This window comes from Macaca thibetana, chromosome 3 (assembly GCF_024542745.1).
Source record: "Macaca thibetana thibetana isolate TM-01 chromosome 3, ASM2454274v1, whole genome shotgun sequence".
NCBI classification, from domain to species: domain Eukaryota; kingdom Metazoa; phylum Chordata; class Mammalia; order Primates; family Cercopithecidae; genus Macaca; species Macaca thibetana.
The window spans coordinates 68,075,103-69,228,535 of record NC_065580.1 but is presented as its reverse complement, the minus strand read 5'-3'; the positions used below and the strand labels follow the sequence as shown (position 1 = coordinate 69,228,535).

The 1,153,433-nt window shown below is 35.4% G+C and overlaps 2 protein-coding genes and 1 non-coding gene across 6 annotated transcripts; 2 read left to right on the top strand and 1 right to left on the bottom strand.

The window, feature by feature from the left end:
* Positions 1-59,019: 59,019 nt before the first annotated feature.
* LOC126951753 (U6 spliceosomal RNA) lies at positions 59,020-59,126 on the top strand. The gene has a single exon (XR_007724621.1). It is a non-coding gene; the product is annotated as a U6 spliceosomal RNA (small nuclear RNA).
* Positions 59,127-481,238: 422,112 nt separating this feature from the next.
* On the bottom strand, positions 481,239-1,080,381 carry ZNF804B (zinc finger protein 804B). Its single transcript, XM_050785313.1, has 4 exons — positions 1,079,530-1,080,381; positions 605,754-605,897; positions 495,603-495,733; positions 481,239-489,726 (listed from the first exon to the last, which is right to left on the bottom strand). The coding sequence occupies exons 1-4, from the start codon at positions 1,079,635-1,079,637 to the stop codon at positions 486,060-486,062; spliced, it is 4,050 nt and encodes a 1,349-aa protein (XP_050641270.1). The 5' UTR covers positions 1,079,638-1,080,381; the 3' UTR covers positions 481,239-486,059.
* On the top strand, positions 1,043,520-1,045,180 carry TEX47 (testis expressed 47). 4 transcript variants are annotated; one of them, XM_050785330.1, is made up of 2 exons: positions 1,043,520-1,043,634; positions 1,044,237-1,045,180. In XM_050785330.1, exon 2 carries the CDS (start codon positions 1,044,341-1,044,343, stop codon positions 1,045,100-1,045,102), a length of 762 nt encoding a protein of 253 aa, XP_050641287.1. In that variant the 5' UTR covers positions 1,043,520-1,043,634; positions 1,044,237-1,044,340; the 3' UTR covers positions 1,045,103-1,045,180. The 4 variants fall into 4 exon arrangements, with proteins under 4 accessions (XP_050641287.1, XP_050641289.1, XP_050641288.1 ...); XM_050785332.1 differs by having other exon boundaries at positions 1,043,525-1,043,599; XM_050785331.1 differs by having other exon boundaries at positions 1,043,531-1,043,634; positions 1,044,240-1,045,180.
* Positions 1,080,382-1,153,433: the final 73,052 nt, after the last annotated feature.

Here is a 1,153,433-nt window from a genome sequence, read left to right as displayed (position 1 = left end):
TGCCTAAAGATTGAAACTTTTGATGAATCACATATCAGATTTGACATGAAATCACCTGTTGATGCAAGATGAGAATGTCAACTGAGCACTGTTAAAGCAATTATGTTTAATTTAGATGAGATGTGATAAAATGCAGTGGAATAGTTATTTGAAACAATAGTAGATCTTCAAATAAATGCAAACCATGGTTTTAGGTGAAAACTAATTTTGAATGTGTAGTGTTCACAGTCATTTGATTATAAACTCTTGCTTATTATTAAAAATGTTAGCAAAAGTATACCAAATCTGTGTCAATATTTTGTCTTTCAAAGATTAGAATTTTTTTAATTTATAGAAAAGTTTAATAGAAAGTTTAGGTGACATATGCAAAAATTAACATTTGGATGAAATATAATAAAAATTATATGACTATAAAGGAGAAGATTTATGAACAAATAAGCCTAAAACTTACTTTTTTCTTCAAAATACACATAGACTCAAAAAACTAACTTTTACTGAGATTATTTCTGGTTGTTCTAAATCAAGGTATAATCTCAAAGAGAGATTTAGCCAAATTGTACAGCATACTGATTTTTAATTTGTTTTTCTTTATAATGTTTCAGCATTGAAAAACTGGAAGAAAGAACTTAAAAACATTTTTATGAACCTAGATATTGATTTAAGTGTTACAAAAAATTATGACACTTAAATGGGGCAGTGATTTATACAACAAATGAAAAGATTTTATAATACTTTCTACAACATTTATAATTTATTGTATGTAGTCTATTACAGTGTTTGAATATGTAAAACTGGATGTAAAAGTTATTATTCATTTTTAATCTATGTAGTATCATTTATCAATTCTATGATAATTCCAGCTTATATATTTTCAGCAGTGAAAAATGACTCCAAATTATAATGAATAAAAACTATGTAAACACTACAGTGGCTTCAGAAGGATATCTAATTTGACATTAATATCAACAGAACAAAAACTGTGTGAAAATCTGAATTATAGCATGGTCTAATAATTTTACTGAAGAAAAAGCAAGAAAGATTACTTTTATGGAATAAAAAAATATGTATAATAATTCATAAATTATTATGTCTTTATGTTATTGATTCAAATATTGCTCACCCATTAAGAGGCTCTTCAGACCATGGCAATAATAACTAAATTAGCCACTTGACATTTGACTAACTTTTAGTGACTCAAAAGATGTAGCATTATGCCTGTTTCCAATTTTATGACAATGAAGGTATACTTATCCAAATAGGAGAAGAGAACACGTTTCTTAAATGTTATAATATTGTTATACAACCTTTTCTGAGTCAAAACGTATACTTTTTAGACATAACTGAACTGCCCTGATTTTGGTGTCCATCCCGCCTTCACCTGCCCTGCCCAGTGGTACACAGGTCCTGGTTTCCTGATATTTTTGCCTATACTCAGATAATCACATCTTCTGCATGTTTTCCTTGCTAAACATTAGTATCTCTTACTTGTTATATCACATTAATTAGGAAGTCCCCTTCTACTCTTAGTTGCTTTTACAACATGAGTACCCTGACTCTCCTCAGTTCTGGGAAGTTCCCTTCTTTCTTTTCTTTCTTTTTTTTATTATTTTTTTAAATTTATTTATTATTATTATACTTTAAGTTGTAGGGTACATGTGCATAATGTGCAGGTTTGTTACATATGTATACTTGTGCCATGTTGGTGTGCTGCACCCATCAACTCATCATTTACATCAGGTATAACTCCCAATGCAATCCCTCCCCCCCACCCCCCTCCCCATGATAGGCACCGTGTGTGATGTTCCCCTTCCTGAGTCCAAGTGATCTCATTGTTCAGTTCCCACCTATGAGTGAGAACATGCAGTGTTTGGTTTTCTGTTCTTGTGATAGTTTGCTAAGAATGATGGTTTCCAGCTGCATCCATGTCCCTACAAAGGACACAAACTCATCCTTTTTTATGGCTGCATAGTATTCCATGGTGTATATGTGCCACATTTTCTTAATCCAGTCTGTCACTGATGGACATTTGGGTTGATTCCAAGTCTTTGCTATTGTGAATAGTGCCGCAATAAACATACGTGTGCATGTGTCTTTATAGCAGCATAATTTATAATCCTTTGGGTATATACCCAGTAATGGGATGGCTGGGTCATATGGTACATCTAGTTCTAGATCCTTGAGGAATCGCCATACTGTTTTCCATAATGGTTGAACTAGTTTACAATCCCACCAACAGTGTAAAAGTGTTCCTATTTCTCCACATCCTCTCCAGCACCTGTTGTTTCCTGACTTTTTAATGATCGCCATTCTAACTGGTGTGAGATGGTATCTCATTGTGGTTTTGATTTGCATTTCTCTGATGGCCAGTGATGATGAGCATTTTTTCATGTGTCTGTTGGCTGTATGAATGTCTTCTTTTGAGAAATGTCTGTTCATATCCTTTGCCCACTTGTTGATGGGGTTGTTTGTTTTTTTCTTGTAAATTTGTTTGAGTTCTTTGTAGGTTCTGGATATTAGCCCTTTGTCAGATGAGTAGATTGCAAAAATTTTCTCCCATTCTGTAGGTTGCCTGTTCACTCTGATGGTAGTTTCTTTTGCTGTGCAGAAGCTCTTTAGTTTAATGAGATCCCATTTGTCAATTTTGGCTTTTGCTGCCGTTGCTTTTGGTGTTTTAGACATGAAGTCTTTGCCCATGCCTATGTCCTGAATGGTACTACCTAGGTTTTCCTCTAGGATTTTTATGGTATTAGGTCTAACATTTAAGTCTCTAATCCATCTTGAATTAATTTTCATATAAGGAGTAAAGAAAGGATCCAGTTTCAGCTTTCTACTTATGGCTAGCCAATTTTCCCAGCACCATTTATTAAATAGGGAATCCTTTCCCCATTTCTTGTTTCTCTCAGGTTTGTCAAAGATCAGATGGCTGTAGATGTGTGGTATTATTTCTGAGGACTCTGTTCTGTTCCATTGGTCTATATCTCTGTTTTGGTACCAGTACCATGCTATTTTGGTTACTGTAGCCTTGTAGTATAGTTTGAAGTCAGGTAGCGTGATGCCTCCAGCTTTGTTCTTTTGACTTAGGATTAGTGAAGTAGGTGCTATTACTATCCCCATTACACAGAATAGAAAACTGAAGCTTAGAGGAATTAAGTAACTTCCTCATATTTGTATGGCTAGGAAGGGATGGAATTGTTCCGAGTGAAGGCATTCACAGGGCAAAACCCTCCCTTATAACTACTATGCTTCCCAGCATCCTGGCAATTCAAATTTTTTACAAATAATCATATCAGTCCTCCAAAAACATTTTCTATAATTTGGATCTGGGGGAATTCTCCTTGTCATGTAATACTTATCATAATTTTTCTTCCATTTGTGAATCCCACAGTTATCTAAATCAGAGGCTCCCAACCCATTTCACCACAAATAAGTAACACATACATTGAGATAGTGACCGCTCAGCCCTGGATGGGTGACCAGTGAGACTTAGGATGGACAACTATAGCTCCATGGGCAGACTCCTATGGCCCCTGAGAATTAGAGCAGGCATATCTTACTGTTTTCTATGAATGCCATGATCTGATGAAGCAGGGATCCTCAACCCTACAGTAAGGGTCTGTAGCCTAGTAGGAACCAGGTGGCACAGCAGGAGGTGAGTGGCGGGCAAGTAAGTGAAGCTTCATCTGTATTTACAGCTGCTCCCCATTGCTCACATTACTGTCTGAGCTCTGCCCCTTGTCAGATCAGCAATGGTATTAGATTCTCGTAGGAGTGCGAACTCTATTGTGAACTGTGCATGTGAGGGATGTAGGTTGTGTGCTCCTGATGAGAATCTGACACCTGATGATCTGTCACTGTCTCCCATCACACCCAGATGAGACTGTCTAGTTACAGGAAAACAAGCTCAGGAGTCTCACTGATTTTACATTATGATGAGTTGTATAATTATTGCATTATATATTACAAGGTAATAATAACAGAAATAAAGTGCACAATAAATTTAATGTGCTTGAATCATCCTAAAATCAACCCCTTCCTGCCCCCATCTGTGGAAGAATTGTCTTCAACAAAACTGGTCCCTGGGGCCAAAAAGGTTGGGGACTGCTGTGATAGAAAGCAGCATAAGGAACATTTTTAGGATAGTATTCCTCTGTCCTTCAGATCTTTGCTATATTAGATGAGGGAAATAAAATCAGCTCTTGGAAATAAAATCAGCTCTCTGTCAAAATTTAGCTAATTTGTCTATAGACAAAGACTCTTTAGAAAACTGACACCAAGAGGAATAGAAAATTAAAGGTAGTATCTATTTGATTTTCATTAGATGTTCTGCTTTTGTCTCAATGTATGTTTAGATGCTAAACATATTACCTTATATTCATTCCTAGAATTGCTGTATGCACACATATATGTACAACACATATACTGTGTCTTTTGTTTAATCAAGTCAAGACACAGTTTTATAGTTGCAGGAGGTTGAATTATGATGCAATTGCTGGTTGACAAGTGGTAATGTGATATTCTGCAGAACTATAAAAAGTGCTGTAAAATACTTTTTCATACGTAGTACTTTTTGTGGGCTGGAATGTATTACTGCTTTGCAGGGACAAAATGATTGCCTTTCCAAAGTATAATTTGGTTGATAATCATAATTTCTATTAAATAAATGTTCAGATGATCCTGCATCCATCACTTTAAATTAATTTAAAAGCTTTCTACAGTTCCACAGTGTTTAATATAGAAACTAATGTTGATGTCTCCCCTGATATGAAAATGAGAAGTCTAATTTTAACTATTTATTCTGTCAGTGTTGTAAAGTGACTAAAAGAGATCTAGTGCTGCTGGTTTATAATGAATGTATTACTCAGGGTTGCTGCTGAGTGGGAAAGTGATAATTTGAGTAAAGAATCTTCTTTCCTCATGACTTAAATATTAATATTTTCCCTTTTCCTCCCTGAATTTTCCAGCAAGTATTGTATCTAAGAAAGGCAAGCCAATTTTTAAAAAAGTGATATTAAAATACAGAAGACAAATACACTAGCAATTTGATACAAGCAATGAATAAAATATTTTATTGATGACTACGTGTGATCACTGATTTTCTAACTGGGACTGATAACTAAGACAATAAATAAGGAATAACTTGCTTTCAATTTTTTTTTGCCAAAAATAAATTTGTCCTACCTCTTCAAGCGAGTAAGAGAGGTAGGGGTTAAATTCATACAAGTACAATCAATATATCTGTTCAAAGGCAACTGCTAACACCTCAACATAATATATTGTAGAGAAATTAGCAAGTAATACAAATAAATGTGTGATAAGAAAGTTATAGGTTGTATTGTAATTTCTTTTCCAAGTACTTCTCATAAGTTATAGTAAGAGAAATGTGCCACTTTGGAGTTTACTTAGTGTTGGCATATTGCCAATTTTAAATTTTCTTTGTACTGTTTAGGTGCTACTACAAATACATACCTTGCTGATCAATTGTGCTGATGTTGTCTTTCTATTGGTATACCCAGGGCCTTCTAATTAACTCTGTTATGATTATCTTACTATATTTGACTCAACATTATAGACTATTATGATGTTTTTGAATTCTGAAAGTGGACCAATATCTTTGATACCCTTCTATTTTGTATTCCTAAAAATTTGACAGATACACATTATTTGTCTTTATTGTTTAATACTTCTGCAGTACAGGGCCATAGGTGGAACACTGACCATGGCAGCAGTTCAGCTGTAATGGTTTCATTCAGCTGGAAGCTGCTGTCCACTTACACAAATGAAACTGCCAAGGGATAAAATGTAGGTGAGGCTGGGTTTATGGCATTGGCTGGCACTCTAAATGCTTTGTGATCAATGTCTGTTTCTGTATACAAAACTTTGAAGACTCCCAAACATCCTTTCCTGCCTAGTATTCTCCTTAACTTTCCTTTAAAACTCTCAGTGTAAGGATATCCTTGTTACAAATCTCTTTTTCTAGAAAGTGGGGTAAATCAACTATCCCTAACCTTCTAATAACAGTTATTGTCAGTGGTCCTATGGTGCTTTATCTACTTAAAGTGTCTTAAAGTGAGGGATTTGATGATTTATCTTCATTTAAAACAACTGAGTCAATATGACAATATGACTTCTCTTGTTGAACAATGGAAAAAATACCTCAAGGTTTAATGTTTTATGATCTTTTCCTCTGTGAAGGCATCTTGTTCAATTAGGAGTACTCGGTTCACTGTGAGTTCTATCATGTGACATTCACTTAAACTTTGGCAATATGTGCTTGATATGGTTTGGCTCTGTGTCCCCACCCAAATATCATCTTGTAGCTCCCATAATTCCCATGTGTTGTGGGAGGGACCCAGTGGGAGATGACTGAATCATGAGGGTGGGTCTTTTCCATGTTGTGTTCATGATAGTGAATGGGTCTCATGAAATTTGATGGTGTTAAAAATGGAGATTTCTCTGAACAAGCTCTCGTTGCCTGCTGCTATCCATGTAAGATGTGACTTGCTCTTTCTTGCCTTCTGCCTTGATTGTGAGGCTTCCCCAGCCACTTGAAACTGTAAGTACATTTAAGCCTTTTTCTTTTTTTCTTTTTTTTAGAAATTGCCCAGTCTCTAGTATGTGTTTATCAGTCACATGAAAATGGACTAATACAGTGGTGCTTTAGACGGAGTATGGCACAGAAACCCCCACATTTAAACCTCAAAATGCCAATTTCTTAAAATTGGCCAAGAAGAAATATTGTTGCATGGGACCAAATAGTGTCCAGGCCAGTGGCAGTGAGCTAACGAGTTGGAAGAACTTGGTAAGATACTGCTTAAGTGAACCATAATTCTTATTCTCAGAGATGATGTAAGTTCCCTGACTCTTATCCCTGGGGTAGGTAAATTCGCTTCCCTGCCCTTTACTAGGTTAAAATGCCTGAAGATGCTACAGGACTCACAGGTATCTAGTGAAATGGTGTTCCTTTATGCAAGTATTAATTCCATGGCCTCATACTAAAAAATGCAGATTCCAAAGAGCTGAGGTGGTACCTGAGAATCTGTTATTAAACAGTCTCCTTCTTGATGGTGCAGCTCAGCCATGTTTGTGAACCACTAATTTTGCGTTCAATCAGGAGAACATTTTTTTCTCAGACGAGTTATTTTTGCATATCTTAGAGGTTCACTGTGGATTGAAATGCATTCCAGTGGCCCTTACTCTACACTGGGAACAGTTCTCTTGGTCTTCAGAATCAGTCACCTATCTAGTGCTCAAGTTCTATAAAGGCAACCCCACCTAGTGTTGCATAACCCCTTAGGAATGAGAGTCACATTAGAGTTATGTGAGTCTTCTGCTTGTACATGTTTATCTTTATATCGCTCAGTTTCTCACAGAAATGGTTGAACAAAGAAGGTACTTAATAATTGTTTGATTGACTTTTATAACATTGATAATAAAGGGGGATAAGAAACATATTTAGTTTCTGTTCCCTGTGCTTTCACATTATTATTTTTCATATTATTGTTATTAATATAATTATTCTCATACTCTTTGTAAATGTTTTATATATTGGGCTTTTGCATAATGCTGCCTTGGGCTTTGATCTTTTCCAAGCAGTTAGAGTTAGTCAGGTGATTGTTATGGGAAATATGTAAATCAATATCAAACTATTTTTTTCTTTCTGTTTGAGCTGGGGTATAAACACAGATCTCCACAGGTGAAACGATAGTTTCTACTAAGTTACCTAGCCCCTCTTTTCTACTGGTTAATAAATCTTAAACTAATTTCATTCCTAACCTTATGGAGATATATGTATCTCCATATATTTATATGCGGTAGGAGCCTATTGGAATATTTTCATTTATTGGAGTTTGGAAGGAGTAGTAGAGGACACAGGATATAGTTTTAACTTTTCTCAGTAGTGCCGTTGCTTGTATATTTTATCTTTTCTGTTTAAAAATTATGTATTCTCATACCATAGACTGCCAGCTCATCTTGAAGAACATCAGATTTGCTTTTTTAAGCACTTAATTGGTAGACATAATAAAATATTGTTTTTTATCTGTAGTCAAAAAATCTTAATTGTGGATGTAGCATATAGTGTTTTTTAAAAAGTCTTTTTGTATCTTTGATTTAAAGAAACCTATTTCATATAACAAAATGTTAACTCATTTCTAAGTAAAATGTTATATTAGAAAATGTCCTATTTGGTTTATTTCACAAACAAATAGAAAGCATTCTCAAATAAATTAACATCTAAGCTAGTTCAATAAAAGATAATCAGCAAATAGAAGTAACAAATGCAGCAGATGGGTTCTACAGCCGAGAAGTTGATAAAAGAAATTATAAAGCGACATTGCTTCTATCAGGAAAATCCAGTTAACATTTATGTTGTATCATCCCCATCGTCAAGTAGTACCATGTTATAAATTATTTCTGGGCTAACCAAAAAAAATTTCATAACACTTTGAACAGTGATACATAATTGCCCCACAATTGTAGCAAAAGAGGTTCTGGGCCAGGATGGCATTTATTGCATTCTGAATTGGCTTCATGAGGTTAATGAAGAGCTTTCTTGAAGTGATGGTTTTTTGTTTTCTTTCTACTCTCTAGAGGAGATCATAAAACCATTACTAGGTGCAGCAATTCATCATACTTTTTAAGTGCTAAGAAATAATGTCCTACCATACCCACCTTTCATGTAAGTCTCTGATAAGGCTCCTTTAAATAGTCTCTGAAAATATTTGAATATAACATTTGGATATTTCTTATATTTTGTATTTTTAAAATTTTAGATTCAAGGTGCATCTGTGAAGGTTTGTTACAAGGGTAAATTGTATAATGTCAGGGTTTGGGTTTCTATTGAAACCATCACCCCAACAGTGAACACAGTACCCAACAGGTAGGTCTTCAACACTTTGTCTTCTCCCTCCCGCCCTTCTTTTGGTGTCCCCAGTGTCTATTGTTTCCATCTTTATTTCCATGCATACCTATTGTTTAGCTCCCAGTTATAAATGACAAAATGCAGTATTTGATTTTCTGTTTCTGTGTTAATTCATTTGGGATAATGGCCCCCAGCAGCATCTATGTTGCTGCAAAGGACATAATTTCATTCTTTTCTATGGCTGCAGAGTATTCCATGGTGTATATGTACCCCATTTTCTTTATCCAATCCTCCATTGATGGGCACTTAAGTTGATTCCATGACTTTGCTGTTGTAAATAGTGCTGCAATAAACATGTGAGTGCAGGTGTTTTTTTTTTGATAGAACAATTTCTTTTCCTCTGGGTAGATACCCTGTAGGGGGATTGTCGAGTTGAATGATCGTTCTTTTTTTGTTCTTTTGAGAAATCTTTTTTACTCTTTTCAGTAGGGGTTAAACTAATTTACATTTCCACCAACAGTGTACAAGTGCTACTTTCCTCGACATCCTCACCAACATCTATTGTTTTTTGACTTTTAGTAATAGCGGTTCTGCTGGTGTAATATGGTATCTCATTGTGGTTTTGATTTGCATTTCTCTGATGATTAGTGATGTTGAGCATTTTTTCATATGTTTGTTGGCTGCTCATGTGTCTTCTTTTGAAAAGTGTCTGTTCATGTCCTTTGCCTACTTTTGAATGGGGTTGTTTTTCATTCTTGTTGATTTATTTAAGTTCCTTATAGATCCTGGATATTAATCTACAGAAGATGCATAATTTACAAATATATTCTCCCATTCTGTAGGGTTTCTGTTTACTCTGTTGATTATTTCTTTTGCTGTACAAATGCTCTTCAATTACATCTCAATCATCAATTTTTGTTTTTGTTGCATTTGCTTTTGAGGACTTAGTCATAAATTATTTGAGTAGGCCAATGTGCAGAAGAGTTTTTTCCAGTTTTTGTTCTAAGATTTGTATAGTTTGAGGTCTTACATTCAGGTCTTTAGTCCATCTTATGTTAATTTCTGTAGATGATTATAAGTAAGGGTCCAGTTTCATTCTTCTGCATTTGGCTTGCAAATTTTCCCAGCACCATTTATTGAACAGGATCTCCTTTCCTTATTATTTATTTTTGTCAACTTTGTCAAAGATCAGTTGGTAGTAGGTATGTGGCTTTGTTTCTGGGTTATCTATTCTTTTTAATATATCCATATGTCTATTTTTTTACAAGTATCTTGCTGTTTTGGTTACTATTTCCTATTCACATTAATAACATATACTGAGGCATGAAAACAAATTTACTGAAATTCCATTGTGCTATTTTTGCAACCTTTTTTGTAAGTATAAAATTATCTCAAAATAAAGAGTTAATAAATAAATTCTACAATGCCGAGAAAGCAAGAGAGATAGTCTTAAAATACAACTGAGTTGCATTGACTAACTCAAAAAATACCCCTTTGGATTTAGCCAGATTGCTTATCTATAGTATTTATGGTAAACTGTATTGGATATGTCCTAAATAAACTTTTGGAGAGTATACAAAAAGCAGAAAATTCAAAACTCATATGTTTGTATTTGATGTTTTTTATTTGTTTCTTTGACACTTGTTAGAGACACTAAAATACCCTTGTACCCCATTAACTCAAAAATGACAAAATTGACTCTAATCATCTTTGCTTCTGTGAATTTGATAGTAATAAGCAAATGGTGTAGTTATTTACACTGCATTGACTTCTAAATTAGAATAGAAGAGATAAAAATACTATTATCCAAGTGGAAAAAATGACCTAGTAGCTAGCATAATGTAGTTTTCTATTACAAATTATAAATTTTGCATCACCATAAAACCCATTTGAAAGGTGCCATTATCTTGGAATCACCTGCCCTGTGCCATCAGAGATGATGAGAATAGAACCAGCTTAATTACCCTTTTCCCATACAATGAGTTTATAAACAATAGAATGTAGATCTTTCCATTGCTCCTGCTGCAGGATGCTCTGGCATTTGGCAGTAAAGCCTGTGTGCCGAGGGGGGTGGTAACTTGATGTACTGCATCCACCAGATGTGAAGCTCGCTGTGCTTGACTTTTCAGCCAGATCTGGAAGATTATTCATAGGAAATTGGATTGTAAATGCAGACAGAATTTTTAATATTCCTGCTGTCCACATTTTTCCAATTGTTTAATGGGATGATAAGTAAGCTTAGAATGGAACAGCCCTTACTCGTCATCATATAGATAATCTTGGAAATAAGAGTGGAAGAAATCATTTCTGCCCTCAGTGCATCCCTGAGGAGAGGAAGGAGGGTGCAAATGGATTTGCAAAATGGCTGCCGTTGCCCCATACTGGTAGTATAATTGCTTTGGTTAGTGCTTTTGCATAATTGTCTGTCTGCTGTAATAATGATATCTAGAAATTATGCCTTATTTTCTCAAATTCCGAGTGTATTTTTAACTGTGTCACAATCAGAGAGATGTAATAAAAAGGTATGATTGTGACCGCAAGGTTGTCTTCCAACCTTTATTTTCCACTCTGTCAATCCTTTTCTGTCCCAATCCAACATTAGTCCTTCATCATAACTTAGCCTCTTAATGGAGTAGTGAGCAAATAATTTCAGATTCAATAAGACTACATATTAATGGTGTAGTCTTTATCCATGTTACTTGCATTTAGTTCTTATAAAGGTGTAGCTCTATTGAGTTATACTGTCTTTGTCATAGGATGCAGGAAGGTAAGGAATTATAATACTTTTAATACCAAGTTTATTTTATTATAGTTTATTACATTTTACAACTTCTAATTTATCCTAATTATTTTTAAAATTTATAGCTGTTATCTTTGTAATTTTCTCCATCTGTTGAATACATTCAACTGGATTGAACACTGTTACTTTTGAGATTCTTTCTGGAAATTTATTACTCTATTTTTTCTTTTATGCTGTTCCCCTTTTTCCTTCTTCTTCTTCTTCTTCTTCTTTTTTTTTTTTTTTTTTTTTTTTTTGGACAAATGAAAGGGTTAGAGACATAACTCAAATCCCTTTTCGGTCATGGTATAAACATAACCCAAATCAATTTTCTGGCATAGCACCAGAGTGCTAGTTTGTCCCACAGTATTCATTTTCCTTTTATTCCAAGATAATTGAAATCCCTATTCTGAGGTAGGCACATGCCTTTCTGCAATAAAGACTACATTTCTCAGGCTCCTTTACATCAACGTGTGAGCATATAATGTAATTCTTGTCACTGGTGTATAAGCAGAATATTGTTTAGTATTTTCTAGGACTTCCCTTAATCAATAGCAAAGCCATGGTCTTTTCTCACTCTATGTTCTTTCCTTTATATTATCTGGCGCTGTCTTGAAAGTGCACATGCTGGCTGGAAGCCAACTAACTCAGGCCATTACAGCAACTCATGACAGAATAACCCTGATTCCAAGAAGGAGAAAACAATAGTTAATTCCACTGCCTGAGACATTCAGGCTAGCCGGAGTTTCCTAAGCCTATCCGTGTGACAACTTCACTACTAGCATAAGCATCATTTGACAAAGTCAGCACAATAAACATAACTACAACCAAGGACTCTTACAGAGTCTAGTTCACTCCCCTCTTTCCCGCATCAAAACAGGTACTTGTATCTATTGCTTGGAGACCAGAAGATGGATCACATGATAGGACTCTTTGCAGACATTCCCCAGCACCAGCCTGGAGCCTGTGAAAGCCCTACTGGGTTGCTAGATCCAGAAAAGCAATAACAATCACCGTAATCCAACACTCAGGAAGCCCCATCCTTATGGAAGGAGGGAGATCACATCAAGGGATCACCCCATGGGGAAAAAAGAATCTGAATAGCCAGACTTAGGTTCTAGATCTTTCCACTGAAATAATCTATCCAAATGAGACGGAACCAGAAAATTCTTGTAATATGACAAAACACCCTTAGTTATACTAGCTCCTCAGCAATGGATCCAAACCAAAAAGAAACCTTTGAATTGCCAGATTAAGAATTCAGAAGGTTGTTTATTAAGCTACTCAAGGAGATAGCAGTGAAAGGTGAATTCCAACTTAAAGAATTAAAAAAAAAAACATAGAATATGCATAAAAATTTTCCAGAGAAAGAATACCTGGGAAATTCATTACAAAAAGATCACCACCTAGGTACGTAGTTATCTGGTTATCTAAAGCATGAAGAAGAAATAGAAACTCTGAACAGAGCAAAATCAAATAATGAGACTTAATCAATAATAAAAAAAAATTGCCAACAAAAAAAGTCTAGAACCAGATGGACTCACAGCTGAATTCTATCAGACACTACAAGAAAAATTGATACCAATCTTACTGAAACTATTCCAAAAGGTAGAGAAAGAGGGAATCCTTTCTAAATTATTTCATGAAGCCAGTATCACCCTAATACCAAAACTAGGAAAGGACATAACAACAACAACAAAAAGAAAACTACAGACCAATCCTCGAGGAACATAGATGGAAAAGTCCTGATGCAATACATAGCTAACCCAATCCAAGATAATACACCATGATCAAGTGAGATTCATACTAGGGATGCAGGGATGTTTTAACATATGCCAGAAAATAAAGTGATACATCACATAAACAGAATTAAAAACAAAAATTATGTGATCATCTCAATAGACTCAGAAAAAGCATTTGACTAAATCCAGCATCCCTTTATGATTAAAACCCTCAACAAAATTGGCATAAAAGGGACATACCTCAAAGTAATAAAAGCCATCTATGACAAACCCACAGCCAACATTAAATGGAACAGGGAAAAGTTGAAAGTATTCCCACAGAAAACTGGAACAAGACAAGGATGCCCACCTTTACCATTCTATTCAACATAGTATTGAAAGGCCTAGCCAGAGCAAAAAGACAAGAGAGAAATAAAAGGGCATCTAAATCAGTAAAGAGAAAGTCAAACTGTCACTGTTCACTGATTATATGACTGTATACCTAGGAAACTCTAAAGACTCATCTAAAAAGCTCCTTGATCTGATGAATGAATTCAGTAAAGTTTCAGGATACCGAATCAATGTACACAAATTAGTAGCACTGCTATACACCACCACCAACAAAGCTGAGAAACAAATCAAGAACTTAATCCCTTTTATAATGACTGCAAAAACAAAACAAAACAAAACCTTAGGAATATACTTAGCCAAGTAGGTGAAAGGTCTCTACAAGGAAAACTACAAAACACTGCTGAAAGAAATTGTCGACTACACAAACAAATGGAAATACATCCCATGCTCATGGATGGACAGAATCAATATTGTGAAAATGATCTTACTGCCAAAAGTCATCTATAAATTCAATGCGATTCCCATCAAAATACCATCATCATTCTTCACAGAACTAGAAAAAACAACCTAAAATTAATATGGAACCAAAAAAGAGCCCACATAATCAAAGCAAGAATAAGCAAAAAGAACACATCTGGAGGGATGTTACCTGATGTCAAACTATACTACAAGGCTATAGTTACCTAAACAGCATGATACTAGTATAAAAATAAGCAAGTGGACCAATGGAACAGAATAGAGAACTCAGAAGTAAAGCTAAATACTTACAGCCAACTGATCTTCAACAAAGCAAACAAAAACATAAAGTGGGAAAAGGACACCCTATTCAATAAATGGTGCTGGGATAAGTGGCAAGCCACATGTAGAAGAATGAAACTGGATCATAATTTATCAAATCAAATTTTGATTTTTATACAAAAATCAACTCAAGATGGATCAAAGACTTAAATCTATAACTTGAAACCATAAGAATTCTAGAAGATAACATGGGAAAAAACCCTTCTACACTTTGGCTTAGGCAAAGAGTTTATGACCAAGAACCCAAAAGCAAATTCAACAAAACCAAAGGTAAATAGATGAGACTTAGTTAAACGAAAACGTTTTGGCACAGCAAAAGAAATAATCAGCAGAGTAAACAGACAACCTATCAAGTAGGAGAAAATCTTCACAAACTATGCCTCTAACAAAGGACTAACATCCAGAGTCTACAAGGAACTCAAACAAATCAGCAAGAAATAAACAAGCAATTCCATCAAACAGTGGGCCAAGGACATGACAATTCTCAAGATATGCAAATGGCCAACAGGTATATGAAAAAATGCTGAACATCACTAATCATCAGAGGAATGCAAATCAAAACCACAATAAAACCTCATCTTACCCTACTTAGAATGGCTATTACTAAAATGTCAAAAAATAACATATGTCAGAATGAATGTGGTAAAAAGGAAACACTTTTACACAGCTGGTGGGAATGCAAACTAGTACAACCACTGTGGAAAACAATGTGGAGATTCCTTAAAGAACTAAAAGTAGAACTACAGTTTGATCCAGCAATCCCACTACTGGCTGTCTACCCAGAGGAAATGAAGCCATTATACGAAAGACATTTGCACATGCATGTTTATAGCAGCACAATTTACAATTGCAAAAATATGGAACCAGCCCAAGTGTGTGTGTATGTGTGTACATATATATATACACAATGTAAATGTATATGTATATATATACAATGTAAATATATATATACACAATGTAACTATATATATTTACATACATACATACACACCTTGGAATACTACTCAAAAAAGGAATAAAATAATAAATAATGGCATTTGCAGCAACCTGGATGGAATTGGAGACCATTATTTTAAGTGAAGTAACTTAAGGATGGAAAGCCAAACATCATATATTCTCATGTATAAGTGGAAACTAAGGTATGAAGATGCAAAGGCATAAGAATGATACAATGGACTTTGGGTATTCCAGGGGAAGGTTGCAATAGGGGTGAGGGATAAAAGACTACACAATGGGTACTTTGTACATAGCTCGGGTGATGAGTGCAAAAAATCTCAGAAATCACCACTAATGAACTTATCTGTGTAACCAAAAAAACACCTGTTCTCCAAAAACTATTGAATTAAAATAAAATAATTAAACTGGGAACCCCCTAAGAGACCAAAATAGGAGAAATTTTTCTGAAGTGCCAAGGCCCAGTCTAATGCAGTTGTATGTAGTTTGTTTTTTTTTTGTTGTTGTTGTTTATTTTGTTTTCGTTTTTTTTTTTTTTAAATATGAGTCTTATGTTTTCAGATATTGAGTTAAAATATCTGTTACTCTTGGTTTGTTTTAAGGGAGGAAGAGAGAGAAAGGAAAGTTTAGTTCTTGAATATTGCCCATCTTAAAAGCTATAACAGAAAACCTTAACTCACAAATTATTTTGGCTCTATTTTGTATATGTCTGCTAAAATCATTAAGTTCTTTGAATCCTACTGCTATGACCTTAAACTGTCTAAATTATCTCCTCTTGTTTGGATTAGTTCAACCAGAAACTAATGTCATTGACTCTAGTATGTCTTCCTGGTCTCTATTGCAACTGTGCAATATTTCCAAAACCCAAACTTGACCATTAATTAATTCATCCATTCAGAAGATATTTATTCAACATCTACAACGTGAAATCATTATTCCAGGCACTTTTTTCTTTCCCTCAAGGAGCTTACATTCTATTAATGATGATAGGTGATGGACAGACAGATATTAATAAAGTAAATAAGTTAATATTTGATCTTACATGTGTTGACTGAATAGTGCATGGACATTAACAATTCTTACATATATTTAATACATCTTGTGAAATTCTAAACAACATCTTGAAGGTATTTTATTACCTTAAGAAAGGTAAAGTTTATCTGTGATGATAAATACTTGAAAATGATTTAAAAATAAATAATAGTGACAAAATATCCACTACAATTATGTAGTACTTTCCGATAATTAAAATGTACAACTTCCATCAAATTAAAATACTGATCAATATAAAAAAGGTCATAAGCATATTAGATATTTTTACTTTTTCTAAGATAAAATCACTTTTCAAGTCAGTGAGGCAAAGATGAATATTTGTCTAGGTGAAGTTGAAATAAGTGGCTTACTATTTAATAAGAAGATAATGTTTTTGTTGCATTTAGGTAAAGAAGGAAACAGATAAAGTGATACATGCTATAATAAATTAACTGAAAATATGATAGAAATGCATATTACCTTGGTAATATGGAAGATGTTTTTAAAGACAACAAAAATACCAGAAATTATTTTAAAAATTGATGGATTTGACTACTATAAAATTTGAAACTTATGTTCTGATTTAAACTCCAAGATAATTCCCCTTTCTTTTCTCAGGTAATTTTCTATAATTAGCTCAATGAATAAGAATCAAATATATAAAGTGCATCTTCAATGAAACTATGGGAGATCAGAAACCCTGAACAGATGAAAGGTCTATGAAAAATAGTGAGATTATATAACAATGTGGGATAGTACGTGAAAAAAAGGCCATCACTGAGTATCTTAGATGTACTATATCTTATATACTTATCTTGTGTAAAGGGCACAGCATGATGAAAAAACTCCAGATCCCTTATATGCCATAACTGTAGTGCAGTGATCAAGATGGTGGTGGGGTCATCCTTGGGTCCAGTTTCCTTGCTGAGACAGATGTTTTTGAACTGAGTAAAGAGTAACACCAAAACAATATAATATTTTCTGAAAGTAGTATGTTGGCTGTGCAAGGTGGATGAGTGAGATTCTGCATTATAAATAACTCCTACAACAGTTATTTCTTTTGTCTAGAAACAAAGCAGGTTAAAGGTCAAATGCACAAACTGTGTCATAAAACACATTTCCTACTAGCCTAGGGCAAAGCTCTGGTATTCCTCTATACAAAGTCTCTACAAATAGCTGATCCAGAAAAAGCTCACCTCTCCTTATTTAAAATTTGTAATCAAAAGGAATCAGCAAAGTGGACTGAAAATATCCTAAAAGAAAAATTAAGAAAGGAGTAGAGAAAAGAAATCCATGACAGATAAAAACATTAAACAGAGACAATCATTTCCATGGAGCAAAATAAAATTGTTAACTAAATATTTCTAGATGAATTTTAAAAACCCAAACAGGACAACTATTTTCTCTGTAAAAAAATAGCACAAGGCAGAAGTGTGAGAATACAGGGAAGAGTAAAACGTATGAAATACAAGAATGGTGAGTCAATAAACTTTAAGAAAAAATAATAAAAATTTTGAATGTCATAGATATAAAGATCATTTCAGAATAAATACAAGGAAAAATAAATGTGTTAAAAACATACTAAGAGGAAACAGAAAATAGAATGGTGGTTACTAGACCCTAGGAGCTGGAGGGATTTTGGAGATGTTGGTCAAAGGAAACAAAATTTCAATTAGAAAGGAGGAATAAATATTTCAAGAGATCTATTGTACATCATGGTGACTATAGTTAATAACAATATGTTATATTCTTAAGAGTTGCTAAGAGGGTAGATTTTTAAGTGTTCTTACCACAAAAAAATGGTATGTGAGGTAACATATATATTAATTAGCTTGGTTTACCTATTCCACAATGTATACATATATCAAAACATGTTGTATACCATAAATATATACCATTTCTATTTGTCAATAAAAAAGTTAATGTAATTAGGAATCATTTGAGAAAAACATTGTAAGAAAAATGGTACAAACAACAAGCAAAAAAAAAAAAAAAAAAAAAAATAGAACTAAACATTTCAAAGAGAATGAATGACCAAATGATAGGGTTGTAATACAGGGAAAGGAGATCCAGTATAGGAATAAGTGAAAACCAAGAGGAGAAAAATAATGGAATAGACAACTATTTGAGCAGTAACTTAAAAAACTTTCTAGAAACAAAATAAATGTGCATCTACAAAATTACAATGTACATTGCCTTGTAATATAAATGTACATTTACTTCAAAGCAAATACGAAGACATATCATTATAAATTATCTAGACTCAAAAAATAGAAAAAACATTAATTTTATATATTTTTCTTTTTCCACTTTCAAAGTTTCACTTTATGTTACTTTTAAACTAGAAAAATGTTTGCATGACTATAGTAAATCACGACAAATGAGAACGAGGGTTGTAATCATAACATGGATCCAGAGGTAGGCTGTATGCATATTGTAAAGATTGCTCAGTGATTCTACTTTCAAGAAGCAAATGCAGAAGAGTAAATTATCATCGACAACTATCTTTAAAATGAAAACAAAGTAATCTATTAAGAAAAAGTTGGCTTTAGAGAACATTTTTATAGAGTATGAACACGGTGTATTGGAGATATAGTCATCAAAGAACATTTGTCAGTAATATTTGCATTGTCAGTAAAATGAGAAAAGGCAAAGTATTGTTCTATAACAGCATTTCTATGAGTGGCTCTCTGATGGTCTTTCTTAATCCAAGGGCAAGCAAGATTTTTTTTTTTTTTGAAAAGGATTAACTAAATATTTACCAGAAGATTAACTCTTATAACGAAACTTTTCTTGTGTTTTTGATGGTAAAGAGTTTGCAGATTTTCACTGACAACTACCAAATCACCTGGCCTCAGTGTATAAAAAAAAATTTGACTGGCTCCAAGTAGTAGTTCATTTGGACCATGAATTGATTTCTCATGATCTCCTTTCTCTTAAAAAAAAATGGGGTTAGTAAGAATCTACCTCTTTTGATTTAATAGTTTGATGATCTTTAAAATATTTTGAATTCTTTGGGAAAAAAATAGCATATGAACACAATGTGAGATCATCTTTTCATTTGCCATCATGTTAATTTGGTACCCTTGGTATAGTTTTTAAACATGCTAAACCCTAAATGGGACCTGTGCATTTTCTTTTGTAAGCATTCTATCAGCCTTTGCTCATACCTTATAGTGAAATTTGATTGTCTGGATACACTTCTTTAATGGACTTTGCAGCATTTTCACTTATGCTTCCTAAAAGACGTTTTATACATTTTATGGTAGTTTATAATAGTCTTCTAGGGGTAGCTAAGTGCTTTACTTATCATTAAAGGTAAGGTCATATGGAAAGTCTACTGATTTGAACTGTGGAAAGTCAGCAGCTTTGGAGTCGGTAAGTCAAGGCTCTGTTTAAGGGCTCTAAGGAGACTAAATATTTTATTCACAGAGTAATTCAGTGTATATTTGAGGACTTCTTCCAAGAGTGTGCCTATCAGGAAAATGCTGAATATATAGTATTAGTCAGAAGGGAAGCAATTTTAGCGCATGTATCTCTGCCAAACTGAGTTGGCTAGCATTCTGTAAGATATGCTTAAGCACATAGAATTTTTTGTATAAAGGCAACAATGTAACTCTTCATCTAAAGGTAAAAGCTAAGCTCTGTGAATTCTCCTATCTTTCAGTACCCACTTTCCCCAAATTATAGGGTGAGGAATGCCTAGCTATAGCAGTGATCCGACAGACTAGCTGTCTGAAATAATTTTAAGTGCTTTGCAGTAGCTGTGACTTCCAGGGCAAATCATATTCACTTTGAAGTTTAAAATATCTCTTTTTCCCTCCCACATGAAACTTTGGTTTGAACATTTAAATACTGTTATCTTTGTTATTAGCTAACTACTAAAGAATTTGCCTGCAATATCACAAACTGTCTTAAGAAAATAATTAGTCATCTGTCCTCGAGTTTTTGTTGTGCATTTGAAGACAAGTATTCAAAGTCTGTATCTCATAGAGAAGGAAAAATGCCATTAAAAATCTCTCCTAAAATAAGTGTTATGTCCTATAGACCTTCAGGGTTTTTTGTTTTGTTTTGTTTTGTTTTTGATGGAGTTTTGCTCTTGTTGCCCAGACTGGAGTACAGTGATGCCATCTTGGCTCACTGCAACTGCTGCCTCCTAGTTTCAAGTGATTCTCCTGCCTCAGCCTCCCAAGTAGCTGGGATTACAGACACCCACCACCACACCCAGTAAGTTTTTCGTATTTTTAGTAGAGATGCGTTTTACCATGTTGGCCAGGCTGGTCTTGAACACCTGACCTCAGGTGATCCACCCACCTCAGCCTCCCAAAGTGCTGGGATTACAGGCGTGAGCCACTGCACCTGGCCAGTAATCAGGTTTTATCTTTGCATTGAAATCAGAACTCATTCTCACCTTTGGCTGCACATTGGAATCACTTGGGAAGCTTTAAAATGTCCTGCCATCTGGATCCCAGATTCACAGTTTCAGAATTCATTGTTATGAGATGTGCCCTGGGCATTGGTTGAGTGCTCATAAGTGGAAGCTAAGATGCAGGTTCCAGGTAACCCCTCTGACCTTCATGATAATGCTCTGTCATGCCATACATGACCCCAAGCCTTATGGTGTCACACGAGATAGAAAACCTAAGACTTGAGGTCATGTATGGCATGACTGAGTAGAAGGGGCTTAGTACTCATATGCACCTTTTGTTTTTTAATAGTCTTCTTTAACCTACACTACAAAATCATACCCTTCCTTATATTCATGACTAAATGAGAAACTTGACACCAGTAAAATCTCTGAAGATTCTTTGTACCAACAAAATTAGGTTGTCATTGTATAAATCAAGGTAATCTGGGAAGACAATTACCTATGGATCTCTTGTGCTTCTACATGCCTTGCAAGCAGAGGCACTGACTGTCTTTTGTTCCAGACTATCTTTTCCAGGATTTTTGTAGAGTGAATAGTCTTGGAAGATAGAGATAGTATCTCCCTCTGGGACAAAGGGTAGGTATGGTTACCACCTATTGTAAATGGTATAGTTTTACTAAGCTTAGGATCTTTCCTATAACACAAGCACTCTATATTAAGACATTCAGGTCCTACCTGCATCATTGCTGTAGGACTTGGAGACAAGAAGAAGTAATGAAAATATGCTGATATTCATGCTTCTTACAGTGCATGAGTAATAGAGCCCTTTGTCGCTGGGCCAGGAGTCTTATGTCTTTTTCCATCATCCATAAAAGCAATAGCTGACTTCCTTATTAGGTCCCCAGTAAATAATATCTCAATCTCAGATCCTTCAGTCATTGATAGGTAACAATGCTAAAACATTTTTAAGAAATTAAAGGATTTCTTGAGAGACAATATGGCTGACTAGATGCAGCAAGGAGGAAAATCTACCACAGAGTAATGGGGCATCCAGAAGACTGGTGCATTCTGAGCACATATTCAGAGGGATGGCATTGATAGTAGATGGAGGGAGGTTAAATAAGCTAGGCTGAATGGAGAGGAAGCTTGGAACTCTGTAAAGGGCTACTACACACCACGGCTAGTCCCTGGTCCCCAACAACTCCTGGGGAAGGGATGAGTTGAGCAGGTGAGGAGCAACTGGCTCTCACCATGGACCTCTGGAATCTTGGTAGCAGGAGACCCCATGACCCTATGGACACTTGAACTGGCTGGGAGAGCTGCTTAGTGAGGTGGTACTGGCAGAAGTCCAGCTGGTACAGAGCCCAGAGGGTTTGGTATAGGAGCATCTTCAGTGGAGCATGGCCAGGGATCCCCATACTCAGAGGATTGCCTTACTTCCTTATGAGACTTCAGTCATAGGGGAACTGTGGTGCTTGGACAGAGTAGAGCAATCCTGCCCATGAATTGGGGCTGGTCTGACCTGAGAGCCCCACCATATGCTAGCTTCTCCTGGAGCCCCAGCCTAGCCATGCCTACTTGCAGTGCAGCCTTGGATGCCTAGCTGGGGTGTCTCTTGAGGGCCCTTATCATAGCTTCTGCAGTAACAGACCACACCTGACCATAAGAGAGTTCCAGCAGGGCAGTCCCTGCTCATGCTCACTAGCCCACCTGCCTCCCTCTACCACTGCCTCCCCCATGCCACTTTACAGGCACACACTTGCCTACAGTCACCCACCACATTGCTTTGCTGGGGCAGGTGCACATGGGTGGATCTTGCCTCCCCTTTGCCACTGGCATGTGTGTGCCCATGCACACCATCATGCCACTGCTGCTGGCATGAACATATCACCCCTTTGCTGCACCATTGCCAATGCAAAGGTGTGCATAGAAACCAGTAGCCCCCCGCCCCGCTCCTTGTGCTGCAACTGCTGCAGCATGATTGTGCAGAAGGAAGACACCAGACTCATGTCTTCAAGTGCCCCACCACAGTCTATGAGCATGTAACCTGGCACATTGCCACTGCTGCTGGCATATGTGAATATGCATAGATTCCACTGCCAGCACCCAGTGAATTGCTTTGGCTGCTACCACCCATTGAGTGTTGTAACCAGCGGTCCAGGAACATGTTGGCTCCTCCAGCACAGCAGGATTCTAACCTCAAAAGGCCAGAGAACAAAGACAGGGCCTGATACCAGCGTCTTAGAATGAGTGTGCAGGCCAGGAGTCCTAAGGAGAGCTTTGGCCCCCTAAAAATCTTCCAGAAAAGAAGCAAGTCAACAGAACCCATCTTGTACCACAATCAAACCTCCAAGGGCATCAAAGAAGATAAAAGAAAAAAGTCAAAAGAATAGTAGTAACTTCAAAGCCCACAAAGATGAGAGAGTCAGCACAAGCACTCTGGAAACTCAAATAGCCAGAGTGTCTTCTTACCTCCAAAAACAGTAATATTTCCCCAGCAATGGTTTTTAACCAGGCTGAAATGGCTGAAATGACAGAAATAGAATTCAGACTATGGATAGGAATGAAGAGCATAAACGTTCAGCAGAAAGTCAAAACTCAATGTGAGGACTCTAAGGAATGCAGTAAAATGTTACAGGAGATAAAAGAAGAAATGGCCATTTTAAGAAGTAACCAAACTGATCTAATAGAAATGAAAAACTTACTTCAAGAAGTTTAGAATACAATCACAAGTATTAACAGCAAAATCGACCAAGCAGATAAAAGAAACCAAGAACTTGAAGATGGCTCTCCAAAATAACAATCACAAGTATTAACAGCAAAATCGACCAAGCAGATAAAAGAAACTTAGAACTTGAAGATGGCTCTCCAAAATAACTTGAAGATGGCTCTCCAAAATAACTCTGTCAGACAAAAATAAATAAATAAACAATAAGGAAGAATGAACGAAACCTCTGAGAAATGTGGTCTTATGTAAAGAGACCAAATCTACTACTCATTGGTGTCTGTAAGAGAAGGAGAGGAAGCAAGCAACTTGGAAAACATATTTCAGGATATCATCCATGAAAATTTCCCCAACCTCAATACAGATGCAAATGTAATAATTCAGGAAATGTGGAGAACCCCTGCAAAATACTACACAAGAAGACCACCCCAAGACACATAGTTATCAGATTATCTAAGGTCAGAATGAAGGGAAAATGTTAAAGGCAGCTAGAGAGAAGTGCTAAATAACCTGCAAAGAGAACCCCATCAGGCTAACAGTGGACATTTCAGTAGAAACTCTAAAAGCCAGAAAAGATCGGAGGCCTATATTCAACGTTCTTGAATAAAAGAATTTCCGACCAAGAATTTCATACTCAGCTAACTAAGCTTTACAGGCGAAGGAGAAATAAGATTATTTTCAGATATGCAAACACTAAGGGAATTCATTACCACTACACGTAACTTTCAAGAGGGTCCTGAAGGGAGTGCTTATGGAAAGAAAAACCAACGCTCAGTACAAAAAATCACACTTAATTACAGAGACCAGTGTCATAATAAAGTAACCACACTAACAAGTCTGCATAATAACAAGGTAACAATACAAAGACAGGATCAAATCCATACATATCAATACTAACCTTGAATGTAAATGTACTAAATGCCCCAATTAAAAGGCACAGAGTGGCAAGTTGAATAAAGAAGCATGACCCAACTGTATGCTGTCTTCAAGAGACCCATCTCACATGCAATGATACCCATAGGCTCAAAGTAAACGCATGAAGAAAAGTCTACCAAGCAAATGGAAAACAGAAAGAAGCATGGGTTGCTATTCTAATTTCAGATAAAACAGACTTAAACCAAGTAAGATAAAAAACACAAAGAAGTGAGTTATCTAATGGTAGAGGGCTCAATTCAACAAGACTTAACTATTCTAAATATATATGCACCAAACACAGGAGCACCTAGATTCATAAAGCAAATTTTTGTAAACCCACAAAGAGACTTAGATAACCATACAGTAACAGTGAGGGACTTTAACACCCCACTGACAATATTAGACAGATCATCAAGGCAGAAAAATAACAAAGATATTCAGGACTTTAACTCAACACTTGATCAAGTGGACTTAATAGACATCTACAGAACTCTCCAATCAGAAACAACAGAACCTACATTCTTCTCACCTGCACATGGCACATACTTTAAAACTGACCACACAATTGGCTGTAGAACAATTCTTAACAAATTCAGAAACAACAGCAACAACAACGAAATCATACCAACCACATTATCTTGGACTGCAATGCAAAAAAAAAAAAAAAAAAAAAAAAAAAAAAAAAAAAAAAAAGAGCCAGGCGCGGTGGCTCACGCCTGTAATCCCAGCACTTTGGGAGGCCGAGGCGGGCGGATCACAAGGTCAGGAGATCGAGACCACGGTGAAACCCCGTCTCTACTAAAAATACAAAAAAATTAGCCCGGCGCGGTTGTGGGCGCCTGTAGTCCCAGCTACTCGGGAGGCTGAGGCAGGAGAATGGCGTGAACCCGGGAGGCGGAGCTTGCAGTGAGCCGAGATCGCGCCACTGCACTCCAGCCTGGGCGACAGAGCGAGACTCGGTCTCAAAAAAAAAAAAAAAAAAAAAAAAAAGAAAATTGAAATCAATACTAAGAAAATCACTTATAACTATACCATTTCATGGAAATTAAACAACCTTCTCCTAAATGACTAGTGGGTAAATAATGAAATTAAAATAGAAATCAATAAATTATTTGAAACTAATGAAAACAAAGATACAACATACCAGGATCTCTGGGACGCAGCTAAAGCAGTGTTAACAGGAAAGTTTATGGTATTAAACACCCACATCAAAATGTTAGAAAGATCTCAGATAATACGGTGAAACCCCGTCTCTACTAAAAAATACAAAAAACTAGCCGGGTGAGGTGGCGGGCGCCTGTAGTCCCAGCTACTCGGGAGGCTGAGGCAGGAGAATGGCGTGAAGCCGGGAGGCGGAGCTTGCAGTGAGCCCAGATCGCGCCACTGCACTCCAGCCTGGGCGACAGAGCGAGACTCGGTCTCAAAAAAAAAAAAAAAAAAAAAAAAAAAAAAAGAAAATTGAAATCAATACTAAGAAAATCACTTATAACTATACCATTTCATGGAAATTAAACAACCTTCTCCTAAATGACTAGTGGGTAAATAATGAAATTAAAATAGAAATCAATAAATTATTTGAAACTAATGAAAACAAAGATACAACATACCAGGATCTCTGGGACGCAGCTAAAGCAGTGTTAACAGGAAAGTTTATGGTATTAAACACCCACATCAAAATGTTAGAAAGATCTCAGATAATACGGTGAAACCCCGTCTCTACTAAAAAATACAAAAAACTAGCCGGGTGAGGTGGCGGGCACCTGTAGTCCCAGCTACTCGGGAGGCTGAGGCAGGAGAATGGCATAGACCCAGGAGGCGGAGCTTGCAGTGAGCTGAGATGCGGCCACTGCACTCCAGCCTGGGCGACAGAGCGAGACTCCGTCTAAAAAAAAAAAAAAAAAAAAAAAAAAAAAGAAAGATCTCAGATTAAAAATCTTACATCACAGCTAGAGGAACTAGAGAAACAAGAGGCAACCAACCCCAAAGCCAGCAGAAGAAAAGAAATAGACAAAATGCGAGCTTAATTGAAGAAGATTAAGGTGCAAAAAAAAGATAAATACATCTAAAGCTACCAATTCTAATATTAAAAAGGAGGAACTAAGTCATTATGAAATGTGTTAAAGGTAACTACTACTGTAATAATATTAACTTTCTAAATAGCAAAAGTAATACAATTAAACAGCAAAGAAAAAATACAGAAATTAGAAACAGTAAACATAACAAAGTGCACACATTAAATGTAGGAAAAAAAAAGTTCAATGCCAAATGTGTCAATTATATTAACACATATACCTGGGCTTACCTCACTCATAAAAATCAAAGAATTTTTGGAGTGGTGCACAAAATACAGTTAAGCTAAAATTAAGTGATTCAGGATGGCTACAAGTTAAGTTATGGGCAACTGTTCAGAGACAAGCATAAACAATAGAAAAGTGGAGATTGTAATACTGATATCAGGCAAAGCAGAAAGCAGGCCAAAGGTAACAATGAAAGGAAGAGGGAAACTGTATAAAGTAAAAGTTAAAATTTACATCAAAGACAGAACAATATGGATCTTTTTGCACCAAACAGGTGGCAAAATCTTCATAATACAGAAAAAAAGACAACTATAAAGCAATATTATGGGGAGTTTAAAATAACATTCTTAGTTCAATGGACAAAAACAACACACCAATAATGTAGACATTATAGATGTGTATAAAACTTCCTATAAGTATATGGATCATTTACAAAAATTAATCACAACAAATTCTGTAAAACAGAAGTAAAACTAACATTCACATGTCACAATACAATACATTAAAAATTAATAACAATATCAAGACCAAAACTTCACTTTATCTTCAAAATTTAAAAACTTTCTATTGAATATAGGTAAAAGGAAAATAAAAAACTAAGTTTGCAGTATTTCTAAGCTAAAATAATTTTAAAACTATATTAGATTCTACTGGGTACAACTTAAAGCAATAATCAGAGAGAAATTCTTAGTTCTTGCCTCTTTTATCAATAAGAATGAAAAGAATAACATAAGATATATACCTAATTCAAAAACAGCTAGAAAACAGAAAAGTGAAAAATAAATATAAAAATATAATAAAGTAGAAAATAGAAAAAATCTTATTAGAACTATAAGTAAATCAAAACGGTGGCTTTGCAATAAAAATTCAACAGTATAGACAAAGCCCTAATTAACCTAATCAAAAAGAAAAAGGGGGTAAAAGCAAATACCTAAAAGAAAATATAAGGGGAAATATTATTAAAGTAGGGGAAATTTAAAACACGTCTTTCAAAACATATTTGAGATTCTGTATAAAATTTGTAATTTACCAGGAAAACGGAATCTTCAAAATTGACTCCAAATGAGATTGAAGGTTTAAACAGATCAAACCTCTATAGAATAAAGTAATAAAGAACTGTCCCAAAAAGCTACAGTCTTCATGGTAGAATGATTTACATTCCTCTGGCTACTTACCCAGCAATGGGATTACTGGGTCAAATGATATTTCAATCTTTAGGTCTTTGAGGAATCACCAAACTGTCTTCTGCAATGGTTGAACCAGTTTACACTCCCACCAACAGAGTATGTGTTCCCTTTTCTCAGCATCTGTTATTTTTTGACTTCTTAATATAGCCATTCTGTGGATGTGAGATGGTATTTCATTCTGGTTTTGATTTGCATTTATCTAATGATCAGTAACATTGAGCTTTTTTCCATATGCTTGTTGGTCCCATATATGTTTTCTTTTGAAAAGCGTCTGTTCATGTTCTTTGCCCACTTTCTAATGGGGTTGTTTTTCTTTTGTAAATTTAAGTTCCTTACAGATTCTGGATATGAGACCTTTGTTGTATGCATAGTTTGCAAATATTTTATCCCATTCTGTAGGTTGTCTGTTGCTGTGCAGAAGCTCTTACGTTTAATTAGATCCCACTTGTCAATTTTTGCTTTTGTGGTGATTGTTTTTGGCATCTTTGTCATGAAATCTTTGCCCATTCCTATGTCCAGGATTGCATTACTTAGATTGACTTCCAGGGCTATTATATTTCGGTTTACTTTTAAGCCTTTAATCCACCTTGAGTTGATTTTTGTATGCAGTATAAGGAAGGGGTCTAGCTTCAATCTTCTGCATATGGTTATCCAGTTATCCCAGTACTATTTATTGAATAAGGAGTCGTTTCCCCATTGTTTGTTTTTGTCTCCTTTGTTGAAGATCAGATGATCATTGGTGTGAGGCCAAAATTCTGTGCTCTTTATTCTGTTCCATTGATCTATGTGTGTGTTTTTGTAAGAGTGTCATTCTGTTTTAGTTACTCTAGCCCTGTAGTATAGTTTGAAGTCAGGTAATGTAATACCTCCATCTTTGTTCTTTTTGCTTAGGGTTGACTTGGTTAGTCAAGCTATTTTTGGTTCTACATGAATTTTAAAATAGTTTTTTTTTCTAGTTCTTTGAAGAATGTAGTTGGTAATTTAGTAGAAGTAGTAGTGAATCTATAAATTGCTTTTGGCTGTAGGACCTTTTTAATGGTATCGATTCTTCCTATCTGTGAGCATAGGATGTTTTTCCATTTGTTTGTGCCATCTCTGATTTCTTTGAGCAGTATCTTGTAATTCTCATTGTAGATATCTTTCACCTCCCTGGTTAGCTGTATTACTAGGTATATTATTCTTTTTGTGGCAATTGTGACTAGAATGGCCTACCTGGTTTGGCCCTTGGCTTGTCTGTTGTTGCTTTATAAGAATGGTAGGGATTTTTGTACATTTATTTTGTATCCTGAAACTTTGCTGGAGTTGTTTATCAGCTGATGGACCTTCTGGTCTGAGAGTATGGGGTGTTCTAGATAACTCAATGGTATACTCTCTTCAAGAGTCACATCTCACATGTAATGACCCTCACAAGCTCAAAGTAATGTGATGAAAGAAAATCTACCAAGCAAATGGAAAAAAGAAAAAAGCAGGGTTGCAATCTGAATTTCAAAGACAAAGAAGGGCACTACATAATAGTAAAGGGTTCAATTCAACAAGAAGACCTAAATATCTTAAATATATATGTACCCAATACAGGGACACCCAGATTCATAAAGCAAGTTCTTAGACACTTACAAACAGATGTAGACTCCCCCACAATAATAGTGGGAGACGTAAACACTCTACTGACAGTATTAAACAGATAATCTAGGCAGAAAATTAGCAAATCTATTTAGTAGTTGAACTCATTAAACCAAATGGATCTCATAGACCTTCACAGAACTCTCCACCCCAAAACAACAGAGTATACATTCTTCTCATCACCACGTGGCACATACTCTAAAATCGACCACATAATTGGACAGAAAATATTTTTCACCCAATGCTGAAGAACATCAATTACATCAAACACACTCTCAGATCATAGCACAAGAAAAATAGAAGTCAAGGCTAAGAAAATGAGTCAAAACCATGCAATTACATAGAAATTAAACAACATGCTCCTGAATGATTTTTGGGTAAATAATGAAATTAAGGCAGAAATCAAGAAGTTCTTTGAAACTAATGAGAATGAAGACACAACATTCCAGCATCTTTGGGATACAGCTAAGGCAATGTTAAAGAGAAAATTCATAACACTACATGCCCACATCAAAAAGTTAGAAAGGTCTCTAATTAACAACAAACAATACAACTGAAATAATAGAGAAGAAAGAACAAATCAACCCCAAAGGTAGCAGAAGACAAGAAAAAAACAAAGTCAGAGCTGAACTGAAGGAAACTGAGACACAAAAAAAGATTCAAAAGATTAAAAAACCCAGGAGTTTGTTTTTTGAAAGAATTAATAAGATAGGCCACTAGCAAGAATGATAAAAAGGAAGAGAGCCGGGAGCAGTGGCTCACGCCTGTAATCCCAGAACTTTGGGAGGCTGAGGCGGGCGGATCACGAGGTCAGGAGATGGAGACCATCCTGGCTAACACAGTGAAACCCCGTTTCTACTAAAAAATACAAAAAAAAAAAAAAAAATTAGCTGGGCGTGGTGGCGGGCGCCTGTAGTCCCAGCTACTCGGGAGGCTGAGGCAGGAGAATGGCGTGAACCTGGGAGTCAGAGCTTGCAGTGAGCTGGGATCACGCCACTGCACTCCAGCCTGGGTGACAGAGCGAGACTGTCTCAAAAAAGAAAAGAGAGACAATTCAAACAAACACAATCAGAAACTATGAACAGGATGTTACCACTGTCTCACAAAAATAAGAATAACCATCAGAAACTACCATAAACACCTCTATTCACACAAACTAGAAAACTCAGAAGAGAGAGATAAATTCCTGGACACATACACCTTCCCAAGACTGAACCAGGAAGATATTGATTCCCTGAACAGACTAATAATGAGCTCCAAAATTGAATCCATAATAAATAGCCTAATAACGAAGAAGCCCATGACCAATTGGATTCACAGCCAAATTCTATCAGATGTACAAATAAGTGTTGGTACCATGTCTATTGAAACTATTCTCAAAAATTCAGTAGGAGGGACTCCTTCTCAACTCATTCCATGAGGCCAGCATCATCCCGCTACTAAAATCTGGCAGAGACATGACAATGAAACAAAACTTCAGGCCAATATCCATGATGAACATTGATAAAAAGTCCTCAACAAAATATTTGTCAACTGAATCCAGCAGAGCAGCAAAAAGCTAATATACCGTGATCAAATAGACTTTATCCCACGGTGCAAGTTTGGTACACAAATCAAGAAATGTGATTCCTCACATAAACAGAACTAAAGGCAAAAACCATGATTATCTCAAAAGATTCAGAAAAGTCTTTTGATAAAATTCAACATCTTTCATGTTAAAAATTCTTAATAAACTGGGTATTGAAGGAACATACCTAAAAATAATATGAGCTGTCTATGACAAACCTACAGACAACATCATACTGAATGGGCAAAAGTTGAAAGCATTCAGCTTCTCTCACCGCTTCTATTCAGCATAGTATTGGAAGTCCTAGCCAGAGCAACCAGGCAAGAGAAAAAATAAATGGCATCCACATAGGAAGAGAGTAAGTAAACTATCCCTGTTTGCAGATGATATGATTATAGATCTAGAAATAGGTCCCAATTCTACTAAAATTATTTGAATTTAAAAAGATATAAAACTTCTAAATTACTTGCTATGAGTGAAGTATGACACTTTTCCTGAACTGACAAAAATTGTCTAAAAAATAAACTGAATACCAACGCAATAGTTTTCAATAAAATATTAACAAACAAAATCCAAAGCACATTAAAAATAGTAAACTGTAACTAATGGTGAGACACTGAATCCTTTTCCTCTTAGATTTGGAACAAGCAAATATGTCCTCTTCCATCCCTCTTATTCAGTATTGTTCTGGAAGTCCTAGTTCATGAAATAAAAGAAAGAAAAGATCACATATCTGATAAACGATATACGTATTGTAAAGAAAAAAATAAAACTGTCTTTATTAGCAGATCACAGATTGTCTATATAGAAAATATCAATTACTCTACAAAAAACTCATAATCTTACTATATAATAAGACTATTAGACAACAAGTCATTGCACAAAATTAATTGCTTTTCTGGTATATCAGTAATGAAAAAGTGGGTTTTGATATTTAAAATTATTACAATTTACAATAGCACCAAAGCAAGCAAACAAAAAACAACCATATATATAAATCTAACAAAATATATACAAGCTGTTTATGTCAAAACTTGCAAATCATTCATCAAAAAATAATCAGACATTTAAATAAATGAAAAGGTATTCTATGTTTGTGTATTGGATGACTCAATATGTTGATTCTTTCCTACCTGATTTCTAGATTAAACACAATAACCATCAAAAGCTCAGCATGCTATTTTGTAGAAATCAACAAATTGATTCTAAAGTTTATATGGAAAAGTGAAAGATCTAGAATATAAAACTGAAGAAGAAAAACAATGTTGAAAGACTCACACTGCTTGATTTCAAGATTTAAACTAAAACTACTACATTTGAGATGATGTTGTATACTGGTAAAAGAGTAGACAAATAGATGAGTGAAAAATGATAGACAGCCCAGAACTAAACCCACATGAATATAGTCAATAGGCATGAGGACAATTCAGCTCTGAAAAGATATTCTTTTTAAGAATTGTGCTGAAAATATTGTGCATCTATATACTTAGACACAGACCTTATACAAAAAATAAGCTTAAATGAATCATAGCCTTAAATGTATAGTGGAAAACTATAACATTTTTAGAAGAAAATATAGAAGAAAATCTGTTTGACCTTTGGTTTCCTGATGAATTCTTAGATAAAACACCAAAAGAACAATTCATAAAATAAGTTGGACTGAATAAAAATTTAAAACTTCTGCTCCACAAAAAAATGCTGTTAAGAGAATTAAAAGAAAAGCCACAGACTTGGAGAAAATACTGGAAATCACATATCTGATAAAGAACTTGCATCAAAGAAACTTTAAAAATTCTTAAAACTCGACTGTGAGAAAGAACAGCCCAGTTAAAAAGTGGTCAGAAGACCTGAACAGACATCTCACCCATGACATGACCAATAATCATATGAAAACATGCTCAGCATCATTTTTCATTAGAAAAATGCAAATTAAAACAACAATGAGACACCATTATACACCTGTTAAGAGTGGCTAAAAGCCAAACAATAGACGATAGTGTTTGCTGGTGAGGATGTGGAACAACTGGACCTCTCATTCATTCCTGGTGAGAATGCAAAATAATACAGCCACACTGGAAGACAACTGAATCAGTTGCTTTTAAAGTTAAACATAGTGAATCAGAATATTTTCTTGACCCCTTCATGGGACTCGCAACAGGCGTGCCTCACTTGGCTAGCTTGTCCTGGTCTTCCACTCGCCAGAGGGAACATGAGGGCAAATGAGTGCAGGAAACAGAGCGAGTGCTTTTGGCTGCTGGCAGGAACAAACTCCATTTACTCAGCTCACCATGCTCATCCCCTTGTGGGAGGGAATAAGTAGGTGAATGAGTACAGGCTCTGGCTGGCCACTTCTGGGTGCCAGCAGCAGTGAACTCTGTGCGGTCCCTGTGGCAGCATCCAGGCGGGGGTGCCTGCTACTCCCAAAGCCCCAAAGGGTGTGTTACAATGCTCATTTAGCTCTGCCATTCACGGATGGCTTAAGCATTAACAGCTCAGTGGGCCTTTGCCTTTTCATGTGAGGCAGCTTCTTTCTGCCAGCAAGGGCAAAGGGCCAGTGTGACATTTTGTGTTTGTATTCATTGCTCCCGAGCTCTTGTCCAGCATCCAGGAAAAATAAGGTCACACGAATGAATAGAGCAATGATAAATGCAAGGGATTTTATAGCTGATGATAGTGGCTTTCAGTGGGAAGAGGGGATGAAAACGGGATGAAGTTGGTAGGTAATCTTCCCCTGAAGTCCGGCTGTCTTGAGCTAGATTCTTATTTGAAGTTATGCCAAAAATTTGTACCTCTGAAGTGAAGCTACTTCTCTCTGATGTCCAGCCATAGTCCTGTCTACCAGCTGAGTCTGGGGTTTTTATAGGCACAGGATGGGGCAGGGAAGGGCAGGGCAGGGCCATGGGTGGTTTAGGAAAAGGCAACATTCCACTGGGAAAACAGGGATATAAGTTCTTACTTTGGGCCACAGTTTCAGGCTTTTCAGCTGGAGGGTGGAGTTTTGCTGAGGGCCTGCCCTTTTCTGCATAACTTTTCTGCCACCTGTCCCTATCAATAGTGTTACCATGCAATTTAGCAATTGTCCACCTATATATTTATTCATTCAATATATTTATTACTTAAAAACTTATATCCGTATTCCACATTTCAAAACTGCATGCAAATGCTTATAGCAATTTAATTCATATTAATAATTACCCAAAACTAGAAGCAACCAATATATCCTTCAATAGGGGAAGGGTAAACAATCTGTGATGCATCCACATAATGGAACAGTATTCAGCAGTAAAGTCAATGGCTATCAAGCCATGAAAAGACATGGAGATACTTTCAGTATATATTGCTAAAAAACATCTGAAAAGATCACATACTGTATGATTTAATTTATATGACATTCTGGGATAGGCACAACTATGAATACACTAAACGGATCAGTGGTGATGATGGTCTTGGGGAAAAGGAGAGTTGAATAGATAAAGCACAGAGGATTTTTTACGATGGTGAAACTATTCTGTATGGTACTGTAATGTTGCTTACCTGATATTATGCAGTTGTTAAAATGCATAGAACTGGCCGAGTGTGGTGGCTCATGCCTGTAATCCCAGCACTTTGGGAGGCCAAGACAGGTGGATCACCTGAGGTAAGGAGTTCGAGACCAGTCTGGCCAACATAGTGAAACCCCATCTCTACTGAAGACTAAAAAAATTAGCCAGGTGTGTTGGTGGGTGCCTGTAATCCCAGCTACTTAGGAGGCTGAGGCAGGAGAATTGCTTGAACCTGGGATGTGGAGGTTGCAGTGGGCTGAGATCATGCTACCTCACTCAGCCTGGGCAACAGAGGGAAACTCCATCTCAAAAAAATAAATAAATAAAAATGCGAAGAACTTTACGCACAAAAAGTGAATCTTAATATATGCAAGTTAAAATAAATTCATTTAATATAATAGGAGATCCCAGGATGCAAAGCAAAGTATGATGTGAGAATCTAACTATATTACAAGGACATGAAACAACCTCATTGAAAAGTGTGGAGGAAAAGAGTACTGACATAAGTAATTTTGGAAATTAGTGAAGTCTGTGAGGCTAAAGGCAAAAAGAGCTCTATATAAGCACTGTACTCTAGTTGATAATAGTCATAATCCCACAGAAATATGGGTTAACACTTCATGTACACAAATTGAAAAATTACATAAATAGATCAAGGGAGCCAGGTTTCTCCCTGTTGGTATAGGAGAAAATAGATAAACAAATGCAGAAAGCTAGATTTATCTATGTGGTAATGGATTTGAGTTGAAGACATTCATGTGAATTCATCTTCAGCTTAAGACAGATATAGATACTTGTAAAATATTTATAGATATGTAAATGTAAACAGAGTAGTATACATGTATATTTCCTTACTTTCTCATCTGAGAGGACCCAGAAAAAGTGATACTCTCATAGCAGTGAACGTGCCTAGCATCCAGATCTTGGTTTCTAATACGATTTTCCATAAAAAAAAAAAAAAAGAGCCTAGATTTCTTGGAAAAATGGCTGGACAAGAATGTACAGGGTGAGTCTGGAGCATCTTGTGGAACCAAAAAGTAAGAAATCATGCAAAAACACCCACAATGATGGGGTATGTTATAAGGGACACAGGAACCAAATGAAAGAGCTCCCAATGGCCAAAATTGGAACAATTTGAGCAACAGGATATGAAGTGGTATTGGATTAAAATTCAAAGTATAGGATAAAGACATAATGTTTATCTAATTTGCCCTCAAAGAGATGAAGCATAACTCCCTACTCCTTAAGTGTGGGCTTCCCATAGCAACTTCTTTCCAATAAGAATGATAAAGCAGCAGAAAAGTAAACTTACAGTGGAGAAATCTGATAAACATTACTTTAGCCAAGTGACCAAGGTTGACATCAACAATGATAAATCATACTGATAATGTTCCCTTTATATGATATTATATTTTATGAAATTGGCATATGTACCTTTGTGATCTTCTTTCCTGAAAACCTATAATCTCAATCTAATCATGAAAAAAACACCAGATGAATCCCAGTCAAGGGAAAATATGGCTAGTATTCTGCAAAATTGTCAATGTCATCAGAAACAAGGAAAAGTAAGAAACAAATTGCTAACAGCCAATAGGAATTTAAGAGGACATGACAGTTAAACATGTATCTTGATGGGACCTTGGAGAAAAAGGTAAATAAAAACTAAAACTTGGGAAATCTTAACAAAGTATGTAATTTTCACTCATTGCAAATGGAACTGCAAAATAGTACACATTTATGGTAGTAAATTTGCAAATATCTAACAAATCTACATATGCACACCCTTTGACAAGCAAATCTACCCCTAGTTATTTATGCTGGTGGTCATCTGCACAAATATGCAACAATATATGCAAAGAGTTATTAATTAGCTAGATTTAACTATTCCACAATGTGTATACTCTTCAAAACATCATGTTGCACATAATAAAAACATACAATGTTTTTTGTCAATTGAAAAATATTGATGACAACTTAGACACATGTCTGTTATGAATTTACATTCAAAATTGAAAGTGAGGCAGCAGTAACAAGAAATGAGGATGCCATTTATATGCCGATGTGACATAAACTTCAGGATATAGTGACAAGTCAAAACGGCCAGGTATGCAAGATTATATATAAAATGTTACCTTTTTAAATTAAAAAGGACAGTTAATATATGCATGTTTGCTTGTTTTTGCATAGAGAAACTCAGGAAGTTATGGATAGGAATGTCAGAATGTGGAAAATGTAAGGAGAGAATTGAGGGTTCTCTGACTACACTTGTGTAGATAGCTTTACATTTTGAATCATGTAAAAAATGATTCACTTTAAGAAAATGAGATCAGACACATTTAGAGTGATATGGCCATAGACAAAAATAAACAAAAAAATTAAAAAGAATAAAAACACATGAGAAATACACAAAAATAATATTTTCAAATGGACAATGAAACCAGAGTATATAATTAATTCAAATAACTATTGAATATCGTATTCTTGCTGTATGCTTTTAATGGAATATATTCTGGGATGCACAAAACTTCCCAATCACTATAAAGAATATTAGTCCTTACTTAGTATGGTTGATGTTAGTGGTGATATTGGTGTTGTATTTCTAAAAGCATTATTTATGTATTTTAGGAAAAAGCAAATGTATAAGATAAAGATATTGTTAAACTTTTACTGTGGGTAAAGGGAGATGCCAATATGTAGTGGTAAAAGGTGAAAATAATTTTATGTTGTTGAAAAAATACATATATTTATTCATATATATTCCTATATATTGCAACAATCATAAATAAAATGCAATACTTATATATATATAAATTCACCTATGTGTTGAATAATACATCCATAATTATATATTTATAATTCAACTGTGTATTTGTGGTATGTATGTGTGGTTTCCTAGATCTGTCCCTGAAAGTGTCTAGAAGCAATGACACCCTAGTGGCAATGAGCAGCTAGCAGTATAATCTAGGGAAACATCTAGATTTCTAAATATAATTTCCTACCAAAAGGGACTTTGACTCCTTGGAAAAATAGCTGCTTTCACATCTGGGCAAAGGAAAGTACAAATTGAGCCTGGAACATCTTCTTGTGACAGAAAACATGAAGAAATACGCAAGGATGGGATAAGGCTAAAAGGATACAGGAGCCAGCTTGAAGTAGTCTAAATTTTGCAAAATTCTGATGGTAATGAATTATAACACATTGAATAAATTTTTAAAAACATGACTCCATATTGATATTAAAGAAAAACAATAAATGAAAACAGGAAAGACAGAGAGAAAGGAAGACAGAGAAAGGTGAAAAACTCTTCTTTACAGGAGAATGCCAGCTAATTAAAATAGAAAAGATGATGCAATTAGAAAATCACCATTTTGTAACTCCCAATTTGATTCAAACATAGATAATCAATTTGTTCACCTCACAAAATACTCCTCGATTACAAAGGGTAATTTTTCCTTTATGATGGAAACCTTAAACAAGTCATCAAGCTTTTTATTGCCAGTAGGAACATAGCTTGAAATGAGGATTCTGACGTGATTCAATGATACACAATGCCACCAATAAATATATCATTCTTGCTAGAAAACTTTGACCTGAATTTCAACACAAGATGAATCAAAAATGTGAGCCTTCTGCAGGTCACCTGACCTGAACTCTTGAAAGGATTCAGTAGTATAAAGAACAAAGGGAATACAGGGAATTGTTCTAAATTTAAGGAGACAAATGAAAAATAAAAGTTAAATCCAAAGTATAATATTGATTGGATTCCAGATGGAAAAAAATAAAGTAGTAAAGAACATTTTTGAAACAATACAGGCATTTTTATTGTAGACTTTTTCCTTGGATTATATTGCATTGATGTTGATTTTCTTAGGTTTGATAATGGTTTTCTGGTTACATAGAAAATGTCACTGCTCTTCAGAATCTATGCTTAAGTATTTGGGGCTAAAAATTCATGATGCCCATAGCCCACTTAAGGATGATTTGAAAAAAATGAACTCTCTCTTTCTCTCTCATGTTCTCTCTCTGTCTTCTTTCTGTGTGTGTATACATACATATGTATATGCTTTATATATATTTATATGTGTATATAAAAACACATATAAATATTAAATATATATGTAATACATGTATACACATACATACCTATGGACACAAACGTGTGTGTATACACACAAACACATAGAGATAGAATGTCGGGGTATGGTGTGATGTAAACAGTTGGTCAAAAATATATAGGAGTTCATTATTTAGTTCTTTGAACTTGTAAGTCTGAAATCTTCCAAAACAAAACAGCAAGTAAAACAACAACGAAAAAGATTCCCTAATCAATTTCCACATTCTTTTTTTCTGTGTTATTGAAGTTTCTACAGCAAGATCATAACCCTTGTCTTTGGTCATTTGAAAACTTATGTTCATGAAACTGTTGCCCTGTTAACAATATTAACTTCTACTGAATTTTACATTATGTCCTTGAAAGGTGATAAGTAATTTCCAGATGAAAAGTCGGTTAAAATGGTTTCTCATTGCAATATTTAAAGCCTGAAAAGTGATATGAGATCAATGAAGTGTGGCTTGTCATTCTCTACTTTTCTTCCATTCTGAATGTTACCTGAGGATGCTGAAGAATTTGTATAATTAGTTATGGTAATAGAATCAGAGTCTAAAGTTGATATGTCTAATATGTCTTCATTATGTCTTCTAATGTCCACTGGGGTGCTTTTCCAAATACTCTAAGTAACACTCTGGGATATTTTAAGTTTTAATATAATTCTCGTGTAGGAAAAATACAAATTTTCTCAAAACTCTGCAATACTATTGTTTTCAAGTTGAGAATTATTGCAGATAATACATTTCTTTATCTCCTCAATTATATAAAATTAATATAAAATTAAACTATTAACTAAAATGAATATAAAAGTAATATAAAATTAAACTAATTAAAATTAATATAAAATTATATAAAATTAAACTTCTAATAAATTAAGAAAATTTAATTTCTTAAAAAAACAAAATCATTAAGCAAGATTTTCTGCATTACCTGAGAATATACATGTGCAAACTATTAGATAACATAAGTGTGTGTTTTTTAAAAAAATGAAATGCAATTCATAACAGCCAAGGTAACAAGAGATAGCTGATCTTAACTAGTCTTTAGATTTTAATTATAACCAATTACATGGAAAAGAATAAAATCCTAAATATTTCATTTATTAAAATCTGAAATGAATTACTTTTGCCGGTACGTTTCCTGATCCTTAATATTTCTTAATGTCATTATTACACTGCTCACTGAGAGCTAGAACTGTAGCATTTGAAAATAATTTGACTGACAAAAAACATCAACTGAGTATTGGCAATGGTTGCATTACATCTTTATATCATGCCAGCATCCAGCATGGAAAGACAGTTTCAGAGAATCGTCTAAGGAGCTTGCTCCCAGGGAGAGGGAGACAAGCCTATTCTCTGAAAGATGTCCGATGAGTCTGATGACTCATGATGAAAATGTCTATGAAACTTATGTCACCACTGGATTTTTAGTGATAGACATTCCATTAATATGGTATTCCTGTGAAACATAAGTATCCTTGTCAAAAAAATAAGGAGAGCATACAATTATGCTAATTTGACAGGCCTCAGTAAAGATGCTTTGCCTCTCAATTTTTTTTTTTTCTTTTCACTTCTTTGGAAGCTACAGGATCTTGAGGTTTAGAAATCACCATATTAAATTAGACTTGATTAGAAAAGGAATACAAACTCCTGCTGAATAAGTTTTTCACGTTCAAATCTTTTCACACATCCATTGTCTAGTTTAACAAAAATATTACCATTTCACCTGAGGTCAGGAGTTTGAGACCAGCCTGGCCAACATGTTGACACCCCGTCTCTACTAAAAATACAAACATTAGCCAGGCGTGGTCGTGGGCGCCTGTAATCCCTATTTCTAGGAAGACTGAGGCAGGAAAATCGCTTGAACCCAGGAGGCAGAGGTTGCAGTGAGCCGAGATTGTGCCACTGCACTCCAGCCTGGAAGACAGAGTGAAACCCTGCCTCAAAATAAAATAAAATAAAATATAAATTGTCATTTCAGTAAAGAAGTATTTTGCTACTTAAATAACTACTAATTACTTGATGGAACTTCATATATAGTACAATCTGACACAAGAAAGAACAAAGACGAATGAAGTTCCATTTTTTATAGCATGGCTTACTTCAAAGTACAGAGAAAATGTAACTTTTGGCTGTTATGTATTTTGCAGGTGCAAAATGTATAATTTGTTTACTATTGAACACACTTAAAAAATGTTTTTCCTTCCCCATTGCTGATACCCTTGGCACATTTATATGGCAGTTTAAATTGTGTAGTCTTTAAAGACCACATGCATATCAAATAGTCATTTTAGAAAAGGCTGTTTATAGAGATTTTGTCTGTTGTGATAATCTCACATTAAACTAACAAAAATAGTTATGTTGAATTGCATTTCTTACATTCTTTCAAGCTATTGAAAATAGTTACAATCAGAATCAAGAAGATTTGATTGCTTAAAATACTGCATTTCTTCATTCAATGAATTTTTATTGCATACACTGCGTACCAGGCAATATTAAAAACTGAGCCAAGCCTAAAAGGGCAATGGAATAATTTTACTCTGACATTGAATGCCATTTGTACTGTACTGAAGTGTATTTTTAAAATGTATGTTTTCATTAAGAATGGATAAAGAAACTTGATGACAAAGTAGAATCAAAATAATCACAGTTAATGTGTGTCTACCACACCCTAAAAACCTGGGGTTTATAGAGTTGCTTTGCTCACTTCGGTTGATTTATTTATTTAAATAATCTGGTTTAGTCATGAAGCAGCTTGTTGACCTTGAGAAAATCGTTCAACTTCCTTGACTTCAATTCCTTATATGTGAAATGAAATATTTGCTAAGGTCCTTTGACCTGGATACTTTCAGGATTTCTTTGGTTTCTTCTCTAGACTGCTGATTTGATGTTATTGTCTAACTGAAATCCTAATAATTCAAATAATATTCTTCTGTAGTAATTATTAGCTTTTGTTTCAAAAACAAAATATGTCAAGTTTCATGAATTTATGGATACCCACACTGGGATGAAGGACATCACTGAATGTGATGCACAATTTCTTCATCTTCTAGAGAAACATAGTGATTATATTGTCATCTTATTAGAGAGTTGCCATACAGTGACTTCTGAATAATTTAATTTTTGCCAAATTAATTTTCATATGCATGCTACCACTGGAAATGACATTCTCATTTAAAATGGGATAGAAACTTGTATAATTTACCTAGTCATATGAGAATTTTTAATGTAGAAATTGGGAAAGCTCAGCTTCTGAAACTCTGAGTGGGATAGTTTTAAATGTTTTCAAACTATAACATTAAGAATGTTTTGAATAGATAATTCTCCTTGGGTTTAACTAATTACGGCAGCTTAAGTATTTTCTGTATTTCAATTTTGCAGCAGACCCAAGACCTGATATTTCTACCAGTCACCATCAGTGATTTCTAGAGGGTGTTTATAAATAAGTATTTGAATCTTCTGCTCAGTCTCAAAGTACAATCTAGGTCAAAGTATAACCATGATTCAGGAATCCTCCTCCATCTTTATAGCTAGCCAATTTTCACATGAAAGAACTTTTATTGATCTATAAAACTAGCAAAGGAATGATTTTGAAATTTAATTAAGTATCTTGAATTAAATGCTCTTGAAGATGAAGTCGAATATCTCTATGCATGTAGCTTCCCAGCCAAGAGCAATTTACGAGATTGTAGGATCTGGGTTGTTTTGCCAGCATCGTGATTCACTTGGCTGCCTGGGAGACTGTTAACAGCTTCTTAATGGCTCTACTAGCTGGCCAAATCATATACATTTAAGGTAAATGTAAACACACGCGCACACATTACTTTTCCTATTAGTCACCTCATAAGATTTCTTTTTTTTCACAGATATTCTGTATATTTAGGTTTCCAAACCCTAGACTACAGTTGAAAATAATTTTGCTTATCTAAAAATACTTTATGCCTCCAGTGTGGGGAGCTGAAGAGCTGAAGAACAGGAGTCAGAGAGCTTGTTTCCCCTGTACTACTTCTTCTGCCTTTTATAGAAAAATTCTATAGATTCAAATGTGGGTGTATGAAAAATTAATTAGGAATAGCTGAATAATTTGGTTGTGGTGACTCATTCACCATCAATATATTGTCAGGTGGTTCTGTTAAAAAGAGAGAGTTAAAATGCTGTCATAGTCAAAAATGCAATTAAAGAAACGATCACTATTTTGTTCTTCTAGAAATCCATTTATTTCTCTTTAATATTCAGATTCTCACTGAAATCTGTGATATAATAAGATTTTACACTTTAAGAAACATGATTCTCCTGACAATAAGAGAATGGTCTCCTGAATTAGTAGGATTCTGAACTGAAAGGCAAAATTGATATTCCTAAGGGCCATGTGTAGGAGAGAAGTCCACTGATGCCTAATGCTTGAAGCAGGGGAGGGTGCTTTCATTTGAAATAGTTGAACCCCGGGAGCCACTGGGGTACAGTGTTTTGCACAGACTATTCTCCTTACCATCATCTTGGGAAAAAACGACCTCTTCCAGAGTTTTTGTGAGGTCCACAAAAGTACATGACAAACTCAAACACTTTGTCACCGGTTCTAATTTGATCTTCTGGGATCCTAACTGATAGTTTGCTATTTATGTTAAAGCTTATTTTTACTTACATAATTTTTTAGATTTTTTGTTTATATTTTATTTTTGATGTGTACAATTCAGTGGCTTTTAGTATATTCACAAAGTTGTACAACCATCACCATTATCTAATTACAGAATATGTTTGTTACCCCAAAAGGAAACTCCATATCCGTTAGTAGTCATTTCCCATTCCCCTCCCACTCCAGCCTCTAGCAACCATTAATCTTTGTTGCCACTGTAGATTTGACACTTCTGAAGTTTCATATAAATGAAATTTACATTTAGCATGATGTTTTCAAGGTTCAACCATATTTTAGTATGGAATCATTACTTCATGCCTATTTATGACCAAATGATATTCCACTCTGCAGATGTACCACATTTTGTTTATCCATTCATTAAGTGATGAATATTTGGGTTTTTCCACTTTGAGGATATTATGAATAATGCTGTTATGAACATTCATTTACAGGATTTTTGGACATATGTTTTCAGTTCTTTTAAGTATATACCTAAAAGTGGGACTGCTCTTAGTAGGTCATATGGTAATTCTATGTTTAACTTTTCAAGGATTTTCAAACTATTTTCCAGAGTGGCTGCACCACTTTACATTTACAGCAACAGTATATGAGGGCTTCAATTTCTCTACATTCTCAACAACTCTTATTATTGGTGGTATCTCATTGTGATTTTAATAGCTTTATTGCGGAATAATCAATATACACAAAACTGCACATATTTAATATTATGCAATTGATGAGTTTGGACATATGAACACATTTCTTGAAAGCATCCCAACAATCAAGGTAATAGATATACCCATCACCCCTAAGAGTTTCTCATGGCCCCACCTTTTTGTGGTAAGAACCCTTAATATCTACTTTCATAAAAGAATTTAACATTCACATTACAGTATTATTAGGTATGGGCACTATGTTAGTACACAAATCTCTAGAACTTGCTTATCTTATATAACTAAACTTTACACCTATTAAACAATTCCCCATTTGGCCCTCCCCCCAGCCCATGGCACACTAGTCTACTCTCAGCTTCTGTGAGTTTGACTATTGCAAATACTCATGTAAGTGGAATCATGCAGTACAGGCATACCTTGGGGATATTTTTGAGTTCAGTTTCAGACTACCACAATAAAGTGAATATTGCAATAAAGCAAGTCACAGGAACTTTGGGGATCCCAGTGGATGTAAAAGCTATATTTACACTATACTGTAGTCTATTAAGTGTGCAGTAGCATTATGTCTAAAAATATGTACCTTAATTTAAAATACTTTATTGCTAAAAGATGCTAATGATTCTTTGAGTCTTCTGCAAGTCACAGGATTTTTTTGCTGGTACAGGATCTTGCCTCAATATTAATGGCTGCTGACAAATTAGTGTGGTGGCTGCTGAAGGTTGAGGTGGCTATGGCTATTTCTTAAAAAAAAAAGCAATGAAGTTTGCCACATTGGTAGACTCTTCCTTTCTTGACAGATTTCTCTGTAGCATGTGATACTATTTGATAGAATTTAACCCAAAGTAGAACTTCTTTCAAAATTGGAGTCAAACCTTTCAAACCCTGCCACTGCTTTATCAACTAAGTTTATGTAATATTTTAAATCCCTTGTTGTCAATTCAACAATGTTCACAACATCTTCACCAGAAGTAGATTCCCTCTCAAGAAACCACTTTCTTTGCTCATCCTTAAGAAGCAACTCCTCATCTGTTAGGGTTTTATCATGAGATTGCAGTAATTCAGTCACACCTTCAGACTCCACTTCTATTTTGAGTTCTCTTGCTATTTCCACCACATCTGCTGTGATTTTGTCTACTCAAGTTTTGAACCTATCCAAATTGGAATCAAATTCCTGTTAATGTTGATATTTTGACTTCTCATGAATCATGAATGTTCTTAATGATGATGAATAGTCATGTGTGTTGTCACTGCTCACTGACCAGCTTACCTCTAGAATGGTGAATCCTTTCTAGAAGATTTTTAATTTACCCAGATCTGTTAGAGAAGTCACTATTTATGGCAGCTATAGACTTATGAAGTGTATTTCTTAAAAAATACACCTTGAAAGTCAAAATAACTACTTGATCCATCAGAAATGATGTTTTGTTACAAGGGATGAAAGCAACAATAATCTCCTTGTACATTTCCATTAGAGCTCTTGGGTGACCAGGTGCATTGTCAATGGGCAGTAACATTTAGGAAGCATCTTCTTCTGAGAAGTAGGTATCAATAGTGGACTTGAAATACTTAGTAAACCACGCTGCAAACAGATGTGCTGTCATCTGGCTTTGTTGTTCCACTTATAGAAAACAGACAGAGTAGATTTGGCATAATTATTACAGCTCCTAGGATTTTTGGAATGATTATCCTCCACTTAAAGTCACCAACTGCATTAACCCACTAATAAGAAAGTCAGCCTGCCCTTTGAAGCTTTGAAGCCAGGCTCACTTCTCTCTAACTAGATGACATCTTCTTCCAATATAAGAATTTTGTCTACATTGAAAAATATTTAGTGTAGCCAGCTTCATCAGTTACCTTAGCTAGATCTTCTGGATAACTTGCTGTAACTTCTGCATCATCAATTGCTACTTCATCTTATATTTATATATTACAGAGATAGCTTTTTTTCTTAAACCTTAGGAACCAACCTCTGTTAGCTTCCAGTTTTTCTTCTACAGCTTCCTTACCTCTGTCAGTCTTCATAGAATTGAAGAGAGTTAGGTTCTTGCTCTGGAGTAGGCTTTAGCTTAAGGGAATGTTGTGGCTGATTTGACTTCTATCCAAACCACTAACCTTTTCTACATATCTGTTTTACTTTCTTACCACTTGCATGTTCACTGGAGTAGTACTTTTAATTTATTTCAAGAACTTTTTCTTTGGATTCACAGGTTGGTTAGCTGTTTGGTGAAAGAGGCCTAGCTTTCAACCTGTCTCATCTTTGGACATGCCTTTCTTATTACGTTTAATAATTTCTAGCCTCTGTTTTAAAGTGAGAGATGTGTGACTCTTTCCTTCACTTCAGCACTTAGAGGCCATTGCAGGATTATTAACTAGCCTAATTTCAATATTGTGTCTCAGGGAATAGGAAAGACCAAAAAGAGGGAGAGAGATGGATTAATGGCTGGTTAATGGAGCAGTGAGAACACACACAACATTTATTAAGTTCACCATCTTATTTGGGCACAGCTCATGGTGTCCCCAAACAATTACAATAGTAACATCAAACATCGCTGGTCACAGATTACCATAATAGATATAATAATAATGATGAAAAAGTTTGAAGTTTTGTAAGAATTAGTAAAACATGAAGGAGAGACATGAAGTGGGAACATATTTGGAGAAATGGTGCTAACAGATTTGCTTGAAGTAGGGTTGACACAAAACTTCAATTTGTAAAAAAAAAAAAAAAAAAAAAAAAAATGCAATATATGTGAAGTGAAAAAAAGTGAAGCACAAGCAAAATGAGGTATATCTGTACTTGTCCTTTCTGAAAGGCTTACTTCACTTCATATAACGTCCTCTAGGTTCATCAAGTTGTTACATATGACAGGATTTCCTTATTTTTTTAAGGCTGAATAATATTCCATTGTATATTTTTATCACATTTTCTTTACGTATCTGTCAATGGATGTTTTACATTGTTTCAATATTTTGGCTATTCTGAATGATGATGTAATACATATGGGTGTGCAGATATCTTTTCAGGATTCTGATCTCACTTATTTTTAATATATATCCAGAAGTGAGATTGCTGGATTATATGGTATATCTGGTTTTAATTTTTTGAAAAACTTATATACGATTTTCCATATTGGCTGCTCTGTTTTACATTACCACCAGCAATGTGCGAGGGTCCAATTTCACAACATCCTCACCAACATTTACTTTTTTCTTAAAAAAAAAATAGTCATACTAACAGGTGTGGGGTAGTATGTCATTATGGCTTTAATTTGCAACTCCCTGATAATTGATTGGTGATGTTGATCACCTTTTCATATACCTGTTGGTCATTTGTATGTCTTATTTGGAGAAATGTCTATCCAAGTTCTTTGTCCGTTTATTAATCAGTTTATTTGTTTTGTGCTATTGAGCTATGAGAGTTTTATGTATTTTGGATATTAATCCCTTTTCAGAAATATGGTTTGCAAAATATATTATAAAACCACTGTAATTAAAACAGTATGGTACTGGCATAAAGACAATATGTAGACAAATGGAACAGAATAGATAGTTCAGAAATAGATCCACACATATATAGCCAACTATTCTGCAACAAGTGTCCTAAGAATACCCGATGGGGATAGGATTGTTTTTTCAACAAATGGTTTTGGAAAACCCAAATATCCACCTACAAAAGAGTAAAATTTGATCCTTATCTTACATTATGCAAAAAAAAAAAAAATTAACTCGAAATAAAGATTTAAATGTAAGACCTGAAATTATAAAACCACTAGAAGAAAACATAGGAGAAAATCCTCTTGACATTGTCTTGGCAATCATTTCTTGGGTATATACCAAAAGCACAGGCAATAAAAGCAAAAATAAGCAAGTGGGATTATATCACACTTAAATGCTTTTGCACAGCAAAGGAAACAATACAGTGAAAAAGCAATGGAAGAAAATATTTACAAACCATGTATCTGATAAGTGGTTAATAACTTGTTGTGATTTTTATTTGCATTTCCCTAATGACTAATGATGTTAAGCATCTTTTCAGGTGCTATTGGCCATTTGTATATTTTCTTTGGAAAAACCTCTATTCAAATCCTTTTCAAAAAAAACCTCTATTCAAATCCCATTTTGTTTATTTGTCTTTATTGTTGAGATGTAAGAGTTGTTAATATATCCTGGGTACTAGTTCCTTACCAGATACATGCATTTCAAATATTTTATTGCTTTATATGGACTTTCTTTTCACTTTCTTGATAGTGACATTTGAACCACAAAATATTTTAATTTTGTTGAAGCACAATTCACTTTTTTTTTTATTTTATCACTTGTGATTTTGGTGTTATGTCTAAGAAATTGTTGACAAATCAGGGTCATGAAGATTTACCCATTTTCATTTGTGAGTTTTACAGTTTTAGAAGTCGCATGTAAGTCTGCCATCTACTTTGAGTTCATTTTTGTTTATGGTGTGAGGGAGCTTTTTCAATTTTATTATTTTATATGTCAATATCCATTTGTCCCAGCACCATGTGTTAAAAAGACTCTTCTTTCTCTGTTGAATTATCTTGACACCCTTGTCAAAAATCAATCATAAATGTAAGGATTTATTTTTGTACTCTCAATTCCATTTCATTCATCTCTATTTCTGTCTTTATGTCAATACCATATTGTTTTGATTGCTGTAGCTTTGTAGCTAGGTTACAAAATTGGGAATGGTGAGTTCTCCAAATTTGTCCTTTTTTTTTTTCAAATTGTTTTCCCTGTTCTGGATTATTGTAACTCCATATGAATTTTAGAATCAGCTTTTGGCCAGGTGTGATGACTCATGCCTGTAATCCCAGCACTTTGGGAGGCTGAGGCAGGTGGATCATGAGGTCAAGAAGTCGAGACCCTCCTGGTCAACATGGTGAAACCTTGTCTCTACTAAAAATACAAAAATTAGCTGGGCATAGTGGTGTGCGTCTGTAGTCCCAGCTACTCGGGAGGCTGAGGAAAGAGAATAGCTTGAACCTGGGAGGTGGAGGCTGCAGTGATTTTGATAAAGATTACATTGAATCTGTAGATCAATTTAGGGATTATTGCTATCTTAACAATATTAAGTCTTCTAATTCAACAACACTAATAAATGATTGTTCATTTTTAACAATTTTTTCAATGTTTTATAGGTTTCAATGTCTGAGTCTTACACTTCCTCCATTACTTATTTCTAAGAATTCTGTTCTTTTTGATGCTATTGTGTGATTGTTTATTGATTTCATTTTTAGATTGTTTATTGACAGTGCATCAAAATACAACTGATTTTTGAGAACTGACCTCATGTCCTTCAATGTTATTGAAATTGTACACCAGGCACGGTGGCTCATGCCTGTAATCCCATTACTTTGGGAGGCCGAGGCAGGTGGATTACCTGAGGTCAGGGATTCAAGACCTGCCTGGCCAACATGGTGAAACCCCATCTCTACTAAAAATACAAAATTAGCTGGGTGTGCTGGTGGGCACCTATAATCTCAGCTACCTGGAGGCTGAGGCAGGAGAATTGCTTGAACCTGGGAGGTGGGGGTTGCAATAAGCCTAAATTGTGCCACTGCACTCCAGCCTGGGCAATAGACCAAGACTCCATTTGAAATATATATATATATATATATATACACACACACACACACACACACACACACACACATATATATGAAATTCTTTATTCATTCTATTATAATGGGTTTTTGTGGGAATCTAAGGCTTTGAGTGTTATAATAGTTCCATCTCTTAGATTTTCCCTATTCCTCAGCTCCCCTCTTTTTTTTTTCAAACAAACTCAATCTGTTTTATCTAATTTTGGCTTTTTAGGTATAAGAGTTAGATTGAATAATATGCTACACCTTATACTGTCCTCTCCTGATTTAATATCTCATTTTTATAGACAAGAGAAGTAACTATCATTTGCATGCCCATTTTCAGGGACACTGTTGTCAATACTGGGGAGTCCTGGCAATAGGTGGTGGTTTGTGGCCCCAGTTATAAAGCCTGCAGCCTGATAGGAGCTTCCAGTCAAAATATTTTAATTAAGTTTTTGAGTCAGTCATGACTAGGGTGGCCATAAAATTTATCATCACACTGAAAATTTTGAGTTAATGAGGGAGGGGATGTGTGTTATGAATTATGATATCAGTACAAGCATAAAACGTGAGTATACTGGAGAAACTAGGATGTATCATCACCCTAGTCATAATGATTGGCAACAGATGGATTTTCAAATGCAAATAAGGCAAAATGGAAAAGGCAAACCAAGGAGCAGCAAGTGTGGAACCAGAAGGTGACTATGGGAATAGAGGAATGGCACAAGGGTTAAAAAGGCAAGCTCAGAAGAGACACTCTATATTGATATACTGGTTAAAAACATGGGTACTGGAGCCAAATTACCTGGGAAAAAAATACCCACTCTGCTACTTATTAGCTGTGTGAGTTTGAGAAAGTTGCTAAAACTTCTCAGTGCCTAGTCTAATAATCTATAAAATAGTCTTACTATTAACCTCATATCATAGAATTGTGATGAGGATCATATGAATGAATATACAGGAAGATTTACAACACTTGCCATATAGTGTGTGCTATGTAAACATGATACAGTGTTTTAATGTCTGTAGTGATTAATTTTGTGTCTTGCAAAGGAGTATATCCTGAGGACTGAACACAGTCCAGAAGCTTACTGATTGGCAGAAGTTTGGCAAATCCATCTTGTTGACTGTATTATAGCTGAGAGGAAGCTGTAGTGGATTTGCTATGTAACGTTCCTCTTCAACATTGGTCTACACTGGGCCTCAATATTCTTTTTAAAAAAATTTATCAGAAGCATTTTCTCATTTTGTTTTCAAAATACATCCCTGGGGAGGTCTATGAAAGCTTCTCTGATCTTTGAAAGAGACATAAAATTAGTAGGATTCAGCATGGAATTTGTAACACAAAATCACCAGCTACCCAGAAACCAATTTCATGGAGTGATATGTTAATTGATATTTCTAAACTCTAATTTCAAACTTTTAAATGCTAACAAACATTAAGAATCTTCTTCCTCTGTCAGCAACAGAAATATTGTGAAATATTTTGGGTGACCACCTACAAGTTAATGTTTCTTTTCCAGGTAGGATAACTCTTTGGTAATATTCTATAAAAGTCAAATCCAGTATTGTTTTTGCTTAGTATAAGCACTTCTTTTTCTTATAGAAAAAAGAACTAAAAGATTTAAGATGGACTATTTGTCTAATTTGTCTTACTATTTTTCAAAGGTATATACATTAAATATCTTTTTTATTTTGTTTACTTTTTAAATTAATGCACAGTATTTTACACATTTATGCCATAGACATGATATTTTGTTACATATGTAGAATGTGTAATTATCCAGTGAGGTATTTGAAGTATCCATCACATTGAGTATTTGCCATTTGCATGTGTTGGGAACAATTTGAATTCTCTTCTCACTACTTTGAAATATATAATATGTTATTGCTGTACCCTGCTTTTGAATGGCAGAGATTATACCTTTATGTAACAATATGTTAGTACTCATTAACATACTTTTTTTCATCTCCCATACCCTCCACTTCCTTTGAATCTATGGTGTAAATAGGGTAGTGCGCTTTGGTTTTGATGCTACATGAGTGTAGAAGTGTAGACTCTGTATATTCTCTTTGACTGTAAATAGCATCAGTAGAATCTGAGGTTTCCTCAGTTGCTTAGGGTACAATTATTAGTGGAGGCTATGGTACAGTTTTGCTGGATACTGAGATGCCAGGTAGACCAGGCTTCAGACCTTAGTGGTGGCGCCAGTGGACTGAGCTTGCCGGTTCGTGGGCCCTAGAATGGCTCAGGTAACACTAGTGTTTGAGGGTCCAGGTGGGCTGATTCTTGGGACTCCAGGTGGCTTACTCAGATCCCAGTATGGCAGGTGTGGGCTGGGAAGTGGGCGGGTTTTTGGGCCCTTGGGCATCCCATGTGGCATGGGCAGTGGCAGTGCCAGTGGCAAGACAACCCTCTGGCTCCTGAGTTGTGCAGGCTGGCGTTGGCAGCGGCTGCAATGGGCTGAACGGCCGAGTCTCCAGGCCTGCATGTGCTGTGTGCAGGTAGGTCCCAGCTGTGGTGGTAGTGGCTGGGTGGGTAGCCCCATGGGAGGACTCTTCCAGTGCCAGCAATGGTGTACTGATCTGAGTGAGTGTGGCCCCCTAGACTGTGTGCTTTGGCACAGTGGGAAGGGGTGAAGCTGTGCCAGGCAGGCTTGCCCTTAGCTTTCCTGATGATATGTATAGGTACTAGCCATAATAGGCAGGGATGTGGCAATCCTCAGGCCACCAGTGGAATACTAGGGTAGGGGATACCAGTGGCTGGGCTGTCAGGTGGGGAGCATGCATATCACCTATACTTCATTCCTGGGAGCACTCATGCTTCAGCCTGGATGTGGTAGCCTGCAGCTGTATGCACCTCAGCCCTGAAGCCAGCAGCCAGATCTTCTTTTGAGTCTCAATCTCAGCACTGCAGGGCTACAGAATAGTCCTCAGTCTATTGGGGGTGGGACCCTAAATGGCACCTTTAGCCCTGGTGGCAGCCTTTACCTTTACCTTGGTCACACTTCCACCACATGTGCAGCAGCCCACAGTTGCTTATGCCTAGGTCCTGGGGGCAGCAGCTGTCATTTCTCTTGGCCTTCCACCCCAGCACTGCTGGGTTCCAAGACAGTGTTCAGCATACAGGACAGGGCTCTAGAATTGTGTTTCACTTGCACCTCAGTTCTAAAGACAGTATCCCAGACCTCTGTTGCACCTCTGTCCCTTGTGTGGTAGCCTGTGGTCACTCTTGCTTCAGCCCTTCGGGCCGCAGCCGATGCTTGTCTTACACCTCAGCTGCAGCATCACTGGGCTCCAGGACAGTGTGCTATGTATTAGGGCTGGAGTTCTAAAAGGGCACCTTGCTGTAGCTGCTAAGGTCTCAGGGAATGTGAGAGATCCAGCATGAGCTTCCTCCATCGGGCAGAGCTGTGGTTGTATGATCTCTCTGTAGCTCCCTATGTTAGCTTGAGGGCCGAGGAGAGTCAAGGGGCTCTCCCATGAGCAGGATTGCAGGAGTCCATGGTGGGAATGTGGACTGCTGAAGGTCTCTCACACTTCCCCCTTATTAGAGCACCTCTCTTGGCTCCCAGCAGATCCTGGCTGAGCAGGCTACCTCGCTTCCTTCTCCTTTCTTGCTTTAGATAATTGCCTATTGCTTATCTGTTAAATTCCAGTGTTCTCTCTTGGATGGTTTTTCCAAAGTGTGATTATCTACTTGCTATTTTGGTTTTTCTTTATGGAAGAAGTGAATACAAAATGTCACTAGTCTGCCATCTTGAAGCCTCTCCCTGAGAGTTAAATATTAACTTGTATTGAGAATATTTACTTGTATCTAGAAGCTGTACTTTTGATAGAATTAAATTTTTTTCCCACAATATTGAGGGTATTAGCTATTAGAAGAACTTCATTGAAAAAATATTTTTAATTTATGCTAAGAAAAAAGCTTACTTTCTTTCCTTTTTTTTAAATGTATTTAACGTAACAATCAGAAGTTTGGGTCCTTTATTACTTCTTAGTCATAATGTGCTATGAACCCATTTGTAATTGTTGGGCTTTACGGTGAATCTGGATTCAAGTACTAAGATGGGGTTTTGTCATAATCCAGTTGGTAGTATATCTAAATTTAGAAGACTTGAATATTGACCTAGGAACTAGGTCTGATTTTTTTTTTTATGAGGATTCTTTTTATGATAGGAGGTAACTTTATACAACTGATAAGCTTTTGCATTTAGTTCTTTGCTTTCTAGATGACTACTGCTATGCTTTACCTTATTTTAAAGAGAATTTTCAGCTTGTATTGGATATAAAAATTAGAAGGTGATTGTTCCATTTAAAATGAGTAGTTTTTTCCCACAAAGGAATTATCCTGATCATTATCAAAGGGATAAGCATTCCTTGCTTCTACATTCAACAAAAATTTGTCTGATAAAATATAGAACTAGCTTAAAGTAGTCTTGTCACTTCCATCTCAGGGAAGACAGTCTTTGTCCTTTGAAAGACCTCCAGTGTGGTTTTACTGACTGTGCACATTTCAGCTGAGTAGTCATCCTTTGTCAGGGGAGAAAGAATAATTGGATATTTTATCTTATGGGGTTTGATAATAATTCCTCTTGCTCAAGTATGTTGAATTCTGGGAAGAGAGAATTCAAATTAAACAACTTTGGAGTCTTCTGAAACGGAAGGAACAAATATCCTAACTTTTTCCCTAGTACTTATGCCTAGGGACATGAGACAGGGTCCATCCCATGTCCCTGACAAAGGCCCAGGGGCAGAGAGAGTAGCCATGAGTTTCCAGAAATGAAATCCTTTTGAAGAAAAGAATATCTATGTTGGCAATTTAGGATCACATGGGTTCAGTAGGAAGACTGATTTCAATCATTATGCTTAAAATTTACAACTTACCTTTTAAAACTATTTGGATCATAGCAATCAATATTTTAAAGTAAATTCTAAATGGCCATTGAGCTAGGTTTACAGTGTCTAAAATAGCTAACACAGTGCCCAAGCATATGTAAATACTAAAAGTTTTATCTTTCTATATGAAGTAATAAAGGCAAATTATAAAATCAAGACTATTAGACACTATGAAGAGGTAAACTCCCCTATTGCTGTGGCAAGTTGTATTAGATGGTGTGCAGACAAACTAGGTGATAAAGACTCTCTCCTTAACCTACCTTTAGTCAGACTCCTCTGAACTTTCTTCTTAACTAGGCCTCATAGGGTGTCCATTTTCATCTTTGCATTGCCCAGTTCTAGGAAGAATGTTGCTAAGTCATTTTAGCCATAATTGCCTATCCTCAATATCTGATCAACTTCCTCATTCCCCACACTTAATATCTTATCACCCAGGCCTACCTTCAGCAAGAATCTTGTCAAGTAGGTTTAGCCAAAAAATACCCCTGGCCTGTGATATTTTCTCATAGTATTTTTCTGTCCACTGATCCTCAGCCTGCTCCTTGACTGTAAAGCCCCACTTATCTTTGCTGTGTTTGGAATGGAGCCTAGTTCTTTGCTAAGGTCTCCCTCACCCCATTGCAGTTGTTTCTGAATGCAGCCGTTAACTACTCTCCAGCTCTTGTTTCCTCTGACACAGGTAACCTTGAGAATAACTCAATACATGTTTGTCAAATATCATTTCATTGTGTCTTTAATCCATAGAATTAAGTATTGTTAGTAAGCCAGTATGAATCCCGCCGTACCACGTTGTACTTACAGGGCTGTATTTGCTTTTGATAATGGTCGTGGACCATGCATTAAGTATTAGGGAAGGAAGAAATGTGAAGTTGAGAAAGAATATAAGATAATTTAGTTCCTTGAATAAACACCGTTTGGAAATTGGTAAATAAACCATTAGTTATTGCTTAAATCAAGTCATGACAAAGCATAGCAGTTTGGATGTGTTTCCTATCCATCTGCTTCCTGATAGCTGGGTTTGACTCAGATTAAAGGCTTGGCTGGCCTAATAGCTGCCTCTGCCTTAGTACAGAACAAAAAATCCAAGGAAGGTCAGTAAGGGTCAGGAATTGTCCTAGCTCAAAACTCTGGGTAAAGAGATGTTCAAGAATCCTTCTCTTTCCATGTCTGATTATAGATCAAGATGTACAATGAAAGAGCAATGAAAATTCTCAGTATGCAATAGTGATTGGCAAGTTAGCAGAGTTCAAAATCCAACTGTAGAATATTCTTGCCAAACCATATTTCCACTGGCTGTCATTATTAGGCCTTGATTCTTGGAGGTGGTCTGGTGGAATCAGAGGAGCAAAGGCCTTGGAGCAGAGACCTGTGGTCCCTCATACCAACTCTGTTGCCCATTAACCAGAATATAATGCATATAATGTACTCCTCTGTGCTTCAGTTTTCTCATCTGCAGACAGTGTACTATGTGAAAGGTGCCCAGAACAGGGCCCTTTTATACACTCAGCAGATGTAATTGAGCACTTAACTAATGTGCCACACATGAAGCTAGGCACTGTGATACTGCAGTGGAGCTTAGAGTCTGGCTGGAAATAGGAAAAAAAAAGTAAAGCTGCAAATATCACAATCACTAATTTTTAATAGCTATACATTAAAAGAAAAACACAAGGTCTTGAGATAAATGGCAACTATAAAGCCCTATATCAGGTAGGATGATTAGATTAGTCATCCTTTAAGTCGAGACCTAACAGATTAGAAACAGCTTTTCCCCTTTAACCTCTGTCTTTGGCCCCTTAAAAAACTGGTATCCTTTACCAGGAAAACATAATCTTCAAGGCCTGAGAGCATGTCAAAAAGTGAGGGTGTTAGGGTCAGATTAAGTGTGACACTGAAGATTATGAAAATGAGTTTGGATTTTTATGAAAATTAGGTGGAGAATGAATTGACACATGGTTAGCATCAAATATATGGTAACTATTATTATTGTTATTAATATTATTATTCCAATCCAACTTTTTTGTGTTCTCAGTCATGTTTTACAGAAGAAAAAGAGGAAAATAAGTACATTGTAGGCAACACACACACACACACACACACGAATGAAATTTCATCAAATAGCAATAGTCCCATTAATGTTTTGTTTTTAGCAACAATTTAGTTAGCTGTTTTCTTCAATTAAAACTCAAACTGGTATGTAACAAAATAATGCCTCCATAGAGGTTATTTAAATTTTATTACACAGTTACCAGCCTTTCATCTACTTCTTTAAGATAAAGGTGCCCTTTTAAAATGTTGCTTACATCTACTTAGGGAAATGCAATGGTTATTGAAGTTGAAGTACAATTAGGTCAATCTCTCTATAGATAATACATATAACTAAAAGTCTCCAGGCCTAAAGAAAAAAAATACATATATTCATAATGTGAAAATTATCAAAATTAGGTCCAAAGATTAAGGTAAGAACGTGTGAAACATTCAATGGAATGGTCAGGATATTAGAAAAAGTAGATGTGTGTATATATGTATACACACATACAAACATATACACTTATACATATATACACATATATGTGATATGTATATGTAATATATGTATTATATATGTGTTATATGTGTATAAGTATGCATATGTGTATGTATGTGTATGTATATGTATATATGTATGTATGTATGTGTGTATATATGTAAACATTTCCAGTACACAGCCTAAGGAAGTTGCTAACACATCATTTTCCTGTGCAAATTTTTATTGGTTACATATATATATGTGGCTCTCAACCTTCAATACAGAGGTAGAAGAAATATTATGTTTCAAAAATTTAAGGGTAACTGCATTCCTTTTCTCTATTTCAATCAGTTGATTTTAAATGAAATGTGACAGAAATACTTTTATTTTAAACTCTTTGTGAGTTATCTGTAAAATTGGTTTGTTTTAGTGTGTGTGTCGGAGGGGACAAAGTGGGGAAAGGGAGGGGCAAAAGAGTGTACCAGGAAAGAACTGCAATGTAAATGAGGTAACAAGTCTTGTTAAATGTACATGTCCATACACAGCTCCCTAAATAACAAGACCTTTCAAGCAATCTTCTAGAGGAGGACTGCAGGAATAATGAAAAACTTTGAATAGTTACAAAAAATCCCAGCAAGTAGTTTTGGCTTTCTGAAGGTCTGTGAGTTGCCCACATTGATTTCCGTGTATCAAACAATTAATAAGAAAAAAAAAATAGCAGGACATGGAGGACTACATAGTCAAGACAACAGGAAACTACATCCAAGGGTCTCGATCAGTGCCCCAGGATTAGAAAATTTCCTAAAGACTTCAACTAAAAAAAGACATTGTTATTTTTCTTTTTAAGATCCATTTAAGGCTGATGTATTATAAAATTTTGCCTTTTCTGTATTGTTTCATTCTCAAGGACCTGACTTTGTGATCAGGGTCATATAATGGAAGTCTGCAAAACTTGGCATCATGCTGCTGTGAGAGTATAAAAAAAAAAAAATGCTTTACTGTAGCAATCTATCAGGAAAATTTATTCACATTTGATTCTCCTGTAGTGGGTAGGGACCTTGGGAATTTAAGTGTGACTCTTTTGTTAATCACTAGTGTCTCCTTGGCTTTGTTTCTTTAGTCCACTCTTAATGGGTTGTTGATGAGGAGTCCCTAGGCAAAATACAGACTGAGCCAGAATATGCTTCTGATGTGTAGCATTTTCAAATGAAGAATCACTTTCAGCAAAGGTTCCTAAATGGAAAACTGCAGTGATGAAGTTGCAGACAGTGACCTTTCTAAAACCCAAATCTGATTATGTTATTTCCCTACTTAAAAGTTATTGGGAGGTCCTCATTGTACTTTGAATGATGTCCAGATTCCTTAATATAGTTTATAAGGCCTTGCATGCCCTATGCTTCTTTTCCAACTCATCGCTTACCATTCAATCCTAGAGCTCTCTCTCTCAGAAACAACAACCGTCCTGCTCTTCTTGTACACACTGGCCTCACCCCTCCAAGCTACTGCATGTTCGTTATCCAGAGTCCTCCTTTTCCCTTCTTCATGCCTGGATCAGCCCTACCTTTGTCCCGGATACAGGTCACATGTTTCTTCCTACGTGATGCTTTCCTTGATTCTCCAGGGTGAATAGGCATGTTTCCTATTTGCTTTAAGGCCTGGTATTTTCCACATCCCAACATTTTTCACATTGCATTGCACATAGCTCTTTATTGCTCTGTGACCTGTTAACTCTAATGGGGTAGGGATTCTGTCTCTTTCATTCACTTTGGTATCACTATGTGTAGCACAGATTAGTGCCCTGTAAATGTTGCTTGAATGAGTGAATACATAAATGAAACGATCCATCCTTGTGAAATTCTACCAAGTTTAAAAAATATATACTTGCGCTTGCCTTGGTAGCACATATACTAAAACTGGAATGATACAGAAAAGATTAGCACGGCCCTTGAAGAAGGATGACATTCAAATTCATGAAGATTCCACTTTTTAAATAAATTCTGGAGCTCTATTGTATAGCATGGTAACTATAATTAGCATTAATGTATTAATTATATACTTGAAAATTGGTAACAGAGTAGATATTAAGTGGTCTCACTGCAAAAAATTGGTAAGTATGAGAGAAAATGAATATATTAATTCACTTATTTTAAGCATTTCACAATGTATACATAAATCAAAATATCACTCTGTATATGTAAATATATACAATCCTCATTTGTCAATTATACCTCTGTAAAGCTGGGGGGGAGGGGAAGGAAAAAACAAATAACAAGGCAAAAATATAAATGTATGTAATACACACAAACTTATACTTAAAGTATAGGATAATCCGTTAATTATTTTCTTTATTTCCTTTTCCTAACATTTTTAACCTCAGCTTATCTATCAACAACTTGCTGTTTGTCATTCAGAGACATAGTTTAGAATGTCCTAATTTTAATTTGTACAATTTTCCTTCTGAGTATGAATTCTTGTTAGTCAATAGATGTGTCTTTCTTGGCTTTACCAAATTTCTTGAAAGGATGTCATTTGCAAGCTTCATTTTTCTCAGCTGTGTGACTTTTACTGCCTAACATCCATCAAAAGACTTTCTTAATATTTAACATGAGATTCTCTTCGACAACTCTAAAGACCTGTTCTCAGTCCTGATCCAACTCCATCTGTGTATTCTGGAACATACAAATCCTGTATTTACTTGAAGGACCAAATAATGATAGCACAAACTCCCACTGCCCTGGTTGTCAGAAAATCATCAACTTCAATGTGTTTACAATTATTTATGGGTGTCCTCAAAGGATTATCTGTCTAGGTATGAATTTGGAAAACCAAGATTTACCACTTTGCCTCCTACCTGCTTTTCTGCTCTTGTTCTGTTTCTTATTCGTCTCACTGAAGACTCGGGGTAGCTTCCTTACTCTCCCTGTTTGCATTGACAAAGCCAATGTTCATTCCAAGGTGCTTATTCCAGATGCTCCCAAACATGCAGTTCTCAGACTGTGGAAGTTCTGCTGAGTTTCAGCAGAAGTAGATGGCACAGGCAAAAATGACCTTATCTCCAATGTTACACCTTTTTTTTTTTTCTTTTCTTTTTGAGACGGAGCCTCACTCTGTCGCCCAGGCTGGAGTGCAGTGGCGCCATCTTGATCTCCACTCACTGCAAGCTCCGCCTCCCAGGTTCAAGCGATTCTCCTGCCTCAGCCTCCCCAGTAGCTGGGATTACAGGTGTGTGCCACCATGCCCGGGTGATTTTTTGTATTTTTAGTAGAGACAGCGTTTCACCACGTTAGCCACGATGGTCTCTTATCTCCTGATCTCATGATCTGCCTTCCTCTGCCTCCCAGAGTGTTGGGATTACAGGCGTGAGCCCCCGCGCCTGGCCATGTTACACCATTTTTATCACTTGGCTCTGTATGCGGAGTTGACAAAATCTCTCTGGAAAGCTCCTCTCAGCTTCCAGGATTCATTCTTTGCCCAGCATGTCACCTTGCATAGTCCGTCCTAGCAAATACTTTTGCTATCACTCTCAGAAATCACTGTCTTCTAAATATGGGAAAACTATGTGTAAACAATTTTATGTAATCCATCGAACCTCTATCCACTATCCCTTCTGCAGTCCCCAATCAACCAAATTTTGTTTTCTTTTTTCTAAGTGAAATAACAAACCCTACTATGCACAGTAATGTGCGTAATCACATGATATATGAAGGGGAAAGGGCGAGGGAGGTATGTTCTGCAGCAACTATCCAGGTTTGTTGTTTTTTTTTTATTCACACCTGTTGGAGACTAATAGAGTAGTATAGGGATTTTCAAAGTGAACTGCAATTATATTAGCCATGATAAAAATTCAATATATATAGTCAAATATCATTATTTATGGATTATGTTACCTACTAGCTAAATTTAAAAAATAAAAAAAACTTTTATATTAGGTTCCGGGGTACATGTGAAGGTTTGTTATATAGGTAAATTGCATATCACAGAGGTTTGGTGTACAGATTATTTCACCACCCAGGTAACAAGCATAGTACCTGATTGGTAGTATTTCCATCCTTTCCCTCTTCCCTCCGTCCACCCTCAAGTAGGACCTGGGTCTATTATTCCCTTCTTTGTTTTAATATGTACTCAACGTTTAGTTCCCACTTATAAGTAAGGACGTGCAGTATTTGGTTTCTGTTCATGTTAGCTCACTTAGGATAATGGTCTCTAGCCCTATCCATGTTGTTGCAAAGGACATGATCTCATTCCTTTTTTTTTTTTTTTGAGACAGAGTCTTGCTCTGTTGCCCAGACTGGAGTGCAGTGCAGTGGCGTGATCTCAGCTCACTGCAAGCTCCGCCTCCTAGGTTCACACCATTCTCCTGCCTTAGCCTCCTGAGTAGCTGGGACTACAGGTACCTGCCACCACTCACAGCTAATTTTTTGTATTTTTTCTTTTTAGTAGAGTTGGGGTTTCACCGTGTTGGCCAGGATGGTCTCGATCTCCTGACCTTGTGATCTGCCTGCCCCGGCCTCTCAAAGTGCTGGGATTACAGATGTGAGCCACCATGCCTGGTCTCTCATTCTTTTTTTTATGGATGCATAGTATTCTATGGTGTATATGTGTCACATTTTCTTTATTCAGTATATCAGTGATAGCATTTAGGTTGATTCCATATTTTTGCTCTTGTGAATAGTGCTGCAATAAACATACACGTGTGTGTCTTTAGGGTAGAATGATTTATATTCCTTTGGCTATATACCCAATAATAGGATTGATGGGTCGAATGGTAATTCTGCTTAGAGTTCTTTTAGAAATCACCAAATTGCTTCCCACAATGGCTGAACTAATTTACATTCCAATCAGCAGTGTATAAGTATTCTCTTATCTCTGCAACCTAACCAGCATCTGTTATTTTTGACTTTTTAATGATGGTCATTCTGACTTGTATGAGATGGTTTCTCATTGTGGTTTTGATTTGTGTTTCTCTAATGATTAGTGATATTGAGCATTTTTAATGCTTGTTGGCTACATATATCTTCTTTTCAAAAGCGTCTGTTCATGTCCTTTGTCCACTTTTTAATGAAGTTGTTTGTCTTTTGCTTGTTGAATTAAGTTCCTTTTAGATTCTGGATATTAGAACTTTGTCATATGCATAGTTTACAGGTATTTTCTCCCATTCTGTAAGTTGTGTGTTTACTGTGTTGTTAGCTTCTTTTGCTGTATAGAAGTTAGTTCATTAGTTTAATTAGGTCCCATTTGTCAAATTTTGTTTCAGTTGTTTTTGGTGCATTTGTTGTTAAATCATTGTCAAGTCCTATGTCAGAATGACATCTTCTAGGGTTTATATAGTTTTAGGTTTTGTATTTAAGTCTTTAATCCATCTTGAGTTGAGTTTGCATATGGTGTAGGGAAGGGATCCAGTTTCAACCTTCTGCTTATGGCTAGCCATTTATTCCAGCATCATTTATCAAATAGGGAGTCCTTTTCCACATTGCTCATCTTTTTTTTTTTTTTTTTTTTTTTTACTTTGTCAAAGACCAGATGGTCGTAGGTGTATAGCTTTATTTCTGGGCTCTCTATTCTGTTCCATTGGTCTATGTGTCTGTTTTTGAACCAATGCCATGCTGTTTTGATACTGTAGCATTATAGTATAGTTTGAAGTCAGGTAATGTGATGCCTCTAGCTTTGTTCATTTTGCTGAGGATTGCTGCCTTGTCTGTTCAAGCTCTTTTTTGGTTCTATATGAATTTTAAAATAGTTTTTTTCCTAATTTTGTGAAGAATGTCACTGGTAGTTTGATAGGAATAGCATTGAATCTATAAATTGCTTTGGGTGATATGGCCATTTTAAGAATATTAATTCTTCCTATCCATGAGCATGGAATTTTTTTTCATTTGTTTGTGTCATCTCTGATTTCTTTGAGCAGTGTTTTGTAATTCTCATTGTAGAGCTATTTCACCTCCCTGGTTAGGTGTATTCCTAGGTATTTTATTCTTTTTGTGGTTATTGTAAGTGGGATTGTGTTCCTGATTTGGCTGTCAGCTTGGATGTCATTGGTGTATAGAAATGCTACTGATTTTTTACATTGATTTTGTATCGAGGCTTAACTGATTTCATTTATCAGATCTAGGAGTTTTTGGGCAGAGACTATAGGATTTTCTAGGTATAGAATCATATCTTCTTATTTGTGACCCCACAATCAACACTTGAAGGGCTTTTGTGGTTATTTGCAGACATGTACAGAGTCACAAAAATTTTGAGTTGCCCGACGTGTCCATTCCCAGCTAAAGTCAGACAATGCAATGATCAGCCTTCTCATTTCAGCTGTCATACTGTCAGCAAGTGTGCTGTATGCAGTCTTTTTGGTACCACGTTTTTGTATTTTTGTGCTTTTTATTGGTTATTGCTGTTTAAAATGGCCTGTGAATGTAAAAGCTGAAGTTCTGTGTGTTGTTCCTAAGTGTAAGTAGGCCGTAATATGCCCTACAGAGAAAATATTTGTTGTTTGTTAGATAAGTTTCTTTCAGATGTGTTGTCATGGATTCAGTGAGTTGACTGTGAATTCAATTGTTCATGAGTCAACAATATATAGTAAATAAGGTGTCTTTAAATGAAACACACATAAAACATGGTTATGTATTGATTAGTTGGTGAAACTGTAAACAGAGACTTACAGGAACCTAACCTTTCATTTCCCATAAGAACAATGGTTCAGTATTTGCTAATGTAGTATTCAGACTTTACAAGATATAACTACCATAAATAATAAGAAGCAGCTATAGATATACTTAAAATATGTTAAAATTTGAAATATGACAGAAGCGCTCTCTCTCTCTTTTTTTTTTTTTTGGCTTATGTGCTTGGGAGTTTGTGGTAGGTAGTGATATTCATATTCAGTCAGTGAATATTTGGGGATCTATTGAAACCCATGTGTGCCTGATTGAGTGGACTTACAAATCATTGTATATCACTAACTAAATTAACCCTCACAGGTATGGACAAATGACTTGAAAATATTCCTATACAGAAAAAAAAAGAATGCAATGAAACATAAGTAAACAAAAACGTGAAAAAAAGGCAGAGCTCACAAATTCAATTGTGGTGTAAGCTACTCGGCAGCTTCTTATTAAGAAATAAATAGCAATCTCATAGGATTTGACACACTTGCCTCCCTCTTAATTAAAATTAGTAATTATTTTATATGAAGATTTAAAATCACTAGAATGTGTGTACAATAGCTCCCACCCTAAATATTTGTCCTTTTTATATTATTAACAAATGATTATGCATGTTAATCACTCACAAATCATTTATAAATATAATGCCGCACACAGTTGACTTTTTACTCCTGGGGTGAGAGACCACTGGAATAATAAAGTAGTGAAGTTTTGGAAAAGAAGCCATAAAAGGTCACTTTTTATTCACAGAAACATGATCTATAATTTTAAGTCTTAAGTATCTATTTGAAAATAAAACCTTTGCAATGATTCAAGGTCATTAATTTTTAAAATTCTGGAGAATTCAGCCCTGGTATTGGTGACAGCCCATGGAAGCTTTGTTTTTTTCTCTTGCAATCATTCCTGATTTGGACTCAGTACTTTAGTCATGAATGCCAGTTATGCTTTGACCATAGTATCTCAGGTCTGTGTGTATTTTTATAGAGAATACAGAATAAGAAGGAAAAAAACATTTTAAAATTCCTTGGATCAGATTTTGATACTTTTCAAAATACTGGTAAAAGCCAATTGGTCAAACAATAAAACACATAAAATAAGTTGTTACCCACTCTGCACGACAATGTAAGTATTTCAAGAAAGTCAATCAACAAAACTCTCCATGTAAGACATTTGCCTGAGCGTGCTAGGAATCGGCTTTTCATGTTTTAACAACTTCAGGAAGCTCGTGGAGAATATGAACTGTGCAGTCATTCCCTTGTGTGTTTCTTTATATTCTACCATATGGGTTTCTAACTTCATGTATAGATTTAACTGTTTATCCTTATGTAAATAGTGGCCTCTGTGAAACTTCTTCTGCAGGACAATTTTAACATATTGAGAGATAACAATTGTCTTATTCTCACTTCTCTAGGAAAATTTTTAAAAAATTTAATTCACATCTCGATCTAAACACACTCACACTTGTATACTTACTAAGATAAATGAATAGGTATTTCTGTTCTGGGGTTCCTTGTACCACAGGGAATTTACAACTTATTGTTGCTTTAAGAGCCACCAGGAAGGTAGTCTTCTTGGTGAAGAAAGACATCGATCCTTGAATGATCCTTGTGTGATTTATACCACATTAATCTAATTTATTGACTACATTTTCTGGAACAAGCTTTTACTTTTACTGCTTCCCTTGAGCAATAGATGTTGTCAAAGTAATAATTTAACTCAGCTTTATATATTTCTTATTCTAGTATAATGTTGAAAACCTCATATAAATGAAAATATAAACCACCACCCGGTAATTAATGCCATTTGTTCAAATATTACCATTTTAAAAACAGAAAAAATAAGTGTAGCTTTGAATTCTACTGGTGAGGGACACTGGCAAATTCAAGCTACATATACTTTCTATGACACAAACAGCAATAATAGTAAATATGTGTTCCTAAAAAGAAATGAACATTGCAAGAACTAGATTGTAAGTAAATAAAAGCTCTCTTATCTTTCGATGTCATTTGGTCTCTGTATCACTAGATAAAGCCTGTATTTATTTATCTTTGAGCTTGCAGCATAGTATCTAGAACATAATAGGCACCCAATAAATATTTGCCAAAAGTATAAATGAATATGAATGGAAATAGACCTGAGTCTAATAATATTTTTGAATTCCTGTCATATTAACATTTCAAGCTGCAATCTACAGCCTTGACAAAGTAAGTGTATCATTGTACAATGTGGCTCACTATCTTCCTTAATGATTTATTGTGCAGGTAATTTTTTGAATTAAGATCAGGCAACACACAGATCATTAAAGACAGAAGGCACCTGAGAGAGCATTGGAGTGCATATCTTTATTTTTAAAATGAAGGGAGAAATTCAGAAAGGCAAAACAAAACAAAACAAAAACCCTTTTTGAGTTAATGCTAAATCACATGGCTGGTGGGAGAGCCAGGACCAAACCTTGGTCTCCTGATTCCCAGGCCAGAGTTTCCTTTAATTACACCATGAAAGGAGTTGGTGCCAAGAACTCTAGAGTTCTGACAGCTGAGTTTCAATCTTCTTTATTATGGTGTTGCTTAAGTCAAATGAACATACTTCCTTGAATACTACTTTCCTTATTTTGAAAGAAGAGTAAAATTCATCACACTTCAAAGTATGTTATGTAACTCAATAAAATATGACTTTATTGCATACGTTAAAAAAAAAAAAAAAAAAAAAAAAAAAAAGAAAGACATCGATCCTAAAGGTAGAGGCTAGCTTCACCCTGTAGGTCAGAAAGATGGAATTTTCAGCCTGGAGCTGAAGACTACAGAGGATGAGATTAATTTTCCTAAGACTAAAGGAACAGGATTTGGGTTATGAGTGTTCTGATAACTGGGTTCTTTTTAGGGAGCCATGCTGTTAACCCCCTCAGCTCTCCTGCCCTATACATTTTATGTTCTCCTCAGGTTCTAATGCCAAGTGGCTATTTTTCAGCCAATGGAAGGCAACGGCAGGTGAGAGGACTGGAAGAGAGAGAAGAAATGTATTTTTCCTTGCTGTCTTTCTCTTTGGTTCTATGTCTCTGACTGTGGTTCTGTCCTTCTACCAGTCTGACTGGGGCCTTTCCTCCATTATCCAGCTCTCACTGGGATCCTATTAATATAAAACGATTTCTTATTCCTTTAGGCCCAGGAATGGATGGTATTGCTTTCTTTCTTCTGCTACAAGTTTCTGGGCACTTCAAACTCTCTTGTGGGTTTCTTTAATCTTGGCCACACTTTTGTAAATATCCTTCATTAAAACCTTTTTAATGGAACAATTTGGGTAGGATTCTGCCTTTTTCTGGAACCCTGAGTGGTATAGAGCCTGTAGAGATTGGGCATTAGTATCTTTGGTATGAGGTAGTTTGTCTTGGAAGCTTGACTGCTTCTTTGCTGAAGCTTGGCACACTCCTGAGAATACACAGAGAATGAGCAAGCAGCAGTACCAGAGGCTAGTAGACTTATTTAAGCATATCCAGAGTCCTTAGGAAGCTTTACACTCAGAAAATAGAAAAGCTATAGAAATGACCAAAATCAAAGTTTTCACTTGCCCCTCATGTGTGACATACTTTGTTCCTCAAGTGCCAAGGAATAAGTGCATGTCTACTCAACTCATAGCTCTGCTGTAAAAGCGGCAATTTGAGGAATATAATTAATTATTTTCTATGGGTAACTGGAGTTTTCTCGTTAGAGTTTTATTTACATCATTATTTATGACTGCTGAGGGGTTTTGAAAGAGATGTCATCACATTGTGATGTAAGAGACCTGATTGTTAGAATTAGATTGGCCAATTTGTCTCAGGCCCTGCTCATTGATTTGTAAAATAGATAAAATGATGTCAAACCTGGACCATTGTTTTACCTACAGTTCTCAATAGGTACTTGAAATGTTACTTCTCTTTCTTTTGATTGGCATATATCCCTTTGTGTTCCATGGAGGTCATGTAGATGAATTGTATTCTGTGGCCAGATCCCTTGAGGACCACGGTTGGACATTGCCCTAAGGAAGAGATAGTTACACTCCATAGGCTTCTGAGTTTAAGAATGTATATGCTCTGGTTTAAATGACAGCTCCAACCTCTTCTAAATATGGAAAACTTTGTAGTTTACACCTCTGCTCCTTGTTTTTCTCATTTGTAAGATGGGAATCATAATAGTATCTACTTCATCAGATTATTGCAAGGATTGAAAAAGTTAATGCATGTAAAGATCTTGGTAAAATTGTTACCGGTGGAAGAGATCCAAGTTACGCAGAGTTACTGGTGGCTTATCCACATGAGTCTGTAGCAACTTCAGTTCTTGCCTCCTCAAGAAGAAATAATTCAACTGAGGGACATTCAGCAGAAAAAGAGACTGAGGCAACTTTCAGACAGAGGCAAGTTTCAGAGCAGGAGTGGAAGTGTATTAAAAAATACTTCAGAACAGGAAAGAAAGAAAAGAGCCCTTATAAGAGGTCCAAGTGGGCGCCCTGAAGATCAAAGAGAGAAAAAAGATAGCAAAAAAGGGCAGAGAAAAAGAGTCTTTAACCTTGATCCTAGTCAAGGGCCCGCCTCTTTCCCATGATTCTTCCTTAGGTTGGGCTTCCCGGATGCGCAGTGCTTTCTTTACCCTTTGGAATTGAGCACGTGTGTGTTTAGGGAGTTATAGGCATGTCCTGGTCTCTCCCTGCGACATTATTTTTATTTATTTATTTAGAGACAGAGTCTCACTCTCTCCCCCAGGCTGGAGTGCAGTGGTGCGATCTCAGCTCACTGCACCCTCCACCTCGCGGGTTCAAGCAATTCTCCTGCCTCAGCCTCCTGAGTAGCTGGGATTACAGGCGCCTGCCACCATGCCTGACTTATTTGTATACTTTTAGTAGAGACAGGTTTTTGCCATGTTGGCCACGCTGGTCTTGAATGCTTCTAATAAAAAGATGTAGATAAAGTTTCTTATATTTAGTGACCTTAGTGTTACCATTTTATAAAGTCTAGGTCAATTGTCTTGATTGTTTTATGAAATCTACTCTTTTATTTGAACTGGTTTTTTTACACAGTACTTTCTGAATGGCTAATTTCTATGAATTTCAGGAGGGTAGAACAAGTTTTCAGTGTACATTTTGTGGTAAGATTTCCAACTCACTGAAGAGATCCATTTTTTGTCTCTGGCTATAGTTTCTTTTCCACCAACACATAATGAACTCATCACATCACAATATAATGGATATTAAATGTGTTATATGTTCATCAAAAATCTGCATATGGTGATTTCTATTTCTAGATCCTTGCTTTGGACTGAATATTGTGTTAGTAGTTTTAAAACTACAATGTAAGTGGAGAAAACTGCTAAAATTTGTCACAATTCCGCTGCATAAATGCTATAAAATTTTCATACATTCTCAATCATAATTTTCATTTTGTTTATGTATCAATGAATTTTTTAAAAATAATTTCAGCTTTTGAAGAAAAAATTTCCAGGTTTCTGGAAATTCTGGAAAATTAGGAGATAGATGAGATTTCTGGCAAAAAATTAGGAGATAGATGAGATACTATTTTCTTGCTGGTCCTGGTTGCAAAGGTTCTGTGCTTAGTAATTCCCAGAGTAAAGGATTCTGAAAGGCTCTAAATCATAGTTTAAATGTAAATTACATAAGATTAAGGTTGATGAGCTCTCTGAAAGTGTCTTTTGCCCTCTGCTTTTTGTGGTAGTTTTGAGGGAATCCACAAAAGTCTTGGGTTTCATTTTCAGATACAACTGAATTGTCTCAAAAAATATTTTAAAATCGAGATACCTGAAATTGATATATCACAGTTTTATACATTGGAAACTATCAGTGCATTAAGAAGGTCTGACACATTACTTTGACATTGCCCAGACCTTGAAATGAAATTTCTCCTGCCCTTTCCATGCATATAATTGAACTTGTGCATGGTGACATGAATTATTAAGCTTATCACTTTGCATTGGTCTTTTAAAAAGTTTGGTATGTGTACACTTGAATATGTTAATACATGTCCACAATATTCAATTAAATGTCAGGTAAGGCTCAAGCTTGTTTACATCTGTTACATAGCTATTAGTAATTTAGAACCAGTTTCTTTTAGTAAAAAAATCGAGTAAGAATTTCTGTAATACACATAAAACTTACAGGTCAAAGGTCACCTCATTCCACTCTGGGATACCCCCAGAGAAACCAATAAAATGGGAACATGAATTGAGAAATGTATTGTTTTCCGATGATGATATAGACAAGGAGGCTTATATCACATATCACATAGAAAATGGCTTAAAATCCTTTTGCTCTTCAAAATCTCTTTTAATTCCCACCCATCGTATGGGAGGTGTGTTGGGGGAGGAGATGGGATAGAGTATGTGGGAGAAGGGTATCTTGGCTCCCTGGGCTTCAGCATCTTTGCCTCCTGGATTTTTCCAGGGCGTTAGAAATTCTGCTTTTTTATTATAGAGAACAATTTATCCCCCTTATGAAATGTTCTTATCCAGCTCTGTGTTCAACAAACAAATAATCTTTTCATTACTAAGGCCAACTCTCCTTAGAAAGCTGTATGGATTTATGAAAACAAAGACTTTTTCAGTTGCATATTTTTCTCTTAATTTGTATCCAGTATTCTTCTTATACCAAAAATGTTTTTGGTCATGATTATGCCTTAAACTTTTAATTATGATTAACTCTGTGAAAATGCATACTTTGTAACACAACTTAAGATAAGTGTAAAACTAAAAACAAATCCCTTAAATTAATCGCATTAAAGTACTGCATGCATATTATGAGAACATCATAAAGTGTCACAAAGGATACTTAAATTTTCTCTTGGGTAAGGAAGACCCTATTTGTATCAACTGTAAAAGACTGACATACAGACTGTGTGGTCTCCAACAGTTCTCTACTTGCCAAGGCACTAGAATCTTACTGAATCAACACACACCAATACGTGCAAAGTCAGACAGTAAACATTTGGTTAGGTAGCAATGAGAATATCAAATCCTTAGTTAATGCTGATTACATTTATTTATGCCAACTAATATTTCATTATGAAGATACATCTGTATTTACCGAAGAATAAAACAAAACAAATCTAAATTTCTTTTCTTCATAAATATTTGGAGATACCTTGTTCAAATATGCATAGCAATAAATAGCTAAATACATAAATAAATCCTTCTCAGAAGCACCAATTAAGAAAATCAGTTGAGGTCAGACCAATAAAGTATTTCTTAATATTTGTTTTTAATCTGTTTTTCATAATGATCAGAGAAACACAAGTCTCAAATTGTTTTTAATAACAGACTGCTCCAGTGAACATTGATTATGCTTTTTATAGTAAGGATGCTTTTTAGGATCCAACTATAGAGCCCCAGGTTTTTTTGAAATTTATAATATTATAAACCCTGGAATAAACTACCTTATTATTAGTAGTATTATTATTAACATAAGACATAATAATGGAATCTTTTCTCCATGAGTCTTTCAAAATTTCCTTGTTTTTAAATTCTATTTGTTTGTTTATTTCTATTCCCTTTTCTCTCTCATGTTTGTTCCTTAACCTCAACTATGCATGTGTGTATGTATGTGTGTATGTATGTGTGTGTATGTATGTGCAAATATGTGCATGCACACATAAAAACTTCATACCTTTTGAATGGAAAATGAGTTCGTCAGTCCCAACTGGGACATTTTAAAAATATTTTTGGGTTCAAGATACTGAGGTAAAAAGTATACAGCAAACTCACTTTAAAAGATAATTCCATAGAAATGTCTGGGGTTGAGAAATGCTTACAAGGATTTTAACCAACATGCAAACAAATGAACTTGTTTTGTTACATCACAGTTGTATTTCAACTCTTACTCCCTTTTTGCTTTTCCCGGGCCTATGACTGCAATTGAAGGGGCCTCAGATTGATTATTAGAATAATAAAAATCAGAGACTAGAGAACTTATCCTGATCATCCTCCACTGTTCTGGAACTTATGTTTTATATTTTTAATTTTACTTTTTAATTATTCTGGCACATAATAGTTTTATATATACATATAGTTATATATAATTATATGTATATGGTTATACATATTTATATCAGCTGAAAAATCAGCTTTTTTTTTCTTGCCCAGGTCTCAGAAAAATGTCTTGCAAAAAACAAACTAACCTCACCTCTTCAAATGTTTTCTGCCAACCCCATTGATTTAATGGAGGGCCCTTCCTCCTACCTTCTCAGAGGGTATAACCCACTGCGCTGTGGAAATCAGAGTCTAGGTTAAAAGCACAAACTCTGAAGCCAAACTGCCTGTATTTAAGTCTCAGTTCTGTCTCTTGCTAAACATGTGATTTTAGACAAGTTTCTCAACTTCTCAGTGCTTCATTTTCCCCCTCTTAAAATGAGGATAAAAATAGTACTTATGGTAGAGGGTTGAAAGGATATGTATAAATAGTTTTATATATATATGTGTGTGTATATATGTATATATGTGTGTGTGTGTGTATGTGTGTGTGTGTATATATATATATATATGGGCTACATGTGGTGTTTTGACACAGGCATATAATGTGTAATGATCAAATAAGGGTAATTGAGGTATTCATCACCTCAAGCATTTATTATTTCTTCATGTTAGGAACATTCCAATTCTACTCTTTTAGTTCCTTTAAAATAGAAAATAAATTGTTATCAATATAGCCACCCTATTGTGCAATCGAATGCTAGATCTCCTTTTTTCACTCTATCTAACTATATTTTTGTACCTATTAAGTATCCCCTCATTACCCCTTTCTCCCTGCCCTCCTTCCCAGTCCCTGGTAACCATCATTCTACTCTCCACCTCCTTGAGTTCAAATTTTACAAAAAAGCTTATCTCCTACATATGAGTGGGAACATGCAAAATTTGTTTTTCTTTGCCTGGCTTATTTAACATAATACCTTTCAGTTCCATCTGTGTAGTTGGAAATGACAGGATTTCATTCTTTTAATGGCTGAATAATATTCCATTGGATGTAGATACAACATTTATTTGTCCATCATTCTGCAAAAAACCTATTCCTGGAATTTTAAAATTTTATATGCATAAGTTACTCTTCTCATTCTAATTTAGTCAATATTTTATATATTTACTTATTCATGTTTTAAATAATTACTCTCCCCCATTTCTGTGCCAGGTAATATGAAGTTCTTTAGATAAATTAATAAAATATAATCCTAACCTCCGAGGAAGTTCAAGTCTGATGGGGATACTCACAGTCTGAGTGTGTTTACTGCGACAACCAGTTCAATTACTATTTGAAAGGACTTTAAAACCACATAATCTTAGTGGGCAGAAAATAATCACAAGAATATATCTGCCTCTGTTTTCATGGTGGAAAATTTTTCAAATAAAAAATAAAAACCCAAACAGCTTAACTCTGACTTGGATTAAAATCTGGGACATCTGTATAGGTCAAACCAGTCAGATAATCACTAATTCCTGATCCCTTTCCTTTTTGCTCTGTATTACACCCGAAGACAGTCTGTAGGCTGATCAGAGACCTTTGTTATAGGTTTGTACTAAAATGCTTGTGCTGCATTGCACTTCAAAGTTGGGTCAGAGTGTTCAATAAATTGATTTTTCTGTCCGTTCTATTTCTTATTCTAGAACTCTGCCATAACTGGACACATGTAGTTTTCATTCTGTAGTAGGAAAACCTGTAGCTTGCATGAAAGCTGCAGGCTTTTGAAGTTTCATGAAGTGGTTGTGTTGATTTGTTCTTTGTTCAGTGTAGAGGGTACTCTCACTCATCTAATTTAGACACTTAAAAGTCAGATCCCATACCTTTAAAAACCATCTGGGTTGCTTTTTATTCTCCAAACCCAGAGGCCCTCCATGAAATCAATGGGGTTGGCAGGAAACATTTGAAGAAGTGAGGTTAGCTTGTTTTTTGCAAGACATTTTTCTGAGACCTGGGCAAGGGGGGAAAAAAAAAAGCTGATTTTTCAGCTGATATTTTTACAAGTATAAAGACATTTTGAGACCTGTAGAATGGTTGGGATTTATTAGAAGACATGTTAAACATGCTTTTGAAAATAATATAAATACCAGCACATATTTCAATACATTCTTCTTTCTGTTTTAACTGGCCTCTAGAATTAAAAACATAAATGATTTAAGGCATGATTTCTATGTTCTTTCCTTCTTATATAAGAGAGACCATTTTGGGGCAAATGACATACAGGTTTTTTTCATCTTTCAATTTTAGAAAATGGGGGTATGTTAGAAGCTCACACTGGTAAACTGAAAGCTCAAAACTTCTTGTTTAATGTTGTTATTCTAAAATAGTATTTGAGCCTGGTTATGGTGAAAAGAAATATAGCTTCATAAAGGGTCAATATTTTGGGCATGGTGATAATGTGAATAAGATTCAAGTGCCCTCAATTGAGCCACTAGCTGCTGCTATTTCTCCTATGCCCGTGTAACAGTTTTCCAGCCAATGATGTATAAATATTTTTAGGCACTGTACAATCAGGAAAATTCCATTGACCAAAGATAAAGATCTGTCTCTCATTTGTTTACTAAAGACCAAGATGATTCTCATTAATCATTTCTTTAAAATTCTTCAAGTAAACAAGTGATTATTTCATGCATATTATTATTTCCTATTTATGTTGTCAAAATGAATCTCAGGTATATCTACACAATTTATGTAAATTAGTTAACGTTTTAAAACCTCTATTGTATTTCATCATTGTCAGAACATTTACTATGGAGTAATGGAGTTAAAGCTTTATGGTCCCCAATTTGCAAAGGCCCATTTCGGTTCCTAATCTAGCCTTGCATTTATAAACAAATATGGCTGTTAAGTTTTTATAAATTTCAGTCCCCATGAAATCTGAAGCCACTTATGATTGGTGTAAATAAGTCGTTTTCAAAGTGTGGTCCTTGACAAGCAGCATCAGCATGACCTGGCAACTTAGTAGAAATACAGGTTCTCAGGCACCACCTCCAGATTGCTGAGTTAGGTTTAGGGGTCAGGAGGGAATAGCAATCTGAATTTTCACAGGCCCTTCAGGTGATTCAGATGTAGGCTAGGATTCTGCCATAAAGACATGCATGTAAATGTTCATTGCAGCACTGTTCACAATAGAAAAGGCATGGAATCAACCTAAATGCCCATCGATAATGGATTGGATAAAGAAAATGTGGTACATATACATCATGGAATATTATGCAGCCATAAAAAAGAATGAGATCATGTCTTTTGTGGAAACAGCGATAGAGCTGGAGGCTATCATCCTTGGCAAACTAACACAGGAACAGGAAACCAAATACTGTATGTTCTCACTTATAAATGAGAGCTAAATGATAAGAACTTATGAACACAAAGAAGAAAACAAGAGACTGGGGGTCTCTGGGGATGGCAGGTGGGAGGAAGGAGATGAACAGAAAAAATAACTATTGGGTACTGAGCTTAATACCTGGGTGATATAATGATATGTACAACAACCCCAACCCCTGACGTGTTTATACATATGTAACAAATCTTCACATGTACCCCCAAACCTAAAATTAAAAACAAATAGATGCAGGCTGGGGGTAGAAAATGGTGGAAAAATAAAAATTGCCTGGATTTCTCAGTGCTTCTGCAAAAAACCCTAGCTACCTGAGACATGGAAATATGTATAAAATCAATAGGGAGTATGTGTGTTCACTTCCTTCAGAAGTATTTTACTTTTCATATACCATAATAATTAGATTGTAGCCATTTGTCTAGTTAACTGCTCTGATCTCAAAAAACTATAATACCTTTTATATCTTTCATGCAGGCTAAATAGTTACAGCTGGGACTGGTCCCTAGGTTAAGCCTCAGGGTGCCTGAGGGACTAAAAAACTATCTTCATGGGTATTTACATTTCAGAAAAAATGAACTTTCAGACCTTGGAGACATTGTCAGATCACAAAACCTGAGACAAATGGGAGTATCTGCCTCCTAGAGAGATTTTATTTACATACCAAAGGGCTGAGGTAAAGACTCAGGCTCATTATGTTTTCTGTTCCTGCATTAATTCACTTACAATAATGGCCTCTAACTCCGTCATTGCTGCGAAGGATATGATCTCATTGCTACTTATGACTGGGTAGTATTCCATGGTGTATATGTGTTACAGGTAGTTAGTCAGTCATGAGCAGAGGGCACCGCACACACCCAACAGGAATGTCAGGTGACCATCAATGTCAGGCGACCAATGATGGTTCCACAATGATCACACTGCCTCTCTAAAAATGATAATAGGCAGCCAGCACCAGGGAGATGCAATTTCCTGATGGTCCACAGTTGTCACACTAAAGTGATAATTAATTGTGAGCACCAGGGAGAAGCAATTTTGAAAACAGATAAAAACACTTGAAATTGGTAATCAACTTTCAATAAAAATCTCAGTAATTTGACAAGTGAGCTCAGGCTTGCACATTAAGAGACAAAATGGGGGAGTATGACCTACTGGAGGCATTCCACCAGAAAAGGGAAGAAAGCATCACGTGGGTATGTGTACAACTTCCTAAATAGCACTGTGCATGCTCACCTCCTGAGCTCATTGTGGGTGGCTCACTCTTAGGGAAGAAAGAAGGGAAAGGGGCATGAGATGCCAGAAGTGGGCCAGCATATGAAGTCCTAGGATCAAGGTTAAATGGGCCACTTGTCCTTCAAGTCACCCACTTGGGTCTCTTCCAAGTGTACTTTCCTTCTCTAAAGCTTTTTAATAAACTTCCACTCCTGCTCTGAAACTTGCCTCAGTCTCTTTTTCTGCATTATGCCCCACATTGAATTGTATCTTCAGAGGAGGCAAGAATTGAGGTTGCTTCAGACCCATCAGTCATTCTGATATTCACCACGTCTAACATTTTGGTGCCATGTGACTTGGATACCTTCTATCCCTAACATATTAGCACATTTTCTTTATCCAGTTCACTGTTGATGGGCATCTATGTTGAGTCCATGTCTTTGTTATTGAAATTCAATGGTCTTTACGTGTTCCCCACCATCCTAAAGAAGTTGATTTGACAGAGCAGTAGAAAGCCTTTTGAAGACTCACAGCACCCCCTGGGTGACATTATTTTTGCAAGGCTGGGGCAAGCTTCTCCAGTAGGCTGTATATGCTCTGAATCAAGATCCAGTGTATGGTACAATTTCTCCCCTAACTAGAATTCACTGAACCAGGAATCAATGGGTGGAAATGAAAGTGGCACCACTAACTATTATTCCTAGTTACTCACTAGCAAAGTTTTTGCTTTCTGTTCTCATGACTTTGTTATATGCTCTGTTGGCCTAGAGGTTTTGGTTCCATAGGGAGGAATGCTTCCACCAAGTGACAAAATAACTATTGAATTGAATCTGCTTCAGTATGGGTGGGCATCATCCGATCCATTAAAAGTTTGCCAAGAGCCAAAAGACAAAGAAAGGGAAAATTTTCCCTTTTATGACTGACTTTTTGAGTTGGGATATTGGTCTTCTTCTTTGAACTCAGATTTTGAACTCAGTTCTTTGAACTCAGAGTTGATATGCCATCAACTTTCCTCATTCTCATGACTTTGGACTGGGACTGAACTGCACCACCAAACTTCCCTGGGTCTCCAGCTTTCAGACAACCAGATTGTAGGGCTCCTCAACCTTCATAATTAAGTCAACCAATTTCTCATTTTATCTGTATCAGCATCAATGTCTATATATCCCATTGTCTTTGTTTCTCTGGATAACTCTTATATACCTCACAATGTATTTACAGAGTTTGTTGCTCTCTCAATTCCCTCTGATGTTTCCCAAAACTTTGCTGTAGTCTTGGTGGAACAGAAAAAAAAAAAAAAATGTGACTTAGCCTCTGGTCGGATGCCATGTGCTAGGAATTTTTCCCAGGATAGGGAACCCTTAATTTTGAAGTGTCTCACTTCGGTACCTATGCTCTGCTATTTTTGATCTCAGAGCAAGGATAAGCTCTCCAATTCAAGATTTTTAGCTTAATCGTATCTGCAAAGTCCCTTTTACCATGCAACAGTCACAGCTTTCAGGAGTTATGAAGTAGACATCTTTGTGGGGGGCATTATTCTGCCTATCGTAGGGATTATAGAGATATTAGACTCTGTTCTCCAAGTTCTAGGCAAAATCAATAGGACTTTCTAAAAGGTTGTGCTCTTCACTCAAAATCTACTAAACAGAGTGCATTAACTTGACCTTTTAGTCTACCTTTGATGTAAAGTGAAGAGAAAAAGAAGCCTTGAAGTCACCTCTGGCTCCGGTCTCACAACTCCTTGAAAGCCCGTATGTTCCAAGAAGGTATGTTCTTATGTAAAGATGCCTTCGGTGCGAGTGTGTCTGTTTATGTATGCACAGAACGTGGGAACCAACATGCGTGCCTTCTGTGCGTGCATGTCTGTTCCCAGAACAAACAATATTTTCAGGGACAATTGTATCTAAAGTCACAGTCATACAAAAGAGAATATTTCCATGTACAGAGTTTACATTAAAGAGAACATACCTAAAATCTTAATCTGAAGCATCTACAGTTAGCTACTTCACTTGTTGCAGTTCGAAGGAGTGAGGGTCGTGATGAACTCAGTTTACCACTGGAGGCTATATGAATAAATAGCAAACGGTTCTCATGAAAGCAGGATGTTGGCAAACTGACAAACTGCGTCTGCTGCCCAGAAGGAATGCTGAGGGTAGTCACAACCCAGGCACAAGTGTTTCTTGTGATTAGGCAACTCTGAAGCCTGTTAGCAATAATGTAAACCTGTGATCAATCAAGCAGCTGACCAATCATTACCTCCTCCTCCCTGCTCTTTCTACCCAATAAACACGAGGTGCTGTAGAGGCTCAGGTGGCTGCCTTTGCTCACTAGAAGCAGGCAGCTCTCTTCTTCTTCCCCTGGCCCCCTTTTTTAAAACAGTTTATTTTGTCTAAAGTTTTCATTTCTGCGTTAGTCCCCCTTCGTTCAGTCTTGTAATGATGGTCTCAAGTAGTAACTGGGGCAGTCTGCCACATTCACTGGTTTAAATTTTCCTCAAAAAATTGTATAAGGACTTCCTTACCAATGCCTAACCAAAATGCTCAACTAATTAGTCCTTCCCAGAAAAAGGACAAGACCAGTCCCCCAGACAGATTCAAACTACCTCAACAACGCAGGAATGATTTAGGAACACACGTCTGTCTCCCACGGCGGTTTTCACGCTATTAAAAATCTAAGAACAAGTCCTGCTGCTTATATTGTGAAAACTCTGCCACTGGCAACTTTAACATAGGAGTAGGGCTCCTACTGATTAAAGTTTTTAGAAAACATCCCCTTTCTGATTAGTTCACTATAGGATTTCACAGTGACATTAAGAACTGAAGAAATAAAGAGACTTTATAGGATGTATAATTCAATCCTATCACTTTTGTGAATGAAGAAATTAAAGTACAAGAAAGTTAAGTTAATCTTCCCAAAGATTTTGTGGGAGGCAACTATAGAATTCTGGTCTCAGTTTTCTTGGAAAAAAAAAAATATATATATATATATAACATTTCCAGCTTTATTGAGGCATAAATGACAATGTGATATGTCAGGTGTACAATGTGATGACTTGGTGTGTATACATATATATATATAAATTATTACCACAATCAAGTAAGTTAACACATCTATCACCTCACATGGTTACCCTTTTTTGTGGTAAGAATATTTAAGTTAAACTTTCTTAGCAAATTTCAAGTACCCAATACAGTGTGTTGTTAACTGTAGTCACCACGCTGTACATTAGATCCCTAGAGCTTATTCATCTCATAACTGAAAGTTAGTGTCCTTTGACAAATATTTCCTCATTTCTTCCCACTGCCTAGCCCATGGAAACCAGCATTCTATTCTCTGTATCTGCATTCAACTTTTTTAGATTCCATATATAAGTCAGACCATACTCTCCATTATACTTATAATTAATTTTTCAGTATAACATACTGCCTTTGTAGATGGGAAATCTCCTGTGAGATCTACCTATTTGATTTTCTCTGGATTGGGATTGTCTGTCAGGTGCTTTGGACTGGTAAGTACGGAGTCAGAAAGAAATAGCAGTGGTTGAGGCTCCCTGCTTCTCTATAACTTTATGACACCTCTAACCACACCTTTCGGTTGCTTATTCTAGACTAATTTCAGGTGTCACTGTTACTTAAACTTTCTAAGCCCCAATTTTTTCTTATTCAAAAACAAGGATAACATTTCTTAGAGTTTTGTGAAGATTCATGAAGGAATGCATCTGAAACTACAGTAGGAGTTCAGTAAGTAGGAATTCTTCAAGCCTTCTGAGAAGAGGTTGTAGAGTCCTGAACACAGAAGCAGATAAGCATGATTTTATAATCATCATAAATCTTAAAACTGTGTATCTGAAAAACCCATAGAGGCCAAAAAAGGAAGCTTGAAGAAGACAGATACATGATTAAATAAAAATTATAAAAACATGCTTGAATAAAAATGCAACTGTTTAAGAGACATTTTTATGTCCTAAAACAGACAGCAAGCCTTTTAGATAGCGTTCCATGTTGTAAAATAATTTTAGTTCTCAATGTGCTGGTAACATAAAATAGAAGTGAAAATAAAATAACAAGGACCTGAGATCCCCAAATAGACCAAACATAAAAATAAGTTATAAAATAAAAATATGAAAGTTGCATGCAGGCAAAATTTTGTGTGCCACAGAACACCTTGCTATGGTATGAAATATTATGCCTTTTGCTATGGAGTTTAGAAAGTAAACAATGGCAAGATTTTAAACCAAGTGGCATAAATTTAATATGATTTAATATGATTCAAGAACTATACTGTATAAGAAATCAGAGATAAAGGCAGTGAAAGAAGGAGCCACTCATTTTTCTCTATGCTAATTATCCTCGTTTCAGTGGATTAGAAAATGGTAAATGTAGAAGTCAAGTTAGAGATGGTGCTGAGCTCAATCGCCTGCCAAGTTAAGTCTGACAAATGGCAAGTGTGTATAATTAATACTGTCATTTTTCCCTAGACCAAAGGGCGACTGCAGTAACTATAGATTGTAATTGTCATCGTTGTCACATAAAATGTGCTATTATTAAGTTCAGGCTGAATTTTATTGCTGGGAATGCTCATAAATTGAGCGGTCAGTCATTTAAATTACCAAGTAGAGAGCTTTGTGGCTTGCTCTAAAACTACTTTCTAAGACAATGTATTTGACTTTGGACCTCCAGAAACTAATTGCATTTTTTTTTGAACAGACGTTAGACAGGCTGTAACCTACATATGAGGATATTCTGACAGACATGCCCTGTGGGTTTATGAATGTTCCTAAGAATCTGATATTTTTATTTCCAATATTTTTGGTGTAGCAGCAAGAAAGGAATAGGGAGTAGATGTGAAATGACATATGTGTGGGAGAGATCATTTTGAAAGTGCACTTATTGCTTTCTTGCAAGATACCTACTTTCCAGAAGGTGATGATGATGAAATATTAACAAGTACAAGATGGAAATTATGATGGATTTGTTGTTAGTGTCTCAGAGGATGATTGTGGGACAAAATTTGGAGTAGAATAGCAGGAGAAGGAAAATTAGCTAACAACATCTTAAAAGGATTAATAATGACTAATAGGATATTTGATGATTCCATTTATTATTTGTTCAGTTTGTTTATATATTTATAATTACTATACTATAATTAAAAACAATGTGTAATAAATATGTATTTGCCTAAAATGCTATATACTAGATATGAAAAGTTTTGTTGATGAGATTCATGACTTTTTCTTTGGCATGTTTAATTATATTTTCATTTTTTCCATTTTTAACATTAAATAATATAATTTTAGACTAAAAAATGTAGATGAAGGAAAAAATACCCACACCTTCATCATATTGATACCACTACTTTTGCCATTTTAATGCATTTTTCCTACATAAGAATAAATTTTTTATAGTTCTAAAAAGTGCTTATGCCATTTGCTGTATATTTTCTATGATTATCTATGATTGTGTGGTATTCCAGAGAACTTCACAGAGCAACCTAGTTGACTGTTAACTCAAGTCTCAAATCAAACATAACCTTCCTAAATCATTTAATCTATATTAGCCTACTTCCTTGTCCCCAACTTTCTGTCATATTATCCTTCACAAAATAATGACATTCACAGTAATTAGTCCTATAGTAAATAAGTTTGCTTATATAATTTCTATCTTTCCCTTTTGAAAATATAAGTTCCATGACAGCAGGGACTTCTCTGTCTTACTTTCTATTGTATTCCTAGCCCTTAAAATGGCTTCTGAAAAATATAAGTTTCAGTAAGTATATAATGAATGAAAAATGAAAAATTTACTGTACCATTCTTCCATTGTTGGGCATAAGTTATTTCACCTTTGTGTGATAATTTATGCATTGAGGGAGATGTTCCATTAACATGACAGTTTTCAAATTTTAGGAATAAAATGTTAGAAAATTTAGAGAATAATTCAAAATGTTAGATAATAAGTCAAAAGTCTGAAAGTCTGAAGATATTTGTATCAGTCAGGGTTCTCCAGAGAAGCACAACCAAAGGGACACACACACAAATACAGAGAGAGAGAGAGACAGAGAGAGAGAGAGAGAGAGAGAGAGAGAGAGCTTTATTATAAGGTGTTGGTTCACATGATTTATGGAAGCTGGGAAGTGCCACAATCTGCCATCTGCCATCTGCTAGCTGGAAACACAGAAAAGTCAGTGTTGTACTTTGAAAGCATGAGAGCCCGAGAATCAATGGTGTAAATTCTGGTCTGAATCTGAGAGCCGGCAAACTAGAAGCACTGGCGGCAGCTGAAGCTCAAGTAGACAGGCAGAAAACTAGAGAACCTTCCCTTCCTCTACCTTTTTGTTCCATTTAGGTCTTCAGTGGACTGGATAGTGCCTAACCACACTGGGGAGGACAATTCTCTTTAGTCTGCCAATTCAATGCTAATCTCCCAGAAACATCCTCATAGACACACCTAGAAATAATATTTAACCAGTTATCTGGGCATCCCATGATTCAAACAGGTTTACACATAAAATTTGCTATCACAGCATTTATGTCATATTGTGTGTGTGAAATATGTATATATACATACATACACACACATTATATATATATACACACACACATATACACACACATTCTCTCTCTCTGTATATATATATATATATATAATCTTCAACTTGTTTTTTAGAAAGCTTGATCATATGTCCATAGCACTGTGTGTGTATACTTTGTCATAGTTTTATTTTGTGTTTTATAATTTTAGAAAATTTCTGTTCAATGTATAGGCAAAAATGATATACCTGAGTTTACATATTTTACTTTCTTTTGCCTTTAGCAAGTTTGTACTTTTACTTTTGATATTATTGGTAAGTAGTGTTTTCTCTTTAATATTTTTGTGTTTCTCTATTTTGTTCTAACACTTTTCTTCTTAACCAGTATAACTCTTGAGTACTTTAACTCTCTCAGCTGAGAAGCTTAATTGTATTCAATTTAACCATTATTTAGAAAGGTGATATGCTATGAGTTTAGCTGGTGCAACAAGGAACAAGGTATCATCCTTTAACAGCCATGACATGACATAGTGAGGGTTTTGTGGTTCCCCCTACTGAGCACCTTTATGTAGGTTTTGTCAGATGCTGTGGTCAGTGTTTCATGTCATGTAATTCTCACAACAAATCTGTGAAGTTGGTAGTTTACCCCATTTCAAGATGTAAAACTGAAGCTCAATGAAATACAGTAACATTGTACTTCATAGGTAACACCTATGAAACATTGTATTGCAAGGTAAAACCATTACTAAGTGTTAGGTCTGTGATTTAAACTCAAATGTTTCCTCCCACAGTCTGCATGCTCTCTCCTATGCCAGAATATCACCTTTGAGATAAATGTGTAGATGACAAACAAGACAGAGTAACACAAATGTCACTAAGAAAGATGTTAGAAATGAAATGACGTAGAAAAATTGACTGATGACATTAAAATGTACATTTTTCAATTTACTTGAATTAAGTTGCATGTTTAATATAAAACACCAAATATATTAACCCCTTCCTTTTTTTAATATGCAAGTGCTAAATTTGTAATTATGTGTCTTAAATTTCTGGCTAAAATAGACTATTTTAATCTTATCTAAAATATTGAAGTATGACTTAAAGGTCTACAAAAATATTCTCACATTCTATTGTTTGCACAAATTTAGACTGTATAATATTTACTTTCATTGACGTTTACATGATATTTTAATAGATGATATGAAAACTCTTGTTTCTAAGACATACTGACAATCCAAAGCTTAGCTTCAGAACTCCCGGTGGGATTTACTGAATTGCTCACATTATGTTTCTGTGTATAAATCAGTTTAGAGAATGTTATCACTTCCTATGCTTATACTGGCAGCATGGAATTGTTTGAACATCTCTGGCCTGGCTATTATTAACACTATAACAAGCAAATTAATAATTAAAGAATCACATGGTATAATCTCTGTATTTTAAGACATGGAATCACATACTTGAACAGAAAGTATTATCTAGGGAAAAGAAAAAGTGAGGGAAAAAAAGAACATTTAAAAATAATCACATGCCACCAAAGAAAAAAATGTCTCCAGTATTACAGACTATTTTTGTTAGTTGCTCTAGATATATTTGTGTTGATAAAGAAACATAATAGCATTTGTGTTTTATTCACTGTGGGAGAGACAGAAGGGAGACTAACAGGATAGCTGTACTGAAAATCTCCCCATATCATTTAGTCCCCTCACTATACTCCTATGTGTCTATGTAGGAGTGGGGAGTACCTCTGGGCAGACACTCGCAGAATTAAAAAGATAATGACTGCCTTCCTCATATACACTAGGTATCTCTCTTTTTACAACCTGAATGAATAAATTTTTATTATGATCCACAAGGGTATAAGAAAAACAAATTCTGTAAGTCATCTGTTGGCTACAACTTAGAGAAGAGCATTTCTTTATACTGATCTTGTATTTTGTTGTGTTTCTGAAAAGTGATGCAGTAGTACTTGTGTTCTGATACACTTTTAACTACCCTTTTTTAACCTCTCCCATTTCTTTTGGTGCTTGAATTTCATCATTTCTCTTTTAAAATTAATTTTTAATTGACAAATAAAATTGTATTTATTTATTATGTACAACACTTTTCTTGATTTTAATTTGCTTATGAGGTTGACTTTATTCCTATCAAATGTCAGATAAACTCTGTGAAGGATAGTTTATTTTTACAAAAATATGTCAATATTTTGGAAACAAAGTATGTTGGAATATGAGGCTAGGATGAGCTATCTTAACCAAGCATTGATGTGGGCATCAAGGGATTTGCATTTTAGTATCAGTTATACCACTGTATAGTTCTGTGACTTTTAGATAAATAATTTAATCACTCTGGGTCTCTGTTTCTTTATTTATGAAAGAAATATATTAAATGAGAAAATGTCAAAGTTATCATAGAACTTTCAATTTCTGTATTCTTTCACTTTCTTTTGAGGGGTATATGTGGAAACTGAAACCAGTGTTCTGTAGGAAACTATCACCTAGATGTTTGCATAACACCTTTAACCTTGTACAGCAGTTTTACCTGTGTTGTCCAAAAGACCACCAGGATGGCTAAATAGTAGAAAAGAGAGCTTTATTTGGCAATAACCGTTTGCAAACTGGGAAGAGACAATCTCCAGCATGTGCTGGAAGGTGATTTCTCTTCAAGGAGGGAAGGGGCAGTTTGGGTTTTCATGCCTCATGGGGCCTGTATCATGCAATAGAATCACATACATTCAGTAGATTTTGGGGAAAAGCTATACATATTCATGAGGGCAGTCAAATGCATGTGCAATGGGTAAACATATATCTAACACACATCCTATGTTCACTTTGGGCCAGGGTTTTAGCACTAAAATGTGCAGTTCGTGGAGAGCCTCAATAAGTTGACTGAAACTGGCTTAAGATCTTTAGTTGCTTATCAGAAAGGACTGTTTGTAAGGCCAGTTTTCTGTCCATGCATCATAATTGTAACAATCTGGGTTGTATATCAGAGCTAGGAGGGGTCTGATAGCTCCTATTTGTGGGGAGTTTAGCAAAAGTGTGACTTTTCTTATGACCTTAGGGATTTAGAAATTTACCACACCAGCTAAGCCCTGAGCGCTCCTCCTGTAACTTACTTTTGTTTCCCTAACTTTTGAATCTGTCTTAGATGATAAGGGGATATCTCAGATCACATCTGCATTAGCTCACTGCATTAATAACACAATTCTGTGAGAAAGTAGGCATTATTATGCATAGAAAAAGATGGATAAACTGTTTGGTAAATTATGTGACCAATCCAAGGTCACATAGCTAATTCCAGTCAGAGCTGGATGCTCTGGGTGCCCTAATAAAGGTCGAACAAGTTGTAATATCTTGGTGTGTCAGAATACCTACTGGCTTCCTACTGAATATGCTTCTGCTCAAGGTGAAAAATAATCTTCTCTTACTCTGATTTGCATCCAGAATTTACTAACTGGCACTTATTAACTCCATATGGAGGAAACAGAAAGCAGACAGTGCTGAGAAGGTAGTAAGAGCCAAACAGTGACTTTGTAAGCTAAATCCAGGTGGATCCAGGTGGTTGGTTCATAGTTTGGCTCCAATGTTTATGGAATGTTAGCTTGTGAGATTTTCTCCTTGTCTGACAGCCTCATACTATTCTTTCAGATAAGACATTATGTTTCTTAATCAATACCAATGACTTTGAAGTATATATTTTTGGCCAGCATTCCTGAAGAAACTTACTGAAACTCATTCTATAGATTAAGGCAGAATACTAAGAGATCATCTTCAAATCTGCATAGCTGAAATAGGATATGTTTTTAGAGATTAAAATGTGACAATGAAAATGCCATTGTGTGAGGGATTCCAGATCCTCAACATCCTGGTAAATCATTTCTTGGAAAATGTAACATTTATAAAACAGTAAGTTGTTAATGTATAAATTTCAGTTTTAGTCTGTAGTTTCTGAAAACATGCCAATATACCATTTTGAAGATGTTTTGCTTTCCTGAAACAAAACTAAGTCCTGTGAATAAATCCGGTCATTTGTCAAACCGGGATTATGTCAGAAAAAGACAAGGCTCAAAATAGCGGTTTGGTTTAGCTACTATATGTCAGCTATGCCTTGGTCACAGGGGTTTATTTATATGTATATGATTCTCTTTTGCCACATGTATAAATAAACCATGGTGACTATACCCTTATGTTTAATACTTTTGTTTTACTTATAACAAACAAAGCTCTATGCAAAATTACAATATTAGCATTAATTATTATGGATTTATGTTTCCTAGAAAGGGTCATATAATCTGTTGATGGAGAGAGATAATCTTATGATTTGTTTGGCCTGTTATTTCAAAAGCAAGAGGAGAATAATAATATCAGTTTTATAACTACTGAGAAACCTGAAATCATTTTGAAATTTAAAGGAATCGTGAGCCTCCATGTATAATAATTTCTCAGCTTAGCACAATTGTTTAAATAAAATTTTTAAAAATCCACTGTTTTATTTCAGGCATCTCTGGTTGTAGAAAAAGCAGATTTTTCCTATTTTTTTTTTTTTTTTTTTAAGTAGGAAGAAACATTGAATTGAAAACCAGGACACCTGAGTTCTAATGCCTGTCCTTGGGCAAATTTCATTCCATCCATGTTGTTGAAACACTTTGTCTATAACAAGGAAACCAAAAACCAATAAAGTAAAGCCTATGATATATTTGAAGAACTCAGAAGAAAAATGAAATAGTAATTAGATACCTTCCTACAGGCATGAAAATAAGCACCTTTATTATGCCTGCAAGAAATGTAATGATCTGTTTTTGTATTCCCATTATTAACTTTGTAATAATGGTAAGAGATATGAATTTGAGAGAAACAGACACAGTGTTAGGAATGATTCAATACTCCTTAGGATGGGCCAGAGACTAACTCAGCTTTTCTGAGTCTTTGTCTAAATATGCACACCAGATCAAAACACTCTGTCTGACTTGATTAGGGAAAAATAATCAAGCCAGCTAGGTGGTTCAGTCAAATCATGAATTAGTCAGTCAAATAGTTCTTATTGGCCGGGCGCGGTGGCTCAAGCCTGTAATCCCAGCACTTTGGGAGGCCGAGGCGGGCGGATCACAAGGTCAGGAGATCGAGACCACAGTGAAACCCCGTCTCTACTAAAAATACAAAAAAAATTAGCCGGGCGCGGTGGCGGGCGCCTGTAGTCCCAGCTACTCAGGAGGCTGAGGCAGGAGAATGGCGGGAACCCGGGAGGCGGAGCTTGCAGTGAGCCGAGATCACGCCACTGCACTCCAGCCTGGGCAACAGCGTGAGACTCCGTCTCAAAAAAAAAAAAAAAAAAAAAAAAAAAAAAAACAAATAGTTCTTATTGGTGTGAATGGGTGAGCTGATATGTTTATTCATTCAGCCAATAACATTTTTTTGATCATCAATGATATGTCAATCAATATGCCGTGAATGCAAAGAGGAAACAAACATAATTTTTGCCCCTAAAGATTCATAGATTATGGTTGATTCAACTATAATTCAAGGTATTGAAATAAATGTCATCTGTATTGTGCTTATTGTAGGCAGATGCTTGGTTAATTGAGCAGGATGAATTGAGGAGCCCTGGCCATGTTTCTAAGGGATAAGACACTTCTGGTCAAAATAAAGTTAATTCAGGAAAAAGTTCTGCAGAGGACATTAGGATTTGGAATATTTATTGGCCTATTTGTTGCTTCTATTCTTCCATCTTGACCCAGATGGCATTCAGTCAGGACTGAATTTAGACAGGATTTCTGAATTTAGATTTCAGGATTTCAGGATTTCTGAATTTAGACAGAATTCAGTCAGGATTTGAATTTAAACCTTGAGTCCTTGCCCAGTGATTTTTAGACTACAGCAGGAATGCTGTGAAAAGGATATTTTTAAATGTTGATTTCAGTGTTTTTCTTGGTAATCCTTCTATTACATTGGATGAAAATGTGAAGAAAAAGACATAGGTGTATTTATAATAATTCCTTGCTGAGGTTTTAGTATTCATTATGATTATCAGATAAAATCTACTCATTTAAGGCTATGTCTAATGAGACAAGCAGAGGCCATGTTTAAATATTCTGTGCTAACAAAATCCAGATATTTCAGCGGTATAAAATCATCCTGGCTTTTGATTTTTGGATGATGCACTGGGAATTTTCAGGGACAGAAGTTTAATCAAAAGACCAATTAATGGGTTGGTAATGGCACTGCTGAAATGACAGCACAATACTCCCAGAGAAGCAGAGATTCAGACTGTTCGTAGAAAAGTGTACCCTCATCTTTTCTCTAAAATAAGAGGAAAAACTGACATTCAACTAAAAAAATGTCTAGTTCTTTTCACTTTTCTCTAATCTTGTCTTCTCACTTTATTTCATTAATTTGATTTTCAGTCACTGATATCCTTTCTTCCACTTGATTGAATCGGCTGTTGAAGCTTGTGTATGCTTCATGAAGTTCTCGAACTGGTTTTCAGCCCCATCAGGTCATTTAAGCACTTCTCTACACTGGTTATTCTAGTTAGCCATCCATCTAACCTTTCTTCCACGTTTTTAGTTTGCTTGCCATGGGTTAAAACATGCTCCTTTAGCTCGGAAAAGTTTGTTATTACCGACCTTCTAAAGCCTACTTCTGTCAACTCATCAAACTCATTCTCCACTTTTTTTCCCTTGCTGGTAAGGAGTTGTGTTCCTCTGGAGGAGAAGAGGCATTCTGGTTTTTGGAATTTTCAGCCTTTCTGCTCTGGTTTCTCCCATCTTTGTGGTTTTATCTACCTTTGGTCTTTGATGTCGCTGACCTATGGATGGGGTTTTGGTGTGGATGTCCTTTTTATTGATGTTGATGCTATTCCTTTATGTTTGTTCTTTTTCCTTCTAACAGACAGGCCTCTTAGCTGCAGGTCTGTTGGAGTTTGGAGGTCCACTCCAGACCCTGTTTGCCTGGATATCACCAGTGGAGGCTGCAGAACAGCAAATATTGCTGCCTGATCCTTCCTCTAGAAGCTTAGTCCAAGAGAGGCACTCACCTGTATGAGCTGTCTGTCAGTCCCTACTGGGAGGTATCTTCCAGTCAGGCTACACAGGGGTCAGGGACCCACTTGAGGAGGCAGTCTGTCTATTATTGGAGCTTGAATACCGTGTTGGGAGAACCATTGTTCTCTTGAGAGCTGTCAGGCAGGGATGTTTAAGTCTGCAGAAGCTGTCTGCTGCATTTTGTTCAGATATGCCCTACCCCCAGAGGTGGAATCTAGAGAGGCAGTAGGCCTTGCTGAGCTGTAGTGGGCTCCACCCAGTTCGGGCTTCCCTGTGGCTTTGTTTACACTGTGAGCAAAGAACCGCCCACTCAAGCCTCAGCAATGGCGGATGCCCCTCCCCTTGCCAAGCTCCAGCTTCCCATGTTGATCTCAGACTGCTGAGATAACAACGAGCAAGGCTTTGTGGGCATGGGACCCTCTGAGCCAGGCATGGGAGGGAATCTCCTGGTCTGTCAGTGGCAAAGAACATGGGAAAAGTGCAGTATTTGAACAGAAGTGTACCATTCCTCTAGGTACAGTCACTCATGGCTTCCCTTGGCTAGGCGAGGGAAATCCCCCGACCCCTTGCACTTCCCAGGTGAGGCAGTGCCCCTCCCTGCTTCAGCTCACCCTCTGTGGGCTGCACCCACTGTCCAACCAGTCCCAATGAGATGAATCAGTTACCTCAGTTGGAAATGCAGAAATCACCTGTCTTCTGTGTCAATCTCACTGGGAGCTGTAGACTGGAGCTGTTCCTATTCGGCCATCTTGGAAGTGACCTAAAATATATATCTTAAGACAATTTATTGCTCAAAACATATAAAATTTAATTCTAAAAAAATTCAACTACCTAAATTTAAATGAGATTGCTGCAGCTGCAGCTCACTGTCCTCCAGGAAACATGAAAAGGAATGAGGGGTGCAGGGCTGTGGGGACATCAAGACTACCCCAAGGTCTAGTTCTGAAGTTTATTTTTAAAATGTATGTCATATCTGACTTGTTAAGGTATTGCTGTATTTTTTTTTTCTGCTTCAGAAGTAATCTTTTGTGTACTGTTACATTTAAGTGTCTCAATCACATCTGTATTTAATAGTTAACTTAGAATTATCCAAATATTATTTAAATGGACTAACAATAGCCAAATGATGTTCTAGCAACCATATGTCTTGTTAATGTTCTATCCTTGTCTCTGTCCATTCCCCACTATGGGTTACATAGTACTAAATTAATTAATAAGACTTTTTTGAAAACTTAAATTTTATTGTGTATGTTTGAGGCTTACAACATGATGTTATGTGATACATATAGATGGCAAAATGGTTATAGTAATGAAGCAGACTATCATATCTATTATTTCACAGTTACTTTTTATGGTGACAAAAGCAGCTAAAATCGACTTGATTAACAACAATCCCTAATAACATACAACTTTATTAACTTTAGTCTTTATGTTATACATTGGATCTTTATACTTGTTCATCCTACATATAAGCTTTTTATTTTATTTTGTTGGTTTCACCAGTAAGTGTTGCCAGCAGATCCTGCTTTTATTGTCTTGACTAGAATTTAATAGAAGGATATCTGAAAAAGTGGGGCAAGCTGACCAATATGCCTGAGAGAAGCATATCACCAGTCTGATTAGACAATGCCAGACTTAGTCTCTAAAAGTTCTCTTTTATGGATTAATTGAAGGGGAGAAAAAGTGATGGACAAGTTTATACAGGTAATTATAATGCATGATCATCTTGATTTTTGGACATGGATTTGAGCATAACAGGAAAAGGGGCTGATGCAGGTAGGAAGAGAAGAGGGGATTAACAAATTAAAAGTTGAAAAGTTTTAAAGGATACAAAACCAAGAAGTGATAAGGGATTCCAGTTTCATAATGTCTTTCTAGCACTGAGATACTGAGCAGAAACCTTGGAAATCATCTTATGTTAACCAATTAAATAACTGAATAGCCATTGCATTCAAGGTTTAGTAGACAACTATGAGGTATCAAAAGCTTTGAAATCTGATATTTGAAGGTAGGGGTCCTGCAAACTATAGTCTTCTGTCCAAATATGGCCAACTACTTGTTTTTGAATGGCCTGGGAGCTAAGAATACTTTTTTCATATTGTTTAGTGATTTAGAAAATCATGGCAATATTTATTGATGTGAATATTATATGAAATTCAAATTTTAGTGTCCATAAATTAAGTTTTTTTTTTTAGTTTGTGAATATTTAATTAAGAAAAGTGCCTGTGACTAGCTCAGAATTTTGTAATACCTAGCAGGAAATAGTTAATAAATTGCATGATTATAAAAAGGATGATTATAAACTCATGGCTTTAAGGGGCTAATAACTCCTAAGAAGAGTACATCAATGCATAAATTTCTCACCATAAATGAAGTTTAAGGGGGTATATCCACATTGATTTTCTTTTTTATTTTATTTTATTTATTTGTTTATTTATCTATTTTATTTTTTTAAATTTATTTATTATTATTATACTTTAAGTTCTAGGGTACAGGTGCATAACGTGCAGGTTTGTTACATATGTATACTTGTGCCATGTTGGTGTGCTGCACCCATCAACTCGTCAGCACCCATCAACTCGTCATTTACATCAGGTATAACTCCCAATGCAATCCCTCCCCTCTCCCCCCTCCCCATGATAGGCCCTGGTGTGTGACGCTCCCCTTCCCGAGTCCAAGTGATCTCATTGTTCAGTTCCCACCTATGAGTGAGAACATGCGGTGTTTGGTTTTCTGTTCTTGTGATAGTTTGCTAAGAATGATGGTTTCCAGCTGCATCCATGTCCCTACAAAGGACACAAACTCATCCTTTTTTATGGCTGCATAGTATTCCATGGTGTATATGTGCCACATTTTCTTAATCCAGTCTGTGACTGATGGACATTTGGGTTGATTCCAAGTCTTTGCTATTGTGAAGAGTGCTGCAATAAACATACGTGTGCATGTGTCTTTATAGCAGCATAATTTATAATCCTTTGGGTATATACCCAGTAATGGGATGGCTGGGTCATGTGGTACATCTAGTTCTAGATCCTTGAGGAATCGCCATACTGTTTTCCATAATGGTTGAACTAGTTTACAATCCCACCAACAGTGTAAAAGTGTTCCTATTTCTCCACATCCTCTCCAGCACCTGTTGTTTCCTGACTTTTTAATGATCGCCATTCTAACTGGTGTGAGATGGTATCTGATTGTGGTTTTGATTTGCATTTCTCTGATGGCCAGTGATGATGAGCATTTTTTCATGTGTCTGTGAGCTGTATGAATGTCTTCTTTTGAGAAATGTCTGTTCATATCCTTTGCCCACTTTTTGATGGGGTTGTTTGTTTTTTTCTTGTAAATTTGTTTGAGTTCTTTGTAGGTTCTGGATATTAGCCCTTTGTCAGATGAGTAGATTGCAAAAATTTTCTCCCATTCTGTAGGTTGCCTGTTCACTCTGATGGTAGTTTCTTTTGCTGTGCAGAAGCTCTTTAGTTTAATGAGATCCCATTTGTCAATTTTGGCTTTTGCTGCCGTTGCTTTTGGTGTTTTAGACATGAAGTCTTTGCCCATGCCTATGTCCTGAATGGTACTACCTAGGTTTTCCTCTAGGATTTTTATGGTATTAGGTCTAACATTTAAGTCTCTAATCCATCTTGAATGAATTTTCGTATAAGGAGTAAGGAAAGGATCCAGTTTCAGCTTTCTACTTATGGCTAGCCAATTTTCCCAGCACCATTTATTAAATAGGGAATCCTTTCCCCATTTCTTGTTTCTCTCAGGTTTGTCAAAGATCAGATGGCTGTAGATGTGTGGTATTATTTCTGAGGACTCTGTTCTGTTCCATTGGTCTATATCTCTGTTTTGGTACCAGTACCATGCTGTTTTGGTTACCGTAGCCTTGTAGTATAGTTTGAAGTCAGGTAGCGTGATGCCTCCAGCTTTGTTCTTTTGACTTAGGATTGTCTTGGAGATGCGGGCTCTTTTTTGGTTCCATATGAACTTTAAAGCAGTTTTTTCCAATTCTGTGAAGAAACTCATTGGTAGCTTGATGAGGATGGCATTGAATCTATAAATTACCTTGGGCAGTATGGCCATTTTCACGATATTGATTCTTCCTATCCATGAGCATGGTATGTTCTTCCATTTGTTTGTGTCCTCTTTTATTTCACTGAGTAGTGGTTTGTAGTTCTCCTTGAAGAGGTCCTTTACATCCCTTGTCAGTTGGATTGCTAGGTATTTTATTCTCTTTGAAGCAATTGTGAATGGAAGTTCATTCCTGATTTGGCTCTCTGTTTGTCTGTTACTGGTGTATAAGAATGCTTGTGATTTTTGCACATTAATTTTGTATCCTGAGACTTTGCTGAAGTTGCTTATCAGCTTAAGGAGATTTTGGGCTGAGACAATGGGGTTTTCTAAATATACAATCATGTCATCTGCAAAGAGGGACAATTTGACTTCTTCTTTTCCTAACTGAATACCCTTGATTTCTTTCTCTTGCCTAATTGCCCTAGCCAGAACTTCCAACACTATGTTGAATAGGAGTGGTGAGAGAGGGCATCCCTGTCTTGTGCCAGTTTTCAAAGGGAATTTTTCCAGTTTTTGCCCATTCAGTATGATATTGGCTGTGGGTTTGTCATAAATAGCTCTTATGATTTTGAGGTACGTTCCATCAATACCGAATTTATTGAGCGTTTTTAGCATGAAGGGCTGTTGAATTTTGTCAAAAGCCTTTTCTGCATCTATTGAGATAATCATGTGGTTCTTGTCTTTGGTTCTGTTTATATGCTGGATTATGTTTATTGATTTGCGAATGTTGAACCAGCCTTGCATCCCAGGGATGAAGCCCACTTGATCATGGTGGATAAGCTTTTTGATGTGTTGCTGAATCCGGTTTGCCAGTATTTTATTGAGGATTTTTGCATCGATGTTTATCAGGGATATTGGTCTAAAATTCTCTTTTTTTGTTGTGTCTCTGCCAGGCTTTGGTATCAGGATGATGTTGGCCTCATAAAATGAGTTAGGGAGGATTCCCTCTTTTTCTATTGATTGGAATAGTTTCAGAAGAAATGGTACCAACTCCTCCTTGTACCTCTGGTAGAATTCAGCTGTGAATCCATCTGGTCCTGGACTTTTTTTGGTTGGTAGGCTATTAATTATTGCCTCAATTTCAGAGCCTGCTATTGGTCTATTCAGGGATTCAACTTCTTCCTGGTTTAGTCTTGGAAGAGTGTAAGTGTCCAGGAAATTATTCATTTCTTCTAGATTTTCCAGTTTATTTGCGTAGAGGTGTTTATAGTATTCTCTGATGGTAGTTTGTATTTCTGTGGGGTTGGTGGTGATATCCCCTTTATCATTTTTTATTGCGTCGATTTGATTCTTCTCTCTTTTCTTCTTTATTAGTCTTGCTAGTGGTCTGTCAATTTTGTTGATCTTTTCAAAAAACCAACTCCTGGATTCATTGATTTTTTGGAGGTTTTTTTGTGTCTCTATCTCCTTCAGTTCTGCTCTGATCTTAGTTATTTCTTGCCTTCTGTTAGCTTTCAAATGTGTTTGCTCTTGCTTCTCTAGTTGTTTTAATTGCGATGTTAGAGTGTCAATTTTAGATCTTTCCTGCTTTCTCTTGTGGGCATTTAGTGCTATAAATTTCCCTCTACACACTGCTTTAAATGTGTCCCAGAGATTCTGGTATGTTGTATCTTTGTTCTCATTGGTTTCAAAGAACATCTTTATTTCTGCCTTCATTTCGTTATGTACCCAGTAGTCATTCAGGAGCAGGTTGTTCAGTTTCCATGTAGTTGAGCGGTTTTGATTGAGTTTCTTAGTCCTGAGTTCTAGTTTGATTGCACTGTGGTCCGAGAGACAGTTTGTTACAATTTCTGTTCTTGTACATTTGCTGAGGAGTGCTTTACTTCCAATTACGTGGTCAATTTTGGAGTAAGTACGACATGGTGCTGAGAAGAATGTATATTCTGTTGATTTGGGGTGGAGAGTTCTATAGATGTCTATTAGGTCTGCTTGCTGCAGAGATGAGTTCAATTCCTGGATATCCTTGTTATCTTTCTGTCTTGTTGATCTGTCTAATGTTGACAGTGGAGTGTTGAAGTCTCCCATTATTATTGTATGGGAGTCTAAGTCTCTTTGTAAGTCTCTAAGGACTTGCTTTATGAATCTGGGTGCTCCTGTATTGGGTGCATATATATTTAGGATAGTTAGCTCTTCCTGTTGAATTGATCCCTTTACCATTATGTAATGGCCTTCTTCGTCTCTTTTGATCTTTGATGGTTTAAAGTCTGTTTTATCAGAGACTAGTATTGTAACCCCTGCTTTTTTTTGGTCTCCATTTGCTTGGTAAATCTTCCTCCATCCCTTTATTTTGAGCCTATATATGTCTCTGCGTGTGAGATGGGTCTCCTGAATACAGCAGACTGATGGGTCTTGACTCTTTATCCAGTTTGCCAGTCTATGTCTTTTAATTGGAGCATTTAGTCCATTTACATTTAAGGTTAAGATTGTTATGTGTGAACTTGATCCTGCCATTATGATATTAACTGGTTATTTTGCTTGTTAGTTGATGCAGTTTCTTCCTAGCCTCGATGGTCTTTACATTTTGGCATGTTTTTGCAATGGCTGGTACCAGTTGTTCCTTTCCATGTTGAGTGCTTCCTTCAGGGTCTCTTGTAAGGCAGGCCTAGTGGTGACAAAATCTCTAAGCATTTGCTTATCTGTAAAGGATTTTATTTCTCCTTCACTTACGAAACTTAGTTTGGCTGGATATGAAATTCTGGGTTGAAAATTCTTTTCTTTAAGAGTGTTGAATATTGGCCCCCACTCTCTTCTGGCTTGTAGAGTTTCTGCTGAGAGATCTGCTGTTAGTCTGATGGGCTTCCCTTTGTGGGTAACCCGACCTTTCTCTCTGGCTGCCCTTAAGATTTTTTCCTTCATTTCAACTTTGGTGAATCTGGCAATTATGTGTCTTGGAGTTGCTCTTCTCGAGGAGTATCTTTGTGGCGTTCTCTGTATTTCCTGGATTTGAATGTTGGCCTGCCCTACTAGATTGGGGAAGTTCTCCTGGATGATATCCTGAAGAGTGTTTTCCAACTTGGTTCCATTTTCCCCCTCACTTTCAGGCACCCCAATCAGACGTAGATTTGGTCTTTTTACATAATCCCATACTTCTTGCAGGCTTTGTTCATTTCTTTTTCTTCTTTTTTCTTTTGGTTTCTCTTCTCGCTTCATTTCATTCATTTGATCCTCAATCGCTGATACTCTTTCTTCCAGTTGATCAAGTTGGTTACTGAAGCTTGTGCATTTGTCACGTATTTCTCGTGTCATGGTTTTCATCTCTTTCATTTCGTTTAGGACCTTCTCTGCATTAATTACTCTAGCCATCAATTCTTCCACTTTTTTTTGAAGATTTTTAGTTTCTTTGCGCTGGGTACGTAATTCCTCCTTTAGCTCTGAGAAGTTTGATGGACTGAAGCCTTCTTCTCTCATCTCGTCAAAGTCATTCTCCGTCCAGCTTTGATCCGTTGCTGGCGATGAGCTGCGCTCCTTTGCCGGGGGAGATGCGCTCTTATTTTTGGAATTTCCAGCTCTTCTGCCCTGCTTTTTCCCCATCTTTGTGGTTTTATCTGCCTCTGGTCTTTGATGATGGTGATGTACTGATGGGGTTTTGGTGTAGGTGTCCTTCCTGTTTGATAGTTTTCCTTCTAACAGTCAGGACCCTCAGCTGTAGGTCTGTTGGAGATTGCTTGAGGTCCACTCCTGACCCTGTTTGTCTGGGTATCAGAAGCAGAGGCTGCAGAAGATAGAATATTTCTGAACAGCGAGTGTACCTGTCTGATTCTTGCTCTGGACGCTTCCTCTCAGGGGTGTACTCCACCCTGTGAGGTGTGGGGTGTCAGACTGCCCCTAGTGGGGGATGTCTCCCAGTTAGGCTACTCAGGGGTCAGGGACCCACTTGAGCAGGCAGTCTGTCCCTTCTCAGATCTCAACCTCCGTGTTGGGAGATCCACTGCTCTCTTCAAAGCTGTCAGACAGAGTCGTTTGCATCTGCAGAGGTTTCTGCTGTTTTTGTTATTTTTACTGTGCCCTGTCCCCAGAGGTGGAGTCTACAGAGACAGGCAGGTTTCCTTGAGCTGCTGTGAGCTCCACCCAGTTCGAGCTTCCCAGCAGCTTTGTTTACCTACTTAAGCCTCAGCAATGGCGGGCGCCCCTCCCCCAGCCTCGTTGCTCCCTTGCCGTGATATTGCAGACTGCTGTGCTAGCAATGAGGGAGGCTCCGTGGGTGTGGGACCCTCCCGGCCAGGTGTGGGATCCTCCCGGCCAGGTGTGGGATATGATCTCCTGGTGTGCCTGATTGCTTAAAGCGCAGTATTGGGGTGGGAGTTACCCGATTTTCCAGGTGTTGTGTGTCTCAGTTCCCCTGGCTAGGAAAAGGGATTCCCTTCCCCCTTGCGCTTCCCAGGTGAGGCGATGCCTCGCCCTGCTTCAGCTCTCGCTGGTCGGGCTGCAGCAGCTGACCAGCACCGATCGTCCGGCACTCCCCAGTGAGATGAACCCAGTACCTCAGTTGAAAATGCAGAAGTCACCGGTCTTCTGTGTCGCTCGCGCTGGGAGTTGGAGACTGGAGCTGTTCCTATTCGGCCATCTTGCTCCGCCCCCTCCAATGTACATTTCCTATTTATTTATTTTTACATTTTGTCAATGGCTGCTTTCCTGATACAGGATTGAAGTTGAGTACTTAAGACAGACTATGTAACCTGCAAAGCCTAACATATTTACTCTCTAGTCCTTTAAAATAAGTTTCTGAGTCCTGGTCCAAGATAAACCCCAATTCCACTATTGTTTAGTGTGGGATTCCATAATCTGACAAGCTAAGATTTGTTGAGGACTATTGTGTGTTCAGCATTTTTCTCACTGCTTTCTCATTTCATTTAGCCCTCCTAACACTTGCACAAGATAGCTGCCATTTTTATCCCTACTTTGAAAGAAGAAACTGAAGCACAGAAATGTTGGTAACTTGACGGTAAATCACATAGCTGTTGAGCAATTAATTTGAGATTTAAACCCTGGCAGTCCTCCAAAGACTATATTTCACATTTTCTAATTCTCACTTTCTCATCTATAAATTCAGGATAGTAATACCTTTTTCATTAACTTTGCTAAAATGTAGAAAACCCTTGGAACAAAAATAAATACTTTTAAAAGTTTAGTTCTTTCCTTCTATCCTGTATGCTAATTGTTTTTTATAGAGATCTCCTAGATTACTTGATAATATGCAAAGTTGAGATTCTGGACCTAGAGATTCTGGAAAGGATGCTAAAAATATGTTTTATGAAAATTACCCTTAGCTTATTTCAATGCATGTGGTCAGGGTGGCACTTTGAGAAATGCTGGATCATTGAGGATATGCAGGGGGAAGGAGAGGATTCTGTCCTCCAGAAAGAGAGATCAAACCTGTGTATAAACACATAACCACTATAATGAATGCACAGTCTGAGATTATGAACAAGTTCAATGGAGATTCAGAACTCAGAGAGCTTATCGTAGGAATTAGAGTTAACATTTTGGGATAAGACAAAGGAAAGGTCATAAAAATACCAATGAAAGAAAAAGCAAGGAGAAGTGGACAAAATATAAGTTGCCCTAAAAAAGTGAATAAACTAATGAAAAGTATGTGGGAGCTGACTTGAGGGGGCATTCACAAGACACTTCTGAAAATTCAGGTTGGCCAAAGAAGAAAATTCAGCTTGGCTCCTGGGTATCTGCGAGTAGCAGAGGAAGGCATCCTGCACAAGAAGCAGCCATGGTTCTTGCTCTCAGGGGATTAACAGTTTAGTCTGGGAGCCAGTGATGCAAACAGTGATTATAATACAGTATCAAAAGATCAGTCACAGGCCAGGTGCTGTGGCTCACACCTGTAATCTTAGTACTTTGGAAGGCTGAGGTGGGACAATTGTGTGAGCCCATGAATTCAAGACCCATCTGGGCAACATAGACCTTGTCTCTACACAATTTTAAAAAATAACTGGTGTGGTGGTTCATGGTTATAGTTCCAGCTATCTGGGAGGCCGAGGTGGGAGGATCACTTGAACTCAGGGGTTTGAGGCTGCAGTGAGCTAAGATGGCATGACTGCACTCCAGCCTGGGCACAAAGAGAGACCTGGACTCGAAAAAAGAAAAAGATCAGTAACAAAAATATGATCAACCTAAAATATTACAAAAGAAGAGGCATCAGCCAACTAGGTTGCAAAAGAAGAAGCACCAGCCAACTAGAAAGCAAATAGATTTTATTGAGGTATCAACATTTCTGATGGGAAGGCAGATGGAATATAAAGACCATAAGGTGCAAAATAACAGGAGTAACAAAGACCACGAATGGAGAAGTTTATTATGATGTTAAAAAACAATGAATGACTTTTCACCAAAATGTGACCTAAAGGTAAAAAGCATAGGCCAAAGTACCTGTGAACAAACAATTTTGATTTTAATAGACATGGTAATTGCAAACTATTATTTAAAACACACACACAGAGACATGCATATTTACTGAGCTCAGTGTAGGTAGTTTATAGTTATCATAGGCACTGGTGTTAGGGAACTTGGTGGTATAGTATGAAAGACCCCAAAAAAGTTCATTCTTAGGGCGTGTAGTTTGAAGTTCTACTGTGATTCTCCATACAGGATGAACTCCAGATAAAATATAAAATTTTTAAACAATATAGATGACTAAAAAAATAAAATTAAATGACTTTATGTTCAATTTTTGTGATACAAGTACCATTTATCCTTGGCCTAATTTCCAAAGATTAGCATCTTTCAAAGTGTCTTATTCCATTTTCTGCTCTTCACCTCCTCTTTCAGTCTTTTGAAATATTTCAAATGTACCACTCCCCAGTTTAGTCAAATCTCAACATTTTGACACATGTGTTTCTTTTTAGTATTGACTTTAAGTGACGTCTTAAATATATAGTAAAACGAAAAGCTCCCTTGATATTCTCCCCAATGTTTCCCTCCTCTCTTTCTTCAGAATTAATTAGTATTATACTATATGACTTTTTAGTATTTATCACTCCAAAAAAGTTTTGAAAATTTTCCTGTATGTTAGATAGCTATAAATAATAGATTGTACTAATTACATATATTAAATTTCTGATACTCTTATACATATAATTCTGAATAATGTACTTTTATTTAAAACTGTTTTTAGGTTTACTTAGTTGTTGTATTATGAAAATCTAACTTGTTAATTCTAACTACTCTCTAATATTCCATATATGACTATGCCAAGTTATTTTTATTTTTATTTTTTTTATTTTTTTTTTTGACGCGGAGTCTTGCTCTGTGCCCCAGGCTGGAGTGCAGTGGCGCGATCTCGGCTCACTGCAAGCTCCGCTCCCCCGGGTTCACGCCATTCTCCTGCCTCAGCCTCCCGAGTAGCTGGGACTACAGGCGCCCGCCACCTCGCCCGGCTAATTTTCTTGTATTTTTAGTAGAGACGGGGTTTCACCGTGTTAGCCAGGATGGTCTCGATCTCCTGACCTCATGATCCGCCCGTCTCGGCCTCCCAAAGTGCTGGGATTACAGGCTTGAGCCACCGCGCCCGGCCTACTATGCCAAGTTATTAATCCATCTTCCTGGCAAAGTACATTTGGTCTGTTTTCAATTCTTGCCCATGACAGACCATACTGCAATGAGTATCATTATAGGTGTCACTTTGTAGGATGTGTTTCTCTACGCTGGCTACAGATTGCAATACCTACATTATTGGCTGAGCCTCATCCTCAGAGATTCCTATTCATTTGTTTTTGGGGCAGGGTTTAAGTACTCATATTAAAGATGAAATAAATAGAAAACTCCTTAGGCATTTCGATTTATAATTAAATTGATAATCTATTATTAAGTCAAGAGTATAGTTGCTGGGTCATAGAATATGCATATTTTAAAATTCACTGTATTTATTGACATCTTATTTTCTCCTTAACAGTGTATTGTGTATTTCTGCTAAACTATATCCTTACCAGTACCTGGATTTGTCTCAATTTATTTTTGTTTGTTTATTTGTTAATCTAATTAGTTGAAATAGTATACCAAGTGGTTTTTTAATATTGTAATACCTGAATTACTAGTGGCATGAGTTTTATTTTATTATACATTTAAATTTCCACTATTCTAAATTTCTAATTTGTTAGTTTTGCTTATTTTTCAATTGGTTTTTTAATCTTATTTCTTATTTGTAGAGTTTTTAATATTATCCACATATTGTTCTTTTTTTTTTTTTTTTTTTTTTTTGAGACGGAGTCTCTCTCTGTCGCCCAGGCTGGAGTGCAGTGGCCAGATCTCAGCTCACTGCAAGCTCCGCCTCCCGGGTTTACGCTATTCTCCTGTCTCAGCCTCCCGAGTAGCTGGGACTACAGGCACCCTCCACCTCTCCTGGCTAGTTTTTTGTATTTTTTAGTAGAGACGGGGTTTCACTGGGTTAGCCGGGATGGTCTCGATCTGCTGACCTCGTGATCCGCCCGTCTCGGCCTTCCAAAGTGCTGGGATTACAGGCTGGAGCCACCGCGCCCGGCCGCATATTGTTCTTTTATCAATTATATGTTACTGATATTTTCTTCAAGTATATGACTGTTTTTCATTTTGTTTACAGTTAATTTTTTCACACAAATATTTTATTTTGATATAGTCAATTTTATGTATTATTTTAATTATTACTTGTGTTATTATTGAGTTATTTTAGGAATTCTTCCCTATGCTGAGATTATAAAATATATGTGCTATTATCTCTTCTAAAAGCTTAAAACTTTAGATTTTCACATTTAGATTATTAATCTAAATGGAATTTTTATTTGTGTATGCTACAAGTATATTATAGTGGCTGGATTTTAAATGGACAACAGATAGAAGCAAAATATGAGGCCAGAATCCTATGTACTACTGCTGTAAATAGTATTAAAGGAGAAGCAGATTCCGAATTAAGTTGTACTGTTGTAGTTGGGAAGGTTTGGCATATGTGTTAGTTTGCTGGAATGCCATAACAAAATAACACAGACTAGGTGACTTAAACAATATAAATGTATTTTCTCACAGTTCTGGAGGCTGAAAGTCCAAGATCAAAACATCAGCAAGTTTAGTTTCTTGCCTCTCTCCTTGGCATACAGATAGCCGTCTTTTCACTGTGTCCTTACATAGCCTTTTCTCTTTGCATTAGAGCCCCTGGTGTTTCTTTGTGTGTTGACATTTTCTCTTCTTATTGGGACACGAGTTAGATTGGATTAGTGCTCACCTTAATAGCCTCATTTTAACTTAATCACATCTTTAAATCCCTTATCTCCAAACACAGTCACGTTTTGGCGTACTGAAGGTTAGGGCTTCAACATATAAGTCGGAAGTCTGGGGGACACGTTTCAGCCTATACAGGAAATGCTGAGGTTGTACTTTTTAAGACAATGTGGCATCTTAGGATCTCTTTTGCAACAGTCCTGGTAGCTCAGGGCTCTCAGAGAGTGAAAGTGGAGGCTGTTAAACCTCTGAATGACTATGCCTTGAACTGATACAGTGCCACTTCTGCTTTATTTCATTGGTTGATGAAAATTACAGGGTCAGCACACATTCTAGGGGAAGGGAAATAGACTCCATTTCTTGAAGGGAGGAATAGTATGCAAATACAAGAAAAAAATTCTTGGTGGCCATCATTGAGGATAAACTACCATAGACAGTGAAAAGAAGAGGCCCTGTTTTGGAAGATACTGAAGAGCAATTTCTCACTGAAGACTTCTTTCACTAAACAGAAGACGACTTGCAGAGAGATCTTATGTTCCTGTGGTGTTTTTAGGTTGGGTTGATTGTTTTCAGACAGGGAACTCACCTCACAGAATCTGCCAGAAGAGTCTATAGCCGGAATCAGCAAATTAGTGCTCATGGGCCAAATCTAGCCTACTGCCTATTTTTGTAAATAAAGTTTTATTGGAACAAAGCCACACTCATTTGTTCATATATTGTCTATGGATTTCCTGCTACATTGGCAGAGTTTAATAGTTGCAACAGAGATTGTATGACCCACAAAGCCGAGAATATTTACTATCCAGCTTTTTTCAGAGAAAGTTTGCCAACCACTGATCTACAATATTGATAACTTACTCTAAAGTGTTGCTATTTTTGCAGGCAGCTAAGGCAACCTAGGGTGATGGATTAGGAGATAGCCTTAGTAATTGACAAGCCACTAGTGAAGGTTGTGGAGACCATGTGGAATAAGGGACATTATTCAGAAAAGTCAGGGTAAGTGACAGTCTTTCTAGGGTTTCCAGATGCAGCAAATAAAATATAGGGCACTCAGTTACATTTGAATTTCAGATAAATTTTTTTTAGTATAAGTATTCACTATGTAATATTTGGGACATATTTATGCTAAAAGTAACCGATTCCTGGTTGTTTATATTTTACTGATAGTTAACTGAATGTCCCATATTTTCTCTGGCCATGCTACGTCTAAAGCAGCAGAGATTAATGCTTAGGAGTGTGGACTCTGAACAGCGGCTGCCTAACATCAAATATTGACTCCATTTCTCCTTGGCTGAGTGACTTTCAGCAATGCATTTAGCTTTCTGTGCCTCAGTTTTCTCGTCTGTAATATGAAAAGAATAATAGTTTTTACCTCAAAGGGATTAAGTGAGGATTATGTGAGTTCACATATACAAAGAATTTAGATAGTGCCTGTCATAAAAATAAGTATTCCGTTTGTGTTTGCTGTTATTAATCCTGCAGCAAAATAAATCAGAATGAGAGAAGAACTTGAATCTTCCTGGATGCGAGTGTTGTGAGGGAATACAGAAACAGAGGCAGTGAGGCAGGTGTCACATCAGTAACAGTGACATGTCCAGGTCTTTTTAGTTGCAATTGACATAGACTGCAGGCTATTCTTGGAGAGTGCATTTTTAAGTATGCATCTGGTCTGAGATGCAGAGCCACTTATTCTTAAAGTGGGATCCCAGAGTGACATTTTCATTTCAAATAATTGAGCAGAAGTAATGTAGTTGTTGCATAACAGGACATTTATTAGAGTACTTTTTCTTAGTCGATATAGAAAATCTATATATCTTCGGTAGCATTACTTTCTCTTATTGAAATGATGCCAACTATTTACCATAATGGATTCTATTCTAAAGGAGATAATTTCCTAAATTTCTGAGTGAATTGTGCTCTAGAAAACAAAAAGACAGTAAAGATAATTTTCCTGTCCAATAATATAGCTCAACTAATGAAATAACATTTATAATTGCAAAAATTAGCTTACATTTTATACTTATGGCAGATTTTTCATAATGCATTTAAATCTAGGGCATAAGGTGGTAATTTAGAAAATGACAGCAACCTGGAAACTAAGGTGAGAGAGATACATCTGCTCCAAATAGTGAAACCTGTTTTCTGTAACCTGATGTGGTTCATGCACAGTCAGCTATGAGATGTAACAGTAGGTTTTAAACATTTGAGCTTGCCTTGTCAGAATGTAATAAAAATCTGGATCAAAAAGTATTCTCAAATACGGGTGTTTTCCTGTGATTAAAAGCAATTTATATTTTCTTGTAAGTCAAGGATTTCATTTAAAACTATTTTAAAATATATCTTGCTTCCTTATTTACTAATTATTTAATTTTATTCTTTCATCTTTCTAACAATATGTTATTCACTCCCTTCTATATGCACACATAAATAGACCTCATTTTACAATGGAATTTTATATTTGCTATTTCAATATTCTATGCTTAAGTAGTCCTATCTAGTAGCCATGTGCTGGGAACAGAGGCAACAACATTCTCTTGGCCTGGGTGTTTCTTGTGCCAATACAAGGCTTTCATTTGTGCCCTGACAATAACAAATGGACTTACGGAAATGCTGAGTGGTTAGGCGATAGATGTCATGAACGAATGGTCCTAGAATAATGCAACACAATGTAAATTATAAAATATTTCAGAAATTATGATTATGAGAAAAAATATTCACAGTTATTTCCAGGATTCGTTACAGATTTTAAGTGATGAGGAGTTTGGATGTATGTGCTTTTGAGTCAGCACCAACAAACAATTTGAAAACTAGTTCCTCTCTCCTCTCTCTCTGCCTATCATCTATCTTCATCATCATATATCTATTAAGGGGATAAATGTTACAGGAGGAATATTAAAGCAAATGAATATGAAAAAAATGGTAGGGAATGCAAAATCATGCAAAGATATAATATGTTTCCAAGCCAACACAATTTGGTTTGATACATGATCCTCTTATTTTACAGTTTTAAAATGCATCTCACAGCTAAAGCCATTCTTTAATTCTCTCCTTGGGGAAATATGCAAAGACATGCACTTCCACATAGGCCTGCCCCATTGGAAGGTTTTTATTTCAATGCTATCACCTTCTATTCTCTCCAATCATTTTCCTTTTCTTCTCAGTATCCATTGTTTCCAGTAATTCACTTGAGTAATCTGAACATCACTGAGAACAACTGTGAGCAATTTTCTGCCTGCTGACTTTGTTGAGAATGACTTTTTGTGATGAAGGCTATTTCTGACTCTACAGACAATTAATGAATTGATTGAAATTAAATTATTATCTCACACAGTCACATTGATAAGAAAATACAATTTTATTTTTTGTTGTACAGAAGTGCCCTTAAATCGTATCTGGTAACCTTGATCACCAGTACTATGGATAATAGCAGTGTTTACCCTTTTCCAATGCAGAGGAGCAGGGGAGGCATCAGGACAAGCTCTCATTTCCCTTACTGATAGCCCAACTTCTTCTAGGTCAGTTATACCGTGATGGCCTTATTGTTTCTTTATTTGTCAGTGGCTATTCTATCGCATAAGATATTGCACACAATTACTACTATATACTGTATTGCCTTCAATACAATGTATGCATAAGTTCATAGGATAAAAAACAACAAGTTTTTCATACACAGTCATTGATGTGTTTGATTTACTTGGTCAAAGTAAATGAGAAAAAGTACACAACTAGGTCAATGTGATTTAAAGGAATCAACTATTTAATAAACTTTATAATATATATATTTATTAGCACTTTCTCTGACAGGTATTGAGGTATTTATTTATACTAATTCATTTAATCTTTTAACAACTCTATTTTATTGTTCTCCTTATTTTGCAGAAGATGTTGCTTAGAAAGAGTACATTTACGTAAATTGCCCAAGGCACAAAGCTAAAAAGTAGTAAAGCCAAAATTTGTACTCGGCTTATGATGTTCTTAAGTTTATGCTTATATACATTACACTACACCAACATCTACCTTTTCCCTCTGTAAAATTCTGTTCAACTGCAATAAGATTTTTGCCTCATTGTGAGATGAAATTTGCATTATATCTTGCTTCATAACTCCAGCAATGGAAAAACTGTGGGATTTGCATGAGGTGGATGATGCAAGAGGCAATACTAAATGAGCAGAAGAGAACATACTGCCTCTCCTTTACCTTATAAAGTCTCTCCTGAAGGGAACTGGAGAAGAATGCAATTAAACTATAGTATTCTTTGTGTAGAAAAATAAATACATATATAAAAAGTATTGGGGAATGAACAGGAGACTCAAGAGACCGCTGAGGTATGTGAAAGAGGGGAAGGAGAATTTTAGTTTTTTTTGGTTTTGTTTTTCACGTTATGAATCTGATTCTATTTTTTAACATTTTCTTGAGATTACATTAAAGATTTAAATGATTTCTAAATTACTCTTAGAAACCAGACTGAGGTAACTGAGAAACCAAACTGAGAAACTCTCTAGTTTTGGGATGTAACCAGCTCCAAAGTTATAAAAGGAATGCCTAATAATGTGTTTTACAAATATTTAAAAATATATTACTACTGCTGCTACTACTGCTAGTATTAAATATAATCACACAGCTTTTATCTAAAATTTAGTTTAACTCATATGTTAACATTTCTTAATTAGTCTTCATAGAAACTCTGTATTGTTAATATTATTCCATTTCACCAATGCCCTTTTAGTATTTATCTCCTTTATTTATTTATTTTTTTAAATAAATAGAACTTTAAAATAATTATCTTAAATAACATGTCTTTTAAAAAATAAATTATTTTAAAATAATTATTTGTTGACAAATTATAATTGTATATAATTATGTGGTAAACAGTGATGATATGAAATCTGTATAGAGCATGGAATGAATCAATCAAGTTAATTAACATATCCATCACCTTAAATACTTACCATTTATTCCTTCTAACTGTAACCGTGTATCCTTTGACCAACGTCTCCCTACTCTCTCCACCTCCCTGCCTCTGAGGACCACCATTCTGCTTTTTGCTTCCTTGTTTAATTGTTTTAGATTCTCACTGACTCCCGGCCTGCAGAGTTTCTGCTGAGAAATCTGCTAGCTGTATTGGAACACCCTTGCCTATCATATGTTTCTTCTCTCTTGCTGATTTCAGACATTTTGTTTGTCTTTGACTTTTTAACAGATTGAATATTGTGTGTCTTGGTGAACTCCTTTTCAGTTGAATTTGATTGAATATCTCTATACTTCATGTATCTGGATGTTGACACCTTTTCCCAGATTTGGGAAATTTTCAGCTATCATCTCTTTATAAATATACTTTCTGGCTGTTTTTCTTATATAAATGTTAGGTTCCTTGATGGTGTCCCATAATTTCTTCAGATTTTCTTCACTTTTTTTCTACTCTGACTGGATAATTTCAAATATACTGTCTTTCATCTCACTGATTCTTTGTTCTACTTGATTGAGCCTGTTGTCAACACTTTCTATTTAATTTTTTTTATGCAGTCATTATGTTCTTTATATCTAGGATTTTTATTTGACTTTTAAAATACCATTTATATTTCTTTACCAAACTGATTGTTTTGTTTGTGTATTGTTTTGCAAATTTTATTTACTTTTCTATCTGTATTTTTTTGTAGTTCATTGAACTTCCTAAAGAGAACTATTCTGAATTCTTTATTCGGCATTTCATAGGTCTACATTACTTTAGGGTCCATTGTTGGAACTTCATTAGTTTATTTTGGAGGTGTCATAATTCTGATTCTTTGTAATCCATGAGACCTTACATTTGCAACTGCACATTTGAGGAGATAGCCACGTCTTCCATCCTTCACAGGAGTTCTTTTGCAGGGAAATACCTTTACTATTAAGTTGAAACTGTTATTCTCGGTGGGTCAGCTGGTAATAACACTAGGCAGGTAGTACTTGCTGTTAGGTTTGCTAGCTCTCTGGAAGGCTGCCTTTGCTCTGGGGTTGGATGGGGCTGCTGGCTGGGCTCTGCTGTTCACTGGACTCACTGACTGGGTGTTGTAATTACCTCTGGTAAGCTGGGGCACAGGGTATATTACCTTGCTGGTCAGTACCATTTGAGTTCTGCAGTTTTGGCAGGGCCGCAAGTTGGGTTTCAAGATTAGATGGAACTGAACTTGGAACGGCCAAACCCAGCTGCTAGACTTGGTAGAAATGCATGATTGAGGTTTGCCTCCCTGCTTGGGTAGACAGTTGCAATGGGCTTTGAGGCAGGGCCAGGATGCTTTTTGAACATCTGGGTGATGTAACCCTCACCTTTGCATTTGCTGAAAGGCACTGTGATGTGTATCTTACTATCTGGACAGAGCCTTAGGGTGGGGTCTAAGTCTGGGCATGGAGGTTGGCCTTCTAGGGACTCAAGCTACACTGAACTTTCCACTGTGCTTCTGGGAGTGGCCAACTGAGCATTGCTTATGAGCTATGCTGCTTGTACCTCTGGGCGCCATTGCTGGCAGTAATACAGGAATACCACTACGATGTCCACACTATTCCCTTTGAAGAATACTTCCTGTCTTTGTTTTTCTTCCTTTCTTTCTGTCATAGCTAGAATATACCATGATCCAGGCTGCCACCTTTTTTCTTTAATACTATCTGGTTCATTCAAACAATTAACACTTTTTGTGCTAGAGTGGCAGTCCAGAAAGGCAAACACAGTATTTCACAGAAATAACACTATATTGATTCACAAAATTAGCATTGTTAGGAACATCTTTTACACATTTTTCTTTAGCAATTATATAACATGGCAGGATAATATTTTTAAAAGTTTTCTGCAATTATTTCAACCCCTCTGCAAGATAGATGTAATATTATCATGGTGTTAATGTGGCTATTGATACTCAATGAAGTTAAATATCTTGCATAAAACAAATTCTATTACTACTTTTGGAAATATGAAGTAGCTGTACTTTTTTCTCCTCAAGTACAAGTAAAATGCCCACCATTATATAATGAAATAATCTAAGAAGGCTCTGAAAGGTGACAGGAAGAAGGCAGACCACTCTCAACTTTGGAACTCAAGAACCAGCATGGTGGTGTGTTCCCAGGGATTTTCTGTTGGTCCAGATATCTCAGACTTGGAGTTGAAGATCCAGGCAATTGGTAAATGCCACCACGTGCAGACACAAATGGCCTGAACAAAAATCTGTGCTTTCAAGTTAAAGGACCAAGAAAGGGGTAGACAAGCAAGACAGAACAATTTTAGATAATAACAAGCACCACAGGAAAAAAATAAAACATAATTTCATCCCCACCCATGTCTGCAAAGGCTGAGTGAGAATCCTAGACTTCAACTGTTACCCTGCTGTAATGAAGTGTTCCCATCTTCCCATCAGGCTGGGGTCAGATAATGCTGAGTAGTGAAACAGACTTTTATCCCATCTGATAATAATGAGGCATCCCACTGTCTCTCCACTGGGGTTGTAGAAGAGAAGGCCCAGTGAAGAGTCAGGTCTTTTACCATCACACAGCAATAATGAGACCAACCCCCACCCAGGTGGTGTCAATGGAAGCCATGTGGGGAGCAATAACAAGACATTGCTATTTTTTCCATCCAGCAAGGAATCAGTGGAGGCTTTGTGGGGAGCTGGACTCCTACACTCACCTAGCAGTAATGAAGAGTGTCAACAGAGGTCAAATGGGGGAAACTAGACTTCTACTCCTTTGGGCAGTAATGAGGTAGTGCCTCACCATCCCCTACCATGATTTGTATCAAATTCCATCTTTAATTCTTTTTAGCTTTTAAAATTAGGAGTTTCAGTATGATCTATACCATATTCTTTAAGCAATGCTCTCTAAATTGGAGCATGTTCACCTTGGGGGATGTGCAATATGATTCATTGGCATATATAATTAAAATGTTAAGATTTCATTAATATTTGGTTATTTCATTCTTTTAAATGTCTAGGGTCTACTGCTCATTTTTAAAGTAAATGACGTATATGCATATATGATAGTATATATATAACATTAATATGTACGAACACATAGATTGGGGATGTGTGGTTAATTTTTTTAACTGGCTGGATACATCCTGTTAATGTTTGGAGAAAAATGTTTTAAACCATTAGCATCTAAAATCCTTTCTGCCCATAAAAATCCTTTCAGCCTATAAAAATGGGCTGATGTCTTGGGGTTGGAATAAGTATTTAGGAGAGTGAGAAGGGCATGCCTTAAAGGGAGATTTAGAAGGCTGCAGGTGACAAATATGGTTTTGCCTATGATTACTCTAATTGGACACAAAGACATACTTAATGACAGAGTTCCAACAATAACTTTAATGTGTAACTATTTTAAGCCTTTAGGCATAAGGATAAGAGCAATAAAAGCACTAAAGGCGGAATTCATCCAAAGTACCAGGAATTGCCTGCACATGAGAAGAGATGAAAGGGAGCAGGACATCACCAGGGTTTTCTGTAGCATCCCATCTGACGTCTTAGAGGATATGATGCAGGTTGTAAAGGTACTTCTAAAACTAAAAGTTGGATTAATTCAACCTATACATTATGTCTCCAAGACCTAAGGAAATCACTCTTGAGTTACATTTAATGAATGATATTAACACATCTAAAGAAAGAATGGTTCAGAGAGAAAAGTGGATAGCCTAGAAAATTTCGATTCAGAAGGTGAAGATTTGCCAGATTATTTAGTGAGTACTGCTTCAGTAAGGAAGACCCTAGATTTTGAAAATAAAAGCAAACTTATTAATTTAACTTTCTAAAATTAAGTGTAATGCCATCAGTAACACCACCACTACCACCATCATCCCCACCACCACCACCATCACCCCCCCCCACCATCACCCCCACCACCTTCTGCCCTGGATCTTCTATTTTACACTTATCAACCTTCTGTTGAAAAAAAAAATGGGTTCCCACTATTTTTCTAATGAGAGCTCAAAGTTCTCTATCGTTACTCTGCCGACACTGTTTAGGTGCTAATGTTAAATGCATTAGTTCATTTAATTCTTACTATATGCTGAAGTGGAAGCCATTTTTAGTCCCATTGTACAAATGAAGGAGCTTGATCACAGAGAAACTAAGAAACTTGATTATGACGAAACTGTTAGTAAGTAACAGAGCTGGGAGTCACACTGGGAGAGTCACAATTCCCAGTCTGAGTCCTTAATTACTTTGAAATGGGTATGGATATGAGACAAGGGAAGCAATGCAAGGGAGTGTTATTACTTAATCATTGGAATAATGTGATGTCTGCTGTTCTGAGTTAATGAATGCTCCATAAGGTATTATGGTCTGAAGTACATAGATTGGTCTTGTGCAAAGTAAGTTCGAAGGACTGCATCACAGAGACAGATCTGTCTGGGTTACTAAGAATGCCTGAACTTTAGATTTGTACTGAAGGTACTTTAACAAGGACTACTTACAAGACCCTCCTGTATGAAAGCACCATTAGGACAGTCCCACCAACCATTCAACCTCTATTGTGGGACACTTCATTAGAAAATATGATGCAAATATATCCTATAAATGTGTTTTCTATAGATTATTTGTGGTTTTTCAGAGACTTGAATGTACTATCTTTTCCTATGTAAACCCTTTTTTTGTTAATTCTAACTTTTGCTCCAAACAGTATTATCTGCTGCCTCTAATAACTCAAGATTAGATCTTAAAATAATCAAGCTGTTAATAGGGTAATACTGTAAAGAATAATTGCAGGGTTTTTATTTTGTTTTATTTGGCCCGTCTGTAGGACTAAAACATATTTTAAAAAGTAAAGTTGAATATTTGATACACTTCTGATTATGCTAGGGCAGTTCTTTTCTTTGGAAAATCACTCCTGAGAGTTGGCTTGTGTCAGTTCCTATGGGGAGATCAGCTGGTAGGCTATTTTCTTCCTGGCAATTAAAAAAATAGCTTTCAAATCGTTGTAGTAGTTTTAAAAGTAACTTACTTTTTCTGTGCTCCCTTCTTTCTCCAAAATCTGTCTCAGGGGAACCCAAGATCATGGGCCGTGCAATGTTTTCTTATAGCTCTTCAGCTTCCTTCTGGCTGGAATGATTATCTGGAGGCTTGGGCTCATCAGCAGGCACATCCATTAAAACAACAAAAGCCAAACAATCAGGCCTAAATCCTCACTAGTCTTCCCCCAAACCTGCAATACCATGTACCCATCTAGCTTTCCAACTGTTTCCCGTTTCACATGCTTACCTAAAAAGTTTCCATACTGGGCATAGTTCTCTTCAATTTCTTTCATCAGTGCTTATAGTTCTTATTATAGATATATTTCACTTCTTTGTTTAAGTTAATTCCTAGGTTTTTAATTTTATGTATGGCTATTGTAAATTATATTACTTAATTGTTTCTTTTTCATATTGTTCACTGTTGGTATATAGAAATGCTCCTGATTTATGCATGTTGATTTTGTATCCTGCAACTTTACTAAATTTGTTTGTCAGTTTGAGTAGTTTTCCTGTGGAGTCTTTACATTTTTCCAAATATAAGATCAGCCAGCTTTCCGTGGTACTTTCTCTTGCCTACCTATCTTTAATTATTTCTTTCCTCACTACTCTGGTAATTGACCTTTGCCATCCCATACTGGCTTTTAAAGTCAATCAGACCAAGGAAGATGGTCTTCCAGTTCTGGCAACTTTCACTAATTGCTTTTGGGCATTGAAATGACTGCTTTTCTGACTTAATCAAATAATTAATTTCCCACTGCCTTCCTTTACCCAACTTAGTAAATGCATCACAATTTAAAAAGAACAGAAGAATGGAAGGAAGGAAGAAGGAAAGAAGGAAGAAAGATACATGAAACAATTGATAATGTATCAATAATTTGGCTGCTTTCCAAATATTTATTTCTCTCTCTTCCCTACAGAATATAGCTAAATCCATTTACTAATACTTATCAAAGGAAATACAAATAATTAAATAAATATTTGTTTAGTTTTCTAGCCTTTATTTTTACTAATGGGTAATTGTAAGACCTAATATATCTAATTTTTGTTTTTAGAAATTAAAAAATAATTTGTGGGAACATAGTAGGTATATATATTTATGTGATAAATGAGAAGTGTTTATATAGGCATGCAATGTGAAATAAGCACATAATGGAGAATGGGGTATCTATACCTTCAAGCATTTATCCTTTGAATTACAAACAATCCAATTACACTCTATTTTATGATACGCAATTAGTTATTATTGACTATAGTCATCCAGTTGTGCAACTTGATGTGATCCCACTTGTCCATTTTTGCTTTGTTTGCTTGTGTTTGTGGGGTATTGCTCAAGAAAGCTTTGCCCAGACCAATATCCTGGAGATGTTTCCCAATATTTTCTTGTAGTAAATTGATAGTTTGAAGTCTTATATTTAAGTCTTTAATCCATTTTTATTTGATTTTTGTATATGGTGGTAGATAGAGGTCTAGTTTCATTCTTTTGCATATGGAGATCTACCTTTAGCAGCACCATTTATTGAAAAGACTATTGTTTCCCCAGTATATATTTTTGGCTCCTTTGTCAAAATGAATTCACTGTATGTGTGTGGATTTGTTTCTGGGTTCCCTATTCTGTTCCTTTTGTCTGTGTGTCTGTTTTTATGCCAGTACCATTCTGTTTTGGTTACTATGTCTCTGTAGTATAATTTGAAGTCAGGTGATGTGATTCCTCCAGTTTTGCTCTTTTTGCTTAGAATAGTTTTGGCTATTCTGGGTCTTCTTGAGATTGTTTTTCTATTTGTGTGAAGAATGTCATTGACATTTCTATAGGGATTGCATTGAATCTGTACCTTGCTTTGTGTAATATGAACATTTTAACAATATGGATTCTTTCAGTCCATGAACATAAAATACTTTTTCCATTATTTTTGTTCTCTTCAATTTCTTTCATCAGTGTTTATAGTTTTTATTATAGATATATTTCACTTCTTTGTTTAAGTTAATTCCTAGGTTTTTAATTTTATGTATGGCTATTGTAAATTATATTACTTGTTTATTTTTCACATTGTTCACTGTTGGTATATAGAAATGCTCCTGATTTGTGCATGTTGATTTTGTATCCTGCAACTTTACTAAATTTGTTTGTCAGTTTGAATAGTTTTCCTGTGGAGTATTTACATTTTTCCAAATATAAGATCATATCATCTGCAAATAAGAATAATTTGACTTCTTTCTTTCCAACTCACATGCCCTTTATTTCTTTCTCTTGTCTGATTGCTCTAACTAGGACTTCTAGTACTATGTTGAATAACAGTGGTGATGGTAGGCATCCTTGCAACGTTTCTGATGTAAGAGGAAAGGCCTTCTATTTTTCCACATTTAATATGATACTTGCTGTAGGTCTGTCATATATGGCTTTTGTTATGTTGAGGTATGTTCCTTCCATGGCCAGTTTTTTTAGGGTTTTTATCAGGAAGAGATGTTGAATTTTATCAAATGCTTTTTCAGCATCAGTTGAAATGATCATATGATTTTTGTCCTTCATTCTGTTGATATGATATAGCAAATAGATTGATTTACCTACGTTGAACTGTCCTTACATCCCTGGGATAAATCACACTTGGTAATGATGAATAATCTTTTTAATGTATTTTTGAATTTGGTTTGCTAGTATTTTGTTGAGCATTTTTTCTCATGAGAAATATTGGCCTGTAGTTTTCTTTTTTGATGTGCCTTTGTCTGGTTTTTGGTATCAGGGTAATACTGACCTCACAGGATGAGTTTGGAAGTATGCTCTCCTCCTCGGTTTTTCAGAATAGTTTGAATAGGATTAGTATTAATTTGTCTTTAAATATTTGGTAGAATTCAGCAACGAAGCCATGAGGTTCCAGGCTTTTCTTTACTGGGAGACTTTTTATTATGACTTCAATCTCATTACTTGTTAGTGGTCTGTTCAAGTTTTGGATTTCCATCTGGTTCAATCTTGATAGGTTGTATATATCTAGGACTTTGTCCATTTCTTCTAGATTTCCCAATTTATTGGCACATAGTTGCTCATATTAGCTACCAATGATTTTCTGAATTTCTGCAGTATCAATGGTAATGTCTCATTTTTCAACTCTGATTTTATTTATGTGGGTCATTTCCCTTTTTTCCTTCATCAATCTAGCTAAAGATTTGTCAATTTTATCTTTACAAAAACCCAATCTTTTGTTTTGTTGACTTTTGTATTGTCTTCCTCATTTCAAGTTATTTTATTTTTACTCTGATTCTTATTTTTTCTTCTACTAATTTTGAGTTAAGTTTTCTATTGCTTTTCTAATTTTCAAGATATGTCATTAAGTTGTTTGAAATTTTTTCTCTTTTTTGATGCAGACATTTAGAGCCATAAATATCCCTCTTAGTGCTGCTTTCACTCTATTCCATAGGTTTTGGTATGTTGTGTTTCCATTATTATCTGTTTCAAGAATTTTTTCAATTTCCTTCTTGATTTCTTCATTGACCCAGTGGTCATTCAGGAACATATTGTTTAATTTTCATGCATTTGTATAGATTCCAAAATTTCTCTTTTTATTAATTTCTAATTTTATTTTACTGTGGTCAGAAAAGATTCTTGATATTATTTTATTTTTGAATATTTTGAGACTTATGAACTAACATATGATATATCCTTGAGAGTAATCCATGTGCTGAAGAAAAGAATATGTATTCTTAAGTTCTTGGATGAAATGTTCTGTAAATATGTATTAGGTCCATTTAGTCTATAGTGCAGATTAAGTCTGATCTTTCTTTTTTGATTTTCTGTCTAGAAGATTTGTCAGATGCTAAAAGTGGAGTGCTGAAGTTTCTAGCTATTATTGTATTGGGGCCTAACTGTTTAGTTCTAATGATACTTCCTTTATATATCTGGGTGCTCTAGTATTGGATAAATATGTATTTAAAATATTATATCCTCTTACGGAATTGATCCCTTTATTATATAGTGACCTTTTTGTCTCTTCTTATAGTTTTTGTCTTGAAATCTATTTTGTCTCATATAAATATAATGACTCCTCATCTTTTTTGGTTTCCATTGGCAGGGAGTATCTTTTTTCCATCCCTTTATTTTCAGTCTGTGTATGTCTAATTTAGAGGTGAAGTGTGCTTCTTGTAGGCAACAGGTCAATGGGTCTTGTTTTTCCATCCATTCATCCAGTCTATGTATTTTGATTGAAGAATTTAATTTTCATTCAATTTTATTATTGAATATTATTATTGATGTTATTTTAGGAGTAAGAACTTACACCCACCATTTTGTTATTTGTTTTCTGGTTGTTTAATGGTCTTCTCTTTCTTCCTGTTTTCCTTCCTGTCTTCCTCTAGTGAAGGTGATTTTCTCTGGTGATATGATTTAGTTATTACTTTTTATTTTTTGTGTATCCATGGTATGTTTCTCAGTTTGAGGTTACCATAAGGCTTGCAAATACTATCTTATAATCCATTATTTTAACTTGACACAGCTTAACACTATTTGCATAAAAAAAACTAAAAAAACTCTATGCATTAGCTTTGTCCCTCCCTTTTAAACCTTCTGCAGTTTCTATTTATATTTTATTCTACTATGTCTTGAAAAGTTGTTATACTTGTTATTTTTTATTGGTTCATCATTTCATCTTTCTACTTAGGATAAAACTAGTTTATATATCACAGTTACAGTGTTATAATGTTCTGCATTTTTCTGTGTACTTACTATTACCAGTAAATTTTGTACCTTCAGGTGATTATTTATTGCTCATTTATGTTCCTTTCTTTCTGGTTGAAGTACTGTCTTTAGCATTTCTTTTAGGACGAGTCTGGTATTGATAAAATTCCTCAACTTTTTTTTTATTTCTCTATGTTTGAAGGATAGTTTTGCTAGATATACTATTCTAGGGCAGACTTTTTTTCCTTCACCACTTTAAATATGTCATGCCACTCTCTCCTGGTCTGTAAGGTTTCCACTGAAAAATCTGCTGCAAGATGTATTGGAACTCCATTGTATGCTATTTATTTCTTTTATCTCACTGCTTTTAGAATCCTTTCTTATCCTTGCCCTGTGGGAGTTTGGTTATTAAATGTGTTGAGATTGTCTTCTTTATATTAAATCTGCTTGGAGTTCTATAACCTTCTTATACTTGGATATTGATATCTTTCTCTAGGTTTGGGAAGTTTTCTGTTATTATCTCTTTGAATAAAACTTCTACTCCTATCTCTTTCTCTACCTTCTCTTTAAGGCCAATAACTCTTAGAGTGGCCCTTTTGAGGCTATTTTCTAGATCTCATAGACATGCTTCATTGTATTTTATTCTTTTTTGTTTTGTCTCCTCTGATTGTGTCTTTTCAAATAGCCTGCCTTCAAGCTCATTCATTCATTCTTCTGCTTGATTCATTCTTCTATTAAAGGACTCTGATGCATTCTTCAGTATGTGCATTGCATTTTTCAGTTCAATAATTTCTGCCTGATTCTTTTATTATTTCAATCACTTTGTTAAATTTATCTGACATAATTCTGAATTCCTTCTCTTGAATTTCTTTGAGTTTTTCAACACAGCCATTTCGAGTTCTCTGTCTGAAAGATCACATGTCTCTGTTTCTTCAGGATTGGTTTCTGGGGTCTTATTTAGTTCATTTTCTGAGACCACGTTTTCCTGGGTGGTGTTGATGCTGGTAGATGTTCATCAGTGTCTGGGCATGAAGAATTAGGTATTTATTGTAGTCTTCACTGACTGGGCTTGTTTGTAGCCATCCTTCTTGGGAAAGCTTTCCAGATGTTTGAAAGGACTTGAGTGTTGTGATCTTAGCTGTATCTGCTTCAGGAGCACCCCAAACCCAATATCTCTGTGGTTCTTACAGACTAGTAGAGGTATTGCCTTCATGATTTTGGGCAAGATCTGGGAGAATTCTCTATATTACCAGGTACAGACTCTCATTCTCTTTCCTTACTTTCTCCTAAACTATAGAGTCTCTCTCTCTCTCTCTCTCTCTCTCTCTCTCTCTCTCTCCCTCTCTCTCTCTCTTCTGTTCTGAGTCACCTAAACCTAGGGATGAAGTGATGTAGGCACCCCTGTGGCCACTATGACTATGACAGTGCTGGGTCAGATCTTAAGCCAGCACAGTGCTAGGTCTTGCCCAAGGCCTGCTGTAACTACTCCCTGGCTACTGCCTACATTCACTGAAGGTTGTGGGGCTCTACAATCACCAGGTGTCAAAACTAGCCAGGCCTGTGCCCTTCCTTTTAGGGCAGTGTGGTTCCCAAGGCCCTGGGTGGGTTCAGAAGTGCCATATGAGAGTCAAGAACTAGATATAAAAAACCTTAGAAGTCCACCTAGTGTTCTGTTGTACTGCAGCTGAGCTGTCACTCAAACCACAAGATGCAGTCCTTCCCACTCTTGCCTCCCCCTTCCAAAAGCAAAGGAGTTTTTGGAAAAAAGCCTCACCGCATAGCCACTGCCACCCTAGGCCACGAGGAGTACTGCTGGACTACCACCAATGCTCACTTAAGGTCCAGGGTCTCTTAAGTAAGCTTCTCATGAATGCTGCTGCCTGGCCTGAGATTTATTCTTCAGGGTATTAGGCACACCTCTGAGCTAGGGCTGGTTCAGCGATGCTTCTTAGTGTCAAGTCCTGGAATCAGGGAACCCAAGAACCCACTTAGTGCTCTATCCCCTGTGACCATGTTAGTACCTAAAGTGTCAACACAAAGTCCTCTTTACTTTTCTCTCTGCTTTTCTCAAGCAGAAGTAGTTTTGCCCCATAGCTACCACAGCTGTGTGCTGAGTCTCACCTTAAGTTAGCTGGTCTCAGAGGCTCACCTATGGCTCTCAATGTAGTATCTGGGTATCACTGCTGTCTATTTGCGACCCAAGGGTTCTTTGGTTAGCAGGTGATGTATGCTGCCAGGACTGGGTCTGTTCCTCCAAGGCAGTGGGTCCCCTTCTGGCCCAAGATGTGTCTAGAAATGTCATCTGAAAACTAGGGCATGGAACGGGAGCCTCATTACTCTGACCACTCCCTAACCTGCTGTGGCTGAGCTGGTATCCTAAATACCGGAAAAAGTCCTCCCCACTCTTCCTCCCTGCCCTCCCCAAGCAAAAAGAAGGGGTCTCTTTTGAAGCTTTAAGCTGTGCAGCCTGGGGTTATGAATGTGGTGATGCAAGTACTCCCTTGACTGCTGCAGCTGGTGTCTAAATATGTCATGTCCCCCAACCTGACCGAAAGTCCACCGTCTCTGGTCCTAGTGTAGCACTAGGACTCACCTAAAATTTTCAGTCTTTATGGCCAAAGATTGCCTTTCAAGTTTACTGAGAGACACAGAATGCTGTAGCCCTTGGTGGTGAGGTTTGTAGGCACTCAAGTTTGGACTCTGTGGCTAGCGCTGTCTTGATTAAATGTTCTTTCCATGGGCAGGGGTCAGCTGAGTTTGATCCAGTTTTCCTTTCTGCTCTAACAGGACAGCACTGAGTTCAATGACTCATAATTGCTGTGTTCTCCCTCCCACAGTGCCCAGAGATGCTCTCAGCATCAAGCCACAGATGTGGGGGAGGCAGGTGGGGAGTCAAAGAGGGGTGGTGTCGGTTATTCAGGCCGGTTTTTTTTTTTTTTTTTCTTAAATATCCTGTTCTTCTTTCAATAATATGAAGGTAAAACCAGGTACTGTGAGTGATAAACTGATTTTTGGTTCTTATGAAGGTGTTATTTTCTGTGTAGATACTTGTTAACTTGGTGTCCTAGCAGTGGAAACAGTCAGCAAAAGTTTCTATTCCACCATCTTGCTCCTCTCATTTTAGACTTAATATATTGACTGTAAATATTTGTCTCTGGAAATATTGACTATATCCACATCAATACTAAGAAAATAAAATATAATCATAGAGATCAAAACATATTTAATATATAGATAATGGGGGCTTAAACTGTAATTGGAATAAATGATACGTCTTAATGTTAGAAGTTTAGACTGACCCTAATTTATGATTTGCTATTTGGTTCTTGCTGTTGGGTCATTATTTCCTATTACTGTGTAGGACTAAAGGTAGAATAGTATGGTTATGCAAAGTCACTATTTCAAGAAGCTTGAGGCAGTTTTACAATAATATAAGTGTCATCATTATACCTTTTACCTGAAATTGGATAGAAATAATTTTATTTTCTTTACGTAGAAATGAGGAAATGAAAATAGAAATTTTCGGTGAGTCCACAAAATCTAAATACCAGTATTAGAAATGTCGCTTCTTTAGAATGTATTTCTCACCATTAAAAGCTGCCATGACTTGAACATCCAAATGTGGCAAGAAGAAACACTTTTGGTGAGAAAAATTTTATTAAAGGTATTTTTGATAGCAAATGCATAGGAGACAAGTTCATAGGAATTGCGTGAATCCAAGGTAAAGTTGCTGAAGGATTGTCTACTTTGAAATTTAAACTCTGAGACTCACTGAACCATAAAATAAGTTTCAAAGTTTGCTCCTTCCCTTGTATCCTGTTGACTTTTCAGGGCCTTCTAAAGGTGATGTTCAGCCAGAGCAGCAATCTTACCCCCAAAATTATCATCTCCCATTCTTTCCCTTAAATAGAGCACAAACCCTTATTTAGTCCAAATGTAGCTACTGAGGGCTAGGAGTTCCATGGGAAATTTTCTGATAAATTTATGTTAAGTCTATTTCCTAAATATATATGTTGTTTTATAAGGAATAAATTCTTAACACAAATGATTTGCTGTCTAATGCTGAAATGTCAGACATTTGTAGCAGATAGATAGGAGGAAAATTAGGGACATATAACCCAGGTAATAAACATATTTAATCACCTATAAAAGTTGCATTCTTTTTTCTTGCTTTTTAAGTTTTTTGTATACTAATTATACCTCAAAACTGAAAATAAGAACCCCCACAAATTACCTCACTTGGCTTACTATGCATGCTTCCTAAACTTTGACCAGTTGAAATTTTATACTGTGGTTCTAGAAAGTGTAGAAATATTCTGCTAAGGGCTAGGACAAATTATATTAGTAACTCCAAATGAATCATGTTTCTCATTATAGGTTCCTTCTGTAACCACTATGGGTTTGGTCATGTGACTTGATTTGTCTAATGGGTCATCTGCACATATGAGCACAAGCAGAGGCTTGTGCTAGTACATCATGGTTTTCTTCTTGAAGCCCAGGATGCCCAAGATCGTCTGCTGGATAGGCTAGGTGAAGGAAAACCAAGGCACCTTGCGAGTGCCAGGCAACTACCAGCCACAAAGTGTGCGGCCCTCTGGGACCAGCCAGGCTCCAGCTGCCCTACCAGTTAACTGCAACTAGATGAGTGAGTCAAGTCACATAACATGGAGCAAAGACAAGCCATCCCAGCTAAGCTCTGCCTAAATTATCAACCCAAATAACTGTAGTAAGATAAATAATTCTTATTTCAAGCCACTAAGTTTTGGAGTTGTTTCAAAACACTAGATAACCAAGCAGTGTCTGCTAGAAATTGCATTTGTAATTTTCCCAAAACTGGGTGATTTTTTGTCATTATTCACACAATTATGTTGGATAAATGATCGCCTTTGAGACTCAGTTGTCTAGTCAGTACAATAAGAATGATGTAAATATTTTATATTTAATTTTTTTAAAAAATTACACAGGTTATTGAGTTTGTGTATTTCAGAGGCAGAGAGAGAAATTTGTGGGGATAAAGTCACAAGAATACCAGCTGGCAGAAATTGAATTACCTTCCTTTGTATAAGTAATATCCAGTCTAGTCTTAAATGCTATAGGATGAGATAAGAGAAAGATAGCTCACATTCCAAAATAAAAGCAAAAATATAAAATACTCAGAATTGAATTTGACAACAAGTGAACAAAACTGAAAATAGAAAAATATAAAACTTTATTAGAGGGCATAAAAGAAGACTGGAATAAGTGGAGAGACAGTTCAGTTTTCTAGAAAGAAATGATATTGTTAAGCTGCTGATTATGTTCAAATTCATACGTTTAATTTTAGTCAATATTCTATTTTTCCTTTGTTTGAACCTGAAAGGCTGATATTGTAGACCATTTAAAAGAATAATATATGGACTGGGTGCTGTGGCTCACGCCTGTAATCCCAGCACTTTGGGAGGCCGAGGAGGGCAGATCATGAGGTCAAGAGATTAAGACCATCCTGGCCAACATAGTGAAGCCCTGTCTCTACTAAAAATACAAAAATTAGCTGGGCATGGTGGCGTGTGCCTGTAGTCCCAGCTGCTCAGGAGGCTGAGGCAGGAGAATCACTTGAACCCAGAAGGCGGAGATTGCAGAGATCCGAGATCATGCCACTGTACTCCTGCCTGGAGATAAAATGAGACAGTATCTCAAAAAAAAATGTATATATACACACACACACATATATACACAGTTCTTAGCCACTTTCATATATATACATATACATATATACACACACACATATAGATATACATACACACACATATACGTGTGAGTATATATATGTATATGTATATATATATGAAAGTGGCTAAGAACTGCGGCTAGAAAATAGAACAAAAACACTGGAAAATATAAAAATATTGGAAACTATTGTAATTGAAATAGTATAGTTCTGGCATCCTCTCTCTTAGATAACATTTTTGCTTTCTAGTTCATTTAGAAAATAGAAGTCATTAGAACGAAATTTCCATATGATCTTACCATTAAGCATGTCAACCTGCCTATATCAGACCAGATTCTTTGTCTCCTCTCCCGTGACTGTTAAGAAACAGTTCATGTTTTTATATAATACTAACGTTTACTTTACAGGGAATCCTATCCCTTTTTGCCTCTTCAAAGACTGCTTTAACAATTCCTTTTTCTCCCTTGTAGCATCAGTTTTTCCTGCTCCACTGGATTACCCATCAGCATACAATCATGCTGTCATTTTGCCTTAAAAAAGTAACAAATAAAACTTCCTTGACCCTTATTCTCCTTCAGTTTCTACCCTGTTTCTCCTTCCTCTTTACAGCAAAACAAAAAAAGAATTACAGAAATTTTTAAAGAAATACTTTAATTATTTAAAAAAATTCTATAATCACTGATTCCATTTCTTTTTCTCTCTGGAAATCACTCCAGTTTTTGGCACCTACCACTCAATCAAAATAGCTATTGTTCTTTGGGAGGCCGAGGCAAGAGGATCACGAGGTCAGGAGTTCGAGACTAGCCTGGCCAACATGGTGAAATCCCATCTCTACTAAAAATAAAAATAAAAAAAAAATTAGCCAGATGTGGTGGCAGTTCCAGCTACTTGGGGGGCTGAGGCAGGAAAATCGCTTGAAACTGGAAAGCAGAGGTTGCAGTGAGCCGAGATCGCGCCTCTGCACTCCAGCCTAGGTGAAAGAGCGAAACTCCGTCACACACACACACACACACACACACACACACACACACACACACACACACACAAATAGCTCTTGTTAAACACATAAAGACCTCTATTGCAAGACACAATACTTGATTCTTGGGCTTAATTTTACTCCACGTATAAGCATTCTTTAACACAGATGATTGCTCCAACTTAAAAAAAATTAATGTCTTCATTTTAAAATTTAAAAAATTTAAAAACTTTTATGTTTTTGAAATATACTCTTCATTTGGATTTTAAGAAGCCATGTTGTCTTCACAATCTTCATCCAGTTTTTTAAAAACAATATCTATACACTTATGTATAGATAAATATAAACAATATCTATACATTTATGAATCACTAGGCATATGTCCAGCTCAACATATCATTCAAAATTCAAACTTACCCACTTATCCATCTACTCAGTGTACCCCCTCAGATGTCTAACAGACCTCTCAAATTTAACAAGCTCAAAACTTAAGATTCTGAAACTCGGTATCTAAAACATATTATCTCCCAGGGTCCTCCCATCTAAACAAATAGTAATTGCATTCTTCTAATTGCTTAGATGCAAAATCATGATATCATTCTGTTTTTTAATTCCCCATATCAGCAAATCTTGTTAGTTTTATTTTGAAAACGTTTGTAGACATGGCCTCCAACTCTATCACTCTCATTCAACTCACCATTGTTTCTCTCCTAGATTATTGCGATAACCTCTTAGCCATTCTTCCTTCTCATGCTTTCCATAGAGGCAAAATAAACCACAGCTAAATTGAAATATGCACACTAAAGAACTTATAATCTATGTGGCTCTTCTTTTTTAGGCAGTTAGGAACAGTGAAAAAAGCACTGATTTTGCAATCAGCAGGTATAAATTCAAATTCAGGTTCTACTATTTACTGTCAGCATGACTGTGGGTAAATCATGAAAATTTTTAGTCATTGTTCTTTTATGAAATATAGATACCATTTGCTCTCTGTATCTCACAGAGATTTTGAGAGGATTAAACAAATACAAAACCACACTGGTATATGTGAAATTTGTGAACTGCTGCCCAAATAAGTGATAATGATTATAGTAATAATACATTTTTGAGAATATGACTGTGACAACTGGATTAATGAATGCATCCTTACTTTTTCCTCAAATGTCATTAAATATGAACAATAATTTCAGATTAATAAAAACCATGATATAATCACCACTTCCTAGAATTTACTGCACAAAACGAATGGAGGAAGGGAGAAAAGAGTATAGTACATCTACTTTAGATAGGCTTGTAAAGATTTATTGGGCCTGGAGAGCAATCTGTAGTCTAGTAAATTGGCATTTGAGGGGGTGTCACAAATAATAATGTGTTACATCTTGCACTACAATGCACAGGTGTCCAAAGGCTATTACAATTCAAGCATTGCACTAAAATTGTATGAATGTAATAGCATGGCCACTATGAGAATGGTACTCAGAAAAGAGCTTTTTTTAAAAAATCTATTTAGTACAATCACTGCTACCTTTAGTCCAATAAAGCCAGAGCAACTCAAGAAATTAAATTTTCTGCTCCCAATTCAGCCACTACTTCTTTAAATAATAAGTGCAGGATAAAATAATTGTATGTCAGAAGGGTGTCTGCAACTTTGCGCTTATTAATTTAAAACATGTATGAGGGATTGTTGAAACCTGCCTGAAGATCTAGAGGATACTGGGCCTCTCCAAATTAGGCTGTTTTTAGAATGAGTTAAATGAACCGCTTCTGGTATGAATTTGTATGAAATATTGTTTTAGAATACTTTGTTTGGAATATCCTTTAGGTCGCATGCACAGACATGGGGTATTTAATGCGTATTTTTTAGTAGACTGTGTTCTTTATCAGTTTTAAGAGTAATGGTTTTATTATGTTCAGCTAATTAATTAGTTAAAATTTCCCACAAACACAGGTTCAGTTCTGAATGCAAAGGAAATAATAAAGCTGTGATGTTTTCTATGCTATACTCAATTATTTTAGCATCATAATTCTACCTTATAAAACAGATATTTTATAAGTTTAAAAATGTTCAGATATTTGAATAGATAATTTCTTTTATGGGCAGAAATTAAGGGACTGACCTAAGATGCATTCAATATGAAAAAAGGGCATCATAATTGTCATTCTTATAAAGCATTTTTGTTTTAATAGCAATTGCAATATCTCCTGGGAATTGTGCTAGGTGTTGGAGCCACAAATTCAGAAAAGATGTATTTAAAAATATAACCTCTTACTCTGTAAGATCTCTAGACTCTATGTCCCTTCGCTACTTTTTCTGAACTTTCTCTTTTCTTCATGCACACTTTTAAAGTCATGCTTAATTTGAATTCTGTTTCAAGGTGACTCTCTTTAATGTGAGGGTAAAATCCAAAGGGGATTTTCAGGTGGTCAGTTTTGAATACTCAAGGCATTGTGATGGCTCCAGCCCCTTTAGACATTCAAAGGGACCCCTTGCAATTTTTCTTTTATTTCTAAAAACATTTAAATTTTACTTCAGTTTTATTGAAGTATAATTGACAAATAAAAGTTGTGTGTATTTGTACAGCACATACACACAGTGAAGTGATTACCACAAGCTGACTATAGTTAATAATCCTGTATATATACTTGAAATTTGCTAATAGAGTAAATCTTAAGCGTCTTCACCTTACAATTACTCTTGAGCTGGAATATGCACTGAGGTTCTCAGCCTGACTCACTGTGTTCTTTTCTGAGCACCGCCTGTTAGTTGGGGTCCTTTGGCCTCTGGTTTCTCCCACATTGCTACAGATATCACACAGGTCCTTTAATCATCACAGTTTGTCTACACCTGCTCATATTTGGGGTTGTGGGGTTATGGCTACACTTCCACCCTTTTCGCTTGTTAATATTGTCTGTGGGCTTTGGTTTTAAAATTCTAGTTGCTTTCTCTCTTTTGGGGGGGATTCAGGGAGATTCAAAAACTCTGCCACCATTGCCATCTTCCTGTAATTCAAAACATGTATTGTTGAACTTGCCTGGACAAGTAGTGAATCTCTGGGGATGAAATGAAGCTAAGATTTATACACATGCCAGAAATTATAACTAACAGCACAGCTGGTCTGCGCACAGGACTGGAAACTGTGAATCAGGCAGTTGTTTATCAATATCGGAATGTTTTTATTCTTGGAAAGCTTCCTTTCAGGCTGTTCCATCTACACTCACTAGCGCTCCATGAATATGTATATATCCGTATAGATTGCAGACAAAAAACTCACATGATAATGTTTCAGAAGTGAGAACAAAAAAGGGATGTTATGTTACCACCTGTGTCTAATTAAATATTTGTGGTAATTTAATGTAATTAAAAATTAAACAACCATTTGGCACAGGGTAATATATCATATTTCCTCCATCAGTTATGTACTTCAATATGCTCTCTTGTTGACTGTTTTAACGTAGATTTCATGTTAACAGCTTTTACTATTGTTCTAGTTTGTTGAATTTTACATTTAATATTCCCTTTGCTTGCATTTCTCTTGCCTGTACTCTTCATTCAATTAATTCCACCTTATTCTCAGATCTTAGCTTGAATGTTATCTTCTCAAAAAGGCCTTTCCTGCTAACTACAATCTCCAACTCTAGCTAAATTCAGGTTATCCTGTTGTTCTTTGTAATAATACTTAGTTAATTTGTGACCTCCAGGAAATATCAATGTTTGAATAAAAGAACAGTGAAGCACAGTCTTCTTATCATTTTGATTTTATTAGCTGTGTAATTTTAAAAAATAAGGTAACTCAACCATTTATAAAGAAGGTATTAAAAGTCACGTAACACAGAGTTTCAACCACTTCTTCGGTGCTGTGCTATATGACTCAACTGATGAATTTGTAGTTAGAAATCATGGTCTATATTTTTTCTTTTAAAGGCTAAGAGCATTTGTCAAGTAACATTTGGTATCATCATCATTATTATTATTATTATTATTTTTCCAGTTGCTCTACTACCATGTTAGGAACCATACCCCACATATAGTTGCAATTAAATAACTTCACTCCATTCTTGGTTTACTTAGGGTTGAGTAACTAAACTAAGTATGCCCAGTCAGAATTTCCTTGCAGGCATATGGAATCAGAATGAAGTATAGCTGGCCTTTTCAACAGAGGAGCTATAAACCCCAAAGCTATAGTCAGCTTTGTTCTGCCTACCACGTGGATGTGTAGTAAGGAAAAGTGGTATTCTATGAGCTAGAATTTTGATGCAGTCTTAAGGAAAGGCAGACGTGAGAGACGCGAAGGTGCTGTTGGGATTTGTCTTCTTGTACAGTTTCTTTTTGAGGCCTGACTAAATCTGGATTCTTCGGCTTCTGGATTCTTTGGATTTAGAAGACAATTTTGCACTCTAAAAATATTTTCTCTCTTTTATTACAACCTAATTTAGTGGATTTTTGCAAATTGCAATCTGTACAGACCTAATAAAACACTGATTATTAGCTATTAATGAGCACACTGTAAAACCTTTAAGGGTTTTAAACTCATGTAGCTCTCAGTTGAGGCAATAAGCCGTCATTGTGATAAAAGAAAAAGTTTTTTCTCCACACAGCACTTGATTATATTATATAGGATGTGCATACCTATTCAGAATCTGCGGCTCATTCAGCAATTCATATCAGAAACGAACTTGAGATTTATCTAAGCCATTTAACTATGCCTTCAACATCTTCCAGATGTGTCATTAAGAAACAAAATAGCTCAGCTAAGTTTCTCAGTAATGGCTGCAGAGCTCCTTGGAAGCAGTGGCATTGATATAAGTGAGAATATCTGGGGCCCATCTTTAAATAATTAATGCAGTTGTTTAAATTCCTTCTGGTCTATCACAGAAATGGAAGTATCAGAAAAGGTTTGAATGTAAATATTAAATAGTTATCTCTGCCTCTGGCCATAGAAACCAGCTGGGGTAAGAGATAAACCTAATTGTTTGCAGCCACAAGGGGCTCTTTTGCTCTTGCTATTATCACAGAAACTCCCTGTGGATGTTTTCTCAAGCCAAGGCCACTGATAGAAAATTTGAGTCTGACTCTGTCATCGATTCTTGCTCCAGTACTTCCAGTTTTTCATACCATGTGTCTAGAACATGCCATATCTCAAATACAGGAAAACTTGTAAAACAACTTGTAGTTCATGAAACAAAGGAATAACTTTCTTTGATGGTCAACTGTTGGTGGTATCAGATTGAGATATAAAGAGAAAGATTAGCACCGTGATAGGTCATTGCTGCTCAGATCAGTCAGAGCGGCAAACAGTATGGTGCATGATTTTCCCTCCCAACTGCCAAAAAATGGTTGAGGAAAAGGTGCCAAATGTTAAGTTTTTTCAATATAACTTGCACCTGTATCTTTTTCTGACCCAGAGCATTTCTCAACTTGTCAAGACTGAACCACTACTCTTCATTTGAATTATTTAATAATGTAAGCAATATCTTCTTTTGCTCTTTTTGCATGCATGTGCTATTATGACATTGTTACTAAATGAAAAAAAGGAACATACTCAGGTTTATAAGCTGATGAATGGACTAATTGCAAATAGCTAAATACTATTTAAATCAGGGTCTTGAAGAATATGCTATAGCAATCTGCTTCAGAACACTTGGAGTTAAATGACTAACAAATTTCAAACTAACCTGTTCCAACGATTCCTGACTCTTTATGTGTTTGTGTTTTTGTGTATATATTTATGAGCAGTCAAATATCTTTATTATGTTTCATGTTTTCTATTTTACATCTTCCTTGTTATGTTTAACAATTAAGCATGAAGCCTAGATGGTTAAAACTGAAATTGCTATGAGTTTTCAAGTGCTGCCCCTAACTGCTATTACCACAGCTAAATGACACTATACAAAGGATGATAATCACACACAAAAAGAGTAAATTGGATATTTTAACCAGAATAGTGTAGATTAAAACAGGACTAACAAGCCTCATATAGAAAGCCTTTATTTAAATAAGAAATGTCTCCCTTTTCTGGAAATGAGATTTTCCTTTAAAGGCGTTGTTTGTAACCTTCATTAGCATTCAATGTTTATATAGCATGGCATTCAGCATACTGTTGGAGCGTAATGGAACTATGTCATAATGAAATGTCATTTTGTCCTAAAAGTCTTGCACATTTAAATCCGTGGAAGTAAGGAAGCTTATGTCATCAAAATATCCCCTACTCTTGAAAATTAAATGTTTTTATTGATTTTTATGAGTAAGCCAAAGTCAGCATTTTATCATAACTTCTTATGGATTTTCCTCTGTCCATGAAAATAAAGAAAATAAAGCTATATTAACTCTTAGTCTGAGTTTTAGATTTTTTTTGACTTTGGTGAAATTTGTATTATATTGTTAGGTTTCTTGATAGTCACTAATTTTAATCCCTTTTAAATACTTTGTTACTGTTTTTTTTTAACTTAAATGTCAGCTGTGAGAGCAAGATGAGAATTATCATGTCACCTGTGGAATTGGAAAACCTTGTTTTTAGGGTTCATTGTTTCAGCTTTAGAGGCAGAGTTCACCAGAATAACCATGGTGTTTAACATACAAAGGGCAATTGCATTCTATAAAATCTATTCCATCAGCTCAACTGCTTTTAAATTATTTGATTCTGAGAAATTAACTCTCCTGAGCTTTTGGCTGTTCTGGAAAACCTATCACTCCAAGGATACAAGGAGAAAATAGAGTAATTCATATAAAAGAGTTTTATAAATTATCTAAAGCTAATCAAAGGCCACAGGCTATTGTCATTTCCAAACCAGAAACAATTACAAGCTAATTTAACATGAATCTGGTGTTTTTATTTCTTTGACATAGCTAGAGCAGGACCCAGTTTGAGATGTGTTCCTAAACTATCAGAATGAGAAATAAAGAGAAAGATTAGCACCTAATAGGTCATCGCTACTCAGATCAGTCAGAGCAGGCAAACAGTGTGGTACATGATTTCCCCTCCCAACTGCCAAAAAATGATTGAGGAAAAGGTGCCAAATGATTACATTTTTCAATATAATTTGCACCCATAGAATTATGAGCCTTTTGTATAACAAATCCTTTATATTACTATTGGTTTTATAACTAATTGGGTTATTGGAGTTATCACAGAAACAATTTAATTTTTAAAATTTACTGATTATAGAAATGATAAGGAAACAGCATTGCTTGTAAATGCTGTAAGGGGGAAATAAGAAAAAAAGTCATGTATTTCTCCTTTTTTCCTTTAAGACTCCTTGAATTTCATACAGAAATTCTGGAATTAAAAGAAAAAGGTGAATATTATTCAAGTGTATAAAGTTTAATTGTAAAGTTTAATCACAACTACTTACACTTAACACACATATATGACATTTTCATACTTATATTTATACATTAGATATTTTAGATAAGATGCATCAAATTAAGTGGACTTTATATATGAAATTTAATAGACAAAATGAAGAGAATATGATGTCACCCTAGAGATGTTATTTGATTGGCAATGCAATTGGCATAAAATATTATTGTTTTTGGTTTATAACAATTATTTTTAATATTTCTGTTCCTTAACTTGTTTTCACTTTTGATCGTAACTTCTTTTTGATGACCTTCAAGAGTTTGGTACTATAACAAAATGAAGGCATTAGCTCTTGAATATGAACAAAGAGGTGGTAATGAAAATAAAACCCCTAATTTTTATAAAGTTAAGTATGACACATGACACTATGAAATCTTAGATAGAGTTTATTACCTAATAATTCAATTCTAAGTGCCTGTTTTAGCTCATAAACTCTCAGGGCACCATGGGAAAGGAACAACCAGCCATGTGCAGTTTCTCATGGCTGCTCTGTTATACGTGTGTATGATTCCCCTGTTTGAACCTGCTACCCTCTCTCAAGACTGGCATTCTTTTCCATCTGGTATCATTAGGTCAGACCTTAAGGAGTTAAGAAGGCAGGAGCAGTTGTTGGTTTTGACGCAGATTAGGATCAGACATAATCTGGACCTACTTCAGGGAGTATCCTATCCCATGTTCGTGTCTCAAGAGTTTATCTCCAGGCCTTGCCAGATGATGATATTCAAAGAGCTAACAGAAGACTGTCTGAAATGTTTTCCTGGCACATTTGAGGTTGAATCAGACTGCTGATATTTACTTGCAAAACTCTGTTAGTGCCAGCAGCTTCTAGCATCTGGGAAATGGACTATATGGTCTCAGCCTCATAAACTCTGATATTTAAATTTAGTTCAATATAAATTCTGAAAATGATTATTAAACATGTTTAAACTGACAGATACAAGTAGGACTTGCAGACAATGGTAAAGCAAAAAGCTGTTGTCTCCCAGCAGGAAACAAAGCAGGAACTTCAGCTTTGTAAATATTACTAGAAAATACAAACTCATTAAATCACAGAACTCATAAATTTTTCCACAGAATGTAGACTTCCTTCAATAGAGGATGTGCCTATTATCATAGAAAATGCGAGACATGGGGGAATTTAAATGGAAGAGTACATAGATGTTTCTGTGTTTGCATGATATGACAGTCAGTTTCTGACCTTTACTCAAGCTTCTGTCAATGACCCACATCCAACCACTGAAGGAATTTATGTGTGTGTTGCAGAACTATGCTGAAATAACCCTCTCTCTCTTTCATATCTAGTAGAGGCAATGCTGTCCTTCAGAGTCCAAAAGAACAAACATTTCTTCAGTTTTTTTCTGCTGTAGCCCCACCCAGTTTGGAAGAATTAATTGCCAAACTCTCTGTGAAATGTGGAACTACCTGTATATTATATATACTTCTATAGAAAACATAAATGTATAAAATATTTTAAAAATCTGGCACAACGTCATTCAAACTTTGAATACTTAATGTTGGCAGAAATTTTCTCTTTTGCACACAGACTTTTAATACTCTTCATAAATATTATATATGTTTTAATAAATGCACACCTAATTGTACATTATTTGATGTTTTTATTTTTAGCTTAACCTAAGAACATACACATTTTCTTGATTGCTATCTTCATTTTACACTATTTTAATGGCTGCATAGTTTTTGCTTTTATTAATGTGTAAATCATTTCTGCCTCATTTAATCTTACAAATGTATCTATTCCCTGTTATCAATAATGCCACAATGAAAATGTATGCCTACCTAGGGCTTTTGCAGTATATTAGTTTTCATATAGTAATAGGATGTAAACAAGCCATTTTGACATCCCTGGTATTCTGGCTATCTGTCTATTGCTGTGTTGCAAACCATCCACACTTCATGGCATAAAGTCATAGCAATTTATTATGCTTATGAATTTGATGGTTGGGAATTGAGACAGTACACTGTGAATATAGAGCAATATTTGGAGCTTCTGCTGGGAAGATTAGAATAGTTCTGGGCTGTCATCATCTGTAGTCTTCTTCACTCATGTCTGGCAGCTGCCCTGTGATGACTCAAAGGATGGGTTCAACTAAGACTACCTACTGGAACGCCTACACACAGCCTTTCTATATGACTTGGGCTTCTCACAGTACGGTATCTGGGTTCTGTGAAGTAGTATCCTGCAAAGGAAAACTGGAATGTAAGGTTCCAAGTATTCAAGCAGACCAAGAAGACCTATAGGGCACTAAATCTTATAGGACTTTGTAGGTGATAGGCTTGTTTGGAACTAATGTCAGGAGTCTGGGGGAGTTGCTTCCATTCAGTAGGATCTGAAACTAACAGTACTGCAGTCCGTATAACTTAAGCACCTTTCTAATTAAATGGATCAGTCTTATTGGGCTGATCTTAAAATATACTCAGAAATGAACAGTGAATTTGGCAGCTATAGATATAACTAAGATAAAATAAATTAATATTTCCCATCCTGAAATAACCGCTTCTTTTTTGGATTCTCATAGAGACACTTTTAACTTTATTTTCTGCATCGCATTATATTCAACACTCTTTTATAATAAATACTTGCCATGGCTTAGTTAGACTGCTCTTTTCTTGATCTCTCCTGAAAACAAAAAAGGCATGCATAATATTTTTCTTTCACGTAAGAGGTGTAAAGTTCCCCTCTGATATTATTTAGCTGTGTCCCCACCCAAATCCCACCTCGAATTGTAACAATCCCCATGTGTCATGGGTGGGGCCAGGTGGAGATAATTGAATCATAGGGACAGTTTCCTTCATACTACTCTCATGGTAGTGAATAAGTCTTATGAGATCTGATGGTTTTATAAATGGGAGTTCCCCTGCCAAAGCCCTCTTGACTGCCACCATGTACGACATGCCTTTGCTTCTCCTTTCCCTTCTGCCATGATTGTGAGACTTCCCCAGCCATGTGGAACTGTGAGTCCAATAAACCTCTTTTCTTTATAAAACTACCCAGCCTTGGGTATGTTTTTATTAGCAGCATGAGAACAATACACCCTCCTTTGGCAAATATTTCTTTCCTTGGGATCTTTACTAATTAGCGGCCAAATAAAACACTAAAATAGTGAATGTTTATTGAACCATTGCTGTATTGAGGCTTTATGCTAAACCCAAACATTGAATTTCACCATATTTCCTCAGTCATGGCTTAGCTCTGCTTCTAACACTTGTAAACCTGGTTATTAAGTGGTCCCGCTAGTCCTAATATGAAAATATATTTGGTTCATATATACCAGGATATAGATTTTAGAATATTTGATTCCCCTTAGAGAACTACATATTCTTAAGCCATTTGTATATATCAATAACTTCGTACAATGATTAGATTGTGTCTTTTTTTTGTTAACTTTAATTTTAAGTTCAAGGGTACATATGCAGGGTTGTTATGTTGGTAAAGTTGTGTCACGGGGATTTGTTTTACAGAGTATTTTGTCACCCAGGTATTAAGCCTAGTACCTGTCAGTTATTTTTCATGATCCTCTCCTTCCTCACATCCTTTATCCTCTAATAGTCCCCAGTATGTGTTGTTCCCCTTCATGTGTCCATGTTTTCTCATCATTTAGCTACCACTTATAATTGAGAACCTGCAGTATTTGGCTTTCTGTTTGTATATTAGTTTAGGATAATGGCCTCCAGCTCCAACCATGTTCCAACAAAGGAGATGATCTCATTATTTTTTTACAGCTGCATAGTATTCCATGGTATATATGTACCACATTTTCTTTATCCCATCTACCATTGACGGGCATTTAGGTTGATTCCATGTCTTTGCTATTGTGAATAGTGTTACAGTGAACCTACATGTGCATGTAGCTTTATGATAGAACAATTTATATTTCTGCAAGTATATCCCAGTATTGAGTTTGCTGGGTTGAATAGTATTTCTGTTTTCAGGTCTTTGAGGAATAGCTGCACTGTTTTCTACAATGGATGAACTAATTTACACACCCCCAACAGTGTATAAGCATTGTCTTTTCTTTGCAACCTTGCCAATATCTGTTATTTTTTCGATATTTTCATAGTAGTCATTCTGACTGGTGTGAGATGGTATCTCATTGGGGTTTTGATTTGCATTTTTCTAATGATCAGTGCTATTGAAGTTTTTTGATATGTTTGTTGGCCACATGTATGTCTTCTATTGAAAAACGTTTGTTCATGTCCTTTGTTTAATTTTTAGTGGAGTTTTTCTCCTGAATTTAAATTCCTTATCATGCTAAATATTAGACCTTTGTTAGATGAATAGTTTGCAAATTGTTTTCTATTCTTTAGGTTGTCCACTTTGTTGATAATTTCTTTTACCATGTAGAAGCTCTTTTGTTTAATCAGACCCAACTTGTCGAATTTTTTGCATTTGTTGCAATTGCTTTAGGCATCTTTGTCATGAAATCTTTGCCTGTTCCTGTGTCCAGATGGTATTGACTAGGTTGTCTTCCAGGTTTTTTATAGATTTAGGTTTCACATTTAAGTCTTTCATCCATCTTGAGTTAATTTTTATATATGGTGTAAAGAAGAAGTCCAGTTTTAATCTTCTGCATATGGTTAGCCAATTATCCCAGCACCATTTATTGAATAGGGAATTGTTCCCCCGTTGCTTATTTTTGTCAGGTTTTTTGAGGATCAGATGGTTGTAGGTGTGTGGTCTTGTTTCTGCTTTAATCTGTTCCATTGGTCTATGTGTTGTTTTTGTACCAGTACCCTGCTGTTTTGGTTTCTGTAGTCCCATAGTATAGTTTAAGTTTTGGTAGTACGATGCCTCCTGCTTTGTTCTTTTTGCTTAGGATTGCTTTGGCTATTCTTGGTTCCATATGAATTTTAAAATAGTTTTTTTCCTAGTTCTATGAAGAATGTCATTAGTAGCTTAATAGAAATATCATTGAATCTATAAATTGCTTTGGGCAGTAGGGGCCATTTTAATGATATTGATTTTTCATATTCATAAGCATGGCATGTTTTTTCATTTGTTTGTATCATCTCTGATTCTTTTTTGAGCAGTGCTCTGTTGTTCTCATTGTAGAGATCTTTCACCTCCCTGTTTAACTGTATTCCTAGGTATGTTTTTCTTTGTGTGGCAACTGTGAATGGGATTGCCTTTCTGATTTGGCTCTCAGCTTGTGTCTTGTTGATGTATGGGAATGCTAGTGATTTTTGTATATTGATTCTCCATCCTGAGACTTTGTGGACGTTATTCATCAGTATAAGGAGCTTTTTTGTCAAGACTGTGAGATTTTCTAGATATAGGATGATGTCATCTGCAAACAGGGGTAGTTTGACTTTCTCTCTTCCTATTTGGATGTGCTTATTTCATTCTCTTACCTGATTGCTCTGTCCAGGACTTCCAATACTATGTTGAATAAGAATGTTGAAAAAGGGCATTCTTATCTTTGTGCCAGTTTTTAAGGGGAGTGCTGCCAGCTTTTGCCCATTGAATGTGATGTTGTCTGTGGGTTTGTCATACATGGCTCTTGTTATTTTGAGGTATATTCCTTCATTACCTAGTTTATGGATAGTTTTTAACATGAAGGGCTGTTGAATTTTATCAACAGCATTTTCTGCATTTATTGAGATCATAATGTGGTTTTGTCTTTAGTTCTTTACATGCAATGAATCACATTTATTGATTTGCATACACTGAACTAACCTTGCCTCCCAGAGATGAAGCTTACCTAATCATGGTGGATAAGTTTTTGACGTGCTCTTGGATTCAGTTTGTTAGTATTTTGCTGAGGATTTTTGCATATATTGGCCTGAAGTTTTCTTGTATTGTTGTGTCTCTGCCAGATTTTGGTATCAGCATAATGCTGGCTTCATAGAATACATTAGGGCAGAGCCCCTTCTCAATTTTTCTGAATAGTTCTAGTAGGAATGGGACTAGTTTTTCTTTTTACATCTGGTAGAATTTGGTTGTGAATCAGTCTGGTTCTGGGCTTTTCTTGTTGGTAGGCTATATTACTGATTCAACTTCAAAGCTCATTATTGGTCTGTTCAGGCACTCAATTTCTTCTTGGCTCAGCCTTGCAAGGATGTATGTGTCCAGGAATTTATACATTTCTTCTAGATTTTCTAATTTATGTGCTTAGAGATGTTCGTATTCTAGGCTGCTTAGTTGTATTTCTGTGGGGTCAGTGATAATATCCTCTTTGTCATTTCTAATTGTGTTTATTTGGATCTTCTCTCTTTTCTTCTTTAGTAGTCTAGCTAGCAGTCTATCTATTTTACTAATTTTTTTTTTTTTCAAAAGAAGTTCCTGAACTTGTTGATCTTTTCATTGGTTTTTCATGTCTCAGTGTCTTTCAGCTCAGCTCTGATTTTGGTTATTTCTCATCTTCTCGTAGCTTTAAAGTTGTTTTGCTCTTGCTTCTCTAGTTCTTTTAGTTGTGATGTTAGGTTGTTAAATTGAGATCTTTCTAACTTTTTGATGTGGGCATTTAGTGCTGTGCATTTCCCTCTTAACATTGCCTTATCTGTGTCCCAGATATTCTGATACATTATACTTTTATTCTCATTAGTTTCTTTTTTTTTTTTCCTGATAAGAAAGAAAGAAGAATTTGCTTTTTATTATTATTATTATTATTATTATTATTATTATTATACTTTAAGTTCTAGGGTACATGTGCATAACGTGCAGGTTTGTTACATATGTATACTTGTGCCATGTTGCTGTGCTGCACCCATCAACTCGTCAGCACTCATCAACTCGTCATTTACATCAGGTGTAACTCCCAATGCAATCCCTTCCCCCTCCCCCCTCCCCATGATAGGCCCCGGTGTGTGATGTTCCCCTTCCCGAGTCCAAGTGATCTCATTGTTCAGTTCCCACCTATGAGTGAGAACATGCAGTGTTTGGTTTTCTGTTCTTGTGGTAGTTTGCTAAGAATGATGGTTTCCAGCTGCATCCATGTCCCTACAAAGGACACAAACTCATCCTTTTTGATGGCTGCATAGTATTCCATGGTGTATATGTGCCCCATTTTCTTAATCCAGTCTGTCACTGATGGACATTTGGGTTGATTCCAAGTCTTTGCTATTGTGAATGGTGCCGCAATAAACATACGTGTGCATGTGTCTTTATAGAAGCATGATTTATAATCCTTTGGGTATACACCCAGTAATGGGATGGCTGGGTCGTATGGTACATCTAGTTCTAGATCCTTGAGGAATCGCCATACTATTTTCCATAATGGTTGAACTAGTTTACAATCCCACCAACAGTGTAAAAGTGTTCCTATTTCTCCACATCCTCTCCAGCACCTGTTGTTTCCTGACGTTTTAATGATTGCCATTCTAACTGGTGTGAGATGGTATCTCATTGTGGTTTTGATTTGCATTTCTCTGATGGCCAGTGATGATGAGCATTTTTTCATGTGTCTGTTGGCTGTATGAAAAGAAATTCTTGATTTCTGCCTTAATTTCATTATTTTCCCAAATGTTATTCAGGAGCAGGTTACCCCATTTCCATGTAATTGTATGCTTTTAAGTTATTTTTTAAGTCTTCATTTCTAATTTGATTGTGATGTGGTCTGAGAGAGCAGTTGTTTTCATTTCAGTTCTTTTGCATTTGCTGAGAAGTGGTTTTTTGTTTTTGTTTTTGTTTTTCCAATTATATCATCAATTTTAGACTAAGTGCCATGTGGTGATGAGAAGAATGTATATTCTGTTATTTTTGAGTGGAGAGTTCTTTAGAGGTCTATCATGTACATTTGATCTAGTGTTGAATTAAGGTCCTGAATATCTTTGTTAATTTTGTGCCTCAGTGGTCTATGTAATACTGTCAGTGGGGTGTTGATGTCTCCCACTATTATTGTGTGTGAGTCTAAGTCTCTTTGAAGATCTCTAGGAACTTGCTTTATGAATCTATGAATTTATGGGTGCTCCTATGTTGGGTGCATATGTATTTAGAATGATTAGGTCTTTTTGTGGAATTGCACTCTTTACCATTATATAATGTTCTTCTTTGTCTTTTTAAAATATTTGTTTGTTTAAAGTATGTTTTATCTGAACTTTGTTATTACCCACCTTCTGAAGCCTACTTCTGTCAACTTGTCAAACTAATTCTCCATCCAGTTTTGCTCCCTTGCTGGCGAGGAGCTGTGATCCTTTGGAGGAGAAGAGGCATTCTGGTTTTTGGAATTTTCAGCTGTTTTGTGCTGGGTTTTCCTCATCTTCGTGGATGTATCTACCTTTGGTCTTTGATGTTGGTGACCTCCGGGTGGGGTTTCTGTGTGGACGTCCTTTTTGTTGATGTTGATGCTATTCCTTTCTGTTTGTTAGTTTTCCTTCTAACAGTCAGGTCTCTCTGCTGCAGGTCTGCTGTAGTTTGCTGGAGGTCCATGCAGGCCCTGTTTGCCTGGGTATCACCAGTGGAGGCTGCAGAGCAGCAAAGATTGCTGCCTGTTCCTTCCTCTGGAAGCTTCATCCTATAGGGGCACTCACCAGATGCCAGCCAGAGCTCTCCTGTATGAAGTATCTGTTAACCACTGCTGGGAGTTTTCTCCCAGTCAGGAGGCACAGGGGTCAGGGACCCACTTGAGGAGGCAGTCTGTCCCTTAGCAGAGCTTGAGTATTGTGCTGGGAGATTCTCTGCTTTTTTCAGAGCCAGGAGTCAGAAATGTTTAAGTCTGCTGAAGCTTTGCCCACAGCCACCCCTTCCCCCGGATGCTCTGTCCCAGGGAGATGGGAGTTTTATATATAAGCCCCTGCTGAATCAAGCAGGAAGCTAAAGGAAGGATATCAGAGATTGAAGATAAACTTAATGAAATAAAGTAGAAGACAAGATTGGAGAAAAAATAATGAAAAGGAACAAACAAAGCCTCCAAGAAATATGGGATGATGTGAAAAGACCAAAGCTACGTTTGATTGGTGTACCTGGAAGTGACAGGGAGAATGGAACCAAGTTTGAAAACACTCTTCAGGATATTATCCAGGAGAACTTCCCTATCCTAGCAAGACAGGCCAACATTCAAATTCAGGAAATACAGAGAACATCACAAAGATACTCCTCAAGAAAAGCAACCCCAAGACATATAATCACTGGATTCACCAAGGATGAAATGAAAGAAAAAATGTTAAGGGCAGCCAGAGAGAAAGGTCAGGTTACCCACAAAGGGAAGCCCATTGGACTAACAGTGGATCTCTCTGAAGAAATCCTGCAAGCCAGAAGTGAGTGGGGGCCAATATTCAACCTTTTTGTTTGTTTGTTTGTTCTGTTTTTTCGTTGAGATGGAATCTCTTTCTGTCGCCCAGGCTGGAGTGCAGTGGTGTGATCTTGGTGTGCTGCAACCTCTGCCTCCCTGGTTCAAGCGATTCTTCTGCCTCAGCTTCCTGAGTAGCTGGGACTGCAGGCACATACCACCATTCCCGGCTAATTTTTGTATTTTTAGTAGATATGGGTTTTCACCATGTTAGCCAGGATGGTCTTGATCTCCTGACCTTGTGATCTGCCTGCCTCAAACTCTGAAAGTGGTGGGATTACAGGCATGAACCACTACGCCCAGCCTCAACATTCCTAAGGGAAAGAATTTCAACCCACAATTTCATATCCAGCCAAACTAAGCTTCATAAGTGAGGAAGAAATAAAATCCTTTACAGACAAGCAAATGTTGAGAGATTTTGTCACCACCAGGCCTGCCGTACAAGAGCACCTGAAGGAAGCACTAAATATGGAAAGAAAAACTGGTACCAGCCACTGCAAAAGCATACCAAATTGTAAAGACCTTCGAAACTCTGAAGAAACTGCAACTAATGGGCAAAATTACCAGCTAGCATCATAATGACAGGATCAAATTCACACATAACAATATTAGCCTTAAATGTAAATGGGCTAAATGCTCCCAATTAAAAGACACAGACTGGCAAATTGGATAAAGAGTCAAGACCCATCAGTGTGCTGCATTCAGGAGACCCATCTCATGTACAAAGACACACAGAGGCTCAAAATAAAGGGATGGAGGAATATTTACCAAGCAAAAGGAAAGCAAAAAAACAGGGGTTACAATCCTAGTCTCTAATAAAACAGAGTTTAAGTCAATAAAGATCAAAAGAGACAAAGAAGGTCATTACATAATGGCAAAGGGATCAATGCAGCAAGAAGAGCTAGCTATCCTATATATATGCACTCAATACAGGAGCACCCAGATTCATAAAGCAAGTTCTTAGAGACCTACAAACAGACTTGGACTCCCACACAATAAGAGTGGGAGACTGTAACACCCCACTGTCAATATTAGACAAATCACCAAGACAGAAAATTAACAAGAATGTTCAGGACTTGAACTCAGCTCTTGATCAAGTAGACCTAACAGACATCTACAGAACTCCCCACCCCAAATCAACAGAATATACATTCTTCTCAGCACCATATCACACTTATTATAATGTTGATAACATAATTGGAAGGAAAACACTACTCAGCAAATGCAAAAGAACAGAAATCATAAAAACAGTCTCTCATACCACAGTGTAATGAAATTAGAATTCAGGATTAATAAATTCACTCAAAACTGCACAACTACATGGAAACTAAACAACCTGCTCCTGAATGACTACTGGGTAAATAATGAAATTAAGGCAGAAATAATTAAGTTCTCTGAAACTAATGAGAACAAAGATACAATGTACCAGAATCTCTGGGACACAGCTTAAGCAGTGTTTAGAGGGATATTTATAGCACTAAATGCACACAGGAGAAAGTGGGAAAGATCTAAAATTGACACCCTAACATCACAATTAAAAGAACTAGAGAAGCAATAACAAACAAATTCAAAAGCTAGCAAAATACAAGAAATAACTAACATCAGAGGAGAACTGAAAGAGATAGAGACACAAAAATCCCTTCAAAAAAATCAATGAATCCAGGAGCTAGTTTTTTGAAAATACGAACAAAATAGACCACTAGCCAGACTAATAAAGAAGACAGAGAAGAATCAAATAGACACAGTAAAAAATGATAAATGGGATATCACCCCAATCTCACAGAAATACAAACTACCATCAGAAAATACTATAAACACCTCTATGCAAATAAATTAGAAAATCTAGAAGGAATTGATAAATTCCTGGACACATACACCCTCCCAAGACTAAACCAGGAAGAAGTCGAATCCCTGAATAGACCAATAACAAGCTCTGAAATTGAGGCAGTGATTAATAGCCTACCAACCAAAAAAAGCCCAGGGCCAGGCAAAGTCATAGTCAAATTCTACCAGAGGTACAAAGAGGAGCTGGTACCATTCCTTCTGAAACTATTCCAAACAGTAGAAAAAGAGGGGCTCCTCCCTAACTCATTTAATGAGGCCAGCATCATCCTAATACCAAAATCTGGCAGAGACACAACAAAAAAAGAAAATTTCAGGCCAATATCCCTGATGAACATTAATGCAAAAATCCTCAATAAAATACTGGCAAACTGAATTCAGCAGCACATCAAAAAGCTTATCCACCATGACCAAGTCAGCTTCATCCCTGGGATACAAGCCTGTTTCAGCACATGCAAATCAATAAATGTAATCCATCACATAAACAGAACCAATGACAAAAAACACATGATTATCTCAATAGATGCAGAAAAGGTTTTCAACAAAATTCAACAGCCTTCCTGCTAAAAACTCTCAATAAACTAGGCATTGATGGAACATATCTCAAAATCATAAGAGCTATTTATGACAGACCAACAGCCAATATCACACTGAATGGGCAAAAGCTGGAAGCATTCCCTTTGAAAACCAGCACAAGACAAGGATGCCCTCTCTCACCACTCCTATTCAACATAGTATTGGAAGTTCTGGCCAGGGCAATCAGGCAAGAGAAAGAAATAAAGGGTATTCAAAGAGGAAGAGAGGAAGTCAAATTGTGTCTGTTTGCAGATGACATGATTTTATATTTAGAAAACCCCATCATCTCAGGCCCAAATCTCCTTAAGCTGATAAGCAACTTCAGCAAATCTCAGGATACAAAATCAATGTGCAAAAATCACAAGCATTCCTATACACTAATAATAGACAAAAAGAGATCCAAATCATGAGTGAACTCCCATTCACAATTACTACAAAGATAATAAAATACCTAGGAATACAACTTACAAGGGATGTGAAGGACCTCTTCAAGGAAAATTGCAAATCACTGCTCAAGGAAATAAAGGAAATAAGAGAGGACACACACAAAAAAATGGAAAAATAGTCCATGCTCATGGATAGGAAGAATGAATATTGTGAAAATGACCATATTGCCCAAAGTAATTTATAGATTCAATGCTATTCTCATCAAGCTACCATTGACTTTCGTCATGGAATTGGAAAAAACTACTTTAAATTTTATGTGGAACCAAAAAAGAGCCTGTACAGCCAAGACAATCCTAAGCAAAAGGAATAAAGCTGGAGGCATCATGCTACCTGAATTCAAACTATACTACAAGGCTACAGTAACCAAAACAGCATTGTACTAGTACCAAAACAGACATATAGACCAATGGAACAGAACAGAGGCCTCAGGAATAACACCACACATCTACAATCATCTGATTTTTGACAAACCTGACAAAAACAAGCAATGGAGAAAGGATTCCCTATTTAATAAATGGTGTTGGGAAAACTGGCTAGCCATATGCAGAAAACTGAAACTGGACCCCTTCCTTACATCTTATACAAAAATTAACTCAAGATGGATCAAAGACTTAAATGTAAGACCTAAAACCATAAAAACCCTAAAAGAAAACCTAGGCAATACCTTTCAGGACATAGGCACAGCAAAAACTTCATGACTAAAACACCAAAAGCAATGGCAACAGAAGCCAAAATTGATAAATGGGATCTAATTAAACTAAGGAGCTTCTGCACAACAATAGAAACTATCATCAGAGTGAATAGGCAACCTACAGCATGGGAGAAAATTTTTACAATCTATCCGTCTGACAAAGGGCTAATATCCAGAATCTACAAGGAAACTTAAACACAGTTACAAGAAAACAAACAAACGTCCCCATCAAAAAGTGGGTGAAGGATATGAACAGATACTTTTCCAAAGAAGACATTGATATGACCAACAAACATATGAAAAAAAGCTCATTATCACGGGTCATTAGAGAAATACAAATCAAAACTACAATGAGATGCCATCTCAAGCCATTTAGAATGGTGATTATTAAAAAGTTAGGAAACAACAGATACTAGGGAGGATGTGGAGATATAGGAACACTTTTATACTGTTGGTGGGAGTGTAAATTAGTTCAACCATTGTGGAAGACAGTGTGGTGATTCTTCAAGGATCTGGAACTAGAATTATCATTTGATCCACCAATCCCATTACTGGATATATACCTAAAGGATTATAAATCATGCTACTATAAAGACTCATGTACATGTAGGTTTATTGCAGCACAATAGCAAAGACGTGGAACCAACTCAAATGCCCATCAGTGATAGACTGGATAAAGAAAATGTGGCACGTAAACACCATGGAATACTATGCAGCCATAAGAAAGAATGAGTTCATGCGCTTTACAGGTATATGGATGAAGCTGGAAACCATAATTCTCAAAAAACTAACACAGGAACAAAAATCCAAACACCGCACGTTCTCACTCAAAAATGGGAGTTGAACAATGAGAACACGTGGACACAGGGAGTGGATCATTACACACCAGGGTCTGTCAGGAGTTGGGGGCCTAGGCGAGGGACAGCATTAGGAGAAATACCTAATGTAGATGACGAGTTGTTGGGTGCAGCAAACCACCGTGGCACATGTATACCTAAGTAACAAAACTGCATGTTCTGCACATGTATCCTAGAACTTAAAGTATAATAAAACAAAAACAACAACATCAACAACAACAAGAGTGTTTTTGTAGTGGCTGTTAATCGTCTTTTCTTTCCATATTGGTGCTTTATTTAGACGTGCTTGTAAGGCAGGTCTGGTGGTAACAAATTCCCTCAGCATTTGCTTGGCTTACAAAAGTCTTATTTCTCCTTCATTTTTGAAGTTTAGTTTGGCCTGATATGAAATTCTGGGTTGCAATTTCTTTTCTTTAAGAATGTTGAATATTGGCCCTGAATCTCTTCTAGCTTGTAGGATTTCTGCTGATAAGTCAGCTGTTAGTTTGATGGGCTTTCCTTTGTAGGTGACTTGATTCTTCGTCCAGCTGCATTTAACATTTTTCTTTCATTTAGACCTCAGAGAATCTGAAAATTATTTCTCTTGTGGATGTTCTTTTTGTGAAGTATCTTACTGGGGTTCTCTGCATTTCCTGAATTTGAATGTTGGCCTCTCTCGTTAGGTTGGGGAAGGTCTCATAGATAATATCATGAAATGTTTTCCAAGTTGCTTACACCCTCTTTGTGTTTTTCAAGGACACCGATGAGTCGTAGATTTGGTCACTTTATACAATCTCATATTTCTTCGAAGTTTTGTTCATTCATTTTCATTCTTTTATTGTTATGCTTGTGTGTCTTATTTCAAAAAGCCAGTGTTCCAGCTTTGAGATTCTTTTCTCTGCTTCATCTGTTCTGCTATTACTACTTGTGATTTCCTTATGAAATTCTTGTAGTGTGTTTTTTCAGCTATATCAGGTAAGTTACAATTTTTTTCTATACTGGCTATTTTGTCTATAAGTTCCTGTATTGTTTTATTGTGATTCTTAGCTTTCTTGCACTGAGTTTCAGTGTACTCCTTCATCTCAATGGTCTTTATTTCTATTCATATTCTAAATTCTATTTCTGGCACTTTAGCTATCTCAGCCCATTTTTAAACCCTTCCGGGAGAGGTGGTGTGGTTGTTTGGGGAAAAGAAGGCACTCTGGCTTTTGAGTTTTCAGAGTTCTTGTGCTGGTTCTTTCCCAGCTTTGTGGGCTGATGTTTCTTCAATCTTTGAGGTTTCTATACTTTGAATTTTTTTTTCTTTTATCTTATTTGATGACCTTGAGGGTTTGATTGTGGTCTAAGGGAGATTCAGTAGACTGGCCTCATTTCTGGATCTTAGGGGGCCAATGCTAGTTCCCAGCTCCTGGACTGCATGCTTTAGCAATGGGAAACTTGCATCCAGCCCCAACTTTGTTTTCTGACTCCCCAGAGTTTGGAGTCCACTGCACTGGGAGAACCAAGGTATTCCTGGACTGCTGGTCACTACATTCTGATGGGTGGTGTTAGCCAAATAAATAAACATTTATTTCATGATTTGTTCATTTTGTGTTGGCAGATAGATAGATAGATAGATAGATAGATAGATAGATAGATAGAGAGTTTAAAATAATTCAAGCTTACTAGAGAGTTACATTAGACAGAGAAGCCACCACTCTATTTGTAATTTACAAAGCAGTGCCAGGGATATAGTGGCAGTGGCCATTTTAAAGACTGGGTCATTAATAAAGTGCTAGTGAGACTGGGTATATGGTTTGGATGTTTGTCCCTTTCAAATCTCATTTTGAAATGTGACCCTCAATATTTGAGGTGGGCCTAATGGGAGATGTTTGGGTCATGGGGGCGGATTTCTCATGAATGGTTTGGTGCCCTCCGCATGGTAATGAGTTGCAACAAGTTCTTATTGTTAAAAAGAGTTTAGAACCTTCCTAATCTCTTTCTTGCTTTCCTGCTTTTTGTTTTGCCATATGATATGCCTGCTCCTGCTTCACCTTTTGCCGTGAGTATAAGCTCCCTGGGGCCTCTCCAGAAGCTGAGCAAATGCCAGTGCTATGCTTGTACCCGCAGAATCATGAGCCAGTAAAATATCTTTCTTTACAAATTATCCAGTCTCAGGTATTCCTTTATAAAAATGCAAAAACACATTAACATATTGGGAATGCTAATACAATAATTCTGGGGCAAAGGCAAAAGTTTAGCTCAGCAATTAGGCTCCTTTTGTCTTGCCACAATACCAAATTTAAAGGACAGGCTTTCAACTCTTACATGATTGGGATTTTATTATGTTTCAACCATTTAAATTTAGTGACCTTTAGGCAAGTCACATAATTTATCTGTGCCTGTTCCTCATTGATAGAATGAAAACACCAATACAACAATAACTACCTCACAAGACTGTGGTGAGGATTAAATTATATAATCTAGGCTAAGTATGAACATACTATTCATAACATATTAATCACTCAGCAAAAATTCAAAAGCCCTCAAAGTTCTTTTTTTCTTCATAATTGATTCTAGGATGTTATTTGGCTATGGCTTATTGTTTCCCATGATATTGCTGATTATATAAACCCTAATACTAACATATATTTTGATTCTTGGCCATATTCCAACTCCTGGAATTCATCTGCACTTCTTGTCTTGGCTCTGTTTGTTTTGTTTTGGCTTTGGGCACTCAGCTCCATGGCTATCCAGTTATCACAACTTCATCTCACACAATCATCTGAAGAACAGAGAAAACATAAAAAACATTAACACAAACATAATAAAAACAAACAAGATCAAATTATTCTGCATGAAGATGTTTTAGTAACTTGAAGATCGATGAAATCTGCCTTCTGTATATATAAATAGTATTTTAACAACCCTTATGCCAGCTTCATAAAAGTTTCTGGGTTTTTTCTGCAAAAAATTATTTGCTGTTCAAGAGATGATACTAACTGAATACGTTGCAGTATCTTCACATTTATGTTGCTATATCTCACCTTTCTTTTTGGCAGAAGAACAACAATGACTTAGCCAGGTAGAGCTTAACAGTATGTAGAACTTTAAATTTAGTACAAATAAATGTTGTAGTTTATGCAGCTATGTAGTCATTGTATAAACTAAAATCTTTAGACATGAACTCTATTTTAGATAAATATTATATTTTATAAATGAATAAATATGTAATATATACAGTAAACTATCAGATTAAGAAACCTGAATATTAAATAGATGCTCTTTAAGGCAGATGGATTTATAAAGTACTGTAATAATCTTTACAGTATGTTGTAGCTTACAGTACTTTATAGCTCATAAATCATTCTGGGTTTTCATTGTTTCATGCTTATCCAAGGATAATCTGGATTAAGAAATTGTGATTTTTGTCAACTATTAGCTTGCATTTGCTTACTACAAATATTGCATACAGACTCAAATAGTCAAGAATATTGGGCATTGAAACATAGTATGCATTTAAAATCTGAGAATGAGAAAAATATGGCAAATTAAATAATACTGTATTTTTATATATTAAATACTTATGCAACAGGGTAGAGGTAATGGAATATATGATATCCACATTTAAAAATAATGAATGGTTACTATAGAGGATCATATTTATATTCTAGAATTTGTCTTATTTATAAATTCAATGTTATTGAAGAATTTCCAGGATAAATCAATATAAGTACTTGCACTTTATGAAATTTAATCCTTCATTGCTTTGCTTAAGTATGCACAGCTAATATATTACTACTAAACATTGTGTTTACTACCAGTCTATTAGCACAATTAATTTGTCTCTGACAGAATCCTGTGATCACCCCAAAGTGACAATTATTATAAGATAAAAATTTCAGACTATAGTACTCAGTTATTGGCTAGTGATTTGGGCTGCACTTAGCTGAAGAGTTCTGGTTTTGCCTGGGTGCCTTCATGTATTTATAATCACATGGGAGCTGGTTGATCTAAGGCTTTAACTCAACTGCTCATTCCTGCAGGCTAGCCCAGTCTTGTTCACATGGAAATTCATTCCAAGAACAACAAGAACCCAACAACCAAGGTAGAGCATTTTAAAAAATCTGCTTGCATTATATTTGTTTGTTATATTCTATTAGCCAAAGCAAGTCACATGACCACGCCTATTAGTCCATGTGGTAAGACATTAACCTAAGGTGAGGACACAGGGTACCATACTTAAATTTGGATTGAATAATCTACCACAATGAGGTCTTACAAGGTAATTTAAGTAATCTCTCACTTCACAAAGAGATAGCTAAAATGTCAAATATAAATATAATTTCTTTCAACTTGAATTCTATTTGCTTGATGACACAAGAATTTATTTGTTTGGTAACTGCTTCTGTAGCAATAAGCATTTTCTAGTGACAGGTATGTCTCAATATTGTACAGAGAAAGTTTGAATCTTCTTCCCCTTCTCCATCCCCACCATCCACCATCCATCTTCACTAACCCTTCAAACAATTAAATCATGTCTATTGTAACATAAAATGAACTCCACACAACGAACCAAACTAAACCAAATCAAACCAAATAATATCAACAACAAATTAAAATTATCAAAACTTTTTCACATAGCAGATAAGTATTTTCAGAGGAAGTTTACATATACCATACGTGTTCAAAATTAAGATTTCTAACATGAAATTAACATTCCCACAAAAAGTCAGAATTTAGGTATCAGGTAAATTCTCATACAGAGTTAGTGCCTTTTGAGCTGCAACAACTTAAGCATTCAATGAGTGATGGTTTGATGAGAAAGTAGAGCTTAAGTACCATGCTAGTCTTTATGTAAATAGTATATTTTATTGCCTTCTACCAGCACATTTATTATTTTACAGTTACAAATCAGCTTCTCAGTATCTCCTCACTTTCTGTCCTCATTTATTGACAAACATTTTTGATTGTTTACTGATCAGAAGATTTATTTGGGAAAACGTGTGAGTCAAATGAAAAAAGAGAATTATAATTCAAGGGTATGATAAGGTCTCTCAAGAGGATTTTAGACTAAGTAAACTGAACGTGTTTGTAGGCCAATGAAATGGGTCAGGAGAAGAGTGAGGCTTTTTAAGAAAAAAGCTATGCAATTCATTTATAGAATGAGTTCGCAAGGAGCATAGGTATTATTTTTGGAAAAGAGGACAGACTTGTTTCTCTATGAGAGAAGAAAAGGGTAGAATAAGTATAGGCTGTAGAACAAGGCTATGCAAAAGAACAGATTATGATGCAACAGACATTTATCATTGGAGGGGGAGACATTTTTTCTTTTTCATGCTTTTCAGTAAGATAAGAGATAGGATCAATTACTTAGATTGAAAGTCTAGTTCATTGCAGTTCATCTGACATTATTTGAACATCTCTTATGTGACAAGAATATTCCTAGATACCTATGATCCCAAGAGGAGTAATCAGCAATCTCTATTGAAGGACTTGGCAATCTAAGTGAGAGACTGGTCACATAAATCCAGTCTAATGTTCATAGGTAGGCTTTCGGAGAAAATGTTACCTAAGTTTGGTCTTAAAGGACATACAGACATTAATCATGAGAAGATAGGGAAGGAGATTGCAAACAGAAAGAAAAGTAATTGCCAAACCAGCTAAGGTAGACAGACGAATGTTTAATATTGATAGAACTGTTTCTGAATTGTTTTTAACTTATTACTTCTTTGATGAGCATGAAAAATTTTACACGTCCCTCTTCCTGAAATAGTGAATTGCCTTCCACCAATGCTGCCCACTATAGAACCTGGCATTTCTTGGTGATGAGAAGACTCTCCCTGAGCAAATTGAACTGGCAGTTGAAAGTATGTGTGGGTCTTTCCATTAGCAATTCTGTAAGAGGCTTATGCTGTAGAAACTACAGGCAGTAGAACATAAATAGAAAGGAAGCATAAACTAGAATTAACAGGACTCCTGGTTTATACCTAGGGAGCCATGGAGGACTGGAAATAGTTCTGAGACAGTAAAGCAAGGTACTTAACATTTTCTACCAGTTAAATTCCTATGTAGCCTCTAATGAAGTACTACTTGATTAAAGGTGTGAACAAGTGGAATAAATGACTCATAAGGCTTCCACGTCACACATATTTAAGATCCCAGTAACTTCAGCATTAAAATTAGCAACCTGTTTATGTTGATTTGCCCAGGTAGATATTTTTTTCCTAAAGATATTTTATTTTATTTTATTTTAAGACAGGGTCTCGGTCTGTCACCCAGGCTAGAGTGCAGTGGCATGGTTATGGCTCTCTGCAGCCTCCATCTCCTGGGGTCAAGCCATCCTTTCACCTCAGCCTCCTGAGTAGCTGCTACCACACTTGCACAGCACCATACCCGGCTAATTTATTATTATTATTTGTAGAGATGGGCTGGTCACCCAGGCTGGTCCTGAACTCCTGGGCCCAAACAATCAACCTGTATTGATCTCCCAAAGTGCTGGGATTATGGTGTGCAAAAGGGAACATAAATTACATTAACAAAAATCAAAGTAACAAAAACAACAGAAAACAAAACAAAACAAAAACACTATCAATCAAAACAAGTCATCTACCTAGGACACTTACTGAATTTATTTAAAGCTTTTAGATATTTGCTGAATGAACATTAGAATGGCTGTCATAAAATATTAGAAATTACTTTCTCAGAGTCCAAGGAGCATGGATTTTTTTTTTTTTTCTTAGAGAATTTATTGTCAGCCTTACCTTTTATTGGTATAGAAAGGTGGACATTAGATCATGGGGTAAAAGAAACTTTGCCTCTTCAAGTTTGCTGCTGCATTTTGATTTTGGACCTCCTACAAACTTAATGGTACTGGTGGCAGCAGGACTCTTATTAAAGATTGGCTGAGGCTAGTTTTCATTGCTGGCCTGCTTCAGACCCCTTTTTATTATCTTCGGTTACCTAGCAACAGATAATGTTCAGTTAAGGCCAGATGATGCCATCAAGGCTCTTCCCTGTGCTATGATTTTGAGTGTTTATTCATTAACCACATTCCTTAGAGTCTATGTAATGGCCTCTATTAGTGTGAAATGGGAAAACTGTGATTTGGTTAATGAAACAGTCACTTATTTTTGAGTCTCTAATACTATAGAGTGAATTTGTTTGAAAAATGTGCTGAGCAAACTTCTTTGATGGCTTGAAGAAACATAATTTGTTGGTGACTTACTATAATTTAAAAAGAAGTAGAAGTGATTTCTCTATAGGTGGCTTCTTTCGAATTGCAGGTTTGAAGGTGGCTTATCACAGCAAGGAACTAATCGTCTGGTCTTAACTAGCCACACTGCTGCAAGATCTTGGAAACATTTCTTCTGATGCTTGTATCACCTTGAGCTTCATTTTAATGATACCTCGTTCTCTTTGGTATTGAGTCTCATTTCAACAGAAAATGTGAGCTAGTTTTACTTTTTTAAAGAACTGAGTTATGTAGACAAAGTTGAAAATTGCTAAAAAGTATTTCTCATATGTTTGAAAAATCCATTGAGAGAGGTAGATTTGCCTTATTTTTTAACAGCTTTTAATACCTTTTGACATTAACTACTTTTTTAATATCTGTGATATTTGTCATTTTTACTTCAGAAATATAATTACTTATGCAATTGAAGTATTATTATATAAGTGTCTTAATGGAAATAAATGTCTCCTCAAATTTATGTAATCCAAATTTTAAAGTTAACTTTAGAGTATTTTATATGGTTTTATAACTAATTTCTTTACCTAATTACAATTTAAATTTAGAATGAATAAAATCAGTTTTAATGTTTAGTATTTTGAAAACCAACTGGTTTATATTTCAATCAAAAATTCCCTTTCCTATGTTTATGTTAATATGACTGTGCAAGACATTTTAGGTCTTGCAAGTATGACAAAGACATAATCTTTGTTTTCAAGTAATTTATTATTTTATGAAGCAGGCATGTAAGTAAATTTAAAGCAAGGAATAATGTAACTTTACAGACAGAAACCCATGCAGATATAAATACATGTATTGGATTTGTTCAAGAGACAACAAGGATTTAAACTTGTCTAGGAAAGTGATTCTCCAATTTGCATTGCAGACCAACCAGCAGCATAATTTGAGAACTTTTTTAGAAATTCAAATTCCTGGGTTTTATCTGTAAGCTCAAAGAATCTGGAATGGAGTCTAGCCATCTGTTTTCACAAGTCCTTTATGTGATTCTAATGTACTCTAAAGTTTGAGACCCACTACTTCAGAGCTGAACTATCCAGTATACTAGCCACTAGCTACATATTGCTACACAATTTGTATTAAATCAAGATTTCAGTTCCTCAGTTACATTAGCCACATATGCTCAGTATGTCTACGGAGTGCTCAGAAGACATATGGAGCTAGTAGCCGCCATATTGGACAGAGTAGATATAAGGATTTCCATCATTAGATATCATTACTTTAGAGCATGGAGACCTCAATGAGATATTATCAAGGACAGAAAGAAAGCTTTAGTTCAGATCATAGAAACTCTTAAATGTAAAAGTAAGGAACTTGAGCCATACCCTAGTATAATAGGGGAGTGATAAATATTTTTTAAGGAAAGAACAATGACAAAGGCTGGACTTTGTTGACACAACATCAGTCTTCCAGCCAGGTACCAGATGATTCCTACTGACTGAGTCTAGAGGGAAGCAAATACCAGTTATACTTGCACTGAGACTGTAATAAAGGGAAGGGAAAGTACAATGTGCATTTATAAAACATTGAAAAAGTAGATGCTATAGGAACTGCTTGCTCTTTGGATAGGAGATGGTCAGAAAACAGAAAACTTGAATAAGACTATATTTTTTAGTGAATGACTGGGACAAAGTTAATGCCATTACGAGTGACAAATAAGAATAGCAGTAGCTTATCAGATTAAGAAAAAAAGATGATTAATTTGCCATAACATTGTATTAAGCCAATAGCTTTTATATTCATCCAGAAATTTTTTTCACTATTTTTATAACACAGTTTTAGCTTGTTATTTCACTGTTTAATAGTTTCTTAGATAACCACTTTTAATGAAGAAATTAAATACTTTCCCAATAATTATTAAATGTTTATCAAAGATCAAAACAAAAACCAAAGAAATTTTATCTGTCAATGAATCCGGTGGAACTTGTCAAAACAATTATTTCCTTTTTAGCTGGAAAGTAATTTTTCTGAAAAAAGGGTTGCAAAGAAATGAAATAACCCAGGTTTAACTTATTATGTGAACATTCAAGTTTTCCCAAGTACACTCTGAACATTATAGTTCAATTTTGTGGCAAATTGAAATGGTTTTCAATTTTGTGTGAAATCAAGTATTCTTTTTTTGAAATATGTGCAGTGCTTAAAGAGTCAAACATTGTTTTAGTCCTTTTTTATGTTACACACTTCACAGCAGTGCATAATTTACACATTAATGTGCTATACTCTTGTGGATTAATTTCATTTCCACTTGAAGATTCAAAGAGTCATATTAGCTAACATCATGTCAGAATGATTTGTGTGTTTTAGGCCAGTTCTTCATAATGACAGCTTAATTGACATGATTTGAGGAAGAGAAAATACCCGTTCTGTTAGGTGTCCAGAATCTTAAGTTGTAGTTCTTAATTCTGTTTTCAGGATGTTAGATGAGGAGTAAAATTCTTGGGCTAAAATTTCCTTATTTATATAATAAAAAGCTTGAGCTATACTGCCTTGGTTTTTCTGGCTCTCAGTAAGGCAAAATCATGAGAACACAATTGCTTGAGATTATTTATTAGCTAATGTTTATCAAGGAGCATGTCTCATGGGTGGTAACATGACAGAGGGCAGGCAAATTGCTGACAAGTCAAGGGCAATAAGGTTTGGGACATCGAATGTAGATGCTTATATCAGACTGGATGGTAGCAACTAGAGACTTTTCTTCAGGATTCTGAGATTTGGGGTAATATTGAAAATAAGGGAATTGCATCCTCATGTAAATTAGTCTCTAACTGGGAATTGGTGGTGTGATGGAAAATAAAAGACAATATTGCTTAGATTGAGCTGTTATGAAATAGAGCGGGAGCTGGGCTCTGGAAAATACTGATCGTTATACTTGGTCTGCCTCTGGCATGTATTTATACTGTTAGATATATATATTCTGAAATTATACACTGTGGCAGTGAATTTGGCACAGTGAGTAAATAACTGATAAGGTAGTAAGTGATCCCAAGGCCTTGCTTAGATCCTAGCTTTTCTACTAGCTTGTGCCATGGTGTCAGGAAAGTCACTTATGGTGACATCTGCTTCTGTGCCAACTACCCTCTGGGAAAACTTGACACTCCTTGGCCTATCCAAGCAATAGAGAGAGCAATCTAAGTAGTAAGTGGCTAAATTGTTCCAATTTTTAGCCAGTCTGTTTAGTTAACCTTCTTATTAAAATCAGTGGCACTACAGATTAAATTACCTTCTGGTAACCATGCCAACAGGTGGATTTATGCAGGGCTCATGGAGTTGTGAACAATCACGACGTTGACATTGATTATGTCCAACCTAGAGGAAGAAACAATAGATATATGCGGCAGTAAGGAGTGACCAATCACTTAGAATCAGTTTAATGGCTTTTATATTATATCTGATTTTTTTCCTTTCATGATCTAGTACTTTGCAGCATGAACACTTAAATTTCTCTCCAGGCCTTTCCAAAGGTGGCTTTTTAATTGCAGGTTCTCAGTCTCCTACTATCACTAACTTCATTTATGTAGAGTGACTTTCTTATTGACACAAGAAGTAATGTCTGTTTTCAGGGAGCCAGAGGATAGGACAAGAGCAGTTAAATGTATGATGAAACCTGCTCAGACTCTACTTATGTTCTTTGCTGCTGTCTCTCTTTTGGTCACAAATTATGCAGTGATAATGCAATTACTCTTTGTCTTCTGTATTTTATTGAACCAGAGATTTCTCCGTGATCAGAACATATTTTATTACTTAAAAGGAGAACTGAAAATAGTTTTTCAAAAATTTTAATAAGATTTTCCATAAAATAGTATTATTTTATAATTCTGAAAATTAATTATCATGCTGGTATATTTTCCTTAATACAACCATTAGTTTCGTTTTAACATAATACAATATAATACAAGTCTCTTTTTAATCCTCTCTTCTTCCTGCAGTTTAATATCTCTGTGCTGGGTTTTTTGTTCCCCCCCCCCCCTACAAATAGAGGAATTTGGATTTGGTGATCTCTTAAATCCCTTGAAGCTCTGAGAGTAAGTCTGAAAGTTAAGGATAAAAGAAGGGCTTTCCTTATTTCCTGAGACTGAAGTCATGAAAATATCTACTTTGCTGCCTTCTAAAACATCCTTTAGACTCACTGAAGTGAACAGACCATTTCAATAGTCTGACACTGAATGCTATTTATCTTCCTGTGTTCCTCAAATGGTTGCCTCTCATTCTTCCATGCAGTGATTTTGCAGACATTTAATCCTTGAAGCCAGTGGCACTTTTCTAATTTTAACTTAGGTCAATCAGTTGGGTGAGTATTGATGAACAAGCATTTGCTATAACCATGTCCCAAGTAATGTCAATCTGTATTGAACATGTGCCATACCTAAGAGATTTCTTAATTAACCTGCTGACACTGCCAATGAGAGTTCAATGTGGTTTCAAGATAGACTCCTGCAAGCACGTGCCCCTTTACTATTTTTACCATTTGCTCTGATGTTCCAAGAATATCATGTCTTTCATTTTTCTTATCAGAATTAAACAATTCATGAAGACCATTTAAATATGTGGTTTCAATTTTTTTAAATGCTGGTAAAATTCAAATGCTTTAAATATAGGAAAATGTAGGTCATGAAATAGGACCAAATGAATTACTTTTATGATTTTGGTTTTACTCTTTTTTAAAATTTTCTTTGTTTTAGAAAGGTCTATTCTGAAACCATTTACCTGAAAAGTGTCACCTGAAAAGCTTAAGTCCTGAAACCCTCACTCAGGAGTCTCATATTATCATGTCATTATAGATGAGTTATCTTGCTATTTTTGAAAGTATAGTGCAACTGCTACTGTCACTTTCACTCTGGAAAACTTGGTACATACCCATTTCATTTTCTGTCAAATTTGCTTGAGTTTATTGCAAATCAAACATAATAGAAATTGTATTTTTCATTAAAAAAATACTGTGATTACCATCAATCTGTTACCTCAACAGCATTTACAAAAATTAAAGTATAAGTTAAATACAAAAAGTCTATAAAATATACTAATATTAAGTACACAGCTTGAAATTTTTTATATTACTCAGAGTGTTTCCAAACTTTACAAGTTTTTTTGGTACCCCTTCCCAGTCTATATCTTCCTTCACCTGTACAGGTAACCAATATTCTGATTTCTATCATTATCACTAATTTTATAAGAATTCTTTATTCAGCTCCAAAGAGATGCAAGATAGAAGCTCTCCCTTTCACTAGCTCACAATATATTGTGGGGGAGATAAGAGCCATGAAGAAATTACCAGAGTACAAAAGCAATTCCTAAGCATCATAGAGTTGTAAAAGTGATAATGCCATCTCAGATTTTATAGTATGTACTATCTACAAATATGTATGCATTAATAATTATAATCGACACTCACAACACTTCTATATGATGAGTGCCATTATCTCTATTATACAATGAAATAACTTAAGGTCATAAAGGTTAACTAATATGTCTGTATTAGTTTTCTACTGCTGTGTAACAATCAATTACTACAAATTTAGCCGCTTAAAGCAACAAATTTATTATGTCATAGTTTCCATGTGTCAGAAACCTGGGCATAGATTAGGAGGCCTCTCTGCTCACCAGACTGAAAATGAGGTGTGCGTGACTAAAATCTTTTCTGAGACTTGAGGTCCTCTTCTAATCTTCGTGTTTGCTGGCAGAATCCAGTTCTTTGTGGTTGTAGCACTGAGGTTTCAATTTTCTTGCTGGCTACTGGTTGCTCTCAGTTCCTAAAGATCAACCCCAAGTCCTAGTCAACTGACTCTCTCACAACAAATGTGATAGTTTACTTCTTCATAGCTGGTGGCAGAATGTCTCTAACAAAAAGTTCTTCAAAAGGCTCTGACAAAAGTTAAAGGTATCATTATTGAATATTTATTATGTTCCATTCTCAAATTTAAAGCTATTGACAATTTTGTGATATAGAGTTTTGTGATATACCTGCAGGTATGGAAGCCAAGGCTTGGAGAGGTAAAGTAACTTGCTTACATATCTTTCACATGAAAGAGTCAGCCAAGCTCTTTCTGACTACATAGTCTATGCTCTTATACACTATGTTACATGCCTAAAGGTAATATTTGGACTAGGCTTTGAAGGGTGTGTAGATATCAACACATGCCCTTCATATATAATATCTATATATAGATATTATATATCTATAGGTAGATATATAATAAAAATTATCTTCAACTAACAAAAACAGCAGGAAAAACATAGGCATAGGGTTGGTGAAGAGTCAGATATGTTGTTTGAACTGTAATATTCTTGGTGGTATAGCTGAATTATACCAACCAAATTTTCAGTTTCCCTTGGATAGCATTTTATTGGTTGATACTTTATTTTGATATCAAGGACATATTTACAAACTGAGTAAATGGTCCTCTGGAAGTTTTTGGTGTCTCATGTAAGGAACTCGTCCATTTCTTACACAGAATCTTTTTTCTTGAAGAACTTTGGGAGAGATTTCTTTCTAGTTTTCAGATGAAAAAGAGCTGAGAACACTGAACTGAGCTATGATTATCTTCCCTTTGACCTGCTTAGACATCTTAGTGCCAAACTTGTGGTACACCCATAATGTGTCTGACTTAATGATCAATCTGTTTGTTCTATTTTTTATAGGTTTCATCCTCTTTTGATGTATTTTATATCTACAAGGCTGTCTTAAATTCCTTTTAAAACTAATCAGGATATAAATAACAAATATATGACTAAAATTTAGGCAGGTGCTTTACAGGAACCACTCCTGAATTTGCAGATATGCAGGGAGCTCTGAAATATGATTTCCTGCTGCTTAGCTATCAATTCCCTAAAATGAAGTGAACTGGAATACTAAATCATTAGCTTGACTGTTATACTACTGTCAACAGATCCCAATGGCCAGGCCCAGACATTGCATTATAAAGAGTATGATTAGGACCTACTAATACAGATTCCATTCCTATGTTTCCTTTCTTTAACTTAGGAAGTAATTGAAGGCAAAGGATGTAAAAAGAGAGCTGTGAGAAATTAAGGTCCTTCAAAAATTACTTCAGAAGCTGTGTCAGCTCAATTTAGGTAAAAGTATGCTGGTACAGACTCACAGAATGTGGTACATCAGCAGAGTGATGATTGTTACAAATAAAAGCACTGCATCTCTCTCACATTTTCAGAAATGTAAACTGTATTGGAAAAATTATGCTGTACAACTCTGTTGGAAATATGATGTAGGAATTTTTTATAATGATAAGCTATTTGAAAGAGTTCATAGCAATAGCTACGAAACCCTGATAAGTAAAACTCAGTGAAGAAAGTAAACTGTAAAATCTAAGACCCCATACAAATTCCAGCAAACAAGAAATAAGGCAATGGGAATGGAAGTATTTAAAATTTCATGAGGTATAAAAGTATGGAAAAGATGGGAATCACATAGGTATGCAAGTTTGGAAGTAGAGGTAAATGTCTTAGGAAGCTTGAGGACTAAATTACAAGAGAGGTAAATGGTGAAATGATATACAAATCATATACAGAAGGATAAAGCTAAAAAAAAAAAGGCCAGCAAGACGCTGTAAAAGAGAGGTGCCAATTATATATGTATCTCATGTATATTATGACTGGGTGAATATTGGTGCAGCAGGAAATTGGGTCAGAATAATAGAAACAAGTTGCCTGTTGTTAATGTTGTTTCTTGTGAAACCAAGGGAAAAATAAGAGATTTATTTTAAATTCATAGAAATTTTAGTTTATTGTATTTATTTTAACTCTTTTGACTTTAGCCCAAACTAAGAGAAAACTCTGTGGATTAAATTAGCATAATGAGGCTAATCAGTTTAGATCTATGGTAATTTCAGTAAATGCCTGTATTAGTTTCTTATGGCACTGTAAAAAATTACCATACATTTAGTGGCTTTAAATAACATCAATTTATTTTCTTATACTTCTGGAGGTCTGAGTTTGACTTCATTTCATTGGTTGATGAACTGTTGGGCCACATTCCCTCTGAAGGCTCTATAGGAGAATTTGTTCCTTGCTTCTCTCAGCTTCTGGGGCTGCCAGCAGTTTTTGGCTCGTGGTTGTGTATAACTCCAGTCCTCAAAGCCAGAATATTTAAATGTCTGCCTTCTTTATCTTCATATCACCTTTTCATTTGTGTATATAAAAGTCTCTGTCTCCCTCTTATAAGGAATATGCAATAGCAGTTAGAACATACCAGGTAAATCAAGGAAAATCTCCTTATCTCAGAATCTTTAATTTAATCATACCTGCAAAGTCCCTTTTTCCGAATAAGGTAACATTTACTTTTCCAGGTACAAGAGAGTGGTAATATTGGGAGCCATTATCTAGCTTACTACAATGCCAAATTTAAACATAAGATAGTGTCCTGGCATACAATAAAGACTTTGGGCCAGGCAAAGTAGCTCAGGCCTATAATTCCAGCACTTTGGGAGGCCGAGGTGGGTGGATCACCTGAGATCAGGAGTTTGGGAACAGCCTGACCAACATAATGAAACTGCATCTCTACTAAAAATACAAAAATTAGCCAGGCATGGTGGCAGGCACCTGTAGTCCCAGCTACTGGGGAGGCTGAGGCAGGAGAATCGCTTGAACCCAGGAGGCAGAGATTGCAGTGAGCCAAGATCGAGCCACTGCACTCCAGCTTGAGGGACAGAGCAAGACTCCACCTCAAAAATAAATAAATAAATAAATAAGGCTGTGATATAAATTTGTAAATTTGCAAGTTTACTCTGTCTTAACCTCTGTCGGCCTCAGTTTATTCATCTTTCATGCTTCACATGGATATCACATTCCTTGTATTACCATGTGATTGTGAGAATTAGATAAGCAAGTGTGTAAAAATGTTTTCCAAGTGATAAAGCACTATGTAAATATAAGGCAACATTAATATCTTAATGTTGAACAAATTCTAGAATTATATCATAATAAGACATTGATAATATTTTACTGTAATTAATAATACTGGTAAATACTAGAGTAATATTAGAATAATATGATTTGAGGGAATCTGGACAGACTTATAAGGGCAAAAATATCTCCCCTTTTGTCCTCTGTTTCCTTATTTTTAACGTGTGAATAATAATAGCACCAACATTTAAAGATTGTTTTCAGATCCAATTAAGTAGATTAATGCACATAAAATGCCTAGAAGGTGTGAGGCACATAGTAGAGTTAGTAATAATGGTAGTAAAATAACTAATGAACTAAGAGCTCTGAGTAATTGATCTGGAATTTGGGAAAAGGATGTACACAGAAATGGGAAGAAGACTCTGAAAGAGGTGAAATGAGGTTGTCAGATAAATTGTTTAATGGTAAATCTCAAGTTGGAAAATACTGTTTTGGCTAAGCCCTGCATTCAAAATGTTTTATTTATTGATTTATTATTATTTAAACTATGTGCCGTTTGTTTTTAGCATCCAGTATTTGTGTTAGTTAATTGTATAATGACAAAAATAGAGCTCTGAGGAGTGCCATAAGCAGAACTCATAGAATACTTCTAGGATTCTATGTAGTTCATAAAATAGGCTGGAAAGATTAGGATGGAGGAAGTATTAGGATTTCTGACCCCCCTATTTGACCAACGTCTGACTTTTTATGCAGGGTGAAAATGGAAACATATGGAACAAGTATACAGACAAAAATATTAGAGGACTATTAAAAGAGTTTTATAAGAAAAGGTGTATGAGAGTCCAAATCTGGTAGAAGGGCCAGAAGAGACTTCACAGAGTAAATGATATTTGACCTGAGTCAAGAAAGATGAACAGAAATATACTTCTTACGCAAAAAAAAAAAAAAAAAAAAAAAAAAAAAAAAAAAAAAAAAAAAGGAGAAATAGAGAAATACATTTCAGGCTGAATAGGCCAAATATAGGAACATGAAAGATCATAGTAGGTCCAGTTCATCACAGTAGGTTCAACTATGATGAACAGTTAAAAATAGAGTTTAGGCCTGGAGCAGTGGCTCATGCCTTTAATCTCAGCACTTCGGGAGGCTGAGGAAGCTGGATCACTTGAGGTCAGGAGTCAGAGACCAGCCTGGCCAACATCACAAAACCTCCTCTCTACTAAAAATACAAAAATTAGCCAGGTGTAGTGGTGCACAAATGTAGTCCCAGCTACTTGGGAGGCTGAGGCAGGAGAATTGAGGAGGTGGAGGTTGCAGTGAGCCAAGATTGCACCACTGTACTCCAGCCTAGGTGACAGAGTGAGACTTGGTCTCAAAAATATAAAATAAAAATAAAAATAAATAAATACAAAAATAGAGTTTAGTGAGCATTTGTTGTATTCTGGGAGATGACTTTGAAAGAATAGAAACCATGTTATCAAGGAGTTTTCTCTTTATGTCGGGTGGCATGGAAGAATTTTATACCAAAAACTGTATGGCATGTTTTCAATTTAGAAAATATAGACTGGAATTTGAATACACAGAACAAGATGATATCCTGAAGCCATAAATATTTTAAAAGTCTCTTTATTTCCCTCTAAATGTGTTAGTGCATTTACTAAGGGTGAAGCCATTCTATAACACCAATAAATAGAGAGGTATTCCATTCATTTACATGACACTTCCAAGCTTATTGTCAATAAATGTTACAGATGAGAGAATACATGCTATGAAAGGGAGCCCCAGCAGAACGGGTAAAGAAATTCCTCAATTTTTCCCATCTCAACTTCTCTAGAATCCCTAAAACATCTCCTAATTCAGAGTGAACTGGGAATAAAAGGATGGACTTCAGAGCAGTGGCAGGGATTTGGGGAAATGAATGGCAGAGTTTTAGCTAAGTGCCAGAACCTTCAAAGTAAAGAATCCCAAGGAGGTCATATAGACTCTGCACAGAGGTATCCAGGAGACTGTGAAAACTGCTGAAAATAACTAAGAAGCATTGAAACATTGGCTTTTGACTCACAAAAATAAATTTCTCTGAAATTGCACCTGTTTTTCTTTGCCTAAACCCCTATCTATCTACCATGGCATTCACACTGGATCTTGAAATCTCAAAACATCATAAGAAATAAGTTTGAATTTTTTCATGTTTATATTTTGTTTTTACTTTTTGTGTTACTTTCATATTTTATTCTTTTTTTTTTTGAGATTGACAAAACTGACATGAGAAAACAACTACTGACAGACCCAGAGATTACCAATATTAAATGAGTTACGGTGGATTGGAATTTACCCTGAAGTTTAATAATGTGGTCATTAGAGGACACAAATCAAATAACTTTAAACAAGAAGGCTTACAAATATTCTATTAAATAATGAGAGTAGTATCTAAATAATGTAAAATAAGTTCAGAATGTTCCAAATGTTAACAAAACCAGAGTTTGGGAAATTAAAACAATGATTACTAAATTTAAAAATACATATAATAAAAAATCTAGTCTATAGTGATAGTAGATTAACTATTGTATTAAATTTTATTATTTATAATATAACTTTGAAACCAGAACCACATGGTATTGGCATAAAAACAGAAGTACAGACCAATGGACCAGAATAGAGGGCTCAAAAAGTAGTTCATTCATTCATAGTCAGTTGATTTCTGACAAAGATGCTGCAAACACACAATGGGGAAAGCACAGTCTCTTTGATAAATGGTGCTGGGAAAACAGTGTATCTACATGAAAAGAATAAAATTAGACTTTCATAACTATATACAAAAATAAACTCAAAATGGATTACAGGCTTAAATGTAATACCTGAAACTGTTAGACTACTATAAGAAAATATAAAGGAAAAACCCCATGACATTGGTTTGGGCAATAATTTTTGGATTTAAACCTAAAAGCACAGGCAACAAAAGCAAAAATAGACAAATGGCTTCTGCACAGCAAAGGAAACAATCTAAAAAGCTAATCAATCTAAAAAGCTTCTGCACAGCAAAGGAAACAATCAACAGAATAAAGAGATAACCTATGTAGAGGAGAATAAATTTGCAAACCACACATGTAATAAGGGGTTATATCTAAAATATACAAGGAACTCAAACAACTCAATTGTAAGAAAACAACTCAATTAAAAATGGGCAAAGGACTTGAGTAGACATTTCTCTAAAGAAGATATACAAATGGTCAACAGGTATATGAAAAAAATGCTTACAATCATTAACCATCAGAGAAGTGCAAATTAAAATCACAAAGAGATATTACCTCATACCAGTTAGCATAGCTATTACCAAAAAGAGAAAAAATAAATGTTGGAAAGGATATGAAGAAAAGGAAACTCTTGTACTGTGGGTGGAAATGTAAATCAATACAGCTCTTATGAAAAACAATTTGGAGGTTCCTCAAAAAATTAAAAATAAAGGACTGTATGGTTCAGTAATCCCACTACTAAGTATATATCTAAAGGAAATGACAACACTATGTTAAAGAGGTAATTGCACTCCCTTGTTTGTTACAGTATTATTCACAATAGCCGTGCTATGGAATTAACCTGAGTGTCCATTGACAGACAAATGGAAAAAGGAAATGTGGCATATTTCCACAATAGAATACTATTTGGCCTTTTAAAAAAAGGAAAGACAATCTTGCCAGTTACAAGAACATTGATGAATCTGAAGAACATTATATTATGTGAAATAACCCCAACACAGAAAGACGGCATTGTCTTAGTCATGAGTGGAATCTACGACAGTCTAATTAATAGAAACAGAGAGCAAAATGGTGGTTACCAGATGCTGGGGAATGGGAGGATTGGGGAGATGTCAGTCAAAGAAGACAAAATTTCAGTTAGATGGGAGGAATAAAATCAAGAGATCTATTGTACCTCACAGTGCCTATAGTTAATAACAATAAGTTAAAAATTGCTAAGAGAATAGATTTAGAGGGTTTTCCTGGCCAAAAAAAGGGTATATATGTGAGTTAATGAATATGTTAAATAGCTTGATTTAGCCATTCCGAAGTGTATACATATATCATGACATGATGTTGTATACTATAAATATATTTGATTTTACTTGTCAATTTAAAAATAAATTTTAAAAGATGACCTTGAAATATGTTCACAGAATTTAGAATTATAAAAGGTTTGGGATTATAAAAGAAGACTATAAAATTGATTTATGTAAAGCCATAATTTACCTATTTATTGATTTCCAGAAGCAATATTTTTACATATTAACAACACTGAAAGTGATATGCGCCTAACAATCTATACCATATGACAATTCCTACTGCTTTATTTGTTTTACATTTGAATATCTCTTAAATTGAGTTGAATCTCAGAGTTGATGACATCATAGATTTTTCTGAAAATGAGAAAGGAGTGTTGGAAGTGTCAGCAATATTCAAAACAGGACAGTGAGGAGAAGCAATGTTAAAAAAAATTATTAAAATTTTTCTATTTGAAAAAAAAAAAAAGCCAGACATTTCAAACTCTCAGACTCTTTGAAGTAGAAAAATATGAAAGACAAAAAGACCCACATTTGGATGTGTTTTGGCAAATTTAAAAATTTTCAGTGATTAAGAGAAATGACATAAGTATCCAAAGAGAAAATGAAACATACACAAAAAAGGCAGGAATCAGATTTTCATCAGAGATTTTATCTCCTCTCCTTTCCATTTGCCAATGCTGGAAGGCATTACAGAGTATGACTTTGTAATTGAACCTTGCCAAAATCTTCCCATAGGGTCTTTTTCACTATTGCTAAACTTCATTCTCTCCCTTTCCCTACATGACATGTAATCATATGACTGAAAAGAATACTGGAATGACTGGAATGAGAATTGGTAGATTTTGTTCTGATCCTTGCTTTGTCTCAACCAACTGTTTTTCAGCCCCACCATTTTTGCCAAGAAATTCTAGGAGTTAGATTTGGATTCCGGTTCCTGCTCTGTACTAACCATACTTCCCCAATTTCAAGCAGAGAATTCCAACATTTGGAACATGAGTCTTTTCATATGTTAACTGATTTAAATTAATTGATACCTAATGATGGTTTCTGGCTCTAGTACCCTTTGATAATGAGTTGGTCCAAAATATGTTTTACAATCCTTACAGAGTTTCAGAAGTAATTTTGTAGTTTGGAAGCAGGGAACAGAATGCCACAGACATGTGGGATTTTGTTTTTATTTTTAATGTTAGTGGCAATTTTATTCAAAAGTCCATCCCTGTAGCTTTCTAATTCATTCCAGCCTGGCTAGAAGGAATGGAAGCATGTTTACCGTGCTTACCCAGAGTTTTGGTGTTATTGGCGTAATTTTAACTTGAATATAATTTTTTGAAGTAATTACCACCTCCAATTTTAAGACTCATGACTGCTAGACCAATTAATTAGCAATTTTCTGATTGGTAATATTCTAAGTCAATCAACAGAAGAATAAATAATACTTTAAAAGGAAAGCTGAGCAATAAATAATATTTTAAGCAAAGATATTTTTATGTATTACAAGAAGATATTGGAAGTCTGCCTATCATCAAGTTTTGGTACAGGATTCAGTATCACTTAGGAAATAATGAATTGCATATCAACCAGTGTCTTTAAAAAGAACAAGTTCCTTTCAATAACTTTCATCTCTCTTGAAAAATAACAGCCTTTAAAAATAGTTCTAATCTATCTTGATATATTACAGAGTATGACGCCTTTCTTCAAGACAAGTATATTTAACAATGTATCAGTGTCAATCCTAATGACATTTAACAATCAAGTTTGGAATGTAACAATCTTTCCTCAGTGAATAAATGATAGATTAAAGGCTATGATCATTAAATTCACAGATTATTTCAAAGTAGGTAGGGTAAATACTTTAGAAGGTAGGAACTAATTACATAGTGATCATTAATTGAAGAGATGGTCAGGGCCAAGCAGAATGAAGCTCATTAAAGTTTAGTGCACTACAGACACATGCAATTGAAGAACTTGTGGTTAAGTATGATAATAATATTTTAGCTTGTGCAGTGTACATGACATATATGCCATTTGGATAGGAGACAATAATATAAAAGGCAATTCAGTCATTACAGTGTGCCTCACTCTGATGCTATGAAAGATGGTGTGGAGGAAATTCTTTTAGAAGCATTGGTTGTGAGTCCTTAAAATGACCTGAGAGTTCATTGTTTACAATTCCTTAAGCACTTTTGACTATAATTTCAAGGAAGACACAAGGTGAGAATATTTCATTTCTAAAACAGACTGAGAATGTGAATTTTCTCTCAAGTGGTTTTGGATTCACAAATGTAAAAACAATAATATATAATAGGTAGCCTAATTGTATCAAAAGCCACAACTGGTGCTCAGAGAATTCTTTATGCATCAAATTGTTAGCAACAAAGTCATAATTTTCATTCTGAGTGACATTCATGACACTTTCACCATTTTAATTATAGAGAAAAGTGAAATGTATGATATTATATATGTGTTAGATATAATAATGTTTTATCAGGTTGTAGAAGAATGTTATTTATTTATACCCCTATCTATCCAAATAAGAGTTTTCTTATTAAATGTTTGTAATAATATTTGTGCATATGAAATGGAATTTTAATGAGAAATCCATAAATAATTAAGACACTAATATAAATTGTTTACTGATTTTCAGTGCTCTTCAAAAAAATAATAAAATACTTATAATTTGTAATATAAAGTATATAATGAGAATGTAATCCAGGAGTACTTTATACATTTTAAGCAGTCATGAAGTTTACTTACTATTACAATGCTATACAATGTGAAAAAATGAAAGCACAATTCATAAAATCAGATCCTCCACCAACGAAAATAGTTTTCATAGGAGGGGTTTGAAGACAAATACATGAAGTACAGATGCATATTAAAAACAGCAATGCTGCAGAGCTCAGGAAAAGACCTGCTAACCTGATAAAATAATCAAACTCAGTTGGATTAGTAATGGTCTTTTAAAATGAAAATTGCTGATATCCTAATGTTATAGACCATATTTAATTGAGACCAATATAAAACTTAAGTGCAATTATACATAACTTCAAATGATAATAGAAGATCAAGGGCTGTTGGTTTATTTGAGGCCAATTTATTCTCAGCTTCTTGAAGCCGTTATTAAAGTTGCAATCCTATAGATAATTTTCAAACATCCTCTAACCATAGAGTACAGTGAGCCATCCTTTCTTATTTTGAATTTCATACTCTTAAGGTTTTATAGTAAATATGTGTAGGTGATTGTTCTGTTGTACCTCTGCCTTATTCTCAGCTCTGGGGATTTGTGTATGACACATAATAAAGCTCTATTACTATTCAAGGAATGGTAACTGATTCAACAAGTGTTGATCCTTATTGTATATAGTAATAGCATTTCGCTTTGAGATTTAACTGCATTCAATTTTAGAATGTCGCAGCTTTATAAAACTGGCACTCAGGGTTCAGGGATTTCACAATGTACTGAAAAAGCCAGACATGAAAACAAAATAATAGCAATACGGTGTGATGATTAAAGTTTGTACAAAGTTCTAAGCCAGTGTGGAATGCCCAACTTTTCTCTTGGTAGGTTGAAGAAGCCTTCCTAGGGTGGCTATTTTGAGTTGATGTATTTCAAATGTAAAAGAGTTTCAGTTTATGATGAATTTTTGTTTTATTTGAGAACTTAGAGTCCTAAATTAAGCCTAATCATTACCTATTTACCCAAAATTTCATTCATTTATTCATGTTCCAAATATTTTTGACTATATATGTGTAGGTGCTTGAGATATAATGACAAATAAGACTACTGTCCTGGAAGCTAGATACAGGCAGTTTCCACTTTAAAATAGCTCCAGCTAAAAATGTTTTGAATTTTCAGTGGCGTGACACCGATATGCATTCAGTAGAAACTGTACTTCAAGTACTCATACAACCATTCTGTTTTTCACTTTCAGGACAGTATTCAATAAATTACATGAGATAATCAACACTGCATCATAAAATAGCTTTGTGTTAGATGATTTTGCCCAACTGTAACCTAATGTAAGTGTTCTTAGCATGTTTAAGGTAGGCTAACCTAAGCTATGATATTTGGTAGGTTGGGTGTATTAAACGTGTTATTATCTTACAGTATTTTCAACCTATAATGAATGTGTTTGGAGGTAACCTCATTGTAAGCCAAGGAGAATCTACATAAAGAAATATACTTTCCTTATTTTCTTTTTATTATTATTATACTTTAAGTTCTAGGGTACATGTGCACAATGTGCAGGTTTGTTACATATGTATACATGTGCCATGTTGGTGTGCTGCACCCATTAACTCGTCATTTACATTAGGTATATCTCCTAATGCTATCCCTCTCTCCTACCCCCTCCCCACAATAGGACCTGGTGTGTGATGTTCCCCTTCCTGTGTCCAAGTGATCTCATTGTTCAATTCCCACCTATGAGTGAGAACATGCGGTATTTGGTTTTCTGTTCTTGCGATAGTTTGCTGAGAATGATGGTTTCCAGCTGTATCCATGTCCCTACAAAGGACACGAACTCATCCTTTTTTATGGCTGCATAGTATTTCATGGTGTATATATGCCACATTTTCTTAATCCAGTCTGTCACTGATGGACATTTGGGTTGATTCCAAGTCTTTGCTATTGTGAATAGTGCTGCAAATCAAAATCACAATGAGATACCATCTCACACCAGTTAGAATGGCAATCATTAAAAAATCAGGAAACAACAGGTGCTGGAGAGGATGTGGAGAAATAGGAACACTTTTACACTGTTGGTGGGACTGTAAACTAGTTCAACCATTATGGAAAACAGTGTGGCTATTCCTCAAGGATCTAGAACTAGAAATACCATTTGACCCAGCCATCCCACTACTGGGGATATACCCAAAGGATTATAAGTCATGCTGCTATAAAGACACATGCACTTTCCTTATTTTCTATGAAACATCTAAAGCAGAAGGCAGATGCATAAGTTAATATTCTAAGGAACTATGATATATGTCACTATAGACTTATGCACAAATTCCCAAGAGGCAGTTAACTCAGATTAACTGAAAATGAAGTGGCATAAAATAATTTCAAAAGGGTCCTCAGATGAGATAACACCTGAATTGGGTTGAGATATATGGGTAGGGATCAGCTGGACTATGTAGCTGGATTAGAGGTAGAGGGCAAAAGACATGTTCATGAGAAGGAAACTAGTTTTTTAAAAAACATGAGACAAACCAGGAGAGCTTTCTGTTTTCATAGAGCTGTAATGTGTTAATATATTTGAATAGCAAGTTGAGTGTATATCTTCTTCTTTGATTGCATTTATTCTGAAAGTAGCTAAACAGTGAGGACTTTAAGTAGATCCAATTTTTATGTTAAAAAGGAAACTGGAAGAAGAGTGGAGAACACGCTGGAGAGTAAGTAACCTGCAGGAAGTTAGAAGGCATGTGTCATTCTTTGCAAGAAAAAATAAATGTCTAAACAAATGTAATAGCAGTGTGGTTGGAGAAGTGAGTAAATAATTTAGAGCTACTGAAAAGAAAAAGTCAACAGAATTCCTTTTGATTATTTGTTTATATTCTGCCCTGTTTTTTGAAAAAGTAAGACAGCTTATAGGGATACATAAAATGCTGTGAAAATATATTCATTAGTTCATAAAATTATGTTACTGTCAAAGGAATTGATGATTAATCAATCAGCAATAGGCCAAGGAAGAGGGAGAAAAAAAAAAGATAGCACCTTGGTTATTTTTCTGCTTGGAAAATAGACAGATGAAATTTTTCTTCACTGAAATAGGAAATAACATGGAAAAATTATGTTACCTGGAGAGAAAGTAAGTTCATCTTTATACACATTGAATTTGAGGTACCTATGAATCATCTAGTTGGGGAAATTCAAATGACAGATATTTTTGTTTAAAATTCAGAAGAATGTTTGGAAAGACATTAACAAGTATAGTATCAAATATTTTCCTCAAAAACTGCTACATTAAAAACGACACCAAAGCTCAGTGGTTTGCAACAACAGACACTGATTTCTTGTTCCCAGGTCTGTGGATTTGATGTAGCTCTACTGGACTAGGTTGAACTTGTCATCAGGTTATAGTTGATCTCAGTGATGTTTCATGTGTCATCGTATCCTGTGACTAGACACTTCCCAAGTGTTGTTCTTCTCATGGTGGATGGCTAAGATGCAAGAGGGGTGAGCAAAAGTGCAGGATGTCTCTTGAAGCTTCTGTGTGCACTTAGCAAATTGTCTTTACGCTCATATTCCATTAACCAAAACAAGTGATATGGCCAAACTTACCATCAAAGGGACGGGAAAATGTACTTTTCCCAGAAGCAACTATAGAATAGATATGGAGAAAAAGGAGGATTCTGACCAAAACAATGCAATCTCCTGTATGTAGTGTTTGGAATAATAGGGTAGGATGGCATCTCTTAGTGAGAGTGGATAAAGTAAAAGAAGGTGATGATAGCATCCTCAGAAACACTACTGTTAAAATAATAACCCCATGGATGGAAGTAAAGAAATAATGGAATTAAATCAGGAAAGGAGAGGGTCCCTGAAGTTAAAGTAGGGAAGCTAATAATGAGTAGGATCAGGAAAACAGTATCCTATCATATACAGAACTCAAATCATGATTCCATGTGTCTTTTGCTTGCCAATTTTAAGTCATTAAGACCAGCTTCTGAATAATGTTGGAGGCAAAGACAAATTGTAATACATTGAGAAGTGGATGGATGTTATAAACTACCCCTTTGAAAAACTTGTCAGTGAAGGAAAAGACATATGGAAGTCTGAAGTTGGTAGACTACCTATGTTTGACAAAGTGGTATTTCTCAGAAAAACTCTTATGAAGTCAGACCAGCTTAAAAATATTTCTTATTTGAAAATTATAATAAAACTCCATACTCTTATGACTATACCTTGAAGTGCATTTAAAATAGTCAGTTATATATAATCAGACTAATTTATTGCTACAATTGTAAAATTTAGTCAACAAAATTGTTGTTCCTGTATGTGAAGCATTTTTGGGATGTAGGTGTGCAAATGATTATATAATCTAGTTTCCAAATTTAAAGAAATTCCCAGATGAAGAACTCATGTATTTAGAGTTATTGCTGGCAAAACTTGTGTCTATCAATTCACCTGAGAAATTATTTTATATATATATATATATAAATATATATATATATTTATATATATATATATATATATATATATCATGTGATTTACTCCAAATACTAGTTTTTCATATTTATTTCAAGGAAGGAAAATTTGATTGAATGAGCCAATTTTGAGGGCTTTCATTCCTATGAATTTTGAGGATTTTCATTCCTATGAATTACACATGTGATGTTAATGGCTTTAAAATGTAGAAACATTTACAAAAATTGCTGCTCTATGTGGTGGGAAGGAAAACCATCAAGATAAGCAGGAAAATGCATGAAAAAGGAGAAAGAAGGAAAAAATTTCTATCTCAAATCAGATTTAAAAGGATAAGGCTTGAAAATAATTATATGTGCACATGCTTAAATGTCAAGGCATTTGGGACCATTCCTTATGCTGGAAAGAACAACATGTGATGGCATTTACAAAAAGTTACTGAATGTTTAAATCTCTTGCACTCCCACTCAGCATTCTTCAGGAGCATCTAAACAGCCTCATTTTTTTTCCTAAATCTTGATACCCTAGTTTATACCATGTTACCTACAATCTTCCATTCATCATATTTTTACAGAGTGATAGAGGGAGTTTAAATCTTCTTACAGTAGCATTAGCTTAGTCTCTACCATTTTTTCTTCTTTGACAATGACCTTTAGACTGTCAGCAAATACATTTTAACATTGAAAGAGCTAATAACTTGTTTTGATTTTTAATGCTATTTTAAAAATAATTTATCTACTAGTTTAGAAAGGAATAAAAGCTCTTATTTAGTTCTCCCCTTCTTGGTATGCCCATTGCATCTTTATATAGATACCTATTTAACACATATTAAACTGCATTTATTTTCATGTTTTTTTCTCCACTCTGGGAAATGATCAGGTTCTTGAGCCATAAGCCTCATGTAGTTACATATTTTACTAGGTTTTTAATCATTTGAAAATAAATGGAAAAATAATAAATCAATAGATGTAATTATACTAGTGAAGAAACAATAGTAGAATCAACATAATTTTTCTTTCTTTTTTTCTGTCACAGAAATTCGTATTAATAGAGAATGTTGGCTTAAAAGTGTATGATTATTTTCTCATGCCAGATGAAATGGTAAAAAAAAAATGTTGGTATAGTTTACAGAAACATTAATCTATGAAAGTTTTGTAAGCTAAATGGAATTGGATTTTGTTGCATATTAATTATTGTATTGTTACAGTATCAGAATTTCAAAGTAAAATTGATACTTGTCCTTTTGTACTTTATTGTAGCTAGGAGAAAGGGCTTCTTAATGCAGTGAATATCAAAGAGGGAAAGGGAAGGTGTCCACAGAAAACATAATTACTATAAATCTTAGAAAAAGGTAGCAGCACGGAGTTGCCCAAAGTTGATGGAGTGGTACCATACAGGTCCAAACCCAAAACTGATTTTTGTTTTATGTAGTAGAAATGGTTGCATGGGCTCTTGGCTAGAACTATCTTTGGCCCATTGAAAATCAAGTTTCTGAGACTGAAAAGGAAACACACAGTGAGACCATTTTGATAAGGAAGAGAAGATTCTGAAGGAGCCAGAATATATTTGCTGAACTTTGACACTGAAGAAGAAATAAACATTGAAAAACAAAGCAAAACAACAGCAACAACAACAACAACAAAAAACCCACTTAAGTTTCCATTACAGATACAAGAAAAAAGTGTCCTTGCACTTTTTCTGTCTGACTGTGGCAGCCAAGATTGCATGGGGGAATTCAGGATGTATAAAAACATAGATGGAGAGAAGATAATTTTGCACCTCAGAAATAACCTTATAAACAATGACTAGCCTGTTTTATTCTGAAAAAGGAATCTAAAATTTGAATTAAATACAGTCATCGCATAAACCATCTCATAAGGAATTTATGTGAACCACAAATAATCCTTGCTAGCCTGAATTAGTGCCTTATCCTACTTGACATGAATTTTCTGAAATTAACTAGGTGAGGAAGAACTTTATTAACAAGATGAATTATGAGAAAAGGAACCTACACAGGAGAAAAGGGATAATAGAAACAACAAATGAAGGACACTTATTTAAAAAAAGTTTTCATAAATCAAATAGAAATAGTGACCATTTTTCTATGGATTAGGAAAAAAATCTCATACTTAGAATAAGAGTTCAAAGGATTTTCAGGAGAAAACACTTGTGCCAATTAAAGACAAATGAGAGATTATTAGAGAAACAGTGGAAAAAGGACATGGTATAGATGAGCATTCAACCTATTCAACTGAAGGGCCAAACAATTATGGTTTCAGAACAGAAAATGAAAAAAAATTATTTTAGAAAGTAAAAACAATAACACCAACACCTTTTGTGAAGAGAACTGGCAAAAAAAAATCTCTAGATTTTCTATTTAGAGATGATGTTAGTCTGTAGATTGCTTTACCCTTTAAAATTATAGATTACATTATATTAATATAAACTTGATGAAATCAGAACAGGATATGTATATTTAAATATATAAGGGGAGATACTAGAAGTACTAAAATAGCACAATAAGATTGAAGGGGAGAAAGTGGAAATACATGTGAAAGTAATCACAAAAAAGCTCCTATGCCAGTGATTTGCCCGGTTGCTTTTATATCTGCTTTTTATGCTTGTCCTGCCCTCCTCTCTATTACAGAAATTGACCCCTTCAAACATTGTTTTCTAGGTCCCTGCCTTTGGCAATATATCCTCTGGCTACTTCCATTACCAAGAGCTCAACTTGCCAATACCAGATTCCAAAACTGAGCCCACAATGTGTCTTTGTTCAAAGAGAGGGAAAAGGCAATCAGCTACCCTGTGGAATATTGGTTACTTTGTACTTCTTTCTCCTCTGAGGTGAGGGATTTGCCCTCATGGGGTGAATATACACCCATTCTATGCAGATGTTTACAGGTCTTTCCGTCCTTCAATGCTGCCATCACTACTTCTGCTGGACTTACAGAATGTATTAGAAGCTGTCAGTATCCCATATCCTCCTGCTATGTAAATCATTGGTGTTATTACAGGCCTCACATCTAGAAGTATCTATCTTTTCAAAATTCAAACTGTTTACTGAAACCAGAGTTACAGTGTGGGCTAGGACAACATCTTGTGGAGTTGGGTGGTGTCCTACAAGAATTATATAAACTTTGAGATATTGACCAATATAAAGCCACTACCCTGGGCAAAATTCACATATACAGGAATATAGGGGTGCAAGTAGAAACAATCTCCTTTAGAGTCACTTAATTATCTGTTTGAATAATTTTTGTCTTTTGTCCTGATAACTCTGCTCGTTGCTGCTTTAATAATCTTGACTTTCAAAGGAGAATGCTTACAGTAAGGAACATATCAATGGTTTCATTGAATTTGGATATTGAAAATGCCACCTATGGTATTGGACTATGTTTTGAACCTCAAGAAATTCAGTGGAGTTCGTCTTAGTGCTTACATACTGAATGGTTTGATGATGAATGACAACAATTGAGTAAAGGCAGGGCAATTAAGAAGCAGGAACTTCAGGAAGGTGTCACAGAAGAAGGACTCCTATTAATAGTGAAAATTCTTTAAAAAGATAAAAGACATTAAGAATAAGTCTAACAGCAAATTGACAAGCTTCCTATGATAAACTCTTTGAAATATTCTTTAAAAACACAAAAGATGACTAGAACAAATAAAATGAATACTTTTAAACTCATTATTATAATAAGGAATAATCTCTAGATTAAAATATAAATTTTCAAAATCCCAATATATCAATAAAAGTAACTATATAATCTCTGAAGAACCAGAGAAGCTAATTACAAAGCTTATAATAAGTATAGCCAGAATATTGAGGGGAGTGGTAGGGCATGTAATTAATGTCTACCCAAAACAGTCATTAAAATGTAAAATAGGCTGGGCTCAGTGGTTCACGCCTGTAATCCCAGCACTTTGGGAGGCCAAGGAGGACAGATCACAAGATCTGGAAATCAATACCATCCTGGCTAACACAGTGAAACTCCATTTCTCTTAAAAATGCAAAAAAATTAGCCAGGTGAGGTAGAATGTGCTACTTGGGAGACTGAGACAGGAGAGTGGTGTGAACCCAACAGGCGGAGCTTACAGTGAGCTGAGATGCTGAGATTGCGCCACTGCACTCCAGCATGGGTGACAGAGCGAGACTCCATCTAAAAAAAAAAGGAAAATAAAGGAAAATAAAGAGTAATGAAAACATGTTAATAGAAAGTAATAATTAACAAAAAAATTTAATGACACAGAAATAAGTTCACATACTTATAGAAATTTAGTAAATGATGGAGATGTTGGATTTTAGTGGAGTGATATAAGTCTATTCAAATTAATTAAATAAATTTACCAAAAACCTAGAGTTAAATCATTGACCAGGCATGGTGACTCACACCTGTAATCCTAGCACTTTGGGTGGCTGAGATCGGTGGATCAATTGAGACCAGGAGTTAGAGACCAGCCTGGGCAACATGGCAAATCCCATCTCTACAAAAAGTACAAAAATACTAGCCAGAGTGGTGGTACATGCTTGTAGTCCCAGGTACTTGCAGGGCTGACTATTCACTTGACCTTGGGAGGTCAAGGCTGCGGGGAGCTAAGATTACATCACTGCACTCCAGCCTGAACAACAGAGGGAGACTCTGTCTCAAAAAAAGAAAAGAAAAATCCTAGAGTTAAATCACACTTAACATTCAAAGACTAAATATATTTCTCTCAAAATCAGGAAAAATACACAGTTGTTACTTCTTTATTCAACTTTTTATTTGTGTCATGGCCAATGCAATATGACATGAAAGGACATAATATATATATATGAGAGTAGAAAGTAAATAATATTTATTTATAGATTACATGAACATTTACATAGTTAACCTGAAGGAATCCACAGGTACCTTTTGAGAACTTAGTTTATTTATAAACTGTTTCTATATGCTATGAATATACAACTAGAAAATGCGAAATTTAAAATACCAAATGTAATAGCCTCAAAATACATGAAACTCTTAAAAATAAATATAAGAAAGTATATACAAGATCTGTTTGAGGAAATCTACAAAATACAGATGAGATAAATTAAAGAATATCTAAATAAATCAATAAACACATCATGCTTATAGATTCGTGATCTCAATGTTGTTAAGATGTCTACTATTCTCAAATTGATTTATAGATTCAGTGTAATTTCATTGGGTCTTTTTTGTGGAAAGTGATTAACTCTGAAATGTATATTTTAAAATATAATAGATTACCAGAACAATTTTGAAAAAGAAAAATAATAGGAGGACTTAAACTATCTGACTTCCAGATAGCTGACTGGACACATCAGGTACTTGCCTCTTCCACAAAGAAGAACCAAAATAGCAGGTAGATAACTACACTTTGAAGAGATCTTCTAAGACAGAATACTGGAATTCAACAGAGAAGTGATAAGAAACAGCTAAATCAAGGAAGGGGAGGGAAGTGAGGCAGCCTGCTCAGCTAGGATCACCTGGGAGCCTAGAGACACTCTCCAGTTTGGAAAAATAATAAGTGAGAGATCCCCAGTAGTACACATTCCCCATAGGGGCTCCTTCAATCCTAGCCATGGGAGGGTCCTTTGGCCCTTATGGGACCTAAGACCATCACTGGAAACTGTCTGGAGACTGTGAGAAGGTATTGCTTTAGAGAGGGAGCTTATGCAGGATTCTACACACCCTCAGAGTCCTAAGCAGCTACAACAAGGTGCCATTTTGAAAGCCCAGCCCCCACCAGACTGCATCCTGCCTTGGAGATCCCAAAGCCCTTACGTCCTCACATTCCTGGAGCCCCATTACCTTTCCCCACTCACAACAGTCTTTGATGCAGGCAACTGCTGCCAAAGCTGAGTCCGGAGTTGCTGGCAGTGACATCCTTCCAGAAGGGTAGCCAGGATAAAAGTCTATTGCACCCCCAGCATCCACCACTGCTGGTTGTTACTGCTGATGGAGTCAGAGCCAGGACCAAAGAGCGAGCCACTAGCATCAGCACTGCTCCCACAGCAAAGGGATAATGGGGCATTGTTTTTGTACCCCAAGGGTAAATTTCACTGCTCATAGCTGCCACTGTGCTGGGTTGCAGCCTCTGGGGCTAAAGCATTAGCAAAGTTTGTGTCCCTAGCTGCCTGCCTGTGGAGCCTTCCACTGAAAGCAACTTCGCCTTCTCCAGTAACATGGTCACAGTACAGCCACTGTGGCCCCCCACCTAGCATACCGCCAGAGACCTGGTAATCACCTGGCCCATTAACTACCACAGCCAACCTTGCTTGACATGCACCACCAGGGTCCCTGCGGGCAGGTCTGCCCAATTAAGCTCCACCCTACCACACTGAAAAACAAAAAGTAAGAAAGAAAGGAATAACGGATATATAACACAACCAGAAATCAATAAATAAAATGACAGGAATAAGCCTTCACATATCAATAATAACCTTCAGTGTAAATGGATTGAACTTTCCACTTAGAAGATACAGACTGGCTGAATAGATTTTAAAAATGACCTAATTACAACCTGCATACAAGAAACTCATGAGGAATTCAAAGAATTTTTTGAAACAAATAAGAATCAAACACAACATATCAAAACTTACAGGATACAGCAAAATCATTGCAAAAAGGAACCTTACAACAATGAATGCCTACATTTAGAAAGTAGAAATTTTTAAGAAAACAATTTAATTATGTACCTCAATGAACTAGGAAAGTAAGAACAAACTAAATTCAAAACTAGTAGAAGGAAATAAATAAACATCAGAGCAGAACAAAGTGAAATACAGACTGAAAAAAAAGATACAAAAGATCAACAAAATGAAAAGTGGGTTTTTTTAAAAGATAAACAAAAATGCTTGCTAGACTAATCAGGCAAAGAGAGAGAAGACCCAAATAAGTAAAATCAGAAAGGAAAAAGGAAACAATACAACTGACACTACAAAAATACAAAAGATCTTCCATGACTATTATGAAAAAACTATACAGTAACAAAATGGAAAACCTAGAGGAAATGGTAAATTCCTGGACAAATACAAACTTCCAAGATTGAAAGGAGAAAATAGAAAATATGTACAAACCAATAATGAATACTGAGGTTGAATCAGTAATAAAAACTCTCCCAACAGAGAAAATTTCAGGTATATTTGGCTTCACTGCCAAATTCTACCAAATTTTCAAGGAACTAATACCAATTATTCTCAAACTATTCCAAAAAATTGAAGAGGAGGGAATTCTCCCTAATTCTATGAGTCCAGCATTACCCTGATCCTAAAACCAAAGGTGCAACAATAACAACAACAAAAAGAAAACCCAGAAATCTACAAGCCAGTATCCCTATCAAAAATAGATGCAAAAATTCTCAAAAAGATACTAGCAAATCAAGTCCAACATCACATCAAAAAGATAATACACTATGATACAGTGGAATTTATTCCAAAGATGCAACAATGAGTCAACATATGCAAATCAATAAATTTTATACATCACATCAAAAGAACAAAGGACAAAAACCATACAATCATCTCAAAATATGCAGAAGAAGCATTTGGTAAAAAATATATTACAAGGTTATATGGGCTGAAACAGAATGATACTGGCATAAAAGCAGACACATAGACTGATGAAACTGAATAGAAAAAACAAAAATCCATGTACTTACAGCCAAGTGATTTTTGACAAGTTACCAAGAACATAATCAAGGAAAGAACAAACTCCTCAAAAAATGGTGCTGGAAGGATAGGATATCTATATACAGAAGAATGAAACTGGACCCAATCTCTCACTATGTACAAAAATCAACACAAGTTGGCAGAAAGACTTAAATGTAAGACCCAAAATAAAACTACTAGAAGAAAACATAGGGAAAACACTCCAGGACATTGGTCTAGACAATAATTTCATGGCTAAGACCTCAAAAATGCAGACATCATCAACAATAAAATTAGACACATGGGACTATGTTAAACTAAAAGTCCTCTGTGCAGCAAAGGAAATAATCAACAGAGTGAAGAGAACAATCTGCTGAATGAGAGAAAATGTTTGTATACTATTCAGCAGACAAGGGACTAGTATCTAAATATATAGGAAACTCAATAGCAAAATAATAATAATAATAATCCCATTAAAAAGTGAGCAAAGGACATGAAAGGACGTTTTTCAAAAGAAAACGTACAAATGGCCAATAGGTATATATAAAAAAAAATGCTCAACATCCTAATCCTAAAAGAGTTAGGGAAATGCAAATCAAAACCACAATGAAATATCTTCTCAACTCAGTTAAAATGGCTGTCAACAAAAAGACAGAAAATAACAGATGCTGGTGAGAATGTGAAGAAAAGGAATGTTTTGTACAATCAGTGGAAAGGTAAGTTAGAACAGATGCTGTGGAAAATATTGTGGCGATTTCTCAAGAAACTAAAAACATAACTACTAAACGATGCAACAATCACACTATTTGGTATTTATCCAAAAGAAAAAAAATCAGCATGTCAAAAAGATACCTGGACTCACATGTTTATTGCAGCACTATTCACAATAGCAAAGATATAGTCAACCTAAGTGTCCATCAATGGATGGATAATAAAGGAAATATGGTATATATACACAGTGAAATTCAATTCAACCAGATAAAAGAATAAAATTCTGTCATTTGCAGTAACATAAACGGAACTGGAAGTTATGTTAAGTAAAATAAGCCAGGCACAGAGACAAATATGTGTTCTCACTCATATGTGGGGGCTAAAATAGTTGATCTCATAACGTAGATGAAAGATATTAGAGGCTGGGAAGTGCGTGGGTGAATGTAAGGGATGGAGAGAGGCTGGTTAATGAGTACAAAATATATAGTATGATGGAAGATATAAGTTCCAGTGTTCAACAGCAGATTAGGTCTTAGCTGTAAAATTGTTGCCTAGACCAATGTTCTGGAGTGTTTTCTCCATATTAACAACAATGTATTATAAATTTCAGAGTAGCTAGAAGTGCAGACTTGACTTGCTTCCAACCCATAGAAATGATATATACTCAAGGTGATGGATACGCCAAATACCCTGATTTGATCATTGCACATTCTATACATGTAACAAAATATCACACGTACTTTATAGGTATGTAAAGTATTATGTGTCAATTTAAAAACTATCTGACTTCAAGGCTTACTATAAAGTTACAATAATCTAGATAACTTATTATTTTTGAAGGACAGACATATAGATCAATGAAACTGAATAGCATCCAGAAGTAGACCCGTATATATATGGTAAGTTTCATTTTAATAAAAATGTGAAGGTAATCCAAAGAGGCAAAATAGTGTTTTCAAAAAAATGACTCCGAAATAATTAGATACCTTATGGACAAAAGGAAATGTCTTGCAATAGCTCACCATGACATGAACATTGTCCAAAAAGAGATTATGAACCTAAATATAAAATCTAGTACTACAGAAATTATAAAATAAAACATATGAAAATAATTTTGAGAATTTGGAGAGGTAAAATGTCTTTAGATTTGACAGAAATAGCACAGATTATAAAATAAAAATATTGATTAATCAGATGTTATTAACATTGAGAACTTAACTTTTGGTCATTAAAAAAACTGTTAGGAAAAATAACAAGGCAAACCAGACTGGGTGAAAAATGTGTGTGTCCCTATGTACTTGAATGTACATCTGATGAAAAGCCAGCTTTCATAACGTATAAACAGTTCTTAAAGTTCAATAAAGAAAAGATAACCCAATAAAAACAAATAGCGAAAGTTTTGAACAAACTCTTCATAAAACATAGTATATTACTGGCAAAGAAACATTAAATTATATTCAACATCACTATTCATCAGGCATTTTAAATAAAACCATTATAAAATATCACAACACATCAACTTGAACATTTAAAAGACTGAATGTCAGACAAATGGAACTCTTATATATTGCTGACAGAAAAGTAAAGTTTCCAGCTACTTTGAAAATCAGTTTGACGCTGTGTTAGTCCATTCGCATTGCTATAAAGAAATACTTGAGGCTGGGTAATTTATAAAGAAAAGAGGCTTATTTTGGCTCACAGTTATACAGGCTTTACAATAAGAATGGCACTAGCATCTGCTCGCCTTCTGGTGAGGACCTCAGGAAAATTCCACTCATGGCATAAGGCAAAGGGGAATCAAGTGTGTTCCATGGCAAGAGCCGGGGGAAGAGAGACAGGAGGAGATTCCAGGCTCTTTTAAGGGACCAGCTATCACATGAACTCATACAGTGAGAACTCACTCATTACTGCAAGGATGGCACCAAGCCATTCAAAAAGGGATCAGCCCCATGACCCAAATACCTTCCACTAGGCTCCACTTGCAACATGTCAATATGAGGGGACACACATCCAAACCATAACAGACAATTTCTGATAAGGTTAAATACACACTTAAAATAGAGCTAGCAATCCTCTTCTTAGGTATTTATGCAAAAGGATTGAAAACTATACTCACACAAAGTCTTGCAGATACATTTTTTATATTATCAAAATGGGAAACAACCTTAATGTCCATTACCTGATGAATGGATTAAAACATTTGTGTACTCATATATAACACTCCACAGGAGTACAAACGAATACACTACAGATACAAGATAGATATGTACTAAAACATGGGGCTAAGTGAAATAAGCCAGAAATAGAAAATAGTACATACTTTGCATTTATTTAAAGTTTTATTTTTTTATTTTTTTTTATAATTTCAAATTTTATTTTAGATTCAAGCAGTACATGTACAGGCTTAATACCTGGGTATATTATGTGATGCTGAGGTTTGGGATGTGAATGATCCCCTATATAGTGAGGATAGTGCCCAACAGTTAGATTTTCAAACCTTGCCTCCCTCCCCACTCTAGTATTCCCCACTGTCTATTGTTGCCATCTTTATGTCCATGAGTACACCACGTTTAGCTCCCACTTATAAGTGACAACCTGTAGTATTTGGCTTTCTGTTCCTGGATTAACTGACTTAGGATAATGTCCTATAGCTGCCTCCATATTGTTCTAAATGGCATAATTTCCTTTTTTGTGGCTGCATAGTATTCCATGGTATATATGTGCCATATTTTCTTTATCCAGTCCACCATTGATGGGCACATAGACTGATTCCATGTCTTTGCTATTATTGCAGTAGTGAACATACAAGTGCGTGTGCCTTTTTGGTGGAACAATTTACTTTCTTTTGGATGCATATTTAGTAATAAGATTGCTCAGTCAAATGGTAATTCTGTTTTAAGTCATTTGAGAAATCTCCAAACTGCTTTCAACAGTGCCTGAACTAATTTCCATTAACAGTGTATAAGCATTCACTTTTCTCCACAGCCTCACCAGCATCTGTTATTGCTTGCTTCAACAGCACATGTACTAATAATGGCCATTCTGAATGGTGTGAGATGGTACCTCATTATGGTATTTGATTTGCAGTTCTCTGATGATTAGTGATGTTGAGCATTTGCTCATATGTTTGTTGGCTGCTTGCATATCTTCTTTCGAGAAGTTTTTGTACATGTTCATGTCCTTTGCCCACATTTTAATGGTGTTATGTGTCTTTTGCTTGTTGAACTGTTGAAAGCACTTTGTAGATTCTGGATATTAAAACTTTGTCAGATGCATATTTTGCAAATATTTCCTCCCATTCTGTAGGTTGTCTGTTCACTTTGTTGATAGTTTCTTTTGCTGTACAGAAGCTCTTTTGTTTAATTAGGTCCCACTTGACAATTTTTTTTCTTGCAACTGCTTTTGAGAACTTAGTCATAAATTATTTCCCAAAGTCAATGTCCAAAATGGTGTTTTCTAGGTTTTTGGTTAGAATTTTTACATTTTGAGATCTTAATTATTCTTGGGTTAACTTTTGTATTTAGTGAAAGGTAGGGGTCCAATTTCATTCTTCTGCATATAGCTAACCAGGTATCCCAGCATCATTTAGTGAATAGGGAGTCCCTTCCTCATTGCTTACTTTTGTCAATTTGTGTCAAAAATCAGATGGTTGTAAGTATAAGGCTCTATTTCTGGGTTCTCTATTCTGTTTTATTGGTCTTTGTGTCTGTTTTTTTCACTGGTACCACACTGTTTTGATTACTAGAGCTTTATGGTATAGTTTGAAGTTGGGTAATGTGATGCATTCAGCTTTGTTCTTTATGTTTAGAATTGCTTTGGATATTCAGGCTCTTTTTTTTGGTTCCATATGAATTTTAGAACAGGTTTTTCTCACTTTTTGAAAAATAAAATTGGTTGATTGATAGAAATAGCATTGAATCTGTAGATTGCTTTGGGCAGTATGGCCATTTTAATGATATTAATTATTCTAATCCATGAGTATGAGATGTTTTTCCATTTTTTTTTGTTTGTCATCTATGATTTCTTTCAGCAGTGTTTTGTTCTTATTGTAGAAATCTTTTACTTCTTTGGTTAGATGTATTCTTAGTATTTTATTTCCTCTGTGGCTATTATAAATAGGATTGCATTCTTGATTTGACTCTCAGCTTAAATGTTATTGGTATACAGGAATGCTACCAATTTTTGTATATTGATTTTGTATCCTGAAACTTTACTGAAGTCATTTCTTAGTTCCAGGAGCCTTTTGACAGAGTCTTTAGTGTCTTATAGATATACAATGAGATTGTCAGCAAGTTAAGATAGTTTGACTTCTTCTTACCTATTTGAATGCCTTTTCTTTCTCTTGTTTGATTGCTCTGGCAGACCTCCAGTGCTATGTTGAACACAGGTGGTGGGCATCAGCATCCTTGCCTTCATCCAGTTCTCAAGAGGAATGCTTCCAGCTTTTGCTTGTTCAGTATGATGTTGACTGTGGGTTTTGTATAGATGGCTCCTAATACTTTGAGGTATGTTCCTTCAATGCCTAATTTGTTGAGGGTTTTTATCATGATGGAATGTTGAATTTTATGAGGCTTTTTTCTACATCAATTGAGATAATCACATGGGTTTTGTTTTAAATTCTTTTTATGTAGTAAATCACATTCATTGATTTGCATGTAACCTTGAACCAATCTTGTATCTCAGGAACAAAGCCTACTTGTGGTGAATTAACTTTTGAGTTTGCTGCATGATTCAGTTTGCTAGCATTTTGTTGAGAATTTTAGTACCTGTCCTCACTGGGAAAGAATATTGGCCTGTAGTTTTCTTTTATCATTGTGTTTTTCCCAGGTTTTGCTTTCAGGGTGATGCTGGCTTTATTAAATGAGTTAGGGAGGAATTCCTCCCCCTTGATTTTTTGAAATAGTTTTCGTAGGATTGGTACAAGTTCATCTTTGTATGTCTGGTAGAATTTGGTTATGAATCCATCTGGTTCAGGGCTTCTTTTGGTTGATTGATTTTTTATTACTGATTCAATTTTAGAAGTTGATATTGATCTGTTCAGGGTTTCAATTACTTCCTGATTCAAACTTGGGAGATTGGGTGTTTCCAGAAACTTATCTATTTCCTCTAGATATTGTAGTTTGTGTGCATAGAGGTGCTAATTATAATCTCAGCATCTTTTGTATTTTGATAGTATTGGTTGTAATGTTGTTTCTTAATGTGTTTACTTGGATTTTCTCTATTATCTAGCTAATGGTCTATCAATCTTGTTTACCCTTTTGAAAAAGCAACTTTTGCTTTCATTGATTTTTGGTTAGGATTTTTGGGTCTCAATTTCATTCAGTTCTCCTCTGCTTTTAGTTATTTCTTTGCTTCTGGTAGTGTTGGGGTATGTTTGTTCTTGTTTTTCTACTTCCTCGATGTGTGATGTTAGATTATTAATTTGATATCTTTCCAACTTTTTGAACTAGGTGTTTAGCACTATAAGCTCTCCTCTTAACACTGCTTTTCATGCATCCCAGAGATTTTGGTATGATGTTTCCCTGTTTTCATTTATTTCTAAGAATTTTTTGATTTCTGCCCTTATTTTATTGTTAACCCCAAAGTCATTCTGGAATAAGTTATTTTATTTCCATGTAATTGTGTTGTTTTGGACAGATATTCTTGGTATTAATTTCTATTTGATTCCACTGTGGTCTGAGTGTATGACTGGTATTATTTGATTATTATTATTATTTTTTATTTATTGAGACTTGCTTTATGGCCAAGAATGTGGCCATTCTTGGAGTATGTGATCCATGTTCAGGTGAGAAGAATGTATATTCTGTGATTGATGGGTGGAGTGTTCTGTAGATGTTTATTAGGCCTACTTGGTCAAGTATTATATGATGTCCAGAATTTCTTTGTTATTCTTCTGCTTTGATAATCTGTCTAATGCTGTCAGTGGAGTGTTGAAGTCCTCCACTATTATTATGTGGCTGTCTAAGTCTTTTTGTAGGTCTAGATGTATCTGTTTATGAATATGGGTACTCATTGGTTGAGGGAATATATATTTAAGATAGTTAAGTCTTCTTTTGAATTGAACTCTTTATTATTATGTAATGCCCTCATTTGTCCTTTTTGACTATTGTTAGCTTAAATTCTTATATCTGTTTTATCTGATATAAGAATAGTGACCCCTGTTCTTTTTTGATTTCCATTTGCATGATAGATCTTTCTCCAATCCTTTTCTTTGATCCTGTGGGTGTCATAAATGTTGGATGGTTCTCTTGAAGATAGCAGATGTATTGATCTTGTTTTTTAATCCAAATTGCTACTCTATGCATTCTAAGTGGGGCATTTAAAGCATTTACATTTAAGGTTCATATTGATATATGATATTTTGTTCCTATTAATCCCAGCACTTTGGGAGGCCGAGACAGGCGGATCACGAGGTCAGGAGATCGAGACCATCCTGGCTAACGTGGTGAAACCCCATCTCTACTAAAAAATACAAAAAAAACTAGCCGGGAGAGGTGGCGGGCGCCTGTAGTCCCAGCTACTCGGGAGGCTGAGGCGGGAGAATGGCGTAAACCCGGGAGGCGGAGCTTGCAGTGAGCTGAGATCCGGCCACTGCACTCCAGCCTGGGCGACAGAGTGAGACTCCGTCTCAAAAAAAAAAAAAAAAAAAAAAGAAGTTCTTAACTTGTTTCTTTGTAATTTCTTTTTTTTTTTTGCATTTACACTTTTTATTATGTATTATATATACTTGCTTTAATAATTTAAATGTTACAGAAATATAGGTTTAGAACATAAGAAACCCACTATAATCCCATCCAATCAAGGACAACTTCTATTATCAGTTTGATCTGTATTATTAATGTACAAAAATATTATTTTAACATCATGGGATTTTTTTTATTATACTTTAAGTTCTAGGGTACATGTGCATAACGTGCAGGTTTGTTACATATGTATACTTCTGCCATGTTGCTGTGCTGCACCCATCAACTCGTCAGCACCCATCAACTCGTCATTTACATCAGGTATAACTCCCAATGCAATCCTTCCCCCCTCCCCCCTCCCCATGATAGGCCCTGGTGTGTGATGTTCCCCTTCCCAAGTCCAAGTGATCTCATTGTTCAGTTCCCACCTATGAATGAGAACATGCAGTGTTTGGTTTTCTGTTCTTGTGGTAGTTTGCTAAGAATGATGGTTTCCAGCTGCATCCATGTCCCTACAAAGGACACAAACTCATCCTTTTTTAAGGCTGCATAGTATTCCATGGTGTATATGTGCCCCATTTTCTTAATCCAGTCTGTCACTGATGGACATTTGGGTTGATTCCAAGTCTTTGCTATTGTGAATAGTGCCGCAATAAACATACGTGTGCATGTGTCTTTATAGCAGCATGATTTATAATCCTTTGGGTATATACCCAGTAATGGGATGGCTGGGTCATATGGTACATCTAGTTCTAGATCCTTGAGGAATCACCATACTGTTTTCCATAATGGTTGAACTAGTTTTACAATCCCACCAACAGTGTAAAAGTGTTCCTATTTCTCCACATCCTCTCCAGCACCTGTTGTTTCCTGACTTTTTAATGATTTCTATTGTGTGGTGCTGTATAGGCTGTGTGGACTATGAACTTAAGTGTGTTTTTGTGGTAGTAGGCATTCTTTTTTCATTTCCATGTTTAGAATTCCTATAAGAATCTCTCATAAGGTTGGTCTAATGGTAATGTGCCCCCTTAGCCCTTGCTTGTCTGGAAAAGAGTTTATTTCTCCTTTGTTTATGAAGCTTAGTTTGGCAGGATATAAAATTATTGGTTAGAATATCTTTCTTTTAAGAATGCTAAAAATAGGCCCCCAATTTCTTCTGACTTATGAGGTTTCTGCTGAGAAATCTGCTTTTAGCCTGATGGAGTTCTCTTTTGTTATATATAAAGTTTTGGTGCTACAAAAGAAATAGTACTCAAATATAATATTTTCTTTTTAATTCTCAACAAGGCAAGGTACTTCTATAGAAGGGCACACCCTTACAGATGGAGCAATGGTAAATGCACACGTGTACAAGGGAGGGAAAGGGGTTCTTATCCCTGATGCACGTGGGCCCTGCAGCTGTGTCGTTCCCCTATTGGCTGGGGTCAGATGGCACAGGCTAAGCTAATTCTGATTGGCAGATTTAAAGAAAGTGATGAGGTGAGTGGTTTGGTGGGAAAAATGGTTATGACAGAGCAGGTAATTGGAATGAGTCAGGGTGGAGTAGGTAATTGGAATGAGTCAGGGTAGAGTAGGTACTCAGAATGAGTCAGGGTGGAACAGGTGATTGAAATGAGTCAGGGTGGAGCAGATAATGGAAAAAGGTTGCTTTATGAGGAAGTTAAGTTTAAAAGTAGACGGTAAAGAATTGAACATACTGACATACTGATTCTTTGAAAATAAATTGATGACTTATATCTAACAACCCCTCCCCTCGTATTTCCTCACAGCTTTCTTTTCAAACGTTTTTAACATGTCTTGGCTTAGTAGATGTAGCTTATACAATCTACATTTTTATTGTCACCTACCAAAATATTGACTTAAATCCAGCAGCTATTTGATTTCGGGTTTTAAATTTGATCTGGTACTCCCCATGGGACTTCAATTGTGTTTAAATAGACATGAGAGTCGAAAGACCTATAAGGGGCTTTTCGCACTTTATGATGTCTTTTTTTCCTTCCTCTGGTTGATAAAATGCCGGGGTGAAAGGGATAGCCAGCTGGACTAAAGCACAAGTGCCACTCCAGTTATTCAGCAGAGTGTCCAGTAAAGTTCCACCCCAATACCACCACACATCCGCTAGGGGATGAACAAGGGCTGACTGGTTGATAAGCTCTTGAAAATTCTTAAGTTCACTGCATCCCTTCTGGTCTCCAAGGAACGCTAAGTTTCCTCCCTGTCGTGAGAGACACGAAGTGAACTTAGTGTTGGGAGATGGAAGCTGGATGACCCTCGGGGGCTGACCCACAGAGTGCCGGACTTTGGGATATAGCAGAGAGAGATCTTGGCACGACTTACTACTCCAGGTTGTAGAATCCTGGAAAAGAGCTACCATGCAGCCCATGCCCGGTTGACTGGAGGACTACCTTAGTGGAAAGGGGACAGTCTGGGCCTCTAGCCTGCCATGTGCACAAGCATAACAATTGCTTTAGTTTAACGTGCAGACAGAATATTTGATCCATTCCAAACAGGCATTTGCTTCTTGGAATCCTGTCTTAATCACCAAAGTTTGTTTTAAGTCTTTTAACTTTTATGATAGCTATCTTGGTCTTGTCCTTAGATGGAGGAAGAGCTATTGTTCCATTGTGAGAGGTTTTGGAAGAAGGCTTAGAGGAAGGTGCAGGTGGTGGGAGATCAAAGAAGTGCACTTCAAAGAATCTAATAGGGTTTGTCCCTGAAAACTCAGCCCTCATACCACAAAACCAGCTTAAAGAAGGGAACCGGTTTAGAAAAGGGGAAGAACTTTGAGGGTTTCAGATAATAACCTGTATAGAATTACACTGGTTAGCTGACAGTTAGTGGGGAGGGCTGTCCCTCCAGTAAAATGAATGTATGGTTTTAGGAAACTACAAAAACCGGTTGGGGCAGTCCATTCTTGCTCTTTAGTGGTCCACAGAACATTGGACTAACTATGGCCTAAAAGCTCTAGAACAGGGAGCAAGACTCCTGGTTGACACTGGAGTCTTTGTCGAAATCTCCCTGGATTGAATGGTCCCAATTCACTAATGCCCAGTCTGAGGAGAGTCAGGAGGGACAGTGGCGCTTTTCTGAAGTAGAGAGCTGTCTTTGACTTGGCAAGTCCCCACAAAGTATAACAAGGCAAGCGTTAAATGCAATAATTTAAGGCAAAATTGACTTGGTTATGTTAATAACTAGATGGTCAACAATAGAGTGAGGAAAGAAGAAAGAGTGATAGAATAGAAGAAAGAGTGTTAAATTTTTTTTAGCTTTAGTTTGGTAGGGTTTTTCCCCTGGGACCGTGGCCCATGACTCTGGAGGGGGCGGGGCTTTCTTGACTTGGATATGATGAGTCCATCCCCTTTTCACTGTACAAACAGCAGTCTAAGTGGCTAGCAGCACAAAGTAGGGTCCTTCCCAGGCTGGCTTGAGTTTTCCTTCTTTCCACCCTTTGATAAGAAGAATCTTCAAGCTGGTTCTGGCTTACTGGAAGTTCTAGGGGTGTTACCTGTGCTAAAAGACTTTTAGTTTTGAGAGAAAGGAAAGAGGAAGATAAACCAAGTATATAATTTCTAAGAAATTGATCTTTTGTTTTAAATGTGGGGACATCAGCAGTGGACTTTATAGTCTTTGGTGCCTTCTTCCTGAGAAATTTCCTTCAGCACCTATTTTTATCAGTTTTTAGACCAAAGAAAGCCAAACACCATTTTATATTTGACAGTACTTCCTGTATGGTTTTTATACCAGAGAAGCTAAATCTCACCTTTATATTAGTGTGTTATTAATGTTAAACTCAATTTTAATAAAACCTTGTAGACATATTTATTTACTTTTAACATCTGACCATAAGGCAAGATTTTTTTTATAGACTCTTTTTAACCTTTTATAATTTTTGTTAAAGAACAAGTTAGTGCTTTAAGAAAAACCCGTTGTGCTTTTATTTTAATGTTCGGCTCACAGAAAAACTGGATGATACCTTTTTGACTTTAGCCAATATGTTTACACACAGAATTTCCTTTACAATTAACATTTTAAAACTTGCTTAAACCTTTAAAACAGAATTCTTTTAGCCTTTTAATGTAGATAAAAATCCACATTATTATGCCTCCTTATAATCATTTTACCAAAAGTATATTTTACTTTCCTTATACACTTTGCACATAAACTGTTTCTTCAATAGTTTTACATTCAGGAGGCCTAATTACTTTTAAATTATACAACATTTCTTGCGTAAATTCCCTTTCACAACACACTTTTTTTTTTCCATGACTTTCACAGACAATTCTTCAACCTGCCTCAACTTTCTGACTTGTTGCAAACATCCCTTTCTTTAAACAACCATTTAATATTTTTAGGAAAAGAATTTACCATATGACATTCTTTTTACATAAATTCTCCCTCTTTTTTTCCCCAAAGATGATAACCATTCTTTTCCAAAGGAAACTTCCTGCATGACTGTGGACTAGACTGCGTAAGGCCACAAGATTTGAAGTTAAGATAGTACATGTTACACTGTTAACTTTTAACAAATTTTACTTTTGTTGAAAACCTTGTAAGTTTGGGATTTCAATTATCTTTTGCTATTAATAAGACCTCGTTTAGCCCAAATTAACTTAGAATTGGTATAGATGGTTCCTTCCTGGTTCTGTAAATACTTTAAGGCTTGACTGGGTGCAAACAGCTCAAATGTTTGAGCAGACCAATTATTAGGCAATTTTCCTAACTCTGCTTTTAGAAGAGTTTCCTTATCAATTACTGAATACCCATTGTGTCTTTCTTTTTTTTTTTTTTTAAGTTCAAATTTGACCTCTGCTTCTTTTTTTTTTTTTTTTTTTTTTTTTTAATACTTTAAGTTCTAGGGTACATGTGCATAACATGCAGGTTTGTTACATATGTATACATATGCCATGTTGGTGTGCTGCACCCATCAACTCATCAGCACCCATCAACTCGTCATTTACATCAGGTATAACTCCCAATGCCATCCCTCCCCCCTCCCCCCTCCCCCCTCCCCCATCCGCATAATAGGTCCCGGTGTGTGATGTTCCCCTTCCCGAGTCCAAGTGATCTCATTGTTCAATTCCCACCTATGAGTGAGAACATGCGGTGTTTGGTTTTCTGTTCTTGCAATAGTTTGCTGAGAATGATGGTTTCTAGCTGCATCCATGTCCCTACAAAGGACACAAACTCATCCTTTTTTATGGCTGCATAGTATTCCATGGTGTATATGTGCCCCATTTTCTTAATCCAGTCTGTCACTGATGGACATTTGGGTTGATTCCAAGTCTTTGCTATTGTGAATAGTGCCGCAATAAACATACGTGTGCATGTGTCTTTATAGCAGCATGATTTATAATCCTTTGGGTATATACTCAGTAATGGGATGGCTGGGTCAAATGGTATTTCTAGTTCTAGATCCTTGAGGGATCGCCACACTGTTTTCCACAATGGTTGAACCAGTTTACAATCCCACCAACAGTGTAAAAGTGTTCCTATTTCTCCACATCCTCTCCAACACCTGTTGTTATCTGACTTTTTAATGATTGCCGTTCTAACTGGTGTGAGATGCTATCTCATTGTGGTTTTGATTTGCATTTCTCTGATGACCAGTGATGATGAGCATTTTTCCTCAATCACCCAGAAGGAACCATGTAACATATTGTACTGAAGGGAGTTCCTCCTAGGTCTGGTCGGACCTTTGTATGGTAATTAAGATTTAGATCCCCTGTTAGGAAACTTGCTGGGTTAAGAGAATTTTCAGTGGTTAATGTTAAATCATCTTTTTCTAACATGATAGCCCCATACTTTAAGATTTTTAAGATTTTTAAGTTGGTAAGTTGCCTTTTTGCTTCTTCTTTTTTTTTTTTTTTTTTTTTTGACTTAGGATAGTTATGAACTGGTGAGGTGTGCTCACAATGAGGTTTCCTCTAAAAGCTATTTTTCTACTTTCTTCTACTAGCAAAACAGTTGCCGCTACAGATTAAATGCATTTGGGCCATCCATGGGTTACTGGGTTAAGGATTTTTGATTAGGAAGTCTACAGATTGTCAGTGGTCTCAGTGCTTTCAAGCTATGCCCTTGTTTATACTGACAACAAAGTGGTATTGGAGTGTTATAGTGTCACGGAGAAGACTTTCAATTATCAATTATAGGTTTTAAATTTACCCTGGTTTTTAAAGGAATAGAATACATTGTTCTCTCTTTACTACTTCTATCTCTCTCTTTACTACTTCTATCTCTCTCTTTCTCTCTTTGAGTTTCTATCTCTCTCTCTTGCTCTCTCCCTCTCTTTGACTCCCTCTTTGTCTCTCTGTCTCTTCTTCTCTTTCTGTCTCTCTGCCTCTCTTTTTTCTTTCTCTTTCTGTTTTTCCTCTCTCTCTCTCTCTCTCTCTGTTTCCTCTCTGTCTCTCTCTTTCGTCTCTGCTGGTCTTTCCCTGCCTCTACCAGCTGCTTATGCTGCTGTTCTCCCCTCTCCTTCCCCTTTTATCCCAGAGACTAAAAGTTCCTCTGAGGAGAAGACAACATTAGATGGGGGGAAACAAACAGAGGAGCGAGCAGTCCCTGAATTGACTAAAAAGGTGATAAGCTCATGTTTAAGTCCCACCTCCAAATTTATCAAGGGCTTCTGGTGGGACTCAAAATAGAAGGGACAGAGCCCCTCATCCCCTATTCTTCCTCAAAAGAAATGAGAGGAAGGGCTTCTTTCTCCTTTCTTAGTCCAGGACATCCTCTCTTGAAGTGGCCTGTTCTTCCACATCTATAGCACCTATCTTGTCCTTCCTCCCTCTTAGTTCTGGGATTCTTTAACCTTGCTCCTCCATACTCTTTAGGGGGGCTGGTAGACAAGGACCTTGGTCCTCCAGATGGAGGCTGGGGTCCTTTTAGAGAAGAGTCTTTAGGTTGGGAGGAAACAGGCAGTGGGATGGTAATTCCTAAGAGTCAGGATTATAAGGAGGAGGGATAATGTGAATAGAGGGGGAAATTGGAATGGGATCTGAAGTGGCAGTGGCTGTCTGAGGGGAAAGACTGGGGACACTGAGTGAGGGAAGATAGTCTAGGGGAATCCCATGCACTGGAGTCTTTAAGCATGAGAGCTGGCTCATCTAACTTTTAATTTTGAGGTGCCAGATTGGGTTCTTCCCTATTTGTTTTTAAGGGAAAAAGGAGTGCGGATCCTTACCTCCAACAAAAGGCATAGCCTCGTTCTTCTTGAGACACTGGACTTTTATCATTAACATATCAGGTTAGAAGCTTTCACATCACATCCTCATTTGAACCAAACTTTGGCCAGAATATTGAGGGTTTGAGGATGGGTCCCTGAGTCCAAATAAAATAGCAATATTTTATCATTTGTTGCTTTTTCTTATGTTTAGTCCTTTCATTATCCTCCCAGTGTTTTATCCTGAGACCTAGGGGCCTATCTAGGGGGATATCTTTGTTACCATCTTTATCCCCTTTGCTCCTTGTCTTGCTTGAGGTATTTCCCATCTTGATGGTTTTGGGATAAGTTTCAAGATTCAGTTTCCCTTACTGGAAATTTCTCACCTTTTGAGGTGAGGCTCAATTTCCCCCACTGGAAATTTCTTGCCTTTTAGGGTGAGGCTCAATTTTCCCACTGGAAATTTCTTAGCTTTTCTACTACTGGAGGTTCATGTGAGTTTCAATCCCCCCAGTGGGGATGTCTCACCTCTTTTGAACCTCTAAGCCACCCAACCAAGGAGTACTTCACCACCGCCCCGCCGCTCTATGGCTTTCTTACCTTGGTCCTGACCACCAAGGAAATACTTTACCAGCTCCTGCAGCTTCTCCTTCATTGGTGTGCACAGAGTCATCGCAGTAGTATATGAGGATCCTTTAAGCTAGGTTGCTGTGCTGGCCAGTTTTTTGTTTGTTTTTTTTTTAATTTGTTTATTTTTTTCTGTGTTGCTCAGTGCCCGGGTTATTCCTGGCACTGGGTGGGTTCTGATTTCTTACCCGTGAAGCCGCCACAAGGGGCGGGGTATGCACCTCCTCATGAAAGAGAGCCAGAGACCGACTCCAGAGGGGAATGTAATCATGGGCAAGCCCCCAAATTGTTATATATAAAGGTTTGGTGCCACAAAAAAATAGCACTCGAATATAACATTTTCTTTTTAATTCTCAGCAAGGCAAGGGTGCACACTTCTATACAAGGGTGCACCCTTACGGATGGAGCAATGGTGAACGCACACTTGGACAAGGGAAGGGAAGGGGTTCTTATCCCTGACACACGTGGCCCCTGCTGCTGCATTGTTCACCTGTTGGCTAGGGTTAGACCACATAGGCTAACCTAATTCTGATTGGCTAATTTAAAGAGCGTGACTGGGTGAGTGGTTTGGCAGGGGAAAATGGTTATGACAGAGCAGGTAATCAGAATGAGTCAGGGTGAAGTAGGTAATTGGAATGAATCAGGGTAGAGCAGGTGATTGAAATGAGTCAGGGTGGAGCTGGTAATTGAAAAAGGTTGCTTTATGAGGACGTTAAGTTTAAAAGTAGACGTTAAAGTATTTAACATACAACCTATTGATTCTTTGAAAAGAAATTTAGAACTCACATCTAACACTTTGTATATAATGTGACCTTTTCCTATAGCTGCCTTTTAGATTTTTTTGTTTAACATTGCCCTTCAGCACCCTGGTGACTGTATGCCCTGGTAGTGTCCATTTTTTATATTATCCCAAGATGTTCTCTGAATTTCTTGTATCTGAATGTCTACCTCTAAAAAAAGTTTAAAAATTTTTGAATTATTACCTCAAATATATTTTCTAGTTTTGCTTTTTCTCCTTCTCTCTCAGGAATGCCAATAACTCACAGGTTTTGTCATCTTACATAATTCCATGTTTCTTGAAGATGCTTCATTTTTCTAAATTCTTTTTTCTTTATTTTCGTCTGACTAGGTAAGCATGAATGACTGGTCAAGTTCTGAAATTCTTTCTTCTGTTTGGTCCAATCAATTGATAAAGGTTTCATTTATATTTCTAAATTCCTTAAGTGAGATTTTCAATTCAATATATTTATTTATTCCTTCATTTCCTGTATTGTTTAGAAGGTTTTTATTGTTGTTGATTTCTACCTTATCTTGGATCTCACTGAGCTTCCTTGCAATCTATGCTTTGAATTCTTTGTCTGTCATTTCTCAGTTTCCATTTTGTTTAGGGACCATTTCTATAGAGCTAGTGTGATAGTTTGGTGGTGTCAGTACATTCAGATTTTTCATGTTTGTCAGAATTCTTATGCTGGTTCCTTCTCATCTGGGAATGCTAGCACTTAAAATTTTGTAATTATTTTCATGCAAATAGGATTTTTAATTGTTTCTTTCCTTTTCTATAATATTACTGATTTTTTTCTTTCCTTTCCTCCTTTCCTTAGGGTGTGTGACTTTAGAGAATATTCAGTAGGATGTTTTGGCTTTGCTTCTACATCCCTACATGCTTCTTTTGACAGGTTTTATATTGAGTTGTGCGGTTTGACCTACAGTCAGTAGATGGCACTTATGGGTAAGAGCTGGCTGCAGTCAACATGGCTGGATATATACTTGATCCTTGTTGTCCAAAAGAAGCTCTCTGTTGTCTCAGACAATGGGCTGATACATGGAGTGCAGTGTTCTGAGCTCAATGCCAAGCCCTAGATGGGCAAGAGATGGATGAGGCTAGATTGGGAAGCCCTGACCACCAGTCCCCTGATGGCAGGCATGAGCACCAGTGCTGAGGAAGAACCCAGTGGGTGACCAGCAAGTGCCCAGTTGTGTGCCTAGGAATGGAGCTGGGAAACCTCCTTAAACCAAAGATATCTGAACAAGCTGGGGATGGGGGTGGCCTAAACTCCTGATCAAGGAGAGTGGATGCTACAGGTACTTGGAGATCTGCCTGGCCATGGAGTTGATAGAGCCCTGCTGCACCACAGCCTCTGTACTGGAAGGGTGGGGCGGCTCTGGCTGGTAATACAGATGAACTGGTGCTCCCGCTGCCTGGAGATCTGCCTGGGCTTTGGTTGGATAGGACCCTGCTTCCCCACAGTGTCTGCACAGGAATGGTTTGGCAGTGTAGGCTGCTGATTCAGGTGAGCAGATGCTCCGAATGCCTGAAAATTTGACTGGGTTTGGAGTGGAAAGGGAGCCCTGCACAAAGATCTCTTTACAGGACAGGTGGTGTGACTTACGCTGTTGAACAAGGCAAGCAGGAGCTCTGAATGACTGGAGAGTAGTCTGGGTATGAAGCAGAGAGCCAAGCTGCTACAGGACCTCTGCACAGGAAGTGGCTTAGGCTACCAATCTGGGTGAGCAGGTGTTCCAAATGCCTGGAGATGTGCCTGGGTGTGGAGCAGACAGGGCCTTGCTGCACCATGATCTATGTTGAGGAAGGGTGGGGTGGCTCAGGCTGCCTAACAAAGCGAGCAGTTACTCAAAATGCCTGGAAATATGCCTGGATGTGAAGCAGAGTGCCCTGTCCCTCCCATACCACAATCTTTGCTTAGGAAAGGCAGGGTGGGTGAGGTTGCTGGTCCAGGAGTGTAGGTGCTCTGAATGTCAAGAGATAAGCCTGAGTGTGGAGAACAGAACTTTCGACTGTACCATGGTCTATGCTCAGGAAAGGTGGCACAGCTCAGGCTGCTGAACCAGGCAAGTGATTGCCCTGAATGCCTGAAGATCTGACTGGTTGTGAAGTGAAGAGGGCCCCCTTCGCCAGGATCTCTGCAAAGGAGGGGTGGGGTGCCTCAGGTTACTAGTGCATGTGAGTATATGCTCCATTCTTGGAGATCTGCCTGGGCATGGAGCAAAGAAGACCTCATTGCACAAGGATCTATGTCTGATAAGGGTGGGGTGGCTCAGGCTAGTGATCCAGATAAATGTGTATTCTGAATGGCTACCTAGGGGTAGAGTAGAGAGAGCCCCACTGCACCATGATCTCAGGGGAGCAAGCTGGGGCACCCAGCATTTACACACACAGACTGGTTCCAGATTGCCAAACTGGCCCTGGCTTCAATTCTGTTTCCCAGTAGAAACTGTAGCTATAGCAGCACTCCTCCTGCCCTAAGCCTGCAATAGGGGAACGCACAATTCTAATGCCTAATGTAGAGGTGCTTTTCACAATTCTGGCTGTAGGGACCGCTACCACAATCCAGAAAAAGTGCCCCAGTCTCTGGCCTGAGACAAAAATACCTGCATGACCACACTGCTTTTTTGCCAAAGAATGGTTGACTTTGTGTGCACCCAGATTAAAAATGACATCATGCTCTTGGTCCAAGGTCTGGGAAAATATTTGCAGCTTTTCCCCATGTCTTTTCCTCTCAGTCCTCCAAGCCTCTCCCTATGTTAGTTCCAAGGCTTGGGAGAAACAAAGTGCTCACTGTTGGCCTGGGTTGCTCAGATCCCCAGTGGAAAGATGTCATGGAGGCAGGCTCCCTGCCTCCCTCATGTACTGTACTCACTTTTATCAGCTGGATACCATCACAGAGGCTGTTTGCCAATGTTTTCCTCCCCAGGATCTGAGGTGTCCTTCAAGATTCCAGTGGATTCCTGTTTTCCTTTTTGAATTAAAGCTCCCAGAGTTGATCTTTTTGGACCATTTTGCTATTTTCAAGTGGCTGAAGCACACTAAAATCCTCTTATCTGCCATCTTGGAGAAAATTTTTAAAAACTTGCTTTATCAATTTGTATGCTAACATATAAGGTTAAGAAGCCAGTCCTTCACAAAATAATTTGTTTGCTACATTATTGACAGCATGGAGTTCTGGAATACTGTTGTTAGGCAGTGAAGTCTCATAGCCTCCTTTTTTCCCACCATAAGAGTCCTGAGGTAAAGGTTAGGGACAGATCTGTATAAAATTTTAGAACACAAAGCTAATCTATTGCTACAGAAATAAGTATATAAAAATAAAAATAATATAAATAAATACAATTAAGGAAAAACCTAATTTATAGTTATGAAAATTTGATCTATAATTGCTTGGGAAAGTGAATAGGGAAGAAATGATTTGAAGTGGGAATGAGGACATTCTGAGGGACAGAAATAATTTTATGCCACATGTTATAAAACCTCAAATTTTGCACTTAAAACTGGTTCATTTTATTATATTTAAATTATGCTTCAATACAGTTGAAAAAATACTTAACAGAGTTAAAAGACAAACCACATTATAGAAAAGTATTTTAAATATGTGTGCAAGACCAAATGCTCAATTGTTTAAAATATGAAGAGGACTAATTAGAAAATTCAAAAAAATGTATTAACCCATAGAAAAATAGGCAAAGAACAGACATAAAAAGACAACATGTGACAAGATGTTCAATTTACTTGGAAAAATTTAAATTAAAATAATGAGGCATAATATATTTACCTAAATACTTAGGAGACATCAAAAATGTTTGACAAAAACTGTCAGTGAGGTTTCAGAACACACCTTTTTATATATTTTTTGTTGAGTGACATTTCGATAAAATCTATGAAAAGAGTTATATCTTTCATTTCATGCAGGACTGTTACTGACAAACTAGCATATGTCTGAGTTGACTTACATACAAGAACATTTCTTGCAGTGTTGTTTGTAATCACATAATTAAGGAAATAACATAATGACTACAATATTTGGCAGGCTAAATAATTATGTTACATCCACAGTAGGCATGGACTAATATAGAGCCCTTACAAAGAACAAAATAGATTTATGTGAATTAATTAGAAGAATTCAGATATAAATGGTTAAGGGACAAAAACAAGGTACAGGCCCTCCTTCCCCAAAGAACATGCAGACGTGCATATATGTGTAAACAGCTGCACATACAAGAGGGTGATTTTTTTTTAGATAGAGAAACAAAATAGAGCTTTTTATTTTGACATATTTTGCTCATGTCATGATGACAAAGTGACTTTTCCCAAGTGTTCTGAGACTGGAGGAAAATTCCATCTTTTAGAAGTATTTTTACTTGCAATCTTAATTAATTTCTGAGTTCAATAATTGATCACATTCACCCTTCAAATGTGCATGCATATCAGAACAGTAAGATATATTGTTATAATATATACTGTAATTATATTGCATTATGTATATTAATATACTCTAATGTATATTAATAAACAAATGGCCATCACACAAAACCAGTTTCTCCAGATTTGGTGTGGTTTTTTTTTAGTTTGTTTCAAGTCCAGTCTTTGATGTGTGAAATCCCTGCTATTATTTGCAATGCATTTCAATTAGTAAGGTCATTTTATGGCCTACCGGGGTTGTACAATCAGCTGACGTCTCTTGTGTGAACAAAATATTTACCTCTGAGAAGAGCTTTTGATAGTGCCAAGGGAGGAAATGCCCTGCTCCAGAATACTTTCCTAATTTTAGATGCTGGCTTTTCTTAATGATTTGCTGGTAATTAAATGTGTAAAATGCTTGAATGACTTTTGGTGCATGCTGTTTGAAGTCACACATTTGTACTAAGAACAATTGGGAAATATCACTAGTGAAAAAAGAAAAAATGAATTTGACTGATTTAACACAACAGCAGCTACACCTATTTTTATACCTAATTTATTTCTGTGAGTCCAAAGATTAAATCAAAACTTCGTGAGTAAATTACATAGAAAGGGATTTAAAACTGACACAGGTTCTGGGTCCTCATTCTTGCCATGAGGTTTAATTGTGCCAACATATATTTTGCTAAGTATAAATTAAAATAGAGAATTTTTTTTCTATTTCTTGTCACTACATTTATAATAGTAGCTGAATGAAAGTCAAAGGTAAGTTAATTTAGAGATTTTTTTAAAAGTGGTGATATTTTATTCTGAATTTTGTAATAAAAATAATGTCTTATTCTAAAAGCCCAATAAATACTAAATATTTTACTTGAGTTTCATAATATAGTTTCTTAAGAAGAAGTCTATAGACACAATAAGAAAGAAAAGGAAAGAAAATATAAATTTGGCATTAATGTGTGTGTGTATGGGGTGGGGGCAAACTCTACGAGAGGGACTCAGACAAATTAAGAAGTCAGGGAACAAAACTGTGGAAGCACACTCCAAGAATTAAAGAGAATGAATGAAAAGAGAGTGGATAAATGCAGGTTAGGGAGGCAGAGAGATAATTATTAGATAGAGACTTTAGAGGTTCCAAAGTGTTAGGTAAATTACTCTTGTCAACCATTTCCCTGAGGTTGCGACTTCAGGGTGTCATTACCTCCTACTTCTTATCACTACTCCTGTTAAACACTGTGTAAGACTTCATTTGCTCTTTATCTCAAATAGTTCCTTAGGTGAAATGTTTTTCTGTCATCACTGGGGGTGTGACCACATCAACTTCAACATAATGATGCCTGGATCTGACCTCCAGACTAGAAACTTCTGTACCTACTCTTATTTTACATGTTTCCTTTTTCATTTGCTGAAACTTAGGTTTTTTTTTCTTCTCTTTTGCATTATAAAAGGATTCATGTATAAAAGGAACAATATGGATCATGATAGAGACACGTTCAATGTTTCATTATCCAGTATGTTTCAAGTGTAATAAAAATAGTTTCTCTTTTATATATTTGATTATCTGTTTTATTTAAAAACCACTTTTTTGGGAAATACATCTGAGTAAGAAAGTTATGCCTATGAAAAAGCAGGTATTATATTATATTTTAAGCTTGTGAAATGCTCTCTACCCTTCCTTATATAAGTACTACATATTAAGTTATAATTAGAAGTAAATGAATCAATTAATATTTAGAGGGACTGTAACATTTGGGGGCAAGTGTGAAATGTTTATAATTGGCATACATACTGTCTAAATTTTTCTTAATTAAAAATTATATTTTTAGAAAATTCCTTGTTTGTATTTAGTAGACTTCATAGTTATACTGCAGTGTTGACTCTAGACCAAGCACCCTTCCAGGCTAGTTTACTCCACCTGTCCACTGTTTACTGAAAACCTTAAAGGTATTATTTTCCTTTAAATATGCATTCTGAAATAAATATCCCTATGAAAACTAGATAAAGAACTAGTTTTTTTAGGGAGTTTAAGTCCAATATGGCAACTTTTTAGTATAATTTAAAGGTTTTTAATTAAAACTATTTTCTATTAAAAATATTATATGTAACAATACGAATTTGTCATTTCTAAAGAACAGAAGGTTCAAAATTGGCATTTTAATACAGTTCGAATGTCTATAAAATTATATTTTAGGCTACATTCAGATATTCTAGAAGAAAATATTTATTCCTAAATAAATACAACTATTACAAATTACAACGTATTTTTTGCAGAACAATATTTGTATATTTAAGTTGTTTATTTTATATCCTATTTAACTAATGATATATTAACAACTACTGTACAGTTGAGAATTGATTGATTTTAGAACATTTTTAAAGGATAGCATTTAAAATTTGAAGAAAGGCCAATACATTCTGTTTCGTATTTTAGAATAAGTATTTGATTCTTGATATTTTTCCTTCCCACTGTTCCTATTTTTTCTTTCTTTTAATTTTTTTAAGATGTTGTATCACTCAGTTGCCTAGGCTGGAGTGTAGTGGTGCAATCTGGGCTCACTGCAATCTGTACCTGCAGGGTTCAAGTGATTATCCTTCCTCCCAAGTAGCTGTGATTACAGCCACCGTGCCTGGCTAATTTTTTTTTAAGTAGAGATGGGGTTTCACCATGTTGGCCAGGCTGGTCTCAAACTCCTTGCCTCAAATGATCTACCCACCTCAGCCTCCCAAAGTTAGGGGATTACAGGTGTGAGCCACTGTGACCAGCCCCTATTTCTTAATATAATTTTTGACACATGCAGCAATTTGAACACTTCAAGATCATATAATTAAAACTTGTGAAATGTATGTTCATTTCAGGTTTTTGTTATATACCTTCCCTTACATAATTAGTGCTTGTATAGGTAGGCAAAACCTATTATGTTTGCAAATATAATTCCGAATGAATTATTATTTTATGAAAAACTTTTTATGATTTTTTACAATCCTGCCAATACTCACCTGGGAAATATTAGGATTTCCTATGATGTGATTAAAAGCAAATCAGTCCAAAACAACTTGTTCATCAAACGTCTTTGTTAAAGTGCTTCTTATACGTTGCTTATAAATTTTGGACAGATGAATCAAGTACTTAACAAGTTGCACCTAAAGACAGAATATTGAACAATCATTACAGTCTCTAAAATGTTTTTGTAGTATTGAAAGTGCTAGAGTAGAAAGATGGAAAATTTAATCTCTCGTAATTTTTTCTATTCAAAATAGCAGATTAAATTCACAGAAGACAATTATAAAATGAATTTTGGTAATCTATCTGGATGGTCAACTTGAAATATCAGATTTTCCGCATTCCCACATCCAGTGTATCTGGTGCTTGATGTCATCTGTATGAAAGACATGCATGACACAAATGATTGATAGCCAACCATCAGGAGGACATAAGGTGTAGCCGAGCTTCAATAAGAGAAATGAAGAGAACAGATTATTCTCATCTTTTCCATTAATTTTAGTCACAAACACTGTTTGCCCTTTCATTTGAAATGTTAACTGTGTATGAGTTGTTAGCAATTGCACCTTAAATAAAAACCATCCAATCTTTTTATTCAGTTTGTGCCCATTGTCCACCAACAGATTTCCATAATTAGAATAATAAAGATAAATGATGATAAAAGTGAGATATATTACATTAAGATTAATTTACTTTTTGTCACATTCTAAATCTTCTATGCCAAATACAATCAAATCATGCCTAACTTAAAAAATGTATTAAATTCTCGGGCTATACTGTTGTGACCCAAAATAGTTATTCACACTATGCATCTGATGCTACATGATAGTAAGATATACATACTGTGGATGTGATGGAATTGGTGCTATATGCTTACAGTTTTTCTTTCTCATTCTACCAACAACCACTCTTTCCAGAAATACCCTCACCATGACTTCAGGAAGACAAGAATAGTGAAGAGGGGCAAGTGTTTCTTTTTTTTAAACATGGACAATGGATAGGATTCTATTATTTATAATGTGCTGTGTATGAGTGCATTGGTGTGTATTTACTATATTTAAAAACTTTAAGCTAAATGACAGCATCATATCTATAATACTATGACCCTGTTTTATTATTGTAGTTTCTACCATGTTCTAGAACATCACAAGTAATCTTAGTGCCATCAAGTCCAGACAGCACAAGTAGGTTTCAATTTCTCTGCCAATTTTGATTAACTGATGGTGACTGTTTAGAAGGGTGTGTTAAGAAGGCTCCTGAAAACAAAGCTGACTCTTCAGGATTCTGTGCTGTAGTTGCTTAGAAATGTTTTGTATAAGTGTGAGAGGGGTGGTGCCCTTACTCTTATGTGATATTTCTGATCTAGTACAATTTCAATTCCTACTCCAGTCTGCTCAATTGAACTAATATTATTAAGGCCTTTTGTATAACATGCATTGTAGAGATTTTTTTATACCAAGATGAAAAAATTAGAATATTTGCTGATGTGGGAAAAAACATATGGATACAGATAACTATGAACAATATTGATAAAGTTTTATTATAATACAATGTGATAAGGATGTTTATATTGATAATTAATGGGGGAAGGATAAGAGACAAAAATCTTAATGTTTTTCTGAACCTCAAGTAAGAATGAATACTAATGTGCATTGAGAACAAAACTATTAAAAAAAAAGTAAAATGTTATGATTTTCTCTCTCTCTCGGCATATATATATATACACACACATATATATATGTCTTATCACTACTCCTATTAAACACTGTGTAAGAGAAGCATATAATATATATTAACATATATATATATATGTTTCTTAGTCTCTTAGCCCCGGAAAACAACAGAAATTCAAGGAGTCTTGAAAACAAGAGGTTAATCAGTTATTTTAAGAACTTGGGGATGATCTTAGTAGCAGTCACAAATAACATTATCACTGTCTAAAAACACTCTAAAATAATTAGTTGTGCCTGATAAAATTATGCTGCTTTTCCTGGTGACTGAAATAGAGCCATTGTTCTCTAGACTATAGAATTCACAGCTTTCAGAAAGTTGAAACTTAACATGTTGATGCAGGACTATATGGTTGTTTATAATATGAAACAAATAACACAATTGTGAATGAAGCAAAAAAGCAAATTGTGAATGAAGAAATTTGTACAAATTCTATTATCACTTGAAAATGTATTTAAGTGCAAAGTAGGAAACAACAATAACTCCTTCTGAATCTCTGGCCATAAAACAACTTTTAAGATCAGAAACAATATTTACTGTTGAGACATGAGAGCAATCTAGTGTCAAATATACTTCATTTTATTTTCTTGAATGAAGACTTTGATGTTTGTATGGAATGTGTACACACTAATCGAATCCGCTCAGCTATAATTACTATTTAAATTGGTACCTATATACCATAATATCTGGCAAGTATTATTTTAACCTGGGATTAAAATGGACTGATTTGTACACTTTTTTTTACAAACAAATTGGTAGATTTGTATTCATTAATTTGTCCACATGTAGCTGATTCTCTTCATGTCTACAAAGTGTAGCAAAATATCCATCTCTGCTTGGGAAACTTGTGCTATTAAGTCATTTCTATTTTCTTTCATGCATGTATCCTTCATTTAGTCAATAAGTGAACAAATATTTTTGAACCCTCACATTGTGTGCAAATTTTGCCATGTAGATGGTACAATAATGGGGAAGAAAACTGACATGGCCTCTGTCTTCGTTGAACTTCATTTCTGAGGGAGAGACCGAAACACGTGTGCTTAATTGCAGGTTGTGATACACAGGAAAAGAATATGAGCTGTGAGAGAGTGTAATAATAGCTATCTACTTTAGATTGGTTGGTCACAATAGGCCTTTGAGAAAATTGTAATTTAACGTGAGACTTATTGGATAGAAAGAAGCTAGCAAAGCGAAGTGTGTGATGAGAAGTAGAAGTGGATTTAGTTGATGTGGTTTGAATAATGAACAGAGGCATTTGCAGAATTCCTAAAACAACAAAAAAGAGTTTTTATTTTGAGTAACTGAAAGACGGTTAGCAGAGCTGGGAAGCAAGGCAATGGAGTAGAGGAAAGGCAGAAGAAGCTGGAGACAGGTTACACAGAGCTCTGAGAGCCATGTCAGGGGTCAGGTATTTTTGCCATGGAAAACTTGTTGGCATGCACACAAATTGAACTTATTAAAACCTATACTCTTTCATTCGTTCATTCATTCATTCATTTTTAAGTGCCAAAACTTAAGTATCAAGGATCAAGAAATTAATAAGATTGCTTTTTTGATTCTTTATAAAACCATAATCAAGTAGGAATAGGAAGATTTTTAAAAAGATTATGTCATAATAGAAATTACATTACATTATAACATTGATAGTGTAATAATATTTTATTCGGCAAAGTATTTAGGCTGTTAAGGAAGGGATGTGGAAAGTTACGAAAGGCTTTTTACAAAGGTAATGCTTACTTACTCCGGACTTCTGTAAGAGCAGACATTTGCCAGGTAAGTCAGGCATTCTAATCAGTGGCTCCAGCGGCACTGGTATGTTTGTTTCAGGGATGCATCTGTCATGTACAATGCTAGAGGAAGAGATGGGGCTCAAGAAATAGGTTGGAAACAAATTATTAACATGTTTTGATAGCAATATTTTAAAGACTAATCTACTGGACCAAAGACTTTCCAAGTAGTAACATGACCTAAAGAAGGGATGGTTTCTAGAATGACTTTTTAATTTTTTTTTTTTTTACTTTAAGTTCTGGGATACATGTGCAGAACACACAGGTTTGTTTCATAGATATACACGTGCCATTGTGATTTACTGCACCCATCAACCCATCACCTACATTAGGTATTTATCCTAATGCTATCCCTACCGTGGGCCCACCCCCACTGAGAGGCCATGGTGTGTGATGTCCCACACTGCCATGTCCATGTGTTCTCGATGTTTGACTCCCACTTATGAGTGAGAACATGCGGTGTTTGGTTTTCTGTTCTTGTGTTAGTTTGCTGAGAATGATGGTTTCCAGCTTCATCCATGTCCCTGCAAAGGACATGAACTCATCCTTTTTTATGGTTGCAGGGTATTCCATGGTGTATATGCGCAACATTTTCTTAATCCAGTCTATCACTGATGGACATTTGGGTTGGTTCCAAGTCTTTGTTATTGTGAACAGTGATGCAATAAACATATGTGTGCTTGTGTCTTTATAGTAGAATTATTTACAATCCTTTGGGTATATACCCAATAATGGGATTGCTGGGTGAAATGGTATTTCTAGATTTAGATCCTTGAGGAATCACCACACTGTCTTCCACAATGGTTGAACTAATTTACACTCGCACCGACAGTGTAAAAGAGCTACTATTTCTCCACAACCTCCCCAGCATCTGTGGTTTCCTGACTTTTTAATGATCACCATTCTAACTGGTGTGAGATGGTATCTCATTGTTGTTTTGATTTGCATTTCTCCAATGACTGGTGATGATGAGGTTTTTTTCAAATGTTTGTTGGCCACATAAATGTCTTCTTTTGAGAAGTGTCTGTTCATATCCTTCACCTACTTTTTGATGGGATTGTTTTTTTCTTATAAATTTGTTTAAGTTCTTTGTAGATTCTGGATATTAGCCCTTTGGCAGATGGATAGATTGCAAAAATTTCCTCCCATTCTTTAGGTTGCCTGTCCACTCTGATGATAGTGTCTTTTGCTTTGCAGAAGCTCTTCAGTTTATTTAGATCCCATTTGTGAATTTTGGCTTTTGTTGCCATTGCTTTTGGTGTTTTAGTCATGAAGTCTTTGTCCCTGCCTATGTCCTGAATGGTATTGCCTAGGTTTTCTTCTAGGGTTTTTATGGTTTTAGATCTTACATTTAAGTCTTTAATTAATCTTGAGTTAATTTTGTATAAGGTGTAAAGAAGGGATCCAACAGATGCAATAAAAAATAATAAAGGGAATATCACCACCAATCCCACAGGAATACAAACTACCATTGGAAAATACTATATAGACCTTTATGCAAATAAACTAGAAAATCTAGAAGAAATGGATAAATTCCTGAACACATACACCCTCCCAAGACTAAACCAGGAAGAAGTCAAATCCCTGAATAGACCAATAACAAGTAGTGAAATTGAGGCAGTAATTAATAGCCTACCAACAAAAAAAGTCCAGGACCAGATGGGTTCACGGCTGAATTCTACCAGAGGTACAAAGAGAAGATGGTACCATTCCTTCTGAAACTGTTCCAAACCATAGAAAAAGAGAGAATCTTCCCTAACTCATTTTATGAGGCCAGTATCATCCTGATACCAAAACCTGGCAGAGATACAACACAAAAAGAAAATTTCAGACCAATATCCCTGATGAACATCAGTGTGAAAATCCTCTATAAAATACTGGCAAGCCAAAATCCAGCAGTACATCAAAAAGCTTACCCACCATGATCAAGTGGGCTTCATCCCTGGGGTGCAAGGCTGGTTTAGCATATGCAAATCAATAAACATAATCCATCACATAGACAGAACCAATGACAAAAAACACATGATTATCTCAATAGATGCAGAAAAGACTTTCAACAAAATTCATGCTAAAAACTTCAATAAACTAGGCATTTATGGAATGTATCTCAAAATAGTAAGAGCTATTTATGACAAACCCACAGCCAATATCATACTGAATGGGCAAAATCTGGAAGCATTCCCTTTGGAAACTGGCACAAGACAAGGATGCCCTCTCTCACCACTCCTATTCAACATAGTATTGGAAGTTCTGGCCACGGCAGTCAGGCAAGAGAAAGAAAAAAGGGTATTGAATTAGGAAGACAGGAAGTCAAATTGTCTCAGTTTGCAGAAGGCATGATTGTGTATTTAGAAAACCCCATCGTCTCAGCCCAAAATCTCCTTAAGCTGATAAGCAACTTCAGCAAAGTCTCAGGATACAAAATCAATGTACAAAAATCACAAGTATTCCTATACACCAGTAACAGACAAACAGAGAGTCAAATCATGAGTGAACTCTCATTCACAATTGCTGCAGAAAGAATAAAATACCTAGGAATACAACTGACAAGGGATGAGAAGGACCTCTTCAAGGAGAACTACAAGTCACTACTCAAGGAAATAAGAGAGGACAGAAACAAATGGAAAAACAATCCATACTGATGGATAGGAAGAATCAGCATCATGAAAATGGCCATACTGCCCAAAGTAATTTACAGATTCAATGCTATCCCCATCAAACTACCACTGTCTTTCTTCGCAGGATTGGAAAAAATAATACTTTAAATTTCATATGGAACTAAAAAAGAGTCCATATAGCCAAGACAATCCTATGCAAAAAGAACAAAGCTGGAGGCATCATGCTACCTGATTTCAAACTATACTACAAGGCTACAGTAACAAAAACAGCATGGTACTGGTATAAAAACAGATATATAGAACAATGGAACAGAACAGAAGCCTTAGAAATAACACCACACATCTACAACCATCTGACCTTTGACAAACCTGACAAAAATAAGCACTGGGGAAAGGATTCCCCATTTAATAAATGGTGTTGGGAAAACTGGCTAGCCATGTGCAGAAGACTTTTTAACTTTTAACGATGACTGCTTTGGTCTCTATCCCAGGCATCATTTAGCTTGTGGCAGTCAGAATACTGTGGGACTTCTTGAGTCTTTGGAGATTTTAGAAGCACTTTGACTTTATCCTGAGTTTCACCATCATGAAATCCCTAAACAGTCACAAAACTAAATTCATCCTAGGAGTTCTGTATATGCTGATTGGTTCTTGTATCAGTTTCCTATTGCTACTCTAACAAGTTACCAGAAACAGTAGCATTAAACAATAAAAATTATATTCCTTTAGTTCTGATGTTCAGAGGCTGATATCAGGGAGTTGGCAGGGCTGCATTTTTATCTGGAGGCTACATAAAAGCTTTTATCAGCTTTGAGAGGCCACCTGCACATGTTTGCTTATGGCCTCTTCCTTCATCTTCAGAGTTCACCACTCCAACCTCTGGTTCTATAGTCATATCTTCTTTTTCTGATTTTGATCACTTTTGATTACTTTGGCTTACCTGGATAATACAGGATAATCTCCCCATCTCAAAGCCCATAATTCCATCACTTCTGCAACATCCCTTTTGTCATGCAAGGAAGCATATTAACAAATTCCAGGGATTAGGCTGTGGACATCTTTGGGACATTGTTCACCCAGTCCTGCAGATATCTTTGTCTACTTGTGAATTCTGAACACTTTAGGTTCACAATATATGATTAAACAATTTTATTTTATTTTCTCAGAAAAAGGGCATATGGCAGAACCCTTGAAGTACTAAGTAGGAGGCAAAAGCAACATGATATTTCTGTACTTTTCAACCTAGTCGCATTTCACTAAAGTGACATTGTCCCATTGAAGAGCATAAGAGGGACTTTGAAAGCTGGTGCCATGTGCAGCATCCTGTGGTGCTGAGATCCAAAACAGCTTTCACTCCTGTTTTCCTCAGAAGGGAGCCTATCACTCTGCAGGAAGTCTCTCTGAAGCAGCCACAGCTTTGGGGCTGCTGAGTGCAGGAACCACACACACACACACACACACACACACACACACACACACACACCCCTCAAACAAAAAACCCGCTACTCTTTTCATTTCCTGTCAATGAGGAGTTCAAGTTGAAAAGAATATTCTGTTTCCTTGGTTTTTCAAACATCTATTAATAGGTCAGTTCCAAGGCTTTGACCAGGAGTTTATAGTAGATTCATGAGACTCATGATAATGGAATTAGGTTACCAAACTGTTCATCTCGTTTGTGCAATTTTCAAGTGACACAATGGAGGCATAGGGGTCCCATGCATTTTAGGAGGATCTTACTCTTGAAGACACAAGAAATCTTTTAAAAGCATTAAGCCAGTAATCCTTATACTTTAATTGGCAAGAATGTGGGAAAACTATTATCTCATTTCAAAAACGAGGGCAACAGCTGTATGAATGGCCAAATCAACCAGCCTGGAGATTTATTATTTTTTAATGTTCATATAGTTGATCATTTAGTAACATGTCTGTAAACATTTGCAGCCAAGGAGTCCCTGAGCAGGTTTAAGCCTAATTGACAGTAATTGTGGCACGACTTGTGGGAGCAATTTACCTATGCAAAGTAATCAATTGGAATAAATTGAGTTTGCCAAAATTGAGAGATGATGCTGAGTGTGGAAGGAAAGTTAAGGTCCAGAATACAAGTGTTTGAATAAATAGCAAATATGTAGGAACTGTGAAGTGTCCTGGAACATAGACATTTGCCTCTTTTCAATTCCCTGTTTAATAAAGATAGCTCTGGCCTTACCAGTTAATGATTGGGAATAAGCTTTAATCATCTTTAAGGTTTATTGGGAGGTTCGTAAATTGATTTCCAAGCCTATAGTCATCTTGACTCATTGCTTTTTTCTAGTTAGTTTCATTTTATATTTTACTACCAGCTTGTAATAATTTGATTCATTGCCTCTACAAATACAATTCAGTGGACTATTACCTATTACTTTAAAGACACATCTGTTGATTTAAACCTGGTACCTGACAAAACCCATGTCTTCCAAATTAACAATCCAAGAATTTCAGATCTTCAGTTACTGTAGCAAACCAAATGTCCCTCATTCTCAGAATTTAAGCATGTTCCTTTTCATGGAAATAAAAAAAGTCTAATGCTTCATTAGAACAAATATTCCTTTTAGTTTTAACTTTCTGTAATATGTTTGAAATTCAGAATACTCTTTGTCCCCCAAGAAAACAGTAAGTAGTGATGAAGTTGACTGATAAGCTTTTAAAACTCATACTTTGGCTGAGCTGTAAGCCTTCTGAGTTCCTTTGAGGTTTTTGATGAATGAAGAAATGAGGTGTGAAGAGGTTCTGGTGGAAGCAAAAGTGGAGAGGGCTCTGGGGTATGGAGTGTTTACAAGTCAAGAGGGACTTAGAAATAATTTTTCATCCAACACAACTTTTATTTCTCTAAGTAATAACCTCTGAGAGTTCCACATGTGCTGTAATATGGGTTTTCCTCACCTTTGGTAAATATTTTGTAGGCTAGGGGAAATGCTGTTGGATAATCTTAGTGCATTTTTTTTCCTTTTCCTTTTTAAAAATAAACCATACTTATTATAATGTGATGGGAATTTGTCATTCCATACTTCACTACAAAAAGTATGTTTTTTCACATCCTTTCTGGAGGGCATTTCTGCAAAGTATATAAAAAGCCAAAAATGTACATAATTTTTGAAGCAGCATTTTCTCTTTTAGGTATTTTCTCTGAGGAAATAATCACAGACACATGCAAATGTTCATGATCAGAGATGTTCTTTTTCATATTCTTAATAGTGATGAAAGATTAGAAACAGCATATATATTTACAACATGAATTGATTAAATGCATTGAAATTTTGTAGATCTAAATAGAACATAAAAATCATACAGTAGGTTAAACAAGGGGAAAATGATACTGTAGGTTAAATGGGGCAAATTTAATGTAAAAATAATTGAACTCTGATAAAAAGTAGCCACAATATATAGATGGATAAATGATTGATAGAAATAGAGATAGACAGATGACAGAAGATAGATAGATAGATGGACAGATAGATAGATGGATCATTCAGAGGGAAAGTACTGAAAGAAAGACAAATTTTGAAGGATTTTAGAACTTCTTGAGGAACTTGTCATTTAGTATTAGGAAGGTGCAAAACAATTGTGTTTTTTGTCATTGCTTTTAATGGCAAAAACGACAATTACTTTTGCATCAACCTAATAGTTTAGCTCATTGTATAGCAGAGAAGTTCACAGGTTTGGTTAGGCCGGAGCTGGTTTTGTTTGCTGCACTCGGCAAGCAGGAGGCAACTCTCCAGAATGCAGGCTGGGAGAAGGCAATCAGCAGTTAGGGGCACAGGTGTCCAGAGAAGTGCGAACAGTTTGGGTTGCAGGCAGCTGTACCGTGCTCAACAGAGGCTTAGTGAGAATTCCCTGGACATAGGCAGGCTGCATAAGGGACTGCAGTGAGAATAGCTGCTCTGTAGGATCCTTCCAGGCTGCCGGCAGGCTGCCCAGGGACCTTCAGAGAGGATGGCAGAGGAGGAATGCTGATTTGGATGAAAGGCCTTCAGGGCAACAGTTTTCTTGGTCAAGAGAGCTATGGAAAGTTTATCTCCAGGCTAAGGTTATAAAGTTGCTGATGTTTCTTACATTCTGGGCCCACAGCTCAATCAGAGCTCTACCAGATGTTCTCACACCCATGGTTGCTGACACCCTACTCAGTGCTGCAGCTGGAAGACCAAGGGGAGCCCCTTCCTCCGGAACTTCCTGCCAGTCCAGCACTCTCAACTGAGACAGCTTAACATCATGCTTCCTTTAAAAGAGAAATACTCAAAGGAATTTCATCTATTATTACAGAACATATATTGAGAGGTAAATTTGGAGGTGAAAGGCAATATATTATTACTAACACACACGTGATAAGACGACATTATGTAAAATACATGTAAGGACTAAAGGGAATTTGCAAGAGACATATTAATTGGAGAAAAGACATACAATTTTATTGAACTTGTATATATGAAAGCCTTCAGAATGAAGATCCAACTCCCCAGTGAAGTGCAGGAGCTTATATACCATCTTAAGGTTACAGAAAAAGTGGAGGCTTGAATCCTGGCAAAACAGGTTGTAGGAAGGAGGAAGAAGAGGAATTCTGTTGAGGGGCAAGAAATAATTACTAGGGAGAATTCAATGGGCTTGAAGAACATACAGTGGTCGAGGGCAAAGTCTGTCGGGCCCACAGAATGGACAAAGATTTGTGACAAAAGTCTGTCCAGGTTTGTTGACAGACTTTAGTCTTCCTTCCTGCAATATAGGTTCAGTTAAGAAAAACTCAGAGGAAGCACTGAAGGTAGTTTTCTTCTTTGGTAGGTCTGGACTTTAGGCAGACAAGGAAGTTTAGAAAATCCCATGCCTGGGGAGAGACAGTGTGGGGTAAGGGGTAGGTCAGAGAAACCCGAGGCTCCTTTTTCAACTCAGCACGTACGAAGCACCATATTTTAAGATAGTTGTTTCTGAGCCCCAACACACACATCCTTATAATATGTAGTGCGTATTTAGAGTATTTCTCTGGAGCAAAGAGGAGGTTTTCTTAAAGTCTCATCTGTAAGTTTTGACTTTCCTAAGCTCAGAATTTTTTCCCCTGTAATATAATTCACTTGTGTTCAGGTGTTACCTGATCCTCTTTGACTCATCCTGTAGGAATTGGGACTCCAGAAACTGACACAGACACTATTGTTGTGAATAATAATGTACATTGTCTTTGACCCAGCAGTATCTCATCCCCTTAGAGCAATGAGAAAGATGTGTCAGGCTCACCTGATAAGTTTCAAGTAAGGTAAAATTTCAGACTCTTCCTCCTTTGTTCTGGACTCTATTAAAATAAGTAAGTAAATAAGTAAGGAAGTAAACAAATAAATATTTTCCTGAATTGACAAGTGTTATGGAAAAGATAAAATGGAAAAATAGCATAAAATGACCAGGAGTACTGCTTTAGTGAGGTGAGTAAGGAACACTGCTTTGCAGTTCCAACTTAAAGTTAAAATATGAATAATGAGAAGAAAAACGCCCTAGTAAAATTTCAAAGAAAAGAATTATGTAACAGGAAGGAAAAATGCAAAGCCCCTGAGGTGGCTTCCGGCTTGTGCTGTTTGAAGGACAGGCAGGGGCCACTGTGTTGTAGTAGGAGTGAGGGAGATACTGGAGATAAACAGTAGGAATGAGGGAAATACAGGAGTGAAAAGCATGAAGGAAGCAGCAGGGCCAAGTCCAGGGGAGCCAATGGAGGAGTTTAAGTAGAAGAGAGATGATATGATTAATGTTTTGTGAAGCTCATTCTGAATGTTCTGAGGAAGACAGAGCAGATGTATTAATAGAGTAGAGGCAGGGACACCAGCTAGAAGAGGACCAACATAAGCAGGCTTTGGGGACTGTGGCTTGGATCAGCATTATCTCATAACTAGGAAAATAAACAAATAGCACTAAAATCCAGTGAAAAAATTCATTAGCAACAAGGAAACAGAAAATGGATACTTTGTGATATAAGCCCTGACAAGTAAAGGCCAAGGAGAAACAAAAGATTTCATCGTGACTCTTTGCAGTATTGGAAGGTGCTGAACTCCATGCTCAGAGATCAGACATACTTCTGTGATTCAGTACAACGTGTGAAGTCTTACTTTGTTGATCCAGCATGGAAAATAGATATAAAATATATTTGAGAGCTTACCTATTCCTAAAGAATCTCACCTGGGCTTGCTATTTTTAGGGCCAGACAATAACTTGGGGAAACAATTTGACATTTATTGCTGACATTGCAGTTTTTGTTTGAAAAGACCTATGGTCTGATCTTCCTTTTTAAGTACCTCTGTGCCAGAATTATTTCCACCTAACTGGAAAGCTAGCCTATACCTAAGGGGAGAGGAGCAATCATAATTGTCAAATGATTCCTTCAATAACATATCAAAATTTATTTATATCCATGTGTATATAATTATATAATGTGCATATATATATATTCTTGTTAAGAAATAAAGTTTGTCAATTTTGAATGTACTTCTTCAGAGTTAATTTGACTTGAAATTCAAATAAAATTTAATAATTCTTCTTCAAATAGTATATGAAATAAGATCTCATTCTTAAAAATTTTATTTCTGCCTATTGATCTACATGTCCATTTCTATATTTATCTATCTCTTGAGAAATATTTACAATCATACTTATCTGTTGTTAATAGTGCTCTGTAGATTTTTCTTTTCCTTATAATTTTTCTACAACTTTAATTCTTATTATAATCACATATGTTTTTAATAAAACATTCATGACTCTCACAAACATTTTAGAAGATGACTTAGCAACATGAACAAATATTGGTAAAATACTGAGTAAACCAACAAACAGGCTATAAATTAGTATGTATTATATGAGCCAGTGTTACAAAAGATTATATGGATACTCAAATACACATACATAGGAAAAAAAGGAAATTTGTATGTGAAATGCTAGCAGTAGATAATTCTGGATTTTATGAAAAAATGTTTTTGTTTCTTTGTGCTTTTTAACACTTTCTGAATGTTCAAGAACCAACAGGTATTACATAATAATAAATACCTGTTATTTAAAAGTATGACCTTCTATAATAATAGATGTGTGAATTTATAACAACCCTCTAAGAGAACTGGCAAAAGTAGACAAAATCAGGTTGAAGGCATTGGAGATGTAATTATGAATTGAACAGCAGAACTATTCAATTTTGAAGTTCTAAAGAATGTCAGAAATATGGAAAGATTAGAAAAGTAGGTCTCCATTTTCAGAGCTTCTTATGTTCTGAGGTCATATGTTAAATTGGAAGAGATGGCTGAAAAGCCGATCAGTATTTTTTAGTACCTTAGGGCATGGTGGAAAGGTTATAGTCAGAGCCTGTTAAAGTGGTGCTATAAAACCACTGGCATTTTGAAATGGAAAAAAAAAAGATTGAACAAATGAACTAGAAGTCTACTAGCTTTTATAAGGCTTATATACCAGTTTAGAGTTACATTTGAAGCTCAGAAAAAAATTGTCTCAGAAATTGTATTAAGAGGGTCTTAGATAACTAGTGTCCCCAGGCATCTCGCAGAAATAAAAGAAAAATATTATCTGGAAGAATATAACAAAATTTCTGTCCCACAAGCAAAGATAGCTAGATGTTGTGGGAAGTCAGGGACCCTGAACGGAGGCATTGGCTGGAGCCACAGCCGAGGAACATAAATTGTGAAGATTTCATTTTAAAGTGGACATTTATCAGTTCCCCAAATTAATACTTTTATAATTTCTTATGCCTGTCTTTAATTTCTTAATCCTGTTATCTTCATAAGCTGAGACTGTACATCACCTCAGGACCACTATTGTGTTAACTGTACAAATTGATTGTAAAACATGTGTGTTTGAACAATATGAAATCAGTGCACCTTGAAAAAGAACAGAATAACAGCAATTTTCAGGGAACAGGGGAAGACAACCATAAGGTCTGACTGCCTGTTGTGTCGGGCAGAATAGAGCCATATTTTTCTTCTTGCAGAGAGCCTATAAATGGACGTGGAAGTAGGGAAGATATCACTGAATTCTTTTCCGAAGGAGTGCATTCCTGGGGGGAGGTCTATAAACGGCCGCTCTGGGAGTGTCTGTCTTATGCAATTGAGATAAGGACTGAAATATGCCCTGGTCTACTGCAGTACCCTCAGGCTTATTAGGGTGGGGAAGAAACCCCACTCTGGTAAATTTGAGGTCAGACTGGTTCTCTGCTCTCAAACCCTGTTTTGTGTTGTTTAAGATGTTTATCAAGACAATACGTGCACAGCTGAACGCCCTTATCAGGAATTTTTTATTTTGCCCTTTGCCTTGTGATCTTGGCTTTGCCCTTTGCCTTGTGATCTTTATTGGCCTCAGAATCATATGATCTTTGTTCTCCTTTTTGCCCTTTGAAGCATGTGATCTTGTGACCTACTCCCTGTTCTTGCACCCCCTCCCCTTTTGAAATCCTCAATAAAAATCTGCTGGTTTTGCAGCTCAGGTGGGCATCACGGTCCTACCGATATGTGATGTTACTCCCAGAGGCTCAGCTGTAAAATTCCTTTCTTTGTACTCTTTATTTCTCAGCTGGCTGACACTTATGGAAAACAGAAAGAACCTATGTTGAAATATTGGGAGGTGGTTCCTCTGATAGCTAGACACATGAGGAGACAAGGCAATCTGAAGGTGAACCAGCAGAAGTACAATGTTAAATAGAAAAAGTTCCCACAAGATCTTCAGATATTGAAATTATTGGAAAAAATTGAAAATAAATATGCCTTCTATACTCAAGGAAATTTAGATGAGATTAAAACAGAGAACTAGCAACAACACAAATTTACAAGGCTGTTTTATAAAAGAACCAAGTGTAAATTTTAGTGCTGAAACAATATCTAAGATTAATGACTCAACTCAGTGGATGGGTTTAACATGAGATCAGAATACCTAAAGAGATATTTGACAAACTAGAAATAAATCAGAAAAAACAGAAGGATACACAGAGACATGAAATAATCCTGGAAGGGAAGATTAGAGAATTAGAGATCTAGATGATATGGTAGAAAGATATAGAATGTATTTTTAATCAGAGTCATGGAAAGACAAATGAAGGCAAATGGGTCACAATAAAATTTATATAATAGCTGAAAACTTGCTACTATTAAAAAATACCCACGACTGGGTAATTAATAACATAAATTGATTTCTCACTGTTCTGGGGACTAGACTGGCAAAATCAAGGCAGTGGCATGTTTTGTGTCTTATGAGGGCTGCTTTTGTCCACCAAGATGGCACTTTGAAAGCTGCGTCCTCACATGGTAGGAGGATGGAAGGGGAAGAAAAGTTGAATGCAATGTGAATCCTCTTTAATATCATTATTCCCATTCACCAGAGTGTAGTCCTTCCTACTTACCTCCTAAAAATCCTACCTCTAAATACTATAACATTGGTGGATAAGTTTTAACATATGAATTTTGGAGAACATATTTAGACCATAATAAATATTAATAGTTTCAGAGATGAAATAAATATCAAGCAATATACTTAAATAAATTTCTGCCTCATAGTAAAACTACAGGAAATCAAACTGAGAGAGAATTTTAAGGTAAATACATATTAAAGATGGATTTGTTTTGAAAGATTAACAAACATCTGACTTCTTATTCGACACAAAGGAATCTGGAAGATGGTGTAATAAACAAAATTAACTACTAACCCAGTATTCCAGCTACTTAAAGCTAGCAAAGCACCTTTAAAAAATAACACACAAGAATTTTCAGAAGACAGACTAACAATATCTGTCAACAGAAGTGCTGCCCTAATGAAAATACTAAAGAATGTTCTTCATGTAGAAGGAAATGTTACCAGATGAAAAATAGAAAGGCAGAAAAAGAAAATGAAAATCAACATAAAGGTTACTATGTGGTAAATCTAAATGAATTCTGATTATGTACGTCTATTGTCTTGATTTCATAGTTCATCACAAAACAGTATATATAGAGAAATATAGCATATATATTTTGAGGGAAGTAAATGGAAATACAATTGCTTAAAGCCCTTTGATTATCCAGATAATGCAAAGTTCCAGGTATAATTAGATTTTATTAAGAATCTTTGTTGTAATTGCCAAAGAAAACCTACAAAGGAATATTAAGAGTGAATAACTTCCAAACTAACTAAAGGGAAAACTTGATAGAAATCTTTAAACAAATTATAGAACACTAATAAATAAAAAGCACATAGTAAAATAGAAGATTTAAACCCTTAATCATTAAGACTGCATTAACTATAAATAAATGAAAGGCTCAAATTCAAAGACAAAGTTGACTAACTGTGTGCCCCCCTACACTAATACACAACTATTTATTCCAGGAAATAATTATAATTTCACGTTTAAAAATTAATTGATGTTAGTCAGTACAAAAATCGAGTAAATTTTAAAGATATGAATCAAATAAATTCAGAAAAAGCATTTGATAAAAATTTAACCTGTATTCATAACAGAAGCTGTAAGCAAAAAGAAAAGAAATACAAAAAATAATACAGGATAACTAAATGTGATAAAAAGATGTATACATAAGCTCTAGAGTAACTATCATACTTAATAATGAATTGTTGACACCTTTCTCTCTCAGATTTGGAACAAGACAAATATGTCTATTCTCACCATTTCCAATCAACAATCTATTCGAAGTTGTAACCACTACATGAAAAGAAAAAATATTATTTAAAAGATAACATAATCTTGCTTATATTTATTGTATATATAGAAAAATCAAGAATAATATAAGATAAATTGTTAAATTTACTGTAAATTTATTATAGTAGTTGTTTATAGGGCCAATATACAAAACTCAATTGTCTTTGTACAATAAGCAAATTATTTAAAATAAAACAAAAATATACCATTTTGATGGTGTTAAAACATCAAATACATAGGAATAATGCTAATAAAAATTTAATTTCTACAAAGAATATTGTAAAACATGATTGCTAAAGTTATAGAAGACCTAAGTAAATAGAGAAATATACTGAGTTCATGGATTGAAAGATTCAATAACTTATATATGTCTCTGATTTTCAAACTGATCTATAGGTGCAATGAAAAAATCAAAATTCCAACAAATTGTTTTGTGGAAATTGGCAGAATCAATTTAATATTGTATGCAAGTGTAAACAAATAAGAATAGGCAAAGCAATAATACAGAAGCATAAGATGAGAGAAGTTACTATAGAAAATATGAAGATTTATTATAAATATTCAGTTTTTGGTGTATAATGGTATGACACAAAGATAGAGACAAACAGGCTACTGGAGCAAAGAAGAGAGTCCGTAAATAGACCCTACACATCTATGAACACTTAATTCATGATAAAGATTGTTCAGCAGAGCAGGAAGGAAAAGATGGTCTTCCCAGTATATGATGATACGTCAATATAAGAAACAATAATAATTAAAAAGCATGACTTCTGCTTTTCACTCTTCAAAAGAACAACTGAAGGTAAGCCCAAACAAAGCATAAATCTTTTGAAGATAATATGACCTCAGGAGTAGAAAAGAGTTTTAACGATACAGAAAAAAAGTACTAATCATAAAATAAAGATTGCCAAAATGGTCTGTATTAAAAATAAAAATGTTGTTCATCAGAATATATCATTAAGAGAGTGAAAAGCTAACATGCAGAACAGAGTAAGGGCTCATATGCTGAATTTATAAAGAGCTCCTAGAAATCAATCAGAAAAAGTCAGATGATTCAGGAGAATCATGGACAAAATACTGGAACTGGTATTTCACAAAACAGGATATCCAAATGGTCAACAATCATTTGGAAAATTGTTCACCTTCCTAATCAGGAAATTACAAATGAAAACCTCAACTGTCATCTACAAAAATAGCTATCACTAATCAATCAATCAATGAAACACAAAATTCCATACAATATAAAGAATTGGTGAGAACATAGAGCAAAAGGGGCTGCTGGTAGAAGTACATATTTTTTTCAAAAGTATTGCAAGATACTTTAGATAACTTTAGCAGTATTTAATAAAGTAAACCTATGTATTCTACATGACCCAGTGTTCTGTTTCTGGATATAGATATATAGGTGTACACAAGAATGTTCATGGTAGCATAATGCATAAAAGCCAAATACTGGAGATAGCATGAATACCCATCAACAATAAAATAGATAAGTAAACGAAATAAATACTATTCAACATTCAGGAAATGGAACACTCAGAAACAAAATAATGACCTATTGAAACCGAATAACATGGATAACCTTACAATAGTTGACAATGAATAAAGAAAGTCTGACACAGGTGTATGTATACTATACAATTGTATTTGTATCAAACGAATAAAGAGAAAAAACTATATGATAGTGTTTACAGTTGTACTCAGGTGATAAAACTATAAACAAAAAATAGCTATCAGTAAAGTTACATTTCGAAGAGAGGAGATAATTGATATGCAACTTGTTTTTCAGCCTGGGTTCTGATTACAATAGTGTTTGCTTTATAATAATTTGTTAAGCATTGCAATTGTTTTATTTACATTCCTGAATGTGTCATATTTCAAATAGAACTGTTTTAATAATTATTGTAAAATGCAGCTTTTAGGTGAAAAAATAATTGTGAGGTTGATCTCTTAACCATATGTATATGCTCTTTGTATTTGTCATCTCAATAAACACTTATTTTATACCTAGGTAACAACTAGGGTGCTGTAATAAATGATTTTGAGTCAGAGTCACATAAGACTTGGTTCCTTCCAGAACTTATAGTGGAGTAGGGAAAAATCAACATAGAAGAATGGTCATTGATTTAATATAGTTGTTAGCGATGAGAGAGAATTGTTGTAAAAATTTCTATTTCCACTTATTTAAAATCTGATTTTAAAAGTTGCTTTTCCAACATGGCTATTGGTCATGCATATTTGTGAGTGAGAGGGAGAAGTGGTAAGGCTGCTGGATTTTAAAAATCGATTTTCTTTTACAGTTTCTATCAGATGTTAACTCATATATTTCTATATTTTATGCTAATTTTTGATTGACATAATGAGTATAATAGATCCATTATAGTGATACCTATATGCAATAGGTAATATATGCAGAAAAATTAACTGTGCATGACCATGATTATTTTTGAACTCAAAAGTGAAGATAAAATTACTGATATACAAAAAGTTTAGCTATTTAAAGAAAATTAAGTAGCTTTTATCTTAGTCTTGCATTTTTCCTCTTAAACATAATAAACAGTATATAAACCATATAGAATAAACTATAAGAAAGTTAAAACATAAAGTCACAGGACAATGTAGTAAATCCAAAGTCTGTCCATTTTACCTTTGTGAATTTCAGAGCAGTATACTGACCCGTGTGCACTTAAAAAATGGGTCCACTCACAGGAATAGGTATTTTCAAAAGGATCTCATTATTAGACAATACTTTTCTCAAGTACTTTCCATTTTGGCACCATTAGTCTACCATAATCTGTTATTCATAAAATGTGGTCAAAAAATTATAGTGTAACTTAGAGTTGTTCTGCGCACTTAGGGCAGCCTGCAGTGGACAGTGCGGGGTGTTTTTAAGGCAGAAAAGTAAACTTCTCGACAGGCTCTGGCTATGATTTGGTGGTTTGCCCTCATATGATGCTAAAGTTAATTCATAGATAATTTCTGCTGTTTCCTCCTGTGATTATCTTTTCATTATTCCAGAGTCTTTGACTTTGGAGTAAGTTACCATTCCCACTACAAACCTACAGACTTTCCGTTATCAGTTATGAAACACAGATTATACATTCTATAAGCAAACAAGACCTTCTCTGTCATTACAACCAAATAGATCTTATTTATTTTTAATTTAATGAAGACAACAAAAGACTTTGTTGAGGACAAATTCCATATATGAAGTAAACTCTATAAATTTACTATTACTGTTCTTAAGCATATCGTATAGCAAATTACAGATAACATAGGTTTATAACCACACTGTGGGCTGAGTGTATTGTTATAACTTTAAACCTTCTTACTTGATATTGTTAAAGTGGCTATGTTTGTTATTCCTAATTTTGTTCTTGATCTTTTTGTTCTGTTATTTGCCTGGTTTTGAGTTCATTTTAAGTTTCAGCATCCTTAAGAAGGGGGATTCCTGCAGGTCTTATGAAAAATGCATTAACTGTGGAGTTAACTTTAACTTACTACTTTCTTACAATCTGCACTTTTGGCAGTTATTTAAAGTTCATTTTTAGGTATTGATTTTCTGCTTAAAAGCTGAATTAAACATTTCTTACAGTTCTTGAGATACTTGCTTTAATTCCTAATTGCAATTGCAGGAATGGATGCCAGATAGGAAATTTAGGGTGCATAAACTTTGGGGTAACTCCATTAAGTGGTGCTTTTCTCTGCTCTGTCCTCTGTAGCTCTAGAGAATGTGCTGTTTAGGTCTCCAGATTTGCACAACAAAATGACATTTCTACCGAAAGATTCATTGCCATACTAAAAAACATTGTAATCTACAGCTGTTTCCTATTTTCTGTATCTCATTACACATTTTCACTGCAGCCTTATAAACCTGTGAAGAAGGTATGGTCAGATGAACTAAGACTCATTTAAAACTTTCATAGTCATTGTGTATGGCATTGTCCATTTTTGAAAGAGAAAAGCAAAAGAATAAGTTTTATATTTGTTAAAATAAGTGTTTGGATAAGAAGAGATGAAGTAAAATCTTATGTTTTACTAAGATTTTCTTACAATGATGATGCTTCCAAAATTAGTATCTTATCCACAATTACGTTTTTTTAATATGAATCTGCTCCATCCAAATATCTTGTATCCTTTAATTTATGTACTTCAAAGAAGATTATAAATAAGCAAAAGGTCAAATCACAAGAGCGGTAGAAGGAAGAACAGACCCAGAATACGTTCATGAACACTAAAAAAAAGTTTAAAAACAAGTTTGTAATTTACGGATGCCCTGAGGCAGCAATAACTAATACACTGAAAATTTACCCATTTTATGCATCTATTTTGCTTGTTTTACTACTTTGCTTTTCATAAAAAAACACATTTATTTCAGCAACTGTCAGTTCTCTTGGCATTTATGTGATCTCTGAGCTACGTGTGAAAATACACATAATTCTGCTTCACAATTTTTATTGAAAAATTATTTCTTTTACAAATTTGTATCTTTTTTTGTTCCAGGCTAGAATTATTTTCATTGTTCTATTTTTCTCTGTCACTTCAGAAAATAAGTCCTATAGTTTATTATTTAGTTGAACATTTGCTTTAAATCCTTTTTCAATTGCAGCTTGAATGGCATTTTATCATTAACTATAAAGTGGAACAAGTGGAAATTTTCAGAACACAGGTCACACCAAAATTATTGAATGAGAATAACCCTGTAAATTACATTTAAATGACACTATGCTCGTAAATACTTCATGTGATTCACAGCTGTAACCTAATGAGTTCTCGTATTGCTCCTGAGAGTCAGTGGAGTGGTGTGAAAAACTGATTATTTTCAGATATATGGTAGTAGTATAAACTTGAGCAGAGTAAATAGAAGCAGGTGGCTTTTCAGTTCCTACTTCCCAAAAGAATGGGAATGAAGTATCTAAGGCTTGGATTTCACAATATTTTATTGAATAAAATTTGAGATAATAACACAAAGGAATGGTAGTGGGCATCTCCTTTTTCCTGCTTAGCTTTAGTTATGATATCTTCTGGTCAGAGTACATGCATTTTTATTATTGTTTTGAAAAATAAAAATTTCAGATGTGGGTATCTGAATCCCCAGTTTCAGAGATGGTGCCTTGATGTACTCCTGGACCTTCAGAACCTTACTTCCTGTTGGAAGCAGTTATTGATTCAACAACTTACAAGTAATCAGTCTATTTACTTTTCTGTGTACTATATCCCTCTCAATCTTCTGTGGCATATTCCCCCACTTAACATCCCTAAAAATTTCCAGTTGGAAGAGTAATCTAAAGTAATGTACCTGTGAGGCAAGGGCAGGACTATAACTACTCGTCCCAGGTTACTCCACTTTGCACTTTCCTAGAAGCCAAGACTGAGGATGTTAAGCTTATTTCTTGACTGGGGAGTTGGGTACCGTGGTGGATTGGCAAGAACACCAAAGCCTCTTGTTAACAAAAACAATATTCAGACTGAGTTATAGAAGTAAGAATTGAGTCAACAAGTCCCCTGGAGTGGACTAAATGTAAATTGCCTCAAAGCTACTGAACCTTGTATAAATTTTTATTGACAGGAAAATAATACCTAAAAAACCAACTGTGATTGTTTATCTCTTATGGCAATCCCCACAAAGCAATCTCCCTTCCTTAACCAACATCAAAGTCAAAAGATTCGTAAGCCATAGAGCTAGGATTTACCCTGGGTGATTTGTTTTCAGAGATTGTGTTTTTAACTACTCTGCATATTGTGCCATGCAGTCTAGGTTGGAAAGCCCTTAACTCATCTACAGGTTGCCCCACACAAAGACGTGTGCTCCAAAATCCTGGATTTGGAATTGAATACAGTTGTGGGCATGATATTAGATTGTCTGGCTCTAAGGAGTAACAATTTTTATTAAATGTGAACCACTGCACAGGTTTGAGAAATATGTGCTTGTGTGGCCCATAACTTTGTAAAAATGAACTTAATTTCTAAATAGTTTGGATTTATAACAAGGAAGAGAATAATGGAGTCCCATACTCAGTTTTCCCTATTATTAGTATCTGACATCAGTATGGTACATTTGTCCCAATTGATATTTGTATATTATCACAAACCAAAGTCCATACTTTATTTAGAGTTCCTTAGTCTTTACCTAATGTCCTTGTTATGTTACCATATTATGTCATCCAGAAGATCACATTACATTTCATTGTCATGTCTCCTAGGCTGTACTGGCTTTCAACAGTTTATCAGAATTTTTCTGTTTTGGTCACCTTAACAGTTTTGATGAGTATTGGTCAGATATTTTCTAGAGTCACTCTCAATTGAATACATAGATTTGTCTGATGTTTTTCTCATGATTAGCCTTGGGTTATGTGTTTTCGGGAGGAAGATAATGGAGGTTAAGTCTCATTCCCATCATATCACATCAAAGATAGATATTATCACCATAATTTGCGACTGTTGATGTTGACCTTTCTCATCAGGCTGAGGTAGTATTTGTCAGGTTTCTCCACTGTAAACTTACTCTTTTTCCCCTTGTTCTCTTTGGAAAGAATTCACTATGAGCAGCACAAACTTAAGGTATGAAGAGCTATGCTCCACCTCCTTGAGAGTAGAATATCTACATAAATTGTGTAAGAATCTTCTGCAAGGGATATTTAACTATCTCCACTTAATTTATTCCATTAATTTTTTATATCAATATGGACTCATAAATGTATATTTCATACTTTGATTTATAATCCAATGTTGCTTTATTTGGTTTCTTGAATTGTTCCAGCTTTGGCAATTGGCTTTAAATTGGTTCCTGGGTTTTTCTTATATACCCGCATTATTGTGGGAGTTTTTTGAAAGCACTTTTTAACTTTCTGATATTACAAAATGTTCCTCATTCAATTTATATGTTCCCTGCTGAAGCCTGAGAATCAGTCATCTCTCTGAGACCCAGTTCCTTTTATTGGAGTATCGTATTAGGAAAAACCAAATGTCTGAGTGATAGGTGAGTTTCTTGCTCTTGGGGTGCCATTGTTTCTATCCTCTCAGCTGATAGAGTAAAAAGAATATCTGTGTGTACTAACCAATGCATATACACATGTCTACACATAAGCATCTGTATCTATATTAAGAGGAACATGATTCCATACTGATGTCTCCTATTCTAATCCATCACCACATGGATTATTCCAGCCTTCTCTTCTTGCTTTTCTGTAAACTTGAGCTTCAAAAATGAGAAATCTGGCTCCCATTATGCATTGTCCATTTATTTTATTGTTTAATCCCAGTACAGATATGTAGTTGTTTCAGAATTGTTAACTTCTACCTTCATGGGTAACAACTTTATCAACTAAAGTACAGTGTTTACGTACAGTGCTTTTTGCCTTTAGTCTTATAGAAGCCACTCGTTTGCAAGGTTACTTAGATCAGCATCCCCCATTCAGTTAGATTGCTTTATATATTTTTACCATAGTTATATTATTTTGGGGTTACAGTCTGTATTTCATCCTGGGGTCCTCTGCTTCCTAAATGATTTTTAAAATGTTTTCATATTTAATATTCATTATTTGTGCTGCAAAGTTTTAATGGTTTTGACAAATATACAGTGTGTCTGCCATTAAATTATCATATAAAATGGTTTAATCACCCTAAATAATTCCCTGTTTTACTAATTTAACCCCCCAGATCACCCCACTCCTGGACCTTTGTCAACTACTTATCTGTTTACTGTCTTTATAATTTCGCTTTTCTAAAATACCATATAAATGAAATCATACTATGTAACTTATTTAGACTTCCTTATTTCACTTTGCAATATGCAATTAAGAGTTATCCATGTCTTTACATGGCTTGATAGCACATGTTACCATTGAATAGTATTCTATTGTATAAATATACTACATTTTATTTATTCATTTACCTGTTGAAGGTCATCTTGCCTGTTTCTTGATTTGGTGATGATGAATAATCTGCTATAAACATTCATGGGCATGTTTTTGTGTGGATGTAAGTTTTCTAGTCATTTGTGAAATACCATGGAGTGTGATTGCTGGATCATATGGTAAGCAGGTTTAGTTTTCAAAGACATAGCCAAACTGTCATCCAATGTAGCTGAAACATTTTGTATTTCTACCAGCAATGAATTAGGGTTCCTGTTGCTCTGAATCCTCACCAGCAATTGTTATTGTTAGGTTTTTGGATTTTGGTCATTTGAATAGGTTAAGAAATGCCATCTCATAGTATTTTTAATTAACATTCTTCTAATGACAAATAATGTTGAATACCTTTTCACAAGTTTATTTCCCTTTTCTATGTACTCTTTGGTCATATGTCTTTTGCCTATTTTTTTATTGGAATTTTTATTATGAGCTTCTTGTGTTTTTTTAATATGTACTTTGGATACAAATTAATTATTAACTATGTATTTTGCAAATATTTTCTCCTAACCTGTGGCAGTTGTGAGCAATTCTCTTGCATCACCCTCCCAAGTACCCAAGTAGGTGGGATTGCTGGCATGCACTATATATATATATATATATATATATATATATATATATATATATAGTGGAGATGGGGTTTCACCATGTTGACCAGGCTTGTCTGCAACTCCTGGCCTCATGATCTGCTCACCTTGACTTCCCAAAGTGCTGGGATTACAAGCATGAACCACTGCGCCCAGCCCTGGCTTGTCTCTTATAAGTGATTTTTACAGAGAGGATTTCAAAATTATACAAATTCAACTTACCAATGCTTTCTTTCACAGATCATGCTTTAGATAATTTTCTAAAAACTCTTCACCAAAGTCACATAGATTTTCTCCCAAAAGTTTGATAGTTTTGAACTTTATATCTATATTTGCATTTTATATTTATATATTTATATAATATATATTTTAATATTCATTTTTATATAAAGAGATTGAAATTTTCATTTATTTTGAGTTAATTTTGTGTAATATATAAGATCCATGTCTAAGTTCACATTTTGTATACAGGTGCTCAGTTTTTTGGATATCTTGTCCTTTATTTAATTGCCTTTGCCTCTCTGTCAAAATAAGCTGTCAGTATTTGTGTTGGTCTTTACTGGTATCTCTATTCTGTTCCATTGGACTATATATTTTTTTCTTAAGTCAGTACCACATTAGTTTGATTCTTATAGCTTTTGCTGTTTTTTCTTTTATGTTTTAGGATTCAGGGGGTACATGTGGATGTTTGTTACATGGATATATTGTATAATGTTGGAGATTGGGTTGCTAGTGTACCCATCACCCAAATAATGAATGTTGTGATTACTACAGCTGTTATAGTAAGTCTGCAAATATTGATGGTGTAAGGCCTTTAAATTCAATCCTTCTTACGAATTGTGTTTTCTGTTCTAGGTCTTTTGTCTTCCCATACAAACTTTCGGTTCAGTATGTTGATAGCTACAAAATAGCTTGCTAGAATTTTGACCGGGGTTGTACTGAAGAATCTACAGAACAAATAGAGTAGTACTAAAATTCTAACCATGTTGAATATTTCAATACATAAATGTGGGGCATGTCATCATTTATTTATATCTGTAATTTCTTTCCTCGGTGTTTTGTAGTCTTCTGCAACAGATATTGGACATACTTTGTTAGATGCATGCTAAATATTCTATTCTATTAGTGCTATTATAATATTGGTTTTTAAATGTGAAATTCCAGTTGTTCATTGCTTGTATTTATGAAAACAATTGATTTCTGCATATTGACCTTCTATCTTCCCTATCTTAAAAAGCAGAGGCTGGGAGAGGTGACTCACACCTGTAATCCCAGCAGTTTGGGAGGCCAAGGCAGGTGGATCACCTGAGGTCAGGAGTTTGAGACCAGCGTGACCAACATGGTGAAACCACGTCTCTACTAGAAATACAAAAATTAGCTGTGCGTGGTGGGTGCCTGTAAGCCTAGCTACTTAAGAGGCTAAGGCAGGAGAATTGCTTGAACCCGGGAGATGGAGGTTTCAGTAAGCTGAGATCGCACCATTGAACTCCAGCCTGGGGGACAGAGTGAGACTCCATCTCAAAAAAAAAAAAAAAAAAAAAAAAAAAAAAAAAAAAAAAAGTCAGCTGATTAGCAAAATTCTATCTGCATTATTTATTTATTTATTTTTAAATAACGTAACATTAATAAGTTCAGAATGTGGACATCTTGGGTGGGAACATATTCTGCCTATCACAGTCCAAAATCTGGACCTCAGACCTCAGATTACCTGAATACAACCTACAAAGTACAGTCACCCTATTCAAACCACCCCCAAATCTTAACCCATTGCAGCATCAACTAAAACCCAAAATCTTATCTAAATCTTAGAAGTTCAAAAGTCTCATGTATCATCATCTAAGTAATACAAATTAGGCATGGGTGAGGCTCTGGTTATAATCCATCCTGCAGCACAATTTCTTTTCTTCTGTAAAGTTGTTGAAACACAAGAATTAGGTTATCCGATCAAAAATATAATGGTGAGACAGATATATTTAGTAGCTACAGATATTTCCATTCCAAGAGTGAAACAATTGAAGGAAAACCAGAATCAACTGGTCCAAGCAATTTCAGAATCTAGATGGGCAAACTTCACTTGTTGGCAGTGCCTGGGAATAATCTTCCGAAGCACATGAATTCATCCTTTGGGTTCATCTCTGTCCTATGGGCTTTTGACTCTACCTTCTAAGTCACTCATTCCTTTTCATAAAAAGTAGAATGTATTTGTAATTGAGTAGTCTTATCAGCTTATATCTTGACTATGGAATATTGCAGTTCAACAACTTTCTTTTACTTTCTGTGCCTTCTGGACAAAACTGGCAGGGTTTCTACTCATATAACATTCTCAAATACCTTGTGGGTCTCTCCATATATGGCATGGGAATTCACTCCACTAAACAGGAAATTTGTCTACAGATCTTTCTGAGATAATCTCTTCTACTTTTTGGTTCTGCTAATATGGCAAAGGCGGTCAATGCATGAGCCTTTAATTTACTTAAGAGTTTTTGTGTGACTGAACACTATGAACTTCTGATCTTTCTAAGGTATCATCCAAAGGTTATAATGCCACATACTCATATTTTTCTCTAAAAAATACTTGGTACAGTAAATGTCTTAATTTTAGTATCTTTTGTAATGTGTGTAGGCCATTTCCTTTATGTTTATAAATATTTCTTCAATTTATTTATTTATTTTTGAATTTCACTAAAAGCAGCAAGAATAAACCAGTCTATCACTTCAATACTTTGGTTGGAAATCCCCTCACCTAAATTTCTAAGTTCATTTCATTGCTAGAATCTTTGTTCGTTTTTTCTTTATGCTTTCTTTTATGTGCCTAGACTTTCTTTTTTTAGCTGAGACTTTTTATTTTACCATTCAAGCATGTTGAAGCATTTGTATTTGTATAATGTCTGCTTTAAAACCTTTTTCTGATAACTCTAACATCTCTGTCAACTTAGAACTGGAATCTGTTTTTTAATTTATCTATCCATCTAGCTATTTTTTATTTATTTTGAAGAGGTGGGGTCTTGCTATGCTTCTCAACTTGGTCTTGAACTCCTTGCCTCAAGTGATCTGTGTGCCTTGGCCTCCCAAATTCCTGGGATTACAGACATAAACCAGTGCACTCAGCCAGCATCTACTGATTATCTTTCTAAATTCTGTTTGATATTTTTCTTGTCCTTGAAATGATGATTGATTTTTCATTTAAATATGGACATTTTGGGGTACTTTTTTATGAGACTCTGGATCTTAGTCAGTCCTTCCATTTAGTTGGCTGTCTATGGCCACTGTTTCGGCTAGGGAAAAGGGTAGTTTTCTTATTACTGTTAGGTATATATAGAGTGTGTTTTCTCCATTTTACCTTTATTAAAACTTAAAGGGGTTATTCTCATTACTGCTTGGTGGAAATGAGAGTTTTTGCTCTCCGTGTGGTACTCACTGATAACGCAGAGATAGTAAGTCCTGCCTAATCATTGGCTGGCAGAAATGAGAGTCATGTTTCTTTCCTTGGACCTGATAGAGCAAGGTATTATTTCTAGTGCACATTAACTGGAGATACAGAAAGTGATATTCTGAAATTTTGGAGGTTACATGATAATTCTGATGACAAAGTGTAAGTTTGCTCATGAGAGGACATGACTGAGTTCAAGTAGAATAACCTGTTGTAGCAAGTGAGGAGGTCAAGGAAATGAAAGAAATTCTGGATGAATGATATAGGTGGAGGTTGATATTTTCAAGAATTTTGGGTTCAATTGTGAGGAAGGCTAAAATCTTAAACAAATTAAGGCAAATGATGGTATAGTCTAAAAAAAGAATTTCAGCAAAATCATATTTTTTTTTAGGAAATATGGAATAACTCAGTCTCTGAGGTCTGTCAAGAATGAAGAAGAATACCTTTGTTTGAGAGGATTTCAAGAGAAACATTGTTTCTGGGTTACAGCAAGAATTCAGCCAGCACAGAATGTGCAAATGGAGCTTTATAGAAGAAGTGGGAGAAAACTTGATTTTACTAATTTCAGATAATAAGTTACAAGAGGGATGAGTTACTGGGAAATAATAGCAGGTGAGAAATGGTGTTGATGAGTAGATGAACAGAAGGATGTTATGTTTTGCATCTGGGTGATGATGGTCCCTCTGGAAGGCTGTGTCTCAGCCAAGGTTTGGGTAGGATTTACTAACAGTATGTAGAGTTCTAGGAATTTCATAAAAATTCCTCAAATAATTTAAAATCTATTAATAGAAAATGTAGTTAATTTAGTTAAATGTAGTTAATGGTGTGAAAACTGTGATAATTGTTACAAAAATGAGTTACCAGGGGCTCAATTGAGAGAGGTTCATTGAAATGCTATTAGGGCTGGGTAAGTAAGAATACTAAGACATCAGGTAGAAAGCCGTTCTTGACAGGAAGAAGGTCATGAGCAGAGTTGGAAAAGCATTCCCAGAAACTTATGTAGAAATATTGCAAGATATAGTGAAAAGAGAGAAAGCATCACCACATACAATGATGATGGGGTGAAGTAGAGAATAAATACAGTTTAATTGTGCTCATTGCTATATACGTATTCTGCTATGTTTTGGTTAGGTCTTGGATGACATATAATCTCTGGTTCATTTACAGCCTAGGATAGTTTGATAGAGAGGGCTAAAAGTTACTACTGGTAGAATAAAGGAATAGAGAAAGTTAGACACATACAACATTTTGAAGGATCTATTTATTCTTATTCAATTTCAGTGTTTCTAGGTAGCTTCCAGTTTTCTAACATTTCTCCAGTGTGGTTATCTACATTGGCATATTCTTTCCTCTTCTTAGCTATATCTGAATTTCCTGTATCTTTAAGGTAAATTCAGTTGGCAATAGGGAGAGCATTCAGTCAAAACATTTACATGAATTTTTAATAACTATCATACATTTAATCCTTTTGGGGCAGTTGAATTTTAGAGACAGAATTGCTTAATCAAGAGTAACAAATCTTAAATAGTGCATGATAGTCGGGTAATGTTAACGTTTCTAATCATCATAAATAATCTCACTGACATATTCTTCTAGAAAAGGAAGATACAATATTTATTCCCCTTGTGCTCTTCTAAAGAGTGTTCTCAAAATATTTTTTAAAATCATTTTTAGTTTTTATTTTCTTATATTCCCAGTACTTAAGGTTTTGTAGTCTCTCATGCTGAATGCATTTAATGTATAGATTCAACTGTGCCTAGTTTAAAACACAAGCCATGGTCATCTCTTTGTGAAGCTTAAATATGTATCTGTCTTTTGTTTCAAATTTCCTCCAGAATCTATTTTGTTACAGTGAATAAGATTTGCATCACTCAATACTTCTGATATTAGTGGTATCCTTGCTGCATCTTTAATTTTTTCAATTGTTTTATTCTTCTGCCAGAGCTCCACAGAGTAGCAGATAATTTCTTACTATTGTGTAGCTATTTATTCCTCTAGACTATTTGGATGTGTTCAGTTACAGCACTCTGTCAGGTGTCTTCCAACTAAATAATGATTATACTGCTTTTTTTCTTCTATTCCTGGCTGCCTTAGTCACTGGCCAGTCACAAGGCTAAGGTAATTTGTGTATTTTTAGAGAGTTCTCTCTTCTTACCCTCTACCTTGATAGCATTGCTTGCATTATGAGAATTGGCTAATTCTCAATGTGTGGGACTTCACTCAACTTTTTAAGAAAGCATTTGTCATTACTTTCAACTTTGACATTCTAGGCAAAATTATCACCTATTATATTTTTTCATAGAAAATGTTTGAGCCTGCTTTCAAGCCTTTTAGCAAGTACTTTGTATATAAATAGATAAGGAAGAAAATCAAAGGAGAAATCCTTATCATACATATCTTCTTGCATATGGCAAATAAGCAGCCTAGACATTTTGGTCTTCTGTAAGCACATCATGGGAATACAGTGCCTACTTTAAATTTGGAGATGTTAAAAACAGTTTTTTAAATCACCATGCACATATACCCACCACCAGCATTACTGTATCATTGTGCAAAGTTGTCTGAAACAATTGAATTGATTTATTTTATAGTTTATATCTTTTCTCATTCATTTCTTCATGTTCACAGTAATATCATTAAAAGTCATTACTAGATTCTATTTACTTGACAGTTAGTTACTTTTAAGACATATACTATATAATACCCCAAATTCCTAGGAACTTGGAATTTTCTTAAGAACCTTAGCAGATTCTTTCTCAAGTTAGCTAACTTACGCTGTCAGGCTCTGATCCAAAGTAAAGCAACTTGGCTAATATTTTAATTCTTGCAACAACTGTTAAGTTTCATGGCTGATGTAGTGTTCTTATGTTTTGTTTTATTTTACTGTTTGCATAATTGCTTACTTGTTCTATTTTAAAATTTTATCCCTTTCAGTTATACATACTTGAGAGAAATATTTGCAAAAGGAAAGGGCTCTTTGCTATTTTTCCTGAAAATCCTTTTCTTGGTTATTTAGGTTTCCTAGAAGGAGAACCTGAGGTAAGACATAGATGCTAATTTTATTAAATGTTTATGTGAGTGGGTGAGTGCAATCTTATGGAAACAAAAGTGAGGGCAAAAGGAGAGCAAGGCAGAGAAGGAGAGTGTTGCATTGCAGAGCTGCCACAGCTTTGCAAGAAATCACAGCTGGTTACGATGAAAATATTGTATCTTCAGGGGGGAGAGGAAGAGAAAATAATTTGTTCTGGCTTCTTCCTGTCTCTCATCTATTATTGGTTAAAGTTACCTCCAAAGGGCATTAACATTTTCTTGTGATGTTATCTGGCTCCTCCAAACTGCAATTTTGTTATAGAATCTGGTGCAATGAGACCCATAACATTATAGCATCCACAGCCAGCTAGCAAGCAAATGTTAGCTAGCAGCTTTCCGTCTGCCTGTAGGCTGGGTGTCAAAGGAGTCCTATAAATTTCATTCATCAGAGGCAACAGCAAAGCTCCACTGTGGGAAGTGAGCAGTGTACCTCGTAAGCAGTGAGGCAAAGCACTCTCATCTTATGATCTGAGAGGCATGGGGGACAGGGAGAAGTAGGCTGCATTGGCAGAATGGTCTTACATCATTACTTGTGAAGGCTGAGTCAGAGTTCTATGAGTTTTTTCCAATGAAATAATAAACCAACTTTCTTCTATGTAAGGTCCGAGATTGTCTTCTGTTTTTATGATGATTTAATCTACTTGAAACACTTTTCTGTGGGTTAATTTTCTGTTTTGTATCTTGGAGTAGCTCAAACCGTTCCATTATGATGGCGCTTTTCATCTCTTTCTCACAGTACCTTGTTGCGGGAAGTCAGGGACCCTGAATGGAGGGACTGGCTGAAGCCGTGGCAGAAGAATATAAATTGTGAAGATTTCCTGGACATTTATCAGTTCCCCAAATTAATACTTTTATAATTTCTTATGCCTGTCTTTACTGCAATCTCTGAACATAAATTGTGAAGATTTCATGGACATTTATCACTTCCCCAATCAATACTCTTATAATTTCCTATGCCTGTCTTTATTTTAATCTATTTTTAATAGATTTTACTTTAATCTCTTAATCCTGTCATCTTCATGAGCTGAAGATGTATGTCACCTCAGGACTCTGTGATGATTGCATTAACTGTACAAATTGTTTGTAAAGCATGTGTGTTTGAACAATATGAAATCAGGGCACCCTGAAAAAGAACAGAACAACAGCGATCTTCAGGGAACAAGGGAATATAACCTTAAGGTCTGACTGCCCATGGGGTCAGGCAGAATACAGTCATATTTTTCTTCTTGCAGAAAGCAAATACTAAAAATATCACTGAATTCTTTTCCCAGCAAGGAATAACCCTGGGGAAGGAATGCATTCCCAGGGATAGGACTATCAATGACCGCTCTGGGAGTATCTACCTTATGCTATTGAAGATAAGGGATAAAATACTCCCTGGTCTCCTGCAGTGCCTTCAGGCTTACCAGGATTGGGAAATTCCAGCCTGGTAAATTCTAGTTAGACTGGTTATCTGCTCTCAAACCCTGTTTCCTGTTAAGATGTTTATCAAGGCCGGGCGCAGTGGCTCAAGCCTGTAATCCCAGCACTTTGGGAGGCTGAGGCGGGTGGATCACGAGGTCAGGAGATCGAGACTATCCTGGCTAACATGGTGAAACCCCGTCTCTACTAAAAATACAAAAAACTAGCCGGGCGTGGTGGCGGGCGCCTGTAGTCTCAGCTACTTGGGAGGCTGAGGCGGGAGAATGGCGTGAACCCGGGAGGTGGAGCTTGCAGTGAGCCGAGATCATGCCACTGCACTCCAGCCTGGGAGACACAGCGAGACTCCATCTCAAAAAAAAAAAAAAAAAAAAAAAAAGATGTTTATCAAAACAATGCATTCCCAGTGGGTCATGGAACCTCATCAGTAATTCTAATTTCATCCTCTGCCTTGTGATCTTTTATTGTCCTCTGAAGCATGTGATTCCTGTGACATATTCCCTATTCGTACATCCCTCCCCTTTTGAAATCCCTAATAAAAACTTGCTGGTTTTGTAGCTCAGGTGGGCATCACAGAACTTGCCAATATGTGATGTCACCCCCGGAGGCCCAGCTGTAAAATTTATCTCTTTGTACTCTTTTTCTTTATTTCTCAGACCAGCTGACACTTAGGGAAAATAGAAAGAACCTACATTGAAATATTGGGGGCTGGTTGTCCCAATAGTACCTCACATTCAGGTTGTCCTATCTAATAATTTTATTTGTCTTAGTTCTTCAACATACTTTTCCCCTGGCATGAATTAACAACTATCCCTTTACATTGTAGAATCCAAGCAAGTAGTTCCTAAAGTGTCATACTAATACATGGAAACATTCTCAGTTTGAGCTAACTGATGTTTTTCTTGTAGTTACCACATCCGAAAGTGCACAAATTGAAACAGTACTTTAGCCAGAGTAGCTACCAAATATAGAAAAGGCTTGTTATGATTTGAAAATCTGATTAGAATTAAAATGCATATTTATTATTAAAATACTTTTGCTGTATTCAAGGGCTAAATAGAATACATTTTTATTATAGAAAGCTTAAATAATAGAGGTGAGTATTTCCCTATCCTTTAGAAGAAAGCACTTTGCTACTGGAGTAGTACTTTGCTACTCAGAAATTTTAAACAAGTCCCAAACCTTGTTTCAAGGTGAAAGGAAGTTTATATCTAGTTTTACATATAGTAGACTAAGAAATATATTTAATGTTGTAAGCACTGGTTGTTTTGGACTTTCAGACCACAAAATGTGCAAATCAAATGATGGTATCATTTTAAGATACTTGTTCCAGGCCGTTAGGTTAGCGTGTTCTTTAATCTACTCTTCCTTGTCACCTGCACATGTTCTTTTCCTTTGGCATGTTCTGATGCTAGGAGTCGAGCCAATATGAGCAAGAATCACAGAGGCACTGAACGTGCCCCTTTCTGAAAATGCTGCTAGACTTTTTCCTCTTACTGAAGAAGTCCTTATGTCTTTGAAGAAAGAAGATGGTTCTCTCTGCCTGTTGAGCAAGTTCAATTTAAAATCTTTTGGTGAGAATTTCACAGCATGTAAGTGGAAACTATTTTATGCCTCTATTTTCAGTCTTTTTTTGAATTACAATAATGTACCCAAGAAGCATATAGAAAAAAATAATTTTTGTGGGCTGAAACAGAGCTTTTACCCTTTAAACCCAAAATATAAGTAAAATAATCACTTTGTTCTTAAGAGCTTATTTTCAAATTCGAAATGCCATACTTCAGGAAATGTTACATTATTCTAGAAGCAGAGAAATAAATGCTTACATAAAATAACAATTTTCTGTAAATATTAGACTCATCCATACTGAAATTCCTCTCATCATTTACCACTTGTTCAACATAAAGTGAATTTTCATTTCCTAAAAATACGTTTATATGATGTTGGGGGAAATTATTGCTTTTATATGTATTAACATTTCCTAATTTCAAATGTATTATATGCTAGTCATTTTTATCAATTATCATACATAGAAAAACAACTGAACAAGAAAATATTTAGTTTCCATGTTTATATTCCCTATAAAGTTTTCATTCACATTTGTGAGGGAAATCTAAACATTTAGATATTGATCAACAAAACTGGGGATTACTATATCCAGGTGAGGAATTTGTTTAACATATTGTTTTACAAAGCATACCTTTGCAAATGAGAATGATTTATGTTTCTTAGTGTAAAACTAAAACTTGTTGCTTCAAATATTTATAAGAGGAGGGTTGAAAATTAAAATTTTCTAAGTCTGTGTCAAACTAAAAAATTCTTAGGGAAAACTCACCATAAGATAGATAACTACTCTTGGATATTTGGAAGTTGATATGTTATTGAATAAATCAACTTATTTTATACATAATCTATTCCCTGAGTTAAGTTACTTGAAGATTCTGAAATATGTTCATATATACACATTTAATGATGAATTTAGGCAGGGGAGAATCAAGTACTAATATACCTGGCTATGAGACAAATGGCTAAGTAAATATTCACTTCTTTTGTTACTACAGTCAATAGAACTTTGCTCGTGTTGCAAGGATCTGTGAGATGAGAATGAAAGTCCCTATCTACAGCCTCAGTCAATGCTTTGCCATCCTATGACTAAGACTTCATTGTTTTACTTTTAAATATTTCTCTTCATAGGTGGGATAGGTAAAACATAATTATTTTCTATGTAAGTGAGAGGTGACAACTGCTATCAGTCCTTGCTCTCAACACCTCCTCGGCCTCAGCATCCACTCTGGCAGTGCACGAGAAGTCTTTCAGCCCACAGCTGCACTGTGGGAGCCCCTCTCTGGGCTGGCCGAGGCCGGAGCCAGCTCCCTCTGCTTGCAGGGAGGTGTGGAGGGAGAAGTGCAGGCAGGAACTGAGGCTGTGCAAGGTGCTTGTGGGCCAGCATGAGTTCCGGGTAGACCTGGGTTTGGTGGGCCCCACACTTGGAGCGGAGGGCCAGCACCACCAGCCCTGGGCAGTGAGGGGCTTAGCCCCCCGGGCCAGCAGCTGCAGAGGGTGCAGCTGTGTCCCCCAGCAGTGCAGGCCTGCCAGCACTGTGCTCGAATTCTCACAGGGCCTCAGCTGCCTCCCCAGGGGGCAGGGCTCGGGACCTGCAGCCCGCCATACCTGAGCCTCCCCCTCCCCCCCGCCATGGGCTCCTGCACTGCCCCAGCCTACCCGACAAGCGCCACCCCCTGTGCCAGGGCACCCAGTCCCATCGATCCCCCAAGGGCTGAGGAATGTGAGCACACAGCTGGGACTGGTGGGCAGCTCCACCTGCAACTCCTGTGCGGGATCCACTAGTTGAAGCCAGCTGGGCTCCTGGGTCTAGTGGGGACTTGGTGAACCTTTATGTCTACCTATAGGATTGTAAATACACCAATCAGCACCCTGTGTCTAGCTCAAGGTTTGTAAATACACCAATCAGTACTCTGTATCTAGCTAACTTAGTGAGGACTTGGAGAACTTTTCTGTCTGGCACTCTGTCTAGCCAAAGGATTGTAAACACACCAATCAGCACTCTGTGTCTAACTCAGGATTTGTAAATACACCAATTGGTACTCTGTATCTAGCTAACCTAGTGGGGACTTGGAGAACTTTTCTGTCTAGCACTCTCTGTCTAGCTAAAGGATTGTAAATGCACCAATCAGCACTCTGTCAAAATGGACCAATTAGCTCTCTGTAAAATGGACCAATCAGCTCTCTGTGAAATAGACCAATCGGCTTTCTATAAAATGGACCAATCATCAGGATGTGGATGGGGCCAGATAAGGGAATAAAAGCAGACTGCCCCAGCCAGCCAGCGGCAACCCGATTGAATCCGGGTCTAACTGTGGGAGTTTTGTTGTTTAGTGCTTTGCAGTAAATCTTGCTGCTTCTCACAGTTTGGGTCCATGCTGCCTTTATGAGCTGTAACACTCACTGAGAAGGTCTGCAGCTTCATCCTGAAGCCAGGAAGACCGTGAACCCACCAGAAGGAAGAAGCTTGAACACATCCGAACATCAGAAGGAGCAAACTCGGGACACACCATCTTTAAGAACTGTAACACTCACCGCAAGGGTCCGCGGCTTCATTCTTGAAGTCAGGGAGACCAAGAACCCACCAATTCGGGACACATTTTGATGACCACGAAGGGACTTTCACCTGTCACCACGTGGTGAGACTTTCACCTATTGCCAAGCAGTGGGACATCGACTATCACCAAGCAGTGAGCACTAACAGACCCCTTTCACTTGCTATCCTATCCTGTTTTTCCTTAGAATTCAGGGGCTGAAGACCAGGCACCTGTGGGCCAGTTAAAAGCGACTAACGTGGCTGCTGGACTAAAGACATGAGATTCAGGGTTTCTGGGAAAGTGCTCTCTAACAACCCCCCACTCTTTGGAGCTGGGAGTGTGGGTTTGCCTACAACCAGCTTCCACATTTCCTGTAACCTAGGGTCGACAGAGAGGAAAGCCATGCTGCTTACTCTTTGGGTCAACGCCACCTTTATGAGCCGTAACACTCACTGCAAAGGCTGCAGCTTCACTCTTGAAGCCAGCAAGACCATGAACCCACTGGGATGAACTAACAACTCCAGACACGCTACCTTTAAGAACTGTAACACTCACCACAAAGGTCTGCAGCTTCACTCTTGTCAGCAAGACCACAAACCCACCAGAAGGAAGAAGCTCCAGACACATCTGAACATCCGAAGGAACAAACTCTGGACACACCACCTTTAAGAACTGTAACACTCATGAAACGGTCCACAGCTTCATTCTTGAAGTCAAAGAGACCGAGAACACACCAATTCTGGACACATAAGTACTTGCATTTCTAAGAGGTTTTTAGAGACAAATTTTAGAGACAAATTGCTATTTGGAATAACAAGAATAGTTGTATTATAAACACAAAAAGCAAAATCATTCAAAGTCTTACTAAGACCTTGAAAATAAATAACATTTGTTGTTTTTTGAAGAAAAAAATCCAACAAGATATAATTATAATTCATTTTATCAGACAATATGAAAATATTTTTTAAATGCATTAATTTTTTTAGCAGTTACCCAGAGTTGAGTCAGTAACAATTTCAAATCCCTAGGAAACTGCTTTAGACTCTGAAATGAGATGAGCAAATATTCTCTAGTGGTTAAAATATCCATTACAAGCCTTGTCTGATAAAACCAGCATAAAATAGGTGACACAAGCACATGAACAAAAAGCCAAAAATTTTATTAGAAAGGAGGAGGCCCGTTCCTATGTCCTGAATGGTATCGCCTAGTTTTCTTCTAGGGTTTTTATAGTTTCAGGTTTTACATTGAAGTCTTTAATCCATCTTGAGTTAATTTTTGTATATGGTGTAATGAAGGGGTGCAGTTTCAATCTTCCACATAGGGCTAGGCAGTTATCCCAGCACCATTTACTGAACAGGGAGTCCTTTACCTATTGCTTGTTTATGTCAGGTTTGTCAAAGATCAGATAGTTGTAGATGTGTGGCCTTATCTCTGGGCTCTGTATTCTGTTCCATTGGTCTATGTGTCTGTTTTTGTAACAGTACTATGCTGTTTTGGTAGCCCTGTAGTATAGTTTGAAGTTGGGTAGCATGATGCCTCCTGCTTTGTTCTTTTTACTTAGGATTGCCTTGGATATTCAGGCTCTTTTTTGGTTCTATATAAATTTTAAAGCACTTTTTCTAGTTCTGTGAAGAATGGCATTGGTAATTTGATAGTAACAGCATTGAATCTGTAAATTACTTTGGTCAGCATGGCCATTTTTACAATTTCAATTTTTTTCTATCCATGAGCATGAAATCTTTTTCCATTTGTTTGTGTCATATCTGTTTTTGAGAAGTATTTTGTAATTCTTGTTGTAGAGATCCTTTGCCTCACTGGTTTGGTGTATTCTTAGGTATTTTATACTTTTTGTGGCAATCGTGAATTGGATTGCATTCTTGATTTGGCTCTCAGTCTTCCTGTTGATTTTTGTACATTGGCATTGATTTTGAACCGCTGAAGTTGTTTATAAGCAGAAGGAGCTTTTTAGCAGACCCTGTGGGATTTTCTAGAGATAGAATCATATCATCTGCAAAGATGGAGAGTTTTACTCCTCTCTTCCTATTTGAATGTCCTTTATCTTTCTCTTGACTTATTTCTCTGGCCAGGGCTTCTAATACTCTGTTGAATAGGATTGGTGAGAGACTGCATCCTTGTCTTGTGCCAGTTTCCAAAGAGAATGCTTCCAGATTTTGCCCATTCAGTATGATCTTGGCTGTAGGTTTGTCATAGATGGGTCTTATTATTTTGAATAATGTATGTTCCTTCAATACCTAGTTTGCTGAAATTTTTTAACAGGAAGGGATATTGAATTTTATCAAAAGCCTTTTTTACATCTATTAAGATAATCATGTGGGTTTTGTCTTTAGTTCTGATTTTGTGATGAATCACATTTATTGATTTGTGTGTGTTGAACCACCTTGCCTCCCAGGGATAAAGTCTATTTGATCATGGTGGATTAGCTCTTTGATATGCTGATGCATTCAGTTTGCTAGTATTCAGTTGAGGATTTTTGCAAAAATGTTCATCAAGGATATTGGCTTTGTGTTTCCATTTTTTGTTGTGTCTCTGCCAGGTTTGGCTATAAGGATAGTGCTGGCCTCATGGAATGTGTTGGGGAAGAGTCCCTCCTCCTGAATTTTTGGGAATAGTTTCAATAGGAATAGTTACAGCTCTTCTTTCAACATCTGGTAGAAATTTGCTGTGAATGCATCTTGTCTTGGGCTTTTATTGGCTGGTAAGCTGTTTATTATTGATTCAAATTTGGAGCTCATTAATGGTCTATTCAGGGTTTCAATTTCTTCCTAATTCAGTCTTGGGAGGTGTATGTGCCCAGGAACTTACCGATTTCTTCTAGATTGTCTAGTTTGTGTGTATAGAGGTGTTCATAGTAGTCTGTGACAGTTGGTTGTATTTCTGTGGGGTCAGTGGTAATATATTCTTTGTTGTTTCTAACTGCATTTATTTGGATCTGCTTTCTTCTTTATTAAGTGTAGCTAGCAGTCTCTGTTATTAATTTTTTGAACAACACAGCTCTTGGATTTAAGTCATGTTCAGGTCTCCCATTATTGTGTCAAAGTCTACGTCTCTTTGAATGTCTCTAAAAACCTGTTTTATTTGTCTGGGTGCTCCTGTGTTGGGTGCATATATGTTTAGGATAGTTAGCTCTTCTTGTTGAACTGAACCATTTATCATTATGTAATGCCCTTCTTTGTATATTTTGAACCTTGTTTAGAGTCTGTTTTGTCTGAAATTTATTTTACAATTCCTCTTTTTTTTCTGTTTTTCATTTGCTTAGCAGATTTTCTCCATCCTTTATTTTGAATCTATCATTGTCACTGCATGTGGGATGGGTCTCTTGAAAACAGAATACTATTGGATTTTGCTTCTTTATTCAGCTGGTCACTCTGTGCCTTTTATTTGGAGGCATTTAGCCCATTTACATTCAAGGCTGGTATTGATATGTGTGGATTTGATCCTGTCATCATGTTGTTAGTTGGTTATTTTGCAGGCTTGTTTGTGTGGTTGCTTTATAGTGTCACTGGTTTATGTACTTAAAAATATTTTTATAGTGTATAATAATGGCCTTTCATTTCTATATTTACTGTCTCTTTCAGGAGCTCTTGTAAGGCAGATCTGGTGGTAATGATTTCACTCTGCATTTTGTTGACTGAAAAGGATCTTATTTCTCCTTCATTTATGAAGCTTAGTTCAGCTTGACACGAAATTCTTGGCTGGAATTTCATTTCTTTAAGAATGTTGAATATGGGCTTTCAATCTCTTCTGGCTTATAGAATTTCTGCTGATAAATCTTCTGTTTGTCTGATGGGCTTCCCTTTGTAAGTGACCTGTCCTTTCTCTCTACCTGCCTTTAATGTTTTTTCTTTCATTTTGACCTTCAAGAATCTGATGATTATGTCTCGTGGTTGATCTTCTTGTAAAGGATTTTGCTGGGGTTCTCAGCATTTCCTGAATTTGACTGTTTTCCTCTCTAGCTAGGTTGGGGGAAGTCTCATGAATAATATCCTGAAATATGCTTTCCAAGTTGTTCACACTCTCACCATTTCCTTCAGGGACAACAATGAGTTATGCATTTGGTCTCTTTACGTAACCCCATATTTCATGAGGGTTTTGTTTCTTTTCTTTTCATTTTTTAGTCTTTATTGTTGTATGATAGTCTTATTTCAGAAAGCCAGCCTTCAAGCTCTGAGATTCTTTCTTCTGCATCGTCTATTATGCAGTTAATGCTTGTGATTGCATTATGAAATTCTTATACTGTGTTTTTAAACTGCTGTATCTTTTTATTGTGATTCTTAGCTTCCTTAGATTTGGATTCAATGTTCTCTTGGATCTCAATCATCTTTGTTTCTATCCATATTCTGAATTCTATTTCTGTCATTTTAGCCATCTCAGACCAGTAAACAACCCTTGCTGGAGAAGATGGATCATTTGGAGAAAAGAAGACTCTGTGTTTTTGAGTTGTCAGAGTTCTTGTGCTGGTTCTTTCTCATCTTTCTGGGCTGATGTTTCTTCAATCTTTGAAGTTGTCCTTTGATGGTTTTTATTTTCTTTTATCCTATTTGATTACCTTGGATATTTGATTGTAATAAAAGGTGGATTTAGTTGACTGGCTCCATTTGTGGAAAATTTTAGGGAGTGAAGGGCCAGTTCAGGACTCCTGGACTGCATGATTTAACTCTGGGGGACTGGTATTGGTCCTGTGTTTTGTCCTTTGACTTCTCCAGATTAGAAACCTGCTGCACTAGGAGGGCTGAGGTGCCCCCAGACTGGTGATCACCACAGTCCGATGGATGGTGCCAGTCAAAGCACTTCATAGGGCAGTGGCAGTGGGATCTTTCCTTGTTCATAAGTGCCAGCAGCAGCAGCTGCTGCAGCATGGTGGGGTACATGCTCATTGGCTGTGTCAGTGAGCTAGCAGGTGCCAGGGTGCTAACTTCCATGTGGGCTTTGTAGCAGTGGCTGTCATTGATAGCACAGCTCAAGGAGGCACGGGGCACCCATCAGGGACTATATGCATGTTCACACTGGCAGTGTCATTAACATGGAGGTGGGGCACTTGTGGGTACAAGACTGTGTGAACCCTCTCTGTGCATTCCTGTAGGCAATAGTAGTGGCTGCTCAGGCAGGAGCATCTCACTTTTCTCCTTGCCTATTTTCACACTGGCAGCAGTTTTGACATAGGTGCAGTGTGCTAACAGGGCAGGGCTGCAGGCTCTGTTCCTACCAACACTCCACTGACAGCGGCAGTGTGTCCAGGAAGAGGGAATACAGGGTATACGCATACTGGCAGCAGCGGCATGGCAGGGTTCACATGCACACACACACACACACACACACACACACTGCTGGTGGAGGGAAGGCAAGGTTCACCTGTGTACACATACATTGGCAGAGTGTTGTGAGGTGTGGCCATGGGCTAGTGTGTTCAGGCAAAGTGACATGGTGGAGGCTGCAGTGCGGGGAGAGTGTGGATGGGCTGGTGCATATTCACTGGGGTCTCTCTGAGGGATCACTCTACCAGTCAGGTGTGGTCTGCCAGCTCCAGAGCTATGATGCAGGCAGCCAGGAGGTACCTCAGGGCTGCACTGCAATAGACTTGGCCAGGCTGGGGCCTTGGGAGAGGTCAGCAGAATGAGAAGTGTTCAGGTCAGACTAACCTCCTCTCATGGGCAAGACCACCCTGCAGAGTTCAGGTCTGACAGTTCTCCTAGGGCTAAAGTCTCCTAGGGGAGTGAATTGTGCCTAGGAGGACAGGATGCTCCACTACAGATGCTCCTGCACCAGACTCTTTGCACTCCACTCTGGTTGGAGCTCTGCTTCTACTACTTCTCTGAGCAGTTCTTCCTGCCAATTCAAGTGTCTGTGGTCGTCAAGGGGTGTCCTCGCCTCCTGCTGGGATTCTAGAGGCCCATGGCAAGAACAGGTTGCTGCTTGCCTCTTCACCTTACCCATTTCCCAAGAGTCACTGGGGGCCAAGAACTAGTCCTGGTGCACAGTAGCCCCTTGCAGGGCTTCCAGCTTCCTCTCCCTTCATCTCAGCCCTAGTGCCTCCCCTCTATCTGCTCTCAAGATCTTCCCTCTGGAGATCTGCTGGGCGTGTGCCAGTCTTCCTGATGTCCCAGTCTTTCAGTGGGAGATGATCCTCCTGGCTGTCTCTAGTTGGCCATCTTGCTGCCCCCCCCATTGTTATATGTTCAATAAATATTCATAGCTAATAAATTTATTAAAGTAATTAAGTTTGAATCAGTTGAACAATTTCATAGAAAAGAACAGGAGGTTACACAAATGCTTTTAGCAATTACTTAACCTTCGGTAAAATTAATTTTTTTAAGATGTAACTGATGTTCTATTATAATAGATTCCTTAGCCATAATTGGAGCTCTGGGCAATATATTGGGGTGTATAGACTGCCAGCATTGGTAGTTACAAGGGGAGCTATTGGAGAGGGAGGTACAAATATGGCCTTTATGTATTTATACTTATTTTTAAATTAAATATTAAAATATGTTAGTATATGGATTAATAAAAATGTCATTCTTTGGTCCATATATCAGACAATCCTGTGCCTAATGTAGCAAATAGCTACTATAAGAAAAAGTGTTCTCTAGTATAAATAAGGGCAGTTTTTCCTGCAATGCATTATATTTTCCTTTGCCCAGTTACACAAATTTATGGATTATGATAACACCTAAATTTACACTCACACTATATGTTACACAGTATACATTACTTACACTAATTATGTAAAAACCAGTGAACAACAAAACCTTGATGGAGCCTTCACCTAGTTTTAGAATATCCTCTGTTTTAGCTATATGATGAAGTTAAAAAAAATAAACCTTTTAAATGTAACAGGAAGTTTATTTAAAGTATCAAAATTATCAACAAGGTTCTTTAGCATCTATAGTTAATGATGAAAATTGCCTATTTATGTACAGCTGTAAGCCAATGACACTCTGAAGTCATCATGAGTAGTGAAATTTTGAAAACCTACATACCAAGAATATATGGCAACCCTCTACTATTTATTTCAGTTGAGATAGCTAAAATTTAGTCAGCACAAAATGTGTACTTTAGATTTTCACTAAATTAATGATTGTTTAGCAAACTATTTAAAAGTTTCTTGGTACAAAACTGAAAACATCACTTTTCGTTAAAAATATATTTGTTTTTCCAGCTAAGTAAACAATTCTGAAAATATACAGCAAGTACTATGTCACCTAACTAGCTACATAAGTTGCTCAGCACCTAGTGCTGGAAAACAAACAAAAAAATTCTGAAATTTAAAGAAGCAAGCACCTTAAATTTATTTAAAACAATATAGTAAAGCAATATACTCAGTTTGGAAGTGTTGCTATATCATGGCTGAAAAATACAGCTAGATTTCCAAACTCAGTCTCATATTATTGTGTGACACATACTTTGTATTATTAGTGAATTTTATAACAAATTATATTTTTCAGGGGATGCTAACGATGTACTAGAAAAGATATGTTACTGACCATAAATGTTTCCTTTATATAAAATATTTTAAGGTAAAAATTTGCAAATGTAATAGTCAATATTGGAGCTATTTTGTCTGGAATTTTAAAAGAATTCTAGTGTAAGTTTTGAGTTATAGCTATATATCTGAAGTTTATTCCCTACATAATTCAGAGGAACATCTTAAAACAAAAACAAAGGGCACAAAATACTACATTAATATCTTAAATTGTGATTAGTGTTATAGGAATAAGACCTTGAATATTAAAATACTTAAAATGCTATGCAATGATACAGATAATGCTCTGAAACTCTTGTTACCTTAAAGAGTTACCTGAATATCATGGTGATGATACAAACAAAAAGGTAGAGTGAGAAATAAATTGAACATTTTCTTTTCACCAACACCAGGTGTTCTAAATGAATTGACATTCTCTGTGATGTGGTTGTCAGGAATACACTCACTAGTAGAGAGTTATAATTATAAATGCAAAACAAATATTCTTTTTCTTCAAAATATAGTTTACTATTTTAAATAGAACTTTGAGTAGCAAATACATTTATATAGCTCAAAATGCAAAAATCAAAACTATCATATCATGAACAGTCTACACTCTCTTCTTATTCTTCATTCAATCAATTCCCTGTACACATATATTACTAGCCTTTTTAGTTTCTGATTTATTCTTACACGCTTTTGTATGACTATATAAGGGTATAAGAAAGTGGATTTTTCTCCCCTCATCCTTTTACTTACACAAAATGAAGCATATTATACATACTGCTCTTAATTTATTTCAAATGACATTAGACTTGTAGATTTTTATTAATATACTCAGTCTATCTTCATTCTTTTTCTTAAATAGCTTTTTGATACTGCTTTATACATATTTAGCATAATTAATTAAAGTTGCCTATGGATGGACATTTATTTGTGGTAGGTAGACTTTGTTATGTTCACCATATCCATTTCCAATTCCTGAGCATTATTATTCTCTGTCCTTGTGAAAAAGACCTGGCCACATGTCTAATTTTAACCAATGAACTATGAATGACAGTGCTAAAATTCACTTACGGTAGAAATTTTAAGAGAGAGTAAATGGTTTGCCATATTCTTCCTTACTTCTGTTCCCGTCCTCCTCTTCCTTCATTTTTCTTACTCGTCCTCTTCTCCTCCTCCTTTTTTAATTCACCAGACAATAAAACTAGTACAATTCCAGATGTTTTATTCTTTTTTGACCTGGAATCTATATAGAACACAGTATTTAAGACCCATGCTAGACATCTTGTGTGAATGAGAAATTAACATTTTTACTAAAATTTACAAAGAGTTTGTTTTTATTTGTTACTATAGCATTATCTAGGCAATCATGATTGTTATAAAAAATCGGACCAGAATTTTTGTTCTACCAAAACTTAGAACCTAACAATATATTATTGGCATCTTGTTTGGGCAATGAGTGGCAAGAGAAGTGTTGTTAACTCTGTAAAGACAGAGGTTTATGTTATGCTTTGAAGAACCAGTATTAAAACCATAACCTGCAACAACTTAGGACATCAATAATGTCCTTTTTGGTTGGTGAAAAGTGTGGTAAAAGAATACTAGTAGTATAAGTTGTCTACTGTTGACTGTACTTGAAAATGAATTACAAGGAGAGATAAGCCCAGGGCAGAATTACTAGTTTTATGGAGAGAAGGAAAGGAAGCAAAACAGTCATAAAAGTTAGGATATGAGGTTTGCAAGAGGAAATTGTCTTGATTTATGACAGTAAAAGATAAAATTAAGAGAAAAATTGTTTGATGTCAGTGTTTGGCAAAGACCATATAAAACTTATGGCCCAAATAACAATTTCTATCACATCTGAACAGGTTAAATGGCAGGCAATACATTTGTTTACTTGGAAAGATGACTTAGTGAAAAAAAGGGCTAAGGATAAGGTTTCCTTCAAAAATCTTGGCCGTTCAAGACATCTGCAATTAAGAATATGCAGAGAAGCATGTCTTGAGAAGAATTTGTAAGTGTGGTTATTTGTACATAATGCTGATTGAAATTAAATACAAAAGAGTTCAATACATTATTTGAGTTATACTACAAAGAGAAACACCTTCCTGAACTAAAAAGGACATTAATTGTTTGATACTTAAAAATCACTATTTTGCTTCAGTCCTCTGTGGGCAGAAAATGAGCTGAGAAAACTTCTCATTGATTAAAAAGTCGTACTGTCACATAACCTATTCACTTGTAGCCTAGGGGAAAAATGAAAAAAGAATTACCACCCAGGTGTTGGACTCAAAGACTGTGGAGAATGATGGACTGGAAATTAGTCTTAGGAAGACAAATCAGAATCCAATCAAGGAACATTCTCCACTCCCAGTATAGAAGCCCATTTCTGTATATGGCCAGTATGAATCAGCATTGCTAAATACAAGTAATTGCTGTAAATTTGTCCATCTGAATGGAGTGTTCATAGCAGGTGGGCTGTTCTACTTTATATTTGGTACATCTGGCAGATGGTGTTGGACTTGTTGAACTTCTGAAATGACTGAGACCTAGAACTTTGAGCTTAAAGCAGTAAATGGGTGAGAGGTTTGGATGTTTTCCCTTTGGAGGAAGTGAATACATATGTGAGAGAAGGATGAAACCAAATATTTGGTTATCTGAATGGAAGACTACAGTAGATCTCACAGTTTACCAATATTCAAATCTCTACCTTGAAAGAGAATTATGCTATAATTTGTACTCTCATTAGGGCCCAAATTAGCCACATATTTTACTTTGCTAAAGATGTGTAAATATAGTTGATGTAGTCAGAATCTTTATTTAATCTTTATATAATGATTTTATGTTCTCTTTTCTGTTCTGTCACTGAAGCCTGCACTATTCCAGGCAGTTTCTTTTTGGTTCTAGTGGCAGTTTAAATTCTGTGAGCAGTACCCTTGTAAAGCCCATTGCTAAACATGCAGCATGAGTAATAAATAAAACTTTGCTGTTTTAAAGTACTAAGATTTTGGTGGTGTTTGTCAGTTCACCATAACCTAGACTATCCTGACTGATACACGGCTATCTCCAAAGTTTTGCTATAACACATAAAGCTGCGATGACTTACACATGCCATTTAAAAATGTTTAAGATAATTTAAGTTTAAATTCTCACTTATCAGAAGTGGAATTCATGAGTCAAAGGATATAAACAAAGTAATTTTGATAGATATGGCTAAACTTCCCTCCATAACATTGATATCAATATCAACTTATCTTTTTCACTAGAAGTTCATGAGATGCTTATTACCCACAGATTTGTCAAGAAGTATATTATCAACATTTTGGATGGTCAGTCTAGAAAATGAGTATCTCAGTTAAAGCTAACAATTTAAAAATGAGCAAAACATATAAATGTTTGTAAGAGAAACTCATCCTATGGAGAAGGCATTCTGAAAACATGTTTTTAAATGTTTTTCTTTTCTTTTTTTTTTTTTTTTTGCATTTTCTTATTTTTTTTAAATTTATTTATTATTATTATACTTTAAGTTGTAGGGTACATGTGCATAACGTGCAGGTTTGTTACATATGTATACTTGTGCCATGTTGCTGTGCTGTACCCATCAACTCGTCAGCACCCATCAACTCGTCATTTACATCAGGTATAACTCCCAATGCAATCCCTCCCCCCTCCCCCCTCCCCATGATAGGCCCCGGTGTGTGATGTTCCCCTTCCTGAGTCCAAGTGATCTCATTGTTCAGTTCCCACCTATGAGTGAGAACATGCGGTGTTTGGTTTTCTGTTCTTGTGATAGTTTGCTAAGAATGATGGTTTCCAGCTGCATCCATGTCCCTACAAAGGACACAAACTCATCCTTTTTGATGGCTGCATAGGCATGGGCAAAGACTTCATGTCTAAAACACCAAAAGCAATGGCAGCAAAACCCAAAATTGACAAATGGGATCTCATTAAACTAAAGAGCTTCTGCACAGCAAAAGAAACTACCATCAGAGTGAACAGGCAACCTACAGAATGGGAGAAAATTTTTGCAATCTACTCATCTGACAAAGGGCTAATATCCAGAACCTACAAAGAACTCAAACAAATTTACAAGAAAAAAACAAACAACCCCATCAAAAAGTGGGCAAAGGATATGAACAGACATTTCTCAAAAGAAGACATTCATACAGCCAACAGACACATGAAAAAATGTTTTTATTTTCATGTAATTTTGAAGCCAGTACAGATATGGATCCTCAAAAACTTTCTTATCTTGATAGAATTATACAATGTAGACATTTAGAGATGCACTTTTTCTAATATAGTTTACAATTTTCCATGTAAAGCATGTCAATAGGTTTTGAATCAAATTTTTAAAAATAAAAATGTAACATATTTTAATTGGTGAATCAAATTTTTAAAAATAAAAGTGTAACATATTTTAATTGTTTGGCAAAACTGCTAATTTATGCCAGGAAAGGTACTCATTGATTAATAAAATTAAAGTATAAAAGGCAAAACATTATGTAATCATATTACTAGATACATAAATAGTATTTAATAAAGTTCAGCATTTACTGATGGAAAAAATCTTAATAAACTAGGAATATAAGGTAATTTGCTTAATTTAATAAATTACACACATGGGCAATTTATAGACATGCTTAATGGTAAACTATTGACAACTTTCCATTTGAGACTGTAAGTAAGATGAAGACATCAGCTAATGATATTTTTCTTAAACACAGACCTTATTATTTACTATTTATTTTTTTAATTTATTTTTTTCCACTTTCATTTTAGGTTTGGGGGTACATGTGCAAGTTTCTGACATGGGTAAATTGCATGTCACTGAGGCTTGGTGTATGAATGATCCCATCACCAATGTAGTGAGCATAGTACCTGATAGGTAGCCTATCAGGTTACAGGGTAGGCCATGCCCACCCTACTCCATCAAGCATTCCCCAGTGTCTGTTGTTCCCATCTTTAAGTCCATATGTATTCAGCGTTTAGTTTCCACTTAAAAGTGAGAATGTATGTTATTTGGTTTTCTGTTCCTGCATTCATTTGCTTAGGATAATGGCATCCAGCTTCTTCCATGTTGCTATGATTTTATTCTTTTTTATGTCTGTGTAGTATTTCATAGTGTGTAAGTGCCACATTTTCTTTATTTAGTCCATTGTTGATGGGTATCATGGTTGATTGCATGTCTTTGCTCTTGTGAATAGCTCTATAATAGACGTACAAGTGCATGTGTCATTTTGGTAGAACGATTTGTTTTCCTTTGCATATGCCCAGTGGCAGGATTCTGGGTTGAATGGTAGCTCTGTTTAAAGTTCTTTGAGAATCTCCAAACTACTTTCCACAATTGCTGAACTAACTTACATTTTCACCAACAGTGTATAAGCATTCCCTTTTATCCACAACCTGGCCAGGATCTGTTGTTTTTTGACTTTTTAATAACCATTGTTCTGATTGGTGTGAGGTAATATCTCATTGTAGTTTTCATTTGCATTTTTTATTAATGAGGATGAGCATTTTTCATGTATTTGTTGGTCACATGTATGTGTTCTTTTGAGAGGTGTCTGTTTATATCCTTTGCCCATTTAAAAGATTAGGGTTATTTGGATTTTGCTTACTAAGTTCCTTATAGATTCTGATTATTAGACTTTTGTTGGATGCACAGTTTCTGAATATTTTCTCCCATTCTGTAGGTTGTCTGTTTATTCTGTTTCTTTTTCTGTGCCAAAGCTCTTGAGTTTAATTAGGTCTCACTTGTCAGTTTTTGCTTTTGTTGCCATTTCTTTTGGTGTCTTTGTAATGAAATCCTTGCTCATGCCTAGGTTGTTTTCCAGGGATTTTATAGTTCTGGGTTTTACATTTAAGTCTTTAATTCATGTTGAGTTAATTTTTGTATATGGTATAAGAAAGGGGTCTGGTTTCAGTCTTCTGCTTATGGCTAGCCAATTATCCTAGCACTAAATATTGAATAGGAAATTCTTTCCCCCATTGTGTGTTAACGTCAACTTTGTCAAACATCAAATGGCTGTAGGTGTGTGGCTTTATTTTTAGGTTCTGTATCCTGTTCCATTGATCTAAGTGTCTGTTTTTGTACCAGTACTATGCTGTTTTGGTTACTGTAGCCTTGTAGTATAGTTTGAAGTTGAGAAATGTGATGCCCCACTTTGTCCTTTTTGCTTAAGTATTATTGATTTTTGGTATTTGAATGTTTTTTGGATCTATATGAATTTCAGAATAGTTTTTTCTAATTCTGTGAAAAATGACTTTGCTAGTTTGATAGGAATAGCAACAAATCTGTAAATTGCTTTGGGAAGTTGGCTATTTCAACAATGTGGATTCTTCCTATTCATGAGCATAGAATGTTTTCTCCTTGTTTGTATTGTCTCTGATTTCTTTGAGCAGTATTTTAAAATTGTCATTGTACAGATTTTTCACTTCCTTGATAAGGTGTATTCTTGGTATTTTATTATTTTGTGGCTATTGTAAATGGAATTTCTTTTACTTGGCTCTGATCTTAGATGTTATTGGTGTAGATAAATAATGCTGATTTTTGAACAATGATTTTGTTTTCCGAAATTTGACTGAAGCTGTTTGTCAGTTCTAGAAGCCCTCTGGTGGAATCTATGGTTTTTTTATGTAGAGAATCATATTTTTCTGTGAAGAGAGACAGTTTGACTTCTTCTCTTCCTATTTTGATGACTTTTGTTTATTTCTCTTCCCTGATTGCTCTGGCTAGGACTTCCAATACTATGATGAATAGGAGTAGTAAGAGTGGGCATCCGTATCTTGCTTCAGTTCTCAAGGGGAATGTTTCTAGCTTTTGCCCCTTCAGTAAGATGCTGGCTGTGGGTTTGTCATAGATGGCTCTTATTATTTTGAGTTATCTTCCTTCAATATGTCAATATATCAATATGTAATTTGCTGAGGGTTTTTAATATGAAGGGACACTGAATTTTATCAAAGCCCTTTCTGTGTGTATTGAGATGATCATGTGGTTTTTGTTGCTAATTCCCTTTATGTGGTAAATTATATTTCTTGATTTGCATATATTAAACCAACTTTGCATCCCAGGAATAAAGTCACAAAAGAATAAAATACCTAGGAATACAGCTTACCACAGAGGTGAAAGATATCCGCAATGAGAATTTGAAAGTACTGTGGAAAGAAATCAGGTTTTCTGATCATGATGAATTAACTTTTGATGTGCTGTGGGATTTGGTTTGTATTATTGCATTTTGTTGAGGATTTTTATGTCTATGTTCATCAGAGATATTGGACTGAATTTTTCTTTCTTTTTTTTTTTTTTTTTGTCTCTGCCAGGTTTTGGAATCAGAATGATACTGGCTTTGTAGAAGGAGTTAGGAGGGAGGGAATCCCTCGTCCTTGATATTTTTGAATAATTTCAGTAGGATTGGTATTAGCTCTTCATTTTACATCTGGTAGAATTTGGCTTTGAATCCGTTTGGTCCACAGCTTTTTTTTAGTTGATAGGTTTTTATTACGGATTCAATTTAAGAACTCATTATTAGTCTGCTCAAGATTTTAATTTCTTCCTGGTTCAATATTAGGTGACTGTGTGTTTCTACGAATTTGTCCATTTCTTCTAGGTTGTCTAGTTTGTATGCATAGAGGTGTTCATAATAGTTTCTCAGGAATTTTTGTATTTCTGTGGGGTTGGTTGTAATGTCACCTTTGTTGTTTCTGATTGTGTTTATTTGAATCTTCTCTTTTTTCCTTTATTAATCTAGCTAGTGATCTATCAATCTTGTTTAATCTTTAGAATGACCAACATTTTTGATGTTTTGTATGGATTTTTGCATCTGAATTTTATTCTATTCAACTCTGATTTTGGTTATTTCTATTCTTCTGATAACTTTGGGTTGGTTTGCTCTTGTTTTTCTAGTTCCTCTAGGTATGCCATTAGATTGTTAATTTGAGATCTGTATATGTTCTTGATGTAGGCATTTAGTACTAAAAACTTTTCTCTCTTTTTTTTTTTTTTGGAAATGGAGTGTCACTCTGTCACCCAGATTGGAGTGTAGTGGCACAATCTCAGCTCACTGCAACCTCCGCCTCTCGGGTATAAGCACTTCTCCTGCCTCAGTCTCCTAAGTAGCTGGGACTACAGGCATATGCCACCACACTCTGGTAATTTTTTGTATTTTAGTGGAGATGGGGTTTCACTGTGCTGCCCAGGCTGGTGTCAAACTCCTGAGTTTGGGCAATCTGTACCTGCCTTGGCCTCCCAAAGAATTACAGGTGTGAGCCACCATGCCCAGAAGAAAAAAAACTTCTCTTAACACTGCTTTAGCTGTGTCCCAAAGATTCTGGTATATTGTCTTCATTTTCATTAGCTTTAAAGAATTTTTTAATTCTGCCTTAATTTTTTGTTTACTCAAAAGTCATTCAGAAGCTGATTTTCTAAATTCCATGCGATTGTTCAGTTTTAATATATCTTCTTGGTATTGATTTCTATTTTTTTATCACGATGTAGTCCAACAGTATGGTTGTTATAATTTTGATTTTTTTGAATTTGTTGAGACTTGCTTTATGGCGAAGCATGTGGGTCATCTTATATGCCTTATAAGGCATCTTATATGCCTTGCATGGGTGATAAAAATTTATATTCTGTTGTTCGTAGATGGAGTGTTGTGTAGATATTTATTATGCCTAATTGGTCAAGTATCAAGGTTAAACCCAGAACATCTAAGTTCACTTGCTACTGCAGTGATCTGTATGATGCTGTCAGTGTAGTGTTGAAGTTCTCTAGTATTATTGTGTGGTTGCCCAAGTCTCTTAATGGGTCTCTAAGAACCAGTGTTATGAATCTCGGTGCTCCAATGTTGGGTAGGTATATATTTAGGAGAATTATGTCTTCTTGTTGGATTGAGCCCTTCATTATTATGTAATGCCCTTATTTGTCATTTTTCAACATTGCTTAAAATCTGTTTGATTATCATATACAAGAATAGCTACCCCTGCTCTTTGTTGTTTTCCATTTGCCTGATAGATCTTTATTCATCCCTTTACTTTGAGCCTGTGGGTATCATTAATTGTGAGATGGGTCATTTAAAGACAGTAGACAGTTGGTTCTTGGTTTTTTATTCAACTTGCCACTTCATGCTTTTTAAGTGAGGTATTTAGCCTCTTCACATTCAGGGTCAATATTGATATGTGAGGATGTGATCCTGTCATCATGCTGTTAGCTGGTTGCTGTGTAGACTTGATTGTATAGTTGCTCTATAGTGTCGATGGAGTATGTGCTTAAGTGTGTTTTTTGGTGCAGTTATTGTTCTTTCATTTCCAAGTTTGGCACTGCCTTGAGGAACTCTTGTAAGGCAGGTCTAATGGTAATGAATTCCCTTAGCATTTGCTTGTCTGAAAAGGATTTCATTTCTCCTTCACTTATGAAATTTAATTTGATGGGATATGCAACTTTTGATTGAAATTGACTTTTTAAAAGAATATTGAAAATAGGCCCCCAATCTCTTCTAGCTTGTAAGATTTCTTTCTGAAGGATCTGCTGTTAGCCTGATGGGGTTCCTTTAGTTAGGGACCTGCTCCTCTCTAGATTTAAGATTTTTTCTTTTGAATTGACCTTTGAGAATCTGATGACTATGTGTTTTGGGGATGGTCATCTCACATAGTATGTCCCAGGGTTTATCTGAGTTTTTTGAATTTGACCATAGTTAATAATATATTGTGTATTTCAAAATTGCTAAAAGTATATATTTTCAACATTCTCACCATACAAAAGTTGGTGAGGTGATGGATATGTTATTTGCTTGATTAAATATCAGTGCAATAGATCTAGATCACTAAAGCTTATTCCTCAAGTCTAACTAAAAGTTTGTACCTCTTAATTAGCATTTCTCTTTTCCTTATCCCTTTCTCTCCCCTTCAGCCTCTGGCAACCACCTCTCTACTCTGTTCCTATGAGATTGACTTTCCTAAATTACACGTTGGAGATCTTAACCAGTATTATAAGACATGAAAAAAGAAAATATTTAATACTTAGAGAGAAGGATATAAATCTGTCACAACTGAATAGAGAAAATATTAAAAAGTTATAACTGCTATGTGAATTTTGGAAGGTCCCTGGATACAAGATCAATACATAGAAATTAATTCTGTATCTATGATTCACTAACAGCTAGAAAATGATATTTCTAAATGTGATAAACTGAAATGTTATAGAGAGAATGTTACTATTTACAGTTGCATAAAACTAAGAAAAATATTAGGAAATATAACTAATAAAATATTTGCCCCATCTCTACAACAAGATTTTTCAATAACATCGCTACAAAACTGTCCCTAGGTGAGAAACACCACTCTATAAAAAATGACATAGCATCAACAAGAAAAATTGAAATAGAACTAAGCATAAAGATTTATGATATATATTGGTTGAAAGGTTTAACACTATAAAGTTGCCACTTCTTGACAAATTATTTATAACTTTAATGTAATCTCAATAAAATTTCCACTTGTCTTCCTTTGTGGAAGTTAATGAGTTGGTTTTAAAATTTATATGATTTGCAAAGGAAGGTAATTCAGAAAATAGAAGAAGAATTTGGTCTGTTATCTTAGTCCTCTGACAAAATGAGGAAGATCCGATTTCCATTGGCACCCACAGTTTGTCAAAACACGTTTACTTTTGTTTCTCTATTGACAGTCCACATCCTGATTTGTGTGGTGAGAAACTACTTTTTTTCCTGGAGTCTCTTTACTTGCTAAACCATTTGGTCTAGGGAGGGTGGGTAGCTGCAATGAAGCTTCTGTGAGGATTACCTATGATTTTAGTGTCTATTCTTTAAGCAAAGACCTACCTGAACCTATGGACAAAAGAACCTCTCATAGTTCTACCTTTGAACAAAATAATTATTAATTGAACTTAAACTCTTAAATAAACTCTCAGTAAAACCTACTAAGTTGTCTCTATTTCTAAGAATCCAAATGGCAATATATAAAACCCACAAAAATCCTGGCCTTTGATCTTTTATTTATATCTGGGTGGCTTTTTCCTGTTTTCAGGAATGCCTATCCCATTATTTCTTATTTCATTAAACTTCCAACCTGAATTTAAGGTTAATTGCTGGGAAACTCTCTCAGCCTTCTCATTCTGAATTGAGTTTTTCTCCTCTGTGAACTTTAGGGTCCTATTTATTTATCATCTTGGCACCTTATATTGTAATCTCTATATTACAGGAATTTTAAACTCAATTCATCTGTTTGGCTAAACTGCAGAAACAAACAGACCTCATTGTCTCAAAAACAATACAACTAAAAAATAATAGAGGTTTATTGATCACTCAAGGAACATTAACTATGTAAGTACATGTCATTCTCATGTGTCTTATCCTTGAACTAAGGCATCTCCTACTCCCTATAGGGCTGCATTGTCACTTACATTCTGTGGCAGAAGGAGAAAGAACAAGGAATATGCATGGGAGGATTTTTTGGCCAGGACTGGAAGTGGCACACATCACTCAGGCTATATTTGCTTAGATAGAACTCAGTCGCATGTCCCAATTAACTACAAAGGAGGTTGGGAATTGTAGGCTAGCTGTGTGGCTGAAATCAAAGCCTCTACCATATGTTCAAACCAATTTAATTGTATTTTCTAACACCTCTTCCTTTACCTGTAGTCCTAATTTCTTTCTTTTATTATGTCCTCCTTGACTCATTCTCTAAAACTATAAAATGTAGTCTTCCATAGGCAAATGGAGTCTAAGGAAGATGACTTAGCTCTTTGTTAGTACTCTTGCTACAATATGCAAATGTCCCCTCTCCCCACTGACTGGCTTGTTTTGCTTTTTATTGTTTTTGTTTTAAACCACTGCTTTGGACTAGATCATACATATCTCTTACATAATCTATTCTGAAAGTCAAATAACTCATTTTACTGCCATACAGTACTGCTTTATTGATAACACATTTTGCAATCTTCAAAAGGAGATATCAAAAATCTACAAATATGATATTAACATAATCTTAATTGAATCCCCATTATGAATCTGGTTTATATGGCTCCCCATTTCCTAGGGTTAAAAGTGTATTTCAATAGGGTGTTCAATGCCTTTTTTTGGTATGAATCTACTATCTTCCAACAGCTTTGCCTCTTCTCTTTACCCCACCAGACTTCAGATACAGAATGCTATTTCCTGCCCTTTGAATAAAACATGCAATTTTAGGTCTTGGATTCTTTCCTCCCTCTGCCAAAAATATCATTTTCTTCCTCACCCTCCTCTCATTTTCCTTCTCTGCCTTTTTGAAGTAACTATCCTTTAAGGCATAACTCAAATGTCATATCCTTTGCAAAGCTTCTCTTTCTTAATATCTATAATCCCAATTAATCAATCACTTTTTCCTTTTTGCTGCCACAGGAAATGTTTATAGTTTCCTTACAGCATTTATCAGTGTGTACTTGCATTGCAGTTATTTGTGCATATGTCTTTTTCCCTTCATCCAGGATAAACTGAGATTCTTCATAGTAGTTACAATCTCTTACCTTCTCTGTTTCTCCAGTGGGTGTCTACAAATTACGTATTAGTGGGACTGAGTTTTAATAGTCCTGAGACTTGTTTATAAATGTTTGATACAAAGACAAAAACAACGCAGAATGAAAAATATTGCACAATCACTTATATGTGAAGTGTGTGTGTGTGTGAGAGAGAGTGTGTATAAGAGAGTTTAAACATACAGAGATAGAAAATGAAACAGTTGTTACCATGGGCTTGGGCTAAGGAGGTAAGGAAATGGGGAGATACAGGTCAATAGATACAAAATAACATGTAGGGTGAATGAATTTAGAGATATAATGTACAACAAAATGACTAATGTTAATAAAATTGTATTTATTAGGGATTGTGGTTAAATAAGTAGATTGTAACTGTTCTTGTCACAAAAGAGTAACTATGTGAGCTGACAGATATACTAATCTGCTTTATTATAGCAACCATTTTACTACCTGTATGAATCACATAACATCATGTTATAGATGTGTAATATATGCAACAACATTTATTTAAAAAAAAAAAAGCTCATAGAAATAAAACCATTGTGTGTGCCTTCTTGATTTTTAGAGAAGAAGAGGTTGGAAATAGTTTTCAAAAACTAAGAGAATATCCTGTACAGAAATATAACAAATTCAGGAATCAGAAAACAAAATTTAATATATGTTAAATGTAACTACCTAAGTAAATCTTTTGAATAGCATTAACTGTTGTAAATGGAGATTGTTTATATATTCAAACAAAGTCATATGACCTAAATCACCAAGGCTATTACTAAGAAGACACAAAACGTATTTTTAAATTCTGTGTAGATATACTTCAGGGTATGAGTGATCTTTATATAAAGAATATATTTTCTATGGGTATGAAGGAGAAAGAAAAACTACCAGAAAATGTATACATAAATACAAATTTTCCTTTAAAGGGCTTATACAAGAAAGACAGTTAAGGCAGTTTATCAGTGACTGACAAGTAATCTGTAAGTCACAGGAATTTTGTAGATGACAGAATTAGAGGTCAGGACAACTTTTGTGTAATGTAGAATGCCAACTATTGCTTTTCCTGACTGTCTCGAGCCCTATACAGAGTCAGACTAGTTAGTCCTTGCCTAATAAAACCAGCAGTTTTTATTAGTGATTTTCAAAAGGGGAGGGAGTGTACAAATAGGGTGTGGGTCACAGAGATCACATGCTTCACAAGGTAATAAAATATCACAAAGCAAATGGAAGCAGGGCAAGATCACAGGACCACAGGATGGGGTGAAATTAAAATTGCCAATGAAGTTTTGGGCACACATTGTCATTGATAACATCTTATCAGGAGACAGGGTTTGAGAGCAGACAACCTGTCTGAGCAGAATGTATTAGGTAGGAGTTTCCTCATCCTAATAAGCCTGGGAGCACTACAGAAGACTGGGGCTTATTTCTTCCCTTTGGCTTCGACCATAAAAGACAGTCACCCCCAAGGGGGCCATTCATAGGCCTACCCTCAGGGGTGCATTCTCTTTCTCAGGGATGTTCCTTGCTGAGAAAAAGAATTCAGCAATATTTCTCCTATTTGCTTTTGAAAGAAGAGAAATATGGCTCTCTTTCACCCGACTCACCAGCAGTCAGAGTTTAAGGTTATCTCTCTTGTTCCCTGAACATTGCTGTTATCCTGTTTTTTTTTCAAGGTGCCCAGATGTCATATTGTTCGAGCACACATGCTCTACAAACAATTTGTGGAGTTAACGCAATCATGACAGGGTCCTGAGGTGACGTTCATCCTCCTCAGTTTACGAAGATGATTGGATTAAGAGATTAAAGTAAAGACAGGCATAGGAAATCACAAGGGTTTTGATTGAGGAAGTAATAAGTGTCCATGAAATCTTCACAATTTGTGCTCAGAGATTGCAGTAAAGACAGGCATAAGAAATTACAAAAGTATTAATTTGGGGAACTAAGAAATGTCCATGAAATCTTCACAATTTATATTCTTCTGCCATGGCTTCCGTCAGTCCCTCCATTCGGGATCCCTGACTTCCTGCATCAAAGCCTTACATAGAACTTTGGCTTTATTGTTTGCAGATGTGATACTCTAACAATGTCTGAAGCTCTGTTGCTTGGGTGCTGAATCCTTTTTTATACTTTCTCTGTACTGGTTAGGATTTTATGGTAAGTTTGTTACCTTAGGCCTAATTTTACCTGTCATTGGCTTCCTACACTCCATGCTTGTGGTCCAGATGTTAGTTCAGATCTCAAATTCTGACTTGACCAAATCAGAGAAGACTTTGTGAGCTTTGCATGGCTTGATTCTCTCTTCTAATCTACTTTCCTGAAGGGCTAATTCTACAAATAGATCTGTTTCCCCAGCTTTCTCTTTTATGTTACTTGCCTGCCTCTTCTCCAGTTGGGAGGATATTGGTGTGTCTGATTCCTTTTTGGCATTAGTTACTACAGGACAATATGGTTTCTGCTTGCAGTAATCACTGTCCTATGTGCAAGTTGATAATTAGTCCTTTGATTCCTCTTGGTCAGTGACCCAAGTGCTTTAGTTTTTGCATCATCAAACTACCTTTTCTGAGTTTCTATATAATGCATGTAGAGATATTTACTGGCTTTCACTCCTATTTCTGTAGCATTGATGAGCTTGCTTGTTATCCCCTGATATGTATCATGTCTTATTAAGCTTGTAGATGCTTTGTTTTCTCTTCCTCATCCCCTCTTCTCATAGTCAGGGTAAAGGGTAAAGGTACCAAGACACCTGGCATAAAGGAAATATCACAGTAGTTAAGTAGGTGGATTATGAAGTTTTGTCATTGAATCACATTTCAAACACTAACTGTTTTTTTTTTTTTGGTGGGGTGGGAGGCAAATCATATGTAACCTCTCTAGATCTCTGTTAGATTTCTTATCTGTCAAATGAGGAAAATAATGTATTTAATTTTGTTGCAAGAATTTTAAGACAGAAATAAAGTGAAAGGCTTATAATACTTGGCATGTATTAAAGTGTTTGTGGACATTAACTATGATTATGGTCAGCATTTAAAATGCTTATTAACTCAATAACTGAAACAAAATAAGAAATAATTAGAGTAGAAAAACAATTCAAGGGAAATCTAGTCTCAGGAATACAAAGAGTTAAGAGTATTTGTTCACATAAAATTCAGGAAGACCTTTTGATATAATGATACTTGAGAGTTAGAAAGTAGTTATCAGAATAACATTGTTTCTGTTAGCAAGACGTAAGAAATATAACTATAGCCAAATCTAGAAAGTCTCAGTAGTGTAAAATATAGTAATAGTTGTTCATTAAATATAATAAATTATACAAGGACATTGTACTCAAGACCAACCTTCTTACTATAACTTTCTGTGCTGATGAAAATGTACTTGGTCTGCAGGGTCTGGAATGATAGCCACCAGTAATCTGTGAGAATTGAGTATTTGAATTGTGGCCAGCAACAATAAAGATATTTTCATTATAGATTTTAATTAGTTAGTTGTGACTCTATTAGTCCAGAGTCACATTCCTGTAGAGAATTGTATCCATGCACCAACCAACAGCTTTGATGTCATCTGGAAGTTTGTTAAAAATGCACAAAAGAACTTCGGGGAGCAAAGAAACCTGAAGACAGAAGAAATTTGAGTTCCTGGATGATCTCACTGAGCAGGGCCACCTATCTACTCTGGATTTTATGTTGCTTTCAAGGGAGAAATAAATTTATTTCTTCTGCCTAATTTTCCCCTCCCCTTCCCTTCCCTCCCCTCCTCTCCCCTCCCTCCCTCCCCTCCTCTCCCCTCCCTCCCTCCCTCCCTCCATTCCTTCCTTCCTTCCTTCCTTCCTTCCTTCCTTCCTTCCTTCCTTCCTTCCTTCCTTCCTTCGTTCCTTCCTTCCTTCCTTCCTTCCTTCCTTCCTTCCTTCCTTCCTTCCTTCCTTCCTTCCTTCCTTCCTTCCTTCCTTCATTTTTGTTCTTTTATGTCTTTTTCATTATGGTAGCTTAGCCATGCTCTGTGTGGTAAAGAGCAGAAAGTAGGGAGCAGTAAAGAGTTGATGTGCCTCATTTCCCCAACTGGATAACTAACCGATTTAAAAATAGTGTAGAATCTTTTAAAATAAAGTCCACTTAAAACAACAAAAACATGGTTTTTGAAGGAAGAACCATAACTTGGGTATATTTTGCTATTTTAGAATGGGGTCAATAGATATATGATCAGAGAGATATATTAATTTATATTGTGCTTACATTTTTGTGACAATTGCTGAAAAACATTTACATTCAAAGACTAAGAATTTTGAATTATACAATTAGGATAATCTTTCACTGTTGATCTAGGAATGAATAGTGTCTAAATATCCAATGACTTATTTTTTTCCTTCACTTCCCTGGTCCTCTATACTTAATGTTCCATTGACAGGTGCAGACTGATTATTTTCAGATGATTCAAAAAGCTTAACTGTATCCATGATAACAAGCATTAACACTGGTAGATTCCATTCTGTTTACAAATGGAATTCCCTAATTTTTATTTTGGACATGAATAACATCCCCCAAATAAGGTGCTCTCTTTGTGGATCTCCACTAGCCATTCTTTTTATTTATTTATTTATTTATTTATTTATTTTATTTTTTATTATTATTATACTTTAAGTTCTAGGGTACATGTGCATAACGTGCAGGTTTGTTACATATGTATACTTGTGCCATGTTGCTGTGCTGAACCCATGAACTCTTCAGCACACATCAACTCGTCATTTACATCAGGTATAATTCCCAATGCAATCCCTTCCACCTCCCCCCTCCCCATGATAGGCCCTGGTGTGTGATGTTCCCCTTCCCAAGTCCAAGTTTTCTCATTGTTCAGTTCCCACCTATGAGTGAGAACATGCGGTGTTTGGTTTTCTGTTCTTGTGATAGTTTGCTAAGAATGATGGTTTCCAGCTGCATCCATGTCCCTACAAAGGACACAAACTCATCCTTTTTTATGGCTGCATAGTATTCCATGGTGTATATGTGCCACATTTTCTTAATCCAGTCTGTCACTGATGGACATTTGGGTTGATTCCAAGTCTTTGCTATTGTGAATAGTGCCGCAATAAATATACGTGTGCATGTGTCTTTATAGCAGCATGATTTATAATCCTTTGGGTATATACCCAGTAATGGGATGGCTGGGTCATATGGTACATCTAGTTCTAGATCCTTGAGGAATCGCCATACTGTTTTCCATAATGGTTGAACTAGTTTACAATCCCACCAACAGTGTAAAAGTGTTCCTATTTCTCCACAGCCTCTCCAGCACCTGTTGTATCCTGACTTTTTAATGATCGCCATTGTAACTGGTGTGAGATGGTATCGCATTGTGGTTTTGATTTTCATTTCTCTGATGGCCAGTGATGATGAGTATTTTTTCATATGTCTGTTGGCTGTGTGAATGTCTTCTTTTGAGAAATATCTGTTCATATCCTTTGCCCACTTTTTGATGGGGTTGTTTGTTTTTTTCTTGTAAATTTGTTTGAGTTCTTTGTAGGTTCTGGATATTAGCCCTTTGTCAGATGAGTAGATTGCAAAAATTTTCTCCCATTCTGTAGGTTGCCTGTTCACTCTGATGGTAGTTTCTTTTGCTGTGCAGAAGCTCTTTAGTTTAATGAGATCCCATTTGTCAATTTTGGGTTTTGCTGCCGTTGCTTTTGGTGTTTTAGACATGAAGTCTTTGCCCATGCCTATGTCCCGAATGGTACTACCTAGGTTTTCCTCTAGGATTTTTATGGTATTAGGTCTAACATTTAAGTCTCTAATCCATCTTGAATTAATTTTTGTATAAGGCGTAAGGAAAGGATCCAGTTTCAGCTTTCTACTTATGGCTAGCCAATTTTCACAGCACCATTTATTAAATAGGGAATCCTTTCCCCATTTCTTGTTTCTCTCAGGTTTGTCAAAGATCAGATGGCTGTAGATGTGTGGTATTATTTCTGAGGACTCTGTTCTGTTCCATTGGTCTATATCTCTGTTTTGGTACCAGTACCATGCTGTTTTGGTTACCGTAGCCTTGTAGTATAGTTTGAAGTCAGGTAGCGTGATGCCTCCAGCTTTGTTCTTTTGACTTAGGATTGTCTTGGAGATGCGGGCTCTTTTTTGGTTCCATATGAACTTTAAAGCAGTTTTTTCCAATTCTGTGAAGAAACTCATTGGTAGCTTGATGGGGATGGCATTGAATCTATCAATTACCTTGGGCAGTATGGCCATTTTCACGATATTGATTCTTCCTATCCATGAGCATGGTATGTTCTTCCATTTGTTTGTGTCCTCTTTTATTTCACTGAGCAGTGGTTTGTAGTTCTCCTTGAAGAGGTCCTTTACATCCCTTGTCAGTTGGATTCCTAGGTATTTTATTCTCTTGGAAGCAATTGTGAATGGAAGTTCATTCCTGATTTGGCTCTCTGTTTGTCTGTTACTGGTGTATAAGAATGCCTGTGATTTTTGCACATTAATTTTGTATCCTGAGACTTTGCTGAAGTTGCTTATCAGCTTAAGGAGATTTTCGGCTGAGACAATGGGATTTTCTAAATATACAATCATGTCATCTGCAAAGAGGGACAATTTGACTTCTTCTTTTCCTAACTGAATACCCTTGATTTCTTTCTCTTGCCTGATTGCCCTAGCCAGAACTTCCAACCCTATGTGGAATAGGAGTGGTGAGAGAGGGCATCCCTGTCTTGTGCCAGTTTTCAAAGGGAATTTTTCCAGTTTTTGCCTATTCAGTATGATATTGGCTGTGGGTTTGTCATAAATAGCTCTTATGATTTTGAGGTACGTTCCATCAATACCGAATTTATTGAGCGTTTTTAGCATGAAGGGCTGTTGAATTTTGTCAAAAGCCTTTTCTGCATCTATTGAGATAATCATGGGGTTCTTGTCTTTGGTTCTGTTTATATGCTGGATTATGTTTATTGATTTGCGAATGTTGAACCAGCCTTGCATCCCAGAGATGAAGCCCACTTGATCATGGTGGATAAGCTTTTTGATGTGCTGCTGAATCCGGTTTGCCAGTATTTTATTGAGGATTTTTGCATCGATGTTCATCAGGGATATTGGTCTAAAATTCTCTTTTTTTGTTGTGTCTCTGCCAGGCTTTGGTATCAGGATGATGTTGGCCTCATAAAATGAGTTAGGGAGGATTCCCTCTTTTTCTATTGATTGAAATAGTTTCAGAAGGAATGGTACCAGTTCCTCCTTGTACCTCTGGTAGAATTCAGCTGTGAATCCACCTGGTCCTGGACTTTTTTTGGTTGGTAGGCTATTAATTATTGCCTCAATTTCAGAGCCTGCTATTGGTCTATTCAGGGATTCAACTTCTTCCTGGTTTAGTCTTGGAAGAGTGTAAGTGTCCAGGAAATTATTCATTTCTTCTAGATTTTCTAGTTTATTTGCATAGAGGTGTTTATAGTATTCTCTGATGGTAGTTTGTATTTCTGTGGGGTCGGTGGTGATATCCCCTTTATCATGTTTTATTGCATCTATTTGATTCTTCTCTCTTTTCTTCTTTATTAGTCTTGCTAGCGGTCTGTCAATTTTGTTGATCTTTTCAAAAAACCAACTCCTGGATTCATTGATTTTTTGGAGGGTTTTTTGTGTCTCTACCTCCTTCAGTTCTGCTCTGATCTTAGTTATTTCTTGCCTTCTGCTAGCTTTTGAATGCGTTTGCTCTTGCTTCTCTAGTTCTTTGAATTGTTATGTTAGAGTATCAATTTTAGATCTTTCCTGCTTTCTCTTGTGGGCATTTAGTGCTATAAATTTCCCTCTACACACTGCTTTAAATGTGTCCCAGAGATTCTGGTATGTTGTATCTTTGTTCTCATTGGTTTCAAAGAACATCTTTATTTCTGCCTTCATTTCGTTATGTACCCAGTAGTCATTCAGGAGCAGGTTGTTCAGTTTCCATGTAGTTGAGCGGTTTTGATTGAGTTTCTTAGTCCTGAGTTCTAGTTTGATTGCACTGTGGTCTGAGAGACAGTTTGTTATAATTTCTGTTCTTGTACATTTGCTGAGGAGTGCTTTACTTCCAATTATTTGGTCAATTTTGGAATAAGTGCGATGTGGTGCTGAGAAGAATGTATATTCTGTTGATTTGGGGTGGAGAGTTCTATAGATGTCTATTAGGTCTGCTTGCTGCAGAGATGAGTTCAATTCCTGGATATCCTTGTTAACTTTCTGTCTCGTTGATCTGTCTAATGTTGACAGTGGAGTGTTGAAGTCTCCCATTATTATTGTATTGGGGTCTAAGTCTCTTTGTAAGTCTCTAAGGACTTGCTTTATGAATCTGGGTGCTCCTGTATTGGGTGCATATATATTTAGGATAGTTAGTTCTTCCTGTTGAATTGATCCCTTTACCATTATGTAATGGCCATCTTTGTCTCTTTTGATCTTTGATGGTTTAAAGTCTATTTTATCAGAGACTAGTATTGCAACCCCTGATTTCTTTTGTTCTCCATTTGCTTGGTAAAGCTTCCCTCCATCCCTTTATTTTGAGCCTATGTATGTCTCTGCGTGTGAGATGGGTCTCCTGAATACAGCAGACTGATGGGTCTTGACTCTTTATCCAGTTTGCCAGTCTGTGTCTTTTAATTGGAGCATTTAGTCCATTTACATTTAAGGTTAAGATTGTTATGTGTGAACTTGATCCTGCCATTATGATATTAACTGGTTATTTTGCTCGTTAGTTGATGCAGTTTCTTCCTAGCCTCGATGGTCTTTACATTTTGGCATGTTTTTGCAATGGCTGGTACCGGTTGTTCCTTTCCATGTTTAGTGCTTCCTTCAGGGTCTCTTGTAAGGCAGGCCTAGTGGTGACAAAATCTCTAAGCATTTGCTTATCTGTAAAGGATTTTATTTCTCCTTCACTTATGAAACTTAGTTTGGCTGGATATGAAATTCTGGGTTGAAAATTCTTTTCTTTAACAATGTTGAATATTGGCCCCCACTCTCTTCTGGCTTGGAGAGTTTCTGCCGAGAGATCTGCTGTTAGTCTGATGGGCTTCCCTTTGTGGGTAACCCGACCTTTCTGTCTGGCTGCCCTTAAGATTTTTTCCTTCATTTCAACTTTGGTGAATCTGGCAATTATGTGTCTTGGAGTTGCTCTTCTCGAGGAGTATCTTTGTGGCGTTCTCTGTATTTCCTGGATTTGAATGTTGGCCTGCCCTACTAGGTTGGGGAAGTTCTCCTGGATGATATCCTGAAGAGTGTTTTCCAACTTGGTTCCATTTTCCCCCTCACTTTCAGGCACCCCAGACGTAGATTTGGTCTTTTTACATAATCCCATACTTCTTTCAGGCTTTGTTCATTTCTTTTTCTTCTTTTTTCTTTTGGTTTCTCTTCTCACTTCATTTCATTCATTTGATCCTCAATCGCTGATACTCTTTCTTCCAGTTGATCGAGTCGGTTACTGAAGCTTGTGCATTTGTCACGTATTTCTCATGTCATGGTTTTCATCTCTTTCATTTCATTTATGACCTTCTCTGCATTAATTACTCTAGCCATCAATTCTTCCACTTTGTTTTCAAGATTTTTAGTTTCTTGCGCTGGGTACGTAATTCCTCCTTTAGCTCTGAGAAGTTTGATGGACCGAAGCCTTCTTCTCTCATCTCGTCAAAGTCATTCTCCGTCAAGCTTTGATCTGTTGCTGGCGATGAGCTGCGCTCCTTTGCCGGGGGAGATGCGCTCTTATTTTTTGAATTTCCAGCTTTTCTGCCCTGCTTTTTCCCCATCTTTGTGGTTTTATCTGCCTCTGGTCTTTGATGATGGTGACGTACTGATGGGGTTTTGGTGTAGGTGTCCTTCCTGTTTGATAGTTTTCCTTCTAACAGTCAGGACCCTCAGCTGTAGGTCTGTTGGAGATTGTTTGAGGTCCACTCCAGACCCTGTTTGCCTGGGTGTCAGCAGCAGAGGCTGCAGAAGATAGAATATTGCTGAACAGCAAGTGTCCCTGTCTGATTCTTGCTTTGGAGGCTTCCTCTCAGGGGTGTACTCCACCCTATGAGGTGTGGGGTGTCAGACTGCCCCTAGTGGGGGATGTCTCCCAGTTAGGCTACTCAGGGGTCAGGGACCCACTTGAGCAGGGAGTCTGTCCCTTCTCAGATCTCAACCTCCGTGTTGGGAGATCCACTGCTCTCTTCAAAGCTGTCAGACAGAGTTGTTTGCATCTGCAGAGGTTTCTGCTGCTTTTGTTGTTGTTTACTGTGCCCTGTCCCTAGAGGTGGAGTGTACAGAGACAGGCAGGTTTCCTTGAGCTGCTGTGAGCTCCACCCATTTTGAGCTTCCCAGCAGCTTTGTTTACCTACTTAAGCCTCAGCAATGGCAGGCACCCCTCCTCCAGCCTCGCTGCTGCCTTGCCGTGAGATCACAGACTGCTGTGCTAGCAATGAGGGAGGCTCCGTGGGCGTGGGACCCTCCCGGCCAGTTGTGGGATATAATCTCCTGGTGTGCCTGTTTGCTTAAAGTGCAGTATTGGGGTGGGAGTTACCCAATTTTCCAGGTGTTGTGTGTCTCAGTTCCACTGGCTAGGAAAAGGGATTCCCTTTCCCCTTGTGCTTCCCAGGTGAGGTGATGCCTCGCCCTGCTTCAGCTCTCGCTGGTCGGGCTGAAGCAGCTGACCAGCACCGATTGTCCGGCACTCCCCAGTGAGATGAACCCAGTACCTCAGTTGAAAATGCAGAAATCACCAGTCTTCTGTGTCACTCGTGCTGGGAGTTGGAGACTGGAACTCTTCCTATTCGGCCATCTTGCTCCGCTCCCCTCCACTAGCCATTCTTAAGCCCAATCTTTCTTTGTTTCCTCCTTTACAATTCTCTTTCTATCAGCCTTTTGGAGATTCTTATCAAGCTCTTCATTTAAGTAATTGATACATATTCTGTTAATCTGTGAATATTAGGACAGGTGAAAACTTCTCTTGGATAAAATAATATTCCTGGCCAGGCGCAGGGCTCACGCCTGTAATCCCAGAACTTTGGGAGGCCAAGGCAGGTGGATCACAAGGTCAGGAGTTTGAGACCAGCCTGGCCAACATGGTGAAACCCCAGCTTTACTAAAGATTGAAAACATTAGCTGGATATCGTGGCATGCCGGTAATCCCAGCTACTCAGGAGGCTGAGGCAGGAGAATCACTTGAACCCGGGAGGCAGAGGTTGCAGTGAGCTGAGATTGTGCTATTGCACTCCAGCCTGGGCAACCAGGGTGACAATCCGTGTCAAATAATAATAATAATAATATTCCCAGGATGATCTCCTAAGACCCAGTTATTTCATTGCCTTCTTAAGCATATTAATATAATAAAAGAGTTTCTTTTTCAAAAGTTTATGATTACTTTACCCAAATTCTGTATTTCCTTAAAATCTCTTTTATAAATGGTTAATACATTAATAGAAGGGTTTTTAAAAATTTGTCAAAATGTGTAGTTAATACATTGCTTCGGTTCTCTCTTGACTTAGCAGCACAGGAAGCTTCCACTTGTCACTGATAATTCAATCAGATTTATCACAAGAGTGTATTGTTGATATTTGGATTCTATAAATAGAATTGAAAATGTTAGGGTTATAATACCTATTTGGCTCATATTTCTCTATTTCATTTACTTCTTTTATTAAGTCATTTTTTTCTCCTAGGCTGCTTTGTTTTTTGTTTGTTTGTTGTTGTTGTTTGTTTGTTTCTTTCTTTCTTTCTTTTTTGTTTTTTTTTGAGACAGAGTCTCACTCCTTCACCCAGGTTGGAGTATAGTGGTGTAATCTCGGCTCACTGCAACTTCTGCCTCCCAGCTTCCAGTGATTCTCCTGCCTCAGCCTCCTGAGTAGCTGGGATTACAGGTGCTCAACACCACATTCGGCTAATTTTTGTATTTTTAGTAGAAATGCGGTTTCATCATGTTTTCCAGGCTGGTCTTGAACACCTGACCTCAGGTGATCCACCTGCCTCAGCCTCCCGAAGTTCTAGGATTACAGGCGTGAGCCACTGCACCCAGCCTGCTGCTTCATTTTTTTTTATGCAAGATAATATATTATTTTTACTTTTCAATCATTTATAAACTTCTCAGATCTCAAGTTGTTAATTAAAAGAGAATTTTTAAAAGCTTGTTTTGCTGTTCATGTAATTATTGTTTATTTTGTGTGGAGGATAATTATTTTTAAACTATTGAAGAAAAAGCATTAGGTTCCTGAGTATATGAAACAGAAGGAAATGGGAAAAGAAATGATCAACTCAGGGACATAGATAAATTACTGAAAACTATTTCTTAAAAAAACAGTAGCTGTGGAGAAAACAGAATTAAATTTGCATACTGGGTCCCTTTGCATACTCGGGTAGCATTTATTATGGAATATGATGAAGGAAAACATCAGGTTGATTACTGAGAGTGTATTCATTCTGACCTGAAACAACAGCAACAAAAACATGTGGAAGAAGTAGTTATTACAGTTATTAGGGTTACCGGAGAAGCTAAACAATCTGCAACTACATATTTTTAATTTTGTTTTATTTTGTTCTGCCTTATGTTTGAAGAGTTTGCATTTGTTTTGAATCTATAGAAGAGGGAGTCACTTTACTTGTGCGGGTGTCCAACACTTAGAATTGCTTCAGAGGAAAAATCAGCTACTTTGCATGCTACCTTAAATTGATTATCACTTAATCTTCACAACTCTTCTATGAAGTAAATACAATCATTAATTTAGTGATTAGAAAACTGAGGCTTAGAGAAATTTAGAAAACAGACCAAACTCATAAAATTAACACATTGTGCTGTCAGGACTCAAATTCAAGTCTCCACATATTCATGCCTTTTGTTAATGCTGATGTTACCAGGTAGCTGTGTGTAATATGGTTTAATACTACAAAGTGCTCTCATAGTTAGCTGAAACATCATTTACATAGGTGATACAACTGAGGTTAAGAGAGTTTGTGACTTTCCTAAGCAACACTCAGCGAAGTAGAATTCAAATCTGTCTCAATTTCTTAGGCTTCAGCCTGAATGTTGACAGAATATAAATAACAAATTCCTTTGGTTTGTGGATCTCTATAATTTCCAAATATTAAATGTTCTATTCTGTTCCTTACTGACTTTCTTTTTTTCTTTAGTTGCCTAGGGGAAAGCAACCAGGATGGACATGGAATGATTGTGTGAGTTCACAGAAGAGAGGATTTCAGAGAGGGTGCAAGATATGACCAAATATTGACACCGCTTCACCTCTACTCCAAATAATGCTTCTGTGCTACTTTTTAGACATCTTATTCTACACTTACAAGTGCGATACAATGAGTTTACAAGAATGTGCTGAAACAGTTAAGTATAGAGATAATTTTTAGGAGTTCCATGTACAGATAGAAAACAATTTTGGTAGTGTTTAGACTGAAGGCAAAGATTGTGGATCCCTACTTGATGGGAAATTAAAAGTAACAACAGTCATATTGCTATACTGATATCGTATTTTTATATCATATATTAACACATTTTTATAACTTCATATCACCTAAATGTTTTGTTTTCTATAAAACCTTTGAAAGGTACTTAATTACACACATTAATTTAACTTTGAAATAATAGTGATATTGAGAACACTATCTGAATTTTGATTTTGAACTTTTCAAGCAAGACTCTATTTTAAAAAGCTCGTATTTAAAACTTCACTAGCTTGTTAATCTAAGAAAAGACCAATTCATTGTAGGCTACTAAAGTAGCTACTGCCTTTTCAAAGTCCCAAATCTTTTAAACCTCTTTTTGCCTTCATTTTAGAAACGTGAATAGCAAGACTCAAATCCGGCAGCCTGATTTCTGCAAGGTGTTTTTCTCTCCAAAGGAGGTAATGTATTTCTTAAAACAGTCTTTATAATAAGGAAATGTGTGTGGAAAAATATCAAGGGTTAAACAGAGCCATGCAAATTAGCCATCTGGATACAACAACGTTGTCTTGCCTAATATTTAGTTCACTTGATTCATAGTCTTATAAAGAATCTCATTTTTTAGCCTTTGCAGTATTCCAGTATATTTGACCAATCCTTATGGTTCCTCAAATAGACAGTTCCCTTGAGAGCTTAAGAACTCTGTTGCTAAAAGTTGTGAGAAAGGATGACATTATATAAACAAACAAATTTTGTGATTTGATGGGTAGGCAGATTATGCACAGCAGAGGCCAAAGAGCTTCTACAATTTAAGGAGGAATCATGGCATTCTTCCTCCTATTGTTTGCTGGAGGCTTGTCTATCTACTTGTCTGAGGATGTTACTCCAAATGTTTAAAAAAAAAAAAAAAAAGAAAAAAAAAAGAAAAGAAAGGAGGAGAGAGAATAGAGGAAAGGTGAGGAAAAACAGAGAAAGGCAAATAAAAATTGACTCATTCTTATCAGTTTACAAATAATGTTTGAGATGTTTATTCTGATGTTTATGACCTTCACTGTTCTAACTCTATTTAATGTTCTAATTTGTGTTGCAACAATTTCTGTTCATTTGTCTTCTGTTCCAATTGAATGGAACTTGCCACTACTCCCACAGATGTCCTATGTGTTCCTCCCTAGGTGCCTTTGCTCGTGAGTGTACCTTTTTCATATCTATTCCCTCTCCCTAGCAACCACTTCCTATTTTTTTCAGTTGAGTTTATTGAGGCATGGTTTATAAATTAGAAAATATACTCAAATGAAAGTTTCAATGAGTTTTGACAAATTATTATTATATTTTAAATAAAAAATATATACACAAAAATTTATTCATGATCCTTACAATGAAATCTGCCTTCATTCCCATGCACTTTTACAAACACCCTGAACACAAGGCAAAAACCAATCTGCTTTCTCACATTATAGATTATTTTTGTCCTTTATAGAATTCCACATAAACAGATTCACATAGTATTATTTACTCTTCTATATGTGGTTTCTGTTCCTCAGTATAATGGTTTTTTCAGATTTATCATGTAGCTGCATTTATCAGTACTTCATTCATATTTATTGGTAAGTAATAAACCATTATATAGATATTACCAAAAATGTATTTATCTGCCCACATATTGTGAAATATTTGTTTGTTTCCAGTTTCTGATTATATGAATACAGATTCTATGAGCATGCATGTTGAAGTTGTGTGAAAACATGCCTTTTATTTCTCTTTAGTAAATGCATAGATATAGGATTGATAAGTCATATGGTTGGGTTTTTGAGAAACTGAGATAAGCTGTTTCCCCAAGAGTTTGTACCACTTAAAATCCCACCAGAAACTTATAAGATTGCTATACATATTCACCAACACATGATATTGTATGTCTTTCTGATTTAACTGTTGTAATGGATGCATAATGACATAACATTGTGGATTTTATACGTATTTTCCTGATGACTAATAGTGCTGAGCTATATTTCAGGATTTTTTTAAACAATTTATGTATTGTCTCTGTATGAGTCATTTGTACATTTTTTTCAGGTCATTTGTTTTCCCATTTTAAATTTCAGTTTCTTTTTATGGATTTGTAAGAATCATTTCATCTATAAGTAAAAAAATTTTTTTGCTTCATTTTCTATCCACAGGCTACATATGTGTTCTCTAGTATTATTCCACTAACTAGGTCCTTCTATATGTTGAGTAGGTGTGTTGAAAATGTTGAATAGGTATGTTGAAAGTGCATATTTTTAGTTTTCCTTTGATCCTGGGTGAAAGCCTTTAGTCTGTCATCATTAAGTTTAATGTTTAGTTGTTTGCCATGAGTTATTGTTTTGTGCTTGTTGTTTATCATCAATAAGTGTTACATTTTGACCAAGCATATTCTGCATCTGTTGAAATAACTGTATGGTTTTGTTTTTTTTTTTTATCTATCAGTACTGTGAATTACACTAATTGTTTTTAATGTTAAACTATACTTGTACTACTGGAATTGTTCATTTGTCAAATATCTTTGAACTGTACACTTGGTCAGGTGGTATTCACATTTCTTTTGGTCTTGGGATTCCATTTGTTAAAATTTTCTTAAGGATTTTTGTTTCTATGTTCCTGAGATATATTGATCTGCACTTTAATTTTAATGTCTTTGTCTCAATTTTTTATCATAGTAATGCTAGCTTCATAAAATTGGTTTGAAAGTACTCTCTCACTTTCTAGTTGTTGCAACAATATGCATAGAATTTATATTATTTCATTTTCTTTTTTTTATACAATTAACCATTAGAGCCACATGGGTCTAGACTTTTTTTTTGTGGGAAGTATGAAACTACAGATTCAGTTAGCTTAAATAACATGAATTATTCAAGGTATCTTCTATTCTAATGTGTTTTGTTAGTTTTGAATTTGTTCATTGTACTTATGTTGAATTTATTCACAGTACATTGTTTGTAATGGGCTTTTGTTATGGTGTTAATATTAATTGTAGAATCTTTTTTTTTCTGAACTGTCTGTCTAGGACTTTATCAAAATAAGCTTTGGGGCACATTCATTTTCCTATTTTTATTTCAGTAGAATCTGTTCTTACTAAAATTATTATTCCATTCCTTCTGCTTATTTTGAGCTTAATTTGCTCTGCTTTTTTTGAAACTGTATTTTAAGATGGAAATTTAAATAATTAATTTTAGGATTTCTTCCCCTTGTAAAGCCATAAATATTCTTCTAGACACTGTTTAAAATTGAATATGTTGCATTTTAATTTCCATTTAGTTCAATATGTTTTCTAATTTTACTTGTAATTTCTCCTTTGACTCATAAGTTATGGGAAACAGTGAGACCAGAACAAGTATTATTTGAAAACCTGAGTAATGGGATAGGAAATCAAGGAAATGTGGTTTGAGTTTGTATATTTATAAGGGCAATAATCGTTCTTTAGGAAACTGCATTAAGAACTCCTGATTAAAATTGTTATTTTTACTCATTATAAATTTTACACATATTTATTTGAGGTTTTCTTTGTGTCAGGATTTTTACTAGATCCTGGGACCACAAGATAAATAAGACAGAGAACACTTTCTGTCAAGGTGATTTTGGTCTAGGTGGGGAAATGGCAAAATATTCATATAATGCTGTGCAATAGAAATATTTGTATTTTCAAATATTCTAGTAGCAATGTTAAGTAAAAAAAGTAGAATGAATTTTAATATATTTGATTTAACTGTATATATATCTAAAATATCATTTCAACATGCAATCAATGTAAAATTATGAATGATATATTTTGCTACTTGGGTACTAAGTCTTCAAATATCCAGGATTCATTTGACTATTATAGCATATCTTAATTCAGACCGGTCACTTTTGAAGTACTCAGTACTCACGTATGGCTGATGTGACTGTATTAAACCTCACAGTATTCTTGAAATATACAAAAATTGCCAATTTAGTCCTCTCAGGAATCTGTCTTTATTACATTGGATAAACTTCATGTCAGAAAGATTTAAGTAACTGATCCATGATGTTTCAGCAAATAAGTAAAAGAGAGATGGTGGAAACCAAACGTATTCTGTATTATTTTCATGACCCTTGGTATATGTATAGTATGTAGTTTCCTTGATTCCTGTCTCCTATTAACTCCTGATTTCTCCTCATCATCATTTTAAGTCATATAATAAAAAATGATGTGCTCAAGCATCACTGGGTCTGAAAGTTGAAGCAAAGTGCTCTTACTGATGTGAATAAAGGCTAAGGACAGGAATGTAATTTCGTCTCTCTCTGTCTCTCTCTCTCTCTCTTTGTAAGAGATGGGATCTCAGTATGTTGTCCAGACTGGAGTGCAGAGGCTATTCACAGGCATGGTCATAGTGCACTGCAGCATGGAACTTCTGGCTTCAACCTCCCACCTCAGCTTCTAGAGTAACTGGGACTACACGTGTGGCTGCCCAGCTACTTATGTGTGTGTGTGTGTGTGTTTGTGTGTGTATACACACACATATATGCACATATATATATACACACACACATACATATGATATATATGTACATACACATACATATATATACATATACATATGATGCTATGATGCTTCTCTTTACAATGCTGGTTAGTCAAGTTTATATTCTTTATACTATGTTTTCTTACATCTTAAAAGAAGTGTAAAAGTATATTCAAAGGTGAAGTACTGTTTTTTGGCAGTCCTAATCCTTACTCTATTTCCCTGCTAAGAGTTTTAAAGAATAGTTGGGAGAATTCTATTTGGATAATAAGCAATAATGGGTTATAATTGGTTAAAATGATTAAGGTGGGCTTTCCTGTAAATAATCAGATAAAAAAGTTTTCTTTTCATTTATTGACTAAGAAAATGGGTCTGGTTGACAGGATTAAGGGTCTTGCACCCAAGCAAAACTATGTCAAAATGTTACTAGTATTGTTTAGGCTTATTTATAAGACACTAAATCTATGTCATATTTTTGAGATTAAATTTCTTGTGTCCAAAGAAGTTTTTGCATATGTATGGATGAGAAATCTGCAAAAACCCATGTTAACAATTAACTGACTTGTTGGAAAAATTTAGACTCATTAATCCACTCACTGCCTGAGACATATATACATATTTATTAGGAATGAATGATTTGAGTGCTGGAATTGCTTTACTGAAGCCACAAGAGTTCTGGTTTCTAACATGTCTAATTAGATGTCTAAACTTAGACAAATCTTTTAAACTGTCAGTTCTGTCTTCAGTTAGTATAGTCTGAAAACGTATAAGCCTATGTATGGCTCATGTCCATTGAGCATTCAAGAGTGAGACAAGGCTGTGTTTCCATTTTGTCCAATCAGATATATAGGCAAAAGTATTTGATTCATCACAAGAATTCTATGAAGAGCTTTGATTCCTAGGTTTCTGCTTATCAGCTCCTAAATCTTGCCATATTTTTAGACAATATCTGATTATTGGCATGTTTTTTACTTAAAAAAAGTATTGAAAAATATTTTAAAATAGCTAAAATAGAGCAGTTTGCCACATTCTTAGAAGGAAGGAATTAAATATAATTATAAATATATAATATGTGTTATATATTACATATAAAAATTTTAACCTCATTGACATATAGTTTTGGTAGAATTCCAACCAACTTCTCAGCATTTTGAAACACCTAGACACTGACTTGCGTCAGTAATGATGATTTCGATGCTGGATTGGAGGCGTTGTTAGCATGCCTCACCCACCCGGAAAGACAAAATAGTGTGTAGAAATTCGTGCTGTGAACTATTTTCCAAGAGGCAATGTAGGAACTTAACAGGAACACACTGAAAGAAACCACAGACCCTTTGAAAGAAGAGGCGGGCTGCAGCCTACACTGTGAGCCAGGCAGAAAACTACAAGTCTCCAGAGTGTGAGGGGAGAGAGACTGCCTCTGTGACACACACTCCCACTGGGAAACCTGGTAATCCAGACCACAGGGGAATGTCTTAATCCTTCCCAGCACTGGAGCTGATTTAGTGAGTGGTGGGGAGCAGATGAGAAGGAGCGGCATGGGGATGTGCTCTCTGTACACTCCCAGACTCCAGTGGGGATGGAGGAAAGCCATTACTGATCCTATCTCACAGGGGACATTGCAGAAGTCCACCAGTTAACTTGGGTGGTGGTCACGGTTTGAGGGAAGCTCCCAATTAGGATTTGTGATACAATATTGAGTGAAGACAAACTCCCTTGGCCAGAACTGAGAGGTGAGTGGGAAGTGTGCTGTATCCATGGATGCAGGAGCTGGATGCCCCTGCATCATGGGCAGAGGGGAGGGATGTGCTTTCAAAGCCATGGTTTCAATCTCAGCAGGGAAGGCATGTGGCCTGGGGCAGTTTTGAGTTCTCAGTGCAGGCTACTAAAACCCAGCAAACTGCTGCTAGTGGAACACTACAGATGTGAGACCTACCTTGGCAAATACATGGGAGCTGGGTAGGCTCCCATGCTACCCACCACTGCCCATGTGGATTCTTCTGTGCAGCAAAGGCAGCTCTGCTTCTTTCTGGAAAGTCCCCCAGTGCCCAGAGAACTGTTCTCTAGTCTCCACTGGGGCTGATGCTTGTGCCTGCATGTAAGGAGCAAGAGTGCAGATTTGCCTAAGCCCCCACCTGCTTTGCTCTTCCACCTGCCCTGGTAGCTTAACAGAAAGGACAGGAACTTTTTGCAGCTACCTGGCCCTGTTCATTGCCTGAGACACCAGGGTACCTTCTTCGGGTAATATAAGGCCTATCCCTTTGCAAGTATAAAAGTATGCTTGGAAATGACTGAATTTGCCATTGTGAAGAGATCAGCAACTTACAAAAAGTGCAGCACCTTTATTTAGGGTAGGGCAAAGAGAGCTTCTGTGGTGGAGTGATGGTGGTAACCCTGGGTTTCTCCCAAGTGGAGTGTGTGGTGATCAAGTATTCACTTTTTCATTGAGCTGAACCAGAGAAGGGAATGCTCCTTAGTTAAAGCTATCCTTAATAATCCAGGCTTCCAGTTAATTATATTTTCCTGTTTCTACTTAATTCCTTGACTCCAAATTAAAAAAAAATATTATTCCTAGTAACTATCTTCTCTGTGTGAAGTACTATTCTTGGATCTGAGGCTTCAACCGTGGACAAAATAGTATTTTTTTTTTTTTTTTGTCTTATGGAGCTTACATTTAAATCAGGGAGACAGATACTAAAAATTAGGAGAAAATTTAGGTACGTATTTAAGTTAGAAATAAGAAGTACATTTAATAAGAGGCAAAAGGAAAGAGAGTGATGGATAAAGTGTTATTTTAACAAAGGTCATGAGGCAGGAGTCTCTGGTGGGATGACATCTGAGGAGAGACCCGAGTGAACTGAGGGGTGAGAGGCATTGACCTCTGGGGAAGAGAGCTCCAGGGACAGAGAATGAACTTGTAGAGATGCTTTTGCTCACATATTGTCTGTGCCCGGAGGGTTTGTCTTTTCTCTGCCTACCAGTATCTTATTTGTCTTTGAAACTCAAGATTGAATATTATTTCCTCTTTGAACCACTTTTATTTCAAACAATCAATAAGATTTGTTGTCACATTCCAGGCTAATAGAACCTTTTGTTCATATGCTAAAATAGCACTTGTTTAATTGCCAAATAATTATTAAAGTATGTGCTTGTGGTTGAGAACACAAAGAATAGGAGTACTTGCCTTCCAGAAGCCAGTGAAATTACATACACTTCCCTCAAGGAACACCCTGAATTTTAATTTTTTGTGCTCCTTATCACCCCTTTATTAGACTGAAAGTAACTTGAGGAGAGGGACTAGGTCTTATTCATATTGATATTACTACATAATTTTAGCATGTCCTATGTGTTGCAAAATGGTGTATAGCCTACAAATATTGTGTGTAATGTTAATAAAGAGTAATGCCAACATTCATTTTGTAGTGTCAAGGAGTTGTACATCAGGATATAATTTTAGCTATGACTCTAATTGAAAAGTGGTTTTTCCTGCTTAAGGAAATAAGATAACATTCTCTCTTTGTAGCGAAGAAGCAATACTACGCTGAAGAAATTTAATTCTGGCATGGCAGAGATCAGGTATAAGACAGTTAGCTCTTAAGGCCTAGTGTGCAGGAAGCATTCTAAAGAGCATGCCAAGGCTATCAAAGCTGCTATGGAAATAAATTGAAAATGCTGTTCTTAAACTCATCTTTAAACAACTGCAAAAGTGAAGACCAAGAATACGAATGTGATTACAGAAAGGGCCAAATCCAATGCAGATCATTGTAGAACAAGCTTTAAAGAGAAAGACCTGTAGCAAGGCTGCTACTTTTAACAATGCAGGCTGTGCTGGCTGCACAACACCAGGGAACATCATTACATGCACCACTATGCAAATGATGCATTCTGGAGGTGTGCGAGGTGACAGCTACTAAGCTACTGATTCCCTTTCTCCAACAAAACCCAAAGCCTCAGAATCCAGAGTAGAAAGTGACTGGTTCCTTTGTCACCCAGGCCAAATATTTCCTCTGTTTCATTTTTCAGTACAATTTGTAACTGGTATTAGAATATTATTCTTCATTCAAATGGATACATCTTAAAGTACAAAATTCTCTCTTTCCTCAGTGTGCTTAATAAAAATAGCCACATTTTTTACAATTTTACTAAACCTTACATTAAAGATTCCCTATAACAGAATCAATTGCTTCTTGAAGAGAAAGAACCATTTCTTACTATGCAAAAGATGTTGGTGCCAGAGTAGTTAAAAAAAGTTAAAAATAAATTCCTGACAGAATCCCATTTCAACAAAGTTTCTTTCTGTCTTTCGTGCTGCATATTATAGTCATTGAAGAATATTTGGAAATCACTGGGTTTCATAACAGTTATAGGTGGCTTGTGGCCCCTAAGATCAGCCTGTGTGCTATCTTTGATGATACACTCTAGGCTTGCCATTATCAGGACCTGCTTGCGCCTCTTATCTCAGGTTCAACCAAACATGACCCTTTACCATACTCAAGTCAGACAAGCTGGAAATTGATTCTTGCCTTCATAGAAAATGTCCTAAAATGAAGCACAGTTTTGGATCAGTGCCAGCAGAGTAAATTTTCCTGTTGTTGTTCATGTTTACGTGTTTCTGTGGCCCACTCTCTCAGCCTATTTCTGTTCCTTTCATTGCTGAGTCCTGATTTCTGCTGCCTTTCTTCCTAGACCTTTGAGATTCACTTGTTCCTACAAGCTCTGCCAAGCTACCATGGGCAGCAGTGACTTCTGGTGTCTTAAGCACACACTCTTAAACTTCAATTCTGATTCACCTTGGGTACTTGATTCTCAACTTAACTGCTACCATCAACCTCCAGAAGGAAGGACAGTCTTACCTCATCTTTTTTTCTTTCTTTTTTTTTTTTCTGTATATTTAAGTTCTGGGATACATGTGCAGAACGTGCAGGTTTGTTACATAGGTAGACACAGGCCATGGTGGGTGTGTTGCACCCATCAACCCGTCATCTACATTAGGTATTTCTCCTAATGCTATCTCTCCCCTAGCCTCACAACCCCCGACAGGCCCTGGTGTGTGATATTCCCCTCCCTGTGTCCATGTGTCCTCATTGTTCAACTCCCACTTATGAGTGAGAACATGCGGTGTTTGGTTTTCTGTTCCTGTGTTAGTTTGCTGAGAATGATGGTTTCCAGCTTCATCCATGTCCCTGAAAAAGACATTAACCCTTCTTTCTTTATGACTCCTTAGTATTTCCTGGTGTATATGTGCAACATTTTCATTATCCAGCCTATCAGTGATAAGACATTTGGGTTGGTTCCAAGTCTTTGCTATTGTGAACAGTGCTGCAATAAACATACGTGTGTATGTGTCTTTGTAGTAGAATGATTTATAATCCTTTGGTATATATCCAGTAATGGGATTGATGAGTCAAATGGTATTTCTTGTTCTAGATCTATGAGGAATCACCACACTGTATTCCACAATGGTTGAACTAATTTACACTCCCATTAACAGTGTAAAAGCATTCCTATTACTCCACATCCTCTCCAGCATCTGTTGTTTCCTGAGTTTTTAATGACCGCCATTCTATCTGGCGTGAGATGGTATCTCATTGTGGTTTTGATTTGCATTTCTCTAATGACCAGTGATGATGAGCTTTTTTTCAAATGTTTGTTGTCCACATAAATGTCTTCTTTTGAGAAGTGTCTGTTTATATCCTTTGCCCACTTTTTGATGGGTCTGTTTGTTTGTTTTTCATAAATTTAAGTTCTTTGTAGTTTCTGGATATTAGCCCTTTGTCAGATGGATAGACTGCAAAAATTTTCTCCCATTCTGTAGGTTGCCTGTTAACTCTGATCATAGTTTCTTTTGCTATGCAGAAGATCTTTAGTTTAATTTGAACCCATTTGTCAATTTTGGCTTTTGTTGCCATTGTTTTTAGTGTTATAGTAATGAAGTCTTTGCCCATGCCTATGTCCTGAATGGTGTTGCATAGGTTTTCTTCTAGGGCTTTTATGGTTTTAGGTCTTAGATTAAAGTCTTTGTTCCATCGTGGGTTAATTTTTGTGGAAGGTGTAAAGAAGGGGGTTCAATTTTAGTTTCCTGCATATGGCTAGCCAGTTTTCCCAACAGCATTTATTAAACAGGGAATCCTTTCCCCATTGCTTGTTTTTGTCAGGGTTGTCAAAGATCAGATGGTTGTAGATGTGTGGTGTTATTTCTGAGGCCTTCTGTTCCATTGGTCTATGTATCTGTTTTGGTACCAGTATCATGCTATTTTGGTTACTGTAGCCTTGTAGTATAGTTGGAAGTCAGGTAGCGTGATGCCTTCAGCTTTATTCTTTTTGCTTAGGATTGTCTTGGCTATACAGGAGTTTTTTGGTTCCATATGAAATTTGAAGTGGTTTTTTCCTAATTCTGTGAATAAATCCGTGGTAGCTTTGTGGGGATAGCATTGAATCTATAAATTACTTTGGTCACTGTGGCCATTTTCACTATATTGATTCGTTCAATCCATGAACATGGAATATTTTTCCATTTGTTTGTGTCCTCTCTTATTTCCTTGAGCAGTGGCTTGTAGTTCTCCTTGAAGAGGTCCTTCACATCCCTTGTAAGTTGTATTCCTACGTATTTTATTCTCTCTGTAGCAATTGTGAATGGGAGTTCATTCATGATTTGGCTATTAATACTTGTGTATGCTTCACGAAGTTCTCCTGCTCTGTTTTTCAGCTCCATGAAGTCATTTATGTTCTTCTCTAAACCAGTTATTCTAGTTAGCAATTCCTCTAACCTTTTTTCAAGGTTCTTAGCTTCATTGCATTGGGTTAGAACATGCTCCTTTAGCTTGGAGGAGTTTATTACCCACCTTTTGAAGCATACTTCTGTCAATTTATCAAAACTCATTCTCCATTTAGTTTTGTTAGTTTAGTTTTGTTCCCTTGCTGGCAAGGAGTTGTGATCCTTTGGAGGAGAAGAGGCATCCTGGTTTTTGGAATTTTCTGGTGTTTGCACTCTTTTTTCCTCATCTTTGTGGATTTATCTACCTTTGGTATTTGATGTTGGGGAACTTTGGATGGGGTATTTGTATAGACATCCATTTTGTTGATGTTGATGCTATTCCTTTCTGTTTGTTAGCTTTTCTTCTAACAGTTAGGCCCCTCTGCTGCAGGTCTGCTGGAGTTTGCTTGGCGGTCCACCCCAGACTGTCTTTTCCTGGGTATCACCAGCGGAGGCTGCAGAACAGCAAAGATTGCTGCCTGTTCCTTCCTCTGAAAGCTTCATCCCAGAGGAGCATCCACCAGATGCCAGCCAGAGCTCTCCTATATGAGGTGCCTGTTGACCCATGCTGGGAAGTGTCTCCCAGTCAGGAGGCATAGGGGTCAGAGACCCATTTGAAGAGACAGTCTGTCCCTTAGCAGAGCTTCAGTGCTGTGCTGGGAAATCCACTGCTCTCTTCAGAGCCAGCAGGCGAGAGCATTTAAGTCTGCTGAAGCTGCGCCCACAGCTGCCCCTTCCCCTAGGTGCTCTGTCCCAAGGAGATGGCAGTTTTATCTACAAGCCCCTTACTGGGTCTGCTGCCTATTTTTCAGAGATGCCCTGCCCAGAAAGGAGGAATCCAGAGAGGCAGTCTGGCTACAGCGGCTTTGCAGAGCTGCAGTGGGCTCCACCAAGTTCGAACTTACAGGTGGCTTTGTTTACACTGTGATGGGAAACCACCTACCCAAGCTTCAGTAATGGTGGACGCCCCTCCTGTCACCAAGCTTGAGCATCCCACATCCACTTCAGACTGTTGTGCTGGCAGCGAGAATTTCAAACCAGTGGATCTTAGCTTGCTGGCGTCCGTGGGGGCGGAATCAGCTGAGCTAGACCATTTGGCTCCCTGGCTTCAGCCCCCTTTCCAGGAGGGTGAATGATTCTGTCTTGCTGGCATTCCAGGTGCCACTTAGGTGTGAAGAAAAACTCCTGCAGCTAGTTTGATGTCTGTCCAAATGGCTGCCCAGTTTTGTGCTTGAAACCCAGGGTCTGGTGGCGTAGGCACCTGATGAAATCTCCTGGTCTGTGTGTTGCGAAGATGGTGGAAAAAGCATAATATCTGGACCCGAGTGCACTCTTCTTCATGGCACAGTCCCTCATGCCTTCCCTTGGCTAGGAGAGGGAGTTCCTCAACCCCTTTTGCTTTCTGGGTGAGGCGACACCCCACCCTGCTTTGGCTCATCCTCCGTGGGCTGCACCCACCATGGCTTGAAACTCGTGGCTTCAAGCCAGGATGACAGAATAAGAACAGCTCCGGTCTGCAGTTCCCAGTGAGATCAATACAGAAGGTGGGTGATTTCTGCATTTCCAACTGAGGTACCCAGCTCATCTCATTGGGACTGGTCTTACCTCATCTTTCTGGTCCCTTCCACCTGTACTGGCTTTCCTGGTTCCCCTGAATGCTGAGCACATCAGCTGCTGTCCATCTCCTGGCACTTAGAGGGCAACTTGTGATCTCAGGTTGTCAGTCAGACATCCTGGTGCTATCGGGAGTGTCTCAAAGGTAATTCTGAATGGAGCTACCATGTAGAGAAAAGCACTTTGGGTCCTTCGAAATAAATGGATAACCAGCAGAGTTGTAGAATTTTTGACCTGAGCATGAGCTCTCCTCTGAAATCGTAGATGAAAAGACGTGTTTATGATATAGTTTTATTAAGAAAAATTACAATAATAATTTTTACTAAAACAAGACAAAAAAGCAATGTGGAATATTGATTGTAAAGTTTCACAACTGTATGTATATTATACACACAGAAAAGTAAAGTTGCACAACTATATGTATATTTTGATCGCATTTTTTAGTGGAAAACTAGACACACTGTCTATAAGAGCATGATTATTATGGGCAAACATAATTCTAGGACCTCTATATGTATTATGCCATTTAATCTTTATAACTACCTTATTCATTAGATGTGATTACCAACTCAGTTGCCGAAATGAAGGCATTACTGTGAGGAGAAGCTAAGTAACTTTCTCAGATTTGCAGAACTGCTAAGACTAGATTTGAACTCAGAGGGATTTGAACTCAGACAGACTAGCTGCCTAATGGTATGGTATTAACCCTTTGTTACATTGCCATTCTCATACATATACATTCACAGGAAAAGGCCAATAATAGTGTTTCCACTTGGAAAGTCGATTGAGAAGTAGGAAAGGTGTGAATGGGATTTTACGTTTCACTAAATATAATTCTATTTTATTTTCATTGATTTTTTCTTCAATTAAATTAAATTAAGAAATGCTATTAAGATAATCAAGGTTTTTTCTGTGGATCAATTCCTATTCACTGTAATAATTTGTTTTTGATATTCATGAATATATTACAATCTCAAACCTACAGAAAAGTTGCAAGTGTATTGTAAAACCTTTTCATTTGAGGATATGTTGCTGACTTGATGTTTCATAACCTTTGAGTATTTTAGTGTGTATTTTCTTCAAACAATATATCTTCTACATAACCACAATAACCATCAATACCAAGAAATAAACATTGGGACATTACTGCCATCTAAACCTCAGACATCATTCAGGTTTCATCAATCACACCAATAGTGACCTTTAGAGCAGAATGATGGAGTTCAGAACCATGCATTGCATTTAAATATTCCTCTTTAGTTTCTTTCCATCTGAAACAGTTCCTCAGTTTTTCCTTAGCTTTCATGACCTTGAAGTTTTTAAAGATTCCTGTACAGTTATCTTGTAGTATGGCCTTTTACTTGGAGTTGGCTCATGTTCCTCATTAAGTGCATGGGATGCTGTGATTTTCTCATTGCATTCTATCAACTGGCAAAATATTTTAGTTTATTTCGTTTTTGATACTGTTGACTTTGATCACTTCATTAAGGTGATGTCTGCCAGGCTACTGCACTGCAAAGTTGCTAATTTTCTCCTTTTAATTAATCAGTATTTTGTGAGGATGTACTTTGAAACTATATACATATACCATTTCTCCTTAAGCTTTCAAATTTTCTATTTATTCATGTATAACAGCATAGACTCACGGTTCTTATTTTAGTTGATGGGTTATCCCACATTAATATTATTATCTATTTCGAAGTCCAAATTGTCCATTTGGTTGGCTCCTATATCCTTTTAACATGCTCCATCTTTCTTTGACAATTTTCTAACTATGGTCCAAAATATTCTGGGTTCATCTTTTTTTGTTTTCTTGCCTTATCCCTGTTTCTGTCTTGGAGAAGGAGCACTAGATGCATTCATTCCTTAGAGTTGAGAAACATGTATTTTTTTTTCCTGTAAAAATTTGGGCATCAACTTCTGGATAGAAGTCAAAATTAAAACGATGATCTAAGTAAAGTAGAGTCTATCAAAGATAAGTCTAAACGAGACTGTTTACAGTGAGTTTAGATTTATTCCAAAGTGTTTCTCAAATACTACTTTTGGAAAAGTATTTTACTTCTCTTTTGCCATCACCAAGAAATTTTGCTTTCTGAGGACTTTTGATCTGTAGTTGCAGCTGTTCCAGATCTCAAGACCTTGGGTGACAGTGTTGAGCTAACAACTGTAGACAAATACACAACAAAAGTAAAAATTCCTAAGAGTGAGGGGATGGAGGATGGGCAGATGTAGTCACTGTCTTAGTCTTTGATCCAAACAAAATAACTTTTCTTTCTACTGATAATTTTAAATATGACTTCAAGGCAGAATTACCCAGGTTGAAAAGTAGTATTTATTGTTTTTTATCGTGACTTGCTACAAAATCAATAAATGTTTTTAGGTAAAAATTATCATATCAAAAAAGTATATTTCAGCTGGAAATATGAATACAGAAAATAGTCATCGATTGGCTTTCTAAAAACAGGAGAGTCATGAAATGCCAAAAAATGTCTTGGGTGTTAGCTGATGTTAATGCATAATAAATCTTCAAGATATTATTATTATTTTATAAGCTATCTCCTATTAGATATACTCTATCTTAAAATTCTATAGTTTTACTGAGAAATGGTAGATAACATGTTAAGTGTTTTGTAGCTGAAGAAGGTATTCATATATATCATTTCATATTCTCCTTGAGCAACCTGGTGATACAAGTATTATTAGTCTCATATCAGCATAAATGGAATCTCAGAGAGTTAAAAGATTAGTCCAAGGTACTATGTAGCAGATCAGCAACTTCTAATTCCAAGTTCTCACTTCTCTTTTTCTTACCTCTTCACACCGTTTCTTCTACTTTTTCATTTGACCGTTCACAACTACTTTTTACAAAAATCCCTGGATTTAGTTTACCAGATGTGACACATGAGTCTTCTGAAACTGAACAAATTAACCTTAAAATATTAATAAAATTACATTAATGGCTTTTTTTTTGGTAATTAAAGTTTTTTCTTTTTTTCTTAAAACAGGTAGAATCAATAGGCACAGAATTGTTTCATACACAATAAATTATGTTGTATTTCATGGGGCTTTCTAATCATAACAAGTGAAAAATTGTGCTTTGTGGAGCTTTTTACTAGCAAAAGAGAGGTGAAATCTACAAATCAGAGAGAGAAAACTAAAAACTAAAAATAAGAGTCATCATGGCAGACAAGATTCTACAGGCAGAGAGGGCAGGCTGAGATTTGACTAATGGTGAGATTTAGATGTTGATAATTGTTTATTTATTCTAAGTGTTGCTTAGGCTTCTGTTGTGTCAAACACTGTTGCGGCTTTTATAAGGCACTCGTTTGATGAAGAACCAAAGGGCAACTGTAGCACCATGTTTTGCTTTGGAAATTTTGACTATTTGGGTAGATTATACAAAATGTTTTCATCAACCAATGAGTTAAAATATCACATCTCACCTCTTTGGTCACATTAGGCTCAAGACAGGAGGGGAACGAGACTTCATAGTCTCTGTTTTAATTAAGTGATATCTTCATAGCACTCCAAAATGCTCGGACAGCTATACGATAACATTTTCAACATTCACTTTCTCCAAATCGCGTTTTCTATGAAAGCAAGACAAATGAAAGACATATTTTCTTAACCACCATATGCTGCTCAGAGCACCACAGTTTGTGAATTTTTAAGTGAAAATGGAAATTGTTTTTATTTCTCTGATTTTTATTTGCATGTTTCTTACCCCAAACCTGTGTGTCTTCTGATCAAATGTGACAGATAGAAGTAGCAACCCATTTAAGAGTGACATATTGTGTTACACTCAGCACATCTCTAGTTTAGAGAAATAAAGAACAACATATGCAAACAGAGGAGGGAAGACTATCATTTATCTTCATTTTCCCCTATAACCAAGTTAAAATAAAGGTAAAGCTACATGCTATGACTCCAAATATGAATCAAAATAAATAAATTAACAGGGTTAGTTTTCTTTTCCTGAATACTCTACCTCAACCTTACTAAACTGCTCTTCTCAACACCCTGTATGAAAAAGAGAAACGAAGAAGCCACACAAAACTGTAGAGAAAGTAGAAATAGTCTCATTTAAAAATCTGATTTGTGTTTTCATCTGTGAAATCAGTGAAAAACAAATTGCCTTTGAGTTTAATTTCTTTTTTTTTTTTTTTTGAGACGGAGTCTCGCTCTGTCGCCCAGGCTGGAGTGCAGTGGCGCAATCTGGGCTCACTGCAAGCTCCGCCCCCTGGGTTCACGCCATTCTCCTGCCTCAGCCTCCCGAGTAGCTGGGACTACAGGCACCCACCACCATGCCCGGCTAATTTTTTGTATTTTTAGTAGAGATGGGGTTTCAACGTGTTAGCCAGGATGGTCTCGATCTCCTGACCTCGTTCTCTGCCCGCCTAGGCCTCCCAAGAGTTTAATTTCTTCATGCAGAGATTCAGAGACATCATATGAGTTACTTGGAGTTATATCAAATACTGCTGACCAGTTCAGTTTACAGACCCGTTTGATTATATTTGACTCCTAAATCTGTATTCAAATACATCGCTTTCATTTCTATGAGAAAGAAAAGGAGATTAATTATTCCACATTCTTTATTGTATCTAAAATTAGGTTTTGGTGGGGCATATTTTTTTTCTCATAAATAAATGCATGCAGAAATAAAAACTTCTTCGTTCTTATCTGGGAAGTTTGGAATATAATGCAATTTTGCCTTTAGCATTTTAAAACAGTTTTAATAGGATATCTTACACTGAGTTCCCTTGAAATAAGTTTCTGAGACAAGCATTTGATACAGGTGTGTTTTGGGGAAGGTAATCTCAGAATTATGAGTTGAGAGATGAAGAAAGCAAAATGCAGAAGGGGAAGCAAATACAAGGCTATGTAACTGAGTTGGCTATGACTATGAGCAACTAGTACTGTCAAGCAGAAAATTCTGAGAAGTCTTATAAAATCTACGTTAAAACTATCTACTCAGGTGATAAAAGACAAATGCATCTGACCATTTTTCCTGTACCCTGTGGATCAAAGCTGATATTGAAAGTGTTCATTACTCTGGACTTTCTACATGTTTATGTATGAGTGCTGATCAGGATGCTACAGGGTTCCATTTACAAGAGTGTCAGAGAAGTTTCACGGCAGAAATCAAGAGGTGTCCACTGTGCTCTGAGGCAAGGATCTGCTTATCATTTTGTACAATACATCTTTTTGACTGGTTCTCCAGAAGCTCCCTCCAGCATCTTATGCATGACGGCTAAGGCTAGTATCATGACATCCTCTTGGTCATATTGTCTTAGTGACAGAGAAACTGTTACCCCAGTCTAGACCTGTGGCCTGAACTTGGAACTATATCCAAACACTACTTTAGACTAGTAGGGTTCCATGGCACCCATTAATATAGAGTCTGCAAACATGGCCCATGTCCTAAATCTGGTCTGCTATCTGTTTTATTTTTAAGTAAAACGTTATTGGAACACAGCCACGCTAATTTGTAAGGGAATACTTCCAAAATTCTACTTTTAAGCATCTCCCTGTACTCCTGCCTCCTCCTCCTTTTTCTATTAATTCAGCTGGACAAATTTACTATTTTATTTTCTGTTATCAATTGTTAGTTTCATCTTCCAATTAAAATTCCAGTTCCAGATCTTGTGTTTCATCATTAACATTATTCAATTAGAAAAATCCTTATTTCTTGACATTTTCCCTTCTTCTTATTCACCTGACTGAGCTGCAAATCTATTTAACCTAACACTTTTTCTATACTACATTTATATCTGAAAAACTGAATTTTGCTGTAGCAAATTATTCAATCAGGTTATATGAACTACCTTTCAATTTATACCCACACAGCTGAAATGGGTAATCAACATATTCAGATAATTTTTTATATTTCCCTAATAAGTGAGAATTCCCATTCCCAGGGACAACTGTATTTTTCTTCTCTCTTCCAACCTCTCCAATCCCCTAGCTGCTCTCAGATGTTATCTTCACCTTATGTTTGCTTATCAAGATGTAGAGAGGAATTTGATTTAATCTTCCTGTAACAAACCAATAACCTACAGAATTTGTAACACACATGCTCTGTTTCTCTTCCTGATACTACAAAGAAGTGTCTGTGGTCCTACTAAAGGCCAATCCTATACTTGTGACCCAGATTTTCGCCCTCTTTCCTTCCTAAATATTTCAGTTTTTCTTGCCTCTTCCCTTTTCTCTCACAACAACAATTTTTCTGCTATACCAAATAATTAAACCAATGTGCTTTGGTATCTCAAATCTTGCAATAAAAAAAGTGCATTTTTGTCTAAAAATCTCCACTGTTTATGCTACATTTTATTCCAGCATTTGCCTTTTTTCTCACCTTTTCACAGACTAATTTAAAAATAATCTATATTGCCATCTCTTTGTCCTCATCTCCCATTTTCTTTCAAATTCTCTTTGATCAGGCTTTTGTCCTCTATGCTTTGCTGATGTTGCATTAAATTCCCTAGTGTTCTCCCTGCTTCTTTGTTGAATTTTACACGTTGACAACTACCTGATTCCTGACTTGTTATCTTGCTTTTTCTGTGATAGTACATTTCTTGATTTTTTTCTTAACTTTTTGAATGTTTTATTTCTTGGTTGTAAGTTCTATTTTATTATTTCTCTAATATGTCTTTCTCTTTCATCTTACCCAGTTGTATTGCTGAAAATACTATAAATTGGGTGATGAGTTCCAAACATATGTCCTCTTGTCTAACTTTTCCCCTGAGTTCCAGATTCATAAACCCAGCTGTCACTTGAATGACTAATAGGCATCTCAAGTTAAACATGTCTAAAATAGAACTTTTTGATTTGTGCCTCTCACCTCATAACATGATTTTCCATCAATCTTTCCTATTTCAGTAAAAAGTACTATTATTCACTCAGTTTCTCAAGACAAAAGAACAAGGACCCTGTCATCATTCTTAATACCTTTCTTTCCCTTACTACCACTCCCCACCCCACAAACACACACACGCTTAATCCAGTGCTACATCATGCCAGGTCTACCTCTAATATACAAACCAAATTTTATTACATTTTTACTTCATGCTTGTGAGTGCCTAATTATTATATTGAAGCTTATGAGCCCTTGGATGGGTATAATTTTATTGTACATTTTTCAATTGGCTTATGACATTTTATGCCTGTATAGAGAATCTTGAGGTCAGTTTGATTTCTTTTGCTTGTAAGTGATTTGTTTGTTATACCCGGATGCCTTTAAAATGTTTTTATTTTTATTTTATTTTTTTTGAGACAGAGTCTCACTCTGTCACCCAGGCTGTAGTGCAGTGGCCTGATCTTGGCTCACTGAAAACTCTGCCTCCTGGCTTCAAGCAATTCTCCTGCCTCAGCCTCCTGAGTAGCTGGGATTACAGGTACTGCCATCACGCCTGGTTAATTTTTGTATTTTTAGTAGAGACAGGGTTTTACCATGTTGGTGAGGTTGGTCTCAAACTCCTGACCTCAGGTGATCCACCCACCTTGGCCTCCCAAAGTGCTGGAATTACAGGTATGAGCCACTGCTCCAGGCTGAAAATGTTTATCTTAAAATTTAAATGCTTAATGAAACTATGTCAATGTGTTGATTATTGTAATCAGAAATGAAGTCTGGTAATGTCAGTCTATATAATAAAAAATATAAATATCAACAGAGCACATATCAATTATATTTTTGGAGGCTAAGTTATTTGTCATCTTTTTTAGAAAGTCATAGATTCACTTTGAGCTATTCAAACCAACTAAATATTAAATAAGGTCAATGTCCTCCAAGGAGAGACAAGGGAAACCCACTCTTCTACCTATGACAGGAAATTGGAGAAAGATTTAGCTGCCATTCACCAGTTAAGGAGAAATCAGCTAAAATTCTAACAAATTCTTAAAGGTCGTGTTTAGAACAGCTGGGGAACCTAAGGGGAAAAAAGGAGTTTTCACTCACTTGCAAGCTTTTCTTCAACATCCTCAGATTGGGACAAGGCAGAAGATCTAAGAGGCTCATAGAAATGCTGAGGTGCTTGGCAGTTTTGAAAGTGACAGATCAAAAACTTGTGCTCTTTCCTGGATTTACCATTTATACAAAGAAAAATTCTTACCCAGCTGGAAGAGGAGGAACAAAACTTTTCACGTTCAGGGCGCAGGCAAAAAATCCATTTGTCCAAGAGAGACATATAAGCAAAATGCATCTACAGGAGAGGTGTGGGACCAGTTTTTTCCCTGGAAGCTACATTTATAATCCACTGAAATCGACACATAAAGCTCCTGTTCAAGGCCAACCACAGATACAAACTCAGTCTCGATGCCAGTAGGAGAAAGGCCAGAAATGCTAAAAATGTCTAACTTTTGAGATATGGGTTCTTAGGACCTGCCTAAGACAGAAGCTGGACAAAGACAACAGAGAGCATCTATCTTGCCTAAAACAAAAGCCTAGCACTGAGAAAGAAACAACATCAGTCTAACACTGAGGATGTAGAAACTCTTAGCTGTGGCACAGGACTGAAGGAACTGCTGAAAGCTCAGAGTAAGCGTAAATGTTGAGAGGATTCTCTAGCATGCCAAACACACACTAAGAACAAAGTAACAGGCAGACGATCACTGAAGCAATTTGAATCATGATATAAAAAATAAAACTCAAACCAAACTCAACTGGCTACATTAATCCAAACCTTATACTAGGTGTCTAATGATACAAGAGTTGTGCCTGTCAATGAGCAGAAACTCTGTCTTTACCGGCCTCTATTCTTCACTACATAATATCCAGCATTCCATCGAAAATTTTGAAACATGTAAAGCAAGCAAATAAAATGTGATTTATTTTCAAGAAATGTATAATCACCAAGACCAAAAAAAGGGTGCGCAGTCAAAGACTTTAGAATAACTATGATTAACATGTTAAAGAACGTATTGGAAAAAGAGGACAGCATTTGTTAACAGATAAACAAGGAGTTTTGGCAGAGAAACTAAAACGGTAGGATAAAGTCAAATGAAAATGCTAGAAATAAAAGCTAGAAATGCTTTTAGAAAATACTGGAAATAAATTATCAATAACATTGATAGAGAATTCATGCAGTGGGATTATTAGAAGAATGAACAAAGCTAAAGAATCAGGAAACTTAAATTTATGTCAATAAAAATCCTCAAAATGAAACAAAAGAGAAAAAATAATGAAAAGACCAGAGCATCCAAGAGTCATGACGTCAGACTTTTTATCAGAAATTATGCAAGCCAGCCCCAAAGTGCTGAAAGAAGAAACAACCATTCAAATTAAAATTCTATTTTTCCATCAAAAATATCATGAAAAATAAAATGAAGGCAAAATAAAATGAAGACAAAATAAAGGCTGTTAGGAAAAAGTTTTAAAAAATTACTAGCAAAATTGAGCTACAAGAAATATTAAAGAAGTTTCTTCAGGCAAAGGATAAAAATGTGGATCTGCACAAATAGAAGAAGGGTGCTTAGTAATGGTAAAATGAGAGTAAATACAAAATGCTTTTTTCTTTCATTACTTATTTTAAAAGACAATCATCAAGTAAAAAGTACTATATTGTGATGCTTATAACATATAAAATTCAAACGTATTACAAACACAGTATACAGGATAACTTGGAGGAGTTAGAGTATATTGTTGCAAGGTTTTAATACTATGTGTGAAATAATATCATATTGCTTGAAAGCAGACTGTTATATTAAAGTTGTGTGTTTTAAGTGTTAATGAAACTAAAACATTCTAAACAAGTAAAACTAATAAGCTAATAGGGAAAAAATGTGTAATCATAAAAATAATCATTTTTGTGTGTTTCAAAACAAGGAATGAAATAAAAGAGAAAAGGTGAGAAAAGCAAGAACATCTAGAAGGATGACAGATTTAAATTCAATCATATTAATAACTATTGAAAAACTATGTAAATTTATGTTATATGAAACTATGTGAAATATTCTAAATTGTGAATAGAAAAAGTTTGGAATATTAGATTCAAAAATCAGAAATTAGATACTTTTAAAAGAAATATGCTTTTAATATATAAACATAGATATGTTAACATTATAATGATTAAAAATGCTATATAGTACAAACAGTTATCAGAAGAAAGATAGACTTTATTACTATCAAAACAAACTCTGAGCAAACAATATTAGCAGAGATAAATGAAAATTTACAATGATAATGAAAGCAATTCATTAAAAATATATAATAGTTTTATGCATACATGTACATTTCCTTCAAAAATATATAAAGAAACCGACAGACCTGAGAGGAAAATCAGACAAGTTTGCAATTACATGTAGAGACTTCATGACCTCTCTCCTAAAGACAGAAAACCATTAAGAATATATGAGACTTGAACAATATAATCAATCAACTTGACCTACTGGAACAGTCCACCAAACAGAAGAATACACATTCTCTTCAACCACACATGAAACATTCACCAGGAGACTATATTTTCTACCTTAACATAAACTAACAGATATAAAGAATTGAAAACCAAATAAGTAAACTAGAGTACATAATGAAAAGATGTTGGAAATATTTCCCAAACACTTAGAAAGTAAAAACACACTTCTCAATAACATTGGGTCAAAAAGAAAGTCATAAGGGAAATTGGTAAATATATTGGATTGAATAAAATTTTAAAATATATAAAAATGTGTGAAGTGGAGGTATAGGGTTCAAAACAGAATTTATATATTATATCCTTATATTAGGAAAATAGGGAAAATCTCAAAGTGAATCTAACCCTGTATCTCAAGGAATTAGTAATTGAACAGAAAAGTAAGCCCAAAGGAAGAAGGAGGAAGAAAAAAAAATTAGAGCAAATTTGAATATAACTATTAAAATAATAAAAAATTTGCAAAGAAATATTAATAAAAGATGTGTACAGAAAATATAAAGAACTATTACAATTTACCAACGAGAACATGAACATACAATAAAAAAAAATGGGAAAAGATTTGAACAGACACACCAGCGAAGACATAGACAGCTAATAAACAGGTAAAATTACTCAATATCGTTAGTCATTATGGAAATTAAAATTGAAAGTACACTGAGATATCACTTCATATCTAATAGAATGGCTATAAAATGAAAATAAATTCAACAATTCCAACTTCTGGGAATGATGAGGTGCAGTGAACGTCCTCATGTGGTATTGGGGGAAATGCGAAACAACATAACCACTTTGGAAAACACTTTTTGCAATATTATAAGAAGTTAAACGCACTTCTGTCATATGATTTAGCAACCTTGCATCTAGGAATATAATGTTCCTCCAAGAGAAAATTTCTCTAAGACAAATGAAATCGATTTCCATTCAAAAACTGTTTGTAAACATTTATAGCAGGTTTCATAATTGCCAGAATCTGGAGAGAAACCAAATGTCCATCAGCTGTTGAATGGGTAATCAAATTGGGGTACAGTTCAATAATGGAATAATATTCAGCAAAAGAAAAGAAATCACTGCAAATACATGTATGACATGTTAAATATTTATGACATGTATGACATGACATTAACGAATCTGAATGGCATTACTTTAAATTTAAAAAAAAGCCAAATCCAAAAAGCTATATGCTGTAAAATTCTGATATGGTTTGGCTCTGTGTCTCCACTCAAATGTCATCTTGTAGATCCCATAATTCCCACATGTTATGGGAGGGACCCTGTGGGAGATAATTGAATCATGATGTCGGGTCTTTCTCATGCTGTTCTCATGATAGTGGATAAGTCTCAGGAGATCTGATGACTTTAAGAACAGGAATCTCCATGAAAAGGCTCTCTTTCTGCCTGCTGCCATCCATGCTTGACGTGACTTGCTCCTCCTTGCCTTCCGTCATGATTGTGAGGCCTCCCCAGCATGTGAAACTGTAAGTCCAATAAACTTCTTTCTTTTGTAAATTGCCCAGTCTTGGGTATATCTTTATTAGCAGCATGAAAAGGGACTAATACAGATTCCATTTATATAACATTCTGGAAATGGAAAAACTATGGCATCTCACCACAAAAACAAAACACAACAAACAAACCAAAAAACCACGTGGAGTACTGGATATGTTAATTTCCTTGATTTAGCCATTCCACAGTGTGTATGTGTAGATACATACATATGTATATACATGTGTATATATGTATACGTACATATATACATATGTATATACATATATGCATATGTATATGTAAATATGTATGTATATATGTGTGTATATATGTGTATATATACACATATACACACAATATCACATCACCATAAATATATGCTATTTTCATTTGTCAATTTAGGAAAACAAATACTTTCAAAGAAACAAAAACTTTCAAGGGATCAGAAATCATATCTGAGGTTGCCAGGAGCTGGAAGTAGGGGAGGGAAATGATTACCAACTGGCATTTGATAACCTTTTGGGAAAATGAAAATATATATCTTCATTATGGTAGTAGTTATGCAAATGTATTTGTGTGTCAAAACTCTTAAGGCTGTACACTTATATAGGTGATTCTACTCCATGTAAAGAAATTAGGTATATGAGAAAAGCAAGAAAAAATGGGAGAATGTAGGTGGTAGATACAGAGGATTACTGAAAATTTTTTTCCACTTTATTCTATATTTGAAAGTTTTTATTTAAAACGTTGAAAATTCAGAAAGACAATATTTTTCCAAAACAAAAATCTCTATGTTAAGACCAGGTGTAAAAACTTATTAACAAAGGCAAAAATAAATAAATTTAGCATTAACAAATTTCACAGTGTATTAATCATTTTCCACTCAGGGTCATGTGAGCAATTAATGGACTCTAAATAAAATATATTATAAATACAAACATGTCAATATATTATAACAATAATAATATTATAAATATTAATTTATTCATAAAACTCACATATATTTAACTTAAGAGTTTTATGTAGTATACTTACCATATATGATCCCTTTTGACTTATGTTAACTAGTAACTTAGGTAAATGACATTACATTATAGATGCAGTAACTAAGACATAGAGCAATTAAGCAACTTGCCTTAGGTGTCTAATCCAGAAACTGTAATTTCAAATCTCATATCACTTGTTCTATATCTTCTTTTACTGAAGGATAATAGATATACAGAGAAATGATTATATTGAAATATAATACATATTTAGAAAAGTGACATATAAAGGTGCATCTCAGTGAATTATTAAACACCTGTGTAACTAGAACTGAGATCAAGGAAGAGAATATCCCCAAAACACCAAAAATAACTTACTTTTAAAAGGGGAGCCAGATTAGAAAATAAATTTTTACAAAACATTTAATTTTGTGGTATTATGCAAAATATATACAGTCTTCTCTTTAAGGGTTCTTTAAATAGTCAACTATTTCACAACATTTCAAATATGGTTTTGTTTATACAATGCTTTTATGCACACAGCTTTGTAGGAATATAGATTTAGGCAGATTAATATAAAAATATTCCCAAGATAACATCAATTGGTAGTCACCATTTATGTACTTAGTATTTCTATATAGAAAGGTCAATGTATTAATTGCTTTTAGCCATAAGTATATTTAGAATGCATATAACTAATGGGAGTCACATCACTGGTCACAATCACAAACAATTCTTAAGACATTTGCCAAACATGACCAAGATAGCCTTAATGTTCCCCTTAGCTTAACTGTAAACTGGTTTCTTTCTGACTTTAGGTCCCTGACCTCCCTTTTTTAGAGTATTTACTTTAGAAAATCTGAAATTGTAAATTCTTTCTCTGCCCCTTTGAGATGCAAATCTTTGCTGGGCTCTTGTGTGTTTTACAAATCAGGAATTTCTTTCTCAAGGATCTGGGAGCCATTTCTTTCAAATACAATCATTAAGAAAGATAGAGCCTCCATATGTATTTCTGTGAAAGGGTAGAAGCCTAACTTTGATAATACGATTAGCAAACACAGGTGGCCTAATCACATTGACCAACACTGCCTCCCCAAGGTCCTCCAGCACTTTTCCCTCATTGAGATTGCCTCAATGCTTGAAAGCTGTCCTACCTTTTGTTTCAGAAGGGTTGAGTTCAGTCTGTCTCCTCTATTGCAGTAGTCTTGACTCCTACTGCAATAGTCTATTTCCTAAGTAGAGTTTTCCTTACCTGCTAACTCCCTAAAGAAAACTTTTTCTCTGATAAGCACCTACTGTACTCTAGGTAATAAGCCACCATCTTACATCCTGGATCTGTTTAGCTAGACACCTAGGCAAATATAAATTAAGGTGATAAGTTTAAGGTCCACATTTACAAATGTGCTATTAAAAAAAGCTGAAGGAGGAGTTTCTTTTCTCCTGAAGTGAGAAAGGCTTTGGGGAAGTTATACAGATTAGAAAACAAAATTGAATCATGAAGAACAAGGAAAAAATATCCTAGTATACGTCATATGAAGACAATTCTAGGCAAATGAAACTACGAATGACAATATGTGCAGAGTTCATAATGTATTTGGGGAATGTTAAGAAGTCAAGAGTTTTTGTAACATAGTATAAATTTGTTGTTTGATGAAGGAAATGAGAGTTGGAGTGGCTGGGAAGATTGTCTGTTATTAAGTTATCAAAATGATTACAAGTAATTTTAAGTAATTTGGATTCCAGGAATTGAGAAGTCAATAGAAGTACAGTATGTAAAAAAGTGACCAGGTGTGTGTTTTGAATATTATTAGGCTAGCAGAGTAGGATTAATTTGCTGGTAAACTGGGTCTCCAGCAGGCAATGGGGAGAAGAAAAAGCACAGATTTATAGAATTTACAGATTTCTCTGGTATAAATACTCCCACTGTGGCTGATTTCAAGTTGCCAATTGTTTAATAACCAGAGTTCAGAATTCCTGAATTTTAACAGTTGTATTTTTATGAACCATTACAGCTTGTTCTGAAACACCGCTGGTAGTAGAGGAAGAGAATAAGGTTTGTCTAGGTGAGATAGATGAAGTTACAGACTCATAAAACAACTGTGAATGTGGGTAGGAGGAAACCAAATCAAAACATATTTCAGAAGTAAAGCTGACAGCTCATGTCAGAAATACTATTCATATTATAAAGAGGCTTCTCTTTAAGGGTCTTTTAAGTGGTCAGCTATTTACAGTTCAATTAATGTGTGTCAGAGATCAAGTAATGTTCCCATGGTTACCCACCTTTTCAGTGGCAGAGCCTGGATTTGAACCCAATCTGCCTAATTCCAGAGTCCCATATATAGGATTAGGTGCTCATCTCAGATTCATCTGGAAAATGAACCTAATGAGGTTGTTCTAATGATAATACGTATATCCAAAGCATTTAGAACAATTTTGACACCTATAAATGCTTATGAAATTGCAGGTATATTATTAATATTGTAATTACCATTATCCTTGTTTTTACCACAATTGTCATTATGTCTGATTGAATAGGTTAGGGTGGTTATGACACAACAAATCATGAGCTCCTAGTACAAAAAGCAATTTTCTATGCTTAAAAAGTTTACGACTGGGGGAAAATAATACATTTAAAATGCTGTGGGTTTTGAATTCTATTTCTTAATCTTTTTTCTCCTAGTATAAACCAAGTCTTATAAATGAAACTACATGGCATGGAATATCAGCTTCTTTTATATCATCACAGCATGGGATAGGCTTGCTAGGTGATGATAAGCTCATCAAACATTCCTCTATGTTAAAAGCTAAGATATTGGCCCTGTAAACATTAAATCTTATTCTTCCTTGTCCTGATAAAATCAGGAGTAGGATTAAATTTTGAATTATGCTAGTAGTGACTTGTAATCCTCAAGTAGCTAAAACCTCTATTTTTCAAGGAATATTTCACAAAGGAGGCTGACACTAGTCTCTAGCCCAGCTTTGACCACTGAAGATGATATAACTTGGGCATGTTGCACACCATTGGACTTTGGCATCTGTGTAAAGCGTTAGCTTCTCTTCTAGTGAGATAAAAACTTTTAAATCTATTTACAGAGCAAGAATCTTTTGGGCCACAGCTTTATCGCCTCTGGTGTTTTGGACCTACAGATAAATCACTCTTAGGATAGAAAATTTAGCAGAAAATTTTGGACTCTAAAATAGGCTGCAAACTATTTAATTTAAAAAATTCAATAACTGCTATCAAACACACATGATGAAGATGAATGTATCTCCTGCAATTTTCTCAGTTGGCACACCAGAGAATACCTGAAAGACAAGGTCACTGGAGCTGGGATTGTGTTCACACTTTTGAATTTAAAGTCCTTGATAAATAAAATATCTTTACTCGAAACATATAGTCATGAACAAGTATTAGCACATAATAAAGCAATGTTGCTGACTCTGGGCAATTTGTAGAACTATCCAATGCAAATCAATGCCAAAGGATGCATGTCACATTAGTTATTGTGGGAAAATAGCTTCATTACATAATTACACTCTTTTTACATTGGTACTTTTGTTTAATATTTGTTATTATTTGTCACTCAAACTGTCAGCCTTGGCATACACATTCACACTGTGAAAACAAAGAGCACGTAATTGTTACTTTGTTTTGACAAAAAGTATATATACTACAGTCTTTATAATAAAATTGTGTTCTGCATGTGAGCACAAAGGGGTTTGCAATTGAAATGTGATACCTCAAAGGAAAATCTATTTAAATTCTGGCACAGAGGACAAGTTGAATTTCTTCTCTCGGCCAACTCTTGTGTGGTAAAGTCAAATACTTTCCCTATCTTTGTGTGAACTTTGATTATGCCTGTTTAAAATAAAAAGGGAATTCACATTATGAGAAATTGTATGAGGTATAATTTTATATTCTCTTTTTTTTTTGTTTTTTTTTTTTTTTTTTTTTTTTTTTTTTTTTTTTTTTTTTGAGACGGAGTCTTGCTTTGTCACCCAGGCTAGAGTGCAGTGGCCGGATCTCAGCTCACTGCAAGCTCCGCCTCCCAGGTTCATGCCATTCTCCTGGCTCAGCCTCCCTCGTAGCTGGGACTACAGGCGCCCGCCACCTCGCCCGGCTAGTTTTTTGTATGTTTTAGTAGAGACGGCGTTTCACCATGTTAGCCAGGATGGTCTCGATCTCCTGACCTCGTGATCCGCCTGTCTCGGCCTCCCAAAGTGCTAGGATTACAGGCTTGAGCCACCGCGCCCGGCCTAATTTTATATTCTCTTTTGAATCTCTTTTCCTTTAACTGCCCCAAATTGAAATTTTAACTCCAAATCAGTGGAAGTAATGGTTTCACACACACTGTGGTAGAACTCTTTATACCTCCTAGGTACGAATCCTGTGTGCACCACAGGGAGTGGATTGTGATAGAGATAGATTTGAAAATATAATGAATTAATAGAAAATTTGAGATACGTTAAGTCAACAGATCAGAAAACAATTGCCATTGAAAAGATAGCTTATTACTCAGAGTTTCTAAAAGCAGGAGGTGTGTTACGTCATTACGTCTGTTACATCAGAGGTTGGTCATGCAGCAGAGGGATGGGAAGGAGCATTAAGGTAGAGGACTTTATTATGGCTTTGGTGGGAAAGAATAGGTGAGGCAGCATAAATAGATTTAGGATTGGCTGGTTAAAATAATGTCAGTGGGCTCTAGAACAAAGGAGGTATTTCTAGTTGTCTGGTTCCTTTGCTGTGGGGGTGATTAGAGCAGATGTGAGAGTACAAAAAATGAGGTGGTTGAGAGTGAACTCTGGAGTAGCTGGTTTGTATTTGAAAAGTGCCCTCACAGAAGGAGGAAGGGGAGGAATGAGGAGTGAGGTAGGAAGTCAAAGCAAGGTGATTTAGACATACTATTGGGTTGTCCAGAGCAAAGAGTGTCTAGCATAGGGCAGATGTTAAATTATCAAGTTTACACAAGCTACAAATAGTTAATACAAGAGAGAGATTATTTACTGTAATACAACTAAAGCATTTAACATGTAGTGGGTGCTGTTGGTGGCCCACCTGGACTTCCTTCACAGAGTTGTTGAGCCAGCATTTAATGCTGTGAGGACTGGCTGCTAGGAGCTCACAGCTTTATCATTCTCTGGAGGATTGCCCTAAGCCAGTGGTTCTCAAACTTCAAGATACATCAGAGTCACCTAGAGAGCCTATGCAATCACAAATTGGTTGGCCCCACTTCCAGAGTTTCTGATGTAGTAGGTGTCATGTCTTACAAGTTCTCAGGTGATGCTGACCCTGCTGGTCTTGGGACCACACGTTGGTAACAACTGGCCTAGATTGACAGAAATAACCTTCCCCAGAGATTCTTCAGGGGTTCCACCCTCCTGGGTCAATGACTGTACAAGTCTTGCTTCCTTGCCTTAAATCAGGGCACTCTGTGGAGCTATTCATCCTCCAGAGATCCCTTGGGACCAGGCTGTGGCTAGACTGCCACCGACTCCTCACCAAGTCGCTTCCTCTATCCAGTACTGCTTCCAACTTCACCAAGTTGCTTCCCCTATCCAAGACTGCTTCCCTATTGCTAATTGGGGTTCCCCTTAGTAAATCACCTGTGCAACATACACCATTCTGTTTCGGATTTTAGAAAACTCAGACTATGTGAAATATTTTTACCAAAATTATGTTTTTATTACTGAAAATACATCCAAGAATTACTTTACTATTTTAGAGTTTTGTTTAGTTCTCATTATTCCTACTGATTCTGAAACACAGCAATGGTTTGGAGAGTGGTCAGTAGTAAATAAAATGCACCAAATGAAAATTATGTATAGCAAAAAGTATATATATACAATTTAAAATTAAGGCAATGGGCTATTTATTTGGAGAGTTGAATGTGAAAAGGGAGCTTAATTAGTTTTCCTTGTCAAGAATATTTAGTGTCTATTCACTGTTGGTGTTGTTCTTATAAGGCAAGTTAAAAAGAAATTTTCCTGCCTTCCACCACTTTAGATTATAAGGTGTTATCTGAAAACAAATGTACATTTTGTGAGGAGGGGACAAATTCATTCAGTGAGTATCACAGGCAATATTTTGACATCTAAATTAGCTCCCATAGCTGATTTGTTTCAATTAATAAAATGTAATTAAATTACATGCATGAATGAATAAATAAATTAGTATACATTTAATAATATACACATGTCACACATTGGGCTATTCACTTTCTCATACTTTAATTATTTAATCTTCATGATGAAGGGCTCCAAACAAGTTTCCTGAAAACAAAAGAAATTCTGCACATTTTTAAAGTGAGGGTAAAGAAACTTGGTAAAGAATAATTGCTATTTTCCTCTCAATAATATAATATTGTTAGGCAATTTCCATGAGTTAGCATATTATTGAAAAATGACTAATATCATGCCTGCCACTGATTTTGACAAAACACTGCAGACTGTAGGTCTATCTCTACCTCACGCTATTCCAAGCTTTGAAACAGGACTTACCACATTTTAATTCTGATTCTGCTAGGAAAAAAGACAAGTATTTTTTATTTGCACTTTCTTGTTAAAAACAAGAACATATGATGAATGAAAGAAATGGAAGAAATAGTGTGAAAATAATTTGATTAGAGCTTCTTAAATCACTATTAAAGAAAATTTATTACATAAATTATCACAAACCCAGGAACCTGATTAAAAAGAGATAATTTTGTGTTTTAGTCTCATCTGACTTTTCCATGAGGCAAAATGTTGTCATGAAAAGAACAAAATACATATTATTTCAAATTCTAGTTTTCCCACAAAACATCTGTTTGATTTAAATTAAGTTACAGTTGCTCTGGGTCTCTTAAAATCCTCATCTTTAAGTTGGTGATGATTATGCCTATCTTGATAGTATGGTTGGGAAGATAAATGACGTAATTTATGTAAATTTGTTTACAGCATGGCCAAAATATTGAAGGCTCACAAAAATATTGAGTTTCTCCACTTTTAATTCTATACCCACCTTCTTCTCTTTCTGAACACATATGCTGTGCTCCAGTTAAACTAAGATACTACGACCTCTAAACACATCTGGTATTATTCAGATTATCTGCTTCTTTATACCTCCTACTGTTCATCTTATTTGGTTTTCTCTCTGTTTCATCCAGTCTTTATAAACCAGATATCCTTATTCTCTAATGAAGTGAGATTTTTTCCTCCTTTGTCTGTCCAAAGACAGAACTCTCATGACATTGAACCTGTTTTGCCATGCATTCTTCTTGTACACACATTATTTCTTGGATATTATCTAGTGTGATGTTTTATTCTGCCTACAGTAGGTGCTTATCATATGCATCCCAGAAGTTATCACAATAAATAACATAATAACAATTTGAGTGGTTATTGTTTTTTCTGCCTCCCACCATATATTATAAGCTCTTGAAAAGTACTATGCGTTTCATCTTTCTATTTCTGAGTCCCATTTCACTGGTATATTCCTCTTAGCATATAAGAGTTACGCAATAAATTTTTACAACAACATATAGAATTTTCTATTTTACAGGCATATACAAGAAGGCTTCAAAAAGCTCGTGACAAAATACAAGTAAAAGATAAGCATAAAAATAAACTTTATTTTTCAATATAAACTCCAAAATAAAAGTAAAAGATAAGAATAAAAAATAAACTTTATTTTTCAATATAAACTCCATCGAAGTAATACACTTTTATAAGTGATGATACCAGCCATTTAGTCCATCTCTAAATAACCGAGGATCCTGGAAAGTTAACCATGTCAATGCTGTCTTTATGACATTATTAACTAAAGAAACACAGATGCCCTTTAAAGATTTCTTAACATTAGGAACCAAAAAGAAGTCAGAAGGAGCCAAATCAGAATGGTGACGTGGTTGCCTAATGATTTCCCATCGGAACTCTCGCAAAATTACCCTAGTTTAAGGAGTGGAATTAGCAGAAGCATTGCTGTGGTGGACAGGGACTCTCTGGAAAGACTGTCTCGGATATTTTTCTGCTAAAGCTTTGGCTGACTTTCTCAAAACACCCTCATAGTAAGCAGATGTTACCGTTCTTTGGCCCTTCAGAAAGTCAACAAGAAAATGCCTTGAGCATTACACAAAATAAACATTGCTATGACCTTTGTTCCTGACCAGTCTACTTTTGCTGTGACTGGACCATGTCCACCTCTTGGTAGCCATTACTTTGATTGTGTTTTGTCTTCAGGATCATATTGGTAAAGCCATATTTCATCTCCTATTACAATTCTTGGAAGAAACACTTCAGGATCTTGATCCTACTTGTTTAAAATTTCCATTGAAAACTTTGCTCTTGTCTACAGTTGATCTGGGTGCAATGGTTTTGGTACACATTCAGTGGAAATTTTGCTCAGTTTTAATTTTTCAGTCACAATTGTGTAAGCTCAAACAATGGAGATGTCTATGATACTGGCTATTGTTTCTGCCGTGAGTTGCCAGTCCTATTCAATTTGAGAACCAACAAATTTTTTTTTTCTTGCAAATTGATGGGGATGGTTTGCCACTGTAGGCTTCATCTTTAACATCGTCTCAACCCTTCTTAAAATAAGTTTCTATAAACTACTGATTTATATGGTGCATTTTTCCCATAAACTTTTTGTAAAGAATTGATGAGTTCACCTTTCATCCACTCAAGCTTCACCGCACATTTGATGTTTGTTCTTGCTTCAGTTGTAGCAGATTAACGTTGCTCTTATAGAGGCTCTTTTCAAATTGATGTGTTATTCTTCTTAATGTCTCAAACTATATTCTGTTCAGACATATTATAATAAGTTAGCAGGAGTTTATTTTGGTCAAAAAATGGAAATCCATACATACTTTTTTCATAATACACATTTTCCACAAATATTTTGAAGATCACTTATATATCCAAGCCTATGGTTTATTCTGCCAATGAAAGAAAGTTTCATATGTTTAATGATTTAATAATTAACATTAGTGACTATAATCTGAAAAAGGGACATTTGATAACATACTTTCAAGCAATGATGGGAGGGAGAGCAGTTATTATCCTCTATCTTCTCTGTGAGATAGTCATACATGTAGTTTATCAGGCCATAGGTTATTCAATCCCCAAAAGGTAACTTATAAGCTACAGTCAGGTGGAGTTACAAATACCCATCAAATCATTGAAGTTAGCATTCCCAGACACCTTCATCTTAACTTATAACACTTTTTCCTTTCTCTTGAACTTATTCAACCTCTGTAACTACCCTTGCTGACTTTTGCTTAGTAGATTTGACTCTACTTCCCTATGCTTCTCACTATGACTTGTCATCCTCATTTGGATCTTTGGACTACTTTTTTTCTCCAGAGTGAGATTATTGTGTTTTGACCCATGTTGATACTCAATGCTATGTTGTTTTCCATTCGTCTTTTTTTGTACTTATAATACACTAGCCTGACTAATCAATTCATCTTAGCATTATAGCCAGAAGTAATTTTTTAATGAAAATGACCCTGTAAAAATATGGATATGAAAGATTTATCTTTTCTTTTCCCAGCCACAGCAAGACTCATACTAGGTTACTGGTGTCTTTGTCATCATTTTGCCACTTTATTTTATTTATTGCGTCTGCAACATTGGAGATGAGGAGTAAACTTTTCAATAGACATCCTAGGGAACAGGAACTGTAAGATTGTATAGAATTTCCCCAGATCTTCATAGGCAATACATCTAGAAACCAATTCACAAGAAAATTTGAATCTTTATTTGTCATGTAGAAACCATGAAGAAACGCCTGCATAAACATTTTGTAAACATGCAAACTATGGTTATGTTTCATAAATCACCTAGAGAGAGGTCACAGGAAATGGCAAGCAAGGTTCCCAAAACTTGAAGCAATCAAAGTTCCCAAAACTTGAAGCAGGAACTCCTCTAATAGTATTAAGTAGAAAATGGGAAACTTGTGGACAGGTAATAGAAGTCACCTCGCCAAATTTCTGCCAAATTTCAAATGGAAAGAAAGTGTGCCTTTTTAAAGTAATGTGAAGCATATTAAATTTCTCAATACAAATACTGACTGCAAAAGACCACACATTTTATTGCTGGAGAATATGGTAAAAACAAATTGTTCACAAGTGTTAAATGGAGAGTTGAAGCATATAACCCAATATTTTAAGCAAAACAAAATGGATTCACTCAAATAAAATATGTTAGTGGATTATGTTAACATGGCCTAGGCAAAACAAAGAACAAGGCCAAGGTCATAGAAAAAAAAAGTCCGAAATGGGATGAGAGGTCAGAGAGAAGAAGGAGATGATGCAGTCATACTCGGAGATAAATTACATAACCTTTACATACAACAAATCCGGGCATACCGGGAAAACATCACCAAAGAAAAGAAAGAAAACAAAGTGTCCCTGTTAGACAAACACACACACACACACACACACACGTACACACACACCCCAACTTCAACAAAACAAAGTGACCCATTTCCAATTTTGGGTATTCTATGAGCATGATGCCAAATATTCCAGATGGTTTTGTTTCCATTGCTCTGCTTAGCTTTGGCTTTGTAGTCAGATTGTCTGGGTTTCATTTGGACTTGTCGTTCTTCTAATAAAAATATATACTCTAATCCCTGAAATGCAAATTGTTTTCATGGTCATTGGGGAAACATACCCTGCAGACTTTTTTTTTTAATTTCGTCTAATTAGAGGTCACTTTCTCTGTAGCTATAAATATGATGTTTGGATGAAAATAATTCTGTGAGATAAATATTTTTAAGTTATATTTACATTGCAATTTAAAATATAATAAAAAAGAAATGTAATTGTATTTTTAAATAACAATAAAGCTGTCTAGCTCTTTATTGAAATACATTTTAACTTTGTGAATTTATGGGTCTTGCAGGCAAGGCTTGAATAATACATAAAAATTGGACTTCAAAATTTGTTTAAAATTTAAAATCAAGATGCATTTTGCTTTCAACTCACGCATTAGTAGAGGAGGCAAGAAACATCATTTTCTTAACTCTGAAGTCCAATTCCATGGCTAATCAAGGTTGATTGATTGGAGATGTCAAAAAGAGTGGCAGCTGATATCCTCCAGTCTGCTGACCTTGCGTTTCAGAAGACAGATTAAACCAGGCTGTCTCTTTCTAAATTCAAATGGATTGGGGAAAAAAAAAATCTGCCTTGATCCATTATGGGTCTTACACTTAATTGATCTTTGACTCATTACCGCAGCTGAACAATTTAGTGTCACTGACAGGAATACTTGTTTACAAAACAGTAAACCAGGGTAATCGTTCATCCTCAACTTTGAAACAGAGTAACAACTTAATAACCTAATGAAAACGAACTGCAAGAAAATCATAAAACAGTCCCCAATCCAGCAGTATCCTATTTACTTATCTCCATTTAAAAATTATTGGTAGCAGGAATGAGTTGCAAATATTGGTATTCTCCACATCCATATACTTCATGAAATATTTTGCTGATAATTTTTCAATATTTAATTTAGGCAGGAATATCAGTTTGTCACAATGAAAAAACAACTCCTGTGTATGACAAATGTACAATGACTATATACAGCTTACTACTTTTTGGTAAAATAATGAGTTGTTTACTACTTCAAGTTACATAACAATTTTGGATAGCTGTAGCGGTTACATTCATTTCCAAGGCCAATTTTCATTATAAGAGCAATTATTAAATATTTGGAGATACAATTTTGCTGCAAAATTACTATGAATAAGTTATCAATGTTCTCACATGTGCCATAGTTTTATTTCTAGTAAATTGAAAGTAATCATTAATATTTTATCAAGATATGTTTTAGTTGTGAAATTTATAAGAATAGTTTAAATGTATTTGCTTGATAAATAACAGAGTAAATTTTCATTTGATGGATTTATAATCGGAGCATAACACCGATAGTCCCCAGTTTATAATGGTTTGACTTTGAATTGTTCTATTTTATGATGGTGCAAAAGGGGTATTTATTCAGTAGAAACTGTATTTCAAATTTTGAATTTTGATCTTTCCCCAGGCTAGGGATGTGTGGTACTATATTCTTAAGATGCTAGGCCACAGTTGTGAGCCTTAGCTTCCAGTCAGCTACAGTCATGAGCATAAACAACTGACACTCCACAGTGTACTGTGTCATGAGATGATTTTGCCCAACTGTAGGCTACGAAGTGTTCTGGGCACATTTATAGTAGGTGAGGCTAAGCTATCATGTTTGGTGGGTTAGGTGTATTAAATAAATTTTTATTTATAATATTCAACTTAAAATGGGTTTATTGGAATGTAACCCCACTGTAATTCAAGGAACATCTGTATATTTATCCTCCCTTTATAAAGTATTATATGTGATGATAAACACACTGATAATATACCATGGGAATTTATCCTTCTTCTCAAATATCCCATGTAGGAACTCATTAATTTGTTGTTTACTTATTATTTTCGATTAGGAAAATAAATTTTCTCTTAAGAAATTCTCAAGAATCCTTAAGTATTCAAATACTTAAATATGGTAATGGTAATGGAGAGAGAGAGACAACAAGAGACAGTGAGAAACAGAGAAAGAGAGAAATATCTCTAACCTGTGTTTGTGCTGTGTTGTATAGTCATTTTATTAAATTTCATTGGATCTAAAAGAATTAGATCCAATAAAATTTGGATACAAATTACAAAATGTACTATTATTTTATGTACCAGCATTAAAAAAACTCTGCCAATTAAATTGTGACACAATCTGAAGATGCCAGTATTACAAGATGCATACTGATATCAGTTATGTAAATGCGGAAAACAAAGGCCATCTTAGACTAGATGAACTATGGTAACTTGTTATTGGAGGTAATACTACCACACACTCCTCAAAATGATTCATGCAGCCAAAATGAATATGAACAAAAAAACACACTATCCTGATTTTCCTCTTATTTTGCTCATGACTTAGTCTCCTTTCATGAATCAACCTCTTCACTTAGCATTTCTAAGTGCTCCAACGTTCAACCCTTAGACTTCACTTCTCTGTCTACTTTCACCCCATAAGTGATTTTACTTAATCTCATAGATTTAAATATCACCTATATGGTAGATGGATGAATCTTCAATTTGCAACTTCATCCTGAACCTCTCTCTGATCTGTATATCCAACTGCCAATGTAATAATTCCACTGCATGTCTACAAGACATTCATAATTCTAGACCTAACATAGAACTCTTAGTTGCTGCCATCTCTTAAGTTCTTCTAAATTCAGCACGTAGCACCAGCCATCCAGCTGTTTAGAGAAATTTAAGAGCTTTTCTGGATTGTTTTCTCAAGCTCCACATTCACTTCTCTTAGATCTAACTTCAAAATTTGTTCAAAACTGGTAAATTTTTAACTCCCTTGACAATCTCACCCTAGTCCTAAATACCTTCAGTTCGCTCCAACACTGTCATCTTGAACTCCCAACTGGTTGCTCCACTTTTCTATTTTCTCACATTCTACACAGTGTAGCCAAAGAGGTATGTCTGCAAAGCAAATCTGATCATGCTCTTTTCCTGCTCAGATATTTTCATTAGCTTCCAATCAAAGTTAGAAAAGTATATGAGAGTGTGTGTGTGTGTGTGTGTGTGTGTGTGTGTGTGTGTGTATTTTATGGTTATGAAGTCCTACATTATATCTGACTCATGGTTACCTATTAATACTATTTTGCGCGCACACACACACACACACACACACACACACACTCCCTATAACCCCACTAGACTTGGGTCTGCTCATAGAATGTAATTTTATCTTACCATTCCATAACCATACCACTGACTAGCATATAATAGATGCCCATTGAATACTGATGATTAACTGAATAAATGAATGAATGGATGGATAAAACAGGAAAATGCTTTGTAAATACCAACTCATTGCCTTATCTCTTTCCACCACTTTTCTGTTATGTTGAATCTGGTAGAATAAGATGTGTAAACGTGTCTGATGTTGGATGTAGAAGAGCTGAAAGTTTACAAAGATGAAAGGCTTTCGGTGTCTGTCCAAGAATACAGATATTTTGGTAAAGAACTGACTTGAGACTATTGGTGTTTTTAGGTCAGCATTGTTAACTATAATATAATGGTCAGTTAGAATATAAGCTTTTTAAAGTCCCTGACTAACATTAAAAACAAGACATTCCTAATATCAAGCACTCTTCAGAGTGTGCTTTCTCCTTGTTTGTCATTCTGACAATTCTGAAGTTAATAATCTGCCACATATCAAGGACTAAGGCAGGGAAGTGTCTACCAGACGTTCAAGGAGATTGCTGTCCTGACTGCTCAACCTAAGGCTAGGAATTTGGTGTCAAGGCTCTTCATTGCTGCCTGGCTATTAGGCTAGTGAACAGCAGAATAACTGTTGGTACTGAAATTCATCACAGGATGCTCTTTCCAAAACTTACACTGAGGCAGTCAGTGAAATCAGTCTCCGTAGGGCAGAGGGTCATCTGTCATTTTGAAAGAAGCTTGTGTGAACTCTGAGGCTCTGAAGGGGTTTCTTTAATATGAAATATTTATGTGAGAATGGGGATTGAGTGTGACTTTGGGCCTGTGGAGCACATTATGGCACTATTTTTGCTGAAAGGCAGAATGTTGGGTGGTAAGTAAAGCAGCCCAGGATTCTGAATCTATTCTAGTTATGTGATTTTCTGTCCTCACAATTCCCATTTGATACTGTGTGCTCCTTGTTCACTGCTGTGAGCTTGTCACCCTCTAATCTTAAGGGGATTATTAGCAAATGCACTGCGAATGGAGAGATACCAATTATAAAGGCTTTGTGTGATGAAATGACCATCTCTTCTCCTTGGTAGGAATTATGTCTTATAATAGTTCTGTGTTATTAAGCAAATTTTATATTGAAAACTGTGGTCTATTTTTAAATCCTTTACTTTAGGTGGAGATGAGGATTCTGAAAGTTTGAGGATGTAGGTGGAACTAATAACCCTAGCTAGGGATAGCTGAATACCTCAGTTAGTCTCAGGATATGTTAGTCAAGAAAGAGAAAACAATATATTCTAAGAATTTTGTGAGTTATTACAAGGAGACCAAATAATAAATATTAGTGGAAGCATTCATTTGGCAGAAATGAGATGGCTAGTCAGGATCATTCCTCAGAACATTTAGGAAGGTCTAGGCTGATAATGAACTTAAAGTAACTGTAAAAGGAACTATATCTAACAAACACTTTCTCATTTGAAACTTAGGGATAGTCATGGAATAACGGATGATTCACAAAATTCTTGTGAAAACTTAAAAAACACACATAAAAGTACCCAGTAAATTGTGAATGGTAAAACAACATTCAAAAGTTACCTTTTTGTTACTTTCATTGAGTGTATAAGAACCTTAATTATTGCCATAGCATCCAAAGGTATGCTGAACTTCAACTTGAGAAGAAAATAGTAATTAATTGGACACTTACGTGGATTTAGAACAACAAGCATAGTCTGTATCTACATCTATCTATCTATCTATCTATCTATCTATCTATTGATCGATGATATATCTATTCATCCATTTCTCTATCTTCCTGAAGTATATACAGAGATATTTATTTACCTGTTTCTTCTTGAAATATAGTAAGAGATATGTGGTCAAGAATTGGTATATGATCTAAAGAGAGAATTGCACTGTAGGTAAGGCCACATGATAAGACTTAATAACTCAATATTAGGATGTATTTAGAATAGAGAACACTTATTTAGGTAAATGTCTCTAGGAGACACTGGTAGCCTATAGCAATACTTTCCAACTATATTTCTGTTAAGGGATACATATAAAAATGACAATCTGTGTATGGCCCACAGGTCTAAAGAATGAGGTTACTCACAGATAAAGACAACTGGCTAGATGATTAATGGCACATAAACTCTGCCTGGCAGCCTAAAACCTGAGGAGATAAAAATATTGGAACACGCCGCTCAGAGATCTCTAGCTTTAGGTGTGGAAACCATCAGATCCTGGCAATTTCAGTTACTAGCTTGGAGAAGTGACTGAATCTTTCTGAACATTTATTCCCATGTGTGTAAGACTAGGATAATCATCTTTTCCTTTAGGTACCCTATATCATCTATATGAGGTTCAAATAACGTGGTACCTGGAAAGATTATAATAAAGTAAAACATATAAATATTTGATATTAATACCAAAATAATATGGGGTTTTGCTTAATTTTTAAAGTTTGGATGCAACTGAGCAACTTGGAGTAGTAACTGTACTTAAAAATAAACAAGTTGTATAATGGAAAGTAGTAAGATCATATTGGACAGGATGAAAATAAAAGAAAATGAGCATAATTTTATTAATATGTTTGTTGTTGCAATTGCCATCATTCAAATGAGATGAAATTCTGCTTTTAAACACAAAAGAAAAATGTTTTCCCACACTTAAAAACATAAAATTTCTGCTCTTAGCCATATTATCTTTAAATGCCTAGGTCTCTGAAAGTCAATCCAGAACGTACTATGCTGAAATGCTGCATTAGTATCTGTGCCCTGTGCCCTTCCGAGGGGACAATTTCTCTTTTCTTCAGCCAAATGTTAAATTAAGGCTTTCTAAAGAAACCACGTTGAAGTGACAATATAGCTCACACATTACATAGTCCTCTGTTAATATTCCCATTCAGTTGTGCTGAGGGCTTTTGGGAATCATAAAGTACATTTTCTGAATAAAGACTTACTATTTAAATTTCTCCCTACCTTTTCTTACAATACCAGCAAAAATAATATAAGAGAAAAAAAAATGGGATAAAAATTCTGCTTAAACTTCTCCCAAGCTGATCTGGCTGAAAAATCTAGCAGGGCATGGCCTGATGGTTAAGATTGATGAGCACTGACTCCCTAGTTGAAGATCAAGTCTGTCTCATTTGTAATTTTCTCAGTACCCTTGGCTAAGGATGAAGGGTCCTAAGGCTGAACACATCTGCTTCCACCCTTGGAGCCAGTGAGAACAACCTCTGCTCTAACTAGGCAGACCCTCTTTGCCAGATGATAAAGGAGAAAAAAAAATGTATATATATATCTATCTCGCAATGCCACAGTATTGAGGGTGAAGAGATGTGGCCCGGTATTATTATTTCATTTTTAAGTTCGTGACAACCCATACTTTAATAAATAAATCAAAATGCACTGTTGTTCAAATGTCGATGGCTCTTAGGAGATAAGGGAGAACATTTTCACTAATAAAAGCAATGATAATTTAATTGTTATATATGTTAAATTTTAATTTAAGCTGCTATTTTATCATATGTATCCTTGGTATATTATTTTGAATTTGTAGCAATACAAAATAAATTATGCAATGTATATGCAAAATAATATATTATTTTCCATTGCTTTTAAGTTCTTTAAATAAGATACAACATACTTTAACTGAAGGCAATTATAATAATACATATATAAATTTGGTTCTCTCAGGGCCCTGAGTAAATGATAAAATTAATTCAATTAAATCTACTCCAAAATTATATATTAGCAAGGAAGAAAACCATGGATTATATAAAATCGACCAGGGGACACTGTAAAGACAAAACATAACACAACACACATGTGGTATCAAATATTCACAGTCAGGCACTGTTAGGATCTCATTACTTTGTCAGACTCTTGGATCTTTTTTTGCAAGTTACTTTGACATCTTTCTCCCAAGTTACCAGAGCACAATTTGTCACTTATTCTAACAAAATAGAAAAGAGATCAAATTTCGGTCTGATGCATACAACACTGCCTTTCTAAACATTATTGCCTTTATTCCCTGTGTGTACAGGTATGAGTACAAAGAAATACAGGCTGTAGGGGCCTTATTTTGATGGGTGTCAGGCTTAATGAGAAGGGTTATTTGTTAGTTTCCTCAATTCTATGTGATTTAAACATTTTTTAAAACCACATCTGTCTTCAGGATTAATGCATTTGCAAAACACCTATGAAGATGTAATTAGAAAGACATTTCCTATGACCATTCTTAATATTCCTTTTTCTTCCTCTCTTTTGAACTTCCGTTTCTTTCTCATTTTTTCCATAAAACATAGTTTTAGATGGATTCTAGAGAAAGTGATTGGTATGACAAGATAAAGAAGAATCTTTGGAAATTCTAAAATGGGAGTAGAATCCAGGAAGGAAGAAAGACCAGGTACCCAGAATCAAAATGTAAGAAACCTGTGTTCTCTAGCCATCCAGAATTTTTGCTTAGGTAAGCATATTCTGGAACACTGATTATGTTTTAGTTTAACAAAAGAGATAGTTCACTCCTGGAAAAATAGCAATCCAAACTTACGGGATCTGCACAGTTACCTGTCTTTGTGAGAAGCTGCATTCTTCAAAGATACAACATAGACAAAGATAAGCAAACCCAGGCTCCCTGAAGAGCCTAATCACATAACTGACTTAGAAGCAACTTTCAAAGCTGCCAGGGAAACTGAAAAGCCTGCCAGTGACTCAGATCCTGCTGCTAACAAAAGGTCTTTCAAAGGCTGGCATCTGGGTCCTGTGATTGCCATTCAGAAAGGGCTGTCGGGATTTCGTGCTTTATCTCTGGTGATCATGTGCGCAGACCATTACCAGGTTATTTGGACTGTGATGACGGTTGTCTTGATTGATGATGAAAGCCTGTCTTGTGATTTCACTTATAAATAAGATTCTTTTAAGCTGTCCTTTTTATTTATTTACAATTCTGCTTTGACTTCAGCATGTATTTTCTCTATGCTATGAATTGACTAAGCTCTCTCTTTTCCACAAAATGAGAGCTAAAACTAAAAACCTAGCTTTTTACACACTTATGACTGGGAAATTTCATGTACAATGAACTTCATATCCTCTCTTATACAATATGGTTTTGAGAAAGCTCTTTTTTATCAATAATAGATCCTCACATTTGTTTTACTTAAAAATTTATTTAATTTACCTTCATAAAGCAACTAGTATCATGCAGTTACTGGACATATTTATATTTAAAGTCATGAAAAAGACTATTGCCTCTCCCATCCACCACATCCACCTCCCTAGCACCACCACAACACTCCCAACCATGTTCCACGGTTAACATGGTCTCTCATGAAGAGCTTTATGTCAGTATTGAAAATACTGATGCTGCTTTTTAGAAAAATGTTTCTTCTAATTTATCACAGGTTTGACTAAGGAAGTTACCCATGCTGCACTTCCCCAGTCAATTCTCATTCAGTCACCAATGGAGGCACCTTGTGGGTAACTCAGTCTACTCCATTCTGCATGATTCACTACCGCCTTCACCTTCCTTCACCTCTTCTCTAGTGATTCCCATTATACGGCATCCTTCTCAATCGTACATAGTCGGATAATTGCATACCCTTGGAATCGCTTCACAGCAGGTCCTTTGGTCCTCCTTCAAGTGCATGTGCCGTGAACTACTCAATCATTACACAGTCTGCCTGCTCCTAGCTCTCAGTTTTGTCATTGGCTATAGAACAGTCTTCTCTCCTAAACATCACTGTGCTGTATTAATCCATTGTAGTTAAGCAATTATGGTCATGATATTAGCCACTTTGTGATTATTCTCAGTAACTTGAGGCTTCTGTAATAATCTTCATGCAAGTATGCAAAATTCAATATGAAACCATATACGAAGTAGAGAAAATGCTACCTGAACACTGACACTTTTCTGAAGTTTTTTTCGTTTTGTGATTGGAAGTATAATTATTGCACACAGACCTATAGAGTAGTAGAGAACAGATTTTGAAGGGATTACTGATTGCTAAGGTATTTTACAAACTACTATCTGAATATAAAGTTATAGCCATGGGAAGTCTAAATATTATAACTGTAGCCACTTATTTATCTTTTAAAAATTGTTTGAAATGATAACTGAAGTTTTGACTCATATTTAAAAGATAACTAGGACTGGAGATGTGGTTGCTGCCACCCTTAATTAATGCCCTTCATATTCTGATCTCTGTGAGTTGACAACTAATAGACCACATAGACCTGAAGCAAAGCCTACTAGTTGACAAGTGTCATCCCTTTTCACAAAGCATCTAGCCAAACTTTCCATTTTAAGAGGCAACTGATTAGGGAAAAGAACTTACATGTACAACAGTGGAGGAAATTTATATGTAATATTTAGATTAACCCAATTTCTAATTCTTAAAATAGAAATAAATGGTTAAGGATAATTCAGCAAATGAAGAACATTAACAGCAATAAGAAGAAAGACTAACAGAATAGCTAATTCAAAAGCCCAAAAATTACAAAGGTAATTCAGGAATTAGAAGATAATTTAAAAATTATATTTGATATATAAAGACAAATTTATAAAGTAAGAATCAAATGCTATAAACAGACAACATTTAGAGACCAGGAAAAAGCCCTTTGAAATAAAAGAAATACACACACACATAACACATACACCCAAATATAAGTCTGGCTGAATGCAAAATTCAAAAACTGAAAAAAAAGAGATTTTTTTAATAGAAAATTAATCCAGGAGGTTGTTTTTGATTTTACAGGCTCATAGGTGGAAGGGAATTGCCTTGTCTTAGATGAGACTTTGGCCTGTGGGTTTTTGCGTTAATGCTGAAATGAGTTATGACTTTGGGGGACTGTTAGGAAGCCATATTTTGAAATGTGAGGATGTGAGATTTGAGAGGGGTTGGGGTGGAATGATATGGTTCGGCTGTGTCCCTACCCAAATCTCGTGTTGAGTCGTAGCTCCAATAATTCCCATGTGTGTGGGAGAGACCTGGTGGAAGGTAATTGAATCATGGGGATTGGTTTTTCCCATGCTCTTCTCATGATAGTGAATAAGTCTCACAAGATCTGATGGATTTATAAAGGGGAGCTCCCCTGCACTTCTCCTTCTGTACACCATGTAAGACATGACTTTGCTCCTTCTTTGCCTTCTGCCATGATAGTGAGGCCTCCCCAGCCATGTGGAACTATGAGCCAATTAAACCTCTTTTCTTTATAAATAAATTTTAAAAAGAAGAAGATATATTAATAAAAATATTAGAAAAATGGAGAAAAATATTTCATAAGAAATATTCGAATTAATTTCTCATTGTTGAAGAAAATAAAAAATCATTAGGTTGTATAGTCCTCCAAGGGCCTATAGAAAAAAAAAATGAAGAAAGGTCCATATATTGATAAAGTCTTCTAAACTTTCAGTGGAAAAAGTTTTAAAAAATTCCAAGACATTGTAAAAAAGTTTCCAGAGAAAAGTGACCTGTCACTAATAAATGTACAACTATTCAAGTGGCTAGACTTTGATCACTAATGTAGTATGAGTGAGGACAAACAAGCAACATCTTCTAAGTTTTAATAGAAAATAATTGGATACCAGTATTTCCAGCCACTCAGGATTAAAGGTTCACAGCACACAAAAGTTATTTTCAGACAAGAACACAGAAATGTTATCTGAGTCATTCTTTCTAAGAAATTTATTTGTGGCTGTGCTCCAGCAAACATGATGGGAGAAACTAAGAGGAACACATGCAATAGTGCAGTTGTTCTAGGAATGCCAAGAAAAGTATTCAAGAATGATGGTTCTGGAATGGGCCTAGAATGAGAGAGACACAAATAACAACAACAAATAAAAATAATATATAACACTAATTACAGCATCGTTTGTGGAAGTCACTGATCTAAGTACATTAGAAGTCACTGTTCTAAGTATACTCATGTAAACTGAATCCCTCTCATCAGTCCCAAGAGTAGGATTACTATTATTACCATTGTACAATGGGGAAATCAAGACACACGCATAATTCAGATGACTTTCCCAAGTTGTGGCACTGAATTCAAGCCCAGATAATCTGGTTTCTGTGTCTGTAGGCAGTCAGTGGTTCTGAAAAAAAAGAAAGCCTTTAACGAGATTGAAATAAAATCTATTCAACCCGAAAAATTTTGGCGACGTGATTAAGAAGATGAATGCTGCTTCTTTCACAGAAAAAAGATACTTCTGTCACACAGGGGAAGAAAACAGTCATGGTATTTGAATGAAGGAGAATATAATTTGACATATTGTTGGTATGTTCACAGCCTTCAAAGGAAATTGATTATTGGTTTCTGAGTCGACTTGAGAAATTAACAACAGTTTATCTCAATCCTTTCCTATCTCTTCTGGCTTTCAAAAAACCAAGTTAAGCCTTCTTTGCACAAATGATTTAAAATTGAAACAAGTCTTACTTATTTGGGTGTTTTAGACATAAAGCTAAAAATAAAATGTCCCAAATGTCACATTAAATCTTCATCCTTACTCTCAAGGTAAGAACTTTTCTTGAGGATTTTTATCTCAGCATGAATGTGTTGGGAAATAAAATTAATAGTCATTCCTCCTGGACCGTAGTCAGTCAGATTCTGGCCACTGTTTTGACTGAGTAGCTTGTTCTTGAGTGAGAAGTTGTAAGGGATAGGGATGGGTCTCCTTGAACCAATTTAATGGGGCAAGCTGTGCCTCCAGAGCCAAGCTTCCTACTTCCCTTTCTTAGAGTGCGCTAAGGCGCCTAATTCCTCAACAAACCACAGTCCTCTCCAATGCTGCAGAAACAAGCTGGTTCCTGATTTCCCTTCTTCCAGTACTACCACACCAGAAAGGGAAGACAGGATCAGAAGCATGGATGAGGTGCTTATAGTTTATGTTTTTTTTCTTTCACTCCCAGAACCCAGTCTGAGGAAGGAGCACACCATTTTTCTTAATTGCCTTTTCTGTTTTATGGAGACAAGTGTAGTTGTAGCAAAAGTCAAAACAGTATATCTGGATTTGATTATTTCATGGCAATTTTGTGTAATTTTATATAAAATACATAATATAAATACTAAAGAGAGTACTGAGTCTTGGTTGTAACAGTATTATCATTTTAAAAAATTTATCTGGTTCACGTTGGTGTTTGAATAAAAAATAAATAAAATAAAAAAATTAGTCTTGATAATTTTATTTAACTTCATGGTCTTAATCCCTTTGTCTTTAAAATGGTGATAATACGTGTTCCACCAACTCAAAACATAGTTATGAGGATGACATAATTTAGTTGCAAATGCTTTTTATAATGCTAAGCACTATATAAAAATAAGTTTCAATATTTTGTCAGTATATTGGGGTGTAGTATTTCTTTTGAAATTTTGATCTTTAGATGTGAGGTCTTTTGATGCCACTAAGATAGACTGGGAGCTATGGGACTTTGGAGGGAAAACAAAGTGTTTTGAAATGGTGTTAATTATCTATATTCTGTACTATTAAAAGTTTGATTTTTGTATAACAATTTAAGTGAAAACGGTTAACTTCCATTGTTATCGGCTTACTTTTACATCTGTAGTCCCCAGTCTGTTTGCAATGGATTTGGTAAATTGAGTGAGTAGAGATCTGATTCTTTGTTGAGTACTGGAATAATTCCAGGCCCTAAGATAACTTGAGTGCTCTCTTTTTCTATGAAGTATCTTTCTACATTATTCCGGGGGCAATTTAGAGCACATATTGGATTCAGAAAGTGATCCGGGTTAAGTTGTTCAGTGAATGGTGAACACTGTTCTTTTCCTTGCTTTAAAAGCTTGAAATATCCTAGTTCCTGCATACAGGTAGCAGCCTTCTTTACTTAAGCCTGATGGCCAGTTTCTCTTGTTGTAGTTTCTAGTCTCTAAAGACCCAATAATACTTGTATTGCTTTCATTGAAAATGTTAACCCAGTTCCTCTAAGTATTATCCTAGACACTGCTCTTTTCTCCACATTTTCTATTTTTATTCACTGGAAGGAACAAACACTATCTGTGTTTCAACATACATTCCTATGGCTTTTTGATTATGAGTTGATGAAAGTTTCAGATAGATTCTTTTTTATTCAATATACTATTCTGTCATCAGAAGTTAATTTCATTATAGTAGTAGTGAGGGGCAACTGAACATTTTTCCTTGTATATCTACTATACAAATGTAATGCAGAATTCAGTAGAAGACTGAATAGAATAGATAAATAAACTCATATATTTAAGAGTAATCAGAATAAGGTTTTCCTATTATAGATTGTCCACATCTATAAATATATTTGCATATAAATGATTTTCAATAAGACTCTATAATTGCACTATATAATTTCCCCAATTAACTTACACTATTTTTCAATTGTTTCTTATGTTTCAGCATGACTAAGGTGGGGTATGGGTGTGTGTATGTGTATGTAAGCACCCTTTGAAAGTGTTATTATTTAGCCTCTGCCATCAAATACAAGAACAGGACTGTGATATTATTTTCAGCTAAAATAATGTATGTTAGCATTACATTATTTTCACAAATGGATAAATGTGTCACATTCAAAAGCCTCCATTATTATACATTCAAGAAAGGAAGCAGTGGTCACAACGGGAAGTTATTGTGCAGCGTTGTCGGCCATTTATTTTATCAGATGTCTGTAAAATGCCTATCGGTTCCATTTGCTTGTCTGCATGCAGAGCTCATGCATATAGTTGTGCCTCTCTGGTGGTCAATTTTGTTTGAAGGTTATACATTTCCTTTGTCAGTCTACTGTCCTTACCTGTTTCCTATTATCTTTGTGTGACTGATAAAGTCTGTTACATTTTTATCCCTAATACCATTAGAAATAAATGATTTAATTCACATTAATGAATTTCTTATTGGAATACATTAGATAAGCAACTCTCTAAAGGAAAGTGACTTGTACATTTAATTGAATCTGATAAAGAAGTTGAAAAATACATTTGCCAAGTTAATTTCTTTCTCTATTATTAATTCCCTACTTCCTCACAAATATATCTGTTGCAAGTTAAAACAAAGGACACAAAATCAAAGAGACATTAATACAAGGGTTAAATAATAAGCCAATATCATGTCCTCTTCCTAAGTTGCATAGGTATATTATAGAAAAATAGCTCAGAGAGAATACATTATAACATTAACAACAGTTATTTCTGTCCGGGCGCAGTGGCTCATGCCTGTAATCCCAGTACTTTGGGAGGCCGAGGCAGGCGGATCACAAGGTCAGGAGATGGAGACCATCTTGGCTAACACTGTGAAACCCCTTCTTTGCTAAAAATACAAAAAATTAGCTGGGCACGGTGGCAGGCGCCTGTAGTCCCAGCTACTCCGTAGGCTGAGACAGGAGAATGGCAGGAACCCGGGAGGCGGAGCTTGCAGTGAGCCCAGATCGCGCCACTGCACTCCAGCCTGGGCGATGAGCAAGACTCCATCTCAAAAAAAACAAAAAAAACAAAAACAAAAACAAACAAAAAAAAATATTTGTTTCTGTACCATAGTTATGTTGACAATTCTAATTTTATTCTCCATAAATTCTACTTTAAAAACACTCAGCAACAAGTACTGAACAAGATAATATTTTTAAAAATTAATACTTTCTTAAATTTAAATTTTTAATAAAAAAGTATTTGAAAATAAAAGCTTACATAAATGCTACAAAAACAAACAAACAAACAAACAAAAACATGGCTGCATAAAATCTCTGATGTCTCCAACTACATATATCACAGAAATCATAGCATATCTATTTTTAAATTTTGTTTTACTATCATTTCATTTTAAGTTCAGGGGTACAAGTACAGGTTTGTTACATAGATAAACTGCTGTCATGGTGGTTTGTTGTACAGATTGTTTCATTACCCAGGTATTAAGCCTAGAACCCATCAATTATTTTTCCTGATCCCCTCCCTTCTGCACCCTCCATGCTCAGACAGGTCCCCAGTGTGTGCTGTTTCCCTCTGTGTGTCCATGAGTTCTCATCATTTAGCTCCTATTTATAAGAGAGAACATGCAGTATTTGGTTTTCTGTTCCTTTGTTAGTTTGCTAAGAATAATTTTCTCCAGCTCCATCCATGTCCCTGCTCAGACAATGCAACTACTTTTTCTTTTAACACACGAATAGATGGGTTCCCAAAATGTTAAATTATTTTTCTGTTGTTTTATTGGTTAAATCTAGGATTTCTAACCTCTCTACAAAATGTTTTAAACACTAAAATCTTCCTCTTTTCAGGAAGAGATACTTTTGGAAATACCACTACACCTTTAATAAAGTTAAGAAAAAAATTTGTAATTTATATCTTACCTGTAATTTCTTTCTTTTCCTTCTTGATTTTCATGCTCAAATAAAAATATGCATATTTGTCTCCACCATAACAGAGAAAAGAGAGAAATTGCACTGAATGAATTACCAATTCTTCAACTATTCTTATCCACTTACCCCTCTGGTTAAACAGCTTTCCAAGTTGTTTCCAGCTGTGTGAAGTAACTGGCAATAATTAAGTAACGCTGGTAATATGGGAGGTAAAACCTATGTTGCTATGAACCTTAGAAAGAAGAGGTTGTTTAACTTTCTCTAATTGCTGGTTGAGCTTTCTTTTTTTTTTTTTTTTTTTTTTGTATGTCACTTTATGCTTATACTATATTTAATTCTTTTTTTTTTTTAATTTATTTATTATTATTATACTTTAAGTTGTAGGGTACAGGTGCATAACGTGCAGGTTTGTTACATATGTATACTTGTGCCATGTTGCTGTGCTGCACCCATCAACTCGTCATTTACATCAGGTATAACTCCCAATGCAATCCCTCCCCCCTCCCCCCTCCCCATGATAGGCCCCGGTGTGTGATGTTCCCCTTCCTGAGTCCGAGTGATCTCATTGTTCAGTTCCCACCTATGAGTGAGAACATGCGGTGTTTGGTTTTCTGTTCTTGTGATAGTTTGCTAAGAATGATGGATTCCAGCTGCATCCAAGTCCCTACAAAGGACTCAAACTCATCCTTTTTTATGGCTGCATAGTATTCCATGGTGTATATGTGCCACATTTTCTTAATCCAATCTGTCACTGATGGACATTTGGGTTGATTCCAAGTCTTTGCTATTGTGAATAGTGCTGCAATAAACATACGTGTGCATGTGTCTTTATAGCAGCATAATTTATAATCCTTTGCAGGAGATAGAGACACAAAAAACCCTCCAAAAAATCAATGAATCCAGGAGTTGGTTTTTTGAAAAGATCAACAAAATTGACAGACCACTAGCCAGACTAATAAAGAAGAAAAGAGAGAAGAATCAAATCGACGCAATTAAAAATGATCAAGGGGATATCACCACCGACCCCACAGAAATACAAACTACCATCAGAGAATACTATAAACACCTCTACGCAAATAAACTGGAAAATCTAGAAGAAATGGATAATTTCCTGGACACTTACACTCTTCCAAGACTAAACCAGGAAGAAGTTGAATCCCTGAATAGACCAATAGCAGGCTCTGAAATTGAGGCAACAATTAATAGCCTACCAACCAAAAAAAGTCCAGGACCAGATGGATTCACAGCTGAATTCTACCAGAGGTACAAAGAGGAGTTGGTACCATTCCTTCTGAAACTATTCCAATCAATAGAAAAAGAGGGAATCCTCCCTAACTCATTTTATGAGGCCAACATCATCCTGATACCAAAGCCTGGCAGAGACACAACAAAAAAAGAGAATTTTAGACCAATATCCCTGATGAACATCGATGCAAAAATCCTCAATAAAATACTGGCAAACCGGATTCAGCAACACATCAAAAAGCTTATCCACCATGATCAAGTGGGCTTCATCCCTGGGAGCTTTCTTAAAGCTGGAATTGTTAAGTCCCATCTTATTTTCATTTGAAGAGAGCTCGCCAGGGTAAAAAGCCAACCCAGAAGCAAGGTAGCACCGAGAGCCAGAGTTAGAGTTAAACTCCTGATAGTATCATTTAACCACCTGAATCAAAATATGTCCGGAACATGTACACTCCTGAGAGTTTCATTTACTGATCCTACACATTTCACATTTAGAGTTCAGTTCATAAAAGGGATTTTGTTTTGTTTTCATCATTTATTTTTTTAAAAATCTTAACTAATACAGGGATTTTATTATCAGCTTCTGCTTTAGTTTTCTTAGGGTTGCTGAAACATTGTGCCACAAACTGGGTGGCATACAACATAAATTTATTGTCTCACAGTTCTGGAGGCTAGAATTAAACAATCAGGGTATCAGCAGGATTAGGTCCTTTGGAGCGTTGTGAGGAAGAATCTGTTCCCTGCCTGTCACCTAGCCTCTGGAGGTTTCCTGGCAATCTTTGTGTTCCTGGGCTAGTAGAAGCATCACTTCAATCTCTGCGTCTCTCTTCACATGCATTGTCTCTTTGGGTGAATCTGTCTCCAAATTTCCCCTTTTTATTGGCTTAAAGTCCACCCCAATGGCCTCATTTTAACTTGCTTATCTCTATAAATACCCTGCCTCTGAATAAGGTCACATTTTGAGATACTGGGAGTTAGGACTTCAACATGTGAATTTCGGAGGGGTGCGATTCAACCCATAATAGCTCCAATCTGAGATCCAACTGAGCTATTGATATTTGTAACCTTCAAAGAAGTACGGTCCAGAGCCTAGAAATGGAATTTCAATATCCAGATATAAGAGGTATAACCTTCTACTCTGTCACATATTCAAGAGTGACTGATTCTGTTACCCTGAAGGTTCCTCTCTAGTTTTCTTTTTGTTTATAACTCTTTTTCATTTCCATGTTGGCTCCTCTCTGTTCACTGTCCCTTGCCATGGAAATGTGGTTCTCCTGGCATCATGGGATGCAGGTAGGCATAGTGTCTATGTGAGTTTTGGGCCACATTGCTTGGTGAACTTTAGCCACTTGCCCACCTGAGGCAGCTACTCTGCCTTGGGGCCCACAAACTGTCTTTGTATCGCATGAGTATGGACTTTCTTAGAAATCAGTCCTGTCTACCAAAAGTACTATTTCCAACTCTAATTCTTCCTCTAATGTCATCACCTTTTGGTAATTAGAGTAAGTTTGATGATCTCTTTCTTCTCTGAACTTTCATCAAGGGTGACTTTGTGCTTCCCATGTGAACCATCCCTTATTCTGGCCCCCCAAGCAAATGAGTCTGCCATTTTGCAGTCAGAGTTAGCAATTGCACTGCTTGCTTGCCACACCAGCAACTTCTCAGCCATCTGTTGGATGGCAAAATAGGTCCACTGGAATTCACTGTCACTCACAATCTGATTACAGGAACTAATATTTATTTTATTAGTGGAACATACACTTTCCTCCCTTCACTGTTCCGCTTTGAATTTCTCGTCTTTCCAAAGCTCATACAAACTAACCTTGTGTACATACAATCAATTAAAACCTTGAGTAAGAGTAATAGTGTAGTTTTGTCAGAGACTGCAAAACACTTTAAAGACACTGCCTTTTAGTCCACAAGAAGTACTCATGAAGGATATACTATTGTGTGTATGTTTTGGATGGAGAAATAAGTAACTTTTTTTAGTAATTACTATAAACTAGGCACAGCTTCATGTATTAAATATGCATTGATTTATTTAAACCTTACAAATAGCTTATGAGGTAGGTATTATCTCATTCAGTTAGGATCTTTGCATGAAAAGAATGGCTCAAAATAAGATAATACAGAGACTATGACAAAGAAACAATGCTGAGGCACCTAGGTCAGCAATTTTGTTAAGCTATTTCACCCTGAGAGCCGAAGGGACTAAGAGAGAAGATATGTGATGAAGCCAGCGTTGGAGCCATGATGTGGGGTCAGTTGGCAGGTGCTGTAGTCCAGAAAGGTTGAAGATGCTATCAAAGACAAGAAAGAGAAAAGAAAGATAAATTATCTCTCTGAAAAACTGATTGTTAACGTTACGCACATCATTTCTACTTACATCCCATTGACTGGAACTTAGCCTTGGTCCCATGCCTAGATGCGAGAGCTCCTGGGGAATTTAAATTCCATTGTTAATTATCAGTAGTCACGTACCTAAATAAAATATGGGGAAAAATTATATTGGAGGACCAAGGGGAGTTGTTAACATACTACTCATTCAAGGAAACTGAAAATAGGGTGTGGTAGAATCTGGCACTAATTAGCTTTATCAATTTGGGAATCTATTAAATCTCTCGCTTTTAAAGTTTATTATTTAAAACAAAACAATTTTAATTCATTTACGATGATGCTTCATACAAACTATTTGCTGATTTAATATGCTTTGAGAAAAGTGAGTAGAGTTTAGTATTGAAATCTAATTTCTATGTACCAAAATGAGCTACTTAAGTGTCTGTCCTTAAGGATTAGAGGCAAATGTCTTTTATAAAAATGCCTTTAGGATTCCTGTCTGTCATGGTACATGAATAATTTAGTTTGATGTGATTTGGATTCAGCATCAATCAATATCTACTGAATGAACATCACAAAACGTATGTTTTGTAACTCTAAATGTGTTGATTAAAGTCTCAGAACTCAGACAATTGCTAACACCATTAGGAGAGCAGTAGTTTTCAAAGTGTGGTCGTCTGACCAGAAGCATAAGCAAATTATTGGGCTGAATTAGATCATCTGGTGTTGAAATCAGGGAATCTTTTAATAACTTTTTAAGGTGTTTCATAAGCATGTTAAAAATAGAACTACTGGCCTAGATCAAGTGACTTGACCTTATAGAGCCTCAGTTCCATCCTCTCTCAGAAACAATAACTGTAACTATATTGTAGAGTTATTTGGAGAGTTAAACAGTGTAACACAGGTAAAGCCTTTAATAAAGCCTGGCAAAGAGTAAAGGCACAATAAATATTAGCAGCTTGCTTTTTATTTTTTTAACAATTAGAAGTCTTTGATCTATTATTTTTTATAGGAAATATGCAAATAAAAATATTGGGTAAAATATTTATGAATAATGATTTAGAATTCAGAAACTATGCCTTCTAAGTATACTCCTGTATAATTTTTTTTAACTCTTACTTTAGGTTTTGGGTACATGTGCAGGTTTGTTATATAGGTCAATTTTTGTCATGAGGTTTTGTTGTACAGATTATTTCCTCACCCAGGTACTAAGCTGATATGCTTTGATTCCTCACTTAAATTTCATGTTGAATTGTAATCCTCAGTGTTGGGGGAGGGACCTGGTGGGAGGTGATTGGATCATGGAAACAGTTTCCCCTTGTTGTTCTTATGAATTATCATGAGATCTGGTTGTTTGAAATTATGTAGCACTTCCCCCCCACACACACTTTTTTTTTTTCTCTCTCTCTCTTTCTTCTACTGTCACGTGAAGACTTGCTTGCTTCCCCTAGCCCTTCTGCCATGATTGTAAGATTCCTGAGGGCTACCCAGCCATGCCTCCTGTACATGTACAGCCTGCAGAAGTGTGAGTCGATTAAACCTCTTTTCTCCATAAATTACCCAGTCTCAGGCATGTTTTTATAGCAGTATGACAAGGGACTCACACATAAGCCAAGTACCCAACAGTTATTTTTTCTAATCCTATCCCTCCTCCTACCTTCTACCCTCAAGTAGGTCCCAGTGTCTGTTGTTACTTTGTGTTCATAAATCCTCATCATTTACTTCCCACTTATAAGTGAAAACATGCACTATTTGGTTTTGTGTTCCTTCGTTAGTTTGCTAAGGATAATGGTCTCCAGCTCCATCCATGTTCCCACAGAATATATGATCTCATTCTTTTTTATGGCTGCACAGTATTGCATGGTGTATACGTACCACATTTTCTTTATCCAGTCTGTCATTGATGAGAATTTAGGCTGATTCCATGTTTTCGCTATTGTAAATAGTGCTACAATGAAAATCTGTGTGCATGTGTGTTTATAGTAGAATGATTTATATTCCTCTGAGTATATCCCCAGTAATGGGATTGCTGGGTCCAATGGTAGTTCCTTTTTAGCTCTTTGAGGAGTTCACATATTACTTTACACAATGGTTGAACTAATTTACACTCCCACCAACAGTGTATAAATGTTCCCTTTTCTCTGCAACCTCAACAGCATCTATTATTTTTTGACTTTTTAATAATAGCCAATCTGACTAGTGTGAGATGGCATCTCATTGTGGTTTTTATTTGCATTTCTTTTGATCAGTGATATAGACCTTTTTTTCATATGCTTGTTGGTCATGTGTATATCTTCTTTGGAAAAGTGTCTGTTCATGTCCAGGTCCAGACCTCCAAGGTCTATTCTTATTAAATAAGAAAAGGAAGCATCTGTTTAGGAGACAATAAAATGTCGTTGTTAAAGCCCCAAAAGTAACATTGCCTTGACTCAAACCTCAGCTCAACTCAGATCTGGGAAAGTTGCTAATCCTCTTCCTTTCTCTGTTTCTGCATCTGCATAGTAAGCATAATAAACAAAGTTCCTTCTATCATAGAGCTGTCGTTAGCACAGATAGTTAAGATAGTTGCTTCCACAAAAAAATTTTAATTTAAATGTTATCCTTCACAAAATAAAATTTGAATTTAAATGTTATCTACTATTATTCCCAGGCAATTATGCTTGAAGAAAAAGTGGTTGTTGCATTTATTCCAGTACATTATTGCTCATACAGTGAATTCATTTCTTTCTTCTAATATTTATTTCAGTAATTCTATTTTGTTCTTTCCCTTAAGAAAAACTCTCCCTGCCCCCCAACTTCATAAAAAATTCTTCAAAACATACATTTTTTGTAATTGTTTACTTTCATTTAGCTCCTAAGCACCTCTCCTGGGTGAATTAAAGTTGAGGAACAACAAAATAGAGATACTTTAAATAATTATAAATAAAAATGTATGTCTAGTCATGTTAAGGGCTCAGAATAATCCTTAAATATTTCTTTAAAGTCTACTTAATTTTTTTCCCACAGGTAACATGTCCTTTTCTATAAATATAAGCTTTCTGTGCTGAAGAAAATCAGGGTGTATACCTACATAAAATACTTTTCTGAACCCTAAAGCCAATTTAACATTTCATGTCACTTTTAAAGTTTTTCTCACTTCAAGTGGAGCCACTCATGTTGTCTGGGATGTTTGGTAATTGAGTTTCTCAAGGAATATGTGACACATTGTGATGTACTGTAAAAGGATTTCAGAGTTATCCATTCCCAGACCCTTCATAATCCACTAAAAATACATTTCAGTGTCCCCTGACTGTGCCTCAGGAGGCCCTACCAACCTCATATTTCTTAATCTGATCTTATTTTCTGGTCATCAATTTGATTTCTCAGCAACTGGCAGCACTAGGTCTTCTTTGAATAGCCTCATGTCTATAAATCTTTATCTCTATTTTTTCAATTTTCCTCCCAGTCTATGTTGATCTTAACCCCTAAATTTTTATCACTTGTAGCCTGAATTACAGGTGACCTTTTCAATGCTATCGGTCAAGTTTCCGCTTAATAAGCCTGGAATGGCCCTTGTCATTTAAAAAAAGAAAAATGAACAGTTCTGAACGAAAAGTGTGGGATAGAAGGAACAGAAATCCATAGAGGGAAGGAGAGGGAGAGAAAAAGAGGACAGACCGAAACAGTGCTGAAAAAGTTGAGGGCCTCACTGCTTGTATATTTTCCCTTCATGTTTAATCTATTCTATTCCCTGTTTTAAATGAAAGATTGTTCACCATTTCTGGAAAAATAGGCAATTAGAATCTCATAATAAGCCACTGTGAATAAATTATATATTTTATATGGTGAATTAACCATTAGGAGAAAGAAACTCAACAATTTTACTACTGGCCTAAGTGTATCTTTTTATAATAATAAAAAATGAATCACATAATTTTGTATTTTCTCTGTAATTTTTAAAAATACTTTTGGAAAGAATTTATGTTTAATAGTGCTTCAAAGACGGTGGATATTTCCTTTTACAAAACATTTTCTGTCTAGTCCCCAACCCTAATTGAACAGAACAAATGTAACTGTGATGCTGGAGAGCACCTGATCAACATCCATCTTATACAAACTAGGCTTTTCTTTTTAAGTGATCACCTTCTCTCCTCCTGATTCTCTGATGAATATGTCAGTTATGAAGTTCATTGTCCAACATGCATGTATATAGCAGGCATTTCAGTGAGTCTATGGCAACAATTAAAAGAATAAACCACAGATTTCACTGTCTAAAATTGGGGTCCAAAAGAAATAGACACATGGCTAAAAGGGATGTTCAGGCTGGGCAGAGTGATACTTCGACTTGTTTCTTAAACTGTTTGTTATTGTATAAACCTCCTATATAATTCAGAATATTCCAATAACTTGAAACAAAATGCTAGATTAAAATAATGACAACAAATACAATTTGGAAAGAAAACAGATTGTTGTCTGTGTGAATCAAATAGAACAAGCAATCGGATCACTTATGCATCTAAAGAATTCAATTTGAATTCTTGGTCATTTTAGATAGGAAGGTTGATTTTGAACAGACTTAATGGAGTGATAAATATAGAAAAGTGATACATAGTATGATGTTCGTGTAAGAGCCCTAGCAATGATTCTATCCTGCCCCACCCCCACCAGTCATTACTAGATTGACTCTTTTGTGCAGTTTGGAAATGAAGTTAGTTTATGATTCTATTTATTGAGCAACTACTGTATAATCTAGGTGTAGTTAAGCCTTCTAGATTAATACAAATATATTATAAAATAGCTTTCTAACTTAAGTGCCAATTTGTAGCAGTTGTAGAGGAAAATGACATACATTCATAAAACAATTAAATAATATGATATCTTTTCCTTTGTTAAATAGTGCAGTGTATAAAATATTAAAAAATACATTAGAGCTTCATGACGTGAAAGAAGTTAGAGCAATATTATTCAAACCATGTTCCAAGATATCTCAGTAAGATAATCTGCAAGAAAAAATGTTCATGGTGAAATATGGATCATGGAAAATGCTGAATACTATAATGTCATCTGGGAAATTCTGCATGTGCATTCACATAGTAAAGGCTTTGAGAATTGCTCCAGATAGTTAATCTTTTTATATTTGTTACTTAAACTCCTGGTAGCTACCTGCTTTATATGAACTGCAAAGCAATTTTTCAATTCCAAACAAAAGTATCAATTGCTTTCTCTGATGCCTGGAATAATTAATCAAGACTACATAAGCACAAGATAGGACATATATACATACACATACACACATCAAAGAAAATGCCTATTATTAAGAACTATGAATAAAAAATACACTGCCAATTCAACCACGGTCATGCTTGCTTATCACAGGTATTTTACTTTATACTTACTGAAAGATACATTTTCAGGGAATTGTATCACATATTACTTCTGTGCTGTTATTTTATTTTATGTTTTTTTTTGAGATGGAGTCCCGCTCTGTCGCCCAGGCTGGAGTGCAGTGGTGCCATCTTGGCTCACTGCAAGCTCCGCCTCCTGGGTTCACGCCATTCTCCTGCCTCAGCCTCCCGAGTTGCTGGGACTACAGGCACCGCCACCATGCCTGGCTAGTTTTTTTTTTTTTTTTTTTTTTTTTTTTGTATTTTCAGTAAAGATGGGGTTTCACCATGTTAGCCAGGATGGTCTCGATCTGACCTCGTGATCCGCCCACCTCAGCCTCCCAAAGCTGTGCATTTATAAAACTACAAACTATACATGAAATAAATTGGTTAAGATATTCCTGAATAATTATTTATATTTTGGGTTTGAACATTGATACCCCTTTTTACCAGGTTCACAGGGGGAAAACTGGAGAATGGAAGCTACATGTGAAGGAAGGCTAGGCAGAAAGCTTGAAGGAAATTGAATTTTGATAGTTCCTTGAGACCAATCATGGTTTGCCAACTTATGTACAAGAATAAAATAAACTGATTAGTAATTTAGGCCACCATTTGCCAGGTTGTCTGTTACTTGTAGAAAAATACAATCCTAGTGAATATACTTGCCATTCTATGTTTCATGCCCTTGCAGGAGTGTGACTTGTTCAGTGTTTCTTTCAGCTATCAAATTAAGGCAGTAAGTTAGATTTGAATGTGATGCAGGTATTCAGATACACAAGGAAACAGTAAGCACAAGCTTTCTAGTGTGACCACCATTTTTCACACATGGATGAATATGGAGTGCAGTTAAATCAAAAGTGAGATGAGACCCTGAATCTTGAGGCCATTTTAGAAGAGTGATATGGTGCACGTAAACTTGACATTCCAAAAGAAACAATTCCATGATAACTTAGGCTCTATCTCTTGATGTCAGAGAGAGACTTAACCATCTGTCATCTCAACAAACCAGAGTGTTCAGAGAGGTAGACTTTGTATGGCCTATTTCTCTGTGCTTCTTAGCTGCTCGTTGACAGCAGCATAGGAGTGAAGGATCTTAGGGTTTCTTAAAGTTAAAATATGAAGCATCATTGCGGGAGTGTCCATCAGATTAGAGAAGCCTTAAAAAATAAAGGAAAGTGTAACTTATTTTATTGTGAGTTTAAAATGTTGAAATATTTTATATTCTCCTTCAGATGATTGCAGTCATAAAATAGCCATAATTCCTTAGAAAATTCTTATTTTTTTAGGAAATATCCTTAGAAAATGAAGAGTAATGACATACTACTTCATATTTGCACTTTTCTTTCGTAAAGGAATCTTTGGGTCCCTCATTTTTTAGGTACTACTGGGTTCAGTAACTCACATTCTGTAATGTCATGTGCCCGTTTTTCTTATGGTATTTATCATATTCTAAACTCATCAGGTATATTTCTATACTTGTTTAATGTTTGTTTCTGACAACTAGAATGCTCATTTTATAAGAGCAGAAAATTCATCTAACTTGTTCATCACTGATTTCCCAAATCTTAACGTGTAGTAGGTTGAGAATGTGTTTGTTGAATAAATGAAGGTATGAATTATTAAGGAAAAATAAAAGTCAGGATTATAGTAATTTCAAGACTAAATGTACAGCTTTAAAAGTATTGTGAAATGACTTGAAACATTCCTGATATCCTGACCTGCCTGGTATTTTAAAAGCTCATAGAATCATACTGGCAAAATCAATGAAATTTTCCTGCTGAGTGACCACTGAAATCTTTGAATATGCTTTTTTTTAAAGATGTTGTAAATGTTTTAATAATACTTTCAATTCTTCTATGTAGTTTCAAGAAACTTATTAAGTTACCTGGGTTTAGTGAAGAAAAGAATATTGTTACAATGGCCAAATATATCTCAGCTGCAATGCTACATGCACAAAGAAACTTAAAGAACTACAAATGACAGTATAGCAGAAAATACTGGTTAACTGATTTTTTTTTTCCAAAAATGATCTGAAACCATGGACCTGTCCTTTGTAGAAGAGTCTTCAAATTCATCATACAACTTTTTAATAAAATAGTCGTATTTGAAAACCCATGCTTTTCTGACAGGTTCCAAAGTTAACGCATCTATTCAAGCTAGAATTGCAAAAATAAATGTAATTTATATAGCCCCAGATACAGAAACATTAACCAAGAAAGAATTGCTCCTTTGTTAGAAAGAAAATTGCAATTATTCATTGAAGTTAGTTAACAGAAAGTTATTTTTGTGTTCCTCTATCTAACTGAGACTTGTGACTTATATATTGATTTCTATGTGGATATTTTAGGGAAGATAATTTCTCCACTCATGCAACTTGGACTTTACATGTCCACATTAGACAATCATTTTGCAAAACAATGAGACTTTTTAAAAATGGGAATCCAAATAATTTAGCAAACTCTAATATCTGATCACTACATACTTTCTGTTATTTTTAAAGTTTCCCAGCTACCACAATCATCAGCTGACAATGCTTGGAAAGATTAATATCAATTATTATTCTTTTATGAATTGCTTTTTTTGAACTTCAGTGAGTGTTAGACTTTTATATAGTGATTATAGTAAATATAAACTGTTTTTTCATGAGGTACATTTCATTGGCATCTGCTGTTTAATTATCCAATTTGCTGGATGCTGAATGGCTTAAAAATGTATTACTAACAACGGTTCTACCAATGAACCTGAAACTGTCACCATTAAAATACACCTTTGACATTGAGTTATAGTGTTTCCCTGAGTCATGTGTTAAAATCCCAGCATACAGCTTTGGGAAGTATAACCTTTTAAACTAATGTTCAGAAAATTATGGCCCACAAGCCAAACATAACCCATTGATTATTTTTGTACATAAAGCTTTAATGGAACACAGTCATGCTTATTTACTTACATATTGCTTATGGCTGCTTTAGTGTCACAAGGCAGAATTGAGTAGGTGCAAGAGAAACTGTAAGACCTAAGAGCTGAAAATACTTACTATCTGGCCCCTTACAGGAAAAAAGTTGCTGACCCTATATCCCTGCATTAAACCATTATTGCACACTATTCACAAACTTATCTCTGCTTATTAGATTCACTGTATACAATTTTGAGGAAAACAAACAGAATAGAAAAAGACAATACCTGCTTACTGTGGCACTGGATGCCACAACTGGGTATCTTGGAGAGGCACATGAGGCACTAGCTGTCTCAAAGGTAAAAGTGAGGAAGAAGAGTTGAAATCAGTAAGAGTGGACCAAAAATTAACTTCAACTACTAAATCATTTTGCCATTCACAGCCAAAAACAGAGGGGTAAAATTTGAAAAAAAAAAAAAAAAAGTGATTTTTTAAATGAGTTTCTATGTGAGTCACTATAAATTTCCATGGCTGTTTAATGATTCCCTAGTTAAGCACACACTGTCTTCAAATTCAAAAACAACAGCAACAAAATATCAAACAAATTACATAATCTGGTTCTCTGCTGAATAAAATAAGATACAAAGAAACCAAAACAATTTTAAAAGAGAAATTAAACTACAGTTGTTTTACATTTAAGCCATCGTACACTTTACTAGTGTGCCCATATTTATAAAAATTTTAAGTTAAAGAACAGCTTTACTCCTACAGCATCTTAATAAGCAGTCCAAAGCATTTTAATGAGCTTATCATAAAATTCAACAATATGCAAGAGTAGCATTTTCTGATGTCATTAATATTTCTGGTATCATTTTCATGTGTAAAAACACAAGAAAAGCAAGTTCACATATGGGGTCTCATTGCAAACTCCCAAACTGAAATCCAGATATGTTAGGAATTACGTCTTTATCAGTTAATTTTTTAATTAAGAAGTTTTTTTTTAAATCAAATATGTAAAGGGAAAAAACAATTTCTTGTCTACCTCCTAGAAAAAGAAAGAAAACACTAAAACACACACACACACAACAAACCAATTATGTACGGTTTAAACATCTTTCAGATTATAGGCAAAATTTCTCGGAATTGAGTCAGACATCACACCAGATGTGTACCACTAGGACAAGTGCAGCTCCATGTGCTATGACCCAGCAGGAAGATGAAATGGCCCCGTGGTTAGCCAACAAAAGCTTCCATACAACATTTGCTTTCAGCTGAGATGGATGATTAATACAAATCAGTTTAACCTTCTACTTTAAACAACTAAAAAGCAGTTAAATATTTAACACAATGACTTTAAGGTAGTAGACAACAAGCATTGCAGAACAGTTATTCCTGAAGGGAAGAGAGGACCAATGAGATAAGCCTGTAACTGCCTTAGCTTGCTGCATTGAATGAATTTCCTTCACATAAAGCTGGCATCCTCAAAGATCTCTTTAGTGTGGCTGAGATAGCCAGGTCATAGGATTACACATATTTTGAGCTTTAGTTGATCCTGCAAAAACAGTCTTGCAAAGAACAAATTCACACTGCAAACAGCAGTATGTGAGAGTGTTTTTCATCTTTTTCATTTTAACATTTTTAGGGTATAATAGGTATGCTACCATGGTTTTGATTTGCATTTCCCTAATGACTAATATCTTCTAGGACCATTTTCAATGTGCATTGATTATTTGGATATCATTTTGGGGTGGGGGGTGTAAAAGATCATTTATATTTTTTTATTTGGTTTGACTTTTGTTTCTGATTGATTTGCAAGAATATTTGTGTGTTTTGTTTTTTCTTTGTCCTGCAAATATCTTCTCTCACTCAGAGTTGCCTTTTCACTCTTTTAATGGTGTCTTTTGATTGACAGAAGTTTGTAATTTTAATTACATTTCATTTGTTCCATGTTTATGCTGGATACTTTTTACATTCTTTTCAAGAAATATTTACTCCATAGTGATGGAGTTTTAAATAATCAACTAGACTGAAGTTAATAAGGATATATAAGATTTCAAAAACAAGTAGTAAGTTAATCTGACTCAGTGATATAGAACTCTATACCAAATGAAGAGATAACACATACTTTTTAAAAGCAGATATTCTTTGGGTCTCTTTCATAATAGCTAGGTAAGCACAGTCAATACAGATCAATATGTGCCAATATTGTTTGTACTTTCAAATACTTCTTGTAGTGCTACAAGTTTATTAGATGCATATTTAAGCAAGTTATAGCACATAACATCTTCATTAAGTGTTTTGCTCATATGCAACATGGATTGTCACCTTTCTCACTGCTAGGCCTCTAATATCACCCCACATCCACCACATTAACATTGGCTGATAATCCTGCAGTTACAAAAACACCCAAACTCTCGCTGGGTTAGTGAAAATATATTTCAAGCTACTGCTACATGCCAATGCAATTAAGCATTGAGTCACAGTCATTATGAGACAGGGGATACAGGCAATATAAGCTTCATCACAACTGAGAAGATCTAGAAACACTTGTTAAATAGCATTGCTGACTACTGTGTACGTGTGACACTTGGAAAACTTTACCAAGTAATAGGTTACTTGACATATCATAAGAAATATTCAAGAAACTGGATCACATAGAATTATATGCCTAGGGGTAGTTTTTTTGGGGTTGCATCTGTTTGGTGATCTCTGACCTGCCTGTACCTGGATATGTATATCATTCTCTAGGTTTAGAAAGATTTTTGTTATTATTTCCTTGAATAAGCTTTCTAACCCTTGTTCTTTCTCAACTCCCTCTTGAAAGACAATGGCTCAGATTTGTTCTACTGGGATTATTTTCTTTTTTTTTAATTTTTATTTATTTATTTTTTATTATACTTTAAGTTCTAGGGTACATGTGCATAACGTGCAGGTTTGTTACATATGTATACTTGTGCCATGTTGGTGTGCTGCACCCATCAACTCGTCAGCACCCATCAACTCGTCATTTACATCAGGTATAACTCCCAATGCAATCCCTCCCCCCTCCCCGCCCCCCATCCCCATGATAGGCCTCCCCGCCCCCCATCCCCATGATAGGCCCCGGTGTGTGATGTTCCCCTTCCTGAGTCCAAGTGATCTCATTGTTCAGTTCCCACCTATGAGTGAGAACATGCGGTGTTTGGTTTTCTGTTCTTGTGATAGTTTGCTAAGAATGATGGTTTCCAGCTGCATCCATGTCCCTACAAAGGACACAAACTCATCCTTTTTTATGGCAGCATAGTATTCCATGGGATATATTTTCTAGGTCTCAGAGGCATTCTTCATTCCTTTTCATTCTTTTTTTTTTTTTCTCCTCTGTGTGTTTTCAAATAGCCTGTCTTCAAACTCACTGTTTATTTTTGATCAATTCTGCTGTTGAGACCTTCTGATGAGTTTTTCATTTCAGCTAATGTTTTCCTCATTTCCAAGATTCCGTTTGTTTGTTTGTTTTAATTATTTCAACCCCTTTGTTAAATCTTTCTGATAAATTGCTTTTGTGCTTTATCTTGGAATTTTCTGAGTTTCCTCAAAACTGTTATTTTGAATTACTGATCTAAGAGTTCTTATATTGCTGTCTCATTGGGTTGGTCACTGGCTCCTGCCTTTGTCCATTTGGGAGGGTTATAATTCCTTATATACTGTTGTTTCTAATGGACACCTGTTGATGTCTTTGCACTGAAGGATTAGTTGTTTATTCCTGTTTTCCAGTCTGGGTTAGTTTGGCCTTTCTAGTGTATGTATGTTTAGAGCATCTATGCAGTTTGACTATTGATTTCCCTTATTCCTAAGTTGCTGCCTCCTTGTTGGCACTACATGGTGCCCTAATTTCAAGTTTGCCTCAGCTTTTACCAAAGTTTGATGTGCCATTTGTGCTGAATTGGGGTTAGGGGGAGAAACCCAAAGGGGATTCCCTGGCTGTGTAGAGAGGCTGGTTAGGGGTTCATGCTGAGTGCTGCATTACCTCTTTGATTTGTCATCTCCTTTGTGTGAGCTGGAGAGCAGTGCCCATGTTTTGTGCACTGGGACTGCTAACCCCACCTCCACTGTCTATTTCCAGCAACCCTTTAGGGGTTCCTCTCCCTAAAGGCACTCAAGTTGTTTTCAGTGGGTTGAAGGAAAAACAGCTTTTCTGTGTAGGAACCCAAGATGATGGGGAAACCAGCTGTCTGCTGCAATATCACATTTCCCAGAGATAGTAACTCCAGGGGAACTTTTCTGTGAAGTGCCTGACAGTTTGTAGGAAGCATGTAACACATGGAAAAGTCCATTTCTTCTACCCTCCCCATGCAGTTTACTTCTCTGTGGCTCAGGGATTATCACAGCCTCAGTTTTGAGTTCTGGAGTACTGGTGGTGATAATTTTGACACTGGACAGGATTTTGTTTTGTTTTATTTTCTGCGGGGAGGGTGAAACCAGATTGCTTCTATTCCACCATTTTGTTGTTTTGTTGCTGTCATTCTTGGTTTGAGACACAGTCTCGCTCTATCACTCTGGCTGGAGTGCAGTGGTGCGGCCTTAGCTCACTGCAACCTCTGCCTCCCATGATCAAGTGATTCTTGTCCCTCAGCTTCCCAAGTAGATGGGATTACAGGCATGCACCACCATGGGCAAGCTAACTTTTTTTCTTTCTGTATTTTTAGTAGAGACAGGGTTTTACCATGTTGGCCAGGCTGGTCTCGAACTCCTGGCCTCAAGTGATCTGCTGGCCTCAGTCTCTCAAAGTGCTGGCATTACAGGTGTGAGCCACCACACCGGACCCAACTCCACCATTTTGGTGACATCACTCTCTTGAGTCACATAGAAGTAATCAAAGTTTAGAAATTAATAGAAATTGAACACACACTTCCCAATACATTTGGGTTAAAATATAATCAGGTACAATCTTCCAAAAAATTCACAGACCAAATAAGGAGTTATATTGATAATAGAGATTAAAATACATTTTGAACTAATAACAGTGAAAATACAATGTGTCCAAACTTGTTAAATGTGTATAAAGCAATAGTTTCAAAAAACTGGCATGAAATGCTTACATTAGAAAAAAGTAAATATTGAAGATTTTTTGAAGTTTTCCAACTCAAGAAATTAGAAGAAAATAGAGAAGGTAAAGAAGGTAAACAAATAACATTAAAGAGCAAGAGGTAATTAAATAGAAACTTTAAAATAGAGATTAAAAACACCAAAATATTTTATTTTAAAATAACTCAAAATGTTGGCAAAATTGAGCAAGTAACAAGGTTAATTAGTAACTGAATAATTATAAGTAATTTCATAAGTGTGAAAAGCAAAATTGAAAATTTGTAGAAAAAACAGAGGTGAAGAATATTCATTTGATGTTAGGGGAGATAAATAATTTTTAAACAAATAACAGGAAAAACAAACCAAATTTAAAAAGATTTACAACTAAGACTACATTAAAATGAAAACTTTTATATGATGTAATGCACAATTAAAGTGAAAAGAAAAGCTGAAAAGCACAATACTAAAAAAGAATTAGTTTCAATAATTTGCAGATCCCTTTGGAATCAGTAAGAAAAATAAAAACAACCCAAGGAAAAACTGGGCAAAATTATGAAAATGTGATGCACATAGGAGAAAACTAAATTCCCTAATACTCAAAAAGATGTTAAACCTCAGCAGTAATCATGTAAATGTAATTAAAAACTAAAATGGAATACAATTTCATATTATCTTGAAGGCAAGGTGTACTAGATCCAATAACACTAAGGGAGATTATGGATAAAGAAGAACCAAGCAATTACATTAAGTATGAATCATGAAGAACCTCCTGTACAAATGCTCAAGCTTACAAATAGAAACAAGATCATTACCAAATTAGTTTGTAATAGAATAAAATCAAAAAGACATATGCATGAAAATGGGTAAATATGTTATGAAATACTCTATGAAAATGGACAAATAAACATGCAACAAACTACTACATAATAATTAAAATAGATTAATTATAACCACTGGAACAAACATGAATAGAACTCAAAAAAATTTATGTAAAAATAAAAAAGAAGAACGTGATACTAATATGTTAAAATATATGCATAAACTCTTTAAACCATACTCTATATTGTTTATGGATACATACAAATCTGGTAAAACACAAAAGCATGCCTGGGAATGATAGTACCATTTTTAGGGTGGAACTTAAGTTGAAGGCAATCATATGAAGGGTTGGAAAGCTGACCCTAGCATTTCTAAGATTTTATTTTAAAAGAAAAATAGAGATATGAATCAAATATGGCAGTGTTATAATTTATTCACTCTCAGTGGTATTTACTAGATGTTAGTTTTATTATTTTCATATTGTATATATTTTATAGTTAAAAATATTAAATATTAGTTCATGATAAAAATCAGAATTAATGATAAAATACATGTCAAAAATTTTCATCCTATTATTCAATCTCATTCTTGGCGACTTATATTCTAAAAATATTTATCAGAAAAAAAGAAGCAAAGCATGAAGAGAATATATATGTATTTCTTGAAAGTTCAAATGTAGCAGCATAAATTTTAAGCCACCTATTTGTTCCACAGAAGAGAAACAATTAACTAAATTATGATACAGGTATATAAATATAATGGATCATTGTACACTCTGTTTTGTTAAAGCAATGTGAAAATAGAAAATATTTAACACATAATCCTTTTAGCTTGAATTTTACTTTTTTCTATGGATATATGATACTTGTACATGTTTATGGGGGTACATGTGATATTGTGTTACATGTGTATAATGTATAATGATCAAGTCAGGGTACTTAGGATAACAGTCATCTTGAGCATTTATCATTTCTATGTGTTGGGAACATTTAAAATCTCTTCTAGCTATTTTGAAATGTGTAATATGTTGTAATTATAGTTACCCTGTTTTACTATTGAACATTAGAACTTATTCCTTCTATTTAACTGTATGTCTGCATCCATTTTCCTACATTTTTTTATCCCCCCATCCCCACACCCCTTCTATCCGCAGGTAAATGTCACTCTACACTTTACCTCCATGAGAACAAACTTTTTTAGTTCTCACATATGAGTGAGAACAAGCAATATTTGTCTTCTATGCCTGGAATGTTTTACTAAACACAATGACCTCCAGTTCTATTCCTATTACTGCAAATCACTGGATTTCATTCTTTTTATGGCCAAATAATATTCCATTGTAAATATATGCCACATTTTCTTTATTCATTCATCTGATGATGGACACTTAAGTAGATTCCATATCTTTGCTGTTATGAATAGTGCTGCAAGAAACATGGGAGTGCCTGTAGCTCTTTGATGCACTGACTTCACTTCCTTTGGATAAACACCCAGTAGTGGGATTGTTGGATCATATGGTAGTTTCATTTGTAGTTTTTTGAGAAATCTCTGTACTGTTTTCCATAATAGTTGTGTTTACATTCCCATCAACAGTGCATAAGAGTTCCTTTTTCTCTGTATTCTTGCTGGCATCTGTTTTTTTTAATTTTTCTGATAATAGCCATTCTAACTGCAGTGAAATGCTATCTCATTGTGGTTTTGATTTGCATTTCCCTGATGATTAGTGATGCTGATCATTTTTTCATGTACTTGTTGGCCATTTGTATGTCTTCTTTTAAGCAATTCTTATTGAAACCCTTTGCCCGCTTTTTAATGGGATTATTTACTTTTTTTGCTGTTGCGTTGTTTGAGTTCCTTGTATATTCTGGATATAGTCCCTTGTTGGATGAATATAATCTTACTAAAAGTATAAAATGTTGTGATTGCAACTATATGAAGCTATAAATCCATGTAGACAAAATGAAAACCATTGTGTTTTAATTCAGAAGTAATCAGTTAAAAATCATTTGACAATTAATACTTGAGAATGTAGCGAAATTATAAAGCAGATACACATGATACAAAAACAGACAAAAATATCAACATTACAGTGGAATATGGGTCTTTGTTCTGAGTGGCACCAATCAAATTTTGGAAATGGATTCTGATGCTTTGCTTCTCTAAATTTTGATTCTAGCAGGAAAAAAAAAAATGAAGCAAAGTTCTTATCAGCTATTATTTGGTAATTATTTTATGGTTACAGGAAATGTAATGATTACCAGGAAATACCCTGCAACTACAAATGAAGGCAAATGGAATACTCGTTGCAGGGAAATGACAATCCAGTGTTTAGAGATGGAAATGAGGAAGTGTTTGAATTCCAAAGCTGATCTAGTCCCGAGGCGTAATACACATTGAGGTCTGGTGGCAAAATCTGCCATAAAATTTGCTGCCACTCTCTCGCACGGTTTGTTCCACAAACCGTATTGAGGCTTCTTTATTCTAGACTTTCCATTGTAAACATAATTGCCCAATAATATAATAATCTTTACCTCCCTACAGGAAGAACAAGTTATTTGGCTTCCTGCCCACATTCTCATTAAATGCTGAAAATTTGTCAGAGTACTCTCTGGTACAATGATTTCTATTGCTATATTCAGAGTGCCTGAAATGAAAACAAACCTTTTCTTTTAAAAAAAGACACTCAAAGGATAAAAATTAAGTTTAAAGTGGAGTTAAATTTGATACGTCTCACAGATATTTTTGTTATTTCAAATGTACAAAATATAAAAGCTGAAGAAACATCAATAAAATTAAAGAAACTATGAAATTGATTTGATTCTATACAATTCCAAGTGGTAGTTTTAAATAAGCCTTCCTGTTTCAAATTGCCTTGAGCAGAGCTCTTTATGAAATAATGTGCCATTTACTAAAAGCTTGTCTTGGTGTTCTGCTCAGTTAGTGAATACCTTCCATTAAGGTTGGACCAATTACAGAGTACAAATGCTGTTTCAATTTTTTTTTTTATTTCCTGCAGACACAAAGGTGAAATGTCTGAGAAACTCTTTCTTAGGTAGATTGAGTTTTCATTTTGTTCCAAATGAGACTGTATAATTTCTTGGGAGCTCCCAGTTCTTAGAGAAGGGTTCTGAAGCTCATAACGCATTCATCCCTTTTCAGGCTAGAGTTGAACAAGAGATGGATTAGTTATAGGGATTTTTTACATGATATAGCAACTCTTGAACTAGTGGCATGTTGTTAGTAACAAAGAAATTTCCCAGTACAAATTGTTGGTTTTGCTTCAATTTGCAAAATTAATTTATAAGTGTAGTAGGTGGCTAATGTCTACCTCTTTGCTTATTACACAGATGACACATTAATTTTTATTGATAGATTTCAGTATTGTTTTATACTAATTGCATTAGATGCTGTTGCTTTTGATGTCTCTTTGGCTACAGTCTTTCTGACCATAATATTTTATAGTATTCTCAGCATGTTTTTATGGTGATTTCATGCATCCAGTGAATACCAGATTTCTATTTCCTATTTCAATACCAACTTCACCATCTTGAAATGATCAATTTTTATAAATTACATCTGAGGGGAGACAAATAAAATAATGAATAAAAGCGTCAATATGTTTAACATTCTTTAGTAGAGGTTAACATCTCTACTGAGATGTAATAATCCCCAAGAGGTTAACATACAAATATAACTAGCACAGCAAGAGTAGAGCTACATTAAGTGAACTCTGCTACAGTTGGCTATTTTTCTACTACTGGTCTATTTTTTCACTTATTTGTGTACATACAAACTTAATGTTCTTGTCAGCAATGGATAGTTAGATGCTTAATTATTCAATACATTTCACATTTGAGTTCAAGTTAACTTGACCGCCAACTTCTAAAGATAACTTTGCAAAGGCCCTTGAGAAATATGATTGAAAATGCTGTACTGTTCTATAGGTAAAAATGTGATTTCTATTTCTCCACATCCTCTCCAGCACCTGTTGTTTCCTGACTTTTTAATGATTGCCATTCTATGGGGAGTGGGGAGGGGGGAGGGATTGCATTGGGAGTTATACCTGATGTAAATGATGAGTTGATGGGTGCTGACGAGTTGATGGGTGCAGCACACCAACATGGCACAAGTATACATATGTAACAAACCTGCACGTTATGCACATGTACCCTAGAACTTAAAGTATAATAATAAAAAAAAAAACATGTGATTTCAGTCAACCTTCTCTTCCTGTTCCTAGTTAAGTAGAGTGATGGCAAAATAATCTATAATATCAGGGATATTCCTGTGTCATACAGGTTTGACTTGAAGAACACTGCATTTTCTAAAGCAAATTTATTTTCTGGTTTGGCTTGATTGGAGTTAACATTCAAATGTGTTGGTTTTCCCTTGGAGAGTGAAATCTGAAGTATGTTCCCTTGGAAAGTGGAATTTGAACTATGTTGGGTGCCAGGGTAAATGAGCCTGGAACTGCTGTATAATGTATAATGGTCAAAAAATTGATGGCCTGTATTTACTTATAATGGAAAACAAACTATATGAGTGTGGCTTTTCTAAATCTATTATGTGCAAATAATTTGTATTAATTTCATTATTCTTAATTCATTTTAAAGCACTTTTGAGGTTATCTCACTTGAACTTTTCAATAAATTAGTGAGGCTTTAACATAGATCATTATAAAAACAAATAATTTGAGAAAAATTTTAATATATATAATGGCCATAAAACATCCACTTTTTGTATATAATAATGCCACTTTTTTCTTCTAAAGAGTTATTCCAAAGATGATACTAGTAATGCTTAGCAAATTTACAGCAGTTTTAACATTTCATGTACTCTGAGTGTTATAATTTGCATATATAGTTTGTGCTTAGTCCTACATTTGGTATAAAACTTATTTTAAATAAAAAGTATAATTAATTGATATGTGACCAATCAATTTGTGAGCCTATACATCTTAAGTTCCCCAACTTCAGAATCAATTGTTATTTTCTTGATTCTCTCTTTAAGGGCTGCCTTCAACTTTTCCTTTTTTGAGAAAGTAACTTTAAAAAGAATTGAAAAGGTCTTAGAATTTAGATAAGGGCCAGGGCAAAGAAGTATCTAGGACTATGGTAAATAGTGGAATTTCTCCCATGTAATTTATACAAAAATACAAGAGGTTATACAATTGGGTTCTTCTACTTGCCTTTAGACTCTCAGTCTTTTAGGGTTATTCTTTCTTTTTTTATGATTGTCATGTTATATTCTCAGAGTATGTTCTAAACTTTGTTTTCATAGACAATTTACTTTCTCTCTGGTTTAATGATTTCTTTTATTGACATCATCATTGGTATACATCCACCTGGTGGTATTTATTAATAACATTCTGTATCTACATTATTACTTAAGTTTAAGACAGTCTTTATTCTGGGTTTTTCAATCCAGGTGAAATATTATTCTTCATTAAATTACTTCATTTTGTACATTTTAATAGAGACATGGTAGAGACCAACTACCTTGCATCGTTCAGTGCTTTTCATGTTTTGAGACGGTCTCATTCTATCACCCACAAGATCATGGCTCACTACAGCCTCAACTCCAGGTTCAAGTAATCCTTCCACCTCAACCTTCCAGGTAGCTGCAACTAGAGGCACATGACACCATGCCAGGTGTTTTTAAAAATTTTTTGTAGAGATGAGGTCTCACTGTGTTGCCCAGGCTGGTCTCGAACTCTTACTCTCAAGCAATCCTTCCCTCTTGGCCTTCCAAATTGCTGGGATTACAAGTATGAGACATCGTGCCAGGCTGCCTTCAATTCTTTCAATAGTGATGCTAATTTCTGCAAGTACTCAAAGTATGCAATATTGCTCCTAATTTACTCTCTGTGACCAGTGAATATATAGGGAGACATTTTAGGATCTTTTATTTGACTATTCCTACCACATTCAAGTCAGCTAACCAATACAAGATACGAGAGTCCTTCCAGATGGTGGTATATGTATTCCAATTATGCATTCAAGGACAAGAGGAATACCACCATGGTTTTCCATGGACCTACTGGACCAACTGTCAGAATGACTGGAAAAACTCCATTTGTCACCTGTTAGTCATAAACTCCATTCTAGCAAGAGAACTGTGAGAGGGATTTTTGTTTGCTGTTGGATTGATTGGTTTTTGTTTGAAGATTTGTTTGGTTCCATTCTATCTTTCTTGGCTCATGACAGTCTCTAGCAATCCTTAAAAACTTCAGTAATCCATTCTTCCCACTTTGCTGTTACCCTGGGAAATGCCTGTAACTCACTTTGGGGAAAACTGGAGAACTATTTCTTTCATAAATAATTATGGCACAGTAGGGTCCTCCCTCAAGTGTAGTAGCCTTCCTTTCAATCACTGGGCTTTGGTCTCTAAACTGACTTAAGTATTCAAAAGAGTGGGAGCCTCTAATTTTTCACTGGAGGACTGTCAACTTTCTTCTTGCCAGACCTTGACTATTTTGTTACACAAATGGAAGGATATCCTTGCCAGATGTCTATCTGTCAAACTCCTAGGAACATCGTGATTGATTAACCATCACCTTATCTCCTGTAGGAAAAAACATTATTGCCTGAAGTAATTATGACTTCCTTGCTTCTCACAGCTATGTTCTGCTCTTCGGGCTATGCCCTCCTGGAATCCCATCATCCCTATTGATATTAAATACCCCAGTTCCGTGGCAGTCCCTTTACTGCCTCTGGACTGCAGAGGTCAGTCATCACTGAAATTCTCAAAGTTCAGATGCTTTCCTCGTCAAAGCATCCCCTACCACCTTAATTTTTTAAAAAGTATCTTCTGAACCTCCTGGACCTACAAATAGAAAGAATGATTGTTCTTAGCTATTACTGAGTAGATTCATTCTGAATTTACTCAACTACTGAAATCTAAGACTTTCTTCAAAATAATATCAAAGAATTTATATCATCTCTACATCATTTGCTCTAGATTGTGATGCCCAGGATTCAAGAAGTGATTCCAGAAAATTATGTCCAGTTACAGATATTTTTGCCAACATTTCAATCCTAAATCATAGGTGAATACCTTCATGTGATGAATATTTTTGTATTTAATTTCCACGTTTTTGTCTCTTGTTCTAACACCTTCAGGATCCATAACCATGCATTTCAATTTGTGTGTGCTAGTTCATATTTTCCAGGTTTCCTCTTTCTTTGATATTTAGATAATTTTTCAGCCTCTTTGGGATGTGCTAAAACCTGATTCTGGTTAGCCTGGAGACAATAGGTGGTGGTGGAGTGTAGGAGACGAGCAACATTTTATTTGATACCTACTTCAAATGAGGTCTTTGTTTGGTCTACTGGCAAAACGGAGGCTCTGATAAGTGGTAAGGAACAGCCTCTGCCAGCCAGGAGGGGTAAGAGGAACTTGGAGATTCCATGATCTTTGGCTCTTCTACTCAAATATTTCCATTCTAATCAATTTTCCTATTATGATCCTGGCATTGACATCAGACATGCTTCTGATTGCATATCTACTGAGGATCTGACACCGTTATGATCATAATCTGGAGTTAAGTTTAAGCACTGTCTGCTATGCGGCTGCAGCATATCAGAATCTCCTTTAAACTGCAGAAGATCTCTGGCTTTCACAGCATCTTTTATGCAGCTGCATCCATCCTATTATTTTATTTTGCAAGACCTATGATGTCATTAAAATAAGCATCTGAAATTACAATCTTCATAAGTATCATTGTCTCCACAGTGATCAAATGATGCACCCATTTGATTTCCCCAAGCCTTGGTCACAACTAACCACAGGCCAATGTTTAATGATTGTGGTACCACTGCATGTCAAGTTACTATCATCTTCCCTTTGTTATTGTGATCTCACTTACCAACAGACAGGCAAGTAATCCAGTAATAAAATCTCACTCTGAAGATCTGCATTTGTGGGATACTCTTGGAGAAAACTATCTTGGTCCAGATTTCTTAAAATTTACAGCCTGATTAAACACTGTGAGTGACTTTATTTGGAAATGCAGTACTTGGGCTGCAAGAATAAAGGGAGAAAAGGAAATGAAAAAGTGAGGCAAGACAGAGCAGAAGAGAAAATACAAATTGATACATTATCCAACTGGCCACAGCTTCAAAAATATAACACAGCCAGTTTTGAGGTCATAAGGCTCATTTTTCAGACAGGATGTGTAAGCCCACCCCGTCCTGAACAGTTTCGCAGGCAGAGAAAATGAAAGGGATTAAATGTTCATTTCTTTTTGTCTATCTCTGGTTCACTACAGTGTGTTATCTTTCCCAGGCTTCTAGGTTCTGTTACCCAGGCCTTTACTTGGGTAAACCCGATTGCATGAGGTGATTTTCACCTGAGTCAGGAAGAGTTAGAGGAGACGAGAGTCTCTGTGAATCTGACCAAGTTGTGCTTTGCGCATCTCACTGAGGCATGTACAAAAGAGAACACAGCAAAGTCCATCCTTCACCCTGGAAGAGATTGAGAAAGAGATGTTAGGAGAAAAAGTGGAGAAAGTAATCACAAGGTCACTTGGTTTGGTCCAAGATTTTGGAGACAGGCAAAACTGTGATATCTTGAGAGGCATATAAACTTGCTTCAGTTCATTATCTATTTTTGAAATCTCCTTACTTTCATTTTTAACCTCTTTTACTGTCTATATTGCTGCAAATCTTTGAATCATTTTTTAATGAAACTGGACATATAACCCAAATTCAAGGTGTCTTGCATTTGTGGGAGTTTTTTCGAGCTAATTAACATATGAACTATTCCCAACTTTTTTTTTTTTTATGCTGAGAACACTTAAAACCTACTCTCTTAGCAATTTTCAAGACAATACATTGATATTAACCATAGCCACCATATTGTACAATAGATTTCATGAACTTATTCCTCTTGCCTTAAATTTAAGGACTTTAAAGGACTTAAATGTTGTGTTTTTGACCAATATGTCCCTAATTCCCCTCCCCAAGATGTCTTGAATTTGGAGAAAATTAATTATGAAGTACATTTAGAACATCTTAGTTGAAGATACCTGATATATAAGATGAAATTTCAAAGCTTAAGATCAGAGTGAAAAGTATGAATTTAAGAGTTACAAGTTGTAATGTGGATATGCAACTGATAGCATAGAAAGAGAAGGGAAAACTGCCAAGGACTGAAAGTCTATATTTTACTGAATACAGATGTATGGATTTGACAAAGGGCTTCTCATCCCACTTTCATCACCTTCCCATTAATGAAATCTAAGAGTAAAGAAGAGGCAATTTTTCAAGCTATGTAGACGTGAAGATTAGAAGTGAAACTAACATTCGACTAGCAGTTAAGGAAACACTTCCACAAAAATTATTTAATTCTTACTATGACCCTAAAAGACAAGTATTAGTGTAGTTGGTAATATGTATTTCCTCTAAAAATTTCCATTCCAACTGCCTTCTAGGTGGAGAGGTTGGAAATTTAAAAACTAACTTTCTAGATTTCCTTAATCTGGACCATTGTATATAAATTAACTTTCATAAATTAGTTATACTGGTGTGAGATTAAAAGGTCACGAATGTGACAGAGCCCATTCTCTTGGTGATATGGTTGCTGGCTAGCACAAACGTAGGGATCTGGAAATTTGGAGATAACTATAGTGACTGGTTTGATCCAGGGCCTGATGAGTAATTGGGGGTGGCAATTTTCTGACCTCAGATTTGTAGCTTTATTGGATATAGCCTAGAAATCAATAATTAAATCAATTCTTACAGATTCTATAATTTTGCTTTTCCAATTTTTCTGTACAGTCTCTATTAAATCCCTTCTGCTTGAATATTGACATAATATCTCATATTTAGTTTAACATTTTCCTATGTGGGGATAATTGTAGACACATGGAATGGTAAGAAACAATACAAAGCAAGCATTTGTACCCTTTAAACAGTCTCCCCCACCATGGTACTATCTTGCAAATTATAGTACAATATCTCGACTGGGATATGAATATTGTAAGAGTCAAGATACAGTACATTTCCATCATCACAAGGATCTCTCATTTTGCTGTTTTACAATTACACCCAATCCCCTTTCACTCTTTTTCTTAATCCCTGACAACCACTAATATGTTCCATATTTCTGTAATTTTTTCACTTCAGGAAGGTTATTGTATTCATTGGCTAGGGCTGCCATAACAAAGTACCACAGACTGGGTGGCTTAAACAAGAGAAATTTATGCCCTCATAGTTCTAGAGGCTAGAAGTCCAAGATCAAGGTGTTGGCAGGGTTGTTTTTTTCCTGAAGCCTTCTCTTTGACTGTTAGATGCCTAGTCTTGCCACTCTGTGTGTGTGTCCTAATCACCTATTATTTTAAAGACACCAGGCATATTAGATTAAGACCCACCTTAATGACCTCTTATTACCTTAATTATCTCTTTAAAGACCTTATATCCAAATATAATCACATTCTGAGGTAGAATTAAGGCTTAAGCATACAAAATTTGCAGAAACATATTCAGCCCATAACAGTTTTTAAATGAAATCATTTAGTATGAAACCTTTGGGGATTAACTGCTTTTGACTCAGCGTAATTCTCTGGAGATTCGTTGAGCTTGTTGTGTGTATCAATAGTTTGTTCTTTTTGGTGTTAAGCAGTATTTCATGATAAGGATATCCAAGTTTCCTTAACAATTCCCTCTTTGAAGATCATCTGGGTCCTTTCTAGTTTTTAACTATTTTGAATAAAACTAATAAACATTCGTGTACATGTTTTTGTATGAATTTAAGTTTTTTTTCCTATGGAAAATTGCTCAAGAATACAATTGCTGGGTTATATGGTAGTTCTATGTGACGTTTTAAAAAAAATTTCAAAATGTTTCTTAGAGTAATTGAACCATTTATATTCTTACAAGTAATTTAGGAGTGATCTAGTTTCTCTGTGTCCTAACCAGCGTTTGGTGTTGTCACTTTTTTCTCTTAGGCATTCTGGTAGATGTGTAGTGATATCTACTGTGATTTACATTTGCATTTCCCTAAAGGCTAATGATGTTGAATAGCTTTTCATGTGCTTATTTTCCATTTCTAAATGCCTTTTGGTGAAATGCCTCTGCCTGTGATTACTCATTTTCTAATCAGATTGTTTATTTCTTTGTTGTTCAGTTTGGAGAGTTTTCATAAATTCTAGATACTTGTTCTTTGTTAGATACATTGTTTTCAAATACTTTTGCCTAGTCTATAGCTTGTCTTTTCATCCTCTTGTCAGCTTTTTGCAGACCAAAACTTTTCATTTCAATGAATTCTAACATATCAGTTTTTCCTGTAACTATCATACTTTTGGTTTAAAATATAAGAGTTCTTTGCCTAACTCTACATTCTGAAGATGTTCTTCATCCTACTCTTCGAAGAGTCTTATCATTTCGCTTTTTACATTTAAGTTTGTGATCTATTATGTGTTAATTTTTATGTACAGTGTAAGATTTGATTTTTTGGCCTATGGATTTGTGTCCAATTGCTTCACTATTATTGTTGAAAGAGTTATCTTTCCTCACTGAATTGCTTTTGCATCTTTGTAAAAAATCAGTTGGCTATATTTGTGTGGGTCTATTTCTTGGTTCTCTATTCTGTTCTGTTGATCTATATGATTATTCTTCTACCACAGTCACATACTATTGATTACTATACCTATATGTTAAATCTTGAAACCAGAGAAACAGATTCCTTCCATTTCATTCTTCTTTTTCAAAATAGTTTTAGCTATTCTATAGATCTTGTCTATATCTACAAAAAAACGTAGAATTTTGGTAAGAAGTTTGTTACACCTGTATATTAACTCGGCAAAAATTCATGCTTGCCATGTTAGCCTTCTAGCCCATAAATATGGTACGTCTTTCCATTTACTTAGATCTTTTTTGACTTTTTTAATAAATGATTTTTAGTTTTCAGGATACAGTTACTATAAACGGTTATTAAATATACCTGTAAGTCATTTTGATTTTTGGAAGTAATAAAATATATTGTAATTTCAATTTTGGTATCCACATGTTTGTTGCTAGTAGATAGGAATATAATTGATTTTTGAATTTTAACTTGTGTTATGTGACCTTGCTAAACTGATTAATTCTAGAATTTTATTAGATTGAATTTAAATTTTTACATTGACAGTCATGTCATCTGCAAATAAAAAGTTTCATTTTTCCTTTCTGATCTGCATGCCCTTAATTTTTATTTTCTTGCCTTAATCCACTAGCTACAATTTCTAATGTTTATTGAATAAAAATTGTGAGAGCATGTATACTTGCCTTGTTACAGATCTTAGGAGGAAATGTTTCAAACTTTCACCACTGAAGGAGAATGCTAGATGTAGGATTTCTGTAGATGCTGCTTATCAAACTGAGGATTTTTCTACATCAATTGATATGTTTTTTAAAATTAGCTAATTAATGTGGTGGACTATATTGATTGTCAAATATTGATCTTGTTTTGCATCCCTGGAATGAATTTCACTTGACTATGGTGTACAACATTTTTATATTGTTAAATTGTATGTGCTAATAGTTATAGTAGTTTGTGTATTTCAAGAAAGGGCCCATTTCATCTATTTTGTCCCATTTATGTACATAGTTTTTCATATCTTCTTGATGTCTGCAGGAATTATAATGATATTTCTGTTTCATTCATGATATTGGTACTTTGTTTTCCATGTCTCTCTTTCTCTCTCTCTGTCATGCTACATATTTGTCAGTTTTATTGATGTTTTGCAAAGAACCAAATCTTTGTTGTATTGGTTTTCTCTATTGTTTTTCTGTTTTCTATTTCATTTATTTATGCTCATATCTTTATTATTTCTCCAATTCTACTTGGTTTGGATTTATTTTTCTTTTTCCAGATACTTGAGGTAGGAACTTAGAATATTTCCTTTAATTCATTCATTTAATGCTATAAATTTTTCACTCAACACTACTTGAGATGTGTTCCACAAATACTGATATATTTTCTTTTATATTCAGTACAATGCATTTTTATATCTGACCTGAAACATAGTCTTTATGATTATTTAGCAGTGTATGTTTAGCTAAAATGTTCATTAAATGACTATATTAATCTGCAGCTACTATGCCTTAGATGAAACTATGTACCTGACTATGGAACATCAAATAATTACACAACTAAAGCTGTCACCTTGTGGGTAACAGACCTGCTAATGTGTAAGTTATGAATAGGTGTTCTACACTCCTTTGACACTTACCTCTTTTGTCCTGATGCTTCTATCTTGCTTCTTACCTGTAGTTTCACGGGGGTTTCCCTACAACCTAATTAGATGAAGAAAAATGTTCAGGCCTGGTTTACAGAAATTTAAGAATGATATGATGATACTAACTGGAGTTAATCTGTTACTCATTATAGTTCCACTAAAGGGTGATTTTATAAAAATAAGGATAAAGAAAAATCCTTCCAGTGACTAGATCTATGAGTGGTGCACTTTAACATCCACTTTATATGAAAAGAGAAACAGTCATACATAAAGATATGGACTTACTTATTCCTGGAAAATAATATCTTGGCTATTTGGTCAGGCATCTGAAAAAAGAAATCTGATATATTAAAGGAAAGGGGGCCAGGATACTAGCATCCCAAGAGCAAACTTATTTTACTGAGTGGGGAAATTGACTTTGACCAGGGATACCTACAGTTACAACTGCACCATGGGGGAACATAAGAGTAGACCTGGAACCTAAGTAATTCACTAGACTGTCTTTTGGCATTTCCATGGCCAATGAAAATTGTGAATATATATTAGCACAACAAGAAATCACACTTCTCTGAGTTTGAATTTAATATCTAGGTCACTCCAGAAAGCAAGCATACCAGATGAGGGAAGATGATGGCTTAGGATGAAGGAAATCTTGACTCCATGGTACTAGATCTTGGGGTTAGCTGCTGCACTGCAGACTACAGTTTCAGTTTGTTAAAGTTTGTTAAGATTTTTAAAGCGGTGGAACCTGCATATTCCCTTTTATGGAAGATATGATACCATCCTGTTCTTATATAAGATCCAGATACCATAAAAGGATGCAAGCAGAAAGGCACAAGGGATGAACTCAGTTTAACTATCTGCCTCTTTAAGCCTCTGCCTTTATTTTCCCTTCTGACACTATTTACTACTACAGCTTGTTTGGAGGTAAGAAGTGGAATGTATCAGAGTCCCTCTTGATGTCACCATAGTGGGCCACTGCAACTCTAGCACTAAAGCCTCACCCAGCGGGACACACACAAGTTCTGTTCCTGTCCAAAGCTTTCTGACCTAGAGGAAGACATCCAGCCTCAGGGATTGACATCCAGCTTTTCCAGCAATTGCCTGGACAGGGAAAGGAGGACAATCCAAGAAAGCAAGAAATTTAACGCCCATGGGGAGAATAAAAACGAGGGACTGGGGACTTTAAGAATCTGGAAACTGAATGTCTTTTCCGTCCTCCTCCTGATGGACTATACTGAAGCAACACGATTCTACATGTCTTTTCCGAAAGACGTTTCTTATGGCAAACAGTCAGCTGTGTATTTTTTTTTTTTTACTTAAAGTTCTAGGGTACATGTGCACAACGTGCAGGTTTGTTACATACGTATATATGTGCCATGTTGGTGTGCTGCACCCATCAACTCATCAGCACCCATCAACTCGTCATTTACATCAGGTATATCTCCCAATGCAATCCCTCCCCCTCACCCCTCCCCACAATAGGTCCCAGTGTGTGATGTTCCCCTTCCGGTGTCCAAGTGATCTCATTGTTCAAATCCCACCTATAAGTGAGAACATGCTGTATTTGGTTTTCTGTTCTTGCGATAGTTTGCTGAGAATGATGGTTTCCAGCTGTATCCATGTCCCTACAAAGGACACAAACTCATCCTTTTTTATGGTTGCATAGTATTCCATGGTGTATATGTGCCACATTTTCTTAATCCAGTCTGTCACTGATGGACATTTGGGTTGATTTCAAGCCTTTGCTATTGTGAATAGTGCCGCAATGAACATATGTGTGCATGTGTCTTTATAGCAGCATGATTTATAATCCTTTGGGTATATACCCAGTAATAGGATGGCTGGGTCAAATGGTTTTTCTAGTTCTAGATCCTTGAGGAATCGCCACACTGTTTTCCACAATGATTGAACTAGTTTACAGTCCCACCAACAGTGTAAAAGTGTTCCTATTTCTCCATATCCTCTCTAGCACTTGTTGTTTCCTGATTTTTTAATGATTGCCATTGTAACTGGTATGAGATGGTATCTCATTGTGGTTTTGATTTGCATTTCTCTGATGGCCAGTGATGATGAGCATGTTTTCATGTGTCTGTTGGCTGTATGAATGACTTCTTTTGAGAAATGTCTGTTCATATCCTTTGCCCACTTTTTGATGGGGTTGTTTGTTTTTTTCTTGTAAATTTGTTTGAGTTCTTTGTAGGTTCTGGATATTAGCCCTTTGTCAGATGAGTAGATTGCAAACATTTTCTCCCATTCTATAGGTTGCCTGTTCACTCTGATGGTAGTTTCTTTTGCTGTGCAGAAGCTCTTTAGTTTAATGAGATCCCATTTGTCAATTTTGGCTTTTGTTGCCGTTGCTTTTGGTGTTTTAGACGTGAAGTCCTTCCCCATGCCTATGTCCTGAATGGTGTTACCTAAGTTTTCTTCTAGGGATTTTATGGTATTAGGTCTAACATTTAAGTCTCTAATCCATCTTGAATTAATTTTCATATAAGGAGAAAGGAAAGGATCCAGTTTCAGCTTTCTACTTATGGCTAGCCAATTTTCCCAGCACCATTTATTAAATAGGGAATCCTTTCCTCATTTCTTGTTTCTCTCAGGTTTGTCAAAGATCAGATGGCTGTAGATGTGTGGTATTATTTCTGAGGGCTCTGTTCTGTTCCATTGGTCTACATCTCTGTTTTGGTACCAGTACCATGCTGTTTTGATTACTGTAGCCTTGTAGTATAGTTTGAAGTCAGGTAGCGTGATGACTCCAGCTTTGTTCTTTTGACTTAGGATTGTCTTGGCAATGTAGGCTCTTTTTTGGTTCCATATGAACTTTAAAGCAGTGTTTCCAATTCTGTGAAGAAAGTCTTTGGTAGCTTAATGGGGATGGCATTGAATCTATAAATTACTTTGGGCAGTATGGCCATTTTCACGATATTGATTCTTCCTATCCATGAGCATGGTATGTTTTTCCATTTGTTTGTGTCCTCTTATTTCACTGAGCAGTGATTTGTAGTTCTCCCTGAAGAGGTCCTTTACATCCCTTATAAGTTGGATTCCTAGGTATTTTATTCTCTTGGAAGCTATTGTGAATGGGAGTTCCTTCATGATTTGGCTCTCTGTTTGTCTCTTACTGGTGTATAAGAATGCTTGTGATTTTTGCACATTGATTTTGTATCCTGAGACTTTGCTGAAGTTGCTTATCAGCTTAAGGAGATTTTGGGCTGAGATGATGGGGTTTTCTAAATATACAATCATGTCATCTACAAACAGGGATGATTTGATTTCTTCTTTTCCTAACTGAATACTCTTTATTTCTTTCTCTTGCCTTATTGCCCTAGCCAGAACTTCCAATACTGTGTTGAATAGGAGTGGTGAGAGAGGGAATCCCTGTCTTGAGCCAGTTTTCAAAGGGAATGCTTCCAGTTTTTGCCCATTCGGTATGATTTTGGCTGTGGGTTTGTCATAAATAGCTCTTATTATTTTCAGAAATGTTCCATCAATACCGAATTTATTGAGAGTTTTTAGCATGAAGGCTGTTGAATTTTGTCAAAGGCCTTTTCTGCATCTATTGAGATAATCATGTGGTTTTTGTCTTTGGCTCTTAACAAAATTGATAGACTGCTAGCAAGACTAATAAAGAGGAAAAGAGAGAAGAATCAAATAGATGCAATAAAAAATGATAAAGGGGATATCACCACCGACTCCACAGAAATACAAACTACCATCAGAGAATACTATAAACACCTCTACACAAATAAACTAGAAAACCTAGAAGAAATGGATAATTTCCTGGACACTTACAGTCTCCCAAGACTAAACCAGGAAGAACTTGCATCCCTGAATAGACCAATAGCAGGCTCTGAAATTGAGGCAATAATTAATAGCCTAGCAACCAAAAAAAGTCCAAGACCAGATGGATTCACAGCCGAATTCTACCAGAGGTACACGGAGGAGCTGGTACCATTCCTTCTGAATCTCTTCCAATCAATAGAAAAAGAGGGAATCCTCCCTAACTCATTTTATGAGGTGAACATCATCCTGATACCAAAGCCTGGCAGAGACACAACAAAAAAAAGAGAATTTTAGACCAATATCCCTGATGAACATCGATGCAAAAATCCTCAGTAAAATACTGGCAAACCAAATCCAGCAGCACATCAAAAAGCTTATCCACCATGATCAAGTGGGCTTCATCCCTGCGATGCAAGGCTCATTCAACATATGCAAATCAATAAATGTAATCCAGCATATAAACAACTGTGTTTTCTTCTAACTCTATGGCCAGGTTTGTATCACACTCCCAAATACCTACTTTGCCTTCTCGCCTCCCTTCCTTTTCTTTCCTAATTCTTCTGGTCTGTAATGTTACCACTCGATAAACCCTTTGCATATAAGCTTTTCCTCATGTTCCATTTTCCAAGCTAACACTGGGTAAAAAGTAAAATATGGTAACAAAATTAGTATGAAATAAAATAGGAAATGTAAAATAAGGATAGTGAATTTATGAAACAAAATACATATCTTATTTATTTTACATATAAATATTGGAGGTATACATTCTGGAAGCCAGCATAAAGAAGGAAACACAATTCTTGAATAATTCACAAGTCTAGTAACAAAAAGAATGATCAGAATTAAATTACTCTGCAAATTGACAACAATTTTGACAATTCTGGACTTCTTAAATGACAGAAAATACCATGTCTTAACAAATTTGCCTATATTTATGAGGTCCTAGTACTACTAAGTAATCCTGAAATGTTTCCAATTATTGTCATGGAGATTGGAATATAATCCAGGTAATATGCCAGGTGCTTTAGTACATGCTAGGTTCTGCCGAAACAAAGCTTGCTATCAAAAATGCATATAAACAAACGTGTGTGTGTGTGTGTGTGTGTGTGTGTGTGTGTGTGTATAAGATAGAATAGCACAGTTTCTAACATAGGTAAACTGGGAATTTAGAGGAGGCACAGATAATAAATTAGTTACTTCTACAAGAGAACAGCAGGGAAAAAAAAAGCATGTAAGTATAGTGTATATGGAAACTTAAAGTGTAACTACCATGTGAGGTGTGCAACCATGAAAACTTATGCAAGATTTGAGCAACTCAAAGTTAGACCTTTGGGGTCTAGAATATGATTGAATATGAGTAGTGAGTGATGATGTTTAGCAGGTAAACATAAGGCAGATTGGTAGACTGCACAGAACCATTCATAGCATGTAAAAGTTTTAGCTCTCCTGTTGAGAAATGAGAGTGCTAAGATATAACATTTAATAGGAAAAGGGAGGGTACATGACATAAGACCATTTATACCACGAAAGGGTCTATGCCTTCCTATTAGAAATCATTGAGGGACCTTAAACAGTAATCTAACATTGATCTCATTTTAGAAAAATCATGGTGATACTAACATTAAAGATGTAAATGGTTTTGGAAAAAAGAGGCAAAATGAGAGATGAGAAATCACTTTGTACTTTATTATGACAATCAAGTCAGGAGGCAACAGAAGCTTGAGTTAAGGCATAGCAAGAACTGTAAAAAGGAACTGCTAAGAGAGATAGCAGGTAGAAATTATGAAGGGAAGTGTAGCACTACTTGGATGCAAAAGAGAATCCTAATATGATGATGATTATCATCATAAAAAATTATAGAAACTCACTTTTTCTGGGGGTTGCACTAAGCACTTTTCATGAGTTCATATATTTATGTTTGATTTATGTTTGTTGATCGGTGAGATAGCAGTACCATTCATAGTAATACAGTAAACTTAGGAAAAACAAGTTTATACAACAAACGCACGTCTTGTACTTAGAGGCAAAGTCAGACAGCTTCTCTGAATCTGTTTTCATCCACTGGGGATGTTAACTTTCCAAAATCACTGTGGTGTTTAAAAGAGTTAAAATATAGAATGTACCATGACACACAGTGGGTACTCTTCTACCTTTTGATTTGAAAAATACAATTCACAACAGAAAGCCCCCTATTTTTTGTAAAATAAAGGTACTATAATCAAAATATTATAATGTGAGGCTATGCTAATATTGGCCTAAGGTGTTCAAATTTGGGTTCATGATGGCAATTCCAATCATTGCAACTGAATATTTTCAATTTGTTTTTTGCTAAAATTCTATTAAAACAATAATTTAAAAACTTAATCTTACGCATTTTGAATTTGAAGCCATAGCAAAACTACTGCAACATTCTATCCCAACAGACATGGAAGACATTTATTGCAGGTACTGTGCAGGTTTTTCCCCTTTTCATAAATCGAAGCATAGCTTTGTATTAGAATAAACTGCTATGTAGCTGCTGTGTTTTATTAGACTTGCGATTTTTGCTTAAATGAGCTATCCTTTTTTTCTTACTTTCCTTATTTCCTTTTTTTTTTCTTTCCTTATTTCTTTGGTTTAACAACTCATTAGCAGGTCACTCACTGTTGAACCCACTAAACTTTTCATTTAAATTTACCAAACAGTTTGTTATGAAAATATGAGATACTATAAAGCATCCTCACTCAGTGGGTAGCACTGCTTAATTGTGCAAAGCATGGATTTAATCTCCTTGAAAGTACTTCTGCTCTATTTATGATCGGTTGCTATTTTTGCCTGGTAAATTATATTTGTATCTTTAACACATGAATATGTTGAGTGCAGTGCATCCATTTTCTGAATTTATTTCTGAAATTCTCATGACCTTGACTGAGGACAAACAGAGAGTTTTTACAAATAATACTCTGCCTTCATCTATAAAACTCTGGAGAGTAGAGAAAGTGTCCTATGGAGTCCTTGGGAATTATAAACTCACCGCTGAAATCTTAGCCATTCCCTTGCTGGCTGTTAGCTTTCATAGATGACCAGACTCTCCTAATATGGCAAGTAGTCACTGGGATTATAATATCCATGTGGAAGTCTGTGCTAGTGTTCTAAGCACCAAGTGACCGGTTAGCACACATTGTTATTTTACCTGACTAAATCACACAAGCATTACATTGCTTTTCTAATAACAACTAGATCACGGAATTTACTGAAAGCAAATTGTGAGTTAGCCACTCCATGTTCCTCCAGGCAGACAGTCCAGAGAAATATGAGTTTTCCAAGGAAAAGCTCATATTGTAAATTGTCAGGTATTAAAAAGAAAAATAAAAGTTTGAAGTCAATTACCCCTGAAAACTTCTGACGAGCAACATTTTGGCTTCATACTGACTAGACAGTGTCTAATGCAAATTACCCTGTTTATATTTTAAAAATACAGACAGCTTGTCTGTTGGATTACCACACTTATGCAGCTAAAATATTTACAGCCATAGAAATTATATTTCTGATCAAAAAACTATTATCTCTCTTGAGCAACCTAATCCCATTTTTTAACCTATTTTGAGGAGGTAATTAGCTACCTCTTTACTCCCAAATTGAAAATAGTTAATCAGATTTTCTTCATCAAATGATTCTCACAAACTTTTTGAATAAAACCCCACAATTCCATATATACTTTAGCTTTTATTTTTATTGAGCCATACTAAACATTTCATCAAAATTTTTGTTTTAATCAAAAATGTCTGACTTATTAAAAATACTTTTTCTGAAGAACTATTAATCTTTCTCTGGATTTATAAAAATAGATTGAAAAAGACAGGTAAATAAATGATCTTCTTTTGCTTGCACTACTGTGTAAAAATTGCCTTATGTAGACACAGCTTAGATAACTACTTGCAGCTGCTGTCTTATGCAGCCTGAGTTTTTGTTTTAATCAATGAGAATTTGGTTACAATAACAAGAAGCATTGTGCTCCTGACAAGGAAAAATTTATGTCTTTGGAAGTGGCATGTCATGGAGCACCGTCTTGTACTCTGTGTTGGGATTCTGTTTTCATAAGTCTACAGGAATAATCCTGCTACACATCAGCAAGAAACATTAGAGATCATACTCACAAGGTACTTTCCAGACCCAAATTGAGTGAGAAGAAAATATTGAAATAAGTAAATCAACCTGCTTTTTCCTTAAGTGAACAATAGGGTGGAAAAAATCTGGGGAGAGGAGAGAATCAATATACATTTGTTAATAATGACACCTTATAAAATATTTACTTGTTTTGACTTTTTAGCTTAAGATAATAATAACTCCTGATAAATCTACCCAGCATAGAGATTAGTTTTCCTGGTTATGAGGAAGAGTTTCTGGTTTTGTTGGGAAGTCAATTACATTTTCTATAATGTGTGCATTAAAATAATAGACTCTCATATTGTAGCTCTAGAGTAAGTACATTTTAATGATATTTTATTCAGGTTTATAAAAGTATAATTAAAATATATACTATAGTATACAGAGTCTTAATTCTCAATATATCATTATTGGGTTAAGATACAATAGAAGCTGAGTCAGCAGCAGAGTTTTATTCTGTATGCATCTTTTGGAATGTTTCATAATATTGTAATATCTAAAAATAGGCTACAAGGATACTTAGAAGCAGGAGTAGGAATTTTAGAGGCCAGTCAAAATAGTCACATCTATTGGCTAAATGCAGCTAGACTTTTTACATCACATTGGCCAGTGATATTGAGGTATCATTTTCTATTAAACCTGTATAATTTATTTTAAAGATATATTGTTTGCTTTTCAAGCTATACCATTATGTCACCAGTACTCTTATTTTAACAAGTATTCCTATCTTGGGACTCCATATATCTTTGAAATAGCCCCAAACAGGTACTTTTTCAATAGTCCAAGAAAATACTCTTTAAATTTCTTAAATTATAAGGTTCCAATACAAAATCCATTAAGAACTGAGCCGTAAAAACTTACAGGACAATATGAGTCATCTAAATCAAGTAGTCATACATGGAGGGACAGAAAAACCATATTATAGCTTTTTTAGTGGTGGAAGGGAGTAACATATGCTGCTGTTTTACAAAATCCTTGTTTTACAATAATCTAGAAAGCCACTTCTTCATTCATCAGTAGGCCCTTTCTCTTGGATTCTGTATGAAAATCAATGTTTCTGAAATCCCAACCAATTATTTTACTCTTTGCAAGTTTCTACAGTATTTTTTAATGCCTATAGACCTAGGTTCTTGGTGTTCATAGCAAAGAAAGGGCGGGGGGTGGCAGGCTACAGATAAGACAAAGTTATTTGCAACTTGTTGGTATTCTATTTATCTATTTATCCATCTGTCTGTGTATCTATGATCAGGTCACTGAGTAAGAGGCAGAAGAAAGTACTGAACATTATTTACAGACATTTTGTGAAGGATTTGGCTGGCTTTTTACATAAAAAATATTTTGTGCTTGAGGTGTTGATATATGATATAAATGTAACAAGAGATTTGTAAACAGATCTGGTGACAACTGTATGAGCTAACATGAAATACCTTGAATTTGAGATAGAGCAAAGGGAATTGTGCCAACATGACCCATTATCATAGCTCATAATCCATGTACTTTTGTAAAAATATAAGCATTTTCAATAAAAATAATGCTTCAAATATTTTGTAGTAATCAAATCCAATTATGTTTATGGTAGTGATTTGTAAATTATAAAGTCATTTATACATTTTGGTTGTTATTAAGCCTATAACATGATGAGGAGGCAGTGGTTTGACAACCTGACTATTTGCTTCACCTAGGGAGCTGTAACAACATACTGACTTGGGGCCAGCCTCCAAATTTAGATGGGAATGGCTTGGGATGCAGCTGGACATCAGATCTCTAGGTAATTCTAATGTGCACTTAGGATGAGAAACCTATTTTGAGTATGTAATATGTCTAAGTAATTTACCTATATTATATCTAATCCTTTTAATGACTAGGAGTGATTATTAATATCATGTGGGACCTGAAAATCGAGAAGTTAAAAATAGTTTTCAAGTTCGTAAATGATTAAATACGATACCAGGATTTGAGCCCAAGTATATTCGCCTTCATACATACCCCTGGCGTTTTGACTGTATCATACAACATATGTGATAATAAAACAGTGTACATAAGAGAACTTATGTTTTCTGGATGAAAATAAATGTCAAAGATTTCTAAAGGCAGGCTTCTGTTATACATTTTAGGATGGTGTGAAATGCTCAATTATAGAAAGTTGTTTGTAAAAATTCTATAAAAAGATTATCTTATAATAACAACAATTGCATGCTTACCTTCTGATGATCCACTCCCAGGCACTGCATTTGTGCTATTTCACTTACTTCTCACAGCAACTTTAAGAGACAGATGCTACTATTATTATTTTGCAAAATGAAAATATTTTACAAAAAAATGTTTGGAGGAGTACTCAACGACCTGAAGAATACAGACAATCAATGGTAGAACTTGATTCAAACCCATCAGCTGGAGTCTGACCCTATTCTTTTTTAACCAAGTATTTTGTATTTGTGGACATGTCCTAAGGAAATAATACTGAATACAAAATAAGCTATATACATAAATATGTTTACTGCAATTGCTTTCTTAATGGTAAAAAACTGGAAAGAAACCATTTAACAACAGTGCAATAGTCAAGTAAATTATGGTAGATATTTGCAGTGGAATATTATGTACCTGTTGTGAACAATGTTTACAACAATTAAAAATACAGACAAATGTTTATTAGGTCACCTCTAGTTCTGCATAGTATGTAGGAATCTATTAAAATAGTGTCTTCTTCCCTTGCAACAAGAAAACTCCAGATAATCGGTGGGATCATAACTTTTTTTGAGCCCATCAGAGAGCTGAGGCTAGTAAACTTGGATCATGTTTAAAGATTCCCAAGATGGACAAACCCCTCTAAGGAGAGACAAGACATGCCATATGTCTGACCTTTGACAAAGCATGGGAGGTGGTGTTGGCTGCCTTCCTAGACACTAAAAAGATACTGACCCAAGGTTTTAATGGATTTTGACAGGCCAAATGGGTGCCAATTTGTCGATCTGATGTTCTAGAGCCCCAAAAGAAGGGCAGTTCAAACTCACTTGAAAGCATTTCTTTTTTTTTTTTTTTTTTTTTTTTTGAGACGGAGTCTTGCTGTGCCCCAGGCTGGAGTGCAGTGGCGCGATCTCGGCTCACTGCAAGCTCCGCCCCGCCGGTTTCACGCCATTCTCCTGCCTCAGCCTCCCAAGTAGCTGGGACTACAGGCGCCCGCCACCTCACCCGGCTAATTTTCTTGTATTTTTAGTAGAGACGGGGTTTCACCGGGTTAGCCAGGATGGTCTCGATCTCTTGACCTCGTGATCCGCCCATCTCGGCCTCCCAAAGTGCTGGGATTACAGGCTTGAGCCACCGCGCCCGGCCGAAAGCATTTCTTTATGTATGAGTACCACATACTCATTTAGTGCAATGCATGCAATGCATGACACTTGTAAAAGCTTACTAATTTGGGTTTTGCTGCAATTGGATTGATGGGTGACAAGAGAAGGGAATCTGTTTAAATGAATTAGGCACACATTTTACCTATCATTAACATTATTGTCTATTATAATATGTGAATTATAATGTTTTTTGATTTTGGCATTGGCTGTTAATATATATTATGCCAACTTCATGTAGCAGAATTAGGGTACCTGCCTTGTCAAAGAAAGAATATTGACTTTTGTTTAAACTATTTTTATTCAAATTTACCTGGAATAGAATTTGAAGTTCCATAAATACCTGTAAATATGTACGTACTAAGTTCCCTGATTTCATACTTTGTAATAAAATTTTTCAGTTCACAAGGAAAAAACTCATACAGTAAGTGAAATGATTATTTACTATTTTAATTGCAACATGCAAGTTGTGATTTGGCTCCATAACCAGCTAATTATCCATTGAATTAATTCTGGAACTCCTTAGTGAATTTCAAAGAACTGCTGTATCATTTTTCAAATATGTCACTTCTTTAGTGGTGAGTGAAATCATTTTACATAGCATTTAACACTAAGGCCTTTCTTTCAGGAAGGCTAAAATGAGCCCCTCTACCCTTCCCTGGTTTTATTACATGTATATGATACAAAGGAGAGGTACATATACAGAAGTAGATCCTAGAAAAGGAAAATCTCTCTTTCTCTCTGGTTCTCTCTCTTTCTTTCTCTTTCTCACACACACACAAAGACACACACACACACATGCTCACACACTGTTGTATCAGCATGTGTTTTTTTGAACTAAAGCTTCCTTAACACAGATTTCAAATAAAAGTCTATTTCTGCCATCCATATTCAATATTTAGAGATGGTGAGACACAGCAAAATCTGATGACAGTAAGTTTAGTTCTTCACACTCATTGCATCTGGGAGACAGGTTTGAATTAATTTTGACTGGTATGAAATAAATCTTCAGAATAAAATGGAATTGACTGCCTGTGTCTTCACAAAAGTCTTTTTAGGATGAAATTTGACATTTTTCCCTCTCCTGGGGGTGGCAGTTTACTTACTGCTGGTTATTATTGCTGTTTAATGAAACTTAGAGTTTTCAAACAGAGAAACTAATTACTATATTATTTCAAGAGATTTTCATTTTCCCCTCCATTTCCCTCCCACTCTCCACCCTCCATCCCTTATATGCAATGTGGGAGAATAGAGTTACATTCATTTGCATTGAATAGCAGGCTCTGGCCATAAGTTATTTCATAAAGTACAAAGTAATTGAAAAGAGTGTTAAGTTTTCCATTTTTCAGGAACCTAGGACCCCTTTCTAACCTAAAAAACTAGGGTCAAGCTCAGAGAAATACATGAATGACATAGGAGTCTTCCCCTCTAGGTTCTCAGATTACTCTTTAAGTAGCAGAAACTAAATACACCCTGTGTTTCTTTGAGCTGACAATTTAAATTCTAAATTCTGGCTACTCATCTTTGAAGAAACAGGAGGCACCCAGCTAGAGCCCTGCATGTAATTGGACCTAAGTCAGTTTCTGCTGTAATTATGTCCCTGAAGTCAGAAGGTTTAAACCGGAGCAGGGCCATGTTTTTGGCTTCTTTGCTGGATGCTTTTATTTTTGGAATAAAAAATGTTGTCAAATTTCTGGTGTGTGTATATATGTGTGTATATACACACACACACACACACACACACATATACATACACACGCATACATAATGTTATATATGCTATATATAACAAACATATTTAAAATATAAACACATTTAATATTTAGAACTTGGCTGTTAAACTGTAATAATTGGTAAATTGGAATCAGAGGTAAGAGATGTGATGATAAACATAGAAAAATATAAATTAAACCAATAAAAACAATTCCTATGATTGGAAATAAGCTATCATTGGAAAAAGATGACCACAGGACTTAATTAATATCTACATAATATAGACTAGAAAACCATGTTGAAAATATATACTTGGAACAGTAGGCTGAAGACTTTTGATGTGAGCTGGAGGGTACTCAAGCCTAGCAATTAATTTTGTTAATATTAGATTACACTGTTAAACATGGGGAGCCAATCCCCACCAGCAGGGATGCCACACGCCTGCTTTAATTTATTCTTAGTCTTAGAGAAGAATTTTGATGAACCTCCAGAAAAACCTTTTCTCCATATCATTTGGAAAATTCCACAAATGGGAATAAATCATATAATAAAATAAGGGAACGTGTGTCGAGCTGGAGAGATGAAGGGAGGGAGGCAAGACAGGTAATGAGTGGCATTGAGTTTAAGGGAGAGAGGAAGAGAGAGAGAGAGAATGAAGGTGGTATATTGTCTTAAAATGCTAGCAAGATGGATTGGCATGTTTTCCTGTTAGTTTTTGCTCTAGTCATTGCCCTTACTTTAACACCCACTGAGTACTCATTAAGACATGTTTTCCTCTCTGTGGAATTCGGATATGGTTCTTTAATTTTAGTTAAAGAGAATCTAAGGATCTAATCTCTTCTAAATAATGGGACTGAGAGTATTTCAACTCCAATACACATTATGTCACAGTCTATCTCAGTATGCAGTATATCAGTGCAATACCCTGAAGGGAAATAGATCTATATCTATCTATCTATATCTATCCATCTATCAATCTATATCTATCTATATCTATCCATCTATCTATCTATCAATCATCTATCTATCTATATATCTATAAACCGGGGGCAGGGCCATGTTTTTGGCTTCATAACCAGCTAATTATCCGTTGAATTAATTCTGGAACTCCTTAGTGTGCATATATGTGTATGTGTATATATATGTGTGTGTGTGTGTGTGTGTGTATGTGTGTGTGTGTGTGTTTTCTTTTTTTAAATCAACTTTTAAGTTCCAGGGTACATATGCAGGATGTGCATGTTTATTACATAGGTAAACATGTGCCACAGTTATTTACTACACAGACCATCCCATCACCCAGGTATTAAGCCCCACATCCATTAGCTGTTCTTCCCTGTACCATCCCTCCCCCTACTTCCTCCAACAGGCCCCAGTGTGTGTTGTTCTGCCCCATCTGTCCATGTGTTCACATCGTTCAGCTCCCACTAGAGTCTTATTTTTATCTTAAAAAAAAAATATTATCCAAGGGGCCAGGCATGGTGGCTCATACATGTAATCCCAGCAACTTGGGAAGCCGAGGTGGGCAGATCACTTGAGCTCAGCCTGGGCAACATGTCAAAACCCTATCTCTACAAAAAGAAAAAAGAACAGAAAACTTTTCCAAGGGCATTCTGGTTACCTTAAAAATACTGAATCTCTTCTATATCCTATTTCTCCTCAAAAAGAAATATAAGAGAAATCATTGTTGTCATATTCTAAATTAAGCAATGGATATCAATAACCACTTAGCCTGTTTTGACTTATTGCCTATTTATGTTTTTAGCCATGCAATCTAAGCCATATTAAGTCTAAGTCACGTAAAGTCTTTCCATTTCAAACTTAAAATTTATGAGACACTACTCTTGATGTTTCACATTTTTACGTGACTAACTTTACATGAATAAGGAAAATGTCTTTTTCAACAACTTGAATTTTATATAGGACTTTGCACTTAATGTGTTTATATTGAACTTTGAGGTAAACAAGAAGGATTAAAGTTTTCTGGAAGGAAGAATTTATCAGACACTGAGTCGTAAACACTTTGGACTGATAACTCTAAAGGTCCAACATAAGAGATGAAATAAGGCTTGTGAGCCAAAATTTTTCTTGGAATTTAACCATTTATTAAAGATATAACTATTTACCAAAATATAAAAAAAATTAGTGCGGCAAATGTGTGTATTTAGGTTTTCAAACGAGGCTATATTATCCATCAAAACTCAGACCCAAGGTAATTCTTTTACTTCCTTATTTTCCAGATTTACTCATCAAAAAAAAATGGTTTTAATAAAAGTTTTGTCATTTGTATAGAGGTACAGGTTGGTGAAACAGTATTTGGAAGCTTTTCAAATTTAATAAATGTGAAAAAGAGAGGGAAGTTGTGATGTAAATCTCAACAGAATGGTTTTGAAGAGGCTGAAAAAATAAATACAATACAGGTGAAATTAGTTGTTCTGAAATCTGCTAACAAATGAACAGTACTTGAGGCTTTGACCTTTGAACTGACCCTGTAGCCAAACCATAAGCCATTTTCATATTATGCCCTCACTCAATCAGTACTATCTCATAAAAACAAGCATATTATCCTTTTGTAGGTACCTTGGACGTAGGGCTGGCATAAATCAAATTTCCTCTGGTTTCTGATCCTATTTTCAAATCAAATTCTTAGGTGGTAAATATAAAATGACCTCTTTGTCCATTTGAGCTGGGCTGGAGAGAAAAGATTAGGAGAGAAGTGAGGTGCTAAACTTGACATTAGAACCTGCACAGATTCTAAGCTATACTATCCAGGTAGCATGGCATCGGAGGAGAGCAATGTTGCAACTAAAACCTCACATACCACAAGATATTTACTTTTGTTTTATAAAATTTGCAGTTGGAATAATTATGGTTCAGGATATGTGATAATTTCCTACCTCTCATTGGCTGAAAGGTTACTTAGGCCATGATAAGCCTTCTACATTTCAGAGGAAGAAAAAACTCTAAACACTGAAAATATCTGATGGTCATTCTGCAAGAGGTGTATTATACAAAGCAATGCATAACATGTTTACATCTATGGTAATACACAAGGTTCCTTTTAATGTATTTGAGATTTTTCAAGAGTGCCAGGCCATCCCATTTACGATAGCCAACATCAGCATTGTCCTTACCTGAATGGATCATTCAAGTCTGCAGAAGTTTTGTGGATTTTTTGTTTGTTTGTTTATAATTGTCTCTTCATACATACCTGTAGTGGATACTGTGGGTTTAACCCAACTCTCCTTTCAAGGAAAGATTTGGTATCCCAGTTTCTGGGAGTGCTGACAGTAGACAGCTTTCAGATGTCAGCACTTCAGGGAATTGTCTCAGCTTCAGAAAGCCACCTTCCGCAAAGTTATGTCCTTCCTGGGATGGCTCATGTGCAATCAGGACAACTCTGGATGGCCATTCTAACTCCAGAACTGCCCAGGCTGACACTGATATTGGGACTGCAGGTAGCTTCACTTCTTACTCTGCTCAATCCTGCTTTCTTCCCTTCCCTTCCACAAGTGTTAGTGGATGCTCAACTGTGTGCTCAACTGTCTTCAAATATGTTTGCTCAAAAAAACCCAATCTAGAAATGGATAATTTCCTGGACAATTACACTCTCCCAAGACTAAGCCAGGAAGAAGTTGAATCCCTGAATAGACCAGTAGCAGGCTCTGAAATTGAGGCAATAATTAATAGCCTACCAACCAAAAAAAGTCCAGGACCAGAGGGATTCACAGCCGAATTCTACCAGAGGTACAAGGAGGAGTTGGTACCATTCCTTCTGAAACTTTTCCAATCAATAGAAAGAGAGGGAATCCCCCCTAACTCATTTTACAGCACCAACATCATCCTGATACCAAAACCTGAGAGAGATACAACAAAAAAGAGAATTTTAGACCAATATCCCTGACGAACATCGATGCAAAAATCCTCAATAAAATACTGGCAAACCGAATCCAGCAGCACATCAAAAAACTTATCCACCATGATCAAGTGGGCTTCATCCCTGGGATGCAAGGTTGGTTCAACATATGCAAATCAATAAATGTAATCCAGCATATAAACAGAACCAAAGACAAAAACCACATGATTATCTCAATAGATGCAGTTGACAAAATTCAACAGCCCTTCATGCTAAAAACGCTCAATAAATTCGGTATTGATGGAATGTTTCTCAAAATAATAAGAGCTATTTATGACAAACCCACAGCCAATATCATACTGAATGGGCAAAAACTGGAAAAATTCCCTTTGAAAACTGGCACAAGACAGGGATGCCCTCTCTCACCACTCCTATTCAACATAGTGTTGGAAGTTCTGGCTAGGACAATTAGGCAAGAGAAAGAAATCAAGGGTATTCAGTTAGGAAAAGAAGAAGTCAAATTGTCCCTCTTTGCAGATGACATGATTGTATATTTAGAAAAGCCCATCATCTAAGCCTAAAATCTCCTTAAGCTGATAAGCAACTTCAACAAAGTCTCAGGATACAAAATGTGCAAAAATCACAAGCATTCTTATACACCAGTAAGAGACAAACAGAGAGCCAAATCATGAATGAACTTCCATTCACAATTGCTTCAAAGAGAATAAAATACCTAGGAATCCAACTTATAAGGGATGTAAAGGACCTCTTCAGGGAGAACTACAAACCACTGCTCAGTGAAATAAAAGAGGACACAAACAAATGGAAGAACATACCATGCTCATGGATAGGAAGAATCAATATCGTGAAAATGGCCATACTGCCCAAGGTAATTGATAGATTCAATGCCATCCCCATTAAGCTACCAAAGACTTTCTTCACAGAATTGGAAAAAATTGCTTTAAAGTTCATATGGAACCAAAAAAGACCCTGCATTGCCAAGACAATCCTAAGCCAAAAGAACAAAGCTGGAGTCATCATGCTACCTGACTTCAAACTATATTACAAGGCTACAGTAACCAAAACAGCATTGTACTGGTACCAAAACAGAGATGTAGACCAATGGAACAGAACAGAGCCCTCAGAAATAATACAACACATCTACGGCCATCTGATCTTTGACAAACCTGACAAGAACAAGAAATGGGGAAAGATTCCCTATTTAATAAATGGTGCTGGGAAAATTGGCTAGCCATAAGCAGAAAGCTGAAACTGGATCCTTTCCTTACTCCTTATATGAAAATTAATTCAAGATGGATTAGTGACTTAAATGTTAGACCTAATACCATAAAAACTCTAGAAGAAAACCTAGGTATTACCATTCAGGACATAGGCATGTGCAAGGACTTCATGTCTAAAACACCAAAAGCAACGGCAACAGAAGCCAAAATTGACAAATGGGATCTAATTAAACTAAAGAGCTTCTTCATAGCAAAAGAAACTACCATCAGAGTGAACAGGCAACCTACAGAATGGGAGAAAATGTTTGCAATATACTCATCTGACAAACGGCTAATATCCAGAACCTATAAAGAACTCAATCAAATTTACAAGAAAAAAACAATGCCATCAAAAAGTAGGCAAAGGATATGAACAGACACTTCTCAAAAGAAGCCATTCATACAGCCAACAGACACATGAAAACATGCTCATCATCACTGGCCATCAGAGAAATGCAAATCAAAACCACAATGAGATACCATCTCACACCAGTTAGAATGGCAATCACTAAAAAATTAGGAAACAACAGGTGCTGGAGAGGATGTGGAGAAATAGGAACACTTTTACACTGTTGGTGGGACTGTAAACTAGTTCAACCATTGTGGAAAACAGTGTGGCGATTCCTCAAGGATCTAGAACTAGAAATACCATTTGACCCACCCATCCCATTACTGGGTATATACCCAAAGGATTACAAGTCATGCTGCTATAAAGACACATGCACACGTATGTTTATTGTAGCACTATTCACAATAGCAAAGGCTTGAAATTAACCCAAATGTCCATCAGTGACACAATGGATTAAGAAAATGTGGCACATATACACCATGGAATACTATGCAGCCATAAAAAAGGATGAGTTCGTGACTTTGGAGGGACATGGATGCAGCTGGAAACCATCATTCTCAGCAAACTATCGCAAGAACAGAAAACCAAATACCGCATGTTCTCACTCATAGGTGGGAATTGAACAATGAGATCACTTGGACACAGGAAGGGGAGCATCACACACCGGGTCCTATTGTAGGGATGGAGGAGGGTGGAGGGATAGCATTAGGAGATATACCTGATGTAAACAACGAGTTAATGGGTGCAGCACAGCAACATGGCACATGTATACATATGTAACAAACCTGCACGTTGTGCACATGTATCCTAGAACTTTATCAACACTAAAAAAAAAAAAAAAAAAAAAAAACCCAACCTATGACAGCATCTTGCTACAGTTTTTATTTACTTCAAGGCCCTTGGGCAAAGATAAACTTCAACAAGAAAATAGTTACAACTTCTGGATGGGATATCAACCTGAGCATACGTGTCTAAGTACCTCTGCCCAGTGCCTTAAGATGATTCAAATAATGTCCAATAAGATATAAAACTAAGAGAAAACATGCATCATAGTTAGATTCTAGAGATAAGTGATGAGTACATATTATTAGCTTAACATAGAATAGAAATGTAATCATGATCCAGAAATGCAGGGCAGATTCGGTATTACAAAATGAAACACTACTAATATCCAGAGTAACATATTCAAAGAGAAATATGATATGATATTACAGATGTAGAAAAGCATTAAACATAATTCTACATTGATTTTTAATTTAAATAATCATAAATGAGAAACAGAAACAATGTTTCTTAATTTGATAAAATATATTTACTAGAATCCTAAAGCAAACATCTGACATAATTGTAGAGCTTTGGACTTATTCTCATTAAAGTTAGAAGCAAGTCAATTGTATTAGTTTTCTATTGCTGCATAACAAATTATCACAAACTTAATAGCTTAAAACAGTATATATTTGTTAGCTCACATTTCTATGGCCAAATACATTGGATTGAAGATTTACATCTAAAAAAAGTCATTCTTCTTATCCATCAGAAATAACCAAGTTACACTTTAGTAGATGGAAAATATACAATAATTAAAAAATATTAACTAGGAAATAACTAGAACAAAATATCATTTATGAACAAGTAAATCTGTATGATTTGGAATGTATTATTTTTAATTAGGAGAACATTCAATATTGAAAAGATAGCTACAAAGTATTTATATATTTATGAAAGAAAAATGAAATCTTCAGTTATTCATGGAATGTGAATCAATAATTTTAAAATTTATATAGAGAATTTAAGTTCAAACATCATGAAAGAATGGACCCAAACCAACATAATTCTCTTCTCTTTTGGGAAGAACATAGTATAAACCATATCTTTAAAAAATTAAATGCATTGCTGAGCTAGAAAGAAAAAAATGAAACATTTCAGGTGCCAGTAATAAAGCTTCAGTACAACCAGATGCTACTGCAACCCAATGGGATGTTCATCCTGGCTGTAACCATTAATGCCTGTAGAAAAGGTCAACATACAACTATAATAATTTTCTACATATATTACAGACAATTAAAATTTTAATTTCAGTATAAACTTACTTGAAATAGCAAAAGAAACCTAAGAGAATATTTTTAACAATGTATATACAAAGTTTTTATGGGAAAAATTAAACAACTTTTTGAAGGTCATCAAAATGAACTAAAGATGAACGAATATCCTATGGTGAGGAATACTGATATCATAAATATCTTTTTACAAATTCATGTCATTACAAAACTCAAACTGATGCAATGCTAATAAGCAGAATTATAAGGATTAAGTAGCCAAAACAATTTTTAGACAAAAAAATCTTAAGAGCACAGAAAAATTTGCTGAACAGAACTTCAAGGCTTGCTGTAGTTTATGCTAAATAAAATAACATGGTATTGGCACAAAAATAGAGAACGCAATGGAACAGAAAAGAATATCTAGAATTATATAGACAAACCTCAGGATGAAAAAATATATACATTGTTCAATGAAGGATGTTTGGTCATTTGGATATACATGTGAAAGATGATAGAACACATTCATCATCATATAATATATGTATAGTGACCAACCAAAAAAAGAAAACACGGCTAAACATTTAGAATGATAATAGCTAACATAGCATGCTGAATGTTGTACTAACTCTTTCATTTTGTTAACAGGTGTAAAACTCAGAACAATTCTGTGAGGAAAGTATTATTATTAATAGTGTCATTTCTATCTTTTGTCATTACAGACAAAGGCACTGAGACACCGAGTTGACTAACTACCTGATTCTTCAAAAGCAATGAGGTAATTTTGAAAGAAACAGACTGGCTTCAGAACCTGTGTGCTTAATCACTGTATACACAGAACTATCCCACTAGTGTATCTTCCCAGTAAACCTAGCAAAATACATTTGTGACATCATAATAGGAAATGGTTCCTTAGGAAAGGCATTAATACTTGAAACAGTGAGGGAAAATATTGATACATTTCAACAATTTAAGCAACTATGTAACAAAAGACTACAAAGTTCAAGTGAATGAGAAATCTCAGACTTTTAAGTATGACCATTTTATCAAGTAAAATGACAAGTTTATGAAGAATTCCCACAATGAAAAAAGGTAAATCTTCCAAAGGAAAAATAAGTAGATAATTTCAAAGGGAGGAAATAAGAGTCCTTGATAGATGTATAAGTATTACAGCACCACACAGGGAATTACAAATCAACCGTTAATGAGATACTCTTTTATACTCATAAAATTATCTAAAAAATGTATAAACTAATAAAACTAAGTATATAGCCAAGGAGATGGGGCAATAGATCATTGCATGTTATAGCTAGTTGAAAACAAGACATTGGAGTCTACTCTGGAGAGCAATTCTACATTAGCTAGTAATGCTTAAATATGCATACGTGATTAATAATTCTGTTCCTTGGAATAGACCTGTACTCTCTAAATACGGTAGAGAGTAGCCACATGTAGCTATTTAAATTGTTTATTTAAAATTAATAGAATTAAAAATGTAGTTCTTCAATCTCACTAGCCATATTTCAAGTGCTCAGAAACCACCTGTTCCTAATAGAGACCATATTGAGCAGCATAGATCATAGAACAGTCCCATTATCACAGAAAATTCCTATTAGACTGGTATGGACCCTGAAGAAACTCTAATACATGTGTTTCAGAAAATTCATAAAATGTTGCATATTGTAGCTCCAAGAAAGGAAAGAAAGGAAATTATCTAAATGTGTATCATATATAATTGATAAATTAAAATGTATTTATCATAGAGTATAATATATGTTAAAATGAATTAATTAGATCTATATATGAACATAAATCTTGAAAAGTATTTTTGAAAACATAGAGTGATTTGCACACTGTGATACTATTTAGTGGAATTTTAGAAGTAATATTCGTTTTCATTGTTTTATACCTGTGGTTAAAGTGTGAGGTGAATACACAGTAAATTTATGGCAATGAAATCTCTTGGAATAAGAGGACAAAGGGAGGGTGGAGTGAGGACAGGTTTGTGGTTCTTTGATTTTATTTAAAATGCTTTAATCTTACAAAAATTATGGCATAATGAGGATTTATTTTTTAAATTTTTGATGGCGGGACCATGAGTATAAAATTAATTATTCTTTGTATTTGTACAAACTTTTTAAATAATAAACATAAAATTGATTTTATAATTACAAAGAACCACAATATAAATAGGATTTCTGCTTCCTCTTAGGCTGGAGAAATTTTCAAATGAGAATTTTTCCTACCCTAATAATGAGACTAAGCCAACTAAAAAAACCTTGTTTTTTCTTCTAAGGTCATCAGAGAGCAGAGTTTGCAAAGAAAACGAATGAACTAAATACTAAAAATGACTATCTCTACTCTCTAAAAGAATAGGCACAGGATGGCTTTCATGCTTGACTGGTTAGCTGACAGAGAATTTAGTTGCAATAGATAACAAGAAAAATGTAGATGATATAATTGTCTGTGTAGACTATCCTAAATAATTTACCAAAAAAATCATAATTACTAGGTGAATTTAGCAGTCTTAAAATACCAAATAAATATAAAAATCTATTGTTTTTCTATATAGTACCAGTGAATAATTGGAAAATGTAATAAAACTACAATATTATTTAAAATAGTTTCTAAAACCATAATATAATTAGACATTTAGCAAATGTCTACTTGTCTGCCAAATGTCTGTCTTCTTTTATACCGCAAAGTGGGAAACATTGCTGAGAGAAATTACAGAAGACCTAAATAAATACAGATATATATCACACTCATGTATTGTAAGGCACCATATTATTAAATCTAACTCTCCTCAAATTGGGGTGTAGATTTAGTACAATCCATATCAAAATCCTAGCTTGCTTGTTTTTTTGTAAAAATGGACAAGATGGTCTGTAAAACATACAGAAATGTAAAAAGACTAGAATAGCCAAAAATCTTGAAATGGAGGAACTGAGTTCTAGTACTCACTACATCTGAATTTCATTATTACATTAAAGCCACAGGAATGAAGACTTATAGGCTTATAATTGTTAGGATGAAAAAGAGACAGAGACAAGGGGTGGGAGCCACAGTCCACAGCTACACAGGTTTGTTGGAGGAAGATACCTGCAGAGGGGGACACCAGTGAGTGCCAGAGCCCAAGCCCAGCTTATAGACGAGGGCAGTTATAGGTCCGGATGGGAGTAGGGGAGTGTTGCAAAACAGGATGGGGTGGTGTGGGTAGCTACTGACAAGGGAGAAATTTCCAGTGGTCAAGCCATTAGGCCTGAGACCTGCCCAACAGGATGTTTCTCATGGCCCAGGCCCCAGTGGAATTTTTCACTCCATCCAGGGTATGTAAAATGGTGGGGGTCTACAAGATGGCAAAGCTTGGGCTAACATTCCTGTCCTTTACTTTGGTATAAAAGGAAGGGGACATGGCTGCTTCCTTCCAAATAAGGGTATTGGTATTGTAATCAGGATTCAGGTTTGGAAGTGGTAAGTGTCCGACTTCAGAGTCACTTTCCTGAAGGCACTGACAATGGACTTGGAGGAGGAGGACGGTATCAATATGTTTCTGGGTAGTTGCCTGGATAAGAGAGTTCAGCCTTGGGAGATGAAGTGAGATATAATGTTAAGTATGCACTGGCCAATTGTTAGTAACAGAAGGAAAAAGGTTAGGGGCCCAAAGAAAAGGGCAACCCACAGCATCCATTTTAGAAGGGATGACCCTTGCCACTAGGAGTTTGTGGCTTGACATTGGATTTCTGTGGCCCTATCAAAGAGCCTGCGGGCTACGTCATGAACAATGGCAGATTCATTAACATAAAAACAGCATTCTTCTCAGAGATATATACATGTGCCGTGCCCCCTTTCTCAGCGGCTAGTAGGTCTAGGACTCACCAGTGAATTGCCAATTCCACATGTAGCCTTCAGTCAACTGGTGTCCCCACAAGGCGGGCACCTTGGCCAGCTCCCTAATCAAACCAAATAGCTCTATACTGCCACCTGTCTGCAAGTAGTCCTTGAGCTGGAGCAGCTGGGCAGGACTGGGTGGAGCAGCATCGTCCTGCCCTCCTTTGAGCATTTTCTGGAATTGCTGCTTCGGGAACAATTGCCTCCACAAAGTTAACAGCACTTCATTGGCTTGTCTATCAATTTTCCCTCTGGCAACCCCAGCCAAAATCAAATCAGTCCACATCTGCATGTGGGTAACCTGCTAGGACCCCTTCTTGTCCCACGAGGTGGCCCCCTGCAAAAAGCATGCCTTTCCCTTTTTTATGGCACATATCCCCAGTCCCACCAATGGCCCTCTGCTTCCCCTAGGGCTGCCATGGCAGTAGTCACCTCATGTATGTGGCATCCCACACGGAGTGAGGACAGCAGTCCCTAATTTGCATTCCACGCTGTGTATCTGGGTCTCCAGGTATTCTGCTTGTACCTGAAAATCTCTTACCTGTGCTGCATCCCACAGGGACTGAGTGTGCACTTCCTGTAGTGCAGTCAAAAATGCCCATCCAACTCTGCTGGCAAAGGCATGCTCCTTCTCAGTGCTCTGTGCTTCCAGGTGCTTCAGTGCCTTCTCCAAACTCAGAGGGGACCCATCCACCACCACCTATGTTTTCTTCAGAGCCCATCCTAGCAGCACAGTTCTGTATCCTGATAACTACACCAATTGTCAGGTTCCAACTGGAGCTGGGGCCTGAGGGGAGCTGGTTGATGGGTGGCAGGTAGCTGAAAGAACACTAGAGGGACTGTAAGCAGTTGGAACATGGCTTTATTCTGTCTCTCTCCTACAGAGTCAGCAGTGCAGGTATATATCTCACAGACAAAAGAGGCTCAAAGCCAGATATGAGCTCACACAAACAGGTTACATTAAATGGCTACATAAATGTGATTACATAGTGCAGGGGTTTGTGCGCCTGCACTCCAAACCTGCTGTGACATGCTGTACCAGATATCTGCCTCAGTCTACTCCTGACTGAAGCACAGCCATTTTCCTTACACCCTCTTGGACATTGTTCTTATTCTCCCATATTGAAAAGTTATCTTCAAGGACAGCTCTGGTGAGTGGCTGATAAGGTATGTTAGTGGGGGGAAGCAGTGAAGGAAGTGTGATTTTGTAAAAAAAAGGAAATAATGGATTTTGTTCACTAACAGTCACTGTGAGTTGGAATAAGGGCTAGGCAAGAGGAAGCATGAGAGAGAGGAGTTATTGCATTCCCTCCAATGGAGTTCTGAGTACATGTGAGTGTCGCTTTTACAGAGAGGTGGGGAGGAGATAGAAGAAGTGGGTGCTGAGATGGAAGGGGGGCAGAAAAATCACAGTAGATTTTTGAAGGCTGAGGAAGAGCCTGTTCAGTGATTTATTTGGTGATTTGATGATCCTGAGATGGGTTGAAAGTAAGGATAGAGTTGTACAGGGATGGAGGTAGACTGCCCACCAGAGTCCCATGGTTGGGGTTGGAGAAAGATCTGCAAAAGCAGAGGAGGACCTGAGCTATGAGTGATGTCTGGGTGGAAATGAGACTTCCAATGGGTGGTCTGGGGAAATTTGCCTGTATTAGGGATAGACCAGGAGTAAGGAGTCATAGGAGGGTAACAACCCTGCATTTGTAGTTTTGAAAAGAACAAAATGTCTGTGGTGGGAAGGTGTTTAGATGACTGAAGATATATAAAGTTTCTGAAAATGGAACAGCCTTATAAATGAGGTATAGGGTCATGCTAGACCGGGTCCAGTTGCATAAGTCTGTGGGGATGGCAGGAAACTGTTGGGTTTGTGTGGATAGGCATATTCAGCAACTAGAGGAGAGGGGCGACTGGGCTTGGTTAAGGAGGTAGTGCATTAGGTTGGCAAAGGGTGCCCAACTATCAAAGGTTGGGGGTAGGGACTTAGAGCATCTCAAAAACAAAGAAGACAAAAGGAGAAAAGGAAGATTTGAGTAGTAGTGAAATTTTGGAAGGTGACTTGCAATCATAACTCCTGGATTAGTGTGAGAAATTGAAGTGGACTGTTTAGGGACATGGGAAAGGGATACCAGGAAAGATCTGAAACAAGGTACAGAATGAAAGATTTAAAATTGGAGATGGAAAGTGTTATGGGCCAGAACCTTTAGGGCTGGCAACCTCTGGAATTCTTGTTAAGTGCAGTGATTTGAGGGAGGAAGAATATCTTTGGGGTAAGGAAATTTTTGGATGTGGGTCTGATGCTCTGTTTAGTTTGGAATGGTGTATCCATTGTGGAAAAGTTGCTAGCTTTGCCACAGTGGGAATAGCTAGGATAACTTGGTGAGGACACATTTACTCAGGTTGGAGAGGGAGGAGGAGTCTGCAATCCAGACCCAGTCTCCAGGTTGCAGGGACTGGGAGGAGTATTCAGAAGATCAGCCTTCAGGCTTGGGCAAGTAAGCATTAGTGTACTGTTTTATTAGATGTTTAATAAAGTGTAATGCTGGCCAAGTACCCCATATAGACAGGAGGGGAATAGAGAGAGATTCTGGAGGATAAAGGGGTGCCTGTACATGAGTTCAAATGGGCTTAGGCTGAGGGGCTTGCAGGGAATGGCTTGGAAATACATGAGGATCAATGGGAGAAGTGAAGTCCAGGCCATCTTAACCTCTAGGGAGAGTTTGGTCAGTTGTTGCTTTAAGAGGGCATTGGCCAGTACAACTTTACCTGAAGATTAGAGGTGGTAAGGGATATGGAAGACCCATTTGATGTTTAGAGCCTCTGCCAGCTGTTGGTTAACCTATGAAACAAATGCTGGCCTATCATCTGGCTGGATGGAAGAGGGGAGTTCAAACTGGGGACTAATGAGTGAAGAGAATAGAAGCGACAGTGTGTGCCTCTTTGGTGGTAGTAGGAGAAGATTTTGTTTATACAAAGGATGTATCTACTATTGTCAGAAGATACTGGACCAGTTTTACAGGGGGCATGTGGGTGAAGTTGATTGGCCAGTCCTGTTCTGACAGGTGTACTTGGGCCTGGTGAGTGGTGAAAGGAGGGGCCTCATGGTTCCCTGAGGGGAAGTTTGAGTGCAAATGGAACAGGCCTTAGTAATACCTTTGAGATTGGCAGCCATGATGGGAAAATGTATATAAGTTTTTAAGAGCTGGAGTAGCAGGCAGTAAGTGGCATAGAAATGGTTGTGTACATATGAAAGAACAGAGGGTTCCTGGGACTTAGGCGGGAGAATTTTGTTATTGAGGTAGAACCATTCCCCTTCCTGAATGGTGCCAGCCTGGGCGAGTGAGGTTTGTTCCTCCTGGGTATATACAGGGTGTATGCTGGGAAAAAATGGATAGTAGTCAGGGATTATAAGAGCTGCCTGCTAGGCTACTGAATCCACCAAGGTGTTCCTCTTAGCAATAGTGTTTGTAGCCTTTTAATGTTCTTTGTAATGGATAATGGCAATCTCTAGTGGTAGTTTAGCTGCCTCCAGCAGCTTACATATTAACCTGCCATTTACTTTGGGGGTTTCTTTGGTAGTCAGAAAACCTCTTTCCTGCCAGATTAGGACATGAGAACATAGGATATAGTATGCAAACTTAGAGTCAGTGTACATATCAACCCTCTTTCCTTTTGCTAGGGTGAGGGCCCTGATTAGGGCAACTAGTTCCACTTATTGGGAGGTGGTATGGGATGGGAGGAGGTTGGACTCCAAGAATCCATTTTTTATCAGTGGTGGTGTAGTCCACTGCAGGATGTGGTTCCTTAAAACCACTTCCATTAATAAACCAGGTAGGCGTCCCAGGTTAGGGGTTTCTGCTATATGCTGGAAAGGTGAAGGAAGGGAATCTAAAAGGTCCAAGTAGAAGTGAGAGAGTTCGGAGTTGGAGGTACTCATAGGAAGGAGGGTGGCCAGGTTGAGAGCTTTGAATCTTTGGAAGGTGACTAAAGGTTGATTATGAGTAAGGCATGTATTTGCTGTAGGCAGGATGGCAGTAGGCTGTAGGCAGGATGGCAGTAGGGAAAGGAGGGAGCAATGGCTCATGTGTTCCTGTAGGTTACGAGAAGATGCAACAGTAATGTGTTAGCAGATGCTTAGTTTTTGTGCTTCTGAAGCCAGCAGCATGGCCACATCCAAAATCCTTAAACAGGCTAACCTTGGAGGACAGAGTCCAGTTGTGTGGAGAGGTAGGTAGTGGCTTGTGGGGCATTGCCGTATGTCAGACAGAGTAGCCCAAGAGCAAGGCCTTGGTCAGAATAAACATACAGAGTAAAGTGCTTGTTGGGGTTGAGTAGTCCCAGTGCTGGGGCCATTAAAAGAGCATTTTTCAGTTTTTTTGAAATGGGAGTTAAAGGGAGAAGCTGGGTCCAGAGTTTTTATGATGGACCCACATGATGCCATGTAGAGCGGCTTGGTCAGTAAACTGAAGATGGGAATTCACAGCTGGAAGTATCCTAGAAGACCCAAGAAGAAGAAGAGGTTTTTCTTTGTATAAGGAAGGGACATGTCCCGAATTAGCTTTTTGTCAGAATGGTATGGCCTGAGAATTAGGGGTGTAAACCAAAAATAAAATTCTAAGGCCCCCCAACCATCTAAATGGACTTCCTCCTCACTCAGGGCTCTTAAAATTTAACTGGAAAGACTAGTTCAAGCCATGAAGGGAAGTAGGGGTCAGACATGCCTCATTATAACTCTCTGGCATTAACATCAACACAGACTTTAAGTCTGATAAGAAACATTTTACAGCCTGTTCTCTCTGAAGCCTGCTAGCTAAAAGCTTCACCAGCATAATAAAACTGTTCTCCATAGCCTCTTATTGCAACACAAACATTTCTTTCTACTGATCCCAGGTCTTTAGATATAACCAATTGTCAACCAGAAAACTTTTAAATTTACCTATAGCCTGGAAGCCCCCTCTTTGAGTTGTCCCACCTTTCTGGACCAAACCAATGTATTTCTTAAATGTACTTGATGTGTCATGTCTCCCTAAAATGTATAAAAGCAAGCTGCACCCCAACCACTTTGGGCATATGTCATCAGGACTTCCTGAGACTGTGTCATGGAATGTCCTCAACCTTGGCAAAATAAACTTCCTAAATTAATAAGACCTGTCTCAGATTTTCTGGGTCTACATTTGGTAACCGCAGAGGGATTCTGAGTGAAGATGCCCCTGACCTTTTACGAATCTCCTATTGGTACTGGTACCAGCATGAGCTAACTTTATGGCTCAAACCAATACTACAATTTGCTGAGGTCTGAGAGCACCCCCTCGAGAGAATCCATGATCTCCAGAAATTTGGTAGCAATCTAAAGATTATTTTATTGTGTAGCTCCTCTTTTTTTTTTTTTGGAGTTTTACTTGCTTCCAACAAGGAAGCCAAGTTTTCCTGCTTCCATGAGTTTGTAAGGCAAATAACCTCTTTATGGAGTTTACGCTCACTTCCAACAAGGAAGAGGAGTTTTGTTTTGTTTTGTTTTCATGCTTCTATGATGGTAAAGAGCAGTCTACAGCCTGAAACCCATCCCTAGGTAAGTAAGTGAACTGGGGTTTGTCTTGGCTAATGTTGGCTAACCACCAGTCGGTCTTAATTTCTCCTTACCATTAGAGTGTTCAGTAATCATTAAAGTTGTGTGATTATTTGTTTTGCTGAACAGTTTTTTTTTTTTTTTTTTTTTTTTGGTGGTATTATTTGTTTCTGTTTTTGTTGCTGTTTTGGTCTTTTTCCCATTGGGCTTGAAAACTCTATTCAAGACTTGATTAATATAGATAGATAGATGTCTATATCTATATCTACATATATATATATGTAAAAGAAGCCCAATGGTTATAAGTCAGCTTAATTAAAGCTTACATCCAAGATATGTGTGTGTATATGTGTATGTGTCTATGTTTGTATTTAAAAGGCTTTCAGGTTTTTGTTTTTGTTTTTATTTTCCTAGGACCTTGTCTTATTTTTTTTCAGCAAATTTTATTTTTCTTCTCAGTTAACTCAATTCTGTTTTCTTCATTAATATCTATTGCAACAGAGGCTACTCTGGGGATTTTTAAGGAAGAGTGCAGTTTAGACACTTAGAAACGTCTCTGTTAAAAGAAAAAAAATTAAGTCCACTGTAAAAGTATCATGTGGTCTAACTTCAAAGTAATTTTCCCTTTTTGGAAACCCAGGATTCAGTGTGGGCTCTGCGCAGAGCTCAGAGATCCATTTAAAAGATAGGTAGTCCCTATCTAAATAAAATTAGTCTCCTTATACAATCCTGTGATTGATTTCTATAATTTTATGTTTAATTTGGCTAAAAACAATAAAAATCATCTCTAACACCACCAGACTTTTTCCCTCTGTAACTTATGATATAAATTTTGCTACTTGATTTTCACCTGAGTCGTTTCCTTTAATATGCAAATTTAAGGTTATTTAGCTGACAACTGCCTAGGGTTGTGAAAATGGTTATCAAGAATTTGAAAGTCTAAGGAAAAAAATGTGGTCTTTATTAATTTATAAAAGGTACTTCTATCAGCATGCCGAAATACATCTATGTATTTATGTGTTGTGTACACAGTTTCATTACTAAAAATATATAAAAGATCTCTAATTGTCTTAAAAAATAAAAGTGCTTAACAAAAGACTTATCAAATGCTTTTTCAAGTTCACATGACTTAATTCTTTAATAAATAAGATGGCTCAAAAATTATTGCTAAAATAATATTAGCAATGTCTTAATAATTGTTAACATTTAGTTAGCATTTTTTTAATCAAATGATTTCCTGTTTATTCCTGCAGAATACTATAAGATTTGCCATAAGGATTATAAAAATATAAAACCCAGCCCAAGGCAGAATGATTTTTGCTTGTGTATGCTTATAAAATATTGTTTGCTTCATGAAAACAGCCAAATCCTGAGATACTAGAATAAATACCCCTACATTTAACCATACGTTTTTTTACTTAAGTAAAATACCTGAAATTCACAGCCATAAAAATGTTTAATAGGAAAATAACTTTAAATATTGGCTATCACAGTTTTATATAAATAAAACGAGGTAAACTATTAAATAATTGAATCAGGTAAATGTAATTGACTAAATACATGTAATCAAACTTTTCATGATTTAGGATCTAAGGTTATTAATTGATTGTAGGTATTTGGGTATTTTCCAATTTAAAACGTTTTTAAAATTTGAAAATGTTCTTATTAAAAGGTAAATATCTTTGTCTAATTCAAATCTTATTTAAAGGTTATATGTAAAGCAAGGTAAAGGAATCAGGAAATAAAATATAAAGTTTAAAATATAAAGAGGTATTTTTGGTAAAGAAGGTAAAAGGAGAGTAATTTTATGTAAGAAAGAATGTTATGTGGTGAATTTTTACCCTAAAATAAAATGACTAGATTGTTCAAGAAAAAGGTATATTTAGGTCAAAACAGAAATCCTAAGCATGTTGTGAATGGTCTATATAAGTCATAGTAAGGTTAATAAAAAAGGAAATTTTAAAGGGGTTATATAATTCAGTTGGCTATGATTAAAAATGAAATTATAATAGTCTTTCTAGAGATGTATTTCTGATATTTAAAAATGCACTAATACTAAACTAAATAATTGGTTAAAACAAGATTTTATTACAAATATCAACTTATTTTAATGCAAGAAGTTTTAAACTTTTTAAATTCTAAAATCTGCCTCTAATATTCTTCAGCTTGATATCTTAAAAGTGCCACTCTTTCTCTTTTCAAAAAGCTTTGACCCAGCTCCTGTAACTTTTACTAATTACCTAAAGTAAGGGAGAAAAATCTTTTGAAAACAGGCAAATAAAGTATCTTTTGGACATTCCTTACACTCTGCATGCCTGTTATATCTCTGTTTTTATGTGTCATGTGGAAGTGATATTTCACTGCCAAACTACATGAAAGAACTCTAATAGAATAACTTAAAAAATGTAAGTGCTTATCAGATAGGTAGAAGCTAGCCCAGGTGCCTTTTAATTCACATGACGTTGGCAATCTTTGGCAAAATTAATTTGGTAAATCTAATGTCAAACTCTCCAGTAATTTAAAATCATAAAGTCATGTTAAACACTTGCAGTGGTTTTTCCACTGTAAATTTGAGTTACTAAAGAATTAAAATAGTAGAAGCATAAAATATGCTTTTGGTAAAATTCTATAAAACACAAGGATGTCAATTTTCAAAAAATGTAAGTTTTTTGGGGATAAGAAACTATTTAAGAGTTGCTTTATAATAAAGTAAATTATACAAATAAAACTACATGATTTTTTTTTTTAAAGCCAGGGAAACAAAAGTTAACTTTGAGCTCTGTAGTTACCAAGAAAATAGTCAATATGTGGGAAGGATAAAACCAAGTAACTATTTAAAAACCAAAGGATATAATGTAAAGTAATTGTTCCATTTTATAGATTGGCATCATTCAGCTTCTTTAAAAAAAAACTTTGCTATAGTGGACTGTAAAATAACCACTTTAAGGAGATAAACCACTTTAAAGTTATGTAAATAACCATTTAATTTCAAATGCTACGGAATTTAAGACCTTGTTTGGATGAATACAGAATCCACAGCTCATTACTGAACAATCACTGATGAGTATATGTGATCCGAATGCACAGGGCGTTATTCCTGAAAACTGAATCACCCTAGTGGGTCACATAAATGTCACTGTAAGGTCCGTTTTCTCTGAAAAGAGGACTACCCAACTCTCCCTATAAATACCAAGTAAAGCACCCCAGATGAAGTAGTTAATATGCTTCATATGCAAGCCATGTTGGACTAACTTTATAACTGGGATACCCTCCCATCAAATATGCCCATTACCCAGATCATGGTAAATGTGGGGGTTAAGCAGGCCCCTTTTTACATAGGTGCCCTCCCACAGGAATCATAGGACTGTTTAAGGAGCCTTATAATTACTGTCCCTCATGGGTCTTATAAATGCAACTCCCTGCTAAGAAACTAAATCCTTTGTTTTTCACCAGAAAAGATAAAATAGTCTGGAGATTTAAAAAACAATCCTGGGACCAGAAAATAATAACATACAGGTTAATAGCATTATGAAATTTAAGATGTTTAGATAAGCTTTATGTAAGGTAATTATAATCCCTTTACTTAAAAGTCTTATGGAAATGGGTACTACATCTAACTGAGGGATGTTTCCCCAGTCTCATTCTACAAAATGAAGGCATATAAATCTGTTCTTTCAAGAAATGTTAATTGCACATGCTAAATAGGAACTAGTAAATTGCCTAAGCCCACAAAATATAGGGTAAAGCTGGAGTGCTAGTTGAGACAAATCCTCCATTGCATAGCCCTTTATGTGGAGCTTTTATTGGGGCTCATGGCAAAATCTGTGAGTATTTTTCAATGACAAAGACTGAACTAGAGAATTTCTGTTTGGGGCATTTACTGCCTTGCTATGGAATATTAAATGAAACTACCCCTATGCTAATGGAAATCATGTTTCCCAAAAGAGTGTTCCATAATAAAATAAAAATGGTTTACATAAAATCTTGCTGCCTAATGAACAGAAAGCCTCTTTCCTAGTTCTAATTATGAGGAGCTACTAAATTCTACAATGCCTAGCAGACAGGTCTCATGAGCTCTTTGGTTTGTAAATGGCTTTTCCAAGGCAAACAAACATCTTACTTTAAAAGTTGCTGCTCTGGTTAAAGAAGAGTCAAAAAAAATATTTTAAAAAAAAGTTATTTGGGCAAACTACGTTTTTGTAAGCAAATTTACCTTTCTCTCTGAGTTCTAAAATTCAGATTGTAATTGTATAACAATATAGTTATCTGCATAAGTTCAATAAGAGTCTTTTGGAACACTTGGAGACATTGGTTATTTTACCAAGACTTTAACTAAAATAGCATATTTTTAGGTAAAGTTCAGGCAAGGCCAACTTAAACAAAGCCTATATGGCCAATCAATTCTTGCTGCATTCAATGCAAAATAACCAGGCCAAATATAATAAGCCTGAAACTTATTTTGCACACAAATTGGTCTTGCTATAATTTCTCCCTTAAAAAAGAAAAAAAGCCGCTTGAGAAATTGTTTCAAGGGAAAAGCATAACACTTAATACTAAATTTCAGCCCTAACTTTTCTGGGTGCAGATTAAATCATTATTTATTGGCTACAATAATCCTCTAGAGAGTACAAGATTATAATTTTTCTTCATATTTTTAATGGGTGACCTAGTGAAATACGTTCCTTTTTCCATTCTTACAAACAAATTACTCTTATAATTGTCAAATTACAAATTTTGTTTATGTCTCCTTGTTTTACTTTCAAAGAAATAAAAATCATGGAACCATATATATGAATCTCCTTCATTTGACCTCCCACTGGGCCTGGATCTGTTTCAGTGAGAGTGTTCTGCTGTTAAAACCATAAAGCATCCTTTCTCCAGGCTCAGAAGAGGTGGGCATGTAAGATTGTAAGGGCCAGTTTTGAGGGATGAAATTAGGTCAAAGTCAAACCCTCCAAATCAAGAAGCGGTTGAAAAATGCCTAAACCGCTGGTAAGACAAATTTAGCTGCCTTCTACACTATTATGTGTCACCTTTGCATCTACCTCAACCATAATTTTTCTGCTTACTATAGAATTAAAGTAATAAATTTTATATTTTAAAGTAAAATATTTACTTACAGGGTAAAAATACCCTGTAACAAAGCCTCCTGGGTACAATAATCCAGTTATAAGTTATGAAAATAAATCTATCTATATATGGATATTTTCCTTTTTTCAGAACAATGCTTGTGTCTGTATATAGCTAATTGCTGTATCTGTAATAAAAGCCAAGCTTACAGTGGCTCAAGACATAGAAGTTAGAAATAAGTCAGTATTATAATTTTGCCTTTTGGTTTTGTTCATTGGCTTTTTACTTAAAATAATACTTTTAAAAGATAATGAATGCCTGTCCACATTCATTCCTATCTGGCCTAGGACAATTAATTGGCTGTAAATCTTTTGACTCTTAAGGCCCTTGGCTATAGGGAGTCCCACTGAAGGACAAGATGGACCCGGGGCAGGCAGTCATGCCACCCTGGCAATGCTATTCATAAAAATAAAAATTGCTGGCCTTTGAAGTTGCCTCTGGCAAATCTTGTCCAGAAGAGGGGGGAATGTAAACCAAAAATATAATTCTAAGGCTCCCCAACCATCTAAACAGACTTCCTCCTCACTCAGGGCTCTTAAAATTTAACCGGAAAGACTGCTTCAGGCCATGAAGGTAAGTGGGGGTCGGACATGCCTCATTATACCTCTCTGGCATTAACATCAACATAGACTTTAAGTCTGATAAGAAACATTTTACAGCCTGTTCTCTCTGAAGCCTGCTAGCTAAAAGCTTCATCTGCAATTTAAACCTTTGGTCTCCACAACCTCTTATTGCAACCCAAACATTTCTTTCTACTGATCCCAGGTCTTTAGACATACTCAACCAATTGTCAACCAGAAAATGTTAAAAGTTTAACTATAGCCTGGAAGCTCCTGCTTTGAGTTGTCCTGCCTTTCTGGACCAAACCAATGTATTTCTTAAATGTACTTGATTGATGTCTCATGTATCCCTAAAATGCAAAAAAGCAAACTGTACTCCAACTACCTTGGACACATGTCATCAGGACTTCCTGAGACTCTGTCATTGGTATGTGTCCTCAATCTTGGCAAAATAAACTTCCTAAATTAACTGAGACCTGTCTCAGATTTTCTGAATCTACAGGGGTTAGGATGAGCCCAAGGTAGGTGACCTGGGTTTAGGCCACCTGAGCCTTTGTATGTGAGAGCTAATATCCATGAGTATGTTGAAAGTTTAGAAGCTGAATGGTGTGTTGGATAGATAGGTGAAGTGAGGGGCTACAGAGAAGGGGGTTATTGATGTATTGGAGGAAGTTTTAGGAGAATATTTTATGCATATATGTGAAAAATAATTTTTATTCAGACTACTAACAACTACTATAAAAGAGGTAATATATAGACCAAGAAGCCACTAAATATATGGGAAAAAAAAAGTAGATATTTTACAAAAGAAGTTATCCAAATGGTCAATAAGCACACAGAAGAGTGCTTAACATTAATTATCGGAGAAAGGCAAATTAAAACTACACTGAACCACTAAGCACACTTACTAAAATGATTCCAGTTAAAAAGTCTGACATTAGATGTTGGAAAGGATGTGAAACAGCCAGAACTCATACTTTGTTGATGAAAAAGTAAAGCAATGCAATTTGGGAAACTCTTAGGCAGTTTCTTCACAGCTTAACTTACATTTTCTCTTATGACCCAATTCTATTCCTAAGGATTCATCTCCCAAAAATAAAAATGTAAGTTTCAAAACAAAAGCCTTATATAGGAATGTTTCCAGCAGCTTCATGCATAATAACCCCCAACTGGAGAAACCACAGCTATCTATCAACCAACAGACACAGTCACACCATGGCATACTACTCACTAATACAAAGGCATGAACTATTGGTATAAATAGCAGCATGAATAAATCTCAAAAATATCAAGCTGTGTAAAATAACCCAGAAAGAAAAGAGTACACACATACTGTATAAATCCCTGCATATGCATTTCTGGAATACGTGGAATTAGTCATAATGGTGGAAATAAATCAGCAGTTGTTTCTGTGAAGTTGGATTATGGGAGAAAGCACATGAGAAGGAACTTCCTGGGATGATGAGAATATTATACAACTAGAGAGGGATAGGGATTGCATGGACTTACACATTTGTTGAAACTTTTTGAAATGCCACTTAAGATCCCTGCATTTTACTATTAGTTAATTCAACCTGCTGAAGCAAAAATGGCTCTGGAGAAAGGTAAAGAGGCAAGGAAGAGTTTATTGAGCACTATTGTCGAAGGGGAGCGAAGCCAGAACTGAGTCTGAACTCAATTCAGCTGAAACTAACAGCAGGATTATTAGTAGCTGAGGTGAAGGAGGATATTTCAGGCCATTTGTGTAAACTTCAGACAGGATGTAGTTTTACAAATTGGAGCAAGTCTCCCTCTAGACAGGAAGTTGTTTCACAAATTGGTGCAAGGCTCGCTCTAGTCAGCTTTCACAGACACTGGAAGATAGGGGCACTATCATTCTTGATAATCACATTTCAAAGGGATGGCTCCCAGTTCTTTGAAAAAGATAGTCCTGGATAAGAGGCTTTTTAAAAAATTTACATCTCAAAGGGCAGAAAAAGGATTTTCCATTGAAAGTTTTCTAAAGCAAATGCTCTAAGGAAAGAGAGGCCAGGGGTCTAGCTAGAACAGGAAGAAGCCTGTCTAAAACATGGTCCAGCTGAAGACATTAAGTTTGTCCTAGTCATCCTTCAACAAAGAGTCACTTATTTCCTAAAATATAAAATTTTGAAAAAGCACAACAAAAAATAATAGAATATTTTAGACAAAAGTAAATGCTGCATGTATTTGACTGGAAACAATGAACCTGCCATTTAATCTTATGGACACCTACCATTAAAGTTTATCACAGGTCATGGGCAGAGTGACAATGCTTATTTGAGTACTGTGGTCATGAGCTTTGTCTTTATGAGTACGTGACGGTGGTGATCCCAGAAATTTGCTGACTCTTTTGAAGAATAAATTTTGAATATTTACTCAGTGTCTGATCTTGGCTATACAGTGAACAGAACAAATGAGTTTGTTGCTCTCACAGAACTAACATTCAAATGGAGAGAAAGATGGACCATAAATAAATCAAATAAACATAACATCCAATTAATATTAGAATAGATAAATATGGTATTCTAACATCAGATAGTTATATTCAATTACTGAGAAGAAAAAGTGATATACTGGATACTGACAAAGCTGAGAGTCAGTAGGGGGATCTTTCAAGAGAAAATGAAGTTTGACTTGATACCTGATATAGTTTGGCTGTGTCCCCACCCACATTTCACCTTGAATTGTAATAATCCCCACATGTCAAGGGTGAGGCCAGGTGGAGAAAATTGAATCACGGGGGTGGCTTCTCCACACTGTTCTTGTGGCAGTAAATAAATCTCATGAGATCTGATGGTTTTATGATTGGGAGTTTCCCTGCACAAGCTCTCTTGCCTGCTGCCACGTAAGAGGTGACTTTGCTTCTCATTCGCCTTCAACCATAATTGTGGGGCCTCCCCAGCAATGTGGAATTTTGAGTCAATTAAACTTCTTTCCTTTATAAATTACCCAGCCTTGGATATGTCTTTATTAGCAGTGTGGGAACAGACTATTACAATACCTGAATGAAAAATATAAATTTAGGCATTTATGCAAAGAAGAAATATACAAATACTCAGAGAAGACGGAGTTTGGCTTCTATTGGAATAGAAAGAATACTAGTTTGTTTGAAAGTCAGTGAACAAAGCAAAATGTGAGACAAATTAGATCAGGAAAGTGGCAGTGGCTTAGAACATATACATGTATGTTCCAAATAGATCCCTTTGGCTGGCCTTTGAGGAATAAGTTTTAACAGGTTCTGAATGAAAACGAGTTCATTTAGGAGACAAATGTAGTAATTCATACAAACAATGATAAGGGAGGTAGAAGAATACAATCCAGTAAACTAACTATATGGGAGAGGGGGTGCTGGCAGCATGAAGGTGGTAGAGAAGAAAAGAGTCAAAGCTATCTGCTACATTTTTGGTCTGAGAAAGTGTTGATAAAGGTATCATGAACTGAAAATGTGGTGGGGAATCAAAGAAAAGTAGCTCTGGACAGGTAGAATGTATCAAGAATTCTGTTTGAGGCATGTTCAAGTTTGATATGCCCTTTACACATCCCAGTAGGCGTGCTGAGTAGGAATTACACATAGTTGGAACTCAGGAGAATGTGATTAAAGGCCACAGTCAACACAATTTAACTTGTTCAATTAACACCCGACAACAAGGAAGTTTTCACGAATGGTTTTGTATCTCTGTATTGTTCCTACCATAAAATGAAATAAAGGATGAGGTATTATCTGTCCTTTTTTTCCCCCATTGTTAACACTATCAAAAGTTAGTTGTGTGTGTGTCTGTGTGTGTGTGTGTGTGTGTGTGTGTTTTGGAGGGATGGAGTCTTAAGATTTTAATGAGGATACAAAGGTATTTTTAAGTAGATACATTGCAATGCAAATGTTCTGAACCTCATTTTTTTTGAGATGGGGGTCTCATCTTGAATTTTTTTTTTAATTAATTAATTAATTTATTATTATTATACTTTAAGTTGTAGGGTATATGTGCATAACGTGCAGGTTTGTTACATATGTATACTTGTGCCATGTTGGTGTGCTGCACCCATTTCCACATGTTGTGAGAGGAGCCTGGTGGGAGATGATTGAATTATGGGGTCTGGTCTTTCCTGCCTCGTTCTCTTCACAGTGAATAAGTCTCATGAGATCTGATTTTTTAAAAAGAGGAGTTTCCCTGCTCAAGCTCTCTCGCTTTGCCTGTTGCCATCCACATAAGATATGAATTGCTCTTCCTTGCCTTCCACCAGGATTGTGAGGCTTCCCCAGCCACGTGGAACTCTGAGTCCAATTAAACCCCTTTCTTTTGTAAATTGCCCACTCTCTGGTATGTCTTTATCAGCAGTGTGAGAACAGACTAATACAGTGACCTTCAAGGATATTTCGATTTCTGAAATTTAAACCATTTGCTCGCATCTTATTAATATTTTAAGAATTAAGAAACAATTCAATAGCAAGAAAACAAATAACCTGAGTCTGAACCTCTTTTAAAGAATGTCTTTACATACAACAAACTTGCTGAAATGTCATATCTACAAACTTACTCAAATGTCATATTCATAATGAAAGGGTCCATTGTACACTCATCCCAAACACCAAGTCATTAGAAATATTTGCTACTTTTTCTTATAAATGTGAGGTGGATGAAAGGGATGGAATTATTCTTATGTTTAGGTTTTATAAACATATAGTCGAAACTCAGAAGTCCATTTCTATGAAGTGTATCTTATTGGAATAAAACCTAAATTACTTTTAACCATGTTTCCAAGACAGCCTAGACTTTTGCCTCTGCTTTGTGAGGCAATCTTAAACAGGCATGCTGGGAGTCTATCTAAATAACATTATGAAAACTTCTAATAAAAGGCTTAAGGATGACTTTTCTTTTGACTGTGAACAATATTTTATATTGAATAATAGTTGAATAAAATATAGGCCTCTAATATTTTACAATGTAACTAGAATGCATTGGTTCTTTTGCTGGTGTGTTGTTCGTAAACAGCTTCCAGAAATGTGTTCCCTGTGCCTGGATAGCACAGTTTCTCCTTCTTTTTCTAATGGAAAAGAAAAAGAAAGAAAGAAAGAAAGAAAGAAAGAAAGAAAGAAAGAAAGAAAGAAAGAAAGAAAGAAAGAAAGAAAGAAAGAAAGAAAAAGAAAGAAAGAAAGAAAGAAAGAAAGAAAGAAAGAAAGAAAGAAAGAAAGAAAAAGAAAGAAAGAAAGAAAGAAAGAAAGAAAGAAAGAAAGAAAGAAAGAAAGAAAGGAAAGAAAGAAAGAAAGAAAGAAAGAGAAAGAAAGAGAGAGAGAGAGAGAGAGAGAGAAAGGAAGGAAGGAAGGAAGGAAGGAAGGAAGGAAGGAAGGAAGGAAGGAAGGAAGGAAAGAAAGAGAAAAAGAAAGAGAAAGAAAGAAAGAAAGAGAAAGGGAGAGAGAGAGAAAGAAAGAAAGAAAGACAGACAGACAGAAAGAAAGGAAGAAAGAAAGAGAAAGAAGAGAGAGAGAAAGGAAAGAAAGAGAGAGAAAGAGAAAGAAAGAAAAGAAAGAGAAAAAGGAAGGAAGGAAGAATCGAAGAAGAAAGGAGGAAGGAAGGAAGGAAGAGAGAGAGAAAGAAAGAAAAAGAAAGAAAGAGAAGGAAGAGAAAAAAAAAAAACAGCAGGGGCTGCAAAATTCTCTATCCCTTATTTTTGTCAAGCTTTAGCCTATTGAAACATTTGAACATTTTCATTAGAGCAAGGATTTTCTTGACACTATAGTCAAGTATCTATCAGCATTTCTATTTAAAAGTGCTTATGCCCAGGATTCATAAATTTAGGTCCTAGATATGTTATGGCACGTGCTTCGTAAGAGACACTCCTAGTTTTCGTCAGATGTTTCCATCTGGTTATGAACTTTTCGATGCTAAATACAGTAAACAAGCTTTAATTATGTGTTATGCTCAATTCATTATACATTTTCCTTTTGAAACATTAAGCAATAAAACAATGTGCTTTCTCAAAGGAACTTTCCATCTGCATTTTTCACTCCAAGTTGGGAAGAGTGAATGTAAGGTAATGTAATGATAATGAAAATGAGAGTTGTTACAGACCTATTAATTACCCAAATTATTATCTGCTATTGTTGCATTGCTCCTTTATACATCATCTTTAGAACTCTTTAGACCAGGGGAGATACAGGTGCATGCAACCAGGGAACAGAAGGAGCCATAAAACTCAGCTTCACTCTCCTGCTTTCTTGTTTTGCACCTTTTCCTATTTTGTTTTTCCCTTTGGCTGTTTCTGTGATTTCTTTCTCTTCTTTCTCCTTTCTTCCCCAAGCAGAAGACTGTGTGTGTTTTTAGGAGGGTCGAGGGGCAATAATTATTGTTCTATTTTTCACCATTATTTGAAGTCCTGGATCATGAGTGGTGGTGATATTACAGCTCTGTTTTTGTTCCTAAAGTGTTTATTATCTTGCTGTAGCCAAAAAATCCACATACAGAAACACAATCTGGAAATAATTTTCAATGGTGAAAAACTTCATCTTTACATTTTGACTGATTTTGAATCAGTCCCCTTAATAATAAATGTGCAGCTTGCAGCTCTTTTTCTAATTTTCTCTTTAGAAAATAAGGTTTGAAAATTCTGGGTTTTGCTATTGACATACATTACAGAAATAGCTGAGAAGTGATTTTCGGTTTTTTCCCACAATTTCAGTTATTTTGCCTATGTAGTAATCAATTGTAAGTCATTTCTTTATTTTGCAAATTTACTAATAATTTGGTTAATAAGTCTTAGGGACTTTACCAGCATAGCTGCCTGAACTATAGCTCTAACTTTTAACCTTGTTTCTACATGCTATTGGAAAGGATTTTTTTTTTTTTTTAATTTATGAGTTTTCATCTTGTGCAATGTTGGTAGATCTGTTTCCTATACTTTCCTGGAACATAATGTTATGAACAGTTTTGCTGCAGATAGAAGTGGTAGGAGAAAGTAGTGCTGAGGTCATTTCTCAAATTTTAAAATATAATAATCTTACACACTTAATCTTCAGTTCCCAGCTGTCTCTTATCTTGCCAACCAGCCAACTTTATTGTTCTTGGAGCAGAAAAGCCAGCTTTCATAACAATACACATTCTTATTTTGTCATCTAAGAATTACCTACTTGCCTACATCTGTTGATATTTGAATCCAAGCTTTTGAACACAGAGAGCTCCTTCCTCCCTGTCCCAAGTATATATAATTTAAAAATTTTTTAAGATTTTAAGAGTAAGATCTTGTTATATGTAATAAGAAACACATTTAGATTCTCAGCTGAATTTCTTGTTTTCACTGGACTATTTTATATCTCCCTTTGCTAAGTGCAAATATGTACTTACTGAAGTAGTAAAGACCTTTAATTTAATGAGTGGTGGTTTGTGAGGCAATGATTAAAATCTGTGAAGGGGCCAGGCATGGTGGCTCACACCTGTAATCCCAGCACTTTGGGAGGCTGAGGTGCGCGGATCACCTGAAGACAGGAGATCAAGACCACCCTGACCAACATGGAGAAACCCCATCTCTACTAAAAATGCAAAATTAGCTGGGCATGGTGGCACATGCCTGTAATCCCAGCTACTTGGGAGGCTGAGGCAGGAGAATACCTTGAACCCAGGAGGCGGAGGTTGTGGTGAGCTGAGATCACGCCATTGCACTTTAGCCTGGGCAACAAAAGCAAAACTCTATCTCAAAAAAAAAAAAAAAATCCATGAAGGAACAACTTATGAACTCAGTTGTATGAGGTGAGAGACTGGCAGGACTTTTTATTCTGCTCACAACCCCGATGACCAAAACAAAATTTTGTCCAGCCAGGATAAAGTGAAGAAACTGACAATAACAAGCAGATGGCAATGAAAATGATCTCTAGCTGCCCTCATTGCTCATTGGCATAAGACACATCCACCAGTCCACCAGTGCCATGACAAATTACAAATGCCATGGCAATGGCCCAAAAGTTACTACCATTTTGCAAAGCAACAACTCAGAAATTACTGCCCCTTTCTTAGAAAGTTTTAAGTAACCTGCTCCTCAATTTGCATTGACCCACCCATTAATTTGCACATAATCGAAAGTGGATTTACAGGAGTTTAAGTACAGCTGCCAAGAGCCCATACATTAGTAAATCTGGGTGCACTGCCTATGAGTTAGCCCTGCTCTGCGAAGAGCAGTATCATTCAATAAAAGATTGCTGTCTAACACTGCCAGCAGCTTGCCCTTGAATTCTTTCCTGGGTGAACCCAAGAATTCTTTTGGGCTAAACTCCAATTTTGGGGCTTGCCTGTCCTGAAACAATACATCTGAAACAGAGAGGTAATGGAATTATCTTTCATAAAGGTCTCTGTGCTATACATTCCAAAAGACCAAGAATTCTACAAGTTAGGTAGGGGTGACATCTAAAAAGTTTCATAGCAAATAATTGCTTTATTTCCAAACAATTTCCTCTATATATTATACCTATAAATGTTTTTCAAACAAAATTATATTATTTTTGCCACAAATAATCCATTAAGAGAAATAAAAATTATATTCATTTTCTATAGTATTTATTAACTAGGCTTAATTGATTTATCAAATAAAATTACCTTGTGAAAATGAATATGACATAAAAAATAAATATATATTTATATGCCTGTCATTACACTTTCTTCTGAGTTTGGGGCATAATTACCAGATGAGACTTATATATACAAAAGGGATAGTTTATAAATAATAGTTTCACATTTTTACATATATAAATATTCTACTGTTACAAGTACCTGGAGTGAGCAACTGCGCATTCTCTAAGTTCTCATGCTTAATAGTTTTAAATGTGAAGTTCAGGTGAAAAAACAATTATTGGTTGTGAAGTCAGCCAAAGATCAAATACAGTAGGCCTTTTTACTTATATTCATCTCTTAATTGTATATTGAGAGTATACAAAGTAAAAATGTATAAGCTTATACCGTAATAACTGGTTTTTTTCCCCCAGAATATTACTGGTAAGTAGGAAAGACAACTAATTGGATTACATTTTACTACCCTTTCTCTTTCTATCTGGTGGACATAATAATATTATTCGAATTATTAAGAGGCTGGCAGTAAGGGATAAATACTAGCAAAGTAAATAATAGTTCATACATGGAATTACAAAGAGTTTAACCATTGAGTACAAAACCCAGGAGATCCAATTTATACTTTATATATAATTTAAATAATTTATATAAAAACTATTTTATGGTTTTTCTGTCTTCAAATTCTGTTCGTTCTACTTCCGTAGTATTCATAAGTGTTTCCTTTTAATATCCCTCCACTATGGAGTTTATTCTTTTATTTTTCATGGATGAATTATTCCATTAATTTTTAACCTAGACACTCTTCTCTTATGATCTTGCCATTTCCATTTTTTTACTACCACCAATATGATCTTCCTAAAAGAGGATTCTGGTTTAGGTGATTTCACCACTTAAAAGAAAATAAAAAAAGCAAATAAAGAAAAGACAAGAGAAAACATTTTCATCTTCCCCACTAACTCTTGACTAAAGTCTAAACATCTTAGTAAAGGCATTTAAGAGCTCTTCGCAATATCCATTTCATATGTAAACTTTTCATTAAAGACTCTGCAGTCATGATTTGTTACACTTGATTACTAATTTTATTCCTTATTTAGCATTTGGATTCAATTTGCACTTTACTTTTGTCAAATATCATAGTGCTCTGTATTATCACCACTTCAGTTATTACATATCATACCCCATAAATAAAAACTATTTAGGGATAGATGCCACTGTAGCTGCTAAATTACACATTGAAGGTGCTAAAAATTTGACTGAATTTTAATTGATTTAAGTGAATATATGTGGGTTTTGTGTTTCTCTGTGTGTGTATATATATATATACTATGTGTTTACATATTTATATATACACACGAATGCCAATGGATGAGATGAAAAATTTCATCTTTGTAACTTTACCTCCACTATTCTATATTACTTCCCAGCACTGGATTTCTGAAATGGGTCTCAATGAACTAAAATGAAGGTATCAGTAGGACTGGTTTTCTTTTGTGAGAGAATCCAAATAACTTTTCCTTTTTCAGTTCATAGAGGTTGCCCATATTCCTTGCTTATTGACCACTTTTGTATATCAAAATTGGGCCAAGTCCTTTTTATGCCACAGTCTCTCGCTTCCACTTCCCTATTCCAGTATTAAGGACCCTGTATTTAACTAAATAAGATAATCTCCATATTTTCAGGTCAACTCATTATTAACTTCAATTCCATCTGCAACATAATCTAATCCCCTTTGCCATGTACGTTCTCAGATCCTGTGGATTAGGCTGTGGATGTCTTTGGGTATGGCATTATTTGGCCAACCACATACATTATCACTTTACCTTGAATTTATATGGTCTAAATATTCCAATTAAAATGCAGAGATTATTATATTGGCTTTTAAAAAAAAGCAAGACCCAAAGTATTCTGTCTATAGAACAATCCCCTTTTAGCATAAAAATATAGAAAGTTTAAAAATTAAAAATAACATATGCAAATACTAATGAAAAGAGAGCTGGAAGACTATATTAATATCCCACAAAGCATATTTCAAAATGACTTTCACAAGGGATAAAGAGATGGCCAGGCACAGTGACTCATGCCTGTAATCCCAGCACTTTGGGAGTCTGAAGCAGGTGGATCACCTGAGCCCAGGAGTTCAAGACCAGCCTGACCAACATAGTGAAATTCTATCTCTACTGAAAATACAAAAATTAGCTGGGTATGGTGGCCCATGTCTGTAGCCCCAGCCACTTGGGAGACTGAGGCACGGAATCACTTGAATCCCAGAGGTAGAATTTGCAGTGAGCCAAGATCTTGCCATTGAACTTCAGCCTGAGTGACAGAGAAAAAGCAAGACTCTGTCTAAAAAAAAATGAATAAAGAAAAATTTTAATTTTATAGTGATAAAGGGTCTATCTGAAGAAGACACAAAGATATCAAATATGTATGGAACCAATCACAAAATGTTAAAGTACTGATAGAACTTTAAAGACTGATAGAACTAAAAGGAAAAATGGACAAACCTACAGATACATATAGTACTCCTTTTGCAGTAATTGGTAAGATAGAAAAAGTAAATAGAAAATCTCTAAGGATATAGAAGCCTTGAACATCAGTATCAACCAAATTGTTCGGATTGATATTTATAAAGAAGTCTATCAAATAAGCAGAAAAGAGAGTTGTTCCAAGTGTACATGGAGCAATCAAAGAGATAGACCATCTTCTGTACCACAAAACAAGCCTGCAAAATGTTACAAATGGAAGTAATACAAAGTATGTTATATGAATGTAATGGAATTGAACAATACATCAAAAAATAGAAGGGAAACTGGAAAATACCCGAATGTTTGGCAAGGTCACAAAATAAGTCACCAGAGAAACTATCCCAAATAAATGAAAACATATGTCCACACAAAGATGTATACCCAACTCTTCCTAACATTCATAGCAGAGAGAAAAAATTCTCTGATGCAGAATAATCTTTTCAAATGCTTTTTTTTTTTTTTTTTTTTTTTTGCATCTTACAGTGGACCAAAAGATGGTACTATTTCTTTGGAAAATTTCTGTCAACTGGAACTATACAATTTAATTTTTTTAAAATGTGTTTGCTCATGGATTGTTTTATTTGCTCTTTTGCTTTTATTTTTGACCTATAGATGTCAGCTTCACAGATTTGGTGCGCCAGTAGCTTCTGGCTCAAATCACCTATGGCAAATTAAAAGCCATTCTTGTCCTCATCAATAGATTGTTTACGTCTCCTCAGGGTCTTTATCATGTTTGCTAAGAAAGGAAAATGATGTTTCTTTTAGGTGACCTGTGAAAACTGAAGGCAATTTGGAGGGCATTTTTAAGTTCCGTGGAGCCACTGGAGAAATGTATACAGGAATGATGACTTACAATTCCTCAGTGGTAAGGTAGGAACTGAGCTTCCATTCTTCCAGTTTGTTTTTCAGTTGTCCTGTGTTCACTCAGAGTTATTTTTAAGCTGCTTTAAGCTTTTTATTATTTGGAAAGTTATAATTTCTTTGTTACTTAAATGAGGCTGCATTACCATTTAGACTCTAATAGTGGATTTATTTCATTATTTCTTTTTTCTTTTGGGAAATTGTGAATTCTTTTAACCCTCTCATTAGTCTTTCACACATAAACTGGTGAAACTCCATATTAAATGACTGCAGTTTCAATAACTAAGGTACAAGAATTTCAAAATCCTTTATAACTTAAAATATACACACTTACATATATATCGCCACTACCAGCACCATCACAAACAAGAACCAAAAACCTTGGGTTTGAAAGCTGATGAAATTGAATTGTTCATTCAGTATTTGCTATGTGTTGGTATGAAGAAACACTGTTGTTTTTCTTCCTTTCTCAATGTTTTATGGGTTTCTTTGGAATAACACATTTTAAAACTCTTTTGAAAAAATTTAACAAATTCTTGACAATTTATGAAATAAACTAGAAAAGTGATTTTTTTTCTTTTTTCTTGGAGACAAAGTCTCACTCTGTCACCCAATCTAGAGTGCAATGCCACCATCTCAGCTCACTGCAAACTTCACCTCTCAGGTTGAAGCCATCCTCCCACCTCAGCCTCCCAGGTAGCTGGGACTACAGGCATGCACCACCATGCTTAGATTTTTTTTTTTTTTTTTTGAAACAGAGTCTCACTTTGTCACCCAGGCTGGAGAGCAGTAGTGTATTCGCGGCTCACTGTAGCCTCAGCTTCCTGGGTTCAAGCGATCCTTCTGCCTCAGTCTCCAAGTAGCTTAACTATAGGCATGCACCACCACACCCACCTAATTTTTGTATATTTTGTAGATACAGAGTTTTGCCATGTTGGCCCGGTGGTCTCGAACTCCTGAGCTCAAGCCATCCTCCTGCCTCGGTCTCCCAAAATGCTTGGATTACAGGAGTGAGCCACCGTGCCTAGACTGATTTTTCTTTTCTGTTGAATTTCTTTATATCTGATTTTGTGTGAATTTCTGAAAAGAAGTATTCAACTAAAGGAATACCCTCTTGCATTATTAAATGTGGCAATGTCTATATTCTCAGCCTGCCCAGCATCTCTACCCTTTTCTGTACAGGGCTCACAGGGTCACAAGCTGGATGAGACACACACACATACACACACACAAACACACACTAACACACATACAAATATGATATATTTCTTCCGTATAAGGCTTGAGATCCCTTACTCAGGGAAACTTTAAAAATCCTTGTTGCAATATCCTTATACTACTCCTTATGCTATCTGTAACTCTCAATTCCCTAGTTAGAAATATGACCCCGAACACCAGTATTTCCGTAATGGCAATATAGAGAGGTATGAAAGACTGCTGGCAGTCCTTCCAGACAGCAGAATTTGATTGGTGGACATAAAGTTTCTGAGAGTATTTGGAAAGGTCTAATCTAGAGTGGAAACAAACACTAAAATAGAGTCCCAAGGAACCTGGAAAGAAACTTTGTTATCAAATTTGGTCAAGATGAAGTGCTTAAATACCACACTACGTAAAACATATTCAGGAGTGGAGCCATCTCTGCCTCCGCCTTTCTTTCTCCTCCTCTTCTTCCCTTTCCTCCTCCTCTATTTTATTTTATCTTTTTGAGAGGGAGTCTCGCTCTGCCTCCCAGGCTGCAGTGCAGCGGCGCCATCTCGGCTCACTGCAAGCTCCGCCTCCCGGGTTCACGCCATTCTCTTGCCTCAACCTCCCTAGTAGCTGGGACTACAGGCGCCCAACACCACGCCCGGCTAATTTTTTTGTATTTTCAGTAGAGACGGGGTTTCACCGTGTTAGCTAGGATGGTCTCGATCTCCTGACCTCGTGATCCGCCTGCCTCGGCCTCCCAAGGTGCTGGGATTACAGTCGTGAGCCACTGCGCCCGGCCCCTCCTCCTCTTATTTTTATTTCAGGAAGAAGCATCATGCTATCTGGAGGTATGAGTAGAAATAGAGTAGCAGATCTTTCTCTATTCATTTCAAATGCAAGTTGTAATGGTTTTTAATGAAATATATCTCTGTGAGGAAAACTTTTACACATTAACAATAATTATAGTTATCACATTGAATATCTATCATTCTGCATTATTTATTTCGATGAACCAAATTAAACATTTCGACAATTCTTCCAGTTAAATATTAGTGTGTCCATTTTAAGGTTAAGGAAACCAAGGATTAGAGAGGTGTATAACTCATTGAAGCTGCGTAGCGAGTGCGAGATTCAAATTCAGGTACTTCTCTCTCTAATGCCATATTTTTCTACTTTAATATTTTACCTACTTTTTCTCAAGTAGAAAACAGGGTTATTTATTTTCTGTACTGAAAGTACATATTTTACTAGGGAGTTAGGTGTTAGTATTTTCATTCTGTCAATATGTTGGAATGAGTGTTGACCAATGACACTCAAGAAATCTCTCATCATTCACAGAAGTCCTTGTGCTTTAATATTCGAGGTAAAATTTTAGCATTTTCTTTTACTATGCTTGAATGCAATGGGCTATGTAATCCAGATAAAGGGAAATTAGGATACCAAAGCATTATAGACAAAGCAATTTAAATTTTTGAAAGAATGAGGAACAATTTTACTCGAGAGAATACTCTTTTCTGGTTAGAACAGGTGGTGTGTGAAACTTACTAAAGTGATGAATAATGAGTCCTTTTTTCATCTGTCTGTATTGAAATAGCTATCTTAACTGAGATTAATATTATCAATTTTGTTTGACCAGTTTTATACTTTAAAGTAGAAATAATTGCACTCTTGGTAATATGTTACTATTATGTTTCTGTCTAATTATATTGGGTTATAAGGAAAGACTTACATGAAGAAGAGGGATAAGAAAAGGAAAACAGAGACAAGGATGATGAAAAAGAAAAAGCATCAGCTATAACTGTCTTATTTCATGGGGTTGTATTTTTTCCTTTATTTTTATTTTTATTTTTCTAAGATCTGAATACCACGTGGAAGATGCTGACTCCTGGACCACAGTTGGGTTCATTTTATTTGTAAGAAACAATATTACTTCTTATCGAAGGAAGAAATCTGGGCTGGGCAGTGTGGGGTGAGTGGCCCCCAAGTTGTGAATCACCTGAAGTCCTAACTCCAGACATTCCCTTGGCCTTTCACTGTTTATCTCCTGTTCCATCGTACAAGGAGAATACAGGAGAAGGAAATGAAAGTCTTCCTCAATTAACCCAAATATCTAAAAATGAGTGAGTGATCACTGATTATTGTTTCAATTTTGTCTAAGTATGAAGCATAGATTATATACATTTAACAGTGAATTTGATAAAAACAGAATATGAACATTACCTCCAGTTTTAGCCCAAACCTTTAAAGAGCTTAGCATTTGCAATTCCCGTTCTTACAATAAGAAATAGTTAAAGAAACTTAAAAATCGATGACTTTTCTTGTACCCATCAGAGAACTGATATTACAGGGCAAACTGTCACCCTCAAATCTAGAAATACAGGCAAATTCAGATTTGCAGAGAACTGCTTACCTGGAACAGAAGCCTCTGGGGCCATAAACTAGTAGGAAAACTTAAGAGGTAATTATGAAAACTTCTGGATCCTGAATGTGGGTAATCCTTAGAGTGGAAAGTCCCAGGGTTCCTATCTTAGGGACTGTTACCTCAAAGAACCTCATCTTGTTCCCATGAGGAAGAAAAGAAAACGGTTTCCTCCTATCTCTGGCAAGAACAGGGAAATAACAATTATTGCAAAATATGCCCAGTGCATTATCTGTAACAAATGTCTACCCACCAGGAGAAAGACTTTACCAGAGCCTTGTCTAAGCTTGGAAATCACGTTCTTTTCATGCTAGCACCTTCTAGCAGTCTTGTCTTACATAAATGGCACAGAGATGGGAAAGCTATATCATGAGAAAAATGCTTGTGAAGGTCACAGGTCAGAGACACAGGCCCGCTAAAAGAATGAGATTTCACGTGAGATTATAATGTGCTTTTCCTACCCCATACCTGACCATTATTAGGTCAGGTCTTCAGTTAAAAACAGTGGATTATATCTGAAATTACTACAACATGCAGAATCTGTCTGAAGAAGACTATTTAGGGAATCCCAAAGTCAAAAAAATAAACACAAATAAGAGTACTGCAGGAATACAAAAGACTATGGCATCTGAAACTATAGCAAACATTAAACACAGCCCAACTCCTACCCAGATTAATGTAAGTCCTGACATTAAAGGCTGATATACCTCAGTTCTGTTAACTGATACAAGTTGGACTTTAAACAAAAAATTATAAGACATTTTAAAAGGCCAACAAAATAGTACTTAAAGCCAAAGTAAGCAGCAGAAACAGTCTCAGGAATGACACAGATGTTGGAATCATCAGAGGATTTTTAAAAATAATTAAGAAGTTAAGAACTCATAGAGAAAAGTAGTCAACATGCAATAACAGTTAATGTAAGCAGGGACACACAAACTCCAAGAGAGCATTTTGTAACCATTCTGAATGCGCAGGATTCACTCTCAGTCAATATTTAATTCAGATGTTGAGACTGAGGATGTGAAACACACTCCAAAAGAGCTTAAAAAATTATTACTTACAGAATTCAAGTCTTTGTGGACAATGGAATGCAGGCCTCCCAAGTAGGTCCACAATGGTTTATGAGAGAAAGGAAAGGAGACTGCCTTTGGGTTTTGCTTGTGGTTAGAAAGTGTGACTGAGGTGAGAGTTCTTGTGTGCAAGCAGAGGGTTGTGTGGTTTGGATCTCCTGTAAGCACCAAAGCAGAAAGCACCCAGGCTTTCTTATTAGCTTGCTCAGATGTGGAACCAAAGACATACAGAGGAGGAAGTCTTAGAAGCTATCAGAAGTCAAACATTAAAAAAAGAATGGAGTCAGAATTCTTAATACAAAAGGTTCAAAATAAATTTTAAAAATCAAAAACATTACAGTGAATTAAGAATGACTTTGGGCTGGGCGCAGTAGTGAAGGCCTATAATCTCAGCACTTTGGGAGGCTGAGGCAGGTGGATCACTTGAGGTCAGGAGTTTGAGACCAGCCTGATCAACATGGTGAAACCCTGTCTTTACTGGAAAAAAAAAAAAAAAAGCAAAATTAGCCAGGCGTGGTGGCACGCACCGGTAATCCCAGCTACTTGGGAGGCTGAGGCAGGAGAATCGCTTGAACCCAGGAGGCAGAGGTTGCAGTGAGCCTAGATCACACCATTGCACTCCACCCTGGGCAACAAGAGTGAAACTCCTTCTAAATAAAAAAAAATAATAATAAAAAAATTAAAAAAGACTTTTCTGAGTGAATCAGTCCACTGTACACAACCAAGAGAAGAAACAGTGAGCTTGAAGATATATCAATAGAAACTTCTGAATGCAAAAAGGAGAATAAACCTGAATACCCAAGAACTGTTGGAATAACTACAAAAGGTAAATGTAAATGTAATTGGAATGCCGGGGGAGAAGAAAGAGAGGCAAAAACAGACAAAATAGTTGAAGTAATAATGGTCAAGAGCATTCAAAATTAATGACATACACAAAGCCGTAGATTAAAGAAGCTCAGGGAAAACCAAGCAGGATAAATTCCAAAAATATTACACCTAAGGATAACATGTCTAACTTCAGAAAACTAAGATAAAAAGAAAATCTTGAAAGAAATTAGACAGGGAAAATAATCACTGTACCTAGAAAAGAACAAGGAGTTACAGTGAGAATCACGGTACGGTGATTCCATACAAGCAGGAAGAGAGAATAATGAATATTAAAAAAAAAAAGAAGAAAAAAAGAAAAAAACTCCCAAACAGAAATTCTGTATCCAGCAAAATTAACCTTCTTCAACAGTGAAGAAGAAATAAAGACTTTCAGACAAACAAAAACTGAGAAAATACACCATCAAAAGACTTGTTGGCAAAAAATGTTAAAAGAGGTTCTTCAGGGAAAAGGAAAATTATATGCATCAGGAACTTGGATCTCCATTACAAAGAAAAGAGTATCAGAGAAGGAATAAATAATGATTAAATAAAATCGTTTATTTTTCTTAATCTAAAAGATAACCTTTTTTAAAGTAATGGTAACAATGTGTTGGGTGATTATAATATACAAATCAGTGAATGAGTAACAGAAATATCATCAGCAATGGGAGGAATTAGAATTTTCTGTCATATATACATATGTCATTTATATGTCATATATATGTATACATATGTATATATAACCATACATATGTAAGAGATGTATAAATATGTATATATAAACATACATATGTAAGACATATATGTATACATACAGATGTATATATGAACATACATATATAAGACATATTCAAACATGCATACATATATGTATTCATATGTCTGTATGACATGTGACATATGACTATATGACAGAAAATATTCTACATATATATGTGTATATGTGTATATGTATATGTAGATAATTTGTATATGTATACATATTTGTATATGTATACATATTTGTATATGTATATGTAGACTATTAGAATTTTATATAGGTATACATATATATACATATATAAGTAAACATGGGCATTACACATTAAGTTGTATAGTGTCATTTGAAAATACACTTTACTGGTTAAAAAATGTATATGAAAATTCTAGAACAATCAATGTAACATTTAAAAAGAAGTATAATTGACATGCTAATAGAGGAGATAAAGTGGAATTATATAAAATGCTGAATTAAAGCTACAGAAAGCAGAAAAATGGGGGAGGGGAAAGAACAACTGCCAAAAAAGAGAAAACAGTTACATATGTGGAGAATATTGAGCCAACTATATCAAGAATCACTTTAAATGTCAATGATCTAAATACACCAGTTTTAAATAAAGATTTTCAGTATGGATTTAAAGAAAAAGAGACACAAAAATATGTTGTCTACAAGAAACACTCTTTAATATAAGGATTCCAATAGCTTAAAAGTAAACTGAGGAAGAAATTTATATCATAACACAAATCAAAAGTATCTGAAGTAGCTATATGAATTTCAAACAAAGCAGATTTCAAACAAGAAAATCATCAGCAATAATATAGATATGATATATGTTAAAGGGGTGAATTATCCAGGACAATATAGTAGTCCCAAATATGTAGGAACCTAATAACAGAGCAGCAAAATATATAAGGCAAAAACTTCAAAGAGAATTAGTCATGTCTCCTATTAGAGTTGGAAAGTCAATACTCTTCTTTCAATAGATTATAGATCCAGGAGATAGAAAATCATTGAGAATATAGATGAATTGAACAGCCCTATCAATTAATTTAATCTAATTGACAATTTTAGAATATTCCATGTAACAATAGCAAAATACACATAGTTCTGAAGCTGATATTAATAATTTACCGGGATATACCATGTTCTGGACCATAAAACAGGTATTTAAACTGAAAAAGAATAGAAATAATAGAAAGTATCTCAAATTACAGTAGAGTTAAACTAGAAATAAAAAATAGTAACACTCCAAATGTTTACAAGTTTAACATCATATATCCAAGTAACCTATAAGTCAAAAAAGTAGATTCAACAAAATTTAGAAATATTTTGAACTGAGTAAAATACAAATACAACTTATCAAAATGTATGGGATATAGTTAAAGCAGGGGCATGAGAAAAATTTTTAATACTAAATGCATATATAAGTAAATATCTAAATCAGTAATATTTTAATCTATATTCCACATAGAAAGCTATAGAAAGAAGGTCAATTTAAGTCCAAAACAAAGAGAAGAAATAAAAGTTAGAGCAGAAATCCATACCATTTTAAACAGTAAAACACTAGGGACAATCAAGTTAACCAAAAGTTGCCTCTATGAAAATATTTTTACAAATCAATAAATGTCTAGCTAAGGTAACCTAGAAAAAAGATAGAAGGCACAAATGAACAATATTAGAAATATAGAGAGGTCATAACTACTGACTTATTGATATTACAAGGATAGTAAAAAATACCATGAACAACCTTATGTCCACAATTTTTATTTTAATTTTTATTCATTTTTTCATTTTTTAAAATTTTCTATTTTTAATTTTTATGGATACATAAAAGTTGTACTTATTTATAGGGTGCATGTGATCTTTTGATACACATATAATGTATATTATATGTGTATCATATAATATGCAATAATTAAACCAAGGTAATTGGAATATCTATCACCTCAAGCGTTTATCACTTCTTTGTGTTAGAAACTTTCCAATTCTACTCTTTTAGTTATTTTGAAATATACAATATGCTATTGTTAACTATAGTTGTCCTACTATGCTATCAAACATTAGATTTACTTCCTTCTAGCTAACTGTATCTTTGTGCCCATCAACCTTCCCCTCTATATTCCCTACGCCCTACTACCCTTCCCAGCCTCTGGTAACCATCATTCTACTCTCTATCTCCATGAGTTCATTTTTTTTTTTTTTTTGGCTCTCACATATGAATGAGAACATGTAATATTTGTGTTTCTGTGCTTGGCTTATTTCAGTTAACACAATGTCCTCCAGTTCCATCCATGTGCCAGCAAATTACAGGGTTTCATTATTTTTATGTCTGAGTAGTATTACATTGTCTAAATGTACCACTTTTTCTTTCTCCATTCATCCACTGATGGACACTTAGGTTGATTTCATATCTTGAATTCTCATAGTTTTTATATTAGATGAAATTGACTTATTCTTTGGAAGATACAAACCACCAAGGTTTATACAAAGAGAATGAGAAAACATAAATTGGCTTGTATCTACTTAGAAAAATGAATCAATAATTAATAACTTTCCAAAAGAAAAATCACCATATTATCTCATCTTTGTGCCCTTTATGGTGATTTGTCTTTTAGGAAGTTGTTAATTATTGATTCAGTTTTTAAAGTATGGTACGTTTACACCATGGAATACTATACAGCCATTAAAAAAGAACAGGAACATGTCCTTTTCAGGGACATGGATGGAGCTGGAGGCCATTATCCTTAAAAAACTAACATAATAAGAGAAAACCAAGTACCACAGGTTCTCACCTATAAGTGGGAGCTAAATGATGAGAACAAATGGACACATAGAGTACAGAGAACAACACACACTGGAGCTTTTGGTGGGAGGTGGAAGGTGGGAGGAGGGGGAGGATCAGGAAAAATAACTAATGGTAATAGGCTTAATACCTGGGTGATGAAATAATCTGTACAACAAACTGTCATGACACAACTTTACCTATGTAACAAACCTGCACTTGTACCCCTGAACTTAAAATAACAGTTAACACCATACTCATATGGCTTTGCTGGTTAATTCTACCAAATGCTTGAATAAGAAATGCTACCAATTCTTCACAATTTCTTCCAGTAAATAGAAGCAAAGGGAACACTTTCTAACTCCTTGTATAAGGGCAACATTATCCTAATAAAAGATAATAAAGACATTATAAGAAAGGAAAATTATAAAGCAGTATCTCTTATAAAGGTAGGTAAAAAATATGATCAGCAAATCACATCCAAAAATATACAAAAATAATTTTACTCCACAACTAAATGGGGTTTATTCCCGGTTCAATACTGAAAAAAAAAAAAAATCAATGCAGTCTTCCATACCAATAGGCTTAATGGTGAGAAAATACTCGCTTTTCACCTAAGATCAGTAATAAGGCAAGGATACCTTTCTTATAACTCCTACACAATGTCACAATGGAAGTCTTATCTACTGAAGTAAGACAAGAAAAAAGAAGTAAAAGACATAAAATTTAGAAATGAAAATATAAAATTATCTTTGTTGGAATTAACATAATTGTCTATGTAAAACACTCAGAAGCATCAACAAAAGCTTCTGAAACTAATGAGGGCATGTGATAAATTGACCTAGTGAAAGGTCAACATATAAAATTCAATTGATTGCCTATACACCAGCAGCAAAATATTAGAATTTGAAACTGAAAAGAAAATTTAAATTGCACCAAAACTTTGAAATCACATCGTCTAAAATTAAAATGTGTATAGGAACTATATGCAGAAAGCTATAAAACACTGAGAAAATAAATTAAAGAAGACTTAAGTATTTGAGATATATTTTGTGTTTGTAGATAGGTGGAATGTAAAATGATGTGGCCACTTTGGGAAACCATCTGGCAGTTCTTCAAATGGTTCAACATAGAGTTACCATATGACCCAGTTATATATTCTACTCCTAGTTATATATCCATGAGAAATAAAAATGTATGTCCTCACAAGTACTTGTACGTGAATGTCCATAGCAACATTATTTATAACAGGCAAAAAGTGGATATAATCCAAATAATCAATCAATAATCAAATCAATCAAAAATATGGTTAGCCATAAAATGAAATATTATTTAGAGATAAAAGTAAATGAGTTTCAAGTTATGAAAATACATGGATTCATGTTAAGTACATGTTGCTAAGTGAAAAAGCTAGTCTGAAAAAGCTACATACTAGATGGCACCAATTATATGGCATAGAGAAGGCAAAACTAAAGAAATTATACCCCATCAGTTGTAGCCAGAGGTTCAGGTGGGAGTTAAGATGGTTGAAAAGATAAAAAAACTAAATTTTGTGGAAAGTGAATTTATTCTGTGTTATGTTCTTATGGCAAATACATGAAACTATGAATTTATAAAAGCCCATAGAATTTAAAATGCAAAGAGTGAGCTTTAATATATGACAATTAAAAAACAACAACGACACTGTTTTCGGGTGGTATGGGGAATCCCAAGATGAGATGTAAAATGTGATAAAATAATATGCCTAGTACAAAAGTATAATGCAGCCTTACTTAAGGGGATTGGAAGAAAACATAGCAACCTAAGTAATTTTGTAAATGAGTAAAGGCTGTGAAACTAAAGGCACAAGGAACTGTACACAGACATTATAATTTTGTTGATAAAGTCCCTTCGGGGGTTTGGGTTAATGATTTTTATATTGCTCCTAGGCACGCTGGAATTGAGGAGAGTAAATGGATGGTAGATACTGTGAGTCAGATTTCTGTCAGCCATACTGACAGAAATAAATAATTGATTAATAGAAGAATAGATTATTAATACATAGATAGATAAATAGGGGAAAGGGACAGAAGAAATCTATGTAGGTATTATTCTGCCTTAAGGAGATGGAACATGACTCCTCTCCTCTCAAGCGTGGGTTGTGCATAGTGACTTCCTTTCAAACAGCACCACATGGAAAGGGGAGGAAAGATGAATGACCTTACAGTGGAGAAGCCTAAAGAACATTATGGCACATCAGTGATTAAGGTCAACATTAACAGTTGGAAATCATCTTGATAGTATCTATCTTAGATATGATATGATGATGATGGCACTTTATGTCTGTGATATTCTTCCCCAAACCCATAACTCCAGTCTAATCATGAGAAAAAACATCAGAAAAATTGCAATAGAGGGGCATCATTCAAAATATCTGATGAGTATTCAAAATCGTCAAGGTTATCAAAACCAAAAAAAAAAAAAAGTCTGAAAAATTGTCACAGTCAAGATGAACATAAAGAGACATGGCAACTATGTTTAATAGGGTATCCTGGATAAAATCCTGGAACATAAAAAGGACATTGGGTAAAAACTAAGACTATCTGAATAGAGTATGGGCTTTAGTTAATACTTATGTATCAATGTAAGCTAATTTTCCTTCATTCCATCTTTCAGTTAACTAATTTTAACAAATGCAGCATAATATTGTAAGATATTAACAATAGGGAAAGCTGGGTGTGGGATATATGAGAAATACTATATTACATCTATCATAAAAATATATCAGAACAACTCAGATATTCCAGTTTTACTTTATGTTATACTGAATAAATGATCCTAAACTACAATCATGTATGAAGAAAATAATTATATACTATTAAAATATTAATAAATTGTTATTTTCTGAATTAAAATTTAAATACTGACTTTAAATTTTGATATATGGGGAAAGATTGTTTATATTCAGATAATAAAATTTTTACTTTCTTTGATTATTTAAAATAATATGTTTTCTTTCTTTGTACTAATACATAATTTCTGTGTGAAATAGTAAAAATACTTGTTTCTTGTTCTTTATTTTGCAATAAATGAAGTTGTAAACAAGGCCAGCTTCATGATTGCATATCCTTTGCAGTTGCACAAGTCCCTGGACTTAGAAGGCCTCACACTTGGTGTAATGCTCTGCTATCATTGTCTCAGCTGATCCTGGTTAAAAATGACCAAAATACTTATAACTATCCTTGAAAGTATAAGAGTCCAGGGCCAAAAACCTGCAATGAAAACAAAAGAGACCTATATTCACTTTATTGCATGTCATTATTCATGTTTCTAAGGATATCCAGTCTTTAACCTGTAATCACTTGTTCTATCTCTAAAATTGTAAGTTCAGATAATTTTTGCAAAAGGACAAGAAAAGTACATAATACTCTGTAAAAATGAGAGCTTTCCTCACACCCCTTCACCCCTAGCTTTGAAGGACAACATCAAGGACTACCACTTTACAAGCTCTTCTGTAGCCAAATTTTCCCAGGTTGCACAAATTGGCAATCTAACAGCTAATTTTCCCATATCCCACAGAAACATTATTTCAGAGATTTTTATCATCAGCATAGACTATGTCATATGAGTTCTCCATTACAAATTGCTAGTTTGGCTTCATTTAGAATGAAGTGTCAAATATCCCAAATCATTAAAAGTCAAACATATTATCTGATGTAAAGATAAAATTTACCAATCCAGAAAAATGTACTATTAGATCTTCAATACTTTATGTTTTCACCCTTCCAGTTCCCTTCTACCAGTTTCCTCTTCTAGGCTTTCTTTGCTTTCTTCCTAATTACCGCCTTATGACTGCTACAGACCATGGAGCCTGATAAATAGCATTAATTGAAAACAATTATTGTTACAAATGAGGACTTGCTGAATAGACCCATAAAGTTTCTGTCCTCTTCAAAGTCTGCCCAGATAAGCCTGGAAGTGTGGGGAGTTAATGCCTATGTGGCACACATTGCTCAGAGACAGAGGACATAAGGAATATTCAATAGTTTAATTGCTTGAACTTTCCTCTGACGTGTCCTCTCAACCTTGCTACTACCCCCTCACATATGCAAAACAGACTGTTTTGAGAAGTGGAGGTTCTAGACTGTATTGAATCCCTCCCCGACAAATTCATATTATGAAGCTCTAACCTCCAATGTGACTGTATTTGGAGACAAGGACTTTAAGGAGGTAACAGAGGCTAAACGAGGTCACCAAGATGGGGCCTTAATCCCATATGATTGGTGTCCTTATAGAAAGAAAAAGACACTAGGGATGCATACACTCAGAGGAGAGGCCATGTGGGAACACAGTGAGAAGGTGGCCATCTGCAAGCCAAGGAGAGAGCCTCGGGAGAAGTCAAACCTGCTGACATCTTGATCTTGGACTTCCAGCCTTCAGAGCTGTGACAAAATAAACATCTGTTGTTGAAGCCATCTAGTCAGTGGTATTTTCTTTTGGCAACCTAAGCAGACTACTACATGGGGATTTCATGCTGTGTCTCTGGATATGTTCCCTGCGAACATATTAGCTGTTCACATCTGAACCCACAAGCTGTTTTTCTGGTGATGCTGTCAGCTCCCTTAGACATCTTTTGCATTTACTCTTCCTCCTTCTGTTTCACTTCCTCTTTTGTCTTGCTCTTTTCCTCAGGCTCTGTGTTTGAGGAAATCCTAGACTAGTTCTAGACAGCACACATCCTTCAGGAGGTATTTTGGAGTTGAATTCCCAAAGCTTATGGTAAGTGTGAGAGGATAATAATTTTTAGTATTCAGAGATATCATAATTACTCACGCCTTGAGTTGGGGTTAACTGGAATGGAGTATAGGTAAGTAAGGTGCTGGAATACAAGCAGCTGCTGCATTGGTCATTATGGGGACAATAATAACTGAGCTTTTAGTACCATTGGAAACTGAGAAAGATAAAAATGAGAGGCTAATGATAGCTGTTTTCTATGAAAACCAAAGAGTCTTTATGGGAGCTTTCAAGGAGTTGTTTATATATTGTTCCTCTGGTAGACTGTGCTGAAGATCAAATCTCAGATCTGAACATAGAATGGGAAAGTTGTAGAGGAGATGAAATGTGTCTTCTTAGTAAGTCTCAGACCTCAAACTATGGCCTTGATAGAGAAAGAGTGAGACCCTAAAACCTGGGGTAGTTATGCTTAGATAAATGAACCTACGAATAACAACTTACTAAATTTTCTTTAATCTTCTTGGTCAGTAGAGGCAGCCCTAAAACAACTTGTCATAGGAGAACAGCTTGCCCTTTTCTAGGGATTGTCTACTGACGACCTAAGCCAGAGTATAAAAAGATAATGTTTGTTCTCAAAATAATCTGTCCTCAATATCCCTCATTGGCCCCAGGACCCAATGAGGGGCCAATGATTAAATCTCCTCACAATCCAAAAAGAGAAGAATAGACTTTGCTTTGGGAAGAAAAACTTAAACAGCAAAGAAATGAAAGGTCTGATTAGTATATGGCAGCAGTAACCGAGGAAATGGATCTAACTGAAAGTTATAAAGCAGGAATGTAAGGCTGGATAAGTTTGTTATTACACAATAGAGGTATGTGGAGTATATTCTTATCCTAGGGTATTCACTGATGTGTCTTTTGGTTCTTCTATGACCATTGATAATTGTGAGTGAAACATTTCAACAGCCACAGCCCAACAAAGGCAAGACAAGGAAGGCCTCCAATACATTAAGAATCAAAGATGTGTCATCTCCTGACCTGCTTAAGGGCTGAGAGGGAGTGAGGGGAATCTAGGGAATTTGAGTGAAGAAGAATGATGAGAAATATCAATTCTGTACCACCTGCAATAGTTTGAACATGGCTTGGTTTCTAGTCCTCTTTAATGTTTTTTAGGAAATTGCAACTAATTATCACCTTGAAGAATTAGATTTGCACCTCCCCTTCTAGTCAAGAATTGAATGCAAAGTGTTCTTATGTGAGATCTGAAGATCACTAAAGAGTGAGAGTGAAAATGAGCTTCTGCCTTCTGAATCTACCTGACTTCACCTGACCCTCAGGACTTGGGAGATTGCTTTTCTTCCTAACCAGAGCGTCATTAGGAATGACTCATGAAATTACTTCAACCATAAAACTTAGGTCATTGCAACTGCTGTAATCACCACCACCATCAAAACAGGCCATGTATCCCCCAACCAGCATACACACACATTTACACACATAATTGGAGGAGTCCACAGAACCAAACACTGACTAGACTGGACCACTGGAGCCCTCATTTCTTCCAAAACTGCCTAGAGACCCAGGGAACACAACTTGCAGGTATAGGACAGTTAACCAATGAGCTTGTCTTTTACTAGTAGAAAAAAATGGACAAAAAAAGAACCAGTAATTCACTAGCCTTCCTTCCCTACTTACTTTAGCATCCAATAGATCAATGCAAGCACAGGGACTTTTACGGTTTCTCTGGAAACAACTCATAATTTAAGCTATCAACTACACTGCCTCTTGAAGCTGTGGCCTGAATGGTAGCAAACCGATTGGTATTTTCTCTCCTTCCATTATAGTCTCTCTTTTATCATTGATTTTTGCTTCCAGGGATTGTTTTCTCATCTTCCCCACTAAACCTTCAGATTAAAAGTTTTTGCCTCAGATGCTGTTTCCTTCTTTCCTTCCCTCCCTCCCTCCCTCCCCTCCCCACTCCGTCTCTACCCTTTTCCCCTCCCTCCCCTCCCCACTCCCTCTCTACCCTTTTCCCCTCCTTCCCCTCCTACCTCCCTCCTTCCCTACCCCTCCCTCCCTCCTTCCTTTCTTCCTGCTTGCTTTTGACAGCAGCGTCCAAAATTTATTCTACCAGAGATTTATTTATATTTATGCAAACATGCAAACACTTCGCATTTACAGATAAGTTTCAACAGAAATGTATCTTGACAAAGTATGGAAAAGTTAATTTGAGGGTTCAATTTCATATTCTTCCTATTTAAAATAGAGTTTATGTGAAGAAAGGAGCCATTGACTGAAACATTCTGGTCAAAACCTGTTGATAGACCCCTCTACTTTCTCTTCAGAATAAATAGCATCTATAGTGGATATTATTACTTGTAGAAAGAATAAACATATTTTAGAGTGAAAAAAAGATTCAGCTCACACAAAGAATGGGGAAAATATTGAGTTAAATAAAAAAATTCTTTTTACAAGTGAAAGGAAAATGTTTTTTCTTCTGCCATCAATAAAACCACTGTGGTGTTATATATGTTGTTTTACTGTGTGTTTCATTTGCCTGATGTTATCTTTCTTGTTCATCTGCTATTAACCCCATACTAATTGCCTTCTATAGCAGGGGTCCCCAACGTTTAGGCTGCAGACTGGTAATGGTCTGTGGCTTGTTAGAAACCGGGCCACACAGCAGGAGATGAGGGGTGGGCAAGGGAGCATTACTGCCTGAGCTCCACCTCCTGTCAGATCAGCTGTGGCATTAGATTCTCACAGAAGCACGAACCCTATTGTGAACTGCACATGCCTGGGATCTAGGTTGTGCACACCTTATGAGCCAAAAAGTTTGGGAACCATGGACTGCTGCTCTGTAGGAGAGGAATTACAGCATACTGAAGCATCCCCCTGTAATTACAGAATAAACTGACATGTCATTTGCCACATTTATTTTTTTCTTTGATTTCTAATTTTTATTTTGAAACAAAAACATATTACAAAAAGCTCAACATCACTGGTCTGTAGAGAAATACAAATCCAAACCCCAATGAGGTACCATCTAACACCAGTCAGAATGGCTGTTATATAAAAGTCAAAAAATAACAGATGCTGGCAAAGTTGTGGAGAAAAAAAGATCACTTACTCACTGTTAGTAGGAGTGTAAATTAGTTCAGTCATTGTGGAAGACAGTGTCATGATTCCTTGAAGACCTAAAGATAGAAATACCATTTGACCCAGCAATCCTATTACTGGGTATATACCCAAAGGAATGTAAATCATAGAATCATAAAGTCACATGCACATGTACATTTACTGCATCACTATTCATGATAGCAAAGACATGGAATCAAACTAAATGATAGACTGGATAAAGAAAATAAAGACTGGATAAAGAAAATGTCCATACACACCATGGAATAATATGCAGCCATAAAAAAGAGCAAGATCATGTCTTTCGCAGGCCACTACCCTTAGCAAACAAACACAGGAACAGAAAACCAAATACTGCATATTCTCACTTATAAGTGAGAACTAAATCATGAGAACACATGGCCACATAGACGGGAACAATGCATACTGGGTCCTTTCCGAGGGTGGAGGGTGGGAGGAGGGAGAGGATCAGGAAACATAACTAATGGATACTAGGCTTAATACCTGGGTGATGAAATAATTTGTACAACAAAGCACTATGACACAAATTTACCTATGTAACAAACCCACACTTGTAACCCTGAACTTAAAATAAAATTAAAACAAACAAAAAAAAAAACTGGAATTGGAAAGAAAAGCAACAACAACAACAACAACAAAAGCTTAGTGGTTTAAAAATGTGCTGACACGGTTCTTCACAATTCCAAAATAAATGATATTTCTTTAAAAATAGAAGTAATACTCTCTTAAACCCATTTCTTACTGCCTTTTAAGCATGTTTTTGTGAAAAGAAATTAGTGAACACAATTCAGAATAATTACAGCCATATGAGATACAATTCACAATAACAATCAGATGTAGTTTTCTAGGGTCCAGGACAACACATTCTTCTTCTAGTCTTGGACTGGCCAATATTCAATCAATGTCAAGCTCTCATTGGAAATATGTGATGCAGTTAGAACAACACAAATTCATTCATAATACCATTTTATTTATTTCTCAGTAGTCATCAGTTCTTGGCTTTAGTTACTATATTTTAAGTTTTATTATATTAATGTATTTTCATTCTGTTTTCTGATAAGGTATATACCCTGTTATAGTTGTCTATATAATTATAGACACAGATTTGTATCATGCCTATATATTTATTGATATAGGATATATATGTTCTCTTACATGCACATTTTTCTTAATGATTTTTTTTCAAAAAGTTTAAATTTTTTTTCTCTCATTAGAGTATAAGCGAGATATTAATCCATGTCAGTTTAATTTCAAGGAGGCTGGTTTTTAAGATAAAGATAAATTGGAGAATTATTAATTTTTTTAAAAAACTATAGAACTTGCAAAAGGCAAGATATTATTGTTTTCTGTGTATGCACAGATGATGAAAGACTAATGAAAGACTTGTTAAATATCATACCTGAAAAGGACTTTAGATACCATTCTAATATAGATCATTTTATTTTATAGGAAAGATATTGAAGGTTAGAAATGTGAGTAGGAGTCAGGTTTAAATCCAGGGTTGCTAGTTCATTTTTCCTACTTATTGTTGTGGTCAAGCTCATATCCATACATTTTTATTGTCAAAAATTAAAAATAAGATGAGAAAGAGCAAGAGGCTTGTTTCACAGAAATTGGGAAATTTGATTTGTTCTTGGTGGACAGCACGATTAGAGTAAGTTGAAGTAAACGACGTTTCTTTTGTGTCAGCATTTATTAGAAACATTTAAATAAAACGTGAGTTCAAGGGGAAAGATGGAACAGAGGAATTTTTGGAAGTGTGGAGGAGTAAACAGTGCTTCTGACTGACACTCAAAATAGGTCTCACATCTATTCGGCACTAATGATTATTTGGTAACTGAGTAAAAACACTTTCAGCCATTAGGTAACATCAGTATGTATCCGTTTATCAGGCAAGATTATTGCTCAATGCTAAAGCCAAGAAACTCTAGATTTTCGAGGTGTTTGGACTGTGTAAGGAACTTTTGGACAATACAATTTAAGCTATTTGTTCAAGTACCTTCTCTGATTTTTTTCCACAGCATTAGTTTCCAGAAGTAAGTTAAAGAGCAAGTGATAAGGTCAAAGCTGAGCGAAAAGCTTTGCAAGGTGTTTCATATGATTTTCATGAGCACAGCCATGTAATTCCCTTGAGTGGGTGCTTTGCAAATTTCGGACACTTCTCTTAACTTTTTAAAGTTCCTTAATCAAACTGTGGCCATCTCTGTCTGGCATGGGCAAATTCATTTTCTCCTGGCCGTGAAGCTGAGGAAGCTTCTAACATTTTATCCTAATTTAAAACCCATGCAGTATACACTGTGACTATTGCCCAGTTTGAGAGCTGGCTAAATGCAGAGTGGATAGTGACACACATGCTGAAAAATGTAGGCCAAGGAATAATCTTAACAATTGGCTCCTCACTGATTCCTCAGGGTCCAGAGCATACTCTTCCTGTGAGCTAAGCTATCCAAGCAGAACTTGTTATGAAATCTATCCATCCTACAAAATGGATGAATTGAAGTGATTACTTGAATTTGTTTAGAAAATGTGTTAAAACCATTGCTTTGTGCTAGCTGGGTCAACAAAGCCACATAATACTGCCCTGGTTGTTCCTCTCTTTTCACCTGAGACTCTTCTCAATTTCCTCCCCAGCAAGAGAACTCTAATATGGCATCAATCCTTGAAATGACAGTTATTTATTCACTTTTTGGTACTAACCCTTTAGGAGAAAAGACTTTGTCTAGTCAGGCCATTTGCAGCTCTACAAAAATTTTTCTGTTGATGACAAAGTAAAATTGTCTTCAATAAATGTCTAATGTCAGTACAATTTCAAATGGCAGACTACTGACTCTAGTTTCACATAGAGCATTAGACAGTATCCATTGTTACCTAAGTCGTGGCAAAACTAATTTTGTTCCTCTCCTTTATTTAAACGACCATGGTATCAAGCTGACCAAATGCATGCTTGTCTTTCAATTTTCACACAGAGCTACTGTTGTTAGTTACTGCATACTCAATAAACTGGTACGGAGGGTGACTCTGCTTTTAAAAACCAGACTCACAGGATAGCCTGAAATCAAACATTATATGTTATTTTTTCCCAGAATGCCAGCACCCTGAGTGGGAAAATGTTTAAGTCACTGTATAAATTCAGAAGCTATAATTATTTCCTGATCAAGAGCAGAAAATGGGAACTGGATGTAGTATCTGTGCTCTTTTTGTTAGAGAGTAAATATTCACCAAATTTAAACCCCAAGAACATTTGTCAGCCTAGCAACTATCCTCAATTCCTGGGCACAAAGCCATAGGGAGGTTGATTGATCAAAAATAGGACCCACAATACTGATTGCTGAGAGATCTCGAAATAGAGATATGAAATGATAAAATCCTACTGTGTTCTGAGAAGGCTGATGAAAAATTCGCTGGCCTGAAACCTTATAAACACTGCATATTTTAGCATCACTATCCTTTGAATGCTTCAGAGGGAGCCTCTTTTCTGAACTGAACGCCTTTGAAAGAATTCCTTTAACTGAGAGCAGTTAAACCTACCAGGATTTTTAATGCCCAGAATAGTTACTGAAATGTCTGGCACTGGTAGGGAATTGGGGGATCAAATAACTTACATATTTCTTATAGAAAAGAAAATAAATAACACTTTAAATTTAAGTGGAATTTATTTGAACAGGTAATACATTTAGACCTATATGTAAAGCAAGGTCTTAATCATTTCATGCAGAAGCATTAGCAATAAATGTCTTGACGAAAGACCATATCCTTTCCTTAGACCTTATAGTTTGATGTTCTTGCTGTTCGTGTTTTAGTTAGATATAAAAGAGCTAATAATATGGTAATGTGATTCTGATCCCGCATTCCTAAAAATGAGGAGAATCCAGTATCATCTGAACATTTACATTAGTTTTAATATTTTAGAAAGAGAGGCAGGGATATCTAAATGTGGTTGATATGTAGGTTTGTGAGAAAAAAAAGATGTTCATATTGATTTTTAATAATAATTATAAATACTAAAATAATAATACTGAAGTAAATAATATATCAGTTGCCTCTTATATGCTATAAGATAGGGATTATTATTTCCATTTTACAAATGAAGTTGAAGAAACTGAGGCTATGGCCCACAGCGACATTGGTAGTTAAGTAGAGGAGGCAGAATTTGAACCAGTACATGTAAAGATTCCAGTACACTGAAAATCCTGCATTGCAAAATAAGCTCACTGATTTATTCTTCATTAGCAAAATGTAACATGAATCAGCCATTCCTGGTGGATACTCATATACACAAGGCCCTAGGTTCAACACCAATACCTCCCTACTGTTCTTTTGCTGAGGAATTGTGTTTGCATTCTGAGCTTTTTTTGTCTATCAAAGAAGTACATAACCTTGCACTAGTAATGTTCTCCATTTGCAGCCTATTAACTGTGAAAAAATCTACTAATCACACTCTTTCACTGAAGACTCTTTTCATTTGTCCTCTCTCACATATTTCCTACTGCACGGAAATATTCAACACATTTGGTTTTTGGCATTAAATTTTAATTTTTTACATTTCTGATTGTGACCTCTTTTCTACACACATCATTGTGTAACCCTTCGGATTCCTATTTTTTGTACCTTTATCTATCAGTTTCTAGTTGGCTGTAGTTCTAGATGGCCAACACATCTCCAAACATGTATTTCCTAGTTTGTTCTGGACTGGTGTGACCTTGATGTTAGCTTCTGAACTTTTCCAGTCACTGGTACTTTCCAAAAATCTATGATGTTTACATAAATATACCTACCAGCTATCTCAAAAGCCAATTATCTTGAGTTTATTTCCATCCTACTTTCAGGTAAAGGAGGCAGGTTGTTTTATCCTTGCTGGCTTTTATATCTCCAGGTGCTTTGGAGAGATAGGAAGCACTAAAGAAGGTGAGATGCTAAATTCAACAAACTCAAAACCTGTGAATTTATCAAGAGACATGAAGCTTTCAAGATGTGATATAGATACTCTCAGAGAGGTTTCTTGACAAACCAGTCTTTTATTTTTGTTGTTGTTGTTAGTTAGTATAGATGTTATTCCAAGCACCTTTTTTCTCCTTTCCCTTCTGGCTCTTGAGCTATACTGTGAAACAAACTGGATATCAAAAGATAAAAAATTAAATGTAAAAAAGAAAGAAAATTAACATATATTAGTTGCATGACTTATGGGAAGCATCTTAATTTGTGCCTTAGAAATGCTGCATTATCGGGTGGATCACCTGAGGTCAGGAGTTCGAGACCAGCCTGGCCAAAATGGTGAAACTCTATCTCCACAAAAATACAAAAATTAGCTGGGCATGATGGCGGGTGCCTGTAATCCCAGCTACTCGGGAGGCTGAGGCAGGAGAATTGCTTGAACTTGGGAGGCGGAGTTTGCAGTGAGCCGAGATAGTGTCATTGCACTCCAGCCTGAGAGACAGAGAGAGACTCCATCTCAAAAATAAATAAATAAATAAACAAAATAAAAATAAATAAAACTGCCTTATTTAATTTAATATATATAACAACTTTGTGTGCTAAGTTTTATTTTTTCTAATTTTGCAAATAGGAAACTGGAGTAAAAAATATTTAAGTAACTTTCTCCGTGATCACATGGGTAATAAGTGGCAGAACAAAATTTGAATCCAGGACTGAGTGATTTGAAGGTCTGTACCCTTTCACAAGACCACACTTATTTTAAATAGACGAGTGCATCTTTGTAAATGTCTAATTTAAATTTTTATTCCAGTCGGCCAAAGAAAAGAATGAAATCATGTCTTGTGTAGTAAGATAGATGGAACTGGAGGCCAGTTTCTCAAGTAAAATAACTCAGAAAGTCACATACTTCATGCTGTTACTTATAAATGGGAGTTAATAATGGGTACACATGGACGCACAGAGTGGAATAAGAGACATTGGAGACTACAAAAGGTGGGAAGGGGGAATATGGGGGAGGGCTGAAAAATCACCTGTTGGGTACAAAGTTCACTATTTAGGTGATGAGTACATGAAAAGCCCAGACTTCACTACCACACAATGGACATATGTAACAAATCTGCACTTCTGTTCACTAAATGTATAAAACTAAAAAAGAGGAAATGCTTATCTAAAAAAATCGGATTCATTTTTCTGAATGTATGTTGCTTAACAATACAGTTCTTAAACTTTTTAACTTCGTTTACCTAATTGCAAAAGATAGCATACAAATAAGAAGTTAGGAAACTTAATCTAAATTGTCCACAAACTTAAACTATCCTTAGGGACTCCCATAATAACTTTTAAATTCCTGCAAAATCAGCATTCTACTATGTATCTCTTTATTTTAATATAAAAACTATTTTTAAATTATATTACTAAAAAGCCACAAAACTAAATGTTCTAACTTGTCATTTTGATTAATGAGCATTATATTATTAGGTTGATTCTAAGGATTTTGTAAAACAGGCTGAATACTCACCATATCTATCTATGTATCTATCTATGTATCTATGTATGTATCTATGTATGTATGTATGTATGTATGTATCTAGCTAGCTAGCAATCAACCAATCACCTATCTATGCTATGGTCTACAATGATCTACATAATTCTGACCCCAGGCTATCCCTCAGACCTAATTTTATCTAAATTTATCTGGACTTAGTCCAGCCACATTAACTTTCTTGCTGTTCTTCAAATATTCTAAGCAAAGTCCCACCTCAGCAACTTTGCATTTACCATGTTCTCTGCCAGATAGCTAACTCCCTATCTCCAAGACTAACTCCTTTTTTTCTGTCACATCTCACTTAGTCTTAAACGCTATCTTCTGTGGGAGGTCTGCCCTTGCCTTTTAAAATGGTATCCCCTCATTCACTATCCATCCTCTTTTTGAAAAAATGTCTGGTACTGCTCAGTTTAAGAATTCATCAGTTTGCCCTCCTAGAATGCCAGCCAATGAGTTCAGAAACTTTTTTTCACTTTTTATATGATTCAGGGTTGTTAATTGCAGAAATACATAGTTATCACAGAAATTAATAAATTTATTAAAAGCTGAAACTTTGCTTATGGACTCTCCAAAGGGCAAGATCATTAGAGTTGGAGGCTAAGCCACCAGGAGCCTCCCCGTAGGGATGTTCTAATAAAGACCCCACCACTGTTGCCAGGGGAGTTAGATAACCACAGTTCATACATTGATCACTTGCTGCTTCGGGAACTCCAACTTCTCGGCTACTGGCAATGACTTGACAGCTAAAACATTTAGAAAAATGTCCCTTTCAGTGTTTTCTTCCTCTAGTTGTTCCTTCCGGACAGAAGTCTTGGGTGAGTGCCTCTGTTTAGCGAATTGTAAGTGACATACATGAGACCTAGATGAAGAGCATCTAGAAGAGCAAGTTGCAGACTTCTAATCTGAGAAGAGCAGCTCTGACCTAGGAAATCCATCTCCTAAATATAAGGAAGCTCTTCAGCACATGCCGCATAGTCAAAAAATGAAGGCAAATGTCCATGTCACCACTGCATTTTCAGCACCTGAAGCAGTGCCAGACACACTTTAAGCATTCTGTAATAGTTGCTAACTGAATGAATGAATATATCATATTCATGTTTCAGGTAATGTATTTTCTTCACTTTGTTGTCACAGTATTTTGAGGGCTGAATTTACACAAATTTCTGGTTTCATACAGCAACAGTATTTTCCAGTATTTTGGAGCTCCAAAGTACCACCAAGAATGGAAAAGCAATATTTTCCAGATTTCTGTTGCTAAACGCTTATTTAGGTGCACTCTTTTGGTGAGTTCAGATGAACTACTTCTTATGATAGCTGAAGTGTTCCTTCATCTGCCAGTTGGATTCTTTCACCAACTCAGGGAAACCTGAGTCAAAGGTCTTTTCAGTGTAGAAAAATGACTAGATTCCTGCAGTTTATTTTACATCAATATTCTGAGCAGGTCAACAGTTTCTTTTACAAATTCTTTGTTTACACATATGTTTTGATATTCATAATTTTCAGACATTGCAATGTTAATAGAGTACATATACCATAAATTATATAAATTCTCAGCAGGGTCTAGGGAAGCGCCCTGTACTCAAACCAATAACTATCTCTGTAAGGAAACATATAACAATATATCATACTAAGTTTGATAAAGTAAGATAAAAATTACAAATAGCCACACATCTATTAATATCAGGTCTTGTTTCCAAATAAGTTATAAAACTGTTTTGGTTTTCAGAAGTTTTTGAACTCTAGAATTAATAATGAGATGATAGACCTATAATCTTATCAAATATCAATGAATGAAGACACTTGTTCATTGTTGCTGTGATCAAATTTCCTCATTCAACTTTATATTTATTTTTAAGGCTCTAATTTTGACATGGACATTACACATATTCACTTTGTTTTGCCTTTTGATTGAGAATGTTCAGCCCAGAAAATAAAAAATAAATCAATAAATTTGTATTTATTTTCTATACCTACTTACTTTTTTTTTTTTTTAAGAGAGTCTTGTTCTGTCCTGGCCTGGAGTGCAGTGGTGTGCACTGCAACCTCCGCCTCCTGGGTTCAAGTGATTCTCCTGCCTCAGCCTCCTGAGTAGTTGGGATTACAGGTGTGAGCCACCAAGCCTGGCAAATTTTTGTGTTATTAGTAGAGAAAGCATTTCACCGTGTTGGCCAGGCTGGTCTCAAACTCCTGACCTCAAGTGATCCACCCACCTCGGCCTCCCAGAGTGCTGGGATTACAGGCGTGAGCCACCACACCCAGCCTATACTCACTTTCCTCTTCACAAATGTAAAACTCATGTCTTACTAAAGCTTCTAACTACATTCCACAATTTCCAGAATATTTCTCTTTTGCTTTACTAGCTCCTTATGAATGCCTAATTTACAACATCAGCACTTACACTTCTTCATACTACTCAGATTCTTACATTGCTATAATCTATTATTTTAAGATATTTGAATTTTTGTTTTTTCAATACTTACAAAAGTATACAGTTGACACATAATTTAAAGAGATTATTTTAAAAATAGCATTCCCCAAATAAAGTAATTTTTAAAGTGGAAGGATGAGCAGTAAACCATTCTTGTACCTGATCATTGCCCATCCAGCCAGAATCTACTCAAACAACAGCGAAAATGTCCTGGCCATATATTTACTAGGATAATATTATTTGACAAGAATTTCACATCACACATAGTTATCAATGAAGATTTTCTTTAAAATACATATGAATATCCAATTTTAATAGATAGAGATCAGAAACATCCCTGGACCTCATTACTCAAATCTTACTTTTTATTTACATCAAGTTTTGATAAAATGTATTGAACAATGTTCTCTCCTATTTTCTGATCTCTGTATAGTTCTGTATTCACATGATACCAATTTAATTACAATGGTAGACTTTGCATCTAATATTTTTAAACTATCAATAGTGAAACAGACATTATAATTTTCCCTACACTAAGTCCTAGCTTTCACACTGGGAAAAGCTAATTTAAATTAGGCTCCCAAGATAATGCTGATGGCTAAATGAGATTTCTAGCTTTACTTACACTTTTACTAATATTCATGCTTTATAATTAAAAATTAATAGCTTTTTCATAGATTTCAGAAATTTTGTAAGTGTTATTTTTAGAAGGAGATGGATTCATAGCGTTAAAAAATGTTTTGCCAAAATTCTCAAATCACTATTCTTCAGGAATAATGCACTATTTGACAATAGTTATTGAAAAGTAGAGGGAAAGACATTAAGGGGAATTCTTCCTCAATTCTACCAACATGCTCTACAATGTTCATGAATTCAGATTATTCCAACTGCCTTAGTCTATTTAGCGTTTCTAGAAAGGAATAACTGAGGTTGAGTAATTTATAAAGAGAAGGAATTTACTAGGCCTACAGCTTTGCGGGCTGTACAAGAAGCATGGCACCAGCATCTGCTTCTGGTAAAGGCCGCAGGCTGCTTCCACTTGTGGTAGCAGGCAAGAGAGAGCTGGCATGTGCAGAGCTCACATGATGAGAGAGGATGTAAGGAGCAGGGGGAGGTGGCAGATTATCTTTAACAATCAACTTTCTTGGGAACTAATAAAAAGATAGCTCATTACTGCAAGGATGGCACCAAGCCATTCATGAGAGAATGGCTGTCCCCGTGACCCAAAACACCTCCCATTAGGTCCCACAAACTCCATGGTATTGCACTTACACAGGCCAAAATATCCTATCTCTAATACCATCCATTGTCCTGAACAAAAATATGTAAAAAGCATAGAAAGATACAAAACACACCAAAGGTTTTTGATGTCTTGATTAAAGGAGGTGCCTCAACACTATTAATTAGAATTGTCCCTTTGTACCCGAGAAGTTTTGCACTTCACTGCTGAGCAACACTGGAGACCTGAAGAGTGCTGAAACGTTCTGGAGGGCTGGACAAATGTGCCTTTCTTTTGTAAAGTGAGAGAAGAGTCATTTTGAAAAGAGAAAGGGGAATAGAAAATAAACAAGAGAGCTGGACTGTAGCTCTATCTTTAAGGAAGGAGTAAAAATGAAAATTAGAATCTGATGATTATCTTAATATTTATGGCTGTGTTGTCCTTTGAAAACTTTTAGTGCAATCCATAGTATGTGTCCCCTATTTTAAGACTATTTATCCTTCTTCTAACTCCATCTCTTCTCACACCACACTGGAGTCTACTCTTAAGTGCCCTAATTTGAGAACCCTGGATTTATAGTTTTGGTATTCATGAAGTTTATTTCTGGACTATCTAGAAGGGTTTGTTAGATGTATGTAATTGATACACATGGGGTCACATTCTTTTTAAAATTTAAAATGAAATGAAATGAATCAAGACTCCAAATTGTGGGTTTATAAAACCCTGGCTCCTTCTTGGTCTCCCACTCCTATGTAGTTATTCTCTTGCCTGTCTTCAAAGGCAAATCAAATCCTGCAAGACTCCCTCTTCCCTTCTCAGACTGTTGCTGGCAACCTACCATGTTGTTGAAGCTTTTTTTCCCCCATGATTCTACCAGGTTGTCCCAAGAAGCTAAAAATTCCCCAACTTTAATCATTGTAACTCAACTCTCTCTTTATCCTTCATTCTGGCTATGAGGATGGACATCTGTCACATGTGACATTCAAAAAGACCCTCTATAAATTTTCCTCAAGAAAAAGAGTTGTCTTTTGAAATGGAGTTCTTAAATAAACATATTCTCTAAACCTGACGCTCAAAAGTAGTCTTCATTTTTTTTTCCTTTATGTCTCTTGAGTCGTCATGTTTTGTTTTATTAACTGAAATGATGCAGATCCTATTTTCCAGAGCATCTTCCTTTCTTGCTATATTTTAAATAATATAAATATCTTTTTTATATGGATTATTTTTATAAATATTCTAAAAATTTAACCATACAAAAGCCCATATCAAAGGGCTTTATTTTTTCTCCTTGATGGATATTGTGATGTTCAGAACATTTAGTTTTATTTTCCATGGAAATTGTACACTGGCTAGTGAGTTTAATTGCATATCTTTTGGTCTCGAAGATTTTTTCCCCTGATTTTAAACAATTAAAAACTAAAATGATAGTTTAGTTATTTTTGTATACATTTAAAGACCCATTACAGGAAGTAAATATTGGAATATAATAATTATTTTAATTAGCTATAGAATGTAGAGGGTCTAAATCCAACTGTAATTAAAGTCTGGACATTTAATATGTTAATTATCATCTAATAGTGTTGCTTATTAACATGTTATTTTAAATACTTTTCTGGTTGCTCTCCTGGGATGCACTTTTCTAAAATAGTGTATTTCAACACTCGCTGCTTATTAGAGTAACTTAGGGGATAATTTTTTGAGCCCAACCCTCAGCGATTCTGAATTAGTTGGTGTTAGATGGGTCCTAGTGTTTGCTTTCTCATTTTGTTTTGTTTTGTTTTGTTTTGTATCTAACATGCCATACAGTTGAAAAAGTGAGATTAATGTTTCCATTTTACTTTCCAATGGGGTAACATCTAAATTCTTTACTTAATACTAGTGTAATAGTCCATTTTCCTGCTGCTGATAAAGATACCCAAGACTGGGCAATTTACAAAAGAGAGATGTTTAATTGAACTACAGATCCACATGGTTGGGGAAGCCTCACAATCGTGGCACGAAGGCAAGGAGAAGCAAGTCACATCTTATGTGGATGGCGGCAGGCAAACAATGAGAGCTTGTGCAAGGAAACTCCCATTTTAAAGCCATCGGATCTCATGAGACTCATTCACTATCAGCAGAACAGTGCGGGAAAGACGTGCCCCCATAATTCAATCACCTCCCACCAGGCCTTCTGACAACACATGGAAATTGTGGAGGTTACAATTCAAGATGAGATTTGGGTGTGGACACAGCCAAATGCTATCAGCTAGTTTCTAGGATAATAACAATCTCATCCTTCCTCATCCCGTCTTTAGTTCATGTTTCAATATGTGCACTTATCTGAATCTTACATAAAAATTGCTAAGTGGAAAATTTCAACTTGCTTCAAGGAAATATTAGATGCAGGTAAATACTGATAAATTCCAAACTATGGAATACATAATATATATTGCCTCTGAATAATATCGAAGCATGGCATTTCTGTCTCTTTTAACAAAGAACAAATATTAGAAAGAAGAGAAAAAAAAAAATCCAGCACCACTCTTACCCTAATATGATGTCGCTGAGAAGAAAGTTATATGTATGATTTTTAAAAAAATTGCTCAGTCATCTAAAATAGTGTTTTCTACTCATAAACAGTGAAGTAGAATTATAGCTCTGCCCAAATTTTTCGCAACGCCATGTCTTGTCATTTCATCTCTTACCAAACTCTAAATGTTAAATACCTTCCTTTTATTTCCAGAGGGGATTTTAACTCTAAGGTTTAAATCCATCCTAGTACTGAAAAGACATTGGATTGACCTTTTGGGAGATAATCCCCTGTGTGAACCCCAACACCAAAAACCAGGTGCCTTCTGTCAGCAATTTGAAAAGGAAGACTTCGAACTAAAATGCCATACAAGTTGCTGCAGGCTGTGAGGACATGATGGATGCATAGCCTTATCTCAGCTGGGTTTTCTCTGCCTATTGAAGGCAGATTATTGTTTCTAAAAGTATTGTGCATGGCAAGGACAGTTTGGAGGGGATAACAGTGAAATTATTGCAGAATTGAGCAATAGTATTAAAACTAGTCTATAGCAATATTTTTGTGATATATTTTCTTAAATACTAGCTAGAAATTATTATATCTAAATTTAAATGATGTTTTATCACACACATCTCGAAATTTGCATCTGTTATACAACTCTTTCGAAAATCATAGCTATTCATATAAGTTGTTCTAGTTAATTAATTTTAACTTCTGTAGAATTACTTATTCATTGATACAATGCGCATAAACTGATAGATGTGTATACATGGGAGTTTGTGATAGTATTTTTTCTACATTTGTGGATGTCTTATTTTTACATAATAAAAAGCTAAAAATAAAATGCAGTATATGCAATATTCCAATAGATTATTAAAAGAAAAAGCATATCCTTTTGAAAATTAGAAATAATGAACAATTCCTGAAACCACACTAACCAAAATTAAATCAGGAGAAACAAAAAAACTAAAATTATTAAGAAAATTGAAACAGCAATTGATAATTCTTCTGTAGGGGAAAATTTCAGACTGAGATGTTTTTTAGAGTGAGTTCAATATATAGTAACATAATGTAATAAGTATGTCAAAATATACATAAGCTATTCCAGGAAAAAAAAAAAAACAAAAACCCCTCCTAATTTATTTTATGGGATATTTTTATCTTTAACACTAAACCCAAAGCCAAATGAGAAAAAGACTAATAAAGATTGTTTTTATTATACATATGTAATATATATGTAAGAATATATACAAAAATTATTTAAAAATTAACAAGCAATATACAAAAGTATACTACAATATTGTGACTTAAGTCTTATTCTAGCATTGTAATGCTGTCTACAGAACATAAAAATGTAATTCACAATAACAGTCAAAATAACACATTAATAAAGTTTTAAAATATTATTTTAAATAAATAATTCAAATAAAAAATTTTAATCTGAAAAAGAATACCCCCAGAAAACCTCCTACAACAAATATAACTTCAGTGGTGATTTTGTAAATGCTATTTTAAAAATAAGGCTAAAGATAAAGCTGACTTATGGTTTTCATTCAACAAATTATTAGAGGTTATTCACCATCATTTAAGACAAAAGAATACACGAGAAGAGACAAAGTACATCTACTTTTGAAATAGAAAATAAAACTGTCATTTTTCAGTCTGTATTTTAAAAAGCTAATTTAACCTCTATATAAAAATTTAGGCCCCAGCATTTTGGGAGGCAGAGGCAGGCAGATCACCTGAGTTTTGGAGTTTGAGACCAGCCTGACCAACATGGAGAAACCCCGTCTCTACTAAAAACACAAAATTAGCTGGGCGTGGTGGCACATACCTGTAATCCCAGCTAATTGGGAGGCTGAGGCAGGAGAACCGTTTGAACCTGGGAGTTGGAGGTTGCTGTGAGCAGAGATTGCACCATTTCACTCCTGAGCAACAAGAGTGAAACTTCATCTCAAAAAAAAAAAAGTAATTAATTAAAAGTTATCATTTACAACAGCAACAAATACAAAATGAACTTAAGAAACACACTAGCTAGCAAAATGTACGCAAGAATCATATATACAAAATTACAAATATTCTTAAAGGCAATTAAATAAGACCTACACAACTAAAGAGATAAACAATATTTGTAGAAAAGAAGTCTCAATGTAAAAACTTTTCAGTTTCTCCCAAATTGGTATGCTGATTTAACAACCCCCTAAATAGAGTATTTTTTATAGCTGTGGAAGTAAATTTGACCCAGTTCCAAGATACTCTCAGTGAAGACGACCAGGTGAATAGATTGAGATATAAAATATTGACAGACTGTAAAATAATAATTAAGACATTTTATATAGGAATGGCAAAACACATATAGACTATAAATTTAATGAGTTAACATATGTTAGCATTTATTGTATTCTAATTTTGTTTGAAGGTTTAGTGATACAGCAGCAATAGAGCAAATAAAACTGTTCTTGTGGAGATGTGGTACAGCTGAGGGAAAATAAATCAATGAAATGAATAATTAAAACATATAATACATCAGTAGTGATAATTGCCACAGAGAAAAATTACCCAAGAAAGGTACATAGAAAGTTTATCTGTGATTGTGTGAAGGGTAGGGTGTAATTATAGGAAAATAAAGTCCTCATTGGGAAGGTGGCAGTGGAGTCAAAAGCTAATAGAAATGATAAATGCAAGAGACTCTGATGTATTAACAATGGGCATCAGTGGGGAAATGACTGAATATTTAATAAATGGTTCTGAGACAATTTGTTAACACTATAAAAGGTGACATTTGATTTTGATTTTATATAACACTTTTAAAAATCCGACTGAATCAAAGACTTAAATATGAATGACAAAACTCCAAAGTTTAAGGGAACAAATACAGAATATATGTTTGAATATTAGAATAGAGAAAGATTTATGAAATTAGGACTACAAAATATCAGACTCTAAAACAAATCATTCACCATTTTGACTACATTAAAATGATTTGAAAATACTATAAGCCACAAACTTGGAGAACATATTTTAAAATGTTTTTAATTGAAGGAGAATTAGTATTCAAAATACATAAAAATAACATACAAATTAATAAGAAATCAACATTAATAAGAAGCAATTTAATAAGAAAAGGACCTTGTTTTTGCCCACTAAAATGTTGTGAACCGAGAAGTGATACAGACTGAAGCGTGCTTTACAAGAACATGCTGGCTGGTTGCTTTTTTGAGCACTGACTCCAGGAGATTCAGAATGGCATCAGTTCAATTTCTAGGGAAATGTCTAACACTGGATATGCCAAGCAGAGTTAGGACAATGAAAAATATCCCATTAGCCTTTGCTTTGACATCTCCTTTTAAAAGAGACCTCTCTTATTGAAAGAGGAAGACCAATCTGTGGGAATCACTTATTTCAGGTGCTATAACCAACAATAATGTCCTTCACTTGTTTCAAAAAGGTCCAGAGACTGCAGGTGAGACCCAGAATAGCAATGGATGTAATTAGGAAATAAACAGCACATATTCTAGAAAAGTATACATTCAATTGGTTGTTGTGCTATCATATTATGCAAAAACCTTAACAACATAGGGCATGAACCCACAGTGAAGAGGACAGTATGTGTTCAGGACACCCATTTTGTTCCTACTAATGGGTGTACTGCAGGAGATAAAATAGTTACAATCAAGGATAAACGTGGTAATGTGATTCAACAGAGGCTATTTTACTGTTCTTAATGTATGCATTTGTTTCCTGATTTGTATACTAGCAAACCACATCAGAATGGAGTGCAGTAACATTTTCTCTTTAAAAACAAAACCTTTTGAATAAACGTGAAATCAGCATTTAGGTGAGAAACTACACTGTGAGGCTGATATTTTGCCCAGTCACTACTGCTGATTAGTGATGTTATAAGGCTTATTTTAAAAATAGCTCGGAGAAGCTTTCTATACAGCCTAATCTTGACAAATCACTGATGATTATGTTTCCCTGAAATTCCCTGATTGCTGTCTGAGCTTCCTTTCTTCAGCCATAGCCCATGCAACTTCTGCTATAGTTTAAGGCTCTATTCATTTCCATTGTCTTTATGATATTGTGTATTTATGTGAGTATGTGTGTGTGTGTTTGTGTGTGTGAGACAGAAAGAGAAACTGTCATCTATTATACATGCTTTATTTGTAAACACACAGTTTCTTTCTATTTAAAACATAATTCTTACTGGTTGAGAATTTATCTTCCTGCTTATTTTTTAAATAATAAGTATCCATATTTCCCCTTATAAGATTAGAATATCTCTCAATTTCTTTTCCATGAAAAGATATGAACTCCATCCCTATATAGTCCAAACAAAGGCAAAGGAAGCAGTGATGATACAAGTCAGGAAGGGAATTTTCTGTGAAGGATGAACTAAAAATGAGAATGAGAACCCTGTCTTACATCATGAAAGTGTTCTATATCTTGTTTTGGGTAGTGACCACATGAGTGTATATGATTGTAAAACTCATTGAGATAAACAGTTAATACCTGTACATTCTGATGAAGGTAAATTCTATTTTAATAAACAATAAATGTTAGTTATTTCCCCTGATCATCCGTCTGCCTCTCAATCCCTGTCTATTTAGCTCACATAATCAGTTCTTCAGTGTCTCTGCTATTTTAAAACACATCACTGGTCTCTATCTCCTTCAAATACACACTTAATAAGTGGCAGGTACAAAAAATAATAAGTGGGTAATTTAAAAGTTATTACCAGGTACCAAAGTTCTGCTAAAAAATCAAAGGTTAATATTGAATCTTCAAAAAAATTTTTCTTAAAATGAATGCCATTGCATATGGAAATAAAAATCAACAGAGGAGAAATCATTTTGTATCAACTGCATGGGAATGTCTGAAGAATCACTTTTTTTATCTACAAAAGGCTAAATTAACATTGCCAATCTCCATTAGAAATGCCTAATTTTGTTGGTGGCGAATGAGAGAGGAAGTCCTCAAGAAGTTTCCTCAAATTCTATTTGTATCTATAGATCTGTTTTTTTTTTCCTGTGTACATATCTATATAAAAGATTTATAAATAATAATAGACACTTCAGAGTTTAAAAAAATATTAGGAATTAAATGTTATGGTATAAACATAGCAATGAGTGGCTGAGATAGACCAGAAGTCAAGGCCCTTGGAGAAGAGGAGGATGAGGAACTGGAAGACCAAGTTGTTGGAAATATTTTCTAAAAACGTGGAAAAGATTTGGAGAAAAGGATACAAGTATCTTTGATGTTGGAGGGTTTGGATTCTAAAGAGGTGGTTATTCTTTGGATCTCATGACACTTACAATTTTTCCAGATGAATAAATAAAACTATTCATAGCAATGTACGTCTGCTAGGAACAGCTAAATGTAACAAATCATCACATTATAATGAGTGACAGCTAAAGTCACCAAGCAATGAATTGTCAAAGTTTTGTAGGAAATTGTGCCAAAGTGGGTAGTCAGTATGAGAGTTACGGAATGATAAAGACAAAATGAGATGAAAAGAAATGAGAGGCAAGATAGACATCTATCTTTGGACTCAGTGAGACAGAATATGTGAAAGATAAAACAGCATCCATGTGAAAATTTATTTTTTCTGTGGTTAGTGCCTCAGAAGAAAATCAGGTTACAGTTTTAAAAAGTTACTGTGAAAATCATTCAGAAAAAAAATGTTAGAGAAACATAGCATTATGCCGATTATATCCTCTGAGCACTAAGGGCACAGTAGAAGCATTAGAAATTTCAGGAGGGGTATGGAATAAAAGCAGATAAGGTAATACTGGAGCCCTATTGGGATGATAATCTGGAAGGGAATGATATGGGAATTTGGGACGTTTTGTGGTGCCACGATATTTGTCAAGAAAATTGTGGCGATAAGACTGAGTTTGGGAGAATGTTTGATACTGACAATGTTCTAAGAGGCAGGATATAAATAGATGATCAAGCGATCAAAAAGATCAAATTATCAAATCAGACTCACATGAATAAGGTAAGGTACTAGTCAGAATTCTGATTTGCTACATAATTCAAGGATACATTCTATCAAGACACACAAACAAAGCAAAGGGAGGTTTGAGACATCAAGGACAGCCTCCCAAATCTTTGTCATATTAGGCTAGCTACACAGCTTATATGACATTGTATTAGTCCATTTTCATGCTGCTGACAAAAACATACCCGAGACTGGCCAATTTACAAAAGAAAGAGGTTTATTGGAGTTATAGTTCCACATGGCTTTAAGGCCTCACAATCATGGTGAAAGGCAAGGAGAGCAAGTCACATCTTACATGGATGGCAGCAGGCAAAGAGAGAGCTTGTACAGAGAAACTCCCAATTTTAAAAATCATCAGATCTTATGAGACCCATTCACTATCACAAGAACAGTATGACAAACACCTGCACTCATGATTCAATCATCTCCCACTGGGTCCCTCCCACAACACATGGGGATTATGGGAGCTACAAGATGAGATTTGGGTGGGGACATAGAGTCAAACCAAATAATTCTGCCCAGCCTCTCCCAAATCTCATATCTTCACATTTCAAAACCAACTGTGTCTTCCCAACAGTCCCCCAAAGTATTAACTCATTTTAGCATTAATTTAAAAGTCCGCAGTCCAAAATCTCATTAGAGACAAGGTAATTCCCTACCACCTATGAGCCTAGAAAATAAAAAGCAAGTTAGTTACTTCCTAGATACAATGGGAGTACAGGCATTGGGTAAATACAGCCAGTCCAAGTGGGAGAAATTGGCCAAAACAAAGGGGCTACAAGCCCTGTGCAAGTCCATAACCCAGTGGGGCTGTCAAATCTTAAAGGTCCAAAATGATCTCCTTTGGTGCCAGGTCTCATATCCAGGTCATGCTGATGCAAGAAGTGGGTTCCCATGGTCTTGAGCAGCTCTACCGCTGTGACTTTGAAGGGTACAGCCTCCCTCACGGCTAACTTCATGGGCTGGCATTGAGTGTCTGCGGCTTTTCCAGGCGCATGGTGTAAGCCATCAGTAGATCTACCATTCTGCGATCTGGAGAATGGTGGCCCTCTTCTCACAGCTTCACTAGGCAGTGCCCAATTAGGGACTCTGTGATGGCTCCCACTTCACATTTCCCTTCTGCACTGACCTAGCAGAGGGTCTCCATGAGGAGCCTGATTCTATAGCAAACTGCTGCCTAGGCATCCAAATGTTTCCATACATCCTCTGAAATCTCGGCAGAGGTTCCACAGCCTGGACTTTATTGTCCATTTTGCTATCCACATTTTGGGAAAAACCATTCAACAATCTCTAGGACGTTCCAAACTGTCTCACATTTTCTGATCTTCTTCTGAGACCTCCAAACTGTTCCAACCTCTGCTTGTTACTCAGTTCTAAAGCCGTCTCTATATTTTCAGGTATCTTATCAAAAGCACTCCACTTTCAGAACCAATTTACTGTATTAGTTCATTTTCTCACTGCTGATAAAGACAAACCTGAGACTGGCCAATTTACAAAAGAAGGAGGCTTATTGGATTTACAGTTTCACGTGGCTTGGGAGGCCTCAAAATTATAACAGAAGGCAAGGAAGAGCAAGTTACATCTTACATGGATGGCAGCAGGAAAGACAGAGCTTGTACAGAGAAACTCCTGTTTTTAAAACCATCAGATCTCATGATACCCATTCACTATCACCAAAACAGCAGAGGAAAGATCCAACCCCATGATTCAATCATCTCCCACTGGGTCCCTCCCACAACACATGGGGATTATGGGAGCTACAAGATGATATTTGGGTGGGGATACAGAGCCAAACTGTATCAGACATTTTCCATGAAGTCATGCCTCCTGAATCCACAGGCTCTGCATTTGTTTACTATAAGCAATCTTAATCCAGGATTCTCTTAATAAAACCATTCCATAGATAAGGACTCTTCTCTTAGCAAACACAAATAATCTATATGTCAGGAAATCCAATTGTCATCAAATTTATAAGGAAATTAGACTGAGTTTTCTACTTTTTTTCTTTCCCAGAGAAATGAGAAAGCAATTAATCATAGGCAGCAGCTTTAATGCTTTCCTCTACTTTCATTTTCTGGACACTTTTTAAATTTCAACTTTCATGCCTGGTTATTATTTTGTAAATAAAGATCAATTACAAACAAATATTTGAGAATTTGTCTAATAATCACAATATAACTTCCAAATAATATCAACCCAAAAGCATCATTTGGCAGCTTCTGATTTTGAGATGCAAAGAATATAATATACTTCCTGGCTATAATCAAGTTATCAATGATGATTTGCATTATAGTCTTTAGGGGGATAATCTAATTTTGCATCAACTCAATTTTAAGCTTTTTTATTTTTATTTTTTTACAACCCCCTCCCACCATATAGTGCTTTTGATAGTTTATTAAAAATAGCATTTAATGACAAGTGGTCACTGACTTATGAATTACAGAAGTACTAATAAAATTTTGAAGAATGACAGTGTTGTATTTTGTTGAATATACAGAATTGATGGAAGAAAGTTTTTCTACTAAGTACTTTCAATATTTTACAAAATTGTTAAATGTGGTTAAAATATTGGAAAAATATCTAATTTTTGAGAATGCTTTTATATTCTGGTTAAATTATGTTTACATAGTTGCTTTTTGGATTCTCTCTTTGATTGAATATATATATGTATGTGTGTGTGTGTGTGCGTGTGTGTGTGTATATACATATGCAAGTATGCTAGATTATAGCAAGTCCTATTAAAACTTGTATTTACTTTATCTTAGTTATTGTATTACCATAGGCATAGCTCAATAAGACAAAAGATAATAAAACAAAAGTATTCAGTTATTTTAGTGATTTATACATTACGATATGATAAACACTTGAGTTGTACTTAATAGCATAAAAACGTATCTTTACTCTGAAATATTAATTTCTTGCTCCTGCCAATACACACACACACACACACACACACACACACATGCATGCACTCATCAGAATATTTTCCTTAAAAAATATATTTTTATATATAACATTACCATAATTCTACTTTAAAAACAATGTCTTCATTTAAATTTCTCACATAAAAAGAATATCCACATAACAACAAGATATGACATAAAAATGTAGAATATCAAAGAATGAGTGAAGGGGTATAGAAATATTTTGAAGACTCCAAGTACAAAATATCTGAGTTTTCATTTGATTTTGACATTGGACAGTTGTTTTGTGACAATCAATTCTTACATCTTTTTGAGTCTCGGGGTTTTGTTGCTGTTGTTCTGCTTTATTTTGTTTTGCATTTTTATCTCCCGGTTAAGAGACTTGAACAAATTTGCTATGATTGACTCAAACACTAATATTCTGTATTTTGTTAACCTGGGAAATACGTCAGCTGATGCAAACGCACAAGTGGGGTTAGGAATATTGTAGTTACATAGCTACTGTCCTGTGGGGCCTTCTGAACAGTGCCTGAAATGGCCTTTTGTATTCTTAGTAATTTAGGTTTATGTTCTTTGGGTTAAAATAAAATAAAATGAGTGCTTTCTGGATTCTCTTTTTGACTGAATGTGTATATGTGTGTATATATGTTTGCAGATGTGCTATGTTATAGCACGTACAACTCAAGTTTGTATTTATCTTATTGTAGTGTATACATCACTAAAATAAATAGCATCATTTGTCTTATTGAACTATTCCTATGGTGATACAGTAGCTAAGATAAGGTAAATACAAGTTTTAAAACAACAAAATAAAATTAAGTGCTTTTACAATACAAATGTACCTGAGATCACTATGAGTTGTATGAGTCTCTTAGCTTTCTTCTTTAGAAAGATTTTAACAGGAGAAGGGTAAAGAGACCCTCGAGTTTCTGGACACTTAAAGAACACATACGAAAAAGAGATGACTGCTAATCAGAGAGGTGGAAAATAACTTTTTTCCCATTGGACATATTTCAGTGGGATTTCAGAGGGTGCTAATATTTAGTAAGACTTATCTATTGTCTGTGGCTGTAGGGCTGCTGCCCTTGACCCTCAATGACCCACAATTCAAACTGAGAAATTCTCTACTTATTTGTAAGTAGCAATTTCACCTTAGAAGAAATATCTGACCTGTGGATATTTAGAACTCCTTCCAACAATAAGGTGATTGTAATTCCTGTTGTTCAAACAAAATCCCATATGTGTCATCTACTCCAAGCCCAGATAATTGCTTATTCTCTCATTATACTCTAAAATGAAAACTACATTCAGCAGATAATACATTAGTGATATGATATCCTATACCCTGAAGAACTCCCTCAATGTGGAAGATTTCTGTTATCTTATGCAGAGCACGCTGCACCAGCGGAAATTTAACTTGCTCAGCCCTACTAATGATAGAATGTTAATAGGAGAAAAATGTTAAGTTTCTCATTGTCTTTGCATTCTGGCTAAAGGGTTGATGTACACTGCAGAGAGCTAATCAAATGAAAATAGAACAATAAAAGCAATATAAATTTTTGCAAAGTCCTATTGAGGTTTTTTGGTATTTACTTAGAATTCATAACAATGTAATTTAGAATAAAGCATATTTTTAAAATTGCTTTTCTGGAAACTTTTAGGAACTCATTTTCAGCCAGTTGAACTCTCTAGGCAAATGTTTCTTTGCAAGATAAGAGATCGTATAGAGGCCTGCAATGTTCTAAAGATTATACATTTATGACATTGCCCAGAATCTTAATTGTACTTCAAAAGTATTTTTGAGATAACCTTGTAAGATATCTGAATATAGGAAGCCCTTTCATGACATCCTGCTGAAATACTTCCTGGGATGAGGAACTCATCACCTTGCAGGATAATCCATTTTGTTTTAGACGGAATTTAGCATTTTGAATTATAATTAGAATCTTTTTTTTTTTTTTTTTTTTTTTTTTTTTTTTTTTTTTTTTTTTTTTTGAGACAGAGTCTTGCTTGCTCTGTGCCCCAGGCTGGAGTGCAGTGGCGCGATCTCGGCTCGCTGCAAGCTCCGCCCCCCCGGGTTCACGCCATTCTCCTGCCTCAGCCTCCCGAGTAGCTGGGACTACAGGCGCCCGCCACCACGCCCAGCTAATTTTCTTGTATTTTTTAGTAGAGACGGGGTTTCACCGTGTTAGCCAGGATGGTCTCGATCTCCTGACCTTGTGCTTCGCCCGCCTCGGCCTCCCAAAGTGCTGGGATTACAGGCTTGAGCCACCGCGCCCGGCCTAGAATCATGTTTTTAATATAAAAACTAAGTTGTTTTTTAATTAATTTATTTTTTCTCATTTAAGTCCAGTTTTTCCATGGTAATTATGGATTTTTTATACTACTTGACTCCATTGATTTTTTTTTCTCTTCTTGGATAAAGATCTCCATTTCTTTAACTAATAAACAGGCTTTTCCGAACTTCACATTTTTTACTTGCCTTCCTCTGGACATAGGTATGTTGGCCAACAACTCTAGAAAACGTAGCCTCTAGAAATACAGGCTCTAGAAAATGTTTCAGAAGTGTTCAGCATTGTATAGAGCGCAATAAAGTGTATCAAGTCAATTTGTTATAAGACGCGTATTGATGGTTCTTATAAGATTACTGTGGAATGTTTACCAGGCTATTTCTGCTCCTCATTTCAACCTCTCATGCTTTTCTTTGATTTGCATTCCCGCTCCTCTCCAAGGACCTCTAAGAATGAACAGCCATTGAGATGGTGTATCTGATTTTCATGAGCAAGTGACACTCACTGGAACCCAGGGCTTAACTGCTATACTCCTATTGCAGTTAGTGCTTCAGACCCTACTTTTCTGCAGGAAGAACAAGGTGCTAACCTCAGAGAAAACTACCATAACTAAACTGGATACTTCTTTTCACCTGCTTTTTGAAGCTTCACCCCTGGGCTGTAGTGAAAAGATGTGTAGCCTGGGAATCTGAAACCTAGGGTGTTTGTTTGATGGTAACTGTACCTTCAGAAGCATAATGCTTTTTACACCATTTCAGCTCTTACTAGTTTCAGATAATCTTGTTTCTCCTTGTCACTCAAGCCTAGAGGTATGAAAACTTTTTACTGTTCCTAGTCTTGTACCTTGTTGGTCCTTTAACACCTTCCTGTACCTCTCTTACTTGTTTCCAGGCAGATCCTGACAGCCTCTATAAGCCACAGTTTTATCATGTATAAAATGGGATAACAATAATACTTACTTTATAGGATTGCCCCGAGGATTAGTAAAATCATAACATAAACATTTGGCATAGAACCTGGCAAATGTGTAATAAATGTAAAATATTAGTATTATTATTATGGATCATTTATAGAGGAAATGATGTAATATTTTAGCAATGAAAAACTTTGTTGGATAATCTGCATGGTTCTTTTAGCACAACAATGTGTTTTATACCTCACCTCTGATTCTTGCCCAACAAAATATTTAACTCAACTCTCAATATCAAGGCCAAATACAATACTTAGTGATGAATGTTTGTTAATGCTAAAATTATAACTTTTGAGGAAAAACTATCATTTTATATTTTTAGAAAATTTAATATGAATAGCTAGCCAGATTTATACTAATATTTCTTGGAAAAGCAGGTGTGTGAAGTCAGTAGATTTCTAAGCAGAAACCTTGCATGCCAGAAAGAAGTGTGATGGTATATTCAAAGTACTAAAAGAGAAAGCCTCCAACCAAGAATATTATACCTGACAAAATTGTTCTTAAAAAATAATATAGGAGATATAAAAAATTTACCATAAAACAAAAGCTAAGGATGTTCATCAATACTAGACTTGTCCTATAAGAAATGCTAAAGGAAGTTATTTTCTGGCAATTTTCACAATATTGATTCTACCCCCTCTATATTTGTGGCATCTGTGATTTCTTTCAGCAATGTTTCATAGGTTGCTTGTACAGATTTTTTACCTCCTTGGTTAAGTATGATTCTAAGTTCATTTGTTTGTTTTTGCAGCCATTGTAAAACGGATAGATTTCTTGATTTGATACTCAGCTTGGCCATTGTTGGTATAAAGCAGTGCTACTTATGTGTGTATGTTGATTCTGTACCCTGAGACTTTACTGAATTTGTTTATCAGAACTAGGAGCTTTTTGGATAAATCTTTATAGAGTTTTCTAGGTATACAATCATATCACTGGTGAACAGAGACAGCTTCATTTCCTCTTTTCCAATGTGGATGCCCTATTTCTCTCTCTTGTCTGAATGCTCTGGCCAGGACTTCCAGTACTATGTTGAATAGAAGTGGTGAAAGTGGGCATCCTTGTCTCATTCCAGTTCTCAGGGGAAATGCTTTCAACTTTTCCCCATTTAGTATTATGTTGACTGTGGGTTTGTCATAGGTGGCTTTTATTACTTTTAGGACTGTTTTTTGTATTTTTTAGTAGAGACGGGGTTTCACCGTGTTAGCCAGGATGGTCTCGATCTCCTGACCTCGTGATCCGCCCGTCTCGGCCTCCCAAAGTGCTGGGATTACAGGCTTGAGCCACTGCGCCCGGCCAGGTGTTACTCCTGTTATTTTGCACCTTATGGTCTTTATATTCCATCTGCCTTCCCATCAGAAATGTTGATACCTCAATAAAATCTTTGAGGACTGTCCCTTCTATTCCTATTTTGTTGAGGGTCTTTGTCATAAAAGGATGCTGGATTTTATCAAGTTATTTTTCTGCTTCTATTGAGATGTTTATGATTTTCGTTTACAATTTTGTTTATGTGGTATGTCACATAAACACAACTATTGACTTGTATATGTTAAAACATCCCTGCATTCCTGGTATGAAACCCACTTAATAATGATGTATTATCCTTTTGCTATGCTGTTGGATTCAGTTAGCTAGTATTTCGTTGAGTATTTTTGCATTTATATTCACCAGGGATATTGACAGCTTGCATAGCTAAAGCAATTCTAAGCAAAAAGAACAAATTTGGAGTCATCAAATTACCTGACTTCACACTACAAGGCTATAGTTACCAAAACAGTATGGTACTCAATAGAAATAGGCATGAAGGCCAATGGAACAGAACAGAGAATCAATAATAAAAAAAAATCCAAATACTTACAGCCCACTGATCTTTAACAAAGCCTACAAAAACATAAGTTGGGGAAAGGATATCCTATTCAACAAATGGGGTTGGGGAACAGGCAAGCCACATGTAGAAGAATGAAACTGGATTCTCATCTCGATCTCGGCTCACTGCAACCTCCGCCTCCCAGGTTCAAGCAATTCTCCCGTCTCAGCTTCCCAAGTGGCTGGGATCACAGGCCAGTGCCAGTACACCTGGCTAATTTTTTGCATTTTTAGTAGAGGCAGGATTTCCCATGTTGGCCAACCTAGTCTTGAACTCCTGACCTCAGGTGATCCGCCAGCCACAGCCTCCGAAAGTGCTGAGATTACAGGCATGAGCCACCACTCCCGGCTATCCTAACATAATTTCTGTGATACTTCACAAGCTAATTATAAACCTAATTGGAAGAATAATTATGTAAATACAGTCAAGGCAATTATTTTAAAGCATGAGTTTGGGTTGACGTAAAATGATACATCATATAAAAATGAAGTATAAAAATGAAGATATTAAACTTTATAGCTGTAGAGTGTTAGAGAATAACTATAAGAATAAAATGCTGCCAAGATTGCTTTTGCTATCAAATATGGAGTGTATATTTCATGAATATTCATAAACAATCACTCAGACATATTTGTAATCTGTATTCATATTAATATCTATAGCATCTCTATCACATACTCTGACAACTTGCCTTGTTTCACTTATTAAAAAATACTGCCCTCTCTGTTTTTCTGTACCCAGAGTTCTATTTCATTCTTTTTGATGACAGCGTAATATTTAATCTCATTATACAACTTTATAATAAATGATTTCATTACTTATGTTCAATTATGTTATTTCAGTGAAAAACCTTGTTCACAACCTTTCCATTCACATTAGGATATGAATGAGAAAAATTCCCTGGAGTGGAACTTCTGGGTCAAAGTATATGCACATTAAAGTTATGACAGAGAGCATTACATTTTCTTTACAGAAAGTTATTTACAATCCTACTAGCAATATTTATAATAGTATCTATTTATCATCAGTCTGGTTTTTATTTTTTTTGGCTTCTGGCTATTCAATTATGATAAGAAAACTCTGTATTTTAATGTTAGGTTCACCTGTATGTTTTGTTTAAAATATCTACAATTTAATTCAAGAAGGGTTTTAGGAATACGCCCTTTATTAAGCAGCAAAGTAGTTCCTACAAAAGTTTGTTAAATAATGTCTACTTTTTCCACTTCTATGAAACTCTATCACACTTATGTGCTAAAGAGTCTTATAATTTTGGGTTATACCATAAACCTGACTTGTTTTCTAGTACCAAACATTTATATTGTGAAGTTTCATTTCATATATTTTAATAACAGATAGGGCTACAATACCCTCTTTATTCCCACATTCATTACCAGATTTCTTTCAAAGTACATTTTACGTGGGGGGGTGTGTGTGTGTGTGTGTGCGTGTGTGACTGCTTTTTTAAAAAATTTTTATTATTTTATTTTTTTGATCTGGATTTTCACTTTTGTCACCCAGGCTGGAGTGCAGTGGCAGATCTCAGCTCACTGCAGCCTCTGCCTCGCAGGTTCAAGCGATTCTCCTGTCTTAGCTTCCCAAGTAGTTGGGATTACAGGCGCCTGCCACCAAGCCTGGCTAAATTTTTGGATTTTCAGTAGACACGGGGTTTCGCCATGTTGGCCAGACTGGTCTCAACCTCAGGTCATCCACCCGCCTCGGTCTCCCAAAGTGCTGGGATTACAGGTATGAGCCACCGCGCCCAGCCGTGACTGTTTTATAAATAATTGACATAATCATATTGCTCTTTCTGCCTAAAAAAAGCATGCCTCTCAATTTCCTCAAGATGTCTTTAGTGCACTTCAGTAGAGTTTTAAATTTTTCCTGCTATGGGTATTGAAATTTTTGTTCACTTTTTCCTGAGGTATATGTTTAGCAATGCAAATGTCATAACTATGCATCATATTTTCTAAATTATTAACATTTTCAGAAAGGAAACCTATGGATTTAAACATTAATCTTATAACCAGTTACATAACTGGATTCTCATTTAGTTTCTAATGGCTATTTGATGGTCTTGGATTCAATGTATATAAAATCGTATTTCTGGCAAATAAAACTATGTTTAAATCTTATTTTCCAATATTTGTGCCTTTTATTTAATTCTATGTTGAAATTTATTTGGCCAGTACTTCTATAACAATGTTAAATATTGTAAAGAAAATAGAGACGTTTTTCTTATTGCTGAATTGATGGAAATATTCCAGTGTTTGACTATTAAAAAATAATGCTGGTTTTAGGAATAAATGTATAAACCCAAACATACACACTAGTAAAGGAAGTATACACTGTTTATATTTCATGTGTTTGTTAATGAAGGAGGAGTGTTGAATTTATCCAAAAGAACAAACTGTTTAAAAGTACCCGGCAGAAACTATTGAATTATCTTTCAAAAACAGAAAGAAAGTGAGTTTAGCTGGAGGGCAGGACAAGTACAAGGCTGCGCAAAATCTTTTAAAGGTTTATTAACTAGGGTTATGATCTTACCTGTTTTCAAGCATTTGGAGGGTTTCAAATACAAGAGTGATATAACCACCTAATATACAAAAAAAAAAAAAAATCACTCTGCTTGCCATGAGAAAATGATAATGGTGGTGATGGGTTTATGCGAGAACAAAAGCAAGGAGACCGCTGACTGGTGACTCCAATAATGCAGGCAACATATGAATGGATTGGACTAGGTAGTAATAGTGGAGATGGATACATTGAATAGACTGGGTCATATTTTAATGGTAGAGCTTACTGAACTTGATGATGCAATCGATGTAGAAGGTGAAAAAAGTCAGTCAAGAAAACTTGGAATTTTGGCTAACACAATTGAGTGGATTTTGGTGCCTTTTACTGAGATGAGTAAAATGGTCGAAGTAATAGCTTTGAGATTTATGAATTTGAGATTTCTCATTTCCATCTTAATAAGACTAAGATGCCAAATAGACTCTCCCAGAACATGACAAGTAGAAGGTTGATATAGTTGTCTAGGCTATGAGAGGGTGATCAGAATGGGAAATAAGACTTTGGAAGATATTTGCTCATAAATAGAATTTCAAGCCATGAGATTGGTAAAGCTGCCTAGAAATGACATAAAAAAGAAAAAGAAATTCAGGGAAGATTCTTGAAACAGTAAAATTGTACAGGTTGATAAGAGGGAGTAGGAAAGGAAACTGAAATGTAGCCAGTGATGGTTAAGTAGGAGAATTATGACTGAAAAGAAATACATTTTTAAGAAAGAAAATTGAGAACTCAATTTCACTTCAGAACAGATAAACTTGTCCTGAACCATCACTTTTGCTGAGGAAACTAGGAAAGGCATACAAAAACAAAAGCAAACAAGGCATTGGAGAGCTCTTGAGACACTAGATCTAATGAGTTAAAGTTACGGAGAGAAAAAGCTGCAGAGAGGTAAGCTAGCATTCTGTGTGTTACCTTACCCTTCAGGGAATTTGTTGATTTTGGAATGGGTCATGAGTCAGAGGGACAAGGCTAAGAGAGAAAAAAGCCAGTAGAGCATGTGAAAATCTCTTGAAACTGGTGAGATGAAAATTGGAGTTTGGAATTCCCAGTTTGCTGGAAGTTTGAGGGTGAATATATTGGTGAGTAGAGATGAACAACAAATTGAACACTATTCTTGTATATCCCCCATCAGGACCTTTAAAACATTCTGAAAATTTGCAGAAGAGGTGACTAACATGCTAAAAGCAGAAAGATATTGAAAAACAGAATACAGATTTTGGCAAGCTCACAGTGTTAAAATTTAAAATAATTTTGTCAATTTTTGCAAAAAAGCAAGTAGAGATTTTGATAGGCATTGCATTGAATCTGCAGATCAATTTGAGGAGTATTACCATCTTCTATTAAGATTTCTTGGCCGGGTGTAATGGCTCACGCCTGTAATCCAAGTACTTTGGGAGGCTGAGGCGGGTAGATCACCTGAGGTCAGGAGTTCGAGAACAGCTTGGCCAACTTGGTGAAACCTTGTTTCTACTAAAAATACAAAAATTAGCTGTGCGCGGTCGTGGGTACCTGTAATGCCAGCTACTTGGGAGGCTGAGGCAGAACAATTGCATGAACCCAGGAGATGAAGGTTGCAGTGAGCTGCTGAGATCATGCCATTGCACTCTAGCCTGGACAACAAGAGTAAAACTTTGTCTCAAAAAATAAAAATAATAAAGAAACTTATCTTTCTTATCTATAAGCATGGGATGTTTTTACTTTTTTGTTCTTATTAAGTTTTTTAAATAATGTAAAATTTTGGCATACAATTCTTTCACTTATGTTGATTTTATTTCTAAGTTTTTATTTTAGTATTATTATAAATGAGGGTGTTTCTTTAATTTTGTCCTCAGATTTTTCACTGCTAGCATGTAGAAATACAATTGATTTTAGTCATCTTGTATCATATAATCTTACTATCCTCCTTTATTAGGGGTAGTAGTAGTAGTGTGTGTGTGTGTGTGTGTGTGTGTGTGTGTGTGATTTCTTAGAAGTTTCTGTATACCAAATGATGCCATCTGTCAATAAAAACAGTGCTATGGTTTGAATGTCCCCTCCAAGATTAATATTGAAATTTCATTGCCACTGTGATATTGACAGGTGGGTCCTTTAAGAAGGGGTTAGATCATGAGGGCAGCCTTGATGAATGAATTAATGTCATTACTGTTATCAGGGAGGGGGTTAGTTATTACAAAAGTGAGTTCATAAGAAAAAGGATGAGTTTGGCCCTCTTTCTCTTTCTGTCTCATGCATTCAGTAGCTCTTCCAACTTCTGTCATGGGGATGACACAGCAATACGGCCCTCACTGGATGACATGCTGGTTCCGTGCCTCTGGACTTCCCAGCCTCCAAAATTGTGAGTCAGACACATTTCTTTTCTTTATAAATTTCTCAGACTCAGATGTTGTAGCAACACAAAGCAAACTAAGACAGATTGTTTTACTTCTTCTTTTCCAATGTGTATGCTTTTTATTTATTTTCTTGCTTAATATATCTGGCTACAGTCACTTAGTGCAGTGTTGAATAGAAGCAGCCAGTATGGATATCCTTGTTTTGTTCTTGATGTTACAATAATATATACAATTTTCCCCATTAAGTATAATAATATTTGTGGGGTTTTTTTTATATGCCCTTTATCCGCTTCAGGAAGTTTCTTTCTATTCTTAAGTTGTTGAGTATTGTCATCATGAAAGTGTATCAGATTTTGTGAATACTTCTCCTATATCTACTATGATGATAATGTAATTTTTTGTCCTTTATTATCGTGGTACATCACTTTCACTGATTTTCAGATATTAAACCAGTCTTATCTCACTTGGTCATGGTGTATAATCTCTTTTTGTATATTTCTGGGGTCAAGTTGCTATATTTTATTGATAATTTTTGCATCTATGTTCATAAGTCATATTGGTCTATAGTTTTCCTTTCTAGTGGTACTTTTGCCTGACTTGAGAATCAGGCTAACACTAGCCTTATAGAATAAAGAGAAAGTTTTCCCTCTCCCGTTTTTTTGGAAGAGTTTGTGAAGTATAGATATTAATTTTTTAAGTATTTGTAGATTATAGTAAAGCCTGAATTGTGGAGTGTGTGTGTGTGTGTGTGTGTGTGTGTGTGAAGTTTTTAAATCCCAAGAGAACTATTGTACAGCAAGAATACTACAATTAATGATAGTGCATTATATTCTTGAAAAATCTAAAAAGAATGTTGTGTGCAATTATCATAAAAATGATTACTATGTGAGGTAATGTACTTATTAATTAGCTAGGTTTAACCACTCCACAATTATATATACTTTTAAAAAATGTTGTAAATAATTAAAAAGCAATGTTATTTGCCAATTTAAAAATAAATAAATTTTAAAATAAATTACTAATTTACTCTAATTACTAGTTATAGGTCTTTTCAGATTTTGTATTTCTTCTTTTATCAGTTTTGGTAGTTTGTGTCCTCCTAGGAATTTAACTATTTTATCTAAGTTATCAAATTTGTTGACTTACAGTATTATCTTATAATCCTTTTTGCTTTTTAAATTAGGTCATGGTGTTGAAGATGTACAAATTTTGTTGAGACCCTGACAAGGAAGAGGATCCCACATACACTCCAGTTTTCAGTTGGAATTCTTAGTGAGTAAACAAGAGAATACTCAGGCTTACACAAATGCCAACTCACATTCAAGACAATTCAGTATGGTTGGATGTTAAAAATGTTTGTCAGCATCCAAAGAGAAGATAGGATAAAGATAAATTTTACTTTATTAAAAATTACTCTGGAAAGATAAATCATGCAAAGCATCTACACTTTTTAAGAGTTTTAAGAAATTGAAAAAAATTACTAAGTCTAAGAAATATATCTGAAAGAAAAGCAGACAATAGTAACAAACATATAAATAGCCCAGTTTTTGGTATTAATCTGTCTGGGATTTTAAAGTGAATATGATAAGATATTCAAGAAAATATGTGACATTTGAATAGTTTTACCACAGAGATAGAATCTATTTTAAAATTCCAATTCCAATTCTAGAACAGAAAAATCAAACAATGGATATTAAGATATCAACAACTTAATGTAAGTGTTTACCATGGCAAAACAAGAGTGTTAGAATTAATGAACTAGAAAACAGACCAGCAGAAAACATTCAGGCTGTAGCTTAAAGAATAAAACTATGGAAAATACTGATAAGAATAGAAATTAGGGCCGGGCGCAGTGGCTCAAGCCTGTAATCCCAGCACTTTGGGAGGCCGAGACGGGCGGATCACGAGGTCAGGAGATCGAGACCATCCTGGCTAACACGGTGAAACCCCGTCTCTACTAAAAAATACAAAAAACTAGCCGGGCGAGGTGGCGGGCGCCTGTAGTCCCAGCTACTCCGGAGGCTGAGGCAGGAGAATGGCGGGAACCCGGGAGGCGGAGCTTGCAGTGAGCTGAGATCCGGCCACAGCACTGCAGCCTGGGCGACAGAGCGAGACTCCGCCTCAAAAAAAAAAAAAAAAAAAAAAGAATAGAAATTGATATATATATATATATACACACACACACACACAGACATATATATATGTGTGTGTGTGTGTATATAAAACATTCCAAAAGAGAAGAAAAGAGCAGAATCAGCAGAAGCAAGATTTTATGTAGTATTGACCAATCATTTTCAAAAATAATTAAAAGGCATTGAGGCACATATTCAAGAAGTCTTATGAAATCCAAGCAGAATAAATTCAAAGTAAAAGATCTAGGCACACTATAGGAAAACAGCTAAAGCAGAAAACAGAGAAAATCTTAGAAGTATTCAGAAGAAAACACACATACACACACACACACACGCACAAAACACATCCCCCACTAACCACAAAGGAAAGATCGATAAGTTGGTTCACATTAAAACAAAAGTATTCATTAAAAGACAGCATTAAGGGAATGAAAATGGGAACCACTGAGTAGGAGAAAATATAATTGCAATTCATTGATTTCATAAAGGATTCACATGCAGAATATATAATTCCTGAAGTCTATAAGAAAAATTGAAACAGTCATATGATTAAAAGTGAACAAAAACCTGATAGGGACTTTAAAACAGAGGACACTTAAGTGAAAATTAACAGTTTTTAAAGAGTACAAAACATAATTTGTCATCAGGAATCACAAATTTAAACTACAATAAAATGACTGCATCAATCAATCAGTGACTGAAAACAGCCACTGATGGAGAAGACGTAGATCAAGCAGAACTCTCATACACTACCTGTGAATACTGTAAATTGACATAGCCGGTCTGCAAAACTGAAGATTAACATATGCATATCATGTGACTTGACTTTCTACTCCTAGGCATATACCCAGTAGAAATGCACACATATTTGTACCAAAAGACAAGTACAAAAATGTGCACAGAAGATTCTTCTCACTAGCCACAAACTGTAAAGAGAGCAAATAACCATCAACCAAAGAATATGCAAATTGTATCATACTCATATAAGGGAATACTATACAGTTCTGTAAAATAATAAACCATTTCTACATGGGGGCCATGGGCAAATCTCATGAACCCAAACTTGAGGGAATTAATTGAAATACAAAAGAGTTGTGTTATTTCATTTATATAAAGTTAAACATCATGCAAAATTTCAGCAGGAATTAGTGATTATGAGAGAGAGGTCCAGGATTAGGTTTCTGTGGTTCTGAAAATATTTTATATCTCAATATCTTGATCTATGTGATAATTATGTGGGTATGTTCAATTTGTAAAAATGTATGTTTCTCTGTATATATTTACAACATGGAGTTTTCTGCAGGTTTATATTTTATACTTTATTAAATATTTTAATAACAGTTACAGAAGTTTCAACTATGTATTGCAAATATTGCTACTAGTCAAGCAACATAGCAACATTTAAATGGTGATTTACATTAGCATCAAGTTTTGATATCATTGGGCCATTTGAAAGAAGTAGTGAGAATGGATACACTTTTGGAATAAATTGAGGACAGATGTGATTCTGAAATTAGGTAAAGCGATGTAACTGAATATGAAGGAAGTCAACTGTAAATGGAATAGAAGCATCCACAGAGTGCATGGAATTATCAACTAAAGACAGTTAACTAAGGCTCAAGATATGGGGAAGGCATCCTTAAGGAGATGATGTATAACTTTAGCCTTGAAGATTAAGTAAGATTTAGGAAACAGAGGAAGTAAGAAGGTAGGATAGACAAGGTGGGCATTTTGGGTTGCATGAGTAGAGGCAAGCAATTGCCTCTACTATAAACAGTTGGTATTGATACGTTATTAAAAGTGAGAATTAAGTAAGCCACAAGCAATAGAGAATGTTAAAAGTAAGGTTTAGAAGGTTGGTCTTGTTCAGTTGATTGTTGAGAACTACTAACTGTTTATTAGTATTGGAGAGTCACTATCAGATCTGCCTTTTAAATATACTCTGCAGAATTGAAGGCGAGGTCAGATAAAAATAAGATGTGGGGACCCATTATTACATTTTTTCCTTAAGTTTTACTGCAGGTAATATAGGGAAGTCATAAGAGATAAAAACAGCATCCAACTCTTGAATTTAAAAAAAAAGATGATCTTGCTCAGAGTGACTATGTGACTATTTTTTTTTTTCTGACATTTACCAGAGGTTGCAGTTTTCACTGATATATCTAGTTTTCTATTTGTCCAGTGGCATGTATTTGCAAATTGTATGTGACCATCAGCATCTAACACATCAGGTACTGAATAATTATATTGTTGATTTGTTGTGGTTGCTGCACAGGATTGAGAGTATGGCATGGATCCATGTAATTGTTATTTTTTTTTCCTTTCCTCTGTGTGAAATTAATTGGAGTATGTGGAAATTCAATTCTCAACTTGGTCTGAGAGAACCCTTTTTATCGTCTCTGCAGGAATCTCATTTTAAGCTTTTTAAACATACTTTCATGACCTTGATGTGATTATCATTATCCTAATCATTATTATTATCCCTTATTAAGTTTTTGGAATACAAGGGCATACCATCTCAAGACACAAAGTTTTTAAATAGCCTTTACTATTTATTAACTGTAATAATTGCAGTAAATTCTGAATTATGAGGCTCTTTATATTGTCTGGGTTAAAATGCTTAGGTGCTTTGGTTAGTAGTTGTCTTCATTTATACAGAGATGTGCTGATAACCTTAAGCCACCAAAAAGCAACAATGAACAATACTAATAGCTAAGTTGAGAAATATGTATAATCTATCATGCTTAACAGGTCTTAAATAATACATTTTCTTCAGCTTAAAACAGGTTTATAGTTTAAACAGCTAATATATTGTACAAATAAAAAAATAAAGCAATATTAGCAAGATCATACAGAAATTACATGTATATATAGATATACACACATATTTAAAATATCTTCTTTTTAGTCTTTCTGACCCAGGCTCTCTCTTTTCAGTTCCAGACTGCATGTTGCCACAAACAGAATTTCTCTGAGGCCCAATTCTGGACCTGTGTTCTCCCATAGCTGAAAAATTTCCAGTAGATCCATTTTGCCCATCAGAAATGCCTTGGCATTACAAGCCCTTTACTTGTATCAGTAAGGTGGTCACACAGTTACTCTTGGCCAAGAACTACTCTAGGGGCTGTGGATCTAGCAGTGAAAAAAAAAGGAGGTGAATGGAAAGAGTGTATATGTTATGGCATAGAAAGACAGCAACCATTAAGAAAAAAATACTGTTAGTCCTATGAAGCCTATAGGATAGGCTAATGTTTTATAATGACATAGGAAGTAATTTAAATAGATAGTCAAGGAAGTATCTCTGAGCAGAGAACATTTGAGTAGTATTTGAAACTGTAAAAAAAATCAGTCATGAAATAATGTAGATAAATATCATTTCAAAAAGAAGAAACAACAAAGACACTTATATGGAATGACTTTACTACATTTAAAAAAAAAAAAAAAAAAAAAAAAACACAGATTGTTCTCACCCATTCTCACCCAAACCTAGCTGTTCAGACATCAATCCTTCTTTCAGAGAATACCCCAACTTCCAACTGAAAGATACTTCTCACCCTTCTCTAAATGTGTGTGTGTGTGTGTTTTTCCTCTAAGGAGTTTACTCATGAGCATCTTCCATTATGGTACAAGGATGCCTGTCTCCCACACTGGGAAGTTCTCTCTGTTTTTACAATTCAATGAAACCTGATATCAATCAGAAAAAAACATACAGTGCCTCTAGCAAGTGTTTGGACTGAATTCTGTGTCAGGATCCTCAGATTAGTGAGCTTGAATGAAAGTCCCTCCCACTCCAAAAGAAAATAGTGTAGCACTGAAGAAGTAATAAGAATGTGGACCCTTCCATGGTTCTTCCAATGTTAAGATTGTGCCCATGGCTCACTTGAGAGAGTCCACTAAGCAGAACAAGCAGGTGAAGGCATGTCAAACCTGTATTCTGGAAGGAGGGGATGCAGCAGAGCAGAGCTAATCAGTGAGTATGATCGAAGTAAAAAATCTTCTCATTGCTATGATTTTCCAGAGCCTATGAATGGTAAGGATTGCATTTAAGGAAAGGTGGTATATCAAGATCCTTAATAGTCACATGCTGTTTATAGTGTGTTGCTTCTTGTGTCTTTAAGTACCTGTAACCTATTTCTGTCACTTTATTTTGGAATAAATAAAATAAGGTAATGTTAGATTGTAATTTTTCCCAGATGTACTTGGAGGTCTTAACTGAAGAGAGTTCACCCAAACTGTGACTCATGGCTCCATGGTAAGGGCAGTAAATGAGCACAAGAGGTGGAGTGTTTCCTTTTCCTAAGCCTGTGCCATTTTCTTACACCATTCATTTTTTTATTTGATAAATAATGAGGGCTCCCTATGTGCCAAAGTCTTTAATATTTTCCAGAGATACAATGGTGAGCAAAACTGTTGTCTTTGTTTTAGATGACAAAGACATTTAAGAATGTGATTTAATGTCTCATTATAATTCTCTTTATTACCTGTTCATTCATTCATTTGGCAAAAAACAAAACAAAACAAAACAAAATAAAAAACAATAAATAGTTTGAGAAGGTCTGAATAACGAAAAAGGAAGAGCCAGAGTGAATGTAAACCTGCATTCAGATGCTGTGAAAAAAATCCTAGGGAGAGTTGCAGTCTTGAAGAACTGCAGATTGTTGGCTAACGGAAAAGCTGAGCTAATCTTTGACAATGCAATAAAATTTTGGGTCAGAAACAAGGACAGCTCTCCTGAACTATATTTTAGCTCAGGAAGGCCACAGAAGAAGAGAAATCTAATCACACATAAATACCCTAGAACCCTAGATTCTTAGGCGCTTTATTGACACTCCTGTTGGATGTACATCTTAACACTCAGAGAAAATTTACTTAGGGAAAATGATTTTGTAATCAAAGAATGACACATTTGGGTAATTTGTTTAGTGTGCAGAAAGATAACTTCCAACAAAGTTATGGAGCTTTGTGCTTTATTTCTAGGTTTCTGTCTTCATGAGTTAGTGTAATTCCACTGTCAAGTAGAGAAATATCCAAAAACAAAACAAAACAAAACAAAAAACTACATAGCACTTGACCTGAAAAGCTAAGTCTCTTTATGACTAAACAGTTTATGATATTACCCTTTGTCAATACAATTGAGATACTTCATATGGCATGTATATTTCAATACTGTTTTCTATTAACTACCTCAGCTTGAGAATGCAGAGTATGCGTTGTTACAAATTATAATTTCTTGATCTTTATGTATAGAGATCTAAGTATAAGAAATCCTCATGGAAAACAATTCATATGGTTAGGGGACAGGTTGAACACTTGCTGAAGGCAAGAAGTAGAGGGAAGTAGGGGATAGTTGTGAGAAGGCTTGATTGCAGTTGCTGCAAGCCTGACCCTGGATGAGGGAAGGATTCGTCTGGGCATCGGTGAGTCTGGGGATGCCACAGGAGCTGTTGCATCTTTTATATGAGGACATTTCCCGTTTTTAGTGGCATCCCTGATTATTTGGGGCTCCTGAATGTTTCAGAGGAGTGTGATTCTTAGGGCTGCCCCCATTGCGATTCTGTCATTTCTCATTACATGTAAAGACAAAACATCAGCTCTTATTTTATGGTCTTCTAAGTCATATCATCCTGCGGTAAGCAGTTGTGGTTTTGATGGCAGAAGTTTCTCTTTGAAAAATGTTATTGGCATTTTAACTGGAATCAGGTAGTTGAGATATTGGTCTCCATCATTGCCTCATTTTCTGGGAGTACTTACTTCACTTGCACTTCAACATGTAACCCAAATGCTAACATGTGCTCCTGTTCTGCAACTGGTGGAGTTTGCATTTATTTCCAAATTTACTACAAAATTATCCAAATTCTTGCATAATTTATACATAGTTACCTGCTTTGCTGAAGTCTCTGATGGAAAATTTCAGATGCCTTACCACTCATAGACTTGCTATAGATAAGATAGTAATACTGATATCTTATGTTTGAATAGGATTTTAAGATCTGCAAAGCTTTTCTGTATTATTTTTCATCAGATACATAAAAATACAGAGAGAAGAAGATATTAGTGTACTCATTTTGCAGATAAGAAGCTAAAGCTCAGAAATGTTGTGTTCACAGTAACATAAATACTTAAAATTACTCAAAATGACTCTGAATTCTCACTATTTACATGTGCTATACCTTCATCCTAATGTGGGCAGACCACATCAGATCCCTAATTACAATATAACAAGCTGTATACTTCTCCATTTAGAGATCAAAAGGAGGACATCTATGACTACACCCCTCAACTACCCAGTTGCAGCATGTCATGAGGAGTCAAAGATTTCACGGGTCCCCCTACTCCAACCGTACCCAACCCAGGCAGAAGGCCGAGGCGTGGCCAGCACACTGTTATCAGATTAGTCACAGGTAAATGCTGACACCTGGACCAGGAATTCTGCATTGTTGCCTCCAGCAAGCAGTTTAAATACAAGTTTGGCAAGTCTTTTAAAATTCATTTTTAAAAATTAAATACTTATGGATCACCTACAAAGTCCCGGGAACTATGCTAGGCGCTACAAAACTGTAAACAAGAGGATGTGGCCTCTATCCTGGAGGGGCCTACAGTTTAGGAAATGAGGCCAACATGTTAGCTTTGAAAATGGGTGCTAGCTTGGCATTACTCCAGTGAGGATAACAAGACAGTCAGAGGCACAAAGATAGCAAAAGTAAGAGCAAAGATTAATGAGAGTAATAAGCAGTTGAAATTTCATGCCATTGTATCTACAAATTTGCTGCTACAAGTATTGCTGCTGTGGCTAGATACTGTTGAATTCCCAAAGCCTATTCACTCTCTCTTCTTAAAGTTTAAAATGTGAGATTTTATTTTCATATTAAGAAATAAAGCTTAAGGAGGCCAATATGCCATACATTTCAGATTCCCAAGAAACCTGATATAACCTAACTTTAATTTCAGAGCTGAGGTTTTTTTTATGATAAAATTAGACTACCTAGAAAACAAATTCAGAATTGACTGAGTTCAAACAGGTAAAGTTCACAGCAACCTCCTCCAGATTGATGTTAAAGAAATGCCAATGGTTCAGGAAGAAGAAATAAAACTGAAAATGGAAATGCATCATTAGGTTTTTTAACAAGAGCCTGGTGGAACTTGCCACATTTAATTTTAAGTGACAAGTACTGAAGGACAGTTTTTCACCTAGAACCTTCTTCCTGACAGGCTCCATAGGGCAAAAGCAAAGATGCACGGGTCTCCTGCAGAGCAGTGCTTCATCAGCCTCATCTCCAGATCTCCACTTGCTCTTGACCCCATACTTCTCAGCATCTTTTTGGGCTTTGGGCCATGAAGGAATTTCAGTGCCTGGGTATTGAGTAGGGGAAGTACTCCCTTAGACACTAGGCAGAAGCATTGCAAGACAATATTTTAGCCAGAAGAGTACATTCCTTTGGAGCTCAGATACTTGCCTGTGGGTATCTTTAACTTAGAAAGTTTTCCAAAAAGTCAGACCTATTGATTCTAAGACTCAGTGAGCTTAGGATTTTCCCCTATGAATGAAGAATTCAAAGCAAATTGGTGGAAAACACATCTCAAAATAGAAGTGTCATGATTTCTATTTCTTTGTATTTCAACTTTGTAATGTAGCAGTAATGTGGGAGTCAGGGGCAAAGGCGTCCAGGGTATCAGAGCTACTTCTCTAGGGCATCAAGGACTATAATAGGGCTTTATCATTGTTACTTTTTGGTTCATACAATGCAGTGTTTTTTATCACATTAAATTTTCAAAGTAAGAACCCACATCTATCATCTCTCTCTCTCTCTCTCATCATCTATCCATCTATTTGTCTATCTCTATGTTGATATGTCTTACATCAAGTTGGTGTAAGGAATGTATTCATTTCATTATGAAGAATATAATAGAAACTTCTGGCTGAACATGGAATCAGACAAACTTTGTCAAAAGATTCTGATTTTTTTTTTTTTTTTTTGAAACGAAGTCTCACTCTGTAACCCAGGCTGGAGTGCAGTGGCACAAATCTTGGCTTACTGCAAACTTCACCTCCTGGGTGCAAGCAATTCTCCTTGCAATTCTTTCTCAGCCTCCTGAGCAGCTGGGATTACAGCATGAGCCACCACACCAGGCTAATTTTTGTATTTTTAGTAGAGATGGGGTTTCGCCATGTTGGCCAGGCTGGTCTTGAAGTCCTGACCTCAGGTGATCCGCCCCCTCGTCCTCCCAAAGTGCTAGGATTACAGTCTCACTGTGCCCAGCCTCTCTCTGAAATTTTAAGTGTACTGAAATCTATAGGATTAAACAGGAGGAGCCAGCCTAAGACATACGGAAGAAAATAAGACCTCAGAGGTAAGCTTCACCATAAGGGAGGAAGAGTCTGGATTTGTGCTCAACATTCTATACCAGCCATGTGTTAGGCCAGAGGTAGTTTGGGCTCTACCTTGCAAGTACCCAGTGATGTCATCCTAGATGACATCTTGAGAAAACAGCTCTATGTGTGTGTGTGCACGCACACATACTTGTGTACACCTATACGTGTGTGGATGAAAGCTGTGATAGTTGGGGTTCAGGTAATTTTTGCTGTAGGATGTTACTGCCTGAGTTTGACACTAGAGTTACTCACAGAGTCCTGGGAGAGTCCGCAGAGATGCACATCATCACCGTGGCGGCAGTAAGAGGGCACCGGGACTGCAGTGAAGCTGTGCTATGCATGGGGCTTTGTGTCAACCTATAATGGTTTACTCAGTAACCCGGGATTCCAATTTGGTTATGGTGGCCCTGGAAGTAATCAAGACCAACAGACCAGGAGGTCACTGTTGCATCAACTGGCTTTGAAGAATATCCTTGAAATCCCCATCTCTCAGCAGATAGTTTTCAGTACAAAGGAGGAATGAAACTGATCTTTGTAAAGAACCTTGGGGAACTATGGGAGAATTTGCAAAGAGCAACTGCAGAGGGAAAAGAGTGTACCTCCCATTGACCTGGGAAATACTGTCATCTGATCATGTTGTGAATTTGTGCTGTGTTACAGATTGACATCTGAGGCTATGGCAGTTCCTCTATGCTATGGACTGAATGTTTGTGTGCCCCCACCCCCACATTCACATATTGAAGCCCTAATCACACATGTGATAATATTTGGAGAGGGGCCTTTGGGAGATGATTAGGGTTAAATGATGTCATGAGGGTGGGGGGCCCTCATGTAGCATCTGTAAAAGAGAGACACCAGAGAGTTTGTTCTCTCTCTATCTTTCTGTGGGTGTGTACAAAGAGGTCATTTGAGCAGTGAGATAGCAGTGCCTGCCTACAAGCCAAGAGAAGAGATCTCAGAATAAAACCTACTTTTCTGGAACTTTGATCTTGGACTTCTCGGCCTCTAGAACGGTAAGAAATAAATTTCTGTTGTTTAAGCTACCTGGTGTATAGTATTTTGTTATAGCAGCGTGAACTGACTAAAACACTCTAGGAAAAAAAAGGCAAATTTTTACCTTATTTAGGCAAATGGAATTAATAAAACTAACTGCAAAGCACTCTAAACTTAGCTCTGAGTTTCTCTCTTTGTTTCTCTAGACAGTGGCTGACTACCAACTGTCCTTTTCATAAATTATTATAACTTGTTACAAAATTATACCAAATTTGAATGTTTTGAAATGTTCATGAGAAAAGTTTAGTCTATGTATATTTGGAAGCATGGTAAATTGATTATTGTCACTGATTTATAATGTGTAATACTCTTTGCTGTAAATTTGTTTTGAAAATGACTTTATTATCATCATTGATTATCATTTTAAATTATTATTTACACTGTAAACACTAATGAGTAAAAATATAAAACTAAATGGTATTTTTATAGGTTTGGAGAAACTTTGGAATATATAAATACTGATTTGTTTTCACAATCAGATCACAAGCAGCATCAGTGAATAAAACACAATATTAATGGGACCGTTGCTTACACCCTGTTTTAACATTCTGCTCTGCTTTTCTGAGTCTATAATATTTCATGTAATTAGTCAATCATTTATCAGTCTTGGCAAAGATTAATAATAACTGGAGACTCTGCTTACTCTGGGAATTATTATTTATGTTCTGTATCTCTTGACTAATAGCTAATTCTAAACAAAAAAAATTTAAACATTGCTGTTTTCTTTGAAATTTATTGTGATACATTCAACAGCATAAGGGATTATCTAGGTATCATATGAGATAGATTAAAAGGCAGAGGGAGGGAACAAAGGGTAAATGCTAAACTGACACCTCAGTAGAGGGGGTAATGGAATTCTAGCATTGCAGAAAGGAGATAGTGTAGAAGAGACTCAAGCATCAGGTGGTTTTGTTGCCATTAAGTATTCTCTGTCTCCCATTGAAGGGAGCATAATTGAAAGATGGGCCCAGCTGATATGCTAGGAAATCCAGGGATATGTTTGATGAGAGGTCATGCCTCCCACCAGGTGCTCATAGCCAATGATTAAATACAACAGGGAATCTAGGCGAGGCCTTATTTTAGGAAATGTAAGATTCCAATAATGAATGGCTTTGGCTCAAGTGCTCCCCATTAGCTTTGCTGAAACAGTCTCAGAGTTGCACAACTTCTCCTACACAACTTTCCTTGCTTTTATCTATCTTTCACGGGAATTATACCTACATCTTTGACAATTCTCCTGATCCCTTCTAACTCCCTCCTGGTGATTTTTCCTCACAGATGTTTTCTCTAAGAAATCGTTTATACATCTAATTACCAATCTGGCATCTGCTTCTCAGGTGACAAGTGCAGGTGGAAAGACAGAAATCAAGAAAATAATTTTTAATAATAAGATTTTATGATCCTTGCAGATACTAATAATTTGGATAGTAAGTTGCCCAATTAGAGATTTTCTGCAAAATAATAAAGGCTAAATCTCCAGGATATATCAGGATGCTGTTTTACATATTCATAGCAGTGTGCAGTATGAAGAAGCATGTGTGTTTAGGGCCTGGTTACTCAGGGCAGTTCAGGAAAGCAGGAGTTCTGTTCTTACCTTACGCTAAAGTCCATAGACTAAGCCAAAAGACAGGAAACAAATGAGTGAGTGAATCTATCTAAGGTGGCAGTGAGGGGCATGGCTTTTTCCTTTTTGAAAAATCCAAACTACAGGTTTTTCCTTCCCATTTTTATTATCTTGGCTTATATTGCTTTTAATTGAAAGAAATGCTTTAAAATATGCTTTTAAATTGGTATGCTGCTTAATCAATCCACTAGCCAATATGACTACACCTCTATGTGTACCAAACACTTTTACAAAATGCTAACTACAACCTCCTAAGGTAGAAACTACACTTATTACTGTCATTTAGATGAGGAAATGGAAGTTAACAAAGGTCTAGTAGTTTCCCAAGTATCCATAGCTGGTAAAAGATGGAGCTGGAATCTGAAATTAGACAGTATCAGTCTAAAGGTTTTGTTCTTTACTTAATAGCACTGCCTGTTAGGAGGCATACTTTCTAAGATATAAATGTGGAGGTCAAAAAAAATTAGAATTTTCAACTATCACCTCTTAATTTATTTTAGTCATATTGTGTATAAATAATCTGAGACACTCATTATTATTTACAGCTTCCTGTAGCACCTGTAGTCTCATTGGTCCCTAGAGATACTGAAGGGACACTTTTGTGAGGACAAATGTCAACCTGGCTAGGTCATTCAGTCTTAAAATCAGTAAGGACTTGACCTGAATATGTATCTTTTAACTTGAATATCAGCTATTAGCATAGTATGCTAACTTACGTGAGCTTCAGCAGGTTTTTATTTTGTCCAAAGTCATTCTTTTAAAAATAATACCCAAATGAACCAGAATGAAGAGAAAGCAAAATTACATGTTTGTGAAAGTACTGGACTAAAAAGCCAGAAACAACATCAAAATAGTCTCTCCACTAATCTAAAACTTGCTTTAGTTCAAACTATTTTTTTTTTTTAAAAAGAATCTCTATTTTTCTCCTACCTTTATGCCTGGTTGAAAACGAGCCTATATGAAAAACAAAATAAAATGAAATAAAAACCATAATCTGTGTGTGTGTGTTCACAGAATTCTAAATAAAAAAGTAAAATATATGCATAAAAAATGATAGAAACATTTTCGCATTAACTAAAATGTACCCAGACACTTAAAATGTACACACTTTCTTTGGGGGAAAATTTTAATATGAAAGTTCATTGCTTTTATTTCTTAATGGAAGTTAACAAATGTCAAGTAGTTTTCCAAGCATCCAAAAGCTCTAAATAATAATGAGTGTCTTAGATGATTTATACATTTTTGCCTTGATTTTTATTGTATTTCATACTCCTATTAATTTTTGTTTTATTGATCAAACTGTGGGAATGTCTACGTTTCATCAAAACAATGCACCACTTTCCTAGAAATCAGAGATGAAACCTAATTCTTACTGTTTCTCCCTCCTCTCTTGGTCTTCATTTTTACTCCACTCTTGTAGCATTGGTTCCCAGGCATAACAGTTCTGAAATGATGATTCAGGGCAACATTCTGACTAGAGTATGCCCTCCCCCAGGATAGGTCACATACTGCAAAGGGTACAGTGTAGTTGTGACATTCTAAGTGATCATTTCAGTGATTTTTTTTTTTCTTTCCTTATTTCAAGAACAATAAAGTTTCTGTTGACAGGGAATTCAGGTGACGATATATGCTCATTTGTTAGGAACATAAAGCAAAAGAAAGCACTATAACCATAAGCAGTTTATCAATTATAAATATGTAATTTCATAGGTCAATTGAACATCACCAAGCACCTAAAGGTAAGGACTTTTATAAAGCCTGTGCTTGTCTGTTTTTGTAGACTTTTGAAGCAAATCTGAAGATGAGGAATTATACAATGAAATAGGCTATCTCTCATTGAACTGGCAGGTGTGGTATGGAAAATTCAGTAATGAGTGCAGTGTTTAAGAAACTGCTCTGCAACAGGACAGCGCTAGGTATTTATTATTTTACAATTTTCCAAAGTAATATTTTGAAACCAAAAGACAAGAAATGTCAGAAGAAAGAGGGGTGAGGGTCAGATGCTGAATAACTGACCTGCTATAAAATAGAGGCTTGGATCATGCTCTTAGACAGCACAACATTCCCTTAGAAAACCCTGGGATTCTGAAATTACACATTTGCATTTTGTCAGGACCAGCAAACATCATTTCCCCACCCTTTTTTTATCACATGATATGGGCCAAGAGAAGGAGAAACAAAAGCAAGTGTTAAGGCTTGGGATAAGAAGCAGAAAAGATAAGAAAAAGGGCAAGCACAATCTTAAACATTTTGTTTTTCATTCACTCAGAAGAAGAAACAAGTAGTTAAATTTGCCAGAATCAGAACTAGAGTTTTGCTCTCCTTCATAAAATATGAGGCACCCTGTGCATATGACAGAGCATTTATGAATGAATCTAGGCTTGCTCTAGACAGAGCAATAAGAAATGGACATGATGGAGCTTTTGCATTTACCCACTTTTCTTTGTGACCTGTGTGGTCAGGTTTCTGCCCACTCCCACCAGTGAAAAACTCTTTCTGTGAACAACAGTCAGTAGGAAAGTGTCTGATGAACTCATTCTTTCCAAGATATTAATGACTGATAACATTTATCCCTGATATAATTTGCATTGTAATGGGGGAAAAAAGCCAAAAATGTCTATAGTGAATATCTATAATGAAAATTCAATGGTGAAATTTTAGGCATGAGACAGCTGTGAAAAAGAGAGACTTTTAGTTGTGATAGGCAAGTAGGGTATTTCACTGAAGGAAAGGGTGTTAATAAAATAATCAGCATTAAGCTGTTATGGACTACTTCCTGCAAGGACTTGATAGGGCTGCAAAGCATATGAAACATTAAGAACGAAATATTAAACTAGTAGTATTACATTTTCTCCTCTTCTTCCACAGATATGCTGTATTTCCCAGCCTCCCTTGCAGTTAGGTGTGTCCATCTGACTGAGATCTAGTCAATGGAATGTGAGCTGAAATTACTTCTAGGCTTAAACCATATTAAATGTTTTATATTTTTTTCCCATTCCTCTCCTGCATGTCCTCTTACTCCCCACTTCCTTCCCCACCTCTGTTCAGTTGAATTAAAGATGACACTCAAGAAAGCAGTGGGAGGCAGAATTTGAAGAGTAAGAACTCCTATCAGCCCGCTGGCTTCAAGAGCCTTGTGGATTTATTTACTCATTGAGTACTTCTATTACAAACACATTTTAATAAATTTTATTTTAAAATAGTCACTTACTGAGTTTGCACTATTATAATTTCTGGAATCTATTGGCTATAACAGATAGCTGAACATTCAGTACAGTGAGTCAGTTAGCTTAGATTATATAGAAATCTAGAAGTAAACTTTCCATTCTTTTGGCAGCAAAAGATCAACCAAAACATTTTTAAGTGATTATACATGTAATAGTTCTTTCTAGAAAATGAGATTTTAGCCTTTGGTTAGAATAAGTGGGAAAGGATATATATTACATTGCTAGGAGGAACACAGACCTTTTAAGCTTTTTTTTTTTTTTTTTTTAATGTCAGAACTACCACTTAATAGATGTTTCCTTAAAACAGACAATTGGGAAAGTAGCTATATAGAAACATTTTATAGAATGGTTTTAATGGTTAAATAAAAAGTACTAAGTAAAAAATGACCAATGCTTATTATATGGACATTATATTCATCAGTCATGAGAAAACCTGAACTTTTAATGATAATTACAATATCTAACACTTACACAGTGTTTATTATATATGGTTACTCTTCTAAGCATTATTTAATTCTCATAACTCTATGAGATATTGCAATTTTTTACACCAACTACTGAGAGTTGTGATAAGCTTCAAAGGTTAAAGACACAATCCTTCACAAGATTACCTTCACTTCAGACACCAGCTGAAAGTTCAAGGGTCCATAGGCCATCTTCACTTCTGACCAACTGGCAACAAATCTGGGGATTCCTACTACCCCTTCAGGCTCAATTCACAACAGACAACTCACAGAACTCATGAAAGTACTATACATTTGATGACAATGTTAGTATAGCAAAAAGGATACAAATCAGAACCAGCTAAAAGAAGAGGTGCATAGAACAACCTCTAAGTGGATTCAAATTGCAAAGCTTCCATTGTTCTCTTCCTGGAGTCATGACACAGTGTTAACAACCAAGGAAGCACACCAGAATGTTGTATGCATAGTTTATATCAGGGCTTCATTACATAGGCACAATTGATTAAATCCTTGCCCATGTCACTCAACCTCCATTTCTCCTCTCCCCTCCCTGGAGGTTGGGTTGATATCACCTGGCTCAAAGCCACAGCCCGCTAACCACATGATTTGTCTTTCTGGCATGGCCGGCTTCCATCCTGAGTCATCTCATTACTTTAAACTATCTAGGAGCAGATCATGAGTCACCTCATAAGGATAAACTATCAAGGCTAACCACAAATATCAAAGGCACACATATCACTCAGGGAAGTCCTAGAATTTAGAGACTACCTTCTAGGGACTCAGGATATAGGCCAGCCAAATTTCTTATTCCAAGGGTTTAGAGGCTACATTCCACTCAAATTCCTTATTACACAGATTGTGCTATCATTATATATATCTTTAAATAAAGAAACTGAGGCTATGAGAGGTTAAGTGGTTTGCCGCAGGTCACACATCTAGAAAATGAAAGAGGCATTGAAACTGAGTAGTTCAGTTCTAAGGTCCATTATCTAAGTTATTACTAACGCTCTTTACTTTTGCCATCAACCTAAATCTGGATGGCACAGTATTATAGTGAAGAACTAAATTTCTTTATTCAATACCAGCTTACATTGGCAAATTCATTTGTATTCCTGGGACACACTTTAGAAAATTCATTATTTTTAAAATGAAAACATGATATTAGATTCAGTCATTCATTCAATAAATCAGAGTGTCTACAAGATTGTAGCTGCTGTTCTTGGCCCCAAATGAACTCTAAAGTCTCTCCTAATTGTAAGATTCTATGATTCTCTACTATATGCGAACAGCATTTTTATCATTATTGATATCTTTGAAAGAACTAGTTAGCATTTATTGTTAGTATAATTTTTTCTTTCTAAAGGAAATATGTGTAATACAATGATAAGAGACAAGATCCTATAGGAAGATACTTGATTCCTAGACAGGCAATTAGACATTCAGATGGGGTATAAAGTGTAGGTATGCAAGTTTAGGAATAAAATTGTGAAGTATAATGATTAAGGCTTATTTGTAGTCCATTAAAGAACAAGAGCTACAAACTCCCACACACAATCTTATTTTATGTAGATTCCCAAAGATATTGACAGATAATTCAAAAAGTAGAAACTATAACTATTTTTTAAATTTATAAAGGAAAAAAGAACATACAAAAGTCTTTTTAAATCTTCAATTGCTGTTTAATTATGGTATAATTATAGTATAGATGGAATAATAATAGTGATGATGATGAGGATAATGATAATGATAGATAGGAGAGGGAAGAGTTGAATGAATTATAGCACATTACTGTCATGGTTTTTGATATATTTATATTTTTGACCTTGATAAAACTCATTGGAAAGCAATTTGGTAATATCTACAAAACATCAATATGTGTGCTTTGATCTCCATTTCCAAGAACCAACCATATATCAGTAATGATAAGAAGAAAAAAAATACTACATCTGTAAAAATGTTCATTGAAGCATTCTATATATTTGCAAAAAGCTGGGGGAAAGTCTAAATAACAATAACATGGGGAATGGTTATGTAAATTACGGTATATTCACTCCATGCACTTTTCTTCCTAATTCAAAATGCTAATCAAGAAACAATGTAGCAAGAAGGAAAATGTTATAATGGTAAGTTAAAAAAAAAGTAAGATGCAAAATCACAAGTACACTATTGTTCTAGAGCTTGACAATCCTGGCATAGCCAATTAATGTTTAAGAATCTTGTGGTAGTAGATGAGACAAATAGATTGTGACCATTTCTCTTTAACCTGTTAGTAAACTATGATTGCTATGTTTTTGCTGTGATATGTCTGTACATCTTGACTGAGGAAACATGAATAACATTGAAAACTTTTGGATAAGCTCACTCCTCTATGAAAATATTTAAACTCTTATCTCTCTGAAATCTTCATTAATGACATGCCCCTCAAATTGGCACATGAACTCATTTTCTCTGAATAGAACACTATCATATATCGAGTCTCAAGTTGACAAAGTAACTCTGTGGTCACAAACACTTTCAATTTATAAGAATTTGTCTCCTTGTCACAGCTGGTTACTAAATTCTAGTGCAACTACTACCTATGCAACCTTAGTAGGCAGAATAAAATTCGCACTGGTCAGGGTTCAGGATGCATTTGCTTCTTCATATTTGTCACAATAATTGTGAAAACTCAATTCCAATAGGATTGGCATGTGAGAAAAATTGATGAGGGCAGAATATCTAAGGAGCAGAAGGAGAACAGGCGTGCCCAAGAGGGTCAGTGTAATGCTTCAAGGACATGCCAGAAATCAGCCTGAAGCACTGAAACATCTATATAAGTGGTGACAACCAACCCCATGCTGCCGTCAAGAATAGGACAGCTCAATTTGAAATAAGAAACCAAGGCCAGGCAGTGCTGCAATTCAGAGTCTGGTTTTCCAAGGAGAAACCCTTGATATCATCCTCAAAGATACATTTTTCTGTGTAAAAGCAATCCAAAAAGCTTCATTTATTAGATAGCCTCATTAACTGCTAATTAATTTATTTATCATTTGAAAGGTAATTAGAAATCAAGAAGTAACATTTCTCATGTAGTTTCCATTTTCATATGGGATGATTTTACAGTTTTCATTCTGCTCCTAGACAGAAAAAAAAGAAATTGTGCTATTGTTTAAGTCAGTGGGTGGCCGGGAGGGGAGAAATAACTAGGATAACAGAAAACAAAAAGCCCAGTAAATAATTATTGATTGTGTGACTGAAGAAAATGGCTTCACATCAAAGAGACATGAAACAGTCACACTTTAATAAATACAGCCACTAGTTAGACAATGGCAGCAAACCCTGGGGAGCCTATCCTCTTGATGAAATGGAATATCCCTGTAAATTTTGCCAAAAGCTAAAGGTTTTCCTCACACCTAACTGCTTTCCTAAAACAGAGAACTCGGAAGACTACTACACCTGTCATTCTGTGAAATCAAGTTTATTTTTCCTTTTTTGAACATGCATTAATTACTGATGACTACAATATTGCATTCATATCTTTGTAAATATGCCATCGTCTCTCCTACAAGCCTCAGTTGCATTTTAAATTATTCAACAGCAACACATTTTGAAGCGGTGCAATTACAGAATTCCAGGCTCAAAGTCAAAATAGGCTTAACATGGCCAACATTAGGGTAAATTTTATAAATATTCTCTACAGGCCATTCAAAATAGATGAATTTCTTTAAACTCACCATTCTTCTTTAGTGGAGCAACCAAATAAACATTCATCATTGCCCAGATAGCCATCGCTATCTTATACCATTTCATGTAGAAGAATAAGCATAGATTTCATAATAAAACAGTTTGGTACAAATATAGGCTCTTCCATGATGTGTAGACTGCCATTAACTTCTTCAGCACTTACTATTTTTGATCACATATTTTGCTTATTTATTTTGTTCTTTTTCTTCCCCCTCCACTAAAATGGAAGGTAAGAGTAGAACTTTTAGATAGTTTATGTACTGCTATGTTTGTGCCTTGCATGTAGTAGCTACCTAATGTACATTAGTTAAATGGTTAAGGGATTGACTCTCCATAGAATTTCCAACTTGTCCTACCAACTGTAAATAGCAGTGGGAACATTACATATGGAGGAGTAGATATATGTACCCAGACAATATTGATTATACTGCCTCTGACTATCGGGATTGAAGACAATCCCTCAACTGAAAGAGGTTATATGATATGTATTTGTGCTAATCAATGCAATAATTAAAATACATATTAATATTTTATGTATGCATGTACATTTTACATCTTCAAGGAAATAATACATTATGTCCTAAGGATATTCTAAAAGTTAAAATAACAACTAAACAACACTTCAACAAATATTTTATCAATTTCAACAAGCTTTTTTTTTTTTTTTACTTCTACTCTTTGGATGAAATTATAGGCTTTGATTCCCAAATTATAATCTGTTTAATAAATTGCATCAAACTTTGCACACTGACACTTGGTAAAAGATCATTGCATCAAGTCAACCAATAAGCTGAAAGTCTTCTTCAATTCATTCATTTATTATTTTACTCCACAAATATTTACAGGGTGTCTTCTATGTTTCCAGTATAATTCTAGGAAATTGAAATATAGCATTGAACAAAAGAGGAAAAAAATTCTCCTCTCACAAATTCCCTCCTCACAAAATGTTTATTTCTAAGATGGACTTCAGAAATATATAATGCAAATGCAACTATAAATATTAGTGTGTAAAATATAGTGTACACTAATAGTAGATTATTAATTTTTTATAAAATAATTCAAGGTTAATTGTATAACCTTCCATATTTAAGTAGGTATCTTCTAGATTCAGTGGTTAAGTATGACCTCCCTGAGGAGTAGACATTTGAAAAACACTTGAGTGAAAGAGAAAAGGAATCATCAGAATACCTAGGAAAGAGCATTCTAATCAGAGAAAATGGCAAATGCAAAGGCTTTGTATGGTAGATGCTTGATTTGTTTGAGAAGCAGCAAAATCAGAGTGAGCAAGAAAGAATGAAGAAAATAAAGTTATAGAGATTGTCAGAAGCCAGATGAAACTGGCTCTTAAAGGTTATTGAAAGAACATTGATTTTTGTTCTAAAAATAGCTGGAAACTATTCGAGATTTCTATATTTAGGATAGCACTCTGTCTCCTCTCTATAGATTAGTCTGTAAGTACATGAAATGCAGAAATGCCAGTTAGGAGTTTACTTCTGTATTCAGGTAAGAGAAGATGACGGAATGTACTATGATGGTAGCAACAGAGATGAGAAGAGGTCTGTTTGGGGATATATTGTGAAGGTAGAACTCGTAGAACATGATGGTTAATTGGTGATAAGAAAGGGAGATATGAGAAAGTAATCAAAGAGGATGCTCAATAATTTAGCTTGAGAAACTGGGGGACTGATAGAGCTCTTTATTGAGATACAGAGTACTGGGGAAGATGTGGATTTGTGGAAGCAAACCAAGACTTCCTTTTAGGACATTAACTTTCTGATGACTAACAGACATTCTATGCAAGTTTTGACTAAGCTGTTGAATACAGTGTAGAGTTCAAGGGAAAATCATACCTGAAGATATAAAGTTGAGAATTATCAGTGTGTAAATGGTTCTTAAATGCTTGATGCTGAATAAAATCATATAATGTGTACAACAGAAGTAAGAAGATTTCTAAGAGTAAAATCCTGGGTCACTCCACTTTTAGAGTCTGGTAGCATAAAGAAGCTCTGGAGGAAAAAAAGTCTGCAAAAAAGGAATCAGTCAGACTTGAGGAAAATCAAAGTACACAGAATACTAGAGTCAAATGAATAAATTGCTTCAAATTAGGAAGACTGATAAATTTTCTTGAGAATAAATAGTGTATGATGGGGTCTGAAATGAACCTTTCTCATAAAAGTCCTGGTTGATTGCAATGATAAATGTATTCATTTCATGTTCTAAGTACTTTAAATGCAATGTATATGAACCCATTTCCTGAAACTGAACTATGCCAAACGTTCTATTTAGCATATGAAAGCTTCAGTTCTGCAAACATTATTGACTTTGGATTGGAACGATGGAAGTGGATTGTCACTATGAAATTTGTATAATTCTAAAATTATTTGTATATTTATATTATAATTAGGCAAACTAAAGGAAATTTTAGCTTTACCTTAATGATATATGCTCCTTGTGCTAAATTGAGAATTGGTAGTCATTGTTATCACATACAGATAAGGACAAATGTCCAGAAGAAAAAATTTTCAAGTTAACTAGATTCATCACATTTTCACAGATCATTTAATTTTATCTTTATTTTAGTCAACATTGAAAAATCTTTAATATGGTTTGGTTCTCTGTCCCCACCCAAATCTCCTGTCGAATTGTAATACCCAGTGTTGGCTGAGGGACCTGGTAAGAGGTCATTGGATTATGGGGGCATATTTCCCCCCTTTCTGTTCTCATGATAGTGAGTGGGTTCTCATGAGATCTGGTTGTTTAAAAGTGAGTAGCAGTTCTTCTTTGCACACTGTCTCCCCTGCTACCATGTAAAGATGATCTTGCTTCCCCTTCACCCTTCTGCTACAATTATAAGTTTCCTGAGGCCTCTCGAGCCATGCCTGCTGTACAGCCTGTGGAACTGTGAGTCTATTAAACCTCTTTTATTTATAAATTACCTAGTATCAGGTAGTTTTTTAATAGCATGTGAGAAAGAACTAATACAAAATTTTGTACCAGAGAAGTGGGGCATTGCTATAAAATACCAAAAATATGGAAGTGACTTTGGAATTGGGTAGTGGGCAGAGGTTGGAACAGTTTGCAGGGCTCAGAAAAAGACAGGAATATGAGGGAAAGTTTGGAATTTTCTAGAGACTTGTTGAGTGGTTTGACCAAAATGCAGATAGTCTGGAATGAGTTCTAGAATAAGGAGGTCTTAGATGGAGATTGTGAACTTATTGAGAACTGGAGTAAAGGTCACTTTGAGAGTAATGATTTAGGGTATGTGGCAGAAGAAATTTCTAAGCAACAAAATGTTCAAGATGTGGCCTGGCTGCTTCTAAACTTCTATGCTTATTTGCATAAGCAAAGAAATGACCTGAAATTGAAACTTATGTTTGAAACAGAAACAGAGCATAAATGTTTGGAAAATTTGCAGCCTGACCATGCAGTAAAAAAGAAAACCCATATACTGGGGAGAAATACTAGGCTGCATAAAATTGCATGAATGAAGAACAGCCTAATGTTAATAGTCAAGACAATGGGGAAAATGCCTCCAGGGCATTTCAGAGACCTTTGTGGCAGCCCCTGGAGACTTAGAAGGGAAAAAATGGTTTCAGGGGGCAGGCCCAGGGCACCATTGCTCTGTGCAGCCTCAGGACATGGAACCTGGCATTCCAACCATTCCAGCTTCAGCTATGGCTAAAAGGGGTCAAGGTGCAGATTGGGCCATTGCTTCAGAGTGTGCAAGTCCCAAGCCTTGGTGGCATCCACATGGCATTGGGGCTGTGGGTAGCTAGAAGGCAAATGTTGAGGTTTGGGATCCTCCACCTAGGTTTCAAAAGATGTATGGAAATGCCTGGATGTCCATGCAGAAGTTTGCTGCAGGGATGGAGCCCTCATGGAGAACCACTACTAGGGCAGTGTGAAGGGGAAATGTGGGATTGGAGTTCCCACAAAGAGTCACCATTAGGGCACTGCCTTATTAAACTGTGAGAAGAGGGCCACCATCGTCCAGATCCCAGAAACGTAGATCCAACTACAGCTTGCACTGTGTACCTGGAAAAGCTGCAGGCACTCAATGCCAGCCTGTGAAAGCAACCACAGGGGCAGAGCTACCCACAGTCTCAGGAACCCACTCCTCATGTCAGTGTAGCCTGAATGTAAGACAAGGAGTCAAGGAAGATTATTTCAAAGCTTTAAGATTTAATGACTGCCCTGCTGAGTTTTGGATTTGAATGGGGCCTGTAATCCCTTTATATTGGCCAATTTCTCCCTTTTGGAATGAGGTTACTTACCCAATGCCTATACTTCCATTGTATAGTGGAAGTAACTAACTTGTTTTTGATTTTTCAGGCTCATAGGTGGGAGGGACTTGCCTTGTCTCCGATGAGATTTTGGACTGACTTTTTAGTTAATGCTGAAATGAGTTAAGACTTTGCAGGACTGTTGGGAAGGCAAGATTGTATTCTAAAATGTGAGAAATATATGAGATTTGGAAGGGGCCAGGACAGAATGATATGGTTTGGATCTGTGATCTCACCCAAATCTCATGTGAGGTTGTAATTCCCAGTGTTGGGTGAGGGACCTGGTGAAAGGTGATTGAATCATGGGGGATGGATTTCCCCCTTGCTGTTCTCATCATGGTGAGTTATCATGAGTTCTGGTTATTTAAAAGTGTGTAGTACTTCCCATTTTGCTCTCTCTCCTCCCACCATGTGGCAGACATGCTTGCTTCCCCTTCACCCTTCCACCATGATTGTAATTTTCCTGAGGTTTCCCAAGCCATGCTTCCTGTACAGCCTGTGGAACTGTATATATCTGTAAGTATCTTTTCTTTGTAAATGACCTGGTCTCAGGTAGTTCTTTATAGCAGTGTGAAACAGAATAATACAATTTCCCGAAAAACTATTGGGGGAGTTAGGGGTTTAAAGAACAGAGATTTACATCCCAGTTATTTCGTAATTGTCTATTTTTAGAATATATTTTCTTTACTCTCTTTAAGTCTTGGAAATATGGAAGAAATATTTTTGACCACAAACTATGAATAAAATATAACAAAAGACAAAAGCATCTGTTAAAATGCCCTGATAATGAATGAAGCAATTCCATGAAGAGATATCAGAGTTTGCTTCCTCTTCTGAACATGTCATGCTATATCCCAAATAACTGAAATCCTGTGTCTTTGAAATATCTCTCTGATAAACAATATAAAGAAAATGTTTAACTTGTAAGGTGTTTGACTGATGATTCTTTTTTTTTTTTTTTTTTTTTGAGACAGAGTCTCGCTCTGTTGCCCAGGCTGGAGTGCAGTGGCACGATCTCGGCTCACTGCAAGCTCCGCCTCCCAGGTTCACACCATTCTCCTGCCTCAGCCTCCTGAGTAGCTGGGACTACAGGCGCCCGCCACCACGCCCGGCTAATTTTTTTTGTATTTTTAGTAGAGACGGGGTTTCACCGTGGTCTCGATCTCCTGACCTTGTGATCCGCCCACCTCAGCCTCCCAAAGTGCTGGGATTACAGGCGTGAGCCACCACGCCCGGCCTGACTGATGATTCTTTATAAAGTATAGTATTCTCATGAGTGTGCCAGTCTGCTGAGTGGTTTTCATTTATTTATTTATTGCTAAGCACCTTCAGAAAGTTCTGCTAGACTTTCTCCCTAGAATTCAAAGTATTAATAAATTGACATTTGGGAAATGACTCAAATCTACCAGTAAATGTAGTAAAAGAAAACAACCTCAAGAGTATGTGATGGGTTGGGCACAGTGGCTCACACCTGTAATCCCAGCACTGTGGGATGAAGAGCTCAGAGGGTAATTTAGGCCAGGAGTTTGCAGCCAGCCTGAGCAACACAGTGAGACCCCTGTCTCAACAAAAAATTTTAAAAATTAGCCAGAGTGTGGTGGCATGTGCCTGTAGGCCCAGTTACTCTGCAGAATGAGGCAGGAGGATTGCTTGAGCCCAGGAATTTGAGGCTGCAGTGAACTATGATGGTGCCACTGCACTCCAGCTTAGGTGACAGAGTGAGGTCCTATCTCTTAAAAAAAAAAAAAAAAAAAAAAAAAAAGAGTATGTGACAGTCATTTTCTATTGGTACAAAAATTTTTATGATGGACCAAGAAAATGACACAGAGAGTGAACAAAGGCAGAAGGCTCACACATTATGAAGAGTAGGCTCTGAGTATAGAGACCATAGATTACCATTTGCTCCTGTGTCTCAGTGTAATTATTAATACCATCTACTTTCATTTTCAGGAGAAACTTAATTTCCTCCTCGGGGGAATCCAGGAATATAGCTAGTGGGGAGGACATATACAGTATTTGGCTCATATTAGGTACTCAATAAATGGTGACAATTTGATTAAGAAAGGAGAGTTTCTATCATGACTCCACCAACAATGTAGGTAGGCACATGTGTGCATGTAGTTGTGTGTGGATGTGTACATATTGTGTGAAAAGATACTTTTTTATTACAAAGCAGAATTCTGATAAATGATCTAGCATAAAAGTAGGGAATCTAGGCTGGAAGTGTAGGGAGGCAGGTAACTGGCATCTGAAACATTTATCTACTGAAAACTCAAATTCTACCACTAGTTTAGGGTGCATTGCAAAGTTCTGCTCCATTAAAATGCACAGGTAGTGACAGCTCATTCAATTAAAACACAAAAGTAAGAAGATTTAGCATTTGGTTAAAGCTTATTTGAAGGGTATGGGGAAGGATAAGGATAGATATAATTCAAGAACAAGAGAGTATCTAGTGCTTATTTCTAACAACGCCTGTTCTGATATTTTGCACAAATATCAGAGTAGCATCCAGCAGATGAGGGTTTATTAAACATGGGGTGCAATGATTAAGAAAGTAAAGATACGTGGGAGTTGTATGAAATGACATTTTCCCACGACATTGGTCATGCTTGATTAAAGAGATTTCCTAGTGAGTAGAGTCCTATTGAGACTAACAGCTTATTGGGGTTTCTTTTAATTAAAGTATCTCTAGAGTTCACATGAAAGTTATAAGAAATGTGTAGAATGCTACCATATTATATTATACTACCAGTTAGAGAACACATTCCTGGGACTATTTATGAAGCTTTGTTAGAACATTGCAAAGCATTAATTCACATTTTTAAAAGCAAATAAAAAGAAACAGATTTTATAGTATTTATATATATGATAGGTTTCAACAAAGAATACATCTATAGAATTTTTAAAGTTATATTTATTTTCAGTTTGAGGAAACAGCTTAGTTTAATAACACTAAAATTTTAAGAAATAGTCTAAGAAATCCCAGCCTTTAAATATATAATATAAATACATACAGTAATAAATAAAATGATAAATGCATTTTAATTCAGCAGTGTAAAATACAGAATATTTCCACACCATCTTGCATTTGATTTTGTTCTTATATTTTGGTATGCTTTTTGTTAGAAATACATGACTAACACTCCTGTATCATTAAGCTTTTTATTGAAAAAAATATTATTGCATTGAACTACAGTCCAAGTAATTTATTGAATAACCTAAAAAAAGCTGCTTTGCATGTACAATAGTGCAATTTACTTAGCCACAGTATAGTTTAAAAAGACAATTTATACAGAAAATGCAACACAAAATTATTGGTTTATGTGTCATATTGCCAGAGGATCACCAAGTTTAATTATAAATTAAGTACTTTAAATAGAATTGAGTAAGATGAGAATTTGCTTTAAACAGCTACACAACTAATTTACATTGTCAACTATTTTATCTCACATATGGAAGGAACTAACAATTTTGCGTGGGGATAAGAAACTTCTTGAAGTTATTGTTTCAATATGTGAATATGTTTTTGAAAACACTATTTTCAACAAAGATCAAGATCTACAATTAAAGACTAAAGAGTATATTTATTTAAAACACACACAGATTCACACTCACATGTGCACTCATACATATTTTAAGTTTTCCAATTTGCCTGATTTTATTTTAATGTTTCTCACAAGATATTCTTACTCTTGCTAATTAAGAAAAATGGGGGGTTGCAAAAAGAGGAAGTGACTTTGAGAAAAGAATTTAAAAAGTGGATTGGGAGCTCTCCCTCCTATATATATTTCTCCACAGAATGAAAATGACCCTTTGGCTTATCTTTCTAATATTGGCTTATTCTAAACCTAACCCATTCAGCTGCTGCTTCCATTTTAATATAGCTTAATCCAAAAATACAACAATCACCTTCAATGTCTACCTAATAGAAGTGGATAATATTTTTGCTGGAATGAAATGATAACCTTGGAAAATCCTCCAGACCCAGGCTTATTGGCAGGAGAACTTGTATTTTAGTAGGAAATTCTCATCTTAGTGAAGTGGTTTCAGTCTGAAACACAAAGGGCAACTATCTGTTTTCCTGACTATTATTGCGTGGAACTAGTCACTCACATGTTTTTAATAATGTTTCTATTTGCCAATGAGAGCACATTTTCCTTCAGAATTTCATCTAATTTAAAGAATCAAAACTAAACCTTTTCATGAGCTTTGCTGGGCCAGAGATAAGCACTAGGTTCATTTTGCCCCTAACTATCTTATCTGCATACATTGATGTGTAAGATTTGAATCCTTTAAATTGTGTTTTTACAAAACTGGATCTGATATTTACATTTATTTTTTTCAGAACGTTAATTATGTTTCTGAAAACTCAGAAACTCTGAAAATGTGGATAACTTTTTAGGGATGATTAACAAATGTGCTACTGATTTGAGATGAGCAGCAGTATTATTTCACCACTAAGGAGTTAACTATCCACATATCCTGGGGTGGAGGGGGGGATCTGGACGTTTCATTCATACACATGTAGAATACTTGAATACCAAGCGGTATCCTAATGGGTAGAGCCATCTCCATATCTCCAATTATTGTTTCAAATCATTTGAAGTACATTTCAAATGATTTGAAATGCTTAAAAGCATGGTGGTAAAATTCAGAAAGCTGTGCTGCTGCCAGCATTTGGAGCTATGTAAGTAATAACTTCATGCATTAAGGAGATAGTCAGATTCAGCAATAGAATCCTGAGTAATTGTACTGGTTAAGTGTTTCATTTAACAGAAACATTTTACAGAATTAGTTTCTTTAAGTATATTTCCATTTAGAGATAACAGAGAGATTCCATTAAGTCCTGGCAGAAACTAAAGAAAAGGAGTCACTGTTTAAATCCATTTTTGGGAAGTGAAACAAGTTTCAAGGGATTTTGTAAAATGTCTACCTAAGCAAAAACTTTGGGAATTGGAGACTTTCTAAATCATTCTCTATATTCTAATCACTTCCAATATTTATAACGTCTTAAAGATAAACCTTAAGTTTACCTTTGCATTTTTATAGGCCCATTGTATTTTTTTTCTTGCTGAATTTGGCAGGGAATTATTAAGAAGATGAACTTTCCCACATTTTCAGTTCTTCATACAAAGTATTTATTTTGTTTACCTCGAATCCAATGATACTATCTGATGCTAGACTGGTTCATAATCTGTAAGAAAGACATATAGATAGATAAATGTGTGTTTGTGCATGCATGTCTGTAAAGATTTCACAGTCTTTCTTAAGCATTTAGAGTTTAAGACAGATTTTTTACAAAACTGCCTCCATGAGCCACTTGTGAAACAGTAATCCCATGAAGGGAATTAACCTGTAAATGTCAGGCAATAGTCATAAAATAAATTTAATGCTAAAAGTCACCTGTCAAATAATTATGTAAATGGAGGGAAACACTGCTAAAAAAAATCCATTACAGTGACAATTTTTTTTATAATTGAACTATTTTAGTGTTCAATATATATTTTCAATTCTGTTTATTTTTTTTTTCCAAGAGTGTTTATCTTAAGGTAAAATGGAAAATAAAACAGTGTTTCAGCCTATAGTTACTGATTTGGAAGGAAGTAAGCTGCATAATTGCATATTTCCTCATGTGATGCCACAACTTTTCCAATTTCTCACCTTGGAGTACAAATTATCTTTTATTTAAAGGGAGACGGTTGCTTTCCACATAGTCCAAATTAGTTTGTCCAGTGAACACTTCATCACTGTTAATACAAGATGGAATAGTCACTTCCATGCCATCCATTCATATCAATCTGTCTTTGTTAGTCAAAATTAAGTGCTCAGTAGAGGTGCTCAGGTCTAACCTTATGAGAGTTTAAATTGTCACCAAGGCAATTATAAAAATCAATCAGGAGGTCAGTGTCTATAATAGGACTTCTAGTGAGTTCCCATGATTACTCTATCTTGGCTCTGCATCAGCTTCGTAATTTGCTTTAGGAAATAATTATCCACATTACTTAAAAAAAAAAGCCTGCTAGACCATTTGTCATCCATTTTATAAGAAATATTTCATTTGTCTCACTTCTTTTTGGATTTACTCAATGTTGATCAATGGTCTTTTATAATCATTTTTATGGAATTCCATGCAAGTATAGCTCCTTGCTATTTGATGGTTTTTCTTCATTTCTCCATTCATTTTAAATAAATTAGATTTTGTCACTGTTATATTCCAGTCAGAACATTCTTCTCACAAGTTTCTGGTGATATCTTGGAAACCGCAGTTTTTCTTTCTGTTAAAACTTCAAATTTACTTTATCTCCTTTTATTATTTTTCTTCCCTCCACCCTTTCTTTCTCTTTCTCTCTCACCTGTCTCTCCTGAATCAATGATGTCCTTTCCTACTGTTTACCAGGTATTTAGTATTTAACCTTTCTACTTCATTTTCTTTACCTGTAATGAGGAATGATAATACTGATTTCAAAATACAGTTGTGAAAATTAAAGAAGATAATGCAAACAAGTGGTTAGGGTACCTCTACCTGAATCACAACAGGCCTTAAGTAAATATAGCTATCTTCCTTTTGAAGCCAAGGCTGAAGAAGTAGAGGAGTTTGCATCTTTGTATAGACAGCATTAGATAAATGATTACCTCCATTTCTGTTAAGTTTGATTTTCTCTGAAACTCATGCTTAAGAACATAAAATAATAAACCTAACTGTAGGATTATGCACCAATATAGATGTATGAAATACAAATTTTGGGGGCCGAAAACCATTTTGAATGAATGTTTGAAATTATTTGCAAAATTACATGGATGGTGATTTTATTCCTCATCATTCAGGTTTCATAAATATCTAGTACAAGTGAATAAAACACACCAGATATTTAATAAGATATCCTCAATAAACATGTAAAAACACTGACATTTTCAAACCTTTACCTCTATCCTTATACATGTATTGGCTGAACATAGTAAAATTTTTGAGTAGAAGAATAATAAACATTTTAGTTCCTGTAATATTTGACAAATTGACCAATATATTTAAAAGATTATTCTGAGCACAATTTATTTTTGAGTTTGCATCATCAAACACTAATGATAGCTTGTATATGTTTTTTATACAAAAGTTAAACATTCTTAGTTTTAGATTTTGCTGATTCTTACACTTACAAAATTACCTTGACATAGATTTGTGTGAAATGAAGATAGTTTATTTTTCACAGAAACTCAAAAGTATAATCTATAAAGATTGTTTTTCATTAAAGCGTAATTTTCAACCTAAATTAATCAGAAAATGTCTTGTTTTTATTTCCTATGAAAATACAGTAACAGACTACATTAATTTAAAACTTAGTCAATAGTTAATGATAGAAATTACTTTAAATAATTACTTCATTTCACTGACCTTTTATTATCTAACAAATAAGCCAAATCAACACTCATTCATTCGCGCAACAAATACTTAGAACACAGGGCGCCACATTTCATCTGATTTTTCTTTTTAATTTTAATGCTCTGCTTGAGTGTTTTCTGTTGCATTTTATAACATGTGAGAACCCATCCAAAACAAATCTTTAACCCTTTCCCTCTTCCCTCTACATTTTCATAAAATTATTTAAATTTGCCTATTATTTTGGCAAGCTAAAAAATTATTTAAATGCTCTTTGTTTTAATATTAGCAATTCAGTTCATATTTATATATTGGTCACATTTTGAATTGGCAGCAATATTTTAAATCTTACAATAGATAGACTTCTTTAAATATATTATTGTATAGGTAGTGACAATCAAAAAAATTATCCACAAGAGGGGCTTTAACACTTATTAGTTCAAGTGTGTGGACACATTTAAGGCCTCTTTCACTTCATTTAACTGTTGCATCTGGCTAGAGCAAGAATGATGGCAAAAATCTTGACCTTGGAATACTGGTTGGATTAAAGGATTCAAGTGGATGATAGAAGTTGTGGCTGGATTTAAGTGAGGGCCAAACAATGTAGGAATAAATGCTGTAGGGGGCAGGGGCTGAAGTGTTATGTGAGATGGGTGGAAGGGGGTAGCAGCTACTAAATGCAGGGGATGACCTGCTAAGAAAGTGGGGTGTGCAGGTATAATGGTTGGAGTCAGAGTCGAAAATGAAATAGGAGTGAAATGTGCCTGTGAAAGAGGATGTAGATGAGCAATAGGGAAGTGATTGTTATGAGAACTTAAGGAAGCAGAAACAGCAAAATGCTGCAGGAATGTGTGGTGGATGGTAGTGATAGAAGTGTGCTGGTGAACTGGAACTGTCTGTACGGTTGAAGCCGGAGAGAAGGCAGTAGGCCCTGCAGCAGGCAAAACTCGAAGATGCTTTGACAGGAGTTGCTTCTGCATATGCTGCTGGGCTTGTAGCTGTAGGATCTTATATTTATCTATTTCGTCAGGAGAAAATGTTATGGGTTGTTGAAGTAAAGGGGGAGAGAGAGATTTATGACACACGTCTAATTCGTCTTTGACTTTGTCAGGCTTCTGCATAGTTCTGTCATAGTAAGAGTTTATATTTCCCTCTACATGATTTATATGCATGCTTGCATCCTTTAAGTCTAGATTTATTTGGTCTTCTTTGGTCTCTGTTGAATCAGTAACACCAGTATATCTATTAGATGGAAAAGCACCAGGGAATTCATTTGGTACTGGGTCACAGCTTTGAATAAAAGGTTGGATTTCACTAATTAAAGGTTTTGATTGTTCTTTTGTTGTTGGATTCATTTTTATGTTTAGTGACTGAGACTCTGTTACTAGGTGAATTATACCTTTAGAAAGATGATTATCACAATCAGTGTCTGCTAAAATTGTAAAATTATTTGTCTGTGAGCTTTTGCTTTTGTCTTTCTCCGTAGTCCTTGGAATTGCACTGTCTTGATCATTTCTGCTCTCACTTGCATACTGTATTTTTTCAGACAAAGGCAATGCTTGTCTGTTACAGCCTGATGGTACAAGTTGAATTGTGCATGGGACTTGCGAAGGAGCCTCTAATTCATTTTTACAACTGTTTGAAGAGACCTCAACATTACTTGATTGTTCCTGACATTTCTTGGCTTGTACTCTTTCTAAAAGGCTTTTTGCCGTCAGAGGGCTCCTCTCTCCTTCTGTAATGTTCGATTCTGTAGTGTCTGAAGGGCCACTGGAACAGTTCTTTAGAAGGCAGCTGATGTTCCCGGAGTTATACTTCATGGGCCTGACTTTTCCCAGATCACAAATGTGAGGGCTGCCCAAAGACTCTTCATTTCTCTTGCCTTTATTCAAGTAATAAATTTTCTCCCTTGAGTAAGAGTCCAATCTATCGTGCTGAGTTCCCTGGCAATTAGGTGGTTTTTTACTGCTTCCAGTACAGGAAATCTGTGAGTTAGAATCACAACAGATGATTCTCGTAGATTTTAGCCCTGAAAATTGTTGTTGATTTTTGCCCAGTTTTTGTCTTTCTCTACAGTGACAGTATCTACGTTTTGAGTATTTTTCATTTTTAAATGATTCCCACAATTTGCAGTTCCTCTCTTTCTGTGGTTCAGACTGCATTTGACTGCTCTTTGCTATTTCATCAGACAAGTAGAGGCAGTTGTGCTTCAGACATTTCCGTTTGTGCCTTTCAACTGAGTGGTGTTCTCTTTTATAGAAGCAGAGAAAATTACCTCTGCTATTACCATTGAATCTATGACTTGAACAAGTACTTCTCAAGCTAGACATGCTGCTAGGGGATGTGTCCGAAGAGCAAGAATATCTACTCAAAGATGACTTTGGAGAGCATCTCTTGTATCTTCGGTCTCCACATCCAGAAACCTTGTTGGTCATGCTGATGTGGTTACTCTTTAAAATTACACTGAAGTCTTTCCCACGGTCACTGTTACCCCCTACTGTATAACAACTGGACTTGCAGTTGAATTGTCTTTCATCTTCAAATTCCAAATGAGGATTGCAGGGAATCAATTTATTCTTTTTAGTCCTAGAGATGTAGGAAGGACAAGATAGGTCCTCATCTGTATCATTTAGAACTACCTTTCTGCTGCCTTGCCAATGGGCCCTTGAAGCTTCCTTAAGTTCGTTCTCACTATTATTCTTTCCAGCATAATCCTTTAGAGATGTATTGAGGTAAAGAGGCACTTCAGGATTTTTCATTTCCAAATCATTTGCACTAAAAGCATATTCACTTTTATTTGGCTCAGAATCACTATAATCCAAATTATATTTCCTCTGGAATTTTTCCCAATCCGGATTAGCTATCATCATCTTTGGTTTCAGATATTGATTATCTTCTTGGATCAATTTTTGTTGGTCTTCGATTACACCTGAGTCTTGGCTCTCTCTTTTAGTCTTCACTTCCAAGGACTTCTTACACAATTCTGTTTTTAAGTCCTCTGGATTGTGGTCTTCCTTTGTGTTCCGAGAAAGCTTAAAATCAAAATATAGGGGGTTGCAGCCATAAGAGATACAGGGTTCTGTTTTTGTAAAGAGCAGAAGTTCCGTAGGCCATTGAAGAGTGGTGTGGCCATCCTTGCTTTGAACGTGGAGAAAAGGTAGTGGTTTAGATGCCACATTATGGGTACATGCTTCTCTTACAAGTCTTTGAACATTTTTGCTAACTCTTTCTGTTTTATCTAAAGATTTTTCTCTGTTCTCTATTCTGGAATTTGGATTCAGATGCACTGTACTCTTTTGTTCACTTGGCTCTGCTGATGAAAACTCATCCAGGCATTCAAATATCCTGGCATCGCCATGGTTGTAAATGTTTGGTGGGCTGAAGGAAGCATTTGCTTGGCATGGGTGATTCACACAGTTTTCTAAAGTGTTCTTCAATGTATTTCTAGTTTCTTTTTCTCTGCTGGAAGGAGTAAAATCTACATCTGAAAGATGCATGTTAGATTTAGAGAATGAAGCATGAATGCCAATTGAATCTTCTAGTGTCTCATCAATAGAGTTGTTACTGTCTTGCAAAATGTTAGAGTTTATGGAGATGGTATTGTGTAAAACACTTTCCAGATGGCTTGGTGAGATGTTTACCTCTTTTTCCTTGGTAAGGTGTGTATCTTTATTTGCAAACCTGTAGCACTTGCATTTATCTGCAATTTGTTTTGTTTTACAAATGGGTGACTTGTTACAATCGTGAGTTTCTTCTGTGTTCTCACTGAAAACTGATGCTGAAGATTCTAATTTTAGGTGCACTTTTTTGGAAAAAGAAAATGATACTCCTGTTCTGTGATTTGCATTGCTGAGATCTGAAGATGTTTGAGGTACCCGATTTCCAAACAAACAACGCCTGTCTGATTGTAATTGGTGTCGATTTGGCACGGTGGACCGCTGTTTATCGGAAATGATTCTGGGGAGATTTTTTCCTTTAAGGAGAAGAGCACTCTTCATGCATGATACCTTTCTGCCATTCTTAACGGGGAAAATTCCTTGCTGGAGTTGCTTTTCTATGGCTACCTTGGGGGCTTTGTATGCTGGTCCATTTCCAGAAACACTGTAAATACAATAAATATTTAAATGATTAAGATACTAGCTTTGGAATCATATCTACATATGAACATTTCATAGTGTTTCTAAGATGAGTTATTTTACAATTTATGAACTACATCTTCTAAAATACAACCTTTTGTTGTGCTTATATAGCTTAGCATAAATTTTGCAGTGGTTATTTCTAAAATGAATTGTTTACATGTAGTATTTTGCAATTACCAAAAAGCAATAGCAAGTGAATATCTTATGCTAGTGCTTCTAAAGCATTTACATCACAATATATGTCCTACAGAATCTATCAATCTTAGGAATACAGATTTAACATTATTTCACTAATAGTTTTCCGATCAGTGCATTCACATTAAATAAGAAATTAAATAGAATTAAAAGTCACTTTAAAAATATAAAAATATTTTTTAAATTTGCTTTTATGTATTAGTTCTAACATTTTATAATGTTTAGTTCCTCGGTTTTAAAATTCCCTCATATTCACTTACCTTTGAAACACAGTGATAAGTTCTTTCTTTATGACTCGTCAGTAATTTGACTAATTATAATAAATGCATAATAAAATAAGAGATACGTACAATCTATCTAAATGTCTTCAATGATTTTGAAATCTTTTCCTTTGCTTCTTACTCACCAAAATATTTTTTCTACCATTTCTGTATTATATGTTTTATGTTTTGAAGGTCTTAAAAGGTTATTTGTTCTACTGATCTTCATTAACAATTCATACAGAAGACTGAAAATGTCAACATATATAAGAGATAAAATTCTTTAGATTAAAATTATATGCCCTTTAACAGTCTATCTATATAACCTCTACTATAAAAAGGCTTCACTGGAAAGAAGACAATACAAATCACATCATTTTTCTTATTGTTTGCTTTGAACTGGCATTATTTTCCTTTTTCTTGTTCCATATGCTTGGATGTGTTTGTTTGCTTATTTCTAATTTTGATTTTTATTTTACTTTCATCTAGTCATTTGTTGCTTGAATATAAAATTCTAAGCCAACTGATATCTCTTCCATATGTTGCTCAAATTCTAATGTAGAGTAGTGCTTTCTGAGTCCTTGTCTAACAAATTCCTGTTGGTTTCTTTTACCCATTCTTTGGCAAATCAGCATAGAATTCAAGAGTCATAAAGTACAAATTTCATGTACTTTGCTTCATTGTCTCTAGATGTATAATATTACAGACATACTGAATTAACCTCCCTTTATTTATCTTTGAGATGAATCTGCTTGTGTGCCTGTATGCTTTTCCCTTTGTATAAAGTGTAAAAATATAAATACATGTAATTTATTAGATTTGTTACATAAAGAGTATATATATTAATATGTATATATATGTATGTATAAAATTTTAACAGAACATAGTTACAGGTTGATTAATTTGGGTGAATTTTTACTAGTAGTTCTTGGGCACTTTGAATTTAACTTTCTTCAGTTCAGATACATTTTTTTTTCCTTGATTTATTGATTTTGCTTCCTTTGGAATTTATGTTTTAAAATCATTGGTTCTCCTGAATATATCCGTTAGGTATTGATATTTATCTCAGTACTTTACTCTGTCTTCAGTCTTTTTCTATAGTTCAGGGAGAATTTCTTTGATTTAATTTCTATTTTACTGACTCAATTTTTTTACAATATTCAATCTGTTTATAAATTATGACCGTATGGATTTTAACTTGCAAACAATAATTTTAGCCACTATTTAGTTTTTAATGATTTTAGAATGTCTCCTTTTCATGAATGTCATTTTAGAATGTCTCCTCTTCATGAATGGTTGTAATTTTAGAATTACAGAGTTCCTTTAAATCTTGTAAAAAACTAAATTTAGAAGTTTTTAAAAGCTGTATTCTCTTCCTTACAGTAACTCTTTCATAATGGAAAGTTCTTATTCATCACATTAATCTCCTTTTTTTGAGTCATCTTTTATGTTCATTAGGCATATTTAATAAAATGAATAGTGAGGAGCATTCTAAGATGGCATATAAGTTACTGAATGTTTCTTTCAAGCACAAAAGTAAATAAGGAGTATAGAGACTTTATTACAACATTTTTGGTCTTTGAAAGTGCCTCCAGCCTGCAGATAGAAGGAAGTGATCCAGAAACAGCTGCAGCATTCAACTTTGCCTTGGTACCAAAGAGATTATTTCCCATATTTGTAGCCACCATTTGGATTAAGTAGGAACTATACTTCTGGATTAAGTTAGCCTTCTCCAGAAGCTTCAATCAATCTGACATTATCACCTGTATGAAACTCATACAGGTTGAAATTATTCCACAAGTCTAGTGTATGGATACTATTCTTCCTTTTCCAATTCCATTATTATGCAGTGATTTTAGTATTTATTATATTATGTTATATATATATTATATATATCCTTTTCTTAATAATTTTGCTGATCATCCTGACACTATTTTATTCATTTTCTTGCTTTATGCTAATCTAAATGTTCTTTTCTATACTGCTATTTTATTTTACCATTTAGCTCTCTAATGTGCAAGCTTCTTCCTTTTACATTCCTTTAAGTATTTTAAAATTTCTTTGCTCTTACTGTTTTTGTAATATACTGTTCTCTAGCTTCTTGTCCTTCATTCTAGTTCTCATTTTGCAATTTAAATTGCATTTATAATTATAGATTTTTCACAAGTTTTAACATTTTGTCCTTATTGTTAATCTTTGATACTTCTTACTTTTATTCTTTAAACTTTTTATCTTGTTGCTTTATAAACTTTAATTTGCTTTTTCTTAAATCAAAGTTATTCTTATTATTTTGGAAAACCCTGTTTTTATCTTTGTGGGGTTTTAAATTCTACTATTTTAATACAAGTTTATGTATTATAACATTATTATAGCTTTAATTTTTTCTAGGTTTATTCAGATATAACTGGAAAATAAAAATTGTATATATTCAAGGTACACAATGTGATCATTTGATGTAGGCATACAAATTAATTTGTACATCTATCATACACGTAGTTACCATTTTGTGTGAGATAAGGACACCAGATTCACTCTCTTGGCAAATTTCAAGTAAACAATATAGTATTATTAGCGAAGGTAATCATACTCTACATTAGATCCTCAAAACTTATTCATCTCACATCTGAAAGTTTATAAACTTTGAACAATACCTTCAAATTTCTCCCACCAGCCAGCCCCTGGAAACCACATTTGCATTCTCAATGAAGCTTAAATTTTTACAGTTTTCTCCACATTTAATGTTTCCCTCACTTCTTTGGAACTTTCTTTAGTTTTTAAAATATTTTCTTACTTATATTAAATAATGGTTAATAAAATGTCTGTGGAGTTTGGCTTTTAATTCTTATTGATTGATTATCCATTCAAATTGTTCTCCAAAAATTCTAATACTCTGCAGCTTAACGAATGCACAATTTTATTCTCTTCTGTTCAAAAAGTATCCTTTCCAAACAGAAAAACATATCAAAACAACATGATTTTTTAAAATGGTGTCATTTTTTAATGTTCCATTTTCCAGCTCTTATATGAAAAACTTCATAAATATAAGAGCTAGATAATGTGGAACATTAAGAAAAGACACCATTTAAAGAATTCACAGTCTCAGAATCAATGGCCCTAAAATTTTTCGATTTTGGAAAAATTTTAATATTAAGATGTACTTAAACTTATATATATAAGAAGTTCACATACAGAGAGTGACTATCCCCTCATCCCCATATAATAACTGATATTGCTGAGGAAACAGATTGGCTGGAACTAGTTAAGAGACGGTCAAATTTGATGACCCTTTATAAGATCTATTACTATTTTTTTTTGCCATCATTTTACGCACTACCAGTAAATTCACCTCTCTTCTCCCAAAGGGTCACGGAAGAATTTTGTTACCTGGATCATACTATTCAGAAGCCCTCATTATGAGGAAAAAGGACAAAGAAAGATTGTCTGGGAGAAGAGTAATGCCAATGATTTTTTCTTTTTCTTTTATTTTTAACTTTCACTTGTCAATTCACCTACCAAAATAAAGTATTTGTTAAGTGACTTTCCTTCAGCCATGAGGCTATTTAAGCAGAGAGAGCAATTGGCTAGGAGGCAGGTGATGGGTAGTAGAAGATAAAAAAAATATTTTCCTAGTTTCATGCTCTATATCTAGAAAGCTGAACACTTGTCTTTTCCCTAGCAATATGAGCACATTGTGGCCCAGAGAGCTTGCCTATTTTATCAAATCACCAAAAGGAGTGGTTAGGTTTGTGATTGTTTAGTGAATAAGGCTTACAGAGGGACAGCTAAAACTTAATAGAGTGGACCTTTTTATTTGGAAGAAACTTAATGGGTAGCTCTGGCAAACTTAGAACTTCTAAACAAACCATCATCATCATCACCATCATTATCATCATCACCATCACCATTACCACCGCCATCAGCAAGCCACCTCTGATTTTTTGTTATTTACGCCAGAGGAAAATATAGAATGGGTAAGTAGAAATGTAGAAGTGTGACAACTTTCATAATAACAAACAACCAAAATTATATTTATTAAGACTATTTAGATTTGCTGTTGTGGCCTTAAGGGACCTATCTAAAGATGTCTATCTATGGTCGAACTTGTACCATTTGTTACGATCTGACTTACTGCATCTCATCATCAATCACTCCAGGAATTGACTCTTTCCCTAGATTGTTTCCTGCATGCTGCCCTAACAACAATAGAACTTTTCCTTCTAAGTCCTATTTTGGCAAGGACTGTCTGAGTTCTCAATGACAATATGTTTGAACAACATATTGTAAGTCCCTCATTGTGTTGACTGTAGAAAGCTCAGTAGCAAATGTATATGTTGCTTCTAGCGTTGTATAAGACCCCAGACCATGCATTTTTGTATTAACCTTACTTCTGACTACGTGTTGTATCTTTATTTGTCTTCATACTAAATTTCTCATTTATTTTTAATATGATTTTTATGTATTTTCATAAATTAATTAGATTATTTTAAGAGTTACAAATACATAAATACATGCAAGTTGAATATTAATTATATTTTTACTCATAATTGGTCCTACAAAAATAACTGTTTCCTTAAAATTACCTTTTAAGTCTAATATTTTGTGGTAACTAATTGAGCTACTCCCTCCTGTTTATTACATATTACTTTCCATTTAAGCAACAGGGGTTTAAATTCTGGCACAGAGGCATAAATTTCACAATTCACTAGGTTGCTATCAAACACATTAATTAGCTACATTAGTGTTTTACATTATGATTCATATACACACAAATCACAATCTGCAAATTTAATTGCATTCCAGGTAACAACTTTGAAACATCCAGTGGTTCCAAGCTTTTGTAAAACTGCTATTTTTCAGCTACAAAAATGTATTAGTATAAAGCTTGTTATATTATAATTATCAATTTAAATGGCACTGTGTGGTAAACTTAACTGCATTAATTACATCTTGTTTGTCAGCCAGACAACGATCGTGTTATTTATACTCGACTCAGGTATGTACAGGGAAATGTTCAGAAGACGTATTTTCCACCCCCTAAGATGTATTGTTAATTATGGTTTTTAAAAGTATTATTATAAAATTTAGAACATATATTAAGAAGTGATATTAATCCATTTATTCAACTGGATAGAATAAATGCTAATGTATTTGAATTATTCTGGGATCATTTCATTATAGGGTACATTAAATTAACAATATTAGGAAAGAAAAATATCAAAGGCCAAAAGTAATTAATTTATGTATGTTTAACTATATTTGCCCTTCAGACATATCTGTTAGTTAGTTATTATTTGTTTACATTGTTACAGTAGATTTGCCTTTAAAATTTCCCAATAGGTTTTGAAGAGAGTTTTGAACCATTCCAGACACCTTTAATTCTTACCATTCAGATTGCTGCCTTAACTCAGCCAGCTGATGGAGTCGTTTAAGTGCTTTTTCTTGTTTCTTCTCATCTTTCCATGACTTAGAAGCTACATTCCGAGCAAATTCCCTTTGCTTTAATTCTTTCAGTCTCTGTGGAAAAAGAAGAAAGACCAAAAAGGTACTATAAATAAATAATATATTCTTTTCCATCCACAAGGCTCCGTATTATTCTTTATCCTAAGTGCAGAGGTGACTTTCTGGACAGAAAGAGTAAAAGTATCTTCTCCATTGTTGCTATTCTCTGCTCCAAGACACATTTAGCAGATAAATGTAGTTGTCAACCAGGTTATTTTTCCAAGTTTGTCACAGTCACTGCAAAAATGTGCTGCAAAGCTGGGCCCCAGGCCTTGCTGGTATCACTCTGGCTATGCAACTATAATAATCTGTGTGCCTATAAAAACACAAATGGGAAAAATATGCCATATATGAATGAGTATGAACGAAGGCAGGTTATGAGATGCATGTTCCTCCACCCACCTGCCCCTCACTTGTAAAATTGATTCTATTAAATACACTGGGTGGGATGAGCTTGTTTCAGGAAAGAGCATCTGTTACTGTGAAAGATTTAGTTCAAAGCTCTAAATGTGATTTTGAATTCTTTTTTTTTGGATGGAGATATTTATCAAATACATATTTCTATATTGTATCCAGGAAGACAGAAAAAAAATGAGTCAGGGATTTAAACTCAGAATAGAGGCATGGCCCTGCTTGACTTAAATTCACCCACCACTTATTTTAATTAATATTTTCTCTAAAACAATTGACTTACATGCAAGTAAGACCTCTTCTTTAGAATCCGCCACTAAGCACAGCTAATGATATTGAATGAACTGAGAAACAGCCAAAATCAAATGAACCTCTTGAAGTTTAGGGCTTAATCCTGAATTGGAAGTGTATTTAAAGATTATCCTCTTAACTCATACAAAGTGATTTTAAACAGTCTAAAATATGTATCTGTTGAAATTATTTTCATTTCCCATATTAAGTATAGGAAATGTTTCCCAGGTATGGAGAAAACTACATAGTTATCATGTGAGGTAATAATACTGTAGCTGACTGTTACTCAGAGCAAGTGCCAAAACCTTTCATTAGCTTCATGCTTTAAAGGAAACATGCTCATGGTAGACAGTGGTCAGATAACTACATCTAAGCTAAGGATTTGAAGAAGAAGGCAGATCGGTCTTTCAAAGAGAGAATATTCTGAGCGCAAAGAACAAGAACCTCACAGAATTAGAAATAGCTACAGGGAGAACAGTGGACTCAACCTGAATTCAGTTTTTGACAAATACTTCAAATCCTTCTAAAAATAGAAAATTTCAAGAAATATAATTATGCTCTGTATGTTATCAGAAAAAAAAGGTCAATAGTTCTCTGGAAATTATAAAGAACAGATGATCTGAGCATTAAAGAGTGGATACCGTTGGTCAGAAGACAGGAAGAAAGGCTTATGAAATCTTTATTGCTACATACCCTGCTACTCACTTCCTCAGACCCTATGTACTTGAAAGCCTAGTTCTTAGAGTGAGCCCTTGTCTTACAAGCAAAGACCTTTTGGAAATTGTCCTACATGATTTAAGAACACACATAAACTATAGTTCAACTGTGTCAGAGGGAGAAAATTGCTATTTGGAAAAAAAAAGAGAGGGTTTTTTAATACTCTGTTAGTACTGAATATAAATACTCCATATTATATTTATTTAATATTAGGTATTACCAGCACACAAAACTTGTATAATGCAGAGGAGGAAATTGATTAATTTACTCACAGCAATTGACACTTGACTCATTTTTGGAATCATGTTTGAAAATTTGGAGTACTTCTGTTTCTTTTATTAGCCTTCTAGATTCCAGAACTATACTTTTATTTTTGAGTTATAGAAATGATTGATAATTCTTTATTGCTTATCTAACAACAAATATTGTTAATTGCTACCATGTTAATCCTTATTCTTACTATGAAATGTAAAAATATACAAATCAACAAATCAATTTTTTTCCCTTCAAGGAAGACAGACAAGTGGTTACACTTCTATAAGATAGAGTGGAGTTTCTTAATAAGGGTGCATACAATGTGCTTTGGAAATATACAGGAATAGTAAAAGATTAATTGTGTTTAGGAAGTTTGCAAAGTTAAAATATTTTTAAGGAACACAGAAAACTGGAAGAAGAGATTTTGTTTAAAGACATCTAGTCACAAATTTGGTTTAGTCAGTTCTGAGTGCTCAGGTTTAAGCAGAGAAAAAAAACCCAGATATCTGCCTCAAGTTTTCAGTGTACTGAACAATGCATCTGTGTGAGGAAACTGTTCCAGTTTAGGGGGAAAAAATCATCTGAAAAAATGTAAGAAAAACAGTGTCTAGCATTCATATAAGGCCAGGAATAGTGGTTGTTTTCACTAACAAAACTGGAAAGAATAATAGGATATTGAATAGATAATTCAGAAAAGTCATGCTTCAGTAGAGAATAATTAGTCATAGATTGAGTACCACTTTGGAGTTGCTTAAAAAAATCATAAAAGCAAGAAATAAAAGTATAAAACTGATTCCAAGTAACTTAACTGAATCATAGTACTAAACACTAGGATATGTATTGCAATACAAAAACAAAATGAGAAAAATGAATATCTTGTATCCAATCAAATATTATCAGGATGTAATAGCAGTTGAAACTGGTCTGTAAGTTAAAGAAAAATATACTATAAACTCTACAGCAGCCATTAAAATGATAAAGTGTTTTAGCTAGGAGGACAACAAAGGAGATAAAAGAACATCATTAAATGTACTCAGTGCAAGAAAATGCAAAAAAAAAAAAAAAAAAAAAAAAAAAAGAAAAGTAAGGTAGACTGGACAATTATAAAATAAATAGCAAGATAATAAATCAAATCTAAACATAATAATAATATTAAATGTAAATGGTCTAAACACCAAAATTAAAAGAGAGTATTCTTTGGATAAAAATGTGAGTTCATCTCTGTTGACCACACAAACAAGCTCTTTTAAAAATGAGGACAAATGGGTTAAAAGAAAAGAATGTAAGAACATATATTATGTCAACACGAGTCAAAAGAAAGCTAGGGGCGCCATATCACTGTAAGACAGATTAGATCTCAGAGAAAAGATATTTTACCAGGAATAAGGAAGGTTTCTTCGTAATGATAACGGAGCATTAAAATACACAAAGCAAAAATGGATACCTACCGCATGGAGGAAATAAATGGACAATTATTAAAGAATGTTTCAATGCCTTGCTATTAAACATCAACAAAATACTAATTGCAAATCCAATACTTATGGAAAACCAAAGTGATTGTATCTCTTATAAAAGACCCTTCCAAAAGTGTATTTGTCTGATAAAAAGAGGACTATCAATCACCAGACAGATGGGGAGGATTTCTAAGAATCCAGAGGCCAAATTTGCCAGCCTCATGTTTTGGCTTAGCCCAAATTTCTATTTTTCTCCCCTTGTTCTGACAAGAACTCATTTATTTCAGCCATGGCATATACAATGATTGTCAGTAACCTTCCTCCATTTAAAGAGAACATAATCCATTTGGGAAGAAAAATATTCTTTGAGGGTGTGTAATTAATCAGCTCTTATTGAGAACAGACAGCACATGGCATACATATTTCAGAAAAAAAGTGCTACTTTACACGTTTACAAATAATAATGGGAAAACAAATATGGTATTGTGCAAAGTAGGTGGTAAAGAGTGAATCCGCTTTATTACCGTACAGTCTAGGTAATAAACAAAGAGGTAGCATAGGTAAGATTAGAACAATACCTTGCATTCTTATCCTTTAATGATAAAGGTAGATGGCCATAAAGAAAACTAAGCAACACAATTATGATACAAGTGTGTTGTATTATTAAATACATTTTTGCATCTATTTAAAAGGATCACATTATTAATTTCCCTTTATGTAGTGAATAACTTCTATTTGTTTTATTGTGTTAAACTTCACATTCATAGGATGAATATTGCTTGTTTTTTATATTAACATTTTGAAATATTGATGGATTTGATTTGCTAACATTCATTATGAACTTTGCATCTATGTTCAAGTGTGATATTGGCCTGTATTATCTTTCAAAGTCCTTGTGTCATTCCAGTGTGGTTTTAGTGAATTCAGATTGCTATAACAGAATACCATAGACTGGGTGGCTTAGCTAACAAACATTGAATTCTAACAGTTCTGAAAGCTGGGAAGTTCAAGATCAAGGTGCCTGCAGACAGATCCAGTGTCTAGTTATGAAATTCTTCCTGGTTTGTAGATGGCCATCTTTTTGTTATATCCTCACATGGCCTAGGCCAGAGAGAAGAGGCAAGCTCTCTTGTCTTATTTGTAAGGGCACTAATCCCACTCATGAAGGCTGCACCCTCATGTCCAGTCACCTCCCAAAGAGTCTACTTACTTCTTAATGCTATTATATTGGGGGTTGAGGGAACATAAACTTAAGTCTATAAGTACCATGGTAACAATGGCCTCATAAAATGAGTTGGAGAATGTTTTATCCTCTATTTTCTAAAAGACTGTGCATAAAATTAATATTACATATTCCTTAAATACTAGAGTCACCACTGAAGCTATGTTTTCCTGGAGTATTTTTTTCTGGTTGTTGTTGGAACTTGTTAAATCATGAATTCAGTTTATGTAAGATACATAAGACAAAACAGAATTTTTATTCTTTTTTGAGTGAGTTTTGGTAATTTATTTCAAGATTGTTTTGCATTTTATTTAAATTAGCTTTTTTATTGTCAAAACATTGTTCCAAATATTTTCTTTTTACTCTTTTGATATTTGAAGCATCTAATGCAACGTTACCTCATTTAAACCTGATATTGGCAATTTGTGTATTCTATATTATTCACCAGTCTTCCTAGTGATTATTGATTTTATTAATATTTTAAAGGAACCAGATATTATTTAGTAGTATGCTTTCAATAACATGTAAATATTCATATATTTTCTAGATATCTTATTGTTACCAATTTCTAATTTAATACTATTTTGGTCAGAGAATATATTCTGCATGATGTCAGGTCTTAGACAGTTACATAAATGTTTTTAAGATAGTTGTAGAAATGTTTATAATGACTCAGCCTATGGTCTATCTTGGCAAATATACCATGTGCACTTGAAAGCAGAAAATATTTATTCTATTTGCTGTATTTCAAATTCTATAAATATCATTATGTCAAGTGGTTAACAGTTTTGTTTAAATCATGTATTACCTTATGGAAATTTTTGCCTACTTGTTTTATCAATTACTAGTGAAAAGATATAAAATTCTGCACTTATATTTTGTGATTGGTCCATAGTTCCCTTTGTTTCTGTCAGCGTTTACTATGTGTTTTTGGGAACTTTCTTATCAGATGCATACATATTCAAGGATTTAGAATTGCTGTATCTTGTTATTCAGTTAACTTTTTATAACTATGAAATATCCAACTTGTCATTTCAAAATACTCTTTCCTTTGAAATTCACTTTGTCTAATATTAGTACTGTCGTATCTCTTTTCTTAGCATTGACATGGTATATCATTTTTTATTCATTTAATTTAAAATAGATTGTGTCTTTAAAGTGTATTTATTTTAAAAGCCATTTATTTGGATCTTGTGTTTTTATTCATTCAGGACTTTTTTCCTTTTAATTGAGCCATTTACTTTATTTACAGTTAATGTAATTATTTCAATGTTTGTATTTGTGTATATCATCTGAATACTTAAAATGCCATCTGTATACTTGGTGAATCAGCTCTTTTCTCTCTTTCCTATATGCTTTTGAGTGGATCAAACATTTGTAGAATTATATTTTATCTTTTCCATTGATTAGTTATGTCTACCTATGTTACTTTCATAGTTGCACTAGACATTAAAATATGCATCATAAAATTATTACAGTTTATGTTAAAATTCTATAATATGATCCACTTAAAATGATATTAATGTATATTTTCAACTAATACTCTTCAATATGTCATGTTTTGGTGTCATATACTTCATTTCAGTATAATGGTAAACTATTTCCTATTGTTTTACTTGATGCATTCAAAAATCATATGTTAATAATACTTTTAAAGGAACCTTTATATTTCCTAACATATTTACTCTGTCTTGTTTTATTTATACATTTCTGTATGACTTCTTCATCTTACCTACTTTTAAGGAAACATATTTTTTGGATATGTATTTCTAGTTTCTTTTTTAATTGAAGTACTTTAAAAAGATCATTTAGTTGCATGCTTTTTCTGAAGTGTCTGCTATCTTCTTACCATTGCTCTCTTATATGTAAAGTTTCTTTTTTATCCCCTTGGTTGGATTAAATATTTTCTCTTTATTTTTCATAAGTTGACTATGATGTACCTTGGCATGTTTTTCATTATGTCTGTCCTTTTAGGGATACTCTGAGCTTCTGGAATCTGTAGTTTTCTATCTTTTATTAATTTTGGCAAATCCTCAAATAGTATCTTTTCAGCTTTTTTTCTACCTCATGCTCTCTCATCCTCCTTGCACTCCAATAGTGTATATGCTAAATGAGTTTATATTGTGGTAAATATCACAAGTGCTCTGTTACAGTTTTTTTGCCACTGATTTTTTTGTGTGTGTTTTTATTTAGTTAAGTTATAAGCATGGATTCAAGTTCATTGATTATTTCCTCTTCTATATCCAATCAGCAATAAGACTATCAGAAAAATTTTTTATCTTTGATACCATGTTTTTAGTTTCTAGCATTTTTATTTATTTTTTATAGTACTACTTAAAATATTTTTCATTTTTAATGTATATCATAACTTTTTCCACTAAATCCTTTAACATGTTACTATTTGTTAAAGTTTCTGATAATTCTAACATCTAGGCCATTGGTTTTTATTTATTTATTCATTTATTTATACTTTAAGTTCTGGGGTACATGTGCAGAATGTGTAGTTTTGTTACACAGATATACACATGCTATGGTAGTTTGCTGCACGCATCAACCCATCACTACCTTAAGTATTTCCCTAATGCTGTCCCTCCCCTAGACCCCCACCCCATTTCTGAATCTAGTTGTATTGAATATTATACCTCTTAATGATGAGTAATATTTTCTTGACTTATATGTGCCAAATAATTTTTAATCAAATACTGAACATTGTTTGTAGATGAACAGTATAGATTAATGCATAAAATATTTATACCCAGAAACAGACATGCTTCTTTTTCTGTGAGCCCTCAAGTACGAGTGTTGGGCAAACCCAATCTCTAGTTGAACTGCATTTGGTCTTTGTTGCTTTATTTAAATTCAGTCTCCACAGTCTTCAAGGACCTTATTTGCATATAGACACTATCTTATCATTAGTCCTGTACCCTAATACTTCAGCTGGCCCCATGTGCCTGCACCACAGAAGGACTTTCTATCAGTATTCTTCTTCTATCTCAGAAGTACATTGCTATTGCGTAGTACTTGCTAAAAGGCCTAGAGTGTGTGTGTGTGAGAAGTTTTGTTTCAATGCGTATGTTTTCACGCTTAAACAGGCTCTGTGCACCTGTGGCGTGGGCACAGGAGTAGAGCTCTATCTTTCTCAGTGCTCTTGTCTACCACTGGCAGACACCTGCCTCTTGCTACTCTGTGCAGTTCCCTGTGTGGGAGGGGTTTTCAGTTGCCCATAGGTTTTTGGATGAGAGATTTTGAGTTTTTGGTTTTACAATGCCAATCTTAATCATAAAACATTTATTATTGATAGTGAATAGTATGAATATAACAGTATTTATGGTAAAGGAGAAGTTGTGTAAGCCAAAATTCCCTGAATTTTTTACATTAATTAATTAATTATATATTTTTGAGATGGAGTCTTGCTCTGTCACCCAGGCTGGAATGCAGTGGCACCATCTCAGCTCACTGAAACCTCTGCCTCCGGGTTCAAGCAATTCTCCTGCCTCAGTCTCCCAGGTAGCTGGGATTACAGGTTCTCGCCACCATACCCGGTTAATTTTTGTATTTTCAGTAGACACAGGGTTTCACCATGTTGGCTACGCTGGTCTCAAACTCCTGACCTCAGGTGATCTGCTCACCTTGACCTCTCAAAGTGCTGGTGTGAGCCATCGCGCTTGGTCAAAATTGCCTTTATATTGACAAAAATGCCTTGTTTGACTTGTAATCATAAATACTATTCCATTAAAAAGGTACATCTTTTCTCCTTTTTGTCTTTTTGCTTGCGTGATCACTATTAGAAGTTAAAATGAGATAGCTCTTACATCATCAAAGGAAAAAAGCAAAAGAGAGAAAATAAACATGCCACAGTCCAGACAATTCCACATAGCACTGTTGCCCCAAGATTGTTTGCCTCCTCCTCTTTCCTTCCTATTAGCTCCCGCCACCCAAACTCCAAATTTGTTAGAATGTAGGTTCACCAAATGACGGAGCTTAGTTACAAGAGAAATAATTTATAATCAGTAGAAGTTAAGTTAAAAATACAAAACTGTGGAGAGAGCTGTCCTTCTCTTTTAATCACCATAAATGAGGTTTACTACTATTGAAGAGTGTTCTTTGACGACTGATCCCTGATCTAGGTCTTGGCTTTTTACATTGTTTCTGATTAAGATGTGATATAATTCTGTTGAATCTGCTACATAATACTTTTTGATGCTCTTCTCTTCAAATAGGTTATTTTCTTATTAGGAAAAACAATTTGTTGCATCCCTTGAATTAATGTTGCAGAAGTTGTGCATGCTCTAAAAGTTCATTTTATCTTTCCTTCACAATCTTGCTCTGGCTATACTGGTTGGCCAGAGCAGAGCAGCTGAGAGTTTCATGGGTGTCCTAGTGATAATACGGGAGAATTGTGGCATATGGATCAGTACAGACTGGATGATACTTATGTACTTGAACTTTCCTGCCACCTCTTCAGCAGCTTTCTAATTATGTTGAGTGGTGACCTTGCAGAACTCTAAGTTCCTTTCCTCTAGTCTAGCCAGCTGCTCTTTTCAAAATGCATCTTGTTTCTTTATCACTCCATCTGTCTTTTCCAGCTTCTTAGCCAGGTGCTTTGTCTTAGAATGTTCCTCCTTACTTGATATCCTCTCTCATAGAATAACTCTAGTTAACTGCTCATTGGGAGTCACCCTCATTTAGTCCAGTTCTTTGCTTCACATTTAGTCACATTGGGTGCAGGCTCATATACATTTACACCCCAGAGGAAATCACTCTCAACTTTTCTGCTCTTTTCCCAGAAGCATACACTTCTTCCTAGTCATTGCAGACTTTACACCATGAGCATGTTTTCCACCCCTCCACTTAGTAACAGATGACTTCTGCCTCACGGTCAACATATAATCCAGATTATAGGCAGGAGATAACCTTTGTCTTCTTCTCTGTACAAGTTCTGGAATGTAAATAGAATTCTTGTCCCTCCCATAGTGGCTAATGACCTCCTACCTCACTCTCAGGCAGAATCTAAATCACAAGAAGACTTCTTTTGGCTTTTTTGTTTCAGCCTTAGTCTCAGTCTCTGTGTACCTGTGCCCTGGAGTTGGGCTTTCTCAATAGTCCTGACCTGTCTCCATTGTAGGTAACATTTCTCTGTACTTGCTGCCAAGCTAAAAGTAAAGGGAGTGTTTGCTGGCCCCTCTTTAAGTGACAAAAGATCTTTGCCTTTAAACTCATGCAGAATCCAGAATATGGGAGGGTTTTCCTTGTTTTTCCTGTTTCAAACTTAGGCAAACTTCTCCTGTTAGCAGTACAAAGGGTCTTTTTCATGCCTCTGTGCTTCTCAGAATCTTCAGGAGCTCTCTTTTAAGCAAAGACCACACAAAAGAGTGGGTTGTGTGGATGAGTGCAGACTTGCCTGTGGAAGGATTTTTTCTCAACTAGTCCATGATGGGCCGTTCATTTCATTAGTTTACATTGCAACCTCAGCTTTCTGATGGTCTTTATAAAATTTAGGTTTTGTAGAACACCTACCGTGTTCTTGTTGTGATGGGAGGTGATCTTTTGTTGTGATTTTCCATAACCTAAGTGGAAGACTCAGCTTATATATCTTAATTTTCCTTCCTTTTTCTGTGCTTGTGGCTTTTCCCCTCATTTTTGCAATCTCCCAAAAAAGTGTGTACTGGCTTGTGGTCCAAGGGTTGGGGACCCCAGGTATATATTATGATAAAGGGAACCCTTTTACATTGGTCCACAAAATTTATAGGTTGACATTTTCTGATTAGATTCTGTCAACACTGTGACTTAAATGCCAGGATGACGAAGGTTAGAGATAGCAGTACATTTAGGGAAACTGAAAAGAGGAAAATTCTACTAGAATTTTATTAGGGTTCAAGTATGCTGCCTCATAATGTTAGGAAGAAGACAGTTTCATTTTTATATTTCCCTTCAACATGTTAATCTTGCTAACCCACATCCAGAACCACCTTTGTTACACAGAGATCCACTGATTAAGAACATCTTAATGGGCATGAAGACCAACAGAATTAATATTAAGTCACATGCTTAGTTTCGTTTGGAAAATATTTTAATATTTTTTGGTGATACCTACACACACACACACACACACATACACACACAAACACACAAACACACACACACAATTGTACAGAGGTATTTCTTATTTTCTGGTTCCACATAATTTCTACAATGCAGATAATAAATACAAGTTAGCCAGTTCTACTAGGAAGTTTAGTGTTTTCACAAGACAAAGAAATTATCATTATATAGCACATATTTTTACCAGTGATGATCAGGGCCCAGTTAATTTCCCAAATTGATAAAATTCTGCTATTACAGGATCAATTGGTAAGTCTTCTGACTTTAGATAACTTGACATGATCAGCTGTGTGTGTGTGTGTTTGTGTGTGTGTGTATTTAGAGCTATGTGTCTACTCAGATACTTTTTTAGCAGTGACTCATTTAAAAGAATGATGAGACTGTTTTCACTATCAAGATGACAAAACTCCATCAGAGCTAAATTTTCTGTTAAAATCAATAAAATCAATGTATATAATATAAAAATAATATATAATCACAAAACTAAAACAATGCTACATTTAATTATTATCTTCTCTTCTTGGATGTATCAATATTTTAAAAAGAAAAGCTTACTAACTTCAGATTCCTAAACTGCTTAGCATCTATAATCAAATACAGAGGTATAATTCATAGATAATCATTTATAAACTTTTTCAAAAATTACTAGAACAATAATCACTTGCTTACCTTGATATGGTTTGGATCTATGTCAATCCAAATCTCATGTTGAACTATAATCCCCAGGGGTGGAGCTGGGGCCTGGTGTGAAGTGATTGCATTATGGGGGCAGTTCCTCATGAATGGCTTAGAACTATCAACTTGGTGCTGTCCTCATTATAGTGAGTGAGTTCTCATAAGACATGATTGTATAAAAGTATGTAGCACCTCCACCCATCTCCTTGCTTTCACTCTCACCATGTGACATGCCTGCTCCCCATTCGTCTTCTACAATGATTGTAAGTTTCCTGAGGCTGCCCCAGAAGCCAAGCTGATGCCAGCATCAGTAGGAACTTGGTGAACAGGTTAGAGCAGTTAAGAGCTTGAAATTTTCTGAAAGTGGAAGTGAAGAAGACAGAGAGCAGCAACTAACAATAGGGAGAATAAAACAAAGTATTTCCAGAGTTATTTGGACAAGAGACAAGACAGTATAAGTATTAAGAAAACCATCCTAAATCAGGCAGATCCGAGTTTATATTTTGTTTCTGTCACTTACTAACTTTGAGACTCTTGCAAAGTTACTCAATTTTCTCTAGATTTAGTTACACATTTGTAACTTAGCAAACTATCAATATTTACCTTGTAGAATTATTGGGATTATTATTTAAGTGTGGAAAGTTAAATGGTTTAGCATAGCACCTGATATATAGCAAATGCTCAGTATGTATGAACTATAATCATGTTAAAATATAAGGAATGGTCAGATTTTGTGGAACTTTGTGAAGCAGGATGTGCAAAGAATGCTCGATTCAACCAGCAGTGGGATTCCATTGAGAGTATTTAATTCATGTTCTTATTGAAAGCAGACTGTTTGAGTGGCTTTCATCTGGACAGTATGACTGGTAGGTGTAGTTTTCTTTTGCAAAGGAGAAGTCAAAACAAGGAAGCATGTTGGGCATACTTCTACCTTGTCACACTTTAGATTTGAGCCTAAGAATTTAAGGTTGTCAGTTGTCTATCATCAATTTTATATAAGAAATGGTCTTTCTTGTCTTAAATAATTTATATATATATATATTTTTTTTATTTATTTATTATTATTATACTTTAAGTTGTAGGGTACATGTGCATAACGTGCAGGTTTGTTACATATGTATACTTGTGCCATGTTGGTGTGCTGCACCCATCAACTCATCATTTACATCAGGTATAACTCCCAATGCAATCCCTCCCCCCTCCCCCCTCCCCATGATAGGCCCCTGTGTGTGATGTTCCCCTTCCCGAGTCCAAGTGATCTTATTGTTCAGTTCCCACCTATGAGTGAGAACATGCGGTGTTTGGTTTTCTGTTCTTGTGATAGTTTGCTAAGAATGATGGTTTCCAGCTGCATCCATGTCCCTACAAAGGACGCAAACTCATCCTTTTTGATGGCTGCATAGTATTCCATGGTGTATATGTGCCACATTTTCTTAATCCAATCTGTCACTGATGGACATTTGGGTTGATTCCAAGTCTTTGCTATTGTGAATAGTGCTGCAATAAACATACGTGTGCATGTGTCTTTATAGCAGCATAATTTATAATCCTTTGGGTATATACCCAGTAATGGGATGGCTGGGTCATATGGTACATCTAGTTCTAGATCCTTGAGGAATCGCCATACTGTTTTCCATAATGGTTGAACTAGTTTACAATCCCACCAACAGTGTAAAAGTGTTCCTATTTCTCCACATCCTCTCCAGCATCTGTTGTTTCCTGACTTTTTAATGATCGCCATTCTAACTGGTGTGAGATGGTATCTCATTGTGGTTTTGATTTGCATTTCTCTGATGGCCAGTGATGATGAGCATTTTTTCATGTGTCTGTTGGCTGTATGAATGTCTTCTTTTGAGAAATGTCTGTTCATATCCTTTGCCCACTTTTTGATGGACACATCTACAGCCATCTGATCTTTGACAAACCTGAGAGAAACAAGAAATGGGGAAAGGATTCCCTATTTAATAAATGGTGCTGGGAAAATTGGCTAGCCATAAGTAGAAAGCTGAAACTGGATCCTTTCCTTACTCCTTATACGAAAATTAATTCAAGATGGATTAGAGACTTAAATGTTAGACCTAATACCATAAAAATCCTAGAGGAAAACCTAGGTAGTACCATTCAGGACATAGGCATGGGCAAAGACTTCATGTCTAAAACACCAAAAGCAACGGCAGCAAAAGCCAAAATTGACAAATGGGATCTCATTAAACTAAAGAGCTTCTGCACAGCAAAAGAAACTACCATCAGAGTGAACAGGCAACCTACAGAATGGGAGAAAATTTTTGCAATCTACTCAGCTGACAAAGGGCTAATATCCAGAACCTACAAAGAACTCAAACAAATTTACAAGAAAAAAAAAATAATTTATATTTTTAATCCAAACATCTACAATTTCCATAAATTGAAGATTACATGTCACTATTGAGTAAAATTATAAAATATGAATTAAAATGTGATTTGTTGTCAGGATTTTCTTTGATAAATTTTATTTGAATTGTGCTGTTGGGTATTAATGCCATACAAAATTGATATTAATCAGAGAAGAGGGAAAAACTGGATTTCTTATGTTTCCTAGAGGGAAGTAGGGAAAAACAGGTATGTAAAGTAAAAGACATGTCTAAACATCTAATTCACATCCTTGGATATTTTAAAGGGACTTAAAGAGAAATGACAAAGCAGATAGGTTTCATAGTTTCAGAGAGTAGTTACCTCCCATAACCTCTACCCAGATGAAAAACAATGCAATAAAGGACAGTTGCAGAGGTCAAGGAAAAGAAAGGGAAGGTGATCTTCACATAGCCTCTCCACTTTCCTCAATGCATTTGATTTTCTCTCAGCAAGAGGTAAACTAAAATTTATAGAAACGTATTTGTAAAAATACATTTATGAAGTATTTGCAATTTAATTTTCTTCTTGAGTTCATGTTAAAAACACAAACTAAACAATATTTATTTCCCTACCTGCCAGCAAGAATGCTTTGCATGTGTATTGCAAGCAGATTTCAGCTGTGAATATATAAGTGAAGAATCAAATTGATCAGGCCAGTAAGTCTCTATGTGTTAGGAATAGTAATATTCTCAATATCATTGCTTACCAGTCCAAACATGCATGTAAACATCTGCATATCCCAGTAAACCACATTCTTCCAACTTCACTGAAGGAGAACGTGCATGTGAAGTGAATTCACTCAAGTGTGTCTACTTTTTTCTCCTTTAAATAGAATAACTCCTTCCATCTCTGCACTTTTCATCTATAGATCCCAGGATAATTTCCATGTGTTAATGTTTTTCTTTACTTCAGAGTAAAACCCCAAGGCAAAAGGTCAAAATTATTAACCTAATTTTAAAGATGAAGAAACAAACACATAGAAGGTTAAGTGACTTGATCCACACCAAATGAGAGACCAGAAAACGGACTGGGACTTGAAAACAGAATATCTAATCTTCCTAAGAGTAAGGAAAAATAAGCAGAGTTTATGCAGAATCCTAGAAATTTATAACAGTGTCATTTTCTGGATTTAAAAGTCTAGCCTGTTCCAAAATACTGCTCATTGTTTGAAAATGTTTTTATCAAATGATTTGGAAGACATTTACAGATCACTGACAATAATCTAGAACAGGGTAAGTTGTAATTTGAATAATCCTACAATCAAAATAAAAGAATTAAATTCTATTAAAAAGCCTACTATTTCCCAGATGAATTCTCATGATTAAAATGGGACTTTCTTTATTTTCTGCTTCTTTGAATATATCTTTTTTTTTTTCCTTTTCTCTTCTTGATAAGGTGTTGCTATGTTACCCAGGCTGGCCTCAGGCAATCCTCCTCCTTCAGCCTTCCTAGTAGCTAGGACTACAGGCATGCATCACAGCACCTAGCTGCATTCCATTATTTTTTATGTGTTCTGGTTGCAATACAAACACATAATGAAATGGGCTAAAATATTTTTAAAAGATCTCCCATGTTAGAAGCTACAGTTTGGGCTACTAACCAGGAAAAGTTTCCTGACATTGCTGGAATAAATGCATCCAAGCATACTTTCTCTGATGTGACTCTAGCTTTAAGGACCAATTGTGCCACAAGCAAGCTAAAACAATGAGTGAGAAGAAATTACTCTGGGTGTGAACACTGTAATCCCCTTCCTTGGAAGTGTTGAGTTAAATTGGTTATAATAATTCCTGGAGGATTCTTTTGGCATGTGCTAGAATACGAACTGCTGAATGCTATGTTTAATTGCTGATGGTCAGCCATTTCTGCTTGGACAATCAGGACATAAAGGTTCCTTGTCAGAGTTTAACTGGCTGAGCCCAATGTTCTGGAGAGATACAGCCAGGCCTACAGATACCGCTGTTGGTTTACACGTTAGTTTGAGGATATTTCTAGATTTTAAGACAAGCTGAAAACGTGGTGTGTGAAAGAGAAAAAATTATTTATAACTCAGGGTGGACTAGGGTCACCTCCCTGGCTGAGGGAGTAGCATATGGTAAGGTGTTGAAGGTATGTGCCCCAGGCAAGCCACACCATTTCTTTTCAAGGCCAAGGATCATCTGAGAAATTCTCAAATGGCGAATGGGTAGCTCTAGTGTCCCACTACATCTGAGACATTACCCGGATCCTCTCATATTTTAGCTATTATGGCCAAGATCCAAGTCAGCTATGGTACAAAGCATGACCTTTTATCTGGTTTTAATTACAAGGTTTATTTAATTTCTACCCATGGCATACCCAAAGTTAAACTTCGTAGTGCCATTGTAACCCATATTATATCAGACATGAATATAACCAATACTATATCAACATAAATATCTCTATTGATTACTGTTCTAAAATGCATTCCTAAGAAGTGCCTTGGTGATGAGTAAGAGGATAACTGCTTTTCCAACTGAGTTAGTAGTAGTAGTCACAGGACTTTTAATTGCCATGTTTATAGCATGATAAGAACATACATGTGATAGTGCAATAATATTAATTCCCATGAAGTATCTACAGAGAGTGCGTTCAGGTTTGGAAATACCCAGCATTTCTGTAATGAACAAATAAAAATTCAGTAATGAAAGATTATGTCTTGAGTAAATATTTGATTAGACTAATATTTACTAATCAGGCTTCAGAAGAAATAATTTGGCATTCCATCACAGTCTATACCGTGGAGAATAAATTCAATGTGAGAAAAAAAGGACAGATTCCAGAACAGAAAAATTCAGACACTTTCTCATGCAACAGCGTTTCAAACTTATCACCATTTCTTTGAGATGAAGTGGAGGGTGTTTGAATATTACGTATATTCTCTAGAGTCTAGTATATAATCCACCTTATAAATTCCTGACAGTTAATATTTGAAAAGTATTAGTCATTTTAACAAAGTATTCAAATACATTTCTCAGATCTCTGACTATCAGATATACTTCCAAGCATTAGAATGTAGAGTTAAGAGAATCAGTAAGGATATTTTTCTGTGTGAGATTCATTTGTACCTCTATTGCTTCAAGTCACGTGTGGACAAGACCAAGGTCTTAAGGGAATCTTTATTTATCTATTTGTAAAGATCAGGAGAATTGATCATGCTTCTTGTGGGAAAGAAACGCATTTGTACTAGGCCCCCAAAATTAAAAAAAAAATCTTAAGAGAATCCTTTGGCAAACCTCTGTCCTCCCAGATTGTGTGGTTCCTGACATGAAGCCATCTTTATCTGGCAGGCTGTTATCTGCTCTGCCGCAATCTTTCCCTGCTGTGCAACTCTTTCATGGTCACATCCTCCCTGCTCAGTTCATAAAAAGAACTTGACCTACTGCACTCTGACCTAGCTATCTAGCTGTTTTCTTAAGAGCAATGTCTTGTATTTCAGTATCTTGTACAACCTAACATTATATTGATTTTTAAGAGCTTTTTCAATTTCTACTTCATCCTCCCACTCTTTTATACTCTAGTTTAGGGTCAGCGATGCCTGCTGCTGAGAATATTGCAGACAGAAGTATTTAGTTTGAACATACCTGCAAAGTAAGAGCACCTTTGCACAGGGAAAGGGTTTTTGAAATTTCCTTAATTTCCTACCTAAATGTTCTGAAATAGAACTCTCTTTGAAAAAATAACTATTAAAATAGAAGCAGAAAGAGAAACATGAAATTAGACTCTGGTGTAAAATTGAATTTTGTATCATGTTACTCTTATAAAAAATAAAGACACTATTTTAAATCTAAAGATAGTATTGAGTTGACCTCTACGTATCAGAATCTTGGCTTCAGCAGCTTAATTAAATCAGGTTTCTTTTACTCCTAACCAAGAATCTATATTCAATCACACCATGATAGATACTTACAACTCCTCAAGGGAGTCCACAGCTCAGTCTCCCCCCAGTTATCAGTTTCCTCCAACTTAAACATGTGGCTTTATCCTCAAGGTCACAATATGCCTGAGAAATGTCAAGCATCAGAAGTGCATTCCATGAAGGCAAAAAGAAGGGCTCAGGGCAAAAGCTGACTCTTTTATTTTTTCTGCCTTAAAAACAACAGCTTTTGAAAGTCTACCTGAGTAGACTTCCACTCTTACACCATTTGTTAGAAGAACTTCACATGCTATTGACATTTAAGTAAGAAATGTGAGACATCCAGGTTTTTAGCTAGCTATATGGCCATCCCTCAAAATAAATCTGGGTTTTGTCCGTAAGGAGAGAGAGTGGAATGGACATTGATTAAGTGACCAGCAGCATCTGCCCTACTAAAATTATTAAATGTTGCCAAAAGGAAGGGTTACAGTTAGTCAGTTAGTGTTCAACCAAGCATTCTGCTTTTTTTTTTTTTTTTTTTTTTTTTTGAGATGGGGTCTCACTTGTCGCCCAGGCTGGAGTGCAGTGGTGCGATCTTGGTTCACTGCAACCTCTCCCTCCAGGGTTCAAGAGATTCTTCTGCCTCAGCCTCCAGAGCAGCTGGGACTACAGGTGTGCGCCACCACACCCAACTAATTTTTGTATTTTTAGTGGAGACGGGGTTTCACCATATTGGCCAGGCTGGTCTCCACTCCTGACCTTGTGATCCACCTGCCTCGGCCTCCCAAAGTGCTGGGATTACAGGCATGAGTCACCACGCCCGGCCTCTGCATATTCCCTCTTTCAAATCTAAAACTCCTCTCCACATACTTTAAGTCATTGAGCTGCCAAATAAAATATAGAGAAGTTTCTAGATCATTTTACTCCACATCTTTAATTACAAATTATAGTTCTCACTATGCAGCCATAAAAATAAATGAAATCATGTCCTTTGCAGCAACACGGACGCAGCTGGAGGCCCTCATCCTAAGTGAATTAACACAGAAACGAAAGCCAAATGCCACATGTTCTGTTCTCACTTATAAGCAGGAGCTAAACATTGGGTACACACGGACACAGAGCTGGGAACAATAGACACTGGGGATTCCAAAAGGGGGAAGGAAGGGAGAGGGGCAAGGGTTAAATAACTACCTATCAGGTACTATGTTTACTACTAGGATGACGGGATCATTAGAAGCCCAAACCTCAGCATCAGGTAATATACTCATGTAGCAAACCTGCACATGTACCCCCTGATACTAAAATAAAAGTTAAATAAATAAATAAAATTACTAATTCTCTCAAAGAAGTTTTGAGATTAGTTTCTTCTTAGGCATGTTGTGTTACAGGTAGGAGTCAGCAAACTAAGACCCATGGGCCAAATCTGACCTTCAGCCTGCTTTTGTAAATAAATAGAAAAACAGTCACTTCTACTTTTTTACCTAAGGCTGCTTTCAGACTGTATTGGCAGAGTTGATTCCTTGCCACAGGAACTGTATGAGCCGCAAAACCAAAAATATTTACTATCTGAGCCTTTCCAAGATGTTTGCCAACACTGGGTCGAGAAACACCCCTGTTCTTGTTAGTTCAGAATGAGGGAGGTGGTTAGTTCCACATTTGTATACCTCATGGGATAATTTTCCTGAGAGTAATATCCATGTGAATGGAAAAGTAGAAAAGCAGATGGTGGTAAAAGAAAGAGGTAATTATATTTGGAGAAAAATATCAGTATTATTTAACTGATAGTGATATATTTGAGTCTCTAGAATGCAGAAATACCAGTGCATATAGGGAATAACTTAGAATTCTTGTTAGGATGTTGACTTAGCCTTTATATTCCCAACTTCCTTCAGGAGTCTAACTGAATCAAATTTGACTTTGTTATCAAAACAAGCCCTGAATATTCTGACTGAATAGGATCTCACAGAACTATTATATGCACAACTGATTTTCAGAACTCAAAAGAATGAATCGTCTCTTATTTCATGCATTTCAGCATTTCACTAGTATTGCTCACAGAAAACAGCATGAGGCAGTTGAGAGATTCATGGTCTTTTCTAATGCCTTGCTTATTTTTGCATGAAGGTACTACAGAGCAAAGAAATAAGGAAAATATAGTTTTGTCAAGAATGTTCAAATATTCCAAGAATAAGGAGCATTGTATTTGAAAAATACTCAAAAGACTCACTTTTTTTCTTGCAAGTGAAACTGATCAGAAGTCTTTTAAAAATACTTTCATTGTGCTTTTGTTTTTCAAAAGTATAACTCTATTTATTAAGCACATTTGGGAAACTCACGTCATATGTCTCATTACTAATAGCAAGAACCTTGGAATCTAAGGTTTTAGTTGAGTATATACTTGAGGAAAAAAGGTGATTAGGCAATGCTCTGCAAGCATCTTTTCCTTTAAATGAACTCTTGAGTTATCTATGTTCCTAAATTAACTGGGTTGTATCTTTAGAGTGGAATTTCTTTTTAAATTTCTCATTTTCTGAACTATAAAAACAAATGTTTCTATAAGTTTATATTAGTTATTTCCTCAATAATTAGTGCCTCATGTAAAGGCAAATAACTTGACTGGAAATGTATTGTTTTTAAAATTATTTGAATAAAACTTTATCTACATATATAGCTATTATTGCTCAAAAATAAGATTTTATATGCTGTTTCTTTTAGTCAATGCAAAAACCTCTTGAAAAGATACTCTAAATGAATGAATTGCTTAGAATAAAATATATAATTTAAGTGGCAATATATTTCATAAATACATGGAAAGAGCTGCATGGTTCCAATATTGGCCATTCTCAGATTTTCCAGTAAAGTATGACATTTAAGCAGAATATAAACATGTGTGCATCTATGCAAAGTTTGAATATTTATATAAAACTTGGATAGTGTTTAATTGACTTAATAATTTCATGAATGCAATTAACCATTTAAAAATATTATTTTAAAAGGATATTTTGGATTATGTCTATACTTTTTCTAATACTCTATGCACGGTTCCTTGTATGCTTTATATCTTCAAATATTTATTATGTAAAACATTTAGTTTGAAATGCAGAAGCACTAAGAAAGTTTCCTTAGGCTTATTTTGACTTTTAAAAATAAAATTAATGTTACTCATAAAGAAATTTAATGTAAACACTAGCGACTTCATGTTTTTCTCTCATTAAACTAAGTCATAATGTTTTTATGCAACCTAGTAGCATTCAGTGCATGAAGAAACGAGCACATTCATTTACTCTTGGGAGTGTAAACGGATGCATGCAGTCCTTTTAGAGAGTAATTTGGCAACAGCAATTACATTTCTATATGTATCATGATCCTGATTCTGCAATTCCACGTCTAAAATGCATCTCACGTATCATTACACGTCTGAACAATGGCTGTTCCTTGTAATAGTGATGGAACGAAGTTTAGGGGGGAAATGTCTGTATAATTCCTAAATCTGTGTTCTAAACTGCTACTGAAGTTGCCTGTGATTGCTTCTTTTGGGGAATGATATACAAGTTATAACCATTTCTATAAACTGTATTTTCTTCATTCATTTTTATGTGTCTCTTCCCTACCCTCGGTCCTAAAATTAGCTTAAATTAAAAAAGAAAGTCAATTACATCACTTTTGCTGTTTTTGTTGCCTTCAGACATATTTGATTGTAGAGCAGAAATCATCAAACTCAGTGCTAAAATATCAGTGGCCCCCAAAATTTTCCTTTTCAAGGCCAGACTCACATAATTTCACAGCTTTCAATACTTCCAGAAAAAATAAAATAAAAGACATGATCAGTTGAGATGAAAATGTTTTAAGCAACTAAAATTTAAAATTCAATATTAAGTGTCAAAGCAAAAATAATGATTGCAGGTGTTGAGTTTTAATAAGAGCAGAGTGAGATAAAGGCACATTAATGCGTGGAATCCTTGACTTTGTGAAAACATCATGGGCCTCTTTCTATTTCCTTCCTTATGAAATATTTGACCTACTTTCACATTCAAATCTCAGAAAACTATTATGAAGTCACAACGATAATGGGATATTTTGTTAATATGATTATGTAACCTGTAATTAAAGTAAAAATCATCTTCTTTGACCTCTGAATTGTTTGCTGATTGGATACAAATTATGCTTGGAGATGAAATTTGTTTGGATAAGTCAGCTATCTGATGCTACTTAATGGTGCTCTTTATATATACCTTATTTTGTTTAGTCTATTTTAAAACAAAATCCCTAAGTTGTATTAACTACACTAATTCAAAATTGGGACAATTATTACATCTATTAAAAATGATAATTTCAGAAAGCCATATACATTTTAATTTTCCTAAACAAAGCAATCTAACCTTTAGTAACTTTACACAATATCAGAATAAAAATTGCTACTGTGGAAAAAGTACACATCTTTATTCAATGTAGATAGATGTAAAACTATGGATGAATAAATGTCATTGGATCTGCAAATTAATATGTGTATCAAAAAATATCCTCTTTCAAAAATTAATGCCAGAAGTATAAGGAAAAAAAGAATTTACAAAATAATTTTCTGAAGATTGAGATTTTATCATCATAGGTTTTTATTTCCCTTGTGCATGTATAACATTTATGTTTATCACATTTATCATAATGATAAAAAATTGGAAACCATCCAGAATATTTCAACTATAGGAAATCTGTTATTCAAATTATAATGCAGTCATTTAATAAAAGACATGCTACAAACAACAACAACAACAAACTATGTTGAGGAAGAACACCGAATTACCTTGGAAATGGGCATTATGACAGAGATACTATTTACTCAAAATTACACTAGCACCTTTTCGACTTTGTTAACACAATTTTTCTTTCAAACTATATGATGTAGTAATTTCTTGATCTCAGAAGTGCATGTGACCCTGATCTTGTCATGGTTATAATAAAATCCCACAATTTTGTCAAAAGAAAATCATTAATAGACTCTGTTTTCATGTTTAAATCAAGTTGACTGGTGGTCACTGTGTTCCTCCTTAACGTGTATCAAAATATTTCATAATAATAATGATATAAGAGCAAACATACAAAGCTAGGATGACTTCAAAGCGCTATGTACAAGGCATATTAAAAATGCAAGTTCTTTATTCATATTAAACCCTTTAATTTTCACAAGAAAACTATGACATAAATGCTGTTATAATCATTCTCATTACGCAGTGGAGGCACAGACACTTAGAGGCATAAACAGGCAGCCAGCCCACTTCAGAGAGTGGCTCTAACCAGCCACGCTATGCTGTCTCTAATGCAAGTCTGTCTTACATACCGAAGGAGAGAAAAATCTTTCTAGGTGAAAATATTTTATTCTTTTTTCCATTTCTAATTTTGTACTTCTTCTCAGAACTTTTTTTTTCTATTTTGTAAACAGGAAAATGAGACCCAGGTAAGATTAAGACCATGTCTTTTGTCAAATGCTACTCTACAAATCAGTAGCCAGTGGGGACTTGGACTTAGATGAGAGGTCTGTGCTTTTAAAAGAAATCTATTAGCTGCTAAGTCTCTGGGGCTGACACTATATTGCCACGACATAGCTGAGTGTTTGAATTTGGCAGGTTCTCCTAAAATACAATCATTGTAATCTATTAAGAGATAAGTTTGAAGACAAACACTTTAACGACACTGAACTTCAATTCTGCTTTAGCTTTTTTAGCTAACAAAAATTTTCTTATGTCTAGACAGATAGACACACACACACACACAACCTCACATCCTTTGCACTTCTATTTTACCATAGATATGATCCTTGTAATGTCAAAGACAAAATTACACCAGATAAATTAAACAAGCAAGGAAAGCTTCATTCAAGACTATTGCAATAAAGGAGAGAGACTATTGAAATAGGGGAGAGAAATTGAACTCAACCCCATTGAACTCAGGCAGGTAATTTTTAAAGGCAGGAGTGAACTAATGGAAAACTACTGGAGGGTGTTTTGGGAGATGTCCATCAGTGAGATTAGGCCACATGTGTTTGTCAACTGTCGCTTATTAAAGTTAGGTTCCTATGGTCCAACAGAGACTGGGACACAATGATCCTATGTCCTTCCATGATTATATTTCAAAGGGGTGACTCCCAGGTCTTTGGGAAAGACATTTATGGATTATAAAATGTTTACACTTCAAAGAGGCAGATAAAGAATTTATAATTAAAAGTTTTCATTAAAAAGTGCTCTAAAAAGGGAGGTCAAGTCAAGGTCCTATAGTCGGGAATAAACCTGTCTAAAGTTCACTTAAGCTGAGGGCAAATTAAGTCTGTCTTGGTTAGTAGAGCCTCGGAAAATATACGTATACCAGCAGAAATAATTGAAAATGTTTCTTATCTTTATTAGCAAAGATCCCTGTTAAAATATTGGAGTTTTCCCTTTCAATGTTTATGCATCATTAATTTATAAACATAATTTTTGTCATAGATGAGGTTTTATAGTCTTTTTCATCTAATTCTTACTGAAGACAGGAAAAAAGTAAAATCAGGTGAAAATCTGTCTATGATGACTACTGCAATGAAATACCACCAATAGCCCACATGAATTGTAAGATTTTTACATGTCAGATATAATGCCAAACCTTTTGCTTAAATAGCTTGATTAATTTTTTCCCAAACTCTGTGAGTACTTCTTGCATCTACCTTCTGATGTTTAAGATAAGAAAATTGAGGCTAAGAGATGTCGGATAACTTGCTCAGAATTATACAAGTAGCAATTAGTTTTACAGAATTTATTTGACGTCCAAGCTGCCTGACTCCTGAGCCCTAGCTGGTAACCTCTGCAATCTACTGTATCTGATTAATTTTGTATGTACCTTTTAACACATCATTACTCTCCCTTGGAATCATGACATTGTCATCTTTGCAGGACCAAGAACTTTAAATTATATTTCAAAATAGTTATATTTTCTATACTACATAAATTGAAGTTTCAAAAAATACAACTATGAAAGTTTTGAAATATCCATTTGACATTTATAATGTGCAATTTAGAATGTCTTCATGTCAGCAATATACAAATATCTGCCTTCTCCTTGGTTAATAAGTGAAATGTCTGGAATACAACACAGCTTCAAAGAAGCTATTATTTACTAGAATAAGATCTCAATCCAGAAACATCTTTACTTTTTCCAAATGCATGAGGCACAGTCATAAGTAAAGCCAACTTTGGTACTTACTACACTTTGGTTTAATGTAGTAATTCCCAGCCCAGGATCTCAGAGAAAATCTCAAGGATTTTTATAAAACACTACCAATGTTTTCAAAGAAATTAATTTAAATCAATTTTTAAATCAGCCCGATTTTGTGCCTGAATTGTATTGTGTTAAATCCTAGACTATGAGCAATGGTAAAACAAATTTATTGCTATCAGGTTGTTACTGCTGCTCTGTGTTAGGCACTGACCTAGATGAAGATGAAAAAGATATTCATGCAGCTATAGTGCTTGAAAGGAATGGAGATAGGCATGTAGCCTCTTACAAAGATGGTTTATGTGTTAGTAGCAAATCTACTAAAACTGAAGATAATTTCATGGAAGACTATAGGCTATTTCACCAAAAGACCTAGCAGGAAGTGTAGCTAGATTGCAAAATAGACTGACAACAGGAACAAGGAAGCTATGAATTGAAATTATTTTATCTGTCAATAGAGGACTGTATGGTCTTCCATCTCTCCTTCTCTGTGATCAACTATATCATTCTTCCGTCTCTCTCTCTCTCTCTAACATAACTTCCTCTATTTTAGAATGCATTATATCTGAACACGGCCATTCTCAAGCTTTAGCTTAACATTGCCCAAGAGGTTTTTGGGCTCTGATTTCTAAGTAACGGAGGAAAAGAATGTACCTGGAACAACTAACACCAAGGGTCCATCCATGTCCCCGATAGCTGTGACAGGGTTGGAGAGAGCTGAGGCTTAACTCTCATATAGAGTTCAGTGAGCTGAGGCTTAACTCTCATACAGGTGTAAGCAATGTGAAAGGAGGGCATAAATCGGTTATCTAAGAATTAGATATGGAACAAAAAACAAAATATATAGACAGCAAATTATTATATATTTGGTACACACACAATCTTATTGCACAGCAGAATGTGGTAAGAATGATACAACAGATGTAGACAATTGGTTATGATAATGAACATGTAAGACAATGTGCTGATGTATATATGTCTCATAATATATATAATAACAATGGGAATATATAACATCACATTCAAGTTGATAGTTCAAGCTGATGCCAGGAGTTTTTCATATAAAGTCATAGCATTTAAAGTGAAGCTTAATAAACATATTGATACCTGTCATTTGTTCAGTGCTTAATTTATGTTAAACAATGTTATAAAATGTGTTGCAAGCAAGGTCTTATTTAATTTTTAGTGCAACATCATAAAGTAGATACTCTCATCTTCCCCATCTCAGAGAAAGGGAAATGGGTCCTTAGGCTAAGAACTTGGTGGGGTCACACATCTATTAAGTGACAGAGGCAGAATTCTCACCTATGTTTCTTTAACTGCAAAGCTAATTATCTTAACTACTATGCATTACTCTCATTCCAAGTCCTGAGGGTGGCAAAATTTTGTTTTAGAGAGGATATTAATATGTCCTGTGAAAGACTGCAAGAGTAAAGACAAAATAATGATAAAATTCTAGAGGATTCAAGGAACACTAAATAGCTATTTTTAGCTGAAACATTGCGTTCATGAGGAAAAGAAAGGAGAAATCAAGTCTGAAAGACAAATCTAGTCCTGAGTGTAGTGGGCTATAAAAACTATATTAAGCAGAAAAGAAAATTAATTGAAATGGTTCTTGAGGAAATTGTGATGGTGGTGCATAGGGTTCGCAGGGGTGAGTTTGGAAGAGGAAATAATGAGTCACAAGGATCAGCGAGAAAGCTATTGCATTGTCCTGTCAAGATCAACTACTGCAGGCCATTTTATTTAGTTGATAGAAATAATAAGCATTTTTCAGCCATCCATGAATAAACTTGTTTATGAAGGAGATCAGCTAAACTCTAAGAAATAAGATGAAAAACTGTCAAAATAAGTGTGTGGTAAGTTTAAGGTATCTATCAGAATTTTTTGTTGATGCACTGTTACTGTTGCAGGAAAAAAAAAAAAAAGAGAGAGAGCAACAACAAACAAAAGAAAACAAAACAAAAAACACTCGTAGAAAAATTCCAGTCTCTGAAATTCTCTACATAAATGTAAGAGAATTTTTATCAACTCCCTATTCCTCAGCAAGTTCTGTTTAGCTCATCCCCTAAGTTATATATTAGTAGCTTTTATCCCCTTCCAATGCTTATACCTACCCAAGCCATCATTATTTTCTTCCTAGATGCCACATACAGTAACTTTCTAGCAGATCTCTCAGCTGCCAATTTCACTCTCCTCCACTTCTATCCACTGTTTACAATACAAACAGAGCAATCACTTTTTTCAGATTAAACCTTTTGCCTGATTAAAGCTTATTTGTGGCTTAGAAATGATCTTAGACTAAAATCCAAGGTCTTTGGAATAGTCTGTGATATCACACATGATTTAGACACTCGGTATATACCTCTCCAGTTTCATCTTCTGTCATTCTCTCTTCTCTGTCTCTCTCTCCATTCCAATGCTCTCCAGCTATGCTGAATTTTTTCTATGACTCAAATAAGCCATAATCTTTCCCAGTTCAGGACTTCTGCCCTTTCTAGACTACTCTTATTTCTCCTTAGATGGCTGTTTTCTCATCTTCAGAATCCAATATCATGCTGTCAGAGGCTTAACTTCACCACTAATTAAAAATAGTTCTAACTTTTTCCTCTAGTCAGTAGTACATCACAGCAAGAGTAGTCATTAAGTGAAGTATAAAAGCTGCTGTAGAGTGTTCCAGGTTAAAATAAAAGGGCATATACAAAGATTCACACGGAAGAGAAGGACACTTATAAGGCTAGCAAATAATTATAATTAGAGTATGGGTGCAAAACAGGGGAAGGTAAGAGATGAGACAGAAGAAGTAAGTTGAATTCTGAAAGGCTTTTAAGCCAACATAAAGAGGTTAGGCTTTATTTTGAGCTGTATAGTGGTATGAGAAGGAAGACAATGGGACGTCTCATGCAGCAGAGTAACATGGCCATAAGTGTACTTTACAAAGATGAAAGGTAGTAGCATAGATAAAGTGGGCAAGACTGGAGGGAAAGAAATAATCAAGCAGGAGATGGTGATGTGCTGATCTAAAATGAGAGGCAACGTGGAGCTTGCTGGGGAATACTTAGGCAGCAGAATTAATTGTTGCGAAATTATCTATCAATTAGGGATCTATTTACACTTTTGACACTTCTATTACCAAGACAAATCATTTATTTCAGTAAGATGTTTTCCTTTGGTTAAGACAATTGGTGGTTTAATTAAACAAGTAGTTCTGTTTTTATAGAATAACAAGGTCCTAATATATGTATGTTAAATACTGTAAATAAACTGATATATTTTAAGAGCTAAATGGGAGAAAGCAGTTAACCCTCAGTCTCTTAGGACAAATAAAACAAAATATTATTTCAAAACTGGGAATTTTACAGCAGTGAGTCAGGTCAGAGGTGTTTAATCCACAATGAAAACTAGATATTCCCTAAGTGAGTAAATTGCTGAAAAGCACTCTGAATAAGCCAGCTGAGTTTTGTTGCTGTTGTTTTGGATATTTTTTTTTTTGAACTTGTATTTGAAGATTTAAAACTGTGATACCTCACTTTAGAAATGCCTTTAGTTGGCATATATGAATAAAACTTAAATAGTAATCAGAAATCAGAATCCTAGAGAGGAGAAAAAAGCAAGTATTTTCATTATAAACATCAATAGAGTTTCAACTGTCAAGCAAATAAAAAATAAGAACTTTTATTTTAAATTGCAATCTAGTGACATATGTTTTTATGTGGAAAATAATACGTTACAGATAACTGATACATGATATTTGGGCTGTGTGACCTGATAATAGGACATAATGTAGAATTCCTAGAGTAATACATGAATAGTTGGTCAAATAGACCATCTTCCTTAAATATCAATTCTCTTAGTTAAGTTTGTGATTAAAAACTGAAAAGCAGACAATTTGTTCATAAAATCTTGGACAAGAGTTTAAAATGCTAGCAATCTATATAACTGGTAGTTCTTAAGCTTTGGAAAACAAAGAGGTGAAAAGAAGGACAGAATATTTATTATGAAAGTTAAGAAGTCTGACTGGAAATCTTAATAAGATATAGGTGTGGTATCTAAGAAAATGGGCCCTAAAGTTCTCCAAGTCAAGTCCAAAATTCACTTAATTAGTCACTCTGAAATTATCCCAACCCTGAGACAAATCCATTTTCTAACTTTTTTTTCACATCGATTCATTTTGCCTATTCTTTAGAACTAGCAACTCTCACATATAGCTAGTGGGGATTTAATATGGACCAACCACTTTGAAAACAGTTTTGCCAGGTTTTTGTAAAACTGAATATATGTTTACCTTATGATATGGTGATTCCGTTTCTATTTACTCAATATATATATACGAAAATACATATGCACCAAATATAATAAAATTTGTACCAAAAGTTTCAAAGAAGCTTTTCTGTAACAGTCTAAACAGCTGCCAACACAGGAATAAATAATTTTTGCTATATTCAGATAATTAAGAATTGCTTTGTAATACAAGGTGTGAACAACAGATACATGCAAAAACATAGATGTATTATTACATAGTCATTAGGCTGAGCTAAAAAAGCCAAACATAAAATAGCATGTACTATGTGATCCCACTTTTGAGGACAGCAGAATGTCCTGTATAATAATAGTAGTGCTGATTATAGAAATAGAGGGAACATCACACACCAGGGCCTGTCAGGGGGTGGTGGCTAGGGGACGGATAACATTAGGAGAAATACCTAATGTAGATGACGGGTTGATGGGTGCGGCAAACCACCATGGCACATGTATACCTATGTAGTAAACCCACACGTTCTGCACATGTACCCCAGAATTTAAAGTGTATATATATATATATATATATGAGATAGAGGCCTTTGTTAAAACTCTCTAAATATTTGTAGTTCACTGTTATGGAAATTTTACCTGAAAAAAAAAAACTGTACACATATGGGCATAGGTTAACAGTGTCATACATTAGAGGAACTAAAAAAAATAAGTAAATATAATGCCTGATCCTATATTAGATCCTAGACCCAGGAAATAATACATCTAAAGAATATTATTGATACAATTTATGAAATTTGAATATGGGGGTTAAAAATAGTGCTATCTATATGTCCTGACTTTGGAATTGTTCTGTGTTTATGTAAAATAATGTGCCTACTCTTCAAAAGTGCACTTGAAGTATTTAGGCTTAAAGGGGAATGAGGTCTCCAATATCCTCTCAAATGGTTAGGAAAAAAATTACATCCATATCTTCATAGAGAGAGAATAATACAGAATATAGATAAAACATAAATAACTGGTGAATCTAGGGATATATAGAGATCTTTTTACTATTCCTGTAAATCTCAAACTACATCAAAAGGAAAAGTACCCTACCCCCAAATAAAGTGAAAAATGCTCAGTTGAAAATGTCAAAGTTCTGCAGCATATTTAATTTGGGCCTAAACTCTTTCAGAAAATATATTACAATTTACCTATCATAGATAGAGCAACATTGGCTTCTGTGGACTGTGGGTAATAGAAGGCAGCATAATCTTACATTTTTCTCCAGAACTGATGTATGAATAAAATGAACACTTCATTTTTGGAGAATAGCTTTTAAGGAAGATGCTCATTACTTAGCATAGTTAGTAGTAAGTAATTCTTATCTATTTAGACAGCAAGACCAGTTGTCTCTGGCAATAACTTTTAGACCCAAAAGAGAAAACATTTCATCGACATACAAAAAAAAACCCAAAAACACATATTTTTAATTTTGCTACTCTAGGACAGCATGTGTCCAATTAATTGGACTTAGTAGGAAGCCATTAAAAAGGAGCTGAAGAATGAGAATTAAAACATACTTTTAGTATATGCTACTTGAAATTGTGACCTGGCCAGGCAGAACACATCTACCTATACTGATTAAGATAGTTGTATATGATTTAGAATTCATGAAAACATTTACAGCTGAGGGGCTATGTTAAGCTTATATTTCTTGACTCTTAGTTCAATTTTGTATACATAATTATTGGTTAATGCAAAGCAATAAAAACTACAAGTAGTCATATTTGACTCAATTGATTTCTCAACAAAATGAGTATAAAAGAAGTCAATATTAAAATAGTTGAGATGAAAACCGTGCTCTTCTCATATAAGGAATTGGGCTCAGAGACTCAGGCCAGCAGCTCATGAAGGATAAAGCTATCACAAAGTATTACTGAATTACCTATTAAGTTCTCTGTTTCACAGTTTAGGGAGAGGAAAGGTGGCTCTTTTAAAAAAATTAGTAGGCTACATGCTGAGACTCTTCACTAAAGAACTTACATGAATAGTTAATTGGAGTGTATAATTTGTCAATGACTGGGGTCCACTACATGCAACAATTCAAAAGTTTATTCTGGTTTAGGACACTGAGATCTCCTATGTATTTTCCTGTTGTAGGAAAATGAGCTCTGAAAGGAATTATTAATGAGCCTTGTAGAAAGACCTGCAATTTATAAGAAAAAGATAGTCATCTTATTGTATAGAGCCAGGGAAAATGTGGCTCTCAAAAATAGAAAGAGTTCGGTCCTCCCAAAGACTGTCTAACAAGACATAACTTAAATAAGGATATCCGTCATATATCCTAGTTTTTAGACCTAATAGCCAAGCAGAAAGCTTCATAACACCAAAAATTATATGAAAAGAAAGAGGACAAAAATTTTATTTTAACATTATATATCTATAAATCTAGATAAATTAAGGATCGTGATATCAACAGGTAGAGATTTTTTTCCTGCATAATCGAATTTTGCAATATTAACTGATTTATTTAACAAGGAAGCTTAGTGTTCTAAAAGAGCTTAATTTATTTATTTATTTATTTATTTATTTATTTATTTATTTTTGTTTCAATAACTTTTAGGTACAAGTGGTTTTGGTTACATGGATGAATTATATAGTGATGAATTCCGACATTTTAGTGTACCCATCACCCAAGTAGTGTACATTTTACCTAATGTGTAGTTTTTTTTTATCCCTTCCCTCTTCCACCCTACCCCTTCTGAGTCTCTAGAGTACATTATACCACTCTGTATGATTTTGAGTAATGAAAGCTTAGCTCCCACTTATAAGTGAGAATGTAGTTTGTGGTTTTCCACTCCTGTGTTACTTCACTTAGAATAATGTCCTCCAGCTCCATCCAAATGGCTGCAAAATACATTGTTTTGTTCCTTTTAATGGCTCAACAGTATTCCAAAGTGTATGTATACTACATTTTCTTTATCTACTCATTAGTTAATGGACACTGAGGTTGACTTCACATTAAAAGAGCCTATTTTAATCTAAATACGTCAAATATATTTTTAGGACCCTGAGATCGATTCAAATTTGCAGACTATGTACATAATCTGTATTTCTCAATATGCGCCAAATCAAATAAAATGAGAACAAAGTACAATTTATAAAATATAAATTATTGATAGCTGTGAAAAACAAACAAAAAAGAGTACCATTAACAGGCTGATTATTTTGACCATTTCAGGAATAAGAGACACTGATGGAAACAAAAAGAGATTTGGAGAAAAACCAGTCAGCATAAAATAGGAGTACAAAGCATTTGCAAGAAAAGATGGTCTTCATGGCAAGAAAAATTCCCAGGGAATATACAAAGTCAGAGTCAGCAAGAAAGCTTTGAGGCAATCTGAAGGGTGAGTCAATGCAGAATTGCATTTTGAGCAACTGTACTACATAGCATCTTGTATTGAGCAGTGGGCAGCAGTGATGTTTTCTCCTACATCAAATATATGGTGTATGCACTGAGACCAGAGAAATGTAAAAATGGGCCCAGATAATTATTCACTCTCAGAAGAAGCAAGAAGCCCTCAACTTCAAAATAAATAAATAAATAAAAACTATCAGAATCCCCAGATAATAATACATTCAGGGTGCTCATATAATTACCAGAGGCAGGAAAGGTATATTGAACTACCATCCAAAGAACAGGCGGCAGGAATTCTCAAATACAAAATTTATATACTGGCAAGAACTGGCATGCAGTTGAGGAAAACTAGTATCATGAAAGTTCTCACACAATGAACATGAGGAAACAGAGTAAGTAAACGCATATTATAATTAATGTCCTTAGATATATAAAAGTGAATCCCCATTAACTGGAAAAACCAAAATAAGTATTGAAAATTGTGTGTAAGGAAAAATTAGATAGAACTGAATGTCAGAATGAATGAAGCTAAAGATTAAAACTAGGAATTCACCAAGAACTTAAAAAATTAGTATATACATTAATATATATGAAAAATAATATAAAGAATTAAGACATGAAACTAAGGCGCTAAAATTTTAATATCAGTGAATTAAGAGTGATGAAAGGAAATAAGAGAGACAGGAAAATAATTATCAAAGAATTAACAGGAGAAAATTGATCAGAACAGAAGGGAAGCATTAAGAAGACCCAGCAGGTGTAGAGAAGTATTTTTTTAAAAATAAAAGTAACAAGAGAGAACAGCAATTAGACATATTTTAAGTGAGATTTCAGAACATAGGTGAGAAAAATTCTAAAATCTCTGAAAAAAAAACACTGAACAAATCCAACTGATCTCTTATCGAGCAAAAATTAGTGTCATTATACTTCTCACTATCGAAACTGGTTACTGGACTACGATGAAGCAGTATCATTCTGAGGGAAAATCATTTTGAATCTCAAATTTTTTACTTGGTTAAATTAGCATTTACATGTGAGGGTAAAATATAACTATTTACGCAGACATTTGGCATTACAAAGTTTAAAATAAACTTATGGTTTCTACTTAAAATGCAGAAATCTGGTAAGGTCATTCTGCTCACCAACCATGAGAAAAGGCTAGAAAATCTACTGAATCGTAACTACTTTTCTTGAATCCATCAAAGAGTTGCAGTGTCTAACCAATTAGACCAAAATCTAAGGAAAGAGAAGAGCCTCCAAGAAGAGAAAGAAGTGAGTCTTGACTCACTTAAGGCAGACTACCAAATGATGACAGAGTTGCCATAGAAATGGGTAAGACAATTTCACCTAAAAGAATGTTGCTACAAACTTTAAAAAACAAACAAACAAAAACGGAAAACAATTTTAATTAAAATTAACTAATAGTGTGCAAATTTTAAAAAATGGAAATAATACTGCGTGTGATCTCAAAATAAGAAATGGAGATTGGAAAATGCAATTGAGTTTCTCATGTTTCTCATTTCTGCATTTTTTTTTTTTTTTGAGACATTGTCTCACTCTGTCACCCAGGCTGTAGTTCCGTGGCCCAATCTCAGCTCACTGCAAGCTCCTCCTCCTGGGTTCACTCCATTCTCCTCGCCCGGCTAATTTTTTTTTGTATTTTTAGTAGACGAGTTTTCACCGTATAGCCAGGATGGTCTCTATCTCCTGACCTGGTGATCCACTTGCCTAGGCCTCCCAAAGTGCTAGGATTACAGTCGTGAGCCACCAGCACCGGCCCATTTCTGCATTCTTACTGATAGAGGATATTAATACCTAGTAATTCCAGACATTGAAAGAAAACAGTTTATTCGTTTATTTTAAAATTTACTTTTATTTTATTTAATTGGGACAAATAACAATTGTATAATTTTTGGAATATAATGTCATATTTTGATATATGTATATATGGTGGAATTATCAAATCAATCTAATGAACATATCCATCACCTCTAACACTCGTCTTCTTTGTGGTGAGAACATTTGACCGTACTTACTAATAGCATATTATACATTTCAAAAAAGCTAAAAGAAAAGGGTATAATTAAACATGTTGGTTAAACACTGTGGGTAACTGTAGAATGAATAGAAAAAATGATACATGACTTCCAAATCATTAAAAAGATACACTTAAAAATTCAAAAAAAAGTTCAGAAGATAAAAAATGACCTCCAGAAAAATGTAGCAAATGTAAAGCATGAAACAATCGAGTAGAAATAACTACAGATATATATAATCACAGGACTCATATTTTTAATTATAACTATGAAATATCCTTCCATTTATTTAAGTCTCTAAATTTTTCTCACCACTGTTTTATAGTTTTAAGTGTGGGGTCCTACATACCCATTGGTTAAATTTACTTCTAAATGTAGGGTTTTTGATGCTATTTCAGATGTTACAAAAAAAAGTTCAGTTGTTTATTACTAATATATAAAAATACAATTAATTTTTAATATATTGACCTTTCATCCAATTATTTCATTACATTAAGATAATTTTAACAATTTGTAGAATGTAAATAACATTTACATTCGATGTTATTATTGGTAAGTAAGGATCTGCTATTGCCATTTTGTTATTTGTTTTCTGGTTGTTTTGTGTTCTCTTCATTCTTTACTTCTTTTTTGGTCTATTTTAAGTGAAGGTGATTTTTTCTCATGGTATGATTTAATTTCTTGCTTTCTATTTTTTGTGTATTTGTTATATGTTTTTAGATTAGAAGTTACCATGAGGTTTGCAAATGCTATATTATAAAATATTACTTTAAGCTGATAATTTAGCACTGCTTAAACAAATGAACAAGCAAAAAGAAAACTAATAAAAATTCTGCACCTTAACTTTGTCCCCTGCTTTGTAATTTTTTTGTTTCTATTTATATCTTATTCTACTGTCAATGTCTTGAAAAGTTGTTGTAGCTATTATTTTTGATTGGTTCAACTTTTTGTCTTTCTACTTAAGATGAGAGTAGTTTACACACCACAGTTGCAGTGTTATAATAGTCTGTGTTTTTCTGTGTACTTACTATTATCATTGAGTTTTATACCTTCACATGATTTCTTATTGCTCATTAACATCCATTTCTTTCAGATTGAAAAAAATTCCTTTATCATTTCTTGTAGGACAGACAGGTATGGTGTTGATAATATCCCTCAGCTTTTGTTTGTCTGCGAAAGTCCTTATTTCTCTTTCATTTTTGAAGAATTTTTTAACTAGGATTTTTTTACTCTTCTAGGATGAAAGTATTTTGTTGGGGGGCGGAGCAAGATGACCGAATATGAACAGCTCCAGTCTCCAACTCCCAGCGCGAGCGACACAGAAGACCGGTGATTTCTGCATTTTCAACTGAGGTACTGGGTTCATCTCACTGGGGAGTGCCGGACGATCGGTGCTGGTCAGCTGCTGCAGCCCGACCAGCGAGAGCTGAAGCAGGGCGAGGCATTGCCTCACCTGGGAAGCACAAGGGGGAAGGGAATCCCTTTTCCTAGCCAGGGGAACTGAGACACACAACACCTGGAAAATCGGGTAACTCCCACCCCAATACTGCGCTTTAAGCAAACAGGCACACCAGGAGATCATATCCCACACCTGGCCGGGAGGGTCCCACACCCACGGAGCCTCCCTCATTGCTAGCACAGCAGTCTGTGATCTACCGGCAAGGCAGCAGCGAGGCTGGGGGAGGGGCGCCCACCATTGCTGAGGCTTAAGTAGGTAAACAAAGCTGCTGGGAAGCTCGAACATGGTGGAGCTCACAGCAGCTCAAGGAAACCTGCCTGTCTTTGTAGACTCCACCTCTGAGGACAGGGCACAGTAAACAATAACAAACACAGCCGAAACCTCAGCAGACGCAAACGACTCTGTCTGACAGCTTGAAGAGACCAGTGGATCTCCCAACATGGAGGTTGAGATCTGAGAAGGGACAGACTCCCTGCTCAAGTGGGTCCCTGACCCCTGAGTAGCCTAACTGGGAGACATCCCCCACTAGGGGCAGTCTGACACCCCACACCTCACAGGGTGGAGTACACCCCTGAGAGGAAGCTTCCAAAGCAAGAATCAGACAGGTACACTCGCTGTTCAGAAATATTCTATCTTCTGCAGCCTCTGCTGCTGATACCCAGGCAAACAGGGTCTGGAGTGGACCTCAAGCAATCTCCAACAGACCTACAGCTGAGGGTCCTGACTGTTAGAAGGAAAACTATCAAACAGGAAGGACACCTACACCAAAACCCCATCAGTACATCACCATCATCAAAGACCAGAGGCAGATAAAACCACAAAGATGGGGAAAAAACAGGGCAGAAAAGCTGGAAATTCAAAAAATAAGAGCGCATCTCCCCCGGCAAAGGAGCGCAGCTCATCGCCAGCAACGGATCAAAGCTGGACGGAGAATGACTTTGACAAGATGAGAGAAGAAGGCTTCAGTCGATCAAATTTCTCAGAGCTAAAGGAGGAATTACGTACCCAGCGCAAAGAAACTAAAAATCTTGAAAAAAAAGTGGAAGAATTGATGGCTAGAGTAATTAATGCAGAGAAGGTCATAAACGAAATGAAAGAGATGAAAACCATGACACGAGAAATACGTGACAAATGCACAAGCTTCAGTAACCGACTTGATCAACTGAAAGAAAGAGTATCTGCGATTGAGGATCAAATGAATGAAATGAAGCGAGAAGAGAAACCAAAAGAAAAAAGAAGAAAAAGAAATGAACAAAGCCTGCAAGAAGTATGGGATTATGTAAAAAGACCAAATCTACGTCTGATTGGGGTGCCTGAAAGTGAGGGGGAAAATGGAACCAAGTTGGAAAACACTCTTCAGGATATCATCCAGGAGAACTTCCCCAACCTAGTAGGGCAGGCCAACATTCAAATCCAGGAAATACAGAGAATGCCACAAAGATACTCCTCGAGAAGAGCAACTCCAAGACACATAATTGCCAGATTCACCAAAGTTGAAATGAAGGAAAAAATCTTAAGGGCAGCCAGAGAGAAAGGTCAGGTTACCCACAAAGGGAAGCCCATCAGACTAACAGCAGATCCCTCAGCAGAAACTCTCCAAGCCAGAAGAGAGTGGGGGCCAATATTCAACATTCTTAAAGAAAAGAATTTTAAACCCAGAATTTCATATCCAGCCAAACTAAGTTTCATAAGTGAAGGAGAAATAAAATCCTTTACAGATAAGCAAATGCTTAGAGATTTTGTCACCACTAGGCCTGCCTTACAAGAGACCCTGAAGGAAGCACTAAACATGGAAAGGAACAACCGGTACCAGCCATTGCAAAAACATGCCAAAATGTAAAGACCATCGAGGCTAGGAAGAAACTGCATCAACTAACGAGCAAAATAACCAGTTAATATCATAATGGCAGGATCAAGTTCACACATAACAATCTTAACCTTAAATGTAAATGGACTAAATGCTCCAATTAAAAGACACAGACTGGCAAACTGGATAAAGAGTCAAGACCCATCAGTCTGCTGTATTCAGGAGACCCATCTCACACGCAGAGACATACATAGGCTCAAAATAAAGGGATGGAGGAAGATTTACCAAGCAAATGGAGAACAAAAAAAAGCGGGGGTTGCAATACTAGTCTCTGATAAAACAGACTTTAAACCATCAAAGATCAAAAGAGACAAAGAAGGCCATTACATAATGGTAAAGGGATCAATTCAACAGGAAGAGCTAACTATCCTAAATATATATGCACCCAATACAGGAGCACCCAGATTCATAAAGCAAGTCCTTAGAGACTTACAAAGAGACTTAGACCCCAATACAATAATAATGGGAGACTTCAACACTCCACTGTCAACATTAGACAGATCAACGAGACAGAAAGTTAACAAGGATATCCAGGAATTGAACTCAGCTCTGCAGCAAGCAGACCTAATAGACATCTATAGAACTCTCCACCCCAAATCAACAGAATATACATTCTTCTCAGCACCACATCATACTTACTCCAAAATCGACCACGTAATTGGAAGTAAAGCACTCCTCAGCAAATGTACAAGAACAGAAATTATAACAAACTGTCTCTCAGACCACAGTGCAATCAAACTAGAACTCAGGACCAAGAAACTCAATCAAAACTGCTCAACCACATGGAAACTGAACAACCTGCTCCTGAATGACTACTGGGTACATAACGAAATGAAGGCAGAAATAAAGATGTTCTTTGAAACCAATGAGAACAAAGATACAACATACCAGAATCTCTGGGACACATTTAAAGCAGTGTGTAGAGGGAAATTTATAGCACTAAATGCCCACAAGAGAAAGCCAGAAAGATCTAAAATTGACACTCTAACATCGCAATTAAAAGAACTAGAGAAGCAAGAGCAAACACATTCGAAAGCTAGCAGAAGGCAAGAAATAACTAAGATCAGAGCAGAACTGAAGGAGATAGAGACACAAAAAACTCTCCAAAAAATCAATGAATCCAGGAGTTGGTTTTTTGAAAAGATCAACAAAATTGACAGACCACTAGCAAGACTAATAAAGAAGAAAAGAGAGAAGAATCAAATCGACGCAATTAAAAATGATAAAGGGGATATCACCACTGACCCCACAGAAATACAAACTACCATCAGAGAATACTATAAACACCTCTACGCAAATAAACTGGAAAATCTAGAAGAAATGAATAATTTCCTGGACACTTACACTCTTCCAAGACTAAACCAGGAAGAAGTTGAATCCCTGAATAGACCAATAGCAGGCTCTGAAATTGAGGCAATAATTAATAGCCTACCAACCAAAAAAAGTCCAGGACCAGATGGATTCACAGCTGAATTCTACCAGAGGTACAAGGAGGAGTTGGTACCATTCCTTCTCAAACTATTCCAATCAATAGAAAAAGAGGGAATCCTCCCTAACTCATTTTATGAGGCCAACATCATCCTGATACCAAAGCCTGGCAGAGACACAACCAAAAAAGAGAATTTTAGACCAATATCCCTGATGAACATCGATGCAAAAATCCTCAATAAAACACTGGCAAACCGGATTCAGCAACACATCAAAAAGCTTATCCACCATGATCAAGTGGGCTTCATCCCTGGGATGCAAGGCTGGTTCAACATTCGCAAATCAATAAACATAATCCAGCATATAAACAGAACCAAAGACAAGAACCACATGATTATCTCAATAGATGCAGAAAAGGCTTTTGACAAAATTCAACAGCCCTTCATGCTAAAAACGCTCAATAAATTCGGTATTGATGGAACGTACCTCAAAATAATAAGAGCTATTTATGACAAACCCACAGCCAATATCATACTGAATGGGCAAAAACTGTAAAAATTTCCTTTGCAAACTGGCACAAGACAGGGATGCCCTCTCTCACCACTCCTATTCAACATAGTGTTGGAAGTTCTGGCTAGGGCAATTAGGCAAGAGAAAGAAATCAAGGGTATTCAGTTAGGAAAAGAAGAAGTTAAATTGTCCCTGTTTGCAGATGACATGATTGTATATTTAGAAAACCCCATTGTCTCAGCCCAAAATCTCCTTAAGCTGATAAGCAACTTCAGCAAAGTCTCAGGATACAAAATTAATGTGCAAAAATCACAAGCATTCTTATACACCAGTAACAGACAAACAGAGAGCCAAATCAGGAATGAACTTCCATTCACAATTGCTTCAAAGAGAATCAAATACCTAGGAATCCAACTGACAAGGGATGTAAAGGACCTCTTCAAGGAGAACTACAAACCACTGCTCAGTGAAATCAAAGAGGACACAAACAAATGGAAGAACATACCATGCTCATGGATAGGAAGAATCAATATCATGAAAATGGCCATACTGCCCAAGGTAATTTATAGATTCAATGCCATCCCCATCAAGCTACCAATGAGTTTCTTCACAGAATTGGAAAAAACTGCTTTAAAGTTCATATGGAACCAAAAAAGAGCCCGCATCTCCAAGACAATCCTAAGTCAAAAGAACAAAGCTGGAGGCATCACGCTACCTGACTTCAAACTATACTACAAGGCTACAGTAACCAAAACAGCATGGTACTGGTACCAAAACAGAGATATAGACCAATGGAACAGAACAGAGTCCTCAGAAATAATACCACACATCTACAGCCATCTGATCTTTGACAAACCTGAGAGAAACAAGAAATGGGGAAAGGATTCCCTATTTAATAAATGGTGCTGGGAAAATTGGCTAGCCATAAGTAGAAAGCTGAAACTGGATCCTTTCCTTACTCCTTATACGAAAATTAATTCAAGATGGATTAGAGACTTAAATGTTAGACCTAATACCATAAAAATCCTAGAGGAAAACCTAGGTAGTTCCATTCAGGACATAGGCATGGGCAAAGACTTCATGTCTAAAACACCAAAAGCAACGGCAGCAAAAGCCAAAACTGACAAATGGGATCTCATTAAACTAAAGAGCTTCTGCACAGCAAAAGAAACTACCATCAGAGTGAACAGGCAACCTACAGAATGGGAAAAAATTTTTGCAATCTACTCATCTGACAAAGGGCTAATATCCAGAACCTACAAAGAACTCAAACAAATTTACAAGAAAAAAACAAACAACCCCATCAAAAAGTGGGCAAAGGATATGAACAGACATTTCTCAAAAGAAGACATTCATACAGCCAACAGACACATGAAAAAATGCTCATCATCACTGGCCATCAGAGAAATGCAAATCAAAACCACAATGAGATACCATCTCACACCAGTTAGAATGGCGATCATTAAAAAGTCAGGAAACAACAGATGCTGGAGAGGATGTGGAGAAACAGGAACACTTTTACACTGTTGGTGGGATTGTAAACTAGTTCAACCATTATGGAAAACAGTATGGCGATTCCTCAAGGATCTAGAACTAGATGTACCATATGACCCAGCCATCCCATTACTGGGTATATACCCAAAGGATTATAAATTATGCTGCTATAAAGACACATGCACATGTATGTTTATTGCAGCACTATTCACAATAGCAAAGACTTGGAATCAACCCAAATGTCCATCAGTGACAGACTGGATTAAGAAAATGTGGCACATATACACCATGGAATACTATGCAGCCATCAAAAAGGATGAGTTTGTGTCCTTTGTAGGGACATGGATGCAGCTGGAAACCATCATTCTTAGCAAACTATCACAAGAACAGAAAACCAAACACCGCATGTTCTCACTCATAGGTGGGAACTGAACAATGAGATCACTTGGACTCAGGAAGGGGAACATCACACACCGGGGCCTATCATGGAGAGGGGAGAGGGAGGAGGGGGGAGGGATTGCATTGGGAGTTATACCTGATGTAAATGACGAGTTGATGGGTGCAGCACAGCAACATGACACAAGTATACATATGTAACAAACCTGCACGTTATGCACATGTACCCTACAACTTAAAGTATAATAATAATAAATAAATTAAAAAAAATTTTAAAGATAAACAATAAAAAAATAATAATAATAATTAAAACAAAAAATTAAAACATTTACAAAAAAAAAAATAAAAGAAAGTATTTTGTTTTTCTTTCAGCACTTTAAATATCTTATGCCTGTCTTTCTCGGCATGTAAGGTTTCCCTAACAAGTCTTCTGCCAATCATATTAGAACTCCATTGTATGTTACTTGTTTCTTTTCTCTTGCTGCTTTTGGGATCCTTTCCTTATCCTTGACTTTTGGGAGTTTGATTATTAAATGCCTCAAGATAGTCTTCTTTGGGTAAAACTTGTTTGGTATCGTGTAACTTTCTTGTACTTGGATATTAGTATCTTTTTCTAGATTTAGGAAATTCTGTATTATTGCCCATTTGAATAAACTTTCTACCCTAATCCCTCTCTCTCTCTTTCCTCTTTAAGTCCAAGGACTTTTAGACTTGCCCCTCTGAGGCTATTTTCTAGATTTTGTGGGTGTGCTTCATCTTTTTTATCCTTTTTTCTTTTGTGTCCTCTGTGTATTTTTAAATAACCTGTCTTCAAACTCACTCTTTCTTCTGTTTGATCAATTCTGATATTAAAAGACTGATCTATTCTTCAGTATGTTAGTTGCAATTTTCAACTCAAGAATTTCTGCTTAATTATTTTTAATTATTTCAATCTCTTTGTTAAATTATCCTTATAGAATTCTGAATTCCTTCTCTGTGTTATAATGAATGTCTGAGTTTCCTAAAAACAACTATTTTTAAATTCTCTGTCTGAAAAGTCACATATCTCTGTTTTATTATGATTAGTTTCTGGTATCATATTTAATTTGTTTGGTGAGGTCGCATTTTCCTAGATGGTGTCAGCACTTGTGGATATTTGTCAGTGTCTGGGCATTGAAGAGTTGGGTACTTATTGTATTCTTCACAGTCTGGACTTCTTCATACCTGACCTTTTTGGAAAGATTTTTCAGGTATTGGACAGGACTTGGGTGTTGTGACCTAAACTGTATCTGTATTAGGTAGGACTCCAAGCCCAGTAACATTGTGGTTCTTGCAGACCTATAGAGGTACTGCCACAGTAGTCTTGGATAAAATCTAGAAAAATTCTCTGGATTACCAGTTAGAAACTCTTGATTTCTTCCATTATGTTCTCCCAAACAAATGGAGTCTCTCTGTGGTGAGCCACTTGTAGCTGGGTTGGAGTGACTGTAGTACCCCTGTGGCCCTGGGATTGTACTAGGTCATACTTGAAGCCAGCGCAGCACTGGGTCTTACCCAAGGCTCACTGTAACTACTACCCAACTATGGCTTATGTTCATTCAAGGCTCTCGGAAGTGATGCCATCCAGGAGCCAGGGACTGGTCAGAAACTTTAGAAAATTACCTGATGTTCGGTTGTACCATGGCTGAGCTGGCACTCAAACCACAAGACACAGTCCTTCCCCCTCTTACCTCTCCTTTCTACAGGCAAAGGAGTCTCTACTACCAAAGGTGTAATGGCTACCACCACTACAAACCCACGGGGAGTACTGCCAGGCTACTGGTGATGTTCAGTTAAGGCCAAAGGGCTCTTATAGTCAGCTTGTGGTGAATGCTGCCAGCCCTGGGACCCACCTTTCAGTGAAGTGGGCTCCTCTCTGGCTCTGGGAAGGCCCAGAAAATGCCGTCAAAGAGTCAAAGCCTGTAATTGGGGACCCCAAGAGCCCACTTTGTGCTATACTTCCTTGTGGCTGGGATGGTACCTAAGGTGCAAGACAGTGTTCCCTTTGCTTTTCCCTCTGCTTTTCCCAAGCAGAAGTTCTCTTTCACTGTAGCCATCAGAGCTTGGAATGTGCTGGGTCTCGCCTGAAGCCAGCACATCTCAGAGTCTCAACAAAGGTCTATGATACTAACTGGGTATTGCTGCTGGTTATTCCGTGCCCATGTGCTCTTTAGTTAGAAAGTGATGGATCCTCCTGAAACTGGTTCCTCTCTTTCAAGGCAGCAGATTTCCTTCTGGCCTAGGGGATGTCTAGAAATGTCATCATCTGGGAGTTAGGGACTGGAAGGGGGGCCTCACAATCTTGACTGATGTCCAATCCTACTATGGCTGAGTTGGTATCCAAGATACAAGATGAAGTTCTCTTTACTATTCTCTCTCCCTTCCCCAAGTGGAAGGAAGAAATCTCTCTTGGAGCCCCAAGCTGTGTTTCCTGGGATTGGGAAAGGGGTTGTGCAAGTAATTTCTTAGCCACCTGTCTGGTATCTTAGTAGGTCACATGTCCCCCAAGTCCACTGGCTCTGAGCTCAGCTCAGCACTAGACCTTGCCTAAGAGTTGTAGTCCTTGTGGCCTAGACTGCCTTTTATTTAGTGACCCAGAGCACTTTAGCCCATGGTGACAAGGCTTGCAGCAACTCAAGTTCCCACCACTGAGACGAGTGATTCCCCTTCAGGTAAAGCTGGTCTAAATACTCCCTCTGTGAATGGGCACCAGCTGAGTTCAGTCGGGTTTTGCTTTCTGCTATGACAGGGCAGCACTGAGTTTAATGCAATGTGTCTCAATGGCTGCACTCTCCCTCTCTCAAGTACACAGATTCTCTCTGCACCACATGGCTGCTGCTAGGGGTGGGGAAGGGGTGGCATTAGCAATTTAAGACTTTTTCTATCCTCTTCAGTACCTTTTCTATCCTCTTCAGTACCTCTTTTCTATCCTCTTCAGTACCTCTTTCAGGGATGTGAATTTAAAACCAGATACTGTGAGTGCTCACCTGATTTTTATTCTTAGGAAGGTTTCTTCTTTTTTTTTTTTTTTTGGTGTAGACAGTTGTTAAAACTCGTGTTCCTATGGGGCAGATGATCAATGGAGCCTTCTATCTGGCCCTCTTGTTCCACTCCTCCTGCATTTATATTTAATGTAATGACAATTGCAGTTGAGTTTATGGCTACTACTTTGCTAATATTTAAAATTTCTACTACCTGTTTTGTTTCTTCATTCTTTGTTTCTTACATTGCTAAAGATTAACCAAATCATTTTATCATTACATTTTACCTCCTCTATTTTCTTTTAATTTGTATCTTACTTTATTATTCTTTTGGTAATCACACTAGAGAGTAAAGTATTTTAACAATTAACTTATGATCTACCATATGTTAGCATTTTTATGACTTCTAAAAACAATGCAAGAAACTTTTAATAATACTTGCTTTTCCATAATGAAGCTGTATTTCTTCTCATTGACCTATTATTATCATACTTTACAGATGCAAAAATATATTTTATTGTTCATTCTTCAAAAGTCAATAATCTTTTATATTTACCAAAATATTTATCCATTCTGATATTCTTTACTTTTTCCTACATGTTCATGAATCTACATGCCATAATTAACCTTTATTGTGAATCATTCCCTTTAGTATTTTTATGCACATGTGGGCTGGTGAAAATCCCTTCAGTTTTATTTTTTTGTTTTCTTGAAATGTAAATATTTTTATAATATTTTTGAAGGATTCATCTGAGTGTCAAATTATGGTTGACAATTATTTGTTCTTTCAACATTTTAAAAATGTGTTTCCATTGTTTTATGTTTACTGCTAGAAAGTAAGCCAAAAGCTTTATTGTTGATTATTGCATCTTTAAAAGTAATCTGTCTTATCAAGTTTTCTCTTTTTCTTAGATCTTGTCAGCTATGTTTGGTGCTTAGTTGTAGTTTTTGTTGTATTTATTGTTTTGATGGTTTACTTAGTTGCCTGAATCCATGAGATAATATATTTCATCAGATTTGAAAAATTATCAGCTACCATTTCTTCAGATTTTAATTCTGTCCCTTTCTCACTCTTCTTTTCTTCTGGAACTCCAGTTATATATCTGTTAGATCTTCTGACAGTGCCCTACCCACATTTTCATGTTCTTATCAATTATTTCTATTCTTTTCTCTTTGTGCATCACAATAAACATTTTCTGTTTAAATACAGTATTCTTACCTTCTGCTGTGTAAAGTACTACACTTTAATACATAGATTTTATTCATATTTTTCTTTGTTCAACTCATTAAACATAATTATTTTGAAGCCCTTACCTATTAACTGTAATATCTGGATCATCTTTGGTTGTGTTCTTTACATATCTAGTAATTTTCATGGTATGCTGAACATTGTAATGATATACTGTACAGGCTCTGGACGTTTATCTTTTGCTGCAAAGTGGTATGTGTTTTGTTTTTCTGAAAATCTATTAAATTGTATGAAAGACTTTGATGCTGTTGAGACTTAGTCTTTGTTAGGGAAAACTTATTTTAGCATTGTTCTTACTCCTAGATACTTGATCTTATTTCAATATTTTTTTCTGAGTTTGCACATAAATGTCCAATGTTCACTGAGGTTTCTCCCTTTGGCTGGATCCACATGTTAGTGTCTCCTCAGCATTGTGTAACTTTTACTCATTTATCAGCCTCCTAGTCTGACTGTTTTATCTACTATAGAGTCTTACTACATTTGTGAGCAGCTCAAAAGTTAGCCAAGGCCTGAGCGAAATATCTATCCTATCCAGTCTTCTAGAGTTTTCTTTAGGTACCCCCAACAAATAGTTTATCCTCTAACCATTAGTTTATTTAATAGTCCAGAAATTTACTATTTGTCTCTGATACCCAGCAAGATGGTTGCTGCTAGATTTAGCTTGACTTTTTGGCACCACAACTCTCAAAAAATGACTTCAGGGAGAAAATCTGAGAAAATTTGAGATTCCTATTACTTACCTCCTTTCTCACCAAGACAATAGCCTTGAGTTATCTAATGTCTGAAAACACACATACGTGTGTGTGCACATGTGTATATACATATGTATATATACAGTTGGCCATGGAACAACGCAGGGGTTAGCAGTACCAACCCCACGTGCACTAAAAAATCTGAGTATAACTTTTGATTCCCCAAAAACATAACTATTAATAGCCTACTCTTTACCAGAAGCCTTACAAATAATATAAACATTCATTAACACATATTTTGTTTGTCATATATAGTATGTATCATATTCTTAAAGCTGGAAAAATAAATTGTTATTAAGAAAATTATAAGAAAAATACAATATATTTACTATTCACCAAGCGGAAGTGGATCATCATAAAAATCTTCATACTCATTGTGTCCATATTGAGTAGACTGAGAAGGAGGAAAAGGAGGGGTTGGCACTGCTGTCTCAGGGTGGCAGAGGCAAAAGAAGTGGAGAAGGTGGAAGGGGAGGCAGGAGAGACCAGAACACCCAGTGTAAATTTATGGAAATACATGCATTTCTGTCTATATTTTGCTTTTTCATTTGCTCTAAGAGATGTTTTTATTTAGTATCAATATTTCCTCCATTTTCTTTAGTTTCAATGCTCATATGATAGAAGGGTCCATGTCACAAAATTGGTCTTAAATAATCAGAACCCTTCAGACAGAGTGTCTAATGTCATTTTTTTTCTGGCACTGCTTCTTCTATGTCTTCTTCCTCGTTGTCCAGCATTGGCTTGGAAACATTCATCTTCAGCCAGTTGTCTGTCTTCTGTTAACTCCTCTCGTAGGTATCTGTTAGCTATTGAATTTCCCCAGAATCTATATCTTGAAAACCTTCACCGACCCCCTATTTTGCCATATCCACAGTCTATTTTGTCATTTTCTTGACTGGCTCTGTCGTAAATCCTATGAAGTCATGCACAACATTTGGGCAGTTTTCTCCAGGAGTAATTAATTGTTTCAGGCTTGCTGGCTTTCACGACTTTTTCTATAACAATGATGGCATCTTCAGTGGTATAATTCTTTCAGACTTTCATGTTGTTCTCACGTTCAGGGTTATGTTTCATACTATTGGCAGTCAGTTTTTTTTCTTCTTCTTCTTTTTCTTTTGAGACAGAGTCGCACTTTGTACTTTCCATAGAGGATTGTGTGTAATGAGCCTTAAAGTCCTAGTGATAAAGTCCTAAAGTCCTGATTTAGAGGCTACATAAGAGACGTTGTGCTTGAGGACAAGCAGACCACCTCAATACCTTAGTTGCTGAATTCATGGGATTCTGGGAAGCCTGGGGCATTTTTCAACATCAAAAGAACTTTAGAAATGTAGTCTCTTACTGGAAACACCTTCCTGACTTCAGGGAGAAAACACTGATTGAACCAATCCAGAAAAAGTGTTTATAAAGTGAAAGTGGATCATCATAAAAGTCTTCATCCTCACTGTGTCCATATTGAGTAGGCTGAGGAGAAGGAGGCAGAGGAGGGGTTGGTATTGCTGTCTCAGGGTAACAGAGGCAAAAGAGGTGGAGGCTTTGTCCAGGCTTTCTTGTTGTACAAACAAAAACTGGCAGCTGGTGTCTATCTTTTCTTTCAAGACTTGAGGGTTAAAAGCATTGTAAATAAGTGAAGTCCTGATCACAAACCCAGCTGCATTTGCACAGAAATGTAAACTTATTCCTTCTAATCTTAAATTCTGGTGCTCATTTCTCTTTCTTACTAATAAGTATCATTTGTGGCTTTTCTTTTTCTATAATAGGGCACTTTTGACTGAATTAAAAATCTGTTCAGGCAGATATCCCTTCTCTTCAAAGATTTTATTTTCTTCTTTTATTTTTTGTGACGGGGTCTTGCTCTGTTGCCCAAGCTTGAGTGCAGTCAGTCACATGATCACAGCTCACTGCAGCCTCAACCTCCAGGACTCAGGCTATCCTCCTGCCTCAGCCTTCCAAATAGTTGGGACTACAGGACTGCACCATCATGCCTGCCTATTTTTTTTTAATTTAAATTTAAATTTTTTTGTATTGTAGAGACAGGGTCTCACTATGTTACTCAGACTAACCTTGCTCTCCTGGGTTCAAGCAGTCCTCCTGCTTCCGCCTCTAAAATTGCTGAGATTACAGGTATGAGCTGCCACCCCCTTCCCTCCAATGATTTTCATAATGGCCCCCTCAGAACTCATCTGCTGCCACTTGGTTGCCAGAAGCTGTTTGTCCTGATATCTTGACATTTTTTTTTAACCAAAAATGTTTCTAAAATTATCACACCATCCTTTGTTAGCATTAAATTAGCTAGCTTTAGATCCTTCACCTTAGTTTTGCTTGAAGTTGTCATATAATAACTTCATTTTTTCTCCAAATTCTGTTAGAGTCTATAGATGTGTCTTTCTTATAGCAATCCTGCCCCCATATAAAAGTTGCACTTTCCAGAGGAGATAAAAATGGTAGTTCACAAAAATTGCAAGGTTTTTCCAACTGATGGGATAGCTGCAGTGATGGCTTTGTGAGTTTCCTTTTCTTTCTTTCTTTTTTACAGCGGTCCTTATGCTGTGTTCATTTATCTTGAAATAGTGGGCAACCACGCTGCAGACCTCAATCTACGGTACATGTCAAACAATTCAAATTTTTCCTATAATGTCATGACTTTTCCTTTGCAGAGCACTTTTAGCCTCACTAGTGCTACCTCATATGGGTCCCATGGAGTTATTCAAGGTACAACACTGAACACAATAAAAAATATGTGAGAACCGAGAGGTATCATTTTTCACTGCAAGATGCAATTGGAGAGACGAACTTCCAACATGAAGATGATCGGCATCACAAGGCATTTTTAAGGGGATACTCACAATATTTGTGCTCACTGCAATAGCAACAGGAAGTTGCTATAAAATTATTACAGCAATCTAGCATGTACTACAGTTACTTTTATTCAGTTATGATTTAATACTGCATCTTTGTGTTGGTTTACATTTACCTCAACTGTGAATGGGGCTATGTATGCTCTGTGTGTGAACATTTTGATAAATTTTAACATTTTATAACAGATTTGTGTATATTTTATGGCAGTAAATGATAAAATAGACTAGTATCTCCTTGTATTTTATGCATTTATGACATATCTAAGTTTTTCTTAGTCTTTTTGATATTTCTAAGTTACATAGTATGTCTGAGACTTAAAGTTTTTTAAACTGTGAAAAGTCTCCAAAAAATGTTTTAATATATTTACTGAAAAAAATCTACATCTATGTAGCCCCATGGAATGCTAATCTATGCTATTTAGGGTCAACTGTATATGTATGTGTATATAGGATAATTTGTATAAATTCATAATATTAGGGGATTTTTAGTTAATAAAATTAAAAATATAAAATAATAAAAACAATTAGAATTTCTGGTCTAGATGATATTATAAGCCGAGCTCATGACATAACACTCTGATTTAAACACATGGCGAAGCCAAGTACAATATGAATATAAATAACAACAAAAAGTGACATAGCAGTGAACAAATCAAATAAATAGCCCTGCAGATTATACAGACAGGTTCTTGCTGTGCCACCCAGGCTGAAGTCCAGTGGCTCAATTATAGTCCATAGGCTATAAACACATCAGAAACACAAAGCAAGGTATGGTGTTAATGGGCTCTAATACACATACACATATAGTTTATAGTTTTTTACTGCAAGCGTATGTGTGTTACCAAGTATTATGTGATAATTGGAACCACTTGATGCTGAACTGCTTTTTACAAAACTTTCATCTTTTTTTTTTTTAATGCTTCTCAATACCACATTTTAATTTATTAATACTTCCTTCAGTAGTGTCAATTTTAGAGATTCTTCTTGGATACTTAAATTCTTTTTCTATAAAATTCATTAATTTTGTATGACAACATTTTGATTACTTTTAGAACCTTCTGTTGTTAATTTACCACATTTTTAAAGTATCCTGAACATATTTCAAATTTTTATCTTTTCAGAGTATGAATTCATTATGGAGACAATAAATTTTATTTAATTTCATGTTCTGATTGTTTTTGTAACTATATCTCTTATTGTACTAATTTCCTATGGCTGATATAACATATCACTACAAACTTGGCAGCTTAAAACAACAGAAATTTATTCTTTCACAATTCTGGCAGCCAGGAGTATAAAATTAGTTTCACTGGGCTGAAATCAAGGTATTGGCAGGATCATGCTTCCTTCAGAGGGTTTAGGGGAGAATCTGGGTTTTGCCTCTTAGAGCTTCTGGTGGCTGCTGGCATTCTCTGGCTTGTGACTGCATCACTCCAGTGTCTGCCTCCATGATCACACCAGAAAAGAGGCTCTTCTGTGTATCATCAAATATCCCTCTGCCTCGTATTATAAGGACATATTTTACTTTATTTACACCCCCCCCCCCGAATCCAGGTTAATGGTGCCATCTCAAGACACACATTTTGATCACACTAGCAAAGACCATTTTTCCAAATAAGAGAGCGTATACAAGTTGCAGAGATTAGGACCTCCTGTTTGAGAGGAGAGGGGGTATTATTCAGCCCATCACATTTATTATTTGATTTCTTCCTTGTTTTGGCTTTTTATTTTGAGCTTCATATTGAGTGGAAAGTCTTTATTTTGCTGTTGTTGTTTTGTTATTTTTGTCAACTTTTTAAAAATAAGTTTTTAAATTACTTGTCCTTGGGGCCTCCATCCAAATCATGTCTTAGGTAGTAATTAGCCTCTCTGTGTTATGATGATATTAGCAATATCACAGGCACATGTGCCATTTCATAGTCATGAATTAGGTAGCCTCCATAGGCAGGGAACTTGTTAAAAGCAGTAACCAGAGTTTGTGTTTTGCCACTGTTTGTTACATTGTTTTAGGCTCTCTTCTTTCTACTGTGGGAAAGCCTACCCCAGGGCCACACGTTAAGCACAGACGTCTGGACTCTGTCTGAGTGGATTATATTTATTATCCTTTACAATTCCGGAAGTACTTTTGCTTGCTCTTGGATCCATAGTCCATTAACACTATACCTTACTTTGGGTTTCTTATCTGTTTATAGTGTATAGACTATGATCCAACCGCTACGCTTCAGTCTGGGAAACACAGAAAAACCTTGTCTATAAAGTCTACAGATATTTATTTCATTTTGATCCTCGCTATGGCATTTTTTGTTGTTATCTATATTCACATTACACTTGACTTTGCCATATGCTTCAAGCAGAGAGTTGTGTAGTAATCTAGGCTTATAAACATCATTTAGAGCAGAAATTTTAGTTGTTTTTATTATTTTGCATTTTTAATTGCATTATCTAAAAAACTCCTAATATTATAAATTTTTACAAATCATCCTGAATTATTCTGGTTGAAATAAATTCATATTAATATCAAACATATAATTTCTTAGGTATTCCATTGTAATATAGCACTAGTTAGGAAACTTTAAATGTTTTCACATCATTTGAGAAAATGCTGATGAAAATGCAGTTCTTCAAAATTTGTGCGACTCTCTCATAAAATAATTAATAGAGAGCTATTGGTTTTTCTCCCCTGGGAGCCAAATAAAATATTATTAATATTTTAAACCTTACTTTGATAATAAATTTATAACCATCCCAACTTATCATCTATAGCAATCATAATTATATACAGGTCTCAAAGAAGTATCCCTTAAAGAAACACATTCTATAATATAAATCCATGAACAATAGGATATATGATACAACTAGCTTTTCAGAATACAATTATGCTGTTAAATTTTCAACATCAGTCATGAAGTGAGAGAATTGTGCAGATGGTCATGATATTTTTGAAATTTACTACAAAACACTGATGGTTGAACAAAGATTAGACATCATGTTACAGACATTAAAATATAAACATCTTAAAAAAAACTCCTTTAGATGTTTTTGATGGTAGATCTTAGCATCAGAAATGACTAATAAGCTAAATATACTCACAAATGTTTGTTTATTGGTGCATTAGCTGTGCATTTGAGGAATTTATCTTCTGTGTGTATGTAAAATTTTATATCTATATATAACATTTTATATTTATGTGTTTATATATTTTATATTTTTATATATTATATATTTATATATAATGAATATCTGTATACATAATAAACTGAAAAAGTCTATTAAATTTGACAACAGACCAAAATTGCTTCAAATCATTCGAGTGTACATTTCTGTGTGCTAATGTTAGCAAATTCCAGATGTACACCTACAGCTCAAAAGACACAAACATATACACTAAAATACAGACATCATATTTTTCAGAAGGAGGGAAAAAAACAACTTATGAACACTTCTGGTGATATACAGTATACTGCCTACATTGTTTAGTAGATTAAAGTGATAAAAAGACTCCAGAATACCCCTAGAGTCATACTAAGTACAAATATATGATTACATTTAAAATGATAGAGTTGACAAATATTTTAATGCTAGGAAGTTAACTTTAATGTTATTTAAAATATAGTCAAATATCCAGTTAAAGAGGTATTGTGATTATCAAATGTACTTTCAAAGAAAGTAAAACTCAATTATACTCACTGAATTTTTTATGATTTTATTTTGATTGTCACAGACATAGTTAAATGTTCCCTTTGAAACACACATAAAAGAGCATTTTAAAATATATTTTCAATTTATCTCAGAAGTCCACTGTATTCCCCCAAATAAACACATATTATATTGTAAATTTGAAATTATTTGTGTTTACATTTTAGTGAACCCCTTATAAAAACACAATATAGTCTCTGAGACTTTGTAATCTGAACCAGTGTAACACTCAACCTATATATACTACATGTGTGTATATCTAAGGGGTCTTTTACCTATATAACTGTACATGGAGTAATTTTTATTTAATTTTAAGTTCCAGGGTACATGTGCAGGATGTGCAGGTTTGTTCCATAGGCAACCATGTGCCGTGGTGGTTTGCTCCACCTATCAATCCATCACCTAAGTATTAAGACCAGCATGCTTTACCTATTTTTCCTGATGCTCTCCCTCCCCTCACACCCTTGCCACAGGACACAGCACGTGTTATTCTCTCCCTGTGTTCATGTGTTCTCATTGTTCATCTCCCACTTATGCATGAAAATATATGGGGTTTGGTTTTCGGTTCCTGTGTTAGTTTGCTAAGGATAATGGCTTCCAGATCCATTCGTGTCTCTGCAAATAACATGCTCTCGTTCCTTTTCATGGCTTCATAGTACTCCATGGTGTATATGTACCACATTTTCTTTATCTAGTCTATCACTGATGGGCGTTTGGGTTGATTCCGTGTCTTTGCAAATCCAAGAGGTTTTGCACTTTAGAATGCCTAGTAGGTGCAGGTAAAATTTCTAGGTGATGGGGATATATTCATAAATGGGACAAAGAATAAACTTTATCTTCATATAGCTCAGTTTCTTCTAGGGAGAAAATAAAAGTTCATAAGTAAAATAGCATAACACAATAAAATCTATTTAAAATGGTAGGAAATGAGAAATGTGAAATGGCAAAGAGATAGATTGCAAATATAATAGGTACAAAAGACTATATTAAGAAAGATGGAATTGGATCAGAGATCTGAAATAGAGAGGGGAATAAACTGTGTAGATATCTGTGGCCAGAATGTTCAAGCCAAAGAGAACTACAAGTGCAAGAGCCTGGAGGACAGAGTAGCTAGAAGGTTGATGTGTCTAGACAGCACTGGATTCAAAGAAAGCAGCAGGAAGCACCACATCATTATCCATTTTGACTTCTGCTTTGCGTGAGATGGAAAAGAGCTGGAGGGTTTTGACCCAATCATAAGAATAAGTTGACTACTCTTTTGGGAATAGACTAAAAGCGGGACATACAAGGGCAGAAGCAGGTAGATTGGTTATAAAGCTATTATAGTATTTCTGAGTGTTAACAAGTTGACTGGAAATTGCTAAATTTTTAAAGTAGAGAAACATCTTTTCTTGATTTGATGTGTAATGAGAAAGAAAAAGAGAAGCTGGAGTTTTTGGCCAGAGAAGCTGGAAGGCTGAACTTTCCATTTCCTTGGAATGGAAAGACTTGAAGAAAAACAGGTTTTTGAGAAGAAAGATCAAGAGTAAGGTGTAGATAATTTTCAGATGCCTATTAGACATCCAAATGTAGATGCAACTCTGTTCACTTACATAAAAGTCTGGAATCAGGAGACAAATTCATTTCAGAGCTACACATTTGAGAGTTTTCTACTTTCTGTCTCACTGAGACCAGAAGATATTACTAAGGATAAATAATGATAGAAGTGAGAGGACACCATGGCTTGAGTCCAAGAACACTTCCAATATTTGGAGGATGGGAGATGTGAAGGAATCCACAGTGAGATTGAAAAAGAGTGGCTAGCAACAATGGAGGAAAGTCAGGGTACAGTGACGTACTGGAAGGGAAACCTGAATAAGTAAATGAGAAGGGAAGAACTGCAAGTGGAAGAGTTGATAGAAGACTCTAGATGGATATCCAAACTTTTTCATAATAACTAGAGTGCAGTTAGAAGAGATAAGTACAAAAGTAAGCAGGACAGTTACATAGTGTTAGGAGTCTGAGGAACATCTCTTCTAAGGATGATTATGTGTATTTTCTTGCTTAAATAGGAAAAATGTCACCAATTAAGAATGGAGCAGGGAGATAGTGTTGGAGGTTTTGGTAGAGATGAGAGGTTTTGGAATAGTCATCAGTCACAGGGGAAGAGTGCATCAAAAAGGATTTTTAGGCCGGGTGTGGTGGCTCACACCTGTAATCCCAGCACTTTGGGAGACCGAGACGGGCGGATCACAAGGTCAGGAGATCAAGACCATCCCGGCTAACACAGTGAAACCCCGTCTCTACTAAAAATACAAAAAATTAGCCAGGCGTGGTAGCAGGCACCTGTAGTTCCAGCTACTCGGGAGGCTGAGGCCAGAGAACGGACCGAACCCAGGAGGCAGAGCTTGCAATAAGCCGAGATCACGCCACTGCACTCCAGCCCGGGTGACAGAGCGAGACTCCCTCTCAAAAAAAAAAAAAAAAAGAATGGATTTTTAGTATGTCTACTCTTCACGGCCAAGACGCGAATTTGAAAGACGGTTATCTGAAACAGAAAAAGCAGAATGTAGCTACTGACTTGAGAAAAAGAAAAAATCTCTTACTGAGATTAATGTTTAACATTATTGATGCAGAAAAATAATGTTCCAAACATGTAAAGTCATTTTGAGAGGTGGCAACGTGCCAGCAGCCCTTGCTCCGTGCCTTCTCGGCCTCAGCCTCGGCGTCCACTCTGGCAGCACTTGAAGAGCCCTTCAGCCCACCATGGTGCTGTGGGAGCCCCTCTCTGGGCTGGCCAAGACCAGAGCCGCCTCCCTCTGCTTGCTGGCACTCCCTGGGCCAGCGCGAGTTCCAGGGGGCATTGGCGTGGGCACAGGCTCGGCAGGCCCCACACTCAGAGCGGCCAGCCTGCGCTGCCAGCCCAGGGCAGTGAGGGGCTTAGCACCCGGGCCAGCAGCTGCGGAGGTTGCGGGGGTCTCCTGCTGTGCTGGAATTCTCACTGGGCCTCAGCTGCCTCCCAGAGGGCAGGGCTCAGGACCTGCAGTCCGCCATGCCCAAGCACCCCCCACTCTGCCATGGGCTCTGATGTGGTCCAAGGCTCCCTGACTGGCATCGCCCCCTGATCTGTGAGGCCCGGACCTATCCACCACCCAAGGGCTGAGGGGTACAGGCGACGCTGGGGACTGGTGGGCAGCTCCGCCGGGAGCCCCCTTATGAGATCCACCCAGTGAGGTCAGCTGGGCTCCTGAGTCTGGTGGGGACTTAGGGAACTTTTATGTCGAGCTAGGGGTTGGTAAATGCACCAATCAGCACTCTGTGTCTAGCTCAGCATTTGTAAATACACCAATCAGCACTCTGTGTCTAGCTCAAGGTTTGTAAATACACCAATTGGTACTCTGTATCTAGCTAAATCTAGTGGGAACTTGGAGAACTTTTCTGTCTAGCACTCTGTGTCTAGCTAAAGGATTGTAAATGCACCAATCAGCACCCTGTCAAAACGGACCAATCAGCTCTCTGTAAAATGGACCAATCAGCAGGATGTGGGTGGGGCCATATAAGGGAATAAAAGCAGGCTGCCCCAGGCAAGCCAGGTCCCCTTCCAGACTGTGGAAGTCTTCTTGTTCTGCTCTTTGCAATAAATCTTGCTGCTGCTCACTCTTTGGGTCCACACTGCCTTTATGAGCTGTAACACTCACCACGAGGGTCTGCAGCTTCGCTCCTGAAGCCAGCCAGACCACGAACCCACCGGGAAGAAGGAACGAACTCCAGACACACCATCTTTAAGAACTGTAACGCTCACCACGAGGGTATGTGGCTTCATTCTTGAAGTAAGTGAGACCAAGAACCCACCAATTCCGTACATATTTTTTTTATTATTTAGAGAAATGTCAAAGCCTTGTTTTGGTTATTAGAAATGCTGATGGCCTAGGAAATGAGAATTAAACTGAGGTTCGGGAGCAAATTTAAATCTGCCACTCAGAACATCTGCCATGCAGTGGCACATCAATAAAACATTAAGTATTTGAGCTCTTAATATGTGCTAGACATCAAGGTGATATTTATAAAACAAGATTCATAAATAGAAAATAGTATTCCAGAAATAATGATTTGGGTCCTATTTGTTTCTTCAATTATGTTATACTTTGCAAATGGAAAATATTAAACCGAGCATGTTGTTTGTGAGCTTCTAACAGTAAATATTTGTAAGTTGGCGACAACTGAATAAAATTCTAATATTTAATTAGAACTTGACCACTTTAAATAATTTTAACTTGAAAATTAATTGTAACAAAATAAAACATTTAACCAACAACTTCACCTAGCCATTTGGTCTACCTTTCATCTATAAGCTTTGAGACGTCATTAGAAATCCTGACAAAACCATTTTTTTGAAAGAAAGCAAGCTTATTGTCTTCCTTTCATTTAGCTCGGCATGGTTTTCATTTTGATGATCCTATTGTCTAATGTTGCCACTTCGTAGTGAGTAGCTTGAGGTCACTGCTTTAGTCTGTCTTTTGAAGTTAATGTTTTCTTTTAGGATCTGGTTTTAGTAAAGTATCCTCAAAACTACTTTTGAAGGGTTGTGCATTTTTATGATGACATAGTGCTTAGGTTTGTTATAAAAATCGATTACATGTTTTTATAATTATCTATATGTGAGAAGTAGTCTTTTAATCAGTTAAAGCATTTTTTAAGATTACGAAAAACAACTGTTTATTTTTAAAACTGCAGCTACGTAGCATTTGAAAATCAATGTAATAGTATTTGTTTTTCTGACAAACACTGTCAGAAAACATGAGGGCAGTATAAAGGCAACATTTGTACCAAAGCTGGGGAATAGGTAAACAGAACTGGAGTTGGCCTTTCCAGTGTTCTAAGACAGTTAATTAAATGTTTGTTTTGTTTTCATGATCTGATGGTGGGTGGTGTATACGTTGTTTCTTTTAAGAAAACTTTCCACCTATACATCCATAAGAGGGAAAAAGATGAAGATTAAAGCATTTTTTCCCTTCTCCAACTCTCTGATACTTGCTGTGCTACAAATAAAGCTCAAAAGATCATTTTTAAAAGTGACAGGAACATAAAGGGGTAGCTGCAAAACTTAGTTCTTTTGTGAAATGTACTCAAAGTCATATTTTGGGAATGTATCTGTTGTTTAGAACCCTGCATTTAACTTCAATTACTTTTGTTTTGTTTTGATTTTTCAAGAACAGCCTTCTAATGATTTTCCCACAGTATTTTTGGCTCCTGTTCTATCTGTGTTTTATGGAACAATTTCACCACATCAGGCTAATGAAGACATACATTTTAATTAATCAATTTTAACAAAACCTTCTTGATTTTGCCTGTGAAGTACTCATGGCATAAATTATGTTTCCAGTTTAGAAAATGTAAAGCTAAAATAAATTAAGTATGATCAAATTTATTCATACATGCAACACATATTTATTGACCATTTGCTATGTGCTAGGTGCTTTCTTGGCCCTATGGCTTAGAAGACTGAGATCAAATTCAATAAAAAAGGGTGCTCCTAGTGGAAGGAACTGTATGAGTGCAGATGCAGAAGCGTTAAGGAAATGATATGTTGGGAGAAAGGCACATTTCTGAATGTGGTTGAAATATGGAATGTGGAATTGCAAGTCTATTGATAAAAAATGAGAATAATTTAAAAATTTGATGCTAAGAATTTTGAGCTTTATGTTGTAAGTTAAAAAGACACAATGAAAGTTTTTAAAAAATCCTTAACTTCCTAAAAGACAAATTTTTTCATGTAGGAAAATAAATCAAATAGCATTGTGCCTTGCTGCCTGGAATGGGAAAGAATGAAGAATGCAGACACATTAAAAAGCTGTTGGAATAGTTTAAGGAAGATCTCGTCGTGACATGTTTGCAATGTTGCTGGAAAGCAGAGTAGACTCTAAAGAAGTCTAACATAAGTGGGATTTGTTGAGATGCTGAATGTACAGATGAGAAAGAGAAAAGCCAATACTGACTTCCCTAGATACTTTAATTAAGAATTTGATAAAATCGTTGAATATAATAAAAACACAGGAAGAGGAGGAATCTGGAAGTGATTATTAAAAATTGGATTTGTGATATATTGTAATTTGTGTGTGTCTTTGATAGGGAGTTGGAAATACCATCTTGAATAATGCCAAAGACAATGTAATCAAGTACTGTGAAGAAAGAAAAGTAGTCATTACTTTTAGTAAAAATGATGTTTTTAATAAACATAGGAGAAAGATATTCATTCGACTTTTGGTCCAAAAGGTTCATCACAGCAACACGTGTAGGAAGAGCGAAGTGAAATGTGGGCAGCCTTTAGGTTACCAAAGAGAGATTATTTCCAGAAAAGATATAATTATATAAAGAATAATATATTGAAGACAGTGAATTTCATTATCCTAAAGTGCAATCTGTATTTCCAGCTACTTATCACCAGGCATACACAAACTCCACAACATGTCATAAATCAGATTTTTAATAATCACTCCAAAATCTCTTCCTCTTTCTATGTTTCTATCCTACCCAATATACTTTCTATTTAGAGGACACCTATTGCTTGCCTATTCAGCATTTCTTCTTATTTAAATGAACAAACAAAAACATCCTTCTGTTGGAAAATGACTCCTTCCTTGCTACCGATTTGAGCCAGTAGTTCAGCAACTTAAGAACCATTAACTGACTGTGGACAACTAGAAGTCCTGTCTTCTGCAATGCCTGGCTTGTAGGATAAGGTCTGAAGATATCTATGGTCAGTCCAGGTCTCATGTATATCTAGACTGTATTTGGTGGAAGTAAGTTTGATCAACACATAGAGGGAATTAGAGTGAAGAGACGAAAAAAAAAGTTATCATCTGAGCCCATGGATGCAGTCATGTTTAAAACTACCTATTTCTTTGGTCTTTTCAAATTTGTGAACCAACACATTTTCACACTTACAAATTTGATTTGTCACTTGCAACCACCAGAATCCTGATAACATAGGCTGATATCAAATAGCTACTGTAAAAGGTGTAGAATATACAAAACAGAGAAATTACAATGGATAGAGCAAGTTCACAAAGGAGAGAGGGAATCCAGTCCTAGCAGGTGGGAAATATGGCCTTGGAAAGAAGAAAGAAGCATTTCATATTCTGAGGGAATAGGATAAAAAGGTGAAACAAAGGATCAATATCAACAAATGAAAAGGAAGGAATACAAGGACATAAAATGTGGTTTAAATCAAGATCTGCAGAATGATTTGGACCAGTTGTCCAAATCACTCCAAGCAGTCAACTCCTCAATTCTCAGGGAAGTCCTTTTTCTAATAAATAATGTTTCCAATTTAGTAGCACAGAATTATTTAAATTGATTCACAAAATATTGGTACAACTTAGTGTATGCAATTTTAGTTTAAGTTCTTTCCATTGCCAACACACCCAAAGAGACACACACACACACACAAGTATTACTAAGCTTTTGGAGCCATTTTCTCACTTTTTTGATTTCCTGAAAAGGAGAAATAATTATTTTTATTGTATACCTGATAAAAACTTTATTTCTTACAGTGCCAATATATTTTGGAACCAAATAAAGAAACAGAGAGAGAAAGCATATGTGAATAAAATGACCAATGAAGTACAAAGTCTGATTTCACAGAGTGAAATAGAGCATACCTTGATGTTAAATGGAAGATCAATGTTAGGATAACATATTCGAGAAGGTGATTCATGCAAGAGGAACTTTGGAATTACTTGAACTGTACTTGACACTTTGCTTTTTATATGAAAAACTGTATCTTAGAGGAAATCATATTATAGTTTATTAAATGTATATCCTTAAAACTGGAAATAATTATTGATAGGTGAGCCTCCTATTGTTCCTACTTAGATATATTTATAGTCAATGCTGCTACTTGGAAATTTGGGTCCATATTGTTTATAATATATATTACTGTCAGGCAGTACAGTCACTCAAAACTTTGAAATGTAAATATGACCTTTATCATGAAGAACAGTTCTTTGTTCATAGCTGGCTGATGATGAGAAAAGAGAAAAAATAAGTAAACCTTGGTGCTAGACTGGTAATATCAGAAATAGCAATAGCAGGAGTGTTAGGGCAGCTATTCTGGTGGCTTGTTAAAAGTCAAACAGGCAAGCTGCTCAGAAGAAGGATGGAAATGGCCCTGTTCTGGAGGTCAGTGAAAGTCTTGAATGATATCTTAAAAATCTATTTGCAAACCTCAAATTCTCTGATAAATTATGGGAAGAAAAAAAATGTAAGCCTAGGCAATATAGAATACTTTCATTAATTGTACTCATGGTTGTAGAGAATACTATCACTTCTTCAATTAGCTGAGATGTCTGCCATGAAGTCGAGTGACCAGAGGTCTCTCCCTAAAAGAACTGCAATATGGAAACTTACTATCAAGCCCTAGTGAAAATTAATGTGGCTGCACCCACTCCAGGAATGAGTTCTATCCCTGCCTGGGACTATTGCCAGGGGTCAAGAAACACACAGATGATGGGTGACACTGCAGGCAGAAGATATATTACTGCTGTTACTACCATTCTTAATTAAAATAGAAAAACTGTATTTTCTCAATATGTCTCTTTTTTTGAATAATTATTATTGTTTAAAACTGCATCATTTTATTTTCAGATTACCCTGTAAGGGAAGTGTTTAAAAATAAATTTAAATGGAATTTTTAAAATTCCACAATGCCAGAAAGAATGGGATTTTACTATCCTTTTGTATTACCTTAAATAAAAATTATTTAACTTGGCACAAATGGCCTTAACTAATTTGAGTCCAATCTAAATTTCTCTCATTAACTATACACTTCCCTCTTTGCAGATTAAATTATGGAGTTCTCATTAGTATCCCCTCAGTTCCACTTGACTCCTCTCTGACTTTGTTCTTCCTGCCTAAAGCATCCTTTTTGTGCTTATCTGTTTATTTACTAAAATATCCCAAATCAAGTGTGCGCATGCGCATACACACACACACACACACACACACACACACACACACACACACACACACACACACATTGACTTAACCTGTGACCTTCATAATCTAAGATCATGATAATACATTCAGAGCTAGATGCTTCAGTTTTCTTTACCCTTGCCATTTCATCTATCTATCAACTGTGGAAGTCTTTCCTTTCACTCTAGAGGTGATCATACTATCTTTCTCAACTTTGTATTCTTGGCAGCCCCTACAAATCAATGGCACATGGTGATTGAGATAAAAACTATTTATCATTCTAGATCCAATTTTACATGACATACAGCAGAATAAAATGATTGCTTAAATCAAGTACAAAGATATAAATGAGAGAACACAAAAACGACTTCTCGATAATAACAATATTCTGTTTTCAGTTGTTTGAATGAAGAATCTGTTGAGTAAACAAGGTAATACAGAGTAACAAGTGTGAAGTCAGGATGAGAAGATGTCAAAAATAAAGATTAAAGTGTCCTTGGGACATCCTAATGGAGATGTGCAGGTGGCATTTGGATGTTCAATATTGAAGCCCAAAAATGAGTTCTAAATTATGAGAATATATTTGAGACTCTCCAGTGTATCAAATAAAGATAAAATCATGAGCATGAATGTGCTCACCTTGAGATCATGCAATGTAGCAAGAAGTGAGGGACAAAGGCAGAACCTTGGATTATACTCCTGACATTTAAAAGACACTGGGGAGAGGAAGAAGCCTATGTATGAGATTAGGAAGAAACAACCAATCAGAAGAAACAGAAGAGGGTAAACAGAGATTGAAGGGTGGTGTGCAATGATGGGAGTCAAATATCAAAGTGAGGGCAATTGAAATAAGCATAGAAAATATGTGCAGGCTTTGGCAATGTGAAGGACCTTAGGTACTGTTAGCTTTCAGTGGCATGTTAGGCTCAAGAGAAAGACTGCATTAGTTTGAGATATGTGATACCGACAGGACGGTGTGTGCTGGCTACTCTCCCTCAATGATTGGCTGTAAAATGAAGACAGAATGCAGAGCAGAAGTTGAAGGGTGATTTGTTAAACCTGCAGGAATTTTTTTATTTCAAAGAGGCTTGGCTATGTTTATATGTAAAAGGAAAATGTCTACTAGATTACAAAGAGGTTTGCCGGTAAAGCAGAGGCAGAAGTGGCAGAGGGTTCCTAACACAAACTTAACTTTGAACAGTAAGTGGGATGTGGAAGATAGGTATAGATGTGGATATAAACATGTTTGTAAGTGACAAAGAGAAATTAAGGAAGTTTTCCTGTACTGTCTTAATATTTTCTGTGAAATGAGAGACAATACTTTCTGCTAAAATTGGGTATTAATAGAAGATACCTTTATCAATTTCCTAGGACTTCATTTAAAAATTACCACAAACTTGGTTAATTGAAACAAGAGAAATTTATTATTTCACAGCCCAGCAACCAGAAGTCCAAAATCGAAATGTCAGCAGGGCTACACTTCCTCTAAAAGCTTAAAGTTGAATCCTTCCCTGCCTCTTCTAGCTCCAGTGGTTAATGGAGTCCCTTGGCTTGTGGCCACATAACTCCCATCTCTGCCTCTATCTTTACATGATCTTCTGTTCCTTCTCCCTGTGTGTTTCCCGTAAGGACATTGATCACTAACTTTGGGGTCCACACAGATAATTGAGGATGACCTGATTTCTAGTTTCTTAACTTAATGACACCTGCATAAGTCAGCTTTAAAAAAAAAAGGTCACATTCACAGGTTCATGCGGTTAGAACATATCTTTTTGAAGGTCACTATTGAATTCTGTTTCAACATAGCAGACTTGAATACATTATGCAGTTTTCTTCTCCTGCATCACATTCATAGACATTATTTTGTCACACATAAAAATAAAAACATAGCTCCACGAAAAACAAAAGTCACTCTAGATGCACAACAGACTCTAGACAATCCCGAGAAACAAAAAGCAGGGGGGAAAAAGCCGTATCAAAGCACAACTTTAAAATAAAGCAATACCATTAACTGGTCTATGCTAGTAGGGCATGCAACTGGTGAATAAGAGGCTAAGAAGCAATGAGCAGAGTTATTAGTATGGTCTCTCAGCTGGAGCAGTCAGGTAAGTTAACCTTGGCAAACAACAATTGAAAAGTCCCCAGGTAGGAATACTAACTGAAGGAGATCAGGAAGATGGAGGCATAATGTGTCCTGAATGGGTCACAACATTTGGTTGCAATTGCCCATACTCAGAAAAACAGCTTCCAAGGGATGTCACTTTCTCACAGTCACAAACAAATCTAAGCCACATATCAGCTCATAGCCATCTCCCTGAATGAAGAGAGGAGATAATCATACAGGACAGCTAAGCTACAAATTGCACAAGAAAGCAGCAAATATCAGAACCGTGACAGAGACACTTACAGGTGTTGAAAGAGTTAGCAAAAAGTGTGTTTAATAACATGTCCAAAATATGTCCAAATATCTGGAGAGAGATTAGAAAGATATTATACCCATATAGGACTAAGCAATTGTACAATAAGAAATTATTAGAGATTTTTTAAATATAAAAATATAATGATTGAAATTGAAACAAAAATCTAAGCAAACCCTAATTATATAGACTAAAAAAGAAAGGTGGACACAGTTATTGGGCACACAAATATTCTGGAGCACCAACCCTAGTAGCTCATAATGCAATTCCAAATGTTATACAGATAGAAAGTATGAAAGAGGAATGGAAAAAAAGATAAAAAGATTTACACCTCTATATAAAAATAATCATTATAATAAGAGCACACACTTACATAATACTTAAAATATATGGAGCACTGTCTAAGGACTTTACATATATTCATTTACTTACTCATCACAGCAAGCCTTTGAGGAAGAGAAAGTAATTAACTTACCCATGGTCACATAGCTAATAAATAGAGAAGCCAGGAATTGGACCTGAACAATCAGGCTCAAGAGGGCATTCTCTTAACCATTAGGCTGAACTGCCAGAGCATGAAAATAATGAGCATGGGCCAGAGGCATAACTGAATAAATGATAGTAGAGAAACTCCCATGACTGAAGAAAGACATGAAACTTCCCTGAGAGAAAAAACTATCAAAAAATAAAACTTTGAGTTCCAGGCCAATCAACGAAGTTGAAAAAGGGGGAAATATGAGTGTTTTGGAAGTTCACAAGGCGTTTTCATTTCTTTAAAAGATTTTCTAAAACTCCCTCTTTAAAATTAGAGTTCATTAAGGTAGAGAATGTGAGTTCTAGAGTTGTACTTTCCAAAAATATTTCTATTAATCAACATTCAAACATAAATACAAGCATTATAGTAAACCCAGAAAGTGAGAGCGATTCTGATGAAAAGGGTGATTCAAATGACTAAGCTATAGAATAACACACCTCATGGAAAATAAAGTCAGGCACTACATAAGAATGTTTCACACATTCTTGATGCACACTGGATGTTGATGCACACTGGATGTACAACAGTGGTCCCATAATACGGTATTTTTCTATACCTTTTCTATGTTTAGATATGTTTAGATAAACAACATTTAGATACATTTAGATACACAAATACTTACCATTGTGTTACAATTGCCTGCAATATTCAGTGCAGTAACATGTTGTATAGGTTTTTAGCCTGGGGATAATCGGCTATACCATATGGATTAGGTGTGTAGTAGGCTATACCATCACGTTTTTTTATGTGCAGTTTTTGGTGTTCCCACAATGATGAAATTGCCTAACAACACATTTCTCAGAACATATGCATATCTTTAAAATGATGCATGACTGTATATGTACAATTGACCCTTGAACAACACGGATTTGGCTACACTTACACACAGCATTTTTTCAATAACTATATAAGAAAAATTTGGGGAGACTTTGGACAATTTAAAAAAACTTGAAGACAAAGATACATAAAATATAGGTTAAAATACATCAAAAATAAAGAAAAATATATGTCATATTCCATAAAATGTATGTATATACTAGTTTGCTTTATCATTTACCACTAAAAATATCACAAATCTATTATAAAAAGTTAAAATGTATCAAAACTTATACATACCAATGGATTATTCATGGCTCTATTGCAGTTCAGAGAAATGCAAACAAATGTACAGATACAATATTAAATCATAACTGCATGAAATTAACTATAGTACTCTATTGCTGTAATAATTTTATAGTCAACTTCTGCTGCTATTGCCTTTAGCTGAAGTGTTTTATCTGCTTAAAATGCCCTTGTAACAGTAATCATTTCAAGTGAGCAGTTCCTCTCTACAGTAAATTGCATATAGCAGTAAAAGGTAAACTATCATGGTTTTCTCATATTTTTATTGTACTTAGTGCAAATGCCGTAAACCTTGAATAACAATATTGGACCCATATGAAGTGCCACTAGTGATGCTGGAAGTGTTCCCAAGAAGCAGAGAAAACTCATGACATTGCAAGAAAAAGTTGAATTGCTTGATACGATACATCTGCAGTTGCCTACTCTTACAAGATAAATGAATCCAACATAAGAACCATGGTAAAGAAACAATAAGAAATTCATGAAGTTATCATTGCAGTTATACCAGCAGACACAAAATCTTACTCTTTTTGTGAAATACTTGTTTTACCTTTTACTGAAGGTACAGCTTTTATGCAGCTTCAGGATTGGCATACAAAAAGCATGTCTATAAATTCTAATGTGATTTGAGAAAAAATGAAGTCATTATGTGAAAACTTAAAAGGAAGGTGAAGGATATAAAGCAAAGGATGGTTTGATGATTATAGAGATAGCTTTAGTATTTAAAAACTGTCACGACAGCAGGGGAAACAACATCTGCAGACCAAGCAGCAGCAAAATTCCCAGACCCTATTAAGAAAATCATTGAGGGGAAAGTATATCTACCTAAATAGGTTTTTAATAAAGAAAAAAGTACTTTATTCAAAAGAAAAAAGTGCCACAAAGGACATTTATTAGTAAGGAAGAGAAGTGAGCCTTAGTATTTAAGATAAAAAGGGCTAGGCTAACTTTACTGTTTCCTGCAAATGCACTTGGTTTATTATTAGGACTGCCCTTATCTATAAAACTGCTAACCCCAGATTCATGAAAGGGAAAAAATAAGCAGCAGCTGCTAGTCTTCGTTGTAGCACAAGAAAGCCTGGACAATGAGAATTCTGGATTGATTTCACTGATGCTTTGTCCATGAAGACACAAGTATCTTTCCAGTAAGGGGCTGCCTTTCTTTTTTCCCTTCCCCCTTCCCTTCCGCCTTCCCTTCCCCCTTCCCTTCCCTCTTTTATTTTATTTTGACAGAGTTTCGCTCTGTTGCCCAGGTCAGAGTCCAGTGGTATGATCTCAGCTCACTACAATCTCCACCTCCTGGGATGCATTCAAGCAATTCTCCTGCCTCTGGCTCCCGAGTAACTGGGATTACAGGCACCTGCCACCATGCCTGGCTAATGTTTGTATTTTTAGTAGAGACAAGGTTTCACCATGTTGACCAGGCTGGTTTTGAACTCCTGACTTCAGGTGATCCGCCCGCCTCGACCTCCTAAAGTGCTGGAATCCAATACAGGACTGCCTTTCTAAAATTCTTTTGATATTGGACACTGACCCTAGCACCCAGAACTTCATGAGCTCAACACTGAAGGCAATGACTTAGTCTGCTTGCTAAATCAGGGGGTCATTAGGACGCTTAAGGCTCATTACACATGGCATTCTATGGAAAGGATTGTCAATGCAATGGAAGAGAACCCTGATAGAGAATACATCATGAAAGTCTGGAAGGATTATACCATTGAAGATGCCATCATTGTTATAGAAAAATCTGTGAAAGTCATCAAGTCTGTAACAATAAATTACTGCTGGAGAAGACTGTACACAGGTATTGTGAGTGACATCACAGGATTTACAACAGAGTCAATCAAGGAAATCATGAAAGATCTTGTGGATGTGGCAATAAAACAAAACCAAAACAAAATCAACCACAACAACAAAACAGTTGGGGTGCAAGGTTACAAGATATGGATCTTAGAAAAAGTAGAGCTAATAGACACCACCCTAAAGGAATTAACAAAAGATAATGATGGAAATTAACCACAGCTAGATGATGAGGAAGAAAACATAAAATAAGCAGTGCCAGAAAACAAAACTGACACTAGACAATCTGGTAGAAGGGTTCTGATTATTCAAGACTACTTTTGACTCATCTTATGACATGAACCCTTCTATGATATGGGCAAATTGTGGACAAAGGATTGATAACTGTAGAAACATTCTTTTTTAGAAATGAAAAAGCAAAAAAAAAAAAAATCAGACAGAAATTACGATGTATTTTTGTAAACTTGCAGTGAGTATGTTTGCCTCTCCTGCCTCCTCTTCCACCTCCTTCACTATTTCCACCTCTGGCACCCTGAGACAGAAAGATGAACCTCTCCTATTTCCTTCTCAGCCAACTCAATGTGAAGATGAGGAAGATGAAAACCTTTATGATGATCCAATTTATAGTTAATAGTATATTAAGTAAATATTTATCAGTATATTTTTCTTTCCTATGATTTTAATAACAATATTGTCTCTCTAGCTTTATTATAAGAATACAGTACATAATACATATACAAAATACATGTTAACTGTTTATGTTATTGGTAAGGCCTGTGGTCAACAGCAGACTTTTAATGGCTAAGTTTTTGGGGAGTTAAAAGTTATACACGGATGTCTGACTGGGAGATGGGCTGGTTTCCCTAACCCCCATTTGTTCAAGGGCCAATTGTATATCTATTGCTACCATCTTCACCTGTTTTTGATTCTACAATTACAGAGCATTGCAGCTTATGGCTTTTCCTAAATTATTTTGTTGTAATTCAACTATGTAACCAAAATTAAGCTGCCATACTATTGTTACACATAGTCACACTGACACAGCTAAATTTTCATAATGCATTAGACTAGCAGAGCAGGATTCTGAGCAATTAAGGGGGTGAAAAATATATACAGTTGCTCCTGGTATCTTCAGAGGATTAGTTCCAGGATCCCTGTGGTTACCAAAATCTGCAGATGCTCAATTTCCTTACATAAAATGGTGTAGTATTTTCAGATAGCCTATACACATCCCCTAGTATATTTTAAATCATCTCCAGATATTTATAATACCTAACAAAATGTAAAGTTTATATAAATAGTTATACTATATTTTATATTATTTTTATTGTTGTATTGTTATTTTTATTGTATTTTTTTCCAAATATTTTCAGTCTTCAGTTTGTTGAATCCACAGATGTGGCACCCATGAATATGAAGGGCCAATCATATTTTGATGACATATTATACAAGGTTGGCAAATTTGGATGGGGTGACTTTGTGAGAGATCAATATCTGTATAATGCACCTGAAAACATGTAAAACTTCTCACTGGAAAAAAAACAGTGATTACAGGAACAGAAAACCAAATGTCACATGTTCTCACATATAAGTGGGAGCTAAACATAGAGTACATAGGAACACAAGAAGGGAATAACAGAAACCAGAGCCAACTTGATGGTGGAGAGTTGGAGGAAGGTGAGAATAAAACAATTACCTATTAGGTACTATGCTCATTACCTGAGTAATGAAATAATCTGCAAACCAAAGCCCTACAACATGCAATTTACCTCTGTAACAAACCTGCACATGTATCCCTTAACCTAAAATAAAAGTTTAAAAAATATATACAATTATAAATATATGCCAATTATTCATTTAAAAGAGTGATTAAATACAAAGAGCAGTGACTCCTTTTATATGTAAAGGACATTACTATTAGCATAATTTCATGTGAACATTTATGTAATACAACATGATTTGGGCATTGGATGGATAATGCATGAAATTAGGACTCAGATACTTAAAAAGCATATTTTAAAAAATTCATGGAAGGATAATCTCTAATTTCCTTCAGAAATTGACTCCAGTATTTAGTCACTACAAAACTGAGGGACATTTCTCCTTCTACAGGAGATACTCCATCCTATAGCTCAGTATAATAAGTGTGTTTTTAATTAAACTCAATACAGATGATGAGAAGCAAACATCGCAAAATTTGATCTTTAATGAGCCATTTTACAGGGTAGTAACACACTAGGAGCAGCAGCAACTTGTCAAACTCAATCACCTGGCTCACAATGGTATTTTAAGTTTCATATATATGTTCTCTTTTTTAAAAAAGTTTTAATTCTTATATCTATCATAAATGAAACATATTAAACATATGCAGTTTAGAGAATAATTGTAAACACACCTGAATAATCACTACCAGATGTTAGGAAAGTCACCAGCTGCTAGTGCCATAAAGGCCTCTGTTGTAGCCAGCTGCACCGTCCTCCTCCTCCACAGGAAATTGTAATTCTGAAGAGTATGGAAATCACTCACTTAACTTTCATTATTAATTTTCCACCTTCGAGCAAGCCTAGATGTGGTGTTTCGTATGTTTTGGATATTTATGCAAATGAAATAATATCCTATGCATCCTTGTGGTGGCTTGTTTGCTGAGTATTATGTTTTTAAGCTTCATCTATTTGGATGTGTTAGTGATAGAATGTTTATTTTAAGTGCTTTATAGTATTTCAATGTATGACTAATCCACTTTTGTTTTTTCTTTTTGACAAAGTCTTGCTCTGTTGCCCAGGCTGGAGTACAGTGGTCCAAACACAACTCACTGCAGCCTCAATCTTCTGGGCTGAAGCAATCCTTCCACCTCAGCCTCCCATGTAGCTGGGACCACAGGCACATACCAGCATGCCCAACTTGTGTGTGTGTGTGTGTGTGTGTATATATTACATATATATGTGTATATTACATATATATATGTGTGTGTGTATATATATATATAGCACCTTGCTATTTTTCCCAGGCTGGTCTTGAATTCCTGGACTTAAGCAATCCTTTCACCTCAGCCTTCCAAAGTGGTGGGATTATAGGCTTGAGCCACTGTGCCCAGCAGCCAGACCCTTTTAATGGCTTATTTGAATTGTTTCCAATTTTTTACTATTATAAACAGTTTTGATAAGAATATAATATGTAAATGTCTCTTGGTACAAATGTGAAAAAGTTACTATAGTCTATGTTCACAGTTATGAATTTGCTTGGTCATAAAGTAGACCCATGCTAAATCATTTTCAGAAAAATAAAGTGTTTTTTTAATCATTAAACTCATCCCAGCACATTAGTATTGAACAAATACTAATGTGGTTTTAGTAATTTTTGCAATCAGGTCTTTATGTTTTCGAACTGGGCTGTAGTTTTAATTTGAAGTTTGCTAATTACTATTAAGCTTAAGTATTAAAAAATTATGAGCAATTTATATTACCCCTCTACAAAATGCCTATTTTTATCTTTTACTAATTTTTATGAATCGCTTTTTACCGATTTATAGTCTGAATACTAATTCTCTGACAGTTGTAAATACTAGAAACTTTTTTTTTTTTACAGATTATTACTTATATTTCCCTTTCTGTAAAGTTTTTGGTTTTTTTGTATCATTGAAATTATCTTTTTTTAGGCTAGCTGCTTTTTATGATTTTATTAAAAATTATTTCCTCCACCACAATTATGAAGATATTTTCCTATACCCTTGCAGATAAATCTTTAATCCACATGATATTTATTTGTGTAAAGTATGATGTAGAAGTCCAATTTTATTTTATTGTTCAAATAGATGGTCATGTTTTCCAGTATTATTAATGAAATGGGCTCTCTTTTTCCACACTAACCAGCAACACTCACTGGGCTGTAAATCCAGTTTGTATCCATGAATGGAGTAGGTTCGAGGCTTGCTGTTTTGTCCCTCTTTTTCACTTGTCTAGCTCTCTCTCACCACTATTCTGTTTTAATCACTATAATATGGTTTTGCTGTGTGTGCCCACCTAAATCTCACCTCAAATTGTAATCCCCATAATCCCCACGTGTCAAGGGCAGGACCAGGGAAGGTGACTGGATCGTGGGGGCAGTTTCTCCCATGCTGTTCTCATGATAGCTAATTAGTCTTATGAAATCTGAGGGTTTTATAAGTGTCTGACATTTCCTCTGCTTGCACTCACTCTGTCCTGCCATCCCTGTGAAGAAGGTGCCTGCTTCTCCTCTTTCTTCCTCCATGATTGTAAGTTTCCTGAGGCTGCCCAGCAATGCTTAACTGTGAGTCAATTAAATCTCTCTCCTTTATAAAGTAGCCAGTCTCAGTTATTTCTTCATAGTAGTGTAAGAACAGACTAATACACTGTAACACTTCAAATGAAAATTCCTCTCTTTATTTTTCTTCTATAACAGTTCTGGTTGTGTGTGGTGGCTCATGCCTCTAGTCCCAGCACTTTGGGAGGCCAAGGCGGGTGGATCACCTGAGGTCAGGAGTTCGAGACCAGCCTGGGCAACATGGTGAAACCCTGTCTCTACTAAAAATACAAAAATTAGTTGGACATGGTGGCATGCACCTGCAATCCCAGCTATTTGGGAGGCTGAGGCAGAATTGCTTGAACCTGGGAGGCGGGGACTGCAGTGAGCCGAGATTGTACCACCACACTCCAGTCTGGGCAACAGAGTGAAATTCTGACTCAACAAATAAATAAATAAATAAACAAAAATTAAAAAAATAGTGTCTTGGCTGTTTTCAGTCCTCCGTATGGAGTACATTTTCCACATTCCACAGGAAATCCTTTTGGGATTTTCATTTGAAGGAGTATTTTAAATTATGGGACTATCTATGCATTTGTATTACTGAAATTTTCTAAGAATATGTTGTGGGATTTTTTAAAATTTAGGTGTTAGTATCCTTCAATAAAATTGTATATAATCTTCTTTCTAAAGGATTTACTCATCTTACGGTAGTTTAATTATTAAGTATTTCACATTTTTGATGTTATTGTAATTTTCTTGTAATACAATTATATTCTGTAAGTGATTTTTTACTGTTATCTAGAAATGCAGTTTTCTTCTGAATATTAATATTTATCCAGTAACATGACTAAATTATTAATTCTAATAATCAGTAAGTTTATGTTTTGTAGATATAGTGACACTATTGTTTCTTCCTTTCTGATTATTAAACATTTTAATCCTATCTCAGTGCATTAGCTAGGACCGTCAATTCAGTGTTAAATAGAAATTGTGATAGCAGAAACTTTCCACTGACTTGTTCCTTGTTCACAATTTTAAAAGGAGGTTTCAGCATGTGCCATTAATAACATATTCATTCTTTTTTAGTAAAAATAATTTACTATGTAGGGGAGTTCCCTTCTTTTTTAGTTTCCTCAGGGTTTTCATTCTGCATGGATATTGAATGTTAATTTTTCCCCTCCATCTAAAGTAGTAATAATGAGGTGAACTACATTCATCCATTTTCTAGTATAAATGGGGTTTGCATTCTTTGGAGAAATCCAGCTTAGATTATACCTATATATTTTTATTTTTTAATTGATGGATTTAGATGCAAGTAATGTATTTACTATTTTTGTATCTGTTAATGACTAGGCGGGCCTGTAATATACATTTTTTTAATGCTTTATAATCTTTTTTTGTTGTCCTTCTTTTTTAAATGGTCTGGAGAATTTTGTGTAATATTAGAATTACCTGAAAATCTTACCTTGAAACCACCTGGAACTGGTGTTTACATAATGAGAGGATTTTAAAAGAAATTTCAGTTATTTTGATTCTGATTGAACCATTAAGGTTTACTATTTCTTCTGGAATCAGTTTCAGTGAAATCAATTTTTATGAGAATGTATTCATGTATACATTTACATAAAGTTTTTCCTAATATTCTTTATTAGCTGCATAACATCAATAGCATCTCTACTTATACCTATATTGTCTTTCATATTAATGTACTTTTGGCTGATGCCTTTTATTAATTTAACAAGACATGTTTTAGTTTATACAAATTGCCTTCTTTTGACTCTATTGATCCTGTTTCAATTATTATTAGTTTTTACATTTTACTTTTTTATGCCTACATTACTGTCATTTATAAAAATATTCAAATTTGAAGTTGAATACTTAGCTTATAACTTTTAGCATTATTTCTGTTCTAAAACAAGCTCTTAAAACTAGAATACCTATGAGTATTACCTTAGCTATATCCCAGAAGTTTTGAAAAGCAGCATTTTCGTATTAATTATAGATATTTTTTCTGTCCTTATGTCAACTTTTTATTTGTAATAATTTCAACTTTCATCTTAGATACAGTGGGTATACGTGCAGGTTTGTTACCTGGGAATATCTGACACCTGAGGTTTGGGATTTATAGATCCAGTCACCCAGTTACTGAGCATAGTATCCAGTAGTTTTTGAAACCTTGCCCGCCTCCTTCCCCAGTGTTTCCAGTGTCTATGGTTGCCACTTTTACCTCCATGTGTAACTAGTATTTAGCTCCCAATTGTAAGTGTGAACAGAAGGCATCCGATTTTCTGCTTCTGTGTTAATTCGTTTAGGATAATGGTCTCTAGCTGCATTCATGTTGCTGCAAAGAACAAGATTTCATTCTTTTTTATGGCTGCATAGTATTCTATGGTGTATATGTACCACATTATCTTTCCAATCCACCATTGATGGACACCTAGATTGATTTCATGTTTTCTCTATTGTGAATAGTGCTGTGGATGAACAAATGGGTGCATGTGCCTATTTGGTAGAATGATTTCTTTTCTTTGGGACATAACACCCGCTAATGGGATTGCTGGGTCAAATAGTAGTCCTGTTTTAGGTTCTAGGGAAATCGCCAAACTTCTGTCCACAGTAGCTGAACTAATTTATGTTCCCTCCAACACTGTATATGCATTCCCTTTTTTCCACAGCCTCTCAAGCATCTATTTGTTTTGTTTTTTGTTTGTTTGTTTGATTTTTACTTTTTAATAGCTATTCTGACTGATGTGAGATGGTATCACATTGTGGTTTTGATTTTCATTTCTGTGATAATTTGTGAGGAACACTTTTTCATAGGTTTGCTGACTGCTTATAAATCTTATTTTGGGAATTGTCTGTTCATGTCTTTTGCACACTTTTTAAGGGGATTATTGGTTTATGCTGTTTTAATTATTTAAGTTTCTTATAGATTCTTGATATTAGACCTTTGGTGGATGCACAGTTTGCGAGTACTTTCTTTCATTAGGTATATTGTCTGTGTATTCTATTGATATGTTTTTGCTGTGCAGAAGCTCTTGAGTTAAATAGATCCCATTTGTCAAATGTTGTTTTTGTTGCAATTGATTTTAGGACTTTGTCATAGATTATTTCTGAAGACCGGCATCCAGAATGCCATTTCTTAGGTTCTCTTCTAGGATTTTTATAATTTGAAGTCTTACATTTAAATCTTTAATACATCTTGACTTAATTTTTGTATGGTAAAAGGTAGGTGTCCAGTTTCATTCCTCTACATTTGCTGGCCACGTATCCCACCACCATTTATTGACTAGAGACTCCTTTCCCCATTGCTTGTTTTTGTTGACTTTGTCGAAGATCAGATGGATATAGCTGTGCAGTTTCATTTCTGGGTTCTCCATTGTGTTCCATTGGTCTATTTTTGTACCAATACCATACTGTTTTGGCTACTCTAGCCTAATGGTATGGTTTGAAGAGCTATTTGGGCTTTTTATGGTTCCATATGAGTTTTAGAATAGTTTTTTCTATCTCTGTGAAAAATAACATTCGTAGCTTGACAGAAATAGCATTGAATCTTTACATTGCTTTGGGCAGTTTGTTTTTTTAATGATATTGGTACTTCCAGTCCATGAGCATGGAATTATTTTCTATTTGTTTGTATTACCTATTATTTCTTTCAGCAGTATTTTGTAGATGTCTTGTGTCTTTCACTTCCTTGGTTAGATGTATTCCTAGTTGTTTTTTATTTGTTTTTTGTTTTGTGAATATGGCAAATGAAATTGTGTTTTTGATTTGGGTCTCACCTTGAATTTATGTACATTCATTTTGTGTCCTAAAACTTTGCTAATGTCATTTATGTGTTTCCAAGAACATTTTTGTAGAGTCTGTAGAGTTTTGTAAGTATAGAATCACATTATCAGCAAAAAGGGATGGTTTTACTTCTTTACCTCTTTGGATGCCTTTTATTTCTTTCTCTTTAGGACTTCTAGTACTATGTTGAATAAGAGTGGTGACAGTGGACATTTTTGCCTTGTTCCAGTTCTCAAGGGGGAATGCCTCTAGTTTTTGCCCATTCACTATGATGTTGGCGATAGCTCTTATTATTTTGAGGCACACTCTTTCGATGCCTAGTTTCTTGAATGTTTTTAACATGAAGAGATGTTAGATTTTATCAAAACCTTTTTCTCACGTCTATTGAGATGAACATTTTTTTTTTTTTTGGTTTTTCATTCTGTTTATGTGGTGAATCACATTTATTGATTTGCATACATTGAACCAGTTGTGAATCTTAGGAATGAAGCCTATTTGATCATGCTGAATTAACATTTTGATGTGCTGCCGGATTCACTTTGCTATTATTTTGTTGAAAATTTTTGTGTCTGTGTTCTTCAGGGATATTGGTCTGTAGTTTTCTTATCTTGTTGTGTCTTTGCCAAGTTTTGGTATCAGGGGTTGCTGGTTTTGTAGAATGAGTTGGGGAGGAGTCCCTCCTCCTTGATTTTCTGGAATAGTTTCAGTAAGATTAGTACCAGCTCTTATTTGTATGTCTGGTAGAATTCTGCTGTGAATCCATCTGGTCCAGGGCTTTTTTTAGTTGGTAGATTTTTTATTTTTATTTCTGATTCCATTTCAGAACATGATATTCGTGTGTTAAGGGTTTCAATTTCTTCCTAATTCAATCTAGAGAGATTGTATGTCCAGGAATTTATTAATTTTCTCTAGATTTCCTAATTTGTGTGTATGGGGGTGTTCATAACAATATCTGAGGGTCTCTGGTATCTGTGGAATCAGTTGTAACATCACCTTTGTCATTTCTGATTGTGCTTATTTGGATCTTTTTTTTTTTTTTTTTTTTTTTTTTTTTTGAGACAAAATCTTGCTCTGTCGCCCAGGCTGGAGTGCAGTGGCGTGATCTTGGCTCACTACAACTTCCCCTCCTGGGTTCAAGCAGTTCTCTCCCTCAGCCTCCTGAGTAGCTGGGATTACAGGCACCTGACACCACACCTGGCTAATTTTTTTGTATTTTTAGTAGAGAGAGGGTTTAACCATCTTGGCCAGGCTGATCTCGAACTCCTCACCTTGTGATTCACAAGCCTCAGCCTCCCAAAGTGCTGGGATTACTGATGTGAACCACCACACCTACCTTTGTTAGTCTAGCTAGCAGTCTGTCAATCCTACTTATTCTTCAGAGATCCAACTTTTGGTTTCATAAATTATTTGGGTAGATTTTGGGGTCTCAATTTCATTTACTTCTGGTGTGATTTTAGTTATTTTTTTTTTCTCCATCTACCTTAGTAGTTTGTTCTTGTTTTTTATTTCCTCTAGGTGTGATATTTGATTGTTAATTTGGGGTATTTCTAACTTTTTGTGGTAGGCATTTAGCACTGTAAACTTTCCACTTAATACTGCTTTTGCTGCATCCCAGAGATTTTAGTATACTGTATCTGTGTTTTCATTTATTTCAGATAATGTTTTTATTTCTGCCTTAGTTTTGTTATTTACCCAAAAGTCATTCAGTAGCAAGGTGTTTAATTTCCATGGAATTTTGTAGTTTTGAGAGATCTTCCTGGTATTGATTTCTGTTTTTATTCCCCTTTGGTTCAAGAGTATGTGTGGTATGATTCTGATTTTTTGAAAAATTTGTTGAGCCTGCTATATGGCTGAACATGTGGTCAACCTTGGTGTATGTTCTGTGTGTGGGTGAGAATAATGTATATTCTGTGGTTGATGGGTAGAGGTTTTTTTGTACATATATATTAGGTCCAACTGGCCAATTGTTAAATTTAAACTAAGAATTTCTTTGTTAGTTCTCTGCCTAATGCTGTCAGTGGAGTGTTCAAGTCCTCCACTATTATTGTGTGGCTGTCTATATATTTTCGTAGGTCTAGAAGTACTTTTTTTTATGGATCTGGGTGTTCCAATGTTAGGTGCGTATATATTTAGGATAGTTAAATCTTCTCGTTGTATCAAACACTTTATTATTATGCAATGCCCTTCTTTGTGTTTTTTTCTTTTTTTAACTGTTATTGGTTTAAAATCTGATTTATTTCATATAAGGATAGCTACCCTACCTTTTTTTGTGTGTTCTGTTTTTATGATACTTCTTTCTCCAATCCTTTACTTGGACAGTATAGGTGTTGCTACTGTGAGGTGGGTGTCTTGAAGACAGCAGATACATGGATCTTGTAGTGTGCTTTTTTTTTTTTTTTTTCTAATTCAGCCTACCACTCTATGACTTTTAAGTGGGGCATTTAGCCTACATTCAAGATTAATATTGATATATGAGGTTTTGATCCTGTCGTGAGTTTTTAGCTGGTTGCTTTGTAGTTTCAATTGTGTGTTTGCTTTATAGGGGCTGTGGGCTATGTACTTAAGTGTATTTTGTGGTAGCAGGTATTATACTTTTGTTTCCCTATTTAGAACTCCCTTATGTATTACTTGTAAGAATAATCTAGTGATTATAAATTGCCTTACTTCTTGCTTTTCTGAAAAAAAAAATTATTTCTCCTTTGCTTGAGAGCTTAGTTTGGGAGAATATGAAATTCTTGGCTGGAATTTCATTCATTCATTCTTTCTTTCTTTCTTTTTTTTTTTTTAAGAATGATGAAAATAGGCCTCCAAACTCTCCTGGTTTGTAAGGTTTCTGCTGAGAACTCCCACTGTTAGCCTGATTGTGTTCCCTTTGTACATGATCTGAACTTTTTCTCTAGCTACCTTTAAGATTTTTTCTTTAGCTTTCACCATGAACAGACTGGTGACTATATGCCTTGGTGTTGTTTGTTTTGTATAGTATCTCACGGATGTTCTCTGGATTTCTTGTATCTTGCTGTCTACTCTGTAGCAAGATTAGGAAAAATTCTCTTTAAGTGTTCCCTTATATATGTTTTCTAGGTCGCTTATCTTTTCTCTATCTCTTTCAGGAATGCCAGGAATTCATAGATTTGGTCGCTTTACATCATCCCATATTTCTTAAAGACTTTGTTCATTGTTTTTAAAACTTTTTTAAAATTTATTTTTGTTTAACTGGCTTACTCCAAAAGACCAATCTGCAAGCTCTAAAATTCTTACTTTGTCTTGGTTCAGTCTGTTGATAAAGCTTTCCATTGTATTTTGAAATTCCTTTAAGTGAGTTTTTCAATTCCAGAAGATCTGATTAATTTCTCTTTAATAAGCTTATCTCTTCTTTCCTTTCCTGAATTGCATTTGAAATTCCTTTGTTTTGCTTTTCAGCCTTGTCTTGGATCTTGTTGAGCTTCCTTGTAATTCACACTTTGAATTCTTTGTGTCATTTCTGAGTTTTCATTTTGGTTAGGGATGTGGCTGAAGATCTATTGTGATCCTTTGGTGTTGCTACATTCTGATATTTCATGGTGCCATAATTTTTGCACTGGTTCTTTGTCATCTGGAGACTAGCACTTCTAATTTTGGTAATTAGAGTAGTGTGGGTAGAATATTTTTCTTTATTTCTCTGTAATATTATTATTATTTTTATTTCCCTTTCCCTTTACCCATCCCTAGTTATGTGATTGTAGAGAATGTTGGGTAGGGTGTTTTGATTTTACTTCTATAGCCTTATGCGCTTCTGTCAGCAGTTGAATATTGAGCTGTGTGGTTGGATCTACCAGCCAATAGATGGTGCTTATAGTTAAGAGCTGGCTGTGACTAACAGCTCAGTATACACCTGATCCTTGTTTAATGGCAGAAGGTCTCTGTTGCCTCAGGCAATGTCCTGATTTGTGAGTGCACAGTGGCCTGAACACCCTACTCATCCCTGGAGGGGTGGGGGCCCTGATGAGCAAGGCTAGACCGGGCAGGTCCACTTACTGTTCTCCTGATGTCAGGCATAAACACCAGTGTCAAAGGAGAATCCACTGGGCAGTCAGCAAGTGCCCAGAGGTGTGCCTAGGTGTGTGGAACTTGGAAATCTCCTCAGCCCTGAGTTCTCTGCATAGGTATGAGGGAAGCCTAAACTCCTAATCCGGGAAAGTGGGTACTCCAGATGTCTGGAGATATGTCTGGGCATGTAGTGAAGAGGAGCCCTCTGCACCAAGATGATCTCACAGGAGTGGTGGGGTAACTCAGGCTGCTGAAAAAGGCAATCAGGTGGTCTGAATTCCTGGAGATTTGTCTGGACATGGAGCAGAGATGGCATCCATGCATACAGATCTCTGCACAGGAAGGGAGGGGCAGCTCAGGTTGCCAATCTGGTCAAGTATATGCTTTTAATGTCTGGAGATATGCCTAAGTATGGAGTAGAGAGGGTACTATTTCACCACAATCTATGCCCAGGAAGGATAGGACAGTTCAGGCTGCTTATCCAAGTGAGTGGTTGCTCAGAATGTCTGGAGATCTGCCTGGGTGGGCAGCAGAGAGGACCCTACTGCATCATGATCTATTCCCAGGAAGAATGAAATGGCTCAGGCTGCTGAATCAAGTGAGCAGGGCTCGAATGCCTGGAGATCTCACTGGGCATGAAACACAGAGGAGCTCCCTATACCAGGATCTCTACATAGGAAAGGTGGGGCAGGTCAGGCTGCTAATCCAGATGAGTAGCTGCTTCAAATGCCTGGAAATCTGAGAGGGCCCTGCTGCACCACAGTCTATGTCTATGAAGTATGGGGAGGCTTAGGCTGCTGGTCCAGGCAAATAGGTGCTCCAAATGCCTAGACTTCTGCCTGGTGACAGAGCAGAAAGGGGCCTGCTGCACCATGATCTCCGGGAAGCGGCTGGGGCACTGAATAATGACAGGTCCAGGTTGACAAACTGCCCCTGGCTGCAAGTCTCGTTGTCCAGGAGAAACTGCAGCTGTCATATATCTCCTCTTGTCCCACAGTAGGGAGCACAATTCCAGCATCTACTGCTGAGACACTTTCTATTGCTCTGGTTGTGGAGGTTCCTACCCTGGTCCACAGCAGATACTTCTATCTCTGCCCCAAGACTAAAATGCCCATGTGGCCTCATTGCCGAGTCACCACAGAATGGCTAACTTTGTGTGCACCCAGATTATAATGACATCCTTCTCTCAGTCTCAGGTCTGGGAAAATGTCTGCAGCTTTTCCCACTGTTTTTCCTCACAGCACCTCCAAGCCTCTCCCCAAGTTAGCTCCATGGCTTGAGAGGAACAAAGGTCTCTCCCTCTCCCTGGGTTGCTTAGATCCTCAGTGGAAGGTTGAGTCACAGAAGGAGGCTGTCTGCCTTTCTCGCGTGCTAGGGTTTCACTCACTTTTATCAGCTGGATGCTGTCACAGGGGCTTTTTGCTCATGTTCTCCTGTCCAGGATTTAGGGTGTCCTTCATTATTCTGGTGGATTCCCATTTTCTTTCTTTAATCAATCCTTACAGAGTTAATCTTTATGTACTGTTGCTATTTCAAAGCAGCTGAAGCATGCTGAAAACCTCTAATCCACCATCTTGGAAAAATACAATATCTTAATTTCCATCATTATTTTTGATATTTTCTTTGATTCATGAAATTTTAGATGTAATTTTTACAATTTCCAACTATGTAAAATTTCCTATGTAAAACTTACTGGTTTCTGATTTAATTTCATTGTGTTCAAATACTGGCCACTTGAAACTCTTCTGCTATTTAAACAGTTATAATTTTTAATTTTATTATTTTCCCTTAGCTATCTAAGAGTGGTATGTCTATTATCCCTTTTTCATATTTTTCCAACAAAAGTCTCTGTGAGAAATTCTGTGAAATTTCTTCAAGTCTGTTTTTTAGGCCACAGCTAATTATTCATTGAGGTTTCTTTCTAATTTTAATTTATATTTTTTAATCCTAGAAGTTTATTTGTATTTTCTAAATATTTCTGGGATTCTATTTACTTGCTTGTATTTTCAAGCTTCTCATTTATTAAAATCTCCTAGTCATAGTTCTATTTATAATTTGGGGTGTAGTATTTTCAGTATGTTAACATCTTTGTGGGTATGATTTTGATATTTGTATTAATCTCACTTATTCATGGCACCTTATTCTTGCTGCACTTTTTGAATTTTGTCCATGAGATTTTTATTTTTCTTAGAACTTTACCGTATTATGTGATGTCATAGTTTAATTTGCCATTCCTCTAGGAAACATTTGACTCTTGCCAGTGTAAGTTGCCTGACATAGTTTTAAAATAAGTAAATTTAAGATTCTTCATATCATAAAGATTGTGAATTATACTAAAACTCTGCTGAGAACTTAATTCTCAGATTGATTGTTTTTTCACGTTCCCTTAGCACCGTGGCTGATGGACAAGGTTCTTTGTAATGTTTTGGTCCATACTTTGTCATACCTTGGTTTTGCACCATCTCCTTTGAAGCTGAGGATGTAAACCTTATGTCCTGGGTTTATCTTCTTAGACTCTACAGCTTGTGCATTCCCCAGTATTTATCTTTTGTCTCCAGGTGACATGAAGCTGTTTTTAAAAAGGTGAAGTCTTCTAGGATAATACAAAATTCTTTAAGTGATGACCATCTTCAATCTTTACTTTTCACTCAGAGTTATAGCTTTGTTCTTATTTTAGATTTTGCACACCTTTTATTTTTGTGCAATTTCAGCAATGGATTTTTATTCAGCATTATCATTAGAGGGTTATCTAGCAAAACATATCTGAAAAGGAAGTGTTTCTACAATTTTTCAAATATACTAATATTTTTAAACATACATAGTGTAATATTAAAGTATACAATGATTGCAAAGCATGAGGCAAAGTGCTTCACATGCAGTAAGTTTTGAAGCATTTCATCTATATATAATCATCATAATTCAGAATGGTTCACATTGAATTCTTTGTCGTAAGCTGTATAGCAAATTCTGAGAGCTAACAAACGTTACTCCAGATTTCCCAACTGTTGAATACCACAATTTTACAATGTTGAAAACAGCATTATAAATGTGCAGACTTGGTGCTACATTTACATTATCTACATAATTAAAACAGTTTTGTTAAATAATATTGTCAGTTCTGATTTTTCTTCTCTAAACCACATTACACGAAAATGAAAATGAAGGAATTTTAAAGGGGTAATAAAAGAGAAGCTGTAATCTTTTTTCCTCTCATGTTATTATATAATGGATGTGTTAAAGCTAGTTAGAATGCAAACACTTTCCAATTTACATCTTACGTATTTGGAAGTATAAAAGCTGCTCTGACATTTTATACTGAATAAATTTGCTTTTGAAGCATTGATCCTTGGTTTACATTTATAGTGTTTATTTACCACATGAACTTTTGACTGCTAAGTAAATACATAGTCTATGCTCAATAGTGAGAAGAAATTGAAGTTAATAAAACAAAGCAAAATATGACTTTCCCCCTTCTTTATCTTAACGCAATGGATAAGATTGCTTTCCAAACTTCACTGGAAAATATCTCAGAAATAGTCCTTTGTTTATGTTTCCTTAGATGCCAAATAATCATATTACTAGGTTAATCACTTTTTAAAAAAAATGTATACAACATTATTTCCTACTAGGTAGGGTTGCCAGATACAGGAGGCCCAGTCACATATGAATTTCAGATGAATAATGATTATTTTTGAGTATAAGTATATCCCATGCAATATTTTGAACATTCAACATTAAAAGCTCTTTGGTACTTCTCCTCAATTCAAATATAGCTGAGAATGCTGCATTCTGGTTTGCTAAAAATAGCAACCCTACCAATATGCCAACATACTATAATTTTATAATATATACCCCTGGAGAGAAACCCCATTATTTCTTTCAATTTTCTCTAAAGTGCCAGCAAATTATATCCCCGTGTTTTCTTAACTCTTTAGCTTGCCCCAAATGACTAATTTTCTTATTTGTAACTGCCTGATTTCATTTATGTTTTAGTTACATGTTTATGTTTACCCATAAAGGCCATTTTTTTGCAATATCAAGAGTAATGGTATGACTTCTTTTAATTAATTAACAATTTTATAGAAGACCGGTACTTATATAAGAAGATTAATGTTAAGTAGGGAAAATACTATCAGATTGTATTGTGTAAAATCTTCCAGTGCCAGCAGGTAGATTTTCAGGCATTCTTGTCAGCATCCATTAAAAAGAAAACAAGAATCTACTCCTATGTAACATTGTGATAGCCAACTCTTCCAATATATATGAAGATTTTATTTTTGGAATACTATTGTCATCTTAATAGCAAATATGTATGTAATTATATATATATATGTGCATATATATGACAGATTTTACCTATGATCTTTATTATTGCTACATAAGTGCCATAAAGATCAAGGATAATGGAAACTTTCCATATCATCTAAGAAATACAAGGAAGTAGAGCAGAAATACCCTTTACAAATATGGGTAATTTGAATTTCATAATCTTTATCTTTTCTCAACATTCAGGTCATACCTAAATATCAAAATCATATCAAAGCTTGCTTCTCAACATCTTCCAAGCAATTTATTTAAACATAGAAAGGTTTGTGAAGAAAGATAACATATCTTTCAAATTATTTCATTTATATAAAAATAGTTTGTCTTTTGGTTTCCACTTTTTGTCTGTTGCTTTCACTTGAGAACAAAATAAGGGTTTTTGTTTTTGTTCTGAGATGGAGCCTGGCTCTGTCACCCAGGCTGGAGTGCAGTGGCATGATCCCGGCTCACTGCAACCACTGCCTTCCAAGTTCAAGCAATTCTCTTCCTCAGCCTCCTGGGCTGCTGAAAAGGTAGTATAACATTTCAGTGGCTGCCTAGAAAGCCTTAGACGTATGTTAGCCAATCATGTGGCATCCCTGAGTGCCTGATTCAAAGCTACAGAATATTCTTGTTTGTTTTTTAAATTTTAATTCAGGGGCACATGTGCAGGGTTGTTATATAGCTGAATTCCTTTCATGAGGGTTTGTTGTACAGATTATTTCATCACCCAGTGTGATGGTTGATACTGAGTATCAACTTGATTGGATTGAGGGATACAAATTATTAATCCTGAGTGTGTCTGTGTGGGTGTTGCCCATAAGAGATCAACATTTGAGTCAGTGGGCTGGGGAAAGCAGATCCACCCTTAATCTGGTGGGCAAAATCTAACCAGCTTCCATCGAATATGAAGCAGGCAGAAAAATGTGAAAAGATGAGACATGCCTAGCCTCCCAGCCTACATCTTTCTCTCATTCTGGATGCTTCCTGCCCTCAAACATCGGACTCCAAACTCTTCAATTTCGGGACTTGGATTGGCTCTCCTTGCACCTCAGCTTGCAGATAGCCTGTTGTGGGACCTTGTGCTCATATAAGTTAACACTTAATAAACTCACTGGATGTATTAGGGTTCTCTTAGAGGGACAGAACTAATATATATACACATATAATATATATATGTATAATTATACATTATATTATATATGTATGTATATATATATTAGTTCTGTCCCTCTAAGAGAAGATATACATATATATATCTCCTATTAGTTCTCATTAGTTCTTCCAAAAATAAAAATTTTCATATATATTAGAAGAGTTGTCTGGCACAGCATTATATGGGAGAAGATTCTTGTTTTCTTTTTAATGGATGTTGAGAAGACATATATATATATACACATATATATGTATATATACACATATGTGTGTATATGTATACATATATATGTGTATATATGTGTATATGTGTGTATGTGTATACATATATATGTGTATAATGTGTATATGTGTGTATATGTGTGTATGTGTATATATATGTGTATATGTGTGTGTACACACACACACACACACCCTATTAGTTCTGTCCCTCTAAGAGAACCATGACTAATACATCCAGGTATTAAGCCTAGTACACATTAGTTATTTTTCCTTATCCTCTCCCTCCTCCCACCCTCCATCCACTGAAAGGTTACAGTGGGTGTTGTTTCCCTCTGTGTCTATTTGTTCTCATTATTTAGCTCCCACTTAAAAGTGAGAACATGGTATTTGATTTTCTGTTCCTGTGTTAGTTTGCTAAGAATAATGGCCTCCAGCTTCATCCATGTCCCTGCAAAGGAGATAATCTCATTCTTTTTTACAGCTGCATGGCATTCCATGGTATATCTGTACAACACTTTCATTATCCAGTCTACTAGTGATGGGCATTTAGGTTAATTCCATTAGCTATCAATTTAAGTTAGCTTTTCTCATCTGGGACTTACAGGGACCAAAACTATCTGCAGTACTGTTAAGTGCATACTGAGTACATGTTGAAAGAAATACTTATCAAATGAACAGCTGACTAGGTCACGGTTCTCAAACCAGCATAAAAGTAGAGATCAAGACCTGAGAGACAGATTGACATAGTGGATCTCACTGGCATATCAGATATTCTAGCTCCTTCTAGTCTGAAAGATAGGATGCTGGCATCTGAATCTTACGGGGCTTTGTCAGTGAGAGCTGTATATGCAAGAACCTGAAAGCCCAAGGAGCAGGGTAAGCCTACTTTTTGTGTCTGAGTGAAAACCTCAGTGCTTAGGATAACTCTGATACCTGAATTAACCCCAATCTTAGTGGTTCACTGTAATACAAAACAGTATTATAACAACATTTCTTCTAGTACCACTCCCCATCTAATATATACACAGATTTCAGCTATTAATGTTTTTGTTTCTACTCTTTGAGGATAACTAAAACATCAGTACACAAACAAAATGGAACAATATTCTCTGCCAGGCAGGATTATCATTCATTCTGTTTTCACTGTGAATGTCTGATTATGTGTTTCTATAATTTCTTTTATAATGAAATACAAAGGATTATTTTACAATAATCTGACCATCACTAACAACTATAAAATTAACTGTCCCTAGGATTTTTTTTTTTTCCAATTTAAAGGGGGTTGAATTCCTCATTTACATGTTGATTGGCATTCACTTTTAAAAGTGGCAAATGTAATTTCTCTGAAACCCATTTAATGACAAACTTATTTTATCTAACCATTAAATGTAAAGGGATCATTGCTTTGTTAAGATATTTTTTAGATACTAGTGCCTCAAGTAAACTCATTCTAAACATACTGTTTTACAATACTAAAACTACTAATTTATTCACTTTCCTTGTCATTAATAAGAAAACACTTTCCCTAGTGTGGCAGGTGTAACATTTCTTAGTAAAGCCCAAGGGTGTTCGTAAATGTGTGTGTTTAAAATAAAGAACTATGTAAACTGACATTTAAGACTAGAATTTGTTGCCATAAGACAAAAGCAATCACCGGCTTGTGTTCAGTGGCATTTAATAATTTAAGTTTTTCTCCTACAGCACTGCTATACTATACAGTCATTTAATTGGTAAGTAAAACACATTATTCAACCTTTTATTAAACAAATATGCTTTGTATTCCAACATTTAGAAGACCAATACATTATAAATTTGGTGATAAATTATGACAAATATAACAAAATTAAATAAATGTAATTTTATATAATATATGCTTTGGAAAGAGTATGCATTTTGATGTCTAGTTTCTTTCCTTTTCTTAAGCAGAAATTGAGTCAAATCCAAATACTGTATTATTTTAAGTTATCTTTATTTTTTTCAGTGTATAACATGACCTAAAGGCTTCTTTGTATCTAAAGTAAAAAATATTCACAGATCAGCCATTAGCAAGTTAAATGTTGTCCACACATTGGAAACAGAAGAATATGGTTTAATTACATGATAACATAAAAGTAGGGGTGGTAAATGAGACATAGGCAGTCAGCAGTGTCTATTTGAGGCAGTGGAATAATACATATTCCATAACTATGTATTAGGTTGGTGAAAAATTACAATTTTTGCAATTAAAAGTAATTTTAAAATATAAGGGGAAAAAGCAAGGTAAAAAAGCAAAATCAATTGAGATGCACCAACTTATTCAATTAAAATTTAGATTCAATTAAAGCCACTTTAAGGCCTAACAATAGCTTATTTCTTTCCAACAATATTGATAAATGTAATCCATTCATCTAACAGTTGAGTGTCAGTATGTGTAAACATTGTTCCAGGTGTTGAGTTGCAATAATAAGTAACCCAGTCTCACCAATTAAGGATCTTGCTAATGAGATAAGCAAGTTAACAGCTCAGTAGATTGTGCACTTTGATTGAAATAAATGTTAAAACTATGACAACTTAGAGTAAAGGTAACTAAAAAGCTTTGGAGGGTGAGGTCAAGCTTTGTAGAAGACCTGTAAATGAAGTTTTGCAGGATGAGTAGGAAAAGCCTGGAGAAGAGAAGTTGGTGGAAAGTGTGAAAGATCATAGCATATTTTTCCTTTAGGGGAAAAAAAGAAAAAGAAAAAGATAGACTCTTCCAATAACCATTCACTGAACATTACTCTGTAGTGTTTGTAGTGATTAAAATAGGACTGCAAGAAAAAAGACTATTCTCACCGCATGAAAATGTGTGACTAGTGATGGAGTTGCAGGCATAAAAGACAGAAAAATGTGTGAACTCTTCATATGCAACCCTCAGATTTTATCACATTGTTGACCACTGACATGGCTCTGTCCATGTAGTAAAAAAATAGCTCATTCTATTGAGATATAGAGGGAGTAAAATTATATTTGGGAGAAAGCACTCAGAGGTTAAAGATAGCATTTCTTTTAACTAGGTGAAATAGTATTAGAGTACCTATTATGAATCAGGTTCTGCACATTTATTTAATTCTGCCAAAACTGAAGTGTTTTCACTACTTTATAAATCAGAGAACTATAACTTCAAGAAAATTAGTGAGACAGACTCTGAAACAAAGATTTGAGGGAAAATAGTGTATTTCAGAGGGCCAGGAAACACTGGCAGAGAGTAGGGGTAGTGGTTCAGAGAAGGAAAAAAGTGCCAACAAAGGGTGTGTGATTAAATCAGCTACCTCAGGTGAGTAATTGAAGCTTCATCTCATGGAAAAGTACTGGAAATTGGGATAAAACCTATGCTTCAGAATTCTCCCATAAAAGAAAAACAAAAAAAGAAAAAAAAAAAAAAAAAAAAAAAAGAAAAAAAAAAAAAAAAAAAAAAAAAAAAAAAAAAAAAAAAAATTATAAAGGGCATGGAATGTCTATATTCAGTAGGGTTATTTGTTAGGGATTTGGGGGAGTAAAGTTGTGTTAAGTCCAGCCTCATATATCTTCTACATAAGACCAGAATGGCCTTCAGTGATTTTAGGAAGTAAAACAACAGTTAAAAACAAAAATGCCTCAGACACAGAGACAGAGATGTAGGTACTGACAGTTGGGAGAAAGTTAGAGGACACTTGAAAGGCTTGAGTAATATGGACAGGGCAGTGCCAGCATCTGCTATAGACACTGTAGAGTTTAGAATAGCAATTAAAAGCTAAACAAAGAATAAAGCATGGCTAGAAATGGACTAAAGTGGGGTGAGCCTATTCTGTCTTTTAAACAATAAACCAAGCATACTTTGGAATAATGAAGGCCTATCTTCTGAAAACCAGTGGGTAAAGCAATTATAAAATAGAATGAAACAGGAAAATTTTAAGTACTCAGCAAGAAATTATGCTCTGGTCCCCACGGGTTGAGACTATGGTCTAGTATTTATACTCAGTGTAGAGAGCCAAGGAAGATGAATATAAAAATGGAAAAAAATGCAAGGTAAAAAAGAAAAATCAATTGAGATTCACCAAACATAAAATGAAGAATATAAGCAGAAAATATAGGAACTATGTCAATTATAAATCAAACAAGAGGTCAAGTAAGGAGAGAATTCAGTTCTAAATCATAAATAGTAGAGGTTATTTAGGGAGAGGTGAGATACATTGCCAACTATGTAATGATTTTTCACTTAAAATATATAAGAATTATGTTAGCAGCACAAAACACTAATTTTACAGAAAAAAAGAGAGAAGAAGAAATCTATTAAATTCCATATATATAAAGAAAAATGACATAATATACAAAGTCCACATTGTTAAAATTGAGTAAAATTATAGGCAAACTTCTATTCCTCATTCAGTGTATTTGTAGATATAAATAATCTAATCTACATATAGGAGCCCTCATAGATAAATGGGTCTATAGATGAGACCAAACACAGAATCAGTCATTCAAAAACAGTTGATTTATCCAAATATTTTTAAGTAGCTTAATTATATATTCAATTGATAAATTCTTTTCATGTTCAGAAGCACAGTAAACCGGCCAGTGATACACATTTAAGGTATTCTAAATAGCTGGATTTAGAAAAGTTGAAGGGCTGTGCTGTTCTGAGGACATATGAAGGGCTGAAAACCCCTGAGAAAAAGCTGAAGAAAAAACAAGAATAAAGATTTAAGAGCGTCATGTTCTTGAACTCTGGAGTACCAGGCCCTCTCTCAAGGCATATTGCCAATTCAAAGAGAAGGAGAAGAGTTCAGAAATGATGTTGTGGTTGCCATCTCATTTCCTGATTTGCAGTTATGCATATGTGTCTGGCCTCTGCTGATCCACACACCTGTCCCATTCAATTTGAGCATCCTCAGATTTGATAGATTCTGTCTTGCACAAACCAGTCCCCTATCATGCCTACAGCTTCAACTAAATTTTTGTACCCACCCTTATCAGCTTCCAGGCCTCTAAGGCTCCCTGAACTAGCATTACATTTAGACCCAAGTGAACCCAAATGACAATAGCTATTTTTAAAAACATAAAACTGCTCATTGTAGAGAAGTGATTAGATTTATGGTGTGTGGCACCAGAAGACAAAATCATAGATATTAAAAGTAGACATTACAATAAGGTAGACTTGAAGCTCAGTGGAAAAGATATTTTCCAACAACTGAAGGGAAGCTTTAGTAATTGAAGATCCCCCCCGATAGTCTGGAAAGTCGGGTCTGCCACCTTGACCTAGCCTCAGTAACAACCGGGGCATCTTCAGTTCCCCAACAGCCCTAACTCCACTGGGTCCAATTTCTAACCTTTGATCAACATCACTAGTTCCTTTATGTGTGCTTCTGGCCTTCTGAGAACCACTGGAAAAAGGCAGACATTGTATTAACTACTCAACACAAATCTAAACCAGCATGATACGTACAAGCTTTATTTGCCCCTTGGCAATGTTTTTGTTCAGTTTATAGAGATTCTCTAGTTGAGTGGTTTTTGGGATTTTTTAACTGCACACCACAGAAAATATCCTTTTTATTTCATGGCCCAGGATACACATACATATAAATTTAACTGCAACAAAATTTCACAAAACAAACTTGCTCTTACAAAATGCAGTGAGATGTAATATTGTCTGTTTCAGTCTATTTTATTTTTGAACACTACTAGTTGCGACCCACTAAAATGATTCAATGACCCCATAATGAGTCATGACCTACTCATAGATCACAACCCTTAGTTTAGAAAACTACTAGTTTCATGAATTGAGCGATGATGTTCATCAGATGATTCATAAAATCAACATCAGACATCAGTTTTCTCATTTTCCTCTCTTCATTTCGAAATATACATTCATATAAACATTCCCTCATTAAAGCCCTTGTTCTCAGAGTTCTGCCCCCTCCTCCTTTCCATGTCTGCTTTACTGACGCTTTGATCTAATTTCACTTTGCCTACTGAAAACCTCTTGCTCTATTATCCTCCCTCTCCTCACCTGCATTCATTCGTGCATCTTGAATCTTTTTTCCCCTACTTGATTCTTCTTATCTGCAGATCTCTAGAACTTGTGAGGGGGCAATTATTTTCTTAACTTGTCATTTGTCAATTAACAGTTTCTTCTTTGTGAAACTTGGTCAATGATTTTAAACTCTTTATTCTTTAAGTACTTTTGTGTTTATTATCTCTCTGTCTGGATTGTAAGTATCTTGAATAAAGCAATTGTATATGACAGATCTTTGGTGTGTAATTTTCCCATAGCATATAGAGAAGTGCTGGCAGCAATCATCTTGCACTGAATAGTTGGAATAGTTACAAAACTTCATGACAGGCAGTTCCTATGGTCCAGTTTCTCTGGAGCACACCCAGCTGTGAACCTAAGATTCACAGTTCTGACTCAGGTTTGGAAGCCATTGACTACCCCACTACAGCTTCTCTGAATTGTACTTATTCCTGCACCCTCTGCCTAGAGCTAACATACTATACAAATGAATTTGTTTAGAAAATCATGATGAGAAAAATAAAGTTATATTTGTACAGGAACTTATGAAGTACTTTAACATGCCTCATCTGAACTCATCATCATCATCACATCAACATTTTCAAGTGGATGGGACAGATCTATGAGCCTCAGTTCACACCTAAGGAACTGAAGGGATTCGGTAAGGATGAACGATGTGACAGAAACCAGAAAACTAAAAAGTGATTGGACTAGGGCTCAAATCTAACTCTTCTAACTGAAAACATGGCCTTTTCACAGTACCAGGCTATTTCCACGGTAATGAATCAATCATTTTCTAATCAGCTAACTATATATACATATTTTGAAAATTATAAGGCCTAAATAAACATCAAGCTGTAAATGTTATTGTTATTCATGTTTACATTATACCTTATATTTTTAGAACTTCTAAGTTTCTTCACAATTTTGTTTCTTCTGGGTGAGATAGGTGTTATTATCATAATTTTCACATGAATATTAAAACTAAGAAACACAATGTGACTTCTCAAATTCTAAGTGTTTCTTAGTGGTGGAGTCATAACTTTAGACTTTGGGTTGCTATTCTGCCCACTTTTCCATACTACCTTCATGTAATTAGGGATGTATTAATCTTTCCTAATGTTTCACATGTAAAATCTGAAAAATAAATTTAAATTTTAAAATTATATTAATTAGAAAACAATCCTCTAGCCCTAAAAACAAGACTTCCAGATTCCAAAATTACTGGTCAGAATATTTTTATGGAAAAGCAAAAAGAATACAGTGAGATGAGCCATGTTCATTTCCTTATATAAAAGCACCATCTCTGAAATCTTAAGAAAATGATTTCATACAACTTAAATTATGTATGCTTATCTACAATTTATTCTCTCAAACATAAGTTTAAATCTCACTAAAACTTAAATTATGTATGCTAATCTACACTTTGTTCTCTTAAACATAAATATAATTTTAAATCTCACTATAGTTTGGGATTCTGAAATCTTTGTATTTTACCATGAATTTAATATGACTAATGTGAATTTCTAATTATACTAAATGACCAGGTGAATGTCACATGTGCATTAGATAAATTGGAAAGTTCTAATTTTAATTACCTTAAGAATTAATTCTTTTCTCTATACATGTATGAATGGAACTTTGCTGTCCATTAATGATTTGCACATTGATCTTATTTTCTCTTTTTTTAATCGCCATGGGGAATTTTATAATTTTCATAACAGTTGACTCAATATATTAGATTTACATGTATACTTGTCTTACATGCTCTCCTCATCTCACCTCACCACTCTAGGAATCATTACACATGCTCAAGAGTCTACTGGTTTCCAAATGAAATCTGGATATCTGGTCACTGTGCATATGGAAGCTTCCTGAAGACTAGAGGCACATCTTACTTTGGTTTTCTCCTCAAATCACTTTAGGCAGATTTTTGCAAATGGTAGTAGCTAAATAAATGTTGACTAAATTTAATCAAATATGGAGGCCAAGTAAGAATAAAAATTTACCTGCTGAGGTCATTCACAAATATTATTACCCCTACTTAGCATTATAACTTGATGTGTATTTGAGAAGCTACACAAATTTGGGAATCAACTTTGAAAATAGATATATGGTTCCTCCCACAAAAAATACATAAAGAATATGGTCTTGATGGGTGGTTTTGATATAAAATTAGTTTAAAATTTTCTTTTTCTCTTATTTTAATGTTATTAGACTTTATTTTTTGATACACATTTATTTACTACCTATTTCTAAATATTCTGAGTACAAAGGCATTGTGGGAAGCATTTAAATAAGAGTATTTTATTTCAGTTTAGTGAATTGTTACGTTCCTCAGAAAAAAACAGTTTGGGCCCAAATTAATATGGTCATCAGGTTTTGCCTGCAGAAAGCAAATGTATTTCATCCTCAAACTGTTTTTTAAAAAACTATCCTAAAGAATAAGTGATCATCACTGTTTTTATTATAGCCAATTAAGTTCCTTTTTTCAAATGTATATCTGGATCCAGAATGTTTTTGCAAAGGGCCACTTTTATACTGCTCAAATTTAACACATATTAGTTGTTCAAAATTGAATCTCAAATGTATTCCAGTTTCCTTAATTATGTTTGAAACATATGGAATTATTTAAAGTGGAGGGTAACTCAGACTTTTGATGTGGATTTAGTCCATGTGTACCACCATTACTTTGTGGGAAAGTCTCTTTTCGTTTACTTTCATTTAGCTTTTGACTTTATGGAGAAGACTTGACAAGAATCTAGTATGTGAAAGTGCAGTATACTCCTGCCTCTGTTAATACCTAAAGGTTTTATAAGGTCCTTTAAGATTCAGATCATTTTATATTTCTCTGGACAAAATAAACAGAAATTTCTAGTTGAGTGAGGAAAGTTTTGATTATATTTTTACTTTTTGTTTTGTCATTTTATGATATTGGATAAACTGGAAAACGGATGCTGTCTTAGAGAATAAAAAGATAAGGATACAATTACATGCAGATTAAAAAATAAAAATTAAAAAATATATTTTTTACTATAGAAGTATTCATTGGATTAAGCACTGCATTGAGAGAGTTTATGACAGTGTAGTAGTCCAAATTCTCCAGAGAGACAGAACCAATATGAGAGAGGGTTTATTAGGGAAATGAGCTCACAGAGTCAGGGAAATTTCATGAGAGGCCATGTGCAAGGTAGAGAACCAGAGAGGCCAGTGGCATGGGTCAGTCCAAGTCTGAAAGCTTTAGAACCAGGAAAGGCAACAGTGCATCGCCCATTCTGAGGCTGAACACCCGAGAGACCCTAGGAGGCTGCGAATTCAAGTCACAGAGTTCAAGAGCCAAAGAACCTGGAGTCTGATGTCCAAGGAAAGGGGGAGAAAGATATTTCCTTATGGAATGGGGAGAGAGAAATGGGAGTGGGGAGAGAGGAGGAAACAGAAAGAGACAGAAACCCCTCGCTTTCATCTGCTTGTTTCTATTGGTCCTGCATGACACAACCATTTCCTCTGGAAACGCCCTCACAGACACACCCAAAAACACTGCTTCACCAGCCATCTCAGCATCCCTCTAGCCCGTCGTACTGACACTTAATATTAACCATCACAGGTGGTATTTAATTTCATGGAAATCTTATCTAGTAGGTATCATTTACTATTCAAAGAGGTAAAGTAGATTACATCTAGAGTTAGAATCTAGTTTGATACTAAGAGTGGGTAAAGATTCTGGGTATGGAGTAGCAGTCAATTTAATACATGTCCTCCCATTTGGCTAACTATTATGAAAGAAAAGGGAGTTGACCACAATAAAAAAAGAAAAGGGAATATCACAGAAGTATAATTCAAAAGAAACAGATCATTTAACATATATACACTTCAACAATTAAATGCCATATATTTAATATTTCTATTTAAAAACAAGCTCATTATATTAGCTAGGCTTATCTTGGAATATAAGTCAAAAAATTATATTGAGTTAAAACCCCTAATGATTACTTACATGGCTTTTTGGCTAAGTTGAAGAATTAGCTCCCTTTTGCAAACAGGTATGACATTATGTCTAAAATTAATAGATTCACACTCCATTGAGGAAAATGCTGAGGCTTTTACTGTACGCACTGGAGTAGATACAAAACTACTTCTTAAGAAACTACAGGCCACACCTGTAATCCCAGCACTTTGGGAGGCAGAGGCAGCCGGGTCACCTGAAGTCAGCCCGACCAACATGGGGAAACCCCGTCTCTACTAAAAATACAAAATTAGCTGGCATGGTGGCATAATCCCAGTTACTCAGGAGGCTGAGGCAGGAGAATCACTTGAACCCAGGAGGCAGAGGTTTTAGTGAGCCAAGATCGCACCATTGCACTCCAGCCTGGGCAACAAGAGTGAAACCCCATCTCAAAGAAAAAAAACTTGGCTGTGTTTTTCAGTGTTCCTCCAGCCTACCCCTCAAACTGAAGCCCACCCCCACACTGAGGTAGGCTTATTTGGCCTCCATTTATTTCATAATATGACCAAACCATGTAAGTACACCTTTAAAATGCAAACAAAATGGCTATAATCAATACTTCTCAAGAAAATATCAAATTCATGATTGTAAAATATCAAAAGAAGATGTCATAAAAAATATACTATATATTTATTTTTCTGTTCAGAGTTACTTTCTGAGTAAGTCAGACAACCACATGTCTATGTGCTCTGGCAAAATTTTATGGGTTCCCACAGAATTACTTTAAGAAACCCATTATTATATTAACAGTTACTCTAAGGGTTCAGGATTGTTTAAAAGCAAATAAACCTTTAAAAAGAATAAATTATACACAAAATAAAGATAAAGTATATTATACATGTCAGAAGAGAAATCAGAAATCAACTTCAAGTAGATTTTTAAAAAGTAGAAAATAAATGAAAACAAAGGTTTTGTTTGTAAAGATGACTAATGTCCATAAACGTTTAGCTAGGCTTACTGAGAAAAACAGAGAAGACACGTGTCACCAAAAGCAAATAATGTAGGGGATATTAGATAGGGTATATTAAAAGTATTATGAGAAAATATTGTATATAATTTATGCCAACAACTTTGACAACATACATTAACTGGACAATACGTACAAGCCAAGAAGAAATAGAAAGGTCTCAATAAATTTTCATTAAGTAAAGAAATGAATAACTAAAAGTGGCTTCACTGGTAAATTCTATTAAACATTTAAAGAATGAATAAGAACTCTACAGAAATTCAGGAATTGGGAGAGCAAGAAACATTTCCCACTCATTTCTAATTCTAGTGTTCAGATACCAGACCCCCCCGCCCACATATCTCAAGAAAGTGAACTATATTTCTCTCATGAACATAAACACAAAAATCCTTAACAAATCGTCATCAATTTTAAATCCTATAAATTCTAAAAAGATATTATACACCATGAGTGAGATTTACTCCAGAAATACAAAGGTGAATTAATATCCAAAAAATCAATTAATATCTTATACCACATTAACACGATAAAGAGCAAGCACCACATATTCATCCCAGTAAATGCAAAAAAAAAAAAAAAAAAAAAAGCATCTGGCAAAACAGAATCCCATTTATAATTTCAAAATAAATAAAACACCCTCTCAATAAACTAGGAGTAAAAAAATGCTTTCATTCTCATAAAGGATAGCTATTAAGAAACCTATAACTAACATCGTACTCAATGCCAAAAGAATTATCTCTACCTAAGCTTCAGAACACAAAAATGGCCATTTCTGCAGCTTTTATTCAAAAACACGTTGGAATTCTGTGCGAGAAACAACAACATAAGTGCAGACATATAGCTCAAAAAGAAGACTGGCTTTATTTGCAGATGACATGTTCTTATATACATAAAATCCTAAAAGTCTAACAAAAAAGATGCTAGAATTTACAACCAAGTTGAACAAAATTACAGGATTAATATAGTAATATTAAAATAAAAAACCTATTGGATATTCATGTAGTGGCAACAATCAGAAAGTCAAGTTAAAATTCCCTTTCAAACAGCATAAAAATCACTAAAATATGTAGCAATATATTTAACAAGAAAAAGTGTGTAAAATAAAAGCTACACAAGATTTCTGCAATAAATTAAAGGCAATTTAAGTAAATAGACATATATGTATAAATTGGGAGACTCAATATGATTAAGGATTAAAATTACATCAAATTAATCTAAATTTAGTGCGATTTCTATCAAAATCCAATAGGTTTGCTTTAGAAATTGCAAACAGAATCCAAAAGTTTTATCAAAATTCAAATGACTTAGAATCGCTAAGACAATTGTTAAAAACGAGCAAATTTGGAGAACCCATACTATCTAATTTCAAAACTTGCTATAAAGTTACAGCAAATAAGATAGAGTGGTACTGGCATAAGCATAAACATATAAGTCAAAGTAATGAAATAGAGAATCTAGAAATAAACTTATACATTTATGAATAATAGTCTTCAAACAGTGCTTCCAAAGTAAATCCATGAGAAACAAATAGCATTTCCCTCAAATTATGTTGGACTAACTGGGTGTCTATATGAAAAAAATTGAACTTGGACCCTTGCCTCACGCCATGCACAAAAATTAATACTCAAAATTAGATCATAGACCTACATTAGAAAACTAAAATTATACAATATTCAGAGAAATACAAAAACATTTTGCAATCTTGGGAGAAAATATTTATACATCTTGTATCTCATAAAGGATTTGCATTCAAAATATATGAAGAACTTTAAAAATTCTTAAACAATAAGGCAAGCAACCATGTTAGAAAAATTAGCATAATTTGTGAATAGAAACTTCACCAAAGAAGATATGTAAATATCAAATAAGCAAATGAAAGTATGTTCCATATTATTAGCTTTTGGAGGAATCAAAATAAATAAATCACAGTAAGATACCACTACATACAAACTATAATGATTGAATAATGTACAATTAGCAAAAGTCCTGTAGCTTCTTATAGAAAATCAGATGAATGTGGATGTCCAGGTGTTTCAGCACCATTTGTTCAACAGAATATCTTCTCCATTGAATTACCTTTACTTCTTTGTCAAAGAGTAGGAGTTGACTATATTAGTGCACGTCTATTTCTGGGATTTCTACTCTGCTCTGTTGATCTATTTATTCTCTTGACAATACTATACTCTCTTATTTACTGTAGTTTTATAGTACATTTTGAAACTGGATCGTGTTAGCTCACCAACTTTGGTTTTCTCCTTTAATATTCAGATTATTTCTTCTTGTATGAGTTTTAATAGATTGTGTCTTTTAAGAAATTGACATTTCATCAAAGTTATCACATTTGGGGGCATAGAGTCACTTATACTATTTATTATCCTAACTCTCTCTCTCTGTCTCTCTCTCTCTCCATCCCCCATGTCTGTCTCTCTCCTTAGTTAACCTGATTAAACATATATCAACTGTATCTTTTTAAGAGAGCCAGCTTTTAGTTTCATTGATTTTCTCAATTGGTTCTTATTTTTAGTGTTACTGATTTCTGCTCTAATTTTTAATCTCTTCTGTTTACTTTGAATTTAATTGCTATTCTTTTTGCAGTTTTTTTGGTAAGAGCTTAGATTATCAATTTTTGATATTTCTTCTTTTTTCAATATGACATTCAACACTATAATTTTTTTCTAAACACTCTTTGCCACACTCCACAAATTTTACTAAGATATATTTTCATTTTCATTTTCATTTGACTTGAAATATTTTTACTTTTTTGATACTTATTTAATTCATGTGTTTTTAATATCCAAGGGTTTTGAGAGTTTCCAACTATTTATTACAGGTGTCTACTTTAATTACATTGTGATTTGAGAGCATATTTTGTATGACTTTTTTATTTAAAAATTTTAAAGTGTATTTTTAAATCATAATTTAGCCTTCTTGGTGAATGTTTTATGTGAGTTGGAGAATAATGTGTACTCTTATGCTGTTCGATGAAGTATTCTATGGTATCAGTTAGATTCAATTGATTGATGGGACTGTTCAGTTCAACTATGTTCTTACTGATTTTATGCCTGCTAGATTTGTCAGTTACTGACAAAGAGGTATTGGTATCTCCAAGTAAAACAGTGGATTCATCTGTTTCTCTTTGCATTTCTATCAGGTTTTGCATCACATTATTTTGATGCTCTGTTGTTAGGTAAATACATACACATGAAAGATTGTTATATCTTCTTAGAGATATAATTCCTTTATCATTATGTAATGTTCCTCTTTATCTCTGAAAATTTTGCTTCTTCTCAACTCAGCTTTGCCTGAAATTAATGTTGCTCTTCCAGCTAGTATTCATGTTGTATGTTTCTCTATTACTTTTCTTTTAATCTGTCTTTATATTTGAAGTAGGTTTCTTGTAGACATCTCAGAGTTGAGTCTTTTTTGTGAACTATGACACTCTTTGTCTTTTAATTGTGTATTCAGATTTTGAAAGGAAACAGAAATAGATTGTAGAGGAAGATATTATCAAAGAAATAATATTAAAATACCACTTTTCTAAAACAAATGACATTTTTTCCCTACTGAGAGATCTCATGGAATGCCCTGCACAGTAACTGGAAAGCAATCCAAAGGCAAGTCATTCTAGAATGTTAATGTGTTAGGGGTATTTGGAACACTAAATGGCCCTACTTCCCAAACTTGACATTTGGCATCCCCTCTGTGTGGAACACTCTCTTTCAGAGACATGGCTCTATGGGTTGCTCCCTCATGTCCTTTAGGCCCTTGTTCATAATTGCTATTTAATTAAGATCTTTACTAAAACCCCTAATTAAAATGCTATTTACCCCACAGTATTCTCTATACACTTCACTTCTTTATGTTTTTTTTCCATAGTATATAGAACATATTATATCTGTTTTTCTTATTTTATATGTTCACTTTCTTTTTTATATACTCTCTATGATGTTAGCTCCACGAGGATGGAGATGATTGTCTGGTTCACTCCATACTGAATCGCCAGCATTTGGAATGGTGCTGGGCATACAGAAGGCACTAGACCAATTTTTGTTGTAGGAAGAAATGATGAAAAGTTTAAAAGTTTCCTGAAAGAAACAATTAGGATACAAGATGGCATATAGCTTCTCAACAATAAAACTGAAAACTGCAACTCAGTTTGAAAATAAATCAACTGTGAGTGTAGAATAAACACATTCACATTTACTTTTACTGATAGAAACGGATACCCAAATTTTATATCATATGTATCCTTTGTTAGGAAGCCCTAGAGGATAGGTTCCACCAAAATAAGGAAATAAAGAAAACATAGAAAGCCATGGGATCATAGAAACAAGAAGTATATTCCAGGAGAGAAGCAAAAGCATTTACAAAATGATGGTGAAAATAAGTCCTAGAATAAGAGCTATGCAACTGACCTGATGGACAAATTGTCAGGATTGGGGCAGAAAGATGGAGGCCTTTACTATATATGTGTAAGGGAAGAGGGAGAAAGGACTGATTGATTATCTAACTTATGTGATGTTTGTAGTGAAACTTTGTTCTTATATATGGTATATAATTCAGGAAAGAATGAGTAAGAGGCAGTGATGCAATATTGATGAAATACCCCTAACACATTAACATTCTAGAATGACTTGCCTTTGGATGACTTTCCAGTTAGTAAAGCAATTTCTAACTCCAGGAAAAAATACTTGCCAAGAAAGAAGATAGACTCATAAAGTCATCATAGTATGTTATGAAGTTCAGTTGGAAAAATATTTACAAGTCACAATAATGTAAATTCTGAGTATTTATTTAACACACAATACAATATAGATCTCTATGGGCTTGTGAGATAAAACATTAAGTGAAAATATATGAAGACAGAATACTATGTATAGCATAACCACATTTTATATTGTTACATCAAAGTTTGTGATTGGATAGTAAACATTTAGAGACTTATCTGAAAGATGTGAACCAAATTATTACTAAATAATTTTAAATATTTTTCTACACTTCTATGTTTCTTGATTTTTAATATAAATAATTATCCAATAACTTTTAATAATTAAATTTTACATAAAAATAGACCCAAAACGTAAGTTTAATTCTAGCACATTACTCCAGTTTAAGTCCACCATAATTTAGCCACTCTCTCTTCATTGTACATTTAGATTGTTTCCAGTATTTTTCTAGTTTAAATACCCTTGTACATAAATATTTGAAATTCATCTGATTATTTTCCTAGGATACTAGCCAAATGGAACTGTTAATAGGAAAAATTGACATTTAAGCCTTTTCATAATAATCAAGAGTGGAACGCTGAAGGATTAAGACAATTTACACCCTCATAAGCAATGTTTTCTCACACCTTGTCAACACCGGGTGGTATGATTCTTCTTTTCATGCTTGACAAATTTACCTTTTAAAATCTCCTCAAATTTGTATTAGTTGATTACTAGTTATGCAAAACATGTGTTCACATTTTGTAATCCATTGACAAATTTAGAATCTATCCCTTTCTCTTCCCTTCATTGTCATTGTTATAAAGACTCCTATTGTCTTTCTTGAATTCTTGAATGCCTATCTGATCACAGAGCCAAGCTCTCCTTCTTGTGTACCAACATAAACTGCTTTTAGGATTATTTATCTAAATCACAAATCTAGTCATATCATTTGCTTGCTTAAAAGTCCTTGAAGATTAGTAATATTCCACAAAGTCAAGTCTGAACATATTAGGGTGGCACACCTTGTCAACATTAATATGGGATCAAATATTTTCTTAAATTATAAAAATGTGCTTTCATGACACCTTTTGTTAAATAATCACAAATAACTTGAGATTAGCCACCCCATATGTTTACCACCGTATTTACTCTGTTCACTTAAGTAATGATTAGTCAATGATAGGTCAATATATTGACGTAGGACAGAGTGAAATGGTCTACTCTAAAAACTAAGTTATTCAGCTACTTATTCATTAAAAAAATCTATTGAATGTTACTATGTGCCAGAAATTTCTCTAAGTTCTAGAGACACAGTGGCTAATAGAACCATCTATGCCCTTCCCTTTATGAGGTTAATAGCTGGGAGTGGAGTATGATGACAAAATTAAAAAGTATTTTTTTTCTTTTTAAAGAGTGATAAGCAGTTAAAAAGCTGGATTATCAACTCTTTAGAAAAACCAAATAAAACACAGAAAACCCTGACTTGTACTGTTTGTAGATATCCCATTGTGGCTGATTTCAATCTACCAGTGGGAACAACCGGCTCACAAAGTTCTCAAATATTGAACAGCTGGCTCTGGAGAGTCATTAAAGGTACACCCCCACTGATAGTAGCAACAAGATATTAGAACTGGAAAACTGGTAACTGAATACTTAAGGTAAAAGAGAAGTGTCCTACTGAAGAGGTGACATTTAAGCTGAGACACAAATGAAGAGAATGAGAACATTAAAGGTCAGATAGAAGAATTTTCCAGACAGAAAAGTCAGCTATAGCCAGTGCCCTAAGGTAGAAGGAAATTACTTGATATATTTGGAAGTCAGAAGGAGCTAGAATGCAGAATTTTTAATTTATTTTCAGGTAGGAGAAACTTGAGATCAAAAAGCCTCTTAGGTAAGATACAGACAGTAATTTGGGAGAGTTAAATATGAGCAGGAAGCTAAGATCACCTTTGGTTCTTTTGTCTCGTACTTCTCTGCTAATAAAGGTTGAAACTACTGGGTGATTCCAGGATACACACACACACGCGCACACACACATGCACACACACACATACACACTTTACCAGAAATCTTGGTTTACAGAATGCAAAACGGAGCAGGAGATAGTATTATTTTATGCTACTGAAAGTATTCATTCCAGGTACTCCAGTCTTTATTTCTTCAATCTTGCTGACCCCACGAATCATCTACACTTTGACATTTTGTTACCACTTTTAGAGTACTAATAACTTACACATACTGTATATCATTTGGGCAGTATTTGGGAAAAATATAAATCAAATTACAGAAACAAAAAAGGTAATTAGATTAAATTCTTTTATCAATTTTGGGGTCTTTTCCTTTTAAAGTCAAGATGACAATGGTAGCTCTGTTTTGAATATGTTATCCAGAGTAAGTAGAGATGCAGTGAATCCGAAACAGTATTTTAAAGAATGAATCCATTGGAGTTCAAATTCAGGGCTTGACAAGTGAACAACTCCTTCTGCGTAAAAGTAAATCCTATTGTGAAGCAAATGGAGATTAGAAGGATTAAGTGTCACATGTGGAGGGTTTCAAAGTGGATTTGTTTTTATTATTAAAGATATTTTTATGGGTTAATTGTACAGGGATCTGGCTCATTTGTTTTTTCAAAATTGAGATGAGTCAGAAAGTCCCTGGGGCAGGAGAGACTGCTGCTGCATGTGAGGATGTGTATTATTCATTCCAGTAATACATTTGCAGCTAACAATCTTGAGAAAGAGATTATGACTTGTAGGTAGTCTCAAAAGGAATTAGTTGTTATTGACATGTTACCTATATTAATAGTTACAGTTCTGTCTTTATCTAAGTGATTATAATTTGTATACACATTCGAATTGCAGTAGGAATAATACTCAACATTTACACCGAATTTTAAGTTCAAGGCAATAGCTAAGATATTGAGTTGTTTCAAAAAATGTAAGCGATATATAGAATGACTTGTCAAAGCTAGAAATTCATTATTTTTCCTCATTGAAGAAATTTTAAAAATCAGGTTTGTTTTTGATGAGCTGTCTTTCTCTACAAATAATACCTAAGAAAATATCTTAATTTTTTTTTTTTGAGACAGGTCTCACTCTGGATTGCCCATACTGGAGTGCCATGAGGCAAAAATAAATAAATAAATAAATAAATAAATAATCTTACTTTTTGTTCAAATTATAGAAAAATATTTTCAAAGCTCCAATGGAATTTATTTAAATATATGTATCACATACTCTTTTACTTTATTTCTTGAAGTTGTGTGTTGACTTAGTCATCTAGAATTACAATATAACCATGAAAAATATAATCTTTGTGATAAAATAAACACATGATGCTGATAGAAGACAACAACAAATGCTTCAGAAGGTACTTATTAAGTGGTGGGATCCTGAGTAATTATACATGAATGAAGGAAAAGCAGAGAAGAGTATTCAAAAATTATTTCGTTATCAGGTCTAAGATGTTCTATTGATGAGTAATAGAATGGATTTCATGAGAGTTTGGATTTACTTCTAAGTGTACCAAAAAAAGCATATTTTTGGAAGTTCAACAGAAGAAGCCAGTTAGTTCATCTGTACCTACATGGAAAATAAAATTATGGCAACTGTTCACATTACTCAGGCCAAAAAATAGCCAAATTTCCACCACGACCATTATAATCATCATCACAATCAAGAAGAGCTCTTAAAGAAGAACCAAATGGACAAATTTAGCTTTGAAATTTGAAAAAAAATGTATACTTTTACATGATTTACTTCAGTGCATAATTCCTTTTCCTTTATATAAAATTCAGTTTTATTTAAAAGAAAGATATTAAACTCAGCTTCATCCAAAATTGAGGTAATTTTCAAAATATTTTGGGCTAAAATAAATTTTTAAATGGAAGTATTTCAACATTATCCAAGAAAGCAGTCTAACAAAGTTTATAGCAAATTTAATTATTCCAGTGTTTTTTAAAGTGGGAAGCATGTACAAAAATTCTCCATAATATTAATAGATTTCAAGCAAAAGGTATTTTTAAAATGCTGTGTTAAATTAGTTTACCATGAAATCTCAGCTATTTTAATATCCCATGTAAGTTGTCAATCTCTGCATTAAATATGCAGAAGTATGTGCTGTAAAAGAGACACAAGACAAGAGGGCACTTCAGGGAGAGGGAAGATAATGATCCAAGATGAGCATGTGGGAAAGCATAAGACATGTTTAAAGAAACTGTAGGGAAATTCTGGATTTGCAGAAGATAAATCTGGAAATGGAGGCAAGAGCCAGATTGTGGATTCGAATAGCATAATAAGTAGTTCAGACCCTTTCAAAAATCAGTCATCAAGCACTAAATATTTCCTAGGAAAAGAGTGATCATATAAATGGGGTTGTATGAAAAGATTTATCTGGCCATAAGTGGATGGGTTGGTGTGGAGCAGGAAAAATACTGGAGGTGGGGGGTCCAGTTTGAAGACCTCAGCAATGATTTAGAAGTGAGATTAATTATGATGGTGGAAATGAGAATGCCAAATGAAGAATGAGGACAAGATGCACTGCAAAAAGAGAATGAGGTAAATAGGATGCAGTTTCAAAGATTTCTAAAGTGATCCCCAAGAGAGTGATGATGGCCTTAAGCAGCCATAGTGAATCATTTGCTCCTTCATAGATTACACTTTTTAACTGCCCCCATGCCTTGATAATAGGTTTTCTACCATATAGGACCTATTATTCTTGAGTACACAGTTAGCTTCTATTCAGTCTTTAAGAAATCCAGCTCATTTATCTTCTCTTCTTTCCGGAATCAGTTTTTTTTTTTTGTGCTCTCTTTTAAGTGTCCTATGTATAAATTTTTTACAACACTTAAATTAATGTATCACAAGATCTATTGACTTGTCTTCTCTTCAATTAGATTACCAGCTCCCTGAAGGTGGAGACCAAATGTGTCGATTTTTCACAATGAACACAGTAGCACACAGTTCAAACCAAGTCATTGTTTGATGAAGGAGAATAACCAGGAAAGTTAGAATGACAGAAAGTCAATAAACAAACAAATGAAACAAGCAAATAGATGGAAGACGGAAATGCACATGTAGAATAGAATAGAATAGAATAGAATAGAATAGAATAGAATAGAATAGAATGATTGAGGAAGGTTGTTTATCAACATGTTAGATAGCTAATAGAAATAAGACTGATGAAAGTGATAAAAAAACGGAAATTGATTAGGCAGGATTCCAGAGTACAAGAGATGCTGTGGCTTGCAGACCTGGTATGGGAGATTCACCCCACATAGTTCAATACTTCCTACAGTTCTCAAAAGATGCCTCATGCTCTTCAATTTTCTTACCTTAGCTTCTTATATTTCCACCGACAAGAATGCCATCTCATCTTGATCCTCTATTTTAACATTTACTTATACATGTGTAAGATACAAATCAAATCCCACTATTGCATGAGACCTTTCCTGGTCTTTTATTTCTCCGAATCCCCGAATAATTTTTTCTTAATATTCAGCCTGAAGACCACCTGCATAAAATCCCACAGGGAGTGGTGCTTATAAGAAGTTTCTCTTTACAGACATAATCTATCTAATACAGTTAGAAGGGTTAAAATAATTTGAATCATCATTTTACAAATACAAATAAAGATATTTGAGCAAATGACCATTACAAAATCATTAATGAGAAAAAAGCCAGTGGAAACTTAATGACAAATGGATCAATAATCTGATAGTACCTCAACTCACTCACCAAACTTAAGGTTATAAAAAGAGAGACAGGCCAGGCGCAGTGGCTGAAGCCTGTAATCCCAGCACTTTGGGAGGCCGAGACGGGCGGATTACGAGGTCAGGAGATTGAGACCATCCTGGCTAACACGGTGAAACCCCGTCTCTACTTAAAAATACAAAAAACTAGCTGGGCGAGGTGGCGGGCACCTATAGTCCCAGCTACCTGGGAGGCTGAGGCAGGAGAATGGTGTAAACCTGGGAGCCAGAGCTTGCAGTGAGCTGAGATCCAGCCACTGCACTCCAGCCTGGGTGACAGAGCGAGACTCTGTCTCAAAAAAAAAAAAAAAAAAGAGAGCCAACCAGACATTATATGCCTCCTTATGGAAGGACACAAAATACCCTCTAATATATTCTTGCCACGAAAAAATATGTCTGAAATTGGCCAAATCCCTATCCATAAAAACCAGTCAAAAGGACACCAAGGAAAATGTTGAAAGATAACAGTGAGTAGAATTTTGCATAATCCCAAATGTGGGAAAAAAACTGCAAAATGTACAATTTAAAAAGGGACAGAAAAACCTATAGATTAAAATATATTAAAAGAGACTTCAAGACATGTCAACCAAAAGTGTGGATATTTAGGGATACTAATTTCAATGAATTCAAATTTACAAATCATTTATGAGACCATTAAGGTAACAAGAGCACTAACTGGTATTTAAAAATTTACTGTTGATTTTTAGGTTAGATAATAATCAAAACATCCATTTTAAAGCATCACCATATATCTTGAAATACTTTTAGATAAAATGATATACCATCTGGCACTTGCTTCATAATAATGTAACAGTGGCGGAGGTGTGGTGAGTGGTATAAATCAAGCAAGATTGATTATCATTGAAGTTGGGTGATAGCCATTAGTTCACATTTATATATGTTTTAAGTTTTTCATTTTTAATTCATTTTAAAATATAGATTGCTAGACCCTATCTCAGAATTATTGAACTAGAATATCTGAGGAAGATTCTGGGAATCTGAACAATTAACATATTCCGAGGTCATTGTTACGCACACTAGGATTTGGGAATTACAATCCTTAAACAGTTTATCTCATTATCTAGCCCTTGTCAGAGAAAATGAAGCCAACTATATACATATATCTTATTTTTAAGTATAAAGGCTGTGTCTTTGCCAGGCTTGCATTTCCCAAGGATATATATACACACACATATATGTATATATACACACATACACATATATACATACATATATATGTGTATATATGCACATACATATATATTTAGTATACACTCAATAAAATGCTAGTGATGTCTGACAAAATATTTATTTTTGCTTAATCTGAATAAATATTTAAGATAGAGTATACAAGACTTACCCACACATTCCAACATGCCAGGTACATTTGGCATCAGGAATGTGTACTTTATTACAGCTGTTAGCAATAATCTTTGGCCACATGAAATTTTTTTTCTCAGTTGGTGGTATTTAACATTCCTAAATTGCCAGTATCACCATACCTCAATCAGCAAGGATAACATCTAACCAGATGAGAACAATAGCCTCTTTTTTCACATTTGGAGAGTAGGTAATATAAGAAGCCACATGTAGTATATCAACGCTAATAATATAGATGTCCATATGATCTTTCAAGTAAATAAACTGAAATGTTTTCACCTGTGATTACCCCAGGCTTTTCCCTTTTGGATTTTTTGTTTGCCTGTTTTCAGTGTTCCATTTATTAAATAACAACTCTGACTTTCTTTTTTTTTTTTTTTTTTTTTTTTTTTTAGAAGGAGTCTCGCTCTGCCACCCAGGCTGGAGTGCAGTGGCCGGATCTCAGCTCACTGCAAGCTCCGCCTCCCGGGTTCACGCCATTCTCCTGCCTCAGCCTCCCCAGTAGCTGGGACTACAGGCGCCCGCCACCTCGCCCGGCTAGTTTTTTGTATTTTTTAGTAGAGACGGGGTTTCACCGTGTCAGCCAGGATGGTCTCGATCTCCTGACCTCGTGATCCGCCCGTCTCGGCCTCCCAAAGTGCTGGGATTACAGGCTTGAGCCACCGCGCCCGGCCTAACTTTCTTAAGAGAGTATGCTTAGGAAAATGTAATCTTTTATTGAGAATTGCTTTCCCAAAGACCTAATATTTCCTATAACTTAGAGTCCTTGAAAGATGTAGACTATAATAGATTCTGTCCTAGCCCTAGTCCAGGATTCTAAACCTATCACTAACTAGTTAAGTAACTTTGAATGAGACATTATTACTTTTCCTGGGTCCTGGTTTCCCTACATACAGTTGACCCTTGAACAACATATAGGTTTGAATTGAATGGGTCCACTTACATGTGGATTTTCTTCGACCTCTGCCACCCCTGAGACAGCAAGACCAACTCCTTCTCTCTCTCTTCCTCCAGAACCTACTCATCGTGAAGACAATGAAGATGAAGACCTTTATGATGATCCACTTCCAGTTAATGAATAGTAACTATATTTTCCCTTCCTTCCCTTATTTTCTTAATAACATTTTCTCTTCTCTGGCTTACTTTATTGTAACAATACAGAATATAATATATATAACATATATAAAACATGCATTAATGGATTGTTTATGTTACAGTAAAACTTCTTCCTGGTCAACAGTAGGCTGTTAGTAAAGTTCTGAGAGAATCAAAAGTTATATGCGGATTTTTAACTGCAAAAGTTACATGCGGATTTTTGACTGACATTCCTAACCACTGTGTTGTTTAAGGGTTACCTGAATATAATTCTAAAATAAATATGTCAGTCTATTCTTAGATTATCTCTAAGTTTACCTCTAGTAGTATAGTACTTCTAGGAAAAAATGACTTTGGATAACATTTAAACACAAAACACAACCTTTCCAGGGGAAAAAAAGGACATAAAATGTTCTCACCTCATAGTCTTATATGACAGTAAATAAGGTCAAATTCATGCGGTTCTGTTCTGAAGGTACAAATACAGGAATATGAAGGACTTTTCCCACTTTGGCTTACCTGCTTATGAGCATGATCATAAGAATTAATATGATTGTCAAACTCCTGGTGTTTGTGATACTGCTTGTCACATAATTCACAGTAAAAGTTTGCCTTTACATCTTCCAGGGCCTTTGCTGTGGACTTCTCCTTTTCTGCAAAATCCTTTAAGAAAAAATACAAAAATGTTGGTTAGACTTCTCTCTAATAGCATAACCAGATCTCATATTAATCAAAGTGGTATTTAACTTAAACAAATATGATGGAGCACATTATTTTCTGGGAATTCATGACACTGTGAAAGTAACTTTTAGTTTCGCATCATCCCTAACTTATCAACCAACATATCATGAGTTCTAAAGTAGCCCTGGCCTGAAGCCTGGTTGTTACTCATCCTTCTTGCCACCCGTTGCTAGGTTGTGATTGTGCCTATTACCAAGCACATCACTGGCCATTCTTCTTTATATCCTTCACTGGCCTCTGTTTTTCTGATATTATCCCTTAAATTTTAGTGTTCTATGCAATTCTATCTTCAGCCAAATGATGTATCCATTTCATATGCTCTTCCATGGGTGTCCCCATTCACACTATAGATAGAGCTGGATGTATCCACAATGTTCAACACTGCCTAAGCCTCCTCCGCAAGCATCAGTTCCTGCTACACATTACCAATGGATTTATGTCCATGTTCTTCAAAATATTCTCCTTAAAATTTTTAGTATGCTCCATTTAAAACAGTTTTGGATACATAATTCTCCTGCTTAAAATCCTCTTTAACTCTCTCTTTGATTATAGAATAATAGTGGCCAATGTTTACTGAGTATAAACTATGCACAAGGTATATGAATTATCTCATCATTCCTCACAACAATTCTATGAGTTAGGTTCTATTTTCATCTGCATTATAGATGCATCAACCAGTGCTTAGAGAGATTACACACTCATGGTCTCCAAGTTAACAAGTGGAGAAGGAATTTGAATTCAAACAACCTATGCCTGGCTCCTTTGTTAGTAAACAGCTGTGATTTGCTATATTCCTTTAATGCCAACCTTCTTAATATACCAGAAAAACTTCTTACCTTGCCTGTATCATATTTTGTCAAATCCTGCTTCTATATTTTCCTCTTTAATTCTATTACCAGATATGTCACACAGCATTAAATTATCTGTTTTCATGTCTATTTTTTCCACCAATTTTTTGAGGGAAGAAGCTATTTTATTCATTTTTGTTACACAATGCTAAACAACATGTTGTCTAGCCCGGAATATGTGCTACTTAATATACATTATGTAAGTTAATGGATAATAATGGTTTATATATTTATGCCTCATATCATTCTACAACTTTTGCTCTATTATCCCAATACCAAATAAAAGAGTGACTGGCACTTTGAGAATACCAAGTAAATATGTATATACACTGAACAAACAAACTAAAGAATGGATTTTATCCTTGTTTCTCCAAAACAACTATCCTTGATAGAAAGAAATCAGGTCATAAGTGTACATCATAGGCAAATAGCTGACCAGAAAAGAAAGTAAGCAGAAATAATTGTAGGCATATTTTCAGAGTAGGGTGAAGTAATGGGACAATTAATTTAGACATGTGGGTAACATCATGATTTAAGCCCAAATATAAGAGGGCAAAACACATGGCAAAAAGAAAGAAGGGCATGATACCATTAACTAACAGCACAACTAGACCAAGTATATGGATTGCCTATCTAAGAGAGTTAAAGTAAGAATTCGGTTACATTCTAGAATAATGCCTGATATAAAAAACTAGTGGACAGGCTGTAGCCAGTAATGAGAATGGAGACTCTGATTTCAAGGTCAAATTCCAGTTGCTGAAAGAACTAGGATAATTGCCAGCTGAGACAGTCACTATTGAGAAGTGAGAAAGGAGTACAGCATTGAAGTGGTGCTAAATCCCTTGATTTAGTAGACTTAGAATCAAAGGAAACCATTATTTCTACACTCTTTCTCACTAAGTTATTTTTCTTTTTTTGAGGTGGAGTTTCACTCTGTCACACAGGCTGGAGTGCAATGGCACGATCTGGGTTCACCTCAACCTCCTCCTCCTGGAGTTCAAGAGATTCTCCTGTCTCAGCCCCTCCAGCAGCTGGGATTACAGGCGTGTGCCACCGCGCCTAGCTACTTTCTTTGTATTTTCAGTAGAGATGGGGCTTCACCATGTTAGCCAGGCTGGTCTCGAACTCCTCACCTCAGGTGATCCACCTGCTGCAGCCTCCCAAAGCGCTGGGATTACAGATGTGAGCCACTGCACCCGGCCGGCTGGCCTGCCTTCCTGCCTGCCTGCCTGCCTGCCTGCCTGCCTTCCTGCCTTCCTGCCTTCCTTCCTTCCTTCCTTCCTTCCTTCCTTCCTTCCTTCCTTCCTTCCTTCCTTCCTCCCTTCCTCCCTTCCTCCCTTCCTCCCTTCCTCCCTTCCTCTTTCTTTCCTTTCTTTCTTTCCTTTCTTTTTCGTGTCCTTTCTTAGTATAATCACAAGGACCGGATTGACACTAGGGATTAATTTGGTTTAATCATAGTTCTTCTTTTTTTGCTCTGTCGCCCAGGCTGGAGTGCAGTGGCATGATCTCAGCTCACTGCAAGCTCTGCCTCCTGGGTTCATGCTATTCTCCTGCCTCAGCCTCCCAAGTAGCTGGGACTACAGGGGTCCACCACCAGACCCAGCTTATTTTTTGCATTTTTAGTAGAGGTGGGGTTTCACCATGTTAGCCAGGATGGTCTTGATCTCCTGACCTCGTGATCCGCCCGCCTACACCTCCCAAAGTGCTGGGATTACAGGTGTGAGCCACTGCGGCCGGCCTGGTCATAGTTCTTCTTACTTCTTTATGACAACAGCCTTAGAAAACTGACCATGTTCTTATACAATGGTCAACACTGCCTTAGTACTCAAAAATACCTTAGCCTCATGAACTGGGGTAGGGGAACAACTGAAAATTCAGGATAGATTTGAGGCTAAAAATGTATTTTTATATTCTTTCAGATTATGTAGAAGATTTTATGACAATAGTTCAATGGTCAAGAGTGAATGTTTACCTTCATCTAAACATTCTATATTTCTAAAATGTTCTTTAAGTATCATATTGATGATTTTTAATTCAAAATTTTATAATTTTAAGACAGCTTCACCAAAATTTAAGTTTTATACCATCTTTTTCTGAACACTTCTATTTTACAGGGTCATTAGACTAAACTACACATCACATTTCTTGCTTCATTATTCTTGCCAGGAAATTATGCAGATATCCTTATCTTTCTTACCTCTAAGGTGCTAATGACAATCTCTGGGGCATATTCTGGCCTCCTTATTAAGAGAGAAAGAGTAAACCAGTGGAGTATAAATACTACCATAAAACATACAGACATAGACTGAATTATAAGGGTAGAAATCTCTATTATTTTTTAAAGAGGCAACTGATATTTAGTAATTTCATGTTTTGTATAAAGTCTAATGGCTAGGTAATGGTAAAGGGGGGCATGCTTTTCACTGTCTCATGCTACCTCATCCATCCAACCATCTATCCACACATGTAACCATCCATTCATTCAACTGTTTATTAAGTATTCATACATTCAATTATCTCTTATTTAGCAACTTCTAAATGTCAATTTCTTACTGGGTCTTATACTCATTAATTTACAATTTAATGGGAAAGAATTACTTTCCCATTAGAGGTAAAAACTGTAAGTTGCGATAGAGTGATAATCACAAGTTGCTATAGAGGGTTACCTAGATCAGACTACTTAAGAATAATTAGAAGTTAATGTCTCTCTCACATAGCATTATATACACATTATTAGCACACATTATTTCTTGCTTTTTGTTGAATGACAGGATGCTTTTACTGAAAAAAAAAAAGGCCTGAAGGTAAATAAGATGACTTACTCTTTGAAATAATTATACAATCTTTAAATATATTTAGAGATGGAGTGTAAGTATGAAAGAGTAAAAAATGATGACCTATTCTCAGTATCAATAAAGTTTTAAAATAAAGAATTATAGATACAAGATTTGATATATAATTCATTCATTCATTTGCCAGTTATTTAAATTTCCCTTCTTACAGTTTGCCTAGAGGAAGAAGTTTTGAAAGCTTATCTGACAGAAAAAAAAATGTATAACATAAAAGAAACCTTCTTGTTAATCACTCTCAATGATTCATTAAAGGTTGAAAATAAATTACAAATTGTGGCCGGGCGCGGTGGCTCAAGCCTGTAATCCCAGCACTTTGGGAGGCCGAGGCGGGTGGATCATGAGGTCAGGAGATCGAGACCATCCTGGCTAACATGGTGAAACCCCGTCTCTACTAAAAATACAAAAAACTAGCCGGGCGTGGTGGCGGGCGCCTGTAGTCTCAGCTACTTGGGAGGCTGAGGCGGGAGAATGGCGTGAACCCGGGAGGCGGAGCTTGCAGTGAGCCGAGATCACGCCACTGCACTCCAGCCTGGGAGACACAGCGAGACTCCGTCTCAAAAAAAAAAAAAAAAAGAAAAGAAAATAAATTACAAATTGAATATGACAATTATCTTAACGAGAGTCATTTTTAAAACATTCAGTAATGCCAAGGGGAATTTTTTGTTGTTGTTCAGTATGAATTCTGTAATAATTACTTTTTATACTTAATGTTTTGGGTGCAAGGAGAGAATATGTACTTTTTCACACCAAAAAGTGTACGTTAATGCATAAAACAGGTATGTTTTTAAAGTGCCAAGTATTCTTACTAGAGTAATGCATTTAGAAGTATGAATGTTTGCTATCAAATTGTTATTATTATTGTAATTATTATGGCACATTAACTCCTCATGAACTGCACTGTAAACTAGAAATGTGCCACGTACTTGACACTTGTTCACTCACTTAATCTTCATAATAACCCTCTGAAGTATATTCTATTATTATCTCATTTAAAGATATGGAAAATAAGGCACAAACATGTTTAGAAATGCATTCACTGTATTAAAGCTCAGATCTGTCTGACTTCAGAGGCATGATTCAACATACTCAAGGCTGTTCCAATTACTTAGCATTTATCTAGATGCCACATAAGTCCAGGCTGTCTCTGCTAACTCATTTGTGGGTTCAGGATGATATGGAGCAGTTAACTCCCAGGAAGAGTGAGATAACTAATTGTAATTTTAAAAATATATAATGCTCTTGAAGCTGACAGATGGGTACTAGGAAAATGCAAGGTAGTAGTCTTGTTGCATTGGTTGTAAATATGTGCTCTGATCATAAAAAAGAAAGGGAAGAAATCAATTGCTGTTCTTCATTGCTCCTTATGGGTAATACCAGCACAGAGCTGTGAGAATTGAATTCATAGTCTTTGCATGAAAGCCCACATTTGACCTTTCACTGTTATGCGTAAGAGATTGCTTTAAGAATTCTAATATTCTCTAATTCATTCTATTAGCCCCAAATGAAATCCTGCTTCAAAGAGAGTGAATTTCCCCTCCTCCAATCAAGTGGCTGATGCTGAGTCAGAACTCTTTTGGCACCCATCATCTTCCTGCATCTCTGTAACAGCTTGGATAACAGAAAACTTGCTTTAGAGGTTTCATTTACTTATTTATTCTATTTTTATAATAGGAAAAAAAAATCTTAGTCTTTGAAACCTGACTAGCTTGAATGTCAGCCTCTATCTTACAGAAGTTCAAACTCTAAAGGTTTCAGTTATCTCAGAATAAATTAAGGGGGATAATAATAAGCAGCTTACAAGATTATTGTGAAGAAAAAATCTTTTTATGGAAGTACTAAGTACACCACATGGCAAATATAGGTGATGGGGCTCAGAATATGCCACCCCAAAATATGACTGTAGGAAACCTAAGTATGCCACTCTAGTACACCTCCTTAGCATAAGGATAATTTTGAACTAGTTATTTTGAGAAGTTATAGACACAGGAGAAGCTTTGAAAAGTTATCTATCCTTTTCTAAGATAAATTTACATCTATAAAAGAAAGCTTTACTTGTAAAGGTGTCTCCTAAGACACCTAAGACAACCTAAAAGAAGGCTAGCTCTAAATTACTAGAGACTCTTAATAAATGGAAAAGGCATGGACTTAAATCTGCATAACAAACCTTTTCCTGTTTTGTAGTAGCACTTTTCATGGGCCTTAACCTGACCTTTCACCTCGTACTTCTTTGTTTCAAAGAACGATGATATTCAAGCCTGAAGTCTAAGACAACTCTTTGAAATTTAGTCTAGAAATTTATTTATTTCTCCGGGTTATCTCCCATGTGCACAGGAGGTATACATGTTATCAAACTTCTGTTTCTTATCTTGTTAATTTGTGTTTTGTTATAGGGAGTCACAGCAAAATGCTTGAGAAGAAGACAATTATTTTTCTTCCCCTATATAGGTACTCAATGTTTGGATGTTCTGGGGTCTGTTTGTGTGTGTGTGTGTATCACTGAATGCATGTGACAGTATAAAATTATTTTCAACAAAATACCATTTTCCCCTGAGTCTACAAAGCAAATTCCTGATGGAAATTTGGGCAGGTAAGAGGAATTTTTTATCGTCTTTAGCCCACTGTCTCATACAAAAGCTAGCAAATTTACAAAGAGAATAAAATACCTAGGAATATAGCTAATGAGGGAAGTGAAGGACCTCTTCAAGGAGGACTACAAACCACTGGTCAGGTAAATCAGAGAGGACACAAACAAATGGAAAAACATTCCATGCTCATGGATAGGAAAAATCAATATCATGAAAATGGCCATACTGCTCAAAGTAATTTACAAAGTAAGTGCTGTTCCCATTAAATTACCATTGACATCCTTCACAGAATTAGAAGAAACTATTGTAAAATTCATATAGATTCAAAAAAGAGCTTGCATAGCAATGACAATCCTAAGCTAAAAGAACAAAGTTGGAGTCATCATGCCACTGGACTTCAAAGTATACTACAAGGCTACAGTAACCAAAACAGTATGGTACTGGTACAAAAACAGGCACATAGACCAATGGAACAGATTAATCAGAATAAGACCACAAATATACAACTATCTGATCTTCGATGAACCTGACAAAAACAAGTAATTGGGAAAGGATTGGGAGAACTGGCTGGTCATATGCAGAAAATAGAAACTGGACCCCTTCCTTTCACCTTTTACAAAAATTAACTCAAGATGGATTAAAGATTTAAATATAAAACCCAAAACAACAAAATCCCTAGAAGAAAATCTAGGGAATAGCATTCAAGACACAGGCACAGACAAAGATTTATTGATGAAATTGCCAAAAACAATTGCAACAAAAGCAAAAATAGACAAATGGGATCTAATTAAAGAGCTTCTGCACAGGAAAAACAACAACAACAACAACAAAAACACTATTATCAGAGTGAACAGGCAGCCTAAAGAATGGGAGAAAATTTTTGCAATCTATCCATCTGACAAAAGTCTAATATCCAGAATCTACAAATAACTTAAACAAATTTTTAAGAAAAAAGCAAACAACCCTATTAAAAAGTGGGCAAAGGGCATGAACAGACACTTCTGAAAAGAAGAGATTCATGTGGCCAATAAATATATGAATGAAAGCTCAACATCACTGATCATTAGAGAAATGCAAGTCAAAACCACAATGAGATATCATCTCTTACAAGTCAGAATGGAGATGCTTAAAAAGTCAAGAAACAACAGTTGCTGGCAAGGTTGCAGAGAAATAGGAATGCTTTTACACTGTTGGTGAGAATGTAAATTAGCAACCACTGTAGAAAACAGTGTAGTAATTTGTCAGAGATCTAGAACTAGAAATACCATTTGACCCAGCAATCCCATTTACTGGTTATATACCCAAAGGAATATAAGTCATTCTGTTACGTGAAATACATGCATACATATGTTCATTGCGGCATTGTTCACAATTGCAAAGACATGGAATCAACTCAAATGCCCATCAATGATAGACTGGATAAAGAAAATGTGGTACATATACACCATGGAATACTATGCAGCCATAAAAAGGAATGAGATCATGTCCTCTGTAGGGATGTGGATGGAGCTGGAAGCCATTATCCTCAGCAAACTAATGTAGGAACAGAAAACCAAATGTCGCATGTCCTTATAAGTGGGAGCTGAATGATGAGAACACATGGACACAGGGAGGAGAGCAACACAAACTGGGGCTTGTCTGGTGGTGGAGTTGAGGGAAGGAGTGCATTAGGATAAATAGATGATGTATGCTGGGCTTAATACCTAGGTGATGGGTTAATAGGTGCAGCAAACCACCATGGCACACGTTTACCTATGTAACAAACCTGCACATGTACCCAAGAATGTAAAATAAAAATAAAGCTAGAAAATTTAATTTTCTTTGCATAATTAGAGTTTTCAGGAGTTTTTAATCTCTTTTATTTTTACTTTCATGTATTTAAGAATTCCAAACATAGTCAAGAGAACATAATATGCGACCCGGATGTGAGACAGGAGCTCAAAAGATATCATTTTGAAGCTTTAAGATTTGACTGCCCCATTAGATTTTGGACTTGCATGGGGCCTAAACCCCCTTTGTTTTCTCCAGTTTCTCCCACTTGGAGCAGATGTGTTTAACCATTGCCTGCACTCCCTTTGTATCTAGGAAGTAACTACGTTGCTTTTGATTTTATAGGATCATACGTGAAAGAGACTTGCCTTTTCTCAGATGAGACTTTGGACTTGAACTTTTGGGTTAATGCTGGAATGAGTTAAGACTTTGAGGGGCAGTAGAAGGCATGATTGGTTTTGAAATGTGAGGACATGAGATTTGGGAGGAACCAGGGGCAGAATGATATAGTTTGGCTATGTGTCCCCACCCAAATCTTACCTTGAATTATAATAATCCCCACATATCATCAGAGGGACCTGGTGGGAGGTGATTGAATCATGGAGGGTGGGTTTTTCCTGTGCTGTTCTCGTGATAGTGAATATATCTTATGAGACCAGATGGTTTTATAAATGGGAGTTCTCCTGCACATGCCCTCTTGCCTGCCGCCATGTAAGACATGACCTTGCTCCTCATCCCCCTTTCATCATGATTCTGAGGCCTCCCCAGCCATGTGGACTTGTGAGTCAATTAGGCCTATTTCCTTTATAAATTATTCAGTCTTGGGTATGTCTTTGCTAGCAGCATAAGAACAGACTAATACACTAACTCACCACACGATACAAAATAATAATAAGAGAAACTATTTAGGATTGAGCAGAGTGTATAGGAACTATGTGTACTTGCTTTTTCTAATTAACAGACTTTATTTTTAGAACAAGTTCTAAAAATAAAAGTATTCAACAAAGTCACATTTTAATTGTCCTACCTTCATTGAACTCAGAAAACAATGCATGGTATAAGAATAATCAAATCCATGCCACATTATGCCTACAGCTGCACTGCAGGCATGCAGAATAACAAACATGAGAGTTACTTTGCACGAAGAGATTTTGAGACTCTCAGTTCCCCTCCATCATGCCCTATGAGACCAACCCTTTGCAACCCTCCAAAAAAGCCTATTGAGTGATCATGTTTACAATCATTAGGTCCACTGGAAATTCAAGAGTAAAATTTTTATGATTGGAAGAAAGTTTTTGGAATGTGCCTATTGTGTGGGTGTGTGAAATATGATGATAAGAAAATAGGTTTTCTTCCTCCAGACTGATAATGCTGTTCCATTTATAAAGGTAGTAATTACCACCTCATCAATTCAGCCCACAGGTGGGTATAACTGTAATGAATATAGACATATTGCTTTCATCTAAATTGAATACATTTAAACGAATATATCTATTGTGCATTAGACAGGAAGTACTTTCATTTAGCCGTTACTCCTGATGTAACTATTTATTGTAAAAATGCAATTAATAGCGTCTGACATTTCATTTTCTAATATAAGAAAAATCAGTGAAAAATGTCAGACAACTAAGTTTTCTGGAAAGTTACTAGTGATGCCTGCTCAATTACAAACCATTTTTCTTTTAATTTAAAATTTGTGAGAGCCATCTATGAAAGAAATGACCATTAAGCAATGCTGACCTAGCCATTGCTTCACCTTTCCTTGGGAATTGATTGCAAATATGTTCCCTTCAAATAGATTCAGTGAATTTCAAGTAAGTTTTCCTTCTCTGAACTTCTTATATTGTTCAGGTATTAATCTCTGCTGTGTTTATGTTCTACATGTGCTAAACAGAGGACTGCAAACTCCTGAGATGATGTATTAAAATAGTATAAAGCCAATGGCTTTGCTTTTAAGAAAAAGCAAGTCAGATGAATTACAAAACACCAAGGACATTCTCTCTATTCTCGTGAACGTCTGCTATCATGTCTAATAATAAGTCTGCTGCTTGGTTTACTGGTTCTGTACCAGAGATGTCTAAAAAGTGATTATGCTCACAAAGGCACACCATTATATCAAACTGGCTGCTCCAGGCTTCTATCTGTTGAAATTCTAGTGGGTAATTTAATTTCAAACTTAGAGAATACTAGAAATTGTGAAAAAAGTATGTTCACAGAAGCTCTGTGTCTTAAATCTTAAATACTCACTTTAAGCTGAGAAAATGTGTCAAAGTAAGAAAAAAGAAACATTAAAAAATGCTAGTTCACTTTGAGAGAAAGACATTCACAAGGGTCAAAAGAGCTGCTATAAACTACTTATGCTTGTCTATTAAATAATCATCGCATATAACTGCAAAACTTGGATAAGTGACTTGAGAAAACCTCAAAAAGAAGGTCTGTACATCAGCTCATGCATATATACCTGCTTTTATGAGAACTAACTAAAAATGTCTGTGAGCTGGAGTCAGATAGCCTAGTTAGCTGGAAACTGGGGCCAATGTTTATGTGTATCATAATGGCAGTGCTGATGATACAGCCCACCCAGGCTGTGGCAAAGAGCCTACAGTTGTCCAAGAGTGTCACAGCTGCTTCAGCAGTTGCAGAATCCATACTTATTGTTACCACTGGTGTCAACTCAGCAAGCCATACTGAGCTGGGCTCCAATCTATTCTGTATGTGCATTTGTGTGAGTATGTACATGTGTGTGTATGTGTATGTGTGTGCTGTGTAGAGAACTAGTCTAAAAAGAAATGTATGGTAGCTGCAATAGAAGTTGTGGGCCTATTGTAAAAAAGTAAAATAGAAAAGTTAGAATAATCACACAGGCAGGTAATTGGAAGCAATCTCAAGAATCTTTTAAGAAAATTAATCCAGGAAAAGTTCTTTGGCTTGTCAAAGGTTTATGCCGGATGATAAACAGCGGATCTGGAATGAGAATTCAAGTCCTGACTCCTGTCTGTGAGACCAATGGCAGAGCAATTAATTCAGGAGGCTCTATTTCCTCATCTGGAAAATGAGGTTGGTCTAAGGAATAGAATTTTTGTGTCTCTAAAACTCAAGACATATACATGGATCTCTGGAATCTTTAAAATATAGATGTATAAATTTTTCTTTCTCAAACCATGTAATCAAAATCAGCATCTATTTAACAACATATTTAGAAATAACATTCATATTCTTGGGATTCCATAGAGAAAAGTTTTCTGTTTCAAGCCATCTCCTAGAGAGGAAGACAGAATCATCCCCAGTAGAGACCTCCTCTTTCCTTTATCCCCCGAAGCTTTAAAAAATGCATTTCGAGTTTTGCTAGTCCATAGATCACTAGTCGTCGCTAAAATAAATTCAGCACTGAACTTAGCCAGTTCTAAAAACTGGTTTTAGAAAGGAGGAAGCTATCTCTTTCTCTGATACAGGAGAGACATCTAACATGAAAGGAAAACATCAAATCAAAAGATAAAGAATTCACACCTAAAATTATTTTTTAAATTGTCTTCACATTTCTATGGTATTCTTGAAAGAGCTTGGTGTAGGGTAGGGATTTGGCTATGTTATGAATGTTTGGGTGAGTTACTGTGCTATTTTACTGTGCATGATAATAATACACAATCCCTGTTTTCAAGAAACTCACAGACCACCTGCAAGGATAGGATTAATTCATGAGATACAAAGGACAACATAAACGGGTACAAAATCATATGTTAGGTATTTAAAGTACTGTGTATATTTAGAGAAAGGAAATAGACATGCTGCTCTGCAACACAGGTACATACCTAAGCACAATAAGCCTCATTAAGTTACAATTTTATAATGGGTCTAAATTAATAGGCTTGAATTTGACTCTCAGATATAAAAGAAATGAATGACATTTGATGAGCTTTTCAATTCTGGGGCTTAAGAAGGTGACCAAAGTATTCCTGAGAAATAATAAATCTACATTTGGTCATAAGAATGATACAGATTTTACTCCAGGTATTAATAAAGAGGAAGTCATACAAACTTTAGAGAGTATATTATTACTATCCCCCATTTTCTCTTTTGTTACAGCCGGTCACTATTTCTGACCAGTAGCTTAGGTAGTAATTATGATCCTTTTCATATTATTCCACTACGTGCTCCTTTTGATTATTTTCCTAGCACTTCTTTCTTGGACTTTCTGCTTCTTGTTTCAGAGCCTTTACACAAAGTCTGAACTTACATTGTGTGCTTTTAAAAAAAAAAAAATTGTATAGATGTAGGGGTACAAGTACAGTGGTGTTACTTGGATTTATTGTGTAGTGGTGAAGTCTCGGCTTTTGGTGAACCAATCGCCCAAGTAGGGTACAATATATCCAATAAGTAGTATTTCATCCCTCACTCTCCTCCCAGTGGAGACAGTTTTGGAGTCTCCAGTGTCTGTTATTCCATTTTGTATGTCCTGAGTTCACTTTGAATTTGTCAAAGCACAAGTAAGTGATTTTAAAAATTGATTTCTATAGAATGTTTTGCTTCTGTCCATTATGCTATAAGAAATTCTGATTCTGGAATTTGTCAGCTTACATGCTCTATTACTACTCTAAGTTGGAATCTGTGTCCTCATTAGTGGTTATATTAAAAAGCCAATCTCTATTCTGTGAAACTGCAGTGATGGCAGGGAACATTTACACTCAACATTTACACTCTTTTTAGTAGAATGTCTTCTGTAATATAAAATGAAAAAAATAACTTTCATTGATAAGAAACAACTATAACTTAAAAATCTAAATAAATACCATGAAGCTTTCCCAAAGAGTGTCAGCAAAAGCTCAGGTAAGAGTCTGCCTCTTCATGAGTGCATGCCTGAATATCACTATGGTTTCACACTGGAATGCCCATATAGGGAGGAATGCCAAGTGACAGAAAAAAGGGGAAGTAAAACATATGTGAGAAGTGTGATGAAAACATGGAGATAGAAAGAGAAAACAGATGGCTCAGGTGGGCAAAAGAATCCAGATTTCCCTTGTGAAAGGGTAGAAAAGAAAATGAATGGAGGAAAGAATCACGGTTCTGGTGCTGTAAAGTAGAATTTAAAAATAATATGTTGGGGGAGACAGAAGAAAGAAACCATAAATCGTTTCCTTAGTCCCAGATAATACTTTAGCCAAAGGCTATTTGTGTGGGAGTAGGGAACATATCTCTTCTAAGATTGTTCATGATTTGAAATTTATATATTGGTAGAAACTTGAGAGTATAGGAAAGTCAACAATATTTACATCTATGGGAATCAATATTTTGTTGTATCAATCTTGACCTTGACACTCCCCGGGTCTGATCAAAATCATCAGTGCTCCTTGGTAAGAAGCTCGTTGTCATGAAATATTTTTCAGGAGTCTAAGTATTTGTAGTAAATTTAAGATGAGATTTATGATCTCAGTTGGAGATTTTGCAAACCAGGACAGGAATCCTAAGGTTAGAAATCTATTCACCAACTATATTAAACTCTTACTGTGTTAGGGGCTACAGGAATTGTATATGATTTGGAAGGTATTGCCCCTATACTAAAAGAATGTATAGTTAGCTCATAGAGATAAAACTTGAGAAAAGAAGGAAGCATGTTACATCTACTTAGGAGTAAAGAGCATTTGGGTTGTACAGAGATTGGGACAAAAATCTTTCAATCCTCACTCAACCACATGCAAACTCAGTGATATATATCAGTGCATCATTTAACCTCTGTAAAATGAGGATAACAATATCACTCTCACAGAATGGCTGTAATGATTAAATAAGTTCAGACATGAAAATCACAAAACACAGTTCTGAGCACCACACGAAGGTGAACAAATACATTTTTAAATATATATACATATATGTCTATTATAGATGTACTTATACCTATGCGTATATATAACATATACACATATTTTATAATATACATATATACCTATATATTATACACATACAGATATATAATATACTAAATATATAATATATACATGTATTATATATATTCTCACATATACATATACACACATATATGAATGTTTACATGTATATGTATGTGTGTATATGTATATAAAAGTCATAAATTCTGCATAAGTGACCAAAATAGAAAGATGCCAGTGAGAATAATGTCTAGGAAGATCTGAGTTTTGAAACTAGTTATTAAAAATGAAAGGGGCAGTACATCCTTGTGGTTAGGAGTATCGTTCTGAAGTCAGCCTGAGTTTAAATCAGACCTTCTGTTTCTCATGGGTGTGGGACACTCAGCAATTTGATCTTTTTTGTCATCTGTTAATCAAATGTGTAAGTGTAACCTATCAGGCCATATATTGATTATAGAAACAATTCAAATAAATACTATAGTAAAAGCCTTATATTTCTATTGTGCTGTTAATTTGTTTATATTTTCTAAGTTTTGTTTTGGGTTATTTTGTCTTTTTCAGATTTCAACAGCAATATAAAAACATGACATTAGATTTGAATGTGCTGTACTATGATAGTTAAAAAAAAAAATTGGCAGGTTAGAGTAGAAGAGTCTGGTTTGGGAATGGAGTCTTGCAGGAGTTTTGAGGATTGCCCTGAAGAATGCTGACTCCAGAGGGAAAGGGAAAGCCTGGCCTCCCATAACTGGCACCCAAACAATATAAATAAATAAAGAATGGGCCCACAAAGCCTAATAAAAAGGATTTCTTCCCACAGGGAAGACATGTAGTTATCTGTACCCAACTGAGTGATATACTATGTGGATAACAAGTTTTTCTTCCAATGGGACCAGTCTTTGTGTTGCAAACTAAGAGGGGGAAGAAAAAATCCTGTGCAAGCAGAAGCCTCAGCTAGACACTTAATCATGGCCTTCTGGGGACACCAGTGCCCTTTATTACTGACTTTTTTAAATTTCTAAACTCCCTATGGCTCCATATTCTGGATAAGTTACTTGTTAGAAATAATGTTCTTTGCATTAAACATACATTTTCCTTACTGAAAACAGGCTCTGCTTTCTACTACAGATAGTGAGCTAGCTTCCTGACCTGACCTTTTGCTACTGTCTTTTGGATTTCTGCCTTTGGCTGGAGTACAGATGGACTAGGTTTTTTTTGTTTGTTTGTTTGTTTGTTTTTGGTTTTTTTTTTTTTTTTGCTTGTTTGTGTTTTTGATAGAAAGCTTTATATATTTTCTGTTATATTCTTATTACTTTATAAAACAGCAGTTATTTGGAATTTTATCAATTTATAACAGAGAAATCTACCCCAAAGATTAATAATAAATAATGTTTAATCACTCTGAAGTGACATGTATTAACTTTTATTGCATTAACAGTGAAACTATTCCTTGCATAATGACAGATAACCTCAAGGTCACATTATTTTTTTTATTTCGCATAAAACACACTAGCTTATAGTATTTTTCACTAATTGCAATGTGATCTAATTAATTATGTAACGCTTTCATTAGAAGAAAACATGTAGTCTTAAAAATGCTATTAACATTATTGTAAAGATATAAATACTCAGAGTGAGCACGAACATGCAAGGTGATCAGAAATTACCTTGGGCTTTATGCATTTACTACAAATAGTAAAATGAAAGGTATCAATTTTTAACATTTCTAACTAAAAAGAATGTCTAGATTCACACCAATTATTTTGTCTATTTAACAATTAAAAGTTTAAAAAATTACATATGTCTCTATATGTGTGTGAGAGTAGCATTTCCATAAACGATCCCCATTTTAACCGATATGCCTTAAATCATCTCATTAGTCGATCAAGCTAGTATTGCAATAAAAATACTTATTTGCAAAGGTTTAGTAATCTGTTTGTTAATCATATTGTTCATTTAGTGAATATTTTCATGAAAACTTGGACATTCTAAGGTCAGTGTTCTACTCATCAATCTTTAATGGCCAGATCTGTATGTGGAAACATACTAATAAGATGTCATTATTTAAATAACTTTTAGTAATGTCTAAGCATCCAACTTTCTAATCAATTGAAGAATAATATATTCACATAGAAATGAGATATTTCTTCAGTATTCAAAACTAAAGTGTACAAAAATGTCAACTATCTTCAACTAAAGATATTTTTAACTCTATATAATGAAACTAAATCTAAATCCACTAACCTGTGTGTAAACTATTATAACAAGAAAAGGAAAAACCAAGAATCTAAGGGTGCTGTTAAGACAAAAGTATAAATCCAAATGAGTAACCAAGTGACGTAGATTGAATCAAGATCTAAGAATCCTGGTTTTCTCATAATTAAAATTTCAAAAACACTTCTCTCTTTATTTTCATGTAGCAGTTACAAAAAAGTAGATAATATGAAAACTCTTATATACAAAATATTGTCATCAAATAGCCAATGGAAGAAAAGAGGAAGAAAAATGAAAGGATTTTTATGCAGACTACATTATTTAGTGGAGGACAATTTGCAAAAGGAAGCCATCAACAAAGGGAGAGCTGGTAGTGTGACTTTTATTTTCACATATTTTGCATCTGCGTTTTGTTTTCTTCCTGTCGGATTTTTGTGGCAACCCATATTGTCCCTGGAAAAACTTTTAAAACTGCTACAGTCAAGCACTGAGGCCTTTTTGTTCTGTTCTGTTCTGTTTTGTTTTAGGTGTTAGTAGTTGAAAGATATAAAGATAAATTTTTTTTCTTCAGTTTTATTTGAAGTTCAGGGCTACCTGTGCAGGATGTGCAGGATTGTTACATAGGTAAATATATGCCACAGTGATTTGCTGCACAAATCATCCCATCGATGGCCTAGGTATTAAGATTGCTGGGTCAAATAGTATTTCTGCCACTAGATCTTTGAGGAATCACCACACTGTCTCCCATAATAGTAGAATTAATTTACACTCCCACCAACAATGTAAAAGCATTCTTATTTCTCCGCAAACTTTCCAGTGTCTATTGTTTTTGACTTTTTACGAGTAGCCATTCTGATTGGCATGAGATGCTCTCTCATTGTGGATTTGATTTGCATTTCTCTAATGATTGGTGATATTGAGCTTTTTTCATATGTTTGTTGATCATATGTATGTCTTCTTTTGAGAAATGTCTGTTCATGTCCTTTGCCCACTTTTTAATAGGGTTTTTTTTTTTCCTGTTTTTTGATTAAGTTCCTTGTAGATATTACCCTTTTTTGGATGGATAGATTGCAAAAATGTTCTCCCATTCTGTAGGTTATCTGTTCACTCTGATGATAGTTTCTTTTGCTATACAGAAGCTCTTTAGTTTAATTAGATCCCATTTGTCAATTTTTGATTTTGTTGCAATTGCTTTTGGCATCTCTCTCATGAAATCTTTGCCTGTGCCTATGTCAGATGATATTGCCTAGATTTTCTCCTAGGGTTTCTATAGTTTTGGGTTTTACATTTAAGTCTTTAATCCATCTTAATTTTTGTATAAGGTATAAGGAGGGGGTCCAGGTACAATTTTCTGCATATGGCTAGTCAGCTCTCCCAGCACCATTTATTAAATAGCAGTCCTTCCTTATTGCTTGTCTCCATCAGGTTTGTCAAAGATCCGATTGTTGTAGGTGTATGGTCTTATTTCCAAATTCTCTATTCTGTTCCATTGGTTTACATGTTGTCAAAAATCAGATGGTTGTAGGTGTGTGGTCTTATTTCTGAATTTTCTATTCTGTTTCATTGGTCTATGGGTCTGTTTTAGTATCAGCATCATGCTCTTTTGGTTATTGTAGTCTTGAAGTATAGTTTGAAGTCAGGTAGTGTGGTGCCTCCAGCTTTGTTCTTTACACTTAGGATTGTATTGGCTATTCAAGCTCTTTCTTTGGTTCCATATGAATTCTGAGATAGTTTTTTCTAATTCAGTGAAGAATGTCCATGACAGTTTAATTGGAATAGCATCAAATCTATAAATTACTTTGGGCAGTATGGCCATTTTCACGATGTTGATTCTTCTTGTCCATGAGCATGGAATATTTTTCCATTTGCTTGTGTCCTCTCTGATACCTTTGAGCAGTGGTTTATAGTTCTCTTTGAAGAGGTCCTTCACTTCTCTTGTAAACTATTTTTCTAGGTATTTTCCTTTTTAAGCAATTGTGAATGGAATTCACAATTATTTCATAATTTGGCTCTCTGCTTGCCTACTGTAGGTGTACAGAAATGCTAGAAATTTTTGCACATTGATTTTGCATCCTAAGATTTGCTGAAGTTTCTTATCAGCTTAAGAAGCTTTTGGGCTGAGATTATGGGGTTTTCTAGATATAGGATCATGTCATTTGCAAACAAAGATGGTTTGACTTCCTCTCTTCTTGTGTGGATGCCTTTATTTCTTTCCCTTGCCTGATTTCCCTTTCCAGGACTTCCAATACTATGCTGAATAGGAGTGGTGAAAGAGGGCATCTCTGTCTTGTGCCAGTTTTCAAGGTGAATGTTCCTAGCTTTTGCCCATTCAGTATGATATTGGCTGTGGGTTTGTCATATATGGCTCTTATTATTTTGAGACATATTCCTTCAATACCTAGTTTATTGAGTTTTTAACATGAAGGGATGTTGAATTTTTTGAAGGCCATTTCTGTGTCTCTTGAGATAATCATGTGGATAGTTTGTGGTTTTGTTTATGTGATTAATCATGTTTATTGATTTATGAATGTTGAACTAACCTTGTGTCCTGGGATAAAGCCTATTTGATCATGGTGGATAGGCTCTTTGATGTGCTGCTGGATTTGGTTTGCTAGTATTTTGTTGAGGATGTTTGCATTGATGTTCATCATGGACACTGGCTTGAAGTTTTCTTTTTGTGTTGTGTCCCTGCTAGGTATGGTGCCAGAAGGATCATGGCCTCATAGAATGAATTGGGCAGGAGTCCCTCCTTCCCATTTTTCTGGAATAGTTTCAGTATAAATGGTAATGGTAATGTACATCTGGTAGTTCCAAAAACAATAAGTCACTGCAGGTTACTTTGCATTTCATAAGACTTTATATAAACAGAATCATAGAATATGTAATATTTTTGTCTGACTTCACTTAGCTTTTTTTTTTTTTTTAGTTTAATCCATTTTGTGTATATCAGTTCTTCATTTCCATTGTTGGATGGCATTCTATCGTATGGATATGCCACCATTTTTTATCCACTCCCCTGTGGATGAGTAATTAGCTTGTTTTCAGTGGTACTCTGAACTCAGGGAGGGGTGGAAGGGAAAGAAGGGGTATGGGGTAAAGGGGGTGAAAAGAGAGAAGAAAGGAATTTTTAAAAGGCATTAGATAACTCTCAAGGATGATACATACATTAAACTGTCTTGATTTTAGTGATGCATAGATGTATACATATGTCACAACTGGTTAAACTGTGCACTTTGAATATGTGTAGTGTGTTGTATCTCCACAAACTGTTAACAGTTAATGGTGAGTCTATTTTTCATCCTGCTAATAAGTACACTTAATCTCCCATTTTTAGAAAAGTTCTAGACAGATATTATCTTATACATAACAGGATCAATGTTTTCTTAGAGTTTATAATTATTTCTTATTTCATTCTAAAAATGAAAATTATATGCATAGTTTTTGTAAATTATACCTTTTTGTGAGCAAAGTATAATTTAACATGTAAAATATTCTTACAGGATGAACTGCTAAAACATCCAGTTTAGATTTCTCTCTCTGCCACCTGACTATCACACTTTGACATTTCTGCTTTCTACATAATGTCCTCAGGCAATTAATTTTCTCCTTTTTCATACAGGCTGTTTGTCATGGTGGTATATTTTATTTTTACTTTATGGGAGTGGTAATGAATGTTTAATTTCATGATGCAAATACCACTGAATGCCATTCAAATACTTTTTTAAAATATAGATTTCATGATTCATTACATAGATTAAAATATTGCTAAAGTTATAACAACTGCTTCAGTGGATAAAACAGTGAATCGATACCCTCTAGTCATAACCTTAAGAGTTGATGAGTTATTCAGAATTTAGTTGATAGCAAACGCAATAATTTGTGCGCTATTTCTTACACTCTATCAGGGTTTATGAGGCCTTAAAAGCATTCAGATGGCAATTTTGTGTTATTAGAGATAATTTCTTGTACCTTATGGCCACTTGTCAGTGGCTGCTGAGCTAATCAACGATCATATTGAAATTAATCACTTGTTTGCATATTTCATAGATTCATAATACTGGAAATTAAACATATTGACAAATATTTATTTTATAATTTAAAAATTTATGTTTCTTAAATATATGTGATAATTTTGTCTTTTATGTGAATACTTTGCATAGCTAATTTTTAATTTATGTTGTTCTTGAAGACTTGTTTCTATTTAGGTTGGCTATTTTTTTTAGATTCCGTGTTTAGCAAACATTTATATTTCCTAAATCGAATGGATAACTTTAAAAATTCATTTGTATGAAGAAAATGCAACACAGGCATAACTTGGAGACATCATAGGTTCAGTTGCAGATCACTGGAAATAAAGCAAACACTGCAATGGAGCAAGTCGCATTAATTTGTTGGTTTCCTGTGCATACAAAAGTTATATTTATGGTATCCTATAGTCTATTATGTGTGAAATAGCATTCGGTCCATAAAGCAAGGTACCAGGCATAATTTTAAAATACTTTATTGCTGAAAAATGCTAACAATCATTTGAGCCTTCAGTGAGTAAAAATCTTTTTCCTGAGGGAGGGTCTTCTTGCCTTGATGTTGATTTCTGCTGACTGATCAGGGTGGTGGTTGCCAAAGATTGGGGTATCTGTGGCAGTTTCTTACAAGTAGATAACAATACAGTTGACCACTTTGATTTACTCTTCCTTTCATGAAAAGTTCCTCTGGAGCATGCAGTGCTGTTTGATAGCAGTTTGCCCACAGTAGAACTTCTTTCGAATTTGGAGTGAATCCTCTCAAAACCTGCAGCTGCTTTATCAACTAAGTTCATGTAATATTCTAAATTCTTTGTTGTCATCTGAACAATGTTCACAGCATCTTCACCAGAAGTAGATTCATCTCAGGCATCTCAAGAAACCACTTTCTTTGCTCATCCAAAAGAAGCAACTCCTCATCTGTTAAAATTTTATTAAGAAATTATAATAAATCAGTAATGTCTTCAGGCCTTTTTTTTTTTTTTTTTTTTTTTTTTTTAGATGGAGTTTTGCTCTTATCGCCCAGGCTGGAGTGAAATGGCACAATCTTGGCTCACTGCAGCCTCTGATTCCCGGGTTCAAGTGATTCTTCTGCCTCAGCCTACTGAGCAGCTGGGAGTACAGGTGTGTGCCACTATGCCCAGCTAATTTTTGTATTTTTAGTAGAGACAGGGTTTCATCATATTGGCCAGGCTGGTCTGGAACTCCTGACCTCAGGTGATCCTCCCACCTCAGCCTTCCAAAGTGCTGGGATTACAGGCATGAGCCACCGTGCCCGGCTGTTTTCTTGCTATTAAAACCATATCTGCAGTGATTTCCTCCACTGAAATCTTGAACCCCTCAAAGTTACTGATGAGGGCTAGAAATAACTTATTTAAACTTCTGTTAATATTGATATTTCAACCTCTTTCTATGAAACATGAATGTTCTTAATGGCATCTAGAATAATTAATTCTTTGGAGAAGGTGTTCAATTTAGCTTTCCCAGATCCATCAAAGAAATCACTATCTATGGCATTATAAATTTATGAAAGGTATTTTATTAAATAACAGGGCTTGATAGTTGAAATTACTGCTTGATTCATAGGCTACAGAGTGGATGCTGTGTTCGCAGGCATAAAAACATTAATTTTAAGAAAAAAAAAATTATCTGAGGAATTCCAGCCACTTAATTATCAGTCCCAGAGAGAAATGGGAATGAGGCAGCAGTCAAACATCTGCCTCCCCACTTGAAGCTGCTTGCAGTGTGCACTGTAGACTGTCACCACAAATCGCTGCAAATTAACCTAAGAATGCCACATGCTGGACACTGTAGCCCATACGCTCTAGTTCACAATGTATAGATAATCACTAATCATTGTCATTTCTGTAAACCATTAGGATTCCTAAAAAATAACTTTGTATCAGCCCGCTCCTTGTCTTTTTTGCCTCTAAAAACCTGCCTGTAACAAAGGCCAAATGGGGCTCATACTACAAGGTTACTTGGGTTGAGGCTTCCGAGCAGCTGCCTCATCTTGGTTCAAGTAAATTACCTAAAATTATATTTTGTGCCTTGGCTTCTTCCTTTAGGTCAATAGTCTCCTTATACATCTTCATCAGAGCTCTTGGGTGAATAGGTGCATTGTCAATGGGCAGAAACACTTTGACATTAATCTTTTTTTTTCCTGAGTAATAGGACTCAACAGTGGGCTTAAAGTATTCAGTAAGGCATGATGTAAAATGTTGTGCTGTCTTCCATGCTTTATTGTTGCATTTATAGTGCACAGACAGAACAGATTTAGCATAATTATCAAGAGTCTAGGATTTTCTGAATGGTGAATGAATGCTGGCTTCAACTTAAAGTCACCAGCTACATTATTCCCTGTTAGGAATTCTTCTCATTAGCTATGAAAGTTGCACATGGTATCTTCTTCCAATAGAAGCCTCTTTTATCTGCCATTGAAACCCTTTTACTTATCAATAATCTTAGCTAGATCTTCTGGATCACTTGCTGCAGTTTCTATATCATCACCTTATAACTTTAATGTTACAGAGATGGCTCCCTTCCTTAAACCTCATGAACTACCCGCTCCTAGCTTCAATCTTTTCTTCTACAGCTTCCTCACCTCCCCCAGCCTTCACAGAATTGAAGAGAGTGAAGGCCTTGCTCTGGGTTAGGCTTTTGCTTAAGAGAATGTTGTGACTGGTTTGATCTTCTCTTTAGTCCACTCAAACTTTCTCCATATTAGCAATAAGGCTGTTTTGCTTTCTCATCATTCATGCATTCACAGGAGTAGCACTGTTAATTTTCTTTAAAAACTTTTCCTTTGCATTCAGAACTTTGCTAACTGTTTGACTCCAGTGGGCAAGCTTTCAGCTTATCTCAGCTTTTGACATGCCTTCCTCACTAAACTTAATAGTTTCTAGCTTTTGGTTTAGAGTGAGAGAAGTCTGACTTTCCTATTACTTAAACACTTAGAGGTCATTACAGGATTAACAATTGACCTAATTTCAATATTATTGTGTCTCAGGGAATAGGGAGGGCCAAGGAGAAGGAGAGAGATGGGGGAACTGCTGGTCAGTGAAGCAGTCAGAATATATACAACATTTATTGGTTAAGTTCACAGTTCTATATGAACATGGTTCTTGGTGCCTCCAAGCAATTACAATATAAACATCAAAGATCACTGATCACGGCTCACCATAACAAACAGAATAATAATGAAAGAGTTTGAAATACTGTGAGAATTACCAAAGTGTGACACAGAGACAAGAAGTGAGCACAGGCTGTCGGGAGAATGGCACATGTAGACTTGTTTGATGCAGCATTGCCACAAACCTTCAATTTGTTAAAAAAAAAAAAAAAAAAAAAAAAAAAAAAGAAAAGAAAAAGAAAAAAAGAAATGCAATATCTGAGAAATACAATAAAATGAAACACAAATGACTTTCCCAACCCACACAAGCAAATGCAGTGTAAGTCCTGTTTTCAGGTAGGAGATCAAGGAGACTTCTGGTCTATATCTGGCCTTACTACCAGCTAGAAGTGTATGATTTCCTTCATTCCCAATTTTCCTACCTCTAAAAGAGGGGTTTGGTTAATTGACAAGTTTCTTTTGAACTCTAACAGTGTCATTAATTTTTGTTACTTTGGAACAGGATCCTTACATGTCAAAGTTACGTTTGAGGAGAAAAAGAACTCAGTTAATATTTTTGACAATATAATATGAAAGTGACACAAGAATTCGAGGGAAAGGAATCTGAATATTCAGGCTCACTAGTTTCCACAACGATTTACTCAGCAGAAAAATGAATACTCGCTTGCTTCTCCAAACTTTTGCCACTGCAGACAAAGCCCAAGGCACAAGAAGAGATTACAGTAAATTTTACGTCTCACATTAAAATCTTCCAAATATCTTCAGTCTAATAATTTGTGCCAAAAGACATCTGATTTACAATTATAATTTCAATGTGTGAAAAGCATTTGTTTAGACTGTTTTATTTTATTTTGGTTTTCTGATGGTTTGTTTGTTTGGAGCTCCCTTAGTTTCTACTCATTCAAGGTAAATGACTAAAATGTAATGATTTTACTGATGTACTTTCCCATTTGCAATCAACTGGTGAGAAAGAATATGATCCATCAAAATTTGTACAAAAGAAAATATATTCTCTTTCATTTAAATGAGTTTCTGTATCAGAAACAAACAAACAAAAAAAAGATCTGGCAACTGAAAGAGTCAATTCCAGCCACTACAGGCTAAAGTTAATTCCCTGCCAACTGTTTTGCTTTCAAATGTAGAGCCCCACATAGCAACATTCCAAGTCTAGTGTTAAAGATTAAGCCAATCTCTAAAAAAGAAAAGGACTCTGATATTTGTGCTTTTGCAAATAAAATGCTGAGAGTAACTTTGGAATTACATTCTAAGACAGTCATCAAGGTTGACAGAATATATCAGATATTAATGGAAAGATTTAGATTAGAAAGGCAGGGGCTAGAAAAGTGGTTTGCCTGTGGAGGTCCCTGTGTTGATTGTTTCCTCGGGGAGATTACATTGCAAAGGGCTCTTATTATTTTCAAAGTAAGCAGAAGAAAAATGATTTTCTCAGTTCCCCAAAAATGTATTTATAAGCACAACACAACTACTAAATCATATTACTCCAGGCTCATGTAGGTGAACAAGTATTTTGTTTTCTTTTTCTAAACATCTTTTTTTAAATCAAGAACAGATTACTATTGCAGAAAGAGTGAAAGTTATTTATTTCAAAACCAGGTGGCTGAAAGAGGGTTTACCAGGAACTATTCCTCAGACATGAACAAAGTTCTTTGCCCTTTTATATACAAAAGAAGATTGGGGAAAAAAGTAACATTTAAAAGCAATGCAAATACATGGAAAAATAAAATCTGAAAGTATTCAAACTTAAGGGTTTAGTTTTGGTTACATGCATTTGGCCACATGACAGAAATTGCTTTATTTCTTTGTTTTCACCTTTTGTCTGCTAGTATGGGGCTAATTCTTATAAAATAGTATCATATAAATCTTACTATATCAAACAAGCAAAGACTTTCCCTATACAAAATAAAAAAGCTGTTACATCTTCTTCTTCACCCAAAGTCTAACTTTTAGGTAGGACAGAGTAAACATGCTTTTAAAAATGCATCCATTTTATTTTATTTTTTTAGATAGAATAGGAATGAGTCCTTTAGCTATACTGTGTATACCATTTCTAAGATAGTCTCATTTGTGGTAGGGATAATTTGTTTTATAAATGCTTTTATTTTTTATGCATAAATGGTGTTCTTATAATTTCTATTCACAAAATTATTTTATCACTATTTAAATTGGTGATATGTGCATATTCTTTCTGATTGTTAACTTTTCATATTTCTCTTTCCGAGAGTTAACTTTTCACTCTATAAGTATCAACTTCAAATGGTCAGTTTTTCCTGCCGCTATCTGCGTGCAGCCACAATAGATTTTAATCTAAGACCATATATTCTACATGACTTCCAAAGTTTCGAATGCACTAAGTCTTGTATAAGCACTAACTTTTTTAAATTGTGTCTTTTTTTTTTTTTCTTGAGACAGGGTCTCAGTCTGTTGCTGGAGTGCAGTCAGTAGTCTCAGGCTGGAGTGTAATGGTGTGATCTTGGCTCACTGCAACCTCCGTCTCCAGGATTCAAGCAATTTTCGTGCTTCAGCTTCCCGAGTAGCTGGAATTACAGGCGTGAGCCACCATGTCTGGCTAATTTGTGTAATTTTAATAAGACAGGTTTTCACCATGTTGGCCAGGCTGTTCTCGAACTCCCAACCTCAGGTGATCCACTTGCCTCGAATTCCCAAAGTGTGGGATTACAGGCACAAGCCACCATGCCTGACCAGATCCTCTCTTTTCAATATGTCCTTTTAGTAACTTATTTTGAGACTTGAAGAGGAACTTTCTCTCACCTTTACTATTTATTGGACTAACTGTTTTATAAATGGGTAACTCTAAGGTACACAGAAAAGGGGCAGAATTACCATGGCACGGGAATGTTCTCTCTGTTCCCACTGTTTTATAGGAACAGTGAAACTGCATGGTCACTCCATGCTTTTCCTGCTTCTCTGGAAGAATGTTTACTTCAACAAATATTTTGTTTCTTCTATGTGTAAGACTTGTATATTAGGTACTATATCCAAACTACACTTTTCCTTCAAAGTCCAAATCAAGTTTATAGTTGCAGCCATATGTTTATTGGACTCTTTGTCCCAAACTCTCTTTCACTTTCTGAAATTGATCTGTTCACATATACAGTAAGCCATAATTACATTTGTGTACCATTCTCTAATTGCTTTCTTTAGATATGCTTTATTTTGCCCATTATTTTGTAAAATTGAGAAGACTCTGCTACTTCTTTTGTATCCCTACCACAAATGAGACTTAGAGTACATAATTCAATAATGGATACTTATCATTGATCAATACTTTTCAGCTTAAGTCATTAGCTAAGTCACTGTTGACTTAAGACCTGTCTAAGCCCAGTCACTGTTGAATCCACATAAATATATTGAAAGTTTCTCCCAGATTTTCTGGAATAGTCAAATATCCTGTCTAGTTGCCCATAGGAATATACGCATTTTTGTCAAAATGTACATTTCAATTAGGTTTGGCAAATATATTAATTATAATATGGACATTAAATTGGTATCTAAGTTCATATATAACTTGTGGGTTGTCCCAAAGATGGTTCTCTAGAGTAAGTTGAGTCACTTTCTAAACATGATAAAGGGTTGATAGAACAACCTGCATAAAGATAACACAAACTCATAGCAACAACAGAAATCAACGATCAAATCCATTTCTGTAGTAAAGGGAGAGAATTATGAATATTCCTTAAATACCAGAGAAACATATACACTAAATTATTATTAATAAATAGAAAGCATGAAATTACATGAAAACCAAACTGATAAAGAACAAGAGAAAGAACTGACATTTAAAGTTAACTTACACTATCATAAATACTATAGACTACATTGTTAACTAATTTTTCTTCTCCAAGAGAAGGCTGAGGGGAAATAAGCTGTGATCCTACACAAGCCATTTATTCTTTTTCTGACTGTTGCATAATCCATAAAATGACTCTAGAACCTGTATTCCATAAGTTGCTGGACTTGGTTTGCAGATTTCTGAATTATTCATCAGATGAAAATCTAGAAATGTATTTAAATTAGATCAGATCAGAGGATATTGCTTTGATTAAAATATGTGTGTGTAAGATTGCAGTCCTACCACTCCATAAGTTTGTCCAAAGTACTCCACAACATGTCTGCACACTGTCAATGTTCAAGTAGGCCATTTCTAAGGGCTCCTTACATCACAAACTAAATGATTCCATCATTCTATTCTGATTTATTTGGAGCCTGCCTCCATATGTCTAATCTTAGACCAGACCAGCCTTTGCATGTTAGAAAGCCAAGAAGCTGTTAGCCTGTTTATTGGTGTTTGCTTGGTTTCACAGTGACATCAGCTTATAAAAAGGCTAACTCTATAAAAGACTGAAATTAAGGACCCACAAAAAGAATTTCCAGCACTTGTCATTTCTGCTGGATTCTGAATGACTCATGCCTCCCAACAAGATCCTGAATTTGGAAGCTGTATATTCAAATGCCAGAAGGATTTAGATGTGAATGTGCAGACAGATGCATAAATAAAATGACTGTCACTGACTTCTTATTTTTCTTCATAAAATAAGTGCTGTGATTCTGGCTAATCTTGTCACAGCCATTGTGCCATAAAGGAAGGTATTATTTGAATATTAAAATCAATCAACTTTTTATACACATCTAAGATTTGCTCTACCTAAACTTGTGGATGTACTTAGGAATGCAGTATTTGAAACTAAGGGGAAAAATGTTTAGGCACATTGGAAAGAAATCTATAGCATTTCTCCCTTAGAGAAAGAAGAAATAATTTTTAAAAGCAAATGATTTTTGCAGACTTTTTAATACCAGTATTTATCCTTATTTTTCTCCTGCAGAGATGAACACACCAAATTGGATTACTTTTTGGGGGTTTTTAGGATCTTTTTTTTTTAACCCTCTAGTGTATTTTATATATAATTACTATAAAACAAATATCATTTAGGTCACTTATCTAATGAACAACATACAAATGTTCAATTTCTCCAGGATCTGGCTTCAGTACACTTTTCAGTCTGTTCCTCAAGGTGCTCCTATACGTAGCTTATACTCCTGTCAAGGTTTACGACTCATTATTACTATTAATACCCATTATTTTTTTTCTCCTCTGCACCTTGTTCTAACTCTTCTTCCAGGAATGCTATTCTCATATTGCCACATGTTTATATTTTAGTCAACATGAAAGTCTCAACTTATTAGCCTTCTCTGGTCACTTTTGCCAAAACTAATTTTTACGAGACATGAACCCCCATTGTATTTTATTCTTTACATATAACCTATATCAATTTCTTAATTTCTTCCTTGCATTTATGCCTTGTCTTTAGTATAAATGTATTGAAAACATAGATAATGCATTCATTTCAGTATCTTGCTAGAATTTAACAAATTTTCTGGTGCAGAGTAGACATGCAATGCCCTTGCATATATTTTTGAAAAAATATCTTCCCCTAAGATAAGGGCAAAGTAACTCTAGATGTAGCCAGATATGATCCTGTGCAGAAGCAGATGATTGGTGCTCAAATCAGAGTGTGTGAATCAGCAATAAAAATATTCCATTCAATTCTAATAATTTCCAGAGAATAATAATTTTCTATAACCATTGCACAACTCTATACTATGTACTGTTATAGTAATGGGGAGAAGAAACTCAGCTCTCTTTTTGAGTTCTCTGGAGTAATGGGCAAGTTTATTTTGTACAAAGTCATCAAGAAAAAGTGAACTTAATTTTTTTTCTTTTATGTAATTTCAAAATTGTGCTTCTGATAATTAATTACAAAACACATTCCCTCAAGAGTGATGGTCAACAGCAAGAGGGTAGTATTAATGGGGTTTTTATTATTATTGGCATATCAAGGACAGTAGCTACAACTGTGTTAGTCTTCCCTTACCATGTTTTGATACATATTGAACCAAATTTTTCTACTGTCACATATAATTTTATGAACAGTAAAATATGCGGTATTAGCAGAATTTGGATTGCTGAAAAAGTCTAATTTAAATTAGCTTAGTCTTTGGAATAAGTGCTTTAACATATTTCTAAGTGTCTTTTACATGGTATCTCAATTTTAGATGCATAAATTCTATCCATAGTACTATGCTTCTTAAAAACAGAATGAATAAAAGTTAGTGATTTAGTATCTATGATTAGGTAGCACACCTCTTTGTAATAGCATCTTAAAGAAAGGGTAATTTCCTATTTGATACTGTTTACATTAAATGACATCTGCTCAATGTTAATTTGTTACAGTTCCCATTTCAATTAATAATCAATTCAGAAAGATTACAGGTTGAAATATTAAAGCATTCTATTGGTCTGGATCATAGTAGAGAATAAACTGGCATATAAAAGATCTCTTAGGATGTTGCTCTAAGCACATACATTTTTTAAAGCACATATTTTATTAAAACATAAGTTACACACAATAAGGGAACAAATCATAAGGTTAATGAATTTTCATGAAGTAAACACATTCTTATAGCCAGCAACCTGATCAATAAATAGAACTTTAGAGGAGTAGGCATAGGCATAACAAGATAGCTAAATAGAATCCATCAGTGATTTTTAACCCCTACAGGAATAGCAAATTGAGCAACTATCCTCACAAAAAAATACCTTCATAAGACTCGAAAACCAGGCGAGCAATCACAGTACCTGGTTTTAACATCATATCAAGGAAAGAGCCACTGAAGAAAGACAGTCTTGAATTGTGGAGACCAACCTTCCCCCATCCCGCAGAAGTATCTGCATAGCATGAAGAGACAATATGCTTGGGGAAGGGAGACTTTAGGGATCCTGGGACATTGCATTGGAACTCAGTGCTGCTCTATTACAGCAGAAAGCAAGACAAGGCATAATTTGGCCTGCACTCGTGGTGGGAGCATTTAGACCAGCCCTAGCCAGAGAGGAATTGTCCATCCCAGAAGTCAGAACATAAGTTATGGATAGCCCCGTCACCATGGGCTAAAGTGCGCTGGGGTCCTACACAAATTTGAAAGAAAGTCTAAGCCACAAGGAATGCAATTCCTAGGCAAGTTTTGGTGCCATGCTGGCCTTAGAGTCAGTGGACTTGGGGTACACACAACCTAGTGAGATACCAGCTTGGGGCAGCCAAGGGAGTGTTTATGTTACCCGTTCCCCAACCCTAGATAGTGCAGCTCACAGTTTAAGAAGACACTCTTTCCTTCCACTTGAGGAAAGGATAGGGGAGAATAAGGAGGACATTACCTTTCAACTTGGATACCAGCTCAGCCATAGCAGAGTAGGGTACCAGGCAGAGTTTTAAGGCCCCCGTTTCAGACCAATATCCACAGAGGGAACATTCAGGCCAGAACTAGCCAGAGTGGAGCTCCCCATCTCAGTTTTCAGAACCTGAGTTCCAGTAAGCCTCATTACCACAGGATAAAGCACTCTGGTGTCCTAAATAAACACAAAAGGCATTGGAGACCACAAGGAATGCAATCCTGGGCAAGTCTGGTGCTGTCCTGGGTTCACAGGACACATGACCTAGTGAGACACCAGCCAGGGCAGCCAGGAAAGTGCTTGCACCACCCTTCCCCCGACCCCAGGCAGTGCAGCTAACATTTCCAGGAGAGACTATTTTCTTCCACTTGAGCAGAGGAAGGGGGAGAGTAAAGAAGTCTTTGTCATACAACTTGGATAACAGCTTAGCCACAGTAAAATAAAGGACCAAGCAGAGTCCTGAAGCCCCCATTCTAGGTCTTAGCTCTTGGACAACATTTTTAGACACACCTTGAGCCAGGAGGGAGCCCATTGCCTTGAAAGAAAGGACCCAGTTCTTTCTTGGTTCTTGAATATGCATCAGCAGGATTCAGGCATTACCCACTATTGGCCTGGGGTGGGCATGAACATGGGGCAAGACTTGCTCTACTTGATGAAAGGAAAGAGAAGAGTAAAAAGGACGTAGTCTTGCAACTTGGGTATAAGTTCTGCCACAGTAAACTAAAGCACTAAGTAGATTCCTAATGTTCCTGATTTCAGGCCCTAGCTACGAGACAGCATTTCTAGACCAACCCTGGGCTAGAAAGGAACTTGTTGCCCTGCTGGGAAAGACACAACCCTGGCTGGCTGTACCATCTGCTGACTAAAGAGCCCTTGGAACTTTAATAAATTTCAATGGTAGCTAAGCAATAGTTAGCACAGGTTTTGGGTGAGACTCAGTACTGTGCTAATACCAAGTCTGACCCAGCATGGTCTCAGTGTGGTGGGCACAGGGATTACTGTTTCACTCCTCCCCAAACTCCAGGCAGGACAGTATGGAGAAAGAGACTCAGTTAGTTTAGAGGAAAGTAAGGGAAGAGAACAAGAGACTCTGAATGATATTCTGGGTAATTCCCCAGGACAGTAGCCAAGATGACCAGGGAAGTATCTCTACAAGTCAATAAGAGTCACAGTGTTACTGGGCTTGGGGCACCCTCTAATGCAGATATGGCTGCAGGGACCAAACTTAGATCACAACACTCAATTCCCTTTGAATACTTGGAAAGTCTTCTAAAGAAAGACATGTACAACAAGCCCAGACTGTGATGACGACAACAAATACCCAAGTCGTCAATGCCTACACATTGATGAACACCCACAAGCATCAAGATCATTCAAAAAATCACGACCTCACAAAACAAACCAAGTAAGGCACCAGTGACTAATCCTGGAGTGTCAAAAATATGTGACCTTTCAGACAGAGAAGTTAAAATAGCTGTTTTAAGAAAGTTAAACAAAATTCAAGATACCACAGATTAAGAATTAATTATATGAGATAAATTTAACAAAACGATTTAAATACTTTAAAAAAATCAACCAAATTCTGAAGCTGAAAAATTTAATTGCTATACCAAAGAATGCATCAGAGTCTCTCAATAGCAGATTTTTTTTTTAACAGAAGAAAGCAATAGTGAGCTTAAAGACTGTCTGAAAATGTATACACAGTCAGAGGAGACAAACAAAAAAAGAATATAAAATAATTCAACATGCCTACGAGATGTAGGAAGTAGCCTCAAAAGGGCAAATCTAAGTTATTGACCTTAAAGCATAAGTAGAGAGATTAGACTAGAAAGCTTATTCAAAGGTATAATAACAGAGAACTTCTCAAACCTAGAGAAATACATCAACATCCAAGTACAAGAAAGTTATCAAATACCATGCAGATTTAACCCAAATAAAACTATCTCAAAACATTTAGTAATCAAGCTCCCAAAGGCAAAGGATAAAGAAAGAATCCTAAAAGTGACAAGAGAAAAGAAACAAATACATACAAAGAAGCTCCAAAATATCTGGCAGCAGACTTATCAATAGAAACCTTGCAGGTTAGGAGAGAATCGCATGACATATTTTAAATGCTGAAGAAAAAATATTTTCTTTTAGAATCAATTGTTCCAGGAAAATATCCTTCAGACATGAAGGAGAGATAAAGACTTTCCCAGACAAACAAAAGGTGAAGAATTTTATAAACAGGAGACCTGTTTTGCAGGAAATGCTAAAGAGAGCTATTCAATATAAAAGAAACAGATGTTAATAAGCAATAAGAAATCCTCTAAATGAAAAAGCTCACTGGGAATAGCAAGCACAAAGAAAAATACAAATATCATAACACTGTAATTGTTGTATCTAAACTTCTCATATAATAAGTAGGAAGACTTAAAGATGAAATGATTAAAAATGGTAACTGACAACTTTTCAAGATATAAACAGTATAATAAGATGCAGAAACAAACAAAAGTCAAAAAGTGGAAAGATGAATTTAAAGTGTAGAGTTTTTATTAGTTTTCACTTTGAATGTTTTATTGTTTGTTTTTGCAATCAGTGTTGCCATCAGTTTAAAATGATGGGTTATAAGAAGTAATTTGCAAGCTTCATAGTCCTCTCAAATTTTAAAAACTACAACAGATACACAGAAAATAAAAATCAAGAAATTAAAATATAGCACCATAAAAATAACTTTCATAAGAAGGAAGACAGGGAGGAAGGAAGAAAGGAAGGAAAGAAACCACAAAACCACCAGAAAAAAATTAAAAATGGCAGGAGTAAATCCTTGCTTATCAATAATAACCTCAACCATAAATGGATGAAGCTATCCAATCAAAAGACATAGAGGATGCAAATGGGTGAAATGCAACCCCAACATTCTGCTGCCTACAAGAAATATACTTCTCCTATAAAGACACACAAAGACTAAAAATGAAAGAATAGGAAAAGATATTTCATGCAAATAGAAGCCAAACAGCAGGAGCAACCATACTTACAGCAAATAAAATAAATTTCAAGACAACAAACAAAAAAGGAGACAAAAATGTCATTAAATGTTGATAAAGAGGTCAATTCATCAAGAGGATATAGTAATTATAAATATAAAGCAAATATTACTAGGGCTAAAGAGAGAGACCTCAACACAATAATAACTGGATAATTCAACACCCAATTTTCATCATAGAACAGATGACCTAGACAGATAATCAACAAAAAACCTAAGACTTATTCTGCAGTATTGACCAAATGCACCTAATAGATGTCTATATAACATGTCAATCAATGGCTGCAGAATACACATTCTCCTCAGCACATGTATCATTCTTAAGGATATAACATGTTTGGCCACAAAACAAGCATTAAAACAGTCAAAGAAATTGAAATCGCATCAAGTATCTACTCTAACCACAAGGGAGTAAAACTACAAATCACTAACAAGAGGAACTTCAGAAACTATACAAATGCATGGTAAGTAAACAATATGCTTCTAAAAGACCAGTGAGCCAATGAAGAAATTAAGAAGAAAATTTTTTAAAATGTCTTAAATGAAAATGAAAACACAACACACCAATACCTATGAGATACAGCTAAAGTAGTACTAAGAGGAAAGTTTATGTTATAGCTATAAGTGCTTATGTCATAAAAGAAGATAAACTTCAAATAAACAACCTAATGATGCAACTTACAGAACTAAAAAAGCAAAAGCAAACTATTCCCAAAATTAGTAGAGAAAACATAAATCAGAGCAGAAATAAATTTGAACAAAAAATACAAAATATCAATGAAGTGAAAAGTTTCTTTTTGAAAAGATAAACAAAATACGCAAAAGCTTAGCCAGACTAACAAAAAAGAGAGAAGACTCAAGTAAATAAAATCAGAGACGTAAAAGGAGATATTACAACTAATGCCACAGAAATTCAAAGGATCATTACAAAATACTATGAGCAATTATATGCCAGTTAATTTGAAAACCTAGAAGAAATGGCAAAATTCTACATATATACAACCTACCAAGATTGAATCATGAACAAATTCAAAACCTGAGAATATTAATAACAAATAATGGCATCGAGGCTGTAATAAAAAGTCTCCCACCAATAAAACCTTGGGATCAGATAACTTCACAGCTGAATTACGCCAATTGTTTAAAGAACTAATACCAATCCTACTCTAACTATTCCAAGAAATAGAGAGAAATGAAATACTTCCAAACTCATTCAATGAGGCCAGTATTATGCTAATACCAAAACCAGGCAAAGAAACATGAAAAGAAAAAAAAGAAAGAAGGAAGGAAGGATGGAAGGAAGGAAGGAAGGAAGGAAGGAAGGGAAAGAAAGAAAAAGAAAGAAAGAAAGAAAAAGAGAGAGAGAAAGAAAAGAAAAGAAAGAGAACCACAGGCCAATATTTCTGATAAACACTGATGCAAAAATCCTCAATAAAATGTTTTTAAAAAACAAATTCAACAACACATTAAAAAGATCATTCATCATAACCAAGTGAGATTTATCCCAATGATGCAAAGATGGTTTAACATATGCAAGTCAGTCAATGTGCTACATCCTATCAACAGAATGAAAAACACAATCATATGATCATTTCAATTGATACTGACAAGACATTTCATAAAATTCAACCTCCCTTCATGATGAAAAAGAAATCCCTCAAAAAACTGGGTATGGAATGAACATACCTCCACACAATAAAAGCTGTATATGACAGACCCACAGCTGGTATCATGAATTGGGAAAAACTGACAGCCTTTCTTCTAAGATCTGGAGCACAAGGAGGCTGACTTTCAGCACTGTTATTCGTCATCATACTGGTAGTCCTAGCAGTTAGAATGAGAAAGAAATCAAGAGCCTCCAAACTTGATAGGAAGTCAAATTATCCTTGTTTTCAGATGATATGATCTTATATTTGTAAAAAATCTAAATACTCCACCAGAACCTATTAGAACTGGTCCACAAATTTATTAAAGATGCTGGATACAAAGTCATTACAGAAAAATTGGTAGCATTAAATGTGAACAATATGAAAAAGAAATCAAGAAAGTAATCCAATTTACAAAAGCTATAAATAAAATAAAATACCTAGAAATACATTTAACCAAATAAGTGAAAGATCGCTACAATAAAAATTACAAAATATTGATGAAAGATATTGAAAAGGACACAGAAAGTGAAAAGATATTCTATGCTCATGGATTGGAAGAGTTAATATTGTTAAAATGTGCATACTACCAAAAGCAATCTACACATTGAATGCATCCCTACCAAAATAACAATGAACCTCTTTGCAGAAATAAAAACAGTAATCCTAAAATGTATATGGAACCACAGAGCTAGAATAGCCAAAAGCTATCCTGAGCAAAAAGAACAAAATTGGAAGAATCACATTACTAGCTTCAAATTATCTTACTGAGATATAGTAACCAAAAGAGCATGGTACTGACATAATAACAGACATACAGACCAATGAAATAGAATGGAGCACCCAGAAAAAAAAATATCCGTACATCTACAATGAACTCATTTTCGACAAAGTTGTCAAGAACATACATTAGGGAAAGGACAGTCTTCAATAAATGGTGCTGAGAAAATTAGATATCCATATGCAGAAGACTAAAACTAGGCCCCTATTGCTCATAATATGCAAAAATCAAAACAAAATTAATTAAAGACTTAAATTAAGACCTTCAACAATAAAAATATGAAAAGAAAACTTTGGGGAAACTCAGAAGGTCATTGGTCTGGGCAAAGATTTATTGAGTCATACCCCACACGCACAGGCAACCAAAGCAAACATGGATAAATAAGATCACATCAACTTAAAAAGCTTCTGCATGACAAAGGGAAATAATCAACGAAGTGAAGAAACAATGCACAAAATGAGGGAAAATATTTGCAAACTATCCATCTGACAAGCATTTAACAACTAAAATATCTAAGGAGCTCAAACAACTCAAAAAGAAAAATAATAATTCAATTTAAAAATTGGCAAACTATCTAAATAGACATTTCTCAAAAGTAGACATAAACATGGCATACAGGTATATAAAAAGGCACTCAACATCCTTGAACATCATAGAAATGCAAATCAAAACTAAAATGAGTTATAATGTCACCCTAGTTATGTGGTTTTTATACAAAAGACAGGCAATAACAAATGTTGGCAAGGATATGGAAAAGGGAACCTTCATACCCTGTTGGTGGGTATGTAAATTAGTACAGCTACTATGGAGAGTACTATGGAGGTTCTTCAAAAAAGCAAAAATACAACTACCATAAGATTCAGCAATGTAACTTTTAAGTGTATACCCAAAAGAAAGTAAATGAGTATACTGAAGAGATATCTACACTCTTCACAGTAGGTAAAATATGGAATTAACTTGTGTGTCCATCAACAGAGGGATAAGGAAAACGTGGTATATGCACAATGGAGTACTATTCAGTCATAAAAAGGAAAGGGATGAGATCCTGTTATTTGCAACAACATAGATGGAACTGTAGAATACATTAAGTGAAATAAATAAGACACATAAAAACAAATTTTGCATGCTGTCACTCATTTGTGGGAGCTAAAAATTAAAACAATTGAACTCAGGAAGATGGAGAGTAGAAGGATGGTTACCAGAGGGTGGGAAGGGTAGTGGGTGGTGTTATGGGAGGAAGTGGGGATTGTTAGTGGGCAGAAAAGTATATAGTTAGATAGAATAAATAAGACCTAGTACTTGATAGCACAAAAAGTTGTATACAGTCAACATTGATCTCTTATACATTTTAAAAGAACTAAAACAGTATAATTGGAATGTCTGAAACACAAAGAAATGACAAATGCTTCAGGTGATGGATCCTCACTTACCCTGATGTAATTACTACACATTGAATGCCTGTAACAAAATATCTCACCTACCCCATAAATATATATACCTATGAAGTACCTGTAAAAATTAAAAATATAAATAAAAATATCATTTGAACATTAAAAAAAGATAAATAGAACATTGTTAGAGTTCTGTAATATCCATCACGCTGTGTCACAGTCCCTTTGCATCGTAAGAATCACTACTCTAACTTTTCATCCCACTATAGGCCAATTTTGCTTGCGTGGATTAGATATATAGCTAGATGATGGATGGATGGATGGATGGATGGATGGATGGATGGATGGATAAATGGATGGACGATCGATAGATAGATAGATAGATAGATAGATAGACAGACAGATAGATAGACAGATAACAGGCGGACTTATCAGCATATGTGTCTAGTTTCTTTTGCTCACATTTGTGGTTTTTCCGAGCCATTCATATTACTGCCTGTGATGATATTTTGTTCATTTCACTCTGATACAGTATTCTATTTTAGAAATATAGCACTATTTGTTTATCTATTACATTCTTGAAGCACATTCAGGTTAATTCTAGTTTGAAACTAAATTGAACAAAGCTGCAACAAATATTCTTTGTTTTCTAAAGTGGGATTGCTGAGTCACAGGGTATACATAGGATCAGCTTTATTAAATATTTGATGTATAGATTTAGCATAATTAGTTTCATACCTATGTGATATTCTAAAATTTAAAATAATTTAACTTATTTTAATTTGTCAAATATTAAAATTCAGGTAAATAAAAAAACGCTACCTCTATAATAATTAATAAATACAGGGAAGAGAGGAAGTTACTGTGGAATGATGTGGGGTGGATTATAAAGTAAAATCTCATAATGTTGAATCTAGCTTTATAAGGAGAGCCAGACACATGCTTCACACAGTCAGGGATTAACTTTTTGAGTCAAAGAGGTATTACCATTAATTTTAGGTCCTTTGTTAAATAATGTGAAACAGAAAGGTTCAAAGGATTAATTCATACCCCAGGAGGGCTCATGCGGCAGCCTCATTTTTTTTTTTTTTGTAATCACTGCCCTGAATTATCATCTCTTGAAGCCCTGGTTTTCTGTGGTACCACTAGACGTACTCCTTACCTTCTGTTGAATGCATTTTCACCAAGTACTGTGATAAAATTAGCTCTACTTATTAAAGCTTATTCCTTTTGAGGGCAGCTGAGAATGAAATATACACTACTAGTTCATCAAAATGTTTACTTAAATTTTTATTCTAGTCAAAGACCAATTTCAAAGCTAAGATCATGTTTTATTACTTCAAAATGAAATGGAGAAAAGGAAGATTCAAATGATTTAAATTTCAAATTATAAGTGAGATACAATTCCCTGAGTTTTGCTTAACCATAATAAATTCTGGTTATTTATAAATACCTATATTTCAATTTTCAAGTTCTACAAGGGTATATTAAGAACATTAAATTTGTTACATTGCTATAAAACATGACAGAAAGAAATTTTTAGTTTACTGTATTCAGGAAGGAGAAAAAGTGGCTGTACAGTTAGTAAAACACTTGACAAGGCAAAAGAAAAGAATTTCATAGGAGGGAAAAATCAACAAGGAGTATGGTAGGCGACCTCCTATGTATAGCTTGACTTCACTGACATAGCCACAATCACTCTCAACATGATTTTTGCTTAATTGAAGTGCATACCTGGGATATCTTGCTAAACATTTTGAAAGGCAGATTATACTAACTGCTGTCATTTTCTCACTTCCCATTTACTCTTTTACTACTGCAAACTGGTGCCCTCTTCCATCTTTTGCTGGAACTATTCTCTTGAATGTTGTTAAAAAGTCATATTTTACAAATCAAATGACATATTCTAAATCCTCATCCAGATATTCTAGAATGTTCTCTCTTCAATTGGTCTCTAAGTGTCATAGTTACTAACTCACAACCTGTCATGCTTCCTTTCTTTGTCTGATTTTATTATATAGTGCCAAGAACTCAAAGTGCCCTTTCAGCTATAGGGTTTGATGACACTATGACATCTTTTGCCAATCACCTCTTACTTTAGGTCAATTATACAATAAATCCATTTCTCTAAGTGTCAGGGACTGTCTTTCAAATAGATCCTTCTGTGATTTCAAAATCCTATTGTTTGGCATCTCAGAGTTCGCCCAAGTCTAAAATAACTCAATGATTAATTAGAGAAAGCAACCGTCTTTCAGGATTAAGATCTCAGATTTCAAAATAAGATGACTCAGGCTCAGATCGCATTTTCAGACACTAGCTATTGGAATTTGAACAAATTAATCCCCCAAAGCCCTAGTCTTTTAATCTATAATAATATGGAGCTGCCCACACATGGGGATCACACCCGTAATCCCAGCACTTTGGGAGGCCAAGGTGCGTGGATCACTTGAGGTCAGGACTTCGAGACCAGCCTGGCCAACATGATGAAACCCAGTTTCTACTAAAACTACAAAAATTAGCCAGGTGTGGTGGCATGAGCCTGTAGTCCCAGCTACTCTGGAGGCTGAGGCAGAAGAAATGCTTGAACCCGGGAGGTGGAGTTTGCAGTGAGCTAAGATAGCGCCACTGCACTCCAGCCTGGGCAACAAAGCAATACTCTGTCTCAAAATAATAATAAGAAGAAGAAGGAGCTATTATTTGTGCCGACTTCGCTGAGTTACTACAAGGAACAAATAAAGTAATAGATGTAAATGCCCTAATGACTTGCATACTTTGAACCCCAAATAATTTATTACTACTGTTGTTGCATTTTTAAACAGAAATTCACACCATAACCACATGTTATAAATTGACCAGAAACCACAGTTCAGTTCAGGCTAGAGGCAGACCAGCCTTACAGGTCATTCATATAAACACTTTTCTTCCTGGTGCATTTTATTCCATAGTATTAATCCTACCAAGAATAAGCCCAGGATTTGATCATGCCAGATTTTTCTGGGTAAATAATGCAAGGCCAGGAGATGTTTGTTTTTGGGCTGAGAGGTGAAAGATGAGGGAAAAAATGGTTGGTTTTTGAATTGGCGAAGTATTGTTGAAGCAGAGGAAACCCATCTGTGAACTGTGAAGGCAGAAGAACAGAGGTAACTTGGGAAAGCCCACTGGCAGAGTGCTGCTGGTGGCACCTGTAGGGGAGAAAGTGTGGAAGCAGAGCTGAGTGTTCTCTTTTCCTTCAAACAGTATAATGGGGATCATGTGACTTTTTCTTTACAAACCTACCACCACAGCAAGGACCTCAGGGAAAACCAAATAAACAAGCACATAAAAAGCACCAAGAAAACAAGAAAAAATTCAGCCTCAGTAAGAGGCTGTGTTACAAAGCTTGATTCTGCTGGAGACTCACGAGTCCTTCTACTGAAGGAGGTAGACTGTCCAACACTTCTCCCTACAATTCCCTCAACTTCAATATTCCCAGCTCATTCCAGATAAAAACTAAAAGAAAGAAACCTCTACTATTCACATTTCATGGGCTTAATAACAATGATTTACCTATGCTCAGGGAGTTCTAGAAGTAGTTTGTCATTTGTGTTCACTATTGCAAAGGACAAGGCCATAGTTTCTGCATCTACAGAGGCAATGGATTGACACTTTCATTGGTTAGGTAAATCCATTCGGGCCATGACATAAAACTTAAAGTATCACTGTGGCCTAAATGAGATAAAATGTCCATTTTTCCCTATTTTGAAATGAAGAGTAAAATTTTGTATTTCTGGTCATACCTATTTCAACTTGAAATGTGTTTTCATACAAAATTTAATAAAGAAAATAAAGTGTTTCGTGACTTCATTTTAAAATCAGTAAATGCATGCCTTCTAAATAACTATTCCACAGATCTTCTCTCTCTGGGTTCTAAGTGTCCAAACAGAATGTTAAAGTATATTTGAAGTGTATTAAAAGTTGGCTACTTATTTTATCCAAGGCCTTTGGAATTTTTCAGTAAAAACTCTCTTAACTTACCCCTAAAGAACTGACTTGCAGGCTTACCAATAGCTTCTTATTTCTCTGTAAACCACAGTATCTAGAGCTTGGATGAGGTGAAGGGTATACCATCCTTGGGCACTTGAGAACTTGACTTCCCACCATCCAAGCCTGTATGCTTATAAGAATATATATTTCTTACCCAACCAGTTTGTGGCAGTTATACTTGTTACTTCTAATTATATAATTTAATTGAATATTTCATTTATTGATAAAATATTTTTGAAATGAAAGAGCTATTTCTATGAAAACTAGGTTCAATGCTCTGGAAAGGCTCAGGAATAGATATTATTGAATTATGTATGAGAACAATGACCTTAGAATATTGAGGAAATAGTATAAATCTAGAAAGATTTTACATTCATATTGACAGACAGGACTAGCCGGATTTCCTAGGCCAATAAGAATTCCTAAGACTAGCTGGGGAAGGTGACCACGCCTACCTTTCAACACAGGGCTTGTAACTCAGCTCACACCCGACCAATCAGGTAGTAAAAAGGGCTCACTAAAATACAAATTAGGCTAAAAACAGGAGGTAAAGAAATAGTCAAATCATATATTGCCTAAGAGCACAGGTGGAGGGACAATGATTGGGATATAAATCCCAGGCATTTGAGCTGGGAGTGGCAACCCCTCTTGGGGGAAAAACCTTTTGGGTCCCCTATGGGAGTTCTTTTTTCACTCTATTAAATCTTGCAACTGCACACTCTTCTGGTCCGTGTTTGTTCCGGCTCGAGCTGAGCTTTTGCTTACTGTCCACCACTGCTGTTCACCACCATGGCAGACCAGCCATTGACTTTCACCCCTCTGGATCTGGCAGGGTGTCGGCTGCACTCCTGATTGAGCGAGGCGCCCATTGCTGCTCCCAATCAGGCTAAAGGCTCGCCATTGTTCCTGCAAGGCTAAGTGCCGGGGTTCATCCTCATTGAGCTGAACACTAGTCACTGGGTTCCACGGTTCTCTTCTGTGACCCATGGCTTCTAATAGAGCTATAACACTCACTGCATGGCCCAAGGTTCCATTCCTTGGCATCCCTGAGGCCAGGAACCCCAGGTCGGAGAACAAAAGGCTTGCTGCCGTCTTGGGAGCAGCCCACCCCCATCTTGGGAGTTCTAAGAACAAAGACCCGCCTGTAAAAATATAGCTTCACAAGTATCAATTAAGTTCTCACTGTACTTTGAAGAACCCAAATTAGTAGTTGTTTTTGATGAATAAGGATATGTTTTATGCAAGAAAAGAAAATGTGCAACTCCACTTTGAGCATGAGCAGGCCCGTGCAAAAAAAAAAAAAAAAAAAAAAAATCAGCTCTACTACAAGGGATTTAGGGATAGTCTAAGTTAAAATGGCAAGCTCTGTGTATATCATCTCACAATTTACAGCTTTAAGGGGTTACTTTTTATGAACCAACTGACCAGAAGTTCCAATAGCATTAGCTAGAAAGGTTTTCTCTGCCCACTAGGACTTTTGAGGCACAGAGCAAGGAATATAAAATTTGCTCCTAAACACCTAAAATAAATAAAAATTAAGTATATTAGTACAACTACAGCTGTATCATTTTACTTTTTCCCTCCTTCAGTTTAGCTCACAGATATGCTAAAATAATGCAGTGGAATAGTTTGTATATATATCTATATATCTGCATATATTTATATATACACACACACACACACACACACTACACACATATATGCACAAACACACTAAAAAGACTTCATGTAGCTTTAAGTTATTTTAGTACCATTGATTTGTGTTTTCTTAACAGGAGTTACTACTGAAAAAGCTTATGATAATCGGTTTATAAATACTATAAAGGCTACAAAGAGAAAAATAGAAGAAAAATGCCCATTCTGAGAAAGAGTACTGGGATAGTTATTTTCTTTTCTCTGTGGATAAGGCTTTCTTTGCTAACAAGACAGTTAGTGTCCCTTATCATTTCACTGAATAGAAGCAAGCTTAAATAAACATTATTGGTACTCAAAGTCAAGTACAATGCACTATTTCTGTTTAAATAGACATGGTATGATATTGTTAAATCTTCATCTCTATGCTTTAATGATTATTTTGCTTTACTGTTATTGCTACAGAAGATCTTATTTTGTGGTTTCTTTAGTTTGTATTTAAGATACAATAAAAGATGAGGTTACTTATATAATAAGGGACTTTATGACAAGTTATATAACTTAGCAATCACCATTTGAACCTCTCATTGATCTGTTTGAGATTCTAGCTTAGTTCAATAATAGCTACCATAATTTGCAGTTTCACCTGAGCTGGAAAATGCAGAGTTCAAACTCTAAGGCATTTTTACTGCAGTATTTTTCTTTTATTCTCCTCATAAAAGTCATTCTTTAATTCTAGAAACTCTTTTCTCAATTGTTCACAATCCTTTAAAAGCATTATAGAAAGTACACCCTGCTTATACTCCAACTTCATTTTTCAAGAATTGGTTACTTTGTTCTAAATATAGTTGACTCTTGAACAACACAAGTTTGAACTGTGAGAGTTCCCTTATACATGGATTATTATTATTATTTTATTTATTTATTTATTTATTTTTAAGACAGTGTCTTGCTATTGTTGACCCGGGGTGGAATGCAATGGCACGATCTCGGCTCAATGCAACCTCCACCTCCTGGGTTCCAGCAATTCTCCTGCCTCAGCCTCCCAAGTAGCTAAGATTACAGGCACCTGCCACCACGCCTGGCTAATTTATTTATTTTCTTTAAATTTTTAGTAGAGACAGGGTTTCACCATGTTGGCCAGGCTGGTCTCAAACTCCTGACCTCAGGTGATCTACCAGCCTCAGCCTCCCATACATGAATTATTTTCTAGAAATATACTGGAAAGTTGTTTGGAGATTTGTGGCAATTCAAAAAAACTAGCAGACAAACCACACAGTCTAAGAATATATATAAAAAGGAAAAAGGTATATCATAAATGCATAAAATATATGCAAAAATTAGGCTATTTTATCATTTAAGATATACACAAATCTATTATAAAAAGTTAAAATTTATGAAAACTCATTCACACAAATACTGACCCTACATGGTACCATTCACAGCCCAGAGAAATATAACCAAATGTAAAGATGCAGTATTAAATCATAACTGGATAAAAAATAACTGTGGTACATATATACTGCTGTAATAATTTCATAGCCCTCTCCCACTACTATTATGGTGGGCTCAAATATTACAAGAATCTGCTAATCATCTCCACTTGGGAAGTTCATCTCTCCAATAAATTGTGTCTAGAAGTAAAAAGTGACCTCTCCAGTTTTCACATACTTTTCGTCATGTTTAGCGCAATACTGTAAACCTTAAATAACGCTATGGGACTTACATAAAGCACCAATAGTGATGCTGGAAGTACTCTCAAAAATCAGAGAAAAGTCATGATATTACAAGAAAAAGTTGAATTGCTTGATATGAACCATGGATTGAAGTCTGCAGCTGTGGTTGCCTACTATTACAGACAGACAATTCATCTTGCAAACAGACACACAAACTTCAGATGTTGATAAATATACTAGAGTATCATAAATTTATTTTCCTTATAATTTTCTTACTAACATTTTTTTTCTAGCTCACTTTATTGTAAGAATACAGTATTTGATACACATAACATATAAAATATGTGTTAATTGATTGTTAGTGGTAAAACTTCCTGTCAACAGCAGGTTATTAATAGTTACGTTTTAAAATTATACATGGATTTTCGATGGTGCAGGGGTTTGGTGCCTCTAACTCCCACATTGTTCAAAGGTCAAATGTACAATTTGGTGATTAAGTTCTATATTTTCTTGAAGCAGAGGAATTCACTTTATGTTGGAATCCCAATGCACAAAAATGAATATTCAATAAAATAATTGCACACTAAGCAGTCTAACTTGAAGACATTGCATTCGTGGATGCCAGGGGATAGGATACCAATCTAGAAAGTCTCTTTCACAATTGTGGAAACTATGATGACATTCTGAAATCATTTTTTAACAGAAAATAGCCGCCAGTAATATGAAACTTATATACAAAAAAAAATGTCATTTTCAAGGTATATATTAAAATGTGTTGTAAAACTTTCCCAAAACACATTCTGATAACAAACACATGGCATGATATACAATAGGTCAGCAATGAAATACAGTGATTCTGTTTAGAAACTCTCATTTCTTTACTGAAAGTGTCTAACAGCATAACTGTAAGCTTAGTTTGTTTTACTTCCTGGTTCCTAAGAAAAGTTGAACCAAGTTGAAATTTCCTTTTAATTCTGGTTCCAGGAGTCTAAACTAGATATAGTACTTCATAATCACATTCTTTAAACCAAATCTTCTGTTTGAAGTGCAAGAGGTCTTTACAGACTGTATATATAAAAACATTTAATTTTATGTACAGTGTGTTTATTAATTTTAGCATGACACGGGTTAGCACATATGTCTTCCCTTAAGTTACATGATAAAACTCCTGTCTTAAGGAATTCTGCCTTCCAAAAAATTAAAATATATACATTTTTTGACAAATGTGCCAAAAAAGCTTTCTCATTTGTTCTTGGTTCTCCCATTCTGCTTTGCAATTTTCTTATGTTTTTCTTTTTTGTGAAATACAATTTTATCATTTTATTCTTCAATTCAATTTAACCTGCTTGCATGTATCACCTTCTGAAGTCGTTCTTTGTGTATCCTCTATCTTTTGTATAAACCCCAGACATTTCACCATCTGTATAGTCCATGTCTCATTAGCAGAACACTTGAAATTCAGAGATAGCTGAGTGGTAAATGTAATACCCCAATTATGCTTAAAATTTCATACTGTAAGAATGGCAGAAAAGCACTCCAAAGTCAAACTGATTTCTGTTTTTAGCCATCTAGTTGTAGCATGAGGCAGAATAATCAGTTTAGAACACCAGTTTTGAATATGATAGACCAAGATTTGAATCCCGAAAGTTCTACCCAACAGCCTTGTGACAATGGGTAAGTTATTAACTCTTAATGCATCACATTTTCCTCATATTTTGAAGTAACACAGAAATACGTGCCTCATATGGCTGTTCTGAGGATTAAATAACACATATGTTATGTGACATATGTAAAATATATGGTATAGAGCAAGACAAATAAAAAACATCGAATACATTTGTGCTATTATTTTTCTTAATTTCATTATTTAGCCTAGAGATAATGGTACTGATATCTAATAGTTTATAGATATTATTTTAATGCTTCAGACAGCAATACAATGTTAAACTATGCATCTAATACATCAGAATTATATGATTACAACATGAAAGAGAAGAAATTTTAGAAAATTCTTAATAAAAGTGGTAAAGATAAAGCTAAGTTTGATATACAGTAAACACATGGGAACATATTTTCAGTATTGTTTAAAGACATGGTGGAGAGTGTTACCAGTAAGTAACATCATCACCAAGAGTAACAAAACCACAGATTGCGTACCTATTGTGTCTCTATACCAACCACCAAAATAAGAGCTTCATGTAAACTCCTGAGTTCTTCTCCCTGTAAGCTGATCATTCAGTCTATGGCAACAGACACAAAATTGTCTAGCATTTTGATTGCTTTACAAAATACCAATCCACCTAAGTTTATTTACCCACTTCCCCCCCAGTTTTCCATGATAGCTTCTTTCAAAGTAAAAAGAAACAGGGCACTTGTGAGAACATATGGGTCCTGACATATAACTACAATTGGCTCAGTTTAGTGTTTTTCAAATTACTGTCCTGGAAACACAGTGTCACGTGATGGTAATAGTCAAGAAAGGGGTATTTTTAATCAGGTTTTTTTTACTATAGTAATTCTAGGAGTCATTTGCATGGTAATGAGGTTATTGTATAATAGAATATGTAGTGTTATCAAAGCTCATTTTATAACAAAATGAGTATTTTGGGTGGTACATTTTAAAGCTCTTGAAGAATGCTTGAAAAAGCATTATTTGAGAGATAGTAATTTAGGTGTAGAATAAAAAAATCCTTTCAAACTAACGAAATGTAAAAATGGTCATTCCCTTGCATAAAAATATCAGCTAATATTTGCCAACCTATCTAGTGGGAAGGAATGGAGGGAGAAGAGGAAGAAGAAAGAAACAAAGAAAAAAATATGAATAAGGGAAGGAAATAAGAAGAAAGAAAGAGAAGAAGAAAATATATCTAATTGATTTAAAGGATTATGCCTGCATTTAGAATTATCATCTCTTTTCAATTGAAGATCTATGCAGAAAATGTTTATGAAACAGTTATAGGTTGAACACACTGCTCTACTACCCACTTCAACTTTAGTCACTGAAAATTCATAAATTATTAAAAATATATTTTTTGCTAAAAATGACCAATACTGTTTCCGTTATAACTGCTTTTGACTAGACTTATTACTGATAACCCACAAGTGATAGAAATCAAACAGATAAGCAAAGAAAAAAGATAACACTAAATGAAATGGAAACATTAGAGTTAACTCTCTTTCCTATTTTTCATAAAACACATAATAAGCCATTGCATTTGGCTGATTCTTTAATAATTTCTCTGTCCTGAAGGCAAAAAATTGATAAATTAAGCCCTTTACTTCTCACCCCCGCCAAAAAATCAAAAGAAAAAAGGAATAACAGAAACAAGATTTCACAATTCAAAAAGTGACATTCAACAAATGAAGCTTGTAAGTTAAAAAATACTGAGCTCCCATCTGTGACTTTAACTATGAAAGTTCAACCCAACAAATGCTTTTGCTGGTAGCTGTGGTTTCACTTTAGGAACAAAATTAAAAGTAGTAGTAAATGAAAAGTATTAGGATATTTTTCCCAAACAATTGGGAATTTTATTTCAGATCTACCTTACATTGCATTGAATCAACAAATGAACTATATTTTTCTAGATTCTATTTTTAGGTCAAAAGCTATTTAGGAATTTGACTTTGGTTAGACAGATAAAATGCATTTGGAAAAACTACAGAGTAAGATGGTATCTTCATAGTCATTTTCAATCCCAATATTTGAAGTTTTGCATTTGTTTATGAGATGAAATCATGATAAATCTTCAGAATTCATTGGGGAATTGGATGTTTTAAAAAAAGTAAAAGAAAGTGGGCTAGGGGATGTGTATCTATACTTGTTACAAAATGGTGACCAGTTGTAGCAAATTATATTCACATTCAATAAGACTTCCTCCCCGCCCCCGAATAGGAATGTCGTCCACATGCTACGGACTGAAATACACAGATACTAATTTGAAACTAGAGAATGAAGAACATTATTAGCTTTTTAAAGATTACATAGCATATGACAAATCCTAAATATGTTCCTCTTATTCATCAGATTATCCATTCATTATCTGTGTAGATTATTATCAACAGGCTGTTTATGATAAATTATATAAAATAAATGTGCATAAAATTTACTATCTCATATTGCTACAGAAATTACCCTTAAAAATCACTATGATATTGCATTTTCTAGATCAGAAAAAGTATTACAAATAACAAACATATGAGTGAATGTTTTGATAATATCTCTCCAAACTGGAATATATAATGTCAACTTTGAACCAGATATTACGATATTTTACCAATTATCCATAAAAAGCAAAAAATTATTTACAAAAACTTTCCTATTAAGGCCAGGTGTGGTGGTTCATGCCTTGTAATTCCAGAACTTTGGAAGGCTAAGGTGGGAGGATTGCTTGAGCCCAGGTCTTTGAGACCAGTCTGGGCAACATAGTGAAACTCCATCTCTGTAAAAGAATATATATAAAATGAAACCAACAGAACATTACCTAGGTGGCATGATCTCAATAGTCTACAGTATATATTCCACTTTCACCACTACCAAGTTAAATGGTAGTAAAATCAGGAATGGTTTATATTACATAAGCCATTGTTTCATGTGGATTAGTTTATTCCAGTGGGGAAGTGGTTTTTGATATAAAACTGTAGACTATTGAGATCATGTCACCTAGGTAATGTTCTGTTGGCTTCATTTTCAAAGCTTAGCACCAAGTCTACTATATATAGGTTCAAGAAGAGTGTAAACAGGACTTCTTCTAGATGTATCCTCCTGGGTTTTAGAGACTGCTTTACGTCAGAAATCATAATATGCTACTAATCAGAGCAGGCTTGCCCGATGTGCTTTCATAGGCTGTGGAGGTTTCTCCGCACAGTTGTAGGAGTCAGCAATCAGTTCTCAGATAGAGGTCTCTAGCCCTTCTTCTCTTGGTGAAGAGAATCCTAACCACAAGGCAATCTCTCCAGGAAAGGTGGTTGGAGTCCCACACAAGGATATGGTGTCCTGGGAAAATGTTCAGCTCCAAGGGGCACAAGAGACTGGCAGGATCTGGAAATTGCAGTGTTTGGACACAGCACAAAATATCTGAATCCTAGTTTTAATTCTGTTTATTAGCTATGTGAATTTCAGCTTGTCAATTTCACTTCTTCAGCTTCTATTTAGTCAACTAGTAAATGGGAATAATGATGCAGAATATTGACAAAGACTAGATGATATGATGTTCTTAGCATGAAGAGGGGATTTAGTTCAGAAGCCAGATTAGTAGTTATAGAAATAATGACTATTTTAGGAGACATTATATAAAAAAGCTAACAACAACCACAAAAATCCCAAATGATTATTATTTTAAACCTGTGATAAATGTCTTTGTTTTTCCTTATCAGTGTCTTACAGCTTTGGTCTGCTCATTCACATGAGATATGGTATAGCTTTTTTGAAATATTAGGTGTACTCTATTTTATGATCCTGTGTTATTTAGTGATGACTAATCAGTTTAAATGTTAATTTCTTTTAGTGACATTGGTGCTAAAGAACTAAATTAATCTTTTCATGGCTGGAACAATGTATTTAGTTAGGGTTACTTAGACAACTTGGAAGTATACATAAGGTTTTGAAACCACCACAGAACATCATTTTTAAGCATTCCCCAAGGTATCATCACATACGGTTACTCATCACCACATCCCTGAGCATGTCAAATTTTATTAGTGTGACATGATGGAATGTGACAGGAAAGACACTATTGAGCCTGATTTACTGCACACAGGCATGCGTGTAGAATGTAAACAAAAATATCATGTGAAGCATGGTCTCAAAGTACAGTTGCCAAAATGATAGGTTTTCTTAGCCAAATTAAAATGGAATAATTAATTATCAATTAATAACTCTGAAATATGTTTAACAATGGAATATTCTAAATGATATGGCTAACCATGGAATTACTATTGTTCAAATGTATCAAGATTGAGAGAGTGATGAGTAGATATAAATGCTACAGCATGATGCCATCATACAAATATTCTTATATCATCGCTCAGCTAGAGATGTCTTTAACCACATATTAGTATGAGTGGACTTTTCTTTCCTTTGGGAGCTCAGAAAGTGTTCCAGCGGCCGTGTACAAAGGATAGGTGTCTGAAGACTTTCCCAAATATTTTATATTCCCTAAATTGGTCTTCATTCTTTAACCTTCCCTAGACTAAAGCAGGATTGTAGACCACAGATGCAGAGTTATTCTACCCTTGATGTTTTCCTCTTGAATGATAATTGAGTAAGAGCTGTATATCTTATTTCAAGTTGGTGAGCAAAATTCTGTGCCTATAGTTACAGATTTAATGTGTTAAATATTGGAAGAAAGTGTTTATTGATGGACTATCATCAGATGTTAACTCACGAAGTTAGTGAAAATGACTAAAGATTTGTTGTAATAGGAACCTCCATATGATACATGCCCACCCTGTTCCATGCTTTACCTTCACCATCTCTTTTAATTTAATTATCCTTACTCTCTTCTCTGTAGCATTTAATGTAATCACCATTTTACATGTGAAGTAACTGGGGCTCAGTCTGATTAGGTAATGTGTCCAAGATCATAGTATTAAAAAAAGTAAAGCCAAGCATGAATCCAGTTCTATTTCTAAAGCCCCTGCTCAATTCACTTTTACAGGGTCTATCGGACACTACAGAGGTCTGTTAGCCAAAGGATCTCCAAATACCCGTGTCAAGTTTCAGTAGACACTAGCCCAACCTACCTCCAGATTTTGGTTGGAGAGTAGGGAAGAATGATCTTGTAGATTTGAATGAAAAACTAAAACTAATGAGTTCATCTTTTATTTTACAACTACTCATTAACATACATTTTTGTGCAAAGAATCATCCAGGAGATTGGGAATAGAGAGATGGCCTAGTAAATTCATACCTCTCAAGGTACTGGCAAGCTTCTAGGACCTCATCTTCAGAATAATAACTCATAAATTTATAGCGGAATCTAGGCATGTGAAATTCTATTGTTTAAAATTCCTCAAGTTTTTCTGGGCGTTACCAAGTTTGGGGACAATCTCTGTATTATATGATATGAGAAATATTTTCTCAAACTATTCATGAGGTTCACAATAGAGAGAGGTTCAATTTTTGTTAGGATCTTAATAAATGTGTCACAGAGATGGAACATTTTAACTGTCTTAAAATGACTATCGATGTGACAGGTAGAGAAAGGTATAAGTAAAGTCATGAAAGGGAATTTTTAATAGAAAGGTTGTGCAAAGACATGGAGGATGAAAAGTTGGGCTGGAAAAGAGAAGTAAAAAGTGCAAGAGATGCCCTTAGGAAAATAGTTTGGGGTCATACACTAACTTACATATGTTAATGAGTGTAAACTATAATTCATCAAGAAAAAGTAGGTATTTAAGGAAGATGAAGACGATTTGTATTCTATTCTATTAAGTTGGTGGCAGTTAAAAGAAAAACTAACGTAGGTAAGGGTGAAGCAAATACATCAGTTAGAAAACTAGAGCAATAATAAAAGTCAGAGAAGGTAAGAGCAGGGATTGACATAATGGTCCTGAGACTGGAAAAGAGAAAATGATCTGAGAGGTATTTCAGAGATGAAGCGAGCAGGATATGGTGAGGGAATGGGTGTGGAGGGCTAAGGGAGGAAGAGGACTAAAGAGCACTCTGAGAATTTTAGCAGGGAAGATTATTCGGAGGGCAGTGCCATTAATTTAAAGAGAATGCAGTCTGATGATTTGCATTAAGAAGATAAGAAAGTCAGTGACAAATCTTTTTCATTGAAGAACTTTAGAATATTTGGAAGATGTTTGAACCAGGGTCTGGAGCTGAAGAGAGTCTGAGGCCAGAGCCAAGAAAGTGATTCAAACCAGAATCGTGTTATGAGATTGTTGAGATGCATCCTTTTGTTAAGCCCCAATTTAAGGTTAGGGTTAAGTTGGTTTCATTGCCATGAGAAAAACAGCACTTACGAGGCTTCTGGAAATTAACATACATATTCCAAAACACTAGAAGAATAGGCTATTAATTTACAATAATTGTGTTTTATACTGTGAGTCATTAAACCAAGTATATTTGAGCAAGAAATTATTCGCTCAACTTACACTATTAACTTTCAGTATATTTTCCACTTTAGTTTCAATTACTTATTTTCAGACTTTTTTGAAAGCAATTTTTCAAATCAAAACTGCTTTCCTGACAGTTCTAGTACATTCTAGTACAGGTCACAGTCACACACCTGACCTTTTACCTTCTCTAAATAAGTGTGCACAAACCAAAAAGATGGAAAAACATTTGATCCAGACGCTAGAGAAAGATTTGGATGTGTTTGCCTCCCATGGAGTTAATTTATGAGTTTGTTTTCAAAGTGGGCATACCTGGGGAGTTGATTGAAGTACATCACAGTTCAGTCTAAAAACCCTTGATGTTCATCTACACATTGTTTATTGCACATCACTTGTAACTCGTTCATGTTGAAGAGTCAATGTCAATTTAATGGTGGATTTAGGATTAAACTTTTGTGATCCTAACATGATTATAGGGCTATGCTTATTTCACTATACACTGCCTTCAAATACTGCTTTTGTACTTAAAGATCTTTCTCTGTAATAACTCTATAATAAAATTCACTTTTGGACTGGCTTTTCAAAACTCAGAGAAAGATGATTGCTCAAGATAATTAGTCCACTGTGTTTAATGAATCCCTTTAAAATTGCAGTCACTAGACTGGAAACCTGATCACTTTTATAAAATCAAAGAATATGTTCATCAAAAGACTTTATCACTTTGATGAAAAAAATTAATGTGCCATTATATTGGTAGATGACAATATGTTCACCAAAGATGTGTCCTAGTACATGTTTTGCAACTTATAAAAAGAAAAATGACAGCTTACAACAATCAAAAGCTTTCTCTCTAATTGTGGATGAAAAGTGATAGTTGAGAACGTTGAATCACTAATTAGTTTAGGAGACCTTGACATTTTCTTTTGTTAAATAGGATGTGTTAATTAATTTGTATTTCAGATAACATGATTTTGACTTAAAGTGATTTTACAGAATAAGAGAAATATTGAACTTAACTATGTCCAACCTAAATGTATCCCATATTCACAGGAAGCTACCCTAGGCATTTGTTTTAAGCAAACCGCATTTTACTGGTGTCTTAAATATAAACAGTATCACCAATAGAGAGCCTGTACCAAAAAAGATTTTCTTACTATTTCTCCTGCATCTGTGCCAGTCTCGGGTAAATGAGGGTGATTTCAAGTGGCACGTATGTTGGAAAGGAAGAGATAAGCAAAAAAGGTAGACCCCACAACTCCTTCTTCCTTTTCCCTCCTCTCTTACTGGTTACCAAGTTCCGATAACCAGCAATTCTTAATGCAGCAATTAAATATTCAGTAATTGCCATCTTTGGAAAAGAAATGTAGGAAACACCTTGATAGGTGTTGGTCTTTGTATATCCAGGCACCAGCATTCACAGTTCTGTCATTATCTTCCAAACATACAGACACTTCAAAATAAAATTTGTTTTTTAATTTTTATATTAGAGAACTGGTGAAAAAGCAACCATTTAATTAGAGAAACTAATAAAAATAACAAAAATTGCTCCAGAGATAGTCAGTCTCTGCAAATATACAGATAGAAAAAATAAAGTTCCTGCTTTTCTGAGCACCTGCTATGTTCCTGGCATTTTCACATACTGATCTCATTTTATACTCCCAGCAATTTTCAGAGTTCTGTGTTATTCCCATTTTGTAGTTGTAAAGTGAATTATTAGGACTGCAATATTGATGTACACAAATGTTACAATGGAAGTAATACTGAAATAAAGCTGAGTAAATTCCTTCTGAGAAGGAAGTGGTTGGCCGGGTGCAGTGGCTCAGGCCTGTAATCCCAGCACTTTGGGAGGCCAAGGCGGGCGGATCAACTGAGGTTGGGAGTTTGAGATCAGCAGGACCAACATGGAGAAACCCCATGTCTACTAAAAATACAAAAAAATTGCTGGGCATGATGGCTCATGGCTGTAATCACAGCTACTTGGGAGCCTGAGGCAGGAGAATCACTTGAACCCAGGAGGTGGAGGTTGTGGTGAGCCGAGATTGTGCCATTGCACTCCAGCTTGGGCAACAAGAGTGAAACTCCGTCTCAAAAAGAAAGAGAGAGAGAAAGAGAGAGAGAAAGAGAGAAAGAGAAGAAAGAAAGAAAGGGAGGGAAGGAGGGACAAAGGAAGAAAGGAAAGGAAAGGAAAGGAAAGGAAAGGAAAGGAAAGGAAAGGAAAGGAAAGGAAGGAAGGAAGGAAGGAAGGAAGGAAGGAAGGAAGGAAGGAAGGAAGGAAGGAAGGAAGGAAGGAAGGGGTGGTCAAGGAATTTTTTAGAAAAGGCAATATTTAAACAAAGTGCTGGGAAGAAAAAAAGCAAATGTTCCTATTGAGAGGAAGGCATTCTAGAGAAAGATAATAGAATTGGCAATGATGTAAAGACACAACAACACAACAGAGTTTGTTACCTTCTGAAAACTGATAAGAATTCAGGGTGCTTGAAGTTCAAACCGCAAGGCGGGACAGAGTGAAAGGAAGGCACAGAGCCAGATAATGAAGGGCCCCCATTTGCCATGATATATACCTGATTCAGGAGAAAATGGACCAAAACAGTGAAAGAGAACAGAATTACCAGTTTTGTATTTTAGAAGCCTTACTGACAGCAGAGTACAGGACAGATCTGAGGATATAAGACTTGAAGCTGGGAAACCAGGTAGGAGTCCATTACAATTATCCAGGTGAGAGGTGGTGAGATATTGAGCAAAGAGAACAGCATGGGTTTTTAGGTGAAAGGTGAGATATTATGGATGAGAAATCATATCATTTACAAAATTAGAGGCTGTTCGAACGTGGAACATTCAGCAAAGGGAAAAAAACTGGGCTAACTCCTTTTTTCTTGTTGGATGATCAAATGGGTCTGTTGGATTTATCCAGTGTGAAGTAACATGCAGCAGCTAGTCAGCGATATCAAACCAAAAACTGAGTAGCTATTGACAGTTATAAACCCCAAGAGAGAAATCTGAAATAATTTATCAACAAATAGGTAGTTTTTGAAAGCATAAGGGTAGAGCAGGTGACTCTAGAAGAAACATACAATAATAAGATATATGGATTTTTTAAATAGAATATTTTTTAATTTTTAATTTTTTTGTGTATATAGTTGGTATATACATTTATGGGGCATATTACATTTTTCATATAGGCATGTAATATGTAATAATCACATCATGGGAAATGGGTATCCATCCTCTCAAGCATTTATCCTTTGTGTTACAAAAAATCCAGTTATAGTATTGTAGTTATTTTTAAAATGTATATTTATTATTGACTATATTTACTCTGACGTGCTATCAGTAGTAGGTCTTATTTATTCTCTCCTACTATTTGTTTGGTACCCATTAGCCATCCCTACTTCCCTCCCAGCCCCTCATTACTCTTCCTAGCCTCTGGTCACCATCCTTTTACTCATCATGTCCATGAGGTCAATTGCTTTGATTTTTAGATCCTACAAATAAGTGAGAATATGTGATGTTCTTCTTTCTGTGGGTAGCTTATTTCACTTAACATAATGATCTCCAGTTCCATCCATGTTGTTGCAAATGACAGGATCTCATTGTTTTTTATGGCTGAATAGTACTCCATTGTGTGTAAGTACAACATTTTCTTTATCCATTCATCTGTTTATAGAGACAGGTTGCCTCCAAATGTTGGCTGTTGTAAACAGTGCTGCAACAAACATGGGAATACAGATATCTCTCTGATATACTGATAGCCAGCAGAGGGATTGCTGGATCATATAGTAGCTCTAATTTTAGTATTTTGAGGAAACTCCAAACTGTCCTCTATAGTGGTTGTACTAATTCAAATTCTCACCAGTGGTGTATAAGTGTTCTCTTTTCTATACATCTTTACTAGCATTTGTTATTGCCTGTGTTTTGGATATAAGTCATTTTAACTGGTGACAAGATATCTCACTGTAGTTTTAACTTGCATTTTTATTATAATCAATGATGTTGAGCACATTTTCATATGCCTGTTTGCCATTTGTATGTGTTCTTTTGAGAATATCCATTTAAATCTTCTGCCCATTTTTTGACTGGATTATTAGACTTTTTCCTATGGATTTGTTTGTGCTCCTTATATATTCTAAAGAGAATAATTTTTAAAAGGTGACGGGGAAGGCTGCAGCATATAATCAAAGAAGCATCTGAGTAAATGGTCAAAATGGAAGAAAATGAGAGAAGGTGTCTCAGCATCTATGAAGAACCTTTCACAGATAATGGAATAGGCTACTGTCTCAAGTGCTTGGAGAAATGAAATAATTTCAGTCAAAAGCTGAAAGGTGTATATACTTAATTATTGCATTGATATAATTGAGGACTTTTAGTAGAACGGTCTCAGAAGAGAGATAACAAGTAGAAGCAAGCAAAGAACTAAAAAGTAAAATCTGATGTGAGAAAGTGATTCTACTCTTCTGTGAAACTGGTCCTAGGTCTGAATCCAGTTTTCATCATGACCACTTGTCTTATGATAGCTAGAAATGTTAAACTTTTCTTTGCTATTATTGCTAGTGGTGAAAAACCTTATTATATCTCTAGAGACCAATAATCAGGCTTCAGAAATTCTTTTTTGATCTTGGGTAAGGTACAAAAGTAAACGTCTATTCAGAAAAAGAAAATAGAGCAAAAATTATCATCATCATCATTATCATCATCATCATTATTAGTAGTAGTGTTAAAATAAAGTACTGGCATCAGAAAAAGAAGCAGATTCACCAGTCTTCGAGGATCTACAACTAGAAATACTATTCGACCCAGCCATCCCATTCATGGGCATATACCCAAAGGATTATAAATCATGCTGCTATAAAGACACATGCACACGTATGTTCATTGCGGCACTATTCACAATAGCAAAGACTTGGAACCAACCCAAATGTCTACCAATGATAGACTGGATTAAGAAAATTTGGCACATATACACCCTGGAATACTATGCAGCCATAAAAAAGGATGAGTTCATGTCCTCTGTAGGGACATGGATGAAGGTGGAAACCCTCATTCTCAGCAAAGAGAGAATTTTTTCTCAAATCGCAAAGACAGAAAACCAAACACCACATGTTCTCACTCATAGGTGGGAATTGAACAATGAGAACACTTGGACACAGGAAGGGGAACATCACACACCGGGGCCTGTCATGGGGTCGGAGGAGGGGAGAGGGATAGCATTAGGAGATACACCTAATGCAAATGACTAATTAATGGGTGCAGCACACCAACATGGCACATGGATACATATGTAACAAACCTGCATGTTGTGAACATGTACCCTAGAACTTAAAGTATAACAATAATAAAAAAATAAAAAAGAAAGGAGCAGAGAGGAAGATCTGAGAGCTAACTCAGAATCAACATCTTGCTACGGTAATTGATAACTTCTCCCTCTTTCCTTTTGGTGACCTCTGTTGGTTTCAAATCTGGAACTCAAGTCATTTTTCCTCATGATTCTTTTTTTACTCCTCCTCAGTGCCTCATTCTGCTAGAACTATGAGCCAGGTCATCTGGTCAGAGTTTTCCTCAGGTTTCAAACAAACAAATAATAAATGAACTCTTAGATCACACATTACTTTCGTGCTGATAGTGAAAAATAAAATATAGTATTTGCTTTTGAGTCTTAGTTTATAATAATAGTAAAACAATTTATAATCTTTATTTACAAAGATTTATGACATTTTAAGTTTAGTTAATTTTTTTTTCATACACCTGTAGATGATACCCAAAATGTTTAAAGACTAAGGTGGTAGGGGCAAAGGCCAATCAGAACAGATGGCCATGGATCTCAAGCAGACCCTAGCCTTCAGCCCCTAAGGGTGCTTGTCATTGGAACATCAGCCCAGCATACACACACAAAGATGTCAATTTGCAGTGATAATAATTTAGGTTTAATTGTGGAAACAGAAAATATTGAGGCAAATTGACTCAATATTGATGTTAAAGGCAAGAAAACAGGTAACTATATATATTTTTAAAAAAGAATTACAGCTTTCTTTGCTGATAAAACTATGTATTATTATGACATAAATTTATGCACTACAAAAGACTAAATAAAATTTTGAATCACCTAAAACTGAAACATAAAGGTCATAAAAATGTGTCAACATTATTTAGACACCTCTTTCTGCATATGTTCAGATAGAATGCATAATGAATTGAAAAATGGGATACATTCATACACATTTTTTAATAAAAATGTTTTAATTTTAATTGAATTTAATAGAAAAAAAACTGAAGCTGAAAAATTTTCTAAACTTCAGACAACTGTTTTCTGAAAAAGACCTATTAGTTCCTAAAATATCTCTCCAAAGAAAGAAGAAAATTTTTGCAAAGCAAATTGGTAGTTTCAGAGAAACTAAATCATACTTGTACCCGGTAAATGCATACAAATACAAAAAGAAGAAAAAACTATGCCGTAGTCTGAAACATTACTTGACTATTTGCTATAAAATATTTTTTAAAATTAGCTATCTTATCTCACTTAAAATAGATGGAAAAAATTCTAAACAAAATACAGTAAGCCAAATCCATGTAAATAGTACTGCATAATGTCCCAGTTGGGTTAATCCCAGGAACACCGGGGTAGTTTAACATTGATAGTTCTTCTAGTTGCATTCATATGTTGACAGATTAAAAAAAGAGAGAGGCGGGGCAAGGTGGCTCATGCCTGTAATCCTAGGACTTTGGGAGGCCGAGGCGAGCAGATCACAAGGTCGAGAGATCGAGACCATCCTGGCTAAAACAGTGAAACCCCGTCTCTACTAAAAATACAAAAAATTAGCCGGGCGTGGTGGCGGGCGCCTGTAGTCCCAGCTTCTTGGGAGGCTGAGGCAGGAGAATTGCGTGAACCCGGGAGGCAGAGCTTGCAGTGAGTGGAGATAGCGCCACTGCACTCCAGCCTGGGCGACAGACAGAGCGAGATTGCGTCTCAAAAAAAAAAAAAAAAAAAAAAAAAAAAAAAAAAAAAAAAAAAAAAAAAAAAAGAGAGAGAGAGAAAGAGAGAAGGCAGGAACAAAAGATAATAAAAATTGATGCCAAAAAAGCCCAACATTGAATAACATTCCACACGCATACAAGACCAGAACAGGGAAACCAACAAACAAACCCACTTAGGCATCTTATGTGACCCTTAGACAGTGGTTCCTGCCTAGGAGGTAGATCATAGCCTATGAGTGTGAGTGTATCCCCTCTTCCCCCAACCTCATATCATTGCCATGTTAAAGAGCCTAACAAAAGATTCTTTAAATTTGGCCTATGGGGCTGTGCCACTCACTTTCAGGAAAATTACTTTTTTTCAGGAGATCTGAAGAAGTTTACTTAGATGCTTATTCTTGACCACATTTTGTTTTATATTCCTGAATATGTAGCAGTTTTACATTTCATAGTAAATTTATTTACCATTCTGTAGCAAGAAACACATTATGAATGATGACATTTAATGGCAATCATCATGGACAACAACCATGATCTCTCAATGAAACAAATTATTTTCTGTGAGTTCAATTCTACGTTGATGATTAAGTCGTGAAGTGATTACAGGTGTTTCCGATGTTTACCACTATTATTTCTAGATTGTATAATATGTCTCAAAATCATATGGGGACAGGTGGATGATGATGTTAATGCTATATTAGATTCTTGTTAAGTGAATAAATAATAAATGGCATCATGAAGTTTGTAATAAAATAAAAGCAATACAACTCCTCTTCAGACTTTACTAATAATGATAAATGTCCAATGGTCATTAAATACCACATTTTGTTTCCCTAAATTGCTAGAAGAGCATCAATTGTAGTATTCCAAATTTCCGATTCAGTGATGGCCAGATATATTTAATTGATTGTGCTGCCTTTAAATTAAATTACTTTGAAAAATAGAGCAAAATAATTTTATTTTATAATCTAACCATTTGATTTCCAGATCTCTTACATCTAAACTTTCTTTCCTTTCTAAAGCACCTACTACATCATATGCAATAGCCGCTATACTATTAATAGTTCTGATGTACAAAGTCAACTTTATTTTTAATAATATTTCCTTTGCTCTTTAGACTAATTACACGTTAAGCACGGGAGTCCAGTTCTTTAAGTGCTTAAAACGTGCACTAATTACTGAAGTAGAAACTCACCAAATGATAATTAAAAGCCCCACAATATTTGTCTACCATGCGAAGAGCCTACCATGCTCTCTGGGAAGGACTGGCCTCTTGAAAAACCTCAGCCAAGCTCTGTCCTTCCTTCCCCTCCAGGGCATCTCACTCTTCATTTTGACTTTTTTCAACATTTCTTATTTTGTCCACTGGTGAGTAAGCATTTCATTTCTCAACTGCATCTCTTCTACTTAGTAATGACCAAAAATGGAAATACAATTTTAAAATGAAAAGGGTATTAGAGGGACATATATCCTCTCTATAAATCCTATATCTTTTAAATACACTTAAAACTTTCACACTTTCCAGATAAAATGGAATGCAGAGAGGGTTAAATGATCTACCTAAGTGCAGAAATTTAATTAATGCAAAAATGTGTCTGGAGGCCAGGATGACAAATTCCCAGCCCCATGTTTTTTCTAACAAGACAATGCTTTTCTCTCTAAGTGCACTCATTAGAATCTGAAAGACAAATAGTGTGTGTGCATATACATTTGTAGCTTCCTGGGCCTCAACAGAGCCTCAGGTTTTCTAGTGGAGAAACAATACACATTACAGTAGCTTCCCCTTACCCTAGGGGCATATATTCCAAGATCCCTAGTAAGTACCTAAAATCTCAGATGGTACCAAACTCTATATCTACTAGGTTTTTTCAATCTAGTAACCTAGATAGTTCCAAACTGACTCCTGGGCAGATAGCAAATACAACTGAATAGGCCAGATAACAGAATGATTCATGACTGAATGGGATGGAGTGAGACAGTGCAAGATTTCATCACACTCCTGAAAATGGTGTGGAATTTAAAACATGAACTGTTTATTTCTCATATATTCTGCTTAATACTTTTGGATCAAGGTTGACTGCAAGCAACTGAAACCATGGATAACGAGGGGCAGACTACCGCATTCAAAATTAACAATTATCATGGCACAGATATGGACCAATGAGAGTGGAATCAAGTCTGGTCCTAAAGGAGACCAATAGTTGAGTTCAACTGTCAACAGTGAATATGTGAAAGAAGTACCTCCTGGGCAAATATCAGTAATGACTTCATGTAATTTTAGGAACGCCTGCACAAGCCCCTTGCTCCTGCCAATCTGGTATGCCAAAATGGGGATCACCACTTGCTTCATTTTGTCAGGAATGTGGGACATTTTGGAAGGGTGAAATCTCACAGATTAAGTACTTACAATGAAAACAGAATTAAGAATTCTTTTTTACTGTATGTTAAGTAATGAAACTCTTATCTCAAGTTTTAGATAATGACTATTCTAACATTAAGATTTGAAAAGTGACTTGGTATTTTTGCAATAGAATAGTTGATGAAATATAACTGCCTGTGCATATTAATTCACTATATATCAATTAATTACTTTCAAAGAAGTAAAATAATGTTATTAGTATTATTAATTTATAACCAATTTTATATACACTATAAGGCTAGCAAACATAGGGTAACTATAATTAAGGGAATGACAGATTTGTGAGTTTCTTTATATAAGGTTTAAAAAACTGAAATTCTTGACCAAGGCGTTGTACCTTTATGTGGATTGGATTCTACTTACAAAGGCAAGACAAATAAGTTCATGAGTGGCAGCTCAGATTCTGTTATCTTGTGCTTGTTTTCCTAGGAAGCCCTTGAGAAACTGATTTAAAATACTGAATGGGAATTCAGTGAATAGACACTAAAAATTTACAATGGACAAATAAGATGTGACCCATCCCAGAGAACAAAATGAAAGGTTCATGCCATGGGGTCAGTGGAGACGATTTCAATTTCAGCTTGGTGGTAACCTTCTGATGCCTTCTTCTATTGACTGACAAGATAAGGAGCCAAAAGCAAAAAATCAGCCTAAGTCTGCAGGGCAGCAACTCAGAGTTCCCAAAGAAGCTCTGGGAGTAACTCTGAAAGAGACTCATAATTCTCATAGGCAGCTGTCGACCTGATTGTTTATGGCTAGCTTCTTTAAGCCAACAACAGAAAGAAAAGAAATAAAAATTGAGACTTTTTTTAGAACAAGGATATTCATCAGAGAATGGAAAAGATTGAATGAATTCACATAAGGGACTATTCAGCAGATGTAGTCAATAGAACATAATTTATTAGATTTTCTAGGTATTGTCTCTCTGACATGATGGTTTATGGAATGGGATTTTTAAAAATTCTATTCACAAACCTCTTAAGAGACTACATTTCAATAGCAGAAGTTTTCCTGGGTAAATCCGGGATATTTTGTCTTTAGAGATAATATTGATTTAATTTTCAAATTAGTTTTATTTTATTCAACTGACTACTTATATTAATATTTTTAAATACATAACATTATTTTAGAATAACTTCAAGTAATACAAGCGACATTTTTCTGTGTTTCAAGCAGAGATGGTTTAACATAAAATGCAAATAGAATGACATTGAATTTTCCAAGAGAATGAATACCTTGCCTATTTCTCTTTCCTTCCCTGCTCAGATACTCTTATTTGCTATCTGTATGCTACAAGTATCTGGAAGCCACAATTACACCATATACACTGCAAACACTTTCACTAGTAACTAATATGATTAAATAATAATCACTGATAATAGCTAATAATTTTGGAAGAGTACTATGTGTGAGGTGGTCTACTAAGTATTTTATAAGAAGTAACTTAACCATATATAACAATCCTAAGATATAGATATTATATACCTTGTGCAGATGAGAACATTTAAATTTAGAAAGTTTAATAGATTTGTCCCAGATTACAGGTATAAAAATTAGCAGAGCTGGCATATTGATCTATATCAAAATGACTCCTAAGCATAGCCTGTATGTAGGTGGTCGCTAACCTTTTTGGCACCAGGGATTGGTTTCATGAAAGACAATTTTTCCACAGACAGGGCAAGGGATGACTTCGGGATGATTCAAATGCATTATATGTCTTGTGCACTTTATTTCTACTATATATTTCATTGTAATATATAATGAAATGATTATACAACTCAGCATATTGTAGAATCAATGGGAGCCCTGAGCTTGTTTTCCTGCAACTAGATGGTCTCATCAGGGGGAGATGGGAGACAGTGACCGTTCATCAGACATTAGATTCTCATAAGGAAAGCACAACCTAGGTTCCTCGCATGTACAATTCACAATAGGGTTTGTTCTCCTATAAGGAATCTAATGCTGCCGCTGATCTGACAGGTGGCAGAGCTCAGGTGGTAATGTGAGTCATGCAGAGTAGCTGTAAATAATGATGAAGATTTGCTCGCTCATGGCTCACCTCCTGCTGTATGGCCCGGTTCCTAACAGGCCACAGACTGGTAGCAGCCCAGGGCATGGGGAACACTGCTCTATGCTCTACATTTTTTCTTGCTCTGTGTATGTAAAATATGTAATAATTGCTAGTTTCTACATTCAATAATTTAAAACAACGATATAATTCCACATGAAAACAATTTTGACACTTTGATCTGTAATATGAGATCACTTTTTATATTATGCTAATACTTGCTAGTAGGAAAGTAAACACAATTTTAAGATGAGGAAAGAAATCTTTACCATCCTTTTAATTGCCAACAAAGCCAATAGGGACCTGGTCATTGCTCTCCAATATCTGCATTAGACATTCAGGTGAAAATTGTTCAACATTTTAAAACATACTCACAGTGTACCTGTAATATGACAGATATTTTTACGGACAGCTCACAGAATTACTTTGCGGTCGTGTACTTTTTAAACATTAAATGTATATTAATGTTAATATATTAAACATTTAAAAAATGTGTGTATGTATATATATTTTTTGATTATCCTATTTTTTTGATACACAGCCTCACTCTGGGGTTTTTTGTTTGTTTTTTGAGACAGGGTCTCACTACACCAGACTACAGTACAGTGGCGCAATCTTGGCTCCCTGCAACCTCCACTTCCCAGGCTTAAGTGATCATTCCCACCTTAACCTCCTGAGTAGCTGGAATGAACAGGTGCACACAATCACGCCCAGCTAATTTTTAATATTTTTGTGGATGCAGGGTTTTGCCATGTTGCCCAGGCTGGTCTTGAACTTCTGAGCTCAAGCAACCTACCCCGTCCCAGCCTCCCAAAGTACTGGGATTACAGGCATGAATCAACACACTTGGCCAAATATCTTATTTATTTTTAATATCTTAATTTAATTTACATAAAGTTCATTTTATCCTAATTCAACTGAGCCATAGAATACAGTTCTATCTCATTTACAATTATTCTGAATATTTTGATTTCCTTAGTTTTAGGAAAGCTGAAAGAACTTCTGAAATATTTCAAGGTTGATCATTTTGAGAGTTTTCTATTTATCTGAAAGATTTTAGGAAGAAAAATTGACTATTAATATCTGAATGACTTTATCTTATTTCCACAAGTCTATGCGACCTCTAACAGGGAAACTACCTCCAGCTTGTCAATTATATCCATTGTTGATTTCCAATTTATTTCATTTAGATGGCTCATCATTTCAATGTATTCACTCTTGCAAATTCCTGATTGTGAATTTCTACAGCTATGTTCATTATCCCCACATTTAGATTAACGTCACATCCTAATAGGCTTATAAGTAATTCTGTAGTTTTATGGGTACACTACTACATCCTACAAAATGGGCTTAAGCCATAAGATCTTTTTTATGTCTCATTATTTATAAATGTTCATTGATTTTTTTTCATCTTTACAATATATTTAAATCTACAAAAAAGTGGATCCCATCAATCTCTGACCACGTACTGTTGTTTGCAGATGTTTCATAGTAATAATGTTTCTAGGGGATAATGGAATAATGCTTTCCTGTTGGAGGATAATGAGTTTCAACATCATTTGGAAGCTCAATGATCTCTTTATCTGGAGACTGATTCAAAGCATGCTGAAGATCTCAGTACATTCTGGTATCATGCCAGAAAGTTTTTGAGATTAGCTAATGCAGCATAGAATTGAGAAAATAAATAGAAAACCTCTCCAACTCTTGTGTCTTTAAAGGTTACGAAACAGTTTTTTTTTTTTTTTTTTTTTTTTTTTTTTTTCCTTATCCTAAGCTTTATATAACTAACCAAAAATGAAAAAAGAGGATTTATCCTCTGGATTAGTACACTGATCTGGAATCAATTATAATGAATGTCTCTGAACTATTTAAGGAGGGAAAAGCATCATCCCTGCTCACTAACATGGAGCATAAGGTCTGGTCTACAGTGGGAAATAAGTATAGTTTGTGGAATTAATCAATGAATGTATTAAATTCATTACAAGTTGTTACTTCATGTAAGGTTACACTTAGTGTAGGTAGTACAAGCCATTTATTAAATAAAAATATGATGGTTGTAAATAACTGAATAATACCTGAATTAGAAAACCAAAGAATTGTTTGAGTCTGCTCCTGCCTAGCACAGTACTGGACACCTGGTAGATATTAAGTAAATTTTAAATGTATGAATGCATTAGGTCATTAAAGCAATCAAAACCTCATGTTTAAAATATCTCTATTTTAAGATAGTGTCTTCATTTGTGGAAAAGCCCCTTACTGTTTATATTATTGTCTTATCAAGAAATAGCTATAGTTCTACTCCTGAATCTTTAAATGTACCCATCTGTTATCTATGAGTAATGGCTCCTTCTCTGCCTTTCAGTCGTCAGTTAATTGGCAATATTTTTTGAACTATTAAATACATAAGTATCTGTAATTTGGTTTGTTAAAATTATATTGTCATTTTAGATTTCAGTGTCTTATTTTTTGTACTTTATATCATTTATTTTAGTTTTTTTTTAATTAAATGAAATTTTATTTGAGACAGAGTCTCACTCTGTCACCTAGGCTGGAGTGCAATGACAGAAACATGGCTCACTGCAACCTCCACTTCCCAAGCTTAAGCAACCCTCCCACCTCAACCTCTCAAGTAGCTGGGACTATAGGAATGCACCATCACACCTAGCTAATTTTTATATTGTCTATAGAGATGGGGTTTCTCCATTTGGCCCAAGCTGGACTATAACTCCTGAGCTCCAACTCCTGGCCTTCTAACATGCTGGGATTACAGGCATGAGCCACTGTACCCAGCCTAAATTTTATTTTTAATTGGCAAATAATAATTGTATATATTCATAGGATACAATGTGACATACTGATATATGTTTATAATGTTGGATGATTAAATTAAGCTAATTAACAAATTCATTAACTTATATACTTAATTTTTAGTGAAAACATTTAAAATCTATTATTTTAGCAATTTTGAAATCCACATTATTACTTCTTCTAGTCACCATGTTGCATAATAGATCACTAAATCTTATTTCTCCTGTCTAACTGAAACTTTATACCTTTTGATCAACATCTCCCTTTTCCCTGTCCATCACCCTTCCCCGCCTCTGATAACAATTTTCTAGTCTGCATTCCTATGACTTCCACTTTTTCTAATTCTCTATATAGCTGAGATCACTCAGTATTTGTCTTTCTATGCCTGGCTAATAGTCTTCTTAAAAAATGTTACCTCCAGTTGTGATTTCTTTTTTGAAAGAGCAGAATGAGATCAAATTCCATGCTAGATAATATTGAGTTTCACCTACTCATTACTTTAAAATAAAATAATGCATATTAGTCCAGATCTTAAAGCTTACCACTATTTGTATGACTTTTTTTCTGAAAATAGAAATGACATGTATATGTTATAGGATCCATTGAAAATAAAGAAAAATATAAAGAGGGGATTAAGTTTATGTGACATATCTGAATCAAATTGAAATTGTTTTGTTTCTTTAAATGAATTCAAATGTATATTCTCTGCTTTTGGAGAATTGTGGAGGTTTCATAAATACTGCATTATAAGATTTTACACAAATATCTACATTTTTTCATTCAGTAGGAGTAATTATGACTAGACACTTTTTAAAAAAGGAGATGGGTGTAATAAGATGTAGCTAATATTATTGGATAAAATATAGCTACTTGGTTTGACTTTTATACTAGCATTAATTTAAGCCTATTGCCACCAGCCCCTGTTAGAATAATGGGAACAGAATGTGATACAAGGGGTCTTCAAAAAGTTCATGGAAAATGCATATTAGAAAAAACTATGCATACATTTTAAACATTTTTATACCTAAATAAACTCATACTTACTTGTTATAGCATATCCGAACAGAATATAGTTTGAAACACTAAAAAAGAATAAGACATCAACTTGAAGAGAGTTCCTGTCAGAACAAATTGAATTCTGCTAAAATTAAAGCAAGAACAAACATCAAATTTATGGTGAAGACTAGTGGAATAATGTGAAATCACTTATGTCTTTAAAAAGCTTTTGGGGAAAATGTTCTAAAGAAATAAGCACTTTACAAATGGGTAACTCATTTTAGAAAGGATAAGATGATGTTGAAGATGAATCCCACAGTGGCAGATCATCCACAACTATTTCTTTCTATTTCTTTAAAAATATAATTTTGTTAGTGTTAGGTAGTTAGATAGATATTAGAAGCTGGGAGCAGGTAAGAAAAGAGAACAAAAAGGTTATCACCAAGACAGCCCATAGCTCACCTAAGTTCAGCCCCCGAACTTCCCTAACTCTATCCATCCTAAAGAATGGAGATTGTGATAAAATCTGTGGCGAACATATCCTGGAGGAGAAACTAGGGCACAGGTGGAAATCCCCCAACATAGAACTGTATCCTCAAGTTCGTCCCAAGCTCATTTTACCATCATTATAATAAAATTTACATGTGGCTTTACCACCCCCCACCCTCCAGGTTGGCTTTTCTTAACAAATTATAGGTAAAAATATGCACAGTTTAATTTTAGCTATATGTCCATAAACTGCCAATCAAATGACTTCATCTTGTCACTCACACATAGCCCAAACCTCAACTCCTCCCCACAAAACCTCCATGAAAGTCCTCCAAGTTTTGTAAAGAGGAGCTGATTGCACTTCACAGAAATCAGTCTGCTCTCCCTCTGAGAGTGTATTACAGTGCTTCAATAAACTCTGCTTTAAACTTGCATTTTGGTGTTAGTTTGCAATTCTTTGTTCACTATCACAAAAACTGAGATTGCTGGTTCAGTGCTCCAGTTCTGTTGATGTCCTCAGTTAAATAGTACATCTCAACTCAGAATTCCTGGTAACATCAGTATTCTAACTGAAGAGAACTAATAATTAATAGCAGAAAAAAAATAGCCAACATCATAGACATCTCAATACAATTCTGACTGAAAAATTAAAGATGAACTAACTTTCCACTGAATGGGTGCCAGAACCATTGTGCCCAGGCAAGCTACAGGCAACAGTAGAGCTTTTACCGGAAACTTTAAACAAATGGGATCAACATCCTGAGAATTTACTCCAAGAATCACAACAAGAGATGAAACATAGCTTTACTGGTACAATCCTGAAGACAAAGCACAATCAAAGCAATGAATACCAAGAGGAGGAAGCGCTCCAGTTGAAGTAAAAACACATCTGCCAAGACCAAAGGTCATGGCAATGGTATTTGGAATCATCAAGGCATTTTGTTTGTTGACTTTCTGGATGGTCAAAGAACAATAACATCTGCTTATTGTAAGTGTGCTTTGAGAAATTTAGCCAAATCTTTAGCAAAAACAAACAACAACAACAAAAAACCAAAAACCCAAAACCAAAACAATCAACAACAACAAACAAACAAAAAAGAAACCCTGAGGAAACCTTCATCAGAGAATCCTTACAATGCTCCATCTCAGTCCTATCATCCAATAAGGGCAATTTTGCAAGAGTTTTGATGGGAAATCATTAGGCATACAGTTGTACAGTCCTGATTTGGCACCTTCTGGCTACTGCTTTGTTTCTTAATCTTAAAAAAATCTTTAATGAGCACTCGTTTTTCTTCCATCAATAATGTAAAAAAGATATCGTTGATGTGGTTACATTCTCAGGACCCTCAGTTCTTTAGGGATAGAATAAATGTCTGGTATCATTGTTTACAAAAGTATCTTGAACTTGATGAAGCTTATGTTGAGAAATGAAGTTTATTATTATTATTATTATTAGTTTTATCTTTCCATTCCATTATTTTAGGAGCTTTTGGAAGTCCCCTCCTAGATATTGCTGCGGTCAAAATTTCTAGAAAACAATATACTTGCAAATCTCCCATATATTGTTTTGGCACTTAAAATTCTTTACTTAAAAAGAGAAAAACAGAAGATAAGTGTTGCAAGATGTGGAAAAATTGGAACTCTTGGGCATTGGTGGTAGGAATATAAAGTGGTAAAGCTATTGCAAAAGACAATATGGTGATTCCTCAAAAAAATTAAACATAGAATTACCATGTAATCCAGCAATACCACTTCTAGGCATATTCCCCAAAGAATTGAAAGCAAGGACTTGAACAGATGCTTGAGCACTAATGTTTATAACAGCATTATATACAATAACCAAAAGGTGAGCATTACCCAAATGTCCATTGATGAATAAATCAATAAAAAATGGAGTACACACACACATATATGAACATGAATACCACATTTTATTGTGCTTCACTTTACTATACTTCACAGAAGCTGTCTTTTTTAACAAATGGAAGGTCTGTGGCAATCCTGTGTTAACCAAGAGTATTAGCTCAATTACTCCAAAAGCATGTGCTCACTTCTCTCTATGTCACATTTTGGTAACTCTTGCAATATTTAAGTGTTTTAATTATTATTATATTTGTTATGGTGATCTTTAATCAGTGATCTTTGATGTTACTATTGTAATTGTTTTGGGATGACATGACCCATACTCATATAAGATGGCAAACTTAATCCATAAGTCATGTGTGTTCTCACTGCTCCACCGACAGGCTGTTTCCCCATCTCCCCTCCTCTCCTTTGGCCCTCCTATTCCTGGGGATATAACAATATTGAAATTAGGCCAATTAATAATCCTAAAATGTCTTCTAAGGGTTCAAATGAAAAGCAGAGTTGCACTTCTCTCATTTGTAATCAAAAGCTAGAAATGATTAAGCTTATTGAAGAAGGCATATTGAAAGCTGACATAGGTTGAATGCTGGGTCTCTTTATCAAACACTTAGCCAAGGTGTTAGTGTAAAAAAAAAATTATTGAAGAAAATTAAAAGTTCTCCTACAATGAACACGTGAATGACAAAAAAGCAAAAAAAGCCTATTGCTGATAACAAGAAAGTTTTACATTGAATATCAATCAACCATAACACTCCCTTAAACAAAAGCCCAATCTAGAGCAAGTCCACGACTCGCTTCTATTCTATGAAGACTGAGAGAGAGAGAATGAATCTGCAGAGGAAAAGTCAGCAGCTAGCAGAGGTTGGTTCATTAGAAATCATCTACATAACATAAAATTGTAAGGTGAAGTAGAAAGTGATAATGTAGAAGCACAGCAAGTAATCCAGGAGATCTAGTTAAGATCATTGATAGAGAGACTACATTAAACAATACATTTTCAATGTAGCATAAGGAACCTTCTATTGCCTTTTATTGGATAAAGATAAAAAGCACTAGGACTTTCATAGTTAGAGAGTAAAAGTCAAAATCTGGCTCTAAAGCTTTCAGTGACAGGCTGCCTCTCTTGTTAGAAGCTGAAGCACTTGGTAACCTAAAGTTGAAGCCAATGCACATTTCCCATTCTGAAAATCCTAGAGCCACTAAGAATTATGGTAAATCTGCTTTACCTGTGCTCTATGTATGGAAGAACAAATCCTGGAAGACAGCACAACTTTTTATAGCATGGTTTAATAAATTTTAAGTCCAGGATATTTTTTGTACTCAGAAAAAGAGATTTATTTCATACTATTTCTGCTCATTGGCAGCATATTTGGTTATCCTGGTTCTCTGGTGGATCTCTACAAGATTAATGCCATTTGATGCCCACTAACACAAACATTCATTCTGCAGCTCATGGATCAAAAAGTAATTTGAACTTTCAAGTCTTATTATTGAAGTAATACATTTTGTAAGGTTATAGTTGCTACAGATAGCCATTCCTCTGATGGATTTGAGCAAGGTAAATCGAATGCCTGCCAGAAAAGATTCACCATTCTAGATGCTATCAACAACGTGTGTGATTCATAAGAGAAGACAAAATATCTACATTAATAGTTTAGAATAAGTTGATTCTAACCATCATGGATGACTTTGAGCAGTTCAAGCTTTCAGTAGAGGAAGTAACTGCAGATGTGGTGGACATAGCAAGAGAATTAGAACTAGAAGTGGAGCCTGAAGATATGACTGAATTGCTGCAATCACATGATAAAATTTGAATGGATGAGGAGTGTTTTTTTATGGATGAGCAAAGAAAGTTTTTTTTTGTTGTTGTTTGTTTGTTTGTTTGTTTGTTTTTTTTCCTGACATGTAATCTATTCCTGGTGAAGATGCTGTGAACATTGATGAAATGACAGCAGAGGATTTGGAATATTACCTCAATTTAGTTAATAAGGCAGTGGCAGGGTTTGAAAGGGTTCATTTCATTTTAAAGGTGTTCTGCTGTGGATGAAATGCTATCAAACAGCACTTCAGTTCCATGTGGCTGGGGAAGCCTTACAATCATGGCGGAAGATAAAGAAGAGTAAGTTTTGTCTTACGTGAATGGCAGCAGGCAGAAAAAGAGAGCTTGTGCAGAGAAACTCTGCCTTATAAAGCCATCAGATCTCACGAGACTTATTCACTATCAAAAGAACAGCACGGGAAAGACCTCCCCACCCCATGATTCAATTACCTCCCAACAGGTACCTCCCATGACATGTGGGAATTCGAGATGAGATTTGGTGGGGGCACAGCCAAACCATATCATTCCATCTCTAGCCCCTCCCAAATCTCAGGTCCTCACATTTCAAAACGAATCATGCCTTCCCAACAGTCCCCCAAAGATTTAACTCATTTCAGCATTAACTCAAAAGTCTACAGTAAAAAGTCTCATCTGAGAGACATGGCAAGTCCCTTCTGCTTATGAGTCTGTAAATAAAAGGCAAGTAAGTTACTTCCTAGGTACAACAGTCACATTGTAAAGCTGCAAAAATGATCTCCTTTAACTCTTTATCTCATTTCCAGGTCACGCTGAGGCAAGAGGTCACACGGTGCAAGCTGTTGGTGAATCTACCATTCTGAGATCTGGAGGACAATGGCCCTCTTCTCAAACCTCCACTAGGCAGTGCCTCAGTAGAGACTCTGTGTGGGGGCTCTAATCCCACATTTCCCTTCTGCACTGCCCTAGCAGATTCTTCATGAAAGCCCTGCCCCTACAGCACACTTCTGCCTGGATGTCCGGGTGTTTCCATACATCTTCTGAAATCTAAGCAGAGGTTCCTGATCCTCAAATTTTGACTTCTGTGTACCTGAAGGCTCGACACCACGTAGAAGCTGCCAAGGCTGGAGATCGCACCCTCTGAAGCCATGGCCTGAGCTGTACCTTGGCCCCTTTTAGTCATGGCTGGAGTAGCCTGGACAAAGGGCACCAAGTCCCTAGAATGCATACAGCATGGGGACTCATGGTCTGACCCATAAAACTATATTTTTCCACTAGGCCTCCGGGTGTGTGATGAGGGTGGCTGCCCTGTCTGAAGACCTCTGACATGCCCTGGAGACATTTGCCCCATTGCCTTGGTGATTAACATTAGGTTCCTAATTATTTATGCACATTTCTTCAGCCAGCTTAAATTTCTCCCCAGAACATGGGATTTTCTTTTCTCTTACATTGTCAGGCTCCAAATTTTCCAAGCTTTTATGCTGTGTTACCCTTTTAAAACTTTTAAAACTGAATGCCTTTAACAGCACCCAAATCACCTCTTGAATGCTTTGTTGCTTAAAAATTTCTTCCACCAGATACCCTAAATCATCTCTCTAAATTTCAAAGTTCCACAGATCTTTAGGGCAGGGGCAAAATGCTGCCAATCTTTTTTCTAAAACATAACAAGAGTAACCTTTAACTCCAGTTCTCAACAAGTTCCTCATCTCCATCTGAGACCACCTCAGTCTGGACCTTATTGTTCATATAACTATTAGAATTTTTGCCAAAGCCATTCCACAAGTTTCTAGGAAGTTCCAAAATTTCCCACATTTTCCTATCTTTTTCTGAGCCCTCCAAACTGTTCCAGCCCCCACCTGTTACCCAGTTCCATAGTCTCTTCCATATTTTCGTGTATCTTTTTAACAACACCCCATTCTACTGGTACCAATTTATTGTATTAGTCTGTTTTCATGCTGCTGATAAAGACATACCTGAGACTGGGTAATTTACAAAAGAAAGAGGTTTAATTGGACTGATAGTTTTATGTGCCTGGGGAAGCCTCATAATCACGGTAGAAGGAAAGGAAGGGCAAGTCACTTCTTACATGGATGGTAGCAGGCAAAAAAAAAAAAAAAAAAAAGAGAGAGAGAGAGAGCTTTTGCAGGGAAACTCTGCCTTATAAAGCTATCACGTCTCATGAGACTTATTCACTATCAAGAGAACAGCACAGGAAAGCCCTCCCCCAATGATTCAATTACCTCCCACCCAGTGCCTCCTACAACTTGTGGGAATTCAAGATGAGATATCGGTGGAGACACAGCTAAATCATCACAGACATGCACGCGCGCGAGCACACACACACACACACACACACACACACAAATATTATTCAGCCTTAAAAAGAAAAAAGCTCTGATAGATCCTACAACAAAAACGACCCTTGAAAACATTATGCTAAGTGAAATAAGCTGGATACAAAATGATTGTATGATTTGTAGAATTCCACTGATGTGAAGCACCTACAATCATCAAAGTATACAGAAAAAGTAGAACAGTGCTTATTAAAAGCTGGGGGAAAGGTGGCAGGGGGATTATTGTATTATGAATCCAGAGTTTCAGTTTAGAAAGATGAAAACTTTCTTGAGATAGTAGTAGTGATGAATGCACAAAAATATGAATGAACTTAATGCCATTGAATTGTACATTCAACAATTATTAAAGTAACAAATGTTATATATATTTTATCACAGTAAACAAATTGAGACCACCCCCCCCAAAAAAAAACCACACACACACACAAAGAAATAGCATTCTTACCTGAATATAGTGAATATGGTAAGTATTCTTTTAAATGGAATTAACTAGGCTGCACACAACACAAACAGGCAAGAGATCTTCAATTAAAAGAGATAGTCTGAGCTTGTTTTCAATAGGAAGCAAAGAAGAATATTTAAAATATTTGAAGTCACACTAAAAATCTTATAAATTCTAATAATCAACATTTTGTCTACAGCTGTATCGTTATTTTTCAGGACATGAGATGTTAGTTAGCAAGCTAAAAATAAATTCAAAGTCTATAAATTTAGAAATATTTTTGAAGGTTAAAAAATTCAAAACCACAAATTTTTGCTATTTCTCAGTTTTCTACTTTATCTGATCTATCAGTAAAGAGTATTAAGCCAAAAGAGAGCTTTATATTCTTTTAATCAGTCTCAAATATGTTTAGAAATATAAAAATAACTGATCTTGTCTTCTCTCTTATAGAACATTCATCTAAGCTAGTGAGAGGCCTATTCGTATTTCCTGTTATATAGGAATAGGTAGAATGATGCCAAAAGTAGATAAGAGATATGTAATACTTTTTTATAACAAAAATATATTGAAAATCAAGTCTGACCATGAAAGCAAAACGAAAATTAGATAATAAAAAGCTTTCACCTTAATATCATCCTTGTGTATCAGATAGGGCTCATGTTTTATGGAAAGAACAAGAAAGATGTAAGAGTATCTACACATCTAATAGCTTGTGTAGTTAAAATAATTTACAACCTAACAAGGACTTTTGTAATATGATAGGAAATACCTACATAAGCTAAAAAGTAAAAAATGTGATAAATCACATGAAACCTTGATACAAACAGAAGAAAATCTGACTATCAGTAGATGTGAAGGAGGAGTCACGGAGCAGACTAAGTGGGTGATCATGCGGAGAAGACCGTTGCACAGATACTTCAAGCAACATTTGGGCTGTATTCAAGATCGGCAAAATATTAAGCAATTTCTTGGCTTCTGCTAGGCTTTACACTGTACAGAAATATGCAAATTAAAGCAGGCATAAGAGAATGTCCAACTTTCTCAGGTTTTACAAATCAGGAAAAGTATCTTGGTGATTAACATCTGTAGATTTCTATTGTAAGTCACGGAAAAGAAATGGTGATGAATGCTTGAGCTTGGTCTTGATTCACTTTGAAACAGTTCATTAAGTACCAAATACAACCAATATTTTCTAATCACTTTGTAGCTGAAAACTAGTGCCTATGTAGAACGATTTAACAAAACACTAATGCAGAATTTACAGTTCAGATACCTTTTTGTTCCACCACTGAAATATTTATTGAAAGAAATAAGGTCAAGGTAATAAAACTGACTAAAAATAACAGGGGCATTACCTTTCCTAATTATTAGCCAGAGATCAGCATTCATAAAGTAGTACATAGTAGCTCAAAAACATTTTCTCTTTGAAAGACGGTTAAGATAAAAACAGGATGTTAGGTTATACATAAATTTGAGAGCAATAAAATATGGGTTATTACATCTGGGAATAAAGATTAGTTAAGTTGTTGTACACAGAATTTACCCAAAAGGATCAACCAAGATGACAAGCACTAGAATCTTCCAGAACTATGCTGCAACTTTAGTAATTTCTGAATCTATTCAACTGAGTCAAGGAAGGAAATTGGGGAAGCAGGAATGCTGTGGGAAAGGTGGGCAGAGAAGCAGCATCATCAAACCCTCCAGTTATGCATGAAGAGGTAGGTGCTTTAGGGAGTCACATGCCTAAAAGAGTTAGTAGACTCCATTACAATTTTTAGAAACTCTAAAGAAGTGACCTAGCATTCTTCATTCATCGTTTCTGGGTGAAGAGATTATGCTCTGGTGGGGATGTTGACATGTTATTGATTAGGGTTGGCCTCACTGAGATAGTGGAAAGCAGAAAAAAGCAGTTCCATTCCCACTGTTTTGCACATTTACCTAGAAACCTCAAGTCTCCTAAATTTTTTCTTAAAAATTTCGTCTTACTTATCAACAACTTTCACCTAACAGTGTGGTTGGTTACTTAGCAGATAAAGTCAGAAAAATAGATTCTGTTCCTGGCTGCATTTATTAAGTTCAAACAAGTCTACAAAATGTTGCCAAAACATGTATTGAAACAGATTAACAGGGTATTTTTTTGTTTGCTTATTTGTTTTTGTTGGGGACATTGTTCTTTTTTTTGTTTTTCTTAAATTGAGTGACTAATCTTACCAGACAATCAGCCATTCACTGAAACAATCCTCTCTGTGAAAAGGAATAATCCACTTTCATCCACTGAAAAGCCGTATAAATTCCCTGTGACTTAGATCCTTAAACAAAAATTGGAGAAAATGCTTCCTGCATATTTCTCAGAGGTACTCAAAATAGTAATGAGATAGTGTCTTTAGAGCACTTGGAGTTCCCCAAGGAGAGACACAATGAGATACAATATAAACTGAAATTACCACTCCATTATGATTTATCTTTTCTATATATAAACAGTTTACTGTTAGCAGTATTTTCCTTGTAGAAACCTTTTATATTACCGAAGTGCATTAGCCATGACATTTTTTTTCTACTATTTGCTCGTAAAGGGTCTAAGGCTACAAAGCATAGAATTCTCAACTGTATTAGGAGCAATCATTGTCTTCTAGGACAACTTTGTTATTTCTTAAGTGACTTATGCAGGGAAGGCAGCTCAGAAAATGTGAACATGAGCTCCCATCGGGCAAGTGAAATGCAATACAAGGTAACAGGAAAGCTAATTACCAGTCTCATGAAGGCAATGGTAGATGCACTCAGCCAGCATTGGGAAAAGTAAACGGGCTAACACCAGACTCCTTTAGCCTTGGCCTTATGTGAAAGGAACCTAGGTCTCTCTTGCAGTGTTGGTCCTCCAGATGCAACCATATCATTAGTCAGGTGGGCTCCACAAACAAGAGTCATACTTAACTGAAGTCTCAACTTCAGGGCCCAGAATAAAATAGTGTAAATTTTATTTGAAACTTAGTGTGAAAAATAGGGTGAAAAATTTGTGGTGAACAAATCTAGTGTCCTGGTTCTGCCTTTGCAGGTCTCAGCACTGCCAATAGACAAGAAGCTCATTTACCTCCCTTCCTAGAGTATTCCAACAGCCTCCCGCTGCCAACTGGCTTGTTTTCCAGAATATGAACTCTTTTCTGCTTCAATCCCATCCAGTAAATTTCGGTCTGAGATACACGCCCCCTGCCTAAATCTCGGGGCCCTGGGAGATTTAGGTTAAGGTATTATAACACAGCAGATAAAAACACTGGTGCATAGGCCAACAGATCTGACCAACTCTTTGGCTGTATTTTACCAGCAGTGGAATCCTTAAGAAAATTGCTTCTTGAAGTCTCAGCCCCTTCCTCTCTAAAGTGAGAGAAATGATGTTTCCCTCTCCAGACTGCGGTTGGGAATAATGAAGAAAATGTACACAAAGTATTGAGCTTAGGGTCTATTGCTCAGTCTGTAACAAGTGACATTTGCTATTGTTACATAATTTGGCTTCATTCTAGCCATGACAATCACATCTTCTACCATTGCAGAACAATAATGACAATATTGTTGAATGCTTTCTAGGTACTGAGTCCTAGCATAAGTTCATTACATGTATCAACTCATTAATTCTCAAAATGCTCACATAAAAATGGATATGATAGTTTATCTCCACTTTACTGACAATGGAAGTGTGGTACAGAATGATGACATAATACCTAAGGTCACAGCAGTAGGTAGTGGAGCTAGGACTCTCAGGGAAATCTGGCTCATGACTCTGTTTGTAGCCACTGTGCTATGCTGCTTCCCTAGTCCAATTTCTTTGTAATTTTCTCCATTGGACCTGTGGGCTTTTATTTCTTTTTTTGAAATTTCCTCACTTCCAATCTCTGGTTTTCTATAACTTACTCACTTTTCAAGGCACACTTCAAGATAGCGTCTTTTTTTTTTTTTTTTTTTTTTTTTTTTTGGTTTTGTTTTGCTTTTTCAGAAAATTCGTCTGCAGTATTCCAGTTCTCATTATTTTTTCTGAACACCTGTAGACTTGTGTTCCATAATGTAGCACTTACTCATTGCATCAAACTGTGTGTGCGTGTGTTCTCATTCCTGTTATTTTCTTTTCCCTAGGGGCCTTTCAGCACATTGAAAGCTAGGACTTCCTTATGCCTCCCATGAAGAGAGCAGTATTGGGTTTATTTCAATAAACTCTCAGTGAATAAGTGGAGATTCTTATATACATGTAATATATGTAATATCACCTTGCCTTTATGCAGTTTATATATGCTATTTCATTTGAATTTGCATTTCATGTACAAAATTATCCAATTCGGTTTTAATGGGGTCTTAGCCTCACATTCATGTTATCAGGCTTGAATGGGAAACAGGTTGAGTACGTCTCCAGAACCCTCAAACTCAGACAAATCCTAAGTCTTCCTCAGGAAAATGAGGAGCTATGACAGGTAAAAACAATTTTTCTAATGTCTGGCCATAATATAGAATATTTAGTTATGTCTGTTTTTATTAAAGACATTTTTAGAACACAATTTCCTAAGGAGACAATTTTCTTAAGAGTCACGCATAAGTAGTTCTTACTATCAAGCAATTTCCTCTGACATTTTCCTTAAAATGTCCCATGTTTTCCCCTTCATCAAATCAGTCCACGTTGCAACTTTTGGTATTGTACATTTCCTTCACCTATCTTCTGTTTAGCCTTCAAATGTGGCTAGCCAGTTATGGGGTCTACTTCCCTTTCAACCAACATTGGCCCATGTTAGGCATAACTGGGTCTTTTCTTATTTAGTTTTAACAGTGCTGATGAGTTGCCTATGAAGGCTGGCAATATTTTATTACTTCTCACTAATATCTGTCTTCTAAAATCAAAATAAGTTAATGTTTATATCACTTTGGCAGACTTTCTGGTTTTAAAATAAATTGTGCTAAATATAAATCCATGTTTACTGGGAGACTTCCCACAGTGTTGAAGATATTTTGATTATCTTTTAAATTAGAGCAAAGCAGACTTTGATATTGGCCTTTCAAAAAACCTAATTCTCTATAAAAATGTTGCATAAAGTCAATTTGATTTTTATGTTCCCACAAATCAAAGATCTCAGATACATGAACTTCCCTTTATAAGGAGGGCAGACAAGATTCTGAAGAAGGGGAACTTAGGAAATGTGCTCCCCTGCTTCTATACAGAAAATAGAAATGAGTCAGATTAGAAGTAGATGATGTAACTTCTTCAAAAGTATAAGCTATATCCCAGTTTTACACAAAAGCTAATAAAAGAATTTCATCAACTTTGGTTGTTTAGTTCCTAAAATACAGGAAGATTGGGATAAAACTGCTTAGATGATTGTTTCTTTAGTAACAAGACATCCCCTAGATGCTTTGTAGGGATGATCTTCTCTATCTTGGTATAAAAATCACCTCATGTTTCTTAGTTATTCCTGTCATTCTGAAAAAGTATATTGTCATTTTGCTTTCTAGTTAAAATGAAAAGAAAGAATCAAATACATTCTTATTAAAAATGTTCAATGCATTCTTTAAACCTTCCTGTCTCCTCAGCATGGGCTAGTCCCAGTCTCGTAATGCTGTATTTGGAGATGTGTCTTCTCTCATAGTCATTTCACCCCCTTTTTTCTTCATGATGCTATTTCTAACCCTCAGAGGTCAGAACAAGGAGAAATAGAAGATTCACAAAGATGAGCAAAGTTTCATGGAGCTGGCTTGGTTGGCAGTTGCCTCATAGGCAGATGTGACAGATGCCCCATCTCTAGTTTCTTTTTGGGGTTCATCTGGGGTTTCTAAGGATCACTTCCTCTAGGTCATCTTCCTTATTACCATTCCCTTACTATGGTCAATGTTTCCTTCAGAAAGCTGCTTTCTTCCACGTTGACTTCCTACTTCTTTCCTAGGTAACCTCTGTTTCAGCCATTCTCTAGGAGCAAGTCCCTTTTAGGAGGGCAAGTGGGCCACAGTCAGCTTCCAAACATAACTCTCTCATACAGCCTCCAGGATAAAGCGACCCGCAGCCACCTTTCAATTGAGATGCAGATCCTCCCTCTTCACTCTATGGTCAGGAAAACCACTCCAGTAGTCTTTGGTGTTTCAATTTCTCTTGGTGAAAACTGACACTAACCCCCCAACTGTTGGGAATATATATTCAGTTTCCAAGAGGTTCATTTTAAACTTCTTCCTTATTTAAGATGAAGGAGAAGTCTACACAGAATTTTACCATGAGAAATTAAAGGGAATATAGTTCTTCTCTGAATAATGAATTCCTCACTATTATTCTTAAGAATCTTCTTACTCACCCAAATATATATTTTTGTCTTCATGGGCTAATGCCACCGGCACTAATTTTACAATCTCCCAGGATATAAAGCATGGATTGGTAGCTAAGAGCACATGCTCTGCAGCCCAGTGGCCTGTGTTTAAATCACAGCTTTCCCAGCAAACTGCTTAATGACCATGAGGAAGTTATTGAAACTCTCTGCCTAATATTCTAATCTGTAATGGAAATAATAGTAAATAATAGTATTCTACCTCATCAAATCATTTGAGGGGTTAATACATTTAGACGTCTTAGCAGAGTACCTTGCATGTAATGAGCACTGAAAATGTTAGCTATTACTCATATAAGACTCTGACAACTGCTGTATTGTTCTCAATCTTGGAAGCCTTAGTCTAACTAGAAAGAGAGGAGCCCATTTTAATATCCTGTTATGTTAGGTTGCTTGGGAAGTACACATTTATTTTCATTTCTTGCTGGCTTCCCAAATGTTTTGTTGTACTTTGTGGTTTAAAGAAATGTAAATCAATGAGATTTCCTAAAACTGAGCATTAATTTTAATTGTGGACTTAATGGAAGCCATGCTGACAAGGGAAATATGATGATATATTATTCTCATCTAACAAAACAATAATACCACTTTATTGAATTACTTAAATGTTTTAATGTATCGAATATATAAGGTGGATCTCTTTCCATAATGATCCATGCATAGAGGAGGGAGCACTGAAGGTAAAAAAAAGTCCTCAAATGATATCCTGAATTTATCTCAAGATTAATACTCAAGAATTATTCAACTTAGGAGTTATCAAACTTTAGCAGGTATAAGAAATACCTAATTATTAAATGCAGGTTCTAGGCCTATCCCTGGAAATAACAGGGATACAGAGGGAACAGGAATCTATTGTGGAGCAGTCACCACAATGAATTCTGCTGCAAGGAGGGCTAAGACCACACTCTCAGAAACACTCAACCAAATGTGAACACGACTGCTTTCACCCTGGCATGAGGCACTTAGCCACAGACAGGATACAACTAGGGTCTCATTTTACGTGTATCAGGGTCTCTTTTACAGAGCTGGTTCTTACTCCCTTAGGGATTCCTGTCATTTTCAGAATAAAAAGAGTATTTAATTTTTAATCAAATGCAAAGGTAGTGATTTAGTTACACAGAGAAGTAGAAAAAACAGAGAAATGAGAAAATATGTTAAACTAGTTATGTGTTAATATCCATTAGAAAAATGAGCAAATTAATATGAAAAAGAGAACAAATAGAAATTAACATATTTCACACATAGCAAAAGAATGGCTGATAAACATAAAAAGATGTTCAACCTCATTATTAATAAAATAAATGCAGACTGAGCTAATAAGGTTTCACATTTTATGCATCTGACTGGGAAAGGAAAAAACATGCTTCTTAATACTTTCATAGTGATAAAAGGATGGGCTAAAGGCCATTCTCGTATACTTTTCAACTTCATGTATTTATTTTAAATTGACACATAAAATTGTATATAACTTATTGTGTACAATATTATGTTTTGAAGTATACATTGTGAAATGGTTAAATCTAGCTTTCATTGGAGAGAAATTGCTACGATTTCTTAATGAAGATCTAGCAATATGTATACAATTTTATATGTGTCCAATTTTAATATTGCTTAACAATATGTCTAGGACTTTAACCCAAATAAATAATTGTCTAAAGTACAAAGATGTTAGTTTAACAATGTTCACCAATTAGGTTTTATACTAAAACAAATCAAAACATTCAAATGCCTAACAATAGGAATTTATTAAAAATTTCACTATTAATTGGAATAGACTTGGATATACATAATAAATTCTATGCTGCATAATTATGATGTTCACAAAAATACCTACAAAAGTACTTCAGTGCCAAACAAGTTATAAAATATTATTTTATAATAGCATAGTATTATTTGATTTTTCTAAAGTAAAACTGATCAAAAATGGTAGGAAAAAATCCTGAGGTTTTTAAATCAAAATAATAATTATATATACTTGCAGATAAAAAATGGATTTTAAATAATGTTTTACTTTTTTATTGTCTGAATTTATCATCAGAAAGTATTAGGTTGGTGCAAAAGTAATTGCTGTTTTGCCATTACTTAATGGCAAACCTAATACCATCATGTTTATTTTGAAAAATATAAAATATATGAATTATATTTAAGACAGATTTATATGTGAATTGTGTGAACCTCAAAATATTTTATTCAGTAACATGACACTATGGCCTTCCTATGGGACTAAAAAGAACGATATGTTATCTGCGCTTACATTTTTCTTTTCTTAACTACTTCCTTAGAGATCCAGCTGTGGTAGAAACATCTAGGAATTTATATAAAAATCAAAATTGAGTGCAAAGACATACTCTGACCTGCACTTTTGAAAGTACTATATAACTTTTGCAAGAAGAAAACATTCTGATCATTGAGGCACTTTCAGTATCTTTTCTTTACTGCTTCAGAGATTTTTCACTTAAGATAACTCTACCTTGAACAACACAATAACGTTAAAAAAAACTGTTTTGGGATTTGTGCTCTTCCAATGTTATAAGAAGAAAAATAGTTGAAAAACAGAGCAAAAACAAACAAACAAAAAGTACTCATCTCAATTCTTTTTGTATTCATAGATTCTTAAAGAGCTGATTTCTGAATTTTTAGAAATACCTCGAACATCAGTATTAACATTTATTTTTCTCCTCTAGTGTTTTCCCAAAATGAATTATGTTTTAAAGTAAACATATTCTTTGACACAATCTCTATTTGAGCTAGCAGATGTTTTGTCTTTGGCTAATTTATAAGCTGTTCTGTTTTCCAGAAATGATCAGGTACAGTTGGGAGTCATGATCATTATCATTATTAAAGTTATTTGTCTTTGTAGGCTGCTTTGCAATTTACAAAAGATTTTCACATACACTGCATTATTTTCATTTTTGTTTTCTGACATCCCTGTGAGGTAGGCAGAGCAGGTATCATTTCCCTGTGAGAAATCTGAGTTGCAAAAGGTAAATCTATCTGTGTGAGATATATTTATCATGTTACTATCTCAGTACACTAATGATGCTTTTATGGCCTACAAATCTTCATGTGGATCACACAGTGTATAATTTAAAGAAGAAAAATAGCTTAGTTTCAGAAAAAGTTGATAAATAAAGAATCTCTGTATTCTGAATCTGCAGAAGGATGTGAATTCGTGGAGTTTTATGTGTTCTGGGGGCCACACACACACAAAAATACCGTAATGCAAAAATCTGCAGAAAGCAGAAGAAAATTTTCTAATAATGAGATGTAAAATTCTGGTACTTCTTTTTCAATAATTAATGATATTCTCTTGATGGATATTCTAAGTTGTTGACATGAAGAAGTTCCAAAGTATATTATTTGTAAGACAGTAGAGATTATTAATAAAGCAGAAACTCAACAATCTCTGTAGGGATTACTTTGTCTATCGACTGGAGACTGATTTTAACCCAAAATATTGTTAGCTTCACTTCCCACTAGTCTCAAGACTGTGTAATTCAGTATTTCTCAAAGTACATCCCGTGGCCATGGTTTACTCAGCCATCAAGAAGTTCCCCCTAAAGAGAGATTTGAGAAATATCTTTCTTCAAAAAATATATTGGGAAAAGCCAGTATATGGCACTGTTCTCTTTGATATTCATAAGGAAAATTGTCGTATTATAGGCAAATATGTTAAAAAACCTGAAATGTCAAATTACTCAATTCCCTCCAAGAAATTCATTTTCTTAAAAACAAAATCTATTAACATTTCATGAAACCAGAATACTAATATGTTAGTCAAGTCATTTTTTTTGCCAGAAACTCAAACCCATTGAATTGCCATGGACAATCTAAAGATATTGATTTATAATACATCATTGATGCATCTGTAATATATCTGATCATTAGAGGGAATCTTGGCACATGCAGAGTAATGTGCTTGCGGTCACAGTATAACTTCTTGAGTGCTCCACAGTTTTGAGCATATAGCTGACATGCATTGAAACATATATCCAGCATAAAATGCATTTTATGTAATCATAAATACTATGTATTATTCATTTTTAATTATTTTAGATTATTGGAGTTTCAACATGGCCCTCTAAAATTTGCAGTTAGTTGCAGGCACTTGAACAAACGAAGCACAGACAGGCCACTGTTGTTGTTTACTCATTCTGTTCTGTACCAAACACACTACGATACTGAAGGAAAAAGTAGCACCCATTACACTGGGAATAATAAAATCTTACTTTTTAAGCATTCGAAGAACAATTTACTCAATTTTAAAATTTTACTTTTTAAGCCAAGAAAATTTAAACTAAAACCCATGGCCTGGTTTCTTCCTTTTTTAATGGAATGCTTATGAATGGACAATAGTAATCAATTATGGCTAAGACTGTTAGAATTTTTTTAATGAAAGCAAAAATTGGTAGAAATTGGTTTCTTTGAGATATAAGATTAAGAAAAATAATAAATATAAGAAGTTTGAAAGTTAGTCCAGGTATAAATTATTTTGATCATTTTACATATATCAAACACATATAGATATATAGTATATATATATTCATATCAATATCTACATGATAGAGTATATTCGTGAAACCATTTCAGAAAATGGACTACTTCTGTTCACAATAATTCTACTAATATATCCTTAAGTTTCAAAAACCTTTTTATCTATTCTCCTTGGTGCTACTTACAGCTGTGACAGCCATCTCATCATCAAAATCAGGCTGTCAGACACCCCCTTAAGCCTAAGAGATTAAGAAAAAAAGCCAAGAAGTTTCCTTGACATCTGTCATATTGACACACCAAAATTAAATACAGCTGGATAAAACTAAAATAAATAAATAAATAAAAAGTCTCCAAAGTCCTTTTCTCCAGGAGAGTGGCGGTCAATCACAATGCTAAACATTGGTATGGGAGCAATAAAAACATAACACTATCCAGCCAGTCCTGACATTTCCTGATGGTCAAAAAGAAAATGGACTCTTGAATGAGAACAAGTCTTTCTGAGCTGAGACTACTCCCAATATTTTCATCAAGGTCTTTAAAGTTATCAAGAACTGAAAAAAATTTCTGTTAGTCATCAACAAGATCCTTTACTGCATTTGGTCATAAATAAAACCACAAGTCTCTTTTGACCTTCACCTACAACCCTTCAATTCTTTCCAAATTTACCTGCACACAACATTGTAAAAATCATAATCACCTATTTTTAAGACAAGGTGATAGTGCTTCTCTATTTTCTCTTCATCTAAGTGTTGACAAATTGCTTCTTCTCACTAAGCCTCAATGTTCTCAGTTATAAATGAAGGGAAACTGATTTCACAGGGTTATTATGTGGATAAATATTACATACCTGAAGTGCTCAACACATTTACTGTCTTAGAGTAATTAATGTTATTTCAAGTCCACCCCTTGCCCCAGCAAAGCACTAGGAAAACAGCCTTTGTTTCTATCAGTATGCTTTTTCCTAAACTTTTCTCCCTTGTGTCCCCATCACCATTATTAACTCTTCCATGTAGGATAGCGTAAATACAAAGCTGGGCTGGGCATTATTATTTCTTATTTCTGGAGCAGCCTAGATGACTGGCTTTGAATCTTTTTCAAGATAAGAACAGTAGGATTTATGACATGCTGTTTAAAGTCCAGAACTGCCTAGCTATCTGCAGTACAAATTTGTTTACCGATGCTTTGCACCCAGCATAACCTGTTACACAGTCCAGCTTGACCAGAAGCCAGAGGGAAATGACATATCCTCCTGGTAATTTCTACTCTGAGCTCACTTGGAGCCAAGAGTTACCGCGCAGTTCACGGTGATTCCTTCTGGAGGCAAAGTCTATCCATGTGTGACTGAGGACCTGGGAGGAGTTTGCACTTGGTTGTGTCTCAGACTTCTCGTGCTTGCCTGTACATTCCTCCTCTTGCCACATCGTATATTTGGGTTAAAATGAAAGTCTTATATAAATATATTCCATGGAGTCTTATAAATTCTTACAAATATTCCAAATTTCCAGGCTACCTGGATACAATTCCAACTCAACCAATTACTATCTGTATCATCTTTGGCAACATACTCATCCTCTCTGCCTCAGTTTCCTCACCTATAAAATGGTAATAACATCAATACTTATCTCATACACTGTTAAGTAAATTATATGATAAAATATATGAGAAGCATTTAGGGCTGGAAAATTATGAGTGCTAAATGAACAATAACTATCATTATCATCATAATTATTTTAAATATTTGTGTTTTGTTCCTAATAAATAAATGTTCCTCTTAAGGGCAGGTGAAATGTCTTAGTCATCTTGCTATCCTCAGTGTCTAGCACAATGCTTTGCATAAAGCAAACTCTTTATTATGCTTTTTACATTAAATGAATAGAGCCATGGACAATTTCAAGGTATTGATTTACAGTGCATCATTGATGCATCTGTAATACATCTGAGCATTGGAGGAGGTGCATCTTCACACATGCAGAATAATTTGCTTGCCATCATAGTGTATCTTCTTCAGGACTCCATAGTCTTGAGGATAGCAGACATGCATGCTCTTCATTTTAATTGCTTGTCCTCTTGCCCCCTACTTGAGCTCACAACTAGGTTATTCAAAATAATATCAAAATTCCCTCTACAAATATTTGCTTAGTGATCTCTACATTAAAAAAAAAAAAAGAAAAAAAGAAAAAAAAAAAGCTGAACTTGGTCCTGGGGCTCAGAATTACTTACGTATTCTAGGAGTTTACATTTTCCTGCCCATAAGAGACGATAAAATCCACCTTTCAAGTATACTGTGACAAGCTTTACAGACACCACGGGATCATGGTGTCAGGGTTCAATCCACAGGGTTCGGTCAGGGATGAGTTACTGTAGAGACTGGGATGGCAATAGCCAGGACAGATTTGGTGGAAGGCAAATTATAATGGAACTAGGAATGACTGGGAGGCAAACAGAACCATAAAATTCAATTTAAGAGAACTAGGATATGAAAATGGTTCAAAGTTGACTAGAGAGAGAAAACAAAGCCCTGGCAAAATAATGTGAATTTGTACGAAGGTAAAACACAGCTTGCTTCAATTCATGGTGAATTGGCAGTAAAGAGAGAAAAGATGGAGAATCATTGATGGGGTGTGTCCTCTGAGAAGGTAGAACAACTTGGCATCAAATCTACACCAATAATGTTCTGCATAAGGTCTGATTAGGTGGCAAGGCACCAGTTGTCTACAAGAATGTGAAAGCCATAGAAGCATGGGTCACTGGAGCAGTGGCAACCTCAGGACAAGGTGGTGGGAATGGATGGCCCTCAATGAAAGGAATAAAGGTTGCATTGTCTGTAGAGAAATGTTATATAATAATAATACCTACTAAAAGTCAGTTTGATTTTTATCTTCTTCCACTGGTAATTCTCAATAATGTTAGTAATAAAGTATTTCTAATCAAGAAAATCTTTGATGATATAAATTCTAAATCAATGCATCCCAACAAACTTTCTGCAGTAATGGGAATGTTCTGTATCTATGAGGTCCTATACAGTAGTTACTAGCCACATGAGCTATGTAGCATGTGAAACATGGCTAATGTGACTGAAGGATTCAAATTTTATTTTCTTTAAGTAAGTTTTAATATTCTCGATTTTCTTTAAGTATTGACAAATTTAAGTTTAATATAAGTAGCTACATGTGGCCAATGGCTGTCATATCAGACAGGACAGTTCTAAAAAACTGCTGTGGTTACTATTGTATTTTAACTATATAAATAAATAGTTTAATATATATATTACTTTACACATACTTTAACATATAACATAATTCATGTTTACATATACATTATAAATATATAGGCTCATACATTTTAAATTAGCATATTTTTATTAATCTTCTAATAAACACTGTATAGTACATGGAAGTTAATTCAAATAACTATTACTTATACAGCTGCTATCCAACACTCACAGACCCAGCTACACAAAAATTGTCTTTAGAGTAAGTTCATAATATTTTGTAACCATCATAGTTTTTGCTGTGCATTTTGTGTCTCTCTGGTACCACCTGGTTCTGCATTTAAATGATAAATTAGAAATAAACACTAATAACACAGCAATTATCAAAATAAAGGAAGGGCTTGATTTACTTTAATTCTATACCTCTGTGTAAATCTTTAGATTCTTCATTAATTAAAAGTATAGAAATTTTCAGAAACTAAAACTAGAAACAGAAATTTCAATATTTTCATCCATTACTATAATACTTAGTTTTTGAAAAAAAATCTATTGTAAGTCCAATACATTAATGGAATTTAAAAGTATTAACATGTTACTTTCTTTTTTTATACGATATCATTTATTTTAGGTATTTTTCTGGCAGACTATACATAAAAGTTCAATAATTTTTTAACTGTTTGTATTACTTTTATGGCAATTATCATTTATTTTGTTCCATGGCTATTACTGAACATAATTTTGTATTATAGAGAAAAAATGTTAAAAGTGAGCTTTTAAATATGCTAGGCATTTCACCATGTTAGAGACTTCTTAATAACTCACAGTTTTTACAGAATATGTTTAGTCCCAGGTAAAACTGTAGGAGGTACATTAGTCTTATACATAGTTCCAACCCAATAGAAAGTCAAAGAGGGTTTCATGACTCCGAAACAAAGAAGCAAATAGTTGATCTAGGCAGACAGCAATGAGCTCTCTACCAATGTGCCATAAAGCCTTGAGGAGCAGAAAGCCTGCTGGTGTGGGGTGTGATACAGGCAGAGAATCACTTGGTCTACCTCTCAGGCAGTTCCTTCACCTCTCTGGATTTCGTTTATCATACTTCCAAAATGGAAATAGGAGCACATTTTATGATGACTAAGTCATTTAATATATGCAAAATGTCTTGGACAGTAGGTGTCACAGAAAAGGTGGCTATATTTTTGTTGGATAAAGCAATGTAGCTTCTCAACTATCTGTCTCAGCATGTTGGTCATTAACATATTTGAACATCTACCTCTACTGAAAAGCCCACTTTTAAATAATCATTACTGTTACTATTATTTTCTTTTGCAAACTACTTAAAGTGTAATTAAAAAGGAGTATATTCTGCCACACAAACAAAATGGAAATTAAAAACAATAAAGCTAAAAACCAATTCATTGGATGTAAGGTGCTGATGACTAACAGTAGATTTTTGGATTTTTAATATTTTAAAAATCTTAGGTAAGTGTGTTTTCTGTTTTGTTTTGTTTGTTTTGTTTTTCTTTGTCTGTTTTTTAGATGGAGTTCTTGCTCTGTTGCCCAGGCTGTAGTGCAGTGGCGCGATCTTGGCTCACTGCAACCTCTGCCTCCTACGTTCAAGCAAGCAATTCTCCTGCCTCGGCCTTCTGTGTAGCTGGGATTACAGGTGAGTGTGTAAACTTCATTTTAAATAGATAAAGGTGCACCTGACAGTATATTACGATGGCTGATTTTCTGTTTGTGAGATCTCTTCTAGGCTTTGTAAAGAGCATTAACTTAATTTTTCTAGTAACTTTATGTCTACTCCACTAAAAAAAGTTTATATAAAAAAAGGTGCTACACAAGTCAAAGGAACTCAACTCACTTGGAAATAAACCTTGCTAGCCATATGAGCATGCTAGATAAACAAACAAACACTATAGAAACTCATTTAAAACATGTATGTTTAAAATTATGTATTTTTAATTGATTTTTATGTCTTAGTAACTTTCCATGCCAGGATTATCAAAGAAGGCTAGTTGGTTGTGCCTGAGTTATTAGCTTGCTTGACTGAAGTAACTGGGCACAGCCAGGTGCTATGTTTTATGTTCCTCATTCTAATTTTGAATTCTCTTCACCTGAATTCCCCAGACCAGACACATGCTTTTGACTTATAGAAGGAAACAGTGAATTTAGTACAGAAAAGACATACAAAAGCATATCAGAGGCAGAAGTGAGAGTCCTTTGGGTGAGTAATTTTATAATTATTGATTTATTTTGACTATGAGGAAGAACGGAGCAAAGCAAAGCAAATTAATATTTCAATGTCTCACACTTCATAGGGTTATTTTTTGCCAGAAAGGTAGTTTAGTGAAGAAAGTCTTCTTGAATTTTCTAAACTGACCAAATAGAGATAAGAGGGAATAACATTTTTATCTTGAAGCTGATGATACTTCCCTTCCCTTGGCTTCAAATTTTAATTTAATTTTTAAAAAATAATGACGGCTGTAACTGACCTTTTGAAATGTTCTGCTGTAACTTTTCTGTCATAAAACCTAAGCCAGGCATCAATAATTTTCAATGTCCCTAGATAAGCCTGCCATGCAGCAAGGGCAGAAAACCACCATTAATGATACTAAAGATGACAGTGGCCATTTGAGATCAGGTAGGTCAAGGGGCTAGCCCAGTGCTTAAAACATAATAAGCACTCAAAATGTTATACCCCTTTAGTCTTTCATTAAACTCAGTCTGATGATGATGAATTAACTGATACAATTGTCTCGTAAGATCAAAAAATTATATATGAAAAAAATTTGACTTTGACCTAGAGGTGACTGGAAATGCACAATAGAATTCTCTACAGTTGAACTTTCTCCAATGTCAGATTTCTCATCATCATCGCCTTATTACTGACCTCATCTTATCTCTGTAGTCCTCTTCCAGGAGGAAACTCTAAAGTAATGAATGGAGAACGCTGGTCAGAAGACTGAAGGGACAAATTCTGCAGTTCTTAATGAGAATTCGAAGTGTTACAACTCTCCCACGAAAAAATTTAACCTTGCTCACATTTCAGATAACAACTGAAATAATTAAAAAGTAACAAATAGCTTGTTAGTGTGCTTTGGAATGAAATTTTCAAGGTAAGGCCAAAGGAACTTAATTTAATAACATTAAAAGTATGAGAGCCGGGGGCACTTCACATTATGGCCATTTTTTTTTTCTTGTGAAAAACTCATTATACCACATTGTAAAACTCAGAACAGAATATTTTGTTTTTATTTAATCTACACTGGGCACCATTTTGCTGTCTGTTGAATGACATTTTCCCTGTAGTTTCTGACAGAAGATGGATTTTGAAAGAGGTGTAGGTATTCAAAATGTAATTTCTTATGTGTACATAAAGGGTCTAGGAGCTATGGAGATGATCTCACGAATTGATAAGGTGGCTATATTACTTAAGATAGTGCTGCATGGAGACAGAAAAGACATAGGCAGACCTGGTACCTCATTCGGACTTAGTACTCCAAGGAGGAGATTTTTAACTACTCTGAGACTTAGTTATTTTAGCTTTAAAATGGGAATGTGAATAATTATGTCATAAAACAATTGCAAGATTATGAGTTTAGCATGAGTTGGTATTCAAAAAGTTTGATCTTCAAAAAAAGTCAGAGTTCGTTTTCAGTTTGCATGTGAAAGAAGGTTCATCCAGTTTCTTTCTGGTCTAAGATTAGTTGCTCCTTGATTGTACTTTGCTGCTTTCAAACGTAGAAACCTTCTTACAGACACAAAATAATTCATGCTATTGTATATCAGGTCTACAGAACTTTCAAAAGTCTGCTGACAAATGATACATTTTCCATCATTTTTTTAACAGTAGTTGAGAAAAAGACAAAGTATTCATGATCAGTCTTAAGAAAAGTTACCAAACTCAAACTGTAGAAACTCTTCTGGAATAGTTTTAAAGATTCAAAGTGTGATTTTACATTTCTTTGCCAACTATGAAATAAAACAACACAATTACAAGCCTTCAAAACGTATTTTTCAATAGTTACATAGGTAATGGGTATGATAATTTGAATAAAAATTTTCTCACTGCCAAAAATAGCGTAAGTATAATACAATTACAATTTAGTCAATATAGCATCAACATTATGACTAAAAAGCCATCACAATTTAAACCGATTCGGATGTCTCCCCATTGAGCACATTGCTTGAAGTCATCCAACTGGGTATCATACTGGGTAATGGCTGTCTTTTGATTAGTGATTGGATATAGTCTTTCAAAAGAACAACCAGAGAGTTAATCAATTACAGTAAGTAAGCATAATAGCACAGAATGCAGGCTTTTAAAAGAATAATAGAAACTTAGAAGGAAAATTTTCTTATTGGGTAATACTGAATTTGAAAGAGACGTATGAGAATTACATTGGCCTAACTTAACCCAGTTGCTACTATAGTTTTCTCTATAAATGATGCATCGTACCTATATTAGATTCCTATGACTGCTGTAACAGTTCACCAAAACTTGGTGACTCGAAACAACAAAAATTTATTCTGTCATATGTCTGGAGGCCAGAAGTCTAAAACAGTATCACTTGGACAAAATCGAATTATCAGCAGGACAATACTCCTTTTGGAAGCTCTAGTGGAGAATTTGTCCCTTGCCTCTTCTAGCTTGTGATGGCTGCTAGAATTCCTCGGTTTATCATCTGGCACGTCATCCAATTTTCAAGGTTAGTATCTTTAAACCTCTCTCAGTCCCATCTTCTCCTGTTGCCTTCTCTGTGTAGTCAAAACTGCCTCTTCTTCCCTCTTATAAATATACATGTGATTGCATTTAAGGTCACTCAGATAATCAGGATAACAACTCTGTCTCAAAATTCTTAATCATATCTGCAATATCTTTGCCATATAAGGTAATATTTACATGTTCTAGACAAGAGACTTTATATCTCTGGTGCCATTATTCAACTTACTATATAGCACTCTAGTGGAATCTAGGTAATTTAAAATTCTTGTAAAAAAGTCTCTCCCGATAATTATGCCAAAATGTAGTTGCTAGAAGAAGGATAGATAAGGAAATATGCTGGTAAATAAAATAGAAATAAAGACTATGGGTGTATATCATTAACCTTTATGAAAATGGAGTATCTACACTACAAACCAGACTAATTGGTGAGAAAGGCTTTATAATTTTATAACTACAGCTTAATATTTGAACCTTTAAAATGGATTTTAGGTCCAATTGATTTCATTATATTTCAAAGCTATGCAAGAAGTAGTTGTAGGTTATTTACTTTCTCACAGGGTTCAGGAAGACTCAAAACATCCTGTCTGAGGTTCTAAGGGACAAATATAGAAATGGAGACCCACTCTTTCAAAGTCTTTTTATTTGGAGCAGGAAATGCAGAATACTATTATAATTGAACAACCTTGTATTTTGTGTTTTTAAGGAGTAATATGTGTTTTAATAGCCATACCTATCATAAGTCATAAACAATTTGAACCATAGATATCACAAATGCCTTATTCAAGAATTACAGTCTTTACTTTCTGTCTCAATTTAAAATACAAAAACTGTGGCTTGGCACAGTGGCTCATGTTTGTAATCCCAGGACTCAGGGAGGCCTAGGTGGGCGGATTGCCTGAGTCCAGGAGTTCAAGACCAGCTTGGGGAACAGGGTGAAACACTGTTTTTACTAAAAAAAAAAAAAATTTCCCGGGTGTGGTGGCACACACCTGTAGTCCCAGATACTCAGGAGGCTGAGGTGGGAGAATCACCTGAACCCGGGAGGTCAAGCTGCAGTAAGCCAAGATCATGCCGCTGCTCCAGTCTGGGCAACTGGAGTGAGACTCTTGTCAAAAAAAAAAAAAAAAAAAAAAATCCCCATTGACCTTTAAATACATGATTAATTAATGCTCACTAATAATGTTGACTTGACTTTAATGAGGCAAAATCTTGATTCTCCCTTCAGAAATTGAACATGTTTACAATAGGCTAAACACTACACAGAACTACCATTTCATACTAAAGTTCATTGCACAACCTTTTAAGCTTTATTATTATTTAAATATACCCAATTTCTTAATCATCTATAAGAGCAGTTTTCAAGGTGAAGTATACATGCAGAAGTTCATAAGACTTTCATAAGAGGTACAGGATTGTGATATTTTTATAGAAATCAATGTTTAGATCCTCAATTTCCATCCATTATCTTTCCTAAATGTATGTGCCTAAAAATACAGCTGGGCTCAATATGTCTTACTCTTCTCTACTGTATGACCCTGTCTCCTACTGTATACAATACTGGTCTAATCTCATCTATATGTTATCTTAATAGGATGCATCTCTCTGGGGTGGGAAAACCTTCAGGACACCAAACAATGATCCAGTTCAAAATACAGTCTCTGTGAATCCTCCTGAGTATACGCTTGTTGTAGATGTTTTCCTTATTTTCCTGTTAAGGGTAAAGCTGTCATTAAAAATTAGGTCTTCTGGCCCATGTTTGGAATGTCTTCAATTCAAATACACTGTTGAGTGGATGACAGAGGTAATGGTTATTTCCATTTAAAACCCTCTTTCATTCAGGAATCTTGGCAAAGAATGCTCCTAGTGGAGAGTTCATTTTGCCAACCATAAAATTGCTGATCTTTGGGTCCCTCTTCTATCCCTCTATGCTCTATTATGCATTTTAAGGGAGTTAGGGCCCTGTTAACTATGTTTTCCACATTCCTTGGCCAGCTGACTTGTAGTTAAGTTTCTTCCATTAGAGGCAGTCACAGGAAAAAGGAAAGCAGGAAGATAGAGGAAAAAAAAATACTTAGTTATGGTCTCTGTAAACATGTAAAGCTAAATGTTTAATAGTTTTTTTTTTGTTTTTTGCAGTTCTAGCAGCTACAACACAGAACACTTATCTTAGCCTAACCACCAGTGCTCAGACCCTCTTGAAGTTCTAACACCTTCATGAATTTATCTTTCCTGGTTTCAGCACTGGCTCAACCCTCCATGATTCTAAGCATTGGTGACCCCATAGCCTACTATTCTTCCCTCAGCCTTAAGAATGACTATGCAGTTAAAATCTTGAATGTTTCTTTTTCCTCTATTCTGGTTTTTTTTTTCAGGCCTTTTCACATCCGTGTAATCAATTACCTGCATTAAATTCTCTATGAGTGAATCCTGACTGACAAAGAGCAATGCAAAAAGAGCATCAAGAAGAAAGATTGAAACTAGTGGCACCAGGTATCATTCAAGGAGCAAATCCATATCTAAACTTAATGTCTTATTCATCCATCTATGTGAGATTTGTACAAAGTATATTGGGAGATTCAAATATGTTGCAATGTCTGACATCTCTGCATTGTCATTATTCTCAGTAATGACAAAATGCCGGTGAATCGCGTCATTGAACCATGGCTCAATTTCATTTGCATATTTTGCATGATTTTAGGGAGAAGGAGTTGAAAATTTCCACACTTTATATCCAATATGTCAAAGCTAAATTTTGAAGTAAAACATACTGGAAGTAAGTTAAATATTTTCTTGAACATTTATTCAAGGTTGAGAGGAGAGATATTTTGATTAAAATTTATTAATCTACTTTTAATTAACTTTTACTAGTGTCCAATAATCAAATGATTAGTATCCAAATGATTATTAGATACGAATAATTTATATTCTTTTTTTTTTTGGCTATGGTTTAAACATCCAGCTTGCTCGCTTGTTCTCATTCTTCAACCACTTCTGTTTACTTATTATTAATTGCTTGAGAGAAAAGTGTCTTGTCCAGTTTAAGCTTAATTCTTGCCCCTATCCCTGAAAGGAAATTATTTTTCATTACTTTGGGAAAATGTGTTCCCTGCTTTTTTTTTTTTTTTTTTTTTTTTTTTTGGGCTGGAGTGCAGTGGCACGATCTCAGCTGACTGCAACCTCCGCCTCCTTGGTTCAAGTGATTCTCGTGCCTCAGCCTCCTAAGTAGCTGGGATTACAGACACGCCACCATGTCTGGCTAATTTTTGTATTTTTAGTAGAGATGAGGTTTCACTGTGTTGGCCAGGATGGTCTCAATCTCCTGACCTCATGATCCGCCCACCTCGGCCTCCCAAAGTGCTGGGATTACAGGTGTGAGCCACAGCGCCTGGCTTGTTTTTTTACCTTTCAATTTTGAACTAGTTATTTGCCCTCAACATATAAATAAACTCCAATTTGTTCCAGCTAAATAATGAGACTGATGGCAATGATGATAATGATGAAAATGAGGGTGAGATGATTATAAAAGACCCTCCCTAGTCCTTTTATCACCCTCCTTTAATTATATTGCTCCCTCTCTCAAGTTAAGCATTTGTTTTATAAGAGTTATTCATACTCGTGTCTCCATTATTTCATGTCCATGAAATTTGGTTTGCCCTTGCACTTTCACTCTTTATGCTATTTTTTTTCTTCTTTTATGACTTTGATTTTAGGTTCAGGGGTACATGTGCAGGTTTATTACATGGGTAAATTGTATGTCATTGAGGCTCGTTGTACGATGATCCCATCACCCAGATACAGTGAGCCAACTATCTTCATGCTATTTTAATTTGGCATACTGACAAGTTCCTTTTGAATCATTTTCTCATGTAGCTTCCCAAACAACTTCACCTGCTGTGGATTATTTTATTTCATTTCACCTCTGACATTTTCACTATAGTTCCTTCCAGGGCAACTTTTTCTATATAAAAATGTTAAATTTTTATATTTCCCAACAAATTCTCACATATTCTCTCCCACATCTATTTTCTCCATAGGTAATCAATTATATGTATGTTGAAGATTTTTAAATCTTTATATCCAGGCCAGGCCCCTGTATTCCATATCTATTCAATTGCACGGTGATTGTATCTATCTGGTTGCCCTGTGGCAATTCAAATTCTAAATATCTAATATCTAATTTATCATCATCACTTCAAAATCTGTACCTCCCTTTATACCCAACTGAGGGTCAAGACCCACCTAGTTGTCCTAATTTGAGATGCAGAAGTAACCCCTAATTCCTCTCTCTTCACTCTTCACTTAAAATAAGCACTATGCAGCCTCAATATTATTAAGATATCAGTTCTTTCCAACTTCATCTATCGATTTAACACAATTCCAATCAAAATCCCAGCAAGTTACTCTGTGTTTATCGACAAACTGATTGTAGAGCTTGTATGAAAAGGCGAAAATCCCAAAATAGCAAACACAAAATTAACATAAAAAGAAGAAAGTTGGAAGACTGACAAAACCCAGTTTCAAGACTTACTATAAAGGTACAGTAATCAAGACAATGTGGTAATGGCAAAAGAACAGACAAACAGATCAATTGAACAAAATAGAGAGCCCAGAAATAGACTCAAATAAATAGGGCCAACTTATTTTTGGCAAAGGAGCAAAGGCTATTCAACGGAGAAAAGACAACCTTTTCAACAAATGGTACAGGAATAATTGGACATCCACATGCAAGAAAATGAACCCAGCCACTGACCTTTATGCCTTTCAGAAAAATTATCTCAAAATAAATCATAGACCTAAATGTAATATCTAAGACTATGAAAATTTTATAAGATAGCTTAGGAGAAAATCTATGTGATCTTCAGTTTGGCAATGAGTTTTTGCATAGTCTGTGCATTGTAAAATGTACATGACATAAAAGTTGCCATTTTAACCTTTTTTTTTTTTTTTTTTGAGATAGAGTCTCACTCTGTCACCTAGGCTACAGCACAGTGGTGTGATCTCAGCTCACTGCAACCTGGGCCTCCCAGGTTCAAGTGATTCTCCTGCCTCAGCCTCCTGAATAGCTGGGACTACGGATACACCCCACACCACCCTGCCTAATTTCTCTCTTTTTTGGTAGACATGGAGTTTCACCATGTTGGCCAGACTGGTGTCAAACTCTTGACTTCAAGTGATCTGCCCACCTTGACCTCCCAAAATGCACCTAGCCCTATCTTAACTATTTTAAGAATACAATTTGGTAGCATTAAATATATTCACATTTTTGTGTTGACAATCAGTTTTTAGATGCAACACTAAAAGCACAATCCATGAAAGAAAAAATTAATAGGTTGGTTTTTATTAAAATGAAAAACTTCTACTCTGAGAAAGAAACTTAAAATTATGGAAAGATAAGCTACAGACTGAGAGAAAATATTTGCAAAACACATATGTGATAAGACTTTAAGCTATACAAACAATTCTTAAAATGCAACAATAAAAATACAACTAAAAAGTATGAAAAACTCTCAACAGACAACTCACTATAGAAGACATTCATGTGGCAAATAAGCATATGAAAAGATACTCAATGTTATCTGTCATTACAGAGTTACAAATTAAGATAACAAGGCAATACACACCTACTAGAATGACTAGAATCCAGAACATTGACACCAAATGCTGGAAAGGTTGTGGAGCTACAAGAACTCACTGTCATTGCTGGTGGGAATGCAAATTGATACCAGCCACTTTGGAAGACAGTTTGACAGTTTCTTACAAAGTGAAATAAAACCCTTAGCAAATGACTCAGCATTCATTCTGTGGTGTTTATCCAGGTGAATTTAAAAATACTTTTATACAAAAACCATTTTTTATACAAAAACCATTTTTTGTATAAAAGTATTTTTATACTTTTTTTTTCCATACAAAAACCTTGACACAAATGTTTATAGCAGCTTTATTCATAATTGTCAAAACTTGGAAGCAACCAAGATATCCTTCAATGGTTGGAGATAAACTGTGGTGTATCCAGCCAATAGAATATTATTTAAAAATGACAAGAAATGAGCTACCAAGCCACAAAAAGACTTGGAGGAAACTTAGAATCATATTACTAAGTGAAAGAAGGCCATCTGTAAAGGCTGTATATTATATTGATTCCCACTATATGACAACCTTGAAAAAGAAAATCTATAGAAACAGTAAAAAGATCAGTGGTTGCCTGAGATTTGGGGTGGTGGTGATGGGAGGAGAGGAGAGATGAATGAAAAAATCATAGTAGATATTTAGGGCAGGAAAACTATTCTGCACAATACTGTGACTGTAATGGTGCACATATTATATTGCACATTTTTGTTACTCTACATCCCATAAAATTGAATAACACAGAGAGTGAAACCCAATGTAAACTATTGACTGTAGTTAATAATGTATCAATTTTGGTTCATTAATTGTAACAAATGTACCACATTAATCCAATATGTTAATAATAGGAGAAACTCAGCCAGCATTTAAGAAAGCATATAGAACCTTCTATACTTTCTCTTCAATTTTTCTGTAAATGTAAAATTATTATGAAATATAAAGTATATTTATTTTGAAAGTCTTTGAATTGTCACTTATATCTGTCTCCTTAACTCTGTTCATGCTGCCACTCTCTTTGTCCAGAACCACATTATTCATTTCCTACATTGCTGTGATAGCCATCTACCTAGTCAACTTGCCTTTGGTTCATTCAACCCAAACCCATATACCACATTGCTTCCAAAATGATGCTTTTAAATTGCAAATTTTACCATAGTACTCTGTGAGGACTTCCCATCAGCTCACTAGCTAACCTAGCTGGTTTTTCATGAATTTGCATTATTGAACTCCTGTAATTAATCTTCTGAATATACTATATGTATGGCAGTTTTGTGCTATTTTATTTGCTTGTTACACCCCCTGGTGACTCACCTTTACCTAGCACCCCACCTACCATTGAAAATTTTCTGAAACATTATCCTCTCCTGTCTGCACTCTCATTTTTTTCTACATTCTATTTTGGAATCACTGGTTTTCTCATCTGCTGCCACACCAAACTGGTGGCCTCTTCAAAGGCAAATGCTGTGTATTTTTGTCTTTTTTCCCACCCTCAACTGCATATCCACCTTCATATTACTGGGATCGAGAACAGAGTTTGGTCCAAATAGTTATATAATGCACTAATTTCAACATATAAATAAGTTAAAGATGTATCAGGTGAGATGAATTATGCACTGTTAAGACACGTAAATTCACTGTAGGAGTAGAGTGACAAAATAAAATATTTCATTTGTCAGAAAAGAGCAAAACAAAAATTCAACTAAAGGCTAACAAAATAGAAGCTCAGAGGTGCTACTGATTTTTGAAAAAGAGAGCAGAATGATTTAAGCTATGCTTAAAGAAGATTAATTAGGCATTTGATTAAAGGCGGAATGAAAGAACAATGTGATGAAGACTAATTTCCAGACTTCAGCAGTAAAGCAAAAATGTGGCAATGAGAGTCTGTGAAAGAGATGTTACCATGAAAATGAAATCAAAATGTGGAAAACTGATGAATATCAATTATTCCTGGTAACTGGGTGCAAAGGGCTGTGTTATGGCCCAAATCTGCCTAGAAGATCAACAGCCAGCACTGGGACAATTGACAGTTTGCAGAAACCTTTGCAGAGAAAGCCATTCTCATTGGAATGACAGAGTAAATTTAAAATAAATTAACATCATGATACAAAATTTAATGTAAAGTTTGAACATTTTGGCTATTCTCATAACTCTTCGAGAGAACAAGTAGTTCTTTACTATCTCATGGTATTTTCATTATTATCTCAATATGCTGGTATAACAAATAGACAGTAAAATACATTGCAAGTGTTATGTTTCCATTTAAAATAGGTTGGTAAATTAAACATAACTATGTTGTCAAATCATTTGCCATGATCCAAGTATTTTCCTGGTAATTACACCTAATATGTGATTTATTCTAGGTCTATTAGATTTTAAAATTTTTTCTCCTTTATTTATGTTCTCTTACTAATTACCCAAACATGATTTACTTCATGCCTATTAATAGATTATAACTATTAGTTGGACTTTTTCCCCTCCAATACTAATGACACAGCTCTGCATGAAAGCCTGCACTTATTAAACACATCTGCAGTTTAAATGTAACAGAAATTCAGGAACTAATTTTCTTTTCTTCCTCTGGTGTTTTCAAGCAATGTATTTCTCCTTTTTAGCCTGAATTTTATATAGGTTAACCTTTCTAACTCTTGCCGTTTCGCTTACCACTTTTTTTGTGGGCACTCTTCTTGATCTTCAGTCATTTCTTCTCCACTTTTCTCACTTATTTCTTCTTTATTCCCTTGCAATTTGTCTTCTGCCAGGCCTTCTACAGAAATGTCTCTCTAAAAGGTCACCATTGACCTAGATCTTGCCACATCCAATAGGATCAATTTCCTTTGCCTTTTGTCGTGTCAGAGAGACATTAAAAGTGTCTGTTGCATTGCTACTGTATTTCCAAATAAGATCACCTTTCCAGAGATGACCTGTAAGACTGCTTAAAGAGAGTCAAATCATTCTAGAATAATCAAACTTTTCTAAAAGTGAGGCCCTTTTGAACTAAGATCTGAAAACTACTCTATAATATTAAAAGTAAGATACTTTTCCTTCCCTCCTCATGTATGTAGATGGCCAGTCATGATCGGTCTTTCATTAGAAGCCACTGATTCCACAACTTCTTCCTCTCTCTGTAGCTGAGAATACCCAGAAGCAGCCGCCTCCAAGCCTGTGTTCTTCCCTCTGTGTACTTTCTGCCTGAGATAAAAGCCACCTATCATCAGTCTCTAGCAGGTGGAAGAAAAGGAAACAAACAAACAAAAAACAGCTAATTATATAACTTCATAACTAATGTCCACAAATAGGTAAAAGGAGGAAAATCATCAAACTGTTCTAATCTTAAGTTGTTTCTGCCTACATTTCCTGTTTTTCATACAGTAAAACTGCACTCTATTACCAATGGGTTCAGGTGTTTCATGATTGCCTTCTCTCCCCTCTGTGGTTCAGCCCCTCTTTGACTTCCTGGCTGTGACAGTCTTAGGAGATTGAGACATTTCCTTCTCTAGCTTCAGGCTTGTGGCCCACAGTACAACTTTTTAATGCTCATCTCTTCATTGCAGTCTGGTGACCTTCTGGGAAGGACCCACTATTTCTCTCATCTCAGTTCCCCAGCCCGCATAGAGCCCAAAGGAAATTCAGAGATTACCTCCCATGCCATTTAGTAATAGTGGAGAAGTTTTGGAAATTGTCTCTGGCTCTCTAAGCTTGTCCTTTTTGTACGGATTATGTCTGAGACATAGGATACAACTCCATTGTTCTATAAACACTTTCAAGGAAATTATAATTCTCTTCAAGCCACCCAGATTCATCAGGTAAAGGAACAGAATGCACATACTTACACTGCTTCTCTCCAGTTCAAGGGTCAAATTTCTTGTTTGACAGTAAGAGAAATGCTGATTTCTCCTGTTCACATGTATCCCCTAACGTGTTTATAATTTCTGTCTTTTAAACTTAGAATACTAAAAAGATGTGAAGTTATTATTCTCAGCTATGGATAATTCCTAAGGCACTAAGAGTACCTCTATAGATTTGCTAAGAAAGGAGGGGTGGTGGCTGAAATAGAAAAGCTGGAAAATACTCATCAATTTATATTTTACAGTCCACTCCATCATAGATATCTCAAACATATGGAAACTATTACTAATGTATCTAGCAGCAGTAACTACATAAATTCATGTAAAAGGATCACTGGATTTATAATTCATCAGTATATTCTCAAATCACACACATTAAAATAATTATCATCATGCATGATATCAAAAAGTTATTCTAAATATCAAAAGAATTATAAACCACTCATTATAATCCAAAACTTTATGAATAAATTATAAATAAAAAGTGGTTTACTTATTAACTAATATGTAAAACTACCAGAGTAATTTCCAACTGGAATATATTCTTGAAGAATTCATTCATTTTCTTCATTTTCCCTTTAATAACTGTACCTTTAACAACTGCAATTACATCTCCATATATGTTCTTTATCTAAGTTCCAGTACTGTATTTACAACTCCTGTTAAATATTTCTGTGAGTCACATAGCTGTCAAATCCTTACAGCTCCAAAACCAAATTCATCATCTTACTCCCTACAACAACCTGCTGTCCTCAGTTTATTCAATGATATAATCTATCTCCTTCTTGAAAACATGGGATATTCTCTATTCTCCTACTCCAGTTCTTCCTCCATGTTAGTTTGGTCTTGTTTTCATATTCTAAAACGTATCACTTACCCATCTCTTTACTCACAGATTTCTCTAACCATCCTCCCAGCCCAGTCTGTTTTAAACCTTAGGCCTACATTGCTACAGGATTTTTCTATGTTATCTTCCTACTTTCTAGTTCCTTTTGGTGGAATTAAGGGACTTTCTTAAAGAATGGCTTTTTCTAATTGTATTTCTCTTCATTAGAATTTAATCGTTTCATCAAATCTTCATTCAGAAGTGTAATAGATCAATACGGATCCATTTTTCTCATCTAACTCTCCAATTTCTCTCTACACAAGCCATCAATTTCAGGCTAGTTTCCAAAAGCATTCATTACTGTATCATGCAGTTTAAAACACAGAGGATCTAGCACATAATACTAAAAGTCATTACTAATTCTGTAGTATAAACACTGGTGCCTAATCTTTTAAAGTATTAAAAAACTCCTTTAAATATGTAAGGTTTCACAGACAAGTTCAGGATAATGGCTATGCCTTTAGCACCTGTTGACTGGGAAAACAAAAACATATAACAGTAAGTGATATATCATAAATATTTGAAATTTTCTTTGAATTCATACATCTTACAAGTTTTTCTTGAGTATCCATAGATGCTGGGCTCCACACTACACACTAGATGTAAAACAGAGAATAGTACTGACACCATTTCTGCCATTTGGAACTTACATTTTATTTGTAAATGCTTTTAAATAAATGTATGGATCTTCCAGAGAGCTGAACACATGGGTGTCCCTAGAGGGTTGTACTCGGGGAAGCATCAAAGCTCCACGACTCTTCTCGAAGACCACGCCCTATACATCTCTTCATCTGTATCTTTTGTAATATCCTTTTTAATGAAACAACAAATATAAGTGTTTCTCTGAGTTCTGTGAACTGCTACATCAAATTAATTGAACCTAATGAAGGGGTCATGGGAACCCCAACATGATGCTGGTTGGTTAGAAGTTTCAGAGGCCTGGCTGGGCTTGCTACTGGTATCTGGGAATGTTGGAGGTATCCGTAGGGACCTGTGAGATCAGAAACTATTTCCGGGTTAGATGGTGACAAAACTGAATTGGGGAACACCCAAAACGTGTCTGCTGCTTGCTGTGTGAGACAAAAGCCCCGTACCTTTGGTTACGTAAATCTTCTGTGTTGATGATGGTTGTAGTTGTGTGAGAGTGGAGGAAAACACAGGTTGAGATAGTTTTCCCCTACCCAGTTGGTGTTAGTGAAGTTGGATTTGCTGGACTGACCCAGGCTCAAAGAAACATATGGGCCGGGAAAAGAATGCATATAAGGGTAGGGAATAAAAAACTTCAAATTCCTGGGTGGCCATGTAGTCATCCATGGTATGAAACGGCAACTGTGCTTTAGTTCGGTTACTAAAGGTAAAAGCTACCCAAGGAATTTAGAGATAAATCTAACTCCCAAGGAGTCCATTCATTGGATGCATAAGGAAATGCAAACTAATAAAAAAGTGAAATGTTTAATTCCTTGGTTATTGTTATCTATAACAGTTACAATGAAATTAAAAGAGAGTGCTGGGTCAAGCCTTGAGCCTGGACCATGCTCAGATATGAGTCTTTCCAAGCTAGCCTCAGAGACAACCCCCCAAGGGCAGAATTATACAGAGACAACAGAAACTACCTCTGAGACCTGTGGCTACCAAGAAGGCAGTAAATGTAGGGGAAGCGCAAAATCAAGTAACCATTGAAATCAGAAGGTATAGTTTAAGGGAAGTGTTCCATTCTTTAGATTGGTATCATCAGCTTCCTGAGAAACCTTTACTAAAATGGATTGTGAGTAACTAATTTGGCAGCAGTGTCTTTGGTTTTTAACGCTGCAGAGTAGAAGAACATGTTTGCATTGATGCAGGACACACAGCTCACTACTGAACAATCACAGATGGGTATTTGATTCCTGCAGAATCAAATAACAGTTCCAGAAGCATTGTCAAATTTGCGGCCTCAGATTTCCCTCATAGATCTTACAAATATTAAGGCTAATTAACACAAAAAGATTGAAGGGTAGAGGGGAGAGTCAAAGGACTCATCCCAGGAAGGTGGAAAAAATTTAAAGGTTATTTAAAAATAAGTTAAATAAAGAAAACATTGATAGAGGTGAAACTAAGAGGGAAAAAAAGGAGAGAGTCATGGGACTTGTCCCAGCAGAAAAATAAGGTGACATGACAACTGACACCAAAGAAATATGAAACATCATGTGAACACCTCTATTCACACAAACTAGAAAACTTAGGGGAAATTGATACATTCCCGGAAACATACAAACTCCCAAAGTTGAACCAGGTGGAAATATTAATAGAAACCCTGAACAAAACAATAATGAAAAAGAACATTGAATCAGTAGTAAAAAATATCTCCCAACAAAAAAAGTCCAGGACCAGATAGATTCACAGCTGAATTTTACCAGGTTTATGAAGAAGAGCTGGTGCTAATCTTACTCAAACTATTTCTGAGAAATTGAAGAGGAGAGAGATCCCTTCCTAACTCATTCTGTGAATCCAGTACAGCCCTAATAGTAAAATCAGGCAAGGACACAACAATAACAACAACAAAAGGCAACTACAGGCCAATAACCCTGATGAACATAGATGTAAAAATCTTCCACAAAATACTAGCAAACTGAGTCCAACAGTACATCAAAAAAGACAATTCACCATGATAAAGAGGTCTTTATTCCGGGGATTCAAGGATGGTTCAGCATATGTGAATCAATAAACATGGTCCACTATATAAACAATACTGAGAACAAAAACTATATGATTATCTCAATTAGATGCAGAAAAAGCATTCAATAAAACTAAACTTTCCTTCTTGATTAAAAACTTTCAACAAACCAGGTGTACATAAAACATACCTCAAAATAATAACAGTTATATATTTCAAACCCATAACCAACGTCATACTGAATGAGGAGTAGTTGAAAGCATTTCCTCTAAGAATTAGAACAAGACAATTATGTTCACTGTCACTACTCCTGTTTAACATAATAATGGAAGTCCTAGCCAGAGCAATCAAGCAGGAGAAAGAAATAAAAGGAATCCAAATTGAAAAGAGGAAGTCAAGGTTCTCTATTCACTAATAACATAATCATATACCTAGAAAACCCTAAAGACTTCTTTAGAAGACTCGCAGACTTCAAGATACAAAAAGTCTCAAGATACAAAATCAACATACAAAAATCAGTAGAACTTCTGTACACCAATAGCATTCAAGGTGAAAACCAAATCAAGAACTTGATCCCCTTTACAACAGACACACACACACACACACACACACACACACACACACACAAATACCTAGAAATACATTTAACCAAGGAAATGGAATATCTCTACAAGAAGAACTACAAATCACGGATGAAATAAATTATGAATGACACAAATAAATGGAAAAATACCCAATGTTCATTGATTGGAATAATTACATTACCCAAAGCAACCTCTAGATTCAATATAATTCCTGACAAATTACCAACAGCATTTTTTCTCAGAATTTGAAAAAAACAATTTTCAAGCTCATTACAGAAAAAAAAAAAAAAAAAGAACCAGGACCAAAAAAAAAAAAGCCTGAATAATCAAAGTATTTCTATGTTAAAAGAACAAATCTGGACACATTGCATTGCCTGATTTCAAATTATACTACAAGGTTATAATAACCAAACACCACAGTATCAGTACAAAATAGACACATAGATCAATGGAAGATAATAGAGAACCCAGAAATAAAGCCACTATCTATAACCAACTGATCTTTGATAATGTCAACAAAAATAAACAATTTGGAAAAGACACCCTATTCAATAAATGGTTCTGTGAAAACTGGCTAGCCATATGCAGAAGAATGAAGCTGGACACCTATCTCTCACCCACCATACACAAAAATTAATTCAAGATAGATTAAATACCTAAATGTAGGACCTGAAACTATAAAAAAATATATTAGAAGAAAACCTAGGAAAATATTGTCTAGACATTGGCCTAAGCAAATACTTTATGATAAAGACTCCAAAAGCAAATCCAACTAAACAAAAAAATAGACAAATAAAACCTAATTAAACCAAAAAGCTTCTGCACAGCAAATGAAATAACCAGCAGAATAAACAGACAACCTACAGAATGGGAGAAGCTGTTTACAAATTATGCCTCTGACAAATGACTAATATGAACAATCTACAAGGAACCCAAAACAACTAAAGATGCAAACAAACAACCCCATTCAAAACTGAGCAAAGGACATGAACAGACATTTCTCAAAAGAATAAATACAAGCGACCAACAAACACATGAAAAAACGGTCAACATTACTAATCAGAGAAATGCAACAACTATATTGAGATATCATCTTATACCACCCATAATGGATTTTATTAAAATGTAAAACAAACAAACAAACAGAAAAACAAACATTGGCATAGCTGTGAAGAAAAAGGAATGCTCACACACTGTTGGTGGGAATGCAATTTAATTCAACCTCTATGGAAAAAACAGTTTGGAAATGTCTCAAAGAACTGACAATAGAACTATTATTCTATCCAGCCATCCTTCTACTGAGTATCTACCCAAAGGAAAGGAAATCATGTAAAACTGACACCTGCATTCATATGTTTATCATAGCACCATTTACAATAGCAAAGTCATGGAATCAACCTGTGTCCCCAATGGTTGATTGGATTTTTAAAATGTGATGTATATATACCATGGAATACTATGCAGCTATAAAAAAGAATGAGATCATGTCTTTTGCAGTAACATGAATGGAGCTGGAGGCCATTATCCTAAGTGAACTAACACAGAAGCAGAAAATAAAATATCGCATGTTCTCACGTATAAGTGGGAGCTAAACAAAGGGCACACATGTAGATAAAGAAGGAAGGAATAGACTCTGGAAACTCTAAAAGGAGGGAAAAAGGAAGGGGGATGAAGATTAAAAATTTACCTATTGGGTATAATATCCAACACTTAAATAATGGGTACACTAAAAGCCCAATCCCTATGATTAAGCATGTAATATCCATGTATAAACAAGCACTTGTATCCCTGAATCTAAAACAAATAAATGAATAAATACATAAATAAATTTGTAATATCATATATAAATTAAGTGTGAAAAGAAACGTAGTTTTACATTACCTTTACATCAGTTACTTATAATCAATTATTTCTGATTTTACATAATAAAATTAGTAAAATTTTGTGTGCTTTTTAGGTTGTGAGAAATTGAATTTTTCACACCTTTTATAAATGTGAGTTAGACTTTTTTATAGTCTTAAAAGTGAAAAATAATTAAGATATTTTATTATCATAAGTAGATCCAATTTTATATTTTAAACAGGAGTAGCTGTTTATGTTCATCATTAAAACTACACTGTATATCAGAGAGTTTTATAAAAATAGCAATATTGTCATAAATGAACATATCTGATAAGTATACCAAATATTCATTTCTGACACTTCTGTTTGAATGCCAACCTTGCCAAATTGGTGATATGCACACCGTGAAAATAGCTCAAACCTAAACATGCCTGCTAGAGGAACTGTTTTATATAATGAATACAGATGATAGAGTTTTGCCATAGTGCCCATGAGTAAATGAAATGCTCTTGAATCAGACTGTGTGCACTAAAATTGCTACATTAAGTGATTTCTTTCGAAATTGCATTGCTTTTTGTATTCCGTTAATGAATTTCAGTTTGAAGGAAAATGATGAAAATAGAATGTATTATTTCCTTTTTGTGGGTGGTTTGATATGAATCACATTTGGTTTTCTAATGGAACAGAGGTTAAATATATACATACCTGTGTACGTATACATACACACAGACACACACACACACACACACACACATAACCTTGAAACTTCCTTTATAATATGGTTTCCTTTAAAATTTTTAATATTTTTGAGTACATAGTAGATATATGTATTTATGGAGCATGTGAGATATTTTGATACAGACATACAATGGAATATTCCATTAATGAGTTTAAGTTTGAAGAAAAATGATTACAATAGAACATATTCATGTCTCTTTATGGGTGACAATATGAACCACATTTATATTGTGAATGTGTTTGCCATTTGTGTGTCTTCTTTTGAAAAATGTCTGTTTAGGTCTTTTACCCATTTTTAATTAGATTATTAGATTTTTTCCTATTGAGTAGTTTGAACTCCTTATATATTATCGTAATCAATCTCTTGTCAGAGGGATAGTTTGCAAATATTTTCTCCCATTCTATAGGTTGTGTCTTCACTTTGTTGATTATTTCCTTTGCTGCACAGAAGACTTTTAACTTGATGTTATCCAATTTGTTCATTTTTGCTTTGGCTGCCTGTGCTTTTGGGGTAGTACTCAAGAAATCTTTGCCCAGATCAATGTCCTGGAGAGGTTCTCCAATGATTTACTGTAGTAGTTTCATAGTTGGATGGCTTCGATTTAAGTCTTCAATACACTTTGATTTTTATAAACAGTAAGTGATACGGGTCTAGTTCATTCTTCTGCATATGGATATCCAGTTTTCCCAGCACCATTTATTGAAGAGACTCTTTTCCCCAATGTCTGTTCTTGGCACTTTTGTAGAGAATGAGTTCACTGTATAAGTATGGATTTATTTCTGGGTTCTCTATTCTGTTCCATTGGTCTACAAAATATGGTTTCTTGTCATTTTTCTCAAGGGAAAAACTGTCAATAAAATACATGTGTTTGAAACACTCATTTAATTAATTGGAGGTTTCTGAAATACACATTATTAACCTCTACCTAGGTTCTAGCCTTAGAGATTTACCTCTTCTTTCAGATGAGCCATATGACCCAATACCTAAAAAATTGAAGCCTTTCAAGATCAAGGAGAGTACCAGTCTGGGTATCAACATGAGGTCACTCTTGCAGTTAGTTCAGTCCAGTCCTCACTGTCACCCAGTATTGTCCTGAGCTCCTTCTGCATTACATCTCTAAGCCTGATCTTTCTTTGTCTTTATGACTTGCCTAATACTTCTAAAACTAAAGTTTTTGTTTTGCCTAATACTTCTAAAACTAAAGTTATTCTTACAAGTCTACCTGGATGAGATGATGGCTTACCTTAAAACCCCAACCCAACCCTTACTGAGAAATTTCCCCTATGTAGAGCTCTAAAAACCCCCAAATTATGGACATGACTTTTGAACTCTTGATCACAATGCCTATCAGTTGCAACATTTCCATTATGGTGGTTTGATATCCATGAAGCCCACCATCTACCTGAACGGCGAACTCCTCTTGTTTGTCACATCAGAATATCATATACCTTTCACTGAACTGGGCCTTTTCCCAGTCCCTAGAGGTGCATCTATTTCTTAGTGGCTGCTGCTTCCCAGTGAGCAGGTGGATTTTAAGCCATGTACCCAAACTGTGAAACATGTGGATTTCTATTTTAACATTTTTGGGAAAATAATTTTTGCTTTACATTATTTTTCTTCCCTTTTTATTATATATTTGTATATAGCTGTCCTTAGATCATCCTTTCAAAGAAAGAGCTGTAGGTTTCAAGTTATGATATAGTAGTGAGTTGGAAGTTCCACGGGTTTTAGCTCTTGCAATCTCACCTTCTGGAGGTGTCCTCAAGGATGAAATCATCACAGTCAAAATTAGCCTAAATTTTTCTTAAACAAACCATTCCCATGCCACCTTTAAGGTGTGTGTGTGTGTGTATGTGCATGTGTGTGTGTGTGTATATGAAATACATATTCAAATAGGTACATATATAATATAAATATTCAAATGTATATAATTGTACTGCACTGTTGAATTATACTTTTCATTCAAGATTTTGTTTCAGTTTGCTTGTTAAAACAACACAACTTACTTTTCAGTAAGAAATTTTCATCTTCCGACCAGGTATAAAAATACAAAATTTAGTGAAATTTAGGCAGGTACTTGAGCTTATAAACAAATAAATGCATATTAAATTATTTATTTTGGCAGTTTACAGTTCAGAGTCATTAATTCATCTCCTTCATCCCCATTTAAAAAGCAATATGGAATGACAAGTTTTAGATAAGATGAGGCAAATGTCATGTAGGAGGAGCACGGAGTTTAAAGTTAGAATGAAATTTGAATCCAAAGTTATTTAAGAACTTTATAACCTTAGCATTGTTTTTTGTTTGTTTCTTTGTTTTTAGTTAGTCCTTATCTCAGTTTCTTCATTAATAGAAGTTGTTATGGGCCAGGCGCAATGGCTCACGCCTGTAATCCCAGCACTTTGGGAGGCTGAGGCGGGAGGATCACAAGGTCAGGAGTTCGAGACCAGCCTGACCAACATGGTGAAACCCTGTCTCTACTAAAAATACAAAAATTAACTGGGTGTGGTGGCATGCACCTGCAATCGCAGATGCTCAGGAGACTGAGGCAGGAGAATTGCTTGAACCCAGGAGGTAGAGGTTGCAGTGAGCCAAGATCATACCACTGCACTCCAGCCTGGGCAACAGAGCAAGACTCTGTCTCAAAAAAAACAAACAAACAAACAAACAAACAAAAAACTTATGATGCTTTTTGCCTTGCACTGAATTTGTAAGGATAACATGTAAGGATAATAACATTAAGACATGGATTCTGAAGCAGAAACTGCCAGGGTTTGAATCCAGGCTCTTTTTCTTATTGTGTAGAGCCTCATACAGCTTACTTAACTTCCTAGTCTCCCCACCTATAAAATAAAATTTTAATTGTTCCTACCTTAAATAAATTTTATAAATTATATGTAAAGTGCTTAGGTCTGTATCCAAGCTAGTGCACTATAAAAATTTGCTAAAATTATTATGTTATTATATAGCTTCTGAATATGTATTTTACCTGCTAAGTAAATGATGGCTAAGCGATATGATATAGTAAGCACAACCTTATCAAAGTAGATAATCGTACTAAGACAAGCAGCTTACAGAAAAAAGTGGGTGATGCATTTGTAGTAAAATGAAATGAATTTCTGGAAAGAAGATTCATTATAAAATAAATCAGAGTTTGCATCTTTGTGGGCTTTCCAACTGAAGAAACGCTGTCACAAATTTAAGCAAATGAGAATATTTCTACAGTAACATAATCAGAGTCCTGTATTATAATTTTTTAATGTTTTGATAGGTATCCTATCACTTTTGATATTATATTTCTATTAATTTCTTGTTAGGTTTTATTTGAGTTGATAGCTTTTGTGATTTTTCCATAATAACTTTCAAACCATATAATGATCGAACTGCTGATTCATTATTCTATTTAACAGATAGTCTCCAGCTTGGTTCTTCACTCTTAAATTATTTAATATTTGCCTTCATTTAAAATGATTTGGTGCCTGTTGGCACTCTTACTCAAAACATCTCCTTGAATCAGTTTTCATCACCTTTCATTATTTTCTCTGATTTCAATTCCAGCTTAATTCGCAGACTCAAAAATTTTATTTCAATGCCTTCATCCAACACATTTATGTATATTACAAACACGGACACTGCAGAAATTGATCTGTGAGCCACGTACAAGTAAATTCAGGCTTCCGGTGAAATGAGCCAGCAAGAAAGAGTCCCAGAAACATAGTTCATTCTGAAGTAGTCACAACAGTTCTCAAAGCACTTAAAAGTTAAGTGAGGGACAGGGATTGCAGAAATCGAGAGGAGGTGTGGTCTGTCCAGAGATGCAGCTGCACATATCCTATTAATTTTAGTTGGGGGTTCAACATGAACCTGAATACAGGATTTAGCCCAAATAAATCTGTGAGGATTTCAGGAAGTTAGCCCTGCAACTGAAAATGACTTTCTGGATAAGCAGAGATTAAAGATCAGAAATAATAGGAATGAAACCTAGGGAGGGAATAATTCAACATTACAGGTGTGAGGATGATCTAAGGACAATGTCTACAGGGAAGGTCTATAGCTCACTGAAGTGCCAGTTTCATTGCATAATTTTAACCTTATTTTATTTTGTATAGACGTAGTTACCTAGAAAGGGCCTATCATTTGGCCACTTACAATAAAAATAAATAAACTTGGAAAAAACAACACATAATGAAAATTACTTTGATGAGGAGTGCAATAGAAAGCCTATGTTCAAAAATATCAATGAGCTAGACAATCTAATGATTTCAAAAACAAAGAAAAGTTTGTGACATCTGTTCTTGAAATTCCATGCATATCACTTTGAACTGGATTATGGTAAAATCAGGAACTGGGAAAAACATCCATCCAACTAATAACGTGGACAGCAATGACGGCAAATATATGGTCTCTCACACTACAATAAACAGATCACTTTTGAGTCAAAAGCAACCACTAAAAACAACTAAAGAAGGGTCTAAGCAAGGCCAGCAAAGAGGAGCATTTGATAAGAATCATCGGTCACATCTGTCTCGGATCAACTCTTCCACCTGGTTCCCCTCCAGTCCTTGGGCAACTGTTTTCTTCATGATTATTCTCTACCTATTAAACTTTCTCTCAGCTCATTCTGCCCTAGTGACACTGAATTTCCACACTTACATTCTGATCCTACTTGTATTGTCAGAACTGCCATGCATCATCGTAGTGTTCAGTTTTGAAAGTTACTTGCCTGGTCAAACCATAGATTGATCCATCTCTAATCTGCGGAGGTACTGATTTTTCTTTTCTTTCCTTTACTTTTTTTCTTCTTCTTTTTTTTTTTTTTTTTTTTTTTTTTTTTTTTTTTTTTTTGAGGCAGAGTCTCACTCTGTCGCCCAGGCTGGAGTACAGTGGTGCAATCTCGGCTCACTGCAAGCTCCACCTCCCAGGTTCACACCATTCTCCTGCCTCAGTCTCCCGAGCAGCTGGGACTAACAGGCACCTGCTATCATGCCCGTTTTTTTGTTTTGTTTTGTTTTTGTTTTTTTACTTTCTATTTTTTATTTTTAGCAGAGACAGGTTTCACCGTGTTAGCCAGGATGGTCTCAATCTCCTGACCTCGTGGTCCACTGGCCTTGGCCTCCCAAAGGGCTGGGATTACAGGCGTGAGTTGATTTTCAAACTCAGTTCTGTAGAGATGCACTGTTGATGAGTTCAATAGAGAAGTTCTAGGGGAGTGGCAAAGGTTTGACTAAAAATATTTTTGTATCTATCTTTAAAGAGTTTAAAAACTTAACAGGAAACAAATGTAAATGCAAGTATTTTATATCAAATTTTGACTTGTTGGGATTCTCATTTGTTAATTTTTGCAATTATCTGATAACTTAGTTTTATGCTAAACTAGTAACACAGTTTTTCCACTGTTCCTATTGCATATATGTACACCTTCACAAATTTATTATTAAAAATACTGGTGATTTACATTGACCTGTGTTATATTTTTGACTTATGCATGACTACATAATCACTAATCTAAATGCCAGACAAGGTTCAGATATATCTTTTCAACGCATGCTCTCATTTTGTTATAATTGTCTCTTGCACAGTTACACAAAATAGAACATTGTCTTAGTTTATGTGCTACAACTGATTACCACAGACTGGGTAATTCATAAAAAATAATTTTTTATTTCTCACAGTTCTAGAGGCTGGGAAGTCTGAGGTCAAATCACTGGCAGGTTGTGTGTCTGGCCAGGGCTGTTCTCTGCTTCCAAGATGGCATTTTGTGACTGCATCCTCCAGAGGGGAGAAATACTGTGTCCTCACATGGTGGAATGGGCAGAAAGGGCAAGCCTCTCCATCAAACCCCTTTATAAGGGCATTTAATCTCATTAATGAGGGTGGAGGGTTCATGATTCTCCCACCTCCCAAAAGCCACACTTCCTAGTACTATTTCATTGGGGATGAAGTTTCAACATGAATTTTGGAGGCAACAAAAACATTCAAACCATAGCAAAACCACTGTATCATGAGAACAGCACATTATCAGAGTTTTCAGCTCATATTATTGGGGGTAATACTTATATTTTAACTTTTGTACTTATTGAAAACAAATGAAGGCCATGATAGATATTGCTAGGGACTCAACTTTAAAACAAATATTATTTTCTGCTGTTCCTCTTCAAAGTTTCTCAATCAGTTTTAATTGAATCAATTACTGACATGGTAAGGCAACTATTCTTTTTAGGTCTATTTCCATATGTAATGACTTTTTAATGTGAATAGGTTTATCAATACTTGCATAAGCAAAATAAATAATTTAATTGAAAATTAATAATCATTTTTGTTTTGAAAAAGTCTGCAAACTGAAAAAAAAAAAAAAAGTGTGAGCTACTCTTTGGTTTTCATCAGAAATACATTGTAGCAAACGAGAAGAGTTTCCATCAATCAGGGTAGGAAAACTACCGCATCTCAGTGACTAATGTACTAAAATTCCAGGATTTTTTTTTAAATAAGTGAATGTACCCATATCTTCTCCAAGATTTGTCTTGTGGACAGCAGTGGAGGCAATTTCATATGACTCGAAAAGGAAACAGCAGAGATTTCAATGTTTAGTAGGCATAAGAAAGGTGGACTTTCTCAGCATTTAGGAAACTTCAAAAAGCCAACTGGAAAGAGTTCCTGATATGGCACATTTTAAATAAAGTAAATGTATATTTGTGTGTGTGTACACACACACACACACAGGTTAAATAAACATTTGAAAAAAAAGTCACAGTACTGATTCAGAAGAAAGGAGTATGGGAGATAATGATTTATAAAGGCATCCTGACATTTGTTCAACAAAGTAAAATCTTTGTTACTTGAGATTTTTAGAACTTTTAGAATGAACATGTGACCTAAATGGCCTAGAATGATATCTGCAATTCAATAGCTTGCAATACATATTAGCCCTATCTTCATTTTTCTGTCCTCCCAAATGTTTGACAATACTACAAAGTGTTTGTAAGGTCTTTGACTAATATCTGTGTATTTGTATATGGAATTATTGCTTAAAGATGTTTAACTAGGTCACCTATCCTGGTGGGCTTCTGAGGCCTGTGAGCTCAGAGTAAGTTGCCAACCAGTAGTGAAGGAAGCTATCCCACAATAATTTGAGTGGTTTCACAAAGTTCTAACTCACTTCCAAGCAAATTGAGGTCATTTGCTTGAATGCCTGAGCTAAAATATGTTTCAACATCTGAACTAGTAAATAACCGACCTTGGATAATTGGGCCTTTCTACACCTGCTGAAGGGGGTCCTCTCCAGGAGACCTGCAAAACAATTTGGCAGTTCCTTCAGACACATGGACCTCAGTGCATAAAAGTTTGCAGATTGAATTCCCTCTCCTATTCCCAAGAAGGAACATTTTCTTGGCCGAAGACAGAGTCAAGTTTACCAATGTTAGTCTTTAAGATAAGTAAGTGGAAGATGGTTAGAGCCAGTTTTCTCAGAGTTAGAGTGGCAGGATACAAATAAGTGAAGGGAGGTAGCTGGAACAATCCATGAAGTAATGGATTAGAAATGGAAATAACAATATGAACTCATTTTTAGTTTCATATAAATACAAACGGTTACATATATAAAGATTTATGAATATATGTATATGTATGATTTAGTATATACATAAATATTCCCTTGCTCTTTCAGGAAAAAGGGCCTAGAAGCAATGATACCTCAGTAACAGTGAGTACAACTAGCACCCAGATCTTGGTTTCTAATACCACCCTCCAATAAAAGGAACCAGGACTCTTTAGAAATATATAAGATGAGCTGTACCATCTTGTGCTGTGAGCAAGTAAAGAACTGTTCAAAAATAATCAAAAATCACAATAATGGGAATATGTCAAAGGAGCTGAGGAGACAATTGCAAAAGCTTCCAATAGCCAAAGTTGGTACAGTTTGAGCAAAAAAATAAATCAATGCACTTTGAGAGGCTGAGGCGGGTGGATCACAAGGTCAGGATTTTGAGACCATCCTGGCCAATATGGTGAAACCCTGTCTCTACTAAAAATACAAAAATTAGCTGGGCATGGTGGCACGTGCCTGTAGTCCCAGTTGCTCAGGAGGCTGAGGTAGGAGAATCACTTGAACTCAGGAGGCGGAGGTTGCAGTGAGCCGAGATTGCGCCACTGCACTCCAGCCTGGGCAACAGAGTGAGACTCAGTCTCAAAAAAAAAAAAAAAAAAAAAAAAAAAAAAAAAAGAAAGAAAGAAAGAAAAGAAATCAATGTTAGAGTAAAAACCAAAGTATAACATAAGTGTCCATGATGCTATCGTCTGAATGTGTGTTCCCCCAAAATTCATATGTTGAAATGTTAAGCCTAAAGTGATGGTATTAGAAGGGAATGACTTTGGGAGGTGATTAGTAATAACGTAGAGCCCTCATATGGGATTACTGCCCGTAGAAAGATCCCAGAGAAATCCTTTATTTCACCATGTGAGGCCACAGCTAAAAGGCACCATCTAATAACCAGGAAGAAGGCGCTCATCAGACACCAAATGTTTTGGCCCCTTGATTTTGCATTTCTCAGCCTCCAGAACAATGGGAAATAAATGTCTGTTGTTTATATGGCACTCAATCTATGGTGTTTTGTTATAACAACCTACACAAACTAAGACACATGAGATATATTTATTAACAGAGGCAAATAAATGATTGAATAAATAAATGTAAAGAATAGAAAAAACTCCTGTGCCTAATTCCCCTTAACTTATATAGCTATTGCCTTCTCAAGGAGGTAAAACAAGACTCTGAATAGGCACATGTTGATGGAGACAAGGAGAGAAGAAAATGTCTGAAACTCATGGTATCACTCATTCACCGAAACCCCAGGAGGGAAGCCCTCAGCAGGAAGTGCCATAGAAAGGCATTGAATCCTTGTAGGTGGTTGCAGTGAGAGGGAGAATGAGCCACACAAGGGAAAGTGGAAGGACAAAAGTATGTTTTATTTGTGCTCTTTGTGGGATGTATTGTCTATCCTTGAAAAATTTAACATCCTCAGGAATCAAATGCTTGTTTATTTGCTTTTGATTATGACCAAGACCACCATATCATGCTTTCATTCCCTTTTGCACATACTTTTAGCTTTACTGAGGCTAGTTATCTACTTTCTACTTTTACTGAGAAAACTTGTTTAAATTCCAGTATTCATTCAAAGCTCTGAAATTACTCAACCCAAGAAATTGAGGCAAATCTGATAGAAAAATATTGTAAAATAATAAACTTTTTGCCACCTGTTACTACATATTTGTTTCTGTTGCTGACTTGGCTAGGTCTCACCATGTTTGAAAGGAAATTGCTTTTCTCTCCTTAAAATGATGTGTGATTTACATCTAATTTACATCTAAGTGACTTAATTTGAAAGACTTCACTTTTTTTTTTCCTAACTGGCTTTATTATCCTGAGATAATTACAATCTCTAAACTCGTGAATTTTTAGATATGCTGTGGTTTGCTAAAGTCAATCTTTCATATTATTCAATGATAAAATCTATCATTAAATTTGATAATAAAAAATGAAGAAGAAAACAGGAAAGATAAATTTAGATGAAGCAATATGTAGGGACAGCTCATCCACATACTCAATACTTATGTCCAAACTTTCCTCAAAATGTGTTATTTGTTGCCTGATTCTGATCACCTCTTTATTTTTAATTACATGTGCAATTCTCAGCATTTTTGCATTTGATATAGTCTGTATCAGTCTTTCTTAATAGCTTTTTAAATATTTTCATTTCCTTTATACTCTCTGTAAGTATATGTATATTTTTACTTGCATACATGTGCCTATAGGCAGCCTACCAAAACAAATTAAAAATCCTTAAAGACCAGAATAGTATTTTTGTATTTTTTGAAGGGAATTGTTTTTTCAATAAAGTAGACAATTACTAATGCTGAATTTCCTACTTTTTATCTTTTTCATCTTTATAGTCTAATAATCATCATGAGGCTATTGAATACCTAGAAGTAGTCAACGAACTAAAACTATACCTATACACAATATTTTGGGTTACATTTATTTTATCAAATACATGTTGATTGTTCTCCTTTGTGCCAAACATTATACTATTTATTTAGGAGATAAAGAGGAACTAACTAATCATGTCCTGAAAATACATCCCAAGTCTCTCTTATTCTCCCCTGATACATTTCATTTCTTCTTATATTTTTTTCTAGCATTTAAAAATATTTTCATATTTACTTAGGCCACAAAAAAATCACTGAACATCTACTGCATTCCAGAAACCTTCTATGAGGTAAAGATGTAGCAATAAACAAAACAGACAAAAATGGTATCCCAGTGAAGTTTTTATTCCCTTTGTATTTAAATATTGAGGATGTGATGAGAAATATTCAGTACATACAACATAAATGTTATCTATTATTAATTAATGCTGATGGGAAGAGAAAGCCCAATTGCAATTAGATGTTGGAAACTAAGAATATCCTTTGTGATTATTTTCCTATTGTGTTTCACAGTTGTAATGGCCAGATCTATTTATCTTACTGTCTCCAAATATAACAACTACTTTTAAAATTTGAGAAAAAAATCTTAGGCTATTTGTTTCTCTTTAAACAATCCAAACACATAGCTCTTTGGGTTCTTCACCTTATATTTCAGTTAGCACAGCCTACAATCCATTCTAAGTCAATGCTGTGTAGCTGAGAATTATTGAGTATAATTTTCCATAAGAAACGATATGTTGAAAGTCTTTCAAAAGTAAAGTTAGCAGAAAATACAACACCTGTATTTTAAATATGTACTTGCCACCTGCACATTTTCAGGTAGTATCAAATTAAAATAACTTTGACTTAAAAATAAATTTAATTTCATTTTAATTATATTTGAATATTTCTATTTTAATATATTTAGATGGTTTTTTTATGTTGTTTCTGGTTTTGTGATTGGTAAGTGTGTTTGGGTATGTGTGTGCATTTGTATTAGTATGTATGTGTGCAAAAAATTAAAAAGGTTTTCCCTGCCTCTTATGAAGCATTTTTAAGTGGTTGAGTTAAATTACCACTCATTTGCACTTTACAGAGGAGGCTATTAAGAAATTGTTAAGACATTATTTGCTGCCAAAGGTTTATATATATATAATATATATAAACATTATATACTTACACTGTGATTCTATAATACCTATTCAGAGAAATGGGAAAAACTTTTTTCCCAAAACATAGCTATCTGTATCTGAGCACAGCACATTTTTAGGTAACAAACACAACATAATGAAATATTATGTCTTGTTACATCAAGAGACTGGTAATTTTAATACTGAAGAATTCCTTGTTCAAGAATTAGCAATGAGCTGAGAAACAGAGTTAACCATATAAAAATCAATAAAAAGTAGTTATTAAGGAAAATTTTTGAAGGCAACCACATGTAATCTTCATAGAAATTAAACTACATTCAAGCTAGTATTCTATACTTTAGCTTTCCTTAGACTTGCTAGAAAAAAAAAAAAAAGGGAAAAAAGGCTTATATCATAACACTTTACCTGGGAGCACATGGAGAGAAATGAGAGCAAAGGGGAATGTGGCAAGGGAGGTGGAATGGCAAATATAAAGAAGGAGAGCCTTGCTGGGCTGGCCATGGCTCTGTATCAATTGACTGTTCAGTCTCACCAGACATATTTAGAGAGGCTTTATGTAGCTACTACAGCTTTGAAAAGTCTAGCTAGGGGAAGAAGAAGGAAGAAAACATCAACCGCCTCCCATTTCACATTGTTCAATGTTTGCCTCCACAAGGTGTTAACTCCCAGCATGTCCATATTGTGCAGAGGTGGTCTGAGGCAACGAGGAGGCCCAGAGGTAGGGGACATGGAGCATGACAGGGGGTCTGCTCCCAAACAAGAGCAATATTAGAGGCAGCAGCTGTAACTCTTATGTAGGATGCAGGAGCGGTACAAGTTAGTACCAGGGATATTCTGGCTAGAGAGCAAGGCAAGGCAAGTGCAAGGATCTAGGATGATGAATAAACTGAATCCAGTCCTTATTACATGAGGCCTTTACTCATAGATCTGACTCACAATACATTGCTTTGCTCTTCTTGAAAATTAATTATAAATAATTTTCAAAAGTGAGCAAAAGCATGTCACAAATAAGCAATAGTTTGTGATAGATTTCAAGTGGCTACCACATTCCAGACTTTTTAAGGGTTCCAGATCTCATTCTCAGCTCCTATATCCACCTTGCCTTTGTTTTCTAGGTTTTCATAAATGGGAATTTATTTACATGTCATTTCCCTTTTGGTGTTTATCTGAGGGTCTGTTCTTGCTTCTAGATATTTCCACCTTTCAGTTAGGCCTTATTTCTCATGGTTTAACAGTAATAATCATGAAACTATAAACTTAATAGAGAATCAGAACAGAACACTGAGAGGAACAATTCTTGAGTCAGCCAGACTGGATTGGATTTGTGGTACTTCCTCTTAGAAACTGTGTGATCCTGGGCAAATTAATTCTCTTGTCTGTAAAATCAAATATGATCTCTTGAAGGGTTATGGTGGAAATGAAATAAATTCATATACATATATTTATATACATATATGTGTAAGCTTATATATATAAGCACATAATCACTACTATGATTTTGTTGAGAGATTTTTATTTCCAGAGATTTTCTAATTGAACATGGATATTTCCTCCATAACCTCTTGTAATTTAGCTTTGGTCAAGAAGAGAGGACTCTGCCCAGTACATAGTACATATATTTCTTATGGTAGGAAAGTAGAAGAAAGCAATGAAAGATTTGGAAAAAGAAAGAAAGTAGAAAGTAGAATTACCAGTTTTATGTGTCACATAGAAGACAAACATAAATGAAATACTTGAGAGTCAATGTCTTCTACCAATGGGTTCCACATTTTAACAAAATTTTAGTTTAATATGTAAAGTTCAACAGACACTAACGTATAGAATCAAATATATGATTTTCTGGTGAATCTATGAATGAAAATAATTTAAATAGATATCAAAACTAGTTAAATTTGCAAAGCACTTGCATATTTGAATAACTAATATTTACATAGTATATATTGATGTTGTATTTGTTTATGTGTTATTCATGTTAATATTTACGTATTCATCATCTACATAATTACTTAAATGATGAGAGGTCACTTCTGGGACTCTGAAGCATTATAATATCTCATAAGCACATTTAGTACTTAACATTTGGACCCTTTTTTTATAATCAGAAAATATAGGATAATTGAGGTTAGAGTCACACAACCATTTTGGTCAGCTACAATTTAAACAAGGGCAAATCAAGAATTGAAAATGATCACTGTTTGTCTTACTTATTTTCATACTTATGCTTTAAAACTCTTAGTTACATTACCAAAAATGAAATCCATTTAAGCTTCCAAACATACACCAATTTTGACTTGCCACTTCACTGGTACATCTTAAAAACGAATGACTGCACTGAGTCCTTTGAAAATTGTTCTTCCTTTCATTTTTTTAAAATCTATGCTGTGAATACTAAAAAGAACAATTAGGCATGGATTCAATTGTATACAATAACAAATTTTTATTATAACTGTTTTGTCAAATTACTTACATACAAGCTTCTAGGAAGAATTAGCTTGTTATAAAAACCATGCACTAGATCTTGCTTTAGCAAACTTTGAAAAAGCATTCCGTAAAATTTTGCATCCTGTAATTCCACCATCTGCTGCATGGTTCAGCATCATATAACCTTTGCCAGATATGATTGCTAAATGACTCAACTGTATTTGAAACCAAGGTAGGACAATTTATCCCAGATTATTAAACATTAAAAAGGCCAGATATTCTATCTTATCTCTTTCCCACAAATATTTGCATTTTTTTATTTTCAACAGTTGTTATTACATCAATAAATTATTGCCACTAACCAGACACTTTGACTGTATTCAGTTATTACAGTATATCTTATAAAGAGCTGTTTGGTAAATGCACTAGCTATAGAGGAGTGAGATATGATTAGAGATATGCATTTATATGTAAATTGTCATTTTATATGTAGGGGAACATATGCAAGACCTAAGAATGCTCTATTATAGAATAAATGATGACTTAACATTACATTTCTGCCTCAGAAATGCATAATAAACCATTTTTACAAATTTGCTCTTCTGTTATCCGTAGATCCTAAAAGGTTTACAAATATTTTTGTCAGTACCTGAATCATCTCTTAGAAAAGTGCAGCGAAAGCCTATTGCTTGTAAATTAAATAAATAAATAAATAAATAAAATCACAGCAGGTAAGCAGAATAGAAAATGATAATAGACTCTTTCCTAACTACCTCACCAACTATCTCATATTTAGTCAATAGATTAAGTCATGGAAGATTAAAGCAGAAACTTGCTCAAGGCTTGTAGAAAATGCAAAGTACTTGGTTTGCAAAAATGTGAAGTGTAAAAAAGAAAAAATGGGTTGGAAAAGCAATCATGTTTTAAAAATTCTGGAAGAATCTAAGTATCACTCTATTATATTTTTGAGGGATTGCCATAGTTGGAAGATAGCCCATTAAATCTTATCAGAATAACCAACCAACAGGAGGGCAATCCAAATGATAAAGCCATTCTAATGAAATGCAGACAAAGATTAAAAAGAATTAAAAGTGACAAGTAAAATCCATTAGAGAACAGCCTTTAACTACTGTAATCAGAAGACAATTACTTACCTTGTCAATTAACAGCTGTGTGCCTCCTTCGCACATAGACAAAAAAATCCTGCAAAGTGTCATAGATAAACTTGTAAAGCATCTGGAATGAGGTCATTTGAGTGGCATATAGAGTGTTCATGCATCCAAGTGAAATATCCAAACATCATTGAATTTACCAACCTCACAATTAACCATGGTTCCATGGATTAATACTCACTCTTGCAGAGTGAACATAGCAGATTTGGGGAGCAATTAAAAGCCAAAACATAATTGTACTTCAATTCATCAACTGCAAGAGCATTTTTCAACTACTGAAACAGGCTTACTTATGGAGGAAAAAGAGTTCTGCCCCAAACCATTCAGAAACTTTAACCAGGGATCCGAGAGAAACAACAAATTAGATTTCTTATTTGGAGTTCTATAAAACTAGGAAGGCAATCATTTCTTTTGACAATCTATAATAAATCTTGAAGTGTGCAGATGAAAGGAAAGAAAGTAGAAATTCTCAAACATAGAAAACATGTCAATTTATGAATGTTCACCAACAAAGGCAGCTTCGATTTTTCAAAAGAGCTTTGATTTTGACGAGCATATTCTAAACTTACAGAATGAATGCTGAACAGGGTTACTTGATTTGGAAAGATTAACCTAAAGAAAGTTCAAGGAAAATGAAATTGTGTACAGAAACAGTCTGTCCCCTTGAAATAAAAAGAGCTTCAGGGCAATTTTTCAAAGTCCATATTTATCTTTTTCTTTCAGTAATATTATTGTATAAATGATTATTTATAGAAATTGTCATGCTGCAGTTTTTCACCATAGTATTTTTACTTATTAGAAATCAGTAATAAATAATATTTCATTGAAGAAGTAAAAATCCAGTCTGAATAGAATAAAAATGTGAAAAATAGAAATCATATAAATAGTAATTATTTTAGAGAACTCATTTGTTTTAAAGAAGATGGTTTTATATCTATGTAGGTAGTTAAATATATGTGTGTGTGTATAACTGTTGTTATCTAAACATTTGGAGACATTTACAGACATTAAGAAATCAGTTTCTACAATGTATCTTCGTACCTGACCTTGTTGATACAAAAATCTAAGTCAGATCTGGAAGTATTAATATAATTGTTTAGAGTTCTAATACTAATGGAATAAGCTGATTTGCTGGTGTCATTGAAACCAATTTTCCATGCTTACCACTGTAAACACTTGCCACAGTGGGAAATATTGTTAGCAGCCAATACCTGAAAAACCTGGTATAACTTGGTACCCAATGTGCCTGGGGTGAGAGCTATGATCTGTAGACTTCTGCTTAAACCTATAGCACGGTTTATACTGTATCATTTAACCTCTCTTTCAGTATCTTGACTTCACTATGGTTGGTCCTCCTAGGATTTCAGCTTTCTCTTGAAATTCAATCAGCTTGCTGATTCTAAGATTCTAAGGATTCTAAGATTCTGCTTCCCACTCCCACTCCCTGAGACTGGCAACAGATTCTCACTGGCTGTGCAAATCTCCTGGAACCATATTCGTCACATAACTCAGGGCATTGCTACAGTTGAGAAAATCCATCTGCTGTGCTCTGCCTATAGATCAAGCTTCTTTCTGTGTCCACCCAGATTTTGATCACAGTGATTTAGATAGCTTGACAGCTCAGCAAGACTTGCCAGACCTACATCCTGCCTAGATATCTTTGTCCTATTCCATCTATCCCCAGCTTCTGCCATTTCTTCGACTGTTCTGATGAGAGTTTGTAAATGAACCCAATGAAGAAACAATAATGTGGCTAAAATCACAGTGTTATGTTGACTCCAGGCCTCAGGCATCATTAAATGGGTCCTACTCATATCTGAAGTACATTTGGAGCCATTTGGTCATATCTTCCAATCCTTTAGGATGCAACACAAAGACAAATAGAAGAAATAAGCTATTTTTTCAGGTATAAACTTAATCCATAGGTTATAGCTTTTAATTTCTGAAAACAAAAATATCTTCAAAGTTTAACTGTCTCAAAATGTTTCACTTTTATTATTATACTTAAGTTATAGGAAATTTGGTTTTTATATTGGTTTCAGTTCTTTCCAAAGTGTAATAGTTTTGGTACACTTGGAATATTGCTTGAGTATGAGTAAGTATTACTCAGACATATACAGTTAGGTACATCCTCAAATACATGTGTTTCTGAATATATATTATAAGATTATTAGGAATGTACAATAATAATCAATGCCATTTATTCTTGTCTTAGTCATTTATTTATGTTCCTGCTGAGCCACTAACATTATAGGCATTCCCCCAAATGATGAGAAACCCGGAACCAAGAGAGTGCATTTGGAGAAAAAAAAAGGCAGTCAAGGAACAGAAATTCTTAACAGATATGATTATAAACATGTATTATTTCTTGTAGAGCTCATGATGTTTTAGAAAGTTCAAATAATTGCACATAGTCATTCCAAAAATCCTTGTAATATTATACTGTGTGTGTATGTATGTGTAAAGATAGATTCCATAACAGTAAACTACATTTTCAGTTTCTAGGTTAATTAGCAGAATTTCAAAGTTTGTGGCAGTCAATCATAGTTTCCTCTTTAAAGTCTTCTTTGCTGTAAAGGGGATCTTTATTTCAAGAGGCACTTACAAAAGGCATTTACAAAATTTCAAAGGGCATTTCCAAAAATAAAATGCCCTTGGAAATCCTTTTCTCAAAATAATATTACATGAACAAAACACAGATTATTATTAAAATACTTTTTCTGTTAATAGTAAATATCAATCTTCAAAGTGCCTATAATATGTAATTATCTATATATTGAACATTAAAAGAATTTTCAACTACAAGTAATATAGTAGAAAAATAAAAATTATCTTTAGGTCATTCATTTCCTTTGCATCCCCGAAGAATTACCATTTTACACTTATTTAGATCACTACACACGTAGTAATCCCACACTGGGTATTCCCTGGGTACCATGCAAATGAGAGTTACATATGAGTTGGTGATTTATTTTGTGTTTAGCTACTTAGATCAGTCATAAAAGTTAGTTTAATAAGAAGGAGAATAATGGTAAGATTTTGAAATCAGGAATAAGTCCACCTCTACTTCATCTGCAACCTAGTGATAGATGGCGTTTCAAAAGAAAAAGAGTTATTAGTTTTATTATTTTTACTATATGTGAGTCATGCAACAAACTGTGTAATATAATTTTCTACTCCTTAGTGTAATTTGTATTAAAGGTATTTTGTTTTGCTTTGAATTTTGCTTTGAATTTTGTTTTGCTTGAATTTTGAATTTTGCTTTGAATTTGAATCCAAAATTCAAATTTGAATGGAAAATAGAGAACATTACTATAATAGGTGCTTGTGGGAAAAAGTAATAATAAAAAACACTAATATATCAGATAAGAAATGCTTATAACTAAGTTTGCCTACTTTATAATTTTGATTTCTAAAAAGCCTAACCAGGAAATATATGTGGATAAAAATTATCTATTTTGCATTTGAACATCTATTTATATTCAAATTTTAATATAATTTAGGATGACTGTTCAGCTGTCATTTAGCATTTGTTCCCTTTCATCAGCTTAATATTATTAGTTGGTATTTATCAATAATCTATAGGAAGCTTTTACCAATGTTCTTCACGCAAAGTTGGGTAATATTTTGGTAGATAAGTGTTGTATAATTCTTAAACTATTGATATAACTTCTGTTGCAAAATTTATAAGCAGAAAAATAAACTGACATTTACATCATATCCTATCAAAAATAACTATTAGAATGGGTGAATTTCCAGGAAACCTGGAAATAATTTAGGTAAATTTATGAAATTGAAAGGAAGTGAAGATGTTCCCTTGGATTTGAAGAAAGGAATAGTTTCAGAGAAGAAACTAAAGTATAGAAAGTTGAAAATAAGGTCATTTGCTTTTCATAGGTCATTGACAACATGATCTATAACACCCAAATACAACAAGAGGAACAATTTGGTCAATAGACATGGGAAAGGGTAAACAATGAGAGTAGTTAGATTTTAAAATAGTGAAGGGGTATAAGAAAAGTCCAGTTTCCAAAGATGTCCATGTTAGAGATCATATGAATCCCCAGCTATATCTCAGAATAGTCTTCATTTAATCTGCTTAAATTTTGATGGCCTGTTTTTCTTTTTATCTCTTCCTCACTTTCTTCCATAAGTGATTGAGTTATATATACCATGTATTGTGCTTATTCTTAGTTAATAATGGGGATCTAAACCAGCCTTAGCGGAACTTATAGACCTAGAATGGATTGGAAGTAAGCAATATTGATCAAATAACAAAATAAATGTAAATCTGTTACTCTAAAAAGGACAAGTGCATCAAGTTATGAGAACACTCAGTTGGAGGTGCGGGGTAGTATATCTAATGGAGTGGTCCAGAGGTATTTCTGAAGAACACCTGACCCTGTTCAGTTCCTGCCCTGCCTAATATCTAATTAGACTCAGTTCTCCCTTCAATTCTAATTATTATTTTCTATATTCCTGGCACTGAATAAGTTTCAAATTTCTAGCCCTGAGCTGACTAGTGTCCCTGAAGAAGGCTGATATTTTTTTATCTCAATCATATGGACTAACCTTGGGTCTATTAGATACAGGATAGTAAAGCCCAATTCATCTCTGTTGTTCCAACATCCCTCGGTTAAGTCTTTTTTATCTCTGAAAGCCTAACTTTGTAATAGTAACTGTGGATTCTCCTTATCAAATTGCATATATCAAGCAAAAATATTCAGAATGCATCAAACTTTTCACATTTCAGTGTGGAGAAAATTAATCATTATCTTTTGATAGATTTCTGTAGATGGATTTTAGCACATATTTAGGATATAGACTTTTTTCCCTAAAAATGTAGGGATGTGTGGGAAATTCGTTATTATGACAAAAAAGCATCAAAATGCCCTGCTTTAACTTGCTACAAAATGCACTTAAAATTTTTAGGAATAAGGCAGCTCGTCATGGGAGATGTCACCTCCTGTTCCTTGGGATTTCTAGATTGAGCATGCTGAGACAGAAATGAATAGTTCACTGTGTTCACTAGTGAAAGGGACTCTTCCTCAAGACATGCAACCAAATGGAAAATGACTGGATGAGATGCCTTCCATCGATAAAAGGCTCAATTATGAAGAGTCACTTGAATCTTTATGGATCATAACCTTTACCAATCAAAATCACATAAATACAGAAGAAGAAAAGTTTCTTGAACATAAAGAGCTAATTAGAGGTTCTCCTACACTCAGAAAGGAAGTATTATTTCCTAAAAGGTATGTTATAAAATGGTATGTTCAGTCTTTGGCATAGTCCAAATATAACTAGTGCAAATAGCCCAAATAATAACTACCATTTATTTAATTTTTATAATATGTTTTCTACAACAATCCACAAAGCAAATGAGCTAATGATATACTATTTTGTTTCAGGTGAAGAGACTGAAGCTACACGATTTTTCTCACTCTCTCAAAAACACAATAGTCTTCTTGCAAATCTAATTAACTTCAACAGGATTTGAATGAGATTTCTTCAAAATAGACCCAATCTTTGATTACCTGTCACCACCACCACTGCCCTGGTCCAAGCCATCATCTTTATCCTTGACTATTGCAATGCCTTTTAATCAGATTCCTTACTTTAGGACTATCCTGTCTTCACTCTATTTTCATTCTAGTAGGTTGTGTAATTCTAAAAAATAAAATAAAAAATGTAAGTTATCCTGTCACGCCAATACTCAAAGCCTTCATGGTTTCTCATAACAGCCAAGGTACTCCATAAGCTAGTTCCCTGATGACTCTCTATTTTCATCTTTTTATCTTATAATACTCTTCACAGTGTAATGGTCACACAGGCCTCTTGCTGCTCCCTGGATATGCCAGTATTGATCTCATCTCAGAGTCGTTGGACATCTATTTCCTTTATTTAGAAAGCTTTTCCCCTGGATATCTGCAAGTCATGCTTACACAAAACTCACCTCTGAGAAGGAACTTTCTTGCACACACTATCTAAAATATTAGTCCTCCTATATTAGTTCTTGTCTCCTATGTTGTTTTTGTTTTTTGACTTAAACTTATTATCTAAATTTCATATATTTTTCACCCTTTTTAATGCCTGTCTGCCCCAACTGGAATGTGAGCCTCATAAAGGCAGATATTTATCAGTTTTATTCACTGAAGTATCTATATCACCCATAAGAGAATTTTAGAGAGAATAAGTGTTTAACAAATGTTGAGTAAATAAGTCAAGTTCCCAGATATTGAAAAATTTACCAAAGGGCTATATGGCTAAGAGTGAAGGACTCTGTATTCAAATCAGGTCTTTATTTAATGGTATTCTACTTATTAACTTGTGACACATGCCAAACTGTCTTATGTTTTACTTTTTACCTGCTAAACATAGAACTGCAAAGGGAATGTCAAAATATAAAACATTTAGCCTAGAGGCTGTCCCTGGGTAGAAAAAAATATGACCAGGTAATATTTAATGCTTCAACTGCAGTTAGAATATCTAATAGCTATGTTCTAGAACTACTGCAAGAACCTCATTTTATCTTATCTCTCATTCACAAATGGTGATTCTACATTTTGTGGCCTCTATGAAATTTATTTTTTGCTAAATGGATACATATAATTTGACAAATCATTAGGAATTTGATATACTTAAAAGTAAAAGTGGCAGGTACATTTTGAGCCATTCAAAGCTGAAAGAGTTATGGATTTTAAAAATTAGAAGTATAAAAGCATGGAAGAAGAGTGACAAGAACTAAAACTACTACGTCAGAATTGCCGTAATAAACAATTGGTACCATACTCCATCTCCTTTAACCTCCTGAATGAATAAAGTGGGCCTTGCTATATCTTATAATATCATGGTCTGAATCCAGTGAAAATTCTTGAAAGTTTTAAATATTTTAAGGAGTAAATGGTAGAAGAAAGAAGAAGGGAGTATAGAAAGACCAATGACGTTTCTCAGACTCCCTAATTCCTTCTTCTTAATTTGTTATTTTACTCCCTTTCAGAGGAGAAAATAATACTGGACATACTTTTGGAGGCAACTGAAAAATTTTAGTTAGAAAGAAAACATGTAAGAGAGGTAACACACTGAAAAAATAAATTGTGTTAGACAAATTGCAATATTGTGGTTTTTTTATATATATATTGCCCTAACACCTCGTTTTATCATTTTATTTATCTGATTGCAAAATATTTAGGTAATATTGCAGGGAAAGGAAAAACCTCCCCCTGGTAAAAGAATGGCAGGAAAACAAATACAACACATTTTCCTAGCCCAAATGAAGAAGAATTTTATTTTCTCAGCAATATATTAATTTCAAAGACTCTTGCATACTGGTCTTTAGAGGCTGCATCAAATTAGAAGCATGACCAACAATTTTCAAAATTGTTAATTGAGCATTTCTAGTAAGCACATGCTACACTAAAGGGAGATAAAGCTTAGGATTTGTTTTTTCTAGCACAGAATGTACTGATTAAACTTGATTTCCCTCAGTGCTCAAGTCATTGATGCAATAATATATTGTAAAGTACTGAGCAAGTCTGAAAAAGTTAGTCTTCACACTGAGATTCACCTTAATAATGTGAAATATTTAGACATGAAGGAATTCCAAATCGAGCTCACTATCCCATTACTAAGTTCATAAACATTTAATATTAATTGATAAAATTATGTCTTCTTAACTCTCAATAGCCATAGAACATTTTAGAGTAATGCCTTTAGAGTATTGCTCTTATTAACCTTATTTATATATTACAGAAATATTTTAATACAAAGGGGTTCTAAGAAAACTTTCAACTGGTTAACCTGAATAAGAGTGAGTACAATAATTCAGTTAGAGGTCATATGATAAAAACCCCTGTGGTTTTTCCGGAAATATTTTTAAGGTGAATAGCACTTTAGGTATTTATATTTATATTGGCATAGTTAAGTAGTTTTAATTGTTTATTCACCTAATTTCACTTGAATCCCACTGATTAGCTTAAGAAAGAGAGAACCTTGGAGAAGCTAATATAGTATTTTTTATTAAAAAATATAAAGTTAGGATGAAGCAACATTTTAAATGTAATTGTAAAGATAGAATTTTTTTAAGTATCTTGAAATCATATTTTCAAATTTAGTACTTTAAAAAAGTTATCTTTTGAACTTGAGCAGAACATAAAATGTTACAGCACCAGGCACCACAAAATTTATCTTCCTGTTTCTTTCAATTATTTCAGAAATCTTACTCAAGAATAAACCATCTCGTTAAATTATCTTTCTTAAACAATACCTAATCAAAACACAGGTTGCTCTAATTAAGATTGCAATTAAGGTTGTTAAAAAATGTGTAATTTTTGTAAGTGATTTTATATCTTATAGCTATCAGAAATGTCCACATTTGAAAAAAGTCAACCTTCTTTCTTCACTTTCCTCATTTATTAACATACCATGACCCATTATTCAGCCAATCACCCTTCTGCCAAAATCTAGAATTCCTTACCTCTATGCTCTTACTCTTTCCCTCCACTTCTGAACTCCAGCTCTAGATGATCCCAAGAACCTGGTTTTCCTGTACCTTCCTTGTAGCAGTTAAGTTTATTGAAGAACATTACACAATAGGATTGATTACTGACCATGATGACAGGGAAAGCAACATCAAGGGAACATTCCACATTGGCTGTGTAGATAGCTTTTCAACATCACCGTTTCAGATATCCTCCATTCTCCCTCAACTTCAGTCTCCACATATATGCTCCGACTCTGCAGATTATGTCACCTAATATTGAAGCCATTAGACAGGGCCATTCCCATTGGCATATGACACCATACACTTGCTATGTAGGTCACCCCTGTGTTCTTCTCCCCATTGCCCTGAGGCTTATTCCTCCAGCAGTGCTTTAATTGTCAATCCCTCCTATTCCCAGGGACCTCCTCCTATTCCCAGCATCTTTCCTATTCCCAGGGATCCCTAATCCCTCCTATTCCCAGCATCCTTCTATCTCCTGTATGTCCACCCACTAATACTGAATTTTATCCGCCCTTCCAGTTTGCATGTATGCTTAATTAAGCCTTTACTATTTTTTAACAATAGTTCTGGTATAACATCACTCTACTAGCTACAATATTTTATTTTATATAAAAATTTCTCTTAATCTTTGAATAAAAATTTCTGTAAATGTCACAGTCATATTATCTGAAGTTATTTGGATCTAACTGGTTGTATTACTTGACAATATTTTTCTTATGTATATAAGAGAGATTCTTTATAACTGACTGTATTAGTCTGTTTTCATGCTGCTGATAAAGACATACCTGAGACTGAGAAGAAAAAGAGGTTTAATGGACTTACACTTCCACATGGCTGGGGAGGACTCAGAATCATGGCAGAAGGCAAGGAGGAGCAAGTCACGTCTTACAAGGATGGAGGTAGGCAAAGAGAGCATGTGTAGGGAAACTACCCTTTTTAAAAACATCAGATCTCATGAGACTCATTCACTCTCATGAGAACAGCACAGGAAAGATCTGCCTGCATAATTCAATCACCTCACAGGAGGATTGTGGAAGTTACAATTCAAGATGAGATTTGGGTGGGGACACAGCCAAACCATATAATTCCATCCCTGGCCCCTCCCAAATCCCGTGTCTTCACATTTCAAAACCAATCAAGCCTTCGCAACAGTTTCCCAAAGTCTTAACTCATTTCAGCATTAACTCAAAGTCCACAATCCAACATCTCATCAGAGACAAGGTAAGTCCCCTCCACCTAGGAGCCTGTAAAATCAAAAGCAAGTTAGTTGCTTCTTAGATACAATGGGGATACAAGCACTGGGTAAATACAGGTGTTCCAAATGGAAGAAATTGGCCAAAACAAAAGGGCTACAGGTCCCATGCAAATCTTAAGTCTAGCAGGGCAGTCAAATCTTAAAACTTCAAAATGATCTCCTTTGACATCAGGTCATGCTGATCCAAGAGGTGGATTCCCATGGTCTTGGACAGCTTTGCCTCTGTGGCTCTTAAGGGTACAGCCTCCCTCCTGGCTGCTTTCACAGACTGGTGTTGAGTATCTGTGGCTTTTCCAGGCACATGGTGCAAACCGTCAGTGTTATCTACCATTCTGGGGTCTGGAGGATTGTGGCCTTCTTCTTACACTCCACTAGACAGTGCCCCAGTAGGGACTCTGTGTGAGGGCTTTGATTCTGTATTTCCCTTCCACACTGCCCTAGCAGAGGTTCTCTATGAGAGCTCCACCCCTGCGGCAAACTTCTGTCTGGTCATCCAGGCATTTCCACACATCCTCTGAAATCTAGGTGGAGGTTCCCAAAGCTCAATTCTTGACTTCTGTGTACCTACAGGCTCAACACCACATGGAAGCTGCCAAGGCTTGAGGCCTGCACCCTATGAAGCCACAGCCTGAGCTGCACCTGGGCCCCTTTAAATCATGGCTGCAGTGGCTGGCATGAAGGGCACCAAGTCCCTAGATGGCACACAGCACAGGGACCCAGGGCCTGGCCTACAAAACCATTTCTTCCTCCTAGGCCTCTGGGTCTGTGATGGGAGGGGCTGCTGTAAAGACATCTGACACGCCCTGGAGACATTTTCCTCATTGTCTTGGGGATTAACATTTGGCTTCTCATTACTTATGCAAATTTCTGGAGTTAGCTTGAACTTGGCCTTAGAAAATGGTATTTTCTTCTCTATTGCATTGTCAGGCTGCAAATTTTCTGAACTTTTAGGCTCTGCTTCCTTTATAAAACTGAATGCCTTTAACAGTACCCAAGTCACCTATTGAATGCTTTGCTGCTTAGAAATTTTTTCTGCCAGATACCCTAAATTATCTTTCTCAAGTTCAAAGTTCACAAATATCTAGGGCAATGACAAAATGCTGCCAGTCTCTTTGCAAAAACGTAAGAAGAGTCACCTTTGCTTTAGTTCCCAAAAAGTTCCTCATCTCCGTCTGAGACCACCTCAGCCTGGAAGTTATTGTTCATATCACTATCATCATTTTGATCATTGAATGTCAAAGCCATTCACCAAGTCTCTAGGAAGTTCCAAACTTTTCCACATTTTCCTGTCTTCTTCTGTGCCCTCCAAACTGTTCCAATCTCTGCCTGTTACACAGTTCCGAAGTCACTTCCATATGTTCAGGTATCTTTTCAGCAGCACCCCACTCTACTGGCATCAATTTCACTGTATTAGTCCATTTTTGTGCTGCTGATAAAGACATACCAGAGACTGGGAAGAAAAAGGTTTAATGGACTTATAGTTCCACATGGCATGGGAGGCCTCACAATTATGGCAGAAGGCAAGGAGGAGCAATTCAAATATCACATGGATGAAGGCAGGCAAAGAGAGAGCTTGTGCAAGGAAACTCTTCTTTTTAAGAGCATCAGATCTCATGAGACTCATTCACTATCACAAGAACAGCACAGGAAAGACCTGCCCCTTAATTCAGTCACCTCCCACTGGGTTCCTCTCATGACACATGGGAATTGTGAGAATTACAATTCAAGATTAGATTTGGGTGGAGGCACAGCCAAACTATATTACTAAATTTTTCATTTGCCTGGAATATGTATTTATTTTCTCCTAGAAAGAGATGGAAGAATATTTTAATCCAACTCCTTTGACTTTACAAGAAATTCAACTCAAGTTGGCATAAAACAATTAGAATTTATTGGCTCACAGAAATGAACACTCTAGGAGGTAGTTTTTGCTTCAGGAATGGCTGTATCCAGACACTTAACAAATATCATTAGTACTCTACCTTCCCCACTTCTCATCTTTACTTCCCTCAATATTCCTCCCACCCCACCCTCTATAAATTGGTACTTCCCTTGTGGTGGGCTTTGGCAGTCCTACAAATTGAAAAATTCTTTTAATACTATGACAAGCTCTGGGCTGATGCTAAATGCCTGCTTTGTTTTATGTGATCATTTCAAAATCAGAGGAACTTCTGAGATTGATATCATTTTGAATATTACCTGAACCCCTATTAACAAAGTTAAAAATTTAGAATAAAAAGAGGATTTTCTAACTACAATTAAATGACCTGAAATTAAACACAGATCAAAAGTATTTGAAGATCTACACAGATTATTTCACAGATGAGTTCTACATAATTTCTAAGGAAAAGTAATTCTGATGCTACAAATATCACATTTGATTATGAATCTAGTGACACCAATACCACAAAATTGAAGGTGGTATAAAACAAAATAATAGATGAATTTTACTTTTGAAAATAGAAAAAGTTCTTAAAAAATAAGAATATATCAACATATCAAATGCAAAATTTCAAGAATGATCTGATATAGGAAATCTAGCAAAATAAATAGGGTGATCAGATAATTATGTCAATATATTCAGAAAACCTGTTAGATAAAAATAAGCAGCCTTTTCTAATAAAAACTTTAAGTAGAATAAAAATAGAATAATTTCTTTCCGCTGAAAATCTATCAGAGTGAGCATATTTTTGTTCACTCAATGCACTTGAAAATCCTTCCCCATGGTAGGACATGACTCACTTTCTAAATTAAATACAAAGTGAAAATTTATTTTCCAATCTGTATCAATAAAAGGCTATTGTGGAGAATATAAGAAACAATTCCTATCAATTAATTAGAAACTCAATTGAATGGGTTCTTGGGTTGCTTATGCTGACTTCTAGTGCTCAATAATTTATTTCAGGTAGTGATAACTAATCTTTTAAAAATTTCCATGACATGTTTTGACAGAAATTACTAGAAATATTTCTGAAATTTATTATTTTATCAGTTGTTAATAATGGGTCAATAGTCTTTATTTCAAACTAGATTCTCCATAATCTCTGATTGAGGGCTAGTAACTATGTCCTAATTGAATAAGCTCTTTGATACCCTGGCTTGAACTCACTTCAGAAACCTAATAGTTTATTGCCCAGGTGCATTTCTGAGCTCTGTTTCCTCTTTATGTATATAGTTTCAGAGAAGATAAAATAAACAAGCTCACATTTGCAATTCCCAAGCAGTAGCCTTATTTCTTCATTGTGTTTCTTTAATTATCTAAATAGAGGTGAAATAAGAAAAGGGCAAAAAAAACCTTTATAATTCTTCTTAAACAACATATTATTCTGTGTTGCCTTCCTGGTTATATTTACATAGTCTCATGTCACTCTCCTGAATTTCATCCTTTATTTGGAGGCCCCTTATTTATTTTGTATAGAATATTTATTCATACTGTTATTTTTATATAACTTGTTCATATACTCCAAAAGAGAGTACATGATCTAGTCCCTCTGAGGCAGTAGCCCCAAATTTCAGGTAAAGCTCAGATTGGATGAGATAGTGCAAGTCCATACTATATCAGATATCCAAATGTTTAAGAGTTATTCAAAGAATAGTTGAAATGTAGTTCAGAGTTCATTCTTTAATTTAAAAGGCATTTGTTGAGTAGTTATGCAATCTTATGGCAAGTAGAAACTACAAAAGGAAAATAAGGCATAGTAATTTCAAATAGTCTTGATTCCTAAAGTTTAAAGTGGCAGTGAGTCAAATCATTCTAACTATGAAAAAGAAATGTTACCAAGGCCTCAGAGAAAATTGGAATTGGGACTGTGAAAGACATGTGTTCTCCTTCTATCATTTGTGTGGGTTTTTCTCCTTTGCCAAGTGGTCTCATTCTCCCTATTGCAGATTGAATTATTCCAAAGGTAAGATCATGGAAACCATTTCTCTAAAGCCTCACATCTGTACCTACAGAAAAGAGCTAAAAGTCAGACCCTTTCTTTCAAGGTCAAAACTCTGAAGAATGGCCTCTATCAGCCTAGCTTAGGTCAGCTTCTCTTTCCCATTTTCATCACCTGCAGCAAGGATTATGGTCTTTGACTCAGCTTGAGATAGGTCACCACTCTGAAAAATTGGCCAGAACAAGAAGGATTTGTAAGAAAACTTATAGAAGTAACAGTCAGGATCTCACAATTAGGGTAGGAAAAGTAAGTATTTCTTAGTAGGATGCCATGTTACGTTTTTGGAAGACAAATTAAATGTGTGTGTGGGGGCGGCGCGGGTGTGTGTGTACATGTGTATGCACACAATATCTACTACATACTTGAAATATCTCTACTTAAAAAAATTTCAAATATTTCTGCTCATAGAGAAGCATATTTCCTTTTGTTAAAACTGGCATTTTAAATTGGAATAATAGCAAAATTGAACTAAATTTGAGAACGAGAACATTGTGATTGAATTAGTCAGAAAACAGACTAGAAGTTAGTGATGGAATTGGCCATTTACTGATTATTCCTGGGATTGTTTGTTCTGTGGGCTTTCTGATATCACAGTTTCAATTATATTTTTTTATAACTATGCCTTTGAGTGAGTGCCGTTACCTCTCAATCACGTGAAATGACCCTGTAAAGACTTTCTTAATTAATTAAAAATACATTTTCCATACTTGAGTGAAATTTTTTAAAAATAAAAATAAATAAAAACACATTTAAGTCCAGACACATACATTTTCAAAGTAATATTTTTGTCAAAGCATTATTTAGGTACTGAAATTTCCTGATTGAGTTGGTCTTCACAATACAATACAGACAACCCTTGAATTGAATGGGTTCCACATGTATGGGTTGAAGCAACCTCAGATCAAAAACATTCAGAAAAAGGACAGCTGTGTCTATATTGAACATAAACATAGTTTTTCTTGTCAATACTCCCTAAACAACACAGTATAACAAATATGTACATAGTATTAGTATGATAAGTAATTTAGGGATGATTTAAATTATACAAGAGGATGTGCATAGGTTATATGCAAATATTACACCATTTTATATGAGAGACTTGAGCATCTACGAATTTTGGTATTCACAGGGGGTCCTGTAACCAATCCCCCACTACTCTATGGATACTGGGGGATGACTATATTTTGAAATCTTGATAACTAGGAATGGAGAAATACCATGATAAGATAGTACAGTTTTTCTCTTTCTCTACAAATGAAGACTTGAATGCCCATTAAGGGGCAGCGAGCTCCTTGAGTTCAAGAAAAAAAGTCAATGGTCTACCGACCTTATAAAAGTTGACACTGAGCCTGAGGTTAAATCTTACTCAATTCTTACTGTAGGCCAGGCACAGTGGTTTGAATTGTGACATGGTGCATCTCATTTTGTCTTCACAACAAACCAAGGACATAGATTCTATTATTACCATCAATTTACAGATGAAGAAACCATGCCTCAGAGAACTTAACTTGCTCTCAGCTCACACAGCCAAGAAGTAACTGAGATGGTATCAGCAGACAGCAGCCTGATTCTAACATTCACCTCATCTTGCATAAACCCTCCAGTGTGATTACATCATTCTGGGAGCCAGACCTGAAGCTGTTATCATGACCTGGGGGCACCTCAAGGTCTAGCCTGGACCCCCACCGTCACACCTCAGCTCATTCTGAGCGTGCTCCTTCACCTGGATCAATTTTCTGTTTCTCAGACTTGCTAAGCTTATTCTCAAGCCAGCGCTTTTTGCATTTGCAATTTTCTCAAAAACAAAAAATAAGAATCTTGATATTTGGGACCATAGTACTTGAAATAATTTCTATCTGCCAACTACTCCTGCAAGTAAGGTTACCTTCTAATGTGCCTTGCCACTTTACGTCATAACACAGAACAGAGTCTAAAAAATCTTGTCTATTGATTTGTTTGCTGTTAATTGTCTGGATGTTTGAAAACATACTTTGGCAGTAGGTAACAAGAAACATATTAAACAAAACCTTTACACCCCTTAGACACAATAATTTTGCTTTTCCCTAGGAAAATAAACTCAATAATAAGGTACCACTTATCAAGCAGTAGTTTGTAGCAGGCATCTTGCTTTCATGCATATCTCATTTAACCTCACTCTAATTCTGCCAGCAGGTATTATTATCTTAATTTTCAGATGATAATGCTGAAACATTTTAAAAAGAAATAATCTTCCAAGGTCATTCAAATATTAAGTGGCTTAAAATTGAGTTTATTCAATTCTAGCATCTAGGCTTTTAAGTACAGTGCTAAATACTGGGGAAAAATTCTACTGAAAAGATACATGGCAGACTATTTCTAAAAGTGTAAGTATAGACCATAGTATATACAGTTCCAAACATAACACAATCACAAAATGGAACATTGTACAGTCATTAAGATAATGTTCATAAAATATCATAGAATAACATTCAAAATGCTTATTGTATGTTATACTTTTAAAAGTACAAAAATTTATATGTGATATAATTCCAAAATTGAAATAAACAGATTCTACATTTAAAAAATTTAAAGGAATGAATCAAATAGTGATTGTATTTGGATGACTAAACTATGCATATTTCTTTTTTCTGGTTAAAAATTCCCTAATTATCCTTAATAAGCTCATTTAGTTCTGTAATGGTATGATTTTAGTTTCACATACACAGTCTCATTTGAGACATTTAGACTTTAATGGTACACGAGTTTTCCTTCTGTGGGGAGGGCCTTGCCCTTTAACACTTTGTGCCCCATCAAACTCCATTTAACTGAAGCTCTCTAGGTAAAGGTGCGTAACAGATTTCTCTTGTCATCTTGGTCGCAGTAATTATGGCAGGCAGGCCTTACAAGTTTTCTCCTTTCATAAAGCACAGTCACATTACGAATAAGTCAGTCAGTCCTGGAGAATCACCCTTTTTTGTCTCTTACCTACAGAGTACCGGGGTCACAACTCATAAAAGAGTACCTGCTCATGCTTTTTGCTGTCCAATCACAAGCCATGCTCAGTGATTCCCAGTCACCATTCCTGAGCACAGTACTGATATTTCAGAGGCACTGGCCCCTTCCCCTGGGGCACAAACTCATCTCAGTTCTAGCCTTGAAGACTGTTTCTAAACAGGCTTAGGGAGACCCATCTGTAGCCTTCTAAGTGTCTCTAGCGTCTGGTCCCTCACAGTCCAAATTTCCTAGTCTAGTCTAACAAAACATTGGCTCTTTTCTCAAAGACACATACTGATAACTTTTGAATTAATCTATTCATATAGTGCTTAACAGAGTCTCATTCACTATGTAGATTTATAAAGGGCAAATTAAAAATTTTAAAACATTCCAGGTAGCCCTATTACACGCCAGTACTATAGCATCTCCCGTTTATAATGTTATCTCTTGCTCTTCCAGTAGTTTGCTCTCTATTCCCAATATAGAATGCAGCCAATGCCTTGCGTAAGAGAGCACTTTGAAAAATGTCAGGGTAGCTTTTTTAAACATCATGTGTTTCTTTTTAGTAATACATTAAACATTGTGATCACATTTACTCTCCTTACAGAAAAATCAGTGAATAAAAATATTTATAAATAGGTAATAACTTAATGCAGATGTTTGGTTTTAAGAGACGTTGTTTCTATTTCATAAAACATTCATATAATAAAACATCTTAAGAATATACTAAAAATGTTATCAGGCTTCAGTAATATATAAAATATTCTAGACATATGTACCCTTATTTTGGAAAGTAACAAAATGGGAATATATTGCTACAACTTTAAGAGGAAAAAGCTCACAGTATTTTTCTTATTTATCCAATTCTGTCTTAAAAACTTCTCAACACTAATTATAAAGACCAAATGAACTCGCATAAATAAAAGCATCTAGTATGCTCTCTGGTTGAAAATAGTTGATATTTAACTCTTAACTACTAACATTTGAGTGCACTGTCATCCACACTGGTTTAAGCATTTTTCATGGATTATCTTGCTTAAACTTTTAAAAAATCTTTTAACATAAACACTCTCTAAAAAAAGATAGCATAGTTTAGGTGTGGTGGCGGGCACCTGTAGTCCCAGCTACTCGGGAGACTGGGGCAGGAGAATGGCATGAACCCAGGAGGCGGAGCTTGCAGTGAGCCGAGATTGTGCCATTGCACTCTAACCTGGGTGACAGAGCGAGACTCTGTCTCAAAAAAAAAAAAAAAAAAAAAAAAAAAAAAAAAAAGATACCATAGTTTGGACATGTGCCTAAAGTCACACAGATAGAATATGATGAAGCCTGACTTTGATTTCAGGTTGTTTGACTTCACAGCCCCTGTGGCTAACTACTGGTATTGACCTACTTCCCTTTGTAAAATTTTACCAGCTAAAATACACATGCAGCTAATAAGGTAATGAGTATGAATCCCAAGAGAACGGAAGTCTTCCAACTCTCAGTGTTCCAGGAAGACACAACTTTGGCCAATAACACTAGGAGTGTTGCCATGGGTGTTTGCTGTGTCAGCTGGACTAGGCTAGGCTTATGAAAGGGAAGACATCAACCATTTGGTAGCATGCATACACCTTCTGCCAGTTACTCAATCAGACACAAATTGAGATGCTGCCAAGAAATTTGTAAATACATAATGAAAGTCTCTGTGTATCTGCCACTAAATGAAGGAGATTATCCTGGATGGGCCTAACTCAACCAAGTAAGCCCTACGAAGGCCTGGGCTCCTGCTGATGATAAAGATTCCAATCGACGACTTGGTCTATAATTGCTTCCCCTTTCCTGGATCTTCCCTTCGTAACTACCTGCCCTGTTCATTTCAGACTTGCTTAATCAGCAGCTGCACACAATTACACAAGCCAAGTCCTTATAATACATGTTTATTTATAGGTAGGTAGTTTGGAAGATAGATAGATTGATTGGTAGCTTATCAGCTTCTCTGATTGAACCCTGACTGATACAAGTGTAACCGGTGTTGGATCCCAATTTTGTAAGATGTGAAGCTTATACAGTTTGGTATACAAAAAATAGTTAGATATCTAGGTATTAAATATTTAGGATGATAAAATAACCATAAGATATATATATACACACACACACATAAGAGATATATATATATATATATATATATATATGAGAGATATATATACACCACAAACATCATAAACTAGAATAAGAACACTCAGGAGGCTGAGGCAGGAGAACTGTTTGAACCCAGGAGGCGGAGGTTGCAGTGAGCTGAGATCATGCCATTGCACTCCAGCCTGGGCAACAAGAGCGAAACTCCATCTCAAAAAATCAAAACAAAACAAAACAAAACAAAGAAGCAAAAGAATGTAATGTTCTTATTATGAACTGCCTGATATAGCTTAAAAACAATTTTTTCTCTACAATTTTTGGCTGCATACTCATTAATTGTTACCCCAGATGACAAATATTTGGTAATATCATTTTATCTAAAGATAATTTTTTTAAAGAAAGTCCAGTCTGTCTTCTAGCATGTTTGATTAAAACTGGTTTTTAATTAAGGATAATTTTCGCCAGCCATCAATGAAAAACAAATTCTTCACTTACATTTTTAACCTGCTAATCGTTCTCATCATTTTCTACAGACTTGTTTTCAGGCTCCCAGGTATTTTGAGCACTGATTCCCCTCCACTGCCTATGTACTTAAGAGTTCCAGGCACCATAGAACATGATTTTATTGCAGTTTGATCCTTGGTCCAGGACCTTCAGGGAACAATGTTGAATGAGTTACATAACAGGCAGTAGGACTACTCCTGGGAAGTCATTCCCACAGCAGCTAGCCAGCAATACCTTAAAAATACACGCTATTACTGTGATCAGTATGTCCCATGAAACCAAACCAAATGTGTTCTCAAACCAAATTCCCCTTAGAACCCTGAATGCTGGAAACTATCCAACGCTACCAAACCTTAGGTAATGTGTGATATCAGAAGTTATTAGAGATGGCCATTTTAACTGAGTGTGCATGCAATATTTTCCACAAATTGTACTTAAACATATGATTGTGTTGTGGTGGGCAGAATAATGGCTCCCCAAGATGTCTACTTTCTAATCCTCAAAATTTACCAGTCACTATCTACAACAGAAGACTGCAGATGTGATTAAATTAAGCATTTTGAAATGGGAAGATTATCCTGGGTTATCAGGAGATGGACATAATGAAGGGGTAAGAGTCTTTATAAAAGGAGGCAGGAGATCAGAGGGACAAAAGAGGATCTGAGGATAGAAGTAAAAGGTTGAGATGATGTGAAGGAGGAGCACAACCCAGGGAATGCAGGCAGCCAGCCTCTAGAAGCTGGAGAAAGCAAGGAAGCAAAAACCCCTCCCCAATCCCACCAGAAGCCTTTAGAAGAAACACAGGCTTCTAACACTTTGGTTTTAGACTTCTGACCTCCAGATCTATAAGGGAATAAATTGGTGTTTTAACCCACTGTGTTTGTAGGAATTTGTTACAGCAGTAAGAAAAGACTAATTAATAAACATGTGTATAAATTACTTGGCCCCTTTCAGTGTTTTAAAGGGGTCCCATATTGGTGAGGGTTCCTGAAGCCTAAGCTTTATTGCATCACCAGAATACAAAAAGAAAAACAAACACATATGATGCATCCCTGCAGAAATCCTGTGGGCTGAGAGGAAGGGTGAGGATTACTTTGGCCCAGCTGGTAACATGGGACTCCAATCAGTACATTTGTTCCACTATGTGTAAGAAGAAAGCTCAATGCTGGCACCAGCAGGCTGCCTTCAGGGCTGAGAAGAAAGGCAGCCAGTGGCAATACCACTGAATGATTTACTTCTAGCTCACAGTTCAGGCCTCATTCATCGAAACACATGCTCTGCACTTTACTTGCTCACATGACCTAGAGGGCAGCTGCTCTGGCAAGCTCCTATCAGAGGGTTCTTTCTCTTGACAGGCAGCTCATGGTAGTATTTCTTCTGACCACAAACAGTACCTTCCCTGAGAGAAATTCTAGTCATTTTTTTTTCCTCCACACTTTTTCCAGTGATATTTTAGTGGCTTTTGTGGCCTGGCACCCCAGGCAATTTTTCTTCTAGCCTTCTCCATAATTCTGTTCTGGAGACAATCATGAAAATCTGTGCCCAGCCTGATTCTTGCCTTTCTGGATGACTCTTAAGTGAAGTTAGTGTGATGCAGAGAACAGGTAATCAGCATGGGTGTCCACCAGACAATTGAATTCTGCTTCTGTTATTTATGATGTGACCACCTTTCACTGAAGTTAAGAATATTTACCACCAACATTCAGGGAGGATGAGAGATAATTACAAAGAAGCCTCCAGTTTACTATAGGCATCTGTTGGGTGGAGAACAGGAATTCTGTCAAACGTCTTAATGTGCACATGACATGCCCCACCAGAAAAGAACCTTAGGGATTAGAAATCTTAAAAAGGGGGAAAGGATCAGGATTTTTTTTCCATGATTGTATGACCGGACTTTTATAAAGGAACAATCAATCCATCAACCAAGAAATAAACAGCAAGATGTGAGCTCTAATGAAAACCACATTTAAGGTTTACTTAGTTCTCAACTTTTCAGTTATTTTAGCTAATTATTATATAAGCCAATTTGAGTTGTTCTTAGGTTATTGCTCCTGAAACCTTAAGTGACTATGGTAGACATGGGTTATACCAGGCAGCTTGCTTGTCAAGGAAGAACTTGTTGCCCCAGTTTCAGGGAGGGCTGTGAGTGGATAGTCAGCTGTCTGCCCTTAAGGGATTGTTTCCAGGAGAGAGAACAGCCTTACTCAAAGTTATATTCTTCTGGAGCAGACAATATCCAGTGGCTGGCTGAGGCACTCTTACAAAAGCCCAGTCATTTGGACCCAAGGTAGCACAACTCTGGGTAACCATTAAAGGTCCAGAGCTCCACAGAGGGTCTGCCAATGCTGCAGTGCAGCTTGACCTCTCCCTCTGCCCAATACTGCTTCAGCTCCTTCTCTAATAAATATTCTGAACACTAAACTTTGTCTCAGAGTCTGCTTCCTTGAGAACCCAACCTTCTGCACTGACACAACCACCTCTAAACTACCCAATACATCTTAGTTGGTAGTTTATTGAGAGTAACACACAATACTACTAATTTGAAAATATATTTTTTGTGAGGGCACTTTGTCTGATTTCTCTACTGGCTGTAACCAACACCAAGGACAGTCCTAGCTATTCACTCATTCATTCAACCAATTGTGATTCAGTGTATTCTACTTGCCTGGGTACTTAGTTACACGTTTAATGAATGAATGAACAAATGAATGGGTGATTGAATGAAATACTGGGGTCTTCCTCTACTGATGTAGACAATTTTAGTTAAATAATTTGAAAGCAAAGAAAATATTTTCAACATTGTGATGGTTTTCCTCTTTCTTCACATGAAGCTATTCTACATTCTCATTTCCTATAGATCATAAAACACAGGGGGTTCTATATTTGCTTCCCCCAGTTTCCCATCTTGATTACTACCAGTTTTTCTCTCTAATAATTAACTGAATGGCATGAAGCTTCTTCCTATGAGTTCTGCATAGCATGATACCTAACAGGTATCTGTTGATTGGTGATTTGTTCTACTGACGCCTCAGTTTGATTTACATTTGAGCTAGGTTCCTATTTTCTTTTGCTTCCAATATGTATTCTAAAGATGAACATTTTTGAAACCATAGACTATGAGCCAATTGACTAAAGAATTTATTCTCATAAACAAATAGCTATATGTTTCCAAGTCTGGTACAGCATTCGACAAGCAGTAGGTCCTCAAAATGCCCCAAATTTAACCACTTTCGTGATCGTAAAGAAAAAAAAAAGTAGCTTAGTTTGACCAGCAATTTTGTGTCATTTCTTTCTAGCTGGGAGGTACAGTTCTGCTGTAGTTGAACAATTAATAACGATTGCTAATACTTACACTGTACTTACTTTCATGTCTGACATTGTACTAAGTACTATAAATAGATTATCCTACTTCTTACAACAATCATGAAGTAAAGTATTATTATTATGTCAAATTTTCAGATGTATCTTAGAAGGTTAAAGTACCTATCCTAAGGTCAAAAGCTAGTAAGGGAAAAGTAAAATTTCAGAACAACTCTGACTTTAATCCACTATTAAGCTTCTATTCATAGCAAGTTTCTTCTGATAATGTAAATTTATTATTTCATAAGTGAATCCTTACAATACCAGAAGGTAGGAAAAAAGCATAAAAATATAACTAAGTATTTAGGAATTACAAGTCTCTTTGAGTTATTATACTCACCTTGATGAACCTGGAAAATAAAAACTTGAGTTGATTGTGTCCACTTAATAGGAAATAATGGGCAGGAGATGATGTGTTAGTCATCAGCAGTCAATTCCCTGACTTACCTCAGACTACTCCCTTCACTAATTGAAAAGATATTAACTGAACACCTACTGTGTAACAGGTTCTATTTTAAGTACCAAGAAACAAAAATAATATGGTATAGTCTTGCCTTCAAAGAGCTAACAGTCAAAATAAGAAAAAATATCAATATATAAACAAAAATAACAAAATAATATGACAAAAGCCATTCTGGAGAGACTGATTGCCAAGAACACGCAGAGAGGAGTGCTAACTCTTTTTGAGGTGGAGGCTGGGTAGAAGTCAGGCCAATACTGCTTAGGGCAAGACTTTTGGGAGTGGTAAAAATGGGGTTTGAGGGGAGGTAACAAGGTCCAACTGGAGCTGGGAGCCAAACCAAGAGGCTGTGGAAGAAGTAATTACAGGGGTGACTATGAGTGCCTTGTACTCCACGTCTAGAAGTTCATATGTTCTGTAAAGAATGGAGATACATGGAATGATTTCTAAGTATGTGAGTGGCAGGATTGTATATTTCTGTTTACTATTTAAGAAAAACATCCTATTGACAGAGTAAAGGACAGATGAGAAGGGCCTTCTTTCTGGAAGTAGTGGTCATCAGGAAGATATCATGGTGATGCCTCCTGGATATGGTATTGAGTCTGCCTCAAGCACTAGCAGCTGGGAAGACAAGGGCAGTGCTTTTGATGAGTATATGAAGAATAACTGGACCCCCTAGGAATTGGGAGTGATGAATGTTTCAAGGAAACCAAGATAACTGACTTGGGCAAGAGTACACATATAATATACAGAAGAGGAGGAGATTGGGAGAGAGGTAGAGAGTAAGAAGATAAAGTTAATTTGAGCACATACTGAGTTTAGTTGTTTGTGAGACATCCTGATGACGGAGATGTGCAATAGACAGTAAGATATGATAGTAATAATGATAAATGTGATCATTTATATGGTGCTATTACCAGGCCCTGATGTGAGCATTTTATATAAATTCTCTTAATTTTTATACAACCTTATGAAATGAAACTGAGTGAAGCACAAAGAGGTGAGTAACTCACACAAAGTTACACAGCTGGGTTATGACATGGTTAGAACTGTTACTTCAAAATCCCTGCTCTTACCCACAATAGTGCTGCCTCTAGGAAATATATGTGGGTCCCAGGAGAGGGCATGGACTGTTTTGAATATATACATTTCAGAGTTATAGGTGGTAGCATAGGTGGTAGATGAAATTTTGAACATAAGCTTAAATTCACACTTTCTAATGTGTCCCTTCCCTGATACGAATACACAACACACACACACACACACACACACACACACACACACATTTTCATGGGGTTTGGGCCAGAGTCACAAAAGATATAATTCCAAACACCATAATTCCAAATGCTAAAATCCCAAAAGATCAAAATTTCATAAATACAATTCTGGAAAAAAAATTTAAATTATTTGAAAGACACATATTTACATTTTTAAAGGGAGATATTTGAGAATCATATGCAAACACAACAGAACACTTTATAGGCTACATTAACCATAAAATAGGCAATAATAACATATATATTTTGCAAGCATAACCACTCAGGTATACTAACAACAGTTATAAGGGTATAATAGTTATGAACAGACAAACCATAGTGATAAAAAAGTAAAATAGTGAAATGTATAAATACATATTACTATGGTTGGTAATTGTGTGCACCCAGCTTTATAACTGTGGTCATCTGAAATACCAGGACAACCAAAATTTTGACGACATTGACCAAAAACTGCATTGTGTCACCACTCCATATGTAGTTGCCAATAAAGCCAGGATATCGAGAAATGTTGTCTTTCACAAATGCTGAGGTACAAAAAGGACCTTTTCCTCTATTAAGTTTCAGTGTTTTTTACGTACATGCACAATGCTTACACACGAAGTCAATATTGTATTAACGCACTTTTGTGGAGTCAATTTTGCAAAAATGTATAAGATAAAACTCTAAAAATCTTTGCATAATATATATCTCAGTACTGGAAATGATGCAAAGATGAAGTACATAGCACATCAAATTGGCACTATGTGTGGAGGAGTAGAATTAATGTATGATTAAATAATCTGGCAAGGGAGATTTCTTGTATTTTTCACCTGCATTTTGTCCTCTCCTGTTATCTTTAAACGACTGCATATAGATTGGGAGAGTGGTTGTGATCTACAAATTTTGTAAGTATATGCTGTCCACTTGAAAGTCTGGTTATTGCTCTGCCATTGCAATTAAGTGATTTTCTGCTTTCACAGCACCAATAATAATTCACTTTTAAGCTTTTATCTTTCACCATTAAGTAGACTCCTTCACTTATCACAGCCTTTTTGCAAGAGAACAATTTCACAGATCTCTTCCATTACATTGTAAGGAATACAGTAAGAAGAAATGATATTCAGATTTCCCAATACCAAATCTGAATTAGGGCTCTTCAGAGAGACAGAACCAATATGACATGTATATAGGTATACGATAGTGGACTTAGTAGCAGAATTGACATTTGCAATTATGGTGGCTCAGAAGTCCCATAACAGGCTATCTGCAAGCTGGAGACCCTGGGATGCCAATAGTATTAGTCCAAGTCCCAAGGCCTCAGAACCAGGGAAGCCAATGGTGTAACTCTCAGTCAGAGGGCGCTGAAAGCCTGAGGACCCAGGTTACCACTGTTGTAAGTCCTGGAGTCCAAAGGCTGATGAGTCAGTCCAGAGCTCTAATTTCCAAGGCAGCAGAAGAAAGTCTCAAAGAGAGACCAATTCACCTTCTGTTTTCATTTTCTCCAGGCCCCAGCCAATTAGATGGTGCTCTCCAACACTGGGAGCATGTCCCATCTAGTCCGCTCAACCTCACACACTAATCTCCTCTGGAAACACCCTCACAGATATACCCAAAATAATGTTTTACCAGGTTTTAAAGTATTCCTTAATCCTCTCAAGTTGACATCGAAAATTAAGTCCCACAAGTTTAGCACTTGTCAACTTGGTACCCATATATATGTCTTTAAACTATATTTTATTTCCAAATAAAAACAATAACAAAGTGATATGGCCTGGATGTGTGTCCCTTCTAAATCTCATGTTGAAATGTGATCCTTGGTGAGATGGGGCCTAGTGGGAGGTACTAGATCATGGTGAATCCCTCATGAATGGCTTATTGCAGTCTCCTTGGTGATGAAAGAGTTCTTGCTCTGGTTGTTTAAAAGTCTAAGATCTGGGTGTTTAAGAGTCTAAGATCTCCTCCTTTTCTCTTTCTGGCTTCCACTCTTGCCACGTGACACGCCTACTATCCTTTTGCCTTCCACCATGATTGTAAGCTTCCTGAGGCCTTCACCAGAAGTGGAAGCCCATGCCACGCTTCCTTTACAGCCTGCAGAATGTGAGCCAATTAAATCTCTTTTCTTCATATATCACCCAGCTTCAGGTATTTCTTTATTGCAATGAAAGGACAGACTAATGCACAAAGTAATGATTTCACCTAATGTGATGAAACTAACATGAAGCAACTATCCTGCATACAACTGAAAATGCAATAATCCCAGAATAAACCCCAGAATTCGGGTTTCAGAATTTCAATATTTATATTTAGGATTTTGTTTTTTGGGATTATGATAGGCATCAGGTTTCATGACTACAGTATCAATACACTAGAATGAGGCAAATTAATTTGACCAAAAGAGAATTATTTAGCCTGAAAGGAACCATTCCAGCTGGGCATGATGGCTCACACCTGTAATCCTAGCACTTTGGGAGGCCAAACTTGAAAGATCACTTGAGCTCAGGATTTAGAGACCAGCCTGGGCAACATGGCGAAAGCCTGTCTCCACAAAAAATACAAAGATTAGCTGGATGTGGTGGCCCAGGCCTGCAGTCCTAGCTACTCTGGAGGCTGAGGTGGGAGGATCACCTGAGCCTGGGAGGTCAAGGTTGCAATGAGCTGAAATTGTACCACTGCACTCCAGATGGACAAGAGTGAAACCCTATCTAAAAACAAACAAACAAACAAAATCCTTCACTACCACATTTCTGAGGGGTAAATTTGACTTCTCCCAGTGGGAAGTGTCATCCTGTCTTTTTCCCTTCATGTACTACCAGAACCCCCATTCCTTATTTTGCATCATTAGGGTAAGCCTGGTAAAAGTTAAAACCTTAAGAAATGCTTGTTTCTAAATAAAAACAGAATGTTTATTTAGTAGGAATGTTATGCTACAGAGTACATAGTGCATTATAGTTTAAATAATAATCAAAGGTGTGGAAAATAAAATCCATTGTTAATCTTTTTATAGTGATAATATCAATATAAAACTATGTTATACCATATAATATCTTTCTCAAGCTTGTGCTAAATTTTCTGTTTTATGATCTTTAAACAATTAAGAAGCCATAAAGGTAGAAACCTGATGACAGTAATTATAAGGATGTAACTGAAATCATTAACTTTCACCATACCTAAGCAGTTTCAAAATATCCCCATATTTCAACACATTATTTTATTTGCAGATCTTTAATATAAATGTTGCTTTTCTAATAAATATAGGGAAAACATCTTACTAACAGTCAATAAGGGCAAGTAAGCATCCAGAGGAGTGTAATCAAAGTTGATGAAACAGGCTGCTATGTTAAAGTTGTTTTGTATTATTAAACCACTGGCCTGAGAATTGACCTCCCCCAAGCGACTCTGGAACATTTCTCTTTTTCTGGGATAGAATATTGATAAATGCCTCAGTTGTTCTCTTTACTTGCACAATTAATCTGTGTCATTTTCTAGATTAGTTTTTGTAATAATGTACTTCCCTGTCCACGCCTGCAATTCATAATGTTTGAAATTAGGATCCCTTGACCAAGCTCCTCAAAGGCAGGTAATCAACTTCTTGATGTGGGGAGGAAATCAAGGAGGTTTAGACCAAAAATTTAATAGCACAGAATAAGAAATCACATCACATCACTTGCTTCTACTCTAACCCCACTCCACAGTGGCCTGCTTCCTTCATTGGCCCTTTGCCACTGGACTCCTTTCTGCCTCTACTCAGCCTCACCTCTCTTCATCCCTCACACCCCCTCTGAATACCCTATTATTACACTGGACATCGATAAAGTCAGAAACAATGTAAATTCCACTTACACTTCTCTGTGCCCAGCAGTGCACTTGGGATGTTATAGTTTTAATTAATTAATTAATTAATTTTTAAAAATAAATGAAGAGGGTTTTTCCTTTCTTTCTTAGTCCATCAAGGAACTGTAGCCCTCACTCCAAGCTCCAGTCATTGGATGGTCTGAGCAAACTGTTTTTGGCCTCCCTGTCTCTTTAGTCTTGAAACTGCCCCCTCCCTAGGGTTGATAAGAATTGCATGCCACTTTCTGGACAGAAATATAGTTATAATTAAGCATTAATCTGGCTGCACTTTGACCCATTTTCTTGCTGCTGAAAGTCATGTTAGCATTGGTTACTGACCATTTGCATCCCCACTGTTCCTACACACAGGATTTCTGACACTTCGGTCATAAGACTGTTTAAGAATTGATTTTCATCCCCATTGTTCCTATAGAAAGGATCTCTGACTTTACAATCGTAAGGCTTTTGTTTAAGAATCTATCACTTAAGATGTTTTTCAGACTCCAAATTCCAGCAACAAGTTTGAGGACACCCTCAGGGAAATGGGACCAGCATAAAAATACAGCTTCTTCCTCTCCCTGTCCCATGACTTCTCCCTGCACTCTTTGACCAGTCAATGATCTTCACGCTTTGGCCCACTCCAAAACCTTTAAAACCCTAATCCCAAATTCCCATGGAAGATAGATTTGAGGTTTCTTCCCATCTATTCATTCAGTGACACTATGACTAAACCTCTTCCTCTGTTGCAACCCAGAGTCTTAGTGTATTGACTTGCTGTGTGCATCAGGCAATGAACCTATTCCCATTACAGCGTTTCCCCCATTCCTATCTGCTTAGAGGTGTGGTGATTTCAGGAATTAAGCAAAACTGGTAAGATCCAACCTTGTTGTGACAGGTTATTAACCTTCAATCCCATTTATTTTCTGGAAAAGTATTATGTTGACTATTTGAAATTTGGTTGGTATTATGCTTTTCCTACGAAGTTTAGTCCTATTTCTGTGTCATATCAAAAATACTGAAAGAAAAAGACATCTAGGACTGGAGGCAGGAGGGATTTTCTTTGCTGTATTCAATTTTAACAGGTTTCCCCCTGACCTTACATCTCCTTTCCTTGTTACATCATAAGCTCTAAGAAGATACATACAATTTTCCTTAAACCCAGTTTTCAACTTGATTCATTTTACTTCTAAACATACATAGCACCTCTCTACTTTTCTCCATATTTAATGTCATCAGTAATGACACTTCCCTCAGAGCTGAGCAACCAGGGCATGTGCCCCCGGGCTTCCAGCTTTATTGGGCCAGTTTTGCCCACCTCTACATTTATCCTATGCTACAGGACAAGGAATCTTTGAGACTGAGTGTTTACATCCTTGAAAGTTCACAATTCCATTTATCCATCCCTTTTGTTGGAACTCAAAAAGCAATATCCCAAAGACTGGCACTCTGATATGCTGAGAGGCTTTTGAAGATGCCCCAGAATCAATGCTCCTCTAACTTTGCCTTGTGTCCCTTCCCATTACAGGGAGAGAGTCTCTGTGGAATTTCCTTATCTGACCAAGGAAGCTTCTTTCCAAAAGAAATGCAATTGTCTTAAATCCTCACCCTAGTGATCTTATAAAATAACCAGAAAAAATCAACCACCTGAGAAGAGACTTGGAGTTATCACCACACCCAGACAGAGTTTTCATCTATTCTTCTAAGAGCAGCACCAATAAATTACTTGAGGGAATGAATCTGCATAATTATACATTTGTTCCTGTGCAGCTCTACCCCTCACCTTTTTCTGATTATTTTTTGCAGCAAACCTCCAGAGCTCTAAGGGGAAGGTTTCCCTGGCCACTTTCCAAATGCAAAGCACCATGGAATTTCCTGCCTAAATGGCTACAATGTTCACTCACATGTGTGAGACTTTTCACTGGACAAACGAAGGGGGTGGGCAGTCTTTCTCCTACTTCTATCTGCTTAGAGGTGAAGTTGATAGCAAGAATTAGACAAAACTGGTAAGATCCAACCTTGTTGTGACATGTTATTAACCTTCCATCCCATTTATTTCCCTCCATTTTTCCTCTTGCAGTAGGCCCACAAATATTACTGATGGACCTAATCACCCCAACCCCAGTGCTCATTCTTTTAACCTGTATCTAACCCCTTCTCCACATAGCATCCAAACTACAAATCAGATCTGAGTGTTATGCTATTATAACAGCCCTTTGGCTTCTCATTGAACTTACAGAGGTCTTCAAGGTTTAGAAGACCTGGACTTTCACTTTCTACCATTCTTGTCTTCACTTTCCAAGTTCCAGTCATATGATCCTCCTCTGTACTCAGCCTTTCCTCAGAAGGATTCTTCCCTCGGCTACAGATTTCCCCATAACCGAACTTTCTTGGTCGAGTCATCCCTCAAAATTTACCTTTTCAAGTAGGTCTTCCACGGCCAGTCAATCTATGTCAACGCTTAACATCAATGAAACTCCGTCTCTCTTTAATTCATTACCCTGTTTATAATAGTAATTATTCCTATCTTAAATTTTGGCATTTGAATGTTTGCTTTATTTTAGTTGTCTTTCTTCCTGTGGTAGAAGATAATCACTACATGGTAGCAAAGTTCTTGGCCATTGTATTTACTGATAAATATCAATGCCTTGAACAGGTCTTCAAGTAGACATTCAAAACATAGTTTTAAAGAAAGGGAGTAGAAAAGGAAGAAAATGAGGATTCGAGGGAGGAAGGGGAAAAAGTATCAGGTCCAGCAGGGTTGGTCTGTATTTACAGGGACTTAGAGATCCACATTTTGGAAATCACTTTACTACCTCCTCTTCTTCCTCTCCCAAAATAAAAGAATAAATGAATAAGACTGCTCTAGCTGTAAATATGTCCATTGAAAGATTGGGACATCTGAAAAAAAAAGAGTTCCTTTTTCCCAATGCTTTATGCCAGATAACAAACATGAAAAAAAGCTTACTCAGTGCATGACCATCCTTTACTACTTCTTATTCATCTTTACTTCCTTTCTAAGCCACAATTATTTCCTTAGAAGTGGTATGGTCTGAGCATCTCTCTGAAATGCTAATCTTTAAAAGAAAATTTATTGTGTCATCATTCATGCATGAAATAATGCAATATTTATCTAATAGGCTATCCCAGGCACTGTTCTGATGTCTGTTTTTTTTCCTCTCCAGAAAGTGTTTTATTCTTACATAGTAAGAATATATAAGGTTTCAAATAATATATAAATATATATTAACAATAATATATATTTATATTATATATAATAAACATAAATGAACATATAAGAATAAGTTATTTTATTCTTGTATAATAGGCATATATAAGGCAGCAATTAATTTCCTAAAAGACAGGGCAAATGCCAGGGAAGAGAAGAACACAGCAGGAGAGAACTGGGCTAACTACTTATGAAAGCCTCTACCTACCAAATGAGTTATATCTCCAAGGAGATCAGGCTTAGAATTCTGCATGAAATTTGGTGAACAATTTTAAGACAAATAAACACATTTTAAGTGGCAGCATAGCTATAGTTGTGAAAATGTAATCGTGCAGGTTAAAAAGACGTTAAGGCTATTTAGGAGTACTGAAATTGAATACTGAGTGACAACACTTCAACATAGACAGAACCTATTACCTATATTCTCCCCATCTATGACAAGACAGGACCAACATTCAACATCCAATTATATCAGAGCTTAAATTTCTGCCTTCAATTTTCATATTACTCTCTTCAGTACAAAAAGATCAGTTCAGATAAGAAGCTTTAAGATTTTCTCTGAATGCATAAGAGTGTACAATCAATTATATTCAACCAGGGAGAGAGAGAGAGAGAGAGAGAGAGAGAGAGAGAGAGAGAGAAAGAGAGCGAGAAATGAAAGGAAGAAAAGCGATTGAAGGAAAAAACGAAGGAAGGAAGAAAAGAGAAGAGGAAGAAAAGAGAAGAGGAAGGAGATGAAAAATGATAACCTGAAACAGTAAAAACTATGACTATAGCCAAAAATAATCAAAAAGTTATGATAGTGAAAAATAATATAGTAATATTTATGCAAAACTCTTCCTTGATCCCTACTGCAAAGTTCAGCTGCAAATTAGTTTACTTTTAATGTTAATATTATTCTCAATATTGACTTGAAGTTCAAAATGAATAGCTCAGGAAAAAATTCACACAAATCTACTTTATTATTCAGTGTAAATTGCCATTATGTATGATTTTCTGGATACTAGAGTCAAATGCAGAAATGAAAGCACCTGAGGTAAAAAGAAAGTGACAAGAAACACCACTGAATACAGCAACAAGACTCAAGTGTCTGTCAAATTAGAAATTATAACTAGGTGCTATAAATACAACAAGGAGGTAAAAGCAATAAAAGTGTAGTTTTGACTAAAATAATGTCACTTATTCATTCATTTGACAGACTAGCCTTCTGACAGCTTGATTACAGAAATCACAACCAGAACGTCTTTCACAAAATTCTGTAAGAAACATTCTATTTAATTTTATAAAAACAATGTACCATAAAACTGTTATAATTATACTCAATTAAACTGCATGAATCAAGAGAAGTTTGTAATTCTTTTGGAATATGATTTAATGTTAAACAAGAAATCAATGACTTTGATAAGCACAGTTGATCTTAATTAAGCTGGAGGAACATAGACCTAAGTCTTACACTAACAAGGTAACAGAAAAATATGAAAGCCCAAATAACTCTTTCAAACTTGGATGACCAAAGGGTAATTAGCTTTCATATACTCTTAAACTGCAGTGCGAAGAAGTGAGTGTGGGAAATATCAGTTTTCTTAGAAAATCTGAATATCATTATTCCACATGCATGGAAAAGAATCAACTGGGCTAAATGTGAGTATGTTTTGTCGAGGCAATGCCTGGATAGGAAAGCCATAGTAAGATGGGTTGCTTGTGTATGAGGTTTGAGTTCTGTGCTTCCTGTCTTTAACCAAGGACACAAAATCAGAAACTATACACCATCAATGTTTTTGTACCCATGAGGTTGCTAGTTTGGTGAAAATGACCCCAAAATAAGTAAAATAATAAATGCTTCTTTGATGTGTATTTTTAAATTGTAATGTTCAATGTAGCAATTTTAACTTAGCTTCAAAATCTATAATAATGAAAATTATTTATTATTTTAATTACTTCTTGTTTTACAGTTATTTCATATATGCAATTTAGCACCAGCAATCACTGAGCATAGTTTTAGTTATCCTGTAATTTACTAGCTATTTGGAAACATAGGAACGATAGAGAAAAATTATAAAACTGAATGTAAACAATTAAAAAACATTTGCTGGGCATGGTGGCACACAGCTGTAGCCCCAGCCACTCAGGAGGCTGATGTGGCAGGATCGCTTGATCCCAGGAGCTAGAGGCTGCAGTGAGTCATAATCACTCCACTGCATTCCAGCCTTGGTGACAGAGCAAGACCTTATCTCAAAAATAAAATAAAATAGAATAAAAATAAAATAAAATAAAAGTTAATACCTGAAAAATAAAAGAGTTAGGAAAGAGATCTTTAACTGAAAGAAAATGCATAATCCATAAAGCAAAATAGACATATTTAACAACATAAAAAAACCTTTAAGTTGGTAAAATGAAAGATATCCCAAAGTCCAAAGACAAACAAAATCACAGGGGGAAAGAGCTAATGCATATATATTAATAGCTAACACTTCTTCCTCAAAACAGCCCAGTGAGGGAGGTCTTGGCATTCTTTCCATTTTATAAATGAAGAAACTGAAAACAGGGAAGACAGGACACCTCCCCAAAGACACACTGGTAAGAGATGTGGAAGACAGGATTTGAAGGCAGGTAGTCTGGCACCAGTCTGTATTTGTAACCATGAATGTTTACTGAAAATTGTTAATATATTTGATAAAGGAAACTCATAAATTTATGAGATGAAATAAAACTCAAAAATTAAAAGATTAAAGGGAAAATGAGTAATGAATTGAAACATAATTAACAAAATAAAATTCAAACTAGAATCTTAGTATATGAAAAAATGTTCAATCTCACTAGTGGGCATGAAGACCACATTTTTATTCTTATCAGATTGGCATATATTAAAATTGATATTTGCTAGACTCAGAAGCATGAATAGTAAAATAGCAAACTTCAGGCTTCTGAATCCAACAAAAATGAACGGGAACAATAAAATCCAGCACTTGATAGTATGTGGAGAAATTCATCCTCATATCCTTTTAATAATTCTGTATTAATGGTTGAAATTCTACATTTAAATCAGTCGGTAATAGTACCAAATTATTTTGGTCATTGAAAGTAAATAGTTCCTAAAAGTTTACTTGTGGGAATATCAACTGATACAATTATTTGAAAAACAATTTGGTAATATCTATTTAAAAATGTAGTAGTAACTCTTCGAGAATTTTTTTTTTCACTGAAGTAACTGTATACATGCACACACACCTACACACAGGTAAACATCTTTAATGCAGTATTTCTTGTAGAAGAGATAAAATACAAAAATAATATGAAGGTTTATAGATAAATGAATAGCTGAAAACATTGATACATCTATATTATGGAATATTGTCTGGTCATTAAGAGTGAGTAGGACCTGTATCTATTGTCCAGGAGTGATATCCATAATACATTTTCTGTTAAAAAAAAAAGTCATAAAATGAGGTTTATTTTGTGCCTCCACCTTGATAAAACTTCAACAAAATGATAATGAGTTATATCCATTTGTGTATGTATTTATGAACTTGGAAAATGACATGAAATAATATATGTATATAAAAAGTTGTTACGACAGAAAGGTAATCATTAAGAGGGACTTAGGTGGGAATTATTAGCTTTTTCTCTGTTCATCTCTATCATTTCACTTGTTATAATGAGCAGGTTTTGATATATGAAAACAAACAGTTTTTAAAAAGCAGAAAGAGGAAGAAAATTTCCTAGCTATATTCTTGGAAGGTCTTTTAATAAATAAGACCCAGGTAGATGACGATATCTAATGCACTTTTAGAAGATGAGAATTGTATTCTCTATTAAAATTTAAACCATCTGAAGGAAGAATAAGGTATCACAAATGAGTCCTGATGGACAGGTGAATTAACAAAGTGACTGATCATCAGGGACATGAATCCAAGGATCATGCCCTATGATACAAGGAATTAGTTGTAAAACCACTAACCATACAGCAAGCATTGGAATTTTGCCAATTCCCCATTTGAATTATATTTTTGATTGAAAACGGTACGACTTTATTACAGGAGGAATCATTTTAGACCACATGAATATTGATTTATTTTAAGACTCTGATCCCATGCTTTCTTAGGTGGCAATAACCTATAATCCCTTCATCTGAGAGCAGAAAGGAAATTACAGGAAGTTCGTGATGCTACATTAATGGATAAAATTTTATATTGAAGTCACTTGGTAATAATACTAAAATCTTTTCTTTTGTCATTGCCTTTAACATTTTTTTAAAACTTTATCTTCCGAAATATGATTTTAAATAGAAAGCATTCGTACTTTGGACCTAGAACAGCCACGTTGTGGTAAACTTCTCATAACTGGAAAAAAACTATTTTTTTTCCATCTACTTAGACTAGTGGGAAATTTGTTGTTTTTGTTCTGAGACAGAGATTTACTCTGCTGTCCAGTCTGGAGTGCAGTGGCATGATCTCAGTTCACTGCAACCTCCACCTCCTGGGTTCAAGCAATTCTCCTGCCTCAACCTCCTGAGTAGCTGGGACTCCAGGCACATACCACCATGCATGGCTAATTTTTGTATTTTTAGTAGAGATGAAGTTTCGCCATGTTGGCCAGGCTGGTCTCGAACTTCTGACTTCAGATTATACACCCGCCTTGGCCTCCCAAAGTGCTGAGATTACAAGCCTGAGCCACTGTGCCTGGCCAGACTGTAGGAAATTATTAACTATTCAAAAGAAGTTATACGCAGAGCAGTGTAGTTTCTGCAGTATTTTTTTTTTAAATTTCTGTCACTTGAAACTTTTAGTAAAGAACAAATGTATTCATCAGGGACTTTTCTAGTACTAGCTGAGTACTAAAGTTGTGGAAGTAAACCAGATGTGCTAATAAATGTTTAACAATAAGATCTTTGGGGAATAGAAAGGCAGAGGCATTTTCCAATTTGTGTGGTATAAGTATTCACACTGTTACCAATTTCAAGCTACCAAGTATTCAAAAACCAGTTAGCAAGTTTTCTAAAATTTTAAGAGCCAGCTCTTGCAAACCCATGAAGGCCAACTCCAACACATTAGAGAAGTGAACCATAAGATCATCCCCACATCTCAATTGTGAATCGTGCTAATAAGAAACAAAGTGAAAATCTCCCTTTGGTGGAGCATTGGGCTGAGTGAGAAGATTCCATTCTTATCAGTCAGTGTCTCCTACATGGCCTGTCAATGACCTTGTACTAAAAAAGCTGATTCAACATTTTCATTGTACATATAGTAAGTCAAGGAATCTCAGCATGAAGGTAGATAATTATTAAGTGTTCACATAATATGATTGTTAGTGATACGTTAATGATAGACAATAGCGACTTGGTACAATATAAAGCAAATGTGCTTGGGAGAACTGACTACAAATACTCTTGGCTATTTACAAGAAACTAAAATTGTGTTTCTACCTTGTCAGCAAATATTTTATAAGAAGTATGCCCCTGAAACAGAAGCAAAGGGCAAGATAATTTGTCATACAAATTCCATCTTTAAGACCCTACTTTGCCTTCTCTAAAAGCATCCTTTTTCTATCTTAAACTTGACCTTGATTTATTTCATAAAATTCATATGAAGAGAAAAACCATTAGCCAATCCAAGTAAGGAAATAATTAAGAGCAGTACTTGAGGAATGACAAGACGTGTACTAAAACCAATTAATTGAAATGAGTTTTTTAAATCAAACAGTCTCTATAATCTTTCCATAATTTATTCTGTGTTTCAAGACCATCTTTCAAAATAGTAGCAGGGGTATTTCTAATAAAATTACCTAATTAAGGTAACTGAATTAATGGCTTATTTTTATTATTTTTAATGATAATGTATTATCATTCATTGCAACAATCATAATATTGAGAAATAAAAATAAAATTCTAAGCATCCCAAGCAATGGAACAGACGAACTCTTGGCCAACAAAGAGACCATGGGGCTACAAAGAGACCATGAAAGCTGAATTCCCTGTCATGACTAGATAGGAGGTTACAGACCCCTCATTATATCCCCTCCCTGAAGGTTAAACAGAAATCAGTCCTTTTAAAAAGACTTCATTCCTTAGTTACTTCACTTAGAATAATAATCTCTTATCTTATTCAGGTTGCTGCAAATGCCATTAATTCATTTCTTTTTATGGCTGAGTAGTATATATATATATATATATATACACACACACATACACACATACACACAGACACATCATATGTTCTCACTAATAAGTGGGAGCTAAGCTATGAGGATGCAAAGGCATAAGAATTACACAATGGACTTTGGGAACTCAGGGGGAGAGGATGAGAAGGGGGTAAGGGATAAAAGACTACAAATAGTGTGTGCAGTGTATACTTCTCAGGTGATGGGTGCACCAAAATCACCACTAAAGAACTTACTCATGTAAGCAAACACCACCTGTTCCCAAATAACCTATGGAAATTAAAAAAAAGAAGAGAAAAATAAAACAAGCCAAAAGGCTCTATATTCAAAGGGGGGAAAAAAAAAGACTTCGCCACTGAGATCAACCAATCGCCTGATGCTGCCCCTCCTTTTTTTGCCTAAGAGACCACTGATGACTGAGGGGTTCTAGACAGTCTAGAGAGAATGCACAGTGAGGGTTTTCATGCCTTCTGCTTCACTTTTTAACATCAGAGAGTGCCCTGAGTTCATGCTGTTGTCACCATTTTTTTGAACATGGGTCCTGTGGAGAGGCATGAAGCTCAGTTGCACATGTGCTGTGCCTGTTTCTCCATTTGTGAACAATTACGACTCCTTCCATAGCTTACTGAATATTTATACTTGGCTACCTCATTCAGCATAAATTACTATCTTATTCTTTCCACCCTTGAAGTATCTGTTTCTGACTTCTGGCTGGAGGCTATGCTTCCCAGCCAGTCAGAATGACAACCCTGAAGGCTGCAATATTTTATGAGTAATAAAGCACTCCTTTCAAATTTCACCTTCAGCTGATAATATGTAACAAATGCCAATCATTATTTTTGGTATTTTAATATATATTATCCCTAATTTATATGGACAATCAACTAGGCAATTGTAAGTTTCCCTATAATCTGGTGAAAGAAATTTGAATTTGGATAAATTAATTAACATTCAAAATCACACAACTAGTAAATATTACTACACCACTTCCTTAACTTTACAAAGTCCAACGCAGAGAATACTAAAATGAAGTTGTTTGCTGTTAATACAAAATCACCCATAGACGTTAATGCTTGTCTGCAGAAAAGAGTGATATGGTAAAGTGACATAATCTGTAACTTGCAGACAAACATGGGAATTTAATGCAATTTTAAAATGCTCAAAGGATAAATTCAGCTATTTATAAAAATTATCTACCCTAAAGAATAGCCAGAAAATAGATGATTGCAAGCAAACATCAAAATTTAAGTTATTTAAGTTATGCAGGTAAAGTTATAGAAAACTATTAAAATAAATGAGGAATGATTACAAGAAATAGATAATAATTGATCATAATAGCTGGACTGAACCAGTGATATAATTGATTATATTCTATTTATGGGTATACTTGCATCAGAATCACTCTCTATGGAGTCTAAAAAAAAAAAAGGTAAGTAATAGGGTATCTCCAACAATGTTTAGGGAAGCAGAAACTATACGAGTAACTATCTCAAACTTTCCAGTTCCTTTTCTGGAATTGGATAAAAAGGAAAATCAAAATCAAAATTTTCCAGATCAGAAACATATCTTCTAAATCACTGACAATAACAATAACATCATGTTTTCAACAAACCTGAATGTTTTAAGGAGGTATAATTAGTTAGATAATTAACCATAATAATGTCCAACTATCTAGACAGCATTTCAGACAACGAGAGAAGAGAGGCCTTTATTTAGTCCATCAAAACCCTATTGTTCAGACTTTAAGTTACAAACTTTTTGTTTATAATTTCTTTTATTTGTGACATTTTGAAATACAGAAAGAATAACCTTATCAAGAGACACAAATGGTCTCATGTCTTTGATCTTCTATTTCTCTTGTAATAAGTATAGCAGCATTCTATTTTACACAGCTTTTTCAGAGGTGTATTACTCTCTTCTTATGCTGCTATAAAGAACTGCCTGAGACTGGGTAATTTATAAAGGAAAGGGGATTAATTTACCCACAGTTCTGCATGGCTGGGGAGGCCTCAGGAAACTTACAATCATGGTGGAAGAGGAACAAAACATCCTTCTTCACATAATGGCAGGAAGGAGAAGGGCCAAGCAAAGAGGAAAAAGCCCTTTGTAAAATCAAATCTCATGAGAACTCACTCACTTATCATGGGAATAGCATGGGGGTAACACTCTCCATGATTCAATTACCTCCTATGGGGTCCTTCCCATGAAATCTGGGGATTATGAGGACTACAATTCAAGATGAGATTTGGGTGGGGACACAGAGCCAAACTATATCATTCCACCCCTGGTTCCTCCAAAATCTCATGTCCTCACCTTTCAAAACATAATTGTGACCTTTCTAACAGTCCCACAATGTCTTAGCTAATTCCAGCATTAACCCAAAAGTCCAAGTCCAAAGTCTCATCTGAGACAAGGCAAGTCCCTTCCACCTAAGAGCCTATAAAATCAAAAGCAAATGAGTTACTTCCTAGATACAATGGGGGTACAGGGATTGGGTAAATACACCAGTTCCAAATGACACAAATTGGCCAAAATAAAGGTGCTACAGGCTCAACACAAGTCTGAAATCCAATAGGGCAATCATTAAACCTTAAAGTTCCAAAATGATCTCCTTTGACTCCATGTCTCACATCCAAGTCATGCTGATGCAAGAGGTGAGCTCCCACCACCTTCAGCAGCTCCACCCCTGTGACTTTGCAGGACATGGCCCACTTCCAGGCTGCCTTCACAACTGACATTGAGTGTCTGTGGATTTTCCAGGTACATGGTGCAAGCTGTCCATGGATCTACCATTCTGGGGTCTGGAGAATGGTGGTCTTCTTCTCACAGCTCCATTAAGCAGTGCCCAGTGGAGACCCTGTGTGGGATCTAACCCCACATTTCCCCTCCACACTGCCCTAGTAAATGTTCTCTATGAGGGTTCCGTCCCTGCAGTAGACTTCTGCCTGGACATCCAGGCGTTTCCACACATCCTCTGAAATCTAGTGTGGAGGTTCCCAAACATCAATTCTTGTCTTCTGTGCACCCACAGGTGCCCAACACCTCCTGGAAGCTGCCAAGGCTTCGGGCTTGCACCCTCTGAGGCAATGGCCTGAGATGTACCTTTGTCCTTTTAGCCATGGCTGGAGCTGAATCAGCTAGGACACAGGACACCATGTCCCAAGGCTGCAGAGAGCAGGGGGCCCCTAGGTCCAGCACAGGAAACCATTTTTCCCTCATAGGTCACCCAGCCTGTGATAGACGGGGCTACGGTGAAGGTCTCTGACATGCCCTGGAAATATTTTCCCCATTGTCTTACTGATTAACATTTGGCAACTCGTTACTTATGCAAATTTCTGTAGCCTGCTTGAATTTCTCTCCAGAAAATGGGGTTTTCTTTCCATTGCATTGTCAGGTTGTAAATTTTCCAAACTTTTATTGTTTGCTGCTGCTTGAACATTTCACCACTTAGAAATTTCTTCTGCCAGATGCCCTAAGTCATCTAACTGAAGTTCAAAGTTCCTCAGATCTCTAGGGAAGGAGTGAAATGCCACCAGTCTCTTTGCATAGCAAAAGTCATTTTTACTCCAGTTTCCAAAAAGTTTCTCATCTCCATCTGAGACTACCTCAACCTGGACTTCATTGTCCATATCACTATCAACATTTTGGTCAAAGTGATTCAGCAAGTCTCCAGGAAGTCCCAAACTTTCCCACATTTTCTTATCTTCTTCTGAGCCCCCCACAAACAGTTCCAACCTCTGCCTGTTACCCAGTTCCAAAGTTGCTTCTACATTTTTGGGTATCTTTACAGCAGCACCCCACTTTCTGTGATACCAATTTACTGTATTAGTCCATTCTCATGCTGCTTTAAGAAGAGTTCAAGACTGGGTAATTTATAAAGGAAAGAGGATTAATTGACTCACTGTTCCACTGGGCTGGGAAGGTCTCAGGAAACTTCCAATCATGGCAAAAGGGGAAGCAAACACATCCTTCTTCACATGATGGCAGGAAGAAGTGTCCAGCGAAGAGGGAAAAGCCCTTTATAAAACCATCAGATCTCATGAGAACTCACTATGAGGAAAACAGTACCATGGGGGTAACCACCTCTATGGTTCAACTACCTTCCACTGGGTCCCTCCCAGGACATGTGGGGATTATGGGAACTACAATTCAAGATGTGATTTGGGTAGGGACATAAAGCCAATCCATATCCAGGGAGAAGGATTATAAATATGAATCCATTTCTCCATTCAGAAATATGTCTGAATTGACTGGAAGAATCAACTTCTTTCATGTTCAAAGGTAAGGCTCGGTTCTTGGATATCATATCATCCATTCCAGCCATAAGAGACTTTCTTAGTAACCAGTTGGCATCACTAGATGATATAATTTGTCGTTCATTAGTGGATATATAATATGACTATATATGTATAAGGATATATATCCTTATATATATCCATATATATATAGATATAGATATATATTTTTTTAAGTTTTAAGTTCTGGGATACATGTGCAGGTTGTGCAGGTTTGTAACATTGGTAAAATATCCCATAGTGGTTTGCACACCTATTAACTCATCACCTAGGTATTAAGCTCAGCATACATCAGCTATTTATCTTCATGTTCTCCCTTTTCCACTCCCCAATGAACAGGCCCCAGTGTGTGTTCCCCTCTCTGTGTCCATGTGTTCTTATTGTTCAGCTCCCACTTATAAGTAAGAAGGTTTGGTGTCTGGTTTTCTGTTCCTGCATTAGTTTGCTGAGGATAATGGCTTCCATCTCCATCCATGTCCCTGCAAAGAACATGATCTCATTCCTTTTTTATGGTTTCATAGTATTTCATGGTATATATGTACTACATTTTATTTATCCATTCTATCACTGATGGGCATTTGGATTGATTCCATGTCTTTGCTATTGTGAATAGTGCTTCAGTGAATACACGCGTGCATGTTTCTTTATAATAGAATGACTTATATTCCTTTGGGTATATAACCAGTAATGGGATTGCTGGGTCAAATGATATTTCTGGTTCTAGGTCTTTGAGGAATTCCTACACTGTCTTCCACAATGGTTGAACTAATTCACATTCTCATCAACAGTGTCAAAAGCATTCCTATTTCTTCACACTCTCACCAGCAGCTATTGTTTCTTGACATTTTAATAATCAGAATCCTGACTGGCATGAGATTGTATCTCAGTGGTTTTGATTTGTATTAATGGCAATATTGATAAGCAGTGGTCAATTTGCTGATAAAGTTTATATTAAATATTTGCTGTGAAAATTGCTCTTTCGATTTGATAGTCGTAGAGAATACATTTTTTTTTTCCCAGTTGAAAACGGTCTTAAAAATGTAACACAATATGTTGGGAAGAGTTATTATTCAAAAATATTTTTCTTTGTTTTGAATTAGTATATTTTTAGTGAATTTTGGATCCAAATATAGTAATTCTTATTTATACTAATTTCTATAAAAAGATAATGTTCTTTATTAGAAACAAATTTAAGGAATTCTGTTAAAGTGACACTAAAGGAAGTTATTCCAAACTAACTAGAAAAATTCTTCTTTTTCACTTTAGACCTCTATACCCTATTTCTGATTTGATATCTCTTATTGGATGTTGCAAAGGCAAAATGTACCTCCCAACTACACCTTACCCCCAATTTAATTTTCTTTCAAGATTCTCTATCTCAGTGAATAAAACCATCATCCATCTGTTTGTACAGATCACTACTTCCTTCTTGCTCATTCCATCTTTAGTAAAATTCTGCCCATTTTAACTCGTAATTATATCAAATCTATCCACTCCTTCCATACCACCATCATCTGTTGCTCTTACTACAGTAGCCAACTATCTGGTATTCCAGCAATTACCCTGCACTGTCACTCATATACATGCTTGATTCCATTCTGCTATCTTTTCAAAACATAAATATGATGATGTCATCTCTGTGCTTTTTAATAGTTTCCCATTACTCTTAAGACAAATATAAACTTTTAAAATGGCATCCAACAATCTACATAATACCGCTCCTAAAACCTTCTTCAGTTTCACACCCACCTCTTTTCAATGTATTTTACATGCCATTCTTCTCACTAGACTCTTTTGAGGCAACTGTATTTGTCATTTACCTCCTAGTAAACTTAATATAATTGATGACACTCTAGAGAAGTCTCCTACATTTTCACTAGAAGCCAAATCCTTCTGTTTTAAAATTTCCTAGTGTCAAATCCTTCACCTTCTGAACATGAACAGGACTTTAATTTTATATTTACTTATGTGAATATTTGATTTATGTCTGGGTCTCACAATAGACTGGAAGCTCAAGCTGTAAGAGACTTTGCTTTTCTCGTCATTATTTTCCCAGTACCTTGCAAAGTGCTAGTACAAAGCAGTCTCTCACCAAATATTTGTAGAATTATTTCTTTATTATATCCGCAGTTGTATAACATGAATACTAGTAGATGGATATTTGCAAATTATGACTTTTTTCCTATTGAAACTTTAATTAAGTAGGCTTTAAGTATATGTATATATCATACATACTTATCTCATAAAGGTTGCTCAGGTAAATTAATTATTTTTCAGAAACCACATAACCATGTCTTTAATTGAGGCAAAATGATGCTTAGACAAAAGTTCTAAGGAGCCAATCATTAATAAACAAGTCATAGATTTGATAGCAATGGATGTAACTATAACTTTTGATTTTTAATGAAAAAATGAGAAACAAATTACAACAGTCGAGATCTTTTAAGAGGCAAAGCAAAATTATTTTATAAAATTATTCATATTTTTCAAACCAGCACCAGAATTCCATCTCAGAAAAAAAAAATAATGAAAAACCTGTTTCCATTTATCACATAGTATAGAATAAATTGCAACATATTGGCATCCCAATCAGACCTCAATCTTAGTCATGCTCAGTCCCTTGAAATGAAAGGAACTGGAATTCAGGATTAAGACTTCTCAGACAAACTGTTTCATATTCACCCCCCTAATGTAAGTCAATACAAAAAAGTGTTTTTATTGCCAAATTGCTCATTTCTTTTTTTTTTTTTTTTGAGATGGAGTCTTGCTCTGTCGCCCAGACTGGAGTATAGTTGCACAAGCTCGGCTCACTGCAACCCTCACCTCCCGGGTACAAGCGATTCTCCTAACTCAGCCTCCCAAGTAGCTGGGATTACAGGTGCGCACCACCATGCCTGGCTAATTTTTGTACTTTTAGTAAAGTCAGGTCTTCACCATGTTAGCCAGGCTGGTCTCAATCTCCTGACCTCATGATCCACCTGACTCAGCTTCCCAAAGTGCTGGGAATACAGGTGTGAGCCATCATGCCTGGCCCAGATTTACTCATTTCTATTTAGAGTGATTTGAAATATTTTATTGATGTGTTTTCTTACAACAGATTTTTTTCAGATCTCACATTCTTTCACATATTTCTCATCACAAATACAGAAACTTTTCTCTCTATACCAATGATTGCTTCAATTTCCTTCTTTCTGTTGCTATAATTATTAATGACCCTTTTTTCTGTTACTTCCATACTGCTCATGACACTTGGCTTCTGTGTCTCATACTTGTGCTGTTTTGTATCTTTTGAGTGACTTCATTTTTACCTGATTTTATTTCCTAAATTTTGAATTAAACATTCAATTATATTTCTAATTTACAAGCAAGCACTCTACATTGTCTACTCTGAGGGAACATGCAAACATTAAGATAAACAAGAAAAGTCACTGTTCTTGAGCTGTTCACAGCATAATTTCAGAAATAGATCCACCCATTGATATTAATATTATACGCCAGTCTAAAATACATGTCCTAATAAAGACGTAAATAGAATACTGTAGAAATGAATAGGTGGAAGTTGTGTTTATACCTACAACTCCCAAACTATGTGTTGAGGTGCTCCAAGATGCCACAGTAAACTCTCAGATTATTCTGTTGTAGTTGAAATATTTGGAATGATACAGTAACATATGTTGGACAGCACATGTGAACTACCACTATTAAGTTGCATGGATCTAACAACTTAAGGTTAACATTGAACTATTTCTATGGCCTAGAGGAGCCGTGGAAGGTTCCCTAATATCAACACCCAACAATAACATTACTAGAAATTAGAATCTTAAAACAATATCTCTCATGAATATAGATTTTTAAATCCTCAACATGTTAGCAAATCAAATCCGACAATGTATAAAAAGAATCATACACCACAATAAGGTAGGATATATCCCAGGTATGTAATCCTAGTTCAGCATTTGAAAATCAATTAATGGAATCCATCATATCAATAGAATAAATAAAAACCACATGACTGTATCTATAGATATAGAAAAGTGTTTAACAGAATCCAATACCTATTTATGATAATATCTCTTAGAAAACTACAATGTATTAGTTCGTTTTCATGCTGATGATAAAGACATACCTGAAACTGGGAACAAAAAGGTTTAATTGGACTTACAGTTCCACATGGCTAGGGAGGCCTCAGAATCATGGCAGGAGGCAAAAGGCACTTCTTACATGGCGGCAGCAAGAGAAAAATAAGGAAGAGGCAAAATTGGAAACCCCTGATAAACCCATCAGATCTCATGAGACTTATTCACTATCACAAGAATAGCACAAGAAGGCTGGCCTCCATGATTCAATTACCTCCCTCTGGGTCCCTTCTGCAATTGGGAATTCTGGGAGATACAATTCAAGGTGAGATTTTGAATGGGGCACAGCCAAACCATATCATACAAATAAAGAAAAACTTATTCAACTTGATAAAGAACATCTATAAACAGCTACAGCTAATATCATATTTAGTGGCAAGAAACATGAAGCTTTTCCAGTGAGATCAGGAACAGGTAAGGATGTCCCTTCTTACCACTGCTTTTCAACATTTTACTGGAAGTCTTAAGTACAAAAGAAAGAAAGGAAAGGAAGGGGAGGGAAGGGAGAAAGAGAAAGAGACAGAAAGAAAGAAAATAAAGAAAGTGGAAGGAGAAAGAGAAAGAGAGAAAGAAAGGAAAAGAAAAGAAAGAAAAAGAAAAGAAAATGTATACGGATTTGGGATGAATAAAAAGTTTATTTGTTCAAAGATGACATGATCATCTAGGTAGAAAATCTGAAAGATTGACAAATATATGCCAAGAACTAATAAGTGATTTTAGTAAGGTTGCATGAGTGAAGGTTAATATACAAAAGTCAGTTGCTTTCCTATATGCCAGCAATAGACAACTGTAATTTGAAATTTAAATGACAGCCATTTACATAAACACACATACAATATGAAATTCTTAGTGTATTAGGCTGTTGTTACATAGCTATTAAGAATATCTGAGAATAGGTAATTTAGAAAGAAAAGATGTTTAATTGGCTCACTGTGCTGTACAGGAAGCATAGCAGCATCTGCTTCTGGAGAGGCATCAGGAGGCTTAATATCATGGCAGAAGGTGAAGCAGGTGCAAATAAGCATCTCACATGGCAGGAGCAGGAGCAACAGAGAGAGCTTGGGGGCAAAGTGCCACACCCTTTGATCTTATATGATCTTACAACCAGATCTTATATGAACTCAGAGCCAGAGCTCACTTATCACTAAGGGGATGGCCCAAGCCTTTCATGAGGGATCTGACCCCATGATACAACCACCTCCCACCAGGCCCCACCTCCAGCACTTAGGATTATATTTCAACAAGATTTGGGTAGGGACAAATATCCAAACTATACCACTTAGGTATAAATCTAACAAAATACATAAGGTATATATGAGGAAAAATAGAAAAATTTGGTTAAAGATATCAAAGGAGAACCAAATAAATCAAGAGATAATCCATGTTCATGGACAGTAAGACTCAACATTGTGAAGACATCAGTTCTTCCCAACTTAATCTAGAGAGTCAATGTGATCTCAAAATTCCAGTAAGTTATATTATAGATATCATCCAATTGATTCTAAACTTTACAGAGAGAGCAAAAGACCCAGAATAGTAAATTCAATATTGAAGAACAAAGTTGGAGGACTGTACTACCTGACTTCAAACTTACTATAAAGCTACAGTAACCAAGGTGGTGGACATTAGTGGAAGAATAGACAAATAGATCAATTGAACAGAATAGAGAGCTCAGAAATAAACCTACATAAACATAGCCAGTTGATTGATTAGGAATGGCAACATAATGGAGCAAAAATAGTCATTTTAACAAATGGTGCTGGAACAACTGGATATCCACATGCAAAATCTTAATCTAGTCCACTGACTATACACCTTTCACCAAAATCAACTCAGAATGAATAGACTTAAATATAAAATGGAAATCTAAAGAAAATCCTAGAAGATCCCATTGGAAAACCTTAAATGACTTTTGTATGGTGATGACTTTTAGATATAACACCAAAGTCATGATCTATGAAATAAGTAATTGATAACCTGGACTACATTCAAATTAAAAACTTCTGCTCTACATAATACAATGTCAAGAGAATGAGAAGACAAGCCACACACTGGGAGAAAATATTTGCAAAAGACACATGTGATAAGAATTGTTACTCAAAATAAATACAAAGAACTCTTAAAACCTAATAATAAGAAAACTAGCAAACTGGTTTTTAAAATAAGACAGCAGACTTTGACATCTCATTTAAGAAGTTATAAAAATATCAAGTAAGCATATGAAAAGATGTTTAACACCATATATAATTATAGGATTACAAATTAAAACAACGATGAGATACAACTGCACACCAATTAAAATGGTCAAAATCTAGAACACAGACAAAACCAAATGCCAGTAAGGACGTAGACCAACAGGAACTCTCATTTATTGCCAACTGGAATGCAAAATGGTATAGCCACTTTAGAATACAGTGTGACCATTTCTTACAAAACCAAACCAACTCTCACCATAGTATCCAGCATTCATACTTCTTGGTATTTACATAAATGAATGAAAATTTATGTCCACATAAAAACCTAAACACAAAAGTTTATAGCAGCTTTATTCATACCAACCAAAAACTTGGAATCCAGCAAGATTTCTTACAGTGGGTAAATAAATAAACTGGTACATCCAGACAATGGAATATCATTCAGTGCTAAAATGAATATTATTCAGTGTTGAAAAGACATGGAGGAATCTTAAATGCATTTTACCAAATGAAGGAAGCCAGTCTGAAATGGCTATCTACTGTATGATTCCAACTATATGATGGTCTGAAAAAGGCAAATCTATAAAGATAGGAAGATCAGCAGTTGCCAAGGGTTAGCGAGGAGACTGTGATGAATAGGCAGAACACAGAGGATTTTTAGAGCAGTGAAACTATTCTGTATACTACAGTGGTTGATACCAGCATATATTTGTCTAAATCCACAGAATGTACAAACTATGAGTGAACCCTAATGTAAGCCATAAACTTTCAGTTTTAGCTGAAAGTTTGGTCATCAATGTATGGTCATCAATCGAAACAAATGTACCACTATGGTGGGAGACATTGATACTGGGGGAGGTTGTGTCTGTGGCAGGGAGAGGGGGTATGTATGAACTCTAAATATTTTGCTCAGTTTTGCTGTGAACCGAAAATAGCTCTAAAACAGATTTTATTAGTTTATAATAAAGCTACTGACGAGTGTAGGACCTGTGAACCAAAGAACTTTGGGAACCAACAGTTTACGCCATTTATTTCTTCCAGATCTTTATGAGAGATTTTAATTTTATTTAGTCCCTAGCCCCAAAATTTGTTAGTGGTTTTAAATTTTATTTGTAGGTCTTCTTTTTAAAATATATTTGGTTATTTTTTCATACAAAATGAAGTAATGATGTTTTTTAAATAGCACCTCAATGACAGTTGGCTTATTACGGGAAGGAAGACTCCTGCTCTGGTGAAATACTTCAGAGCTTGTATCATTTGCTGCTAGACAAATTATCCATATTACTCAAATAGAATTTCCACTTCTGATCTTCATTCTTCTGAGCAAAAATCGATTAATTAAAAATCCATCGAAGTGCATACTGAGACATTGTTCCTAATATTTTGTCTAATGGGTTGATGAAATGTAATGACTGCCGACACAATAACACCCTCCAAAGTGAGCAGAACTAAAATTTCAGAATGTTTTGGAACTTTCACGAACTAACATACTGCTGTATAATCTGTTTTAAAAATATGATCAACCTATTACTATATTTTTAATATGATTCCTTAAGTTTATAACCCAAGTCATAAAATAGTTTTATCAAGACACTCATTTTAAGCTATGAAAAGTATTCTCTTTTCATCATTGATTTTCATATTTAGTAAAGAAATATTTATTCATGGCAAACATCTCATTATCATTTGCAGCATACATTGTTCGTATCTGTTCGCAGGCTTTGTGAATCTTTTCAGGCAGAGAAATTTATGTTTTATTATGTATCCACCTGGACACTATCAAATTCACTAAATATTTAACAGGTTCAAAGGTTTTCTTTTTTTCTAGACTGAGTTTTCACTGACACTTTTTTTGCATACCAAGAAGGTGTACAATACTTTAGAAATACGTAACTTTTTCCTTCAAAATATAATCACTAACTTTCTCTAATGTATTTTTAATGAAATATTAATTCCAATGTTTCCCTATAAATTATGCAGTGTTAAGGTTTTCATAGTAGTCTCTAGATGTTGTAAATCAAAATCACCTGAAAATCTTAAGAACATAGATCCTGGAATCTTGAAACTAACTTATTTGACCCTTATATAGGGGTAGGTTTGAGAAACCTGCATTTGTTGCAAGATTCAGTATAAAAATCCAGGCTTCCTAATTGCCAGTTAACTTCTTAGTCAATTAATATGTGTTAAACCAGGTAATATTTAAAGTAGCCTCTGAAATACAACATTGGATAAGATACTTATTTTGTCAGAATACAGGAATTTCAGAAGCAAATAAGTAAGTGATCATTAATGGGATAATTGATACAACACTGCCATGTAAAAAGAGCTACAAAATACACAAAGTAGAGCTCAAATAACTCTTAATGAAATGTACATGAGAACAGTTTAAAGTAATTTAAATAATAGATATTTCACCAGGCAGCAAAAGAGAGAAGGTCACTCCAGATGTGTAAAGATCTGGCAGCAAGGAGAGTATCATGCTCCAAATTGGAGAAGGGATTGCAGGGAGTCAGAAATAAAGGAAGGAGAACTAGAAAAGAAGACAACAAAACCAGAAAGGACAAGATAAATTCAAGATCTGAATTTGGTTGGATATGGGAGAAGATAAAAATGAGAAAGACCTTCAGGGTGTTCTAACTGAACAACTGGTTATAGAATGATACTACTATCTGACGTAGAAAAAAGAAAAATAAGACACAATATGTGGAGAATTCGGAAGAGGTTGAGACAATGTGATTTTTCTAAATCTGAGGCACCTGTGAGAATATCCTGGTGTATACAGGATACATCATTTTCCTTTCAATAGCTTCACTGAGATAAAATCCACATCTTATACAATTCTTAAAATGAACAAATTGTTCTTAGTATGTTCACAAAGTTATAAAACCATAATCGTAATTTTAGAGTATTTCCATCACATAAAAAAGAAGCTCCATAACTATTAGTAGACATTCCCCATGGCTCTCCCCACAAATCTATGCTCTTCCCCTGCAACCACTCTCATGGCACCAACCAATCACTTATCTACTTTGTCTTTATATTATTAAATATTCCTCCTATCTAATTGTAATTATGTATTCTTCTCCCCATCCCTTTATATCCCACCAATCTTACTCCAGCCCCTGATAAATATCATTCTACTCTCTACTTCTATAAGATGAACTATTTTAAATTCCACATATGAGTGAGATCATGCAGTATCTGTCTTTCTGTGTCTTGCTTATTTCACTTGTGATAATATCATAATCCATGTTGTTACAAATAGTAGGATTTCATTTTCTATGGCTAAGTAGTATTCTATTGTGTATATATACCTCACATTCTTTAGAATGTACTCTTCTGATGTTTTCTTTTGTATTAACTTACTTTAGCTCCTGATATCTCTTAACATACATTCACTGAAGCTGGTCTTATTAAAAGATGTCGCGACCCAGTTTGGAGGGAGACTGATACTCTGAATTTTAACAACAATCTTTACTGTTCTTAAGTGTTTTGTGTTCAGTGAAAACCTTCCCTTTAGTCAGTTCAGTTCAGCAGACAATCATAATTGCTTTTAACTATAAACCACATAGTGCTTTTAAATATAAACCACAGTACATTTGTTAAAATGTGTTCCCATAAAGATTTATGGATTCAAAGTGTGCATTTGCAAAAGTTAATAGAGAAGTTCTTTGAATAGCTTTCAGTGAGCATCTTATCAACCATGACATTTTATGGCTGATGCTATATTATGTTTGGCAATGACATTGTTCCAGGAACTTTCATAACTAAATTTACTCTATAACCTAGTCAAAAAATATTCCATTTTGTTATAACTCACAAAAATTACATGTTTGTAATTAAAAGTAGAAATTAGTTTTATTTTGCAAAATTTGAGACAATGAAGGTTAATTATGTGCTGCAACATAAAAACTATTGTGTTTAATTGTAAAAAATTCACATTGAATTAATTTCTGCTTCAGGTTGCAAATATTCGTGATTAAGTGATGTGACTGGGTCATGAATATCTTCAAACTGATCCTCATCTTAGGGCAAGAAATTCCATTTTTCCTTGTTTATCCTATTAGTATGCCTCAAAGGACCCCAGCATTAATCAGTGGAAATGTCAGGCAACCACGAGTTGATTTAGAAGTCATTTTTTTTTAAAGGAGCATCTCAAGTTTCTGCTTTCAGCATTGTGACTTTGATTTATTGTACAGCTGTCCTTGATTTCCATATTTGTTTTACACATACAATTCCTGCCCAAAGAAGTCAATAAAAATGCATATTTTATGAAATGGTATATAGAAATGACTATGAGATTGTATTTTAAAACAGAATAGCTTATTAAATTGTCCTGTGTACATAATATATGCATTATTTCATTACCTGTAGTCCAGATTTTAAAAACCTGCTCCTATCTCATATCCATAATATAACTACAGGATACTCAGATCTATGAAAAAAAAATGTTTTGAACTATTTTTGCCTAGGAAACAGGAGAGGATTAAACTCATTCAGAAACTCTAGATTTCAAAGCTGTGACTGATTCACTGGTAGAATCTTGGATAAGATGAAGAATTCAATGGGTAAAACAGATTCTTATCCAATCCTTCAGAGCAGGGCTAGCTGTGCATTAGTCCCAAATTATGATAGCTGAAATTAGGGCTTATTTTACAGTGAAAGCTTTTTACCCTAAGATCTATTCAGAGAGGTTACAACTTAACTATATGAGAAAAAAAGTTTACATATCAGTAGAAATTCAAACATTTAAATTTGGCTCAATATCAGCAGTGAAAAAAAATCTCAGATTTGGTAAATATTTTAGGGCAAATCATTTTCAGTGTCTGAACTAATACTAAGTGTGTGTTCTACATATTATTCAAGTGAGATAACTTGAACCACTTTTCATATTCTCTATGAAAAACCCTCATGAAACACCTCAAACTGGTTTCTTTCATCTCCCAAAGTTAGAAGACTTCAAATAGAAGTTTCAGAAATATTGTAACATTTCTGAATGCATTTTGAAACACTGTTACATTATCCCTATTATTATTAGATGAAGTTTATTGACATTGAATAACTTGTTCAAAGTGCACAGCAAGTAAATATTAAAGCTGAGACTCATGTCCATCTCCTTCTCTGTCTGGTTCCAGAGCTAGAATCGATTCTTTACCAATATGTGCTACTATTTATAGTTAAGCTGAAATACAAAAATTATAGCACATTTCTCAGCCTTCACTGATCTAACACTTTGGCTCCTCTGGTAGGAACAGTTTATTTTAAAAATGACTTTGAATCCTTACTTTAAGTCATACATGATGATACTGGTGATGTCTGCAAGATGGTAGAATAAGATTTCGCAGTGCTGATTCCCTTACAGAAACATTAATTTGAACAACTATCTATGGATAAAATTACCTTCACAAAAGCTAAGAAATTTAGCTGACAAATTATAGCAAGTGGTGGGGCACAGATATAAGAAAATACACATTGCAAAAAGTAGCAAGGACAGTTCACATTACTCATGAAACCCTTCCCACAAGCCTGGACAGTACAGTGTGAAAAGACTTATCTTCTGCTCGAGGAAAGAAAAGGGACGTAAATACCTGATGTTACTACAAACTTCAACACCAGCCCCATCCTAGTGAACCCCAGTGGCCCAGTGTTAGGCAAGGCCCCATGGTGCCAGAATCTAGGCTTAGATTGGTGCCAGGCCACTCCTTAAAGCCAAGGCTCCAGACTCACTCATGTGAGCATAGGTTCCAAGGACACCCCCGAGCCAGGTCAGCCCTCATGGCCCCAGACTCCAGGCTGGCACTTGCAGACTTATCGGGAGAACCCACTCCTGATATTTCACGTGGGTTCTTTTCTGTTTCCTAGGTGTCTCGGCTGGTTTGAGAAATAAAGGGAAAGAGCACAAGAGAGAAATGTAAAGCTGGGTGCCCAGGGGAGACATCACATGTCGGCAGGATCTGTGATGTTCACCAAGCTGTAAAACCAGCAAGTTTTTATTAGTGATTTTCAAAAGGGGAGGGAGTGCACGAATAGGGTATGGGTCACAGAGATCACATACTTCACAAGCTAATAAGATATCACAAAGCAAATGGAGGCAGGGCGAGATCACAGGACTGAGATCATAAGACCACCAGATGGGGCGAAATTAAAATTGCTAATGAAGTTTTGGGCACGCATGGTCATTGATAACATCTTATCAGGAAACAGGGTTTAAGAGCAGACAACCTGTCTGACCAAAATTTATTAGGTGGGAATTTTCCTGTCCTAACAAGCCTGGGAGCGCTACAGGAGACCGGGCTTATTTCATCCCTTAGGCTTCCATGGTAAAAGGCGGCAGGCCTTAAAGGGGCCATCTATAAGCCTGCCTTCAGGGCGCATTCTCTTTCTCAGGGATGATCCTTGCTGAGAAAAAGAATTCAGCGATACTTCTCCTATTTGCTTTTGAAAGAGGAGAAATATAGCTCTGTTCCGTCTGGCTCACCGGCGGCCAATTCAAAGTTACCTCTCTTGTTCCCTGAACATCGCTGTTATCCTGTTCTTTTTTAAGATGCCCAGATTTCATATTGTTCAAACACACATGCTCTACAAACAGTTTGTGCAGCTGACACAATCATCACAGGGTCCTGAGGTTACATTCATCCTCCTCAGTTTATGAAGAAGACGACGGGATTAAGAGATTAAAGTAAACATAGGCATAGGAAATCACAAGGATATTGACTGGGGAAGTGGTAAGTGTCCATGAAATCTTCACAATTTATGTTCAGAGATTGCAGTAAATACAGGCACAAGAAATTATAAAAATTTAAATTTGGGAAACTAATAAACGTCCATGAAATCTTCACAATTTATGTTCTTCTGCCACGGCTTCAGCCGGTCCCTCCGTTCGGGGTCCCTGACTTCCCGCAACACAGACTAAGGCCCCAGGCCAACTCCCACCCACTCAAGCTTAAGACTTGTCCCAGCATCAGGCTGGCCACTGTGGACCCAGGAATAGAACTATCCTTGTGGTTCCCTGGCATCAGGCCTGCCCACAAAGATACAGGTAACAGACCTACCAGGGCCGACCCAGACTCCAGGCCCACTCTAGTAAACTGCAGTATCAGGCTGATTTCCACAGACTCAGGACCAGGTCTGTTTCCTTGGATCCAGTTTCCAGGTACATCTCAGAGTCAGGCCAAGCCCCTCCCAATCAGGCTTAAAACCTGAACTAGTGTGAGGTTAGTCCTCATGGACCCATGCTTCAGGCCAGTTCCTATAGACCAAGGTTCCAGGCCAGCCACCAAGGACTAAGGCTCCACCAGACCCAAGGTTCAGGCCTACCCCAGGAGATCTTCACAAGACTGGCCCCACAGACCCAGAGTCCAGACACACCTTTATGGTCCCAACAACCAGACCTGCCCCAACTGACCTCAGCACAGGATGGTTCCCACAAACTCAGGACATCGCCATAGACCCAGATAACAGTTTCACTTTGGCATCAGGCCAGCTTCCATAGACTCAGGCTCTAGGCCCTGTCCCAACCCCAGGCTGGTACACACAGACCCCATCAGATAAGCTGCACATAATAACTGGAAAGGCTGACAGATGAAGGACATTCCCTGGTGAAGCCAGTTTATAAAGACTAGAAGTGGTGTCCACTTCTTTAAAACCACAGACACCAATGCAAGTCCAGGGGATTACAAATAATCAAAGAAACACAATACCATCAAAGGAATAAAAGAAATCACTATTAACTGGCCCTAAAGAAATGAAGATCTACAAACTGTCTGGCAAATAATTCAAAATTGTCTTAAAGAAGCTCAGTGAGCTACAAGAGAACATAGACATACTACTAACCAAAAATAAGAAAAAAATATATCAATGAAATGAGAGTTTTAAGAAAGGGATAGAATCCACAGAAAAGAACCAAACAAAAATTCTGGAGCTGAAAAACACAATAATTAAACTGAAAAATCCAACAGATAGCTCAGTCAAGTGGAAGCAAGACTCAATCAAGTAGAAGTAAGAACTAGTGATTTCAAAGACAGGTCATTTGAAATTATCCAAAAGAATAAAAATAAATAAAGGATAAAAAGAGTAAATAAATAAAGGATAAAAAAGAGTAAAGAAAGTCCATGGGATTTATGATATAAAAATAAATAAGAGATTTATGAGATAAAAAAGAAATAAAGGATAAAAAGGAGTAAAGTAAGCCTGTGGGATTTATGAGATATCATTAAATGAATCAATGCATGCATTATAGAACTCCTAGAATGAGCAGAGGAAAAGTATAAAAGTATATTTAAATAAATAAAACAGAAAAATCTCCAAATCTGGAGAGGAAAATGAATTTCCAGATCCATGATGATCAAAAAACCTGAAATGGATTAAACATTAACAGATCATCACCAAGACACATGGTAACAAAATTCTCAAAAGTCAAAGATAAAGAGAATTTGGAAAGCAGCATGAGAAAAGCAACTTATCACATATGAAAGAAACTCTATTAGAACCATCAGTGAATTTCTCAACAGTACCCATGCACTCCAGGGGAGTATGAGATGATAAATTCAGTATGCTACAATAAAAAAACTGGCAACCAAAAAAACTATACCCAGAAAAGCTGGAGGACATAGGATAAGAATGCTCTTTCCTTCTATTGCAATGCTGTACTGAAAATTCTAGATAGAGCCTACAAGAATAAAAGACACTTAAATTGAAGAGAAAAAAAATAAAAATTTTCTGTTTTTAGATGATTATAGAGAACACCTTAAAATTTCCACCAAAAAAACCCTGTGAAAATAAATAAATTCAATTTGCAGAAGACAAAATCAACATATATGAATTAGTAGCATCTAACAGTAAACTGTCTAAAAAAATTATGAAAACAATTTCACTTATAATAGCATAAAACAAAATGCTTAGAAATATATTTAATCAAGGAGGTGAAAGATCTGTACACTAAAAACTAAAACACAATAAGAGAAATTTAAAGAACACAAAATAATGGAAAGATAACCCATGTTAATTGATTAGAAGAATTAATACTGTAAAACGTTTATACTACACAAAGTAATCTACAGATACAATAAAATCCCTATTAAAATGGAAATGGCATTTTTCACAGAACCAGTCAGAAAATTCTTAAAAGTAGTATAAAACCACAAAAGACAGCAAACATCCAAACAAATCTTAAGAAAAAATAGCACAGCCATAGATGTCATAGTACCTTATTTTAAAATACACTACAAAGGTACCGTAATCAAAATGTCATGATATTGGCAATTAAAAAAAAATAGAAAATTGCCATACTGGCCAGTGAAACAGAATAAAGAGCTTAAAATTAGGTCATCACTTTTATGGTCAATTGGTCTTCAGTAAAAATGCCATAAATACAAGGTGGAAATAGGACAGTCTCATTAATAAATGGTGCTGGGAAAACTGGATATCCACTTGCAGAAGAATTAAATTGTACCTTTGTATCACATTGCATGCAAAAATCAACTGAAAAAGGATTAAAAACTTAACAGGAAGACTTAAAACTTTAAATATTCTAGAAGATAACATAGGGGAAATGCTTCTTGACATTGGTCTATTTGAATATAACCCCAAAGCAAAGACAATAAAAGCAAAACTAGGTGAATGGGATTATATCAAACTAAATAACTTCCACACAGCAAAGGCAACAAATCAATAGAGTGAAGAGACACCCTACAGAATGAGCAAAAATATTTGCAAACCATATATCTGATAAGGAGTTAATAACCAAATAAGAGGGGGCGCGGAGCAAGATGGCCGAATAGGAACAGCTCCAGTCTCCAATTCCCAGCGCCAGCGACACAGAAGACCGGTGATTTCTGCATTTTCAACTGAGGTACTGGGTTCATCTCACTGGGGAGTGCCGGACGATCAGTGCTGGTCAGCTGCTGCAGCCCGACCAGCGAGAGCTGAAGCAGGGCGAGGCATTGCCTCACCTGGGAAGCGCAAGGGGAAAGGGAATCCCTTTTCCTAGCCAGGGGAACTGAGACACACAACACCTGGAAAATCGGGTAACGCCCACCCCAATACTGTGCTTTAAGCAAACAGGCACACCAGGAGATCATATCCCACACCTGGCCAGAAGGGTCCCAAACCAACGGAGCCTCCCTCATTGCTAGCACAGCAGTCTGTGATCTACCGGCAAGGCAGCAGCGAGGCTTGGGGAGGGGCGCCCGCCATTGCTGAGGCTTAAGTAGGTAAACAAAGCTGCTGGGAAGCTCGAACTGGGTGGAGCTCACAGCAGCTCAAGGAAACCTGCCTGTCTCTGTAGACTCCACCTCTGGGGACAAGGCAATAACAAACACAGCTGAAACCTCTGCAGATGCAAACGACTCTGTCTGACAGCTTTGAAGAGAGCAGTGGATCTCCCAACACGGAGGTTGAGATCTGAGAAGGGACAGACTCCCTGCTCAAGTGGGTCCCTGAACCCTGAGTAGCCTAACTGGGAGACATCCCCCACTAGGGGCAGTCTGACACCCCACACCTCACAGGGTGGAGTACACCGCTGAGAGGAAGCTTCCAAAGCAAGAATCAGATAGGTACACTCGCTGTTCAGAAATATTCTATCTTCTGCAGCCTCTGCTGCTGATACCCAGGCAAACAGGGTCTGGAGTGGACCTCAAGCAATCTCCAACAGACCTACAGCTGAGGGTCCTGACTGTTAGAAGGAAAACTATCAAACAGCAAGGACACCTACACCAAAACCCCATCAGTACATCACCATCATCAAAGACCAGAGGCAGATAAAACCATAAAGATGGGGAAAAAGCAGGGCAGAAAAGCTGGAAATTCAAAAAATAAGAGCGCATCTCCCCCGGCAAAGGAGCGCAGCTCATCGCCAGCAACGGATCAAAGCTTGATGGAGAATGACTTTGACGAGATGAGAGAAGAAGACTTCAGTCCATCAAATTTCTCAGAGCTAAAGGAGGAATTACGTACCCAGCGCAAAGAAACTAAAAATCTTGAAAAAAAAGTGGAAGAATTGATGGCTAGAGTAATTAATGCAGAAAAGGTCATAAACGAAATGAAAGAGATGAAAACCATGACACGAGAAATACGTGACAAATGCACAAGCTTCAGTAACCGACTCGATCAACTGGAAGAAAGAGAATCTGCGATTGAGGATCACATGAATGAAATGAAGCGAGAAGAGAAACCAAAAGAAAAAAGAAGAAAAAGAAATGAACAAAGCCTGCAAGAAGTATGGGATTATGTAAAAAGACCAAATCTACGTCTGATTGGGGTGCCTGAAAGTGAGGGGGAAGATGGAACCAAGTTGGAAAACACTCTTCAGGATATCATCCAGGAGAACTTCCCCAACCTAGTAGGGCAGGCCAACATTCAAATCCAGGAAATACAGAGAATGCCACAAAGATACTCCTTGAGAAGAGCAACTCCAAGACACATAATTGCCAGATTCACCAAAGTTGAAATGAAGGAAAAAAATCTTAAGGGCAGCCAGAGAGAAAGGTTGGGTTACCCACAAAGGGAAGCCCATCAGACTAACAGCAGATCTCTCGGCAGAAACTCTTCAAGCCAGAAGAGAGTGGGGGCCAATATTCAACATTCTTAAAGAAAAGAATTTTCAACCCAGAATTTCATATCCAGCCAAACTAAGTTTCATAAGTGAAGGAGAAATAAAATCCTTTACAGATAAGCAAATGCTTAGAGATTTTGTCACCACTAGGCCTGCCTTACAAGAGACCCTGAAGGAAGCACTAAACATGGAAAGGAACAACCGGTACCAGCCATTGCAAAAACATGCCAAAATGTAAAGACCATCGAGGCTAGGAAGAAACTGCATCAACTAACGAGCAAAATAACCAGTTAATATCATAATGGCAGGATCAAGTTCACACATAACAATATTAACCTTAAATGTAAATGGACTAAATGCTCCAATTAAAAGACACAGACTGGCAAACTGGATAAAGAGTCAAGACCCATCAGTCTGCTGTATTCAGGAGACCCATCTCACACGCAGAGACATACATAGGCTCAAAATAAAGGGATGGAGGAAGATTTACCAAGCAAATGGAGAACAAAAAAAAGCGGGGGTTGCAATACTAGTCTCTGATAAAACAGACTTTAAACCATCAAAGATCAAAAGAGACAAAGAAGGCCATTACATAATGGTAAAGGGATCAATTCAACAGGAAGAGCTAACTATCCTAAATATATATGCACCCAATACAGGAGTACCCAGATTCATAAAGCAAGTCCTTAGAGACTTACAAAGAGACTTAGACTCCCATACAATAATAATGGGAGACTTCAACACTCCACTGTCAACATTAGACAGATCAACGAGACAGAAAGTTAACAAGGATATCCAGGAATTGAACTCATCTCTGCAGCAAGCAGACCTAATAGACATCTATAGAACACTCCACCCCAAATCAACAGAATATACATTCTTCTCAGCACCACGTCGTACTTACTCCAAAATCCACCACGTAATTGGAAGTAAAGCACTCCTCAGCAAATGTACAAGAACAGAAATTATAACAAACTGTCTCTCAGACCCCAGTGCAATCAAACTAGAACTCAGGACTAAGAAACTCAATCAAAACCACTCAACTACATGGAAACTGAACAACCTGCTCCTGAATGACTACTGGGTACATAACGAAATGAAGGCAGAAATAAAGATGTTCTTTGAAACCAATGAGAACAAAGATACAACATACCAGAATCTCTGGGACACATTTAAAGCAGTGTGTAGAGGGAAATTTATAGCACTAAATGCCCACAAGAGAAAGCAGGAAAGATCTAAAATTGACACTCTAACATCGCAATTAAAAGAACTAGAGAAGCAAGAGCAAACTCATTCGAAAGCTAGCTGAAGGCAAGAAATAACTAAGTTCAGAGCAGAACTGAAGGAGATAGAGACACAAAAAACTCTCCAAAAAATCAATGAATCCAGGAGTTGGTTTTTTGAAAAGATCAACAAAATTGACAGACCGCTAGCAAGACTAATAAAGAAGAAAAGAGAGAAGAATGAAATCGACGCAATTAAAAATGATAAAGGGGATATCACCACCGACCCCACAGAAATACAAACTACCATCAGAGAATACTATAAACACCTCTACGCAAATAAACTGGAAAATCTAGAAGAAATGGATAATTTCCTGGTCACTTACACTCTTCCAAGACTAAACCAGGAAGAAGTTGAATCACTGAATAGACCAATAGCAGGCTCTGAAATTGAGGCAATAATTAATAGCCTACCAACCAAAAAAAGTCCAGGACCAGATGGATTCACAGCTGAATTCTACCAGAGGTACAAGGAGGAGTTGGTACCATTCCTTCTGAAACTATTCCAATCAATAGAAAAAGAGGGAATCCTCCCTAACTCATTTTATGAGGCCAACATCATCCTGATACCAAAGCCTGGCAGAGACACAACAAAAAAAGAGAATTTTAGACCAATATCCCTGATGAACATCAATGCAAAAATCCTCAATAAAACACTGGCAAACCGGATTCAGCAACACATCAAAAATCTTATCCACCATGATCAAGTGGGCTTCATCCCTGGGATGCAAGGCTGGTTCAACATTCGCAAATCAATAAACATAATCCAGCATATAAACAGAACCAAAGACAAGAACCACATGATTATCTCAATAGATGCAGAAAAGGCTTTTGACAAAATTCAACAGCCCTTCATGCTAAAAACGCTCAATAAATTCGGGATTGATGGAACGTACCTCAAAATAATAAGAGCTATTTATGACAAACCCACAGCCAATATCATACTGAATGGGCAAAAACTGGAAAAATTCCCTTTGCAAACTGGCACAAGACAGGGATGCCCTCTCTCACCACTCCTATTCAACATAGTGTTGGAAGTTCTGGCTAGGGCAATTAGGCAAGAGAAAGAAATCAAGGGTATTCAGTTATAAAAAGAAGAAGTCAAATTGTCCCTCTTTGCAGATGACATAATTGTATATTTAGAAAACCCCATTGTCTCAGCCCAAAATCTCCTTAAGCTGATAAGCAACTTGAGCAAAGTCTCAGTATACAAAATTAATGTGCAAAAATCACAAGCATTCTTATACACCAGTAACAGACAAACAGAGAGCCAAATCAGGAATGAACTTCCATTCACAATTGCTTTAAAGAGAATAAAATACCTAGGAATCCAACTTACAAGGGATGTAAAGGACCTCTTCAAGGAGAACTACAAACCACTGCTCAGTGAAATCAAAGAGGACACAAACAAATGGAAGAACATACCATGCTCATGGATAGGAAGAATCAATATAGTGAAAATGGCCATACTGCCCAAGGTAATTTATAGATTCAATGCCATCCCCATCAAGCTACCAATGAGTTTCTTCACAGAATTGGAAAAAACTGCTTTAAAGTTCATATGGAACCAAAAAAGAGCCCGCATCTCCAAGACAATCCTAAGTCAAAAGGACAAAGCTGGAGGCATCACGCTACCTGACTTCAAACTATACTACAAGGCTACAGTAACCAAAACAGCATGGTACTGGTACCAAAACAGAGATATAGACCAATGGAACAGAACAGAGTCCTCAGAAATAATACCACACATTTACAGCCATCTGATCTTTGACAAACCTGAGAGAAACAAGAAATGGGGAAAGGATTCCCTATTTAATAAATGGTGCTGGGAAAATTGGCTAGCCATAAGTAGAAAGCTGAAACTGGATCCTTTCCTTACTCCTTATACGAAAATTAATTCAAGATGGATTAGAGACTTAAATGTTAGACCTAATACCATAAAAATCCTAGAGGAAAACCTAGGTAGTACCATTCAGGACATAGGCATGGGCAAAGACTTCATGTCTAAAACACCAAAAGCAATGGCAGCAAAAGCCAAAATTGACAAATGGGATCTCATTAAACTAAAGAGCTTCTGCACAGCAAAAGAAACTACCATCAGAGTGAACAGGCAACCTACAGAATGGGAGAAAATTTTTGCAATCTACTCATCTGACAAAGGGCTAATATCCAGAACCTACAAAGAACTCAAACAAATTTACAAGAAAAAAACAAACAACCCCATCAAAAAGTGGGCAAAGGATATGAACAGACATTTCTCAAAAGAAGACATTCAGACAGCCAACAGACACATGAAAAAATGCTCATCATCACTGGCCATCAGAGAAATGCAAATCAAAACCACAATGAGATACCATCTCACACCAGTTAGAATGGCGATCATTAAAAAGTCAGGAAACAACAGGTGCTGGAGAGGATGTGGAGAAATAGGAACACTTTTACACTGTTGGTGGGATTGTAAACTAGTTCAACCATTATGGAAAACAGTATGGCGATTCCTCAAGGATCTAGAACTAGATGTACCATATGACCCAGCCATCCCATTACTGGGTATATACCCAAAGGATTATAAATTATGCTGCTATAAAGACACATGCACACGTATGTTTATTGCAGCACTATTCACAATAGCAAAGACTTAGAATCAACCCAAATGTCCATCAGTGACAGACTGGATTCAGAAAATGTGGCACATATACACCATGGAATACTATGCAGCCATAAAAAAGGATGAGTTTGTGTCCTTTGTAGGGACATGGATGCAGCTGGAAACCATCATTCTTAGCAAACTATCACAAGAACAGAAAACCAAACACCGCATGTTCTCACTCATAGGTGGGAACTGAACAATGAGATCACTTGGACTCAGGAAGGGGAACATCACACACCGGGGCCTATCATGGGGAGGGGGGTGGGGGGAGGGATTGCATTGGGAGTTATACCTGATGTAAATGACGAGTTGATGGATGCAGCACAGCAACACGGCACAAGTATACACATGTAACAAACCTGCACGTTATGCACATGTACCCTACAACTTAAAGTATAATAATAATAAATACATTAAAAAATAAAAAAATAAAAAAATAAAAAATAAAAAATAACCAAAATACATATGGAACTCAAACAATCCAATAGCAAGAAAACAAATAACCCAATTAAAAACTGAGCAAAGGACCTGAATAAATGTTTCTCGAAAGAATACATACAGAATTGTAAAAACCCATTCTGCAGGTTGCCTGTTCACCCTGATGGTAGTTTCCTTTGCTGTGCAGAAGCTGTTTAGTTTAATTAGATCCCATTTGTCAATTCTGGCTTTTGTTGCCATTGCTTTGGTGTTTTAGTCATGAAGTCCTTGTCCATGCCTATGGCCTGAATGGTATTGCCTAGGTTTTCTTCCAGGGTTTTTATGGTTTTAGGTCTAACATTTAAGTCTTTAAACCATCTTAACTTAATTTTTGTATAAGGTGTAAGGAAGGGATCCAGTTTCAGCTTTCTACATATGGCTAGCCAGTTTTCCTAGGACCATTTATTAAATAGGGAATCCTTTCCCCTATTTCTTCTTTTTGTCAGGTTTGTCAAAGATCAGATGGTTGAAGATGTGTGGTATTATTTCTGAGGGCTCTATTCTGTTCCACTGGTCTATAGCTCTGTTTTTACGATATACCCGTCTGACAAAGGGCTAATATCCAGAATCTACAAAGAACTTAAACAAATTTTCAAGAAAAAATCAACCCCATCAAAAAGTGGGCAAAGGATATGAACAGACACTTCTCAAAAGAAGATATTTATGCAGCCAACAGACACACGAAAAAATGCTCATCATCACTTGCCATCAGAGAAATGCAAATCAAAACCACAATGAGATACCATCTCACATCAGTTAGAATGGCGATCATTAAAAAGTCAGGAAACAACAGGTGCTGGAGAGGATGTGGAGAAATAGGAACACTTTTACACTATTGGTGGGACTGCAAACTAGTTCAACCATTGTGGAAGACAGTGTGGTGATTCCTCAAGGATCTAGAACTAGAAATAACATTTGACCCAGCCATCCCATTACTGGGCATATACCCAAAGGATTATAAATCATGCTGTTATAAAGACACATGCACACGTATGTTTATTGTGGCACTATTCACAATAGCAAAGACTTGGAACAAACCCAAATGTCCATCAATGATAGACTTGATTAAGAAAATGTGGCACATATACACCATGGAACACTGTGCAGCCATAAAAAAGGATGAGTTCATGTCCTTTGTAGGGACATGGATGCAGCTGGAAACCATCATTCTGAGCAAACTATCACAAGGATAGAAAACCAAACACCACATGTTCTCACTCATAGGTGGGAACTGAACAACGAGAACACTTGGACACAGGGTGGGGAACATCATACACCGGGGCCTGTTGTAGGGTGGGGAAAGGGGGGAGGGATAGCATTAGGAGATATACCTAATATAAATGATGAGTTAACGGGTGCAGCACACCAACATGGCACATGTATACATATGTAACAAACCTGCACATTGTGCACACGTACCCTAGAATTTAAGGTATAATAGAAAAAAATAATTAAAAAAAAGAATACATACAGATAGCCAATAGATATGTAAAAAGATGCTTAACATCACTAATCATTAGGGAAATATGCAATAAAACTACAATGAGATATCACCTCACACATGTTTTGATGTTTTTTATCAAAAGGACAAAAAGTGTTAGCAAGGATGTGGAAAGAAGGGAACTCTCGTACACTGTTGGTAGAAATGCAAATTAGTATACACATTATGGAAAAGAGTATGGAGGTTTCTCACAAATTAAAACAATCCAGCAATCCCACTTCTGAGCATACATCTAAAATAAGCAAGTAAAATCAGCGTATCAAGGGGATATCTGCACCCCAGTGTTTAGTGCACCATTATTGACACTAGACAAGATATGGAATCAATGCAAGTGCATATCAGTGGATGAATGGATAAAGAAAATATGACATGCGTGTGTGTGTACAGAATTTAACATTATTCAGCTTTGCAAACGAAATTTCAGCCATTTGAGACAACATGAATGAACCTATAAGACATTATGCTAAGTGAAATAAGCCAGGCATAGTAAGACAATGTTGCATAATCTTATTCATGTGTGGTATCTAAACAAGTTGAACTTATAAAAGTTCATTTGCCATTTACAATGGCAGATGCCAGGGGCTGGGGTATAGGGGGAGTTGGAAGAGTTGGTCAAAGGGTAGAAAGTTCCAGTTTGGCAGGATGAACAAGTTCTGGCGATCTAATATATAGCATGGTGACTATACTTAATAACGTATTGTATACCTGAAATTTACAAAAAGAGTAGAACTTAAATGTTCTTATCACACTCCAAAAATTGGTAACTATGTGAGGCAATGGATACATTAATTAGCTTCATTGTAGTAATCATTTCAAAATGTATACATATGTCCATGCATTATGTTGTGCACTATAAACACATCCGATTTTTATTTGTCAATTATAGGTCAATAAGGCTGAGTAAAAATAAGTATATATGTATATAACTAATACTATAGATTAGATGCATCCTCAAATTTTAGGTTATGTTTAAATAATTGGTACATGTGTTAAATTGATTTGGTTTGATTACAACAAATACCACAATCAACAGCTTTTTCTAGTGTGATGATATATACACTGGTAAAACACAACTAAAAGCAATAATTATGCTATTTAGTGGACATTCTTAAGCATGTTGGTGATCTGTACATTCTAAATGATTACTATATTTGATTTTCTATTGGTATTTTAAGGAACCAACTCATTCTGGCAGGTCAACCTGAATACATTTCTACTGAAATGCGAGCATTGTTCATAGGACTCACAGGAATTATTTTTTTTCTTTTTGGTTAGAATGATTTACTGGTAACATCTGCCCTTAAATTTTCTTTAGGTTAAAATTGTCTCATTCATGTATTGTGGCAAGTAATTAAAAAGATTTAAAGTTCATTTTGCAGGAAAACGTCAGCTATACCCAGAGGCATTTTGGAGACTCACTGATGTGAAATAGTAGATTAAACATCAGAGCAAGAACCAATTTTGATTTCCACATCTTCACAACAAAATGGCAATTCTGGCTCTTCATTGTCTGACAATTTAAGCATACAGATCTTACCACTGTCACCAAATAATATTGTCCCTTTATTAAAAAGAATTCAGCTTGGAAGGGAGTCCAACCAAATGCTGGCTACTTCAGACTCCTAGTGATTGGAAGGGACAGTATAATGTGTCCAACATCCAAGTTCCCCAAGTTTTACTACTGTATTTAATCAGATTACCAGGAAATCAGGTGTCCACACCATATTGTTTCAGCACTTTGTCATGAAAACTCTTTTCTAAGTTATACATTAAGACTAAGGTCTCAGTTTCTGTATAGAGTTGATAAAAGAAACATAGTTTTGTAAAATACATTCACTTGTCTTTTTTAAAAACCACACTTAAATAAAAATCATATTAACCAATTTATCTTCCATTTTATTCTTATCATAAATGCTGTATTTAAATTTAGTTGCTGGGGTAGGAGAATCAGGAAGAAGGAATCTCCTCATATAAATTATCATACTTTTATTTATCATAATACTAATATTAGTAACATTATTAACTGCTAATATTTATTAATTTTAAGCATTTTGTCTGTGCACATCAGTGTTCAGGGTCTTCTGTGTAGTAATACCTGAAATTCTTACAATAGCCTCATGATTAAGGTAATATTCTTTCCTCTTTTTATGGATAAGGTTTAGCCAAGGATAAGGTCAATAATTTGCAAATAACTAATAAGTGGATAATTCAGAATTTTCCCTCAGGCAGCTTAAGAATTATACATCCCTATACATGATCCATTTTGGTTTTGTTTCAAGGGAATTAAGAGTTAATACTGAATGTTCAATTGCCGTGAGCAGTGCAGGTAACACATACTGTGTTTTGTTCTATTGCTTTTACTTGGATATATATATAATATATTAAATATTTATATATTATATATAATATATATTTATATTATATAACATATATTTATGTATATTTTATATATATGTGGAATGACTGCAAATATTCCAGTGTATTATTTTTCCCATACCCTGGAGGTCCAATGTACTAACAAAAATATGACATTTGAATGTTTTCACTGTTCTTAAATCAGTATATTCATAGATTTTGGAATCTGCCAACCCGTTTTTTTGGCTCATTACATTTTGAAATAGGATAAGGCCATCTAAGCCATGTCTGAAATTCTAATTGATTGTTAATTGATCAATAAGTTACTCCATGATAAGAAACACTGATCAAAAGTTTGTCACGCTGTCACTTAAAGTCTTCACTGGAACATAAACTTTGTTTCCAGGCTTTAATTCTGAAGATTTATGTCTTACTCATTTTTTTCCACCATGCATGAAACATATACACATACTTTCCTCACTATCATCAGAATAAAAAGCCAATGCAGGTGATTTTTTTTTAAATACACCATTTTCTTATTCTAATAACACAATTGGATCCTGTGACAAAATATCAGGATTACATCCTAGGGAGACTTTTGAACTATAATAAAATGAAATTAAACTCTTTTCTTTGCTGGTGACAGAAGCTACCAAAAGAGGTTTTTAATGAATTGCCTGTGATTTTCCTACATACATAACATCCCCTATGAAGCAATAATTATAACAGTAATCATGTTTGTTCTGTCTTTTCAGCAGGCGGGTCTTTTCCAAATACTGTCTAATAAAAAATGTGATATGTAGTTTAGAACACTTATTGAAAATTTGGGTAAAATTCTGTCTTCTAAAATACTCCTTTCACCATCATATTTCTCCAAAATGCTCATTCACATGTAATTTCTTCCCCCAAAATGTAACTGTCTATAGTGATATGTGAATGTGCAATGTACAGTTGTAGAAATTCATATTGCAGTTTTCTCAATAGAACACTTAGAGTATAACAGACTATTATCTCAATGGTGATCACTAAAAATTCAGGAAACAACAGATGCTGGAGAGGCTGTAGAGAAATAGGAATGCTTTTACACTGTTGGTGGGAGTGTCAATTAGTTCAACCATTGTGGAAGACAGTGTGGCGATTCCTCAAGGATCTACAACCAGAAATACCATTTGACCCAGCAATCCCATTACTGGCTGTATACCCAAAGGATTATAAATCATTCCACTATAAAGATAAATGCACACGTATGTTTATTGCAGCACTGTTCACAATAGCAAAGACTTGGAACCAACCCAAATGACCATCAATGAAAGACTGGATAAAGAAAATGTGGCATATATACACCATGAAATGCTATGTGACCATCAAAATGGATGAGTTCATGTCCTTTGCAGGGATATGGATGAAGCTGGAAGCCATCATTCTCACCAAACTAACACAGAAACAGAAAACCAAACACCGCATGTTCTCACTCATAAGTCGGAGTTGAACAATGAGAACATATGGACAGAGGGAGGGGGATACCACACACTGGGGCCTGTCAGGGGGTAGGGGGCTAGGGGAGGGATAGCATTAGGAGAAATTGTGAATTGATAGGTGCAGCAAACCACCATGGCACATGTATACCTATGTAACAAGCCTGCACGTTCTGTACATGTATTCCAGAACTTAAAGTATAACAAAAATAAATAAATAAATGTAAAACTACAAAAAAAAAAGTTTTCTGTCTAATTATACGGCAGTAACTTTGTTTTATTAACCTGTAATCTCCACCGTCCAGGACCTTATATATGCGGTACTCAATAAATGCTTATTGAGTGAATTAAACATAAAACAACTTTGAAATTCTTCAGTTGGGATTCAATAACAAATAAATACAATAGATACAACTACAGCAAATGAATATGTAGGAAGATATCAATTAGACCTAAAAAATTAACACATCATTATGTTTTCTTTATGTTTAAAAAAGAACAATGAAACTTGTATTGTAAATGTTGATGCTAATAATAAGTTATGAAAAATGATGCAATAAACGATCATAATTAGTTCTTTAATCAGATAATGATTAATCTTCTAAATAACATAACTGAAAAAAATGAAGATACAAAGCAGACAGACAGACCTTTCACCTATTTATTAAAAATTTTTCAATATTTTCTTCTTTAAATTATTAAATTTAACCCTAATTAGGTTTTGGAACAATATTTCCTTTCATATTTATTTAATTATGTCATTCATCAGGAAAGGCATTCTTTTCCTCTGTTGAAAATACTTACATACTTTTTTTTTTTTTTTTTTTTTTACAAATTCATGTTTTAAGTTTCACATTAAATGGGAAAGGAAATATATTTGTTTTTTTATTAGCATATGGGGTTCTGCTTGTACCCGGAGGGAATTTAAGTTAGTACATTCGTATAGAAAACTGTGTGTAGGTTCCACAAAACACTAAAAATAGAATTACTATATGATACAGCACTCCCACTTTTGAGTATTTATCCAAAAGATTTGAAACCAGTTTGTCAAGAGATGACTGCACTCCTATGTTTGTTGCAGCACTATTTACAATAACCAAGTTATGAAATCAACCTAAGTGTACATCAACAGATGAATGGCTAACCAATACGAAATATGTACACATTACTGAATACTATTCAGATTTTATAAAGAAATTCCTTCATTTGTGGCAAGGTGAGTTGGAGAACATTATGCTAAGTGAAATAAGCCAGGTACAGAAAGACAAATACCACATGATCTCACTTACATATGGAACCTAAAACAATAAAACTCAAAGTAGCAGAGGGTAGAATGGTGGTTACTAGAGGTTGGGGAGTAGGAGTGGAAGTGGTTGGGTGGTGATGGAAAGATGATGGTCAAAGGATACAAAGCCTCAGTTAGACAGGAGGGATACGCTTTTTTTTTCCTTTTAGATATATTGCACAAGAATGGACCATAGTCATAAATAATTTATTGTATATTTTAAAATAACCAGCAGAATAAATTTCAAATGTTTTTATCACAAAACATGATAAATATTTGAGGTAATGAATATGCTAATTAGAATCATTTAATTATTCCACATTATATTCATAAATTGTTAACATCACTTTGTATGCCATAAATATATGCAACCATACTTGTGTATTTATAATTAAAAAATTTTTTAAATAAAGTAAAAGTTTCTTCATTCCCAGGTAGGTTATGTTTGGAAACCTAATAATTTCCTATGTGCATACCTCCTACTCCCTGATGTCGCTCTTATTTTCAAACGGACTTTCATCCTCAAGGCTGATCAACTTGTGAAGCCTCTGTGCCTTCACCAATGATGTGGGTATTTACATTGCTCTTAAAATCTAGCTTTATTTATATTTTCATGTTTCTCAATGTGACAGACTTTTAAATATAAACACCCTTATTGAAGTAAAGATAATCTCATAATTTTGAAAATATTCTGAAATGAAGAAAAGAAAGCAGCTAAACCTGTACTATCTCACATAAAATTAAAGACTCATTAATCTTATATCTCATTTATTAGTTTCTGACACGTAACATTTACTTTAAAATGTAGTTGAATCTTTTCCAGAGACATTTAAATATTTATTGAGTCTGAATTTTTCCCCCTTAACTCATTCTCTCTCCCACCCCATATCCTGTGCCCCCAACACAAGAATATATTATAAAGAATTTTGGGCATACATTTCCCACACCTAAAGTCACAAAAATTTGAAACCATTTCTGGTCTACTTTCAAATGCTCCTATCACTGTGACATAAAACTTGAGGGGAAAAAAATCAACTTTCTGATAATGTTGTAAAAGATTAATCCTATCATATTTAGTATCTTAGGATTTATTTCAACTCAAAATAAAATAGCTGTGTGATCTTGAGCTGATATATCATTTATTCACCAAAAAGGAAATTTTGCAAATAAATGAGATCACACAGTATTTGCCTCCATGCCACTGAACAGGTTGTATCAAGAAAAAACAAACCTATTGCACAAATATTAAAAGCATTTGCCAATATGAAATAAAATCTAGCTACTCTAAACAATTCCATTTGCTTTATGAATCTCAGCCTCAGAACGGCATTGGTTTTTGAAAAGGTTGCCTATTACCTAAAGATGTAAATTCACCTTCAACAGCTTTTCTTATGGAGTAACTCACTAGTCTCTGGAATTGTACATTTGCATGAAATGATATAAATTAATTTGCAAAATAAGGTCATGCTTCTATTTTAAGAGACTGTCTTAGTATAGACAAAGTCATAATACATGTTTGTAAAAAAGGGACTTGGGTATTAGTTATTCAAATCTTTCAATGTAAATTTGGAAAAAAAAAAAAAAAACTCAGAAGCCTAAAGAAAATATTTGCCTTTTCCACATCCTGTAAATTTTAATGGCAGAAGAAGGAAAAAAAAATAGGATGTATATTTTTGCTTCGATTTACACTACTCCATTGAAAAAGTTTTTCATTATCTATATTATATCACTTAGAAATTAAGTTCAACACAATTTTATTTGTCTTCTACCCTGTGACAAGCTTTTTGGAGACTGAGAGAAAGCCTGTTCTTAAATAGCTCGGGGTTTATTGAAGAAGGCAGTTGTACAAACAAATGATTATAAGAGTGTGTGAAGACTGCCATAATGAAATATTGTGCATGGTGACACACGGGCCATGTACAAAGGCTAACTGAGTCTGTGTGGGTATAGTCAGGGAAAGTTTTACAGGGAGGAAATGTCTGAGCAGGGTTTTTCCCCCCAATTTCTGATATATACATATATATACATACACAAACACACATATCAGATATAGATATAGATATATATACACACATATATATACACATATATATATACACATACACACACACATACACACATATATTATTATTATACTTTAAGTTCTAGGGTACATATGCACAACCTGCAGGTTTGTTACATAGGTATACATGTGCCATGTTGGTTTGCTGCACCCATCAACTCATCATTTACATTAGGTATTTCTCCTTTTACTATTCCTCTCCCAACCTCCCAGTCCCCAAAAGGCCATAGTGTGTGATGCAGGGTTTTTAAGGGAAAACCAGCATTTGCTAAGTGATGAAGGCCAAAGGAAGGGCATTCCAAGAAAAGATCACAACATTTACAAAGGAACATCAGCAAGAAACTGAATAATACTTTTAGCAGCTACCACTATAGCTGGAGCATAATATTGGAGGAAGAAACCACACTTTAATAAAACTGGAGAGGGAGTCAAGGTCAGATCACAAATGACCCTTTATTATGTGCTAGGTGAACCCATAAGACAAAAGGGAGGAATTGAATAGAAATTATGTGGCTGATTTGGGTTTCAGAATATTTCTCACATATTGTGGAAAATAACTTAGGAAAAAGACAAGGGAAATGGAAAACACTGTTTTCTAAAATTTACTTGAGAGATGAGTCTGGACCCAAAAAGTTAAGATATTTGACAGATTAGAATAATAAAACTCAAGATCGATGAGTGAGGGAGAAGCAGGCAACACACATCAACAGAATGGAAAGTCATGAGGCTAACAGAAGTATTGATAAATCTAAATGTTTTCATCTTGTTTTCTTTGTCATGATCAAGCATACATACTATTTAATAAATCAATATACTCTCTGACCTAGCAACATTATTTAGTATGGGAAGAAATTACTCACTATGCTCAATCCCCTCTCTTCAACACCAATAGTCATGAATCCAAGGACGTTTATTCTCCCCGGTCCTTGAAAACATGCTAAATAAAATTGAATATACAAATTTAAACTGCCTATGTACTGATGAGGCTTCAGATGAAACTAAACTATTTTGTCTGAGCTTCCTATTGGTCAGTGGCTTTTCAGACAGGCTGATCCTGCAATATGGCATCAGTCTGGGAGCCAGGACTTTCTTCAGCTCCTATGCTTTTTTCTGATATGATCACAGTGACTCATCTCATCAGAAGACTGTGTTGACTTCCTTCTGCACCTCCTTCACCCAAAGAATTTAATTAACTCTTTTATAACACAGTCATGACTAATGCTTGCAGCTGGTAACTTAAGCACAACCCTGATATATTTAGTTGTTTTCTTCCCAAAATAAGATTCTTTATATATCAGATTTTTACATCAAAATAGAGTCTTTTCTTTCTGTACTGAATTGCTTTTCTCATTAAGTAGACAAATATCAGAATATTACTAACATAGTGCCACCTGAAATTCCTAAGCAGCAGCCCCCATTCCAGCTTCTAACACTCAATTACATTACTGGAAGGATAATCTAATTAAAATGAAAGTTACATTTTAGGAAGCAGAAACTTCACTGTTACTGAGGTGTTTTGTTTCATTATGTTAAGTCTGGTAATCAAAAGGTCAATCTGATGACCATGACAATGACAATAATGACCCCACTGATGAAGTTGGTGATGGTGGTGAGAGTAATAACCAAACATCTACATCTTTAGTGTAAAATGTGTGCAATCATCATTACTCTATGAGTTGAGTACAATTATACTGATTTTATGGATGAACAAATTGAGGCTTAATGAAATTAAGTAGCTTGCTTAAGACTTCTCAACTAGAAACTTAGTTGGATTCCAAAGCCTGTGTGTATGTTTTCCTTTAATCCCATATTACATCACAGGATATTCTTCTTCTGTTAATATTAGCTTTTCCAGGTCAGGCATGGTAGCTCACACCTGTAATCCCAGCACTTTGGGAGGCTGAGGTGGGTGGATCATTTGAGGTTAGGAGTTCGAAACTAGCCTGGTCAACATGGTGAAACGCTGTTTCTAGTAAAAGCATAAAAATTAGCCAGGTGTGGTGATGCATGTCTGTAATTCCAGCTACTCGAGAGGCTGAGGCAGGAGAATTGCTTGAGCCTGGGAGGCAGAGGTTACAGTGAGCAGAGATCACATCATTGCACTCCATCTTCAGTGACAGAGCAAGACTCTGCCTCAATACAAACAAAACAACAAACAAATATTAGCTTTTCCAAAAAACATTCAGTTATTATTCATTGTAATTCATTTGTTCAATAAGCACTTATGTGTGCTGGTTCTATGCAAAGCTCATACTAAGCTCTTGAAAATAAAAGGACAACTTTGCTAAGTAATTTGCAGGCTAGTAGGAGATCAATTCCTGTAAATAAGTAATGGACATAGAATTAAATATAATAATAACAATTGTTTGATAATAATAATTATCATGATTAATTTTAATTGAGTACTTAAATTGTTCCAGATACTACTTCAGGTTTTTTATATGTGTGAACTCATTTAATCCACAAAACAACCCTATGAAATAGGCATTGTTATTATTCATGTTTGACAAGGAAGCTGAAGAATAAAGAACATAAACAGTTGACTAAAATCACTGTAAAAGGGTCAGCACAAACAAAGCATAATTTTAATCATTTCAACAAACATTTTATGGCAAGCCTACTGTATGGCATGCCCTGCTTGATGATTACTCACAGAGAATGAGGTACATGAGTTGATTCTTAATGGATTAAGTTTCTCTACATGAATGAACAGATGAAATAGAAAATGGCATTCAAAAACCACAAAATGGCACTACAATTGCACAACCAACACAGCATATTTTATAATTGTCCACAGTAAGTAAGTTAACTATATCTTCATAGTTTCCAAACTCAACTGGCTTTTGAAGCTGCCCAGCAATCTTGTTTACCTTCCTAGAGCTTTCTCCTCAATGCCATTTTAATGTTTTCTATCATCATGAAAACTCCAAATGCCCAACTTTCTTGCTCACTCTTTTCATATGACTGCTTTCTATTTCACAAGCTAATCAAGTTGCTGTTTGTAATTACCTCAAGTTCCCGCCGATATTGGATGAAGATTATTGTATAAAATGCTCACTTCAGGGTATTCCTTACTACTTATATTATTTATGTTATATATTGACATTTAAAAAATATATCACTATCATAGCAAACCACTCTATAATTATGTACCACTCAAATGTTTCAAAGGTCACATGCTAGATAAACATGATGAGGTAAGGAATCATGGGTTGAGTAAATATGTAAAGAAAGCACTTTACTAGACAAGCAAGAACAAACAAATTCCAGGGGTAAAAGGTTGAAGGATTCACAAACTGACATTCCAGTACAGCCTTCTTTGTCTGCAAAAAAGGCAAACAAGGAGATGACCCAACTGCCTAATTTTACCCACTAGAAAAAGCAGAACGCCGAGGGCATAAGCATTTGCACCAAGTAATACAAGGGCTCTCCGGCTGGAGAGTCATCTGACCAGTTCAGGGATGATACCAAAATTTGCATCTTCCCTGAACTGATCTCTAGATTTTAGGGCCTTGCCATTCAAAAAGTATTGTATTGTCTGAGAAGAGCTTCTTTCATGACATTCTTCGTTTTCACATTGAAGGCTCACATATAACAGCGCAGACCCACTTTGGAGAGGTCCTCTCTTCCTACAGATAATGAAAGAGAGAGAGAGAGAGAAAGAGAGAGAGAGAGAGAGAGAGAGAAAATGAATGAGAATATTATTCTCTATTTTGGTCACTGAACTCTCATAAAAGGGTCTATAGATTTACTGAATAGATGTTGAAAGTATAAAATGTAATTAGCCTCATGTATGGTGGAAAGAAGGGCTGAGAAATCTAAGGTTATTGTTTTTCTGTTATAAATGCTAAACTAACAATCTCAACTGTATCTTTATTTTTTATTTGTTTTATTACAATGGAAGAAATTCTCTTATTTTAAGGTTAGTCCATCTACCATTGTGCAGAATCCTTTTCCTATTCAACATCCTCAGAGAGCTAGCTTTAAGGACTCTTATTTTTATTCCCTGTATCTTCCAGAGAAGATTCCCTCTCTCTCTCTCTGATTCTCTCTCTCTCTCTCCCTCTCTCTCTCTCTCTAGCTAGCTCTTTTTCTGCAGCATTTAAACATGTTCAACTTTATCATTATCTTGCATGTAAAAAATGATTTGCTTTTTATACAATCAAAAGCATACTTTTCAGTCAGTGTTTTACTTTCTTTGATCTATTATTCTAAACTCTCTCTCTCTCTCACAGGTTTTTTAAAATTACTTTCTTCTTGCCTCACCTTTATTTCATTTGTCAACTCTTTATTTCTTATTGATGTTCCAAATACTGATATTTCTCAGGAATTTTATTCTAAGGCCAACTTTTCTTCTTACTCTAAATTATCCTTGGATATTGTTATTCGCTTTCTTAGAATATCTTTATGTTAAAGATTTCTAAATATAAATCAGTGGTTCAGACTTATTTTACTAAGAGCCAGACCACCATATTCATCTCTTCACCAAAAGCTCCATTTGGATGTCCAACCAAATCTTAAAATCATCGTGTCTAAATCTGAACTTCTATCTTTCATTATAGACTTCTCATTTCTCCTGGGTTTGCTCTACTACTGTGTAATACCATCAGGAAACTCATTTGCTAAGCCACAAACCAGGACAATATCCTCTCTATCTCATTCTCCTTTTTTCCCACGATCATTTCAGTCTTTAGATTCTATCACTTGTGCCTCTGAAACGTTTACCAAATTTATCCTTTTCTCACCATACCCAGGGTTATATCCAGATCAAGTCACCATTATCTCATAACCAAATTTGTGGAATAGTTTCCATTTTGTCTTCCTGCATCTAATGTGGCCTTTCTTCAATTTATTCTCTACAAGGAAATCAAATAAACCTGATAAAAATACAAATGTAATCATATTATGCCATTTCACTGTGCTCTTCCCCCTCTGTGTACCCCTGTGCTTTAGCAAAACAAAGTGTCCCAGCTCCTTGTATATTCCATGCTGTTGCTGATACAAACATAATTACAAATATGTAAGCTATTCTCCCCTACAAGGGCAACCCTGTTCCATTCTCTTGACCTATCTAATTATTGAACATTACTCCTAAGCACATCATATCACTTGTTATGGTATATTACTATTGCCAATTTTGTTATATTCATGCCTAGAACATTGTAGCTTCCTGAGGACCTATTTCACTTATCTGCTATTACATTACCAATGCTTAGCACAGCACTTGGCACATTACAGAGATTTAATGCATATTTGTTGAATGAATGGATCATGCATACAGCTGATGTAATTAGAAGTAAACCATGTAATAAGGAGAAGGAAGTTGTGGTTTCATGGCCAAGGGGTAGACAGGGACCAGTTGATTAATAAATTTGCTAAGGAGTTTGAAACATATCTTGCAGATTATAGGAAACTTTGGCAGTGAATTTATAATTAAGTCAGTGAATAATACAATGAGCTTTGCCTTTTAAAAAATCATACTTTCAGTAGAGTAAAAAATAGTTTGGACACTAGTTAATGACTACCATGATCCAAGAGCAAGAGGGCAAGAAACTGAATCAATGTGGAAACAAAAGGATTTAAATAGTGTGATGGATTCAAACAATACATGAGACATAATAACTGAACTTAGGGAATATTTTGATCTGAAGATGGAAGAGGAAGAGAAGTCAAATTATTTATGGACTGTCAGCACTTTGTACTGACAATATGCCAATAGCTAAGAGTAGTATATAGAATGGACAATGTCAGATAACATGTAATATATCTGTTTTTTAAAAACAAGATTTTCTGGGAAGTTTATAATATCAGGAAGTTTGTTTTAAATAACAGTGACGAACATGCATAATTGCTTTTGAAGGATTACAAAATAAGGAAATTCCATTTTTTATAATAATATAATTTTTGGAGACATTGCCTTAATTACTTGGTAGACTCCAATCTCTTAAGATAGATAATAGCTTCATAAAAAATTAATAAGCTAATGACTCAAACTGTAATATGTTTAAGTTTGCATTTAGATTTTAACTAATTACAAACAACAAAATCTATGTCATTCAATAATTACAGTATTCACCCACTTAAATTCCACGTAAGACCAAAAAGTCTGTCTGTTGCCATAACTGAGTTAATTTAAAACATCTCTGACTCTGAGTTCTGCTAATTCAAACTCAGTTTATGAGTACTTGAGAATCAATAAAATGCTTAAGACTAATCATTATATCACAAATTTAAATGTACAGTAAGCTTTGAAAAGAAAATTGGAAAGACTTTAGAAGAGGAGTGGAGTGGTATAAGTAAGTAATTCACACACTGGTCATGTGGGTTGTATCTACAGGTATGGGTGCATCTATAGGTATGGGTATAACTAGTCACTCAAAGCTTTCATCTGTCCCCATTCGCTACTGGACAGAAATGGGGAACATTTTTGTTTGTTTTTTCATTTCTTATATTCTGGGATAATTGTGATTGAGGTAGGACAGTAGTATCGGAGATTACTCTCCATAAATTTTAACATGTGAGAATCTTCAATACCATTTTTTATAACCAGAAGAATGGGGAGTTGATGGCTCCATAGACTATGCAGGCCCATGGAATGTGATAGCCAGGACTTCTAGACAACCTAAAGGATTGGACACTTAATTTCACATCATCATTTTTTTTTTTTAAGAATGATACTCTTCTCTGAGAGGACTTTGGAAACATTTGTTAAAAAAAAAAAAAAAAAAGTAATATATTTCTCAGCAACTCTTAGTAAAGAGGTAGTTACAAAGCCTCCTAATGGATATGCCACTAATGAACAGCCAAAAGTATACTAATATAACGATTGTCCAGACTTTGGAGTGGACAGAACGTTAGAAACAGTCTCATTTTACCCCAGTGCCAATATGCCAAATATTATCATCTCCATGTGTCATGACATATAAAAGGAAGGGAAACACTAAGTTTGTGAGCTAAAATTATCAAGTGAGTAGGGAGAAGCTAAAGCCCCATAATAAGTTGACATGAGTTAAGCAATGAAATACACTTCTCTGTACCCTAAGTATTATCCTGAAAAATTAATAGCTATCCAATATTGCAAAGGAAAGTACAGAGTGGACTCTATCAGAAGTAGAAGCCATGGATGCTTTTTCTTAATCACAAATAAGTGGTTATTCATAGTCTATGTTATATCTCATCTAGTCAGTGGGATATTATTAGACATGAGAGCTCTGCAAAATCACAATTGTTTGGCAGAGAGGTCCTCACTGTTTTAATGTAAAATGTGAAGCATTAAGAAATATAGTCATGGAGTGTAGGATAACATATGTGGTGGTCAAAGTGCAGCTCTAGACACCTTCCACTTGGCAGGGTGCCACCCACAATTTAGCAAACTAGGAATCCTCTGTCAGCTTGGTTTCATTGTAATTTATTATCAGTTTAAAACTTCCTATTCTGTGGGAAAATTGTGACATGAAAAATGAGGCAAGAGTGATGTTGTGCTGTAGCCAAAAACTCCCAGGCACAGGAGCTCAAGTCTGAAAGCAAGGAGCAGCTAAATCAGAATCAAGAACAGAGATGAAAGATAGTTAATGAAAAAGCATTGTACAGAACATTGCCTCTGCATGGATTTTCTGTGTTTCTCATGCAAATCTATATAAACACGGAATCTTATAGTTAGGAACAAATGAATTTTTTCCTTATCTAGTGATATGGAGAGACTTTAAGACTTTCGCAAGTCTACATACCCAGTAAAAATATAAACTCTAGTAAAATGCTCAAATATTCTGGAATGGTTATTAGAGAGGAATTAACCAATTTAAGGACATCTCCATAAAAATGTCATCTCCATAGTTTAGACAAACTTCATGTATCATCTTATTTTATTTCTATACCACCAACAGAGCAAAGTATTTGTGGTATTTTCCACAGAAGTAGGAGAATGTTAATCTGTGTCAAGTCATACGTGCCATCATATTCAGTAAATGAATTCATCTGTTGTCTCACCACGTTTTTACACTAGGAATTTAAATACATGTCTTTAGTTTCTTCAGTGGAGTATTTGAACTAACAGCCAATTGAGTTCACTGGTGAAAAAGTCAGCACTATAGAGGAGAACTCATACAGCTAACTGTTGGAAATTGCATTTATAAAATGAATATCTAAGGTGGCCACCACCCATCTATTCAAATATTAGAAATAGGATGGTAGAAGTAGAATATCACTAATAAATGAAGAAACAAATATTCCTATCAAATTCCTATACTACCTCATTTTGTTATATATGTTGGTATTTATGGATTTTGAAATCAGAAGTATGGGTCAGGCTAACTTCTCTAAATGTATTTAATGACAAAATTCTGTGAGAGTAATTTTTATGTGCATGTGTATTTATCCATCTAGTTAATTTTTTCTCCTAATGTGTAAGATTTTTCTTATGGATGAATATGGGTTAAGATGGATTACTTAAAATACTCGAGTTCCCATTTAGTTTTCCCTTCTAGTTTCATTTCCTATCTAACCATTCCTTTCTTCTACTTATCTTTATGCCTTGCTTCACTCACATGTGATAGCTCATGTTCTCTTTCATCATGAGCAAAAGGTAGATGTCAACACAAGTTAAGTATTTCTGTGATATCTCGCTCTTATTTAAGAATTAGGAAAGCAACACATAAGCCTCCTTTCATAGAATGACACTCCTGATGAAGAAACCTTCTTTCTAGGGAGTTAAAGAAAACACTGTCCCACAAACCTATGTGCCCTTTAGTAATCCTTCAGAGCACAAGCACACTGACATACGTAAATCGCATTTTCATAAACAATTTGAAATTTTAAGAAAAATATATAGTAATTGAAAGCAAAACAAAACAACAACAAAAACTAAGACATATCCGGATAATAAAAAAAAAAAAAAACAAATCAGGATCATCTCCACCTTCATCAAGGTCCAATTGTTTGTTTACAGATTTTGCTGGGATTTCATATAAACTATATAAAACATACCTATTTAAAAGTTCGTCATGTAAAGTCAGCAAGACGGCTGACTAGAGGCACATGACACTCATCCTCCCCACAAAAAAAGAAACAAAGCAAAGAACAACCAGGATTTAACTGGAGTATTGAAGAGAGAGAACTAGAAGGCAGCAGGGGAGATGAGAGGCCCCTGTTGTGCTCAGAAGTCCAGGAGGGCACTGTAGAGAGATTAATGAATCACCCAGCCTCTGCTATCCTGTCTCCTATGATTAGATCAACCTGAAGTCAAGAGAGACTTGCCCTTGTGGAAAAAAAGTAAGTGGAGAAACTCCACCAACCCCCACTGTCACCACAAACACTTGTAGTCCTTACAACAGGAGAATCCCACAGTCCTTGAAAGTCCTGAGCCCAGTTTAGAGAGCTGCCAGGAATTCACACAGCAGCATTACTACTGATTAGGTGAACAAGGTGGTCACTCCCCATTCCCTACTGACCCTTTGTGTCGCAAGCCACCGCAGCATGGTACAGCCTTAAGACTAGAGCTACTTCTAGAGAGCACTATGCTCTGGGAGCCAATAGCCACTTTACCTCCCCAGCACTGGGGCTCTATCTTCATCCCAGCAAGCCCACATGGGTGGCTGCATTGTCGTAACTCTGGCTGCTTGAAACCTAAGTCCAAGATTGACTGACTCTTGTCCTGCACAGCAGGGAAACCAGTACCCACTGCAACTGCACCCAGGGCCTGAGAAACAACCTGACAGCCCACCTTCAGCAAACATGCCACCAGACTGGCCTAGCAGTGATGTACCTGTGCCCAAAATGTGACAAACAGTCTGGCATGCCCATCATCAGCAGACGCACCATCATGTTGGCTGAGTGGCCTTGTGCCCATATCTAGGGCTTGAGAAACAGCCCAGTGGACACACCCTTGAGACAACCAAGCAACAGTGGCTGTAGCCAGAGTAACTGCCCTGCAGCCCCAACCATAGTGAATCACACCCTCAATTGGCTGATCCATCATGTTCATGTTTGTACCCTTGGCCAGAGACATAGTCCTGTGAGTTCACCTCCAGCAAAGCCACAGCATTGCCACCATGTACTCAGCCCAGTCCACTGAGACATTTGAAAACATCACTAAAGTGGATTACTGCTGAAGAAAATGCACAAAGACTGCACTACTGCATCCACCTAGAACCAGAGCCCATGCACCTCATTCAATTGATATTCTAAAGCTGTCTATAGAAATAAGTCTTTCTCTACGAACCCAACTCCATAAAACTGGAAAAGATGACTATTCTACCAAATGTGTAGATATCAACGTAGGAAGGCATCAAATATGAAAAAGCAGGGAAACATTACATATCCAAAAGAACACAATAATTTTCTAGTAACAGACAATAATCATCAGGATATAGATGAAATGCCAGAAAAAATATCAAAATAATAATCTTAAGGAAAGTCAGTGTGATATAATATAGATAATTAAATGAAGGCAGGGAAACAATTCATGTTTTGAATGAGAAATTAAACCAAGAAATAGATATCATAAAAATAACCCAAAACACTTATAGCTAAAGAATTCAATGAGTAAAAATAAAATATGCAACATAAAATAATAAAAAAAAAGAAAGCCTACAGGATTTATGGGACACCATTAACCAAACAAATACTCACATTATGGGAATTCCAAAACAAGAAAAGAAGTGAAAAGGTATAGAAAACCTATTAAATGAAATAATAGCTGAAAAATTCCAAAGTCTTGGGAAAGATGCATATCCATATCCAGAAAGCTCAAGGATTACCAAATAGATTTAACCTAAACAGACCCTCTCTGAGGCAGATTATAGTCTAATTGTCAGAAGTCAAAGATAAAGAAATAATTCTAAAAACAGGAAGATAAAAGCATCAAGTCACATATAAGAAAATCCCCATTATACTAACAGATTTCTCAGCAGAAATCTTACAGGTCAGGAGAGAATGGAATGATACATTCAAAATACTAAAACAAACAGACAAACAAAAAAAATGAAAGTGAAGAATACTACACCCAGGAAAGCTAAACTTTAGAAATGAAGAGTAAATTAATTATTTTCCTGACAAGGAAAAACTAAACGAATTTATTATCACTAGATTGGCCTTACAAGAAATGCTTAAGGGAGTCCTACATCTGGAAGCAAAAAGACAATAAATATCATCATGAAAACACATTAAATTATGAAACTCACTAATATTGCCTATGCACAAAAAAGAAAGAGAAAGGTTCTATCTTTATTACAGCAAGCCCACATGGGTGGCTGCATTGTCACAACTTAGAACTACTAAAAACCATCAAACTTCAAAAATAAACAGAGAGAAAATATGAAGTGAAATAATAAGAAAAGAATAAAAAATAGTAAGTGTTCACATATTGATAATATCCTTGGATATAAATTGATTATATTTCCACAATTAAAAATACCCACTGGCTGAATAAACATATAAGATCCAATTATATGCTGTCTACATGAAACTCAACTCACCTGTATAGAAACATATAAAGTGAAGTTATGGAAAAATATGTTTCACACAAATAGAAACCAAACAAGCGCAAATGTAGCTATACTAATATCAGATAAAACAGTCTAAGTCAAAAACTGTAAAAAGAAACAAAAAAGACATTGTATAATAAATAAGGAATCAATTCAGTAAGAGGATATAACAATTATCTATGTATCTAACATTGCAGGGTCCAGATTTATAAGGTAAATACTATTGGATCTAAAGAGATAGTTGTGCCACAATACAGTAATAGTTAGGAACTTCAACCCACCCACAACTCTCAGAATTGGATAGCTCATCTAGACAGAAAATCCACAAAGAAACATCAAAGTTACAGTGCACCATAGACTAGATGGACTTAATAGATATTTACAAAACATTTCAACCAACAGCTGCAGAAAACATTATTTTCATCAGTGTATGGAACATTCTTCACTTTCGACCACAGAAACACAGATTAAAGGAACAGAATAAAGAACCCAGGAATTAATTCACATAGCTACAGCCAACTAACTTTTGACAAAGGTGTCAAGTATATCCACTGAGGAAAGTACACCCTGTTAAGTGGTTCTGGGAAAACTTGATATCTATATGTAGAAGAATGAAAGCAGACCTCCATTTCTTACTGTATTAAAAAGTCAACTCAAAATGGGTTAAAGATTTAAATGTAAGTCCTCATACTGTAAGATTACTAGGGGAAAACATAGAGGAAATGCTTCAAAACATCGGTCTGGGAAAAGGTTTTATGAATAAGGTTTCAGAAGCACAGGTGATGAAAACAAAAACAAGTGTGATTATATCAAGTAACAAAGCTTCTGCATAGCAAAGGAAACAATTAACAGAGTGGAAAGCCAACCTATGAAATGGGAGAAAATGTTTGCAAACTATTCCTCTGATGAACATTAACATCTAGAATATACAAGGATATCAAACATCTCAACAGCAAATAAACAATTTGATTTGAAAATTGGCAAATTATCTGAACAGACATTTTCCAAAGACATACAAATGGTCAAGAAATATATTTTTAAAAGTTCAGTCACTAATCATCAGAGAAATGTAAATCAAAATCACAATGAGATATCATCTGACCACAGTTAGAATGGCTATTATCAAAAAGAAAAAAATAAATGTTTGTGAGGGTGCAGAGAGTAGGAAACTTAACAGAAAGTTAAACAGCGTATGTTCTCGTATCAAAACATCACTATGTGCCCCATAGATATTCACAATTATTATGTGTCAATTAAAAAAATAAAAATAAAGAATCTCAGATATTCCAACTTAAGTGCAGAAAGGAAGGTATGTTCTACATAAATGGATTCTCATTGTATATAAGATGTTACCTTTCCACCATCATGTCAAAAGTAGAGATCATGCTGGTAGATTCAATATCTCATTTTTAAGTAAAGCATATTCATTAACTAGATTTTTCATGGTGAGTATTAGCTTTCTAATTCTCATATGTTTCTTCTCTCTTGATTGATCTCAGGAATGTGACTTATTTAAAATTACCTTTCTCTGGTAAAATCTTACCACTTTAAGTACAAAATATTGAAATAACTTGATATGGTTTGCCTCTGTGTCCCCACCCAAATCTCACCTTGAATTGTAATAATTCCCATGTGTTAAGGGCAGGACCACGTGAAGGTAATTGGATCATGGGGGAAGTTTCCCCCATGCTGTCATCATGATAATGAGTGAGTCTCATGAGATCTGATGGTTTTATAAGTGTCTGGCATTTCTTCTGCTTGCATTCATTCTCTCTCCTGCCACCCTGTGAAGAGGTGCCTTCTGCCATGATTAAGTCTCCTGAGGGCTACCCAGCCATGTGGAACTGTGAGTCAATTAAACCTCTTTTCTTTATAAATTACCCAGTCTTGGGTATTTATTCATAGCAGCATGAGAACAGATTAATACAGAAAATCGGTACTGGGCATAGTGGGGCATTGGCTGTAAAAATACCCAAAAATGTGGAAGTGACTTCAGAACTGGGTAACAGGCAGAGGTTTGAACAGTTTAGAGGGCTCAGAATAAGACAAGAAAATATGGGAAAGTTTGGAACTTCCTAGAGACTTGTTGAATGCCTTTGACCAAAATGCTGATAGTGATATGGACAATGAAGTCCAGGCTGAGGTGGTCTCGAGAAGAAGATGAGGAACGTCTCGGGAAGTGGAGCAAAGGTCACCCTTGTTACACTTCAGTAAAAAGACTGATGCCATCTTACCCCTGTACTAGAGATCTATGGAACTTTGAACTTGAGTGAGATGGCTTGGAATGCTTAAAGGAAAGCAGAGCAAAAAAGTTCAGAAAATTTGTAGCCTAATGATGCAATAGAAAAGAAAAATTAAAAAGCCCCCTTCATATGAACTCTTCTAGGGCCATGAAGGGGAAAATTTGGGATTTGATACCCCCCAGTGTCCTCACTAGAGCACTACTTAGTGGAGCTGTGTGAAGAGGGCCACCATAAACCAGATCCCAAAACAATAGATCCACCAACAGCTTGCACTGTGCACCTGGTAAAGCCACAGACACTCAAAGTCAGCTCATAAAAGCTGTGAGGGGCACTGCACTCTCAAAGCCATAGGGACAGGGCTCCCCAAGGCCATAGGACCCCACCTATTGCATCCGCGTGACCTGGATGAGAGACATGAAGTCGAAGGAGATCATTTTGGAACTTTAAGGTTTAATGACTGCCTGATCGGGTTGTAGACTTGCATGAATCCTGTAGCTCCTTTATTTTAGCCAACTTCTCCCATTTGGAACAGGTGTATTTGCCCAATGCCTGTATCTCTATTGTATCTAGGAAGCAACTAACTTGCTTTTGATTTTACAGACTCATAGGTGGAAGAGACTTCCTTTGTCTCAGATAAGACATTTAACTTGGACTTTTGGGTTAATGCTGGAATGAGTTAAGACTTTGGGGGACTGTTTGTAGGGCATGATTGTGTTTTGAAATGTGAGGACATGAGATATGGAAGGTGCCAGGGGCAGAATGATATGGTTTGGCTGTGTGTCCCCACCCAAACGTCATCTTGAATTGTAATAATTCCCATGTGTCAAGGGCAGGACCAGGTGGAGGTAATCTAGGTAAAAATATTCAACATGAGAGAAACCTGAACATGTTCAAAGGTAAAAAGGAAAATGTCATTGGAAAAGAAAAACGAAAATTATTTAAGACAGAGGGGCTAAACATGGGCTACATTCAAGGAGATGGGAGTGGATAGAGTGTAAGCATCTACTTGAAAGTGAAAGGAAAGCCTTTCCTCTTTGGTAGGATTCTATGAGCAATGCTATGAGTGAAAGATGGGAATAAAGGTGGGATATCATGCCAGCTGGTCTCAATATTTCTTCTTAAGTAGGGGTAAGGTATTCTTACATGGGTGAGAATGTGGAGAGTGGGAGATATTGGAAGCTAATGAGAGAGAATCAGGTCTGCCACCAGCTGCATGAACTGTGCTGGAATCAGTGAGTGGTTGACAGGCAGGGTTGGGGGAATGTTATAAACATCGGGAAAGACTTGGTAAGCAATGTGTGGCAATAATATGCGTTTGTTAGATAAATATAGCTCTTTGTCTTTCTCAGAACTGATCTGAGACTTAGTAGCATGGGCAGATGTAGTATCTGTGGAGAGAGCAAGGCTCAACTGTGAAATTCTCAGTGAATGGCGAGCATACTGGGGATAGTCTGTTTCTTTTGGGTGCTCATAGATTAACTATATGATTCAGAGTAGGACTTCAAGAACCTGTTTGGTTTTTTGTGTAATTAAAAGATATATAGAAACTGTGATTTATTCTTTTTTTAACTTTAGAGACTCGTTGTCTGATGTAATATATTTGGATGTGTCAAGAAAAATGTCTAAGATTTGGAAATCAGCAAATGAAATTACTGGGCATCATTTCAACAAGGTGGTAGAAGCTGTCTGATGGAATATCTGGGGATTATCTGATTCAATAGGTATGAATAACTTTAACTGATTTTCTATTAACTAGACTAATGTAAAAGAAGTTATATTATACAACTTACAACTATACAATTATAACTTATACAAAACTGATTGTCAGGCAAATAATTATTGTTCATAGAAATGCAAATAAATTACATCTGACAAATTGAGATATAATTGGTTTTCCTTCTCTAGAAAAGTGACATTTTATTACTCTATAGGTTATTAACTAATTTTGCATATACTACCAAACTTATTTCCACTTACTGGCAGCCTATATTCTTTAAATTTTTCCTTTGAGCTGGTCCTAAGATTTTACTGAATCTCTTATTAATTAATGAGTTAAATAAAAGATTTGACATATATTCATCCTACAGTTTCCCAAGTCATGATTTTGCCTTTTGTTCCATGCTGTCAACATAAGACAGTGAATATTTGCTTCTATACAGCTGCTATTCATAAGTATTTCAAAGCTTTTTACCAATATATGTAAATATATAATCATATAAATTATAATATATAAATATATAATCACATATAATTATAATATATAAATATATAATCATATATAATTATAATATATAAATACATAATCATATATAATTATAATAAATATATAATTATAATATATAAACATATATTTTATATATATATATATATATATATATATAAAAAAAAAATCATGGATAGCTTTAGATAACATGTTCAAAGTATGACCTCCTTTGAAGTGTTTCCTGAACCTGGAAAACCCAATCCTATACTCACTCTAACTTTTTGAGCTGGATTAAATAGAGACATAAACTAGTGTAACAAGAAGATATACTTTGTAAACATTTTGTAAAATGCCTCTTACGTTTTGTAAAATGTAATTAAGAGATGGAGTCTCATTTAGCATAGGTAGGAAGACATGCCTCCTCTAGATTCTTTATAAAATCTAATTTTAAAACATCATTCCTCATCCATTATATGCAACTTCTTTTGGCCAAAGACTGCCAAGCTTTCCCCTGCAGTGGAGGCTGAGAATGAATTAAAGGAAACTTAGGCATTGAAATCAGAAAGAGGGACCAGGTAAGACAGCTGCTGCATACAGTGCTGAAGGTCGTGCCCCAGCCCAGAAGCACGCAGTTGGAGGATGAGAGAGGCCGACACGCAATTCATATGCTGGTCAAGCCACCTGCCCGGTGCAGTATTGACCCTGTCATGAAGGAACACCTTTTGTCAGTCCACAAAGAAGTGCTCAATGTCCTGTGGTGATATTGTTAGCACCCTAAGAAAATAATAATGTGATCAGTTATGAAAAAAAAAAAAATCTACATTTGCGGAGGAGCTCAGGTGAGTTGAATAGTTTGAAGAAGCCTCTCCTGAAAATATGCCTCCTTGTGAAGTCTCTGTTAACAGTGTTTGCTGGTGAGAGAACTATTTATTAGAACTATGTCTTACCTCTTAAGTGAATATTTACCGACATCGAAAGTAGCTTTAAAAACTTTAATATGGCCATGGCATCTAACCACATCAATTGTGCTATACTTTATTAATATGATACATATAGTAACTATTATTTTAATTTTTGTTATATTTTTCAAAGTTTTACTCCATACAAGATTGAAAATCAGACAAACTTTTAAAACATAATCATTCTTCACAACGCATGATATAAATGAGGTTTCAAGGCTGGTTTGTATAATGTCGCTGCATATTCTTCTGAATGCGTTTACAATTGTGAATAGATAAAACATGAGGTGTTTTAAAAATGGATTGACAAATTCTCCCATCTATGATAAGAGGCATGATATTGTTATTACCTTCCAAATACAGAGAATTAAGCAGAGAGAAAATATTGGTCTAAAAGATTTTTTTAATGGAGGAAGAGAATTGAGATCTCTCTGGATTATAATCTGAGAGATTAGAAAAAGATTTTGTAGTGAAAATAAAAGCCATCATTTTACCTAGAAAAAAAAAATGCCCTTGCTTTGAGACCTCTTTAAATGTAAAGGTTTTGTTACCAAACTCCAGCACAGTCAGCTATACTGTTGCATGATATATAGGTTCTTGTAAAAATTGTCTGTTTTCAAAAATCTAATCACAAAAACCATTATTTTTGTGATTGAAAATAATTAACTGGAAATTGTTCATAGACGTCCACCTTTTCCATGCAGCCAAACAGAGTACCTAGTCCCATTTGCTCCTTTCTTCTGTAAATTAAAGACTAATTATGTCTTGTAGAGAACTGCCAGTTATGTTTACATAATAATCTGAGGTAGAAAAGGAGAAAAATTGCTCAGAGCTGGTGAAAGCATAAGTCTCTGAGGAGTGTGGAAGGTCTGCAATGTAATGAAAGAGGTGAGAAGGAAGGAGAATTTTATTAGTATTGGGTTTGGAAACACTTCCACTTTTTGAGATGTGCAAGTAAAGACTGAGCTATTTGCTACAATTTTTGATTATCAGATTTTGTCATAACTCTGCTATCAGAGTCAATAAGTGGGTCTAGGATTTGTAAGAGTAGTTTTCATGTAATGAAGGGAACATTCTACATGTGCAATAACTGAAAAACCCCCCCCCCCCCCCCCCCCCCCCCCCCCCCCCCCCCCCCCCCCCCCCCCCCCCCCCCCCCCCCCCCCCCCCCCCCCCCCCCCCCCCCCCCCCCCCCCCCCCCCCCCCCCCCCCCCCCCCCCCCCCCCCCCCCCCCCCCCCCCCCCCCCCCCCCCCCCCCCCCCCCCCCCCCCCCCCCCCCCCCCCCCCCCCCCCCCCCCCCCCCCCCCCCCCCCCCCCCCCCCCCCCCCCCCCCCCCCCCCCCCCCCCCCCCCCCCCCCCCCCCCCCCCCCCCCCCCCCCCCCCCCCCCCCCCCCCCCCCCCCCCCCCCCCCCCCCCCCCCCCCCCCCCCCCCCCCCCCCCCCCCCCCCCCCCCCCCCCCCCCCCCCCCCCCCCCCCCCCCCCCCCCCCCCCCCCCCCCCCCCCCCCCCCCCCCCCCCCCCCCCCCCCCCCCCCCCCCCCCCCCCCCCCCCCCCCCCCCCCCCAAAGTAAAGACCCCCCCCCACCCCCCTAGGATAGGATTTGTAAGAAGAGTAGTTTTTAATGTATGAAAGGAAATTTCCCCAATAATCCCCCCCCCTCCTTTACCTCAATATGAAATTTCAATAATGAAGAATTTTATTATCTTGAGTAATTTATGTTACCTGCGAATAAAAAATTGGCGCATCAAAATTAGCAGCTATAACTTATTTGTGTTTCCATCTACATACTATTGAAATTGTTCTATAACCTTTGACTTTGACCTTGTGATTCTGCTTGCCGTAGACTTCATAACTATAGAAGGAAGAACAACCACAAAAAAAATCTGTGATGTTCTCTGTGACGTACATTGCTGTGTAGCCTAAAAAGCCTCCAAGGCTTCTGACACTCAGTGCTTTGTACTCCATCAGTGGGAGTCTCTGTAAAGAAAACAATGCTCCTTACCAAATAAATAAATATTTTTATATTCACTTTGAGAGCTACAATCTCTCATAGAAGAAACGTTAAGCTTTGGAAGAATTTTGTGATGAGTTTTTATGAGTTTTATACTACTTTAGAACGCAGTCAAGCCAAAAGGATTAGTAAGAAAAGATGAAGCCAAGGATAGATACTGTTAAGAATGAAATGAAGGCCACTCAGAATGATACTTCAATAATCCAAGTATGAGTGGTGAAGTCCTAAACAATAATAGTGTTTGTGTGAATGAAACAGAAGAGGAACTTTTCAGAAATCTGATACACAAAATATAGCCAGGAATTAATGATTACACAGAGAAGAAGGCTAGAAAAAAATGTCCAGAAATGCAAATATTATAGTCAGAAAAATGAAGATGGTAGCCCCACTGATACATATTTTTGTTTAAATTAGAAATCTCTTTCCGTGAACTTCCTTGTTGATATTCCATACCTAAGTATCTAAAAGGCGGACCCTGTAAAATTATGCAAGTTTTTTTTTTAATAGAGATGACTTATAATTTTGGTTCCAAGTTTTAAAAGAGCAAATAATAGAACCACTAAAAATATTCACCACTGCATAAAGAAGCAAAAATTGACGGAACAATAGTAGTAGTCATGGTTACCTGCATGCCATCACCACACTAGGATTATACAATTCATTCCTATGAATAACACAATTACAGCCTAACATAATACAACATAATCTTTCAACCAGGATACAAAAAACCCCCAGAAACTATTTAAATCAACAAGACCCACAGCTTCATAAAATAAAGTCACATTCCCTGTGTAAGTAATTCAACTGTTCTATATGCATCCTCTTAATTTTATGATCATACTTTATATGAATTACTAAATTATTCATGAGATTCCAAAGTTTATAAAGTATTTTCCGAAAAGATATAGCCAAAGTCAGATGGGAAACAAAAGAAACCACCCTTTCTTAAATAGGTCTGTCTTATAATAGTAGCTGTTTTAATTATGATGTCTAAGTATTATTTATAGATTGTTTAATTTTCATTGATTTGCTTTTTTCAATACATTTTAAAATCTCTAATCAGATATTACCAATACCAAGTCCACCAATCCTTGCCCACCATAAAAATAAAATCTGACCTGCTCTTTTTTTTTTTTTTTTTCTTGCTTACTCAGTATCACATTTTCACATTATACTGCAAAACTCCTTTCTTCTTGTTACATACTTTTTTTAATTTAAATAAAAAATTATGCATGAAAGTTTGTTTTAAGAATGCCTATACACAACTACTTTTCCTGAAACTATGGCACTCACAAATAGGGTAGATTTTACCACTTTTAAACATAATTGACATAAAGGAAGTAGTACCACAAAGGCATGGGTTTTCACCTGTATGATTGATGCTGTGGCTATGAAAAGAGAACACTATTTATAAGTCGAATAATTAAATTTAATCTGTGGGTCAGAGGTAGTCTAATGTAAGAGGCAGTATGAGGCACTCAGAAAAGCACTTGGCTTTGAATCTGAACATTTTGATTTCATTCTGATTCTGGCATCCATTTAGTAATAATTTCCAACAAGTCACTTAACTTCTTTGAGCTTTAGTTTCTTCATCAATAAATTGAAAGAGTTGATGCTAAATGACTCATTCTCATACTAAAATATTATGATTGAAAGTAATTCTACATTCTGGTTACATAGTTCTTCAGTTTCTAGGAACTGCAAGTAAAGGTTTGCCAATATCTCCTCTCTGTTCATGTGCCTCAGCATTTACAAACATTGGGCAAGTTCCAGATCACACATTATCCCACTGTGCATTCTGAACTTAGCAAAATAAAGGATACTCTTCCACAATATTTACACAATGTCCAGCAAAACAACTAAAGGTATTATTCTGACTTTTCACAGTCAAGGGTCTGGGCTAAAACTGCAGTGCCTTAGTCCCACATTGCACTATGGCACTTTCTCCTCTGGAGAACTATGTCACATTGCTGCCTCCTAAAGAAGCTGATGAGCCTCTGAATAAATCACACAAAATCACACATGTACTATTATAGTATCAGAAAACGTTCCCAGATATGAAATAATTACTATCACCCTGAAAATGAAACTGAAAGGGATCTAGTGGTATATTAGCTTACTGTAACCCTTGCCTCTGAAAATTGGTAAGGATTTTGAAAAAAAAAAAAAAAGTATATAGCTGTGTGAAAACAAATGTAATTGGTAATCTTGTGTAATAACTGTGTCTTTAATCACCATTGAAGGCTCCTTCAGAATTATACTAAATACACATTCAAGAATTGAGTTTACTTCTGTATTAGAATAGACTCAAACTGTACTGACACAGAAAGTAATTTGAACAGTTCATTTGTAACAGTTGTTGAATTCATTAATCCTCTAACTTTTTGTAATATTTTTTCCATTAACATATTTGGTTCACTTTCTTTTTTCTCATCCATTCGTTTATTATTTAAAGAGCCAGGTTGAAGATACTATTTAATGTTAGATAAGAAGGCTATAGATGATTTAAGTCCCTAAACACCATATGAGGGCTTTTACATCTGTGAAAATTGTCAATTAGAGGTAAATAATATGATACTAGATAAAATGATTACATTCCACCCCCTTCTCTAGTAGTTATAAAAAAGGATGCCACCGGGGGGTGGAGCAAGATGGCCGAATAGGAACAGCTCCAGTCTCCAACTCCCAGCGCGAGCAACACAGAAGACCGGTGATTTCTGCATTTTCAACAGAGGCAAACAGGGTCTGGAGTGGACCTCAAGCAATCTCCAACAGACCTACAGCTGAGGGTCCTCACTCTTAGAAGGAAAACTATCAAACAGGAAGGACACCTACACCAAAACCCCATCAGTACATCACCATCATCAAAGACCAGAGGCAGATAAAACCACAAAGATGGGGAAAAAGCAGGGCAGAAAAGCTGGAAATTCAAAAAATAAGAGCGCATCTCCCCCGGCAAAGGAGCGCAGCTCATCGCCAGCAACGGATCAAAGCTGGACGGAGAATGACTTTGACGAGATGAGAGAAGAAGACTTCAGTCCATCAAACTTCTCAGAGCTAAAGGAGGAATTACGTACCCAGCGCAAAGAAACTAAAAACCTTGAAAAAAAAATGGAAGAATTGATGGCTAGAGTAATTAATGCAGAGAAGGTCATAAACGAAATGAAAGAGATGAAAACCATGACACGAGAAATACGTGACAAATGCACAAGCTTCAGTAACCGACTCGATCAACTGGAAGAAAGAGTATCAGCGATTGAGGATCAAATGAATGAAATGAAGCGAGAAGAGAAACCAAAAGAAAAAAGAAGAAAAAGAAATGAACAACGCCTGCAAGAAGTATGGGATTATGTAAAAAGACCAAATCTACGTCTGATTGGGGTGCCTGAAAGTGAGGGGGAATATGGAACCAAGTTGGAAAACACTTTTCAGGATGTCATCCAGGAGAACTTCCCCAACCTAGTAGGGCAGGCCAACATTCAAATCCAGGAAATACAGAGAATGCCACAAAGATACTCCTCGAGAAGAACAACTCCAAGACACATAATTGCCAGATTCACCAAAGTTGAAATGAAGGAAAAAATCTTAAGGGCAGCCAGACAGAAAGGTCGGGTTACCCACAAAGGGAAGCCCATCAGACTAACAGCAGATCTCTCGGCAGAAACTCTCCAAGCCAGAAGATAGTGGGGGCCAATATTCAACATTCTTAAAGAAAAGAATTTTCAACCCAGAATTTCATATCCAGCCAAACTAAGTTTCATAAGTGAAGGAGAAATAAAATCCTTTACAGATAAGCAAATGCTTAGAGATTTTGTCACCACCAGGCCTGCCTTACAAGAGACCCTGAAGGAAGCACTAAACAGGGAAAGGAACAACCGGTACCAGCCATTGCAAAAACATGTCAAAATGTAAAGACCATCGAGGCTAGAAAGAAACTGCATCAACTAACGAGCAAAATAACCAGTTAATATCATGATGGCAGGATCAAGTTCACACATAACAATATTAACCTTAAATGTAAATGGACTAAATGCTCCAATTAAAAGACACAGACTGGCAAACAGGATAAAGAGTCAAGACCCATCAGTCTGCTGTATTCAGGAGACCCATCTCACACGCAGAGACATACATAGGCTCAAAATAAAGGGATGGAGGAAGATTTACCAAGCAAATGGAGAACAAAAAAAAGCAGGGGTTGCAATATTAGTCTCTGATAAAACAGACTTTAAACCATCAAAGATCAAAAGAGACAAAGAAGACCATTACATAATGGTAAAGAGATCTTTAAACAAGAAGAGCTAACTATCCTAAATATATATGCACCCAAAACAGGAGCACCAAGCTTCACAAAGCAAGTGCTTAGAGACTTACAAAGAGACTTAGACTCTCACACAACAATAATGGGAGACTTTAGTACCCCACTGTCAACATTAGACAGATCAACGAGACAGAAAGTTAACAAGGATATCCAGGAATTGAACTTAGCTCTGCACCAGGCAGACCTAATAGACATCTGCAGAACTCTCCACCACAAATCAACAGAATATACATTCTACTCAGCCCCACATCACACTTATTCCAAAATTGACTACATAGTTGGAAGTAAAGCACTCCTCAGCAAATGTAAAAAGACCAGAAATTATAACAAACTGTCTCTCAGACCACAGTGCAATGAAACTGGAACACAGGACTAAGAAACTCAATCAAAACTGCTCAGTTACATGGAATCTGAACAACCTGCTCATGAATGACTACTGAGTACATTATGAAATGAAGGTAGAAATAAAGATGTTCTTTGAAACCAATGAGAAAAAAGATACAACATACCAGAATCTCTGGGACACATTTAAAGCAGTGTGTAGAGGGAAATTTATAGCACTAAATGCCCACAAGAGAAAGCAGGAAAGATCTAAAATTGACACCCTAACATTACAATTAAAAGAACTAGAGAAGCAAGAGCAAACACTTTCAAAAGCTAGAAGAAGGCAAGAAATAACTAAGATCAGAGCAGAACTGAAGGAGATAGAGACACAAAAAACCCTCCCAAAAATCATTGAATCCAGGAGTTGGTTTTTTGAAAAGATCAACAAAATTGATAGACCACTAGCAAGACTAATAAAGAAGAAAGAGAGAAGAATCAAATAGATGCAATAAAAAATAATAAAGGGGATATCACCACCGACCCCACAGAAATACAAACTACCATCAGAGATTACTGTAAACACTTCTACGCAAATAAACTAGAAAACCTAGAAGAAATGGATACATTCCTGGACACATACACTTTCCCAAGACTAAATCAGGAAGAAATTGAATCCCTGAATAGAACAATAGCAGGCTCTGAAATTGAGGCAATAATTAATGGCCTACCAATCAAAAAAGTACAGGACCAGATGGATTCACAGCTGAATTCTACCAGAGGTACAAGGAGGAGCTGGTACCATTCCTTCTGAAACTATTCCAATCAATAGAAAAAGAGGGAATCCTCCCTAACTCATTTTATGAGGCCAACATCATCCTGATACCATAGCCTGGCAGAGACACAACAACCAAAAAAAAGAATTTTAGACCAATATCCCTGATGAACATCGATGCAAAAATCCTCAATAAAATATTGGCAAACTGAATCCAGCAGCACATCAAAAAGCTTACCCACCATGATCAAGTGGGCTTCATCCCTGGGATGCAAGGCTGGTTCAACCTACACATATCAATAAACATAATCCAGCATATAAACAGAACCAAAGACAAAAACCACATGATTATCTCAATAGATGCAGAAAAGGCCTTTGACAAAATTCAACAAACCTTCATGCTAAAAACGCTCAATAAATTCGGTATTGATGGAACATACCTCAAAATAATAAGAGCTATTTATGACAAACCCACAGCCAATATCATACTGAATGGGCAAAAACTGGAAGCATTCCCCTTAAAAACTGGCACAAGACAGGGATGCCCTCTCTCACCACTCCTATTCAACACAGTGTTGGAAGTTCTGGTCAGGGCAATCAGGTAATAGAAAGAAATAAAGGGTATTCAGTTAGGAAAAGAAGAAGTCAAATTGTCCCTGTTTGCAGATGACATGATTGTATATATAGAAAACCCCATCGTCTCAGCCCAAAATCTCCTCAAGCTGATAAGCAACTTCAGCAAAGTCTCAGGATACACAATCAATGTGCAAAAATCACAAGCATTCTTATATACCAGTAACAGACAAACAGAGAGCCAAATCATGAAGGAACTCCCATTCACAATTGCTTCAAAGAGAATAAAATACCTAGGAATCCAACTTACAAGGGATGTGAAGGACATCTTCAAGGAGAACTGCAAACCACTTCTCAATGAAATAAAAGAGGATACAAACAAATGGAAGAACATTCCATGCTCATGGATAGGAAGAATCAATACTGTGAAAATGGCCATACTGCCCAACGTAATTTATAGATTCAATGCTATCCCCATTAAGCTACCAATGACTTTCTTCACAGAATTGGAAAAAATAACTTTAAAGTTCATATGGAACCAAAAAAGGGCCCACAACGTCAAGACAATCCTAAGTCAAAAGAACAAAGCTGGAGGCATCATGCTACCTGACTTCAAACTATATTACAAGGCTACAGTAAGCAAAACAGCATGGTACTGGTACTAAAACAGAGATAGAGACCAATGGAACAGAACAGAGTCCTCAGAAATAATACTATCATCACATCTACAACCATCTGATATTTGACAAACCTGACAAAAACAAGAAATAGGGAAAGGATTCCCTATTTAATAAATGGTGCTGGGAAAATTGGCTAGCTATAAATAGAAAGCTGAAACTGGATCCTCTCCTCACTCCTTATACGAAAATTAATTCAAAATGGATTAGAGTCTTAAATGTTAGACCTAAAACCATAAAAACCCTAGAAGAAAACCTAGGTAATACCATTCAGGACATAGGCATGGGCAAGGACTTCATGTCTAAAACACCAAAAGCAATGGAAACAAAAGCCAAAATTGACAAATGGGATCTCATTAAACTAAACAGCTTTGCACAGCAAAAGAAACTACCATCAGAGTGAACAGGCAATCTATAGAATGGGAGAAATATTTTGCAATCTACTCATCTGACAAAGGGCTAATTTCCGGAACCTACAAAGAACTCAAACAAATTTACAAGAAAAAAATCAACCCCATTGAAAAATGGGCAAAGGATATGAACAGACACTTCTCAAAAGAAGACATTTATGCAGCCAACAGACACATGAAAAAATGCTCATCATCACTAGCCATCAGAGAAATGCAAATCAAAACCACAATGTGACACCATCTCACACCAGTTAGAATGGCAGTCATTAAAAAGTCAGGAAACAACAGGTGCTGGAGAGGATGTGGAGAAATAGGAATACTTTTATGCTGTTGGTAGGACTGTAAACTACTTCAACCATTGTGGAAGACAGTGTGGCGATTCCTCAAGGATCTAGAACTAGAAATACCATTTGACCAAGCCATTCCATTACTGGGCATATACCCAAAGGATTATAAATCATGCTGTTATAAAGACACATGCACACGTATGTTTATTGTGGCACTATTCACAATAGCAAAGACTTGGAACCAACCCAAGTGTCCATCAATGACAGACTGGATTGAGAATGTGGCACATATACACCATGGAATACTATGCAGCCATAAAATAGGATGAGTTTATGTCCTTTGTAGGGACATGGATGCAGCTGGAAACCATCATTCTCAGCAAACTATCACCAAGAACAGAAAACCAAACACCACATGTTCTCACTCATAGGTGGGAATTGTACAATGAGATCACTTGGAGACAGGAGGTGGAACATCACCCACCAGGGCCTGTTGTGGGGTGGGGGTAGTGGGGAGGGATAGCATTAGGAGATATACCTAATGTAAATGATGAGTTAATGGGTGCACCATACCAACATGGCACATGTATACATATGTAACAAACCTGCACGTTGTGCACATGTATCCTAGAACATAAAGTATAAAAAAAAAAGTTCTTTAAATGTAAATATATTATTGTATTTGTACTTTTTAAATTAGTTTAACAGCGTTTTAGTTTTTGATCTCAATGTTAAAAGTATGTTATAGTATTACTCACACATTTTATATATCTAAATATTATAATACATTACAAAAAAGTGGTTTTGATTAAATCAGTTGGGCATTTATGGTTCATTGTTTCAACATCTAAGGGTCATTTGCTTTTTATGTTTTAAAATATTTATTTTTTAATTCAAAAATTTTTAATTGACAAAATTGTTTGTATTCTGTATAACATGATGCTTTTAATGATATATTCATTGTGATAAGAAAAGGACAATAATAATACAAAATGTACTTTCAAAATGCCCAAAAAACCCCACAAATTTATTCCATTATAAATATCTTCATCATGTATATGACAGGCATTCAATTCTCAATACTATAAGATTATCTAACATAACAGTGTATGAATATTTTTATTTAAATGAATAACTATTTAGCCCTAATCATCATGCAGTTTTATAATGGTGAGACTTGCTTTGAATTATCAAAACCTTATCTTCATGTTTTCTAACATAACTTGGTTGCAGAAGACCTCTGTGTCAGTTTAGCCTTGGGCTTAGATCTTGTATTTTTATTGGTTGTTTTCAAAAGACTGCTGCTGGCTACCAAGCTATGTGACACAGGCTGACAGATATCTACACCTTGAACTCTCTGCCAATGCAAAATTTAATAGTATGATTGTGAAACTTGCTAATGTTCATACTAGAGAAGTTTTTTATTGTGTGTTTCTGTATTTTTTCCCAAGACTAATAAAATGTTTCGTTTCGCTCTAAAAAAAAAAAAAAAAAAAAGAAAAAAGAAAAGAAAAAAAAGAGTATCTTTTTTTTTGAAAAAAGATGAAATGACTAAATATAGCTAACTAACATATGTGTTACTTCACAGTTATTTTTTCAGTAAGAATAAATATAGCTAATTAGCATGTGCATTATCTCCCATGGTTCCTTTTGTGGTGAGAACACTTTACATCCACTTTCTCGGCATTTTCTAGAATATAATATATTGTTAACTATAGTCACCATGTTGTACAATAGAGTTCTTAAACTTACTCCTGCTATCTGAAATTGTGTATCCTTTGACCAACATCACTCCAAACCCATCCCCACACCTGAATAATATATATAATATTATGTATTATATGTTATATATAACTATATATTGTATATTATATTATATGATTATATAAAACTTGGACCTATATTTTGGATCACTATATATATATAATATCATATTATATATTATACTATATATGAATATATACTATGGCATATAATATATATCATATATGATATCATATATATATATAAATATCATATATATGATGCCATAAAAAAGAATGAAATCCTGACATTTGCAACAACATGAGTGAAATGTGAAGGCACTGTCCTAAGTGAAATAAGTCATACAAATAAAGACAAATACTGCATGATCTCAGTTAAATGTGGAATCTAAACACGTTATACTGATTGAAACAGACAGTAGAATGGTAGCTATCAGAGGCAGAGGGTAGGATAAAAAGGGAGATGGTCAAAGAGTATAAACTTTCAGTTGGAAGATAAATATGTTCAGGGGATCTAATATACAGCACAGTGAGGCAAAACATGTAACCTAATTTGATTAATTCACAAAATATATGTAGATCAAATCATCACTTTGTATGCCTTATAATCATTTGGTTTTATTTGACAACTATACCAAAATTTGGAAAACAGTTAAAATGAATAAATAGGTAAATACTTGCCCTACTGAAATAACCAAATTACTAGCACATTTCCTTTCACAGTTCATTGCTTAATGATTTATTATTGCTGCAGATTATATGTGAATCAGTCATAATTATAAATTATTATCTTGCTTAAAGATAAAATAAATGGTACATGTTTCCTCAAATGAGACACCCTGATTTTTGTATTACATTCAGAAAAATTATCTACCTTGTTTGTTTGTGCCATGCAGTATATTAAAATATTTCGTAGGATAGAACCATATCCCTATGCTTCTTTGATTCCTTATGAGACAACTGGATTGTATCACATAGTGTATGTCATGCCAAGAGTCAGCTAGAACTTTTTATCCTTTCTTGGTAAATAACATATTTATCATTTTTACTCAAGGAAATGATGAGAATATTGAATAAACAAAGGATCTCTCACTTATGCATTGAGTAAAAATGATCTTTTACTGTTACACATCACTAGGACATGAAATAAAGAATCTAGTTGTTAACAATTTTCAAAGGGACTGGGCTAGGTTGAATATTAATACGTGGCTAAAGAAAATATCTGGAAATAAATGTTTTATTTAGTAAGTGACTTGTAAAATACACACAGCCAAACTTTGCTTCTGCTTATCCCTTTGTATTTTTTTGAATTGAATATTGAAAATTAAATAAGCTTCTTTTAAAATGAAAAAATATTTTTACATACTGGCTCATTAATACTCTGTTCTCCATAAAATGTTATTTTAAATTTCAAATTGTTATTTTTTATTTAAGAAAAAATTTAACTATATGAGGCATTAGGCAACAAAAATGCTGATTACAATTAATTTTTGTGTGTGCTGAACGAAAGATAGAATTCCTCATTGGAGGAAAAATAACAGAGTAGACTACAAAGTGTTTCATGAAAAGTTCCCTTTAAATATGAATTTGCCCTTGTTCACACTTCTCTCTTTCCATAGTCCAGTGTATAAGTCCAGTTGAAAGAAATCAATTTAAATCTGTAAGAATTATATTATTCCTCTCAAGTTTTAACATCCTCACTAACTATACTAGTCTAGACTAAAACAAAAACAGCAATTTTATATAGTATTGACATAAGACATTTTAATACCAATATTATAAAATGTACTTTTTTTAGAACTTTGAGTTAAATTCTGCTGTATATAAATATTTTCAGTAAGAAGTAGTCTAGTATGAGTCTCTGAAAATAATTTGACAGTCTCTAAAACATTACCTTTCAGCTCTGTTGCAAAACTGATCAGAATCTCCTGATTTCCTCATATCATGTTACTCTAATGATGTTTTCAGCTCTTCTGCAGTAGGTTGAAGAAACTAAGAACATAAGAGCTAGTGAAGTAAATTTATGACTAAAATGCTAATAGGAAATGATTGTTTCAGAAGAAGAAGATATCTCACAAATTTTCACATTTTTCCCTTAATGGCCAAACACACTTAACAAAATCTTAGCAATCTTATTGTGAAAACTTTTTGCCCTATTTTAGTGAGAAATATTTGCAGCTGGCAGTTAATGCAGGCTCATTAAGGGGGCCAAAGCACTTTGTGCATTAAGACTCTGCTCTGCACCTCTGCTTTTGGCCCAATTATCCCAGTGATCAGGTAAATTGGGAGATAGTATCATCTCCTCTGTTCTTCTTGAACATCACTTAGGGATGATTTCTCACTTCCCTGCTCTCCCAATCCATAGAATCTTCTTTCATTTGCACATTTCCATCCACTGTCTTTCTGCTTTCTTCCAATGTTATTTATGCACATTCAGGACTGTCACCTGCATGCATGCTTTCGTTCTGTTTGACAAATCCCACTTCCCCACTTTATTCCAAACCCTCTCAGTTTAAGATATCTTCCCTTAAAGTGATGAGGGTTGTGGATGGGAAGTGAGTAGAGGCTAGCCAGGATTATATGGATGGGGAGCATATTAAAAATAATACATGCTCAAAGAAGGAGGACCAGAGGAAAATGTAGTTCTAAAGAAAGACAGGCGACAGCAGGAAAGTGAGAAAGAAGAACATGAGTATACAAAGTAGGATAGAAACATAAGGTGACAGGCAGTGACCTCACACGGAGGGCATAGTGTTCTGTGCCAGATGAGGCCAAGGATGACAAAGGGGCAGACAGCCCTTTCCGGACGTGGTAGGCTAATAGGAGTGCTAAGATCTTTACGGGAACAAGTGTCATACAAGGCACAACATAAGAGAATCTCAAAAGAGTAAAAAAGTTACTAGCATTCTGAAAAGGGATAGATCATAAGTATTTGAGAGGATTTCAATCAACTTAATGGCAAAATGGCATTTCAACTGAGTTCCGAAAGATGGGCCAAATTTTGAGTGGCACAATAGGACAGGAAGGTGCTTTAGCAGAGAAAACTTCTGAATGAATAAATGACTGGATAAGCCAATCTGTGAACAATAGAAACAAATCAAAGCAAAAATTTGTACCACAGATATACCCTATCACTTTTTCTGGGTAGATGATTCCTTCAGGTTTCCAGGTGGATGCCCCTGCCACTAAAAATGACACTCCTGATGGCAATACAGATGTTGATGGCATACAAACGTTTTACTCAAGGAATCTAGAAATATATGCCACATGTAAACACTTAAATGTATCATTACAATTAGAAACAGAACTTTAGTTAATATCCAATAGTGATTAAAATTTTTCAACTTCTGTAATAAGAATTCTGTTGTCCTACAGTAAAACAAAAAAGACAGTAGCTTAAATTAAACTCCATGTCTTCAGAAGAAATAGTTACGAATTTATATGAAGCCCTAAGTGAGGATAAGCTAAAAAAAATAAGACTTGTTAAGTTAGAATACTTTTGAAATTCAACCACATCCCTTATTGTCTAGATGTAATGATAACTACAAAATGAGGTGATCACTTTAAATAAATAAGTGACAACAAACTCTAAAAAAAGATGTTAACTTAATGACTGATTAGATAATTCTCAAGGTGTCTCCGAAATCTGGAACTAGTGCTGGGTGAAACCACCACTTTATTAATAGTTTGGAACATTGGCCCTAATTCACACTTTCACCATTCCAAGTGTGTATCAGTTAAACATATTGCCTTAAAAGCATTATGCAAATATTTCTAAGAAGTAATTCAATTTTTGCATGCTACAGCATGTCCAGTTTACACACACACACACACATACTCTCATACACACCATGCACACATACCTTTTACCATGTCCATCTGTTGAGTCTGATGGAAGGAAACTCCAGATATGGACATCTTCCAACCTAAATGTTCTGGTAGGTAGGGCTTCACTCCTGGCTCAATTTCAACCATCTTTGTATTTTATACCTCACTAGGTCAAGTTTGTTCAGATTCCTTCTGAGGCTACTTTGCTGCTTTTAAGTACTTCCGATTTAAGTACTTGCTGATTTAAGTACTTGCTGAATCAAGTACTTCTGATTCACTGTTTTCTAAGTTATTCTCTTTTATAAATGTTTTAATTCACATATAAGACAAAGCTCTATATAGCTTTAAAGTAAATAGCATGTGATAATCACTCTTTAGTACAGAGTTTAAACACTTGCCAATTTAAATTGTTCTGTTTAAACTGTATTATTTCAGAACCTTGCATTAGAGTTATCATCCAAAACCACAACGATTCAAGATTTAAGTACACATAGTAAAGACAAAGTTAACAGCTGAAAACCTTCTAAGATAGACGACCATAAATCTGTTCAATAAGATGTGTCAGAGGGATACTCCAACAGCACTGAATATAAGGAAGAATTGCAATCAAGAGCCAGCAAACAAGAACATAAGAGAAGAACAATGGAGTAGACTGGTAGAAATTAATGCAACGTTCTTCCAAAAGGATGAAACATTTAACTTTGTATGGTGCAAGTTATTTTAGGCAGAAATATATAACATAGGGTCACTATTTCTATGCAGAAAATACAGAAAGGAAGTGCAAGGTATTGTTTTTTAAAATGCCTACAATCTACAGTTAGAGAAATTTTCCTTTATCTCCTATTTTTAATATTATATTAGTATGGGACATTCATAACAAAATTAATGATTCAATATTGATATAGAAATTATCTACTAAAGTCCATACTTTTTTCAGCTTTCCTTAGATTTAATTTCTGTTTTTGTTCCAGGATCCCATCTACAATGCCACACTATGTTTAGCTGTCATGGTTTCTTAGATCCTCTAAGGTCTGACAATTTCTCAGACTTTGCTTCTTCTTGATGACCTTCACAGCTTTGAGTATTGGTCAGGTATTTTGCAGAATGTCCTTCAACTGAGAATTGTCTCATGTTTTTCTCATGATTAAGCTAGCGTTATAAAGTTTGGGGAGGACGACAACAGAGGTAAAAACTCTCGTCGCAAATAACAAAGGCATATATTATAGACATAATTTATCACTACTAATGCTCAACTTTCTGACTTTGATCGGGTGGTGTTTTTCAGGTTTCTCTACCGTGAAGTTACTCTTTCTCACATTTCCATACAGCACTCTTTGGAAGGAAGTCATGAAGCACATCTCCCACTTAGAGAGTGAGGAGTTATGTTCTATAACATAAGTCATAAAATCATACTCTAGCCAAGAATTGGTACCTTCAGTCCAACTGGAGGTGAGAATGCTTGGGATTTAGGGAAAGGATGGCCTTGGGGAAGAAATGTACAATGGCTGCCTTATTTGTACAAAAATAATCTTGAGTCAGATGCATATTTTTTATGATAGTGAAATAATACCATGCATCATTTTTGTTAGAATTTCTACACCTAAGGGATTCCTAGAGATGTCCTTGAAATATAATTTGATAAAATTAAAATCTTGTCAATTTGTAAGTATATCTATTATATGCTCTGCAAATAACATATATATTGTTTATGACAAGTTTCAGAGCTACTTACAAGTTTTTGGTTTTCTGATATAGATTCAACTTTCTACCCACTTACTCTCATCCTTGACCTATCTATTTTTCCATTTGCAAATCAAAGAGCCTTCCTTCTACAACACCTCTACCCCTCTTTCATCCAGTCTGCTCCTGCTTACCAGTGATGTGCACAGGGAGAACAGAGACATGGCAATAGATAGGCAGGCGATATGCAAGGACCTCTGAATATCTGAAGCGCTTAAAAGGGTAGTCATCCGTTATCCATTATTTTTCCAGGAATTAAAAAAGAGCCAATGACATAACAACAAAATGAAACAATCTAGCCCAGACCATCTGACGTTTCTGATGTGTGTTGATGCAACTCCAGTTCCGGAAGCTCGTATATACTGTGGAATTAATTTTTATGGTTGATTTCCACTCTATGCAAAATGAACCCAGGGGAAATTCATGAAGAGGATAAGTTATTTTCATAAACTTTTCATACATGACCCAATTCAATTAATGAATAAGATAAAAATAAATAAATGTGATTAAAACAAGGCAAACACCAATGTTGAGAAACTGTAGCATGAAATCTATGATGAACCAACAAAGTAGGGAAAACCTCTAAACAGAATCATTATTCCTAAAAGATGGTGTTAAAGATAGGATAGCTTTTATGAAAGACTACTGAAGTGTAAACTTGAGTTGGATATAACCTGAATAAATATAATAGTATTATCCTTGTGAAGCAACTAGTGACTTAAGTAGCCAAAGGCTACAATGAGAAAGTTAAAAATCACCAACCTAAATTTTCTCTAAGAATTCATCAGTTTTTGGCATTTGTTTTCTGGAATCAAATTGATTGTGTCATGAAATAGTTGAAAAACACTGTCACTTGCATGTTTCAAAGCGTCAAAAGTACATGAATAAATGCATATCCTTCATCTTTGCATGTTTAATGAGTACAAAAGAGCTTTTGCACAAATAAATGGGAAAACTATTTTATAAAAACATTGCCACTCAATTTTACTTAAACATCCTGTGCCATATCATAGTTCAATGATTTCTAGAACTGAAAGCGTGGCAGGAGGCAGTTGAATAAAAAAATTAATGTAGAAGAGTTAGCATATGATGAAAGAATTAAATCACTCAGATATAAAGACATTAACTCAAGCACAGAGAAAATTAAGTGTAAGATAATATTTATGATAAAATTTATATAAGATGAAGAATCAATGAGGCAAAACTGATTTTATGAAGAGATTGTAATAACAGAAAAATACTTGTTACAATAGTAAGTGAATACATCAGCCTATACGTATATGATCAAAACTGAAAAACCTGCTTCAAAAGTTTAGAAAAAACTCATCTAATATTATAGTGACAGTAAAAGATTTTGGGAGAGAGTCTATGTAATCAGTTGTTTCTTTCAAATTTTCTATTTTTTTCCTATTGTTCAGAACATACACTGATCAGTTTTATAATAAGAATAAATCAAATAAATATTTTTAATAAATATAGTAGAGCCTTAATCTAATAATACCATTGCTTTTCTCAAAATCTTCTAGTGAGATCCTATATTTACGTCTATACAATACATAGATGTTTTGGCATGTATATGAATTTTCACATATTTTAAATAAACAAATGCTTAATTCTAGTTGCTTTGTTTGTTACCATTGCTTGGGAAGTTGGATAGTAAGCTTTGTAGAAAATAATTGGAAGAGGAGAATTCTAGCATTTGTTTGGTGCAGATAGGAACTATTCCTTTTGGGTCATTGACTTCTCCTGTTCATTAAATTGTGCAAGCCAAGCAGTGAATAAACAAGGTATTTAATTCACTAGTTTTAAATTTACATTTTTATTTCTCATAACTTTTTTGTCATCAAATGTCAATGTAGTCTTATACTCACTTTGCAAAACATTAATCTGCTCGTCAAGGATTTGGTAAAATATCAACACAATCTGGCTCAAATTTTCTAGACTTCAACATTCTCAGAAGGTGGTCCAAGTGATCTTTGGAATAATGAATAAACAAGTTACACAAAATATAGTGCTATTTCTTTCCTACCTTCTTCCTAATGGATATAACAATATTTCAAAGAAAGAAAATCAATATATTTTCTATATTTTAAAAGCATTAGAATTACATGCCAGATTTCATAATGGATAAAGCATATATATAAATAATACCCAAAAAGTAAATATTTAAAAGCTCGTATTTTATAAGTAGTTTAGGCATTTTCTTATGTTGTGCTGCTTTCTTCTTTTAATAAAATATGTGATCTTTATAATATCACTCAATTAAATACAAATAAAAAATTCTTATTTTTAAAATAAAAGGTAAAAAAGTATAAATACAATTATATCACTAGAATAATCTCCTCACAAGTAACTGTGAACTCTGAGAAGGACTATTTTGATTATTATAAACAAAAGAGTTATAGAAGTCCCAAGAGTTAGATTTCTGATTTAAAATAAGAAATGTTTTAGGCAGAATTCTAAAAGTGGTCCACCAAGATTCTGTATGCTAATATCTGGGACTGTGAATATAATGAGATACCATACCTTGATTTTATCATTTTATGTGACAAAAAGATTTTGTAGATGTACTTAAAGTTACTAATCAGCTGACTTTGAGTTAATGAAAAGGCAAATTATCCCATTGAGTGTAATCTAATCACATCAGCCATTTAAAAGTTATTTTCTCTTACATGAGCTTGAAAGTAGATTTTTTTAACCAGAGCCTCTATGTAAGGCCAGCCCAGATGATATCTTATGACATCCTGAGGAAAAAACCCAGTTGAACCCACATTGATTTTTGGTCTATAGAACTATGAGATAATAACTGGGTGTTCTTGTATGCCACTAAATTTGTGGCACAGTGATTTGTTAAGCAACCATAATCATGTAATCTAGATGGGTAACTTATTTCAACCTGCATGGAAATTTAAACAAGCACATGATGCTCTCTTTAGTCCAAGGTAGAAAGAAAGAAAGGTAGGAGAAATTGACAAGCAATGTAAAGAGAAAAAGGAGAGTTAATATTTAATACTGGTATGCAAAATAGGACTTTAATGCAACATAATCCACCTTAAACCACACTTTTGGAAGAGGGAGAGATTGAGGGTTTTCTAAGATTCTTTAGCACCATTTAAGCCATCAATGGCTAATTCTCACATTAAACTTTTTCTCATCGCTGTCATCCTCAGGTTTAATCCGTGACTGGACTCAGAAAAAAGAAGGAGCTGATATGGAAGAAGTAAAAGAATAGCCAAGGGTTTATGATACCTGAGAATTGTGGAAGAGTACAGCAAAGGAGGGAAATAAATGCAGAGAAAAAGAAACGCCAATATTGTAATTTTTTGCATCATTTTAGAAAATTATCTCAAGGGATTCTGTGTGTTCAGCTCTATGTTTCAGGCCAGTGAATGAAAGACCTCATGGTAGTGGCCATATCATATGTAAGCCTCATAATGTGAAATGTTGAGGTAAAAGGCTCTGGCATGTAGCTTCATTGACCCACTTTGTTTTTTGTCTTGGGTTTGCACAGTAAAGAATTGAAGGGCAAGCTAGTGGCAGGGTAGAAGAAAACAGCTTTATTGAAGTGCCCGTGTTACTGCTCCGTGACTGCTCCTGCAGAGGAGGGCTACCCCATAGGCAGGGAGTAGCCCCTTGAGCCTTTCTTGATTCTCATATTGTAGGTTGGATTCCTGGATTCTATGCGAAACTGGTTGAAGAACACGGCTCAGAAGTTCGGCAGAGAAGCTGCTGCAGCAGAGCCAGGTACCTAAGCAGCAGGCTCATGGGAAGGATTCCCCTCCAGAGCGTCACAGAGTCAAGCCCAGCGGGGCAGATACATCATCTGCTGAATCTGCTCCAGGAACCTCCTGGAGGATCTCTGAAGTCAGCAGCAGTGGTTGTGTACTACACAGGAACCACATCCAGAGGGGCTATGTTCACATTGTAGGCTTGTACCTTCATAATGACAATTTTCTGACAGAGGGAAATCAAGATCTTGAGGCAGAAATACTTTTTCAAACATACATAAAGGCATCATGAGGACCAGCAGTGGCACTGGCTTCCGGGCTCTGACTAAAATCATGAGGAAAACCAAATCAGTGTTAAATAGCTTTAAAAAATTGTTTCCTCTGCACCTAAGAGTAGTAGAATGACTACATTTTCAACTCCAGTGTTTTTAAGCAGATTTTTTACTTTACCCATATAGTATTTCTTAATTTTCATATTCCTGGAAGATCAATGACTGATGATACTGATGCAAAATAACTTTGTGATTTTCTATATCTTTAATATTATTTGGGTTTGATCATTCCTACCTATGACCAAAGAACAATAGGCTAAAAAGGAAACAAAACTAAAACAGCCAAAATATATTTATCATAGCCATTGCTTAGTTTAGGCAGTGGTATAATAGGGCTCAAAAATTAAGGACTGATACACCTAAAGAAACAATATGGATAAATGGATGGATATCGAAATGAGTAGAAACACAGATATGTTATAAAACTCATACAGTGAAAGTGTTAATGGCAAAATACAGATAATAAGGAGTGCTCACTCTTACTAGAAAATTCTTCACCTTTACTCTGTGCTTCAAAATATTTATATGAAACTGTTGAAAAAAATTAAGATAAAATATCTTTAGCAGTAATAACTGGGATACAATATGGTATAGTGGTGAAAATGTTTGGAACATTACATCAGAGGAACCTGTTCTTCAGAAATTTATTTGATCTGAACCTCCATTTTTTTTCTCTGTAAAAAGAATAATGCTTAACCCAAAGGGTTGGTGGAGGATTAAATGAGATAATCTGCAAACGAGTTTAACAGTGATGGATATCTATTTATCTGTATATCCAGAGAGACAGAAAACATGTGTGTGTGTCTGTGCAAGTGTTTCTAAAACTAAATTTGGAAAAGGACACAATCCACTTATTTTAAAAAATACCCAAAGACCTAATTAATAATAATTGTGTAACTAAAATTAAATCTCATGCTTCCCATGATATGCCCAATAAGTATATATATTTCTACAGTAGATATTCTTATAAGCATCAAGTTTTTATTACATTGAAAAATATTTTTATACATTTGTTACATGAAAAGCATATGATATAAAATTATGTATATATAGTATCATCCTAATATTTTTAAATTACTAACAAGGTGGACAACTAAATAATATTAGTTATCAATGGCTAGAACCACAATAGATGATTTACATTCTTTTCATTTTTCTGAGTTTTCCAAATATGCTATTATAAACTTTGCTATTTTCATAATAAAAAATGATGGAAGGGATAAATAATAGGTAGGTAGATACGTAGATAAATAGAAAGATGATATAACGCTTCCTCAGAGGGAAGATTAGGCAAGAGGAAAAAATGAGAAATAATTAGGAAAGGTCAATTTTAGGTTTCCTAGTGATTCATTTGGGCTTCAGATGAAAATATCCATGATGCCAGGTCATTAATTAGTAGATTTTTACAATGGTTCATGACAGCGCTACTTTGGTGTTTTTTCATAAAAGAGCAAAATTATAAGCTATCTCTGAATGTCATTAGGTATCATTGGGAAAATGGCCAATGGAAGCATCTGACTATGGTGACAGTCATATTCTAAAATCATCTGGGGAGAAGAGTTGCATTACTTATCACTCTTCTGTAGTAACTCTAAGCCTCAGCATTCTGGGGCCCTCGGTTAGAGTGACCAGAAGTGCACCTCAGGCTATTCCTTGATAGAAACAGGAGTTTAGCTTTAGAAGAATGGTATAGTTGTTTTGTCTCTGTTGGACAGGCACTATGATGCAAAGATGCCAACATGGCTCAGTGTTTTGTTATCTTATAGGAATAAAGACTGAGGAATAGTCTCACCTAGTATGAACAAAACAAAATCTCCTTTGAAATTACCGATTGAAATGGTTGCCAACCCTGGAGATAATTTAAAACTCTGAGAATAATCTCAGCACTTTGCGAAGCCAAAGTGGGTGGATCACGAAGTCAGGAGATCAAGACCATCCTGGCCAACATGGTGAAACCCCGTCTCTACTACAAATACAAAAATTAGCTGGGCATGGTGGTATGCGCCTGTAATCCCAGCTACTCAGGAGGCTGAGGCAGGAGAATCCCTTGAACCCGGGAGGCGTAGGTTGCAGTGAGCCAGGATCACAACACTGCACTCCAGCATGGTGACAGAGCAAGACTCCATCTCAAATAATAATAAATAAAACCCTGGGAAATTTTAATTGAATCAGAATATCTGAGGGTGTGACTTCGGCATCAGTATTTTGCAAATCTTCCCCTGGATATTTTAAGATACATTTAAGATTGGAACCCACTGATTTAAAGGGAGGTCTAGTCATGTTTACATAGATAGCAAATTATATAAATCCTTCTTGCATGAATTGGTTTTAAAAGGTTCTTCTCTCACTTCTCCAAGTTTCCTTTAGTCTTACTCATATGTTAACCTTCCTTCTTCCTATAGAGATACCCTTCTTCATTTTATGTCATTCCCCTCTTCTGCAGTTTTCAAAATCACATTTGCAGAGTGGTTTAATCAACCAGTCTCTAAACCTCACATTCTTCTGTTGTTGTTTTTCAAGAGTACTGGAAGTGGTAATGAAATAATTCTTTGTATTAGACATAATCCCTCTCAAAAGAGCAGTTGAGGACCATCTATGCTCCTTGTCTTATCTATGCTCCTTTTGTTTTTCTATGAAGCATTTGCTATAGTTGCTATTAACAACTGTTGATGCTGTATACATGTCAGTGAATGCATAATGCCGTTTGCCTTTTTCACAATGATGTATCAACTGATCAAGTGTCATCATAGGCAAAAGACAGCAGCACATCTCTCTCTTGCTGACAAACAAGTCAGATGATAACGCTGAGAAATCAAGTCTCCACATTTTCAAAAGAGAAAATAAAATTCTGATCTTCCCTTAGTGACATTTTATTTTTACTACATACTTCATTTATTTGTATCTGAATCCACACTTTCATGATATAGAGAGCTCCTTTACATTTTTATTTTTCTTGGTGGTAAAATATGTTTTACTGTTTTCTTACTCATTAGGCTACAAACAAATTTTGTTTAATAAACTAACAAGAACATGGATGGTACTGGAGGACATTATGTTAAATGAAATAAGCCAGGCATATAAGGACAAATATTGCATGTTCTCATTCTTAAATGGGAGCTAAAAACATGATTTTATAGATATAAAAAGTAAAATAACGGTTACTAGAGGCTGGGAAGAAAAGGGTAGAGGAGGGGATTAACAAGGTTTGGTTAACAGGTACAAAAATACGGTTAGAAGGAAAAAGATCCAGCATTCAGTAGCACAATAAGGCAACTATTGTTAAGAATAATTTATTGTCTGTTTCAAAGTATCTAGAAGAGAAGATTTGGAATGTTCCCAACCCAAATAAATGATAAATGTTTCAGGTGATGGATATCCCAATTACCCAGGCTTATTTGTTACACATTGTATGCTTGTATCAAACTATAAAAAGTACCTCAAATATGTGTATAATTATCTATGCCTAAAAATTAAAAACTAAAAAATAGAATGCATATTTAACTAGTTTTTTTTTTTTAAGTGTTTTTATCTTGCCCTGCCTATACTTCAAAGAAATTAAAGTACTTTAAGTTCTGGGGAAAAAGAAATATGTTCTCATAAAAAAATTTAAATATGAAAAGAGAGACTAATGATTCTTTACAAAGAAAGACTAACGATTCCTTACAAAGCCAGACTTCAATGTTTATTATGTTCCTATGAGGGAGGATCCAGAAATGTGTTAGGTTTTTAACCCATGCTGAGACAAACAGACATAGTTATTTTCTTTCTGTTACTCAGAGCCCAGTTCAGGAGAGAAATCTTGGTCTTAACAATTTTCCTCACAATGGTGTAATAATATAAGTTCTGTACAAATCAAGCTCTACAGTATTCACTCAGAAATAGCTGAGGTCATGTGGATGTTGTGGTGAGGGTATGCTTGATTGTTTGATGAAGAGAGCTTAATAAGGAAGACAATTTCATGCAATTGTAATAATCAAGTAGTTGAGGGACAAGTAAGTAGCCATTCTTATGGGAAAGGTACAAAAAAGTCAGACTATAAGACATAGAGCTATTTGATAGAGAATTTTCAATAATAGGCTCCAAAGAAATAAATGACTCAAGTTATCTCAAATAATCACTGTTATTTCAAACACTGATTTACTTGGAAATGAGGTGCTGTTAAAACAAAACAAAACAAAACAAAACAAACCTTTATTTGGCGAGTAGTTTAGCTTTGTTTAATTTTGTTCAGCTCTGAACCCACTCTTCTTTTGTAGAATGGAAGAGGCCTGGGATGGGGTCCCAAGGTCCAGGACTAGTTTTGGGGATAGGAAAGAAGATACACAAAGATCTAGAAATAGACCATGATGAGGAGAAACGCAGATTTAGATCTCTGGTGAATCAAAGGTGAATGCTAGAGAATCTATATCAAGTAAAAGGTAAACTAGGCACCAGGCCAAACAAAGGACAGCATGGCATGAGGTCAGGAGCAGAGAGCAAAGCCCACTACAAGAGAAGGCAAGGTGAAAGAGTGCTGAAATCTGTCAATGCACTAGGATCCCTGCAGTTTATTTTCACCAGATCCAAGTGTATTAGGTAGAGTGGACTGTTTTTAATTTTTAGTTTTTAAGTTTTAGACATAAAAACTGTATTAACTTCTGTGTTGGCAGAAGCATGAAGCACTTTGGGAGTTCATTCGGTTTTGTTTCTCTGGATAAAAAACTAAACAGTAAAAGCAGGGAAATAGAAAAGGTCTTTTTTATACTGTGGGATAGGAAATAAATTTCATAATTGTTCAAAGGAAGATGAGTCAGGGCGGAGCAAGATGGCCAAACAGAAACAGCTCCAGTCTCCAACTCCCAGCGTGAGCGACACAGAAGACCGGTGATTTCTGCATTTTCAACTGAGGTACTGGGTTCATCTCACTAGGGAGTGCCGGACAATCGGTGCTGGTCAGCTGCTGCAGCCCGACCAGCGAGAGCTGAAGCAGGGCGAGGCATCGCCTCACCTGGGAAGCGCAAGGGGAAAGGGAATCCCTTTTCCTAGCCAGGGGAACTGAGACACACAACACCTGGAAAATCGGGTAACTCCCACCCCAATACCACGCTTTAAGCAAACAGGCACACCAGGAGATTATATCCCACACCTGGCCGGGAGGGTCCCACGCTGATGGAGCCTCCCTCATTGCTAGCACAGCAGTCTGCGATCTCGCAGCAAGGCAGCAGCGAGGCTGGGGGAGGGGCGCCCGCCATTGCTGACACTTAAGTAGGTAAACAAAGCCGCTGGGAAGCTCAAACTGGTTGGAGCTCACAGCAGCTCAAGGAAACCTGCCTGTCTCTGTAGACTCCACCTCTGGGGACAGGGCACAGTAAACAACAAAAGCAGCAGAAACCTCTGCAGACGCAAACGACTCTGTCTGACAGCTTTGAAGAGAGCAGTGGATCTCCCAACACGGAGGTTGAGATCTGAGAAGGGACAGACTGCCTGCTCAAGTGGGTCCCTGACCCCTGAGTAGCTTAACTGGGAGACATGCCCCACTAGGGGCAGTCTGACACCCCACACCTCACAGGGTGGAGTACACCCCTGAGAGGAAGCCTCCAAAGCAAGAATCAGACAGGTACACTCGGTGTTCAGAAATATTCTATCTTCTGCAGCCTCTGCTGCTGATACCCAGGCAAACAGGGTCTGGAGTGGACCTTAAGCAATCTCCAACAGACCTACAGCTGAGGGTCCTCACTCTTAGAAGGAAAACTATCAAACAGGAAGGACACCTACACCAAAACCCCATCAGTACGTCACAATCATCATCAAAGACCAGAGGCAGATAAAACCACAAAGATGGGGAAAAAGCAGGGCAGAAAAGCTGGAAATTCAAAAAATAAGAGCGCATCTCCCCCGGCAAAGGAGCGCAGCTCATCGCCAGCAACGGATCAAAGCTTGATGGAGAATGACTTTGACGAGATGAGAGAAGAAGGCTTCAGTCCATCAAACTTCTCATAGCTAAAGGAGGAATTACGTACCCAGCGCAAAGAAACTAAAAATCTTGAAAAAAAAGTGGAAGAATTGATGGCTAGAGTAATTAATGCAGAGAAGGTCATAAACGAAATGAAAGAGATGAAAACCATGACACGAGAAATACGTGACAAATGCACAAGCTTCAGTAACCGACTCGATCAACTGGAAGAAAGAGTATCTGCAATTGAGGATCAAATGAACGAAATGAAGCAAGAAGAGAAACCAAAAGAAAAAAGAAGAAAAAGAAATGAACAAAGCCTGCAAGACGTATGGGATTATGTAAAAAGACCAAATCTATGTCTAATTGGGGTGCCTGAAAGTCAGGGGGAATACGGAACCAAGTTGGAAAACACTCTTCAGGATATCATCCAGGAGAACTTCCCCAACCTAGTAGGGCAGGCCAACATTCAAATCCAGGAAATACAGAGAACACCACAAAGATACTCCTCGAGAAGAGCAACTCCAAAACACATAATTGCCAGATTCACCAAAGTTGAAATGAAGGAAAAAATGTTAAGGGCAGCCAGACAGAAAGGTCGGATTACACACAAAGGGAAGCCCATCAGACTAACAGCAGATCTCTCGGCAGAAACTCTCCAAGCCAGAAGAGAGTGGGGGCCAATATTCAACATTCTTAAAGAAAAGAATTTTCAACCCAGAATTTCATATCCAGCCAAACTAAGTTTCATAAGTGAAGGAGAAATAAAATCCTTTACAGATAAGCAAATGCTTAGAGATTTTGTCACCACCAGGCCTGCCTTACAAGAGACCCTGAAGGAAGCACTGAACATGGAAAGGCGCAACCGGTACCAGCCATTGCAAAAACATGCCAAAATGTAAAGACCATCGAGGCTAGGAAGAAACTGCATCAACTAACGAGCAAAATAACTAGTTAATATCATAATGGCAGGATCAAGTTCACACATAACAATATTAACCTTAAATGTAAATGGACTAAATGCTCCAATTAAAAGACATAGACTGGAAAACTGGATAAAGAGTCAAGACCCATCAGTCTGCTGTATTCAGGAGACCCATCTCACACGCAGAGACATACATAGGCTCAAAATAAAGGGATGGAGGAAGATTTACCAAGCAAATGGAGAACAAAAAAAAGCAGGGGTTGCAATACTAGTCTCTGATAAAACAGACTTTAAACCATCAAAGATCAAAAGAGACAAAGAAGGCCATTACATAATGGTAAAGGGATCAATTCAATAGGAAGAGCTAACTATCCTAAATATATATGCACCCAATACAGGAGCACCCAGATTCATAAAGCAAGTCTGTAGAGACTTACAAAGAGACTTAGACTCCCATACAATAATAATGGGAGACTTCAACACTCCACTGTCAACATTAGACAGATCAAGGAGACAGAAAGTTAAAAGGATATCCAGGAATTGAACTCATCTCTGCAGCAAGCAGACCTAATAGACATCTATAGAACTCTCCACCCCAAATCAACAGAATATACATTCTTCTCAGCACCACATCACACTTATTCCAAAATTGACCACATAATTGGAAGTAAAGCACTCCTCAGCAAATGTAAAAGAACAGTAATTATAACAAACTGTCTCTCAGACCACAGTGCAATCAAACTAGAACTCAGGACTAAGAAACTCAATCAAAACTGCTCAACTACATGGAAACTAAACAACCTGCTCCTGAATGACTACTGGGTACATAACAAAATGAAGGCAGAAATAAAGATGTTCTTTGAAACCAATGAGAACAAAGATACAACATACCAGAATCTCCGGGACACATTTAAAGCAGTGTGTAGAGGGAAATTTATAGCACTAAATGCCCACAAGAGAAAGCAGGAAAGATCTAAAATTGACACTCTAACATCACAATTAAAAAAACTAGAGAAGCAAGAGCAAACACATTCAAAAGCTAGCAGAAGGCAAGAAATAACTAAGATCAGAGCAGAACTGAAGGAGATAGAGACACAAAAAACCCTCCAAAAAATCAATGAATCCAGGAGTTGGTTTTTTGAAAAGATCAACAAAATTGACAGACCGCTAGCAAGACTAATAAAGAAGAAAAGAGAGAAGAATCAAATAGATGCAATAAAAAATGATAAAGGGGATATCACCACCGACCCCACAGAAATACAAACTACCATCAGAGAATACTATAAACACCTCTATGCAAATAAACTAGAAAATCTAGAAGAAATGGATAATTTCCTGGACACTTACACTCTTCCAAGACTAAACCAGGAAGAAGTTGAATCCCTGAATAGACCAATAGCAGGCTCTGAAATTGAGGCAATAATTAATAGCCTACCAACCAAAAAAAGTCCAGGACCAGATGGATTCACAGCTGAATTCTACCAGAGGTACAAGGAGGAGCTGGTACCATTCCTTCTGAAACTATTCCAATCAATAGAAAAAGAGGGAATCCTCCCTAACTCATTTTATGAGGCCAACATCATCCTGATACCAAAGCCTGGCAGAGACACAACAAAAAAAGAGAATTTTAGACCAATATCCCTGATGAACATCGATGCAAAAATCCTCAATAAAATACTGGCAAATTGGATTCAGCAGCACATCAAAAAGCTTATCCACCATGATCAAGTGGGCCTCATCCCTCGGATGCAAGGCTAGTTCAACATTCGCAAATCAATAAACATAATCCAGCATATAAACAGAACCAAAGACAAGAACCATATGATTATCTCAATAGATGCAGAAAAGGCTTTTGACAAAATTCAACAGCCCTTCATGCTAAAAACGCTCAATAAATTCGGTATTGATGGAACGTACCTCAAAATCATAAGAGCTATTTATGACAAACCCGCAGCCAATATCATACTGAATGCGCAAAAACTGGAAAAACTCCCTTTGAAAACTGGCACAAGACAGGGATGCCCTCGCTCACCACTCCTATTCAACATAGTGTTGGAAGTTCTGGCTAGGGCAATCAGGCAAGAGAAAGAAATCAAGGGTATTCAGTTAGGAAAAGAAGAAGTCAAATTGTCCCTCTTTGCAGATGACATGATTGTATATTTAGAAAACCCCATTGTCTCAGCCTAAAATCTCCTTAAGCTGATAAGCAACTTCAGCAAAGTCTCAGGATACAAAATTAAAGTGCAAAAATCACAAGCATTCTTATACACCAGTAACAGACAAACAGAGAGCCAAATCATGAATGAACTTCCATTCACAATTGCTTCAAAGAGAATCAAATACCTAGGAATCCAACTTACAAGGGATGTAAAGGACCTCTTCAGGGAGAACTGCAAACCACTGCTCAGTGAAATAAAAGAGGACACAAACAAATGGAAGAACATACCATGCTCATGGATAGGAAGAATTAATATCGTGAAAATGGCCATACTGCCCAAGGTTATTTATAGATTCAATGCCATCCCCTTCAAGCTACCAATGAGTTTCTTCACAGAATTGGAAAAAACTGCTTTAAAGTTCATATGGAACCAAAAAAGAGCCCGCATCTCCAAGACAATCCTAAGTCAAAAGAACAAAGCTGGAGGCATCACGCTACCTGACTTCAAACTATACTACAAGGCTACAGTAACCAAAACAGCATGGTACTGCTACCAAAACAGAGATACAGACCAATGGAACAGAACAGAGTCCTCAGAAATAATACCACACATCTACAGCCATCTGATCTTTGACAAACCTGAGAGAAACAAGAAATGGGGAAAGGATTCCCTGTTTAATAAATGGTGCTGGGAAAATTGGCTAGCCATAAGTAGAAAGCTGAAACTGGATCCTTTCCTTACTCCTTATACGAAAATTAATTCAAGATGGATTAGAGACTTAAATGTTAGACCTAATACCATAAAAACCCTAGAGGAAAACCTAGTTAGTACCATTCAGGACATAGGCATAGGCAAAGACTTCATGTCTAAAACACCAAAAGCAATGGCAGCAAAAGCCAAAATTGACAAATGGGATCTCATTAAACTAAAGAGCTTCTGCACAGCAAAAGAAACTACCATCAGAGTGAACAGGCAACCTACAGAATGGGAGAAAATTTTTGCAATCTACTCAGCTGACAAAGGGCTAATATCCTGAACCTACAAAGAACTCAAACAAATTTACAAGAAAAAAACAAACAACCCCATCAAAAAGTGGGCAAAGGATATGAACAGACATTTCTCAAAAGAAGACATTCATACAGCCAACAGACACATGAAAAAATGCTCATCATCACTGGCCATCAGAGAAATGCAAATCAAAACCACCATGAGATACCATCTCACACCAGTTAGAATGGCGATCTTTAAAAAGTCAGGAAACAACAGGTGCCAGAGAGGCTGTGGAGAAATAGGAACACTTTTACACTGTTGGTGGGACTGTAAACTAGTTCAACCATTATGGAAAATAGTATGGCGATTCCTCAAGGATCTAGAACTAGATGTACCATATGACCCAGCCATCCCATTACTGGGTATATACCCAAAGGATTATAAATCATGCTGCTATGAAGACACATTCACACGCATGTTTATTGCGGCACTGTTCACAATAGCAAAGACTTGGAATCAAACCAAATGTCCATCAGTGACAGATTGGATTCAGAAAATGTGGCACATATACACCATGGAATACTATGCAGCCATCAAAAAGGATGAGTTTGTGTCCTTTGTAGGGACATGGATGCAGCTGGAAACCATCATTCTTAGCAAACTATCACAAGAACAGAAAACCAAACACCGCATGTTCTCACTCATAGGTGGGAACTGAACAATGAGATCACTTGGACTCTGGAAGGGGAACATCACACACCAGGGTCTATCATGGGGAGGGTGGAGGGGGGAGGGATTGCACTGGGAGTTATACCTGATGTAAATGACGAGCTGATGGGTGCTGATTAGTTGATGGGTGCAGCACAGCAACATGGCACAAGTATACATATGTAACAAACCTGCACGTTATGCACATGTACCCTAGAACTTAAAGTATAATAATAATAAAAAAAAAACACAGAAAAAAAAACAAAAAACAAAAAAAAACACTGCATCAAAACTAAAAAAAAAAACAACAAATTAAGATGAGTCAGAAATCATCAGTCATCACTAGCTCCATCTTGCTTTGAAGAGGTTGGAAGTATGAGAATAAATACAGTGAGGTATGAGAGGAAGTAAATTATGTTGGAAAACAATTATTGGGATAGAACTAGAGAAACGCAGAAGAAATTTAGATAATTAGGCAGTCTGTCTTGGCTCTGTTGCTTTGAATATTAATGTAGTTGGTGGCCATCAAAACCTCTATGTTTGCCAGAATTTGCAGATCTCCTGCTAGCATTTTATAAATGGAGGGTCTATCCAGAGAAATAATTAGTTGTAAATTATGTTTCCAGTTTTGTGCAAATATTTGAGGCATGTGATGAACCATTTTGAAAGACTATGAGAGTTTATTAGTTCCTATTAGAAGAAAGTATATGCTTTCAATAATGATATTATCTACATCTGAATTTACTTCTGCTTCCATTCAGTTAATCTTGGCAAGTATATAATGACTTTACCATTGAGGAAGGATCAACAGGTGACCCATGGTGGTTATAGACCACTTTTCTCCTTTCAAAGAGTCTATGGTTATTCTGCCTGCTAAAATCTTCCAGTATCTCTGACCCTTGCCCTATATACAAAGTATGTTGGTTCACATCTTTCCATTAAAGGAGAAGCTAATGTTTTAGAGCTTAAATTTTTTGGCTTTTTCCTTTTTCTATAATGGCAGTCTTACTAAGCCAAAGATAAAAGGGTAACTAGCTGAAATAGGTGAGCTGACTATGAAAACACTCCTGCTGTGTGTAGTGAACAGAGGCCACACAAAGGAGAGGGAATCATGAGACTCCCCCATGGCCCTTCACATCCTTTACACTCTGACCTTGCATCTCAAACAAGCAGTTCTCTCCTAATACTCCACAGACAACTAACAAGTACAGTCCATGGAAAAATGAATGTGATAGGGTAGTGCCTTTAATTTTAAAGTAAAAATAAATGTGTTTTCAAAATTTGATTTTTATTCTGAGTTTATATCTTTTCTATACTTTAATTTTAGAATTTCCTTTATAAAATGACAAAGATAATGGATTTATTTTTTTTTTTGGTTAAACAAACACAAATGTTTACTGGTCTCATGTTAATTTAAAAATCCAATTTTCAATAATTTTTTGGAAATTCATTCATCCATTAATTCGTATAGTTATTAAAAACTACTGTAGACTATAGGGCTTCTAAAATAGATACACTCAGACTTTCTAAAGAATAAGAAAATTTTACTATCATAAGACTTTAGATATTCCTCTTGAACAGTCAAAACTATGAATGAAGGTAAAGAGTTTCTGTGAGTTATTTATTTTTTTATTTGTTTCTTTTTAAATCACCCACTTCTAGTGTCAAGGGTTTCTCTGATTTAAAACTATTTTAGTGTAAGGTAAGTTTAAGGCAGACCATTTATCGCATGCCTACATGTCTCTGGCTCTGGAGATTAAAAATATATACGAATTTTGTCCTCAAGATCACCATCAAATCAGGGATATTGACATACAATGGACAACTGCAATATGGTTTTCTAAGTGATTTAATTAGAAGTTTAAAAAGAAACAATCTAATATCTTAGTAAAGATACTGCCTACCTTGTTACAGAAAGTGTCAGAGAGAAAATATATTTGGCTTGAGTCAATTTGCTCTGGAGAGCTAACTTGGAATGTAGAAGTCAAGAATTTTTGCATTGATACTCTCTATTGTGCTGCATTATTACTTATGTCTGGACCACTCATAAAGTCAGAGAAAAAAGGGCTACTGAGAAGTCTGGCACAAACAAAGGGGAAAGAGTCAAAGTTAGCATTCAGTTACACAGAGTGAATATACTTCTATTAAATAATTATTATAAATATAATAATATAACACAGCTAGTACTGCCCCAGGTCTGAGAACAGTCTGAGTTGGCAAGTCTAAGTAAACAACAAACAAAGAAACAAAAACATGCAAAAACACAATTACTTGATTACACCACCCTTAAAGATGATAACATTTGCAATCTAGGTAGGTTCCTCCATTAAGAAGAACTGATTGTCTTGTTAAACACTAAGCGGCTGCTAGATATGTCTACTTTTATACGAACCTCCTACAAAGGTGCACTTATACAAACTTAGGCAGACAGTTTGCAAAAAATTCACAAAATTAATCATCCACATATCTCTGTGCTAGAGTGAAGGCTGCATGGTTAACTGGAAAAGCACGGACTTGGAAGTCAGACAAATCTATATTTGCATCTTACTTGCTAGTTAGAGAAAGTTAGGTAAGTTATTTTCATTTAAGTTTCTCATTTGGAAAAATGCAGATAATAATGTCTTCTTTATGGGATTTGATGAGGATTACCCAAGATATTTACATGTAACCTGGAATGTTAAAACTGGAATTTTCACTGAGGTGCCAAGGTTTGTCATGTATAGCCTATTCAAGTAAGACACAAGAGCAAATAATAAATTTTCAAGGTAAATGACCAAGAATCAGCTTTAGAAACACTTCAGGGACCCTGAGCCAAATGGAGATCAAGATGAACAGTGCCAATCAATAGAAATATAATGTGAACCATATATGTAACTTTATATTTTCTAGTAGTCACACTACAAATAGAAATTAAAAAGTAAAACTAATTTTAATATGTTTTATTTAACTCAACAATATTAAGATACTAGCCTTTCAGCATATAATCAGTAAAAATTCATAAATGTGGGCCGGGCGCCGTGGCTCAAGCCTGTAATCCCAGCACTTTGGGAGGCCGAGATGGGTGGATCACGAGGTCAGGAGATCGAGAGCATCCTGGCTAACAAGGTGAAACCCCGTCTCTACTAAAAAATACAAAAAAAAACTAGCCAGGCGAGGTGGCGGGCGCCTGTAGTCCCAGCTACTGGGGAGGCTGAGGCAGGAGAATGGCGTGGACCCAGGAGGCGGAGCTTGCAGTGAGCTGAGATCCAGTCACTGCACTCCAGCCTGGGCGACAGAGCGAGACTCCGTCTTAAAAAAAAAAAAAAAAAAATTCATAAATGTGATATGTTGCCTTGTCATACTGTCTTTCTGAAATCTGATGTATATTTTATACTTATAGCACACCTCAATGCAAGGCACATTTCAAATAATTACAATATGTGACTAGTGGCTGCAGTATTGGACAGTGTAGTATCTACACTCAGTGGTTTCAAAGAGTGATTCCCAAATTAGCAGCATCAACATGACTAGAAGTGCAAATTATCAGCCTCCATCCTAGATATACTGAATTGAAAACTCTGAAGATGGGGCCTAACATTCTGTGTTTTAAAAAGCTGTCCAGATGATTATGATGTCTACTAAAATTTGGGAACCACTAGTCTATAACAGCATACTTCTCAAATTTTAATGGGCACAAATATCATTTGAGGATCTTGTTGAATGTAGAACCTGATTCAACAGGTCTCATGCTAGACCTGAGAGTCTTCATTGCTGGCAAGCTTCCAGGAATGTGAGGCTTTTGGTCCAGACCACAGCTGTAGTGCTGAGGGTCTGAGCAATGGTGCTCAATCCCAATGGCATTCCCAAGGTTGAAAATCACAGGCTTAGCATATGAGAGTGGAGTGAGAGAATTTTATAAGGAGTCTTGGAGTAAGAGCTGCTAGTCCCATTTCCCCTCCCATAGCAAGATAGAATATTATTTCTTCCACCTAAAGCTTAGTAAGAAGGACTTTATGGATATCACTAGAAGCTCTTGAGCTGATTCTCTTGGAGTTTGGAGGACGTGGTGATCTGGAGTCAGATTCCTTCCCATGACATCTAGGTAGCAGGAGTGATGAAGGTGAGTCACTCTGGCAGAGGAGCCAAGGTGGGTTGTGCTGTTTCTAGGAATACATTCTTTCATAATGTGGTTGATATGGGTTGAATACTGTTCCTTAAATTCATAAATTGAAGTCCTAATCCTCAGTACCTCAGAATGAGAATTGTATTTGAACATAGAGCCTTTAGAAGGGTGTAACTAAGGTAAAATAAGGTCTCATGGTTGGGCTCTAATCTAATATGACTGGTGTTCTTATAAAAAGGAAAGATTAGGACACAGACAATACATACCTGGGGACAACTATGTGAGGGCACAGTAAGAAGGCAGCCATCTGCATGCCAAAGAGAGAGGCCTCAATAAAAATAAAACTTCCAATGCCCTAATCATGGATTTCTAGTTTCAAGAAGCATCGAGAAAATAAATTTCTGTTGTTTAAGCCGTTCAGTTTATGGTAGTTTATTATGGCAGACTGAGAAAACAAATACAGTGAAAACTATTACAACTAAAGATGCCCGTGGGTCTCTTGTGGTCCAAAGGTGAACTGTACAAGAAAGAAACTCAACCTCAGGCTATCAAAGTGCTGACCAAGAGAACATCATTAAAGATGCAAGGCAACTTTACAGCCAGAGCCTGCATTCAATACAGCATAGATATTCCTCTTAAACAGTCAAATTAAAACTATGAATGAAGGTAAAGCGTTTCTGTGAGTTATTTATTTATTTTAGAAGACTACTGGCTGCTATGGGTGGGCAGCCATAGAAAACACCCAGCCTCGTATGGGAGTTGCAGCTGAAGGCCTCACAAGGGAGCCCCCAAGTCCCAGATAGCACACATGAGAGAAAGAATCAGCTTGAAAGAAGGCAGAGCAAGACAGCCAAATAGAACCATCTAATGATCATCCTCCCCAGAATAAAAAACAAATTGAATAACTATCCGCACAAGAAAACTGCTTTATAAGAATAAAAAATGAGGTCAGCAGAGTACTTAGTTTTAACATAATATCAAGGAAAGAGGCACTAAAGAGAGTATGAAAGACAGTCTTGCATTATCTACACCACCTCTCCCTGATCCCCTAGCAGCAGCCTCTTGGCCCAGAGAGAGAATCTGTATATGCTTGGGGGAGGAGAGCACAGTGATCTTGGGATTTTGCATTAGAATTCAGTGCTGCCCAATCACAAGGAAAGCAAAAGAGAGCAGGATTCAGGTGGCTTCCATGGAGGAAGCATTTAGACCAGCCTAGCCAGAGGGGAACATCCACCCTAGCACTCAGGACCTAAATTGTGGCTAGTCCCACCACTGTGGGCTAAAGTTCTCTGGCATTCTAAATAAACTTGAAGGTAGTCTAGGCCACTAGGTCTGCAGTCCTGGTGCTATGCTGGGTTCAGAGCCAGTGGACTTGGGGTGCATGCAACCCAGTGAGACACCAGCTAGGGCAGTCAAGGGAGTGCTGTGTTACCCTTTCCTCAACCCCAGGCAGTGCAGCTCACAGCTCGGGGAGAGACTCCCTCCTTCCACCTGAGGAGAGGAGAGGGGAGAGAAAGAAGGCTTTGTCTTGGAACTTAGATAACAGCTCAACCACAGTAGAATAGGGCATCAGGTAGAGTCTTAAGGACGCCATTTTGGAGCCTAGCTCCAAATGTCCAGACATTTCTGGACACATCATGGGCCAGAATGGAACATACTGCCTTGAAGGGAAGTACTCACTCCTGGCAGGATTTATCATCTTCTGACTAAGAGCCCCTGGGCCTTGAATAAACATCAGTTGTAGGCAGGCAGTATGTGCTTGTGAACCTTGGGTAAGACCCAGTGCCATGCTGGCTTCAGGTGTGACACAGCACATTCCTACTGTGGTGGCTATGAGAATAGACTCTTGTTTGAGGAGAGGAGAGAGAAGAGTGAAAAGGACTTTGTCTTAGAGTTTGGGTGTCAGCTCAGTTGCAGAACAGAGTGCCAAGTAGATTCCTAAGTTTCCACACCCCAGGCCTTGTATTCCAGATGGCATTTACAGACCTGCCTTGGGCTTGGGGGAAGCTCACTGCTCTGAAGGGAAGGGCAATAGGCTGGCTGGAATAAACACCCGTAAACTGTGGAGCACTTGGGCCTTGAATGAACATCAGCAGTATCCAGGCAGTGGTCACTGTGGGCTTTAGGTGAAACCCAGGACTGAACTGTCTTCAGGTCTGACCTAGCATAGTCCCAGTGGTGATGGCCATGGGGGTGCTTGTGTCACCCCTTCCCCGGCTTCATGCAGGTCAGCATGAAGAGATAGACTCCGTTTGAATGAAAGTAAGGGAAGGAAACAAAAGTCTCTGCCTGGAAATCCGGGGAACTCTTCCTGATCTTATCCAAGACAACAAAGATGGTTAACTCTAAGAGTCTGCAAGAGTCACAACATGACTGGTCTTGGAATACCTCCTATTGCAGATATGACTGCAGTGACCAAAGACTTAGATCACAACAACCAATTCCCTTTCAATATTTGGAAAACCTTCCTAAGAAGGACAGGTATGAACCAGCTCAGACTGTGAAGACTGCGATGAATATCTAAATCTTCAATGCCCAGACACCAACAATCCACAAGTATCAAGACCATCCAGGAACACATGAACTCAAAAAACAAACTAAATAAGGCACCAGTGACCAACCCATGACCAATAGAGATATGTGGCCTTTCAGACAGAGAATTCAAAATAGCTTTTCTGAAGAAGCTCAACAAAATTCAAGAAAATGCAGAGAAGGAATTCAAATGCTACCAGATAAATGTAACAAAGAGATTAAAATAATCTAAAAGAATCAAGCACAAATTCTGAAGTTGAAAAATGCAACTTACATACCAAAGAATGCATAAGAATTTCTTAACAACACAAGTGATTAAGCAGATGAAAAAATTAGTGAGCTTAAAGACAGGGTATTTAAAAATATACAGTAAAAGAAGAAAGAAGAAAGAAAAAGAATAGAAAAGAATGAAGCACATCTAAAAGATCTATAAAATGCCCTCAAAAGGGCAAATTTAAGAGTTATTAACGTTAAAGAGGATGTAAGAGAGAGATTGGGATAGAAAATTTTTATTCAAAAGGATATTAACAGAGATCTTTCCAAACATAGAGAAACATATCAATATTCAAGTACAGGAAGGTTATAGAACACCAAGCGGATACAACTAAAGAATACTATCTGAAGATACTTAATAATCAAACTCTCAAAGTTCAAGAAGAAAGAAAGAATTCTAAAAACAGCAACAAAAAAAAAAAAAAAAAAGAAAGAAAGCAAGCAAGAAAAAAGCAAATAACATAAAAAGGAGCTCCAATACATCTGTCAGCAGGCTTTTCTGTGGAAACCTTACAGGCCAGGAGAGAGTAGCATAACATGTTTAAAGTGCCAAAGTGCGGGGAGGTGGGGAACCTTTATATATAGTATATCCAGTGAATTGTTCTTCAAACATGAAAGAGAAATAAAGACTTTCCGAGAAAAATCAAAAGCTGAGGGATTTCACCATCACAGACATGTCCTACAAGAAACGCTAAAGAGAGTACTTCAATGAGAAAGAAAAGGGAATTAGTGAGCAAAAAGAAATCATCTGAGGTTACAAAACTTACTGACGATATTAAATACAAAGGAAAACATGGGTCTTTTGTACAACACTGTATTTGTGGTGTATAAATTATTCACATATTGAGTCGAAAGACTAAAAAATGAACTGATCAAAAATAATAACTACAATAACTTTTCAAGACATATATATTATAAATAGAATCAATAAATGTTTAAAAGCAGATGATGAAATTAAAGTGTGCAGTTTTACTAGTTTTCTCTTGCATGTTTGGTTTTTTGTTTGTTTTTGCAATCAGTGTTGTCATCAGTATAAAATAATGGAATATAGGATGTTACTTGCAAGCCTCATTGTAACTTCAAATTTAAAACCCACTGGATACACAAACACATATATCAAGAAACTAAAAATACCACCATAGAAAATAATCTTCACAAGAAGAAAGATAGGGAGGGAGGGAGGGAGGCAGGGAAGGAGGGAATCACAAAACAACCAGAAAACAGAAAACAAAATGGCAGTAGTCCTTACTTAATATTGAATATAAATAGACTAAGTTTTCCAATTAAATGACACAGAGTAGATGCATAAATTAAAAAAAAAAAAAAAAAAAACCAGAGCAAACGATCTGTTGCCTAGAAGAAACACACTTCGCCTAAAAAGATACACATAGACTGAAAATAAAGGGAGGGAAAAAGATATTCCATGTCAATGGAAACCAAAAAAAGAGCAGTAGTAGATATATTAGAAAAAAAAAAAGATTTCAAGACAAAAACTGTAAGAAGAGATAAAGAAATAACAAAGGTGTCAATTCAGCAAGGGGATATAACAATTGCAAATGTATATTCACCCAAAACTGGAACACTCAGATAAATAAAGCAAATATTATTAGAGCTAAAGAGAGAGATAAACCCCAGTACAATAATAGCTGAAGACCAACACCTCACTTTCAGCATTGGATAGATTTTCCAGGCAGAAAATCAACAAAGAAAACTCAGACTTAATGTTCACTACAGAAAAATAGACCTAATTTACAGAACACTTAACCCAATGGCTACAGAATCCACATTAGTCTCTTCAGCACTAGAATCATTCTCAAAGATATGCCATACTTTAAGCCACAAAAAAAAAAGGCTTTAACATTTAAAAATATTAAAATAATATCAAGTGTCTTTTCTGGCCACAATGGAATAAAACTAGAAATCAATGACAAGAGAAACTTTGAAAATTACACAAAGACATGAAAATTAAACAATATGTTCCTGAATGACAACTAGGCCAATGAAGAAATAAAGAAGAACGTTTTAAAATTTATTGAAACAAATGAAAATCAAAGCATAACACACAAAAAATTATGGAATACAGAGAAAGCAGTATTAGGAGGAAAGTTTGCAGTAATAAGGGCAAACATAAAAAAAAAGAAAAAACTTTAAATAAACAACCCAATGATGCATCTTAAAGAACTAGAAAAGCAGGAGCAAACCAAACCCAAAGTTAGTAGAAGAAAAAGAAAATAAAGATAAAATCAGAAATAAATGAAATTGAAATTTAAAAAAAAAACAGAATAAAAAGTTAGTTTTTTGAAAAGAGAAACACAATTGCCAAAACTCCAGCAACTGATAAAAAAGGAGAGAAGACCCAAATGAAGAAAATCAGAGATAAAATAGAGACATTACTATGGATATTACAAAAATTCAAAGGATCATTAGAGACTACCATGAGCAACTCTATGCTAATAAATTGAATAAGCTAGAAGAAACGGATAAATTCCTAGACATTACAACCTACTAAGAGTGAACCATGAAGAAATTCAAAACTTGAGCAGACCAATAACAAGTAATGAAATAGAGGCTGTAATAAAAAGTCTAACATCAAAGGAAAGCTCAGGATCTGATGACTTCATTGTAAAATTTTATCAAACATTTAAAAAAGAACTAATACTGCTGGTACCCAAACTATTCCAAAAGAAAAAAAAAATAGAGGATGAGAGAATACTTCCAAATTCATTCTACAAGGCCAGTATTACCCTGATACCAAAAAGAGGCAGAGACAGAGACACATCAAAAAAATAATCTACGGGCCAATATCCCTGATCAACATTGATGCAAAAATCCTTTACAAAACACTAGCAAACCAAATTCAATAACACATTAAAAAGGTCCTTCATCAGGACCAAGTGTGAGCTATCTCAGTAATGTAAGAATGGTTCAACACACACAAATCAATCAATGTGATGCATCATATCAACAGAATGAAGTACAAAAACTATATGATCATTTCAATTGATGCTGAAAAACCATTAGATAAACTTCAACATCTCTTCATGATAAAAAACCATCAAACTCTGCATATAGAAGGAACATACCACACACAATAAAAGCCATGTACCACAGACCCACAGGTAGTATCATAGTGAATGGGGAAAACCTGAAAGCCTTTCCTCTAAGATATGAAACCTGACACGTATGCCCATTTTTATCACTGTTATTTAACATAGTACTGGAAGCCCTAGCTAGAGCAATCAGATAAGAGAAAGAAAACAAGAGCATCCATACTGGAAAGGAAGAAGTCAAACTATCTATCCCTGTTTTCAGATGACAATCTTATACTTGGGAAAATTGAAAGAGTTCACCAAAAAATACTAAAATCGATAAATTCAATAGAGTTGCAGCATATAAGATCAACATAGAAAAACCAGTAGCATTTCCATATACCAGCAACGAACAGTCTGAAAAAGAAATGTAAAAATAATCTCATTCACAATAAGTACAAATAAAATCAAGTATCTGGGAATTAACAACAAAAAAAAAATCTCTACAATGAAAATTTAAAACATTGATGCAAGAAATTGAAGAGGACACAAAAAATGGAAAAATATTCCATGTTTACAAATGAGAATAAATAACATTGTTAAAAATATCAATACTAACCAAAGTGATCTACAAATTCAACTCAATCCCTATCAAAATATCAATGGACATTCTTCACAGAAATAGAAAAAATAATCCTAAAATTTTTATAGGACTAAAAAAAACAGAATATTCAAAGCCATTCTGAGCAATAAGAACAAAAATGGAGGAATTACATTACCTGACTTCAAAATATACTACAGAACTAATACCTGACTTCAAATTATACTATAGACCAATGGAACAGAATAGAGAACCCAGAAATAAACTTATACATCCACAGTAAACTCATTTGCAACAAAGGTACCAGGAACATACACTGGAGAAAGGACAGTCTCTTCAATAAATGGCACTGGGAAAACTGGATATGCATATGCAGAAGAATGAACCCCTATCTCTCACCATATACAAAAATCAAGTCAAAATGGGTTAAAAACCTAAATCTGAGACCCCAAACTATTAAACCACTAAAAGGAAACATTGGGGGAAATTCTGCAGGACATTGGATTTGGTTGCATGCACTTTGGGGGTATTACTCAACCTTGTATGCAACCAAAGCAAAAATGGACAAGTGCGATCACATCAAATTAAAAAGCTTCTGCACAGCAAAGGAAACAATCAACAAAGTGAAGAGACAACCCACAGAATGGAAGAATAACTTGCAAACTATCCATCCAACAAAGGCTTAATAGCCAGAATATATAAGGAGTTCAAACAACTCAATGAGAAAACATTTCATAATCTGATTAAGAACAGTCAAAAATCTGAATACAGATTTCTCAAAAGCAGACATACAAATGGCAAACAGGTATATCTCAGTGTCAAGGATCATGAGAGCTACGCAAGTCAAAACAACAACGAGATACTATCTCATCCTTGTTAAAATGACATTTTTCTCCTAAAAGACAAGCAATAACAAATATTGCCGAGGATATAGGAAAAGGGAACGCTAGTACACTGTTGGTGAAAATAGTAATAATCACTATGAAGAACAGAATGAAGTTTCCTCAAAAAACTAAAAATAGAACTGCCAGATGGTCTAGCAATCCCACAGCTAGGAATATGCCCAAAAGAAAGGAAATCAGTATATTGAAGAGACATCTGCCCTCCCATGTTTACTGCAACACTATTCACAACAGCCAGAGTTTACAGGCAATCTAAGTGTCCACCAACAGACTGAATGGATAAGGAAAATGTGGTACATATGCCCAGTGGGGTACTATTCAGCTATAAAAAAATGCCATTCTGTCATCTGAAATAACAGGGATAGAACTGGAAGACATTATTTTAAGCGAAATAAGACAGGCATGGAAAGACAAACTTCACATATTCTCACTTATTTTGGAGAGCTAAAAATTAAAACAATAGAACTGCTGGAGGTAGAGAGTAGAGTGATGGTTACAAGAAGCTGGGAAAAGTCAGGGGATGGAAATGGTTAATGGGCACAGAAATATTGTTAGAAAGAAAAAGATCTAGTACTTGCTAACACAACAGGGTGACTGCAGTCAACAGTAATTTATTATACATTTTGTAATAACAAAGTATAAGTGGAATGTTTATAACAAAGAAATGGTAAATATTTTAGGTAATGGATACCCAATTTACTCTGATGTGATTATTACATACTGTATGCCTGTATGAAAATATCTCATGTACCCTATAAATATGTACACCTACTATGTACCCATAAAAATTAAAAATAATTTAAAAATATTTTAAAGAATCAGCTTGAATTTTAATTTTTAAACATTTTGTTCATAGTATGATTTAACTTCAGATTTCAAACAGACTATAACATGAGATAAACTATCAATACGGATTTTTAAAAATTATTTTTCTAATGGCCAGATAAAATTATATATACTTATCATGTACATGATGCTTTAAAGTATATATACATTAGTGGAATGATTAAATCTAACTGATATGTGCTTTACCTCACATAATTATCATTTGTGTTGTAAGAATACTTTACATCCACTTTCTTAACATCTTTCCACAACGCAATGTATTGTCAAGTGTAGTCAACATGCTGTCCAACTTGAGTATTTTAAATATCTTCAAAGATTTTATATTTATATCTGATATATTTTCATATATATGTATTTATATATTTGTGTTTACTGTTTTTTATATTTTCATGAGGCCCAGAGAGTTTCACTAAGAAACTGTCTTAAAACACTTTTCTTCACTATCTGCAGTTGGCAGTCAGGGAGAAGATGACTTCTGTCACTTCAGGAATCCCTATATGCCACTTTGGGAATCTCTATATATCCCTTATAGGAGGAATGACTATGCAACCTTTATCATATAACTTTGGATTATTGTCAGAAATTAGACATTCAAACTTCAGAACTGTACTGTGTGACTTAAACTCAGGGCTTTGTACTTTCTATGGTAGTCCAGAAAAGTAATGAACATCTCAAAATTTTATCATCAGAACAGGAAAAAGAGCCATAGGGAATTAAAAAAAAAAGTTGTGTCAATGGGGTGATGGCATCTTATGAATTATTGTTCAACAAGATCATTTAATACATAAAGAGCTGTACACATTATATTCCTGTTTCTTTTCTTCCAACAAGCAAAATGCTAGACACAAAAAGAAACCACTGACTATTAAGTTCAACAATGAACTTTATCGTGGTCTCATACATAGCGAATAAAATCCACCTTTTCTTCCAAGATCAAGAGAGTAGGTCACTGTAGCATGAAATTGTGTGCAAATAATTGACTTTGCAATCTCCTGCTAATGGCATGTCTACGTCTTGTAACTTTGAGTCAACAGCCTTAAAAAAAAAAAAAGGATTATACTTGGAAGTGTTCTAGAAGAAATATTATTAGCTAGAAAATTGAAAAGCACAATTAAATATGTTTCTAGGTTTTATTCACACATGTTTGTCTTTGATCAAAACACATCATACTTCAGATTTAAAAAAAGAGAGAAATTTACAGAAAACATACCAGGATTGGCTTGTTTTCCCTTAATATTCTTCTTGTGGCTTTTAGTACCTATTATTCTACGTCTTACAAGCTCTGAAGTAAGCAACTGTGTTTTCTATAATAAACGAAACCTTATTCACAAGGATACAAGTTTTCCCCCTAGAGACAATAGCTTTATATCACTTAAGGTACGTAATGGATTACAATACGTAAGAAAAACCTTGCACACTATTTTAATGAATATGTAAAATTTGGCATCATGGGAAAAAAAAAAAAAAAACCTTGGGTGCTTGAGTGTGGAGAGAGGCAGAATTTTCTTAAAGAGAAGAACATTAAAATATCAATAGTTATTTCAATATTCAGTCAATAACTTGCATTAGTAATCTCTTACTGCAGGATATCTATGTGTCATTCACTGTCTTTGGAAAATATGGATATTTACCTCTTAGAAATCATGAAATAAGAATAGTATCAGAGGGCAGAATCCCATACTAAGGCCTAGTTAACAAAGAAGTTTGTAGAAATTCAATATGCAAGTCTAACTGTCACTCATAATGCTACATTTAATCCTGTATTTCTGCATTCCTTCTTTTCCCAAATACATCTTTTATTTTTGACTTAAAGGCAGGTATACTGCTAGTAAGAAGAATTATAGAACCCTTGGAGTTCTGACTTTTTTATCAGACTCAGCAATCTTTAAATAGTGTAGAGATTATCACTCCCAACCATGTATTTTCTTAAATGACAGTGAGTTTCAAGGATGATCAGAATTTCAGTTTGAAAGTATCCTCATATCAACACTGTCTTCCATTTCTCAAAAGAATGTTGTATTTTCTGATTAAATGTGTGTTTATGAAAAACTGATAATTAACAGGGGACTTGTTTTCTATCACAATCCTACACTAAGCTTCATTAAGTACATAGGCTATGCTAGGTACACCTAGGACACATTATGTTGGAACCTGGCAGGGAAAAGGGCTGAATAAAATATAGCTTCCTAACCTTGGAAAGCTAGCCATTTAGGAAGACAGTCTGACATGTAAATATATGATTTATAATAAAATAAATTGGGTATTACTACCAAGGGATAAATAATAGGCTACTTTAAGACAGATTAGAACAATAAAAACTGCCTGGAGAATTTGGAAACAGTTTAAAAGAGTAGACATTTTAAGCTGGTGAGAAATGAGACAGTATAAGTAGATTGGAACACATTTGTGATGTACAAGTCATTGAAAAATGGAGATAAAATACACGATTAAAATTCCATTTTTAGTGAAGCTTTGAGCTCAATGTCATCTCTTAGCAAAATGCCGGACATGTAATAGCTTCTCAATAAAGACTTTACAACTAAATATTTCTGGAGGAACTGGGATAAGGAAATACAGTTTCCTTATCTTGTTTTTATTTCTCAATATATCACCATGTCAAATTTGATCTCCTTTAGAAAAACCTGCAGCTCTAGATCTATAGCTCTGGTAAACTGGAAAAGGGGTAAAAGATAAACCAAATGACACAGTAAATGGAGTCCTACTTAATCTCTTCCACTCCAGGTCCCTAGAGTATCTCTTTCCTTCAATGAACACTGAGAATCTCCTCACAGAGTGAATGTACGTTCTGCTAGAAGGAAATTCTGGTGCAATGCATTTTCTGCTTAAAGAATAATAAAAGGGTAATATTGTAAAAATTATGTATCTTCATGTGTGAGTGGAATATAGGTAGATGAGGCAGGCACAAATCAGAAAAATTATGCCACTAAAAAAAAATACAATTTTTATCTTATAGCATGTGGACCATTAGCTATGAAATTTATCTCCATATCTCAACATTTTGCAGAACAGTAATTTCAGAAGTTAAAGGCCACTGCTTTATTCTGCAGATAATTATTTTGGAGAATTGGAAGGGTGAACAGAACAAGTATGACTTCCATAGTACTCCTTACAAACTGTAGAAGAGTGACAGAATATATATATATACACACACACATACACACACACACACACACACAAACTGTAGAAGAATGACAGAATATATCTCAGAGTTTTGTACATGATGATATATATTTATACATTTCTTTGTCAAAAACTGTCTTATCAAGTTTTGTCTTCTTATCACCTGGTAAAAGAAACATTTGATATGGTTGGATGAAGGAATAAATACCTACATGATGACTTATATAGTATGCAGCAATGACTTTTAAACCAATGCTACATGAAACTTCAGTCATTGACCAAAAGGTCAAAATGTCAAGCTAAGTGAACACTCTAGTGCAGCATTTGGCAAATCTTTGCTGAAAGAGCTATAGAGTAAATAGTTTAGGCTTTTAAGGCCATCTGCTAGCTGTTGCAACTACTCAATTCTGCCATTGTTTGAAGTGTGAAAGCAGCCTAGCAATAAGTAAAGAAATAATAGGCAAGGCTGTGTTCAAATAGAACTTCATTTACAGAAACAGGAAGTGGGCAAGACTTCTTCCATGGGCTATAGTTTCCCAACCCTGTATATTTTGTACAATTTTCTTAACGATAGAGGTAAGAAAATTTTGAAATATTTAATTTATATCAATAAAATCTGCTTTGATTTTGCAAAAGAAAAATTAATATCAGACCTGCAAAATTACAAAAGGAAATCTTAGAATATCTGGTTTACTTGTTATAAAATGTTTGGAAAATAAAGTTTTTCTTTTCCTGTGTCATTTGATCCAGAGGCATAGCTAAAATTAGTATACAACAGTGTAGGGGCTTGTGGGGCTTGAAGGGGGGGGCATCAGAATAAATAGCTAATGCATATGGGGCTTTAATACCTAGGTGATGGGTTGATGGGTGCAGCAAACCACCACGGCACATGTTTACCTACGTAACAAGCCTACACATCCTGCACATGTATCCCAGAACTTATAACAAAATAAAATAAAATAATTACATAATGTCACTTAAATGTCTACTAACATTGAAAAGAGCATAGACATTGTACCATCACTGCTTTTGGGGAAAAAAGGTGGATGGAGAAGTAAAATGGAAGGAAAGGAAGGAGAAAATGGAAATGAAGGGAAAGAGAAAAGGAGCAAAGGAGGAAGAAACCAGTTGAGTGTTACCTCTTCAGGTTTTATAACTGTATTCAGATGTATTTGCCAGTCAAGATTCTCATTTTTGGAAATAATTCCATTATATGTTCTATTACAATACTAAGCTAAACAATTTTTAAGCCCGATATTTATGCAATTCATATAGGTTTATATCTTGTTTCAAATTGGAAGAAAATGACTACAGTGTGATATAAAACACAGCTTTAGAAAAAAATTCTCCTCTTTCTAAGCAATCGTGTAAATAGCAAATAATTTTAGCTAATAAATGCAAAGTGTTTCAGGTGCAAAGTACTGGCTGTGAAAATTTATTGGTTGTTTCAGCTGCAACAGAATAATTAGTTTGACTCACAGGCACCACAATTTAATGTTAGAAGTAAACAGTTTGTCCTTCTTTCTTCCTCCCTCTTGTTTTTCTAGAATTGAGTGGGGATGGAAGAAAAAATGTCATCACTGTAATGACAGTAATTGTTGCCTAATGGCCAGCATGCTGTCAAATTAGCCTAAGTGTCCATTTAAAAGCAAACTTTTATGTGGTTTGCTAAACTATTAAGGCTATTAGTTGTAACATGGAAATGATTTATTTTACTCATTGCATTAACCTCATCTCTCATACTCATCAGTTTCTTATACAAGGCAAAGTAAATGCACCTTGATGTTTTATAAAACGGAATTGAACATCAAGTCATTCACTTTTAAAAGCTATGCACTGCTATAACAACAAGAGGGTAAGACTGCCAGAATCTTTATTACTATTAACTAAATGAAGCCTCAGTAATAGTCTTCATGGAAAATGAATTTAATATCACTATATACTAAATGTAATCAGTAGCAAATATGCTTTATTTTGATGAAGTTACAGGTTCTTTGATCTGTAAAACCAAGAGATAGACACTTTCTAACCTGGATAAAGAAAATTAGAGGAACATTAGCTGTTTTAACAAAAACCCAATTTTCAGTTGACAGTGAGAAAGTAATTATTTGATCGGATAAAGGGTTAATGTAAACACAGTGTATGTAAGACTGTAATTGTAAATACATAAAACGTGCATTTAATAATAAACATATATGTAGAAAAGACATGTGTCCAAGAAGAATTACATATATTCAAAAATAAATCTAACCTATGTAATATGGATTAAGGATGTACACAGTATATTGTGAACTACCTGAGGTAGCACGGTACTTCTTTTTATAACCCTTGATAAGGAGGCAGTTTAGTTCTCATCAGTCCAGTCTTAACGCTGTATTTTGGTGTAATATTTCCCATTTGAAAAATGTCCTTACAATTTGAAAGCAATGTATGCACCTTATTCTTCCATAAATGCATCGACTTATTCATTCATTCATAATCTAGCTCATTTTATTCATTCTAGACAACCAGTTCCAGGCACTGTGTTCAAGGCACTCACCATATCAGTCTCAACACAATGTTGCAGGCAAAGAAAGACATGAAACAACAACAAGTTAAAATGTTTAAACCTAGGAATGTGGATGGATTCATCAGGATAGTAAGAGAGCAAAGTGTTAAGAATGCTATTTGGAAAGCATTCACATTTTCAGGAAGGAAAAAAGAATACAAATTAGTGATAAGAGCAAAAATGATACAATCAGAAAAAGATGATGAATCAGGGTTTTCTGCATCAGGGAAGGTACAACATGTGCACGAATTTCTGTCCATCCAAACCTCCTTGCCACTTTGACAAAAGTTATTGCTTAAAAAAGGACAACAGTATTAGTACATTTCAACATAATATAAGGTCCCTAACAACTTAATACTGCCTTATTAAGTATCATTAACATGATAAATTTCTAACATCATTTTTTGTAATTATTTCTTGAAAAATTCAGTTAACTTTGACTAATTTTGTTATTAAATTTTTAAGAATATCTAGAAGACTCTCCTCATGAATTTTTTTGAAAGGTTAGAATATAGTCACACTATTATTTTTAAAATGTTTCCTTTTTTAAAAAAGTGCCCTGTATTCCCAGGCAGTGTCCGGTTAAAGTATTAACCAGGCCAAAGACCCTGCTTAGCTTTCAAGATCAGATGAAGGTGTATTTGGGGTGGTATGGCTGTCGACTAAATATTTCCATTAACTCTAATGAAATTACTGGTAGCAAAGGCCTACAGTACTCTGTCACACCCTTCTCTGGCTCCAGGAACACTTTTGGGTGAGGATGGTTGAAAAACAGTAAATTTTCTCATGTAAAAGTTCCTAATTATAATCTCATCTTTACACATGATTTTTTTTTTGTTGTTTTTTAAATTATAGTCATCATTCATAACTTCCTACTGAAACATAAGAACGTATTCCTTTGTTATTCATCAGCTGCTCTCTGCTTCCTCCCCACGGTGTTTTACTACTGTTTTATTAGTAATACTATTGGTTACCTTTGCAATTTAAATCATATTCTTAAATTTCTGCTTATTTCATCAACCTTAGACATAAACAGGAAGTGGTCTTTCCCTTGTCCATTGGTATGGTTTGGCTCTGTGTCCCCACCCAAATCTCACGTCAAAGTGTAATTCCCAGTGTTGGGAGAAGGACCTGGTAGGACATGATTGGATCATGGGGGTGGATTTCTCCCTCGCTGTTCCTGTAATTGTGAGTGAGTTCTCACCAGATCTGGTTGTTTAAAAGTGTGTAGCACTTCCCTCTTTGCGCTCTCACTCCTGCCAGCATGTGAAGATGTTCTTGCTTCCCCTTCACCTTTCTGCAATGAAAGTCTCCTGAGGCTCGCCCAGCCATGCCAGCTGTACAGCCTGTGGAACTGAGAGTCAATTAAACCTCTTTTCTCCATAAATTACCCCGTCTTAGGTAGTTCTTCATAGCAATGTGCATCATCTCCTTAGTTCATCCAAAATCTATGGTCTTCATCTTTCCTTTTATACTATCGAAAACTAAAAGGTTTCTATTTAACTCTCTAAGGCATATGTAAATAAAATTAAAGGGACTCCAAAGTGACCGTTTAAAAGCTTGGTGTTTGCCAGAGTTTGGGGGTCACAATGGACTGGTGTATTCTACTTGAAAAAAAAAAAAGTCTAGAATTCTAGATCCTGTAGGTGTCAGCTTTCTCTGAAGTGCAACAAGCTGCAATGGAATCAGTACATCCATGGTGGAGCAAAGGGAGACCCAGACTCACTTGCAACATTACACTTGTCTCAAAATATTTGTAACTGAACTGAGAATTATTTTCTCTCTCTGTGTGTATGTATTGTGTGTGTTTGTGTGTGGATATGCATGTGTGTGTCTAGATGACTTTCATTATTTGAAAATGACTCTAAAAGTCATGGAGACTACCCTCAACTTCACACACAGACAGGAAAAGACTAGCTCCTTGGTATGAGTTTAGAAGGACAGGAAGGGAAATAAACAACTCATCTTCTCTTACTTATTCTACATATAGGTTACAACAATAACACATATGTTAGGGTACAATTATCTAATACAGAAAGGCTGAGCCATCACTCTTCTATATCAATAAATACTAACTGGAGGAAGAGCATTGAGAATTTTCAGGAGTTCTTTTAAAACTACAGGTCATACTTGGCATCAGTCCAAACATACCAAACCAATTTCAAGAAGTGAGGTCCAGGCTACTCTTGTGGTTTTGATGTACAGTTATAATTAGTTGCAATAGTTATAGATTAATGCTACAATCATCCATTTTGTCCATTATTAAATCTGCTCTTTCTACACCTCACCAAAAAGCCGATTTTATTGCACACACATTAATAATACCTAAAAAGTATATGCAACAAAATTACACATAATACTATATTGTTTAGGAAAGTATTCTATCTGTACACACATATAATTCTAGTTATATTATATGATAATATTAATAAGGAATTCCTTCAAAACATGCTAGAGAGATGTGGACTATTGCATGGTTTAGCCAATGCAAAAATTATGAAAGCTTTTATCTTTTCTTTGGAACTGACTTATGAATTAGATATGTATTAGAATTTCACAATTCCCACTTAACAGAAGATAACACAGATATTAAAAGAATTTTACTTAATTGAGGTGATTTAAACTTAAGAGCTTTTTTCCCCAAAAAATTCTTCCCCTTAATCACCCATACTTACTACTTCATAGTTGTTTGTCATTCAGGATTATGCACTTTTAAAAGCCATTTGAGAAAGGTGAAAAGATTCTGACTTATTGTCATCTTAATCCTTGTTTGCTTTGTGTTGCTTAAAGATAAATTATATGCTATTAGAGAGCAAAATAATCTTAACAAGTAGCAAATACTCTCAATTCACTGCAATAAGAAAAAGATACGGCAGTGATTCACAACGGCTTGTAAGGACAAACTTATGGAACTGTAGAGTGCTCTTAGAATTCAATTTACATGATTGACATTTCTGTCAAATGCTCCACAATTCATACAGACAGAAACAGATGGGCCATCTGTTTTCAAGTTTCTTATCTCTTTATAGCTCAGACATATTTGTGATAGCCAAACGTAAATGGAAAAATGGTAATCCTCACATAAAGCTCCTCATCACTGATTGTCACTCTTTCAAGGTTAAACTTCCTTATGGGTGAAGATTCAACTTTCTAAGAGCAAATAATAGCTTCTAACCCTATATCCACTCTATGAGTGGACTTACAAAGATCATGCAGGGCTATTTTTACATAACAGGGTTGAGAAATTCCATTGATTCCAGCTTCCAATGCAAATAGAGAAACAAGAGAGAGAATCTTTGTAACCTATTCTCTTTCCAAGGCCTCTGAACACATGATTTCACTCCATTATAATGCAGGAAAAAAGTTATTTTTTAAGGAAAAAAGGTACTAAGTCAAAGTGAAGTTTGTGAAGACACCATGATGGGGTAGAGGTAGAATGAAGATATTGTCTTACCAAGAAAATTATCTTTATTAGTTTTGTTGTTTCTACCCTTTAATATTTAAGAGTTCAAATGTTTTATTTCCTGGGTTATTAAAACAACATTCTATTAAAGTAGTAACACCCTATATGTTATAAATCCTCATAGCCTATAAAATAAATTTTCTCCAACAGTAAAATTTTGCCCAACATTTCTCTCTGAACTACAATATATACTTAGGGAAATCATAGGCGTAGATTCTTTTTTTTTTTTTTTTTTTTTTTTTTTTTTTGAGACGGAGTCTTGCTCTGTTGCCCAGGCTGGAGTGCAGTGGCCGGATCTCAGCTCACTGCAAGCTCCGCCTCCCGGGTTCAAGCCATTCTCCTGCCTCAGCCTCCCGAGTAGCTGGGACTACAGGCGCCCGCCACCTCGCCCGGCTAGTTTTTTGTATTTTTTAGTAGAGACGGGGTTTCACCGTTTTAGCCAGGATGGTCTCGATCTCCTGACCTTGTGATCCGCCCGTCTCGGCCTCCCAAAGTGCTGGGATTACAGGCTTGAGCCACCGCGCCCGGCCTAGGCGTAGATTCTTTAAGAAGCTTTATATAATTGTTTCTGCTGTATGCAAGATTTCCTTGTAGCTGTGAAGCTCTGTTCTCTTCAAATTTCAGGTGAGTTTCTGAGAGCCTGTTTTGCTCCCACAGTAATACAGAAAACAAAGGTGAGTGCTTACAACACTGGTTATATGAATACCAGGCATGTGGTTTCACATGAGTTTTCTTCTTTTTGTTTTGTTGTAAAACATACACAACATCAACTTCACCATTTAACTATTGTTAAGTTTACAATTCAGGGGCACTGAGTACATTCACATTGTTGCACAATCATCACCACTGTTTATCTCCAGAAATTTTCAGCATTCCCAACTGAAACTCTGTATGCATAAAACAATAACTCCTTACCATCTTTCCTCCTAACTCCTGGTAAACCACTATTCTGCTTTCTGTTTTTATGAATTTGACTATTCTAGATATCTCACTTAATGGCATCATATAATATTTCCCATTTTGTGTGCAGCTTATTTCACTTGGCATAATGTTTTCCAGGTTCATCCATGTTGTATTATAGATCAGAATTTCTTTATAAAATCAAAAAATATTTCATTGTATGTATATACCACATTTTGTTTATTCACTCATCTGTTGATATACATTTGGGTAATTTCCACCTTTTTGGCAATTGTGAATAATACAGCTATGAAGATTGGTGTAAAAATATCTGTTCAAGTTCTTGCTTTCAATTATTTTGGGTGTATATCTAGTAAAATGGAATTGTTGGATCATATGACAATTCTATGTTTGCTGAGGAACTGCCATACTTTTTATCCACAGCAGCTGCACCACTTTACATTCTCAGCAACAGTGCACAAGTGTTTCAATTTCTCCACATTCTTGCCAGCACTTCTTATATTCTGTTTTCTTGGGGATTGTTTAGCTTTTCTTTAGTAATAGCCATATTAATAGTTGTAAGGTGGTTTTGATTTGCATTTCCCTATTGATTAATGATGTTGATCATCTTTTCATGCATTTGTTGGCCATTTATCTTTTTTGGAGAAAAGTGTATTCAATTCTTTGTCGTTTATTAATGTACTTTTTTATTTGTTTGTTCATAATTTGTAGAAATCCTTGATATTTTGTTACTCTCTTGCCAGGTATATGATTTACAAATACTTTTTCTCATTCCATAGGTTGCCTTTTAACTCTTCTAACAAGATTCTTTGATATAAAAAAAGTTTTAATTTTGATGAAATACAACTTATCATTCTTTTTTGTTGTTGTTGCCTTTGTTTTGGGAGTCATAGCCAAAAAATAACCCTTAAATCCAGTTATAAACATTTTTCCCCATGTTTTATTCTGTGGCTTTCATAGATTTTACTCATATGTTTAGATTTGTCATTCATTTTGAGTCAATCTCTGTATATGATGTGTGTATAAGGTATAAGGTAAAGGGTTCAACTTCATTTTTTTGCATGTAGATAGCCATTTTCTCCCAGCACCATCTGTTGAAAGTACTGCCTTTTCCTCATTGAAAACTTTTGGCACTTTTATCAAAAATCATTTGACCATATACATGAGGACTTACTTTCGTGCTCTCTGTTCTAGTCCATGGGTGTATATATCTGGCACGCCAGTACCACACTGTTTAGATTACTGTACCTTTGTAATATGTTTTTAAATTAGGAAGTATGAGTCTCCCAACTTTGTTTTTTCAAGATTGTTTTGGCTATTCAGTACCCCTTTCAGATTCCATATTAATTTTAGTATTACTTTTCTACTCCTGAATATACATCATTGGGATTTTGGTAGAAATTATACTGAAAGTGTAGATTACTTTGGGTAGTGCTAACATCTTCATAATATTAAATCTTCCAGTACTTGAAAAGGAAATGACCTTCCCTCTTCCTTGCTTTTGAGACCGTCTGAGATGGCAGTTTTCTAATTGAGCTGCATTCATGTAATTCAGAAGCTAAACATGTTAATTGTTTAGGGTTTTTTCTGTGTTATGTTATGAAGATACATTATAAAAATAAAAATGGCTGTACATACTGGGTACATGCCTTCATAATAGCACTGTACACATTTCTGTTACAGAAAAAAACTGCTAAGCTAATGTTTAGATGAAATGCTTTCTCTCTTTTTAAGATCATAAATTTATAATTATATAAATACATATATATATATGTGAGTTTAAGAACATTTGGAAATTTTCTGTGAAAAGCAGACAATACCACAAGGTCACTTTGTTAAGTGCACACATCCATAAATGAAATAAATTTTCAAAAACATGGTTTATATATTCTTAGACCCAAATTCTTAGGCATACTTCATAAAGCAAGACATTCATGGAGAATGGTTCCTTCAAATTATCAATTAGCAGCCACCCATTAGAAATTATTCTTTCTGTGTTTTTTCAAAAATGACCTACAATGAAGCTATACTGAGTTCAATGAGGAGCAAGTTTAAATCAGACCACTGCCCATCATACTACTCCTTTTCAGAAACCTGAATAGCAATGCATGACTATTACACCAATACAACTACATATCGTCATCTGGCTAACTGCTTGCTATATAAACTGTAGAATTAGATGGTATCCTGAGTGGCGAGAAAAGCACTATGATGCTGGTGAAGAGAAACCACAACTTACCAGTACAAACAGCGTTCTATACAAATTCTACACGGCAACTTCCGGTCCTTAAAGAAGTGAGTGCAGAGATAATCCATTTCAGGTCTATAAAAACCTCAGGACAATGAATTGTCACTACCAGTTTCTTCAATGCAATTAAATATATTTCAGTCAAATACTATTTTGACAATAAAACTAGACAGCTTTCACAAGGAAAAGCTTTTCCAGGCAGCAGAGTGTACTTTAATCAAATTCTACCCTAAAAGCTTGTGTACTACAGAGAAAATTCTAATGTAAAATGTAAAAGGGGCCTCTATTTAAAAAATTTACTGTTTGGTATTTCTTAAGTGACTATGAACTCCCCTTTTCATAGGAGATACGTCTCAGATAAGATTGATGAAATGTGGCAGGGCGGCATCAAGGCTTTGGGACCATTAATTTAAAATGCCTTTCCTTTTCATCCTCTGGTGTAAATTGCTGAGCAATCATCATTTTTCTTTACCTTTTGCTTTTGGTGATTTAGTTTGTGTCATGCCAGGATCAGAGTTTTCTGACATTAATCATGAACCACTGAGTTCTCCTTTTTTACCTCATGCCCACGAGGGCAAATTCTGTGAAGAGATATGGAAAAACTCAATCTCATGAGCTCTTCTTGAGGAATTTCATTTCAGCTAGGTACTTTACAAACCAGTGCTTGATTTTTTTCTTTTCAATTTAAAAGCTATTAAGAGGTCACTGCTGTATTTAGGGATATAAAAACTTCAAAAATAGTCATGAAGAAAAAAAAAATACTAAAGATATTTCCCTTGTGGATACCTCAAACTCAAGTGCAGGACAGTAATCAATCTTTATTTAGCATCTAAACATTCATAAATCACACAACCTATGAGGCTTAATTGGAGAACACCAGCCAACAACCACATTGAAGATTAGTGAACGATGGTTCCACCCAAACAAAGAAAATGTATGACGTCTTTAAAACAAGAAGACACTAAAAATTCTAACAGTAATTTAAAAATATATGGATAAAATATTTATACAATACACAACATACTTATTGTTTATTTAGAAAACTTTCCTTTAAACTGCAATAGATGTGTTCAATTTCATGTTAAAAGCTTTTTGGAATAGAATTGGGTGTTTTTTCATTATTTTATTATGCCTAAGAGCACTTGTGATAGAATCAGGGGTTTTGATTCACATTCAGTTCTTTAATGTGTAAACTATATTTCATACACTACAACTCTCTGAAGTTCCTACCCTTGCAGAGGTTTTCATCCTGAATAAATCTTAATTATCCAAGGTTATTTGTCAATGACAAAATCATTGGTGGATTCAGAAGGAAAAAGTATCAAACTTTTTGTTTGTTTCTGTTTAAACAGAAAAATGACAGCCAATTGAATATTTTCTTTTATTCATTAAATATTTGTTCCAAAAAAACAGCTACACCATGTCTGATGGAGATGGAAAGTCTACTCGGGCACACTAATTATACCGCGTAAGTAATTTTTCAACAAAACACATTTCACAAAGCTCGTGGAATTCAGTACTATATTTCAGAAAGGAGAAGAGTATCTTGACGTCATAGAAATAAACAGAAGAAACAATTAACTTAAAAAAAACAACAAAGATAATATGTCAAATAAATGGATCTCTAAGAGAGTTAGCAATACTCTATGTATATTTTTAACTTAGCCCTCACCTAAGAGAGTACTTTGCCTCATTTCTTATCCCTCCTTACTTCTACATTTCTCCTTTGTACCTTCTCTTATTCCTCCCTCTTATGCCCGAATATCTCAGATAACGTTCTCTCCTAGAACCTTCTGTGAGCACCACCCCTACTCCCGCACACACACATTTTCCTTTCCGGGCCAGCTAATACCACTGGTGCTCCACATTATTTTTGGTATAGCTCAAGTCAAACTACATCATAGTTCTGTGTTACCACTTCTCCAGCTGCCAACCAGTAGACTGTGAGCATTTTGATGATAGGGTGGGGTCTTATTTCTGGTGCTATCTTTCAGAACCTAACATAGATCATAGCCCATCATCTTCACCTAGTTATTTTTAAAATATATTTTGAAATACATTTTTTAAATAATTGAATAAACTGTAAGAATGAATGTATAACAAAATTTATATAATAATTTGTACAACAGACACAGTTGATTTTTAAAAAGGGAAGCAGTCTTTGTTAAAAAACATTTTAATGACTTTTTTGTCTTCTTCAGGGTAAATTATTAAAGGTCAAAATTTTCATTGCAGTGGACAGCACAAGCTAATTTTTGCATACAAGGAGTTGTCAAGAATATTTGTGCCAAACTTAGAAGGAAAATTTCACAGAGGCTCAGAAGATAACAATAAACTGGGGCCACAGAAGGTGCATGACCTGTAAGAGGTTTCCCCTGGCATGGGATGGATGAATTTTTCAGTGGTAGCTAATATGCCATTTTAAGCTGCTGTCCATAGTGTACAGTGCTGTAAACCACTTCCATTGTTCCAAATAGTTAATATTTTGACTATACACAACTATCATGAATTTGTATCAGTAGAGGTGGGAGGAGATGAGAGCAGCTATCAGTATGCAAACATGTTATAAATCTATGAGGGAACACTTGCAGATGAGATTCAGCGTGGGGATGGAGAAATTGGCAGAAACCAGGTATCAGAGGAAGAGCTGAGAAGGAGAAATGACAGCTCTCAGATATTCTCAAGAAAGTAGAATAGAGGTTCCAGCCATATTATTTAAATATTGAAATAAAAATAAGAGTTTCCAGGAGGCTAAAAGGTTTCAGGACAGTAAGAATGCAGTTATGTGTATTAAAAACACATAAACATTTTTAGTCTAAGAAAGTTTTAATGTCTTGGAGCTAGTTAATAACCAGCAAAACATTCCTTCAAACAATCTGAACCACATATTTATTTAACTAATAGTTAAGCTTATGTGTAAAATGTAGTAACAAGGTAACATAACACACTTGAATAGTCCTCTTCACAAAGTTCATCTGTAAGGGTAAACTTGCCATAAACAGACAATGACAATACATAAGAAATGTGTACTACATAACAAGAAAGATCCATGAATCTTACCGAATTGGAGGAGAACACTTCAGAGAGGATGATCTTGGTGTACAAATGAAAAGTCAAAAGTCAGACAACCTCTAGAATGAGAGAGCTCACAAAGCAGCCAACAAAGCTGAATGCATCAGGCAGGTGAATTATACTCACTACCAAAGATAATGGACTCTTTTCAATCACAGGTGAAACCTTGAAAGAATACTATATCTCTATACAGGAACAAAGACTCCACTTTCAGAGATTTAGTTGGAATTATAATTCCTTAGTGGGAAGACAATATGAAAGAAAGAAAATGTCCACCTCTCCAGTTTTTAGATTAATGCAGATTGAAATGAGTGCCGTAGAATTCCTCCCAACATTATCATTAGTCTGTATTTGTCTTGAGCAAGTGAAGGGTAATGAATAATGTAAGCATCCTACATCATGAGAATCAGTATCTAAAATGCAAAAAGTTACTCTTCGATGTGACATTAAATCTGAAAGTCTCCAGAGGTTGATTAAAGTCCAAACTGTGTGACACTTCCTTCACTTTAAAGTCAGAAATATTATAATCACACAGATGGTGAGCCACAAGGTGGCCAGCCATTTTAAGAGTACTATACATAGTTAATAGTGACTAGAGACAACAGCATAAGGCAAATGCCAAGATACCAGCCAGATTTCATGGTGATGTCTATGGATGGCTCTGTGTGACTCAGCCCAAGCTATTATTACTTGCCACAAGTCAAAATTAGTTACATAAATAAAATAAGATACATGAAAAGATTTTGGTTCTTTAGTAAAAGCTATAACATGAGCATTGGAATTATTGTTGAATTGTGGATTTATCTTATGCATGAGGAGCCTCCATTTTTACGAATAATTTTCAAGGTAATGAACTTTTTGGATATATTTTATGTGTTTGTATCCATTGAATTTATAAAATAAAATTTTCATATGAGAGAAATAAAAACATACAAAGAAATTACTGTCATTATCATTTGAATTTCTAAGGAAAATTCTAGAACCAAGTGGGCTCCAATTGTTTAGCTCATGTTTTCCATGATAAGTATTCGCAGAAATGAATACTTTGTATTCAACACTTACTTTTGCCGCTCAGAAACCTAGAAAGCAATCACCTGATGTCAGATTCACTGCTGTGAGATGCAATCTGCCATTAACAAAATATAGTCTTCTGTTTTTCTGTTTCATATTGAGCAAATCTATAACTACAGATATCACAGTACTCTGTGTATATATACACATTTATGTTTGTGTACACACACACATATGCACACACATTTACTTATGTATTTATATAAATCAAGAGACTAGCTAAGTATTTTAGAAGTAAATGATCAATTATCGTCTCCTTTTATGTTTATTTTTGCTATTAAATATTTTTTTAAGACTAAGAAGAAAGTTAAGGGATGCAGAGAAGGAAGAACAATTAAACAACTCAATAAAACAACAGTTTAGAGTTGAATTTAATCATACATATTAAGAAAATTTCAGTTCAAAATAATACTTTTTTTTCTCAAAATCTCATCCACCTAAAAGTCAAATTCCTCAATTGCGAGAATAAAATTTTTGAAAACTTTAGTTACAATTTTCTTTCATAATTAATGCAAGAATACCAGAAAATATTTTTATCTACTTATTATAGACCTTGAATATTTGGTTAATTCATGCATTTGATAACCTCTGCATGAAAGAAACACACACACACACACAGATTACTTTTCAGGTAATATTTATACAATGATACTCTATCAGTGTATAATTGTGCTTGAGGTTACCAACATGAATTCACTTTAGCCTCTTTATTCTGCCTTGAAGTAAGTATGCACTGATGCTAGAAGTATTGTTCAAATAGAAAATCGTAATGTGATAGTTGTCAATCCAAGGTTTCTTAAGTATCAAATTAGAAAGAAAGCAAGGTTTAAGACATCTCAATAAACACAAGCTGTGAGTATGTTCTCTTATTCTGGAAAAACTAAGATGTGGGGAACATAAAGCGCCAAAGGGGCCAGAAGTTTCTACTTTAAATGGGCTTCCTTTCATACACAGAAAATATTAATGTTGAGTCATAAAATGAGGAATGGTAGAGTGATGTGTTCAAAGTCTAATCATTGAGCTTTCATTCATTTGCAATTCAAAGTGTATCAAAAAATTTTTTTCATCAATAAGAGACAGATTGTCAGAATTCCTATTTTTAGGCAGTATTCATCTATAAGAAGAAAATAAGTTGCTCTAATTAATGCAGCATGAATAAGTCAAGGCACAGTTTGCTCTATCTGAAATTGAAGCTTCATGCTACAAGAAAAGCATATGCAACAAAAGTAAAATAGTTGTTAGCATTTATACAGAATTTTAGAAAAACACAGAATGGCATGGAGTCTTACCAATATGATTTTCACAGTATGAGATAACATTTTATATTAACATGTTCATAATTAATTCCAGAAGGAAATATACTACATTTAATTTTTTTCTGTTTTCCTTGGTCCATCATATTAAAAACCTATATCCAAGTTAGAAGTAGTCCAGTTGAGGGCAATTTTCTCTATTTTCAGACTAATTTAGCTTAGAAAATTAAAAGTTTAGATGGCAGAAATTTCTCTAACACATAAGATATCATTTTCTTTCTTTCCTTCTTTCTTTCTTTTTTTTTTTGAGATGGAGTCTCACTCTGTCACCAGGCTGGAGCGCAATGGCACAATCTTGGCTCACTGAAAGGTCTGCCTCCCAGGTTCACACCATTCTCCTGCCTCAGCCTCCTGAGTAGCTGGGACAAAAGGCACCCACCACCACACCCGGCTAATTTTTTGTATTTTCAGTAGAGACGGGGTTTCACCATGTTAGCCAGGATGGTCTTGATCTCCTGACCTTGTGATCCACCCGCCTCAGCCTCCCAAAGTGCTGGGATTACAGGTGTGAGCCACCACACCCAGCCAATTTTCTTTATTTTTAAATATAAAACTAAAATTTTGAAATATGGAAATAAAGAGTGCCATGAACATTATCATTGCTATGTTATTAATTTTAGTGTTATGAGCAAGGTGTTAATAGCAAAGCCAATGACATAAACTAAGTTTTTGAAATGCTCTTTATTTATGTATGTGTGCAATTAACAATGACATAATTTGGTTGATGTAAAAGACACTTAGGACACTTAGATTGATTCCATATCTTAGCAATTGTTAATAGTGGTGCAATAAACATAAGGATGCATGCATCCCTTCGATACACTGATTTTCTTTCCTTTGGATAAATACTTAATAGTGGGATTGCTGGATCATATGGTAATTCCATTTTTAGTTTTTTGAGAAACTTCCATACTGTTTTCCATAATGACTGTACTAATTTACATTCTCACCAAGAGGAAATAGGAGTTCTCTCTTCTCTATATCCTCACCAGCATTTGTTATTTTTTGTCTTTTTGATAATAGCCATTCTTACTGGAGTAAGAAGATAGCTTGTTGTGGTTTTTATTTGCATTTTCCCGATGATGAGTGATGTTGCTCATCTTTTAATCTATCTGTTTGCCATGTGTATGTCTTGAGAAATGTCTATTCAGATCCTTTGCCCACTTTTAAATTAATTTTTTTTTTGCCTTTGAGTTGAATTTCTTGCATATTATGGATATTAGTCCCGTTTTGGATGAATAGTTTGCAAATATTTTCTCTCATTCAGCAGGTTGTCTTTTCACTCTGTTGATTGTTTCCTTCGCTGTGCAGAAGGCTTTTTAGTTTAATATAGTCTCATTTGTCTATTTTTGTTTATGCTGTCTGTGTTTCCCAGGTCTTACCCACAAAATCTTGGCTTAAACCAATGTCCTGGACTGTCTGAATTCAATTTTAAGTGTTAATAGTTTAAAACCCAAAAATAGGCTTTTTAGTAAAGATTTGGGTAGAATGTAAAATGATGAAAAGGGAAAAATTTAAAAGTTATAAATCATAATCAGTTGGGATCTGGATTACAGAAAAGTTAAGAATATGAGATTGAAATATACACCAGGTTTCTAAGACAAAGGCTTGCTTTTCTAGCTAGATAGATTTCTTAATATTCTTCACATTTGTTCTATAAATTTGAGGACTTCTGGATAATATTCAGTTCCAAAAAGACCTTAAAGCCTCTCATACAGATAAAATAATACTTTTCTTCAGGAGAAATTTTAGCTACTCTTTATAGTGAAAAGCAACATGCTTGTTTATATGGAATATCCTTTAAAAACTCATTTTTTTTTATATTAAGGACTAAGAAATATGGGGCTCCTCATGGAAAATATATTGCCTCAGGTTGCTATATAAACTCATTCAAAAAGTATTTACCACATAGTTATTTTAAAAAGGAAAAAAAAAGGTTTTTTTTTTTCCCTTTTTTTTTTTTTTAATAGTGACAAGGTCTCACTATGTTGCCCATGTTGGTTTCGAACTCCTGAGCTCAAGAGATCCTCCCACCTCAGCTGCCCAAAAAGCTAGGATTATAAGCGTGAGCCACCACTGTCCAAAAATCTCCTTTCTAAGATGCATTCAAAATGATTTTGTTCTCTAATCTTCTCTTACTATACTTAATAATTCTTGTCAGACTCACATAATTCTTATCATGGGGAAGTGTCTTCTAAAATATGCTCATTTTTCAAATTGTAAAGCCAAATAGTGAAAATAAGTGAATTACCCACGGTTAAGAATTTAAACTCCACCTTTCACCCGTTAACTTTTCTTAAGAGCAAAGCTGAAATATTATCAGTGAAGAAAATAATTTTCGTAGGAAAGAAAACTAAAGATACCTTAACGGTGACCCCAAAACCACACATTTTAAATGTTGCTTCTATTTTACTTGGACATTTTAGGAGTACAATATGATTGATATTTTTGCAAGGCAGCAGGTGCATTAAATATCTGCTCATGCCAACAGGTGGGGAAAAAAAACAAAACATGTTTTAGAAAGAGTTTCTCTTATAGCATGTTAATTGACATCTTTGTGAGATAAAAGGTAACATTTAACTTTCAAGAAAAGTAATACTCATCCCTCAAAGTTAGCTTAAAGGATTCTATTCATTAAAACAATGAGCAATATGAATACAATCTCTTGCTGATGTGTTTCAAGCCTTATTTTTGGCTGACCTCAATTTTTTTAAGAGTATCAGTAAACAGAAGGAAGAAGGAATGACAACTTGAAACAATTCACATTCCTATTTTGGCTAAAATGGCTATAGAGTGAGACAACCAAATTAGTTTTCTCCGATTCTCACTTTGGAAAAAAAATCAATCTTCATTCACTTTAACAATGCAGTTAAATTAAAAAAAAAAAACTGAAAAGTTAAACAAGTGTATCCAAGAATTTCGAACTTTTCTGAAAATATCCATTTTTCGTTATAAGTATTTAAACCATAAGTATTTTATCAAACTTTCAAATGGTAGTATAGAAAATATTGAAAGAGGGGCATATATTTTAATATAGCAATTTCATTTCAACAAATATAGTCTATGGAAATAATCAGAGTTTTACTCAAATAGGTGCACAAAAATATCCACAGAGGTGACATTCATAATACAGAACAACTGGAAGAAAATAAAATGATCAACAGTAAAACATTAGTGATTGAAAATATTTTATATCTGTATAATAGAATGCAATCATTAAAAATTATGTGTAGTATGAAGCATATATTTATATTATGAAGGAATGGAAATCTTCTTATTTTCTCTGGGGAAGGTAGACAACCTTTTTCTTTTCAGAGACTAGGTCCTCTTTGTCTTGAGTGAATATAAAGAAGACTCTTAAGATTCTATGATCCGGAACTTATCTAATAATCACATTCAGGCAAACAGATAACCAAGCTCTATTATCCAACATTCACTCAGTATTTACTTATTAGGCATTGCCTCTTTGCTAAAATTATCTAAACAATGAAGATACAAGGATGTACAAAATAAACAACCTCAATTCTAATATCACAAGATCAGAGGTTGAGGGAACGTGATATAAAATCAAGACAGACAATAGATACATAAATTAAAACCTCAAAGCAATTTTAAATAATGTGTTCTATTTTTTAAATGGGGTCAAACAAAATGATAGGTGTTAATTTGAGGCTTATTTAGAGAGGGTGGTGAAGGAAGATCTATCTGAGAAAGTGACATTAGAGCTGGGGACTGGTAAAAGTCAGGGAAATGGACATCCCAGATTATGTTAATACAGCCTAAGATCGCTGAACAAGGAATGAGTTTAACATGTTCCAGAGCAAATCAGAAAGAAGGAATGTATGACTGTATCTGATTGAGCAAATTAGAGAATGAAAGTTCATAAATTTGGAGTGGAATAGTGGAATCGAATCACATAGGGCCTTTAGGTCTCCATAAGGTTCAAGAGAACAACAAACATAAAGGGAAGAAAAAATTAGGAGACGCTCTGAGTCTAGATGACCAGACAAATGATTCAATGCTAACACTAGGTAAGAGTTGGTCTATGGCGGTAGGAAGTGCTTGGACTTCCTACACCAATGCAGGTATTTTTATATAATAGGTTAACAGGATTCCTCCCATTGCCTGTACCCAGAAGTAACACTTGCAAATCAATTAGGTACCATGTGATCAGTATTCTTACTGTAGTTGCCACTCTTCTATGTATCCATTCATTGTGTGAGATGGACTCAGCCCAACAAAAATCGAGGAAAAGTGTGAGTGCTTTTATTCTTTAGAAACCCAACTTTTTTGCCAGTGTTCCCTAAGCTGGGAAAGACAAACAGATCAAAATATCAAAGGCATCTATGGGAATTACAGATTATAGTGTCTTTTGTTTGGAGTTTCTTGCTCTAGTATTTTCCAAGTTTTCTGGCATGAACTGTTTTATTTTGATCATTAAGAATAAAAACTGTTAAAAATCAATCAATAAAAGGAAAGTCTTTCCCCTTCTATAACCTGCATTAATATTAGATTTATAAAAACCTGATTATGTCATTATAATCAGCTACATCAAAGTACTAAAACATAAAAAGATATTTAACAGATAAGACAAAATTATCACAAATCAAATTTGCACATAAAAATGATTTTGTTACGAATCACATAATGTAGTATGAATTTCCTACTTATCCACCTAGTCTCATGCATGGCTATTAATAAATTGCTTTCATTTTAAAAATAAAAATTCACACAGACACAAGTTTGAGGCCTTGTCAGTATTCTAATTTTCTAAAAATTTCAGACAGATGCAAAGAACAAGGAGAATGCATGCATATTAATAATACTAATGACAATAATTCTTGCAATGTGAATATGGCACAAGCCCAGTTAAATCATACTGATATGTACAGCTCAGTCAACAAAGCCAATAGGACTTTACAAGACCCATCAATCTGAGAAGTGAGCTTTACCAAGTCTGCCAAAGAACAGCCACATTTCTCTCCCATGGAATCAGGGACTCCTCCAAATGACATTTCAGAGCTTGAAATGCCATTGCTTTGTAGCTAAATGAATATTCTCTTAAGCATTTCCTTTCCAATGTATGAATTTCCAGGAATGAGATACCACCCACTACCAGCTGGATACAGATATAAATAAAGAGAAATTCACCCTTGGATATGAAATCAATTTTTTTAGTGTTTATATATTTTAAACTTGAAGTTTCATCATTTATTGAAAAAAAAAAAACCTTATCCTTTTAGAAGCTATTCAGAAATATGTTAAAGAATGCAGGAGCTGCCTACATTTGCATTAATGGGTTTTGTTTTGTTTTAAAGTTTGAGTTCAGTGCATTTGGTGAGTGTCTGATGGTCATTTTGCTCATCTCCATAAACCAATCTCCTGTGTCTGTGTATATATAGTTTATAGAAATCTATATTTTTCCCAGAAACCTTTTGTAATAAAGATGTTGAACTTCTTGAATGTAAAAGTAATTTTTGCAACAGAAAGTAAGTACATGTTAAAACTTTCAAGGTTTTTTTGGAGATATTATCAAAAAAAGATATTATTGCTCTCATTGCAGAATCAATGACAGAAAATAATAGACATTACATACGCGCGTGTGCGCGTGTGTGTGTGTACACAAAATATATTTTTCCTTGAAGAAGGAACATAAAGGTAACAGGTACAATTCAAATTCAGTTTCTACTCCAAATCATATTTAGCATAATTATTGACCAATGGTTCTATATTAATACAAAATGTTGAAGCAAGGTCCACAAGTGCATACCTATCAAATTTTCTTTAATTTTTTATTTGGAAATGTTTTTAAGGAGACAGAGAAAGCACTAAATGTGGACTAGCAGTGACTAAGCACTAGCATAGAAAAGAAGCATCATCCTTCCGATGTATAGTCCCAGACAATTCAGACCCACTGAGGTTTTCTGCTATGCTAGTGTCCTCCAAATATTTCTTATTTGGAGAAATTGCACAAATTCCTGCAAAGTAGCAAAAATCAACTGGATGATTGGATGGGTGGCATTTAAAAGAACACCCATTGGATGGGTGGCATTTAAAAGAACACTGTTAATCTCATAAAACAACTCTGCCCTAATTGCTTAGTAATAGTTTCAGAGGTATGTTATGTAACAGTAACTAGAGTAAAAGCAGAGCCACACACATACACAAAATAGCTCACTTCTCTTTCTTCTTGAGGCTTTTAAGTTTCAATGGAAATTTTCCATATATCTGAGAAGCATTAGCAATTCAAAAAGTATATATGGAGTATTTACTGCATGCGTAAGCCATATCTAGCACTTGCCTCTCATTTTACAGCTTAAAATGATTTTATATACATAATCTAATTTGATCCTTATATCAAATGTAAGAATTCAAATATGGCTAGCAATTTCTTAAAATCTGCAAACGCATAAAGAGAAAAAAACGTATTTTCTATATGTATATAATATGATTCTCTTACTTCTTTGACTGAACTTCTGTTTGTGTATGAAGACTTACAAAATAGCACAGAGGCTTAAAAATAGAAGAAAATGAGCATTAAGTCTTATATGTTCTACAGAGGTACAGTCTACATCAGCCACTGGGAGGAAATAAATAATATGTTTGTTTTCATGAATTCAAAATTTATGTGACTGTTATCTCTCAAGGCAAGAATGAGATAGTAAATAATTAGAAAATATGCTAAACTTCTAACTTAAAACAGACTCTAGTTAGCTATCTTATCGAATCATCTATTTTTTGAAATGCCTTATTTAGAACTACTTAATGACAGAGGCAGTTTAGTTACATAAATAGACAACCTAATTAAATTAATTACAATGCAATTAAACTGATAAACAATTTAGACAGATAAATAGATAAAAATTAAACAAACAACATGGAACAATTTCTACTGCTGCAGATACAATGTAAATCTTTTTGTTGGAGAAGAAATATCCCTATTCACTTATGACATGATTGTCAAAGTAGAAAATCCTAAGGTACCTATCAGAGATTTACCAGGACTAACAGGAGAGTTTAGCAAGGTTGCAGGATATATGATTAATATACAAAACTAAATTGCATGTCTATATAAGTCATGCATTGTTTAATAACAAGGATACAGTCTGAGAAATGCATCATTAGGCAAACCTGCCATCGTGTGAACGTGATAGTGTGTACTGACACAAATCTAGATGACATAACCTACTACACTCCACATGATATATAGACTACTGCTCCTAGGCTACAAACCTGTACAGCATGTTACTGTACTGAATACTGTAGGCAACTGTAGCATAATGGTAAATATTTATGTATCTAAACATAAGGAACAGTAAAAATACCACATTATAATCTTACAGGACCATTTTCATATATGTGCTTGATGAAAACATCTTTATGTAGCACATGACTATATTAGAAACAACAATCAGAAAGTAAATTTTAAAGCACCATTTATAATAGTATTAAATATATAAAATATTTTTAGATAAATTGGTCAATAAAGCTGCAATTTCCATATAATAAAAACTATAAAACCCTGCTAAAGGAAATTAAAAACCTAAGTAAATGGAAGATATGCCACATTCATGGATTAGAAAAGTTACTAATGTTATGTTGGTTCTTTACCAAATTTTCAAGCCAATTCTAGAATGTAAATGAAATAGCAAAAAACTGGAATAATGGTTCTCAACCAGAGGACAGCTTTGTCTCCCAAGGGATTTTTGGCATTGTCTGGAGATATTTTTGGTGATCACAATTGGGAAAGATGCTATTTGTAATTAGTAAGTAGAGGCCAGGGATGCTGCTAAACATTTTAAAGTGTCCCAGGCAGCACTCCCATAGCAAAGAATTATCAAGTGAAAATGGTCAATTGTCCTGAGGGTTGAGAAACCTTGGATAGAATTGCCAAAACAATTTTGAAAAAGAACAAGATTGGATGACTTACATTACATGATCATATTACCTGATTTCTGGTATTAGTGTAAAAGTAGTTGTAAAGATTAATAGAACAGAATGGAACAATCCAAAAATAAATCCAAATATGTCATTAATTTTCAAAAAACCACACCAAAGCTTTCTCAACTCATACTTCACATAATATACAAAAGTAATCACATACAAAATTAATTTTAAAAAATAATTCAAAATGGTCAGATATCAAAATGTAAAATCTAAATCTAAAACTCTAGAGAAGTTAAGAGAAAACTTCTGTGATCGCGGACTAGAAAAATATATCCTAAACAGGACTCAAAAAGCACAAACCTAAAATATAAATTGGTAAATAGGACTTCATCAGCAATAGAAATAGAAACAACAACAAAAAACACCTCTCCTGTTTTGTAAAGATAATGTCACTTCTGTGGCTCCTAGTGTTCCTAGTTACCCAGCTTCCCTGGGGTGACTTCTCTTCTTCCATCCATTACACATGAAAGATGAGTCTTAGACACCATCTAATGCTCAAGAGGTCTATTTAGGGAGGGCTCTTATCAGTTGGATAGCAGGAGCAGGCTGGTGGCATGGGCCAAGTACAGGCAGGGGGTCAGTCAGGGAAGATCTCTGTTTGGAGGCTATTTCCAGAGTTTGGGGGATTCTTCTCTTCTTATATTGGCATTCAGTCTAGGTCAGTTACCAGGTATTTCTTCCATAAAGGGACTTTAAGCTATTCTTGTAAGAGTAAGCTTTGTTTTAAGGTTCATGGCTTTGGAGGTTGAGGCTATGGTGGCCCATGATTGTGCCACTGCACTCCAGCCTGGACAACAGAGACCCCATCTCAAAAAAAAAAAAAAAAAAAAAGGACAAGTGGCTAGTACATGAAGGTTGTTTCCGTGCAGAGGTGGCCTTGTCTCTAGGACAACTAGGGTTTTTTAGGACTCGTTATCACAGACATAACGGCATGTTTGCTATGAGAATCTTAAAGTCTCATCCTGGTGGGGTCTCTGGGAAGTCCCCAGCTCTGGTTATCATGGAGATCTGGAAAGTCTCCTGGGCCCTTTTACCATCTACCATTAAGCAGCAGGTAGTATTGTTCGTGTAAGACACTTAATTAGATATTTTGTCTATCACTAATTTTATAACCATGAAATATCACTTATAGCTCACTACAGATATTCTTAAGAAAATTAAAAAACAATTTACAAAGAGATAAAATGTGTGAAAACATATGGTTGTTCCTCAGTATCCTTGAGAATTGGTTCCAGGATCCCTGCGGATACCAAAATCCACAGATGCTTACATTGCTTATGTGAAATGGCACAGTATAGATTGGGTACTCCTTATCTGAAATGCTTGGGACCAGAATTGTTTGGAATTTTAGATTTATTTTGGATTTTTGAATTTTTCATATACAAATGAGATTTACTGGGGGTGGAACCCAAGTCTAAACACAAAATTCTTTTATTATTTTTTTCTTTTATATATATACTTTAAGTTCTGGGATACATGTGCAAAACCTGCAGGTTTGTTACATAGGTATACACGTGCCGTGGTGGTTTGCTGCACCCATCAACCTGTCATCTACATTAGGTATGTCTCCTAATGCTATCCCTCCCTTCCCCTAGCTCCCCCCAACCACCTGACAGGCCCTGGTGTTTGATGTTCCCCTCCCTGTGTCCATGTGTTCTCATTGTTCAACACCCACTTACGAGTGAGAACATGCAATGTTTGGTTTTCTGCTCCTGTGTTAGTCGGCTAAGAATCATGGTTTGTAGCTTTATCCATGTCCCTGCAAAAGACATGCATTCATCCTTTTTAATGGCTGTAGGGTATTCCATGCTGTATATATGCCACATAGTCTCTACCCAGTCTATCACTGATGATCATTTGGGTTGGTTCCAAGTCTTTGCTCTTGCGAACAGTGCTGCAGTAAACAAACGTGTGCATGTGTTTTTATTGTAGAATGATTTATAATCCTTTGGGTATATACCTAGTAATGGGATTGCTGGGTCAAATGGTATTTCTGGTTCTAGATCCTTGAGGAATTTCCACACTGTCTTCCACAATGGTTTAACTAATTTACACTCCCACCAAAATTGTAAAAGCATTCCTATTTCTCTATATCCTCTCCAGCATCTGTTGTTTCCTGAATTTTTAATGACCACCCTTCTAACTGGCATGAGATGGTATCTCATTGTGGTTTTGGTTTGCATTTCTCTAATGACAAGTGATGATGAACTTTTTTTCATATGTTTGTTGGCCACATAAACATCTTCTTTTGAGAAGGGTCTGTTCATATCCTTTGCCCACTCTTTGACACCCTCCCAAGACTAAACCAGGAAGAATCAAATCCCTGAATAGACCAATAGCAAGTTCTGAAATTGAGGCAGTAATTAATAGCCTACCAATCAAAAAAAAAGCCCAGGACCAGATGGATTCACAGCTTAATTCTATCAGAGGTACAAACAGGAAATTGTACAATACCTTCTGAAACTATTCCAAACAATAGAGGGACTCCTCCCTAACTCATTTTATGAGGCCATTATCATCCTGATACCAAAACCTGGCAAAGACACAACCAAGAAAAGAAAATTTCAGCCCAATATTCCTGATGAACATCAATGTGATAAACCTCAATAAAATACTGGCAAACAGAATCCATCAGCACTTCAAAAAGCTTATCCACCACAATCAAGTTGGCTTAATCCCTGGGATGCAAGGCTGGTTCAATATACACAAATCAATAAACGTAGTCCATCACATAAACAGAACCAATGACAAAAACCACATAATTATCTCAATAGATGCAGAAAAGGCCTTTGATAAAATTCAACACCCCTTCATGTTAAAAACTCTCAATAAACTAGGTATCGATGAAATGTATCTCAAAATAATAGGAATTATTTATGACAAACCAACAGCCAATATCATACTGAATGGGCGAAAGATGGACATTCCCTTTGAAAACCAGCACAGGACAAGGATGCCCTCTTTCACCACTCCTATTCAACATAGCACTGGAAGTTCTGGCCAGGGAAATAAGGCAAGAGAAATAAATAAAGTGTATTCAAATAGGAAGAGAGGAAGTCAAATAGTCTCTGTTTGCAGATGACATGATTGTATATTTAGAAAATTGCGTCATCTCAGCCCAAAGTCTCCTTAAGTGGATTATTAACTTCAGCAAAGTCTCAGGATACAAAATAAATGTGCAAAAATCACAAGCATTCCTATACACCAATAATAGACAAACAGAGAGCCCAATCATGAGCGAACTCCCATTCACAATTGCTACAAAGAGAATAAAAAACCTAGGAATACAACGTACAAGGGATGTGAAGGACCTCTCCAAGGAGAACTACAAACCACTGCTCAAGGAAATAAAAGAGGACACAAACGAATGGAAAAATATTCCATGCTCATGGATAGGAAAAATCAATATCGTGAAAATGGCCATACTGCCCAAATTTATAGATTTAATGCTACTCCCATCAAGCTACCATTGACTTTCTTCCCAGAATTAGAAAAAAACTACTTTAAATTTCGTATGGAACCAAAAAAGAGGCCGTACATAGCCAAGGCAATCCTCAGCAAAAAGAACAAAGCTGGAGGAATCATGCTACCTGACTTCAAAGTATACTACAAGGCTACAGTAAACAAAACAGCATGGTACTGGTAGCAAAACAGATATATAAACCAATGGAACAAGAACAGAGTCCTGAGAAATAATGCCACACATCTACAACCAACTGATCTTTGACAAACCTGACAAAAACAGGCAATGGAGAAAGGATTCCCTACTTAAAAACTGGTGTTGGGAAAACGGGCTAGCCATATGCAGAAAACTGAAACTGGAGCCCCTCCTTACACCTTATACAAAAATTAACTCAAGACGGATTAAAGACTTAAATGTAATACCTAAAAACCCTAGAAGAAAACCTAGGCAATACCATTCAGGACATAGGCATAGGCAAAGACCTCATGACTAGGACACCAAAGCAATGGCAACAGAAGTCAAAATTGAGAAATGGGATCTAATTAAACTAAACAAAAGAAACTATCATCAGAGTGAACATGAAACCTACAGAATGGGAGAAAAATTTTTCAATCTATCCATCTGACAAAGGGTTAATATCCAGAACCTACAAGGAACTGAAACAAATTTACAAGAGAAAAAAAAAACCAACCCCATCTTTTATGTTTTATATATACATTACATGCATAACCCAAAGGTAATTTTATACAATATATTTAATACTTTTGTACATGAAACAAAGTTTTTATTAAGTACTAATTGTAGAATTTTTTACTTGAGTCATGTCAGTGCTCAAAAAGTTTCAGATTTTAGAGTATTTCAAATTTCCTATTTTTGAATTAAAATTAGGGATGCTCAACCTATATTTGCATACAACTAACACACATCCTTTTGTATATTTTAAACCACTCTAGGTTACTGTTATTACCTAAAACTATGTAAATACTATGTAAATAGTTTTTATAATATTTTTGTATTTTTATCTTTTTTATTGTTGTATTGTTATTTTTTAGTGGTTTTTTTTTTTCCTGACTATTTTCCATCTGCAGTTGGTTGAATTTCCAGATGCAGAACCCATGGCTACCTATGCATGTGTATATAGAACTTGCATCCACAATGTAAATATTAATCTTGCAACTCAATAATTACAAAATTTAAAAATACAATAAAAATAGACAAAATATTTGAACACATTATAAACAAAGATACAAAAGTGAAAAAAATAAATTATACTCAATATCATTAGTTATTAGAAAATGCAAACAAAAATTGCACCGTGATACCTTTACATACTTTCTACGATGGCAAAAATTAATTCTTTAATGGTAATTCCAAGTCCTAACAACCATATGGAATAACCTGAACTCTCACAGACTACTGGTGGGAATGCAACATGATACAGCCGCTTTGAAAAACACTCTGAGATATCAGTACAATGTGAAACATTTACTCACCAAAATCCCATAAATATCTCCTGGATTTTTATTCAACATAAAGGAAAATATATTTCTACACACAAATTTATTTGTAAATATTTACAGTACTTTTATGCATAATGATCACAAACTGAAAATAACCTAAATGTCTAACAAACTATAAATGGATAAATTTTCATACATCCGCACATTGCAATACTATTCAGCTATAAAAAGGAACTGATACATACGATGAAATGAATGAATATGAAAAGCATATGCTAAGTGATAGAAGACAAATACAGAAAGGTACATAGCCCTTTAAATGTTCTTTTAAAAGAAAATGTGGCTCCCATTTATAAAACATTCTAGAAAATTCAAAGTTATAGGTGCAGAAATCGGACCTGTGTTTTCCAGGAGCTAACTGTGGGGAGGAGACTGGAAAACACACAGTCACAAGGAAACTCTTTGGGGTAATGAGAATACTCCATATCTTCATTGTAGTGGTAGTCACATTGTTTATATTTATCAGAACTCATTGAAATGTACTCTGTAAAGGATGTGTTTTACTTTGTATTATCTCAATGAACTAAACTAAGCAAGCAAACAAAAGGCTATACTTTTGTTTCTCTACAAAATGAAGACTCCAGGGCAGAGGAAGTTAAACTCAAAACTTTTTATAACAAATTTAATTTACTGCTGTATGGCTTGAGATTTTACATAATTGGAAATTACAAAGAAAAATACTACAGAAATACTAAAGAAAGCGCTTGCTAACAGAGAAGTCTGAATAGAATCTATCATACGGAAACGATATTGTGGTGTGTTTCCTCCAGTACCTATGCTGGTAATCATACTCCTATAGTTTACACACCACTACTTTCAAGGCCTGGAGATGCACGAAAGGGAAGCTGCTGTGTAATAAGCTCCAGTGGAAACTGTTTCCAATTTCAATTATTAATACATAAAATAGAGAAATACCTTATCTGTAACAACAATAATTTACTAAGTCCCGATAAATTATTTCCTGTATTTATGAATGCTAAGCAGAGAGAAAGAAGCTTTTCCTCTTTTTAATTTGTTCTATTAATTTGTTCTATTACAATTACTAGGGGTTTTCTGATTGTGGCTTGCAGCTTGCAAGCATAACAATGGTAGAATACATCAGCATGCATGACAAGTCACACCCATACATTTAAGTATGCAACTGTTTTTCTGTTCTTTGGGAAAGAATGCCATTAATAAACCTTATTGCATTTAAATGTTACACGACTGCAAATCAATATAGGTTAATATTGCTCCTATAAACGAGGTCTGCTATATTTAGTGCCATAAGCTACTCAGTGGTGAATATAAAAGAAGCAGTGATAAAATCACTTAAAGGAAAATGGAAATGTTTAAGAAATAAATGCCAAGAAGAACCAACACACATAATATATATGGTCCCAAGACTATAAAAGACTTTATATTTTCATTTGATGGTAACACTTGGTCTAACCAAGTGATTTTCCAAACTGACTCTGGTATAACATTACGAGACAAGGAAGAAAATAAAAATATTTTACCCCAAAACATGTTTCTTTGCCGTATTTTGAAACAGCCAAGCAAAGTTGTTCTTTGTGGGGAAAATCATGCATCTATAAAGAATCTCTATTAACATAGCTAGATCTTTTTCTTCCAGACCTTCCCAATCCTAAAGAAATTGAGATCTGAATAGGAAACACTTGTCATATATTTTCTCTGAGGGCAACTATTGTAAGACTTCAAAAGAACTTTGGTCTCCACAATCTTTTATCATAACCTGAACATTCTCTTTCTATCAATCCTAGATCTTTAGACAAACTCAACCAATTGTCAACCAGAAAGTTTAAATTCACCTATAGCCTGGAAAGCTCCCCCTCCCCCCTGCCAACCCTGCTTTGAATTGGCCCACCTTTCTGGACCAAACCAACATGTTTCTGAAGTGTATTTGATTGATGTCTCATGCTTCTCTAAAATGTATATAACCAAGCACATGTTCTCAGCACATGTTCCCCAACCACCTTGAGCACATGTTCTCAGGACCTCCTGAGGGCTGTCACAGCCCATGGTCACTCATATTTGGATCGGAATAAATATCTTCCAATATTTTATACAGTTCAATTCTTTTTGTCGACATACGTTTCTCAATCTCTCTCTCTCAAAGATGTAAAGTTTTTTTCTTTGGTTTTAACATGTTGCAGTTAAACTTGGTTAGGGCTTTGGACTATCCTATTTGGGACTCACTGTGACCCTTCAATACTGAAGGTGCACACATACTGATTTTTCTTTTCTGAAAACATTGTTTGCCACTATGTCATTGACTTTTGCTTCTTATTGATTTTTTTTCTTTTGGATATCTTACAAGAAATTAATTTATTTATTTATGAAACTTGCTTTTGTCCAGAGCTCAAATAGCAACAATTACCCCAACTCTATTTTTATATCATTTCTTGTCCTGTAGATTACTGTGTTCTATAGTTAAGATAACTTCAAAACTTTCATTCACTTATAGTGAAGCTGGGGTTTTGATGCTTGTCAGTGATTCTCCCTCATACTGACTCAAACCCCTAGATTAACTAACTTCCCTGATATTTTGCAGGTCGATGGATAGATATTTCCTATTCAGAGCAAAGAATAAGCTTAGGCTCTTTATTTGATGAGGAGGCCTAGATTCTAGTGCATTGTTTGAAACGAAATATTTCTTTATCTATAAATGGGCATTAGGGACTGTAGCCTACAGTCCTGTTGCCAGTATCTAATGCCAGAATGCCAGCAGACCATCAGAGATTTGGTCTTCCCCTGTCATTTTCTTTTTAATTATTTGTTTTTCACCCCTGGGAAATCTCTTTCTGTCAAATTCAGTTATGTGGAAAGCAATAACACTTTGTTTTTGCTATTCTCAGTTTTTTAATAAGTATTTATGTGTTTGAGGCAGGAAGCAGGCCTATTTCCAACAGCCTAATCTGCTATTTTGCTAGAATTCTCCAATATATCTTTATATCCATGTCTTTAAATACATTGTTCTCATTACATCTATTTTATTTATTAATATTTTGTGGCTACATTTTTCAGTCTAGCTTAAATGTAATTGTTGAAGCTCAGAGAGCAATGCTCCATAGTATGGTGCCTTGGCATGCTGAGCACTTTTGAAGTCAAGGAAATTAAAAGGCCTTAGAAGCAACCTCAGCACCAAGAACTTTTTGACCTTCTCCTGTTTCTCCCCACCAAGCACAAGGTAGAACTCTATTTATGAAGTTCCCTTATTGGAAGCTCTTCCTGAAGGAATGCATTTTCCTTCCATTCTCTCCCTGAAATTTCATTATCTAACACAAGAAGGAAGATTGAAGAATGTAACCAACACCTGCACACACTTTGTCACAAGGCCTTGTCTCTTTCAGTGTCTCTCATGTTCCAAAGAGAATCATTTACAAGCTAATTTCTGTCTCCTGGGCCCGTTGATTTCTCCTAAAGATCATTTACTACCCCTCTCAATTGCCTACATCGCCCATTTCCCTCTCCCCTATGAAGAGGTTATTTAAACTTCAGCTATCTGGCCCTTCAAGTCTTACATTTGCAGGAGTCCCATGTTTATATGCATACTAATAAATTCCTATGCCTTTTGCTCTGATCATCTGTCTATTATCAGTTTAATTTGGCAGGATGACTCTATGACTCTGTTATTGAAACCTCAGAGGGAAAGTTCCTCTAAATAAACTTCCCTACATAAGAAAGATATCTTTAAATTAGGAATCATTAACTATTTTCCAAGTTTTTATTCTGACATTAAAATGATAGTGTAATGCTGGGAACATCATTGCTTTTAACTTTTTTATTCTTAAAGTGCTTTCCAAGGCCATTTCCGCAATAGTATTCTAGGACCACAGGCATATGTTATTTTTATTTAAAAAAATAAAAGGGAGAAAGACAAAGGAAGGAAGAAGGGAGAAGGGGAAAGGGAAGGAAGGAAGAAAGAGAAGGAAGAGAGAGGGTGAGCAGGAGGAAGGAAAAAAGAAATGGAGGAAGGGAGGGAGAGAGAGAAAAAAAAGAAAAAATAGGAAAATGGGAAGATGAAAGAAAGAAAAGGAAAGAGAAAGAAGGAAAGGAAGAGAAAAGAAAAAAGAAAGAAAGGAAAACAAGAAAAGAAAAGAAGCAGAGAAAAGAAGAGAAGAGATTCTAAGGAGGTTCAGTCTTTTAACTGTCATAAGTAGTTGAATGAACTTCCGAATAGGATAAAAAATTTTTTAAAATAATTTTGCTAAAAACTTATGGCACCTACTAAGCAAAGGAGGAGTTAGAATTAATACATATATTTAATTTTCTCCTTGATAGGATTTTAGACAGACTACTCAAAATAAGGAATTTGAGAAACATCATGTGCAGGAAAGACTTTCTGATCCTCATGTGGAAGGTGCCCACCCTACACTTGAAAGTAAGCAGCATTCCTTTTAATAAAAAAAAATAATAATAAATAAATAGAGATGAGGTCTCACCATGTTGCTCAGGCTGGTCTCAAACTCACACCCTCAAGAGATCCTCTTACCTCAGCCTCCCAAAGTGCTAAGATTACAGCTGCGAGCCACCATGGCTGACCAGGAAAGGTGTTCTTTCTTTCTTTCCTTCCTTCCTTCCTTCCTTCCTTCCTTCCTTCCTTCCTTCCTTCCTTCCTTCCTTCCTTCCTTCCTTCCTTCCTTCCTTCCTTCCTTCCTTCCTTCCTTCCTTCCTTCCTTCCTTCCTTCCTTCCTTCCTTCCTTCCTTCCTTCCTTCCTTCCTTCCTTCCTTCCTTCCTTCCTTCCTTCCTTCCTTCCTTCCTTCCTTCCTTCCTTCCTTCCTTCCTTCCTTCCTTCCTTCCTTCCTTCCTTCCTTCCTTCCTTCCTTCCTTCCTTCCTTCCTTCCTTCCTTCCTTCCTTCCTTCCTTCCTTCCTTCCTTCCTTCCTTCCTTCCTTCCTTCCTTCCTTCCTTCCTTCCTTCCTTCCTTCCTTCCTTCCTTCCTTCCTTCCTTCCTTCCTTCCTTCCTTCCTTCCTTCCTTCCTTCCTTCCTTCCTTCCTTCCTTCCTTCCTTCCTTCCTTCCTTCCTTCCTTCCTTCCTTCCTTCCTTCCTTCCTTCCTTCCTTCCTTCCTTCCTTCCTTCCTTCCTTCCTTCCTTCCTTCCTTCCTTCCTTCCTTCCTTCCTTTCCCTCCCTCCCTCCTCTTTCTTTCTTTCTTTCTTTCTTTCTTTCTTTCTTTCTTTCTTTCTTTCTTTCTTTCTTTCTTTCTTTCTTTCTTTCTTTCTTTCTTTCCTTTTACTTCAATGGTTTGAGTAGAGGTAGTTTTTGGTTACATGGATAAGTTCTTTAGTGGTGATTTCTGAGATTTTGGTGCACCTGTCACCTGAGCTGTATACATTGTATCCAATATCCCTACTTCACTCCCACCTTTCTCCCCAAGTCACCAAAGTTCATTATATCATTCTTATGCCTTCACATCCTCATAGCTTAGCTTCCACTTATAAGTGAGAATATATGTTTGTTTTTCCATTTCTGAGTTACTCCACCTAGAATAATGGCCTCCAATCCATCCAAGTTGCTGCAAAAGATATTATTTTGTTCCTTTTTATGACTGAATAGCATTCCATGGTATGTGTATGTGTGTGTATACATACACAGTTGTATACACACACACACATACACACACACATATCTATATAAATATTTGTATTTATAGATATATATTTATAGATATATATTTACCTTTTCTTTACCCACTCTTTGTTTGATGGGCACTTAGTGTGGTTCCATATCTTTGCAATTATTAATTGTGCTGCTATAAACATGCATGTGCATGTGTCTTTTCTTATAACATTGTCTTTTTCTCTGGGTAGATACCCAGTAGTGGGATTGCTGGATTGAACGGTAGTTCTACGTTTAGTCTTTAAGGAATTGCCATAGTGTTTTTCATAGTTTACATTCCCATCAGGAATGTAAAGGTGTTCACTTTTCACCACATCCACACCAACATCTATTGGTTTTTTACTTTTTAATTATCATCACTTTTGCAGGAGTAAGGTGGTATCTCATTGTGGTTTTAATACGCACTTTGCTAATAATTGGTAATGTTTAGCATTTTTTTTCATACGTTTGTTGGTTGTTAATCCTCTCTTGAGAATTGTCCATTCATGTCCTTTGCCTTCTGTTTGATGGGATTATGTTTTTCTTGATGATTTGAGTTCCTTGTAGATTCTGGATATTATTCCTTTGTTGGATGCACAGTTTGCGAATGTTTTCTCCCACTATGTGAGTTGTCTGTTTACCCTGCTGATTATTTCTTTTGCTGTGTAGAACTTTTTTCATATTTGCTTTTGGAGTCTTAGTCATGAATCGTTTGCCTAAGCCAAAGTCTAGAAGAGTTTCTCTGAAATTATCTTCTAGAATTTTTGATTTCAGGTCTTAAAGTCTTTGATCCATATTGAGCTGATTTTTGTACAAAGTGAGAGATGAGGAACCATTTTTATTTTTCTACATGTGGCTTGCCAGTTTTCCCAGTCCGATTTACTGAATAGAGTGTCCTTTCCCCAATTTGTTTTTTGTATGCTTTGTTGAAGATCAGTTGGCTGTATTTGGCTTTATTTCTGGGTTCTCTATTCTGTTCTATTGGTCTACATGTCTATTTTTATACCAGTACCATGTCGTTTTGGTTAACTATAGCCATGTAGTATAGTTTGAAGTTGAGTAATGTGATGCCTCCATATTTGTTTTTTCCTTAGTATTGCTTTGGCTATGTGGGCTCTTTTTTGGCTTAATACAAATTGTATGATTGCTTTTCTAGTTCTGGAAGAAAGACGATGGTATTATTGCATTTAATTTGTAGGTATTGATTTTGGCAATATGGTCATTTTCACAATATTGATTCTACTCATCCACAAGAATGGGATGTGTTTTTGTTTGTGTCATCTATGATTTCTTTCAGCAGTGGTTTGTAGTTTTCATTGTAGAGATCTTTCACCTCCTTGGTTAAGTATATTCCTAAGTTTGCTTGTTTTTTCAGCTGCTGTAAAATGGATTGAGTTCCTGATTTGACATTCAGCTTGGTCATTGTTGGTGTAAAGCAGTGCTACTGATTCATGTACAATGACTTTGTATCTTGAGACTTTACTGAATTTATCAGATATAGGAGCTTTCTGGACGAATCTTTAGAGTTTTCTAGGTACACAATCATATCATTGGTGATTAGTGACAGTTTCATGTCCTCTTTCAAATTTGGATGCCCCTTATTTCTTTCTCTTGTTTAATTGCTCTACCTGTGAGTTCCAGTACTAGGTTGAATAGCAGTGGTGAAAGTGTGCATCCTTGTCTTGTTCCAGTTCTCAGGGGAAATGCTTTCAACTTTTCCTGATTCAATATGACGTTAGTTTGTCATATATGGCTTTTATTACTTTGAGGTAAGTTTCCACTATGTCTATTTTGTTGAGTTTTTTTATTATAAAGAGATATTAAATTTTATCAAATGCTTTTTCTGCATTTATTGAGATAATCATGTGGTTTTTTTTTTAATTCTCTTTAGGTGACATATCACATTTATTGTCATGTGTATATTAAACCATCCCTGCATCCCTGGTATAAAACTCACTTGATCGTGGTGTATTATATTTTTAATATGCTGTTGGATTGGGTTAGCTAATATTTTGTTGGGAATTTTTGCATCTATGTTCATCAGTGATATTGGTCTGTAAATTTCGTTGTTGTTGTTGTTGTTATATGGTTTTGGTATTAGGGTGATACTAGATTCATATAAAAATTTAGGGAAGATTCCCTCTTTATCATTTGGAATCCTTTATCTTTTGGAATCATTTCAGTAGGAATGTTCCAATTCTTCTTTGAACGTCTGATAAAATTCATCTGTGAATTCATCTAGTTCTGGACATTTTGTGGGCATTTTTAAATTATTATTACTGATTCAATCTTGCTGCATGTTATTGGTCTGCTTAGTGTCTCTATTTCTTCCTAATCTAGGAGGCTGTATATTTTCAGGAATTTACCCATCTCCTCTAGATTTTTTAGTTTGTGTGCATAAAGGTGTTCATAGTAGCCTTGAATGATCTTTGGAATTTCTATGGTGTTGGTTTTTAAATCTCTAGTTTCATTTTTAATTCAGCTCATTTGAATCATCTGTCTTCTTTTCTTGGTTAACCTCACTAATTAACCGAGAATCAGCTTTTTGTTTCATTTATCTTTTGTATTTTTTTGTTTCCATTTCATTCATTTTTGTTCTGATCTTTGTGATTTCTTTTCTTCAGCTGGGTTTGGATTTAGTTTGTTCTGTTTCTCTGGTTCCTTGAGGTGTGACATTAGGTCGTCTAGTTGTACTCTTTCAGACTTTTTGATGTAGTCATTTAATGCTATGAACTAGGAAATGAGTATTCATATGTGCAATGACAGAGGGATGCTGAGAGAGGTCTGAATGAACAGATCTTGCCAAGTTTCACTCAGCTTAATACTCTTAGCTCATACCCATTTTGTCTGTGACTTTCCACTCTTTATCAAGCCTAGCATAAAAGCACTCAAGTTTAATCATTTCTTCATTTCTTTATGAAGACTCCTGTATCATATTAACCTATATTAGAGGCATTTATACGCTTTTCTCTTGTTAATATGCCTTTTGTTACAGAGGCCTCTGCCAAGAACTTAGAAGGGCAGACAGAAAACATATTTTTCCTCTTCTATATACACTTCTGCTTCTGGGAAACACCAATAGTACTAGCATTAAATTACACAGTCTAATTTTGTTTTTTTATTAACAAATTTCAATTGATCAAGTGTGAACAGGTGTTTTGAAGCTGTTTTTTAAAACAATATTGAATCACTTTTCTTATAATTTGCTCATTAATTCAACAGACATTTATTGATCATTTACTAGATTTCAGGCAAGGTGATAGGTTCAGGGAATACAGTGATAAGCAAAATCTAACTGGACTCATTTTATGGAGCCTACAATCAAACAGAGGAGACAGATAATCGTATGATAACACAAGTAAATATAAAACTGAAGTCAGAGCTATAAGATGTTTATGCCAGATTACACTGGGGAGATAGGTCCATTATCCCTTATCAGTTTTTCTTAATAAGGAAAATAAATATACATAGACAACTAATGTAGTATTTAAAGATTCATAAAACTTATTTCCATGATGGCAGATGCAGCCTTTCTTTGCATTCCACCTGTATCCTTATGTAAATAATGCTATAAACAACTTTTGCATTTTAGTTAAACTGACCGTCATGAACTCAGAAAACAATAACAACAATCCCAGTTTTACAGACAGATGCATAAAACCTTTGCATTGAAACACTGAGCTTGCTTCAAATATAAATACCAATTATTTACTTATCTGAGTTATCATACATGAATTAACTATAGGTTTGATTCTTTGGTATTTGTTCTTAAATTTAGATCATTTAGATTAAAATTAGAATTATTTGTGAATAGTTTTAAGCCTTATGGCAAAGAAGTATCTTTCCCAGGAAAGTTTATACTGTGTACACAACTTTTGCAAGAACATCAATAAAACTGACTCACTGAGGCAAAACATGCACATCAAATTCCCCTGAGCCAGTGATAAAGTAGACAGGTGTGCAGAAACTACTGAAGTCTAAATGTTATGCTTCAATTCTTAAGCTACTGACCAAAGAGAAGGCTAATATTATGGCTAGTGATGGCTATACGCCTATACCTATAATTCACCTCCTAGTGAATTCTGAAAACTAAACATTTGTTTAATGATCTCCTCAACAAATTGTCTAAAAAATAATTGAATATGTAAATCTAAGACTATGTGGACACTCCACAATTACACTGAGTAGAACCAAAACATATATTTTGGAACTACCTTTCTTTAAAAACAATCTAAATTTTTAAGATACATTTTTTTTTTGAAAGTTGGAGAAAAAATGCTGAGTCATTAAAAACTTGAAATGGTTGTAAAGACAAACATATTAACAAACCGTTTATGATATTTACAAATGAGTTGTATATTTTTATAAATTAAATATCTATGAAAAGACATCACAAAATTGTAATATCTTAAAAGTATTTTTAAATCACCATTACACTAATGATAGTATGGCAATAGGATTTCTCAGATTATTTTCCAAACAGAGATTTTGTTGTTGTTGTTCAAAAACTAACAGTCTCTTGTCAGATAGAATCAGGAAATGTTTACAGCAAACCAATACTATCACTAGAAGAGACTGAAAATTTTCAGAATATACAGAGAAAGTGACAGATTCCTTGAGGAAGTCTGGGATATAAAGTGTCCTTATACAAACTGTACAAGATGTGACATGGGGCTGACAAGAAATAAAATGTTTAATAATCCATGGCATTACTGGAAATCAGAGGTGATAACTGTATAAAGACTTGCTGATAACCTTTTATCTCAAAACTCAATTAATTAACAAATTGTTCTGGTAAGTGTATAAGTTTCAGGCATTTCTTAACCCATGAGCTATTTTTTTTTTTTTCAGAACCTTAGGGATATAGTAGAAAAGTAAGATGCACTAAGATTTTTTTGACTGGACTCTGTTGCCTCTTACTCCAATTCAATACATGAGCACACTCACACCCATCCCCAGTTTCTCTCCCCATTTTTCATACTAATTAGGAGGCTTGGGAGTTAAATTTCTATTGAGGGCCACAGGAGATCTTCCAGCAAGAGATCTGTGTATGATAAAGAGAGCTTCTCTAGGAGCTCAACACTGTATTCAAGTTACTGTATTTGCCGAGACTAGAAGTCAGGAAATATTCTGAGGGTTGGTAATGTTACAACTTGAACCAAAAGACAAACTTGCATCATTAAATTTTATTTTTCCTTTGGTTATATTCTTTATTTATTGAGCAACGATGACAAGGGCTCAATTGAATACACTGTCCAAAATAAGTGTCATATATGAGCCAACTAAAAAGAATTAGCTAGAAGATTTTGTAATGATTAGTCAATAATAATAACTAGGAAAACAATAATGGCAGTGATAACCTCAGAGCTGTAACCAAAAAAGCAAGATACTTTACTGTTACAAGCAGTGTTTTCTTATTCATAATTGGACATTACAGAATGTTTTCCTCCTAAAGATTTCAGAGTGATTTATGATTTAAGAATAATGCCAGGCATCATGCCAATTTTAATTTGAAGGGCAGAGGGAAGAGAGAAAGAATACTTCAGAGATTACCTTGTTCTCTAAAAGCATTTCTGTCACTTTTGATTCTTTTTAAGGGAAACACCCCTGGATCTCTTCAGAAATCAAAACACAGACTAAAAATAGAACATTCTAAAAATGTGTGCCAGATGTATCGTATCTAGGGCTTTTCTCACTCCAGGGTATTTGCCAACTCCCACTTGACACTTCCCAAATATTTTTAGCACTTCAAAGTCTCTTACTTATTGCCTGCACAGCTGGTAGCTAAAAATACTTAAACTGTATAATGCTACTTTGTAAGTCAGAGTTTGTTCTTCCAAGTGTCATTTATTCAGAATAAGTTTTCCTAATTAGAGCTCAGGTGGAAGCAAGAGAAACACAGAGGGTCAAGGATACAAGCAGTTCTCTATCCATGGCTCAGAGTGGAAGAGGGGAGGATAAGAGGTCCTGTTCTAAAGAGAAATAAAGTCAGGAGTGGATTATTTTAGGACAGACAATTGACTCTGTAAATCTAAAGGACAGTACCAAAAGTTAACAGTATTCTACAAGAAGGAAGAGGTTGATTTGACCAGCTTCTGGAAAACTGGTCAACAAAATGTTAAGTAGACCTGTCTGTAGCAGCCAGAGTAGACCAAGAAACTTGGAGATATACAAATGGGCAATGCCTCACTCTGATGAGGTTTGGTAGGAGATATTGGGGATAGAGTCATGGATAAACGGGGGTTCAGGGACAGAAAATGCAGGCTCCTAGGAGACTGGTCCACATATTAATTCAGTTATAAGAAGAATTAAGCATGCATGGCCAAAAAAACATAAATGCATGGTAATTTAAAGACAAGGTAGGAATACAGTTTATATCATTGTAGGTGAGAAGATAATGAGGATATAATTGTGAAATAAGGGTACAAAAGTTAGAGAAATAAGGGTGGCTGAAAGAGAAGTGTTGATCACTTGGGGAAGGGGCTAGAAACCAATTATTGGAAACTGTAACACCTAGATCAAAGAGAGAACAAGACAGAGAGAGAGCAAGAGAGAAAGAAAAATTCTGCAGAATCAATGTCAACGAACTTGAGTCTTATGACAATACTTGTCTTAAGGACAGGGATAAGGCAATTTTCAGGCTGCCTATAAGATGAGTAATGTATAGGGTCTAGGATCCAAGCAGTTCTCTATACATGCTCAAATTACAACTCAGACTGAACGTGGTGTCTTAGGCCTTCAGTACGTGATGTTTCTCTTCATGTGTTTGAATGTATTAGATAAAAAAGCCTCTCAGATCAAACTATAATATTGTTTGCTATTTCAAGTGTTAGTAATTTGTGCTTTTACTAAATGAGACTGTTTTTCTCAGAAATGTATCTGATTATCTGAAACACTTTTGAAAAACATCTTTATTTATATGTCTAATTTAATCAAAGTAATTAACAGCATTTTATTCTAAAATGCCACTCTTACAATGATTGCTTTCAATAGGGCCTTTTTGAAAGTCTCCTCTGTGACTTACCATATGCAGCTTATAGATGCTAAAAAACATGTCTGTTAATTTTGGCACTGCTTTCATAGTCAAGGCACACTTGGGAATACAGGAACATTTCCAATATCATGAAGGACACTTCTTTTTGCTAAGCCCCCAAATTGTATGCGCTGCTACTCACTTTTTAATTCTTTTGAGGAGCCCTGCACTTGTGCAACAAACTACGGAACAGCTTCCCCAACTCCCCACCACTCGGCAGACATCTAAGTGTGGTCTATAATTTATTTTAAAATGAGAAAAAACATTTAGCAAAAAATAAAAAGTCTACACAATTGCTAGTTACTGTTATCTTACATTGGTTGTAAGGGTAATTCTGAAGCAGGACTTAGGAAAATCACCTAGCAGCTGGCGTCATGTATGTTTCAATGTTGCCTACGGGGAAAGATGGATTAGAAAATGCTAGCTAAGAAAACTGGGACACGACTTTACTCCCCTTCTACTTCCATGTGGGGCTTTGCATATCATGTGGACAGTTTCTTTTAATTAATTAATTTATGTATTTACTTACTTATTTTGAGATGGAGTCTCGCACTGTCACCCAGGCTGGAGTGCTGTGGCATGTAACCTCCTGCGCTTCCCAGGTTCAGGTAATTCTCCCACTTCAGCCTCCCGAGTAGCTGGGACTACAGGCATGCACCACTACGCCTGGCTATTTTTTTTTTTTTTTTGTATTTTTTATAGACAAGGGGTTTTGCCAAGTTGACCAGGCTGGTCTCGAACTCCTGACCTCAAGTGATCTGCCTGCCTCAGTCTCTCAAAGTGCTGGGATTACAGGCATGAACCACCACACCCAGCCTCCTTCGATTTTAAATAAAAGAGTAGAACAGAATTAAACATGTCGGCCTAGGATTTCCCAGATCTTTGTGACTAAAATAAGAGAAGAATTCTACCTTTTTCCATAAGCTGTGCCTGCATTAAAAAGGTTTATCAGATGCTTCAGCTTAACATCCAGAATGCAGTAAAATGAATTCTAAATTGTCACATATTTCCATAGTCACAGTATTTCCAATCTGCTGCCTTCCTTGATGACTTGGTCTAGAACAAGATTTCTGTTTTACATTTTTGACCTAGAAAATCCATTTCTTTCTGGTACCTGACTCCAGTATATGGGCAGGTCTCCCAACATCCTGCCTAGATTTTCTTCTCCAAGCCTTCTACTTTACTCTCCTGCATAGGAAGCATGTCACAATTCTGAAGATCACCTAGCATCATAACTTTGTCACTTTATCTAATTTTAGACTTCCCTACTTTCAGAGCTTCCTCTTCTGCCATGCTTTCCTTTGCCTGCTAGATCAGAATCTTTGCCATTGACACTGGACTGTCTTTAGCTAACCAGCATCATGCTTTCTATTCTCCATGTTCAATGACACACCTGGTCCTACAAAGTTGGCTGCTGCAGACTTTTTTCTCTTTTCTGTTATCATTGGCTTTTAAGATCCTAGCATTCATCATATTCAAGCTATCAACAGGTTTATCTTCTCCCAAGGCCTCTCTCCATGGCTTGCAGATGCCCACTTTCTCTGTGTCCTCACGTGGTCTTTCCACCGCACACATGCATCTTTAGTGTCCCTTTCTGTAAACCCAAAGTTTCTCTTTTCATAAGAACACTAGTCAGGTTAAATTAGAACCCACCCTAATGGCCTCATGTTAATGTAGTCACCTATTTAGAGATCTTATCTTCAAAAGGGTTATTTTTTGAGATACTGGGGTTAGGGCTGTGACATATGAATTTTGGGGGAACAAGATTCTGTCTACAACAGGTAGTTGTAGACAGCAGTCGCCTCGGCAGTGGCACAGGGCCTGAGGTTGGGATGTGTAAGTGTCAGAGTAAGTGATGTGTAAATGGTGATGGCCTCAGAGGACAGTGACTGGGGTACTTATGCTCAGCTCTAAGATCTAATTATTGCTAAAAACTTTACGATGTGAGACTAAGGACTAGTAAATAATGAAGAGTCCACCGATAGGTATTTGAGAATACTGAGTAGTGCCTACATTACTACAAACAAAGATTTGGAAAGGGAAATGCCCTAACCAAATGTACAGGTATAATACAGTGCTAGGCCAGAAGTTTTAATATAAGTTATTTGAGAGATTCCAGTGACTTTTAGATTTTTAAAAATTGGGATACCATCAATAAAAACAAAAACCAAATTATTCATCAAATCTAAATATGAATTTACTGTGTACTAGGCAGAGTTTTAAATGTTGGGTGTAGGGGTGCACAAAGTGAACAAAATAGACATTCCTGTTGTCATGGAGATTGTATAACAGAAGTGATAGCACACAGGAGATACATAATATACAGTAATGAGAAATACTACTTTTATGAGTAAAAATAACACCGAATGAGGAGAGAGAGTTACAACAGTGTTATTTTAGTCTTGAATGAAATGAGTGAGTCATGTAAACTTCTTGTGGAAGAGCTTTCTCAGGTTGAGGACTTAATACAAAGGCTTGTCTTGTTTGACAGTTAGTCAGGAAATCAGATTGGCTAGAAGTAAACACAGGGGGTATAGAGGTAAAGGTATGATGTAGGAGAGGTAGCTAGTCCCCTACCACAAACGCTTACAGGGAAAAATACTTGTCACATATTTGAGATACATGATTAATGTCTCATAAAAGAACATCTATACATTGATAAGAAAAGTACAAACTAAAGTATAAGAACAGGAAAATCAGACACAGGGAAACCTAATATGTCAAAGAAAGCAAAAACACATGCTCAAGGTATCATGCAAAGAATTGCAAATATAAATAATAATTAGATATGATAGTTTTTTTAACCAATCAGGTTAGTCAAAAAGAAAAAGGAAAATAAAACAAAATCATTAACAGCATTTAGAATGACAAGAACATATATAAATTGTAAATCTCACATATGACTGGTGGGGATATATATTACTACAGCCATTTATGAAGGTAATACAGTAATATTTAAAAAAAATATATACATCCTCTGACCCAGAAACTCCATTATTGGAACTCTACCCTGGAGAAAAAGGTGTACCAGTTGGAGATGTGTTTATTGAAGTATATTTATAGCAGCAAAGTCAAAACAAATCTACAAACAACACAAATTGGTATCACTAGAATGATCACACAAATTATATTACATCCAATTTATGAAATCCTATGTGGCTGCTTAAAATACTGTTTCAATTATTTCTATTGACCTGGAGGGATATCATGGTATCTTAAAAACAGAAAGCAAACTGATCTACTATGAACTTATTTTTGTAAAATAAACTTAAAGACACTTCTATTTTATATATGTCTATACATATTTCTACATTTATTAGCATAGAATAAGGTGTAGTAAGATATATATCAAGTTGATAATATCTATTACCTCAGGAAAAATGAGAAAGATGACAGAATTAATCATTATTACTTTTAACTAAAAGAAAAACATATTTGAGAGACATTTGCACTAAATCATATCCTTTCAGAGATTTAAGAAGGCAAACATTGTCAACCATATTTTTGTCTCTACAGCATCATATAACTAGGTTGAACATTTCAATGAACAGTCCATTTTGAACATATTGAATCAGTTACTTTGTCTTTGATAAACACAGCCTTAATTATATAAAAGTTTTAATTGGATGACAAACTTTATAGACTTATTTTCCATTTATGTAGAGAACAAAAAATTAGAAGACAGTTGTCCAGAAGTGACCTAAATTTAATTTTTAAGTGAAACTCATCCATAAGCAGATTTTAACATGGAGAATGACTTAATGGCATCTTGGTCCACTGAGGAGAAATCATTATCAGAGAGTTCTATGGCAGAGACTCCAGAAGCAACACTATAGAGTAGCTCTTATGTACAATCAAGTTCAATAAGGAACACTTACTCTTATTCACTTCCCTTTATGCTGGGAGTTAGCTCATGTCACACACCATGTCATACCAGAAAGCCTGCAACCATCTTATCTTTGCTTCCAGGTGCCAGTCATGAAATCCTAATGTGCTATACCTCATAGTTAAATAAGAATAGAAAATGAGGAGAGACAGGAAAAATATGGAATATATAGGGTTTCTCTATGAGTTATTTTGTCTTCAATAATTACTTAATTAGCAGAATTGGATGTGGTTTAAAATTACACAGTTTTATTTCCCTGAATGATACGCAAATATATTTTTCCAATTTTAGAGATGTAAGAGGAATAACTTGAATCTGTCTGATTTATTAAAAGAGTATATATTGAAATCATTATCCTCAAGAAATGAAGTCATAATTGAAAAAAAATGCCTAAATGCAGCATCTGATGTTGGCCTTTTAAATTAATCATTACTATTATGAAAATCAAAATTACATAATAGATTGATTGCTGTCACTTTGGTAAATAGCACTTCATACATTCCTTACAGACTATGTGATATATTTATCTGTGAGGCTAATTAGAAAAAGTATATTAGCTGTAATTAGCTATTAGCTTCAATTAAAACAAGTGCCATTTTGTATAAGGGTTGACAAGAATTAGCTTTGGTACATAAATATGCTTTAATACATAAATGTCTATACATATGAATTATAGAGACAACTTTCTTGGAATTTCATTAAAATAATTTTAAGAATGCAACAGTTTAGTAAAAATTAATCTAATTCATAAAAAGTAAAAATTCAAATGTAAACTTTAGTTCAATATATGAGTTCTAGTGACCACATAATAAAGTCAAAGGGACAGAGGATGTCTCTTAGTTGAAATCTCATAAAAAGGCATATTTTAAAATTATTACATCAAATTCAGAAATATGACAGTTCCCAGCAAAACTGCTGATAACTTTTTCCAGTGGTAAAAGCTAATAGTGATAAAATGCATAACAAATGCACATCTCATGCTTTACTTTGGATATTAACTTTAACAAAATATAGACAGTAACAGAATGGGACTAACAGACAGGTTGAGAAAATTCTGAACCTGAAAATTCTAAACGGAATCAAATTCTGTTGATCCTGAAGTTGTGCCATAATCTTGAGTCATTTCTTTCTCCCTACCAACTGTTCCCAAAAAGTGCCATCTAAGCATGTATTCTGAAATAAAGTTAGAAGAATCAATTTTAAATAAAATCTCTTTTCTTTTACAATATTTTACGTTTTCAAACTTTAAATTCTTCTTTACTCAGTGAGGGACAGTTAGTTATATATCAGCAGAACTTAATCCCAATCAATTTTTTAAATGTTGATACAATTAAGATAGAGATTTATCTTCAAATTACATCCTGTCATCTTGCTGTACCATGTTTATTCCTAAACATGTAATTTGTCCCTGAGAAAGAAAGATTTTAGAAGCTAGTCTATGACCTATTTTTCTACCTGTTATTGGGGACACTAATGAGAATGAAAGAAAGCAGGTTAACCTAGTCTCACCCTCTAGTAAACATGCTAGTAACCATTCTCATGGGAAACAAATGAATTAAGAATCCTAATGCATATAAATGTTTTATTAGGTGGTCTATGGTTTAGGATTTCTGGATTTCTTCTACGAAACAAATCTAGGGTCTATAAATTTGTGGAATATGGTTCCCTATAAATGTCACATAAGCTATATAATTATTTGTGCATACAATAGAAATGTTTTATAATTTAAAATATTCCCTTCTGGGTGAGGTAACGCACACACTTCTCAGAGGAACCTCTTCCACTACTCTGGGCCAAAAATGTGAATTTAATGAAAGAAGGACAGACCTTTCCTGGGTCCTCCTATTCACCTGTGTCTCTCAAGCGCTTGTATCTTTGAAATTATTAGTAAAACTCGATACTTCACCAACCAGTCTTTTTGTCTTAACTCACTCCTCTCCTTCCACCAACTTTGCATTCTCCCAACTGTCTCTCCTGCTTTACCCATCTACCAGTCTCGCGTTCTACTTTTTCACAATTCCACCATCCTTCCACCTCACACTCATCCTTCTCTGAAATAACATAATTTTAAGATTATTGAGCTAAAAAGAATCTTGGAAATCATCTAAATTAGCGCATTCATTTTATCAGCAAGGACACTGATTTTTAGAAAAGTTGCATGAGCTACAATCATGATATCTAGTTCAGATCTTTTCCACGATATCACAACTCTTGCTATCCACACCACTGACAATAAATTGATAATTTATTCTTTGTTGACATGGGTTATCATGCAAATACTTACATAACTAATGACTTTACATTATAAAGTCTCTGCAGATAGGGATGATATATAATTTTTAATTATTTTAATTATATATTTATATCAAAATGCTGAATAAATATATGCATGGATAAATTAATAACTGTATCTATAAAATGAGTTTTTTACTAATGTTCTATATATTTAAAATCATCAAAATCTCCTAGTGATTTATTTCAAATTTCAATTTTCTAGTATTTTCCATTCCAGCCTCTTTCTCCTATGTGCCACTCCCCTTCCGCTAAGTAGATTCAGATTCAGTAGATTGGTAATGAAGCCTGGAAATCTTTTTTTAATATAATATGGGATGATGAACCAGGATATGGTAATAATAAACTAGGTTTAAAAGCAAATGAATTAAATGGCTCAATAAGTTGCTTTCTAAATCTAAATTTGAAATTTGTTTAATATATTATGAAAGAAATTATTCACAAATATAAGGGTTTATTCTACTTTACATGTATTCGTACAATGCATTTTACCCGTAAGGCTATCCAGGTAAATTAGCATAAAATCACCAAGTAAGTGTTAGTAGTAATGTTGCTAGCAGTAACATGGTTTCTAATGTGATTTCAGTTATGCAAAATTAATACTGTACTATAAGCCAGGAGTTAATTTCCTTTGAATAACAATACAATTATATAGATGATAATCTCTAAATTATCAGGCCATTATGAAGGAGAGTTCTGATTTGTGATAATTCTTTAAAATAGTTCTATATTTTAAAGTTTTGTTTTGTTTTGCTATTTAACCTTGTGCATCAAATTCCAGGATGTGGGGTGGTTGTATGTTAGTGATGAGAAGTAATGCTATCCTTTACTATACTTGAATTGCACTTAGCCAAAGTTCCTCTTTGTATATCTGTCAAGTCTCCCTCCTAATATGCAGGCTCAGAGCTCTTGGATGTTTTCTCTTTTGAACTGCTTTGAAGGATAGACCTTCACCTCTGGTGGCTTCTGTGCTTGACACATGTCTGAGTACAAATTCAACTACTTTTCTTCTCTACTGAACTGTGTAATGATTAGGATATAGGAGGTCATGACTGACATTTAGAATCAGGCCTGTCTCAGAACTTATGCTGTTAATCAGAATTACTATAGTAGGGAAATCTGTTATTTTTGCAGTTTAAGTAATGCTATGATAGCAATGTGCCTGGATCATAGATTCTGAGTCAGCCTAAGACAGTCCTACGTGACCACAGGAAACACTGTACTAAAACCACTTTAATCAATTTGCAAATTAGGAATCACAGAAGTGAAAATATACTTGTTAGCCAAAATAACAAGTCAAAACATATCTCATTCTCCTGACATGTATAGGCTTAAAATAATTCTATTCTTTGTTTTAATGGAGTGTGCTTCCTCTAGAAGAGACCAAATGGATGTCAAAATGTCTTGCTTTAAAAAGACTGTCCCTCTCAATGTATAGGCTCCTTTATCATCATGCCTTTATTTGAGAATACAACATCCTTTTCTGGTTAACAATCGAACCTAACTTCTATTTTCTCATGAATCATTAAAACTTCTTTTCTTATTTATTGCGATGAATGAATCAGTTTCATATTACCCATCAATTCAATCACAAATATTTTAAGATGTGTTATTTTCACTACACTTCTTTGTAAGGATGGCTTAAGGCATCATCAACGGTTTACATGAATAAGCTTCAGCTCGATCCAAGACACCCCAAGCAGATAAGAAAGGCATCTAGAAATATAGTTTATAATGATGCCTCCTTAGTTATATTTAAACATATAGCTTTAATGTGAAATGTAACATATCCACACATAATAAAATACATGATTGAGGTTTGAAAACTGAGTAGTATAAACACTCCTTCCACAGAAAAAAAATTAAGCAACTTGATTTTTGTGCCCCAAGTAAAATGAAAATTGTCCATCATCCCTTTTTCTTGTCTGTTGCTGATGAAGGACACATATTTCTTTGATGTGTTTCAATTGCTCCTTACTCTGTATGTAAGAAATATACTCACAGAATTTATCACAAACATGTGTATATATCCAAGCTCACAGGGAAATGCTAAGTCATTTTATTATAGAATCAGGAAGAATCTATCATCCCCCTCACCCCCCAACCCCACTCTTGGGCCTTGGATACTGATGCCAGGGAATATTTAACTGAAATAAAAATTCATCTTGGTTTTCCAATATGTGTAAAACAAGTCTAAGTTGCATTCTGAAAACTGCTATATAACAGTCCAAAATTGTACCATTATTTACATTACTTTTGGCTATGTAGAAACATGAGAGACAACATACAATTCATTTTCCATTACGACATTTTAAACCTTATGTATGATTTTATTGTGTTATAAACATTTTCTACAAATGTTTAAAATTAAAGTTAAATTCAAGTGAAACAAGACGCTCTCAACAGATAGAGCAATAACTCATGCAAAAAATCATAAAATTTAATGTAACAGATGTCCCTTGAACCAGCCGGCAATGCTCCTGAATTCTGACTTGACAGTAAGAGATCTAAAGTTCCCTAGTTATAACTGAACCAAAAAATTACAAATACAATAGCGTATATAATTCAAGTAGTGCCAATAATTCTAATACAATACACATCTTTAATAGCACATGCCAACGGATTATGTTTATTTGAAAGTATTTATCGAACCATGAGTACTAGAACTAAGGCTCACTAACTGCTTATCTAGTCCTTTTGGTACCACACTGGCACTGCTGCTAAAGGATAAGCTTGCTGAGTTTCAGATTCTCTAAATGATAAGAAACTCCATTATCTTTCCAGGAGAGATTATTCTCTTTTATTATTCAAGCTTCATTACCAAGTTAGTTTTTCCTGATAATAATGCCCACACATTTCTTATGTTATTTTTATTATTTCTGGATAAATTTCAAATCATTAATTTCCTTCCTTAAATAGTGCTTTCCCCTCTTTCAGATATGGACTAATTTTTAACTATCTTATTCATTTCCTGATCTATCTATGTATTCTGTATAATTCTCATCTTTAAATCTTTTCTGGATTTCCTTCAATTTGCTCACGATTTTCTTCTTCTACTAAAATAGAATGGAAAAGTCAGGGTTTATTGTCACTAGAATAATGTGGCAATGAACAACCCATCCCTCTTTTGTGTATTGTGACATCAAAATTTAGTCCTTCACTCTTACATTTAGCCTGGCAATCTTGATGTAATTTGCAAAATTCCCAGAAAAGTGTCTTGTAATCACTATTTTACTCAGAAAATAGTTGAATGTTATGAGGGCCATATAATGGATGCCTCTCTATTCTGAGAATAGCATCTCAGGCCCCTGATTCCAAAGACACACTTAAAAGAGTAAGCTGTCGAGTCACTCTTATTTCCACTTGAGTCAATAGTACACCATACCAAAATATTGTACATGACTACAGAAGGTTCATGACAGAAATGTTCAACTGTATTTTCTGTAGAATCACCATATTCTTCATTAGTTTCAACATGTACAACTGTAGCCTTGACAAAAATCTTAACATTTTAACATGTTCCAACCACAGCAATGACACTATGGCATTCAACATGGTTCAGACCATTTGAACACTATTTTTATTTGTATTATTATTATTATTTTTTTTTTACCTGTCCCACAGGCTGGAGTGCAATGGTGCTATCTCGGCTCATTCCACCCTCCACCTCCAGGGTTCTAGCAATTCTCCTTCCTCAGCCTTCCAAGTAGCTAGGATTACAGGCATCTACCACCACTTAGGCTAATTTTTGTATTATTAGTAGACATGGGGCTTCACCATGTTGGTCAGGCTGGTCTCGAACTCCTGACTTCAGGTGACCCACCCACCTTGGCCTCCCAAAATGCTGGGATTACAGGTGTGAGCCACTGCGCCCAGCCCAATATTAATTTTTTTGAAACATATTATATTTCAGCTAATTTTGAAGCTTCTAGACCTGCATATTTCAACACATCATCTTTCATTAAAAACACTAAAGTATTATTAACACTCTTATGTATATATATAACCTTAAGACAAATGATATTCCTCTCAAAACCAATTTTCTTAAATTTCAGGTAGATATTGGGGATTTACAGTACAATACGTCATTGAAAATATAGAGTATTACATTTCATAATATAACATCCTAAAGTGTTACTATAAGACTCTATATTTCAATGCCATATGACAGAAATAAAAGGCACAGAAAAGTTTCATATAATCTAACTTGTATATATTAAATAAGTATTCCTCTATATTTCTAAATAGCAAAATGAAATAATCAGCAACCCATGATAGTTCCATCTTATTTTATACAGTCTAAGTCCTAACTGTCATCAATCATTAATTTTTTAATCAATCTAAGGCTTCTAAGATGCATGGAAATCTGCTAAACCATTCACTAGCAGTACAATAGAGTGTGCAGTTATGGTCAGTTGGACTCTCAGGCATTGCTTTCATTACCAATACCACTATGCCAATTTTAATACACAAGAATCTCAGAAAATACCTTATAATCATAATTTTATTTAAAAAATAATTTTGTGTTGGTGAGAGTTAATGGTCATTATCCATTCATATTTCCTAGGTGAGTTTACATAAATCTGAGCTCTCCATATATTCATCCAATATTCAATACATCCCAACTATAAAGAAGGTGGGATCTAGTTCTATTCATTAATTTTGAAAATAAATAATGGAAAATGTAAATTCAATAGCCTTTCATATTCCTTCTCCTGAAGTCAAAGGGCCTTTGAAAACAACATTGCTCAAGAATTTCTCACAAGAGCTTTCATTTTAAGTGATCAATATTTTTGTTAAGCCCACAGATACATTTTGTTTTCTTTACAGGAAAAATTTAAGGTGATTTATAATCATAAATATATTCACTCAAAACATATATTATGGGAGCCATTTGAATTATTTTCATTAATATGAATTAACTAAACCTTTTGTAGTGGGGAACAAATTCCTTCACAACATGTTTAAATATATGATTTTAAATATATCATAGATATTGTTACACTATCCTTATTTTTATGATAAAACTATAATGTCAGCAAATATCTATTTAATTTTTAGTAATGAATCTTAACATTAAATAAATAACTTTATTGCCATTCTTCCAATTCTTCCCTGTTTCCAATATAACACAACATTTAAATTTTTCCTGGAATATGTTTTCAGGATCACGTGGCTAAGTTCTGTCTATGAAAATAATTTAGTGTCTATTAGCCCACACTTAGAGTACAACTTCTACAAAATATTTTACATACATAGTCATTATGAAGCAAAAAATCTGTTTTTGAAAATTAAATAATTCATTAATACATACTTAATATAATTTCTTTCATTAATTTTCATCTATTTATAAAAGTATAGGCCATCTCAATCATTAAGTTCATCTATTTAATTTGTTCATAATGTGAAACTTATTTTTAAGTTTCTAGTTAAGTTGGAATAGAATCTATTGGGAATATCTTGTGAGACCATTTTATGAGTTAACCCCCAGATCCTTTTAATATGTCACTGATTCTGTTTGTGAAAATATATACCTTTGGAATTTAGAATTCACAAGCCAACATTATTAATCAGGAAAGGCAAAATCTATCGGCAGGCAGTGTACAGTATAAGTACATGTTATCTGAAAAATGTTTTGTCAGAACATTTTACTTTTAAAATAAAAATCAGTAATAGAAGAAACTCTCATTAAAGATAAGCAATTATTTTCTCTTAAAATTTTATTAATATCAAAATGGTGCTCAGTTACCTAAAAATATACATATAATATTTCTAACACAACTCCTGTTAGATTAATAAATAAAAACTACTCATTAAAAAAGGGTAAGAAGAGATAATGTGCTATATTCTACTTAGGTTTTTTTAAAATAGATTTGGTTAAATCTAAACAGCTCAGAAATAAGGTTCCAAATTAGAAACACCTTAAATTTTAACTTAAAGGATTTTTATTATAACAAGATAATACTTTGTTCAACTAAATCTTTAGATTCACATTTTCTTCTCAACTTAAATTGCTTAATAAACTCAACAAGGCTTATAAACCAAAATAATAAATATCCTTTCTACATCAAAATGAAATCTGTCAACAATGTCCTTTGAAATAATTAGCTCCTACATTTAATTTTCAGAATGTACTGTTTCCATTTTTTTGTTTATCAATTATTGTCAGGAGTTTTTATATAACTTAATTGTAAAACATAATTATTGAAACATACACTGTATTAGTGAACTGTGCAAGGACACCAAAATTGAACATTTTATGGCCATTATTTGAGAGCAGGATTCTACTATTTACTATGTTGGTGGTTCAGCAGGCAGAGGAGTTGCAAAATATGTGAGGGAATGATCAAGCACTCCTGGCTAGAGTCAAAAAAAATTGGTATTCCAGCTTAAGTGTTGCTCATTTGTCCTCAGGAAAGAAACCCTCTTCAGGTCACGTGTTTTTCACTTTGTAACTAGAGGGAGAGTGTTAGCAGGAGCAATTGTGAAAGAAAAAACAAATGAAGGAGCAGGAGAGAGCATGCCAAACATGGACCCTATGGCAACTTAAAAAAAGTCCTATAAAATCCTCTCTGTAAGCCATTTTAGATTACCCTTTACTGGACTACATTCAAGATAAATTTTTGCATGAGAAGATTCATTTCCATTCCCAAACTTCTTTTTCCTTTGTCAGTGTTCATTACCTGATGTGCTGAGTTTGAAGACAAACTGATATAAGGGAATTTGCAAAGAGATAGACAAACAGAGCATATGTCCACAAACCCACCTATTCTCTAGCAGCCTGGTAGGCACATTCAATAGGAAGCAGAAGGACTTTCTCTCAGAACCCAGACTTCAACTACAATCAATGCTTTTGGTTCAGTTTCCATTTTTGGAAAAGTCTACAAGTTTCCCATGGCAACTTTGCTCAGTCAGCTCTATTTACAGCCTGCCACTTTAGCAATACTTATAATGTCATTGCCTTTTAGCAATCCTCAGGCATTCACAAAAGTAAAGTTGGGCTTCTTGGAAAACAGATTTTCTTTTGCTATTTTTTGCTAGAAATAATTACCATTTTGACAGGTATCTAAATTATTTCATCAGCAAATACACTTCTGTCATGTAGAGGAGAGGACAACATACTGTTTAAGAGTACACATTACGCTTAAAAATACACCAGATTCTGGCGAGACATGGTGGCTCATGCCTGTAATCCCAGCACTTTGGGAGGCCGAGGCAGGCAGGTGGATCACCTGAGGTCAGGAGTTCCAGACCAGCCTGGCCAAGATGTTGAAACCCCGTCTCTACTAAAAATACAAAAAAAGAGAAAAAAAAAATTAGCTGATCCTGGTAGTAGGGACCTGTAATCCCAGCTGCTCCAGAGGCTGAGGCGGAAGAATCGCTTGAACCCAGGAGGCAGAGGTTGCAGTGAGCCGAGATTGCACCATTGCACTCCAGCTTGGGCAACAAAAGCAAAACTCTGTCTTCCAAACAAAAGCATCGGACTCTAACCTCCTTGTGAATATAAAAGATACTGCTCATTGTGCTATCTCCAGAGAAACTTGCAGAAGCAATGAATTTGAATTTAAGTAATAAAGTTTCCTAAATACACTACATCTGATTTCTCCATTAAAAGAGATATAATATGCTTAACTATTTCAATGATTTCATTAGCACATTACATTCCAGTCTTAACTGGTAGGAATCACACAGCAAAGTGAAAGTTAAATAAATGAGAATATATGCCATCAAGACATTAAGGTAATCTCACTAGATATCACTCTTTGCCAGTCTGTGAACCCACTTCTTTTGTGTAAATAAAGGAGTAATGCTGGCTTTGTTGACCAGGAAGCTACCTATGTTGACATTTTGAAAAACCTTATCTAATGTTTTGATAACATCAAAAACAATCTAAATGCAAAAGGTTGCTTCTGAAAGAAAGCATCTTGTAAATACTACTCTTTCCTTTTCTAGTTTTCTTTAGTTGTTCCATCTAACACTCCTATTAGAATTTTTGATTTATTTAATCAGTCACAAATCAATATTAATGCACGCAGCATTTGGAATCATTGATTCAAATACAATTTGCTTTTTAAAAACAAAGTAAAAAAACCACACTGTAAATATATGGAAAAATATTAAAATTTTGGTTCTCAATATAATTACAAACATATTGAGAAGATAAGTTTTTATGTGAAAATTTGACTAACAGAAATGAAGAGCCGAATTAGTACATTTGTTTTAAAAACTCACAAAGCTTCATGGAAAACATAAACTTTGGAGATAAATAAGCTTTGGCCTTTATCTCACTCTATACACAAAAATTTGCCTAAGATGAACATAGACAAAATGTGAAATTCAAAACCATATAGCTTTCAGAAAAATGAGTATTTGTGAACTTAGTGTCAGCAATGACACTAACTATACAAGAAATCAATAAATTGTACTTTATCTAAATTAAAAAATGTTGCTCACCAACAAACAATGTTATGAAACCTAAGAATTTAAGAAAATGAATAGGCATGCCATAGATTAGAAAAAATATATTTCCCATACCTATCCGATGAAAGATTATATCCAGATTATATAATAAACTCCTAGCAGTCAATAATCCAAAGATAAACAACCCAATTAAAAATAGACTAAAGCCTTGTAGAGAAACTTTACAGAAGACTACAATGAGTAAGAAAGACTAGCAACAACAAGTGTTGATGACTATATGGAGCAAAAAGGACTCTCACATATTTCTGATGAGAGTGTGAAATAGTACAGTTACTTTGGAGGACTGTTTTTGTGGTTGCCTATACAATTAACACGCATCAACCATTTTCTCATAGGAAACATTAGAAAGCATTACAAATGTGTGAAAGGAAAATGGATAAGTAAATTACTGTATATTTATAGGATAAGATACTAATTGGAAATACACAGGAAAAAATTAAAAACATAAGCATGAACTTTAAAAACATGTCACTTAAAACATACTAGATATACACATATAACATATATATAATGCAATTCTATAAATATAAATAACCAGAAAAATTAATCTTATAACAATAAAATTCAGAAAAGGGACATCAGCTAGAAAAGGGCACAAAAGAACTTTCTGGGTGACGAAAATGTTCGAATCTTGATCTGGATGTAGTTATATGGCGGTGTATAATTTATAAAACTCATAGAACTGAACACTTAAGACCTTTGTTTGATTTTGTATGTAAAGTATTCCTCCATTAAAAAAACAACAGAACAAAAAGCTTGCCTCAGTAGAATGAATGATTAATTGCTGAGTGATCAGAAAGAGATACCACTCTGTGCTGGTGGTGCAGCCTTACAATATATTAGGTGAAAAAAAGTTTTAAAAAATATGTAAATTATATAAAAATAATGTGGGTGTAAACATAAATACATAAGAATGATATAAACATACATAAATTACATAAATAAGACATAATAACTACCTATATAATGATATATACATTTGTACTGGGCTTTAAAGAAGGACAGAATTTGAATGGTAGACTGTAGGCAAAAAGATTTCTTTCAAAAGGCAAGAGAAGAAAGAAACATTCATATACTACAAAGTTTTTCATGTCATTAAAAAAGCATCCTTTTATTGTTCATTAAGGTAAAGTCCTACTTAGGGTATGATTCTGAACCTTTCTGCAAATGTCCTTTCGCACTTATGTAAATTCCTGTATTTTAGGCTCTTGTGCCCACTTTAACCTCTCTGCCTTCAAATAAACTCTTATCCTAGCATTGTTTCACTGTTCTTTTCTTTAATACCAAATCATTCAAAAGCTTCTTCAAGACCTGAATGAAAACCACAAATCACATTCTCTAAGTTTTCTCTGATTATTTGACCACCCTCTTACTTCCTGATACAAATGCCAGTTAACCTATTGCCTCAATTCTAAAGTTACTTCAATGATACAATTATTTATTACTCTTAAATTTGCAACTTTTTAGCTCTTATGGCACCAGCATACTCTGGCATGCAGAAAGGCTTGCTGGAAGAATATTGTGAGTTTTACAACTACTGATAACATTACTAGATGTAGAGACATGGCCCTCATTTTGCAGAACATCTTCCCTTACGATTCTTCAATCACACTTGCATTGGATCTAGTCTCCATAAATATTGAACAGAAGGGATCATTATACAACAGTCTGCTTAAGGTAGAGAGCAGATGAAACATTCTCTCACCTAACTGTAGAGAAGGATCATGCAAAGATTCACAGCTTGAGTGTCTTAAATGGTAAAATAGATCCGAGGACAGTTTATCTACATTGAATGAGCATCTACTATTTACCAGCACTGAATGGGCCCTCTAGAGAATTAATTTTTCATGTTTTTAAGACATTATAGGATTATTTGATGTTAAAATATTAAAATAAATACAACAGTTCATAGAATTAAGCAAACCAATTTTTTCTAATCTAATAGATATTCAGTTACCTTTCTTAGAGAATTATTAGAAATATGGCATTCCAAAGAAGTTTCTGCTTCACCTTGAAGCAATTTAAATTGGGAGATCTTTGCTTCAGACTCCCTGAAATACTGAAGACATTATTCAGTTTATCAGTGCTGACTGAAATCACTCTCAGAAACAGAGGACATTATTAGTGACCTAGTTTTTGTTTGGTATTTTTTGTTTTTTAATTCACAATGGTGAGACATAAACCTGACGTGCAGGTTAAGCTTGCTGTGTTCTAAGGTAGCCTAAGGCTGTCACCACAGTCTGTCTATCTACTTATTCATTCTTTGCCCTGGTTATGTTTTTAAATCTAATGACACTTGCAATGAGCAAAAATGTTCCCCTTCTTCTAAAACATCTTCTCTAAAGTCAAATGAGGGTGGGGGTGTTTGAAAGTATTACTTTTTATAATAGTTATAAGGTATCTCATGATAATATGTACATGTTTTATATTCTAAGTTAGAAATCAGCAAATATACATTCAAACCATTGTCTATATTGACAACAAATGCATTAAAGCTGCATTAAACAGGCAATTATTTACCGAAAGACAGCTAATAATAGAAATATGAAATATGTGGGTAAAACTAAATTTGCAGTGGACATAAAGGTAATTAGGACGCTTATGCAGTCTTGCAATATCAACAAGTCAGGAAGTAAATAGCAATCAAGACAAATTGATAGCTAAGGACATAAATTTAAAAAAAAAAAAAAACCAACAACCTGTAAATGAAATTCAAGTGAAGGAACTAACTAGGCTGCATAACAAACATCAATCAAACTAAATTGATTGCTAGGGAATAAGAGCATTAACAAGGCAATCAAGAAAACTCCAAGTCTGTGCAACATAAAATCTCCTGAATTAGAGAAAGTTGAACAAGCAAATTGGTGAACAACTTGGGTTAATAACAAAACATGAGCTAACTCCGGCATTCGAATATTTACTAGGAAATGAAGTCTGCTCTGCAATTTTAGGAGAAGAAAAACAAAGAGGAAGATTTTTAAAAAATCACCTATTTAAAGACCTACCCTGCCATCTTCTGCCTTTTCAGCACTTACTGACGCAAAATGAAACACACTCTAGTAACACAGCTCTTTCATCCATATGCATTTCCATCAGATTGAAAAATAATTAGCAATTGGAATATAGGCACCTACAAGTGTCAAAGAAACAGTATTCTTCACCTTTGTTAATCTTCTCATGTAGATGAGGAAAAGTAGTTTTTCATGAGATGAACATGTTTTAAATTATAATCATCTTCCTAACGAAAAGCAAAAACTACAACTGAAGAACATACAGGGAGAGAATTTGGTTTGGGGTTCTGTAACTCTTCTGAGAATGCCTGTATTTAATATGCACCAATATCTGCCATAGGCTTACTCGTCAATTAGGTTGAATAGTAATTTCTTAAAAATAAAGATTGATTTTTTCCATCTATCTTCAGTAAGTAGTAAGCTTTTTCAGGTCAGGATACTTGCCATAAAAATATTTGAATTTCTCACATCTGCAGTGGTATATATCTCAATAAATACTCCAGATAGCAACATAATTTTATACTTTATCTTGAACAATATAATCATTTCTTAGAAAAAATAAATTGAATTGTTCAAAGAGAAGCAAACTTGCATCTAATCAAACTTCAAGAGTGGCCAGTAGAAGACATGACAGATTATTTATTTCAAAGCTGGCATTCTCATGACATTATGCTACCTTGAATGAATGATAAATAAATCTTTAAAAATAGTCAGGTGACATGTGCAATGAGCAAAAATGTTCCCCTTCTTCTAAAACATCTTCTCTAAAGTCAAATGAGGGTGGGGGTGTTTGAAAGTATTACTAAGTCAGCATTAAAAGAAAAAGTAGTTCATTATTTTCTTAAAAACAAAACAAAACAAAAACACTGGGAAGATTCTCTCAAGTTCTTTCAAATATTCTTTGAAAATGATGCATGAATATGTAAATGAAGGTAGAAGTATTTTTTGTCAGTTTGAAACCCATTCTCAACATTTATTCATAATAAAAGATGCGCTTGCCTGAGTTTAATTTTATTGTTTTAGTCATCTGTGAAAGAAAAGGTATGATATGTGTTACTTTTTCAGATTATATATACAGGTGTTAATTATTTTTCTGGGAATAACTATCATTCATTTAAAAAAAGGACCAAACGAGTAGAAAAACAACCAGAGTATAACACATTTACACATTATGTTTCAGTTACGAAAAAAAATCTTTAAAGCTATGATCTGTATAATGTATCTTAAAGATCTCAGAATAATATCACCAATCAAGCATCACATTCGAATGTTTAGAGATCAAGAATATAAGTTTCCTACTAGATTGTAATTACTTTATCATCTGAAACTACATGTCTAATATATCTTTTTTACCTTCCCAACCCCTCAGAGTGCATTTGGTAAATGCTATTGATTAACTGACTAACTAAGGAATCTCAGAAAGAAGGCTTGTTCCCAAGCTTCTAATAACAAAGTTGTTTGTGCATGTAGACCCAGCCAGTTTAGTCAAATAGTCAATACAGTTTTAAAAAATTAAAGTTAAACCTGCTCTTTTACTAAACAACCTGATTTTTCTAACTGAATGAATTAAGTCAGTTAGCATGGATTTATTTAGTAGGTAATTAAAATTAATCTTTTTAGTAAATACAAGAGTTTGGTAGAAGACAACTGGAAGTTAAAATTCAAACACATGGAATTTGGTTCCATATTTTGTAAAAATGTGCAATAGGTAATGGTTTAGAACATGATGAAGCCATGCTCCCTCATTTTAAGTGCTGCCTCTAAACTTACAAAGTTAAAGGCCCCAAACTTTGGGCTACTTAGTTAGTCTGTCCTTAAGTTTCATCATCTACAAAATGGTCATTGTAATAGTACCTCACTCCTAAAATTATCATAAGGGATTAAATTAGTTCATGGCACATAGCAATGTTATATAGCAATGTTAGCTTCTGTTGTTCTTCTTAGTAGTAGTAGTAGTAGCAGTCATGTATTTAACTATATAAAAACTAAATGACTTTTTAAAATCACACATCTACAAAATCAAGTCTACATAACAATCAGCTAACGAGATGATGACATAATCAAAGTTACATATTAATATTAACCCTGAATTTAAATGGGCTAAACACACCAGTTAAAAAACATAGAGTGAAAAACTGGATAAAAAGACAAGACTCAACCCTGTGCTATCTTTGAGGGACCTGTCTCACATATAACAACACCCACAGGCTTCTCTAAACTATTAATATGTCTAAAACTGCATTAAAGGGGTAATTATTTTTAAAAAGACAGCTAATAGTAGAAATATGAAATATGTAGGTAAAACCAAATTTGTATTAGACATGAAGGTAAATATCTATCATGCAAATGGAAAGCAAAAAAGAACAGGAGTCACTATTCTCATATTAGATAAAACAGACTGTAAACCAATAACAAGAAAGACAAAGAAAGCCATTACATAATGATAAAGGGTACAATTCAACAAGAAGACTTAATTATCCTAAATATAAATGAACTCAACATTGGAGCACTCAGATTTATAAAATGAATTCTTCTTGACCTATGAAAAGACCTAAACAGCCATACAATAATAGTGGGAAACTTCAACATGCCATTAACAGCATTATATATGTTGTTGAGGCAGAAAACTAGCAAAGAAACTGTGGACTTAAACTCGACACCTGACCAAGTAGAACTACTAGACATCTACGGAACACTCCACCGAACAACCAGAATATACATTATTTTCATCTGCACATGGAACATATTCTAAGATTGACCACATGCTTTGTAATAAACCAAATCTCAATAAATTCAACACAATATAATTCGTACCGAGCACACTCTGACCATAGTACAGAAATAGAAACCATAATCAAGACGATCTCCCGAAACCACATAAATATATGGAAATTAAACAACTTGCTCCTGAATAACTCCTGGGTGAACATTACAATTAAGGCGGAAATTTAAAAATTATTTGAAATAAATGAAAATAGGAACACAACTTACCAAAATCTCTGGGCAGCGCGCTAAAAGGGAATTTTTAGTGCTAACTGTCTTCATCATGAAGTTAGAAAGACCTCAAATTAACTATTGAACTTTGCACCTAAAGGAACTAGAAAAAAAGAACAAACCAATCCCAGGGCTAAGAAATAACTAAAAGTGGAGAATAACTGAACAAAATTGAGATGCAAAAATTCATACAAAAGATCAATGAAATCAAGAGTTCTTCAAAAGAATAAAAATGGTTGACAGACTGCGAACTAGACTAACAAAGAAAAAAAAGATACGAATAATCAGAAATGATTACAATTAGAAATGGAAAATATTACATTACGAGCTATTCTACATAAATACAGAAGATCTTCAGACTACTACAAACAATTCTATGTGCAACAAATCAGAAAATCTAGAGAAAATGGATAAATTCCTGGAAACACAAAATCTCCCAGATTTAATCAGAAAGAAATTGAAACCCTGAATAGACCAATATTGAATTCTGAAATTGAATCAGTAATTTTTTTAAAAACCTACAACCAAAAAAAAAAAAAAAAAAAAAAAAAAAAAAGCCTCAACTCAAATGGATTAATAGCTGAATTCTACCAGATGCACCAAGAGGAACTGGTACCAGTCCTACTGAAATTATCCCAAATTGTCAGGGAGAAGGAGCTTATCCCTAACTCATTCTATGAAGCCAGCATCAGCCAATACCAAAATCTGGCAGAGAGACACACCAGAAAATGAAAACTTTAGGCCAACATCCCTGATGAATGTTGATACAAACATACTTACCAAAAAACTACCAAACTGTGGCCAGGTGTGGTAGCTCTTGCCTGTAATCCCAGAGCTCTGGGAGGTCAAGGTAGAGAAATCACTTGATGTCGGCAGTTCAAGGCTAGCCTGGCCAACATGGTGAAACCCCATCTCTACTAAAAATACAAAAAATTAGCCATGCATGGTGGCAGATGCCTGTAATCCCAGACATCTGGGAGGTTGAGGTTGCAGTGAGCTGAGATTGTGTCACTGTGCTCCAGTCTGGGTGACAGAGTGAGACTCCATCTAAAAAAAACAAAACAAAACCTAGCATACTGTATTCAACAGCACAATGAAAAGTTAATTTGCCACAATCAAGTAGGCTTTATCTCTGGGATGCAAGGTTGGTTCTACATACGCAAATAAATAACTGCGATTCAGCATATATACAGAATTAAAAGCAAAAACCATATGATTATCTCAACAGACACAGAAAAAGCATTTGACAAAATCCAACATCCCTTCATGATAAAATCCCTTAACAGGCTAGGTGTCAAAGGACCATGACTCAAAATAACAAGAGCCATCTATGACAAATCAACAGCCAACATCATACTAAAGGGGCAAAAGTTGGAAACATTTCCCTTGAGAATTGGAACAAGACAAGAATGCCCATTCTCACCACTCCTATTCAACATAGGACTGCAAGTCCTTGCCAGAGCAATAAGTTAAGAGAAAGAAATAAAAGGCATCGACTAGGAAAAGAAGACATCAAACTATCTCTTTTCACCAATAAAATAATTCTTTACATGGAAAACCCTAAAAACTCCCAAAAGACTCCTAGAACTGATAGGTACTTTCTGTAATGTTTCAGGATACAAAATTAATGTATAAAAATCAGTAGCATTTCTATACCAATAATATCCAGGTTGAGAGTTAAATTAAGAACACAATCCCATTTATAATAGCAAAAAGTAAAATAAAATACCTTGAAATGCAGCTAACCAGGAATGAAATTCTCTACAAAGGGAACTACAAAAGACTGCTGAAATAAATCAGAGATGACACAAATAAATAAAAAATATTCCATGCTCATGGATTGGAAGAATCAATATAATTAAAATTGTCATAATGCCCAAAGCAATTTACAGATTCAACTACATTTCTATCAAGCTATTAATGTAATTTTTCACAGAATTAGAAAAAAAAAATTTTAAAATTCATGTGGAACCAAAAAGGGCCTGAATAGCCAAAGCAATCCTAAGCAAAAGTATTATAACAAAGCTGGAAGCATCACACCTTCCAACTTCAAACAATGCTATAAGGCTACAAGAACCAAAACAGCATGATACTGTTACAAAAATGAACATATAGACCAGTGGAACAGAATATAAAACTCAGAAATAAGTCCACACACCTACTACTATCTGATCTTTGACAAGGCTGACAAAAATTAGCAATGGGGAAAGGACTCCCTATTGAATAAATGGTGTTGGGATACCTGACTAGCCAAATGCAGAAGAATGAAACTGGAGCCCTATCTTCTACCATATACAAAAATTAAGTCAAGATAGATTAAAGATTTAAATGTAAGACCTCAAACTATAAGAATCCTAGAAGAAAAGCTAAGAAATACCCTTCTTGACATCAGCCATGGCAAAGAATTTTTGGCTAAGCTAAGCTCCAAAAGCAATTGCAACAAAACCAAATATTGACAAGAGGGACCTAGTTAAGCTCTTTTTCTGAGATTCTGTACAACAAAATAAACTATCAGCAGAGTAAACAGAAAACCTATAGAATGGCAGAAAATATTCACAAACTATGCATCAATAAGGTCTAATATCCAGAGTCTATAAGGAGCTTAAATCAACAACCAAAAGACCAAATAACTCATTAAAAAAGGGCAAAGGGCATGGACAGATACTTCTCAAAAGAAGACATGCAAGTGGCCAACAAACATGAAAAAATTGTCAACATCACTAATCATCAGGGAAATGCAAATCAAAATAACAATGAGATATCATCCCACACTACTCAGAATGGTTATTAATAAAAAGCTGAAAAATAACACATGCAGTGAGGCTATGGAGAAAAGGGAATTATTTTACACTGTTGATAGGAATGTAAAGTAGTTCGGCCACTGTGGAAAGCAGTTTTGGAGAGCTCTCAAACAACTTACAATAGAACTACCATTCAACCCAGCAATCCCAGTGCTGGGTATATAGCCAAAGGAAAATAAATTGTTACACCAAAAAGGTACATGCATGTGCATGTTCATCACAGTTCTAGTCACAACAACAAAGATACAGAATCAAGCTAGGTGCCCATCAGTGGTGGACTGGATAAAGAAAACGTGGTACAGATACACTATGGAAGAATACTATACAGCCATTAAAAAGAATGAAACCATGGCCTTTGCAGCAACATGGATGGAACTGAAGGCCCTAATCCTAAGAGAGTTAATGCAGGAACAGAAAAGCAACTACCACATTTTCTCGATTGTAAGTGGGAGCAACACTGAGCACATGTGGACATAAAGATAGAATCAATAAACACTGGAGACTATTAGAGCGGGGAGGAAGGGAGAAGGGTGATGGGTTGAAAAACTATTGGGTACTATGCTCATTACTTGTTTGACAGGATCCATACCTTAAACCTCAGCATCATACAATATATCCATGTAACAAACCTGCACACGTATTCCCATATCTAAAATAAAAGTTGAAATTTAAAAAAATAATAACATAAATAAAATCACAAACTGGCATTTTACATTTGAAACAGATAATTTGCATAGTTTTATTTGTGCTGAAAAATAGCAAATGCCATCTTGAAATTTACTGCCTTTGTTTCTTATTTTTACTGAATCTCAGAAATACATACATATCCATATTTTAAAACAATGTAGGCACAGTTTTATGCATTTAAATAAACTTTCATTCATAACATAGTTTATTCAAATATATTTACTTTCAGAATTGATTATATTTAAAGTAGAAAGAGTTGGGAAATTACATTTTCTCTTATAAACATAGATTTTAAAATCTAAGCTCCTGAAAAAAAAATTAATCATTCTCTCTTTAATGGACTCAGCACATTAACTTTTGCTCAAAATAAAAATGCCTCTTTTTAATGTGTTTATTCAGGAAAGAAAAAGTGCTATATACTCACTGATGCTCACTTACTCCTGTTCCTATAAAGTGACTTTTGGGCATCCAGAATCAGTAGCCTCTGTTTCCCCAAATAAATTACCAATTTTTCTTTTATTGTACTTAAATAATTTAATTATAAAGTGAGCAAATGTACTAGAATGAGAAATGGAAGGGTATTAATCCGAATGCTTTGGGAAGTCTCTATAGAGGCGAGCTGCTGAAAAACAGATGTGCATAAGACAACTATGAAATGTTTGGAGAAATAATAAAAACTTAGAATAATATCTTGAAATTGATTCTAATAGTCATTTATCCCACTCGAAAAAATCAAAATGAAAACTTATATACAATGTATGAGGGATGTGGCTTAGCCAAGAAAGCCTTTGCGAGTCCCCCAAACTCAAGAGAAAGTGTATCAGGTTTAGATCTAAATCAAAAGAACGATGAATGCAGTTATATCTATGCAATTATGACTAAAGTTAGAATATCTAAGTTTTGCATATGTCATTTTTTTAATGATCCCCTGCTTTGAGTGGCTTAGATGACTGTGTTCTAATCACATTTTATAAGAGGTTTCCTCTAGAATTACAATAAGGACATAGGTTCAAAATAAGTTATTTTAGGTTTTAGTAATATACCAAGCCAGCATTAATTGGGATACATGGACAAAGCTTATCAAAAGAAAACATATCTCTAAGTGCTTATTATAATTATTCCAATAATACTAAATATTATATGTGAATTCAAATTCTAACTCTTTTCAGCTTAACTGAGTATATATTGTGAGGCCAATTTATTCAAGTCCCCTAGCTTCTAGCTTCATTTTCCAAAAATTTGTCTTTGGATCAAATCTAACCAAAACCAGTACTCTTTTTTCTCTCTCTGTCTCTCACTCTCTCTCTTTTTTTCTCTCTCTCTCCCACTCTCTCACTCTTTTTTCTCTCTCTCTCTCTAATATAGCCAATTTAAGATCACATAAATATCTGGATGGGTGATGGTAGAGAAAAAGAATTATCAAGAGAATTGCAAATACCTTCTCTAGTTAAGCCGAAAACCATGTATAAGGATAATGGAATGCAAATAGTAAAGTTGTTTTTACTATTTTGAATTTGCAAGCTTGGTTTATGCTGATAATGGACATTTCATGGAATAAGAAACAAACACTCATTCTAAGATGTGTTGAATTTCATAGAAACATAATTTAAAAGTCCTTGAAAATTGTAAGTAATTAAATGAGAAGATGAATTTTTAATATACTGAATGGAAAATAATTATTTTAAAGCCTTCAGTTTAGATAACTACATATCAGGCAAGTAGATTTAATGTCCTACATGCTCACTTTTATTTTAGATTGAAATGCTAACTTTGAAAGAATATTGAAAATGGAAAATATTAAGTTCTAATTCTAATGAATTATATGGAAAATAGCTCACTCACAACACTTTTTTCCTGTTGAAGAAAAAATCCATTTTCACTGGGTTTATATCTTTTATGTACCAAAATTAGTCTGGATAATGGCTGAAAAAGCCACTAATAACTTGAAAAAGCAAATTAAAATAGAGTATATAAATGTTATATTGAAAATAGGAAGTCACAACTTCTAGAAGCATTTATCATTAAATTACTTTTTGAGCATTCTGTATGTAGTATGGCTACTTTATAATATTTTACCTTTGTTTGCCTTGAACATGAGCAAAAATCAGAGCAATTCTATAGAATTTTTTTTCATGGGTCAATTCAATAACACAACTAATCTTCTTTGCGTTGTAATTTATTTCCATTAACTTAATAGGAAAGAAAGAAAAATATGATGGCCATCTAAAGTACAAAAGACATTGCATAAATACTTTTTATATCATTCTATTATAGGAATTATTAGTTTATATTTTAAATATTTGTTCAAATATCTGTCTAACCCCACATGGGAGTATACTGCATACTCCTCAATAATAAAGAGATTTTTTTCTCTTTTCCCAAACACTGATCACAGTGCCTGATACACACTAGATGCTTGACCAATGCTTTTGGAATGACCAAATTTAATTGAAATTTATTGTTGAAAATTTAATAGCTCAAAATGGAAAAATATTGTCTATTTGAAATAGTCCTTAATCTCAAACTATTTCTTACGTTTCTGGCTTACGTAAATCTTTGGATATATTTTGCCCTACATACTTTTTTAAAGCAAGTAAAATCTAATAGGAATGCAATATCCATAGTTTTATTCATTTCCATTTAAATATGTTTTTAAGGTCTCTGAATAGTTCATCATGTGTAACAATTGCCAATTTTTAAAAATCCTAGAATCAAATAAAGCAATCTAAAGAAAAATGTGCACTGAACTAAAGATAAGAGAAGTGATCAAGTTACTTGAATATTCATTATTGTTGTATCATATCATGGATCATTTTGCACATGGCTTTGAGTTACTAAACATATGGGTTTTAATATCAGTAAAGGCCTCTGTTTATATTGAACTCTTAAAAATTTTGTCCTACGTATATAAGTTTATACTTTCATGGTGATTGGGTGAAAATAATATTTTTAGCATAGGGATAATCCTTAGGTATTTAAGGGAAGCATAAAAATATCCTAATTCTTTCACTTATTTTTTCACCAAATATTTATGGAATTTCTACTGCATGTCAAGCCTTTTCTAGATGATACAGCATTGAACAAAACAGAGCTTACTTAATGTTTACATTGTAGTAAGAGCAGACAGGAAAGTATTAAATACTGTTGAAAACAACAGTATTAAATACTGTTAAATATGTAATAAATACTGTTAAAAAATGAAACAAAGGAGTTTTTTTATTTTATTTTATGTTACTTATTCAGCAAAGGCTTCACTGAGTTAAGACAGGAAAGAGATGAGAAATTTGGCTATGGAGATAGATGAGGGAAGTGGATTTCAGAGAGATAAGAGAGTAGGAGGCAGAAGCGGACCTGGTTTGTTCTGAGAACTCTGGGGAAACCAGAATGGCAGAAGCAGAATGAAGGAAGGAGTTGAGATGGAAAATTACCGCAAAGAGACAACAGAGGTCAGACTAAGCAGGCCTGGCAAAATATTATAAGAATGTGCTCTTTTACTCCCAGAGAGCTAGGAAGCAACTGAGGAGAAGTGACATAACTGGACACATTTTTAAAGGATCACTCTGCTTCCCTATTAATAGACTATAGTAGGAAAGCTTCCCCATGAATAGACTATAGTAGGACAAACAGCAGAGAAAGAGTTCAAACACTGTAGTTGTTAGCACTTTTAATGGAATTTTTTTTTCTTTATTTTATCACATGTAATTTTTTGTCATATACAATGTGCCTTGTCCTGTGAAATATTCCTATATCAAAATCCTTTGTAATGCAATATAATAATTGTACCCTTTGATTTTTAGGATTTAGATTATATATTTAACAGCATGGTATATTTATTTTTATAGATTAACTGCACTCCATTAATTTGTCTCAAAGACATAGTACCCGCAATACCCACCAATTTTCTCTATTCTGCATCCTTTTCTTCTCTTAATCATATCTTCTCCCAAAAGTACTCAACCTTCTTATGTTCTTGCTACTTTGCTGTAGAGCTTGGCTCTCACAAAGTTATTTGATACATTTCTTAAACCTGAAGAGTGAGTTCTGTGACTCAACAAACCTCTCTGAAGAACATTTCTTATTTTATTTAAATCAGAGACAAAGTCCATTTGTGACATAAGAAAAAGCATATGCAGTTTCAACAGGCAGAATGGAATGGACGTTTTGACTGAATGGAGGAAACATGAGGATATAGCCTTATGAAGGAATATATCTTTTTCTAAATCTTAAAAAAAAAAATCTTTTTTCTTAGCAATCCCAGACATCATTGTCTTCTCTGTGCACATATCCTCATAGTTACATGGTATTAAGTTGAACAGAAGGAAAATGGCTCTGTCCTTACAGTCAGGAGAATAGATGCTATGGTGTAACAGGCATTTTTATTCTTTTTTTCTTTTTTTTCTTGAGTGTCTCACTCTGTCACCCAGACTGGAATGCGGTGGCATGATCTTGGCTCACTGCGACCTCTGCCTCCTGGGTTCAAGTGATTCTCCTGCTTCAGTCTCCTGAGTAGCTGGGATTACAGGTGCGTGCCACCATGCCCGGCTAATTTTTGTATTTTTAGTAGAGACGGGGTTTTACCATGTTGGTCAGGCTGGTCTTGAACCCCTGACCTTGTGATCTGCCCTCCTTGGCCTCCCAAAGTGCTGGGATTACAGGTGTGAGCCACCGCACCTGGCTGCATTTTTCAAGACATTATAAAATTATGTGATTGCCAAGTAGCATGTTTTCTGATAGTAAAGTTTATTCAATGCTTCAAAGCAGTAACAAATCTGTACAGCTCAGAAGGGGAAGGGTTAAATTGTTAACTACTAATAACTAAGAGAAAATGTACTCTGTCTGCTCTTATTTAGTTTCAAATTTTAATAGGATTCTAACCTGCCTCCAAAAAAAAATGTTTTACAGGAATAAAAATAAGTCATTAGAAGTAAGCACCTGATTGAGTCAACTACAGAGGACCCATTTTATCAAATTAATATTTCATTAAGGCACTCCATTGTACACATATACCTGAGCAGGTTCCATTATCAGATTATACAAGTGGTAACTTATGAGTCCATTCCAACATGCCAACAAAGATCCAGTCAAACTCTCTGAAGAGAAGGAGAGACTCACGTTTCTGAGAGCCTGGCATGCCAAGTGATTTACATGTGCACTGAATCCCTGCATCAAAGCAACAAGCTGAATATTTTTAACCTCCCTTTACATATGAGATGACTGCAATTCAAATCTGATTAACACTTAAAGTTGCACAGCTTTGTATTCAGCTCTCTCATTTAATGCCTGGACACTTTCCTCTGCACTTCAAGAAGAGTCAGTTTGCAGAAGAGCTTCTAGAATCCCATAGACAGTTCAAGTAGACTTTGTCCAAATACTCTGAATTTTTAGGTGAAATGTCCCTCTTTGTTTTCTGCCTTCTATCTCTCAGCTTTGTCTTCTTTTTGTCTTCCCCTAGTCCCCTCTACACTTCCCATGGCTTTTTCTTTTTCTTCCTTATACGAAGTTCTCTTTTCCTTTTTGCTTTCTCTTGAACCACTTTCTTCTGACATCTTCTATAGGTAAGAGGGACTTTGAGTAAGATAATCTAGGTTTAAGTGTGTAAAGTGTGTGACTGCCTTTTAACTGTGTTAACGTGCTCAGCTAATGAGAGCAAACGTAGCAAAGAGCCAGAGATACTAGTAAAAGCCCATAGGACCCAGAAGACGTTTTCTAATTTTTGTTCTTTCTATTCCCTCCACTTATTCATAATCTTTACCTTCTCTATCTTCTCCAGGAACTACTCTGCCTTAGAGATTTCTTTCATCTTTGTTTTTAAGAAAAAATTTTAAATTATTTATGACTAAGATACCTACTGATTCTTCAGGTTGATGTGCGTATTAGTTATAATTTACTAATTCCTAAATGTTTTAAAAGAGTCATTAGAAGTAAATGCCTATGAAAGGGGAAAAATTATTAAATTTCATTTGTTCATTTATTTATTTCATTTATTTATTTCATTTATTTATTTATTTTTGGAACAGGGTCTCACCCTGTCACCCAGGATACAGTGCAGTGGTTCAGTCACAGTCACTGCAGCCCTAACCTCTCAGGCTCAAGTGATCATACCCCAGCATCTCAAGTCGCTGGGACTCATCAAATTTCTTGATGGTGAAGAATTTTTATCTGTTGACCAGCAAGTGAGCTCAGTTATTAGACTACATATGTGATAAATTTGACTATGTCTCTCTTACATAAAATCAAGTCGGAAAGATTGAAACATGTATTTACAATCAACCAAGTTTTACCACAATAAATGATTGAATAATAAAATTAATTTTGAGAATGAGTAACACAAGTATTAATTTTTTAATTGAATATATGGGCACTCACATAGTCTTAGCTGAAACACAGAAACATAATTAACAGAATATACAGGCCCAATATCATTTAATTATTTTTAATTTACTCATCATTAAATGAATATATTATAAAAGGAAGAAACAATTGTATTCTAGTCAGTTTCTTAAACCACTGACTGGCAAGGTGCAATATTTTTCATTATAAAGTCTGTGCTGCTTTTTTTTTAAACTACAGTCTATCACCTACTAGTTAAAAAATCAATTTACTGGCTCATGACATGTATTTTAAATTATTTAAATGGCATATTTCTAGACGGTAATTAAATAATTTTATATTTAGTTTGGCTTGATTTATTATATATGTGTTAAATATTATTTGAAAGTTGTTTTAGATAGACCATATATTTTACGTAGGTATATGTATAACTTGCAATATAAAATGTATTCTTACTGGGAACTTCAGATAAAATATTGAACAGTTCCATACATTATATACTAAACGTGTAATAAACTTTATATAATTTTTTATAGAATTATGTTCAATGATTCTTCATCACTTGTCACAAAATCACCAAATGATGGATAGTACTAAATTTTGATTTGAAAGAGTAAGGGAATTAAAAAAGGATTGAAATATGTTGTTAAGCTAATATGTATAAGAATGTGAGTGATAGCAGGTTCTCTGTGGTCATGCATGTTAACTAGTACATCCTTTTTGAGTTTTGTTAGGGGAAATAAATTGAATTAAACCAATAAAATGAGACATGCTTCAGAGGTTTGTGTTTGCAAGAAAGGGTGAGAGAGAGTGGAGTTTGGGAGGTGCTATGGACAGGACAATACTTAGGATCCTATAGGGAAGGGCTGCATTGAGCCTTGAGTCTCTGCGCTGCCTGGCCTATCATTTATTCTGCAACATGGTACTGACCATCATAAATAAACCAGGTGCTCACAGATCCACAAGGATTGCACTGTCCTACTTGTCCAGACTCCTGTGTCATGAAATCCCTGGGCTGAGAGACAGTTCATTCTCTAGGTGGTTTCTCTCTGCTGGTTTGTGTTGCTAGTGACTGTAGCCACAATCTGTCACTCTCCCTGCTTCCTGCTGCTCCCTGAGACCTATCCAGCCTTCCCAGAAGGTGTGATATGGAGAGATAAACACTTTTTTTCTATGTCAGATAAGCTTCTCCACATCCCTCTTATAGTGCCACTAAGAGCACTGATTTTTGTCTACCTGTTCATCTCCAAGAATATTAATGTATTCTTGCATGTTTTGATTCAACAAACATTTTTTGAAAGCCTAAAATGTCCAAACCATGTAAAAAGTGCTAGGAAGAGAAAGATGCAGTCACAATTCTAACATGAAATGTTAACATATATGATAGTGATCTAACAACTCTAGTTGGAACATTAAATGATAACTTTACTGAAGTAAGGGGCATAGGCGGAAAGGCCAGGAGTTTAAAATATATGAGTATGTGATTTTTGCACATTAATTTTGTATCCTGAGACTTTGCTGAAGTTGCTTATCAGCTTAAGCAGATTATACACCAGTAACAGACAGAGACCCAAATCATGAATGAACTTCCATTCACAATTGCTTCAAAGAGAATCAAATACCTAGGAATCCAACTTACAAGGGATGTAAAGGACCTCTTCAAGGAGAACTACAAACCACTACTCAGTGAAATAAAAGAGGACACAAACAAATGGAAGAACATACCATGCTCATGGATAGGAAGAATCAATATCGTGAAAATGGCCATACTGCCCAAGGTTATTTATAGATTAAATGCCATCCCCATCAAGCTACCAATGAGTTTCTTCAAAGAATTGGAAAAAACTGCTTTAAAGTTCATATGGAACCAAAAAAGAGCCCACATCGCCAAGACAATCCTAAGTCAAAAGAACAAAGCTGGAGGCATCATGCTACCTGACTTCAAACTATACTACAAGGCTACAGTAACCAAAACAGCATGGTACTGGTACCAAAACAGAGATATAGACCAGTGGAACAGAACAGAGTCCTCAGAAATAATACCACACATCTACAGCCATCTGATCTTTGACAAACCTGAGAGAAACAAGAAATGGGGAAAGGATTCCCTATTTAATAAATGGTGCTGGGAAAATTGGCTAGCCATAAGTAGAAAGCTGAAACTGGATCCTTTCCTTACTCCTTATACGAAAATTAATTCAAGATGGATTAGAGACTTAAATGTTAGACCTAATACCATAAAAACCCTAGAAGAAAACCTAGGTAGTACCATTCAGGACATAGGCATGGGCAAGGACTTCATGTCTAAAACACCAAAAGCAACGGCAACAAAAGCCAAAATTGAAAAATGGGATCTCATTAAACTAAAGAGCTTCTGCACAGCAAAAGAAACTACCATCAGAGTGAACAGGCAACCTACAGAATGGGAGAACATTTTTGCAATCTACTCATCTGACAAAGGGTTAATATCCAGAACCTACAAAGAACTCAAACAAATTTACAAGAAAAAAGCAAACAACCCCATCAAAAAGTGGGCAAAGGATATGAACAGACATTTCTCAAAAGAAGACATTCATACAGCCAACAGACACATGAAAAAATGCTCAGCATCGCTGGCCATCAGAGAAATGCAAATCAAAACCACCATGAGATACCATCTCACACCAGTTACAATGGCAATCATTAAAAAGTCAGGAAACAACAGGTGCTGGAGAGGATGTGGAGAAATAGGAACACTTTTACACTGTTGGTGGGATTGTAAACTAGTTCAACCATTATGGAAAACAGTATGGCGATTCCTCAAGGATCTAGAACTAGATATACCATATGACCCAGCCATCCCATTACTGGGGATATACCCAAAGGATTATAAATCATGCTGCTATAAAGACACATGCACACGTATGTTTATTGCGGCACTATTCACAATAGCAAAGACTTGGAATCAACCCAAATGTCCATCAGTGACAGACTGGATTAAGAAAATGTGGCACATATACACCATGGAATACTATGCAGCCATCAAAAAGGATGAGTTTGTGTCCTTTGTAGGGACATGGAAGCAGCTGGAAACCATCATTGTTAGCAAACTATCACAAGAACAGAAAACCAAACACCGCATGTTCTCACTCATAGGTGGGAACTGAACAATGAGATCACCTGGACTCAGGAAGGGGAACATCACACACCGGGGCCTATCATGGGGAGGGGGGAGGGGGGAGGGATTGCATTGGGAGTTATACCTGATGTAAATGACGAGTTGATGGGTGCTGACGAGTTGATGGGTGCAGCACACCAACATGGCACAAGTATACATATGTAACAAACCTGCACGTTACACACATGTACCCTAGAACTTAAAGTATAATAATAATAAATAAATAAATAAATGAGAAAAAAAAATAAAATAAAATATATGAGCAGAATTCGGACCAACATGATCAGAAGAGGTAAGAAGCAGAGGCACAGAAAATGCGCACACTATTGGTTCCATTCTCTATTTGAACTGACCAAACACCATCATGTTTGAACTGACTAAATACCATCATGCTTTTCACAGGTATGCTCTTTTTTTTTTTCTAGCCATTTACCTCAAATAAGGTTGACACATCCAAACTACATATTCCCCACATTCATATTTGCATTTTGATTTGATGTTCTGTTATCTGCATTTTTATTTGCCATGACTTGTGTTCAGATTTGATTATCCACCATTTGACTTATCCAGTCAGTTCTTTACTTCTGGTTTACTTCTCATCATTGCCAGCCATTTGGCCACTTTTTCTTTTCTGTCTTTAAACACAAAGGTGAGCAAGAAAGTCTAGATAGAGAAACTGTAAAATGTTATTTCTAATTATATAATTTGTTATTTGTTCCTCAGTTAAAAATTCTAGTGGAAAAGGAATTACTACAAGCGTAAAGTTGAGATGGAGTTTGGTGTAATTTGAGTTTATCCCTCGAAAATAGTTTGTTTGTTTTTTTTTTTTTTTTTTTTTTTTTTTTTGAGACAGAGTCTTCCTCTGTCGCCCAGGCTGGAGTGCAGTGATCTTGACTCACTGCAAGCTCCGCCTCCTGGGTTCACGCCATTCTCCTTCCTCAGCCTCCAGAGTAGCTGGTACTACAGGCGCCCACCACCATGCTTGGCTAATTTTTTGTATTTTTAGTAGAGAAGGGGTTTCATCATGTTGGTCAGGCTGGTCTCGAACTCCTGACCTCGTGATCTGCCCACCTTGGCCTCCCAAAGTGCTGGGATTACAGGCATGAGCCACCGTGCCCAGTCGAAAATAATTTCTTATCTGATGCCTGTGGGCAATGAAAATATTAATACATATATTTTTCTGTTGATTGCCTCAACGAAGCCTACTCAACATGACTTTAACAATCTTTCTTATTGAAGTCACTAATATTCAAATAGATTATATTTTATAGGAAAACAAAATTTTCTGTCTGAGATCATTAGAGTTTATAATGAGATGTTAGTGTTTCATAAGACAGACAAAACTAAGTCAGTGCCATATTTACTCTGAAGATACGTTTACTTAGACTTATTTTCAGTGAATTAACTTGAATTAATTGCTTTCTCATTGAAGAATATAACAAGTTTTTTAAAAATCTGTATATTTTTAATTGGGTGAATAAAAAACTCAGTAAGGAAGGCACCTTGGGTTATTTTCTATAAGACTTTTTATAGTATAGCAAGTCTACTCAGGATGCATCTTTGTTCATTCACAATCTTATTGCTGTATCATATGAATTTACAAAATTTTAAATCTTTATACATAAAGTATGTCCGTCAATCTTGTTCTAAAATAAGTATTTTAAATACATACCTTTTTTGTAATATCAACAGAAATTGTAACTCCCAACCTGCAATGTTAAACATAGCCTTAGAACATGTTTACTGTTTCATTGTACTATTCATAAAATTTGAATTTTTAGAAACACCAATTCACAATATCTTTTGTCAAGTAAAACTCAGTGTTTTATCCTGAATGCATTTTAATCTACATATGAAATCCACGTTAATTATATCTCATAAAATATGTAAACTAGCAATGTAGAAAGAAAGGACTTGCCTTCTTTTCCTTCTTAAAAGTAGATTTTTACTACTATATACATACTTTGGACAAAATAGATTTTATGTACATAGGAGGAGATATGGGTATCAAAGGATGGTGGTACTGGGAGCTAACAGTAGAAAGTTAGGTTGTAGCCCCTTTCTAGAGGACCTTGTCTTGAATTGATTGAAATAAGTTGAAATTGATCCCAGAAGTAATGAGAAGTAAAAAAGGGCTTTTAAACGAAAAAGCAAATAATTCATTATGTTTGTTTTGAGAACTGTTAAAGTAGTGGGTAGACAAAAAAAGGAGAGTCTGGAGGCAAGATGACTGGCTAGGAGCTGAGGCAATTCTTAAGTGAGAGGTGATGCAGGCTTGAATGAAGAATATGACAGTGAAGATAGAGATTAGAGCTGGATGATATAGTGACAAGGTGAAACAGAATGTCTAATAAGGCTCAGTTTTAGAAACCTTGTCACCTATTTATTGTCCATATTTGGAAATGCATGTAACCTTAGAGCAGCTTTTTCTTATGGGATTTTGTATAAGGTGACTAGGTAACCACTGTCCCCAGAAAATTTTGATAGGATCATTTATTTGGCTTATTTTAGCTGCTCTTCTCAAATACCTCTTGGTGTGCATAAGAAGTGCAAGAAAAAAATTGAAGATATCATATATAAAGAATGCAGAATTTCTCTGAATACAACCTCTTAAACATTTTAGGAAAGAAGTGTTGATCTATTTTACACTGATCAAATATCAGAAGCTCTGGCACTGTGGACCAGAATGGAATCTAAAGAAAGGAAAGGGCTCTAAAATGGAACTCACCAAAAATTGGGGATGGGGATGTGTACCTGCATTGTTTACTTAGACTGACAACTGGAACTTAAGGGTTGGCGCTAGATGGCTCTAGAAGAGACAAGGGTTAAGACTGTGACCATTCGGGACCCACCACTCTGTCCTTTGTGTGTGGTTCTAGGAAACAATGGCTGATCATGATGATGTGAACCAGTGAAGCTATCACCCTGGAGCAGGAGCCCAGAGGCATGTGTGACCTGTGTTGGGACTAGACCAGCAATAGCATCACTGCAGAGCAAACAAGCACTTAGGCCTCTCTTCAGCACCAACATTGAGGGCAGTGAGGCATCTAGCATTTGGAAGCAAAATTAATTGAATCCTCTTGAAGAAAATTACCTTCCACCGTATCAAGGAGAAGGTAAGATCTGAAGACTGAGATGTTGGAAATACTGTTAATAACAGCGGGAGGGTCCTCTAGACTGTGGGAGAGAGAAGCGGGGGAGACGTGTGACCATACAAATGATACATGATAACTATATTTGGATTCCAAGTGAAGAATTTTATATGTGAACAATTAGATTTCTAGCATGTGTGTGCAGCAGAGCGGGGAGTCATGGATAACAAAGTATCTAGTAGGAGGTTGGAAGAGAAGATGAGATGCAGAGAATGTAAGATGATGCAGCCATAAGAATGGAGAAATAATATAGGAAGGAGGTGGGGTAGCTTGAGAGTTTGGATAATAAATTCAATTTTGGACATTTCTGGTTTAAAAGACCTTCAGGCTATTTCAGTAGATAGGAAAGTATGCTGCTAAATACTTAGATTATTTTGACAATAACGCAGGTTAAGTACTGTTATTTACCCATTTTGTTCATGAATCTGAGGCCAAAAACAAAAAAAACAAAAAACGTACTATTCTTCCCCCAAGCTGTTAACTAACTTCACCAGCAAGTGGTAAAGTAGGATTCCAATAGAGACAGCTTAACTCCAGGACCACTGCACTAATCTGGCAGTAATAGAGCTGAAAGGGCATAGGCTTCAGAGGAAGAGAGACTTTGATTTAAATCTCAGCTTTGTCACTCACCAGAGAAGAGAAGCTGAATACAAATACGTTCCTTAATTCAGCTGAGACTCTAATTCTTTATCTGTAAATTTAAGAATCCAAGTTCCAATCTATAGAGTTCTGGTGAGGTTTCATGACATAATGTATTAATTTCCTATTGTAGTGTAACAAATTACCACAGTTAGTGGTATGAAACAGCACATATTTAATCCCCTACATTTCTGGAATTCCAAAGTCCAAAATTAAGGTGTCAGCAAGACTGTTCCTTCTGGTGACTTTAAGAGAGAATTTGTTACCTTGTCTTTTCCAGTCTGTAGAAGCCACCCACATGCCTGCATTCGAGCCCCTTCCATGGTCCTTAAGGTGCATGACTTCAACCTCTGGTTCCACTATGACATCTTTTGCTGACTCCCATTCCTTCTGCATCCCTCTTATAAGAACCCACATGATTATTTGGGCCTATTTAGATAATCCAGGATGATCTCCCCATTTTAAGATCCTTAACTTAATCCTCTCTGCAAAGTTCCTTATGCTACATAAGGTAACACATGCACAGGTTCTGGGGTTAATGCATGGATATCTTTAGTGGTGGCATTAGTCAGTCTATCACAGTTTATGTAAAGTAAGAGTAAAATATCAACAACAGGCAATAAGTTTATTGAACATCTCTCTTGACTATCAATTATCCATGCACAGCCTTTGAGAAGAATTGGAAAGCAGTCAACTTGTGATTAACTCATAATAGGCATGAATTATAGCTATTATTATCACTATGAGCATTATTCACTTTTATGAGAAAAATTAATATGCATAATTCTCAGAGCATACCCTTTCAAATACCCTGCCAAATAAATTTCTCACTTCTGAAAGACAACCTATCTTTCCTCTTACAAAGGCACTGGGCACAACACATAATTGCAATGTCATATTCCATCTTCAATTCCCCATCAATTATAGCTCTAGCATTCCAATTATTTCTTTGGCCAAATGATTAAGCATTACCTCCCAGAGAAACCTCTCTGATAAACTTATCTCTTAGAATTTCTTCCATTTCTGTATCACGTATTCTTTAGGCAATTGTTACTTTATAAATAACTGGGATATCAACATACAAAATCATACATAAAGTATAGATGAATGTAAAAATAAAAAATAAAAATGTAAACATCACCCAGTTTATGAAATACTGCTAACCTTTTTGAAGGCTCCATGTGCCTTATTCCTTTCCCTCCCCCTGCCAAAAGTAATCAATATCCCGAATTTTAGTTTCATTATTCTTATTTTCTATGCAAATGAGCTTTCCATTTTAGAATAGTTTACATTCGCTAAACAGTTCCAGAGGCAGTACAGAGAGTTCCTTTGTACTTCTCACCCATTTTTCCATGTTCCTGGCATCTTATATTAGTATGATATATTTGACACAGCTAATGAATCCATCTTGACAAATTACTATGAACTAAACTCTATGCTTCATTTGGATTTCTTCAGAGGTTTTTCACATGGTTACACTAGGGTAGTGAATTTTGGAGACATAAACCAGACAATCATTCTCAGCACATCATATTAAAGGTACATGTTATCAACATGACTTATCACTAACCACCTGCCTAAGGTAGTGCTTGTCAGGTTTCTCTACCATACAATTACTATCTCTCCCCTAGCTCATTACTCTACTCTTTGAAATTAAATCACAATGTGTAGTCTGCACATAAGCAGTAAGGAGTTATAATCCAATGTCTTGATGGAACAGTGTGTACATAATTTATTTGGCGTTCTTGTGCATGAAAACTTGTCTATTTCCCCCATCTGTTTAATTATTCAATAATGTATTTATATAAGTACAAAACTCATAGATATTTATTTTACACTTTTGGTTATAATCCAATATGGTTTATTCTGTTGCACAACTTGTTCCAGCTTTGACTACTGGGAGCTCTTTCAGTTGTCTTCTGTGTCCTTTTGACAAACCTTCACAGTTTTCTTTACTGAGCACATCCTTACTTTCTGGTATCACAAGACAAGACAGGAGAGCCTCATCTTGTATACCCTGCCCTGGTCCCATAACCATGCATTTCTCGAAGGAGCACTCGTTTCTTTTATTGGAGAATGGTATTAGAAACCAGATCTTGGTGCTGGATGTGCTCATTGCTAATGAGGTATCATTGCTTCTAGGCCTTCTGAAGGGACAGCGCTAGGAAATATATGCATGAATACTAATTCCCATGTGTACCAGCACATATCTACAAATATTGCTAGGTATATCTATCAGTATCTAATGAAGCTAAACATGAAGTCATATTGATGCATCCAACTCTAATCCAGTATGACAAGGTGTATTCTAGCCTTCCTCCTTGCTTATTTGTAACTTCCCACTTCAACAGTGAGAAGCTTGGCTTCTACCATCTGCCATCCATTTACTTATTTGTTCCATTTCCATGTATAAGTATAGTGATTTCATAATTGTTAAATTTCTAATGTGAGAACCAACTTTGTCAACTAGAACATAGTAGTTATATACACTTTCTTTTGGCTTTACTCTCAACAATCTCCATTCATTTCCAAAATTACTTAGGTCAGTTTAAAAAGAAAAGCAAAACAAAATAAAAAATTTATACCACCTTCAGTGAGATTGTTTTATACATTTTAACAGATTTTTTGTCATTTGGCACTTTATTAGGTATATCTTGACTTCTTAATTTAATTTTAATTGTATACATTAAAGTTCACTGTTTGTGTTATACAGTTCTAGAAGTTTTTTAAAATGCATAGGGTCACATATCCACCAGTTCAATAATATACAGGATAGTTTAACCTAAAATATCCCCAGTGTTTCATATATTTATAACCACTCGCCTCCCCAAACCTCTGATCTATTTTTATCTTCATAATTTTATCTTTTCTAGAATGTTATATTATCAAAACAATGCAGTATATATCCTATTTAGACTGGCTTCTTTCACATAGCAATATGCATTTAAGTTTCCTCCATGTCTTTTTGAGGCTTGATAGCTCATTTCTTTTTATCATTGAATAGTATTTTGTTATATGGATTTACCAAAGTTTGTTTATCATTTACCTAATGAAGGATATCTTGGTTGCCTCCATTCTTTGATAAATAAAATGTTATGTGATGTTTTTTCTTAGGATTTTCAAACTAAAATATGTCATTAATAACATATGATTGTGCCAGGTGTGGTGGCTCACATCTGTAATCCCAGCACTTTGGGAGGCTGAGGTGGGTGGATCACTTAAGGTCAGGAGTTTGAGACCAGCCTGACCAACACGGTGAAACCCCATTTCTAATAAAAATACAAAATTAGCTGGACGTGGTGGTTCATGCCTGTAATCCCAGCTACTCGGGAGGCTGAAGCAGGAGAATCACTTCAACAGGGGAGGTGGAGTTTGCAATGAGCTAAGATTATGCCATTGCACTCCAGCCTGGACAACAAGAGCGAAATTCCATCTTAAAAAAAAAAAAAAAAGAAAAGAAAAAGTGATTGCTTAGTTTTTAAATTTAACTCACTGATGCCCACAACTGAGAAATTCACTGTAATGCTTAATCTAAAATTAACTATTTTCCAACACTTATAAAGAGTCTGTTTGGAGAATAGATTGGGTGGTTTTATTTATTTTAGAGACATGCTAATAATAAATTTATCTAATTTTCCATGATGTTTGCTTATTTTAAAGAAAATCATCAGAATGCTTCATCCTTTTTCCACATTAAGTTAATTTGTAATAATGTCCCCAATGAATGTTAATTTCAAATTATCTGATGGACGTTGAGAATAAAAGTTTAAAAGAGCCATGTAATTACTGTTTCCTCTGTTTTATAAAGTTATTGGAAGCTATTGTCTGTTATATCTTTCAAAATGTCGCTTCACATTATGACACACAGCTTTTTGAGCTAAATGCTGGGAAGTGTTGGTATCTGAGTGTTTTTCCTTACTAAGTTTCCTTATGCCTATTACCTTTGGTAGCCAACTTTTAAGTCAAATCTATTAAGTTCAATACTGTATTTTAATAAGTATTATTTGCATAAGCTTTAGTATAATTTACTTTCTACTGTACAGTTTTTGATATTTTATCCATACTTTGATAATGCTATAATTTATATACCATATTTTTGAAAACTTAAATGAGACGGGTAGGGTATGTATTTATTAAATATATATCTCTCAATATTTTAAAAATAATTTTTAAAGAGTTTATATAAATAATGGGTTCATATTTCAAAAATAAAATTTTGAATGTGTATAATAAAGCAATATGGATGATAGATGTTCAAATGAATATGTCCCAAAATGGTAGATGACATATTTTTGAAATGCCTTTTTAAATTCTTGCTTGGGTGGTGAGAAAGCAACTATATTCCTTGGAGGTCAGAAACTATAATAAAATAGTAATCCATGTGTGCTTACCATATCAAATGCTGAAACTGGCATTTACCCTGGAGGTATCTTTTGATAGCTGTTGACTGACCCAGATTTGGGATATAATGACCAAAGTGCTTGAGGGATATGAAGCAAAACCTGGAACCTCAGCAAACAGGTTAAATTTAAAACCCACATTAAAACCCCATATAAGCCCCCACAAAAGGCAACACATTCTTCAAATAAACTAAGTTAAAAAAATTACTCTGATAGGAAGACAATGGGAGAATAATTAAAGTTTCCTCTAAGAACTTCTGACCATAATTCAACATTTAAACAAGTTTAGAGTTATAAGTAACAATACCAATATAGTTCAAAATGCCTGAACTGAAATCTGAAATTTCAAATCTGAAATTCTCTTTTAACTGATCCCAAATTAGTGTTCCCACTAATGTGTGTTTCCAGAAACAAAGTGACTAGGAGATGAAAGGTACAGAAGTTTAACAAAAATAAAAGAGAAAGAGAAAACATTTTGGAAAAAGATGAGAGGGAGAAGTTAATTCTGAAATACAATAATGGCTAGGATTTTTCCAGAAATGATTAATGATGTGAATTTGCCCTTTTAGGAATCTCAGAGATCACCAAGGATACTTTTTTTAAAAAAAGTCTGCAATGAGGCAAATGGTAGTGAAACTGTAGAACTTACAAAAGGAGTAAAAGAGAAAAGATATTCTATACAAAAAACGAACAATTAAAATGACAATGACTTTTCAGGCTGGGCGCGGTGGCTCATGCCTGTAATCCCAGCACTTTGGGAGGCCGAGATGGGTGGATCACGAGGTCAGGAAATCGAGACCATCCTGGTCAACACAGTGAAACCCCGATTCTACTAAAAAAGAAAAACAAAAAACAAAAAATTATCCAGGCGTGGTGGTGGGCGCCTGTAGTCCCATTTACTCCGGAGGCTGAGGCAGGAGAATGGGGTGAACCCAGGAGGTGGAGCTTGCAGTGAGCCGAGATCACACCACTGCACTCCAGACTGGGCGACAGAGCGAGACTGTCTCAACAACAACAAAAACAACAGTGATTTTTCAACAATAATGGAAGCCAGAGACATAAGAGAGAAGGAAAAAACTTGTTTATAAAGCTAGAAAGATAATCCCCCAAAAAACTATTTTCTACAAGTTAGAGTGGAAATTAAGGTATCTACAGATAGACACAAACCCATCATAAATAAACCTAAAAAACTAATACCCCCTAAAGCACCACGTAACTTCTATACTTGAAGTATGAAGAAAAATATCTGAGAAGGAAGGTCTATGATGCTGGAAATAATAGAGATCATACAAATTAGGAAAAATATGTAGATCTAAATAAACACTTACTGCATTAAACAACAACAATAACTAACTTGTAGCATCAAAATTAATATATTTAAATATATTTCTGGACAGTAAAGGCATTTATGTAAACAGTAGGGTGACTGGAAGTAATGCATGACAAGGATCTTTGGTTTAAAAGGAAGACGGTAAAAATATTGTATAACTTTAGGCTTTTGTATGTTAAATTTGCACATGAGTACAACATCTGCAAGCTGGAGAACCAGGAAAGCTAATGGTGTAATGCAGTTCCAACTGTAAGGTCCTGAGAACCAGAGGATGGCACCAGTGTGCATCTCTAAACCTGAAAGCCTAGCACTCTGATGTCCTAGCACTCTGGTGTCCAAGGGCAGGAGAAGATGGATGGCCAGCTCAAGAGGAGAGAAAGAAAATTGGCCCTATTGTTCTTGTCCAAATAGTTCTATTCAGATGCTCAATAAATGGATTAGATGATGCCTGCCAACATGAGTGAAGGCAAATCTTCTTAACTCAGTCTACTAATTCAAATGCTAATCTGTTCCAAAAACATCCTCACGGATATACCCAGAGATAATGTTTCACTGGCTATCTGGGCATCTTTTAGCTTGGTCATGTTGACACATAGAATTAACCATCTCATAAGTTAGATAAGAACAAGGAGAAAGTTCCAGTCAGAAGATACCAGGAGGAACTTGGGATTCTTTACACCTTTCTGAAACATTAGAAAGATAATATAGGGATCCCCATTGAATATAGCTGTATTAGTCTGTTTTCATGCTGCTGATAAAGACATAACCAAGACTGGGCATTTTACTAAAGACAGAGTTTTACTGGACTTACAGTTCCACATGGCTGGGGAGGCCTCATAATCATGGCAGAAAGCGAGAAGGAGCAAGTCACACCTTACGTGGATGGCAGCAGGCAAAAAGAGAGCTTGTCCAGGGCACTTCCAGTTTTTAAAATCATCAAATCTCAGGAGACTCATTCACCATCACAAGAACAGCATGGGAAAGACTCATTCCCATAATTCAATTATCTCCCACCGGGACCCTCCCACAACATGTGGAAATTATGGGAACTACAAGATGAGAGATTTGGGTGGGGACACAGAGTCAAACCATATCAATAGTTCAAGCCAAAATTTGTTCAACTATCAAAGAAAAACAATTCCTGTTAACTCCTGAGTTTTCACAGGAAGACAATAGCTAAAACTCATGGTAACTTGACAAATGGCTTAGAGTGCCAAGTGTCTGTTAGCAGGTAGGGCCTCTGAGTAACATCAAAACCTACCCGCACCTACAAATATACATTTTTTCAGAGCAGGAAATCTGTATAGGAAGAGTAACATCCCTAATCCATCTACCTTTACCACAAAACCTCCTAAATTTCAGATAAAATTTTGGAATAAATGTATAACTGCTCCTTTATTTGCATTAATGATCCTATAAATATGGTCCATTGTTTTGGACTAATTCATCTCCTAACTTCTTTTCATATCTTATGGTGAAATGTAAGATATATATTTGTGGTTAATGGAAAACTAACAAAATGCCTCAAATTCCTGAAAAGAACAGATAGATACAAAAGCATTAAATTCAGACTTCCCATTTAAATATTTTCTGCAGTGATAAATTTCAGAGCAAAAGGTCAACTTGAAAAATTCGATAAAGAACATTTTATTTTCTTAATGATCTGAGTGCTAATATTAATTAATAATGCATTATTTTATTGCACACAAGGTATGGTGATTTTCAATTTCATTATAATGTTTCATCAGGTGTAAACAGATGTATATAAGATGGCTTTTATATGTTACCGATTTCACAATGAAAAGAAGATATTCTCTCTTTAATCTTAAGAAAGCTTATGAAAAGTAAGAACCTAATTTCTGAAAGATGCAGAAAGGAGATATAATTCCTAATAGACTTTTTATCAAAACATTTTTCATATCTAGTATATTGTAATTGTTCATAGTTGTTCTTTGTGCATCTGCACATTTAATATGGTCCAACTTAGGAAAAATAGACTATTCAAGGAGAAAAAATAAAATTTCTAATAGAAAATGATATACAGTTGTACTGAATTATCTGATATGGTCCTCTTATTAACCATATTTTAGCAATATTGTATTGTTTAGCCAAAATGAGATCAATACCTCACTGAAAAGGCAGCAGTCACAGAGAAAACCCAGTCTTGTTTTATGAGAAAAGATAAATTAGCATAGTAAATACAAGTTAGTGATGTCATTTAGACAACTGGACTCTAAACCATAAAAATTTCAATACTCAGCGAAAAATAAAAGACATTTTAATCCAAAATAAAAGTTCCTGCTCTCAGAAAGGTAGCAGAAAACATAATATGATGCCCAACTATTTCACTTTGGTGATGGAATCTTTAGTACATAAACATAAACTGAATTTTACTCAAAAATAAGAATCATCCAATACGAGGTGACTAGAACTCTAATGCTGCATTTCAAGTAGGGATACAAATTATATATGCATTGAAATGCTTCCTCTTTTGCATTGGTTGATGGCAGGATTTAGTGTAGTAATTTATTCAGGAGCACTTTAAGCTCAAAGTGGAAAAGCATTGAGAGAAAATTATTATTAGTAGCCTTCTAGAAGGGAAATATGTGCACCCTGATTCAATGGATGAAACTAATAAACATAATTGTAGACTGCCACTATGGTGACTTCCACTCAAAGACAACAAAATTCTGGTTAAAATTCATTTCATAATGAAATAAAAAATATCTATATAAGGATGCTCATTATACAAGTTTTTCTCACAACGTTTAATTTTTTTAAGACAAAAGAGTATGAAAAAATGTTAAATTACAATGCAATTTACTAGGTAAATGACATTGGGCAAGTCAGTTATTATATATCAATCTCATTTCTCCATCTGTCATATAGTAGGTAATATAAATTGCTATTTCTAATATGAAATTTATGTAAAATGCCACGCTTCTTGTTTAAAATATAATAGTTCCTCAACATACAAATAGGAAACCACTGGAGGAGAATCAAGGTCAAATAGGTGTATATAGTGCCATAGATTTTTTAAAACATTAAGATAAAAAGCCAAAATTAGATAGATAGAAGATTGATAGATATAGATGATAGATATAGATGATAAATAGATATATAGATATAAAGCAAAATAAATAAATATGTAAGAAGCAAAAGAGAACCTACATAAGTCAGGCATGTAAAAATGAACAAGATACATGTGCTCTTCATTTTGAAGTCTCCAATACATTCAGGAAATTAAATAATATCCTCTGTATTTAAAATACATATAATATAAATAATGGCTACTTATGTAAAGCCTACAAATTATTTTTGTGTAATACTCTGCATTCATAAAATTTATCAATATATTTACTTTGCTCTCCTTATTTTTTAAAGGAGGTAAGGAATATGGACAGTGTTCAGAAAAAAAAAAAAAAACAGACAAAATCATTATAGAGATATAAAATAATACCCTAAGGGAAGAGTTGAGGTAGCTGGTATTACTTAGTTTGCAAAAAAGTGAGATTAGACATCTGCCTTCATTAGGATCTCCATTAAACTAGATGATTTCTTGAGATCCAGTTTTCTTCTTCTGTAATCTAGAATGTGATTTCTGGAGATCCAGTTTTTCTGTAATTTATAATGCTATTGTCTTCTAAAGTAAACATATAAAAAATGCAGAAATAGATGTAGTTTGATAAGTGACATATAATTGGTAACCAATACTAGCATTAAGTACATTGACTATTACTAAAACACACATACACACATTCAGTGTTTCTCAACTTATAGAGCCAGAAGCACACAAATCAGAATTGCCTCATGATTTTTAAAATACGGATTCATGTGTTTCTTCTAGACCTATCAAAATTTTTGGTGGTAGAATTTCATAATCTGTGAGTTTAATGAGCACATGATTTGATTTGTATGCATGCTGAATTTGAGAACTGCTTATACACGGATGGTGGGAATGTAAATTAGTTTAGCCACTGTGGAAAGCAGTTTGGAGATTTCTCAAATAACTTAAAACAGAGCTTCTATTTGACCCAGCAATTTTATTACTGGGTATATACCCAAAGAAAAATAAATTGTTCTACCAAAAAACCACATGCATTTGTATATTCATTGCAGCACTATTCACAATAACAAAGACAAGGAATAAACCCAGGTTCCCATCAGTGGTTGATTGGATAAAGAAAATGTGGCACACATGCATCATGGAAAAGAATGAGATCATGTCATTTGTGACTTGCTCCTATACATTTTGTTGACTTTCACTGCCACCATGGTGGTCACCTCCACTTAAGCTAGCCTGAAAGGGGAAAAGAGCTTGGACAAGTGTGTTGAGTAAGGTTTTATGAGTCAGGACTGATAATTGCCTTCCACTCACTTTTAGTTGTCTACAGCTCAGTTATATGGCCATACCATATGTAACAGTGTCTTGTAAGTCTAGTCTAGTTGTATGCACAAAGAAGAAACAACAACTCTCTGCCTGATTTTAAACACATGGAAGACAAAGAAAAAAAAAGATTATTTTTCAATGTTTGTGAAAGTGTGGTGCATGCAGTCTCTGGAGTTCCCTAGATCCCAACCTGATGAGATCAAAATCTCTGGCAAGGGGGCCTGTAAATACTCATTTTAAACAATTTCCTTATGAGATTCCTAGATATCATGAAATTTGCGAATGATGGCTGGCAAATGCTTCTTTTGTGTGACAATTCTTTACCATGTTTAACCCAGAGGGAATTTTTTTTTTAAATTTTTTTCTTCTATTTTTGTATAAAGCATAGTCATTTAAAAGACTATTTAGAAGACATTTTTTAATTTCAATTTTTATTTTAGATTCAGAGGGTACACGTGCAGGTTTGTTACACGGGGATATTATGTGACACTGAGGTTTGAGATATGAATGATCCTGTGACCCAGCTGCCGAGCATAGTATCCAATATGTAGTTTTTCAACCCTTGTCCCCTTCCTCCTTCCCCACTGTAATAGCCCCCAGTATCTATTGTTCCCACCTTTATGTTCATGTGTAATGCTAAATGTTTAGCTTTCACTTGTAAGCAAGAAAATGCAGTATTTGTTTTTCCATTCCTGCATTAATTCACTTAGATTTATGATCTCCAACTGCATTCATGTTGCCACAAATGACATGATCTCATTCTTTTCCATGATGCGTATGTGCCACATTTTCTTTATCCAATCAACCACTGATGGGCACCTGGGTTTATTCCTTGTCTTTGTTATCATGAATAGTGCTGCAATGAACATACAAATGCATGTGATTTTTTGGTAGAACAATTTATTTTTCTTTGGGTATATACCTAGTAATGAAATTGCTGGGTCAAACGGAAGCTCTGTTTTATTTGAGAAATCTCCAAACTGCTTTCCACAGTGGCTAAACTAATTTACATTCCCACCATCCATGTATAAGCATTTCCTTTTCTCCACAGCCTCACCAACATCTGTAATTTTGTACTTTTTAATAACGGCCGTTCTAACTGGTGTGAGATGGTATTTCATTGTGGTTTTAATTTGTATTTCTCTGATGATTACTGATGTTGAGCATTTTTTAATATATTATTGGCCACTTGTATGTCTTCTTTTGAAAAGGGTCATGTTCTTTAGGCATACATGTTTTAATGAAGAATTGCACCAGCGTTAATTCTAAAAATAAAGCCCTTCTGCATACAATCTTAAACACTAAGTGAGGCAAATGTGCTCATGAGCTGGTGCTGAACACTGGAGCTTTGGTTGTGTTTTCTCCAACAGAGGCAATGGGGTGAAAGAGAACAGACTCAGAGCTTTGTTTTGGTTTTATTGAGACAAAAATAATAGCGTCTATATTAGCTGTTTTTTCTACTGAAGAGCTCTTCTCAAACAAATGTTAATACTCTGCACTGAAGGATGATTATGTGAACCTTTATTTCTATGATAAGACGCAACAGTTGTTCATTTACTTGGCCATTTGGGGTAAGCAGCTAAATGTTACTTACAGTTCCCAGAATATAAGTTGTACATAGTAATCTAGTATTCTCAGTGATCTCTTACCAACACCAACATCTTCCAAAAATAAGCTGAATAAATATATAATGGAAAATTGCAAATCTATTATGATGTTTTTAGAAAAAGAACAAGTTTACTAATTTTTTTTTGTCCTAATAAGAAGCACCCTACAATTGGATTCCCCAAACAATTGGATGGATTTATAAGGAAAGAATCTGTAGCCTAAGCCATTTTAAAATATGTTCACAATAATTAGTGAATATTCGGATACATGTTCAGATGTCTTAGACTCAATAACTTTATGAAGCAGTAAAATAGTTAGAACACAAAGAGGGTTGATTATTCTATTCTTATACCATGAAATCTCTGCATTCTTATTTAAATAATTGGGATAAATTTAAATTCTAACAAATATTGATGAAGAATCTGCTGTGGGCTGGGCACCTAGAAGAAAAAATCTGCAGAAACACTGTTCTCATGGTCCTAACTCAGCAATATAATCTCATAGTATTTTTATGAGTGCGGACTGAAGTTCTTTTTCAGAGATCTAGGTTTCAATTATCAAAAAAATATTATTTGGATGGCAAAAGAAAGTTGTATGAAAATTAGCTTTATAAATATTCTTTCCAAATGCAATCCATTCATTTATTTTTATAAACATATAGTCCAGTCAGAATCCTAAACCTTCTATCATAATTTTAAATATCTCCATAATAATTTAATAATAATGAAGATATATTCTTTCATTTATCTTTAAAACACTATTTGGGAAATGGAAAGATTAATATGCTCATTTTACTATGAGTTAGAGTTCTGAGATGCCTTTTGTGCAATGGTTAGATAATAATATAAATCTTTAATTAAATAGTGTTTATTTGTTTCTATTAATCTATCTCGTTAAATGCCTTAATGTTTAAAGAATTTTCAATTAGAATAATGTTCACTAGCCACTAAATTAAGGTAACAGATGTTAGAACAGTACAAGTATTCATACATGGAAGGAAGACAAAAGAAGCAAAATTAATAATCACCATATTGAAAATGGAAAGTCATCAATTTTTAATCAACATCCTCAATTACATTTAAGAAAAATTTAATTTAAATTTTCTTCCTTGGTTTGTCTCGTTGTGTATAAATTGCTCCTGCCCAGTGTCTTTCCTTAGTTTACTGTATCACATTGGTAAATTCTACTGCACAATATTTTAAACTTTGAAATGAAAAAACCAAAAGAAAATTAAATTTAAAATAAAATTAAAACAACAAAGCAAGTTTTATAAAGAGTTTAAAATATGTAATAAATTCAGTAATTTTTAAATTACAAGACATTGTTATGTATCAATAAGAAAATGACAATCCAACAGATATTAGACAAAAGATTATAACCATGGTGTTTCTGGGAAAAAATAGAAATTAGATAATCTATATACAATAAACTATTTCTACTGTAATCTCTTTTCAACTTGTCATCTGCTTTGCCAAAACCAATGATCTCCATTTTGTTAAATCCAGTAAATATTCTTATGGCATTCTTCAAATTCTCAGCAAAAGCTGAAACTGATTATGAACTGCAGATACTGTACAATTCAGATTACAAACTGTACAACTCAGCCTCTTTATATCAAATTTTCCCTTGACTCTGCTAGCAAAACACCATATTTTCTGAAGTTCCAAAGTATCTTTCATACCAGTTGCTCTGGGAACAAATTACATACGACTGTCACAGAACAACTTTTATTCATTAAATACTCCTCTCCCCAGATAAGTGGAGTTCTTTTTTCTTTTTTAAGACAGTCTCACTGTGTAGCCCAGGCTAGAGGCTAGAGTGCAGTGGCACGATCTGGGCTCACTGCGATCTCCACCTCCTGGGCTCAAGCAATTCTCTTGCCTCAGCCTTCTGAGTAGCTGGGATTATAGGTGCCTGCCATCAAGCCTGGCTAATTTTTGTATTTTTTGTAGAAACTGGTTTTCACCATGTTTTCCAGGCTGGTCTCTAACTTCTGAGCCTCAGCCTTCCAAAGTGCTGACGCTACAGGCATGAGCCACCATGCACGCCCTTAAGTGGCTTTTCATTCTACCTACACTTTAAACATAACTTGGGAAGCTTTAAAAATTGAATTTCCACAGGGTTGGGTCCAGAAAGATTATTAAACCTCTCCTAATGTTCTTCATGTGAGTTGGAATTTACTGACCGTGGTAAACTCTTCTATGTGTGTGGCTTCAATTCCTGTGTGTACACTGACTCCCTTTAGATGTATATGTGTATATGCATACATACACACATATGATCTCCCTAACATATTCTCACATAAATTCCATAGTTCTTGAATAACTTCATACTTTTTTACATTATCTGTGCTTCCCAATAAGTGTTATAGACAATATTTTTCTAATTGCCCTCCATGAAATTTTGATAATATAAATATACCACATAAATGTTTATATACTATATGCCTTTCTATACTTTGTGCATAAAAAGTAAGATTTTTTTACTCCGCAGCAACCAATTTTTACCCCCTTTGGTTGCAATATCATCCTTGCTGAGGATGCATGGGTAAAACATATTATAGGCCCTTTAAATTGTACACAACAAGAACAGAAGTCATTAACTTTGCTCTAACAACGTCTCCTCCAAAGATGTTTATGTCAGTAATTGGCACTAACATTCAATCTACAAGGAAGGCTTCTTTGTAATCTCTTGCACCTTGAATCCTGTTTCAAACCACCTGGTCCTTTTTATACTGTTTTCTGAGTATAATAATAATAATAATAAAATATTTTACTAATTTATCTATATTGGATGCGTGTGTATTAAAGTAGCTTTTAGTATAAAAGTACATTATTATCCAAAATTGCCAATTTCTTCATGATTATTTCAAGTACTATTTTGTTTTCATTGTCAAAAATAGCGTAGTATAGGTGATTAAAGAAGTGCAAAAGAAGTCTAGTTTTTATTTAACAAATAGGCTTGAATATATGCCAGACACTCTTCTAAGGATTTTACATATATTGACTCTTGATGCATATACCATTCTCATCGGGCAGACACCCTTATTATATGCATTATACAGATGAGAATACTGAGCAACCTATCTTCTATAAAATTAAAATTGAGGTAGTAAGTTGCAAGACAAGGCTTCAAATTATCAAATTTTTAAAAATGTGATATAAATAATAAATTCTAAAGGGAAATAGGAAAATTTTTGGTGTTATCTAATGGAGAAGGTGAGACCAGAGTCTGGTTTGAAATCTGAATTGAATTCTGACAGAAGGAACTGAAACCCTTCTGACCCAAAGTATGACCGAAACCCTTGTATGACCTAAAGTACCAGTGGGTTTATAGCCCATTTCAAATTACCACCACTGGAAGAATTTTAAGTTCAAATGAGATTAATGAGTTATCTTAAGTTAGAGGTAATACCTAAACTAATTATTTCAGTTAAAATGTACATATTGACTAATTTAACAATATACTTAATCCCAAAATTTTACTTGCAATGGCCAATGATTATTTAACCCCATCTCTTTTACAATAGTATTTTTCAATATTTTCTGTCATATTCTGTTGTTTCACCTTTCAAATAATGAGGAATATTCTCAAAAGCTCTATTTTTGTAAGGAAGAAGTATAAATTCCTTATGTATTGAAATGAGTAACATATTATCACACAACTTTTCATTTAATTCCAAAACAATAAGGTTTACAGAAATATTGGCTCTGTTATGAGTGGATGTAAAAGATAATATATCTTGTGAAAATAATAACAGCAATAACAGCAAACATTTATTTAATGTTTTTGATATGCCAAGAATTTTTCCCCTGCTATAAATTCAGTCTCGCTTTTAATCTTCTACTCATTCTATGAGGTAGACACTATTATTATGCTTATTTTATAAAGAATGTAATTGAAGGAGGAAGCTAAGTAACTAGGCCACATTCACACCATAATTAAAAGAGTAGACAGGATTTTATATCAGATACTTCTAACTCCCAAAGAGATTTTAACCACTGGTTCACATTCCCTTAATATCCATTTAACCCCTAAAATAAGAAGGACTGGAATTCAAATTATAATACCTTCAGATAGATATGTGTTACAGATTTCATCTCTTTTAATATAAATTAATCAATTATTTAACAATTCATTGTTTCCAAATTGCTTCTTTCTAATCCTACATATACCCACAAATTCATGACCTGGCTAATGTTCATCTCAGGGTTCTAATGCTGAGGAAGAGTGAGAAATGTTCTACTTTCTAGTTCTTATCAGTCAGTATCTACAAAGACTTGATTAGTCATTTTGCTTTTTAAAATTGTATTTTCCCTGGTGGCACACACCTGTAATGCCAGCTACTCAGGAGGTTGAGGCATGAGAATCGCTTGAACCCGGGAGGTGGAAGTTTCAGTGAGCCGAGATCGTGTCACTGCACTCCAGTCTGGGCGACAGAGGGAGACTCTGTCTGAAATATATATATATATTCTATTTTTTCAAATATTCTCTGTATAATTTCCTGTACTACCTCAGATGATGTTTTTAAGGTAAAGCTCACTGTGATATGTTTGTCTTTATTACTTATTTTTAATTCATATTTCTAAAATTTCACTTTAATCAACATACTTTTTAAGTGGTATATATTTTATTAACATTTCTAGGTCATTTATATTCTCTTATAATGATTTTATTAGAGCTAAAGCATAGTATTGAAAACTCCTGGAAATTGACCTATGAGCTAGACACTGCTTTTAATTAAGAAGAAGATGAAAGCATAGCCCAGGTTTTCAAGGAGTTTACAGCTTTTTGCAGGACAATTGATTAAAACACATGAACTTAACAGCAAACAATATAAGACAGAATTATTCTAAATGCAACAAGAGAGTAGAGAAGTGAGGGAGTGGGTGGATTAAAATAGACCTAGTGGTCAGAGAACTCATTGATAGGTAAGGAAAAGTTTGGCCTGGGATCTCCAGAAGGGTCTAGGATTTTTGGTCACCGAATAAATGACAAACAGATATTTTGATCAAAGGGATAATTGTAAATAAAGGTATAGATGCTGGAATAAGCATTATAGTTTTATTTAAATTAAAGAGGCCTAGACTCATTAGACTCACAGGAGTGCATTCAGAAAGAACAGCAAAAATTAATTCAGCTAACTTAAATCTATATTAGAGAATTCAGAAAGAGCAAGTTAGATCTAACGTGATAGGAAAGAGTCACTTAAGGAATTTGTTCAACAGAGATCACTAATCTGACAGGTCTGCAAAGACTGGGTCAAGTCCAAGAGGTTGCTATGGCAAGCTAAAACTGATCTGTCTTGGTAGACTGGGAAAGAAGGAAAAGAAATAGACTTGAGAGAAAGAGGGGACATTATTTTATTAGACTAAATGCAAATCAATTCCTCCTAGAAGGGTGTGCAAGAAGCATGATAGAAATATCATGGATTCTTTATTTTTTCTTTTAGGGAGAGGCTCTTGCTCTGTCACTCAGGCTGGAGTGAAGTGGCACAATCATAGCTCACTGCAACCTCAAACCGCTAGGTTAAAGCCATTTCCTGCCTTGGCCTCCTAAAGTGTTCAGATTACAGGCGTAATCATGGATTTTAAAGCACCAGTTCAATTTTGCACAGGTCCATTATTTATCCGCATAATACTGAACTGTGTTTAAACTCCCTGAATCCCACTTAAATGTGTTTTTCTATTTTATAGCATTTCAATAAATAAGATGATACACAAAATTTCCAGTTAAGTTCCCCTGAGATACTAAAGAAATAATGCATTTTTGTCTAAGTTTTAAAATTTATTGTGTTTGAATACAAAACACAGTTCACCATGGAAATCTGTTACATACATTTGGAAAAACCATAAAATTTCCTGCATATTACCACTTTCACTTCAGTTTTCACGTTTTTTTGTTGTTGTTGTTTGTTTTTGTTTTGTTTTGTTTTTTTGAGACAGAGTTTTGCTCTTGTTGCCCAGGCTGGAGTGCAATGGTGCAATCTTGGCTCACCGCAACCTCTGCCTCCCGGGTTCAAGCAATTCTCCTGCCTCAGCATCCCTAGTAGCTGGGATTACAGGTATGCACCACCACACCCAGCTAATTTTTGTATTTTTTCTATAGAGATGGGGTTTCTCCACATTGGTCAGGCTGGTCTTGAACTCCCAACTTCAGGTGATCTGCCAGCCTCGGCCTCCCAAAGTGCTGGGATTACAGGTGTGAGCTACAGCAGCCAGCCCAGTTTTCACTTTTATCATTGTCTTCAACAATTGGAAAAATTCTACAATAGCATCATATTGTGTACTGAAGTTTAAATATATATTTTATGTTTGTGTTTCTTTATAATATTTACATTTTGCTCAGGTCCACTAACGTATAGTGTAATTATTCTCTTATTAGCATATATTTTCAGCTATATAATTCATGCATTTTTTATTATCTTTCACTTGTTTTTAATAATTGAAAAATTTAAAAAGCACTTTTCCCCTACGTTTTCAGGTTTTTGTAGTGCGTTTTTTTTTTACCAGGGTAAATTGCACTTTTACTTTTGTATTATAATAATGATGTGTTCTCTCCTCTACCCCCTTAATTGTTCTGAACTTAGGAGCCTCTATATGCTTGCACAGTCTTCAGTTCAGACTCCCTAAGAGTAGCTTATTAAAGTTCACAGAGATAGTTCAGATTGCCATACTTGATCTCATTTAATCACCTCACTAAGAATGAAAGATAGTATGTTTTGTTTTCCAAGTACCTTTACCTATCTGCAAGAGACAATTCAACATATCAATCATTTATTCCTAAATGTTTCTCCAGTTTAATAAAAAGTCAGTTTATGTTGTTCTCCCTTCCTTGCAGAATTCAGAATTATCAATCCTTTAATAGAAAAATGTTTTGAAATATAGAACTTAATATCAGAAACAAATGACATTAAATTATATCATTACTGAATTTTATTAACACAATATCTTTCCTTATGACAGACATATTAGATGTTAATATCTAATTGCTGTCATCAATAATATAGATAGAAAAAGTGTTTCAAATAAATAGAATACAGGCCTAGAAATAATATCCTAGTTTAGAGCAAATGATTCAAGAATATTTTGTTTATCTAGGCAATGCCTTCTTTATTTGCAATGTGTAACTGTTTTGATCAGGGGTCATACAAATGACTTGAGCACTTGCATTCTTAACATATCAGGATTGACTCCCTTTGGTATCTTTTCTCACCGTTTTCTGTACCATAAGGCCTAGAAAGCTAAAAATCTGCATTTTCAAGACTCCCTTGCAGCTACACCTCTGAAAGTGACTTAGGTTCTGACTATAATTTGTCATTAAAGAAAAATCATTTATTTGAAAGTGAATTGAGATTGAGAGGGAAGCCGTGGATTCTAGGAATTCAATGTCAGCTGATGCAGTTCTAACGAGATAGTGTGGCAGTTTCCTGATCTTGGAATTTCATCTAATAGTGTAGCAGTTTCCTGATCTTGGAATTTCATCTAAGACAACCAGGAAGTGGTTGTTTTCCAATCACCCACCTTTCTAATGGTGACAGTTGGCAGCATCCCTGGAGGGCCTGGTCTGTGGTAGAATTACAGAGGCCAACCCAGAGCCTGTCCTTCAGTACTTCCAACTATCTTATAATTCTATATTTCCCTATATTTAAGCCATTTCTTCTTAAAATTGCTAGGCTGGTTTTAGTGATTTATCTGTGGCTGACATCGGGCTGATACATTTTCCAAATACAAGGGAAGCCTAGGTAAGAAGCCTTGGCTGGCCCTGCACTTGCTTGTCTTCCTTGGGAAGGCATGAGGAGATTTTCCCTTCCCCACTACACTGCTTCATTCTCAAGTCAGTAATACTTGCAAGTCTACCTTTGGATTAAACATGTAACTCCAGGGGTTCTTTATCTTTGAAACATATCCCCACACATATTCTCATACTCAAAAGTACATTTAAAGGAGGCTAAAACCTAACATTGCCACCATTAAAACTCAGAAATTGAACTTAAAGTACAATTTTTGATATATATTTGGTCAAAATGTATTTGTTTTAGCTTATGATTAGGTAATAAAATAATGAATATTGCTATTTACTTCCCCTATCTGATGGAGTGAGAGGGGATATTTTAAAAAGGAGATTTTCTGACACCTGAAGGAAGAGAAAGTAAGCAGCGTTGGGAAATGTTGAAAAGCGTCATAAAGATCAAAAGAGGGCTGACTAACTTCTTAATTTTGCCCAGAGAAAATACCATTTATTTTCAAAGTAACAGGTTATTGCTGAGAGTTGAAGGACTGATGGATGGGCCCCAAGGTAGGTATACCTGGTGGGTAATACAAAGGACTGGAAGAAAGATGAAAGGGAAGCAAAAATAAATGCCATGTTTTATAGTTGTGGCCTATACTAGCCCTATTCTTCAAATAATTATGCTGAAAAGTTTTTAAAAATATTTGTAAGCCTTATATTAAAGAATTACTGTATTACTAAGATATCATATAAGATGAAAGCATGTGATTTATAAAAATATGTTGCCTCTGTAGTGTGTGATGGGTTTAAACTTTTTTAAAAAACAGACTAAATATGTGGATATAAGAAAGCATCTTCAATAGGTGATTCTTCTCACTCCACTAAAAATAAAATAAACAGGCTGCACTTGTGATATACCTAGATTTGAATCACTGAAATGCGATTCTCTTCTCTTTTCTCCCATGAGGAACTGACACCTAAGAAAGCTTTTGAGTCTTTTTCAGCATTTCAAAGCTACTTTGCTGGCTGAAACCTGGGTTTGACTTAGCAGATTCAACTACTGAGTTCAAAGATAGCTGTAAATTTGACCCAATATGTTCTCCTGTCTTTAGAAATGTTGTAAAGGCCGGGCGCGGTGGCTCAAGCCTGTAATCCCAGCACTTTGGGAGGCCGAGACGGGCGGATCACGAGGTCAGGAGATCGAGACCATCCTGGGTAACACAGTGAAACCCCGTCTCTACTAAAAATACAAAAAAACTTAGCCGGGCGAGGTGGCAGGCGCCTGTAGTCCCAGCTACTCGGGAGGCTGAGGCAGGAGAATGGCGTAAACCCGGGAGGCGGAGCTTGCAGTGAGCTGAGATCCGGCCACTACACTCCAGCCTGGGTGACAGAGCGAGACTCCGTCTCAAAAAAAAAAAAAAAAAAAAAAAAAAAAAGAAATGTTGTAAAGCATCTGAGATTAATGGGAAACATGAATAAAAAGGTCTTGGGTCCTGAAAACATCAATAAAGGCAGCAAGCCAATTGAAGCTGGCAGTGGTTGCCCACAGTGTGAGTTAAAAAAATTGCCAAGAACATTAAGCTGATGGGTGGAATAGAGTTTGTTATGTGTGCATGGGAGTATGTGCCTGAATGCTTAAAATCACTTCTACAATCACTCTTGTGATTTGAAAAGAGGTAAAAATTATTTTCTCCTATTTGGAGAACTAAGGAATAATAGTTGAGGAAGAAGTAATGAGAAAACAATAGATTATGTATTATACTCAAGTACCTTTACTCTGTCCTAACATCAGGTTACTGTTCTTTAGTAATGGATATACGTAGCCCAGTTGGTTCATGAGCTGATCAATGAGCAGCGAGGAGGACTGGAGAAGGTAATTCTAGTACCAACATCCAAATAAGGGATAGAAGGAAGGAGAAGGTAGATGCAGTCAGGCTATCAGTAAAGGGAAGTCATTTACCAAAGCTATGTACTACCTTTGACACTGAAATATAGAGGACCTTCGCGTTCCAAAACATCTTGTCACGGCAGTATTTGTTTTAAAGAAAAGCATAATAGACACACACATACACACACACACACACACACACAGTAGAATTATGAATATTGCCCATTTATATATATTTATATATATATATATATATATATATAAAATAGGTGATTATGTTAACAGACATTATATATTAATATAACCAGCAGTTAATATTGAGGGGTCTAGTGTCAGATGATCAATTTTCAGCCAGACTCTATCACTTGTCATGTGGCTTGGTACAAGTTACTTAATTTCTCTATATTTCAGTTTAATTAAGTGTGAAGTAGCTATAATAATAGCAACTGTCTCATGTGGTTATTCTGAGCATTAAATGAGATACTATTTTCTAAGCATATAAAAGAACTCAGTAAAATGTGATTTTTTATTGTTCTTGTCATTACTAGCATTATATTAAACATATTGTTAGAAAGTTGCATTATTGCAAGTAAGCAAGGTGTCAACTTGACCAGATTAGGGGATACCAAGAGAATTGGTACTACATGATTTCTAGATGTGTCATTGAGAGTGTTTCCCTAGGAGATTGGCATGTAAGTCTGTAGACTTAGTGAGGAAAATCCCCCCTTAATGTGGGCGTGCACCATTCAACTAGCGAAGGGTGCAGATGAACAAAGAGGCAGAGAAAAGGCAAATTCATTTCTTCTTTCTTGGATCTGGGACACCTTTTTTCTCCTGCCCCTGGATATTAAAACTCCAGGTTCTCTGGTCTTTGCACTCTGTGGCTTTCAGCCACAAACTGAGTTACACCACAGGCTTCCCTGTTTCTAAGGCTTTCAGCCTTGGACAGCAAAGCAACTGGCCTCCCTGGTTCTTCAGCTTGCAGACAGCCCATTGTCTATCATGAGACTTCTCAGTCTCCATAATACTGTAAGCCAATTTCCCTAAAAAAAAAAAAAAAAAAAAAAAAAAAAAAAAAAAAAAAAAATCCCTTCTCTCATATACATATCTCCTATTGGTCTGTCTCTCTGCAGAACCCTAATATAGCAAGTTTACTCCTAATGATGTCAAGATTTTTCCTTTACTTAGAGTCTTCTCCACCAGCTATTATTTTTCTCATATTTCTTATGTACTCATCGTTCCACTAATGAGGGTCTACTGTGTTCATATGACCACAAAGCAATGTGCACAATTCTGTTGTGCCCATCTTATAAGGCATTCTATAATGCTCCACTTTCACAGAAACACTTGGTGGACTCTTGTAAACTGAATGACCAGGCTTGACTATAATCAATTCTAGGGTCATTATCATAAGCCAACCATTTTAGTACTAAGTCATCAAGTTAAGATTCATTTCTAAAGGAAATATCAAGCTAAATATGGGTATGACCATTATCTATCAATACTCAACAAATCACCCTAAACCTTGTGGATTAGAACTATTATCTATTACTTTTTCATGGTTCTGTAGGTTAGATGAGCTGAGCTGAGAGGTTATTCTGCTCCAGGTGGCATTGGCTGGGATTACTCATTTGGGTGCATTTTACTTGACTGCAGACCTGGGCGGAAAAAGCTTCATGTCAGGTCACACGTCAGGGCTTTTTGTTTTGTTTTGTTTTTTATGTGACCTCTTTCTCTTCACACAATTAGGTTAGTCATGCTCACAATACTACATGGTGATATTGGGAAGATACACCACTTATATTGCAGCTGAGTGCCCCAAAACAAAAAGTGGAAGCTTTTCACCTCATTTCAGGCACTTCTTTTACACTCTGTTAAGCAAGGTAAGTTATAATCCCAGCCTGAATTCTGAATTTAAGGGGAAGGGAATAAACACAACCTCTTGATGAAAAAGAAACAAAGTCACAAAGGAAAGGAAAAATTGATCATGGCCATCTTGAAAGACTCTATCACAGATAATCATCGCTTTAACTTATTTTCATAATATTATTTAAAATTACAATTAAATCAAAAGTTTATTAATTATAAGGTGAAATTATATGTATTATTTTCTGGCCTTTTTGTCCACGTTAAAATTAAATAAGATAAATGATCTCCTGGTCAGTCACCTATTCTATTAGTCTTAACTAGTATAGTTTCGCTTAGCCAACATTTATTTACTATTCATTGTGGACAAGACATTGAACCAAAAATCAATACATAAAGATGAATTTAAAACAGTAAGAGAATTCACTCTCACAATATTTTTGGAAGAATGTATAAAATATACTATATTAAACCAATGTAATAAGTATTAAGATTCAGGGAAGGGCAGGATGCCATTTTAAGTAAGGAGGCACACGACATTCAGACTAAGCTGGGAAAAGGCATAGACGCCATTTTAAACGGCCTGAGTTACAAAGATGTAAAGAAGTCGAAAAGGTCACTCTAGGCGCAGATGGCAGCAAGATCAAAGAGATGGGAGCCATATAAGAGCACAGCAGATGTAAAACCCTAAAGGGGGCTGGCCCTCCATGGTGTGTCAAGCGTGAGGCATAGATAGATGGAATAAAAGTTTTGGTAGAAAGAAGAGAGAGAACTAAGTGGAAATTAAAAGGGAAATCGAGGTCACAGAAGTTTGTTTCTTGTTTTCATTTTATATATTTATGTATGTATTTATTTAAATTTTTTGAAGAAACAGGGTCTTGCTCTGTCACCCAGGATGGAGTACAGTGGTGCAATCATAGCTCACTACGTCTTTGACCTCCTGGGCTCAAGCATTTCTCCCACCTCAGCCTCAGGAGTAGCTGGGACCACAGGTGGACACCACCATGCCCAGCTAATTTTTTTTACTTTCTGTAGAGACAAGGCTTCCCTATGTTGCCCAGGTTGATCTAGAACTCCTAGGCCCAAATGATCCTCCTGCCTCCCAAAGTGCTGAGATAATGGGTGTAAGCCACCGTAACTGGCCTATTTTTTTTTTTTTTTTTTAGATGAAGTTTCGCTCTTGTAGCCCAGGCTGGAGTGCAATGATGCCATCTTGACTCACCATGACCTGTGCCTCCTGGCTTCAAGTGATTCTTCTGCCTCAGCCTCCCATGTAGCTGGGATTACAGGCATGCACCACCACGTCCAGCTAATTTTGTATTTTTAGTAGAGATGGGGTTTCTCTATGTTGGTCAAGATGGCCTCGAACTCCTGACCTCAGGTGATCCACCCACCTCAGCCTCCCAAAGTGCTGGGATTACAGGCATGAGCCACTGTGTCTGGCCAAGTTAAACATTTTTATGGGTGGAGAAGAAAGAGACTAGAAGAAAATCAAGTCTGCAGATTTTATTAGTCACTTCTTATGCACTTTCTAAGAGCAGCTCAAATTTGCCTGCCATCTCAGGTCCTTGGCCATTTGTTCCACCATAGCTGCCACTGCCACAACCGACCCTGTGGGCCCCTGTTGACCAACTGCCTGAGACCAACACTGAATCTCCAGTTCTTTCCATTGCTTTTGGTCTCAGATGAAGTACAGGCAAGAGATCTTACTTCTCCAGAGGATACCTGTGGGGCCAGTTGACCCAGGGGAGTTAACATCAATACATTGACAAATAATAGAAAACTAGAGGCAAGAGAAAGTCAGCAGATAAATTCCCTCTCCATCATGCCTCTGATGAATACTCCTCTAGGGGTGGATTTTCCAAACAGCCTATCCCGAGACATCTCATATGACCAAGCAACTAGTTGGTCTCTGAAAGCCAGCTGTGTAACACATTCTCATTCTCATCCTTCCTGGCATCACTTCCATTTGCCTGACCCTGAAATTGCACATCTCAATAACCACATTACCATTAAAGGTACCTTACCTCAGGTTCTGTTTTCCAAGAAACCTTGATCAAGACAAAAATAGAAGCCATAGCAGAGATAAGGCATATATACATTCATTGTCTCATTCATTGCAACAAAATTTGATTGCATGCTTAAGAGCTTATTACACTAGGCATTTGAAACATGTAACTGAATCAGAAATAGCCCCTACTCTCATGACTGTGTTAGAAGTGAGAGGTATAAAAACAAACAAATATGAGAAAGAGTTCTACATGTTAAGAAAAAAATATGAAGGCAGTAGCATTGAATTACAAAAAGAAAGCAGTCATTTCTACCCAGGATGAATGCAGGTGTGTGTTTTTGTAGTGGGGATGGGCAGGGAGTAGGAGAGAAGACATCAAATTCTTCCCAAAAGAATTAACTGCTGAGCAGAGTTTTAAAGTGTGATTTTGTACAATAAACTTCAGAGATAAAGGAGACAGAGCCCCATCCTACAGACACTTGCAGTCTAGTGGAGGAGACAGGCACGTGATGGCCAATTTTAATTAAATCTGTGACACCGGTCTTCCTCTTCCAACCGCCAAGCTTGTTTCTGTCTCCAGACAGACATTTTCACTGGTCTTTCCCTTTCCTTGAAAGTTCTGCTGCCTGATAGTCCTGTGATTGGCATTCTCTTAGCAATAAAATCACAGTTCAAATGCCACTTCCTCAGAAAGCCTTACTTGACATCCACTCGAAATAGCCCACTTGTCCCTCTCTACTTTGTGCTACTTTTTACCAAATCACCTTGTTTTATTTCATCTACAGAAACTACATGTGAAATTCAGTTTTTAAAGTATTATTCACTTCATTTTTTCCACCATTAAACTATAAACTCCGTAAAAGAAAAAACAAAATAAAACAGGGCTTGTCTTTTGTAACTCCGGTTTAATGTAACATGGACATAAGACCATGTAACGCCAGTGTCTGGAACATAGTAAATGTTCAATAAATACCTGTTGAATGAGTAAATATAATTATATTAAAATGGCAAAACAGATTGATATTCAAGCTATGATGGGCATGGCACACCAACAAAGATAACCAGCTTTTTTTGGAGGACAAGGGAAATGTTTGTAGAGGAAGGGTCATTTGTATGGACATCAGGAATAATAAGTATTAAGGAAGCCGAGGTATGGTTCCGGGTGCAGGGGTATCAGAGCATTGTAGGGAGAGGGAACAGCATGTGAAAAGCTATGAGACAAGAAGCCATAGGATGTATTCCAGGATTTGAAAACAGGCAAGTTTTGCTGTAGCAACATGAGCAAGGAGACAGTAGTACAAGATGAAGCTAGAAGGACAGGCATGGATTAGACCACTGCAGGGCCTTGTAGACATATTATAGGCTTTTATCATCATGGCCACTAATAGATATTATGAGGGGAAGTGACATGATTAGGCTTATCATTCAAAAATATTACTTTAGGGCATGCCCAAGATGTCCGAATAGGAAGAACTCCAGCCTCCAGCTCCAAGCATGAGCAACATAGAAGATGGGTGATTTCTGCATTTTCAACTGAGGTACCGGGTTCATCTCACTGGGGCATGTTGGACAGTTGGCACTGGCCCACGGGTACAGCCTGACCAGCGAGAGCTGAAGCAGGGCGAGGCATCACCTCACCTGGGAAGCGCAAGGGGGAAGGGAATTCCTTTTCCTACCCAAAGGAAATTGAGACACACAACACCTGGAAAATCGGGTAACTCCCACCCTAATACTGCGATTTACCAAGGGTCTTAGCAAACTGCACACCAGGAGATTATATCCCACACCTGGCCTAGAGGGTCCTACGCCCACAGAGCCTCCCGCATTGCTAGCGCAGCAGTCTGAGATCTAACTGCAAGGTGGCAGCGAGGCTGGAGGAGGGGCGCCCACCATTGCTGAGGCTTAAGTAGGTAAACAAAGCCACCAGGAAGCTCGAATTGGGTGGAGCCCACCACAGCTCAAGGAGGCCAGCCTGCCTCTGTAGACTCCACCTCTGGGGACAGGGCATAGCTAAACAAAAAGCAGCAGAAACCTCTGCAGATGTAAATGCCCCTGTCTGACAGCTTTGAAGAGAGCAGTGGATATCCCAGCACGGAGGTTGAGATCTGAGAACGAACAATCTGACTGCTCAAGTGGGTCCCTGACCCCTGAGTAGCCTAACTGGGAGACATCCCCCACTAAGTACAGACCGACACCTCACACCTCACACGGCGGCATACACCCCTGAGACGAAGTTTCCAGAACAAGAATCAGACAGCAACACTCACTGTTCAGCAATATTCTATCTTCTGCAGCCACTGCTGCTGATACCCAGGCAAACAGGGTCTGGAGTGGACCTCAAGCAATCTCCAACAGACCTACAGCTGAGGGTCCTGACTGTTAGAAGGAAAACTAACAAACAGAAAGGACACCCACACCAAAACCCCATCAGTATGTCACCATCATCAAAGACCAAAGGCAGACAAAATCACAAGATGGGGAAAAAGCAGTGCAGAAAAGCTGGAAATTCAAAAAATCAGACTGAATCTCCCCCTCCAAAGGAATGCAGCTCATCACCAGCAATGGAACAAAGCTGGATGCAGAATGACTTGGAGGAGTTGAGAGAAGAAGGCTTCAGTCAATCAAAGTTCTCAGAGCTAAAGGAGGAACTACGTAACTAGCACAAAGAAACTAAAAACCCTGAAAAAAGATTTGATGAATACCTAATTAGAATAACCAATGTAGAGAAGTCCTTAAAAGAACTGATAGAGATGAAAACCATAACACAAGAACTATGTGACAAATGCACAAGCTTCAGTAACCAACTCGATCAACTGAAGAAAGAGTGTCGGTGATTGAAGATCAAATGAATGAAATGAAGTGAGAAGTGTAGAGAAAAAAGAGTAAAAAGAAATGAACAAAGCCTCCAAGAAATATGGGATTATGTGAAAAGACCAAATCTACGTCTGATTGGTGTGCCTGAAAGTGACGGAGAAAATGGAATGAAGTTGGAAAACACTCTGCAGGATATCATCCAGGAGAACTTCCCCAACCTAGTAAAGCAGGCCAACGTTCAAATTCAGGAAATACAGAGAACGCCACAAAGATACTCCTAAAGAAGAGCAACTCCAAGACACATAATTGTCAGATTCACCAAAGTTGAAATGAAGGAAAAAATGTCAAGGGTAGCCAGAGACAAAGGTCGGGTTACACGCAAAGGGAAGCCCATCAGACTAACAGCAGATCTCTCGGCAGAAACTCTACAAGCCAGAAGAGAGTGGGGGCCAATATTCAACATTCTTAAAGAAAAGAATTTTCAACCCAGAATTTCATATCCAGCCAAATTAAGTTTCATAAGTGAAGGAGAAATAAAATCCTTTACAGACAAGCAAAGGTGTAGAGATTTTGTCACCACCAGGCCTGCCTTACAAGAGATCCTGAAGGAAGCACTAAACATGGAAATGAACAACAGGTACAAGCCACTGCAAAAACACATCAAAATGTAAAGTCCATCAATGCTAGGAAGAAACTGAATCAACTAGCGAGCAAAATAACCAGCTAATATCATAGTGACAGGATCAAGTTCACACATAACAATATTAACCTTAAATGTAAATAGACTAGTCCAATTAAAAGACACACTGGCAAACTGGATAAAGAGTCAAGACCCATCAGTTTGCTGTATTCAGGAGACCCATCTCACATGCAGAGACACACATAGCCTCAAAATAAAGGGATGGAGGAAGATCTACCAAGCAAATGGAAAACAAAAAAAGGCAGGGGTTGCAATCCTAGTGTCTGATAAAACAGACTTTAAACCATCAAAGATCAAAAGACACAAAGAAGGCCATTACATAATGGTAAAGGGATCAATTCATCAGGAAGAGTTAACTATCTTAAATATATATGCACCCAATACAGGAGGACCCAGATTCATAAAGCAAGTCCTTAGAGACTTACAAAGAGACTTAGACCCCCACAAAATAATAATGGGAGACTTTAATGCCCCACTGTCAATATTAGACAGATCAATGAGACAGAAAGTTAACAAGGATATCCAGGAATTGAACTCATCTCTGCAGCAAGCAGACCTAACAGACATCTACAGAACTCTCCACCCCAAATCAACAGAATATACATTCTTCTCAGCACCACATCACACTTACTCCAAAACTGACCACATAATTAGAAGTAAAGCACTCCTCAGCAAATGTAAAGGAACAGAAATTATAACAAACTGTCTCTCAGACCACAGTGCAATCAAACTAGAACTCAGGACTAAGAAACTCAATCAAAACTACTCAACTACATGGAAAGTGAACAACCTGCTCCTGAATGACTACTGGGTACATAACGAAATGAAGGCAGAAATAAAGATGTTCTTTGAAACCAATGAGAACAAAGATACAACATACCAGAATCTCTGGGACATATTTAAAGCAGTGTGTAGAGGGAAATTTATAGCACTAAATGCCCACAAGAGAAAGCAGGAAAGATCTAAAATTGACACCCTAATGTCACAATTAAAAGAACTAGAGAAGCAAGAGCAAATACATTCAAAAGCTAGCAGAAGGCAAGAAATAACTAAGATCAGAGCAGAACTGAAGGAGATAGAGACACAAAAAACCCTCCAAAAGATCAATGAATCCAGGAGCTGGTTTTTTGAAAAGATCAACAAAATTGATACACCGCTAGCAAGACTAATAAGGAAGAAAAGAGAAAAGAATCAAATATACGCAAAAAAAAATGATAAAGGGGATATCACCACCGACCCCACAGAAATACAAACTACCATCAGAGAATACTATAAACACCTCTACGCAAATAAACTAGAAAATCTAGAAGAAATGGATAATTTTCTGGACACTTACACTCTCCCAAGACTAAACCAGGAAGAAGCTGAATCCCTGAATAGACCAATAGCAAGCTCCGAAATTGAGGCAATAATTAATAGCCTACAACCGAAAAAAGTCCAGGACCAGATGGATTCACAGCCGAATTCTACCAGAGGGACAAGGAGGAGTTGGTACCATTCCTTCTGAAACTATTCCAATCAATAGAAAAAGAGGGAATCCTCCCTAACTCATTTTACGATGCCAACATCATCCTGATACCAAAGCCTGACAGAGATGCAACAACAAAAAAAGAGAATTTTAGACCAATATCCCTGATGAACATCGATGCAAAAATCCTCAATAAAATAGTGGCAAACCTGATCCAGCAGCACATCAAAAAGCTTATCCACCATGATCAAGTGGGATTCATCCCTGGGATGTAAGGCTGGTTCAACATATGCAAATCAATAAATGTAATCCAGCATATAAACAGAACCAAAGACAAAAACCACAAGATTATCTCAAAAGATGCAGAAAAGGCCTTTGACCAAATTCAACAGCCCTTCATGCTAAAAATGCTCAATAAATTCGGTATTGATGGAACATATCTCAAAATAATAAGAGCTATTTATGACAAACCCACAGCCAATATCATACTGAATGCACAAAAACTGGAAAAATTCCCTTTGAAAACTGGCACAAGACAGGGATGCCCTCTTTCACCGCTCATATTCAACCTAGTGTTGGAAGTTCTGGCTAGGGCAATCAGGCAAGAGAAAGAAATAAAGGGTATTCAGGTAGGAAAAGAAGAAGTCAAATTGTCCCTGTTTGCAGATGACATGATTGTATATTTAGAAAACCCCATTGTCTCAGCCCAAAATCTCCTTAAGCTGATAAGCAACTTCAGCAAACTCTTAGGATACAAAATCAATATGCAAAAGTCACAAGCATTCTTATACACCAGTAACAGACAAACAGAGAGCCAAATCATGAATGAACTCCCATTCACAATAGCTTCAAAGAGAATAAAATACCTAGGAATCCAACTTACAAGGGATGTAAAGGACCTCTTCAAGGAGAACTACAAACCACTGCTCAGTGAAATAGAAGAGGACACAAACAAATGGAAGAACATACCATGCTCATGCATAGGAAGAATCAATACTGTGAAAATGGCCATACTACCCAAGGTAATTTATAGATTCAATGCCATCCCCATTAAGCTGCCAATGACTTTATTCACAGAATTGGAAAAAACTGCTTTAAAGTTCATATGGAACCAAAAAAGACCCTGCATTGCCAAGACAATCCCAAGTCAAAAGAACAAAGCTGGAGGCATCACGCTACCTGACTTCAAACTATACTACAAGGCTACAGTAACCAAAACAGCATGGTACTGGTACCAAAACAGAGACATAGACCAGTGGAACAGAAAAGAGCCCTCAGAAATAATACCACACATCTCCGGCCATCTGATCTTTGACAAACCTGAGAGAAACAAGAAATGGGGAAAGGATTCCTATTTAATAAATGGTGCTGGGAAAATTGGCTAGCCATAAGTAGAAAGCTGAAACTGGATCCTCTCCTTACTCCTTATATGAAAATTAATTCAAGATGGATTAGAGACTTAAATGTTAGACCTAATACCATAAAAACTCTAGAATAAAACCTAGGTAATAACATTCAGGACATAGGCATGGGCAAGGACTTCATGTCTAAAACACCAAAAGCAACAGCAACAAAAGCCCAAATTGACAAATGGGATCTAATTAAACTAAAGAGCTTCTGCACAGGAAAAGAAACTACCATCAGAGTGAACAGGCAACCTACAGAATGGGAGAACATTTTTGCAATCCACTCATCTGACGAAGGGCTAATATCCAGAACCTATAAAGAACTCAATAAATTTACAAGAAAAAAACAAACAACCCCATCAAAAAGTGGGCAAAGGATATGAACAGACATTTCTCAAAAGAAGACATTCATACAGCCAGCAGACACATGAAAAAATGTCATCACTCACCATCAGAGAAATGCAAATCAAAACCACCATGAGATCCATCTCACACCAGTTAGAATAGCAATCATTAAAAAGTCAGGAAACAACAGGTGCTGGAGAGGATGTGGAGAAATAGGAACACTTTTTCACTGTTGGTGGGACTGTAAACTAGTTCAACCATTGTGGAAAAACAGTGTGGCGATTTTTCAAGGATCTAGAACTAGAAATACCATTTGACAGCCATCCCAACGCTGGGGATATACCCAAAGGATTATAAGTCATGCTGCTATAAAGACACATGCACACGTATGTTTATTGCGGCACTATTCACAAGAGCTAAGACTTGGAATCAACCCAAATATCCATCAGTGACAGCCTGGATTAAGAAAATGTGACACATGTATACCATGGAATACTATGCAATCATAAAAAAGGATGAGTTCGTGTTCTTTGTAGGGACATGGATGCAGCTGGAAACCATCATTCTCAGCAAACTATCGCAAGAACAGAAATCCAAATACCGCATGTTCTCACTCATAGATGGGAATTGAACCATGAGATCACCTGGACACATGAAGGGGAACATCACACACAGGGTCCTATTGTGGGGAAGTGGGGAGGGAGGAGGGATAGCATTAGGAGATACACCTAATGTAAATGACGAGTTAATGGGTGCAGCACACCAATATGGCACATGTATACATATGTAACAAACCTGCACATTGTGCACATGTACCCTAGAATTTAAAGTATAAAAAAAACCTTTTTTTACTTTAACTGCAGTGAGATGTGGCGTGATGAATAGAGACCACTGCAATGGTACAGGTGTGAAATTCTGGGTTCTTAGCATGAGACAGGAGTGGAAGCAAAGTGAAAAGCAGAATGCAGGATAGTGAACAGTATAATCAGTTTGAAGCAGGAAAAGCTGAAAAAAATGAGTGTAAACATCCATGAATCAAAGCAACAAAACCCGGGTTCATAGTTGTCACCTACCCAGTACAAGGGGGTGGGTTAGGCCCAGTACAAGAGGGTGGGTTAGGCCAGTGGACATTTCCTGACTGGGAAATTGCTCTCTTGTCTCAGTCAATGCCATGCAAAAATTACATAGTGATCATGTATTTCACAAAAATAAAAGTATCGTTACAAGTAATCTACAAAGGGGTGACTTTAGGACCCATGGAACAAATTTTCGACTGGAAAATTCTATTACTTTAAATTTTGGTGTATCTACAGTATTAGCTACAGCTCATAACATTGTTTACCATGTTCCTTGGGTTTAATTTTCCATTCTGTTTTCTTGTATACCTCCATCATTATTCCTAGGCTAGTCATTTACCTTGACATAAATACTCAGATGCTCTATAATCAGTGTAATTATTGTACTATTGGCTAAATGGTGAGCTTTTTAGGGTAGGGGCTATAGCATTTCATCTTTGCATTCCCAGTGCCAGACATGGTGCCTTGAAAGTATGAGGGTTTTTTCCCCCCAAATTTATGAAGCTCCAACGGGAGTGAGTAGGCCTGAAGTAGATTTTAGATGATCAAAAAAGGGTTAAAATATGGGCTGCATAATTTTATACTACATGCTCTTTAGTCTACTTATTTGAAAGCACATAATTCAACCCAAAAGTTCTATTAAACTGAGTAAGTTATTTAGTAAAACATCCCATTTCTCAGCCATGCCAGATGGTAGTTTACTGTAGCGGTGATGTTGCTAGTGAGGCTGGCAGATGGGCGATGTTGAAGTGATTGTCAGTTGTCCTTAGCATTGGGTCCCACCCCCCACCCCAACACAGCATTCACTTCTCTTGCTTCTCCTCCATGCCACGTGGCTGCATCTCCTTCTTGTTCTCATAATTCTAATCTTATGCTACTGAACAATATGCAAGGGTTATTAATGATAGCTGCTGGAACACTCAGCATTTCTCCCTTCTCCAAAATGGTTAAAGTATATTCTACATATCTCAGATTCTTGTAAGAATAAGATATCTTTTATGTGAAAGTACACTGAAAGTGTAAAGAATAAGTGCAGACCTATGATAGAAGAAATGTTATTACAGTGACACTGTACTGCAGACAGTGGGTATCAAAGGTTTTAGGAACCACAGTAGAAAATGTGACACATATCGCTGAGAGATCAATAAAATCCGTACAAAAAAATGTGGTAGCTTCCCACTTCTGCTGAGGATAAAGTATGAAATCCTAAGCACCCTATATTAAATGCCTTACTTTATCAGTTAGATATTAACTGGTATTTGTACTATTCCAGTTCCAGCCACTGGATCCTTCCAGAACATGTCTTCAGGTCTTTCCTCAGCAGCTCTGCTGGCAAGGTTGTTTCCTTCCTGTGCATTGCTGGCTAGTTTCAGAAGACTCCTGGCTTCATCTTTTTCTTTAATTCCATGGAAATGTTAAGGGAGTTGGTGAAAACATTTAATAATGTCTAGTAGATGACTAGTGCTTAAAATGGTAGCCATTAATGTTATAAGCCCATTTTTAAAAATTATCATACTTCTCATGTATTACACTGGGATCCTCATAACGACAAGGACCACATCTCACTCATCTTTATGTTCTCTAGCACTTAAAAATATATCTGGAACACTCTAGTAGATTAATATGTATCAATTGAATGAAAAGAAACTGTAAACGAGGTAAAGATTAACAGTTTAAACCAAAGCAGTCAGTCAGCATCCTGGGCAGAAATTTAGCATAATTGACTAGTGTGATTCTGTAATAGACTTTGCCAACTTTATTTCTTCCAGGAATAATAACTTGCTTTGCCCATGGAATAAAAAGCATAAAACTGTACCATTCAAAACAACATTACTTAATCAATGTTCTGGTGCTATTTTATTAAATGGCATTTGAAGATACCAAATACAGACCAAAAGTTTTTCTGGAGGTACACTGCTTTAAACAAATTAATTATTCATATTCCGTTATATCTCACATTGGTTAATGCAGTGCCTAACATATTTCTTTTATTCATGTCTTTATATTTGTATGTATCAAGTTCTTTCTTTTCTTCCTCTGCCTCATTTTCCTTTTGTTAGCACAATTCTTTACCAAAACAATCCAATTATCTCAGACACAGGATTGTAAATATGAAACTCAGATTCTCATAATACAATAATCCTGCTGATAAAGAATTCACATGAAGCTTGGGTAACTTGCTTTTATCCAATTAAAGAGATTATTTATTTGTGAATATGAAGAGTAAAAAACTTACTGAAGTCAGAAATTTCCAGGCATAATTTTGCTACCCACCAGGGTATACATAAAAATATTCAAAGAAATCCCATTTTAATTCACTTAATGTATCAAAAATAAATATATCACCTGTAACAATTTAAAGGAAGGATAAAATATACTCCAATGTCAAGCAAACAACTGAAAAATTAAAATATTAAATCTGCTAAATGATACATGTATAAACTATAAACATAAGTCTTTACCCAGTTTTTATTTCTTCAAAGAAAAAGTTGTCAAATATACTGTTGTCCTCTAGAATATTTTATGTTGTAATACTCTGAGCAAGAGCATTTTCTTTCTCTATCAGCTCAAATCTGGTGAGTTTCGATTTTCCAAATATTACAAAGCAGAGTTCTTAATTATATCTGAAGTCAGTGTAACCAGATTTTAAAAGAAAACAGACACAAGTGAACATTATATTTTAGAAAGTTTAGATATAAAACATCAAATATTAACCTTACTTTTCCTATAATTTAAAAATATTTATAAAATATTGATTTTTCTCAATAGAGAAATGTATACAACTCCATAACTTTATTCTTTTTGAACTACATTAGGAAATTTATAGTTTTTTAATGAATGTAATAAATTTCAGGAATTATCCTTTTGACTAAAAGCACATTTTTAAATTGTTTCTGCATACTCAAATATCCATTATATAATATTAGTTTAAACAATAAGTATTAGTTTATATCTAAACGACACTATATTTCCATACGCATGCACATGGACACAGAGTCAAATGTTTCCTTGAGGAAACACTGAGCTGCACATAATTGCTATGGGAAACATTTCTGTCCTAATGGACCTGATTATTTATAAATTATCTTATTAATTGTCAGATTTAAGTTGTCAGATCAAAACTGGAAAACATTATGACTGTAAATTATGGTTCTAAGTGGTTACTCAAAACTAATGAAAGAGAAAATTAAAGAGAATAGTATATTCTTATTCCCCAAATAAAATTTTGCTAAATCATGATTCACATAACTCACATAAATCAAGACCCACGTAAAAGTAGACTGAATTAATTATTATTTTTAAATGTCTTATAAAATTACCATTTAGACAGAAGCTCGTGCCCTTTTATTAAACTGGCTTATATCAGTTTTTGTAAAACAGATGAAAAAGTGGCCTAATCCAATTTTCCTGCTAAACTCATTGGTTGTATCTGATGAGTTGTCATGAAGTCATAAGTTTTTAAATAAATATAGACAAAACACTAAACCCAAATATTACCCATACAGAAACACCACACAGACACACACATGTGCACACACATCCACAGCTCCTAAAGTAAGCAAACATTCCTCATTCTTATTAATTTGATTGGTGGGAAGCGTTGCCTGAAAAAAAACCAATGAAACCTATCTGCTCATTAGACAGAGGTCCAATGATATGCAAAATATATACTTAAATGTCAATATTAATATTTAATGCATTCATAATGGTGTTCATTTATATATCCATTCCTACACATTCAGGGAATGTTTATAAGCCTCCTCATTAATAATCTTCCATCTCAAGCTGTTTTATTTCCTAAAATTACTGTTGAAAATATGTCTACCTTATAGCTATAGAACCAGAAAAACAAAAAGCCAGAAAATATTGGCATCATTAAGTTCACAGTTGTTGCCGCTGTGTTTTCTCAAATGCATAATGCTAACAGTTATTTTCAAAATCATTATTCTGGAAAATAACTATGTTTCTCCATGCTACAATGTCTCCAAAAGTCTTTCAAATGATATATTATTAATCTCAATATTAGTATAACTATAATTCATTATGGCCTTTCTGTTAATGATTTTTTTTTTTAATCATGTCTGTACTCGCCTCAAAGTACCCCAGTGGGTTCACTGTGCTCTACCACTTCAGGGATCCTGCGGTAGCACATCATCTGGCAGCGTTTAGTAACTGGTTTTCTATTTTCATCAACTATAAAATATTCATCAAATTCTATCGCATGCCCCATTCTCTCTGTCCCTCTCTGATAATCACCAACTGTATAAAAAGTAATGGCTTTAATTTTAAACAAAAAATCATCACTCCATCTCTGTCTACCCTTTGACTTCAAGTAATATTCATGCTTATTTGCATGTTTTTTGTTGCTAAAGTTACTTTCTATCCTTCCAATAAGTGATAAAATTTATCAAATTTAACTCCTATTGCTACAAGAGGCTTTATGTTGGTGAAAGTACCTTGAAGAAAGGAAACTAAAAAAGTAATATCCATCAAGACAAAGTCAGAGGTTAGCCTAATTTGGGGAGAAGAAGTATTTAGACTTTTTTGCTGTTTATGAATTAGTGAAATTAGAGGTGAAGAGAAATAGATAATTATAGGTAAAGAAATGCAGGCCAGGTGCCATGGCTCTCGCCTGTAATCCCAGCACTTTGGGAAGCTAAGGTGGGCGGATCACCTGAGGTCAGGAGTTCGAGACCAGCATGGCCAAAATGGCGAAACCCTGTCTCTACTAAAAATAGAAAACTTAGCTGGGCATGATGGCACAAGCCTGTAATTCCAACTACTCAGAAGGATGAGGCATGAAATTGCTTGAACCTGGGAGGTGGAGGTTGCAGTGAGCCGAGACTGTGCCACTGCCCTCCAGCCTGGGCAACAGAGTGACACTCTGTTTCAAAAAAAAAAGAAAAAAGAAAGAAAGAAATGCAGTACTTACTTAAGAGCACAGCCTTTGGAATAAAACTTCCTGGTTTGCATCTGGTTCCCCTCATTTTCTGTGTGTGTGAAAATAGCCAAATGATGACTTAAGCTTCTGTTTTGCACATATAAAATGAAGGTAAAATGGGAATTCATCATTGAGTTATTTAAGGTTTAAATATGATAACTTGTCAAATGTCTAATACATTTTCCTGGCTTATAGTAAAAATAAACAAATATTCACTATTATTATTATGTTGAAAGACCCATGAAATATGGAAACCACTACCAAGATATTAAAATGTTAATTCCTACATTCAGTTAAAAAATTGAAAATAGTTGAAAACAGCATTAAAAATATTATTAACTATGTACTTGAAATATTTTCCTTGTGGAATTTGTGTTTTTTAAACAATGTGCTAAATCTAATTGTAACAGCCTTCAAAACATTTTAATCTTATCCTTAGCACCACTAAACACACATTTATTAAGTCCTCATGCATGTTTAAAGCTCTGTTAGAATTAAATAAGCACAATCTATTTTCAAGAAGGTCATACCATCTTAATATCTATGGTTCTGTGCATACTCATCATTATGAAAGTTATTATACATTGGTGAAATTTTTAGCCAAAATTTAAATTTAAAATTTGGAGAAACTTGGTACATTGATAGTTCAGTGAAAATATATAGACATATTTATACAATATTTGGGGACTAACTTTCTATATTTGGGAGTTATATATAGCATTTTAATGTGATATAATGTCACATATTTAAAGTTAAGCATTTTAGAGAGATATTGACTACTGAGCACAAAAAAATCTTTGAATAGAATGTGAAAAATCAATGTTAGCATAATCCAGCTATCTTTCAATGACCACCTCTTTGAAACTGGCATCTCTACATTTCCCAGAAAAAATTCACTTTACCAAGAACTCTTGGAGAGCAGTGCCAATTTTAGTTAAGATTTTATGGAGCCTTGACACCACATAACCCTCAACACAAAACTAAATAAATCCTTTACGTATCTCTTCTGCCAACTTCGTTAACTCTGCTTCCAATTGTGTTCCTCCTTATTCACCCTTCAGCTGTTAGAAAATCTAAGACTGCCTGAGGGCCACTACTTAAGCTTGTCCCAGAATACGTTTGTCTGACTGATGAAAGACTGACTTTTTAATTCCAGAAGAAGGTAAAGCAGGTTATCTTTTCTCCAGATGATTGAATCTTTTAACAGAGACACCAATTCACAGAATATGGATAAAAACACACATGCATAAATACCTACTTAATGTTGCCTTTCATTCCTCTTTAGTTTGAGCTAGAGAAGAGTACAGGGGTATAGCCTCTTATCACTCCAAGCAGGGTAGGGTCACACCTCTGGTACAGAAATGGGTTGGAGGAGAGGAAAACCATTGTTTGATGATTAGCCATGGGTCCTCAAAAAGCCCTATCTTTTCTATTTCAGCAAGAAAAGAGAGCAGTTTTTACCAGTTTAGAGAAGAGGCAGTTTGGTATTGGGATAAAGTGCATAACCTTGGAGTCAGACTGCCTGGCTTGAATCGAAACTTCATCATTTACTAGCTGCGTGAATTTGCAGTTACTTAAGTGCTTCAGGTTTCTCATCTGTAACAAAAAAATGTTAGCAGCATTCTCAAAGGGATTATTTGATGTTTATATGAGGATTGATGTCTTGTACACTGCTTAAATCATAATAGAACAGAATAAACACTCATTAAATGTTAGCCATTGTTATCAGATGTTTTCTTGTATTCCATCATGAAGAGGGTATAAGTTAGGTATGTGTCTTAGAGAGTCAGCCAGTGGATCCTTTTCCTCATGGGGTCAGTCATTTTTAATCTGAGTCTTATTTGGAGTGGCCAGGTAACAAGGGTTGGGCAGCAGAATTACAATGTGATTGTTGGGTACTCATAAATCAGGCTATCTGAGCAATACAAAGGTATTCAGCCTTCTAGGGCCTTAATCAGTCTAGGTAGAAAAATCCCTGAAGCTGTCTTAAATCACCTGAGTAAAATATCCTCAAAAGCATACACAAGAAACTGTCTCTTGGTTGCTTCTTGGAAGGAAGGCTAAGTCTAAGAGAGAGAGGTGTGATATAACATTTTTATTGTATTCTCTGCTTTTAGAATTTGCTGCTTACCCAGAAAATAAATTAATTAAAATTTTTAAAACATAGCTAAAAGTTGATCACATACTAATTTTTACATAGCTTAGTTGCCTAAATTGAAAGTGCTATACTGCAATTTGCTTATATCCATTGATTTTTATAGCTAAGGTCAAAGACTTTAACTCATCTCAGACCACTGGCTCTCCAACTATTCTGACTGTGACTCATAGTAAGAAATATATCTAACATTGCAACTAGAACATACATGCTAGTTGGAAGCTAGGGATCAAACACAACTTGACTGGTCCTCTGATAATACATCATGATGTATGTTCTTGGGGTGTCAGGCTTAAACTTTGCCTTGTATGCAAGGACAACCAGATGCTGAATTGTGTTTTTGACTTTTGCATTCCCTCTTTAAGACAAAATTTTAAAAACTTATCTTTTCATCTTGGGCTTCATTTCTTCCATAGTATCTACCATGAAAAAACTCCCTGCCCTCTTTTCACCACCACCATATGCCAAATAGATTTGAAGAAGCTATCACTGGAAAGCAAGAGATGTTCCTTTCTCAGAGCAGACATTTGCATCTCTGAAGTATTTCATATCACATGGCACTCAATGTTATACCACTTCACATGTAAGAACCAAGTATGCGTCCATTTCTCCCTTACCAAATTTTGTATCACTGTTTTCACACATTTCAATTCTGCATATAAATTCCATGATGCGTTATTATTGTTGTTGCTTTAAACAGTTGACAAATAAAGAGTATTAAATAATAAGAAAAACTCTCTATATTTACTCATATAGTTACTGATCCATGCTGTTTCTTCCTGTAGAACCAGAATTCCATGTGGTAATGTTTTGCTTCGATTTAATAATTCCTTCAACATTTCTTATAATGTAGGTCTGCTAGTATTATAATCATTAGCCCTTGCTTGTCTGAAAAAAATAATCTTTATTTCATCTCTGTTTTTAAATGGTATTTTTGGTAGGTTAAGAATTCTAGATTTTGGTTTCTTTGTTCCAATATTTTAAAGATGTTGCTCCACTGTCTTTTAGCTTGCATTGTTTCCAAAGAAATCTGCTGTCATTGGTGTCTTTGTTCCTCTCTTCCAAAATGTGTCTTTTTTCTTTTGGTTGCTTTTAAGATTTTATCACCTCTGTTATGCAATTTGATTGTAATGTGCTTTGGTGTGCATTTTTATGTTTCTTATGTTTGTTGTTGAGGTTCTTAGATCTGCAGATGTATAGCTTGTATAAAATTTAGAAAATATTCAGCTATTATTTCTTGAGATATTTTTATGCCCTACCCCTTCTGCAGGCACTTCATTTACACATATATTAGGCTACCTGAAGTTGTTTCACAACTTACCAACAATCTACTTACTTTTCTTTTCCAGGCTTTTTGCTTTACGTTTCACATCAGATATTTTCTACTGCTGTTTCCAAGTTCTCCAATATTTTCTTCTGCAATGTTTAATCTTCTGTTAATCTCAACCAGTGTATTTTTCATCTTAGACATTGAAACTTTTCATCTTTGGAAGCCTGATTTGAATCTTTTTAAAAATCTTTCATGACTATGTTTAACATGTTCAACCTTTCCTCTAGCTTTCTAAACATACGGAATACAGTTATAGTAAATGTTTTAATACCATTTTACTATGTCATTTATGGATTAGTTTTGAATGATTTTTGTTCTTTTGTTGTTGTTGTTTTGCTTTTTTGTATGGTTGGTACTTCTTGTTCGAATGCCATTCATCGTAAATGTTTAAGTTATTGGGTAATAAATATTTTTTCTATAAATATTCTTGATCTTTGCTCTATAGTATGTTTAAATTTCTTAGAAACGGTTTGGTCTTTTTGGATCTTGCTATTAAGCTTCTTAGGCATTTTGTCTAGGGTAAATCTTACCCTACAGGGGCTAAGATTTCTGAGAACCGTCCCCTGTAAATTACAAGATTTTTCACTCTGGTTGATGGGAATAGTACTATTCCCAGATGTTTCCGCTAATCCTTTTGGGTGTTTTTTCCACAAGTCTTAGATGATTTTCACATATACATGCACTGATCAGAACTCTACTGAATAATCATGGGAGAGTGTATATAGATTTTTCAGGTTTTTGGCTGTGTCTTTCTCTCCTCTGATATTCTATTCTGCAAACTTTAGCCACTAGTTTTATCTCCTTAACTCCGAAAAAGAGCCAGGCTCTACCTGAGTTCCCTCTCCCCGTGTTGTGCCTGGAAACTTTATCCAGGAAGTAAACTGAAGCACTCACATGACATAAGGCTCACCTTGTTTGTTTTTACCTCACAGGGACCTTTGCTCTCTTTGCCTGATGTAAAATGTCTTGAGAATTATTGTTTCCCATATTTTGACTTAAAAAACTTATTTCAAATAGGAAGATAAATCTAGTCTATTATCTGATATAGAATTTCTTCCTATTGTTTGAATCATTTAACCCATCCTAGGCTTGTGGAAAAAAATCTTTGCATTTATTTATACTCAGATATTTTGCTGGTACATTTTTATTATATTTATAATGAAAGGCAGAAAGAGGTCAATTTTTTTTTCTCTAGGCCTGAATACAAGGAGAACTTAACTCCATAAGTTTAAAATAATTTTGCCTTATTTTTAAATAAGGCAAGGATTTTTAAAAAATAACCTTGCAATTATTTTTTTAAATGTTCACATATTAAAGTGAGGCTTGAATGGAAATGTCCTTCTATAAACACTGAAGACAAATTAAATTTTAAGAAAATTTAGATTTAAATAATAAATTAATAAAATTAAAATTTTAATTTTAAGAAACAACTTTTAATTAGCTGGCCATGGTGGTGGGCACCTGTGATCCCAGTTACTTGGGAGTCTGAGGCATGAGAATCAATTGAACTCAGGAGGTGAAGGTTGCAGTGAGCCAAGATTGTGCCACTGCACTCCAGCTTAGGCAACAGACTGAGACTCTGTCCCAAAACAATAAAAATAAAAAAATAACTTTTAATACAGTAGTTTATACATTTACTAATCAGTTATTCATATGTTGTTACTCATTATTTATGATTAAAAATATAAAATGTTGAATCAAGCCCACTCTTCTCATTTTTCTTAAATTCCTTAAAAAATAAAAATAAATAAATATTTTATTTTGAATAGATAAGACCCTTTCCTTCTACTCAGTTTTGATCTGAACTTTATTAGAATACTCTGTTCAATTTGAATCATGGTAAATGAAGCGAGATATAGAAAAATAAAATTGGAGAGTACAAAGGCAAGAGCAAAATAAATTACCGCAGTGTTGGGAAATGTGCCCAATGAGAAAAGGCTAAAGGACTAAGTGTACATACCCAAGAAAATTGAAAGGAAACTTAATAGCACGTTTCATGTATATAAAGGAATATTTTATGGGGAGCAGTGAGCAGCTATTTTGTTTGTAAATTGAGGGCAGAACTTCAATAGTCTCCTAGCTGATCACCCTTTCACATGCCTCATTTTCTTCATGCTATGATCTATCTAACACAGGGCTGGAAAACCAGTATTACTCAAAGGCCATTTTCATCCATCTCTCTCCTGTTCAGGAACTTACAAGGACTTTTTCTAACCTACTGCATCAAATCTAAACTTCCAACAGCTAGTATCCAAATCTCTTTGTCAAGTAATGTTAAACTTTCCTGCCTCATGGCTCAGCACCTCCCATACTAGTTCCTCTATTTGTGTCACCATTTGTATGACATAATTATTGATCTTTCTTGTCCCTGAGACTTTTTCCCATTTTTTTTACCAATCTATATGCCCTTCTTAATCCTCTCCTAATCAAGTCCATAATCTCTAAAATTAGACACTGACCTTTTATTTTCAAAAAAAAGAAAAAGAAAAAGAAAATGCATTTTCATATGAAATATTTCAATCTAAATATACTTTACAATCATTTCGGATTTCACAGTTTCTTCAGGTTTTATATCTGCAAAAAGGTTTCTTCCCTGAGACTGATGGTGCAGTTTGCTCACTGCACAACTCCAGGAAAAACTAGGTGCACGGTAACCTCTGTGAGTGCACTCCTTAGCTGTGCTATTCACACCTATGCATTTGTGCTTGGGCCTGCATCTTTCCTTTTATTTCTTCATCACTGATAATACTCACGCTACTCATTTGCTCCTGAAGCAGGTATTCAAAGCCATCCCAACTCCTCCTTCTGCCCCCATAATGTGGACACTCTCTGCCTGTTCAGCTTCATCTCTTTTGATCACCTAAGCTTTCATGCTCTAACCCAGCATTTCTCAACCTTGATATTATTGACATTTTGGCCTAGGTAATTATTTGTTGTGGAGGATGTCCTGTTTGTACTGTAGGATATTTTAGCATCATCCCTGGTCTCTCCCTATTAGATGCTGTAGTACTGTTCCCCCACTCCTTTTGTGAAAGCCAAAAATGTTTCTAGCCATTGCCAAATTTCCCTGTGGGGGCAACATCACTTCTGATTGGAAACTACTGCTCTAGCCATACCAAATTAGTAATAATTCCCCAAATGCTATATGCTGACTCACGTCTGTGCCTTTTTCAACGTGGTTCCTCCTCCCTTTTATATTATTCCTATATAGGAAAGCTTAAAGAACTTGTATCCATATTCGAAAACAAACCAACTAAGAACCAAAGCAACTACTGAAAAACAACCACAACAAGAACAACCACAACAGTTTAGGTGTCACCACTTCAGGAAGCATAGCCAAGTCCTTAGACAGAGTTTCTTTTTCTCTTCTCCATGCTAAGTACATTTAGATTTTGCATATTTCCCCACTGCTGCACTCATCACACTTTATCATAATTTGTTTTATTAAAATCCACCTCACCTCATGTAATGCAAACATTGTGAAGATAACATGAGCCCCGACCATCCCTGAACACCCACACCTAGATAACTTTAATGGAAGACAATATTTAATATCACCTATTCCACTGATTCTCCTGATCAAACCTGTGTAGACACTATTCCAAGTTTATTTAAAAAGTTTATTAAAAACATCCTTTTATTTTATATTTTAATAATTCAGAGGGTTTTAAAATTAAGCGTTAAAATTAGTAGCTAAAGAAATGGTTTAAAAAATAAGCTTCTAAAGCTAAATATATATTTTTTAAAAGGAACTTCTTATTCAAGGAAGAAATATTTTGATTTCTTAACAAGGCATTGGAAACAGAGTTTTTCTTAAACAAATATTTTTTGATGGAATACTAACATAGTTGAGAACAAGGCTACGCTCACAGAATGAGACTGAACACTATCGGAGTGAAGAGAATTTTGCTGAAGAGTTTTCTGTGCTTTGCTTTTTCACTTCATTGATATATAGTAATATTGTTTCTTATATTTTCTAAAGGATAGTTAATTCTGCTAAATTTAATACACTAATTTACACTGAGAGTATCTTCAAGTATTCCAGATACCATGTCAAATTAAGAATAGTTTGCCAAAATCAAAAGATTGTTTTCCATTTCTTTGCTGCCATTTTCTATTTTCTTCTTAGTTTCTGGAACAATAATTACTGCATATCCTTAAATAATCGTTAGTGTGTGTGTATATACACATTTTTATATATATGTATGTGTATATAATTACATATAAAAATGTGTATATATATTTATGTGTATATGTACACTCATATACATATACAACATATGTATATACACATATGGTAGTCTCACATATAGACATATATACACACACATATACATCTATATGGTAGTCTCACATATAGACATATACCCCTTTTTGTTTTTCATCTTCCCTCTGAAAAGAATGTGATACCAAAAAGGAAATAGGCCTCCATTCTTCCTGTTCCTCCCTGGGCCTTAGGAAATAAGCATTGTGTGTGAGCAGTTGAGTTCCAATCCCAGGCTATTTTTCCCCAGGTCGTATCAGACTGTGCCAGGCCTCAAGGCATCTAAAGTCAATGTGTGGATAAATGTCTACTTCCACACTCTGACTAGCACATCCCTGGTGGCACTGAGGAGATAACATATAACATTTGCCCTGAGGTGTTTCTTATCCCCCACTTTTCATTCTTCCTTTTTGTAGCGGCTCTATAAACTTCCAGAAAGCTAGAGATTATCTGGTTTCTCATTGGAATTGTTTTTTCATGAATATTCTTTTTTGGCAGATAGTTTTTTCTACTCAGCTCAATAAGCATATCTAGTACCTACCAGTGACTCTGTGGGTGGTTTTACAGATGCAAAAAGTATTAGACTCTGCTCCAGTAAATCATATTGCAAATAATACTTATTTGAAAATGTAAAACAATAAGAGATTTATTGGACATCAAGAGTTATGGCATTATTAAGTTAATGTCTAAAGTAAATAAATTAAATTTTCAACTTAATGCAAAATGTTCTGCCAGTGTCAGCATATCTTTGACCACCAGTGCCTTTCTGCACTGCAAGCTGGTGATATTCCAAAGTCAGAGACTTAAATAAGATCTCAGACTTCTATGTTGATGACATCTCTCTTTCTCCCCTTTTCTTTCCTTTCTTCTCTTTTCCAGTTTTACAGAAGGCTGACAATATTTTTTACCAATAAACAAATATTTATTGCTTATTATAACCTAAGAACTAACAGAGATGAAAAGGACACGCCACCCAACTTTGAGGGCCTCTCCCTTCAGGGAGGAAAATAATTATACCAGCAATCAATTGCAAACTGGAAAGTTCTTGTGATAAGACAGAAGAGAGGCTCAGGGAAGATTTTAGAAATGAGGTGACTTGTATTCTGCTTTTGAAGGATAATTAAGATTTTTTTCAAAGGAAGTGAGATCCTATCTCAAAAAGAAAAAAGAAAACTTTCCTGGCAGAAAAAAAGGAAGAACTGTAGCAAGAGAAAAAAAAAAAAATCCTGAGCAAAAGTCAGCAGCTTGAAATAGTCAGTTCCATTTGAAAAATAATAGAAACATTTTACGGACCATGCCTGTGGGTTACACTAGCAAAGCAACAAAGCACACATGGTTACCCATTGTCCCTCATCTGGAGAGGAGCTTGGTTCAGGATTTCCAGATTCTTCTCTAGGCACAATGCCATCTGGATAATTCAAAGGGTCCTACACCACGTACTAAGATCCAGGTGGACAAGAGGTGGCATATTTCGTACAGTGTGTGTTGTTATTGTGTGTGTGTGCGCGCATGCGCGCGCATATGTGTGTGCTTTTATTATTCTGTTTATACCTTTCTACCTTGTAAACCACATGTTACACAGAATCAGAAGTTCAACACATAATAGATGAAAATGGAACTGATCTGGCTAAGGCAAGAGCTATTGTTACATACTTTTCCACTGAACCACCCCTTGCCTTACTAAAACATCAATGTCTCCCTTTGTTAAGTTTTCCAGAAGCAAATCCTGCTCTTCATGGATTTGGAAAGGAGGAGGAAACTAAGTTATTTTAAAAATAAACTCACAGAAAAGGATTTCTATGATGGTTTTGCTTTAATGAGAGAACTTCCCGCTCTCAGATCCACAAACATTAAGAGCAGTTTCACATTTTACAGAGGTTTATTCAAGAGATAAAATGGTCTGCAACAATTAAGGATTATTTAACTCCCCAAATATCCTATTATAAATCTCAAAATTATGGGTTAAACCAGGGGAAATATAAGAATATGGCATTGGTATTACAGAGATTGACATGAAACTAAAAATTAAAAATGTACAGCCTCCAATTGCATTTTTCACAGCAAGATTCAGATGGGGAAGGGAAAAGCACAAATCTACCATGAAGGAATCACGCTGCAGCCACCTGAATTCCCAGATCACTCTTAGCAAAAGAAATAATGGGAAAATTGGACATTGTATGCATCAGATGCAATGCAATAGGTTTACAGAATCACTTATGAAGAATTATTTCCAAAATACTATAATATGAATTTAAACAAGCTGCTAAATCTAACTTCTTGTTTATCAATAATACAGGGAGTAGAGAAACAGATTGGATGATACTATGAAGCCAAAGAAGAAATAAGACAAATAGGTGGAACTTTCTCTTCAACAAGTCAATGTCACCAAAAAGAGGGTTGGGGGTGATTCAGAAACTAAAGAGACCAGAGAAAAATACCAGCTAAAAATAATGCCTTATTAATTGGATCTTGGTTTAAACAAATTAACTTTTTTAAAAGACATTCATGGTTAATTAGTGAAATTGAAAAATGCAAAGGATATTAGACAATATTAAGGAAATTTAGTAAACTTTTTTTTGGTATAGTAACGATACTCTTTGGTATTATAATGGGAGAAACGTTAAGTTGATAAAAAAAATTTAGGTTTGAGGTATCATATCTGCAATTTATGTTAAAATAATTTAGCAAAAAGGTTATAGAAGCAAATTTGCAAAATATTAACATTTGTTAATTCTACATAAAGGGTTTATGGGAGTCATGTTAGAATCTATGTGTTTTCCACGTGTTTGAACATTTTTATATCAAAAAAATAAGATTTTTTAACCTTTATAAACAATTAGAAGTTTACCAGGTATTGTTAAAAGAGTTTATTTTATTTTTTTCTAGATCAATGAATGGCATCAATAGGGATCTTTTTGCATAAAATGTTTTTAAATTAACTTAAAATATTACAATTGCCATTGTGATTCAGAAGTAAGATATAATAAGTTTGACATTGTCTTCATTTGTTATTTTATTTTATTTTTTTTTCTTTTGAGACAGAGTCTCGCTCTGTCACCTAGGCTGGAGTACAGTAACGCAATCTTGGCTCACTGCAACCTCCACCTCCTGGGTTCAAGTGATTCTCCTGCCTCAGCCTCCCGAGTAGCTGGGACTACAGGCACCCGCCACCACGCCCAGCTAATTTTTTGTATTTTAACTAGAGATAGGGTTTGACTGTGTTAGCCAGGATGGGCTCCATCTCCTGACCTTGTGATCTGCCCACCTCCACCTCCCAAAGTGCCGAGATTACAGGCATGAGCCACCACGCCCAGCCTTTGTTATTATTTATTCTACTCATTTAAAAAATTATTTATAGTGACATCCTAAAAAGCATTCTCAGGAAATTAATGAATTTTTTATTTTGATGCCCGTAGATCTACTTAAGTTACCAAAATCATCTGAGTTTCAATTTCTTCACTATAAAATGAGAATATTAATAAATTCCTCATAATTACATGAGGAATAAATGAGCTAATAAGTAAATAGTGCTAGAATTCAACAATAACAAGTGAATAATGGAACTGTTGTAAATAGGGATACCATGAACACCAATAATACAATTTTAAATGTTCCCTTACTAGAATATTTTCCAAAAGATACTTTCTATTACAAAGCATTCCTCAGCTTTTGTTTCTAACAGCAAACTTTATTGCATGTGTCAAATTATTTATTAAAAAGCAGAATAAAAATTCAATTTTTTTCTTATAATTTAAGGATTATAGAAATTATTATGAACATATTTCAACTAGAGATGTATTTTCTGTACTGCAGAATCATGAATATTATTTCTATTAGTGAACAAGTAAAATAAAAGTTATAAAATGCCCAAACAATTTGAGGACGAATCTTAAAAAAGTTATACTACATTTTAAGAGGGTACCAGGTGAGTTTCTTTAACATGCTTGGGTCAGGTTATACCATTTGTGCAAAGGAGTACAATTATTTCTTAAATTCTTAGTTCTTTTGAAGCAGCAGAGCCCAGTAAATCTCTGAACTATTTCTTCTAAGGAAAATTGCACACTGTTGAAAAGTCTTAGTTTCCAGAAACATTCGATTTCAGAAACAGACTACCTAATTAAACAGATTATGTGCAGAGAGATCAGGTGGCAACCTTCCTTAATTGATTTTTAACAATTCTGTAGCTCTAGTGCTGCCATTTGTGGAGCTGTAATTAAAGGCACAGTGTTTCCACTTACACTTTTCATTTTCTGACCTGTTCAAAAATGTCTGCTGCAGGCTGAAACCCACAGTGCAAAGTTTTATTAATAATGTATTTGAGATATAACTGTGATATGATTTATGTTCCCCCAACAGAGTTGGCAGTGTTCCACTTCACGGGAGAGCTGGTTTCTGTAATCTCACTTCCCAACAAATGACAATGGCTGAAGCAGAATGAGTAGGAGCTAATCAAATGGAACCAACTTATTTGGCTGGTTCAATTTATTTGTAAAATTGATGAGGACATAACAAAATAATTAGTCTTGCTATTCACAGGTCATTAAGACAACCTTAGGGAAAATCAACAGAAAAATATACAAACTTTTATTTGATTTGCCCCATGCTAAAAATATAAAAATTGAGATGGATTTGGAATAGAATAAGACTATTTTACTTAAATATTTGTATTGAATCATTTGATGAAAAAGTATATATTGTTTAGTCCAATCAGAAAGCAGAGCATAGCTGAGATTATGACATATCTCAATCAATGAAATATCTGGACTAATAAAATAATCTTACATGTTAGCTAGACATGCCTAGTAGGCAATTGATAAATTCTGTATTACATAAGTGTTTGATTACCTCTTTCTGAGAAATATAATACGCCCAAAATAACTGCAAAATTCTACTGAATATAATTTAGGCTGAGAAAATTCAGAAGTCAATACAGGATTTAGTGATGCTTATAATGTTTATTATGAATCCCTGGAGTTAACCAAACTGTGAGGTTTGAGAGCACCGTCCTCAACTGTCCTTACTTCTGACACCAACCAAAAGCTCAGGAGGGAGGGGTCCCCAAATCACCCTCAGGTTGAATGATTTTCTAGAAGAATTTACACAACTCTATGAAAGCTTTTGTACTTATGGTTACTGATTACTACAGAAAAAGGACACAAACTGAAATCAGCCAAAGGAAGAGCTACAAAGAGTCTAGGAAGGTTCCAAATAAAAATTTCCATTGTCTTCTCCCAGTGGAGTCTAGACATATTACCTGCCCAGAATTGATGTGTAACAATATGCACAGATTACCACTAAGAAAGCTCACCCAGTTTCTACGTCCATAGTTTTTATTGTGGCTTTATTATGTGGGCTTTCTTAATAGATTGATTGCCCATTAGTTGGACTCAGTCTCCACACCAACTGATACAACGTGACCAAAAGTCCTCACTCTATGTCACATTGTTGGTCTTCCTGGCATGAATAGCTCCCACTCTAAGACTATGGCGTGTGGCTGGCATCACTCTAAGATCCAGTGTAAATCCAGATCCAGATTCATCCTAAACAATGACATTCCTATTATGTATGATGTAAATAACCTCCCAAAAGCCTAGGGCAAAGGCCAGATCTTTCTTTGGACAGGCGAAATTCTGTGCTACACAATGAATATTAACAATCATTTCATATCTAAGTGTGAAGTTAAAGAAGATAGATAAGAGTTAAATGTACTAGAATATCTTTAGTTTTACCCATGTGATTATTTTAACTAGGACAGTATAATAATCTGCTATTAAATATTCTATTCCCTAGCAGTCAATGAGTATTTTAAGTATTCTGAGTATTTTAAATATCCCTTCCAAATTTGGGACTTATGAAAGCATTATAATCTCAAGTCACTGTATTTTATAGTCAGTCAATTTTGTTTGTAGATCAATATGTACTTTGAGCTGTTTTCTCACTCATTAAGAACGCTTGTTCATCACACTTTATCCCACCTTCCCAAACACAAATACTACAATACTAATTATTGGTTTTCTGTATGTCCAATCTAGTGGCTTATTAGTTAATGTATTCAATTCAATCTCATCTCAGTTCAAAACTATCCCTGAAAAGTTAATGTGATAGAACATGAGTTAATGGTTAATGTCCTACAAATGAAACTGAGTTAAATATTTTGAGAATCTTGTTTACTGAGTTGGCTGGTTTCAACACAACTACTAATATCCCCAATTTTAAGGAGATTTACTCAAAATAATACTTTTAATATTGTCTATTGTTATTCTGAAGTAAATAAAATTCATGGCATTCTTATTTTACAGACAATTGTTGCATTAAAAAGGCTAGATATTGTTACTCTTCCAGAAGAAGTTCCATTTAGAACATATTTATCCAGATGGGAAATACTCATTAGCAGAGGACCTGGTAATAGGAAATAATAAGCTGCCAATCAAACAAATTGCCTCCATGACGATGATCATTAGAAAGGAAATGCTTTAGATGAACAACTGATTGAAGGATGACGAGGTCAGAGCATAGCTTTGCCATGGACAGGGACAAAGAAAAATGCCTGCGTTTGTGGAAGGCTGCAGAACTCTGCCTCTGTGCCAGAACTTTGTTCTGGTCTGTGGGAACATTTTTCTCTAAAATGTGCCTTCTCAGTGGCTATACATTTGTATGGTACTTTTCTATAGCATTATCTAAAATTCTTTGGCATCTCCCATGAAGGGGCTATCACAAGAACCAGAGCTTTTAGAAACCTGGAGAACAAATGGCTTCTTTACAAACTCTCTTCTAATGGAAAAGGGCTAGCACCCAAGGCGCCAAACTAAAAATAGTCCCCGTTAACAGGAGGTGAGATATTATATATTGAATGCTCATTATATGCCACGTGCTACGTATAGACTGTTTGATTTAGTCCTCCTGAGTATCCTGTGAGGTAAAATTATTATGCCTATTTTTGTTTTTAGATGAAGAAATGAGTACGTAAGGGTTGAAGAACCTGCTCTCGGTTAAACTGCTAACATGGCTAGTAAACTATTCAATCTTCACTTTATAGGATTCCAAAGACTGTGTTATTCCCCATACTCCTGTTTCAACTGTTGTAGAATCACAGGATCTAATATTGCAAATAAGCTTATAGATGGATCTAATTATTTCAATTTCAATCTAATTACTTCAATTTCTTGAAGCTAAGAAAGTCAAAGTCTTTAGCTTTCAAAAATGAGATGACCAGCCTAGGCTTAAACCTCATATTTGCCACCTAATAGCTGTGCAACACTGAGCATATTTCTCTACTTTCTGGACAGCAGTATTCCTCCTAAGGAAACTAAGAGGTATACCTTATGTTATACCTAATGTAGGTATAACATAACCAATTTATAGGTTTTCTATTGACTAAATATAAAAAGGTATATAAAGCACTTAGCATGTGCCTAATATTAAGGTGTGGACAACTTAGCAGCTTCTCAAGGTGCCAAATATAAGGGACTCCACCATGAGAATTGATTAAGGTTAGATACTAGGAACCCAGGTTTTTCTATAACTCTTTAAACAGCAGGTAGACATAAACTGGTCTCAATCCTACTGGAAAAGGAGTGAGGATAAGCTAAGCATACATTAACCTATTGGCTCAACTATTTTTATAAAGCTAACAAATTGAGAGTTGCAATTATGCCAACTATGTAGTTATCAGGCATTGAAGATGGAAACTGAAGTTAACTGTGATTGTATGTGGTCTAGTTACATGTAATTAATAACCGAAATTATGAATCAAAGGATGCAAGTTCTCATTCTACTTAAAAGACTTTATTTATGGAGGTTACATTCATAAACCCCTAACACTACCTAGTTATTATAACAAGTATAGTTAGTATTTATTGGAAAGCTTACCATGCTAAGGGCAGGTTTCTGAGACTTTTATATTTATTAGTTCAAACAAGAAATGGGGAAAGGATTCCCTATTTAATAAATGGTGCTGGGAAAATTGGCTAGCCATAAGTAGAAAGCTGAAACTGGATCCTCTCCTTACTCCTTATACGAAAATTAATTCAAGATGGATCAGAGACTTAAATGTTAGACCTAATACCATAAAAACCCTAGAGGAAAACCTAGGTAGTACCATTCAGGACATAGGCATGGGAAAAGACTTCATGTCTAAAACACCAAAAGCAACGGCAGCAAAAGCCAAAATTGACAAATGGGATCTCATTAAACTAAAGAGCTTCTGCACAGCAAAAGAAACTACCATCAGAGTGAACAGGAAACCTACAGAATGGGAGAAAATTTTTGCAATCTACTCATCTGACAAAGGGCTAATATCCAGAACCTACAAAGAACTCAAACAAATTTACAAGAAAAAAACAAACAACCCCATCAAAAAGTGGGCAAAGGATATGAATAGACATTTCTCAAAAGAAGACATTTATACAGCCAACAGACACATGAAAAAATGCTCATCATCACTGGCCATCAGAGAAATGCAAATCAAAACCACAATGAGATACCATCTCACACCAGTTAGAATGGCGATCATTAAAAAATCAGGAAACAACAGGTGCTGGAGAGGTTGTAGAGAAATAGGAACACTTTTACACTGTTGGTGGGATTGTAAACTAGTTCAACCATTATGGAAAACAGTATGGCGATTCCTCAAGGATCTAGAACTAGATGTACCATATGACCCAGCCATCCCATTACTGGGGATATACCCAAAGGATTATAAGTCATGCTGCTATAAAGACACATGCACACGTATGTTTATTGCGGCACTATTCACAATAGCAAAGACTTGGAATCAACCCAAATGTCCATCAGTGACAGACTGGATTAAGAAAATGTGGCACATATACACCATGGAATACTATGCAGCCATAAAAAAGGATGAGTTTGTGTCCTTTGTAGGGACATGGATGCAGCTGGAAACCATCATTCTCAGCAAACTATCACAAGAACAGAAAACCAAACACCGCATGTTCTCACTCATAGGTGGGAACTGAACAATGAGATCACTTGGACTGGGGAAGGGGAACATCACACACCGGGGCCTATCATGGGGAGGGGGGAGGGGGGAGGGGGGAGGGATTGCATTGGGAGTTATACCTGATATAAATGACGAGTTGATGGGTGCAGCACAGCAACATGGCACAAGTATACATATGTAACAAACCTGCACATTATGCACATGTACCCTAGAACTTAAAGTATAATAATAATAATGTTTTTAAAAAAAAGAATAAATAAAAGAAAATAAATAAATAAATAAATAATAAAAAAAAATTTTTTAAAAAGGAACTTAAAAAAGTTCTTTACAAGGTAGGTTCTATTTCTCTCAGTTTTCAAGATTATGAAACAGAGGCACAAAGAGTTTGCAGGGTTTGACCATGGCCCCACAATGTCAAATCAAGAAAATCTGAGCCCCTGCTCTCACCACTATAATGTACTTTCTAAATTAGGAGAAAGTAAAAAATGTGTAATAAAAGATATTTAGTATTCTAAAATCTACTTAATAGTATAGGTAACAAATCTATTTTGAACTTAAAAAATAAGCAAACACTTTTTAATTATAGAAAACTACTTTCAAGCCCCTTCCAAATAAATACTTCAAATAATCTTCCAAATACTTCAACAAGGATATCCCATGTGTTCTACTCTAAAATATTGAAATCACTGTAACATGTAACAAAACTCTTAGCCGCAAAATATAAAATGGTGTTTAAGAATACAAACTTGAGAGACGGTCAACCTGTGTTTAAATTTTGACTTTTTTCACATTAGCTTATGATTTGGGAAAATTATATCCCATTTTTCATATCTATAAGGAGGCTATAATAGTATTTATCTTATTGTACTTTCCTTACAAACAAATGGCTTGAGCATATTTTAACAGAGCTTTGATAGGACCAGGCATGTGATATATGCTTGAATAATGTTGGCTTTATCTGTATATGATATCACAGTGATGAAAGAAGCAATTTTAAAATATTTTTGTCTGTGAATCCCTTAATACCCTAAAGTTAATTGAAAATCCCAAAGATTTTTTTAAGTCAGTTATATTTATCAATATTTCTCATAAAAGAAAAACTTAAAAAATTAGAATACTTATTAATTCAAAATAATACATGTATTATATTTTTAAATAAATAACACATTTTAGTAGAAAACAAATAAAATTTCTCAAAAAAAATTGGGGAGATTAGCGGTGGTATTTTACATTTTTGCACATCTCTTTAATGGATGGCCATCGAAAGTCAGCTAAATTCTCTTATATACTTCTGAGTACAATCTGTTGCAATATGTTATTTTGAAGTACTTGAAGAAAATTCAATCTCACACAGACAGGCAGTTGGAAAAAGAGGAATATTTTAATAGAGTTTCCAGATAATTGTGAACATTCTTCCCTGATACTACACTAAAACTTGACAGTTCGTGGTTTATTAAAGCTTCATTACAATGTGCAATCTGAAACCCAATCAATAAATATTATTATACCCTGTTACATTATACTCTGTTATATTAAATTGTATATTCCACTCTTTAAATGGTCTTTCATATTTGCATGCTTTTCTACCATTGATCATTGAAAAATATGATTTCACTCAGTTATGCAGTTCTTCCAATATTAACACATTTTATTAAAAATTAAAAAATATGTTTGTTAATATCACCACATCCTTATCAGAAAAATCTAAGTATTGGGAATCTCTCAACTCACAGTGGATGCCACACAAGTTTTCCAAAATTTTTATTTCATTCGAAAGCATCAATTTTATCACTGGCAACCAATATTGATCACTCACTTTCTCTTGAAGTTACAGGATCACTTCTTTCATTTTAAAGTAAATGTATGCCATATAGCCAAGTATGAATAACCATAATTTGTCTGTCAGTTACTCCTTACAAAAAAAAAATATTGTGCACCATGAAGAAAGGGGATTGTTTAGTTCTCAACTCAAACAAGTGGACAAGAACTTTTTTAGGGCAACAGTCTTATTTTGGTATGCAGCAGAAAAACCTTATGAGTACTTCCTATTTTGTTACAATAATATTAAACATATATGTCCTTTCTTGCTTGTGGCAAAGAAGGACTAACAGAAAATAGTTTTTCCCTCCCTGAAACAAACAAAAGAAAAGCCAAAACCTATGAATCAAGCTTTTTCGAAACACTGCACATCAGCCAACAAAGAACAGAGTTCCTTGTCAGACAGGAAACAAACGAAGTGATCCCTACGTCGGCCCCCTGTTCACTCCTCTGAATAAGGCTGATGGACTTCCAAAGGTGAAGAGACTTGGAATCCAGGTGGCAAGTGTCTGCAGGACAGAATACTGGGAAAGAGAGAGTTGCATAGAAAGAGAAAGAGAGACAGCATGCTCCGGAAATCTGCACAGAGCTCCTCGAGCATTCAGTAGAATGTTGATCATCATTCATTTACTCATTTGTACATTTATACATTTTTATGTTTTTATAATTTGTTGATTATTTCTTGTCTTATGCCCTCTAAAGGGTGAGTATTTGAAGTAGATATTTTGTTTGGCAATTTCCTAGAATGATAATAATTTTACTTAATTTAAAAATAGAAAGAACTGTATCTGAATGTAAATGTCATTGTTGTTCTTGCTTGACTACCAAGTGATTTGTTGTGTAGTCCAGAGTGATTCAATTTGCTGCCCCATAGGACTTTTAAGTCCAAGAATTTCACATCTTTTCCAGAAAATATGTGATCTCTACTTTTGAAGTGATCAATACTACCTTATTATTCTTGTGTTGTGACCCAGTCACTTATTGTGATTCAAAACTTCTGTTAAATTTATCTGTAACTTCAATAGAATGGCAATTTATCTACTAGAAAATGAAGGTTCAAGTCTGCCCCAACAATTCTTCTTTTTGGAACCTGGCTAACCTATTATCTCGAAACGTAATGTTAACTAATTAATGGGTATGACCACCAGAGGTGATCAAAGGATCACCTTGATCCCTTGCATATGCCTTGGCTATCCCTTTGATATAGTATCTTTCTGAGTGGTTATCATATACCAGGATTGCTTAGTAAGAAAATAGCTGTTACAACATCCTGCCATTGACAGAGTTCTTACTTTTACAGAGAATGTTGGGCTTACTCAAATTTAATCCTCTTTACTCTTTCCTATAGACTAGCTACACAAAGATACACATACAAATATATATGCACACAATCTGCATATGCAGAGTTTATATGAGCTCAAATATTTATATTGGCTTTTTCTTTGCTTTCATTTTGCCTATAACTAATTATATATATGTGAAACAATCTCAAACACTGAAAAAGGATATATGTATATGCATATATTGAATGCCTGTACACACACATTCTACATAGTTGATAAAATAAATTTTAAAAAAGTATCTACTATAGAAGTTACCCTCTCTTGGCATCATAACTACATCATAGCAAATTTTATTGTAAGTTTTCATTTAAATTATATTTTGAACTCATGGCTTTTTACAGATTCAAATTATTTTCATTTGAATTCAAGCTTATTCAAGTTTACATTTTTATCCATTGGCCAGTGATAGCCTCCTTCAGTGGGGTTCTTTGTCCATTCAGGAATAGATTTGATATATTTAAAAAGACTTTTTGCTTTTTGCAATAATAGAAAATTCTGTGCTCATTCTGAATGATCTCTCCTTCAACAACAGAAAGAGATCTCTAAAAATGCCTGGTTTCCCTTTTTTGACTGGGATTAAAATTCAACGGATCAACACAAGGGGGCAATCAGGAGTACTGGTGATGTGAAGATGTAGCTACTTCTGTTGCCAGCTTCAGAAGCTTTCAGCAACAGAGATAGAAAAGTGATTTCATGATCTTGGGTTCATGCTCACTTCTAAAAATTAATGCAGTATGCTACTGTATCCTGATTTCCTTGCAGAATGTCATTTTATTACCACTAAAAAATGTTAACATTACCAATGTGTAAACTTCAATTTTAAAGCAATATAAAAATAGAATAAAACTCCAGTTGATTAAAACACAATGAGTACTACAGTTCCGTTCATAGGAGACCACTGAAAGTTCAGTGGTGTCTTTTCTATATAAGCATCATTTCCTTGTACAAAAGCAAGTGCTGCTGAAATCCAAAGAGGGCTGGTGCCTTTCATAGACGTCAAAATTCTGTCATATGTTGTTCTGGACATTTTTCAGGTAAGTATTTCATCATACTTTTATAAGAATATATTATTTTTATTTTTTCCCAAAAGCTACACTTCTAGTAACCAAAGTATAAAGAACAAGGAGACTGAATGAGGAAAAATAGTTTGACAAACAGCATTTGACATCAATATAGCATCATTCAACTTAAGGTGATGTTTTGTTCAATCTACTTTATTGGGATATAATTTATATATAGTAAAATGTATACACAAAGTAAGTGTATAGTTCAATAAATTTTGGCAAATATAAAACCCATAAAACCATCACCCCAATCAAGATAGTCTATAAATCATTATAAAGTAAATCTCAGAAGGGGTTCATAAGTTTCTTCAAGAACTTTCTATTACTTGAACTCCATTATCACGTGCATTTTCAATTCTGCACTCACAAGATTATTAGAATTACTTGTCTTTTAATCAATTGGAGATGACTAGTTTTTCTTGTACAGACTATATCGGAATTCTAAAGCATGAATTAATACGTGTGATCAGTTATTGTCTGAATACATAATTCTAGGTTTTTAGCTACATTCCTGGTTATAATAGCTGTAATAGTCACAATTCAAAAATAATTCACAATATAGCCTACATTCCTTCATGTCATTTGTATATTATTACATTTGATTAAAATAATAGTTACCTATAAAGGCATTTTGTGTAAAATTGTTTTTAGAAAAAATAATTCCACATAGAAAGCCATTTACTCTCAAGGTAAGTTTAATTTCCAGAGTTCTAATTCTTTCTGATTATAACCTCCCATTTGAGCTTATATTTCAAATACAAGCTAATCTGCTTGGAGTCCACTAGAATGTATTTAAATTCTAAATAGATGCTGAAAACTAGCTCCATTTCTGGATAAGAGCTTTCCCTGTAATTGTTTTTTCTTTTTTTAATTGTATTCTACCTGAAAAAAACCTGATCTCATTTTCTGAATAGTGTTTCTGATAAAAAGAAAATAAGCAATTTTGGCATAAGTATGAAAATGCACTAAGTTACATAAATCTACTGGAAATTTGGATCTAGCCTTGATTTTATCACTAAAGCCTTAAGAAAATCACCACAAGTCTCTGGTTCTCAATTTCCCCACCCTAGTGAAATAAATTCACAAAGACACAATCAAATTATTTGAGAAGCTGGGCTTTCTCACATGAGGTCAATAGAATTAAGGCGCTCCATTAAGTTAATAACAAAACAAACATTCAAGTATGATGACAACTGATGTTTTGCATTATATTATTAGCAGAAATAATGAATTGCTCTTCCAGAATCAGTCTCGTTAAAACTCGCAGACTCTAAATTTTCCTATCTTTTACTGGTCCTAAAATTTATTGAGGGCCAAGTCCCTGAGTTTCTACCTTCTTCATCTCAATATTGTAATTCCCTAGCAACATGCCAGATACAAGTAATCACTTGACTTTTTTGTAATAGCTGAAGAACCTCAGTTAACCCTCACTACTGCCTTACAAGATAGCAGCTTTCAACCCATTTTGTGGATTAGAAAAGTAGAATCAGAAAAGTTAAGTAATTTCCTCAAATTCCCAGAGTAAATAACAGAGGTCAGATTGCATCCTCAAATCTTCTAAAGTTAGAAAGGGGAGATAACTAGTTAAAAAAAACACCTCTTTTTCCTATAATCCTTGGAACTGATTAATGTCAACAATACTTATTTGTTTAAAAAAAGCGTAAGATAGAATAGCAAAAAAAAAAAAAGCAGAAAGGAAACACTGAAAGAGGATATAAAATATTAAGTTGCAAATTTGTATTATGCAAACATAAATTTATGACAGGTTAAAAATAAAAGCATTCAATAAAAACAATCAGATTTTATCATGAAGATGATCATTCAAACTGCCCTGGCCTCACTGCATTAATGACACTGATGTATTTTCAAATTGATGGTCCAGCCTAAATTCCTCAGAGTTCATAGTGCAAGAAATGGCTAGATCAGATATGGGGCAACTATGCTTTTTTCAATTTGGCTATCAGGCCTATTTCTAAGGACATTATTATGGGAGAAGGTTGATTTCTGTGCCAGTATTGTTTTGTTTTGCTTCTCCACAGGATGATAATGCAAGCAGTGAGCTAGGCTAGGTTCAGCCTATGGGAAATCTCAAACAGCAATGACTGAAGTCAGTAACACTTAAGATGCGACCAAACACATCTTTGACCAAACAATTTGATTCTGATTCAGGAAATGCCATCAAAAAAATCAAATCTATTTTATATCAATAATCCTTCCCTAGATTTTTTTTTTTTTTTTTTTTTTTGCAGGACCAAGACTATTTGTATTCTAATTATAAACCCAGAGCAGAAAGGAAAAACAAACAAAAAATAGCTCCCGCTTTTATCTCAGGTACAGAAGGAGACTGTGTTGTGCAGGTCTAAAATTCTCTGATTTCTCCATAAAACTTAAGAATGAGCCACTTGCATCTTCCAAATACAGATTCAAATCAATTTCAAATTACATTGAAATTAGCTTGGGTGGGAAAGTGTGCTGGTTGTCTGCACCTTTAAAAAATTCAGTATGTGTTTTAAGGTACACAAAATATAAAGATTAATATTTGATATTCTAAGTTAGCGCATTATTACTAATGTGCTCACTGAAATAACTTTAAGCACAAGCAAATGATTATGATAATTGTTTGTATTTACGGCATAAGAGTACATTGGACAATTTTCACTGATTTTTTTCTGAGCAGAAATAGTACATGTTCCTGTCGAAATGCATCACCATTGGCTTCTACAAAATGCATATGCCACAATTGTTTAATTGGGGAAACACAGAGCTCCACCTAATATACAAGTCAATAAATTCCACATATACTAGTGGATAAAATAAAAATAAAGGAATTAGAAAAGGCTTTCCTTCAGGTGTATACATAATATGTGTAATTTTCAAGATTAAAATAAAAAGATTAATATATTTATAAAAATATTTTCACATCTACAGAACAAAAAGCAGAAACAAAATTTTAAAAGGCAAAAAAATGGAGAAAAATTGGCCATATATTTGACAAAACTTGTGAATATGTTTCATATATAAGCTCTTAGGCATCAGTAAGAAGCTATCATTTCAATTATAAATGGTCAAAGAGCATGGTCAGTCTGTCATAAGAATATCTAATTAATGTGATTAAGAAAACAATTGAATTCCTGTTAATCAGAGAGTTAGAGGCATCTTTCAAATAAGATAATTTTTAAAATAATCTCTAATTACAGTTTTTGGTAAAGGTTCAAGAATTGTCCATTTTCAAAGGGAGTTCAAATTAAAACATCTTCCAATTTTTTTTTTTTTTTTTTTGGCAAAATGTGACAAAGCTTTAAAAATGTGCCCTGTCTTTGACCAAACAGTCGTTAGGAAATTAACATAAAAGTAGTCATAACTCATTAGAGTGTTAATCAAATGCATCATTTATAAGGTGATATTTAGAAACAACCTAAATATTTAATAATCACACTGGCTGAAACAAATATGGCAGCGTTTTACCATAGAATACAATGCAGCTCTTTACAATATCATGTTTGTAGACCTATTAAGTCTTAGGATGTAAGAAGAAATTTCAAGAATAGGCAAATCCTTAGGAATAGAAAGTAGGTTCACCTTTACCTAAAGCTGGAAAATTTGGGAAGGAAATAGTGACTGCTAATGACTATAAGGTTTGTTTGTTTCCAGGAAAGAAGTTCCAAAATTAATTGTGGTGATGTTTGCACAACTCTGAATATACTGGAAGACATTCAAGTGTGCGCTATAGATGTGTGAAATATATGGTATGTGAACTATATTTTAACACAGCTTTTTTTTTTCAAAAAAAAATTTAATCTAAAGACAACTGACAAAGTAAAATATTTGCAACCTATATCACAAATAAAGAGCTGATATTCCTAACGCTTAAAGAATTGTTAAAATTTGCAAAACAGAATATGAAAACCAGTTAGAAAAGTAGGCAAATACATGAACAAATAATTCACATAAAAGATATAAAAACTGTAATTAAACTTATGAAAAGATATTTAACTCATTCACCATAAAAGAAATGCAAATTAAAGCTATATTGAAGATAAAATTTCAAAGAAATACACACACATATGCACCCACACAAAAGGGGCATATATAAAAACTTGTGAAATCTAAATAAGGGCTACAGTGTAGACCAATAATGTTTTACCAATGTCAGTTTCCTATTTTTGGTCACTGTATTCTGGTTATGTAAAATGTTATCACTGGAAGAAGCTGGGTACACTGAAAACATGCTATTTTTACAACATTTATATGATTCTAAAATTATTTCAAAATAAAAGTTTAAAAAAGATGTAAGGGTGTGTTAGCATTTTGAGTATAAAAAGAAAGTTATAAAAATGCATGAATATAGGATCCCAATATGTTGAAAAACATGGCTTCAAATGAAATAAAAGAAATAGAATGAAATGTTATCTTTATATGGTGGGTTTTAAAGTGATTTGTATTTGTGTATATATGCATAGCAGGTGGATGTTTCTGTTTTTTGCTAAATTTCTAACTTGTACATGTTAATAAGTTTTGCATTAACTTGAATAACTTTTCATTTTTGTTATGGATCGCTTTGTGCCCTGGCTAATTTGATCAGCACAAACACTTTAATTACATAATTTGAGTTCTTAAATGCCCTTTGGCAACAAAAGCCCCAGTTTAATATTTTAGTAATCGAGTATGATTTGGTTTGTATGAAAGCCTTCAGCTGCATCTGTGCTACGTTCTCTTTGCCTCTTTTTCTCATTTGAACACACTCCTTAAATCCTGCCAGGGCCACACCATGGTAAAATATCAGAAACACAAGAAATTGTAAAATCATAAACCCAGGGATACAATAGCAGCGTAACTAGCTTTCTTCAAACAACTGAAATAAATGGTTTAGAAATGTATTTGAGATGTGAAAAATTTGATTCAAGGTAAATGAACATGACTATAATCAACATAATTGATGATACTATTACAAACATTAGTACAATAGCAAATATTTGGAGTAAAATATTATAGCACAATTTATGGTTAAAACAAATAATCTTCCCTTATTTTCATCTTATAGAAGATTTTATATGAAACAATAAATATTTTACTTTTTATCATTTTAACAAATGAATGTTTCTAGGCTACACAAGGTCTTTGGAGAGCATATAAATACAAATCACATCAGTCACTAACAAAACACACTTCCAACTTCTCCTCTTTAATTTTTTATCTTAGAGTAAATTGTGGAAGAGTATCCAGTTTTATTATATGAGACTTTCTTCAATTTACTTAGAAAAAAATTAAACATTTTTTAATTTATTTACAAAGTTTAATGTCAAATTCTGGCTAAAATGATTTTTCTCACTTTCCCTTTAATAGGATCACATTAGTTTAATAGCGGCTCCTTCAACTGTCTTCTTTGAGCTTTATGATTTATTAATCACCAGAAGGGATATCACACCAAGGAAGATTTCCTAAAATAATTGATATTTAATTATAGAACAAGCTCACATCTGTGTGGTTTTGAGAGAATTAATCCAGAACCATGATCTGTTCAATGTAGCCTTCACAGTGACATCATAGATCATTAAAAAAAATTAGAAATGTTCAGGTGCAGTGGCACACACCTGTAGTCCCAGCTAGTTTGAGCACAGGAGTTCAAGGCTACAGTGAGCTATGATGGCACCAGCGCACCCCAGCCTGGGTGACAGAGAGAGAGATCTTGTCTTAAAAATAGAAAAGAGTATCTCAACAATAGATACGTGATAATAGATAAAGGATAATGGATGGGATAAGCCCCAATAAAGTAATTACTTCCTTCTCCTTCTCTTTCTCTTTCTCTTCCACATAACAGTTCAGTAGCTGGATAAACATAGAGCTTCTTTTTGTGTATTAGGAACACAGAGTTAAGGCACCCTACAACTACAGAAGATGTTATCTGTAAGGTGATCTAAAATGTTTTTTTTTCTCTAAATTCTACTTTCAATGGCATCTTAGAAAAATATATTGACCAATAACAGACTAAAGAAAAACAGAGAGCTCTTCTGGTTTCAAGCAAATGTCAGAATGAACAACATACCCGCATCAAAACTGTCTCACTTTGTAAATTATATGATCACCTCAATAGATGCAAATTAGTATTTTTATTTTAAACTGTTACCCATTTTTCTGTAATTTTATTACAGGAAAATCCTATTGTTCAAGCTACCAATTTATAATTCATAAATAACTAACATTTCTTTAGTGCTTAATATGTGGCCAGGCACTCTTCCAAATGACTCAGGAAATGATGTTTAAATTGAAAATGGATGGATAAGAGTTGGTGGGCAATTGGGTATGTGTTTGGCATTAGAGGCAAAGAGGAGGATCCTAGGCAGAGGAAACAACACTAGGGAAGACCCAGCACTGCATGCACATGTCAAGGACTCTTCCACTTAAATTGAAGAAAAAAAAATGCACTGAATCATAGAAACCAGTAAGGGCCTAGGGTAGAGTTTGGGGCTGACTGAGAAGAGGCCCAAGGGAACTTTCTGGTGTGCTAGAAATGTCCTATACCCTAATTATATAAAGTTATAAATTTGTCAAAATGGCAAATTGTGCACTGAAAATGGTTGCATTTATTGCACATTAATTACACCTCTATAAAGCTGATTTTTAAAAACTAGAAAGCATTAGAATTCAAATGTCATTGATGACCTTGTGGGCCATAGTAAGGACTTTGACATTTTCTACTAAGGAAGAAGCTATGAGAAGTTATGAAGGGAAGAAAAGGTATGATCACATTTGTGTTTCAAATGTTTATTGTAACAATAAGAAAAAAGAGCTTGGAAAAGTATGTGTGATGAATAATTAGGAGGCAATTACAATCGTGTAGCAGAGAGAGAAAAAAAGAAGATATTTGTATCTGATACAAGAAAAGCCTCCAGTTCCATTCTTCTTCAGGTAGCTATCCATTAGCAGGTGAAATCAACAAGACTTATTAACTATTTGGCAATAATCAGTGGAGAAAGAAAGGAGTTCAGAATGGTCCTACGCTCCTGGCAGGGTGTGTTGCAGCACTGCTAGTGGAGATATGGCATGCTGCAGAGAGAACAACCTTATGTGATTTTGAGAGTGGAGGGAATATGAGAGTGGGCAATGGATAAATAACTTAGGTTGGGCCAAATTCAGTTTTAGGTCATGAGAAAGTGAAGTGAGATAGTAAAGTACAGATACAAAGCAAACTGTTAAAAGTGCACCTAGGGCCCACATGAGTGGCAAAAACTAAAAACATAACCCAGAACCCAGACTGGAACACCATAAAGACAAACAGCACCATAAAAACAAACATTAACATAAAAGTTTTCCTGAATATATTCCCAAGTTGTTTTTTAGTTTAAAAAAACACATATATGTAAATACAAAGACACATATATAATTGCACAACTGCAAGTACAAATATTTTAAGCTGAATGTTTTCCAAGATAGCATGGATCAAAATTTAAAATTGTGTAATACTCTTTCTTTATAATTATTATATTTTAATCTGTATCAAAATTTTTTAAAGTTCCCTAGTTAATAAGTTTATTTTTTAAAATGTGTATACTGTATCCTTCTCTTGGAAATTAACAGTAAATGTCACACTAAAATAGTAAGGCTTCTAAAAGTTCTATAGTTAAAATATGACTTAATTTGTTTAAAATAGTGTTTCCCAAATTTATTTGAATACAATGCCCATTTTTGAGCAATAGGATTTTGCAGACATAATGTTCACAAAATACAATCTGAAAAATATTTATCTACACAATTTTAAAAATTATTTTCTGTTTTGTTGCTTATTTCTCCACATGACATCTGGTAGGAATAATGGGGACACCTGTTTTATCTTGGAAACATATTCACTTTTATTATTTAATCCCAAAATATTTCTTTCTGTTAGAAAATTATCCATATAAATCTTCTGATTAATGAATCAGGTTTATATATTTCCTTATTTTAGCATTGTTCTTGTCCTGGTAATACTGCATAAATTTTCCAGGATCGCTTCTGGCTCTGAAATTATGTAACTACGCAAAATATATTCATCATTTTTCATTTAAAAATAATTCCCATTGCCAAAGTCTTTCTACACTATGAACTTACAAATTAGTATGACTCTATTGAAAAGTACTGCTATAAAATAAAGATGCTTTGGAATTCACCAAACCCTAATAATATTCTGTAAAGCCACCATCCAACTAAGGCCCATGAGAAATATCTTAGCATAAATTGAATTTATATCTAAAAGCTCCAATTAGACCCCTGTTGAAGTCATTATCATTAGGTTTTCGATTGTGCCTAGCCACTAAAATAGTTGTTCTCACTGCATATAATAAATGACAAGCAACATCGAATCATAACATTTTCAAATTGGAAGGCACTTTAGAGATTAGCTATTTACTCTGCAGTTTACAGATGAGGAAAAGGAGTTGCAGGGAGGTTAAATGACTTGTTTAGAAGCAGTTTTCAAAACTAAAATTTGTTATGAGTAGGATATATTATGTGAGTTAAAAGGTTTTGAAATGTTATGGAATATTTTCTCTAAATATATAATATCAGTTATAGAACATTTTTAAAAAGTACTAAGATCACTGAATTTATTCATGATGGCTGAGATTACAATGGTTTTCAGACAATTCTGTATCATTTACTTCTAAGTATTTTCTTTTTCAACATAATTCATTTACTATTTCAAGTGCGTATATCATTAAACCTTTTAGTAATCTTGAATCATCTGTGTTATCAGAAATCTTCCTATGTTATTAAAAAGCAAACAGAGTTATTCACAGAAGATTTGCTGGTTTTGCAGTCAAAACTGACTTCAGAAAAAGGAAATGTACAAATAAAATAAGAACTATTTGTTCTATATTTCACCATCTCAGAGGAGGCAGGAATCACCCAAGCCAACGCTGATACAAAGAGGAAACTGAGTCACACGGGACTTGGTGGATATTGGATGAAACAGAGGAAGAGTTTAAGTGAGCAGCATCATCATACAAGTACAGATGGAACTGAGTGAAATTTTCCCAAATGATTTATAAATTTAAAAATTCAAAGTGCTGGGAAAGATGTGAGGAGTCATCCAGACTCAATCTCTTTTTTTAAAAGTGAGAAAAATGAGGACCAGCAAGGAAAAGTGACTTGGTCTTTGTATTAGCCAGGGATACAGTGATGCTGAAGGCCAGGCCTTCTGGATTCTGTTAGATTACTTTGACCTCTCTCTACTGTGGAGACCAGAGGACACAGGTATCTGCGGGAAATTGTATATGTGAAGTCAGGGACAGAGTAGCAGGCCAGGGAGCATCCAGGCTGCAACCTGAGAGTGTTGCTGGTGTCTCAGAGTGTCTGGTTGGTATGTCTGCTTCTCCACACACTAGATGCTCAGAGACTAGTGGTCTATGGTCTTTGGACTCTGTAAATTAAAGTCATTTCTTTATCTAGGAAAATCTTCATCGTTAGTCAATTTTTGGAGATGACTGAGAGTCCACCGTACATAAGCTGTGGAGTTACCACCACCAGTGCCAGGACTTTTAGCTTTGCTGATAAAGTAGCTGATATTTTGAGCAATGTGATTCTGGAAAATGAGATAAATATATTCACTTATACACTATTACCATCTCTCAAAGGATCCCACTCAGCTCCTTCTGCACTCCCCAATCCACCCTTCCATCCAATTTTTTGAAACGGCGCTGCCTTTGAGTACAGAACCAGATGAGGACAAAAATGTACCAGAAAATTTCTAATATGTCATTACCTTTGTTTAGGCTTAGAAGTTTCTAAGGCCCTTTTCAAAGCCAGGATCATTTGGATTTTCCCTCAGTGATATAGCTATACATGATTAAGATTGCCTTCTCCATTAAGAACTTTTATAACTCATTAGCTATTTATTCTAAACTTCATTCATAGACCTGTTTGATCATTACTGCTGATTGTAAGTCTTTGGATCATTTTATTTTGTCGGCCTACTCCACAATTCTAAAGGCTAAGGCAAACTTAACTTTTATTCTGGGATAGGGTTCCAAGATCTGGAATGCATCAGATGCAATGTTGAAATCAAGGACAGAGTCAGAAAGTCAAAGATAACACAAAATGAGCTTTATTCACCATCACATTTACGGGAGATTGTGAAGAAATAGATGAAGGGGCCAGGAACAGGTAAAGAAGTGATGTTTAAACAACATTGATTTGAAGGTGCTAGATAAGGTAAAGTTCATATATATGTTGATTTAGTAGCCCTAGGTATCAGTCCGTTCTCACAGTGCTACGAAGAAATACCTGAGACTGGGTAATTTGTAAAAGGAAGAGGTTTAATTGACTCAAAGTTCCGCATGGTTGGGGAGGTCTCAGGAAACTTACAATCATGGTGGAAGGAAAAGCAAGCATGTCCTTTTTCACATGGAGGCGGCAAGGAGAAATGCAAAGGAAGTGGGGGAAATGCTCCTTATGTAACCATCAAATATCACAAGAACAGCATGAGGCTAACTGCCCCCATGATTCAACTACTTCCATCTGCGTCCCTCCCAGGACATGTGGGTATTACGGGATTACAATTCAAGATGAGATTTGGGTGGGGAAACAAAGGTAAACCATATCACCCTCATATACCAAATGCTCAGCACTCCTATTTCTTTTGTCTTTTCAAATGCTCTCAGAAAAACTGGGATTGTAGAGAAGGCTGAACCAGACCAGTGTACTTTGACTTCTCTGTACTGTGGAGACCAGAGGACACGGGCTATTGTACATGTGAAGTCAGAGATAGAGTAGCAGGCCAGGGAGCATCTGGGCTGCAATCTGTGAGTTGCCATCTGCAGCTGTCCCATTTTCCTTTCTTTCTGGGCATTCAGGCTGCTGCTCATTCTTTCTGGGGTGGCCCCCATAGGACCTCTTGCATTCTGTGGCCTCTTCAGGTCTTATGCTTCCATCAGTGCTTCTTTTTTACTGACATTTTCTTCCTTTTCTTCTCATTGTTCTCTCAAGCCAGCAAGCAAACACCTTCCTTTTCTAGTGTCCAGCCATCAGTGAGTGTATCCCTAGACCCCAACAGCAGAAACTGTCCTTGTCCAACTAGTGCTTTACAGTTTGCCACATGCTCATGGTACCTGGAGACTGAGAAGGGTGGTAGCCAATTTTACTCAGCTCGTTGCACTGGAAACCACTGCCATTCCCCACTGAAATCTCATACCTGCTGCCTTTCTGCCCACCATCTGAGCCTGGCACCCCCTGTCAGACCCCTAACATTCTCCTGGTGACCTTTATCTATTAGAAAATCCTTTATCCCATCTTGAATTGTGGCATCAGTAAGGAAATAATTTGTCAAACATCTCTGTCAGTATAACACATCTGAATCTCAAGTACATGTAAGGTTCATATTCTTGCATTCTCAGGAAAAATCACTGTCCAGGCTGTTTATACCTGTGCAACAGGCATCATGGAGACGGCTGAGCATTTTGGGTTTTGACTATTTTGCTCACTAGTGTATATATGCACTACGACTTCATTGAATGTATTTGTATATTTATATATTTATTGCAGTTTTTGTGTTTGTTTTTGCGACGGAGTCTCACCCTATTGCCTAGGCTGGAGTGCAGTGATGGTGATCTTGGCTCACTGCAATCTCTGCCTCCCAGGTTCAAGCGATTCTCCTGCCTCAGTCTCTCAAGTAGCTCGGACTACAGGCACCTGCCACCACGCCAGACTAATTTTCGTATTTTTGTGTAAACAAGGGATTTCACCATATTGGCCAGGCTGGTCTTCAACAACTCCTGACCTTGTGATCCACCTGCCTCAGCCTCCCAAAGTGCTGGGATTACAGGCATGAGCCACTGCACCCAGCCTATTTATTGCATATTCCTAACTAGACTTACATAGAAAATTCTAACAATATATCTTGCCATCTCTTACACAATTCTTTCTACCAAGTAAATGCTTCATTAGAGGACTCTTGATTACTCAAAATAATGGACAAAAGAAATGATGTGACTAAATCAAAGTGGGAAATAACTTAAATTGTGTTTGCTGATTTTATTTGTATTTACAAGTGGCCATGAACAAAGCTATTCTTGGAATCTATGCCACTACAAGATTGTGGTGTTGCTGTCAAGTCCTATTGAATTGTACCATTTTCCACCTCACTTCTCTGCAGCATTACATTTTCTTCTCTCTACACTATTGATCAAGAGAATCAATTTTACAATTGAGGAAAACCATCAGACTAAATAGAACTCTGTTCAATTGTTCTTATGCTAAAGTTCAATATCTTTCTGCCCATACTTTCTCAGGCTGAAAGAAGTAATTAAACATTATAGGATAAAAGGTCTTCCCTTTCAGCACCAACTGGCCTGTGGGCTACATTTAGCAGTAACTATAAACCGTAATGACAATAATGTTAATAAACTTTAAGCAGAGAAAATGACTCGATGAACAAGAAACCAAGATTGGTTGTTTTTAAACTATCATGAGGTTAATCAAGGTTGAGTATCCATTCTTTTAGTTCCCATAAAAATAAAGCTGGCTTTGGTTTTCACTTAAAAAAGTTCTTCATACAACCAGCTATTTCAGAAGTTTCAACTAGCACTAATAAAAGGTATTTTCTGTATAGTTACATTGCCTTAAGAACTCTGATAAATAAATCACTGTGGTAAAAAGAAAATTGATAAATATAATTAGTTGGTCTTACAGTCCCACAATCCTTCTAAACAGTGTTGCAGCTTAATTTGTACAGGAGTCAGTGTCAGTTTATACTAGCAACATACTATAGAGAACATTTTGGATTTCCACCTTAAATTAATTATTGCATTACAATAAAAGAATAGAATGTTTCCAAAAGACAGTAGTGCTCCAGCATTCCTCAAACTTTTTGCTTCTATCTGAAGTAAAAAGTGTTTCAGACAGAGCACAAATAGTATAAATTGCAACAAACTGAAATCAGTACTAGAACAGTAATAAAAATGCTACATATATAAGATGAACTATGTTACATGAGCTGAGTAACAACTGACTTTCCTCAACTAGCCAAAACAGATACTATAGTGGTTTCCTTTGATTTTTATAATTAGTTAGAGATGATATTTTGAAAGAAAAGAAGCCAACATTTTTCTAAAAGAATGTTTGACTTTGGTATTTCGCCTTCGGAAGTACCTGTGAGGAGATGGTTATAAGGTTTTAATTCGATAATTTCTGCGAGTTTACAATAACCTTGAATGTAGCCAAAGGATATTATTTAAAGATACTATATTCAATATCATATTCTCCTCCTTTCCATGGTGCTGCATATACAGGAAACACAATTTAAAATTTAAAGCATATCTGTGTTGGAAATACTGGGATTTTATGAACACCATTTGTAATTACTGGCAACACACAGAAAAACAATGGAAAATATCGACTACAGTCACATATAGATTTATCGTATCTATCTGGTCATTATTTAATTCTTTCATTTGAAGTAGGATATAAGTAAATATAAACTGTATGTTGGAATTAATGTGAGCACTTAGCAATGCCCACTAGACTTGGATTTGATGGAGATTTGACTTGTTCCCTTGTGACCAGGGAATTACGGTATATAACAGGTTTTTTAATACACTCACATGGAAAAGGTGATTCTTGACATTTACACAATAGATATGTTTGTATATTATAAGTCATGCCCTAAACCACCTTCTGTAGGCCAAATTCAAAATTTTATTCCAGAATTGACTGAGATTAGAGATATACATAGACGTTTGAGCCAGGGAAGAAAAGTCAGCCCTCATGAGGTAGCTGTGACATTTTTAGGCTATTATTTGTAGCAGCACCAGCCAAGCCAAAAACCAAACTGCTTTCTGACGATTCTCACCGCAGCATATTCACAGGTTTTTCTCCCCTCCCTTCTCTCTTCCATGCTGAGGGGACCCATGCAGATTCCTAGGACTCTCAGACCCCTATCAGTTCACACATTGTCACCATCGCTGCCAGTATCCCCTTATCCAAGTTAATCTCTTCCTTTCCAAATCCTTCCCTCCTCCTCAGTCCTCATTCAATGGCTGGCAGTGAGAACAGTAATAAGAAAAGGCAACTTGCAGTGCTGCTTTAGAAGACGGCTAGAGTTTCCCACAGGCGGCCACATACATAAGCCTGGGATATCCCACTCACTTTTCCCTTCACCATGCACCAGAATACTCCAGGCATCTAGTTCAAGTGATTTAACAACTGCAAGCCACGCAGCATTCAGATCAAGTCCTCATGGAAAGGATCAGACAGAAACAACGTTCCTGTGAGACAGGGAGGCTCATGACGTGACTTCTCTTTTTCCCAGAAGAGAATGGGCAGGCAATTGCCTCTCCTGCTGCCTGTGAAGGTCTGAGCCCACTCACTGCAACACCTGAACCCTAGGAAGCAAAGGCACTGCCAGCAGGGTGATGCTTAAGAAATGGTACTCATTGATAGCTTCCCGAACGTGAAATATTATACCCATATCATAAAAAAGTCTATTGTATTTTTTAGACATTTGACTTTTCAAACGTATTTTTGTGGAATGTTTTTTTTATCATGAAGTATGGGCTGGCTGTATCCTACAAAAGATGTAACAAGTTATGGATCTATATGTCCTCCTTAGAATTCTTAAATTGCTTTGTAATTTAAAACATTCTCACATTTCAGCAGGTCTTGCTAAAAAAGAAGTGGCAAAAATATGTATCTTTATTTATTATCTTGTCCCTTGAGGGGACAGCATTTGAGTAGAGCTTTCATTACAACTTAAATGACATTAAGTTCAACCAATTGATTTAAAATATTTATAATGTGTTCAAAAGTTACATTTAAGAAGCTTCACAGGACAAATTATGCTTCCTGAGCAAAACTTTGAGCAGTTTTATGACCTTGCCAAAACATATAGGTCAGTTCCTTTGAGGAACCTTCAATAAATGCCAGGGTTTCAAGCAGTGGAATCATAATTTGTTTTAGTTTTCAGAACAATTTTGCTAAACTTTTTTGAAAAGAATGAAACTTTTAAATCTATGTATATTTTTATAACAACTTTCTACCTAGAAACTCATGTTCTTCATATAATTATGGAGGGCAAGAAATTTTAATAGTTTTTTTCTGTTCTTTGTGGATTTTTAAAACTTAAGATAAAAGTCTATAGACAAAGCACTTTTATGTCCCTAGGACAAGTCAGTAAGGAGGAAACATTCAAGATGGGTATGTATCTTCCAAGACAGCAGACAGAAAGAAGTTGGTGGGATCTATCATGAGGTGCCTGTCCCAAAATGCCTCAGGTACCCCCCTCTTCATTGGAACCAAAAATAAATCAAGGAGACATAGAAAATGTGGACATACTGGCCGGGCACTGTGGCTCACACCTGTAATTCCAGCACTTTGGGAGGTTGAGGCAGCCTGATCAGTTGAGGCCAGGAGTTTTGAGTCTGGCCTCGCCAACTGGTGAAACCTCATCTCTACTAAAAATACAAGAAAAAAAAAATAGCCGGGTGTGCAGGCATGTACCAGTGGTCCTAGCTACTCGAGAGGCTGAGGCAGAATTGCTTTAACCTGGGAGGTGGAGTTTGCAGTGAGCCATAGTTGCACCAATTGCATTCCAGCCTGGGTGATGGAAAGAGACTGTCTCAAAAAACAAAACAAAACAAAATGAAAATGTAGATATATTTTCACAGGGTATCACAATGGGCAGTGAAGAAAATACAGTCAATCACTCTACTATCTCCTACTGCTGTTTATTTAAATAACTTGTAATTATCTGAAAATTGACATTGAGAGCTATATGAAGAGCCTAAAATGTTCTAATTATATCAACCTCATTGGTTCTGACATACATCTAAAGAAAGGACATAGTAGTACAACAAGAATCATGACCAGCAATTTCATCTAACATTGTGATAGACATGACAGTTCATTGAGTGATTTTATGAGTACTTTAGTGTTGATACACAGATATGATTAGCATTCCTACTATACAGATAATGATATCAAAGTTCTTAGGCAACACATAGCCTTCTGACATTAATGAGTAACTAAGTGGCAGAGGAGAAAGTCACCCAGGGCTTCTGACTACAAGTCTAGGTTTATTTTTCCCATATCCTATGCTATGGGATCCCCTCATAATGAACTCAAATAATCAAATCTCCTGTTGGAATTTGCCAGTGCATGCGTTTTTTATATTATTACCTCTTAATCCCCCATGATACAAAATATTTGTTTATAGAAGAAAGAAAGAGAAGTAAAATTTGCTGCTCACTCACTAAATTGTAGATGGGACATTTTTATGACTTTCATATGTATCATAACAGTATATTAAAATTGACTATCTTTCATTAATATATACTTTTCTGAGAAAAAATGGACATAATTATTATTATCCCCTTTGCTTCTAAAATTTTTGGCTATATGTTATTTATTTAATTAGGATAATCCATAATTTATCAGCAATGATTTTATGCCAACTCGAGATTTTTGGTGAAGAAAATCTAACCTACAGATTTTTTTTTCAAGTACAAAGATATTTTTGTGACTACTAAATTTAATAGATCATGAAGTTGATATAATGTTATGCTTCACGGACGTTTAATAAAACATTTATTCATTTATTATAGATTTTACCTTTTTAAAAATAGGTTCCAGGGACAATTTATTTTCCTCATCTCAAACTTTTTTCTTTTACAGTCACTGAAAAACCTATATTCCCCTAGCACTCTGCTCCAGTGCCTGATAAATCAAGTGGCCTGTGCACAGTGCCAGGCCCTTTACAGACCTCATCTCACAAAATTATCTGTCCAGTAAAAAAGGAATGCTGGGCTACAGATTATAGGTTACAATAGCAACCCTCCACAAAAATCTATAAAGAGGAGAACAATATCCTAGGGAATTCCTATCACACCAGTAATTTCAGTGTTCCTCTATTTGAGTAACAGTTCAGTTCAGGGGAGGAAATTGTAAGATATAGGATAAATGGAAAAAAATAGATTAAATCCTTTTCTCCTCTTTAAAAATGTTACTGGAAATCACAGTCAATTATGGATGTTGATACAAAATGTACCACAATATTGGTTTATTAGTTGTGATGAATATATCATACCAATGGAAAATCTTAGGCATACTGGGTGCAGGGTATACCAGAACTCTCTGAACAGCCTTTGCCAGCCTTCTGTAAAACTAAAGCTATTCTAGAATAAAATATTTATTTTTATAAATGCAATTAAATATTTAAAATAGAGTGCAAGTCACTAATAATCTTTTCTGTATCCTCTCCCTTTCCTTCCTTTCCCTTCATGGACAATTCCATCATAGAGCCATTAGGTGGGGCAGTGCTAACTGCCTACAGGGAGAGCAGCCTTTCAAGGAATGGTGTAATTTAAGCAAGGTGAATGAAGCATCCACACAGGAAGAAGGCGCAGCAAAGTGGATTTGGAACCCAGTGTAATAGAAAGGGCATCTGCATGTGAGTGCAGCTTGGCATGGGGTAACAGAGCCTGAGCAGGGTGATAAGCGCATTCATGCAAGAGGAAAGCTTAATGAGGAGTGTTAAATTTGAAGCTGGTTGAGGAGGATATCGCGCCTAAAGAGGGAGGAATTGCCTGGTGTGAAATATTAGAGTCTGAGCAGGATATCAAGAGCATTTACCAGCAAGAGGGTGGAAACCAAGAAGGGTGGAAAGAGTGTCCACATTTTGAGAAAGAATGACCAAAATGGGATTTTGGAGCTTCATGAAGGTAAAGAGGGCTATGTGAATGGGTGTCCTAGAGTGCCCTGACAGAGCATGAGCAGGTTAAAGATGGTGACCATGCAGTGGGAGAGGAAGTCCCCTTGGCATGGGAAGCCAGAGCCCCAAAAGAGCAGTGAGGTACACATATGCAAAAGAGGAAAGCTGAGTGCGGTGTGTGGAAACCTAAGCAGGCTGAGAAAGTGTTATCCAATGGGTGGGACTACACAGTGAAAGTGTCAGAAAGGTGTCAGAGCCTGAGAAGGTGAAGGAGGACATTGGCAAGGAGGGGCTACCTTGCATGCGATATCAGAGCATGACCAAGTGGGGAAAGGTGCCCACAAGGGGGAAGAAACAGCAACAATGTGAGATTGGTTACATACAAGGGACATTATATATAATTATATATTATATATTTTTTGGTTACATACAAAGGACATTATATATAATTATATATATACATATATGTGTTTATACATAATATATTCTAATAACATACCTAACATATAGTTATATACATATCCTAATAATAACATAGCCTTACACTAATTTTAACTTATATTCTAATATGGAAAGAACTTACTTGAAAAACTGTACTAGATTTCTGGTATTAAACACAATAAATTGTATTCTATGCCTAGCTTTTGTCCAAGTTGTTTTTTGTTATACTGAGTTTCTACCGAATCATATGGATAGCATTGAAAGAGATTACAATTAAGTAATAAAATAACATTTTTAAATGTTACATATAGAGGATATATAAAAATATAGAGATTTTATATATTTTATTATATAACATTTAAAATATTCTTTTATTCTAATTTATGTCATACATATATGTGAGAATATGTAAGAATATACATAATACATATGTGTATGAACCCATATATACATATATGTAAGAATATATATATAGACATATATATAAGAATATATACATATTATTTTTAAAACAAGAAATTTGCAGGACAAGATTAATCCCCAGAAATCATTCCACTAAAAGCTCAGGATGATAAACAGGGTACTAATGAAAATTTTTCTTATCTGTCTTCATTTATAAACTTGACATGTTTGTTTGTGTTTTTTCAACATGAAAGAAAACTAAGGGGAAACAAAAGTAAAAAATTCAAGCCTTTCTGTAGGAAATGAAGGAAAAGGAAGAAACTCTTATTGGATGTCAGAGTTTACATTAGGCACTTAATATTATCATATTTTGCTTTATACAACAACTTTAGGTAGGCATTGACACCTATTCCTATTTTTTAAATTAGAAAATTGTCTAACAGATTTCATTCATAGCTTAATGATCCAATTATAATAAAATATAGAGGCCAAATTTAAACCCTAAATTGTCTTCACATGAAATCCATGACTTTTCAAAGAATTAAGTTGCCTCAACTGAGTCTCATAATAATCTATGAGTAGAAAAAGTGCTGTCATCATTAACCTGTGTGTGTGTATGTGTGTGTGTGTGTGTGTGTGTGTGTGTGTGTGTGTGTGTGTGAAGGGAGATAAGAGACAGTAACTGGTTCATATGGTTCTATGACTAGAAAGATTATACATCAAACCTCAGAATGGAAATAAACTTGCTCTGTAACAGAGTCATGTAAGAATTAAAATAACACATTATTCTAAAGAGTCTACATTCTTTCATGCATTTATTGAGTCTGGTTAAATAATAGCCAGATGTACATGCTTTTAAAACTGTTCGATCTTTGGAAACATGTATAAAAGTATATATACTGTTCTTTTACCAGAAATATGAAAAGTCTTAATCACTTGACAAAATGTTTTCCAGATACAGCATTTACTGACATGATAATTAGCCAATATCCAAGAGCAGAATATATAACATATTAGAGCCAGAAAATAAGTACTATAAATATCAATTCTGCATATATTTCTCTCAAATCAGAATTTTCACACTTCCAGAAATGTCTTATCTCTGTTTCTGCCTGAGTACTATTTAGCCTGATGGAGCATCATCTATGCATGTCAAGAATTCACTACAAAACCTAGTGAGTACAAATTCACCATTTTTCTTTAGCATTTAAAAATCTAAGTAATTATGATGGATTCTTGCTAAGGGTCTTAGAGCAGTCAAGTGTATAAAAACTATATAACTAATTTAGCATCTTTAATAGATAAAATACCCTGTACATAAGAAAATACATAAGTTTATGTGGATCTTGAGAATATCTCCAACTTACATGTTTAAAAGGATGGGTATGACTTTAAAAATTGTCCGAAGTTTTTAGTATTTAACACAATAAACTTCTTTCCTATGTCTAGACTTTATCCAAGATATATTTTGTTATGTTGAATTTCAGCAGAATAATATGGATATCATATATTGGTAGAGAGAAAAGAGTTTATATAAAAAACATGAAGAAATTGATGCCATGTAAAAACAACTACAGTAAGAAACCTTAGTCTAGATAAGAAAATATAATAACACTTAAAAATATTTAGCAAACTGAATATAGAGAATTAAACATGTTTTTAAATTTTACATAAGATTTATGGGAATTTTTTTTTCAATTTTAAAATTAAAACATAATTGACATTACATGTAATTCACCATTTTTTTAATTGTAGTAAAAAAACACCTAACATAAAATTTACCATTTTAATTATTTTTAAGTTTACAGTTCAATAGTGTGAGGTATATTCACATCTCCAGAACTTTTTGTGCAAAATAGAAATTTTATATCCATTAAACAACTCCCCATTTTCCCCTCTCCTTGGTCTCTAGTAACCACTATTCTACTTTCCGTTTCTAGGAATTTGACTAATTTAGATACCTCATATATGTGGACTCAAACAGTATTTGGTTGTATGTGTGTGTGTGACTGGATTATTTCACTTGGCATAATGTGTTCAAGGTTCACTTGTGTTGTAGTGTGTGACAGGATTTCCTTCCTTTTTAAGGCTGAATAATATTCCATTGTGTATATGTATATATCATATATACACACACACATATATATATACATACACCATATTTTTTAATCCATTCATTCATCAATGTACAGTTGTGTTGCTTCTACTTCTTAGCTATTGTGAATAGTGCTGTTATAAACATGGGTGGGCAAATATTTCTTGGAGACCCTATTTTTATTCTTTTGGCTGCATATCTAGAAGTGGGATTGTTGACTCAACTGGTAAATCTATTTTTGTGCTTTGAGGAACCTCCACACAGTGTTCCATGGTGGTTGCACCATTTTACAATCCCACCAACAGTGTACATTCCAAAGTTTCCACGTTCTTGTCAACACTTGTTATTTTTTTATTTATTTTTTTTTTGATAGTAGCCATTGTAATGGATGTTAAGTGCACACTTATTTTTTACATGGGTAATGGACACTATATTACCAGAAATATTAAAGACAAAATTAAATGCCTTTTGGACTCGATAAAGGTCAATTTCTCTTGGAATGGATGAAGGACAATCTTCCTTGAATTCATAGGGATGGATTATTGGCTGGTGCCTAAGTACTCAACTGTTATACCATGAAATCTATATTGGCTGTGTTAAGAAAAGCTGTACCACTCCTACATGATTTTAATTACTCTGGTAGAGGCTACTGTAACAACAACAGTGATGAAAGAAGGGGAGATTTCCAGTGTATATGAGAATTTATCGACAAAAGATATTACATGGTATATGATCATCAAAAAGTTCTCAAATTGGTGTTTTTAAATTTTATTTTAAGTTCTGGGGTACATGTGCAGGATGTGCAGGTTTGCTACAGAGGTAAATGTGTAGCATGGTGGTTTGCTGCACCTATCAACCCATCACCTAAGTATTAAGCCCAGCATATGTTAGCTATTTTTTTCTGATGCTCTCCCTCCCCTGTCCCACAGGCCCCAATGTGTGTTATTCCCCTTCCTGTGTCTACATGTTCTCATTGTTCAGCTCCTACTTATGAAGGAGAACATACAGCACTTGGTTTTCTGTTCCTGTGTTAGTTTGCTGAGGATAATGGCTTCCAGTTCCATCTATGCCCCTGCAACTGACATGATTTCATTCCTTTTTATAGCTGCATAGTACTCCATGGTGTATATTACCACCATTTCTTTATCCAATCTATCATTGATGGGCATCTGGGTTGATTCCATATTTTTGATATTGTAAATGGTGCTGCAAAGAACATATATGTGCATTCACCTTTATAACAGAATGGTTTATATTCCTTTGGGTGTATACACAGTAATGGGTTATATTCCTTTGGGTATATACACACTAATGAGATTGCTGGGTCAAATGGTATTTATGGTTCTTGGTCTTTGAGGAATCACCACACTGTCTTCCACAATAGTTGAACTAATTTACATGCCCACCAACAGTGTAAAAGTGTTCTTATCTCTCCGCACCATCTGTTGTTCCTTGACTTTGTAATAATCGCCATTCTAACTGGTATGAGATTGTATCTCATTGTGGTTTAAATTTTCTCTAAAGATGAGTGATATTCAGCTTTTTTGCATATGTTTGTTGGCTGCAAACCAACAGCCATACAGTTGGTATTTCTGACGACCCCAGTGCAACAGATTGATGTAATAACAGGATCTTTGCTAGGTTTGGTCAGAATTAACATAAGAGCACCTCACACCTTAAACTCAACTGTTTCTGATAACAAAACTAGCATCTATTTAGTTTGTTTTTTAATGGGTTTTTTTTTTTTAATTATTCTTAGATGTGGCATTCTAATTTTGGTGGGTTTCTCAGTTTATCCTATCAAGGGTTTAACTAAGAAGCAACTCCTGGACATAAACTGGTTCATCTTTCTGTAGGATAACTTGAAAATATGTGTCAAACTCTTAAAAAATACATAATCATTTTGCCACATATTTTACATCTGAAATTACTTAAATTGTACAATGAATTAACTAAGATTCAAAGATGTTCATAGACTGTTGCTTATTTTAACAAAAAGTAGGCAATTTAAAATGCTGAAGATTGGAAGCTTATTTAATAAAGTGCATTTGTACATTGGAATTTATGCAACCATTAAACATAAAGCTATTGCTTTATGGTTTAGGCTTTAACACTTTTTTATCTTTTTTTTTTTTTTTTTTTTTTTTTTTTTTTTTTAAATGTGAGACAGGGTCTCACATTGCTTACTGAAACTGTAATCTCCCTGGACTCAGGTGATCCTCCCATCTCAGCCTCTCAAGTAGCTGCGACTACAGGTGTGCAGCACCACACCTTGATAACTCTTTTGGGGGATTTTTGTAGAGATGAGGTTTTGCCATGTTGCCCAGGCTGGTCTCAAACTTCTGGGCTCAAACAATCCACCTACCTTGGTCTCCTGAAGTGCTAGGATTACAGGCATGAGGCCCCCGGCTCAGCTCTTTTTTATGATTTTTATATACTTTTACATTGTCTTTAAATATATTTTAAAGTACTTTTAGTTCTTATTTTTATTTTACTAATAACAGGAATTCATAGTATGTTACTAAGTGGTAAAAGCAAGGTAGAACACCATAATTATAATACAAGGCAGGAAAAAAGCATGACTGTGTGAATGAGAGTGTGCAACATTATCAGGGATACATGTTAACTAGAATTCATTATGTTTCAAACTAAACACATCTATACACAACTGCAATTACAGAGGAGTATCACAGAATATGGATAGTGGTTAATTTATCTAGGTTATGAGATATAAGTGAACATCATCTTCTTGTTGCCTATGTTTGTTCTTTAAATTTTCTATAAGAAATGAATATTACCTGTGTCATATAAAACAACAAAGGAGTAGAAAGTTGGCATGAATACATGAGAGCAATTTCTCAGGTTGGTCCATAGCTACTTGGCCTTTGGTCTCAGAAAGGTCAGGATAGTTACTGATACTGAAGATGGCCACCTTCCACCGCTAAGAGAAGCAACTGTGCTGAAAGGCTGGGAACACTTGGGGCAGGAGGCAGTCGCTCTTAACTAACTATAGGTGTTGACTTCTATCTCCTCACATTCTCATAAGGGAGAAGACAAATCAATACTGTCAATAAAAAGTGTTCCTGTGTCCTTGAGAGAAGCTTTTATGCATAAAAAATTTCATCGGTTCACTTTGGTTTTAAAGCTTAATATTAAATTTGTCCAATTAGCAAATTCAAAACCTGACTTACCCTTAAGTTTTTAAAATCAATTTGCAAATTATTAGTCTAACATATTTTAATAGTATGTTATAAGAGGATTTCAATGGATCATTGGCCCAATTTTTAAAAATCCTTCCTTTAAAGACAATTCCTTTATAATTGCCTAGCTGACAAACCAAATAGCTCAGAAGGAAGGTAAATAGGTAGATAGGTTGGTAGATTGGTAGATTGGTAGGTAGGTAGGTAGATAGATGACAAACAATAATAGATTCTGCATACATACATAAAATCTCAAATGTTTCAATGCTATGTAAAACTTGGAAAGATTTCTATTTAAAATAGCAGATCCAAATCAATTACTCAGTTATGCATTTTAAGATGGAATTAAATTCTTTTCTTTAAGAATGTTGAATATTGGCCCCCACTCTCTTCTGGCTTGTAGAGTTTCTGCCGAGAGATCTGCTGTTAGTCTGATGGGCTTCCCTTTGTGGGTAACCCAACCTTTCTCTCTGGCTGCCCTTAAGATTTTTTCCTTCATTTCAACTTTGGTGAATCTGGCAATTATGTGTCTTGGAGTTGCTCTTCTCGAGGAGTATCTTTGTGGCGTTCTCTGTATTTCCTGGATTTGAATGTTGGCTTGCCCTACTAGGTTGGGAAAGTTCTCCTGGATGATATCCTGAAGAGTGTTTTCCAACTTGGTTCCATTTTCCCCCTCACTTTCAGGCACCCCAATCAGACGTAGATTTGGTCTTTTTACATAATCCCATACTTCTTGTAGGCTTTGTTCATTTCTTTTTCTTCTTTTTTCTTTTGGTTTCTCTTCTCGCTTCATTTCATTCATTTGATCGTCAATCGCTGATACTCTTTCTTCCAGTTGATCAAGTCGGTTACTGAAGCTTGTGCATTTGTCATGTATTTCTCGTGTCATGGTTTTCATCTCTTTCATTTCGTTTATGACCTTCTCTGCATTAATTACTCTAGCTATCAATTCTTCCACTTTTTTTTTCAAGATTTTTAGTTTCTTTGCGCTGGGTACGTAATTCCTCCTTTAGCTCTGAGAAGTTTGATGGACTGAAGCCTTCTTCTCTCATCTAGTCAAAGTCATTCTCCGTCCAGCTTTGATCCGTTGCTGGCGATGAGCTGCGCTCCTTTGCCGGGGGAGATGTGCTCTTATTTTTTGAATTTCCAGCTTTTCTGCCCTGCTTTTTCCCCATCTTTGTGGTTTTATCTGCCTCTGGTCTTTGATGATGGTGGCGTACTGATGGGGTTTTGGTGTAGGTGTTCTTCCTGTTTGATAGTTTTCCACAGAAGACATTCATACAGCCAACAGACACATGAAAAAATGCTCATCATCACTGGCCATCAGAGAAATGCAAATCAAAACCACAATGAGATACCATCTCACACCAGTTACAATGGCAATCATTAAAAAGTCAGGAAACAACAGGTGCTGGAGAGGATGTGGAGAAATAGGAACACTTTTACACTGTTGGTGGGATTGTAAACTAGTTCAACCATTATGGAAAACAGTATGGCGATTCCTCAAAGATCTAGAACTAGATGTACCATATGACCCAGCCATCCCATTACTGGGGATATACCCAAAGGTTTATAAATCATGCTGCTATAAAGACACATGCACACGTATGTTTATTGCGGCACTATTCACAATAGCAAAGACTTGGAATCAACCCAAATGTCCATCAGTGACAGACTGGATTAAGAAAATGTGGCACATATACACCATGGAATACTATGCAGCCATAAAAAAGGATGAGTTTGTGTCCTTTCTAGGGACATGGATGCAGCTGGAAACCATCATTCTTAGCAAACTATCACAAGAACAGAAAACCAAACACCACATGTTCTCACTCATAGGTGGGAACTGAACAATGAGATCACTTGGACTGGGGAAGGGGAACATCACACACCGGGGCCTATCATGGGGAGGGGGGAGTGGGGAGGGATTGCATTGGGAGTTATACCTGATGTAAATGACGAGCTGATGGGTGCTGACGAGTTGATGGGTGCAGCACACCAACATGGCATAAGTATACATATGTAACAAACCTGCACGTTATGCACATGTACCCTAGAACTTAAAATATAATAATAATAAATAAATAAATAAATAAATAAATAAAAAGATGGAATTAAAAAGCTAACCTGTTACTTAGTAAGGCAGATTCTCTTTCACATTAGAAATCCTTAAAATACCAAGTGTGTACACCATTTCTTAATATAAAAATATGTTGCCAAATTTCGTTAATTTAGGTATTTCTACTGTAAATTATAAATCTTCCAGGGTTAAAATAATTTTATCTAAGAAGGAAATAATGATATCACCACAAACAGTTTTGAGGTTACCTTCTTAGCCAATTGAAGATCTATATTGATCTGGGGTTTCAACCCAGTTGCTGACTGTATTTTGCCAGTGCGACTAAGGGTCACCTTGAGCCCTATGCACAGTCTATAAAAGGGATTTCATAACTTACCAATGGTTGAGTTCATAACTCTTATAAACCACATAGCCTTACCTAATTTTTAAGTTGTTTAACTTTCATACTGCTATCAGTACCACTTAATTAAATCTAACATAATGAGTCACTGTGGCATTCCTTTCTGAAGTCTTTTCAGATGCTTTTCCAGGAGGACCAAAATTTCATTGTATTTTACATATTTTTCACAGCTTTTAATCGCAATGTCTACTGACAAATATTTATATATTCACATATATTCTAGAGATATAATGCGAGAGTTAGAAGATGGTTAAATATCAGTACACTGTTCAACATAGAGGTGAGGAGATCTCACTTCCTTCTTGCTACTCTACCCTCTACCCTAGACAAGATGACAATATAATACTTACAACGCCTAGGAAAGAAGACCTACTTAAAAAAAAATCCAGACTACTTTTCTAGTTCACTTTTTTTTTTTTTTTTTTTTTTTTTTTTTTGAGATGAAGTCTCACTCTTGTCCCCCAGACTGGAGTGCAATGGCGCAATCTCGGCTCACTTCAACCTCCATCTCCCGGGTTCAAGTGATTCTCCTGCCTCAGCCTCCTGAGTAGCTGGGATTACAGGTGCATGCCACCATGCCTGGCTAATTTCTAGTAGAGACGGGGCTTCACCATGTTGGCCAGATGGGTCTCGAACTCCTGACCTCAGGTGATCCTCCCTCCTCAGCCTCCCAAAGTGCTGGGATTACAGGCATAAGCCACTGTGCCCAGCCTGGTTTTCTTTTCAGAAGAGAGAAAGCAAGTACATATTTGAATGTAAGCCTGATTGCTGGGCCTTCAATGTGGTGTCATTTGAGGTTCACTGTATCAGAGGCACCATGCTGCTCTTCACCCTATGGCTCACACTAACAGCAACCAGATAGTTTACAGCTTAGTGAAGCCTTTTCCACTTTGGATATAGGAACTCTTTTGACCAGAGAATTTAATAGTGAAGAAGAAAAATTGCTGCCTTATATTTAGAACACCTTGTTTATACTTTCCTGAGGGCAGAAAGGTAAAATACACTTGATAATGCACAAGACTTTACTTTAAATACAATTATTTACTGATTCTAAATCCCAAAATCATGTTGAAAATCTATAAAGTTGTCTATAATCTTATGGAAGAGTTACAGCTTGAGACCTTTTGAATTGTATAGCTCTCACCAACATAGGAGTGCTCTAGTTTTATCTATGCCATGAATAAAAAGACACTGGCACTCAGCACCAGGTTTATCATCCACTTACTCAGAAAAAATAAAAAGATTAATTTAAGATAAATAGATGCTGGCTTCAGACACACTGATTGTATTTCCCAGATATTGCTGCAACAACATTCTCTCCTCTTAGAGGTTATAAAGTATTCAGGGCGATCATTCTTTTCTACTCATGTAACACAAAGCATTGAAGATTTAATCTAGCTCTTCTGTATGGTGTGGTTGAATTTTATTTGACTTTGCCATCACCCTACCCATACAAAATTCTTTCTCTTTAATTTTATTTTTTATAATATAAACTTATTTTTGTTCCTTTTATTGTTCACCTTTATATTTTATTATAAAAAATGCTTAACTATAAAATAATAAAATTATGCCAATGAAAACAAATTTGAAAGTCAAATGGAAAACAGCAATTACAGCCTGAAACTATTTTAAAAGTTTGCAGAGCATGGCTATGCTTTAGTTTTTGCTTAAAATATTTCATTTTTTCTAAAGATTGGCTTTCTGAAATATAGGTTAAAAGTATAAAGTCATCTTCAGTCAAAAAAGATATAGAATTTTTATTTTTTAAGTCACAAAGAAAACAGTTTTTTGAAGGCAGAGAAGATATACATTAGGCCAGAGACCTGCACTTGAATTCCAATATAATAACATGACCACGAAGAATTTTCCTCTTTTAAAGAGGCATAGGTCTTGGAGAATGACCTTATAAAAAATGTAAAAGTAGCCTGGTTCTCAAATAGATCACTGGAGGCAAATTTCTAACAACAAAGATGAGTCACTGAACACAAGTCACACCATTGGCCTTAACCTCTAGAAACTTATTAAATATCACCTCCCTGAACCTTGTGAGACTGAGATCCAAAATCGGCCTTCAGTTTGGTCAAGAGTCAAAGCTTAAAAGTATGCTTTCTTTCTACTATGATAATGGCTTATTACTGAAAAGTTTTAAGAACTTTTCTAACAACACACACACACACACATATACGCATACACACAGACTCAAATGAGATAGGCATTAAATATGGGTCCATGGTAGATAGATGCATTATTTTGAGAAATAGATGAGAGATTTAATCCATATAACAATGACTAGGCCAGGCTATTCTCTACCTTATTTTAAGGTAGAGAAAATACCAGATATGAAAGTTAACTTACACTTGCAACTCTGTTAATGATTAAAACAAAGTTACTCTTCCCAGGGAACCAAACCAAAAAAGTGTGACCTCTCTTAAATCCAAACTATCCTTAATGAAAATGATAATTAGGAGCAAATATAATCACAGCAACTGCAATCTATACTCAAGTTCTATAGCTAAAAGAGTTGACAATTTTAAGAATTGAGTAATTCAAATAATTTTAATATTTGACTCTGAAACTAATTATATGATTTTGAGAACTTTGCCTTTATATTTATGCTTTTATTCACCTTGTATGATTAATGTTTCGATTTTTCTGAGTATACCACAACTGAACAGTGGAAGGGATATAGCCAATTTAAAATTTAAAAAGTTTAAATAGAAAACACATGGAAATAATGATTTCTACTAGCTAAATCAATGGGTTAGAAATAAGGTCCTCACAGTTAGGTCTGCCACTATCTTACAAAATGTGTCACTTAAAATCTCCTGAGTTAGGAAAAAAAAAAAACCCACAAAGCTATTATCTATTATCTATATTTCAGCACACAAGGCACACAGAGACAAGTACAGCTTTGCCTAGGAACTCTTGGAACACATACCACTATTGAAATGGTTTCCATGAGGCCAACAGTGGCACATATATAGTTAAGAGGTACTTGTCACTGAGACAAAGAACTATAATGACAGGTGAGACATGGATCAGAGAGGCATTCATGATGATGATGGAGGACAGGTGCCTATACTTCCCATACCACTGCATTCTTACTCTAGACCCCTAGGAATGTGCTGTCCCTAATGAAGCAGGCACCATCAACATGATGCTCTACTTCATCACGCTATTAAATTTTCACAAAATAGTCTTCACAAAAAAAGTGACCATACATTATGTTCACATATATTAAAACAGTGATACATAAGTCTCTCAATTGTCTACAACTGCTAATGTTAGTAGGTACAGTTTCTGACAAAATGTGAAGGTATCTTGAGTTAAAATAGGCAAAGGGGCTTTAAATTTAGTGGATGCTGGTAAAGTTCCAGGATAATAAAGGCTTGTTGGATAAATTAAAGGCAATCTGCTTAGGCATCTAGGACATACTCAATATTTTAAAATATTTTATTATGTTGTTTTTACTGTACTGCTGCTCTAGTTACATAGAATAAAAACAATATGTTATTTAGACTTGGATTAATATTACTGTTACTTTAAAAAGAAATACATTTTAAAGTTCTAAATTCTAGCCTAGACCCTCATTGCATATTTGGAATACAATGATGTTTTAGTAGGGCATACCTGACTATAAAATTTCTGTCTTCCCAAAACTAGTCACCATTAAATGTGTAACTCATCATATAACTTTATTGCTTAAAATATTTAATGGTTCTCAATATTAAGTGTCATAAAATTCAGGTTCCTACAACTTCTTTCAGAATAGCTCTAGCACCACTTTAGCTACTAAAACTTTTATAATATATTAAAAAATACTCTAGTGTGAACTATTATCTCACTGTTTTAGTATTTCATGTATACATGTTTCTTGGCAACTTTACAAGTAAGCAACTTGAAGTCAGTAATATTGATCTCTTTTTGTCATGGTTTTCTTAATTTTAAATGGAGTATGTTATGTCAGTGGTACCAAGTTCCCCTCCAGGTCTAAACTTCTACTAGTCAAATTTTCTCCATTCCATGTGACAATTGTTCAAAACTAAACCAAAAGGAAGCATTAAAATAGATATTAGCTTATTGATATCACATTTTAGCATAATAGGTTATATGGGCCTGAGTAATGAAATTGTGAAGCTATTACTCCAATCACAATACAATTTGTATGTGTAAAGCAACTTTGCTATTACACAAAGATTTTAAGTCATAAAAAACTAAATTCAAATGTGTTGTGTTTATGTCACCCCATCATAATGTGCACTGTGTGTTAGTTAAGTCATAAAGCTTTAGCGTTCTGTCTTGCAAAGAAGCTGAAAAAAAAAACTGATTAAAAGAAGGTAAAAGAAACATAACTGAGAGTTTAGTGTTATCTGTAGTCTCCAAATCTCTGTATAGAAGTTAATAATCTTAAAACATTTTCAAAGCATACCATACAGCATTCCATTTTCAGATTCCACCTTCCTGGCTGGACACAATGATAGAAAAGACAAAAAGAAACCCAGCATGCTAGTTTTTAATAGGTAAAAACCTAGGATTACTATACTACTGTTAATCTACTATCTTCCTCCTCTACAGTTTACTATCAGAGTGCTTTCATTCTTCTTACTGAAAAATGTGGAGGAGTGGTCTACCCTCTGACCACTTATTCTCCTTTGATCCACTCAATGCTCGCAACCTGGCTTCCCTCAGCTATTTTACCAGATCTACTTTTCTTTAAACCCCTAGGAAATGTAATTCCCAATATTAAATGGTCACCCCAGTCCTTAAGCTTTTTTATCTTTGTTTAGAATTTTACTTCAACCACCAACTTTCAAACCTTTCTCCTGCAGGGACCTTCATAAGCCTGTGTTTTCTTAATTCTCTACCTATTTCTGATTTGTTGTTGCCTCTTTCACTGCCTCTTATTTGCCTGCTCCCTAAAACTGTATGTTCCACAATGTGCTTCTCCACCTTCTTCTTTCCTTTCACTATCTCATGACTTCATTGTTTCCCATGGTTTCAGTTCTACCCTCAATGCAGACAACTATCAAATTTGCATCATAAGTCCAGACTTCCTCCGATCTTCAGATTCATAGTTACATTTATACCTGGATATTTCCATGGCCATTCCACTTCAAGATAATGTATACAAACTATTTTTCTTCCCAAATCTGGGCATCCTCCTGTATCTTCCATCTTTATTTAAAGAAAAAATGTTAGTCCTCCCAGTGACTGATATTCAAACCTGAAGTGTCATCTCTAAATCCTTGCATTCCTAACCTCCCATATCCAGTGGATCAAGTTTTGTCTACCTTGGTGACGGCTCGCACATTTTCAGTCTTAGCAACTGCCTTAGTTCAGACTCTATCCAACTGGAGCAAATTCATTAAAGACTCACCTTTTACTCGGTAGTATGCAAGGTGTCTGGGATAAAATTCCTGGACTGTGTCTTAGTAACTGCCCTATCTTACACCCTTGTATTTTCCTATCTTGACTGTTAGTAGGTCAAGATTTCTCTGAGTGAAGTTTCTCTTTGTTCAATTTGGTTCATGATCCATCATTTTACAAGTTTTACTCAATAGCAGGCTTTTAGGCTAGACAATCCTAGACTTACAAACAAAGCAACACATGTATCATCATTCACCAAACCAAAGGGATAGCCTTATTTTTTAATGTTATTTTTTTCTGAACATAATAACATAGACACACTTGAAAAATTTGGAAAATACAAAACAAATATCAGTCCCAAATTCTACCAATTAAAACATGGCTAGATTTCTCTCTTTTCTTGTTTCTGTGCTTTTTAAAAATAAGGTTGGGAATCCAATTTAAACTTAAAATGGTTTTCAGAAAACCATTTTAAAATTATGCACAGTTGCAGCCTGGAAAACTTAAGGTGGTGCCTTATCATATCAATGTTAGGAGCTTTATTTAGTGCATTTAATGTAATTGGCAATTGCAAAATCCACTTTGCCTGCATATGTGAAAAATATAGATCGTTATCTTGTTGGCCCTATGAAATTCTGTCCTTAATATTCAGTATATACTCCACTTTCATTAATTTCTTCTGTCACAATGTTCTGCCTTAGCACTCAGTTGCATTATTTTCCTTTTTTCCCCTGCTTATTATGGTTTAAATCTGAGGACCATATGAGGGTAGAAAATATTATCTTCTAAAAAATTACCAAAAATTATATAGGCAAACCATTTTCTTAAAGTTGAAGGACAAATGTCAAAATGTTATTTTCGTTTATAGTCTTCTCCCAACCCACTAAACAGAGTTTGGTTAGATCTCAGAGAAAATTACATTCCAGAGTGGTTTTGTTGCTTTTTTTTTTTTTTTTTTTTGGTCTTGTCCCGGAGATAGAGGGCAACTTTACTACAATTAGTAAGTGTAGTATAGAATTTCATGCAAATGAAGTGTGCCAGCAGTGTGACAATTTTAACATATTTTAACAAAAACAAACAAAAATGAATGCATAAACTTGCTGCTGCTTAGACCACTGTAGCTTCTGGGACCTAGTTTCTTTTACTGAGTTAAAAAAAAAAAAGTTGTGCCTGAACAAAGATATTATTAGCTCACTTTCGTACTGTTATAAAGGTAATACCTGAGACTGGGCAATTTATAAACAAAAGAGGTTTAATTGACTCACAGTTCCGCATGATTGAGGAGGCCTCAGGAAATTTACAGTCATGGCAGAAGGTGAAGGGGAACAAGGAGCTTCTTCATATGAGGCAGGAGGGAGAGAGCACAGCACATACCGCCATTTTTAAAGCCATCAGATTTCCTGAGAACTCCCGCGCTATCACGATAGCAGCAGGAGGGAAACTGCCTCATGATCCAATCACCTCCCATCAGATCCCTCCCTCAACACATGGAGATTACAATTCGAGATAAGATTTGGGTGGGGCCACACAGCCAAACCATATCAGATCCCAATTTTATTTTTAAATATCTATAATTTTTTATATTATGCTATTCGTTTCAGTGAATAACTATTTTTTCTTCCCTTGAAATATTCTTCAAAATTAATTTCAAGGGCATCATAGTAGTTGTTCATTAATACATATATTCATTTTTTTTAAGTTTTTTTCTATAAAAACTATCTTTATATTTCAAATGTTTGTCAGTAATTTTATTTCTTTTTTAAATTTTTTTCTTCACTTAGCCTCAACTTGAAACTCATAATTTTATTTACTTACCATGGGATCTAGAAGAGGCCTTACTTAGTCAAAGAGTAGATTTTTAAGCTTATGATTTACATTTGCAAATTGGTTTTCAGCAAAGTTGAAACAATTTACTGTTAAGCCGGCAGAAGATAAGAGGGCTCACTTGCCAACTGCAGAGTTCCTAAAAGGGCTCTGGGTGCCTCTAGTATTTCCCGTCTCCAATTCCTCTGCACTTCACGGTAACTTCCTTAACACAGTTATGATTATGGGCACTCAAGAAATTCTCGTGATTCTCTACTATCCACAGAGTAAAATTCAAACTTCTGAGCGTGGCATCGCATTCCTCCACAAACTGATTCCAACTTACTTTTTTTTTTCCCCTCTCCTCCCCACGACTCACCCTCTAGGAGTTCCACTCCTGGCTACATTTAGAATCACCTGGAGATGTTTTAACAAACATACACACCAGGGTTCCATTCCAGACTAATTAAGTAAGACTGGGAACTGGCTTTTTGAGTGCTGGGTGGGTGCACCAAAATCGTGCAAATCACCACTAAAGAACTTACTCATGTAACCAAACACCACCTGTTCCCCAAACACCTATGAACATAAAATTAAATTAAAAAATCTCCACTAGATTATTCTAATAGACAGTCATGGTTTGAATCACTGTGAGTTAGCCTCTTCTTTCTTAAAGTGAGGTATGTAGAGAGACTGGGAGATTACTGGTCAAAAATGCAAATTTTGGGGTCTCACTTTAAGCCTACTAATTAGACATTTTAGGCCTAGAGACCAGGAATCTTCAGTTTAACAAAATTTGCAGATTCTGTGGTTTGAGGGCTAGTGCTTTAGCCAGAACACATTGTTTCCATTTTCTTTTTCTTTTTTTTTTTTTTTTTGAGACGGAGTCTCGCTGTGTCACCCAGGCTGGAGTGCAGGGGCGCGATCTCGGCTCACTGCAAGCTCCGCCTCCCGGGTTTACGCCATTCTCCTGCCTCAGCCTCCGAGTAGCTGGGACTACAGGCGCCCACCACCACGCCCGGCTAGTTTTTTGTATTTTTAGTAGAGACGGGGTTTCACCATGTTAGCCAGGATGGTCTCGATCTCCTGACCTCGTGATCCACCCGCCTCGGCCTCCCAAAGTGCTGTAATTACAGGGTTGAGCCACCGCGCCCGGCCTGTTTCCATTTTCTTAATGATGTGCCACACTTCCTACCTTTAACATATGCCCTCTGCTCTTTGTGCTTTAAACACACACACACACACACACACACACACACACGTCATATCTATTTTTTAATACTAGCTTAAATGCTTATTCTTCCAGCCAGGTTTAAATGTTGCATTTTGTGCTTTCATTGTTTATATCTTTGCACACTTGTATACGCCCATCCAGCCCTGTACTAACATAGTCGTGGGGATCTTAAGATCCACTAACAGAATTAAATTTTTCATGTGCAGATAGAATATCTGATTCACAAGAATATTTCCATAGAGTCTGACACATTTGTCTACAAATAGCAGATAGATGAAAACTATGTTAAATGTTGTAATCAAATAACTAAATGTTCCTAGCCTGCGCTCTCCTTGATAAGTAATTACCAAACACTGTTCCATAATACTATTGAAGAGAGTCAATGAAAGAGAAAGTAATCTAGTTTGGGTTTTTGTTTTTGTTTTTGTTTTTGTTTTTTTCTTGGAGGGGGAGTATCTTTTTCAATAAATATTCAAATACCTAGTGATTTGATAACTAAGCTCACTCAGATTTGCTTTGCTAAATCAAGTATATTTTTTGTCTACTCAATAGCTTATTATATGTGATCTTAGTGAAAGGCTCTACCCAAGCTGTAAGCCATTTATTTAGATGATTAGTTCTCTTTGGCTGATCATTTTGATATAAGACATAAAGTGAAAGGAAATGATTTAGAGTGTTTTGTTTTGCTAGGACCCAAGCACAGGTGAGAGTTTAAAGTCTGGTATTCCAGATGGAAATCAACTTTAGTAAATGCACAACCTCACATTTAAAAGGAATGAATGTGAGAGCAATTCATGAAGCTGTCCCTCAATCCTGTTTCTCTGAAGGCCATGCTCAAATGAGAACTCTTTCACTAAGGTTTCTAAGAAAACTCCAAATTTACCCTTTCTAAATCGGTGTTTCTAAAGCACTAAATATCACTTGCATCGTATTTATTGTTTTTCCCTGTTCTGTCTCAAGAACATCTCAGATTCATGTACATTTCGTCACCTGTACCTGACTCTAAGCTCCTGAAATTAAGGAGCAGGTATTTTTCAGACTTACATTTCTTATAGTGCCTAATGATATTGCCTGGTACACCAAAGGCATCAATAAATCTGAGACAAATGAGTAGATAATAATGGTAGATAAATGCTGCTGAAACCTAGCTATAATGTAGAAGTTTTTCTTTAAATTTACTTTATCCAAACCATAAGCTATCTTTTGGTTTGGATATCATCTCATCTCATAGACAAGGGGAAGAATTACACTATGGTCATGGATAGAAATAGGAGATAATTTACCTCCTCTTTACCCAGGTAGACAGAATATGGAGGCTGCTGAGAGAAGATTTTAATGGTGTGCAAAATACGTAACTACTCTACATTTTAGTTTACTCCTCTATAAATTGTAGAAAAGTTTCTGTCTATCATATAGGGTTACTGTTAAAAGTAGCCTAGTTACTGTATGTAAAAGTATCTAGTGCATGGCACATGGTGAATCATAAATGGTATTTAGTTGTTTTAATCCTTTCTATCTGGCTTACAAAAACAAAAGGACACGATTAAGTTTGTTTATTCAGAAGCATTTGGTTCTGAAAAATGAAACCAGGGCATAAAGTATATCAGTAATAGTAAGGTGTACTGTTTGACACGAGTTACAAGTACATGCTATGTATTAATGTGAGATAAGTTGAATTAAAAAGGTAGATAAGTAGAATAATTGAAAGAAGACTTGGCATCCTAAGCTTCTATTAAGGTTCTGTGACTTATCGGTTGTTTGAACTTGAATTTGGATAGCTATTCTAAACGGATCATTCTGGGTAGAATAATACAAATGCTTCTTTATCCAGATACATAGACAGATAGAAGAGTTCTCTTCAGTCATCATCTAAGGGTAAATAACTTGCCCTTAATAGATGGCACATAAGGATTGTGGCACCTGGGCACTTAAATGCTGAATGTCCATTGAGCAGAGAGTCTACAATTCTAATTACACATGACAATGACCCAAAAACTGTTTGAATTGCATATTGCTTCTATTTCTATCTAGTCAGAACTTACCCTTGACAGTTCAGAGTGTGACTGATGAATGATAAGGAAATAAGTTGCCTTTAAACTTTTCAGATAGCCATGTGACAATGAAGCTCAAAGTTTGAGGAAGCAACCCAACAGAAAAAAAAAAAAAAGCATTGAAAATGGAAAATTACTTTGGGAAAATTGAATACAGATGTCAAACTATCCATGGAGATTACAAACTGTTGCTTCTGAATGTATTAGTTTGAACCACACAAATTGTCTCTACTTGCCTTTTTTGACTTACAGAAATGATAGTTCCTGTTTTTCAAGATAACAACAACTAGGCTTTGTTAAGATATTATCACTCTTTTGAAGAAAGGATAGCTTAGTTGATTTTCTATAGAGTTGGGGGAGAATAATAGAAGAAAGAAATATCATTATTCTATTAGGTTTATATTGGAGGAATCTAGATATATGAAATAAAAGGAAAACAAAAAGCACACATGGTAAGAAAAAGTTACCACTAAGCTTCTTTTGATAGGAGCAAAAAGTGGAAAGACACATGTGATTATCAGAGAGATATTGTGTTGGAAGTATTGATCAGAGTGGGGAGCTATGATTTAGAAGAAGGGGGAAGTCATCAAGGTTGTGATACCCATGGAAATAGAAATCTTAAAAAAGAGATTTGGAGAAAGCAGTGCACAATAACTAGATCTGGAGGAGAGTGAGCAAAGCCAGAAGATAAAGCAAGCAGAACTATGAAATAGTTTTTATTATTTATTCTGAGATTCAGAATTTATTCTGAGATTCAGGGAATCCAAGAAGATAGTGGGAATCTGACCAGGTGAGTTAACAATCTTGTTCAAAACTCTATAGTACATCACTCTCATTTGCTGTGGCAATTCTTTATATTTTGAGAACATAATTATAATAAAAATATGTAAATGAAGTCAACAGAAAGTTGAGGTGGAACAGTACATCCTGGGGTTAGCCTTATCTTGAGGGGTAGTTCTTGACCATGTTTGGGAAGAAATTGGTCTGTCAGTAAGGAAAACAGTTTCATGAAGAGGAAGAATCTTACCAGTGTATAAAAGACTAGTTTGAGTTTATGCACTGAAAAGGGGCTCCTGGGTGGCAGTGTCTCATAAATTCTCCTACTGACTTTCATCAGTAGCTGTGTTAGGTAACAAATCACACTGTTGCATGTCCCCATGTTCTCTCTGGCTTAATCCATCAATGGGAATTGGAAATAAATACCGGAAGTCCCTCTGGACGTGGTAAAGGCAGAGGCTTTGCCTCCCAGGATTCTATGGAGGGGAAATAAGCAGGGAGGACTTTGTAAAATCAGAATCTTTTTAACCTTATAAAGTAGATTTGTCAAAGGGCTTACGGTTTCACACTCTTAGCTGAATTTTTGGGGTGGAGAAATCTAGAAATACTATGGATAGAGACCCTTATTATAATCCAAATAAAGAAGTAGGACTGTGAAAGAGGTAGTGTAAATCAAGAACCCTTAAGGCATATTAAAGTGAGTAAAAAGACTTAGTAACAGAATACAGTTGGAGTATACAACTTAGAGGAAACATGAAAAAATAATACCAAGGATTTTGGCCCGGGAACTGAGAGGAAAAAAAGTGTTAATTTAGACACAAGTGGGGTATTCATAAAGGAAAACATGTTCAATGAGGAAAATAATTGTTTAAATGTTTTCGTTTTAAATTTGAAAACACAGAGTTACATCCAAGGAGAGAAGAGTTGTGAATAAGTGACTGGAGATAATAATTTGAGAATTTTCTGTGCAAAAATCATCTAGAATGGGATCTCGGTTTCTTCTTCTTTCTCAACCCCAATCAACTAGTTGTGTCTACCTTGAGCCTCAGATTGTAAAAGATTTTTAGTCCACAGCTAAGCTCCGCAGGAAAGTCCCATGATCACTTTCCAATTTCAATCGTGCAATCTAGTGGCAAGAGTGACTTTAAGGACCACTTACCTGCCCTCACAAAAGAGACATATAGATGGTACTGAGCTAACTGGGCAAAGAAGTAGAGCAGGACATCCATCCACATCATGAGCGCAGAGCCTCAGTATTTTCCAAAGTTGGGTGTGGGAAGGTATTACGGGGTGAGGCCACATATAGAGATTTAGAAAGAAATCCAAGAAAGTGCAATATCATAGAAACCAGGAGAGGAGAGAAGGCCATAATGAAGGCTCTGGTCAACATGGACACATTCTTCCAGCAAAGCTGTAAGAACAATGAGAGTGAGATAATAACTAGACTGGGCAATGACATGGTTTGGCACCATGGTTTACATCTTGGGAAACATTGTATTGCTTCAGGGAGTGACAAAGTGAATCACAATGAGGAAGAATAGTCCATTTTTATGTATTACACCATTAAATAATTATTAACTCACCTCTCTACCTTCATTTACTTAGATAATTTATCATTGTATTTTCATTAAAATCGGATCATTAGTTTGGATAATATAGACCTCAGGGAAAAATTACTCTTAGGTTTGTTAAAAATTGAATAAACGTGTTTTCTAAACTTGTTTTAAAATTATTGTTTAGAACTCATGTGGATGCAATTTTAAGAGATGCATCTCTTAAGACACAATTTTAAGAGGTGCATCTTTTAAGACACAATGTTAAGAGGTGCAGCTCTTAAATTAAATTCACATTAAGTTAAGTAAACCAAATCTTACTATAGAAGTTTCTCATCACATATTCACCATTACATAGGTTCAGATATGTGTTCTTAAAGTCTTTAGTTAGTGTCTAAGTAGAACAGAGGAGTTCTACAACCATACTTTTTATTTATCAAAAAGAAAGGAAAAAGATGTCCAGATTCTCACCATCTGTCTGACTTACAAATGCACCTGACTAAAAATAAACCATTCAGGAATAAGCCATTCACACTTCCTCTGCAGTGACTTTGAAGTGTTTGTCAAGATACCCGTATTAAATTAAGAAACTTGGCGCTCTGGTCCTTTAATGGTGCTGACATTCTGACTCACATATGCCTGAGGGAAGGCAGAACACAGGACAGCTGAGAACACCAGAGAACTGGCAGTTGGGAGCCTGATGGAGGACAAGCAGGGCCTGGAGGACAGGTACGTGACAGAAGCACAGGAAACAAAGAAAAATGGTAAGTTGACCTGGAAAAAAATTTGAGGAGATTTGTAAGCAGAGTAAGTTAAAGTAGCAGAATACTTTCATGTAGCCCTTAACAACAACAACAAGAAAAAAATAATAATAAAGGGGGGAAAAAAAGAATCATTTCTGAGATTTGTCGATAGGAGGAAAAACAAAGAACCAAAACTTTTCCCTTGAAATGTTTACTGTAATTAATCAAGGAACATTATTAACTATTAGGGTCCTGACTAAAGGTTACATAGCTAATTAGGACTTAGAAAGCCTTGGATTTTTTAAAAAGAGTTATAGACCAGTTAGATTTATAAAAGAAATTGGAAGAATTACCATAAAAATACCATTTTTTAAAATTTGTCTTATAAAGGACAATCTGTAATCACCATTACATGACATTTACAAAGTTTTTTCCTAGGATATGATTTAGCTCTTTCATTGTAAACTTTAAAAAAAAAAAAACTCTATAGTTTGAGTATTGTTTTAACATTATCTTTCATTTCAAAGATATTGTTTCCTGATAAAACTGGTAAAAGATTGGGATTTTGCTATTTAGTAACATTTGACAAACTGTGATTTACTCTTTTTTTTTTTTCTTGTCAGAAGAAATGAAAACAAGAGTTCATCACTACAGAGGCACCCAGACAGCGTAAATATCATGAAAAGCTAAAAACTAGAATCATCTGGTAAAATAAATAAGACTCATCATGTCCTTTTCAGTCCGTAACCAGAAGGGCAGCAAAAGGCCTTTGCCACTGGGGCCTCATCTTTTGCTCCAAGTCCCACGTAGCAATTACCTGCACTTTCAAGAGGAGAAACAACGACTACACCTAAAGAAATTCCTTCTTCATAGGATGTTTCTAGTGGCCAAGATACAAACAAAGGTAGAAAGAAAAGATGTTGCTGACTACTATGAACAAGTGTTTCAGTCAGTTTTGAAACATCACCTGGGAGAAACAGTGACAGGATTGCTGCTCATCTATCCCACTTCCATTCTGCATATCCTCGAGTCCTCCAGCGACACTCTCTACCAAGTGCTTTTAGATTATACTGGCCATGACAAAGATGAAACAGAATTTTTTATTCAACAAATGAAAATTATAGTCATTTCTCATAACATTCCAATGAGGCTTTTTATGCAATGGCATGTTTCAGTGATAAAAGTGCCAGTTATGTATCTCGATGATGTGACACAATCACAGTCCCTAAAAGAGGTCATCACAGATTTTCTCACACAAACTCATAAACTGTCAGTCTATCTTTGCAAGACTATGAAAGTAGGCACTAAAGGACCAGGTGATAACTTACACCAAGTTGCACCTGACCTGCTCCTCCCAGAACAAATCATAAAGTACTTGTGCAAATCTGAAGAATTCATGGACCCAGCAACATTTATAAACATGTATAATAGACCCATACACATCATTCTGGATTCTGAGGTGGTATGGCCTGCTCCTTCACGTTTCTAGGATTGAGAGGGATAATGTGCTCATGTCTCTTAAGGAATTTGTGCTACTTAAATAAAGAAGAAAACATTCTTAAAGTTACTTGTCCCTTTTAAAAGAAAAGAAACAGAACATTGCAATATACATGGAGGTAATATATTAATCTTCACAGAGTATGTTGAGCTAAACTTTAAAATGTATCTATTTGTTGTGATATTAGAGTTCAATACATTATTTTACTAGATAGATGGGTTTAATAAGTTTATCATAAGTTCTCAAATATTAACATCATTTTCATGAATTGACACTTTTCAAAAAAAATAAAATGGATGAAAAAAGACAAATGGAATTCAGATTGTCATCCAATCCCTCAACAGTTAATGAATAGTCATGACTACACACCAGAAGTACAGTGTTCTGAGGGTATAAAATAGAGAAGAAAAATCCCACCCTTGAGTTGCTTGCAACCTAAGGTTAGAGGAAAGTACATGTAGAAGTAGTTACGATATGGTATGTAATGTAATATAATATATCATTATAGTAGCAGTATATAGGAAGGGCTTTGAGAGCACAAGTGAAGGAATAATCACTGTAAAATTCCTGCATTCAGAAAACAAAATCTAATTATAAAAAATATTTCCAAAGCCCATATATTCTGGCCTATACAATCAAGAGCATTGAGACCATTATAAAGCTACAGAAAACAATAGCTATTTGGAATGAGAAGAAAATACATTTTCAAATGGCATTGTGCTACTCCATGCAACATCATTTATTGAACATCCCTCTATGTTACAAACATTTGCCAGGCGCTAAGGGATATGGCAGGGTACACAGAAAACATTATCTGCCCACTATTAAAACTTACTTCTAAATGATTTTATGTAAAATAAACAATCTGGTTATTTTCTCAATTCACTTTCTAGAAAGTAACTAATTATATATGATTTCTATATGACCAATTTCAAGTTGATCCCTTCTTTTATCCAGATGAATACTTTTCGCATTGTTTAAAAGTTTTTAGCTTGTTTAAACAATTAATTGACATCAATATTTTGAATACTGCAATGATATATGTCCCAAATTACCTTAATATCTTATGAAACAGACTTTGGAGTTAATGGAGAAAATACTTATGTCATCGTTTTAATTTTTTTATTTATTTAATTTTTAACTTGTTTGGGGGCCAAACCAATCTCACTGTGCACTTCAAATTTTTTGTGTGCAGAAAATTTTGTTCTGCATATGAAAATACTGACCAAATTATATGTAACAAACAAAATGTATATAATAAACAAAAATGAGATGCATCATTGTTACATAACAGAATCAAATTTTAGGAAAGACCATTCTATTTTCCAAATTTTGTAATACATCATTAATTAGAATGGTGTTTTTCACTTTTAACTGAACTTGAAGTTTCTTTCAAGTTAGTAATAGAAAAAAAATGTTTTAGACAAAATGAGAATTCTTCTAGCTAAGAAAGAGTATATAACTTTCAAAATTTATATCAATTTAGAAAAAAACACCTAATATTAATCAACAATAGGCTGTCTATTCTTTAAACTGCGAAAAAGACACAGGGGCCCATCAGTAGTAAATGATCAGTGACAAACTGACTGGAAACGTAAGTAAATATTTTCCCAGCCAAAAAAGGAATAGAGAAAACGTTTAACAAAGATATACTCCTTGGTTCAGTATTAGAATGAATGTGAAAGTGGTTTGGGAGAGAAGACTAGCATATATAAGAGAATAATGGATAATAAATGTTTATTGGATCAGACAGAATTTCTTTAGCAGGGTGAATTTTGTTTGGGAATAGTATTTTCTAAAGTTAGCTAGTGAATAGAAGTTTGGGTTTTGGATAAAAAATTGTATGTTTATAAATAAGAAATTATGGCATATTGTATTTTCCAGAAATGGTTACTGCAATATATCCAATCCCACACGCCTTTCTTACAACATGAGCTTAATATTCCTCCCATTGTGTAGTGGCTTCTAACTCTCTCCCCTTGAACGCAGGCAAACCTCCTCTGTGACTGCCTCAACCACTAAAATACAAAAGAAATGATTCCGTGTGATCTCGAAGGCTAGGTCATAAAAATGTTGTGCACTTTGCCTTGCTCACTTGAATGCTAGCTCCTGGAATTCAAACACTATGCTGTGAGAAATCCAGCAATTTCAGACAACATCCCGAGCTGAGGTCGCAGCCAACAGCCCCTATCATCCACTAGACATGTGGCCCCAGATCCCAGGCCTCCGGTAAACCTGGGAAGCCAGCTCAGCTGACATTGTGTGGAGAAGAGATGAGCTGTTTCCACTGAGTCCTGCCCAAATTGGAGTTTCGTGAACATTAGTGATTATTGTTTATTTAACCACTAAGGTTTGGGTGAATGATTATGCAGCACTGTGGAAAAATAATACATATGTAATGGGGAAAATAATACATATGTATATAAGCTCTTTGTATCATTTATTATTCATTAATTTATGTACCAAAATTTATTGGACAGCTACTGGTAAAAATGTGCTAGTCGGCCAATCACTGTGCTAGTCACTGGATGTACAAGTAGCAATAAGATGTATATTCACCACACTGCCTGGCATAGATCTTTTTATGGGTCTATAATACTTTTTGGTGTGAGAAATACCGATAGAAACCTAATTCACTAAGCCAAAAAGAGAATTATTAACAATCTTAATCATTTTTGAAAGAAGTTATAGAGTATCTGTCAACGATAAAATTGCTGATTTACTTAGTATATTGTAATTTTAAAGAATTCATGAAGGCTCAACTATGAACATAACTGGAAAATAAACACATTGTGACTAGAAATAATTTCAGTTACTTATTTATTTGTTCATTTTTGTGAATACATCAGAATGAATTTATTCAAATAAACTTACCCCGTATAGGAGTCACTTCTGGAAGATTTATATTTGTCCAGGTAACACTACCATTGCTGAAAACATTTTGTGACTCAATGGCAGTTGAATAAAGGAGGTTTATAAATCAAAGGGAGATTGAATATTTTAATTATACCTAATTTTTGATCTCCAAATTATCATTACACTCCAACTTAATTAGTAACTTTAAGATTTGATCTCCATATAGAATTTTTTTTTAATCTATACTCACTCTCAAAGACAGGTCTGCTGTCACTAAACATATTAAAAAGAGAGTGACAATGCTTCTAAGGGGAAGCACAAATTGTTTTCAGTAACAAATGAGTTATTGAGATACTTATATAGGTTACTAATATAATGTCTTTAAATTGGACTCATTTAGCTGTGTATGTTTGGGTATATTTGATAAAATCCAGAAATCTTATCTTCATACCTTGCAAATTTAGCTTAATGAATTCTAAAAATGTGAACTTTTAAGCCTTAGTATGACTCATAAGTTAATTCTTAATGAAAATAATAATAGAATGAAGATACATGCATGCTTATGTTCATCACATCCCTGTTTACAATAGCAAAGACATGGAATCAACTCAAATGCCCATCAATCATAGACTGGATAAAGAAAATGTTATATATATGTGCATGTGTGTGTATATATATGTATATGTGTGTGTATATATATGTGTGTGTGTATATATATTTTTTAAATTGATAAAAATTGATAAAATTTCTGGATTTTATCAAATATATATACACACACACACACACACACCATAGAATACTATGAATATATACTATACATAAAAAGGAACAAGATCATGTCCTTTGCAAGGACATGGATGGAACAGAGGGCCATTATCCTTAGCAAACTAATGCAGGAGCAGAAAACCAAATACTTCATGTTCTCACTTATAAGTGGGAGCTGAATACTGAGAACACATAGACGCAGGGAGAGAAACACACACTGCAGCCTGTCAGGGGTATGAGGGGAAGGAGAGCATCAGGGTAAATAGCTAATGCACGTGGGGCTTGATACCTAAGGGATGGGAAGACAGGTGCAGCAAACCACCGTGGCATACATTTACCTATGTAACAAATCTGCACATCGTGCACATGTATCCGGAACTTAAAATAAAATCAAATAAAATTTTTTAAAAATAAAGAAAGCTATAATTGCCTTAAAATAAAATTTTAAATAAAATAAAAGTACTTAAGTTAACCCAAACAGAAAAATGAATATTTAACAGTGTGAACATATAATATTTAATATTCATGTAACAACAAACATATAACATATACTCATATAAAGCCAATGATCATATTACATTCAAGTGGTGTGGCTAGCACTATTCTAATTCTTTTCTTTTTATATGAATACTTCACAACAGACTGCCCTGTTGATGATCCTATCCTTGTTTCCGAGTTGACATTCAAAAAGGTAATAGATTTCTTGCAGAATAACTTAAACAACATTATTTGAAAGGAAAAACTCTTCCACGGTGAATTGTGACATTCTACTATCATCACTTTAATAAAAAAGGCATCTGGATACCTTCATGGAGCATCATTGCTTAATACAAATATAATTTGACATCCGGTGACTATATCATAACTCTACAAACACAAAATCACATTTCAATTAAGTTAAACCTATCACTAGCAGTTGAATGTCCCAATTTCCACAAGGAAGTGGAAATGAAGCAGCCTATCACCAACCTCACATAGCCAAGTACTTTCAAATCATTTCATATTGTATTAAATAATTTAATGCAGAATTAAAGTTCTCCCCCTTGTGGTCAGTTACTTAAATTTCCTGATTGTGGACAGGATGTATGTAGTAAACACAGTGTACAGATTTTAACAGCATACAGAGAGAACCCAAGAAGTACTTTTCAAATATCTGTTTGACTCCTCTTATTCCACAGGTAAAGATTCTGAGACCTAAACACATAAAGGTGTTTTGCCGATGGTAAAAGGAAGTATAACAGTATACTGGTATAACTGTAACAGCAGTAACAGTAAAAGCAAGTTAACTGTATTCTCCCATTTAGGGTCTGTGATCATTAACTTCACCACATTGATTATGCCAACACTTGTTCCTCTACCAGTAAGTAACTTTAAGTAAATTATGCCTGTCTACTCACTTTTTCTCATTAGTTTAGAATTTTAATTGGTATGGGCAGTTTATAGTATCTGAGAAAAATTTTATATTGGATGGCCTCATGTTGAGTTACTATATAAAAAAACTAGTTCTTATTACTGTTCTCTGTGTTTTCTTATTTATTTGAAAGACCAAGTTCAATACATTTTATTTTAGTTATTTGTTTTGTTGTTAATTTCTAACAATGGTTGTACTTTGGATTTATTAAAATGCTTTTGCTAGTATGTTTCCATATAGACAGAAACTTAAAAGAGATTTTCCATATAATGTAGACAAATATATTTTATTTAAGCATAAGTAGCTATAAATTTCAAATGAAAAAGAAACCATTTTTAACTGAATGTGAATATTTATAGAATTAGTTCACCTATATTTTCAGTTGAAAAGATTACCGTTTATCCTTAAAGAAGATATGAAGAGAATAATAGTGATGTCAAGCCATTCTTCTCTTTCCCTGATCACTCTAGTTGCATGCTTCTCTAATGCATTCTAATTAATGCCATGACCTCAACTCTCATCTAAGAGATAATGACTTCAAATACATATTTATATCTTCACTAATTCATTTAACAAATATGTATTGTACAACTATGTTGTCTGCATTGCTGCCTACACCCTGAAGATACAATGGTAAAAAAGACAAGGCCAGTGTTTCCAGTGAGCATATACTCTGGAAGAGGAAAAAAAAAACAAACAAATAGAGAAAATGATTTCAGATGATTTCATGTGCTCTAAAAAAAGTCATAATATTGACAGTGACTAATGGGTCTGCTTTACATTTGGTGATCAGTGAAGCCTTCTCAAACTGAGATCTGAATGAAAAGAGGTGGGATGGTAATGGTCAGAACATTCCATATGACAGAAAAAGTGCAAAGGCACTGGGGGAGGAGCAAGCTTGGTGTGTTGAAGGACAGAAAGAATACCAGAGAGACCAGAGTACTGGAAGCAAGAGGGGAGTGAGGTTGGTGAGAGTGGCCAGAGATACACTATGTAGGGACTTGTGGGCATAATTAGGGGGTCTGGATTTAATTCTACGTGTTTTCTTCACTACTACACGAAATTCCACCTGGCCTCCAGGCCTCATGCAGGGCCTTCTCAAGAAGTCCCACTGGAACTCCACAGGCATCTGCATCTCCACATGCACTAGATGAATGCATCATTCCCTGCTGCCACTATTCCTTCAACCTACCCCTCCCACCCCCTCCTTGTTGCTATAAAATGAACCACTCTCCTAACAGCTGCTAAGTCAGAAATTCAAAAATTATCCTAGATTCCTTTATTTCTTTGTATGATTGACAGCCAATCAATTCAATCCTCATTTATTTTCCAGGGTATTCCCATTGTCTGATCTTGTTTCTGTGCCCTGCTTAGGCATTTTCCTCCCTCCAATTTCTTCTTCCTACTCTCTCTTCTCAGTTATATCATGTTTCTCTCAAACATAAAGACACTATAGCATAAGGTTTAATCAAGAGAGCCATTCTGGTGTCAAATTGCTGAATTGAAACCGGTTCTACAACTTTGTAGAAGTGTAATTTGTTTCTTTACCTTTCTGTACCCCAGTTTCCTCATCTGCACAATGAGAGTGATAACAGGATCTATATTTTACGATTAAGTAAATTAATAGTAATTTTCTATGTAATAAAATTCATAATATTTTTAAGTAATATTATCATCTTTTAAGTAATATTCTCAGATTCATCTTTCACATATGTATGTAAACTCCTAGTAATAAGGCCTTTAAACTCAATGGGAAGGAACGTCTTTAAGGAAGTGTGCATAAACACTTATTCACAGAGTTCACTATTTGGTTAACAGTTAAATTCACAGTAATTTGAGTATAGTCAGCACTCAATAAATGTTATTTCCCTGATCAAAATTCTTCAATGGATTCCATTTCTCCTTCAGGATAAAAAGCAAAATTATATAATAAATAATCTGCAAAGTCTTGATTCTCTGATCCATGCTTACTTTGCTACCCAGACTCACCTTATGGTTTTCTCATGTCTCTTTCTCCTTTCTCATTCTCTTTTCTCACACTTTGTTCTCTAACATTTCCCTAATTTTTCCATGCTTTTTGCCTTTGTAACCCTTCCTCACTTCTCTTAGCAAAATTCTGCTCCTCAATCAAATTATGTCCTCTGTGAAGACTGGCAAATTCAAGGAACTTTCTTCTGTCCTCATTCAACCACGTTCTAGCAACTCTGCTGCCATGTTTGTGTGCACACTCATCTTCCTGCCAGCAACTTGTAAACAATTGCCATGGCCTTTTTTTCATTTATATCTTTAGTGCTTCATCACAAAAAGGAATCATTTAAAATATCTGTAAAAATTACTCCATAAGGTTAATTTTACTTTTTTCAAAAGTGTTATGCAATCCCATAAACAGGCCATTATCAATATTTTCATTATTGAAATGGAAATCAAACAATTTTTGTTGGAATTATCAAACAAAAATTGCTCCTTCCTGGTTGGGTATCTCCATATTGATATCTTCAGATGAGGTATAGGTCATATAAATTATATTAAATCTTATTCTCTGTTGAAATAGCTAGGTACTAACAGTATTTTCTGATATAAGTGAGCAACTCCTAGGAGAGAAAACAGAATAAAAGCAGTTTGATAAATTAAAATAAAGGAGGAATTACCCCAAACATTATTCTTAGCCTGAAATCTCTGATATCTCCCCTTAATCTTATATCTGCATTTAGTAAAGAGAAGAAAAATCAGCAGTGCTTATTGAGCTTAATTTCTTCCCTTAATCAAATAAAAGTCATTCAAACATTAATCCAAGAATTATTTATTGATTGCCCGTTATATGCACAGTCATATCCTAGGGACTATGGAAGACACAAGCACATAAAGGGCTCTCTATAGCCCTCCCCAAATTCACTGGTATAGCATCTACTCTATTTGCAATTAAAATTTAGGTGCCAAGGTGTCCTTTGGTATTATATTGAAATAGCTTGCCCACTATTTCTCTCAATTGGTACTGGGAGTACCTGACAAATATTACATTTTATTTTCTCTCTGCATTTAGTTATTCAGCAAGGATGAACTGAAAAATGGTGTCAAGCACTTTGCCAAGCATCAGCAGGGGTACAGTCATAAGCAAAATAAGCATAATTTCTACCTTAGAGAGTATGCAGGATCTTTCTCCCTTCACCCCAGACATATAAAGAAGTTAAAAAATTATAATAATTGTTGTCATCCTGGAGGTCCAAGTTACAATGGTTTCCTAACTTCACCTAATTTAGAGGATCAGGGGATGCCTCTAAGAGAACAAAGATACAGAGATTTCTGAAAGTTAAATAGAAGTAAGCCAATTGAAAGTCAAGGAGTAGGAGGGGAGTGTTCCTGGCAGAGGAGACTGTATGTACATATCTATATATGTATGTAGTCTAACAGAGGGATATTCTAAAATCTGAAGGCAAGAAGATCCATACCGTGTTGGGAGAACTGAAAGAATTTCTACAAAGCAGGACCTCAAGTACAAAGGGAAGTCATGAGAGATGAGGCTGGATAGCAAGGTATGGGGTCAGATTATGCAGACATTTAAAGTGGAGTAAAGAAGCATCATGACATTATCTTAATAGAAATGGAAAGCAGTTTTATTTTTCTCAGAGACATACTATGGTTAGATATGCATTATTGAAGGACCACTTTGAATTGTGGGAAACAGATCGGATGAGAACCAGGTAATGAGACTGTATAGATACACCTTAAGGGAAGAGGTTATTACAACAATCCAGGAAAGAGATAATAGAAATCTGTACAAAGACAGACTTCTATAGTGTCCTTTAATGAACCAAAAGAGCTCGAAAGAATCAAGAGATGTGTCCAATATCTTGGTATTTGTCTGAAAATAAAGAGTGTGAAGAAGAGGAAAGAGTCTAGGATGAAGTACCAGGCAGGTGAAGGTGCCATTCTCTAAGATCAAGAATACTGGAGAAGCAACAGTTTGGGTTTCACAGGGAGTGAGATGAGGTTCGTTTTGAACATGCCGAATTTGAGGTGTCTGAGAATCACCGTTATACCACCCAAAGCAGAGTTTGATATATTTCCTCAAAGCTCATAGGTAGATCTGACAAGAACATGAAGATTTGGAAATCAATTTCTGGATAATGTCTGAGACTTCAGGAATGGTTCTATCTGTCACCAACACAAATATATAGAATAAGCAGAGAAGAAAGCCTCATTCTAAATCCTGAGAAATGCCTATGAAAAAAAAAAAAGAGCAACCTACAAAGAAATGTAAGATAACATAATTTAAATTGCCCAGAAGCAGAAAAAGAAAAGCAGAGAAAGAAAAGAACATTCCCTAAAGAGGAGAATACTCAACATCAATTTCTGTGTCAAAGTCAAGTGAGAAAGAAATGTAAAAGTAAGTTTAATAACAAGAAGATCATTGGTGACTTGGAGAGGGTGACCTATGCAATGCAGTAGAGGCAGAAGCAGGATATGGTAGGTTGAGGAGCCAGAGTCTGGTGAGGAAACAAGTATAGACAGTATTTCCCAAAGCTTAGCCATTGGCAGTGAATGTGAGGAGTGTATTTAAAAATATCAAGGTCACTTTTAGGATTCTAAAGTTTTTAGTAAAAGGAAGATCATCTCTTTATTCTGGTTTCCAGTGAGGTTGGTTCTGCCTTTTCATGTGAGATTCAATGTCCAATTGTGGCCCCAGGGGAAAAGGGCTCTATCCAGTTTTGAATGGCAGTGTATAATAATCTTGGACTTTAAAGGTCTTGAGTGATGATGTGCACAGCTCAGGAACAGCATGGTGTCTTCTTAATAAACATTTGCTTAGATAAATAATTGCACTCATCTCTAGAAGAAACCTAGCTGTGCAGAAAGTGAGTTGAGAATATGTGTGAGCTCTAATGTTACAGCTCAAGCCTTGGGTTAATACACTGCTATTTCCATGGTCAAACTTTTACAGTTAATTGAAGATTGTCTCCTGTGTTCTATATACTTTATGGATCAACCACATTGTATTTATAAATTTTGCTCTGAAATTTGGCCCTTATCCAGGTCACTTCCTTTTTTGCCCAGTTAGGGCATGCTAGCAAATTACAAATTATAATCAAATCTCAATTTTCCAAACTAATGACTTTAAAGAGCAATAATGCATGATCCAAAATGATGGTGAATTCATGAACCATTTATCTCTGTAATGTATATTCATTAATGTATATTCATGAAACTTGTAATGTGTATTCATTAAATGTGTATTCATTAAACTTGACTATGAATACGTCTTATATGACACGTATAACAAAATGATAAAGCATTTCAACCAAAATGACCCAAGGGGCCTTGGAAATTTTTCCGACTTCTCTGTTCCCATTTCCCACTACATTCTACTGTTCATATCACGTTTTATGTTGCAGTAACTTCTTAGAATAAACTAACATATCATGTTTTTTAGGATGGAAGAGGCAAGAAAGTTCAATCTACTCTTTTACCATTCCTGTATTATTGTAACAATTCTCTGCAGCTATGTTTCTCTTTCCGTGTTTATCTAAATTATCTAAACATTTTTATTCACAAAAGTGAAGACAGTAGCATAACAAACCTATTTACCCATCGCTCACCTTCTACAATGATCAGCATCTCTTTTCAAAATGTACTGTTTTTAAAGAAATATAACTATCATACCTCTAAGATATTATGTATGAAGACATCACACTAAGGGAACTTTTAATACTGTCTATTCCAGCCCAGTGTCTCAATGAGGAAAATGAAGCAAGTAGAGATGTGCCCAAAGTCACAGCACTAATCAATAGGAGTGTGGAAGCTAGATGTAGTCCCCATCTTTCTCATTCTCCCCTTGAAATCAGGACTACAATTCTATGGCCTTATTTTGGGTATAGAATTTTCCCCAAAATCCACATATTACTGTTACTTTCTACAGTCTCACAAAGCACAAACGACATGCAAAAACTTAAAGTATTTATAAGTCTGGCACTTTAGCCACATGCCTATTGGGTTGACTTATTGGGGTGAGGGAGCTGAATGATGGACTGTAAGAGATAAAGTTTGAATATTTTTTAACCAGGATGATTTTTATGAAGGTACTCAATATTATCTTTGAATGAGATGATTTCCACAGTTTCTATATTCCTTTTACCACATAGAGGGAAGGTAATTATCAGTTTGACATTTGCACGTTTGGCCTTTTTTTGAAAGTGCCAGTGTTTCTGTAACTGAAAAAATATTTAGGGATCTCACATAACATTGAAATAAGTATAATGTTTCCCCCAAGAATCCTCTTGTACACCAATGCTTATTTGTGCGATAATTCTTAGGAAGACCACTCACCCATGCCTGCTGCTAAAGATATTTACACAGAGGACTGTACCATATCAGAGGAGCTGGAAAACCACAGCTAAGCAAGTTCTACTCACAGAAGCACTGTTTCTTTTTTCTCACATGACCTTGTTCTTCCTGCTAATACTAACCAAGTGATGGTTGCATAAACATAAGTAATTACTTTACAAATGACAATAAGGCAATGTTTGCCCACTATGTGTTTCTAGAAGCATCAAAATACCTCTTTGATGAAGAAGACTCCTAGTTGATTAATGGAAATAAAATGCCTGTGTAAATAAAATTACATACATTTGCATATTTGAAATATGGAGAGATGGAGATATTAGTGTATATAAATACATGTGCATATATGTACATATATGTGTATATATAACTATATTGAACTAAAGAAACCAATTAAAATTCATAAAATGGCTCCTAATCAAGTGGAAGAACCAGGGATTTAACTATCAGTGTTTAACAGTGCCATACAAGAAAGGCTTTGCGTAAATAATGCAGATTATATCTATTAATATTAATGCCCCTCCTCTGATCTCCTTCTGATAGAGCTGCCCACGAATTTTTCTGAGCATCTCTTTCCATAGCTCCCTGAGTGAGATACAGATGTGTGATCCTGTCACCCTCTTCTCCCCAACCCAATCTCTTTTTCTCCCCTTTCTTGCCCTATTACACCACACACACACACACACACACACACACACACACACACACACACAAGCTGGAATAGTTACTACTTACAAATGGGTGTAGAAAGCCCATTTGTAAGGCAGCAAATTATGAAGCTAACATAAGAGCAGAGATGAGATATTTGGAAATAGACTGTAAACAATGAGTCATCTCAGCTCCCAATTTCCTTTCCCATCTTGGCCAGGGCCTGGAGACGTTTTCTACCCCTGAGTCTTCTCAATCAATTAATTCTTTGTTGCTTTAGTCAGGTAAAGTGTTGTGGGGTTGTCTCTTGAAGTCATAAGAGTAACCTGAGGATTTTTTCAAAGCAACCTACTCACACATAGCAGAAAGAATCCCAGGTTTCACATTTGAGGATCTGTGTTCAAATCTCAGATTTTCCACTCGCTAACTGAGACTTTGAGTAGTTTGTTTAGCCTCTGGGTTTCAGCATTTTGCAAACTGAATGAGCACACAAATATTAAATACAATAAATGATATAAGAAAATAATCAGCAACTCCATAAATATTTGTTGAATTAAGTTGTGTTTGGCATATAGTCTGTTGGCTGACACGTTCCATAATGCAGTTATGATGATCAGCTTTGTGACAAGGACATAAAATGGTTTGAATTCTGACCAGTATCCCTGGGTGACCTCAAGAATGTTAGTCCAATTAGTTAAGCTGCTGATATATAATGTCTCTGCAACAAGGAGTCAGTAGGCTGAAGATACTCTAGAATATGTCTTAGCAAGACAAAGCCCAGGGTAAGTCCTTAAGCAGGCTTCTACTGCTGCTCTTAATATCCTCGGGAAGAATATGAGCTACACTTCAATAAACGCTTGAATGCCAATTCAGATAACCAGACCCTGATCATTTAATTAACTTCTATTAGTATGCATTATGGAAACCCTACTTATATTCTTCAATAATAATGTGAATATCAGAAAATTACCCCACTATTTCAATTAAATGGCTTAATATACATATGAAGGATTTTTTATTGTTATTTTAAAGAACTCAAATTCTAAGATTAAAATAGACTTGTGTCGGTTTTACAGGGTTTTGTTTCCATTATATGTTTCTAACAAGAAATTGGTTGCTTAACTATATGTGCCCAAAAGAATGAGATGATAATACTACTGTGCCTTATTGCCTGATGTATAAATTAGTTTTTAATATTCATACCTATGAACAGAATTAGTATATTATAAAATAAGTAAAAGTGCATAATGATAAGGGAATCAAAATACTCATTTTTATTTCTTCCTATGAAGAAAGATAACTAAGAGCTTTCAAATTATATCATTATTTGCAGTTTATGTGAGATAAAAGTGTTGAAAAGTATTTGCTTCACTTTTGAAATGTTACACACTTTTGATGTCTTTGGGTTCTCAGAAAGTGTCTTTATAGTTTTTTGTAATTGCCAATTAGAGTCTTTACCATTAGGCCACATACAGTGGTTTACGCCTGTAATCCTAGCATTTTGGGAGGCCGAAGTTGGCGGATCACTTGAGCTCAGGTGTCCGAGACCAGTCTGGGCAATATGGTGAAACCCTTTGTCTACAAAAAAATCAAAAAATTAGCCAGGCATAGTGGTGCCCCTGTAGTCCCAGCTACTCACGAGGCTCAGGTGGAAGGATCACCTGAGTCCTGGGAAGTCAAGGCTGCAATGAGCCATGATCATGCCACTGCACTCCCTCCTGAGTGACAGAGTGAGATCCTCTCTCAAAAAAAAAAAAAAAAAAAAAAAAGTCTTTACCATTAATTTCTTACTAAAAAATGGGGTCTGAACATCAGTTAATTACGTGTACATATTAACTGCTGAAGATATGAATATGTCTCTAATTTTTAGTTTTTTGAGGAACATCCAAACCATTCTTTTTAGTGAATGTACTAATTTACATTCCCACCAACAGCGTACAAGGGATCCCTTTTCTCCACATCCTCACCAGCGTTTTGTATTCCCTGTCTTTTGGATATAAGTCATTTTAGCTGGGGTGAGAGGACATCTCATTGTAGTTTTGATTTGCATTTCTCTGATGATCAATGACGTTGCACACGTTTTCATATAACGTTTATCTTTTAATTTTGTTGATTATGTATATACCCAAATTTTACTTTTACTTAATATTTACATTTTAACCCACTCTAATCAACCGAGATTGAATGAATGAATGACCAGTTGGACAGTTTATTGAGTATCTTCTAAACCCATAGACCCTGCAGCACCTTAGGGCTATCAAATACTTGGATAAAGAAGACACTGATCCTGTTGCTGGGGGAATCCAAGAAAGGAGAACAGATATGTGAACCAACAATCTAAATGACATTATTCTGTAATAAAAGAATGTGAAAATTTTCATGGTGGCACAGAGAGGGAATAATAGTCAATTTTCAGAGAAGTAGTTTCACATTTGAGCTTTGTAATTTGAAAGCCCTGGAATGAATCCCCAGCACTCTGCCATGTAATGTCGTAAAATGTAAAGTTAAAGTTCGAGTGTTTCATCTTATCTACAAAATGAAAGATAACAGTGTCTCCAGCTTAAGGTTGTGTTAAGGATTAAATATGACAACATGTGAAAGGCTGACTTTAACACTGTATGTCTGGCATACAGTGAGTGCTTCTTGCATGTTACTCTGATTGTGAACTGGGCACTAGGGACACATTTAGTCACCAGGGAAGCTTCACAGAGAATATTCACAGGAGTTACTAATGGAAAAAGGAGAGAACAGACAGTGAGCCAGCCATAAAACCTTCCTCATCCTCTGGCCTCAATGTTATAAATCCCGGGATTATTCATGAGTTAATATTGGTTCAATAATTTCATAATGTTAATGGGCACAAAAAATCCATGGAATACTTGTTTAAAATGCATAGCCCAGGCCCCACTCCGGATATTCAGATTCATTAAGTCTAGTGTGAGGGCCTAAAATCTTCAACTTAACCCCGTTTAAACAACAATTGATGGAGATGATCCCTAAAGCCATTCTAGCTTGATTTTATTAAAATTAAACTGCCATACTTGACATGTCATTTAGTAGTCTTTTTTGCCATCTTTATATCTCAGAATCAGGGAAAAGTGACACACTTACACAAAAAGTACTTACTTTGATTACTTTTAAATAACACAAGTTGTCCTCTCTCTAGAATATTCAGAAATTTTAAAACCCCGATTTTTGAAAATGAAACTGGGGAGCCATGAGCAGAAAGATCAGAAATGGACATTTACCCAATATTTATTTGTTTAATGTGCACTTTCCATGCTAGACTGAACATTCCATTGGAGCAGACAACATGGGTACCTTATGCACATCAGCTGCTCCACAAACCAGCACAATGCGAGGCACCATTAATCAAGAAGTACTTTCAGGGTAATGCCTGCATTCCTTGGCAGGATATAGGAGTGGTAAGAGAAGTGCAGGGCAGGGGTAGATTGGAGATATATTTAGGAATGAAAGTTAGCAGTTTTCCCAATCTAATGAGTGACTACAGAAAAATATTCTCAAGCTTCAAGCCTTGGCTGCTAGATGAAGACAGTGTCCCCAACCAAGGGGGAAGAGGGGGAAGCATGTTTGCTGGAAGAGTAATTTTGTTTTAAAGATTATGTGTTTGAGACTTCTAAGGAAAACGATAGCCAGTGAATAACTACAGATGTATATGAGTCTAAAATTCTGAGATATAGTAAGCAGAATAATGCTCTTCATAGATATCCATGATCTGAACCTGTGAGTGCTGTCTTATATGTCAAAAGGGACATTATAGATGTGATTAAAACTAAAGATCTTAAAATGGGAAGAGTATCCTGGTTTATTCCAGTGGACCCAATCTAATCACGAGTTCTTTAAAGCAAAGAGTTTTTCCCACTGCAGAGAATCATAAAGATGGCAGCATGAGAGGAAGTTGCTAGCTTGAAAATGGAGATAAGTTGCAATGAGCCTAAGAATGTGGGAAACTTCTATCTAGAAGCTGGAAAAAAACATTAAAATGGATTCTCTTTTGAGACAATACCTCTAGAAAGCAGGGCAGCTGTACGTATAACTTGATTTTAGCCTAGTGACACTGACCCACAGAATAGCAAAATAATAAATTTATATAATTGTTTTCACTAAATTTGTGATAGTTCATTACAGTAGCAGTAGGAAACTAATAGATGAGGTGTGAGTTGAACATAAATATTTGTACCCATTCTTCAGATTTCTTTATAAGATATATATATATACATATATATTCAGAAAATAATTTCCTTCATTAGTTAATGACACTTCCTCTCAGTTTCTGCAATCTTTTTTTTTTTTTTTAGATGGAGTCTCACTCTGTCACACATGCTGGAGTGCAGTGGCGTGATCTCGGCTCACTGCAACCTCTGCTCACAGGTCTCAAGCTATTCTTGTCCCTCAGCCTCCAGAGTAGCTGGGATTACAAGCACATGCCACCACACCTGGCTAATTTTTATAATTTAATAGAGATGGGGTTTCATCATGTTGGCCAGGCCAGGCTGATCTCAACTCCTGACCTCAAGTGATCCATCCACCTTGGCCTCCCAAAGTGCTGGGATTACAGGCGTGAGCCACCGCCCCCGGCCAGTTTCTGCAATCTTATATTAAATGGTCTAAATACAGTGCTGGGTATTTGTCTGATAGCATTCAACTCTATTCTCACTCTTTCTACTTTACTCTGGGACTGCATGCCTATAAACTGCTGGCTTGAAGCCAGTAAAGTACCTATCCCAGATCCCCTTGCCAGCTGGTTTCTGGTTGGGTCTTGCAAAGGAAAGGACTGGTGGGAGAGTGGAAGTTAGGAGAAGGAAAGAAGCCATGATTAATTTTCTTCTGCTTCTGTGTCCAACTGCCTTAGCATCTTAGCACTCATGAGTTTTGGTGGTGGCAGAAGCAGCACCAGGCTAGTGGTTGCCTCTCTATAATATAAGCATCATTATGGCAGGAGCCAGTGGTTGTAGGCACCAGTCGCTCACCTGTAGCACCAGTCAGTGAGTCCAGTAGCACCAGCAGGACTGTGAGCTCATGGATGCCTGCAAAGCAGAGGTCAGGTGGTTTCAGTAGCAGCTGCAGCAAGCCCAGGGTACATGCTTGTAAGGTCCACATAATACTGCTTACACCACTTTCCCCTTTTCCCTTCCAGTTCTAGGTGCAATAGTGACTTCCTGCAGTTACTAATCCTGGGTAATAACAACTAACTCCTTTCTCTCTGTCAGGCTTTTTAACACATCGGTAAACAATTCCTTGGTATTGGATTCCCTCTGTTTGAAAAGCTAAGACTGATTTCTGACATCCTGACTAGACACTGATACACATGTTTTTGCACTAATATTTCCTTATTTTAACTTAGGAAGTGAACAGGGTGGGGGTGGGGGTTTATGAGTACTAATTGGGATTCATCAGAATTTCCAAAGATGTAAGACATTTAAACAGTAATGAGGTTGGATGCTTACCAGCACAGAGACAGTAGTTTTAGATTAAATATCTAGCCTTATAGAAAAGTGGTAAAAAAAAAAAAAAAAAAAAAAAAATCCTTCCACATGGCAGCAAGTTCATGAAAACAACTGGTCTATTTAACTCAATTTGCTCTGACAAAAAAAAAAAACACACAAGAAATAGAAAAGCCACTGCAAATGTATCATTATCTTGAATTAAAAGCAGTACCAGGTGGCCGGGCGCGGTGGCTCAAGCCTGTAATCCCAGCACTTTGGGAGGCCGAGACGGGCGGATCACGAGGTCAGGAGATCAAGACCATCATGGCTAACACGGTGAAACCCCGTCTCTACTAAAAAATACAAAAAACTAGCTGGGCGAGGTGGCAGGCGCCTGTAGTCCCAGCTACTCGGGAGGCTGAGGCAGGAGAATGGTGTAAACTCGGGTGGCGGAGCTTGCAGTGAGCTGAGATCCAGCCACTGCACTCCAGCTTGGGCGACAGAGCGAGACTCCGTCTCAAAAAAAAAAAAAAAAAAAAAAAAAAAAAAAAAAAAGCAGTACCAGGAAAGTAGGGCACACTGGACATTTTTGTATTATGAGAGTTGTGAAAACACTGGGCTGCTATTTGCAACAGTTGTGCTCAACATAATGCTAACTGGCCCTCATGCCTGAACTTCTTTTCCCAAGAAAAACCAGCTACAGTATAATGCAATCTGATAGGGCCATCCAGAAGAGCAACAATGTCAACAATTTGATACAAAAATGTTAAGTTCCTCGTCACTACTGAGAACATTTTAAGGGGTCATGGAAACCTGCTTTTGACAGAACAAGCCAACTGTGATCAAAGTAATCATCAGCTCCTTTCATTGTACACTTACTACGTGCAAGACCCTGTGTTAAGCCTTTAACATTAATTAGCTCATTCACTGCCTGCAAAGGCCCTATAAGACAAGTAACACCACAAGTGAACAACCTGAGCCTCATAATGGTAAAGTAGTCACACAGCTGGTCACAGCTAGAATGGAAGGTCAAACCAGCTCAGTCCAACTCTAAAGTCAATATAGATAAGCACTTCTCTGTACTTAGTATGAGAAGGGAAAATTTCCGTGTTCCCACCTTAAAATTGGAGGGACAACATGCAGAAATGCATGAATGAAGGCAACTTACATACATAAACTATACCACAAAGCCCTACACATATCACAATTTTTATTTTCAAATTTTAAATAAATATAGAAAGATACAACCTTTGTTACCAAGCAACACTGGAAAGGACTCATCTTTTAGTGGCCATACATGCTTTTCAGGAATGAGGAGAGTCGCCTCGTCTGTTGACTCTTATAAGGAGAGAAGAACTGAAAATTAACTTTATAGAGCTATACACAGGAACGGATCCTGAATTTACTGCGCATGTAACTAAATTAATGATGATTCAACTTTGGAAATCCTATTTTCTTGTTTGTAAATTATTTCTGATTTTCGTTTGAAACAATAACAACAACAACAACAACAACAAAAGTCATGGTTACCTATCTCATTTGGCAAAACTGAGAAGAAGTAAGTAGAAAAGCTTCTGTCGGGACTATGGAATGGTCATGTTTAGTTCTGTAGTTGGATTAAAGGCCATATGTCTATCTACTTGAGGTGATTTTCTTATTTCCTTGTTACATGGCCTACAGGATCCTGCATGGTTGGTCCTCACCTATCAGCCTTTGCTTTCTTGTTGCCCCTCTGCCTCTGAGCCAACCTCCAAAGAGCCATTCCTTGGGTCTGACTCAGAAGTCTAGGCCCAGATAGCTCCTCCTCATTCTTCATGTCTCAGATTAGGCATCATTTACTCTGGGAAGTCTTACCCAACTCTAGGACTAGGTAGGGTCACCCTGTTATAATCCCTCTTTAGCATCAGTTACTTATCTTCACAAGAATTTTAAATTCTGATACATTTTTATATAAGGTATTAGGAAATAAAAATCTGTTTGTTGCCTATCTTCCTTAGTCTCCACTAACACAGACAGCATGTCTGTTGTGTTGACTTCACTATCACCAGTACCTATAACAGTACTCAGTATACAGTAAGGACCCCAAAATGTTTGCGAAAACTTACTATCTGAATTCCACCAGCTTCAAGTCATAGCCATAATCCCCCTGAGAGATTTTCACTTGGAACCTTGGTGACAGGGTCTTCCACACAGAGCAGCACAGAGCTCTTCCACCCAGTGCGCTTTCCTTTAAGTCCTCATTTCTCTATTAGGAGCTTCCTTTTTATGGTCTCCACAATTTAGAGGGCCCTAAACCTATCCCATCAAAGCAGAACCTTACAGCAACACTCATCTTCAGCTCTCATTATTATTCTCTTCAGTGATCTCCTGCTTTTTCTTTCAGAGACCCAACACCTGAGGTATTAAGAGAATTGTTTCCAGATCCTTTATTCACATTGAAGAATAAATACTTAGTAGGATGAATAGATATCTCCAATGTATATTTGCATTTAGCAGTATCTAAATTGAAATGTCTGCCATTGACCACCAGGAACAGAGAATTCTCCATGGAGTAGAAACAGAACCTTCACTATGGACAGGGGCCAACTGTGCCTCTCTTACACACAGATACCCAAGGAAAAAGAGGTACTTAGGCCCTCACACTAGACCAGGTCCAATCTAGTGCTCTAATGCTTTCTTTCCTCTCAGTCTTACATCTAGAACATTCCCTCAGCCCCTCGCTGCTCACACTTTTGGTACTGGCCCATAGGCTGCACCCCACAACCAAACTAAGAGGATTAACAGGAGCCCTTCAATTGCTGTAATCCCCTTGGTCACTTGGAGGTAGCTGAAGTTTCAAAATTAGAAAAAAAAAAAACCTTAAAAACAAAAGAGCAAAATTGAAAAGTCTCTAGATAAAAATTTAGAATTGTATAGCTCTAAATTAATTCTAAACTCTGACCTAAGTGCTTTGTGCATGAGTCAACTGACCCATGACAACAGAGGTAACTATCTCAGTCCATCCATTTCAGATGCCCTTTACCTCACTTTTTTCTTTTTTCTGTTTTACCCAAAGGAGTTTGGTCACTCATACAGTTTGGATATTTGTCTCCACCCAAATCTCATGTTGATTGTAATTTGTAATGTTGAAAGTGGGGCCCGGTGAGAGGTGATTGGATCACAGGGGCGGATCCATCATGGTTTTGTGCTGTCTTCATGATATGAGTTCTCAGGCGATCTGGTCATTTAAAAGAGAGTGGCATCTCCCTCACCCCCTTCTCTTGCTCCTGCTCTGGCCATGTGACATGCGGGCTTCCACTTTACCTTCCACCATGATTGTAAGCTTCCTAAAACCTCCCCAGAAGCCAAGCAGATGCCAGCACCATGCTACCTGTAAAGCCTGCAGAATCATGAGCCAATTAAGTCTGTTTTCTTTATACATAACCCAGTCTCAGGTATTTCTTTATAGCAATACAAGAACAACCGAATACAGTCATTTATCAAAGTGGTGTTATTTCCCAGGATTATTTGGTTTATGGGAAACATATCTTCTCTTCCCACAATGTGATTTATCATTCAGTTTTGCTACATGGCCAGCAAGTGTCTGACAGACAATATACTCTTAAAAAATACTTGTTGAATATATGATTGATTTACTGACTGACAGAATGAATGAATGAATGAATGAATGAATGAATGAATGAATGACTTTGACTCCCCAGTTTAAATATTTTTGTTTTTAATTCTAGAACTATTTGGCTTCTTCCAGATGACTATTCCTTATCCAGGTTTCTGCCATACATACTGCTAATTCCTGCTTTACTCTTTAAAGTGGTCCTCCCCTCCTCCTTGAGCACTTAGCTCAGGGGAAAATTTCTTGTGCTTTCTTGAATGTAGCCACTCAGGAGTTCCTGAGGGCTGAGCTCCCAAAGTCACTTTAACATTTTTCATAAACACTGCAAACAGAATGAAACTAATACATAATCAACGTTTAGAGATGGAATTAATTGTCAGTGTATCAGATAGCTAATTTAATTACTCCAGGTAAGACGTATGAATTTTAAACATGTTTTAGAAACAGCAGCTGCTTCCGTTTCATGGTCCATCTAAGTGTTATTCAAATCAAAGTGTTCGGGGCTTATGCCAAAAGCACCTTTTCTGCCCAGATACAGAGGAAAAGGAAGAAACTTTCACCATTCAAGACCTTTCTCCCACCTTTAAATAAAGTAGTTCTGCTTATGTCTATTTTGCTGGCTCCTAGAATTTCCTTTGAACAAAGGATATCATAGCTTTAAAAATAAAACAACCACTACCTGAAATATACTGGTCAAGTATTAGTGAGTTGTTTCCAAAAAGGGGAGTAAGAAATTTTGAGTTTGCAGTTCCTTCCTTGCCTCATCAAACACAGCACTCATCAAGATCAGAAATTAAATCATAGGGCTAACCTAATATTTGTGACTTAATGAAGAATTTAGAACTTCATGTACCCAAAGTTGTCATACAATGAGATCACATGTTGTATACCAGTTACTACGTATTTGGTTTACTTCTAAGACCTTCAGACTTAGAAATGCTTATATACTATGTAAATCCACCCAAGGCCACTCTTTATGAATATTTTAGGCCAATTATCATTTCTCTTTAACTGTGCTTTCTCACCTTCTGTATTCCCTGTGGAAGACTGGTTTGCTTTATCACTCCAGGGGTGGAATGCATCCTGATGATCATAGAGATTTAAACACAGTGATATACAAAAATGAAAACAACAAATCCATGGTAAAGTGACCTGCTATTGGAAGAAACAAATAAAGAAGATTTATTGTTTTTTAGTACTTTTCCTTTAAAACACAATTTCACAAATCTTCTTTCAATGATGATAGGAAAGCAAATCATCAGTGGTGGTCACCAAGGATTCTTCCAGGGATATTATACACACTTCCTAAATGTATAGTATGTAGCACATGAATATTGAAAGAAGGACATTAAATGTGGTTTAAAATACATGATCAATTCTTTAAATCTATTTAAATTCATTTAAGTCAGCATCGTTTGGGCTTTATCTACAATCTTCTTGGCAATAACCCCGTTTCCATAGTGACAAAAATTTGTATTTTATCTTCATGCATGCTTGTGGAAGTATAACAACTTTTGTAATAAAGTTTACATATTATTTGCACATAAATTTCATTTTTGTGAGAAGTCCAAGCTACAGGTTTCTTTCCTTTAATCATTTATTGCTGTCTTGCCATTACATACATAAATCACATGTCCTCTCAAATAATGACAACTCAACAAAGGGCCATTCCTAACCACTTGCAAAACAGTTCTAAATCTACATGATAATCAGATCTTTGAATATCGACATGTGATATTAAGGAAAAGATAATGAAATACTTCACAGATGTCACCCTTCATATAATATATGTGTTTTATTAGCATAAATCCATTCATTTTTGCCTAATAAGTATTCTGTTATTTATTTGTTTCAAATGGTTAGTAAGTTTGCTTTGGCCAAAGTGAAACAGAAAAGTGAAGCAACAGAGACGTTGTCCAGTTACCTATCAACACCAAGAAATGAGGGCTTTATTTCAATAGTTTGCTGTCAGTTGAGCTGCAAATATGTGTGTTATTTACTAAAATTCCTTTTAATATTAATTTTTAAAATAAAGCTTCCAGGGCCTGTACTGTTCTCTGTCTACATTCGTGGCATCAAAAAGCTATACACATATGATTAGTGATAATTTATATATTATTTTATTCTTGAATACAAAAGTTAAAAATAACTTTCCATTTATATGCCACTATGTCCAGAATAGAATTTTTTGTTTTATGAAATTATAGCTATTACTTCAATTCATACATCACATTTTATTTAAAACTAATGCTTTTTTTCCCCTAGGAATTCACACATCTGTAAGCGGAAGAGTAAAAAACCAAAAGAGAAAGCCTTAAAATATCCCTTTAAAATGATTCAATTTTTCTGTTTACTCTCTGGATACAGGATGTAGATGGTATGAAAGGGAAACATCTGGGTAAAGTAGGCAATATTTAAAAATGTGAACAGTGTTTTTTCTTAATATATGATAGTGTTGTACTGAGTTTACCACCTTATCAAGAATATAAGAATCATCAGTATATTTCAAACCTGCACTACATTAAAATGTGTAGTAAAGCATTTTGAGTTGCATAAATTTCAATTTATAAGGAAATAATGCAAGTGATATACATTGCTTAGGATGTTCTTTGTTCTCATAAATGTTTCAGTCCTTTTTATGTCTTAACAATGAAATTTACCAGCTGTCTCTGAATATTTAAAGGGATATTATGTTGAACAGAGAGCTTTTCTTGTTTCCCTACACTCTTGCTTCAAAAAGGCACACTGAAGTCCAGTGAGTAAAAGAAAGAAAGAGGAAGGGACATTTGGGCAGAGATAGGAGACTGGCATTAATTCATTCATCTCACAGGAGAAGAAATCACCTTGATAAGCAGGGAGCTCCCACACCATTGGAAATATTCACCCATGTTAAGGTTGAGTGTGGTTGAATTAACAGACTTACTGGCTTAATGCAACATCAATTTATCATCTTATAGTCCTCTATGTCAGAAGCTCCACTGGACACAAATCAACATGCTAGTAAGGCTGAGATTTTTCTTGAGGCCCTATGGGAGAATCCATTTACTCGCCCTTTCCAGATTCAAGAAGTCACTTGCACTCCCTGGCTTGTGGCTTCTTCCTCTAACTTCACACCCAGAAGCATAGCATCCTCAAAGCTGTCTCTCTGACATTCATGCCTGCCTCTTATGCCCCTTGTGATTATGCTGGACCCCACCGTGTGGTCCAGGATAATCATCCCATCCTCTTTAATTCAATCGTAACTGGAAAGTCACTTTTGTCATGTAAGATATTGGATTTGTAAGTGTTGGGGATTCTAAGATAAACATATTTGGGGATATCATTAATCTGCCTACCATAGTGATATATTTAAAATATAGATCGGTAGGCGAACCTAGATTGCTAAAGGTCTTTCCAATGTTTATACTCTATAAACAAGGCAAATAAATTACCTATTTAATTTATCAGATAAAAAGTTTATTTGGATTAAGAAACTGACCATACCAAAAAAATAGTTTCTCTTCACTCCTAAGAGCATCACTATCTTTCTGTATGTCCACCCTAGTTGACTAAATATTTTAGATAAAATTTATTGTTTGGAAGAAGACCAAGCTTCTCTTACAGACTGTGGTCCCATCCTAACTGGTCCGAGAAGGGACAAGTGCTAACAAAACCTTGCTGAAAAGTATGTGACTGATAAATTCAGGCAATTGGAGATTCTTAACAATTATGCAACAATCACCCTGTGGCTTTTCCAGGATGTTGCTATCTCAAAGGCTACAGTGGTCGTTGGTCAAGGAATTATTGTCTCTCAAAAAAAAAGAAAAAGATTAAAAGACGCTATTTTTCCTTCTTCTCATGTACCTCTTATTCCTAAATAGGAAAGAAATGATCAAGTTCCTAACTTGTAATTCATTTATCAGAAGCTATTAAATATGCCACCAATGAAAAAATATGGCTTAACTAGCTCATGTACGAATTACATCAATTTATATATACCAGTCTTCAGTTTCTTGTGGCCTTCAGCAAAAGATGTTCTGAAATGCTACATAGAATAAAGCACTCTGCAAATTGAATTGATAGGAGACACTAAATTATACTTAACGCAATTGACCAAATGATCTTGTTAGATCTTAAAGTGATAAACATCGCCATGAAAACAGTGACCACTTAATCCATCAGTAGAACAGTTTGCATTCTAAAAATTTCTAACTGGGGGAAAAAATCTCTATGGAAAAATCTTCTTTGTGGACGTACCACCAGGACAAAAGGGAACATATTTATACTAATTCAATTTCCATTGAAATGTATTTATTTTCTATTGAAATCATTAAATTAACTAAGACAAGGAAAATTATCCCAATTGGAGTTTGATAAAACTTGTTGGAAGTTTTCCCCCACTACAACATCAGTTGTATATATGCATGCACACATATCAACACACACAATCTGAGTAATAATCATTGTTAATGTTTACCGAACACTCAATGAATGTCAAGCAATAGGCTCAAAACACCATACTAGGAACCATTGTTCCCCACTGTGAAGAAGTTAAAACTGAAGTTAAGAGAAGTTATAAAATTACTAGTTAATGTTACAACTAGAATTTGAAAACAGGCAGTTTAACTCTAGGGCCTTCACTTTTGATCCTCATGTGATATTGTCCCCCTATCAGTGGCCGAAAGTAATAATCAAAGAGTGAAATACATTTAGGTATAATTTATCATAGAAACTGAACACATAAAAGATAGTATTTGTAAATTTTGTTTGTTTGTTTTCTGAGACAGAGTCTCACTCTGTCGTCCAGGCTGGAGTGCAGTGGCGCGATCTCGGCTCACTGCAACCTCTGCCTCCCGTTCAAGCAATTCTCCGGCCTCAGCCTCCTGAGTTGCTGGAATTACAGGCTCATGCCACTATGCCCAGCTAACTTTTTGTGTTTTTAGTAGAGATGGGTTTCACCATCTTGCCCAGGTTGATCTCAAACTCCTGAGCTCAGGCAATTCACCCACCTGGGCCTACCAAAGTGCTAGGATTAAAGGCGTGAGCCACTGCACCCGGCCCAATATTTGTAAGTTAATGTTCTTAATCCCTAAATATATACTTAAGATTTCCTTAAATTTCACTAATTTCCAAATAAATATATAGGTAAACTGTAGAGCTAGCCCCAATTTTCTGGAGGCTTCTTGCGATGACATTGCATAAGAGGTAGTCACAGCAATTCATTAAGTTTAAGTGGCTTTTAAATCATAAGATAAACATTAAAGTCAATGACTAAATGGAAATTTCCAATATTCCTCATACCAGCTACACTGTTGTCAAATATATCAGTGGCAATGTCCTGAATGATGAAGGATCTAATAATACATTGTTCATCATTCATTTTTATTCACACATCCGTTCATTCAAACAGATATTTATTGAGTAAAATAAAGTAGAAGCTTTGCAGACATAAGGATGACAGCAGACTTACCCCAAGGATTTCAATGAAGGTGATGGAAATTGATGGAGGTAATGGCAGGCTATAAGAGATGCACTTGACCTGTGAAAGGAAACTGAAGACTAAACTCCTTAGTTAAGACTATAAGAATATACAAGATATGGCCCCACAAATGAAGGATAAAAAAAATTGGGGGGCAGAGGGAACTGCCTGTGCAATGGCAGAAAGGTCTGCAAACATGTCATATTCAAGAACTCTTCAGTATAAGCGGACAACAGTAGAATCATGTGGAATAATAAACAGTGAAAGCTGAAAATGTAGGTGCAGGCTGAATCATGCACCTACACTTAAAATATTATTCAAGTTTTTAAATAATGTGAATGCAACTAATATGGCCACCTCCATGCCTCTTCGTTTCATATCAGATGAAGCAAATGAATAGGACAAGTCTAATTTAAGGCATGCCTCTATCCTCTCTGTCATTTAAAAAAGAGGCCCCATGGCCATTTTTGTTTAGAATATGGCATTTATTTCATTCACAAAAAGAAAATGCATATAGCCTTTGCTTGCCAAGGAAGACGTTAGAGAGTATAATTATTCACAGCAAAATAAAGAACTGGAAGGGACATATGTGAGTGGAAAGAGGAGAAGCTGACTGTATTTGTCTGGTGCTGAGGAGTACACAGGACAAGTGAAGTGCTGAGTAATAGCTGTGGGAAGAAGGGCAGGGGAAGAACACTGGTAGGTGGGTTCTGAATGGAGATATGGGGAAAGCTGTAAATTCTGAACTAGAGATGAAAGTTATGTGTGCATGGTGAACAGGGGAGAAACTTGTAAGGTTGGGTGAAACAGCGTTCAGAATAGCATAGTTCTTAACATTTGCGAGGGCTAGTATCTCTGGAGTTAGAAGTATATGCCAACATTTATGTGTGAACCAAAAAAAGATATTGAAAAACTTGATAATTATGTGAATGAAATGAATAAGGATTGATGGCAGAAGAATAGAGAGGAAGAAGATTTTTTAAGAAAAGAAAAAACTGGCAATATCCGTTTCAAAATAAGCTATATTCTGCCTCTTACACCCACACAAAAGTGAAATAAAATTTGCCAAAAGGAAATTGCCAATTGTCAAAGAAAAAAAGAAAACTGGCAGTCCTAATTATACTTGCTAGAAATGAACAAACTGAATAATCTCTATGAATCATTCTCATTGCTGTCCAGCGCAAAATCCTGAGTAACATCCTTACTTTGGATATTCAATATTTTATTATTGATTTACAACCCAACTTGTTTTCACAACAGATCTAAGTCATCTGAAAGAAGCTTTATACATTAAAACAGCAAAATATAAATGTAAACATAATGAGAGCCATTGTAAATAAAATAAGAGCTGGACTAGGAACAGGAGATGAGCAGAAATGGGTATATCATGTTGCTTTTAAGGCCAACATCAATCCCTATCCCTTTGCTAAGTCACAGATTTGTCTCTTCCTCCCAGCCAAAAAAGAAAAGAAAATGACTCAACAGTATAGTTATCCTTTTCTGTGAAAAGAAAAAATATATTATCAGTTCTTCAGAAGTATTAGTTTAGAATTTAGATATCAAATTTGAAAGAAATAAGAGATTAGTCGAATACATGTTATCTGAGTGCTATCTCAGGAAAATTAATATCTTTAGCAAATATTTTAAAAAGCAAATCAAACCCCCCTTTTCTGTATTATTTATTTATTTTTGAGACAAGGTTGCCCTTTGTTGCCTAGGGGCTGGAGTGAAGTGACCTCATTATGGTTCACTGCAGCCTTCAGCTCCTAGGCTCAAGCAATCCTCCTTCTTCAGCCTTCCAAGTGGCTATGACCATAGGCATGAGCTGCCACGCCCAGCTAATTTTTGTTGTTGTTGTGGTTAGAAATGGGGTCTTGCTTGTTGCCCAAGCTGGTCTAGAATACCTGGCTTCAAACTCTGGCTTCAAGGGATCCTCACACCTCTGCCTCCCAAAGTGCTGGGATTACAGGTCCTTCTCCAATTTTTTTTTTTTTTTATATACTTTTATCAGTGACAGACTGGATTAAGAAAATGTGGCACATATACACCATGGAATACTATGCAGCCATAAAAAAGGGTGAGTTTGTGTCATTTGTAGGGACATGGATGCAGCTGGAAACCATCATTCTCAGCAAACTGTCGCAAGAACAGAAATCCTTCTCCAATTTAAACACCATATATTATTTTGTATTTTTTGTCTTCAATAAGTTTAGAGTGTCTTAGCTACAACTGAAAATGCTGTCTAATGTAGGAAGCAATTTATTTTTCCAGAATTTCCTTCCAAGTTTAGTAAGTACTTCCAAATCAAGAGACTACATAACTTGGGAATTGGTATATCGCTATTATCACTATAACTATACTTTTTCTTGAAAACATATCAAATATTTAATTTCTCTCTTCAGATCTTATTCTCTAAGTAAACCTGATTTGTAAAATCAATCTACAAAAGGCTTTTTCAGCTGTCATTTTATAAGAGTTACTTGAATTTTTATGAAAAACTACATTTGTTACATTCCAAACGCATTTTCAAGCAAAGCAGCATTTTTATTTCAATTTTCATTCAGATTATTTCTACAAAATATGTTCATATATACCAACGAATTATGAAAATGTGTATTTTGAAAAAATCAACTTCACGCTGAAAGGCACTTGATAGTTATTTGAAATATATATCATTCTTCTTGCTCTTTGCTTCCAACACAGCCTAAAACCCACTGGCATTTCAAGCTTTGTTATTACTAACACATAAAAATATGTATTTTAGTGCATATGTGTTATACAGAAAAATTTCACAGTTACAACTAACATAATGTTTTCTTTTAAGCCACAAATAGTTAAGTTCTATGTTAAATGCCATGCACATTTAGCCTACCCATGATACCAACATGTTTCATTTTTATTTTAGTTCCAAATTATGGAGCAGAAACTAAAATAGAGTTTATTTTAATCATATATCTAAATGAAACTAATCAAGGTATATAAGCCCTCAAATTTTAATTATGAAATAAATGTAGTATAATCTAATATAAGCCACAAATTATAGCACTCAAATACCTATTTGAGTCTTCTTACTATGGAAACTTTCTGAAGTCAAATAAACACAAATTTGTTTAGGTTCTGGAAAGTACCAACTAGCATAAGTGCTAACTACAAAGTTTTTGAAATCAGTTAGGGGAAAGAAGAAATGATTGTAAAGGCAATGAGAAGAAAGGAGGTTGCTTTATATGATACTTGACATATAAAGAGAACATGTATTATAAGAATTGTAACGAAGTTGTCTTTATTGAAAACATCTGAAAGTTTCAACATCAAAGGCAGTATTACGTATTCATGAATTCAAGAAGAGGATGCAGGTGACTTCTCTACAGGAGGGCATGTCTTCATAATTATATTTGGCACTTGAAAAGTACATCACTTTGAGAACAATTTTGAATGTCTTTAATGTGTATTTATTAAGTAATGAAAATATACACAATCAGATATTATAGGCATTTAAAAAAAAGGACAAGGGCTTAACTGCATTCATTTCCTTATTTAAGAAGTTCTCTGGATGGATGCACCTTCAAGGTAGTTCATCTCTTCTAGAACTTCTTTCATTTATAGATATATACATTTGTAACTTATCAAGGGAATTATGTAGATTTTTGGTCCATTTAAAATGCTTGTTTATTTATATTCCACATCCTTCTAGTCTCTATGGTGCTCCCAGGAATAAGCACTTCTTAAGAAATGTAAACTTATCTAAACTTCAAAAGAGTAATAATAAGCTAAATATGTACCACAGATAAAATACATATCTACCATTATTATTAACAAGTAATCAATAGGTATCCCAAATGATAGTCTCACTATTAACCACACTACATTCAAATATAAACTTGAGATGCTATTTTAGATTACATAACTAAAAATCAAGTCAAATATATTTTTCTTGTTACATAGAAGATATTTGTTTTATTGAATTCAAATGTGGTGATAGAACTTAGAAGTTCATGAACACTGAATTCATCTATAGACTGTTCTTCATGAATAGCTTAATTATTGATTAAGTTATTAAATTTAATTATTAAACTGAGCAGCCACCTCTTCAGAGCAGACCATGTGGACTGGCTTGCTGGGTCCCCTAAGTGCTCCCAATTATTAAAACAAAGTTTTACCATTAATATCTTTGATGGTAGAAGACTGTATAATATATAAATAACTTATTTGACTTGAGCACAGATAGCAATGTGTATCTATCTATCTATAATGTGTGTATGTTTATCTTATAATGATTTTTAAAGTCATCATGCAGTCATATTATTTTAGAGGTTAGATAGAATAGGGGATAAGCATCATAAATTGTGGTAGAATTTACAAAATGCACAATTTCTAAAAATAGAGACTTTTATCATTAAGCACCATAAAATCCTCTCATTTTTCTTTTCTTTTACTTTCTTTAATATATCCCTGGATTTAAAGTAGTATAAACTATCTCCACTCAATTATTCGCATTTTAATTAGGTTTAAAGAGCAGTATGCTATTTTTTCACACACAGTCTCTAAAAAGAGGAGAGATGCAATAGATAAAATACATTACCATGTTTTCGCTTTGAAGATAGAAGCTGAATTTCACTCTGGGATTTTCAGTTTACTGATCTGTGAAAACTGTTTGGGGGTAAAATGCTTTATTTCTCAAATAACTCATTAAGAATTTATTATAACAATTCCATGTAATGATTCCACATGTTTTCTAATGAAATCCTTTGAAATAAATATATTCTTTTTTACTTTCAGCTTAATATCATATATTCAGATTTTACAGACATGCGATTTGAACATAAATGTACACAACTACTTTACCTATATAATTGAAGAATTATGTCTATAGGCAAGTGAAATGTTTTATCCATAATATCCAGGTATATTTATATCAGAACTACAAAAGAAGAAATCCTTATTATGTCGAAAAGGGATTGTAGCTTTCTCCTTTCTGTAGCAGAGGTAGAAAGTAGTCTTAACCAATGATTTTTTTATTGAATATTAAGACCATGTTCTACATGTAAACAGTTCTAATAAAACAGAAAAATGTGGAACAAAATTAATAGGAGAGACACTTGGATTAAAAGGGCAAGGACCAAAGTTAAAGTATTGGAAAGCTTAGTGAAAGTTAGTTAAGTCAACTAAGAATATCTCTATACTAAATAAACTGAGTTCCAGTGAATGGAAATAATTAAAGTCATTGATGTAGAGGTCAATTTTAGGTCATTCCTGGCACTAAATTTGAAAAAAAAAATAATGTCAGAATAGCTATGTTTTTTAAAAATAGATGAATATATTTTATGGATCTCTGAGTTTAACATTTATACTAAAGGAAAAAAATCAATAAAGTTATGTCAACCTGAAAATAACTGGGGAATGTGTATTGCTGAATAAAAAAAAAAAGATCTATAATCACAGTTTACAGTTTCATACTTTGCAACTAATTAATAAAGAAGGGAAACATATATTTGTCTAGATTAGGAAAGTTTTCAAATGTGTAAAGGTCTAAGGTCCAGAAGGTAGTGATCCATTTCAACTTAGGGAGAAAGGTTAAGTGTTATGTAATGGGAAGAGGACCTCAACTTGTTGGAAGACTCATCTCGACAACCTGCCAATGACAGAGAATGAATAAACACAAATTTTCACACAGTGCCCAGCTCACATGAAAAACTATTCAAATATTGAAAAAGCCATGCAAATTCCATAATAAAATGTAAAAGAAGACCAAGTAAATCAAATAGTGTTGAGAAAGTACATACATCATTTAATTTAGATATTTTTTGATGATGCATATGTAATTTAAGTACATCCAAATGTGTAAATTAATATTGGAGAGAACCTTCCAGTGAGTCAAAGTGTAGATCCTAGATAGCAAAGTTAATTAATTTGTACTTTAGTAAAAACCAGCCCAGCAGTGAATAAAAATAGTGCCCTGTGGGTGGGGAGTACCTGATGAACCCTGGTCAACCAGCACAGCCGTGTGGTCAGTGGGCTGTCTTCTCCCATCCACATTCACACATCTAGTCTCTATAGTGTCAGTCAGGCTCTTGGGAGATGACTGACCAAGTGGGAGAGAAAGGACACTTTTTGACTGTGTAACAGAAATTCCTCTGCAAGCCCTACAGATTTGGGAAGATGAACACCATAGTCTAACCAACTTGAAAAGAACTAAACCGTGTAAGATTATGAAGCAATTCTCCCTTTATACTGAGAAGTCTTGAGGCACAAACAGTACAATGCACTATCCAATTTAGTTTTCCATAACCAAAAGGAGGGCGAGAAAGACAGGCACAGAGATTACCAAAGCGTTGAAAAATAATACCTGTGAGAAAGGCGGAACACTGTAGGTTTTCTAGATAAAATGGACCTAAAGAAGAATGTAAAGGATTTAAGTTTGCTGTAAGAAAGGTTCTCCTGGCACTGTGCGTTGTTAAACATTAAAGTGGTTTGCTGAGACAGCAGGAACTCCAATTCTGAGAATCTTTAGAAATGGGAAAGATTCAGACCTGCCACTTAGAGGGACTGAATGTGGGCTTTATTGAACTAGAACTCTGCAAGTGCCTGCTAACCCTGTGAGTTTAATTGTTAAGTACTCATATAAACAGTATTTTCCATCTAACAGTTCTGACTCAGTACTGTATACAGTTGTTGGGGGGAATAGTTGCAACAATCCACTTTTTGTAGTACATAAAAGCATGTGAAGGAATAATTTGTCATAAGGAATCCTAGTGATATCTCTAGGCACTTGTACTTTCTGATTTTAGATTTCTCATGTAAATTACATATAGTATTTATTAATAATCAAAGGTTTTTATAATATGTTGCAGTTTTGAATAATTCATGCTAATGAAGCGTTAAGCCATGATGGAAAATATCAACCACACAAAAATTAAAATATCAACCACACAAAAATATCAAGAGGGAAAATCTAGTTTTCCCTCTTGATATACAGACTTAAATACTGTTTTTTATATTAAACCTCAAAAGTTGGTCTTTAAGTTTGCATACTTAGTCACTAGTAGTCCAAAATTTATATATATATATATATATATATACACATATACACACACACATACACATTCACACATATTTTCTTGAAACACATTTGGAGCCTTAAAACATTAGTTTATAGTATGTACCAAGAAATGAATTAATAATGGGTTTAACTCATATAATCTGGATGAAATTATTTTATAAAAAGAATATGAATAAACTGAATAGTAACTAAATTGAATAGATTACTAAGTTAAAAAGCAATCACTCTAATTGCATGTTAATATATTTGTATATTATACAATAAACTATCCAACTCAGATTTCCATAAAGAATTCTTTTACTTCCCCTTAAAGAATGTGCATAGTTGAGCATTAGATACAATCAAGTTTTCACTACCTATACCTTTCCTTTTGCCAGTGATTTGAGGCAAAATCTTTGAGTTTTTCTCATAAAGTAACAGCAGCATTATTAAACTAATCTCAACTGATGACTTCACAAAGCACATTATAACGTGCCAGTCAAACTTTCTACACTGCCCAAATCAGCAGATGCATAAGTTGACATAGCACAGAGGAGCTACCTTCAGAGCCCTGCAGTTAACTGCATTCAGTAAATATTTACATCCGTAGCACTATAGATCCTACTGACTGGATTGAAAATACACATGTAAATACACACCCCTCTCTGTGTCACAGTCTGTCAATAAATCGTATAAATGGACATGATGTATCTCCATACCTATGGATAAGGTTTACGTTTTACATGTCCACCACCTACTCATTGTATCAGGATACTATCTCTCAATATCTTTTCGTTTGTGTTGAGTTGGAACGTTTGTGTGTGTACGTGTGTGCGCGCGCACATTACCGGAGAGGGAGATCCGTTCTTGCAGAGGGGTCCCCTGAAGACTCCTTTAATGCCCCGGTAGTGCCCATTGCTGAGATGTCTCGAACTGATGACCAGGTAACAAGCCATGTGGGTCCGGGCGGAGGCGCAGAGTCTCAACTCCTCACCAGGCGACCAGCCGTGGAAAGCGGGCGGGTTTCTTAGCGGCAACAGCGACTGCCACCTCCCGAGAAGAAGTGGCCAGCAGGACGCAGGGGGAGGCGGCGGCAGCGCGTCCCTGCTCCGCGCCCTGTGCGGGGCTCCTGCTGCCGACAGCTGCAGCTCTGACACAGGCGGTGGCGGCGACAGCACAGAGCACGGAGGGGACCCGGCGAGCCAGTCCACATGCTGCTCTGACGAGGTGGCTGCTCAACCGCGGGCCAGCGATATATTTATTTAAGGACAACTTCCAGGGTCCGCCAGGGAATCAGGAATTCCCCCGCCCCTTTCCTCCCGCCCCCTGCCTTCGCGCCTGGCGCCTGCCCCGGGGATGCTCAGGCGCGGGTCCCCATCGTCCGGTCGGGGGTGTCCTGGACTGCGGGCTGCAGTGCCGGGATCCAGCAGCGGCCGCCGCCGCCGCCGCCGCTGCGGGTGCTGGGAGAGTGGCTGGGAGTCCTTGGGCGCGCCAAAGCGCTGCCCCCGCTGCAGTCGGGAGAGGGCGGAGGAGGCGACGGGCGGGCCGGGGTGAGGACAGGGAGTTGGGGACGCGGCGACCTGTGCTTGAGGAGGGCAGTTAGCGCTGCAGCTGGGAGCTGTGGGCTCGGGGTTGCCCAGGAGGCTCAGGTGTGCTGTGGGGCGAGGCCAGGAGGTGACAGCTGCCGTGGCGGCCGCGGGGGGCTCTCGGGGCTGCGGGACCCGCCTCTACCACCTCCCGGCCTCAGCCGCCCAGCCGCCCCCTCCCCCCGCCCCGGTTCCTCTGCCCTATCTCTGAGCCAACTTTCTGCTGTGTTTGGGAGTCACCTGGGAGGACTGGGGAGGCGGTGGTGGAGGAGATGGGCAGGAGGAGAGCGTTTTCTTTACTCTTTCGTTGCGTGCTGGCCTTCAGCATTTCTTCAGCGCTCTGGCTGACGACGGCGTTGGCAGAAGCAACAGCTCCCCAGCCGGCTGCAGAATGAGCTGTGCAGCCACAAATAGGGTAGACGATTAGATGTGCCATGGTAGGGAACGCACGGACGAGGAAAGTTTTGGGCAGAAAACTTATATTAAGGTATAGAAAAGAGACATGCATGCGTATATGTGCGTATACACGTACGTACCCAGAGTTATGAAGATTCACTTACAAGCCTTTCTGTATCTTTAACGAGGCACATATTTTTGGTCTGTATAAGACCTCTGTGCTTTCAAAACCCCCAACAATCACCCCCCTCAGAAGTGGTTTTTAACGGACGTTATTTCGTTTACCGTAATTTAAGCCACCAGGGAGCGAGCTGCACTGAGAATTAAAAGACCTGTGCAGAAATGTGCTCTGAAAGGAGAAGATAGCCCTCCCAGAGCCTGGAGACACCCTGCACTGTCCTCCACCCCACGGTTGCTGAATGGGGTTCTGCAATCCATCTCTGCCTCACCTCGCCTTGTCTGTGCCTGGGAGAAGGAAAAGGTTCACCTCCTCTCAGTCTGTTGCTTCAGTGCTGGAATTTAAAGGTTACCGCCAATGCTCTGAGTATTCTCCCCAGGATTCTCCTCTCCTGTCTCCCACAATGCCCCATTCGCATCCCGGTTGAGATTGAGGACCTCTCACAAAAGCAGAAACAGGTTAAAAGAAAAAAAAAAAAAAAACTGTTAATTTAATTTTTCCTATTCAGGCAACTCATAAAATTCTTAAGCAAAAAGGAACAAAAAAGAATCTAATTACAACTTTTGTAGCTACCCAATAAAAGCTTGACTTTTTGCTTACATCATTACGATGACTTAATATCCTTAATATTTTATTTTAAAAATACATAGAAGTACATCTACTTTTAGATAGATTTTAAAGGTTTTAGGTAGTTTTTTAAAGTGTTTGCAAAGCTTCTGAATATATAAGGTAAAAATGCCAGTTCCTTGCAAACCTTCAGAATAAAAATTACTGAAACTGGGATAGTGCAATGTAAATATTGTAGGAATTGTTTATTTTAAATAAATTGTTGGTTTATTTTGAAATAAAAATAAATTTATAGAGAAGTGGCAGTAGATGCAACAGATCCATCTTCTCCTTTCTATTGATGTATTTAACATCACATCAATGGCTTGTTTAACAACATAGTGTTTATTCTACTTGAGGCTGTAAGGTGTTTCCTGAAGCTGAGAAAAAGTAATATTACTCATGTATAGACATTAGATATATTTTACAGCAAGAAAATAATGTATTTGCAAATAGTAAACTTCAAAAATTGGTGAAATCTTGACCAAAAAATGAATAAAGTGGATTTTTTTTTTTTTTTTTTTTTTTTTTTTTTTGAGACGGAGTCTCACTCTGTCGCCCAGGCTGGAGTGCAGTGGCCGGATCTCAGCTCACTGCAAGCTCTGCCTCCCGGGTTCACGCCATTCTCCTGCCTCAACCTCCCGAGTAGCTGGGACTACAAGTGCCCGCCACCTCGCCTGGCTAGTTTTACTTTTTTGTATTTTTTAGTAGAGATGGGGTTTCACTGGGTTAGCCAGGATGGTCTCGATCTCCTGACCTCGTGATCCGCCCGTCTCGGCTTCCCAAAGTGCTGGGATTACAGGCTTGAGCCACTGCGCCCGGCCTAAAGTGGAATTTTTAAAGAAGATAGTGTGGCTCAGTTGATAGCTACTATTTTACTCTGGATAAATAAATGTCGGTAGCAAACAGCATTGAGGGCCAAGGCATAAGCGACTTAGAATGGATTAGAAAGATGAATGATGTCACTTCTGTAAATAATAGCCCAAGGATGCTATGTCTTCTTCATTGAGCAAACATATTTCCTAATACCGCTTATTTTTATGAATCAGCCATAACTTTATAAAATGAAAGGATGGATAAGAGTAATCAAAATATAAAATTCAAACACACTATTCTGTTTTATATCTTATTCAAAGTATTTGTTAGCCATCCTGACATTCTTGTTCATTAGACTATTATCCTGCATCTATTTGAGTTTTTCCCAGAGGAAACAAAATAATCTACTTTTTATAGTAATGTTTCAGAGACTACTGCAATTTTGCTGAATTTCTTAAAAATTTTTAAATTTTGAAGAATTTTTCCTTTAGAAATGGATAATACAGAATTTGTTCATTTGCCATATTTTAAACATTAGGTTGTCCTTTTCTTTCTAATTTTTTGCCATTCATCTTAAAATATTGAGGCAAAAAATTGGCACATTTGTCGTATTTATCTAGTTTTAAGAATAATTCTAAAAACAAACAGAAAATGAATGCAACTCCCTTCTTTTCCTTGCCAGATTGTAACTGATATCTATCAGTGTGCTGTCATCGTATTTCACAGCTCCCCATTTTGCTAGCATATATTTTAGATGTGGCTCATCAAATGTAAATAAAAGAAAGATGTGTATATTTATTTACATAGTTGCTAAAGATATCAAGTTGTTCAGTTGTATTAACTTTTCTCTCTACTAAAAGAGATACTTTCTTTCCAACTCCAATAGTTAAAAATTTTCAGTGAAAAGTGAAAGAAAATTGGAAATATGTCCATACTAAATTGGTTTTAGATATAAGTAAAATTCTATTACAGCAAACATTATGAAAAGCAACAATGATGTGCAATTTCACAAAGTCCATTTATTTAAATCGATATTTTATCTGATGAGTCCTCATTCCACGGAAGAGGATGTGAATGGCAAAGGGCATGGACTTCAGCCTGTAACCAAGTTGATATTTCCATGTATTTCCAGATTTGTAGTTGTGTCATAGATGATTGACACAGTGAGAAGTCCTCTCTTCCATTACCTTTATCAACATATCTTAAGTATACCCACACCTCTATATCCCCTGACTCCACCTTAGTCCAAACCAGTATTATCTCCTGCTTAGGCCATTGTAATGTCTTCCTAACCAATCTTCCTGCCTCCAGTGTTGCCTCCAAACACGATTAATGTTTTATATCCAAAGGCCATAGTGATATTTATTTTAATATATTATATCCTAGTACATCCCTATTTAGCCATCTAATGATTTCATATCACACTAAAATCCAAACCATGCTCTGTTTTAAAAGTCCTGTTTGATCAGGTCCCTGCCTGCCTCCTTCTTCTGCCTTGCCCTGGGAACTCCCTCTGCTCCTCACAGTGTTCCTCAGGCACATGCAGCTTTCCACTGCAGAGTCTCTTTTCCAGCTCTTCTTTTTACTAGAAATCCTCCTATCTGCACGTCACAAGGGAAACATCTTCTTGTCCTTCAGGTCAGATGTAAAGGTTGTCTCTTCAGAGAGGCCCTTCCTTCTGACCATTGAAGCTAATGGAGCTACTTAGAACCTGGAACTTTTTATTGTTGTTGTGAAATAAATTAATAGACTTTATTTTTTAGAGTAGTTTTAGGTTTGCAGAAAATTTGAACAGAAAGTACAGAGAGATCCTATATATCCCCTTACTGCCCCAGCACACAGGTTTTTTCTATTATTAACATCTTGCATTTATGTAGTACATTGTTACAATTGAAGACCCAATGTTGATATAATATTATGAACTAAACTTCATGGTTTACATTAGGGTTCACTCTTTGTTATACAGGTTTTGACAAATGTATAACAACATGTATTAACCATTACAACATCATACAGAATAGTTTCACAGCACTAATATTCCCAGTGCTCCATCTATTCATCTTTCCTTGTCTCCCTCTGAATCCTTAGCAATCACTGATCTTTTCACTCTTTCCTTAATTTTACCTGCTCAAGAATGTTGTGTAGGTGGAATCATACAATAGGTAGCTGTCAGACTGCCCACTTTCATTCAGCAAGACATTGAAGTCTCTTCCACATCTTTAAGTGGCTTGATATCGCCTTAATTTTTGTTAACAAATAATATTCCACTATGTTAGGGGTTGAATTCTGCACCCCCCACCTAAAGTGGCAAAGTCCTAATCATCTGTGAATGTTACCTTATTTGGAAATATAGTTTTTACAGATGATCAAGTTGAAGTGATGTCATTGGGGTGGACCCTAATCCAATATGACTCTTGTCTTTATACAAAAAAAAAGGGGGGGGGGTTGGGAAGGATTTGAATGCAGAGACAGAGGCACAAGGAGAATGTCATGTGAAGATTGTAGTCATGAAGATTGTAGTCATTATGCCATGAGCCAATGCCATGAACCAAAGAATGCCAGAAGATTGCTAGCAAACCATCAGATGTTAGGAAAGAGACAAGGAACAAATTATCCTTCAGAAGAACCAACCCTGCCAATACCTTGATTTCAGACTTCTAGCCTCCAGAATTGTGTTACAATTAATTTCTGTTGTTTAAGGCACCCAATTTGTGATACTTTGTTACAGCATCCCTAAGAAACGCATGCACCACAGTTTATCTATTTACCTACTGATTAATATTTTGGTCACTTTGAAGTTATGGCAATTATGAATAAAGCTGCTATAAACATTCATATGCTAGCTTTTGTGTGGACATAAGTTTTCAACTTATTTGGCTAAATACTAAGAAATATAGTATCTTAGTTATGCTGAATCTTAGGCTTAGTTTTGTAAAATATTGACAAATTGTCTCCCAATGTGGCTGTGCCATATTTCAATCCCACCAGTAGTGGATGAGAGTTCCTTTTGCTCCGTGTGCTCATCAACATTTATTGTTGTCAGTGTTTTGGATTTTGACAATTTAAATGGATATGTAATAGCATTGCACTGTTGTTTTAATTCACAATTTCCTAATGACTTATGATGTTGAACATCTCTTAATATGCTTACTTCTCATCCATATATCTTTTTTGCTGAGTTATCTGTTAATGTCATTTGCCCATTTTTAATGAAGTTGTTTGTTGCACTGTTGTTAACTTTTAAGAGTTCTTATATTTTAGATAGCAATCCTTTACCAGATATGTTTTGCAATTATTTTCTCCAAGTCCATGGTTGATCTTTTCATTCTTTCAACTGTGTCTTTTGCAGAGCAGATATTTTTAATTTGAGTTCAACTTACCAATTTTTTCTTTCCTGAATCATGTTTTCAGTGCTCTATTTAAAAAGTCATTACCAAACCCAAGGACAACTATACTTTTCTCTATATTTTCTTCTAGGGTCTTATGATTCTGCCCTTAAAAGTAAAGGGCAAAGTCTATTACCCTTTTGAGTTAAATGTTATAAATGTGAAAACCTGTGTCTAGATTACTTTTCTATTTTTTTTTCATGTTGATCCAGTACCATTTGTTGAAAAGACTATACTTTCCCCATTAAACTGCCTTTCCTCTTTTGTCCAAGATCAATTGACTGCATTTGTGTGAGCTATTTCTGGGCTCTATTCAATTCAATTGATCTATTTGTCTATTCTTTTACAAATATCATACTGTCTTGATTACTATAAAAATTTGTTTAGCAGCTTAAACTATTGTATATTTTAATATTTTGCTTGTATATTTATGTATTGATTTATCATTTTTGAATTACAAGTCTATGAAAGAAGAGAACTTCTCTAATATATCCACTTCTATGGTTCTAACACCTAAAGCAATATGGGGATATGTATGTGTGTATGAACACATATATATGTGTGTGTACATATACATATATGTATATATATGAACACACATATATATGACAAATTCTGAAATTTGGGTTATGATTTTTTTGCCTTTTTACATCTGCATCCTATGAAACATCTAATCAAATCCCACTGATTCTACTATTTAAACTCTATTAAAGCTAATTCCACTATTATTAAATTCTCATTTTCTTTATTTAAAGTCTCAACTTCTCCCAGATATGATGCTTTATATCTTGCTACTTGAAAAATGAAGTATTGTAGAAACTATGCATTCAATTACATTAAAGTTTTTATTACCTGGTAGTCAGAGATTTGGCATTCTTAAGTATGTATCATCCAAAAGGGACCTTAATTGTCCCTTAAACTATTGAACCTGTCAGGCAAAAAACTCTGGTAGGTAGAGCTCATAAATTTAAAAAAGGGAGACCTTAGAGCAGGCTCTCACACTAGACACCAACAGAACTGGGCTGGTATCATGAACCTGTGAAGTAGGTTGGTGTAGGAAGCAACATAGTAGATGCCATAGTAGGCATAGTAGGCATAGAGATGCCATAGTAGGCATCTCATGTGAGTAGCTACCATGCAGCCTAAGGTATATGAGATCTCAAGCAAAATATTGCAGGATCCTCCTACTACTTTAAGAGAAATTAGAAATCCAGATTTTTCTATAAATCCTCCTAATATTTAAATACTGGTAACTAACAGAGTATCTTTTTACTAATACTGTGGTTTTTCTTTTGATCACAAATGAAAAAGCAAACTGCACTGGGAAAACATACAGACAATATAGAGATACAATGAAAAATTTATGTCTTGAATATAAAGAACTTATATCTTGAATATAAATGTAAAGAACTCCTACAAATCAATAATAAAGAAAAACATTAAAAAAGAAGAGAAAAACTTCAAAGGCACTTCACAAAAAAAGGATATTGAAACACTAAATATGAAGCATAAGAAAGGATGCTCAATATATTTTTTCAACAGAGAAATGCAAATTTAAAAAGCAATGACAAATCTCTTCCGACCCTTCCGAATGATTAAAATTAAAAAGACCAAAGTACAAAATGATGACCAGGATCTGGAATTATCTCACATTGCTGGTGGGAGTTTACATTAGAAAAAAATGCTATATGATAGATCTCTTGAAGTTAGTCCTCTTATCTAAAACTCTGTATCCTTTGACCAACATCTCACCAACTGCCCACAACCACCACCACTCCAGCCTCTGGTCACTACTATTCTACTCTGTACTTTTATGAGATCAACATTTTTAGATTCCACATGCAAGTGACATCATGTAGTATTTGTTCTTCTGTGCCTGGCTTATTTCCCTTAATATAATGTCTTCTAGATTTATCCGTGTTGTCACAAATGACAGAATTTCCTTCTTTATTATGGCTGAATAATATTCCACTGTGTATGTATACCACATTTTTTTTATCCATTCACCCACAGACAGACATTTAAGTTGATGCAATTTCTTGGCTATTGTGAATAATGCAATAAAATGTGAGTGCACTTATCTCTTTAAGATACTGATTGTATTGCCTTTGTATGTATATACCCAAGACTGGGATTGCTGCACCATATGGTAGCTCTATTTTTAATTCTTTGAGGAGTCTCCACACTGTTTTCTATAGTGGCTGTACTAATTTCCATTCCTTCCAACAGGGTACCCTTTGTTCACATCCTCCCCAACACTTGTTATCTTATGCTTTTTTTGTTAATAGTCATTCTAATAGATGTAGGTGATATCTCATGGTGGTTTTAATTTGCATTTCCCTGATGATTAGTAATATAAAGCCTTTTTTTTATCTAGCTGTTGGTTATTTGTATGTCTTCTTTTGAGAAATGTCTATTCAAATACTTTGCCAATTTTTAATCAATTTATTCGGGATTTTTTTTTTTTTTTTTTTTTTTTTTTTTTTTTTTTTGCTTTTAAGTTGGATTCCTTATATATTCTGGATATTAAGTTCTTATCAGACATATGGTTTGCAAATATTTTCTCTCATTCCATAGGTTGTCTCTTTACTTTCTAATTGTTTCCTTTGCTGTTCAGAAGCATTTTAGTTTAACGTAATCCCATTTGCCCATTTACTTGCTGCCTGTGCTTTGGGGGTTAGAGCCACAAAAATCATTGCCCAGATCAGTGCCATAGAGCTTTTCCCTTATGTTTTCTACTGGCAGTTTTATATTATAGTTTTGGGTCTTACATTTACTAACCTGATTTTTTTGTATATAATATGACACAGGATCTAATTTCAAATTTTAGTACTGACAAATGCTGAGAATGGGTTTTAAAAACTCTTACCACGGCCGGGCGCGGTGACTCAAGCCTGTAATCCCAGCACTTTGGGAGGCCAAGACGGGCGGATCACGAGGTCAGGAGATCGAGACCATCCTGGCTTAAACAGTGAAACCCCGTCTCTACTAAAAATACAAAAACTTAGCTGGGAGAGGTGGCAGGCGCCTGTAGTCCCAGCTACTCCGGAGGCTGAGGCAGGAGAATGGCGTGAACCCGGGAGGCGGAGCTTGCAGTGAGCTGAGATCCGGCCACTGCACTCCAGCCTGGGTGACAGAGCAAGACTCCGTCTCAAAAAAAAAAAAAAAAAAAAACTCTTACCACTAAAATGATAACTGAGGTAATGCATATATTAATTAGCTCATTTTAGCATGCCATAATGCATTTCTATTTCAAAATATTACGTTGTATACAATAAATATATACAATTTTGTCAATTTAAATAAAATAAAATTAAGAATAAAATGTTAAAAATAAACTGAAATCTTCCCAGTCCTCTTTTCTCAATAAATTAATTGTTGTCATAGAAAAAAAAATACACAAGTTGGAAAAACTCATTTGAGAAACTGCTTGGCAATATCTAGTAAAGCTAAACTTATATTATCTATTTCATGACCAGCAATCTTTTTCCTAGATAAACAGTAAACATAAATGAGTGTTTACACCCACCAAAGGCACACATAAGAATATTTGCAGCTGCTTTATTCCTAATAGCCAAAATTTGGAACAGCACAAGTGTCCATGATCAAGAGAGGGGAAAAATAAAATGTAATACATCCATCAAGGGAATATTACACAACAATATAAAATAAAACTTGCTTGCAATGTTCATCTCTTAACACATATTAATATCATGGACATAAACTACAAACTGTTATTTCATTTATATATAATTCAAGAACAGACAAAAATAATTTATGGTGATGCAAGTTGTGATAGCTGTTATTTCTTGGGTGGGGTATATTGACTAGGAAGAGATAGGGGTATACTGACTAGGAAGATATATAAGAGAGTGTTCTTGAGTTTTGTCAATGCTCTACATGTTTATCTTGGGGGGGTGTGTGTGTGCGTAAAAACTCTTTGAGTGGTACACTGAAGAGTCAATGAGATATCAAGATACATCCAACAGAATGGCTACAATCAAAGAGACTAACAGTACCAAGTGTTGGCAAGTATGAAAAATAATTTAAATTTTCATATAGCATGTACTGAGATTAGTGCAAGTATTCCAGAAAACTGTTGACAACATCTCCTAGAGCTGAGTACTCACATACCCTATGATCCAGCAATTCTACAGCACATATGCATGCAGGTGATCACCAAAATACACATACAAGAATGCTTACTGAAGAAGTATTCATAAAAACCTCAAAATGGAAACAACTCAAATGTTCCTCAACCATAGCATGGATAGAAACTGTGGTATATTCATATGGTAAAAATATTAGATAACAATAAAAGCAAGTAACTGCTACACAAAAGAAAATGAATGTCAAGTTGAACAAAACAAACCAGGCACAAAGAAGTGTATGATGTATGAGGCCATTAATATAAATTTCAAAAATGTAAAAACTAATCTATGGTGTTAGGAGTCAGGTTAGTGATTTCCTTTAGTGGCAAGTAAAGGAAGGGGAATAAAAGTGGAGTCTGAGGGCAAATATTATTCATGATACTATTTACTATTTCTTTAACGTATGTTACAAATCAGTTTTTAAAGTATATTTAAAAAATTAACCCAATTTTAAAGATAAAATAACTAGGGCCTAGGGAACCTTAACAATATGCTTCGAGTCATTCAAGTTGAGAATAGAGTTCATCTCCCACTATCTGATTCTCTGGTGTTTGTTTGGTTTTATTTCCTCATGACTAATCCAAGTTTATGTATTTATTTATGCCATCTCTTGCCACAAGCAAAAGGACAGAAGATCAGTACAGATACTCTTTAACTTATAATGGGGTTATGGCCTGAGAAACCCATCCTAAATTGAAAATATTGTAAGTCAAAAATTCATGTAACACACCCAACTTACCAGACATTATAGCCTAGTCTGGCCTACCTTAAATGTGCTCGGAACACTTGCATTAGCCTAGAGTTGGGCAAAATCATCTAACAGGATGCCTATTTTACAATAAAGTGTTGGCTATATCATGTAATTTATTGAATACTGTTCTGAAAACAAACAAACAAACAAAAAACAGAATAAGTGTACAAATGCTCAAAGCACAGTTTCTACTTCATGGTATCACTTTCATATTTTTATACATTTGAAAGTAAAAAGACTTTAAGTCAAACCATCCTAAGTGGGGGACCACCTATATACTGGTCATCGCTTGATACAAGTAAATGGGCACAAGGTCCCATACACTTTTCTAGCCAATATAGAAAGCAGTGGTCCAAATGAATGCTATCCCCTTTACAGCCAATCAGAAGCAGATTCATATAAGGATTATGGAAGAGAATTTGGTTACAGTCTCACCAGGGAAAAAGCCTAGATCTGATGCAGAGATAGGGTAGGTGATGCTCCTGGATCTCATCCAGGAACTACCTCAGGAAAGTATTCAGCATGCTCACTTTCCCCCAGGAAAGTGCAATAAATAGGTGAGGCTCTTCCACATGAGCTGAGCCCTCTTCCCTGGGGTACCACTGGACATAGATCTCCCCAGCTGTAGCTGGGACAAAGCCAGCAAGCCAGAAACCCAGGACCCAGCCACTGCCATTCTTGACCTGGACTACAGAGCACTGGAAACCAAAACAGTTCAGTGTTTTAAAAGTTTTGCCAGATGTATCTACACAAGAGACTACAATACATTGTGTTTCTGTCCTTCATTAAAATAATCATGACAGTGTAACTATGAAAAGCTATGAAATTTTTAAAATAAATTCATTGAACAAAATACTTTTTGATATAAGGAGTAAGGAAAGGATCCAGTTTCAGCTTTCTACTTATGGCTAGCCAATTTTCCCAGCACCATTTATTAAACAGGGAATCCTTTCCCCATTTCTTGTTTCTCTCAGGTTTGTCAAAGATCAGATGGCTGTAGATGTGTGGTATTATTTCTGAGGACTCTCTTCTGTTCCATTGGTCTATATCTCTGTTTTGGTACCAGTACCATGCTGTTTTGGTTACTGTAGCCTTGTAGTATAGTTTGAAGTCAGGTAGCGTGATGCCTCCAGCTTTGTTCTTTTTACTTAGGATTGTCTTGGAGATGCGGGCTCTTTTTTGGTTCCATATGAACTTTAAAGCAGTTTTTTCCAATTCTGTGAAGAAACTCATTGGTAGCTTGATGGGGATGGCATTGAATCTATAAATAACCTTGGGCAGTATGGCCATTTTCACGATATTGATTCTTCCTATCCATGAGCATGGTATGTTCTTCCAGATGGATTAGAGACTTAAATGTTAGACCTAATACCATAAAAACCCTAGAGGAAAACCTAGGTAGTACCATTCAGGACATAGGCATCGGCAAAGACTTCATGTCTAAAACACCAAAAGCGATGGCAGCAAAAGCCACAATTGACAAATGGGATCTAATTAAACTAAAGAGCTTCTGCACAGCAAAAGAAACTACCATCAGAGTGAACAGGCAACCTACAGAATGGGAGAAAATTTTTGCAATCTACTCATCTGACAAAGGGCTAATATCCAGAACCTACAAAGAACTCAAACAAATTTACAAGAAAAAAACAAACAACCACATCAAAAAGTGGGCAAAGGATATGAACAGACATTTCTCAAAAGAAGACATTCAGACAGCCAACAGACACATGAAAAAATGCTCATCCTCACTGGCCATCAGAGAAATGCAAATCAAAAGCACAATGAGATACCATCTCACACCAGTTAGAATGGCGATCATTAAAAAGTCAGGAAACAACAGGTGCTGGAGAGGATGTGGAGAAATAGGAACACTTTTACACTGTTGGTGGGATTGTAAACTAGTTCAACCATTATGGAAAACAGTATGGCGATTCCTCAAGGATCTAGAACTAGATGTACCATATGACCCAGCCATCCCATTACTGGGGATATACCCAAAGGATTATAAATCATGCTGCTATAAAGACACATGCACACGTATGTTTATTGCGGCACTATTCACAATAGCAAAGACTTGGAATCAACCCAAATGTCCATCAGTGACAGACTGGATTAAGAAAATGTGGCACATATACACCATGGAATACTATGCAGCCATAAAAAAGGATGAGTTTGTGTCCTTTGTAGGGACATGGATGCAGCTGGAAACCATCATTCTTAGCAAACTATCACAAGAACAGAAAACCAAACACCGCATGTTCTCACTCATAGGTGGGAACTGAACAATGAGATCACTTGGACTCGGGAAGGGGAACATCACACACAGGGGCCTATCATGGGGAGGGGGATGGGGGAGGGATGGCATTAGGAGTTATACCTGATGTAAATGACGAGTTAATGGGTGCTGACGAGTTGATGGGTGCAGCACAGCAACATGGCACAAGTAGACATATGTAACAAACCTGCACATTATGCACATGTACCCTAGAACTTAAAGTATAATTAAAAAAAAATACTTTTTGAGAACGTCTTCAGAAACTACATATTTTAAACTAGAATTTTTTTTCCCTAACAACTCTAAATTCTTTCACTCTAGGCTGCCTTTTTGGCTTACTAATTGCACTCTTTCTTCATGTTGACCATTTTTCATTTTTTATAGATCTGTTCTGTTTTACCCTAATATTTAACTGAAGAGAGGTTTAAAACTTTGAAATAAGAAAAAGCAATGTTTTGCAATTGCCTAATGTCTAACTCAGTTTAGGTTCCAAATAGAACGAAGGAAGGAAGGAAGGAAGGAAGGAAGGAAGGAAGGAAGGAAGGAAGGAAGGAAGGAAGGAGAGAAAGAAAGAAAGAAGGGATAGAGGGAGGGACCGAGAAAAAGAGAGGCATTTTTTAGCAGCAATTTAAAAATCCTTAAGGTAGTGATGTGTCCTCCTGAAATGAACCCAACAGGGTTAAAAAGTGGAGTGAGAGTGACTGTAGAGTCCTGAGGTCCCTAAGCAAAAGGTGCAATGTTTTTACTACTGCCTCTTAGCAAATCAAGTAACAAAGATGGGGATGATGATTCAATCAAACTCAAGGAAAGAATTTAGGATGAGGTTTTCTCAGACTTAGTTTCAATTACTTATTTTGCAAAAGCGTATCAGTTAAGTCAGACAGTAAAGTTGTACAGTGATAGCTGAGAACGCACGGCAAATGATAAGAAGCAAAACTGATTTCATGAGTTTATATGCCTTGAAATTTAAAAAGAAAAGTTTCAGTTCAATGATTTGGATTCATTAAGCCTCATCATCGAGAAGCCATTGATCTTGACTGATGTTGCTCTGAGTCATCAAGAGAAAGACACTGCCTTTCCACAATAATTCATGGATTCACAACCAACCAAATAAGACCTATCTATACATCTCCAATAGTAGAGCACCCAATCCCATTCCACATGCCTCCCTCTCCTCAAAGAAGAGTTCCATAAGCACAGGAGGTAGAGAAGGACTTCAGATGACAGAATGATAAAGAAAAACAGGAGTCCCTGCTGCTTACACAGCTCTTATGTGTTCTCATTTCACCGTCTGCAAAATTACGATGCCAGCTTGACAAAACCATGGAGAGAGAAGAGGGCCCAGCTCCTAGCAAATGCCAAGCAACGTGGTCACCACCATGTCTGCTGGCTCAGAGAATCCCAGTGAAGTCTGGAAGGATAGTGTTGTCATTCACTGTGGCTTGGACCCTCTTCTGTTTTTCCTGGACCCTTCCCATGTCATATTCAAAGGAAGGAACCATTCAATTAAAGATGAAGTGTATTTTCCAAATTTGCCATTTTTGATTTCCAGATGCCACACTTATTTTAAAATACAACCTAATTGAATATATTTTTCACATTTAAAATAAATCTCAGTACACTGGGGCTATTATACAATCTGTTCTTATTACCTTGGAGATAATACATGACATATAGGTTTTTAAGATGAGAAGACAGAAAATTTTCTTTTTTATCTTTCTCTCAATTCCACACACTACTTTGGAGAAAAAGAAAATATACCTACCTTCATCAATCTTAACATCCTCTTGAGGAAAAATCACAAATATAGACTTTTTTATTAAATTAGAGACATGTGAACCAAAGGTAATGTGTAATTCTGGGTTGGATCCTAGATTTTTTTAAATCAACAAAAAATATTTGGGGACAATTGGAGAAATTTGAATTGAAATAATATTAGATAGATATATTTTATCAATTTTAAATATTTTGGATGGCACTGAGGTCATGCAGGAAATTTTTCTTAGGAGATGCAAGCTGAAATACTTTGGAGCGAAATGTCAAAATACTTGTAATTTCTTTTCAAATGTATCAGAAGAAAAATGTGTCTATGTGTGTGAGAGACAGAGCAAGAGAGAACATATACAGAGACAAAGCAAATGGTATAAAAGTTAATAATCACTGAATCCAGGTAAAGAGGATAAAAGTACTTACTATGTTATATATTTTTTTGTCAGTGGAAGGACATATGAGGCCACATAATGCAGCTTGCAGTTGCAACAGCATTTACAACATTATCTTATTAATACATTTTCGAAGAGGAAGAAAAGTGCAAGAGTTACAGCCTAAAACCAAAAGTCATGTGATCAGAAAAATAAAACAATTCACACATGCCAGTATTCCCCAAAATGATTTCTCTTCTTGAACTTTAAGGACAAGAAAGTATATATATATATAAAAAGAAGAAAATGCTCCAAATATCAGAGGACTGTAGTCTTTTGGTTAAAGGGAATTATAACACAAGGGGGTCTTGGAAATAGTATTTGGTTACAGAAAGGACAAGCTATATAAGTTTAGGAGCCCAGTGCAAAATGAAAAGGAGGGGTTTTTTGTTCAAATATTGAGAATTTCAAGAAAGCAATAGTAGAACATTAAAGTGTGTGCCCCGTCAGAGTGTGGATTCCTGCGCAACCACATTGGTGGCATGCCCATAAAGCCAACCCTTATTACAAGTAAAAATACTGAATATGCCACAGTTCTTTTCTTATAATTATAAAAAATCCATAGCCACTCAACCAAAATACAGGCTGTATTAAACCACTGTACCTGTGTCAAGAACCAAAGTTGAAATAAATGAGCTTTATAATACATTCATTCCATATATAAGTTCTATAATTTTAGCAATATTATTTTGAGTTAATAGCATTTATTATACTATCTTTTGTATTCTAAATATAAACTCATATATTAACTATTCATATCATGTGACCATGACCCAAGGCTTTTATATTTTATATTATGTGGGACACTTTTAAAAATATTTATGCTGTCAGCCACATAAAACATTATGTGTGAGTTGTAAAATGGATTTCATTTTCTCAAAAGGATTCACCCTTTCAAAGTAAAGAAACTGAGATTGTAATCTAGCAATTTAACACAACATAACATGAATTTCTACTATGTTTAGTTTCATATCCTCAATTACTTATAGATGAACTGGTTTGTAATGCTTGCATTTGTCTTGTCAAATTGTCCTGAACTGGTAATTTGCCTCGTGACCTTGTGCAGTTTCTAGAAAGAAGTGGAACGTTAAGCTTTTGTCCTAGAAAACGCAAGCCTGGGGTAAACAAATCAAACTAATAAACACTGGCTAATAAGTTTATCTTATTACTAGTTTACATAGTTGTTTTATGTCACAAAATCGCAATGAATCATTTTTTAATGTTGAAATGCTTACCCTGTGAAGTGTTATTTTATGAGGATAATTTTTCATCTCCTTCTACCTGGTAAAACTATTTCCTTAGTTATCATTAATCATGCTTCATGCAAATCAACTGCACAGGCAAATCGCCAACACAAAAACATCCTAATGAAAATATGAAAATTTAAATTTTTATTTTTTTTTGCAAAATTCTTTCATTATGAATTAGATCATATTGGTTATAACTCACAATATCTAATTAACTTCCAGATATAAATGTAGTTCCATGTCTCCAAAACAAAGCTGCATTTCCTGACTTCTTGCAATATAGAACATTTCCCTTTAACTCCTGAGCTTTGTAAGATATTTTATCTAGTGTTCTAGGTTGCTAGACTCCCATGTTAAAAGAATGGCAGAATATAAAACCCATACAATTTTCAGGGATGATATGCTGACATCTGGTGATATTTCAAGTAAGTCAAAATTTCTACAAAATACGTGTATATTTGAATTAGAAAACAAAAAATAGCCCCTAATATAGTACAGTAATATTAATTTTCATTTTATCTTAACCAATAAATAATCACATATTTCTTAGTTCCCATTTTAAAATACCTGTTTTAGTATGAAAATACTCCTTGAATATTTTCTGATTCTTCTATAATGCAAATATTGACTATTGATTAATATTTTTTAAAGGTACTCTGACATAAGTTGCTCTGTGGGATTGGCACACTACCCATTAAAATAGTCGTTAATTATTTTCTTGCCAATTCACAAAACTTTTTTAAAATGCAATAAAAGATTATTTTTTAAATGTTTAATAGCATAACTGTGAGGTAGGGCTGCCAACTCTGCCAGATATCAAGTCACATTTTAAAACAGTGATAATCAAAACAGCATGCTATTAGAACAAAAATAAGTGTGACGATAAATAGAACATAGTGAAAATGCCTGAACAAAACTATATAACAAAATTTTTTAGACATAGGCAACATAAAGTAGCAGAGAAGGACTATTAATAAACAAAGATTATTAATTAGCAATCTGTGGAAATTGACCTTATGTCAATCTAAATTCCTTATAGACTACTAAATTCACTAAAAACAAATCATAGGAAATTTAAGTAAATATAGATCACTAGAAGGATGATCCATCTGCAATAAAAACACAATTTATTCAATTAAGCCCCCCAAAAATAAGTAGACATAAATAAATTACATTAAATGAATTTAAAGCTATTTAGGAACTTATGTTAACTTTTTTTTTTTTTTTTTTTTTTTTTTTTTTTTGTTGTTGGTAATATTTCTTTATTATCATTTTGTTGTCCAGGGGATCAATAATGATGGCACTTCTTTCATTTATGATATTATTAATTTATATCTTTTTTTATTCTTGGTTAGCCTGGCTACAAGTTTATAAATTTTGTTGATATTTTCAAAGAATCTGGTTTTAGTTTTGTTACTTTCTCTATAGTTTTACCGTTTTCAATTTCATTGATTTCTGCTTCTTTTTTTTTTTTTTTTTTTTAATTTATTTATTATTATTATACTTTAAGTTGTAGGGTACATGTGCATAACGTGCTGTTAACTTTAATTTTGAGACAGAAGCAATGCAATTAAACTAATCTTATGGTAGAATTCTATTACTTTCATATTGAAAATACTGATGTTAACATCAAAATACAACAATGATAATGAACTTGGGGTAAAACCGGTTTACTACTATACTCTGATGAAACTGTCTTCATATAACCCTTATAAAAGGCAAACTGCAATCTGTATGAAGACTAGATTTATTTCCACAATTTCTCTGAATACCCACATTTCGGGGAAATTTATGTAAGAAAACAACTTAGCTGCAGATAAATCAATATGTATAAACATAACAATAAAAAATTAGAAATATATATAAGGTTTAATGATGGAAGAATGCTTAAATTAATAATTTTGCATTCATTATAGCGTTAACATTATTTGCATCCATTATAGCCTTAACAATCTCACTTAACGCTTTTTAGGAAAATTGGCAACATGATAAAATAAGAGAATCTCTAGAAAGTGTTGTTAGACTTTCCCTAATATATATTGAAATTGATAACATTTGATTCTAGGATTGTCATTATAATCAGTAGGGATTATATATATATATAAAGTAATAGGGATTATCACCAGTGCTTAGGCTTCGAGAAATGTTGTTTAACAATATGTTTCAAAACTTATAAAAACAAGTGTATTCATTCATAGAAAAAGTTGCAGTACTTTTTAAAAGACCACAAAATATGTAATAATTCAAAAACAATAGAAGTTTATTTTTTAGTCAACTAGTTTCTGAGATGGGGTTATAACCAAAACTATAAATAAATGTAGATACAACTACAGATATAGATTCATACAAACATGAAGATATAATTAAATTAAAAAATACAGACACTGGGTGCAGTGGCTCATGCCTGTAATCCCAGCACTTTGGGAGGCCAAGGCAGGCGGATCACAAGGTCAGGAGATTGAGACCATCCTGGCCAACATGGTGAAATCGCGTCTCTGCTAAAAATACAAAAAAAAGCTGGGTGTGGTGGCGTGCACCTGTAATACCAGCTACTCAAGAGGCTGAGGCAGGAGAATCACTTGAACCAGGGAGGCGGAGCTTGCAGTGAGCTGAGATCGCACCACTGTACTCCAGGCTGGCCACAGAGCGACACTCCGTCTCCAAAAAACAAACAAACAAACAAAACAGATGTATCTGTCTCCAGATTGGTTTTCTTTTTTAAAAGAATTTCAGGTGATTCATTTTTCTTTTAGTTTATTTGTATTTTCTACAATGACTAATACTTTATTAAATCATTAAGATTAAAAAATTAAAAAGTGGTAAATTAAAACATCCATGAAAACATTGAAAAAACGTATTTAATATGCTAAGATTAAACACAATCTGCAGTTATAAGTACACCATGATTAGAAGTATGTATTTATACATTCACATGTATATATACACACATATACACAAAGATTATAAAGGCATTCGTATAAATATGTAGTTGTGTTAAGTTTTTGATATTACAATTATTTTTCCATATTTTAAAATGTTAGGTCATTTTAACAATTTTTAAAGAGAAATCTTTTAATGAGAAGAAAAGCATTCTTTTGAATCTAATTTGCTCTAAGAACTGGGCTACAGAATTATTCTGAGGGACAGAAATACTGTTTTTATGTTTAAATTAAATAATAAAAATTATTTGATTGATTGTCTCTGTTAAAGCTGAGAAAACTGGAGTCTGTTTAGATAGACTATGTAGTGCGTTGAATGATGGCTCCCCAGAAGATATGCCTAAATTCTAATTCCCAGAACTCGTGAATGTGACCTTACTTGGATAAGGGGTCTTTGTAGATGTAATTAAATTAGGGGTCTTGGCATGAATCATCCTGAATTACCTGAGTGGGCCCTGAATGCAACGAAGTGTCCTTGTAAGAGAAAGAAGATATGCTGAAGAAGAGCCACATAAACATAGAAGCAGAAATCAGTGAGGCAGCCACAAGCCAAGGAGAATCAAAGAACGCCTGGAGCCACAAGAAGCCGGAGGGAGGCAGAAAAACGAATCTGCTTTAGAGGCTCTGAAAAGAGCATCGTCTTGCTGACACCTTGATTTCAAATTTCTAGCCTCCAAAACTGAGAAAAATAAATTTCTGTTGCTTTAAGCCACCCAGTTTGTAGTAAGTTGTTAGGACAGCCATGGGAAACTAACACAGAATGGTTATACAAAATGAAATAAATTATTCTCCATAATGAAGTATTAAGAATATAAAATATTTTCCTGGTGATTCAAGAGCATGCTTTGGGGTTCCTGAATGGGGAGGAGAGGTGTGGGAAACAGTCACTATGAAAAACATAATCTAGCACAAATTGGCAAGCAGGACTAAGGAGAGTCTGACCAAGAAGCTCTAAACTAAATAACTTAGTTTTACTTGTACATTTTCTCTGCTGCGCTGTTCTGAGCTTACTCTCCATCTTTTATCCCCCATTCTTCAGTAAAAGTTTATTCTTAAAAGAACAGTGCTTTAGAGATTGAATAACCAGCATCTGTGTTTCACGCCAGGGATGAGAGGAGAAAGCAATGTCGAGAAGACTAGAAACAGAGAAGGAGAGCAGAACTCAGCGGCACCATGAAAATAGCAATGAGCAGTGAGCGGAAGCAAACCTATTAAGAGATTTGGACGAGGCAGGGGATGGGGCTTCAACAAATGCATTTGGATAATTAGAGAAAGTGAGACTCCAAAGACTACTGAACTTGGCCACACATAAGCAATAGAGGTTTGGATTGAATTACAGGAGAGGTCAATTTTAGCCAAAGTCAAATTTTAAGTTCCTTTTAAAATCAGCTATGTAGGGCCGCATCTCTGACCTTTTGTTTTCTCTTCTTCCTCCATCTCTTCCGTGTCATGATACGGATTTTTCTTACCGGGCTGTAGGATAGGAATAGCCAAGTTAAATTAAGTAGAGTCAACACCAAGAACTTGCTACCCCACCCCAGGGTTGTTAATGTGAACAAACTATTAAAACAGAGATCATGAGGACTCAACGTGAGAAGAAATAATTGACACAAGAATCTTTAAAACATCAAAGAGGTTTGTCTTTTTCTGTCTGGCTAATTTCACTTAACATAATGACCTCCAGTTTCATCCATGTTTTTGTGAATGACTGAAGGATAGTTACCAGAGGCAGGAAAGGGCAGTGGAGGGCTGAGGGGGAAGTGGGAAAGGTTAACGGGTACAAAAAAATAGAATGAATGAATAAGGCCTAGTATTTGATAGCACAACAGGATGACTAGAGTCAATAATAATTTAATTGTGCATTTAAAAATACATAAAAGTATAATTATATTGTTTGTGCATTTAAAAATATATGAGTATAATTACATTGTTTGTGCATTTTAAAATATATAAAAGAGTATAATTATATTATTTGTAACACAAAGGATAAATGCTTTAGGAGATGAATACCCCCATTTACCCTGATGTGATTATTACTCATTGCATGCCTGTATCAAAACATCTCATGTACCCCGTAAATATGTACATGTACTATGTACCCACAAAAATTAAAACTAAAATATTATAAAATTTAAAAATATCAACAAGGGTGAACAAAAGGAGAGTGGTGCAAGTGGGAAAAGAAGACAAGCCGGTGAAAAATGGTCAGAGGGGTGAAAAGATAGGAAGATAAAAGAATAAAATAGTAATGCATATGTTTCAATCAAATAAATAATGAGGTAAGAAAAAGATGAAAGAAATGGGGAAAGAATTTAGCAGGAAAGGGAAGTAGAAAAAGCTTTGAATGCAGAACACAGTATCACCATAACAAATCAGATTATATTAAACCTGAGTGCTTTTAGAGCATATATAAAATCATTTCAACTTCTGGCTTTAATGAGAGGTATAATCAATTTAAATTTTAATTTAAATGACACTTTCCAAAGATCATAAAAGTTTAGAGTCAACAAAGATTTATGACACTCTGGGAGAAGTTAGAAATTTGGAAATGCATTAATTCTGTTATGACATTTGGAGTTGTTACAAAACCAGTTGTTTGGTAAATAACTCCATGACCTAAAAGAGCTCATTTAGTTTTCAAAGTGAATATTCACTCTAAGGGAGCCTCTTTCATAAAAGGAGGCTCCAGTTCAGGTTTTGGGAAGAAAGGTTAATGATGAAACAGCACTTTAGTGCTTCTATTTTGAATAAATTATTAGCCTTTTCCAGTTCCAGCATTAATTTTGTTATTTATGTGAATTAATATAATCTCTGAAGAAAAACTATCTGATGTTATTAATTTGAAAAATGTGGCTTTGGAAAACTTATAGTCATCCATTTTAGTTTTATAGGAAAGAGTTCTTAAAAAGATGAAATGTGAAGGTGATGAATATGTAATAATGTTTTCATACACTTGCCAATTTAATGTGTTTGCATAAATATTTAATACATCAATCTTTTCAAGAAGAACATGTTCTGCATTTCAATGTGTCTTTTCTTTTTCATTAGATTGGCCTATTTCCAAAGTCCCCAGAGAAAATTGTATTATTTGGTGGACATTTCCAAAACAGTAATCGAACCTCCTTATTTTGTGAGTGCATAAGAAAATGGAATTTTTATTTGGACTCCATGCAGTCTCATTATTATACATATGTGTACATGATTTGTAAGAATAAAATCTGCTTTAGTTGATTTGGCATAATATAAAATTATGGAAAACATAATTTGAATCAAATATTAAGAGTGAAGCAAGTGTGTTGAAAGTATTTTAACTTTCAAAGTAGAAATGTTTGTGGCTAATTCCTGACATCACAACTTTGTCCAGATTTGAGGTACTTGCATAAAATATGTAAACTTTTATCTTGAAATTTAGTTTAACTCTATTAAATTGTTCTCATTTTAAGGTTCTGTTCAGCTAAACACAATTCTTTATTAAACTGCTCTCCCTAAATCTCATTCAAATTTAATTACTTTTCCAATATGTCTTCTCAAGTCATAAATATGCCTGGCTACTCCATACATACAATAACACCTTGAATCTGTTAGTTTATTTCTTTTTCTTTCTTTTTTTTTTGGAGGGGTTGGTGGGGACAGAGTCTTGTTTTGTCTCCCACACTGGCACACGGTGGTGTGATCTTAGCTCACTGCAGTCTCAAACTCCTGGGCTCAAGCAATCCTCCCACCCCAGCTTTCTGAGTATCTGGGACTACAGGTGTGCACCAACAGACTCAGCTAATTTTTAAGATTTTTGTAAAGAAAAGGTATTGCTGTGTTTCTCAGACTGATCTCAAACTTGTGGCCTGAAGCGATCCTCCTGTCTGGGCTTTCCAAAGTTTCTTTCTTTACACGTGCTCTTTGAAGTGATATTTTAAGTATATGTGCTTGCTGCATTAGAAAAACCATCTAATTTGCCTCTAATGTTACTATTCTTGTCTTATTTTTCTTCCATTCATCTTTTACTGGTGCATGTATTTTGAAATAATATTCAAAATTTTTATAAAACAAAACTGCTGACCAGGAATCAACTGCAGAGGATCTGCCTAGGACTTACCAAGCTTATGAGGCAATACTTTCAACTTTGAACTTTCCTGCAAGTCCTCAAGGTCTAGCAAGACATAGTCGACCTTCCCAGGACTCTGCACAAGCAGGTTAGCATGACTTTTCACCAGCAGGGAAATCACAAGTACCCAAGGGCTAATTCCCTCTAAGAGTGGCAGAGAATACGTGCTATCTCTTTAGACAGACAAATGATTGGGAGTTGAAGACTTGATAAACACTCAGGTTGTCATTTTCTTCAGAATCCCCTAGCAAAAGTTTTAAGTTTGTAGTTGTAAAATTTGAAGACATGAGTGCTATAGGTGTAGAACATAAGGTCCTCTGGGGAGGAAGATTTTTGTCTAGTTTACTGTTCCTTTGTGGTTAAATAAAGAGTCCTGCTGCATGCTAAGTGTTCAATAGTTAATTGTAAAATAAATGAATCAGAGGAGGACAATAATTTTAAAAGGAAAAAAAAGTGACCAGTTTGCTAATGTTCCATTTACATGATCGAATAATGAAATGAATTGTTCAACGGGTGAAGCACATCAGGATTGGACAGGCCTAACCCCAGAGCACATTTGGCAAAATTATGGGGACTCGCTCTTCTCTGAGAATATGCTACTAAACGTCAATCTCCTATTAACTTATACTCTGACAGCCTTGGTTTTCTATCACAGTAGTCAACAAACATTTCAATGTGAAATTAGAAGAAAACATAAAATATGGAGTTTTCTCAAAAAAATTAGTAGAATTACCACTACCATATGATCTAGCAATTCCACTTCTGAATATCCATCCAAAAGAATTGAAATCACGATCTTAAAGAGACATCTGCAGCCCCATCAATATTCATAACAGCCAAGATGTAGAAACCACCCAAATGTCCATAAACAGATGAATGGATAATTGTATTCTCAACTTTTGTTTTAGATTCAGGGATACATGTGCAGGCTTGTTATGTAGGTATATTGTGTGATGCTGAGGGTTGGGGTACAAATGATCCATCACTCAGGTAGTGAGCATAGTACTCAACCCTTCCCTCCCTCCCAATTCTAGAAGCCCCCAGTGTCTATTGTTGCCATATTTATATATGTAAGTACTCAATGTTTAGCTCCCACTTATAAGTGAAAAGATCCAGTATTTGTTTTTCTACTCCTGTGTTAATTTGCTTAGGATAATGACCTCCAGCTACATCTATGTTGCTGCAAAGGACATAATTTTGTTCTTTTTTATGGCTACTCAGTAATTCATGGTGTATATGTACCACCTTTTCTTCATTCAGTCCACCAACGATGGGCACCTAGGTTGATTCCATGTCTCTACTATTGTGAAAGATGCGTGATGAACATATGAGTGCACATGTCATTTTAGTAGAATAATTTATTTTCTTTTGGATATATATCCAGTAACGGGATTGCTGGGTCAGAGAGTAATTCTGTTGTAAGTTCTTTGAGAAGTCTCCAAATTGCTTTCTACAGTGGTAGAACTAATTTACATTCCCACCAACAGTGTATAAGCATTCCCTTTTCTCCTCAGCCTGGCCAGCACCTGTTGTTTTTCTGACTTTTTGATACTAGTCATTCTGACTGGTGTGAGATGTTATCTCACTGTGATTTTGAAATACATTTCTCTGATGATTAGTGACGTTGGGCTGTTTTATATGTTTATTGACTACTTGCCAGTCTTCTTTTGAGAAGTGTTTGTTCATGTCTATTGCCCAATTTTTAATGGGATTATTTGTTTTTTGCTTGTTCAATTGGTTAAGTTCTTTACAGACTCTGGATATTGGTCCTTTGTTGGATGTATAGTTTGTGAATATTTTCTCTCAGTCTGTAGGGTATATTTTTACTCTGTTAATAGTTTCTTTGGCTGTGTTAAAGCTCTTGAGTTTAATTAGGTTTCATTTGTCAGTTTTAATTTTTATTACAATTGCTTTTGAGGACTTAGTCATAAATTATTTCCCAAGACCGATGCCCAGAATGATGTTTACTAGGTGTTCTTCTAGGATTCTTGTAGTTTGAGGTCTTACATTTACATCTTTAATCCTTCTTAAGTTAATGTTTGTATGTGGTGAAAGGCAAGGATCCAGTTTTGTTCTTTTGCATAAGGTATTTATTGCAACTACTGAATTCGGTTGCAGGGTGAAAGCAGCCCTAGACAATGCATAAAAGGATGAGTGCAGCTGCATTTTAATAAAAAAAAAACAGGCAGCTGTCCGGAATGGGGCCATGGGTTACTATTTGCCAAATCCTGTATCATAACACATAAAAATTCAAAATATAACAATATTTTCTATTATAATTTCACATTTGAAACACATGGGGCTATCCCTAATTTACTACTTGTTCACATTCTCTCTCCCTCCTCCTTTTCCCTCCTCTCCCAATCTCTCTCTCTCACCCTCTGTTCCAATCTCATCTCTCTCTCTCTCCCCGCCACCCACTCTATTCCCAAGTGCTATGGGAGCAACCTACCCCAGTGGGGAGAAGTATTTTGTGACCGACATAGTTTAAATTGCCAGCTTACCATCATAATAAAAAGCAGACTGACCTTTAGTTGGTTTTATTATGCGTTGAAATTCTGTATCACTTTTCTTGCCCATATTGCCTGAATCCAAAGCAGAGACTGCTCCCACCATTGACCCTCTGTTCTTTACCACTGTCCTTTTGTTTCTTTTTTTTTTTTTAATTTATTTATTATTATTATACTTTAAGTTCTAGGGTACATGTGCATAACGTGCAGGTTTGTTACATATGTATACTTGTGCCATGTTGGTGTGCTGCACCCATCAACTCGTCAGCACCCATCAACTCGTCATTTACATCAGGTATAACTCCCAATGCAATCCCTCCCCCCCCCTCCCCATGATAGGCCCCGGTGTGTGATGTTCCCCTTCCCGAGTCCAAGTGATCTCATTGTTCAGTTCCCACCTATGAGTGAGAACATGCGGTGTTTGGTTTTCTGTTCTTGTGATAGTTTGCTAAGAATGATGGTTTCCAGCTGCATCCATGTCCCTACAAAGGACACAAACTCATCCTTTTTTATGGCTGCATAGTATTCCATGGTGTATATGTGCCACATTTTCTCAATCCAATCTGTCACTGATGGACATTTGGGTTGATTCCAAGTCTTTGCTATTGTGAATAGTGCTGCAATAAACATACGTGTGCATGTGTCTTTATAGCAGCATAATTTATAATCCTTTGGGTATATCCCCAGTAATGGGATGGCTGGGTCATATGGTACATCTAGTTCTAGATCCTTGAGGAATGGCCATACTTTTGTTTCTTAAACAGAAAATATAACTGCATATGTTGTATTATTTTTTAAAAATAATAAATATTTTAAAACTATTATGTAGAGGTTGTTGGACACATGCTAATTTATTTAATGAATCCTATTAATGAACATTTGTACTATTTCCAATGTCCTTCACTAAATATACATGAACACTCATTTTTGCACATTTGTGAAAGTGTTTTGTTTGTATAAATTCCTAGAACTGAATCAATGACACACTTAAAATTGTAATAAATATTGCCACATTGCTTCTCAAAAATTCTATCAATTTAAACTCTACCTGGGACTGAATGATAGTCTTTTCTCTATACTCTCTTCAGCAAAAAAATACAATGATGTTCTAAATTTTTGCCAAACCATTAACCCCAGAATGGTAACATTTCATTCAAATAACACTTCTTTTCATAAATTATCAACCATTTCTATTTTTTTTCCTTTGAAAATTCTCTTCATTATATAATGGTACGTGATTTGGGTTCAGGTGGAGTGAATATCCACAAAGGCAGACTTCCAACACATAACATTTACTATATTCAGATAGAGTCTTTGAAAATTGCACACCTTGTTAAGTTGGATGAGTCTTGTGTGAGATTATTTAGTTTCTTTAGTGGAATACGTTCAGATATTTCTGTCCACAGAAAAATCTCTCACATGATCATCAGTAATTTATTTGTACTTTCATCAATAAGAAATAATTATAAATATTTATGTTTGATGTGTAGTGCCAATCATTTCATTTTGAGTATGATATTTTCTGAAGACATACCTAGTCCCCAGGAAACTATATTTCTCTTATCTAGGAGTAAAAATGGGGTAGATTCATCCACAATAACCCATAGTATTTAATAATAAAATTAACCATTTCTAATGTAACTTCATATTTACATCATTTAGTCTACATATTTCACTTCTCTGTTTTCCTCACATACCTTTATTCCATCCATCAAATTGGATTTTGAATTCATCATAGAATATTGCATATTATTACTGATTTCTATGAAAAACTTGAAATACATGAGATATTTTTTCATAAAAAATGTGTTTTGTTTGAGATGACAATGTTAGGCAATATAATTACATTGAGACCACTTTGGATATTAACTTTTATAGGGAAAATATTTAAGATGTTTAAGTTTTAAAGTATCATCTAAACAAGATATGCATACCCAGCCTTCCTATTTTTTGACAGTGGTACAGACAGCCCAACCTCCTTTCTTTCCATGGACCCTCCCCCTTAGTCTCTAACCACGACTGAGCCCTCTCCCCTCAAAGTGCAAAACTTTATTTCTCTCTGTATTTCCTTCCAATTCCAGATTAAGGAATCAGAGTCTAATAGTAATTATTCTCCTAATTACTATACCTAAAAGGACAACATTTAACTCTAGAATGTGTTTCTCTGGCTATATTATACCACAGGGCAAAATTTCTATACACAAATACTGTACTCTGTATTCTCCCATGTTGGAATGAATGAACTGTTAATTCTCCTATCTAAACTCAGGTGTTCCTGAGTTTACCGGATATCATGCACTATTCACTGGATACCATCCACTTACTGTCTACTCGGAGACATAACTCCTACATTTGTCCCCTTTCTTTCTCTCTTCCTTCATTATCTGCAACACTGATATTCCTTAGGACTCTTTTCCTGTACTGGTCTCCTCTTTATCTATGTTCACTCTATAAGAGATGAGATCTCATGTAAACTCATAACTACAAATACTGTCAATCTCCTGAAAAATTGCTAACTTTCATCTCCAAGCCAAACCTGACTTCTGAACTCTAAATTAATACGTTCAAATTGTTTTCTTAACATCTGAAGCCAGGCAACTTAGTTGCCTCTTTAACATGTTTAAAACTGACTCTTGATCTCTTGCATATCTTTCCCTCTCATAGTCCTATATATCAGTAAATGGCAATTCCATTTTTTCCTAATTTCTGAGATCAAAACATTTATAGGCATAACTTAATTCTTGCTTTTCCTCATAACTATATACAACTAACTATAAACACTCTCAACTTTTTCTTCAAATATCCAGAATCTAATAGTTCAAGATAATCTAATTCGAACTACCCCTATATCTATTACTCTAGTCTAAGCTACTGTCATGATCCACTTCAACTATCTGGGCTGCTTCTCTTACCTTTGTTTCAATGTAGTATGATACAGTAATGATAGTTTTCTTTTTAAACCAAAATACAGATTATGTCATGTTTGCTTTAAAACCGTCAATGGCTTTCTAGCTTCCTCTGAGTGAAAACCAAAGTACAAGACCCTACATGATCTAGACAAATAGGATCTCTCTCTGATCCTATCTCTTACCACTCCCTCCTTGTTCACTTCCAGCCACACGGACAATTTGCTGTTGCTCAGGACACATCTAGCCATCTCTCCTCTCAGGAGTCTGTATTCCCTTTGTCTCTCCTTTCTGTATAGATAATTTTCCTGGCACCTCCGCTTTCTTCAATTTTTCTGTCATACAGCCGCGATATAAAATAGAATATCAGCATTAATATTAATTCTATTAATAAAAATGTTCATATGAATGCAATAGAATATTAATAAAGAGTAGGACATCCATAATATGAAATGCATGTATGGGTAGCTAGATAAACATAGCTTCAGTGTATAACTGAAATCTAGTAGATTACAAAACAGAATTAATATCTTCCAAGTAACTGTGAAAGATAAATACTAATAGCTAACATTTAATACCTGTTATTCTTTTGGACTGTATTGTGTGTATCTTGTGCACATTAATTCACTTAACCATCAAAACAGCCCTAGGGAGCAGGTAATACTATTCTCATTTTACAGATGCGTCACTGAGGCAAGAGAGGTTAAACAACTTGCCCCGTTTCACATAAGTAGTAAGAGCTATGATTCAAATCTAAATAATGACTCTAAAATTATGCCCTTGATCATCATACTCTTGGCCACTGTTCAAACTATCTTTATAATATAAAGGTTTTTAATAAAGTAAAATTTCTTTAGAAACAAATTAAGAGGCCCAAATACCTTGTAAAGCAAGATTACAAAAGTAAAGACAACTGTGGTAGGCATAATTCTAAGATGTCCCCATTATTCTCGCCTTTCACTGTGCAGCTCTGTATAAATCCCTCCATTGAGGGTGGGCAGGCTTTGTGAATGTGATGGAATAGTCTCTCCCATGAGTAGTGTATGAAAACTGGCACATCTGACCTTAATAAGGGCAGATTATCCTCAGTGGGCTTAACCTAGGTAGGTGAGCTCTGCTCTTAAAGAAGAGCTTCAAATTTGAGAACGGGTATTTGATATGCAGGAAGTTCCCCATTGCTGTCTTTGAAGAGGAAGAGGGCCATGTGGCAAGGGACCTAGAGGGCCCTTGAAGAGATGAGAGTGACACCTTGGCAGATACCCATTAAGGAACTGAACTTTGCCGACAACGCAAATGAGTTTGGAGGAGCACCCTGATCTTCAAATGAAAACACAGCCAGCTCGACAGTGAACAGAGAATTCAGTCACTCCATTCCTGACCTTATAACTGCATAATACTGAGATCATAAATTGGTATTATTTTAAGCCATTATGTGTGCAGTAATTTGTTACTCAGTAATTGAAAACTAGTACAACAGGAATCTGTTATATCAATGTATATGATTCATTTAAATTTATTTAAAAATTGATTTGTCTGATTTGGTTTAAAGATTAAAGGAATAGGAGGAGGAGGTGGAGCAAGATATCTAGATTGAAGATTCCACCAATCATTCTCCCCACAGGAACACCAAATTGAAGAACTACCTACAGAAAAAAATCACCTTTATGAGAATCAAAAATCAGGTGATTAATCATAGTACCTGGTTTTAACTTTGTTATCACCAAAAGAAGCACTGAAGAAGACAGGAACGACAGTCTTGAATTGCTGATGCTACCCCCTCCCCATCCCCTGGCAGCAGCCTTGCGGTGTAGAGAGAGAATCTGTGCACTTAGGGGAGGAAGTGTAGTGATTACGGGATTTTGCCTTGGAACTTAGTGCTGCCCTATCAGGGTGGAAAGCAACACCAGACAGAACTCAGCTGGTGCCCACAGAGGGAGCATTTAGAACAGCCTAGCCTGAGAGGAATCACCCCTCTCATCAATAGGAACCTCACTTCTAGCAAGCCTTGCCACCACAGGGAAAGTGCTCTTGAGTCCCAAATAAACTTGAGAGGCAGTCTAGGCCACAAAGACTGCAATTCCTGGGAAAGTCCTGGTACTGTGCTGGACCTGGAGCCCGTGGACTTGGCGGACCCTGTGAAACACCAACTGGGGTGGCCAAAGAAGTGCTTGCATCACCCTTCCCCTAACCCCAGGGAAGTAGCTCACAGCTCTGAGAGAGACTCCTTCCCTCTGCTTGAGGAAAGGAGAGGGGACAGTAAAGGGGACTTTGTCTTGCAACTTGGATACGAGCTCAGCCACAGTAGAAGACGGTGCCAGGCAGAATTTTGAGGCTCCCATTCCAGGCTCTTAGTCCTGGACAACATTTCTAGAAACACCCTGGATCAGAAGGGAACCCTCTGCCTTGAAGGGAAGGATCCTGTCTTGGCAGGATTAATCACCTGATGACTGAAGAGCCCTTCGACTCTAAATAATCAGCAGTTGTAGTCAGGCAATACTCACCACGGGCCTTGGGTGAGACTTGGAGATGTGCTAGCTTCAGATATGACTCAGCACAATCCCAGCTGCGGTGAATATGTGGAAAGACTCCTTGTGCTTGAGAAAAAACAGAGGGAAGAGTAAAGGACACTTTGCACCCGGTGCAGCCACAGTGGTATAAGGCATCAAACAGGTTCTTGGGGTCCCCATTTCCAGGTCTTGGCTCTTACATTGCATTTTTGGACCTGCCCTGGGTCAGAGGGGAGCCCACTTCCCTGAAGGGAGAGTCCCAGGCAGAGAAGGCTTCACTAAAAGCTGACTGAAGAGTGAACATCAGTGATAGCTGGGCAGTTCTTGTCACAGGCTTTGGGTGATGGCGGCCATGGGGAGAGACTCCTGTGTTTGTGGAAATGGGAGGGAAGAGTCAGAAGAACTTTATCTTGAGGTTTTTATGCCAGCCGAGCCACAGTAGATTAGAGCAGCAGGTAGATCCCTAAGGTTTCCAACCCCAGGCACTAGCTCCAAGATGGTATCTCTAGACCTGTGCCGGGCTGGTGGAACTCTCTGCCCTGAAAGGAAGGACACAAACCTGGCTGGGCTTCACCACCTATTGATTTTAGAGACCCGGTACCTTGAGTGAACATAAGTGGTCACCAGGCAGTGATTACTGCAGGCCTTGGATAAGACCCAGTGCTGTATTGGCTTCAGGCCTGACCCCGCACACTCCCAGTGGTGGTGGCCACAGGTGTGCTTGTGTCACCTCTCCCACAGCTCCAGGCAGCTCAGCACAGAGAGAGACTCCATTTGTTTGTGAGAAAGTAAGAAAATAAAGCAATACTCTCTGCCTGGTAATCCAGAGAATTCTTACACATCTTATCCAAAACAACCAAGGTGGTACCTCTATGAGTCTATAAGAACCACTGCGTTACTGGGCTTAGAGTGCTCCCTTGTGCAAATATGGATGCAATGACAAAAAACTTAGGTCACAACACCCAGGTTTCTTGAAATACCCGGAAAGTCTTGACATGAAGGATGGTTACAAACAAACCCAGACTGCAAAGGCTACAATAAATACTTAACTCTTCGATGCCGCCCAGACACTAATGAATATCCAAAAGAAAAATATGGCCTTACCAAAGGAACTAAATAAGGCACCAGGAACCTCCTGGAGAAACAGAGATTTGTGACTTTTCAGACAGAGAATTCAAAATAGCTGTTTTAAGGAAACTCAAAGAAGTTCAAGATAACACACAGAAGGCATTCAGATTGGTATTAGATAAATTGAACAACAAGATTGAAATAATTTAGAAGAATCAAGCAGAAATTCTGAAGTTGAAAAGTGCAATTGACATATTGAAGAATGCACCAGAATCTCTTAATAGCAGAATTAAGAAAGCAGAATAAAGAATCAGTGAGCTTGAAGACAGGTTATTTGAAAATATACAGTCAGAAGACACAAAAGAAAAAAAAGGATAAAAAGAGCGAAGCATAAATACGAGAGTTATTAGTCTTAAAGAGCAGACAGAGAGAAAGAGAGAGAGAGAGAGAGAGAGAGAGAGAGAGAGAAAGAGAAATTTTATTCAAAAGGACTACAAGAAAACTTCCCAAACCTGGAGAAAGATATAACATTCAAATACAAGAAGGTTATAGAACAACAAGCAGATTTAAACTAAAGAAGACTATGTCAAGACATTTAATAATCAAACTCCCAAGGATAAAGGATCCTAAAAGCAGCAAGAAAAAAGAAACAAATAACATACAATGGCGCTCTAATATGGCTGGCAGCAGGCTTTTCAGTAGAAACCTTACAGACCAGAAGAGAAAGAGGTGTGACATATTTAAAGCACTGAAGAATAAAAATTGTTATCCTAGAATAGCACGTCCAGCAAAAATACCCTTGAAATGTGAAAGAAAAATAAGGTATTTTCCAAACAAAAGTGAGGGCCATTATCAACACCATACCTGTCCTACAAGAAATGCAAAAGGGAGTTCTTCAATCTGAAATAAAAGGATGTCAATGAACAATAAGGAACCATCTGAACATATAAAACTCGCTAGTAATAGTAAGTACACAGAAAAACACAGAATATTATAACACAGTAATTGTAGTGTGTGAACTATATCTTGAGTAAAAATACTGAAATATGAACCTATCAAAAAACTACAGCAATTCTTCAACACATATTATAATAAAATATAAATGTAAACAATAAACACGGTTTTAAAAAAGCAGCGGGACCAAGTTAAAGTGTAAAGTTTTTATTAGTTGTATCATTGCTTGTTTTTTAGTTTGTTTATTTGTTCATGCAATCATTTGTTGTCATCAGTATAAAATAATGGCTTATATTATTTGCAAACATCATGGTAACTTCAAATAAAAAATCAGACAACAGATGTAAAAACAAAAGTAAAAAGCAAAAAATTAAAACATACAACCAGAGAAGATCACCTTTACTAAAAGAAAGACAGGAAGGAATCAAAGAAGGAAAAGCAGACCACAGAGCAACCAAAAAATAAATAACAAAATGCCAAGAATAAGTCCTTACTTATCAATAACAATACTGAATGTAAATGGACTAAACTCTCCAATCAAAAGTCATACAATGAATGAAGGGATACAAACACAAGACCCAACAATTTGTTGCCTAAAAGAAATACACTTCACCTATAAAGACATATGAAGACTGAAAATAAAGGAATGGAAAAAGATATTCCATGCCAAAGGAAACCAAAAAATGGAGCAGTAGTAGCTATACTTATATCAGACAAAATAGATTTAAAACACTGTAAGAAGAGACAAGGAAAGACATTATATAATGATAAAGGAATCAATTCAGCAAGAGGATATAGCATTTGTAAATATACATATGCACCCAACACTAGAACACCCAGATATATAAAGCAAATATTGTTAGAGCTAAAGAGGGACATAGATCCCAATACAATAATAGCTGGAAACTTCAACACCAGATTTTCAGCATTAGACAGACCATTCAGACAGAGAATAAACAAGGAAACATCAGACTTAGTCTGCACTATAGACCAAATGGACCTAATAGATACTTATAGAACATTTCATCAAGGCCTGCAGAGCACACATGCTTTCCTCAGTACATGGATCATTCTCAAGGATAGACCATATGTTAGGCCACAAAGTAAGTCTTAAAAATTCAAAAAAGAAAATGAAATTACATCCAATATCTTATCTGACTGCAATGGAATAAAACCTGAAAACAATAGCAAAAGGATTTTGGAAATTATAAAAACAAATGGAAGTTAAACAATATGCTCCTGAATGACCAGTGGGTCAATGAAGAAATTAAGAAGGAAATTGAAAATTTTCTTAAAACCAATGATATTGGAAACACAACATAGCAAAATCTATGAGATACAGCAAAAGCAGTAGTAAGAGGAAAGTTTATAGCTACAAATGCCTGCATGAGAAAAGAAAAATAACTTCGAATCAACAACCTAACCATGCACCTTAAAGAACTACAAAAGCAAAAGCAATCCAAACCAAAAATTAGTAGAAGAAATAATAAAAATCAGAAAAAAATAAATGAATTTGAAATGAAGAAAACAATACAAAAGATTGATGAAACAAAATTGTTTTGAAAAAATAAAACTGACAAACTTTTAGGCAGACTAAAAAAAGATTAAAATAAATACAATCAGAGACGAAAAAGGAGATATTATAATACAACTGATACTGCAGAAATTCAAAGTATCATTAGAGGCTTCTATGAGCAACTATATTGCAATCAATTTGAAAACCTAGAAGAAATGGATAATTTCCTAGACATAAACAATGTACAAAGATTGAACCACGAAGAAATCCAAAACCTGAACGAACCAATAACAGGATCAAACCTATACTAAAAAATCCCACAGGAAAGAAAAGGCCAGGACTCGATGGCTTCACTGACAAATTTTACCAAGCATTTATAAAAGACAGGGGGAGAGAATACTTCAAAACTCACTTAATGAGTCCAGTATTACCCTGATATCAAAACCAAAGGAAGAACATTGAACGAAAAAACTACTTCTAGATGAATATTGACACAAAAATCCTCAACAAAATATTTCCAAACCAAATTAAAAAATGCATTAAAAAGATCATTCACCATGACCAAGTGGTATTTATACTAGGATGCAAAGATGGCTTAACATATGTAAATCAATCAATGTGATACATCATATCAACAGAATGAAGGACAAAAACCATATGATCATTTCAATTGATGCTGAAAAATCATTGGATAAAATCCAATATCCCTCTAGGATAAAAACCCTAAAAAAATTGGCTATAGAAGAAACATACCCTAACACAATAAAATCCATATACAACAGACCCATGGCTAGTATCATTCTGAATAGGGAAAAACTGAAAGCCTCTCCTCTAAGATCTGGAATATGACAATAATGCCCACTTTCACCACTGTTATTCAACATAGTTCTCGAAGTGCTAGCTAGAGCAATCAGACAAGAGAAAGAAATAGAGTATCCAAATTGAAAAGGAAGACATAAAATTATCCTTGTTTGCAGACGATATAGTCTTATATTTGGAAAAACCTAAACTCTTCACCAAAAACTATGAGAACTAATAAACTAATTCAGTAAAATTGCGGGATACACAATCAACGTACACAAATCATCAGCATGTCTGTAGCCAACAACAAACAATCTGAAAAAGAAATCAAGAAAGTAATTCCATTTACAATTGCTACAAATAAAATAAAATAGCTGGAAATTAACTAAAGAAGTGAAAAATATCTACAATGAAAACTATAAAACATTGATAAAAGAAATTGAACAGGACACCATGTTCATGGATTAAAATAATCAATATTGTCAAAATGCCCATACTATCCAAAGCAATCTACGAATTCAATGCAATCCCTACTAAAATATCAATTACATTGTTCACAGAATACAAAAAAAAATTCCTAAAATTTATGTGGAACCACAAAAGACTCAGAATAGTCAAAGCTACCTTGAGCAAAAGCAAAGCAAAACAAAAAACAAAACTGGAGGAATCACAATACCTGACCTCAAATTATTCTGTGTAGCTATAGTAACCAAAACAGCATGGTATTAACATGAAAACAGCGTGGTATTATCCAACAGAATGGTTAATGTTCACGGTAGATGTATGGATTTGTTTTGGGGTTCTCTTTTCTGTTCCAATTATCTTTTATTTTATTTTTGAATTTGCTTTGCAAATACTTTGTTGAGGATTTTTGTGCCAATATTCATCTAGCAGTTTTCTGTTCCAATGGAACAGGAAAGAGAACCCAGAAACAAATCCATCATCTACAGTTAACTCATTTTTGACAAAGGTGCCAAGAACATACACTGGGGAAATTACAGTCTCTTCAATAAATGGTGCTGGGAAAACTGGATATCCATATGCAGAACAATGAAACCAGACCCCTGTCTCTCAACATACACACAAATCAAATCAAAATGGATTAAAGACCTAAATATAAGACCTCAAGCTATGAAACTACTAAAAGAAAACATTAAGGAACCTCTCCATTATGTGGGACTGGGCAAAGATTTGTTGAGTAATACCCCATGGGTACAGGCAACCAAAGCAAAAATTGACAAATAGGATCACATCAATTTAAAAAGCTTCTGCACTGCAAAGGAAACAGCCAGCAAAGTGATGTGACAACCCACAGAGTGGGAGAAAATATTTGCAAACTCTCCATCTGACAACAGATTACTAACCAGGATATAAGAGCTCAAACAACCTTACAGGAAAAAGATCTAAATATCTGATTAAAAAGAGACAAAATATTTGAATAGATATTTCTTTTTTTTTTTTTTTTTTTGAGACGGAGTCTCACGCTGTTGCCCAGGCTGGAGTGCAGTGGCGCGATCTCGGCTCACTGCAAGCTCCGCCTCCCGGGTTCCCGCCATTGAATAGATATTTCTTTAAAAATGATATAAAAATGCCAAACAGCCATAGGAAAATGTGCTCTGCATCATTGATCACTAGAAAATGCAAATTAAAACTACAATAAGATACTATCTCATCCCAATTAAAATGCCTTATATCAAAAAAGCAAGCAATAAAAAACGCTGGAGAGCATGTGGAGAAAAGTGAACCCTTGTACACTGTTGGTTCAAACGCTGGAATGTAAATTAGTACAACCACTATGGAGAATAGTTTGGAGGATGCTCAAAAAAATTAAAATAGAGCTACCATATAATCCAGACATCTCACTGCTAGGTTTATGCCCAAAGAAAGGAAATCAGTATATTGAAGAGATAGCTCCACTCTCATGTTTACTGCAACATTATTCATAATAGTGAAGATTTCAAAGTAACCTAAGTGTCCATCAACAGATGAATGAATAAAGAAAATGTGGTACATATTTACAATGAAGCCATCAAAAAGAATGAGCTTCTATCATTTGCAAAAACATGGATGGGATTGGAGGTCATTATATTAAGTGTAATAAGCCAGGCACAGAAGGACAAACATAGAATGTTATCACTTATTTGTGGAAGCTAAAAATTAAAACAATTGAATTCATGGTAACAGAGAACAGAATGATAGTTACTTAAGGCTGGGAAGGGTAATGGTGGAGAGGGGAATGGGGATGGTCAATGGGCACAAAAATATAGCTAGATAGAATGAATAATATTTGGTATTTGATAACATAACAGAGTGGCTACAGTCAACAATAATTTATTGTACATTTTCAAATAACTAAAAGAGTATGATTGGATTGTTTGTAACACAAAGAAAGATTAAATGCCTGAGGCAATGGATACCCCATATACCCTGATATGATTGTTACACATTGAATGCCTGTATCAAAATATCTCATGTATTCCATAAATATGTACACTCACAAATATATATCTCTACTATATACCAACAAAAATTAAAAATTTAAAAAATTTAAAAATATATTCTGCCTAGAAGAGATATATGTAAAACAAAATTCTGCACAAATGTTAAAAACATAAGAATATATAAAAGTTTGCCAAATAAAAACTAGCATAAATGGTAGAAGTATCAACATTAACTGAGTGGACAGAAAAATTGCAGAGGCAACAAGGCAACAAGGATTGTTTCCATTGACCAAAAGGTTATAACCAAAGGTTATTTCTATTGACCGTATAACTATGTGATGGTTAATTTCATGGGCCAACTTGACTGGGGTAAGGAATTCCCATATAGCTTTGGGTAAACATTATTTCTGGGTGTGTCTGTGAGGGTGTTCCCATAGGGGATTAGTATTTGAACTAGTAGGATGAGTAAAGAAGATCACACTAGCCCACGTGAGCAGGCATCATTCAATTTATTAAGGGCCTGTATATAACAAAAAGGCAGAAAGACTGCAAATTTGATCACTCTGCCTGATCTGAGACATCTCTTTTCTCTTGCCCTTGGACTTCAGTTCTCCTGGTTCTCAGAGTTTTGGACTCAGACCGGCTGTAACACCATCACCAATCTCAACCGCATTCTCCTCAGACCAAATTACTCCCTCTGCTTTCTCTGCTTTCCTGGTTCTTCAGCCTGCAGACAGCAGATTGTGGGACTTCTATAACAATATGAGGCAACCCTGATAATAAATCTGCTCTTATATATCTCTCTGTATATCCCGTTGGTGCTGTTTTTCTGGAGAACCCCAGCTGACATAAATTTTAACAGCCATTCATTTCTATGATATAAATAATATATGTATGTACTTTCTAAAAAATAAATGATGAAGAGCATCAAATCATTGCGATATTTAGATTCAATTATACATTTTTAAGTGAGTGATCTGGAGATAAATTTTTAAATGCCAATATTTGCAATATGTCAAAAGCACATTATCTTTAATAACTTATTTGTGATGAAAAAAATTTGGGTTTCAACTTAAACATGCATGAGAGGGAGCATAGTTTTCATAATTCATTCAGAGTATACATATGATCAAAGAAGTATGAAGAAGTTACCATAAACCAGAGGGCTTTGCATTTTGGCATTGCTGGCATCTAATAATTTGTCTACTATTTCTTAACCATCAGCTTATATCATCAGCTATAAAATGGAACTAATACCCCCTTCAACATTGTTGGGAATAAATAAAATAATATCTATAACTTACTGGCCCAGTACTTGGTGCCAGAATCTTCGTATTTTCTACTACAGCCAGCATAGTACCTAACCTATGGTACTAGTCAGTAAATTTGTTGATTTGATTTCAAATAATCTGATTTATCCATGATAATGCCTGTTGAAAAAAAAATGTCTTAGGTTGACAAAGACAGTTCTGGTCTCTGACCGACATCTGAAGACATGAATGTTATTAAAAGAGACTCATTTTCGTTTTTTAAACTAGTTTATATCCCACCTAGATTAATTCATTAATTACACAGAGAATCTCTGAACTTCACATATATTATCCATATGTCATGAAACATGCTTGTCATTAAAAATAATAAGTCATTTTATAAGAAAGAACATAGGGGTGTTTTCTTCAGGAATATTAGGCTGACCTTATAAAATGGCACATGAATACATTTATTTCTTGGAATTAGCATATTCTATTATGGTTAGTGAAGATTTCAATCCAGAATTTTTTTGAGCCTAATGCAGAAGTCAAAAATGATTATGTCTTTGTGTTTGGCAGTGAGGTTAGCCTTTGCCTGAGACTGATGACTGTCATGTGTCAGTAATCTTTAAATAAATACGAATAAAGAAAGAGATTGCAAATTTATCAGAAATATGAACAAACTTTAGGTTACAGAGTATCAGCAGGTCCTTAAAACTGATGAACCGTCAGTGAGAGGCAAACCATGCTTCTCTGAATTTTATCTCTCGAATTAGAAATGAGAATAAAGAAACAAATAATCCACAGAAGTGAATAGGGGCCAAATCTATGGTCCAAAGGATTAAGATGTATACATAAACAATGGCATACCTATCTAATAACGGTTTTGATCATAACTATCAACTATAATTTATTAGCCTCTGTAAATTAGGGTGCTCTGTAAATTAATCCATCTAAAATAACCTCCAGGAAATGCTTCATAGATTAGTTTTCTGATTCATCATGACAGTTGAATGTCCTGTGCCTATTCTTGACTTTCATAGAGAGAATTTTTAAATCTTTCTGGTTGGATGGTCTCTTGGCAAATAGGAAGAAGGAATTCAATATGTACAATTTTGGCTTAAACAGACAAAAGAAAAACTGCTTCTAAATCTGCCTTATGCAAATAAACCTTTTTAAAAACTATTTCACCATCCTTTTAAAGTTTTCTTTTAAATGTAGACAAGGAAAATTGGGCTAGAACTGTGAGGTTAAATATATGAAAGTATTTATATATATATAAAATAAATCTATATATTTATAATAAACCTATCTAATTGTGACTCAGTCTTAGGAAAATTAAAACATGGTTATATATATTTTATTTAATCATCTTTATTCACATCTCTTTAATATTCCTTATCTTTAGAATCTTTTTTAGAAATGATTTTGCAAAAGCAATCATTAAAGACAAAGCACTGGCAATGGCAAGAGTCAAGTGAGTCATTCAGTACTAGTAAAATGTTTTATTCCCAAAGATTCTACAGCATTCATTTTTCATGAAAAGATACAAAATATATGTTAGCATATAAATTCAGCCTTCTTTTATGCACACTGTGTGTTCTAATTATAACAATCTAATTTATAAACAATACATGCTGTGGTTCTGACAGTGGGATTGTGATGAAACACAGAGTACAAATTTTAATTACATACAGTTCTAATACAGTGAGCACTGCAGCATTTCTGTCATCTTTGAAATGGTAACAGAAAGAAAAAAAATTTTTTGAAATATGAGCATGAAGGTAATGAGATCAATAAATGTCAGCTAGAAAAAGTAATCACAACTCCTGAGACTCACTGACCTTTCTACAAATTCCAGAAGTAATAGAGTAGCTGGGGATGAGGAATTCTTTAACAATGAGAATCTGATACAATTATAAGAAGAAAGGGAAGCCGAGATTGCTCTATGACATCGAAAACACTGCCTATACAGGTAATTCTGACACAATAATTTATTCCCTTGATTCTTCTTCTATGATCACCACCAACATAGATCACAAACCTTTGGTCTTCACAGAAACAAAATTCCCATTGGAGCTTTTGAATACTGAAAAAGCTGCTTTATAAACTTTAAGTTTGCTTCATAATGTTTAGCATCCTAATGGAGTGTGATAATACAGTTAGTTAAATTAAATGTCCAAAATGAAAAAATATTCTATTTTGCTACTTGTGAAATCACTCTATCAGTATTTGAGTATAATTTACAAAAATTCAATTTTGGAAAGTGTCTAAAGGAATCTTTGGAAAGATTTAACTGTCATGAAATAGTTCGTATTTGAATATAAAATGAAATTATGATATTCTGAAACTCTAAGTTATGATATTAAAATATTTTTAAAGCCCACAACAGTTTAGACAATAATCCAAAATAAGGCTTCCAGTAAGGCTAAGATTCTACAGGGCCAAAAGAGACTAGAATGGGGTGCATTTTCAGTTTTTATGGCTTTTTCCAAATGGGCAAACTGAAGTTGGAACCATAAAATTTGCTAACATTTCGACGGAAAAATCCAGTCTTTCTATCCTAGAAAATCAGAGAAAAGTTCAAGTAAATTATAAATATTCACAAATAAGGGAGGAATCAGGGAAATGAAAAGTCACAGATTTGAGCCCCAAATTCTCTTCAGAAACCCTTTCCATGTATTTGACCCCTGAAACTACAAATGCACTAGGCAAACTCAGAGCAGTACAGGTTAAAGATTAAGAAACTGAACCAAGATCTGAGCTGCCAGTTAAGAGTCAGAGTTTACAATTTGACTCCAACCAATTAATAACATAGTAAAACAAACAATTAACATACTTCAGAGAAATACAGCAAAATTCAGTCTCTATAACATTCAAAATGCCCTAGACACAATTCTAAATTATTTGACACATGAAGAACTAGAAATGTCTAGCCCAAATCTAGAGAAAATACAATCAACTGACATATCAAAAGAAAAACCAAGTAGTAAAATTATCACAAATGGATTTTAAAAGAATTATCATAATTATTCTCAATAAAAATAGCAACACAATGAGAAATTGTTTCAAAAAGAAAATCTTGGAGACAAATTAAAAAGCGATTTTTAAACCCCAAATGCAAATTTTAGAACTGACAAGGACAATATCTGAGATTTCTTAAATTGAATTTACTTAAAAAGAGAATGGAGATGACAGAAAAATAAACGAGCCTTAAAATGGATCAATACAAGTTACCTACTACCAAGACAGAACAAAAAAAGAAACATAAAAGGTGAATAGTAACTCAGGGAACTTTTGGACAAAAGCAAAAGTGCTAGTGTACATAATTGCAGTTCCAGAAGAAGTAATTTTTTAAAGCACAAAAATATTTGAACAAATAGTGAGTAAAACTTTCCCATATTTGGCAAAAATAAATGTGCATATTCAAGAAGCTCAGTGAACCCCAAGCAGAATAAATATGAAGAGAACAATTGCTAAGCACATCATAGTCAAATTTCTGAGTGATAAAATCATGAAAGCAGTCAGAGAAAAATGAAAAGAGAACAACTTGAATGGTCAATAACTTCATCAGAAATGGCTAAGTCCAAAAAAATAGTGGAAAAGTATTATTTGAAGTACTGACACTAAAAAAAATCAATAAAAATTTTATACTCAGTGAAAATATTCTCTAAGAATAAAAGTAAAAATATTTTATTCTAAAAGTAAAACTAAGAGAATTCATTGTCAACAGAAATTCACTACTGTAACAAATGATGTGGAAAGCAGTTTGGAAATTTCTCAAAGAACTTAAAACAGAACTACCAATTGACCCAGCAATCCCATTACTGGGTATTTAAAAAGTAAATCATTCTTTTTAAATACAATCGACAGTATTGTGTTTAAAATACAATAGATATTTTAGACAAAGACAATAGATACTCATATGTTTATCACAGCATCATTCATGGAAGCAACCTAGGTGCCCATCAACAGGCCATTGGATTTTAAATATGTGGTACATAGAACACTAAGAAATACTATAGACCCATAACAAGGAATAAAATCATGTCCTTTGCAGCAACATGGATGCAGCTGGAGGTTATTATCCTAGGTAAATTATTGGAGAAACAAACAAACAAATAAAAAAACAAATATTGCATGTTCTCACTTATAAGTGGTAGCTAACCTTTGGGTACACATGAATATAAAGATGAGAACAGTAGACACCGAGGACTACTAGAGGAGGGGAAGGGCCAGAAAACTACCTATTGGGTATTATGCTTACTTCACCTGGGTGAAGGGATCATTCATTTCCCAAATCTCAGAATCACATACTAAACCCACGTAACAAACCTGTATGTGTACCACCTGAATCTAAAATAAAAGTTGAAATTATTTTTTAAAGTCTTGAATTAGATTACAAAGTAAATGCAGATGTATGTTGTTTATAGAAAAACTATACACTTAAAACCAATGGCCCAGAAACAATAAAAATAAGAAATACGAATGGGGAAAAATAAAAATAAATGATAAAGGGGGTTCCACAGGCTGAAGATATACCATATGAAAACCTAGATCTTTAGGAAGAAATAAAAAGCCTTAAAAATGTTTTTATAAAACTGGGGAGCCAAATATAAAAAGCTACATTTCCTTTTAATTTCTTTAAAATCCATAGGACCTTTTAAAGAAAATATTGTAGCATCATCCTGTGGGGTTGTAAAATGTATGTAAATGTAATAAATATGACAGCCTAGCACAGAGAATTACAGGAAAAAGAATGAGATCTATATAGTTGCAACTTTATTGCCCATTACATTAAGTGACAAATACTTATGGTATTTTGTAGGTGCTTATGGTAATTTGTAGAAAAAGCACAAAAAAAGAGTGCAAGAGATATAGCTAAAAAGTCAATAGTTACATTAAAATCATATGCAAAAATTACTAAAGTAATCCAAGAGATGGCAGGAAAAAAACAAAGGAACAGAAACAGATGGGACAAACAGAACCAAATAAAAAACTGGTACAGAAGCCCAAAGTCAATCCTTTCAGTGATAATTAATTGTTAATAAACTAAATATGCCAATATTAAGAAAGATATTATCAAAAATTGGTTTAAAAAAGAGCAAGACCCAAGTATATATTAGCTAGAAGAGACATATTTGAATATAAAAATACAACTAGGCTGAAGGTAAATAAATTGTAAAAGATAATGCAAACAGTAAGGGTAAGAAAGCTTGTGTGGTTACACAGGTATCAGAAAAAAAGTAGACTACAAGCTAGAGTGTTACTAGCAATAAAGTGGCACATTTCATAACAATGGTCAGGTCAATTCATCTGATTATTATATCTGAAAATATAATAATCATAAATATGTATGTACCTAGTAACAGAGCTTCAAAATACATGAAGTCAAAAGAATAGACAAAACTCAAGGGAGAAATATATAATTCCACAATCACAGTAATTTTACCACCCCTCTCTCAGCAACTGATATTATAATAAAACTAAATTCATAGTCTGAAAAACACTATCAACTACTTTAACGTAATTTTTATGCATAGGTTACAACACCTAACTTACGCTGCAAAGTTTACATTCTTTTTAAATGCACATAGAATATTCATTGAGATGAGCCCTATTCTGTGCCATTTTAAAAGGTCTCAAATTTTGCAAAATGATTGTATTAGTCTGTTCTCACGCTGCTAATAAAGGCATACCCAAGACTAGGTAATTTGTAAAGGAAAGAGGTTACACTGACTCACATTTTCACATTACTGGGGAGGCCTCACATTCGTGGTGGAAGGTGAAAGAGGAGCAGAGTCACATCTTACATGGCAGCAGACAAGAGACCATGTGCAAGGAAACTTCCCTTTATAAAATCATCAGATCTCGTGAGACTTATTCACCATTACAAGAACAGCATGGGAAAGACCCACCCCCATGACTCTATTACCTCCCACTTGGTCCTTCCCATGACATTTGAGAATTATGGGAGCTACAATTCAAGATGAGATTTGGATGGGGACACAACCAAACCATATCAATGATGAATCATTGAAGTGGCAGTCAGAACACATGAATGCAGCCATTTACTAGCTGAAGGACCTTGGGAAGTTCACATTATCTCTCAGGGAAGTAGTTTATTAATCTTAACAGATAACATTACTATCTATCAGCCATGTTTGTTCTGAGGACTGGAAGATAATAAAGGTTGGAAGACCCAGAATAGTGTTTAGTACCCAAATGGAATTTAAGAAAGGTTTATTACATTTTTGGGGCCAGAATTTTTACTATTCTTACCACTGCCTAAGCCCAGGTGAGAAATGAACACTTGATAAACAGTAAGTAGTATGATAAGCAGAAAATATTGGTCATCTTTAATATTATCATTTAGGAAGCAATATGGCCCTTTGCATCTATTCCTCAGCTAAAATTCCAACTCAAAAGGGATTCTTCCCCAAAAATGGTCCCGCTTGTCACGTCTGTGTATCAAAAGCCAACACAAAAGCATACATTCAAGATCAAATGAAGGCTGCAGAGCCTGACAGACAAAAGTCAGTGCTGGGATTAATAGACAAACCAGGGAGCCAGCATTTTGCAGAGCATATTAGCAAGAAGCAAAATCACTGCAGAACTTACCTAAGCTACAGTATTAGACTCAACTTTGAGTACTTGTTGATGTAAAGATTGAAAATTTGGGGCAATTAACAATATAAATAATGACTATCCCAGTATCAAAATGTAGTACAACAAAAAATGACATGGGATATATATAAGTGGAAATGAAGAGAACAGAATAATGCAAGATGTGCCATCTAAATACAAAATGAGTTTACTGTCCTGGGAGTACCATATTTGAAAGATAAGAAGATAACTAGGTAGTTATGTCAGAAATCATTCCATTATATTCATAGATTTTATATGTTTACATATGTATCAATGAATACTAAAAAATTTATAGTTTTATTCCTAAATACATGCTTATTCTCAATTACTATTTTTATTCTGCTATTAAATCTCCAAGATAGAAAATCCAGCCTACTATAGATACAGCTGGATATTTGGCTCTGGCAAAAATCTAAATACTTAAAACAGTAGATAGCGGTCTGATACTCAGAGTGGTCAGGAACAGAATAGAGCATCTTCACAATGTTTCTTTCTTTCTGGAGGTGCTACATATGCCAACTGCATTTTCTAAAAAGGATATTGCTAACACAAGGCTGTATGTTCCTATTCCAGAGTCATGTCTGATATTTCCTACTTGAGTTGAATTATGAAAATTTAGCATTAAGGACAAGACACTAAGGCTTATAAATAAACCAAAATTTCCTCATGTTTCCAGAAACTTAAAACTTTTATAAAGCAATCTTTATTTTGCTATATGAAAGATAATTACCTGACATACATGCAACCTCTAAAAGACCTCAAGAAAGAAACACACGCATCAAACCGTCATACTTTGATTTCTTGATAGGTCAAATTTCATTCCCAATGTTTTACAAAATGGTGAGCATATTACAACCTGCTATATAAGTATAAAATAATATTAGCTTCAGTAATAATTCAGGCTCTAACCTATGACTTTGCAGGAAATCAAGCCATGACAACTTTTTCATGAATTAGAGTTATTCATTCATTTAGAAAATTATGATTCTACCATAAATAATTTTACTATACATATATATTATTATTTAATTCTTAATATACATATAGGCCACCATGATTGTACATATACACCATAGAATATTACACAGCCATAAAAAGAATATCATATTCTTTGCAGCAAAATGGATGAAGCTGGAGGCTATTGTCCTAAGTGAATTAATTCAGAAACAGAAACTCAAATATCTCATGTTCTCACTTATAAGTACGAGCTAAACATTGAGCACTCATGGACATAACATGGGAACAATAGACACTGCAGACTATGGCGGGGGGGGCTTTGTTGGGGGGAAGGCATTGAAAAGCTCCCTATTGGGTACTATGCTTACTACCTGGGTGGCAGAATCCATACAGCAAACTTCAGCATCACACAATATACCCAGGTAACAAACCTACATAGGTATCCTACGATATCTAAAATAAAATATGGAATTAAAAAAATACAAAAAAGTCTTAGAAATATTAATGGAAGGCAAAAGGACCATAATGTGTTGCCACTTACCTGCCGAGTGGTACATCAAAGAGGATAGTCCTAAACGTGGTAAATGTGAGAAAACTTGTATTTCTGCTTGAGGTTAAAAGTCCACAAAAGAATCACTTGATCTGATTGACATAGCTGCTAAAAGTGTCCTATATGTGGCACCTATAGACCACACTGACAAGGGGAAAGCATAGACAGGGAAGTTGTGTTTGAGTGTAAATATCAGGCAGCTTGAAGGGCAGAGTCAGCACGTTGTTAACAAGGGACTCCACAGGTAAAAGTAACATTCACTAAGTGGAGAGCTGGATTATAGGTCACTCACTGAGCATTTTAGACAGACCTGCAGGAAGTACCATTAGAAGGGATATTTCTGTATACAAGAGCAAAGTGTATGCATAGATAAAATACTATGGAGTTTTATAATTGCCATTTATGATTTGGTGGAAGAAAATGAAGAAGGGTTAAATGACTTGTCCAATTTCACACAGCAAGGCAGTTATAAAGCTAAAACCATAACCCATGGTAGAGAAAATTTCCAGCTTTCAAATACCTGAAATATATCTGATGTTGTATATAATAGTTGTCTCATGCTGAGCTGCCACTTTATTCTTATTGTGTCACAGGAAAAAAAAAATACACCAAATGCATTACAGCCTTAGGATTTCCTTAAGAGTATAACCACTGAAAATATATATTTCAGCAATAAAGAAGGCATTTTTCTCCCATGTTCCCACTGCCTTTGTTTTGAAAAAAAGTCATACATTTTTATCATCGATGAGTCCTTAAATGAAGAAAAACGCACACATTTTTCTCACATGCTTTAGTTCAAGTGGCATTAGGTATATAATTACTCAAAAATACAGTTTTTATACATTCTCCGGTAAGTGCTCTCTTAATAGTTGCTTGACAAAAGGCTTAATATAGCATTTTATATTTCACAAATGAAAGAAATGGTTTTGTTTTTAGAAAGTTAACCAATAGTCTTTTGCCTATAAAAAATAAAATGGTCAAACCACTTAGATTTATAACTGGATTATACTATTCTAACCCTCTAAATTCACTTTTTTTAATGTTGCTTTAATTCACTACATTTTTAAAACAAGGTAGCCAAAAGAGATCTGATTAGAAAACATTAGGAAAAGGCCAGGCGCACTGGCTCATGTCTGTAATCCCAGCACTTTGGGAGGCCAAGGCAGGCAGAGGTCAGGAGTTTGAGACCAGCCCGGCCAACATGGTGAAATCCCATCTCTCCTAAAAATACAAAAAAATAAAATAAAATAAAATAAAAATAGCTGGGCATGGTGGCGTGCACCTGTAGTCCCAGCTACTTGTGGGGCTGAGAGGAGAATCGCTTGAACCCAGGAGGCGGAGGTTGCAGTGAGCCAACTGCACCACTGCACTCTAGCTTGGGCAACAGAGCAAGACTATGTTTCAGGAAAAAGAAAAAAAAAAGGAAAAATAACTTTATTATATTATAGTAGCGGCATTGTCTTAAATTATTATATTATTTTAGGCATAAAATCAGGAGTATATCCCCATTACCTCCATCTACCAACCACAAATATTTATGATTGCTATCCTTTAATGCAGTATTTGGTACAGCATCCCATTATGGCATTTTCTCTTTTAATTAGTATGTTGATGAAAATTATTTGCAATTTTTTATCCTCTCTGTTGTAGTGAATGACAATATCTTATTGACAGGCAAAATGGAAATGCACTGACTCTTTTCAAAGAAAAATCATTTTCATCAAACTATATAATAAAACCATGCATTGTTGTTGTATTTGTGAGTATCCACTTAAAACATATTTTAAATTACCATCAATTATTCATTACATACAGATATTTATGATTTCCATCTTGAATATGTAACATAGATCCTCAAAAATTTGGTCATTGACTTGATCTCTCTAAAATCATGCTTAGATCATAAGAAATAATTGGCCAGGTATAATGTCTCAGGCCGGTAATCCCAGCATTTTAGGAGGTCAAGGCGTGATAATCACTGGAGGCCAGCAGTTCTAGACCAACCTGGACGAGATAGTGAGATCCATCCTCTAAAAAAAATTTTACATTAATTGGGTGTGGTAGTGCAAGCCCATAGTTCTAGCCACTCAGGAAGCTGAGGTGGGGAGATCCCTTGAGCCCAGGATTTTCAAGAGCTATGATTATGCCACTGCACTTCAGCCTGGGCAACAGAGTGAGACCCTGTCTTTAAAAATAATAATAATAATTGATGAGTAATTACTTATGCACATATTATAAATAGCTGATAGAAATATGCTCAACATTTACAAACCATTAGTAGTAAACTTTGACGTACTAAGAAGTCAAAGTATGACAGGTTGATGCACATTGCTGTTTCTTGGATCTTTGGGCAGACATTTATTTATTATAGCTAAGTAAATGCTATTTATGACTGATCCATGTAGTATACTATATATACTTTTCCTTTCCTACACAAAATATTATTCTATTGGCTTAATTTTTATGTAATTATTATTCTTCATCCCTAAAAAAATCCCAGTTATATAAATATTTATTCAATATATCTCAACACATCAGGAATCCTAACAATTCCATCTTCACAGAGACATCTCTTCCAGACACCTCTTACTTGCTTAGCCTGGTCAAGCTGCACTCTATATCTTCCTCATACTCTCCTTTGCCATCATCCTAGGAATTCTCTTCATCTTTCTGTTGTACTAGATCTTCCAGTTCCTGGATCCCATATATTCTCTTTTATTGGTTTACTCTGTTTTGGAGGAGCATATGCTTCAGTAGTTTCCTAGAAAAGGATCCATGTGAGGTTTTTTCCACATCTTGTGTGTCTGAAAATGTTTATTTTTATGTTTACATATGATTGATAGTATAGAATTCTAGACTGGAAATCATTTTCACTGCACATTTTCAGAACAGCCTTCTAGCTTTCAGTACTGCTAAAAAGTCGATTCTAATTCTTGATCTTTTAAAGCAAATTTTTTCTCTTTCTCTCTCTCTGGAAACTTGTACAATCTCCTCGGGGCTCAGGTATTCCTGCTTTGGCCTTATATTTTATCAATGGTCTCTAGCTCATGATCTGCCCATATTGCCCTGCTCAAATTGTGTACTTAAGGGAGAAGTCAAAGGAATTCATTCATACCTTAAATATCACATTTTAAGAAAAGCAGTGATCTCAGAAGCAGTATTTCCTGATCAGAGATCTAATAAGTTTGTACCAGTTCTCCTAACTATTAAAACCAGGTTATATTCTTTCTTGGTCTACCTCTTACTAGGCTGTTACCTCGGGAGTAGGGACTTCATTTTCATTGGCTCATTTAAGATCCAATCAGGGAGTAGAGGTCTATCTGTTTGTGGCTGAACATTTCATTATGCCTGAAGATATTAAGCTTAATAATATGGGAAACTAATATTTTATTTAGATGGCCAGGTCATGGTGAAAAATAAAAACTTATCTTCTAGTCATTATAATCACCATATGCTGATGATGACTTTCAGTGCCACTTTTCCCAAAGAGAAATATTTTTAAAATACTTTTTAAAGAAAACTCAGAGTAAAATTATAAAAGACCACATAGATCTTTTATGCTAGATATTTGTTTATACCATCCTTTCCACAATTTTATCTCCAAAATTATGGATTTTCTACAGCTTTCAGAAGCTATGACAATTCAATCAATGCTCAGGATAATGCATTAGAAGATAAGCTAGAGATCTCTTTGAGATTCAGTATACTTTATTAGCTTGATTACAATTTTCCTTTGAAAAATTTCAGATGAGGTTTGCAATGCATCTTAGAACTTTTAATCCATTGTTGTCTCTATTATCTATCACAATTTGAAGATATTAAACCATTTTATCTTCTGTATATATTATAATGATGCCTCTTGGGGCAAAACAGTAAACTTCACTCTTCATGTTTTTAGCAGATTTTTCTTGGTACTTGATTTTCGTATGCTTCATGGACATCTTTATGTTCATGAAGCAACATTAAGGAAATCGCTTTTAGAAACTTTTTTAATTATCCAAAGGAGAGCATCTTAAAAAAAAAAAAAAAAAAAAGAACAAGTACTGTATAGTAGGCACTATAGTAGTCATCTTCATTTGTCTACCTCATAATATTTAATTCTTACTTGACTATTGCATAGTAAATATTCATACTCACATTTAAAAATGTTTTAAAAACAAGCTCAGAGGGAGTAATTTGCTTCACCTTCCAAAGTTATAAGTGGCAACATCAAAATTTGCATGCAAGTTTTCTTCTAACTAAAAAAACCTTACATTTTTCCAATTTTGATGTGTAAGTTTAAATAGAAAATGATGGTGTTTGCTTGTCTGCCAGGAATAAAACATTCAAGAGTTTAAAATATTTTTCCTCTAAGGAGAAAAAAGGTATAAGCTTTAAAAAGATTGCTTTTAAAAACTTCACAATTATTAACATTTAGAAAAGTCTTTAACATATTAAATGGCCAGATATATCAATTTTATGACAGACAGCATTTCTTCGTCAGCTTCTGCTTCTGAAACTGGCAGACCAGGTAATTCAAGTAAGACCTGGGCTGAAGGTCTAGACTGGAAAAAAGCATCTGTCTTTATACATTCTAACGAAATGAAAGAATAGACGTAACCATCAGGAATATACTTGTGGAGTGTCACTAGTTCCCTACCTGCTCATTCTGTCTGTCTGATGTCAGTACTGAAAAAAAAAACAACTCTGGGGTTTTTTTTTTAAAGCAACTCAAGATTAAATAAAGGGAATTAGGTGATTATAAAATCAATGGAAGTGATGAAGCAGCAGGATCTACAACTGGCTTTCAGAAATGATTTCCAGAGCAGTACAGAACTGACCCACAAGAGCAATTGCTACTTCTGTAACAAGCAGAACTATGGAAACTATTGAGCTCATGAACTCACAGATCAAAAAACAGGACTCAGTAAAGAGTGCCTGCCTACACTCTGACAAACAGAAAGCTGGAGATTGGAGATTGGAACATTCCTGCAGAGATACATCTCTAACACCTTTATTGCCAGCAGAAAAAGAGCCATAAGACAGTAGGAAGATGTTTTTTTCTCTCTCCTACTTTACAAATCTGATACAATTGTATGTAATGCACAGAACCTACTTTACTCCCAAAATCATGTCTGCTGTGGAGTCTAGGGAATACGTAGTTGCTAGATTTCCAGCCAGTACATAAATAAATAAGTAAATAAATAAATAAGACTTACCAGAAAGAAGTGAATCCTGATGCCAAGAGCAATTAGACTACATCCACCAAACTCTCCCACTAAGGAATAAAAAATCATGTGAGGGCACTCCCAGGCCTCATTCCATAGAGAGCTCCTAGTCAGAATACCAATTAAGGCAGGGACCTGAAAGAAAACACACTGATTTACACAATAGCAAAGAACACCCCAAAGCACCTACTCACCCCTTCACCTAATCATCTTTAACGACAACCAAGGATCATTAGGTATAAGAGAAGAATCAAATCATGAAAGAGAATAATGACCAAAACAAGAAAATAGAAAATTTAACATCAGAGAAAAACAGATCACTCAGGAAGCAGAAGAGAAACCTCTGATATGATCAGAGAGATCAAATAAAGCTAGGATTCTTGACAAAAGTATCAACTAGGGAATGTCAAAGCATTCTTAGGGATTTATAATATTATTGCTAGAATGAAAAAGCAATAATATATTTTACAGGGTAGGAAAGAAAGTGTGGGCAGAAAATGTGAATGAAAAGAGGCAGATAAAAGAACATTCCAGGAGATACAGCCTCAGAATAGCAGGAGTTCCAGAAGAAAAGGAGCATCCTCAAATGCAGCAGACCTGGAGAGTATCTAATCCAGACAAAGGCAGGAAATAGAAGACCTCCTGGGGGAGAAAATTCTGGGACAAGGGGAACTTTACATGCCAGCATTATGATGCAAAGGGTACAAAGATGCTAGAAATGTTCCTCCTAGGAGCAACCCAAGTATGGTGACATTGTTCCTATAGGAAAAAAATCTAATTCTAGCACATTCTTTGACAATGAAAAAACAGGATAAATACTGTTCACTTGCTCTTTACTTTAAGAGTCAACCTAAAATCATCTAGTTTTTAAATATTGGTTCAAATGTATAAAACATTACCTATGCCAAATAAAACAAAACTACAGGGTAAGTCCAGGCCACAGTTCTCAGCTGACAACGCAGCAGATGCTATTTAGCTGTAAGAACCTCTGAGATGGTAGTCTTAAACCAGTGGTTTCCAAAGTTTCATTTATTTGAACCGTTTGTAGCCATTATCACATTTGATCCTGCGACGCAAGGAAGGAAAAGCATGGTTGTGGTTTCAGAAATAGAATATAAATGTCAACAAATTTAATAATATAAAAGTAAAGCTATAGAAGATAGATGCTGGGAAGCAGAAAACAGGAAAAGGTAAAGGAAAGTCATGGGAGTCTTTATTGTATGAGTCAGGAGGTGAGTGATGGATGCTGTTAGCAGTTGAGGGCACATACAATTTTTAAAAAACGGTGTAAACATAGCATTCAAATTAGAGAAGAGATCAATAGACAAATTAAAAATAATAATTAAGCTATAAATATTTGAGAGCAGGGGTAAGAAAAGTAAGCCAAATCCGCATCTTTCACCGAAGAAGTCAATAAATGTTTATTAAATACCTTCTCTGTGCCTGGCAGTATTCAAGCGCTGAGGATGCAATAATGCAGATAAAAGAAGGGGAGAACTGATGCTTAAAATGCATCTCATTGTTGTTCACCGTATTAGCCGATTTTCACACTGCTGTAAAGACATACCTGAGACTGGGCAATTTACAAAGGAAAGAGGTTTAATGGAGAACTCACAGAATTCCACATGGCTGGGGAAGCCTCACAATCATGGCAGAAGACAAGCAGGAGCAAGTCACATCTTACGTGGATGATGGCAGGCAAAGAGAGAGCTTGTGCAGGGAAACTCTGCTTTATAAAGCCATCAGATCTCATGAGACCCGTTCACTATCACGAGACCAACATGAGAAAGACCCACCCTCATGATTCAATCATCTCCCACAGGGTCCCTACCACAACACATTGGAATTATGGGAGCTATGAGATGAGATTTGGATGGGGACACAGAACCAAACCATATCATTCACCCTCTCTTTCCTAGAATGTTTTATGATTTTGATTTTCTGGTAAACTTTCATTCCTCCAACAAAAACCCATGCTCATAAGCATGGAACATGATTATGACTGAAGAAATACTGAAGAAATAGAGGTAAAGATATGTAATCTAGTACTTAAGGACTAACCACTAGAAAATATCAAAACAGAAACCATAGAATAAGATTAGTTATGGGTAGCAGAACTGGTAATACGGAAGAATGGAGAAGGAGACTATTCCTTTTCCTGAAATGTTCTTTCTGTTATCTTATAGGCGAGTATGGTAGGAATGGATGTGTGGCCCCTTCAGTGACAAACTTGTTGCCCTGGCTGCTGGAAGTGCTGTTGTTAGACTGCCTTTGACTGTCAGTCCCTTCGGGAATTGTTTCAGATGCAGAAAGCCATTTCTCCCAAAGTAAAGCAGTTTTCCAGGCAGCTCACATTTAGTGAACAACCGATGCTGAAGATGGGCTTGGCCATCTCAACCAAACTTGGAACAGATGACTCTTAGGGGCCATTCTAGCTCCTGAGCACTCCTTGGGGTCAGCAGACACTGTCATTGGACCTGTGTCATAGCCTGACTTCTTCTCCATTTCTGCTTTCTTCCATTCCTTTTCAAAGGGTTGATCCTACAATTTCTCCCTCATTAAATTGTTAATTCCACAATTTCTCAGTAATCCCACAATTTTCTCACTAACAATAAATACTGCTTACAAGTATTACATTGATTAATATAAGCTTAAATGCTAGAACAGTGTCAGTGATGATTTATTCCATGTTATGCAGAAAACAGGAATAATTAGTAAAACAAAGAATTCATGTGGCAATAAAATTCACTTTCACTTTTTATTAATATAAGTTCCTCTTTATTTAATTCCACTTTGTTGTTTTCTTAAATTTGTATTTTTGTCAAGGATTGATAGCTTTCTACTCAATATCTAGCCTTTAACATAAAATTTTATGTTGCTTTTGCATATACACAAAATATTGCTACATGTTTATTGCTGTGTTTCCTTTCTAATGTACATACACTTCAATCTCATCATTGCTCATATCATGGCAAGATAGTGTCACTGACCAGCGAGAAAACCACTTTTCTATTGATTTCTATGCATGTTTGTTACTTTCTCACCAAATGATACTGAATTCTGTTTACCTATCTTATTAAAAAGATAATGATTTCTGGCATGCAAATATCATAATAAATAATGGCGATTTTATTGGTGTAAAAAATGCTAAAATTCCCTTAATTTTTAATGCTAATGTATGTCAACAGAGATAATTGCTTTATGTTATTATCTAGGTAACAGCTTAATAATTTTTATTTTTATAAATGCTGTCAGTAAATGCAATAATTTCTGTGACTTTATTATTCAAAGGTCTTGCTTAAAATATTTAAGGTCTATGCCTCTAAAGCAGAGTCTAGCTCCATTATTTATATATCTGTGATTCTTAAATATTTTGTATAAGGCAAATGGTCAATACATTGTTAGAGAATGTATGAATAAATAAATGAATGAATGAGCTTGCTTTATATAATATTTTATCCAGAAATCTTTATTCATTTAATATTGTATACTGACTTCTTTATATTTTTCCAGTTATGTTCTAAGTTCTGTATATATCAGTTTCCTTATGGCCTCCTGAGCACTCCAAGTCTCCACTTTCCATTTATTAAATTCATAAGCATTTATTAAATACCTACTTTGTGCCAAGCAGCATGCCAGATGCTGAGGGTATAGTAATGTACATGAAGTGAGAGAACAGATGCTTTAAATGCATTCTATTGTTTTTCACATTCTCCTTTCTGCTTGGGATGCTTTATTATGTTTATTTTCTGGCAAACTTCTATTTCTCCAAAATAAAGCCATATGTAAGAAGGGCACAGAGTCAGACTGCCAGTGTTCAAATCCTGGCTCCACAGTTACTAGTTATATAACTTTGGGCAAGTTTCTTGGCCTGTGAATTTTCCATTTTCTCATATTTAGAATGGTATCTACCTCATACAGTTGATGTCAGAATTAAACAATTAAAATGTATGCAAAAGTCTCAGCTTAATGCCCAGTACATACTTGTTCAATAATCGTTAACTATTATTCCAGCATCACTATGCCCTGCTGTTAGAAAAACAGTTAAATCCTGACAACAAATTCCAAGATATAACAGCTACCACCAAAATAGAGTGACTTTAGTATATTTAAAAAGCCCTTTTATTCACTATTTTTAATAGAAAACTTAAAGGTTCTATTAAAAATAAAATATTGTCCATGTTGATGCATGTTGCAGAATTTCCTTCTTTTTTAAAGGTTAAATAATATTCTATAGTATGTATAAATTATGTTTTCTTTATACATTTTCCTGTCAATAAACATTTAGTTTATTTCCTTAAGGACATTATGCTAAGTGAAGTAAGCCAGTCACAGGAAGACAAATACTGCATGATCCCACTTATATGAGGTATCTAAAATGCTTAAGTTGTTAGAATTTAATTATTCCACTCTTTAGAATTAGAAAGACTAATTCCACTCTTTAGAATTAGAGTGAAATGTTGGTTACTGTGGGCTGGAAGGAGGGGAAAATGAGGAGTTACTCATTAATGGGCATAAAGTTTCAGTCAAGAAAGATAAATAAGAAGTGAAGCAAGATGGCAGAATAGAAGATGCTACCGATCATTCCCCCAGCAAGGACACCAAGTTGACAAATATCTACATAGAAAACAACACCTTCATGAGAACCAAAAACCAGGTGAGCATTCATAGTACCTGGTTTTAACTTTATATTCACTGAAAGAGGCACTGGGAGAGATAAAAAAACAATCCTGAATAGCCATTGCCACACCCCTACCCTGGCAGTAGTGGCTTGGTGCAGAGGGCATTTCTGGGTGCTCAGGGAGGGAGAGCACAGCAAGTGTAAGGCATTGAACTCAGTGCTGTCCTGTTAAAGCAGAAAGAAAAACCAAACCAAATTAGCTAATGTGCACTCACAGAGGGAGCAAAAGACAGCCCTAGCCAGAGGGGAATCAAGGATCCCAGTGGTCAAAACTTGAGTGCTTGCAAACCTCGCCACCATGGGCTACAGTACTCTGAATCTCCAAGTAAATTGGAAAGGTAGTCTAGGCCATAAGGACTGCAACTCTTAGGCCAGTCTTGGTCTTGAACTAGTCCCATTGACATTAGACTGAGTGGGCAGACAACATACTGAGACGCAAGCTTCGGCAGCCAAGAAAATGCCGGCATCACCCCTCCTCTAACCTCAGGCAGCACATCCCACAGCTCCAAAAGAGATCCCTTCCTTCTGCATGAAGATAGGAGAGGGGAGAGTTGGGAGGACTTTGTCTTGCATGTTGGATATCAGCTCAGTCACAGCAGGATAGGGTCAGAGTCGTGAGGCCCCCATTCCAGGACCTAGCTCCAGACATTTCTAGACACACCCTGGCCAGAAGGGAACCCACCGCCTTGAAGGAAAGGACCCAGTCCTGAGAGCATTCATCACCTGCTAACTAAAGAGCCACTGCACCCTGAATAACCAGCTTTGATACCCAGGTGCTATATCAAGGGCCTGGGGTGAGCCTCTGGGACTTGCTGGCTTCAGATGAGACTCAGCACATTACCAGCTCTTGTGGTTATGGGGCAAAAGTCCTTGTGCTTGAGATAAGGAGAGGAAAAAGTAAAGGAGACTTTGTCTTGTTCCATAGGTAACAGCATGACCACAGTGGGGCAGAGCACGAAGCAGTCTCTTGGGGTCCTCAACTCTAGGACTTGATTTTTGGATGGCATTTCTGTACCAGCCCTGGGCCAGAGGGGAGCCCTAAAAGGTGAGTCCCAGGCCAGAAAGAATTCACCACAAGCTAACTTAAGAGCCCACGGGCCTTAAGGAAACATTGACTGGTGATCTGGCAGTATTCGTCATGGTCTGGGGTGGTGATAGCTACAGGATGAGGCTCTCTGCCTTTGGAAATGGAAGACAAGAGTGGGAAGGACTGCATCTTGTGGTTTAAGTGCCAGCTCAGCCCAATACAATAGAACACCAGGTAGTTTTCTAACATTCTTGACTCTAGTCTTTGATCCCGGACGGCACCTCTGGACCCAACTGAAGCCTGGGGCACCATACCATCCTGAAAGGAAGGACACAGACAGGGCTGGCTTTGCCACCTGTTGGTTGTAGAGCCCCAGGGCCTTGAGTGAACATAAGCAGTAGCCAGGAGTGGTTACAGCAGGCCTTGTGTGAGACCCAGTGCTATGCTGGCTTCAGGTCTGACCCAGTGCAGTCATAGTGGTAGTGGCCACAAGGGTGCTTGTGTCACTCCATCCCCAGCTTTAGGTGGCTCAGAACCAAGAGAGAGATTCTGTTTGGGAAAAAGTAAGGGAAGAGAACAAGAATCTCTGCTTGATAATCCAGAGAATTATCCCAGATCTTGTCAAAAATTATCAAGGCAGTACCTCTACAAGTCTGCAAGAACCACAGTGTGTTACTGGGCTTTTTGTGCCCCCTAAAGTAGAGACTGCTTAGATTACAACACCCAAGTTCTTTCAAATATCTGGAAAATCTTCCCAAGAAGGACAGCTACAAATAAGCCCAGACAGTGAAGACTATAATAAATACCTAGCTCTTCATTACCCAGACAATGAAGAACATCTGCTAGCATAAATACCATACAGGAAAGCATGACCTCACCAGATGAACTAAATAAGGCACTAGGAACCAACTCTGAAGAAACAGAAATATGAAACCTTTCAGACAGAGAATTCAAAATAGCTATTCTAAGGAAACACAAAGAAATTCAAGATAACACAGAGATAGAATTTAGAATCCTATCAGATAAATTTAATGAAGGGATTGAAATAATTTTTTTAAAAAATTAAACTGAAATTCTGGAGCTGAAAAAATGCAATTGACATACTAAACAGTTCATCGGCATCCTTTAATAGTGGAACTGGTCAAGCAGAAGAAAGAATTAGTGAGGTTGAAGACAGGCTATTTGAAAATACACAGAGGAAACAAAAGAACAAAGAATAAAATAAAATGAAGCACAGCTATAGAATATAGAAAATAGGCACCAAAGGGCAAATCTGAGTTGCTGGCCTTAAAGAGGAAAAAGAGAAAGAGATAAAGGTAGAAAGTTTATTCAAAAAGATATAACAGATAACTTCCCAAACCTAGAGAAAGATATCAATATCCAAGCACATGAAGGTTATAAAACACCAAGCAGATTTAACCCAAAGGCTACCTCAAGGCATTTAAAAATCAACCTCCCAAAGGTCAAGGATAAAGACAGGATCCTAAAAGCAACAAAAGAAAAAAAGCAAATAACATACAACGGAGCTCCAATACACCTGGCAGCAGGCTTTTCCGTGGAAACCTTAAAAGCTAAAAGAGAGTGGCATGGCATATTTAAAGGGCTTAAGGAAAAAAAAAAATCCATGCTAGAATGGTATATCTGATGAAAATATCCTTCAAACATGAAGGAGAAATAGACTTTCCAAGATAAACAAAAACTGAGGGTTTTCATCAATACCAGACCTATCCTACAAGAAATATTAAAGATAAAACTTCAATTAGAAAGAAAAGGACCAGCACTTTGGGCGGCCGAGACGGTGGATTACGAGGTCAGGAGATCGAGATCATCCTGGCTAACACGGTGACACCCCGTCTCTACTAAAAAATACAAAAAACTAGCCAGGCAAGGTGGCGGGAGCCTGTAGTCCCAGCTACTGGGGAGGCTGAGGTGGGAGAATGGCGTAAACCCGGGAGGCAGTTTGCAGTGAGCTGAGATCCGGCCACTGCACTCCAGCCTGGGCAACAGAGCGAGACTCCGTCTCAAAAAAAAAGAAAAAAAGGAAAGGACATTAATGAGCAATACATAATCATCTGAAGGTACAAAACAGGCAATAAATAATCACCTAAAAGTAGAAAAATCACTGGTAATAGTACACAGAGAAACATGTAACATTATAACACATAACTGTGGTGTGTAAACTACTCTTATCCTAAGTAGAAAGACTAAACAATGAACCAACCAAAAATAATAACTACAACAGCTTTTTAAGACAGTCAGTACAATAAGATATAAATAGAAACAACAGAAAGTTAAAAAGTGGGGAGATGAAGTTAAGACATAGTGCTTTTATTAGTTTTCTTTTTGCTTGTTTCTTTGTTTATGCAAATAATGTTAAGTTCTTATCCGTTTAAATAATGGGTTACAAAATGGGATTTGCAAGCCTTGTAGTACCATTAAACCAGAAAACATACAATGGCTACACGAAAAAATATAAAGCAAGAAACTAAATTATATCACCTGAGAAAATCACCTTCACTAGAGGAAAACAGGAAGGAAAGAAAGAAGGAAGAGAAGACCACAAAACAACCAGAAAACAAATCACAAAATGGCAGAAGTTGTTACTTATCAATAATAACATTGAATGTAAATGAACTGAACTCTCCAATCAAAAGACATTGAGTGGCTAAATGGATAAAAAACAAGACTCAATGATCCCTTGCCTACAATAAGCACACTTCACTTATAAAGGCATACAGACTGAAAATAAAGAGAAGGAAAAAGTTATCCTATGCCAATGGAAGCCACAAAAGAGCAGGAGTAGCTGTACTTAGACAAAATAAATTTCAAGACAAAAATTATAAGAAGAGACAAGGAAAGTCACTATATAGTGATAAAAGGGTGAATTCAGGAAGAGATTATAACAATTTTGAACATATATGCACCCAACTCTGGAGCACCCAGATATATAAAGGAAGTATTATTAGAGCTAAAGAGAGAGATAGACCATAACACAATAATAACTGGTGACTTCAACACACCCCACTTTCAGCATTGGCCAGAAAATCAAAAAAAAAATAAAAAGAATAGTCAAACTAAATCTGCACTATAGATTAAATGGATCTGATAGATATTTACAGAACATTTCATCCAAGAGCTGCAGAAATTCACATTCCTTTCCTACATACATGAATCATTCTTAAGTATAGACCCTATGTTAGGTCACAAAACAAGTCTTAAAAAATTCATAAAAGTTGAAATAATATCAAGCATCTTCTCTGATCATAGTACAATAGAACTAGATAACAAGAGGAATTTTGGAAACTACCCAAATACATGGAAATTAAATGATATGTTACTGAATGACCAGTGGGTCAATGAAGAAATTAAGAAGAAACTTTAAAAATCTCTTGAAACAAATGGTAATGGAGACACAACATACCAAAACCTATGGAATATGGAAAAGGCAGTACTAAGAGGAAAGTTTATAGCTATAAGTGCCTACATCACAAAAGAGAAACTTCAAATAGACAACCTAATGATGCATCTTAAAGAACGAAAAATGCAAGAATGAATGAAACCAAAAATTAGTAGAAGAAAATAAATAATAAAGAACAGAGCAGAAATACAAAAATAAAAATGTAAAAATACAAAAGATCAATGAAATAAAAAGTTGTTTTTTGAAAAGTTAAACAAAATTGACAAACCTTCAGCTAGATTAAGAAAAAAGAGAGAAAATTCACATAAATAAAATCAGAAATTATAAAGGAGATATTACAACTGATACCACAGAAAGTCACAGCATCATTAGTGGCTACTGTAAGCAACTATATGACAATAAATTGGAAAATCTAGATGAAATGGACAAATTCCTAGATACAGACAACCTACTAAGATTGAAACAGGAAGAAATCCAAAATCTGAACAGACCAATAACAAGTAACGAGAGCAAACCCATAATAAAAAGTCTCCTAGTAAAGAAAACTCTGGAACCCAATGGTTTCAATATTGAATTCTACCAGCCATTTAAAGAATTAATACCAATCCTACTAAAACTATCCCAAAGAATGGAGGAGGAGGGAATATATCTAAACTAAATTTATAAGGCCAGTATTATCCTAAAGACCCATCAAGAAAAAGAAAACTACAGGCCAATATCCTCGATAAGCATTGATGCAAAAATTCTCAACAGAATACTAGCAAACCAAATTTAATATTACATTAGAAAGATCATTCATCATGACCAAGTGGGATTTATCCCTGGGATTCGAGGATGGTTTAGCATATCCAAATCAATCAGGGTGATGATATCAACAGAATGAAGGATAAAAAACATATGATCATTTCAATTGATGCTGAAAAATAATTTGACAAAATTCAACATCCCTTCAGGATAAAAATCCTAAAGAAAGCTGGGGATGGAAGGAACATATATGACATATATGGTAGAAGCCACATATGACAGATCCACATGGGCATCCTTGTCTTGTTCCAGATCTTAGTATCCTAGCTGTAAAGGGAAACACTGAAAGCCATTCCTCTATGATATGGAACAAGATGAAAATGCCCATTGTCACCACTGTTATTAAACATAGTAACTGAGGCTCTAGCTAGAGCAACCAGAAAAGAGAAAGATATAAAGGGCATCAAAATTAGAAAGGAAGATGTCAAATTATTCTTGTTTGCAGATGATATGATTTTATATTTGGAAAAAATTAAACACTCCACCAAAAAGCTATTAGAACTGATAAATTCTGTAAAGTTGCAGGATACAAAATCAACATACAAAAATCAATAGCATTTCTATATACCAACAGTGCACAATACAAATTTAAAAAGTAATCCCATTAAGATATTCACACATAAAATTAAATACCTAGCAATTAAACAAAGAAGTAAAAGTTCTCTACAATGAAAATGATAAAATATTTATGCAGGAAATTGAAAATGACACCAAAAAATGGATGTTCCATGTTTATGTATTAGAAGAATCAATATTGTTAAAACATCCATACTACAAAAAGAAATATACAGATTGAATGCAATTCCTATCAAAATACCAATGACATGCTTCAAAGAAATAGAAAAAAAAAATCTAAAATTTATATGTATCCACAAAAGTCCCAGAATAAACAAAGCTATCCTAAGCAAAAAGAACAAAACTGGAGGAATCAGATTAACTGATTTTGAATTATTCTACAGCATGGTACCGGGATAAAAAGAGACACATAAACCAATGGAACAGAATGGAGAACCTAGAAACAAATCCACACACATACACTGAATTAATTTTTGACAAAAGTGCCAAGAACAATATTGAAAAGACAATCTCTTCAATAAATGGGGCATGGGAAAATTGGATATTCATATGCAGAAGAATAAAGCTAGACCCCTATCTCTTGCCATACACAAAAATCAAATCAAAATGAATTAAAGAAGGAAATCTAAGGACTCAAGCCACGTAACTACTAAAAGAAAACATTGGGGAAAATCTCCAGGACATTGATCTGAGCAAAAATTTCTTGAGCAATATTCTACAAACATAGACAACCAAAGCAAAAATGGACAAATGCGGCCCAGTGGGGTGGCTTATGCCTGTAATCCCAGCACTTTGGGAGGCCGAGGTGGGGTTTTTACCTGAGGTCAAAAGTTCAAGACCAGCCTGGCCAACGTGGCAAAACCCAGTCTCTACTAAAAATACAAAAAAAAAATAGCTGGACTGGATGTGGTGGCATGTGCCTGTAATCCCAGCTACTTGGGAGGCTGAAACAGGAGAATCTCTTGAACCTGGGAGGCAGAGGTTGCAGTGAGCCAAGATGGTGTCATTGCACTCCAGCCTGGCCCACAGAGTGAGGCTCTGTCTCAAAAAAAAAAAAAAAAAAAAAAAAAAGGAAAGAAAAGGACAAATGGGAAAATGGGATGACATCAATTTGAAAAGCAAAGGAAACAACAAAGTGAAGATACAACCTACAGAATAGGAGAAAATATTTGCAAACCACCAATCTGACAAGGGATTAATAACCAGAATATATAAAGAGCTCGAAGAACTCTACAGGAAAAAAACTAATAATCCAATTTTAAAATGGATAATAGACATTTCTCAAAAGAAGACATAAAACGGCAAACAGGGATAAGAAAACATGCTCAAGATCATTGATCATCGGCAAAATGCAAATCAAAACTACAATGAGATATCCTCTCACCCCAGTTAAAATGTCTTAAATCTAAAAGACAGGCAATAACAAATGCTGGCAAGGATTTGGAGAAAAGATAACCCTCATACACTGTTGGTGGGAATGTAAATTAGTATATCCACTATGGAGAACAGTTTGGAGGTTCCTCAAAAAAAAATAAAAAATAAAAAAAAAATAAAAATTAAGCTACCTTATGATCCAGCAATCCCACTGCAAGGGACATACCCGAAAGAAAGGAAATAACTATATCAAAACAATAACTGCACTTTTATGTTTGTTGCAGCACTGTTTACAATAGCCAAGATTTGGAAGCTACATAAGTGTCCATCGACAGATTAATGGATAAGGAAAAAGTGGTACGTATACACAAGGGAGCACCTGTGTATACAAAATGACATCCAGTTATTTGCAACAACTTTGATGGAACTGTAAGCCAGGCACAGAAAGACAAACATGTTCTTACTTATTTGTAGAATCTAAAAATCAAAACAATTGAACTCGTGGATGTTAAGAGTAGTAGGATAGTTATCAGAGGCTGTGAAAGGTAGTGGGAGAGTTGGGGGGAGGTAGAGATAGTTAATGGGTACAAAAATAAAAAGAATAAGTAAGACCTACTATTTGATAGCACAGCAGGGTGACTATAGTCAATAATAACTTAATTGTATATTTAAAAGTGACTTAAAGAGTGTAATTAGATTGTTCATAATTCAAAGAACAAATATTTGAGGGGATAGATTCCCCCTACCCCAAAGTGATATCTTGGATAATTTTCTGTTTATTCTATATGTAGTAGATGCAGAATATGTTTTTTTCTTGGTCTTTCTTTATTCTTAGGAAGGAATTATTTTCAGGTATCAATGGACTGCTTCTTACAGTTTACTGGAAATTTATTTCCATGCTGATTATACATTGCTATGGTTTGCATGTTTGTCCCCTCCAAAACTCATGTTGAAATTTAATTTCCTTTGTAAAAGTATTAAGAGGTAGGACCGTTAGGAGGTGATTAGGCCATAAGAACTCCACCCTTATGAGTGGGATTTGTGCATTTTAAAAGGGCAGGTTCAGTCCCCTCTTGCTATCTCTATTGTCCTGTTGTTTGCTGCCCTGGAATGATGCAGAAGAAGGCCTTTGCCAGATGCTGGTACCTTTGTATTGGGACTTCCCAGCCTTCAGAACTGTGAGCCAATCAATTTCATTCATTATAAATTTTTTAAAAGATTAATAAGCTCTATAGAACTGCTGTACAACATTGTACCTATAGTCAACAGTAAAGTATTGTACACTTAAAAATTTGTTAAGATTGTTTATCTCATGTTTTGTTCTTACCATAATAAAAAAATAAAATATTATCTAGTATATGCAATAAAATAGAGAATTGTCAATCGGTCTAGTCTGCCACCTAATCCAGCAATCACTCCAAGGTTTTGGAAGGAATGGGAAAAATAGTAAAATTTGGAAAGGAGCAAAGGAAGAGAGCCTAAATTTTTCTAGGTTTCAGGAAGCAAATGTTTCAAAGCAGCCCCCTATTGCTTTTCTGGTTCTTTCAGCAGTCCTATGAAGTAAGTAAAGCTTCCATGATTGCCCGTATTATGACTCTGAATATTCAAATTGAAAACATTACATTGCTCTTTTTATTACAGAATAGGACCAGTACTATAAACCAGATTATATGGCCTCTTGCCAAATGTTCTTTCTACTATCCAAACTTCTCACATATGGGTATGGAATTTTAGATCAAAACTTCAAAAAGTTTTTTTCCTATGAATGCAGTTATGTTTTTAATGTTATGATTTATTTTCCTTTGGGTAAATACCCACTAGTAGGATTGCTGGACCAAATTGTGGTTCCATTTTCAGTTATTTGAGAAATCTCTATACTGATTTTCATAGAGATTATACTAAAATCATTGCAACACTATTCACAATAGCAAACAAATGGAATCAATCTAAATGTCCATCAATAGATGATCAGGTGTGTGTGTGTGTGTATATATATATATACACACACACACATATATATATATATATACACACACACACACACACACATATGTATCAGGCATATATATATCAAGTGTGTGTGTATACACACACACACACACACAATGGAATACCATTCAGCCATGGAAAAGAATGAAATGAAATCGTATTTTGCAGAAACATGGATGGAATTAGAGGCCATTATCTTAAGTGAAAACTCAGAAACAGAAAGGCAAATACCACGTTCTCACTTATAAGTGATAATTTATAAGTAGGAGCTAAATGATGTGTATCCATGGACATAGGGTGTAGAATAATAGACTTTGAAGACTTGGAATGGTGAGAGGTTGGGAGGTGGGTGAAGGATGAGAAATGACTTAATGGGTACAATATACATTATTGGGTGATGGTTATACTAAAAGTCTAAAACTTCATCACTATGCAATATATCAGCATAACAAAGCTACACTTGTGCCCCTTAAATTTATACAAATGGAGGAAAAAAGTTATCTCCTGAGTCAAGTTTAAATGAGCTAAATGATTATTCTGATATCATATATTTGAATGCATGGATGGTGCAACCTCTCTATCAAGATAGCACAGAGTCCACAGGAAGTATGATGTGGGCAGATGCATTGTCAAGAAGATAGTGGATTTCTACCCTTTCTAGCTTCCTCTCCCAATTCAATCAAGTAATCACTCAGCAATATGCATCAAGGACCAATCATGTTCTCAGGTTGTGGGTAAATTAAGATACTAAGCCTGATCTTGTGTAATCTGAAATGGAATTGAATGACAATATTCTACCTATGAAACAACAATGAATAATGGTTCTTATGCTTTTGTGTCTTGACTGCAAGTATCATGTGTCTTAATATCTAACTTCCAGAGTTGTTGTGAGGATTAGTTGAGATATCATATGAAAATCACTAGCTCATCATTTAGCGCATAACAGGGGTTCAAAAAATAGTAAACTAGTGGCATGGGTAATAGCCAGTAAGAGCAATATCTGTGGTAGTGGAGGACAGCTAAAATTTGAATAATTTGAACTTTATGGGTTCAAAGCAGAATGACATGTTCATGGGAATATTAGTTTGCATTAGTTTCACGTCTGTTTTCAGAGGTAGAGTCAGAATCAGATTATTATTATTATTCTTTTGCCTAAACAATGAGCCTCATGTATTAGTTTTCTAGGGTTGCCAAAACAAAATGCCACAGACTGGGTGGTTCAAACAACATACGTTTATTTTCTCATAGTTCTAGAGGTTAAAAATTTGAGATCAAGGGATTAGCAGGTTTCATTTCTTCTCAGGACCCTCTCACTGGCTTGCAGATGACTCCCTTCTCACTAAATATTCACTTGGTCGTCTCTCTGTGAGTGCATGTCTGCTATTTCTCTTTATGCACAAATTTTCTCTTCTGTTAAGGGCACCTCTATCATATTAAATGACGGTCCACCCTAGACCTCATCTTAATCTTAAACACCTCCTAAAAGACTTTATATCCAAATATGACTATACTCTATATTTCTAGGGGTAAGGACTTCAATATAAATTTGGTAGGGACATAAGTCAGCCAATAACACCTTTTCTGGAGACATAGATGCACAGAGATTGGTTAAGTATAATAAGCTTTAGTAATGCTTAGTTCAAGGACTCCAGTGGAAAAGAAGGGAAAGGATCGTTATTCAAATGAGAGAGATAAGAGAACAATCTCTGATCATTGCAGAATAACCTGGCACATGTCAAAAATACAGAGGGGTGGACTGATCTGTGGACTTAGTTTGATTTCACGTGGGAAAGAAGGATGGAATCTCCTTCAGTGGGTCTCAGAAGGTGTAACTGCAGGACACAGAATGAGCACATGCTTTAATATCTCGAAGTCTGGAGAGTGGTCTTTGGAACAAGGCAGTCTGCAGCTTATAGGCCAGCTTTGTGGAACACTGATTTCTTCCCAGAGCAGTTGGGAAACAGAGAAGAGGGGGCCTAATAAATTTTCTGGTATCCATGCACTCAGGGTCTATGAATACCCGGGCAAAATAAAAATGTCAATACCTTTAAAATGTGCTTACATTCCTAAGAGTTCATATTTATGGAAGTGCCATATGAAATGTGACTATCAAGTACTATTTTCTGGAGCAATCTTAGGCATCTGTAAAAGGTGTGTTGCTCCGCAGAACCTATCGTATGTAATGGTTAAAACACTGGATACGAAGTCATTGGCTTGTACCCGGTACTGACAGTTACCAGCTTGGTGAATGGGCAAGTTCGTTGATACCTGCATCTCAACACACTCATGTTTAAAGTGAGATAATACTATTCTTACAGCATTGGATATATTTGAGGATTACTTGAGTTAAGATATATAAAGTGCTAAGAATATTGTATTATTACCAAGAAATTCTGAGTGAATCACACAACTTCATAGAAAGAAGCAAAGTTCCAAAATGTTCCTTGCCAGATTTAAAAATGAAAATACAGACTTCCCAGGTAAATGTTATTAACAAACAATTTTAGTATAAATATGTCCCAAACATTTTATAAACACTTTTATACTAAAAATTTGTTTGTTGTTTATCTTGAAATTCAAACTAACTGGGCATTCTGTATTTTATTTGGCAACTGTAAAAAAAAAAAAAAAAAACATTTTCAATGATATTGAAAGAGAATATCAGAGAGCCGTACCTTAAATGTCACCAGTGTTTAATAAATATATATCTAATACTATAATAACTGAATGAGTTGGTAGACTCAAGGGCTATAATGTGGAGAGCCTTTATTGAAATGTAAGCAGTTAAATTGACTTGAGGCATTAGGATAAATGGGAGCTACTTAAGATTTGAGTAGAAAAATGAATTACTAAGTCTCATGAAAATGGCAACTGAGTTTCAGTTCTCTACCAGAATTTATGGCATATAGAAGATATTTGACAAAAGTTTGATATATGAAAAAATAGTGAATGATTAAACAAATGAATAAACAATGAACAAATAAGTATGTAAATGGATCAACTATTTAAGAATGGTAAATTATAAAGGATGGAATAAATGAAAAGAATCATAGGTTCAGAGAAATAAATTAAGAATGGCTTGTGGTAATCCCGTTAGAGGGAATGAGAAACAACCTAGAATAAATGAAGTTGAAATGGAGAGGACAGAGAAAATCTTAAAAGCATGTCAAGACAAAAGTCATATGATAGGAAGACTGTGCACAAACTAATATTACCATCTTTCAGCTGTGAATACTCCTCCTTAGAAATAGCTAGGTTTGGTCTCCTCAGACTTTCTACAAAATATAGTCTGGAGGGAAACACTTCAAGGGAATCCATCAAGGCTTTCTATGTCAAGGAATCTGGGTAGACTGTAATACCACCAAAAGAGGAAAGAGGAGGAGGAAAATGAGGAGGAGTAAAAAGAAAAGTTTCTATTTTCTTTTTTTTTTTTTTTTTTGTAAGCACAAAAGAAGATAGCTTACTCATAATCTAAAGTAAATATTTATTAGGCAATGAAGAGTCACATTGTCTCCAAGAGTATTTCTAAAAGTAAAACATAGGATATGTATGCAAGTACTTGAAAGCCTCAATATAAAAAAGTTTCATCTAAGATTATTGCAGTATCTTGAGCTCTACACACAACAGAACACTTTAAAACACTCTTTCCTCTTGAATATAATACAAACTAACAATATAATTCAGCCTATTCAAAGCAGCAAATCACAAAAGACCTCATCTTCCAACAGGTTCACATGTAGTGCTTAGTATTATTGCTCTACCATCGCAATTGCTGATGCATGAACCAACAAAGGAATAAAAAGAAATGAAATAAAGTCATAAGATTTATTTATATAAATGAAATATGCCTCTCAAAAGTACATAGAGGTGTTGAATTTTTCAAATTAGTCGGACATATGTGTAACTTTTCCTTAAACTTTATAACCATGGATAATCTGCAGTAGGAATAATTTTTATTTCTATTAAAAATAAGTATTATCATTAACCTAATTGAATCTTTTAGAACTCGTGAAGTAATTGCAGTCATTTATTTTTAAAACATTTGATAGCTTTGGCATATCATGAAACAATTTTGTAGGCATTGTTCTATAATTTTCAAATTCATTTATTTCAAAAGAAATATAATCATGTTTTATGATATAATTAACCTTAGTTCAAATTTTTGAACTCTTATTGATCTCATTAACACATTTTTATCCCTATAATTCAAAGGGGATCAAAGTCTTTTCCAAAAATCTCCAAAACAGTCATGGAGTTGAACTTTGAAATTTTCTTTATGGAAGTTCTAAAAGGAAAACAGTTTGCCTAATACCACACATTTAGTTGGATGGTATAAAGCAATGATGTTCACAACCCCAAAATGATCAGGCCTTGCATTCACTTTTACATTCTCCTCATGGCTTCACTAAAAAATATTGTTCTTTCATTGCCTCATAATTAGAAATCCAGTCTCATATTTTCTGGATAGTCTATAATCCAACACTTGAAGAGTGTCATTGCAATAAGGTTAGAACAGAATTAGAGGGGAGTGCCAAATGCAGATACCAACAAGAAAGTGCCAATTCTCCCTCAAAAGTCACACCAAATTAAAAGTTTCTATTAAGGGTATGAAAGTTTGAAGTTGAAGATCAGCCTATATTCTATTATAAAATTGATTATTGGATACTAATATCAGCCTACTAACTTTAGCAATATTAAAAATTAACAGCTAAGAATCAAAATAATACAAATAATTATTTTCAGATCCTTACTCTTGTTATACTCTTAACACTTAATTGGAATTCACCAAATGTTTAGTTCCCCTAAAAATGATTGATAATGTTGTTACAAATGATTCATAAGGTAATAACGGCAATAAACCAAACTTTATTTATTCATGCAATATTCATGGAACTATATAATTCAGTATGTCAGCAATTATATTAATATCATATAAATTAATATACTTGCATTGTATTAAGTATGGGACATAAATTTCTAAAATGGCTTCAAGAAGAATTTTACATATGAAATATTATTAAAAGTACATGCATTATGGTGGTCATAGACACCATTCTATGAGTGCAGATGCTATGTACTTACTTCTATGAGGTGTAGCTCTTAGCCTGTGATAAAGTAAGAATTTGTTACCTAAATTAACATGCCTTCCCAAATTAAACAACTTACCTTCCAATAGAAAGATCAGGTTCCTATGAAGTTAAGGACAAACATGCTAGGCCATGGGAAAAATGAATAAATAAATGAGACATCTTCATCTGGAAAATATATATATATAATATTCAATACTATCTTAAATCAGAATCAGAAACCTGGCTTCAAGTCAGTATAAAATCTATCAGGGAAAGTACCTAATATCTAAATAACAATAATCCAAAATAAAATATAATTAAATACAATAAAAGAGTACCAGACTATGAGATTATATTTCAAAGAAGGAAGAGAAGGTATCCAGCTGAATAATCTGGCATAACCCATTGAAGAGAAAGTATTTGAGTTGCATGTTGAAGTATCTGGTAGGATTAGGACCCATGGAACTGAGAAGGATATTCTGGATAGAGGAAATATCATAAGCAAAGTTGGAGTGAAAATTCCTGAAACATATAAAATGTCCAGAGAATAGTCCCACTGGTCAAACACGCTGTATATGAAGGGCAGCCCTGAGTGATAATATTGAGAGGATGGTGAGAGCATGTGGGGAAATAAAACTTCCCTAGATTTCTCCTGTAAAAATTTTGAGCCACCTGAGACACATAAATGTATACAACATAAAAATAATGTTTGCTTTCCTTTCCCCTAGAAACATTTAACTAGTCACATATTATGAGGATTAGATCTGCAGTAATTTGCGGAGTTAATGATGCTGATCCAAGAGTATGATAAAACTTCTCTTCTTTCTCCTAGAGGAACGATTTGTTACAGCCTAGATTAGGCCCTTAGGTTAAGCAACCAAGATGTCAAGAAGAATGTCTTGCTAGGAATTTACATTTCAAAAAATATGAAGCCCAAACCTTGGCGATATGTTTAGGTCATAAAAGCCATAGACACTAGGGCTTACTTTTTCCTTGGAAAGGTATATTTACATATCAAAAAGAGTGAGTGCAGTCCAGGATCCTATCTATCCCATCTTTCAGAAGGGAAGAGTGACAGATGATAAATCCATTGTTGTTTCTGTTATCATCTCTCCTCTACCAATGAAACTTAATCACTTGCCTTGAAAGTTTTCATTAGAGTTCATCATGTTGCCTATAGGTCTGGGTGTTACAGACCAATGCAGCAATGTTACTGTTGATGTGGTTGTGAGCATCAATACAGAATACTTTTCTCTACCCAAATGCCTGGTGTTTCTGCAGTATTCAGATAGATAAGTAGGTACAGACATACATGAATGAGATGGGTAACATCTCAGAAACCTCAAGGTTCATGAGAAAACAGAGTCATATCATAAAGAACTTTAATTGTCAAGTGTCTAGTTTTCATTTTAAAGTGTTTCCTTTTGAGTGGTGTCAATACCTTCCAAAAGCTTCTCCAGATTTCTCAGTGCTCCTGTGAAAAACAAAGTGGTACATTATCACCACAGACATTACAACTGCTTCCAGAGAAACAGCTTAGTAAAATAACAACTCTATAAAATGTTGCTGCAGCTCACAACGGAGAAAGTAGAAGGTGAGCAAAATCACAATAAAGGTTGAAACCTGGGACAGCTTGGTTCAACAAAACTCAATTCTATGAGATTAACCTCCATTTGGGAATTAGAGCATACTAAAGAAATATACAGTTGCGTGTCACTTAACAACATGTATAGGTTCTGAGAAATGCATCCATAAGCAATTTCATTATTACACAGGTATCTAGAGTGTACTTCTCAAAACCTAGATGGTATAGTCTACTACACACCTTGGATATATGCTATAGCCTATTGCTCCTAGGCTAAAAACCT

What these genes read in the sequence shown, in the direction of transcription:
- TEX47 (XM_050785330.1), top strand. Translation starts at nt 1,044,341, where the DNA reads ATGTCCTTTTCAGTCCGTAACCAGAAGGGCAGCAAAAGGCCTTTGCCA.
- ZNF804B (XM_050785313.1), bottom strand. Translation starts at nt 1,079,637, where the DNA reads ATGGCTTGTTACCTGGTCATCAGTTCGAGACATCTCAGCAATGGGCAC. An exon ending in AGAACGGATCTCCCTCTCCG is followed by an intron (nt 605,898 to 1,079,529) that starts GTAATGTGCGCG and finishes TTTTTCTTAAAG; the next exon opens with GATTTTGCAGAAAAGGAGAA. An exon ending in TTAAGGCAGCAATCTGAATG is followed by an intron (nt 489,727 to 495,602) that starts GTAAGAATTAAA and finishes TTGTATTTACAG; the next exon opens with TGTTTCTGGAAATGGACCAG.